The sequence below is a fragment of the Martes martes genome, assembly GCF_963455335.1.
Source record: "Martes martes genome assembly, chromosome: 3".
NCBI classification, from domain to species: Eukaryota; Metazoa; Chordata; class Mammalia; order Carnivora; family Mustelidae; genus Martes; species Martes martes.
The window spans coordinates 130,991,420-132,120,887 of record NC_137890.1 but is presented as its reverse complement, the minus strand read 5'-3'; the positions used below and the strand labels follow the sequence as shown (position 1 = coordinate 132,120,887).

At 40.2% G+C, this 1,129,468-nt stretch overlaps 7 protein-coding genes and 3 pseudogenes across 17 annotated transcripts; 6 read left to right on the top strand and 4 right to left on the bottom strand.

Annotated features, from left to right (window-relative positions):
* Positions 1–118,969: 118,969 nt before the first annotated feature.
* Positions 118,970–120,114, bottom strand: LOC308340265 (actin, cytoplasmic 2-like; annotated as a pseudogene). Its single transcript has one exon. The product of its transcript is annotated as an actin, cytoplasmic 2-like (transcript).
* Positions 120,115–220,839: 100,725 nt separating this feature from the next.
* CERS6 (ceramide synthase 6) lies at positions 220,840–528,881 on the top strand. The gene is made up of 10 exons (XM_080798654.1): positions 220,840–221,433; positions 308,046–308,151; positions 317,542–317,672; positions 387,645–387,702; positions 452,224–452,274; positions 456,416–456,508; positions 474,712–474,840; positions 477,538–477,644; positions 523,990–524,146; positions 527,423–528,881. Exons 1-10 carry the CDS (start codon positions 221,264–221,266, stop codon positions 527,573–527,575), a joined length of 1,155 nt encoding a protein of 384 aa, XP_080654780.1. The 5' UTR covers positions 220,840–221,263; the 3' UTR covers positions 527,576–528,881.
* Positions 528,882–551,915: 23,034 nt separating this feature from the next.
* NOSTRIN (nitric oxide synthase trafficking) lies at positions 551,916–609,223 on the top strand. Of its 3 annotated transcripts, XM_080799325.1 has the most exons (16): positions 551,916–552,060; positions 562,346–562,431; positions 574,519–574,602; positions 577,522–577,584; positions 577,820–577,901; positions 580,447–580,509; positions 584,099–584,197; positions 589,409–589,534; positions 594,327–594,425; positions 594,521–594,646; positions 598,590–598,698; positions 599,575–599,663; positions 602,420–602,545; positions 603,363–603,477; positions 604,184–604,273; positions 607,096–609,223. In XM_080799325.1, exons 1-16 carry the CDS (start codon positions 552,034–552,036, stop codon positions 607,200–607,202), a joined length of 1,491 nt encoding a protein of 496 aa, XP_080655451.1. In that variant the 5' UTR covers positions 551,916–552,033; the 3' UTR covers positions 607,203–609,223. The 3 variants fall into 3 exon arrangements, with proteins under 3 accessions (XP_080655451.1, XP_080655452.1, XP_080655453.1); XM_080799326.1 differs by lacking the exon at positions 577,522–577,584 and having other exon boundaries at positions 551,961–552,060; XM_080799327.1 differs by lacking the exon at positions 562,346–562,431 and having other exon boundaries at positions 552,003–552,060.
* LOC308339814 (large ribosomal subunit protein uL4-like) lies at positions 572,348–573,541 on the top strand (annotated as a pseudogene). The gene has a single exon. The product of its transcript is annotated as a large ribosomal subunit protein uL4-like (transcript).
* Positions 609,224–621,260: 12,037 nt separating the features above from the next.
* On the bottom strand, positions 621,261–631,911 carry SPC25 (SPC25 component of NDC80 kinetochore complex). Its single transcript, XM_080799324.1, has 7 exons — positions 631,797–631,911; positions 630,605–630,755; positions 630,445–630,510; positions 627,624–627,770; positions 627,068–627,172; positions 623,592–623,690; positions 621,261–621,594 (listed from the first exon to the last, which is right to left on the bottom strand). The coding sequence occupies exons 2-7, from the start codon at positions 630,741–630,743 to the stop codon at positions 621,470–621,472; spliced, it is 681 nt and encodes a 226-aa protein (XP_080655450.1). The 5' UTR covers positions 630,744–630,755; positions 631,797–631,911; the 3' UTR covers positions 621,261–621,469.
* Positions 631,912–644,268: 12,357 nt separating this feature from the next.
* Positions 644,269–650,661, top strand: G6PC2 (glucose-6-phosphatase catalytic subunit 2; the record flags this gene model as incomplete). Its single annotated transcript, XM_080798983.1, has 5 exons — positions 644,269–644,608; positions 645,173–645,282; positions 647,141–647,249; positions 649,257–649,372; positions 650,150–650,661. The coding sequence occupies exons 1-5, from the start codon at positions 644,391–644,393 to the stop codon at positions 650,659–650,661; spliced, it is 1,065 nt and encodes a 354-aa protein (XP_080655109.1). The 5' UTR covers positions 644,269–644,390.
* Positions 650,662–662,380: 11,719 nt separating this feature from the next.
* ABCB11 (ATP binding cassette subfamily B member 11) lies at positions 662,381–770,759 on the bottom strand. Of its 6 annotated transcripts, none has more exons than XR_013966602.1 (28): positions 770,662–770,759; positions 755,297–755,393; positions 739,992–740,013; positions 737,543–737,594; positions 736,078–736,316; positions 722,668–722,755; positions 721,417–721,550; positions 719,567–719,738; positions 716,641–716,765; positions 714,912–715,086; positions 709,223–709,336; positions 706,683–706,793; positions 704,398–704,523; positions 702,804–703,007; positions 700,715–700,885; positions 700,016–700,217; positions 698,911–698,986; positions 694,807–694,909; positions 688,284–688,448; positions 683,047–683,151; positions 682,798–682,959; positions 676,457–676,660; positions 674,780–675,021; positions 672,270–672,426; positions 670,948–671,057; positions 667,219–667,425; positions 665,100–665,246; positions 662,381–664,039 (listed from the first exon to the last, which is right to left on the bottom strand). XR_013966602.1 is itself a non-coding variant. In XM_080799657.1 (28 exons), the coding sequence occupies exons 2-28, from the start codon at positions 755,370–755,372 to the stop codon at positions 663,839–663,841; spliced, it is 3,978 nt and encodes a 1,325-aa protein (XP_080655783.1). In that variant the 5' UTR covers positions 755,373–755,393; positions 770,662–770,759; the 3' UTR covers positions 662,381–663,838. The 6 variants fall into 6 exon arrangements, 5 of the variants coding, with proteins under 5 accessions (XP_080655783.1, XP_080655786.1, XP_080655784.1 ...); XM_080799657.1 differs by having other exon boundaries at positions 670,948–671,145; XM_080799660.1 differs by lacking the exon at positions 667,219–667,425 and having other exon boundaries at positions 670,948–671,145.
* A 38,301-nt stretch (positions 770,760–809,060) lies between these two features.
* Positions 809,061–817,429, top strand: DHRS9 (dehydrogenase/reductase 9; the record flags this gene model as incomplete). The annotated part of the gene is made up of 4 exons (XM_080799495.1): positions 809,061–809,373; positions 810,715–810,973; positions 814,224–814,387; positions 817,206–817,429. The coding sequence occupies 4 exons, from the start codon at positions 809,061–809,063 to the stop codon at positions 817,427–817,429; spliced, it is 960 nt and encodes a 319-aa protein (XP_080655621.1).
* Positions 817,430–847,418: 29,989 nt separating this feature from the next.
* LRP2 (LDL receptor related protein 2) lies at positions 847,419–1,046,027 on the bottom strand (the record flags this gene model as incomplete). Its single annotated transcript, XM_080799264.1, has 79 exons — positions 847,419–849,015; positions 849,204–849,275; positions 852,657–852,764; positions 854,321–854,422; positions 855,510–855,639; positions 856,150–856,267; positions 856,455–856,522; positions 857,337–857,427; positions 859,685–859,804; positions 862,195–862,371; positions 863,142–863,362; positions 864,539–864,667; positions 866,260–866,425; positions 867,903–868,046; positions 869,730–869,861; positions 870,937–871,068; positions 875,698–875,826; positions 878,781–878,912; positions 880,671–880,808; positions 881,655–881,771; positions 882,696–882,812; positions 884,066–884,185; positions 885,182–885,304; positions 886,003–886,248; positions 886,954–887,150; positions 889,760–889,937; positions 892,573–892,796; positions 894,056–894,226; positions 894,760–894,912; positions 895,458–895,974; positions 897,069–897,364; positions 901,204–901,405; positions 902,798–902,929; positions 905,650–905,769; positions 907,089–907,214; positions 907,990–908,232; positions 909,141–909,344; positions 910,086–910,375; positions 911,530–911,688; positions 912,022–912,187; positions 912,320–913,240; positions 915,975–916,163; positions 918,340–918,573; positions 919,661–919,874; positions 922,968–923,145; positions 925,132–925,241; positions 928,796–928,939; positions 929,950–930,116; positions 935,863–935,991; positions 938,096–938,273; positions 939,501–939,729; positions 940,760–940,944; positions 941,697–941,908; positions 943,267–943,515; positions 944,725–945,102; positions 947,061–947,177; positions 947,305–947,424; positions 948,561–948,800; positions 950,298–950,579; positions 950,969–951,106; positions 953,690–953,820; positions 954,891–955,016; positions 956,836–957,028; positions 964,121–964,324; positions 965,813–965,953; positions 967,792–967,994; positions 970,421–970,627; positions 971,702–971,919; positions 972,922–973,091; positions 975,532–975,660; positions 981,883–982,002; positions 983,362–983,514; positions 985,377–985,493; positions 986,669–986,782; positions 987,114–987,224; positions 999,803–999,919; positions 1,006,622–1,006,744; positions 1,008,710–1,008,817; positions 1,045,949–1,046,027. 79 exons carry the CDS (start codon positions 1,046,025–1,046,027, stop codon positions 848,857–848,859), a joined length of 13,947 nt encoding a protein of 4,648 aa, XP_080655390.1. The 3' UTR covers positions 847,419–848,856.
* On the top strand, positions 1,041,110–1,041,596 carry LOC308340098 (transcription factor BTF3-like; annotated as a pseudogene). Its single transcript has one exon. The product of its transcript is annotated as a transcription factor BTF3-like (transcript).
* Positions 1,046,028–1,129,468: the final 83,441 nt, after the last annotated feature.

Genomic DNA, 1,129,468 nt, shown 5'->3' with positions numbered 1-1,129,468 from the left:
ACATCCACTCTGGCCCCCGGATCTGGTGTCCCAAACACATCACCCTATGCTCCAAAACCAGGTCTCCAACTTCAAGACTCCCATTCCAGAAAGTCCAACCTGTGTTCACCGAGGGAGGAGAAAATCCACCTATACAAACAGCCCCCTGTACGGTAGGCACTTCCTCATGCAATTCTCATTATAAGCTTGCACATTTTTGTTGTTGTTGTTCCTAGCCTCATTTTATATGTGAGAACACTGGGACTTGGGAAATTTGCCCACGCAGCTAAGCACCTAGGCTGGGGTCTGAGTCAGGCCAGCCAGTCTCCAAGCTCCGTGCCTTTCCCTGCTTCCCAGAGGCCAGAGCCCATGCTTCCTTTTCCCGCTTGTCCTGGCCTTATAGGACAGAAAAAAATGTCCTACAAGCTTGTACAGAAGAGAAACCACCTAGAGGGAAAATTCAAGTGAGCCTTACTCTCTAGTTCAAGGAGAGAGTGCTATTGTCAGCGGTTGTTGAAAGGACCTCCCCGTCCTTAATCTCACTGCCTTTCCAATCAGCTACTATTCCAAGTCCCACCATATCGGTCTTGGTCCTACAGATCAGAGCATGCTGGGTTCACTCCAGAATACTCTAGATATGAGAGCCAAATACTACAAAGAGGCCTGCTGATAGCAAAGTGTACTTTCCAGTCAAGGTCTCCAGAACGAGAGACCATCACTGACTGAGCTGCAGAGAAACTGGTAAGTGGCTGGTTAGCACTGGGCCCGGTGTCCAGCAGAGAAGTCAACACACATCTTTAACGAGCTGCTGATGGGAAGCCGTTCTCAGCTCTACCTGTTGTAAATCTCCCCCCAATTCTTATGATACCCCCCAATCCTTAATCCACATCCCACAATGATTTCAAAGCAGGGGAACAGAAAAACAAGGAAGATGAAAACAAACTCCCAGAAAGGATAACACAAGTGCCTGTAAGAGGGGGCTGCCTCCCATGGTCTGGGAAATCCGTGATTACAAAAGTCTGCTGATTTCCACAGACACATGTAAGAACACAGACAAAAATAAGAATTCTGGACAGAAAGAGGTAGCAGGAGGGAAAGTCTTTTATTAGAGCTTCACAACTAGATAATTGTTATTACTTAACGACTAGAACTGGCTAAAGAACAACGGGCAGCTTCTCATCTCTAGAGAGAATAATCCTGGGGTTACTGTCATAGGGTGAATGCATGTAACCATGACTGGACCATTTAGGAGACACCGCTTTGACCCCAAAGATTTCCCTCAACTGCCAGGGAGATCAAGAACAATGACAGAGGGGCAGGAAGCCTTAAGTACCATCAAGTCCAATCCCTAGCTTTATGGATGAGGAAGGGAAGGGAAGAGCACTCTCACCAGAAACCACCTTGATCTGGACAGACTTCCAGCCTCCGGAACTGGGAGAAGTAAATGCCTGTTGTTAGGCACACCCAGCGCTGAGTGTTTTGTTATAGCAGCCAGAGCTGACTAATACAAAGGCCTTTCATTGTCAGTTCTAAGCCCCATCCCGCTATCACCTGTGGTAAATAATGTCGTACAAATTACAAGTTCTCATCTGCCTGATTGAGTCAACAGCAAGATAAGGTAGCGCTCAGTGGAAGGGCCTCTGGTTGGCCACTGTAGCTCTCAAATCTTAGGTTAGTAAGAACCCAGAAAAGGAGGTTCAACAAACATTCTACCCTATCCTTTCAATCCTGGTACCAATTTCCTCTGTGGCATTGGGCCTAATTTTTCTCTAAATCTCAGTTTCCTTGATAGGCATAATACAAGCTACCTGTGAGGCCTAATAACATCCCTGGAAACATCACCTCAGTAAATGTTAGGCTCTCTCTCTCTCTGCACCTGCACAATTAAGGAGGTAGACTATCTAGAGTTTGCACACACACACCCCCCACCACCCAGGGCAAAAAAGGGAAGGCCAAGTACGTTCAGGTCAGTACTAAGTACCATTCTGTTTACAGGAAGATACAGTTGGTTTAAAGAGGGGAAAAGGAGGGCTAGGTTTGAAAACTGGAAGACTAAATGATTTCTAAGGTGTGAGACGGCATAATGAATCTAAGAGTCTGAAATACAAGAAAAGAATCCAGAGAATTCTGGAATAGCTGTGAATTAAGATTCTATGACTAAACTTCTTATTGAAAAGGTACTCTGACATCTAACCTACACTAGAAATTACTTTAAAAAGTCTCTGTCTACCTGAATTGCATGAGTTCGTAATCTAGCCTTGCCACATACTAAATGCCTCTTCTTCGACCACTGACGCTTCAGTTTCTTCATTTGTATGATGGCGATAACAGCACAGAGCTCACAGGGTGGCTGTGAGGACCAAAGGGGTTAATACATGGAAAGCCCATGGAATGGTGCCTTGTATATAGGAAGCACTAATTAAATCTTATGTTAGGGGGCGCCTGGGTGGCTCAGTGGGTTAAAGCCTCTGCGTTCGGCTCAGGTCATGATCCCAGGGTCCGGGGATCAAGCCCTGCATCGGGCTCTTTGCTCAGTGGGGCGCCTGCTTCCTCCTCTCTCTCTCTTTCTCTGCCTGCCTCTCTGCCTACTTGTGTTCTCTGTTTGTCAAATAAATAATAAAATCTTAAAAAAAATTTCTTAAAAAAAAATCTTATGTTAGTATTACTTCTCAGTAATACTAACTAAGAAGTTAGTATTCTTCTCTAGTATTACTTCTCGTTATTTCTCAGGGAAATCCCTCCAAGTCAACCGGTGTCCGGCCAATTTGTTGTTTTAATGCTACAGATTTCAGGAAGTTGACAAACCATAGTTTATTCAGTCCTTCCTCTGTTGGTCAGTCTTCTCTCTATGTCCAGCTTTCCCTCCAATATGAATAATGTAGCAATAAACAGCTGGTACTTTGAGATATATGTATGAGTCCATAAGAACTTTTCTTTACGTTAAAGTTAAGACATGGTCAACTGTCCAGTTGCCTCTCCTCATGAACGTCAGGAATTAAAAAACAAACCAACCAAGTATATGTTATATCAGCCTATAACACGAGTAGTGGCCAGTGGAAGGAAGCTGTCATCACAGCCTCCTTAAATGAGGAGCGCCGAGCCAAAACTTCTCTTAAGAGTTTGCCTATCTTGCAGCACATGAAAGGACTCCTTCATTATGCTTACCTGTCCTTTCTCAGCACATAGTGTCCAGAGCTGTTCAGGCTTTCTTTTTGGATGTGCTCGTTGATGGTAGATAATTAACAAAACAAATGGCTTTGGTCCAGCTGATGACTTCTTCCAATTCTCTCTTTATCCAACTTACTACACGTGTTCTATTTATATCATGGGTCCAACCTCAAAGCCCACGAGGCCAGTGAAGGTCACATGAGAGCTGGAAGCTGGCCAGCGTGTAAATGGACACACACGTGAGCTCTGGAGGGACACAGCTGTCACTCCAGCTCCATTAATGTCGCCCTGTAAGATCGTTGACTTAGCACGGCCAGATTCAGATTTTTGCAGGAAAACTGAAAACTCAGAATTTTGTTTGAAATCTCCTAATATGATAAAGTGAGCAATTAAAATTTTTTTAAATATAAAAGCATTGTGAGTCACATGAAAGCTTGCCACGGGCTGTATTTTGCCTCCCTGTGTAACTACTATTTGGCTTCAAAGGTGCACCCTTCCATACCCGATGGCCCAATTTTTAAATTATCTATTAGCTTACACACACGAAGTTGCCATTCTTCTGGATCAAAAGTGATCACATTTCCAATGATGACACATAATATATGTACGTACTCAGAACATGGGCCCAAACTGATTGACTACATGTGGCCATGGTGCCATCCACCTTATCCCACTATTTCCCACCTGTCATTCGGTGCTTTCTATGTGAAAGGAACAGCACAGTAAACACGCGAGTCAAACACGAAGGAGACAAGCGGTGAGACAGGTGTCATATGGAATTCACTATATGGATTCCTTAACAAAACAGACCGTCCTGCCAGCCTGTCTGATAAATGGTACACAGACTGTGTGTATACACTGGGCAGGGCACAGCAAGGCCACGTTTCTCAAGGAAACTACAAACAGGGAGCCACTCCCCCCAACCCCACCCCCGTGCCAAGTGACCTTGTTTGTGTTACAACCACGCTGGCTGAGTTACATCCTTCCGCTACCGTCAAAAGAACCAGTCCGTGGACCTACCTTCTGGGATTGCTGGAGCAGAGTAAGAGCTCACACAAAGTAAAATAAAGGCGAGGCCAATGAGCAAATATGCCCACATTTCACCACGGACCTGCCAACTCCCTTACCTGGGAGAGCCTGGCTTTTGAAACCTTTAGAGGTCACGGACCTCCCCAAAGGAGAGCAGCACTTGTATGTAACTTGGCAAGAACCATCTGATAATGCCGCAGAAAAACAAAAAGTAGCCTGGGGATCTGATCGTAAGAGAGATAGAGGGGAACTGGGATGTGGAACCAAATTGAAATGAATGTCAGCAAATTCACCTTGGACCTCAAGCCACATCGAAAGCAATTAAACAATTAAAACAAACAAATGCATTTAAAAAAAAACCCTACATGACACTTATTAAATTCAGAAGTTACGTGGATTGGCATTACTGATATAAATAAAATCAATAATGAATATGGCGGGGGTACAAGTAAATTCTAGGCACCTGGTTAAAGAAGAGTGGTAAGTACATGATAAGGAATTATTAAATAACTGACTCTAACATCCATCAAATTCAATGTGGTTAATATTGGGATTTACTCCCAGACATTTTTTGTTTTCTTAATGATATACATGAGATTATGAATAGGGCTTAGATCCCTCAAAGCTGAAACTGTATTCTACGTGTCTAGTCCTGATGCTGAAATTAACCAACACGAAACTTGGAGGAAACCTGTCTGGCTGTGAATGTGCATTTATTTGCTAAGAAAAAGAACATCCAGTTTTGCTGGGGTGGGGGCATTTGACCAGCTAGCCCCAGGGCTTGGCAAGGAATCACCTGAGATGCTGTGTCCGCTAGCAACCACAGGCAGCTAGTCATTTCCTCTCTGCTCCCAAGGACCCAGTACAGCCTCATCCCAGCACTTAACGGGATCCCGAGCGGTCTCCCCTGGACTTATTACTTCTAGAATCAGCCCTTCCGCCGATGCCCCAGCCTGGAATGCAGGAAGCCCTAGGTAAGGGTTTGCTAAGTGAATAAAACCCACATCAACCCATCCCTGGGGAAGACACCTAGACACAAGGGAGATGAAGCTGTGTTCTGCACAGGGAGCGCTAGGGCCCTTGCTGACTCTGCAGTCCAGAGGCAAGGAGGAAGAGCAATGTTATCTCTGACCTGCTCGTTGTGTGTTTTAAGCCGGTAGTTGGGGATGTAGCAATTAATGTCAAGAACAGGCCTAGGGAGGCTACCTGCCTGACAGCATTTCTGATCTGCAGAACATCTGTTTCAATTTTAGAGTCAATGTCATGGGAAAGCTCGTACTGAAGAGCAGTGTTCCCCCAGAATGGGGAGGGAACCTCGGTTTTCATAAATTAAATCCCCTGGCCACCGCCCATGCGAAATCAGCCTAGGTAATATAGTAGGGCCTTTGATGACTTTCCTTGAGTGTAAAGCAGTGACATCAAACAGCTAACAACGTGGAGAGGTGACAGGAGCCGGCAGCAGCCCTCCCAATCCATCCCAGGAGCCATCACATCAGGCCCTGGACAGCAGGAGGGACACATTCCTACAGGGCAAATTTGATTTTTAAGTTCATTTAAAGGTCGAATTCAAGTCCTTGCCCCTTGCACACTCCAAGCCCCATGATCTGGCAGGACTGAAGAACTTCCTGTTCTGCTCCAAGGGGGCAGTTCAACCCCTCCCTGCAAAGCCCACTCGTTCTACTGATTAAATCAACCGAACAGAAGCCAACATTCCACAGAGGAATGTCCATTGCTATTCATACAGATAAACAGATACACCCACTGGTGAAGGCCAAAAGACACAAGTATCCTAGTTCTAACGGGGCGTTCTAACATGGCGTCTCTCCTTCCTCGCTGGTCCAACCTTGAGCCACCTGGAAATGGGAAAGGCTACAAATACAAAAAGAAGAACCAGTCTCTACTCCAAGGTCAGTCCCATTCATCCCATCTCAGCTACATGCATGTTGCCTTTGTGTGAATAAGAGAAAGGTCTCTCTCTCTGACTGGACATGAACCTGGACGTGCAAGGCCTGGTTCTTGGGGAGGCACATTGGCTGAAGCACAATGACAGGGGAAGGAAGCACCTTTCTCCCAGTTAAGTGCATCATAGCTCACTGGGCTGAACGAGGGCTGATGTTCAGCCTCCAGGGGCAATGCACAACCTCAGCGGCCTTGGAACAAAGATTAGCATGGCCAAAACACCTATCCTATAAAAAGGAAAATAAGTAAAGTTTGTTTCTAAGCCCCAGAACAACAACCCCAGACTCAAGAAACAGCCCCATGAGAAAGCCCTGGATTGGGATGGATTTTCTCAAAGCCTCTGAGACAGAGTAAGTACATCAGAAACACCTATAATGTCTGTTTCAAAAGCAGATTCTTGAGCCCATATTCAACCTATTGAATTGGGATTAGTAAAACTAGTGGCCTGATATGTGCTTTTTCATTTTTTTTTTTAAGAGAGAGCTCAAGCACGAGCGGAGGGGAGGGGCAGAGAGAGAGAATCTTAAACGGGCTCCATGCACGGAGCCCAACTTGGGGCTCATTCTCAGAACCCCGAGGATCATGACCTGAGCCAAAATCAAGAGTCGGGGGCACCTGGGTGGCTCAGTTTGTTAAGTGACTGCCTTCGGCTCAGGTCATGATCTTGGGAGTCCCACCTTTGGCTCCCTGCTTGACAGGGAGTCTGCTTCTCCCGCCGACCTCTCTCCTCCCATGCTCTCTTTCTCAAATAATAGATAAAAAAATCTTTAAAAAAAAAAAAAATCAACAGTTGGAAGCTCAACCCACCGAGCCACCCAGGCGCCCCACTGACATGAGTATTTTTAATAAGCCTCTCCAGTGATGCCCTAATACTCTCAAGTTTGAAAACCACGGTTTCTGGGTCTCAGCTGGCCTCTCCCTTCCCCTGGCAGGACACAGGAAAATTTATCAGTTAGGGACCAGTTAGGAAAATAGAAACAACACTAGGTACTACAACAGACATCACTCGATCTAAAGAAGAGGTTCAGCAAATGTCAGCTGAAAACACTGAGCAACAGAGTGAAACTGTGGGATGCAGCTCCCACCCCTGGGACGGAGGATGGGGAATCAAAGGGAGGAGGGGGGTTATGGGAATCTGCCAGTTGAGAGGAGGAGACCCACAGAGCTGGGAGAAGATCTCTCGAGGAGCAGCTGCTGCTGGCACCTCGGGACCCCCCGTGAGAGTCCACATGGGGCTAGGACTCAAACTTGTGAGGACGGCCCGGCGGTGGATGCTCTGAGGGGTGCCAGGAGGCTGGTTCCAGGACATAGCAAGGAGCTGGAGACAGGAACCGATGGCTGCTAGCAGAGTGAAGGACCCTTCTGGAATGAGGCGGACAAGCACAACAAGCAAATGGAATGAATCACGTCCCTTCTGCCTCCTCCAGCCTCCCAGAAGCGCTCTGGCAGCCCCTAGTAGCAGAGCTTAACAGGGAAACAGGAGGCAGAGAATGAACGTGGTTTGCCGAGTAACAGCCCCATACACAAGCCAGTCTAGAAAGATCTGTCTGGTGCCTAAAGACAACCACTTCATAAGGAGCCAAAGGAATAGGATATCCGTCAGCTTCACCCAGAGGCTGGGGCCAATTCCAAGCTCCACCTAGCAAGGGCCGACCTTGTTCTCTTCATTCTCCTTCACTCTGTTTTCAAACACAACTCCTAAAATGGCCCCTTTTAATATCTAACATCCGGCAAATGTTCATTCTGTCCCTACATCCCGAGACCACCCGCACTCTACTTCCTTTTGGTCATGCAGTAGTTTGAGTGGGGGTCTAGGGCCAGACAGCCCTACCAGCAATGTGACCTTGGACAAGTTGCTTTGTACATGTATGCCTCAGTTTCCTTTATTATAAAAAAGGGAATGACAATCGTAGGCACCTCATGGGATGGCTAGAAATATTACATGAGATAATACACACAAATATAGCAGCTTAAGTAAACATGTCTGGCATATAAGTGGTCAACTATGTTTTGACTGTACTATTGTCAACAGTGTGATTATCCCAGACACCTGTATCTGGGTCTACTATAAGTTTCTTTAAAAAAAAAAAAAAAAAGGCTTTTTAATCCCCTCCCCGGGGATCACCTCTGCTCCCACAGAGCCCCACTTCTTAGTTTCCTGTGAAGTTAAGTCCACCTCTTCCCAACACTATAGTTGGGAGCCAGCACTGACAACTAACTTTTATAGGACAATGATTGGGTGTACAGAAAATTGGGCAGGGAAATGATTCATTATTCAAGATCCACTTCTCTGGTCATTACCCTTGGCTACCATATAGCCATGAAGCGGCGAGTAACTACAACAATTCTCCTAGCTCAAGAACATTGGAAAAAAGTCCACTCGTGTTAATGCCACCCACCTCTCCCTACCTCTCCATCCGATGGACTTTACTCATCATCTCACTCCCGCTTATCTGCTCTCCCCGGGAACCTGAAGGTTCTCCCCCAAGTAACACCACACACCAGGAGGTAAGGGACAACCCTAAAGGGTAGAGGTCTTCCTGCCCCCCTCTCTACACACTCTTCATCCAGAAGCAGGATGATGCCACAGTCTGAAATGCTAGCAGAAAAGAAGAGGGACACGGGAGTGCTAATTTCAGGAACACAAAGGTCCGGTGTGGTGGGAAGCAGTGCGCTGGCAGTGGGCTCAGAGCGCAGTGGAGTGAGAAGGCAGGCGAAGAAGCACCCCACAAAGGGCCCTTCGCACCACTCGGGCCCTGAGGGAAGCAGCAGCATGCTGTCAATCCGCGCCTCCACCTGCCCCACCCCCCAGGTCCCAGCTCCGAAGCACCTGCAAGATCTCACATGGTGACATAGCGGGAGCCTGACAGGACGTCAGGAGAACGCTCCCTCCCGTGGTCTTGACGCTAGGGGCCAAAATGTTAGAGGACTATGTAGGAATCGGAAAATGCATGGACAGTGCAAGGGGTCACTGGGATATCCCAGGAATATGCAGGTGCTGACTCAGCAGGTCTGGGGCAGGGGCTCCCACTCCCAGGTGATACGATGCAGCTGGTCCGTGGACCACACTCGGAATCGCTAGAGCACAGGGGAGGTAGCTGACCCAAATCACCCACAAAGCTTCCAGGTGCCCACCTCCTAACAAAGGAGTAAAGTGTTCAGAAACCTCCTGATCCAGCCCTCCACAACCCCAAGGGTTGACAGGGGAGGGCGGCGTGAGCCGGGGGGAAGCAGATGCCTGCAGAGTCTGGGAGAAGACGCGCGACCAGCTTGGGAAAGGGGTCCTCTGGCCTGCAGGAGCCCAGAGGGAGCACATCCCTCTACAGGGAACCATACTTGGTAATTTTGTATGTAGTTAGCTCTTCAAAAATGAAAATTCAACACTCTTCCCCTTAATGTTTATTACTTGATTTTTCGGTACGTTTTCAGAAACTGGCTGCAAAGGGAAGATGAGGCCGGCTCTACTTCCCTGCCCCTGAAGACAGAGTGTAATTTAACTTGAAAATTACTTCCAGTAACTGTGGCTTAAATTAACTTGGGCTCTGGTTACCTGGAGATTTATTCCATGAATCCAGAAAACAGGATTCCTCAAATATTACAGGTAACGAAGTGTCCACAGTAAACCAAAGTGAATAGTCAGATCACTGTATATGCTTTTATTCAACACACATTAAACAATTAAACTTTATGACAGGAATACGATGTCTAAATTCAACCTACACGGAGGACCTCATGTGGCATTTCAAGAAAAAGAATTATTACAGTAGTAATTGTGTTAACTGAAACATCTTTCTTGTAGCATGAGGCCTAGGTCCCCAGGTCTGTGACCCCCATCTCTAAGTGGCAGCAGACGTGTGTTCTACAGATGGCTGCAAGGAGGGGCAAATACAACGTAAAGTCACTCACTCATCTCCTCCTGTTTCAACAGCAAGGCTGATTTGATTGGTAAGTACTGGTTAAACCGATCTTTTCAGAGAGAAACTCCTTTGTCTCTTTCTGTTTCATTTACTCACCAAATGATAGAAGTATTCAGTTTTATGTTTACTGTCAAGTTTCTGGTTAACCAATGCTTCTATCTTGAGCTCCAAGCTCTCAAAGGGCAGTCACCTACGCTCTCAATGTGCTTTGCTCATTGCCAAGAAGACCCCTCCTGCACATAATTTAATAAAAACCTGTTGGCCAGGCCCTTGGGTCTAGGCTCCAAGCCGTTGGCCCAGTAGCTCTGTATAGACCAAAATCCTGAAAAGGTCTGGTTTCAGATTCAATCTTCTCATGTGTCAATTAGTTCTGCTTTGTTACTTCAGCTAATTCAGACCCAGTCGGGAGACCAAGATGGATAGATAGGTATAACAACCCCATCACCAGTGATGGGAATGGAGTGGGAAGGAACAACCAAAAGCCCATGGCCTACTATGTACAATAACTGTAATGATGCCTTCAACACACACAGAATAATAGCATTTCAAAGTTGAAAACAAACTTCAATTTACAGTTCATACAATCATATGACAAAGACTATGTGTTTTTTTATTTATTCAAAGACTTTATTGAGCTTCTAAGAACATATCAGGCACTATTTAAGGTAGTGGGAAGGAAGCAGAGAGGAAAAGGGGCATGCCCTCCAAGAGTTTACATCTTAATTGGAATGACAGACATAGATTTCTTAAAAAATCATGAATAAGAATTTGATTTTGTGCTAAGTGCTATGACAAAACAGATATTATATCAATTTGTGGGAAGATATCTTAAGCTATGATGGCCAGGGTGGTCTCTCTGAGGTGGTAACATCTGGGCTGAATTGAAGGAGCCATAAAGATCTGTGGGTGGAATATTCCAAGAAGAGAGGCTGCACATGCAAAGGGCCTGAGGCAGAAATGAGTTTGGAGAGCTGGAGGGACAGAGACAAGGATAGTGTGGCTGGAGCTTGTTGACAGAGAGGGTAGGGGGGAAAAGAGATGGTCAGACAGGCAGGCAGAGGAATGAACACACAGAAAGAGCCCTGTCGGCCAAAATAAACTGATGATGAGATGCTACTGACTCACATTTTATACAGCTCACTCCAGCTGTATGATGAGAGCTACTGACTCACATTTTATACAGCTCACTCCAGCTGCTCTGTGGACACCAGGTTACAACGGGAAGCAAGAGCAGATGCAGCGTGATTGGTTAGGGAGTTGCCAGAGATGGGCAGGCACAAATTCATGATGGCTAAAGACTGAAAAGGGAGGGAGACAAGTGGCTGGATTAGGGATCTATTTGGAGGTACAGCCACAGGATTTGCTGATTGACTGGATATTAACGGGGGGGGGGCAGGGGATTTAGGTAATAAAACTAATGCATGATCACCTCCACTATAACCATCACTGCATTTTACAACAGTCTTGATTCTCTCTTCACCTTTGTCCTTTCCAAAACTCTGCCACCAGAGCTGTCCCTCCATCAGAACATGTACCGCTTGCTCCCGATGACAACTTAAACAGCGTGAGCCACTATGCATCTATTCAACCAAACTTCCAAGTCAAGAACAGGAAGGTTGAGGATGGGGGGTCGGAGATATCGAAACCATGCTGCTTGCCTGCTCCCCTTATGGAGGAGAGCAGGGGCCGTGCTCCCAACATTCAACAGATGTTCTCAGGGAAGAAAGAAGTGTTCGGTCATTTCTTTCAAACGAATATTTGTCTGTACTGCCTCCTATGAAGAATGGGCTTTAAAACCAAACATAAAGATATAAATATTTGGTATTGGGAGGCATTCCTTTTTGTCCATCCCACTCTTTTTCTTGTGGAGGCTCAGAAGAAATAATTAACCAGTCCAACGAAAGTTTGTTTCCTCCCATCCTTAAAATTAAATCATGCTAAGCAGCAACAACAAAGAGTATTCTGAATAAAATTTTTTAAATCCCATTACCCAAGCACAGCTATTTTCAGGCTTGCATATTACATTCTAATCCTTATTCATACCCACACATACACACTCACAAAATATAGTCACAGTAATTATGGCTCCCGGTTGTGCTGTTTACATTGTGAGTTAGAGTATAAACATTTTTCATGTTTCTAAAACATGTTTATAATTACATTAGTTGCAACACAACACCCCAACATGTTATTGAACCATAAACTCTAGCCTTAACGCTAGGATTAGACACTTGAATCCTTTCTCAGAGTTTTGTATAATAATTCCAAAGGGATAACCCACCTTTGGTGCAAAATAAAAGCTGAAGCAATGCCAAATGCAGAAGCTTCAAGACTTGTATTAAAAAGTCACTGTAGGGGCGCCTGGGTGGCTCAGTGCATTGAGCCTCTGCCTTTGGCTCAGCCATGATCTCAGGGTCCTGAGATCGAGCCCCGCATGGGGCTCTCTGCTCGGCAGGGAGCCTGCTTCCCCCTCTCTCTCTGCCTGCCTCTCTGTGTGTCAAATAAATAAATAAATAAATCTTTAAAAATAAAAAGTCACTGTACTTGGTAGCTCATTAAATTGCTTATAGAATCATTTATCTGTCAATGATTTGCCAAAGCAAGTGAGTAAAAAGAAATACATCAATTTCACTTGGGATTATTTACCTAGGACACTAGAATAACTCACAAAGCACAACAGGAAATCGGCTGCACCTGCCCTGGAGAGAGTGCACGCATTTTTTTTTTTTTTTTTTTAGTGAGAGAACACAATACAGACTTAGAGGACCATCACTTTCTCTGCATGGTGATTTGGACAAAGTCTTAGCCTTCATCAGGTAAGAGTCCACAGATGAGACATGGCAAGAGACAACTCTGGATGCCTAAAGTATAGTTCCACGCTCAAATAGCTCCCTGTATTTAAACGTGTATGGGCGATGTAGGACTGGATAAATACGGAACACAAATAAATGTCAGAGAGAGACGGAATACCAGCCTGTATTCTAAAGGTGCCTTTTCTTTAAGGCTTCCTAAGCCCTCGAGCATAGCTAAAAGGTGTCATATGCTATGCTATTCCAAGGCCACTTTCCCAGCTGTCCTCCAGATTCTTCGTCACAGCACTGGGTTTTAGGCGATGCTAAAAGTAGCAGAGGGGCTGGGAGAGCATCAAGGGCTTTAGCTTCCAAAAGTATTTTGTGCATCCCTTGAGACCCTGACACCTCAAGGGTTATGCCAGGCAGCAGACATGAGGCTGACACCACCGCAGTTCATTCTTGGCTTTAAAAGGAAGCCAGCAGCAGCCTCTCTGTGAAGATTCGCAAATGCCTTGGACACCAGAATGTCACCTTTCCCATGTAGTTTACTCACTGTCCTTAACTCGTGCGTCTAGCCGTTTCAGGAGAATGTCTGCAGGAGAACAAGACTTGGTTATCTACAGGTTAAGATCCTATCATGGAACCACTTAACTCCATCCTGGAAAACGAAGGAAGCTGTTCAGTTTTGCAAAGTGCATCATATTTCAAAGTGACTGGTGAAAAGGCACCACTTTAAGGAATTCCATGATTCCCTATATTTGAACATTCTTCCTTTTCTTTTTTTTTTTAAGATTTTATTTATTTTTTTGACAGAGAGAAATCACAAGCAGGCAGAGAGGCAGGCAGAGAGAGAGAGAGAGAGAAGCAGGCTCCCCGCCAAGCAAAGAGCACGATGTGGGGCTCGATCCTAGGACCCCGAGATCATGACCCAAGCCGAAGGCAGCAGCTTAACCCACTGAGCCACCCAGGTGCCCCTGAACATTATTTCAAAGCAGACTCACATCTTCTGCCAGGACTTACATTGAACAAAAACTCCAAAAGCACATCCAAATTCTTTGGACAACTGGTATTCAGCCATATCCAATTACTTGAAATAACTAAGCTGTCAGCAGGGTCTTAGAAATGTTTGGGTTACGAGAGTGTCTGGATGTCATATTATGTTTCACGATACTATCTGACCTGCGTTACATTTCCTCATATTCTCCAGCAAGAAGCAAAATGACCAAACAGGCCCAATGAAATAAGGTTCTGTTTTCAATTCACCTTAGTTTCATTCTCAATCTTTAACATTTTCCTCAGTTTTTTAAACTCATGTCTCAAAAACTCTATGTCAAAATTCTTAAGAAGTGGGAAAGACTACGACTGGTTAAAGAGAGAGAGAGAGAAAGAAAGAAAAGCAATCCATGGAAATATTAAATGCTATGCCACTAACTCAGAGCTCAGCACACTTGAAATCTACAGGACAAAAGCATCCCCAACTACCATTATATCCTCAACTCTGAAACAAATGTATTTAAAGGACACCACAAGTTAAAATTAGAGTTTATAAAAACCCATTCTTGGAGCTCCTGGGTGGCTCAGTCAGTTAAATGTCTACCTTCGCCTCAAGTCATGATCCCAGAGTCCCTGGAGAGAGTCCACATTGGGTTCCCCTCTCAGCAGAGCATCCGCTTCTCCCTTTGATCCTCCCCCATTTCGTGCTCTCTCTCACTCTCACAAATCATCTTCTACTACCCCTGAACTGGGAAACATTCACCTTGTATTTTTGTACCAGTTTATAAATAACCATATTTTCTCTACTTGGTTTTATGATGATGAAATCCACAGAAATGTCTACCTGCCGTGGGCTCAGAGACCCAACGTTATCAGAGAACAATCACCTCCTGTAGCTCAGGGAGACCAAGATGTGTTAACAAACATCTACTTGGGACTGGTACCAGCCCAGAACAACCTGACCCTTTGGTCTATATACTTTTGATGTAAGATTCACAGTCACAGTCTCCAACTCAATAAATTCCTCTGACAGGACTTTAAGGAGTTGGTGGGGCAGGGGGGCAGGGAAGTGTAATACCAACAAGGAGTTAAAACTTTTTAAAGGCAAGTCTCACATGGTTTGCATTTTCCACTGACCCACTCCAGTTGACTTTTAATTTCTACCTCACGCTTTCATTTGTTAAATAAATGACGGAGATTCCTTCCAAGATTTTCTTTTTTAAATTTTTTGGATTCGCCCACACCACAGAGGCCAAAGCTTAAGCTAGCAGTGAGACTCTGTGCCTCATGAAAAGTGTGGGTAAAACATACCCCACAGAAAAAGATTTCTCTGAGGACACACGCAGACCCAGAACTGCAGCACAGGAGAAGCACTGAAATGTATTTCTGGGCAAAGCTGGGATGTTTATTTTGTCCTTATGTCAAAAAATGACAGACATTCACTTCAGGAGTTAGCAAGCTCTGGTCATCACAGGTCCACTCAGCGAGCCAGCCTCCCACCCTTCAGCCTTTGAAAGAGTTGGAAAAAGAAACCTTTAAAATACTAGTACAGTCAATATTCTAGATCACCAGGCCCAATTCAATGAAAAAAGAGAGAAACCAGACACAAATAATTTCCAAGTGGATGAAATCTAGTCATTTTTGCCCTATTCCTAAAGGAATGCAATCTGAAACTGAGACAAATCCCATCCACATTTCACTTTTTTCCCCCAAAGCCTCCTAAAAACCCCCATTGAGAATAAACACCACCTCTCTCCAATTGCTCCTTTCCTACCCCAAATCACAGTTCTATCATTCAATGAACAAGGAGATTTTCCCAGTCTGGGTTCCTCAATTGATTCCCAAAAGACTTAGGACTCTGAATCAAAATAATGTTTAAGGAGACCATCCAATACAAAGATATCTCTAGTTGCCATTAAAGCAAGAACAAAGAACAGTTTTGTCCTGCTTCAAATAGCTTGGATTATTCTCTGTCAATGGCCCCAAAGAAACAGAAAACAACTAGAGAGGAGGCATCCTGAGGAGACTGAGGCCCCTCCTTCATGCTCGTGCAGTAGCCACACAGCCAGGATTTCTGCAAGTGTTTTTGGTTTGGGGAGTTCTTTTTTTAATTTTTAATTTTCCTTTTTTTTTTTTTTTTAAGATTTTATTTGTCAGAGAGAGAGCACAAGCAGGCGGAGTAGCAGAGGGAGAGGGAGAAGTAGGCTCCCCAGTGAGCAGGGAGCCAAATGCAGGACTCAATCCCAGGACCTCGGGATCATGACCTGAGCCAAAGGCAGACGTTTAATAGACTGAGCCACCCAGGCATTTAATGTTCTTAATATTTAATGTTCTTAAATTTATATTCAATTACTTAACATATAATGTATTATTGGTTTCAGAGGTAGAGGTCAACAATTCATTGGTCTTATGTAAAAGCCATTGCTCATTACAATCCAGTGTCCTCCTTAATGCCCATCATCCAGTTACCCCATCCCCCACTCCCTCCCCTCCAGCAACCCTCAATTTGTTTCCTATGGTTAAGAGTTTCTTATGGTTTGTCTCCCTCTCTGATTTCATCTTGGTTTTCTTTTTCTTCTCTTCCCCTATGATCCTCTGTTTCAAGTTCCACATATCAATGAGATCATATAATTGTCTTTCTCTGATTGACTTATTTCACTTAGCATAATACCCTCTAATTCCATCCATTTCATTGCAAATAGCAAGTTTTTTTTTCATAACTAAGTAGTATTCCATAACATGTGTGTGTACGTGTGCATGTGTGCGTATATGTGTGTGTGTGTGTGTGTATACATATATATGTATATATATATACACCACATCTTCTTTATACATTCATCTGTCAGTGGACATCTGGGCTCTTTCAATAGTTTGTCTGTTGTGGACACTGCTGCTAGAAACATTCGGGTGCACATGGCCCTTCAGATCACCACATTTGTATCTTTGGGGTAAATACCCAGTAGTGCAATTGCTGGGTCATAGGGTACCTCTATTTTCAACTTTTTGAGGAACCTCCATACTGCTTTCCAGAGTGTCTGCACCAGCTTGCATTCCCACCAACAGTGTAAGAGGATTCTCCTTTCTCTGCATCCGTGCCAATACCTGTCATTTCCTGACTTGTTGATTTTAGCCATTCTGACTGGTGTGAGGTGGTATCGCATTGTGGTTTTGATTTGTAATTCCCTGATACGGAGCGACGTTGAGCATTTTTCCATGTCTGTTAAAACTCTTCATGATGTAGGGATAGAGAGAACATACCTCAATATCATAAAACCCATAAATGAAAAGCCCACTGAGAATATCATTCTCAATAGGGAAAAACTGAGAACTTTTCCCCGAAGGTCAGGATTTCTGCAAGTGTTACCAGTGGACCGCCTGTATCAAAACCACCTGAGTTAGTGCGAAAAAGAAAAATGCCGGGATTTGGTCAAACTTCCCAAAAAGAATCTCTGGGCGTATAGCTTGAGGGACCCACATGCTTTAACAGATTCCCTGAGAACTCTTCTGCACAATACAGTTCGAAAACCATCATCAAACTCAAACTACCTCTGTAGATCTCCGAAAGTTTTGACTATCCGCTCCAACACAAATCACGGACACAGTAAATTAAATCACTGAGTCCCTCTATTTACTCACAAGTGCAATGATCATTCATACAGACATAGTCCCGTTCACTTTTACTCCAAACAACCCAAAGAAGCATTTCACCCCCATTTTACGCCTGAAGAAACAAAGACCCAAGGTCAAACTTTTCGTAAGTAGCAGAGTAAAGATCTGTATCCAGGTCTTTTCTGACGTGGAAAAGTCTTCTTCCACATGACTCCCTCTGATATATAGGGGAAGTGACTGTTCTCTTGTTCTCCCACTGGTCATTTACACAGTTAGTCATGATGTCCTCCCCCCACCCCAAAATTCCACCCCGAAGGCATGCTCCATCATATGCAGCAGTGTCCAAATTGCCAGCAGGGTCTCTCTGGACTGGGTTACTACAATGTAACAGACAGAATACATAAAAATTTTGGAAAACATCTGGAGAGATTTAAAAACAGAGAAACGGGGCTATAAGACAATTTTAACAGTTAACTGAGATTAGGCTAAGGGAAGACGATCATATGTAGGAGATGGTGAGTGAGACCTCACTTTCATCTCCACTTTCAGAGCAACTAACGGAAGCATAAGGGGACTCAGGTTAGATGAGCAGATGAACTTTCTGATGGGAACAGTATAATAAGGGCATGGAAGTTATAAAATGCCATGGATGGAAAGATTAAAATATATATATATATATCTATATATATATCTAGGGCAGGGTTTCTCAAACTTTAGACATTGGCCCATGTCCCAGAGGGTGCGGGAAGAAAAGGTCAAAACCTCCATCACTGGAGAACCACAGCTCTAAGAGTCGGGGAGGGGGGGTTCTGCCTAAAAGACAAAAGAGAGAGAAGTGAGATGAGGAAGAAACCAGACATCCTTTCCAAGTATCAAGGTCGTGGCCAGCCCAGTCACGGAGAACTGAAACTCCCTGAGGGAAAAATCGAGGAACCCGGATTACCTGGATTACCTGGATTACCCAGAAACCGGATGACCGGCTGCCCTCAAGAAAACAATGAAAAGGATGAAAGGGAGACAAAAGAAGGGAAGAGGAATCACTTTGTCTTCGGGGACCCGGTTATGTGAAACCAGGGCTACACAGACCTCAGTTCCTAGGAAGGCGTTCTAGCGGAGGCTGAGTTTATGAGAAAGGACATATCAGAGCTGTCACCAATGTCAGGCTGGAGGCTTCTTATCATGTTAAATGGTGTTGACGTGACGCTGAGACTGAACACTCTGGAATGTGAAACATGGGAAAAGAAAGAATGGGGAGAAACAGAGCCTTCTCTCTTCAGGGCCTACAGCCACTTGAAAACAAAGGAAAGGTTATACGATTTGGAGAACCAATGTGTGTTCTTGAAATGCTTGTCAAAGGCACTGCGTGCTTGCACAGCAGAACAACTAGAAGAATTCCAGGACACCTAACGACAGGCAAGCACTGCTTAAATGCACAAGGTGCTGTGACAGGGACTGGACCCAAAGCAAGGTCACCACACCTGGCCGCGCACCTTGGGGCATACGGTTTAAGGCAATTTTAAAAGCGGGCACTGAAGAGGTACAAACAAGAGGTGTTTTCTGGGCCTGCCAAGCTTGTCCCGCACTGGCCCCCCAGCATTTCTCCACCATCACTGGAACAAAACAAAGAACCTGTCACTCAGAGAGCAAGGCCGGGTAGGCTGGCAGGAAATCTATCCAGAGCAGAAACAAGAGGGCTCCAATCTCCTGCCCGGGCACCCGAGATGGAAGAGGCAGGGAAAGCAGGACCCTGGGTCCGGAGGGCAGCTGGGAGTCAGACCCCCCACCCAGCGGCTGGCAGAAACCATACTTGCGGCGCTTTGCCCACCGGCGATCACTCGGCCATCCACCATTTTCCAAGCATCATAGCGCGCAGATCAACACACGAGAGAGTTAGCCCTTCTAAAGGTTTCCCCTGCCGGATACTGAAATCTGAATTAGGCATAAAAGCAGAAGAGAGAGCTCATTCTTCCTGGTTCTTTATTTGCCACTTCAGATGCTAATGATGCATACTTTGCTCCAAGGCAAATTTTAAATCCCTGGATGTCCTTTCTCACTAGGCCCAACAAAATTCTCTTGGCAAGTTGTCTGGGCTTTCCTTTATGTGTGCTCAAGGAATACAAAGTCTTTGAATAATGGTGTCCACCAAATATAATTAAGTACTATATGGCACGGAAGTTTCCTTTGAAATGCATGGAAAGAGCACTAAGGTGGACTGATGGGTGGATAGAGGAGGTGGACAGATGGACACCTGATAAAGCAAGTAGGAAAAACATTATTGGCAGATTACAGGTGATGGATATATGAGTATTCTCTGTAAACTTTTCCAACCTGGCCGCATTTTTTTAAAGATTTAAAGATTTATTTTTGAGAGAGAGAAAGCACACACACACACACACACACACACACACACGGGGGGGGGGGGGGCTGTCACGGAGGAATAGAGAGTCTTAAGCAGATTCCTGTGCTGAGCTTGGAGACGGCTCCACCTACGGCTCAATCCCATGACCCTGAGATCATGACCTGAACTGAAACCAAGAGTCGGACGCCCAACCAGCTGCGCCAGCCAGGGATCCCTCAAAAGCAACTTTTCAATAACCCTGCAGTATTTATCTTGGAATAATATGTAATGACAAGGGGGAAATTAATAATATATTTAATAGAAATAACAGGTTATGAAACACCATGTACAATATAATACCAGTTTTGTGAACATTCAGTAAACACCAAAAATACTGTTTTTCTTTTGGAGATGCAATTATGGGTGACAATTTGTTTCCTTCTTTGTGCTTTTCCTACATTTTCTAATTTTTCTTTAAGGAGCATGTGTTGTCACAATTTAAAAAATGACTCGATAATATTAAACTAAAAAAAAAACACACACACACAAAATCTCTAAAGCCAAATTTAAATTACTTATTCTTGAGAATTATATGGATATGAAGTTTTGTTACAGTGAGTTTTTCATATATACAGGTTCAACACCCTTAGCAGATTTTTGAAAAAGCAACTCAGTAGAAGACAACTAAGTCAAGACCATAAGGAAATGTGTTTTAGCACTTTTTAAGCAGATTTTCAAGTCAAAGCTCTCAATTCATGTAGATTCTACCTGCCCCATAACGTCCATCTGGTTTACCATTGATGCAAAGCCCCCTCCCTGACAGCATTTTCCTCGTGAGGGCCTCCTTCAGGCTCCAGAAAAGTCCACAGCTGGCACATCTACCCATGTTTCTTTGTCCAGGGCACACAGCACAACACCTACTTCCCAGCGCAAGCATAAAGATACACCTGATGCGTGAGTGTTGTAGCAGAAATGAGATCGAGACTCTTGCTTCTGTGGCCGACTTTGAACAAACCACATGACCTCGAACTCTACGCTGAGAGTACTTGTGTCAGCATACCAAAGTCTCTCTGCATTCTTAAACGTTTTACAGGGTTACAGCTCTATGAAACAGACGCCCCACATTCCACTCACTTCTAGAAGAGAATAAAGGAGTCAAGAAACAGGAGTTTTCTCAAGGATATATCTGAGGATCCAATTCAGAGACGGTGATCAATCCGAGGTAGGTAAGGAGGGAGGAGAGAACTCACATAGGTCTCCAAGCCCCCCGTGATGCCCTTCCAAGGGGATGGAAATCAACCCCATTAACATGAGTCAGGATCCATACTATGAGTGCAACTCAAGGTAAATCCACTCACGTAATCAGATTCCAACTTCCAAAGAGGCTCATTTAACTCCCCTCTTTTACCTTACCAGGCACAACTTCCCCTGTGCAAAACCAGTCAGAAAGTTGTCAGCCTTGCAAGCAGCTGGAACAGGGAAGTAAAAGCCTCCTACTCAGCTCTATAAATGACCCAAGTTGGATTAAGCTGTCCTCTGAGAACTCAGGAACCGTCACTGATAATCTTTAATCCCATTTGCATTGCTTTCATTATTTCTTTAATTTTCCTTTGTTTTTGTTGCATTAAAGTTTCAGTGACATGAACAGTGAAAATGAACTATATACTCTCACTGGGGAATGAACTGAGTACTATTTCAAGAGTATTTACATTTTCCAACGTAGGAGAATTCATCCAAATAGGTGGACTATTTTATAAACATATAGAGCCCTCCCCCTTCCATCTTCTTTTGACTTAATTTAACCCTTAATTAAGCCTTTATTACTTGCACCACACAAAGAAGGCAAGGCAGCCGAGGCAGCAATGAGTAGAGGACACCTACTGCCCTGTGGGATGGTAAGTCTCAGCACACGAGTACATGAATCCAAAAAACAATACAAGCACCAGCAGAGATCACAAGTGCTTTGGCAGCTCAACGGAGTATAGACAGTCCCCAACTTCTGATGGTTCCACTTAACTATTTTTTGACTTTACAATGCTGAAAATGCAGTATGTATTCAGGAGAATCTATACTTCGAATTTTGAATTTGGATCTCTTCTTGGGCTGCTGATACATAGTAGGACAGTCTCTTGTGATGCTGGGCAGTGGCCACCACAGACCCTGGCCAGCCGTGCGATCACGAGGAGAAACAACCAACACACGGACACCCATGCATTCCACTTTCAGTTCAATATTCAATCAATTACAGGAGATGTTTAACCCTTTGTTATAAATAGGCTTGGTTTTGATTCTGCCCAACTGTAGGCTATTGTGAGTGTTCTGAGCACATTTGAGGTAGGCTAGGCTAAAGCTATGTTTGGTAGGTTGGACGTATTAAATGCATTTTCAACTTACAGTATTTTCAACTTATGATGGGTTTACTGGGATATAAACTGGGTTTCCTGGGAACTGTAAATTGTATCCACAGCCTGGCAAAACAATGAAGACAAAGTTTTCATGACAGAATTATTTAAGATGTGCCTTGAAAGGTAGGAAATGATAAGAATACTAAATACAGCTTAACATTTATTGAGCAATTAAAATGCAGTGGGTACAGCAGTATTTTGCACACATTACTGAACACTGAGAATCTCATGAGGCAGCACTTTAGCCTCATGTTACAGATAAGGTCACTGAGTCTCGGAGAGTGATTTGCACAATGTCAAGCTGCTGGTCCAGGGGAGAAGCTCCAAATCCAGGTCTGCCTACTCCCAAAACCCAGGGAGGGAGAAGTACAGAGAAAGAACTGTTGAGAAGGAAAAGTAGGGGCGGGAAAGGCAAGATCAGAGATGAACGGGGGCATAAACATTCCCCAAAACGGACTCCTGGTCTGACCTGGCAGGTCCCTTCTTGGTGGATGTCCTGGGTGGAGTAGCAAAAGTATGGTCACACACTCTAATGTCAACGCCAAGTAATGAACACTTTTGGAAAAAAAGATCACAGAAAAGCCAGGTAATGAACACTCTTGGAAAAAACGATCACAGAAAAGCCAGGGTCCTCCTAATGTTTGTTATGCATGAGTACACATAAAGTGTTTTCTAATCCTATGGAGATTAAAAAAAATAGTAATAATAAGCGATTTTTACACCTCACCACCTCAGCTCTGGCTAAGACAACCTGTTGTCATGGAGATGTAAGGACATGCTAACCTACGAGATCGCATCACCCTGAAATGATCAGTCGACCAAGTGCCAGCACACTTTCGGAAGCAGACAATGTCAACATAGCGTGAAAATTAATAGCAGCACCAACAGAACCTTTCTGACTTTCCTGACAGGGGCAACAGCTAGTGGCAACAGCTATCTATATACTTTCCCAGGGCGGCAAGCTGCCTGGTTTGTGAAGGAAGCTACGTGCGGAAAAGCCATCATGGAAAACTGAAGCCTCTTTCAGTGTATACTTTCCCTGAGAAACTTACCCAACTCTTTCCTTTACTAGAAAGACCTCTCAAACCTTCATCTCTGGCTCCCATCTCTTCTCTGAGATCCCAGTCTACAATCACACAGTGCGACAGGCACATCACCATCTCCTTCCTCACACAGAAGCACCGCATTGCCTTGCGACAGGCAGGGGTTTGTGGCTGGCCGGGCCGTTGGCATGGGAGCGGTGCCGAAGCAGAGGAAAGCTCTGACAGCTCGTCCCCTCCCGCAGCAATCAGACCATGGCCTCCCACAAGCCCGGAGCTGCTGCGGGAGAGCTGACTCTCCCAAGTGCGCAGCTGTGTTAAGCTCCTGTGATTCGGGCTTGTATGTCACTGTACCAAAATCCCCCTTACGTCAAATTCTCTGCCTTGTTCCACCTACATCCGGAGAAGCCTACCTACCTTCGATTTTGGTTAACCTCCAGAAATCTTAGGTTCTGCTCCACTCCTTTGCATTCCCAGGCCTGAGTGAAGAAATTGTACAGAAGCAGTTTGATACATTTTTATTGACGGTGATGAAAATCTTAAGCAAAATCAAATGAATTTTAACAAGTTAGACTTTGTAAAAAGAATGAAGGGAATTCTAGAGAGATCACCAGGAAAACATTTGTTGTGGAAAAAAAAATAAGGCTCAATCATGAAGCTCAGGGTACTTAAATACATAACTTTTCTCTTACTATACCGTACTAACATAATTGAAAACAATCTCAATTCCGACCCAGGCTGCAAGGGCGGTGACTCTAAAGAGAGCAGAGCCGATAAAAGTGGCATGTAAATATGCTGATATTTTTGCAAGGATTAGACTGCCACTACCCAGAACCTACTAGAAGCTGATACTCTTCACAAATACCACCCACAATTGTAAAAATTAAAAGCTTAAACCCACAGAATTGTAATGCAAATATCAGAAGTTCACTTCAAAGGTCACTTCCCACCATTTTTTCCCACCCCTTCTTGAAAAGGGCCCACACAGGCAGGCTAAGAGAACAGCTGTGAAAGGAAATATATGTGTGGTTTCATACAAATTGCTAGCTTAGAGGTATTGTATATTTCATTACCAGCTCCCAGATCATACAGGCTACACAGGAACACAGAAAGACACACACACAATCCCGCTGGTCTATCTACTAGTTAAGCAAACTGTCACACTTTGAACAACGGATCTAAAATCTACACTCAGAAAAATCTTTAATCTCCCTTTTGTTTTCTGTGAGAAAAGCAGGGAAGGTTTTCTTTTTATCTGAAGGGCAATCTACACAAAATGATACACTATTTGATTATTATTCCATTTGCCTTTCTCTGAAATAAGGCAAAAACACACTCAACAAAATTTCAGTCGTGAGTCGGCATTGTATCGTTTAAAAAGGAAAGGTGACTAATTAGCCCATCTTCCCCGTGGCCTTCCAATCCCACCACGGAAACTGAAACTTCAGTTCCTCTCAACTGAACGTAAAGATCTTACACGATCAGTAAGCTAGGACAAAAAGTACCAGTAACCATCAGCCAAGACAATTAAAAAGAAAAAGCCTACCCAAAAGGCAAAGCAAGACTGTGCTCTCTCCCATCCCACCTATTTCATTTTAAGATTATTACTAAATATGGCAAGATTGCTACATGTCCCTGCTCAACAGAAGTATATATTGCCACGAGACCAACTATCCTTCATTTCAAATATATGAGTCAAGAGGAAGTAGTATTAATTATTCATTGGTTAGCACACATCCACCAAGTACTTTCCACACATGTGCACCTGTTCATAATGGTCATTTCTGTTCTAGTTTCCCGATTTCACCAACCCTGGGAACAAGAGAGAACCCAGAAGTTCTGCCTTCTCAGCCATGCTTTTGTGCCTTTCACCTCTAAATCACTGAGCTCCAGGTAATATTTGCTGGTAGGAAAACTCCTGTCTTAAAGTTATGACCATAGGCCTTCATATGCTTTCCAATGAACTTTTTTTTTTCAATTTTAAGTAGTAAACATATGCCTACTTCATAAAGCCTCATCAACACCCTGTCTTCTGCCTCCAAGTAGCTCATCAGAGGAAATCTGTATTAGGAAACCTTTCACCATAGCTGTGCACAAACACCTCTTTCATTACGGGGCATGCATGTAAATATTCTTATTACTAGTCCTGAAAGTAAAATTCAGACACAGACTCACTGATTCTGTTGTAAACCAAACTGTACACCATTTTCAGGGTGTGGATGGAGGTGATGGGGCCTAAGATGGGAGGGTTCCTCGCAGATAACAGCCCCACTCTGTCGCAATTAGCTAAAAAGTGACTTCTTGATACTTACTCATTTGGGCTTGTGAAAAGAATGAGGCATCTCAGTTGGAACTAATATCCAAGAGGAACGAGAATGGCACCTTTGAAAAGTTAAGAATTATCTCTTCAGTCATCCAGAACCTTTGCTGTTCTCACTTCAGAAGAGGTGAAAAGAAGGAAGCTTGAGGCCTGACTTAAAGACCACACACCTTCATTTTACAGAAAGAAGTAGCTTGTAAGGCAAAGATTATCTTAATACCTTGTGCTCAGTAAACACAGCAAACTCATACATTCATTCAGTGAAGTGTTTATACAAGGAAGTTTCTGAAACTTACCATTCCTGAGAATGTTTCCTCCCTACCTCACCTGCAGGAAAATAGCTCCCACCTTCCTCCCTACCTTGATGTCCAGTCAATAAGTGCTTCAGAAAGAAGACTTCTACGCTGGCCTACAGCTCCAGAACCAGTCCTCTACATGAAACCCGGCCAGCTCTCCTGACCCTGCGTCCTTGGGAAGATCACGGACTCTCCCTGAGCCACCCGAGGTGTGGGGGACCTGCATTAAATGAGGAAGGTTTGCAGATCTTACCAGGAAAACTGCTTGGAGCACACTTCAAGAAGCACCAAGTTGCAAAATAACTCGTTCCATGTGCCATGACTAATCTTAACCCACACACTGACAATTCCAAAAGTGTTCACAGCATAAAATAGTAAACTTTAGCTAAAGGTCATGTTTTCAGACCGTATTTTTAAACAGGCAATTATAATGACAAGTCACACATGAAGATAGTCTCCTTGTATCAAATCACTGGGGCGCCTGGCTGGCTCAATCTGTAGCGCATGCAATTTTTCATCTCAGGGTTGTCAGTTCAAGCCCCACGCTGGGTGTAAAGATTACTAAAAATTAATAAGTAAATAAATCTTAAAAAAACATATCAAACATATCATATGGTAAGGCTCATCTTCCCCCGATCCCCTTGTATATGTTCCTAGTGTTGCTGGTTTGGTATATATCCTTCTGGTCCTTTTTCTAGGCATTTATACACATATTTTTGAAACCACCAGAAGTATATAGCAAAGTTGTGTAAAACTATAGCATAGCTATTCAGGAAAAGAATCTGCTTCTATCAGTACTTAGTCATATGTGTGTGTGTGTGTGTGTGTGTGTGTGTGTGTGTATTCCCATATTCCTTACATCCCATTCCTGGACATACGTTTTCATCCTTCGACACAGGCCTATGACAGCATGTATAAGGATGTTCCCTGCACTGCTCTGTGTGGGAACCGAGAGATGGAGGAAAAAATAAGAAAACCCACAGGGAAACAAATGTCTAGGTAAACATAGCAGGCTAAATAGATTAATCATTAAGAACATAGTTCTAAAATTTTAAAAAAGAGTATGAGCTAGAGCACAAAACCACTCATGTAAGTTTAAAACAGACATAAATATCTTCATTTGCTCTAATAGCCACACACCTCACATGACTCCTATGAAATGGAATAAAACACTTAAAATAGTCCCTGTCACATTTTAAGCACTTTGCAAATTTCACTTTATTAATTAGATAAAAAGATGTTCACAGTATATCATAAAATTTCTATAACAAAACCTCATTCACAGTATCATTCCTTCTCCTAAAGGGTTTTCTTTTCCCCTATTAAAAAAACACATAAAAGATATTGGAAAGCTCTGTTCAAAAGGCTTGCAGTGGTTACCTCTGAAGGGAAATACATGTGTTTCTTGGCTTAGTCTCCCTTTCGGGCCGTATTTCTACAACAAACATATATTACTTTATAATTTTCTTTGATCCTTAATCTTTCTTTCAATATGATTTATGAAAAAAAATAAGAAAAGAAAAGAAAGAAACAATCTAAAAATCCATCAGTGAGGAAATAATTCAATTTTGGTACATACAAATATCGCTTAGCCACTTTTTGTCAACATGGGAAAATAGCACACTGTTGTTTGGGGAAAAGCAGGCTCTGACACCATACAGAGATCCGAGAGGCCATGGACAACAGTGGTCAGCATGGATTCTAGTGGACTCTGGAGCCAGTCCACCCACATTCACATCCCGCCTGCCACTCAGAAGCTGGGTAATCTGCAGCAAAACAGCCTCCCTGAGTCTCAGGCCCCATCTGCAAAACGAGGGTGACGAATGGGCCCTCCCCATACAGTTGCAGTAAATAAATGCAAAAGATGCAAAAAACAAACACAAACAAGAAAAAAACATGCATCAGATCCACTAACAGTGTACGTGTTGCTGATGTAAATTAAACCTCAATGGAGTTGACTGAAAAATACATACACGCACACAAAAGGTCACATACCATACACTTCCATTTCTATGAAATATCCAGAATAGGAAAATCCTGAGAAACTGAAAGCCGGATGGTGGTTACCAGGGGCTGAGAGGGAGAATGGAGAGTGACTGCTGAATAGCTTTCATGAATAGGTTCATGAACGGGGTTTCATTCTGGAGTGACCGAAGTTTTGGAAATAGATAGAAGTGAGGGTCACCTAACATCGTCAATATGCTAAATACAACTGAATTGTTCGCTTTTAAAGGCTTATTTTTGTGCCACATGAATTTCACCTCGGGGCGGGGAAATGCACGCAAAACAAGATGTTTTACGAGAACATACACAAGTGAAAGGATAACATACACACATTCAAAATGGGCAAAAGAAGGCAAGGACAGAGTCAGGCGGGGGTATGAATGAAGGCCAAGCTGATGTGACACAGCATCCTTCGGCTGGGAGTCCTGCCCAGCCTGCTCATGACAGTGGGCTGGGGGTTCCAAAGAAGGCTTGCTTACACCCTCGACATCTGGGCACCAACACACTGTCTTGGTTTGCTGCTTTACTTCCTCTCCCAAGGAAACAGCATTCAGCTCTCTTCCTCACTTCTTCCCCTCCAGTATATGTCTTGGAGCTCTCTTTGCGTTAGCACACACCAGCCTTTATCACTGTTTGGAAGCTCTAGGAACGCACCCTGATTCCCTGATTCACACTTTCGCCTTGCTTTACCCGGGAGTTTGTACTTGGTCATACCTAACGGGCCAATTAGTGAAGATTTCACCATTTAGAATCAGCATCATATGCAACTGCCTACACCAAAATAACACCCTATTCTGAAAGAAATTTAATTTCTAGAGCTATTTTATATCCATCATTCCTAGCCAAAGCCCTCTCGCACACCATTACTGCTACCACCGAACAGACAGAAGAGTACGGTGACACCTTCCCCCCAACCGCTGCCATTTCAACACCCTCCAAATTGAGGGGGATTTCATTTGATTTTTACAGGAAAAAGAAATGTGTTTGTTGGATAGGAGCCCATGGCACGATTCTATGCTCCAGGATGACCCTTCCTAAGCCCGGTGACCGCCTGGCCCGGCTGTCTGCTATTAAGTTTAAAGACCTGGAATTGGTTCAGAGGAGACACACAGTGTTGTAGTAAGTCCATGAAGTTCACCTTGGAGCTTCTGGCTCCTTCAGTTGCCATGCCAAAAACTCTATGCTTTCTGGATGTGGACCAAACCCCAAACATCAACATGTCACCTGCTCAATTACACTGTATCTAACAGACTTCTCTGGGATTTTGTTTTCATCAAAAGAAACTAAAAGTCTGCCCTTTTTAATAATTAGTCACGAATGTCAGTTGCCTCAAGGTGACCCAGGAGACAAACATGACATTTGTGAAGAACGCCAGCTGGAAAGAACCATACATGGAAAACACACACACACACACACACACACACACACACGAACACGGACACATGGACACATCCCCTTCTGGGCTAAGGAAACACAAGCATTTTTGAAAAAATGAAATGAGCCTTTTATCACAGCTGGGGTAAAGGTCATCCCCGTGGGACTAGAGTGGAGGACAGAGCCACCTCAGACCACCGCACCCTGCTCTCATAGGACCTGCTCCAGAGGAGGGTCCGTTCCAGTGCCAAGTGTGATCTGGCATCTCCAAGGGCTGAGCAGTTATGCAATACAATTTTTTTTTTTTTGCATAGCACCCCTCCCACAGGGCATTCCAATAAACTGGACAAAGGAAGTCATTCATAGACTTGATAAAAGCAAAGTAAAGAGAAACTTTGTAACATGAAGGAAAGACAGGAAATAAACAGTGGAGATGCAGAAAGAACTCCCAGCACTTCCCTCCTAGGCTTTCCTCTGCCCACCCAGTCCACAGGGCAGAGGCAGAAAAGAGCGAGGTGACCGAAGAAAGATGGATGGGGAAGAATGAATGAAATCAGAGGGTGACAGAGGAAAGTCTTCTCATCTCCCCGAGAAGGTACATCCTTACTGTTGGCAAACAGTAAAATGATGTTCTGTCAACCCAGCTGGGACGGATTTGGATTTTTGTTTTTGTTTTGTTTTGTTTTGTTTTGTTTTTTTGAGGCCAGCTATTGATTCGACTTGTTAAATAAGAAACACAAGGCACAAAATATTTTCCTAATTTTATGACTTAAAGGGCTAATTTATGTTGACAGAAACAGAAGTGTGCCTACACACCAAAGTAAAAGTTGTGCTGGCTGTTTAAAGATCTCCTTGGAATTCCTGCAAGAAATTTCTGGGTCGGGGGTAGTCCAGGAGAAAGGGCTAAATGTCTTTCTTCAGGGAGATGAGTCATCTAATGAAGTGGCAAGACGCCATGTTTAACTTGAACAAACTTTACAGAAATACAAGTCTTAGGCAGAGAAACTCTGTTATAAGCCACCTTCAAAAGAAGACGTTATCCATAAGCTTTCAGCCTTCTAAAGACAAAGCTGATTCCGCCATGGTACCTCTTAGCCGTGGATGATCTCATGAACAGGAGAGGGCTTTGATCCACCAAGGTGGTCTCAACATGGCAGCACCGTGCACTCCCCAGCTTGGTGAATACCTGCATAGCTCACCCCTTCTCAGTTCCAGGACGGTTTTCCCAACAATGTCTGGGGACAAAAGTCTTTAAGAACATCCTGGGTACTTGGGGGGAGCTGGCTGGGCTAAGGTCAGCTCCGGCCCTGGGAGCCTAGCAGCAGCAGGTGTGCCATGTCAGGTAAAACAGACTTCTCTCAGGCCCGAAAGGGCTGTATTGCCACAGGGCATTTCCTTATGAATCTGAGCAAACTCCCAAAACCCAAATAGGTGATAATGTGTGTTTCAGTGAAGCTCGACTAGTATCTTCAAAAGCATCCTACTTGGGACACCTGCATGGCTTAGTCCCTTAAGCCTCTGCCTTCCACTCAGGTCATGATCCCGGGGTCCTAGGCTCCCTGCTCAGCGGGAAGTCTGCTTCTCCCACTCTCTCTGCCTCCCCACCCCACTTGTGCTCGCTTGCTCTCTCTCAAATAAATAAACTCTTTAAAAATAAATAAATATGGCATCCTACTCTCCCAAGAACGTCCACAAGGGATGCCTGGAATTCCTTATGTCGCACAAGGAATAATTCCATTATAGATCTACCTTATCCAATTTCCTATCAATTTTTATTACCACAGAAGAAGAATGATGTATACGTACAGATTTAGACTGGTGATAGATATCTCAAAGCCAGCCCTGAAAATCAAAGTGTTCTTAAAAGGAAAAAAAAAATGCATAATTATTAATTTCAAAGCCAAGTCCATGGGTTAGAGTCATGATTTATTTTTTTTTAAGATTTTATTTATTTATTTGACAGAGATCACCAAGTAGGCAGAGAGGCAGGCAGAGAGAGGAGGAAGCAGGCTCCCTGCTGAGCGGAGAGCCCGACTCGGGGCTCGATCCCAGGACCCTGGGATCATGACCTGAGCCAAAGGCAGAGGCTTTAACCCACTGAGCCACCCTGGTGCCCCTAGAGTCATGATTTAGACAGATGCAGCATACTAGCAGCAAATCACTTAAATTCTACTTTAAAAATACCGGAATATATACGGATCATATAAACAAACATCTTCTGATATGGTGTCATCAAGGAGGCAACAAGTGGAAACTACTGGTATGACTCTTGCTGATGGGAATCCTAAGAGAGAAAAGATTTAAACAGCACCAGACCATGGAAGGTGGAAGAAGGTGCCATGGAACAGTCCTGTGCTCTGCCCTACAAAGCTTTTCTCTTGGGGACATGAACACTGCTGCTGTCACTCACAGAAGTCCCCAGGAGATATCTGTTTCATCATATAGAGGGTTCAACAGCCTGCCTTGGATATGTCCAAAATAGGTAAGTAGCCTTCAGAGAACCACTAAAAGCTGAGAAAATTCCCACAAGAATGCCTGAGGGAAGTTCCCTTTCACAGTGTCTACATGTATCATCTTCTCCAGGAAGCTGACAGACCAAAAACAGTGACTGTGGGGTACAGACACACCACCGTACCCAGATAAGGCCAGAGGTGGGAGATCCTCTACTCTCCCAGCTCATGGCCAACGCTCCATCAAGGTGGGCTTGCCAGAGCGAGGGCCAGGGCACCCATGGAACTCGACTGCCATGAGATAAATTCCTGAACGTTCAAATGGAAGGGCTGGGAGGCAAATTCAAAAAGACACCAGTTTCCCCAAAGGTAATTCCAGGCACAGAAGGCAAAGGCAAGAGCACAGAAGAGACTTCTCAAAGAAAAGGGGGGGGGGGAAGTGAAATAAATACATAGAGAAAATAGTAGCACAGTCAAAAGACTGATGGCCAAGCAGCCCCCACCGAGTGGCAAGAGCCGTGTCAAACGTTACTCAGGGTATCAACCCAGGGCAGCCTGTCCTCAAGAGAACTTAAAAGCTCCTGGTGCAAATAAACTTATGCCCAAACAGCTGCCTTTTCCAGTGATAGGTGATTTTCCCTAAAAACTGCATAAATCAATGATTTGGGATAGGCATTTCGGGTTGAACCTCAAAAGACACACAGAAAATATATTAGAAAAAAAAAGAGATTTTTAGCCTGCTGGAATGTGGCCAGCAGGCCTACAAAGGCAAAAAGGTGGGACTCGCCATTTATTTTCAGGAAATAGTACTGAGGAGGCATAATGAAAGATTACTTGAAAAAGCAGACTGGGAGGCACCTGGGTGGCTCAGTCAGTTACACATCTGTCTTCGGCTCAGGTCATGATCCTGGGGTCCTGGGATCGAGCCCCACATCAGGCTCCCTGCTCAGATGGGAGGGGGGGTCTGCTTGTCCCTCTCCTTCTGCCCTGCTCCTGCTCTCTGTCTCTCTTTCTCTGAAATAAATAAATAAATCTTAAAAAAAAAAAAAAAAAGGTAAGAAAGAAAAGAAAAAGCAGACTTGGACCAGACTTGGACCAGATCACAGAGGAGCTTAAATAATATGGGGGGAAAAAAAAAAAGTAAAAAAGTTAAAAAAGAGACCAGCAGGACCAGGAGGAGCAGAGACCTACCTGGGGCAGCAGGATCACTTGCTATGAGCACCAACTGCCTTTTCATCAGAAAGAACTCAAACATAGCAGTATGAAATGAGGGATGATTGGTGCTTTTCTCTGTCCCTTTCCACCCGGTAGTATTTGTTTACATGAGAACACGTAACCAGTCTAACAGACAAGCAACGGTCCTAGGCACCCTGGAAGGCAACACACCAGTCCCTGTGGGGTACTGTTGTTCCCTTGGCTGGGCAAAATCTCAATTCTCTCACTGGTCCTATGTGGTACCTAACACACCTTGGTAAGCCAAACATGTATCTTTATGTGAAGTAAGTAAAAAAAAAAAAAAAAAAAAAAAAAAAATTTTTTTTTTTCCCAGATACTTAGGGTGTGTTCAGAGACTTTCCATATACACTTACCTCTGATTTTGCTGTCTTGCAGAGTACAGGTAAGTCATGACTCAGGGGACTTCCTCCCACCCCATGCTAAGATCTCCTAGCCCTCCCATCCCCTTCCCCAGGGAGAAGGTTTTTCCTTTGGCTCCTGTCACTTTCCTGCTACTAGACCACAGAAGGTTGTTTGTAGGTCTCCTCTCTCCCTCCACTGTCCAAACCCAATGCCAGTCAGACAGATGGCTCCCGCCAAAGAAAGCTTCTAACCCATCCCTAATTTTCTCTCCAAGTGGTCTGTAGCAAGCTAGCACTCCTCTCTCAACATAGACAGATAGATGGTAGATAGATAGATAGATGGATGGATGGATGGATGGATGCTCCTTTGGTTTCTCAACTGCTTTTCTAGCAATCTGTGTTGGCTAAGGATTCAGGCTTAGGAGCAAAAAACCACTTCTTGGAATCAACCTTAAAAAAAAAAGATGAGACTGTGCTCACAACCTCACAGATACCATCCAGGCTCTCACTTACCTTGATGTTAGCATGGAGGACAAGTACAATTTCTTTAACCTCTTTTTTCTTGCTTTCATCTAGATACACACACACACACACACAGATATGGAAAAATATCTTTGATTCCCAAGCCTCTGTTAAACTTCACCGTGTAAGCATTACTCACTCTTCTTGGTGTGGAGGGCACCTGCAAACATAAAGGCATGCAAGGGAACATTCACAGAGAAGAGATGAAGAGTTGACATTCATTTCCTTGTGTACTTGAATAATCATGGAAATCAAGATTGCTCTTTGTTAACAACCTTCAATGTGAGAAAAAGTAATGAACAAAACTAAACGGCTCAATGAGCAACAGTGATCAATGCCAAACAAAGCCTTCTGACAGGGATGCAGGGAACATGCTGTTGGCTTACCTGGGGAGGAGGGGGAGGGGGTCTGGGACAGAGAGCAAACCACTCTAAGCTGTGGACCAGTCATGGTTAAGAGAATGGACTTAAACGAGAGGGAAACTGAATCTGACCCTGGCAGTTTTTGTTTGTTTGTTTTTAATCTTTAGGTTCTGGTTTCCCCATTGGCTTGATAGGAGTATTAAATGAGGCAGAGGAGGTATTAATAAAACACTGATGAGTATAAGAGACAACTAATATGGGACAGAGCTTTTCTCTCAAAGACATGACGTGGACAGACAATGCCAAAGGACAAGTCAAAGTCTCTTTCAACTGATCAAGAAAAACAGTCCGTAAAATGAAAGCCAGCATTTCTAGGGCAAGCTCTGGTTCTAAACAGTTCTCCACTAAATGTTTTAGTTTCTTTTGGATGAAAAAAACACAAAAACAAAAAACAAAACTAAATTGTCAAAGATGGTACCGTTACACATGTGTGCAATTGAGAAGACCGTAAGACTCTACATCTTGACTCACTGCTAATCAAACAGCTCCTCCAACTTTCAATCTAGGCTGCATGGAAGGGGTCTGACTTTAAAGTGGGCCTTCACAGAAAAAAACCTTACATAGGAAAATATTTTTCCAGTAAAAGACAAAAGTCTTCGACTTTGAGTGCTGACCTATAAGATAGAGTCAGAAATAATAGTTCCTTGTGTTTCCCTGAGTCCATTTCTTTTGTATTAAAATCATTATCTGTGGGCGTGGTTAAGTCATAGTGAACTCTTGTTGATGGGGGGGGGCAATTGAACATGTGAACAGGATGATGAGAAGTAAAAAATTCCACTAGAACCAGAATACCTTTGTTCAAAGGCTCAGCTGGATTAAATTCACATCCTGTGGTCATTTGCTGATTTCTCAGAACAATGGTAAATTTAGTTGCTGGGAAAACAAAAAAACCATTGTTCCTTTTCATTATTCCTCTTCCTTGTTGAGAGTTTAAACTGATTATTTCAGAGTCCAAAGTTTACATGCAAGGTAAAAGCATGATGTCCACACACACACATCCAAAAGCCAGACATGCATATACATTCAGCCAATACTGGCATTTAATGTGTGTTTGTAGAGACAGCGCTGAACTTCAGAAACTCTTTTTATGATGAGGATTATCGAGCTTTTATCAAAACATTAGTCCTGTGGATCTTTCGCTACAATGCTGTCTTGGAACAAACTTTACAACACACAGTGGGTGGTGGGAATTTAACAAATTGGATTTGAAATCCCTTCCTTTACAATCCTGACAAGGACTCTATATGACATGCTGCTGATGAGAAAGACAGGGCGACTCTGGGGATGGAGCGATTAGCTCTAAATTTTGGTTCCACACCAAATTTTGGTTCCTCCACCAGACAATCACCTCGATGGGATACGATCAGTTTCCTGTTTTCCCCTGTAGATGGCGTTCCTCAAGGTCAGACCCCAAAGAGGGCTTCTTCTCTATCACCAAGATGCAGCAACGCCTGGCACACTCTAGAGCTCGCAAACACCAAAAACATGGAGAATCGTCAGCCTGCCCTGTGATCAGATCAAAGCAGGGAGGTATATGGTCTCACCTTTGGCCAGTTCACAGTTGCTCATGTCTTTCTGAAGAACAGACTCATCACTCCCCCCGCCCTGTGTTTCATGTTCTGAGAAGCATGGTTCCACCTTCTCCAACATGTGGAGAAAAACTTTCTTAACCGACACAAAGCCTTGTACTACCTGACAAGAGGCTGCAGGGTATTAGAGGATCATTCAGACAGGGTGCATTTGCGTGGGGGTTTTTTGTTTTGTTTTTTTCTTTTAAATGTTCAATAGTCTGCTGTTCTGACTGAATTATTTGGTCTGGTTTCAATGTCGGGAAGTACATGAGCAAAACCCTACCGCTTTCTCTTTTATAATGAAACGTATTTGAGTCCACTGCCAGAATTGTGTTCTTTACAGATGTCAATGTTTTCACATTAATGTTAATAACGTTTTCAAACCTCCCAGCATCCCCAGCATTGATTTACATAGATGACAGGCCATGAGGATCGCTGCTTTATGCAATTTATTTATTGACTGAATTTTTTAGGCACTTTGTATGATAGAGAAGAAAGGATGAGAGGACGAATAAAGGGCATTTTTAAAAGATTCCTGGTCCTTTCACATAATCTCCAGAGTCCTTTCCACCAACATAGTAGCATTAATTAATTTGGAGGACACATAAAAATTGGCTTGGAGTATAGGCATTTCTGTCTGTCCTCCTATTTGTAATTGTTTAAATTAGTGCTTCAGTTATCATAAAATTAATCTTTTAACCACACAGACTTGAAGTACTAGTTATATATGTAAAAAGTTATCACTAAAATAAAACACTTGAAGAGAAGCACTTTAACTTAATGACCATATAATAGGTGTTCAAATTTAATGAATGACAGTGAATTCCCTAAGTCAGTGAATCCTCAAATATGCATACCAATGGAAAGGTACAGTGGTATGAAAAATTAAAATAATGTAAAAATACTTCACAGGTGAGGGTGGGTGGTTCAGTCCGTTAAGACTCCAACACTTGGTTTTGGCTCAGGTCAAGCATGGAGCTCAGCGGAGAGTCCGCTTTTCCTCTGTTCTTCTCTCTCCTCACCTATGCACACAGGAGTGCTCCCTCTCTCTCTGGCATAAAAATAAAATCTTTAAAAAAATAAAAAGACTTCACATACTGAGGACTTTATACACAAAAAGGGAATAACTGAAACTTCCTCCTTGGTATTACCCAAACTACAGAAAGCTTTTAGCCCAGAGGTTGATACATAATAGCTCCTCTGCACTCCCTGTGTAATTACAATCACCATCATTGTTATTTATTATACAGTCTACTGTCCGGCAAGGCTGATATGAGGGTCCTGATTCTAATCATGAAACACGCCAAGGAAGTGGCTCACAGTCACAAAGCTGGCAAATGATGCTAATGCAATCTAAGTCGGGGACAGCCTCATGTGCAAGTTTTAGCTCAACTAAAAGTTAAAGCAGAATCACTAAAGCAGCATCACACCATGGGATGTTGCTTTAAAAATTGGGACCTTCCTTCTAGAAATGCACTCTCTCCCGATAGCTTGAGAATCCTAAAGGCAGATCAAACAGCAAAGGCAGAGGAGACAAGGGACCCTAGAAAGGACAGGTGCTTTGCAACCAGAGCTCGCAGGGTTCACATCCAGCTGTTTGACATTCAACAGTTTATGTGATCACCCAAGTCTCTGCTTCCTAATTTGTAAAACTGGGATAATCATATCGATCCTGGCAAGAATGAGGTAAGAATGACACAAAAGGATGTAAAATACCCAGTCCAGGAGACACACAGCGTGTACTCCAGGAGTCTGGATCAGAATCATCCAGCTGGCTCGAATCACCTTTACGTGTCCACACGTCTTCCAGGTAGAGAGGAGAAAACCCTCCCAAAATTTTAATTGTCAACACTTTTCTTTACTCTAGATTACTATATTAATATAGATTACTACTAGATTACTATATTACTATAGATTATATATCACTATATCTCAAGAGATATAATAAAATTCTCCCCAAGAGCCAAATAACTTTACTACCCATAATTTTTCTTCGGTCATATATAATTTTATACACATATATTTTTTGCCTCTGTACCCATAAAGAAAAAAAATGATGTAATAGTCACATATTCTATAAATAATCATATTCACACATACTTTGACACTTCCAAATGGAAAAAGAACATAATGAAAATTAAGCCAAAATTGAAAAGAATGAGAAGTGCTTAAAAATACAAAAAAATCCACTTTCCTATTACGCTAAAAAATAACAAAAAGACAGCTACCCATACACCAGCACACCAGCATTAAGAAAAAGATAAAGGGACATGAAATCAAAAGGAAAAATGGTTAAACTCTTTATTTCATCCAGTCTGGTAATCAGGGGTGTCTCGGATGGCACAGTTGGTTGAGCGCTGACTCAGGTCGTGATCTCAGGGTCCTGGGATCGGGTCGGGCTCCGTTCCCAGTGCAGAGTCGACTTGAGATTCGTTCCCCCTCCCTCTCTCTCCCCTTCTGCTCCTCCCCCTGCTCATGCGCATGCTCACTTGCTCGGTCTCTCTTAAATAAATAAAATCTTCAGGAAAAACAAATAAATCTGGTAATCAGATAACGGTCAAATCTGTAATAAAGGAACATGTAGGAAAATTCACTTCATTATTTCACAAAATGAAAACCAAAAAAAGCACATTTATAAATGCACTCTAAGCCAGGCACAAAGGTGATTTTCAACTGCCCACCAAAGCAATCAAACAGAGATTAACATACCTATCAGCTAAAATCAAGCTGCCAAAATGAAAGCTTTAAATTACACATGGCCTTACCTAAAAGTATTTAAAAGATTTTTCTCTTAAAAAATAAAGAGCATTGCACAGACTTTAATAATGTTTAATTTTCCTGATGTGCAAAGAGGCATTTTTGAAGCAGAGTAAATGCTGAATTCAAGACCACCAGAAGAAACTTTCCAAAATGACATAAGACCATCTGGTTGTCTTTTCCAAAGGTTCATCTTTCTTTTACCCAACAAAAATTCCTACAAAAGGATAATCAAAACCTTTTGGTAAACAGGGGCTTAAAAGCTGCCTCTCAAATCAGATTACATTTCAAGTGATCTGAAACCAAATCAAGACATCATTTCATGAGTATGGTTCTCATTTTAAAAACAGAGCCACTGACCTTTGAGATGCTGAGAGACATACTCCGCCCCCAAAGTTAAGGGCTCGGGAATTTAAGAGTCACTGAAACATTCAACCCACTAGCCATCACATGGAAGGAGAAGCAGACGGGGTTGAGGAGGGAGAACAGCAAAGCCAAGGGTGTGGGGGAATTTGACTGTGACCCTCAGGAAGCAAACAAAGCAGCTTAGAGAAACACAGATGACCCTTCATCTCTGAAACACTGGAGTACCCAACACCTAATAAAATTAGGGAGGACCAGATACTCTTCCTAAAATACATGGGAGGGGCGCCTGGGTGGCTCAGTGGGTTAAAGCCTCTGCCTTCAGCTCAGATCGTGACCCCAGGGTCCTGGGATCGAGCCCCGCATCAGGCTCTCTGCTCAGCGGGGAGCCTGCTTCCCTTCCTCGCTCTCTCTCTGCCTGCCTCTCTGCCTACTTGCGATCTGTGTCTGTCAAATAAATAAATAAAATCTTAAAAAAAAAAAAAATACATGGGAGAAGGTATGGCTGGGATGAAACTACACACATAGGAAAGTAAGTTGTTCAGGCAGTCCTGGGAGTCAGGTCTGTTTTTCAGGACTGCATCATCCTAGTCCTGAACAGGATGAACTGTTTCATGCCACTTTCAGGTCCAGCAGAAAAGGCAAGAGCATATCTCATGATGCAGGCAGCAGTATTTCAGAACTGAGATGGGGCACAAGTTTTCCCAATTTACTCCATGGGGAAAAGGGGAGGCTGCGTCCCAGGAACTATTTACTAACTTAAAAAAATAAACTGCTTTTTAAGCTCATCACAAGTATATATATTTGTATAACAGAGTGAGTGTGTCTGTGTGTGCGTGTGTGTGTGTGTGTGTGTGTATAAAACAAAAAAGAACATTAATCAGGATCACGTTCTGGATAGGTCACCTACCTAAGAGCAATGATCTATAAACACTGACTCATGGTGTCCCCCCACCACCACCACAAAGATCCCTTCCCAGGTGGGAGCGTCCCATGTCCAACCCTTATCCCAAGAGGGCACCTGAGCCTTGGGCAGCAGTTCATAGGCTGTGGCAGGTGTCTTATGCATGGACTCTGGTAAAAACTAGCTTCTCAATCTTGGGCATTAACATTGGTAAATGGAGAATCTAGCCATCAGCAGCCATAGCTATGGCTAAAAGGGAAAGAGGAAGACTGAAGCTGTAAGGCCCAGAACAGCTCTAAGTGAGCTAAAATTCTGAGCCAGCAGAAACCACAAGAGAGAAGAGAGATCAGGTGGACAAGGGCAAAAGCAGAGTCACCCTGATTGGCTAAATGACACCAATATTAGAGGATTCTGGAGTGAAGACCCCCAAATTCCTGCTGCTGCGGTCATGTCCACTTACAGGCTCTTGAGAAGCCCTCGAATCCCCCACAGCCAGGTGCTCAGCATCTCCTGGGCTGCTGCTGAGCCCTGGAATTAGGGATGGCATTCCTGTCCCCCTATTCCCACATCTGTGTTCATAGACAATGCCCTGTTACTCGGGGGTAACTTCAGTGAGTCCCTGGTCCTCGTAACCCAAAGAGTCAATCAATTTTGTTACATTCTATAATCAAGACTTATTACCAGTTCAGAAAGATCTTTCCACAAGTTTGTTCACAGTAATAAACGCCATGACCTTTTCTTCCTTGAGTTTATAAAGTGCACTTGGATGATAATTTTTCTCTTTCTCCATCCAATCCATAACCATCACCGCCCCCCCCATCCACCATTTTCTCCCCCTGGTCTTAGATATTTCAGGTCTGGGTCAAGTGGGAGACAAGGCAAGATGCCTTCCCAGTCTAACTCCTTTCTACCTTTAAGGCCGGAAAAGGGGAGCAACTAAGAGGGCAATTCGTTAGCTAACAGTTGGAGGAAATTTCCAGTCTCTATCAAAAGTACAAATGCAATACCATTTGTCCCTGCAATCCTACTTTTGGATATCCATTTCACAGAAATACAGAAGCCTGGAGACAACCAATAAGTTAATCAATTAAAGACTGTTAAAATAAAGTATAGCCACAGAATAGAAATGGACCTGGAAGAGATACAAGAATAGTTAAATATTTAAATATAAATAATAAAATAATATTTTAAATGAGATAATCTATGAGAAATGACCTAGAGTATAGCTGTGAATATTTGTGATGTGTTTATTTTACTATAAATATATACAGAAAATACAAAGAAGTAAAATATACATATAACACATATTACTACTTCATAGAAGTAAAATCATTAAGTGTAGAATAATGTCCACAGTTACCATATTACATGTACAATAATTAAATTTTGAGGACACCTGGGTGGCTCAGTTGGTTAAGCATCTGCCTTTGGCTCAGGTCATAACCTCAGGGTCCTGGGATCAAGCCACAGTTAGGGCTCTCGCTCAACAGAGAATCTGCTTCTCCCTCTCGCTCTGCTCCTCCCTCCTGCTGGAGTTCTCAAGTGTGTGCTCTTTCTCTAAAATAAATAAAGTCTTTAAAAAAAATAATTAAATTCTGGGAAAAATATCTATGTGCATATGTACACACAGAAAAACATCCAGACAGATACATACTATACTGATCACAGAGAGTAACTCTGGAAATGAAAACCGAGGGTTGTTATTTTCACCTACATGAAACTAAAGTATTTCTTTATATCTTTGTAATTTAAAAACTTTTTAAAATAAAATCAAGACTAGTTGTGCCAATAGTCATGCCAATATTTCAACATTTTGTTGAAAATGCTATAAAATCCGGGGCGCTTGGGTGGCTCACATTAAGCATCTGCCTTCCACTCAGGTCATGGTCCTGGGGTTCAGGGATCGAGCCCCGCATCAGGCTCCCTATTCAGCGGAAAGCCTGCTTCTCCCTCTCCCACTCCCCCTGCCTGTATTCCCTCTCATGTTGTCTCTCTGTATCAAATAAATAAACAAAATCTTAAAAAAAAAAAAAATTACTAGGAGTCCCCTTTTAAAAAAAAAAAAAAGTGCTATAAAATCCCTGAAACTTAAAAAAAATTTTTTTTAACATTCTTTTTTTTTTTAAGATTTTATTTATTTATTTGACAGAGATCACAAGCAAGCAGAGAGGCAGGCAGAGATTGGAGGGGGAAAGCAGGCTCCCCACTGAGCAGAGAGCCCCATGCGGGGCTCCGATCCCAGGACTCTGGGATCAAGACCTGAGCCAAAGGCAGAGGCTTTAACCCACTGAGCCACCCAGGTGCCCCCCCAAAATTTAACATTCTGATCACCAAATTAAATTCCTAAAGATTCATTTCTCCTGCCTGCCAATGAAACCAAACAGCTGGTTCTACAAAAAGACAGCATATATTCAGCCAATCTAAAGAATTCTCATACTGTCAGCTCTAGGTTTGATATGAAAGGTCAAGGTGAAATCTTAAAGTCATTACTATGTTCAAACACACCCACAAACAATGAGAAAGTTACTTACTTTTCAGTTCCCTCCATCTCAGAACTTTCTGTAAAATGTTTTCACTTCCAATCAGGAAAGTACCAAATACCAAATAAGGTGGATCCATAGAACACAGAGGGCAAAAGGCAAATAACAGACACTTCTAGGAAATACTAAACTGCAATATAGACATTAAGATTAGGTTGTAAATGTATTCTGAAAACAGGTGAGTGTGAGAAAGATACATATATATATATAATCTGGTAATCAAAAAGTATGCTTCACTTTCAGTGTGCATCAAATTTTTGAGAAACAAATCACTTTTGCCAAGAAGTATTAATCTACCACTGGTTTATTTTTCTCTCCCAAAACAAATGAAATGTGAAAGCACTGACAATGCTAAAATGTATCAATCCCCAAAAATAACCATTTATACTTTTTTTTTTTAAAAGTCCTATCCCATCTCAACTAACTAATCCCCCAACTAACTCCTACACCAAAATTCAAACACTACCTAGCCCTGGACAATGAAGTAACAGGTAGTATTTCCCCTTTTACTCATCTGTATTATCCAAATTTTTTTTTTAAGATTTTATTTATTTATTTGATAGAGAGAGTCAGGGAGAGAGAGAGAGAGAGGAGGAAGCAGGCTCCCTGCTGAGCAGAAAGCCCGACGCGGGGCTCGATCCCAGGACCCTGAGATCATGACCTGAGCCGAAGGCAGAGGCTTTAACCCACTGAGCCACCCAGGTGCCCCATGTATTATCCAAATTTTCTACATAATGCTTGTATAGTATTTGGAAAGTTTAAGATAAACAAGTTTGGAGATTTTACAATCCAAAGGTCTAGGTGACATCCTTTTCTCAATCCTCCTTCCCTTTGTGAGACAGCGGTGTGAGCCAACCACAGGAAAGACATTCCGCATGTCTAATCCACATACACATCTGTCTCCCCTTTGGGAAAAAAGGGAAGTCATATTTAAATCCATTAATATGGGGTGCCTGGGTGGCTCAGTGGGTTAAGCCTCTGCCTTCGGCTCACATCATGGTCTCAGGGTCCTTGGATCGAGCCCCACGTTGGGCTCTCTGCTCAGCGGGGAGCCTGCTTCCCTCTCTCTCTCTGCCTGCCTCTCTGCCTACTTGTAATCTCTCTCTGTCAAATAAATAAATAAAATCTTTGAAAAACAAATAAATCCATAAATATATAACGATAACACTCAGCCCTCTTCCTACATCTAAAAGCATACAATATTTCATAAGTGCTTTTAACAAAAAGACTGCAATTTAATAAATGGTGTCCTCGCACATCTCCCATCCATCTGTTATTTCTGCCATTCCTATATGATAAACTAAAGAAAATAAGAAATGGGCAAATTCTGCCAATAACTATTACTAGGTTTCTCATCTTTTTATCCAAATAGGATGGCAATTCTTTTTCGAAAACTGATTATAAAACTGGCTGTAAAGTATTGCCGGATTGACTTCAAAGTGAAGAAACTTCCGTAATTATGTAAGCAACAATCTACACTTGAACTGAGTGATGCAGAGACAACATGTTATTTTGGGGGCTACGATAGATCTGGTTCACTGTCTTCTAGACGGCAGGAGAAATAAGTACATATGCCTGCAAACAATCTATATATATTTTTTTTTAAAGATTTTATTTAATTTGACAGACAGAGATCACAGGTAGGCAGAGACGCAGGCAGAGAGAGAGGAAGGGAAGCAGGCTCGTTGCTGAGCAGAAAGCCCGATGTGGGACTCGATCCCAGGACCCTGGGATCATGACCTGAGCTGAAGGCAGAGGCTTTAACCCACTGAGCCACCCAGGCGCCCCAACAATCTATATTTTTAATGTGGTGTTGAGTTTTAAGAAGGTCAGTCTGGAATAAAACGCCTCAAAGCTAAAAAGGATCAGCATTACACACACACACACACACACACACACACACACACACACGCCACTTGACCCTTCACATGTCACATTGGAATCAACATCGTTAGATAATTTAGCAGGTTATGTATTTCTAAAGCCACTTTTCCGGCAACACTCACTCTGACGGAGAGTTTACACAGCACATTTGTTTATAAAAACCTATAATCAACCACACTAACAACCAAGATGAAGGCAGTCGGGCAATTAGCTCCCCTACCACAAGTCAGAGAGGAAAGTTAAATGAATATCGAACATTGTCTATTCATCACTCGTGAGCTAAATACAGCTCCTGCGGTAGAGACCTTGCAAAGATGGCAGTATGAATTCCTCCCATCTCTGTATTCATGTCCTTTTGCCATGGGATTTTTACCACTCCGCCCAACAAGCAGAGAAATGGATTTCCCTTCCCTTTGAACCTGAGCTGGCCTTGTGATGCGAGGGAGGCAGAGTGACACTGGGTAAGTACCAAGCCTCTGCCTCAAGATCCCTTGCAGCTCCAGGCCTGCTAATCTGGAACACGGGAGAGAGCTCACAGCCAAGGGAGAGAGTCCAGGCAGCCTCCTCGAGAATGGGAAATCCGAGAGAGGGCCCGCCAACAGCCAGCACCAACCACCACACACAGGAGTGAGATCATCTTAAAAGAGGTAGCCCCAGCCCAGCCGGCCGTGGACAGGCCCTAGGTAAGACCAGCAGACCAGCCCAGCCCAGCCCACAAATCACCAACCCACAGCATCATAAGTAAAATGGTCATTGGTTTAAGCCACTAAGTTCTGGGGTGGTTTGTCACACAACTATACATAGCTGAGAGAAAGACGGTCGGAAACCACACTGAGCCTTTCAGCTTGTCAGAGGCACCCCTGAAGGCAAAGCTTTAAAGGAGGTGTCCAACTCAACCAGATGTTGCCGCTGAAACTTTCCAGGAAAAAGTATATTGTCCCTACTTGCCTTGACCCCTTGCCGAACACCCCTGCAAATTTTAGGCTTGGATATGCCCCTGAGTTCTTTCTCTCTCTCTGTCTCTTACTCCTGCTCAGGTCTGAGGTCTTTGGCTGCCTTGTGCTCATCGCTGGCTTTGAGACCTGATCTTGGGATCCTTCCCCCACGTGACAGCATGTCCTCTCAGCCTACCATCAGCTTTTGCTTGTGCTAGCCTTACCTCTAGACAAACAACTCATTGTAATCTCAAACCACAGTCCTGGATCATCTCAGTACTTCTACGAAGTGCTAATGCCGAATCTATTAAAAACAGTGACTTTAAACAACCAACAGCACTGTTCAGGCTAGAGTCACTCCACATGGTTAACTTATTATTCCAATAAAGCTACAACTGCTTAAAACAGTTTCTGGAAATAGCTTAAGAGCAAATTAATGAATGTCACATTAGAAATCAGTCTTATTTCTTGATAGGATGGCTGATAGAAACAGGTAAATTTTTTCATTTAAAATAAAACGTAGGGGGACACCTGGGTGGCTCAGTTGGTTAAGCAGCTGCCTTCGGCTCAGGTCATGATCCCAGCGTCCTGGGATCGAGTCCCGCATCGGGCTCCTTGCTTGGCGGGGAGCCTGCTTCTCCCTCTGCCTCTGCCTGTGCTCGTGCTTTCTCTCTCTCCCTCTCTCTCTCTGACAAATAAATAAATAGAATCTTTTAAAAAATAAATAAATAAATAAATAAATAAAAAATAAAACGTAGGGGCACCAAGGTGGCTCAGTCGGTAAAGCATCTGCCTTTGGCTCAGGTCATGATCCCGGGGTCCTGGGATCGAGTCCCACATCCGGCTCCTTGCTCAGCAGGGAGCCTGCTTCTCCCTGTGCCTGCTGCTCCCCCTGCTTATGCGCTCTCTCTCCGACAATAAATAAAATCTTTAAAAAAATAAATAAATAAAATAAAATGAGATGTAGTTATAAAGTCTAAGTGAACACCCTCCCACCACCTCCCACCTCCTTATTAAAGGAAACAGTACTTTTGTGCAGATAAATTCTGATGTGATCAATTTTAAAGTCAATCGCATCCCATGAAGATCATCTTTCATATATTTGACACTCCCTTTCTTCCAAGTAGCTCCAAGAGACAAGGGAATATCTAATTTGTAAATAATTCTACACAGCTAATGACCATTCACTCTTCGTATGGGAGACTCAAGTGGAACATAAGCTATAAGGAAGCACAAGCCACACGAACTGTACCGGAACTTTGACCCACCCTAGTAACCACGTGTCACTTACCTGCCTTTAAAGCTATCTAAGCAAATATATAAGCTTCAAAGATGCCTCTATGGTCTACTTCTAACAGGCTTTAAAGAACAGGACATGAAATTACGGCCCTTGGAAAGTCTGCTGCGTCTATGGAAACAATCGGGAAGATGGCTATAAATGAACTCAGAGGCTCATTATCTCTTAGCCCTAGAGATGGTCACTTTTTAAACAACTGAAGGGTATTAGATAAACAATCTAGCCCCTGATCTTGAAAAATATTCCTCTTTTTAAGTGAGTCCTAATGATCACAACTTGAAACTACACAGAGACATTGCTCCTAGCTCTATTTTAGCCTCCCAAGTGCCCAGGAAAGGTGCCGTGTTAAGACTGTTTCCACAACAGCCCTTGTTGAAGGCCAGGCACTGGATGGAAGGCTCCAGAAACTTGAAAGGGCATATACAGGAAAAATTTTAAAGGATTACATAGTAAAATATTCTGTTACGGCCCCAGTCACCCAAGGGACACCAAACATGAGAAAGTACAGACTGTTCCTGAATTGCCCCAAATTAAACCCAGTTAATCTCCCTACACAGACTTTTTTTTTCACCCTTCAGCCATTAATTCTTTCTCAGAACAAAGCAGTATCCTGCCCAAATAGTGGTTACCAAGTGTGCATTTCTGTTAAGTAGTAACTGAAATACTAGATGTTTTCTTAGTTTTGTGATATATTACTTAGGTTAAACCATTAATCTTTTAATGACTGAGATACCAAATTATCTTAAATTCAAGAGAAAAGAAGGGCCCATGATTCAAAGTCACCACTGAAGTGACTGAAATTGATACAGGTATTATTTTTTTCTACATAGAGTTAATTTCACAACTCCTTTGTAATTTCATTAAAAGAAAACAAAACCAACAACAACCCTAGTCAGTTCTTTCTTCATAAATAAAAGAAAATAACTGAAGTGATACGTCTACCACATCCAAACCCAAGACTCTGAAGTGATTTCTTAAGGAAATGTAACATTTTGATACTTCTGAAAATAGTGGATTTCATTTGGGAGGATTCTCCCAGTTTACACTAATCACAAGAACATCCCAGAATGAGTTAAGTGGGTAAGATAAGAACTCACACTTCAAAACTATCTCCCTACGTCAACAGGGGTATCTGTTTCACCACACACACAAAAAGAGTAACTGTTCTTCCGAAAATACGAATCCATTAGCTTTCAAATAGAGCACAGAGTGAAAACAAAAGATTTTATTTTTTACACAAAGTTAGCACTGCCTCTCTCCTTTCTGTACTCCTAAGTCAGTAGCAATGCCTTAGATGTTATCAGGAGGTCACAATATTTAGTCATTTTCTGAACATTCCCGAGAAGTTATCAACCAGTGCTGTCCGATAAAACGTTTTGCGGTATTGGAAATAGTCTATATCTGAGCTATCCAAGAAGCTTATTGGCTAGTGCGGATTATAGACTTGAAGTTAAAGAAACAAAATCCAGTTCTACAGCCGCACTAGCCACAATTAGGTACAATTAGGTACTGAGCACTTGAAATGCGCCTAGTGAAACTGAGGAACTGTATTTTATTTAATTATTTTTAAAGATTTATTCTTTGGAGCAGTTTTAGGTTTACAGCAAGACTGAGAGCAATGTAGAGATTTCCCACATAACCTCTCCCCACCCCCCACCCCCGGCCCCAACCCACAGCCTCCCTCATTATCAACATCCTCTTGTTACAATGGATGGACCCACATAGGCAGGTCATTATCACCTGAGGTGCACAGCTGACACCAGGGTTCCCTCTGGATGCTGTACATTCAGAGTTTAGGGAATGGGTCTGGAGAGAAGGATTATGTCACATAGCCATCATTATGCTATCCCCCAGAATGGTTTCACAGCCTAGACATTCTCCGTGCTCTACCTACTCTCCTCTCACCCCCCCCAAATTACTTAATTTTCATTAATTTAAATTTAAATAGCCACATGTGGCTAGCGGCTACCAAAGGGGGCAGCTTAGAACCAGACACCCAGTAAAGAACGTTGTCGCTGCTCTGACGGTGACAATGCATCAGCCTGGCAGAAGGGACCTGACTTCAGTGCAGAAACTGTGCTCCAGCTCGTGATCAGCTGTGAAGTTCATCTACTTCTTATGCTTCCTTCACCCATCACGGTGCTGGTCCGCAGCCTTTTACTTTCCAACACACCTATACACGCCCCCTACTCCACCTCACTGGTAAGGTTATAGCCCGGTCTATGTTAACAAAGCAGGCAAAGGACCATGAGAGAATGAAACGACTTTATGTCCACACACCACCACACTTACATGTTAGATAAAACACCCTGATGAAGAAAGATATATATATAAAGATCATTTTAATACCTCTAAAGAAATGAACAAGATTTTTACTGTGATAGTTACATGGTAAATATGTTCTCAGATAGATAGTTACTGTGTTAAAGTGGTTGTTGTAAAACTCATTCAGCCAATAATATTTCTAACTTCTTCCTTCTCACTAATGAGGAACCAAAGTGATGTAAGCAGAAAAAAAATACTAAACTAGGCAGGAATCACAAGCCTGAGAGTCTACGGACTTCTGGACCAACAGCTTAAAAAAATAAATAAATAAAGTTGATGAACTTAAGCCACTGGAGTTTTGATCTGTAAAACAAAGGAGCAGGAATGGATTTTGTGTTCCGTCTGTTCCAAAATTAAATTTCCCAATTCTGTATTCTTAATGTCATTCCTCACTTAGGAATCAACTTATAAAACCCAAATTCCTTCCCCTGAGCACTCTCTCTCCCTGCTTTCTTGATCACCCCATAATTAACCAAAGGGTGTGGTGTCATTGCCAATTAGGAAGGAAGGAAGGACGGAAGGAAGGAAGGAAGCAAGCAAGCAAGCAAGCAAGCATGCATCAATAGAGTGATTATGAGAAGTCTCAGAACTACCACAGGTCACTGGCTTCAAAATACTCCCCAAATGAAGGCGCCTGGCTGGCTCAATTGGTAGAGCACGTGACTCTTGATCTCAGGGTCCTGAGCTCAAGGCCCATGGTGGGGGTAGAGTTTACTTTAAAAAAAATCAATAAAATTAAACTTTAAAAAAATAGTCTCCAAATGAAGATCTATCATTCATATGGCAGAAAGTCATCCATCTTCCCTCCCATACTAGTTCTTCCAGTAAATAGCTCTAGTGACCTAAACCCCCAAAATGTCACCAAAACATATATGTTCACCTACTGGAAGAACTGAACGAGTACCCCCATCACTTGGCCTTTGGGAATTATACTAAATGTCATTTACTGAAAGAAGTTCGAGGGGCACCTGGGTGGCTCAGTGGGTTGAGGCCTCTGCCTTCGGCTCGGGTCGTGATCCCAGGGTCCTGGGATCGAGCCCCGCATTGGGCTCTCTGCTCAGTGGGGAGCCTGCTTCCTCCTCTCTCTCTCTCTCTGCCTGCCTCTCTGCCTACTTGTGATCTCTGTCAAAGAAAGAAAGAAAAAAAGAAAGAAAGAAAGGAAGGAAGGAAGAAGTTTGTTCGAAAATAAAAGTCTGTCTTAAAATGATGTCTTCCTATATATTTAAATACACGATCAGGTTTAAAGGTCAATTCATCTAATTCCTCAGTGTCCAAGAAGCTTCTTAAAACTAAACCACAGCTTATTCTCAAACAACTGGCAGGTGGAAAGAACCAGGAACTACATCAGCATTTACTCACACCAGTTCCAAAGGGTATATCTAAATCAATTCTAGAACTAAAACACTGCCAACCCATTCTCTTAAGACTGTTATTTCTCCTCTGCTTCCCAGTTAAATCAAGCTTAAAATGCCTTTTTAATTAACATATTGAATTCTTCTCTAGTATCAAAAACTTGACCAATGAATGGCAGATTTGCAAAAAGAAATACCTGAAACCCTTGAATCACTCCAACCATCTTGGAATTATTTTGGAATAATTTAAAAAACCTATCCTGGAGAAAAATGCAAAACTTCATAGCATTACAAGAATTCTATTTAAACAGGAAAAAAAAATTTTTCCCAGTGACTACACTGTAGGAGGAATTACAACACCTATTAGATTGGTTTTGACTTAAAAAGATGGATAGTCTAGCGTCTTAGCTGTATCCTATCCTATCCACACCAATCCTATTACCTTTGGTCCCCGATTATTTATAAAAATTCAATCCCTGCCATCATTACAACCTTTGAAAGCCACCTATCCTGATATTCAGTTCCTGTGTTTCACTTATATCCTTGATCTTTTACCAACAGTCCTGATTTCTACCCAGCAAGAGGCCCCACAGAACTTCAAGGTTGGGTTATATATAAATACATAAACAGGAAGAGAGAGGTCATGGGTATGCCCAAGAAAGGAAAGCTCTAGAGAAGAAGAGACCAGTGCCAGGCCCTTCCTGTCCTGCTCTAGAGTGTCTCAGTAAAAGGATGTCGCAGCTGTGACAGGGAGCTCTGGTCCTTCATCGGGAGAGACCACCTCGCAGTCCCCATGACCCCAGGAGAGCCGGGCTTCTGCCCGCTGCCTCCCTGCACAGTACAGGCAAGTGCAAACACTCAAGTGCTTACTCTTCATCTGGGAGGATTAATGAGCTAATTTCTACAGAGCCCTTTAAGCTGATTGGCCCAGACACAACTAAATAAGCATCATCAACCATCAGCAAGACTGACTCTTCAGCATCCAGGGAGGCAAGTTTTTAGAAGTCAGGCAATGCTCTCCTTGCACAAGAAGGGAAAGAGTGTCTGTCCCCAGAGTTCAGACTTTAATCCAGAAAACATTTATCAGGGGCACCTGGGTGGCTCAGTGGGTTAAAGCCTCTCCCTTCGGCTCAGGTCATGATCCCGGGGTCCTGGGATAGAGCCCCGCATTGGGCTCTCTGCTCGGCAGGGAGCCTGCTTCCCTTCCTCTCTCTCTGCCTGCCTCTCTGCCTACCGGTGATCTCTGTCAAATAAATAAATAAAATCTTTAAAAAAAAAAAAAGAAAAAGAAAACATTTATCAAATACTTAATACAAGATGTGGGGTATAGAGGCCAGAGACACTGTCCTCAAGGAGTTCACATCTAGCACCAGGATGGGCAAGGAAGCAAACCACTTGCACACAGTGTGAGGACTGCTAGAGGATGAAATACCCAACAGAGCAAGGGGCAGAGGGAAAGGAGACTCAGGCGCAGACACTGTTGCTGCGAAGAGAAATCATTTATTCCAGGTCTTAACAGGAAGGCCCGATCTGGGTGTGTTCAGTTTATGAACGTGCATCAAACTACATATTTATGATCTGTACACTTTACCAAGTGCACGTTACACTTCAATGAAGGTAAAACTTAAAAGGAGAGAGAGTGTTCTCTGTTAAATAAATGAAGACAGTAGGGAAGGGTGTGGAACGGTGTTCCAAGCAGAGCGAAACCTGCCTCGCAAGGGTAGGACAGCATGAATGAACTATTTCCGCAACCACAACAGGTTCCCATTAGCTGGGAGTCTGAGAATGGAAATCACAACGAAGGTCTGTCTGGAAAGGAGGCAAGAGACAATTTCCAAAAGGCCTTCAACACCATGCTTAGAGTTATCCTTAAGGATGACAGAAAAGCCACGAAAAGTGTGTAAGTCTGGGGTAACTGATAAAAACGTTAGTATAGTTCTATCATTGTGCTGACGATGTGTACTGTAGCTGGAAGCAAGGAGGAGACAAGGAAGGAACCTTCCCAGGAACTTATTACAGTTACCCAAATTAGAACCGATCAGGGCCCAAACCAAACAGGAGATGGCCAAGAGGAGGAGTTAAAGACAGAGCAAAGAAGATAACAAGTGCGCAGGAAATCGAGGACTCGTGACCAATTCGATGTGGGAGGTGGAAGACAGGGAAGTGGGGGATCCCTGGCATTTTTCTGTTTCGCGCTTGAGGGTTTTAAGAAGAATGTTGACAAAGCTCATCAGCATGGAAGCAAAGGTGGAGAGACCATGAGTTTCATCATGAGGAGGAAGTTCGGTGGAACATCTACGCGAAGATCTAGAAAGGGCGGAGTCTGGTCCAAAGAAGCCAGAGCGCATCCGCACTCCAGGTGACGGGTGCAGCCGCAGGCATATTGGGAAGGGGATCCTGGAGCAGGGGCCGCCAGGAAGGGAGAAGGAGGAGGGCAGATGGTGCCACCGCCTGCAGAGAGGAAAAGAGAGGACTGCAGTGTCCCTGGGCTGCGGCCACGCAAGGGTCACAGCGATCGGAGACTGACAACGGGTTTCTCAGCGAGAGGGCGCAAGCCAGACTGCGGCGGGCTGAGAAGTGAATGAGAGGTTCTTTCAAACGGCTTAGCTGTGAAAGGAAGGAAGGAGATAAGGTAGTGGCTAGAGGAGGAAGGAGTAGTGAGTGTTTTGTTTTGTTCTCTCTTGTTGTTGAAGATAAGAAAGACCTGAGAGTATTTTTGAGCCTGGGGAGAAGCAGAGAGGGAAGGAAGGAGATCGGGGAGCAGTACTGATGACTCTATCTGAAAATAAATTTTCCTGTCCTCTCACACTCTGGGACACAGGGATGTGTCTTTTAGTCAGCAGCATTTCCTGCCAGCACGGCAGCCTCCACGGGGCGAACGAACTCGGGCGGTGGAAGAAAAGTGCAGTCTTAGCAGGTTGTTCTTAGAGCCCTGTCATAATGGGCTGTTCCTCCCAGTAGCCTTCCCGCAGGATGCTCTCACCACTTGTCAGAGGGCCATTTGGCACCTAAACACCTGAGCTCTCCAAATCACCAGGAGCTCCACAGGTCTCTCCACTTCCTCTTGCAGAGGAGGGAAGATGCAAGGGCGGCGGGGTGGGGGTATCCAGCAAGCTACCTTCTAGCCAGGGCACCCCAGAAGGAGGATACTAGCTGGCAGACTCTCACCGGCTCCCTCCCTGCTAGAAACCGAGCAGAGACACCCTTGGAGGCACTCCAGTATCTTGCCAGAGACAGGGCTGTGTCCCTCCTGATAACCTGAATCTGATTAGCAGTTGTGGTTTTTAGTAGTCATGGCTAAGAAGACTGAGAGCGTATCCTGTGCCTGGCACCCTTCTAAGGGCGTTACACTCTCTCAATCTTCACAACCTTATCTTGATAATCTCCATGTTGCCGATGAGGAAACTGAGTGCAGACACATCTAAGTAATTTGCTCAAGGTCACAAGGCCAGGGACTGCTATTGCCAGGATATGAAATAGCCCCAACCATCTGACTCCAGAGCCCACAGCATTTTAACTCATTCTCAGACATCATCAAAAATGTAATGCATGCATCAAAAAAACCCGAAATCTTGCCATTTGCCACAACGGGATGGAACTAGAGAGTATCACGCTGAGCATCGTAAGTCAACCAGAGAAAAACAATTATCATATGATCTCTCTGATATGAGGAGTTTGAGAGGCAGGGTGGCAGTGGGGGTTGTCGTGGGGAGGGGGGAAATGAAACAAGATGGGACGGGAAAGGAGACAAACAAGAGACTCAATCTCAGGAAACAAACTGAGGGATGCTGAGGGGAGGGGGGACATTGGGGAGGGTATGTGTTATGGTGAGTGCTGTGAAGTGTGTAAGCCTGACAATTCACAGACCTGTATCCCTGGGGCAAATAATATATTACATGTTAATAAAAAAAAAATGTAGTGCATGACAGACTGTCAGAGACAGGGAGAAACAACGTTATTGCTCACAAATCAAAAGCATAAATACAGCATTGTAATAATACTACCAAAAGTTTCTTTGCACCTAGAGACATTTTCCCACATGGCACTTTGAACAGTACATTTAAAAGAGCACTTCTGTGCTCTAAAACGAATTATTATCCTTGGTGACCTCTGCGGATATAGTAAAAAAACAAAAACCCACGCTGAACTGTACACTATATAGGGATGAACTATATGGTAGGTGAAATATACCACATTAAAGCTGTTTCTTAAACGGGAGGTTACAATGAAGAAAGGCAAACCAATAAATTTGATAACTTAAAGGCAAAAATTTCATGAAAGAACACAAATGACCAAAATTAAGAAGACAAAACCCAAATAGTAAATATAAACTTGAGGTGTGGATGGCTCCACAGGGGAATTCTATTAAATAAATTAAAAAGCATTGCTATTACAAATGTAACTACTACTAATTATATACTTAAAAAGCAGTTAAAATCATAAATCTTATGTGATAGATATGTGTATATTTTACCACATTAATAAAAAAGTACAAAAAGAATATTCCTATATACATTTTTCTCTTTATTTAAAAAAAAAAAAAGTGAAAGGATATGAAAGCCGAAGCCATCTGACACCTCTTTAACTTTAAAAAAAAAAAAAAAAAAGAAGGAAAGAAAGAAAAGAAAAGCCAAGGGCACCTGGATGGCTCAGTTGATTGAGCCTCTGACTCTTGACTTCAGCTCAGGTCATGATCTCAGGGTCGCGGGACTGAGCCCCGCATCAGGTTCCACACTCAGCACAGAGTCTATTTGTCCCTCTCCCTCTGTTCCCACCCACCCACACTCACTCACGCTCTGTCTCTCTCTCAAATAAATCAATAAAACCTTATTAAAAAAAAAAAAAAGGCCAAACTTATAAACCGAAAGCAATAGCAAAGCTGCCCAATTTAAAGGTCTGGGAGATACACACTCAGTGCCCTGGCCCTCTGAGATCCTACAAAAACAACTGTGAGCCAGTGTAGCTCCCAATGTCTTCCAGATGCTTCGAGAACATCCATAAAACCAGTTCTAATCCCTAAACCATAGAATTCCGCACAAACTCAGAGCACAGAGCAAAATGGTAGTGCTCTAGGCTGCTTACAGTCTCATTTTAGGAAAAGCTGTTGCTCCTTGAAAACCTGGCCATATGTCCTATTATCTGGGCTTGGGGAGAATGCATATGAATGGTTTAAAAAAAAAAAAAAAAAAAGGCATCACAGGAGAGAAATAAAGTGTCCAGAGGAGCTCTTAGTCAAACTATGGCTAGGATGCTAGGAACCAAATTCTTGTATTGACAAGGACCAAAATTTAAATGTATTACTTCTTTAAAAGATTTTATTTTTCAGTTACCTCTACAACCAATGTGGGGCTTGAATTCACGACCCAAAGAGCAAAAGTCACACACTCCACCAGCTAAGCCAGCCAGGCACCCCTAAATGTATTGCTTTTAGATCATTCTAAATGACCACTCAGGACAAAATGAATCAGCACAGAGAAATCAAGTACAAAACTAAAGAAAGGCTTATCCTGCAAAAAACCTAAGAAAAGCAAACATCCTCTGAGGTACAAGTCTATTTAGGGCTTCTCTGAGGAAAACCAACAAAGATCACAGCCCCTGCCGCAATGATGGGACTCAAATAAGGGAAACTCGTATGGCAGTGACTTTGGTGCTGTGATGGAAAAGTTCCTTGAGGTGGTTCAATCTTACTACAGATGCCAAAGACAGCATTTACGTGACTCGCTGTTCACTCTGTTCAACAACAAAGGTAACACTATCAATATTACTAACAAACTAATTTTTCAAATGGCCTATCTTTGGGTACCCCTTACCCTTCTTAAAAAGGAATTGGAGGGTGGGATGGAGGGGAGAGATGAGGAACAAAGCGTCATGAGGCTGAAGAGTATAGAGTATAAAACCTCCTAAGAACAGCTACTTGTTTAGGAGACAGAAATATCTGAAGTCTACTAAGACAAGAATATAGATGGGTAAAAGGAGTTTAATAATTTCACAACACAGGGCGCCTGGGTGGCTCAGTGGGTTAAAGCCTCTGCCTTCAGCTCAGGTCATGTTCCCGGGGTCCTGGGATCGAGTCCCACACCAGGCTTTCTGCTTGGCGGGGAGCCTGCTTCCCTTCCTCCTTCTCTGAATGCCTCTCTGCCTACCTGTGATTTCTGTCTGTCAAATAAATAAATAAAATCTTTAAAAATAATAATAATAATTTCACACTTTCAACCCCTCTCAAGGTATAAAGCTCCCTCCAATAGACTTTACATCATTTCCAGGTCATGCATAAACTTCTGAACCAGATTAACCCTAAGAGCATTACAAATTCTCCACTGATCTTGTAGGACACAAGAACAACAATACAATAAAAGGGAAAACTTTATTTTTAGACTTGCAAAATCCTGTGTTTACTTTTCTAAAACAGAAGTCAAACAACTGAACCTGCTTTGTTTGAACTTTAGTAAACCGATTCTCTCATAATCCTGAGGCCCCAATCTCTGCCCAAGAGGAAGTGAAGAAAAAGTGCTCTGTGCCACGCTGTAAAGTTAAAAACGCGGTACCTCCCTCCGTCTTCTGCTGAGACACATCCGAGCCTCCTGCTGGTCGTAGTTCACACTGCCGGAGCCCTATCATATGACACCTGCCGTGTGGAGGGGGAAGGCAGAAAGAAGATCTCCACCCGCATTCATGTCGAAACTAGTTCAGTGTCTGAACTACTAACTTCTTCATGTAACGTTTAAGCTAAAGTGCTTCACCACAAGTTCACCTGTAATCGTTCAACTAGCATTAAACGCTAAATCGAAATGGGTTTATAATTCCCTTTAAACATTAAGCCCTTGCAAAACCCTATTCCAGCAACCTGATTTGTCAATAACATGGCCTCCACACAGACCATTGTTTCGTTGGGAAAATACAAGATAAATTTAAAGTGTATAAAAGCCCTTCCCACGGTGTGAATGTGCAAAAATAGGGGTAGAAGTAATAAGCAGGTGTTTCTGTTCTCAAATTCCTTAGGTGAACTGACCAACCATAATTAACAGTGCCGTTATTGCAAGCAGAACAAACCCTGCAATTAATCCCATCACTTAAAAGAATTTTATTCATTAGCTCACAAAACTAGTCAACTCAAAATACTATGCTTTCAAAAGGCAAAGCTTTCATCATAACCCTGATAAACGACAAAATAAGCATATAAACTGATTATAACTAAATTCTGGTTCCTGTGATCCCCAAGCTCCCTCCTCCTTTGTGCTCACTCATCACATCTTAGAGAATTGATTACAAAAAGTCGTGGAGTCCTTGAGGGCAGGAACCATTTTTATTAACTTGTATACTGCTAACACCTAGCACAATGCTTGGGACATAGTAGGGCCATAGATTTTGTGGCACAAATAAAAAATAGGGGATCACATGCTATAAAGTATATAAAAAGAGATGTAGAGGAAACCAATGTACTTTGCCTCAGAAAAAGCAAAAGCCTTCTCAAGGAAAATTTCCTCTGGCCTTGGGTGCTAAGTGAGATTGCCTACAAACACCGGCACTTGGATGAGAACAGCCTGTGCCCAGACAACGAGGAATGGGAGACCAGATTTGTTATAGGACAGCAGAATATTCAGGGTACAATCAAACAAGCAAACTCTGGAAAGGGGCAAAACCCAAAAAAAACAAAACAAAACAAAACAAAACAAAAAACCCAACAACTGAAGGGGCCTATATGCCAGGTCAAAGCAGTTTTCACTGGATAGGCTTTGAGAAGCCCAGAAAGTGATTTAATCCAGGCAGTGACACAAAGACACATCCCTTAGAGAATCCCTGGCCCAAAGTTGTGAAAAGTCTGGGTTTTCAAAGAATTTTATGGAGAGATGTCTATTTTAGATTATTTGAAGTTTTCATATTCTAGGTGACTGTTCTGCCCATCGTTTTCTCCTATATATGAAATATATGTGTATTTCAGTCCATGCTGTTTCATTTACAGAAGCAGGTGATAAAGGCTCATTTAAACGCCTAATGAAATTCTCCTGTTTTTACATTTTTAAGGGGGTCTGGAGGATTTCTTTAAAAGAAAAGCAAAAAAACATATTTAACATAAATATCCTTAATTCCTTTTCCATCACCGTACGTGAATATCCAGCTATGGGAAAGCTGCGTCCCACCGCAGCCCCAGTCAGGCTGGAGGCGGAGGGTGCACTTCGCCTGGAGGCTTCCCTAACTAGGTTTAACAAGACTCTGACAAAGGATGACCCACTAGGAAAGGTTCGAAGTGAAGCTTCAACCCAAATCTCCGGGCCTTTCACGTGCTTGGCCCAACGAAAAGTAATGCCGGCTTCTTGCCGTTGACTTTGCCAGGTTTTTAAAAATGTACGATAAGGTGATATTTGTGAGCCGACTAGATGGCACCGGATGGCAGGAAGCACATCACGGAAAGTCTCGGGTTTCGCTCTTGCAGCTCGGCCCTGAACCGGAGGAAAGCACCGGCCCGGTGCAGGGGAGGAGGCCGGGGTGCCTGCCTTTCCCCGGGCGGCCGGGCTGGGCGGCAGGCGGCGCGCCAGGGCACCGAGAGGCGGGTACCGGGGCGCGCCGGGCTGCAAGACGGGCGTGGAGCAGCGGCTGTCAGGAAGGGAGACCAGCATCCTCCCCGGCATCGGGAAAGAACCTGGGCCTCCGCGATTCCTACGTGGCCCCGTTACCCACGGCGAGAGGCTGCTGACAGGAGGCGGAGGCGCGGAGCTTGGCGAGCAGAAGCGCGGCTGCGCCCGCTGAGTCCCCCAGGACGCGGGCCCCGGGCGCAGCGCGGGGGCGCTGGAAGCCCAGGGCGGCGCCCCCGCAACCCCACCCCACCCCACCCCACCGCACCCGCAGCTGCCCGCCCGCGTGGCCACTGGCCACGGGCTGCGGCCCCAACGCGCGGGTGGAGGGCGATGCGGCGGCGTTGCCGGGTCCCCGGCTCCGCCGCCCCGGCGATCCGGGAGATAAAAGTTTGCAGCATGCGGCTCGTCTGCAGTGCGAGTCACATCCGCCGCGCCGCCTCCTGCAGCACCAGCGCTCAGAGAACGAACAAATAAATTAAAAAAAAAAAAAAAAAAAGAACTGTTGAAGCCGGTAGGCCCCGAAGCCGGCCGCTCTGCCTCCCGGGCGTGCATGCAGGCGAGCCCAGCATCCCGCGCCCCCTCCCGCCCCCGGCCGCGCCTCCCTCCCGGCCTCGGCGCCGGGCCTGGGCCGGCCCCGCCGCGCCCGCCGCACTGACCGATAACCTCCTGCAGTTCGTACGCGTCCCTGCAGATGGGCCAGCCGACGGCCTGCGCCGCCGGGGCCGGGGCCGGAGCCGGGGCCGCGGGCGTTGCCGGGGCCGCCGCTGCTGTCGCGGCCGCGGGGGCCGCCGCCGCCGCCGCTGTCACCGGGGCTGTCTGCTGGGGCTGCTGGACGTGCACGGGCGAGCCGCTCGGCTCCGCCATGATGCTGCCGGAGGAGAGCGGGAGGACGCGCCGGCCGGCGGACGACCTTCCACTTGAAACTTCCCTTCCCTCACCACCGACACCTCTCGCCCGGCGCACGCCCTCCCCGCCGCGCCGCCGCCGCCGCCGCCGGAGCCAGCCACGAGGGGAGGGAGCGAGGGAGGCCGAGCCGGGCGGAGGGAGGAGGCAGCGCCGGCAGAGGCGGGGTGGGGAGGAGGCGGCGGCCGCCGCGCTCGCCGCGCGCCCCAAGCCTCGTGCGCGCAGTTCTCTGCCTCCGCGAGGGGAACCGCCGCCCCGCCGCCCCCTCCCTCTGTGCTCCTGGCCGGGGAAGTTTCCACCCAAGGGGAGCAAGGCGGCTTTGTGTTTGCTTTTGGGGCCCGCGTCCCAGACAGTCAGGCTCTTCAGAAGATGCCCCCTGGGGACCCCGAGGGCGGGGTCGTTGAACCGCCGCCAGGTTCTCCGATTCAGAAGTCGCCCCAGCTAAGGAGAACCTGAAGTTCATTTACAAGTTAGCGAGAGAGACACCTACACGCGGGCCGTTTGTAGGACGCCAGTTAAAAAATAACCCAAGTTGTAACTTTCCTGCGCATTACCTGCCAATATCCCTTTCCCACCTTGTCTAATCTAATCTCAGCCCTTGTACTTTTTTTCCGACTGAAACATGATTCCTTAGGTCCCTGGCTGTTCACAGACTTTTCTTCATTTGTTCCCAGGCGCCTGGATCCCAGGGAAGTGATACAAGGCCCAATAAAGTTAGCATTTAAAAAATGGAAGGTGTTTGGACACTTTATTTCAAAGTCCGTGTTCTTAATAACATGCCACATTAACTCCTTATGACAACAGACAGCAGGCATTTATTTTGTAGAGCATACTGCCTCATAAATAAACTGCTAAAAACTTTTGATGAATTGCCTTTTTTTAACACTCCCAAAATTACCTCATCTTTAAAACTGCTATGGTATAACCATAGGTCTTCCTAATTATAGGTGTCATATTTCACACTGAATGTTCCCTGTGTTCCCTTGGTAGTAATGACCAAGATTACACCATTCTTGTCTGAAGCAGAAACAGTGCAGTGAACCAATGGTCCTAGTGGTCATTTTGCCAAAATTATCTTGTGTCATTTTCATGACAGCAACTACTGAATAAATGCGTTAGAATAATAAGCATTATTTAAAAAAAAAAAAAAAGCTCTAAGAAAGATTGTTACACTTTGTCTTCCGAGTTCATACCCAAAAATCTCAATTTTTTTGAAGACAATTAGGAAACTCAGAAATTCATTAGGAGAAATGTTTTCTGTCTAATCAAACAGTGATGTAAACTAAAATGAGTGCGTGCTTAATCTCTTACAGCATCATAGAACAGATGGGGTAAAGCAACTATGGTGCTCTGGTCTATAAGCAGAAATTTATGCTGAACTAAGAAAGTGTACATCTTTTATGCATGGGTGTCCAAAAACTGCGTATTGATTTTAATCTGTCTGTTTCTTGACAGACAACTTCATGAACAAATAAATTCTAGGCCTCTGATATTTTCAGAGGCAAGTAATAGGGAATAGGGGACCTCTCCTTTTCAAGGACTGCTCCCCACCCCCAAGGAACTTTTAAGGACTGTTTTTAAGAGAAAAGAAAAATGATTATATTGAATATGACCTCCATTTTGTCATATGAATTTATATTTTGAATTTCAAATCATGAAGTGAGACCGTGAAGGCCAGGAAAGTTCTTGGAACTTAATTGGAAAACATGATGCTGTCAGGACCAATAGCACAGATTCGAGTCAAACACAGATCACTCAGTTTCCTACAAAGAACAACTGTTCCATAGTCACATACCAGATATCTTTACCCAGCCCACCACTTTCCAAATGGCTACCAGAATGACGACTTGCAAAAGCTTGATGCATCAGTGCACACCTATCCCTACTCCCAGTAAGTCGGTTTAAAGAAGAATGTTTACTATCGGTGGCCTTTGGAATCATTTTTGTATCTAAAGAACAGAACCTGAATTCTATTTTTAAATTATAAAATTATAAAAGAATTCATTAGACTTTTAATGGTTTTATAAGCAATTGAGTAAAGTGGTACTTAAAACTTAGAAATATGTGTATTTAAAAAGTATTCAGCTGATGGGCAATTTTCCCTGGAAGCCCATTACTAAATTTAACCTGAAAGATGGCAGGGGAGGAAGCCTTTAAAATATAAACAAGCTTTACTTCAATACATAAAGAATACCTTCAGTCAGAGACTTTTAAACAGAGGAAAAAATAAGAGTCTAAATTTTGTTAAGCTTTTACAGCTGCCTCATTATAGGTCGGGGTTTCTCAAGTTCAGCACTTCTGATATTTTGTGCCAGATAATTCTCTGTGGTGTAGAGGTCTATTCTCCTGATCTCTATACTCATTAGATGCCAGTAGTACCCCAACTCTTAGTCCTGACTATCAAAAATATCTCCAGACATTGCCTCTGAAGAGCAAACTGCTGCCTTAGATAAACTATTTATTCAAAATTGTTATCTTATAAACAGAGTAGTGTGGTGGCTATTTGCTTTACAAAGAGCTTCTACAGGGTTCAGTTAGTTATTCATAAATTCTGAAGGGGATCAGAATCTGTGACCCCAAAATATGCCACTTTGGCATAAGAACTATCCTGAGCTGAAGGCAATTAAGAAACAACAGACACAGGAAGAGCTCTCTGCTCTCCCCTATCTGCCTAAAAGCAGGGCATAAATTTCCCATTTGTAAATGGAGTTTCCATTCATAAAGGAAATTTCCATTTGTAAAGGTGCCCCCTCTTCCATACCAGAAAGAGGAGAATGACTCTTATCAGGAAATGGCCCTGAAATGCATCCGCATGAACAATCTGTATCTATCCTTAGTTTACCTTACATATTTCCCAGTCACCATCCCATGATTTATCCCCGCTAGAAGCCAAACCCCTATTTCCTTTGTCTAACCACTGCCCCACAATTTATCACCCTTTGTTAAAATGGTCTATAAGCCCCTGATTTTACCCACCTCTTTGAGTTATTCATCACTGAGTACTCTTACATTTATGATCATTGCACATCTGCAAACAAACTGTTTTTTCCTTTGCTAATCTGTCTTTTGTCAGTTCGATTTTCAGGCCTCCAGTCACTAAATCTGAGAAGTGAGAGGAAGTTTTTTTCCTCCTCTACAGCCCCTTGAACATCTAAGAGAAGATGTGGCCACAGCTTTGAAGAAAGTAAGTGCCAGAATCAAATCTTGTCCCCACCATTTTTTCATCTCTGACTTTGAACTTATTAAATTATGTCTCAATTTCCTCATTCACACAATCAGCATCATAATAACTTCCTTGTGGGTTGTTACAAAATAATTTGTATATAAGAAGCTCAGCATAATGTCTGACACATAGTAAATGCTCAGTGAAAACCCTTATCAATGTCATCATCATCATTATCCTTATCTGCCAAGATTTGTAACAAAATATGTAGGAGAAAGAGACATAATAATGGCAATCATAAGCTGTACAGAATATAAGCTCCCTGAGGGCAAGAATGTTTGTTCCTCTGGTTCCCTGCTGTTTCCTAGTGCCTAGAATAAAATCTAGCATGGAATATACTCAGTAAATATTTGTTGAATGAATATAACACTTTTCAAATGCATAAAAACATGCTTTTAGACAGCAGAATGAGTCAGCTATGTCAAGGATGGATTACATGGGAGGAAACCGGAGGCGGAGAGACCTATTTGAAAGCCACTGCCATAGTCAAGTTAGAGAAATGTGCATGTGAATAAAGCTCATGATATTGAAGACAATGATGAGGGGGTAGATTGAAGAATTATTTAAGGATCAGAGAGATAGAACTTGATGACAGATGAGATTCCTTTAAAAATCAAATTGCCCCAATGCTTTAAAAAAAAAAAAAAGTAGATGTACACAAGTACAATTTTTTAAATGTTTTAAAAATACACCTACTGTAGGAATGGGAGGCTCTTGATTGACAGATGGTCTTTCTCCCATGGCTAACCTGTAATCTACTGCAAAGTCACTGCCATTGCATGGTGGGAAAGGGCCAGATGTTCTTGGGTGGGAAGAAAAGCTATCACCATATCTTCCATCTCCTACTCTTTCATACTTACTCTTTTAGTAACTGTGTTTGAGGGTAAAATTGTGAAAGAGCTGGATTTTAATTCAAGTGATTGCTTGTCCAAAGACAAGGATTCAATGTTTTTGAGTTAGGGTGATGGCAAGACATAGTAAAAAAGGGGGGGGATCGTTTTAAGTCAATAATAGGTGGATTGAAATACTTGCTCTGCACTTACCAGCTGCCAACTTAAACTCTCTGAGCTTGTTTTCTTAAAGTGAGGACAATCACCCCAGGATGACCGGGCAGCTGGAAGGATGAAATGAGCTGGTATGTGCAACACAAGTGACCCACCGCACACAGTAGTGGCTCTGGAATTCTGGACTGGGAGGGACTCGGGGTGGGGGCTGGTCTCAGGGGAAGGGAGGGATTGTAAATTGTATTGTGTCTCCTTAAAAGATATGCTGAAGTCCTAGATCCCAATACTTGTGAATATGACCTCATTTGCAAATAGGGTCTTGACAAAAGTAAGCAAGTAACGATTAGGCCATACTGGATTAGGTTGGTACCCTCCTAAGAAAGAGGAAATTTGGACCCAGAGACACAACACACAGAGAGAGCGTGTCATGAGACCAGGGAGTCAGAGACTGGAGTGATAGGTCTATAAACCAAGGAATGCCAAAGATGTACCACATTAGCCAGAAGCTAAGAGAGGGGCATGGAACAGATTCTCCCTTAGAACTTCCAGTGGGAACCAGCGCTGCCAAGACCTTGATTTTGGACTCCTTGACTTCAGACTGTGAGCGAATACATTTCTGTTATTTTAAGCCACTCGGTTTGTGGTACGTTGTTACAGCAGCCCTGGGGAAATAATAGAGCAGGATTATGGGATTTGTTCTTCAGCCAACTGCATTTTATTTGGACCGACTGTAGCAAAGAGCACTAATGGAAACTAGCCACTCCTTTGGAGCCACCACACTACCAAAACGTGGACTTCACAACTTGCTTTTAATATTATTATTTTTTAAACCTGCAGAATAAATATCTGAATGAATTCTTGGCTGAGATGTCAAATGTCCATCTGAAAAATGCGTCCAAGAATATATGAACCTTTCCAACTTTGAAGACCTTTCCTACTTAGCATACTGATAGAGATGTCATGTGCTTTCCACCGGCACAGCTTATGCTATCTATCATCTAAAGTCAAGAACTGGTGTGATTCTATTTTATTAGGTTTAACACAATTTAGTGTTAAGGTGTCATTAGTGCTTATTTCCCAGCCATAAATGGAAAAAGAGGCTTAAATCTATTTTAAGTTGAATTATTGCAAAGACACTGCTTCTTAAATTCATCACATGTGATTAAGGAATTAAACTTAAATGACTTAGGACTTGTAGACATGTGTTTTCATTTATTTCCTGACCAGCTCTTGAAATTGGCTTTCTGTTGCATTTTATATTACAGACAAAATTGCTCTGCTGACAGTTAATGTCTCTTCATTAATCTCAGAGGTTTCTGACCATGATTGAAAGGTTTCTGGTCCTGATAGAAAGAGGTCTTACTGGAAGTCCTAATCTCTCTACCAATAGGGAAGACCTCCATATTTAGCAAGGTTTGCCCTTTACTAAAACATCCAAAGGCATTGTGGTAAATCTGTGCAGCATACATATTTCTTTCATGATGTAATCTGTCTAAAACCTGATAGTCCTGTCCCAGGCAGAATGACATTAAAATGTAATTAAAAGCAATTTGATTCTTTAGTGCTGACTCCATTGAAGAATCTCAAATAGGAATCCTATTCATTACACAATAGAGCACTTTCTGAAAATATTTGGTTCAGGCCTCTCACCTTCAAATTTTTCCAAATACCAAAAATATCTCAATGCCTCCCTCTTCCTATTAAAATATTGTCTCACCAGAACTATCCACAAAACCCTAAACACCTACCATCTCTGCCTCTCTGGCCTTCCTACCAAACTCAGATCTTTATCAGGAGCGGTATCTTGGGTTACATGCATTCTGAGACAAAGAAGGACCAGGGGCTGCCCTGGTTTGTAAAGAGGGGTATGTAACAAAACACTTGTAATTGAACGTATTAATATTCTTTCATTCAGGAAATACATTTCTAGGGACTATAATTTGCATGGCACTTTGCCAAATGCTGTAGGGAAATAAAAGACAAAACTACCTCCACCCTTAAGAACTGTAAACCCCATAAAAACCTACTTGCTCCATTGTCCAATCTCTCAGGGCCCCAGCCACCCCCTAAAGTTACCAAAACATGCGAACAACTAGAGGTCACAGAGATGTCATATGATATATGTCAGTCTGACGATCAAGTAAATCACTTCTTTTGTTATTGACTGGCAAAGTCTAAGCAACAACAACAACAAAGAGAAACTATGCCCTTCTGGTGTGAAAGCCAAGGATACTAAGAGAAATAGCAGGAAATGGCAAGAAAACGGCAATGAATTTCAGACAAAAGACCGCAGAAGGAGAGGCGGATGTTACAGGAAGGTAGAAATACTTGGAGAGGTCAATGCCTTTGAAATCAAGCAGTTTAGAAGAGGACGGCAGAAATGGCCTTGAAGAAAGAAAAGAATTCAGGTGGAAGGAAGTTCAGTGTCAGGGGCTAGACCTGCATCAAAGGAGACACAGTCCAGGTGCAAGCACATATGTCTACACGGTGGGAGCCGTGGGACCATGTCACGCTGAACAGCGTGGGCCCAGCACGGTACGCTGTCCTGCCAGAAAGCTAGCCCAGTGGTGCCAGATCTTCCGGTTGTTTCAAGAGAAGCCAACAGATCTGATTTCATGTGAAATTTTTCAGTTTTTAACTATTGGCCCAATCTTATCCAATGCTGCACGGATTCTGGTACCATGTACATAATGTGTAAAAACAAGAAAACACTAAGCAGAGTCTTTGACCAAGTACCCACTTAGTGAAACATGGATCAGAACGATAAACTCCAAATTCAGAGTAGTCATTACGTGGAGAGGATAGGCAGGGGAAAGGCACACAAAGGGCGTGTGTGGCATCTGTAATGTTTTATCACTTTAATACAAATCTGTAATAAATACAGCAAAATGATAAGATTTGTTAGACTGGATGGTGGGTCCATGAGTTTTTATTACCTTTGTATCCCTATTGTGCTGTATGTTTGAAATATTTCAAAATTATGAAACAATAATACCAGGCAGGCCAAACATTTTTAGCCCACATCAGACCAGTGGAGCACCACTTTGTGGCTTTTCATCGCATGTCTCAACACACACACACACACACACACACACAACCAACAACAACAACAACAAAAATTGCAGAGAGCCCATGCTCGGGTTAGGCCAGGGTAGAAAGCACAGGTGATCCCGGTGTCTTTCAGTCTGGCTGGGTGTCACAGGAGTGTGCATCTTATCAAAACTCTTCAGGCCCCGGTGTCACCTATATTCCACTAAACCAGAGCCTGCTGGTAGAAACTGGGCATCTAGATGATTCTATTGGGCAGTCCAAGTTGCAAATAACTGTGAGGACCAGAGAATATCACTGTGACACAGGAAAGCCACAACAACTAGAAAAGCACCAGAGTCAGGGGGTTCCCTGCAAGGTGACAACTTTAAAAGGTTCAATGGTCACTGATGGCTTTCCAGAGTCAGATGTAACAAATAACAGGCTCAGGTCATGGTCTCAGGGTCTTGGGACTGAGCTCCCTTCTCAGCGGCAATCTGCTTCTTCCTCTCCCTCTGCTCCTCCCTCGTACTCATACTCTCGCTCTCTCTCAAATAAATAAAATCTTCAAAAAAAAAAAAAAGGACAGAGTCTTTTTGAAATAAGAACTGTTGAAATAGTAACTATTTTTAAAAATATTTTCATTGAAATGGTTAGAATAAAATAGTATTCAGTGCATTATTTTAAAGAAACAAACTATGTACCTATCATGTGTGAGCTTTGGGCATAGGACTGTGGAACAATGGAAAGATGAATGAGACATGTCCCTGTGCTCAAAGCTTAACATCTAAGGGGACAGAGAGACAAGTAAACGCATAATACAACTCTTGAGGACAAGGAGCTTGGTCACGTGTACAAGACTGTAGTTTTGCCTCAAAAACAATAGCGAGACATTTAAGTTATTCGGCTGTAGGGTCCTATTTTAACCATCTTCTGGTGGCCTGGGTTTGATGGAGAGACCCCTGAAGCTGGGAGAGAAGAGCAAAAGGAGAAGTAGAGCCATTCAAAACAATTTCGACTTCAAACGATATTAATATATGAAGGGGCCAAAAATGATAAGTCTTGAAAGAATGTTCTTGTCATAAGTTAATCAGATTTACCCACAAATACTAAGTTTTACCCTGATTTATTTCTTTATTAAAAGATATTTATTTATTTGAGAGAGAGAGAGAGCCCAAGGGGAGAGGAGGGACCCAGGGAGAGGGAGAAGCAGACTCCCTGCTGAGCAGAAAGCCCAACTGTAGGGCTCAGTCCCAGGACCCCAAAATCGTGACCTGAGCCAAAGCAGACACTGAACCACTGAGCCACCCAGATGGCCCTTTTATGCCGATTTAAAGAGAGGTTTTTTCCTTTGATAGAAAGAAGACTTCAGTGTTACTTTGTTGCAGAATCCCAAACATGAATCAATCACTGAGTGAATAAATGAAATTTTAAGCCTCATAACAAGGAAAACTTCGGATCATCGTATATTGTATTATGGTAATTTTCAATAATGTCTCTAATTCCTTTCACACTGATAACAATGACTACAGTTTATGGAGACATTGTACCAAGCATTTTAGTTACATTCTGTCAATTGATCTTCACCTACAACTTGATGATATAGGTAACATTTTGTGCATTTTTATAGATGGAGAGGGAAGGTCATAATGGTTAAGTAACTTAAACTGAACCCTAATCCATTTTATCTGTAGCAGAGCCAAGATTCAAATCTGCTCTGTCCAACTCCAAAGTCACAAAGTTAAACTTTGTACTATAGCCCTCTATCACTTGACAAGGCATATTTTTTATTATTTCATTAAAACTTTCAAACAAAATTTTATTAACTAAATTAAATTGCAATTTAATTTTAAAATGACTATTGATGTGTGATGCAGTTTAATGACACTAAAGCCAGAAGATAAGGTTGCAGATAGCCAAGAATGGAATATTCCTTCTTAAAACAGTAGTTTTTGGCAATTTTGAGTTTGGAGACAAATATTCCATATGTGCTTCTATGCCTCCATTCAAATATTATAAATATTACTTCTAAAACTACCTTTGTGCACCTCTATAATGCTTATGAACAATGCTTATTGTTAATCTGGGTTTTTAAAAACCATAAATGTTAGTTTCAAAAATTAATATAAATAATTTATTAGTTTGTTCTTCAAATCAAGTAAAAGCTATATGACAGTACTTTGTGGTCCATTAACTAAATGGGACCAGTTAATTCAGTCAAGTACTGAATAATTTTCAAATCAATTGTTCCTCAAATACAAAGGATAGTGGTGTATATAAACAAGTCAAGAGACTAGAAAAAGCCAAGAAATCTTATAAAACTTTGAAACATCTTTGAATAGATAACCCAATATTTTTTCATTTTTATTAGTTTAAATCTTTAAAAATTTCATTAAAACATAAAAGAACATTTTGAAAAAAATCACAATTTCCTGTGTTACTAATCCACACATTTTTTGAATATCAAGAATCATAGCAAGCTTACCATTTTGTCTTCCTGTGGCTGAAAGTTAACACCCTGTGATGGAGGTGATATTATGTCAATGAAATGCTATTTTATTGGCACAAACGTTTTCTCAAAAAATAGCAAGAATGTTTATTGTGAAATGAAAAGCAGTAATCCAGTAACCCAAAAGGCTCATATATCTGTTGACAGAATTAGAGCACTTGCTTTATGCAATAAGCAATTAAAGTTGGGAATAGGGGCTGATGACAAAATTGTAAAAGAGCTTCGTTAAAAAAAATTGTTTTCCTTTTGAATATACATTCCATGTACAAGTTATACAAATTTAGAGATAGAAAGGGGATAGAGTGAACACTACATCTCCTTCCGGCCATATCTTCCACCCATGTGGCTGTCTTTTTTAGACGCAACTACTAATACCTTGCATCCTTCAAGAGATACTCCGTGCATATGCAACTATCTCAATATATTACTTTCTCTACTAATGGCAATACATACTGATCCACAGCCCCACTTTTTTTCTACTTAATAAATGTCTCGGAAAAGGTGTCATGGAGTCTTTTTTTATTATTATTATTTAGACCTAACTCTATTCCAGCCATCTTTTCTCTTTTTACTGAGGCATAATTTGCATTCACCAAAGGCAAGATTCAGTCCAATACATTTTGAGAATTGAATACAGGAGTATAACCACTTCCCAAAGCAAGATATAGAAATTTCATAATTTTTCTTCTTAAAAGCTAATTAATTTTCCATTGAATGGATGTGTTATGATTAATTTAACCAGACCTCTATTGATGGAGTCTTTTGCTGTCACAAACACAACTTCAGTGAACAATATGCACACCTTTGATATTGCATGGGTCCAGGTGTACCTATAGAAAAATTCCTAGAAGTAGGATGGCTGTATCAGAGGGTATGTGCATTGTTCATTTCAAAAGATATTAACAAGTTACCTCCCATAGGGGTTGTACTGAATTACACTCCAGCTAACGATGTATGCTATTCCCTTTGCAGTATACTGTGGGTACAGAGATGCCTGATCTTGGCCCATCTGGTAGGTGAAAAAAAACTGTGATTGCAGCTTTGATTTTGTTTCTCTCATTTGAAAGGACAATGAGCATCTTTTTCTGTGTTTGAGAGCCAGGAAACAGCTTCATTCCAAAAGAGAAATTAACTAAAAGCAAAGACATTGCAAAGACTAAGCCATGCATTTGAGGTGATGAACAGTAACAGGGAAGACCTGACATTCATTCTGACCTTTCAAGAGAAGCTGGACAAAGTAATGTTTTTTGGAGGACAATAGAAACTGGATAAAACTTGATATTTTCAGTATGACCTGTAAAGAAGATGTCAAAACCGTAAATGGAAAACTCCAAGAAACCAAACATCTAAGAAAGTACGCGTATGCCTGACCGAATCACAAATGAAGACAATGCTAATTTGTTTCTTCAACATAAATGGTATTGTCCCTGCTGAATTAATCTTCAAGGTCAAACAGTCAGGCGGGCTTATTATGCAGAAAATCTAAAACATTTGTGGGATTGTGTGCTGCACAAATCATTGCTTGATCATCCATTTTATTCACTGCACTTTGAACAACTTTTGGCCAGCTTTTAAAATCAGAGCAACTCTAAAAGGCAAAAAGCCATCACAAAAAAAAAAAAAAAAAAAGCAAAAATTGCCATTGAGAATATTCAGAAGAGTGTGACTCCAGTTCTAACGGCAATCCCAACAGAAAAGACTCAAAATACTTGGGGCAGTACTTGAAATAACTACACAGGCTCCCAATGTGATTTATTCAAAGGGAACAATACTCCCTTAGATTGAGAAGTCCTTCTTTCAAATTGGTTCTCTTGCTGGATAATTACATCATTTTTGCCATCTTCATCTATCAGTCAGAGACCTAAAATCCTTCAACTACCCTCTCCCTCTCCAGTGAACAACAGAACAACAGGAAGAACATTATTTTGGGGTTTATTAGACTCCCTTATTAGCTGCAACACATTAAGTCATTTCTTTTCTTTCCGGGCCTCAGTTTTCTTTTCTGTTAAGTTCAGATAACAAATTTACTTGCCCAATTAACTAGTAAAGTTCCCTTCCCTCTCCTCTGAATCTAATTATTGTTAGGCCCAGAAACAGCAATTAAAAACAAAACTCTTGAGGTTTCAAAAACTGGTTATGAAAAATTTAGGTTTCAAATTAGGAAGCATTTTCTTTTACCAACACCACGATCAAAAAGCAAAAGCAAAAGTCCTTGAACACTTAAGGAAAAATATGTATAAATATATATTGTCAGAGTTCGTTTGCAGTGATCAGAATACATTCTAGCTAATTAAAAAGTAAGGTATTTATTCCAAGATATTAAAAGACATTCAGATCTTAGGGAATGAAAAAAAGACTGAGTCTGGGTTGAACCTTCAGAAAAGATTCCCATAGTTACACTGCAGTAGTGGGGCACTATCCTGGGTTGAATAGTATCCCCACAATTCATGTCTACCTGAAGCCTGGAAATGTGACCTTATTTGGAAATAGGACCTTGCAGACACATGCAAGTTAAGATGAAGTTGTTCTGGATTAGGGTGGGCCTTAATGGAATGGCTGGTGTCCTTCAAAGAGAAAACAGAAGAGACACAGACAAATGAAAGAAGGACATGTGAAACTAGAGGCAGAGATGGCCATGATGGATCCGTAAGCCAAGGAATGCCAAGAATTGTCAGAAACAACCAGAAACTAGAAGACACAAGGAAAAGGTGCCCCTAGAGCTTTCAGAGAGAGTATGCATGGCCCTACTGACACCTTTGACTTCAGACTCCTAGCCTCCAGAACTGTACAAGATAAATTTTTGTTGTTTTAAGTCCCCCCAGTTTTGTGGTACTTTGTTACGGCAGCCCTAGCAAACTAATATAGGTGCCAAGGAAGCTCCCAAATCTTCCACAGTCAGGGATCCTCTAGTTCCAGAACCACTCTTCCACCTCTGTAGCTGACAAGCCTTCACTGAACAAACCAACAGGACTGGAACCTGTCACGTTCAGGAAGTTGTCATCACTGCTGCTGGCTCCAGAACTGTGCCTCACCAGCTAAGCACAGTCTACACCTTTATTAAGACATCATGGTGGGGCACCTGGGTGGTTCAGTCTATTAGGTGTCTAACTCTTGATTTCCCTTCAGGTCATGATCTCAGGGTGGTGGAATCAAGCCCTGTGGTGGTTTTTTTGTTTTGTTTTGTTTTGTTTTAAAGATTTTATTTATTTATTTGACAGACAGAGATCACAAGTAGGCAGAGAGGCAGGCAGAGAGAGAGAGAGAGGAGGAAGCAGGCTCCCCACTGAGCAGAGAGCCTGATGTGGGGCTCGATCCCAGGACCCTGGGATCATGACCTGAGCCGAAGGCAGAGACTAACCCACTGAGCCACCCAGGCGCCCCCTGTGTGGGGTTTTGCACTCCGCACAGAGTCTGCTTAAGATTCTCTCTCCCTCTGCCCTTCCCCTACTCTCAAAATAAATACATAAAATATTAAAAAAAAAAAAAAAAAGACATCATGGTATGGTCTTTGAACAGTAGAACCTAAGTTAAACACCCCTCCCCAAAGCAAATGCCTCCGTCATTGTTTTTGGCAATGATAGAAGGAAAAAAATGTAGCAGAAGCACAGCCTACACTTCGCAGTGGCAAATGCATCTGATTGGTTGATCCTAAATCACATCCAGGACCTAGCTGCAAGGGAGTCTGGGAAGAACAGTTATTAGTTTTTCAGTCTTCACAGTACAGGAAAATGGGAGAGATATTAAGCATCAATCCACCATATCTACTAGAGAGTTCACTAAATTCTTCATTGAATTCAGAAATTACCAGCATTAGAATTATCATATCACTTAATTTCCTGGACTCAGTTATTTCAGCTGTGTAAAACTAAGATTGGTGGGGTGCCTGGGTGACTCAGTGGGTTAAAGCCTCTGCCTTCAGCTCAGGTCATAGTCTCAGGGTCCTGGAATCAGGCCCTGCATCGGGCTCTCTGTTCAGCAGGGAGCCTGCTTCCGCTTCTATCTCTGCCTGCCTCTCTGCCTACTTGTGATTTTTCTTGGTCAAAATAAATAAATAAAATAAAATAAAATAAACAAAAAACTAAGATTGGAGGTAATCTTCAAGGTATACTCCAGATTTTAAAATTCTGAATTTTTAAAACACATATAAATCTGTACACACAAACATTCTTTTCTACATGTATAAATTCACATAGTTTTCTAGACGTTCTGAGAAAGTAGAACTCTACAACATTTCTGTGTAACATTATGTAAACATTCAATTGACTGGAGCTCGAAGGGATGTCTTGAGTAGATTTAGTTTTTGGAGGAGATGAATTTATATAAGGATGTACGTGTATGCTTGTACATACATGTGTGAATATCCTGTTCACGTAAACTTAAGTCAACTAAATTCTCTCATGAGTAAAATTTCTTGCGACAAGGTAAAAACAAACTGGCAGAAATTCAATAAAGTAGTTGAGATAGACAATAAATTGGACTCTACTTCATACTTTTGTCTGGTTTTGAATTCTTTTTTTTAAAGACTTTATTTATTTGAGAGAGAGAGTGAGTAAGAGAGAGCATGACAGGGTAGGAGGTCAGAGGGAGAAGCAGACTCCCTGCAGAGCTAGGAGCCCAATGCGGGACTCAATCCCAGGACTCCAGGATCAGGACCTGAGCTGAAGGCAGTTGGTTAAGCCACTGAGCAACCCAGGTGCCCTGGTTTTGAATTCTTATATTTGCTTCATATTTTCCTTTTTTCTAAATTGAATCAAACCCATGAAACTTGACATGACTAAGGTCTTCCAGATCTTAAAAAAGAAATACCAAATTGTGGATATGCCTTATCATGTTGAATAAATATCATAAAAGTAAAATTTTTATTAACTTTATAGTTAATACATACTATGAGTTGGTTGATTGCTTATAAATTTATTGCTAATTTATTTTTGCAGTAGATGGAGATCTTTACATACTATTCTTATCCTAACATTTAGTATATTATAGATTTGCAAAAATGACAACAAATTATTCCACTTCCTGTATCCAAACCCCTTCATGGTGTGACTTTTCAGCTCCTTCTATTAGTAGATGGAGTCTCTTTCCTACCTCCAGAATCTGTGTTGGTTTTATGACTTTCTTTGGCCAATGGACTGCTATGGAAGCAATATGTGACAGTTTCACCAGAACCTCTTGAGTCCTTGTACACTTCCACTACCTCTGTTAGAAACTTACCAAGTAACTATGTGAATAAGCCTGGGCTAATCTGCTGGGGGGTAAGAAATAACATGAGGAGTGCCAAGACACTCCCGCCAACCCCCAGGCACCCCAACCAACCTGTAGCTGGTCACTGTCAGATGGGTTAGCCCAGCTGAAATCAGACAAGCCATCTTAGCGGAGCCCAGGCTACCCTGCTGACCCACAGAATCATTTATTATATAAACATCTGTTGTTTTAAAGACTTTTTTTAAAATAGATTTTTATTTATTTATTTGTCAGAGAGAGAGAGAACACCCAACCAGGGGCAGAGGCAGACAGAGGGAGAAGCAGGCTCCCCACCGAGCAAGGAGCCTGATGTGGGACTCGATTCCAGGACCCTGGAGTCATGACCCAAGCCAAAGGCAGCCGCTTAGCCAACTGAGCCACCCAGGCACCCCTTAAATACTTTTGGGGAGATTTGTTATGCAGCCAAAGCTAACTATTAGTCTTAGTTAACCTTATCTAAATTTCCCAACTTGGAATTTCCTTCCAAGAATAAGTGTTACTTTTTTCTTTCTATTCAAATTTAATATATGTTATTTGTAGAAAACTTTAAAAATGCTGAAATGTTGTCAATTTAAAATTTCAGCTCTAATGAATTAGATTTATAAATAATAAAATGATAAACATTATTTACACATTAACATTTCTTTCAATTGGATTTAAAAGAGTCTATCTCACTGAACCTTGGTCAATACTGTATATTTACATTGAAAACAAATTTTGCTGCCTTGATGGGTAAAAATATATTTACTATTTAATATATTTAATATTTACTAAATGTTAACTGCATGTATATAATTAACTAGAGTTCAATATTTATCTAAGATTATTTTTTAAAGATTTTATGTATTTATTTGAGAGACAGAGTGAGCAAGAGAGAGAACACATGAGCAGGGGCAGAGGGAGATGGAAAGGGAGAGGGAGAAGTGGGCTCCCCTTCTGAACAGAGAACCCCATGTGAACCTTGATCCCAGGACCATGGGATCATGACCTGAGCCAAAGGCAGACACTTAACCAACTGAGCCATCCAGGTGCCCCTATTTAAAATTATTTTTAAAGTAAAATTTACACACATAAAATATCTAAAGTTTTAGTGTACCATTCTGTGCTTTGACCTGTGTAACCCAAAACCCCTACCAAGACATGTTACTTGGGACATCTGGGTGGCTCAGTCAGTTAAGCGTCCCACTTGATTTCAGCTCAGGCCATGACCTCAGGGTTGTGAGACTGAGCCTTTTGTAGGCTCCACGCTCGGCAGAGAGTCTGAGATTCTCTCCCTCTCCCTCCACCCCTCCTGCTCAAGTGTGTATGCACACCCTCTCTCTCATATAAATAAATAAATCTTAAAAAAAAAAAAGATACAGTTTGTTACTATCAACACTAGAAAATTCCTTCATTTGCTTCTCAGTAAATACCCTTACCCTTCAAAGGCAACCACTATTCTAATTTTCCCACCATAGATTTCATGCCTGTTCTATAACTTTATATAAGTGGGATGATATCATATATAGCCTTTGTTCGATACTTATTTCACTCAGCATGATGTTTTTAAATTTTATCTCTACTGTTATATCTCTGAGTGGTATCTTGGTGCATTCATGCTGCTACAACAAAAATACCATTGACTGAGTGGTTATCAACCACAGAAACTTATTTTTCATGATTCTAGAGACTGGGGAATCCAAGATTAAGGCACTGGCATATTTGGAGCCTTGTGAAAGCCTGCTTCATGGTTCCTATGTGTCAGTCTTCTGATTGTATCCTCAAGTGGTAAAAGGGGAGAGGAAGCCCTCTGAATTCTTATTCATAAAGGCATTAATCTCATTCATGAGGACTCTGTCTTCATGATCTAATTGTCCCCTCAAGGCCCCAATTCCGAATACCATCACACTGGGGGACAGGTTTCAACATATGCATTTTGAGAGAACACAAACATTCAGTCATACCACTTCATTTCTTCCATTTTCTTGCTAATATCCACCATATACCTATACCATGGTAGGTTTAGCCATTGTTGTTGATGAACACCTGGGATGTTTCTGTGTTTTGGCTGTTAAGAATAAAGATGTTATGAACATTCTCATACAATTGAATTTTGGAGGGGCATAGGCTTCACTTCTTTTAGGTAAATACCTAGGAATGAAATTATTAGACTAGTTATATAAGAAATTGCCAGAAATTTTTCCAAAGTGGTTTACCATCTTACATCCAACCAACAGTGTGTAAGAATTATGGCTACTCCATATCTCTGCCATTTGGTGTCAGTCTTTCTAAATTTAGCCATTCCGGTAATGTATTAACAGTCTGTCTCTTAACTATTCAATTTTGGGAATAATTAACATAGTCATCTAATTCAAAATTCAAAAGATGCTAAAGACCACACTAGAAAAGTTAAGCCTCTGTCCTAGTCTTTACCCCACTTATGCAGTTTCTGTATATTCTTCCAGAGATAGTCTATGCATATTATAGTGCATTTGAACATGACTTCTTTTTAAAGATATTTTCACACAAAATAGCATCTTGGTTTTTCTTACTTAAAAATATTTCAGATATTTCATCTCAGTTAACCAGTCCTCTTTTTCTGTACATTTAAGTTGTTCTTAGTCTCTTGCTATCATAAAAAAGGCTACAATGATTTTCTGTGTGTCTCTGAAATTTTACATGTGCAAGTATATGTATTTTTTAAAAATTTCATTTTTAAGTAATCTCTACACCCAGAGTGGGGCTCAAACTCACAACCCTGAGATTGAGCATCACATACTCGATGAATGCGCGAGCCAGCCAGGTGCCCCTGTGCAAGTATATTTTTAAAGTAAACTCTTTGTAGTGAAATTGGTGATGGCAATGGTTAGTTTTATGTATTACCTGGCTGATCTACAGCACCCAGTCAACTTTGTAGATGAGTTAACTTTAAGTTAACTATTACTTTCAATAATATGGATGGGCCTCAAAAGAAAAAACTGAGGTTTTCAGAAAAAGGAAGAATTCTGCCTCAAGACTACAGTTTTATCTCTTGCCTGAGTGTCTAGCCTACTAGCCTGCCCTACATATTTTGACTTGTCAGCCCCCACAATCATTGCACTAATTCTTAAAATAAATCTCTTTACATACATCCTTCTGGCTGTTTCTCTGGAGAACACGGACTGATACAGTGAGTCAAAGAGGATATTTGTAATTTTCATGGACATTGTCAAATAGTCCTCTAAGAGTTTATACCAATTTATATACCCACAAACAATATTGAAGAATACCTCTTACCTCTACCTACACCTTCACCAACATAGTGTGATTTCAAACTTTTTCTCTGGTAAGTATAAGAAAGTATCTCATTTTAATTTGTATTTATATTTCTATCCATTAAGTATTTTCATGTTTTAATCTTTCCAGAATATACTATTTGTTTGACAGTAATTAGGAACACAATTTTTCCATATAATCAATTATCCTGGTGCCAAGAATTCAATAAATTATACCTTTTCTCACTATAAATTGTCACTGTTGTCATGTATTAAAAGCACATTTATAAATATTTGGGATACCCATTCATACACATAACTTGGAGTCAAAAGCATATGAATAGTTTCAAGTGTATGAACTTCATTTATTGACTAAGCCCTTCATTCCCTACTAGCATAAAATGTTCTTTTTTATCATATATTAAGTTATTTAATGGGGCGCCTGGGTGGCTCAGTGGGTTACGTCTCTGCCTTCGGCTCAGGTCATGATCTCAGGGTCCTGGGATCCAGCCCCGTGTCGGGCTCTCCGCTCAGCGGGGAGCCTGCTTCCCACCCCCCCACCCCGTCTCTGCCTGCCTCTCTGCCTACTTGTGATCTCTCTCTCTGTGTCAAATAAATAAATAAAATCTTTAAAAAATATAAAAAAAAATAAGTTATTTAATGTTTATGTATCTGATTTTCTACTTTTCATTTGGTTCCACTGTTTTGCCTTCCTATTCTGGTATGGCTACTACAATACTTCAATTTCTTTCTCTTCTTTGTGCATAGAAGGAAAACAAAGACACTTTTTTCCCCCAGAATTTTCATAGCTATCTTTGCTCATAGATTAGGATAGCTTTGTTTTATTTTTCCTAAAAATTGCTTTGAGATTTTACTTTAATATCATCAATTAACTAAATTAGACTGTGGAAAACTGACATATTTATAATGCTAGGTTTTTACATAATTCTTTCAAGCACACTTATTTCTCTAGAAAACCGATCATATTTATAAATAATGATAAATTTGTACTATCCTTTCCAGTATTTATCAGCTTATTTTTATTTGGGGATTAATTTCATTGGTTAACTCTGAAAAGACAATAGTAAAAAATAGTAACAACCAATTCTATTGAAATATATATATATACATATATATGTATATATATATATATATACACACACACACACACACATATACACACACACATATGCATACAGACACACACACACACTATATATATAGGGTATATATAGGGTGTGGGAGAATTTATTATTTTTATAAATATATAAATACTCCATATTATTTTACTAAATTTACTAAATAAATAAATCTGTATCCAATTCCAGCTGATATTTTATGCAAGGAGAGTGACAAGATCAGGGAAGAAGCTGGATTAAAAAATAGTTGGTTTAGATACATTATTCAAGTCCCTCAACTAATACAATGCTCCTTTTAGTACTTAAAAGTCATCTGGAGGGCTTATTAAAACACCGATTCCTGTATCCCACCCTTCTCCAGAAATTCTGATTCATCAGGTCTGGAGTGAGGTCCCAAGATTTGTATTTCTGCCAACTTTCAGGTGATGCTGCTGCTATTGGTCTACAGACCACACTGCAAATAGCACTGCATTAATTAAAACAATTTACTGATTTAACGCAATCCCTTTCAAAATACCAATAACATTTTTCACAGAACTAGAACAAACAATTCCTAAGATTTGTATGGAACCACAAAACACCCTGAATAGCCAAAGCAATCTTGAAAAAGAAAAGCAAAACTGTGGGCCTCACAATTCTAACCAAGTTATATTACAAAGTTGTAGTAGTCAAAACAGCATGGTACTGGGTGCCTGGGTGGCTCAGTTGGTTAAGCGTCTGTCTTTGGCTCAGGTCATGATCCCAGGGTTCTGGGATTAAATCCCACCTGGGCTCCCTGCTCAGCAGGGAGTCCACCTCTCCTTCTCCCCCGCTTGTGATCTCTCTTTCACTCTCTCTGTCAAATAAATGAATAAAATCTTAAAAAAAAAAAAAAAACCAGTATGGTACTGGCACAAATATAGATATGTAGATTAATGGAACAGAATAGAAAACTCAGAAATAAACCCACAATTATGGGGTCAATAATCTTTGACAAAGTAAGAAAGAATATCCAATGGCAAAAAGATGGTCTCTTCAACAAATGGTGTTGGGGAAACTGGTCAGCTACATGCAAAAGAAAGAAACTAGACACTTCCTTACACCATACACAAAATGAATTCAAAATGAATTAAAGACCTAAATGTGGGACCTGAAACCATACAAATTCTTGAGGAGAGCACAGGCAGTAAAGTCTCTGACATTGGCTGTAACCACTTCTTTCTAGATATGTCTTCTGAGATAAGGGAAATAAAAGCAAAAATAAGCGAACTATTGGGACTATATCAAAATAAAAAGCTTCTGCACAGTGAAGGAAACAATCAACAAAACTAAAAGGCAAGCTACTGAATGGGAGAAGATATTTTCAAATGACCTATCTAATAAAAGGTTAGTGTCCAAAATATATAAAGAACCTATACAACTCAACATCCACAACCAAATAACCCAATTAAAAAATGGGCAGAAGCCATGAACAGACATTTCTTCAAAGAAGACATCCAGGTGGCCACTAGACACGTGAAAAGAGTCTCATCATCACTTATCATTAGGGAATGCAAATCAAAACTACAATGACAGGGTGCCTGGGTGACTCAGTCATTAAACATCTGTCTTCCACTCAGCTCATAATCCCAGGGTCCTGGGATCGAGTCCCCTGTTAGGGCTCTCTGCTCTGTGGGAAGCCCGCTTCTCCCTCTCCCACTTCCCCTGCTTATGTTCCCTCTCTTCCTGTGTCTCCCTCTGTCAAATAAACAAATGAAACCTTAAAAACAAAACAAAACAAAACTACAATGGGATATCACCTCACACTTGCCAGAATGGCTAAAATAAAAAAAACACAAGAAACAATAGGTGTTGAAGAGAACGTGGAGAAAAAGGAACCCTTTTATACTGTTGGTGGGAATGCCAACTAATGCTGCCACTGTGGAAAACCGTATGAAAATTCCTCGAAAAGTTAAAAATAGAACTACGCTTCAGTCCAGCAATCACTCTGCTTGGTATTTACTCAAAGAATACAAAAACACTAATTCAAGGAATACATGTACCCTGATGTTTACAGAAGCATTATTTACAATAGCCAAGATATGGAAGCAATTCAAGTGTCCATCGACAGATGAGCAGATTAAGAAAATGTGGTATATACACACAATGGAAAATTACTCAGCCATAAAAGGGAATGAAATCTTGCCATTTGCCATGACATGGATGGAGCTAGAGAATATAATGCTAAGCAAAGTAAGTCGGTCAGAGAAAGACAACTACCATATGATTTCACTCATATATGGAATTTCAGAAACAAAACAAACAAGCAAAAGGGGAAAAAGAGAGATAGAGAAACCAAGAAACAGACTCTTAGCTATAGAACAACTGATGTTGAACTATAGCTAGAGAACAAACTGATGGTTACCAGAAGAGAGGTGGGTGGGAAGATGCATTAAACAGGTGATGGGGATTAAGGAGTACACTTGTTATGATGAACACTGGGTGATGTATGGGATTGTCGATTCACTATACTGTACACCTGAAACTAATGTAACACTATATGTTAACTAACCAGAATTAAAACAAAAAATAAAAATAAGTCAGGTAACTTATCCAGGATGTCTTGATCAAGCTGGCCCAGAATGTTCCCTCACCCCTCCCCTCACCTGCTCCCATATTTCAGCATTTTTTCATTTTAAAATATAGCATGGAGGACATTAGGAGAAGGGAAAAATGAAGGGGGAGAAATCGGAGTGGAGATGAACCATGAGAAACTATGGACTCCGGTAAACAAACGGAGTATTTTAGAAGGGAGGGGGTAGGGGGACGGGCGAGCCTGGTGATGGGTACTAAGGAGGGCACAGATTGCATGGAGCACTGGGTGTTATATGTAAACAATGAATCATGGAATATTGCATCAAAGACTAATGAAGTACTGTATGGTGACTAACATAACACAATAAAAATAAGTAAGTAAATAAATAAATAAAACAAAAATAAAAATAAAAATAGATAAAATGTAACGTGGAAGAAAGTTCCTTAATCTTCTCTAATAGAATGTTCTTGGTGGTTTCAAAGGCAGCATTCATTGGTACCCCAGGTGCCCCTCAGTATGCCTTCTCTTCTTCCACAATAGTTAACTATTAGGTTAGTCAGTGGCAGTAAGGAACAAAGAGAACACTTCTAAGCCTCCCTTTCTGCCAAATTTAGTCATGTGGACAATGAGATTTAGAAGGAAATATAGTACGGAAGCTTCCAGGAACCTTCCTTATGAGACAGCTCCTAAATACCCTTTGTCTCTCTTTCATCCCTTCCTCCATTTGGTGGGGTGGAGCAAGTTACTACCACCTAGAACCATAAAATTAAGGCCGCACACAGAGGAATGAATAAGTAGGAGGAGCCCAGGTCTCTGTCATAAAAGAATGTCTTGTTAAAAAAAAAAAGAATGTCTTGCTCTGGACCACCTGTCCAGACTCTATAAGAAAGATGTATTCATTTCAGTCTTGTATAAGTGACTGTTAGTTTGGGTTTTCAGTTGGACCTAATCTTAACTAAATCATTGGGACGGTTTGAAATGGTGTCTAAATAGTTCAGTCTTAGCTGTACCCTTTGTTTCAATGTGATGGAATGCCAACTGTGGTTGCAGGATTGTAAGCAAGCAGTTTGTTCCTCCTTGTCCTGCCAGTGTCTTCATACATCTAATTGACCAAGACATGTTCTCATAAGTCCACTAATTTACTACATTCTGTTTCGATTGCCATGTAGTACATAATATGCCTGAGCATACATAATTACATGATTATATGCTTATAAACCCTCTAAGCAAATACACTTATGTACTTACCATTAGCCTAAAATATTTTTCTTCTGACCAGTATTTTTTCTTAATATTTTATTTATTTATTTGACAGAGAGAGAGAGGGAACACAAGCAGGCAGAGTGGCAGAGGGAGAGGGAGAAGCAGGCCTCCGGCTGAACAAAGAGCCTGACGTGGGTCTCCATCTCAGGACTCTGGGATCATGACCCCAGCCAAAAGCAGACACTAACCAAATGAGCCACCCAGGTGCCCCTCTTCTGACCCATCATTTTCCAATCTAAAGTCTAAACTTCTTCTCTTCCCACAAAAGAAGTCTGCTTCTGTCTCTCTCCTCTTCTCTTGGATCAGTATTCCCCCATCACAAAACTAATGAGCAATAGTTATACATTTATAGGTACATCTCTCTATATTTTAAGTTCAACATCATCATGTCCTCTCTAAATTTTTTTTCACTATTCATCATTGTTAAACTGCATATTGACCAACAATGACTATTCAAAGCAAATGTATACTCAGTATGGGATAAATCTTCACATGTGTATGTGTGTATAAATTTTAAAAAAGACCAAGTTTTATCTGATGAGAATTTTATCTGAGGAGAAGCTTTGTGAAGAGAATAATCTGTAGCTATAAGTACTCAAGTACTAGGTTGAAATTATTCTTTTTGCATTTATTTATATTCTGGTGGCCACAAAGATACAATAAACAGGAACATCATTGGAAATTAGCCAGGAGGAGCAGTAAGCTTACATCTAAATACGCTCTGTTTCCATTAGCATTATTATCAGTTTTTGTTTTTATGTTTGATGATAGGAGCAAGTGGACTTTTGTAATACTCGGCTGTTTATCTTTAAAGGTTTAGTTATGTCTCCCAAGAATGCACTGTTTATCCATAAGGCTTGAGTGACCAGAAAGCTTGTTAACCTTGTTCATTAAACAAATGTGTTTTTAATCTGAGTAATGAAATGCATTGGTCATATGCTGGAGCCAACTCATACTTGCTGCGAGAGTCGATGGTGTAAGTCTTCCTAAATCTGCCTTTAGTGACTTCACATTGTTAGCTTGAAATTAGCCATGATCAGGAATATTTACACCACAGAAATGGGCAAAAGCTACAAATAAGAGCCATTTTCTCCCCCTGGTGGCAAAATATTTACCAGCATACCACTGAAGGTATGTGTTGTAAGACACTGAATTTGCTCACTTAAGTGTACATAAATTCACCAAAATTGTGTTAATTAACCCACTCTTCTATCTGCTGTTTTGGTATCATACATAGAGCATTTTGTTTCACTCTTATACATGCAAATAAATCAAAATGACCTCTAGCAGAGTCGACTCAAAAAATTTTTCTTTTTATCTTTGTAATTATACTTGCTTTTTCAATTTCTCTATTTCCTTGATTATTTGTTGTCTAATTGATCTATAAAAAGAGATGGAGGTATTGAAAGTATTCTCACTAGTGGTTTTAGTTCTATCTATCAATTGTTTATATATTTTCAAGGTATGCCATTTGGCATATAGACATTATTAAACATTGCATTTTTGTTGCGGACTTTACTTTTAATCAATATAAAATGGTTCTGCCTTTGGTTCAGGTCATGGTCTCAGGGTCCTGGGAGCGAGCCCTGCATCAGGCTCTCTGCTCAGCGGGGAGCCTGCTTCCCCATCTCCCTCTGCTTTCCTCTCTGCCTACTTGTGATCTCTCTCTCTCTCTGTGTCAAATAAATAAATAAATAAAATCTTTAAAGAAAACTGGTTCTTTGCTCCAATTAATTATTTTTAAAAAAATTTTTTAAGTAAACTCTCCCCCCAGCATGGGCTCATACTCATGACGCTGAGATCAAGAGTCACATGCTCTATGGACTGAGTCAGCCAGCTGTCCTGCCCATTGAATTATTTTCAATTTGAGCTCTCCTTTGATATAAATTTTGCCACCTTTTCTTTCTTTGTTTTATCTTTTGCCCATACTTTATTTTTCGCTTCCTTTTAGTATTTTAATCGGGCCTTTCATTATTAGCTTATACTTGGAGGTGGTTTTTTGATTCTATTCAAGGATATTTTTCATTTTATAGTAGAACTAAAGCTTTTTGCATGCATGTAAAAATGGATATATTTGGTTTTCCTTAACTTTTCATTTATTTTATACTTTCTGATTTTTTTTAAATCATTTATTATGTTGGATTAGTATCCTTGCTTTTTTTTTTTTTTCTGCATTTGGTGATTTGAAATGTTCATTTTGTTAATGGTGATTGTGATAGGCAAAGTAATGCCCCACCCCCGCCAGAAAAATGTCAGACCTTAATCAAATGTTACCCCATAAAGAAAAGGGGTATTTGCAAGTATAATGTAAAGGATCTGAAAATGGAGAGATTATCCTGTATTATCTGAGTTAGCCCTAAATACAATGGAAATCTTTTCCCAAGACAAAGACAGTGAAAGATTTCACAAGAGAGAGAGAAGCGGGGGAGAGTTCACAAAGACAATGTAACCACTGAGGCAGCAAGTGGGATGATGTGGCCACAGTTCAAGGAATCCTGGCTGCCACCAGAAGCCGAAAGATGCAAGAAACAGATCCTCCCCGAGAGCCTCTGGAGGGCATGCTGCCCAGCTGATGCCATGATTCCTGCCTAGTGAAAAGGGCCCTCAGAGAGTGGGCCCTTTTCTGTGACTAAACTCGCAGTTGCTTTAAACCATCACAATTGTGCTAATTTATTACAACAGTCATAGGAAACCAGTAGTTACCTTTAAATTTCTGGAAAATAAATATGAACATATATTTTGCTACCAATATCAATACATCCATACAAGTTTGATGATGTAGATATTTCATTCTTTCTTCCCATTTCCATTGCCTCTTTTTGGTGGGATTATTCAGGCCTTAAGTTCCAAGCGTTAATTTATTTTTTATGTGTGTATTCTTTTCTTTTTTCAAAAATTTTTTAAAGTAAGCTCTATGTTCAACATGGGGCTTGAATTCACAACTCTGAGATCAAGAGTCTCGTGTTCCACGCACTGAGCTAGCCAGGCACCTTGTGTGTATTCTTGTTAAATAATTATGTTCGAAATGTATATTAACTTTTATAACTATACTTTCATGTCAACAATTATTTGAATAACAACTACAGGTTTTATTAATTACTACTAATTATTTAAACTAATTATTTGTACTTTGGGCCAATATTTGACTGCCTGGAATATTTGTAAGAAGTATATGTAATAAACTAGAAAAAATATTTGCAGCTTATACTACAAAGTATGCTTATCTCCCCAATATTTATAAGTTTTCAGCAGTTAAGAAGCAAAAAAGACAGCCAAATGGGCATAGGATAAGAACAGACAGTTCACAGAGAAAGAATTACATATGAAAAGATGCTTTGCTTTTCTTATAATAAGAGAAATGCAAATTAAAACTAAACTGAGATGTAGTTTATTACCTGTCAGATTTGCAAAATTGCAAATGTTTTACAATTTTTTTTAAAGATTTTATTTGTTTATTTCACAGACAGAGATTACAAGTAGAGAGGCAGGTGGGGGGGCAGGTAAGCAGACTCCCTGCTGAGCAGAGAGCCCTATGTGGGGCTTGATCCCAGGACCCTGGGATCATGACCTGAGCTGAAGGCAGAGGCTTTAACCCACTGAGCCACCCAGACACCCCAATATTTTACAATTCTTGATTGAAAATCATTTTCCTTTGAGATATCAAGATAGTCTTCTTGCATTTAACATTTTACAAATATCTGATAAGTCTTACTTTTGTTTTTTCATTAATAATCTTCCTCTAACCTGGCTCAGTATACTTTCAGGGCTTTCGTTCTTTAATTTTTTTTTTTTTTAATTTATTTGACAGAGATCACCAGTAGGCAGAGAGGCAGGCAGAGAGAAAGAGAGGAGGGGGAGCAGGCTCCCTGCTGAGCAGAGAGCCCGATGTGGGGCTCGATCCCAGGACCCTGAGATCATGACCTGAGCCGAAGGCAGAGGCTTTAACCCACTGAGCCACCCAGGCGCCCCTATTCTTTAATTTTTTTAAAGTAATTTCTATACCCAATGTGGGACTCAAACTCACACTGAGCCAGTCAGTTACCCCTCCCTTCAATTTCTACATTTAAGTTTCTTTATGATTTATCTAAGCATCTGTGGCCTTTAATTAATTTGTGAATGGTACTTGCTGAATTCTATTTCCAGACTTACACACTTTTTTTTTTCCAGGTTACAAATATTTCCCCCTATTTTTTCTTTGTTGTTTTTCTTCTACCTATTCTTTTTTTTCTAGCATGCCTATTAAGCAGGTATTAAATCTTCGAATTCTATAGCTAACCCTTTCTTTCAACATTTTGATTTTGTTTATCTTTTTCCTTTTAAGTTTCAGGAACTTGAACATGTGTCCTAATTCCCTGAATCAATACTCTGTCATGTTTCAAGTTGCTTTTCATCGCCTCTTACTGTTTATAATTCAGCAATTATGATTGCATTTCCATGAGCACTTTCCCACTCTCAGTTTTCTTTTTCATGATTACCTGTTACACTTTTCCCAATGTACTGCCTCTATGAAACTTGTTGCAAGAATACATTACAATTTTTCAAATGCTCTTCTTTCCTCAGGAACACCTGAATGTGATGATTCAAATTGGCTCCAACTTTTGAAAATGTTACATTGTTTTCTACAGTTGATGATATTCTCTATTTGATCATTCCAACTGAGGGTTCTAATCATACTGCTAATAATAATGGTTAAGGTTTAGTATACACTTATTATGAGGCAGGATTTGCACTAAATCATTTACAGATACCATTTTGTTCAATCTTCACAACAACTGGTAGCAAAATATTATCACGTTCATAACCCACAGCCACTGCAAGTTCTCTGTCTCTCCACATGAGTAAGGCTGCTTCGCACAGAACTCTGCCCATATGTCCCTCTAGCCGCTTGCAAGGAATGAATACTTAAGTACAGAAAGAATGGGTTTCCTTCACCCGTTTAGGAGAGTGCCCCCAGCCACTGCCTCTGAGTTGAAAGTTTCCTGTCATCCACAGCTGCACTCCAGTTTATTTTAGGCTCTCAGGTGATGAGCTGAGCAGTTGTGCTTTGAACTTCAGCCAATCCCAGTCACAGCAGGAAAGCTTCTCCACATGTCCTTCAGACTCCTCAGTACAGTGACAATACGACGTGTTTACCAAGCTCGCAGGATCTCTATAAACAATTCATATCACTGAGGCACTGGAACCAATTCTGGCTCACCAACCTGTGTAGGTTCCTATTGCAAGGTCTCAGATCTAGCACAAGTCATATTATGGTACTTTGTTTCCCATTCGGCTCGGGAGTCCTGCGTTCCGTGGGAACACGGAGTGATACAGGGGAAACCACAGCACGATGCTTGCCTACCATGTCTCCTGCAGCTGCGTGAAGACACCGGGGGTCTGATCCCAGTTTGTTGCCTCACACAAGTACCCTCAGCCTCAGCAAGCGGTGTTCTGATCCCTGCTCTTTTTCTGACACTGCCATACTTACCGTACGAAGACGAAATCCAAACCAGATTAATGAAGTGAATCTGCCAATATACAGGGGAGCCATATTGGTCAGCTTCTGCTGCGTAACAAACAATCTAAGAATTTAGTAGCTACATGTGATAATTAATTTATTTTCACGTATGTGTCTGCAGGCTGGTTGGGGATTGACTTCTCTATGCTAGGTTAGTTTAATGATTCCAGTACTTTTGACTGTGTTTGCTCTTAAGTCTGTGGGTCAACTGAAAAGGCAGCTCTGCTCTGCACATTTCTCATTCTCTTTGGGTCACTGGGAGAACAGGCTGAAGGCAAAGCTGCAAGAGGAAATGCAGAAATATCCATGGTCTCCTATGGCCTGGACTCAGAACAAGTTCACTGTCATTTCTGCCCATGTATCACTGGCCATAACAAATCATACAGTGGATTCAAAGTCAAGGGCAGGAAAGACAGTCCATTGACAATGAGGTCATGGCACAGGTATAATTGCAGAGAGGGGTAAAGAATTGGGATCAATAACGGAATCTAGGTCAGGGGCCAACTCATCTGTAAATACATTGATATGGAGGAAATGCATATATCAAGACCTTCTTTTAAGGAGAGTATTATATGTGTTTATAAGGAATACTTTGCTAAGAAACTGTAGGGCAGGAAAAAAGTCTCTTCTACCCATCTTGCATTCTCTGGCTGGGATCCTACCAATTAGACTAACAAAAGACAGATTAATAAAAGAAAAAAAGCAAACAGGAGTTTATTAACAGGTACAACATGCACACACATGGTAGCATTTAGTGGCGAAAACCTCTAGATGGTTAAAACGTGTGCTTACATAGCATCTTAACAAAGGAACAGTAACCTTTTAGAGAAGTGATGGAACAAAGGAAAAGGACTTTGACTTTCTAGAGCTGCAAATTGTGGGAAGACAAATAAATGGGAGAACTAGTGGAAGATGTGAGCTAGTTAGTAATGTTTGCTCTATAGATGCTTCTGATGCCATCATCTCTGGGCTGATAAGGATCTCGAATGACCTCTGGTGATTAACTTCTGTCGTTCCTGGTAGAGAGGGAAGGGGATACCTTTACAAATTTGTATCCTGATTTTAAGTAAACAAGAAGAGGGAAGAAAGGGTTTTTTTGGGAGGGGGATGTCTAATTCTTCTCAATTGTCTTCAGCTCAAAAAAATCTTTGTGCATAAGTGACATATTTTGGAATGGCAGATTCTGCTACCCTTCAGAATATAAGGTTTGAGGTAAAACTCCCCAAAGGACTTGTAGGCATATAACTAGTTGATTATTAACCTACTTTCCAAAGAAGGATGGCAGGTTAACTATAGGTATTTTGTTTTACAGAGTGTGATATGTGAGTCCCAGCCAGAACCAAATGCTTGGGAGGAGAGAAAGACTCAGTACGGCTACCATTCTCTTTAATTCATGGGATTTTTTTCCTACCTATAAGTAGATGCTGAACAATAAAAATTCAGTTTGATGGGGCAAAATATGTCAGGACAGCTGTGCGTCCCTGCATACCCTCTTTCAGCCCGAATAGAGAATGCTTCACCATAGAATCCTGGTCCCCAGGTGCCTACCAGAAATGCTGCTGGGCTCAGCCTCCCCACAGCCCTGAAGCACCTGCAGTCTATGGTGTGGAATTTATAGCATTTTTTTGGTCTGGTATGTCATCTACATGGTGTTTCAGAATATTCAGAATATATTCAGAATATAAATCTGAATATTTAGACAGAGAGTCTCTAGTGCAGAGTATTGGTTATCCACAGAAATAAAAAAGCTGGGAAGCCAGAATGGGGACTTTAGAGCAACCTAGAGATTAGCAACAGAAGGGAGTCTCTACCATTTGCGGGCTGGAACAAAGAGGGAGGAGGTAGTGTTACAAGGGCAGAGTACAAGGTCACCTATGGGAAACTGGGATCCTGCTGGATCTGACTTCTTGGAATCCGCCTACGCTCTGTGCAGCTGCTGGAAGAAAGCTGAACAAGGCCAGGGGTGAAGGGGAGAGAGAGCCCGGCGTCTCCTTCTCTCAGTTCTCTAAGACCCTCCAGCACCTGCCATCTGCTTGAGCTCAGCTATTGGTCCCAGCCACGGGAGCCTGGGAATTGAGTTCTCAGCCAGTCTCCCTCTGCACGCAGAGTGCATGGGCAGGGCAGGGAAGGATCCGTGGACAATGTGCCCAGGGCTAGCAAACCTCCTCGCCCCCTTTCATGTACTCTAAAACTCCCAGGGTGTCTATGAATTCCCAGGAGACTGTATGGCTCTGAACTCCCCTTCCACTGAATTTGTTAGGTTTAGGGATCATCTCAGTCTTCTAAATGTGCCATTACAGTGGACCCAGATAAAAATTCTCTTAACTTCCACGAAACAAAATGAAATGAAAAAGAAAACGTGCAAGGCGTTTGTGAGTGTGTCCGATTCCATGAAGATTTATGAGAACAAAGAAATGTACCTAAGACTAATACCATTTTAAAGTGAGTGTTAGAGAAGCCCTGTGTTTAAAAAAAAAAATCCCATTGTCACTTCTGCAGATGTTGGGCTCCTAGCTCCTTCCGTTTTCTTGAAACTTACCTCTCTATTCTTTTTCTGTCCGTCTTCACTTTGTCCCATTCCTCACAGGATGAAAAAATAAAAATCTACCATCCTAGCCTGCCACCTCTCACCTGTAAGTGCACACACACACGTGTGTGTGTGTGTGTGTGTGTGTGTGTGTGTGTGTGTGTTTCAGCCTCTTCAATTTCTCCTCCCTGCCAGGTCTTGGGCCAACTTTAGCATATCCAAAGCCTGGGGGTGAGTTTTGAAAATGATATTGGAAGACTGTCATAAAGGTAGAATAGTAGAGACATCCTGTCTCCTCATTTGCCCTGGAAAGCCACTTTTCTGAGCAACTCAATATTTATCTCTGGTTTTTTGCTTTCAATGAAGCATTCTTATGAAGCTTCAGGACAATAAACCAAAACAGGGTTGGTAAAGCCTGCCCATGCACATCTGGCTTCTATATGTGGGACACATGTACAGCGAGCAGACTTCTCACTTCATCTTGTGGTTAGAGATAGCCTTCTAGATTCTTCCCTCAGGCAATGTAACAACCATTCTCTTTAAACAGCATGTTGGGCCTTTGCTGAAATGAGGCTTACCTGGACACAGGTAGCTAGAACAGGCTAATTGCTCCTTGTCTCTAGTAGGGACCAGAGAACTACCCCAAGAACAGCCTCTGTTGGCTGGTCACCTGGCATTCCAGCCAGTCCTGCTGGGTCTGTAGCTTGACAGGTGCTTAAAGCCAGCAAGGGATCAGGAGGAAATGTGAGAAATTATATGTGGGAAATTGGGACTGAGCATTCTACTGTAGAGCGTGGCAGGGAATCTGAACAGCTTTTCTCTAGTATTAATCTGCAGCTAATTTTGTTATATTGCTTCATAACCCTTCTTATTTTTCAATAAAACCTTTCAACAGCAATGCCATTTAAAAAATGGATATGCATTGTTTAAATAATTTTACTTTACATTCCTCTCCCTTTTTTTCCCCAAAAATCATGTTCCAAAATAATTCTCAATTAAAGAAAAAAGTCTGGTCTCATTATGTTTTGACCTTGTTATTTACCAAGGGGCATCAAGGGTGTTAATGAACCAAAAAGCCTCCTCCCTTGAGTTTGCTTGGCAAATCTAGAGCCATGCAGTCTTAAGCAACTCCTGAAGTCAGGGAATTTATGCCAGAAATTTTTATAAGAAATTGTAGATTTATAAAGACCTCTCTTACTTGCTTTTCTAATCCACAGCTACAAAACCAAACCCATGGAACTTTCTCCAGCTATGCTACCTAAAGTCTGGGTGAATTCCTCTTAGCTCAAGGCCCCCCAATTTTGTCAACATTCCTGGCCTGCTGAGAAGTGACTCAGCTTAGCACAGTGAGGCTGGGATCCTGATAACTGACCGTCATGGGGTAAGACCAAGCCAGTCTTCCTGGACCAGACTTAAGGTCATTGATTGCAACAACCCTTGTTCCTTCATGGGAACCAGTTACACCTGACTGCCTGAGAACGAGGCTTACGTATGACATCCCATTTATAGCCTTAGTGCCACAAATGATTTGTCCAATTTAATCTGGTAAAAGGAAGAGAGATTCTTATTGAACTTATGTAAATAACTGTTATCACCATGGAAAATACGAATACACAGTGCTTGATTCTTTAATATATGCTTTCTGATTCAGCTAAACTGAGGGTTAGAGATAAACCAAGAAGAAAAAGTATATATATACAAAAAATAGAAAAAAATAATACCAATAATATATTTTTTGAAAAACACAGTACATTAAATGCCCTCATCTGTTCATTTTGTTCTATGTAATTAATTCTTGTACCACTGGATTTTGGATCACCAGTCTGTTTTCACACAGGCATCTGCTTCTGGAAGAAAAAAAAAAGTCTTGGAAATCTCAGTCCAGTCCTCAGGCACAGTCTGAAAGTTGTCTTGTGTTGTTCACTCAAGAAGCCAGTCCCTGGAGGTTTATCTTCAGATCGCATCGTCCTTCTCATGAGGCTCTGAGACTATACTTTGTTGAAGACTCAATTTCTACCTTATAACTTCTAGCAGAATCTTCGGGCAAGCATGACAAGAAAGATAAGTACCTTGTAATGACACAACTAATTGGCCGTGGTTAACATTACAAAATCTAATAAAATCAGAATGGAGGATTAATATCCTTTGTTGGGGTGTAATATGTTACCGTTTATGAAAGGGGGATCAATCTTTCTCCTGAGGATGAAAACATATCGTGGACAGTGGAGGTTCTTGGTACATCTTCAAAGCTTTCCTTTTCATTCTGGAAAGTGTGTACTCTCCGAAACATTTAAACACATTTTACCTAACAAAGTATTCTTTGATTTTACAACTCTTCCCCTGCAATGCTTACACTGAGTTATTTAAGAAATATGGACCACAAAACAAGCTTAAGTACTTATAATATTCCTCTTCTTATAAGATGAAAGAACAAATCTTCATTATTTTCCAGTGGCCCTGGTAATCTCAAAGACAGTTTCAAGTGGAAAAGGACATTTAAAAAAGATTTCTGTTTCAGGGCCCCTGGGTGGCTCAATCTATTAAGCATCCGACTCTTGATTAAGGCTCAGGTCATGATCTCAGGGTCGTGAGATTGAGCCCCATGTCGGGCTCCAAGCAGGGCGTGGAGCCTGCTTAAGATTCTCTCTCTCCCTCTGCCCTCTCCCAGCTTTTGCTCTCTCTCTCTCTCTCAAAAACAAAAAAGTTTCTGTTTTTGATTTCTGAGTGTAGGATATGACCTTGGAAAGGCAAAATCAGAGCCAGTTAGCTTTGTCCCTAAGCTAAGATCAGGGGTATCTAAGAACAATAGCCTGAGCCTACAGTCCACCCCAACATCTCCTTGTAGTAGTTTTAAAAAATGAAAGTAGACTTTTCATCACTAATCCACAAAATGCAGCTTCTTTATTCATCAACACATTTGGGAACATTTGGGAGCTCACAAGTCACACTCTTCCTCCCATGTGGAGGAAGTCAGCCCTTGGTGTCAGAGAATAAAGTCAGAGCCCAGAGGGAAGCAGGGATGGAAGCGTGTTGGTGAGAAGAAGGCCTAGTCCCTCATTCCTGATGCCCGGCTACATCAGTCATTGTCCCGTGGTCATGTTGGCTCAGCTCTCCCCTACATGCCACCAGCCAGTAATTTCCTCTTTGAGCTTAAACAGGATGTCCATGACTTGAAAGAGTCTCCAAAGCAAACTGCCCATTTACTTAGGGATCACCTTGTTTAGGAAGGAATGTGTTCTGAGCTTCAATTACTATCATGTCTCAGTCCAATGTAAGACATTCATGTTTCTGAAAGTCCTATCTTTACATTAAAATGCTATTTCCAGGGGGAGACAAGATGGCGGGGAAGTAGGAGGAGGCGCCTTTTCAACCTGCACCCTAAAGTGAGCTGATTACCTACCAAAGAACTCCGATCACCCATGAAATCAGCCTGAGATCAGAATTATACACGTCTGGATCTCTACGGGGGCCAGAAGACGCCAGTGGGCAGGTAAAGTGGAGTGGGAACGTCGGACTGATATCGGAAGATAAACAAAAGGGGGAGGGAGCCACCAGAGGCGACCGACTGAAAAATAATACCCCGATACGAGAGTGCCCGGCATCTGGGGACCAGCATTAACTTGGAGTCTTGTTGAAAGCACTCAAAAGAGCAAAGACTCGAGCGGGGAAATTGTGGGAATCGGGGCGGATAGGGATAGGGGCTTAAGTCCCCAGACCCAGGGCAGCATCCCCTGGCGCTGAGCCGGAGAGTGCGGCGGAGAAACCTGGTCTTTGTCCCGGAGCCGCCAGTGCGCCCAAGAACGGGTGGAGTCCGGCTCCCGTGAGGGGCTGGGAGCCACACCAGACGGCAGAACGCGCACCTTACTGGAGATGCGCGTGTGCCTCAACCTCCCCTGAGAGAGGTGCACGCCCAGCCTGGTGTTCTGGGACCCACGCGGCGATAGACCCACGCGGCGATAGAGCCAATAGAGCTGGAGGCGCCGCGCCCCAAACCATCCCCTGGGAGAGGTGCGCGCAAGACCTGAGCTCTTAGCCCCAGCCAGCGGGAAAATCTCAGTGTGCGATTGCTGCTTGGAACCTCTCTGGCGGTCTGGAGCTGCCCAGACAGCCACAGCTGCCTTGGTTTTGCATACAAGCAGGAGATCCTGCGTCCCCAGGGACCGTGACTCAGAACCTGCTCTGCCAGCGGCCCAGCGGCTGCAGCACCTGCAGGGGAGCAGACTGAGGCTTCTCTCTGAGAGGGAGGTTGGGGTGCAGTTTTCTTTCCTCTAAACCTCCAAAAACCATCAAAAGCTGTCAAGGCGAGAGAAAAGAAGTGAACAAACATAAAAACCTCCAGAGAACAAAAACCTGAAAAAAAACGTTTTTCTCAGAGCCCACCCCCTTGAGGGGGTCGGGAGGACTTAACTCAGGGAACATCATTGACTGAAAACCCACGTGGCAGCCCCCTCCCCCAGAAAACAAATCAGGAAAAAAAAAAAAAAAGACTACAAGAGAACAACCACCACTACTTCATAGATACAACTTTTATTTTTAATTCTTTCCCACTATTCTGGTTCATTTTTTTTCTTTTTTTATATAGATAATTTTTTAACCTATTTACCATCACAGTGAGATGTCCAGTACATCAAATTCCATGATAAACTTCTAACCTGAATTTTTTGATACATACACATGTGTTTTTCTTTTGCTTTTCTATTTTCTTAATTTTTAAAAAAATTTTTAATTTAGTTTAGTCCAGTTTATTCCTTTTTTATTTTTATTTTCTAATATTCATATAGAGTTAAACTTCAAGGTAACCCCCTTTCTCCAAGCAATGCTACCCCTATAGGTGAACCAATTTTTAATCCCCCTTTTTCTTAGGAAAGTTGAGTCCTTTAACAAAGATATCAAGATACATCCAGGAAGAATCAAAATAACCTTCCTCGCCCACACCGAGAATCTATAACCATGCTCCCATCTTTTTCTTCTGCCAGTGTCTCTGTGTATTTATGTTTGTCCGGATAGTATATAAATCTTATACTTGGGGTTCTTCTTGACGAGGCTCCTCCTTTTTTTTGCTTATATATATATATATTTTCTCTCGTCATATACTTTTATCAGTCTTTTTGTTTGTCTGTTTTTGTTTGTATACGTCATAAACCTTACCCTGGGGCCCATTTGGGCTGAACCTTCACTTTTATCTTCCCTTTTTTTCCTGTCTCTCTCTCTCCCTCTTTTTTCTTTTTCTTTTCTTTTTTCTCTCATTTGGGTGGGGAATCCTGAGTGCTCAGAAGCGTTCCAGGGTGCACCTTGACTGCACCACGGTCAATACATCCAGCTACATCTGTCCAGTCATCTCTCACCAAAATGACTAGGAGGAGGAATCCCCAACAGAAGAAAAATACAGAGGATGGGCCTTCTGCAACAGAGCTAACGGCTATCAACATAGACAATATGTCAGAAAGAGAATTCAGGCTAACAATTATCCAGGCAATAGCTAGGTTGGAGAAAGCCATGGATGACCAAACAGAATTGATTAGGGCAGAATTGAAAGCGACCAGAGAGGAGGTTCATAATGTTAGGGCAGAGCTGAAGGCCACCAGGGATGAGGTTCACAACGCTCTCAATGAGTTCCAATCTAATCTAAATTCTCTAAAAGCTAGGGTAACTGAGACAGAAGATAGAATTAGTGATCTGGAGGACAAACAAATAGAGAGAAAGGATCAGGAGGAAGCCTGGAACAAACAGCTTAGAAGCCACGAAAACAGAATCAGGGAAATAAATGATGCCATGAAACGTTCCAACGTCAGAATTATTGGAATCCCTGAAGGGGAGGAGAAAGAAAGAAGTCTAGAAGATATAGTGGAACAAGTTTTTCATGAAAATTTTCCCAATCTTGCGAATGGAACAAGTGTTCATGTACTAGAAGTAGAAAGGTCCCCCCCCAAGATTATAAATTCAAAAAAAAACATCCAGGCACCTCATAGTAAAATTGAGGAATCATAATTGTAGATACAATCTCTTGAAAGCCGCTAGGACAAAGAAGCTCCTTACATACAGAGGAAAGCCCATCAGAATAACGTCAGACCTGTCCACAGAGACCTGGCAAGCCAGAAAGGGCTGGCAAGATATATTCAGGGCACTAAATGAGAAGAACATGCAGCCAAGAATACTTTATCCAGCAAGACTGACATTCAAAATGGATGGAGAGATAAAGAGTTTCCAAGACCGGCAAGGCTTGAAAGACTATGCAACCACCAAGCCGACACTGCAGGAAATATTAAGGGGGGTTCTATAAAAGAGGAAAAATCCTAAGAATAGCATTGAACAGAAATATAGAGACAATCGACAGAAAGAAAGACTTCAAAGATAACACAATGTCAATAAAAACGTATCTCTCAATAATCACTCTCAATGTGAATGGCCTAAATGCACCCATAAAACGACACAGGGTTGCAGATTGGATAAAACGACAGGACCCATCCATATGTTGTCTACAAGAGACCCATTTTGAACCTAAAGATACACCCAGACTGAAAGTGAAGGGATGGAGAAGCATCTTTCACGCCAATGGGCCTCAAAAGAAGGCCGGGGTAGCGATTCTCATATCAGATAAATTAGATTTTAAACTAAAGACGGTAGTCAGGGATACAGAAGGACACTACATCATTCTTAAAGGGACTATCCACCAAGATGATCTAACAATTGTAAATATCTATGCCCCCAATATGGGAGCAGCCAATTACATAAGAAAACTATTAATCAAGATAAAGAGTCATATTGATATGAATACATTAATAGTAGGAGATCTTAACACGCCTCTCTCAGAAATAGACAGATCATCGAAGCAGAAAATCAATAAAGAAATAAGAGCATTGAATGATACATTGGACCAGATGGACCTCATAGATATATACAGAACATTCCACCCTAAAACAACAGAATACTCATTCTTCTCAAGTGCACATGGAACCTTCTCCAGAATAGACCACATACTGGGTCACAAATCAGGGCTCAACCGATACCAAAAGACTGAGATTATTCCCTGCATATTCTCAGATCACAATGCTTTGAAACTGGAGCTCAATCACAAGGAAAAGTTCAGAAGGAACTCAAATACCTGGAAGCTAAAGACCACCTTGCTTAAGAATGCTTGGATCAACCAGGAGATCAAAGAAGAACTTAAACAATTTATGGAAACCAATGAGAACGAAGACACTTCACTCCAAAACCTATGGGATACAGCAAAGGCGGTCCTAAGGGGGAAATTCATAGCCATCCAAGCCTCCCTCAAAAAAATTGAAAAATCCAGAATACACCAGCTGTCTCTACACCTTAAAGAACTGGAGAATCAACAACAAATCAAACCAACTCCACACGTAAGAAGGGAAATAATCAAGATTAGAGCAGAGATCAACGAGGTAGAAACCAGAGATACAGTAGAACATATCAACGAAACTAGAAGCTGGTTTTTTGAAAGAATCAATAAGATCGATAAACCATTGGCCACACTAATCCAAAAGAAAAGAGAGAAAGCCCAAATTAATAAAATTAAGAATGAAAAGGGAGAGATCACAACTAATACCAAGGAAGTAGAAACAATCATCAGAAGCTATTATCAACAGTTATATGCCAATAAGCTAAGCAACCTAGATGAAATGGATGCATTCCTGGAAAACTATAAACTCCCAAAATTGAACCAGGAAGAAATTGACAACCTGAATAGACCGATATCTAGTAACGAGATTGAAGCAGTGATCAAAAACCTCCCAAAAAACAAGAGCCCAGGACCTGACGGATTCCCTGGGGAATTCTATCAAACTTTCAAAGAAGAAATAATACCTATTCTCCTGAAGCTGTTTCAAAAAATTGAAGCAGAAGGAAAACTTCCAGACTCTTTTTATGAAGACAGCATTACCCTGATCCCCAAACCAGGCAAAGACCCTACCAAAAAGGAGAATTTCAGACCGATATCACTGATGAATATGGATGCTAAGATTCTCAACAAGATCCTAGCAAACAGGATCCAACAGCACATTAAAAAGATTATCCACCATGACCAGGTAGGATTCATCCCTGGGTTACAAGGATGGTTCAACATTCGCAAATCAATCAATGTGATAGAACAAATCAATAAGAGAAGAGAGAAGAACCACATGATCCTCTCCATTGATGCAGAAAAAGCTTTTGACAAAATCCAGCATCCGTTCCTGATTAAAACGCTTCAAAGTATAGGGATAGAGGGAACATTCCTGAACTTCATCAAATCTATCTATGAAAAACCCACAGCAAATATCATCCTCAATGGGAAAAAGCTTGCAGCCTTCCCATTGAGATCAGGAACACGACAAGGATGCCCACTCTCACCACTCTTGTTCAACATAGTATTAGAAGTCCTAGCAACAGCAATCAGACAACAAAGAGAAATAAAAGGTATCCAGATTGGCAAGGAAGAAGTCAAACTCTCTCTCTTCGCAGATGACATGATTCTTTATATGGAAAACCCGAAAGACTCCACCTCCAAACTACTAGAACTCATACAGCAATTCAGTAATGTAGCAGGATACAAAGTCAATGTCCAGAAATCAGTGGCTTTCTTATACACTAACAATGAAAATACAGAAAGGCAAATTAGAGAATCGATTCCATTTACTATAGCACCAAAAACCATAAGATACCTCGGAATAAACCTAACCAAAGAGGTTAAAGATCTGTACTCGAGGAACTACAGAACACTCCTAAAAGAAATTGAAGAAGACACAAAAAGATGGAAGACCATTCCATGCTCTTGGATGGGAAGAATAAACATCGTTAAAATGTCTATACTGCCCAGAGCAATCTATACTTTTAATGCCATTCCAATCAAAATTCCACCAGTATTTTTCAAAGAGCTGGAGCAAATAATACTAAAATTTGTATGGAATCAGAAGAGACCCCGAATTGCTAAGGAAATGTTGAAAAACAAAAATAAAACTGGTGGCATCACGTTACCTGATTTCAAGCTTTACTACAAAGCTGTGATCATCAAGACAGCATGGTACTGGCATAAAAACAGACACATGGACCAGTGGAACAGAGTAGAGAGCCCAGATATGGACCCTCAACTCTATGGTCAAATAATCTTTGACAAAACAGGAAAAAATATCCAGTGGAAAAAAGACAGTCTCTTCAATAAATGGTGCTGGGAAAACTGGACAGCTATATGTAGAAGAATGAAACTTGACCATTCTCTTACACCGTACACAAAGATAAACTCGAAATGGATAAAAGACCTCAACGTGAGACAGGAATCCATCAGAATCCTCGAGGAGAACATAGGGAGTAACCTCTTTGATATCAGCCACAGCAACTTCTTTCAAGATATGTCTCCAAAGGCGAAGGAAACAAAGGCAAAGATGAACTTCTGGGACTTCATCAAGATAAAAAGCTTCTGCACAGCAAAAGAAACAGTCATCAAAACAAAGAGGCAACCCACGGAATGGGAGAAGATATTTGCAAATGACAGTACAGATAAAAGGTTGATATCCAGGATCTATAAAGAACTCCTCAAACTCAACACACACAAAACAGATAATCATATTAAAAAATGGGCAGAAGATATGAACAGACACTTCTCCAAGGAAGACATACAAATGGCTACCAGACACATGAAAAAATTTTCATCATCACTAGCCATCAGGGATATTCAAATCAAAACCACATTGAGATACCACCTTACACCAGTTAGAATGGCCAAAATTAGCAAGACAGGAAACAACGTGTGTTGGAGAGGATGTGGAGAAAGGGGAACCCTCTTACACTGTTGGTGGGAATGCAAACTGGTGCAGCCACTTTGGAGAACAGTGTGGAGATTCCTCAGGAAATTAAAAATAGATCTTCCCTATGACCCTGCAATTGCACTGCTGGGTATTTACCCCAAAGATACAGATGTAGTGAAAAGAAGGGCCATCTGTACCCCAATGTTTATAGCAGCAATGGCCACGGTCGCCAAACTGTGGAAAGAACCAAGATGCCCTTCAACGGATGAATGGATAAGGAAGATGTGGTCCATATACACTATGGAGTATTATGCCTCCATCAGAAAGGACGAATACCCAACTTTTGTAGCAACATGGACAGGACTGGAAGAGATTATGCTGAGTGAAATAAGTCAAACAGAGAAAGTCAAGTATCATATGGTTTCACTTATTGGTGGAGCATAACAAATAATATAGAGGACAAGGGTAGATGGAGAGGAGAAGGGAGTTGAGGGAAACTGGAAGGGGAGGTGAACCATGAGAGACTATGGACTCTGAAAAACAACCTGAGGGTTTTGAAGGGGCGGGATGGGAGGGTGGGGGAACCAGGTGGTGGGTATTAGGGAGGGCACAGATTGCATGGAGCACTGGGTGTGGTGAAAAAACAATGAATACTGTTACGCTGAAAATAAATAAAAAATAAATAAATAAAATAAAAAAAATGCTATTTCCATTAAACAAATAGCTACACTGCTCATGAAAAGAGCTAAAAAAAAAAAAATCCACTGGAAATTTAAAAACCAAATTGGGAGTGGCTTAAGACATTCCAGTTTCCTTCCCTAACAGATTCAGAGAATGTGCAGCAACACACTTCTACTGTGAAAAATGGGTAAATGGTTTGTGAAACAGTGTTGCCAATACTTCACGTCAGGCTTTCATGTCAGAAGGTCTTATCTATGAAGAATAAATAGAAACCATAGAGGACATCTATGATGAGACAAATTCCTACTTATTTGCTTGTTTTTGTTTTTATTTTTTTTTTAACATGATGAGATTTGAGGCGAGATAACATGAATTCGTGAAGAAGATCTCCTAGCAGGATATTACTTTGGTTTATAGTGAAGTATATACAAAGTTTTGAGTGGGGTTGTCTGTGAAAAATAACATGTTAGTATTTGTTTATAGAGTTTAAGGATACATACCCTTTGTATAAAACAAAACTGGATTTCTATACCCTAACTTCTCAGTCTCAGGTACTAGAAAGCTAATTCATTATGAGTGAGGGATGGGATTCCCTTTCTACGTGTCTTCTTAATTGCAGTGACCAAAGAAGATTATGAATGGCCAGAGAGAACTTCTAAATGAGGGGGTAGCACAAAAAGGACAATTCATCAGGAAGGTTCTGGATCAACTCCAGCTAAGAAAAAGGAAGATTTTTAGGGATTCTGTCATGGCCCTGGGCCAGCTGGCTTTTGTTAGGACTTCTCTAAAGATGTTGGTAAGACCCAAGTTTTTGATGCTGAGTAAAGAATTAACTTAATAAAGACGTAAGTTAAACTAATTAAATTTATTTAAATAAGAATGATGGCTAAGGAAGCATTTCTATGAAAGACCTAATGTTAAATCAGAATTGGAGAAAATCCTGTTGACAGGCAAAATAAAATTTAAAAATTAAGAAATTTTGGTCACGTCCATCCTGAATAGATTCAGTCTAGACATAAAATGGAATAGGTAATAGTTTTGTTAACTTTTTTAAAAAGGCTTTGTTTTTAAGTAATCTCTATACTCAATATGGGGATCAAATTCACGGCCGCAAGATCAAGCGTTGCAAGCTCTACCAACTGAGCCAGCCAGGCATTCCTTAACTACTTTCAATCAGTAACATTTCCTAGAGGTGAGAAATAGTACTGGCATATTGGTATCTCTTTCTCTTTTCAGGACTTGGGCAGAAAACAAGGGTCGGGCACCTAACTGACTGAGCACTCAGGCTCCCCTCTATTGGTCTCTTTTTAATCAAGATATTAGTGCATGCAACTACTATTTTTAATCATCTCAATGCTACAATTATTCATAGCATGTCTTCTACGTGTAAGGCAGTTTGTTTTATAGTAGAACTGCTTTGATCCACAGTGTTATACTTAACCAAAACATAAGTGAATTCTGTGTGTTCTGTGGTTTTCAATTTTCTGATTAACAAAAAATACAAGTAATATCTTTTGGTTTTTTTTCTTCTATCTGTTCCTGTGTTTAGTTAACTTGTTATGCTCTCATCGTAGGACCTTAGAGAGTTCCACGTGTATGCTTATGAAAGTATTGCATTTCACATTAAGAAGCCAAGTTCAACAAATAAAAATTAGGTTTCAGTGGATTTGACGTAATATTTGAATTGAAAAATAAACAAACTGATAGTCTGTGAGAAATGAGTAACTAAAGTTCAAAATATTAGGAAAAATATGTTTTATGTTAAGAGAGTTTTGGAGATTATTCTGATTATATTTATTGGTTCCCTTTTGCCTTCCAGAATCTTACGGATCTTCAAGGACATAAACATTTTTTGCTAACATGCAGTACTTAGAAGGTGGAAGATATGGATATAACTTTGAGTTTTTGTTGTTTCTCCAGTTATTCATAAATAAGTTTCTGGTATCTTTCACCAAAAATGAGGATTCTAAAAACCTGTGTCCCAGTGATAAGGCCTGACATTGTTTGATTTTTTTCAATAAAATGATAATATCAGCTTGTTTACTTATTACTTGTCTCTTTTTCATAAAAAGGAAAAGAAACAAGATACAGAAAACTCACTATCTGCTGTTTGAGCATTTTGATTAGTTGAATTATGGATACATGTAAGTTTCATTTAATTGTGTGTTATACTAAGAAATTCTACTACATTTCTCTTATTTCCTTTATGAATTACTCTTCTTATTGACTAAAGGTGTCCCATAGGGCCTCAAACATACTGAGAACAAAGAAAGAACACCCAATATTAGTTCATTGATGTAATACGTTGTTGAACCAGGTGTCCTTAATCATTACTAAGAAATGTCTGTTATGTTCTTATTTTTTAAAAAAAGTAATTAGTGGCACCTGGCTGGCTTGGTTGGAAGAGCATGCATGTCTTGATCTCAGGGTGATGAGTTTGAGCCCCATGTTGGATTTAGGGACTACTAAAAAAAAAAGATATAAAAAAGCATATCACTTTATTCTAAAACAGCTTCCCCTTTGTTCTTTGTGTGTGTGTGTGTGTGTGACTTAAAACAAAACGGTAGGGGCTCCTGGGTGGCTCAGTGGGTTAAGCCTCTGCCTTCAGCTCAGGTCATGGTCTCAAGGTCCTGGAATCGAGCTCCGCATCAGGCTCTCTGCTTAGCAGGGAGCCTGCTTCCCCCCCTTTCTCTGCCTGCCTCTCTGCCCACTACTGATCTCTCTCTCTGTGTCAAATAAATAAATAAATAAATAATCTTTAAAAAAACAAAAACTGTATAGGGATGCCTGGCTAGTTCAGTCGGTTAAGCATTTGCCTTTGGCTCTAGTCTTCATCCCAGGGTCCTGGAATCAAGTCCCACATCGGGCTCCTTGCTGGGTGGGGAGCCTGTTTCTCCCTCTGCCCCTTCCCTTGTTTGTGCTATCTCTCTGACAAATAAATTTTAAAAATCTTTAAAACAAAAGCAAAAACTGTATAATACATAATAAAATCCTTAGTTGGATAAAAAAAAAGTTTAATATCGTAATTTTGTGGGTCACAAATTGGACAGGATTTGGCTGAATGATTCTTCTGTTCTGCGTGGTGTCTGTGGAGGTCACGCAGTGATCTGGAGGACCCAAGATGGCTTCACTTCTGTAACTAATGCCTTGGAGGGGACAGCTGGAGGGCTGGGCACAGCTGGGACAATGGACTGGAATACCTACAGTTGGCCTTGCCAACATGATAGTCTCATTGTAGTCAGTCTTCCTTCATGGCTGCTCTGAGAGCTGGTGCTCCAGTGATCAAGGCAGAAGCTCCAAGGCTTTTATGACTTGGCCTTGAAAATTACTCAGCTTCACATCTGCCATCTCCTTGCGGTTGAAGCAGTTCCAAGCTCACTGAAATTCAAGTAGAGGGAACATAGACTCTGTAACCCCACATCACTCTATGCAAGGAGCATTCAAGAAGTTGATGTCAGGTTTTGAGTCTACCAAACCTTATTTTAGGAGGCTTTCCTCTATCCCTTCTTCAAACATCTACCCTATTTTTACTCTTTCCTTATTCCAGAAATGGTTCGTTCTATGAAATCATTTGGCTTTAAATTCCCTGATGGTGGAGTTTACAATTCTATGATCTATTTTTTCACTCAAGTATTTCTTGCCTGAAATAAAGGTGCTGATATCTGTGTTTACTACATGTAAAGCTGACATTACTAATAGCTCTCTTCAGGGGAAAGTTACTCATTTTGTGATGGACTTTAAATTTCCATGATAAAATACAGGTTTTCTTTAAAAGCCCCAAATGTAATACCCTTTACGTTTCCTTAAAAGCGTAAAAGGAGAATATTCTCAAAGTCCGGATTTTGAGTTTTACTACAAATATAAATGTATTTTTCTACTTGAAAGCTTTTCTCCCAACATTTCTCATAAATAATCAAGTGAACATTGATTGACAGATCAGGCTTCCTAATATTGCCTTTCCCTTTTCTAAGTGAGCTGTTCTACTGACATTTTTGACAGATGAAAATGACTGCTTGCCAACATTGTCAATGATATGTAAGAAACTGGGTTCTTCTATGTAGTTCTCCAGTCTCCCGATTTTTCTTACTCTTCCTTACTCCCTTCAGTCATTGTTCTTATTCAGATGAAACAATTGCAAATGACTAGGAATTGTCTCTCTTCCCACTATTATGTTCGTTTATGCTTTGCTTAGTTTTGTAAATTCAATTTTTATTAAATGGTATCAAAGATGCTACTACTCTGATTCCTGGTCCTCACAGTGATGACACCATCTTATCAAATTTGCTCTACCACTAGGAAGCCTGATCCCCAGGGCCCGAACCTCACGGCCCTAACTCTATTTGGAAGAAGGGCCGTAGGACATTGTCATCACATCCTGGATAAAAGTGACCAAATGGCCCACTGGGATACCATGCATTGTCTCAAGGGCTGAATTATAGTATTGTGGTCTAATGAATTCTGAACTAGAATCTTGGTTTATCAAAGAGGAGTGGACATCTGGATCCTGAGAGAGTACGTGGGGAAACTGCTACTCCTTTCTCCCAGTCCGTGTGTCTTCTGGGAGGCTGGAGTCATTCCCTAGATCCGGAGATAGGCACTTGGGCCTGGCTGGGCAAAGCAGCATACTTCATGTTCTTGACCACAGTTCAGGGATAAGCATATTCTCCAGGTAAATATGGTAAGAATTAGACTTTTGTAGTTATTACAAGAAAAGAAGGAAGTATTTCTGCTGAAGTTGTGAAGAAGAACATAGTACTGGAGGGGCACCTGGGTGGCTCAGTCAGTTAAGTGTGTGCCTTCAGCTCAGGTCATGATCCCAGGATCCTGGGATTGAATCCCACATTCAGGATCCCTGCTTGGCTGGGAGCCTGTTTCTCCCTCTCCCTCTGTTCATGCTCTCTCTCTCTCCTACAGATAAATAAAATCTTAAAAAAAGAAAGAACATAGTACGGGAGCTTCTGTTGGCCATACTTGCCACCACTTGAAGAAAATACGCTGTGAATGAAGTCAACTAGAAGAAGGTAGAACCAAGGAATAGATTAATGCCTGATTGAGTTATTTGAACACTGCCCAAATTCGAACTATTCCCTTGACTTTTCAGTTATAAAATCCTTGTGCTTTGACTCCATTTATAAGCAGATCTAAAACAGGCAAATCTCATTCGTAGCGATAGGAATCAGATCAGTGGTTGCGAGAAGCAGTGAGAAGTCATTGACAGGGAAGATGTACAATGCAAGCTTGTCAAAAGTCACTTGACATGTATCTGTGGATCAAATTCTGGACTCTATTCTCTCCAAATAATCTTATGTCTATTCTTGCACCAATACAACACTTTGATTACTGCAGCTTTCCAGGAAATCTCAAAATCAGTTCTTCTTAAAACGCATGTAAACTATTATAGGTGCTTTTAATTTCCATATAGATTTTAGCATCAGCTTGTTAATTGGAGAGAATTGACATCCTAACAACACTGAACCCTCCAATCCATCAACACGATATATGTTTCTATTTATATAGCCTTTCTTAACTTCTCTCATCAATATCTTCTAGTTTTTAGTACACAGACACCGTATATATTCCTACTAAGTGTATCCCAAATACGTCAAGTTTTTGATCCTATTGTAAATGGTATTTTTTTATTTCAATTTTTTTTTTTTTTTTTTTTTTTTTAAAGGTAGGTGACTTTTCTTTTTTTTTTTTTTTTTTTTAAAGGTTTTATTTATTTATTTGACAGACAGAGATGACAAGCAGGCAGAGAGGAAGCAGAGAGAGAGAGGAGGAAGCAGGCTCACCTGCTGAGCAGAGAGCCCGACGCGGGGCTCGATCCCAGGACCCTGGGATCACGACCTGAGCCGAAAGCAGAGGCTTTAACCCACTGAGCCACCCAGGCGCCCCTTTATTTCAATTTTTAACTTTTAGTTGCTAGCACGTAGAAACAACGCTGATTTGAGTACATTGATCTTTGTCCTGCAACAATGCTAAATTCATTTATTAGCTCTAGCAGTTTATTGGCAGATTATTTAGGGCTTTTGTACACATGATCATGTTGTCTGTGATGAAGACAGCCTTCCTTCTTCCCTTTCATCTGTATACCCTTTATTTTTCTCTTGCCTCTAGTACAATGTTGACTAGGAATGAGAGAACTCATATCTTAGCATTGTTCTTAATCCTATGGGGGAAATATTTTGTATTTCACCAATAAATATGGTGTTAACTATAGGGTTTTCATGGATACCTTTAATCAGATTGAGGAAGAAGTTTTATCCCAGTTTGCCAAAAGTTTGGAGGTCTTGTTGTTTTGTCATATTTTGTTCTGTTTTTTCATAAATGGGTACTTAATTTTATCAAATACTTTTCTTCACACATTCATATAAACATATAATTTTTCTCCTTGCGTCTGTTAATGTGGTGGGCAATACTGATCAGATTTTCAAGACCTCTAAATACTATAGTCTGTATCTCCTTGAAACAAGGACATTCTCTTATATAACTATGTAGTACCGTTACCCAAATTAGGAAATCAGTATTGATACCACAATATCTAATCTACAGACCTTATTACAATTTTCTCATTGTTCCACTATTGTCATTTTGGGGGGTCCAGGATTACAGATATGATCACATTTTGCATAGTTGTCATATCTCTTCAGTCTCGTTTAGCCTCTAAGTGTTCTGCAGTGTCCCTTTTTCATTGTCTGATACTTTTGGAGAGTGTCGATGAGCTATTTTTTAAAATGTCCCTCAATTTGGGTTTGTCTGATGTGTCTTCATGATTTGATCAGGTTATACATTTTGGGAACAATGCGAAGGAAGAGATATTATGCCTCAATCCTCACTGCCAGCAGGAATATGTTGTTTTGTCCTGTTACTGCTGATGCTAACTAAGGACTGCTACATTTCTCCATCATAAAGTTGCTATTTTCTCCTTGGTAATTATTCTTCAACTTATAGGGGAGATTTTTAGAGACTTAATAAATAACCCGTTTCTCACCATACTTTTGTCCACTAATTTCATCATCCATTGCTTATGCTTGCCTGAGACAATTACATCTGTGATGGTCAGCTACCAAATAAAGATTTTCTTTTTTTCTTTCTTTAAGATTTTATTTATTTATTTATTTGAAAGAGAGAGAGAGAGACCAAGAGAGCAGCCAGTGCATGAGTGGCAGGGGGCAGGGTAGGAGCAGAGGGAGAGGGACAAGCAGACTCCACGCTGAGGGCAAAGCCTGACACAGGGACTAATCCCACAACCCTGAGATCATGACCTGACCCAAAATGAAGAGTTGTCACTCAGCAGACTGAGCTACCCAGGCATCCCCAAATGGTCATTTTCTAATTCCATTATTCCTTCTACGTTTATCACAGTGTATTGGATCATGCCCTATGAAGAACCTTTCCTTTGTCACCCATTTACTTATTTGCTTATATACATCTAATGCATATATAGATATAGATATAGATATATCTGTATTTCAGTGTATATAATTTATACATACATACTGGCTATAGTATATCATACTATATTCATACATACATAGTATGAATTAATGTATTCTTATTTCATTTTATGGATTTTGGTCTATTACTGTCATTATTTATTTTGCTCAAATTGATCAAGACGAAAGGAGAAACCTCTTTAAGATAGCTGCTCTGAGGGGCGCCTGGGTGGCTCAGTGCGCTAAGCCTCTACCTTTGGCTCAGGTCATGATCTCGGGGTCTTGGGATCAAGCCCCGCATCGGGCTCTCTGCTCAGCAGGGGGCCTGCTTCCCCCTCTCTCTGCCTGCCTCTCTGCCTACTTGTGATCTCTCTGTCTGTCAAATAAATACAATAAAGTCTTTAAAAAAAAAAAAAAGATAGCTGCTCTGAGGGGCCTGGGTGACTCAAACCGTGGAGGATCTGTAAAGGCCTGAGGGTTGTTTCTACAAGCTGAGAGCAAGCCCCACTGACAGCCAGAAAGAAAACGGGGGTTTCAGTTCTCATTCAAAAGGAATTACATTCTGTCAACAAACTGCCTGAGCTTGGAAGAGGACTCTGAACGCCAGATGAGAAAGTTGTCTGGCTGGCCCTTGCTTTCCACTTCGTGAGACACTGAGCGTAGATCCATTTGAGCTGTGCCTAGACTTTAGGCCTACAGAAATGCCGAGATAATAAACGGGTGTTATTTTAAGTGGCTAAATTTGTGGGGGTTTTGGTTTTGTTTTGTTTTGTTTTGGCAGCAGTCATAAACTAATACAGTGTTTTAGGTTCCACTTGTGCTTTCCCTGCCCAAGCTCTGAAATCAGTCATTTTTTTCACGAATACTTCCAACAATGAGACAGCCAATAATAAGCTTTGCTAAGAAGACAGGAACAGACATTTCTCCATAGAAGACATCCAAATGGTCAACAGACACGTGAAAATATGCTCAATATCATCAGCATCAGGGAAATACAAAGCAAAACCACAATGCGATACCACCTCAGCCAGAACGGCTAAAATTAACAACGCAGGAAACAACAGGTTTTGGCGAGGATGCAGAGAAAGGGGAACCTTCTTACACTGTTGGTGGGAATCCAAACTGTTGCAATCACTCTGGAGAACAGCATGGAGATTCCTCAAAAAGTTAAAAATAGAACTACCCTACACCCAGCAAATTGCACTAGTGAGAATTTCTCCAAAAGATGCAAACGTAGTGATTCAAAGGGGCACGCACCCTAGAGTTTATAGCAGCAATGTCCACAATGCCCAAACTAAGGAAAGAGTTATATACATACACACATATATACATATATACATACATACATATATATGTATATGTATGTATGTATATATGTATATGTATATACACATGTATATATACATGTATATGTATATGTATATGTATATGTATATATGTATGTGTATCTATAACTTAACCATCAAAAAGAATTAAAATCTTGTGGTTTACAATGACATGGATGGAGCTAGAGTGTATTGTGCTAAGGGAAATAACTCAGTCAGAGAAAGACAAATACCATATGACTTCACTCATATGTGGAATTTAAGAAACAAAACAGATGAACATAGGGAAAAGGAAGGAAAAATAAAATAAGATGATGAAAATAGAGAGGGAGGCAAACCATAAAAGACACTGAACTCTAAGATACAAATTGAGGGTTGCTGCAGGGGAGGAGGGGAGGTGGGTAGCGGGGAAGGGGTGACTGGGTGATGGGCATTAAAGAGGGCACATGATGTAATGAGCACTGGGTGTTATATGCAACTGATGAATCACTAAATTCTAACCTGGTAATAAAGTAAAATGTTAAGTAAATAAATAAATGTTATAATAATAGAGTAATAAAGTAAATAATAAAGTAATAAATAATAAATAATAAATAATAGATAATAAATAATAAAGTAAATGTTAACTAAATTGAATTTAAATAAAGAATTTTAAAAATAAGCCTGGCTATAATTTTATGTATATGCACATATATATACAGTCCCTCAAACACGCAGACACAGACATGCATAAGTACTCTCTATAAATTAGAACAAAAAAATAAACCCATCTCTATCTAGCTGTACATGCCTTTAATTTTCTTTTTCTCTTGTTTAAACTTTCATTGTCTCATTTATCAGTTTTAATGGTGTACTTTATGTCTATTGCTTATGTAACAATTAATAAACTTATTTGACTTTCCTCTTTCTCTTTTCAAAGAACCATCTTTTAATTTCATTGATTTTTCTGTATTGTTCGCCTTGTTTCTATTTCATAGATTTCCCCTTTATCATTTATTTCCTTTATTTTTGGTTCATTTGCTCCCATTTTATAACTTCTTTTTTTAAGATTATGGTTATTTATTTGACAGAGAGAGACGGAGAGAGAGAGAACACAAGCAGGGGGACTGGTAGAAGGAGAAGCAGGCTTCCCGCTGAGCAGGGAGCCCGATGTGGGGCTCGACTCCAGGACCCTGGGATCATGACCTGAGCCGAAGGCAAACGCTTAATGACTGAGCCCCTATTTTATAACTTCTTATATAGTGCCCCTATTTTATAACTTGTTATATAGCTCAAGTTTGAAATAAAAGATCTTGTTTTATGATGCTTTTAAAGCTAACTATCCGTCTAGTCATTGCTAATCCCACAAATTTTGTTATGTGTGTTTTCATTATCATTTGGTACACATATTTTCTAATTTCTCTTATGATCTTTTTGGACTGATGACTAGAATATGTTTTTTCATTTCAAATTATTTGGGTTTTTTGATATTTTAATTAGTAATTAATTTCTATTCCCATTGTAACTGCAAAACAGACTTTGTGTGATGTCAATCCTTTGAAATGGATTTAATTTTTCAAAGATTTATTTATTTATTTATTTATTTATTTATTTATTTATTTGAGAGAGACAGGGAGCACAAGCAGGGGGGCAGAGGCAGAGGGAGAAACATACTCCCTGCTGAGCAGGGACCCCAATGTGGGGCTCTATCCCAGGACCTCAAGATCATGACCTGAACTGAAGACAGACGCCCAGGCATCCCAACATTTTTAAATTTTTTGAAATGTGTTCTATGTCCCAGCATGTGACTTATCTTGATAAATGTACCGTACACATTTCAAAAGAATATGTATTTGTTAGGTGGAGTGTTCTATAAATATCAGTTGGGTAAAATTGATAGTGTGGTGAAGTCATTCCTATTTTTAATGATTTTCTGTCCACTTATTTATAAATTACTAAGATAGGAAAATTGAGATTGCCAATTATAATTTAAATTTGTCTATTTCTCATTTCAGTTCTGTCATTTAGCTGTATGGCTTATAGAACTCTGTTATGAGGTACATACATATTTAGGATTGCTATGTCTTTTAGAGAAATTGATCTTTTATTCTTTATTTTGTTCTTAAGGTAAAATACCTTTATATTTTTGGCAATACTTCTTGTACTGAAGATTGCTTTGTGTGATATTAATATAGCTACTTCATCTTTCTTATGATTAGAGTTTACACAATATGTTTTTTTCATTATTTAAAAAAAACAGCTTCATTGGGCTATAATTTACACACTGTGAAATGGACCTCTTTAAGGTGTACAAGCGGTTTTTAAAAAAATATTGTGCAACTAGCACCACCACTTAATATTAGAATATTTTTGCCATCTCAAAAAGAAACCCTGTACCCACTAGCAATCACTCCCCCTTCCACCTAGCCCATGGCAACCACTAATTTACTTTCAGTCTTTATAGATTTGTCTATTCTGGACCTTTCCTATTAATGGAATCATACAAAATGTGGCCTAGTTTGGCTGGTTCTATCATTTGGCGTGTTTTTCAAGGTTTATTCATGTTATAACATGTATTGGTACTTTATTTGTTTTTATAGCTGGGTAATATTAGGTCTATAATAAACTTTAAGTTATATTTTATGGATGGTATGAGGTTGGAGTTCAACTTCATTGTTTTACATCTGAATATCCATTTATCCTAGCACCTCCTGTTGAAAAGACTATTTTTCCTTAATAAATCGCCTTAGTATTTTTCTCAAGATCACTTGACTATAAATGTGAAGTTTTATGTATTGACTATTTTGTATTTTAATAATTTATTAAAATTATTTATTTCAATTCTGTTCCGTTGATTTGTTCATCCTTATGCCAGTATCACACTATCTTGATTATTATTTTGTCAGAAGTTTTGAAATCAGGAAATGTGAGTCCTTCAACTTTTTTATCTTTAAAGATGATTTGGCCTAATCTGGATCCCTGCATTTACATATAAGTTTTGGATAATTGTTAATTTCTGCAAAAAAAAAAAAAAGACAACTGGGATTTTGATAGGGATTGCACTGAATCTGCAGTTGAGAAATACTGTAATCTTAACAATGTTGAGTCTTCTGATATATGAACATGAACTACCTCTCCCTATATTTAGGTCTTTTGTAGTTTCTTTTAATAATATTTTATAGTTGGGGTGCCTGGATAGCAAAGTCAGTTCAGCGTCTGACTCTTGGTTTCATCTCAGGTCATAAACTTGGGGTCATGAGATCAAGCCCCGTGTGGGACTCTGCACTCAGGTTGGAGTCTGTTTGAATTTTTCTCTCCTTCTGCCTCTCCCCACTTCTCAAATAAATATATCTTTAAAAAATAACATTTTTCAGTATGTAAATCTTGAACTTCCTTTGTTAAAATATTCCTAAGTATTTTTAGTTTTTAATGCTATTATAGATAATAGTGTCTTCTTAGTATGATTTTTGGACTATTCACTGATAGTGTATAGAAGTAAACAACAGAAATAAATTTTCTATTTTGATTTTGTATCCTCCAACTTTGCTATATGTATTAGTTCTAATAATGTTTTCATAGATTTCCTTTTTTTCCCCAAATTTTTATTTAAACTCTAGTTAGTTAACATATAGTGTAATATTGGCTTCAGGAGTAGAATTTAGTGATTCATCATTTACATATAACATCCAGGGCTCATCATAACAAGTGCTCCCGTTTATACCCATCACCCATTTAGCCCATCCCCACCCAGATGTTTTCACAGGTTTCTTAGGTTTTCTATATAAAAGACCATATCCTCTGTGAATAGAGGTAGTTTTATTTTTTTCCTTTTCAGTTTAGACGACTTTTATATCTTTTTCTTGTCTATCTTGGCTAGAGTCTCCAGAAAAAAATCTTGAATAAAATCCTTTCTTTTTTTTTTTTAAAGCTATCTTTATTTTAAACCTATCTTTTTCCTTAAACTATGTTTAATGTAAATAGCATCATAATTGAATATTATGTTATATTGATATGCCATTCTTGGCCTTTTAAATAAAGTGTTTATTCCTTTTACATTTTACATAATTTTTTGGTTGCAGTCAGTGGTATGATGTTAAATGTGCTTTTCTAAGAAATCACAGCTTTCAGCATCTGCTGATTTCCATTATGTAAATTTTGCCACCAGTGCTGGTTTCAAACTACCAACATGCTATCACTAGATGGAAAATTGGGAAAGGTATACATCATTCACTTTCATGAAGTACCATCTATCAGCTCCAGCACACCACTGGTTTAATACTACCATGTTTCTTGTTTTGTCTCCCTCCGATTTTAATTTGTTTCCCCCCGACCCCCAATTCTATGCTTTGTTATAGGTTGAGTTGTCTTAGAATTCTATTCAATCTTTTCTATTGGACTACTATCTCTACCTCCACATTCTATTTTTTTCCAGTGATTGTTCTAAGATTTCCGCTAACCATATTTAACTTATCATAGCTTATCATCACATACTATTGTATCATTTCATGCATTACATAGGACCTCAATTTACAAAGGCATATTTCTCATTTCCACTCCCTATCCTTTTTCTTCTTATTAATTTCTTGTTAATTCTATTTCTAAAAATGTGATTAATGACAAAATTGTCAGTGTTTTGGTTCAGAAAATCAGTCATTTTTTACATAACTTAAAAAGAGTAAAATATATTTTATATTGTCCCACATATTAACCATTTATGACATTTTTTATTTTGTGTGTATTTGAATTTTTATTTAGTAGTATTTTTCTTTAGCCTGAAAAACATCATTTAACATTTTTTGTAGTATGAGTTTGTTGACCAAAAATTCTTTCAGATTTGTTTGTCTGAGGATATCTTCATTTTACTTTCGTTTGAGTGATCTTTTGACTGGATATAGATTTCTAATTTGACAGATTTAGTTTTCTTTTCACATTTTAAAAATGGTTTTCTATTGTCTCCTGTTTTGCATTCTTTCTTAAGAAAAGTCAGTTGTATTTCTAACTTCATACCCTTGTATGTAATGTGTCTTTTATTCCTCTGGCTAATTTTAAGAATTTTTCTTTATAACAATTTTTTTAAACGAATTTTCATCATGATATGCCTTTGTCTTGATTTTGCATCTTGGAGTATGTTGAGCTCTTTAGATTGCTGGGTTAATGTTTTTAATTATATCTAAAAATTTTCAGTTATGCTTAAAATTTTTTTTTCTCTTGGAAGTGATAGATATGTTTATGGCATAGATTATGGGGATTGTTTCATGGATGTAAACTATCTCCAAATTCATGAAGTCATATACATTAAAGATGCACAGTTTTTTGTAAGTACTTCATAGTTTAATAAAATATCAAAAAAATTCTTCTGACTCATCCCTTTTCTGAGTAATTACACATATGTTAAACCACTAGATATTGTTTCTTGGGGAATTTATGCTTTGTTGTTGATTTCTTAAAAATAGCTTGTGTTATAATTTACATATCATAAATTCACTCATTTTAAGTATATAATCCAAACACATGATTTTGTAGATTTACAGAGATGTGCACCACTACCATGATTTAATATTAGAACATTTCCAACATCCCCCAAAAAATTCCTGTACCTATTTACAGTCATTCCCCTTTCCTACCCCTAGTGCTAGGCAACCACCAATCTACTCTCTAGATGATTTGTCTTTTCTTGACATTTAAAATAAATGGAATCATACAATATGTATTCTTTTGTGCCTGGCTTCTTTCACTGAGTCTAATATATTTGAGATTTGTTTATTTTCTATCCATCTTCTATCTCTACCTCAATTTTGATAGTTTCCACTGTACTGCCTTCAAGTTCACTTATTCTTTTTTTCCGTGCAATGTCTAATACATTAAGTCCAGTGACTTTTTTATTTCAAATGTTTTAATTTTCAGCTCTAAAAGTTTGACTTGGGTCTTTTCTATAGTGTCCATTTCTTTTTTCATTGTATACATGTTTTCCTTAAACTCTTAATTATATTCATTATAGCTGATTCACAATTCTTATCGGTTGATTCAATTGTCTCTATCATTTCTGGGTCTGCTCCTATTGACTAATTTTCTCCTGGCTATGGGTCACATTGTCATGCTTCCTTGCAGTTCCAGTAAATTTTTATTGTATGTCTTCTATTGTGAATGTTGTCTTATTGAGTGTATGGATTTTGTTACCTTTCTCTGAAGAAGTTTGAGTTTAATTCTTGTGAGCAGTTGATCCTTTGAAGTCCCTTGATTTTTTTAAGGCTTGTTTTAAAGCTGTGGTAGGGCATTTGTAGCATAACCTAGATTGTAGTAAAGCAGAAATTTTCTAGAGTCTTTCCTAATGCTCAGTTGTTCAAGAATGTCTCTCTACCCTGGCTCAAGTACAGAACTTCAATGTCTTCTAGTTCTGTGGAAGCTATACTGGCTTTTCAGTTTATAGTTCCCTGGTAGTTGTCTTTGTCTGCTCTCATTGAGTATCACCCTATGCATATATAGATTATTATTTAGTCAAAGACTTAAGGGACCCCAATGAAGATTTCTGGATTTCTTATTCTGTGTAATTTCCATTCTTTCACTTTCTGTGGCACAACTGCTAGCTGCCTCAGCCTCCCTAATCTCTGATCTGTCTTCTTAGCCAGTGAGACCATTGTAAGAAATCTCCAAGGTATCTATGCAGGTCAATGAAAAACAAAACATTGAGACCCAAATGGTAATTACAAGTTCATGTCAAGATTTGTCAGTGTGCATCCCTCCTGTTTATATTTTTATCTTCATTCTCCAAAGATAAGCCATTCCTTTGCAAATTATTTTTCTTCTAAAAAGAAATTATTTTCAGAAGGGGTTCATATTTGATTTAAGATAATTATTTGGAAAATATTTAAGTACACATAATATATCTTAAAATACTTTCTAAAGGGAAATTGTATTAGCTAGATAATTACATGGGTTCAGAATAAAGTCTTTGCAGCTTCCCTCTATCAATGCGGTAATAACATTAATGCTAATATCAGCTCATACTTAAATAGATTTATGATGTACCAGGTAATCCAAGTGCTTTACATATGTTAACTTGTTTAAGAAACTATGAGGTAAATGTTATAATTACTCAGATGAAGGAACAGAGCTACAGAGAGATTAAGGAATTTTTCCATGGTCACACAGCTAGAATGTTTCAAATATATTCTGAATAAACTTTGGAGATGGTACCTCTGTCCTGGCCAAAAAGCAGACTTCACCAGATGATGTAATCTTTTAAATTTACAATCCCTTTTGATTGCTGGCTAAAAGCCCAAACTCATACTCATACCTAAGGAAGCTCTTGTCAGATTAAATCAACTGGAGTGCTGCCTGCATTCATTGTATAAGACTTGTATCATCATAAACATCCTGTAACTGAGGCCAGAATTTAGGAGAAGAGTGGTCATTCACATCAACAGTGTTACTTGGATTGAAAAAGTTGGGATTTTTTAATTAGCATTACAATAGTTTTATTAAAGACATTGTTCATGTCCATTTAAATGGAAATAACATTCTGGGTTGGTTCACTGAAAGAAATTTTCTCTTTTCTTACAGGGTTGGAGGTTCAGAGACTTGGAAAGTAGTTCCTTTCTGAACTCTTGGCAGGAGACAAATCTTTCTTTCAGCACATAAAATCTCAATGATTGAATTGTGTGTGTGTTAAAAGCCCCTAGAAGAGACTTGCTCATCTTATTTGGTAGAGAATCTACTGATAGAGGCAGAAAGTAGTAGCTTAAAGAAGAGAAAAAGAAGGTGCCCCTGACAAAAGTAGAGATTCAAATTTGGGAAATGGGTGACCTGGGATATTCATACCTTCTTTGGAAAAGAAGAAAGTATTTTCTGGGGCCCTGGCCCACCTAGTGCATGTTGGGTTCATGAACAACCAAACCAGAAAGAAAAGCCACTTCAGTGGGTGAAATCTCCCAAGAGCCAAGTTATGGTAGATTGGAAAAATGTATGAATTCTCCTAGTGCTAGCAGAGACACTATGGACCTCGATTTGCCGGGAATACCCAAAGCATCTCTATAGGGGCCTGAAACCCAGAGTATTCATTAAAAACTTTCATATGGTACTGGGTAGGGAAATGTCTAACAGCTACAGGCAATCGTTAGGTTACAGAGAATTGGAAAATGTCTCGGAAAAGAGAGAAATCATGGAGCCATGATGCATCTTAATGTCAACCTGATGCATTTGTAAATTTGTGACCTTAATAATCTATGTACAAAAGTAAATATAATTATATAATTATAAAATAAAGAAGAAAATTTCTAAGAAGAGCACGTGAATTAAAAGGAGTTCAATATTTTATTTATTTATTTATTTATTTAAGGTGTGCACACCTTATTGAACTGGTCTTGTCAGTGTATAGGGAAGCCCCTGGCTGCCTCGTACCTCAACCCCACTCCCAAGGGGACCAAAAAGCCTTCATGAATCTTAAATGGGAGGGGACAAAAAAGGGGGAAGCCATGATGGCAGACCATTCAAAATAAAACAAAAAGAACAGGTATTAAGATGAAGATTAAAAAAAAAAATTTGGACTACATAATTTACACAAAAGCAATTTTATCACCCTCCTGTGTGGACTCAGGCGAGGACTGCCCCTTCTCAGAGAGAAATGGAGTGGCTTTTGGGAAGACAAGGGACTTCCTGTAACAATGCATCTCACGATACTTGGAATGACTATTAAAAAAACAAACAAACAAACAACGTACAAAGTCCTTGGCCACATTTTAGAACTTTGGGATGCTCGCTCCAACCAACTGCTGTCACCTTCACCGTTCCAGTTTTTAAATCCTGAGTCAAGCGCCAAAAAAAAAAAAAAAAAAGAAAAAAAATTTGAGAAAAAAAAAAACTGAAAAAAAATAAAAAACAAACAAAACAAAACAAAACAAACAACAACAACAACAAAAAACAAATAAAGCCACGCCAATCTCGTACCGTTTTCTGCGCAAGTTAGGTTTTGTCAAGAAAGGGTGTAACGCCAACTAAAGTAACAGTCCGCCTAGAAGCCATTTGCCGTGGACGGTGGAGGGGCGGGAATCGTCATACTCCTGCTTGCTGATCCACATCTGCTGGAAGGTGGACAGCGAGGCCAGGATGGAACCCCCAATCCACACAGAGTACTTGCTGTTGGGGGTGGGGGGGATGATCTTGATCTTCATCCTGCTGGGCGCCAGGACTGTGATCGCCTTCCGCATCCTGTCGGCAATGCCGGGGTACATGGTGGTCCCGCGGGACAGCACCGTGTTGGCGTACAGGTCCTCGCGGATGTTGACGTCACACTTCATGATGGAGTTGAAGGTAGCTTCGTGGATGCCGCAGGATTCCATGCCCAGGAAGGAAGGCTGGAAGAGCGCCTCTGGGCAATGGAACCGCTCGTTGCCCATGGTGATGACCTGCCCATCAGGCAGCTCATAGCTCTTCTCCGGGAGGAGCTGGAGGCCGCAATGGCCATCTCCTGCTCGAAGTCCAGGGCCACATAACACAGCTTCTCCTTGATGTCATGCACGATTTCCCGCTCGGCAGTGGTGGTGAAGCTATAGCCGCGCTCCGTAAGGATCTTCGTGAGGTAGTCCGTCAGGTTCCAGCCAGCCAGGTCCAGGTGCAGGATGGCGTGGGGCAGGGCTTACCCCTCGTAGATGAGCACAGTGTGGGTGATCCCGTCCCCGGAGTCCATCACGATGCCAGTGGTGCGGCCAGAGGCGTACAGGGACAGCACAGCCTGGATGGCCACGTACATGGCTGGGGTGTTGAAGGTCTGGAACATCATTTGGGTCATCTTCTCATGGTTGGCCTGGGGTTCAGGGGGGCCTTGGTCAGCTGCACGGGGTGCTCCTCTGGGGCCACACGCAGCTCATTGTAGAAGGTGGTGGTGCCAGATCTTCTCCATGTCCCAGTTGGTGACAATACTGTGCTCGGTGGGGTACTTCAGGTACTTCAGGGTCAGGATGCCCCTCTTGCTCTGGGTCTCCTTGCCCACATAGGAGTCCTTCTGGTCCATGCCCACCATCACGCCCTGGTGCCGTGGGCGCCCCACGATGGAAGGGAAGATGGCCTGGGAGGCATCGTTGCCTGTGAAGCCAGCTTTGCACATGCCGGAGCCGTTGTCGACCACCGGAGCAGGGATATCGTCATCTATGGAGAACTGGGGGCAGTATAAACTGGCGGTGGCAGCTGCGGAGCGGAGAGGGCGAGGGGCCTGTGCTCGCAGGGTGGACATGGTCTCGGCAGTCTCAATATTTTATTTTTAATAAGATTTTATTTATTTGAGAACAAGAAAGAGAGATTGAGAAAGAGCATGAAAGGGGGAGGGGGGGGGAGTGGAGGGAGAGGGAGAGAGAGAATCCCAAGCCGACTGCACTCTGAGCATTGAGCCTAATGTGGGGCTTGATTCCATGGCCCTGAGATTATTACCCAAGCAGAAAACAAACAGTCCAACACTTAACTGACTGTGTCACCCGGTACTCCATAGTGTATGTACTAAAGTAAATATAATTGTATAATTATAAAATAAAGGAGTTAAATTTCTGAGAGGCATGTGAATTAAAATGAGCCCAATATTTTAGATCACTATAATTTAAAAAGTCATTTTCTGACAATCATAAAAATATTTTAAATTAATAGAGCTATTTTCCAAAATCGAAGTCAACAAAAACTCCCACTGCAATTTTAAAGATGAATTATGTCATCTGAAAATAGGGCAATTATTCTGTGAATTTTAATACATACACAAAGTCTGTTATGTACAGAACCATGTACAGAAGCCAGTTACTTGTAATGCAGACCAAATCTGCCCAAATGAACTGAAAAACTTCATTTAAAACCTAGTAAACAAAAAAGCCAATATTAGCAAGTATGTTACTTGTTGAGATATTGTGAGTTTGGAAATTGTTAATAAAAATTAGATTACTGGAACTTAAATATATCTTTAAATTTTTAATATTTACTTAAAAGGTGTTTTAAAATTAACTTTTATTGTTTCAATCCTTGAATTAACTTTTCCCAACAAGTAGGCATGTCCCATCTACTTATTTACTGGTTATTTGGGTCTCCTGCCAATTGGAGTATTTCTAAATGTGGAACATTTATACACACTATTCAGGGGTGAGCTGTTAGACTACAGCTGCCCATGTCTTCGTGAAATAAGTATCAACTGCTCTGCCACACTGAGGATACAAGTGACAGGAAGTCTATTTTCTCTTTCCCAGGTTAAATTAAAATTGCTTAACCCCCTACATTCCAGATGAGAAGGAAATCTACCATACATTCCTGGGACTCCCTCAATCTCTTTGCTCATCCAAAAACTGTTATAGTTTCTCATCCAACAAAGAGGTCCATCTACTTTCACTTCTACCTGGAGAAGAACTTTGTGTCTTAAGATCTGCTGTTGCCTTGTGGTCACTGCTCCTTGCTGCCACACACTGTCCCTTTTAAGAGTCAATTGACAGTCCAGAGCTGCAGGGAAGTTACATCAACCAATTTCTGCCAAGCTCGAGGTCAGCCTAAACTTTCAAAGGAGGCCACATCTGTAGGTGGCCTTGACCTAAGGTGTCTTCTCTGGGATACCTGGACATCATCTAAGTGCCCATGCAGCTAAGTCTTCTGTCCAGAGGTGCTATGCTTGAGCTGAGTAGAGGGTCAGCCCACGACAGAATGAGCAACAACTGTCCCCTTCTCCGGTCTCAGAACTTCAGGGAGGCTGGAGAGGAGTTATCTAGTCTCTGTTCTTTCCTAACAAGACACAGAGAGCTCACTCCATAACCTTCTTTAGGAAACAGAGCTTGCTTGTTTTTGAGAAGGGCCCAGATTATTATTATTTTTTTAAGATTTTATTTATTTATTTGACAGAGAGCGAGATCAAGTAGGCAGAGAGGCAGGCAGAGAGAGAGGGGGAAGCAAGCTCCCCGCCGAGCAGATGGCCCGATGCGGGGCTCGATCCCAGAACCCCGGGATCATGACCCGAGCCGAAGGCAGAGGCTTAATCCACTGAGCCACCCAGGCGCCCCGAGAAGGGCCCAGATTATTTTTAATGGGAAGTACTTTCTCCACTGCCCTGATCAGTCATCCTACCCAGGATAATCCAAAGGAACTTCTGGCATCTATCTTGCTGAAGCAACAAATAAATAATTTCCAGTACTACCGACACAATTCAAAACAGAAGTTATATCTTCAGTGGGTTGCCTCATCACTTTTATAGCATTACATGGTAAAGAATCTTTAGGTGGCTCTCTATTTTTAAAAATCTCTACTGTTTGCAACAAACTACCTATACTGTCTCTTAGGTAATGAATTTACATAACAGTTGTAGATGTGACCTATTTTTGGCTCTCCAGGTTGGGTATAGAGCTGAAAGTTCAGTAGAACTTACTGTAATGATAGAACTGTTCTAAATGTGTGCTATTTCATATGGTAGCCACTAGTTGCATTAGTTATTTGGAAAGTGAGACATGCAACTGAGAAACTGAAATTTTAAGTTTATTTTAAATAATTTAAGTCTAAATAGCACATGTGGCTAATAGCTAATGCATTAGATGGAAAGAGTATTTATTTGCCTTAATTACTCTTTGTGAAAGAAGTTAATCAAAATTCATTTCCAGAGTGAGCTTTTTCTGTAAATTCCGAGTTTAAATAGATTCCTCTTTAAACAAAACAAAACACTTCTGGCATTTAAAAAAATGCTTAAAATATATATTTTTGTTCTTTTATCAAAACAAATCTAATCATAAACTTTAGAACCAGATATTTTTGCTGGATAAGCCTTACCCATTGGCCTTTCTCTCTTACACAGCATGGCTTTTATAAGTTAAACATTTGCAGTGGTAACATAAATAATTTCCCTCCAAAATTAACACACACTGAACTTGAGTGCAGAAAGACATTCTCCACCCTCCTCAGCCCATCTTTCTGTCAACATAACCTGTCTTACGGAGCTGGTCTATGAATTGATTCTTTTATGAAATGTGATTTTTGCCTCTTAAGAATAAGACCCTACTGTGTAGAGAAATTGAAAATTAAAAATAAGTGTGAACTTGTGTTATTTCTTTGGACTTACTATCTTTTTGACAACTTGCCTTCAACTAAAACAGGACTGAGTTTTGTTAATAGTTTCATCCAACAGACTCGGATTTCTGTCCCACCCAAAATGCTAAATATATATGAAGCTTGATTGTCTTCAGTAAAAGGTATTTCAATTTACCACAAGGCCACAGTTTTGCCCAGGGTTATTTTTAAGAAACATGTTCATATTGGATAATTTCATCCTCTGCCACAAGGGCTAAAGTTAGTTTCCAAAGATCCATTTATCTTCTCTCATACTCACTGGAACCCCAGTCTCTGAAATTATTTTTTTTCAAATGTCTCACAACTCTGGAATAATTCCAGTGTTCAAACATTATACATTTTTGGGTAGCTGAAAAGTGAATCTGCAAAGAAAATGATTCATTTGTGCTCTGTGACAAAAAGGCGAAGGAATTTCACTTGGAAAAACTATCTATATATCTATATTTAGGGAGTCTGATTTATGCAACTTGTAGTCAGTAGGTCTTTTAAGAAACAGCTGGTAAACCTGAATCTTCTGTAAACTTCCCTTAAAAGCTGGTTCTGGAAGAACGTGTTGCATAGAGTTACAAATAATTTTCTACTGGAAAGAAAAATTACAGCTGATTTAAAGAATATGCTCTCCCCTTGACTGTCTACTATAGTGGCCTGAGGGATGTACTGTGACTATAATAATTTATCCAAGACTTCAAAGCCACTGTAGAGTCTATGCAAGTATCATGTAAGATCATGCTTAATTTAAAATGCCTGCTACTGAAGAGGTAGAATCATACATCAGAGTTGGCATCAAAAATGTACCAAGAGGGATATGAGAGCAAACAAATGCCAGGAAATTCAGGCTGATGCCTTAGAAGTTTTCTCCTGTGGGTCTGAGTATTAAAGAGAATTACATACTGGAGGAAGTATGCTTGTACCAAAAGGCAATAACACTGCATCACCAGGCTGGTCTTTGAGCCCAAATTGGGATTGATTAAATCTCTCATCCACACAATACAGCTGGGTAGGAGCAGATAAGAAACACATAGATATGCATTATTTATTTCTGCTGTGCTTAGCACAGTGGGATCTGTGCCCTTTACAAATTAACTACTTAGTCGCTGAGCTGGGTAATCCAGAGTCAGGGAAGGGTTTGTTATCTCTGTCTTCACCAAAGAAGCGACAGGAGTAAAGGGACTCAGATCACGGCATGAACTTTGCCTAAGGAAGGTGATAAACTTCCTCAAAGAAGTAATACGTTATGAGAACAAATCTCGGAAAATTGCTACAATCTCTGTCCCTAAAATATTTCAAACAATAGGACACCCACCCCTTGGTAGGGATGCCTTATTAAACACAGCTTCTTTGGAAATAGGGGCTGTCCTGCAACTCAAGTTGAGAGTTGCCCATGTGTGGCCAGAAGTCCTGAGGTGTCACTGTTGTCTTCCATCCTGGGTGCTTGTACTGTGCTCCCTGCCACAGACTGCTTGGCAACTGAGCGACAGAGCTCAATAATTCTTGTTGGATCAAATGGGTAAAGTAGAAAGAAATGAAGTTATCTACTGCCACCTATCAAAAGTACCCTGTTTTTGGAAGCCTAAGACACAAACATTTATTAGCTCAGAGCTGGTGTGGGTCAAGAATTCAGGAGTGGCTTAGCGAGGTCGTTCTAGCTCAAGGTCTCTTGTGAAGGTGTAGTGAAGAGGTTGGCTGGGCAGTGGAAGCAGAGATTAAGGTTCTCTGTGTTGTAAGAGTTTGGACACTAGCAGTGCTTGGGTGGCTCAGTTGGTGGAGCGGTTAAGTGTCTGCTTTCAGCTCAAGTCCCGATCCCAGGGTCCTGGAATCAAGCCCTGCGTTGAGCTCCCTGCTCACTGGGGAGCCTGCTTCTCTCTCTCCCTTTGTCCCTTTTTCCCTACTTGTGCTCTCTCTCTCTCTCAAAAAAAAAAAAATAATAATAATAATAAAATTTATCTTAATTACAAAAAAAGTAAGTGTTTGGAAGCCAAAGATGCAGTTGTTAAGGATCATGAGGCAGGGACAGTGAAGCAATGGGTAGAGATCCCAAACTTAGAGGTACTCGGAATTAAGGCCAGAGGAAATGGAACCATACGTGGAGTCGAGCAAGGAGGAGTTAGAATGTCTAAGTAGAATGAGAAAGAGCAAGAGGTGAGCCAAGCAGCAAATGGATAGTATATGACTTGGAACAAAGTGCAGGAGGGTAGATCAGCTGGTAAGAAAGGAAGCTAGGCTGGGAAGTACCAGCCAGAGCAATCTGATTTGGGTCTTTGCTGCCCCATGCTGGTGTTTGCTTCACCCGGGTAATAGGGAGAGGCTAACAGGACAGGATAGGTGGAGAAGTTGTTAGGAGGTTTAGAAGAGGATGGTTTTGACCTTGAGAGCCCTGCGTAGGCAGTTGCTTATTCACCTTGGGGTAGTTCTGCCCTGTTTCTCGCTTGCATTTCCATTGATACAAACTGAGTCCAGCTCCTGACCTTGCTGGAGCCTTGATATGATATCATGCTACTGTTTCTGTCACCATGGGATTCTGAAAATATTTATTTGCAACTCCTACAGATGGAACATAAAATCAATAAACATTAGGCTCCATCCCAGTCTTTGAAAATATGTCACTGTAAGAAATGTGTAGCAGAGCCTGGGTGGCTCAGCTGGTTAAGTGTCCACCTCCTGGTTTCAGCTCAGGTCACGATCTCAGGGTTGGGATTGAGTCTGCATCAGGCTCCACGCTCAGCACGGAGTCAGCTTCAGATTCTCTCTCCCCTCCCTCTGCTTCTCTCCCTGTTCATGCTCTCTCTCTCTAAAATTAAATAAAATCTTTTAAAAAAAGAAATGTGTGAAGAATTTCTCTTTTACTATTTTAAAAACAATTGAGAAAATCAGTAAGTGGAGTGGGTACTAGGTAATGTTAAGTAATCCCTGTTTTTGTTTATTTTTTAGATGTGACAATGGTATTGTGGTTATCTAGGAAAATGTCATTGGTGCTTAAACTTCTAGAGCCGTATATTGGTATCTGGATGCAGTCTCCCTAGAAGATCCCTAATTTTTAAAGATCTTGGTCTGAAAATTCTTTCCCATGTTGTGACATCATGTATTTGAGAACTTCAGACTGAGTATAGCCTTCGTCCTGATCCACTCTCTTTTCTCTGCCTCGCCCTCTGAATCCGGAGCTGCAGCCAATCTTCTAACCTCTGACGTGGATATTTGTTTCTAAACGATGGTCTGGCTTCACTCCCTAGACCTGGTATTTGGCATTTGGCTCTCTATTCCTGGCTTTGATGTTTTGCTTCCTTTGTCAACTCTAATATAAGCTTTTCTTCTGGCTATATGACATGAGTTTTCCTAATATATATCTTTGGACTTTATCTCATAGTTCGGGAGTGTATGTGTGTGTGTGTGTGTGTGTGTGTGTGTGTGTTCCTTGCTGGATTTGCCAAGAATGAGGTGAGATCTTCACAGAGATGACCATGCTGACTTCTCTGAAGTCTGTCTGAAATATGCCGGCTCTTCTTTGTGTTGTAAAGTCCATGTTTCTCCTCGGACCCCCTATTAGCTTTGTTTCCTATCTGAAGGATGCTTCCTATACTTAACTTACTGGTTCAGCAAAAATCACTGAGACACACTGAATCTAACGAATGACCAAACTTAACATTGCTTGTAAGATCAGCTCCACTTGTTTCTTTAGCAACATATTAATCCTGTGACCCCAGATACCAACTTCCGCATTCTATCCTTGTATATGATCAAATTATGCCATAACTTCTAACAAATGTGTGTAGGTTTGCCGACTGACAGACAGTGCTTCATGGAGCAGCTGGCTTGATGAACTTTTGATCCTCGCAGATCCAGAACTTTTACCTCCAAATGCCAACAGGCAAAATCATAGAAAGAATGATCCAGATCAATTCCACTGAGAGTAGCAAATTCTTCACCCAACTATTAAATAGTAAACTCAGAAAACCTGAGGGCACTGTGGAGCAAGCAGTAACATCTCTAGCATCTGTATTAGCAATTTGCATTTGTTCTTTCTTTGGCCGGAGAGAATTTCAAGCAGCCCCTGTGGGCTCACCCAATTCCAGATTTACGCTTACATTGAATTCTGGGACACCGCCCCACCCCCCAACTCCAGTGAATATCGTTGCTTGAAACAGCAAACACTGAGGCCCAAGCAAAGAGGAAATCTCTCATCCCTTTTTTAGGAACCCAGGAAATGGTTTGTATTTACTTGACCCTAATAAATTCAGTTACAAATATTTACAAAGTTTATTTGGTCTATAACTCATTTTACTAGATCCTGGAATGCTGGAAAGAATTTGTAAAATTTTTTTAAAAATTTAAAAATAAGAAATAGTCCCTTGTTCTCAAGGTGCTTCCAGCTTAATAAAAATTTACACACATAATTACTGTATAACAGAGAAAGAAGAGCTCTGGGAGAACCCAAAAAGACCCCAGGGGAGTTCACAGAAGGAGACATTTGGGCAGTGGTGCAGAAAAGGGGTGTGAGAGGCTGCATTGAGCACAGGCCGCAGTGCTAAATGAGAGAGTAGTGGCAGCAAATAGAGAGAGAAGAGTGTTCTCTAGGTCAAGGGTTGGCAAACTCACTCTGTAAAGGGCCAGGTAATAAATATTTTAAGGTTTGCAGGTCACATCCCGTCTCTACTGTATACTCTGCCTTTTAAACATGTAAAAATCACTCTGAGCTTAAGGGGGCTGAACAAAAGAGCCTGTAGACCAAATTCCTCAGGGCACAGCTTGCCAGCCTCTGCTGTAGGCAGTGTGAGCAAAGGTGTGGACGTGGGAAGCTAGGGTGTGTTTCCTATGGCTGAAGGTTATGGAAGCTTGGGGCACAGGGGGACTGGGAGATGGGAGAGGAAACACTGGTTAATCTGTAGAGCCTCGGAGGCTGGCTATGTGTTCATCAAGTGATAAAGCAAAACTGGAGGTTTGCAAGCAAAGAAAAAAAAATATGACAGAGCTTCTGTTTTGGAAGATTAATTTGATGAGAGTATGCAGAAACGGGATATTGTGGGGGAGATGGGGACAACAAACAGGAAAAAGGGAACGAGGTGTGAATTAGGATGATAGTGATTGAAAGGTGGAGACAGACAGGAGGGGCAAAGCGCCTTTGTATAAAGGAAAGAAATAAGTGTATTGTTCTGGAAAGTGTATTCAAATAAATAAAGAATGGAATTATGAATGCAAGGCTTGGTAGAACCAAATGAATCATGAATACAGTCATTAGTAATATAAGATTTCACAATGTCACACCCCACAAACTGGAATTTTGATTCTTGGGCTGCTGAGTGCAGCAAAGTAATTTCCCATCAAATTGACACCTGGCCTGGTGAGATTCTCTTAGAGATCTATCTGATTGTCATCCAAGGATTTATTAAAAACCATCTGTCATTGAAGATGGCCATGTCTCAGGAGAAAACCAGACAAGAGCCATGTAGGAGAAAAAATTCAAGAGAAAAAGAAATTCAAATGCATTTCTGAAATATGAAGAAGAAAACAAATGAAGCAGCGTGACTAGAATTAATTCATAAAGCTAACAGTTCAGCTCCTCTTTTGTAAAACTGCAGAAAGAATGAATAAAAATTGAGACCTGACAAGGTCTGCTATCTCCAAAGGCCAATCTAGCCTTCCAACCTTTCTCATAGTCTTCAAAGGATTTTCCCCTCTAGAAGGAATAGAAACTATGTGCCTGTGCCTTTCTGTCATCATCTAGAACGCATACCCACAGACATGCCTCTGTATAACTCCGTACCCGTCCTGGCATCCCACAGCTCCCTGAGAAGACTGCTCTCTATCAAGAGCAGAAAGAACTCTAAGGGAATATTGGAAGGGCTGAAGAAAGAGCCCCAAAGCTGCATATGTAAGAAGGAAACGTGAGAGTGAAAATAATTATACTGGAGAGGGGCGCCTGGGTGCCCAAGTGGGTTAAGCCTCTGCCTTCGGCTCAGGTCATGATCTCAGGGTCCTGGGATCAAGCCCCGTATGGGGCTCTCTGCTCAGAAGGGAGCCTGCTTCCCCCTCTCTCTCTGCCTGCCTCTCTGTCTACTTGTGACCTCTGTCTGTCAAATAAATAAATAATCTTAAAAAAAAGAAAGAAAAAGAAAATTCAGTTATACTGAAGAGATAAACAGAAACTAGCAAGTGCTCCAAACATTCTGTTCTCAGGGGTATTTGAAACCTTTTCCTAGGACCTAGAAATGATTGAGTCTTCAGAGAAACAAACCAGAGCAGTCTCCTAGAAGGTTTTAAATGGTTATTGGTTATTGTGATCACAATCTATAAATATTAGGAGATTATTCTCTTTAGGAGCCTCTTGGGCAGGGGATTAAAAATAAAAATTCTTGGAAAGACTTAGGAACTTCCTGCCCCCCACAAGCACAGAATAGTTTGGAATTTCATTTAGTGAAAATGACTTCCTTTCACATATCAAGAAATTTCGTGGCATAATTTTAATGAAGATTGGTTTTTTCATTTAGCCTATACGGCTAAAAATGGCCAACTTAAAAAAAACAAACAAACATGTTTTTTCCTGTTGCTGTAGGCGGCTTGCAAGTCTGAAGCAACAGTACGAGCTCATTCCAAATGCAGAACTCTCCAAGAGTTATGCCTTTTAAAAGAAATAAGACCACCTTCACTGTTGAAAGTATTGTGAATTGTGGGTAATGATTGACGGGGGAAAATTTGTGCTTGTAGCCCAAAGCGTAAACTCCTCCGGAATCTTTGAAGGTCTATTCTTTCCTTACAAAGAAGTTCATCTCAAATGAGTACATTCATTATTTTCTATTGAGTACACCTAGCCACCAATTACATGAAAATGTATTATAAAAATAATTGCTTTTCATCCTCATTAACAAACTATTAGGAAGAAAAATGATGGAAAAGTCATTCAACATTGTATTAATTCTACAACAGTATTTCTAATGAATCCTCTTATCAAGTTATGTGTACAAAAAAGCGTTTCCCTCACCATTTTCTAGTGAATTAGCCAGCACTTGAACAAAAAGATAGATACTCCTGTCATGAACACATTACAGAATTCCCCATGGACGACAGAAGACTCTTCAGTATCTTGGGGGGGGGGGGGGAATTAAATCTCGCCCTCCCACTGTTCCTTCTCACAGGCTTTGTAGAACATTTAATTGAACCTGGCACACCCTCCTAGATTTTCTACACAAAACTCACTATTTATTCCTTTTTGAGTAATTACAAGAAAGCTAATGCATCCTGTAGATTGCATGTGCCATAAAGCTGGAAAGAAAAGGAAGTGCTCTCAGACAGCTCCATAAACCCGCTGGGAGCAGGCGGGGGAACAAAAGCCTTGCACCTGTGCTTTGCTCCAGCCCTTTCCCTCTGGTGGATCTGACTCCCCACCCCCACTATCCATCTGTTGCTACAGCTGAGCCCCAGTCATTTCCTGAAAGAAATGTTTATGAGGGTGCCACCTGATTGACTTCCACACCAGTTCACCCTACCCACCTTTGGTTCGGGGCCAGTACGTCACAGTTGGATTTCTGTCTGGGGCGTCTGCTTATCCTCGTCAATAATTTGGGACCAACAACATGATGTCCTAGCTGGTCGGTAGTCTGAGAAGCTCCTCAGCTACCTTTTAAGTTCACTAGAGGTAAAGCAAATCTACTTGAATCAATATTATTAAGTCATTACCAGCCATGTGCAACACAGACGACACAAGCCAGCACAGGAGGAAGTGTCAAGGGGATCACGGAAAAGGACCCATCCAAGTGGAGAACCAGGGGCAGGATTCCCTACAGGGGATTCAATGGAGGTCAAGGAGGTAGCAAATGATTCAGGGTTTGGAGGCCACACAAGATTTGAATGGACAGAAGGAGAGGGTGATTTCTGGCAGGTGGGATCCTATGAGGACAAATTCACAGCCGGCAATATGAGAAGAATTTGGGGGAGACTGTCACAAGTCGCTCCATTACCATAGTGGTTTTCAACCTCAGAATCACCAAGAAGGCTTGTGAGAGCACATGGTGGTGAATTCTACACCTCCCCACCCTTCCTGATGGAATAGTTCTGAAGCAGACTGAGAAGTTGCATTTCTTTCTTTCTTTCTTTTTTAAGATTTTATCTATTTATTTGACAGACAGAGATTACAAGTAGGCAAGAGAGGCAGGCAGGGAGAGAGGAGGAAGCAGGCTCTCCGAGGAGCAGAGAGCCCGATGTGGGGCTTGATCGCAGGACCCTGGGATCATGACCTGAGCCGAAAGCAGAGGCTTTAACCCACTGAGCCACCCAGGCGCCCCAAGAAGTTGCATTTCTAACAAGTTCCTAGGTAACACTGATGCTGGTGGTCTAGGAATTGTACTCTAAGAACCCCTCAGCAAGAATGGAGGCTGACTGTGACTGGCTAGCTAAGTAAGGAGTTTGGATCTTACTGTGTAGGTCATGGGAAGTGTTGCAAGGTTTTGGAAGAAGTTGAGGTGAATATGGGAAACAAGAGAGGTGTTTTAAGAGAACACCTGAGAATACCTCGGAAAACAAAAGGACTTGTCACAAAAGATCCTTCCTGTAGGTGAGGCGCAGGATTTTAGGACCCTAACATGAATGTGGGAGAGGGACTAGCAAATGAAAAGAGATGGTGCAAATGCCAACTCATTCATCCACCCTTCCACAAAACTGAATTTCAGGAGACGTTTGCATAGGATTTGACAAAGTCACTTACTACTAAAGCCTCTAAGCTAGTGGCTATCAAAATTTAGGGCAAGAGGCTCACCAGAGATGCTCATTAAAAATGCAAATCCCTTTTCCCTATATATTCAAAAGAACTCAAAGGGGCTCTAAAAGATATCTGTACACCCATGTTCCTAGCGGCATTATCCACAATAGCCAACAGATGGAAATAACCCAAATGTCTATCAACGAGTGAGTGGAAAATCAAAATGTGGTATACATTCAAAGGAATATTATTCAGTCTTAACAAGGAAAAAAAATTGACACATGCTGCTGTGTGGATGAATCATGAAAACGTTATGCTAAGGGAAAGGAGCCAGACACAAAAGGACGGGTATGGCAGGCTTCTGCTTACGTGGGGTATCCAGAATAGTCCGGTTCATAGAGGCAGAAGGTAGCAGAGGGCCTACGAGGCACTGGGGAATGGAGGAAAGGGGATGTTACTGTTCAATGGATACGGAGTTTTAGTTTGAGATGATGAAAATTTCTGGAGATGGGTGGTGGTGATGGTTGCACATCTGTGTGAATGTATTTAATCCCACTGAACTGTACACTGGAAAAGTGTTCATATGGAAAATCTTATGTTATGTATATACAGACAGATATTTTGTGTGTATGTATATAATCATAGTCTCCAGCTCTAGTATATACACACACACATATATACACACACATACTGTACACACACAACTCAAATGCCTGAGGCAGCCCTACAGCTGGAGATTGTGACTCAGTTGGTCTTGGTGGGGCCCAGGAATCTGCACTTGAACACCCAGCCCATGGCATCCCAAAGCACGTATTGGAGGAGAACCTCCATCTCAGCTCTGGGGAAAAACAGCTCCTTGAAATAAAGTCTTTTGTGAGTAAGAGGATAGGGTTCCACTTTAATGGGAAAATTCTCCAGGTACCACTTAGACCAGATGATTCTTTTTCCTGCCTAAGGCCATAGGTGTCCATAACATTCCTCCGGCTAGAAGAAATCTGAATAGAAGCCCTCATCCAAGACTCTGCTCCCCATTAGAAGGCAGTGACATAGGAGGGTCACCCCTCCTGCAATTCTTGCATTGCATGTGTTCTGTAATAACTCCTAGAAACAGAAACAGAAAGAGCAATATAAACACAGATGATAAATTTTGTGTACTTGCTGCAGAATGCCTGAATTTTATGGCTTGAACTTTGTACGATTATTGACTGTCTGAGAGCTCTCCACAATGAGTATTAATTAATGTGAGGCAGGAAACAGTCTAGCAGGAAGCAGAATGGAATATAGATGAGGATAATGGAGGTTAGAGACGCAGAAACAGGATACTAAATGTGAGCTGGGCTCTGCATTCGGACCAAAATGGAGATACCACCTCAGCGACTTTCTGATGACTTAAACCTGGAAACACAGAGATTATTTATGCCCAGATTGAACTTGTGCATTATATAATTCTAGTGTAACACAGATTTCTCCTGTGGGACTCTTTCTGAATTGAGAATTATTAGATCATATATGTGATTCTCCAATCATGCCAATTAATGATTTAGGGAGAAGAACTCTGAGCTCTGAGAAGAAGAAAGGCAGGAAACAAGAAAGAAGAAAAAGGCTTAGTATGTGAATGATTGGGCAATAAAGCAAAAGGAATTTTTAAGTGTTTTTTCATAACTGAGCATGTGATAGATGTGTGATATGAGGGTTAATGCTATGTGTCAAGTTGGCTGGGCCTAAATATTTGGTCAAACATTCTGGGTGCTTCTATGAGAATGTAAGAGGAAGTTAACATTTAAATCCGTGATTTTTGAGTCAAGCAGACTGTCTTCCATAATGTGGGTGGGCCTCACCCAATCATGTGAGGGCCTGATCCGAACAAAGACAGACCTGTCTCCAGCCAAAGAAGATTCTCCCACAGATTACATTTGGCCTTCACCTGCAATGTTAGTTTTTTCTGGTTCTACAGGACTCTGCCAGCCTTTGGACTCATACTTCTAGGTCTCCAGCCTGCCAACCTATCCTGCAGGAATAGGAATTTTGGAATTGTGAATCCCCATAACTGTGTAAGCCAATTCCTTGCGATTAATCTGCATATATACATACATAGATCCATACATTCATACAAAGATATACAGATGCTGTTGATCTGTTTCTCTGGAGAACCCTGACTCATATAGGTGGTAGGTAAGATCCAAGAATGTTTCTAGTACGTTAGGAGATGTAAAATGTATGATTGTGCTGGTTTGACATTCTTCTCATCAAGAGGTGAGGTACAGGTCCCCTTGAACCTGGGTGGGCTTGTGACTGCTTTGACCAGAAATTATAGCAGAAGTTCACCATGCAATGTCTGATTGTCAAAGCCATGCAGCCTTCTCCTTGTTCACTGAACACATGCTGTTGGAACCCGATGGGTCCATGCAAGAATTCTGAACATCCCAAGGCTGCCATGATATGAATTAGCTCAAACCATGACAAGAGACCTTATCTAGCCTCTCTGGTGACAGCCCCAACTGAGCTCAGCTTTCAAGTCATCTTGGCCCACGTGCCAGACATGAGACTGAAGAAGTTTCCAGATGATTCTAGCTCCCACTTATTAAAGTCTTCCCAGCTGAGGCCTCAGACGCTGTGATGCAAGCCACATCATTTTGCTGAGTTCTGAATTCTTGGTCTGTGGAATCCATGAACTTAATAAAATCGTTTATGCTACTAGGTTTTGGGGTGGCTTGTTAGGTAGCAAGAGATCATTAGAACAATGGCACCTACTGTTTTAAGATGTATAAATGTCACTGATTACTCCTTTATGTACCTATAGAATCTATTGCTTTATTTTAGTGAACATTAAGGAGTTTATAAAGATTTTCTAGGTATGCTCCTAACCTTGGCCCCTTATCGAATTCTTACTTAAATTCAGTCATATTTTCTACCTTAGGAATCTTTAAGAATATGATCTTGGCAGAAGAGGAGAGAAACCTAATTCAAACTAATATATATTTGTTAGTTGTTAGCAAACTGAAATAGTTAATCCCTATTTTCTGTTCTTTTCAACTTTTCTTTTTGTCGTATTTATGAAATGAATTTTTAAACTGCATGTGATTACTACCAAGGAGAGTTAGCCAATCTGGTGCTGATGCTACTTGCATTTGAAAATACCATCTCACTGCCTATTTATCTGGAAGAGGGGAATATAGATTTTTAGTGGGTTTTACAGACCCAACTGATCGTAGCACTTTCAGCTACAAAGATCTTCAATCTTCTTCAGTGCAAGAAATATTAAGTCCTGTAACATGCAAATTTGGGCTTAAAATAGCTAAGAGAAAATAAGTCTTTAAAAGCACATATCAACTACTGTGGTAAATATTTTATTATCCTTCAAAGTGTAGTTACATAACAATCAGTGGTTTATAAGAGTTCCTTTAAGTTAAGTTAATTCAACTACATTCATAACTTTTTTTTAGAAGATTTTATTCATTTATTGGACAGACAGAGATTAGGCAGAGAGGCAGGCAGAGAGAGAGGAGGAAGCAGGCTCCCTGCTGAGCAGAGAGCCCGATGCGGGGCTCATAACGTTTTTATAGTGTGTTTGATACTTGACTGGACCAAGTGATGAACATTTGAAAGTTGATATACAGAGGGGCACCTGGGTGGTTCAGTCAGTTAAACATTTACCTCGGTTCAGAGCTTCCTGCTCAGTGGGGAGTCTGCATCTCCCTTTCCCTCTGTGGTTCTCTCTCTGTGGCTTTCTCTCAAATAAAGAAATAAAACATCTTTAAAAAATAAAATACAAGTTAATACATAGAAACTGACCTTGTGAATCTTCTACCCTAATGAGCACAGTTAGATTTGTTCACTCGAAACAACTACTCAGTTGTGCTTGGTGGAAAAGTACATTCATGTGAAAATCTAGGAGAATGACCTCTGAGTCCACAGAGCCTTTATGTCAGAGATAAAGGAAATCCTTCCCTAAGTGATGGGAAATGCATGCTCGCATTTTTTTTTCTAAGGCATTCTAATAGTTTCAACTTGACAGGGTCCTTTCTGTGTTTTCAGCTTGGTTGGTCACAAAACAAGGAAAGGCAATTCAAAACAAAAATACACTCCCCACAGAACTGGCATATTCTGGATCTGGACTCTTAGACTGGATAACTTTGTATTATTTTAAAATGTTATTGAATTTGTCTCTTGCTCTAATTTAAAAATTTTATGAAAATGACTGCAGTAGATTAGTAAGCAAAATAGGCCAGGCTACACAAAAACTTCTTTTTTTTTTTCTCAATTCTGTTTAATACTCTGAAGTAAACTAGCCATTCTTTCTGCCTACTCTTCATATAAATAACTTGGTCCTGGGAATTCCACCTCCCTTAGGATCTCAGTGGTCTGCAATTCAATTTCATGTCTCACTGCTGTGATTTCCAGAAGCAGGAGGTGCCCAAAGAAGGCAAAAGAAAGTGGGATTTTGCTTCCCTACTAGCAGTTTCCCTTTAGGACTACAGCACTTCCCTGACCTCAGCAGTTGGAGCTTGGAGTCCTTGTCTCTTGCTAGTAGGTCCCTTTTCAGTTATCTATTGCTGTGTAACCAACTTTCTCAAAACGCAATGGTTTCAGATAATTATGGTTCCTTCATGGTGAGGTGCCTCCATGCTCTTTGTCCTCACCCCAGTCCACTTCTTTCTCTCTCTTTCTCCCGCTCCCTGCTTCACCCTTCCCCTCCTCCCTCACATAGGCTCATCCTTCCGGGCTAGCTGCAACATGGTGGCTGGGTTTCTCATGTAAGAACTTTCAGAGTAGATGGGTTTTTCTTACATGGCTTCTGACTTCCTCGGAGAGGGTGTTCCAAGGGACAGGACTTGGATGCTGCTAAAGGTGTAAAGACTGGGCTCAGAAACATGCACAGCATCACTCTGGCAAATTCCATCGTTCAAAGCAGTCACAGAGTCTGCCCAGGTTCATGGGAGAGGATATAGACTCCACCTCTCCGACTGTCAAAAACTTTGAGACCGTCTTTAATCTGCCATGACTCCCGTTCCCAGAAGTCTCTGTGGCTTCAACAACCGGTAGGAGACCCGCTGTGTTTGACTAGAACATTTCAAGCAACTTGATACAGCTGTGCCTGACCCCATCCATGTCCATGCTTCATTCAACAGATCATGCACCAGTGCTGAGGACTGCCCAAACCTTTCTCATGAGCATGCTATACTTTTTGGGCACAGTGCTCCGGCTGCCTAAAGGCTCTCACGGGCACAGCCACTGTGGACAGTGTCCCCAGTCAGGCACAGTCTTGCCTCACTCTCTGTGACAAACATCTCTATGTCTGAGTTTTAAGAGAAATATTTCCTTAAAATGCATCACTTCTTCCACTAATGGTGTCATTACGATGTCTGATTGGTGTCTGAGGACAATTGCTTAATCGTCAGACAAGACCAGGTACATATCGGCTTGCTGAGGCACAGTTGTGTCTGTGTGCACATATGCATTAGATGGCTGTGCTGGGGATTACCGCAGTGCTGGCAGAGAAAAAAAAAACAAAACAAAACTAGGGGATATCAGTGATCACATAATGCTACTATCTGTCTAGTGCTTTACAGTTTTCTAACAACTTTGATATACTACCCCATGCAGTTCTTGTGATTTTGACAGTTGGTATTACTGTTAAGAACAAACAAACAACAACAACAAAAAACCCCAACACTTTTGGGGACGCCTGGGTGGCTCAGTCTGTTGGGGATCTGACTCTTGATTTCAGCTCAGGCTATGATCTCAAGGTCCTGGGACTGAGCCCCGTGTCGGGCTCTGTACTCAGCCGGACGTCTGCTTCTCTTTCTCTCTCTCTCCCTCTGCCCCTCTCCCCACTTGCATGTTCTGTCTCTAAAATAAATAAATAAATCTTAAAAAAAAAAAACCACCAAAACCACGACCTCCTTTGGAGAAGATATAATTAATAATAACGGCACAGTAGTAAGTGGTTGACATGCAACGGTCTCCTTTATCTTCACAGCTATTACTCATCCATTCAGATTCATTCATTTATGCCACAAATATTTATTGAGCATTGGGCACTGGAGATAAAATGGTGTGAGAAAACAGATGTATCTGTTCTCAGGGAGCCTACAGTCTACTAGATTGATGTTAATTAAATCATCTCACAAATTAGTATGAATTTAGAACTGTAATCCCTGTCTGGAAGATGAAGTCCATGGCTTCATGGACTTCATGGTTGAAAGCAACAGGCCTACTCCCTGAGGGCATGATCACTGACCTGATAGCTGAGGAAAGAGGAGGCATTTACTAGGGTAAAGGGTGGGGAGAGCCCATGTTCCGGGTGGAGGGGACAGCTTTTGGGAAAGCGCTATGGTTGGCGTGGGGGAGAATGGTTCCTTCCGAGAACTGAAAGAATAGTACTGTGCCTAGAGCACAAGCCCTATGGGGTAGGATTAATACTAATTCCATTTTACAGATAAGGAAAATGGAGACCAGACTGATAACACAGCCAGGAAGTGGCAATGGCAGACCTCGAACAGAGTTCTTCTCATTCCTCAGCTCCCATTCCTCCCCGTGCGGCTTGCTGTTCGAGACAGATCAATTTCAGGCCCATTTCCGAGGGGGATAAAAAGGGAGCACAGCCAGGGTGGCAAACCTACCTCCTAGGCAAGAAAGCCCAGAGTTGCGGAAAGCCTGAGCTGAGAATTTTGAGTAAGGTCGCTGAGCTCCTGTGGAGAGCTTGGAGAAGGAGGGCAGTTCAAGAAGAGGGGGAGGAAGGAGGAGCAGAAAAGGAAGAAGAGAAAGGAGGAAGAGGAGGATAAAGGGAAGAGAGGAAGAAGCAGAAGGGGAGGAAGGGGGAGAAGCCACCGCCGCAAGAAGAAAGAAAAAAAGTTGGGGAGCTTGTTTTGTGATCAGGATTCTGAATTTAAAACAAATATAGGTCCATCTGTCCACTAATCCCGTCCCAACTCACTATAATTCTAGTTTATGAGCAGCCTAATTTGTCACACTTTTCCTCCTCCGTGGTCTTTACAAATAGGATCCACGTTCCTCTGAATAAAGCATTTGCACTTTTGTGTCCTCTGGAAGGTAGGGCTGAAAGGACTCAGCGAGGCCTCCATTTCCTAGGGCTTCATAAAATGGTAGGTCTTCCAAGTGTGTGGGGAAACCCAGACTCGGGTAAAGCAAAGCCCATCAGGTCCACAGAGAGTGATCAGTTAGGGACTTGGGAAATGGGAAGAGCTAACCATGGGAATAGAGATCCTTAAACAGTGATGGTTAAAATGCAAATCTCCACGCTCTAGTCTAGTCCTACTGAATCAGAGTCCCTGGAAACAGGGTCTGGGAAATTGAATTCTTAACATACTTCCTAGGGACTACTAAAGGATCTATAACAGGGAATGAGATCAAATTAAAACAAAGATGCCCCCGTCTGATGTCAACCGTAGACGATACCCCAAATAAAAGTACTGACTGAGCCCAGTCAGTCCACAAAACTGACACATTATAACAAAGTGTTGTTTTAAGCCACTAAATTTGGGAGTGGTTTTCTCTGTTGCCATAGAAAACTGAAACACAACCTCGGTTTCCAGTTGGCAGGCAGTTCTCGTAAATCTCCAAGGACTCAGAGACTCTGTATGTGGGGCTATAATTTTCATTACACTGTTTCCAGGATCAGTGTGGAAAAGAAAACAGCAAAAAGAATAAGGCAGGAGGGATCTCTCTGGACCAGTCCTGAAAATGGGATGTATTGCCTTCATCCACATTTTTTGGGCCAGAACTCACTTACATGGCTACACTCAAATGCAAGAAAGTTGGGAAAGATAGTCCATGAAGAAAGAAAATAGATTTAACCAACAGCTAGTCAGTCTCTGTCTCATGAACTGTTCCTTGTGAATCTCTTTCTCCTTGGGTATGGGTGTAGAAGTAACTATGGGTGTAGAAGTAACTAAAGTAGACAAATATTCAAACAGTCCTGTCACATTGTATTTATTCTCCCTTCCCCTGACCGTCACCAAAATGATATCTGGGTGTTTGGGGCTCGGAAATGGGCAACCTATATAATCTTGTGGCTTGGGGAAAAAGGAAGGCTCAGATCAGGTGGCTTCTAGAGAGAATTCTGGTTTTGCCTCTAGAACCTCTAGAACCTGATCCTCCCCCTCACAGAGACCTGTTTGGCATTTATGGATGTTATGATCTTAACTTCAGAGCTGAAGTTAATGGTTTAGCCCGTCTCTGCCTTTGCCAACCTCTTGGGTAAAACCCATGATTGCCTGCAGCTCAGGGACCCTCTTAGAACGTCCATGTCCCCTCGGTAGGGACATAATGGAACATCTGCCTTCCAGACCCCCCAGACCTTCAAGCTTCTTTTTTTTTTTTTTTAAGATTTTATTTATTTATTTGACAGAGATCACAAGCAGGAAGAGAGGCAGGCAGAGAGAGAGGGAGAAGCAGGCTCCCCGCTGAGCAGAGAGCCTGATGCGGGGCTCAATCCCAGGACCCTGGGATCATGACCTGAGCCGAAGGCAGAGGCTTTAACCCACTGAGCCACCCAGGCGCCCCTGTGGATTCTATCTTATCTCTTGGCACTACAGTATATAATATTTACATAATCAGAATGCTTTCTGTTTTTATTGAGTTGGGCTCTATGGTTTTTAAAATCTCTAATAAAGCACGAAAGACATATTTTGAAAAAAAAATCAAGGTAATTAGACTGAAAATCTTAAAAATAGAATATAGCTAACCATTTAAAGGGGGAGGCAGAGACAGCAAACATACCACTGAGGTCAGACAATAGCATGTTCTAAACCAGAAAAATCAAGAACTGTAAGTATCTGTATTTAATTGGGTTGTCACATTAAGTACCAGAAAAACAAACAAACACAAGAACAACAACAACAGACTCGGGACTGGGGACTGGGGACTGGGATGGAGGGTTAGGAAAGGAAGAGTCTTTCCATTTTGGAACTCCTCTGCATGGCTTAAGTTTGAAAACTCACATGCAGATAATACTGTAATGAGAAAACACAAATTCTGAATTTCAAAATGAAACAGAGGCATCCCCGTCAACAAGGAAATGCTTCAATAAGATATAATCGTTAACTTGAATATCCATCTTTGAGGCAAAAATGAAGTAAATGTATAGATTCTGACTAGGAGGGGTATCCATGGTAGTGTTAGGTGACAGAGGAGAGTTAAAGAGCAACAGACTTAGGACGCCCATTTATATGAAAATTATACATGTTCACACCTAGAGTGATAGGTCATGTGTGTGAGGACCCCTTTGTGCATCCAAGACAGAAGGTCTACGGGATAGACCTCCAACAATCTGGAATGGAGAGAAGGGAAGACTTCTATTTTTTTCTATTTCACACTTCTCTCTCTTTTACTTTTTTAAAAGACAAACATAGATGTCTTAGTTATAACTTTTAAATGTGAGTTTGCCTTCTGGCATTGTCTCTTACAAACGGTGTAGTGTGCAGAAGTCAGGCCACCTCTTTGCACCTCAATCTGCCCGTCTTTACACGGAACTTGCAGCCACTGCCCAGCAGTGTGAGCAGAGGAAGGGCACCAATGTATCCCAGCGGCTCGTGGGGCTCCTCTACAGGTTGCATCCTTTCCCTTCTCTCCTTTCCGAGTGAGGAATGGCAATCTGGGTGACTCGGGAAGTGGGGTGAGTTAGGGGGTGGAAAGTGGGGGGTGGAGGGCAGAGGAATGATTCAGACAGTGTTCAAAAACAGCCCTCGATGCACATGTACGCCGTCATCAGCTCCCAGATAACAACCTTCCCCTTTCCTGCAATTTTCTTCCCACGCCCACCACCATCCATTCTCTCCTAGACTCCTCTTTGTATTTATTTTAACCCAACTTTATCTGTATAAAGTGCATGGACATTATCACAATGCTCCAAGATGAAATAGCCTTGTTTTCATGCTCCCCCGGGTCATCCCAATAGTTAATCGTGGCTGCTTGACCCAGGAAGCTTCTGGAATACAGACTTCACTTTGTAACTTTTTCTCTAGTGCCTATACCATGCCTGACACATGGTAGTTACTCAATAGTATATACTGAATGAATCCCCCCAAAACATTTCTTGATCCTTTCCATAATATTCTGACTATGCCAGGACCATAGCTAATTATGATAAAAAAACATTCTCAAGAAAATAACATAACTAAAACATCTGAGACATATTTGCTTATTAATACAAAAGTGCCTCTAATTGGTCAAAGTTCAGACTGGGGGTTAGCCATGTGGGGAAGGAGGAAAGTGAAATATTTCCAAGTCATTGCATTTTTCTTCCTGTAAGTACTGGCTACTTTAAACAAAGCCAGTCCCAGGGCTCCAGGATTCTGACTTTTGGTAACTGTTTTGAGCGTTCCTTGTTAGTCTTACCTCTGTGGAAAAGAGACTGAGAAGATGGTATTTGGTTGGGACCCAGCAATCTCGACAACCAAAATCCAATCCTACCTCAGTCATGGGTCATACTGCTGGCCCCAGGTACCTGAGGAAGATATCTATCTGCGCAGAGAGCAAAGTCAGACAGTTTCCACACTTTTCATTGCCATGAGGATTTTAAGCCCATCCCCAGTACAGAACCCTGCTAAGCTAGACTGGACTGCATTGATGATGCTCTGTGTCAATGGTAGATGTAGACCTTTGGAAAGTGGGCTGACAGCTTCTTCCGAGGACTTGACCTCCTGGTTTTTATTTTATTTATTTTATGAATTCATTTATTTGAGAGAGAGAGAGAGGGAGAGACAGAGAGAAAGCATGAGCAGAGGGACAGGTAGAGGGACAGGCAGACTCCCCACAGGGTGGAGACCAGGGAGCCTGATGCAGGGCTTTATCCCAGGACCCCTGAGATCATGACCAGAACCAAAGTCACACACTTAGCCAACTGAGCCATCCAGACACTGCTGACCTCCTGGTTTTTAAATCCAGGGTCCTTGAGAGGAGCTACAGTACAACTTCCTGCTGTCTCTAAATTTTCTTCCCTACAGCTGACTCTGGAATTGCTTGGTTTGGCTTTGTTAACATGACAATAATTACAGTCATTTCCATTAATTGCTCCCCATTTGAGCCTAATTGCCATGAAGTACAATAAAAATTATGCACATCATTCAATGTGCCATATTAAGTTCAGACTTTTTTCACTACAAAATTAGATTTGGTTCACTTTCACATATTACTGCTCACATGGTTTGGTTATATACACATTTTTAAAATAAAGAATAACATACATCAAACAAGCCAAATCAACGAAACCAGTAGAGAGCCTCACAAGGGACTGGAACCAAGAATAGAATGTTGTCCTCTGTTTCTCTCTCTGGAACTCCTTTATTCTCTTCCCTGTCTTCTGACACTCCTCTTTTGTTTCTCCATGCACAAGGTGGAGGATCCTTTTTCACAGGGGGTTCCTGAATTTGTATGACCTCCATTCAACTGACCAGCCTCTACTGGTGGCTCTCTTTGAAGTTCAATTCTAAATTCCCAGGAGAAGTAGTCTGGGTAACCCAGCCTGGTTGACCATTTCTGGTCCAGTCAACTGTGGCCATTTGATGGGGTAAAGTAGTTCAAGAAGAGCTTCAGAGGCTCCCAACCTGTGGCTGGGTGGGTAAGTGTGGGGGTGGAAGAAACTTCGACTTCCATGAGCCTTTCTGAAAATTGGGAAACTGGGTGATAAGGAATAGAATCTGTCTCTTAGAGTGTCGGCGAGGTTGCAAAAGGTGTTGCAAAAGGCAATGTTCGTAGAAGACCTTGCACATTTCTGGCATATAGAAAGCATGAATATAATATTAACCATTATTGTTGTTACTATCTCTTTGGGTTCTGAAACTATTTATTTTGAGGTTTGGGGGAAGATATATATATATTTAAATCCATAAACTCCACGCCCAAATTTATACAAATAATCCAGGAACCTCTGGAAATCATCTCAAAAAGCTGTGTTTATTTTTTCTCCGAAAAACTCTGAACAGCGGCTTAGGAATCCTCACAAATTAGATACAGTTTTGGAGAGCTTTGAAAACATAGCATGTAATATTTCTCTAATCCAGCAGAGGGCAGGCTTCCCAAAGGTAAAGACTTGCAAGCCGTTGTGCTTTTCAAAAAAACAAAGGTGATTTCAAAGAGAGCGGACTGTTGACTTTCAGAAATTCAGTTACTACTATTGCCTTCAAGAAATAAAAGAAATAAAAAGCATCAAAATATTTTTAAGACTCAGCAGAATTCCTGGCTGTGTCTACAACACCTTCTCGCCACACAAGCTTGGGAAATAAACATCAATGTCCCCAGCCACTCCTTGTCTCTGCTCCCTTTCTCCCTGTCTTCCTCTTCTTGTCACCCTGTCATATGAAAACATCTTCAGGAAAAGTACTTCTTATTAAATTTTAAAGAAATTAAAAATCCTAAAAATTTCAGTTCACTGCAAACACAAGGGGTGCCTGGGTGGCTCAGTTGGTCGAGCATCTGCCTTCGGCTCAGGTCATGATCTCAGGGTCCAGGGATCAAGGCCCACAGAGGGCTCCTTGCTTGGTGGGGAGCCTGCTTCTCCCTCTACCTCTGCCTGCTGTTTCCCCTGCTTGTGCATGCTCTTGTTCTCTCTCTCTCTCTCTCTCTCTCTCTGTCAAATAAATAAATAAAATCTTTTAAAACACACACAATAAAAATTTGACTGTTACTGGGGCACCTGGGTGGCTCAGTTGATTAAGTGTCTGAATCTTTTTTCCCACTCAGGTAATGATCTCGGGGTGGTGAGATCGAGCCCCACTTTGGACTCCACACTCAGCGGGGAGTCTGCTTCAGATTCTCTCTCTCCCTCTCTCCTCCCCACTCTCAAAAAAGAAGGTGATTGTTACTGAAAATGGCATTTAAATTTTCAGATGCCCTACCAGAACTCTTATTAAAAAAAGGTGGAGAATTAGTTGTTTGAAACAAGGGTATTGAAGACAGACAGGTCTGGGTTTAAAGCCTGGCTTGTTCATATACATATTACTTTCTCTGAGAGGAGTTATTGGCTCTGTAACCTTGGGCAAGTTACGAAGCTTTCCTCTCATCTGTAAAATGGGGATAATAATAGAACCTATGTTAGGGTTATGTGAGGATTAAAAAGGATAATGCATGGAAACCACAGAGTGTTTGGCATGTAAAACACATTTAATAGTAGTTGCTATTATAATAAAAGATTTTTTATTTTAATTTTTTTAAGTTTATTTATTTTTTTTCAGTAATCTCTATACCCAGCATGGGGCTTGAACTCACAGCCTGGATATCAAGAGGCCCACTGTCTTCCAACTAAGCCAACTGGATACCCTTTTCAAATTTAAAAATTTTTATTCCAGTGTAATTAAAATACAGTGTTATATTAGTTTCAGGTGTGCAATTTAGTGATTCAGCAATTCCATACATCATCTGGTGCTCATCACGACAAGTGCCCTCCTTAATCCCCATTCCCTATTTCATACATTTTCCCACTCACCACCCCTCTGGTAACCATCAGTTAGTTCTCTGTGCTAACACTCTGTTTCCTGGTTTCTCTTTTATTTTTTTGCCTTTACTTATTTGTTTTGTTTCTTAAATTCCACATATGGTGAAATCATATGGTATTTGTGTTTCTCTGACTTATTTCACTTAGCATTATATACACTCTTGCTCCATCCACACTGTTGCAAATGGCAAGATTTCATTCTTTTTTTAATGCTGAATAATATTCTATCGTGTATATATGTATATACACCACATCTTCTTTATTTACCTGTCAATGAACATGTGGGCTGCTTCCATATCCTGGCTATTGTAAATAATCCTGCTATAAACATCAGGGTGCATGTATCCTTTTGAATTACTATTTTTGTATTTTGGAATTCCAGTAAATATCCAGTAGCATGATTGCTGGATGGTAGGGTAGTTCTATTTTTAGCTTTTTGAGGGACATTCATACTGTTTTCCAGAGTGGCTGCACCAGTTGGGATTCCCAACAGTGCAAAAGGGTTCCTTTATCTCCCAACACCTATTGTTTCTTGTGTTTTTAATTTTAGCCATTCTGACAGTTGTGAGGCAAGATCTCTTTGCAGTTTTGATTTGCATTTCTATGATGATAAGTTATGATGAGCATCTTTTCATATGTCTATTGGCCATCAGGATGTCTTCTTTGGAGAAATACTTGGTCCTGGCTTCCGCCCATTTTAATCGGATCATTTGCTTGTGGTTGTTGAGCTATATAAGTTCTTCATATATTGTGGATATTGACCCTTTATGGGATAGGTCATTTGCAAATATCTTCTCCCTTTCAGTAGGTCGCCTTTTAGTTTTGTTGATTGTTTCCTTCACTGTGCAGAAGCCTTTTATTTTCATGTAGTCCCCATAGTTTACTTTCGCTTTTCTTTCCTTTGTCTCAAGAGGCATATCTAGAAAGAAGTTGCTATGGCCAATATCAGAGAAGTTACTTCCTGTGCTCTCTTCAAGGGTTTTTATGGTTTCAGATCTCACATTTGAGTCTTTAATCCATTTTGAGTTTACTTTATGTATGATGTAAGGAAGTGGTCTTGTTTCATTCTTTTGCATGTAGCTGACCAGTTTTCCCAACACCATTTGTTGAATAGTCTGTCTTTTTCCCATTGGATATTCTTCTTGCTTTGTCCAATATTAATTGACCATATAATTGTGGGTTTATTTCTGAGTTTTCTATTCTGTTCCATTGATCTACATGTCTATTTTTATGTCAGTACCATACTGTTTGGATGATTATGACTTTGTGTTATAACCTGAGGTCTGGAATTGTGATGCCTCCAGCTATGCTTCTCTTTTTCAAGACTGCTTTGGCTATTCAGGGTCTCTTGTGGTTCCATGCAAAGTTTAGGATTGTTTGTTCTAGTTCTGTGGGAAATACTGTTAGTATTTTGAAAGGGATTGCATTAAATCAGTAGTTTGCTTTTGGTAGTATAAACACTTTAACAATACTTTTTCTTCCAATCCATGAGCATGGAATGCCCTTCTATTTCTTTGTGTTATCCTCAATTTTTTTAATAAAGTATTTTTAAAAGATTTTATTTATTTATTTGCCAGAGAGAAAGAGAGAGAGAGTACAAGTGGGAGTTTCAAGCAGAGGGAGATGCAGGCTCCCCACTGAGCAGGAAGCCTGATATGGGGCTCGAGCCCAGGACCCCAGGATCATGACCTGAGCCAAAGGCAGGTGCTTAACCAACAGAGCCACCCAGGTGTCCCTTTCATAAAGTATTTTTTAAGATTTTAAGTAATCTCTACACCCAACATGGGGCTCAAACTTCCAACCCCAAGATCAAGAATTGCATGCTCTACTGACTGAGCCAGCCAGGTGCTCCACCTTGTCTTGCATTTTTTTCCATCAGTGTTTTGTATTTTTCAGAGTACAGGTCTTTCACCTCTTTAGAGTTAAGTTGATTCCTAGTTATCGTACTATTTTTGGTGCAGTTGTAAATGGGATTGTTTTCTTAATTTCTTTTCTGCTGTTTCATTATTAGTGTATAGAAATGCAATAGATTTCTGCACCTTGATTTTGTATCCATGACTTACTGAATTCATTTATCAGTTATAGCAGTTTTTTGGTAGAGTCTTTGGGTTTTCTATGTGTAATACCATGTCATCTGCAAAGAGTAAAGAAATTTTTCTTCTTTACCAATTTGGGTGCCTTTTATTTTTTTTTGTTCTCTGATTTCTATGGCTAGGACTTCCAGTACCATATTGAATAAAAATGATGAGAGCAGACACCCTTGTCTTGTTTCTGTCCTTAATGGAAAAGCTCTCTGTTTTTCTTTCCCCAGTTAGTATCATGTTAGCCGGGCTTTTTTAATAGATAGCCTTTATAATGTTGAGATATGTTCCCGCTAAACCTACCTTATTGACGGTTTTTATTGTGAATAGACGTACTTTGTCAAATGCTTTTTCTGTATCTACTGAGATGATCATATTTTTTATCCTTTTTCTTATTGATGTGATGCATCATATGTTGATTGACTTGCAAATACTGAACCACCCTTGCATCACAGGAATAAATTCCACTTGACTGTTATAAATGACTTTTTTAATGTATTGTTGATTTTGGTTTGCTAATATTTTGTTGAGGATTTTTTGCATCTATGTTCACCAGAGAAACTGGCCTGTAATTCTCTTTTTTTGTGTGGTGTCTTTATCTGGTTTGGTATCAGGGTGATACTGGCATCACAGAGTGAATTTGGAAGTTTTCCTATTTTTTGGAATAATTTGAGAAGAATAGGTATTGACTCTTTTTTAAATGTTTGGTACAATTTGCCTGTGAAGCTGTCTGGTCCTAGACTTTGGTTTGTTGGGAGTTTTTTGGTTACCGATTCAAACTCTTTGCTAGTAATTGGTCTGTTCAAATTTACTCTTTCTTCCTGCTTCAGTTTTGGTAGGTTGTATGTTTCTAGGAATTTATCCATTTCTTCTAGGCTGTTCAATTTGTTGGCATATAGTTTTTCATAATATTCTCTTACAATCGTTTTTATTCTGTGTTTCTTATTTCTCTTCTTTCATTTGTGATTTTCTTTATTTGAGTCTTTCCTCTCTCTCTCTCTCTCTCTCTCTCTCTGTTGATAAGTCTGGCTAGTGGTTAATTAATCTTATTGATCTTTTCAAAGAACCAGCTCCGGTTTCATTGATCTCTTCTATTGTTTTGTTAGTTTTTATACTATTTATTTGGTGCTCTCATCTTTTTTTATCTTCTTCCTTCTACTGGTTTTAGGTTTTGCTTGTTCTTTTTCTAGCTCCTTATGTGTAAGGTTAGTTGGGGTTTTTTGGTTTTTTTGCAACTTTTCTCTCTTCTTGAGGTATTGCTATGAACTTCCCTCTTAAAACCACTTTTGCTGCATCTCAATGGTTTTGGACCTTTGTGTTTTTATTTTTGTTTGTTTCCATGTAGTTTTTGATTTCTTCTATGATTTCTTGGTTGACCCATTCATTATTGAGTAGTATGTTATTTAACCTCCAGTTATTTGAAGTCTTTCCAGATTGCTTCTTGTGGGTGATTTCTAGTTTCATAGCATTGTGATCAGAAAAGATACGTGGTTTGACTTCAATATTTTTGGAACTTGTTGAGACTTGTTTTGTGGCCTAATATGTGATCTATTCTGGAGAATGTTCCATGTGCACTTGAAAAGATGTGTATTCTGCTGTTTTAGGATGGAATATTCCAAATACATCTGTTGGATCCATCTGGTCCAGTGTGTCATTCAAAACCACTGTTTCCCTGGTGATTTTCCGTTTGGATGACCTGTTCATTGTTGTAAGTTCACTGTTAACATCCCCTGCTATTATTGTATTAATATTGATTAGTTCCTTTATGTTTGCTATTACCTGTTTTATACATCTGGGTGCTCCCAAAATAGAAATTTTATTACAGTGTCATTATTTTAATAAATTATTATATTAATATGATGCTATATTACCTTCTTATTATATTTTCATAATGGTCCCATTTTATCTCATACATGTTAGGCAATTTCTGGAGTGTTGCCTTTATGTCTGAATTGGAGGAAGGGGGCACATGTTAAATGGAACCCTGACGTATTAGAGAGAACACAGAAGAGAATGGATGGGGATGTTTCTAGAAATTATCATATGAAAGTTAGTTGAAAGAGTTGAAAATTTGTGGCTATTTAAACTTGAGAGTGTAAGATTTACATGGAATGTAAGCACTATCTTCAAATACAGAACGGCTAAAGGAAATCCTGACTGAGAGGCCTGGATAAGAGCCTAATCTTCCAGAACAAGTGTGTTTTGCATTTGTTTCTGTTAGCTGCCAGAGGGGAATTACCTTCCTTTCCTCAGTTTATGTTTATTTCTCAGCTCGGGTGTTCTTGGAACAAATGTATTGACAGAACCATGGTTCAAATTCTCAAGGGAAACTTCTTTCTCCAGAGCCCAGACCAAGACGGAGAAGCATTCTTATTGTCTCCTTGAGTCAGTGGATATGTTTTTCCTGATTCACCCTTTCACTGTCAGTATGGTCCTTGCTTCAAATTCTGATCATGATGCCTTTCTATAGCTCTAATATTTTATAGTTTGAAGAGTTTCTCTTATGTGAACATTTTCTTTGATTGTCACCAGAGCTCTGTGAAATACATAGAGATTATCACCCCCATAACAATTTGTCTAAGGCATAAGTAGACAAGACAGGACTGGAAATAATGTGATAGGCTGGATCATATGATGCTAATTCTTTAATGTGAATTACACTCATTCTCAAGAGTTTGCTACACTGCCTTCAATGTCAGTATGCTAAATTCTTTGGTTGTCCCTTTTGGATGCTATAGATCTCTAATATAGAAGCTCTGATCTTACTTGGCATGTTTAACACACCTTAGAGAAGAAGATTAGTGTAAGGACTCTGGTAGCTCTTTATTCCACTCCACGGCTCAAACACTATGTCTTTGGTATTTTAGTGCTAGATTATAACCACAATCAGTTACATTTGAATCATTGGACTAACTCAGAACAAGCATATTGGGAAAATAGTAGCTGTGAGAGAGACAAATTGGGGATTGGGCCTAATCTTTCAAATTGTCGTTGCTAATGTAAGTAGAGTAGGGACAAAATTTTAATGACCAACCAATTAGACTAGAGCAGCAATAATCACAGGGGGCCAAAAGTCTTGAGGTCCTACAAATGCAGGTTCATAAAGCAGCATTCAATGACAGCATATAAATTCCTTTCCACCCTCTTTTTTTGTTTGTTTGTTTGTTTGTTTTAAAGATTTTACTTATTTATTTGTCAGAGAGAGAGAGAGAGGGAGAAAGAGCACAAGCAGGGGTAGCAGCAGACAGAGGGAGAAGCAGGCTACCCAATGAACAAAGAGTCCAATGTGGGACTTGACCCCAGGACCCTGGGATTATGATCTGAGCCAAGGCAGATGCTTAACCAACTGAGCCACCCAGGCTTCCATTTCCACCCTCTTTTCTATCTTCAATCTCAGGTAACTGCTCATCCATTATAGAAGCCAACACGCTATGTGAGGACATAAGCGTTGCCCTAATCATCCGCCAGCCTCTTTTTTTCTGAGTCTTCTTCTCTCTATAGGACAGAAAGTTTTTCTGGCCCATCACTGAAAGAAAATGTCTTTAATTTATTTCTTCCATGTTTATTTTACATAAAGGCTCTATGTTCTCTGGGATCACTAAATTTAACCTCAGCTTGGCTAATGGAAACATTCACTGAAAACACTGTATTGGTCTAATTGTATTAGTTGATCACATTTGTTCTTTCCATAAACTCCACGGCATATCTTCCCCTAGAATTTACAGAAAAACATTATAATAGCCAGAAATAATGAAATGTTGTGCAGAATAAAAGAGCCCATTCTGGTTAACAACAACAGCCAACAAATCATGCCAAAAGCCTTTTACTCTCTCTGGCCTAGCATTGTACAAATACGATTGTGTTAGAAAGTGCTAATAATTACTAATGATATCATCTGTTAAGGTGAATGCAAGATGGGATGCACCATGGTAGGAAATAAAGAGGTATTAAATCTCATGATTTTGGAAGCAGTCATGTGATCATGATGTGATTTCCAAGATAGTCATGTCCTCTGAGTGGAAAGTTATCAGAAACAGAATATTGATAAAAGATTTTGGTCTCATACAGTATACATGTGTAAATACTGTAAAAATGTCACAGGAATGGTAAGTATAGCTCTACTACATTTAACTCAGCTGAAAAATCCAACTAAAACATTAAAATAATAATTACTCCCTCTGATGGCTAGAATTTTTATAACAGGGAGGGAGGATGACTTCAACAAAAATAGCTGGATTTATTTGGTAGGAGCTCAGCCAGCACTTGAGCATTCCTCCACACAAACTCACCACCTCAGTGTATGCCAAAGCCTGCCTTTTCCCTGCCTTGATCCCAAGTGAATTTTTGAAGTTTGTGTAGGAAGCTCCCAGATTCCTGGTTTCACTCCTATTTTCAATGTAACCTTCCAGCCCTACTAAGATACTTCTCATCTCTCAAGAAAACTTATTTCTACCAGAGTGTGATGTTGGTAACAGTTTAAGTATCACCTTTTTACCTGTTCGAGGGGAATCGCAATTTAACAGGAATAAAAATTCTAAGTTAATCGGGGAGCAGAACGGTGTCTAGTGTATGCTACCTTTCATGTAAGAAAATATGTAATAATCTATTTTTATTTTCAAAAATAAGCAATGAAAGGATGAGACAAAAATCTAATAAAATAGTTACCCATACAGCAAAGGAGGAAACTGGGTAGAAAGAATAGGTATAAAGGCAAAACTTTTCTGAATCCTTTGTTATGTGGGTTTTTTTTTTTCTTATTTAAAAGATTTTATTTATTTGATAGAGAGACAAAAAGAGTACGAGCAGGGGGAGGGGCAGTGGGAGGAGCTTCCTCCCCAATGAAGGGCTCCATCCCAGGAGCCTGGGATCATGATCTGAGCCAAAGGCAGACACCCAAACAACTGAGCCGCGCAAGTGCCCTGTGTTACGTAGTTTTGACTTTGGAACAGATGTGTGCTAGAGCTAAGTCACACCAACTAACAAGAGCCAATTATTAAGTTTGTAAGAATTCTATCAAACAGCCATCATTAAAAATTAAATTATATGAACTTAATATTAAATAAATTATATCAAAATAAAGATAAACACTAACAACTTATCAATCTCTAATCATTTCACTACATTTTACTATTATTTACACTATCATAATTATTGTATCTGTATGGTAGAAATACATGGTGTGCTACTGTGCTCCCCCCAAACTCTGTATTCAGTGATGTAACATCAGTAGCTTGAAATCCGTCATGGTGGTAATATTTACACCATAGAAATAGGCAAAATCAGGGCTTTTATTCCAGGGAGCCAGTTGTTAAATATTTATCAGCACACTGTTGCTTTGGAACCATTTAATATTTTACATAATTTAAATGTAAAAGTAAATTTTTAAAAAAGTAATCAATAAAAACAAAAAAATACAGAATAAACAAATTTATCAAATATATATTACTTAGCTACCATAATATTTGAAAGAAAAGTTATTTCAAGGGCTTAATTTTTTTTTTTTTAAGATGTATTTGTTTTAGAGAGAAAGAGAAAGAGCACACATGAGCAGGGCAGTGGGGCAGAGGGAGAGGGAAGGAATCTCAAGCAGATTCCCCAAGGAGCACAGAGCCAATGCAGGAATTTTTAAAAAATGAACATCAGTGAGCTGTGCACAATTTCAAGTAGCCTAGTACAGGTATAATTGGAGTCCTTGGAAGAAAGAAGAGAAAGGTGTGGGAAAGGAGAAATATTTGAAGATATCATGGCCAAAATTTTTCCAAATTTGATGAAAATTATAAACCAAAGTTCTAAAATGTTCAATGAGCTACAACCACGAGAAAAAAACAATACCACAGCATATAGTCAAATTGCCCAAAACTAGTGATAAAGGGGAAAGCTTTTAAAAGAGAATTTGAGGGGGGAAAAAAGTCACATTATGTACTGAAGAAAAAAAAATGTATCTTTCACATATCCCCAGTCCATGAAATTTTCTCATTGGAAATAAGGTGAGCAAGAAAGTGGAGAAGTATCTTTAAAGTGCTGTAAGAAAAAAAACCTCTCAACTTAGAATTCTATATTGCAGTAAAAATATAGTGAACATATCTATCATTCCCAAAGTTTACTCACACATGAGTCCTAATAAATCCTTCTTCATGCCAATCCCTGCCACTCCTCCTCCCGTATCCCCCAGCAATCATTGATCCTTTCTCTGTCACTATAGATTAGTTTGCACTTTCTAGAATTTTATATAAATGGAATCAGATAATATGTATGCTTTTTGTCTGACTTATTTAACAATGCATAATTTTTTCAGCTTTCTCCGTGTTGTTGCATGTGTGACTGATTCACTCTTTTTCATTGCTGGATTATATTCCATTTTGTGAATTTGCCACAATTTCCTTATCCATTTGTCTGTTCATGTATACTTTGAGTTGTTTCACTTTTTGGCTATTACAAATAAAGCTGGTGTGAACATTCCTATATGACACATGCCTTTCTTTAGGTTGAATAAGTACCTGGAAATAGAATGGTTGCATCATATAGTAGGTATATATTTAATATTTTATGAAACTAACATAAAAGCTGTTTTTGAAAGCATGTTCTTCATGATCTAGTGAGATAAGAATAATTACTCCTCTCTTTGAGATGAGGAAATTGAGTTTCAGAGATATCATGCTGGTTTGTTCAATGTTACTCAGCCAGTGAGTGGTAAAATAAAAAATAAACCTTGTTCTCCCAACTCTATACTTAGAGAGGCTTCCACCAGACATCTACATTCCTAAAAACCTAAACTCTCACCACTCATCTTAACAGGATCAATACATTGTTACAAGAGAAATAGGAGGTTGGAGACCTGCTGTTAGGACCATGCTTCAAAAATTTATTCCATGAAACTTTAATCTACAAGATGATGTGTGACCCAAGGGTTCTGTGGTCAAAGAAGTTGGGGAAGGCTGAACCCATTAACCACCCCATCATGTAATTCATCCTCCATATTGGAAGACGAAGGAGACGAGAAATTCTATACTAACAAAAACCATTTTTATAAGTTATTTTCTAACCATTTTTGAGCATAGAACTTTTGGTGTTTTTTTTTTGGCCTATGACTTTTTACCAGCTAGAGCTTTTAACTCTTATCAGGCTATTGTAAACTCTATAATAATAAAACTGCCTTAGAGATGTAATAAAATTTAATGAAATTAGAGTTAGGACTTGCCAGTAAGAACAACAGTACAGTCCCTTTCCCCTGGCTTCTCAGGTGTCATGAAAGAAACAAGCACAGTCACAAGTCTTGGAGAAGGAATACGCGTGCCTCCAGGTTCCTGCACTGATCGCTTCAACACAGGGATTAAAATTTTTATTTTTATACTGAATCAAAATCTATTCAGGCTTTTTCATATCAAGCTGAGTTATTCTTTGACATTTTGAACTTCCCTCAACAAAGACAATTTTTACATCCAAGCCACTCCAGAGTTGATGAACAAAGTGTTGAAACTGGAAGGACTTATCTTTTCTTGGGTCCTGCATATTATGGGGCCTCGTGCCATGAAGCAAAGTGGAAAGTTAAGAACAATTTGTTGACCTCAACTGCTTTTTCTCTGCAGGAACAAAATTCTATTATATACTATATTCCAGGCATATTTATGCTTTAGGAACAAGGCACCAAATTTTTATCCAGACTGCCCTGATTGTCCCTTGAAACTGCTGTTGTCCTTGTTTTGACATATGACTCCTTTATTTGTTAAAAGAATTTGCCCCAAATCAAAATAGAGAGTGCTGCAAAATCTAGAAAGAATTCATTTACGAATTCTTCCTGATCACCTACCTTGTCAGTGACTTCACGGAGTGATGGCCAGCGGGCAGCAGAATGGCAGAAGGCGCGGTAGAAAGAAACTCTCTATGCAGGTTATTCTCCATTTGCCCCTGTGGACGCATTCTCTATATTCTCCAGCCTCTCCTGTGCCTATGGAGGCTGACTTTCAGGGACTACATCACTCTCTCTGACTTCTGATGGGATCAGCCGATGGGAAACACCAACGGACCCCTTTCTGCCACCCCCATGCACCCTCTTTCCTGGCTGTGCTCCTCTCCCTCACCATGCTTCTAACAGGTGACTGCCCTCCAATAGCTCTGCAGCTCCGTTCAATTACCCTCCCCTGACCCTTCCAGGCTGAGGGATGGCAGTGGCTTCCCAGGGTTGCTCATCCTAGGGTGCCTCAGCATCCCTTATTTTTTCCCTTGACCCTTCTACTTCTGTCAATAGTCCCTTTATTAAAGTTCACCAGTTCTACCTTCGAACGTGCCAATCGTTTCCTGTCTGAATTCTGACATATACACCTGTTCTGATGTTAAAATTAAAATTCTTACCAATTTTTAAAATATCATATTATGCTTTGGGGCACCTGGGTGGCTCAGTTGGTTAAGCGACAGCTCTTGATTTCAGCTCAGGTCGTGATCTCAGGGTCGTGAGATCAAGCCCCGCCTGGAGCCCCATGATGGGCTCCGCACTGGGTGTGAAGCCTGTTTGGCATTCTCTCTCCCTCTGCCCCTCTCAACTCCCTTTTGAACGGGGGTGCTCTCTCTATCTCTCTCTAAAAAAAAAAAAAAAAAATGTTATGCTTGAAAGTTGTGATACAAAAGTCTTTCAAATTAGACACCCTGTTTTGAAAGGGGAATTTTTTTAAAAAATGTAAAGATCGAACATAAGTGAAGTTATTTCATACTGAAGTGGTGAATCCTAACTTTTTCTCAGTGGGTTTTGGGAAAGCATTTTAGTTACTTAGACTGACTGTCAAGTGTATCTTGCCTTCTGACTCTACAGAGTGTGCTCAGGAAAAGTTCTAGGACATGCTGGCCCCAATCCAGGCCATCGTCCCACCACTAGCCATGCTTGCAACTCCTCTGGATAAAGGACAGTTTGTTTCACTGCATCTGAGCTACACCTGCATCTGAGCTACACCTCTGCAAGCCAGAGGAGCTGGTGCTCTCATACTCCATAACTTCTTCCAATTATTTTTTTTCCATTTCACCGCCTATTCTCTTGCCTACTCATTTCCATTTCCTATAAGAATGACTTGTTGTCTTTTCCCTTCCCCCTTCCCTCTTGTCACTCAATAACCAAAATCCCAAGGCTCTAAGTCTCAACCACATGGATTCCAGCGCATAACGGTAATGTGTAACTAATGGGAGCTAAAGATCTCAAGTTTGCAAATATTTTAATTAAAAAAAAAATTGAGTGAATTCAAGCTTACTCCCTCAAATAATAGAACTCTCAATCATCTGAAATCTATAATGTTTCCTTGAGTGGGAGAGAAAGATGAGGAATTACCACTAATGTATCAGGAATTAACTGTCACGGTCAGTCTTGCCTCTCCATTACTGATCCACATTTAATAGCTCCAGCCATTACAAATAATTGTAGTGTTTTACTTCTGCACACACAAAAATTGTTTTTGATTCATTAAAATCTGGGCATGCCTGTGGGAGTGTCACATATTTAAATGTCATCCATCAAGTGAGTTGTAGTACAAAAAAGGTTAAGCACAGCTGCTCCGGGGAACAACTAAGACAAATCCCATTACTGTAGGAAATCCCTGGTGAAAGCTTTGGTACAATTTGAGAGAGAAATTCTCTATTGTAATAATTACATTACTATACGCATGATCTTGAATGGATCCTGTCTTACCTGCTAAGGATGATCTCCCCTCCTACCCCTTTCAACATCTGCTTATCGAAGCCCTTTTTTCCCCCTATAGCATCTGAAAGAATTCCATACAGACTAAGGTTCTTAACTTGCCCCATTTTGCTTCATCTCTTACCTTCTCTCAAGTGAAACAAAGTAAATCACCCTATTTAAAAGTAACTTCTACCCTCAACTGGGGCTCGAACTCATGACCCCAAGATCAAGAGGTACCATGTTCTACTGACTGAGACAGCTAGGTGCCCTACCCTATTTTCAGTCTTTTGAATTCATCAGTCCAGACTTTCTGATGTTGACATACAATTGTTTGAACATAATGTGTATGTTTACTTTAACTTTTTTCAAGCAAAAAGTAAAATGCAATTTAATGGGACCCAGTATTAAAATGCTAGGTCATGTCTGCACCCACTGTGCAAAGGAATATGCTAACTAAGACTAGAGTTACATATGTTTCTTGTCTTGTGGACTGGGGAACTGAGCCTTTTATTGTTATTTGAGCTGTCAGATTTTTTAAAAAGATTTTATTTACTTATATGAGAGAGAGAAAGAGAGAAGACGAGTAGGGCGAGAAGAAGAAGGAGAAGCAGGCTGCCTGCTGAGTGCAGAGCCTGATGCAGGGCTCGATCCCAGGACCCTGGGATCATGACCTGAGCTGAAGGCAGACACTTAACCGACTGAGCCACCCAGGTGCCCTTGAGCTCTTTGATTAATATTTCTCTCTCTACCTTTGATTTTAGTGGCTTTGACATCTCAAAAGAACCAGTGGAGGTGAGGGAATGGGTGAAGGAAAAGGTACAAATAAGCTAGTGGAAAATGTCTTCACCCTTATTTTGTATAATCACCTACGTACATGTCAACTCACTACCTATAATTAATTTGTTTTTAAATGATAAATTTAGAGACTATTAATAAATGTTTCATTTTCACAGGTAGAGCTATTCTTCTCCTCGGTATTCAAGAGGAACCTCCGAGTCTTAAGCTGAAAGGCGATCAGGCAAATGGTTTCCAAACTTGAGTGTGCGGTTTTGTTTTCTCCACAGGTGGACGTCAGGCACAGGAGTTCTGAGGACTTGTTAGGGCCTGCCTTGATTGGCTGCAGCAGAGGCCTGGGAAGAGCCCACTCTGTAAGGAAGGCCCTGGCTGGGGAAAGCCGGCTAGGTGGCGCCACTGAGCAGGAAACGCTGGGAAGAGTCTAGGGAGGCAGGCAGGACACAGAACACGGCACCCAGTAGATCATATTACAGACTGGAGATGGTTGTTGGGCGCAGCAGTTCACATCAGAGAGGGCCCGCAGAGCACGTCCCCATAAGAACATGGCTACGGGGAATCTGGAAGGAACAAATTTCACAAAGCCACATACCCAGCTGGGAGCACAGGGGATACTAGGCCCTGGAGCATCTGGTAAGAGAAAGACAGGGCCAGTCTTAAAGGTATTGATACCCGGTGCCAAGAATCAGAAGAGACCTATTTGCAGAACTGGGGGAAAAAAATTGGAATTGGGGCTCAGAAATGGATCTTGTTATCAAGGTGGGACATGAAGGCAGAGTAAGAGAAGCAAGAAAGCTAGCCAGGCAAAATTCAGAGTTTCACAACAGGACTCATTATTTCCTTCTACTTAAAGTCTGATTTGATCCTAAAAGAGAAGGCAGTATCTTCAGACCTGCAGAAACTTCTTCCCCGGGCTTGGGAAAAAAAAAAAAAATCAGTTCCCTGACTTTGTCTATGACACTTAATATTAGTCAGGATTCTTGAAGGGAAGTGACAGAAATCCAATTAAAATTAACTTGAAGGGACCACAATAAAAGGAAGTTATTGGTTCATGTAACTAGAAAGCACAGGGGTAGAGCTGGCAGTTATAAATACTGCCGGAGCCTTTACTTCTACTCATATCTACCTAGTGGTAGGTTAATAGATGTTTTAGCAACTAAGACTTGGAAGAAAAACAGTTTTATGTATGTACATACATATAGAAGCTTATTGCAAATTTTATTAATACAAAGGACTTATAAATAATAAAATATATAATATTCTTCACATAAATTTGATATAGCTACTTTTTTCTCATAGAATGCTTTTGTTGATTTTTGCCAAACTTTGGCACCTATAGCCAAATGCAGTTGTTTTTAAAAATACATATACTTCTGACCTGAATGTTAGTTGATATTTTCTTTTTTTTTTTTTAAAGATTTTATTTATTCATTTGACAGAGCGAGAGAGAGATCACAGGCAGGCAGAGAGAGAGGAGGAAGCAGGCTCCCCGCTGAGCAGAGAGCCCGACGCGGGACTCGATCCCAGGAGCCCGGGATCACGACCAGAGCCGAAGGCAGAGGCTCTAACCCACTGAGCCACCCAAGCGCCCTTAGTTGATATTTTCAATCACAGGAAAGATAATGCTGTAAACTAAATTGTGTCCCCCACAAATTTATGTGTCTAAGCCTGTTATGGACCGGCTGTTTGTGAAGACACAATGGGAAGGCTGTCATCTGCAAGCTGGGAAGGGGACCTGGCGCTTTGATTTCAGACTTCCAGCTTCCAGAACTCTGAGAAAAAAAAAAAAATTCTGTTGTTGAAGTCACCAGTCTAAGGTACTTTGTTTCAGCAGCCTGAACAGACTAAGACAAACCCCTAACCACTAACATGACTATATTTGGAGATTAGGTCTATAGAGAGGTAATTAAGGTTAAAAGAGGTCAGTGGGCACTAATCCTACAGAATTTGTGGCTTCATGAGAAAAATAAGAGATCTTTCTTTTTCTGCATGTGAACAAAGAAGGGATTGTGTGAGCTCATAGCAAGATGGAGGCTTCCTAGAAACCAAGAGAGGAGGTCTCAAAATAAAACCTATGTTGCCAGCACATTGATCTGGGACTTCCCAGCCTGCAGAACCAGGAGAAATAAGTGATTGAGTTTATGCCACTCAGTCTATAGTATTTTGTTTGGCAGCTCAAACCACCTATCCAGATAAGAAAGATGAAAGTGAAACAATAAATACATATGTGGGAACTTCACTCTTTTTGCAATGAGTGACTTCTTTGCTGAATCAGACTATAGTTATTGAATACTAGAATAATATTTCCTCATTTCTTTCTGCTATTTATAACACCTTTAGATATGCCACACTTTTATGTTTAATCAGCATAATATTTTCTCTGTAACTTTGTTAAATCTAGAGACAGAATTAGCCCTGTAAACTAAGCCCTGTGGTCCTAATCTGGATGGCTGCTTGTTTGTTCATTTATAATAATAATAATTATTTTTTAAAGATGTTATTCATTTATTTGAGAAAGAGTGTGAAAGAGAGCATGAACAGGGGGAGGGGCGGAAGGAGAGAGAGAAGCAGAAGCAGACTCCCTGCTGAGCAGGAAGCCCAGACTTGGGGCTCCATCCCAGGACCCTGGAATTATGACCTAAGCAGAAGGCAGCTGCTTAACTGACTGAGCCACCCTGGTACCCCACTGCTTGTTTTTTTAAATAAAGTTTTATTGGAGCACAGCCACATTTGTCTATGTATTGTCTATTAACTGCTTTTGCACTGAATTGACTTAAATAAGTAGTTCTGACTTGGTCTGCAAAGCCTGAAATGTTTACCATTTTCCCCTTTACAGAAAATATTTTGCCAATCTCTGGTCTAGAAAATCAACCCAATAATAAATTAAGCCTTGATTTGTAGTGTTTGTTCATTTCTGTGGTGTAAATATTCCCACCATGCTGATTTCAACCTACCAACGTAAATGTCATTTATCCCACAGCATTGGAAGGAAATGTGTAATAACACACCATTATGTAGTATTTCCATCATTTAGGAAGCAAAAGCCATAAATAACTCTGAAAGCATAGATAATAATAAAGTGTAGTAAAACAATTAGGAAATGATGAGTTTTAGATATATATTCCCTTGGTATTCAATACTATGTATGGCTTTTACTTAATAGTAAGTTCATATCATTTATTTTTAAATAATGACTCTCTTCAATGACTGACTCACAGATTGCATGACAATTTAACAGTTGGCTCTCACAAGCCAGTTTGAGCTGGCTTCAGCACGCCATGATATGCTTCTTTTGGCATACTGACCTCACTCTCTTCTTCTGGCAACAGACTCCTTCTGGCTAGAAAGTTGACAACTGGCTGCCCCAAGCCCACATCTTACAGCCTATCATAACAAAGATATAAAACTCCTGACCCTCAAACACATAAATCGTATTAGTCCCTGGACCAGTTACTCTGGATGGAAGACGAGGGCAGATACGACGACAGATAATTTCACTAGGATCACATAGAATGAGGGAGGAACTGGTTCTTTTTTGTAAAAAGTGGTTCTAGGCATAGAAAAAGAAACTAAAATTAGTTCCTTGCAATCCTACTTGTTCAACTCCAAATGCTTGTCAATGTTGTAATGTGGTACCAAGAATTAAATACAAGACCTGATTGAGTTATGTTCGGGACAAAACACAAGGGAGAGAAGCACTGCCCTAGATGTATTCATCATTATTCCACCAACGCAGGCTTAACACGCACCCCCTGTCTCAAAATTTATTAACCCCTTTAATCTGGCTCATGGTGACAATTTAGTCAATATAAACACCCAACATTTTTCTTAAGATCTGCTCTTAAGGTATTTTCCCCATGACCTAGATTTGAAAACAAACAAACAAACAAACAGCACTGGCCTTTTTTTAGTCCCAATGTGGATATTCACATTTCTTTTCTCAGTTGTTATTTATTTCAACCTATTTTATCAATCACTTGAGACATAATATTTTGATTCTGTTATCTGGTATGTCATCTATTTCCACAAGCTTTATTTTGCTTGTAAGTTATAATTATTTGTGATTTCCATGTCTTCATTTAAGTCATTGTTAATTCTTTAATAGCAGAGATTCCTTTGAGATACTACTGGAAGAGTCTTTTTTACATTGCCATCTACCCATTGAATAATTCTCTTTTATAGTGAGTATTTAAATAATTACCAGTCCAATCCATGTACCATTATTGTGTTGTAAGTTCTGTCTTGTGCATAAAGATATCAGGAGGGGCCAATGTCATAAGACAATTATATTTAATTCTTTGAACAATAGTCTAGAGGAATTATTATGCAATTAATATGATTATTATTTTGTTTCTTGTGAGAAAAAAATAGGATTAGCAATTTATGATGTTGATTATGGGTCTAAAGTAGGTCGTGGTAAGATCTATAAGTCCCTTTCCAGAAGATAAAAATCGAGATGTAAAAATGAGAGACCATATCTTTTTTTTTTTTTTTTAAGATTTTTATTTATTTATTTGACAGAGAGAGATCACAAGTAGGTGGAGAAGCAGGCGGAGAGAGAGGAAGGGAAGCAGGCTCTCTGCTGAGCAGAGAGCCCGATGTGGGGCTCGATCCTGGGACCCTGGGATCCTTTAACCCACTGAGCCACCTGAGAGACCATATCTTGATATTGCCAAATTTTCATGAGGCATTCTTTAATAAAACATAGTGAGGGACTGCTCATTGAAACTGCCTGAGATGAGTTGACAATAGGTGGTGATGTCTCCACAGCTCACTATTTCTGCCCTATAGTTATTAATAAAGAGGATCAAATATCTCCATTCCTTGTGGCATTTGCCTGTGTCATGGAGTTCCTGTGTGTTTGTGGGCAGTAAGGATTATTGTTGGCAATGGGTAGGGAGTGGGCTTCCTTACTACATGTATATTCTGATGAAGAAATTCATCCATAGGAAAACATCTTAAAATAGTTTGAATAAAATCTGTTGTTGTTAACATTGTCTTAAAGAAAAACAAGGATAGTAGAAAATTATTAAAATTATTTATTTCTTTAAGAAAATAAAAGGGCAACTTTTTCTTTTAAAGGGAGAAAACCTTGAGCAGGCTCAGCACAGAGCCCAACATGGGGCTTGATCTCATGACCCTCAGATCATGACCTGAGCCAAAACTCAAAAATTGAAAGCTTAATCAACTGAGCCACCCAGGCACCTAAGAGGGCAACTTTGATTTCTAAAATTATCTCAGTGATTTTAAAAAGAATCAAACTTGGCATAGCCAAGGGAGAGAGTGGGTTGGTGTAAGGTTTGGGGGTCACTCTTATTTGACAAAGTTCTACAACAAAACAGACCCCAGAATTGGACTAAATTTCCTCCTGGTTGTGCACGGTGACACCCCTCCTTTGAGACAACAGGCGTCTGTGTCTAGCTTGCTGATGATGGAGGGTCACAAAGTAGCAAGAACTTTATAGGGAAAATGTCACAATCATGTGTCAAACTAGCGTCATGCCTCATTGGGTGGTACAGACCGATTCTTGTTCGTCTTTTGAGATTGCGTCACTTGTTCAGGTGTCCTTCACTTTGTGTCCCAGCTTGCATCTTGTCACATGGCCTTTCCAGGTCAGATATTCTCAGAGCGCTTACGTACCTACATTGGTCTCTAATGCTGCTTCCCATTGTCTTGCTTTCTTTTTCCTTCAAAGATTTTATTTATTCATTTACTGGAGAGAGAGACAGAGAGAGTGAGAGAGAAAGTGGAGGGAGGAGGCAGATGGAGAGGCAGACAAACATGGGCAGACTCTGAACTGAGCGGGGAGCTCAGCGCCTGGTTCAGTCTCACAACCCTGAGACCGTGACCTGAGCTGAAAACAAGAGCGGGACACTTAACTGACTGAGGACCCAGGCGTCCCTGCTTCCCCATTTTCTTTCTACTTGAGATAATTTCTGGTACTTCTGTCAGCATTTTGCCTCAGACAGCCTCCCATCTGTCTTCAGTCATATTCCTTTTTAGGCTCAGACAATGGATCATGCATACATTTCCCGTGAACGTTCTACAAGCTGCTTTCTCAAAAGTCCAGGGGAATGCTTAGCCACTCGCAAGTTCTCCCCTTCCTTATTACGACTATGTGATTGGGCCACTTTCCCTCATGACTCCTGTCACTTCCCTATCCTTGACCAGTCTTCCGTGTTGTCTAAAAGTACAGCCAGTGTATCTGTTTTCCTCTTTGTTTTTCCCACCCTACCAGAGGAGAAACTGCCAGCAAGCTAGCCAAGGGTTTATTAGATGCTCCTTTTTAGGTAGAATAGTGTGTCTAGAAGAAGGATGATACTTTCCAGCCTTCCATTACTAAATACAGCCCCTATGTTCTTCTGAATTTCATACAGGGTTTTATACTTTCTTGACAAGCTCTTTCTTTGGATGTTTTTTTTGAACTAAAAAAAAAAAAAATTCCTTCCAATACCTTGTTCCAAGTGACAGTTTTATTCCTTTGGGACTTTGTAACACCCAAGGGATTATATTTACTTTTCTCTGTGAAGGATCATATTCATTTTATCCACTGCCTATGTTCTGTGAAACTTACTTACGTTTACATTACCAGCATGAATAAGAGTGCCTGACACATGATAAGTTGTCAATAAAGGCAAGCTGAATAGAAACAAACAGGTATAGACACATATGAAGCCTTAACTAATTTTTAAGACTTGTTTCCCAGGTGTATTTTCTGGACAATAATTGGGCTCTTCCTTCACTATTTTTCTTCTCTCTCTATGTCATAGGCCTACATTTTATGAGTATCAGTTCTGGAGTTTAAGTTTGCAGTCCTAATATGTGCTTATCGTGTTACTAGGATTCAGAATTACCTTCTTGGTCCTTCTCAAAAGCAATATAGCAATGACTTCAGAGAGCACTAAAGAGAAAGCCATGGTGAAATTTCATTATAAAACAGAGAAAACAGATTTCCATGATTCTTTTAAGACAAACATCATTCTTTGCATTATCACATGAGATATGTGCCTGTTTCTCAGGAGGCTGTCTTGCATATTAGGGCCTGGAAGGAAGAGGAGAAAGAAAAGTGTGAAGACTCAAAAGTTTTATGCTAAGATACAAATAAGTTACTGTGGCCCATGTTCCTAAGAGAAAGCTACAAACAACTTTTATAGGAAAATCAACAAAAACCTCATTGAAGGTTCAGGAAGAGTTGATTCTTCCTACCTACATAAAGAAAAATGACATTGCAATGCAGAATAGAACAGATGTCATTTTACGTTTAGCAAAGAATAAGTCAGAGAGGGAACATGATATTTTAAGATGAATTGAGGAAGGGAAGAAGGACTGAAAGGAGTAGTGGAAATATGGCAAGTATTTGGTCAGAGGATCATGTCAGAACACAGTGTTTTTTTCTTGTTCCTTATCAGTGAACAGTATCTTTTAGAGTTAACGTATTTTTACAGAACAATTTTCTAGGAAAGCATTTGGTTTCAGAGCAAATAAATCATCAGAAATACTTATATGATTCAGAGTGAACTTCTACGTTCGTAAATGAAGAAACGTCATCATTGTGCCCGTGAGTAAATTTCATCTATTAATGACGGTACAGTCTGGTTATTCCTGTCTTCAACAATTTTTCTTTCCCATTATGACGTCCGTGGGCATTGGCAGAGCTCAGTCCTTGACTTTGGCTCTTCCTTCCTGCTGCACTTTCTTGGAGGTCTCCTTGTCGCCCCCAAACTTCATCATCACCCCCCCACAAATGACACCCAAGTCTTTATTTCTAGCCCAGACTCATACCCACTACTTCCACACCCCATAACTGTGTTATTGATATTTCCTACTTCCACAGCATGCTGTGACCTCAAACTCTTGGTCAAACTCACATCATGTCTCTCCACCCTCCTATGTGAGCTTTTCCTTTAGCAGGTAGGCAAGTCACTGGGAAGTTAATTGGTAAACAAGGGGCAGATAGCAGATACTGCCATGTTCAGATGGGGACTTAAATGACAGATGAAAGAATCTTCCTCTCTGTTTGAGGACTGCCTGTTCTGGTCTCTGATCCTGAGTCTTGGTGCTATTTCTTCCTCATAACTCTGACCTGATGGGTCAGAGTTAAGACCTCTTACTTTGAGGTCTTAAAACTCCCCAGAACCAACCAATTAGTCTGGTCTTGCCTGCTAATTCCTTGCTTTGCTCACAAGTCAGTATGCTACCATTAAATAAAGAAAAAGAATATATTACATATTCACAGACTATTTCTAGTAGAATATACAAGAAGTGAGTAAAAGTTGTTGCATCTAAGTAGAGAAATTAGGTAGTTGGGGCAAGGAAAGAGAGACTGACTTGTCAATTAAACTTTATTATACATTTTAAGTTTTTATTCTCCTCCTCTCTGTCCTCCTCCTTCTTCCTCTTTTTCTTCCTCTCCTTCTTTTTCTTTTTCTTCTACCACTTACACGTATTATGTACTTCTTAAAATTAAATGAAAAACTACGTGCCTAATTGTCAAATGGTCATTCTTTATTCAGTGAAGAAATAACTAAGCATCTACTATATGTCAGACACTACTGAATAAGTAGAACTGCCATATAATCCAGCAATTCCACTTCTGGGTATATAACCAAAAGAACTGAAGGCAAGGACTCTAAGAGACATTTATACCCTGTGTTTCTATCAGCATATGAGTAATCACAACAGACAGAAAGTGAGAGCCACTCAAGTGTCAATCAGTAGATGAATGGATAGACACAAGGTGGTACAATGAAATATCATTTAGCCTTAAAAAGGAAGGAAATTCTGACACATGCTATAACGTGGATGAACCTAGAGAGCATTATGTTATGTGAAATAAGCCAGACACAAAAAGATAAAACCCCAAATAATTGTGCTTACGTGAGGTACACATGCAGTCAAATTGATAGAGACAGAAAGTAGAACAGCAGTTGCCAGGGGCTGGGAGGATGGGGGAATGGGGAGTTATCACTTACTTGGTACAGAGTTTCAGTTTTGCAAGATGAAAGGGCTGTGGACATGGATGGTGGTCATGGTTGCACCTCAGTGCTTAGTGCCATGGAACTGCATGCTTAAAATTGGTTAAGAGACTACATTGTATGTTGTGTGTGTTTCACCACAACTTCTAAAAAAAGTAACAAGCTAATTTCACAGAGTACAAGTAGTGTGAGGAAAACAAAATAAGGTGACAGGAGAGGAAGTAATGGCGTCGGTTCGCAGAAAAGGCCTCCCTGAGAAGATGGCGTCCGAATGAGACGGAAAGGAAGGCCATGAGCTGGCCGGGAGAAGGTCTTGGGCAGCAGAGCCGGCAGAGCAGCAGCAGTGTGAGGACTACCAGGAGGGAAAGAGCTTTGTGTGCTTGAGGGGCAGAAAGAAGGCAAGAGCGAGGCAGGGCAGGTCTTGTACAGGCCTAGCCACACAATTCAATTCAGCAGCCCAACTCTGTCAACTGACCATACTTACCTCTTCATATAGAGGGGTTCTAATCACTCTTAGTACTCCTTACCCTTCTTCCAGGATCATCAAGATTGAAATTTCTTTCTAATGAGTTTTCTCAAGCGTTTAAAAACGGGAAAATGTGGAGGCCTGAGGCCCAAAATGATCCCAAATGTCCTGAATGTAGGCAGACAGTGGGTACAAATTTGACTCAGTTTTGAGTTTAGGCTCAGAAGCTTTCTGTGTGACCATTAGTTGATTTGTATCTTTGATACTCAGTTTCTCCCTCTATCAGACGGGATTCATTGAAACACCTTCCTTATAGCATTGTTATGTAGATCCAGTTAATGACGAATAACTAATTGTAAACTAGTGCTATTTATCCATTAGTTATTATTATGCTGTTGATTTTCTGGCCCTGTCTCACCTCACTTAAGACTGGTTCTAGGGGCGCCTGGGTAGCTCAGTCATTAAGCATCTGCCTTCGGCTCAGATCATGATCCCAGGATCCTGGGATCCAGACCCGCACTGAGCTCCCAGATCAGCAGGGGTCCTGCTCCTCCCTCTCCCACTACCCCCTGCTTTTGTTCCCTCTCACTGTGTCTCTGTCAAATAAATAAATAAATAAAGTCTTAAAAAAAAAAAAAAAAGACTGATTCTAGCTATCTCAAGGGTTATGAAAATAAAATTAAATAGTTGTAAAAGAAAAGATATGACATGGAGCAGTTTGGAGGGTACCCAGAGAGGAGAAATGGCAGGATATAAAGTATTGACTCTGGCAACTCTAGAAAGTCTGGGCTCTGGAAGGGCAGACTGTGGGCACCATACACAGAGGTTTCCATGAAGCCAGTCAGTATGTCTCCTCTGGACAACTTGCTGAGAGCACAGAGTGTAGAAATCTGGGCTTCTGCTTTTCTGTGATTTGCTGCTGACAGGAGAAAGGCTTAAGAGAAATGAGCTGTTGATATTTTAGTCTGTTCAGAGAATGAATTTTAAATGTCTCAAGGAACTTCATTGGTGGGGGAAACTGAGAAACATTAGTATGGATGAAGGGAAAAACCTTTTAGTCCCCAACATTTTGACTACAGAATAATGTTTTGGGGGGGGTAGGTAGTGCTTTGGCAATCTTTCAACAAATTGTAAATTATCTTCCCAATTTCTGTATTAGCCCCACCTAGATAATCTTTTGAACTTCATACAGCATGAATGAGTAAATTGTCATAAGACATGTCTAAGATCATCACCTACAGAAAAACACACTTTGAGCAACGTGTACTTGGATACACTCAGAACATCTTGGGCAAGAGATTTGTTCAAAGTATATGTGGTGGCACACAGTTGACTCTTATTAAAATGTAAGTTCTGTGAGGCACAGACCATATCTTCACTGGCCACTCTTGTATCCGCAGAGCTTGTCCCAGTGTCTGGCACATAGTAAGTCACCAATAATATTTGTTGAAAAAAATCAGCAGGTGGGTTAATGAAGTGAAGCATCGGCAATTCCTCAAGTTTCCCAGCTTCAAAGAAGAGTCATTTTTCTTCGCAAAATGGTGGTTCAGATCACAAATTTATTGAATAAACGCCCCTCATTTCAGAGGATGTTGACTACTCAACCAGCCTTTAATCAGAGGCTTCCTCAGGATTGCTGGGGGGACAAAGGACAGGCTGGGTTCTGCAGGGAAAAGTAATCCCAAAATACTCAGGCATGAAGAGCTCTTTTCACTCGGTTTACACACAGGGAATCTGTGTAACTTTGACTTGACAAAATTCTGGCCACCGAACTTAAAATGTGAAAAAACACTGCTTTATATAGCTGACACTGAATGATTTAATTGGGCCATAAACAAACAGACATTTACTAAGAACTGTGTGAAATAATGATGAATAAATATATCTATATGGAAAATTGTACAACATTCCCTGAAACTTTCCTACCTCTCTTTTCCTTTGACGAATGTTGAAACACCAATTATCTTCTTGCCCTGTGCTGCCTTCTAGGCATTTCCTAGACTTCTCTCTACCGCTTCTGATTTGTTAATTTCCATCGAAAAATAACGTGTCATGAGTTCACATTCCTTTAGTGTCTGTTTTCCATTAAGTGACAATGAATGGTAATAAGTTTCCCTAGTCCCAGTAGATGTGCTACTAATCCTAAAAAAAATAATAAAAAATAAAATAAAATCTTTACCAGAAAGTCCTTAAGAAGTGGTTCTTCTGAACATGGGTCAGAGAAATATTTGGGGCCAAGTAGCTTTTCAGAGCTCTGAAATCAGTCCAGTTGGTCAGTTGCCCAGAGTGTGCCTGGATAGCCTAACCTATAAAGCAGCCGTCTTAGAGAAATTAAACGTCTCTATATATCAGAACTCTAACCTCTCTACCCTTGAGAGAAAAACGTTCTCATCAGAAATCTTTTGCACAATTACATTCTTTCCTAGGGATGAAACTATTCCTTACATTTTCCCAACGATAACAGTCCCACCTATTAACATTATGATTATTTTTGCTAAGATGATATAGCTCAGAAAAAAAAAATGTCTTTGTAAAATTTCCCAGGAAACTAGAATGTTGGCAAGATATCATTGGGAACAGCATGAAAATGGTGGGCGGTGGGAGGAGGTGGAGAGGGAATTTTGTAACAGAATTTCAGTGCAGTCAAAACAGTATCCACTATGCGGCTGAGGTTCTGTGAAGGCTGGAGAAAAACCTACACCAGAGAAATGGTTTCAAACACACAAGGCAAAGGCAAAACACTGCCAAGCAAAGGCGGCTGGCTGGACTGGAAAAAACAGCAACACATAAAGACCGAGACATGAACTCATGGAGCTAAATAGTAATTAGTGACTGGATATTGAACAAAGACTTAATTAATATTCCCATGTTACAAAAGAGCACCTGCAACACACTGCACACTCAACCCTCTAATGAGCATGAATTCATGTTGTGCTCGTAAGAGAATAAGAGAAATTGCTCCTGTCAATTGCTTTATCGATGGTTGACAAACGAAAGCGATGTTGTCTGTTTGGGGGGGGGGGTTGTTTTTTTTGTTTTTGCTTTTTTGGTTTTTGTTTTTTTCCTGGCACGGTTATTTCCCAGGCCTATTAATCACATTCATTGTTGGCAAGAACATTCCCTAACTGTACAGATTATCATCAGGGTGTAATTTTCCATCATGTATTGTATAAATCAGAAGGTGCAGATTTGATATTACCTGAACAACAACAACAACTAAGGGTCCTTTTTCAATGAAAGAAACATTGCTTTCCTGATTGTTAACATTCACAGGTAGTTAAACAAAAACACACTGATCATGAAGTTCTGTTTTTAAACACAAGGCACACTTAAACTAGAGATTATTCTATTATTACCTATCATTTGGGACAAGTTTTAAAGGCATCAAAAGCCACGTATCTTTAATGTGAATATTAAATTTGGATGAATTATCATTTGCAATTGAACATCTTTATTACTTATTTTATTGCTTAAGGGCATTTGTTGACGTATAGTCATTGAGATGTAGCACAATACCTATCTTTAAAAAGTGAGAAAATGGATTCAACATCAACAATAACTATCTTGAACAATACTTTCAAGACTTTTTGTCAAGTAAAAAAAAAAAATGCAGGGCACCTGGGTGGCTCAGTGGGTTAAAGCCTCTGCCTTCTGCTCAGGTCATGATCCCAGGGTCCTGGGATCGAGCCCCGCATTGGGCTCTCCGCTCTGTGGAGAGCCTGCTTTCTCCTCTCTCTCTGCCTGCCTCTCTGCCTACTTGTAATCTCTGTCTGTCAAATATATGAATAAAATCTTTAAAAAAAATGTAACTATGGCAGAAAAAGCCTTGGTAAGTCAAAAGAAAGGAAATAAGAAGAACTATAAATTCACTAATTCCTAAAAATACCTTTGGTTTGAAGTAAACATAATTTTTGTAAAAAAAAATGACAAAACCAAAACATAATCATTTAATCTATTTGGCATAAATATTACAATCTAGTTGACACTTTGAGGGAAATTTACAATTATACTATAAATAAACTATTAAACTAATGAGAACAAGGACTTCTAGGAAACAAATAGTTCTTAATAATATTAAACTGCTTTTAGAAAGCGTGATAGAATAATGTTCTCCCAAAGATATTCATGTCCTAGTCTCTGGAACCTATGAATATATTATCTTTCAGGGCAAAAGGGACTTGGCAGATGTGATTAAGTTAAGGTTCATGAGATGGGGAGATTATCTTGATTACACAGGTGAGCTCAGTGTAACCACAGAGGTCCTTGAAAGAGGGAGGCAAGAGGATCAAAGTCAGAAAAGGAGATATGACAGGGGAACCAGAGGTTGGAATGGTGCTCACGGAAGATGAAGAAAGAAGGGGTACGATGCAGGGACTGCAGGTGGTGTATGAGACAGAAAGGGCGAGGAAGCAGATCCTCCCCTGCAGCCTCTAGATGGCGAGAAGGACACAGCCCTTCTGACAGCTCAGTAAGTCTCACTTCAGACTTCTCATCTCCAGAATTGTAAGATAATGCATTTGTGTTGTTTGAAGCCACTCCATTTGTGGGCAATTGTTACAGCCCCAACTGAAAAGGAATACACAAAGCCCATGAAAAAACTAAAATTTTCTCTGTATTCCTACTTCCTAATGAGAGCCAATATGGAGTTTTTCTGCGTGATATTTACGAATATCTTTATTAACATGCACTTTTCAAAACTGAGGCTCTGCTTGGTGCAGTGGTTCTATCTAGTTTGATGTTAGGTTTTTGAGGATTTTTTTACTTATTATTTTGCCACTGACGTTCTTCTAAAGCCCACATATGAATTTTTACCATTAACTTTTGGTGGAAGGGGGTATGTGTGTGTAGTAGAAGGGGACAGGTAATTGTAGAGTCTGTCTTAAAGTGGCCAGTCCAATTGGTGGATATTTAAGGTGACTTTTTCATCATTTTTTTTTTTTTTTACTACTCTAGGAAGTATTCGATGAACATCCTTATTAATCAATAACAACCTAAACTAAGAAGTTCAAATGGAATGCAGTAAAAAATGTTAACTACCACACCATCTGTAGAGCTTCATGATTATTTAAGTTGCTACTGTGGTATATTTCTATTAGTTTCTTGTTAGTGATTTTTTTAAATTAATTAATTTATTTTAATAAACATATAATGTATTTTTATCCCCAAGTTGTTAGTGATCTTTGAGAAATTTCTGGCCTCTTTGTTGCTTCTTTAATGCATCTTACATTTTAGGGTCCCTTCCAGATGCTCATTTAAAGATTGCATGCACACTAGGTATATCAGTGAGGTTTCTTGATATCAAAAACAGACACATTAATTATGCAGAACATAATTTAGTCAAAGAATATTGGGTAGCTCAAAGAATGGCCAGCAGAGTTGAAACTGGTTTGCATGCAAAGGCAGCTGTGGAAACAACTCAGCTGGCACCCCAGCCATAGCCATGTTAACATACTAGCCCTGCATCAACTTCATTGCCGAGCACTCATCAACATTTCTATACACAGATGCTGAATTCAGATGTAAGCACCACTGCCACTGTCTCTTCTATTCCTCTTCTTCCTTCCCCATCTATGAAATGGACATGGCTACCAGAGCCACTGCCTCCATACAAGGTTTACTCTGGCCCTGTTTCTTTGGGTCAGCCACTCCCTTTTTAAAAATCCGGACATGTATTTCTCCTGGCTAAGCATCTATTAAGGCTATGACCTTACACTCAAGGGAACCAGGAAAGAAATTCTCCCCCACATTTTCAGATTCTACAGTGGGAAATAGATTCTGTCTTCCATGAAGCCTTAAGGTGCATTAAGTCTCCAAAGACAGAAAAGGGTCTTCAGATACTAGGTAGATAAAAATAATTATGTATGTCAGCTACATATGACAGTGGATCTTTGGCTTCTTGACTTTTTCTCCAAAGGACTGCAAGACTTGGTCAAATCTGTGGTCTTATCCTTCTTGGTCTAAAATTAGAAGGTATGGTAAGTCAAGGGAACCAAGAAGCATATTTAATCACAGGAGAGACTTCCAACACTATTTTTTTTAACCTTGATTTATTGCATGTTTCAGATTACAACTCCTTGAATGTAAGAACAAATTGTGTATTTACAGATGAAAGGATATACTGTTTTAAATATGCTTCAAAATTTTATGGAAGGATGTTAAGAGGATGAAGAATAGATGAAATAAGACAGGTCATGTGTTGATAGTAGTTGAAACTGGATGATGAGCTCTGAGAATTCATTAAAATGTCCTAATTTTGTATCTATTTGAAAATTCCATGAAAGAATAAAGAAGAATAAATTGTGTAAAGTCATATTTATTCAGGCATATATATATTTTATATATAAATATTTTATATATAAATAAATATATATTGAAATATATAAATATTTTTTTAAAATATTTATTTATTTATTTTGAGAGAGAGAGAGAGAGAGAGTATGCATGTGGTGGGGAGAGGGAGAGAGAACCCTCAAGCAGACTCTGCACTGAGCACTGAGCACAGAGCCCAACTTCAGGTTCAATCTCATGACTGAGATCATGTCCTAAGCTGAAATCAAGAGTCGGATGCCTAGCCAACGGAGCCAACCAGCTGCCCCTAAGCATATATTAATTTCAGTCATTTTATGAGGCAAAGAAACCTTGAGTGGTTTTCCAATGAAGAGCTCATCTATGTCATTTCTATGGTATCATATCTTATATGTCATGATCTAGGAACCATTTGGCTTTCACTTAGAAAGTGATAAGATGGGCTTGGTTACTCCCTATGCCTCATTCTTCCATATGCTTAAAAAAGCAAATGTACCTCTAGCTTTTGAAGGAAGCAGATTGGCTTTCTGTCATTCAAATTTATGCCATAAATTCTAAAACTTTGCTCAACATACTTAAGTCTTTCCATTTTTAAAAACTAGAACGTCTTTCAAAAAACAGTGTTCACAAAACTCAGTTTCCTCCACACATACCTATTCCAATGCCCATTCCAGGAACACCAGTACTCAAGCAATTTTAAGTGTTCTCTATGGGGAAAATATCCAAGTTTCCTACTCTCTTCTCCATTTCTCTTCAGATAGCATTGCAAAAAGATCAATTTCTTCGTTGTCACGGTCATTGGCTTTCTAGCGCAGGGATTTTATAACCTAATAGAGAAATGAACATTCTGTCTTTTTCATTCTGGCTTGAAATTTGACACACTTTTACCAGAAGAAAGTATTTTATACACATTGAAAGGAAAAGAAGTCATTTAATCCTCTTGTGTTTTCTTTGAAGAGAGAAAAAAATTAATTTCGGTGAGGATGATGCTCAGGAATTCTGATGAAAAACATTTATCAGTGGACAGAGAAGTGAACAGACTTTTAAAATTTCAGTACTACTTCCTGGCCTTGTTTTTAATATATTTTGCATTTGATTAAGAATGTAGTAGGCAGGGTTGAGAATTTAGGAGTTTTTAAAGCAAAACTGCCAAGGCTGAGGTCAATCTATAAAATTCTATAGAGAAAAAAAAAAAGGAGGAAGGAAAGGAGAAAGGATATACCAAAATAACTTGCAAAAATGCCTCCCTGTATGAATGTCTGCAATCCTATATTCACAAAGTAAAAAGTATTTTGAAGAAACTCCATCACACATCAGTTAATCTCTGAAGAAAGAAGTCCAGAAATATAGCTGCCCTCCGGTGTGTAGATTTCCCCCTGAAACTGAATTGGTTTGTAGGCAAAGGCAAAGTTGGTAAAATGATGAAAGATCAGAATGGGAAAGAAAAGAAGAGAATTCAGAAATGTCACAAGGTGGTAAAGGGCCCATAGAAAACCTCAGGTAACATTTTAAACTTTGCATTTAAACTAAAATACATGTAAAGGACAAGTTAACCAGTCAAAAAGGTCACAAAGAATTATGCAGTTTCGACAGGTGGGGAACAGAGTAGAGCTAATCCAATCTTGATCTCCAAGACAGACAAAGGTATAATAAATGCAGTGGCCAAGAACAAGAGCATTGCAATCAGACCCATGTGACTCCAGCAGCTGTTGGCGATATAATCTTGTGCAAGTTGTTCAACCTTTCAAAAATATCGATTTACTTATTTATAAAATGGGGAGAATAATTTTGCCTATACTATGTGACTATTTTGAAGATTATATGTAATAATGCTTAGAAGATTCTTTAGAGAATAGTAAGGCTTCAATAGAACTTAATTACTTTTTTTCTATTATCATTATTTCTGGTCTTTACATTGGCCTCCTTATTGTTTTTAGCCCACCCCAGAAGTACTTATGCCTTGGGGCATTTGCATAGTATGTTTTCTTTGCTTATAATTTTTACCTCCAGATGTCCCTGTAATTCACTCTCCAAATCTTTCATAATTTTGTACAAATGTCATCTGACCACTTAAAAATAGTCATCTGTCCTATTTAAAAGTGCAAATAATATTCCATGCTCTTTTCTCATTCTGATTCTCCTTATTTTACTCTACCTTTTCTCCAAAGCAGTTATCACCTTCTAATGCTGTAAAATCCATCTGTCTCTCGATCTATCTAATCTACCTATATCCCCATCCATCCCTCCATCCTTCATCTATTCATTCCATTATCTATGCAATCTATGCATTATTTCCTCCTCGGTAAAATATAAGTCCACAAGGGCAGGATTTTATTTGATTATTTTTATTGATGTATGCCTAGCATCCAAAACAAAGTTGGAACATAGAAGGGGCTTCATAGATTACTATTAAGGGAAGGAGTGATCAGCTTTGTCAAATAAAGTTATCCTCAAAGTAAAATACTACTCTATTCTCTTTTCCTATCCATTGGCTTTTGGGGACTTAGTTCTTCAAGTTTGCCCCCAATGTTTATGTTAGCTATACTGCACTTTTATCTTCCATCAGAAATGAGCATATAATATGCTATTCATCCTTTAAATGACCATGCCTCGGGGCAGCTTGGTGGCTTGGTCAGTTTGGCAGTCGACTCTTGCTCTTGGCTTGGGTCTTGATCTCAGGGTTGTGAGTTTAGGCCCCACATGGGGCTCCACACCCAGTGTGGAGCCTACTTTAAAAAAAAAGAAAGAAAGAAAGAAAGAAAATGCAATGACCATACCTCATTCACTCCTCTAGTAGGCTACCATTTTTCAAAAACCACTTACTGCATTTATTGACCTTCTGAATTGATTACTAGGCAGAAATGGTTGTTGCTTTTCTATGCAAGAGAAAAGACAAGTCATAGGAACCCATCTGTACATTGCCACCCTTCTTTCCCTGCCAAGAGAACTCCAACTTTCTAGCCTTATAATTTAAAACATGAGAAATATAGGGAAAACATATCCCTTTTAAAGGACTTTGGATTAGGTAGAGAAAGGGAGACGGAAGGGAATAAGATACGATTACGGGAAGGCAATAACAAATGCCAACCATTTTTGGATTGTTTACTACGGTCCCAGAATCTGTAACTAACAATTAAAATACATTACTTTATTTAAAATTTCTCACACCAAACCTGTGATGAAGTACTATGGTTATCACTAGTTTATAGAAGAGGAGGTGAAGCCTAGACAGCTTCAGTAACTCCTTTAAGGTCACATGGCTGCAAGAGGCAGAGCCCAGATGCAAAACCTAACTTCTCTGACCCCCGAGCCTATGCACAACCACTGTGCTATCTGGATGTTTACGGAGGATGGAAAGGAGAGATTTAGATATATCTTAGGTAGAGAGCTAAGGAAAGGTATTACTCCACCTGAGGCAATTTTATTTCAACAACAACAAAAACGCCAGTAGTTTTCCTATTTCAATCATTCATTCATTCATTCGTCATTAATTAATTAATTGTTATGTGCTGAGACCCCAAAAAAGTATAAGACAGTGAGAGGTACTTTGAATGGGCACAAAAGCATATTAGACATTGCCTCCAGCTTCAAGTTGGAGAAATAAAACACAAACTTAAAAAAGGTAATGATGAAAAAGAAATAATAGCCTAATTCATTAGAGCAAGTGCTGATGAACTTTTTTGAAAAGACCCAGATAGTAAAATATTTTAGGCTTGTGGATCATATGGTTTGTGTGGCAACTACTCAACTCTGCCAGTGGAACACAAAAGCAATGATAGACAATGCATAAATAAATGAGTACAAATAATGTACAATGCATAAATAAATGGCTGTGTTCTAATAAAACTTTATTTACAAAAACAGTTGATGGGCTGCAGGCAATGGTTTGCCAACTTTTTGTTCGTAAAATTCCAGAAACAATATATATGGTAACTTTCTGAATGAACTTCTGGGATATTAGGAATTCTAGGAAGTTCAGATATGGGAGAAAAAGTCAAGCCAAGGAAGATGTAAATGGGAAGAGACAGAGAAGGAGGAGGAGAATCAGGAAATAGTAGTGTCATAGAAACCCAGGGAAAGGGATGGTGTGATTCATTATGGTGAAAGGGATTCACTATGGCTAAAGAAGACTTCAGGTAGGCCTCAAATTATGAGTAGGAATTTTGGAAAATGGGAACATCACAAGAAAGGCATCAGTTAGGAATGGTTGAGCGTTTTTTGGATGAATCTGTAAAATAAAGATTTATGGGAAAGAACATAATTTTGTGCAGAAACAAAACTGACTCTGAAGAGCCTGCATTTGAAAAAGCTGAGGACAAATGTAGATGCCAGCACCTTCCTCCTGTGCCGCGGTGGAAGGCCTTCTTTTCCATCTCTCCAACTCAGAGAGACTGACTGCATCTGACTTCCTTGTTGCCCCGCCCCCCCCCCCCACCTCTTGTGGAGTCTTCTGCCCACCCCCGCCTTCGATTAAATGACAGACATTCCTTTCTCTTCGTGTTTGTATCCCTAAGCAGCCAACTACCCACACTGTATTTTAGACAATCTATATTTCTTCATCTTAGTCAGTGGGGTTTGTAGTCCTAAGTTTTTTTCTTTTTTTTTTTCTTTGATTTTCCAATTTGTTTGAGGGAACAAATAACCCAGATAAATAATACTCCTAGGATTTTTGCTTTTTTAGTTATGTCATTCACAAGCAGTTATTTTGTACAATTACGGGATGTTAGCCCTAGAAAGTCTTCCAAGATCATTTAGTCTAATTCATTCCTTTTACATTAAAAAATAAATAAATAAATAAGGCACAACACAGGGGAAGGGAATCTCAAGCCCTCACAGTTCTTACCACTCCAGATAGTTGTGTTTTTTTAAACTTCTTAATTAATCTCTTTATTGGGAAACACAAAATTGTATGCTGAAGTATAAAGCAAAGGTAAGTATTATAGTTACTGAACAGACATGTAATCGCTACAACAAAAATAGAACAACGCCAGGCTCTTCTCAAATACAATCTCTTACCTCCTTCTTCAGGCCACCAGTAACCTGACTTAACTGTGCTAAAATACATGTAACACAAAATTTACTCTTTGAAGTGTACAGTTCAGAGACACTAAGTACGTTCACACGGCTGTGCCACCAGCATCACTGTCCATGTCCAGAGCTTTGTCATCATCCCAGACTGAAGCTCTGTTCCCCTCAAACAGTAACTCTTGGGACAGCCTTGATAAAGAATTTCTCAAGTTTCCTGGAGCTCCAGCCTTTCCAAAGATAAAAAGGTTTTAAAGCAACACAGAGACTTGTGCACCGATCAGACAGAGGGAGAAATGTGGGAGTAGAGAATCTGAAGCGGCTTGAGGCTGTTTTGTAGTTAGAGGACTTTGAGTGTCTGTGGTAGCTCTGAAAGACAATTAAGGCCGAATCTGATACTGTTTTTATGTTGGGGAAAATGAGGCAAGAATCCAAATGCCTTGCACTGGGACATGCCAACAAAATACTTTTCCAGGAGCTCTCTAGAATCAGAGTGTAAGCTACACAATGTACTCTACTCACAAGTAAGGCTTCCCCTTTGGGCACTAAGGTTAGAGCCACAGTCCCTTAGTAACTGACGCCAAACCAACTATGGCATAATATACCTTACAATTTAAAGACAGAACTCTTGCCCCCAGATTCTCAACCTTTTATTGCTCTGAATGAGGGAATGGAATGTTCACAACTCCCCCCTGCCCAGTCTGAGTAGTTTTCATCACAAATAATAATTGTTGTTTTTCTTTTGCCAATCACATAAATGATGGCATTTTCTCTCCTACTTATAAAGTCTTACAGCAGAGAAAGACCCAAACAAGGAGGAGGTGAGTGAGAATTCCAAAAGGTATAAGAGAGGTGATCACTCAAACCGGGACTGGAGATGCCGGGTAGAGGAGGGGTGGGCAGAAGTAAGTGGGGCTGGCGGCAAACACCATCCACCTCTCACACCCATTCCTGCCAGGGCATGTGCTTTTAGGGGAAACCTAATTATAGTGAATACCAAGGGTAGCCTGCAGTCTGAAGACAGGAATAAGCAACTGCACGATCATATTCTTGTAATGCCATTTGTCTTAGATACAACTACACATACGTTCATATGCAGACAAAGAATCAAGACACCAATCATGTCATTACCATGACAACTTCGTTCTGAAATGTTTTCCTTCTGCATTAATTAAACCAAGGCTACAAACCTAACAAACAATGAAAGACCCAAGACAATTAAAGGCCACACCCATACTGGCTTGAGAGACTGTGTCCATGTGTTGCGCTCTTCCAAAAAATAAAACCTTCCCTTCCCAGGTATCTGAGGACTTGATAATCTCTAGGCTGAAGTAGCTTGATTGCATTTGAATGCCTGAGGAAAATGGAAATTCTGTTATATTTTAAAAGGAGTTTCAATTGTTCTGTTTACCTACAGAAAATGCCTGGAGTTACCATTTTCTTCATTAGTATTAGTAAGTCTCAATTTCTTAAAAATAAAGATTACCTCTACCATTCCCCAGGACACTCCATTTCAACCTTATTATCATTACTGAGTGATCATTTCTCCTATACTGTTCATGTTCTACCAGACTCCAAATCTTGTTGTCTTTACTTTTTTTTTTTAAGATTTTATTTATTGGGGCACCTGGGTGGCTCAGTGGGTTAAAGCCTCTGCCTTCGGCTCAGGTCGTGATCTCAGGATCCTGGGATCGAGCCCCGCATCGGGCTCTCTGCTTGGCAGGGAGCCTGCTTCCTCCTCTCTCTCTGCCTGCCTCTGCCTACTTGTGATCTCTCTCTGTGTGTCAAGTAAATAAATAAAATCTTAAAAAAAAAAAAGATTTTATTTACTTATTTGACAGAAAGAGACACAGCGAGAGAAGGCAACAAGCAGGAGGATGGGAGAGGGAGAAGAAGGCTTCCCACCAAGCAGGGAGCCCGACAAGGGGCTCGGTCCAGGACCCTGAGATCATGACCTGAGCTGAAGGCAGGCACTTAACCACTGAGCCACCCGGGCGCCCCTGCCTTTACTTTTTAAAAGATTCTCGCATCTGCTCCCCTTGATGTTGCACTGCCATGATCCCTTCATTCGCCAGACCTATTGTAATAACCTCTTGCTTCTCCTCTCTTTATTTTTCAGTATTTATCAGACTTCATTACTAGAGTTTTCTTTCCTTGGGAAAAACAACCAATCCAAACCTCTCATAGTATTTTCTTTCAGCCTTACCATGTTTAAAGCTTGTTTTTAAACCAGTCTTCTCTTGCCTCCTCCATATTCCATCATTGATATCACCATCATGATCATCATCATCATTATCATTACCTGTGTTATTCATTTCTTCTTCATGTGACTCCGATTTTGGCTACTCGAGCTAGCAGGGAGTCATTTGGGGAATAAAATTTTCAAATTTGACATGGAGGAATTATGGTCGTCCAAAACCTTTTTTCCTGAGAAGAAATAAAAATGCATAACAAAACTCTAGTGCAACAGAAGTTGTAGTAAGGCAGCTACATTGCTAGAACAAGATAGTTTTTGCAGGCAAAACTGTCAGCATGTAGCTAACTGGAGATCTAATGGGAAGAGATGAGTCAGTGATATTTAAGAAGACCTCGGTGTCAGAATAAGGTCTCCGTGTTTTTAAACTTGGGTTCAAATAATCTTCTCTTTCTAATTCATTGTTGCCGTCACAACCTTGATGTTGCAGTTTTCATTACTTACTTCAAAGTCTTAAAGACTTTGCAACCATATGAAGGCAAAAGGCAGCTATGATACTGTAATATGATTCATCAAGAATAGCAATTAAACCATGCTCCACATATCTGATAGTCAGGCTTGGGGGACTCTGGGGCCAGGTGTTTGTTCTTTGACATGCTGAGAGTTTTTGACAGGTAACTTCTATTTCAAGAGGCAGCCAAGGGCTCAGCTTTGAATCCCATTATGGAAAATGCTTATTTCTCAAGAATCAGATGATCATTTTCAAATATATAGATAATCATTTCCTTTACAAAGCAGGCAGAGTAATCTTTTAGAAACAGAAAGATGCTCCTGTCCCATCCCTTTCAAGAAAAGCATCAAGACCTTGACATGGAATCCAGGGCCCTCTACCACTTGCTGCCTCTTTCCTTCCGCTCTGCTTACTCTTGTCTTCCTCCATTTCTTCCAATGGGGTGGACCTCAGAGCTCTTGTACACTGATTCCTGTTGTCTAACTCTTGGCCTGGCTAACATTTACTCAAACTCCGGGTCTCAGCTAAAACAGAACTTCTTCAAAGGGGGCTTTCCTGACACCCCCTTCCCCAATCTAAGGTCTATATTTATATTGTCTCATTGTAGCTCATTGTAGTCTTCCTTCATATCCCTTAACACAAATCATAATTGTAAACTATTATACGATTCATGAAACAAAGTCTATCTCCCTGTATCATTCAGATTTTGCCAGAGAAATAGCACTGCCCTGAGTAATATCAAAAGTCAAATTCAATCCACGGGTTAGACCTTACACAATTGTGGGTGCTGATGAAGTAGTCTATGAAAAGCTGCTTGCCTTGCCTCGGTGGTGGGTCTGAAGTCTTCATGGGTCTATAGGTTTAGCAGTCAGGAAGGAATTCTAGGCATGACATGGGGAGAGCAAGGACAAGCAAGAACCCATGAAGATAACTCAAACACACGTTCATCTCATACCACCTCTGTTTTAGTCTGTTGCTAAACTCTGTTGCAACAGAAATTTATTTCCTACAGTTCTGGAGGGTGGAAAACCCAAGATCAAGATACTAGTGGTTTCATTGTCTGATGAGAGCTCACTTCTGGTTCACAGATGCCACCTTATCTCTGTAAGTTCCCATGGTGGAAGGGATGACGGTGCTCTCTTGGGGCTCTTTTATACTAATTAACACCCAAAATCTTCATCCCCCCAAACCATCATGTTGGGGAATTTTGAGGAGACACATGCATTCAGCCTGTAACAACCTCCAATCCTGATAATGTAGGAAGCAGGCAGAAGAAGCTGGTACCCTTTGCTGTGGAGAAGACCATGCATCTGGCCCAGGACTCAGAGAAGCTGGAGAAGGAGATGAGGCAGGAGCGGCAGGAGCTGCAGGCTGGCTGCCCGATGACAACAAGAAGAACCAGCAGATCCGTGACAATGTGTATGAGTGCAACAGTGCCTGGCTTTACACCGGCTTTTAGAGCTGCTACTTCCCTTTCTTCCTCCCTTCCAAATTTCGACATGATGTTTCTTGTGCCCAACACTAAACCAAAACCACACACAAACGGGGGATTCTGAGAAGCATGGTTTCAGTGGAACTAAGTTGACACAGTACAAAACTAACCCATCCCTTATTAGTCTGTAAATTCTGTGACACCAGGGAATATATTTTGTATCCAGCACTTAGAATAATTTTCAAAGCACAGTAAGTCCTGAATAGGTTGTAATTCAAAGGATGAACTTGTTAATGAACAAATTTTATTCTTGTCTATGAACAAGATGAATTTGTTCATTAAAAAAATCATCCTGTGAATTAAAATTCATTCAGGATTTAATCATGGGTTGCAAATTGTAATTGTGAAATTAGCAAACTTTGACTAGGATACTATTTTAGCAGGGCATTTAATAAATTCAACCACTGATGGTAGCCTAATAATTGGTGCAAACAAATTTGTAACTACCTCGAATTGTTTTGGGATGTAAATATAGTAAAGTAAAATTAATTTTAAAATGTCACTATAGGGGAGGCCTGGGTGGCTTAATCAGTTAAGCGTCTACCTTTGGCTCAGGTCATGATGCCAGAGTCATGGGATGGAGTCCTGCATTGGGCTCCTTGCTCAGCAGGGAGCCTGTTTCTCCCTCTGCCTGACTCACTCACTCTCTCTCTCTCTGGCAAATAAATAAACAAAAATTCTTTAAAATGTCACTACAGACAAAAGGTAGTTTTTCCTCACCTTAATTACAATATACATACTTTTAGGAAATCAGAAAAAAATGACAATTCCTTAAAGCTTCTCAAGATGTAATTGGTGACAAAGAATGAGAATACCTTTTGACGACTGTTTAACACTCTGTTTGAAACTAGCCTAAATGTCAACAATTGTGTTGAAAATTAGGAAACTTTGGTGGGAAAGGGGCCACTCCTATTCACAGATATTCTGGTACCTTCCAAGGAGCTGAGATATGAAAGGCTAACTGCCCCTCTCAATTTGACCATTAAAACCCCCAAGGATCTGGAGATCCCCACCCAGAGCTGGCCTTTGGCACACTTACTGGTTTTGAAAAGTCAATGTTTGACAACTTTTAGATAATAATTGTTGCTTAATTGTGCTTTGGTTTATAGGATACATTGAAGCCAGTGAATATACAATTTGCCATTGATGAAAACTGAAGAAAATACTATTGGTGATGTGTTTATTTTAGTAACATTTCGTTTCTAATTTTAGAAAACTCCCCTAAATTTTTATGATGTGCTAGTGTAGTGATTGAGGAGAAAAAGGAATCATATGGGATTTATCCAGTTTTAAGGATTTCAAAGAAATACTTCAGCATGTCATTTTAAGCAGGTGAAGGCATTTTAGGAAAAGTAACCTACTAATGAAATGTGAGTTTTTATATCCTCATTAGACAAGTTCTAAACAGGGAAAGACCTGAAACACCATCAGGTTTCAAACTGTTATTCATTTAATCATTCATTCATTCCACAAATAATTTTTAAGTGTCTATTATATACTAAGCACAGGTTAGACCCTAGGATTGCAACAACGAGTTAAACATAAAATCCTTTGTCCTTCATTGGGGAGGGTATGTGCTATGATGAGTGCTGTGAATTTTGTAAGACTGATGAATCACAGACCTGTACCTCTGAAACAAACAATACATTATATGTTAATAAAAAAAAAATCCTTTGTCCTTGTGGAACTTAAAGCCTAGTGGGTGATTCAGTTAATAAATAATTTCACATATTACTATGTACAATGTACAATGAGAGGGCTAACAAAGGGACCTAAATTTAGTCTGGGGTTCAGCATAGGTCTCCTTGAAGAAATAATAATTTATTTACTTTCTCAGATACTTAATAAACCAAAGTGGCAAAATTAAATGAAAATGTTTCAGTGGACAGATTTTAGCATTAGTTCTAATTCCATCCATCCATCCATCCATCCATAAAATAGATCCAATCTTTCTAAATAAATTATAAGCAAATCGAATGTAAAATTAGTTAGAAATAATAAAGTACTACATATTCCAAAAATAAAATGATCAGTAGCAGAAATATATGTATTGTGAATGTTGTTCATCATACTAATACATTTTTTAAAGTGGTAATTTCAATGGCTTTAGAAAAAGCATTCTATAGAAAGAAAAATGCTTATTATTAAATTAGGAAAATAAAGAAATTTCTTAAACTAGTTAAAGACATTTTTAAAGATCTCTCAGCAAATATATTTAATAATAAAACTTAAAAAAATATTTCCACTAAAGTCAGGAGACCACATCTACTTAACACTGTCCTAGATGTCCTAGTAAATGCAATAAGAAAAGAAATAAGCAGTATAAGGATTAGAGAATGTATCAGTTAGACTAAATATGACTCAATTTGTTGTGGTTTGGAAATTAAAAGGTTGACCACATTGTTCATTTCTGAAAGGAAGAAAGAAATTAGTCACTATTTGCAAATAATATGTTAATCTTATCAAAATCCAAGGCAAGGAATGGAAAAACTAATTCAATGAATAAGACAATTCAGCAGAATTTTTTCTAGCAAGATAAAAAGGAAACATGAAAGAACTCAATAGTATTTCTTTATATCAATTTTTGAAAGACCAGCAAAAATTATAAAATGTTAAGAAATTAATTTGAAATTATGAAACTTTTTAAAGGACATAATAAGAAATTTGAATAAATAAAGATTATTTTCAAGGACGAAAGGACACACTTTCATTCTTTTTTAAAAGACGTATTTATTTGAGAGAGAGAGCATAAATACGAGGGGCAGAGGGAGCAAAGGAAAAATCTGAAACACCTCTGCACTCGGCGTGGAGCCTGATGCAGGGCTTGATCCCACAACCCTAAAATCAGGACCTGAGCCAAAACTAAGAGTCAGTCACCCAACCAACTGCACCACCCAGGCACCCTGAAAGGACACACTTTCATATGAATATTTCATCAATGAAGCTATAATTTTATTAAGTTCCAATAAAAATTATAGAATGATTTTTTTCAGCGAGTCTAACAACCTGAATACAGAACTCATATAAAGAAGTCAAAGCACATGAATAGCTAAGGCAATTTCTGAACAGGAAACACAGCAGTCTTACATTTCTTAAATCAAAAAAAGCAGCTAAAAGAGAAAAAAGTGGTAAATTTGACTACATTAAAATTAAAATGTTTACATAGTTAAAGACATTGCCAACAACATTAAAAGAGATGCAACTGACTAGGAAAGTCTTTTTGGTAATAATAATAACTAACAAAGGATTAATAGTTAGGTTAACAGTGAACATCATATTCAATGGTGAAAAACTGAGAGATTTTCCTCTAAAATTAGGACTATGATAAGGATGTCCACTCTCACTACTTTTACTCAACATAGTACTGGAAGTCCTAGCCACAGCAATTAGACAAGATAAAGAAATAAAAGTTATCCAAATTGGTAAGGAAGAGGAGAAGTTTTACTATTTGCAGAAGATAAAACATTATATATAGAAAATCCTAAAGACTCCACCAAAAAACCACTAGAACTGATAAATGAATTTAGTAAAGTCACAGGATAGAAAATTAACATACAGAAATTTGTTACATTTCTGCACACTGCTAATGATCTTTAAACCTGCAAATATCAATATAAATACATGTCAAAAGTAATGTTGAAAAAGAAAAGCAAGCTATTGGTACATATAATATGCTATTTATGTGTAAAAAAGAAAACAATCCTATGTGTGTTTTATGCTTATCTCTTATATATGCATAGCATTTAAAAGCATAGGCATATTATACATGTACAGAAATATATGTACATGTTTTATATAGTAATATGTAAAACTACATATAAATCTATTTGAGAGTAGACTGGAAGGAAATAGCACCTCAAACACACCAGAAGAGAGGGGTGTGGGGAACAGGAGGGAATAACCATGGGGACAGAGTTTAAAGGAGACTGACCTATATCTATAGTGTATTATTTCTTAATTAACAAACAAAAGACTGAGAGTCAATGAGACAAAATATTAACAATGTTTAATTCAGAATGACCAAATAAGAGATTTCCTATATTACTCTGCGTAATTTTTTCTCCTTTGACTCTCAAAAGCACAATTTTAAAAACATACTTATAAATTCCTTTTCACAGTAAACATGCAGTTCAAAATGCTCAAAGTGTCTTTGGAATTTTCTTTTCTAAAGGTCCCTGATTAGAATAATCAGGCACCTTTCTGGTTAGGTATGGAAAGGGAATTAGAAGAGAAAGTCTGAAGGCCAAGTTCATTATGGGCATTCCCTGAGTTCTTTCTAGAGAACTGATGCCTATGGTGTGGGGGTAGAGTAGGAGAGAGGTAGAAGAAAGCTTATCCCCAGAGCTTTCTTCCTGCATCCCTGTGGACTCCTCCATCTGGCAGAGCATAGAATGATGCATTAGTGAGCAGAAAGAGTAAATAAGAAAGGATAGAAAATACGAAGATGCCAGCTCCCTTGAGGCTTAGGTAAGATGTTGTTGATAAGAAATATCACACTCTTTCTGGGTAAGAGGCCAAAAAGGTAGAAAGCTCCAGTGAGGCATAATAATGTAGAAGGGAGAAGTCCACACAATGTAGAAGACTGAAGTTCTCCCCGCCAGATGGTGTTCTTGGGCATACCCATACATGCTAACTTTAAGCGCTGAGTAACAACAGTAGACGACTCCACTCAGCATCCATCTTCTATTGTTATAGGGTTACAGGCCAGAGAGATTGGGCTATTACTTTTTTGAGGCTTCAGCACACTTAATAACTTGACTTAAATAACTTACGTAATTGTATTATAGAAGTGTTCATAATTAACAATATTGCTGTTCATACAAATTATAATGAAATATAACTATGCTAGTCATTGCAACTATAAATTATGAAAACACATCAATTCATAGTGCACTATGAAAGTCTGTTCCAATGGTGGGACAAAAAATGTAAAGGTCTGTGATGAATGTCTTTGTCTTTTAACCCTATTAGTGTCTCTGTGACTGTATGTAATACTTCAGTAAAAGACAATGCCAAAAATCTCCAACTAAGTCCCTTCATGAATAAGGAATCAGGCCTAAGTGGCCTTCTTTGGCATCCCTCCCCTCTCTCCTTGTTTTAAATTCTGCTCCTGGGAGACCACTTGAGAGAAATGTCTGGGTCTTATTAGTTGAGAGGATGAAAAGAACTAGAGCAGGGCTTTGGCTAGACCAGTGGAAACTTGGCACATACTACAAGTCAACTGGATGGAAAGGTCAAGTTCAAAAAGGAGGACATAAAGCAGAGAGGGGCAGGAAGGTCCCATACCTGCCTGGGCAGGTAAGATGCTCTAGAGCAGAGACACGTGCCTGGTCTAACTGCCCTACACAGAGCCTGGTGGCTTGTGGAATGATAGTGGGATGCATAATGTGTGGGTAGGCTGAACTATAAACCACCTTCTCTCTGCAAATCATGGTCTAACCAGCACGTTTTAGTCTCCTATTTCATTTTTCTAAAGACTTTACTTGTAAGGGTTAACAACAGTCATGTTCACATTTACTTTGAGAAATTGTTGAAATGCCCTCAAACACAGTGGTGGCTTCTTCTGGGACTCCTACCCCATGAAAACACATACACTGCCATCAAACTAAGCTTCTGACTTAAAGTCTGGGGAAGGAAGCAGCAAGGATTATATAGTTACACTAATAGTAGAGGGCCAAAAAAGAGGGAAGAATTAAGGAATTGTGAGGTCTGGACAAATAGAAACAAAATCTCAAGCCACAGTCTGTGAACTGTGAGGATCCAGATATAGGGCACCAAAGTTTCCCAATATTCCTGTAGCTTAAGTCCAGAGGTGGTCTGAATGTTGGGACCTCATGAGTAGGTAAAGGAACCGTACAATTCCCATAATGTACACATCTCTTATGAATGCATCCAAAGCAGAAAATATATCACCAGGTCTATTAAAGGTGCTCTATACTGTGAAATAATCTGATCAAAGGGTCTTCGTGGCTATTTGTCATTTGACAATATTTTCCTCACCTGGAAACCCAGAATGGTACTCTATTACTAAGAATGGAAGAGAAAGAAAGGCCCAGGGCATCCCATTCCCAGGAGATAACTGATATGAGTTATAACAAAAAAGAAAGTGAATGAAAGCGTAAGATGTTTTGCAGTCTTGGCTTTCTACAAGGTCAATAGAATTGTTGCATGCTTGCTACTTTGTTATTAGAAAGTGGAGGACATTCTCCTCTCAATTCCCCCAAGGGAGTAAGAGAAAGTTGCAACTGGATGCCATCTCTGTATTGGGGGGCCTGTAACATCAAGGAAGAGAAAAGAAACCAATTATGTTGCCAACATTTCAATTTCATGAACCTTTGGTTGTCAGTTCTTTCTAACTTGGGGAGATGGGACAGAGGAGTAAAGTGGGAGAGAGAATAGGAAGAGCCTTTAGGGGTCTGGAAGAGGGAAAGTTCATCTGCAAAAGTAGAAACCAATGTGAATTTTTGTGAATCTGCTTATAATTTAACATAATCTTAAAAAGAAAATAAGGCAACTTTGATGAAAAACAACAACAACAAAAATAAATCTATTTAAATTAATTTGGACCCTGGTAAGAAAAAGATCTCCCTTGACCTTTGGCTTTAAATTTCTTAAAAAAACAAAACAGAAAGGGAGGGGTGCCTGGATGGCTTAGTCAGTTAAGTATGTGCCTTCTACTTGGGTCATGATCCTGAGGTCCTGGGATGGAGCCCCCCCATCAGGCTCCCTGCTCAGCGGGGAGTCTATTTCTCCCTCTGTCTCTCTCCTTTGCTTGTGCTCTCCCTCCCTCCCTCACTACATAAATAAAATATTTTTTTTTTAAGATTTTTATTTATTTATTTGACAGACAGAGATCACAAGTAGGCAGAGAGACAGGCAGAGAGAGAGGAAGGGAAGCAGGCTTCCCGCTGAGCAGAGAGCCCGATGTGGGGCTCGATCCCAGGACCCTGGGATCATGACCTGAGCTGAAGGCAGAGGCTTTAACCCACTGAGCCACCCAGGTGCCCCCATAAATAAAATCTTTTTAAAAAGGGGAGAGGTAGCCCAAAAGGAAGACTACTTTGCAGGGAAAGTTTCTGTGAAGGGTTCGTTGTTAGTCAGATTTTAACAGAAAAATCCCCTGAAATTTCTGAAGTTTCTTCCTCTGTGTCATTCTGGGTTGCTGTCATGAAACACAGCCAAACCTAAGTTATAGCTGTCTTGGTACCTATATAATAACCACTGAAATGGAAAAAAAAATTCATTTAGAAAAAGTACCTTAAAAATACCTCTTATTCCTCAAAAAGTCAAAAATAGAATTACCTTATGATTCATCAATTGCACTACGAGGTATAAACCCAAAGGATACAAAATCACTGATTCAAAGGGACACATGCACCCTGATGTTTATAGCAGCATTATCAACAATAGCCTTATTATGGAAAGAGGCCAAATGTTCATTGACTGATGAGAGGATAAAGAAGCTGTGGTATATACACAGAATGGAATATTGCTCAGCCATAAAAAAGAATGAAATCTTGCCATTTGCAATGACATGGATGGAGCTAGAGTGTATTATGCTAAGAAAAATACCGTATGATTTCAACTATATGTGGAACTTAAGAAAGCAAACAGATGAATGTAGGGGTGGGGGAAGACAGATGCACACAATAAAACAGACTCTTAATTATCGACAACAAACTGGTGGTTACCAGTGGGGAGGTGGATGGGGGATGGGCTAAATGAGTGATGGGTATTACAGATGGCACTTGCGATGAGCAGTGGGTGTTACATGTAAGTGATGAACCACTAAATTCTACTCCTGAAACTAATATTATGCCATATGTCAACTAACTAGAATTTAAATAAAAACTTGATACAAACAAAATTCCCTCTTATAATTCTCAATTAGTGAGTTGAAAATTCAATTTAAAGGATTGATAAAAATGAAATCACCCCCAAACAGTCACCCAGTATCAGAAAGAACTGGCTAACCACAGTTTTATAAACTATAATTGCCAAACAGTTGGCATTTTCAATAATTCAGTCCTAAAAAACAGCCCCATGTTCACAACAAAAGACCCAAAGGCACTTGAACATGGCTGTCCCAGACACGACAGCACGTGGTTGCACACCCAGCCCTGCGCAGAGGAGTCCAGTAGAGGGAGTTTCTGTGGCTTCTCCCCCACTCATACTGGCAAAGTATTCAGTATGCGGGGCTCAAACATGAAAGTAGACTGGGGGTATGGCTTTGAGGAAAGTGTTTAAACTGGCTGAAATGGACTTTTCACATTAATCAGTGTGAGAAGATTTGGGACCATTTCCATCCATTAGTTTATGCATTTCTATTTTTTTAAAACCTCATAAACAAAAAATTAGAGCAATGATGACTAGAGCAAAGAGTTTTTTCCCCTAAGGTGATGGGGGTTAATAGAAAAAATGCTTCAAAGAGCTTTTTTTAAAAAAATTCATGAGATAACTTGATCTTTTATCAGGTCACACATTTGTTTCTTTGAGGTCATGAGACCATGTGTTGTTGTTATTATTGTTGTTGTTATTATTTTACGAAGGTCTCATGCCCAGCATGCAGCCCAGTGCAGGGCTCATGATCAAGACCTGAGCTGAGTTCTACAGTTGGACACTTAACTGACTGAGACACTCAGGTGCCTTGAGACTGTGTTATTTTGAAAACACTAAACTAAAATTCCTATGGAAGCTCTTTTCCTCCATTCTCCCTACGAAGTGACTATGGACAGAAAGGAAGTGTATGTGATAAAATATAAACATATTGCTGAAATTGAAATTCAAAGAGGATTCCATCTAGAAGAGACTGCAGAAATCAATGAGACCAGTGGTTCTCAAATCTGGTTGCACAATAGAATCACCTATTTAATGTTATTCCAGACTTCTATTTCAACTCAGCTTTCTTAAAATACATCTTTGATTATTTCTTCTATGTCAAATCTTCTCATCTTTCTGTCTCTCCCATCTTACCACCACTGCCAAATTTAGTCATGGGAATACCTAGACTTCTAAGGATTATTTTTCATTCTCTATCGTGTTTGGGACCAACAGCTCTCTCAACTCTTTCTCTTTTCATATGAACATCTACAGAGTTTTTTAAGACTCTCTTTCACTTCATGGATGCTAGTGCTACAATATTTATTGCTTCTAATGCAGAATGTAATTAGTAACAATCTACATTTGTTTTTATTGTATTTTTAAGGTTAATATATTTATTATAAAATAATTTGAAATATTAAAACTTCATAAATATAAACACTAGATAATACACAGAAAAGGACACATATAAGAAAATGTTCAATTGAAATGCAAAATTATCTAAATATTGTTTTCATGTGTATCAAAGTAGCGAAGACTCTTAATTGTGTGATGCTTAATGAAATGCAATCGGTATTCTTGGGAGTTTCGTGTAGGACTGTAGATTATTATCACACTTCAAAATACAATCTGACAATGTATGTCTGAAGGCTTTAGATTAATTTCCAAAACCTAGCATTCATTGCTAAAAGAAAGAGTCAGCCATCTCAATTTGCATCTCTGTCTTTGCTTTATAAATTTCTGTTCCTTTGTCATAATAGCCATGACTTTGTGCATCCCATTAGAATTCCAATAAATGTTTCATGACTTTTTCTGGTCTCTGTATTATATCACTTTGGGGGGTATGCATATCTTCTGAGTCTTCATCAAGGAAGAGTCCTGATTTTCACAGGCTGCAAAGTGAGGACCATAACAGCACCCACTTCACAGCATTATGTAAATTAAGTGAATTTTTATGGGGAAGGCTGAGGTTGACTGGAAAATTTCTATCAGTTCACTCTGTAATTGGAGCCTAAGTTCTCGATTGTCTGGGAAGCTGGTAGGATGCAGCAATAGTCTGTTTCCCAAATTTCCTCCCATAGCAGGGAAAAGTCATCATGGACAAATTACATACTGAGCATGCTCTGCTGCTGCCTGGGAGCATGATGGCCACCTTCTGTAAAAGAGGAAATGGAGGAAGACCGAGACATAAAGGCTACAGCTTTAAGGGGAGACATTTCCCTGTTTTTGCTAGGGGATGCCAGCATCAAAAGGCAATTGAGACTGGAAAAGTTACCCTGTTACTTGGTGGCTGATGTTGCGTGCATATCCCGGCAAGAAAGTGCCACTGAACTGAGAATTTAGCTGTCTTCCACAGACTGTCTCAGTTTTTAGGCCTTATTTTTTAGGCCTAAACTTTTTTAGGCCTTACTTGATGGGCTCTTCCTAGCATTCTTAGTCAAGGCAGATTTGTCCAACACAAAGGGCAAATAAAGACACATTGTTGGATGCTTGGGTGGGTCGAGTGGCTCAGGTGGTTAAACGTCTGCCTTTGGCTCAGGTCATGATCCCAGGGTCTTCAGCATGGGCCCTGCTTCTCCCTCTCCCTCTGCTTCTCACTCCCCTCCCCCATTCATGCTCTCTTTCTCTCTCTCTCTGTTAAATAAACAAACAAAATCTTTGGGAAAAAAAGACACATTGTTTCTTTCCATCTATGCCATGTAAGCCCTATTTAACTTGGTTCAGTTAGCACAGAGTTGGGATTTTTCAAAAGAAACTTGAATTGGCAACCAGAAGGGGGGAAAAAACAACTAACAAAATAAAAGCATACACAATAGGCTGGTCTATAGAGTTTCTTCTAAGATTTTCTCTCCTTCTCTACTTCCCTTTCTCCTTTCCTTAGCTTTTTTTTTTTTTTTCTTTTTTCTTTTTTCTTTTGTTCTTGATACTACCAGGCTGGTTCTTGGGAAGTCAAGGTTAAATAAGAGGCTTGACTTTCTTCCCCTAATTTAGCGGCAGTTGAGCCAAGCAATGGTTTTGCTGCAGCTTATAGCCACTTAATCCTAGAGCCATTTAAACTTCAATCCTAAATATGCCATGTCTCATTTCTGCTCCTTTTAGTCTGAGTCCCTCTTTGAGATTCTCAATATCCCTTCCACCTTAACTTTTCTGCGATATTTGCGGTAGCTCAGGAATGTGCTTGCATTACTCCTAACTGCCACCAGGTGGTGTCTAATGCTGGATCCCATGGTTTACATATTTATTTTAAATAAGTCTATGATGAAGTCAATTTTGCTTTCTCCATTAAAATATGCCCTTAAAATAGAATGTAAAATGTTTAACCATTCATTGATGACCAGATCTTACATAATGACAACAAACATTTGTATCATGCTCAATCATTGACAAAGTATGTTCACATTCTTGCCTTTCATGTTTCTGATAGTTCTTTAAGGCACTAGGGCAGGTATTTTTATCTGTCACACTTTACAGATGATGGAAAGGGTGGGTTATATGGGCCAAGATCACACAGTTACTGAGTAGAATAGGGATATAAGGCTGGTTGAATCCAGGCAACTTGTTCAACACTGTGCTGTAACGACACGGATAAAGAAGAAACGCCAGGAACAGGTTTTAAAGCCCCAGTATTATATACCTCCACAAAATTAGCTTCCTCCTTATTGGTTTTAACTGTTGAGGTTATGTTCTGGGTGTGGCATCTACATTTTCTATGTTTTCTAGGCTTGAGACCCACAGAGTGCTCACCTGTCTACTTTGTAGCATTAGACAAAATGTTAATTGCCATGTAAACTTCAGTTTCTCTCAGTTTAATATTCTCTCTTTTTTGTCTTATTTTGTACAATGAGAGGCTGCCCTTCTTCCTTTATTTCCTTGAACAATAAGGATCCCTAAACATGACACATATCTTAAATGATATGTTAACACATGATTGTTTCTTCCTCAGTCAGGAAAAAAACTCCCTAGTAACCAAGTTGCTAAGTTCTCTTAGGAAGCTCGGCTATTGTCACTGAATGCTCAGATCTATCTTTTCTTCTTAAAGGATCCAAACCAATATTTTCCTTTTGGGGAACTTTATGATGATTTTAAAATAAATTTTAAAAGTAGTTAAGATGTGATTTCCTTATGACCACTCACTAATAGATTAACTCGTGGCCAGCAAGTAAGATTTTAAGTATATTTTTTAAAAATAGTAGTCATAGCAATGTTTGTTTATTGATCACTCACTGGCTTACAGACATTCTGCCTCCCATTTGAAATTTTTTGCAGCTCATTTCATCTTCACAAGACCTTTATGTAGTAGATACTTTTATTATTTTTCTATGGTGAAAGAATTTATGTTTAAAATTAGCCAGCGGGACTGAGTTTAGGTGATCCCAAGTTTGCTGGCATCCTCCAAAGCTCCAAAGCATCACAGTCAGAGGCTAGTGAAGCATATACCTTCTTCCCTCCATCAGACCTATTCAGGGTGTTGACCTTGCATACACCTTCTTCCTAACCCATTTGATCTGGTGTTTGCTGGCCCTCACAAGTGTAATAAACACGGGTGTGCTGTTGTCTTCTATCTTCTTCATAACTGACTTGCTGGCGAGGGGAGCTTGACGGCAGAGCTGCAGTTTCTTGGACTGCTCGAAGATGGGTGACATGTAGATCTTCCGTGTGGGGGGGCGGGGGGATGCGCTGTGGGCATCTTTCATTTTCAGCACCACTTTCTTGGCCTTCAGAGCCTTCGCTTTGGCTTCGGCTGTGAGAGGCATGGGGCTTCCGTCTTTGCTCTAGGCACCATCTTCTTGAAAATTCATAAATGACTTTACTATTTGTATTTTCTGGGTAAGGAAACTGAGGCTTAGAGGAGTTCAAAGCCTAAATCCAGAGTAAGTGATAGAGCTGGGATTTAAACCTGGATCTGCCAGAACACGAATCTTAGGCTTCCTGACTTCACGTGTGCTTGTCTTCAGGCTTCTCGGGCTTGAAAATAAGTCAACCCAATTCTTTATTCTTCTAACTAATTAAAAATAAGGATCCCTATCACACTCCCTTTGTGTTTTCAACCATCACCGCTCTGCCTTTGCATGCTGCTTACAGTAGGGAAAACCTGTGCAAGGCAACTCAGGGGTAGTGGAGTCTAATAGATTCATGCTATGATTTTGCTCGATAATTCTAGGTTTTTAGAGGATTTTGATGTCAGAAATTCGTTTTCCATATTCCCCAAATCTTAGAATGTAGGTGAGGGAAGATACCTCACGAATAAATGAAACCTCTGTCTAATAGCCATCATTCCCCATTTCCTCCTGTCTAACTTAAGAAGGAAAGGAGGTTATCAGGACACAGTAGAGCTTACAGAGTCTCATGAAAAGCTGAACAACCAGGCCTCAGGAAAGGCAGGACATAAAGGATCTCTGGGAATCTGAGCAGGAAGAGCGGATGGACTTTTTCTTCACAGTGATGCCGACTGACGGCTCCGCATTCACACCTTCCTGTGTGTCTCCACTTAAGTATCACATTCCAGAGACAGAAACAAAATGGTCCAGACTGGCCTCCTTCTAACTGTATATATACACGTATATTCCTCTACGTGTGAGCACTAGGAGACTTTTGTTCAGGGGTGTTAGTCAGGAAAGACCAACCAACTAATAAACAGTAACAAAAAGTCAGAAGTCCAACACCTTGTTGGTCTGAGGGAAGCAGTTTCAGTGAAGAAGCCCCATTGCATCAGGGAGTGAATGGGAAGCGACAAAATACGGACAATACAGGGAGTGTGACCCTTTCAACAAGTCTGTGCGAAGGCAGCAAGATGTAAACTGACCATGTGTGGGGTTAGGGGTAGGAAAGGCTTTTGTGAGTTTGTCTTTAAGATATGGTATCCTTGAATATCTTTGTGGGCTGATGTGGGAGACAAAAATCAAGGTCATTAATGGAGCAGGTTACAGAAGAAGGTGTGTAAGACTGGTGGTATTAGAAGCACAGGAGGAGAGCTTAGTTCTTCAAAGAAGGAGCTTAGCTTCGAAACAGTTTTCTAAATAGAAGTTTGCGGGGTGAGAGGAAAGGAAAGATTTTCTAACTGATGGCCTCTGTTTCTCAGTGAAATAGAAGACAAAGCGATCTGCAGATTGCAGGTCTAGGGAGGAAGGACTAAACACGGGTGGTGAATGTCTGTGACACTTGCTACAGGGTATGGTTCACTAAGACAGCAGAGCAAGGGAGAAGTTTAGTCAAGCTTGAAGCCACGATTTCTTACTTTCCCACCTTCCTCCTGTTGGCTGGTTGTTTTTTGGTTTTTGGTTTTTGGTTTTGGTTTTGGATTTTTTGACATTTTAATGCTTATTGGTCACTCTCCCAAAGGGTGAACAAAGAAAGAAAATAGAAATGGGAAAACAGAAAATAGAAATGGAAAGCCGAATATTGCAGATTAAGGTCCAGATGGCCAGACCCTAAAATTTCTGCCTAAGTTTTGGTGGGGGTGGAGGATGGGATGGCGATAGCAATAGCTTGTTAGGTTACCAATGGACCCCCACCATTCATGCTCCTCCATTATAATTCCCAGTTCACGGATGTTGGCTTGTCTTACCACTCTCGGCGACAGGGAGCCCCGGCTCAGAGGATGGGACAAGAGCATGGCCCATCCCCTCAGGTGTAACTTTATCCCACAGGAGCATTCCAGGTTGGCAGTACTTGAGTCCTTGGTATGGCCAAGGAAGCAGCAAGGAAGGCAGTTTACATGGTCTCAAGGCAGAGCTGTCATAACAGCCAATACTTCTCTTCCACAGCTGCAAAGGATGCTATTGGCAAGACAAAAGACGAATTGGTTTAAGGCCAGGCGATCCTGCATGAGATGCCAGACAAAACCTGCCCCCTCGGAGTCCTTGAAAACTGAGTATCCACCCTTGGCTTCAGAATGACTGGAATCAAAACATCCCAGACCTTCTAGACAGCGCAACCAAAAAGCAGAATTTCAAACTGCACTGTGATGGGACAAGCCATTAGATGATGTAGGAATTAGAACCCCTATCCCACCACTTCCTGTGTCCCATTTGGCAAATTACTTATTCTCTCAAGTCCATTTTTTTCATAAATAAAAGAGTAATTTTACCATTAAATTAAATACGTGGATGAAAGCATTATATAGTGAGCTTGGCACATGTTATGTGCACAACAAGTGTTTCAAAAAATGGACTATGACACCTAGCTTGATTAGAAGTTGCAGGCAGGGGTCCCTCTTAGAATCAACTAGAAGATTCCTGCTAAATTCCTCTGTAGATACAATGTAATTAAAATTCAAAGTATAAAGGAGTTAACCTCTCTATCAGAAAAATTCATCAGCAGCAACAGCAAAAATCACAAACTACAAACAAATAAAAAACCAACAGGCTCTTAGCAATTCACAAAAGCAAGTCCATTCTCCTAAAGACTGAGAATTAGATTCGAATTGACAAGGACATGATTTTTTGACAAAGCAATGAAAGTACATACAAAAAATATGCAAATGCTCCCATCAAACACCACATTGACTACTTCGAACTACTGTTAACAAACCTTCCTACCTCGATTCTATTCCATCCTTTCTGTTCTTCTTTCATTAGTGCCTCACCATGAAACTTAGCCCCAGTGAACTTGGATTCCTCGCCCTGTCTTCCTAGCTCTGCCTTCTTGCTCATGTCATTCCATCCATCTAGAATTCCTCCTCCCATCCCTATGCACAACCCTCCCAACTTTCCCATTCGAAAATTGATCAGGTCTCACATACTGTATAAAGCCTTCCTTGTCCATACCTCTTCAGAGTGACCATTCTCTTCTCCAAAATCCCAGGGTACTTCTCTTCTATAGAACTAATTTGTCCAGCTTGTAGGCATTTGTCATTCCTGTGGGCTGCTCAGCCTCTGAACCCTTTTCCTATGTTTGGAGGAAGTGGAGCCTGCCTCCTACTCTAGAAGTTGAAGATGCTTCTACTTTTTGCAAGCCTCCCTTCCAGGTAAGATAAGGACCCATGCTGGAGGCCCAGCCAATCAGATGCACTCATGGTACCCTGAAGAAGCAACCAGTGGTGTGAAGAAGCAGTGGAGGGTGACACCTGTGGACACACACCTATGTTCCATTTCCCAAGTCAGTGATGGCAGCAATTCTAGCGGTGGTGGCCACTGCCCACATTGTCTGTGCCCTGTGGTGGCAGTGGCGGGGTCTTTGCCCAACTAGCTCCAAGGTATGATCTGGGCTCTTATGGCTAATCATCTCTAAGCCTGATTCTCCAGTCCTGTAGGAGATCTGGGTCTAGAACAGATTTCAGCATAGTATAAAACAGGAAACTGCTTAAAATGAATGCAAGGCCTCGCCAAGAATTGTTCACTGCTTGTCTTTCTCCTTAGAATCTTGCCACCAGCAATATTCATAGGCCTTCTCCCTCCGTAGATCTCTGTAGTCCACGGGGGGACTTGTGACATTTCTGGGTTGCTATGTTTGTTGTTGGTGATGGTGGTTGTTTTTTAAGATTTATTTATTTATTTATTTGAGAGAGAGCGAGCGAGCAGGGGGCGGGGCAGAGAGAGAGGGAGAGTCCTCAATCAGACTCCCCATTGAGCATGGAGCTGATGTGGGGCTCGATCTCAGGACCCTGACATCATGACCTGAGCTGAAATCCAAAGTCAGCAGCTTAACTGACTGAGGTACCCAGGTGCCCCTGGATGTTGCAGTGCTTGAGGAAAATGCTGACATTTGGGAGGAAAGCACAGAGGCTGAAATAGTCTCCTACAATGAAGAATTGTCTGGCATCTCATGCCACTTTCAAATGTCCCCTGGGCATTCGTGTAGGTAAAAATAAATCCAGTTCATAATTATCTGAACCTAGAATCTGACTCTGTTTTTTATATGAAAACAAAAAGTCTGAGACTTTTTGAGAGAAGATTGCATTTGCTTTGGAACTACCCCACGAGTCCTTCACTATTTAGGGTTATCACATCGAAGGTGGCAACGTTGCTCGATGCAACATGCAAAGTGATTGTTGCTGCTGGATCTGCTGGCTTCTGTGATTAGGGCAAGCATGACTCCTTCATTACGGATGCTCTCGTGTCCTCCTGACCGAGCATTTGCATATTGAATACATATTTTTATGTATTTCATAAATTACCTCCCTTTTATTTCTCCTGTATTCTATAGGTAGGGAAGTACATTGGATTTTTATAAAAGAGTTTTTGAATTTCATTTTGTGATAGTCAAGGTGGTACTCTAAACAATGTGTTATAAAAATGAGGTGTTTGATCTAATAAGGTTGCAAACCATGGCCCCAAAGCCCTCTCTTATTTTCCCACAATCTTCTAGCCTACCCCCTCCCACCAGGATGTTAGTAAAAATCCACTGGTATAGAATTTAGAGTGTTGGGTTTTTTTAGATAGCATATTTTTTTTTCTTGCTATATACATGAATAGCTTTAGAAAACAGCTCTATTCTTGCTAAGCTACAACCATAACATCTTGGTTGATATTGATTAAAGGTCTAATGGTCCATTTTAAATGCTGATAAAAGGGGGTGGGATAGGCTTTAAAACTAGCAGACTCCTGGGAACTCAAATCTGCGGAAACTTTATTGGGTGTAAAGGGCATATGGAGACCCAACACACACTGTGCCCTTAATGACCACAGGAGGGAACAAACCTTTGCTTCAACCCCAGATGCTTAAAAGAATTTGAGTATAAATTGGCATGCGATTTGAAAAAGAAAAGAGTCTCATTATATCCTGTCTTTCTGTTACCAACCATCAAATTCCAGTTGGTGAACTTCTGATCAGAAAGAACTACTTAGCAGTCACCTCATAGTGAGACTAGAGAGACTCCTCAGGACAAGGGGTCCTCAATCAGCTTGAGTACTGATTGTGGATGGAGCACAGCTCCAGCCAACAGTGCCCAGAGGTTTTCTTACCCGCTTTAGTGCTCCTCCTGAATGATAAGAAGTAGGAGGATGGGTGTGACTGGGTGGCTCAGTCCTTAAGCGTCTGCCTTTAGCTCAGGTCATGATCCCAGTGTCCTGGGGTGGAGCCCCGTTGTCGGGCTCCCTGCTTTGCAGGAAGTCTGCTTCTCCCTCTCCCACTCCCCCTTTTTGTGTTCCCTCTCTCGCTGTGCCTCTCTATGTCAAATAAATAAATAAAATCTTTTAAAAAAAAGAACTATAAGGATGATATCCTAGGGAGAATATTTCTTGACATTGAAAAAGAAAAAAAAAAAAAAAACCTGGGGCACCTGGGTGGCTCAGTCGTTAAGCGTCTGCCTTGAGCTCAGGTCATGATCTCACCATCCTGGGATCCAGCCCTGCATTGGGCTCCTTGCTCTATGGGAAGCCTGCTTCTCCCCCTCCCTCTCCCCCTGCTTGTGCTCCCTCTCTTGCTATTCCTCTCTCTCTGTCAAATAAATAAATAAATAAAATCTTTAAAAAACAAAACAAAACAAAACAAAAACCTAACATCTGGGCCTCAACATTTTTTTTAATTAGTAGCCTCCTTGCTGGTGATGATCTTAGTCCCATTGTTTTGCTGAAGGGCATCAGAAAAATGCCTTTCAAAATCTGGTCATCTTGGCATGCAGAAGCAGCATGAGGATTTTCTGAACTGAATCAACCTGTATGTACTTAAAAGGGGACCTAGGATTTTTAAAGAAGACTGACTTTTAATCACTTGGAAACTGTATGAATTAAGATGATTTCCAAAATCAACAGCCTAAGACTTCAGTTTTATTACTCAAGAAATAAATCCTCGACAGATGGTCCATGGGAGTGACACAAATGTCCTGGAGATTTTAATCATACAAAAGTGAATTGTAAAGCCCTACAAAGACGAAAAGTATTTTAGGACAAGCTACTAATTGTCACAGCTACCTAGGAAATAATTTAGTACAAATTCACAAACTGTACAATGAATATACTGTGAAGCTGTAAGTTCATCCTGTAACAGCTACTTGCTGAAAAAAGGAAAACTAAAAAAAAAAAAAAAGAGGCAATTTCTTAGGACGCTCATTAATAACTGATTTTTTAATGGATTTTACCTGTTTGATGTTGATTCAATCAGATATAACCTGCGTGACCAAAACCAACCAAACAAACAAAAAACGTTCTTTTTTCAAATATGTCACATTTATATCCTGGAAATATTTGCTCAAGAGGTGTTTCGAGCCATGCTAGAGAGCCTCAAAGAATCCTTTTATACTAAGCATTAACTCTTGCTCTGTCATTTTGGTTGAGTCACTTGGTACCCCTCATCGCCGTCCGGTTACCTCATTGTCTTTGTTCAATTGCTAACCAGGAAGTGATCTGGTGCTTTCTCTGCATCTTCTTGTTTTCATAGCTCCCAGAACAACCTCTTTCTTTTTTGCTCTTGCCAGTTCTCTGAACAACTTGCAGCTCCCAAGACTGTGCAAAGCTGACTGTCACTAGGTGAGGACTACCTGTGCCTTCTGTGGCGCAGATGCTTCCCTTCCAGGAATCCAGCAAGGCATGATCACTTGTTTTCTTGATTCACGCACTGACTCAAGTATTTATTATGCATGATATTCGGGGGATGTTGGGAAATACAAAGATGAAGCCACCTCATTTCCAGACCTCAAGAAATTTACATTATGTTGCACAGGAAGGAAACAAACTGTGCTAAATGCTATAGAACTGCAGTGTCCAATAGCTTAGCCACTAATTATTGATTACCGGCATTTGAATGTGGGTAGTTTGAATTGAGATGTACTTTAAGTATAAAATATGCACTGGATTTTGAAGATTCAGTGCAAAAAAATGCAAAGCATCTCATTTTTATATTGATAATATGTTGAGGGGATAATATTTCACATATCCTGGGTTAAATAAAATATATAATTAATTTAACCTGTTTCTTAGCACTTTTTCTATGTGGCTACTAGAACATTTATAATTACATATGTGGCTAGCATTGATATGGAAGTTTAGAGGGAAGTGGAAGAATACTGCATGTGTGTGTTTGTGTGTGGGAGGGGGTGTGGCAGGGGCACATACAGGGGAAGATGCTGAGCAGAGAACCATCCAAGAAGGGGTAACACTTGAACTAGCTTTTGCATGTGCAGCGTGGAGCAGAGACAATGCTGTGTAACAGGCAAGGGACCATCTCTGGCTCACATCTCAGCTCCTCTTAGAAGCTCTTTGACCTCTAACTCTTGATTTCTACATGAAAAAAAAATGGAGCTCGTGATGCCTATCTCCTAAGATTGACCATGATGAGGATTATAATGAGTTAATGTATACAAAGAGATTAGTACAGTGCATAGAATAAGAAACAGTACTCGATAAATGGTACCTAAAGTTACTAGTATATGGAATATCAGCAGGGGTGTAGGACGATTTAAAGGATGTTAGTGATATTTAACATAAATGCCATTTCCTCGGCTACTGTGCCAGAGATGCCACCTTTAAAGTCTTGTCTCTTCTTAAATCATTGCTTATAATCTGAGCGAATCTCAAATTCTACACAAAGCAAAACAAAGATACATTTTCCAGTTGATTTTCACTGTCCCTGTTCCTGGCTAACTTTGTAACACTTTATAACCTTTTAAATTATTTTAAATTTTTTTGTGTGTGCAAAGAAGAAGGTTGAAAGTGTTAGTGGGCTATTTTCTTTCTTTACCCTGTTGATATTCTTGCTCATTGGACACTATTCGGTGGCCCAAATCTAGCTTCATCAAAATTATGGATGGAAACTAGAGTAAATTCCAAGAATGATGGGGCTGTCATTCCATTAGGATACAGGAGAAAATCATCACATCCCCAAGTTCCCATTAAAGCAATCCTTAGAAGGGCTTTATGACGGTCTGATACCTTACTGCGATGTCCTGAGAAACTAATATTAGACCACCACATGGCAGGTTACTTAGAGAGTAATTGACAGAAGAGGTCACTTTAATTGCATATAGAAGCTAGCGTCTCTTAAGTGCTTACCACAGGGTTGATTGTTGTAAGTATGCCAGATATTTGCTCTGGCAAATATATTCTCTCACCCATCCCAAGTTTCCAGCTTTAGGAATTTTAAAAGGACCTCTTCTAGAGGGGTAAAATCAAAATCTATACATGGCATGATTCAAATCAAACTCTACAGACCTCTGGCTTCTTATACACTGGGTTCCTGGTACATTTCAACTTCTTCCCTCCCACCTCCGGCTGTTTGTTAGATAAGCCAGAAAAGGGTGTCCATTGAGAACCCTCAATCACCTCAAAGCTGTGCTTAGTAATTGCCTTTATTGTTATAATAATTAGCATTTAATATTATTGAGCACTCCTTGTGCCAGGCATTATCCTATTTCTTCTAATCCTCATAACACCATCATGAATCACTTATTGTTACCCCTTACCTTAATTTTATTGTTGCTTTAGAAATTACCATAAAATTTAGGGGCTTACAAAAACAATAATCCTTTATGATCCCTTGCGGTTTCTGTGGGTCAGATGAAGCCTAGTGAGTTTGATATATCTCTATACCATGAAGTCTGGGGTCTCAGTTGGAAGACCTGAAGGCTGGGCCCTGAAATCATCTGAAGGCTCATTCTCTGACACGTCTAAGTGGTGGATGTTGGCTGTGGGTGGAGTTGTTGATTAGGACACCCACAGGTGGCCTGGGCTTCCTCACAGCATGGTGACTGGGTTAGAAAGGTAAGTGTCCCACAAAAGAGAAGAGACAGAGAGAATACACAGGTGCATTAGGCAGAAGCCTACCGCCGACTATGACTTCACTGGCTGTCACTCACTTCTGCCAAATTCTTTTGGATGAAGCAATTGCCCAGATTCAAGGGAAAGTAATATAGATCCCGTCTCTTGATGAAGGAATGTCAATGTCAGTTTATGAGAATAGCATGTGGGGCAGAATACACATCAGTGCAGCTGCCCTTGGATGGCTTTTGGAAAATACAATCTGCTACACACCTATATTTCATAGATGAAAAACAGAGGCTTAAAGAGACTAAACTGCTTGTGATCATGCAACTAGTAAAAAGAAAGCCCAAGAGAGAAATCTGCTGGTTTCCAGAATCTATTCTAAAATCAAAAACAAAAACAAAAAACAACAACAAAAAAATCACTATGCTATTATATCTCCCACCCCAAATTCTTTCTAGCTTTAAACCTTAAAAAAAAATCTACTTCAACTACACAAATATTTATTTATTTAAACAGTGTGCCACAAATTTCATAAACCTGGAGCAGTGGATGATAATAAAATGAATTCACAATAATTTTAAGGTCCAAGTTACAAGAGTTGAAGACTTCTCTCTTTTCTTAGGAATGTTTCCTTTTCTTTCTTACTATTTCTACAGCTCCTAAAGATGCCCACCGACTCATCTTTCCTTCAAGCCACTATGTAACAGCTACCAAGCTGTTTCCTCTGCCAGTGGTGGGATTTCTGAGAACATCGGGGACAAGGGAGCTGGGTCTTTTCCCTTCACTAGCTGCTGAGGGAGCCAGAGGGGAGCTGGTTTTGCACAGAGGTGAGAACAATGACCTTGTTCCAACTCTGGGTCACACGTTTTCATCTTACCTGGACAGAAGAGCAGTGTTGCCTTTCCCAGTGGCAGGGTCACATGGAAGCCATCCATTCAACTTAGCCCCCACACCCTTCTCATTCTTCTATCACTGGTGTTAGTAAAACAAAATAAAACAACTCCCCTCACCCTATTCCCAATTCCAGGGCTATCTAAGGACAAACAATAATTCAGATCTCCAAACTCACTCCTGGAAGGGTTAGAAATATTCATCTTTTTCTTTTCCGTGAAAAAACTGCAACAAAATCTATAGGAAGAAGCTTAGCTCAACAACACAATATTTTACACACCAAGCATAAACTCTTCAAGGACTAAACAGGGGTCATCCACTTGTTGGGGATTTCACGGTTTCTGGGAAAACCATGTCAAACATGACCCAAAAAGGTCTGGCAGACATTTACTTTTTATATATCTCTCTCAAAGAACTAGTGAGGTAGTTTTCCCAAAGCAAAAGAGGGATTAACCCAAAGACAAATTCTCTAACCAGAGCTATGAAAACAAGTTTTCCCACCACAAATTGGTCACTTTGCATGAAGGGAAATTACACCTTAGACACAGCCCAGAAATGGGAGCTCAGCTGTGGGAGGGTTAGAAGGCCTTACATTCACAGCTGGCCATCTTCTTGTGGTATTAAGGTAGCAGCAGCAGCAGCAGCAGCAGCAGTAGTAGTAGTAGTAGTAGTAATGAAGAGGAGGAGGAGGGTAAGTGGGGTGGATAATGGGCAGGAGTGGAGAAATAACATATTGAATTCTTACTAAATACTGGCACTGTGCTAAGTGCATTCACAGAGTTCTCCCAATAGCTCTGTGAAATATGTGAAATACCCCTTTTGTAAAAATACCCCTTTTTTCAGATGAGGAAACTCAGACTTAAAGACATAGTGAGTTGCCCAAGGCCATATAACTTGTAAAGAGGTGAAGCTGAGCATTTTACTCAGGCATTCTTACTCCTGAATTCTCATACTATTCTTATCAATTGTCTCCCACCTCAAATTAGCTGTTAGTTGTTGTTTTCCTAAGAAACCTAATTAGACCAAACTTCATTAAATACCCACTATGTGCATAAATCTTCACTAGGCCCTGGGATGATAAAGATGAAATAAGACCTAGTTCCTGTGCTGAGAGAACCAGTAGTTTAATAAACTACTGGTTTATCCAGTAGTGTGAGGTGTGAGGGTTCTTCACACAGTGTGAGGGTTCCTCAGGGTTCTATGGCAATACCGAGTAGAGAAGGATTTGTTCTAGCTCTGATGGGATCTTGGAAAAATTCCAGAAGGTAATTTTTTGAGATGGCAATTAGCTTACAAATGCAAGTTTGACAGGTAAAGAGGAAAGGGATGGGGTGCCTTGGTGGCTCAGTTGGCTAAGTATCCGACTCTTGATCTCAGCCCAGGTCCTGATCTCATGGTCATGAGTTCAAGCCCATGCTGGGGTTTGATGGAGCCCAATTAAAAGAAAGAAAAAAAGAAAGAGAAAGAAAGAAAGAGAGAGAGAGAGAAAAAGGAAGGAAAGGCATTCTAAACAGGGGAAATAATATAAGAAGAATAATTTTAAAAGAAGGGCTGGTACAAATACATGGCACAAGAGAGGACGACTGGGTCATTAGTACAAAGTTATATGGTTTGGGTTAAACCTCAAAGGTGGATTAGGAAAAGAGAGATGAGAAGCCAGTTGTGATGGGCCCCGATTGCCTACGAAAGAGACTGGATTTGTCCTACAGCCAAGAAGAGGCATGTAGAACTTTCGTAAAGAGGTCTGGAAGAATGATATGGGTGTTTCAGAGGCCAGGCAGCTCCCGTAACTCCTCTGATGGATAAGACTTCCGGATGCGCCTTGCATACTGTCAGGCTGGTTGGGAGAGCCTCAAGGGAAGACTAAATGCACTGGGCAGAAATCCAGGGAGAACTTGTCTTTCATCTCCAGGTTTTGATTCTATTTCCTTGAGTTGGATTTTTGTGGCTTTGCCTTTCAGACGGCTCTCCCTAGATATTTTCCAATGACACAGGAAAAGAAAGGCTGAGATTCGTGCTAAAATTCTCAACCAGAGGCCTAATGTTGACCATTGGCAGTCATTCCTGGAAGGGACAAAGGTTTGCAAGGTAAAAGACGTGTGGGAGGAGAGTAAATCTGCCCCTTGTCTGAAGGGCACATAGGGAAGGATGGGGGGATGGAAGTAGGGTTACTTCACTGTTGTGGTCTTTTCCCTGGGTCTTTGCAATAGCATTTGTTCATCTTTCCTAGTCTTCAGGAACTGAAGTGAATTCCTGTTACTCAAAGTGTAAGCTATGAAGTTTTTCTAAATGATTTTTATTCCTTTTTGATGGTGAGGAGATTTTCCTCACTGAGCTCTATGAAGAGTTGAGACTTAGTTAATCATCATTTCTGAGAATGGTGCGGAGTCCAGAAAATTAATGCCTGCAATGACCATATTATCTTTTTATCTTGGCTAATCTCAGAAAGCCTGAGCAAAGGGCTCTACTTGTGCTTCCCGCTAGGATAGAACAGGTGAAATCAGATCTCACAAGGAGATAAAGCAAGCTTTTTAATCTCATGAAAGATTTTTTTTCAAACTCACTATAACTGACAAACGGTCTCATTTCACTTGGGCTGCTATGTTTCCCCTTGAGTAGCTCTAGTATGCAGCTTGAAAGCTCATCCATAGATCAAAAGAGTTTTTGGTTGGACACTGAATTAGGGTGGTATAGAAGACAAAGAGAACCACATCCAGAAGTTTAAGTCAGTTAAGGTTAATGGAGGACATAACACATACATGCTCACTGGTGTAAACTGTTCACCAACCAGAAGATAAACTCCTTGGTCCCACGGCCCAAGGAAAGTCAAGAGAAGAGGAGAAGTAGCAGAAGCACAGGTGGACATGAGGACACGGGTGGGCCTAAGGGGCAGGGGGTAGTGACCTGCTCAGGGGGCCTAGACTTCCTGTTTAAGAAGTACCTCAAATGTAGGGGTGCCTGGGTGGCTCAGTGGGTTAAAGCCTCTGCCTTCGGCGCAGGTCATGATCTCAGGGTCCTGGGATCGAGCCCCGCATTGGGCTCTCTACTCAGCGGAGAGCCTGCTTCCTCCCTCTCTCTCTGCCTGCCTCTCTGCCTACTTGTGATCTCTGTCTGTCAAATAAATAAATAAAATCTAAAAAAAAAAAAAAAGTTCCTCAAATGTAGACACCTGACCTTATCAAATACAGGTCAAAATGGCGTAATATCTAGAGTTCTAGAGTTTTGCTGAAAGCCAAAGGAAGAAACATTCCATGTCAGCCTTTAGCATATGTGCCAGACTATATCACCCACCGTGCTCTATGAATTTGTGGTTTTTTTGAGAATTTTAAAGAAGATTTATTTATTTATTTGAGAGAGAGAGAAAGAGCGCTCACAGGGAGGGGCACAGGGAGAGGAAGAGAGAAACCTCAGCAGACTCCTTGTTAAGCTCAGGGCCAATGTGGGGTCGATCTCACAACTATGAAATCATGATCCCAGTGGAAACCAAGAGTTGGACTCTCAACTGACTATGCCACCCAGGGGCCCCTGAATTCATGCTTTTTAAAAAGATTTTACAATCATCTTATAAGGGTGATATTATATTGCATTTTGCATCTGAAAGTTTCTCACATGTCAATGTTATAATTCTGTAGAGCCATTTTATTATTATTACTTATTTTAAAGGAATTGAAGCGAGCAGAACCTCCTTGACGCCCCTGGGCCCTGAGTATGGGGAAGCTAAGGAGGTTCCCCTCCTCGTTACCTTGGTTCCAGTCATAGAAGAAAACGCCTGCAGGGCTCCACAGACCAGCACACGTTAACAGGAATTATGTGTCAGTATTTAAGCTGCCTGTTTGGGGTCCTGCTGTCAGCACTGAGCTGCCCATCTTCCCTGAAGCACTCTGTAGCTTGTTCTCATTCCCAGAGTATTTAAAGGTTGGTCTATGAATATTTGTTAAATCTACTAAAAATGAGTCTCTATGTGGTGGAGACAGCACAGACGAGGGTTGAGCTGAGAACATTCTAGCCCTGGGGAATGAATAACACTGCAAGTCCTGCCAAGTGCTCAGCTTGGACTGAGTTTCCTTCAATTCTGGTCAAATGTGCATGATCAGACAGCTTCAGTGCAAAGGTTTGTGTGTTTCAGTGATTGCGGATCCTCACGCAACTGTCTTGAGCAAATACACGAATTCTGTGTTGCCTACACAGGATTTCCAGCTCCTTTCCTGGATGAGGCCCAGAATAAATCTTTTTTTTTTTTTGAATGTTCAAGAGAAGTTAGTTGGGCATTAAAAAAAAAAGTCTGCATTTCACTCCTTCAGTAATGATTCACTGACCAGGGCTCAGGTGCCAAACGGTTGTTCAAGGCATGGGGCAGAGCTCTGAGCAAGATGGCAAGGGCCCTCCTCTCCCAGAGCCCATTGCTCCAGGTGGGAAGACGGTAACAAACTAGTAAATCAGTAAATGCGCAAGATGATCTCAGATGGTCCCAAGTGATATGACAGCAATAAAGCAGGGCAGGGGTACAGGGGGTTTGATATAGGGATTGGGCAGCAATTTCAGATTGTGCGGTCAGAGCTGGCTACCAGAGGAAATGGCATTTGAGCTAAAGATACATACCTGCACGGAGAGCTCTTACTGTACCCCCTAGCTCTACGGAGCTACTTGATTCGGGAAGAATTCCAGGAGGAATGGCAATTAACTGGATAACATTCAAGACTTTTGCTTAACGTCAACAGTCTTATACATGGTTCATTATTCTGCAGTTCAACCAGCATCCTCTGAGGACACTGACTTTTACTTTTCTGAAAGGGCAGCCTGATTGCTCCTTGGTGGTCAGGAGCTTAGCTAGAATGACCTTGTGTTAGTTACAACCCTTCCCCTCCCTTCATTTTCCTTGCTATAATGATTTTTTTTTTCTTGGAAGATTGTTTTCTTTGAGGGATGTTGATTTCACAAACCACCAGTGAAAATTGGTCTTGCTGCTTTATTGTGACATCTAAAGTCTTCTCTTTGTCCACTGATGTAGCCACTGAGTAGGGAGAAACACCCACAAAGTAGAAGCTGACGCAGTAGCAACGAGTGGCCTCTTGCTATTTAAAGATGCAGGGCATTTCTGAGCTTTCCGTAAGGGAATAATTAAATCACTGCAGGTAACAAAGAATTAATTTTGAGGGATATTAAGCACCCTTAATTAGCACATTTGAGTTTCGTTTTCCCACAGGGAAAATATTCTCATGGCAACTTGCCATGTCAAAGCTTCTAAAACTTCTGCCTAAACTTAGAGCTGAAGTCCATTTTACAATGCAAATGAGCACTGAAAAAATCTTTTAAGCCAAATCATTCATAAGCATTTAGGTTCCAGGGCTTTGGACTTTGTTAATAATTCTGTGGCAACCACTGGGGAGGCCTTCTGAAAAATAAATAGCTGGTAAATTCAGAGTACCCAAATCTTCTAATAACTCACATCTGTGCAGAGGATTTTTTTTTTTTGATTGTTTTCTTTTTGTTTTTTGGGGGCAGAATTTTGAAAGCTTGTTCCCCCCACTGCCAAATTCTGATTATGTTATATTTTAATCGCATTTTAAAGTTAAAGTGAATTTAGAGAGCATAAAAATTCAAGACAAATATAAACATCTCAGCCTAGACCCATCCATCACATGGAGCTGTTTGCTTACAACATCACAAGCAATTAGGGCAGCAGAAAGTATTGCAGTTTATTGGTCTCAAATTCAATTAAATGAGATCGATTAATTCCTTGGGATATTTATGATATGCTTTTCCTACCTAGGCATCAGTGCTGCATCAAATTTAATTTAACAGTGAAAGAGGGCTGATCTGTTTGGTTATTATGTAGGTTAATGTATTTTTTTAATTTTTAGGGGGAATGATTTTTAAAAATATGCGTGCTTTCCAACCATGAACATTGCAGAGTTTAATTTAATGTATGTTAACGATTGCCAGGTAATGATTATTTTAGACTTGGACATGAACATTTGCTTTAGATGCACTTCTGAAGGCAAAACTAAATGATGAACAACTACTGCGAGTGAGTTACCTTTGAAATTCTACCCTACTTCTTGGATCCACACAGGAGAATGAACTTTAACACCTAATGAGAGAAAGGAAGAGCACAGTCATTTTAGGTAGTATCAGTTCTCAAAAGGTACATAATAGAGTGATTTCGAATGTCTAATTTCTCACTATTAAAAATGTCACAAGGGGCACCTGGTGACTCAGCGGTTAAGCATCTGCCTTCGGCTCAGGTCATGGTCTCAGGGTCCTGGGATCCAGCCCCATGTCTGGCTCTCTGCTCAGCAGGGAGCCTGCTTCTCCCTCTCCCTCTGCCTGCCTCTCCCCCTGCTTGTGCTCTCTCTGTCTGTCAAAAAAATAAATAAAATAAAATTACAGAAAAATGTTCAAAGTGCCGGGAGGAAAGCTGATAAGTAACAGATACTGCCAATATAACCACGTGGCCTAAGTTCTTTGATTTTGTTTTCTGATGGGATCCTGCAGGCAGCTAGCAACATCTTCCCACATGGCCCTTTGAACATTTCAGGACTTGTTACAGGATGAAGCAAGAAGTGATTTCTTTAAACTTTTAAATTTCTCTTCCATGCTTCTGGCAGTAATTACCTCCTGCTTTTTCCTCTCCTCCATTTTTTTCTCTTCATTCCTTCTTCCCTCTGCCCTCTAAGAGTGTATAAGTTTGAGACTGAAGAGGTCCTAACATATGAGTGCACTGACAAGTGTTCTTTTTTAACTGAAGAAACTTCTTAGGGTGAGGCAGATTCTGGTTTTTATCCTTGCCCTTCTCTCCATAGTATTTTATGTGAATTCTGAAATATTCAAGGGAACTTGGAGGACATCATTTTCCAAGTGACTTTCAGAGAGGAATACCTTTTCCAACATCTGTAACAGGTAAATCTCTGCCTGAGCACACCCCATGACAGGAAGTTCATTGCTTGATAAGGCTGCTGATTAATCTTTGTTCAGCTTTGCATTGTTGTTGTTGTTGTTTTTAAAGATTTTACTTATTTATTTGACAGACAGACATCACAAGTAGGCAGAGAGGCAGGCAGAGAGAGAGGAGGAAGCAGGCTCCCCGCTGAGCAGAGAGCCTGGATATGGATGCGGGCCTTGATCCCACAACACCGGGATCATGACCTGAGCAGAAGGCAGAGGCTTTAACCCACTGAGCCACCCAGGTGCCCTGAGCTTTGCGTATTTCTTCTATGGAGATGAAATCAGCTTTATGGAAATTTTAGCCTACTGTCCCAAGTTCTACCCTCTGGATCTGCACAGATCAAGTCAAATCACACACACCTTCACAGCCTTTCCACTATTGGAACACACATACTGGAACCCAAAAACCTTTTATTTTCTCATGGTGCCTGGAATACGTCTGTCCTCGTAGACTATCCCTGTTCCACACACTTGACTAAAATTCCAGTTGCTTGACCTCCTGAAATTTAAAATCTATCTCCATAATTTCTCAAATTCTCTTTAGCTTATATCCTCCAGATTCCTTGATTGAAGAAGCTTCTTAGATCAAAACCTAGTCTCTTTACGAGTTTCCACAAAATGTCACCGGTTCTCAGCAGTTTGGGTCTAACATGTTTATGGAAGCTTAGCTCATGAGGACTTGCACAGCCGGGCGCAGGGCCTCCGAAACCTCCCTCCACTCTCCTGTCTTTCCCTTCCTTATGTTGTCCTCACCCTCTCTGCTGAGTGAAAGTCCATTCCAGTAATCCGGGCTGTGGAGAATTTAGCCTGCCTTGAAGGTAGATTATCTCAATAGATCCTGTTCCTTCCCTGAAACAGTGCAACTTTCACTAGTGTTACAGTTTATAATATTAACCGCTTCCATTGAAATGTTAAGCATTTTGCATGATCTTATTTTAATCTTAGTTTAACCCCATGTGGTAGATAGTATTATTCCCTTTGTTCATGGGAAGAAACTAAGGTTTCCAGAGGTTGAGTAATTTTTCTAAGGAAAACGTGGCTATTATTGGCAAAGCCAGCATTTCAACTTATTTTTCTTTTATCCAAACTTAGTGTACCTAACACATATATTAAATGTCTCTTTTAGATTTCTATACCCCTCATTATCCTGATTGTTATTCTCCGGATAAATTATTTTTTTTTTGCAAAAAAAACGAAAGAAAGAAAAGTATTCCTTTTAAAGTTTGGTCTCCTAAAATACATTTAGTCCTCCAGGTGTGAAGATAAGGAAGTAACTTAAGATTACAAACACCAGCCAACAGATGTGCTTGACTTGCCCATCCATTGGTTTACATGAAACAAATAGCACAACAAAAAAGCAGAAAGTAAGAAGGAAAAGGAGAATTTGCATAATCTCTGGTCCACCTTTTTTTTCCTTTTACCTAGACTGTTCCATCCATGTTGTTACCTATCTGACCCCTAGAGACATTTACTTTTATAATCTCTACTTTTTCATAACTTTGTATATTCTTTCCATCCATCTTGGATTTCATAGTAATGTAATGGCTGTAATTCTTCTCAAAGCAATTCAATAGGCCCATGGTTCATGCTAATTCCTAACCCTGCTATGGAATGAATTAAAACTACTGTTTGACATGAAGTAATTTAGCTAGTAAATGCATCTAGTTAACCACCCAGCCTCTACATCTAACATGGCCATTCTGTTCTCTGCTTGCCTTTACATTTTAAATTTTAGTTAAGAAGCTATATGCTATAAGGTTATTCATGTTCTGTAGAATTCATGAAGACTCTAGGATTTAAACTTCAAGAGTTTTAGCTTTTCAGGTGTCTACACAGCTGACAATTCCCATGATGCCTACTGTTAAAAAAAATTTTCAGGGATATTTGGTTACTCTTTCTATGTCTAAATGGAAAAAGCACCAAATTTGCCATAAACCACTAGGCAAGGGTTTGATCATTCTGTAGGCAAGTTAAACTTTTTTTTTTACTGCTGCTCACAGAGGTCAGAAATACCTGGGTGACATGGAATTTCACTCAGAGACTTTCCTAATGCCTTCTATGTAGTTAAATACAGAGTGCTGTGTTTTGTTCAAGGTGATGTGATTAGATTCGAATCTTGTCCTTGAGTTCTAGGTCCATCTAGCTAACAGAAAGATACGATACCTATTATACAAAGATGAAACCTATGGAGATTTTGCTACACTCCTCAAGATAATGTCTTCATTAAAGAAAATGAGTGTAGATTTAGGATAGTTTTGCCAATCACAGCAAGAAGGTTACATATGCAGACAAAATGATAATAATAGTCATAGGTGGGCCAAAATGGAATGGGTCAATCTCTCAAATAGTGAACTTCCTATCATCAGAGATGTTTAATCATAGTTTGGATAAGCACAGAGAGTGAATTGTATTCATTGGTATATAAGGCCACTTCCAACTCTGAATTTTTGTTTCTATATAAAGTCAGTAATTTCAAGCAACATTTTAGGTTACTTATTCCTCTCATAAATTGAGATGACTGGTTGAGTTCTCTGCTTCTCTTTGATTATAAAAACCTTTGCATCGTGAAAAGTAGAAGTCAGGCTGTAGCTAGTAAATGAGATGCCTTGCCTCCTAAATGCTGTTCATCTGTACGTACATATAGAAAATGGCATCATGGCTGACTATACCTAGCTGATGATATCTATGAAGTTACAGACGTGTAACTAAGGTGAATATAATTCCTAAGTGGAAGTCCACAGTCAGAAAACCTGGTTGTTTCTCACTTTCCTTTTGTTAGTTTCAGAGCACATTTGTCATGTGTAAAACGTTGGTGGGATGCCGACATAACACCAGTAAGTTAAAGAAAATTTCAAGAGGGACATTAACATTTAAAAAGATTTTGATTATTACAGAGAAGACAGAAAATCCAGTGGGTGATTTGGTTTAGCTAGGAATACAAGAGTAATTGATGGTTGTCAGTATCAGAGAATGTTTTCCAGAGACAGGAGCTGTCAAGGTAGGGGAGGGAGGAGAAAGATCTTCAGACCGCCAATACTTGACATACTTGTAAGAAAGACTGTGAACATGGGAGAGAGCAGTCTTGCTGGAGAAGTTCCAGAAAATAATGTATATTTAATTTCTGTCCAGGTTATATAACCTAACTAAATGCCATAACCCTAGCCTAACTCCAATGCTCTAAGGTAAACACTCTTACCCTTTTCTTAAGATGGCAGGAGATGCTAAGTTTTCTGCATTGCTATGGGTGACTTGCATACCATGGGGATGAATCCTACTGCTTCTTGCCCAGCCCTCTTCCTAAATATGATGTGAATGAAAACCCAAGAGACTACAGAAAATGAGTGTAGATTTAGGATAGCTTTGCCAACCACAGCAAGAAGGTTATATATCCAGAAGAAATGACTGCAGAAATAAAATTTGGCAATATTTCCATACTATTCCCAAAGAAAACCAAGTTTCTTTAAAATTAAGGAGTTGAGGGGCGCCTGAGTGGCTCAGTGGGTTAATCCTCTGCCTTTGGCTCAGGTCCTGATCCCAGGGTCCTGGGATCGAGCCCTGCATCGGGCTCTCTGCTCCGCAGGGAGCCTGCTTCCCCCTCTCTCTCTGCCTGCCTACTTGTGATCTCTCTCTCTCTGTCAAATAAACAAATAAATAATCTTTAAAAAAAATAAAATAAAATTAAGGGGTTGAATGTGTTTGGTTGAATGCTTAATTTTAGCACTGTCTTGTGCTTTAAGCAATAAATGAATTTTTCTGTATATTTTTAAAAACCTGCAGTAATCGAACATGTATTATGATCTAGGCATCATAATTTAGAGTTACTTATATGATATGATCCTGGATAAAATAGTGTTCTCACTAAAATAAGAAGTAAGTGGGAGTATTCCTTTGCCTCATGCTAAAGGCCATTTGTAATCTAGCTTCTCGGCCATGTTTTGCTTGTCAGCAAATCCTCCTCACTTTTTTCTTTTGGTCATGCCTTTTCAAAACCTCCTCGTGCTTTGAAGTCCTATTACATTTCTGCCTCTTCCTCAAAGCTTTCCTTGACCTCTTCAACACAGAAGGTTTCCTTCCTCCTTTGAGCAGGAAGTCCTTGTTATCTGCAGTCATGGGCATTTATCACACACCATCTCATGCCTTCAGGAGTGGTGCTGGTGTGTAAGATCTGGCTGTTCATGTGAGTACGTTCTGATCCCCAAGTAGATTTTGTGTTCTTTTTGTAGAACAAGCCCTACGGTTTTGTGTTATACAACTCACAGTGGAAATTCAGCTAACCTGGCTATTCTCCTGCATCTAAGAGGTGGACCCAGGTATATGTGTGTGTGGGTGGGGGGAGAGCTGGATATGTGCCTAAGAATGAGAAGCAACGCTTAGTTTTGTTGATATTTCCCAACAAGAGGGTATAAAAAAAAAAAAAGAAAAAAGAGTGTATATTCTCATATGATATCTCATATGCAAGACCTGAAACACACTTTCCTAATCTGCAATGTAGGCAGTGTTACCCCCTACCCCCAACAAAAAATTTTTTCACCTTTTCTCTCCCCTTATCTCTTCTATTTACAGACTGACTATTAGCTTTTTTTGTTGAACTACAATCATGTCTGATGCGTAAATTGTATTTTGGTTTCCTGGGGCAACAATTAGAAGTATTTTCTGTAAAAGCATAGCGGCCCCCTTGGGAGGTGTTTTTGTTGTGACTTCCACTGGGGCCTGAATGGAGGTCAGCAAAGTGTTAAAGACGTGTATTCTTAGAGTGAAGTTTTGTATGGTGGGACTCCTTTGGATTAAAATAACAGCAAGCCAGCCAAAAAGGGAAATTCACCATGAAGATATGAGACTGTTTCATGGAACCTAAAGATGAGAAAATGTTGGCCTTTAGGTATCACGTGGAAATAAGTCTCTTATGTTCAGTTAATTCTACAGGTCTGCTTTATTCCTCTTTCTTGGTGCCCACTAGCTTCTGCTTTTTCTATCTATATGATGAAGCATGAGGCTAACAGCTTCTGAGGTTGAAATCCTACAGTCCAAGTTATAGAAAAAAAAAAGCCTGCCTTGATTCATGCCCTAATACCTGAAGAAGGACTTCAGTTACCATCTTGGGCCAAGAGTCCACCTCTGAACCAATAAAATATGGTGAGACATGAAATGGTATTTTACTGTATTGTATTTCTGGGGTAATCATTTGGATGGAGGGTGGTAAGAAGGGCGTGGAGCCACAGGAGATACGCTGGGTGGATAAAAGAGTAGAGGTGTGCTATACTGTACATGTGCATAGAGGAGAAGAGTTTATAAGCCCCTTCCCACACGTTACACAATGGGAGCCCCATGACAGTAGGGTAGCTCAGGCAAGACAGTCACTATTGGTACACAATCACATTACATTACAATTACACATTCACATTTTACACTCCAAGGGCATTAATAAGCTTTCAGAAACTAAGGTAAACTTGTGCAAGATTCACAAATAAGCAGAAAGTTCTCTTTCCATTGTTCAACAAACTTACCTTTCAACGTGTTCCTGAAACCCCACCACCTTCTCAAAGGTAACGAATAGGAGAGTGACACTAACTTAGCTTGTCTTCTCTAGAAAATAGAGCAGTTCCAGGGAAGTGTAATTTCAGGGAAGCAGGCAGGAGGGAAATGAAAAGTGAGAGAAAGAAAGGAAACATAAGGGAGTGTCCCTGAGCTGGCCCCAACTTTGGAATAAGGTGATTGTTTTGTATTGAAAATTGTATACTTTCAGGGAGGCTGTGTGAAGCTATTATAGGTGTCCCATGGACAGGGGAGGGAAAGGAATAAGAGTTAGTCCACTAGATTCTATTGTTCTTGGTCAAAGTTCATCCTCCAGGACATTAACTTACCTGCACTTCCCGTTGCATATGCTTGGAGACACAGCAGAACCTACTGGACAGCAGTAGTCCTAGGGTGGAAGAAAAGACGCTGTCAGATCAAGCATAAAAATGACACGAAGGACCAGAGGCAGCCATGAAGGGAGTCTCTCTGGCTCAGCAGACCAGTTTCCATTATGAACTGATCTTCTGCCACAAAGGTAACAGATGAACTTAGCAACCTCCTCTCTGTGGCCTACAAGAATGCAGTTGATGCCAAGGCATCATCCTGAGGACCTCAGCAACACATCAACTAACTGCCCAGTCTCAAGTGGGAATGGGGATACCTACTCCTTGATGAAGACTTACTTCAAGGACACCTCTCCTGTGCTATTTGAGATTCGATCAATCCCAAATTTATGTCCACGCTATTCTTCACATGAGTATACACACATTTAATAAAATTATTTATTCAGATTTTTTTCTTCTCCTTGAAAGGTTTTTGTGAGATTGAGTAGTTTGACTCACTAATTCAAGTTTACTGAGTACCTACTATGCGCTGGCACTATTTGAAGGAAGAGGGATAGAATAGCGATAGGCACGGGGGCACCTGGATTGCTCAGTTGGTTAAGAGGTTAACTATCTGCCTTCAGCTCAGGTCATGATCCTGGGGTCCTGGGATGGAGACCCGCATTAGGCTCCTTACTCTGTGTGTGTGTGGGGGGGGGAAGGGTCTGCTTCTTCTTCCTCTGTCTGCTGCTCCCCCTGCTTGTGCTCTCTGTCAAATAAATAAAATCTTAAAAAAAAAAAAAGAATAATGATAGGCACAGATTTTTGCCTTTTTGAAGCTTACATTTTAGTGTATGTGTGTATGTGAGACTGATAAGAAATAAGTAAAATATATGTTGTGTTAGATAGTGATAAATGCTTTGGGTGGAAACAAAGCAGGAAAGTCAGATAGGAAGAGCGGGGGTGGGGAGTGAGGGCTGTGCCTTAACCAGGGTAGCCAGGGAAGGCTTCTTGGAGTAAGTAACATTACAGCAAGAGTAGGTATGGATACCCAAGTGTGGGGCCTGAGTTGCAGAGAGAGAGAAAATCAAGTGTACAGGCATTAAGGCATGCTGGATGTTTCCCAAGAAGGCCAGGGGTGACCAAAGCAGAGTAATGGAGAGGCAGATGAGAGAGAAGAGAGTAGATGAGGTCAGAGAATTAATATGGAGCCAAATTATCTTGGGACATTGAAATATCTTCAACTTTCACTTAGGGAGGGATGGGGGAAGCAGTAGGGCTTTAAGCACAGAAGTGAGCCGGCTTCCATTTCAACAGGATCACTCCGGTTGAGAGTAGATTGCAAAGGGGTAATAGTTCAAACTGGGAGTTAGGAGGCTACTGGTGTAACTCAGGTGAGCAGCGTTGATTGGACCAAGATGGCAGCAGAAGAGGTGATGAGAGATGGTGTGATTCTAGTTTAAAGATGGAGCTGATAGGATTTATTATGAATAAGGAAGGACATCCGAGGACATTAGAAATCAATCCTTAGGAAGATGATTCCGAGTTTTTGGCCTGAGCCAAGATGACAGGAGAAAACAATTTTAGGGGGGAGATTAGTAGTTTGGACAAGAAATGGCTCTTAGACATCGAAGTGGAGTTGCTGAATTGATAGTGGATTTAGGAGACTGAAATTTAAGGAGGAGTTCATGGTTAGAGATATGAATAGGGAGCCATCAGTATGACACTGAAGGCCATGGACTGGATAAGATCACCAAGTGAATATAGGTAGATAGAAAAGTGAAGGGGATAAAAGACCAATTCTGAGGTCATCCCATTCCAAGGGGTTAGGAAGGTGAAGAGGACCAAAAAGCATACTCAGCATACCTGGCCACAAAGTAGGAGGAAAACCAGAAGAATGTGGTTTCTGGAAGCTAAGACAAGGAGGTGTTTCAAGAGGCAGGGGCTGAACAACTTGGCTACATGTTGCCAATATTGATATTGAGAACTGACCTTTGGTCAGCAACATGGAGATCACTGGTGAGCTTGAGCAGTTCAGTGCAGTGGAGAGGGGCAAATGCCCAGATGAACGTTCAACAGAAAATGGAGGAGAGAGAAACTGTAAGGAATAAATATAGGCAATTCTTCAGTTTTGCTTTAAGGGGAAGGGGTGAAATGAGGGTGGTGGTTGGTGAGGCGGGGAGAATAAAGAAGTGTGTGATCAGCGCCTATTTAAATGCCTCTTGTAAGTGTCCACTACAACCCACTGGCAGAACCAGGCAGAAAAGTAATGATTGTGAAAAAAAATGAACAAAATACCCCGAGAACCAGGTCTATGTGGGCCACTGAACTGACTGACCCTCATGGTTCACTCTATCAATGGGGAAATGTACTGGGGAGTGAAGGTGCCTGGGCTAGGCCTTATAGATCTAACATCTTACAGGTTTCAGATTAAAAAAGCAGAAATAATGAACCTGTCAACTAGCAGAGTGGAGGCTCTCTACTGACCCATGTGAAGCCGAAATGTGGTCCGGTGGCATTTTCCGAGAGGTTCCTTTAGAGTGGCAGTTTTATAGAATGCTGAGTTGCTATCTTCGTCCTCATCCTCATTATCATTAGCAAATAGCACCTACGTGCCTAATTTTACCTACCATCTCATAAATTAAAATAGAGAGCCTTGTTCCCTAGGGGGAACTGGTGTGGTGGTGAGCAGTAGTAAAAGAGGCCAGAAGGTCGGGGATAGGGAGATGGCAGGAACCTGGTAGAGGCCGACTCTTGCCAAACCATCCCGCCCCAGTTCCTGATTTTCACCCTGCCTCTCCAAGCGCGGGAGTGCATGGCTCTTTCTCTGCTACTTCTTCCTCCTTCGCTCCTTGAGCCCCCTACTTGTTCTTTTGCTGTTCTCTCTCAATGCAGGGGTGGTTCTGAAGATCGGCTCCGACCCCTACCAGCCTCCCCACCTCCTGCAGGCGCGCGGGAAGCGGACGGAGACCCCTGAAACTCCAGTGGGGGCAGGAACCGGCGTTCTGAGCATGTGCGAGCAAGCCGGGAGGCTAGGGCGGATTTGGGGGGCCTGGCCCAGGTCGCAGTCCTACGCGCGGAGCTAGAGCGCGGGGAGCGCAGAAGCAGCCAGCACTCCCGGGAGCCGAGCTTCTGCGCCTAGGGCGCAGCGGCTGCGCCCTACCCTCCGGGCGTGGGCGAGCTGGCCGCGTGTGCCTCCCTGCTTGACGCGTGGGCGAGCCAATCAGGACGAGCGGCCCAGGCAGCCATGTGACGGGCTAGGCGGCTCCTTTCCCCAGCGCGGCCAGAGGGAGGAGAGAACCGGGGCTCGCCGCGAGCCTTCGAGAGCAGCGGTCGCGGAGGCGGCAGCGGCGGCACAGGCTCGGGCCAGCCGCGCGCGCATCCCTCGGCGCCCGGCGCGGCGGAAACCTCGGCGGGCCGCGGGAGCCCGCGATTGGAGTGGACAAAGCAAGATGGCAGGGATCTTAGCCTGGTTCTGGAACGAGAGGTTTTGGCTCCCGCACAATGTCACCTGGGCAGACCTGAAGAACACGGAGGAAGCCACCTTCCCGCAGGCTGAGGACCTCTATCTCGCCTTCCCCCTGGCCTTCTGCATCTTCATGGTGCGGCTCATCTTCGAGAGGTAAGAAGGGCTGGAGCGCTCCTCCCCTCCCCCTACACACACACTCTCTCTCTCTCTCTCTCTCTCTCACACACACACACACACACACACACACGCACACGAACCCGCGCGCGCACATTCGCGCGCACACGCACACTCGCGTGCTCTGTGGCGCACGCACCCGCGCCCCCAGCGCTCGCGCTCGCTTCTGCCAACCTTTGTGTTCGGGAGGGGGGTGCCGACCCCTCAGCCTGGCTGCCGTTCGGGGAGCCTGGGAAGATCTGGCTAGCCTACGGATTTCCTCCGGGGCGCCTGGGAGGGGCCGCGGAGCGTTGGGGTCGCCCCGCGCACTCCTCCTGTGCCGGCTCTCCCCCCGCCGCGAGCACCGGCGAACAAAGGTGAGCGCCGGCCGGCCTCGGGACGCGGCGCGCTCGGCGGGGCTGGCCCCTCTCGGCCCCGCGGGCTGCGGCGCTGCTGGCCAGGGCTTCTCCGCCGAGGCTCTTCGCCACCCACCTGACAGCCTGGAACGTTGCGGACGCGCGGCCGGGAGGGCGGAGGGACCGTGCCTACTTCCAGTCCTTTCACTCCGGCACGCGGATTGTCGAGACTGGGTTTCAGAAGAACTCGCCGGGGACTCCTGGGCTTCGGGCCGCAGTTTAGTTTCTGTCAGTGACCCCGGTCTCTCTCACCGTCCGGGGAGAGAGATGACAATAGTTTTCACGCTCCCAGCACTCCGGGTCATTAGCGGTTTTCTTAAAAGAGGATATGGCAGGACGGGTGCACAGCCTGCAACATGGTGATATTAAATAGAAAGATGCTTCTTATGAATAACCGTAAACTTTTGTTTTGTACCAGAGGCACTTAAAACATTTTCAAGAACTGTTATTTATCGTTTGTTTAATTTCCGGATTTGGTTAGTAGCTCCATTGTGTCATGAACAAACTTGTGTTACTCTCACTGAATCAGGCTTAGTCACAAAACTCGATTTTGCGTGCTACGCACTCCCGGGGAGCTATTGAAACAAAACCAGGACAGCAGCACGTAATTCTTTTCCTCAACTGGAAACCTCGCCTCCCCTTCCTCTCCCCTCCCAACCCCCCATTCATCGGTGAAGGCTGAATTTCTTAGATCACAGAGTTTAGACTCCATTTCTCACGTCCACTCCACCTCTCTTCCCGTGCCAACTCACCCTTGACTTCGTTTCTTAAGCTTTTGCTGTTATTTTGTTTGCTCTGTTTGTCTAAAACCGCTGTTGAGAATGGCAAAATTTGCCTTTTGTGTCATTTGTTTCTGGAAATGGCAACAGAAAAAGCTTCACGGGAACAAAAAGTATCTCTTTAAGGAAGGTGTATTTTTCAGCGGGTAATATTGCTGCTTCCGAACGAAGTCAAACGTTCACATGCAGGGATTGAAATGCACAAAGGAACAGATTTACAGACCTATTTTAAAATGGTTGAAATCCAGCGCATACACCTCATTGATCCTATCTAGCGCTGAGACTTACTGTGAAAAAGTGGGTGTGTTTGCAGGTTAGAGTTGCTTCTAGAGCAAATGTTTACTTACAGAAAATAAGAACTCATATCTAACTTTGCAATCTCTCCACGAACAGCCTCTCAGGAACAGCAGGTTGTGCCGGGTTGAAACTTAGTAGAGGCTCCTTACACAGTTGTCTAAGAACATCTGATCACTTCTGCCTGGGCTCACTTGTAATCAGCAAATGCACTTGAAAGAGGTGTGTAGTCTTCTGTTTTAGATAACAAAAGCATGTCAGCTAATGACCTATATGCAGAAAGCTGTTTCCATTAGGCTGAAAAAAAGTAAATTTGTGCTTAGACTTTCTCTGCCATAAAAAAAAAAAACAAACTTAAAAAACGGATATAATTTAAGTTGAAAACTGGAAGTTTGTTATTCCTCTTCCTGAACATTTTTTTTTCCTTTCTTTGCGCAATCCCATGACTTGACTTTGAGTTTATACAAAAGGGTCAGCTGCTTTCAACTATCAGTCACAGCAAATATCCTCATATTGCTAGGTAGAGAGTTTTCTAGTTTCTTTCAGGCCATTGATTCAAGTAGAAGTGAATTTAATGGATTGTAGGGAAACTGAAATTTTGTGATTAGTGTTCAGAATACTAATCCTTTATGGCCCATATACCAAAGGATGCTGCTGACTTTTGGAAGGGTGTCTACTTTGTTTCTTCTTAGGGTAATGACAGCTCTGTCTTTAACCATTCAGACTCTCAAGTCTCTGAAAATCCAAGTGTATGGTTGTATCCAGAATTACAAGTTTTGCATGTTTCTCTAATTCTCACACCTAAATAACACATTCTGGCATCCAACCTGTGGCCTGCATCTCAGCATGCATCAAGGGCCTGAACTTGAATCAGCTGATATTGTTATCATTGATACGACTCATTTTCGGTACCCATCTAGCATGTTGTGCTTAAATCTTTATTTTGCAGTATTCTGTAATGTATAGCATGACTTAGAGTAGCTTGTTATGCATCCCTTTGTAAAGCAGAATGCTTTTATTATAGAAATAATTCCCTCCAGATTCTGTTCCTTTTAAAAAAAAATTATTTTTCACTTTTTCAGTGAGGCTGGCTGGGTCAATGCAACTCTTGATCTTGGGGTCATGAGTTTGAGCCCCACTTTGGGTGTAGAGATTACTTAAATAAATATTTTAAAACATTATTTTTCTTTGTTATTTTCTAGGATTCTATTCTTTTCATGCTTCTGTTGTCATTTATTCCAAAGCTGAGAGCGTATCTGAAATATCTCATTATCCAAGGTCTTTATGTCCATTAAATGGAGTCTGTAATGCTCATGTTGAGTCCCAAATTGTGAATTTGAATACCTTCTCCTTAGTCTGACGTTTTTCTCTTTCTAAAGAGAAACTCTAAAGAATGGACTGGATTCAGCTTTGCTCTGTGGAACAGGCTTATTTTTTTGTTTGCACTCCACTGTTGGGGTGTTGACAGTGGAGGCGTTGGTGGCCAGAATGATGCTGTGTTATGGTGCCATATGGGCAACAATATGGATGCCCAGCATGGTTGGTTAAAAATGGAGCAGCCTAAATTCAGTGATTTTTGGCTGAGTCTGTAAATAGCCCTAAGCTTGGTGGTTTATAGCTTAGCCCTTATATTGTACTTAACTCTGTGTATAACCGGAAGGGCCACTGTAGATATTATTTGATTGACAAAGTAGAATCTGTTGTTTAAAAAAAACACAAAAATGCATGGTTTCTCCTAGAATGAAAATTATAGGGTACACTGTTAGGTAGTTAGCTTGATGGCAAGGAACAAAATATTATTTATTGTTTTACATTTTTAAAGAATTTTAATTTCAGTATAGTTAATATATAGTGTTATATTAGTTTTAGGTATACAATATAGTGATTTAGCAGTTCCGTGCATCACTCAGTGCTCATCATGACCAAAATATTATTCAATGTTTTGAATATTATTGAATATTATTCAATATTCAATAGTAATGTATCATTACCTATTGATGAATTTTTTTGATTTAGGCTTAATAAGCCATTCTGTGGAATTATGATAAATGCCTTCTTCCAAATTCACTGTTTAGAATGCATTGCTGTAGGGGTGCCTGGGTGGTTTAGTCGGTTAAGCATCTGACTTCATTTTGGTCATGACCTCAGGGTCCTGAAATTAAGTCCCCCAAGTGGGCTCCATCCGCGCTTAGCGGGGAGTCTGCTTCTCCCTCTCCCTTTCTGTTTGCCCCTCCCTCCTGCTCACATGCTTGCTCCCTCTCTCTCAAATAAAATCTTTGAAAAAATGTGTTGCTATAGTATTAATAAATGTTGGATTAAAGTTCTGCTGAATTTCTTTTTGGGAATAAAAATTCCTTGAGTTATTGTTGTAACAGGTAATGTTAATACACTTTCTTCCATGTGGGTTTAGGAGAGAGATGCAGAAAGTATTGATTGAGAATGAGAACGTTCAAATTCTAGTCAGACTTACCTCAAACTGGGGCAGCCGCCTGAGTTCTCTCTGCCTTATTTTCTCATCTATGCAGTGAAGCAGTTGGCCTTTGTAATCTAAGATTGCTTTCGTTCCCTCAATTATCTGATTTCTGTATTCCAATATTTCAAACTTGCTAATAGCTCATAAAACTTTGAGCAGGCTAAATGTAATTTTTTTGTAGGTAGAAATAAGTCATCTAAGAAAAAGGAGATTTTTTTTCATGCAAGTATTTTATTTATTTATTTATTAAGATTTTATTTATTTATTTGACAGAGATAGAGAGATCACAAGTAGGCAGGGAGGCAGGCAGAGAGAGGAGGAAGCAGGCTCTCCGTGGAGCAGAGAGCCCGATGCGGGGCTCGATCCCAGGACCCTGGGATCATGACCTGGGCCGAAGGCAGAGGCTTTAACCCACTGAGCCACCCAGGTGCCCCTCATGCAAGTATTTTAGTCAGTGGTTTTTGTTTCTTTTTTTTTCAATTATGATTTGAATTAAAAGAATTATTTGGGCTATTATCCTACGTGATCCAAAAAGCTGCAGTATTTTGGAATAATCAACAAAGATGATTCTGCAGAGAAAGTCGTTGTTCTCTTTCCTCAGACCCTATTTAGATAGACCCTAGAATCGACCTGGCACCTCTCGCGATGACTTGATATGAAATGAGAAACTCATTCCTGTCAGGTTCGCTCTCAAAGTGCCAAGCTATGTGAGAAGTGTCACTATTCAGGAATCTGACACCAGTCAAATGACCTGCTGCCCTCAGACCTTCAAGGAACAATAGTGTCTCAGCAGCATGAGAGGGAATGTCTATCCAGTGGGCTTTTTCTTATGGATTTACTTAGTAGCAACCTTGGATGAGGCTGGCTAGAAGAGAGGGGAAGGGGAAGGGAGGGAAGGAAAATGAATGAGAAAGTATTCCTGATGGTTAGAGGGGAGGGGGGGGGTATGAGGGAAAGTCTGCCATGAAAAAGCAGACTGTCAGGTGAGTTTGATTTCTAAAGGATATTCCTGTAATGTACCTTGTAATGAAGAGACTGGTTCATCCAATATATTTTGAAAGAATTTGTGACTGACCGAATGTTTCTGTCCCCTTAGAACTCATAAGTTGCAATCCTAAACACCAAGGTGATGTTGTTAGGAGGTGGGGATTTGAGGAGGTGTTTAGGGCCAGGAGGGTGGAGCCTTTGTGAATAGGATTAGTGCCCTTATAAAAAAGGCTTCAGAGAGCTCCCTGCCTTCCACCAGCCACATGAGGGCACAATAAAAAGATGGCTGTCTGGTGAACCTGCAAGGTTATTCTCACCAGACACCACATCTGCTGCTGCCTTGATCTTGGACTTCCCAGGCTCCGGAACTACGACAAATAAACTTGTGTTGTTTATAAGCCACCCAGCCTATAATATTTTGTTATAACAGCCTGAATGGACCAAGACAGAGTATTTGATAACAATTTGCATACGATAATGGTTTTTCTCATGCAATCAGTCTTGGATATTTAACTCTATAAATGTATGTGTTTCGCTTGTTAAGTATGGTGTGATTCAGATTAAAACTATGGACACCTGCTTTGCCAGACTGGTGTTAGAAGCAAGAGTTGGAGTCAGACACAATAGGTTGCTCCTACTGTTTCTGACTGGGAAAGGAAAATTGGATTACAATGGATGCTTTGTTGGAAAACAACGGAAAATCAAAGCGATGGTATTCTTTGCAGATCTTTAGTACAGCTTTCTTATCTTGCAAAATAAAAGGTTTGCATTTACAGGGTGCAATAGTTTAGCTGTTTGAAGGAGATTGATTTATGGATAAAAGGCATCCCATTACTCTTAATGGACAGTGCCTTAGAATGGTGAGGAAGGCAGGTGAGATAGCTTTAAATTATCACAAATTATTTCATGTCATCAGAGATTAACAACATTAGCACTTTGAGTTCACTTACAACTTTTGAAAATATCTGAATTCTTCAAGGATGGGGTTAGGTTTTTTTCTGTTGGATTCTAGTTTGTAAGTGGTTTCTCTTCAATGATGGAGAAAAGCAGGTGTCAGTGGAAAGGAAATGGGGTTTAAGGTGAATTTCTTCTATCAGCACACCTGTCCCATGGCTTATAAGAGATCGCTGTGCTGTCCTCAGACTCTGTTCATTTGTTTCACTTACCTCTTCACACTTTGTTGGGGAACCTGAGAATCTGGGCCCATTTGGCACTTCTGTGTTTGTTAACTTCTAAATGTTTATTACATGCGCTTAAATTCCCTCTTCTATCACCAGGCCAAACTATATTTTCTAAAGCGTTTGGTCATCTATTTCTTACAAAGTCATGACTCTCAAACTTTTGTTTTATTTTTTTCCCTCCCTCCCATTTTCGTTTGATCAGTTCATTTCTTAGACACTTTTGAGTCAGGATAATGGGGTTCCAGACTTTGTTTGCCAGTAACTAGTTCTGTCATTTAATGTTTCTAGGGCATCTTTTTTTTTTTAAAATAAAAATAAATAAACAAAATTGCTTCTTGTAGCACAAGGATTCTTCTATACTAGTGATGCCCTGAGAACCCTTATTCCTAACTAATATTTTATCCTTTGCTCTTTGCCCCTCCCCCCTTAAAACAAACAAACAAACAAACCCCGATTTCACAGACTCTATCTTTGTCCCTCTTACCTGCTCTCATAATCTTCACAGATTTCCTACACCGATGCTTTGGTTTGATTGAACCCGAAAGGGTGATTCTCACAATGTCTTTTTGGGTGGTGGCTCATTAGTACTTCTCTGCACAATTGAGTGCCAGGGTACACAGTCTGAAGCTTAGGACTTTGTGCTTACCATTTTTTCCCCTTACATTTGATGATTGTGAATGACTGCAGTTTTTAATGAATGAATTTTTAATTTTAATTTTGAAAGTAATAATAGCGACTAATATGTGTTTCCTAATTGGAGTTTATTACGTTACATCATCGACTTCATTTAAATCTCTCCTAAGACCCATGAGGTAGACTTTAATTTTCCCAATATTTCACAGATGACACCAAGGATTGAGAATTTAGGAGTTGTACCTAGCTTCACACAGCTTAAAATAGCAAGGTAGGCATTTGGAACCAGGTTTCTTGATCTCCTAGTAATTTTGGTGATCTATTTTATTTTAATTTTTATTTTATTTTTAAGATTTTATTTATTTGAGAGAGAGCACAAGCAGGGGAGGAGCATGGGGAGAGGGAGAAGCAAGCTCCCTTCTGAGCAGAGAGCCTGATGCGGAGCTCTGTCCTGGGACTGTGGGATCATGATCTGAGCTGAAGGTAGACGCTTAACTGACTGAGCCACCCGGGCGCCCCTGGTGATCTATTTTAAAGCAAATATCCTGAGATGATGTTGTAGATATACCACAATTCCTTTAACCAGCCTCCATATTTTTGTTGGATATTTAGGCTATTTCCTGTTTGTGTATATAAATCTCTCAACTCTTGGTGACATCCTAAGGAATGTTTCCTAGAAGTGGCATTTCTAAAACTCAAATGGTAAATATTTTAGTGTTCTTGACAGACGCAAATTTCCAGATTAGTGTCCAGAAAGATTATACCCGCTTGTACTTCCTTATCAGCATGCAAAGTATTATCATTTGAAGAAATTTTTGCTTTGCACGTTGAAAAAAAGTTACTGTTGTATGTTTTGTTATTCATGATAATCTTATTTCAAATATTTACTAATTATTTGTATTTCACTTTCTGTGAATTCATGTATCTTTTCCTATTGGGATGAGCCTTCCAACTTTTTTGGTAGGAAAGTGGTGGCCTTTGAATTTTTTTTTTTTTTAAATGCAGAATTGTCTTGTTTTAGTCTGTTTCTTGGGTCTTCTATTCACACTTTTTGTTTCTTTCCCCCATAATCTGAGTGATGATCAGGCAGAAAGTGTCCCAGAATCTACACAGTGTAAGGGCTGCAGTCAAGAGGGCATATGATATCCTGACTTTATTATGGAGGATAAGGCAGAGAGAAAGGGCTGGGAAGAAGTTTGAAGGATTAAGAATGAATGGATTTTTATGAAGGCAAACTTAGAGATAGAGCCTAAACTCTTGTAGTGTTTCTCTGAACGTTTGGTTAAAAGGGACTTTTAGACTAATCACTAGGGAAATACAAATGAAAACCACAGTGAGATACCACCTCACACTCATTAGGACGGCTGCTATATAAGGAAAGAAAGAAAGAAAGGAAGGAAGAGAAAGAAGGGAGGAAGGAAGGAAGGAAGGAAAGAAAGAAAAGAGAAGAGAAGAGAAAACAAAGAGGCAGGAAAGCAGACAGGCAGAAACAAGCAAGTGTTGGGGAGGATGTGGTGAAATTGGAACCCTGGTGGGAATATAAAGGGGAGAGCCACTGTAGAAAAGAATATGGAATATCTTCAAAACATTACAAATTGAATTATTATATGATCAGCACTCCTACTTCTGGTATATGCCCAAAAGAATTGAAAGCAGAGTCTCAAAGAGATACTTGCGCACTTAACGTTCTTAGCAACATTATTCACCATAGTCAAAAAGTGGAAGCAACCCGAGTGTCCATTGACAGAGGAATAGATAAACAAAATGTGGTCTGTACATTCAGCACAATATCATTCAGCCTTAGGGAGGGAGGAATTCGGACACAGGCTAAAGCGTGGATGAACCTTGAGGACATTATGCTCAGTTGAATAAGTCAGTCACCAAGACAAACACTGTGTGTGATCACACTTGAATGAGGTACCTAGGGTAGTCAGATTCATAGAGATGGAAAGTAGAATGGTTGCCAGGGGTTGAAGAGAGGCAGCAAGGGTGACTTGCTGTTTCATGGGTATAGAGTTTCATTTTTATGAGATGAAAAGAGTTCTAGAGCTGGATTAGATTGGTGATGACGGTTGCTTCCTGCTCCACGTGAATGTACTTAACGCAACTGTACACTTAAAAATGGTTAAGATGGTAAATTTTATGTGTATTTTACTACAACTAAAAAGAACAGAAAAATGAAGAATATTCACTGACTTAAAAAAAGTCACTGGAAATAACTGGTTTCATTTTCTGGGCTTGACAGTTTTCTAGTTAGGAGCAAACATCCCAGTGCTCTTGATTTCATATTCATCAAGCACTGTTTTGTTTTGGTGTTTGTTTTCTTTTAAAATGCATAAGCCCCTTGTGAACTAGGAGAGCCCTTCTCTCCAGAATCACCTGGCATGGTTTGTGGGGAGGTGAGGGGTGATGGAAGGAAAGTTCAAGTTCAGAGAACACTTACATACCCTGGGCCTTTTGGCAAGGTACTTCAATCAGACAGCTGCCTGCAGTCCATGTGTCAAATGACAATTTAGTAATAGTAAATTGGCAGGTACAGAAGAGAATACAGTGTCTTTAGAAAAGCGCACTGCACAGTTTCAGAGGATTTAGCTCTAGGATTAAAGTAAAGGCATCTAGTGAGTTCACAATCCGTTTAAAGCAAACCAGGATGATAGGATAAAATTCTAGTAAGACAAGTGGCCTAGGCCACGATATATCCAATGGAAGCTTTTCTTGGGAAGATCAGATCCCACCCTCTTCTTGGTCCCTCACTTTAAATTGACGTTGGCTTTATAAGCAAATAATTTAAATAGTCAAAAATCTGAACCTGATTTTACTCAAATACTGCATACTATAAGGTAATCAGTAGTAAGCCTAGGCAGGTACATATTACTGAAAAGTAGTTTTCAAAGTTTATGCCAATGCTTGGTCATTGTACAAAACACTGCCTCCTATAATTCATCTCAGAATATTTTCGGCATTTTTGTTTTGTTTTGTTTTTTTATGAGAACTTTCTTTTTCTCCCTACTAGCCTTCAAAATGGACTTCTCTCGAACCACTCCTGCTTGTCATTCCGACTTTTGCCTTTATTACTTCAGAATTGGATTGTGGGGATTGTTTTGGCAGGGATGGGGTTAGAGATGCGCAGATGGTTTTTCATTACAGGAAGGATGCATTCCTTTACTAGGTAAGCTTGTTCACACAATGACCCGGAGTAACATTTGCTGGTGACTTGCCAGCCTCTACATAAATGTCACATCTTACCTTTGAGGTTTTCAGGTTTAAGAGCTATTGTTGTTGTCCTGATGCTGTGATTGGGATTCTGCCCACCCCCCTAACCCCTGCCACAAAGCCCCTCCCCCTGCTTCCTCCCTCCCCTTTCTCTTCTTTCTCTCTCCCTCCTCTCCTTCCTTTCTTCCTTTAAAAACACAAGCAGGTCTTGAGTAGCTCAGTGGTAAGAGTGGGGGTGGGGATAGAGAAAACCATAGAAAGTCTTGTCTAGGGACACTTTGGCAAGCCTCAGGGTAAAAGCTGCCAGCTAAGTGGCTCTGTAGATCTTGTCTTCATAGATCACCATTACAAAGCAGAATAAAGTGACTTGGTGGTTTAAGCAGAGTGGCAGTTTTGGACACAGCTTGAGTGAAGGGAAATTGAGAACCAAGCAATCTGAGCTTAGGCATTATGGGGATTAAGAAAATATAAGGGCTCTATTGCCAGGGGCTGTGTATATCTTTGAGGATGTGGGTAGACTCAAGGGTGACAGTACATTCAAACTGTTACTGTTTTGGGGTGCCTGGGTGGCTCAGTGGGTTAAGCCTCTGCCTTCTGCTCAGGTCCTGGGATCGGGCTCTCTGCTCAGCAGGGAGCCTGCTTCCTCCTCTCCCTCTGCCTGCTTTTCTGCCTACTTGTGCGCTCGCAATCTCTCTTTCTCTCTCTCTCTGTCAAATAAATAAATAAATAAAATCTTAAAAAAATTAAACTGTTACTGTTTTATACATTTATTGCAATTAATTACAAATGTACTTTCTTAATTCCGAGAATTAAGAGGAAAATGGATGGAATATCACAAAGATTATGGAACTTCGGTTAAAATCCAAATGAACACTGCCCTTTATCAGCTGTATAGTAGTGGACAGCATATTCTCTGAAATTTGATATCCTCACTTGTAAAATGGGGAATATGCCTAGTTGGTGATATTAGAAGCCCATCTGTGAAAATCTATTTAAAGGGGTCTCAGTAAAAACTTGTTCTTAAAAATACACGTTGTATAAAGAATAATTGATACCATAGTACAGTATTTAGTACTCTGAGAAGTCATGTTCTATAATGTGATTTAATGTGTTAGGTGGGTGTGTGGGGGGGTGGAGGTTGAGTTGAGGGGTAGAGAGAGGCTGTAATTTGTGGGGACGGAAGGACCTGTTTATATATCTGATCCCGAAACTGGAAGATTTACTTGTTCTGTTGAAGAGTAAATATTTAGGGTTTTAGGCAGGCATAGAAGCCCTAATCCCTTCAGCACTATGCCTATTTAGGGAGGAGAATGCTTCTTAGCCTCTTCTCAACTGTTAATATCAATGTGGTTTTAGGCCAGAGATTTGCTTGTATTTGGTGGCAGAAAACTATTTCTAATGGTGGGATTTTGGACAAGTTGATGGGTAGCTTTTTACCACTTGGAGCCTGAAGCTTTCTTGGGGGGTAGGGGGTGGGAAGCGGGGTTGTGCCTTTGGAGATGGCCCAGGACAATGGTCTTTTTCTGGCTGGAGTTTTCTCAGGAAGCTCCCTTTCAGGGGAGGGATGTCTTATGCAAAGATCCCAATCTCTCCCTCACTGCCCCATCTGACCCAGATGGTCCTTTTTTATTGCACATACACTCTAGGGAAAATTGATTTGGTATCCAGTTACTGGCAGTAGCAAGTATCACATTGGCCATTTTTGTTGATTTAAGGACCTGGGCTGAATTTTGGGCATGGCACCTACAGCTACAGATCTAGGAGCAAATTATTGATATCTCTTCATGTTCAGTTTCCAACTCAGAGGGTTGTTGTAAGGATTAAATGAGATAATGCAATTCGTTGTGTTTAGAGCAATGCCTAGTTTATAGCAGTAGTTTCTCCTCGTTCTTCAGGTTTATTCAAGATGCACACACATGCCCTCCCGACTCCCCGAAATTGCTTTCTGAGTAATTGTTGGATCCCTGATTTCCAGAAATGAGGATTTATCATTAGATTTCTGAAAACCTTTCCTGGCATTACCTTTGTGTCATGAACATATACAGTAGACCTCTTCTTGCTTTTTTTACTGGTTGGGTTTGGGTTTTACTTTCCCTATTGTCTTCTCCTCTGTCTCTCTGTCCCTGACTCTCTCTCTCTCTCTTACCGTCTGAGGAAGATTCTGGATCTTCCAGTTCTAGTTGGCCACAAACAACCCTTTACAGTCTAGTGAAGACCTGGGCCTTGCCCACCTCACACTCATGTAATGCACTTTGCTGAGATTGTGTATTTAGATCGCTCGGCAAAATTTTTCTTCTAAGAAGAGGCTCCCTGAAAAAGGAAGCCTTGAGACTGATACGTCCCAATTTCTTTCAGAATTGTAAGCCTCATGGATTGTCTTTGATCCTTATTCAGAAAAAATTCAGTCTAGCATCCCTGGGATCATATTTATGAAAATGCAAACCTTCGAGATTGGCTGAAAATAACAAATATATGCATTTTTTTCTGGAAGAGAAATAGCACCCGAAATTTGAACTTGCATTGGTGTGAACATGGCTAACCTCGCCTGACCAAATGAGTTGAGAAGGCGGTTGCAGCTGCTTTCTACTATAGGCACTTTGCTGTCTCTGAACAGCTTAAAAATAATTTTTAAGTAGTTTGCTGTGTAAATAATTTAACAAGCCTGTTAATTTTTTAGGCATTGATAGAGGGTATCTTAGGATGATCAAATATGACATTTCTTTTGGGTTTTCTTTTAAATGAGGAAGTAAGGCAAAGATGAAACCACAGTGCTATAGAGTGACAAGTTACCCCAAACTCCTTCTATTTTAATTCAGTAGTAGTTTAATAGAGTCAAAGGAAAGGAAACTGAAAACTCATTCACTTAAAAATAAATGAATCTGTTGTGTTTCAGACCCAGGTGATGTACCAGAACGGGAAATGGTGGTGGGAGACGGGGTGCATTACTTTTAGATTTAAAAAAGAACAATAAAATCGGCTAAAAGTTGATCTGCTTTTTATTAGCACCATGTGAAGCTAGTTCTAAATACAGAATGGTAGAGTGTAAAAAATACCTCTCCACAGGGTGCTTGGGGGGCTCAGTCAGCTAAGTGTCCCCCTCATGGTTTTGGCTCAGGTCATGATCTCAGGGTTGCAGATCAGGCCCCACGTTGGGCTCTGCTCTCAGTGCTGAGTCTGCCGAAGACTCTCTCTGCTCCTCACCCTGCTTGTGCTCTCTAAAATAAATAAATAAAATCTTAAAAAAAACAAACAAACCTCGGAATGCTTGGGTGGCTCAGTCAGTTAAATGTCTGCCTTCAGCTCATGTCATGATCCCAGGGTTTTGGGATCGAGTCCGGCATTAAGTTCCTTGCTCAGTGGGGAGCCTGCTTCTCCCTCTGCCCCGCAGTTCCCCCTACTTGTGCTCACTGTCTGTTTCTTTCTCTGTCAAATAAATACATAAAATCTTAAAAAAAAAAATACCCCTCCTCGCCGGGACACACTGACTGCCATTGTCCCTTTCTCCAGCCTTTTGTAACACCCCCTCCAGATGCTGTTTGAGGGCACAGATGTTCTGAAAACCACACTTTGAGAAATACTGGCAGAGCTAAGAGTCTTCCCCTCCCATTTCATATTTTAGGATTCTGAAGCCTACGGAGATGAGGTGACTTGTCCTGTGCCACCCACCTCCGTCCTGGCAGGGCCTGGCGTCTCTGCACTCTCACCGTGCCATTGCCGAGTGATCGGCGGGTTTCAGTTCATCTGGGGCTCTCCCAGGAAACGCCTCAGTCCAGGAAAAGCTGGAACGGTTGTTCAGCTCACCTGATTGTTAAACCCATGCTGGTCTGGTCATCAGCCAGGGCTGTTCTCACGATAAAAACGGCTACTCTGTCTCTCCCTGACGGTGAGCGGGGGTGGCGGTGGAAAGAAGCTTCCCTGGTGATTGAGAGGCACTGCCTGCCCACCGTCAGTTACCACATTTCATGGCCTTTTTATTCCCGGTGACTGAAGGACCCTCGTGGAGTGTAGGTTGGAGCTGGGGAGCGGGGGGAGCAGAACTCAGTGTGTAGACCCCCGGGGCCAGCTGTTGGTGTGGCGTTCCCTTCCGAGCGCATTCATCCTCTATCATGAAGCTTATATGCACCGTTTTGTTTTCCTCCCCCTTCCACCCAGACTTAAATGGCTGCCTGCGGGATTGTAAAGGCACCGGGGAAGCCAACAAAAATAGATGTACCGGTGGTGGTTTTTAACCAGCAGTTATTTCTAAGGAGCATTGACAGTCAAGTGGTTTTCTGTGCATGTACTTTGTGTTCGTGGTTTTGTTGAGTCTAATGCTGTGTAATGCTCACTTCTGCTAGTGTTAGGGACCTGTGGTGTATTTGACATCACTGGGCTCCTGAGAGAAATATTGCAGTGAACTCTCTCTTAAGAGTTGAACAAGGGAAGGGTTAAAAAATGTCAATGCTCAGACGTTGCTTTGCTCAGAGGTCTGCTTTAGCTTGGGTCTCTAGGCGGGCAGTTGGGCTTTTGAGGCAGCTCCTCAGCCTGCCCACCCCCCATCTGCCAGTGCCTTAGTGCAGAGTTAAGCCATGTAAGATCGGGGGCAGGGCACCTACGCACCACTTTGAGACAACAGCTTATCACTGCTTTCAGTGCTCCTTTTTGCTTAGCACTTCCATACCTTCCGTTTACCCCTTCCTCTTGCACAGACACAGACCCTCCTCTGTGTTTAAACCTCAGGTAGCCTGGGCAAACCGAATCTCTTGGTTCTGGAGTTACCAGCTGTTCTGTTACCGCTCACATGTCCCAGGGCAATAGCAAGTTTGGGGCAAATCCATTTAAAAGGATAGTTACCAAGAGCTGTCAGCTCATACTTTGCTTATTTAATTTTTGGGACTTAAAAAAATACGCAATAAATAATATGGAATAAATGTTCTTTCTGTTTTCAAAAATAACTTCATGGTTTTAGACTTTTTTTTTTTTCTGATTAAAAATAAGAAGGAAAGAAATCGAACTGGTTAAGTTCCACAGTTGCAGAACAGAGGATGGTATTTGGCAAGAGTTGAAGACGTAAACATGTTCCAGTAAAAGCAGAACCAAACCTGGTTAGCCTTTTTCTCCGTCAGTCTCTGTTCTATTTCGCAGCCAGTGTCTAATTCTTTACTCAGGGGTCAAATCTAAGGAATGTCAGTTCTTTCAAATTGTCTAAAGCTTTTCTGAATTGGATGCACTTAGCTACTAGAAACCCTTATGCCCTATTTTAAAAGCCAACCCAAAAGAGCCAGGGAGCTGCTCTGAATGGGAACCGCTAAAGTACGTAGTGTATGATGATACATTTTGGGAGTTGACACAGATCATACTTAATACTTACAGGTGAAACGAACCACAGTCCTTTTGGCTCTGAGGCTCAATGTTTGAGTTTGTGGAGCGAGTGAGACCTAGAGAGAAAGGGGGAGAGAGAACACACACACACACACTACACACCCACACGCTCTGCCATGTGTATACAACAAAAGGGAGCATAGAACCCTGACTTTGGCTTAAAATTCCATCTTGGTGGAACCCTAGTCCAGCAAATACCCATTAGAAAACCCTGCACTCAAAAGTGCCGTCATCACTTGCTTAACAAACATTCATACGGTGTTGCTAGAAAAGTGCTTCATTTTTCCTGAAACAAGCTTTTTATTCTTTGCAGTGTGAAGATAAGAGGCAACCCTAATTCCTATTCTATGCATCAAAACCCAATGTTCACCTGCAGGTCATTGGTTCTTTATGAAGGACTTTGGTACTTGCCACCACATGTAGGACCATCTTTCTGCTAAGTGTGCGCATAGGCTTGGATAAGTGCATGTGTTTATGTATAAAATCTGATTAGTATCTGGTTATAAAATTGAATAAATTAAATAAATTATTTGGAAAGGAAAGAGAGCAGGTGAGAAAGTGAGAGAGAGAACCTCTGTCAAAACACCCCTTTTCTTTCCACCTTAAGTAGTGAGAATGTTTTACAAGGATATGCATTAATAAAGGAACAAAAATATGGTATTTTTACATCCTTTTTTTAAGAGCAAGTTAAGGATGTTAAGCAGGGGATGGGCAAATAAGTTTGTTGAAATGCTTCTGTATCCTGTTTCTTGAATGTGGAAGGTTTGAGATTTGTAGTGTGAGACAAGGAAAGCAGAGCTACCATATACTTGGGATTTGAAAAACCCATGTATTTCAAATACTAAGTAATTACAATTTAAAGATGCTGTATTTGTTTAGAAAATACCTTTTTTTTTTTTTTTTAAGAGCGAGAGATGGGTAGGGGCAGAGGGAGGAGAAGAGAAAGAATCTTAAACAGGCTCCATGCCCAGTGTGCAAACCTGAGATCATGGCTTGAACTGAAATCAATAGTCGGATGCTTAACTGACTGAGCCACCCAGGTGCCCTGAAAATAATGTCTTTAAGACTTGCTGTGTTTGTATTTTTAAAATTATATTAACCCTAAAAACATGTAACTTTTAATCTACATTTTTCTTAGTTAAGTCCATCTTTGGTTATATTTTCTATTCAATTTGTTCATTTCTCTTCTTTAGGAATACCAAGTATAATATGTTAGATTTCTTTAGTTTGCCCTTCATATCCACCTCTCCTCTAGAATCATTTTAATATTTTTTCCATGTGGTTCTATTAATTTTCCTCTAGCCTATGTAATAGGTATCTCTTTCATTCATGTTTATTCTGTTTATTCTGTTGCTTTTCATGTTGTTTAATCTTTGCTTAATCTTTACCGTCTCTTCTATGGCTATTTTCATTTGCATTTCTTTTTTTGGTAGTTTTATGATCACTTTTCTGAACCCAAGTATCTCTTCTTTGATTTCTTTTCTTTTCTTTATTTTATTTCTTTTTTCTTTTTTTTGAGATGCAATCATATGACCTGGAATGTCTTTAAAATTTTTGTTTGACGACATCCTATATTCCTGGGGTTATTATTTTCTATTTGCTTTCTGCTTCTTACTGTTTTGTGATTTTTATGCTTAGGTTGTTCTAGGTCCTATACATGCCCTTTAGTCAAAAACACAGAAAATATTGGATGATTTTCTGCTTATTTTATAAAGGAGGGAGTACCATAAAATCTGCTTGTTAAAATTTCTTATTGTTTTTGGACTTACAGCATTATTGAATGGTTTTCTTTAAAAATAATATGGGGGCACCTGGGTGGCTCATTCGGTTCAGTGGCTGTCTCTTGGTTTTGGCTCAGGTCATAATCTTGGGGTTGGGAGATCCAGCCCCCCACTGGGCTCTGTGCTCAGCAGGGAGTCTGCTTGGGGTTCTCTCTACTTCTCCTGCCCTTCTCCCACCTGCTCTCACTTGCTCTCTCTAAAAATAAATAAGTAAATCTTTAAAAAAATTAACATGTTTCATTGATGAAACTCAGTATTTTGTGATTACCTTTTCCTATGAATCTGAAATGTTCAAATGACCTTAGCACTGCAGGTGTGTACAAATTCTCCAGATCCTTTTTGAGCTCTGTGGTATAACAATATTTTTTCCAAATTTTGCATGGTAATGGGATGGGATAATAGGATTTTCACACTAGCTTTAAATGGGACTTCTGAATTTTTTCTCCCCTCTTTTGGAAATGTAAGACATAATACAATGAATCTCTTGGTACAGTATTTTTTTTTTTTAAAGATTTTATTTATTTATTTGTCAGAGAGAGAGTACACACAAGCAGGCAGAGAGGCAGGCAGAGGCAACGAGAGAAGCAGGCTCCCCGCTGAGCAAGGAGCCCGATGTGGGACTCGATCCCAGGACCCTGGGATCATGACCTGAGCCGAAGGCAGCGGCTCAACCAACTGAGCCACCCAGGCGTCCCACTCTCTTGGTACAGTATTATCTTGGCAATAACTATTTGTTAATTTCTTATGTTTTAAATTTGTGGGTTTTTAAATGTTTCTATGTCTAACATGATTAATTATGTTATAAAATAACCAGTATTTGGAACATTTTGAACATTTAAAAATGTAAAACCTCTTACTCCGTTTTAAAAATTATTTTAAAAATCTCAGTGTTGTGTATCTATATCTCCTAAGAAAACTCCCATTGCAGAAAAAAGCAAAAATTTTTCATTTTCACTGTTTTCTCAATTCAGCTGTCTTCCCTAGATGTGAGTAGTATTAGCACTGATATGTATCTTTTTTCAGAAACTTTTCAATGCATCTACCTACCTACCTACACACAAGGAAATATAAAGTTTAAAACATGAATGATATACTTTAAGTCCTGTTCTGAAACTTTTTTTTCACTTAATATTACATCTTGAAGATTTTCAATGGTTGGTAGATATAGAGCCATTCTATTCCTTTTAACATAATTGCATGATATCCCATTGTTTGGAAGTTTCATGGTTCTTTAACTGTTTTTCTATGAAAGTTATTAGAAACAATGCTATAACATCATTCTTGTACAGAACTGTTTTTACTCAGCTGTATTTCTATAAGCCAACATAGAAGTAGAACTTCTAGGTCAGATGATTTACAAAGTTAAAATTTTAATACATGCTACCAAAACCTTTTGAGAAAAATTTTGTCAGTTTACCAGCCCCCTCTCCCCAACACTGAATGAGAAAACCTCTTCATCCTGATGTAACTTGCTGCAAATGTGAAGTAATTTTGACAAACTGCTTTATCTATAAAGAAAATAACTGTTGGTGCACCTGGGTGGCTCAGTGGGTTAAAGCCTCTGCCTTCGGCTCAGGTCATGATCCCAGGGTCCTGGGATCAAGCCCCGCATCGGGCTCTCTGCTCTGCAGGGAGCCTGCTTCCCTTCCTCTCTCTCTGCCTGCCTCTCTGCCTACTTGTGATCTCTGTCTGTCAAATAAATAAATAAAATCTTAAAAAAAAAAAAAGAAAAGAAAAGAACTTTTTAAAATTTTACTTTTCTTTTTTAAAATTAACATATTATTTGCTTCAGGGGTACAGGTCTATGATTCATCTGTCTTATACAATTCATAGTGCTCATCATAGCATGCACACTTCCCAGTGTCCATAACCCAGCCACCCCATCCCTCCCACCCCCTCCACTCCAGTAACCCTCAGTTTATATCCTGAGATTAAGAAGTCTCTTAGGGTTTGTTTCCCTCTATGGTTTTGCCTTGTTTCATTTTCCCCTCCCTTCCCCTATGATCCTCTGTCTTGTCTCTCAAATTCCTTATATCAGTGAGATCATATTGTGGTTGTCTCTCTCTGATGGTCTTATTTTGCTTAGCGTAATACCCCCTAGTTCTTTCCACATAGTTGCAAATGGCAAAATTTCATTTTTGATGGCTGCATAATATTCCTGTGTGTGTGTGTGTGTGTGTGTGTGTGTGTGTGTGTGTGTGTACACACCACATCTTCTTTATCCGTTCATCTGATTCATCTGTTGATGGACATCTAGGTTCTTTCCACAGTTTGGCTGTTGTGGCCATTGCTGCTATAAACATTGGGGTGCATGTGCCCCTTTGGGGCACATTTGTATCTTTGGGGTACCGCATTTGTATTTTGGGGGTAAATACCCAGTAGTGCAATTGCTGGGTCATAGGGTAGTTGTGTTTTCAACTTTTTGAGAAACCTCTGTAGTGTTTCCAGAGTGGCTGCACCAGTTTGCTTCAGCTGTTTTAACATGATGGCATATCCAAAGAACAGCATGTTGGGGCTCAGGCTGGGAAGGAATTTTAATATCTGCCATGAAGACATTTTCACTTTGTTTTCTTTAACCAGAGAAATGGGAATAATAATCATAAGATACAATGAGAAATTCACTGAAGTTTATAATTGTGAACTTTGTGGCCTCTAGGGCAACAAACCTTCATCTCCTACATTTACACCCTTTCCAACTCATTGCCTTTGGCTTACTTAGCTAACAAAAATGGTGAGTAGTTTTGCTACATTCTTTACAACAAATAAAAGGCAGTCACTGGTATATTAAATGTTATTATCTTGTGCAAGAAATCCTGAAGGAGGAAAGTTTCTCATATGAAGTTTCGTAATAATTTATTATCTGAGTAGTTACCTTGTAATTCATCTCCTTGGACAGAAAAACTTTCAATCAGCAAATAACAAGTGAAAGTTCAATGAGTCAATGAGGAATCTAGAACTCAAGAGAAGATTTAATTAGTAGAACTTGGTTATATTCCTAAGGGTAGCTGACTGTCCATAACATCCTACCTCCTAGTTACCATGTTAGCTCATTGTGTCTTCTTGTTTAGGGACAAGGTATGTTCTTAAACCTGCGGAATGGCACTTGTTAAAATTTCTTGACATTATATAATATTCAAATATACAAAAAAACTAAAAAAAAAGTAATGCTATGAACATTCTTACTCCCACCACCTGAAATTCAATGATTAACATTTTATCATATTTTTTCTTTACACACACAATTAATTGCAGATATTATGACACATCACCCTTAAGTACTTGAACATGCATTTTTTGCCCAAGAAAAAAGATATTCCAGGGTGGCTTTTATTTATTTATTTTTTTTTTTAAAAGATTTTATTTATTTATTTAACAGAGATACACAGCGAGAGAAGGAACACAAGCAAGGGGAGTGGGAGAGGGAGAAGCAGGGCTCCTACAGAGCAGGGAGTCCGATGCAGGGCTTCATCCCGGGACCCTGGGATCATGACCTGAGTGGAAGGCAGATTCTTAACAACTGAGTCCCCCAGGGACCTCCCCCCAAGGTGTCTTTTAAAAAGTAACTCTTTGAGGGGCACCTGGGTGGCTCAGGAGGTTAAGCCTCTGCCTTCGGCTCAGGTCGTGATCTCAGGGTCCTGGGATCGAGCCCCGCATCGGGTTCTCTGCTCAGCAGGGAGCCTGCTTCCCCCCCCTTTCTCTGCCTGCCTCCCTGCCTACTTGTGATCTCTCTGTCTGTCAAATAAATAAATAAAATCTTGAAGAAAAAAAAAGTAACTCTTTGAAAATGAATTTTACATTGTGGAATTTATGTATTTTTTTTTCTTTTCGAAATGTATAGCTTCAAAGCAGTAGAAAAATTATTACGGACTAGGTTAAATTACAAGGTAAAAAAAGACCATAAATTTAGATTCAATGACTAAATTTAATGACTGTATAAAAAGTAAGGCTAGAAGTGATACTTCATTGAAAAATTTGTAGGTGATTATATGTAATATTTTGCTTCATATTTCATGGAAGTTGTGTCCAAGGGCTTGAGCTGGTAAACCATAAGTTTATGTGAAGTAGCTAAGTAGTTATTTGTGAATAATATTTCTTGGCTTTAAAAAAAAAATCAATGCAAAGCACATAATGACTTACAAATCAAGTTGTTGGACTCATTCACATCAGGCAAACATTTCTCAAGATTACTGGTTCCTGCCCCTGGTGTAGTGTTTATAGTTCTGTGGGTCGTGTTTGGTCTTGAAGCACAGCGGCTTCCAGTCTCCACATCAGACAGTCAGGGTATAGTTACCCTTCAGAATGCACGTTCAGACTCATCGCTGCTCTTGGCTAAGTGAGCCTAAGGCACTGAGCTGGAAAGGATTTGAATGTTAAGATACAAGTTAGTTAAATAAAGGTCACAAATAGATGTCATGAGGTTAAGATTATAGACTAGAATAAATTTATATTTTATAATTATTATTATTCCCATTTCTCAGATACAGAAAGAAAGTAGCAATAGACGTTAGATCATCTTCCCCAAACTGATTTTTGGACAGAAGGACTCTCAGTTTCCAGCTTTTGCATTAACTGTGCTCCTCTCTAGACTTTTCTTCTTCTTCTTTTTTTAAGATTTTACTTTTTATTTATTTAGAGAGAGAAAGAGCATGAGCGAGTGAGCAGGGGGAGCGGCAGAAGCAGAGGGGGAGAGAAAATCTCAAGCAGACTCCATATTAAGTGAGGAGCCTGGCGTGGGGCTCGATCTCACGACCCTGAGATCATGACCTGAATCAAAATCAAGAGTCAGAGGCTAAACCAACTGAGCCACCCAGGTGCCCCAGAGAACTTTCTTTTACTTATCCTCCTATTATCATCACTGTGCCCTGTATAATTCTTGGGAAGGAAACTGATAAGGAAAAAGTCAATGCATGCTTATTTTGGAAGAACTGTCAAATGGTAAAATATGGTATCCAGTGAAAACTGAAATTCCCTCCTCAGAGATGACCATTTGCATTTATTTTCTAGAAAATTTTCTATGCATATCCAACCACCCCTATCGTTCTATAAATGATATTTAATACAAACTATATATACTCTTTTGTACTTTTTCACTTAAGTGATTATGTGGATTTTTAACATATCTATGTGTGTGTGTGTGTATGTAACATATATAATACACACAATATATTTATCATAATTTGTTTAACCTGTCCCCCATCATTGTGTCTTTAGGTCATTTCCAATCATATGCTATTAAAAGCAATGCCACATGGCTATTTTTGTACATATATCTTTGTTTACGTGGGAATTGCTTATGGATAGATTATTAGTGTGAAGTTGCTGGGTTATTTTGAATTTTGATAGGTATTGTCAAGTTCTCTTAGGCAGTTGCATCTGTTCATATTCCTACTAATTAAGGAAACTTTCTAATACGATATGTGACTGAATTTTCGAATGATTGCCAGTTGACTATGTGAGAAATGGTATTATTTAATTTACCTTATTTTTAAGTGAAATTAAGCACATTTTCATATGTTTAAAGCTGTTTTTAGTTTTCTATGGATTATCTGATGGTTTTGTCTTTTGGGGGAGTCTTTGTTGATTTTTAGAGACTTCTATGCAAAAATAAATGAGCTGTCTTTCATGTATATTATAAATATTTCTTATGTATTTCATATGTCTTTTGACTTTAAGTTATGATTTTGGGGGGGGGGTGCTGAAGACTCTAGTTTTTGTGGGGATTATAATCACTAATTGCCCTTGAGAGCATTTTCTCTTGAGCTAGTCAGTTTTCTCAGGAAGCAGCCCTCCTTCTACCTGCCTGAAGGCTGTGAGCCTGCTGCATACATTTTGAGAGCGGGGCAATGAAATGGAACTGAAGGTCCTATTTGGTTTGCAGATTTTCACTTCGTCCAGTTTTGGTCACTGTGCTTAATGTCCCAAAGGTCAGATCCTCTGTGACTTAACCCTCCCTCCTCTGCTGGGCCTGGGGAGAATGGCCAGCTTGCATTGAGGTCTAAATCTGGTTGACTTGTTCCTTGTGCACACTTTGGACTAGTCCTTCTGCTCCACAACCTCCAGAGGTATCCATTGCCTACAGTTTTTGAATGTTTCTGGCATTCTCTACTCTAAGGACTCCCTGCTCAAGAGTACAGACAGCAGACCAGCAGCCTCCATCCATATCCCCGGGGAGTTTCTTAGAGTGCGGTCTTCAGGCCTGAGGCCAGACCTGGTGGGTCAGAATCCATAGTCTGGGAACACCAGGTGGTTCTTGTGCGTATAAGAGGGTGGGAGGTTTTTCTTTGACTCCCGCCATTGACAGGCACTTAGGCTTCCTCTGCTTCTGCTTGGCTGGATCAGGCACCATTCACTTGTCTACTTTCCATCTCCCAACATCTGGGTTGATCTCTCACCTGTTACTGTCGTCTTTCGTCCTTTTGGAAGTTTACCTTGTTTATAGTGGTTTTATTGGGGTTTCAAGAGGGCTTAGAGGTTAAAAAAATTATTTACTATGTTTAACAAAAATTCTCTCTTCTACTTTTTTAAAAAAATGTTTGAATCTTTGTTCCTTGTTGAATGATTTCATTTTTCCTTCCAATTGGCTAGCCAGTGTCTTAATATGATTTATTAAGTAATCCGTCTTTTCCTCTGATTTGAAATCTTGCTTCTATCATATGCTAAATTTCCATTGCATTTGACTGTTTTTATCGCCATTTTATAATATCTCTTACTACCTGGTAATATTCATTCCTGTCCAGTTTTAGAAGACAAAAATATAAAACTCTGAGTTAAAATAAGTGATTTATTTCCCATTTATTTAATCTTCGTTTTTATTCATTCTATTTTTATGTTTACTTATTCAAAATGATATGGTCATCAACATGTTCTAGTTTCTAACTAGATTTTTGACATATTCAATGTAGACGTGCCTTTTCACACACACACACACAACTTTTTCTTACAGATTTTATTTTCTTATATACGACAAGTGGGAAGCCTAGGACAATTTGATTCCTAGGAGAATCTGTTTCTTCCCATCTTTTGAGAAGGGTACAGTGTAAACACTATTAAATGCAATAGAAAGTTGTACTGCACGAATATGTGTGACAGGCTGCCTGTGAGCTCTGGTTACCTTTCCCCAGTACTGACATGTTAACTGCTCACTGAGGTCTTCACTAGTGGGCCTGCCCAAAGCCTCTTGCGTTTGAATTCTACCACCACTTATTGGAGCTGCGACTCTGGGTAAGTTAAAGAATCTCTCGGATTCTCTGAGATGGAGATAATATTAACCTTTCAGATAGTGAGGATTGGAGATAATTGCAATAAAATGCTTAACCAAATCCTTGGCGCATGTTAGGGACTCAGCCAATGGGTTCTGCTTCTTTAGATTTGTGAGAAAAGTAGACGTGGGTGAGTCTTTCAGAGTGTTTTAATCACTAGGGGCATGGGACTGCTCATTCCAATACGCTAGTAGAATAAAAGTGTATCTAGAAATCTTCCCCAGTGTCTTTGTCTTAGAATACATAATCGAGTCTCAGTTGTGTGTTCACGGGAGGAAGAAATGATACGAGTTAACAACAGTAGATAATATCTTAAGCCTGTGTGATGGAGAACTCATTTGACAATTACCTTTGTCAGATACAGTAGAGAATTTCATAGCTGGAAGAGAACTCTGAGATTACAGAACCCTGTAACTTCACAGATGAGAAAATAGATCTGGAGGGATAGTGACTCACTCAAGATCACACGGTGGCATGAGCTTAGCGGTAGAGGTAAAATCAGAAGACAGACACGGTTAACTCTTAGTTCTGTGGTTTTCATTGACTTTTTTAAAAAATTCAATTTAATTTTTTCAGAGTTCCAAGATTCATTGTTTTTATGATTATATTTGTGAAGGTCCTATCTAAAGCTGCTGATGTGCCTGAGAAACTGATGTCTGGGACCCCCATCAAGTGTGATGAATGGTACATAAGCTTGGAGGCATAGAAATACTGTTGAACTTCTGCTTTCTCTCTTGAGTGTTTTTAGAGCCAGACACTCTCTGACTGACAGGTGCAGCTTCAACTATGTGATACTGGGGTGCGGGCCAGGACATTTGGGGTGAGAAATAGGACTGGAGCAAGAGTAGATACATGTTTAAGTCAGAATAAAAGGGAAAGTGGGAAGCCTCAGATAAGCACAGTTGGCAGGGGACAGAAGTACTTGTATACAAGTCCCGGGTATGGTGTGGATTCCATGTCGGAAAGACAGGCAGGAATAAAGCCTAAATGCATACCATGGGCAAGAGCAAGAGGTTAGAAAGCCAGGATGTAGCAGGAAGCTGGAAGGAAGGACTCATCCCTTCAAGCAGAAGCTGAGCACTAACCTGAGCCCCACACTGAGAGGTGCCGGCAGTAGGGATCCTGTCCTGGAGAGCATGTGGTCTGGAAGGAGCAGTTACTTGAGCACCTGTTTTGCCTTTGCTCAGAAGGTTTTTGTGTATTAGTCAGATGGGGTCAGCTGTAGCTGGTTGGGGTTTCTTGGTGTCAACATTGAATGGAGAGAATAAGGCAATTTCTGGGCAGTTCCTGACTGGTCATTAGCTCCAGGTCTGAAGCTGACCTTTAGGATATCACACGGCTCTTGAGCTCCCAGAGCTTTGCTCTGTAATCCTACACACTCACTTTGCTTTTGACTTTAGTGTGGAGAAATAAGTGCTTAATCTGTTCTATAAATTAAGCAGGAATAACACTGAAATCATGGCCAAGGCTGAAAGGCTGGTTGTTTACCCAAATATCGATTCATTTATTGAGCTGATAAGTCATTCATATGTAAATGTGAACATCTATTCTCTTGGGTCTTGAGGAATTTGAAATAGATTTGATTTAGAAGTAAGTTTGGGTTTAAAAGTTATTTCTCTTTAGGGAAGAACAAGTTAAGCTTAGGTTGAGTAGGCCTAGAGAAGGCATTAAAAGCATTTTTCAGAGATGCTCAAAAATTCTTTGATGGAGGCCTTAGAAATTCAATAAATATGAATTATTTTGATTTGTAGAATTCATAGATGGAGCATGAAGTGTTGAAATAAATTATGGCATTTAAACTTAAATCATAGTATTTTTGGGAGAAAATTAAGTGAGGTTTTAAGTTTGGACTTAGGAATCTTCTGTAGGGTTTATATAGACTTAATTGAGATGAATTCAAATGGATGTTAATATCCCATTTGTTCACTGGATTTATAATTAGTTATGGTGGATTAGATCAATGGACTTGGAAGTCACTGGGAGAAAAGGCACGAAAAGACAAATGAGTAAGTCCGTGCCGTTGAAGTCATTAGCCTGGTGCAATTTGCTGCTGTATCATTCTCACCCAGTTCAGGAATGTTGGATTCCCAGAAAAATACACAGTACAAGTTGTGCCCTTAGTTTTCTTTTGCGCGATGAGTCATATTCTGAGTGGTCTACCTTCTGTTCCACTGTAGTGCATAATTCATGCAAAAAATCTGATTTCAGCTGTGTCAACTTCAAAGGGTGGCAGTCGGGTATAAATCTGGAAGGACTTGCTCAGAGAAGAGTTTCTGTTTTTCATTATACAACTGGAGATTCAGACTATCTTTGATCAATTTAGTGGCAAGGAGCCAAAGCCAGCTTTTCAATTTGCCAGCCTTATTTAATTAAGCCTTTTGTTTTCCCTGAATCTCAAGAAGCTCTCTGGGATGAAGGCTGTGTAAATTTGACGTAACTATCTGGTTTATCTTTGTAAGAGCTAATCTTTAAATTAAAATAAATATAGAAGCGTGTGATGATTGGAATAGTTGCTAACAAAAATATTCATTTATTATGAAATTTTTTGATGGTTTAATCGATTGTAAGCTCCACCATAACCCAGGAGATGGTGGGATTGTGTCTGTTGCATAAACATTCAATGTATGATAGTTTGGATACCATTAGAAGTCTGAAAGCAGGGGTAAAGAAAAGCAGTGATAGGTTAAAAAAACGCAGCTCCCTGGAACAGGAGTGGTGCCTGCAGTGTTGTCTGAACAGGAGCAGTGATGCTGTGAGGATCCGTAATTATGGCCGGTATTTACTACAGCTGTGCTGTCTGCCAGGCACTGTTCCTAGAGCCTTCCTGGATTATCTCATTTAATCCTCACATAAACTCTGTAAAATAGGTACTACTTTTACCTCTTTTTTATGGATGTGGAAATGAGGCTTCTGAAGGTTCAGGAATTTGTCCAAGATCACACAGCTAATGTTTCTTTTATGGAAACTGCGCCCAGCATCGTGCTTGGTGTGAACAGTGGAGGCTCTGTACACATACCAGTTGGCCGATCTTGGGTGGGTTGCTAGTTACTCAGAGTTCTTTGAGCTTTGACTTCTTCTTCAAAATGTTGGGGAGAATGGAGAACTTGCCTCACAGGGTTTTTGTGGCAGCTGAATTACATAATGTATCTGGAGGTGCTTTGTAAACTAAAAATTATTATCCAATAAAAATTATTATCCAAAATAAGGTATTGTGGTGAAGAAGAAAGCCTAAGGAAGGAAGGCTTAGATTTCTTTTCCCACTGAGAAAACAGATTTCTTTCTGTGTTGGTTCAGAGTTGGCACTGGATATGAGTTTTCCTCCTTCCTTTGTGAAACACGTGAAGGTCCTATCTTTGCATGGTAGAAGACAAGGATCAAAAGATAAAATTCTTTTTTTTATAAACAATGAATCCTGGAACACTGAAAAAAATAAAGTAAGATTAAAAAAAATAAGTCGTAGGCATAAAGCTTTGTGATCTTAGATTAGGCAATGGTTTCTTAGGTATAATTACAAAAACACAAGCTAGACAAAAAAATGTGATAAATTGATCATATCAAAATTAAAAAATAAGATTTTATTTTTTTATTTATTTGAGCGACAGAGTGTGAGCACATGAGCAGGGGGAGGGACAGAAGGAAAAGCTGACTCCCTGCTGAACAGGGAGCCCCGTGATGGAGGCTCCATCCCATCCCAGACCTGTAGGGTCACAACTTGAGCCAAAGGCAGATGTTTGACTGACTGAGCCACTCAGGCTTCCTCAAAAGATGAGATTCTTATCCAGCCATTCTAGCATTTATGAGTATGAGGAGCTCCCTGAATCAGGCTTACCAACATAATTGGTTATAGTCAAGTTAGAGAAAGGAAGGTAAATTTTGTTTCTAAATTTATGAACTTCTAGAACTTCACTGGTCATCAGAGTCACCTGGAGGGCTGCGAAAACAGATGACTGGAATTTCTCATTTATTTTTTTGAAGATTTTATTTATCTATTAGAGCAAGCACAGTGGGAGTGGGGGAGGGGCAAAGGGCTAGGGAGAAGCAGGCTCCCTTAGGAGTAGGGAGCCTGACTCAGGGCTCCATGCGGGACTGGATCCCAGGACCCTTAGATGATGGCTTGGCCCAAAGGCAGACACTTAGCTGACTGAGCCACCTGGGTGCCCCTGGAATTTCTCACTTAGTAGGTCAGCTTTAGAATTTTATTCCAGTAGGTTCCCTGGTAATGCTGCTGGTCCAGGGACCACACTTGGAGAATCACTGGTCTAGAATTATCTCTGTGCATTCAAAATATTGTACCACTATGTTCATAGCTAAAAGTTAAGCCCTGCTTATTAAAAGCACAATCAGGAGAAAATTCTGCATGTCATTTAACACAACAGAAGTGCTGTTGTTTTTAGTACTAGGCTTTTCACAAATCTGAAGTAGAGAAGAAAACAACTCTCCATTTTAACCACACCAGTGAGGTGACAGGTTCCTTTGCAGACACGTAATCATGAATGGTCCTAAGTTGAACACCGTCCCTTGACAGCTGAAATCCTTAACTATTTGGTGATGGTGTTTGGGGGGAGAATTTATAGTCACCTGTTTTCAAGGCAAGTATGTGTGGGTTTTTTTTTTTTTTTTTCCTTCAGAAAAGAACAGGGGCTTCAATGTGTTTTCACTAAAGTTTCTCTCGTTTGAGGCATTCAACCTATAAGGCTCTTTACACGTTGGCATTTGTAGCCATATGAAGAGTCGTCAGGAAGGACCCTGGCTCTGGCTTTAAGAGATATGAAGAGAGGGCTTTTTCCTACAGATAACATCCTTGAGGGCTGAAGTAATGCTTCAAGATCCCTCACAGTGAAGTAGAGTGCATTTTCTTTATGAAAATAAACAAATGACAGCTAGATACCTTTGAAGTCAGTGACCGAAGACAGCATAGAAAGTGATAGGCAGGCTTTCATTAGGTGGTCTCTATTTCAGCCGTTTGCCTTATACTACAGTGCTGGCTTATGAAATTGGAGGAAATTAAAATATCCTTTGGTGTCATTTAAAAATCTTAACCCTTAAGGGTTCTTGGGTAGCTCAGTTGGTGAAGCGTCTGACTCTTGATTTCAGCTCAGGTCATGATCTGGAGGTCGTGAGATTGAGCCCCGTGTCGGGCTCTGTGCTGGGTGTGAAACTTGCTTGGAATTCTCTCTCTCCCTCTGCCCCTCTCTCTACTTGCTCACACCCTCTCTCTCAAAAACAAAACAAAACAAAACAACCACAAAACTTAACCCATAAGCATGAAACACAGACACACAAACACAAAAGACACACTGCCTTGCTTTACAAAAATTAATAGGTTTTATTTTTTGAGCATTTTTACATTTACAGAAAAGTGAATGGGAAGTACAGAGTCCTCGTATACTCCCTCATCTCTGCCCCCGAGCCTCTGTAGTTTTCCTTCTTAACATCTTAGAGTACTTCTGTTACAGCTCGTGAGCCAATATCAACACATTATTTTAACTAAAGTTCAGTCTTTATTGGGGTTCACTCTTTGTTTCATCCATTTTCTGCATTTTGATAAATGTATAATGTGTATCTAATCACTATAGTATCGCACAGAATAGTTTCATTGCCGTAAGAATCCTGAGCTCTACCTGTTCATCCCTCCTTTCCCTTGAATCGCTAGAACCACTGATCCGTCTTCATAGGTTTGCCTTTTTCAGAATGTCCTGTAGTTGGAAATCATACAGTCTCTGGCCGTCTTTCACTTAGCAATATGTATTCAAGGTTTCTCTATGTCCCCCCCTTCCCCTTTTTTGGTAAGCTTTTTAAAACTTCTTTGGAAGTAATTTCAAGACAAGAAAAGTGAGAACAGCGCAAAGAACACTTGTATACTCCTCACCCAAGTTCGGTGGTGAGTTTTTCTGTTTGCTTCATCTCTTGTTCTTTTCTTCACATACATGCATATCATTCATGTTCTACACCAGTCACCTCCTAAGAAGGACAGTCTCTACGCAATCAGAGTACAGTTACCATATTTTAAAAAAAAAATCTCTATCCAGTCTACTGTCTGTATTTCAGTCTGTGAATTGACCCCATTCTCTCCTTAATGTATGGAACATTCTTTTTTTCTCTAGTACAGTATCCGGTCTAGGATGATATCCAGATTTTACTTACTTTTCCCGGCTTTTTTGAGACATAACTGATGCATGAACTGTGTAAGTTTATGATATACGTTGTTACAACTTGGTGTATGTATAGACTGTGAAATGATTACCGTGGTGTTGGTTAACACGTCCACCTCCATGCTTTTTTGTCCCTTGATCATTCATTTCTTTTACCTTTGAATAATATCCCATTGTCTGGGTTACCACAGTATATATGTCCATTTACCTGTTGAAGAATATCTTGGTTTCTTCCAAGTTTTGGCAATTATGAATAAAGCTGCTATATAAGCATTCTTGTGTAATTTTTTGTGTTGATGTAAATTTTCAACTCTTTTGGGCAAATACCAAGAAGCATGATTGCTGGACTGTATGATAAGAGCATGTCTGGTTTTCTAAGGACCTGCCAGAATGTCTTCCCACGTGGTTGTACCATTTTGTATTTCCACCAGCAGTCATGAGAGTTTCTGTATATCTCTTCACTCAGATTTTGGGGTGGTGTTAGCATTTTGGATTTTAGCCATTCTAAAAGATGTGTAGCAGTGTCTCATTTGTTTTAATTTGCAGTTCCTTAATGACGTATGAGGTGGATCATCTTGTCATATGGTGATTTGACTTCTGAATATCTTTTGGTGAAGAGTCTGTTTAGATCTTTTGCTCATTCTTTAATTGGGTTGTTTTCTTTTGTTGAGTTATTAAGAGTTCGTTGTCTATCTTGGATACTAGTCCTTTATCAGATAATGTGTTTTGCAGAGATTTTTCTCTCTGCCGCCGGCTTGCCATTTCTTTCTCTTAACAGTGGTTTTTTTGTTTGTTTTTTGCAGAGCAGAGGTTTTTAATTTTAATGAAGTGCAACTTACCAATTTTGTCTTTTGGATTGTGTTTTTAATCTTATATTTTTAAAAAGTCACCGCTGAATTAAATATCACCTAGATTTTTCTCCTATGTTATCTTCTGGGAGTTTTGTATTGTTTTTTACATTTAGGTCTGTGATCCATTCGCAGTTAATTTTTGTAAAAGGTCTGTGTTCGTTTTTTTCCCCCTTGGATATGGATGGCCTGTTGCAGCACCATTAGTTTAAAAGACCGTCCTTTCTTTACTGTATTGCCTTCGCTTCTTTGTCAAAGATCAGTTGACTGAATGTGTGTGGGCTTATTTCTAGGCTCTTTAACGCCTTGCTTTTTTGTTGTTGTTGTTGTTGTTTATTTTTTTTTTATTAAATTTTTTATTTATTTTCAGCGTAACAGTATTCATTGTTTTTTCACCACACCCAGTGCTCCATGCAATCTGTGCCCTCCCTAATACCCACCACCTGGTTCCCCCAACCTTACCCCCCCCCCCCGCCCCTTCTTTTTAACTGCAGATTTGTAGTAGTTGCATTGGGTCTCTCCTGTTGATTCTTCTTGTAGGGCAGGTCAGTGTTTGTACCCAGAACTGCTGACGCTCCTGCTTCTCTGTGCAGTTAGCCTGTCACTCCTCCGAGCATTCCTTGTGATGCAGTGAAAGAAGAGGCCAGTATTTCACTTCTCCTTGTCTTTATCCACTTACTTGTCATAAGCTTTCATTGCTAAAGTCAAACCTATTTTCATAAATGAATTTAATACATCCCACACAGTCCTCTTAATGATTTTTATAGGATGGTTTCCAGGGATGAACTGCATCGTAAAAGTGAGGGATGCCTATCTGGATAAAGTACTTTTTGTCTATCTGTTGTCTCATTTGTAAGATGGAAATAATACTCCTCTTACATAGAGCAGAGTGTTTTTTTTTTTTTTTAATCAAATCACAAAATATATGTGCAAACACATGAAGAGGAAGGGCATTGGTGATCCATATGGACTACATGGTTTAGTTTTTCACTTTTCTTTGTCTTCATTTTATGCTTCATTTTATACTTTCCCCTAAGAAAGCCAGTCTGTTCCCCTGGTTTTTAGTTACACCTGAGAACTTTACATTAAAAACCCTGATCTGTGCATTGTAGACAATTGATGAATTTCCATTGCAGAAGTTTCCACCCTCTTGCATAATCATCGGTACCTTCTCCTCTTCCTTCTTTTCCCTCCTCCTTCTCACCTTAAGAACCTGACTGGGGGAAAGGAGGTGAGGGGCTTGTAAGGCTGTAATGTCAGAGTGAGAATGGTTAGGTACAAAATATTGTTTGGAAGGACATCTATCAAGTATAAGCCCCCAAACATTATTTCATCATTATAATGTAAGATACAGTGATAGACATGATCTGCTTAATACTGTTGCTAATCTTTGTAAGTCTAATAAAACTTTAAGAGGCTTATCTGTCTATGTGCTATACAGCCTTATGCTTGCTTTAGGCTTGATTACTCAAAATCTACATTTAGCTGCTTCTGAAAATATATTTTTTTCTAAAGCTTCTTACATTATTTTTCCCTTCCCCAGCATTACTCTGTAGGCCACCTAAACTATAGTGAGAAACCCATGCCATTCATAAAGTCTATGACATTTTCTGTGTACATAGGGGATGTAATATACATTAATACATAAAAAATATATTAACCTTTTGCATTGATGTCTGTTTTAGATGGTAAGTTAATAAAGAACAGGGGTATGCTGATAAATTTTATAAATCATTGACAAACATAGCTTAGTACTCTGCAGATGGTTTCACAAGTTATGAGAGAATAGCTTCTGTAAATAAATATGTTATTAATATAGAAAGATTAAAGATTAAGAGAGGCAAGAATAGGAGTTTGGTTGAAATTAATGTAGCCATTCTGGTTTTCTTTTGCTTAGAGAATACACGATACATGTTTTCATCCTTTACTTTTAATCTGTTTAGGTCTTTATATTTAAAACAAGTTTCTTGGGGCGCCTGGGTGGCTCCATGGGTTAAGCCGCTGCCTTCAGCTCAGGTCATGATCTCAGGGTCCTGGGATCGAGCCCCACATTGGGCTCTCTGCTCAGCGGGGAGCCTGCTTCCCCCCCCCCCCCTCTCTGCCTACCTCTCTGCCTACTTGTGATCTGTCAAATAAATAAGTATTTAAAAAAACAAAAAACAAAAAACAAGTTTCTAGTAGGCAAGAAAGTTGCCTTAGTTGGTTCTTACTATTTTGAAAAATCCTGACAATCCCTGTCCTTAACTGGGTGTTGTAGATAATTTACATTTAATAGAATTATTGATATGATTGGACTTAGATATACCATTTATTATTTAATGTATGTCTCTTCTGCTGTTTGTTCCTGTTTCCCTTCCTTCCTGTCTTCTTTGGATAATTTGAATCTTTTTAGTATTTCATTTTTATTTATCTTTTTTTTTTCTTTGGGCTCTCTTTGGAAAAAATTTTCTGGTGGATGCTTAAAGGTTACTGTATATATATATACCTAAACCATCACAGTCTACTTGGAGTTAATATTGAACTACTTAAAGTAAAATGTAGAAATCTTACAACCATATAGGTGCCTTTTTCCTCCCCACTCACCTTTCTTTATGTTATAGTCATGATATGTATTACACCTGTCTATATTGAAAACCCCACCAAACAATGGTACAGTTTTTACTTCCAACAGTCATACAGACCTTAAAGAATTTTGGGGAAATAGCCATTTATATTTACCCTGTAATGTATTATTTCTGTTGTTCTTTACCTGGTGAAAACCCTAGTTTCTTTCTGGTGTAATTTCCCTTCAGCCTGAAGCACTTCCTTTAGCATTTCTTTTAGAGCAGGTTTGCCAAAAATGAATTCTGTTAAGTTTGCTTTGTCTAAAAATGTCATTATTTAGCTTTCTTTCTTTTATGATTTTATTTATTTATTTTAAAAGATTTTATTTATTTCAGAGAGAGAGCACAAGCAGAGAGAGTGGCAGAGAGGGAGAAGCAGACTTCCTGCTGAGCAGGGAGCCTGATGCGGGGCTCGATCCCATGACCTGAACCAAAGGTAGACACCGAACCGACTGAGCCACCCAGATGCCCCTCATAATTTTATTTTTAACTTATCTCTACACCCATTGTGGGGCTTGAACTCACAACCCCTAGATCAAGAGTCACATGCTCCATTGACTCAGCCAGCCAGGCACCCCTATTGAGCCTCCTGAAGTAGAATTAAGGAATATAGAATTCTTGCTTGGCAGTTTTCTTCTTTGAGTACTTTAAAGATGTTCCATGGCCTTCGGGCCTCTCTCATTTCTGATAAATCTTCAGTCATTCCAAATCATTGTCCTCCTGTATAAATGTGTAATTTTTCTCTAGTTGCTGTAATTTTTTTTTCTTTATTTCTGCTTTTTAGCAGTTATTTGTGAGTGTCTAAGGGTGGTTATCTTTGTATTTATTTTTGGGTTTATTCAGTTTAGAGTTTGTAAGCTTCATGTATTTGTAAACTTGCCTCTTTTTTTTTTTTTTTAAATTTTTTATTTATTTTCAGCGTAACAGTATTCATTGTTTTTTCACCACACCCAGTGCTCCATGCAATCTGTGCCCTCCCTAATACCCACCACCTGGTTCCCCCACCCTCCCACCCCGCCCCTTCAAAACCCTCAGGTTGTTTTTCAGAGTCCACAGTCTCTCATGGTCCACCTCCCCTTCCAATTTCCCTCAACTCCCTTCTCCTCTCCATCTACCCTTGTCCTCTATATTATTTGTTATGCTCCACCAATAAGTGAAACCATATGATACTTGACTTTCTCTGTTTGACTTATTTCACTCAGCATAATCTCTTCCAGTCCTGTCCATGTTGCTACAAAAGTTGGGTATTCGTCCTTTCTGATGGAGGCATAATACTTCATAGTGTATATGGACCACATCTTCCTTATCCATTCGTCCGTTGAAGGGCATCTTGGTTCTTTCCACAGTTTGGCGACCGTGGCCATTGCTGCTATAAACATTGGGGTACAGATGGCCCTTCTTTTCACTACATCTGTATCTTTGGGGTAAATACCCAGCAGTGCAATTGCAGGGTCATAGGGAAGATCTATTTTTAATTTCCTGAGGAATCTCCACACTGTTCTCCAAAGTGGCTGCACCAGTTTGCATTCCCACCAACAGTGTAAGAGGGTTCCCCTTTCTCCACATCCTCTCCAACACACGTTGTTTCCTGTCTTGCTAATTTTGGCCATTCTAACTGGTGTAAGGTGGTATCTCAATGTGGTTTTGATTTGAATCTCCCTGATGGCTAGTGATGATGAACATTTTTTCATGTGTCTGGTAGCCATTTGTATGTCTTCCTTGGAGAAGTGTCTGTTCATATCTTCTGCCCATTTTTTAATATGATTATCTGTTTTGTGTGTGTTGAGTTTGAGGAGTTCTTTATAGATCCTGGATATCAACCTTTTATCTGTACTGTCATTTGCAAATATCTTCTCCCATTCCGTGGGTTGCCTCTTTGTTTTGATGACTGTTTCTTTTGCTGTGCAGAAGCTTTTTATCTTGATGAAGTCCCAGAAGTTCATCTTTGCCTTTGTTTCCTTCGCCTTTGGAGACATATCTTGAAAGAAGTTGCTATGGCTGATATCAAAGAGGTTACTCCCTATGTTCTCCTCGAGGATTCTGATGGATTCCTGTCTCACGTTGAGGTTAAACTTGCCTCTTTTAATAACTGAAAAGTTTGGGACATTATTTCTTTGAATAGTTTCTCCACCTAGCTTTTTCTCCTTTTTTTCTAGAACTCTGCTGACATGAATACTAGAAGTTTTAATATTTTTGTCTTAGGTCCCCAAGTCTGCTTTTTTTTTTGAAAAATTTCTTTTCTTTTTTCTTCACATTGGAAATTTCACCGACTCTTCAAGCTCACTCACTTCTTCTATTATCTTCATTCCTCTTTTGAGCCATTCAGTGAAATTTTATTTCGGATGTATTTTTTTATTTCTATAATTTCCGTTTTTTTTTTTTCCTAATTTCTAATTCTCTGGTGAGAACTTCTATCTTTCCAATCATTCTATATCTTCATGGAGGATATTATTATAGCAGTCCTCTGGGTCATCTCAGGGTTAGAATCTGATTGTTTTTTCCCCTTGGGAACTGGTCGTGTTCTCCTACTTCTTTGTATGTGAGATGATATTGGATTGTAGCCCAGACATTGTGTATTTTATGCTATGTAGATTCTGGGTCCTGTTCTAATCTTCTGAACAGTGTTGTTTTTTATTTGTTTTTTGCAGGCAGTGAACCCACTTAAATTCGAACTGCGTTTCTGTCTCACCTCCCATGAGTAGTGGCTCTAATCTTAGTTCAGTTTTCAGAGCCTTTGCTATGCCACTTGTGTCTGTCTTGTGAATGCATAGCTCAGGGTAAGGCCAGGAACTGTGCAAAGTTTTGTGTAGAATTAGGGAATTCCTTTCTGTATCTTCTTTCTCTCCATGATTACCCCCATACTCTAGCCTGCAAGGGTCCTTTTTCCAAGTTCCTCTGATGGGAAAGGAGTTTCATTTGGAGTTTTCTCTGTTCACACTGTTGCACTGCTTTGGAACTCTGTGACTTTGTCCTGCTATAGAGCAAAGCTGCCAGAATAAAATAATAATGATAAAAACCTGGCAAATTTACCCCCTTTTAGGTCACTTCTCTAAGTTTTGACTCTCTTCCACCATTCACCTTTTTTGCTTACTTTTCACAGTTCTCAACTAGATGTTTTTTTGTGTTGTGTCCAGAGTTTTTACTTGTAAAAAGCAAGAGAGAGAAGTTGTAGTGTGCTTAGCGCCCCCATAAAGGAACAGAACTCTTCTGTCTTGTTTTTGCCTCACAAAGAATCTCTAACCTCAGAGGGGAGAAAGCCTGATGATAATGAACATGGTGCCCATATATTTTCCAAAAGAGCTGGCAAAGAAGATCCATATTTTGCGAATGAATGACAGTTTGGCATCAAGGTCACTTACAGTAGTAATTTCCTTCCTTTCACTGTTTGGGAGATGCAGGATGTCTTAATACTATGTAGAGGTGGGTAACATTCTCTGAGAGGAAAAACTTAAGTCCAAAAGGAATTGGGAGGGGGAGAAGCGAACAGTGCCGGTGAGGTGTGTGGTCTGTGGGTAGCTGCCAGTCCCACCAAGGTTGGAGCCCGTGACCTGACTCCAGCTAATTGCCACTCTCCCCTTATTTTCCTAGAGGGCTATTTGAAAGAAAGCAGAGTTGACACATGTATCAAAGAAGATTATAAGGAGGAAAAGAAGATTAGGTCAAAAGTATTTAAAATTAAGGTGGGATTCTGCCTTCCTTGAAAGTAGGGTTTTAAGTCCACATTTGGCTGTATTTCAGCAAGAAGGTAGTCTTGCAGTGTTTGTTTACTTTAAACTTAGTCATTTTAGAGTGACAATCTTAGTTTCTTTACCCTTGACTGTAGAATGAGGCAAAAGAAACTCCTATAATTCTGTCACTTATGTTGGTATATTTCCTATACTCTATTTGTTCTTATTTAATCCCGGGATTTTTTTTTAATCGTGAGTGTGATAAATGCTTATTGTAAATATTTCAAACAATAAGAAAAGTATACAAAGTAAAAAAAACAAAAACTGGCTCCCAGGCTAAGTATTCTTTTTGTTTTGTTTTGTTTTTAAAGATTTTATTTATTTATTTGACAGAAAGAGAGAGAGACTGAGAGAGGGAACACAAGCAAGGGGAGAGGGGACAGGGAGAAGCAGGCTTCCCATTGAACAGGGAGCGAGATGCGGGGCTTGATCCCAGGACCCTGGGATCATGACCTGAGCCAAAGGCAGAAGCTTAACCGACTGACCCACCCAGGCGTCCCCCAGGCTAAGTATTCTTAATAGTGTTTCAGGAATTTTCTAGTTTCTTTTCTTTTTAAAAGATTTTTTAAGTAATCTTTATGCCCAAAATAGGGATCGAACTTACAACTCCAAGATTAGGAGTCACATGCTCCACCAGCTGAGGCAGCCAGGCACCCCTTCTAGTTTTTTATTGGGAAGGGGATGTGGTTGAAATTGTACCATGTTGAAAAACTCTTGTCCTGTCACTTAAGATAACTTTTATAACCTAAGGATTTTCATCATTTTTGCACATAATTTAAAAAGTCTTCCTAAATTTAATTTTGTTTTAATTCTAAAAATTCTGTATCCAAAAGGTGTAGATGATGTATTTCAAAGGCTGTAAACTGAATGTTAAAATTTCCTCTCATCCGTCTTCTCATTCATACTCCCTGGTGGGAGTCAGGAGTCATACTCTTCCTTCTTCTGTGGTTCACAACTGTCTTATGCGTGAAATATACATGCAGTATTCTATAAAGGAGCCTATACTTTACTTTTTGTCCTTTTTCTGAATATGTAAATATTTTTAGAAGATACTATTTCTCCATTTGTTGGAAACTCCTTGCAAACATAATTTTTCATAATTGCAAAATTTCTGTTCTCTTGAAACGGTGTTTCGGTTGCATTCCATTTTTCTTATAGTACTTTTAAAACAAAGGAATAGTTTTTTTTTTTTTTAACAGGGATATGTATTTTTAAAATTTTAAAGATTGGAATATAGTTGACACACAGCGTTCCATGAGTTTTAGGCGTACAGCTGGGTGATTGGCCAAGTCTACAGGTTATGCTCTGTTCACTATCGGTGTAGGTCCCATCTGCCCCCACACATCTCTATCCCAATACCAATGAGGAATAGTTTCTTAATCAACCACAGCAGCCTCTCAGATCCATCTTCTCTGAAACATCTGATCACTTCTAGCCATTTTGATAAGATAACTTGTGAAAACACCTGGCCTGGCCCTTGGAATGAGGTCATTACTTATTTTTACTCTTAGTCTCTTTCTTCCTTTATGCTTGGGCTGCTCAGCCACCAGCACAGGTTAGCCACAGGGAACCCGTGTCCCACCTCGAGCACGGTGCTCGGTATTAAGTGACTGTTGTCACTGCGGTAAGGTGTCTGCATCTGACAAGACACCTGTGATGAGTTAACCTCACGGTGTAAAATGCAGAAGAGGTCCAGTTAATAAGATGTGAGGAGAACACAATGTGGAAGGGATGGAAGAAAGTCAGGTAGTTTGTCCCTGACAAGCAGGCGGTGCTAGGACCGCTCACACCTTGGGTGACTCCTGTGGTGGCCTGCGCTGCCCCTCCCCGAGCCACAGTGGCTTCATCTCTGCAAGGAGAATACTATTAGTTATTTTTCAGGGTTTCGTGAGGACCCAGTGAATGTTTTCCGTCATCCTCCACCTTCTGGCTGTGATTCTTCGTCACTTGTCCACTGTGGCATTTCGGCCATTGCGATTCCGTTCTCTCTCGTTTGGTCTTTCCTGATCCTTTCTGGCTAGGAGGTCAGCGCCCAAGAAGGCAGAGACGGGTCTGTCTTGCTTTCTAGTAGATTCTGAGGGGAGAAATATTTTTCTTCCTTTCCAGGTTCTTTGACGAGCTTAATAATTACATTGACATAAGGTAGATAAACAGGAGAAAAACAAATGTAATTTTGTCCTTTTGGGAGCTCGTAGAAAGATGAGACTCAAAGAAGTGACACAAGCCAGCAGCTTTTGTATCTTTTAGGCAAAGAAACAATACGTTTGTGAAGAATTGGTGAGACAGAGGGGTTTGGGCTAGGGGTAGTAAGTTAGTGAAGCAGTAACAAGATTTGTTTATACAAACTTGTCTGCCCTAAATTCTCTCTCTCTCTTTCTCATGATAAGGATGCGTCTCTTCCTCCTGGGACCGGGAGGGTCACTTTCCTGTGGGAGATGTACTGCCTGCTTTCAGGGGGACAGAGGAGGTTAGCGTGCCCTCCTTGCAACGGCTGCCTCTTATGGAACTGTAATTCAGAATAATCAGTATGTCAAATGGGATATTAGGGGGTGCTGTATTCTGTTCCCTTTCCCAGTATTTACCTTTGTGCTTTTTGTAGAACTCGGGGGTTAAGAGCCAGGACTCTGGGCTCCAACTCCCTCTGCCCCCATGTTTTTTGCTCTTTGACCCTGGGCTCATTACTCAACCTCTCTATCCCTCAGTTTTCTCATCTGTAAAATGAAGACAAAAATAGTGTCTCTCTCAGGGCGCCTGGGTGGCTCAGTGGGTTAAAGCCTCTGCCTTCGGCTCGGGTCATGGTCCCAGGGTTCTGGGATCCAGCCCCGTGTTGGCCTCTCTGCTCGGTGGGGAACCTGCCCCCCCCCTCCCACCGCCTGCCTCTCTGCCTACTTGTGATCTCTGTCTGTGAAATAAGTAAATTAAAATCTTTAAAAAAAAATAGTGTCTGTCTCTTTGGATTCTTATGCAGATCAAATATGTTTATATTAGAACATGCACCTGACATGCCGTAAATGCACATAAATGTATGTTAAACAAAAAGCGGTTTCTCAATACCTCTTACATAAGATAATGGGTGGGCCTTTATCAGTTATCTCTGGGAACCTGGGTGGGAGACGCATTGGCAGACGCTGAGCTCTCCGGAACATTGTCATCCTTGTGCTTGGATTCAGTCACAGCTTTGGCACGCCGTGCTTCACGAGGAGGACTGAACTCTCACGGTAAAATGTGCTTATTTGCAACATACTCACCAAGAAATATAGTTCTTTACTTGTTATAGTTGGACTGTCAACTTTCTGAAGTTTATTTCGGGCAAGTCAATTCTAATGACTTATTGCTGGAACAGTAAAATGTACCCCTTCTACTCTAACCCTCTCTATTTGCAGTCAAAGCTAAAGTGTAGTGTTTTGTTTTAGGACAAGACAGTAGGAGATCACCTGGGTTTTCAGTACTGCAGTGCTTACCCCAGCGGAGGTCAGAAAGGCGAGTCAGGGGTGCAAAAATGCAGTCTGCGTTTCCACTTTCAGGTTGTACCTGTCTCCTGGGCTCGGCCGGTGCTTCAGGGTCTGTGCACAGAGGCAAAAACACATCTGTGAAGACCATCAAACAACAAAGATAATAAAACAAAACAAAATAAACGGAACAAAACCAAACCTCGCAAGAGGACAAAAGGCCAGTCCTTCTTCATAGATCTTAAATCTGGTTGCAGCCTCTGAAGATATTTTTGTGTTTTGGACATGATGTCAAGGGCACTGAAATTTGACCTTGAAAAAATTTAAAAAAGCATTTCTTTCCCCAAAGTAATTGCAACTAAGAGGTGCCCATTGCTTTGGTGTTCCCAATGTGTTTTCACATACATTATCTTAATCTGCCCTATAATTCTTTCAAGGGAGCGTTATTATTGTCACTTTGACTTTATAGTAACCTTATTTTATTTATTTGTATTCACCCGCTGGAAAAATTCAATAGGTACGATAGGGTATTTAGCAAAACACTGGTCTCCATTCCCGCCCTGTCCCCCAACCACTGAGATTGTGCTCCTGAGGTCACCACTGTTCATGCCTGTTCTTCCACTGGTACACTTTGCCTTGACAAACACACATAGCCTTCCTCCCATCTCCAAGCTCTCTGTGAAAGCTAGCACCACATTTGATATGCAAAACGGTGCTCCTTTCACTTACTGTGTGTTGTGAAGATTATCTCATGTTGGGGCACAGAGACCTGCCACATTCTTTACACCAGTTGCTCAGTCTTCCACTTCCTTAAGAAATTTCCCACTAGACAACACCGAGATTGTTTCATTCTCTCACTCTACAAAACTGCTGTCATGGGTCCTCTTGCACATAGATCATCTGACTCGTGTGCAATGGTGTTAGTATAATCGTTTTTAAAAAATTACTTCGTTGACGGAAGACTTGAAAGCCATAATGTTCTTTGCAGAACAGCGCCATAAAATAGTAAGATAGTATGTAAAATAAGAAGATTGGTGCTGTAGTGGAGATTTTCTTATCATAGACTCATATAGTGAAATGATTTAAGAACAAAGTGGTATGAAAGGGGTGCCTGGCTGGCTCAGTCAGCAGAGCATGCAACTCTTGATCTCAAGGTCATGAGTTCAAACCCCACTTTGGGCGTGGAGCCTACTTAAAAAAATTGGTAAGAGGCACCTGGGTGGCTCAGTGGGTTAAGCTTCTGACTCTATTTTAGCTCGGGTCACGATATTAGGGTCGTGAGATCGAGCCCGGTGTTGGGCCGTGTGCTGAGTGTGGAGTCTGCTTGTCCCTCTCCCTCTTCCTCCTCCTGCTTGCATGTGTGCTCTCTCTCTCTCAAATGAACAAATAAATAAATTCTTTAAAAAATGGTAAGAAAGCATTTGATTTTAGGAGAGGGGGTAAATAAATAAATAAGGATGTAAAGAAAGAGAAGGAAAAGGAAAAAAAAAAGAAAAAGGAGGACAGATACGTAAATGGTGCCAGCCCTGGTACACCATTCCATAGTGTGTGTTGAATTGATAGTGGGCGCATCTCTTTATTTCTCTGCTTCTTGCCTGCCTGCTCATAGAGTTTCTGTGCGAGTCCCATAGCATATGTAAAAACATATTTTTGAAAACTTAAACATGCTGCCTGTGAGATGTTATTTGTAAGAATACTTAGTTATATCATGTTTCTTAATTATTTCTAGTTGTGGCCCTAGATTTGAGAGGAATCCAGCAAACACGATCAGAAAACATGTTTCACATTGGAATTTTTTAGATTCGCTGGAGGTTTCCATTGAAATTGTAAAAGGAAAACTATACTTTCAGCCTCATTGGTACTGAGTGGATGTTGATGGACCCCATCTAATCACTCTCTGACAGTTTGGAACCATAATTATCAACACTGATTAATGTTCATTCAGCAGTGAGATTTTTAAAGCTCTTAGTCGTCTTCTATTCTACAAATCCAGAAACACGTGTGCATGTACGTGCATGTGGGTGTGTGTGCTGACCTGATTGCTGCTATCTATAGTTTTCTTATTGCCTCTCAGGGTGAGAGCTGTTGATTCGTGCCAGCAATACACCCGCCTCTACAGGTCTTCTATCTAGTCTGCTATTTCTAATCCAGTGTAGGCAGAGAAATCAGACCTGGATATTTCATAATTGTGGCCAATGTAAAAGTAAACTGCTATGAATCACAGTCTGAAGGGCGCATAGGTAGCCTGGGAAAGCTTTCTCTGAAGAGAGCCAGCTAGAATGCTCTTTTGGAGAAAAGACGGTATGGCAGACAAAGAGGCTATTCTCAGTATGAAGATGGTGACTGAGTTAGAAACAATTTTGTCTAGTCATAGAAGAAGTCATTGACGTGGATTTAACAATTCAACAAACATTGATGGAATACCTTTTACGTACTCATGCTTTATGTAGGGCAGCTAGCAAACCATGAACAAATACAGTGTGTCAGGTGCCAATAAGTACCATAAAAATAAATAAATAAGGATGTAAAGAAAGAGAAGGAAAAGGAAAAAAAAAAGAAAAAGGAGGACAGATACGTAAATATATGCATATCGGATTGGGAGTACTATAGATGAACTTTTATACAAGTCGCCGGAAGGACTCTTTTATTAGAGACCTTTGACGAGAAACCTAAAGGAGGTGGGAGCAGAGGTGGGGGGTAAAAGCAAGTGCAAAGGCCCTGAGGCAGTACCTCTATGAGTGATCCACAAAAAGGAGGGGGTCATTGTGGCTGTGCCAGGTATGCCCTGTGGAGAGCAGGAGGGGAAGTGTGTGTGGCAGCAGCTGAGTGTGTAGGGCCCCTCACAGGGGTCTGTGAGATGACTGGCTTTTGTTCTTAGTGACACAGCAAGCCATTGCTAGGTTCTGAGCAGGAGTTTTGAGTAGCAATGACATGAGCTTTCTGACTGGCTGCATCAAGAGACCTTACATATAGGGAAAGCAGTTAGAAAGGACACATGTGAAAACAACAGATGACAGTGGCTTTGAAATATCAGAATCTAAGGATGCCTGGGTAAGTGGAGGAGATAGTTAGGGAGGCCCTTACGAATAGTGATGGTAAAGTGCAATGATCTTAAATGAAAGGTTCCTGGTGTTCCCCCTCCCCCCCCAACCCTGCACCCTGAGTACTTCCCAGTGTTCTGGCCAGTGTCTTCCTGTCCCAATTTCTTCCCTGCCAGAGGTTAACCTCCAGACAAAAACATTTAACTTTAATCTGCGGACTCCAGTTTTATAAACATGACAATTCTGAAAATAATCTTATTGCTTAAAAGGTTTGCCAGTATTGGGACACCTGGGTGGCTCCGTTGGTTAAGTATCTGCCTTCGGCTCAGGTCCTGATCTCAGGGTCTGGGATTGAGTCCTGCATAGGGCTCCTTGCTTGGCAGGGAGGCTGCTTCTCCTTCTGCCTCCTGCCCCTCCTGCTTGTGCTCTCTCTCTCTCTCTCTCTCTCCCAACTGACAAATAAATAAAAGTCTTAAAAAAAAAAACCTACCACGATAAAAAAGAAAGGTTTGCCAGTATTTAAAATCCTATTCCAAGGTTATCAATAACTTCCTTACTGAATGTATTGGCATTTAAAAAAAAATTTTTTTTTAAAGATTTTGTTTATTTATTTGACAGACAGAGATCACAAGTAGGCAGAGAGGCAGGCAGAGAGAGAAGGAAGCAGGCTCCCTGCTGAGCAGAGAGCCCGATGTGGGGCTCGATGTGGGGCTCGGTCCCAGGACCCTGGGATCATGACCTGAGCTGAAGATAGAGGCTTTAACCCACTGAGCTACCCAGGCGCCCTGGCATTTTAAAATTTCTAATTCCCTGCCCTCTACCTCTGTTCCTCAGAACTGCTCTTCTGGTTTCCACGATTTTGCAGCTTTTAACGCTGTTTTCTTTTTTTTTCCCTGACCCTTAATGTGTGTGTCCACCAAAGTCATGTCCTCCACCCTTCGCCGTTCTTTTTAAGCACCCTTTTGGCGAGGTCATACTTCTTTAGTTTTAACCATCCTTCGGCAGGGGTCACAGAGTCCCTCCTCTAGCTCTGACTTGTCGATTCTGTGTTGGACTATATTTTATTAAAACTGACTTCCTGTCCCCATTTCTCGTATGGTGTTCTATTCTTCTTGTCTCAAAATAGAGCCCATCCTGACATATTTTTCTGCTCCATTTCTTTTCCAATCTGTTTTCAAATCTTATAGATCCTTTTTTTGGAGTGTCTTTCAGGTTTATATTTTCTTCTCTCCGCATAGACACTACGGCCCCAGCCTTACGGTCTTACGCACGGACTCCAGCCACAGCCTGTGAGTGGCGAATTTTGCTTCCAGTCTTTCTGAGCTTGAGTCTTTCTGGCATCATAGTCATAATTCATTTAGCAAATATTTACTGAATATTTACTGAATGTTTATTATATGCCAGGCACTGTTGGAGGTGCTGGGGATATGAAACAAGCAATAGTCCTGCCTTCAGGAGCTCACTTTTGAGGGTGCGGAGGAGACAGTGAGCCAAGTATGTAGAGAAATATACACGTTTGGTGGTGGTGGTGGTGCTCAGGGGAGAGAAAAACGGCAGAGGAGGCGCTGGGGTAGAGAGTGTCAGATTGGGAAGAGGTTCGTAGTTTAAAATGAGGTGGCAAGGAAGGGCTCCCAGGGAAGGTGACTTATTTTACATTTATTTTTTAAAATCAAGATGGAATAGATTTAACGCAAACTTTTACTGCTGGAACTGATTACGAGTGTTCAAGTCAGTGGTGTTAAGGTCATTCACACTGTTGTGTGGCCATCACTGTTGTCCATCTCCAGACGTTTTAGTCTCCCCAGACCGAAACTCTGTACGTATTAAACAATAACTTTCTGTTCACCTCTCACTTCCAGCCCCTGGTAACTACCATTCTGCTGTCTTCCATATAAAATTGATGATTTGGAGTACCTCATGTACGTAGAATAATTGTTGCCTTTTTCTGCCTGGCTTATTTCACTTAGCACAGTGCCTTCAGGGTTCATTCATGCTGTGGCATGTGTCAGAATTTTGTTACTCTTTAAGGTCAGATAATATGTTGTATGTATAGAACACATTTTGTTTATCCATTCATGTGTTGATGGACAGCTGGCTGTTACTACCTTTCCACTCTTATGAATAATGTTATTATGAACTTGGGTGAGGAGATATCTCATTGAGTCCCTGCTTTCAGTGATTCGGGATATATACCTGGAAGTGGATTTGCCGGATCGTATGGTAATTTTATTTTTTTAATTTACTGAGGAACTGCCATATTATTTTCCACAGAGGCCACACTATATTACATTCCCAAGAAGGTAACTTTTGAGTTAAGACACAGGGAGGTGAGGGAGCAAGCCAGGAGGGTTTCTGAGGAGAACACCCTGGGTGGAGGCAACTCCACGTGGGAGGGCCCTGAGGTGGCAGCATGGCTGCCATGTGCAAAGCTTGGTAGGGAGGCCAGCGTGACTGAAAATGAGGGAAGACGAAAGAAGTAGAAACTGAGGTCACAGATGGGACAGGTTCCAGATCATATAGTGCCTTATAGGGCCAACTGAGGACTTTGATTTTACCCTCAGTGGTAGGGACAGCCCTCAGAAGATGGTATGATATTAATCTTTCTTAAATCCTACCATCATCATGGCCACACACTATCTTAAAAATCAGTAAGGCGGGGCGCCTGGGTGGCTCAGTGGGTTGAAACCTCTTCCTTCCACTCAGGTCATGATTCCAGGGTCCTCGATCGAGCCCCGCATCGGGCTTTCTGCTCAGCGGGAAGCCTGCTTCCTCCTCTCTCTCTGCCTGCTGCTCTGCCTGCTTGTGATCTCTGTCAAAGAAAAAAAAAACCTGTAAGGCTTCCCAAACAGGTAGACTTCAGTCCAAATTGCTGTAATTCCAACCTGTGCAACCATATATCCTGTAGCTTCCTGTAAGCTTGTTCATGTGTGCACTCACGCTTACATCCTCTCTCCCACCAGTCATATTTGCTTGTGGCCTTGCGTGGCTCACATGCTTCCTTCCGTGTGGAATTTCCTCACTGTCTTCTCCACTAGTTCTGTCGTGTCATGTTTCCACTGTGAGCTTTTTGTCACTCAGGTGCTGGTTGTCCTTATAGTCAGTGTTGTCATTTAGTACCAAGTTACTTTTGTTTCATGTTTTTATCTCCAGTTAGGTGATAATGACCCTATCAAGGGTCATTTATTATAGGGCTTTAGGTTTCTCATAGTAATAGGATAGTGACAAGCAATTATTATTTATATGTGTAAACCCTCCCCCACCCAAAAGAGGATACTCTGGGGTGGCCACATAGCACTTGTACAATAAATGCTTGTGGATAGGTTGATTCTCTACTTGCCAATGAACATATTGTGGTAGTTCATATAGGCGATAAAATTAAATAGGTGCCAATCATGCCTGTTTCACTGGGTCTCTAAATTAGCATTTTATTTATTTATTTATTTATTTATTTATCTATTTTGAGGGGTAGAGGGGCAGGAGGAGAGGAGGAGACAGAGAATCTCAAGCAGACTCCACACCCAGTGCAGGACTCAGTCTCACATCCCTGAGATCATGACCTGAGCCAAAATCAAGAGTCGGTTGCTTAACCTACTGAGCCACCCAGGGGCCCCCTAAATTAGCATTTTAAAGCTAAAACCTAAAGGACTGTCTTTTTAAAATTAAATTATTTAAGGTTTTGTTTTATTTCCAGTGCGGTACTATCTTTATATTTGTTGTACCATTTTTTTTTACCAAAAAACTTCAGCTTGCCATCATGGAAACTGAAACCTGCCAGTGACGCACTCATCCAATTAGAGCTTCAGAGAAAAGCAGTGGATTAGGAATTCCTCATTTTAATTTTATGAGTTAATCTTATGAGTTTAATTTTATGAGTTTACTTAAAAAATTAACAACAATTTGCAAAGTTTTAAAGCATTTAAGGCAACATTGGTTTAAAAGTCACATCACATACTACAGAAACTGAGGTCTACTCAGTGTGAGTTTTCTACTAGCTCATGTCAGTTCGTGCTTTCTAACTGTACAGCCTTTGGACTAACTCTGGACCCTAGTTATGAGCCATTACTTTGTGTTACAGTGTATGGCCTGGAAAGGATTTGGTGAGTTGTTATCAGGAGCAAGTCCTTCTATGGCAAAATAATTAAATAATAAGTATCTAGCAGGCACCACCGAGAATAAAACATTGTGAACATTTTGCCAGTCAAGGTCATTTCTTTTTCATACAGGAGGTGGAACACCAGGGAGAAAACTCATCTTCATCTTTAGTCTCAGACCCTTTCCCATCCTCCAGTTTACTACTATCAGGAATTTAGTGCCTCTTCTCCTAATCTGTTTCTTATGCTTTTGCATATTAAAGTGTATATTCATAAATTAATAAATTCCATATTACTAGCATTTTAAAAAATTATCTAAGTGTTATTACAGTTACCTCCAGAGAAATAGAACTAATAGGCTATCTATAAAAAGATATTTGGAAGAAGATCTCTGTCAATCTATCTATTCATCTGTCTGTATAAAGAGCTTTATTATGAGAAATTGGTTCATGTGATTATGGAGCCTGGGAATTCCCATGATCTGGAGTTGGCAACCTGGAGACCCAGGAGAGCTGATGGTGTAAGTTCCAGCCTGAGTTTGAGCCCAGGGACAGGAGAAGACCCATGTCCCAGCTCGAAGACAGAGCAAAAATCTATGCAAGTGATACAGTTATCATTGTATAACCTGCTTCTCTGAGGCATTCTTTGATAGGGATATGTTATTTGCTTTAGCTACTGTATAGTAATTCTGTTTTATGAATATAGTCTTTTATTTATTCCTTTACTAATTGTTGAATGAATAAATTTTTTTTACATCTCTGAGTGTATAGTAAGGACTCCCTTCAAGGACTAGTACCCCTTGGCTATCGGCTGTTAATTACAGAGTCCCTCACAACTGAGTGGTCCACATTACAGCATAACAGATGGAGAGCGACAGTCCGGGTCATTACGGGAGGTGGCAGGAGCACAAAGCCCCCTGGCTGCCTTTGGAAAGCTCTGGGTCCAGCTGATGAGTCTGATTTGCCAGATTAATGGAATAGACTTCATAGGATAATTTTCTCCTACTTTTGCTCCTTCTGATGCTGTTCACCAGCTGATTCTTCTTGTCTTAGTTCAAACTCTTCAAAAAACATCTGACTGGAAAGCCAAAAATAGAGTAACTTTCACAAGGAATAAAGCATTTTTCCATTTAAAGCAGATTTGAGCCAATTAGAATGCTAACTGTTCCTCTTGCAAAGTTTTAGTGGCTAAAACATTAGTCTTATTTTCATTATTGACATTCTTGTTTCCAATTACATACATGACCAAGGTTATTTTTTTTCCATCTTTTTTTTATTTTATCCTTTGATTATGGAATATTGCCACATACTGATTTTTTTTAAAAATTCAATTAGCCAACATATATTTTGACATTAGTTTCAAATGTAGTGTTCAGCAATTCATCAGTTATGACCTAGGGTATAACAACATATATTTTCCCCAATGGATTACTTTTCAAAATATTACTTTTGAAATGATTTCAAACTTGTAGAAAAATTGCCAAGTAGAACAAAGAACTCCTTTACCCTCAGATTCCCTAGTTGTTAATTTTTTACTGGATTTACTCTCTGTGTGAGAATGAGAGAGAAAGAGTGAGATCATAATTTTTTTTTTAACCTTATAAGAACAAGCTGCTGACCTGATGTCCTTTCCCCTCCAAGCACTTTCAGTGTGTCTCCTCGGAATGGGGATGGTCTACACAGCCAGCACGCGGCCCTCCAAATGACGAAGCTGGCTTGGGTCCGACCCTCCCATTCAGTTTGCCGTGCCAACGTCATAAACTCAACAATGGCTCTTTTCCTTTCTGGTCCCCAGAAGTCTGTATTGCCTGTAATTCTTATGGCTCTCAAGACTCCTTCAGTCTGGAAAATTTCCTCAGGCTTTCCCTATCTTTTGTACCCTTGACAGTTTTAAGAAGTACAGGCCTTTCATATTGTAGGGTTAGGGTCTTTCTGATATTTTCTCCTGACCAGACTCAGTTAATGTGGTCGGGATAGAATGCCACAAAAAGGATGCCGGGTTCCTCTCAGGGCACCATGTCAGAGGCACACGATGCTGGCCTGTCCTGCCGCTGGTGATCTTGACCTTCATCACCTGGCTGTGTTGGTGTGTGCCAGATTGTTTTCAGATTAAATTTATTATTTTTTTCTTTGTAATTGATCAGCATTTTGTGGGAAGGTTTCCCAGAATTTTGCTAGCATCTTGTGCTTCGTCAGATCTCCACCCCTCAGTATCCATGGACCACTCCCGCCTGAAACAGCCACCTCTATGACAGCTGTCACATGGTGCTTTCTATTTCTGTGATTTTTTTCTGCATTTATTAGCTGGCATTCTGCTCTAAGAAAGATTTTTCTCTTCCCTTTCCTCCCTTCCTTCCTCTTTCCCTCTCTTTCTTCTTTCCTCCTTCACCTCCCTTCCCTGAGAGAGTCCTTTGGTATTCATAACTATTAGAGATGTCGGATTTGATCTTGTTGATGCTGTGCTTTAAGCCCTCTGGAGAATAGGTACTAGGTAAATTTAACACACATGTAATAAATGAGCTGACATAAGAGGTTGTGCCCTCTATTCTTAGTTGCCTATTTAAAATTGTAGCACTGAGCCTGAAGACACCTCGTTCTTGGTTTTCCTGTTTGCTCTCATCCGTCTTTTCTGATGGACCCTGAGCTACTATGTCCCAAGTATATGGTAGCAAAAAGAATATGACCTGTACCTGAGAAAACACGAGAGCTGATAAATCCTTTCTCAATAACTGATGGTTTTGGGAAACATTGATTTGCAATAAGATTGTGTCATCAACTAGAATAATACCATAACTTGAGGGTACATAGTATAGCATCTGTAGGAGACTCAGCAAAGTGCATGTAAGATAGCAGTCTCCTGAATTGAAACATTGGGTTGTGCTAAGTTAAAATTGACCAATGATATATAAAAGGTCCAATTTCCTGCATCCTCAGGCCAGCACATTCTCTCAAGTCAAATTCACTTTCTCCCTGGATAATGCACGAATGGACACTTCCAGTCTGGCTCTGAACCACCTCTCTTCCTTTTAAGCTTTTATTCTGCCTCTTCAGTATCATCTACATACCCTTTAGATAACTTAATGTCTCAGATCAGGTTGCTGTTAAGTGTTTTCAGGTTTAGGGGCCATTTTGCTTCTTTAGGTGATGTTATATATGTCTCTTAGGTATCTTGGGTTGATTTTAGAGTTTATTCTTCATAGGGGAATTAAACTGGCTATCAAAGAGTTCAGACAAACTCACTCTTGGTAGAGTCTTCTTCTTTAAAGATTGATTTTATGTCGTCTTCTTTAAAGATTGATTTTATGCCCTTATTTGGTTTCTGAAAGCCTACCTACTGGTTGACCAAATGTTCTCCATTATTGATCACAAATTCAAACATTTTAAAGCAGTTTCGCCCCAAGTGGTATTTCCTTTACTTCCTATAAAACAGCAAAATCACAGAAATCAACAACCATTTTTTCTCCTTTTACTGTAAAATCACTTAAAAACCACCTTTAAGTCCATCCCATTAAGATAACTTGTTTCATTTTTTAGCGCATTCATATATTATAACATTTATTTTCCACTTCTCTTCCCACATTTATTCCAGTCTTCGTATTGGAAAATAATACATCTATGAATGAGGTAACATTTAGAGAGAACAGTAATGTCCAGAGAACTGTGTTCACTCCTTTTCCCTACCTGCTTATGTGTTTTATCATTATTTCTTGTTAAATTAATAGTCACTGTATATATTTTCATCAATGTGTAAGTATTATTCTGTAAAACCAAGAACTATGATTACATTTCCTTCCTTGTTCACCTTTTTTCCCTCTTTTTCCTGAGGTTTATGATTTTAAAATCTATATTGCTTACTTTTTCCACCATCAGCATGGCCAACCTTTATTAAGGGATTAAAGCGCCAAGTAATTTCTAAGTGGTTTACGGTCATTGATTAATCTGGTCCTCACAACAACGTCTGGTATGGGAATTACTACAGCTGAGTCTGAGGAATAGAGATAAGCTAAGTAAATCGTCCAAGGTCATACAAGTGCTAACAGGTGGAACAGAGATTTGAACATAGGCTGCTTGGATATGGAGGCCATGCTCTTGGTCACTCTGCTCTTCTCTCTCTCCACAGATTCAGCCAAAGTACTAAATTACTTGTTTCCTTTGTTCTTTTTGCCTTTCCCAATCTGGACTAATTGATTCTTCTAGGTCTGCTACACAGCTACTTTCTTTGGATATATATTTTTTTTTTTGGATGTTAATTATTGAGTCTTTTGTTTCTCTCCTGGTTGGATCCACTATTTCCTGGATCCTGTACCTTCCTCTTTTATGGTTTATGTCTGCATTTCACTATCACATCAGTAAATAACTTTCTGCAGAAGGATGCTTAAAAAGTAAATGTCTGGGTTCTTCTTCTTCTTCCTTTTATTTGCTTTTTCAAAAAGATATATTTTTAAGAATTTTTACATAATCTCCATACCCAAGACAGGACTCAAACTTATAACCCTGAGAGCAAGAGTTGTTTGCTCTCCTGACGGAGCCAGCCAGATGTGCCTTTCCTTTTATTTGCTATATATCTGTCATCTCTCATTGAGCAGATAGTTTGGCTAATTCAACATTTCTGAGCTGAAAATAATTTTTCTTTGAAATTTTGAGTGCATTGCTTTGTTATCTTTTTGCTTACATTGTGGTTGATGGGAAGTCTTCTACCAGTCTGATTCTGTATCCTTTGTATGTCTTATTGCTTCTTCTGACATTTTTGCTTGGATAAGAGTTGGTTTTCCATTATGCTGAGAGCATTTGTGGGTCCTGCCAGTCTGAGGATTTAGAAATTTTTACCTTTCTGCAACTTCTGGTGTTATTTCTTTGAAAATATCATTCTTTGGTAGTCCTTGTTCTTTTTTCTAGAACTAAAACTCTTTCTAGTTAGCTGGAGCTTCTCAATCCTCAGTTTTTCTTATTTTTTTCTTTTATATTTAAAGTTTTATTTTATTGGAGTATAATCTACCTGCAGCAAAAGTCACTCCTTTTATTGTACAGTTCCTTAAGGTTTGACAAATGCATACGATAGTATAACCACTATCAGAATCAATCAAGATACAGTTTCCACGTTAGCCAAAAGGTAGAAGCAACCCATGTGTCCCTTGATGGATGAATAGATAAACAAAATGTGGTATATATAGGTATACCTATCTATCTTAAACAATGGAATATTATTTAGCCATAAAAAGGAAGGAAATTATTTTTTTCTTCTTTCTTTCCAAGTTTTTTTTTTTTTTTTTAAATTTATTTGACAGACAGAGGTTACAAGTAGGCAGAGAGGCAGGCACAGAGAGAGAGGGGGGAGGAAGCAGGCTCCCTGCTGAGCAGAGAGCCCAATGCGGGGCTCGATCCCAGGACCCTGAGATCATGACCTGAGTCGAAGGCAGAGGCTTAACCCACTGAGCCACCCAGGTGCCCCTCTTTCCAAGTTTTTATTTTAAATTCTAGTTAGTTAACGTGCAGTGTAATATTAGTTTCAGGAGTATAATTTAGTGATTCAACATTTACATACAATACCCAGCGCTCATCACAAGTGGCCTCCTTAATCCCCATCACCTATTTAATGCACCCCCCCTGCCCACTTCCCCTCTGGTAACCCTCATGTGTGTTCTCTATGGTTATGAGTTTGATTCTTGGTTTTCCCTTTTTTTCCCCTCCCCATGTTCATTTGTTTTGTTTCCTAAATTCCACATATGAGTGAAATCATATGATATTTGTCTTTCTTTGATTGACTTACTTTGCTTGGCATAATATACTCTAGTTCCATTCACATCATTGCAAATTGCAAGATCTCATTCTTTTTGATGGCTGAGTAGTATTCCATTGTATATATCTATACCACATCTTTATCCATTCATCAGTCGATGGACATTTGGGGTCTTTCCATAATTTGGCTGTTGTTGATAATGTTGATGTAAACATCGGGATGCATGTGTCCCTTCAAATTAGTATTTTTTTTTTAATCCTTTGGGTAAATACCCAGTAGTGCAATTGCTGGGTCATGGTAATTCGATTTTTAACGTTTTGAGGGACCTTCATACTGTTTTCCAGAGTGGTTGCACCAGTTTGCATTCTCACCAACAGCACAAGAAGGTTCCTCTTTCTCTATATCCTCACCAACAGCTGTTATTTCCTGTAAGGAAGGAAATTCGAATATAAACTACAACATGCATGAAACTTTACAATGTATTCCTAAGTGAAATAAACTAGTCAGAAAGGACAAATACGATATGAGTCCATTATATGAGGTACCTCAAGCAATTAAATTCATAGAAACAGAAAGTAGAATGGTACCAGGTAGGAGAGGGGGGGATGGAGATTTACTGTTTTTAATGGGCACAAAGTTTCAGGTTTTTTTTTTTAAAGATTTTATTTTTTTATTTATTTGACACAGAGAGAGAGATCACAAGTAGGCAGAGAGGCAAGCAGAGTGAGAGGGGGAAGCAGGCTCCCTGCTGATCAGAGAGCCCGATGTGGGGCTCAATCCTAGGACCCTGAGATCATGACCTGAGCTGAAGGCAGAGGCTTAACCCACTGAGCCACCCAGGCACCCCCAGAGTTTCAGTTTTATAAGATGAAAAGAGTTCTGTAGTTGGATGGTAGTGATGGCTGTTTAATGATGTGAATGACTTAATACCACAGAACTTTACACTTTAAAAATGGTTAAATGGTAAAAATTTTTGTTATGTGTATTTTATTAAAAAAAAAAAAGCAGGACAGTCTTGGTCTCACTTTTGCACTCCCAATTCCTTCTCTTACATTCCTTCTCTTTAAAAAATTCTTTATCTTTTTGGTCTACATTCTGGAATATTTCATTGACTTTTTCTCCCAGATCTACTAATTTCTTATAAAATTTCAGCATAGTATTTTAAATTTAAAAGTATTTTCATATTTTTTGGCTTTTTTCTAAAGGACCTTGCTTATATATTATGCATAGCATGTTTTTTTGAATTTCTATGGGAGTACTACTTAAAATTTTTTATAGTTCTTTTTTATTTTCTTCTGCTGCTTCTAGGAAGTCAGTTTTGGGGGATTTCTATCTTTCTCTCAGTTTTATCTTGCAGTCTTTCCTCAAATGTTTAGTTCTCTCTCTTGTTGTCCCACATATATGAGATGGGCATATTAAAGGTAATAAGCAGCTGTGTGTACATGAATGAAGTCTGTTGACTTTTTCAAAAATAAACTTTTTATTTGAAAATAGTCTTAAGTTTACAGAAAATCTGTAAAGATAGTACAGAGAATTCCCATGTATCCCAGTGACTGTTTACCCTATTTCCCCCATCCCTTGCCTTTTCTTTCTGTGCCCACTTTTCCCTTCTGGTTTGGGAGGATCTTTCTTTGCCTTGCTGGGTGTCTTGGGGCCCATCTCCTTGGCCTCATGGGGTCTCCTGGGGGCTGTCATGGTGGATATCTCCCTGGGTTGGACTTTCCTTTTGTGCTTGGGAACTAATCTGAAGCTGGCAGTAGCCCCCCTGGCCTTAGCATTGGTGGGCCTGACAAGGAGGCTGGGGTGTATGTCCATAGCAAGGGTCTGCTTCAGCAGGTCCTTGAACCAGATCATGTGCCCCTTATGGTCGTTCTGCAGGATGGAAACTTTGATGGCCTCCATTGAGGTGCCCTGGTGACAAACTACCAACTGTATTTGGAATTCACCATTGTTTCCACTGGCATTCTTTTTTAATCAAGGAAACAATCTAGAACACTACATTGCACAATTTATTTTTAAGTCAGAAAATCTCTTATTTGACCACATGCCTGTCATTTAGCAACATAGAGCATACATGTTTGTATTCCTCAGTGTTCTCTTTCAGATGTTCTTTTATGTGAATAAATAATTATTGCTCTTAGTTTATAACTCACTGATTCTGAATATAAGCTTTGGGCAGGCATTCTCAAAATGAGTTTTCTAATACTGGAAAGGAATACTTCAACCTTATTTTAAAAAATTCTGATTAAAAGGTTTTGTTTTAATTTTAACCTTTATAAAAAATGCATTTTACTTACAGTATATGGGTATATATAAGGACATGCATGCAGTGGTACTCTGTCAATGTGTTACACCTCATGATGCTCTCATTGGTGAAAGGCAGGGCTCAGTAACTAAAAAAGCTAGAGATGGGACAACCTCCTTAAAGGCTCCTTGGGAGGCAGGCAGTCTGATTTCTAGTCCCAGACCTTCCATGTATTGTTGAACACTAATATGTAAAAATCAAGAAATGTCAAGAGTTGTGTTAGACAGCTCTGAACTGGAACTCACAGGTGGTGTAGTCTCTGCCTTAATCTTGTATTTCAATCTCTCCACAATACCTGCAGCTGGATAAATTCTGGTTGAATGCTTCCAGTGATGAGTATTCTGGTTATCCAGTTATCTACTGTTGCATAATGAACCACATCAGAACTTAGTGGCCTCACACCAAAGCTTATCATTATTTCTCATGGTCCTGGGCTTGAAAGGCTCTGTTGGGAGGTTCTTGGTTCGGTTTCCTCATCCAGCCAGAGTTAGTAGGAGGCGAAAGCTGAAGATATCTGAAGGCTTCTTTGAGCCACACATTTGACACCTGGGCTAGGAAAACTGGCAGCTGTGAGTAGTTGAGGCACCTTTCCCTGTGGTTTCCAAATGGTTAGCTAGGACATTGTCATGGCATGATAGTCTCATAATAGGTAGGTGTTGGCCTTGGTAGTTGGCTGACCCTGTGGCTGTTCTGTAGGATGTAGACAGTTTAGTAAGCCTTGGGCCCAGACACTGGCACAGTGTCACTTTTGATGTATTCCATTGACTAAAGCATTCTCAGAACCTCTCATACCTGAGCAGAGGGACCACAGACCCACATCTCTTGAAGGGAGGAGAATCAGAAATTTTGTGTCCATCTTTAATGGACTTCACAGTGAGAAATTCATTACCTCTTGAGAAGTATATTGGATTTGTGGAGAGCTCAAGGTGTTTAGACAAGATGACATCTGCTTCTCATATGAGAAGTTACAGAAGTTACAAGGTGATTTAGGCCTATTGGATTATTCCATCCTCTTCCTTAGAAGCCTATATTTTAACACACACAGGTACAGACACACACCACCCCTAGCTCGGTTAGGCCCAAAGGGAAAGATAACAAGAATAAAAATAGTAGTAGTATAACATAAACTGAGCAATATGGGCCAACACCGTTCCAAGAATTTTATGTATATTAACTCATTGAATGCTCCCAGTGACTCTGAGGTAAGCATTACATCATCCTCACTTTATAGCAGAGGAAACTGAGGAATAGAGGGTAAGTCACTTCTCTGAAGCCACACAGCCTGGTAAGTGGCAGGAATTCGGCCGTAGGCATTCTAGCCCCAAGGAAGTAGCAGGTGGGAATGACAGGCTCTCCGGGAAAGGGTTCATGTTGGAACAGCTGGAGTGCAGTGTGAGGGCTTCAGACACTGCTCTTAGCTGCCAGATCTTTTTCCTTCCTCCCTAACCAACCCCCTTCCCCTGCCAAGTATACTTAAGGCAGCTTCCATTCCTTTAAAAATGCTGTGAAAACTACCAGAAATGTCTTCGCTTTTCTTAATGCTTTTCATATTCCTTCTCTTGAAGCCCTGTTTGAGGCCTTTCCTTTTAATGGGGTGTTTCTGACGACTTTAGGTGTTTTTCTTCCTTTTCCCTTAGTTCCTTCCATTGGACACCTCATTATTGTGTCCTTACCATGTTTCAGCCCTGGACATGCTGAACATGAGCAAGAGCAGGAAGAACATTCTAGACCATCTACTCATTATACCAAAGGAGGAGAAATTACGGTGTTCCGAGGTATTTTGAGGGCCAACATGAAGCATCAAGAGATTTATGATCTTTATTACACTGGAATCCATGTGTGTTCATTGTTGCCTTTTAAATTTTTTTCCACCAATAGTAGAATGCTTAATATTTTGGGAGCTATTTATACAAGGGAATACTATAAAGTGTAGGGGAGAGAAGATTTTTCCTTCTTCCCTTCTAGGTTCTCTAGCTGGCCTAATAATTAAATTGACATAAGACAGATGGGCAGGAACAAAATGTAATTATGTATATATAGGGATTATACAAAATGTAATTTTGTATATATGGGAACTCCAAAGAGGTGAGGCTCCCTGCCAGGCACTTGTGGCTTATATGCCATCTTGAGCTAAGGAGAAGTGGGGAGGGGTCTGGGACCTCAAAGGGGAGAAAGGCAATTCACAGAAAGCTGGGAAGAGAAAATGTTTGGTAAATTAATATTTGCCATGTGGTGAAATTTAATCTTTTTGATGTAAACAGTTCTCTCTGTTAATAACTCTCTTTCTGGTACAGGCCCCCTAAATGCCTAAAATTCTTTTAGGCATTTATGGGGAGGTGAAAGACTGTGCTTGAGTCTGTTGGGCCTTGATTGTCTTCAGGTAGAGATAACCCATGTGCAAAGTGGCACCTTCTGGAGTGGCCTGCCATGCAACCCATTGACAGCACTGGAAATGAATGTACTCTGGTATAGACCTCATGGATAAATAACACAAAAATATATAGTTTTTGTATGTTTCCCCATGGTGTTTTCCAGAATCAGTAGCCTGTTTCAGGATATAGTACTTTCCCTGATTTCAGATTCCACAATCGTTGAAGTATGGGGAGTCAGCCCCACTTAGGGCTTCTGAAACTCTTAGCTCCTCTTTGTGGTGAGGGCCCTAATATTTGGGTCAGAACACCCATGCTTAAACCTGGTCGGTCCAGAGAAAGTCCCATGGCTGGGCCATGCAAGAGGCCAACGGCAGCAACCTACTTATCCAATTGGGGTGGCACTGGGGAGCGGCAGGGATAAAGCTCTGTGGCTGAGTCATGCAATGTGGGGCCAAACCTGGACCAGAAGGCTGTTAGAGACAAATGCTGGGGTTTTTGTGTTTGATCTCCCCGGGCTGGTTATTTTTAGAGGAAGTAAATTCTGTTGCTATGGGGATTTCCAAGTTGGCAAAGGGCCAGCAGAGAGGGGCTGCAAGAATCTGAGCACTGGGTTAACAAGGGTGAGTCCCTGCTGAGGTGCGTGGTTCACTGTCTGTGGACCAGTCTCCGTGGTCCTGGCTTTTGTTTCTGCTGCTGCTATTAAACAGAGTTTTTTGCTGGAGGTATTTGCATACCAGCTCCTTGCACCGGAGATTTGCAGTTGTTGCCTCTCTTTCTTGGGTTGAGTACTTGGTCCTTGCAAGCAGTATCTACAACACTTGTTGCTGTTACCTTTTGTAGATGGCAGTTTCCTGATTCCCTACTGTCTTTTGGGAAGAAATGACTGTAGAATACCACTGGGAAACATATCTATAACTTCTCTGTGATTCCTGGCTTTGTTCCCCCACCCTCCTCATAAACTTCCAAGGGGTTAATTTCTGAAATCTCAAGTAAAAACCTTGAAGACATTCATCTGTCTTTTTTCTATAACCTCTAAGTATAGGTTTCAGTTTAGAGATATTTCCCTGGAACAACATCTCTTTGTCTCTTACTGTGGCTTCTCTTGTTGATATCTAGAAAATTGTTTTGGGTATTTAGAGTCACTTAAAATTAAAAAGCTTTTCTAGATTAACAAGGCAAGACGCAACAAATGTTGGAGAGGATGTGGAGAGAGGGGAACCCTCTTACACTGTTGGTGGGAAGGCAAGTTGGCACAGCCACTTTGGAAAACAGTGTTGAGATTCCTTAGGAAATTAAATATAGAGCTACCCTGTGGCCCAGCAATTGCACTACTGTGTATTAACCTTAAAGATACAGATGTAGTGAAAAGAAGGGCCATCTGTACCCCAATGTTCATAGCAGCAATGTCCACAATAGCCAAACTGTGGAAAGAGCCAAAATGCCCTTCAACAGACGAATGAATAAAGAAGATGTGGTCCATATATACAATGCAATATTACTCAGCCATCAGAAAGGATGAATACCTAACTTTTGTGTCAACATGGATAGGATGGAGGAGATTATGCTGAGTGAAATAAGTCAAGCAGAGAAAGTCAATTATATGGTTTAACTTACTTGTGGAACATAAGGAATAACATAGAGGACATTAGGAGAAGGAAAGGAAAAGTGAAGGGGGGGAAATCAGAGAGGGAGATGAACCATGAGAGACTGGACTCAGAAACAAATTGAGGGTTTTGGAGAACAGTGTGGAGATTCCTCAGGAAATTAAAAATAGAGCTTCCCTATGACCCTGCAAATGCACTACTGGGTATTTACCCCAAAGATACAGATGTAGTGAGAAGAAGGGCCATCTGTACCCCAATGTTTATAGCAGCAATGGCCACGGTCGCCAAACTGTAGAAAGAACCAAGATGCCCTTCAACGGACAAATGGATAAGGAAGATGTGGTCCATATACGCGATGGAGTATTATGCCTCCATCAGAAAGGACGAATACCCAACTTTTGTAGCAACATGGATGGGACTGGAAGAGATTATGCTGAGTGAAATAAGTCAAGCAGAGAGAGCCGATTATCATATGGTTTCACTTATTTGTGGAGCATAACAAATAACATGGAGGACATGGGGAGATGGAGAGGAGAAGGGAGTTGAGGGAAATTGGAAGGGGAGGTGAACCATGAGAGACTATGGACTCTGAAAAACAACCTGAGGGTTTTGAAGGGGTAGGGGGTGGGAGGTTGGGGGAACCAGGTGGTGGGTATTGGGGAGGGCACGGTTTGCATGGAGCACTGGGTGTGGTGCAAAAACAATGAATACTGTTACGCTGAAAAGAAATTTAAAAAAAAATTAAAAAAAAAAAAGAAACAAATTGAGGGTTTTAGAGGGGAGGGGCATGGGGAGATGGGTGAACCTGGTATTAAGGAGGTCATGTATTGCATGGAGCACTGGGTGTTGTATGTTAACAATGAATCTTGGAACACTGCATCAAAAACTAATGATGTATTGTATGGTGACTAACATAACACAATAAAAATAAAAAAAATTTTCTACTTCTGTAATTAAAACACCTCAGACTTTTAGAGCATTCTTTCATATTGATAGAAAACAACAACAACAAAATTCATGGCAAAAGGTGAAAACCATTTTATAAGGTGGAGGGATGTTCATTGTGTGCAGCAAGCAGAGTTTTTATAGCTCTCTGGACAGACTTTGCTGCCTCTTGCTGCATCAACAGAAAGACTCTGAGCTTACTAGTCCGATCTGTTAGAGGAATGTTAATAAGCCATAGTCTAGCCATTCCTCCTAAAACTTCTTTTTTTTTTTTTTTAAGATTTTATTTATTTATTTGACAGACAGAGATCACAAGTAGGCAGAGAGGCAGAGAGGGAGAGAGAAGGAAGCAGGCTCCCTGGTGAGCAGAGAGCCCAATGTGGGGCTCGATCCCAGGACCCTGAGATCATGACCTGAGCTGAAGACAGAGGCTTTAACCTACTGAGCCACCTAGGCGCCCCCTAAAACTTCTTTATACTAGAGCAGATAACAATTTGTTCCAGCCTTGCCCGTGAGAAGATATGTTTTTTTTATTTTTCACCTTTCTGTCCATGTTTTTGTGTGACTCACAAGATAAGAACACCTGTTACTTGGTGATGTGTCAGGGTTGAGACATTTTCTTGGAATGTGGGTTCCATGAAGAGCCTGTTGCCTCCGAAGATTTGATTCGAATGGAATCCTGATAGCATTCTGTGTGGAAATCATGTCGTATGATTTCTGAAGGTGGATCTGGCGGATCTGGAACTGTTGATGTCCGCCCTCTCTCCAGAGGACCTGGAGAAACAGCCGCACCTCAGAGGCAGCAGTTTCCTGCCTGTCCTGTGTAGACAGCAGCTTTCTACCCTGTAATTTTTGTGATCTGTTCCTTAAGAAATGCAGCACGAAACTCACTTGAGTGTTGGAATGCTCTGAGTTTAAGTCTCGTCCCTGCCACTTGCCAGTTGTCACCACCTTGAGCAAATTAGCCTTTCTGGGCCCCCCTTTTCTCATTTGGAAAATGAGGTTAGTAGCAGTTAATGTTTTACCTGGTGATTATTATAAAGATGATCCACGTATAGAATCCAGGGTAATGTATGACTTGCTGTAAGTGGTTCCAGTCTGTGGTCATTTCTTTCTTCCCTTCATCTGTAGAGGATGAGCTCTGACTTCAGACGCAACTTGGATGAAATCCCACCCAAACTAGCTATGTGCAGTGTGAACTTTGGCAAGGTGTTTAACCTCTCTGAGCTGCGGTTTTCCAGTCTGAAAAATGGGGTTAGGCAGACATAGCGCTCAGTGGTGTTGAGAGGCTTTATGACATAATGAATGAGGATGACCCAGCCTATGAACCTGGTGACTGACCCACAAACCATTTTGCTTAGTAACACACTTTGTCTGTTAGCCTTCCTTCCTTCTTTCTCTTCTCTCCCTTCCTTTGTTTCCTACTCTCTGTCCCTGTTCACGCTTTTCTTTTTGCTTTCAATGCCTTGGGACTTTGGCTGTGAAGTGGAGCTGGACCAGCAGCTGAGGAGTGAGGGAGGTGGTTGTTCGATGAGAGGTCAGCTTTATCCCAGCTTTGTGTTCCCTTCCTCCTCGTACGAAGAGCTAGGGCTAAAACACAAAGTAGAAAGCAGTCTGTGCTTTCCACCACACTGTTATTCTCAAGGGCGATATCTTAGAGCAACGGAGAAGGAAAAGGATGGCAGCTTACAGTGTTCTCCTTTGTCCTTTTCAGCTTGACCGTGTCCTTAAGAGGAGTTTGGGAGAAATTTAAATGTTTTACTAAAAGCTTTTTGACATTTTAGTTACTAATAGTCATCATAGTCTACCAGGCCCGTTTGGTAAACCAGTATTTGCTCCTCTGGCCTTAAAAATTTCCCAAGCAGTATAGCTATCCAGGAGAGACAGACCTGTTCCCTTGTACTATCTCCCTTTCTTGGGATGTCTCCTTTGCTTTTTCCGTTGCTGCCAACTGTTCTAAGATACTTTTCACCTCTGATACAGCTTGATTTTCCTATATTTAACTGGATAAAACCATTGGTAATAGCTCTCTCCTTTGTTGACTTTAGAAAGCTCAGGATTGGGCTAAAGGAAAAAGGCGTAGAGGAGAAAAATACCCTTCGTCCTGGGGGGCTACACACACGCACACATATACCCACAGATATACACACATTACATAGTCTTATTTATTGGAAACTGAGAATACGGTATACAATTACAAATTAAAGTGACTTTGGGGAGATTTATTTATTTATTGGACAAGAGTTGATTGCTTTGCCAAGTGTGTTCTTCAAAGCCATTGAAACAGATATTGTTGAATGGAAGAGAAGAATCTTCCTCTTGGGTCAGTTTTTTATATATATTTACTTATTTTTAGGCAATAACTTCAATCGAAGAGAAATAGTAGGTAGTAGAAAGTAAAAATGAATCTGTTTGTAGTAGAAATTAATTTAGTTAATAAGAAGAATGAGAACAGAAAAAATGAGAACCTTCTAGAACAGTTACAAAACTTGGGGGACCTGTGGGATCATCTGGTGCTCTAGTTTCATAGTTGAAGAAACTGAGTCATAGTGAAGTAAATGAGCTGCCAAAATATCCAGACTGACTTTGCAGCATCATCAGAACCAGACTGAGGCATACCCAAGTCCAGTTCTGACTCCCTCTGTCCCTGTGCGTGGACTCCAGGAATGGATGTGTGTCTGCCCACACAGGCATGTGTGATGGAAAAATAATTTAAACTTCTTTGTGACTGATTTCTGATATCAGAAGCTGGAAAATAGGAATACAATGAAAATTTAGCATTTCAGACTTTTTCCTTGAATAACCTTTAGAATTACTATTGCCATGAATGTGAATTCATTTGATTATTTTACTGAATAGTTAAGTTGTGTGTACTTAAGGAGAGAGTAAATCCGTAATTTTGTAAATGAGAAAGGACAATTATATATTTTTGATATTTATATTTTTAACACACAAAAGCACAATTGTATTACCTAAGTTAATAATGTCTGTTCAAGCCCAGGATATAAACTAATGATGTAATTTTTTATTTTTTCTTTAAATGTAATTTTTAATATTTGAACCATGTGGTCACTGTGGGGAAAACTTTCTAATATAAACATTCTTTTTAAATTTTCAGGTGATGGAGCACCTGGGTGGCTCGGTTGGTTAAGTGCCTGACTCTTGATTTCAGCTCAGGTCATGATCTCACAGCGCAGAGTCTGCTTGAGGATTCTCTCCCTCTCCTTCTGCCCCCCACCACCTTACCACTTCCCCCTCCCTCAACTTTTGTACATACTCTCTCTCTCCTAAATAAAGAAATAAAAATAAGTAAGTAAGTAAATAAATAAATAATAAATTTACAGATGGCCTTGCTTTACCATCTTTCAAAACATTGGAATTCTAATCACCAAGGGGAGGGGAGTTGAGGTGGAAAGTGGGACCCACTCAAAGTTCATGTTCATGTAAAGATGTCAGTAAAATAATGATTCTCTTGTTTTCCTGGGTTCCTGTTTCTCATGCTTTTGTCTTAGGAGGAAAGTAATTGGCCCTGTTAAAGGGACAGCTTGACAAGTAATTTTAAGACGCATACTTTGAGCATGACTAGCAGCAGAAGGAATGCAGTATTGTAGAAGTCAGGATCAGTAGGTTCCAACTTGCTTGTGAAATTGGGCTACTATTTTTAAGAGTACAAGTTGTGCCAAGAAGAGAATCTGTAATGAGGCAGTTTTGTTGGAGAAATTGTACCATAGCTGACATTACTCTCCAGCTTTCAGGGATCTTATCCCTGGTGACTTTTTTTTTTTTTTGGTAAAACACCAGCTCGTGGAGATGTCTGTCTCTTGCAGTTTAAAATAACGGAAAAGAAATGAGGAACTCAAACGTATTTTGTTGGCTAATCTTCAAGTGGAGCTGGAACTTCATCTAGCGCATGTTTTTATTGACTGCTTATGCTATATTTTGAAACTTTAAGGAATGGGCCAAGTCTTCTGTTTTTAGTAGTTGAGACTCCCTTGCAGGTATAGTTTCCGGAATATTCATAATCACCCACATTTTGACTAGAGGTTGACCAGGTGATAACGGGGTTATGAGGCCTGGTCCATGGGATGAAAATAGATTTGAGATGTCATAACATTTTACTTGTAAGTTAAAGAACCAGACTGAAGACCCATCATGGAATAAAGTCAGAATGCAAAGGAATTCTAGAGATCACTCAGGAGAGGTATCTAGCTTCTGCTTGAATGTATCTTAACATCAGGCAGCTAAATAATAATAGTAACATTATATATATGATATACTATGAAATATTATATAATAAGCATTATTGTTATTTTAATGTCAATAGTAATTAACTACAGTAGCAGCTGTAATGTTTTTGAGTAGCTTTGTGCCAGTTCATTTACCACATACATTGTTTCATGTAATTCTCTAGTAACTGTATGATAGAGCAACTGTGTAGCAGTTGAAGGCACAGATTCTGGAGTAAGACCATCTGAATGAATCTGAGCTCCATATTTTTTTTTTAAGATTTTATTTATTTATTTGACAGAGATCACAAGTAGGCAGAGAGGCAGGCAGAGAGAGAGGCGGTAGGGGGGAGGGGAAGCAGGCTCCCCACTGAGCAGAGAGCCTGATGTGGGGCTTGATCCCAGGACTCTGAGATCATGACCTGAGCCGAAGGCAGAGGCCTTAACCCACTGAGCCACCCAGGTGCCCCTGAGCTCCATATTTGTTTGCCATGTGACCTTGGGAAGTTACTTAATCTCTGTGCCTCAATTTCCTCATTGGTAAAATGAGGACTGTAGTATCTGCTTTTTAGGATAGTTTTGAGGATTGTATTTTAGAAATGAAGAAACTGATATTACGGTATTTGATGTGTGACCTTAAACTGTTATTTGATGTGTGACCTTAGACTGGAGGAGTCTGGGCCTCAAAGCCAGGTCACCAATCCGTGAAGCCCCTACCTGTTCTTCACCTTTAAATACTGCTCCTCCTGTGGTATGGCAGCCCATTTCATTTATGAGCAGTTCTTGTGGATTGAATTCTGGTTGCTTTTAGCTCTGTGCTTGTGATCTCAGGTCTATCAAAATATAGTACCCTGTCCTAAGAGATGAGGAAAAGACAAAGTGCAGACTTGCAGTTGTCCTGCCCCTCATTACCGTTAGCTAATGGGCTTAATGTTTGATAGGTGTTGTTTGGACTCTGGATATTTTACGAAAGTAGGAACACCTAGTTTGGAAGTTTCTCCTATGAGTCCAAAGGACCCAGAACTGGCTCTCTTGTTCAATTCTTTGCCTGATAAAGGTCAAGCTCAGGAGGATGCTTGCCAAGGTTAGGAGCTGAGAAATACATGGAATGGGAGTGGGGATTGTGGAAGCAAAGTGCTAGCTATAGTTTTAAGGAGGATGTTGAGGCCTTTAATACCTCTTGTTTTGGCTATTGGGGCAAAAATAGTCTTACTTTCCGTGGAAAGGAAGAGACACAGGTGTCTTTTTTTTTTTTTTTTTTTTTTTGCTGTTAAAGATCTTACAATATTTTCCATTGGAACTGGGATTAATTTTAGAGACCCGTATTAATAAACTACAGAGATTGTGTGAGCATGAGAGATCTTCTTGATTATCTGTTGGAAGATAACCTTTAAGGTTTTGGGGGGGAAAGTGTTTTTTCTGCTTCTTATTTGGCATGTATATATGAAATAGTGTTGCCGTAAATTCCTTTTAGACTAAAATTAAAAAAAAATTAAGATATGTGTCCTTTAAAAAAAAAAAAGATTTATTTATTTTAGAGAGAGGAGAGAGCAAGCATGGGGAGGGGCAGAGGGAGAGAGAGAATCCTGAAGCAAACTCCCCACTGAGTGCAGAGCCCAACATGGGGCTCGATCCCAGGGCCCCGAGATCATGACCTGAGCTAAAATCAAGAGTCGGCCACCTAACCAGCTGAACCGCAAAGGCGTCCCAAGATGCATGTTCTGGATGCACTGAAGTGGCATGTCAGTGTAGGACAGCAATACTGGAGAGATTATAATTATGAATACTTCTTCAGTGGATGCTTTTTTGTGCTGTAAAAACACGTAACCATTTTAAAGGACATTAAAGGATGCATCGTAATTTAGTCATTGTTCACTTGTTCTCAACTGGAAATCTAGTCGTGGGTCCAAATCTGAATATTTGGCTTTATTTTCCCATCTCTGTGCTGTAGGGCAGAGCTGCCTCTACTGCATGATCTGATCCTCTCATATTTGGTTGCTTAGACCTGTGGGACAATGTAGTCCTGGAGGATGGGGAGTACTGCATTTGGTTCCCCTTTTTAATAATACCACAGGTTCAGGGTTTCATGAAATTGTGGTTGGATTCATTATGTAGTAAGATCATCATTAAAACCCTTCCTCTAAGAATGTAAAAACAGTTTTGTCTGTATATGAGAACTGATTGTTGTGCTCTTTGGGATTTCGGATCATTTCCTAGTGAATGCATAAATGACTTGCTACACACTCTGTGGGAAAACTCTATGTATGTATTTGTCTCTTTCTCTTCCTGCCTCTTGCCACCCCCCACCATCCTTTCCTGTTCTTTGGTGACTAGCATGTCCCAGAGCCCAAATCTGGGTACCCATGGTAGATGTTCTGTAAGTATTTGTTAACTGATTAAAGAATAATTTTATGTATATCATAAATATGGGAAAATGTTTTGACATTGGTTGATATTCACTAGAATGCTGGCTTTGGTAGCATTTTTTCAAATAGTTTTAGTGACCATGCATCTTAAATTACAGAGTCTTGGCAATACTGTGCCAGATAGAGGAAACTATGCTGGGACGTAGGGAGATTTCTTTTCAAAGGGATATTGTCTTAAAATTTTAAAATAAGAAATAGACATTTATGTACAGCTTCAGTTACATTCTGTGGATGTATTTTGGAAAGTCTTTCAAAACCTTTCCCTGGTGCTACATGAGTACAATTCGTTTATGTTTATGGAAAGCATTAAAATATTTTCTATTTCCTATAGATGTTTTCTATTTCCATTTTCTACTGATTACTAAATTAGATTTGACAGAATTGGTTCAAGCTCAACTCTTCAGGGAAATAAATTTGATCTGATAGACAAAACTCAAGAATAACAAAGCTATACAGTCATAACATTGGAAAGCAGCTGAGGAGATCCAGAGTTTCCAAAGCTGGGATCTACGGACCAGCCTAGATGCTCATACTCCCTGATAGAGTGGTCATTCATAAGCTAAATGTTCTAATATAACAGTCAGTGTGGGGCAGAGGGGAAATAAACCCTTATTTATTCCCCATTGATTTGGTTCAGAATTGGGGCATATTTTTTCTCTTTTCTATCAGAGAGAGATAATACCTCCTCCATAGGCCTGATAGATTTATCACAAGGATCCCACGAGATAAAGAGTACAATCAATAGTGGCTTTGAAAAACTGACAAGCGCCAGGTGCAGGAGGAGGAGGTGGGAGAGGAGGAGGTGATGATGATGATAGTAACAGAGCTTCGAGGGAGAATTTCAGCAAATTACTAATGGGACTTCTTGGGCGCATTTGAACTGAGGCACTGTCAGACGACATTTCTTGGGTTCTCACTAAGTCAGAGGTGAAGGATGAAGTGTTGTCATGTTAAGCTAATAAATGACATTAGTAAGGCCAGAAGTTGAAAAGAATTCGGCCTGCAGCTTGGGAGCTCCCCCACTGAAGGTTTCCAAGGTCTGCAAGCCGAGACATCACTCATCTCTGACAGGAACAATGGAAAGATCTAAATTAAAAATGGAATAGCCTTCAGGAAACTTCAGGCCCTAAGGGGCTTCTCTGAGCATAATTTTCTTTGAATGGAAATAGTTTATAATTTCTTAGAAGCAATTTTTCAAAGGTAAAAAAAAAAAAACTAGGCATATAGAGGTTGTTCCTCCCTTTCCAGCTCCTTCAGCAAAAGCCAATTTTGGTTAAGTATGTTATCTCTAAGGTTTCTGTGCTGAGCAGTGATTGATTTGAGAACACAGGTGGAGAATTTATTGTGAGAATGGTTTGTGTGTGTGTGTGTGTGTATGTGTGTGACTTCCTAATTTGGAGTCTTGTTGACAAGTTGGAAATTTTGTAGCTAAGTGTTCTGACATAGCTGCATAGCATTGTTCTTGGTACCGAAAAGGAGCCACAAACCCGGGGCGAAGCACAGTTGGCCTGGGGCTCTAGTTTGGATGTAATAGTTTGACAAAGCCAGTGGAGACCCAGGCCCTTTCTTTCTGCTCTGCTATTGTCATTGTTTGCTTTTATCTTTAAGCTATCATCTCTTAATCCCATTTTGGTTGTCACTGCTCCAAAAACTACCTTTCACAATAAGCAAGGAAGAGGAAGAAAGAGGCCGAATGGACAAATAAACTTCTTTTATCAGGGAGGAAAGTTTCTCAGTCCCTTCCACACCCCCAGTAGCTGCGAGGGAAACAGAAAGCAGATAGTTGGAAATAAGAATCTGATTTATTTATCTTTAAAAGTTTTTAAAAAAATTTTTAAAGATTTTATTTATGTATTTGACAGAGAGAGATTACAAGTAGTCAGAGAGGCAGGCAGGGAGAGAGGAGGAAGCAGGCTCCCTGCTGAGCAGAGAGCCTGATGCGGGGCTCAATCCCAGGACCCTGAGACCATGTCCTGAGCTGAAGGCAGAGGCTTTAACCCACTGAGCCACCCAGGCGCCCCAAGAATCTGATTTTTGTGATTGTCTGAGATCAGTCAGAATTCCTGGGTAGTCTTCCCAAATAAAAGAGGTGTTTTGTTTGCAAGGAAGGAGGGGTGGTTTGTTGGTGGGGGTCCAACACTGTATACTTGGTAGCATGCGCCAGGCTTTCAGAGAAGGGAACAAGTGAGCCAGGGTCCTCAATGATCTCGCTACCTGATTGAGGAGGGACTTAAGTGACCAAATGGGCATTCCAAGTGAACTGTGGAATATGAACAGGCAAATGCAAATGCAATACTGTTGCAAGAAGGTTTGGAGGGGGATGGAGAGGTTCAGGAAAATCTTGGGAAAAGATAACCTTGGAGATGGGTGCTGAAGTTTTCAACAGGTGTAGATGGGCAGCCAGAGGTCTTCAGACCTGCAAAATTCAAAAACCTAGGGTTTGTGTAGCAGGTGTATGAGGAGAGTAACCAGTGGTAACGGTGGAAAGCCCAACATGCCATGGTGGTGGCTGTATTCCCATTAGACAGTAGCAGACAAATGAAAGTGACGTCATGTGTTCTGGATGCCTGCCTGTTAAATGCCAGGTGCTGTGCTGGGTGTTTCTCCATATAGACTATCATCTTGGGTGGATGTGCTCATGTTTCTCTCATTTGTGTTCTGCTCATCCAAAGGCCACTTCCAACAGCATTTAAAATCGAACTTTGGGGTCGCCTGGGTGGCTCAGTTGGCTAAGCGTCTGACTCTTGGTTCCGGTTCAGGTCATGATCTTACGAGTCCTGAGCTGGAGCTTCACATCCGGCTCCGTGCTCAGTGGGGAGTCTGCTTGAAGATTTTTGCTCTCTGCCCCTCCCCCCACTTGTGCTCACGTGCACGTGTGTGCTCTCCTTCTCTCTCAAATAAATAAATCTTTAAAAAATAAAATCGAACTTTAAATTCACGTATGTTTTTGAGGTCTGTTGTTTGTCATCTGTAGGTGCAGGTAGCATTTTTTTAAGTTAAAGGAAGTCCCAGAGGACCTCAAATCACAAGTCCAGCTTTCTTAATGGGATGTGATAATATCCTGCAGCTTAATGAGCTGTGGTAGGCTTATAATGCTGGTGTTTTACATCAGCTTTGTTTTGAATGATGTTTAATAAACCATACCAAGTTATTTTTGGTACAGTTAGAGCAATCACTGAGTTAATTTTTCCGTATGGAAAGAAACTAATGAAAAGCAGTGGGGATTGTGAAACTGATGGAGTCTCAGTCTTCCCAGCAGTGTCCATCCAAGTTGCCCAGCGCTGCCACATACTGCTGCCAAACAGGCAGGACTGGAGACTGAGGTGGAGAAAGAACAGAGAGGCCCAACTGACCTCTCAAAGAACGGTATTTGCAGAAGGGAAAAAAAAAAAAACAAAACCTTGTGTAATAAAAAGATAAAAAACAATGTTACTGCTACAGTACTCAGGGGATTGGATTGACCATAAGCCCAGTGAGTGAAGGGGCCGCCAAAAACTCGATGTTAATAATGGCTTCTGGTGGTTGTTGACATTTAATACTAGAATGAGAAAGTTGATACTTTTATTTTTCTCTGAGTTACTACGAGACTTTTTGGATGTATACTGTAGGTATATAAGTGATCTTTCATGCATTTCCCTGTAAAAAGGATTTATTTTAACATAGTTACAATGCCATTATCACACCCAACAGAATTAATTGTAACATGTTTTTGTACACTGTTAGCAAGATACTTTACCATGTAATTTACATGTATATTATATACATAAACTCTGTCTACGTCCCTGTCTGTGTAGACATTTACCTGTAGAAAAGAAAATTCAAGAACTTAACCTGATTTGAATGTTGGAGGATTGTCACGTGGCAGAAAGTTTGAGATTTGTTGTTTTTATCTGTCTTGGTAGGAAAGGCCCAGCTGATAGAGTTATGGCGGGGGGGACACCTGGGCTCACTTCCAAGGAATAATTTTCTGAGAGCACTGCCCATAGGTGAAATGGGCTGCTTTAGGTGCAGAAGAATTCCTTCATTCTTTAAGACTGGTCTGTTCAAGTCTAAGCTAATGCAGTGAGTGGCTCTCAGGCTGCAGCATGCATCAGAATTACCTGGAGGGCCTGTTAAAACCCACATTGCTAGACCCCACCCTCACAGCTGAAGATTTGGTAGGGCTGGGGTGAGGCCCCATAATTTGCATTTTTAATGATCTCTATGATGCTGCTAGTCTGGGGACCACAGTCTGAGAAGCACTGGGCTAAAACATGCTGATCAAACTAGGAATCATTTGTGCATAGGAATCATTTGGGGATTTTTGTTAAAATACACAATCTCATTCAGTTGGTCTGGGGTTGGGCCTGGGGTTCTGCATTTTTAACTTTTCCCGGGCAACACCAATGACTGGTGTCTGGTGCTTGAGTAACAGGGCTAAAGATTTAGCTCATCAGAAATGACGAGGCCTGAGGAAATTTCAACATCCAGGGGACAGTTAGACCAGAGGATGTCACTCTGAGCTCCCCTGAAATAATTTTGTTTTGTAAATCCCCAAAGGAAACAATGAGAAATTTGACTTTTGCTTAAAAGTTTGGTTTTTTTTTTCATGGTAAAACACCCTTTTATTACAATTGTCATACCATAGTTACTAACATTTTATGACCCTTCTTTAAGTAAGAACCCATTTAACTCACTCTATAAGCTTTGCCCCTCAGGAAAATACCTCATTGATTGAATCTACTACTGAGCTTTAAATGGAAAGGACCTTCATGTTCTTTTATTTAATTGAGCTCTGATATTTACTTGCAGATTTGGTTATTTCTCATAAATGATCCCATCGAAGAATTTTGAGGGTTTAATACCATTAATCTCACTCACTGGGCTTTCTCATGATGCCACGGGGGTTGTGGTCATAGAAGGCTCATAGTACATCAAGAAATTGCTAACCTTTTAAAAAAAATAACAAGGATCTGTATCCATCGCTTGCATAATACAAGGTTGCATTAAGAAACTGGAAACGTCTCTCATGGGGAAATGCTTGTTTCCTCCTCAAGTGCCGAGTGCATTTTTCTTTCGTTTTCTCCTGTTTACTCCGTGTGAGTAAGCTGTGTTTTGCCTTTGCTGCCTTCAGAGTAGTCTCTCCACCCCTTATTTGAGCTTTGTTTCTCATCTTGTGAGCTTCCGTTGCTTTTTAGGTTCAGGTTTTCTGGCAGTAAGGGGATATTCTCACAGAATCACGTGCAGATCTTAGACCAACTGAAAGTGACACGATGAAGACCTCAAAAAAGGAAAACAGATGAGTAATAGCTCTTTAAGCTTTTGATGTGTGTTCTTTTCACAAAGGGAATGAAACCAGCATTTACCAACCTGTGTGCCAAGCACTTTACATTAATGTTTTATTTAATTCCTACACAAGTCATGTACAAGTCTGGTCCAGGTGGTCTAATTTCATCACAGGAAAACCGACTCAGGGTGGTGAAATAATTCTCCTCCTAGCTCCCAGCTAGTAAGTGGTCCAATCAGGATAGCCTGTCTCCAGAGCTGCTCAGCTTCTTTCTATATGATGAGGCTTCTTAAAATAAACAGCCAATTCTTTGGAATGCAGATGTTTCCACATCATGTACCAGTGGGGTGACAGCAGAGGGTTTTGAGTAGGAGAGCAAGAAAAAAAAAAACTGTCCTGGCCAGTCAGCGCCTCTTTAGTTTCTTACCCAGCAGCCACTAACAGACCTTGTATCAGCTGTGCTAAGAAATCCAATGACCATGACGTCCAGTTGGCAGGAGCATCCTCAGACGGAAGATTTTGAACATGTGAAGAACACTCTGTGCTGATAATGGAGCCATCATCTCTCAGCTACAAACCCACCCTTCTCATTTTATTTATGGTGTTGGGACTGAGGCTCTTAAAACCGCATTTCTCCTTTGCCAGCTTTCTCCCTGTAATTTGTGCCAATACGCTGGAGGGAGGTGGCATGGCTGGAGGAGGGAGACCAGACATGCTTATCCTGTTTACCTCCTTTCCTGAAAGTGTTACCTCAGCAGCAGTCCCTCCCCCCTCACCCCCTCAGTAGAGATGGTTTGTTTTCAGAAATTGATTGTGGCTTCTGACTTTGCCGGGCATTCCCAGAAGTAGCTACGTTGTGCCCCCTCCAGGACATCAGTCCCAGTGGGAGCTGCTGCTTCCTTGGGGATCTTGGTCACCACCCCCAACCTGTAATCTCTGTTCCCATACCCCTGGCGCTGCTGACTGTTGTTGCTTCCTCTGTGACATCTCAGGGTTGCCTTTGTGTCTTCTAGTACTCCTATACCAATATAACTAGTTCCTTAGAGTAAATTTTCTCTAATAAAATAGCTTGTGGTTTCTGTCTTTCTGACTTGAGCCTCACAGATACATACCCTCTTAGGGAGAACGTCTGAGCTCTGGCGAGTGTGGCACGAACACACACTGTCCGTCGCTGACCTAAGGCAGGTGGGCGGAACTCATGGAAGGACTTGAGGGATTTGCAAACAGATTTGGTAGGTTCACATTTTCATGGTACAATTCAGTCCTGGGATAGCATGGTAAGTATGAGAACAGAACACGAAATGGTGGCCACTGGAGAGGAGCTGTGTGTTATAGCATCAGTTCTGACTCTAGGTTTGGGAATGGCACTCTCTGGGTCTCAGTTTTCTCACCTCTGCAGTTCTTAGGTAATACTAATTACAAGGTCAAATGAAGTTAAGAGAATTAAGAGTAATTGTTTTTAAAAAAAATTGGCCTTGAATTAAACTGCTAGGATGATCCAATGCTGTAATGCTATCATTAGACTTGGTCTTTGGGTGAAGGAGTTTGCTGAGACTGTAGGAGTCTGTAAGTGACAATGGGCAGGGGCTCTGGGAGGTGATGGAGACCAGTCACCAAGTACCTGTTCTGTCCTGCACTGTGCTCAGTGTGTTACACATGTGGCCATTCAGCTTTTGTCATTTTATAGTAGACTGATTTTGCTGAGGTCGGGAGTCACCCATCTTTCTTTCTTTCCCTCCTGCCTTCCTTCTCCCCCCCCCTTCCTTCTTCCCTCCCTCCCTCTCTTCCCCCCTTCCTTCCTCCCTCCCTTCCAAAACTTCTTTATTTGAGAGAGTGAGAGAAAGAGTGCACACACACACAGGGAAGGGGCAGAGGGACAGAGTCTCAAGCAGACTCCGTACTGAACTCGGAACCTGGTGCACAGACTGATCTCACAAGGATGAGATCACAACCCGAGCCAAAACCAAGAGTTGGACTCTTATCCGACATAGTCACCCAGGTACCCCAAGAGTCCATTTTCTTAATCATTCTTTATTACTGTCAGTGTGTGAATGATGCTACCCTTCATTCTGTCTCATTCTGTCTGTTCTTCACAGTGAAATAGACACATGATATGTAAGTGGTGTTAAAATTTGTTAGGCTTCAAATTCTTCTGGTGGAAGTTTAGCATGGTGGTTGATCACGAGCTTAAATGAAAACCTTTATGAAACTCTCCTTCATGAACTGCTGGCTCTGTTTTCGAATTCTGTAAAGCCATCGTGCTGTTAGTGATCCACCACCAAACTAAAGGACGCTATCCTGGTTTACCTGCACACGTTCCCGGAAATCTTCAGTGGTAGATCAGAAGTAAAACCAGGCATCATCTGTTGGTGATTGATGACCAGATTTTGTGGGTTTGAGACACCAGTGGCCAATCCTGCGGCATTGACATCTAGGCCAAAAGACCCATGAAGCGTGTGTAACCAGTTGCAACCAGTCAGAGATGTTGGGTGAGAAGAAGAGAGGTGTATGCTGACCTGCACCTCTAACCCCTTAGTGTATGATTCAAGTCACGGAAACACTGAAGTCTTCTGTAAAACAGTGGCAAAAGCAGTTTGCTTCTCTCTTAGAGACATTTGGGATGGTGACTGAGATGAAGGGTGAAAGCCCATGGTGTACTGTAAGGCACCTGGCAGATGGAGTAGAATGAAGGGATTAATGCATAGAGGAAGGCTTGGAACTCTTCAGAATCTCCCATTTGGCTCAGAGCCAGTCTTGAGACAGATCTCCCAGTGACAAGGTCCCGTAAGACCTTGAAGGCTGGCTGCTTGCGGTTCTGTTTGCTCAACAGGTCATCTAAGGAAGATGAGTGATCAGGGGTACTTAGACCCCCATCACAGAGAGGACAGTGACAAGGAGGGTATCCGTTAGAGTGCTGGCGGGTACAGTTGCAGGGAATTACAAGGCTCTCTGGCCAAGCTCTTGATTGGTGAGATGTGTCAAAAGCTGACAGCCTGTGCTGGAAGCAGCAGTTAGAGATGGAATTGCCGAAATTGCAGTCAAGGAGGTAAAGAGACAGAGCGGATGGAGTGACAGATTCTGTGAGGGGGCAGTTGTATCCCTCCATGGGAGGTCCACAGAGTATCATTCTTTTTTTTTTTTTTAAGATTTTATTTATTTATTTGTCAGAGAGAGAGACAGAGCAAGCGAGCATAGGCAGACAGAGTGGCAGGCAGAGGCAGAGGGAGAAGCAGGCTCCCCGCCAAGCAAGGAGCCTGATGTGGGACTCGATCCCAGGACGCTGGGATCGTGACCTGAGCCGAAGGCAGCGGCTTAACCAACTGAGCCACCCAGGTGTCCCCACAGAGTATATTCTTAATGTATGAAGAAGTGCAGGTGAAAAATAACACCTTACTCATATGTGGGCAATATTCCCAAAAGAGGGATTGACAGTTACGGTAATTTTATCAGTATCAGAATGAAAATATCAGCTTAGTGGTACCATATTAAGGACTTTCCTGACTACAAGGGTATTTTCATATATAAATACACACTATACAGTTTTCCTTACAGATATCTCTAATGCCTTTTATTATTTTATGCAAAATACAGGGGCATATTTTTAATTAAGACAGGACTTTTTACGAACTTTATCTTTAAAGGCTTGATACTGTGCTTCTTGAATAGTTGCAGTGAGCTCATGATGAAATAAATGTCTGACGTCCAGAGTTTTTGTTTTCAGAATTCTGGAAGTACATACCAAGGAGAGGCAGTTTTGACATTTCTCAGGTCAGCTTGGGCTTTCCAAAGATCTCAGTTCGCAGCCGATGGCACCTGCTGGCCTTCCAGTTTCTGATCTGCACCTCTGCCAAGGTTGGTGTGGACTAGATGGGCAGGTCCCTTTACCACAGCTATTTATGATTTAGCTGTAACTTTTAGAATTGTTCTTGTGATTTTTTATTAACACCAACGAAGTCTCTGCAATGATTATTTACGAATAAAAGCAGCCATTGTCTGAGAGTCTCTTTATTTCCTTAAAGAATAGGATAAGTTAGACTCAGAAAAGAATCCTTAAAGGTCTAGGAAAACAAAAATTCAAAGTTAGAAAAAGATGGATAAGGAAAGATTTATGGGATCCAGCCTGTTTATTCTTGAAGAGAGAAGAATGCAGAATGGCTTAATCAGGGTTTTCAGGGATTTGAGGAGGTTTTGACCTCTCTCTCCAGAGGGCTGAGAAAAGAGGAAATGGGTTTACATTTCAGCAAGAAAAAATTATGCAGGAAGAATATTTTGAGTCAAACATGATGAAAAACTAAAATAGGATACCAAAGGAAGATTTTTCTTTTTTTTTTCTCCCTTTTTATTTTGAAATAATTATAGAGTCACAGGAAATTGCGAAGAAATGTACAGGAGGGTTTCATACCCGAAGGAAGTTTCTGAATGATGTCTTTAGAGAAGAAATCTGGCTTGGAGAAAGAAAGCTAAACCAAGGAACATAAGAAGCTCTTTAGTTTTCTGGCTCTTTTATGAATTTTTGCCATTTCCCATTGCAGGTTACCAATCAGCACTGACTAGAGATCCTCCTAATGTGTAAAACATATGCTCCTTATAATGAAAATTTCAGACTAGCCAGTTGAACCCTGTGATATGAGGTTTATAATCATTCTTTCAATGTTCACACAAAATTTGCCAAGTTGGTTTTACTGTCTCCATTTTATAAATGCGGTTACCAAGGTTCAGAAATACTAAGCAGCTTTCCAAGATTTCATGCTCAGAGCAAATTCACTAGAGATATGGGTTGGATATTGGTTTGTTCTAAAGGAATTTTCCTTTCTACTGTGTGATGCTAGAAAATTGTCTTCTGCACGCATACCCTGTGTGCCATCTTCTCCTATCTCTGTTCCTTTCCAGTTGGTCTCAATATGTCAATGACTTAGATATATTTTCCAGCATGAGAAGGAGTCTAATTATGGCTTTCATTATATAGATGAGGAAATAGAGAAATTCTGTAGTGTCTCCTTTCCAGTTGGTCTCAAGATGTCAATGACTTAGATATGAGAAGGAGTCTAATTATGGCTTTTATTATATAGATGAGGAAATAGAGAAATTCCGTAGTGTCTCCAGGCATGGGCAGAAGCAACTTTCTTCCTGTGGCATCTCAGAATTCTCAGTATACTTAGTCAGTATTGGTAACATTTTTCTTGAAGTAATTTCAAGCAGTTACATAGTTTTGTATCTTTTGGTGCCCCCATTGACTTGAGTTTCATCCTTTGTCTAATTGACAAGGTACTGAAATGGCATTTTATTTTTATTCCACCTACTGTTCTCTTCCTTGTCTCAGTCACAATGGAGCCCTTTGCTTGAAGAACTGTATGGCATTAGCTGGTATGCAGCTGTCTCAGGGCTTTCCATATTCAGTTTTTGTGTCATTAAGGTTTTGAGTCTTACCTGGCATAGAAACCATTCTGTTCGTCTCTATTTTTAAAGATTTTTATTTTTTACTTTTGGTATTTGAAATCTCATTTTAAGATGTAGAAAAATATAGAATAGCATAAAAAAGAGTGTTGAAGTAAGCCACAATCTTTTTACCTAGCAGTAGGCATGATTAACCTTTTAGTGTATTTTCAATTTCTTTTATATGTCAGAAATTTATATGTATCAATAAATAGTCATCAGATAAACATTGCTTTACCTTCTGCCTCTGAGCATTTTTTATGTTATTAAATATTGATTGAAGGCATTTAAATGTTATTTACCCTTAAAGTAAATATAAAGCAAACATACATACAAATTTAAATAATACAGAGAGGTATAAAATGCAAACCAATCTTATTAACCCCCAAAAGACTATCACCATTAATAACTTTTCACTCTTCTCCCTAATAAAAGTGTTTTTTAAGTAAATAAATATGATAATACTTGTTCTGTATCTTGCATTTTACATTTAACTACCATGTCTTGAAGCTCCACAAATCTACTTCATTTTAACCACCTTATAGAATTCCGTTGTATGGATGTGCTATATTTCATGTGTATCCTTTGGGTAAATATTTGTTTCCTGCCTTTTTTGTTATTTCAAGCAATACTTCAATAAACTTTATTTTTAAAAATGCCAGTATATCTGTAGGGTAAATTTCTAGTAGGATGTGTAACTAGTAATGCCCACAAGGGCTTAGGCGTCTTAATAATTTGTTAAGTATTGGTAAATTGCATTTCTAAGATAGTACCAGTTTGGACACCTGTCAGCAGTTTATCAGAGTACCTGTTTTTCTTTACTCTTACTAGCTTTGAAATTTAATCGAATTTTTAAAATTTGCAGATATTATAGGTGAAAATGACATGGTGTCTTTATATCAGTTTTTGAAACTGAGTGTGGAGGATCATCCTTTTGTGTTTATTGGTCATTGTTACAAATTTCTTTACTTAATTACCATGAGCAGTTTATTGGCGTTCTTGTTTCTCCAAATCTTCAGCAATATTTTACATTATCAGACCCAGCCTGAAAGTTGTAAAATGGCATTGTTGCAGTTCCTGGTGGTGTTGAATATCTCTTTATATGTTTATTGATATTTCTGTCTTCTTTGATTGCCTATTTTGCATCTTTTGCACATTTTTTTCTACTGACCATCAAAAATCTTAAAAAATACAAAAATTCAGGATATAGAAGAGTCTAGAGATTTTCCTATTCAAAACTTAATGACTGATTTATTTGAAGCTTTGAAAATATTACCAAGGGTGATCCACAATTCAAGTGGTAAAGATCAAGAACATGGAACAATGGATAATTATCCCATGATGACATGAAGAATTTAATCATTCAGATTCATCTTTGCTTGAATCTGTATTGTGGTAATTGGACTTTGACCAGAGTTTTGTACTGTCAGAAAGGGTCTAATGGCTATTTCCTGAGAGAGTCTTCACAACAGCAAAAAGTAAGAACACTTAGATCTCTATTACCACTGAATACCATGTTATACAAGGATATGTAATTTCTTGGGAGACATTCAGAGAAGGAAAATAAAGATTACTAAATATATACAGTGTGATCTAATTTTTCATAAAAATACAGTAAGAAGGCATTAAAAATATATAAAGTGTATGGGGGAGAGGTAGCAAAAGAATGCTCAAATACCAATAAATATTCATCTTTGGGTGATAGCATTTCTGGTGATTTTTAATATTATTAGGTGTTTTTTGTTACTTTTATACTTTCTGTACTGTACACCACTTCTAAGTCCACAAAAGTTACAGAAATGAAGGCTCAGTAGAATTTTGGTGCTTAATAAGCATTTCTTGAGCTCTAGGAGAGCATGACTTTTATACAGTTGGTATTTGTCTTGGCCCTGTCCATAATTCTCTTTTACCCCTAAGTTCATTGTATTTTTATGAACTACACCACCTTTGTCCACCTGAGTTTTGTTGCCCAACAAATGAAACAACAAAAGAAGTATGGTGCTAAATTCTTCTGCTAAAACATAGTGATTTTTTATTTTTCAGATTTTATTCCATTATGTGTTTTATTTTATAGTTGTCATTCCAGTGTATATATAGCTTGAATTGTTTCCTCTATATAATGTGCCATTTTTGTCTGGCGACTTTCAGTGTTTTCTCTTTATATTTGGTTTTCATCAGATTGACTATGATTTGTCTAGGTTTTCTTCGTTTCAAACTTACTCTTTTGGGGTTCTTGAGCTTCTTGAATCTGTTTATCTTTTATCACATTTGGGAAGTTGCAAACTCTATTTTTTTCTAATATTTTCTTTTTCTTACCCACTCTGTCTCGCTTTTTCCCTAAAACTCAAATTACCCATACATTAGCCTTTCAAAATTGTTCCACAGGTCCTCAAAGTCTGTTTGTTTTCCACTGTTTTTTTCCCCCTCTTTTCAGATTGCATGGTTTCTATTGTCCTACCTTCAAGTTCACTGAATATCTTTCTATGTGTTTTCCTCGAAGTGTGGGTCATATTTTACTTTGCTTTTCATCAACATATTAGATGGTATCCTGGAGTTTGAAGGTTAAATTGTGGAGATTCTAGATTTTTTTTTTATGTTGCCCTGAAAAGTGTTGATGTTTTTTGCTTACAGGTGATTTACTTAGTTGGATTCAAATTGTAGTCTGCCATGCCTTCAGTGGACAGTGGCTTTGGCCTCAGTTCAATTCTTTAAATCTTCGCTCCTGACTGCTTTCAGTTTACCTTGTATGTACATAGTTCAGAGGTCAGCCAGAATCATGCTTGATTATACACAGAATCAGGGATTGGCTTCTCTGGCTTTTCTCCTTTCATGGTTCCCTCATCAGTCTCTGATTTTCCCAGGCTCCTTCCTCTGGTTCCTACAGCTAGAAAGAGAGTGTGTTTTGCTATCAGTGTCTCATCTGGTGCTATGACTGTGTCTGTTCTCAGGGGAGAGCTGCAAAATAAACATAAATAAATAGACAGGGAACTTACTCTCTGCTGGTTGCTTGCTCCTACCTTGGCTCATTTTTAAAGTCTACTTGCTCTTATTCATTCTCCTAAGTCCCTAGGTAGTTTAGTTAAAAGGGGGGGGGGTGTTGATTTGTATGTTGTACAGAGTTTTTAAAGATGAAAAATCTGTATTAGAGCCTCATTCTGTCACATCAAAAACAATTTCTTTTAGTCCTAATTGTGGATTTATTATAGCAAGTCAAAGATACATAAAGGTATAGACAGATCCCACAATGAGGCACTAAAGCTAAAGAAAGAAATTCTGCTCTGGGTGCCTGGGTGGCCAGTCAGTTAAGCAACTGCCTTCGGCTCAGGTCATGATCCCAGAGTCCTTGGATTGAGTTGCACATTAGATTCCCTGCTGATGTCTGCTTCTCCCTCTCCCTCTACCTGTCCCCCCTGCTCGTGTTCTCTCTCTTGCTCTCAAATAAATAAATAAAATATTAAAAAAAATAAATTCTGCATTTCACCTTTTTATTTTATTTATTTATTTTTTTAAAGATATTTTTAAAATTTATTTGACAGAGAGAGGGAGATCACAAGTAGGCAGAGAGGCAGGCAGAGAGAGGGGGAAGCAGGTTCCCTGCTGAGCAGAGAGCCCGATGTGGGGCTCGATTCCAGGACCCTGAGATCATGACCTGAGCTGAAGGCAGAGGATTAACCCACGTAGCCACGCAGGCGCCCCACTTATCACCTTTTTAAAGTTGTCTTTTCAGGGCAACCCTCCTACACTATTGGTGGGAATGCAAGCTAGTACAGCCACTCTGGAAAACAGTATGGAGGTTCCTTAAAAAGCTGAAAGTAGAGTTACCCTATGACCCAGCAATTGCACTACTAGGTATTTACCCCAAAGATACAAATGTAGTGATCCGAAGGGGCACCTGCACCCCAATATTTCTAGCAGCAATGTCCACAATAGCCAAACTATGGAAAGAGCCAAGATGTCCATCAGCAGATAAATGGATAAAGAAGATGTGTGTGTACACACACACACACACACACACACACACACACACACACACAGGAATATTACACAGCCATCAAAAATGAAATCTTGCCATTTGCAATGACACGAATGGAACTAGAGGGTATTATGCTAAATGAGATAACTGAGTCAGAGAAAAAAATTATCATATGATCTCACTGATATCTGGAATTTAAGAAACAAAACAGGGAATCATACGGGAAGAGAGGAAAAAATAAAACAAGACAAAACCAGAGATGGAGACAAACCATACCTTTAAGCATAGAAAACAAACAGGGCTGCTGGGGTCAGGGTAGAGTAACTGGGTGATACATTAAGGAGGGCATGTGATGTAATGAGCCCTGGGTATTATATAAGACTGATGAATCACTGACCTCTACCTTTGAAACCAATAATACATTACATGCCAATTAATTGAATTTAAACTAAAAAATTAGAAAAAACCACTGCTATAGGAAAAAATTTGTCTTTTCAGCAGTAGAGATAATTAATCTACAGTTTCACATTTTTTCTATGCTCCATCTCTTTTTCTTTTTTTTTTTTTTTTGAAGTTTTTATTTAAATTCCAGTTAGTTAATCTACAGTGTTATATTAGTTTCAGGTGTAGAGTATAGTGATACAGTACGTCTATACATCACAGGTGCTCATCACAGCAAATGAATGCCTTAATCCGCAGGACTTGTTAGACCCAACCCCCCACCCACCTCTCCTCTGGCAACCATCAGTTCTCTATAGTTAAGAGTCTGTTTTCTTGGTTTGCCTCTCTTTTTCCTTTGCTCATTTGTTTTGTTTCTTGAATTCCACATATGAGTGAAATCATATGGTATTGTCTTCTCTGATTGAGTTATTTCAGTTCGAATTATGCTATCTCTAGCTCCATCCATGTTGCCGCAAATGGTGAGATTTCAATCCTCTTTATGGCTGGTTATACTTCATTGTGTAAATGTGCATCTTCTTTACCCATTCATCAGTTGACTTGGACTGTTTCCATAATTTGGCTATTGTAGATAATGCTCCTAAAAACATTGGGGTGCATGTATCCCTTTGAATTACTATTTTTGTATTCTTTGGGTAAATACCTCGTAGAGTAATTACTGGGTTGTAGGATAGTTCTGTTTTTAACTTTTTGAGGAGGTCCATACTGTAAAAAGAGAATTTTTCTAATTATTTTTTAACTGAAATCTTTATTGAGATAGTTATAAATTCACATGCAGTTTTAAGAAGTAATACACTGGGAGGTCATGCACTCTTAATCCAGTTTCCCCCAATGGTAACATTTTACAAAACTATAGTGTAATGTAACAACCAGAATATATGATAATGGTATTTATAAAATCTGTTGAACTTGTTCTCCAGGTGTACTTATACTCATTTGTGCATGTGTGCGTATGTGTGTGTGTGTGATTTAATTCTATACATTTACACCATACTTAGGTTTACGTATCCTCCATTGCAGCCTTACAGCTGTTTTGGGAAGTGCAGGAAATGGTAGAGTTAGAAAGGACTGAAAAGTCTCTGGCTATGTTCCGCACTGAAGGTTACATGGTGTTAAGTGGTTAGAACTGATATTTACCCTCTATGCCTTCATTTATTTTTTTAAAATTAATTTCCTTTCACATACTGTAAACATTTTGAGTGCAATAATCACTTTGTGTTTTGTTGTACCTTTAGCCACACCACAGCCCAGAGCTTACTTTGGTGCTCTGTGCAGAGATGTTCAATTCCTGTTTAAAATACAAATACGTGTGGTTAAATAGAATTAAAAAGTAGAAATGTCTTAGGTATTTTCTCTGCTTTTAAACCAAGACTAGTTTTTTTTAAAGCTCCTATCCTGTTATGTTCCCTTGCACATATGTTCTACTACATGAAAATACTTTATAGATGTTTGATCTTGAGAAGACAGTGTTGCTAGCTTTGATAAAGTAATTAGGTGAGCATTTCCTTATAAAGGTAATCATCAAAGTTTGAAAGTACATATTTCCTTTTAACTATTGTATTTGTAGGTTTGCCTCCTACCCCCACTCCCATCTATCTCTCTGTCTCTACAAACCTGTGAAAGACCGCTTTTGTGAATTTATTTCTGTTAGAGGCAGCATTGGGGGAAAAAAACCCCAAAAAACAAAAAAACAGCTTTTCTCTAATGAACCATGATGCTAGGTAACAAAATTATGGTAGTTGTGTCATGGGTTTTATTTGATGTCTCATACTGTCTCTGAAGAAACAAAATGCCCAGCAGTGATTCAGAAAGTCTTTGGGGAACAAACACAAAATAAAATGTCTATATTTTCTTATACTTAGGGATACTCTTAGGAAAATAAGCATTGCCATGGTATATTCAGAGGTAAAACAATCACCCTCTGCATTTCAACTCTAACTCTTTAGAAGATAGAAAAAAGACCATGTACTGGGACAGAAGGTTGTTAAAAGGATGATGGCATATTCAGAAAGGAAATTTGAACAGTATTTTAAAAGTTGTGGGGATGGAGAAGATGAGGGAAGGAAGGGGAGAAATCTGACAGGGAAGAGTAGAAAGCAACCAATGACGAGTTGATGTTGGCCCTTACACCAAATTAATCTTGCCGTTTTATCTTTTTTCCCACCCTTGCTGGACCTTGTATCTTTTCACACTCCCAATCATAAGGAGGAGGCAGAAAACCACAAAGCAGGAAACTTTGTCAAGAAAAGTTCTGGACTCTCCTCTGTGGGCATTACCCGTCAAACCTCATTTTTTTCCACAAGCTATAGCCATAGTTCCATGATTATCGTTCATAGTGAAGACCCAGAGTGAAAAAGATTACATGTTTCTTTAAGAATGTAGGGGCGTGGGTAATATGTCTTAGAACATTTTACATTAAAAAGAATTTAGAATGCAAGTTTGGGGAAAACTCCAGATTCTAGAACACTTACATACTAAGAAAGGGTAACCACTCCTTCTTTCTAACTTTGTCCCAGAGAGCCCAGCAAAACAGGTATTATATCACACTTCCTGTATATATCTTTCCTGGGTTAGGTTTGCATGTACAGTCTTCCATTTTTCTGTTTGAATAAATGTCTTCTCTTTAACTTGAAATAGGACCCAGTAGGATATTAAGTGGTGTATGTATGTAAACTTCATTAGTCCCACCTAAAAAAAAATTCCTTTGTCTACTATTCTTTAATCTTGTCAAGTAATATTAAAGAAGCTTCATGATCTGTTTTGTACACTCATCAGTTATTGGATTTGGCCAACATTAAATTAATATGGGTAAAACTTTTCATCTGGTATTATATTATTTTGTATTAGTAGAAAACGTTAAATGTCACTACTGAAAAGAACATTCACAAAACCTTATTTCTGGAACGTTTAGGCTAAAACAACTCTTAAAGTTGTAAATGTGTAAAAAAAAAAAAAAGCCTTAGAGATGTCACCCTACCTTTGGGGGCCCATGCCCTTTACTACTCATTCGCATATCAAACACAACCAGAAATGAAGCTCTGCCCATTCTTCTTAACATAGTCATTCGCTTTGTATAAAAACAGTGCAGCAGATGCTCGTAATCATTTCAGACTTTTCAACTTGTCTGGGACATCATGCTGTCTGACATTGTTCGTTACTCCATATGAGAGAGACAGAAATAACCACAAAGCAGGAATTTTAAGAAGCCATAAGGAATTGGGGCTGAATATAGTGTGCTTTGATTATGGAAGCAAAATGGCCAATTTTATGATGTAGGGGTGATCAAAGGTACATTTCCCATGTGTCATCAGATGGTTAGTAAATACTTTCTCACAGCAAAAATGTATGAACAATGACAATTGCTAGCCAGATGTTAGTAAGAAAAACATAAATTATATCATTTAAAAATGATGGTTTGTTTTGCTTCTCTATTTTACTTATGTACTTGTCTTTGTCATTTGGTGGTCTTTCTACCTGTTCAGTCTCAGAACTTACAGCTGAGTGTTATGTAATGAATCGGTGACGTTAAGAACAGCTATAGAAAGAGTAACTTCTTCTATTTTTTTTTTTTTTTAAAGATTTGTAGCCAAACCGTGTGCCATAGCCCTCAACATACAGGCCAATGGACCACAAATTGCCCAGCCAAATGCCATTCTGGAAAAGGTCTTCACTGCAATTACGAAGGTATGATTGTCCTTTTGTACGGTGTGAATTATCGTGACCACCATTCTCAATCTGAAATTATTTAATCCCTTCTCTTCCTCCTGGGTTTGAGAACTAATTGCCCAGCCTCATGCTGGAAATTAAGCTGGGAAGAAGCTGAATAAAAGCGGACGTGTTTGACACCTGTTTGTTTCCTCTCACGTTGATTTTAGAGGCTTGTCTGTAAAGAACAGTCTAGATTGGACAGTGATCAGTCTAGTTCTGTGCCTCTTTTAATCTCCCATGACATGAAGCAGGACGTATAACAGTTGGATGGGATTTTTTGGAACTGGCTGGGCAGAGCTGAGGAATATAATGAATGTACAGGGATACATACCTTGGAGATATCATGGGTCTGGTCAGAGACCCCTGCAATAAAGCAGATACCACAATAAGGCGAGTCAGATGGATATTTTGGTTTCCCAGTGCATATAAAAGTCACTTTCCACTGTATAGCAGTCTGTTAAGTAAGCAAGAGTATCGTATCTTAAAAAAAAATGTAGATACCTAAATTAAGAAATACTTTATAGCTAAAAAATGCCAACCATCATCTGAGCTTTCAGCAAGTTGTGACCTTTTTTACTGGGTGGAAGTTCTTGTCTCCATGTTGATGGGTGCTGACTGATCAGGGTGGTGGTTGCTGAAGTTTGGGCGATGGTGGCACCTTCTTAAAATACGACAGTAAGGAAGTTTGCTGCATTGATTGATTCTTCCTTTCACGAGCAATGTCTCTGTAGCATGGGTGGCACGTGCAGCGTTGCCTTTCAATAGCATTTTACCCGCTGTTGAACTTCTTTCAAAATTGAAGTCAGTCCTCTCAGGCTTCACCCACTGCTTTATCAACTCGATTTATGTACTACTCTAAATCTTTTCTTGTCCTTTCAACCATCTTCCCAGCGTCTTCACCAGGAAGAGATTCCATCTCAAGAAACCACTTTCTTGGTTCATTCATAAGAAGCAACCTCTCATCCATTAAGGTTTTGTCAAGGGAGTGCAGCAGTTCAAATAAAATATTAACAAAATGGTTTGCAATATTGCCAGAATGACCAAACCATGAAACAGAAACACAAAGCGAGCAAATGCTATTTAAAAAAAAAAAAAAAAAAAAGTCCCCGATAGACTTGTTCGATGCAGGGTTGCCACAGACCTTCAATATGTGAAAAATGCAGTGATCGTTGCGAGTGAGAAAAAGAGCCCATCTGCTTCTCGCATTGTCCTCATGTTCCTGCAGTTTCGATACTTAGCAGATGTAAACATGAGGGAATAAATGGAGGACAGAAAAGCTGCAACATGAAAGAATGAAGGACGGGTCTGGAGAGTTCTAAGCTATCCATTCCCTGTGGAGAAAGTAGGGGAAGAGATCGTCACTGTGGTGAGTTCAAGTCCAAACTAGGGGCAGGGGGAACAGAGCCAGGCAAGGGGAAGATTGGCGCCCCTCAGCTCATAGCGCCTTAAGAGCAAAGAAGGGAGGAGAAAGACCAAGCCGCAAACCATCCAAGGCCATGAGGAAAGGAAGCACATCACAGCGCCCAAGTATCTTCTTACTCGTCTCTCTTTCTTTATCTCACTCTGGCAGAGACGAGAAAGAAGGTCAGGTGGGGTGTAACATTCTAGGACAAGTGTTGTGTGTTTGTATAGTAAATGGTTCATTTTCACTTTTTCATTTTTCTGGGAAAATTGCTCAGGCTTCTGAAATGTGGTTTGACAGCGTTAAGCAAGTTTTATTCCTGTTTTGGTATTTGTATCGTTAACCATTGGTATTACTTGTCTCTTGTCTGAAAACTATTAACTCAGCTATACAAACATTTTTGTTTATCTTACGGTCTTCTGCCAAGATTCGCTAGGATTTTATCCTCTATTCTTTTAAAAATGATCTTTTTCCTGGAGAAATAGAAGAAAGCAGTAGGTGCTTTTCATATCTCTGCTGGGAAGAAGAGAAGAATGTATGAGATTTTTCGAAGAACTCTTCTTCTGGAGTTTTATGGGCTGATTTTAGATTGTCAAGTTCTAACCCTAAGGCGGACATATCTTATGGTACTTAAAGGAAGAAAATACTAAGAAAAAAACTTGTGTTTTCATGTAACATATCAATTTACTGCAGGTGAAAAAGCAGAAGTGTAGGAAGTTATCAGGTTTTTAAAATGAGATTATAATATACTTGTATTCACTTTGTGAACTACTCTAAGTGCATAATAAAATGAGTTTTCTACCCAAATGTGATGTATCCCTTTAGAAATTCTGTAGTGGACATTTTATTCCCTTGCCTTATGTTTATTATGGTTACTGGAGAATTTCCTCTATAAAGGTAATAAAAGGATTTTGCAGTCAGGTTGACTGTTCTAGAGAATATTTACTTCTAACTAATTGTAATCATACTCTCTTACTTTCCAAGGTGATTCTGTTGGGCATTTTTACGTGATTAGAGCAGAAACCTCATGTTTTAAACATAAATGCAGCAAAATTTGGAACACTTTTTCCCTGAATTCTTTATAGTTGTCCAGTGTTATTTCTGATACGAGAAAGTAATGGGTCAGGTGACCAGAATAGAAGGAGCAGCACTCAGAGGGTCTCAGCAGTTTTTGTGTGTGTTTGAGTGATCATCCCAACAACCTGGCCTTGACCATGATTTCAGGTCACCTTTGGAGAAGGGCATGGTTACCATCTTTCAAGTGTGTAGGGATGCACCCTCAAAACCGTTAAAATAGGGGCGCCTGTGTGGCTCAGTGGGTTAAAGCCTCTGCCTTCCGCTCAGGTCATGATCTCAGGGTCCTGGGATCGAGCCCCGCATCAGGCTCTCTGCTCAGCGGCAAGCCTGCTTCCCTCTCTCTCTCTCTCTCTGCCTGCCTCTCTAATTGTGATCTCTGTCTGTCAAATAAATAAAATCCTTAAAAAAAAAAAAAGCCAAAACTGTTAAAATATGCTCTGTATAGGACTGGCTACATAATTGTGGGGCCATTGCAGAATGAAAATGCAGGGTAGCCCACATGCCTACCCTTCTCTGGCCAGGGGTGGCAAGTTTGAGACAGGCTTCTCCCCTTTCCATGGGCCTACTACCCCAATCCACAGTGACAGGTAACTCCCAAGTGTATTGTAGTATCTACACCAGGACACACTTGGGACCTGGATTGGGGTGAGGAAGAGACTTGTTCCTATTGATTCACCCACCAAATGCACAGGGGCGTGCCAGCCTAAGGTGCAGATGGCTGTCTCCATGTCCCACACAGAGACACTGTGCGGTAGGCACACCCACCTCTTGCCCTTTCCATGCTTGCACCGAGGCAGCAGTAATCACTAGGCAGAGTGGGAAGGGGGAGGAAGCTGGGGAGCTTGGGGAGCCAGGGGACAGAGAAATGAGTTCCCCAGAACTTGTCAAGGGGAAGTGGTAGGACTGTGTATGAGCTAAGACTGAGCTCCTGACACATGTTCCTCTGTCCCACTGGACTTCATATACAAAATACCAGTTCTGTAACAAAATTATTAAGAATTTTGAGATAACAGCCATAGAACTTGAAACCCCAAGTGTAGGTCTTTCTGAATATGCATCCCTTTGTGACCACACTGGTCACATGATGTGACTGTGTAGTTCTCATCTCTGTAATTATCTGATGAATTTGAACCCCTTTGTTTTCTTTAAGAGTCTTTCCTTTTGAGGTAACATCTGTTTGTTTCTGTGTATATCTGGTATAAATAAATTAGAGTGTGTGTGTGTATTTGTTCATTTGTATTTATTTATTACATTTTGGGGATTCTTGTGCCATATTATTGGCACATTATCTATAATCCTAATAGCTTCACTTTCCTAATCAAATCAATTCTTGAGCCACTGAGGGAAAAAAAAAAATATATGTCAGCTGTGAAACCAGGTTTTATGATCCAGAGAAATCACATCATCATCCACTTTTGGTATGTTACCCTGTATTTAAAAAATTGTAGGTATATGCTTCTCCCTCTCCCTCTGCTGATTCTTCTGCTTGTGCTCTCTCTCTGTCAAATAGATAAATTAAATCTTAAAAAAAAAAAGGAAATTAAATGAAACAAAAAAGAGCTAAAAATAATCAGAAATATAGCTCAAGCAGATCCAGCATCTGCATTATTAGAATCCCTCAAGAAATAGCAAAGGAGAATAAATATTGAAAGATATAATTCAAGAAAATTTTTTAAAAGATTTTATTTATTTATTTGACAAAGAGAGACACAGCGAGAGAAGGAACACAAGCAGAGGGAGTGGGTGAGGGAGAAGCAGGCTCCCCACCGAGCAGGGAACCTGACATGGCGCTCCATCCCAGGACCCTGGGATCATGACCTGAGCTGAAGGCAGATGCCTAACAACTGAGCCACCCAGGCACCCCCAAGAAAATTTTTCTAAAATAAATGGAGATTTATTTTAATATGTTAATGAATATGTAGTAAAAAAATGGAAGTTTTAATTACTGGACTTGAAAAATAAAAGAAGGAATTCTTTGAGCAGTCAAGCAAAAAATCAAATCACTTATTTAAGGAAAACTATCAACATGACTCTGGTCTTCTTTATAGCAACACTTCCAACATTTTCAAGGAAAATGTGAACTAAGAATTTTATGTTTAGGCAAATTGTTTTTATTCTGTAACAGTTAAAGACAAACAGGTTTTGTTTTTAAAGATTTTATTTATTTGGGAGCACAAGCAGGGGGAATGGCAGGCAGAGGGAGAAGCCAGCTGTCCGCTGAGCAAGGAGCCTGATGCAGAATTTGATCCCAGGACCCTGGGATCATAACCTGAGCCCAAGGCAGACACTTAACCGACTGAGCTACCCAGGCTTCCTAGACAAACAGATTTGAATGTGCAAAAATTTGGGGGAATTGTTCTCATGAGTCCTTTTGAAGAAACTATTATAATCATTTATTTTAGCCAATGAAGAGGTTACTAGAGTGTCATTAAGGTTTGAAAATATCTAAACTGTTAAATTTGAGGGTTAGGATGACAGGACAGAATGTAAACATTATATGCTGTCACAGTGTAGGAGTGATACAACTAACAGTTTTTAAGATGAGGAGGGGGGAAAGGCAGAGGTAGAATAAATTCGCTAATTGCGTAGTCTCTGATAGCTGGGAGTCAAAGCAAATCAGTTTAAGCAGCCAAATCAAGTAATAGAAGTATAAGCATATTTAACAATACAAGAGTAAACTGAGAAAGAGATAAAAATTATTGTCTAATGCTGGGTGGGAGGGGAGAGGAAATTTGCTAATTTTAACTATTGATCATATGGAATTATTGATTGAAAACAAACAGAAGAATATTACAATTATGGATAACATCTAGAACAAAAATTACCCACAAAAAGGAAGTAAAATAAAACCATATTTGGTTTGCCAAGATGAAAAGTTTTTTTTTTTTATCAAAACAGCATAACAATGTGACAGAACTATAAACAAACTTATCAGTTATATCAATATATATAAATGGGTTCGGCTCATCTAATAAAAACTAATTTAGGTTTGGGTCACGTAGCTGATAAGAGACACCTGCAGAAAAAGTAATTACAAATATTGAAAATAAAAGTATGAGTAACAGTATATAGACAAATACAAATAATAAATTAAGATTTTTATTTTTACATAGAAGTGGAATTCAGGCCAGAAAGGATTAAGTGAAAAGAAGAATTGGCTTTTTCTTGCCAAAGGATACAATTCATAATAAAGATAAAGTGGTTATGACTAATATGCATTGTCAATGTATCCATATACTCAAAAAAAGAATGAAAGAAGAAATAATTTAATAGCAAGACATTTTAATTTACCTCTGGGTCATGACAGATTAAGTGAACAAAATGTAGAACAGAAGATAGAAATTCTAAGAGGCATAATTAATGAGGAAGATTTAAGCGGTACATTTAGAACCCTATATTCTGAATGTAAAGACCATACTTTCTTTTGAAATATCTGTTAAATATTTACAAAAATCACCTTTATTATATATATACACAACTGTAATAAATTTTAAAAATAAGTACAACTTGGGACGCCTCAGTGGCTGGGATTGAAGCCTGCATCAGTCTCCTTGCTCTGTGGGGAGACTACTTCTCCCTCTGTCTGCGGCTCCCCCTGCTTGTGCTTGCATGATCTCTCTGACAAATAAATAAATAAATAAATAATCTTAAAAAAAAATAAAAATAAGCATAACTTAGTAATACTAGAAGTCAGAAAACAGAAAATCCTTCGCTTTCTTAATCAACTCTTCGATAAAAATAGAAATTCGGAATATTTGGTAACAGAGGGGATGAAGACATCACTCGTTTGTACTGTGCCAAAGCAGCACTCAGATGAAAACTCAAATTTCAACACTTACTTAAACATTAGAAAAAGAACCACAAAACAAATCAAGGCAAGCAGAAGGCAGAAATTAGCAATAAATGCAGAAATTGTGTTAGCAAAGCTATAGAATTGAAAATCAATTCAAAAGTAGTTTTATCTGTAGAAAGTTAGCTAACTCAATTTAAAAAAGCACAAATTTACAACACAAGAATTAACATAATAATCAACAATTGCAGAAATGGAGGAAAATAAAAAGGATGTCTTTCTATTAATATGACAAAGAAAATATAAAAACTTGGGTAAAATGGAAATTATTCTAGGAAAATATAATTTACCAACTGTGTGTGTGTGTGTGTGTGTGTATGTGTGTGTGTATATATATATATATATATATATATATGAATTTACTGAGTCCCTAGTATATTTTAGATGAAAAAAGATACTAAAAATTTCCTTTTCATTTATAGAGCTTACATTCTAGTTATATGTTATTATCTAACTGCCTATTTGAAAAAGTAAAGGAATCAAGTGAAAAGTTACCACAAACAACACCAGAAAAGATACTATCCCTAGGAATAAATGTAACAAGGATGTGCAAGGGATGTGAGGAAAATTTTCAAACTGTCGAAGGATACGGAAGACAAATTGGGTAAAGATGCCAGTTCTTCCTATGTTAATTTCTTGAACATTTGGAGTAGGGAAGGCTTTTCTTATTATGGCCCCATATTCAGAAGTTATAACAGAATAAACTGATAAATTCAAATACGCTTTTTAAAAACTTCAAATAAAAAACAAGCAGAAAACCCCATGACGAATTCTAAAACACAAAGACCTTGGTACAAAGTATGCAACCTATGTTATAGACACAGGTTTAGCTGCACTAACTAATAAATGAAGAAATCTACAAATCTACAAATCAATAAAATACAGATCAAGAAAAAAATGTGCAATAGATACAAAAAGACTGTTCATAAAAAAAGAAGCATAAATGGTTTTTCCTGTTTCATAAAAAGAGGAAATCAAGTTAAAAATATACTGAGACATGACTTTATATCAGACTGGAAAAAAAAGTTGAGAAATCGGATACTGTACTCTTTTGGCGAGGCATTGGGAAATGTTGTGGGCACTCTTGCTTGTGAAAGTATAAATTGGGAAAATTATTAGTGAGGGTAACTTTTCAATATCTAAAGCAGTTGCAAATGCATAGGTCTTTGATCTCCAACATTTGCTGGTAGGAATTTATCTCAGTGTATGCCTGTCTAATGACCTATGACAAGATGATTAATTACAACATTGTTTGTAGTAGTGGAAGTCTAGAAGCACCTTAAACGTCTACTAACAAGAGAGTAGATAAGTAAATTATAGCATATCACGACAGTTCCACAAAAGAAAGAGGGCATTCTTTATGTTTTGATATGGAAACGTTCCAAGATACATTATAAAGTAAAAAAAACCCAAAGTTCAGAATGATACATGTAGTATGCAGCCGTTTGTGTGACAAAGAGAGATGTGAGAGTACACATTCAAATTTACTTATATTTGCATAAAATAACTCTGGAAAAGGAATTGATTTAATAACTGGTTAGCGGGTAGGAAGGGGGAAAATAGTAGGAATAAAATGGGAAGGCGAAACTTTGCATAGTTGTTAATTGGTGAACCATGTGAATGTTTGACCTATTCAATAAGCTGAGAAAACAAATTGAAATTAAAAGTTGATTCCTCTAGGAAAATGGTATAGCCAAGGTATGTAGCAGGATGTGAATTTTCTGTCTTCCCTATTTTTTAATTAAGATAGACATACAAGGAGAGTGTAGATGGGATCATGAGTACTGAAAGCAAAAACATGTCAAAGTACACACCTCCCTGAAAGCTGGCAAAGGACTTGCACAGACTGAAGCCCAGCACATTTTATAACCTCCGTCATAACACCGAGGCCACTTGCGGTGTTCCCTGTGTCTCTGACATCTTGAATTGCTTGAGATGCTTTGAAATGGTCTCACAGGTACATCCCACCTTTATAACTTGAGGCTGCTCTGCCTGCCTCCTCTATCCCATTTTTGGTTATTTCCCCTGATCACTAACACGGCATTTATAGTAAAGGAAGGATAGAACAAATAAAGGAATGGACCTCACTCCGCTGAGTTTTGTTGTGTGGCAGGACACATTCACATAATTGCTGGCAGGGTGGTCTTTAAGCTCTCCAAGAGAGGGGAGAGAGGTAAGAATGGGGAGAAACGAGTGTTTAGGGAGTCTTAGACATGTTGTTTACATTTGGTCATTACCACAGTCCTGTTTGGGTGGATAAATAACCCTGACAGGTGAGGGAACCAAGGCTGAGAGGCCATTAGAGTGAGTGGTTGAAAATGGCTGTCGCCTCCTAATGTCATAGAAATGAGTGGGAGACAGACTGGTATCATCCTATGGCGAGCCAGAAAGAGGGTTCCTTCCCTGTTCGCCAAGTTGGTGTCTTCAAGTTATGCGTAGTTGATGGAAAGGTCTGATGGGGATCTGGTCAAAAGGAAGGACCAAGAAGAGGGATAGAAGAGGAATGTGTGAGCAGCAGAGCAGTGAGAAGAGGAGGAAAGGGAAGACAGGTTTTGTAGGAGAATTGGTGCCTTAGGCTGAAGTGAGGTCTGTTGAGATTACTCCGCTTTTTTGTCTGCCCTACGTTACCCCGAGGAGTGATCATTGGGTTTAGCTTTTTTTTTTTTCCTGAGAAAGTGAAACCTTTGAATGATGCCTCTTTGCAAACTCACCCTAACCTAACTCCTTTCCTTGAAGGCTGAGGGAGCTGATTCAGCTAGTTGCCTGTTTCACTGCATCTCTGTGCTGATAAGAAGTGCAGGCGTTAGAGCGAGATTCATTTGTTTCAGTGTTGTTTCCTAATGAGTAACATTTTTAAATCCTCAGTGGTTATTTATGTCCGCGCTACTAATGGAAGGTCTAGGTCCTCAGTAGTAAATACAGAAAATCTCAGTAGCAGGTAGTAAATTTGGGGGGGGGGTGCGGATCTCAATTTAGACAAGGGCAGATGTGTTTGTAGTGACGATGAAAATGATTTTGCTGGTGCCTTGTTTCATAGCATCCTGATGAAAAGAGATTGGAAGGCCTCTCCAAGCAGCTGGACTGGGATGTTCGCAGCATTCAACGCTGGTTTCGACAAAGATGCAACCAGGAGAAGCCAAGCACGCTGAGGAAGTTCTGTGAAAGCATGTGAGTTGCTGTTTTCCTTTTTGAAAGAAAAACCCAGGTACTCTTCCCATCCCTGAGGTTAAAAATAGAGGCTTCATGCAGGCTCCAGCAGCCCCTAAAAAGGATGCCACCTGGTGGAAAAATAGTCCACCCCAAAAATGGAGGAAGAGTCGTTTGTAAGAATTTGTGATTTCCACTTTGGCCTCAGGAAATGAAGTTCACTTTCTCGTGGAGTTCCTACGCAGCAGGCAGATGACAGGGACCTGCCGTGGTGTTTTCAGGCAGCCATCTCTGGCACAGAACTCTAGAGGTCATTCCTGTTAACAGTTGCCATTTTAAGAGAGGGGACTTTGTCAGGATGTTCTTTCCACTGGTGAAAGCTGAGATGTTAGATGTATTATCAGAGAGTCGTGACGATGTCCCATATTCCTGGAGATTTAAGAAATAACTGTATTATATTCCTTCGGTGAATGTAATGAAGCATTGCTTTAAGGTGAGGGATGGAATGAAGGTCTCTTCCATTTCTGAAATGTGAACTTTATGGTGTGTAAATTATATATCAATAAAGCAGTTAAGAATAATAAAAGACTCACCGAGAACTAGCACCGTGCTGTTTTGAAATAGTGACACTCAATACACTTACCTACAGGAAAGTTAGAGAAAGAAACACTGAAGCATTGAGCACATTTCTAACAAAGGGAAGATTCTGGGCCTTGAGCTCATTGGTCCGTTTGGTCTTCATCCTTTGGGATATGACTGTGTCTTTGTCTAACAGCTCTGTCCTTTGGGAGCTTTTTCCTGACACCTGGTCTTTGGAACAATAGTGCTGTCCTCGTTGCTCCCTTTGTTGCAGGTTCTTTCTGTTTGGGGTTGGAGGTGCCTTTTCAGCTTTAGCTTTCAATTATGCTGGAAAAGTATTTTAGCAATTGCAGTCTAAAACTTAGAGGGGAAACCTAGAATTCTGGGAGAAATGAATTAGAGACTGAATAATATCCTAAATTCCTAGGGCTGGATAAACATGGGGAGCATAAACAGGATCTTTAGGAGGTCAGAATATTTATAAAACCTGGAAAAACAACCCGGTAGATAAAATCTGCAAAGCCCTTCCTATAATTGAACTCCGTGGCAGCTTATGGAAGAAGGATTTATGCATCTGGGCTCCAGATCAAAAGGTAGAATTGCTTCCTGGCCTTGTCCCACCATACATGCAAAGAGCCTGGGCTCCGTTGGGCTGCGGGTCTGAGCAGGGGTGAAGCTCGGTCTGGGCACAGGAACCACATGCTGAAACTCATGTGCTATCTTCCCTTCCTCCAGCTAACTTCTTTGATAGCTCAGTGCAAGTTCTTTTACGCTATACTGAGTCCACACCAGTTTCCTTACCAGTGTGCATAAGAATTCGTCACTACATCTTGTTAAAATGCAGATTCTCTTATCAATCTGGGATGGCAACTGCAGTTGCATTTTTCACAAGTTCCCAGGTGATGCCACTGGTCCGTGAACCACACTTCAAACAGCAGGACTCAACTCTAGACCAGTATCTATGTCTTCTCCCCGAATTCTCCCTGAATCTGCATAGTTACAACCCATTAAAAATATTTCTAAATGATTGCTAAAGACATAGCAAGTGAAGGCACAATGGGGGGGGGGAGGGGGAGAGGTGGTACCCAAAGTATCAATTATGATCTTTTCCCTCAAGAAGTTTATTATAATAGTGTCAAAGAGCTATGACAAATACCTGAGTATATGTACATCAGTGGTATTATACAACAAACAGGTGTGTGTGCTACACATTTGGTATGGATGGTGGGTAACTAACGATGAGAGGAGAAAGTTCAGCTGTGGGCTAGGGCACGTGGCAGGACTGCTGGGACTAGCACTGAGATAGTACTGGTGGCCTCGGACTTCTCTGTTGCAGAGGACCGTGCTGATGAACTTTGTTTTGAACCTCTCTTCTTCCTTAACCTCTGGAGTGCCACCAGATTCTCTTGCCTCCCCAAGGCCTTCTGTTTGCATTGGTTATTCTGCATTTTTCCATTTTCTCAGCTGGGCTTCTTCTCCACATTCAGCCTTCAACCTCTTACTTTCCCCACTCTCCCTTCCATCCTCTGTGCAGAAGTTATTTCCTCTTCCGGGTTCTTCCAAAGTCAAGTGTCCAGTGAAGAGGTTTCTCCCGAGGCATCGCTCTGCTTTCTCCCGACTGGCAACTCTGACTTGCTTCCCCTTCTGACTTCCCTTCTCCTATTGTTTGCATGCCTCCATTCTGTTACATGCCAGAAGCTCAAACCAGTCATTGACCGAGCTCCATTAGTTCATTGTAAAGCCACTGCCATGGCCCAGATCTTAATTACTCTCATAGCTCTCCTTATTGTTTATCTCACACTCATGGATATTTTGTTACAAAGAAATTCCCGAAATGCTGCTATCTTCATCCTTCATCCTATGATTTTTCTGCAACTTAGGAGAAATTATTAGGCTCCTTAGCCTGTTAGCTAGACTCTAGCCTTGATGTGTTTGTATCAGTCACCCAAAAGACCCTTTCCTTCCGAAAGGTTGTCTTTTCACTGTCCATACTTTGTTCATTCCTGCCCTGGTTTTGCTGTGTTCCTGGCCTGTATACCCATATCCTTTGCCTTGCCTGTCTATCCTCTACCCATTCTTCAAACCCCAGGCCCTCTCAGAAATGTGGCCTGACTGTTGAGTGTCTGGAACGAACACCACTTCTTTTGAGTTTTTGGAGTCCTCATTGTAAGTACTGGTAATTTAATATGGAATCACATGCTTTCTCATGTGGTTATTTAACTTTTCTTAACTTGTCCATATATTTTTACCCTAATTACATAAAACTTGCTCCTTGAGGGCACAAGAACCACATCTTGTTTTTCTTGCATTCTTAGCCTTTCCCACCACATATATACTGCTGAGTAAATATTGGTTAAATGACTGTAAGTTACAGTGGCATTATCTTGGAAGGATTTCCTGATCTAAGTTGGCACGCTGCCTCCCCAAATGAAGAGTGCCTGTTATACACTGACTTAGCATAAGATTTGTCTAGGAAAATTATCAAACTATGGAAAGCTCCAAGACTATTACAAAGAAAGAAATCCAGAGGAAGGAATGGGATGGCAAAGGGGAATATTTAGATAATGCCACAAGGAATAAGGCAGAGTTATATTGGTCATCGTAGGTATGTTTGTGTGTTGTGCTTACTTGCTCATCAGTATAAAAAAATGATCTAGAATAGTTGTTCCCAACCAGGGGTGCACTGTGTAATCACCTGGTGAGCTTTTGAAAATGCACACACGCAGCCCTACCCCGGGATGTCTGAGTCAGCGTAGTGACCCAGGTGAGGTCTGGACATGGACATCTTGAAAGAAATGCCCTTAGTACTTAGGACACACATTCATGGTTAAGAAGCACTAATCTCTGAAAAGAGAGGACTGCTGTTCAGAGATCCTAAAAATCACATTAGCGAGCAAGACCACACGGATATGGGACTTGAGGGTCTAGGGCCCAACTGCACAGTTTCTGTCATTTCTCTGTTCTATCTAAATCACTATTTTAGAAAATAGAGTATCTTCAGGGGACTTGTGTTCCGTCTTTCAGCGTATGGAATGGCAGAAAGACGCATGCCAAACAGCGCTTGTAACCGAAGGCTGGCGTGTGCAACTTTCGGCACACCCATTTCGTGCAGATGAACCCAGTAGAAGTCGTTCAACAAGTAATGTGTTGAAACATTGACATGCTTTTTCTCCCCCTTCATGCTTGATGTCAGTCATTCCCAGCTGTGTTCGTTTTGATGAATTTTCTTCCAGAAGCATTTAAATCTTTATTGGCAACTGAAAGGGAGATTTTCAAGAGGGAGTAAAGAATTTATAAAAATGAGGTACCCTGGGGGCGCCTGGGTGGCTCAGTGGGTTAAAGCCTCTGCCTTCGGCTCAGGTCGTGATCTCAAGGTCCTGGGATCGAGCCCCGCATCGGGCTCTCTGCTCAGCGGGGAGCCTGCTTCCTCCTCTCTCTCTCTCTGCCTACTTGTGATCTCTATCTGTCAAATAAATAAATAAAAATCTTAAAAAAAAATGAGGTACCCTGTGATACATTTTCAGAGGAGCTGTTTCTACCTGGGAGCCGTGGAACTGGGGGAACCATGCTTTGACGCTGCTGAAGCTCTGCCTCCCCACCTCCAACAGTTGCATCAGGATAATAGGAAAGCAAATAATATCTGCAGTAAAAAAATATCCGCAGGATGAAACAGGAAGGGGCAGAGATAAATTTTCAGAATAAATGGCTTCCCTCTCATTTGTACCCTACGTGCGTTCATCATTTTTAAATATTGTACAGTGCATTTAATAGCATATGCCTGGGAGTGAAAGTTATATATGGCTTTCGTTTAGGCAGTCTCCACCTGACTGGACAGATAAATCTCCCGCATGATAACCTGAAGATATAGGGCAAGGAATATTACACTTTACAGATTAGTACTAATTTATGTGGATCGGCGTTTGCTCATATGGAACCTTGTTGTAGGATGAGGACCCAAGATTGTCTCTCCTTTAGGAATTTCAATTTAGAATTGAGACTGATTAAGACTACTCTCAAATCCTGCCAGATTTGGATGCTTCTGTTCAGTGGCAGCAGACTGACCAAAATCTGGACACCTTTTGAAATTGTGACTCTGTTTCTTCAAAGAAGCCCTGTGATCCTAATTGGTGATTCACTGAACTAAGGATGACTTAGCAGAGAGAAATGAGAAATGAGTGGTTTAATGCATTGTCCTCATGCTGCCACTCAGTCCCTGTTTTATTATTTGGTAGATTTTTTCTTGGTCAAATCAGCAATGCTGTCTTGTGACCTCAATAAGAAAGTGGAGCCTAATAATTGAGGGGGAGAAGAAGAGGGCTGCATGGGGGGACAAGCTGAGTCTCATATCCCTTTATTTCAGATCAATCTTTGATCTGAACAAATGCATGGTGAATATATTCAACAAGTTGTCATAACCCAGTCACCTGTTTGCAAAAGAGAAGTCTTTGTAAACTGCTGTAGAATCTTCCATATGTTCCACACTGTGGCAAAGGACACAATTTTGCCAAAGAGAAACTTCAGTTTTGATTATTTCCACCATCAGATCACAGCGTGAACATTATTTACCACCAAAGTTTCCCTGAAGACAGATGCAGTTTTTGAAGGAGTGAATAAGAAAGTATTATCTTCTAGATAAATGGCATCTTCATATTTTAAGTACTGTGATACATGATCACCAATGAGTTCATGCTGATCATGAGTCTGGAAAAAATTTCATCATAGAATTGGAATACAACCTTTTAGGTTTTTAAAAATTAATTGATTAATTTTTTTAGAGAGCGAGAGATCAAGAGAGCATGAGTGATGGGAGAGGCAGAGGTAGAGGAGGAGAGAATCTCCAGCAGTCTCCCTACTGAGCACAAAGCCCCACATGGGGCTGGATCCCAGGACTGAGATCATGAACTGAGCCAAAATCGAGTCACCCAGGTGCCCCCACCTCTTAGTTCTTGAAAAGCACAAGGTTGAGTTGGTTTTCTGCTATTGTCATGACAGTGATTGTTTCTTATTAATTCAGAATAGCCCTTAGACCAGTGAATAGCATCTGTCATCCAAAGTACATAGTTACAGGCTAACTTATTGTTCAGATTTGATTAAATCAGTGAATGTCTTAGTGTTCGAGACTATTCTTGACTATTTTATTTTATTATTATTTTTTAAGATTTTATTTATTATTTGACAAAGAGAGGGAACACAAGCAGGGGGAGTGGGAGAGGGAAAAACAGGCCTCCCTCTGAGCAGGAAGCCGGATGTAGGGGCTCGATCCCAGAACCCTGGGATCTGGACCTGAGCTGAAGGCAGACACTTAATGACTGAGCCACCCAGGCGCCCCCTATCCTTAACTATTTAAAATGGTTTTAAACCTGTCAATTGTATTCAGGCCAGTTTTAACTCTGGAGCAGAGGTCAGCAAACTTTTCCTGTCAATGGCCAGAAAGTAAATACTTTAGACCACAGGAACCTTGTCACAGTTATAACTGCTGTTATAGCACAAAGACAGCCATAGACCAAGCAAATGTATGTGGCTATGTTCCAACAAAACTTTATTAATAGATACTGAAATTTGAATTTATCATTTTCGTATGTCATGAAGCATTCTTTAAATTTTTTTCAACCATTTAAAAATTTAAAAGCTATTCTTAACTCATGGGTTGTACAAAAACAGATGGCAGGCTGGATTTGGCAAGCGGGCTATAGTTTGCTAAACCCTGCTTTGGGATTACGGTACTCTTAGCAGTTCTTTCAGAGTTTTAGGAAAGAGAATGTGGTCTTACAGCACACGGCACAGTCATCCATTGCACAGTGTTGCCATATAATAGACGCATTGGAACGGTTCTGTAATTAGTATGCCCATCTCTACTATTCCTGGCACATGGTGCCTTGACGCTGAGTGGTTGCATTTAACTCAATCAGGCCCTCTTTGAAGTTGTTAGTATTCTCAGGATAGTATTACTTCCCCCACAAAAATTCTGAAGATTGATGAACAGTGTTATAGACAGTCTGCTCTTTTGCCTTGGGTAAGCTTTTGAAACCTTTTCCCTCTTTCTACTCCAGACGTGCCATCTGTGGCATGTGAACGCAGGTTTTCCGTTTAGATCAAGCCTCTCTCAGTTCTTGATGGCATATGGCAAGGCCTCCCATTCATGGGTACTGGCTAATTAAAGAAAGCAGATTTTTGCTAAAAATATCAGAGAGGCCAAACTTGGGTCAAGCTGGCTGCATATGAGGTCCTGCTAGTCAGTTTTCTTTAAATCCTACATTTGTCAAGGCTCTGTAGATAATTTTTCCAAGAATTTTATTCAACATAGAGTTGGATAGAGATGAAAAGAACAGAGGAAATAGGGAATAATTGAATTTATTAGGCCTCATGTTCTTATTTCATTCTTATCTCCCATTTTTGAATCTATATGCCATTTCTTTGTTGTTTAATCTATTTTAAAAGTTATTTCTCATTTCATTTTATTTTAAGATTTTATTCATTTATTTGACAGAGAGAGACACATTGAGAGAGGGAACACAAGCAGGGGGAGTGGGAGATGGAGAAGCAGGCTTCCTACTGAGCAGGGAGCCAATGTTGGGCTTGATCCCAGGACCCTGGCATCATGACCTGAGTCAAAGGCAGATGCTTAATGACTGAGCCACCCAGGTGCCCCAAGTTATTTCTGATTTTAGAACAAAATCATGAAAATCATTACAATCATCTTTGATTATAGAGGATGTGTAAAGGTGCACATTTTGTTCCTAAAGTTTGAGGAAAAAAACACTCCAAAGCCTACCACCCAGAAGTACTTTAGCTTTTACAACTTATTAGGATTATGTTTTATACATGTGCCCACACAAATTTACATAGATGCTGTGTATCTAAGCTTGGTGCCTGCCCTCCTTGGAATTTCTTTATGGAAGCTGCTATATAAGAAGGCTATAGGAACATTATGTTTTATGCTTTACCTTTAGGATCTGTAAGTCATGATTCCCTTTGTATAGTCACTTGTGCTGTAACACGACATACACAATCCTAAAAATCCTAAAAATTGCCACACTGCAAAATTGTACAACACCACAATATAACACAAGGCTTAGGAGAAAAATGAGTCAGGGCACAACACTCAAAAACTTCATCAGGGGCATTAAAAAACAGATGGAGACCTAATAGAAACAGCACAGTGTTATACATGGTAAGTAGTTAAGAAATACATAAAGACTATAATAAATATGGTATTTTACCTTGAAAAAGACCTGAAGTTTGCTTGGAAGTTGGTGCTGGTGTGTTGGGCTAGCTGCCATAACAAAATACAACATGCTGGGCACCTTGCAAAAAGAAATTTCTCTCTCATAGCGCTAGAGGCTGGCAGCCCAAGGTCAAAGTGTCTGAGGGTTGGTCTCTCCTGAGGCTTCATTCCTTGGCTTGCATATGGCGGCCTTCTCCCTGTGTTCTCACAGGGTCTTTCCTCTGTGCGTGTTTATCCGTGGTGTCCCTTCCTCTTCTTATAAGGACACCAGTCATATTGGAATAGGACCCCACTCTTATAACCTCATTTAACCTGAATTGCCTCCAAAAGGCCGTATTTTCAAATATAGTTACGTCAGGGGTTAGAGGTTCAACTTGAGAACAAGCCAAAGGTCAGCCCATAGGAGCATTGGGAGAGTTAGTTACAGCTGCTGAGTTTCTGTGATGCAGGAGAAGGAGGGGGGTCTGAAATTTGAGAGAAGGCTGTGACAGCAGGTGGATGTGTCCCATAACATGTAAACTGTGGTAACATGGGATGTTTGAGAGGTGTGTGTGTGTGTGTGTGTGTGTGTGTGTGTGTGTGTGCACGTGTGTGTGTTTTGTATTTCCTACATGGCTCAGGTCAACACAGCACATTTCTATGTTCACCCAGTGTTTCTGGCAAGTGAAATCGCACATAAGCCAATATAAAATTTGTGCTGTGCTCACCTAACAGTGCAGGATACTCGTGGTTTCACCACCAGCCTTCTACGGCGGGACTGACTACACAGGGTAGTGGTGGAGGGGGTGAGCTCTGGAGCCAGGCAGTCTGAGTTCCAGTCTTCCCTCTCAGAAGAGTTTGTGGGATATTTGAGAGAGCTGTTTGGCCTCCCTAAGCCTCAGTTTCTTTATCTGTAAAATGAGCCTATTGGTAGTGCCCACCTCGTAGGGCTGCTGGGAAGACCGTATGTGTTAACACATTAAGTGCTTAGAAAGGTTTCTCGCGCAGAAGGGGGTCGTAAATTTGAGCTACCATCAACACCACCACGTTGTCTATTGTTAGTCAAGTTGGTGTAACAGGAGCAAGAACAAATAGCTGGTCGTCTGTCATCACCATGGGTTGGGAGAACCGTCGGCATGTTCGCTGGTAGAGGCAGCTGTGGTGTGTGTTGTTCTGGGAGGAGGGCTTCAAGAAGATGCACAGAGAACAGGTTCTTAATTTAGAACGAAGCTCTTTTCTTCTGTGGAACTCCAAGGAGGCAGCATCACGTGGACTCGCAGGCCTGTCAGCTTGGGCTTTACCTCCACACACGAAAAAGAGGCAGAATCCATGCGCGTTCAGAACAGCAGACCTTTGGCTTGCTGCTGTGGAGCGACGTGACAGAAGTGGATGAGAAAAGGTGTCCTACTTCAGCAGGGATGGATGCCCGCTGTGCCGCTAGAAGCCAGAGCTTTTGAAGCACCGCATGAGAAATGTCAGAACACACAGTGAATATCTTTGAACCACAGAGATTTAAAATCTGCCCAGGTGATTCTGAGGAAGACACAGCTTGCCTCTCCCAGTGGGGAGAGAGGAACAAAGCCTGGAGCGCAGCAGGGCCGGCCTGAGCGGAGCCACCTCTGCGAGGGCCAGGATGGTCCCGCCAGCCTGAGGAGGTCGCCTTGGCTTCTGGGTAAAAGAGTTTGCCACTAAATGTAATACTTTTTGGTTACCCACCAGGTGAAGGGACCACAGAGGCAATTGATAGAGAACAGATTTGAGGTTGGGAATCAAATATGCTGGGTTCATGTCCAGACGCAAGCTCTTTAACCGTTAGCGAGCAATTTAACTTTGCTAGGTCCCAGGTGCCTCTTCTGTAAAGGAGAAATAACTCCTATTTATCGGGTCATTCTGGAGATTAAATGAGAGGGTATAGGTATAATGTGTGTCTCTTAGTGCCCGTTTCCCTTTCAACTGGGTTTGCAAAGTTGAGTAAGCAACAGTTTCTTTCTTTCTTTCTTTTTTAAAAATTTTACTTATTTATTTGACACAGAGAAAGAAAGCACATAAACAGGGGAAGTGGCAGGCAGCGGGAGAGGGAGAAGCAGGTTCCCCACTGAGCAGGGGGCCCCAGATGGGGCATGATCCCAGGACCCCAAGATCACAACCTGCTCCAAAGGCAGACGCTTGACCGACTGAGCCACCCAGGTGCCCCGAGTAAGCAATAGTTTCTGAGCTTGTGGGGTTCACAGGGGCAATAGATTCTGCATATTAGTAAAGTTGTTCAATACTTCAGGGAAATATCACTTGTAAGTGATAAGGTTCTTTTCTAGAGCCTTCCCCTTATTGCCTCACCTGTGGAGTTTTCTGGGTCTTGTATCGTAATATGCCATCAGGAGAACCATATTTTAGATTGTTCGAGAAGGAAGCACGTTGTTGCTCCCTCTGGGGAATCCAGTCTGCTTCGCCCTCTCTTTCTGTTCTTTTACCCATCCCTGCTTCTCTCCCTCCCACCTCCTGCTGTTACAGGGGCAGGTGCCTTCTGCTTCCTCCTGGCTAGTCACCCTTCTGTGATTAGCTGGTGGGGCCCACAGCCCTTTTCAAAGGGTGGACAGGAGGCTTAATGGAATACTCAGCCATTAGTAATCGGACTGTAATTATCTTAAAACTTGGTACATTGCACATGACTCCCGATATTTGAATATAGCACCTACTAATACAGGAGTGAAGGTGTTTGTGTGTAAGATGGGGGGTGGACACTGGACAAAGCAATGGGAGGCACAGCTGTTCCCCCGCTAAGTCCCCAGGGCTTTGGGGGAAGCAGGTTTTAGAGAGTTACATGTAGACTGTCCTAAATCTAAATTCATAAATGAACCCTCTATGAGATTGGAAACTTAGCTAAGCAATTAAGGCCAATTACTTTCATTTTAAATGCAAGTCGAGCTGCTGGCATTGTCTATAGGGCTGTCATGTTTTAGAAAAATCTCTTTAAATTTGGCCATTATTTCTTAGTACCATCTCTTAGCAGTTTCCAGCTGATGAGAGGCTGTGTCTTGCTCATAGGGCTCAGCTGTGTAGATGGACACTGCTGCTGCTCTACAGAGCATATGGTGACAGTGAGGCCGCTGGTGCAGCTTCATACACAGGGTGTCCTGGTCCACGGGGCAAGGCTAGCCGCAGAGTTGGCAGGAAGGGTGAGTGCACGAGACTTGGACATATTACTTAATCCTACTGGGTTCTGAACTCCTGTATTTAGCCACGGATGAAATAAAATTGCGTATATTCATCTTCTCTATGATCATATAACAACTAGTCTTCTTGCAGGTGTGGTGGGCACCTGATGCTGGTAAGCGGCCCAGACCCCAAGCAGGGAGAAGGAAGGTTCACGAGGTTCACGGAGGTTATGCTATGCTCGGGATATTGTAATGGGGCTTTGACAGTTCATCCTCACCACCACCCTCTGTAATATGTGAGGAATCACAAGCCCTTCTTACTCCTGAAGGAGCAGAAGCAGGTGGAGTAGAGTAAGTGACTCAGCGGCACTCAGCTGGTTAAGTGACAGAGCTGGGGTTTGTACCCAGGCTTGCCCCAACCCAGGGGCTTGTGGGAGGAAGCTCAGGACATTCAGAGCAAATACAGAAAGGGGGCACTTGGGTGTTTTCATCATTGTCTCCTTTCCTTTCCCTTCTCCCTCCAGTTGGTGAAAGACTGGAATTCAATTCCCTTGCTGTCTTATTGGCCCACCAGTTGCACTTTTTAGTTATTCTCTGCTGCAGCCCTTCACTAGGAGACTTGTGATTTTCACTGTTTGCTTTTGCCTCTGCTATTAAACTGTCCGGCACCCTGACTGCTGGGACTGTCTTATTCATCTTTTCATCTCCACAGGTCAGCACAATGCCTGGTGCTTTGTAAGACCCCAATAAATGTCTGCTGAATGAATCAATTATTTAGATTAGGGATTGATTAAACCTCTAGGGACTGAAGGGCTGAATTTAATTAAGAAGCACCTCAAGTTTGATGTCTTTCAAAGAGTCCTAGGAAGATCAAGGTGGGAGGGAGGGGGATAAGAAGGGCCTTCTGGCAGAGGTAACCATGCTGAATTTTTGAGGATGATTACATTGGCCAGGTAAAGAAAGAGAATGAGGGTGCCAAAGGCTGCCGCAGGGAATAGAAATTGCCTGGATAGCAAGGTGGGCTTGAGGAAGTCTGGTCAGCATGTGTGGTGAATAGGACAGGAGACGCCAAGAGACAGTTGAGACCCTATTGCCAAGTGCAGGCTCTGGACAGCTCCTCCTACACTCTCCTGCCTACGTGATGAGGGCCGCCCGACCTTCCACTTGAAGATGTCCTCGCCTTGCCTGCGTTTACAACACTCATGTTTACTAAGGGCTTGGCTCATTGATGAATGGAATTGGCTGTTATTACCAGTGCATTATACCAACGTCTGACTCCGTTTGAACCCTTTAATTTTTTTTTTTTTTAAAGATTTTATTTACTTATTTGACAGACAGAGATCACAAGTAGGCAGAGAGGCAGGCAGAGAGAGAGAGGAAGGGAAGCAGGCTCCGTGCTGAGCAGGGAGCCCGATGCGGGGCTCGATCCCAGGACCCTGGGATCATGACCTGAGCTGAAGGCAGAGGCTTTAACCCACTGAGCCACCCAGGTGCCCCTGAACCCTTTAATTTTTTTGTTGAAAGAAAACTTGCTCATTAAACATCAGTCTCGTTTAGATATGTAGTAGAGATGATTTTGAGTAGCCACCTTCTGTGTTCCTCATGATGTCTGTCTTCCAGCCTTTATCTTGTCCTGTGAAGAGGATAATGTAGTGCATAGAATCAGCATAATGACTTCTCCCCTTTGCTTTCCCACCTCCCATACAAACATGCAAAAATTAAATATCCAAAAGAAAAAGAAAGAAAACCACGTTACATTCTTACCCCACTATTAGTTGTATCAACTCTGTCATATTTTGCAGAGAAAAAAATCAGGGTGTGGGACCCATGATAACGGGTAGTATGCCATTGACTCAGCATTCTGCAGTCAAGGTTCAACGTTTAAAAAAAAAAAAAACAAATCAGGACATGCAGTCAGAAAAACAGGAACGTGCTTATATGGTTTGGAGCAATTGAATATTAGCAATCAAGATCGTCCCAGAAAATCCAGAAAAAATCATGTACCCATAGGACATAATTTCCCAGATGGTTACAGAGGATGTTTATGTGGTAGGGGCTGGGTGCTGGGGAATTTAAAGGTAAAAAGGACAAAATTGCTGCTCTCTGATAAGAGTGTGGGAGGGGAAAAAGCACAACAATTTAGAAAAGAGCTTCAGACCCATCTAGCTCTCCCTGGGACCTGGGCTGAGTCATTGTATTGTAACGAGTACCTGTGGGTTTGGGTTAGCAAACGGAAGTTGAGATAAGTAAGAACTGGCCAATGTAAACAGCATCTTGCGAATGCATTTTATGATGATGTGTGGACAGAATTAATATTGAAGTATAAAAAACACTGAATTTTATTTATAGAATTTTTATCTTTCAAAAGAACAGTATTTGTCTGTTGATATCCTTGGAATAACCAAGTGACCATCTTGTATTGGGATTCTGCCAGAACTTCCTACACTGAAGCGTATACCATTAAGCCTCATTGTGTTTATTATTGTTCTGGGTGCTAGGAGAGTCACTGTGCATGCAAATTCCTTACTTATAGGGGAACTTAGTTGGTGATCCAAGTCAGATTATTTGGTGAATCAGCTTTCATCCAGAGCCCTCAGTGATCTTCCTTTTCTGCCTGTCTTTCTTCTTTGTGGGTGGGAGGGCGGGGACTGGGATAGGTGAGGGGCTAGAGGGGTGGGAATAGTGTAAGTGCTTTCCAGCTTACATCCGGTCCAACCCAGTGATGTGAGGCTGGGATACTGTTCACAGGAAGACATTCTCAGTGTGTGGGGATTGTGGTCCGTGCTGTGATTGGTGAGATCTGAGAAGCTTCGGGCTGCTCCTGTAGCATAGTTGATAAGCCTGTACAGATCTCAAGAAATAGCTAAATATAGAACTTCCTCCAAAGTTGTTCCTTCCACGTACTTTTCAGTGGACGCTCTTGTTTTTCTTCCGTTACCCATTGAGATGGCAGTTCTCAGTGAATATTTTTCTTTCTCGTTATGAATTTTAGTTGTGGAAATGCATCCAACTTGAACAGATTTTCATTCTTATTTAATTCTGAAATAGGATTTCAACCTGCATGTATCATTTCAGTTTGATTGATTCAAAATAAAATATTGTTTTATCTTAAATTACGAAGGGTTCATATGAATCCTGGGTAAACCTCTGGTGTATTAAAATCTAAAAGCTTTTCTTGGTTCATGGATTTAGGTGTTCTTATTTCTGTTTCTTCCCAGCATTTAGGTGGTTCAATAAGCAATTTTTTGAGCATTTACTACATGCTGGGTTCTGTATCACATGCTAAATGGAAATTAGGACATCTTTCCTTTTTTTGATTGATTTATTTATTTTAGAGAAAGAGAAAGAGTGAGAGTACATGCATGTGGAGGTTAAGGGCAGAGTGAGAGGGAGAAGGGAATCTCCAGCAGACCCCCTGCTGAGTAATGGAGCCCAACATAGGGTGGGGCTCGATCTTATGACCCTGAGGTTATGAACTGAGCCAAAACCACGAGTCAGATGCTTAATGACTGAACCACGCGGCACCCCAGGACCTCCTTCCTTGATGGATAAATGATAATATCTCTTTCCATCACCCTCTAAACCCCAATTTCCATAACTGTAGAACAGGGCTAATAATCTTAAAAACCTGACAGAGTTGTTATAACAATTAAAATAATTCTTACAAAGCACCTACGATATGCCTACCACATTGTAAGAATTCAGGAAAAGTAATTACTTTAGATCAATTTGAATTTCTGCGTGCTAGAGGCTGGCAAAATGAATTGAATTCCCCACCTAGTCAAATAATATCATTCCAAGTTTGCTTCATACCCTAGGGTACCATACTACCATCATGTGTTTCATCCAGTGCTTTATTTCTTTTAAATCCCCAAATATCTGAAGATGTAATTACTTGGTAGATGTGATGTGATGGTTTTGTTGAAGGAACTAAAACTCATCATTTTAATATCTAACTCTTGACTTTCTATACGAAAATTTTCTTGGTGGTTGGAGCAAGAACATGGATTTCTGGCTTTTAAAGTAGGGTGTCGTTTGAAACCACAGTCTTATTTGTCTAGAACAGCAGGAGGTGGAACTCGTGGTGGAACTAGGAGGTTTAGATCTTAGGCAAAGAGGTCAGGGTGCACAAGGCCCAGCTGGCACAACAGTCTAGGGGACCAGCCCTACTTGCCTGTCTCTACTACTTATCAACTTGCCCAGACTCAGTTTCTTGAAACTTAACTAGTCAGAGTAGTACTTCAGATTGAAAAATGGGGCCATAATGTTGTTCTGAACATACAGGGCATTCATGCCTTAATAAATGTCAGCTTAAGTTATACTAATGATCATTAGTAGTGCTGCCATAATTAATTAACACTGAGGCAAAGAAGGGACTCCTCTGCACGGATTCACTCTTGAACAAACTTTACCTTTTTTTAAGAATTTCATGAGGATTTCTAAGAATGGCTTCTACTGCTAGGTGGTGGTGGCATGCTTGTTCCTGCCTTTGCTTATGTTGTCATCACCTGCAGATTCCCTACCCCCTCCTCCCAGTACCTTTCCTGCTGCCTTATTGACTTGACAGATCTCTGCTCAACCATCAAATCTTTGGTCAGCTTCATTCAGCAAACTATAGGCATTTATTAAGTGACAGATTTATGCCAGGCACAGGGCTTGGTGGCTGGTGGAGAGCAGATCTGGAAAGAGATCATTATGACTTGTGTGACCTCACCTACTCCAAAAAGGAGGCACATACTCCGATCTCTTTTTCTCTAAGTAGAACGGACGAGTCCCACATTTCTGTACTCCTTTAATAATAACAGTAAGAGTTCACCTCTCTTACTTCTGTTTCTTTCTTTCTTTTTTTTTTTTTTTTGAGAGAGAGAGTGCACAAGCTGGAGAGGGGCAGAAGGAGAGAGAGAATCTTAAGCAAACTCCATGCTCAGGGCGTAGCCCAATGTGGGGCTCGATCTCACAACCCTGAGATCATGACCTGAGCTGAAGTCAAGAGTCGGATGCTTAACCGACTGAGCCACCCAGGCACCCCACTTATATTTCTTTTTATCTGCTAGCCTGTCAAGTTTTTCAGTGCAAAGAGAACATCTTATTTTGAATACCCAGCATCTAGGATTGTCACTGCATGTGGAAGGTACCCAGTAAATGTTTTTAGGACAAATTAACACATATTTTGGGGTTAATGACCTTCTAGGGATTGTTTGCCACATCTCTGTTTTATGTATTGCCCAACTCTATTTTGAGTGCTTACTGTGTGCCAGGTACTCCTTTAAGTCCTTGAGACATAGTTTACATTTCACTGGGGAGGAGATAGTAGATAAATAAGTAAAACATATAGGACAGCAGTTGGCTCAGAATACTGTGGAGAAAAATTCCGCTGAAAGAAAGATTGGGAGTATCTGTGGGTATGAGCATTTACAGGTTGTCAGGGAAGTCATTCCCGAGAACATGGTGTTTGAATTAAGGCCTCAAGGAGGTGAGGGAACCTCATGCAACAGAGGAGAAGCAATTGCAAATACCTTGAGGAAGAGTGCACCTGGCCTGTGGGAGGTCTCAGGTGTCTGGGGTTGAGGGAGAGTGTGGGGGCAGGGGAGTAGAAGGCGAGGTAAGGTGATGGGCGGATTGTCCAGAGCCCTGTAGACGCATGGGAAGACTGGGTGTTTTACTCTCAGGATGGAACTCTTTTTTTTTTTTTTTGAAATATTTTATTTATTTATTGACAGAGAGAGAGAGAGATCACAAGTAGGCAGAGAGACAGGCAGAGAGAGAGAGGAAGCAGGCTCCCCGCTGAGCAGAGAGCCCGATGCGGGACTCGATCCCAGAACCCTGAGATCATGACCTGAGCTGAAGGCAGAGGCCCAACCCACTGAGCCACCCAGGCGCCCCTCAGGATGGAACTCTTGGAGCATTTTGGACTGAGGAGTGATGCGGTCGATTAACATCCTAACAGGTTCATGCCGGCTGATGGGTTTAGATTAGATTTGGGGGAGTTAAAGCAGGCGCTGGAACCCAGGCAGGAAGCTCCTGGGATAGGAAGCAGGCAACTAGAGTCACGCACATTGTGGGCTTGTGGCAAGTCCAGAGATCGCTTCTTTTATTTTAGTGAAATAAGAAATAGCAGAGAGCAACGAGGGAGTAGGAGGTATTAGAATTTTTCAGAGAGAAGAGAAAGTGTGAAATAATTGTCTGGAGGTGTATTTATTAATTCCTCTGGCTGGAGTGTGCCTGCACGTGGGATGGTGGGCAGTGAGGGCAGTAAGGGGCATGTGTAGACTGCCTTTTTTAGGAATTAGGTGTCAAGACAGTGCGGTCACCCATAGGTTGTCCTCTCTAATCAAAAAGTTGCTGGTTTGGGGGCACCTGGGTGGCTCAGATAGTTAAGCGTCTACCTTCAGCTCAGGTTGTGAACCGGGGTCCTGGGATGGAGTCCTGTATGGGACTCCCTGCTCAGCGGGGAGCCTGCTTCTCCCTAGGCTTCTCCCTTGGCTCCTGCTTGTGCTCTCTCTCTCAAATAAATAAATAAAATCTTAAAAAAAAAAAAAAGTGCTGGTTTGGGATCAGCCCTCGCGAATGCAGAGAGTGGCTGGCTCCTTAAAGGAAAACTAAGCTCCAAGCGAAGGTTTAGATCCTTGCCTCAGGCATGTATCAGACCAGACGGCCGCAACTGGTGTTAACCAGTGTTACGAACTGAATGGTTGTGTCCCTCCAAAATATGTATGTTGAAGCCCTAAGCCCCGGTGTAACGGTATTTGGAGGCAGGGTCTTTGGGAGATAGTTAGCTTTAAATGCAGTCAGTCATGGGGGTGGTACCTGCGTGATGGGATCAGCACCCTTAGAAGAAGAGGAGGAGATACCAGAGTTCTCTCTCTCTCTCTGTCTCTCTTTCTCTCGTGCTCGCACCAAGAGCCCACGTGCGCACACAACTAGATGGTAGCCATCTGTAAGTGAGGAAGGGGTTCTTGAATGAAAACTGAATGTGTTGGCACTTTGATCTTGGAGTTCCCAGCCTCCAAAGCTGTGAGAAATAAATGTCTGATGTTTAAGCCACCTAGTCCATGATATTTCGCAATAGCCAGAGCTAAGACAACCAATAAGCATTTGCTCATTCTTTATCATTTCCACATTCATTGTTTACAGGAGATGTTTGCTAGGGGAGGGAGGGCCAGTCACTCATCTCCTTCAGTTGGTCTGCAACTTTGGAAAGACCGAGGGGACAAAACTGACCCATGGAGCCTACTTTGCATATGGTTGCCTATAAGGAAAATGTCCCCATCTTAATAAGCACTATTGTATCTTTTAGTTCATTATCCTGTGAGCTGCTGAGGTAGTAAATTCTTATTAAATTGGATGATGTTCCATTCCAGACTCCCTTCTGTCCTAAGAAATTCTGTACCACATGCTGAAGATTCTTAAGCTGTCACATGGATTTCTCTTGAGCTTTGGATGATTTGATGCATTAGATATTTTTATTTAATTTATGCTTTTAATTTTAAGAAACACATCCAGATATGCCTGCAGCTAGCCAGCCAGTTTTCTAAATCTGCATATTAATAAGAGAGAAGAGAGAGGAAAAAAAAAAGGCAGTGTGTTTTTTCTTTCCCCGTTTTTTCTCTTGATAAGCACATTGTATCCCCATAATGGGTTTTAGATCCAACTTTACGCCTTTAAAAATAAGGAATTCACTAGGAAGACAATCAAATAAGCAAATCAAAAACTGTAAGGGATGCATTTTCATAAAATCCTATGAGTGTAACTTCTTTGATACTTAAAAACTAATCTATGCCTCTGATGATTATTTCAAATAAAATCCTCTTTTTACCTAATATTATTAAATGTTTAATTAAATGTTTGCAAGATCTGGTTTAATGGCTCAACTCAAATAAAAAATTATGTGTAAATATAATAAACTTCTAATTCCACTAGCAAGAAAATAATTTTTTCAGTTAATTTTAACTCTTTGCTATCAAAATGTTAATATATGCACTGAGGAAGAGAGAACAGTGTAATGAATCTCCGTGTATCCATCATACAGCTTCAACTGTGATATACATCCTGCCATTCCCTTAAACTGAAAGTCGTAAAAGTTACTACTTTAACAGACAAAAGTTTAATATATGGGATGTGGGTACAAGATAATATACTTAATTAATATGCTTTGAGATGCAGCCTCCAAACTAGGGCCTGCCAAGGTTGGAAAGTGGCCTGATTGTTTCCCCATGGCCTCAAGTTCACAGGGTTTACCGATTCTTATTGAGCCGTGTCTTTGCATGTTACGCTTTGGTAAGAAGTAACTGCTGAGAGTTCTCTGCACAGTGTGTCCCAGCATCCCCTCCCTTTTTTTCTCACACATTCTGTCGCAGCATCCTCCCTAATGCCTTTTTTTCCCTCTGCTTTTACCTCTTTTTCATTTCTTCCAAGTCCAGCTCAGGTGCCTTCTACGAGGTTTCCTCTGATCACCCCACCCCTTGTGGCCCCAGTGTCAATCCCCACCCCCCTGGAGTTCCTGAAGAGCCCTGCCTCTCTCCCTGCTTCTAGCCTGGAGTAGAATCTAAACCGGTCACCTTGGCCTGCAAGGCTCTGCATTGTCTGGATCTTGGCTGTCTACCTCTCCGACTTCGTCTCCTCTCACTAGGCTCCAGTGACATCCGTGCGCTCTGCATGCCAAGCCCATGCCTGGCCGCAGGCCTTTGCACTTCCTGGCCCCTCTTCCTGGAATACTTTGCCCCACATCTTTGTCTGGCTGTTGCTCCTAGAGGCCCCCCACCAAGAGCCCCTTCTAGATCACAACACTGCTTTCTTTCCAAGAAGGAAATACTGTATCACTTTTGTGGTATTCATTTCCTTTTACTTTCAGTCTTAACCATTTATACATGTATTCCAAAACAACATAGGTTCATTTTTTGGTCTGTTTTTAAACTTAATAGGAGTAGAACCATACCGTATGTCTTCTTCTGTGCCTTGCTTCTTCTGCTCAGCAGCGTGCTTGTGAGGCCTATGCGTGCTTCTCTGTGTAATTTTTCCATTTCACCACTGTGTGGTATTTCATGGTATAAACATACCACAGAGTTCTCTCTTCGACCACTTTTGGATATGTGTGTTGTTCCCAGTCTGGGCCTCTTTTAAGAACTAATGCCAGGAGTATTCTTGAACACGTATATCTGGGCACAACATCATGAATTTCGCTACTGTGTAAATAGGAAGAGAATTTGGGAATATGTAGGATAACCATAAATTAATGTTCCAACTGGGACATTTTTGTGCGGACTAAATGCTAAATTTGACAGGATGTCAGGGAAATGGGTAATGGCCATGATTTTCCCAGGCAAACTGAGATATTTGGTCCTGTATTAAAAGTATATGTGTATCTTCAAACTTAGAGATAATGTTAATATAGTTTCTAAAGGGATTGTATGCATTTATACCCCTACTAGAAGTGTACAAGAATTTCTGTTGCTCTGCATCCTCACCAACACAGTACTTTTACATTCTGTATTGTTTACCAGTCTTATTGTGGTTTCCATTTGCATTTCTCTCATTGATGAAATGGAGTTGTGAAGTGTGTTTAAATGTTTTTTTAATGAATCTGTTTGTAGATACAACCCAGTTTTTTAGCTTAGCTTCAATTCCCAACACACGATTTTAATAATAAGTAAATAAGTAAATAATTTGTATTTTATTACTATTTTATATAAAACCTTTTCTATTTTTAGTATATTTTGGATGCAGTGATGATTTAGAAATATGTTTTCCATTTTCAGATATGTGGTCATATTTAAGTTATTTTAAAATGATTTTTAGCTCGGGGTAAATGTTTATGCTCCGTATGATTTTTCTCCTTAGAAATTTATTGAGATTGTTTTAAAGTCCACTGTATGATAAATGTTTATAATGGTCCTTTGTATGGTTTAAAAAAGAATGTGAATTCTGTAATTGCTGGTTATAGTGTTATATATATTTCTGTTTGGTGAAGATTTTAATCATGAGCTTCAACTCTCCTGTATTCTTACTGATTTTTTTGGGGGGGAGGGTCTACTTAGTCTGTCAATTGCTGACAAAAATGTTGAAAATCTGGTATGATTATGGATTTCTCTTTTTTTAAAATATTAAAAATATTTTAGGCTGTGCTTTTAGGTATATAAGCATTTAAAATTATAATGACTTCCTGATAAATTGAATGTTTTATTAATATGAAGTGATTCTCATATTTAATCATGCTTTTTACCTTACAGTCAATTTTGTCTTATTAATGTAGCTACCCCAGTTTTATTTTAATGTTTATTTGCATAGTGCATCTTTTTCCAAATTTTTATTTAACTCTTATATTCTTCTGTCTTGTTTCCTGTGGATAACATATGGTAGGATTTTGTTTTAATTCTGTCGGAAAATATTTGTTCTCTTTCTTTCCACAGAAGCTTAACCCACATACACTTAATTATCACTTCTAAATGCTTTTAAATCTCCATCTTAGTTTGTGCTTTCTGTTGTTTTGTCCATTTTGTTTCCTTTTCTCTCCTTTCTTGACTTACGCACTTGTATTTTTATGATTTCATTTTTCCTCCTGGTTTTGAAATTATAGGATCAATTTTGAATTATTTGGTAGCCACCCTGGAAATTATAATGAGTTTACCTATGTTATCAAAATCTAATATTGGGGCGCCTGGGTGGCTCAGTGGGTTAAACCCTCTGCCTTTGGCTCAGGTCATGGTCCCAGGGTCCTGGGATCAAGCCCTGCATCGGGCTCTCTGCTCAGCAGGGGGCCTGCTTCCTCCTCTCTCTCTCTGCCTGCCTCTCTGCCTACTTGTGATCTCTGCCTGTCATATAAATAAATAAATAAATAAATCTTAAAAAAAAAATCTAATGTTAATCTACCTTTCTTACCCTCTTTCCAGAAAATCTGAGGTGTGTATAATACTTTTAGCTCCTACACCCACTCCTGGTTTATGTCATTTTTTTCATGCCTTTTATCCTGTTTTTTGAGGCTTACAGACATTATTCACCTTAAAGAACCTAGAGTTAATGTTCTTTTTAGATTCATACACATATTTACTATTTTCTTTGCTCTTCATTCCTTTTTGTACTCAGACCTTACATCTAGAATCACTTAATCCCTGTCTGAAGATACTTGAGGCTTCCTAGAGATGAAATATCTTAGTTTTTGTTGTCTGGAAATAAGTATATTTTGCCCTCATTCCTGTAAGTCTTTTTCTTTGAGTGGAGAATAGTAGATAAGCAGTTCCTTTCTTTCCTCACAGTGGTGATTTCATTCCGTTGTCTTCTTGCTTGCATTGTTCCTATAGAGAAGTTGATTCGTTGATATAGAGAAGTTGACGGTAAATCTGTCATTCCTTTGAAGGTAATGCCTTCCCCTCCACTCCTTTATGATTTAAGACCTTTCTCTTAGTCTTATTCTGTCTTTCTGTACTTTGAGTATGTAGTGTTATAAGTGTAGTTTTAAAAAAATTATTCTTAAGATTCACTGGGCTTCTATGGATTGCTTTCATCAGTTCTGGAAAATGTCTCACCATTACCTCTTCAAATATTGCCTCTTCCTTAACCTGTCTCTTTCTGCTGCAACAACAATTAAATGTAATTTAGACCATCTCACACTATCTTCAGTGTGTCTTAACTACTCCTTGGCTGAATGCTAGATATCATCTAACATAGTTTTTAAGTCACTCATTCTCTTATTAATCCTTTCTGATTTATTATTTCCTCTCCTCCTAGTTTTTAATCTGGTTATATTCTTTATTTGCAGAAGCAGTCTTTTAAAAACCTGTTTGGTGACTTTTTATAGTTTTCTATTCTTGGCAGGTACGTTTCACCTAGTCTTTTCTTTACAGAGAATAAACATCGTTGTTCTATAATCTGTGTTTGATAGTTCCATTATTAATGGGTCTGTTACTGATTGTGATGCATGGTACATTTTTTTTTTCCTTTGTGTGCTTTAGTTTTGTGCTTCTCTTTGTTCTTTCTTTTTTTTTTTTTTAAGATTTTATTTATTTATTTGACACAGAGAGAGAGACCGCAAGAGAGGGAACACAAGCAGGAGGAGAGGGAGAGGGGGAAGCAGGGAGCCTGAAGCGGGGCTCGATCCCAGGACCCTGGGATCATGACCTGAGCCAAAGGCAGTTGCTTAATGCCTGAGCCACCCAGGCACCCCATTTTGTACTACTTTTTGTTCTTAAAAAAATACCGGTGTGATTCTTGAGGCCTAGAATTTCATTGCTTATGCATCAAACATTTTCAGCTGCTACCAGTCCAGGATCACCTTAAATGAAGTCCGTGGTTCAAGATTACCAGGACCACCAAGGCATAGAGAATTTAGGTTACAGTCACAGTTGTGGGTCTTTGACCCCAACTTCTCATCTTCTCATGGAATTGTTTTCCCATTCTTTTTTTTTTTTTTTTTTCCTCTTGTTTTTCTTAGTGCCAAGGTGACATCCCTGCAGTTCCCAGAGTTAAGGGTAAGAATAGGGTTTCTGTATGGCTCATACTCATCCTATGGATGCAATCTTTTGGGTCCCAGTTTAACATGGACATTGCCCTCTATAATATTCCCCATTTGGTGGGCTCTTGGCCTTGATTCTCCCCTTCCCTCCTTAAAGCTGCCAAAACAGAAACCCAGATTTACTGGCTATGGCAGGTGCCCTCGAGGTGAAAAGAACTGTGATACTCTTTAGGTCTTTGGTTCCTAGGGTATTTTTTTTGTTGTTGTTTTTTGTTTTTTGTTTTTTTCCTAATAGATTCTTACTATCTTGTTACTTTGGCTACTTTTAGGGATTTTTTTTTTTTTAATTGAGGAGTTTAGTTGGTTAGGGTAGCAAGAAATTGGTCTGAATAGCCAAGTCTGCTTTTTCTGGAAAAGGAAGTATTAGTAAGACCTTAAATCTAGTAAGTATTATCTACTGAGAAAAAAATTATGTGTGCTATGCATGCAAAAGTTTTGAATGTCATAAAGAGTTTTGAAAACCAGGCTTTTTGTACATGTTTATGTGATATATCATTTTAATATTGATTAAAGTTAAACAAGGTCAGTTTGGCCTTGTATCCAGTGTGGCTTCCAATTTTAACCACAGCAATTTCCTAAAACTGCACACGACAACTTTGCTAATGAGCCAGCGAAATAGCCATCTCCACCAAGCACCCACAGGGTACAATTATGGTATTAGAGAGGTATTGAGGGACATGGCCTTTCAAAGACATGGAAGATATAAATCTGCCTACATTGTTTTCTTGCTTGTATATTAGGCAAAACCTTACAAAAAGATTTTTGCCTAACATGCACCAGGAAACAATGCAGACAGCCTCGCTCTTACAAAGTAATATACAGGCAAATGTAAATTTAATCAAATTTAGCTGGTTTGGGAAAGGCTGGTTATGTGTAGCACAGATTGGTTGAGTTTGTAGTGTTAGGCACAAAATCTCTTAGAGGATGGGAATCTTGGGTAAAATTTTGCATCTTAGAAATATACATTAGGGGGTGCCTGGGTGACTCAGTGGGTTAAGCCTCTGCCTTTGGCTCAGGTCACAATCTCAGGGTCCTGGGATCGAGCCCTGCATCAGGCTCTCTGCTCAGCAGGGAGCCTGCTTCCCCCTCTCTCTCTCTGCCTGCCTCTCTGCCTACTTGTGATCTCTCTCTCTCTCTCTGTCAAATAAATAAAAAATCTTAAAAAAAAAAAAAGAAATATACATTAGTGACGGCATGGTGTATGAGTTGGTAGAGAAGAGAAGAAAGTAGTCAGTGAGTAGCATATGGGGACTGACAAGCATGTTCTTCTGGTAAGGATAGAGACTTCCCCAGGAAAGAGGTTGGAAAATGAGCCAACTAAAAGTTGTACAAGAAAAGAAAACACTTTAATTCTGACATTTGACATCCCCAGCCCTAAGTGGATGGGGGCAAAGCCCAGCTGCCGCTAGTTTTTCAGCCAATCACAGAATCTGGTTAGCCTCTCTTGCTTTTTCCCATTTACTTTTCTCTTCTGACTTTGAGGAACAGGCTGCAGTTGAACCAGATGCAGTGACTGAGACCTCATGGGTGACCTCCCGGGACCTTAGAACGCACCGGTCATTAGGCCTTCAGGGAATAGTTCCAAAATACCAGCCCTTAATATTGTTAGTCCTTTGAACTTTGGGAATAGGATAACGAGCACAAAGCAGGACCTTCAGAAGACTGGATTGCACAGAATCTGTAGGTAGTTGAAAGGCTGCAGGATTAGCTTATTAAAATAATTACTTGGTTTCCCAGTCAGGTGGGTCATTATTTGTCATCCATGGATATGGAATGCATTCTCTGAGTCAACAGAATGAATGCTGACTCTGTGCTGGGGAGTTTGTAGGCATTGTGCATATTTCCTCTGTGGTGATTATTTTAGCAGCCTTCTGCCATCAAAGTCAATAAATTCAACATTTAGTGAATACCGAGTATGGGCCAGGATCTCTACTTACGTCATCTTAGTTAATCCTCACAACACTCCCACTGCGGAGATGATTTTTTCTCAATTTGGAAAGGTTAAGTAGTGTGTGTGTGTATACACATATAATGAGAGCCAGTTTCTGTGTGACTGATACTAATACCTTGCTTCTTGTGTACTTTTTATGTATTGAGATTGTAACTATAAAAGTGAATTTTAATGGAATTGAATTCCTAAGTATTTCTAACAAAGCTGTCTTTAGGGTTGACTTTCTCTCCCTAAAGCTGCCTTCAAGGTATTGCCTTTTTTTTTTTTTTAATTCTTTCTTTTATTGTGGAGTCACAAACATAATGAGTCCTCCCAGTAAGCAGCAGTGAGACTATATCTTTAAAAGAAAAATGTTTTTTAGGTCTCTCACCTCCCATTGTTTTTGGTGTTTGTCATAAAGAAAATAGACCCTTCGCAGATGGTTTTTTGGCTGTATGTTCACAGAAAAGTGTCCCAGTAGAGTCTGCCTGTGTGGCCTTATGAGAGAGACAAATATAGTGATATGATAGTGTATTAGCTCATTCATGTCCAAATCACAAAAGGTCATGCGCCGAGCTTCTGTGGGTCTCACCAAAACTAAATTTGACCACATTTCCCAAATTCTTTTTACACAATTTCCCCATTTCACTGGGGATCTCTCCCTTATCATAGAGTCATATGAACTCTTCAGTTTATACCAACAACTCTGTTAAAATAGTGTGATGTGATATCGGTCACTTGGGGTTGGATAACACTCTTTGAATCAAAATCTATTCACAGACTTCAAGACATTATTTCATTGACGTGGGAGGTGCTAATTGGCAATTTGCTATGGAGAATTGGGGGCTAGGTCTTTCCTTTTTTCTACTGTACACATTAATAAATAGAGCTGCAAGCAATAGTTTTTTAGTTTGTTTATTTTTTGGTTTTATGGCATAAAGTGGTTTAAAGCAGGACATTTCTTTTGAAATGGTTGGAGGAAGTAGAAAATATAGAAGTAAATACCCCTAGATCCATGGCTGCATTCCTTGTCAGTCTCTGGGACACTGTAAATGGAAACAAATGGCAGAAAGAGTTATCAGGATTTTAACTCCTGTATGAAGAGTTTAACAAAAACAAAGGTCAGATCTATCTCTACTGTTCTACAAAAGGTGGTCGATCCTTCTAGTTGAAGTGGTAGTGAGTGTGCAAGAGGTCTGTGTTCTTTGACACGTTTTAGGAAATACACGACTCACTGCCTCTCTGGGCCCAGCTACTGATAATGGTAGAGGAACATGCTTGTAGAGTCCTGAGCAGTAGTACCTGCTTGAGTCTGGGTGGTGAGATTAAAACCAGATTCTTGGTCACTCTCTTTATTACTGTGTTATTTCCTTCCTTTCGTAAGTATTCACCAAGGACCTGTTGTGTGCTGGGCACTAGGTGCGGGAGAGACAGTAATGGACAACACGTAAGGAATTGAGTATTGACCCTCAAGGAACATTGTGTTCTATATTCTTCTCGTGTCTGTGTCTCTCCACTGCGAAGTATGGCGTATTGGTTCAGTGCCGGTCTGCAAAGTCAGCTTCAAAGACTCTACTCAGTAGATGTGTGGTGTTCACCGAATCACGTTTGCTTCAGCAAGGCTCCCTTTCTCCATGTATACTGTGGGTGTAAGGCAGGTCCTGCAGGTCAAGGGCTTTTCTCAGGGCCTGTGGTATAGCAAGACTCCATGGATATGAACTATACCTGCTCTTAGTATAGTCATTGTTAGGATTATAGTCTGGCCTCCGGGTTTGAGGAAAAGGTAAAGGGAAATAAATTGGAAGAATGTGGTTGTTAGGCCTGAGAGAAGAAACAGAGGCTCATTAAAATACAGTTCCAGCCCACCTAGGGAAGAAAGTAAGGTTGATCCTTTGTAAATTAGGACTGTATGTGTCCCTGTATAACTTCTGTCCCCTTCCAGGCATGATTTTACTTTGACTTTTTTTAGGTTCAAATATTGGATGGTTAGAAAGGGAAACATGCAGTGTGATTCACCCAGGATCTTGTACCATGTTAAGCACAGCTGTACCTGAGCCGGGGAACCAAATGCGGGAGAAACAGAAGTGGCTCTTTGTAGAAAATGTCTGTGTATCAGATAATGCTTCCCAATATTTAGCTTAAAGGAACAGTTGCAGAAAGGCATTTAGGTCCTTTAATATAAGTTATCTTGAGTGGCATAGCTTGCTAGAGGCAGGTTAAGGTACTTTCAAAAAGAGAGGAAAGGAAGCTTACCATGTATAATTTCTGTCCTTGTAGATATTCAAAGATGACACCCTGACTTACAATTCAAGCAAATCAGAACTGAAACAACATTCCTTTCCTTTTGTCCATTACAAAATGTTTTAGAAAAAAAATTTTGTAAAGCAGTCCTCATTTATTTGATGAAAACCATTGAATTGCAGTGAAAATGAGAAGACAGATAATTGCAAATCAGATTTCGTCTAAGTATGTAAAGGAGGCATCCAAGTATTTTTTTCCTCCTTATGTACCATTAGGGAAGTTTTTTGTTTTTTTTTTAAAATATTTTATTTATTTATTTGACAGAGATCACAAGTAGGCAGAGAGGCAGGCAGAGAGAGAGAGGAAAGTAGGCTCCCTGCAGAGCAGAGAGCCTGATGTGGGGCTTGATCCCAGCACCCTGGGATCATGACCTGAGTCGAAGGCAGAGGCTTTAACCCACTGAGCCACCCAGGCGCCCCACCTTTCGGGAAGTTTTAAAAGGTTGTCTGCTCCTCAAAAGTAGTGAAGACCGTGTTTATTAGAAATGTTTAACTGTGGAGCTACCCATCAGTAGACATGTAGGCAAAATGATGATTTAGGGACCATTCCGTTTTGTCATTTTTATTTTCTGTATTTTTGCACAGTATCATTAGACTCGAAGTTGTGAAATCTAGGTTCAAACTCTAACTACCATCCTAATCACTACATGCCTCTGAGGAAATCACTTAATTTTCCAAGCGAATTCCCTGATGTAGAAAATGGGAATAACATTACATATTACGGGGGGTGGTTGTGAACTTGAAATAATACAGTATGTCACATTTCTGTGTACATTCTTGGTATGTTGGGGTGCTTAATAAATGTTAGTTGAATCTGAAGCAGTATGTCTTTCAATTTTGCCTTCTCCGTGCTGGGTGCATGTTACCCTTCTCTGGCTCTCATGATACCGTGTGAACAGTTACCAGGGAGATCCTATTCTGTAAAGTAATTCTATGTTTAATGTTTTGAGGAACTGCTACATTGTTTTAAATAGAGACTGCATTATTTTACATGTCCACCAACAGTGGACAAGGGTTTCAGTCTCTCCACATTCTCACCCACCCTTGACTTTCTTCCTCTCTCCCTCCCTGCCCCTCCACCCGCCTGCCTTCTGTCTCTCTCTTTCATAGACATCCTAATATATGTGATGTTGAGGGCTTTATTTTATTTTATTTTTTTAAAGATTTTATTTATTTATTTGACAGACAGAGATTACAAGTAGGCAGGGAGGCAGGCAGAGAGAGAGAGGAGGAAGCAGGCTCTCTGCTGAGCAGAGAGCCCGATATGGGGCTCGATTGCAGGACCCTGGGATCATGACCTGAGCCGAAGGCAGAGGCTTTAACCCACTGAGCCACCCAGGTGCCCGAGGGCTTTATTTTAAATGTACTAACTTATTTCATCTGTTAACATTCTTAAGGCAGGTTATGTTGATTTGAAAGAAGCGAACACTGAAGGAGAGAACACCGAGGAGAGTTGGCTAGTAAGCCCTGGAGCCAGGATTGAGTTTAGACAGGATGGTTCTGGAGCCGGAACTCCTACCACCCGCTATCACAGCCTCTCTCATTAGACAGTCATTGCAGCAAATTAACATGATAGATAAGTATTTGTGCTGACAACTGGAGCTTTTCCCCTAGCTCCAATCCCACGTATGCCTGAGAGTCAATCTCTGATAAGCTTTGCATGTTTCTTTCCAAACATGAGTATATTTATATGTATATATATATGTATGTGTGTACACACACACACACACACACACACACACGTAAATATACATTTGAAATTTTTTCAAGATATTATTTATTTATTTGAGAGAGAGAGCACACCGAGGGAGAGAGAGAAACAAACTCCCGCTGAGTAGGGAGCCCAATGCCGGGCTCGATCCCAAGACCCTGGGATTATGACCTGAGCTGAAGGCAGATGTTTAACTGACTGAGCCACCCAGGTGCCCCTATATGTAGTTCTTAAAGGGTTCATGCTTTATACTTTATTCTGGTACTTTTTTTTCTGCCCCATTTGTTAATTAAAGACATCTTTCTAGGTTAGTACATACAGATGTACCTCATTCTGAGTAATGACTACATTTGGCAGAAAGTTGATTCGTTTATCATTTCCTTATTGGCATAACCATTAGAAGGAGGGCTTCAGGGAACATTCTTCTTTTTTTTTTTATCATTCTCTTTTTTTTGTCGTCATCCTCATTATATTTTTTTAAGTTTAAATTCAATTAATTAACATATAATATATTACTAGTTTCAGAGGTAGAGGTCAGTAATTCATCAGTCTTATATAATACCCAGTGCTCATTACATCACAAGCCCTCCCCAATGTCCATCACCCAGTAACCCCATTCCCCCATCTGACCACCCCCTCTGGCAGCCCTCACTTTGTCACCTACAGTTTTCCAGAGCAGCTGCACCAGCTTGCATTACCACCAACAGGTTCCCTTTTTTCTGCATCCTAGCCAGCATGTCATTTCCTGACTTCATTTTAGCCGTTCTGACCTGTGTGAGGTAGTATCTCATTGTGGTTTTGATTTGCATTTCCCTGATTCCGAGTGATGCTGAACATCTTTTCATGTGTCTGTTGGCCATTTGTATGTCTTTGGAGAAATGTTTCTTTGTCTTCTGCGCATTTCTTGATTGGATTATTTGTTCTTTGGGTGTTGAGTTTGATGCGTTCTTTGTAGACTTTGGATACCAGCCCTTTATCTGATAAGACAGTATCTTTTCCCATTCTGTTTGTTGTCTTTTTGTTTTGTCAACTGTTTCCTTTGCTGTGCAGAAGGTTTTTATCTGATGAAGTCCCAATAGTTCATTTTTGCCCTTGTTTCCCTGGCCTCATTGCTACAGTTGAGGTCGGAGAGGTTGCTGCCCGTGTTCTTCTCTGGGATTTTGATGGATTCCTGTCTCAGGTTTAAGTCTTTCATCCATTTTGACTTTATTTTTGTGTATGGTGTAAGAAAATGGTCCGGTTTCATTCTTCTGTATATGACTGTCCAATTTTCCTAGCACCATTTGTTGAAGAGACTATGTTTTTTCCATTGGATATGCTTTCCTGCTTTGTCAAAGATTAGTGGACCATGGAGTTGAGGGTCCATTTCTGGGTTTTCTTTTCTGTTCCACTGATCTGTGTGTCTGTTTTTGTGCCAGTACCATATTGTCTTGATGATTATAGCTTTGTAATGGAGCTTGAAGTCCAGAATTGTGATGCTGCCAACTTTGGTTTTCTTTTTCAATATTCCTTTGCCTGTTCAGGGCCTTTTCTGGTTCCATACCAGTTTTAGAATTATTTGTTCAATCTCTGTGAAAAAAGTTGATAGTATTGTTTTTTTTCAAAAATTGTATTTAGTTATGTGACACAGAGAGGGAGAGAGTGAGTCCACACAAGCAGGGGGAGCAGCCGAGGGACAGGGAGGACAGACTCCCTGCTGAGCGGGGAGCTGTATGCAGGACTAGATCCCTGAGCTGAAGGCAGGTTTAACTGACTGAGCCACCAAGGTGCCCCAAGTTGATGGTATTTTGTAAGTGATTGCATTGCATGTATAGATTGCTCTAGGTAGCATGGGCATTTTAACAATATTTGTTCTTCCAATTCATGAGCATGGAACATTTTTCCATTTCTTTGTGTCTTTCAAGGAACTTTCTTATGCGTGTATTTCATGTTAGTTTTTTTTTTTTTTTTTGTCAGAATAAGTTCCTAAAAGTGGAACTTGTGAGTTAAAGGTGATGGATATTGGGGAGGATATGTGCTATGGTGAGTGCTGTGAATTCTGTAAGACTGATGATTCACAGACCTGTACCCCTGAAGCAAATAATATATTATATGTTAATTTAAAAAAATATATACACGCAGATATGTGTGTTTGTGTATAGAAAAAGAAAGCAGTTCTGGGGCGCCTGGGTGGCTCAGTGGTTTAAGCCTCTGCCTTCGGCTCAGGTCATGATCTCAGGGTCCTGGGATCGAGCCCCGCATCGGGCTCTCTGCTCAGCAGGGAGCCTGCTTCCCCCTCTCTCTGTCTGCCTCTCTGCCTAGCTCTGATTTCTCTCTGTCAAATAAATAAAATTAAAAAAAAAAAAGAAAAAGAAAGCAGTTCTAAAAAATGTAATAAATAGTAATAAATAGGGGTGCCTGGGTGGCTCAGTAAAAAAAGAAAATAAAAGCAAAAATAAATAAAATGTGTATACATACATTTTCTGTGTAGTCCTCAAGTTAAAGGTCACTAACACAGCCCAAGACCTGAATGAAGAGCTAGCCAGATGGAAGAACTTGACAGCCTCAGATTTGTTAAACATGTGCAGTCCCTGGGAGAAGACTCAGGAGCTGAGCAGATGACTGGGACCCAGCCTGGGAGAGGTTTCAGTTGGGCAAGGCTAGCTTCAGGGAGTCCAACAAATCATTTAAATATGTGATCCTGTGCGTTTATCCAACTACCAAGAGCTTTCTTGACGTGGCATTTCTTTCACCTGGGCAACTGGAAGAGGTCATTGTCATGCTTCAGAGGATTAAAAGAGTAAAGTCTGCCCCTTTGATGGAAGGGTATGGATTAATTGGATCTTTTGGTTGTTTCTAGCTTAAGCTGAGTCACTAAGTTAAATAGGCTATCATATAAATAATGTTATCAGAGAAAAATTACTCCTAAGTAAAAATATTTGAATTAAACGGCTGAACATGTATACACCTATGCGAATGAATGTGTGTATGTATGAATGCACATATGTGTATTTTAATACAAGCCTCCTGAAGATGGTTTTAAAGTAAAATTGATTGCTTTTTAGCCCCCATTATGTAAGAATATATAAAAATTATAGAATTTTGGAACAAAAGAAAGTAAAAATGGGGGAGGAATGTTTTAGTATAATTAAAGAATTTTCAATGTATAATTTTATGTTTTTCAATATAGTTGTGGGATCATATTGCATATACAATTTTATCTCCCACTGTTTTAAAGCACTGGACTTGAAAGTGTACTGCGTTAATGACCACCATTGGGCTAAGCATCCTATATTCATTAACTTGTTTAAGTTTTACAGTGCTCATGTATGGTAGGTTCTGTTTTTGTTCTCATTTTATAGTCAGAGAAATTGAGACTTCCAGAACCTGAGTAACTTCCCCCAAATCCATAACCATTTCCTAGTCTGGTAAAAAGAATGAATCAAAATAACTTCGTGTGTATTCTCCACCTATAGAAGGACAGGTTTGGTTTGCATGATGTTGCTTCCCATGTCATGAACATCCCCTTGGCTTAAATAGCTATGTAATGTGGCATGTAGTGGATGTCCTAAGAATTATTTTCTTATACTGTTACTATCTAGGACCATTCTTAATGTAGTTTTTCTTATTATTGATGTCTTAAAACCATTCATAATGGCTCAGGTGTTAGGTTCATCTCTGTGAATGATGAACATCTCTGTGTATTTTTTCCCTGTATTTTGGAGTGGCTTGGGAATAGAGTCCAGGTAATTTAATTGCTTACTCAAAATAGCTAAACTTCTAAAAAGATAATGATGATTTTTAAATTACTCATAAATCTTTACATAATATTGCTAGTGCTATTTTCCATTGTCTCTAGAAGATAGCAAAACCCAAATGACTTCATCATCCACAGCATGAAACTTCACATTGTCCCTAGAGGAAAAATGATTTCTTTACCAGCAGCTGTGAAAAATTGACTGATAACATGAGAGTTTGATACCCAAGTTAAGATTATTGGCATTTAAATGAAATCACACTCGTAAATAATTTGGATTAACAGTGATATCAGTTGACATGTTGCTTATCATTGAAATACTCTGTAATTCTTATGCAACCACTATTCTTCTTCTTTTTTTTTTTTTTAAGGATTTTATTTATTTATTTGAGAGAGAGCAAGAGAGCAGAAGCAGGAGGAGCCCCAGAAGGAGAGGGAGAAACAGGCTCCCTGCTGAGCAGAGAGCCTGATGCAGGGCTCCCAGCACCTGGAGATCATGACCTGAGCCGAAGGCAAACACTTAACTGGCTGAACCACTCAGGTGCCCCTGCAACCACTCTTTTTTTTTTTTAAGATTTTATTTATTTGTTTGACAGAGAGAGATCACAAGTAGGCAGAGAGAAAGGGAGAAGTAGGCTCCCTGAGCAGGGAGTCTGATGCGGGGCTCGATCCCAGGACCCTGAGATCATGACCTGAGCCGAAGGCAGAGGCTTAACCCACTGAGCCACCCAGGTGCCCCCACTGTTCTTAACATTATCTGAAAATCAACATAATTTACTCAGTAAAACCTTCACTGAGGAAAATTTATCATTTTTCATATTAGACCTCCTTTCTTTCACAGTCACTTAAATTGTACCATTTTAACTATTGGCTATCGTAGTGCCCCCAGTAACAGATTTCTTCCCTACTGGGAGTGTTTGTTGGAATAATTTTATCATTATAAAGATGCATAAAAACAGATTCCAGAAAAAATTTTTAAAATTTGAGACACTTGAATTCTGAGAAGTATAATTCAGAAGGAATAGTAATGTAGGCTTACTGAGCTGTGCTTAGATTTTAGGTAGGGGGGGACCATGGAGGGAGAAGTACAAACACTTTCTAAAGGAATAAAGTCCTCCCCACAGATCCCCCAATGCTGAACTACAAAATGGCATTAGAATAAGGAATTCCGGGGTTGAGGTATTCTTTTAAGAATAGGGCCACCCAACACTTCACTTTGTGTTGGCACTTATCAAGGTATCACATCAAATATAAGGGAGACAATTCTGATGAAACTTTAGATTTAGAAGAGAAGGGATGAGACGAGAATAAAATAAATGCCCCAAATGAAAAGAATGTGTGTTATGTCAGGCATTGTGCTAGGCACTCTATTTACAAAAGGTCCTGGGGCTTTAAGTGGAGTGAGAGAGCTCTGGTTGTTGTTGTTTTTTTTTAAAGATTTTATTTGTTTGTTTTTTATGTATTTATTTGAGAGAGGGCACGCATGTGCGAACAGGGGGAGGAGCAAAGGGAGAGGGAAAGAGAATATCTTAAGCAGACCCCTCACCCCCACCCCACACCCCCAACTAGCACAGAGCCCATGTGAGATCATGACCTGAGCCAAAGCCAAGATTTGGATACTTTTTTTTTTTTAAAGATTTATTTATTTATTTATTTATTTGACAGGCAGAGATCACAAGTAGGCAGAGAGAGGGGGGAAGCAGGCTCCCTGCTGAGCAGAGAGCCCGATGTGGGACTCGATCCCAGGACCCCGGGATCATGATCTGAGCCGAAGGCAGAGGCCTTAATCCACTGAGCCACCCAGGTGCCCCCAAGATTTGGATACTTAATCAACTGAGCCACCCAGGCACCCTGATATATATATATATATCATATATATATATGATATATATACATACACATACACACACACACGCACACATACATATATATTTTTTTTTAAAGATTTTATCTATTTATTTGAGAGAGAGTAAAAGCGAGAGAGAGATCACAGAAGGAGAGACACAAGCAGAGTCTCTGCTGGAAGGAGAGCCCAACTCAGGGCTTAGTCCCAGGACCCTGAGATCATGGCCTGAACTGAAGGCAGACACTTAAATGAATGAGCCACCAGAACCCCCCCCCCCACCACCACGAGCTGTATCTTTAAAGATACAATGGTGTAATGTTTCAGGCCAGGAAAAGTGGATTGAGTCTTGACAGGCAAAAAGTAGAGAAAGGGTAGAAAGAGTGTTGTAGGGAGGAAAGAGCAGGAGCCAAGGCACAGCCCAGGGAAACCCTGGAGAGCCAGGACCTGCCCACTGGTTCGAACTCAGGCCATGGGAAGGGAGGTAAGGCTGGAGAGGCAGATGGTGCCTTGTAGAGAGGGTGATGATGCTTGTCAGTAGAAGTGATGGTTTGTAAGTATATGTGTGTGCATGTGGGCTCTGTGTGTATTTAGATGCCTGGGTGTAGGACTTTTGGCAATTTTATTTAGGCTAAAATTGCCAGGAACTGTGCTGGGTTCTTAATGTCACCTAACTGAATCTTCACAAAAACCCATATAGAGGTACAAATAGTATTTCCACTTAACAAATGATGCTGAGGAATTGGGAGGTTGAAAGAATTGTCTACAATTCTACAGCCTGTAGGTGCGCCTGTGTGGCTCAGTCAGTTAAGTGTCCAACTCCTAATCTCACCTTAGGTCTTGATCTCAGGGTCGTGAGTTCAAGCCCTGCTTTGGGGTCCATGCTGCGTGTAGAGCCTACTTAAAATAAATAAATAAATAAATAAGTTAGAAAAACAAAAACTATACTATAGCCTGGATTTGAACACAGGTCTTTTGAATTTAAATCTTTTTTCCCATGGTTACAATAGAAATTTTTGAAATTTAAAAGTAATATAAGAAAAAAAAAACTAGGGGCACCTGGGTGGTTCATTTGGTTAAGTGTCTGCCTTCGGCATAGGTCATGATCCTGGGGTTCTGGCATCGAACCTCACGTTGGGCTCCCTGCTCACTCTCCCACCTCTGCTCCTCCTGCTTGTGCTCTCTCTCTCTCTGTCAAATAAATAAAAAAATCTTTGAGAAAAAAAAAAGTAATATAAGAAGCAAAACAAATAAGAAAAAGGTGATATAAATATAAATATCCTCTCCACATTTATACCAATAAACAGTGTTTGAAAGTATTACTATTTCCCATCTCTTTGTCAATATGATATATTTTAAGTTAAGTACATTATATGAAAAAATGGTTTTAATTTTCATTTACTTAACTATTAGTAAATTAAGTGGATTTCTTCCCTGAATTATATATGTCCTTTGTTGTTTATTTTTCCTATTGGAATAGTAATATTTTTCTTTTTAGATATAAAAGATATTATTAGTCCATTTCCTGTCATTTGTTATAAGCCTTTTGGCTGTAAACCATTTGTTACAATTAGGAATTTTCTTCCTTTTTTTAATGTTACAGAACTGTGTAGTTTATCATGATTTTTAAAAAAATTATCTTGATTTTTTTTAAATCAATAAAGTCTCAGTTCCCCTTCAGAATCTGATAAAAAAAATCCCTCCCCCCCCAAATTTATACATATCTCCTAACTGCATAAAATTTCCAGTGGTTTGGGGACCTGGGTGGCCCAGTCATTGAGTGTCTGCCTTCGGCTCAGGTCACCACCCCAGGGTCTTGGGATCGAGCCCCGCATTGGGCACCTTACTCAGTGGGGAGTCTGTTTCTCCCTCTCCCACTCCCCCTACTTGTGTTCCTTCTCTCATGTGTCTCTCTCTGTCATATAAATAAAGAAAAATTAAAAAAAAAATTTCCAGTTGTTCATGAGACCCTAACCTAAGTTGGACTTCTTTGTTGTAGTACAGAAATTCCAGTTGTCCTGCAAACTTAAGTGCGTGCTAACCGTTCTCGTGTATGCCTTGGGTCTCTGCTTTATGTGCCAACAAGCTCCAAGAATGGTGTTGCAGGTTACTTTTAGTTGTACTTTCAAATTTACCAGTTATCTGATATTCCTGTTTTATTTTAAAACCCTCAAACTCATTTTAGAGCCTGTGCCTTTAGGCTGATCTTAATGTTTATAATTATTTCATTTCATACACAGATGACTTCCTGAATATTTTTCCTGTAATAAAGAAAAAAAATACGCTATGTGAAAATACTCTATTATACTTACAAGAGTTATTTCTGAGGCAGTGGTTATAAAAGTTGCTGAATCCCTTTTTGTTAATATCTTATGCAAATCACTTTGTGTTTGCTTGCTTCATTTAGTGGCTTATTCATAATAGGAATAGTTATTACGTAGCAAGCAAGGCAAGATGAATGGTGAAGAGTCATTCATTCAAAACTAGTTACTGTGTCCCTGCACTGCCTCAGGCCCTGTTGTAGTCTCCAGAGATGCTGCCTGCCCGCTGGGGACGGAGCACACAGCCTCTCCTCCTGTGGATCTTCCGCTCTCAGCTCTCAGACCGCACACTGTGGAAATCCAGGCTCCAGGATTTAGTGCCTCTGGGATCCCCAGCAGGTCACTTCATATGGCGGATCCTTGGTTTCCTTCTTCGTCAAATAAAGAAAATAATATAAACTCAACATTAAATAGCTCTGTCATGTGCTACAGAATATTGCTCAAAGTAGCTTTCAGTAGCTTTAGTTATTTCTCTCATTTTGTGACAAGCCCTGGGCTGTATCCCGGTAATAGAGTGAACCAGCATTTCATGGGGGTGGTCGAGACATTGTAATTGCACGTCTTTTCTTACACTCTTCAGTATCCCTCTTCCACCCCCTCCCCGCCAACGGCCTCTCCTCCTTTACACTCTCCTTACCTGTCTGTCCGTTTCTGGACTCCTCAGAGCATCTAGAATCTAGCTCCATGTGCTCTGTCTTCACACAGTTCCACCTTCTCATCTTCCAAATAAACAGGCCCTTTACCCTTTGGCATGCACCCCTGCTTGTTTCTGTGTCTCCTCAGCCCTGTTCTTTTCCCTTCTCCCCCTACAGAAGTCCTACCTGTCCTTCAAGGCTCAACCCAAGCCCTGTTGTTACCAGGAACCCTCTCTACTATTCTTTGTCACACAAATTTCTCCAAAGACCTTCCCTGTGCCCTTCGATACTAATGATCAGCACTACCTAATTCAGCCATTAGCCACTAGTCAGACTTATTCCCTGCTTGTTTTATGTATCCTTATTGTTTGTTTGCTTCCCAGCTAGACCTCCCATGTATGTAGGGTATGCTTAGTGAATATGTGGTGGGTTTTGATTGATTCAGGGTGAGCCCAAGGAATATATTCTCTCACTTTGAGATGAAGAGAGTTGCCTAGTGCTGTTTGGGGGCTTTAAGGATACAGGCTACCAGTTAGCAATCGACTCTAAAGCTTGGTGAGGCATTGTTACTGAAGTGACCGTTGCCCTCTATTGGACTTTAAGCACCAGGCTTACAAAGACGGGAGCCCCCTGAGGCGGCCCTCTTGGGTTGTCTGATTAATACTTTCTGGTTGCAGAGGGAGTCCCTGCCTTTTTAAGGAGTATCTTGTTAAATAAACATCTTACATAAGACTTCTAGGTCAGGACCCGAAATGATCAATGTTGCCCCAGCCCCCTGGGGTATGTTTGTGAGGACTGGTAGTCAAGGCCAGGAGTCATCCCACAGGAGTCAAGATGCTGAGGAGAGGGCAAGGCTACTCATGTATGAGCACTCTTACTTTCAGGTCGTTCCATGGTTGCTTTTAGGAAAGTTTGCTGGATCCTGTTTGTTCGGCTCTCACCAGGGGAAGCATCACCCCAGAGAACAGGAAGCAGATATATTTATATGCAGTGCTTCAGAATAATTCCACTCCAGTCCGGTCAGGTGCTGAGATCTGGGAGAACATTTTCAGTCTGAAGGGAAGAATTACTGTTTCGTCTGCAGTTTTAGCCCACATTTTTCTTCCCTGTGCTTTCTGTTGGAGAGTTCTTAGACCAAGGTTAAATTAAATGCTGAGGCTTTGGGGACTCTCAGAATCACTGAATGAAAGACAGAGTGTAAATGCCATAATTGCAGTTACTCATTTCTCCTGTACTCCTTCTTCATTTTCTTTTTTAGTCCTCTATCTCCCTGACATTGTATAATTTATAAGACTAACTTTAACTCACTAACGTGAATAACATAGCATTAAAACATGAACTTAAATTTAACATGAGGCTGGGGGTACTTCTGAAGAGCATCTCTCATAAAACATTTTTCTTATACATTCAGATATATTACAATGAATGAATTTTAATGGCTTGAATTGCTGTCAGCTTCACCTTTTTTAAATGCAGACATTAAATAACATCTCCTAATGTGTGAGTCATATGAATATTCCCTTATAACTGGCAAAACAGCTAATACTGCTGTTTACACAGTTATTTAAGATTTCCTGGGGGAGATGAAAGAGAAGAATTTTATGTGTGTTCTTTTTGGCAGACTTTATTGTTCCACGTAAGTAGTCTTACGTGAGCTTCATATTTTCTTCCAGATGTAAGGGAAAGGTGCCCCAAAGAGAAAGACTTAAAAAGTTGCTTTTATGAGAACTGACAAAACTCGATATTTATTGATAAGCTTTCTCACATCTGGCTAATAGACTTGGATTCTGTTCATGGGTCACAAAAAGAAGAAACTCCGTTTGTTGTGAAATAAGTGGGTTTGATTTTGAATCTCAGTGAGGGCATTCAGTTCACTGTTGATCACAGGGTTGTGTGAAATGAGATCTTAATAGGCTGGGGGCTAGATTATACAGGGGAGTTTAGGCCCTTTGGCTAGTTTTACCTAACTTCCTAGCCTCCCTCAAGAATGCTGCTTCAAGCCCCGTGGGTGGCTCAGTGGGTTAAGCCTCTGCCTTCAGCTCAGGTCATGATCTCAGGGTCCTGGGATCAAGGCTGGCATTGGGCTCTTTGCTCTGCCTGCCTCTCTCTGCCTGCCTCTCTGCCCACTTGTGATCTGTCAAATAAATAAATAAAGTCTTAAAAAAAAAAAAAAGAGTGCTTCCTTCAGGGGAATGTAGATGGATGGCCCCTGAAGAACACAACTGGAGTGGAAAATGTGAAGTTAAAAGAAAAACTCACTAACTCTGGAGTTAGGGCAACTTTTTTATTTGCATATTTGCTTTTGTTTGTTCTAGTAGAAAGTTCGAATTTGAGATTTTTTTTTTAAAAAGTGATAAATAGTCTACCTGGTTTCTTTATAATACAATGCTCTATTCCCAAGTTTTTTGAGCTCTAGTAGCTGAGCTTGAATTCTGTATTCTAACTAATCACTGACTCACTTTCACACTACTGGGAAATTCACTTCTGTTGTTTTCAACAACCAGATACTATAGATGGGTAAAGAGTACCCTTGGATATAAGGTGAGTACCCCAGTTTCCAGTAGGATAAAAAATATTTAGGGCCACCCTGAATACATGAACTTTTGGAGGTACAATAATATCACACGTATGTTAATAATATATTAACTAATAATGTGTTATTTGAGAAATGTCTCTTCTATTCACTTTCATGGAATAATTTATTCAATGCCTACATTTGTATCTTTGACATCACGTCTTTAATGTCGCTGGAGCTACTTTGGAGTCCTCTAGTACAGTGTGTCAGAATATGGTCTTTTCACTTCCATGGACTTTCTTCATGTTTTTGGTATCCATGTATGAAATTATTTCTATATTTTATCCAAGGCCCTAGCACATATTTCAGTCTTTTTTCCTTTGTTTTTTTTTGCTCTCTATTTATAGGTATATATTGGAGATCTTCAAAATGTAACCATTTTCTGTACTATTTTTATAAAGATTCTATTTTTAAGTAATCCCTATACCTGTGGGACTCCAGCTTACAACCCCAACGTCAAGAGTTTTGTGCTCTATCAACTGAGCAAGCCAGGTACCTCTATACTATTTTAAGAGACCTTTAAAAGACTTGTTTACAATGGCATTGAATATGAATAATTGTGAAGTGATAATCCTATATATAATGAGCAAGTTTTTATGAAATTTCTTTGTTTTCTTAAAGTAGCTGATACTATTAGCTGTCCTTTCTTTTTTCATTTTTTAAAATTTTATTGTTAGTCACCATACAATACATCATTAGTGGGTTTTTATGGTTTCTTGTTGTTTTCTTTTTGTTTTTAAATTTTTTTATAAACATATAATGTATGATTAGCCCCAGGGGTACAGGTCTGTGAATAACTAGGCTTACACACTTCACAGCACTCACCATAGCACATACCCTCCCCAATGTCCATAATCCCATCACCCTCTCCCCACCCCCCTCCCCCCAGCAACCCTCAGTTTGTTTTGTGAGATTAAGATTCTCTTATGGTTTGTCTCCCTCCCGATCCCATCTTGTTTCCTTTATTATTTTCCTACCCCCCAAGCCCCCCACATTGCATCTCCACTTTCTCATATCAGGGAGATCATATGATAGTTGTCTTTCTCTGATTGACTTATTTCGCTAAGCATAATACCCTTTAGTTCCATCCACGTCATCCCAAATGGCAAGATTTCATTTCTTTTGATGGCTGCATAGTATTCCATTGTATATATATACCACATCTTTATCCATTCATCTGTTGATGGACATCTAGGTTCTTTCCATAGTTCAGCCATCATTAGTTTTTGATATAGCGTTCTCTGATTCATTGTTTGTGTATAATACCCAGTGCTCCATGAGATACGTGTCCTCCTTAAGACTCATCACTGGGCTAACCCAGCCCCCTCCCCTCTCCGAAACCCTCAGTTTGTTTCCCATAGTCCATAATCTCTCATGGTTCATCTCCACCTCCGATTTCCCCCTCTTCATTTTTCCCACCTTTCTCCTAATATCCTCCATGCTTTTCCTTATATTCCATAAATAAGTGAAACCATATGATAATTGTCTTTTCTGTTTGACTTATTTCACTTAGCATAATCCCCTCCAGTCCTATCCAAGTTGATGCAAATGGTAGGTATTCATCCTTTCTGATGGCTGAGTAATATTCCCTCGTATTGATGGACCACATCTTCTTTATCTGTTCATCTGTTGAAGGGCATCTTGGCTCTTTCCACAGCTTGGCTATTGTGGACATTGCTGCTATGAACATTGTGGTGCACATGTCCCTTCTTTTCACTACATCTGTATCTTTGGGGTAAATACATAGTAGCGCAATTGCCAGGTTGTAGGGTAGCTCTATTCTTAACATCTTAGGAATCTCTACACTGTTTTCCAAAGTGGCTGTACCACCTTGCACTCCCACCAACAGTGTAAGAGGGTTCCCCTTTCTCCACATCCTCACCAACATTAGTTGTTTCCTGTTTTGTTAATTTTGGCCATTCTAACTGATGTAAGGTGGTATCTCAGTGTGGTTTTGATTTGTATTTCCCTGAACACTCGTGATGTTAAGCATTTTTTCATGTGTCTGTTAGCGATTTGTATGTCTTTTTTGGAGAAGTGTCTGTTCATGTCTTCTGCCCATTTTTTGATTGGGTTATTAGCTTTTTGAGTGTTGAATTTTAGAAGTTCTTTATAGATCTTGGATGTCAGCCCTTTATTTGTAATGTTATTTGCAAACATCTTTTCCCATTTCCTCGGCTGCCTCTTAGTTTTGTTGACTGTTTCCTTCACTGTCCAGAAGCTTTTTATCTTGATGAAGTCCCACAAAAACAGACACATAGACCAGTAGAACAGAATAGAGACTCCAGAAATGGACCCTCAACTCTATGGTCAACTAATCTTTGACAAATCAGGAAAAAATATCCAATGGAAAAAAGACAGTTTCTTCAACAAATGGTGCTAGGAGAATTGGACAGCTACATGTAGAAGAATGAAACTGGACCATTCCCTTACACCATACACAAAGATAAACTCAAAATGGCTGAAAGACCTCAATGTGAGACAGGAATCCATCAAAATCCTAGAGGAGAACATAGGCAGTAACCTCTTCAACATCAGCCACAGTAACTTCTTTCAAGACACATCTCCAAAGGCAAGTGAAATAAAAATCAGCTGACCTTTTTGTGCATCCCAAACTATCATTGATTGAGATTGTTTCAGATTTGTGTGTCTTCATTCAAAGAATACTTCTTTGTTTAAAATAAAGCACTTGTGAATTCTCTGTCAATAAGAGACTGTTCAAGGACTTGAATACATGGCAGCCCTCTCTTTTGGAAGGAGAGAAAAGAAATCCTCAGTATATGTGACACAGTAATTAAACCAAAGATTTTCTTCTTTTTTGTACATCTACTGGCAAAATTGATTATTTTCTTGTTATATGTTCCTACACATTTTTTAAGGTAAAAAAAATTTAGTTGCAAAGATGTGATTTACTGGAAGAATATGGACTTTAAGCCAGTGGTTCCCATATGGTGCTCGTAAAACCTTAATAGTTAATACGTGGCAATCCAAGATACCATGCCATTATAGAAAAGGAAACTACAGAATTTAATGGAAAAATAGATCTCAATTCCTAAACAGTACAGAAAGAAAAACTAAAAACTTTGCTTAACAGCATTTTCAATCATCTTCACATCTCCAGTGTGGATCTGTCTCTTGATCATAATTTCCATTTCAAATAGTCCAGTATTACAGTGATATGACATCGAAAAATTAATACAAGATCTGGGCATTTTCTTGGGATAATTCTCCCCTCTTGCCCTTCCCACAAGAGAAGCAAGTGTCAGGAGAGACTGAGGAGAGTAAGTGGGCAACTTGTATTAACAGTCACTTGACATTTGTATAGCTCTGTAATTTTCAAGGAACTTCTGTGAGCATTATGTAATTGGTCTCAACAGCTCTGGAATGTACACTTAGGAGTTAGATGGATTCTCACCTTTTTATCCTCCTTTTCCTTTTCTTATCCTCTGCTTTCTTTTTAATGTTTAAGGAAACTGAGGCTCTGTGAGGTTAAGCAAATTGATGAGATCACCTTGTAGAAGGTGGAAAAACAGAAACCAGGTGGCTTCTCTGAGGAGAGCAAAACTACAGGACAGGTGCACAGTGGTTTTTGTTTCTTCCCTTCCCGCAAATCCTGTTTCTCATTCCTGTTCCTTCTGGGGACATGTAAAGCATCGTTGTGAACGTGTTTTAAGTGTGATTATCCTAGAGATGCTTCCCATGAGTCATTACTTGGTGAAGAAAGGCAGTAAATTCTTATCCTTTCTGTATTTTCCTCTCCGCGTTTTCACTCTTGCTAATAATGAGTGTGCAAGTACACTTAAGAACAAAGGAGACATCAATATAGTTTAAAATGAACACTGTCAGAATAAATCTAACTGTGAACCCCCAGGGTTTATTATATTGCTCTGAAAGACTTCTGAATTTAAGTAGTTTGTTAATCCCCCTCCCCAGATTTTTTCGGCTAAAAAACATTGTTGTCTAGAAGTAATTTTAGGATGACATAATTTGCTAGTTAGTATTCATCTCAGATCTGTGTAGCATTTGTTTGAGACTTTTATATGTAGTTTTACATACGATAGAAGTTTCTAGATATAGTGGGAGAACCATATGAACACTTCTGGGTCATAAAGTACCCACTTTATTGAGAACATTGTCTTGAACTTTACGTGTGACACCTGATTGGCAATCTTGGATAAATTTAATTGAATGTCGCAAATATGGAATTCAGAGTATAAGTGTGATGTGAAGCTGATGATACAGAGGTGCGCTCTTTCCCTTTAAAGGGGTTAGGACACTTGTAGTAAGCATAAAGCAACAACAAAAGTGGCTCTAAGGCAAAGGAGAATTAATCAATGCAAAAAGGGATTTCTAAAGTAAGCCCCTCAGAGTTTAGCGGGGAGGGTGGAGGTCAGGTTAGGAATATCAGGACAAGCCTCAAGAGTTTGGGATGGGCTCTGGAGAAAGCATGCTGTTTTGGTGATAAATGGAGGCTTTCAGTGGAGGAGATGGTGTGAGGGTATATGTGAGAAACAAGGATGAGTTCAGAATGGCAGGAAGAAAATAGAGTAGGTGATTGTGGACACGGCACTTTCCAAAGAAGAATGAGTATAATTGTGACCATTAGGTGAATTTCAACTTTCTTGTGGAATTAGGGAGAATTTTCCTTTCCCTTAAAGGATTTTTAAAGAAGGAAGGAAAGGAAGAGGGAAGAAAGCTAGCTGTGTTTTGAACTTATAGAGATATTTAGCTATGTGAACAAAATACGTAGAGCCTATGATGGTGACTAGCACATGCTTCTACTGTGTGAAACTAGATCTGACAGAGAGGAGGTTCTCTTATCCAAAACTCTCTTGTTACCAAGGACTGTGCATGCAGGAGGTACATAGAAATCTCTACCTGGCCCTTGCCCTGTTTCTCCCCAGCCAATCTTCTATTATCCTTCAAGGGTATACTTCCAGCTTCCTTACAGATTAATTTTTGTACTTGGTCATGCTTTAGTGTGTGGTTTGACGCAGCAATATCTGCATTTTTATAGCTGGTCACTCCTTTACCAAAGTTTTTTTGTCTCTAGTAGTAGACTTCAAATACTGGCAACATACTGGTGTGGATTTGGAACTGGAATGGGCTTTGAAGTCAGATTCACCTATATTGAAGTCTGGCCTCGCCTCATAGGAGCCTTTCTGGAACCCACCTACTGGTGATTTAGTGATGCTTATCTCATTGGGATGTTGTAATGTTTGTAACTTGCACATGGAGGGCTTCTCTTTCCTTTTCTCCCTTCTCACCATAAGCATTATAAGCGACAGTGGTGTCCGGTTAATCATGGGTTTTAACTTATCCAACTTCTCACCTTGTGATTAGGAAACAACCACACCTCTCTTGAAGTGAGAACCGCAAAGTCCATGTTGTTATACAGGCTTTTTTCACGTGTGCCTTCAGTCTTGTGTTTCTGCTACTCTGCCACTTAACATCTGAAGCCTGAAGACACCTCCGTTGTATTTATCTCATGTGGCTTCCTGAGTTGGGATCATTTGTATATTTATTCCATTTTCCCTTTTGACTGGAGGTTCTTTTTTTCTTTTTTTTTTAAGATTTTATTTATTTATTTGATAGACAGAGATCACAAGTAGGCAGAGAGGCAGATAGAGAGAGAGGGGGAAGCAGGCTCCCTGTTGAGCAGAGAGCCCGATGCGGGACTCGATCCCAGCACCCTGAGATCATGACCTGAGCCGAAGGCAAAAGCTTTAACCCACTGAGCCACCCAGGCGCCCTTGACTGGAGGTTCTTGACTGTATGTTCCTTAAAGGCATCTTTCCGTTTCCTGTGGTATCTAATACAGGGTCCTGCACTCATTAAATTTGGGGCTTGTATTAAATTGATCTGATACCTTTATAATGCTTAAATGTAAATAGTAGCCAAGTCCAGTTCATACCTTTCTGTAGCACTGGGCAAAGTTAACCATCATCCCATCTGTTTACCAGTATACTACAAAATACCTTCGGTGTGTCTAGAAATATCCCACCCAAACAGATCTCATGGATTAATTTCCTCTCCTCTCCAGAGCAAATGTGGAACTTATTACCATGACATGTGAAGCTTGTCTATCCGTTTCTTCACATTCCCCACCACCTAGTACTTATTACACTTCAGCCTACACCCTATGATTCAACCAGGCAGATTGGCCAAATGTACTCCCCTTCACAAAGGTAGATAAAAATATCCATTGTCAGCTGACAGAACAGGTGGCTTTCTCTTACCATCTAGAATTCCATAAAAGATGTCAGCATAGTCTCCCACAGAAGGTCATGGCCTAATCTGGGAAACAATTTTGAACCAGCCCCCAGTACAATGTGGCTCTCAATACAGAATCCCTATTCCTCAATAAATCTTTATTTCTCAATAAAGAACCTCTGTGTCTTTTCTTGATATTAACTTATGATTTAAATTAAGGTTAATTTGTTATTTCTTGGCAGTGTTGCATGCTCATTTGCTGGTTGCTTGTTGACCTCTGCTTTCTGAAGACAAAGACCAGTGGTGAATTCTGATTAAATAGTTTCCTAGCACTAGTGCTCATACGGTCTAGCCATCTCATTTTATAGGGGAGGAAATAGAAAATTCTTAGGTAGACACCAATTCCTGGGCCTTACCTTAGTACCTTTTAAAAACAAATTTATTTTACAAGTCTTATACTTGTGTACAAGTTTGAGGTATAAAATATAGAAATAGAATATTTTAAGTGATTCCAGAGAAGGAGGCATAGATGAAGTCATATTTATTGCCCTTCTAAGCCACAAAGTCATAAATACTTTAAACGAAATGCCAAGCCAGTGAAGTGGATTACGACAGGGTTTGGGGAGGTAGGCAGTATGCTGTGTACATACTTTGATAGTAAGAGTGAGACGAAAGAAGATGGTGGTCACCAATACCAAGGGTATTGAATAACATAAGCATTAATTGGTACTTTTTTCCCCCTTTCATTTAACAAGTATAAGGAATTGATTTTCAGAACTTTTTTTTTCAAGTCAAGTGGTATGTTAAAAATCAGTTTAGCAAAACTTAAAGAACATAGAAGTCTTTAACAGATATATCTATTAATACAGTATATACTCAAGATATATCTCAAGTGCTACTCGAGAAAAGGTACATAAATTATGTATCTGTTATGGTACTTACTCCCTATAATTTCAGTATCTTCACTGAATGCATGAGTACTAAAATATTAGCCCATTGCTAAAAGCAATAGCTTTAATTAAATCCAAGTCTTTATGGCTTCAATAAATTATAAAAAAAAATCACCCACATCAACATACCTACATATGTAGACTTTTTTACAGAGGAATGTGTAGTTAAATAATACTTTCCAGTACCCAGAGTTATATAGTGCTAGTATTCAGAAGGTTTACATTAAAAATTCAGGTATGTTGTTTTCTCCCAGGGAGCAGAGAAGAATAAATAATATCTGTCCATGCAATGCCATCAGTGGGTATAAATTGACTTGAAATCATTAATCTCACAAGTTAACACCAAGGACAGGGTAAAATCTAATCTAGTAAAGATCAAAATTGTGTTATTTTGTGTGCATCTGGGGATGGAGTTTGGGGTTTGATCTTGATACTCACTCATTGGGATCTGGACAATATTTGACTCCCAGCCAAATCCTCTCAGACCTGAACAGGTCAGCATTCAAGAAGAATGTTTCCTATAACACTGCAATTGCAGGGAATTTGGGCGCTGAACTATCTCTACGTCAGCACGAAAGCTATTACAGATGATTTATTCTGTGAATTTACATTTTGTGAAATGTGTAGACTGTTTGCCTCTGTGTAGTTCAAAAGAACTGGAAAAATCATCCTGTCCCCCTACTTCAACATTCTTGAGTAGTGAGCTGGTAACAGCCATCTTCCATTCTATGGACAGAGACAGCAGTTCAGCCTCTGACTTCTCTATTACTCAGCCGCTGCTCGATGACTTTCCCCTTGGAATATTCAGGTGATGTTTGTGACACCATAGCATTTTTTCTGAGTGTCTTATCATGATGAGAAAAGAGAAATAAAATGTGTCCAAAGGCACATTGTAGGTGGGAAGGGTATGGACTCTCCCTCTGTATTTGAACAGCTCCCTTCCCATCAGCCCCACGGAGTCGCCCTGAGTGACTTAGATGGATGGCTATTTGTGTTTTCTCTTGGTAAGTGAGGGATTCAAAAAGAGCTTCAGGGTACTCCAACGAATATTGTAACATTTATGGAGGACAAGTACAAGGAATGATAATCAACGGACATGTAGGTAGATTAGTATCTGGGCATTGATTTTTAAACAGTTAAAAAAAAATCAAAGAATAATTTGGCTAAATGGTACCTCGATTTTACCAGAGATTTTAATGTTTGTGGATGTGCCATATTCACTGAACTCCTCAGCACCCTTTTACCACCTTCTCCCACATGTGTGGCCTCTTAAGGCCCTATTCTGTCACCGAAGTCAGTTAGAGAGCTGCTTGTATGTATAGCGTCTGTGATGTGGTGTTTTGTGAAGCAAAGCTGGGCTGCGGCTGTTGATCTCATTCCCAAAGAACCTTGGTCATTAGGAGACTGAGCCAATAGAGGCTCAGAATGAGGAGAAACAAACCAGGTGAGGTTAGGAAGTGTTGTTTCGGCAGGTGAGCTTCATCTTTGGGTTGGTTATGTTCTGTCAGGTCTAGTGTCTGTATCTGTGTCTGGCTGTACATCTTAATCTCAGCACTTAGGGCCCAAGATAAGTAGTGAAACAATAAACTTTTTCTGGTTTGTGTGGTGGAACTGTGGAGAACTGTCATTAGATATGGTTTGGAAGGAAAGTGGAAAAAATATGGTAAAAGAAGTCAGATGTGTTTAAGGGAATCAGTCTCTCAGAGAAGTCAACAAAGATTTCAATATTTTTTACATCACCTGAAGCAGTTCTTGATTAGAGTGCCTTTGCTTCTAGACCTTTCGCTTAACCCTATTTCCCCTCCAGCTGGAAAGGGGTAAGCAGTATGGCTTCAAAGAACATGGCTTCACAAAGTGCTAATTCTACAGAGCTAATGTGTTTGAAAACATTGGTGTGGTATGATATTCGTGTGTGTGTGTGTGTGTGTGTGTGTGTGTGTATAGAGTGTGTCTAGGCCAGGAGGTGGCAAGTATGGCCAGTCGAATCTGGTCTGCCTCTGGTTTTGTATGACCTGTGAGGTAAGAATTTTTTTTTTCATTTATAACTGGTTACAGTTTAAATGATTGTATGAGTTCTTATATAATATCTTTCATTTTGCCTGTTGGCCTACAAATCCCAAGTATGTACTGTCTAACCCTTCCAGAAAAAGTTTGCCAACCCCTAGTCTAGGGAGTGATATCACAGGCATCTCTCCTGATTTTGATTAGAACAAATTATAACAAATGCCCTTTTGTTCCACTCTTTTAAATTGTTTTTCCAAGGTATTAAAACTAGCATACTTTAATAGAAATGTCTCATGGGTTTTTTTGCAGCCTTTGCAAGAGCTAATGTAGGGGGCACAGCATTAAAAAAAAAAAAAATCAACCAGTAGTCCTCACAATATATTTTGGGAGTATAAAAGGAGAATAGACTTCTAGAATGCCCTCCATGTGAAGCTGTTGGCTCTAGAGCTCATACTGAATGGAACATTCCCTAAGTGTGTGCTTCCATCATGAAATACTTGGGGCACCATCTTCTCTCTTCTTCAGTGGCAGTGCTTTAGAACGCATCAGAGAGAGAACCTAGTTGTGAATCATTCTCTTGTGAAGCAGAGTAGTGATAGGCAGCCAGGGTGGGCAGTCCTGCATTCAGCCAGAGCTGAAGCACTGTCGTTCATTTTAGCAGCTTTATTGAGGTATAATCTATGTACTGTAAAATTCATCCATTTTAAGGGTACTGCTCCATTATTTTTGGTGAATTTACAGAGTTGTACAAGCATTGCCATCCAATTTTAGACCATCATCCCACAAAGAATACTTGTGCCCTTTGTTCTCACTCCCTACCCCCTTTTTCCCTCAGCCCTAGGTAACCATTAATCTGTTTCCTGTCTCAATGGATTTGCCCTTTTCTGGACTCATCTCATATAAATGGAATCATCCAGTGTATGCTTTTTGGCGACTGACTTCTTTCACTTGGTGTAATGTTTTTGAGTTTCATATATCTCATAGCGTGTGCTAGCACTTCATCTGAACGGATAGATCCCATTTTATTTATCCATTCCCCAACTGAGTAGACATTTGAATTGTTTGCGTTATTGACTATTGTAAATAATGCTGCTATGGACATTTACGTACAAGTCTTTGTGTGGACCTCCGTTTTCATTTCTCTGAGTTAGAAACCTAAAAGAGGGTTGCTGGGCTATATGGCAAATTTATGTTTAACTTACTTTCTTCTTCTTTTTTTCTTTTTTTGACTTAAATTTATTTATTATTATTATTTTTAATTATGCATGTTTAACTTTTTAAGAAACTATCAAACTGTTTTCTAAAATAGCTGCAACATTCTCTGGTTCCCACCAGCAATATAGGAGAGTTCCAGTTTCTCTGTGTTCTGGAGAACACTTGGTAGTGTCTTTTTGATTATAGCCATGCTACTGAGTATGAATTGGTATCTCATTGCGGTTTTCATTTTTATTTCCCTCATGAATAATGGCAAGTATCTTTTCATATGATTATTGGATGTTCATATGTTTTCTTAAGTGAAATGGCTGTTCGATCTTTTGCCATTTTTAAGTTGGGTTTATCTTCTTACTGAGTTTTAAGAATTCCTTATGTATTCTGGATATAAATTTGTTATCAGCTATATGACACAAAAGCATTTTCCCAGACTGTGGCTTATGTCTTTTCTTAATGGTATCATTTGAAGGGCAGTGCACTTTGAAACGTGAATTGTGAGTTCATGACATGAAAGTGGGTTCCAGTATTTTTCCTCATTTTAATTATTTTACCAAAACTGAGGTTTGTAGGGAGCTTGGGGAGCTCCGGCAATGAATCGGCGGTAGGGTTGGTGGTGATAGTGTCACACCTTTGGGAGGTATTCGTATTTTGGATACCCACCCTGTACTGGAGCTCTAGCCAGCTCCCGTTCACCTGATTTCTGTATCTGTTCACATTGCAGTTTCCGTTTAGGGTGTGGCTGTCCAAGGTGACTTTAGGACATCAGTAAAGGAGAAGTAATGCTGGATGACTGGTTTCATCATGAGGTAGCCTAAGGGTTTTATCTCTTCAGCCCAAGGAACAGGGTAGCTCCTTTCCTGTTTCCCTCCTTTCCTCCTACCTACCTACTCTCAGCACTCATTCCTTTAAAAAATCTGTTTTCCTCTCAAGATTCCCCTCTGTGATAATGTAAAAAGTATGATGGAGATTTAGGGGGGAAAGTTGAACATAAGAATTAGCTGTAAAAGTCTCAGGAAGCAGTTAGGTGGCACTCTTAGCCAGTAGATGGGGTGGTTTTAGGTATGGGTTAAGAGCATGCATATGCCACTTAAAAGACGTGAGCTCAGGCAAGCTGCTTGATCTTTTCATATTTCCTTCCACATCTCTCAGGTGGGAGTCGTGTGAGCACCTACTTGGAAGGATTGGTGATTTAGATCTTGAAAAGTGCTTAGGAGTGTACCTGTTGGCAGTTCCTCAGTAGGTGGTCGCTGTCATTTTTTTTCTTATTGCTATTGTTAAATGTTCGACGGAGTACTGTTGTACAAAAAGCACAAGCTTCCGTGTCAGACATCCTGGAGGACATCTTGAGTTCGGTTCCCAGCTCTTCTATTTACCAGCTGTGCCATATCCCACAAGCCATGTTTGCCTTCTTGCCACAGTCCCGCTCGTTTAAGGGGCAAATACCAAGTGCCTGGAAAAGTTGCTATGATGGAGCAAGTGGAGTTACACATGCTGCTGTACTTCGTGGTGGCTGGACAGTAGTGAGTGGTCAGTACATATTTTTGGTTGTCACCTGCTTGTTCTTGATGGTTCGGAGGCAGTGGTCAACAGTGCCAGAGAATCCTATAATCTTCTGCAGAGGGAGAAAGCGCAGCACGAGTGGGGAAAAAAGAGGGGAAGTTTTGCAGAGAAGTGGTAAGTGGGATCTTAGAGGGGAGGCTGGTCTTGGACAGATGACAAAGGGTAATCAAGGCAGCAGGCCCAGATCTGCTGTTTCAGGAGACACAGACATTGAACTCCTGGGGACAAAGACAGCAATCTGAGAGTGGGTGTTGATTACTGAACGCCTCGAAGGCTAGACTCCATTCATAACAGTGTCTTGAGAGGTCTTCTTTTAGGAACCTCAATCTGGCTATGAATGGGCAAAATCTTGGAGGCAGAGACCACCCCTAGGGACACTCCAAGTTTTAATTATTTATCCATTTAGAAAGAAGTCCTACTGTCCAGGCTTGGTTCTGAGAAAATCTGCATGCCGCTCTTTGACCAAAGACATGCTTGCTTTCCCATCGACCTCTTTCTTGGCAGTGCTACCCCAGTTAGCCTGAGGTTCGACGAGAAAGAGTGTTTGTAACGCCAGGAAGTAAAAACACTCTGAAGCATGCAGCGGAACAGAGAAAGAATGTGTAGTTAGGACGTTAATGGTTTCATCCCAAATATGTACAACTGATGAAAAGAAACCACTTGAGAATCAATCAGTTTGCCATCTGAGTGTATACTTCTGCTTTGAATTACATAGTATCGATGTTCCAGGAAAACTGTAAATGTATTCTTTTTCTGTAATTTGAATTGTTTTCTTATAACATATGCCATCATTGACAAGATGCTTTGAATGACTGATTTGCTGTAATAACTAGTAGTACGTTTCTTACTGACCACCTCCCACCCCCCCACCACCGTTCCACTCCCCATGCCTTCCTTCCTTCTTTATATTTTCAAACTTAAAAAAAACGTTTATGATGAGCCCTGGGTGTTATACGTAACTAAGGAATCACTGACCACTACCTCACAAACTAATTATGTACTACACAGTGATTAACTGAACATAATAAAAAACACGTTTATGATCAAAATTTTGACAGTGTGATAAATATTTTTGTGATGATCATTCCCTCTTGTTTTCCAAAGTGTGAACATCAATATACCTTTACTTAACCTTTTTTATTTAAAAAGGAAAGAGAAATAATAAGACTATAGTTCTTTCTGATAAGGGTTTGGTTATGTCAGGAGTACTTTAGCCCCAAGTCATGTTCATTTCAAAAAGATTCCGACATAGGCCTGCCATACTGAATTATTTCCGTGAGCTCTGACTCTGGTATCCCACTAACAAAGCACAGGGAACTCCAGACTCTGAATGGCAGCCCCCTTTCCCCTTGTGTTGAGCAAGTGATGCCATGTGCGTTTCTCCCTCCTCCGTGTTAGATTGGGTATACTACTGGGCCCAATGGAGCTTTCTCTTAAATTTATATTCTGTATAGTCTTCTGCTGTATCCCATGACTCTCTCACCCCAGCCCACCCAGAGAAGGGACAGGGTGTGATGCCATCCCCATCTTTTTTTTTTTTTTTTTTTAAGATTTTATTTATTTGACAGAGATCACAAGTAGGTAGAGAGGCAGGCAGAGAGAGAGAGGGAAGCAGGCTCCCCCCTGAGCAGAGATCCCGATGTGGGGCTCGATCCCAGGACCCTGGGATCACCACCTTAGCCGAAGGCAGAGGCTTTAACCCACTGAGCCACCCAGGTGCCCCGATGCCATCCCCATCTTAACAAGAATTCCAGATCTGCCATGGAAAGGATCCATTCTCCAGGCATGTTTCCTTAGTGACACGTGGGCACAGTGACCCAGAGATAAAGGTTACTATTCAGATATTGTCACAGACTGGGAGTATGGACAGAGGATGTGAATGACTCCTTAGATTAGGTAATGCTTCCTTAGGTTTGCTTCTATAGCTCCATCAAGAAACTCCTTTGTGGATTGTCAGCCATGACTTACTTGTATTTATAGTCCCAGCATCTTGTAATATGACCTGAAGTTTAGTCAGTCTTCAATATATTGTTCTTAATGAAAGGGTATCTGTTTGTTGGCATCAAGTCGAATTTCTTTGATTTGAATTCTCTCCATTTTTGCTGGGTGGGAATTTTTCAAGAACCAAGCAAGAGTTCATTAGACCATTAGAAAATGAGGATGAAATTTTACCCAAGAGAATTCCATGTGTCAAGAAAGCAGAGAATTCTATCATAGCAGATTCATATGGTTTAGAGAATAATGGGAGACTAAAATCTCCCACCCATCTCTGCCACATATAAAAGTAAAGCACTTAGAGCATAGGAAGTGAACCAGTAACCTCAAGTGACATCCAGCTAGCAAGATGTATTTTATTTGGTCTGTGTGGTGTTTTATTTTTAATTGAGTTAATTGCCAGTGCTAAAAGAAAACAGATTTCATAAAAAGCATCTCAAATATCAGATGGCCATCTTTCTCTGAAAAATGGGAAAAACCTGGCAATACTTGAGTTTGCATTTTTTCTTGACATTTGACTGGCTCTTATTTCAATGGGGTATTGAAATTGCCATAGCCCTTGGCCCCATCTGTCCCATTGCCAAGAAACTGAGCACCAGCAGCCATTCATCCTCATACTCAGAGCTAAGCCTGACTTTCTTTTTCCTTATTTGCTTGACTTACCTGGTCCCCACAGGATTAAGCTTGAAGATCTTGTTTAGAGCCTTTGGGTTTAAAGATCTCAGATGATGACCCTGAAGTTTGGATATTTACTTTGTGGCTATAAAATATATGCGTACAAAGGAACTTAGGAGTCCATGAATAAACATAAACTCATTTTGTTCATCTGTACATCTTCAGTGGTCGATTTCTCTGCGTATCCTATCTTATTTATAACACCACATTGCCATGGAAATTCACTGCTGTACTTTCCACTTCCCAGCTCTCCTAAATTTTACTCCTAACATTTTCAGAGCCGCTTGTACAATGTGCAGATTTAGTGTAGTAGCAATCTCAAGTGGTTTTGTAACATTAAATATTAAATAACTTTAAAACTGCAAACAAGGGAAAAATAAGAAGTCAGCCAAATCCTGACACATACATTTAATAAAGAAGCAACAAAGAGTCTCTCATTTACAGGACCTGCTGCTCAAACACTGGAGTAGAATCAGGGCCTCCTCTACACCTTTATTTTCTTCAAATGTACTATGGAACGTCTCCTAGAGTCATACTGTGATTTAGTAGTCTGCCTCGCCATGGGCACTGGCCCCTGCAGGTAATCCTAACACTTCATTGAGAAATCATTTATTGGTTGCCTTTCATATGCCTGCTATATACACCTAGTAATGGTGTATAGAACTTTGTATATAACTCAGCCTAGTGGTTGTGTTATGGGACACGTGCTATGTGTATGTGTTGAAAGGCTATTTTGTATACATTACAAGGATCACCTCATTTTAAACCCCACCCCTACCCTTTGAAGTAGGGGTTATTGTCTTCCTTTTTATTGATGAGGTTACAGAGGTTAAGGGAGTGCCCAGGGTCACACAGGCTGTATGGAACTAGGGATACAGAATTTCAGCCCCGGCCATGTGAACCCAGCCTCCCTCGTACTACTCCTGAGTAGATCTAAGACACAGAGCTTTCTCTCAGAGCTGAAAATCCATCTGGTTGTTGGTCACTTAAAAGATAACTAGCATATGTATTCTTTAATATTAGAGCAGTATATTACAGAGACAAACACTTCTGCCTGTGTAGGTGGAGACCGGAGAAAACCTCAGAAAGGTCACGGTAAGTTCAGTCGGGTAAAGAGGAAGAGCAGTCCGTCCCAGGAGAGGAGAAGGGTAGGAGACGAGGTACTGAGGCATGAATGTGAATGGGCTATTCATGAGATGAAAGGCAGCCTTGATCCCTGGGAGATGTAATATTTATAGGCAATACATAGAGACAACTGTGTCTTCGTTATTTCCAAAATTAGGGTTAAGATTAAATCAAACAAACAAAAAGGTAGAGTTCACGTACCGTGGATCAGGAATGAAATTTGTTCGGGTCACCCTAAAGAGGTGATCCCAGGCTTGATCAGGGCAATATTTGATTAGCTTCTCTCAGCTAAGGGAAGGATAGGGCCACAGAGACATGATTTCCCTGTTGTAGAGGACATTCTGAGATGCAGATTGGCTGAGTATGGTACAGCACTGAGAGGGAAAGAGTATTGGCTTCTGGAAAGACTCGCTTTCAGTGAAAGTGCCTCAGGCCGTTTTAAGATCATCAACTTCTCTTGTTCTGTTTCTGTGTATTATAACCGGTCTGCTGATTATACTCTGGAATTCTTTGTAGATTTGCCTATCGGAAGAGAAGCTGTCATGCATAACAAAAGAAATATTCTGGACGGTATGACTATTCTCTTTCTCATGATTAAATTAATCAGTTGACACCTTGGCTTAAATGTCTGTCTGTGGAATTCAGTGAAGTCTAGCCCACCCCAAGAGAAAGAAAACTAGATGTGTTGCACTGGGGCAGATCCTTGGGGAGGGTGGGGAGTAGGGGTGAAGCGAAGGGAATAAATGAAAGGAATATTTCCAAGTTCGAACTTTGAGATTGGATGACTGATGGGATATAGTGGTTGAGGAGAAGGAGGCATGAAGGATAGGATGCTGAGAGGATAATAATGTCCTTGGCAGAGATGGAAGGTAGCAACAGATTGGATTTCTGGAATAAAGATAACACACGTTTGATTTTGAAGTTTGAGTCTGTGGTGCCTGTGTTGGTGGAGTGTTCTGCCTTTTGGGTGTCTGGAGTCATGAAGCTGGTTAGATGTAGCGACTGCACAGCAGAGGGGGAATGGGTGAGTTCAGTTCCAGGGAGCGTCTGGAGTGAAAGGGGCTGAGGATGGAAGCCAGGGTGTCCCTGACATCAGAGAGGAGCACAGGCAGTCTGGACCCGGAGGCAGGGGAGGCAGAGAGGTGGGAGAAAAGGGTGAAAGAGCAGAGCAGCAAGGATTAAGCAAAACAAAATGGCCAGTTTTGTCAAAGGCTGTAGGATCAAAGTAGAAGACGTAGACTTCAAAGCTTCAGAGGTCAAAGACACCTTAAATGTCTCCTTACTTCCTCAGAAGAGAGTGTTCAGGTTGTCCAAGATCACCCTGAGGTATCTGGGTGTGATTACAGTGTTTCCTTTGGGGCAATCTCATGCTTGTCCCATGGTCTCTTGTTTCTTGCTCCTAAGAATAGCTTTGCCGTTAGTGTGGAATACTGTGTAATCGCAGCTGGTAGGAGAGATTATGCTGGTGCTTCAAAAGTGGGCAGCTCACTCTCCCCTCATTCCATGCTCACAGGGAGAAGAAGGTCCTACTTATTTATTACACAGGGTGCTGCCATGTGACTATAGCTGGTGTGTGGCCCACTCCTTACTCTTTCAGTCAGCACACAACTTGGATGGCATCAGCCAGTCAGCCAAGAATCTCACTGTGCGTGTTAACTGGGCTCAGTTCCGTGAAACGGCTTATTCTCCTATGCAGGAGTGCGGGTGACTGACTTTTTTGGGAAAAACCTCAGTGATGACAGATTGTTAATCCGATTATGTCTTTTTCTGTAAGAGAGGAATGAGCAAGAACATCCTCCTTTCCAGGTAGAAGATAATAGGTCAGAAGTCTGTATTTGTTTCTGGCTGGAGGATCCTTGACGTTCATGGATTTAACTTTTATTCGTACATATGTATACACATACATAGACCTGTATGTATATACACATAGACATATATTTACATAATATACATGTGTGCATGTGTGTTTACACATATACACATACATCAACGTCTATATCTATATGCAGAAATACATACTCTTCACAATTTAAAAGTCCAGGAGGAGAATGTGGCAGTGAATAGGCTAAAGGAGTTGAGGGATGAGAGGTGGGGTGGGCATAGGCAGAAAAAAAGATTAAGAAGAAAAAAAGGAAAAGATCCAGGAGGTAAGATGTGCTTTTAAATGTTTGCATGGGGAGACTGGTATGTCAGGGCAAATAAATTACGAATGAGCCCAGCCAGCAACAGGCTCCATTCCTGTCCGTCTCTCTCTGTTTAATCTTTTTTTCCCCTTCCCACTGAATGCTAGCAACTCTGATAAATAGATATTTTACTCCCCAATTTCAGATGAGGAGACCAAAGCCATTTTATACTAGAGTCACAGGCAGGATTCAGGCATAAGCGGAGGGGCCCCACTGGTATTCCTGAATCGGATCTGCTCAGCCCCACATCCAGTTATGAGACGTGTATTAGAGCCTGAAACTGACACCAAACAGGGGGGTAGCAAAGGTCACACTCGTTTTCTTCTTAAACTCAAAAGTACATACATTTTGAAAACTTCAGTAGCATTAGTTCCTGTTTTCTGCTTTCTTGTACAATCCCAGCATCAGTGCTGAACAAATAGCTCTTTGTCTTCAGTCTGCTTTCATATTAAAACACACACACACACACACACACACACACACACATACAGAGACTATGAAAGCACTTGATGTTCAAGGAATACATAACATGAGTTTGACTCTTAGATGATGATAAATATTTGGCTGTTTTGCTTCAACCACATGCTTAAGAAGCATGACGTTTGCAAGTGCATGCTCCAAAGTCATATCGACTGAGTTTATTTTTAGCAACAGTGGAGCAATCTTGGTTTTATTCCTTTTTTTGATCTTTATCCTAGACAAGTATTTGTTGGAAAATGTGTATTTATCTTTTTTCTGATTTCCGCAAATCATGGCCATTCACATTTGAGTGCAAATGGACTTCAAGCTCACAATTTTAAGTTGAGTCTATATTCAACGGAATTCTGGGAGCAAGGAGAGATTTTATGGGAAGAGTGAATGACCTAACAGAAGTGTAATTTGGAGACCCTGATTTTTGGCAGGTGTTTTTTGTGCAGCTTGTGGGGGACTGGCACTGGTGTTGATGAGGGACAAATGCTAGTGACACCGAATTCTAACTTGCCAGGTGTTTGACAAGAGAAGTCAATCCGGAGAGAAAAGGATAGACACCAGTACAAATTGAAGAAAGAATCAACGTAATTTAACCGCTAAGTAGAGCTTATGAACAAAGCATAAGAAAAAAACATCCTGATGAAAGTAGTTAAACCCAAGAAACTGAACACAGTAGACTTAGAACTAAGTATAAAATGCAAATGATATTTCCAATGGCACTTTGGCCCTAAAAGTACAAATGTAATGACAAGAAAAGAGTATAATTAATTATGATGCCGAGGAAAGGCCGCTTGCTTGGGGCAATGACATGAAGAGCAAGTCCTTCATGGTTTCCAGGTGTGGGAGAAGGGAAAGACAGTCATTTCATGTTTTTACTGAACCTAGTTCTTATTCACACTATCTTTTTTCTAATGAACTATTTTAAAATACAGAGACTGATATAACAAGGACCCACTCTGCTCTCTCTAATCCTGTTTTAACGAATTAAAATATTACAGAAGCAGCTGAAGTTCCCTGGACGCCCCTCTTTGTTCTCCACCCTCCAGAGAGCATCTCTAACTTGAATTTGGTGTTTTTATTCCCTCCTTTATTTTTATGGCATGCATATATGTGTATGTGTGCGTATGTATAGGAATATATACATATATATGTATATAAACACACACACATATATAAATATATACATATATATATATTTTTTTCTTTTTTTTTTCCCTTGAGAGAGAGAGAGCACAAGCAGGAGGAGGGGCAGAGAGAGCGGGAGAAGCAGACTCCCTGCTGAGTAGGGAGCCTGATGTGTGGGCTTTGACTCCAGGACCCCCAGATCATGACCTGAGCCAAAGGCAGATGCTTAACCGACTGGATTTAGTGAAGACTATTCTACTCAAATTAAGTCCACATTTGACCTGAGAATGAAAAGTGAGTAGGTTTGACTTACTTCGAATCTCAGTGACTTCGCATTGCTAAGTCTGTTGCTTCTCAAACAGAAACAGCTGAGCCTTCAGCAAATGAGGAAAACCATTTGGAATGACAGTAAATTATTGATGGAAGTAGCAATAATTTCAGGAAATGTTTGCTTTGAGGCTAAAACTCAAGTCTGTGTGATCAGTCCATGGGACAAATAACATCTTTTCTCCTAACTAGGGTATTTCATTGGAATCCTAAACTAATGAAAGTTTTGAAAGCTATTTGGGAATTTAGATTATATCTCAGAGTTTCCAAAAAATGGCAATTTTCATCTTCCCTTTATTTCGTTCTTTAAGATACATGGGACATTTTCCAAACTACAGTCAATTTACTTTTTTCCCTAGTTAATGAACATCTCTATTGTATGCAGGTAATAAAGTTAGTATCCCAGTGACAGCTTGAAAGGAGAATACTGACCTAAAGGTCATGTTACAGCTTAAAAAAAAAAAAAATCTCAGATGAAACCTATCAGTTAACTAAGTCTTAGGTCAATCCCTCACCCACTTTCACATACTGTATCCTGAAGGTGAAGAAAAATAAAACTAATCCTTGGATGGAGGCACTTTGGCTAAAAGCCTGTGGAGCAAGAGAAAAATAGGTCTGTATCTGCATCATTAACATGAGTCATTGATGTCTGAGGGCTTTGTTAGACCTATAATTGCCAATTAATTAAAAGGCCTTACTTTGTTCTACAAACCAAAAATCCAGCCAAACCACCAGTCACCCAGAGTTCTGAAATCTGTAGGTGGCTTTGTAAAAAAGTTAGGTGTTGGTTTAATTTCCAAAAGTCTTTATTTATACACTACTGAACATCATTCTGCCTCCTCAGAGAATAGGCTGTGTGTCAGGTATCCGCTGAGTATTTTCTGGAACTTAGGATGTGGTCATCCATTTCCAGTCTTGACGTTAAGGCCAGAGGGCCACAAGATATAGACGGAGACCTAGTGTGAAAAACAGGGACACACGTTTTCTTTCACCAAGTTACTGAGAATGTAGGGGAGTGGCACAGTTGTCTGGACCCAGTGTTCTCATCTGTAGAACAAGGGTATGGATGGACTGTCTCGTTGTTAAGAACAACCCCAGGGGCGCCTGGATGGCTCAGTGGGTTAAAGCCTCTGCCTTCGGCTCAGGTCATGATCTCAGGGTCCTGAGATCGAGTCCCGCATCGGGCTCTCTGCTCCGCGGGGAGCCTGCTTCCCCCCTTCTCTCTCTCCCTGCTGCTCTGCCTACTTCTGATCTCTCTCTGTCAAATAAAATCTTAAAAAAAAAAAAAAAAAAAAAAAAAAGAACAACCCCAGTTACGAGGAAATAAAAAATGGGGGATGGATACCCCTGATTTGTGTGCACAGAAATATGTTGATGTTATAATGAAATACCGGCAAGAGCAAACACTTGGCTTTGGTGAACTGTTTTCCCACTTAGGGTAAGCAGCACATGTTCTCAGCACCAACTCTGACCAGGATTCTGACTAAGTCATTGCACTTGGAGGGCGCGCTTTATATACGCAGGGAAAGAAGGAGACAACAGAGTGAGTCTTACTTGCCCTCTTGCCTTAGCATAGAAGAAGAGCTGAAATGGAGGTGGGCAGCTGTCAGAGTAATTCCACAGGTTTTGTGTTCATGTGCTGAGAGAGAGTGAGCTGTGGAGGAAAGTTGCTCATAATACAAAAATAAGTTTTATTTTAATTTTGTATTAAAGTAAAGAGATTTAGTAGTGAGAAGCATGGTCTCTGGCATGAGCCTGCCTGGATTCAGATACCAAATTCACCACCTGCTACCTGTGTTCTTAGGCAAGTTACCTAAGTCCCCTCTCCTTTTATCTGCAAGATGGAAACGGCAGTGGCATCTGCCCGTATGGTTCTCATAAAATGTAAATGAGATACCACATACAAAACTTGTAACGATGGTACCACGCATAAAGTAAGTGTTCAAGAAATGCCTGCTCTTGTCATTTTTTAAAAGTAGATAGGTGATCCTCAAAGAAAACCTCGTTAAGTAGAAAGACAGTTCACCTTGTAAGGATGACTTGCTGTTGAGCTTGAAACCACAATTACTTCACTTCAAAACTTTGTGCAGGTGAACATGTCAGATATAATACAGAAACCCCTTGGAAGGGTTTTAGAAGTCCAGTTGTACTTGACTGAAGAAGTGATAAAATACAAATATGTTTAGGTTGTAGCTTTGTCCATATCTTAGGAATGTCATCAGCTCTGAGTTTTTAGTAGAGAAACAGGAATTTAATCTACTTTGTACTTTGAGGTGAAAGGGTGGGTTTATGTATTTTAAAGTATCACTATAATAAAATCTACACTAATGTATTTCAAAATATATCCTGCTCATTTATCATAATTTTACTTTATTTGTAATAATTTACAAGATATGGTGGCATGATTTATATTAAATCTTAAATTTTATGGAAGGAACAATAGAAGCTGTACTTCTCTTCATGTATTTGATAAGAAATGAGTTAATCTGGGCGCCTGGGTGGCTCAGTGGGTTAAGCCTCTGCCTTAGGCTGGGGTCATGATCCCAGGGTCCTGGGATCGAGTCCCGCATCAGGCTCTCTGCTCAGCAGGGAGCCTGCTTCCCTCTCTCTATCTCTCTGCCTGCCTCTCTGCATACTTGTGATCTCTCTCTGTCAAATAAAAAAAAAAAAAAAAAAGAAATGAGTTAATCCTTGTTTGTGATAGTTTAGATGATGGAACAGCTAAAATGAGAAATGTCTCAAAAATAATGAATTCCATACTATATGCTAAATTTTTGTACTCTGTGCCTTAGTTTTGTACTCAACAACAATATTTTCATATTTTTCATGTACATTATTTCAGTGTTGACTCTCTTTGATTCCAAATTACTACTATGTTGATAATTTTTAAAATTACATTAGCAGGAGTGCCTGGGTGGTTCAGTCGGTTAAGCGGCTGTCTTCAGCTCAGGTCATGATCCCGGGCTCTTGGGATCAAGCCCCACATTGGGCTCCCTGCTCAGTGCAGAGCCTGCTTCTCCCTCTCCCTCTGCCTACAGCTCCCCCTGCTTGTGCTCTTTCTCTGTGTCAAATAAATAAATAAAATCTTTTTAAAAATTGCATTAGCAGTATTTGGCATGTCTTCCCCCTTTCTTATTTATATTTTTGCACAGTTCCTAGAAATAGCTGATAACATTATTAGATTATGAACTACTTTGGTTAAAATAAACTTTAAAATACATAAAGGGAGTACCTATACCTTTAATAAAAATTCAGATGTCAGTTTAGAAGCTGTTCTTTGCAAAACACAATGTTTGCTTTCAGGAATACAAAGATCAATAAGGCTCCGTTTTTACCTACTTGGAACTCACAAGCAAGTCAGAGGTTTGTGGCTGTGATCAAAGATGAGGTAGAGAGGTAAAGAACACACCATCGGAGAGAGGCTTATCGTGCTTTCAGTGTTGCAGCATTCGGAAAAGGTAGATTCATAGACTAACTAGCATTTGACGTAAATCCTGAAGGAGGAATAGTATTTCAGCAGGTAGAGAGGATGATTGGCTAAAATGGAGAATGGCCCCCGGGTAATTACTGTTGACGTTAGCTGACAAGCTCTGTATTATTTTAGCTGCGCTGGTATTGAATAAAAGCACCAGTGCAGTCCTTCCCTGTCTCCAGTTTTGTAGGCACCCAATTTCTCATCAGGAGAGAGAGACTCCTCATTATGTGGTGTCCATTAACGTCCCTTGAATTAAAGATATGATTTTCGCTGAATACACGGTCTTCAGTGTTCAAGAGTATTCAGTTCAGGAAGAGGTAGCATCCCATAATGGGTAAGAGCTAGGATGCTGGAACCAGCCCGCCTAGTTTCCAGGCTTGGCTATCTCCTTTACTAGCTGTGTGACCTTCAGCACTTTCGTAAGCCATTTGGTACTTGTTTCCTTCAGCCAAAGAAAGGGAGAGTGGGCATGATGATTATAGTACCTACTTTGGTGTTTAGAATAGTTTCACTAAATGACTTCCCATCTGTAAAGTGCTCGGAAGAGCTCCCGGAATAGGAAGTACGCCGTGATTGTTGAAAGCAAAATGGCGGCGTCTGCCTGCCTTGCTCTGCCTAGGCCGGTGTGCTGAGTTGAGCACTGAGGCTGCTCTGGGTGTTTTCCCTGCTTCGTCCTCCTACAGCTGAGGATCCTGGTGCCGTTCGTGACCCCTGGCAGGAAGACACAAGAGGTCAACTCTCCCTACTTTCATGGCACATTTTAATCGTCTTGATTTTAACAAAGAGCCCTTTCAGCCTTGTTGTCTAAGGACAATAAACCAGACTCAGTGGGTGGTCATTTTTACTAGCTTTCCATTCTAATTTTCGGGTTTGATGGATATAAAAGGTTTCCATGTCCAAACAAATGTAGCGGAACACATTGACTTCTCTAGGCAAAAGAAGTGCACTGTAATTCTGTGGAATTGGAGAGGGGGCTTTAGAGTCGCTGCTGGTGTCCGGGTTTTGCCACTTAGCAACAATGTAGCAACTCTGCCTTGGGCAACCTAATCCCTAGGTTTCTGTTTCCAGTAGAGGTTGCTGCCTTGCTGAGTCTCCTCTGAGGGAGTCTTTCTGGCATCCTGGGGTGCTTCTGAGCATTGTCCACTGACAACTGAGCATCCAGCTTTTTGGTTCTGCTAACCAGGCTGACACTTACTTTCTGCTTTCCAGTCCCCCAAAAGAGGGGGTGGTGGTTCTCGCTCCTGTTTCCTGTGGCCTTGGGAACTGATGCTTCACAAAATGCCTCTTCTGCCTGTTCAGTGCTACCTTCATGCAAGGCACAGAGGTCATTTATTTTTACCATCTTTAACCAGGCGTTAGGTTTTTAAGAAAACCTTCTTTAACTATATTTCCATTATTACCGTAACAACAGTGTCTTTTGAAATTTCTCTGTATGAATAAGTCTAATGCTTCCCTTCTTCATCCCTGCTTTCTAAATGAAAATCCTTATAATCTAAGGATTCATCCCCTGGTTATTGTTAAATATTTTATATGAATTACATTGTCCCCGAAGGGCAATAGCATTTAATTTGCCCATGAAATTTAGGGCAATTATTTATGTTGCTAACCCCAGTTGTTTTATTCCAAAATTAGGCTTTTTGAATCCTTAATTTTTATTTGTATCTTGATGGGTTGGAATTAAGCTAAGTAATATTTTAGTAGAGGTTAGTAAGTATGGTATTTTCAGAGCCTTGGTCTGTGTGAGACTGCTTTTCCTCTTCCTTCACAACTGAAAGGCAGTTTGGCTGGCAGTGGCTATCTCTGACTAAGTCTTTTCTTTCTTTTGTAGGATAGTAATACAGGGGACAAATTTAAGTCCAATTGGACACTTATTTCCTTGATGGTAACTTATTTTCATTTGATTTTGTGTTGACTTGTTTTTGCTTTTATGCCTGGTACTAAAGAATTTTTTTTTTTTAACCCAAGGATTCAAAACTTCTGTCAGAATATGGCTTTGACTTGATATAATTTGAAATACAATTTAGTCCTCTTTTTTCCATTCAGATTTTGTTTTTTTTATACAGTCTTTGATTATTCTATTTCAGTTCTGCCGTCGTGTTTTCTCAGAAACAACTATAATTAGACTTGATTTTTCTGGTCCTTCAGATCTAGTCTTCTTTCATCTATTGGTTCCTTTCTCTGGTCATATGGGGCTGTTTGTCTTCTACATCAATGATTTGATTTTGCATAGTACACATCTCCATTTTTCTCTCTCCCCCCATGTGGGTAATATTCTGTCCCTTCGTTTTAGAATCTTTGTACTGGATCTTTATTTCACTTCGATTCTCTTTTTATCATACCCGGTAGTCATTTATTGATTATGGCTTTCTACTTTGGTCTTTAAGGGACGTGTCTTCTTGTATCGTATTATCAATGCCAAATACTTTTCTAAAAATTACATCTGGTTCCTCTAGGGAGTTGTTTTTAGGAGACAGGTCTTTCTTTGACTCTCCAGCATGCTCTTTCTTCTTTCCGTATTTATGCACTACTTCTTGGTAGACCTATGTTGACATTTAGCTCTTACTTTTATTCCTGAATTTGGCAATATCCACCGAGACCCGCTCACAGAGAGGGTGCGGGGATTGCCCTGGGCCCCACCCCCTCTCTGCCATCCTTTTGTTTGCTATTAAAAGTCTTCTTTCAGATCTCAGACCTTGTAGCAGTTCATGTTTGCAGGCCCTGGCCTATTTTCTGTGGTCTAGAAGAGTTTTGTATAAAGCAGCAATGGCTAATGCCTTGTTTTTCATACTCTCTGTAGGGATTATTAAACGATGCTAACCCCCAGAATAAATACCATCACAGATCATCTTGTCTCTACATCTGCCTTTCTGCAGCTGAAACCCCGGGATGCTACATATTTCCCTTTATTCCCACTTACCTTTTAAAAGTAGCAGTCACTAACCGATAGGGTGGGGGACTCTCCTCCTGCCCCAAAAAGCCTCATAGCGGAGAGGAGGTTTCTGACCATACAGATTGTTGCATTTGTATCCGGGATGGTAGAAAGCAGAGAAAGGGAGATAAGCTAAGATTTTTCTACTTCCCTCAGGATTCATAGCTTGTTTTTCTCTGCCCTGAATTACATCATTTTAAAAATCTAATTTTATTGTTTGTTTTCTGCTGTAAAATTCTCTGATTCCTGCTATAGGTTGAAGGCTATATATATCTCTCTCTATATATCTATCTGTATGTGTGTGTGTGTGTGTGTGTGTGTGTATATATAGAAAGAGAGAGATAGATATATCTGTATAGGCATATAGATATATATAGATCTTTCTCTCTCTCTCTCTCTCTGCACACACACACACACACTTTTTGTGGTTGTGTGCACCTTTATTTACCTCTTGTTTTATAGGTATTTTAGTGGGAGGTTGGGGGAGGCTATCCATCAGGAGGCTGTAGCTAGACATCATTTAAAACTGTAATTTATATGAAACTACACAAATAAAAAAAAGTTATTATGCATGTAGCAGAATGCTTGAAAATTTTGCTTCCTGCAGGTATTTTGTAGAAATAAACTCTGCCTTGTAAATATTCATCACAAATTGTTATTCAAATGATGGAAGCATTGGTGTCCTGTGTTAGAACCTAGATCTTCTGAAAACTGGGTCAATTTAGTGAGGAAATAAAATGCAGGTACATTAAGTGATTATAGGAATTCCAATGACTTCCATAAAGTTTTTATTATACATAAAAATTGCCTGATCACTGCCTACTAACAGAAGAGTTTTAGAGCTGAAACAGCTGTTATAAATCATTTAATATGGGAGTTGCAAGTTCGGTTGCCTTCAGAGGCCAGAAAAGTGACCCGTATATGCATGAAGTAGGTTGATTTAATACATTGGGAAGTGGAAGAGACTGGAGACAAGTGGAGATTACTTGTGCCATCAAATCCTTAGGTTGTATTATCAAAAGAGTGTAATATAAACCCACTCTCTCATTAAAGAGGTGAAACTGAGGTCAAGGAATAATAGATTTGCCCAAAGTTTGGAGATTCTGTGTGCCTGAACCAAAACCGACTACATAGTTGTAGTGCCTAGTGCAAAATAAAATGTGGGGTCTCTTGTTCAGCAGTTATGAAGAATTTCAAGATAGTGCCAGCAAAACATTAAAACCAAGCGTGGGACCCTGTTGTTGTCACTTACAGTTCCTGGTCTTCACTTCTGATCTAGAATTTATATATCCAGACAGAAAGAAACATACAAGCACTCCCATCCACAACCACCAAAAATCAGTAATGGAGAAATGGTTAAAATTAAGTCCTTGACTTTGATACTATAGTAAGTGAACCACCTTTACCTACAAGAGGGCTTTTCTGTATCATTTGCAAGTTTTCATTCACTTATTTTACTGCTTCCATCCGTTTTTATTATTTCTTCCTGAATTCAGGTCTTATGAATTATTAGTTGAAGATTTTCAACCCTGAAGTTCAAAGCTCTTCTCTAAATGTTAGTTCTGGTTTGAATTCCAAGATGTTTGAAAGGTCAGCCAGCCTAGGATTGAAACTCTGAGGGACACTTGTGTCTGCTGTAGGGTCTAACTCAGCTCTCAGAGGCCCCTTACCATTATTCTTTTCCCCTTACCTGCAGAAGCTGTCATTTTTTCCCAGAATATTTTGTATGAAATTTGAGTCCTCTCCTAAAATCACCTCTTCCTCCCTTCCCTCTCCACCCCCTCTTTTTTTTACCTTATTTGAAATTTTTACATGGCTTGCAAACACATGAAACAATTTACCTCCTGACTGATTGAGGTTGACTAGTCCCTTGTTGTGTTCCTTTATAACTTGTAAGCCATAGAACTACTAACAGCACAACCTCAGAAATGCTAATGAGTGAAACTTAGCCAGCTTTCAAAGGCATAGCTATTCACAGTCAGAAAATATAAGAAATAATACTGGGTGTTGAGTACTAGGGTAAACCATACATACATATAATATATAATTTATATAAAGTCTTTATATTTACACAAAGTCTTATGTACATAATTTTAAATTTTCAGGTACCTCACACTAAATATTTCACTGTAAATCCCCTAAAAACAAGAACATTCTCCTACATAGACTGTAATACAGTTCCCCCACTCAATAAATTTAACATTTATATAATACTGATATCTAATTTAAGACTCATATTCAATGTTTTACATTGTCCCCATAATTTTTGATATTGTTAAAAAACATTTCCTAATCTATCGTCTGTTTATTTTCTATGCGGACCACTTTACAAAATCTTTAATTTTGATATCAAATGCATGAATTTTCTTCCTAAGTTGAGGTCCTAAAGGTCTTATTTGGAAGTTTTTGCCTATCCCCAAATTGCAAAGATCTCTTCCACCAATTTCCTTTGTTAGCTTTTTAGTTTCACTTTTCAGATTTAGATCTTACATGTAAGTGTGGTTCATCTTTGTAGAGGGTAAAAAGTAGGGCTTCAACTTTTTTTTTCTCCCCTGCTAACATCACCACTGTCTACAGAAAGTCTTATATTTTAAGGCTTACACATTGAATCATTTAAAATTGAAAGAGAACCAAAAATGGTTTCCCTCACTAAAAAAATGAAAGTCTAACTAACAGCTAGATACACAGTTTGGGGTGGTGTAAGGCTGTCATTAGCGGTCGTGTATTGGGTGGATGACTTAGATTCCAAGTGGGTTCCTTTAGCAACATCCACGAAGATGTTGATAAGTATTTGTTAAAAGATGAAGGAAAAAAATCTTACCTGATTTAACAGTACTAAGGCTTTTGTTTTTAAAACAAGTATGAACTTCAGTTAAGTCAAGCTGTTTACTTAATATCTGAATTAGACAAGGAATTCAAAACAGTCTTATGTACCTTTGTATTGTTGAACTGTATTCCCATGAGTGATTAACAAGAGGAGATGCATATGTTGGAGAGAGATGAACAGGGCAATACAGGGCAAATACAGTAACTGGAAGAAAATTTGTTATGAATTATTGATATTTAAGATTTTGCAATAAGGCATCCATATGAGTGTGGATGTGTTCAGCTAACACAGTAATTGCCCATTAAACTTAATCCCTGGTTGGAGCAGTTGGGGGGAGGGGATTTAATGGACTTTCACTCACGTGTTGCAGAATACTATGCTGTGAAATATATAAACTGAATGTCATAGAATGTTTTTTTAAACTTCTACAGGTGGAGATTTTCATTTTCCCTTTATGTATTTACCTATGGAGTCCGGTTCCTAAAAAAGGTAGGATCTGCCAAGTTACTTTATATAATTGTTACATAACTGTAAGCCTATATCTCGTTTTTTGTGTGTGACATAGTAGTATTTTAAATAATCATAACAGGCGTCCTAAGAACATTTGTGCATTTTTCTTTGGCTTATAAAAATATTTGTAGTTTATCCTTTATAGTAAATATTCTTTTAGGCATATACCAAAAATATCTTTGAAAATAATTTATTTTGCCCATGAAAGATGTTGCATGTCCTCTGACCATTGTAGTTGTTATTTATTATTTCTGGCATTAGGAGCCTTATAAAATCCATGTGATGCGTTGAAAGAGGTTGAAAATTTCCATGTCACACAATTGAGAAAAATCAGTTGTTGCAATGTGTGTTATCATTATAATCTTCAGCAACAAAAATTATGTTTTAGTGTCTTGCATAGCTATTAACTAGGCAACACCAGCTGCTGGTGGAAAATGGAGTTCCTTTCATAGACTGTGTTTCACCTCCTGGTCCTGTGCTAGTCCTACATATGCTGAGGCACCTTTATCTATGAAAGTAATTCTTCAAGGCTGCTATAACCTTTTTCTTGGTTACTTCAATGCTGAATGCTTCTGCTAACGAGTTAGGCTGCTTAAATTCAAGTCTTAAGAAGACTGAGCTTCTCTTAGTCATGCACATAGTAATAATACTGATTGGCACAGAAGCTTGGAAATTATTTTGAAAAAAGTTTATAGTATTAAGCTTTAAAGTGAAATCCATTTTATCTGTAGTAGAGAATTTTTTCCAAAGTAAGGCATTGCGCCAAGTGTCATGTCTTACTAGTAAATTTTCATGTAAATATTGATGTGAAAATTTGCAAATGAGTTTTTAGTTTTAAAGTCTGAGTTATAAGATATTATCTGCCTGTGGCAAATTCTATTATAAATAGTGGTTGTTTCCCAATGTTATATTTCCCTAAAGGGATTATTCTTTTTACTTGTTGTCTTTTCCTTTAGTAACTATATTTATCTTTCACTTAATAGGGCTACCTAGCCCAGAGGCCCTTTGAGTAGATTTAAAAGAATGAACCCCATTCTGTAGGCTGAGTATGAACAAATTCTCAACCGGGGTACATAAATGTGGTGGAAACTGCCTCGTTTGGAACCCTACTGTTCTGGTTTTAAAATTCACTTATGTGGAGAGAAAATGGAAAGAATGACTTAGGGCTCCTGTGCTCACAACGTCACTACCTTGGAAAAGGAAATAGCTTGGGATGGAATTTCAGCTGACAAGGGAAAGTTGTGTTTCATGGGAATGGCGAGTTGCTAACTGAGGTCCAGCTTTGGAATTCATGTTGGGTTCTGTGGGTGAAGGGCTTTGATGGAAAGCAAAGAGAGATGGTGAGAGCTGGGAGCACTTTTTTTGCCCTTCTGTGGGATACAGTCTCTTTTAGCCTTTCTACAGCAAGCCTGGCCATCTGTCATCAGAACAGGAAACACTTTGACACTTAGCTCTGCTTCTGTCCAACAGACTGAGGGGAACAAGAATAGCTTTTATCCTCCAGTCCTCAGTGGCTCTGTAGAAGGCAGTAAGAGGGTCTGTCAGTGGAATGTTTGCTTGGAAGTTGCTTTTCTTTTCTTTTTTCTTTCTTTCTTTCTTTTTTTTTTTTTTGACTTTATTTGAGAGAGAGAGTGAGAAGTGGGAGGTACAGAGAGAGAATCTCAAGCAGACTCTGAGCTGAGTGCATAGCCCAACGTGGGGCTCGATCTCATGACCTTGAGATCATGACCTGAGCCGAAATCAAGAGTGGAATGTTTGACCAACTAAGCCACCCAGGCACCCCTATCCTGATTCCCTTTCATACTGTATCTAGTTACAACAAATGCTAAAAAAATGACAAGAGAACTAGATGTTTTTCTCTTGTCAGATTATTTGCGTTTGGGGTTTCTTCCTCTAATAGTAAGAAGCTCTCAGTTTTGGTTGAGTCTGTACTTTCATGTTAGTCATCATGTGTGACAGAAAAGTACACATAGTATCCATGGGACTGAAACAGCTGTGAGAACTTCTTAAGCCATCTTGTCCAATCCTCTTATTTCACAGCTGGGGAAGCAGAAATCCTGACAGGATAGGTAGCATTTCAGAGGTCACACAGTTAGTTTATTAAAAGCTGAATCTGAAATGAAACATGCACGGCTATCTCTTAATCCAATACTTTCTCTACTCTACCAGCTTGTCCTAACTTCAGCATGATTTCCAAATGACTTCCTTCTTTGGTTAAGTTAGCTAACTTGACCTCATGTGGTCATTGTTACCATTTATAGAACCTTAAATAGCTACTTTAATGGATATTTAAAATACATTTTCTGTTAACTTTCTTGGAATGGACAGTGTGTTTGCCCGTCTAACCTAAGACGAAAAAATGTATATTAACAACATCAGAATGAATCAAAACAAGGTAATTCAGATTTTCACAACACTCTAAAGTGTTTTCAATAAAATAGGGCAATGAACCAGTTTTAAGAGGTGAGAGGCCACAGCTGCTTCTTACTCAACGTTAAAAATGTTGATTCTTACACGAGCTATTAGAAAAATGCCTGAGCACCTTGCACTGGTCAGTTTTTTTCTGCCTTTAGGTCAAATGAACCTGATGCATCTCTTCTAGGGTGGATTAAGTCACTCTTGAACTACCTTTCTACCCTGAAATTCTGTTAAAGATTCAGTTAAAGAGATGTTTACCAAATGCAAAGTACCATGCACCCACAACAATAGAGAGAGAATGTTAAAAAATGAAAACAAATTTATTAAAAAATAATTTTAGGAAACCATAGAATTTTAGACACGAAAGTTGTCATACATATCATCTGAACACCTCCTTTTATAGATGACGCTAGGCGGTATCAATCTCTAGTGTGAGAATAGCTTTGGTTTTCTCTGACATGTTGAAATACATTCAGGCTGAACACTGAAGGTTTTTTTTTTTTGTTTGTTTTTTGTTTTTAAGATTTTATTTATTTATTTGATAGACAGAGATCACAAGTAGGCAGAGAGGCAGGCAGAGAGAGAGAGAGGAGGAAGCAGGCTCCCTGCTGAGCAGAGAGCCTGAGCAGGGCTCGATCCCAGGACCCTGGGATCATGACCTGAGCCAAAGGCAGAGGCTCAACCCACTGAGCCACTCAGGCGCCCCTGAACACTGAAGTTTTATTAAATGCTATTAACTTTTCCAATTTGAACTGGCTTAATCCTATAGGGAGAATATGCATATTTCTCTGGGTTTGCCACATCATAGTAGAGTTTCAGTGTGTAAATGTGACTGATTCAAGTGCCTTCAGTTTTAAAATATTCTTTGTATTTAGAATACGTATAAACTAGATTTATGTCAAGAAACATCTGTGCTTCTTCTGGGTCCTATGAGAGGGAGATACCAAGAAGAGATTAAATGTGTAAGAAGTTGATTGAGGGAAATGCTTATGAATGAAAATGGGGAGGGTATTAGGGGAAGCTGGAAGAGCCTACGGACCCCAGTGTAAGACTGATCCCCAGTGTGGGAGAGAGAGAAGGAAAAAAGGTTGGCTGAAGCTCTAAGCCACCATGCCTTTCTAAAGAAAGTTCACTTGGAGAGTCCCAGAGCCACAGTCTCCATCAGAGGAGAACCGTGTTTCTTAGAAATGGCCCTACTTCGGTATTCCTCTTGTGCTCCGTCATTGGCTGCAGGCAGCCTGTGGCCTTCATGCAAGTGCAGCTGTGGCCCTGGCCACTTAGACACCCAGCAGTCCGAGATCCAAGAGGCACAATCTCATGATTGCCATGGGTGCTTTATATTTACAGATATTCTAGCTATTCTAGAGCAGTGTCAAAGGATATATCAAGGAATAAGACTCCATGTGACATAGTAGTTATATATTTACATGCAAGATATCTGGAAGCATAGAGTACTATTTATCATACTTTTTTTTTTCATTTTAATTAACATGTGTCTATTTAATCTCTTTTATGTCATATTTCTTGCAGTTGAGATGTAAATGCATCTTTGGAGGCTGACTTCTTGCATAAGTTGGGTGACCATACAAGCTATCTTAAGGTCCTAGGCAGTTGCCTCTCCCTTGTGCTCAAAATGACCCAGTTTAGGAGCTAAACTCTATCATCACATACGACTAGCTCTATAATAAAAAATGAAATAATTGGTCCTGTATTTTCAAAATTTCTAAACACCCTGTAAAGTATGTGTGTGTTCATTTATATGAAATCAATAAAATGTTTTCTGTAATTTCATGATGACAAATAGAAGAAGGAGCCTCCTATTTTATAGTGATTGATAATGCTCAGGCATGCACATATTCTATGTTACAGGTTTTCTGCTTTCTTAGCCTAGAACCCCCTTTATAGATAGCACTACCTTTGGTCATGAAACAAACTCTAGAAGGCATTGACCTTACAGACAGGTCAGTGAACTATTAGGTAAAGTGATTGCCAGATTAGTAGGAAATAGTTATTTATTTATTTAAAAGATTTTTATTTATTTATTTGACACAGAGAGAGATCACAAGTAGGCAGAGAGGCAGGCAGAGGAAGAGGGGGAAGCAGGCTCCCTGCTGAGCAGAGAGCCCGATGAGGGGCTCGATCCCAGGACCCTGAGATCATGACCTGAGCTGAAGGCAGAGGCTTTAACCCACTGAGCCACCCAGGCACCCCAGCAGGAAATATTTAAATAGTTGGAAGATAGGCCCATTTCAATAGTCTGTTCCCATAATTGCCAGACACAAGCAATTCTGCCCATAAATATGATTGGCAGAGAAAATGGCTTTTCAAAAGAAAACCAAGAATTCGTTTAGGTACTCTGAAATCATATCACACAATGTACTCATACAAATTAACACATTTTCTAAACCCTGAAAGAAACCACATTCAAGCCTTAAAATACAGAGTATCTCTCGTTTGGTGTTACCTTTTTTTCTCTTTTATAAATGGAAGTTTGTGTTGGATGGAGTTCTTTGAATATTTTTCTTTGAGTTTCTTTATTTGTTTAAAATATAGTGTCCTAGGAAGGCAAGGTAGATAATGTGTGCAACTGGAATTTAGGTAAATAATTTTTTCTTACAATCTATTTGTTAGGTTAATGTATATCTAACTTTCTGATCTTATGGTACATTTTATATCAATCCATTTTGTACACATGCATGTATATAGTTAAATACATGTTACTCAAATATTACCTTACCTAACTTCTATGTCAGTCAGGGTCCCATTATATAAGACAAAAATCACTGGACTTATTTTTAGGAATGACCGTAATATAAAGGAACATTAACTGGAAGAACCACTAAGACTGTGTTACTCTCAAGTAATTGATCTGACGCCTATTTCCTACCAGTCTGCAATGAGATAAGGAGCTTGACCTGAATGTAAATCAACTCACTACTTCTTTTTTGAGAAAATCTATCTGTGAAGAAAAAGTCAGCTAAACTAAACAGTGTGTGCTAAGTGATGTAGTTAATTTACATTCTGGTGAAAGAGTAACAGACATTACAAGGACTGGCACTCTCTGTACATTCTTGGATGAGCAGTGCCCTGGAGGTACCATGGAGATAGTAACAGCAGGAAGAAGCTACCTCTCTGAGCACCAGGGACTCATGGGAAGTGGGTGGAGTTATCAGAACCTGGAAGCTTGGAGCTAGACATCAAAGCCGGAACGTTGACCAGCTGGAATCGGGAGGACTGCAGTGAGGCTGCCTGGGGAACAAGGAAAAACTGCAAGCTGCTTGGGCCACTGGCATGAACTGTGCCGCTGCTGGAGTGCACATGCATCGCTGGAGGTGCAGGGGAGGAGGGCGGTGGAGAAGTGGTGGCCAGACCAGGAAGCAGATCCCATCTTCCTCTCGTGGTCTTCTAGCCTCCCTCTATAGAGCTTCTTAGAAGCTCAGCTCCACAAGGCACCAGCTCCAAAGAGCCCGCTGGATTGGAGTCTGCTGAGTACCAGCTCTGGAGGGGAGAGGCAGTATCTTAATATGTAGCCCAGCCTTCCTGTGGTGCTGCATTCTCTGATGTACTCTGACAACTCTCTGTAATTAATTACTTTTAAAAAAATATGCAAGTTGTCACATATTCTGTTGGCTTCATGACTAACTAGGGGGTGAAAAGCCATCATTGAAAACTAGTATGTTGGCCAAATGAGCACTTTGCCCATTCTCTTAGCCTGTCTTAGTCTGCTCAGAATGAAGGCATAGTTCATTATTCATTTGTTTCATTATTCATAGTTTCATTATTCATTTAGCGTGCTTTTCCAACTTCAACAAGACCACAAAGTGTTGCCATGGTATCATACTTCAAGGTATACTCCTGCTTATTGGTTAGCTTGGACTCTTTCTAAAATCAAAACAGCAGAATTATCATTCTACCTGTCTTGACAGTGAAAATAGAATTTGTCTAGCTATTAGAATATGTGCCCATTTTAAATTGTGTTCTTTGTGTCATTTAAAACATTTTGAAATTGCTTGGAGTATGTCCCTTGTTGAAGGAGGTTCGACTTTCAGAGTTTTACCTAAGTTTTAACTTTCACCTAATGGCCCCATCAGATAATTTTGTAAGAATTGCAGATGACATAGAATATGAACATTGGGACTAGACCCTGAGGATCAACCATCTCAAGTTTCTCATTTCACAAAAGAAGAAAACAATTTCAGAAGGATGAATTGACTTGCCTGTGGCAAAAATAGAAGCCAGATATGTGGTCTTTAGAATTTCTGAGCCTGTTAAAACAGCAACAACAAGAATAATACTTAGAAAACAAGTTCTAAAAATCTAGCAATTGAAGTATACTTATTTTTTTAATTAAAAAAATTTTTTTTAATTTATTTTTTTTAAAGATTTTATTTATTTGTTTAACAGATAGAGATCACAAGTAGGCAGAGAGGCAGGTAGAGAGAAAGAGACAAGAAGACTCCCTGCTGAGCAGAGAGCCAGATGCGGGGCTCGATCCCAGGACCCTGAGATCATGACCTGAGCTGAAGGCAGAGGCTTTAACCCACTGAGCCACCCAGGTGCCCCTCAAGTATACTTATTTTAATTTGTAAGTTCACCTTATTAGGAAATAAAAGTCACATCACTGTGGGAGAATATTGAGAGAGAAATCAAGATTGAAGTGGTAGTTTTGGCCCTGCCAGTTGTGCTTCATTGCACCACTGCTCTCTGATACCTCATTTTTCTCATCTGTAAAACGAGAAAATGATGCCTGTCCTGACTTCCTCAGCTTTTCGTGTAGGATTGCTGTGGAAACCATGAAGTACTTTGAAAGTATAAGACATAACACTCATTATTACTGACTGAGAAGTGGCTTCTGTTGGAGGCTGTGAATGCCTAACTCCTCCTGTAATGAAACTTCTTTTTTTTTAATTTTTAAATTTTAAATTAAAAAAAATTTTTTTTTGACATGGAACTTTTAAATGTGTTGCTGCCACTTTCTAGCCAGGTAGGATCCTTTGTCGTGGCCTTGCTTTGATGCTCACAAATAGGTAAATGCACTTTCTGGGATGGAAATGATCTGGAATGGCCTTGGGATATGGTCCTTCCATGATTCTTGTGCATCTTCCTTTTTCCCTTCTACCCACATGTACCTTCTTGAATATTTTCTGATTTCCCTCATACCTGTCATTTGTCCTTCTCTTTTGACTTGTGGCTGGCATTCTAACTGGGGAGAACATTCTGAAGCCAGTGGGAAGCCGAGGAGAATGTGATACAGTGAGGACCCAGAAGAAGTAGTCAGAAGACCTGGATTTGAGGTTGAACTCTGCCATTTATCAGTTTTACCGTCTGAGGAAGTGACTCAACCTCTCTGGGACTTAATCGCTACATCTCTAAAATCAGCGATGTGGACTCATATAACATTTTTAGAATTCATATGCCATAATACAGTGAAGAACTTGAAAGAGTCAATAATTATGGCAAGCTGGTATGACCTGTTTAGAAAGAAACATGGTGATGCAGAATGATAACCATATGTATGTTCGTAGACTGTGACTCAGCAGTTCAACTCCTGTGAACGTATCCTGAGCAAAGAATTATACAGGGGCAAAAAATAGATGTGTGTAGTAATTTATTACAACTTAAAAATATACATATGCATATATATATATATATATATACACAGTATGCAATGCAAATTATAGTAAATTCAAACAACTAAAACAATCTTAATGTCTAATGTTAATAGAATTTTTAAAATTATTATCAAAATGATAAAATAGCATATACTCAATTAAAAATAATTGTAAAGTAACCATATTATTTATGGTCCTAATAAAATATTTAGTAGACTTTTACATGAAAATAATTAACATTTATATAGATAAATGGAAGGTAATAGGAAAAATGAAGATTCCTTTTAGAAAGGCAGAACTGTGGATAGTTAATTTTTTCCAAATGTCTTTACTTTTTTCTATTAAAAATATTAGCCCTGAGTTATGGGTATTTGAATGGAGATAACTGTGTATCACTTTAGGTATACATGGGTTAAAAAGAGCTTGTAGTTGTAACTTTTAAAAAGGAGAAGATAAAAAAGTTGAATTGCACTTAAATGGCAAAGAGATACAGAAATTTCATTAAAAAAAAAAAATCTAACTGTGCTTGTTTGCCTGGTCCTCGCTGCCCCAGTCCCTGAATTTTCTCCCAGGAGCCCCTTTATGTGATTGCCTTGACCCAGATGCCCAAGAATGTCCTAGTACTGGCTTTTGAAGGAGCTTTTTAAATCTCCAGTGGGATTCTGGGGAGATTGAAGCTCTATTTCCATAGCAGATTTATGTGGCCCATGTCAGGGAATAACTCGGAATTCCTCTTTCCATTAGCACTCCCATAATGAAAGTCCCACCCTTTTGGGTGTGGGTTAATGACTTGGAAACACTATTGCCTTAGTGCATGGCCAGGATGATAGTTTGCATCACTGAAAATAATCACCTCATAATCAAAGTCGTGACAGCTATACTGCATTGAGTACTCAGTATGGGCCAGACATACTGATCACGTAATGTTCGTTTCTCATGTGTTGTGAAACATAACTTCTCATCCACCAAGGCTAACCAAGGATCAGTCATTTGCCCTAGGTTACAGATCAGTCATTTGTCCTAGGTTACAGATCAGTCATTTGTCCTAGGTTACAGAACATGGATGGAATTTAAATGGAGGTATCCTTAACATTGTGGCTTACTTGTATCCTGACTTCATTACTGACTCAGTGGATCTACTGGGCTGATAAGGACTGACCACTTAACAAGAAAAAGCAAAGACTGCGTCCTATGACTATATTTTATATTTATTTTATATTAAGACTACAGTGATTGTATTCAAAAAGCCCAAATTAAGCATTATTCTTGCCATTTAAGTGCAATTCAACTTTTTTATTTTCTCCTTTTTAAAAGTTACAACTACAAGCTCTTTTTAACCCATGTATACCTAAAGTGATACACAGCTATCTCCATTCAAATGCCTGTATCTACTTGCAAATGAAGTCACATCAGTGAAGCTGAGAATCTGTGGCTTGCTGCTTTCTTGGTATTTCTGGATCGCAACAGAAATTGCTAATTTTCAGACTGGGTATAGATTGTCCCTTTTTACACAAACCTATGTAATTATGCAATACAGTTTTTTCTACCCTCCTGTGATACCTATTTACTTTCTAAAGTGTGACTAGCAAACCAATGGTACACTATTCACAGAAGCATTGGAACAACTCAGTATGCTCTCCTCAGTATGCTCTGCTGTTAGGGGAATGTGCATTAGGTGAAATTGTTCTTTGTCTAGGAAAAATTAACAAATTCAGATAATAAAACCATCTCATCAGCACTGAGGTTACAGCTTATGGTGGTTTTTTTTTTTTTTTAATTTAATGAGATGCAAGGGTTTAATTTTGGGTGTGTATAATTTTCTCTAAAGAGCATTGAGAAACCTTTTCCCCCAGGTTGTCTTCGCTATGTGTTCAGGCTTTGTCTTGAAGAAATGATATCTCACACCAACAGCTTCCTGCAGGTGGTGAGGCAGAAAGATTTCAGGACTTGCAGGAGCTCCTGAGGCTGAAGTGGGTTTTTGTAGGAGGAGGAGAGAATGCTTGTGTCGATTCCCAAGTACAAGTGACAAGTATTACGATGTGATACTTGCTCTTATGTAATTATCTATACAAGAGTTTGTGGATTTGGTGCTTGAGCAAACCATGAATCTTAATTTTTTTCACTTAATAAAATGTCAACTTTGTAGAAAGTCTAAAAATAAAAAGCTAGCTTCTATTTTAGAGGCTACTAAAATAACACTCATTTACATAAGATGCTCATTATGAGACAGTCCCCTAAAGGCATAGACTTAGCCTTCTCAGAAGTTTAGGGCTGAACTTAACTGTGAAAAACACCGATCCTCATTTATATGCTGTAACAAAGCTGGCGCTACAGGCTTCCTCTGGCTGAGGGCAATGCCTGAGAACTGGATGGCATTAGGATGCCTGTCCTGTTTCCACAGGGAGTGGAAAGCTAGTCACTCTCAGAAGAGTTCAGGTAATTTGATATGAGATATTGATCCCCGTATCAAAATCTGTACTCTGCATTAGCTGAATCATCATCTAACATAAAGAAAGATCCTTTACTGAATTCTCACTAAGGTTTGTTTTAATAAAATCTGAGAGCTCATGGGTTTCACATACCGTGGTCATCATAATAAATCATTTTCCTCATCAACTGTAATGAAACAAACCAGCTGTTCATTGCTTAAAAACAATAGCATTCTGGGAGAAGTAATGAGATGTTCCACTTCTGCATCTAAAACTGGTGTTCTGTCTCTTCAGGGAAGACCCAGTCTTTTCTGTGTGTTGAGGGTGGGAGTCTGGGTACTTAGGACAATTATTCTCATATGGAGCAGAGCAGCGGGTGTCCCAATCAGAGTAGTTCTGTGCTCTGATTACAGCCTCATGTGTGTCTCCAAAAAAAAAACTGGTTCAGAAATCCTCTGGATCCTGGGTCAGCTAGAGTGTGCCATGAAGTGGACATGTAGTTAGTGTTTTGCTTGGTTTTGTGCCCTTCTCCTTTATTAATGCACACAAGAAGAGGCAGTGGTTTCTACAGGCAGATTTTTTGAGCAAAAGTTTGGTACCATGCACCTTTGAATGGCTATTCCAAAGCACAGAGAAGATAGCCATTTTGTCCTCAGGGAATTCAAACTTCCATAAGGCAGTGAGCAATGAAAACCTTTTTCTAGGCAAAATTAATTATAAAACCCTAGTTTTATAGGGGGAAGGGGGTGTGCGAAAGCGAGACTGCTGGAGTGCTGGAACTTTTCTAGATCTTGATCTGGTCATGGTGACGTAGGTGCATACATATGTAAACATGTATCGAATTTCTCTGAACTTAGATTTTATTGTATGTAAGTCATACTTCAATTTAAAAAACTTAACGGTTTTTGATCATCCTAGAGCTGCCATCAGTTACTGTGTGTTGCTGAGTGGAAATGTGGGCACAAGGCAGCTGAGGATCAAAGGCTCTTATTTAAAGGGCATTCCATTCGTGGTTCTTTCTAGAACCTCTGTCTGTTACCACTGGGAAATACTGATCTCTATTCATTTGTTCATCCTTTCATTCAGTATCTACTGAGCACCTGCCCTTTGATAGGGATTACTCTAAGCATCATGGAAAAAGAAGTTAGTAAGACAGTCCGAGTCCTCGAACTAATGTTAGTATTGTTCTTCCCTTCTCTGGGATCATCGGTAGCACAGGAATTTAATTCAGTTTAGCTAACATTTATTAAATATCTACTATGCCAAGAAAGAGTGACAGATGTAGGATGGGGAACCCGTGGTCCCTGCCTCTGAGGACCTTATAATATGGCAGAGGAACTAAGATTTCTCTATAAATACTTACAGTTTATGATAAATGACAGAAGTATAGGATTCTTCCTGAGCATGGAAAAGGAATACAGTTGAGAGAGTTGAAAAACCCTTGGAGAAGTTGTATTTAGTTTGAACCCCAATAAATGGTATGACATTGATATAGGGGGGATAATGAAAGCATTCTTAGATAGAGAGTACAGAATGGGAAAACTAGAAAAAACAGGGTCTATTTGAGATTACAGAAAGAGAAATCAGAAAATAAAACTGGAAATGTGTTTGGGAGGGACCAGGCTTGCATTAGAGAAAAGATGGCTTGGTTCCCCTGCATGTCCTCATTGTAAAGATACCTGGTATTTGTTTGGAAGGGGGCATCTTTCCTCTTCCCTGACCCCAATCAATAGTCTTTCATCTTATTAATTAATGGCTCTGACTTTTCACCGTGTCTTCTTTGCGTTCCCTGCCTTTCTTCTATATACTCAAAATGGTGACTGGATGAGAGTTGAGAACTAAAGATAATGGGGGGTCATTTCAATTACCTCCACCTTCCAGCCTCATCCATCTATGAATTACATCCTCAGTCCTTGCCCCCAGATCCTGACCACCAGATGTTTACATTACTATTCCTATTAACCCACCTCAGGCAACATGATTGCTCAAACTACTGTCTTTCCCCAATAGTTCCTCTTTACCCTTCTCTGCCCCAACATCCTCACTTTCAAATTCCAGGTAAGTATCATACCTACCAGAGTGTCTTCTTCATTTAGACATTTAACTAATTTATTCTTATTTATTTACTTGTTTTTTTATTTTTATACAATTATTTTTCATTGAAGTATGATTGACTGCCAAAAAGTTGGACATATTTAATATATACAATTTGAAGATAACCGTTTCCCCATGAAACCACCATCATATACGATGCTGTAAATTCCTCCAACATCTCTAGAAGTTTCCTCTTTCCTCTTTAAAAAAAATTTTTTTTTTATTAGAGAGAGAGACAGAGATAGCAAGAGAGAGCATGAGCAGGGAGGAGAGGGAGAATAAGGCTCCCCACTTATTTGCAGGGAGCCTGATGTGGGGCTTGATCACAGAACCCTGGGACTCTGGGATCCTGGAAGCCCCTCATGGATCATGACCTGAAGCAAAGGCAGATGCTTAACTGAGCCACCCAGGCTCCACTTCTCTTTCTCTCTCTCTCTCTCTCTCTTTTTATTTTTATTTATTTATTTATTTTTAAAGTAGGCCTCGCACCCAGCATGGAGCCCCAACATAGACCTTGAACTCATTACACCAAGATCCAGACCTGAGCTGAATTCAAGAGTCAGATGGTTAATCCACTGAACCACCCAAGTACCCCTCCTTCTTTTTTTTTTTTTTTTTTTTGATAAGACCGTTTAACATAAAATCTATCCTCTTAAATTTTAAGTGTGCAGGGACGCTGGGTGGCTCAGTGGGCTAGGAATCTGACTTTTGATTTTGGCTCAGGTAATAATCTTAAGTTTGTGAGATGGAGCCCTGTATTGGGCTCTGCACTAGGCATGGAGTCTGCTTAAGAGTCTCTCTCTCCCTTCCCCTCTGCCCCTCTCCACTGTGCCCTCTCACTAAAAAAAAAAAAAAAAAAAAAAGTTTACAATATGGTATTGTTAACTGTATGTACTGTGCTGTACAGTAGATCTTTAAGACTATTAATTTCACATTAGTAAAACTATGTATACCTCTCTAATTCCTCTTTCCCTGAGCCCCTAGTAACCACAATTCTACCCTCTACCTCTACTTACAGAAATAAGATCACATAGTATTTGTTCTGTGTCTGGCTTATTTCACTTAGCATTATGTCTTTAAGTTCATCCACATTGTAGCAAATGTCAGGATTTCCTTTTTTAAGGCTGACTAGTATTCCATTATATTTATATACCACATTTTCTTTATCCTTTCATCTGTAGATAGACATTTAAGTTGTTTCCTATTTTCTGTTTCCTTTGCCATTGTTCATAACACTGCAGTTGAGCATGGATATGCAGATATCTCTTTGAGATACGGATTTCAGTTCTTTCGGATGTATACTCAGAAGTGGGATTGCTGGGTCATATAATTTTCTGAGAAATCTCCTTGCTTTTATCCGTTGTGCGTATACCAACTTATATTCCCAACAGCAGTGCACAAGGATTCCCTTTCCTCCACATCCTTGCCAACACTTATCTTTTGCTTTTTTTTATAATAACCATCCTAACAGGTAGATGATACCTCTTGTAGTTTTCATTTGCACTTTCTGATGGATAATGATGTTGAGCATATTTTTTTTTTAAAGATTTTATTTATTTATTTGACAGACAGAGATCACAAGTAGGCAGAGAGTCAGGCAGAGAGAGAGGAGGAAGCAGGCTCCCTGCAGAGCAGAGAGCCTGATGCGGGGCTTGATCCCAGGACCCTGAGATCATGACCTGAGCTGAAGGCAGAGGCTTTAACCCACTGAGCCACCCAGGTGCCCCGATGTTGAGCATCTTTTCATTTACTTTCTCTTTGGGGAAATGTCTGTTTAGGTCTTTTGCCCATTTTTAAATCTGGTTATTTGGGGGTTTTTTGCTACTGAGTTGTAGGAGTTTCTTATATATTTTGGATACTAACCCTTTATCAGGCATTTGATTTATAAATATTTTCTTTCATTCTGTAGGTTGTCTTTTCACTTTGCTGATTATTTCCTTTGTTCTGCAGAAGCTTTTTAGTTTGATGTAGTCCCATTTGTTTATTGTGCTTTTAGTGTCTTAACCAATAAATCATTTCCAAGGGCAATATCAAGAAGCTTTTCCCCTAGATTTTCTTCTAGGAGTTTTATAGTTTTTGATCTTATTTTTAAAGATTTAATCCATTTTGAGTTGACTTTTTGAAGGGTTCAATTTCGTTCTTATCCATGTGGATATCCAGTTTCCAAGCACAATTCATTGAGGAGCCTACTCTTTCTCCATTGTGTATTTTGCCCACTTGATTTATTCTCGAGGCTTCTGCCCTACCTTTCCATAGAAACTGCACTGAACAATGTCCCCAGGTTTTCTGCTGATCATCAGCATTTCTGACAGAGACAAAAGTGGGGGGGGGGCTGTACCCCAGCCTCTATGTTTTACCACTGCTCCGATTATTCTTGTCCTAAGCAAGCTGGGTACATTATTATCACTGGGTTTACTTAGAATGACCTTCCTTATCTTTACCCAAAGATGATTCTTCAGCCCTCATTCTTCACAGATCCTCCTTACTACGGAAAACCTATAACTTATGGCCCTTTAAATCTCTACTTTAGTGCATCCTATATTTTGTAAGGTTGTAGAGTGTGTATGTAAAGCCGCTAGCTTGGTCTCTGAGCCATGGAAGGTGTTTGATCAATAGGGGTTATCATTGTTATTATCATACAATATCGTTACTCCTGCTTAAATAGTAGGTCCCTTATCCATGTACTCTCAAATTTATTTCCATCCAGTTCTATAAGCAGCTCAAGACAGGGCTTCATATCCCAGCGTATTTCCCCATAGTGCTTGATATCCTGCTGAGAACGCAGGGAGAGTCTGAGTAATGAAATTAAAAATGTGCTACTTTGCTATTTTGTAACAGTTTTTTTAAAAAAGTTTGGAGAGGGGTGCCTGGGTGGCTCAGTTGAGCATCTGACATCAGCTCAGGTCATGAGCTCAGCCTCTGTGCTCTCTGGGGAGGCTGCTTCCTCTCCCTCTCCCTTTACCCCTCCTTCTGCTTGTGCATGCTCGCTCGCTCTCTCTCTCTCTTTCATAAATAAATAAGTAAATAAATATCTTTTAAAAATAAAAATAAAAAGTTTTTGGGAAAAGAACTTAAAAATTATGGACTGAAAGCAAGATTAGAGAATTTTTATCGTTTTTTCATTAGTGGTTACACTCTTTCCCAATATAGGTTTGGCAGTAAAATTAAATAAAATATTAACTTCTAGAGTCAAGGCCCCTATTGTTCAAGGCAATTAACTGGTAATAGTCTAAGAATTATCTCCATAGTGACTTGGATACTCGGGGGCATTTAGTAACCACAGCGTAAGTAAACATAGTCTGTTCTCTTAGCCAGTAGCCCTGTTGTGAGTATCAGCTTCTCCTTTGTGGATGTGTGCTTCTGTCCATGGCAGCTTCTTGATTAGGAGGTTAAAAGTAGGGGCACCTGGGTGGCTCAGTGGGTTAAGGCCTCTGCCTTCGGCTCAGGTCATGATCCCAGGGTCCTGGGATCGAGCCCCGCATCGGGCTCTCTGCTCAGCGGGGAGCCTGCTTCCTCCTCTCTCTCTCTCTGCCTACTTGTAATCTCTGTCTGTCAAATAGATAAATAAAAAATCTTTAAAAAAAAAAAAAAGGAGGTTAAAAGTAAGTGATAAAACATCATAACACAGAGTTTCATATTAGGGTGCATGGTGTTCAGCATCAGCAGACAAATTATATTTGGCACCAGCTATCTGATACAAAGGACAGAGGTAGTAAGTAGACTGCACTGCTCTGTGCACGTGCGTATGCAGGCACCATTGGCATGTGAAGCATGAATCAAGAAGCAGCTCTTTTTTCACTTTGCTCCTAATCATGGCTCCTCGCAACCTAACCTCAGTACTTTTCCTTAAACTAGTTGTTGAAGCTGTAAAGCAATTGATAAAGTGGTGCTTTACTAATTATCTTCATTTCATGTGAATGATGAAAACAGGGCCATGTAAAAACAAAATTAATAAATGCTGTGGGTACAATTTGATTCGGGTCTTATTGACCTAATTTGTAAGATCCTAGGCAGGGAAATGATTTCCCACTCGCTTCTCCTTGTTAACCAGTACTTTTCACCCCAGAGAGCAGACTCCTCTGCTTGATTTCTGTGTAGTGCTGTAAGGGTCGATAAGCATGGAATGTGGTCAGCAGAGACTGGCAAAATTCAGATTACCAGACAATGCCACAAAGAAAAACACAGTTCTACAGATCACTTATGTAACTTAAATAGCCCTTTAGATGAGAGATAGAAGTTAAAAGTAGAGGTTAGATTTTGATACTGGTTGACTGTTATGATCATCTCTTATTAAGATGTGATATTCATTTATTCATTCATCTAATAAGTAGATGCCTGTAGTATGAAATTAGCTTTCTAGAAAGATGGGCACTGTATAATAATATTATGCAAAAGTTTTGCCTAATGGCTATTTTTAGATATCACGTTGGAAATGTTATTCTTTCCCCTTTATAAGTTTCTCCTGTTGTATACTTGAATTAAAAAAAAACACACACTAAATATAACATTGGAGTTTTAATCTTCATGTGCTGAATGTGGCAATTATAGGCCAAGAATTTGGTAGAAGTTCAAAATGGACTCCCTCTGAATAATAGAGAAGTTGTCATTGTTAGAAAAAGTCCTGGTTTGTGGTTCCATTAATTTTAAATCTGTTTTGTCTGCTAAGAAGAAGTATTTTATTTAGTAGTTAATAATTTAGCAGTGAATAGTTATTCCTGACTATTGCTGGCTCAAACCTTTAAGCACAGATAAAATAGACTTTAGATATGGGTAGTAGCTTCTTACGTTATTTTAAGACTTTTTTTGTTATTTGTGCTGCAGTATATTTAAGATATCCTTGCCATTTTCCACATTTTGTTGTCATAGCACTTGTTTCAAGGAAGTAGTGTTCTAGTAGATTGTTCCATCCTTCTAAAATGCATGACATCCTGTTAATTACCAAGTTAAAGAGAAAATGTTCCAGGAGTGGTCCTCAAATTTGAACATACCCCAGAATCAGCTGGAGGGCTTGTTAAATCATGAATAGCTGGGTGTTCTCCCCCAGAGCATTGATTCAGTAATTTTGGATGAGGCCTGAACATTTGCATTTCCACCGTGTACCCACGTGGTGATGATGGTGATGCTGGTCCAGGAATCTCACTTTGAGAACTACGGTGTTGTATATAGTACAGTGCCCAGAAAGACTAAATACTCACTTAACATGTAAGTTTTCTGTGGCTGCTGTAACCACAAACTTAGTGCCTTATAACAACACAAATTTATTCGTTTACACTTCTGGAGGTCAGAAACACAAAATCAGTTTCTCTGGGCTAAGGTCAAGGTCCCAGCAGAGCACGTTCCTTCAGGAGTCTGGAGGGTAAAATTTGTCTTCTTGCATTCGCAGCTCCTAGTAGCTGCCGCGTTCCTTGGCTGGTGGCCTCTCCTTCCTTCCTTCAGAGCTCGTCTTTCCAGTCTGTGCTTCTGTCATCATGTCACTTTCTCCCTTTCTGTTGTCAGATCTCCTTCTGTCTCCCTCTTCTCAAGACACTTGTCATTATAGTTAGAGCCCATCTGGATAAACCAGGATAACTCCCTGATCCAAGATCTTTACCTTAATCACATCTTCAGGTTGCATTTGACATACTAGGAAAATGGACTCATCTCTCTTGATCTCTCAGAAAACATTCACTAGCATATCCAGGGAGAAATACCATTTGGCCCATCTAAAGTTGGAATCGCTTTGTGCTGCCTCTCATAGGAACCCGGACATGATGAGCAGGTGATAACACACCTGCTTCTGCAATAAATGTTCATGGAAAGCCAGGATAGCACAAAATCTGGAGGTGTTCTCTGGGAGGGCCTCTTGTTCCTCATCCTTAAAGAGCTTACAGGTTAATAGAAGATATGATTTGCATGAAAGTACATTTAGCATCCGGCAGCCCATGACAAAAGTACTGTAATAGCAGTACAAGCAGACCTCTAAGGTTAGAGAAGGAGGAAGGAGAACTGTGACAAGATGCTTAGGGAGAACTGAACTAAGGATGTGGTTTTGAGGATGAAAGAACAATGAAGGAAGCTTCAGCTGATGACAATGGGCAAAGGCGGTGAAGGAAAGAGCAGTGTTGGGAAAGAATAGGAAGTGGTAAGGCCAGACTGTGTGTGCGTGTGTGTGTGTGTGTGTGTGTGTGTGTAGTGTTTGTGTAGTGTTTGTGTTCAGGGGCAGGAGGGGAGGGGAGACAACAAGCGTTATGATGATGAGAGGAAGATGGCCAGGTGAGTAAAGGTCATGACTGCCAAGTCAAGAACTTGGCTTCTGTTGAGTAAGAAAGAATAGAGGTGACAGACCACTGAACTCGAGCTGGAGCAGCGTGAGGAATGGATTAGAAGCAGTGAAGACAGGAGGCAAGGGATCCGTGTTGGCCACCGCAGCAGTCCTCACGTCCGTTGTCCCTGGCATTGGTCCATAGGCTGGAGAAAACTGGCTCTTGCGCATCAGCTGTGGATTTTCGTGTCACGTATGCTCCAGAAAGCCGGTGGAAGGTCAGTTTCAGACAGGTAGAGCATTTCCTCCTTGGTGTGAAGGCTTATCCAGTACTGAAGAGGTGACGTTGAATTGTTTAAAAGGAAAAGGAGACAAGCAGAATGTTTTTGATGTATTTAAAAGTTGCTTCTAAAAGAGGGGGGAAAAGGGAAAGTTTAAAAAGATTTTTCTGTTTTCCAGAAGAATGACTACTTGTTACCTGCCCCCAAAATATACCTGTTTTTGCTGTTATGTTTTCCGTAGGAATAGAAAGAACTTTATTTTTCCCATTTAGAGTCACTAACTTAGCAAGAGGGGGAAAAAAATTCAAGGGATATACACATTTCCATGAAGGTGGCGAATACTTTTTTTTTTTTTTTGAAGAGACAAAAACTCTTTATGTTTAAAAAATGTTATGCTTTATACATAAAACAAATTTTTTTAAAGATTTTATTTATTTATTTGACAGAGAGAGATCACAAGTAGGCAGAGAGGCAGGCAGAGAAAGGGGGAAGCAGGCTCCTTGCTGAGCAGAGAGCCCGATGCGGGGCTCGATCCCAGGACCCTAAGATCATGACCTGAGCCGAAGGCAGAGGCTTTAACCCACTGATCCACCCAGGAACCCCTCAAATAATTTTAAAATGTACTTCAATTGTTTTGCTACTATCAGAACACATACAAAAAAGAAAAAAATATATACTTAAGTTGTGTGATATTTAGAGAAGAGAAGGCAGCTGACTTTCAGGGAATGAGAAGGAAGGCTATTTCAGCCATGGCTCCCACACACTCCTTCAGGCGGCTCCATGTGCTGGTCTGTGCTCAGTCCTGGATTGTGGTATTTAATTTTCTCCCTGCCCTCTGAGGTTGGTATTATTACCCCCATTTAAAAGAGAGAGCAAACCATCTCAAAGAGGTTAAGTAACTTTAAGTGGCAGAGCTGGCATTCGGCCCCAGGTCGTGTGATTGTTCTCCCACATTTGTCACTGTGAAATGTCCTCATGATAAAAATAATCCATCTCAATGTTCGGTCAGATCCTAAAAAGCAAACCTATTCACTGATATTACATTATGTCATCATTTGGATATTCTATAGCAAAGAAGGATGGGAGAGAAATGATAAAATGCAAGAATATTTTTAAAGTGTTTAATTTCTACTAAAATTATATAAGCATATGGTTTCCAGAAATCCTATTTCTGTCTTTTCAACAGATAAAAGCGTTCAACTTACTGTACTAGAAAGTAGAACATTTCACTTTGTAACAGGAGAGATCTGCTTTTCTGCCCTGGTAACAAGTCATTTGTTTGCCGGTGGTAGACAAAAATGATGTCACCCCTTCCTGACTTGGCTAACTCTTGCTGATCACATAAGTCTTTGCTTAGGCTTACCCTCTCTTTCCTGCCCCTGCCTCTTCCCATGCCTCAGCTCCCTCTGGGCTGTCCGTCCTGTCTCCGTCTCCCCCACCCGTCACACCATCTACCCCGTGGTGGATACTGACAAGCTCAGTTGCTGGACGTGTCACACGGTTCCCTGTGTGCTGCCCAGGCTTACTGTCGGTGTGTCCAGGTTGGTTCCTGAAAACAAATATTGAATAAATACTTGTTGAACAGGTTGGCTGTTTGTCCAGGAGGTTGACGGCTATGCTATGTTAAGTAAGGTGCATTGAGAAATGAGACACATTTCCAAAACAGAGAAGGGGGAAAAAATGGGAAGGGGAACATTCTTTACCTTTTAAAAAAGGAGCTGCAGCTCCACATACTAAGGATGTTTCTCGTGAAACATCTGAGCATTTTGGTAGGAGAAGATACATCTTGGTTTTTCCATTTTCTTTCCTGCAGGCATTGGCTCTGGTGTCTCACTAGAGGAAGGGAGGGACAGGAACAAATGCCAACGAGTGTCCAGTAGTCCTAGTAGAGAGCCGGAGAGAAAAGCGCCCTCCGCTCTCTTACCACGTCGGTCTGTTCACTGTCAAATCACAGGCAGAGCTAGTTTACTTCTGTGGTCTTCCCTCCTGCTCTGACCACTGATGGTGGCTCATCAGTGGCTAATTCCTTTGCAATCCTTTGGCGCTACCAACAAATATCAGTGCCATCCTTAAATGAAATAGCCTAACTCCTGAAGTACTTAAGTCAATACTCAATTGATTCACAGAGAGATCCTGGGGCAATTTGAAATATCTTACTCCCACCTAGGTATTCCATTCCAGAGGCGGTATCCAGTTGCTTTTATCTACTTCGTCTGACTTCCAGTGATTTCTGTGAGTGTGGGTTTGCCAGAAGTCTGCTTACAAGGGCTGTGCACATGGCAGCTATGTGGTGCATTAGTGCGACCCTTCGGTTACCACAGAAATCTCTTTCACAGGATTTCTGGACGATTTTGAATGGGGGTTTTTATTTTTCCTGGTACCAAATAAGGTCATCTTTGTAAAAACATCAGCGGTCATTCATTGCTTCATAGCCCATATTTTTCAAGATCACTCTTCATGAACACCATAGGTAACAGTACTTTCTTGCTGCTTTGGGGACTGTGGCGACCCCGTGGACTGGGTAGAGGTGGTGTGGGTGGGCAGGAGTGCGGCGTGCCTGGAAGAGCCCGGGTGGTAAGAGAAAGGAAAGTGAGGATGCCAGGGAGAAAGGGTTTTGTCTGTAAAGGGCAGGGAGGTCTTCCTGGGAGGCACGTGTAGTCTGTGCAGCAGGTCTCCTCAAGCTCGAACCACCGAGAATCGACTCGCTAAACTACCTTACCTTTAGCAACACCGAGACAACCAAAGAGAAGTTGGACTTGGGATACTCTACGGTGAGACCTGTTGCAGCAGCACGTGTTCGTCCAATTCCCAGCTCCATTTCCAACGAGGATTTCGAGTCTTATGAAGATAGCCCCTTCTCTTCCTCCTCTTTAGGATCATCTGTGAGGGCCATACAATATGTTTCTCTTCCATAGCCACTCACACTCCTGTTAACTATCTCCTCCATCACCTTTGGGACAACATGAAATTAGTTCTGTGAATTACAGGGAAGAAGAAAGAAGGAAATAATTGGCGCAATGTTTTTTAAGTGACTCCAATCTGAGTTTCGTCTAACATATCTAAGCCCACGTCCTGTTTCCATATAAGTGTCTTTTGAAAGAATGGCTTATATCCCAGTTATCAGGCAGCTCATAAAACAGCTGTTTTATGCCCTGTTCCTCTAAGGACTGATCATTTGTCAGCTGCTGAAGCATTTTTGTGTGGTATATTGTTGCTTCCAAGCTCCTCACACATTATCTCATTTTATTTTTCTGTAGCTTTGCAACAGGCCTCATATAATTAGCCCTTGTGAAAGACCTGTTAAAAAAGTGGCTGTAAGTGACTGCAACATTGCAGTCATATCTGCTGACAGGCAGTGATGATGCTAATGACATAAGAGAACTTGGTTCAAGGAAACCGGTCATTAGGGTCAGCCGTTCATCTATGGCCAGAAGCTTCATTAATAGGAAAATTGTTACTCTTTGCTGCCAGTCGACCTCTGGATTTTTGCCTCTGTTCAGGTTGATATTCAAAACGTTTCCTCTAAAAATGGAATACCACTTAATGATTAGGAGCAAATTTATGAATAACTCTAATAAATTTAATTTTAAGAAGTATTAGTTTAGCAACTAATTTATTGCTTTATTATAGGAATTAGGCCACGTAGCCATTATCTGAGCTTGGGTCCTTTATTTTCAACAGAAACTCCAGCGTGTTTAAAAAACTACATAACTCATTAATGGTCTTTAAGTCCTAAGTCCTTACCTACTAAATGAACAGGTTGAGATATTAAAAGAAGGGGGAAAAATGAATTGCTTATTTTTTTTAGCCATCCTTCTATTAGTTGCATTTCAAGTTTAAATAGACCTGAGCATTTACAAATAGGTAAAATGGTGGGTAAGGTTACCACACAAATAAAAATAGTAAAATAACAATAAAAAACCCCATCCCAATTTATTATTACATAAAAACAGCAAAAATAGGAAATCTGGCTCTTTTCTTCACCCCACTGCCCCATTCATTAAGCATGTAGGGAGCCTCCTGGGTCTGTCTTAAAGGGATCACACTGGCCCTGTTTCTCACAAACACACAGAAACACACTCTTTCACGTTCATTCACTTTCATGCCTTGCAAGAGTCAATGAAAAGTCATATTGGAAAGATAACCATGATACCTGTTTTAATTGTGTCCAGTGACTGTCTCCTTTTTTTCCACCTGATATTGATAGTATCCAGAGACATCTTTGAACAGTCAGCCTTTATATGTGATGTATAGTCAGATTCGTGGAGTGACTTATAGGAAGTCTGATTTCTTTAAAAGTAGCTGTGCAAAAGTATGATCAGATTGTGGGAAGTAAGGTAAATACGAAAGAATGTTTTTAACAGAATTTTTATTAGGATTAAGGAAGATCATTTAAAGGTTTGTGAATCCCTCAGAAAAATAATGAAACCTACTAAACGTTCTGTTTATAGATGACTATTTTTCCAGTGAAACTCCAAGAGATTTAAACCCTAGGAGGGTACCCCATGGGGCTCACCACAACTACCATTTCCAGTGGCTGCTCCATTTTATCGATGGGATACATTTTCAGCCGGATGGATCTGACGGAGATAATGGCTCTCTTGACTGCATCAGGGAATCATTCATAAACAAGGCCATTCCTGTGCAGGTGGAATTTTCTTTTTCCTGTGATACAAAGAAGAAGGATTATAGTTCTCCTTTGAAAGAGAATATTTGAAAACCTGTCTTAAAAATTATGTGGCCTGAGGACGTTTTTGCAGTATACTACAGTAGTTTAATTGTCTTAAATATTTGTGAGTCATTGTTTTCCGTGGCTTAGGTTTATCAACTACACATGACTATTTTAAAATCTTCCTCACTGTTATTTGACTTCCCTAGTTTTATCACCAATCCAGGATATCTCTTCTGTGGACTACTGCAGCAGAAAAGTGGTATCTTCTGCCAGAAAAGCTAACAACTGTGATAGTAGAATTCTGCCAAAACCAATAAGTGAATTGGAACTTACAAGTCCCTGCCTTAGCAATATGCCCTGGGACACGGAAAATATTTCTCTTTAATAAATAGTTAGAATATCATCTGCTTGGAAGTGGTGGTTCGGTGGCCTTTTTTGGCACTATGCGAATATTGGAAAGAAGGGTACTGGGACGAGATGATTCTCATTATCAGCCCTTCTGTAATACGTCTCCCTCAATACATCTTCCTAATGAATTTTAGAGTTGAAAACCTTTGGTTTTAAATTATTAAGCACTTAAACTAATAAACCCAGATTCTTCATGCATCTCAGGATTCACAAGATATCAGAGCCTAGGGAAAGAAATTACAATTTGAGATGGTAATATCATACAGAAGGTTAAAAATTATTTAATTTGATTTTGGTGTGAATCATTGGAATAGTGTTGCTGAAGTCAAGTTTATGGGTACAGTCAGTCTACTGTAACAGTCTGTGAATGGTACATTTTCAAAATGTATGCCATAACTCCCAAGGCAAGTCACAGGCATATGGAAGAATCATGGTACCAGTGCAAAACCAGCTCTAAGAATGCTCCGGCCCTCAGTTAGTGGTAGAATTTTGTGTGGAAGTCTATTTTATATCATGACATTTCAATTTTTGTTAATTGAAGATGGGTAGCAATCCCAATGCTTAGCTCATGCTTTTGTAGAACACGTTTACAAAGCACAGACTATATATTCTTAATGATAACGTCAAGAACTCTGTGGTAGATGAAGGATCTGAAGGCCAGGGAGGTTGATGTGACCATGGTTCTTTCTTCACACATTCTGAGCACAAGCAGGGTCTTAACTTAAGGCTGTTAAATCCTAAGTTAGGTGTTACAGGCTACCAGATGGCAGCCATGCCCTCTCAGTAATCAGGACCGTGTGCATTTTGGCCTCCGTGAGGGAAGTAGTATGTTTGTGTGTGGGCTTCTTGTGTTTTAGTCCAATCCAGGTTGATAGACCTTTCCTTCCCAATAGATCCTAGAATGTTAGGAAGAGAGATTCTGCCTTGATGGTGGCAGCCACTTATTCCGAAGTGGTCATTCACCCAAAGATGATGATACTACTCATACTCAATTGACTTGTGTACGGAGCGAGAAATATGTGAAAGTTTTAAAGGGATAAATGCACATGCAGAAGTTTCCAACAAAGAAATTTCTCGGGCATGTGGGTTTAGAATGGAGTTTGGAATTCTGTATAGTATATTCTACCTACAGAAGGTGTGTTTTCATGATAGACCCTTAACTCCTCTAGCTTTAGATTTCTCTTTTTGTAGCAGGTACAAGACCTAGAGTTATGTTTACATATACATTAAAAAGAAAAAGAACCTAGGACGCCTGGGTGGCTCAGTGGGTTAAAGCCTCTGCCTTCGGCTCCGGTTATGATCCCAGGATCCTGGAATCAAGCCCCACATCGAGCCCCACATCGGGCTCTCTGCTCGGCGGGGAGCCTGCTTCTTCCTCCTCCTCTCTCTCTGCCTGCCTGTCTGCCTACTCTGTCTGTCAAATAAATAAGTAAGATCTTTAAAAAAAAAAAAAAAAAAAAAAAGAACCTGTCTCAGCCCGGACGAACATTAAGTTTTCAGAATAGATAAAATGTAAAATGAAAAGAAAAATCAAAAGTACAATGAGTCAAAGTTGAGGAAAATAAGACTGAAGAGGCTAAATTCCAAGAACATCTAGAGTTCCAAGAGTTCTTTCTAAGCTTTATAATGCCAACTGTTTCACCTGTTCACTTATTTTACTGTTGCTGACCAGGTGTCAGTACTTATTTGTATATGCTTGTATATCTTATCACAGTATTGTAACCTTCTAGAAAAATCTGTGAGCTTTTTATATTTCATACGTTAAGATAACTGAAGAAGAATTTAAAATTATTCTCATTAAAAAGTTTTCATGAATCACCAGTTTATGCTTGATCCCTTGTCATAACTGAATGTACTTTCTAAGTGGAAATGTCAGGTCATTGGCAGAGGCATTGACTAGTTGGTAATTTCCCTAGAGAAGCTATTCTGAACTTCACCATGGTGGACAAGCTGTATCATAAACTAGTGTTTACGCTAATGGAGAAGGAAATTTTGATAATGCCTTCTCATTTTATCACTTTGGTAGCTCATGTTAAAGTATTACAAGAAAAGAGGATGTATGGTATGTCTGATGTGTTCAGACAGAGCAAATTGGTAAACATGAAATAGAGGACAAAGGGGAAACCAGTGAGAAAAAAAAGGGAATTGCCTTCTGAATATTTTCATGAATTGTTAGCAGAAATGACTGGAGAAAAAAAATTAAAGAAACAATTTGCTTTTAAAGTCATATGACCTCCCTTTTCTACACTCTTGTTTTTTTTCTTTTTTCTTTTTCTTTCCTGAGTACTGACCGTATTCCTAGCCTCCTGGGACATTGAAAACATTTTTGGTTTTCCAACCAAACCTGGGTACACATGAATTGACAAACAATGTGTAATGTATATATAACATATATTATATTAAATAGATATGCTTCTTCTAAGAGCAAAAGTATTCTGGAAGATATAATTTGAATATCAGTATGTTGGATTTTGAAGACATTTTGATAGTTCATAATATAATATGGCAGAATTTTGATCACTTGAAACAAATTAAGAAAACCCTGGGTATATAATCTCTGCCAGTCGGCACCTATTTCTTTCCTAAACCTTCCCTTGAAACTTTTTTTTTTAATTCTTGAAGGGCCTTGCTTTCAACTGTCCTTAGGGAGGCCTTGATACCTCTGTGTTGTTGGCTGATAATAGTTTGTATTAATCTTCCTGGGATAATTGGCTGGTATTTTTTCTTTTAACTAAGTAGATGGTGTTATCCTTAAGTAATGGATCCTTAATGGTAGAGTTTTGCAACTTGGTCAATGAGCATATGGGAGACACAGTGTACACTGTTGGCTACCATTCTTTTAAAACTAGTTTTGTGGGAGGGAGTGACTCATCCAATGGCTAATGTCTTTGGGAGGACCATCTGTTGGATGAGGTGTTCAAGGTTTGGCCAGAAAAAAATCCATGCTGCCATAGCTATTTCCCCTGGTAGGAGTTTCTCATATGCTGCAAAAGCCCATGACATGAATTATCACAGTTAAAAACACTCTTCATTGGTTTTTGTCCTATTTGTTTTTAATCTCAGGAAGAATTTCAAAATGATTGATAGTTGTTATTGTTAGAGAATTAATCAAAGAATGTATGTGGAATTTGCCTTTGGCACAGATTATGGTTTTTTAATTTTTTTAAATTTAATTAACATATAGTGTATTACTAGTTTCAGAGTTAGAGTTTGATGATTCATCGGTCTTCTATAACACCCAGCGCTCATTACATCATGTGCCCTCCTCAGTGCCCATCACCCTATTACCCCAACCCCCAACCCCACTCCCCTCCAGCAACCCTCAGTTCATTTCCTGTGATTGAGAGTCTCTTCTGGATTGTCTCCCTCTCTGATTTCATCTTGTTTTATTTTTCCCTCCTTTCTCTTAATGCTCCTTTGTTTTGTTTCTTAAATTTCACATGTGAGTGAAATCATACAATAATCGTCTTTCTCTGACTGAGCTACTTTGCGTGGCATAATACCCTCTGGTTCGATCCATGTCATTGCAAATGGCAAGATTTCATTTTTGATGGCTAAGCAATATTACACACACACACACACACACACACACACACACACACCCCACATAGATTATGTTTTAAAGTAACAGTGCCTTTTTAGTCTCTAAAAAAAAACTATTGTAGTCACCTTTATATTTGCTTGGGAAGCAAAAATGTTCCTCTTTGAGTTGGAACACAGCAAATATGGGGTGAAATCTAGAGAAATATCAGGAAGTCTTAAATTCATTTAGATTAATAAACAGTTTTGAAGACTTGCTATATGCTAAATTCTGTTGGTGCTAGTTTTATAGAGATAAAAAGAATACCATCTCTGTTCCCAAGGGGTTTACTTTAAGTCTGATGGGATAGATCAGCACAGCCAGCTAGGCATGTGTTTGTAAGGCATGTGTAATTCATCTCTACTCCCTTCACATTGTGGACTTTTTCCTTTTAGCATATTGTGCATTACATCTAAATGTTACATAATCTGCTTGCCTGACAAATTACAAACGTGGATTACTCAGACCAAGCTATAGGAAGTGCCACTAGACTTTGACACTGTATATTCCCTAGACCCCTTCTGGATGTTTTAGCCCCCTTTGAAGAAGTCCCACAGAAGTTCTTGGGGGGGGGGGCGTGGGGTGTTGCTGCTCACAGAGATCTGCTGTGGACCAAGCTGCATAATGGAACACAGACCATGTTTTTTGCTCTTACCTAGACCTTACACCATAGCGTGTTACAAAAGGCATAGCCTAAAGAAATGCTCTTCTTTTAGAGCAATGTAACTTTTTTTTTAAGATTTTATTTATTTACTTATTTGACAGACAGAGATGACAAGTAGGCAGAGAGGCAGGCAGAGAGAGAGAGGAGGAAGCAGGCTCCCCGCAGAGGAGAGAGCCCCATGTGGGGCTCGATCCCAGGACCCTGAGATCACGACTTGAGCCTAAGGCAGAGGTTTAACCCACTGAGCCACCCAGGTGCCCCAGAGCAATGTAACATTTTTTAAAAATTTTTTTAAAGATTTTATTTATTTATTTGACAGATAGAGATCACAAGTAGGCAGAGAGGCAGGCAGAGAGAGAAGGGGAAGCAGGCTCTCCACCAAGTAGAGTGCCTGATGCGGGGCTCGATCCCAGGACCTTGGGATCATGACCTGAGCCTAAGGCAGAGACTTTAACCCACTGAGCCACCCAGGCGCTCCGTAATGTAACATTTTTTTTTTAATTTTATTTATTTATTTGTCAGAGAGAGAGAGAGAGTGAGCACTGGCCGGCGGAGGCAGAGGGAGAAGCAGGCTCCCTGCCGAGCAAGGAGCCCGATGTGGAACTCGATCCCAGGATGCTGGGATCATGACCTGAGCCGAAGGCAGCTGCTTAACCAACTGAGCCACCCAGGTGTCCCCGTAATGTAACATTTTTAAGGGCCGTTTTCTGATACCTCTTCATCTTGACATGAGGTGATTAGTAACTGGATATAAGCCCCCTCCTTGTCACCCTATCACCATCAGCCCTGCAACCGGCAATTATGGAATAAGCATTCTTTAACAGGACATTCATGTTTAATTATCTAGAAGGGACCTAAAGCTATTCTATAGTAAACCTTTATAATTTTGCAGTGGACATTTTGGAACTTTGAACTGATCGATATAGTATGTGGTATGATACCATGCCACAGTTAGAAGTGGGCTGAGCCATTTGGCTGGACTGCAGTGTTGGTTCTACGGTTTACTAGGTGTGACACAAAACAGGTTACTTCTCTGTGCCTCGGTTTCATTATCTGTAAAATTAGATTAACTAGCCCTACCTTAAGACCCTTATAAAAATTAAATGAACAATGCCTAGTCCATAGTTTACACTCAATAAACATCATAATATAAAAAAATACAGATAATTCTGTGCACAAGTTATCTACTTTAGGGTCTTAGAGGGGCTCCCAGGGAGGTAGATTTAACCTATCCCATGTAGTAGAACTTTGAGGTCCCTTTTGCCTTCATCTTAGTGTGGTGGAACTCATTCGTCATATTCGTCTGGTAGTGTTCCTATTATTTCCTTATTCGCATCAGGTGGTATGTCATCCTCTCTGGCTCCTGCTCAGTGCTAGGCTCCTGACCCCACACAGAAGAGGAAACTGCTGAGACATAGGAGCCTGCACTTCTGGCAAGAACCACTGTGCCCAGGATAGGGCATGCTCAGCCTATTAAGGGCTTAAGTGAGAAAAAAATTTAAGGATGATGGTGTAAATAGCCACACAGAGTGAGTGTTTACATCTTTGCCTGGTACAGTGCTAAAATTTGTGTAAGTATTCATTTATTTCTCACAAAATCCTATGGGCAGATAAGGAAAGTGAGGCACAGAAAAGCTGAGTAAGTTGACCACATTCTTAAAGTTTGTGGTGGAGCCATCATTTGAACTCAGGCCGTCTAGTCTCAGAGCCATGCTGTTAACCAGGGAGTCCCAGGCCTTCAGATTGAACTAAACTAGCCCCCAGCAGAAATGTTTTTGTGAATTACATTTGCTGTGCTGGTATCACCTTCTGTTGGGAAATATTATGAGAAGTCTTGTAAAACCTGTCATTGTGAAGATAATGAGAATAATATCAGGATATTCTGTGTCACACAGTATCTTCTTTGCAAGGGTTCCTATGAAAAATTTCTCTCAGTTCTTTATAATGAGAATAGGTAAATGTCCTGAGCAAATTTATCTCATTTTATTTCCTAGACATTATAAACTTCCCGTTTCAAGCTAATCACTAGAAAGCTAATAATTGTATTTATAGCCTTCCCTTGGTTTGTCATTAATGGTTTTGTCAGCCTTGCTTTAATTTGTCACTGCCTTTTCTTTTCTGTTTTATTTAATTCCACATTTAAAAAGTCGTTTTAAAATTCAGATTATACATGCACATGGAAGTAAGCTCAATGGAATGGAAGAGCATAAAAAGGAAAAATCTCCTTCCCTCTGTCCCATGCCAGTTTCTACCCCTAGTTTTTAAAGTACTTCTTGAATATGTTGAAGACATTTTATGTATAGGCAGTATATATGTGCATTATTTTAAATAATAGAATCATGCTAATATACATTGTTCATCACATTATTTTAAAATAATGTGGCCTGAGTGGCTCAGTGGGTTAAAGCCTCTGCCTTAGGCTCAGGTCATGATCCCAGGGTCCTGGGATCGATCCCCGCATCGGGCTCTCTGCTCAGCAAGGAGCCTGCTTTCTCCTCTCTCTCTGCCTGCCTCTCTGCCTGTCAAATAAATAAATAAAATCTTTAAAAAAAAAAAAAAAAAAGAAAACCCTCTTTATGTAACAGTGGCACCTGATCATCATCTAATGATGTCCCCCCCCCCACCAGTTTCTAAAAATCTGTCATTTTTATGAAGTTCCCGGTAATGTTTTGTAACCAGCATTGCCTTGTCACAGTGAAGCTTTTCTTTCTTTTTTTTTTTTTTTCTTTTTTTCTTCTGAGTGGTGGGATTGGTAGACAATCTAAGGATGTTTGTCTAAATGTTTTTAGACTATGTTCCAAACTCTATAAAGAGTATAAAACAAACATGGTAAGGAAGAATTTGTTCATAAAATTTTGAGCACTGTGACTTTTCAGATATGTTCATAGGAATTGGAAATCTTCAACTAGCACATCTTCTCTGTGAGAAAAGTAATAACAATGCTGTTGTCTTCAGATGTCCCCTTTCTCTTAAAGATTCCATAGTCCGTCAGTACCACACTGTCTGTTTTCATTATTTTCTTTTTGCCTCAGTTTCGTTCTAAATCCTTTTGAAAGAAAAACTTACCTGTGCCTCTTCTTTTTTTTAAATAGGTAAGTTGGTTGCATTATGGGATGAAAATACTTGACCTAGAGCGATTTCAAAATTGACCACCTCTCTCCTAGAGTACATGCTTTTTGGATCCTTTGAAATTTGATGTTTAAACACAGAGGCATGATAATTTAAAAATGTCTCCTGATTTTAATGTAACAGAACAAAGAAGGGTGCATTTTGAGTCCAGATAATAAATGTGTGGAAGATTCCTATGTGGAGTACAGGTGGGTGCCAAGGGTTGCATGCGGTCAGGGCAACCCTTTCTGTGTGGCTTCTTAGCATCTGCAGTCCTGGAGTATCTGTGCCATGGGAGGAGGCAGGAAGGAAAAGAAAAGAAAGGGAAGGGAAGGGAGAAACCAAATAAAATGCAAGTACGGTTGTATCATAACCCTGAATATGCTAGAAAAAGTGCTTATTTAAATTTGCTCTTATTGATGTCCTTAATTATATTTTTAAATGAAATGAAGATCAAGAAATCATTTCAATTAAGCATGCAGGATTACCTGTTAGACTATCAGCTGGAGAATTATGATGTCTATTAATTATAAGTAATTTTTCAAGTACCAAATGTACCATTGGTAGACAGGCTCTAATTTACAAGTTACAGGCAGTAAGTGGAAAGGAGCACAGTGGTCCATGTTTTTCATCCCTTAACTGACAAAACCTTTCTCCCAATTTAAGGTTTTGGGAAGATGCTTTACATTTCTTATCTTCTGCTTGTATTCCCTCCAATTATTCATTAGTAGTTCAGAGGGTTATTGTTCCCTGAGAGCAAATTTAATCCTGACATTTTCACTCCTTAGACTGAGAATTAGGTTTGTCTTTCTTGCATGCATCTAGGGAAGGCAGTGTGAAGTTATCAGGGGTATTTAGCTAAGAATCACCAGCACCTTTGAAAACCAGAATCCCTGAGAGCCAAACACACAGCGTAACAAGATACAGAGGAATCAATACTGCAGGCTTCCCACAGGGATGCAGTACAAATGTCTGCATAGACAGCTACATGCAGCTGTACTTGATGGGAAGAAAAAAAATGTTACTTTGGCAGTGCACTTGGTTTCCTTTCTTCTTTTTATATTATATTGCTTAGGATCAAAGGATAGTTTTAAGATTACTTTTATCATAAGATTTATGCAAATAGATTGGTTCACAGATATATTGCTGTTTCTTCCAAATAGAAGCATTTTGCTCTCTAATAAAATAGCTGGCTTAAGCATCAGGACAGCCTATTACAATAAGCGAAGTCTCAATAATAATTATTTTCAGCTGAGATCCTGGAGTCTTGGTGTCCCATTCAGTGCTCTCTCTGTTTTTGTTAATTGTTTTCTAATTTTCTACATTTTTTTCTTATTTCTGTGACCCCGGCTTTTGTTTTTATTTTTGCTAATTAGAATATGCTTTTTCTTACCAACTTACAAAAAGCATTCTGGAGCCAATGCATTTCCCCCACTTCTTTATATTTTATATTCTATTAAGTGATTCTGGATTTCACACAGTCATTTCTGTTGGCTAGTACTGTACCATTAAATAATAGTAAACAAAACAGTGGGAGGCGGGAGTGGATATTGTAATAGGAGGAACAGAGCTGGTGCAAGGCTGGCTACAAGGCAGTGTCTGAAGGGAGCAGCTGAACTAGCAAAAACCCTGAGAAGAAAGATAGACTCAGAGAGCTGGGTCTCCAGCCCAGGTTCCCTTGGACAGTAAACATGGTATAAAGTCTTTGGAGCCTCGGGCCAAACAGGCTGACACATAGTAGATACTTGATAACTTCTGAAATATGCCATGTGCACTGACTGGTCAGGCATAGATAGCCAAGAGTAACAAAATAAGGTGGTTGTGGACTTAAAAGAAAAATCCCAGTGATAAATGAAAGCCTGAATTTGGATGAGAATGAAACATATTGTTAGGATTTTTAGTTTCTTGGTAAAGATCAGGCTTACTTCAGTTCAGATCTTTAGGAAGTTGATATTATTTCACATTTATTTAGCACTGTGTGGTTTTCTTCGAAAACTTGATGCTTTGGGGGCTGCTTCTATGTATTAATGCTTCTGTTCCACCATTCCATTAAATACTTGCAGAGTATTTTTTCCCTCAAAGTAAAATGTGTTAGTACTTTTATAAAAAATGCATTATTAGTGTGGTTGGTGATTCCTGGCTTTTGGACTTTTGAAATTCTATGTAAGGATTATAATTTTAAAATAATGCAAGAGATCATAGGAAAATGTGACAGCGGTCTAGCAGTTCAGAACTGGTATTGGAATGCAGAATTTTTAAAACAATTGTAATTTTAAATTCAACTTATTTTCTGTATAGAGATTTTAGGACCTATGTACACTTAATTTGCGTCTACTTTACTCTCATGCATATATACATATATCTATACATATACATATATATATATTTTGTACAGTTCATATTGTACCTTGCCTTTTCACTTATGTGGCAAGCATTTCCCCATGTCTTTAAATAATATCTGAAAATATTATTTCAACATTTGAATAATAAACCATTGTATGGATTCACTGTACGCTACTGAAGTATTCTTGTAGTGGTAAATCTTTCTCCGGTCTTAAAATTTATTGAAATCTTTTTGTCTTTGAGAGAGTTTGGGTCAGTTTATTAAAAAACACACAAAGAAGGCTGCTTTTCAGTAACAAGTTACTTCTGCCAAATTCCCTTCTCTCCTAGCAACCACACACATCTGCAGAGACAAAGGATCCTTTTCCCTTCACTTGGGAGCTATGGGTGCTCCCTTCAGCCAGCTGGAGATGTGGGAGGCCATTGTGCTTCACCCCTCTGAAAAGCAGCTGCTGCCTCTCAGAGCCCATTCCCCTAGCCTCTTAGCTGGACACAATTCTGCCAAGGAAACAACACCTGCCTCTCATGCAGCTGGGAGGCAGGACAGCAGTTTGGTTAATACACATACAGGAGAATTGCTGTGGAGAGTGCCTGTTGGGGAATCTCATCAAAAGGAAACATGAGGCCTTCCTTATCTCTTCTTGCTGTCCACCAGGTGGATCTGATGGCTCTGGCAGATTTCTTGAACCTCAGGGACTAGGCCCACACCCTATGAGTGGCAGAGCAATGAGCAAGGAGGAACCCAGGTCCCTGAAGCCTTTGTGAAACCATGATATGAGTCCCGAATCCCTTGTTTTCAGACATTTTATGTAACAAATGAATGCCTCTTAAGTCCCTGTGACTTCGAATTGTTCTCTCCTCGGCAGCTAAACCTAACCTGTAGTTGCCCATTATCTTTTCTGAGATCTGTCCAAATGCTTATACAAGAGATTTCTTGGCAGAGGTGAGGAGAATGGCTAATGAAAAGATGGTTTTTACTAGTAAACAACCACAGGTTCTGTAAGTGCTCATTTCTCCTGAAGTACAGGAATCTCTTACTTAGAATATGATCATTGCTTTTACTCCAGCAATTGGAAAAAAAAAAATCAAGACGGAAAATATGGTGGGTATGATAAAAAAAAAAAAGTTATTAGAAAATTTATTGCCATTTACCTGAGTTCTTGCTTAGCAATAATTGTAATAAGAGGTCACCTTTACTGACTGAGTACTTTCTGTGTGCTTGGCACTATTGAGCACTTTACATGGGAGATCCCATGGAACCCATAACACCCACAGGGGCCTATTATGTCCCCTTTAGCAAACAAAGAAATGACTTCCTAACTCCCTCCCCAGTAATCCAGATTCCCCTTATCTGCTCTCCCTTTTCTCTGTAACACTCATGGACTTCTCACCTGTTGTATAATTCACTTTCTCTGTTGGTTTATTTTTTTGTTGTCCGTCTCTGCACAGTAGAATGTAAGCTCAACAAGGCCAGGTATCTTTGTGTGTTTACTGCTGTCTGCCACGTACCCACACCAGCGACTGACAGGCAGCAGTCGCTCAACAAATTCTCACAGAAATGGAATAGAGAGATTGTGTGGATGCTCAAGGCATTCTACTCTGAGTTATGCTATGTGGTCTTCCAAGGGCTTGGTTTTTCTAACATTTGATAAAATGCTATTCTGAGCCAGTTATTAAATGACTTGGAGGTTCTAAGGTAATAGTCTTAAAAAATTAACAGGTTGTGTTTTTTGAGCAGTTTTAGCTTAAGAGAAAACTTGAAGAGTTCCCACCTACCCTTTCTCTCCCCCGCACCCCATTTCCCCTATTATTAACATTTCCCACCAGTGTGGTACTTCTGTTACAGTTAATAAGCCATAGTTACTTAGGGACTTTGTGTGGTACTTTCTGTGGGGTTGGATAAATGCTTAATGACATGTATCCACCATTATAGAATCCTATAGAGTAGTTTCACTTGCCCCCAACCCTCCACGCTGTGCCTCTTCATCCCTCCTCCTCCTTCCAGCTCCTGATCACCACTGCTCTCTTGCTAATCTCCATAGTTCTGTCTTTACCAGAATGTCATCTAGTTGTAAATTACAGTATCTAGCCTTCTCACTTTGGCTTCTTTCATTTAAGCAATATTTGCGTCAGGTTCCTCCCATATCTTTTTGTGCCTTGATAGCTCATTTCTTTTTAATCACTGAGTAATATTCCACGGTGTGGGTGTACCACAATTTGTTGCTCCCTTCACATGTTAAGATCTTGATTGCCTCCACATTCTGGCAATTTATGAATAAAACTGCTTTTAAACATTGTGAACATAGGTTTTTAAATCATTTGATTATTCTGAAGAGGGTGATTGCTTGATCCTGTAGTATTTATTTTATGCTTTTTATAGTGGGACTGCATTGACAACCGACACTGAGAAGCCATTTAAATATGAGCCAGGAATGAGTAATACCGAGTTTCCTTTTTCAGACTCTCTTCTCTTGAAGAGCTTCCTAAAACCATATTCCAATACTATGTGTAAAAGACCTGACAGATGAACGTAAAACATGAATACACTATTTCCCAACTCAGTTCTTGTGTTCTTCATACTTTGTAATACTCACAACTCCTATCTTGTGTTTATATTGTACCACATCACACTAGTTAAAAAGTAACTTACACACATTCAGTCATCGTTGTTAATTCCGCAAAAATAAGAACATGTGTCACAGAAGCATGGCAGATATTTTCGCGTATGGCCTGGATAAGGCTCCTCTGTTTTCTGTACTATTGCATGGTATTATTTTATTTCTTCTTATTATTACAAAGTGGAGAAGCTAAGCAATGTATTGGGATTGGGACTTTCTATGTTTAACAGATGGTATAGTCCATGCTACTTTAGTGGCATTCAGAAAACCCTGAAGCAGGGAAACCCAGACCTTATCTAGCAATGCGCTTCATCAAGTTCTGAAGCCCACTGAGGATGAAGAAATGGCAGGACACATCCCACTTCTGCTGACCGGGCTGTTTTGTAAGTAATGTGACTGTTCCAGTTGCATGAAGAGGTTTCCTGTCATGCTTTTCTGTATCTAACCTCGTCCTGCCTCTTGAGCAGCCCCAGGCTTGCTTCCTTGTCACGTACCTGCCTTCTTACTCCAAACATGAACTATTGATCCCACACTCTTGATATATTTTGCTGCATGAAATAAAAAGTTATCAGAGATTTGACTGTATGTGTTACCTCTTTGTATAAAATTCTCCTTTATCTGATAGCTATTTGGCAATTTTTCTATTTTCTTTTTCTTTTTTTTTTTTATGAACATATAATGTATTATTTGTTTCGGGGTACAGGTCTGTGATTCATCGGTCTTACACAATTCACAACGCTCACCATAGCACATACCCTCCCCAGTGTCCATCACCCAGCCATCCCATCCTTCGCACTGCCCTCCCCTCCAGCAATCCTCAGTTTGTTTCCTGAGATTAAGAGTCTCTTACAGTTTGTCTCCCTCTCTGGTTTCCTCTTGTTTCATTTTTCCCTCCCTTCCCCTATGATCCTCTGTCTTGTTTCTCAAATTCCTCCTATCAGTAAGATCATATGATAATTGTCCTCCTCTGATTGACTTATTTTGCTTAGCATAATACCCTCTAGTTCCATCCACATTGTTGCAAATGGCAAGATTTTGTGGGTTTTGATGGCTACATAGTATTCCATTGTGTATATACACCACATCATCTTTATCCATTCATCTGTTGATGGACATCTAGGCTCTTTCCATAGTTTGGCTATTCTGGACATTGCTGCTATAAACATTTGGGTGCAGAGGCCCCTTCAGATCACTACATTTGTATCTTTAAGGTAAATACCCAGTAGTGTGATTGCTAGGTCATAGGCTAGCTCTATTTTCAACTTTTTGAGGACCCGTTTCCCAGAGTGGCTGCACCAGCTTGCATTCACACCAGACAGTGTAGGAGGGTTCCCCTTTCTCTGCATCCTCGCCAACATCTGTTGTTTCCTGACTGGTTAATTTCAGCCATTCTGACTGGTGTGAGATAGTATCTCATTGGGTTTTGATTTGTATTTCCCTGATGCCAAGGGATGTTGAGCTCTTTTTTATGTGTCTGTTGGCCAATTGGGTGTCTTCTTGGAGAAATGTCTATTCATGTCCTCTGACCATTTCTTGATTGGATTATTTATTCTTTGGGTTTGAGTTTGATAAGTTTGATAAGTTCTTTAGAGATTTTGGATACTAACCCTTTATCTGATGTGTCATTCTCCCATTCTCCCATTCTGTCAGTTGTCTTTTGGTTTTGTTGACTGTTTCCTTTGCTGTACAAAAGCTTTTAATCTTGATGAAGTCCCAATAGTTCATTATTGCCCTTGTTTCCCTTGCCTTTGGTGATGTTTCTGGGAAGAAGTTGCTGCAGCCAAGGTCAAAGAGGTTGCTGCCTGTGTTTTCCTTTAAGGATTTTGATGGATTCCTGTCTCACATTGAGGTTTTTCATCCATTTTGAGTCTACTTTTGTGTGTGGTGTAAGGAAATGTTTCAGTTTCATTCTTCTGCATGTGGCTCTCCAATTTTCCCAGCACCATTTGTTGAAGAGACTGTCTTTTTTCCATTGGACATTCTTTCCTGTTTTGTCAAAGATTAGTTGACCTTAGAATATGTGCTGCCGAAGCGAGCACAGATTAGTTGACCTTAGAGTTAAGAGTCCATTTCTGGGTTTTCCGTTCTGTTCCGTTGATCTATGTGTCTGTTTTTGTACCAGTACCATACTGTCTTGATGATTACATCTTTGTAATAGAGCTTGAGGTCTGAAATTGTGATACCACCAACTTTGGTTTGCTTTTTCAACATTCCACTGGCTATTCGGGGTCTTTTCTGGTTCCATATAAATTTCAGGATTATTTTTTCCATTTCATTGGGAAAAGTTGATGCTATTTTGATAAGGATTGCATTAAATGTATAGATTGCTCTAGATAGCATAAACATTTTCACAATATTTGTTCTTCCAATCCATGAGCATGGAACATTTTTCAATTTTTTTGTGTCTTCCTCAATTTCTTTCATGAGTACTCTATAGTTTTCTTAGTACAGGTTCCATGAGTACTCTATAGTTTTCTTAGTACAGGTTCTTTGCCTCTTTGGTTAGGTTTATTCCTAGGTATCTTGTGGTTTGGGGTGTAACTGTAAATGAGATCGACTCTTTAATTTCTCTTTCTTCTGTCTTGCTGTTGGTGTATAGAAATGCAACTGATTTCTGTGCATTGATTTTATATCCTGCCACTTTACTGAATTCCCATACGAGTTCTGGCAGTTTTGGTGTGGAGCCTTTTGGGTTTTCCACATAAAGTATCATATCATCTGCAAAGAGTGAGAATTTGACTTCTTCTTTGCCAATCCAGATGCCTTTTATTTCTTTTTGTGGTGTGATTGCTGAGGCTAGGACTTCTAGTACTATGTTGAATAGCAGTGGTGATAGTGGGCAGTGCTATGTGTTCCCAGTCTTAGGGAAAAGCTCTCAGCTTTTCCTTTAGGATGATATTTGCTGTGGGTTTTTCATAGATGACTTTGATGATATTGAGGTATGTACCCTCTATGCCTACACTGTGAAGAGTTTTGATCAAGAAAGGATGCTGTACTTTGTCAAATGCTTTTACAGCATCTATTGAGAGTATCATATGGCTCTTGTTCTTTCTTTTGTTAATGTATTATATCACATTGATTGCAGATGTTGAACTAACGTTGCAGCCAAGGAATAAATTCCACTTGGTCAAGGTGAATAATCCTTTTAATGTACTGTTGGATTGTATTGGCTAGTATTTTGGTGAGAATTTCTGCATCCATCCATGTTCATCAGGGATATTGGTCTGTAATTCTCCTTTTTGATGAGGTCTTTGATTTTGGGATCAAGGTAATGCTGGCCTCATAAAATGAGTTTGGAAGTTTCCCTCCCATTTCTATTTTTTGGAGCAGTTTCAGGAGAATAGGTTTTAATTCTTTAAATATTTGGTGGAATTCCTCTGGGAAGCCATCTGGCCCTGAGCTCTTGTTTGTTGGGAGATTTTTGATTACTTCTTCAATCTCCTTATTGGTTATGGGCCTGTTCAGGTTTTCTATTTCTTCCTGGTTCAGTTTTGGTAGTTTATACATCTCTAGGAATGCATCCGTTTCTTCCAGATTGTCAAATTTGCTGGTGTGTAGTTGCTCATAATCTGTTCTTATAATTGTTTGTATTTTTTTGGTGTTGGTTGTGATCTCTCCTCTTTCATTCACGATTTTATTAATTTAGGTCCTTTCTCTTTTTTTTTTTGGTAAATCTGGCCAGGGGTTTATCAATCTTATTAATTCTTTGAAAGAATCAGTGAACCAGCTTCTAGTTTCATGAATTTGTTCCACTGCTCTTTTGGTTTCTATTTCATTGATTTCTGCTCTGATCTTTATTATTTCTCTTCTCCTGCTGGGTTTGGCTTTACTTGCTGTTCTTTCTCCAGCTCCTTTAGGTGTAGGGTTAAGTTTTGTATCTGAGACCTTTCTTGTTTCTTGAGAAAGGCTTGTATTGCTATATACTTTCCTCTCAGGACTGCCTTTCCTGCATCACAAAGATTTTGAACAGTTGTGTTTTCATTTTCATTTGTTTCCATGAATTTTTTAAGTTCTTCTTTGATTTCCTGGTTGAGCTATTTATTCTTTATAGGATGCTCTTTAGCGTCCATGTATTTGAGTTCTTTCCAACTTTCCTCTTGTGGTTGAGTTCTAGTTTCAAAGCACTGTGGTCTACAAATACACCAGGAATGATCCCAGTCTTTTGGTACCGGCTGAGACCTGATTTGTGACCCAGAATGTGATCTATTCTGGAGAATGTTCCATGTGTACTGGAGAAGAATGTGTATTCTCTTGCTTGAGGATGGAATGTTCTGAGTATATTTGTCATGTCCATCTGGTCCAGTGTGTCATTTAAAGCCTTTATTTCCTTGTTGATCTTTTGCTTAGATGATCTGTCCATTTCAGTGAGGGAGGTGTTAAAGTCCCCTACTATTATTGTATTATTGTTGATGTTTTGATGTTTTTCTTTGATTTTGTTATTAATTGGTTTATATAACTGGCTGCTCCCATGTTAGGGGCATAGATATTTAAAATTGTTAGATCTTCTTGTTGGACAGACCCTTTAGGTATGATATAGTGTCCTTTCTCATCTCTTATTATAGTCTTTGGCTTAAAATCTAATTTGTCTGATATAAGGACGGCCACCCCAGCTTTCCTTTGATGTCCATTATCATGGTAAATGTTTTTCCACTCCCTCACTTTAAATCTGGAGATGTCTTTGGGTCTAAAATGAGTTTCTTGCAGACAGCATATTGATGGGTCTTGTTTTTTTATCCATTCTGATACCCTGTGTCTTTTGATTGGGGCATTTAGCCCATTTACATTCAGGGTAACTATTGAAAGATATGAATTTAGTGCCATTGTATATTTCCTGTAAGGTGACTATTACTGTATATTGTCTCTCTTCCTTTCCAGTCTGTTAATTTTAGGCTCTTTCTTTGCTTAGAAGACCCCTTTCAATATTTCCTGTAGGGCTGGTTTGGTGTTTGCAAATTCTTTTAGTTTTTATTTGTCCTGGAAGCTTTTTATTTCTCCTGTTTTCAGTGATAACCTAGCTGGATATAGTATTCTCAGCTGCATATGTTTCTCGTGTAGTACTCTGAATATATCATGCCATTCCTTTCTGGCCTGCCAGGTCTCTGTGGATAAGTCTGCTGGCAATTTTTTTTTTTTTCCTATGCTTTTCTGATCTGGTCTCTCCAGATAAAAACCAGCACTGTATTATTCAACTAGCCTTTACAATTCAGGGTCATCATTGATTCCTTTTTGTGTTCCAGATAAGGAAAACAAAGTAAGCAAAAACACAGAGGCCTCTGTTAATTAAACAGAGTATGGGAGTCTCTGGGACTCCCTCTGTTAATTAAACAGGTATTGGATTACTTATCTGTTTTGATGTGCTATAATCAAGATAATAGGCTAGGCCTTCAAATAATTCTGTTGAGTCAGGAGGCGGACAAGTAAACAGATATTTGCAGCAAAATAGATACGTGTTATGAAAGAAATATGCATGGACTTCTGTAAAGCTTGTTTGGGGGACGCATGAACAGTCATGTGTGGCTAGAGCATAAGGTTTGTGTTTGGTGGGGCCTCGTGGGCAAGGAGACAGAGATGTAAAAGGACAAATCTGGAAAGGTAGGTTAAAACCAGGTTGTAAATCTGAATCTCAGTAAGGAGTCTGGGCTTTGTGGAGCAATTGGTGTGGAATCAACAAATGTTTTTAAAAGAAGAGGAAGTCAATTTGGATTCCCAGTCTGTTTTCTGACTTTGCCCTTGACTCTGCATTTCTATCCCCTTTATTCCTCCTCCGACGTTCCCCATCTTATATACGGACATGGCCATCTGTAGCAGCCAACCAAGTGGAGATCCTCAGGTTGTCTTCACTTCTTCTTCACCTTCTACCTCATGGTCAGCACGATGGTATATGCCAGTGACTTTCTATGGCATGGAACTTTCATTCATCTCCCGGTCTCCATTTTTAGCTTTAATCTTTTATCAGATTTCATGCTATTAAGCTGCACTGATTATTCTTCAGTATCCAGAGATTAGGTAAATTATCGCACTGTCTTGCTTCAGCTAATGAGGGTGAATATTATTAAATCTCTTTGCAAGCTTCAAGGTGTATATGTGATGTGCTTTTTTACAGATAATAGAAGCAATATTAGTGTATTAGGAATTCATAGAATGGGTACTATGTACCATTAAAATCTCTTCTTGACTTTATATGTCCCTTGATGTTCCTCTCTATTTATCATTTTATTTAGGATTAGGTTTGGAGCATATAGTAAAAATAAATAAATAACAGTGGCATAGATAAGGAAAAGGAATTATTTCTCGTGTAAAGTAAGCTTGGGCAGAGATAGAGTCAGATATGATGGCTCCATGCAGGGACACTAGGTCTTTCTGCTCCACTACTCTAGTGCACAGCTTACATTTCAAAGATTATTTCTGGTACAAAATGGCTGCTAGAACGCTGCCTGTCACGACAACACAACAATGCCCCCAAAGAAGGAAAAGTGAACAGTTGAAAAGTTGCTTGCCCGTGGAGTCATCTCTCATTAAGTAGCCTCTATGGACGTCCCACATACCATTTTCACTCCAGAACTGAGACACCGGACCCCACATAGCTGCAAGAAGGTTGAGAAATGCCTTCTTTGTATATGCTGGAAACCATATACTCTTAAAACTGGGGGTCTAGGGAAGGAAGGGGAGAACAATGTTGGTATAGGCACCTGGTGGAGGAGGACAATGGCTCCGCTCAGGATGGATAAAACTCTCTTTCTACTGGGCAGGATAAGTCTGTTATTACTGGTACTGTTGGGTGTCTCCTTCAAGACTCAGATATTAATGCTGTGGGGCTGCCATTCCAGAAACTATAAAACAATAAGATTACTTTATAGTTTCACTTTCTACTGCCCTACTTGTCGAGTCACGTGAAGCATCAGATACTTAGAACCCAAGCACCATTCTAATTTTTTTTTTAGGATTTTTTAAATTTATTTGACAGAGAGAGAGAGAGAGATCCCAAGTAGGCAGAGAGGCAGGCGAGGGGGGTGGGGAGCAGGCTCCCTGCTGAGCAGAGAGCCCAATGCAGGGCTTTATCCCAGGACTCTGGGATCATGACCCAAGCTGAAGGCAGAGGCTTAACCCCCTGAGCCACCCAGGCGCCCGCCCGGCACCATTCTAAACAGAAAGGTAGGAACACACAGGGCAGCTCGATTAGGCAGTGACCAAGTGCTTTTCCATAGCATGCCTTACTTGTTACGTGATGTATCGTAGGTATTGTAGGTTCCAGCGGCTTGCCTTGGTACAGGGGCTCTCAATCTGGCAGCAGTTCAGTCATCTGGGGAGCTTGGGAACCATACACATTAACTGGGCACTAACCCCTTGAAGGTTCTATTTTAATAAGTCTGGAGTTGTGCCCAGCAATCTGCAAGTTAAAAAAGAAAAGTGATTGTGATCATGGCCCTCGTGAGTTGACAGCACTTGATAATAAAGATTATTCTCCTTACATATTTCTCAGGAATATCATTCACTGTATAAAGGTATGTGCTCCTGGGTAATTCTGAGACATAAACTCGGAAGGTGTCTTAAGTGGCCTAAGAAGTTTGGATCAACCTAGTGATTGTATGAGAAGGTATACTAAAGAACAGCAGATTTTTAAAAAGACTACAAGGATTACACGTACAAGGATTGAGCATACTGAAGGATTATGTAGTCATTATATGGTGTCTTTGATGTAAAAGCACACCTTCAGAATCCTGATTATATGTATGAAGTCTCTTGTGAATTCATTTCTCTATTACCCCTTTTGTGATTGTCTTTTGTAATCACAGTATGTCGCGATTGGAGTAATCTGAGGAGTAAAATCAATGACTTTCATTCCTAAGATGTTTTTACTTTTAAAATTCTTGCCTCTGTGTTGCTTCAGTTACATAAAACCTGGTACGATGATCGTTGTGGCCATTTTAGTAAGCAGAGAATTGAAACAGAAAATCACACGATTTTTTCAGCTGACAGCATGTCAATTTAAATGAGGAAACAGGTCCGTGCAAAAACAAAAACAAAAAACCCCAGCAAATTTCTCTGCAGTATTTTTATTCCCTTTCACTCTCCAGCTTGCCAGAGTAGGCCAGTGTTATGAAGGCCTGAGTCCCAGTGTTGGCCAGCTTCCCCGCATTACCCCTCCTTCCCCTCATCTCAGTTTTCTTTCCAGGAAAGTCATACAAAGAATTAGCAAGGGTACAACTTGATACTCAGCAAATGGCACAGAGAGATCTAGAAAGCAGCAGTGAAGTCACTGCCCGTTAAAAGCTACCTGTCCTTCTTTTCTCTTTTTCATGCCTCTCCTCCCTCCTTCTGTGACTGGCTTACTTTATTTACATATAAATAAAAGTAGGAACTAGAAGGTAACATAGGCAAGACAGAATAGTGGAAGTTATAATGACAGAATGATTTCCTTCAGGGTTTTTACTTTGAGTGGCACCCAGTCTGGCCACTCTATCAATGTCATCTCTGACATTTTATATCCCATTACCACTGGATTTTTCTCTCCGTAGCCTTCATCATATATAACATTGTGTGCATTTTTGCTCAGTTGTCTTATTTATTATTAGTCTCCTCCACCAGAAAGTAAATTCTGTGAGAGCAGTGATTTTTCTATTTGTTTGGTTCATTCCTAAATCCCTGGTGCCTAGAACACGGCCTGGCACAGAGCATTTGCTGGATAAATTAATTTTGCTGCATGATTAATGATAAGAATATATTAGAAACTTAATTGTTCCAGCATTCAGTTTATTTTTATGCCATTGTTAAAGTGGTGTCATTTCAACAAACAAAATCTTAAACTAAGGAAATCCACTGTACAACTCACCTAGTTCCATCTTATTATTATAATTTTTTTTTTAAATTTTCTAAGTCCCATCTTATTATTGGAGCTTGTTACCGATACCGATTTTACATATGTTTAGACCGTTTTTGATTACTTCCTGTCTGAACTAACTAATTTTCCTCTCCCTGGGTGTCCTCTTAGTTTTTCTAGGGGCAGAATCAGTCAGTTCCAATATAAAACAGTTTACTGTTACCGTATCTACCTTGTATTAAATAACACTGCAACAGTAACTACATACAATACAATTCTGTTATAATACTATTAAGTAAAAGATATATGTTATTTCTTTTTTTTTTTTTTATATTTTTATTTATTTATTTGACAGACAGAGATCACAAGTAGGCAGAAAGGCAGGCAGAGAGAGAGGGGGAAGCAGGCTCCCCGCTGAGCAGAGAGCCCGACGCAGGGCCCGATCCCAGGACCCTGGGATCACGACCCGAGCTGAAGGCAGAGGCCTCAACCCACTGAGCCACCCAGGCGCCCCAGATATATGTTATTTCTATTTGAAATCAGTGGTATAGGCAAACAGGGCACAATTCTTTCAGGCTGTTGTTCTGGAAGCAAAGGTAAATTGATGGATTCTCACTCAGTTCATATTATAAAACATGCATTTACAGAATTGGTCACTGGCAATGTTTAAGCACTCCAAACTGTGGTATTTTTTCGGACCTGAACATACATTTGTAGTGGCAAAACTCCTTCAATTAGAGGATCTTAGAAACTCTAATTGAAGACCTAAAATACCATTGTCACTTAATTCAATGATGCGTCTGTTAAAGGATAATTAAATCTTAGCTTGATGTGAGATAATACTTCCTGATGATACAGAAGAGTGTGTCTTCTCAGCTCGGTTACTAAAGTTGTTTGTATTGGAACAAGTTAAATGTCATTGTCTGTGGCTGTTTCCCATTTAAAGATTACCTCATGTATGTTTTCTGAGTCGTGGCCTCTGGAACTGTAGACTGAAGTCATGATGTTATTTGTATACCTTAGCCTGGAGGCTGATGGCTCCAACTTGGTTCATCCTATGGCCTTTGTCAGCATTGCCATTTTCCAGTACAATAAATAACCTTGTTTTTCACTTGTTTGCACAGGCAAGTTCTGTGATTGATAGTATTTGAGCCTGAAGAATCTCACGAGGTTGTATTTGGGTATTTGGGTATTTGGCAAGTAATAAGTAACAACCTCGTGAGAGCATTTACCAAACTACAAGAAAGTAAACATTGATGGGTTAATATTGTAGACATCAGTGAACTAAGAAATTCATCAGGTCTTGAAGTAAACAAAACAAAGAAGCATTTCAAAAATACAACAGAAGATAAAAAGGAACCCGGTTCTATTTGCGTGGAAAGGTTGGTCAGTGATATAGTGGGGCTACTTGGCAGTCTTGTTTTTGCTTCCAGGTAAACAGAGAATTTAAGATTACATTTTTAGTATCCTGCCAATTTCATTAATCACCCAACCTTTCTATCTAGTTTACTTTAAGAGTTTTCTTTATTTGTGGAGAAAAATAGCTTCCCCCCACATTTTTTTATTACTGCAAATTTGTACCTCTTAATCCCCTTCATCAATTTTGTCATTCCTCCCCCCCCCCCACCCCATCCCTCTCTCCTCTGCAAGCACCAATTTGTTCTTTGTATTTATGAGTCTTTCTGTTTTGGGTTCGTTTGTTCATTTGTTCTATTTTTTACATTCCACATGTAAGTGAAATCCTATGGAATTTTCTATTTCACTTAGCATAACACACTCTAGGTCCATCCATATTGTCACAAATGGCAAGATCTCAAACTTTTTTATGTGGCTGAGTAATGTTTCATTGTATGTATATGTACCACTTCATCTTTATCAATTTATCTAGTGATGAATACGTAGGTTGCTTTCATATCTTGACTGTTGTAAATAATGATATAGCAAACATAGAGGTATTTCTGTCTTTTCAGATTACTGCTTTTTGTTTTCTTGGGGTAAATACCCAGTAGTGGAATTCTTGGACTGTACGGCATTTCTATTTTTAATTTTTTTGAGGAACCTCCATACTGTTTTCCACAGTGGCTGCACCAGTTTACATTCCCACCAACAGTGGGAATGTGACTTTTTTGCACATCCTTGCCAAGACTGGTTATTTCCTGTCTTTTTGATACTAGTTGTTCTGACTGGTATGAGGTGATAGTTCATTGTGGTTTTGATTTTCATTTCCCTGATGATTAGTGATGCTGAACATCTTTTCATGTGTCTGTACGCCCATCTGTACGCCTTCTTTGGAAAAGTGTCTGTTCAGGTCCTCTCTGCCCATTTTTTAATTGGATTATTTTTTTAGGATTGAGTTGTATAAGTTCTTCATATATTTTGGATGTTAACCCCTTACTGGATATGTCATTTGTGAATATCTTCTCCCATTCAGTAGGCTGCCCTTTTTTGTTTTGTTGATCTCTTTTGCTATGCAAAAGCTTTTTGTTGTGGTATAGGCTCAATAGTTTGTCTTTGTTTCCCTTGCCTGAAGAGACATATCCATAAATATATTGCTAAGGTTGATGCCCAGGAGATTACTGCCTATGTTTTCTTTTAGGAGTTTTATGGTTTCTGGTCTCACACTTAAGTCTTTAATCCATTTTGAGTTTATTTTTTGTGTATGGTGTAAGAAAGTGGTCTGGTTTCATTCTGTTTTCCCAGCACCATTTATTGAAGAGACTTTCTTTTTTCCATTGTATGTTTTTGCCTCCTTTGTTGTAGATTAATTGACCATATAAGCATAGGTTTATTACTGGGCTCTCTTTTCTGTTCTAGTGACCTATGTGTCATAGGTCACTTTTTTGTGTGTGTGTGCCGGTACCATACTGTTTTGATTACTACAGCTTTGTGATATATCTTGAAATCTGGAACTGTGATACCTCCGGCTCTGTTCTTGTTTCAAGAGGAAAGCTTTGTCTCATATTCAGCAAACCACTGTTATGTTGCTGGTTCAGGCCTTTGATATAATTCAGTTGCATTTATATATCCTGCTTATATTTTGCAAGCCTCCATGTCCCCACCAAAAATGATTTCCCAGTTTTGGAAGATCAGAAGCTGGGAGGACAGGAAGATAGGCTTGATTAAAATCAGAAACTGATCATCAAACCTTAACTACATAAAAATCAATTCTTCTTTGTAATTAACTCAGCAAATCGAAAGATAATTTCTCTATCTTACTTAGAACATAAATAATATATAAGGATGTATCACTCATTTAAAGGCTATAGTTTAATCACTTGTCCCATTAGTATTGAATAATGGTTAACTGAATAGTGAGTTCCCTTCTGAATTTTAATATATGGAAGTAGCAATAAGGAAAGGGGGGGGTAATTGTTTTCCTGAATTAAAATATCATCATCAAATTTTCATCATTGTTTAATTTAGAAAACTTAAATCTTCAGTACCAAACATAATATAAAGCTTCAGCCTCACAGATGCAGGACACATTGCAAAACCATTACTCACTTTATGACTTTCACTCAAACATAAAACTAGACAAAAATGAGCTTTTTATTATGCCAGTTACTAATAATACTCTCATTGTGTTTAATAAGAGTGACTTAATTTTGTCAGTGAATCAAAAACTCTGAATTGCAGTGGATAACTGGAGTCCTTTCACAAAGAAGACAAAGGGGGTCTTCCTCTCATTAGGGTTTCCATTTGTGGGGTGTTGGAGTCTGCCACATGATCAGAGCATGGTAAACCAGGATTTGGTCTTGGAAGAAATAAAAGGTGGTGGGAGGAGTGGCGACATTTAGGGCTTGAAGGGCTCATAAGGATTACGCAGTCCATCTGCAAATTTCTACGGATGAGCAACCAAAGGGATGAGTTAACGCACCCACTGTCACCTGGCTGGTGAATGGCAGACTAAGGCCTGACAGTGCAGCTCTTGGGTCCTTTCTGAGTCTCTCTTCCCTATAATCTGTTTTTTCAGGAGTTGGGACATTACGGAACTTTTATTTCCCTACTTCCAGATTGCCTTGCCTTTCGCAAAAGTGGTGTTCTCTACTCATGTAATTGAATATTGCAGGTATTCGGCTGCTTTGCAAGCATCCGATTTTTCCTTATTTCTACAGCATTCTCAAATAATGATAGCATGATGCAATTTGTTCTTCTAACATCTTCACTCATGTAAAAGATGTGTCTTTCGTGGCCATATATGGCCATGTCTAGATAGAAGAGCCCTGGCAGATTAGTTTAGGAAGCATAGAAGTGGTTATACTTAATATGTTTGGATTCATGATTCACATAACGTGGCCTGTCACGTGTAGGTTTTCAGATACAGTGCATAGACATGGTGACAAGATAACCTTAAAAAGCATGAGAAAAATCAAGCCTGAGGTGCCCAATGTTTTTGAGAGAGAGAGAGAGCACAAGCTATGGCTTATCACCCTTTTCTTATATAATTCCTTTAAAGTGTTCTCAGAATGCTGATTCTCAAGTAGATAGACCTTAGCTCAGGGCAAATTCATTTAAAAAAAATTACTTGTGAAAATCCTGAAGGTCTCATAGCCTATTCTGTCTCAAGGGATAACCCTTATTCTCTTCCCACGGCTGTGGATTATCTGATTAAATATTGTATATCACCACCTTGGTGAAAAGAGTCTTCCCTCCTCAACCTTATTTAACTCTATACTTTTTGGATTCTTGGAACTAGTTGTGGTGTATGTTAAGGGCTGGGGAGGATAGAGGGGGGGATGTAGCAAAATGAGTATCAGATATGGTTGATGTGACATTGCGAGTGCTAAACATCACTTATTCAGTGAATTAGCCTTGGGGTCTTTCCAGTGTGTGTATCTGTTGCCCAATGTGCCATATGTGACTGGTTGGTCAGGAAGAAGACTAAGCTGCAGCAGGAATGCAGCGCAGAGACCCAACAATACAGTGGCTTAAAGAACAAAGTTCATTTCTGTCTCATTTAACAATCCCAGTATGAGTGGCCTAGGCCAGCAAGGCTGCTCTGCTCTATGTGGTCTTCAGAGACTTGGTGTTTTTCATTTTGTCGATTTGCCATTTTTAGTTCAGTGATTCTCAAACGTTTTAGTTTTTGGTCCCTTTTATGAGTATATAGGATTTTGAAGAGTTTTTGTTTTTATTAGTTATATCTATCAATATTTATTAGGAATTAAAACAAATTTTTAATACGTTCATTAATTTATTTAAAAATAAAAAGAATTAATCATTACATGGTAACACAAATAGCATTTTAAAGAAAATAACTTTATTTTCGAGAACAAAAACTAGAGATTTTTGCAGTCTTCTAATATATGGTTTAGTAAAGGAGAGCTGTATTCTTATCACTGCGGCTACATTCAGTCTGTTATGATGTGTTAAGATACTGAGGAATAAACCTAACTGAAGGGGTAAAAGATCTGTACTCTGAAGCCTATGGAACCCTTACGAAGGAAATTGAAGATGACACCAATTCACAAACATCCCATGCTCATGGATCGGAAGAAACAAATATTGTTAAAATGTCTGTACTACCCAAAGTAATCTACACATTTAATGCAATCCCTATCAAAATACCACTAGCATTTTTCACAGAGCTAGAGCAAACAATCCTAAAATTGTATGGAACCACAAAGGACCCTGAATAGCCAAAGCAATCTTGAAAATGCAAAGCAAAGCTGGAGGCATTACAGTTCCCAACTTCAAGCTATATTACAAAGCCAGAGTGATCCAGAGTAGTATGGTACTGTCTCAGAAACAGAAACGCAGATTAATGGAACAAAGTAGAAAAGCCGGAAATGGGTCCACAACTAAATGGTCAGGTAATTTTTAAAAAGCAGGAAAGAGGGGAGCCTGGGTGGCTCAGTGGGTTAAAGCTTCTGCCTTCGGCTCGGGTCTCGATCCCAGGGTGCTGGGATCGAGCCCCAAATCGGGCTCTGTGCTCAGCAGGGAGCCTGCTTTCTCCTCTCTCTTTCTGGCTGCCTCTCTGCCTACTTTTCCGTCAAATAAATAAATAAAATCTTAAAAAAAAAAAAAAAAAAGGAAAGAATATCCAACGGAAAAAAGACAGTCTCTTCAACAAATGGTGTTGGGAAAACCAGACAGCGGTATGCAAAAGAATGAAACTGGACCACTTTCTTACACCATACACAAAAATAAATTGAAAACGGATGAACGACCTAAATGTGAGATGGGAATCCATCAAAATCCTAGAGGAGAGCACAGACAGCAACCTTTTTGACCTTGTCCACAATAGCTTCTTACTAGATATGTCTCCAGAGGCAAGGGAAACAAAAGCAAAAATGAACTATTGGGATTTCATCAAGATAAAAAGCTTCTGCACAGTGAAGAAAACAATCAACAAAAGGCAACCTTGGGAGTGAGGGAAGATATTTGCAAATGTCGTATCTGATAAAGGTTAGTATTCAAAATCTATAAAGAACTTACAAACTTGACACCCAAAAATCAAATAATCCAGTTAAGAAGTGGGCAAAAGACATGAGTAGACATTTTTCCAAAGATGACATCCAGATAGCTAACAGACACATGAAAAAATGTTCAACATCACTCATCATCAGGGAGATATCCAAACTACAATGAGATACCACCTCACACCTATCAGAATGGCTAAAATTAACATAGGAAACAATAGATGTTGGCAAGGATGCAGAGAAAGGGGAACACTCTAAAACTGTTGGTGTGGAGGTTTCTCAAAAGGTAAAAGGTAAAAATAGAGCTACCCTACAATCCAGCAATTGCACTATTAAGTACTTACCCAAAGGATATAAAAATACTGATCTGAAGCAAAAAATGCACCCCAATATTTATAGCAGCGTGATCAACAACAGCCAAATTTATCCATCAACTGATGAATGGATAAAGAAGTGGTGTGTGTGTGTGTGTGTGTGTGTGTATGTATATATGTATGTATGTATATATATGTATGTATATATTTACATATATGTATGTATGTATTACTCAGCCATAAAAAAGAATGAAATCTTGCCATTTGCAATGATTTGGACAGAGTTAGAGTTATAGAGAGTATAATGCTAAGTGAAATAAGTCAGTCAGAGAAAGACAAATACCATATGATTCTATTCATATGTAGAACTTAAGAAACACAACACATGAACGTGGGGAAAAAAAGAGAAGCAAACCATAAAGCAGACACTTAAGTATAGAGAACAAACTGAGGGTTGCTAGAGGGGAGGTAGGTAGGGAGATGCTTATTAAATGGGTGATGGGTATTAAGGAAGGCACTTGTGATGAGCATGAGGTGTCTGTGTAAGTGATGAATCACTAAATTCTACTCCTTAAACTAATATTATGTTATTTGTTAACTAACTGGAATTTAAATAAAAACTTGAAATTAAAAAACTATGTTATGATGTGCTTTTTTTTCCCTTTGGTTGAAGTACTAGAAGAAATCTGGGCCTCACAAAGTTATGTAGTTAGAAAAGGCAGAAATATCCTAACACTGTTTTTCAAAAAACTGTAGATAATATTCTTTAATACTACACCAAAACTCAGCAAGAATGTCAGTGAACTTTTTGTGCCCATTGATCGATCTTTCTTTTTTACCCACGTTTGATTATTTAACTTGATGCACTGGATGCATTTGGAAATTATTGGTTCACCGCGGGGTACAGATCTTATAAACGTTGACATGTCGTTATAAATACCAAAAATATTTTTTTAATGTTTTCACTGATCTCAGAAACTTTTAACTAATGGGAAACTGTTAGGAATATAGTAGACAGTACTAATACCAAAATACTAATATTTGCTTGAAAGCTTGAATTTTATCATTGGCAACAAATACTGTTATTTGATTTTCTTAAAGTAACAGGCTCACTCTGTTCATTTTCAAGAAAATGTCTACAAATACTCAAGTCAGAGTAAACAAGTCTTTGTGGGGAAAATAAACAGCCAAATATTCACTCATATTTCATTAAGTTCATGGTTTTGGTTTTTCATATTTTCTCCACCCTCACATTGTTGTTTCTCTCTGTCCTGAATAAATGGTAGAGATAGAAACGAGAAGAGTTTTCTGTATGTGGTAATTGCACTTTTATTACCAGCTCTCCATTCCTGGTGGGGGCAGTAGCCTCTAGGAGGGTATGCGGCGCGTGGGTATATGGCCTGCATGAATCCTTGTGAGCAACCCACAGAAGTCTAACCTTCTTTTAATCGCTAATTAGAACAACAGTATGCAGCCCCAATTTTTTTTTTTTTTTTTTTTTTTAAAGATTTTTTATTTATTTATTTGTCAGAGAGAGAGAGTGAGTATAGGCAGAGGCAGAGAGAGAAGCAGGCTCCCTGCCGAGCAAGGAGCCCGATGTGGGACTCGATCCCAGGATGCTGGGATCATGACCTGAGCCGAAGGCAGCTGCCCAACCAACTGAGCCACCCAGGCGTCCCTGCAGCCCCAATTTTTGGAGTAATTCATCTTTTCACAGGATAAAAAAATGAGGATTCTCTCCCTGTGTCCTGATGTGTCCATTAGGAGATCTTAATGATAGAGTTCTCTTTCTCTCTCTCATCTGGTTCAGCTCTTACTTTTGTTCCCTTTCTTTCTATTTGGCAAAACTGTATCTTACTCATGAAAGCCAGCTTTTCGATTTGAAAATACTATGCAGGGAGATTAATGACTCCCACTCAGCTAGGATATGGTTGAAGGAAGCCTGGATCTGGTCCTCGGCCACAATGATCTATTCTCTTTCTAGCATTTGTGAGGTTTACGATTAGCATCTCACACAACAATGAATGAAATGACAGATGGATCTAGGCATTCTGTGGACATCAAAAAGGGGCTCAATAATCACGAGTTTACTTTTTTTAATCACTTTCCCCTTTCTGCTGATCCACATTGCTTGTATTTATAAGTGCTGTCCTATATCCTTCTGCCTTCTTTGTGCTTATAACTCTTTAGAAGGTGACAACTGGTTAGGAAAATCCATACCCAAGAACTTAAAATCACAGGAATACATCAGAGACACTTTTTAAACATTGAGAACCAATTTATGGACTCTGTACTTTTCAGAGAATCTGTAGTTCAGTGGAGAGGAAGACCCACCAAAGAGTATACAAAATGATCTCTGGAGGCTGCAGAACAGCAAACTAGTGCCTGAAAAGTTGATCAAGCAGGAGGGCAGAGGGGGGAACTGGCATGCTGGACAAGATGCTTCTAGCTTCAGCTACTGTGGTAGTTCCTAGTACCTCCTCGTGGAGCTCCTCTCCCACCTCCCCCTCCAAGCCTGTGCTGGGTGTTTTTTATGTACTATTCTTCTGCATCCTGTGTTTACCCCTGCTACAGCCGGTTGTGATTGTTGTGTTTATCCAGGAGATGGTACGTTTCCAGAGAATGGAGAACTTGTCTGTTGTATCTTCATGTCTGACAGAACGCCTGATTCATGGTAGCCACTCACTCAATACTGAAAAGAGTGAGTGAGTGAGGAGGGTGCAGTAATATTGGCACAAAGATACCAGGCCAGAGGCAGATTGGTTTAGAAGTGGTAAGGAAGAACTTGATGGGGATCTACAGCATGGGATAGGTGGGTAGGTAACCAAGGGACTGATCATCATTGTGATGATGTAAGGCTTATTCTATGTCATTTGCTCATCTCATTATTTTCCTCTTTCTGCTTTCTCTTAATTGAAAATTTATAAATTATTAATAATTTGTTTATACTTGAGATATCACCATCAATATGAAAAGACTCTGAAGGCAGTTATTTGATCTACTAGGTTTTAATTTAATTTGGGTTACTGAATAATGTGAGGATGGCAATATATGACTATGTTCCTAATGTTCTTCATAAATATAGAGCAAAAGTGTGTGTGGGTTTTTTTTTCTATTTTTTTTTTTAATGATCCCTGTTAAAAGTACATGGACTTGGCTACTTTTCATTATTCAAATAAGACCTGTTCATTGCATAAAAAAATATAACTGCAATATATACCTGTGTAATTTAGTGCTGATACACAAACATTAAAAACAAAAGTGGGCACCTGGTGGCTCAGTCATTCAGCATCTGCCTTCAGCTCAGGTTGTGATGCCAGGGTCCTAGGATCGAGCCCTGCATCAGGCTCTCTGCTCAGCGGGAAGGCTGCTTCTCCCTCTCCCACTCCCCTGCTTGTGTTCTCTCTCTTGCTGTGTCTCTCTCTGTCAAATAAATAAAACCTTTAACAAACAAAAACAAAGGTAAAAGTCATCTGAGATAGTCATTACTCAAAAAAGGAAGAAAGAAGGAAAAGAAAAATGAGGGACGCCTCGGTGGCTTAGTATATTAAATGTCTGCCTTTGGCTCAGGTCATGATCCCAGGGTCCTGGGATTGAGCCCCACATTGGGCTCCTTGCTCACCAGGGAGCCTGCTTCTCCCTCCACCTGCTGCTCCCCCTACTTGCGTACTTTCTCTCTCTTTGACAAATAAATAAATAAAATCTTAAAAAAAAAAAAAAAGGAAAACACATTACTCAGCAAATAATCAGTAAGTAATTTCAGTAAATACCCTGCTAGATATATTGCATATATGTGTGTGTGTGTGTCTGTGTGTCTGTGTCTAATTATGTATCTACTTGAAAATCAGGAACACTGTCTATTCTGCTTATAATCTAATTTTAACTTCATGTGTGACTATTGCCTCTTACATTCCCTTAGTTCACCTGATACTAGCACAGCAGTGGTATGCAGTCCCCCTTTGACAGTGTTCCACATCAGATGCTCTGTGCTCTGCTTTCTCCAGAGGTGCAGAGGTCTTTTAGACACAGGCAGGTACCACCTAGAAAATGGGGGAGTTAATATGGAAGTCTCAAGCAGTGGGGGATGAGAGTGGGTGGATAAATGCCCTAGCCCCTGGCCCTGTGTCGGGACAATTATGAGATCTGTGCTGTGTACATTCTGCTGAGGTCCCCAGTGGAATTGAGATGCGGTTGGTTGCCTGGAGCAGTAGGTAACCAGCTTGTTCCTGAAAACCATACCGGATGTTCTCCTTCATCTATTGCACCTTCTCTGTTTTCCCAGTTCTGTTTTCTGGCATCACCTCTCAAATAGCCTCCCCCCACATCCTCGTCTTGGTCTGTTCCCACAAAATCCCAACTAAGAACATACTAGCCTCCTATTACTGAACAATCAGATTTACTTCAAGTTCTCATTTCTAGGGAAAGAATTATACTGGAAATCCATGTGCAAATGCCTGACATATGGATGTAATTTTTTTTTCAATAAAATTTGGGTCAAAGAATATGCTAATTTTAAAGCCCAAATAACTTTTTAGGAAAATTACTCCAGTTTGTAGAGTGTTGATTTCCTTATATATACTGATGACCCCTTTAAATATTTTTCAAACTCAGATAAAAAAATTCTGTCTAGTTCTAACCTGGAATTTTTATATGTGTTTTTGGTCACATGCAGTTTTGTTTAGTATGTTACCTGTTTGTATCTTCTCCCTGTTTTTTCCATTAAGTATTTAATATTTAAATATTTTAATCAACTTTTATGGGCTTTTTATATATTAAGATACTAATCCATTGCTGTATGTCATAAATTGTTTCTCTACATTATCTTTTAACTAATTTTGGTCTTCTTAGTAGCCACTCTCTTTGGTCACATTCCCAGATTCTACACTGGCCTGCACATCTCTCTCCCCTTGTGTTGACATTTTCACCATTTTCCCCTCCATCTAGGTCTTTCCACCTCATTTTCTTTCATCTTCTCTTTCCTTCATCTGGTTTCTTTATTCTTGATTTCTTTTCCTAACATGGAACTAATCAGTCCCTTCCTCTTTGTAGTGATTCTCACTGGGTGTAGCGGAGAGTCCACACCAAATCCATGGAGAGAGATGGCTTTTTAAAGCTTTCTGTCCCCTGCTTTTGAGAATTACAGCCACAGTTACTGTGGGGTATGTGTGAAGTCCCTTAGCTGAGTAGAGGCTGAGAAAGTGGAGAACCACTGGCTAGAAGGTTGTAGAAGGCATGAAAATGCTATTCACATTGCTCTCTTCTTTGTTTCTGTGATAAACCCTCATAGAGACCTGGTGATCTCAGGGCCTATCTGCAAGGAAATCCTTCTATTTATGAATGTTTGGCAGATCTGCAAATTACCTTCTAAATTGATTGCTGAATGTGCTGAAGACACAAGCTTCACCAGGTCTTGAAGGCCAACATCTTTTTTAAAGCCTGATCAATATAAAAGGCTGCTTTCTTTATATAATGACATGAGGGTCAAGTCCAAATTACATTTACACATCATGAGAGCTTTCAGAGTTAATGCAGATGCCGGTGGGGGTTGGGGAGGACTCGAGGGAAGGGTCACCACTCTGCTTTGCAAATTTATATTCACATATCTATTAACCCAGGAAAGGAGGAAAGGGGATGGTCTTGCATTCTGGGGAGTACCCCAGACTGCTCGCCACTGACCAGCAGCACCCTCAGGCTGAGAGACTTTGGACTTTATTCTTTTCATCCCAATTTATTTATCAGTATTTTTACCCATAAAACCTGAAATATTTCTTTGCATTCTGAGTTATTTTACAATGTGTATTAAAAATGTAGCTTATTTTGAATAGATTTGATTTTATATTCATTTAAATGATACAATTGAAGGTTTCTGAAAAGAATTTGCAATGTTTATATAATAACATTAATGTAGAAATTAATATCAAAAACTGGACGTAAAAGGAAAAATAAGCAAAGATGTTAAGAGACAACCACTGTTGCTGTGACTAAACTTTAGAATTCAATCTCAGCTTCCCAAAACCAAGGTAAAAAGATAATAACATGATAATGTAATTCTCATTTGGTAAGAGGAAACATTTACAGAAAGGAAGTATTTTTTTCCCCTTGAATTAAATTTTAAAGGAAAAATATCATGGAACTTACACATTTGACTTAAGGTATACTAGTGGTAACCTTTCTATAAAGTTCTTTACAAACATGGAAGTACTTTTGTTTAGTTTATATCTAAAAATAAATCCTCAGTATAAGCCAAAGGTATAAGGTTTAAGTGTCACTCAATGAAAGTGTTTTCAGGGTGATTTCAGTGAAATTAGTTTCAGTGTAGTTCAGGAATCTAGGTTTCTGGCATTTAAAACACAATCCAAGGCTCTGTATATTTGGTACGTAACCTGTGTGGAGGCCAGCATGTCCCCTAAAATGTATTCCTTGACTGGTCATTGTCTCAGCTGGGCTTTTTGAAAGCCATTTAAGAGTTTGGATAGGATCAGTGAAAAGATGAAATTTTGCCTCCAAGATGCTGTCTTCGGTTAAAAACCCCATACCTTTTACATCTTTGATAAGTCAACAGCATTTTTTTCAAAAGATTTTATTTATTTATTTGAGAGAGAGAGAGCAGGAACAGTGTGTTGTGGGGGGGAAGGAGAGGGAGGAGCAGACTCCCCACTGAGCAGGGAGCCTGACATGGGGCTCAATCCCAGGACCCCGGGATCATGACCCGAGCTGAAGGCCGATGCTTCACCGACTGAGCCACCCAGGTGCCCCAAGTCAACAATATTCCTTTAATACTTAATGTGATTGATGTTCTTTTGTTAAATTGAAAGAGTTATGAATTCAAACAAAGTGCTATTCATTCAGCTACAGGTGCCTCCTGATTCTTGAAAAAAAAAAGTGTATGTGTGTATATGTATATCTGTATTTACGTTTAATCATTTAATACTTGCCTGGTTAACCAGGCATTCTTTTCTCTGGCCTTGCCTTCAGGCTCAGCTGTTACTTTAGGCTTCTTGTGACATGAGAAGCATGAGTGATCTGAGATAGCCGGCTTACTTGCTTTGATTTTTTTTTTTTTTTTTAAGATTTCAATTATTTTTAGAGCAGTTTTTTGTCCACAATGAGATAGAGGAGCAGATACAGGAATTTCCATATACCCCTGCTCCTCACACATGCATAGCCTATTCCATGACTGAATCTCCCACCAGAGCAGTCCATGTACTACAACCGATAAAAGACACATAATCACACAAAATCAGTAGTTTACATTAGAATCCAAAAGACTTGGACAAAGCCTCCTTGATTTTTGATGATTGATCCATCTTCATGATAGGTGGCATGGAAACTGAAAGGTAGATTTGGTGAGTTTTTTTTTTTTTTTTGACTATTATTTTGAAGGAGTATGTCAAATGGAACTTTAAAAAAACAAAAATAAGACCGAACCCATCTTATTCCAGATGGCAAAGTAAGATGATCAGATCTGACCTGTTTTTATTAGTTCTGTTCATGATGAAGCCTCTACAGAGCAGCAGATGAAAGAAGATACCTGATAAAAGAGCACATTTCCTGACCCTTAAAAAGGCTTCTCTACTTTTCTCTTTAAAAAAAAAATAAAAAATAATGTATCTTATGCATATATGGTCAAAATGCAAATGAGGACTATAAGATGACCCCTCCCCCAACACACACATACACGCACACACGCACGGACGCATGCACAGCACTTCTGACCTCTATCCTGGTGCTGGGGTTGAGTTTGCTTGGAGGAAGAAGAGCCACAGAAGCCTCTCTTGGGACACCGTGTTATTGACGGATGCGCTTGCCGCAGCGTTGTGTCTCAAGTGATGTGTCTGGCAGCAGATGTGTGTAATACAATGAAAAATCCCATTATACATTGTGGTTTAGATGGAGAGTGTTAGAAGTCATTTCTTATCCACAGCATTGTGGTCTGTCTCAGTTTTGTTCATATGTTTCATGAGTTGTCTTAATTTGAAATTAGTTGATGTGGCGTTTAATAACTTTTAAGCACTTTTATAAAGAATTGTCCTTAGATGCTGTGCTAGCTCTGGCTGTCATAACAGAGTAGCATAAACTAGGTAGCTTAAACAATGGTTATTTATTTCTCACACTTCTGGAGTTTGGAAGGCCCAGATCAAGGTGTAGCAGAGGGAGGGTGAGGGCTTCTGGTGAGGGCTCTCTTTCTGGCTTGCCTGTCTTCCTGATGGTCATCTTCTCACTGCTGTCATCACATGGCCTTTCTTCTGAGCATGAGGGAGAAAGAGGAAGATATCTCACCTCTTCTTCTTATAAGGCCACCAGTCCTTTCAGGATTATGATCTTATCCTCATGATCTCATTTAACCTTAATTACCTCCTGAAGTCCCTATCCATATACCCCTGCTCCCCACATATGCATAGCCTGTCCTGTGATCAAATCTCCCAGCAGACCAGTCCATGTACTACACCTGATCAACCCACACAGACAATCACACAAAGTCTGTAGTTTACATTAGGGTCCAAAAGACTTGGACGAAGCCTCCTTGATTTTTGATTGATCCATCCTCATGATAGCTAGTATGGAAACTGAAAGGTAAAAAAACTGAAAACGTTCCCAGAAATATGGAAAAGGGAAAAATTGTTAAATTGATTATAAGAAAAGATAGCTTCATGATATCAATTCAAATAAAAGAAGTTATACCTAATATATTATAAGCAACTAATTCAGATTCATACACCAGTGTTGAACTATAAAAAATTAGGAAAATCACCTTCCCATGGACTTAAGTTTTCTAATCTGTACTTGAGAAAGATAAGATTTGTATTTGTTCTACCTGTCTCATAGGGTTGGGGAGGCACATAACATGAGATCCCAGAAAAATGTGGTATGTATATAGAAGGTGATATTCATACCTTATGTTGTCAGAGTGAGAGGTATGTGTGAGCTTGCATTGTGTGTGAAAGAACTTCTCATTCAATTGTTTGGCAAATAAGCGTGCTGGCTGAACTGGGACCCTGGTAGTCCCTCAAATTCACGAGATTCAGGCCTTTTGTTCCTGTCTCACATGGGCGGGGTCCACTGAGAAACCAAGTCTCATCCAGTATTCGTGCAGGTCGGTCAAGTTTCAGCACGTAACAGAAACAGGTCTAGGTGGTGCACATCTGAGGCACACAGAGAATAGCCTGCGTGTGAGGGAAAAGGCCAGAGAAGCCAAGAAACTCACAGAGGAAGGAAAGTTCTAAATAATGGATTTTTCTAGGTCACTGGGCGTCAGACCTTTGTTCTCCTTCCTTTTTCTGGAAGGAGTAGCCACAGTGGGAGAGATTCCCACTTGAGAGGCAAGCTCACACATGCCCTGGAGGCTTGGGACTGATCGATTCAGGAAAATGCTACATGGTTTGTCATAGGCCTTGCGTTTAATTCTGCATTCCTTTTCATTAGCATTCAGTAAATGAATGCTGAACTGTCAGCTTGGGTAGGTGCCGGGGGCGTAAACATGTGCATAGGATATACCTTTCCTGCCAACCCCTGGGACTTTCAACTAATTGTCGAAATACTAAACAGCTTTATCAGAAAAAGGGTGAAACCTAACATTTGTACTATACTTCAAAATGGATTTTGGTATGTCGTGCCCACATTTAAAAATTATGTGCATGTGTTTAATTTATTGATTAAAAATAAATATGCTAAGCGAAATAAGTCAATCAGAGAAAGGCAATTATCATATGATCTCTCTGATATGAGGAATTTGAGAGGCAGGACAGGGGGTCGTGGGGGGTAGAGAGGGAAAAAATGAAACAAGATGCAATCGGGAGGGAGATAATCCATAAGGGACTCTTAATCTCAGGGAACAAACTGAGGGTTACTGTGGGGTATAGGGGGAGGAATAGGGTGACTGGATGATGGACATTGGGGAGGGTATGTGCTATGGTGAATGCTGTGAATTTGTAAGACTCATGATTCACAGACCTGTACCCCTGGGGCAAATAATACATTACATGTTAATAAAAAAATAAATTAAATTAAAAGAACTCCCCCCCCAAACAAATCTATGTATGTTTATATCTGTATTAAATAGAAGAAAAGACCCAAAGACCCAAAGTGGACTGTAGGTAAAATGTTAATAGTGATGAAAATACACATTATTTTTCATTATTTTCTGTCTTCCTCAAAGGACATGTGTTTCTATGTGATGACAACACATCGAACTTTTGAAGCCTCCAAAGTATTTTTATACATGCTCTCTCATTTGGGCCTCACAAGTACTCTGAGGTAGATCAGTAATAGACATCAAGGTTATAGGTGAGAGAAAGGGAGGAGACAGGCACACACCTCAGGTACCCAGGATGTTACATGCAGTGAGATTACTCCATGTGTACGGCCAGTGGCAAAGCCAGGGAAACGGAAGGTGAATCAGTAGTGCTTTAATGAAAGGAGAATGGTTTAGGGCAAAGAGTGGCTTTCTACCTAAGTCTGGTTCCCTAAACCAAGGCCTGGTTCCGTTTTTACTAGACTCAGAGGCAGGGGGCACAGTTTGGTTTTGAGACGGGCGAGTCGTTTGATTTTCAGCTCTGGGACTGCCTAGCATTTAACCTGGAGAGTTATTTCCAACTCAGGGCCTTATTTTACCTCTGTATAAAATGAAGCAAATACTACGAGCTCTTGTCAGGATAAAAGGAGTTCATGTGCAAGAGCCCAGTCTTGAGCTCAACAACTATTTAGTTGGTTAAATAAAGAACAATCATGGGGAGAAACCCTAAAAAAAAAATAAATAAAAGTGTGGATGCAGGGCTGTCTGAGCAAATATTAACTAATGTCGTCTTCATCCTCATTGGTGAGGGGCTGACAAGGATGATGGGTGACAGTACATATGGCTCTAAGGGAGACAGAGACCTTATTCTACTGCAGACAGTGGCAACTTTTAATCTCATAGGGTCTGGGACAAGGTAAGGAAGGAGGTTAGGTCCCTGTAAGTACAGCTGACACGAATCTTTCAATGATAATGTTATCATTTTGAGATGCATAAACATGGACCGGGTTAAGGATGGGTGATCTTTTAGTAAGAAACATACAGATGTATCCTAAATGTATGTAAATGTATGCCGGGAAATGCTGATAACTCTAGGTCAGAGATACAAACGAATTATAAAGTGAATAATACAGTAAGACGAGAGCGTTTGTGCTGGTATCCTTGGATTGTTCAGCAGCCTGTTTAAATCCAGCCCCGTCTCTCCCTGCTTCCTATAAATGTTTGGAATCCGTGTGTACCCTTCGCTGTTCTATTTGATTTTACAGTGTTGTCAGGCAAGTGATTACTGTCAAATTAAGAATGATTGTTTTGTCTTTAAAAGACCTTGCCCGTGAGCTGGGGGGTGGAGTGTGCTGTGAGGGTTAATTCCCTGGGGCCTGGATTTAGTCTGGGCGGGTCTACTGAAATCAGTATACCCGCCTGTTACTTAACTGCTGGTCAGCAACGCATAAAAGGATTGATGGATAATGTTGCTTTGCCACGTTGGGTTGGAGGAGTTTCAGAGTAGTTTGCACCAACTGTCAGCATTGTTTATTGATAATAGTGAGATTGATGATTTGCATCTGGTCTAAGTGAGACCCCTAAAAGGCTCTGCTGCAGAAGCTGGGTACATAGTAGGAAAATGTCCATGTGACCAGTAAAATACAAAAAACACTAGTGGGGACTCTCTCACAGAAGTAGCCTGAAGTACTACTGATGTGGAAAACAAAGGCAGAAGAAAAAATATTAAATTTCCTTACTACCTACCGCCCGTTGACATGTCCTTGAAACAGGCAGAGTGACATTCCTCTAGGGACTCAACCGCCTCCATGTTTACACTTTGCTAAGGGCAAAAGGCAGTCCTAGCCCAGTTCCCTCCCTCCCCAGGATCCTGTAAGCCTACTTTAACATAAAGAAATTCTTTTGGAAACTTCCTTGTGTTGGCAATTATCCCTCAAGCATATGACCCACCAATATACATCTGAAGGGTCTCATGTCTAAGGTTTTATTAGACAGTAATAAATGACCTTTTCCCAACAATAGCTAGCCCCCTCAAAGTCCTGGAAACCTTGCTTCCAAAATTCTTAAGAAACTCATGCTATCCCAAACCCCCTCCCAACTTGAAAGTATATAATCAACCTCTCCTCATGACCCCAGTTCAGCTCTTCCTGCGCATGGGGTCTGTCTCCATGCTTCAGTAAAACCACCTTTTTGCACCAAAGACGTCTCAAGAATTCTTTCTTGGTCATCGGCTTTGACACCTAACGTCTTTCCTACATCACTACCAGTTGAGTTCAAAAGATTACCCAGAGAGCATGTATAATGGAATATTAATTGCTTTAATATCCCAATTCTAGTTAAAGTTCTTCAGTTCTCATACAGGTAGATTATTGAAATCCCAAATACTGGGGACAAGAATCTGTCATAAACATCTCTTATCCTGCTTCATTTACAAAACATGTAAAATGTGTTTGTCATTTTTTTCAGACCCCCTGGTTGTGGAATACAAGGCACTGCTGGTACAACTACCCCTATCAGGTAAGGAGATGTTACTTCTGGGTCTTTACACGCACAGGGTATCTTCCTTAGGTCAGGTTCATGGTTTTAAGCCCCTGCCTCCACTCCTGCTGCTTAATGCAGACTTAGCCTCCTCAAGGGAAGTAGCTTGTCTTCTCAGTGAAGTTCCGAATCAAAGCTCAATTGCTTTAGCAAGTGGAATAAGCTGGAAGGTGCATTTGCTGAAAAGTGAGATACAGTCAGTTCGATATCTGGGTGATTCCTGCTTCTAATATAGCTGAGCTTTGTCTAATTACCGCAGAGACCCTGAAGACCTGAAACCAGCAAGGGTCTATCTGGACGGCGAGCAGGCAAAGTTCAAGTGTAGGACTATGGCAGACAGGTGGAGTTCAGGCCACTCTGTGGCTTATGAGCAACCTCTAAATACGTATATCAAGTACCATTTTCTTGAGCATGGAAAAATGGGTTTGTATGATTATACTAGACTTAAAACCATCATCAGCAATGAGATGAAAATTACATCCCAGAAAGGGAGCATTTCAGATCCCTGCTTCCAACATACCTTTGCCTCTGTCCATGAATTCAATAATATTAGCATGTGTTGCGTCCCTCAGATCAGTTACTATCTGAATATCATAGCTGGGTCTTTTCTCATAATTTAACTGAAAATTTTATGGAATTTCTAGTTATTTGGAATATATCACATAAGAAAATCAAATGCAGCAAAGTATATTGGTGATAAAATAGAGAGATATACATTATGATAGGCACCTTGGATTTTTACTTGAACTTCCTTCCATTCCTTGGGTTGTCTTTTTAGAGGCATTTGGTCTTTTTGGTATGTATAAAGTTATTGGGGAGCAAGCATGCTCTGTTATCTTCTCTGTCATGCTCTGTGTTGCAGCTGGCTAGGGACCAGTTTGGAAACTCCTTGGGCTGGTTCAGGGCTAGGGACACATTGAAATGGAATTCCAGCTTGCATTTCCATCTCTTTCATGTAGTTTATTCAGATTGGAAAAGAATGTAAACAAGCAATATGACCTGGTTAGAGAAAGCTGAGCATTCCGGGCTTTCTAACAAAGACTAAAGCAACATTGAAACCAATCACTTACTGTGCTCAACTGCAAATCTCGGGCTCCACTGCTGTTTTACTATCTTACCTACTTGGGATATTGTCATTACACCTCTCTTTGTGTCCTGTAATAGCATATTGAGTGGAAAAATCCAAATATATCTAGAATTCTATTTATATATCTAGAATCTTCTAGAAACCGTAACTCACATGTGGAGGTGGCAGCTGCTCCAATGCACTGCATTTGTGAGGTAAATTCTGTCCTATGAACACCATTGAGACAAACATCACATGAAATGTAATACCCACTCTTTATAATGATGACGTAATCTGAAATAACTTTCACACTTATGGCTAGAGCTAAGGAATTGCTTTTTTCTGAGATAATTAGTTGCTGGGGCAGTGGCCCAAAACTGTAGTTGCTGACCATTTCACAGACAAAACTAGAGATTTAACATGAAAATTTGAGGGTCTGATAGATAATTATGTTTAAAAATAAGAAACATTGGGGTGCCTGCCTGACTCGGTAGAGCACATGACTCTTGATTTTGGGGTTGTAAGTTTGAGTCCCACGTTGATTATAGAGATTAGTTAAAAATAAAATGAACTAAAATAAATCTTTAAAAAAAATAATAAAATGGGGGTGCCTGGGTGGCTCAGTCGGTTAAGTGTCTGCCTTTGGCTTGGGTCATGATCCCCAGGTCCTGGGATTGAGTCCCATTTTGGGCTCCTTGCTCAGTGGGGAGCCTGCTTCTACCTCTGTCCTTCCCCTGTTCTCATTCTCTCTCACTCTCTCACTCACTTTCACTCTAACTCTCTCTCTCTCAAATAATAAAGTCTTTAAAAAATGATAACAATAATAAAGTAAAAATAAGAAACATCATTAGCATAGAAGGAAAGATACTGTGTGTGGGAATTCAGATCAAGATTGTCTTCTGCTAAGACATCCTTGCTTATAAATGAATAATTTGACATTAGCCCCCCAAATCTAGGACCAGTTCATGATCTCTCATAGGAACAGTGGTCATCTTTGATAAACTCTGTATTCTAATAAAAAAAAAAAAAATCAGCTCTTTCTTTCTGTATGTGTGGGGAAAAAAAAGCATGTAATATGTGGGTAATTAGAGTGCATTGTTGGTAGCTGTGTCTCCATAAGTATATAGATTACACTTCAGAGTCAGTCTCAGGCCTTAAGGGTACTTTTACTACACTTGATCTTAGCCAAAAGGCCGAGAAGCGATTTAAGGGTACTTTTAAAGACAGATCATGCTCATGAAGCATATTTATTATGTCTTCAACATGTATACTAAATAACTGGACATATATTTAGTTGAGAGTAGTGGTCTGTTGCAATTTTATTAAAGGCGCACTGCTCCTTGTGTATTAGTATATATGTAACTTATGATATGATGATTTTTATATACATGTGTATATTTTAAGTTTAAAAAATAATGGAAAGTGGCCTTAGTTGGGCCTGTTTAGTTTGTCATAAAGAGCCCAAGTTGGGAATGAGAAGCCCTAACATGGTAGTCACGGAGCCTCACTACCCAGAAGACCAGTGATTGACCTTTCAACCAAACCAACTGCTGGCAATTGCCAGTCAACTATACCATCTAGAAAATGATGGTACTAATTCCATAGGGTTTTTATGAGAGTCAAAGAAATTAACATGCAGGTAAGCCTTGTCAGCTGCAGAGCACTCCCTGAATGTGGCAGTTTTGTAATGTGATGCTCTTACGAATTCAGTGGTTTCTAGATGTGCTCTCACTTGTCTTCTAGCCCTCCATGGCTTTTCCCAGGTGGTGGTGCAGGAAATCTCATTAAAACTGAAATTTAACCTTGGCTCCAAAGGTCCTAAAGCCGGTGCCCTATTTTCTAGACTCATTGCTGCCATGTGTCTGACCTGAATACCTATCCCTTACTGCTAATGCCTGCAAATTTTTAAAAGGACAATTCAGTGGAAAATATATGCTCCCTGGGGTGGTGCTGAGTTTGATAAACACACTGATACTCATTGTCTCTCAGAGCTTGGGGATCGCTGGTGGGACAGCGTCCTGTCCCCTCATTGTTGCCAAAGCTCAGTGGGAGAGACAACTATTTTCTTTAGTGCCAGTGCATAAAGCTGGTAGACTTAGTAGTTAATCGAGTGCCTGCTTCTCGTGAAAGTCATTTGTTATGCTGCTATTAGTTCACAGAGCATTAAAGTTTCAATTGTAGTTACTGTATATACGGCTACATTGTGGGTAGCTTGGAGATGATGCATTTCAAAGGTCTTCTGGTAAAGTCAGATATTTCATTATAGCTTAGTAAATACAATAAATATTCCTGACTTCTGCTGCCTCCCTGAACCCCTCCCCATTCCTGGACCTCTGAGGCAGATAGAGCAGGTGTCACCTCCATTTTACAATAAGTAAATTAAGGCCCAGATTTTATACCTACTGAGCTATGGAGCCGAGACTTGGTCTCAGATTTCCTGGCTGGGGGCCTAGCCCGGTATTTCTTGGCAGCTTCCTTTTCCCTGTGTCTTTTAATAAATATTTTTGAGTTACCTTTTTTTTGATATTTACAACGTATGGAACATTTCCTAATACCAAGAAAGCTCTGATTAATGCAGAACTTGAAACTCTGCCTCCATGACCCATCTGACACCCCAGTTTCTGACACCTACCTCCATTGCCCCTGTACTATGGAATTTCACAGCACTTCCCAGAGTTATTCTTTTTGTGTATGTGGTTGGTTTTATTGTTGCTGTTTGTTGTTTGTTTTTTGTTTTTTTCAGGTTGCCCAAGGAATCTTACAGGTTCTTATATCAAGGAACTATAAATCTTGTTGTTAAAATAAATAGTGAATTGGGTACCAAATGTTCCTACTCACTGACACTCTTTTGGTTGGGGCTGAAACAAAACTTAAGGCCATCACGCTGCAGATCAGAGGCTTGCTTCAAAGCCCTTCTTCTCCGCAGAGAGAATGGGGCTGGGATTCTGGAGGCGTAACACCATGTCCCTTTGCAGCCCTGAGCTTGAGATGCTGGGGACACGAATTGGTTTCCTATTAACTATTAATCTTTCCTTTTTTTCCTTTGATCCTCAGCCACTCACAACTGACCTTCACTACTATTATATCCTGGAGCTGTCGTTTTATTGGTCTTTAATGTTTTCCCAGTTCACTGATATCAAAAGAAAGGTAAGAGTGGTTGGGCTGTGAAATGCTTGCAGATATGTGTGCTGGGTGGCCCCTGGCAGATGGGTGTCGAGTCTCAAAGGCACTCACTCCTGTTCTCTGGCAGGGCTAGCTTAGTCCTGCTTTCTACGTTACCACAGAGAGGTCCTTGTTTTGCTTGTGGCGCTTTATGTTTTTTTCACATCGGCTCTTCCCTCCTTCCTCCAAACCTGGTGTTCTTTTCTCCGTGAAAAAATATACCAATGAATCCAAACAGCAGCAATTTCTCTCTCTCTGATTCACAAAGCTCTCTGTTCTTCAGATTAAATAAAGAAGAAAAATTGTATTTGTAGCCCTTGGGAGAGAGTAAATTCTCAGTGTCCCAGCCCCATGAATGAATTTTTCCTTAATTAGAATTATCCAACTTCCAAATACATCATGAAAATACAACTTGGCTCCCTGAACTGTGGTCAGCCTCCACCCGTCCCCCTCACCGGACTGGCTTTTGCCTTGAACTCCTCAGCGTTCAAACCCACCCCTTCCAGCTCTCATCCTACCAGCTTCTGGGAAGAGTAGACACTTCTGGCTAGCTACTGCTTATAATTTTTCCATCATACCATTTTCTCCAGACTCCCATATTTGGATCATTCCTTCAAAGTCGTCTTCGGGGCCCCGCAGCCCAGTGCCTCATGCGCTCATCTGCACAGGGTCTAGTCCTGGATGACAGGACATCATCTCCGGGATGATCAGCTTATACCTTCCAGCATTACCAACCATGACTCATGTACCAAGAGCTCCCAAACGTTTCTCTTTGGCCCTGGGTTCCCTCCAGGTCCACACTTCCACAAATCTAGGCATAAGTAATAGTAATATGTTCTTTGTATTTATTTTCTCGTTTAATCTTCCCATCAACTCCAAGATCCAGTTGAAGCATTTATTGTTTATCCTCCTTTTGTGAATGCAAAGTATTTCTAGCTGAAGACATGATCATCCCCTAGTCTTTTGGTTCTTCTGGGAACCAGAAGTCACACAAGCTAGGGTTTTCCTTTGGTCTCCTCTTTGCTTTTCCTTATACTTGAACTCTTAATACCATGGACACATTTACTTAGAGCCATCTCTACTTTTTTGCTTAATCTGTTTCAATAACCTTGTAAATAATCCTATCTAAACAGTCGTTCTTGCTTACCTGCCACCTAAGTTGTATTTCTAAAACCTTCAGGACAAAGCCAGTCAACATGATTCAAAGGTACTTCTCCAGTCTCATCACCATCCTCCAGCCTCCCCCTCTGACACACACATATGTCCTAGCAAGAGTATCTTCTCATCACAGTTAGCACATAATTTTTTTCATGCACCTTTTTTTTTTTTTTTAAACAAGACCTTACCTTGGCTAGAATATATCCTATTTCCCTTTTCCCAAACCTAGCCTAGTCTAAAGTAATCTCTTCTTTGAAGGCTAATTCAATTCCTCCAGGATTTTTGACCACTCTTTCTTGTGGGTTTAGTTTACAAGTGCCCAATGTGTACATGTTCTATTTTTTAACTATATTTATAGCCCCTGAGAGAGGGTAAGCTTTCAGTGTCCCAGCCCCACGAATGAGTTTTTCATTAATTAGAGTTATCTAACCTCAAAATACATCGTGAAAATACTACATTCTTAAATGAACTGTGACCTGGTGGCCTGCCTCTGTCCCTTCCCCAGACTTGAAGGGTGAAAGAGCAAGATATGTTTATCTTTGTACCATGGCCATCAGTGCACCTGCTGGTGATGGGGATCAGTAAGTTTGGGGTGAATGAGTAAATGGACTCATCAAAATGTCTTCTGACTTACTAATGGAATACCTTCCAAAGTCCTCTGTAAACAGAACTATGTGTTGTCAAGGAGCACAAGACCGGAACAGTGTAACTTCCTTGGTTAGATCAGTAAGCTGCTGCGTTACCACGCGGTATCCAAGTGGCTGCAGAAGAACACGTACGAGCCCATGTCCCTGCTACCTGCAGTCCCTTCCCCCAGGGGCATAGCGGCTCCTCTCCTTCAACACAGGCTCTCTGGGCTGGCCCAAAGCTGTCTTTCCTTACACTGTGTGGCTGCACCGCCTGCATGAGATGTCTGTTGTTTGATTCTCAGAAGGGAATGGTCCCTGTGAGGGCTAGAGCTTGGCAGAGCAGATAACTCATTGACAACTATCTTTTGTGGTTCCTTCCTCATTGTACCACGCTGGGTCACTTTCTGGAAATGTTTAAAGATAACCCAGTGGTGGTAGGCCAGTCAGATTAGATCTCATCTGTCTTACGTGAAGAGCCTTCTTCATTCCTGTCCTTAATACTTGTCCTCGTGCTAGGCACAGTGCTAGGCTTATTGTGCATTTTACTCCTTTGTTTTTTTAAACCTTTAACTGTGGTAGAAATACAAAACATAAGATTGTACCTTCTTAACCATTTGAAAGTGTGTAGTTCAGAAGTTTTCTACATATTCACACGGTTGTGCGACCAGTTTCCAGAACTCTTTCCATCTTGCATAACTGAAACTCTGTACCTTTTAAACAATAATTCCCCCCATTGTCTCATCCCCCCAGCCCCTGACTGCCACCATTCCACTCTCTGTCTCTATGTACCTCATATAAGTGGAATTGTACCGTATTTGTCATTTTGTGGCTGGCTTATCTCACTTAGCATAATATCGTTGGGATCACCTGTGCTGTAGCCTGTGTCAGAATGTCTTTCCTTTATAAGGCTGAGTAATGTGCATTTTGTTTTCTTTTGTGAAGCACTTTTTTCCAGGTAGCTACAGAAAAAACTTACATTAAAAAAAAAAAGGAGGGTTGAATATCTTCCCATTTTGTAGCTGGGAAAATTGATAAACAGAGTGTCTATTTCAAGGTTGTGCTGTGTGGGAATGAATTAGAGCCCTAATTTACCCAGCGAGTTTCTGTGATTTGCTCTGAGATTAGACATGTAAGCAATTCTTGTATTGCCTTGCCTTGCCTTGCGCCTGACATTAGAGGTAGTAACCCTTTTGCAGCTCTTTGCCATTTTTAGTGGTTTCTCTTTTGCTTACTGAGAATTAGCTGTGCCATCTAGAGTCAAATAGATTAATAAAAGCAAGACTATAACTGTACTCGGCTCCTAAACCCAGTGAGACATTACATACCAAAAGTCACCAAACCCCTTCTGTTTGCTTGAACTTTCTCAATGTGCATTTAACATGTATCTTCAGTGAGCCAAAAGGACTCATAAAGTCTTCATTGTTTGAAGTCAAGTGACCATTAGCTAATAGCTATCATAAGGGGATAATTTTCTAGGGTTGAAGTATATCGTGTTGTATGGTTTAAACATATCTTGCCTCCATGTGGAAACCACCTATGTATAAGAAGAGTGATTTTACAGTGAAGTTCGTGGAACGGATCTCAGGCTGGTACGTATTTTCAGTGTTTTGCAATGACATCTCTGTTTTTTTCTTAGTCAACGCCAATAGCTTGTTTTAAACACATGGCCCCTCTCCCTTCTTCAGCTGGTCAGAGTACCTTTGGACATTCCTGATGCAGTTGGTTTATTCTTCTTTGCACAGAGTGGGAAGTTAGTCACCACCAGACCTGTGTAGTACTCAGCACAGGTTTTATTTTATTTTATTTTTATTTATTTTATTTATTTTATTTTTATTTATTTCTATTTTATTTTATTTTATTTCTTTTCAGTGTTCCCAAATTCGTTGTTTATGCACCATACCCAGTGCTGCATGCAATACGTGCCCTCCATAATACCCACCACCAAGCTCACCTAACCTTCCACCTCCTCCCCTCTAAAACCCTGTTTGTTTCTGAGTCCGCAGTCTCTCAGGGTTTGTCTCTGTCTCCCCCTCCAATTTCCCCCAACTCACTTCTCTCCAACTCCCAATGTCCTCTGTGTTATTCCTTATGCTCCACAAGTAAGTGAAACCATTTGATAATTGGCTCTCTCTGCTTGACTTATTTCACTCAACATAATCTCCTCCAGTTCTGTCTATGTTGATACAAAAGTTGGGTTTTCATCCTTTCTGATGGAGGCATATACTCCATTGTATGTATGGACCATATCTTCTTTATCCATTCATCTGTTGAAGGGCATCTTGGTTCTCTCCACAGTTTGGTGACTGTGGCCATTGCTGCTATGAACTTTGGGGTACAGGTGTCCCTTCTTTTCACTGCATCTGTATCTTTTGGGGTAAATACCCAGTAGTGCAATTGCAGTGTCATAGGGAAGCTCTATTTTTAATTTCTTAAGGAGTCTCCACACTGTTTTCCAAATCAGCACAGGTTTTAACAAGGAAGGCCTTTTTCCCCATTGCCATCTCTCCTTAGTGAATCGCAGCTCTCGCGTTTCTCCTTTGCGTCTTGCTGACTGTCACTGTAGGTTCTTGACTGTTCCCTCTCCATCGCACTGATGCCTGGAGGATCTGCTGTGCCATCCATCAGTGAGGATTAGTCCAATATCCTGGCCGCCAGATACATTCCCTATCTTGTATTATCCCTACCAACTATTAACTGAACCCTATAACAACAGCCTGCCTCCTCACTATAAAATAGAGCTGTCTGAAGACACCCATCAACAACACAGGATGGAGGGCTTTTCACAGGGTTTGAATAGAAAGTTGTAAAGAATGTTTCTTTAGTTCCCCTATTAAATGACAAGGAACTTGAATGGCCATTTCAAATAGGGGCCAGAATTTATAAATGTTGAATCTGAATGCATGCCTCAGACTGTTAAAAATCAATAACTGAAGTGAGGTTTAGAAATCATTTTTTGTGACTTAATGAGTTCATAAGTCTTTCTAAAGTGGCTTTTACATTCATAAACGCTTTTTCCCTTGAAGTATCCTAGTATTGCCAACTTTTTTTTTTTTTTTTTTTTTGTTCTTAGTTGCTCTATTTCCAAATGCCTCTCTCTTGATCCTTTCCAGGGTTGGTACTTATTTGGTGAGTGATGAGCCATATTATTATTAACCTCTCCAGAGGGAAAGGACAGGCCCGGATGTAGTCATTTGGTATAATGGACTTATAATTTAGATATTCTATTATGTGCTACCATGATATTTTGAGAATTTTATCTTACTTACCTTTTTCTTCTTTCTTCCCTCCATTTCTTCCCTTCCTTCCTGTTTTCCTTCCTTCTTCTGTGAACCCAAAATTATTAAGGTATCTTATTAAAACAACAGGTGTACTCTCAGTATTCAGCATTATTGGAAACATCTTTTATATCCCAAGGCTTAATTTTTATTAAAATTCTGTTCTTTAGCACCTGTTTGCAATGAGTGTTTCTCCTGCACATCTGAATTTTCCAAGAGAAACTAATAAATGTGTTGGAGCTCGGAACAGCTTGCTCATGTCTAAGCCCTATGTCCCTTTTAACTAAGCTGCTGTTTGGCTCGAAAGCCTGGGCTCTTGGCCAATAAACGCTGCTCGTGTTCGGAGTCCTTGTAGGAAACCATCCATGGCCACGTTCCAGGGCCCAGCTGGTGAAGTCAGCTTGTTGCTCTTTTGGTCTTTAACCTGAGAGAAAAACTACATCCTGTAAAAGATTCCTAACAGAGAAAGTTATGATGGTTAAGTTTAGCAAGAAACTTATTGACGGGCTTGGTTTTGCCCTCTGGTAACTTTTGCAGGGAGTAACTGGCCCGTTGCTATGAGTAGAGGCTTGCCTGGCTCCAGATCTTTCCTGCTTCAGTTAGTTTTAAGGTGAAAGAAAATACATGCAATAATCTTCCTTATAAGAAAGCAGGACTGCGTGGAATTAAATGAAGTAATATCCATGAAAACTGATAAAATGCTTGACGAATAGAGCTTAGAACATTAACTAGCACATAATGACCAAAATTTGGTTGAATCAACACATAGCACTAAACCCGGCCAACAAACAAAAACCCCCAAAGCCAGTGGTCCCAAATTATTATATTTTTGGTCAATTAAAATTAGCAAAAATAATTAGAAAGAAGAATTAACTTAAGGTTGCCAACCTTTTACTTTGCCTAGTAAGGAGATTGTAAAAACGCCTGCTACTTAATCACCCTCAATTCATAAAGGAAGGGAAATTTTAACATTTTAAAGGAGAAAGGACACCTTGTAATAAAGGACAGTTCTTTAAATTTATCTTTATGAAAATGTTATTATTTTTCTCAGTTTGTTCTAGGCCGGGGAACAATTATGGGCATTTTGGCTTAGAAGTTAAAGTCTTGGGCTCTGAAGTCCATCTGCCTGCTCAGCACCCTTCCTAATGTGGAATGACCTTGAGCGCATTACTTTACTTCTCTGTGCCTTGGTTTCCTGATCCAAAGAATGGGGTTCATGTAATCTAACTCATGGGGGTTTTATGAGCATAAATAAATAATACATACTCTTTGAACAGTGCTTGGCACAGAGTAAATGCTCAATAAATGTTAACTATCACTGTGGTAATTAACTTGGTTCACCAAATATTAACCCCTCTCTACCCCCAGGCACTTGTAGGATTGTACTTCTCAGCCTTGCCCCCTTTTGCGGTTGGATGGGGCCAGGTGACTGGTAGGCTGGGAGCAGAATTGACTTAAATCACTTTGAGGTATTTAATTAGCAGTGAGACCGTCTAGTGTCTCTTTTCCCTGTAGTATTGTGATGGATAACATCTGAGATGGGGGCTGCTCCATCAGCCTGGGTCCCTGAGTGACTGTGGTGAGCAAAGTACCAGCAACCCCCTACCCCCGCCCAAGGTAACATGCAGTGTATAGGAAACAAGCTTTTGTTTTAAACCACTGAGGTTTTAAAGGCTTTGTTTTTGACGTGGAATCCTGTTTATCCTGACTAGTGCAGCTATTACTAATAATATGGCTAATTATCATTTCCTTAAATGATTTGGGAAATCATTTTTCTAGATCAGCGGTTCTCAAAGTGTAGTCTGTGGACCCATGGAGGTCTGCAAGGTGAAAACTGTTTCCATAATAATACTAAGATGACATTTGCCTTCCTGACTATGTTGAAATTATACTTGTAGTCCAGAAGTAAGAGTGGGCAAAGTTGCAGGCAGCGTCCCCAAATGGTACTAGTAGTCGTATTCTTCACTGCTACATGCTTAGGAAGAAACAATGTCAGTTTCAGTTAAGAAGGTTCTCGGTGAAGCATTAAAAGTGTTAATTTTATTTACTCTCTATTCCTGAGTATACACTTAAAAATATCTTGTGTGATAAAATGGGAAGTAGGCGTAAAGAACTTTGGCTGCCTGACAGTGTCCAAATAGTGTGTTGAGAAAAATCACATGCACTTAGTGCTTTGTGTTGTGAGCTGAATAAGCTGCTCTTTTTCTCCCGTAAATTTCATTTTTACTTGGAAGAATGACTGACAAATTTTGGTTATTCCAACTTGTATATTTGATAGTCATTTTTTTTTAATGCACAAAGTAACTTTGCCAAACTATTTCAAGAAGAAAATTGACGTTATTTGTTGTCAATGATAAAAACCAAGCCGTCATCAGAGAAATACAAATAAAAACCACAGTGAGATCCCACCTCACACCAGTCAGAATGGCTGAAATTAACCAGTCAGCAAACAACAGATGTTGGTGAGGATGTGGAGGAAGGGGAACCCTCCTGGAAGGGGAACCACTCTGGAAAACAGTATGGAGGTACCTCAAAAAGTTGAAAATAGAGCTACCCTATGACCCAGCAATTGCACTACTGGGTATTTACCCTAAAGATACAAATGTAGTGATCCAAAGGGGCACGTGCACCCGAATGTTTATAGCAGCAATGTCCACAATAGCCAAACTATGGAAAGAACCTAGATGTCCATCAACAGATGAATGGATAAAGAAGATGTGGTGTACACACACACACACACACACACACACACACACACACACACAGGAATATTATGCAGCCTTCAAAAATGCAATCGTGCCATTTGCAACAATGTGGATGGAACTAGAGGGTATTATGCTAAGCAAAATAAGTCCTTCAGAGAAAGACAATTATCATATGATCTCACTGATAGGAGGAATTTGAGAAACAAGACAGGATCATAGGGGAAGGGAGGGAAAATGAAACAAGAGGAAACCAGAGAGGAAGACAAACCATAAGAGACTCTGAATCCCAGGAAACAAACTGGGGGTTGCTGGAGTGGAGGGGGATGGGAGGGATGGGGTGGGTGGGTTATGGACATTGGGGAGGGTATGTGCTATGGTGAGCACTGTGAATTGTGTAAGACGGATGAATCAGAGACCTGTGCCCCTGAAACAAATAATATATTATATACATACATATATGTGTACATATGTATATATATACATACATTATATGTTAATGCAAAAAAAAACCCCTCAAGCCTTCAAGCAAAAATTAGATCTTTGGAAGACCCCTGTCCACCAGTGAGATCTTGATAACATCCCAACCCATAAAGACTTACCTGATGAGTTTGGTAGGGATATTGATAAAATTGGTTTTTAAAAATACTAACTCGGTGAACCAGTATTTTCCAGATGACTAATGCATGATGCTACAAAGTCATACATGAGTAAAATATCCATTCAAAGGTCAAGGCAAACCAAAGGAATTAAATGTAAAAGAATATGAAAAGGGTATTGGTACAGTTTTAGATTCTACATTGTACCTAACCTTTAAGAATATCCCACTTGTCAAATTCGGGTACAATATCAAAGAAAAATATTCATAACTATGTGAAAAGACTGTCAAGATACTTCTCCCTTTTCCAACTGTTTGGTGCTAGATTTTCTTTATATACTTCAACTAGAATAACTTAGGGCAATAATTTGAATGTATCAGCCATTGAAGAGAATCCAGCTCTCCTGTCTTAAACCAGACATCAAAGAGATTTGCAATAATCTCTTTGCCACTGCCACTCCCCTCACCATTTTTTTAATTTTGGAAAATATGTTATTTTTCAGGAAAATATTTATGTTCATTAACATGTAATAGATTTTACTTAAATTAATAAATGTTTTTCAGATTTCTCAGTTTTAATGTCTACTGTGACAAAGGCTAAAGAGATATAGCTCACATCAACAAACACTTTTGGATGTCCTCAGTGATTTTTGAAAATATAAGTGTTCTGAGACGAAAACCTGCAAGAACTGCTGGCATAGATTACTTAAGTATTTTCTAGAGCTAGAACTTCAAGGACCCCAGCTGGTATCAATGTGTCCTTTCTTAGTTTGAAAAGCTAGGAATATCTGGGTGGTTTAGTTCATAAAGTGTCTGCCTTCCATTCAGGTCATAATCCCAGGGTCGTGGGATCGAGTCCTGCATCCAGCTCCCTGCTCAGCAGAGAGCCTGCTTCTCCCTCTCCCTCTGCCTGCTACTCTCCCTGGTTGTACTCTCTCTCTCTCTCCCTGGCAAATGAATAAATAAAATCTTAAAAAAACAAAAAACCTCAAATCATGCCAGAGGACACCCAAGATCCCAAGAAGGGTGGAGTGCAACCTGGTATTCTCTCTCCGTGTCACCTCAGAGCTGCTCCTTGGAGACACAGTCGGGCAAGCCACTTGACGTCTCCTTCACACTCCTGTGTGCCCGTGTCTGACTGGAGTAGCACCACCTTGCCGTCCAAGTTCTGAGGCACATATCTCAGACTCTCGGGCCTTACGCCTGTCCTTTCTCACTATTGTGTCTTCTCATGAGAAGAAGGGAAGAAGAGGCGGCTGATTTTAATAAGCTACCACCTGTGGTCAGAACATTGCAACCCATTGCTGTGTGCAGGCTGGGGAGAGAACAATGGGACATTGTCGCCTAGAAAAGGAGTATGCTTTATGGGGCAATTTTACAGGATTTTATTCAAAGGCTGCCTTAACTAGTGGCTTCCTCTGGCACTCAGACTCCCCAGGTGCCTTGCCGGGGGAGGGCTCTAAAACCTCTTCAGCTGTCACATCCCAACACCCAGGCACTGGGCAGTCGTGGGGGCTTGGCAGCAGCCTGTATCTCTGTCCGCAGTGCAGGGGGTGACGGCCAGGATCCTCTTCTTCCCGTGTGGCACATAGGGCCGCAGCATTGCTGCACTGCAGGGAGACCCACACCCCAGGATCTACGCCATGCTGCTGGTCTAGGGTTCTGGGTCTTTAGGTCCAGGGCCTCTGGAGTCCCTCGCTCTCCCAGGAGGTGCCATTGGCACTTGGAAGGTTCCACTTTCATGGGGGAGGTTCAGTCGTTCAGCTTCCTCTGAGGAGTTGTTCTCAAGTCATCCTTGATGTCTTGGGAAAACACCCACTTGGGTCTTGGGACCCAAGTGGTTTATCATCGCTCTAACTCTCTCCCCAACTCCAAAATTCCCTCTGTTTCTATCCACATAAATACCAATAGACTGACTCCCACATCCTTAATTTTGGCCTCCTAAGGAGGGGCTCCCTTTCCACTCACGGCTAACTCTGTATCTTTGCTCTTGGTTCCCTTCTCTTCCTGCCTTCTGGGTATGGACTGTGTTCCATTTGTTAGTCTCTCACTTCTGTGTGTTTTCAGGAGTGTCCTTTCTCTAGGACTCTCTTCCTCACAGTCCTCATTTCTCACATCTGTTTCTGAGCAGCCGTCTGCCACGTAGTTAGAGATGGGCTGTGGAGTCACATGCAACCCAATTCAGGTCTGGCTCTAGCCTGTTCTTTTGTGTGACTTTGGAAGAATTACATTGCATCTCTGTGCCTTGGTTTAATTATAAAATGCAGTTCTAATAGTACTTGCTTTAGGTGACTAAATCACAGTGTCAGACAAAGCCTTTGGAGCTTGAGAATTAATGAGCCTTATTGGAAGGTAGATGGGAGTTCACCAGGTAGTCCAAATGGAGTGGGTCTTGGAGAAGAGAAGAGATACACCAGGGTTCCAGCCACAAAACAAACAAACAAACAAAAAAAATTGCATGGCCATAGCCTGCATGGGAGCAAGAAGAAGCTTGACAGGTGAATTCTGCTGGCAGAGTTCTGGCTATTTGTGAACTAGAGTGGGGAGCTCCAGCTGCTGAAGGGACTAGGAGTTAGAAGACAAGAGATAAGGCCAATGGGAACAGTAAGCGTTCCTCTGAACCCCTTCCGACAGCTCACAGCATCATCCTGACTTGGTTGACCTGAAGAAGACATTTTTCATCTTCATCTAAAGCACAAAATTGAGTCCTTGATTGCCATTGTCATTTTGTGTATCAAGGGCTTTGCAGTAAAGAGGAAGGTGATGACTTTCGAGTCCTGGGATGTTTCTGATTTTACTCGAGTACAGTCTGCCCCCTACTGATCATTCTGGATGTTTTCAACATGAATGGGTTTACTCAATACCATTGCTTTTGTCCTCAGGGATATTGAAAGAGGGAGAGAGAATAAAGTCTGAAACCTATGCATCACGAGTATATTTTAAATCTCTCAGAAGTGACCCTCCTAGCATTAAAAGCTGTACAAGTTAGTGTGAGTGGGCAAGTATAACTTAAACAGAGCCCAGTAGGTGTATATAAAAGGCCTCCAACTCCAAGTACTTGGGATGTGGCAAGAACTACCAGGGATGAAAATTTCTGAAGACCCAAAGTTCAATGAGAAAAAAAAAACATATGTATATAATTAAGAAAAATATCTATGTCGCTTGAAAGCATGGTGTATTTGTAGAGTGTTCTTTTGACGGGGAAAGGAAAAGAAAGGGTGGAGGAGGACTCCACAGAGTTACAAATTAATGTTCTGCTCTCTGGCCAGGCACACTGGAAAGGAATTAGTGGCACTATCTTACTATTTTCTGTTGTAGAAATAAAATTTTATTGTATCCTTTCCATAGTAATAAAATCAATTAAAGATTAAATATTAACTAAATAATTCATAGGAGACAAGATTATGAGTTCTTGATCTTGAAATGGTATCATAAATGTTACACAGGAGAAAGATTGGGTAAACACTGCTTACACGGCGGTTCTTTATTTCACTTTATATATGTTCCCAGAAGCTATAAAGTAATAGTACGTCTAGCAGTAGGGAAAGTAATATTGCCTCCGGACAGACAGCTTTTGTTTTAAAAACTGGTGAAAAAATTTCTTGATTTTCAAATTTCTTGAAGTTGTAGTTGTAATTTTTCATGAGAATTTTAATAGCTATGTCTGCCAAAACTTTTTTTATAGTTTATCTGAATTTTAAGGGTAATATCTTATTGATTACTTACTGATTATTAAGAGTAATATCTTATTGAACAGCTATGAAAATTAAATCTCTTGTAAACCTTTATCTGAAGAAAATGTGATGAAGTTGAACATGACACTATGCAGTTGTTACACCTCTGATAACATGACTTAAGTTTCCCAAAATATGTCCTTAGATTGGCCCTAAGTTCAGGGCCATCAGACTTTTCTGTGAAGAGCAGGTAGTAAATATCTTAAACTTGCAGGCCACACAGCTCTGTTGCAAGCACTCAACTGTAGGAAGAACACTGCGACAGACATTGGCTAAACAAATGAATGTGACAGTGTTCTAATAAAACTTTATTTACAAAAATAAATGGAGAACCAGATTTGACTTGGGGGTCATATTGTGCCATTCTCTGCTCTAAGCTGGAGTGGTCTAGATGTTTGTATTTGCTGAATAGTTAGTTAGGATGTCAGATTTGAGAATGGCTAGTAGAGGTATTTAAATCACATCAGGACATATATTTCAAACATTTTGATAGTAGCAATAGTAAGTTCAATGTCTTTAATCAATTTCTTGGCACACAGCTTGTTTTTAGAATGCTGTCCATATGCGACAGTTCTCTTCCACAAAGACCTCAGTCCGTATATGTTTAGTTCAAAGGTAGAAAAATCTAGTCTGTTGGGAAAAAAAGTGTTGAAATAAATGTGACTATAGATTTAGTGTAAATGAAGTTTTATTCATGGATTGAAATTTAGAGAAGGGATAGCTGAATAATTTCTGTCAGAACTACTCCATTTTATAATTGAACAAATATTTCTCAAATCAATCACACTTTTTTATCCCTTCCTACATTTTCGCATGAATATTTACCCTAACATGCATAGGCTCTCCATGAGAATGACAGTGAATTCAAGTTACAGTTTTTGAAGAGCGTTGTTACTTGAAATATCTTTTTTTTTTAATGGCACATTTAACCAGTTCCCTTTATAGTACACCAATATTCGAGGCCAGTTAAAAATAAAACAGCCAAATAAATTGAGGAAGACTGCAGATACCCAAAGGTTGACATTTTTAAATACCTTCTGTGAACTTTTCACACCATGCGTGAGTAAGAGAACGGTATAATTTTCCTCAAATTACCTCATATGGGGCAAATCAGAATCAACTGATTCCTGTAAATCACTGTGAATATACTTTTATTTCAGTCATCATCTCAAGACCTAGATGGTTTTTCAGTCTCTTGTTTCTTAGCTCTTTAAAATATATAAAATAAATAAAATATATATATAAAATATAAAATATATAAAAATATATATATATATGCACACACACATATGCGTATATACTTATGTATTTTTATTTTTATTTTTATATTCATGCTATTAGTCAGGACTTAAGCTATAGCCACGGGTTGAGAACCTATTTTTCATATTCCCTCAAAGGAAAAAGTACCTGTGGATTTTCTTGCCATATGTAAGTTGTGTCTGAGATCCTCCTGTCTCCATCTGTGCATTTGGGCTGTGGTTGAGATGGAGCCTACATGGCCGCTGTCCCCTGCACGTTGCCAGCACATTGCCACTTCTTGCACAACTTGCTTCTCCCCAGCTCTCTGAGTTTTAGCCTGAGGTTGCAAAATCCCAAGTGAAGAGATAGGAAGACAGTGTTATTGATCTCTATGAAAAATAACATGTTAAAAGTACATGTAAATAACGTGTAAAAAGTCAAACAACTTTCTAGGTACCTTGAAGGTTCAAATAAACTATTTAAAACAAAGCAAAACAAAACAAATAGACCTGAGAGATTTGAACTGTTGTTGTAGTTGCCATATAATGAAATCATTTTTAAATTACAGTGTTACTGGGTTGCCTGGGTTCCTTTCCTTTCTTTCTTTTCCTTTTCTTTCCTTTTCAGTCTGTTAAGCACCCAACTCTTGATTTGGCTCAGGTCATATCTCAGAGTTGTGAGATCAAGCCCTGTGTCAGTCTCCGGGCTGAGCAGCGAGCCTGCTTAAGATTCTCTCTCCCTCTCCCTTAGCCCCCTACTCTCTGTTCTCTCTCTCTTTCAAAAAAAAAATTTTTTTTATGGTGTTGTCTGTTCCCTTAGAGAATTTGAAAATTTGTTAAATGGGCAACCTGGTGATAATTACCTCATTTCTAATCAGGTTATTTTCTATTATAAGTTTATTATATTAATTTTATTTGTTAAAATCAGGAAAGCTAATACATGTCATTTGCATCTGAGAAGAGTCTTTTCTTTGCCTTGTACTTTTTTTTTTTTTTTAAAGATTTTTTATTTATTTATTTGACAGAGAGAGATCACAGTAGACAGAGAGGCAGGCAGAGAGAGAGAGGGAAGCAGGCTCCCTGCTGAGCAGAGAGCCCGATGTGGGACTCGATCCCAGGACCCTGGGATCATGACCTGAGCCGAAGGCAGAGGCTTAACCCACTGAGCCACCCAGGCGCCCTGCTTTGTACTTTAGAAATATTTCATATTCTTTTTTTTTTCTCTCACATGTCTTCTCTTTATTTTTTAAATTTTTTCATTGTGTTATATTATTCACCATACAGTACATCATTAGTTTTTGATGTAGTGTTCCATGATTCATTGTTTGTATATAACACCCAGTGCCCCATGCAATCCATGCCCTCCTTAATACCCATCACCAGGTTCACCCACCGCCCCCTCCCCTTTAAAACCCTTGGTTTTTCCCATAGTGTAGAGTGTTTCATGGTTCATCTCCCGCTCTGATCCTCCCTGCTTCGTTTTTCCCTCCCTTCTCCTAATGTCCTCCATGCTATTCCTTATGCTCCACAAATAAATGAAACCGTATGATAATTGACTTTCTCTGCTTGACTTATTTCACTCAGCATAATCTTCTCCAATTCCATCCATGTTGATGTAAATGGTGGGTATTCATCCTTTCTGATGCCTGAGTAATATTCCATTATATATATGGACCACATCTTCTTTATCCATTTGTCTGTTGAAGGGCATCTCGGCTCTTTCCACAGTTTGGCTATTGTGGGCATTGCTGCTCTGAACATTGGGGTGCATATGCCCCTTCTTTTTACTACATCTGTATCTTTGGGGTAAATGCCCAGTAGTGCAATTGCTCAGTCGTAGAGTAGCTCTATTTTTAATTTTTTGAGGAACCTCCACACTGTTTTCCAAAGTGGCTGTATCAACTTCCATTCCCACCAACAGTGTAAGAGGGTTCCCCTTTCTCCATAACCTCTCCAACATTTGTTGTTTCTTGCCTTGTCAATTTTTGCCATTCTAACAGGTATAATGTGGTATCTCAATGTGGTTTTGATTTGAATTTCACTGATGGCTAATGATGATGAACATTTTTCATGCATCTGTTAGCCGTGTGTATGTCTTCTTTGGAGAAGTGCCTGTTCTTGTCTTCTGCCCATTTTTTGACTTGATAATTTGTTTTTTAGGTGTTGAGTTTGAGAAGTTCTTTATAGATCTTAGATATCAGCCCTTTATCTACGGTGTCATTTGCAAATATCTTCTCCCATTCTGTGGTTTGCCTCTTTGTTTTGTTGAGTGTTTCCTTTGCTGTGCAGAAGCTTTTGACCTTGATGAAGTCCCAAAAGTTCATTTTCACTTTTGTTTCCTTTGCCTTTGGAGACGAGTCTTGAAAGAAGTTGCTGTGGTTGTTATTTCCCTGTAGGATTTTGATGGATTCCTGTCTCACACTGAGGTCTTTCATCCATTTGAAGTTTATCTTTGTGTATGGTGTAGGAGAATGGTTCTTCACTACCCATCTACATCTAAATCAGCTATCACTTAAAATCTTGGTCTTATTTCTTTTTTCAGAAGGTTCACAAGTGTTTTGCTTTATTGTTGCTAAGACTATTCCCAAAAGAAACCATGTGAAATTATGAGTACTTTATCCAGCGAATGGGAATTTAGAGAACAAGTTTCTTATTGTTTGCAGTGTTTTTTCCCCCTAATGAGAAATGAGTTAATTTTGCTTTCATAAAAACTTGTACATCAAGATGAATTTCTGGAGACTGAGCATTATTTCCAAGAGTCTTTGCATCCCAATCATTGCAAAGGGAGTTCCAACATACAGAACACAGACTTATGTTTTAATGAGGGTAATCCTTCTGGCCTTTTACCACTAATATTTTATTTTGCGAGAAATTCCCATGGAGAACTGAAGTAAGGATGCCATTTCTCATTTTGACAGTTGGCAATGGAGTCCAAGTAGCTGGAATTTTACATGCATCCAGGAATTTCTGTTGTGAAACCTACACAGAACAGACTAGGAGGGTATTCTAGATACTCTAAATGCCATTCAATATGTAATAGGAAAAAAGCAACATTATCTTAACAGTTTCTGGTAAGAAAATTGAATGGCTCTTCCTTGAATCCTTTCATTTCAGACTCATTCTAATTGACTTTGAGTCAAAACTACATCTGATTTTTTTTTTCCATCTCTAATAATTGACATAAGACAGCCACTGGAATGGGAGCTGAGATCAGGGTCCTTATTAGGCAGCAAACATAGAAGGAGCCCTTGATGGTGACTATGAAGATGTCCAGAAACAATATGGCAGAACAGCAGAAGGTGGGGGACACCAGTGAAACAGGTGGCCAGACTGGTCTGTTTTGAATAAGGTCTTTGGAATCCGTCCTCAGTTTGAGTGCCAAGAAGAAATCACAATATTTCTACCTAATTGCTACCACCAAAAATTCAGGAGAGCATTCTCAACCTAAGATGCTAAGGTTCCTGTGGCTAAGCCTGTGCCTACCTACACACCAGTCATTTTCAGCAATAACAAACCTGAGGATGGGAGTTGTTACCCTGTCTTGATAGGGTCCAAGTTGACAATTTATTCAAAAATGTTATTTAGATCAAATTCAGTGCCTACTTAAAGGTATCAAGGTAAGGAGATATAACACATAAAATAATGATTCCATGGCTTTTATTGAAGGTGTTTATATATATATGTACATGCACACACACACATACATACATACACACACATACATACATACATATATATTTGTTCTCTTTCTTAGTTTCATAATATGCTTTTCATTTTGGCTAATTTATTTGTCTTTACATGATTAGCCTTCTTTTTCAAAGGCTTCAAGTAGATCACCATTAGGGCCAATGTTGACATTTAAATTCCAAAGAAGTTCAAGTATACTCTGGAAGAAATAGATTTACAAATAAGAGCGAAGGAGCATGTGGGTGGCTCAATCAGTTAAGCATCCAACTCGTCATTTTGGCTCAAGTCATGATCTCAGGGTCGTGAGCTCCACACAAGCTTGTGTGTTGAGCTCTGAGCTCAGTGGAGAGTCTGCTTGAGATTCTCTCTCCCCCTCTGCTGCTCTCCCCACTCATGTGTGCATGCTCTCTCTCTCTCTCTCAAGTAAATAAATAAATTTTTAAAAATAAAGAAGGGTAAAAATATTAGTAAATGAGAGACTGTATTTCTAAGCAACAGAAATTCCACATCATAACAAACCATGTCCACATGGCCAGTAGATGAATCAGTGTCAGAGAAAGATGATCTTTTCACATGGGCTGACAAGCAGCTCCACATGAAATAAAGGTGGCGCATTTATCATTACTTTTGCCAGTTTCTTTTTCTAATGGCTATGGATGGGTAGGGGTTAAAATTTAGGGCTTGTTTGTGTAGGATTCATCAGAAAAGCCCCATATTAGGATTCTTATTTTGCCTTCCCAATGAGCTTTCCAGGAGAAGGATGCAGAATCCTCAGCCACAGTAGTTGGAGAAGTGGTTCTGTTGGACCTGTGGTGCTGCCCTAAAGATTTTCCCAAAGTAGAGACCCAAGTAATACCTTTCTTTGTTTGAAGCTCTGAGGCAATTTCTCCCATAGCTTCAAATTCTCTGGTTTACGTACAAAACACCCTTTATGATCTGCCCTTAATCCTGGTGTTTATCACATTCTTCATAGTCACTGGTCCCCTTTGTGTCTCTGCCACTCTATAGTGAGCTCCCAGAGGTAGGAAATACATCTTGCGCATTTTAGTATCTCTGGCGCTAGGTCCATTAAGAACCTTGGGAAATACTTGTTGAATAACAGAAGAGATGAATGGAAATATTGCCGTCCTCTAAGACCTAACATGGCTGTGTTTTTCCTTCCCTAAGGACTTTGGCATTATGTTCCTGCATCACCTTGTAGCTATTTTCTTGATTTCCTTTTCGTATGTCAACAATATGGCCCGAGTAGGGACCCTGGTCCTCTGTCTTCACGATTCAGCTGATGCTCTTCTAGAGGTAAATCTTTACTTTCATCTTTAAGAGTTCAAAATCTAGTATTCAGGAAATCCCCAAGACCATCAGTTCTTCTATGTTATTCTAGATGGCACTGGGGGGAAGATAGTATGTGACTGATTTGAAACTGCAAAGTGTTTCTTTGTAAGTTAAATGGGTAAAAGTGAGACTTTAGTCCATACATTTTTATACAAAGAATGTTCATCATCTTAGTATTCTTTAATTGAATAATGAAAACCTTTACTATCTAACACTTAAGAAATGAATGTTTTATAATTGGAAAATCATTACTTGAATAGGTTTTGTTTCTGGTATTGTAAGTTTCACACTGATATATCCAGGAAGTACATATAACTGAATTTAGTGAGTAATGGTAGTTGTACATCCTGATGAAATTAATTAGTCATAGTTTTTATTTTATTGCCAGTATATGTATTATCCTAGTATGTTTATAGTGAAAATTATATTTGAATTCTAAAGTAAATATAAAAACTGTGTTCTCTGCATGTATAAATATAAGGAGTATTTGAGGAAATATTGGTTGTATTTTGATAAACTTTCTAAAAGATTATCATTTAGGATTATTAGGGTAGCAAAAAAAAAAAAAAAAGAAGGAGAAAAATAAAAATGCTTCTAGCAGATTTCAAAAGATAAAATCCCAAAGAAAATTTTGATGTGGCATTTACTCTTAATTATGGCCCCTATGTAGAGAAAAAGTCTTTTTACTTTATGCTAAGACATGTATGTAACTGGTGAAAGATAAACTTACCAGAGTAGGAATTTCATGTAGAAGTGGGTCTTAGAATCTGTATTCTTAGTTTTTATTCTTGTTGGCCTGCACAGTTCTGCCCCTTGAAGTATCTACTGTCACTGTGAATATAGAGGTGCTCTCAAATAATGATATATTATTACGGTACAAGCAGAAATTCCACATGATACGATTGAATCTACTATAAAGATGATTAATCAAGATTTGAAATATACACAGCACTTCCTTAAGAACTCTCTTCCTTATATGGCTATGAAATAGAAAAATAGTCCTAACGGGCTATGTCGGATGATAGTATGGTGTTACAATTTTTAAGTGGTCCTAGCTAAACTCATTTAGCATATTTTTTTAAAGGAGAAATATGGTTTTATAAGGGCAGTCTCCTGCAAACCAGTTATCATTTGGTTAAATCCTAAGTATGCTTGAAAGTGGAGATTTATACAGCAATATGCAGTTTTGAAATCAACCCTGTACTGTCTACCAACTTTCATGCATATGGAAATGGCTGGTTGAATCTTTGTCTATCACTTTTATCCAGAAAGGAAAAACAATCCAGAAATGCCAGCCATGTGGCTTAAAGACAAATATTCTTTATCACAATGATTTTCTTCACATTATACAGTAATGCTTGAGAATATCCAAATAATGGGATATGTCAGCTATCAACTATTTGAAGTGGGATCTATGACCTAGACATTTCCGAAAAATTGCATGTTTGATGCTTTTTTATTGAATACTGTTGAATGAACATAAGAGAAAAATGGTTTACCTAGACAGAAGGAGGCAGAAGATGCTTTTCTTCTTTCCTACTATAATTCGTGGTATCACACCCAAAGTACTCATGAAATTAAAAGTTCACAATCCTGGCTTCTTCTCAGTTAATAAGTGTTTTTTTCTTAGGAATCCATTTCTCTCACCACTCTGTGTTTTACTTAAAGCTATAGAATTTTAGCTTCTATGGATACTGTCAACAGTCCTTTCAAGTTTGACTCAGCTAATTTAACTTTCTGAGAAATAGAAGATAATGTTTTAAATTCAGCAAGACATCTTCAGTTTCTAACCCTATGTGTGGGTGCATGTGAATTCTATGTGAAAATGTAAAAAGAGATGATCAAGCAAAATTATGTTTTCAGTGTCACGTATTGTTACATAGCATCATCTACTTAAAAATGTGTAGATGGTAGGAAAAGGGAGGTAATCTCTTCCCTAATTTATAATATAAAAAGTGGTCACTTAAATTACTATCATAAATTATTAGAGTAATTCTCACAGACATTTGGAACATTAGTGACTTTCATCTGGAAAACGACCCATTAATGGAACTTTGAAAATTATACCTAAATGGATTCATTGAAATAACATGATCTTGACATGTTCCGTATTTCTAAATTTATGAGAATAAGCCAAGAAACTGTCTCCCGAGAATATTCCTTATGCCTGTTTAAGGAAAACCTTTCATGCTAAGTAGAAAAGAGAAAACAATGCAGAAGGCCTCCATATATTTTGTATAAAGCTTGTGGCCTTAGTGTTTGGGACTCATTAGACTTTTAAAGGATTATCTAGCACTTTGTATTTGACCTGTTATGCCAAATTCCTGTGTTGGTGTCTTTGCCTGGCTGATATCCTCTATAATGCAGGAATTTTCTTATTTTTCTGTTTTCCTGAGATCAACCATATAATTGAATTTTTCAGGTTGCTGAACGTTTTATTAAATCTGTGACAGTCCGTAGTTTTACTTATAGCTAATGTTGCTTTTCACTGAACTTATGGGTAATTTATAAATACTGATGCATGATGCATGACATTTCAAAGTAGCAGGCAATTTTATGCATCTGGTAAGTTCTATCTTATAGGAGACTCATGCATATTGAAAGAAACTTTTCATTTACCAGTTTAACTACATTAATATATCCCATTCCTTCCTTTCATAGGCTGCCAAAATGGCAAATTATGCCAAGTTTCAGAAAATTTGTGATCTTCTGTTTGTTATGTTTGCCATGGTTTTTATCACCACACGACTGGGTATATTTCCGCTCTGGTGAGTATGCCAATCTTCTTTTCCGGCGGAGCCACCCCTTCTTTTGCTTTTGAATTTCATTCCAAATATTTAGTAAGCAGTTTAAAGAAAGTGGGGGGAGGACTCAAGAAATGGCTTTGGTTTCTTCTTCCAGAAATATTGTACTCTTTCCTCATCTTTAATGCAGGATAGTGAGAGAAGGATGTGCCTTACGGAGTTCTGAGACCGCAGAAAGCTGTCTGCCATTCTGGGGTGCAGTCTAGAGTATGAATCAGAAACTCTTAGCCATGAAAGTTTGCATAAATAAAGGAAACACTGTTTTGCAACCAGTTACACAGCAGGGACCCTCCTGTACCAGGGGTTTACAAAACCTTGTCCCTAGATGGCTAGCAGCAGCATCACCAAAGAGCTTATTACCAGGGCAACTTCCTGGTAACAGACCTACTGAATTGCAAACTTTGAATTTGGGTCCCAGCAGTCTGTGTTTTGATAAGCCTTCTGGTGGTTGTCCTCCACATTGAAGTTTGAGTACCATGTCCTGTGTAATTCTCCTCCTCAGCTGTATTGATAGCTAAAACAAATGGAAGGTAGAACCTGAAACTAACCCCTGAAATTCCCTTTGGCCTCGTAATGTCTGGATGTCTTTTGTTTTGTTGAGAGCTAAAGAAATAACATGACTGATTTTGGTGGAATTTGACAGTCCTTTCTATAGAAAGTAGGTCCAGTGTCATTAATCTTTTTTTTTCCTGGAAGGCTCTTACTTGAACTAGAAAAGAAATGAGCCCTCTGTATCACTTAAAGTCTACCTCTGATGGCAGATTTTTTTCCCCCCGATTTTAAGAAATTGATTTGAATGGGAAATTAAAGCAATGGAAATTGGGAAAAGCTGAGAGATGAAGGGAGGCAATAATAACTTTCCCCAATAGAAGAGTAACCGTAATAAAGTTGGGATTCTTAAATGACTATGTCTATCACTGGAGTTGCATAAACAAATTACTAACACACACACACACACACACACCCCTTCTCTCTGAGGCTCTCAGCCCTGTTTTAGACACTTACTTACTATGAAAATCATTTCAAGAAACAGCACTGTGTGTTAGCAACAAGAATTTATAAAACCTCAGTACAGTTTTATATGCTTGTAGGTAGGAAACACATGTAATTTTGTGTATAATGTATCTGTAACTATTCAGGATTGGGTATCTTTCAACATTATTAAAACAGAACTTAGTGGTAAGAATTTAAATAGATATAATGCAAACAAAGTCCAAGACATATTTCTCCAGAGAATAATAGAAAGTTTTTCTTCCCTAGCGTTTCTGAGAACCTGAGTTTTAAAGAAATAAGCATCACTCTCAAGTACTTTGATTTGTGTACTTCCCTTAAAGGGTAGGATTAAAATTAGATGCACCTCCTCTTCCCTCTAGCTAATGTGTAAAAAAGCTCTTTAGGTTTAGACAGCAATGAGTTGTCTGGAACATAGACTGCAGAATATAGAAATTATGCAATGCTACTAATAAGATATCTCGTAGGTATGTCCTGTGATGACGCCAGAAACCAGCCACTTAGAAAAATCCTTATAACCAAATACAAAGCAAGAACTTACATTGCAAATGTTGTAGGACTTCTACTACCATGCCCCTCCATGAGGCCAAGTTTTTCAAGAGACAACTTGCAGAGAGAAATATTTTATTGTTTGTAATACAAGAAATAATTTAAATACCTGATCCCATTGTAGTGGTACACAAAATGAATGAAATCCTTTTCAGATATGTTAAAGAAGTTGCATTGGTGCCTGGATATCCTTTGTTTCCAATTCCTAGAGCAGAATGGGTGTTGTTAGTGTTTAAAATTATAGTGTGAATAACAATAGCAAGTAGTGTTTTAAATGTTTTCCTTAATACTGTGAAATTATTTTTTTTTTAATTCCTTTTAGATTAGGAAATCCTAGAATTGGGAGGTACTACAGGGTACCAGCTTCAGACTCTCCTCTCAACCCCTCTACCCAGGATAGGAATTCTGTCATTTTCCCTAGTCCAGGAGTATCGCTTCAGAGGTTAAGGGAGAAATGGTTTTCTTTCTTTCTTTCTTCCTTTCTTTCTTCCTTCCTTCCTTCCTTTCTTTCTTTCTTTCTTTCTTTTTCTGGTGCAAAATTGTGGTTTATTAAAGCATGGGGACAGGATCATGTCAGAAAGAGCTGCTGTGAGAAATGGTTTCCTAAACAGAAACTTGGGTCTTTTTAACTTATAAACTAAAGGTCCTTATTCTGTTTAGAAACCCCTGAAACAGTATAAAAAGCATGTTTGTGTGTGTATTTTTTTCCCGTAGGGGAGGGTGCATGGCTTTAGCAGATTCTCAAGGATATCTCTGGCTCCTTCCCCTCCTCAAAAAAGTGGCTTTGGGGAACAGACTAAGTGTACCCTGCCACTTCGAACTGAAAACTCTTAAGAACGTGAAGGTCTCTAACGTATCATCTGTAGGCTTTCTTTTCATCAGAAAGCATCCTTAACCCCTTCAATTATTCCTGCCTGTTGTTTGCTCTCCTTTGTTCCTGAGAATTCCTCTTCATGATGTTCCAAATGTGGATTGCCTGGTACAAAATATAAGAGAACTATAAACAAGTCTTATTTAGAATGCATTTCTTTTTTCTTTTTTCTTTTTTCTTTTTTAAGATTTTATTTATTTGCCAGAGAGAGAGAGAGAGCACACAGGGGGAGTTGTAGGCAGAGGGAGAAGCAGACTTTCCACTGAGCAAGGAACCCCCCCAGTTCAAGGCTTGATTCCAGGACCCTGGGATCATGACCTGAGCCAGAGGCAGACAACCGACTGAGCCACCCAAGCACCTCTAGAACTGCATTTCTTTAATGCAGCTTGCCATTGCCTTAGCTGTAAGCTACTTTGACATTGTACTGTCGGTGATGTGATACACATCTGAGCTCCTGCCAGACTAGATCTCCCTCATCCTAAATTTATCTCATGTTTATTTCTATTATGATTTATTCATGTACCTATTATACAGACTGCATTTATTCATAATGTTGTTTTCAAATATTTTAGCCCAGTTAGGGTCTTCTGAACTACATCCAGTGCCATACTTATGCCCCCCCCCCACCTTTCTGCTATGTAAGCAGGTGTTTTTCATGCTTCCCCCAACTCACTGAAGAGAAAAGTTGACCCAGAGGAACTCCTGATACACTACTGCAGAATCTCTTTGGGTTGGCCTCAGTCTCTCAACCACCAGTCTGTCGTTAGGATTTTACTTGTTACCGTCTCATAACTGCCCTGTCCTCTTTATTTCCCCACATCCCCACATTTTTTAAGGTGTAATCAAAGAGGTCATCAAAGGCAGAAGCAGGGTGAGAATATGAGGTCCACTGGCATGACTTGATTTTAAGAGACATTTATTGGCTTCTGGGTCTTCATTTCTAGGCACCCACCCCCATCTGATTATCAACAACAGTGAGCTTATCGCCTAAAATTTCCAGTCTTTGCCTTTTCCGTATTGTTTAGGTGTCGACTTTTACCTTCAATATACCACCATTTAAAAAATGTATTTAGTGAATATGTATTAGGTACTCACTGTGTAACCAGTAAGGGACCGGGTCCTGAGAATTCAGTTCAACACAGGTCCTGCCTTGGGACACTTTGCAGTTGAACCCTGATAGGTTTATAATTCTGTTTTATAATTTTCTGGTTTATAATCTGGGGGGTGGCTAGAGATTATAAATTATTTTCTGAACATTTTCTGAAGGTAAATAAGATGACTGGATTTTCAGTGTGAAATAGCTCAGTGTAGTATACTAAGGAGCTTTGTCAGCTAAATAAGCATTATCCTACATGGAGATTGTGTGCGTGAAACTGTCAGTGGCTACTGGAGGGAAGGTGCTAGAGGTCTATAGGACTTCAGTTCTAACAAGCATTTTATAAACTTCTTTCTCCTTCGAGTACTTGTGCTTCAGGTGAAAGAGGAAACAAAATTATTCTATATGTCCTCTACTTTGTTTAGTTTTCAGTCTATTCACTTTGGAATCTCCAGCAATATCTTCCAGGTTCCTTCTGCCTATACTTGTGTTCCCACATGAACCACCAGAATTTTTGTAATTTGTGGGTTTAATAACACTTCGCTCATTCTCTACGGTGTCTTCAGTCCATGTCTCACCAAGACAGCATCCACCATGATTAGCCTTTTCAGAATCATACACTACCCAGATTTTGTCCACAATACATCCTGCTAGAACATCACTGTCCATCAGGCTTCACAGTAATTATAAATTTCCTAGTAGCCACATTAAAAAAGTAAGAAGAAAGAGGAGACATCTTTTTGTACAACATGTTTTATTTAACTTAGTGTACTCAAAATAATATCATTTTAACATGTAATCAATATTAAAAATTACTGATATTTGCATTCTTTTGTTGCATACCAAATCTTTGAAATTGGGTATGTGTTTCATGTTTCTGCATCTACTCAGAAGTCTATGTATTTTAGCCTTTATGTTGTGGTTGGACAGTCAGTGATTTTATCATTTTTGAGGTTAAACCCATCGTCGTAAGCTGTTATCATTTTCATTGATCTACATCTGTCTTTCCTCAACTCCATTTCTTTGTAATCCCTGAAATTCTTAACAATATCCCCTATTTTATAAAGCTATGGTTTCAACTGGCACAGAGTAGATGATGCCCAGTGTCATTGTACGATGCATCACAATGCCTTTCCCACAATGGCTACTCAGTATTTGTTGAGTGCATTAAGTACTCTTTCCTCCTAAACAATCTCATATTTGTTTTCTTAGTGGAGCATTTTAAATTTTCTTAGTTGAGCATTTCTTAGTTGAGCGTATGTAGTAGATAGGGGCATTTTCTACCATATTACACAGAGAAAATCTGTTCATTTAGTCAATGATTTACCGCATTTCTCTGGACTCTCTTTTCCTGACATCAGTTCAATTCAGCAAGTACTAAGTTCTTCCTCCAGTATGATACTATCTTCTTTAAGGATTAGACTGTAAAGCTGTTGATGAGATACATTTTTGGTAGTTACATAAAAAAGTAATTTCAAAATGATTGCCTCTATCCTTCTGGCCCAGCCAAGACACCATATTGTAAGCTTCATCATCCCCAAGCTCATACATTAGAATATGAAAACAAAAAAGGCAAATCTACTAAGATCCTGACAGGAGAGGAAGTATCATGGTGCAGTCAGGAGAAAGACTCTTGCTTTGGGTCATGGTCCCCTTCCCTGTGTGTCTGAAGACCAGGGGTTTAATTTCTTTACATCTATGTCCCCACCAGGAAAGTAAGAATAATAGTAATTGTTCTACCTACCTTACCAGGAAACGTTAAGGATCCAATGAAATACTGCTTTAGTTCTATAACTATAAAGTATTTTGTAAATATTAAGGATTTTAAAAATCTATTATTAGATTATTATTAGCCCCTTGGGGCACCTGGATGGCTCAGTCAGTTAAGTGCCTGCCTTCAGCTCAGGTCACCATCCCAGGGATCAAGTCCCTGTTGGGCTCCTTGCTCATCCAGGAGCCTACTTCTCCCTCTGCCTGCTGCTCCCCCTGCTTGTGCTCTCTCCCTATCTCTTGCTATGACAAATAAATAAATGACTAAAATCTTGAAAAGAGAAAGGGAAATTCCTATTATGGCCAAGTAGCTAGAAATTTTTATTATATTTTATAGCCTCCAACTAGTCTAGATTAAGGATCCTTAATTGTAGACCCTTTTGAGATAAAATTTTAAAATGCTGTCTCCAATTATGAAATTCAGAATATGTTATTTCAGTCACTTCTGTTTTCAGTTCTCAATGAACATGTAATACCAGATATGCACCAGGCTGCATTATTCCCTCAAATTTCAAGTGACAATACTGATCCTGAGCCACCAGAAGTGACCATTATTATTCATAGAATCTCATACGATTTCATAAAATGCAAAATGTCAGGCTAGTTCTTTCCTATGAGTCACAGATTGACAGATCATTATCCAGTGACGAATGGGCATACCACAATTGCCAGAACCTCTTTCTTATGGTCTAATGATGACTTTCCTCTTCTCCATTCATGTCCCACCAAATGCTAACCCCTTGGGTACAGGAAGGCTAGAGTCAAATATGTACCTTCAGTAGTCTGCTGTTATTCAGACAGAAGTGTGTAACATCTCAGAACGTGGCTTTCTGTGCATCTCTGTCCTGCAAGGTAGAATTACTTGCTGATTTGTACTCTCTGAAAGTTTCTGCAGTTAAAAACAACAACAAAAAAAATGTTACAGAAGAGCCTAGATCATTCTTTTACCATTTTCCATAATAAGATTTGAAATTCATCCAGATGGTAGGGGAATATCATCATCTTCTCTGATTTAGTGTTCAAGACATACTTTACCAAAGTAGTGTGGCTTATATGCTTTTCTGAATATCTGATAAGATTAGTCTCAGAGTTCACAAATTTGGAGAAGCTGGGTTTTTGTTTTCATTTTTCTAGAATCCATTGACAGATTTTTCTCTGACATTTTCCTTGGTGCTGGTCTGTGTTAAATATATTTAGAGATAAAGGATGAAATCTGAAATCTTTGGCTGTTAGGTATTTTGGTATGTTTTTAATAATACATGCAATTGACATCAATTAATACCTTCCTAAGGTTGGGTAGAGATGGATGAAAACAATGTGTTTAAAATGTTTTGCCTCTTTTCATATGAACATAAAAATTTTCATATAATTTCAAGATTAAAAGGTGAGACCAGGAGTCAAAAAACTATGGCCTGAAGGACAAATCAGCCTCATTCCCTGTTTTTCTAAATTAAGTTTTATTGGAGCACAACCTTGCTCATTTGTTACATACTGTGTTTGGCTATTGTCTGCTACCATGACTTGAGGAGTTGGGACAGAGTATATAGCGTGCTAATCCTAAAATATTTACCAGCTGTTTCTTCACAGAAAACGTTTGCCAACTCCTGGGCCAGGCCATTAAGAATTAGTCTGATAAGGGCACGTGGGTGGCTCAGTGGGTTAAAGCCTCTGCCTTCGGCTCAGGTCATGATCTCAGGGTCCTGGGATCGAGCCCCGCATCGGGCTCTCTGCTCAGCAGGGAGCCTGCTTCCCTTCCTCTCTCTCTGCCTGCCTCTCTGCCTACTTGTGATCTCTGTCTGTCAAATAAATAAATAAAATCTTAAAAAAAAAAAGAATTAGTCTGATAAGTTATTAAAAAAAAAAAAAGGCGGTGGAGGAGAGTGATGTGTTTGTTACATGTATTCAGCCTTTGGATGTTCTCTAGAAGTATTGTCTACCTGAGGCAAAAAAACATGCAGGTATTCTTAATCTTGTATGTAAGGTGGGCAGATTATGCTCCCAATTAAGTGAGTTTTTTTCCTTTTGTGACTTGAATCAACAACAACAAAAAATGCAGTATCCTAGTAATGCTTTCGGCATAGAATTAGTGTCTTAGGCATTTTTTCCTCCTTCCCGATCACTGCAGAGAACCCTTTGCTAGGAGAAAGAGAGAAAAAAAATGATTGTTTGGGGCACCTGGGTGGTGCAGTCAGTTAAGCATCCAGCTCTTGGTTTTGGCTCAGGTCCTTATCTCAGGGTCACGTGATTACCCCGTGTCAGGCTCTCTGCTCAGCATGAAGCGGGCTTGTGATTCTCTCTCCCTCTCCCCCTCATGTTCATGGTCTCTCTCTCTCTCAAATAAGTAAATGGATCTTAAAAAAATGTATACAATTGCTCAAAGTATCATAAAATTCTGTATAGCCATTTCATCTGTTTTAAAAATATCTGAGTATTGTAAGTGAAGTCTAATGCCAAGGCCAGAGATTTGCAAATTCCATATTTGATCAAGAATCTCACTGATTCGAGAGTAATGCTTTGTGGAAAATCCTGTAGCAGATGAAGAACCTGTATCAGCTCTTTCGTTCCCTTATGTTATGATAAAGTGCAGCTGTGGACCAGGCTGGTTCTCTCTTCCAGCACTTACCCTCACCTCCCTATTATGGTCCCCGGATCTCTCCTGCCTACTGGACACTCTGTCTGTGCTAAGTCCCTTTCAACAGCTCAGCTCTAGACCTCCTGGTCCCTGCCCATTGCCCACTTCTCAGTCTAGACCAGTGCCTGTGCCATCCCAGAAACACTTTCTGCAGAATCCTGGTGTGTAGGGCTCTATGCCACTGTTGGGGGAGGCCACCCTGGCCGTGTCATTTCATTCTCAGAACTTTGTCCGTACCTCTGGGACTGCCAAGTAGTCAAGGAGATGGAACCACAGTGTCAGCGGCATCCCTGGAATCATCCTATTTCTCATGAGAATATGGCATATCATGTTTTATTAGTTAACTTTTTATACCTTTACGACAAGGAAGCAAACACTTTAGAAATTACTCATAGGCAAGGAGGAATTTATTCTTTGTAAATCTGTTCCGTGCACTTCACCATGGGCCTGCTGTGTGATAAGCACTGTGTGGGTGTTGGGGACATAGATATTGATTAGGTCCTGAGCCCAGGAACATCCAGCACTGGAAAACCATTGATAAGTAGTTGTTAAATGAATAAATAAAATTCTAGAATTTCCCATGCAGTTTGGTGCAATCACGACTGAGACTTCACAGCCCACGTGTGTCTTTCCTTATGATACAGAATAATCTGGTCAAAGAAAACAAAGATGGCAGTGACTCAGTAGCTTTCAAAAGTGGGGGGATTCCAGCCACTGAATCGTTTGCTCAGACAGAATTTATAGAAACAGAATTGTGCACTTGTTATTATCTGCCTTTGTCCACAGCAGATAATCAAACAGAAATGCTTGGAGAATGCTAAATGTTCAAGAACTAGAAATAGAGGAGTTAAATATATATATAAAGAAAATCATAGCACAACTAAATAGATTGAGAATGCAAGCAGTGACTAGGAGCCTGGTTGAGGGCAGTGTGGGTATGTGTGGCACGGTGACTCTTGATAAATGAGGCACAAAGAGAAGTGGGAAGTGGTCAGAAGGTTGCAGGGCAGTGTAGGGAGGGAGCAACTGTTCAAGAGAAGGAGGAAAAAAAAAAAAGAATTACCTTTCCTCCATCCATGGGATCACCAAAGAAGGTGAATAAATGCACATAGAAGACTGTCCTGACATGGTAATTAATTCTGTCCAAGGGCCCTGGACAGTTGTGCCCAGCCACCACCAGAGATTCCTTATCCACCTGATATCACTGTCAGGCAAGGTACCCAACGTCAAATTCATAGCAAACACCACATTTCCTAGAGCAACTTGCACCAACCCAGCTTAGCTGTCTTAACTTCCTGTTTTTGAGTGGACCACATACACCTAATTTTCACATACCCTGGTGTCTTAGACTGCTTTGTATCCCACACAGCCCAAACCCATGCCTTAAATAGAGTCATCAGAAAATAAATGTTTAATTTGTTGGTTGCTAATACATTGTGTCATGATCTTTGAGTTCTATATTCAGTATTTAGGATAAAACGTTATGAGAAGCATTCATATTTATTAAAATTTGGTTGAAGAAAGGATTCTGAATACTTTCCATTATTGAGCGCATATAAGAATAGCCAGGTAGAAACAATTCCAAATGTTCTAAAACTCTGAGAAATAAAGAAGTGGTATTTTAATTACATAACATTTTTAGGTTCCTTTTTAATTGAAATATATACATAGTAAACTGTATGTAATGAGATGGACTAGCCTGTTAACTCTAACTTTACTGCACAGTAGTATGTGCTAATCAAATAAGGAAATATGGGTCATTATTTCCCAAAATAGCCTCCTGGGAGTGCTCTGGGTCACCTGTGTTCCAGCTGAGTTTCCTGTCCTGTTTCCTGCAGTGCTCTGCAATCATAGTTGGGGGTGAGAGGGGTAAGAATATTAACTTGAAGCAGTACAAGATTATAAACCATCAAATAATAGTAAAATATTTTTCAGTTACTTTTTATTAGGCTTTTTGTCCAATAATAAGTGAACAAAACAAAATAAAGAGAATTTTCTGGTGATCATGAACTCAAATATTCCATTAATCAAGGTGTTAGTCTGCCAGATTGTTCTTGTTCTAATCTCAGGGACATATGAGGCTATTTTATCTCCTGTCTACGGCTGAAGGGCAAACACCTTGGGAAAGCCGTGGCTATTTTAAGTTTGTATTGAAGTACCATGTGAACACATCCCATCCCGTGAAGCGCTGAAGGAATTTTTCTTTGTGTGCAAGTCTCTTAAATCACCTCTCTTCTCCAGAGTACCACCTTACGGGAAAAGCACAGTTTGCAAAGTCAGCACTTTATTTGAAAGGGTCAAAAACCCTCTCCTTATACATTACATCTATAATCTCTTCCAGAAATAAGGTGCTTCATAAAATAGGTGAAAGCTGCTGCCCCAAAGTATAGAAGAAACAGAGCTTAAATATCTCTCTCAGTCATGAATTATTCATGGAACTTGACCCCCTTTTCTGTTCCTGGCCACATGATTGCATTTATTTCAACTTGTGTCCCCCTCATCCCATTCGAACATTTAATTAGAAGTAGGAGTCCCCTATTGTCAGTGGCCATCACATGACATTTTCCCGATGCACTGGTCTGATGCTGTCGTTTACTAATCATTCATTTCCCTGTCGCCCTCGCCATCCACTCAAGACTGAGCCCCAGCAGGGCTGAGACCATGTCCCATCCTCCTAAATGCCTGGGGCTGTGCCCTACACCTGGTATGCTCTAAGTGTGCTGGTTTATCTTACAGTAGATCCCTATGATTCGTTCTAGGCCTTCATTTGGAATTTACTTTCATAAAGGTATTCACCCCAGGCGGGTAGTTGGTTGACTTGTTTACTAATTTCAGTATAATAGAGTATCATTCTTCTCCTTTCTTCTCTCAAAATCAGGAACAAATATTCTGAATGCTAGAACAATGCTTATTTAAATTCCCTCTTCTCTTGAGCCCACATATCTTCACTAATCCTCCTACCATAACTTGCCCACCACAGCACGCTATCCCTCACAGCTACAGTTGGGGACAAGTTCTATTTCAGGCATAGAATGTTGGAGATGAATTTGAGTGGCCCACACTGGGCATACTGACTTATGACTCTCTTCTTTTTAAATTGATTTCTATCTGTCCTTCAAGAGTTTGGGTAAGACGATGAAATTTTGTCTTATTCGGCAAATAACTGCATGCACAACTAGGATCATTGCTTATTTTTATCTTCTGGCCTACTTTTTCTCATACAAAAAGGTGAAATAAAGTGGGTGCTCCATCATGTATAAATATATCTTATATATCTATCTGAAAACTACATACATCCATAAATACTCATTTGCCATAGATATTTATACTTATATCTCAAGTAAATATATTTATAGACATTTATTTTATTTGTATATATATCAGATAATGAAACTTCTGCTTCCTCTTATCAATATCAAATAAATATCATAACAGCTGCTTCCACGAGTTTATGGGGCTTTCCTTTTTAGTAATTAAGAAGTAGTGAGACTATTGATGACTGCCTGCTGCAAAAGGAGTAAGATTGAATGATACATTTTCTTCATAAATTGCCCCTAATGGCTTTGAGATTTCAGATAAGGCAATTCCATTGCATTTGCATGAAAAGCTAACCGATTCATTACAACTGTCTTTTGCTGGCACTCTTTGTACCTGGAGAGTTTTGGTGCTACAGACAAGTCTAAAATGGGCACAGCATCACTTCTAACCATGGTCAGGATATGTTTCCCCGGCCAGTATCTGGAGCACCTTGAAAATAGCCAGTAGATTTCCAAACCACTTGAGAATGGATCCAGACTATTTTCCTTTAAGCAGCGTGGGAAGAGAGGTTAGTTTTCCTTCTTCAAATTAACACCCTGTCCCTGTTCGGGTGGGCAGTGATGACTTGCTCCTTCTGGTTTCTACATCTGAGAACTTCTTGGCAGTAAAAAGTGATGTAACTCCATTTCAGAAGAGGGAGAAAAATGTTTGATGTTCAGGTATATTAGTTAGTAGTGTCATCCTGTAACTAAATGAGTATCTTGTAGTAGAGGAACAAAACATGAATTTATTTGTTCTAAGGTATAAGCGGCTGAACTTCAGCAGAGAAGAAAGACAAAGCATGTTTGTATTGAATTATTTTAGAAATAAATAAAGCCTCTGATGATTATGAAAACAGCCTGAAAGTAAATTAAAACATCGATGGTTGGGGGAGGGGGTGAGAGGTGATAGGGGCCTCACCCAAGAATCTGAATTGAAACAAACACATGTGTTAGTCTCCTTGTCTCATGCCTAATGTAGCTTATCCTCAGGAAAGTTTCTCAGGCAGCCTTTTTGAACCAATCAGAAAAAAACCAGATTGACAGTATTCTATTTATTTAACCTATGTTGTTCAGAAAAAAAGGAATTCCCGATATCGAGCACTGCAGGGAAGATCAAGGCAAATACCCGTCACGTGAACTGAGCATGTGCTCTTCATCTGAGAAATGACAGAATTGGAATAAATACCAACACTCCCTTCTAGCTCTAAAATTTCTTCTTATTTTAATTAACATTTTAAAATTCCTTGGTTTTCTAATTTCACGTTACAAGTGAGTTGGTGACTTCCAGTGAGAAATTTTCATAGAGTGATCCCCACAAGACATTCTAAGGGGGTGGAAGGTGACAAGTAGGTGGTGGACAAGAAGAGATAGTAGACACAGACGATTTGCTTAAAAAGGTTGCAGTGTATAGAACGAAAGAAGATGATCATTAGATTGAAGACAGTATCACATGAAGATTTTTTATAGAATACTGGACATCTGTGCTTCCTTTTAGAAACAGAAGAGAGAGTACTTGTAGGTGTTAGTGAGGTACCCATGAGTTATCAAGAAGAGACTCCTGCCCTTCGGAGAGCTGAAGAAAGGGAGGCAGTCATCCACGGTTGGTTCTAGTTAGGTGACTTCTCAGGTACCGAGACTCCTTGAGTCAAAATAAAGGAAGAGATTGAGGATACTGATGATGGAGACTGAGCAAGCTGGGCCTTAGGGATTAACAGCCAGTTGGAAGGACAGCCTTCTGAAAGTAGGAAGCTTATCCTTCTAAAGTATGAGGTACAGAGAAGAGAGAGAATACAAGACTAGGAATGAGGTGTATGTGTGCAAGTGACAGACACACATATCTGATATAGTTTCTTCTTAACAAGAAAACCATAGTCATACTTGACAAGACATGAGAATTTCATTGGGATTTGGGTGAGAGGTTCCAGGAAATGAGAACAGAGCAATGGCAGGACCTCATGCTTTTTGAGTCAGTGATCAATGAACTGCCGTCACTTCCCAGGGACCTTGATCATTTAATACCAATGACTCAGTTTGTGTATTGTGTAGTGACTGTCCAAATTGGTATATCTCTTTCCTGAGTGGATGGTAGCAAAATTCTCCTGGTGTCCTTGGGACCCCAAACCAGTAACCCAAGCTATCTTATGTTCTATAAGACTTCAGAGAAAACTGAAAGCCAGGAAAGTTAAGCACTTGCCCAGAGCCACAGTGAGTTTTCATCATGGACAAGAATAGAAATGTATCTTCTGTTTTCTCTCCTAGTGTTCTCTGCTTTAATTCATTTTCCACAGCAGTGTGGTCTGAAGAATAAAGCCATGAACTAGGCTAACTTTGGCTTTAGCCTTGGCTCTGCCATTGACCTTGGGATGGCTCAATATCTCTAGGCCTCAGATTACTTATTGATAAAGATTTTCCAATTTAAAACCTAGGTCTAAAAGAATGTACAGCAGCTTCAAGGACCAATTGAAGTTAAGTACCGAAGGTTCTGGCTACCTGGGACTTTACTAACTGGCTTCCAGCGGTTAGGGGGTTGTAAGATGAAAGAAAATTTCATGACGACAAGAAAGCATTTAGTAATAAATTAACCAATTAAAAAAATAGTGCCTTATCAAATATTCCTGTGTCATGTCATTAGTGCCTTCCTCACCAGACTAGTGCGATGGAAGAAGAGTACCAGAGCAATGAAAGTCAGTTGCCAAGTGAAATTGTGCATGATATACAATATGCAAGATTTCATGAGGTCAGTGAAAGTGATGTCAGGGCTCTGCTCAAAACATACCAAAACTGTTGCAAAGAGGAGTTGGCAAGACCTCTTAACAACTGGAAAAAGGAAAATCAGCAAGAATGGTAACATGATAGGTACTTCAAAAAGGAAAGACAGGAATTTAAAAGGAATATGAGAGACCCTTGGGGAAATGTTGAAGCCCTCAAATAATTGTGAATTTTCTGTAAAATGGTCATACACAACTACCACTCAGTTTTGGAGGAAATTATACAACCCTCCCAGTCAACATTCATTCATTTTTAGTTCTAAGAATTAGAACATAGTTGCAATTATAACCCAAATTTGATTAAATGGAAAATAAAATATTTCATGAATTTTACTTCATTTCTCAAAGTAAAATCTTGATTGACCTGTTTTCTGTGAAATTTACATTCCATTTAAAGTGTATTCACTTTGTTTTTTAAATTATTTCCTTTTTGAAATTTTTATCTAAGTTCCAGTTAGTTAGCATACAGTGTAACAGTAGTTTGAGTAGTAGACTTTAGTGATTCATCACTTACATACAACACCCAGTGCTTATCACAAGTGCCCTCCTTAATCCCCATCACCCATTTAACCCAGCCCCCACCCACCTCCCCTCCAACAACCATCAGTTTGTTCTCTATAGTTGAATCCATTTTATGGTTCACTTAGCTCTTTTTTTTTTTGCCCCATGTTCATTGGTTTCTTTTCTTAAATTCCGCATGTGAATGAAATCATATAGTATTTGTCTTTCCCTGGCTGACCTATTTCACTTAGCATAATATACTCTAGCTCCATTCATGTCACTGCAAATAGCAAGATTTCATTCTTTCTGATGGCTGAGTACTATTCCAGTGTGAGAGAGTGTGTGTGTGTGTGTGTATCACAAAACTTTTTTATCCATTCATCCATCAATACATTTGGGCTCTTTCTGTAATGTGGTTACTGTTGATAATGCCGCTATTAACATCAGGGTGCATGTATCCCTTTGAATCAGTATTTTTGTATCCTTTGGGTAAATATCTAGTAGTGCAATTGCTGTATCATAAGGTAATTCTATTTTTAACTTTTTGAGGAACCACCGTACTGTTTTCCAGAGTGGCTGCACCAGTTTGCATTCCCATCAACAGTGTAAGAGCTTTCCCCTTTCTCCACATCCTCGCCAACATTTGTTGTTAATTTTAGTCCTTCTGACAGGTGTGGTGTGGTATCTCATTGTGGTTCTGATTCATATCTCCCCGATGATGAGTGATGCTGAGCATCTTTCCATGTGTCAGCCATCTGGATGTCTTCTTTGGAAAGATGTCTATTCATGTCTTCTGCCCATTTCTTAACTGGATTATTTGGGTATTGAGTTTGATTAGTTCTTTATAGATTTTGGATACTAACCCTTGATCAGATATGTCATTTGCAAATATCTTTTCCCGTCCCAAAAGTTGCCTTTCAGTTTTGTTGATTGTTTGTTGGATTCACTTTAAATGGCTTTGAATAGGAGGACTTTCTGTACACAGACGTAAAGTTAGGTATAGTGTTTCTCTGACTTTCTAAATCCTGTCTGCATAACCTGGTACAAGCACAAAGCAAGCAAAGGAGTGGGAGAGGAACAGGTGGGGATTGTTGCAGCACGGATAGCCACTCGCCAGCCAAGGAGGAAAGGGAGCTTGTGTGTTGGGTCAGGAACTCAAGTTGGCGTGACCAGCCATGAGAGTCAATCTGTGGCAGAAGTTCCGATTTTCTTCATGGTGTTAATTTTTGTTTTCCTTTCTGAGTTTACCTTGTGTTTTCACATTGTTTACCAGAGAAGGAAGCAGGGGTCCTTCCATCTTCCTCCTATTGGACAGGGTTTAATAGATTCCATTCTTTCCTGAGCAGGCAGAGAAGTGCTTGGAGTAGGGAAATACTTGGAAGTGGAATGTTTAACCCAGCAAGAGATGCATGCTTTCCTGTCCGTGGAGGTAGAACAACTGAAAAACATAATTTGCAAGTAACCAATTGGTTCAAATTAGTGAGTGTACATTGATTCTCTTTCCTGTGAGAGCTTTTCCTTTAATCAGCTTAATCCCCCCAAATCTCATGGGGAAGTGGCAGTCGATATCTTTCAAGGCAGTCCGTCTTGCTGTTCAGATGAAAGTCTTTTTCTAACCAATTTCTACATTGCCTGGCAGAGAATAAAGCTAATCCTCTTTTGGGATTCTTACTAGCCGTGTGAGAATTAATTCTAAGGGTTTCAGGAGATGGTTATGGTTACTGGCTTGGAACATCAGGGGGGTTTTGCTACTGCCCATTCAGAGCAGATACACCACTTTGGGCAATCACAAAATAGTATACAAACTGAGTTGTTAGTGTTGATGGTCAAGGTTTCCAAGAAGTGCTTGCAGCTCACAGGCCTTTGGCTCAGAGTGTAGCATAGAAGTTTTCCCTCTTCCCATTTTGGTAGCAGCATCTAAATGATGTGTGTCAGTTGGGTCCCCTGAGAGGCAGATACTGAGATGGAGTTCGGAGTGTCAGAGGTTTATTAGGTGGTTATGCCTGTCAAAGATAAAGAGAAGGTAGCGTGAGTGAGGAAGGAGAAACTTCCAACTATGACATAGATCTGACAGCCTTGGCCTGCCCACCGGAGAGCTTCAGAGCAATGATTGCCTGGGAGAGGAGTCCTGGGTAGGGAAGAAATGAGCAGTCCCTAATGCCCCTGCATGAGCCCTCCCAGGACAAAGCCAAGACACCCAGTTGGATTCTGAAGGCACTGCTGCTGCTGGAGCTAGCTGACGGCACTCCACATGACTGATGGAAGTTCTCTCTTAAAGGGAGATCTGCATGGCCCACCTCCTTGCTTTAACTAATGCCGCCATAAATACTGAGCCGTTCAAATGAACAACTCCTTTGGGAAGAAAAGACCCACACGTGTCAAAATGGCAGCGTTTGGCAGTTTGTCATTTATAAATTTGAGTCGTCAACAGGGTTCATCAGATTGTATTTAGGGAAGACACATTGCTTTCTTATAAACTTTACTTTATTCTGAAGAACAGTGATGGTAAAGAGCCCATCCTTTATCAAACAGTTTGGTTTAAAAAGTTGCTTAGCAGTAGGATAAAACAAAACAAAGAAGCAATTAGCTTTATATTTAGTGATCTATCTATATGCATTTGGAGCACATTTCTGGAATAATTCAAAAGGGCCAATCCATTCTATGCCTCCTGCTGCTAAATGAATGTGGGAGTCAAGCTGCTATTTTCACAGTGTAAGACATTTATTGTTGATAAAAAAAAAATCTCCCACTTATACATAATCAGTATCCTGGCAAATGACTCTGTAGAATTTCAGCTCCTTAAGTATAAAGCAGAAAACTCTTCAAAAAAAAAAAAATTAGACCTTATGATTTAAAAATCAGCCAACCATGGATCAAAGCGCTTAAGCACGTTCATTGTTCTCAAACTGACCAGTTCTTTACCAAGTATGTGTTCTTTGGGTTGGCAAGACTGATCCTTACATGTCGCCCCTCCTTGTTGGAATAGTGTAGCCCTTTGATTTTTCAGTCAATACAGGACTATTCAGCTCTGTGCCTGGCTCATTCACAGCTCTCAGTGTTGATGCAATTCAATGTTATCTAATGCTTTTAACGAATTTCTTCCCCACGCCTGCAAAAAAATACAATCAGTAGCTAACTCAGTTGAGGGTATGACAGATTTAGGCCTATAAATTATTATACTCACCTCAGTCATTTCTGTTTCTTGAAAGTTTATGCAGAGTTGGTCTGCCCTTTATGTGTGTTGGAGGTAAGAGGGAGGTGATACTCTAATCTGTTGTTAGACCCAATGTGAACACATTTATAATCAGACTGATTCAGACCTCTAAGAGTTTTATCCTTGGACCAAAATGTTTTCTGGGCACAGAGTAGGAGGTAATAGTGAGACCTTGTCATCAGTTGCACTTAAGAAATACTTTTTCTAGGCTGATAAAGCTCAGAAGGGAGATGTAGGAAGGCTAAATAACTCGATTTCCTGCTGATAGCTAACCATTACCCAGTATATCACAAAGCAAGGTGAGGATGTGTTCACTCTTTGTAAGATGCCCAAGATGGCACCAGGGGGCTCTTGAGAATGTAGACTAGGGTCATAGACTTATCCCTCTCTCCCACCCACATGGTTGCCAGCACAGTCAGTGAGGAGACGTTTTTTTCATAAGTATGGAGGCCCTTTGCTATGAAAACTGGAAAACACTTAGAACAACAAAGCTGATATCTGGAGCTGGCCTATAAACTGAAGGTAGGCATTTATACTATGATGATTTAGGTGCTTTTCCAACCCACTTATTCTCAAAATCTAAATGGAGAAGTTTTAAAAGTGGAGAGGTGAACGTGTGTTAAAATCTGTGAGGTCTTCCCCCTGCCCATAGCTTTCTGAAAATAAATCTGGAAGAAAGTATTTAAAACTTTCATCAGAATCATTTTAGACATTCCCTTGTGGGTGTTAGATCAAGGTATTCATAAGTCATTTGCAAACATAACTCTACAACAGGGTTTCTTAACTTCAGCACTAGTGACATCTGGACCAGGTCATCTCTTTGTTATGGAAGACTGTCCCATTCATGATGGGGTGGTCAGCAGCATCCTTGGTCTCCATCCACTAGAAGCCAGTAGCATATATGTGTATGTGCACGCTTGCACGCGCACACACATACATGCAATTATGACAACCCAAAATGTCTCTAGACGTTGCCAGTTATCTCCCAAGAGCAAAATCAGCCCCAGTTGACAACTACTATTTTAACTCAGTGGTTTTCAAAGTTGTTTAGAGGGTGAAGACCTAGAAACAATGATGTTTTATAGAACACCACGAGACTTTTATCATCTTTAAAATGTCTTCATCCCAATTCTGAATGATTTTTCCTAGCAGGAAATGGCTTGATGATATATAGATATAGAGAATTATAATCTCCAGTACACCTGCCTAGGGTATGTCAAATTAAGTATGATTAAGTTTTCTTGTATATCCTTTAATTTTAACTTTAGTAAATGACAGAGGTTTCCGGAAAACTGAAACTTGGGGATTTTTCTCCCTATAACCAAGGAAAGGCAAAGTTCAGTTTAGCTATAGAATTTCATGTTTTCAGCTAGTTATAAGTTTCCTAAACGTTGGCTATTGACAAACTATGATTTGTGCCAGAACCACATACTATTATTATTTGCTTGCTTGTTTTCTTTAGTAGATTCATTTCTTTTTACTTACGGTTTATTTTGAAAGAATTATCATATCTTGAGGCAGCTGGGTAGATCAGTCAGTTAAACATCCACATCTTGATTTCAGCTCCTTCACGCTCTGTGCTCAGCGGGGAGTCCGCTGGAGAGTCTCCCCTGGCCCCTCCCCCACTTGTGTGCTGGCTCTCTCTCAAATAAATAAATCTTTAAAAAAAGAGTTCTTACATCTTGTATCACTCTTGAAAACTTTTTAAAAAGGACATTTATGTGACATGTAAACATACATGTTCACATAAATACATAACTAATAAATATTCACCTAACACCTAAAATCATCTTCATACCATACTTTGAGACCAGAGATCTAGTCGGACATTTATAATCTATTACTATTTTATGTGGGGCCGGAAGAAAGCTCACATAATGCCATAACACTTTAATTCAAAGCTTTCTCTGAAGGATTTCTCAAGTTTCTATGCAACAGAAGTGTTATCCAAGGACCAAAGAGAAAAAGAAATATTGTCTTTGTGCACATGGACTTTGTCGCCCAGGATTGTAGGATTTAGAAAGGAAGGGAAATTAGCATTTATTGAGCTCTTGTTACCTGCATTGTGCTCAACACTCTGTACTTAATTCTCCTGACAGTGGTTCTGTTTATCTGTTTATTTGACTTTTATTGAGTGCACACTGTATATGAAGTATTACGTTAGTTTTTAAGAAATAAGATATACTTCTTACCCTTAAAGTATAATTTAATTATAAATCCATCCCTTACAATGGAATTGTAATATGATGGACAATTTATATCCATGCAGTCAATACAAAAACAGGATGTACAGGGTGCTATTGGAAACTAAAGAACATGTGTTGGGGCTGGGTTGAAGGGTAATCCCGGAATAGCATTTAGAAACTCAAGATCTTAGGGGCACCTGGGTGGCTCAGTGGGTTAAGCCTCTGCCTTCAGCTTGGGTCATGATCTCAGGGTCCTAGGATCAAGCCCCGCATTGGGCTCTCTGCTCAGCAGGGAGCCTGCTTCCTCCTCTCTCTCTCTCTGCCTGCCTCTCGGCCTACTTGTGATCTCTGTCTACCGAATAAAGAAAGAAAAATCTTTAAAAACACACACACACTCACACACACACACACACACACACACCTCAAGATCTTAGGTCTCCAAGGAGTATTCCTGCTTTCCTGAGACTCATAAGAGTAACTCACTTACTGACGGTCACAAGAGCACAAATGCAAACTTGAAGCCTGTGCCCTTTTCATTACACAGGAATGATGATTATCTAGCTCTAGGAAGATGTATGCATGTCTGGCCATTTCCCCTGAATTACCCATAGCAGACACTGCCAATCCGTCTGGGCTTCATTTCCCATTGGGAAGACTGAGTCTTAGGTCAAGTTAAACTGCCCCATGTCTCTCAGAGTCCAGAACTCTGACAGTCTTCTTCCTGCCACACTGCTCTGCCTCCCAGGAAAAGATAAAACAGAAACACACAGCCATTTCGTACTTACCTGCCCCCTCCCCTAAGTGAACACTCTTCTTCTCCCCCTTGAAGCATACCCAGGGCGCCCAGATGCTCGTGATACGTCTGCTGCTCTAGCGAATGCCGGAGAACTTCTGCCAGGGGAAGAGGCAGACAGCTGTCCGCAGACCTCTTTGTACCGATTATGATGTGTGGTTTTATTACTCAATATAATAAAATATTAACTATAAGTGTAAAAACATAATGGCTTTTTCTGAAACGATAAAAATTAAGTTAAATGCATTGTAAAAAGTAAGAAGTATCTAAAAACTGCTGTTGGATGAAGTGTAGGTAAGACAACTGTAAAAGACCAAGAGACAGATCATAAAAATCCAGAGGGCTTCTGCACGCTGATTCCTTCTGTGGCTTTCAGTTTTCTGTTTTAGACTTTTTCATTTGAGAGAGATAGAGAGAAAGAGGGGGAGAGCACAAGTGGGAGGAGCAGAGGGAGAGGGAGAGAACGAATCTCAAGCAGACCATCCTTTGAACATGGAGCCCCACTCGGGCCCCAATCTCACGACCCTGAGATCATGACCTGAGCCGAAATCAAGAGTCCGACGCTTAACTGACTGAGCCACCCAGGCGTCCCAAAGTTTTCCATTTTAAAGAAGCCCAAAGTGGGAATTGTAGACATTGCATTTCAAGAATGGTGAATGCAAGAAAGGTCCACCAGTGAGCCCATATTCAAAAGGAAAACACTATGTCAAAAAAATTGGTGAATGAAGGTGCATACACACACACACACAACACACACATACACCTTTGTATGTGTATATGTATATAGCTTACAGGTACATATGAATCATTGTAATTATTGTCCTCTTTAAGCTACTTTTTTAATTACTTAAACTATTACTCCCAGTTGTATCAGGTAATAATGACAAAGCAGTGTATATGAATGTACATGTGTACACATGTGTCATTGACATGTTCAATGTGCCACTGAACTCACTTTCCAAGGATCTTGGAAAGCTCTTTCCCAAAGTTCTGGAGGCTGTTTTTCAGAAAAGCCTCTGAAATGAGATAACGTGGAAATCATATTGGACTGGCAATTAAGAATCTTGTTCAAGTTTTCGTTCTGAGATTTACTTAGTGAGCCTGATTAAATCACCACTCTTCTCCCCACTTTTGCTACCCTCACTGTAAGCGAGGATAACAAAGCTTTCCTTGGCCAAGAGAGTTTGTGCGTATCAAATGAGAATGCATGCAAAAGGGCCTTGAAAGGGGGCGCCTGGGTGGCTCAGTGGGTTAAAGCCGCTGCCTTCGGCTCAGGTCATGATCCCAGCGTCCTGGGATCGAGCCCCGCATTGGGCTCTCTGCTAAGCGGGGAGCCTGCTTCCTCCCTTGCCTCTCTGCCTACTTGTGATTTCTGTCTGTCAAATAAATAAATAAAATCTTAAAAAAAAAAAAAGGGGGCCTTGAAAGGTTCAAAGTACTATACAGCACTGTTCATAGCTTCTTTGAAAATGGGGGCTCATATGTGCATGAAGACATTAACAGACAGCAGGCTTTCGATGGGGTACTGAGGCAGAGAAGGATTCTTTGAGGGAATAAGGCTTAAGTCAAGAAAAGTTCTGACTGTCTGAAACGAAACAGAGAAAATGACAAGTAATTCAGCTGCAGCATTTAATCTGTTAGAGATGAGAATTCTCTCCTGATAGCTAGCATTTTCCTTCCGGGCTTCCATATTGAGATGGTGTGCAGGTGACAGCATGAAGGCCATGCCACTAGCTCCTGACCCACCCCGTGAGCTCCTTTACCCTCGCCTTGCCTTGCCCACAGAAGCCATCATTCTCTTATGCTACCTTGCCTGTAGTCCTTGTAGGTAAATGTATGGGTCTGACACTATGTGTGAGTGAATTAGTCTAGAATTTATCTGAAGGGATTATTGGTGGCTGCACCATGGCTTTCTCTCTTCCGCTGTTCTCCCGTTCCCTGTGAAGAGCTATTGCTTCCTGTGTCTGTCTACCTTGACCTCTTCTTGACCTGATAGCATGCCAGCCTCTTAAGAGGCATGAGCAATTGTGACAGAGACCAGACTGAGTAATGGGGTGACAGCATCTTCCATTAGAGCTGTACTCACTATGAATGCTTCTGTAATCCATAAGAGGGCCTGAGGAAAAACACAATGAAAACCTTTCAAGACTGATTCAATTAAGAGCCTCCCAGGAGAGACTGAGCACCAACAATGGAAAATTCAATATTGAGCTCATAGAAAGACACTTCATCTCATAAATGTCCTTTTTTCTCTGATGTATAAGGAAAAAAACTCTGCAGCAACCTTTAGAAAAATGTGGCATTTGGTTTTTGAAAAAGATCTACCTCTTGCAGGTTCTCTAATACCAATATTCATAGGAAATTCATTAGGGGAGATGTGAGATTATAAAAGGAATGGCCGCAGTGTCTAAAGCCAATTGTTCGGACGTGCTATTGAAATCCAGCATGAAATTATCTGTGTCTGTAACCCTAGGCAAAGCTGAAAAAGAAGAGGGGCTGTCAGACTTGATCTGGTAGTGTGGTTGCCAGTAGCTCTGTTCTTTACCCTGTATGTGAATAAAGGAATATCTAATGTGCAACCTCTTTCCAAAAACCGAATTCAGTATTAAGCAGCATTCAGGGAACAAGCTGTTTTTCTTTGCCCTAGAAGTAGATCATAGTAGTTTATCAGCATGTGTATGGTTTACAAAGGGCTTTGAGCTTATAGGAAAATATTCAGTAAGATCCGTTTTTGCAGCAGGGGCAAAATAGACTCAACAGGTGGACGTGAATTATCGTTGATGTCTTCAGGTGTCTATAGGTGTGATAATGGCATTATGGTTAGGTCTTTTAAAAGAGTTTGAAATATTTATAGATTAAATAATATGGTGTCTGAGATTAGTTTCAAAATAAGTCAGGATGGGTGGGGAGAGGGAGATATGGATGGAAACACACCCACCATGAGTTGATCATTGATGTAACTGCTGATGAGTGTGTCTGTAGATGGTGGGATCTTTTTACTGCTTTATTTTTCCTGGGGTATCTATTTAAGTTTTCAGTAATGAAAATTAAAAACCAAAATGTGAAATTTTGAAATTTATAGACAGGATGAGAGACTCAGATTATGAACTGAGTTTGACTTAAGGAAGTTGAGTATGGAAGTCAGATGACTTCTGCTAAATCATTTGCAGGGGGCTCATTACAGCTGACCAACAAGAGGCATGAATCAGCTTTACTCTGAGATGCCATATTGACAGATGGTGTGAAAATTTTAAATGGCAGATGGTGGTGATTATTAAACAATAAACAATGGCAATTTATCAGGAACCAAACAGAAAATAGCTACTTTTTGTTCTTGGCAATGCATCTAAATTGTCCTTTGTTATGTAACCAGTATTCTAGCATGCTGACAGGTGTGCTCCGCTCAGACTGGGGAAATTTAGAAGTACAGCAAGTTTTAAACTCTAGCTTAATGTTAACTATTGTTCTCCAGAATAGAACTTGAGTGTATTAAATTAAACAAATACTCCATTGAGGGATGGACTTCCAAGTAAGCATAGAACAGAGCATTTTAACTTAGAATTTGCATCTCAGATGTTTTCATAGGTTATGGGTCAAGGTAAATTTCATAAGTTTCTGACCAAGCATAAATTATCAAAAACTTACCCAGGCTCAGGGCTAACCACCAGGGCTATGAAAATGTGTAGGACACCCCCTGCTACAAGGAGCGTGTATGCAGTTCTGGTATTGGACAACTAGCTGAAACCGACAGTGGGTGGCCAGAAAGAGTCAATAGAGGTACAGAGTTTTGCCATGGGGCCTCAGTAGAAGTTCTGATTAATTCTGAGAAAATGATATTTGGGCTGGACCTCAAGGAATAAACAGAGCTCTTCATTTCTCAAAACCAGAGAAGGAAGCAAAACAGCAAAGAACACAATATGAAATGGAATAGAATGTGCTCAGAAAATAGTTTCCAAGGTTAGATCATATGGTAAAAATTGAGTATATTTTCCTAAATTTACATGCATGCCACAAGATGGGCTCCCTGTGAAAGGCAAGTAAGGTAAGATCTGAGAATATCCAAGTGTCCAGAAGATTCATGTTCTCTAACTCAAGCAAGTTAAGAAAATGGCAGATGGATTCTCCTGCATTGTTTAAATTATTTTTTCTTTTGCTCTTATTATTAATTTTGTTTATCTGATTTTTACTTAATTTTATTTTTGCCAAGCACAAATAGTCAAATCCCCAATTTTATAGTATAGAACGCAACTGACTCCACTGTCTTGCAAGATAGGAAGTGATGGGAGAGAATGTGGGAGAAGAGAGGAAATTGCAAGAGCCAACATTTAGAGGGATGTGCTTTAACTCTCCAGGTCCAATAAAGACCTGATTCTGAGAAGTTCAATTTGGCAAAAGAAAGAGAGAAAGAGGGAAAGATTACTCTTGCGTCCTTTTTCAGGATTTATGCATATTTGGTGCCTAAGGAGGGAAAATCCCATGCACTTTCAATCATCTACACATTGTTTAAACCATGCAGAGTTGGTTCATCACAACAGGTAAAAATAAATATTGACCAAGCATGGTTTGGAGAAAAAAAAAAAATGGGAAGGAATTGGCTTTACTTTCTTAACTTTTCCTAGGTAGCTTGAAATTTCTAGGTGATACAGATTGCCTTCAGAATTAGAAATATTAAAGCCATTCTATTTATGGAAAAATTCTATTTATCCTACAAATACTTGCAGACTTAGTATTTGCCAAACACTCTGCTAGGCACTGAGACCAATAAGGAAAAGGTAAATATTTCAGTCTCTGCTCTTATGAAACTTTCAGTCTAGGGAGGCAGATGTCAATCACGCTGTTTTGTTGGTATTATGAAGAAATATGGGCTAGCCTACTCTGAGGTCACAGAATAAATCCCCAAGGGATGAACTTGATGCTGCCATTTAAAGAATGAGTAGGGTCTGCTTGACCACTGGGGGGGCCGTGCACCTACTTGGGAATTGAGAAAGTATTTCAAAATTGTTCACAGTGATGGTCTACATTTTTTAAGTATGAGTATTCTGGATTATCTAGATGACCACCTCCTGACCAAGTACCGCCACGTGACTTCATTGCTCACATTGTCTTTGTCTGTGGTCATCTTTCAACAAGGTCTGCCTAGGGGACTGGTTGGAAGCTTGTTACAGAGACAGCCTATGTAGGAGTTGATGGTGGTTTCCAAGAGAGTAGTAGCAGCAGTGGTAGACAGAAAGAAGTGGGTTCCAGTGGAATTGAGGAGATAGAGCATGTAGGCATATTGGTTATTGGGCGATAGATAAAGGAAATGAGAGTGTGAGAACAAAAGGGGGATATCACAGTTTTGACTTAGGTCACCCTGTGAGGGCTGAAGCCATTAACTGAGGTAAGGAGGTGGTGGTTAGCAAAACGGGGTCTGGGTAAACCCTGTGTGTGTTCAAATCCTGGTTCGATCGCTCTGTCCGAATGACTGGCTAGCAAACCTAGTCACTCTAACCTCTCCTGCAAGGTTTAGAGATGAAAACAATTTTTTATCTCTGGAGTTTTGAGGGCTAATAATAGGCATAGTGGTGGTAGTGGTGTCGTTTACAGTAGGGATAGGTGTGAGGGGGGAAATAGGAACCTGGTTTTGAAAGTGACTCATAAATACCCAAGAGGAGGTGCCAAGGAGGCAATCACACGTCTGGGTCGGCGCACTTCAAAACTGAGCCGGGAAACCAAAGCAGAGAATCGTAAGCGTGGTTTTGACTGTGCGCTCATTTGGTTCACTAGAGTAAGGTGGTAACGAGACCAATGTTTGTATAGAAATAAGGGAAGCTGTGATTTCGGGACCACAGTCCCTGGCCCAGGCAGCCACACTTTAAAAGGGATGTCCCCATCCGTATCTGAAGACTGTGGACGTGACTGTGCGGCAGGAACCAGGGAGTCGTGGCATGAGTGTCCTCAGCATCAGCCCCTTGGGGCAGGTGTATGTAAATGACATGGCAGTCCGAGTGGTATATAGTTGGCATCTGAAAACATCTGTCTCCGCGCAGTATGTATTTCAGAGGGTGAGCATGTACTGGGCAGCTCCGCAGTTTGGTCTGAGGACCCAGCTTCAGGAGGAGGTTTAAGGGAAAAAAATGTGAGCTTTGACTTGCCTGTCATTTGTCTTACTCTGCAGGGGGAGAAACAAATCACAGTGGATAATGATAAAAACGCAGAGTGTTAGCATTTCATTGGCATTGCACTTTGCTTCAATTCTGCCCGGGTTGGTGTTCACTTGAAACAGCTTCCAAAGTCACTTTGTATTAGCCTCAAAGTGAGGTTTCATTCCCTTTATTGCCTAACATTCTAATAATTTTATTTTCAGGGGCCTAATGTTCTCATTCTTTTCTCTGTTGCGTATCTAATGCTTTTGCTAAAACTAAAGTCTTCGCGGTAAATAGGCCAAAAACAATTATCAAGGCACAGTGCACTGAAAAGTTACGCCTCTGGGCATACATATTGCAAGGCAAGTGTGAGGAACTGTCCTGTTTTGTCTGTGCTTGTAAATCAGCATATCCAGCAGGGATGCTCTAGGCTGCTGAAGGGAGGGGGGCCATGCCTGCTGCCAGTTTTCTTGGAATGGGAACCGATCAGGCATTCCCCATTCTCAACACCTAGTGTACTGTGGAATTCATAGGTGCCTTGGCGGATCCAAAGCAGGTGAAATGCCCACTATCATTGCACACTTAGAGCTCATGCTTTAAAGTAGGAAGCAAGGGAATCAGGGGGAAATTTCTAAAATGATATAGACACACCTCACAGGACAAGTTCTGGGAAGAAGCCAGGCATGGGAAACCACTGGTACCACCCTGAGAAGGAACAGCCATGGCCTCTTCCAAGAACAGAAAGAAGCTTGGTGGACATAAGGCAGAGGGGTAAAAGTTGAGTTTGGAGAGGTCCAGATCCAGGACTTTTGTGAGCCTTGGGAGGTGTTCAGGATTTTATTCTAATTGCAGTGGTGGTGATGAGTAGGTTTAAAGCAGGATAGTGATTCTGACAGGTGTGAGTGTCCCTAAAACCTCTTAACACCACTAATACAGAGAACCAGGACAGCGTTCTCCTTTGACACCTGTCTCCTCAGAATGGTTGCTTATTTGGGACTTTGGCTACCTTTCCAGGTGGACTGATTTTCCCATTTATATTTAGGCGAGGAGGGCATAATTCGCCCTCGTCTCAGGCTACTTAGGCCAGTCCTGACCCTCCCAGTAAGAGAAGTAGGGTCATGACATGGCACCTCTGTGTCCTCACGTACTTGCCATTCCGAGGGGGAGTAACTCAAGGAAGGCGAAGAGACTGTGCTTTACTAGCTGGAGCCTAGTACAAGTGGCTTCTCAAAAATTAACATGAAAATCTCCCTTTATCCAGTCTCTTCCGGTGTTTGAAACATAATAAGCCCAGTGATATATCTTAGGCAACTTGGTGATATTGACTAAATCGAAAGGGGAGTATCTTTATCAAGTAAAAATCATTGTGAACATGTTCTCTATAGAAGCATGGACGTTAGGTGACCCGAGTCATCATAACTGGGTGATGAATCACAAACATTGACCAAGGACACTCCATGCTAGATGCCTAATAGGTTGATGAAGTGTGTGCTTAGGATACAAGCAGGGCCATGAACATTTAAAAATATTTTTGGTTCAGCAATAATTAACTGATTCCCAATGCCAAAAAAGAAAAGGAATTTTTAGGAATTTTCTTTGCCTGCTTTTGTGATTGGGAATCATTTTTGATATGAATTCTATGTGGACAAGAATAAAAGCACCATCATCTTTTCTGACTTTGGGCTTTTTCATCCACCCATATAGAAACTCTACCCCCTCTGCATCGGGCTCTGTTTATTGTCTGAATGAGTGTACAAACTCATGCTCTCTTCAGAGGACAATTCCTACAAAATCCTGGGAGGTTAAACTTATCCTTTGAAGGATAAGCAAGGAGCTACAAAGAGTGAGGTCCTTGAGTATCTCCGAGTTGGGGTAGTTTGAAACCTCAAACATTGGGAATTCTTATACTCAGGACTCTATCCTCCTCGTTAATTAACATAGAGGAGGAGAACAAAATCTACATTTCATGCATGGCCTGGTAAATATCATTCAGCCCCACATAATCACAAATGACCCATAATCATCATGTCTACTGACAGCAGAAATGGATCGTAAAAAGTTATTCAGAATTGTTTATAGATTTTTTTAAAAAACAAGTATAGAAGGGAGATAGAGAACGAAAGAAAAAAAAGCCTCCTGAATTGGTTCCCAAACTTGCTTGCACATTGAAGTCATCCAGGAACATATTAAAGATATCAGCTCCCAGGCTCTACCCCAGACCATTGAACTTATTAGTCTCTGGAGGCTGGCCATGGCCATCCATACTCTTCATGCTCCCCAGGGAAGTCGAATAAGCAGCCAGACTAGACACTAGCCAGCCTGGAGAGCAGGCCTCTTGAAGTACACGGCACACGGTAGAGAAACCAGGTTTCTGGATTCTACAGATTAAGGGGGATTGGTTTTGCTTTGAAAAACCCCATCCCAATTCAAAGCTGATTTTGAGCCTTCTCAATCAGTGTTCTCCATTGTCCAAACTCTGGAAAATATATACTCCAGAAATCATATGCATGTTTATCCATTAACCAAAAATATCTGTTAAAAAAAAAAAAAGGCATTTGCCAAGCACGTGTTGTATGCTTCACCCCAGACTCTTCCCCTTCACGTTGGGGGCCCCCGGACAGACTTGCACTTGGAAGCTCATCCCTCCACCATCAGGTTCCAAGCCTGATCTCAGTCTAAGAAGAACTGAGCACGATAATCTGATAATAATAAGCCCTTCTGGCTTCCTGGTATTTTTCTTCTCGGATTTGTTTTCTCAGTACCATCAGAATGCCATGCTAAGGATACTAACTCATCAGGACTGAATCCTAAAACCAACAGCTGTGGCTCCCGTCCACATTCTACACCATCTGTATACCCTGGGCATTGCTCACAGTGTCCGGCCCTGGCCCTGAAGACTCAGCTTTGCCTCCTCCCCCTCTAACTGTGGAACATAAATAGGTGCTTTTGAACTACCTTGAAAGAATATTTTCTTATATAATCACCTTGAAAAAAAATTTACAAGTGTTTTTTCTAATTATAACAATAATGCATAGATTTGTAAAATATAGAAAATATTTTATTTTAAATCCTAGAATCAAAAGTAGCCAATGTGAATACTTTTGAATATTCTCTTCTAATCTCCTGTTATACATGTGTGTATAAAATGCAGATATATGAAAATTAGGGATCATACTACGTGTAATTTTAATGATTTTTTTTTCACTTTTCATTACATTTTGAGGATTTTCCCATGTCATCATATAAAAGACAGGATTTTAATGTATGAATAACATTCCACCATACAGATATACATTTTTAACCATTTGTTTGTGAGAGGTTTTTTTGCCATTAAAAACAGTAGTGCATGGATATCCCTGAACTTAAATTTGTTAACTTATTTCTTTAATGAAAAAGATAGATAATTACAGGAGTTAAGTTTATGAGGATAAAGAACCATTTGAAAATATACTTAAGGTGCGCCTGGGTGGCTCAGTGGGTTGAGTGTCTGCCTTAGCTCAGGTCACAGTCCTGGAGTCTGGGGATCGACAGACTCAGCAGGGAATCTGCTTCTCTCTCTCTCTCACTTTCTTTTTTTCTCTCTCTCTGCCCCTCCCCACTGCTTGTTTTCTCTCTCAAATAAATAAATAAATATCTAATTAAAAAATTCTTTATATGTATAGCCAGATTTTCTAGAAAGAGTTCACCAACTTATACCTCAACTGGCCACATGTGAGTGTTGTTTCACTTTAGGTTTGGAAACACAGTGGTTTATCTTTTTTATGAGCATTTGGTGATTTGATAGCTTAAATCTTATCTCTTTTAATAAATGTGTTAGTCTGAATTGTTCAAACCCATAGCACATCTGAAAAAACACAACGAATACTCGTATACTCACCTTGCATTCATCAACTGTTAGCACCTGCATGACCCATGACATTTCTTTACACACACTGCATTTCTCTGGCATTTGCCAAGTCCCCTGTAAGTAAGCTACAGACGCCATGACACATTGGCCCCAAAACCTGGCGTACATATATCTTGTTTTAATGCTGTGTGTAGTGGATTATAAACACAGTGGAACAGTTCACCCATTTTCCTAAGCCATTTGTGTTTGTGTTGCTTTTGTGAGCTGCCTGTTCATGTCCTTTGCCCACTTTTCCCCTGAGGATGTGGTGCTTGCCTCATCAACCTCTAAGATGTCTGTGAGTGAAAGTTACCTCAGATGCTACCTGAATGCCCCTTACACCCCCTGTGGGGGGTTAGGCCCTGTACACACAGGGAAGCTTCCTCTGTGATTTAAGGTGTGGCCGTGGCTATTCTGTCTGTGGGAGCGGAAGCCTCCTTATTCAGTCTGTTGACCATAAGCACTCTCTTCTTGATCAGGGATTCTGGGAAGCAATACTTGAGGGTGAATGGATAAGCACCACAAAACACTCAAACTAGCAGGAACAGATAGAGTATCTTGTCTTTTCAGTGACATGATTGTTTTGCCTTTTAGTTGAACTCCACCCCCTTCCACACACACACACACACTCTGTATACTGTCTTTTAAGTATTTGAAGATGAGTCTTACCAAATAAAACCACTATGCCTGGGGCCATTACTTTGATGTGTTGTTGGCAGTGGGGATTTCTGCAGAGAACTCTTTGCTCTCCAGCTCCTGAGCCCGCACACCCTCGCAGAGAGGTGGGCCTCTGGAGTCAGACCAGGAGGGCTCCGGGTTGGCTGCATGGCACCTACCCGCTCTCCAAGGCAAAGGCTTCACATCGCTTCCTTCCTCAGTGAATTGTTTGGATACGACGCACCTACTCTGAGTTTGCCAGCCACCAGGTCACAGCAGGCCAGTTCCCATCCTGGCAATGACGGCGGGGCAGGGAAGGAGCTCTCCGCTGTCAGGCCCTGAGCTTTGCACAGGCACTTCTCTCTCCTGTGTTCGAAGGCATGACTATTTGTCTTATGGCTCTATTTTTATTAGTGTAACATTTAATCCCAGAAATGTGGCAGTATTAAATGTCAGGCTGAGTTTGTGCAAGGCCTAGCCTTCATGCAAGATACAGACACGAGTAATTCCCCCGGGGAGGTCTCTCTCTTCCTCTCCGACTCCCTTCCCCAGCCATCCACTCTCCTCCATCGTCCCCCCTTCGCTCCCCTTCTCCACTCTTGTCCGTTTCCTCCGCCCCTGAAGACAAGATTGTGTGGGTGTTGTACCCATGGTTTCCAGGAGCTCTCCCATATCTCGAAAAATGCATTTTTTCACAAAACCATGAGATAAGAAAGTAACAGAAGGTGAGTGCAGAGGCCAGGTGGGTTTCATAGTTGACAACAGTAGCTCCAGACATACCAACAAATCCATATGGCAGGGACAGAAGTGATCACATGTGCTAATGATGTGTGTTTAAATTTACCCCTCTACCCTCTCAGGATCTCCCCACCCATGACAATGAGTGAATTGAGAGAGGTGCCTGGTTTTTTCACATGTAATAAAAGCCTCTGTCTCTGGAATAAGCACTGTAAACAGCCCATCCCAGAGAGGGAGGGACTCTGGCCCCGTGGGGTGTCCTCCTCTTCCTTGGCCTCACTCCTCCTCAGTACACCCAGAAAGCACCCTTTCTCCCACTCACATGAAGACCACCAGCCTGAGGGGGCCGAGGGCAGCAGCTGGTGCCACCACAAATGAGGGCTGCCCGTTCCTATCTCCTCGTCCAGAGCTGGAAGCTGGGGCTTTGTGAAGCAAGGCTGCCCCTCTGTGCTCTGAGACTCAGCGGAGGTGGCTTTCTGGGAAATCCACGTGGCTCTGTGAAAATCTGCCCTCTCTGCCCCAGTTAAGACCTTTAGTCGCTTCTGTTAGCACTTGGCTATCTATCATCATTCTCCAATGGTTTTCTCAATTTTAACTTAAACTAAATTTATGTATGTGATTCTGTACACATTACAGTTAAATATCTGTTACAGAAACTTTATGGGCTCTGAAAAACCACAAAGAAGGCGGGGGGAAACCCCAGTCCCATATTTCTGAGATAACCACTATTCGTAATTTGGTATCTTTGTTTCTAACATTTCATGGGCTTAAAATTACATCTTTTTTCCTTACCAAAATGGGATCATTCTGCACACTATGTTTTATAGCTTTGCTTTTCTCATTTAACATTGTGCTGTGAGCATTTTTCTATTTCATTAATGTCCTTCTATTACATAATTTTATTGGCTACAGAGTGTTTCATCCTAGGAAAAGGTCATTGTTTATTTATGAGCGCCCTATTTTGAGACATTATTTAGGATGTTCCAAGTAGTGTGCTATTATAAATAATATTTAACTGAACATCCTTAAAGCCGAATCTTTTCACAAATCTCTAAGTACCTCCTTAGGACAAATGTTTGGAAACAGAATCACAGACTCAGGAGATGTGCACATTTTGATACGTATTGTAACCCTACCCACAAAATACAGAATGCCAATTTATATTCCACCCCTGCTCCCAACTAGATTATAAATTCTGTGAGGCACACTAATATAGACCCCCCCATAGTGGGGGACAGTACGGGGCATGGAGTACAAACTTAATAAAAATAAAATTAATTCCCCTTAGCTCTCTTGGTTCCTGAATAATTAACCAAGCTTCCCTTGCTACCTTTGCTTGCCTCCATGTTATGCAAAAGACAGGGCCCACTCAGCTAAATATCAACGATAGCAGTGACCCTGATCAGAAAACCCGATTACCTCAAAACTGATACTAATGGCCAACACACCTGGTGAGGTCCCAGCAGTAAGTATCAGCTTAAAAGAATCTGGGGGCTTTAATATGGATGGGAAGTTTACTGCTTACCATGATACTAATCACCCATTGTTAAAATGAGTTGATCACCTTCCTAGAGAGAACAGGACTGAGGATGTGGTTTAGGATGTGTGGTCTGGCATCACAGGTTATTGTCCTAGAACACAGAGCACTGCTGGTTGATAGGGTGGAGACTCTCCGATGTGAGCCAGTCTTGTTTCAATAAATAAATCAGGGCTTTGTCCTCATATGAAAAACCTCATTCTTCCTATTCCTCCTCCTCTCCCACTGCTGTGCACAATTCTGGAGTGCTCGTTTCCACGAGCTCCAGCCACTGGGCATTGTTTCTAAAGAGCCGCCATGTTTCTCGAAGATGCCGTTCTCTCCTTTGCTCTTGTTTCTGAGACCCGATGTCCTTTTACCAAGATCTCTGTGGTAGCGTCCTGCCCAGCATCCCCACATACCCTCTCTCTTCTGATGGAAGCCATCAGCCCAAATACAGTTTTTATGAGATTCTTCCTAAAGCAAGGCCTTAATCCAGTTCCACCCATCCCCGAGCCCCAAATCATCCAAGACATTCCCTTGTTTTCCACTCGAAGTTCAGATTTCTCTTCCCAGCAAGAAAGACCTTCCACTAAATCATGCCAACTAATGCTCCTTCTCTCACAACTGCCTTTCAGGTACCCAGGTTAACTATTCATGATTCCTTGTGTACACTCTTTGCTTTTTTAGGCTCCAGGAGCCTTTGCTAAAAATAGTCCCTTTGCCCGGAACGGCTGTTATAAGATACTTTACCCTAACAATCAATGCATTTGTTTTTCCTCTGTGCTTATTTGTAAGCTCTTTGAGTATAGATACGTCATCTTACCCATTTTAAAAATCCCTCTCAGGGATATAGTTGCATGGGTTGGTGAAAGGAGACCCAGGATGTCTGGTTAATTTCAGAGATGTCATTTTTTGTATTGAACATAAAATAGAAGAATATACTGGTCATAGGGAGATAAAAGGTAAGAATATTGGTTTTGACCCTGGTGTGTGTCCAGTGGCATCACGTTATAGAGTTTAGGACTCAAGTCTTTCACCCAGATTAAAAACTAAAGAGAGCAACATCATACATCATATAGCTGTTTGTTGGTCGCTTCCAGCCGTGCTGGCTTGAACAGGAATGTGAGCCAAGGGCTGTGGGTATATTTCCAGGAACAAGTCACGCCCGGCCATGTGTGGCCCTGACTGCCCGGTTCCACAAGGAACGACTGATGGTGTGCGAGCAAGGAACGGGCACGAAGCTGGCAACCATGACAAGGCGTAGCCTCGTGCTTTCTAAGGAATTCCTGGAGCCCTTGTATTCTGATGAAAATGCCTCACTGCTGAAAGCTAGGGCTGCCCCCACTATTTCAGAAGCCTAGAACCAGTATGCAGAGGTTTGACTTCGTAAATACGACAGTTTCTCAAGGCCTTAAGCTCTTCATCGATCCCTTCCTAAAGATGAGGTTTTATACATTTTGCCTGGTTTTCTACTTTCTTACTAGCTCCCCCCCACCCCCACCGCCCCTGTATTTCCAGAAGTAAAACAAAACCAAACCTTTCCTGCTTTCTTGACCTTTGTTGCCCGGTTTTAAATTCAGAGAAACAAATGTGACTCACTTGAGAAGAATGCATCTATACATGTGGGCTCTCTTATTCATGGAGAAGATAATCAGAAAAAGTAAAATTTTAGGTACATCTAAAAATACAAGAATTTGTATGGGTATTTATGTTAGAGTTTAAAGAACCTTTTGTAATCGTCTTATCCAATGTCTTTATTTTGTAGATGAGGAATCTTAGGTTTGGGGGACCAAAAAAAAAAAAAAAGACTCCCAACATTGTAGCACCAGTGAATCAAGACTGAACATAGAATCCAGGTGTTCCGACTTACAGTTCAGGCATAATACTCTATACTGTTCATCCCTTTATGAGGAAGCACGCTTCCCACCCACACTCCCCAGCATGTCCATTCTACCAAAGTGAGTCCGATAGTTTACATTATTTCAATTCTTTTTTTAGCCAGAATGCTATGATTATAATAAGTGCTTTTGTTCACCAATTGCCTTGTTCTTCTTGTTCAATGCATATAGTTTCTTATTTGTTATTTTTCTTTCAAACTTTTGAGGCCTGCAAAAGCAAATTTTTCTTGTCTAAATCTCTTCATTCACTCCACTAGAGGGTTTTTTTTTTCCCCCTTTTCCTCCCCCTTCCTCTTATGTGGGAGATGGGGAGCAGTTATTTGCTTGTTTTCCTTGATTTTCAGCCTCTTCCAACTTGGTTTTACCAACTCCGATTTACTCTAGGGACACAATTCTTTGTTTCATTTCCTAGCCAGATAACACGGTGCAGTATCCCTCAACACTGCAGGCCTGTGGTACATTGTCTCTTTGGAGCAGCATTTCTAAAATTTTCAGGAATATTTCCCAAAGATACATTAAAGATCGAATCCTAGCAGCATTTAAATAAGAACAGAAAGAGATTAAAAAAAAAATGTGCTGGTAACACTTCCCAGAGTTGAGGTCATTAGAATCCAGTACAATGTGACTAATTACATGTATAGAAATGCCACACATCAAATCATGTTCCCACACACAGATACTAGAAGTGAGATTTCATACAACCTAGGTAGGAGTCAGAGACTGCCCTTCTTTCTTCTCTCCCCCAAGCCCTGCCTCTGCCTACAGGCAAGGGGAAGGAGTTGGCATGGCTTAGTGTGGGGAGGAGTAGGTGGCAGTCAGGACCAGGACACCTACAGCAGGGACCATCATGTCAGCCAGAGTTTTCCAGAGGGTTGGGAAACCAGGCATCAAACACTGAGGGGACCATACAAAAATATGTGGTCCAGAAAGTTAGAAGTAATTATGGTCCGAGTCTCAGAGCTAAGAAGACATGAGATGTGAGAATAAGGATGTCAGTCAGGAAGGAAGGAGGAGGGAGGATCTCTTTTTCAGGAACAAGATACTCTTTAACTTACCTTTTGGACCTTTCAGCCAGTAGGTGCCTGCTAGGAGAGAGGGCCTGTTTTTCTTAAAGAACCAGAGGATGCATGTCTATTTTTTCTTTAAAATACACAATTAACACTTGTTCAGTTTTGAGATTTTTTTTTCAGTGGTTTCAGATTAACCTATTATCTGATTCATTACTCTAGGAAAACTTCTTGATAAGGCAGCAAGATCTCACAACCAGGCTTCTAGGCAGATGAAGGTAGGGCTGATGGGAAGTTTTGATACTTGTGGTACACACACAGTTTCTAAGATAACGCCGACTCTCTTCAAGCTTCTCAACAAAATGGGGAGAGTTGGATCCCTGAATAATTAATATGGAGATTCTCCCTAAGCCAAGACTCTACTGGAAACTTCTCAAGAGATTTTTAAGAGGCAGAAGGACAGCATTCCTCCTTGTCTTGCTAGCCTGCCAGCCCAAACATGATGTCTTCTGATCCGCCCTGTTAGCTCTTTTGGATTCAAGGTTTTATGAAGAATATACATCCTCTGTTTGATACATTTTTTAAAAAGAGAAGGACAAGAGATATGTGTTGAAATTAAAAACAGGGCACCTGGATGGTACAGTTGGTTGAGCGTCTTACTCTTGGATTTCAGCTCAGGTCATGATCTCGGGCTCTGTGCTTAGAGCGGAGTCTGCTTGGGATTCTGTCTCCCTTCCCTCTGCTCCTCAACACATCTCTCTCTCTCTCTCTCAAATAAATAAGCCTTAAAAGCAAAACAAAACAAAACAAAACACTCCAGGATTGTGACTTTGTATAATTAAATAAGCTTTTGAGATCCTGGTCTCCTGACCAAAAAGGCTAGGTATCATATCTGACCCACTAACTTTATAGGTTATTCATGAGACTAAATCTAATAAACATGAAAATTCTTGGAACATCTTTCCAGTGGAAGTATTCCTATTATCCAAGCTGTCCTAAATCAGTTGACTAGATGGTGACATATCTTACTGATGCTTTTTCACCATTTATCTCTGGAGATGCTCATTTTAAATCTCCACATCGAAATCCCAGCACATAGGCATGAATATGGGGCTGTGTTCTTCATGTCATTCTCCAGGGAAAGTGCAGACCACATCACTCAAGTGGGCTGCGGTCAAGGGAATAACCACAGGCCTAGCACACTGCAGACTCCTCTGACCTAAAAGCCCTTCCCGCACAGAGGTTGCTATTTAAAAAGCTAATGAGAAAATACAAATGGCCCCAGGTCCTAGCCACTACCTGAAATGGAAAACCAGAATGGGAGATACTCATTCCCAAGAAGCAGGTAACTCCAGCAGCCTGTGTTCCTGTTGTAAACAGCCACCCTGGAAAGGACATCTTCCCACAAGGCCACTAGACCTTCCCACTGCACATCCTGCCGGAACCCAGTTGGGTCCCCACAGGAATAAGTTCAGTGAACTCTAAGAATGATCAGGCTTTTCTACTTTGACTTAATTGATTAGACTCAGAATCTTTGAAGGTAAAACAGAATCTCACAACCCAGAGTCACTCCCTCATATGCATTTGGCCTTTGTTTTCTCTCACTGCTACAAGTACTGTTCAGAGCCCCCAGGGGATGGGAAATGGGTGAAAACAGTGGGGAGCCCACAGCTAGCAATCCGAGTCTCCTGCTCCACCTTGGCCCGGGGTGCTTCCCTGTCACTGGTCCTGGGAGGAATGGTCCCTACAATGGACCTGAGCAAGAAGCAGCCCTTAGGGGGAAAGAGTGGGCAGGTTTGGGGAAGTTTCAGAGCCTGGTCCATCCTAACCCTGTGGTGGTGGGGTGACGGTTTTAGAATCTTTTAGAAAACTGGAAGAATGATTTCCTGGAATCTGAGACTCTTAGATGTCTGCCTGTCGAGCAGGTACAAAGCATCTCTCCCCCTTTCTCCCATTTTTAGAGCAAGACCTTTGCTTTTATATCTTGAATATCTCAGATACATGACAGAGTAATAGTGAAAGGCATTATATGATGTGCAGTCAGGAGATCATTCCATCAGGATTTAAAGTTTGAATGGGGTGGGCCGCGTGGGAAAACCAGTTAAATAAACTAAGTATGTCATTTAAGCTAGAGGGACCTGTTATGGCTAACAGAAAGCAGATGATGCACCCAAGAGGTTAAAAATCCCAGGAATAAAAGAGCAGGGAATGACAGGCCACAGGAAACACAAATGTTAAAAGAGCAGGCGTGTCTGTGTACTTTCCCTGTGGTAACATGGCAGTGGCTGGCCCTATGCCCGGGCCAAGGGTGAAGGACTAAGGAACGATCTGGGGGAGCTGAATAAAGACTGTAAGAATAATCGGGCCTGAAGGCCCAGACCAGTAGTCAGGCAGGTTCAAATCCCAGCTGGCCCCCACCTACTAGATCTCACCTTGACATAGTTATCTACATTCCTTGTGTTTCAGTTTCTTTATCTGTAAAATAGATACTTCAAAAAAAAATTAGGATGAAATGGGCCCATGTAAAGCCTGAGCCCATTTCCTGGCAAATAGTTAATGCTCAATAAATCCTAGCTAGTATAAGTATTCCCAGTATACAGGGATCTCACAGGGATGTTGAAAAGACTAAGTGAAACAGTATGTATAATATGTATGGCGCAGTGCTCAACACACGGTAGTTAGTAAAGAACAGCTATAGAGAACCAGGCAAAAGTCCGTCTTAAGGGGCATAAAGGCAACAAAGAGCTGGGCAGAGGGTTGAAAATAAACGTGCTGGAAGCAGATACATCCTAAAGAACTTGGCCTTGGCTAGAAGCGACTCAGATTGGCAGATGAGTAACACAGACATGCAGACCAGCCATGGAGGAGTTGGGAATTAGGGCAGACGGCAAGGGAGCACCAAGAGGGCAATGGCTAATTTTCAGAAAAAGAGCTGCCCCAGCCAGGAAGTCCCCACTTACAAGAGTGTAAGTGACTGATTCCTAAGTCTGGCTAGGCTAGGACCGAAAAGTAAAAATAAATGAATTGACCCCACCATGTATCCAGATGGGAATATAGCAATACTGGTTATGTCCATTGCCAAATGAAAGATGGATGGTTCATCCGTGTTCAACTTTAGCTTCACGTTAGAGAAATTATTTCTCTGTCTGCTACAGACTTCATGAGTCTGTTGTCCAAAATAATTAGGTACCCAAGCGACAAGCTACCCAGAGCTATCCTAAAAACCTTGCCAACAAACAATAGTGTCTTACAGAAGCCTGAGCTGCTGGGGGGATGGGGGCTGTCTTGTTAAAAGGAAATTACAAGCGTGGTTTTAAGCCTTTGCAGCCTTGACTGCCCAGCACTTGACAAAGATGACTGTTTAGGCCAGGAGCTTTTATTACCTTAGGAAAACCAGGACAGAGAAGGGTTACTTATCACAGTGAATTAATTATGAGACTCTTTTTTATTTTCAGGTGTTAAGTACCCAACATTTCTGTTCAGAGTCAATTTTATTTTATTTTTTTATTTTTTAAAGATTTATTTATTTATTTATTTGACAGACAGATCACAAGTAGTCAGAGAGGCAGGCAGAGAGAGAGAGAGGAGGAAGCAGGCTCCCCGCTGAGCAGAGAGCCCGATGCGGGGCTCCATCCCAGGACCCTGAGACTATGACCCGAACCGAAGGCAGAGGCTTTAACCCACCGAGCCACCCAGGCGCCCCTCAGAGTCAATTTTAAATGCTTTTCTATCAGCATCTACTTTAAAAGGAGTAAAACATGCCAGCAGATTCTTGGACCGTCTTTAGGTCAAATCTGTGTTTCATTTATGTTTTGGGTAGGTCCAAAGGAAAATATATGCCAGAGAAACGCACATTCATGAAATATACTGAAGTCTGTCTGGGAGAGCAAAACCAAGACCGTTCAAAAGCTCTGAAGTAAAGAACACCTTAATTTGGACATAAAGCAAATTTTACTTTGTAATCTACCCTCACTTGCATTATTCAGCTTTGCTCAAAGTGAGACCGTGACCCCAGTTCTCCTAGAGAAGCAGTTTTGGCTCTCTTTGGATATTAGACACAGGTCCAGTCATTGTTGTGGATTTTATATAGATCATTCCAGAAACCCCCAGCCCAGGGCTCAGATGGAGATCTTTGGTGGGGCTGAAGAGAATGAGTAAGGCAAAGCCTGTGGCCGCTTGCTGTGGTCAGGCCCGGGTTCATCATCAACGTCCACCCCTAACTCATCCACACGATGAGAGCACTTGGGCCTCTGGTCTTTAATATCTCACTCACCATTCTATGGCCCTACTTCTAAATTACTGGAGTATTTTTAAAGTAAGGTTAGAGTCAAGAGTGAGCATGTTCATTAACCTTACATATTAAAGATAACGAACATTAACTTTGAGTTGTCAGTCATGAAATGAAGAAATGAAGCATTGGTTACAGCTTTCCCAAATGAGACGCAGGGGAGATCTTTCCATACTGTGCTATATTATGAGACTTGCAGAATTCTGAGGCCTGAGAAAGCAGATGTCACACTGATGCTTAGAATATAAGTCCTTAAATATCATATTAAAATGAGACTACTGCGCTTTCTTGCTAAAGGAAAAAAAAAAAAAAAACGTTGTAAACCTTCCTCTTGTGCCTGCATGTATATATCCCTGACTCTGGAGAGTCTATACAATATTTCTGTGATGATTTAAGATGAAGAATCCATTAAAGGTAAACATGAGCACAAATAGGTGTAAGGCATCATCAAGATAAGTTCTTGTGATTCATTAAACATCCATTAAAATAACTCATCAAGGCTAATCTGTTCGGGTGGTAAGTGGTGCTTCCGCACATCCCCAGCGAATCGCAGGGAGCTCAGCTCAGCCCTGCAGGCATCCATCTTCATCAGGAATCGTGCAAGAAGACATAACTGCAGGCTAAAGCCTCCTCATTACATTGTTCAGCAAGATTCTTAGAAAGGAGAGTGTAACCCACAGATGGACTTTTTTTTGGTTTTTTTTTTTTTTTTTTGGTTTTTTTTTTTTGCTGGGAGCAACTCTTAGGCAGATGGTTCTGGCAGAACAGACATATTTGAGCATGTTTTGCACGTGTGTGATGTGCCATCTAGTGGTTGAATGAGCCTAAATTAATGAAAAGGAAAAGGGTCCTTTGCTGGTCCCTTTCTGGCACCTTTGTAAACTGTCCGCCACGTGATTTGAGCAGGAGCAGGAGGTGTGACACTGTAGGCTATCACTTGGGAAAGGGAAAAAAAAATTCTGTTTTCTTAGAAGCCATGTGTTGAACCCAAATTGTTGTAGGGAGGGGAAGCACTGGTATAGTAATTATGCAAGCCAGAGGTTGCAAATTGGTGGCATTTGGCCTGCAGAGTACTTTTCCCATTTTATTTTATTGAGGTGTAATTCACGTATATAGTATATTGCACAGCTGCTCAGCGTATAGTTTGATACATTTATTTGTAAAGTTTATGTAGGTATAATCTGTGTCATTACCATACGGATCAAGACCTGGAATGTTTCCAGCATCCCAGAAGCTTCCCTCTGTCAGGGCTTAGAGATGGCCCCTCTTCACAACTCTGTCACTGTAAATTCACAAGAACATCATTAAAGTAGATACTCCTAACCCTAACCTCCAAGAAAGGATAAAATCCTGTACTCCCCATTTCAACAGTTTGCCCAAAAAGGAACAAGTTTCTCATCAAACATTCTGCAGTGAATCAAAGGCCCCATTTCCTGGGTTTGCTGCTTTTCAGAGTCCAGGTGGCATAATGAGATCTCTCCCCCAAGTCTAAATTGTTTTTCTTACCAAGCTTCTCACTGAGAGATAGATCCACTTGGTGCACTGATTGTATTTTCCCAAGTGTCTCTGCAGGCACCCAAGTCAATTTTCAAAGAAATCCCATTACTTGTGAGCAGTATCTCAGAGGTGCCACTGATTGTCATGGCAAAGCCTATGAATTCTGATGTAGCATTTCAGAAATTAATGCGACTGCCATGTCACCAGTGACTGCATGACACCTGTTCAAATTAAGTCAAGCAAATACTAATGGTGAGAAAGTCTCTCAACCTGTAATCCGGCAAAGGCTAATTTCTAATGAATAGCATAATGCAATCATTGTTGCTATTTCTACAGGACCTCTTTCTGTTCAAATGAAACTAGATTCCTTCTGAATGTCAAAACATACAGTATGTCAGGAAGCAGAGCTAGTTCTGAAATAAAATTGATTTATTCCAGACCTGTCTTGTACGTGCCTATTTACTTGATTACTAAACAAACACACAATCAACCAATATGTCTCGTGAGCATGTTACTTGTGGGTGTTTTGCGAGGTGCTGGAGATAGAAAAGCATAAGACGGATGGGGCCTTCCTCACTGCCTTGGAGTTCGACCTTGTTTAGACCTGCTGGCCTCCGGCTTGCAAACTGACATTTAGAAAGATGGCTATTTCTTGGGATAATAAACAAGGATAAAATGCAGACTTATCCTAATGTGCTCCTCCTTTCAAATAACTTGTATTTTTTTCTAATTATTTGTGATGTATTTGGAAAAAATGAAGATTGTAAAGAAGAAAATACAAAATTCCCTAATGCACCAAAAAAAGCCTATAATGGCATTGTTTAATTCCTCTCAAGGCATTATAATTTTCCGTTTTTTCTGTGTGTGGGTGCATGTAGTTACAATTCCAGTTGGCTTTGAACAACATGGATTGGAACTGCATGGGTCTGCTTATACATGGATTTTTTTTCAATAAATACAGTACAGTACTATAAATGAATTTTTCTTATGATTTTCTTAATACTTTTTTTCTCTAGCTAACTTTACTGAAAGAAGACAGTATATAATATATATAACATACAAAATATGTGTTGACTGTTATAGGTAAGGTTTCTGGTCAACAGTAATCTATTAGCGGTTAAATTTTTGGTGAGTCGAAAGTTACACATGGATTTTTGACTGCATAGAGGGTTGGTGCCCCTAACCTGTGTTGTTCAAGGGTCAGTAGCATTTATTTTATGAAGTTGAGGTGATATTATGTATTTTGTTCTATCATAAGAAACTCTTGAAACATGTTTAATATTTGAGTGAGTTCATAATTTCTGGAATAAGAACGAAAACTAATTTCTTTTTTTTTTTAATTAATTAATTTATTTATTTATTTATTTAACGACAGAGATCACAAGTAGGCAGAGAGGCAGGCAGAGAGAGAGGAAGGGAAGCAGGCTCCCTGCTGAGCAGAGAGCCTACGTGGGGCTCGATCCCAGGGTCCTGGATTCATGACCTGAGCTTAAGGCAGAGGCTTTAACCCACTGAGCCACCCAGGCACCCCGGAAAACTAATTACTTAACCATTCCCTATTATTGGAAATTTTGATTGTTTGTTGTTTCTAAAACAGTTACAGTGGTTTAATGTTTACGTATTTGAAATGAAGTCTTTGACTTTCTACCACACTCAAGGCCAGAACTTTCCAGATAGTGTTAAATAATAATGTTGATGCTAGCCAGCTGTGGTTTGTTCCTGATTATAAAGGCAGTAACTATGGTGTTGTTAAATATGATGGCAATGGGCTGACTTGAGTTGGGTAAAAATCATATTAAGGAAATCCTTTGAGTTCTAGTTTTTAAACATCAACAATGGGGAATTGAACATTACGAACTGTCTTTCAGTGCTATTGAAATAATTAGGTTTGTCCCAGTTCGGCCTATAGGTGTAATACATTATATTAACAGTTTTCCTAATATTGTCCCCTTCCACCAGCATGAATTCTACTATACTGAAGACTAATATATTTGTAATGAATTGTCAAATTTAATTCCATAGTATTGATTTTGAGATTTTAACATCCATGTTTTTGTACATTGTTCTTGAGAGACAACTAGTGTGACAGGATCTAGATATACTCTGTGCATTTCGTTCTGGTCAGTAAATGTGGGTTGCTGAAATTAGGGACCGGGAGCCTGTTTGTGTCTATTATTCACTCTCCCTTTTTCTTTACTTCTTATCCCAACTGCACATTGAGGGTTTTTTCCCCTTAGTGAATTGACAAAGTACTCCTCTTAACCTCTCTCAAAGCATGCATCGCACTCTTTCTTATATAAAAATTTTCTGTCTGTTTTCTGTTCTTGCTAAAGTGGTCTTTGTCTTACGAGTTTGCCATCCCTACCCCTTACCCACTAAGTGTGGTCCACCTAAGCTGTCCTACAGGGCAGACAGTGGAAATAGATGAGTTTTGGCAACATCCTTAGTGTCCAGACAGAGCCCTCCAGTACGCAAAGGAGGAAAGCAAAGAAGTCAGAGTGATCGCAAAATTCGGTTCCTACCGTGCTTCTCTCTGGCAGCAGTATGAGTCCAGGAGGCATGAATCACTTCTAAAGGTGTAGGAGAGGGCAGAGCAGGGACAAGAGTGGAGCTAGGTGACTGCCCCAGGTGGCTGCCCATTCTGCTCTTGATAGTAGGTCACCAAGAGAACCAATTACTTCGAATACTTTTGCCCACCTCATGTATACACCATTTGTTATATTCAAGTAATTAAAAAAAAATCAATCCAGGTGCCTGGGTGGCTCAGTTGGTTAAGTGTCTGCCTTCACCTCAGGTCATGATCTCTGGGTCCTGAGATTGAGCCCTGCATCAGTCTCCCTGCTCAGCCCAAGTCTGCTTCTCCCTCTTTCTCTGCCCATCCCCCTGCTTGAGCACTCTCTCTCAAGTAAATAAATAAAAATAAAATCTTTTCTTTTTTAAAGATTTTATTTATTGGGATGCCTGGGTGGCTCAGTTGGTTAAGCGAATGCCTTTGGCTGAGGTAGTGATTCCAGGGTCCTGGGACTGAGTCCCGCATCAGGCTCCTTGCTCAGTGGGGAGTGGGGAGCCTGCTTCTCCCTCTGCCTGCTGCCCCTTCTGCTTGTGCTTGCACAAGCTCTCTCTCTCTGACAGATAAATAAATAAAATCTTTAATCTATGAGAGAGAGTACACAAGTAGGCAGAAAGGCAGGCAGAAGGAGAGGGAGAAGCATGTTGCCTGCTGAGCAGGGAGCCCGATGCGGGGGCTTGATGCCAGGACCCTGGGATCGTGCCATGAGCCAAAGGCAGACGCTTAACCGACTGAGCCAACCGGTGCCCCCAAAATAAAATATTTTTAAAAAATCATTCCAATATTCATCTCATGCATCATTTCAAAATGATACCTTTCAATTGTCAATTCTTTCCCAGGAAGGCTTATAAAATTAAGTACATTATAGGGTCTCCCCAACTGGACTGTAAACCACTTGAGGACAGGGATTGGGTCTTAAGTGCATTCTGGCCACTGCTGTGCTACGCATAGAGTTTAGACTTATTAATGAGTGTCTCTGGAATTAATTTTAATTTAATTTAATTTTTTAATTTAATTTAATTTTAATAAGTTAATTAATTTTCCCCCTTGCACTGTAATGTTATCGAATGGTATTATTCCTCACGCTTACTTAAAGACCAAAAGCAACTTTGAAAACAAAACAGACCTTTTAACAAGTGGTAAGAGAGAGTGTCACAACCAAAAAAACGGGACCAGAATTAATGGAGGAAACGACAGCAGGTGAAGGAAGAGCAGAAGCATATGGCTCAAGCTAGAGCTTAAATGGGTGTTACAACACCAGGGACATCGTTCCAGCGATGACTCTTCTAAGTACCTGGTCTGACTTCAGACCATCCTGGCAGGGCGGGTCTAATTAGTGGGTATTGCTGGCCTTGTGCTTCTGGACAGCAACTGACGCTCCTTGGAAGGCAGACTGAAGAGTTGTGTTCGATGATTCCTTTCTCTGTTTCCTCAGGGTGTTAAATACCACATTATTTGAAAGCTGGGAGATCGTTGGACCTTACCCTTCCTGGTGGGTTTTTAATCTACTGCTGTTGCTAATACAAGGCTTGAACTGCTTCTGGTCTTACTTAATCGTAAAAATAGCTTGCAAAGCTATTTCGAAAGGCAAGGTAAGATGAAACTTACTGTTTCTGATACATCCCAGAAAATTATGTTTTTTGCTTCTTCTTAATCAACAAGAACACTATCATTTTGAACTTTATGAAATCTTATATTTTTTCTTCATAATTGAGCATAACCCCCTGGAAACACAAACCAAAATTTTGTTTCTCTTCTACTTAATTTTTTTAAGTTTGTAGCATTGGTTTGCTGATGATTCCCACCGATCTGCATTTATAATTTTAGACTAAATGATGATATGTTATTTGTTGTGTTCTTTCTTTCCCTCTGTCTCCCATGGTCCTTCTCTGATTAAACTTGTGCTGAACAGAAATTTAATAACTTCTTTCCTTTTATGATGCAGTATGCCCATTTACGATTTTTCCAATAAAACTTAGTTAAATCTCTCTGTTTAAATATGGACTCATGAGGCTGATTCAAATAATGTTTCTTGGGAGCAGTGACTTTTCCAGAATGTTCTCTGTGACATTTTCTTACTTTCATTGTTTATTCTCTTCCTTCTGCCACCCTGGAAGGCTGGGAAGTGGAACCCTTTACATGTAAGTTCCTCATACCTCTCTCTCTCCCACCCCTTGTTCTGGGTGCCACTTTAGCCTGTTGGAGAGACACTCAGAAAAAATGCTTTTGTTTCCATGCGTCTTGTTCTAGCTAATAAGTTGGCACTGACCCGCAGCTTTCACTGAACTGTGGCTCCCAGCAGGTGCCAGGGATACTAGAAACAGCTCAGTGAGTAGTGCCCTTTGCGAGAGCTTGCATTCTGCTAAATTTTGCACCATCCAACAGAAGGAGAGGAATTTTTTTCATCAGTGTGTAACATGTTTGCTAAAAAAAAACAGAAATAGACAAAAGTGAAGTAGAAGAAACAAAACTAAGTTGGGGAGAGGATCACCATGGACCAGAATGGAGGCCTGAGCGTCAGCTCTTGCCCCGGTCTGCCCTGACCACCTTGTCCTCGGTGAGGTAAACAGAGCTGGCCCCTTCCATGGGACTTGGGACATCTAGTCGCGTACTGTGCAGCCAGTTCTCAGTATCAGCTCTTATATAAATCCAAAATATTTTGATCGATTAAATGTTCAGAGGCAAAAGTTCATTTTTCCTCTGTGACCTCTTATTCTTTAAAATGAACACTTGTAAGCACTGGGTGTTCTACGTAAACAATGAATCTTGGAACACTGTATCAGGAATTAATGGTGTATTGTATGGTGACTAACATAACACAATAAAAAAAAGGAGCACCTGTATTTCTGTTAAACACTCCTTTTCCTCCTCTGGATACAAATTACATCAACATGCACAGTGCTGTCCTCGTGGTAACAGTAACCAAGGACAGGTGGATCTGATTACTTGTATCCTTACTGCATTGCTCTTTCCAGCAGACACAGTCTTACCAAGAGACGATTATTAATCTCATCACAGATGCCAGGCTTCAGAATATCTGCCCTTGCTGTTCACCTAGGACAGTTAGATTCATCTTGGCCATGGGTCAAGAACTCTGTTTTTCTATGGGTTACTTTGAGACCTTCTAAATTATTCCTTTCCTTGAAAGTGACATAAGCATCATTTTTTTTTTTCCAAATACAATTAAAAACCACCTAACCCAAGCATGCAGATGTAAATTGATCACTCTGAAACTGGAGTTTTCTTTCCTATTACCAGCTTAATTTATGATTAATGGATGTCTCAATGCCATGGGGCTTTACTCTCATGCTGTCTTTGTGACCCATGTTCGTTTGTTTGTTAAGTTCACGTACCCTAAACAATTCGGTCCTTTTGGTCTTTCAGTATCTAAATAGTCTTGGAGATGGTCCGTGTGCATTCAGTCTCATCTGAGGGACATTGGAATGCATTTGTACCGTATTTATTTGGTTGTTTCTGGTTAGAAAGGAGCAGCAGTTCTGAGCTCTCACACGGCCTCTTCCCCACCCACCTGACAGAGATGACATTGTTCTGAAGCCACAGTGGTTTCTCCAGTGAGTGGCATGGGGGGCACAGGGAGGATGTGATGTGAAAAAGCCCCCAGTTCATTCGGATACAGGAGACTGCCAGCGCACTTCTTAGAGAAAGACAGGCAGCTAGATTTGGGGAAGCTTTGATGAAGCCAGGCCACCAGGCCTCCAGGTCCCTTTTGCCACCCGACTCGAAAAACAAGTGAACAGGGCTCGGTTACTCGGAGGCCCTCAGGCATGTTGGGTAAAAATGCATACCATAATTTAGACGGATAGAGTAGGAGGTTCAAACTATTTTAATTTTAAAAGCAGTTGGGTGTTTTCTTAATCTCTCCCTAAATTACTTCCTTGCTAGACTGTGACTTTGTCCTTTATGATAGCGCATATGCTGGTGCCTGAGCTTGCCATCCTCATTACATAATGAGACTGGGTAGAGGATTGAAGAACTTTGGAATGATAGAAGCCCAGTTGTGATGATCTGGTCAATAGATTTTCTTTGGGAAATATTTTAAGCTAGACCTCACCCAGCAGATTCCCAAAATGCCTCCTGCTGCCATGAGTTGTTACATAGTATATAAAACAAAATTTCTACTTAATTTTAGCAGACAGAAGAGAAAAACAAATTAAGTCATAAAATAATATATTACAAAGCCAAATAAGAATGATGCTTTAAGTTATCTGAGCTAGCGTATCCCTCCATTAGTGCGGCGAATCCTTTATAGGATTCTCATGGGGAATGTGACATGTGAGAGTAAATTGATCCATTTGTACCAAATTCCTATAATATCATTCCAATTTTATAATATGTCACTTTACCAGTAAGAGTGGGTTTCAGGATCTAGTATATTCTCATTGTGCAAAGGTACCTTAATGCCTAGGTCCCTGTAATGCCTAAACCCACCTACATTCCATTCCTCAATAACTGACTTCCTCACCCAAATTGTGTATCTCCCCTACAGGAGAACTAACTATTATGGCAATGTACCTATCCTCTTAGATTTTTTTTTAAGATTTTATTTATTTATTTGATAGAGATCACAAGTAGGCAGAGAGGCAAGCAGAGAGAGAGAGAGAGAGGAGGAAGCAGGCTCCCCGCTGAGCAGAGAGCCCGATGCAGGACTTGATCCCAGGACCCTGAGATCATGACCCGAGCTGAAGGCAGACGCTTAACGACTGAGCCACCCAGGCGTCCCAGTCCTCTTAGATTTTTAACATTTGCATCTGTTTCCCTTCATGGATGATTACATGTACTCTTCTGACCATGCCATACCTTGATGATTCCTTAGGAGCTGGTTACACTCACCTTCTTGTATTCCACAGGTGTCCAAGGACGACCGAAGTGATATCGAGTCCAGCTCAGATGAGGAAGACTCCGAACCTCCAGGGAAGAACCCTCACACAGCGACCACCACCAATGGGACCAGCGGTACCAACGGGTACCTCCTGACTGGGTCTTGCTCCGTGGATGATTAGTTCCTCAAAACTACGAGTCCCGAACAAAGTGAACTGTTTGTTCCTGGAAGTATTTAATAAGTTGCAAATGCAGTTCCTTTCATTATATCTCAGCACCAGAAAAAAAAAAAATTAGGATTATCAAAGCATTTTGAATAGTGCACTGCCATATGTCCTGTCTGTGAATGAAGAAGAATTACCATTCTCTATACGTAGGCATGCTGTATGTAATTGACACAAGGGAACAGTATTTGCATTTGTACTGTCTTAGAATATTATTTATATTTCATTTTTGTTTGTAAATCTGTGGACAAAAGAGGGTTTCCTCACCCCTTTTACTCTCTGGGTTCATGACAGTGAGGGAGATGCTCCATGTGCTTCTACCCCTTTCTATTGCTGTAACTCAGTTTGATAGGAGTCTCAGCTTACCTTGTCACTTAGAGCACGCAAAACCCAGTGCAAGATTCTCGTACTGCTCCAAATAGGTTTGCTTTCTTTGTGTTACTGTGCCTGTTTTGAAATTGCCTATAGAGCCTCAGTGACCATTTTCCCTGTGTAAAGTTTAAGCAGGATGAGCTAGGCTTTTTAATTGCCACTCTTCATGGTTGATTCGCACAGCTCAAATTAAAGAGTATGGTTTTCTGAGAACTTTAAAAAATTGTTTTGTATTAAATTGCTATGGAATAGACATCATTTCTTATGCACACGGCCAGGATATCCCCAGTGAGTACGGTAGCCAGCTGGAGATGAACTTTGTAGGTTACAGAGGTTTGTGTGTGTTTGTGTGTTTTTGTTGATGTTGTTTTTATTCCCTCTTATGAGGTCAGTGCTCTGGCTCTGAAAGGAAGACCTTTGCTTAAGGTCATAGTTAGAGACAATGAAATTGCTCTTACTACTGGGAATTTGTCCCATGTTCTGAGAATAACAAAGAGAAAGCTGATTTCAACCAGATTTCAGCACTACCCCTATAATTGCCACAACCTCCTGTCATGTCATGAAAAAAAAAAAGTAGCTAAGTATATTTTGGTGCAGCAAAGGAGACTTTGAACAGCTGGCAAAGGTCAGCCGTAGCCCGAAGCGCTTTCTTGCAGCCAGCCTTCGAGGAAGTGCGCTATCTAGTATTTGATCTTGGTGTTTGGATTTTTCTGAGCAAAATAAAGCCAATGGGAGAAGGACAATTTTACTGTTTGTCTTTTCTCCTTAAATATGACCCAGACTGACTCTCCTGTTGCTAGAAACCGAGCGGTGTTGCACTGAAACCCTCTGGTTTGCTTCTTTGAAGACTTGTTCGGTTTCCAGGAGTTTTTATTCAAACGGAGCTATTTCCAAAAAAATAATTAAAATTCTACTGAACTGTGGCAATATCAGCAATGAGAAAGACTGCTGAAAATAAGTTGCTATAGTCTCCTTACACAGCAGTGTTATTTATGTATAAATAAGGAAACCATTCACATAAGCCAAAGATTTTATCTCTTCCCTTCCAACTTTTAGTAAGGGGGAATAAAAAGGTATTACAAACACTTATTTCATAAACAAAACAAAACAAGAGTCTAACACCACAATGTAGGAATTAGCATAAATGTGTGAGTTAGGGGATAGTAAAGACCGCAGCATCAGAAATACTAAGGAGTGCGTGTCCTGCTTACAGCCATTCACATTCGATTCAAACTTTTGAAAAAATTGAAATAAATCTTTGTGCCCACAATTTGCAACCTGTGCGTTAATAGTTAAGATAATGCTCCCAAGCAGAAAAAACCTCACACCATAGTATTAAATCTTTCCCCACCTACATATGAAATAGTCTGTTTCTGATAAGGTCCATAATGATAATTGAAGAGCCTTAGACATAAGTCTGCTTGTTTATTGAGAAAACGATGCAACTAATTCTTCTCGTAAAACCTTGTTATTTTATTTCACAAAACAGGGGTATGTTTAGGAGTGTAATTTGTGGATGGTTTGAGACCAGTCATAAAACATCAAAATTTCTTCTTAGTCATCTGAACATCTGCTAAAATGCAGATATATAAAATGAAACACCATATTACAGCTGAAAAATGTGGAGATGGTGCAAGTTTCCTTTCTTATCAACTAAACTATGGGAAAGAAGAGTGAGTTGTACCTTGCTGTAGTGCCTGGGGCAAGTTTCAAAAGGGAGAAATAAACCAGAGAACCACCATGTGTTTAAATTCGGGTCATCTAATACTCTACCACAGAAGAATAATTTCAAAAGATTGGCTCATAAATTAATGGTTTGGCGGAGTTGCATGGAAAGAAGTAAACCGAGTCTGTCCTTAGTAAAGGCAAATCTAAGCAATTTTTTGTTTTTCCCAAAAGTCCCTTGGAAGGAGGACTGAGAACACTCGGAGCCTCAGTGACCAGTGACGTTCACTTAACACAGTCCCCTAGGTATCTATAAATTTTTATTTCATTTTGCATTTTAGGGCAAAGAGTTCTTTTTGATTAATCAAAGTGGTGTTTGTAGACCTGTTAAGATGCAAAATAATCTATTTCTGTCTACTCCTCCCCCTTATCATGGTGGCATGATAAGACTGAGAGAGAAAAATATGTGTGATATCTTATCTTCTACTTGTGCCAGGCCATAGCTTTGGAAGTACGTTTTGTATATGCAGCTGTAGGTTACTGACAGTGTTGTTTTCCATTAATTACCTTAGCCGGTGTTGATAGCTCCTTCCTCCTGGTCATATTCAAACCTTTCCAGGGTACCAAGGGGTGTATAGGAAGGAGTCTAGAAAAAGTAATATTTTATTCTCTAATGCTATATAGCTTTTCTAGATCTCTTAGTGGAGAAAAAAAGTAGAAAACAAGTAGAATTTGGCCTTGGGTCAATAAATGATAGGACAGTGTGTGATCTATGTATGTACATTTATGTTTCTCCAAAAACATAAAACCAAAAGAGCACTGACTCATCCTTATCCATATTCTTTTCACTATCCTTATCCATATTCTTATCACTATCTTATCTTATCACTATCTTATCTTATCACTATCACTATCACTATTCTTATCACTATCCACTATATATAAGAGAAACTTCCCACCTCCCTCTCAACTTCCTGTTCATGCCACTCACCCAGCTGAGAGTTGGTAGGATCCTTTCTCTTGCCTCGGGCTAAGATCACAGAGGGCCTAAGGTCAGCATATAAGCCAAATGTAGTTCACATTTCCAAATTTAGTGGTACACTTGTGGAGAATTGAATAACTATCAGTATTTTGGATGATTAAGCTGAATGTTGGGGAAAAAGCATATGGTTTCTGTTTCACCCCAAGGTTTTGTTATCATCCAACTCCTGCCAGGCTGCTAGACAGATGGTGTCCTGAGGTACCATCAGATAAACAGGTATCATCAGATAAACAGGTATCAGAGAATGATGGGCTAGGAAGAAAGGTAGACTCCCCAAAGAAAGCAGGCAGTTGGGTGAGAGAAATCACTCTTTAGTGAGATTAAATCAGACCATGTTTAGCCAAAATGGTGGGTGAACCTCAAAATGTCCCGTTCTGTTGCCAACTTTCCATTCTGAGTATTTGGTAGAGGTTGGGTTTGAGTGAACTACATGCTTTCACATGAGGCAGAAAGGGCCTGGATCTCCCACTTCATGTGTTTGAACCTCATCGTTATTTGGGCTGATGTAAAAAAGGAGATTTCAGTCCCCCTGAGTCTTTGCAAAAGAGCTCTTCCGAGAAAACTTTATGGACCCCCATGATTGTTCCCATTCTGTTCATGACTTTGTATTGGTAGTTATTTTTGTCCCTTTCTCAGAAATGTTAATGCCAAAGTTGCCTGAATATTTGAGTGTTTTTTCCTAATTTGAAGTGTACAGAATAATTCCAAAGGTGTTAAGAGATTCTGTTTGTTTGTGTATGTGATGATGTCGTTAATGTCCAGAGAGGCTTCAAGAAATCCTTTAGAAACAAAAGGTTAAATGTTTACATTTCCTTTGATAGTTGAGGTCTTAAGATACTAATTAGCTTACTTTTTTTTTCTTTGTCTTAGGCTGATTCTGCTTTGTAGATAAATAGTATCCCTGAAATCTTTAGAACATTCAATTAAGAAAAAACCAAACTAGGTCAAACTCAGCCTGATGAGAAAGTGATGACAAGCCGCTTCAGTTTTTAGGTAACTCGTGTGGGATGAGAAAATGCAGCTAGCTCTGGTTATTACAGTTGCTCTCCAGCATGCTGTTCATGAAAGGAATACCCTCAGTAATCGTAACAGTTCTTGAAGTCATGCATAATGCAGCAGATAGTAATTGGTACTGGTTCACTGTGGCCACAGTAGTTCTTGATGGAAGCAGGCCAGAGAAGGACCCTGTGGTCCACCTTTATGTATACGGTCCCCTCCCTTCCTCTAAGGGACACTTAGTGGACGCTGGGGAGGCCTATCCATTTGTCCACTCTGTGCAGTTTTAATGTCTCTCATATATATTCAGAGGGAACATCGCTGATGCTGGTTTTCATGGAGAAAACTTGATTAGAGAGCATAAAGCATTATAAGGAACAGTTTGTAAGCTCCGCAGACACGGAAAGGAGAACCTGAACCTTTTCCAGGTCTTTGTAACTGAAGTTCAGCCTCGAAGCCTTTGAAAGGAATGGCTTAGCAAAGGGCCACAACTAGGACCCCATCAGCTCAAACAAATAAAAGTCTCTGCAGCCAGATGGCCTGTCCTATGGAGTCTTCACAAGACTAGGTCTTCTCAAGATTGCCAGGAACTGATGGGAGGGGTCGGTTAGCCCAAGATCTATCTGTTCATCTCATCCACCCACATTCCTCTCAGCCTCCTGGAACTCTTGATAAGAAGAAACCAAAATATTGTCACTTATCTGCCATCAACTTCCCAACAGACTTTGGATCAGTGGTTGACCACACTTCTTTTCTCCGAATGATTCCATTTTTCTTAAAAAGTATTGGGCCGTCGTAAGCTTGTTTTCCTCCAGAGGCCCATGAAAGCTTGGTTTCCTGTTTTGCTATATGTTGCATGGCCTGGAAACCAGGGACAACAGCTGTTGGTATGATTTCTATGTTAAGTGAAAAATTAGATCTTAGAGAGATCATTTTTTTTTCTCTTGGATCTACAGTGATTTTTCTAAACTGTCATAAAACTGCCCTTAAAAAATTAGAGGCGTTTAAAGATTAGTTGCCAAAGATAAATGAGCTCTATAATAGCAACAGTTCTGTGGCAATTCTGGGAGTTTAACTTAGAGACTCATTAAAGATGGAATACCCCCTCCAAGTTTGATTTCCAAAAGTTCCGTCAAGCCTCTAAGCCTATGATTCTCATCAGCTCTTGGTGTGCCCATAGAATTGGTTACCTCCATAGCCATTTGTGGCCAAGCAAGGGGAGAGGGTTCGTTGGGGATTGTATTTTCTTTTTTTTTTTTTCAATTTGCAGTGAGAAATAGGATAAGTGACAAAAGCTTAACTTGTTTTCTTAAGGCAATTCAGTGCTTGAGCATCTCTGTCAGAAATGGAATGATGTACTGTTAGCCAATTAGAATTATTTTATGTATTGTTACTGTGTTTTGCTGATTTTTATATGAAAATATAATTATTCATTCTTGATCTCTGGAAGCAATCATTATGAGGATCATTTTACTTTGGAAACACTTTTCATAATAAAGATAAGTATTAAGAGTCAAGTGTCAATGACATTTTCTCTAAGCACTCTTCGGCTGCTGTGGGTAATATGTCTCATCATCCTGGACAGGATTTATTTCAGGACACACATCATCCCTAGTTTCTTGCAAACTTTCCTTAAATTCCAGTTACCATTATGATTACTGAAAAGGTAGTATTATATTTATATGTCATATATGTGTGTGTTTGTGTGTGTTTGTGTGTGTGTGTATATATGGCTACATATATATAACATACAACATATATATCTCTATCTTGTCAGGAATTTAGCTAAGCTATTCTATAGTATTGCTGTCCCAGTATCCATTTTGTTTGCAAGGTGTGCTGCAGGGACCCTAAACTGACCCTAGCCCCTCAAACAGGTGCACACCCTGCAGAGCAGCCCTGAGACTCACAAGCAAATGCAAGTCCCTGATATGACCTCCCCAGTAGCCCCTGTGATCAACAGTCTCCCCTTCCAGTGCCTTGAAGGCCTTATGTTGCTCCTAGTAAGACCGCCATGGGGTTTACCAAAACCCCACTCTTTTGTATTGACCCATCCAGCCTTAGCCCAGGAAGCCCAAAGCGCTCTACTCACAGACCCTAATGAAGGCACGTGCCCCAGGTCCTGTCCCAGTCTTCACCCTGCCGTCACCAACCCGTGTGGTCCTTCGAGGCAAGCCATGTGAATACTAAACCTATTTCAAGTTCTCTTGTGGTCTCTTGCTGAGCTTCAGTTCACCATCTGACACCATGTGCTCCGCTTAATAAATATTAATTTAACATAGTTAACACATTTGTGTGTGATATATATATATAATAGGTTGCACTATCTCTTTGGAAATTAAGATATAAAAACTTTAATGTTACATTTATGTGTAGTGCTTCATTCTGGAAAAATATTAAATATTATTTATAGAGATAAGAGTTCACATATATCAGACTGCGCTGATTTTTCTAAATCATGACAAAAAGCTCTTAGGACAAACCACCCAGAGCACAGCACACCCAGACCCATCCCTGTCAGTGTATGCACAGCTCAAAGGAGCTTGACTGATATGTTCTCTGAGCCCATGCCCTCCTTTGTTAGGGCTTCTTTCCCTCTTTCTATGCATTTCCTGTGTAACACTGTCTTCCCCAGCTGCTCGTCCACTCTAAGCTTATGTCATCTAATATCTCCAGAGCCATAAAAATAGCACTGACATTCAACCAGACACCCCACTATGCCCCCACCAGTATTATGGAAAATAAAGCAGATGCCCTATTAAAAATCTTACCAATATTATAGCCACCCCCAACCACAATCTGATTGCAAGCATGAGTTAGCCTAATAAACTACCAAAATTCCTCCAAGGCAGAGAAAGATAGGCTACAGGCTACTATGCCACTTTGGGAAGCCATGAACTCTTAGAGTTCTGTAAGCAAAGTATCATCTCGCAATTAGCCATATCATGGCTCAGCATCTCCGGGCCCCTGACTCCTGGGGCTGCCACATCCAGCTTCGGCACATGGTATTTCTGCCCCCGATTCTGTTTCCACCAGCCCTGCACTTGCTTCACCAGGAGCAGCAGCCACAGTACCGACAAGAGTGACAGACGGCATGACAGCCAGCCATGGGGGTCGGACACCTGGATCTACCAGGATGCAAGGTGATCCCTCAGAACCAATGACCGTGGTGACCGAAGCCTGAGGGCCACACCCTTGATTCTCCCCAAAGCCGCTGTAGCACGAGGAAACAAAGTTTCTACCATTCCTAAACACTGAAGTTAAAAAATTATATAAAGTTTGTATCTGTCAGGATACAGACTGTCTATCTAGGCAGGAAACAGAAAGTCATCGTCAGATGATTCCTTTGGAGAAACTTCAAGAAAAAGACTGGTGTCAGAGGAGTGGGCAAGATTAGGAAAGGTAAAGCGCCCAGAGGCCAGCAAGCATGGAGAGCCGTTAGCACTCTGGGCAGGGACCAGATGTCAATGAGAGAGAGCATCTTGGAGGAGAGGCTGTGCTGTGGGCTGGGGAGCAAAGACGCTGACACCTCTCTCCCTGCTTTCTCATGCCTCCGCCCCCACTGGCTGAACTCAGAAAGTTGTCGGTGGGAACCACAGAAGATGCAGGTGGAAGGGGTCAGTCCCTCACTGGATAGAGCAGAGACCTGGTGGGGAGAAAACAGAGGAGCCCGCATCAGGCTGGCGTTCCTGCATTCCCATGGAGCCTGGCACAGAATGACACACAGCAAATGTTTGTGGGAGAAACAAATGAACCCACTAAAGAGAGCATTGGTAAGATGCGAGCTCTTAGCAGTTAACCTGCCCTCTGTTGAGGAAACAAGATGAGCGTGAGAAAGCACTTGGTCTCTGGCTCTGAACTTGGCATTGCTGTTGTGTGTGTTGGGGGGTGGGGGATGCAGCTTCTCTCAGCACAGCAGCCGAGAGGCATTGTGGCCGTGCTCAAGTTAGAGAAGCCGCCTGTGGTACCAGCCTCCCAGACCCAGGGATAAAGCACATCAGGGGAGGAGGATGGAGGTCTGAGGCTGGAGAAGTGTCTAGAAACACAAGAACTGAGGAGAAGGAGCTGAATTGCCGGAGCACTCATGGAACAGAATCATGAAAGCTCTAAGCTCTGGTGCTCGTGACTAAGTGTTTTTTGTTTTTTGGGTTTTTTAAAAGATTTTATTTATTTATTTGACAGAGAGAGAGATCACAAGCATGCAGAGAGGCAGACAGAGAGAGAGGGAAGGAAACCGGCTCCCCGCTGAGCAGAGAGCCCGATGCGGGGCTCGATCCCAGGACCCTGAGATCATGACGTAAGCCGAAGGCAGAGGCTTAACCCACTGAGCCACCCAGGCACCCTCATGACTAAGTTTTGAAGCAATTCTTTACCCAAGAGGCTGGGTCGTTTTTTTCACTTAATGAATGATGAAAATATTTGTATGGCCAAAGATAACTTGAACAACAAAGGCTTGGGTTCCTGACTGCATCATTCGATCACTTAAAAATATTTATAGAGGGCCTACCAGGTGCCAGGAATGGTTATGGCACTAAAGACGAAGGGTAGAAAATACAGATGCGGTTCCTTCTTTCACGGGACAATCTAGGAAGAGAAAGAAAACAAAACAAAGAAGTGCAGAGTGTTAGGTTGCTGGGTTACTTGAACACCGGCAATTTATTTTCCCCAGTTCTGGAGGCTGGAAGTCTAGTCAGCAGGGTTAATTTCTTCTACAGCCTGTCTTCTTAGCTGGCCTTCTCACTGTGCTGTCACACAGTCACTCCTCTGTGCATCTGTCTGTGTCCTAATCCCTTCTTTTAAGGATGGCAGCCATATTGGATTGGGGCTCCCCCTGAAGGCTCCATTTTACCTTAATCTTTTTCACCATTGATGAAATTTTTATATTAGTTTCATTTTTCCAACAAAAGGGACAAAGCAAAGTTTCAAGGGTATTGTAATTTGGAGAAAGTTAACATCCTCTATCTTCTGCAATAAATATTGATTCATATATGCACTCTATTTCTGGAGCTTTTAGGGTTGTGTACACAGAATGCATAAATGGAAAAGTTACCTAATTATCTCTCTAAAAGCCCTGTCTCCCAATACAGTAACCTCCTGGGATACAGGGGCTAGGAATTGAACGTGAATTTCGGGAGACATAAGTCTGCCCATCATACAAGGTAATTTCACACAGTGACCAAGAACAAAAGTCATGGGGAAACAAAGTGATCATGTGGTGACTTCCAGGGCTCTTCAGACTGGACGGTCTCTGACACCTCATGGACAGGTGACTCGGGCTGAGACCTGATGGACAGGAACTGCTCGGGTCAGGGTCTTAGGTGGTCACAGACCAGGCAGTGGGGGCTAGAAACACAAAGGCTCTAAGACAGGAATAGACTGGAAATTTTGAGTTGCAGTAAGAAGGCCAATGTGATGAAGCAAAAGAAACGAAGTGGAGAGTGTGGGTGATCACATTCTAAGATTTAGGAAGGGGCAGATCACATAGGGCCTGCGTCCCATGGTGAGGAGAGCAAGTGTCAGGGTAAGAGTGATGGGAAACCCTTCAGGGATCAAAGCAGGGGGCAGCACAATCTCGTCTGTTGTCCTCTTTGATGAGAGAGAAACCATACCCATCCCAACCATGACGGAGAAAACCAACTTTGTGTGGGTCAGCGGTGACTTCAGGGCTGTTCTGGGCACCCCATGACCAGGTGGGGTGATGAGCACGTCACCACTGGAAGAAATAAAGGACGAAGGGCTACTGAGGCTTCAATCCACGGGCAATACACTAAGTGTGGGCAGAGAACGAGAGGCGGAAGCTTTTGCCGCAAAGATGCTGAGACCCAGGACAGGAAGAGCCTCCAGGTTTCCTCTGAGGAAAGCAGCTTGAAAAATATGACCGATGGGCCGCCATCAGCCAGGGGAGAGCCTTAGGGAGAGGGCAGACTTCCCGACTAAATGGCGTTCTTTGTTGTTGTTACTTACTGTTCGCACCTTTCTTTGTGTGGTTCCAAGGCCGCTCAGGGCTGGTGTATTGATGGATGACCGCAATTTCCAAAACACCCCTCTGGGGGAGACGTACATCCAGCAACCATCCTTGCTGTTGGTAGGTTTTAGAGCTTCTGAGCGAGCCTGCCTGGTTTCGCAGAAGCTGCAAATCAGGGTTTTATTCATGGGTTTATCTATTTGGGTAAGCCACAGCCAGGCGTTCACCAGCACGCCTCCACCACGTGTCATCAGTAACAGGGATTGTGGCTCGGAAGAGTTAGTGACTTATTTTCCGTCACCCAACTAACAAACGGTCGAGTTGAGATTTGACCCAGACCTGATTAATTTCAAAACTTAGACATACCTTCCCAGTACCTTATGCTTCTTCCAATGTTTGCCTTTGTTTCTGAAGACAGGCTGCTTTGAGTCCTACTGCATTTCAACTGTCCTTGGCTTTCCTTATCTACCTGCTTTCATTCTCCTTACAGATCTCGGACTTCCACCCCTGTAGTGTTTATCTCTAGTCCCCCTCTTGTTGAGATTAGATTTCAGGGCTCTCAACTACATCAGGAGCCCTTCTTTGGAAAGATCCTCAATAAATCTTCTATGCCAATGACTGAACTCAATTGTCCAAGTTCACTGTCTTGTTCCAGTTCACAGAGCACACACCTCCTTCTCCAACTTCACCCAAGGAGCTTGCAAGCGCCAAGGTATAAGCCAGAACACAGGTTTAAAAGGCATCAGTGCGTGCAGTTCAATAATTCAGTGTATTGCAGACTAGAAGGAGAAAAGATATGTAGGTTGTGAAACTAGTTCTTCAGTGGTTTGGATTTTAAGAATGGGCTGGAAATCTCATAGGGAAATACTCCTAGGGGGTGAATGAGGGATGGGATACTACAGATGAGGAACAACTAGGAAATAAAACGGCAGTCACCAGCCCTCCTTTTGGGGAGTCATAGCCGTAAGTTAGATTCATCAGGATTAAACTCTCAGTTCCTATTAATTTTGTTCAACCAGGACGCTAGTAACTACCCAGTCAGCCAGCCAGCAAACAATGTATAGGATGCTAGGCTACTTGGAGCCACATCACCAAAGATGAGCTCAAAAGGGTCCCTAGAGTCTTTAAAAATAGTGTTCTCTCTCTCTGTTGAAGCCACTAGACTGTTCATAGAACAGAACTCTGACATACTATATCCCCACTACCATTTCTTGGTTATTCACTTGTTAAGTCATTTCTGAGGAAGTACAAAACAGTGTATACCATGTTAATTGCAAACACACAGAACCGCAGTGCTAATGAATTCAATAAAATGCACATTGAAATGAAGTCAATGTGTGTACTGAGCACAACTCTCCATGAGCCATTGGGTGGGGCATCGTGAGAGATACAAATAAGCCAGAGGCAAAGCTATGAAGAGAAGGGGCTCTCCATCCAGCTGAGCACAAGCAGTGATTATTTTAACAAATCAAGGGGGCACTGAAAGAAATGATACTTGTTCTGTTATGCAGATCAAAGTCTATGATAAAGGCAAAATGATAATTTTTGCCTTTATAATTTGAAAATGATAATTACTCTATAGACATGACATTATCATTATCATCTTATCAAATTTATTGTTAGGATAGTAATCACAGAAAATCACAGTAATCACAGAAAAGTTCAGAGGAGGGAGAAGTTGCTGCAGAATCAGACGAAAAAGACTTTAAGGTGAAAGCCAAGAAAGAATTTGGATGAGTCAAGTGGGAAGAGGAAGGGCACTGGAGACAGAGGGCATGGTGCAAACCAGGGAACAAGTCCCTAAGCATTGCCTCTGCCTCTTTGTGGCCTGACCACTGATGTCCTTCAGTCTATCCTCATCCCTCCCCACACCTCTTGACCAGGTCCCGAGTCCGTGGTCTCAGACGGGCTATGCTATGTTACATCTCCAGCACAGTGGCCCCACTCTGCCTCGAAGGCCTTTTACCTCTTTTCCGTAGAGCTAACTCTCATATGGCCTTCAAGATTAACACAGGATTCCTCCTCCCGGAAAGCCTTAGTCGCTTGGAATGTGGTGCTCTTCCTAGAGAAGAAAAGGGCGACCATTGAACTCCATCAGAGTACTTATCACACTCCCCCTCGCTGGGCTGTAAGCAACCTGGGGGCAAAGACCTTGCTTTTTCTATCTGGATCCTTAGCCAACACATTAGCTACATAGTTAGCACTCGATAAATGCTTGTAGAATGGATGTCTGTATTTACAGAAATAGGAGTTTCAGGAAGATAAAGAAGTTTTGGAAGGAAAAAATGAGTTAACGTCTACATTTTGAATTTGAGCTCATGAGTTCGTTCATTTGGAAATATCTACCAAAAATTGGCAAGACGGACTGTAACTAGGTACCATCATTACTTCCATTATTTCAGATCAAGAGCTGGGTGCACAAAGAGAAGGAGAACCTTGCCTCGGGCTCAGACCCAGTAGGCAGCAATACAAATAACTCGGCCAGAGCTCTGGGGCATTTCTCCATTGCCTGCTAAGGCAGAACCCTGGGACATCCCTACACTAGAGGGGTAGAGGAAAAAGCTAAGTCAGCAAAGAACTCTGCAGTAACAAAGATAGGAAGAAATACAGTGTGTTAATGAGAATTCTCGGCCTCCCTTCTGCCTCTTTCTCTCTTCCTTCCCTTCTCTTCCTGAACTGTTCAGTTCCAAAGCTCTCAGATGGGACAAAGCAGGGCAGATGTTTCTGCCAGGTGAGGGACACGTGGTGGCCCAGCGTGGAGTGCTGAAGGCCACGTGGACTTACGGGAGTGTCTGCAGAGGAGGGTAGTACAGCCCAGAGGATCAGCGTGGGGCGCAGAGGGGGCCCAACATCTGTTATCAAGCCTAGGCAGGATGACGAGGGCAGGCCTGTGGGGAAGCACCCTGGATGGGAAGTCAGAGCATGGAAAGTCAGAGTGGCTGCAGTAGGAGAACGGCTGTATGCAGGGGAATGGAACAATAATCGAAGCCAACGTCTTACTGGGAGAAAAGGGAATTACACATATGGAGCAGAAGAAAAGGGAATAAGTATAGTATTGGATTAAAATTATTATAAGCATCCATGTAAAGTCATGGCTTTCAATATGTAGGCAGATATCAATATAAGTGCAGAGGTAAACATATCTCTGGGTGTATGTGAGTGTATCTCAATACATTCCCAGCTGTCCACCCGTGACTCCCTGGCCAGTGCAGCTAGGACCCCAGGTATTGGTTTTTAATCCATCCTAAGTCCATTTTCCACTGAAAGGAACCAGCCTCCTGAAGAAGTGGCTGAATCTTGGGCTGGGCAGGATAGCACAGGTTGAAAGGGAGGATATTTTGAGCCAGGAAGCAAGAAAGTGCGCAAAGAATGTTGGGGAAATAGTTTAAGGATGCAAAACCAAGTTGTAGGGCCTCTCACTGGCCAAATCTGAGACACTTCGTGCACCTAAATGAATCATAGTAATTGATTATAATGCATTGAATAACAAGGGAAACCGAATTCATGTAAATTAACAAATGAATAAACTGAAAGTTTAAACTTTAAACTGAAAGGAATGAGGTATTTGCTTAGTTTCATGGTACCTCCCCACAAAATATTTATTAACTATAAAGGTGAAAGTAGTCATTTCACAGCCAAGAAGCCTGGCAGACAGCATCCTAATCAAGTAAATGTCATCAGTAATGGGACAAATGAAATCCTGAGTCACTTGATTGGATGCAGTAGGAAAGTGGCATCACTTCTGTGATACTCCTGCCAAAGATGCATTTATCAGATCCATGCAAATTGAGGGGCATTCTACAAATAATTAATTGGTAATCTTCAAATATGTCAATGGCATGAAAGTCAACCAAAGACTGAAAACTTCCAGAGCGAAGGAGACACTGAAGAGACGTGACAACTGAATGCAAAGCAGGATTCTGAATTGGAGCCTGTTGCTATGGAGAATGTAATTAGGACAATTGGTGGAACTGAGGAGTAGATTGTGGTAATCAATCAATGTTAATTTCCTGCCGTTGACGGTTGTATTGTGGTTTTGTTGAAGAATGTCCTTATTTGTAGTAAATACACGCTAAATACTAAGATGTAAAAAAAGAAAAAAATTCTGTGTCCTGAACTTGCAATTTGCCTGTAACTTTGAGATAATTTTTTAAATCAATATCTTTGTTTTCAAAACCCTAATAATATCTCAAGAAATTTTCAAATATTTAGGTGCAGTAAGGACTCTTTTAAAAAATGAGAATGCCATCTTTGAGTTTCAAGAACAATAAAGTAATAATACAAAATGCCTCCCTCAGCCTATTAAAGGGAAATTTAGTGAAAGAAGAAAATGTGTTAGCTAAAACTTCTCAAGAATTCAAAATTGTTTCAGGTACCTGGGTGGCTCATTTGGTTAAGTGGCTGCCTTCAGTTCAGGTCATGATCCTAGGGTCCTGGGATCGAGTCCTGCATCAGGCTCCCTTGCTCAGCAGGGAGTCTGCTTCCCTCTCTACCCTTGTCCCTGCTTGTGATCTCTCTTGCTCTCGCTCTCTCTCACTCTCACTCTCAAATAAATAAATTTTAAAAATCTTAAAAAAAAATAAAAGAATTCTAAATTGTTTGGTGAGTAGTCACGTTAGTTTTTGCAAGTTTTTGAATTATAGTAGTTGTATTCATCAATGCTTTACATGTATAATAAGCAATCATCTTTAATAATGCCTTATTATGCCAAAATAAGTTAAAATGGTAACAGTAATAACAAATACTGTTCATTGAACATTTATTACGCATACTCTGCTATGAAGCATGTGATATTTTTTCTTCCAGTTTGCATATCAGAAAACCAAAGCTTAAAAGGGTTAGGAAATATCCCCCAGGACACCGGGGTGGCTCAGTCAGTTAAGCGTCTGCCTTTGGCTCAGGATCCTGGGATCAAGTCCCACATTGGGCTCCTTGCTTGGTGGGGAGCTTGCTTCTCCCTCTGCCTCTGCCCCTCTCCCTGCTTGTGCTCTCTCTCTCTCTGACAAATAAATAAAAATCTTAAAAAAAAAAAAATTCCCCCAAATAAGCATACTAATGTGTAGTACAACCAACTTTTGAACCCACATTTTTCACACTCCAAAGCCTATATTATTATTAATTCCTACCCTCTGGTGCCTCCCACAGAGGATTTTAGGGAGGATACCAGAATCCTGGGCTTTGCTCTAGAGCCTCTCACTCCTTTACTGTTTACTCCCGATCCAATCCATCACTGAGTCCTGCTGGTTCCATTTTAAAACTCTACCCCTTTCTCTCCGTGTTAGTTAAGGCCTCGCCATTTTTCCCCTGGTTCCCGGCAACAGGCTCCCTCTCTTCCTGATTCTTAGCTCAGTCTTTTTGAGTCTCCGTGCTGTTGTCGGAGTGATTAGTCTACAATGCACATCTGAATATCACGATGTCTTTAAAAACCTATATGGAAAAAGACTCCTATATGGCTCTAATTACCTTTGGGTTAAAGTCAAAACATGGCGCCCGAATCTTTCGCTGTCTAGGCTCTGTATCACTTCAGCCTTACTAACTATAAGGTCCATGGCAAGGTCCCCCATGCTGTGTGCTCAAAGAATTCTTGTGTGATTTATAATTCCCCAAATGCACTAACACACAATTAATATGTGCCCCCCAGCAGGTGTGACCAACTCTCACCTGTGTTTTCTGGCATCTCCCCTTTCCCAGCCGGGATGAGCTGGGTACCTCTTTGGAATTCCCATCACATTTCTGTGCAGACCTCTTTTATATAATCTATCACAGTATTATATGTCCTTCCTTCATCGTACTGAGCTCCCTGTAAGAAGGATTAGAATTTATTTGTCGTTGGATACCTCATTATGCCTGGAGCAGAGAGGATGCTGCATGAAAACCCCACAGAATGAGTGAGTGAGTGAGTAATCATCAATTAATTATCAATTGTATAAAATGCTATGGAGATGCAAAAAGACAGAAAGAGTAATTTTCTGGAGAACCATTTCCGGTTGGGGGAGAAGCTAACGGGTGAAATAACTTGAGCATGAAGACAGAAGGGGAAGTGTTTTTAAGCACGTACATGGAACTGGTTGGTTGAACCTAAGTTCTGAGTAAACATGCTTCAAACCCCGTGTGCCCTCAGTCCCAGAGGTATGCGATGGCTTTAACCAATACATCAGTTTCTACGTCCGAATAGATAATGCAGGCACATCATACGAAATTCCAAATGTGTGAAACTCCCTCTCGTCTCCATGCTCATCGCCAGCCCCTCAGCTCTGGGTACGGAAGGCACCACAATGAATAACCACTTGGAGAGCTTTCGTTTTCTTTCTGAGGTTCTATCTTCATAACCTGGCAGTGATTTATAGGAAATAACTACAAATTGATGATTTATAACATGGATATATAACCAAGGTGGAAAAGACAAATAAATCCCACAGGTGACATTTTATTTACATATGCAAGGCTGTCAAACTCCTATTTTGCCCTGGAGACTGAAGCAGTCCTAACCTGGACATTCCAACGTGCATGTTAATCGAAATCTCTAAGACTGGCCCTAGATGAGCTTAGAAAAATGTAAGTAAATGCACATGACTATTAACATAGGTGATCAAATGAAGATATAACATCATTTGGTTGTAAAATATTCTTCTTGTGCTTTTCCTTTTTCAAAGTTAAAGCCATCGATCATGGCTAGAGGATGACTTGATTATTAATTAGTTCTCCATTAGTCTTCATTTCCTACAGCTTATGAGGGAAAAGTAAACGTATGCTAATTTGTCTGAGGCAATTTAGTCTATTTAATTTCATCTTTATTCTCTATTAACACCTGGAGATTTTAAATTAATATATATGGAACTGGGACACGCACGGTGACAATTCACCCAAGCACACCGAATGCAAGGCTAGTATGTGTTTATAAAGTTACTTATGACCCTTTGGACTTCAATTTAAAAAGCAGGTTATTCTTTATGAAGCAGAAAGTGGTAAAAAGGCTTATTTTGTGCAGCTTTAAAAACCAGTGTAATTAATATGAACCGAGCAAAAGAGTTACCTCAGATGCTACAGATCAGGCTGGCTGTTGACAATCCCGGTATCCCTGTGTGCCTCCCTGCTCCTGTTAAGCGTAAAACACTCATTAGCGCTTCTAAATGAGAAGGATTTTTTTTCCCCAACCTGAGGGTTTAGGCAAAGTTACTTTTTTTTTTTTTTTTTAATGTATGCATTAAGACAAGGCTTTAGAAATGTATTTTTCAGCTTTGGGAAGATATGGAAATTAGGCACACTAATCACTGTAGCAACCAGAGACTAAAAATAAAAAAGCAATTTAGTCAGAATGAGATTGCTTCTACGCTGCTCCCTGAGGGTGATGGGTGGGAGTGGTGTCATGTCTTGTAAATACTGTCCGTGGTTCTCAGGGGCCTGACGTGGCCTCGGAGATGGTATCTGTAGTCTGTCAGCTCAGACAAGGCAAGGAGTCGGCTTCGTCCAGGACTCAGAAATGGGATGGCCCCGGCAAGGTATGTCAAGGTGCTTAGATGTGGTGAGCTGCTGGCCAGCCTCTCTGTCTGACCCCCTGAGCCCTAGAACCCGGCAGTGTAGCCCAGCCCTCCTGCTCACTCTGTCACTGGGGACACAGGCCAGCTGCTCCAAGCCCAGGGGCTGTCCCTTTACATCCCTCTTGCTGGGGAAATAGTGAAAATTCTCTTAGACATGCTCAGCGAAGTTTGCAAAACATAGCTCATTTTAGACTCCAGCTTTCTCAAATGTATTCTTAGCATAAGACCCCTCTTTGATTTTATCTTTGGTCCCAAGACTCTGATCTCATCTCTTTCTACCTTTTTAACCAACAAATCTACAAGCAAGTTCTCTAAGTGGTCCTTGGGGATTCTTTTGATTCCTTCTCAGTTTCCTGTTTGTCAAGGCCATTTTTAATAAGAGTGTCAGAGATTCTCAAGTGCATTTGGGCCATTTCCCATTTTAGAGTTCCTGCCCAGAAGGTCACACTTATCTTCACCCTCAATGTTTTGAACTCCGCTTCCTGAGAACTGAAGATAGAGATCCGCCCATAAGCAACGTTGCCTGTCTTGTCAATGGAAAGGAACTAGCTAATGAGGTCACTTTCTCAGTAAGGAATCCGGTGAAATGAAAACAAGTATTTATTGAACAGTTCCTTGCTCCAGGCACTTTGTTATAAAGAGCAGGCTGAGGAATGTGGGAGGCAGACCCTTAAACTAATAATTTCAATACAATGGGATAAACGAATCAAAAGAGGTATGTGCAATGGATAATGGTAGACAAAGGTGAGAGTGTACTGTCTGGGGAAAATGACACTAACTGGGCTTTGGAGAGAATGCAAAGTCAGCTAGGCCAACATAGAGGTAGAAGGGACCCGCGTTGTGCAAAGTCTGGAGGTATGAACTAACAAGGCTGGCTGACATCATTTCACTGATCAGTTTTTCCTTTAAAAAAATTAAAGTTAGTGTGACTGTTACTCTCTCTTAAGGGTTATTTGTCTTATTTTGTTTCTAAAGCAATGTATGCTTGGTTCAGATGTGAATATTATCCAGAAATGTATGCCAAGTAGGAGACTTCCATAGTCTCAACTGTCAGGGGTATGCTATTGTCTATCTAGTGTATGTGTGTCCAGATCTTTTTTTCTTATATATGTACCAAACTAGAATCGTCCTTATTCTTTTGCAACCTGTTTCTACGTCAATACGTATAAGTAAATATTTTATACTCCGTTGTCAGTTCTTGGGTATTTTGTATCCCACTGTTTGGGTTGACCGGCAGTGTAGTGCAGTAACTAAAACATGGAAGTGTTAGAGTCAGATGAATCCCAGCTGTACCACTACTAACTGCACGACCTTGGGTAAGTCATTTAACCATCCTGTGTAACCAACGTGAGTTCTCTTCTTGGTGAGTCATAGAAACTACACCAGGTGAGTTGTCCCATAAGGAAATTTTATTTGCAGCAAATAAGGAGATCATGGGGCATAACTTCCGAAGCCATGACTCCCCAGGCAAGGGTGAATGGGTTCCTATATAGAGGCAGGCATAGGCTGCACGTGCGCCTTAAGGAAACATTGCATGTTATACAAACGAGGCGTGTGCTCTTCCTTGGGCAGAGATTTTAGGGTAATAATGAGATAAAGGTAACTGTTGGTCATCCCAGAGGTCACTCCATGTCCATCTGCACAGGTGCAAATGGGGGGGTTTACCTCAAACTGGTCTCGGTGGTCTGGGCCACCAGAGCTCTTCCTCTGGGCAGTTATTATTGCCTGAGGGGTAGTTTCAGTTTCCCTTTTGGGATGTCCTGCCTGTAGGGTCTTTTGCCTGAATTAAGAGATAAGCTGGAAAGAAGAACTTAAGGAAAAATGTGGGATAAGGTGGGTGGGTACAAGTAAGAGAGCAGTAAGGTTAGGTCTCGGGGTTTAGTGACATCTGTGCCCCAGTGTCCCTATGTGTATTAGAAAGAAGAAAACAATACAGATCTATCTCAAATTATTGTCATGGGGATTAAATAAGTTAGTACTGTAAAGCAGTTAGAATAGCACTGGACAGATGGTAAGTCCTCTAAATGTGAGCTCATATTACTATAAAGGATTTAACCAGGTTGTGATACTGTTTAATTAATTTTTATTGAAGTGTAGTTGATACACAATGTTACTTAGATGTACGATATAGTGTGATTCAACAAGTTTATATGATGTGCTATGTTCACCACAAGTATAGATCCCAGCTGTCCCCATACAATGCTATTATAATACTATTGACATATTCCCTATGCTGTGCCTTTCATTCTTGTGACTCATTCATGTTGTCACTGGAAGCCTGTACCTCCCACTCCCCTTCTCCCACTTTGCCCATCTCCCCACACTCTTCTCCTCTGGCCATCATCATCAGCTTGTTCTCTGTATTTATGGGTCTGCTTCAGTCTTTTGCTTGTTCGTTCATTTGTTTTGTCTTTTAGATTCCACATATAAGTGAAAGCATATAGTATTTATCTTTCTCTGCCTGACTTATTTCATTTAGCCTATACCTATATATCTAGGTCCGTCCATACTACTGCAAATGGCAAGATCTCATTCTTTTTTATGGCTGAGTAATAGTCCATTGCGTGTGTGTGTGTGGGCATGCGTGTGTGTGTGTGTGCATATACATTCACACCACATCTTTATCCATTCATTGATCAATGGACATGGATTGCTTCCATATCTTGGCCATTGTAGATAAAGCTATAATAAGCAGAGGGGGGCATATGTCTTTTTGAATTAGTGTTTTGGTCTGGGTAAAAAGCTAGTATTTACTGAACCATATGGTATTTCTATTTTTAATTTTTTTGAAATTACTGGATCATATGGTATTTCTATTTTACTGGATCATATGGTGTTTCTATTTTTAATTTTTTGAGGAATGCCATACTTTTTATCACAGTGGTTTCATTGGTCCCTAGTGACAGGTGTTTGTTCCATTTCCAATTTTTTTACATGCATTGGCGTCTAAAGAAACTTCCAAGGCAAGTTATGAATTGCCCTTAACCTCTATTACATTCAAACTCCTGTGTCTTTCTGTATTAGCAATACCCAACAACTGCTTACAAGCACTTAACAAATGTTACTCTGTTGTTGACTCCTCTCAGAGGCAGTGCTGAATGGGTTGAGTGGAGTATGGTGAAGTGGCTTCCAGACTAGACCCAAGGGAGTCCACTGCGAGTTTTCTCTCTGCAGAGATGCCACTCCAGGAACGCAAATGCTACGCATAGTCAGGGAAAGGAAGCAGGAAGATCGACGTCTGAGATGTCAGTCAATGAGTCAAGTTGGGCACCTGGACTGGAAAGAAGCCACAGAAAGTGTATAAAAGCCAGAGACAAACCTGAAGACAAAGAACTCAAAAGGATGCCTCAGGAACCAAACATTTTAGTGTTCCTTCTGTGAGATGCTTCGCTTTATATAGTTCTCATTTACCCGTAGATAGAGAATGATGTTATTATCAATGCGAGTCAAGGACAGGCTGCCCCAAGATAGGCCATTTGACGTGAGGATGATTTTGAGTTAAAAAGTAACCAAAACCCCACAGATTCAGGAAAAGCTCTTTACCTTCCTCCACTACTGCCTAAAAGAATTTAGACAGAGGAGCTGCTCCAGGAAGAGAGCTATCATGATAGATAACTACATTACAATATAAACTAGGGATGGCAGACAGGGAGGAACCTGAGAGGTCCTATTTGTTCAAAGCCTTCTCCTTGTCCCACTGTCTCTGAGTGGCCTAGCAAGCATTGATTTACCAAACATTTACTCTTTTTTTTATTCTTCCTGAAAATTGCATTCCTCTCTTTGAAGACCCAGAGCCTTGCCCTCTTCACCTTAGTTCAGAACGACATGTATATCTCATTTTGCCTGATTGTCTTTGGAATTTCCTTATGTGGCCTTCCTGTACATATGCTAGTATTAAATTTGATTTTCTCCTGTTAATTGGTCTCATGTCAGTTTGAGTCTTAGTGCGGCTAGATGGACCTTGAAGAGTGCAGGAGTTCTTCCTTCCTCATAATATTAATTCCAAAACTACAAGGCTCTTCTCACTCATGCTCGCACAGGAACTCAGCTCCCTCCTCCCCATCTCCCTGGAACATATCTGGGAGTCAGGGGACAGGGGTTCTCAGAGGCACAAGGACAAAAGTACTCACGCCCAGGTGCCTCACTAGTGACAGCCTCTGGTGCCGGAGACACCCTAGAGAGCCCGATTGGCTGTTTGCTCCTCCCCCACCAGCCACCTCAGGGTGAGTGTGCTTTGCTGTGTTCTTTGGGTCAAAAGGAAGAATGAATCTCCAAGTCTGTGTCTAAAGTCATTAGAGAATTAATTCTTTATTTCTCTCCACAAACTCAGTCTCTGCCAGAGTTCCAAGCATGTCCCCTGAGGCTGAACTGGGGCAAGGGAGAGGATGGCCAGTAGCAGCCATGCTCTCCATTGTCTTTTCTGCCTTATCTTTTTAATCATTCAAGAACAAATATTGACTGACCATTGTAGTGAATTTAATGTAAAACTAATCCCGATTCCCTGCCTTCTCTGCACCAGGGGTGAAATCTCCCCCACCTCCATGAATCTGGGCTGGTCTGTGAAAGGCTTTGGTCAGCCGAATGTGGCTGAAGTGATGACGTGTCAGTTCCAAGCCTGCACCTCAAGAGGTCTTGGGTGCTTCTACTCACTCTCATCTCCTCACCAGGCCCTTTGAACAGCTCTGGTTTGACTACTGGCTGAAGAAAAATCGCCTCAGCCTGCAGCCAGCCATCTGCCCAGCAGAACCCCGAAGAGCCTTGCTGTCAAGCCCAGCCAAGATCAGCAGTGTGTGTAGATGACCTGCTTTCACATGAGGATCCTGGGGAGACCCAAAGTACCACCCAGCTAAACCACACACCTGTGAACCAAGGAAGGTCTGTGCCATTTGAAGCCACTGGGTTTGTTTGTTACACAGCATCACTGAAAATGGATAACTAATACAACCCTCTTTCTGATCTCCAGAATCAATTTTTTTTTTCTTCTTCAGATTCAAACACCTCTCTGAAAAGCTCAACAAATAGCCAAAGTCTAGTTTCAGGCCAGATTCAGCCCGAATACCCTGCTGCCCTCAAGCAGTCTGTGAGGAGGATACTGTAGCCACAAGAAGGTATTTCAGTTTAGCAGATGTCAGGAAGCCTAAGGGAAAACTAGTCAGCCTGCTGGGAGAGACACACATGAGGACAATGGGGGCAGCAACACCCTACCAATCTTCAATAGGCCACGAAGATCCCAGTAATTGTGGTGTGATGGCATTTCCTGTGCAAACCAACAAGGGAGGCCGATCTCCCCATTTTGAACAGAGCTGGAGCTGAAATGAGAACAAGAGCCTGGGAAATCAGAAGGAAGGCTCTGAGCTGCCCCAGACCCTCGAACCAAGGCTCCAGCCAAGTTGATCTACAATCTCCGGTGGCTGGGAAGCTGCCCAGTGGGTATCCGAATGACATATTAACTTCAGTTTTTAACCTGTCTCTACACGTCTTTCAGAATGCCGAGTGGCCTGATCTAATTCTCGCCCCTACTTGCTACTGCTCCTTGTTGGAACCTCCAGTGGTAAACGTCCTTGGGAGAAGCTAAGAGGAGAGCACTGTGTGAATGATGATTCCCTGACTATGGAGCACTCTTCTCCATCTGACTGCAAGATAGCATCTCTTCCCCCCGTGACCCCTTCCTCTTCATTCCTTATTTCTAGGGACTTTGAAGGAGCCTGCATACCTAGGGTAGATGAATAGAGTTTGCCCACCCCGGGCAGCTCTGAAATGTGCCACTGGCTTCTCCTGATGGAGCTCCTCTCAGACTGGGGGCCTGCCAGTCATACCAAAGGTGCCCGCAGTCCAGCAAATGGCCCCCGAAAGGCAACAGGCCATTAGCTGGAAATCTATGGATTGACGACTGGGTGCAGAGAGCGCAATGAATGATAAGCTGCTGATAGTGGATTTCTAGTTTACTGTTTACTCCTTTGAGTAATAATAAACAAGAAAGTGAGGGTGAACATAGGAAAACCCTCCTTAACTTCATAGTTTGGCCTCTTGGAGGGAGATTGACGGTTCTGAGAATGAGTTCTGAGAATGAGGGTTGAGTTGAGTTAGGCCCTGTGAGGTGGTTAATGTGTGTCCTGCTCCCCATAGACTTTTCTAGACATTTTCCTAAACATAGTCATAGTGCTGTGAGTGTGGTCCTAATTGTTTGGTACCTGGCCCTGGGGTGATTTGGTTCAGGGGAATAGTGACTGCGTGTGTGTGTGTGTGTGTGTGTGTGTGTGTGTGTGTTAGATAAAGAACGGGGTTGGGGGCATCAGAGCTCAGGATTGGTCAGTTTGCATATCAAAGTCACTCTCACAGGCAAGTTGTTTGTTATCTCCGGGAATTAGCTAACCCCAGGAGGGGCAGTCCCTCCTCAGGTCTGAAAGGCCCCAACACGCCAAAACGTCATGAAATAAAGAAAATTTTAAAATGTGATAAATACAGTAGGCCGGGAGACTGGGCGTCCTCCGTATCTACCCCGAACACCCGAATTATTGGGATACTTGACGGCTTCTGGGCCTCCTCGCAAAGTCAGGCAGTTTAGGACTCAGTATTCTGAGCTCTAAGTATTTACAGAAGTCATTCTCAACATGTCAGCCCAGCTCTCTTGACCCAGAGCAGTTCTTTGCTTTTTCAGGAAACAAACGGGATGAAAAGTGCTGGGCCGGGACTTCCTCCTCAGGGTGTTTGACAGGGACTGACGCACTCTAGGCCCTTTGAATGCGGGAAGTCCAAGACACACCCAGTCTTGATTGTACTTTCTTGAACGCTGAACGCTGGAGCGTAGGTAAAAGGACAGAAGGAAAAACATTCCAACATGAGGGACCCGCTGACAGATTGCTCGGTGAGTAGCTCCGTGTGGTTTTGCGCCTGTGGGTGAGAGAGCGGCCTTAGAGGGCTCAGTTTATATATTAATGGGTTTAAACTTAAGGAATTTGAGACATTCTGAGGACAAACGTGTTTAGACATTGGCTGTGATACAAAAGTCTGGTGGCTTTTCTTTGGCTCGATTGTAAACAACCCTTTCTAGCAAATGACAGGGCAGGTTAATAATTGTCATCTTTTATTCTCATATTGTTGGAACAACTTTGAGTGGGTATAGTATCATATTTGCTTGCAGATGTGGCTGTTTGGAAAACATTCTGAAGACAGACGCCCAAGGGGCCAACATGGTGTGGAGAGTGGCTACCCAGATGCTCAGAACCCGCAGGCAGCTTAGGGCTCTGTGAATGAAGTCTGGATGGGAGGTTTTGGCATATTTCTCCATATCCTGTAGCGTCCAGAATCGTAAGGCCTGCAAGTGGAAGGACAGGCGCCCCCATCCTGCCCGGCCTCCAGTTGTTCTCAGACTGGTCTCCCAACATGTGTGTTTAGTTCTGGGAATGTTACCAAAAACGGAAGATAGGTCAAGAGTCCGAAGATGGTGTGAGGTTGTCAACAGCAATAGCAGAGGTGAAATTTAGGAAATAAGGAGCAATTGAAATAAGGCACGTGGCCGGGGGTGGGGGGTAGTGGTCCTATACAGTGGACGTAAAATAATCTAGAATCATCAGGGTGTTAGCTCAGTAAAGGGTGGCAGAAAACCAAGATCGGTCACATCAGAAGCAAGGAGTTGCATTCATCCCTCAAGTATTTTATTTAAAAAAAAAAAACCCTAACAATAACAAACTGTAGAAAAGCAGATCAATGAGGGCTGCAGGAGAGCCATAAAGAAGAAGAGCGGCAGGGGATTACTGGTTACATTTTTGTTTCCACAATGGACAAGCACAGGTTTAAAGAAGGTGGAGCTGTAAAGGCGAGCCCACAAAATGAGTTCATGAATCAGATGGGCTAGATGAGATGAAGAGCATTGGCTGGTACTATTAATAATGACCGTGTAATAGCAGGTTCTGTCTACTTTCATTTTTTAAATGCAAAAGTAAATATGTGTCTAACGTAAAAACAAATTCCAACAATACAGTTGTATATAGATTCTAAGATGGAAAATTCTCCCCCTCCGTTTCCTCCTTCCCAATCTTTTCTCCATTGGGAGGTACAGACAATTAAAAAAAAAAAAAGTCTTTTATTGTTCATGTATTTGCTGTTTATTTTTCTTTCTCTGCATTTGCCCCCTTACCAAATGCTGCCTCCTCTCCTTTCTTCCCGCCAATACCCTGATGATGTTTTGGCATGGGGGTGGTTGAGCAAGGCAGGGATGGGGTAAGTGGAGGCAAAAACTGGACAGCAACAGTCACCCAAGAAGAAAGTCATGACCACATGAAGAGTGAGATAGAAGAGAGAGAAACTAGGACCAAGTTAAGTTAAGGGAACAACACAAACACAAACTAGTAGCCTGATGTCCTTTTCAAAGACTGCCTTCAGATCAGGATCTGGGAGACATGTTTTCTTCTGAGCAGCCCCCCAAGAGAACCTGTCACCACATGTGTGGGTCAGCTTCATGCTCCCTCCTTAACGTACTGAGGAGCTCTTTTCCCTCAGCCGAGCCGTCTCCCCAGGGACTCCCATCCTTGTCCACAACCTGAAGTTATCTCTCTGGGCCCGGTGCCATCGAAGGAGGTCTGGGGATCAAGGGGAGGCGGATACCCATCCCTTCAGCCAGGGTTCCCAAATCCTCTAAAGTCATGGAAGCTTTATTTAAATTTGCAACTGTTTCATTTTCAAGGGTTCACATGGATTTCCTGGTGCAGTTCTAGCTTGTGCTTAGGGAATAATGCTGTAAGAAGATAAAGCTTCATTTTGGCAGTAGAATACAACAAAGGAATGGACTGCCAAGGAAAGCTTCATGAAATACAGGCGTGGTTGTGAGGAAACCAAACAGAACCCAAAGCTTTAACCCACCTACAGAATGTTCCCATTCCATCCCTATGGCTGCATGGAACACAATTAATTCATAAAGTCTTAGCTTAACTATAGTTTTAAGCTGGTCTGCCCCAGGGGGTCCATGTATGAAAATCAGTGGTTACACAAAATTCAATGGGAAAAACATGTCCTCTTTGTTTCTACTAATCTAACTGAAATTTTAGAATTTACTTCAGAGGCACGTGGATGACTCAGTCCGTTAAGCATCTGTCTTTGGCTCGGATAATTGTCCCAGGGTCCTGGGATGGAGCCCTGAGCTGTGTGGCAGGCTCCCTGCTCAGCAACCCCCCTCGTGCCCCCACCTCATGCCTCCCCATGTCCCCCCCCCATGCCCTCCCTCATGCTCATGCACCTCTCTCTCTCTTTCAAATAAAAAGAAAAAATCTTTAGAATTTACTTCAATTCTGAATATAAGCAACAGACTTCAGTACTACCACAATGTCTGTGATTTGTAACCAAAAAAATCACAGATATTTTTATGTAATATCACAGGGGTTGCAGTTATCTAGAAATATTGTATATATTCCGTGTGATTTAGAAATTAAGTTATTCTGAAGACTTGTTATTTATGTTAATTGAAGAGCACATGTAATTTTTAAATATGTTTTAATAAATGTATATCAATATAATGTTTCTTTTGTAACCCTATGCTATTTTCTCTAATGCATTTTGAAAATATTCTGAGTAAAGTATAGATTTCACAACACACCCAAGAGAACCATAATACCAAAAAATATTTTAAAATCTCTTATTAAGTTCACGCTCCAGTGACCAAGATAGGCTAATAGCTGTCAGTGTCTATGCTCAAATTATTAGTTACCAGGGTCGCACAAAGATGGCCTAAATGTTGAATAGGCTTTTAACTAATCTTAAGCGTGTCAGAACTTATTTGAGGAAGATTTTGAAGTTGTTTTCACAAAGACACAGAATTGGCTCTGGGCCTTAATGTCTTGATGCCTCTGAGTTTAGCTTCTATACTTACAAAGAAAGGAAGGAAGGAAGAAAGAAAGAAAAGGAAAAAAGAAACTCAGTGAAATTTTCAAATCCAGGTGCAAGACAGTAGACAGGAATCAAACTATCTCCAAATGAAATGATCCAGCCATTTTTCTTCAAAATCAGCCCTTCCTATGAAATAAAACCATGGAAATCGTGGGCAAATAATGGGCTGTAACCAAGTTTAGGCTTTTACTCACTCTACAGTGTCCAGGTAGGAACCTGTCAAAGCAGGCATTCCGGGCTCCACATAGTCTATCCCTTCCCTTAACATCATCAGCTGCTGAAGCAGCACCAGCCAGGCTGTGGGACACCTCCTCTAGCCGCCTCACCTGCCAGTCTGGGTGACTCAGCCTGGGTCATGGGATGTTCACTTGCGCTAAGACAGAAGATAACCGTTACAGTGGTCCACGGCTTCTGAGGGATTCTGGTGCTTTGCACAGATAAGGAGGCAGGTTGGATCTGACCACATAGATGTCCTGTGGCCCACAACATCCCTGAGATAGGTGATATGTCCCCCACGTCTCACAGGCCTGTTTTCCTCCTCTGGAAAGTAAGAAGAGGAGATATGGAGTAAACTATGTTTTTTAGTGTTCTGTATCTCATAACTTATGATGGTCTGCCGTGGGGATTCCAGATCTCATCTAGACAGTCCCTTGGTTAGAGGAGCGGTGGTTTGAAATATTATCCCCCGTGAATCAGGATTCACATGAAATCAGTACCACCATGCCTGTCATAGGAAAGACATCAAACAAAAGCTTATTTGATTAAATATAAATGGAATATCACAGTTTATTTGATACTCTGAGGGTATCCCTGTCCAAAAACTTTCCATACTGCCATCTAGAATAGAAATGGACTTTTCTAGAATAACAGAATTTAACCTTCATCATTCAAATTGTGGAAAATCAGAAAGAACAGCTAGTCTGGGGTTGATACATTCTATATTGTTTAGAAGTTATCTGATTATTCCATGTGCCCATTACTTTGCTCCATTTTTGGACGACAACGTTTATACAACAGAATTTGCTTACAAATGCTGGGCAGAAATATCTTTTTAGACTGAATGGGAAAGGCCTGTTACCAGTTTTCTCGGTGAAGGGGTTTTTTACGGGCTCAGAAATGTCCGAGATATTCCATCACTAGCCTGAACTTCCTTTATCAGGGAAAAAATACATAACCTTTTTCCTAGTAATTAATGAGGCCAATGAGAGACAGCACGTTAATAAAAATTCCTATGGAGATGTAAGATCAACAGTAGGTTCTTTTCCTGGAATGAGTATTTGGTAAGGGTGGGGTATTTGAAAATTCAGTGGGTGGGGAAGGAACACCAAAAATCCACCTTCCATTTGATTTTGACTAGAGAAAACACTTCTTGTGTAGTTGATAACATTAGGAAGCCATTTGTACTGATCATAACACTTAAAGGTAACTATTACTCTGAATAAACCTAGTGCAATTCTACTGATTAGCTATTGATAAATATATATATTTCTGATAGTTTCTCTAATTGATTGGCTCACTTAATATTTCTAATCACGGCTCTGCCCGTACCTAATGAAATTACTTTCAGCTCTTTGGTGCTTAACTATGAAATAAAGGGATTAGACTTTAGTGATTTTCAAGCTGTGCTCCATGGAATCCCTCCAGTGGCCTCTCTGGTGGATGCAGTAGGATGGGAAGGAGAGGTGAGATCCAAAGGGATCCAAAGGTGACATAGATCCAAAGCCAAGGTCAAGAGATTTCATCACCTCAAAGTAGACATGTTCCAAGATTTTCTGATCTCTCTCTCTGTCTCTCACACACACACCACACACACCACACACACACACACACACACACACACACACACACACCAAGATGGTCCTGGGTTCTGCTTTGATATTTATGCAAGGCTGCTCTTTACAGATTTTGTCTTTAGGTCTGAGTAGATGGTACATGAAGAAAGGTACACAATGTCTGCTTCTAAAGAAGGGGTTATGCTGCACAAATGGGAGTATTCTTAATAACTCTTTTATGTATCGATGTCACCTTTATCGCAGGGGAGATCAGGGTTTGTCAGGGAGTGTCAGGTACATTGCATACAGGGTCAAAGATAAAGATCCTCCCCATTGCTGTGGTAACAACAGCCTGCTGTCATCTGATCACGAGGTTAACAACAACAGAATGTATTAAGTGGCTTCTGGACTAGCGTGTGCCTGGGTATCCTGGAATTTGGTGAATGGGTTATAGGTATACCTGGGACATGGACCTTGGCAATCCTTAAATTGACAGGATGTGGCTTGGGGGCGCTGCAGAGATCACAGGCCAGTTTCCTCTGCCTCAAACAACTTTGTCCATTTACCACACACTGTCCCAGTACAACAGATCATTTTCTTTTTTTATTATTTAGTTTATTAATTTTTAAAAATATTTATTTGCTTGAAAAGGAGTAAGCACATGGGGGAGGGGCAGAGGAAGAGGAAGAGAGAGTCTTAAGCAGACTGCACGCTGAGCGCAGAGTCCAATGAGGGGCTCGATCCTAGGACCCTGAGATCATGACTTGAGCCAAAACCAAGAGTTGGATGCTTAACTGACTGAGCCACCCCGGGGCCCCCAGTGATGATTTCCTAGGTGTGCCATGATGTGAGAACGTTAGGAAGTAACATAACAGGAAGTTATCTTCCAAAATCTAAAACTGGCAGGCCCAGGGTCAGTTGAAGCATAAACTATGCTTTGAGCGGCCTCTGCTTGAAAACGTTGAGTTTGGATGACTGGGGAAAGACAGGGACTCTCCACTTTCTCACAGGATCTCCAACTCCCACCAAAACAACTGAGTTTTGAACTGGCCTCCTAGAACTAGTCCACTGGAGAATGTACTTTAAAATAAAATAAGAAGCATTTTGATAGCTTGGTAAATAGAAAAATTCTCAACTGGTTCTGCTCATTTCTGCCTTGGCTAGGGGCAAGATTTCCCCTCCAAGCCCCCATCCTCACACATGAGGTCTGAGGTACCCTGTTGTCTCCCTGGGACTGACAGACACAGACTCCTCAGGTGATGGGGCTAGTGTGGGCCCGTCCCCTGGGGACAGCTCAGCTCACAGTCCCTTCCCTGCTCTCCTGGCTCTGCTGATGGTTCTTCTCCCTCCTGCTCTGAAGCCTCCAAAATCCTCTAATCCATGGGTCTGCTTTGTCTTCTTCCAGCCCCAGCCCTTGGCCTCATAGGTTTTCAGAGCAGGAGAACTCACTCACTCTGCAAACAGACGTTCCAATCTTTCTCTCTTGCATGTGGGCCCCTGGTGTTTGTGTTGGGTCTTTGTTTCTGCTTTGCTGTGGGCTGGAGAGCGAGGCAGATAGAACATTACATAAAAAACTCACAATTTAATACAGTGAGACATTTCTAAATAAATCAAATAGGAAAGCTAAAGGACTTATAAAGGAAACCATAAAATTTTATTGAACATAAAATAAGATTTGAACACATGAAAAGACTTACTATGTCCTTGGATGGGAAGTCTAAATACCATTAAAAAAAGCCCATTTCCACAAATTTATATATATATATGTAATGCAATTCCAATTAGGACCCCAACAGGGATTAAAAAATGTAATTAGATAAATCTTCATATGGAAGAATAGATACCCAAGTATAGCCAAAGAAATTATGAGAAAGAAAAACAGTTGTTTAAAGAGAAAGCAGGGGGCACCTGGGTGGCTCAGTGGGTTAGGCCTCTGCCTTCGACTTGGGTCATGATCCCAGGGTCCTGGGATCGAGCCCCGCATCGGGCTCTCTGTTCAGCAGGGAGCCTGCTTCCCCCTCTCTCTCTGCCTGCCTTTCTGCCAACTTGTGATCTCTGTCCGTCCAATGAATAAACAAATAAAATCTTAAAAAAATATATTTTTAAAGAGAAAGCAGAAGCAAAGTGTTAAATGTCTCTATAACTTAAGTAGTGAGTTCATAATGGGTATCATTTTTGCTATCTGTATCATTATTATTTTCTGAAACATAAAAATGTTTCATAATTTAAAATAAAAAGTTAAAAGATTGTGTATGAGTTAGAACTATATTCAGCTGCACATTTCAAAATCCAAAAATAAGAGTGGCCTTAAAAAATCCTATTATTTTATTTCTCTTACACAGAACATAAGTCCAAAAGTAGAGAGCTAAAGGCTTGTGTAGTGGCCCCCAGGACCATCAGGAACCCAGGATCTTTATCTCTTTCTGCTCTACTATCTTAGCACAGGGCGTCTATCCTCAAGATTACCTCATGGCATCAGCCATAATTTCTTTCTTTTTTTTCAAATTTAAATTCAATTTAATTAACATACAGTGTATTATTAGTTTCAGAGACAGAATTCAGTGATTTATCAGTTGCATACAGCACCCAGAGCTCATTCCTTCAAGTGCCTTCCTTAATGCCCATCACCCAGTTACCCCATCCCCACATCCACCTCCCCTCCATCAACCCTTAGTTTGTTCCCTATGGTTAAGAGTCTCTTACAGTTTGTCTCCCTCTCTGGTTTCATCTTATTTTATTTTTCCTTCCTTTCCCCTATGTTCATCTGTTTTGTTTCTTAAATTCCGCATATGCGTGAAATCATATGGCATTTGTCTTTCTCTGACAGACTTATTTCACTTAGCATAATACCCTCTAGTTCCATCCACATCGTTGCAAACAGCAAAATTTCATTCTTTTTGATGGTTGAGTAGTAGTCCATTGTATATAAATACCACATCTTCTTTATCCATTCGTCTTGTCAGTGGACACCTGGGTCTTTCCATAGCTTGGCTATTGCGGACATTGCTGCTATGAACATTGTGGCAACCATCATTTCTCGAAAGTTCAGGTGTCAGGAAAGAGGAGGAAGGAAACTTCACTGAAACCCCACACAAAACTCTCGCCCATGCTGCCCTGTGAAGCATTTAGTCACATGGCTTCCCCTAAGGGAGAGACACTGAGAAATAACTTTATGCCAGGGGCATGAGCCCTACTCAACATATACCTGTTTTCTTCTCACGATACTTCTGTGTGATTTGTGGGATGTTATTTGGTGATGTGGGAAGAAAATAAAAGGCTTAGGGGGAAATTAGTGAAAGTGTTTAGTCAACAGAGGAGCAAATAAAAAAGCTAAATGGTCTTAAAATGTTCCCTAAAACTTTCCCATTGTCCCGGTAAGGGGAGGAAGGAGGACTTATAATATCACATCATTCATATGCCAAATTATTTTTATGGAACTAAAAATGGCTTGATTGCCAAATAGTGATTTTACTCTCATGACTCGGAGGAGAATCATTTCCTCTCGAGAGCCTACACCTAAACCCCACTGTAGGGATGTTTTGCTTGCTCTGCAAAGAGGTTTAAAATCTGTAAATTATTTGCTGCAGTTGTTTTCAGAAAATCATATTTCAGCTGCCAATCCTTATTTCAGCTTTTTGGGACAAGTTGGAATATCTGGCCATCGTGGGCCACATTCCCTGGGTCCAGAGCAGTGGGGGCAGCTGTCTGTCCAGCTTGACCCTCCCCGCCCCCACTGCTCACTCATTCAGATGCTGACAGGTGCCTGCAGTCCCATGATTTTGCCAACCTTGCTTTAGGAGTTAACAATGTCTTTGTAAAGAGCTTTGCCCCCTGACCACTGTCCTTGAGCCCAAGGCGGTTTCAATGAAACCCCCTGTGTGTCTACCAAATCCTGCCCTGGCTTTCTGTGCTCAGTTCAGAGGGAAGTGAAACCACTGCATGAAGACAAAGGAATTTAGTATCTATAGAATGATTGTTTTCCTATTGCCTAGGTATTGGTTCTTTCCAGCCCTGAAGGTAGGGACCTGGTCAGGTCATTTCTTTAGGTTCTTTCCTTCTCCATGGCCCCATGTCCTCTGCTGGCTACTCTGCTCGCATCAGACACTGGGTCCTCCCGTGACAACTGAAAGGTGACCTTGGCCCTGAGGATTCAAGGATGTGAACCTGCCGGCTATGTAGTAGGTGCTCACTGAATGGGAGCTCTCAATGCAGTGCCCAACAGAGTGCCCCTGGAGCACAGAAGAGGCTGGCTCATCAGATGAGCAGAGCTACAGCATGGTACTTGTTTTGTAGAGAACTTCCATCCTCTTCTGTAAAATCTCATTTTGTTTTTTTAAGATTTTATTTATTTATTTAAGAGACTGGGAGCAGGTGGGGCAGAGGGAGAAGCAGACTCCCCGCTGAGCAGGGGGCCCAACTTGGAACTTGATCCCAGGACCCTGGGATCATGACCTGAGCCGAAGGCAGACACTGAATCAATTTAAAAAATGCAATGAGGTATCATACCTCCCAGATGGAAACTCTGAGGGAGGGCTCTTGGGACCGTTCCACCACCCAACTGAGCTACTGTGTGTCAGGAAACCTGCAGAATTCATTCACATTCTGTCCATCCGAACACTTAAAATCTATTGTCATCAGTGTCTACTTTTACAAATACGATTTTCAGGGGGACATTGTGGAGTTCTGAATTAAATGACAAAAGCTTTCCCTTGGAAGTCTTATGTCTGGAGGCTAAATTCATATAGAAATGAATTTCTAAAGGTTTATTCCTACATGTATAAAAGCTTGGGACGGGGAGCCTGGGTGGCTCAGTGGGTTAAAGCCTCTGCCTTTGGCTCGGGTCGTGATCCCAGGGTCCTGGGATCGAGCCCTGCATCGGGCTCTCTGCTCAGCAGAGATCCTGCTTCTTCCTCTTCCTGCCTGCCTCTCTGCCTACTTGTAATCTCTGTCTGTCAAATAAATAAAATCTTTAAAAAAATAAATAAATAAATAAATAAAATAAAAGCTTGGGACAACAAAAATGTTCAACTCCTCGTTCCAACATTCTTATTACTAGAATTAAATGAGATACAGAGGGACTAGGGAACATATTACTAACTCGTTACTCACTTGCATTTTCTTATCTCAGCCCTCTCACCATATTCACTTTAATGAGTTTGGGTTTTGACACCCAGAGATAGTATTGTGAAGTTTTGGGGGGAGACAGAAAATGATGACTCAAGATACCTACAGCAGAATGTACTTTGAACCATCCTGGGAACAAAAGAAGTGACAGGAAGTCAGACTTCAAAGTCACCCCATTTTGAAAAGTTCTCCAAGATAGTTCACAGCCAGGCGGAAGAGACTTAATCTTTATTTTAGGAACTCACCCAAAAGGTGTGCATCCCCGTAGCTGCACGATCATTTACAGTGACAGTCATCATCACAGAGCATGCTGAATTCAGAGGAGTTCTATTTTGGACGTGCTCATAACCCGTCTGTGCATCTTTTCTCTTTCAGTATAATAAAGTATACAAGAACCTAAAAGAGTTTTCTCAAAATGGAGAGAATTTCTGCAAGCAGGTCACATCCATTCTTCAGCAAAGGTACAGAGCGCGCATTTGCAATAAACGGTTCTTCCTCTTTAGTTGGAGCTAGCGATATGACTGCTGGAGTGATTACAAGCTGTCCTACTTTCCAGAACTCGGTGTTATATTTTGGTACTTGAGAGACTGATTTGAAGAGTGATTCTCCTCTGTTGCACATTTATCACTGGGGTACCATAATAATCAAGAAACAACAGGAAGTAACTCTGCGTGGGAAGGCTCAGTCAAGTCTCTTTTGACTCCTCAGACTAAGTTTATCACCCCCTCCTGAGGCACTCCCTATGCCTGCGTGTCCGCTGTTACTGTGCTTCCCACACTGATGGCAATTATGAGCTGACATTTCTGTCCCCCCGCTACAGGGGCAGGCTTGCTCATCTTTGTGTCCTGAGCTTTGAGAGTCTGGGCTTTTGACTTCATCAGTAAATGTCTGATGAATGAAAAGTAACCATTTTCAGTATCACCTTGTCTTTTTTTTTTTTTTTTTTAAGATTTTATTTGTTTATTTGACAGAGATCACAAGTAGGCAGAGAGGCAGGCAGAGAGACAGAGGGGGAAGCAGGCTTCCTGTTGAGCAGAGAGTCCGATGTGGGGCTCGATCCCAGGACCCTGAAATCACGACCGGAGCCGAAGGCAGAGGCTTAACCCACTGAGCCACTCAGGCACCCAGTATCACCTTGTCTTAAGACTAGATGTGATATGTGTCAAGTTGGTGACTGTGCTAAAATGAGCACCCTGAACTCAGTCAAGAAAGTTACAGAAGTTCCTGTTTTGAGTTGGGCCATTAAGGGTCTTCAAGCCATTTCCCCACCTCTAGACAGCTCTATAATAAACAACTCTAAAGAGGCCTCCAGAAGAGACTGCATATTCTTTTAAGGTAACACTTTCAAATTTAAAATAATTGCAAGTGTAGTAGACATGGGCCGATGGCCTCCTGCATTAGTAGGACAAGAACAGAGGAGAATATTAGCATCATCAGGAACCATACATGAGGCCAAGGAAAGATACAGGAAAGCCCAAACAGGCATTTATTAAAAGAAAAAACAAACCCCCCCAAAAGACCCACAAAACAAAAATAGGTTTGTCAAACAGAGTTGAAAGAGAAAAAATTAAATTCAGTTGCTTCTGTAGCCAATTGCCTTGATTCTGAGAGGAACAGGGAGGACTGATCTGAGAGGGAATCTCTTCCATAAGAATTTTTTTTAATTTTATTTTAAAATTTATTTTATTAATTTCAAAAGAAATTTTGAAATTTCTTTCAAAAGAAATTAATAAAATATGTCCAGTTAGCTATTATACAAATTCAACCCATTAGCTATGTGAGAAAGCATTTCACTCCTGCAGATCTGGAAGCATCTGTAAATATATTAGCCATGCATATGACCTGGATTAGAAACATCTGGGTTTTGATTATTTTGATGCACCTGTGTTCAAAATTCGTGCCCAGTAGAGACCTATGAAGACAGAAGGCAGGTGGTAAAAAATGCCTGGCAAACTGACTCAACAATGAACAGAATAAATCTGAGGCATTCACTGCCCCCAAACGGCCTTATTGCTCTTCCCTTGTCCAGGTCACTCCAACCCCTCCACCCTGCCACAGACATATCCACTTTATATATGATCAGAGCCTGCATTTCTTACCCGTGTCTCTCTTGAAGTTGCTTTCTCGGGCTACCATCTTTCCTAGATTTAGTCACACACAAAGCCTTCCACCCACATCATTCTAGAGCGTCAAACAAGCTCCAATGAAGTAAAAACGGTTGGGTAGCTAAGAATATTTCTCTCCATGGTTTTACCTTCTTATGGAGCAGAATTCAAAATCTGAAGATCTTTTTTTTTTTTTTTAAGATTTTTTATTATTTGATAGAGAGAGAGCACAAGCAGGCAGTGCAGCAGAAAGAGGGAGAAGCAGCCTCCCCGCTGAGCAAAGAGCCCCACTCGGTACTCAATCCCAGGACCCTGGGATCATGGCCTGAGCCAAAGGCAGATGCTTAACCCACTGAGCCACCCAGGCACCACCTAGAATTTGGAGATCTAAAGAATACTACTGGTTAGCAAAATTACATGCACTTTTCTGGGATAAAAACTATATAGCGTAAATACAAAAGGGGAATCTAATATTTTAACCCTCACCAGCAAATTTATGCTAGATATTAGGTCATTTATGCAATAGATGCATTTTGTAAAGCTAATTAATTAATTTACTAATTTTAAATTTTAGGTAGTCAATATACAGTACAATATTGGTTTCAGGAGTAGAATTCAGTGATTCATCAATTACATACAACACCCATTGCTCATCATAAGTGAGCTCCTTAATACCCCTTACCCATCTAGCCCACCCTCTACCCACCTCCCTCCATGAACCCTCAGTTTGTTCTCTGTTGTTAAGAGTCTCCTGGATTTTTACCGTGTGACTGGGACCTCTGCCCACCCAATCAAGCCTAATACCTGGAAGCCATCCATGACCCCTTGTTCTATCTCATCTCATGACTAAGTCATATTTCTTTCTTTACCACCTTTCATACCTATAGCTTTCTTCTCATTTAATGGCCTCTGTCATTGTTCTGGGGGAAAAAAATCTCTTAACCTAGTAGGTGAGGATAAGGTCACAGTTTATGAGCATGTGCCTTTGTCCTTTAAATCCAGTCTGTGATTGTGTTAAAGTGAACCTGATGACTTTGACATCAGGCATCTTGGGAGCTGCTGTGTGTTTCTGGCTAAGTCAGAGTTGCTACTACAAACAAAGGGAAACTACAAACTACAAACAAAGGGAAACTGAAACCACTAATTGGACAAAAGAAGCTAAGCATGACCATGAATTGCAGAATTTCCAGGCAAAATGATGTTTCAATAACAACTGCACTTTTTCATCATCACCAATTAGAACAAATTGGTAGGCAGCTGAGCTTGGCAGTGCAGCATTTTCTGGACTTAAAGCTTGATTGTGATGCTGTCTCTTGTAGCCACGAGTTAATGTGGACTTGCCATGCAGAACTACATTGCCATGGCTTTGTAAGCAAGATGTCTGGAACAGTGAGTATCCAAGGACAGTAGAGTAGTGTAATAACAAGAAAATAAACCCTTAATATCTTTCATTTATTTATTCACTCGATCTACAAGTATTTACTGCATGTATTTTATGTGACTGATACTCTTAGTTCAAAGAAGCCCCATTTGCTCCTTCATGATAACTTTTCTAATGCTGGCCTCTGGATTTGTCTTCGTCATAACGTTCAGTGGAAATACCTACACTCTGCATTCCAAGAGTACCATCGATTTGCCTGATGGGGTTTCTCATTACTTATCTATACTCTAAGTACAGGATAGTTTTTGTAAAGGGTACCAGCTTTCTAGGTATTTTTCTAATAAAAGGGAAAGGTATCATTGACTTATATGTAATAAGTCTACACATTTAAGAGGAAAGTATGACCAGCACTCATGTCCAGATGGCTCATGGGAAACGACTTTTTATTCTTTGTATATCCTTTGCATCTGTTGAGCCACTAGCAGTTACTGCCCCCCTTCATGAGTCCTTGTCATCCCTCCCACCAACTTCACCATCATGGAATTGTGCATGCTGTATCCTCTATTAGGTAGACACTTCCTCACCTTGGTTACCAGGCTCCATTCAACCCATCTTCATGATTTGGTTATTCCCTCGTGTGAGCCTTCCTTGACTCCAGTCCCATCTCAAAATGGTACCCGTCAGAGATGCATAGAACCAGTGCTCGTCTCTGCCCTAGACCCTACTGCCCTGTACTGTTGGAGTCTGTTCACTTGCCTGTCTCCTCCACTGGAGGCCGAACTCCTTGAGAGTCTGTGTATCCCAGGTGACCAGCACAGAGCCTGGCACAGAGCAGGCATTCAATAGACGTTCACTTAGTGAATCAATGTGTTAATGTAAGAATGACTTCAGGCACTCAGAACTTTTAAGAAGTTCAAGATAGGCTATTTCTGAGGCACAATAAATAAGTGTGTCTAAGAAATTTACTTACATGGTATATAGAATATTCTTTTGAACAAAAGCTAGAAAAGAATGACAAAACCCTGGGAGACACCATTTATCCAGCACAATCTTCAGATCAGGCACTGTTTTAGATTCGTCTTATACTTGTTCTCCTTTACTTTTTTAAAATTCTCCCAACCCAGTGCAGTGTGAACGTACTCTGGTCCATTCCTAATATACAGATGGGGATGTGGGAAAGAAGATACAGTTTGATTTCTACCCAGCTCATCGCAGGCTTGGTGTAAGGGCTTCCGCCAACTGGGCAGGCAGTTTGAGGCACCACCAACCGTGGGTGTTCCAACGTGTTCAAAGGCCCTGGTCCAGCTCCCTTCAGAGTCTGAAGGTCCTCTGTGGGAAGGGACATCAGAGCCCAGTAGCTTTTTTTTTTTTTTTTAAGATTTTATTTATTTATTTTACAGAGAGAGAGAGAACAAACAGGGGGAGCTGCAGGCAGAGGGAGAGTTGGAGAGGGAGCAGCAGACTCCTTGATGAGCAGGGTGCCTTATGCGGGGCTTGATCCCAGGATCCTGAGATCATGACCTGAGCCCAAGGCAGATGCTTAACCAACTGAGCCACCCAGGCGTCCCAAGCCCAGTAGCTTTTAAACCTGGTAAGACAGAGGTGTGTGGGAGTCCTCAGGGACCCCTTCAGGGAGTGAGCAGAAGTTAAACGTGGAGGGCTCAGCTCCCTTGTCACTACCACTCCCGTTATATCCAGAATATAGCATTTCTATGAGATGGTGAGATTCTGTATAAAACTTTGTTTTCCAGCTAAAAAGTTTTAAATAGTGCCCTTTTGGCCTGTTTTACCTGCCTTCCCCCATGACAACACTTCCACCTGACTCCACGGACCTCACTTCGTTCCAGAATGACCAGGCAGGGAGAATGTGAAGTCTAGAGCTAGGGCAGCTGTGCGCTCGCTCCCTGGGCCGGAAGTGGGCGGAACTGAGTGTGTGTCCTGAGTCTGGTTCTCCCATTTCAGCTTCTCATACTGTTCTTAGCAGGCAGAATTAAGGCAATCAATACTGATGAAGTGGGAGATGTGGGCTAGCCAAAGAGCCCAGCCGCTTGAATAACAGAGCTTCCATGTAAAAATGTCCTTTAAATGTCCTCTAAATAACTGACTTTTAAAGATAGCCTATTTGTAAGATGGGCTTGTGACTATCTTTTAAGAGGCAGACTGCTAAGGCTTAGGGGGACAAGGTCAGCACACCAGCCCCCAAGCCGGAAGCTGTTGCTGGTGGAAAGTAGGCAACAAGGAATAGGGGTGTTTATGAACAAAGATTTCAGATTACTAAAATGCCTTCTTAATTCAAAATGAAGGGATGGCTCTGTCACCTGCTGTTCCCAAGCTTGAGAAAGCTTTGGTTCAAGTTTAATTAGTCTCTCATAGACACAGGGGCCAGCTACAGTCTTTTTCTTTTCTTTTTTTTAAATCACTTTTGATCATCTTAATTTTAATAGAGCAGGATACACTAAAACTGCTAACATGGTCACTTCTATTCTTAAAGTTTAATTTGTGCTCTAACATATGGAATCTGATGCCATATATTTTTCCTCTCTCCTTTCTTTCAGAAGTGTCATTTATGTTAAAATCTAAGACAAATGTTGGTCTTTGACTTACTGGTTGGTCTTCATTATTACTAATGAAAATTTATTGACCTGCTTCCACGTACTGAGAGGAAATTATTAGAATATAAATGGATTAAAAGTCAATGTATGCCATTTTCCTGGTTCAGGATCTTTGAGGCTCATTGGAAAGTTGTGAGTCTGAGTTACCCATTGAAGTACATATACATACATCATCAATTTCATATGTGCCAAGACAACTGCTTGGAGAAGAAATCTCAACTAAGGGGCTAGAACATTAAGCACCGTGTTTTTACAAGCTTGTTTCTGATTATTTTAACGAGGGAATGAAATTCTCTGTCTCAGGTTCACTCTGCCTTTCTTAACTCCCTTTTCATGCCAGAAGCCATGATGAAAGCAGCTCCCTTCAAGGACTGAAAAGAAACCAATGGACACAGGGCTGCACATTGCCATCTTTGCCTTGGGAAAACCCTGCCATCAGTTCATTTCTGTTTAGCAGGATTCTCAAAGGAGATACACACACACAGACACACACACACACGCACACAATTAGACCATAAGCACAGACGAGCCCACGGCAGTGTCTGTTTCAATGTATAAATGATCTGACTTACAACAGTAAAAGCTGTCTCTCTGCTTGCCAGTTGGGACATGGCTTCTTAGAGCAATTTTCTCTGGGGAGGAATTTACCCATTAACCCCTGTTAAGTTATAGGCCATGCGCTGCCAGAGGCGAGGAACCTTTCCTTTAGTAGGCAAGGTCACCAGAAAGAGAGCTCTGAGTGTTACACTCCCCATGTACCCACACCCATCCTCTTGACCCCATTGGCATTGAATTTCCTTCTGACTGGCAGGGTGCGCTGCTGAGGAGTCTGAAATGGTCATTAGGGTTTAAAATGCAAGAGCAGATGTTTGCAACCTGCTTTGCTTGATAAATTTAAATGCCGGATCTAAAATGTTATAGGGTCACCATCCTGCTGCAGGTGGAGAGGAAGGGACACCGTGAAGTGCTGTTCTGAGAGGCCCCGTCCACCTCTGCCTGGTGTCAGAGAGCTACGCTGGGGACAGCTGATAGCATAGCTCCCTCCCTCCCACTCCCCAGATCTAGGAACATAACTTAGGACCCGCCTAAGGCAGGGAACTGCCTCCTTCACATCTGGGAACATAACTTAGGACCACACTGCCGCTTTCAGAAGAGGCTAGGCCAAGCTCATTTGTCTGTGCTGAGGCTGCTGGGAATCCTCTCTCTGGCTGCTAAGCTGCCAGGAGCCACGGTGATTCAGAACACTGACGGCAAAGGTGAAGTGAGAGGTGGTGTCAGTTTTTTTCAAAAGTACTTACCTTTGCCTTCCTCCGCAATTCTCCATCTCCAGCCCTCTTCCCCACCGTTTCAGAAGCTGGGAACTGGAGTAACCGAGCAGGTGCTTTCTCGAGCCAGACTGCCCGGTTTGTGTCCCAGCTCTGTCCCTTCTTCCTGTGTGACCTCAGACAAGTTAACAGACTAGACTGTGCATTGGTGTTCCCCTCTGTGAAATGGGTAGAGTACGTGTGCCTACCTGATGGGAGTTACCACGGATTAAATGAGGAAATACACCTAAAACACTCAGAATGGTGCCTGGCATGTTGCAAGTGCCCAGGGAATGTTGGATGTCATCTTTCTTTTTTTTTTTTTTAATTAAAAAAAATATATATTTATTTATTTATTTATTTGTCAGAGAGAGAGAGAGAGCGTGCGCGTGCAAGCACACAAGCAGGCAGAGTGGCAGGCAGAGGCGGAGAGAGAAGCAGGCTCCCTGCCAAGCAAGGAGCCCAATGTGGGACTCGATCACAGGACCCTGGAATCATGACCTGAGACGAAGACAGCGGCTTAACCGACTGAGCCACCCAGACGTCCTGGATGTCATCTTTCATGTGCAGACAGAGCACAGGTCGAGCGTCAGCCACATGTCACAAAGGATGGCAACGCCTTTGCACATGCAGCGTTTCTCTTTACATACAAGTATCTTAGAAATCAATTAATTAATTGAAACTCTGTAGGCTGGTTTCCTACGGCACTCAAGAGAAGGCCCGCAGAAGTACTGGGGCTGTGGAGCAAAGGTGACCGGGCTCAACACAGAAATGAGTGATTGCCTCAAAGCCAGCAGGACCCTCCTCCTTTCTGGACACCAGAGCCCAACTTTTTTCCCCAGGTGAATCTGATTAAGTCAACAGTTTAAAGGAAAGCAGCACTTCCTTCTGGCAATTGTCCTCTTTATTTCTGCTTGGCCTCTGGGACTCCTTGTACAGCCTACCAGAACATTCTGAAAGTGAAACCGAATTCTGAGGAAAAGCCTGTGCCTCTCCTGTTAGAAGCCATTCCGAATTGTTCTGGAGCCGATGGATAAGCAAACTGTGGATTTTTTCCCCTGTACCTCCCATCTCTGTATATTTTGGGGGGTGTTCTGAATGTTTAGAGATCCTTGGGTACATAATAATCAGATTAGAAAAATTGTGATTTAGTAAGAATTTGTTTGGTGCCCAGCACTGAGCTGAGCAGTACACATGCTTCACTGGATTTCATGCTCTCTGTGCTGCTTCCAAGTCAGAGTGGAATGCTGGAAAAGAAAGTCCTCAAAAGCCCTCCAGTTAGCGATAGACTAGGACAGGGTTTGTGTCTAGCTGCCATAAGGGCTAGAAAGCAGTGTACTCTGACGTTCGGGCTGAGCAATGTATCAGGACAGGAATGCATCTAAAGAGTTTAAGCTTTTCGAGGGTGAGAAACAAGAACAAAGATAGCAGACACCAGTTAAAAATTCTAACCAAGATCTGATGGGAAGTCCATTCAGTGATTTATTCATTCAAGACATGTACTGAGTGCCTATTACGTGCCTGGCACTGTTCTAGGTCTAGAGCTATAGCAGCGAACAAAGCAAATTCTGGCCCTTGTGGAGCTTACATTCTAGGTGTGTTCATATACTTGTTCCTAAAAATACACAGTAAACACGTGATAAGATAGTGCTACATTCTAGGACATAGATACAGCTGTAGGGGGGTAGCTTCTGAGGTAGTGCTGTTTGTACAAGACCTGTTGGGGTTTACATGAAGGAGATGCCATGTGGTTATGTAGCAGAAGAACTATCCAGCCACAGCATGTGCAAAAGCCCTGAGGCAGGATTGCATTTGGTCACTAAGCAGGAGCATGGGATGACTAGTGGGAGGGGATATCAGAGAGGAGCCAGGTGTCAGATTATGCAGGTCAATCCAGCAATCCATCTCGCTGTCCAGCCCTTCTTAGGCTTGGGTCATTTGTACATTTTAATCACCAGAACACCTCTTGAGGTAGGTCTGATTACTCCCTTTTAGCAGTGCCTAAGGTCATTCCAGAAGTTGGGGTTTGGGCTCCTAGAGCATCTAGGTTCATCAAGGTGATGGTCACTCCCAACTTGCTGCTGACCGGCATTCTCTCTCTCCATCAACTGGAACATATTCCTAGAGTGCAGAAATATATTTTTTAATGCAATGAGATATTTATTTATCAGCTTCATTATTTTAAAATATTTGCCACTGCCATTCCTTATTCTTGGGCAAGTTCTGATTCCAAATGTTGTTTTCTGCACCTAGGTCTTAACATGCATCCTACAGTGGCCTTCTTTCCTGCAAAAAGTGGCAAAAATAACTTAGAACACAGCTATACTAAGAGGGAAAGCTGAATAGAAATTTAGCATAGGCCAATAACCTCTGGATTCCATTTCATAAAACAGAGCTATCGTTCTCTGTTTTGTCCATAACACTGAGTCCAAATTCACTGCTCTGAAAAACATACAGGTATTAAGTTTAGTGACTAGGGAGTTCTGGGATTGTTTTTCAAATGAAGTGAGGTCATAAATAATCCTAAAGATGTGTTATAATAAAAATAGAATTCAAAGGCTAAAATCTATTCAACAACAACAAAATAAACAAGCCCGTTCTGGTCCAAATTAAGAAGGAAAACAATACAGATCGAACTTAATTTCCTACACTTTTATTATCTTCAGTGAAAATGAGAAGATGAATAAGAGTATGTTGTTATTTTATCTATAGATGGGCCTATAAGTAGGACACGGTAAAATCAGTTTAAGATAACAGTGATTCAATCTATTCAAAAGAACCAAGGAGTTTGCTTTTGGAGACATGCCCAGATTCCCTAGTGAGTCTTGTCCTGCACATAAAGTAACAGAAATCCATTTTCTAAATCTGGTTTTGTCCACTTCTGTACTTTTCCATTAGGAAGCTCCTTCTTGCTTCTTGTGTAGGAGTCGCTGGGTTGAGGGGAGCAGGTCTCCTCTTGCTCTCCTCTCCCTGCCATGATGTGTGCTCATCCAGTGGCATCAGTGTATTCTGAAAAGGGGAAGTCATCTGGCAAAAATGTCAGTTTGCCTGCTGTGGTCAAGTCTCCCATTCCCCCAGATACACGCCAACTTGCGCCAAAACGACAGATGCCCTACGCTGTTAGTGAATGAGTTGGTCATCTAACAAGGACTGAGTCTTGGGGCACTGGCAGAGCTGTGGCTTGGATGCCCAGAGTTGGAGGCAGTGGGACTCACCATTGCAGCCATGGTGCTTTTGGAAATACGTGTTGCGGGGTCCTCCTGTTTGCACCGCCTAAAGCCTGGAGCCCTGGGTACCGCAGAGTGAACAAACCTGGAGGGAATATGCCATCTCCTCTGCGTGGGTACCTTGGTCTTACCAGAATTGCCCATAGCTAAAGGTCACCATCTTGAGGAAGTTCCTAAACTCCCTTTGGCAGCTGAAAATAAAGTCTAAGACTACAAAAAGACCAAGGAGACCTTTTGCTTCTTTAGAAACTTAAGGCCTGGAATGCTATAAAAAAAAAAAAAATCTGTGTATCTCAACAAATGAGAGCTGGAAATGGCAAAATGAGAAACCATCATCATATCCAATGTGGGGGACCTCCCGTCATCTATAATGAGGACAACAGTGTCACCACAACCTTCGGAAACATCCCTGGAATTACTCTACTTAAAGTAAGCAAACTGAACATTTTGGAACTTACTTCTGGTGGGCATGTAGGACGTTTCCACATTTGTACTGAAAGCGATTTCCTTGAGCTGGATGATCTGGATGACACCCGGCATAAGGCTGCCTCCCTCAAGAGTAACTATCACCTTCCCATGGCCAAGATGCTTGATACACACCTTAGCAGAACCTTGAAAAGCCCAGAGATCCAAAAGCCCTCCAAGCACCATGGAAGAAGATGCATCAAAGAGTCCTGAAGAAGAATCTGCTGAAGAACCTGAGAATTCTGTTGACGCTAAACCCCTATGCAAAGACCATGTGCCCGAACACCATTCTCGCCAGGCCAGGCGTCACAAACTCTGGATGGGTAAGGTGGCAGCGGTGCTAGACGCCAAGTCAGAAGAGAAGGGGGTCCCGGGCAAGCAGCCTGTGGTAGGGAGGAGAGGAAAGGAAAGGAGGCTGTTGGCGTTAAGGAGCAGAAGAAGCCTTTGTTGGGGAAAAGCTTGCAAAGATTGCAGTGACAAAGCAAGCGCTGAGAAGCCCACAGAAAAGAAAACCCTCCATGAAGACAGGAAGCTCGCCGCGTAAACCTACTTGTATTTCTTCCGTAGATGTTGAGCCATTTTGGACAGCTAATTTTGAATAAATACCTGATCAAGGGCAGTGGGAAACAAAACAAAACGAAACAAAGAAAGCTACTTCTGGGCTAACTTCATCATAATTTATCACTTTATCGCCAACTATTATAATCTAGAGCTAATCTGATGGTGCTAATGTCCCAGAGCAAGCAGGAAAGTCTTCTGTTCCTTACTCCATGAATTGGTTTGCTAGGGCTGACATAACAAGGTACCACAGACTGGGTATGTAGCGTCTCATAGTTCTGGAGGCCAGACGTCTGAGATCAGGTGTCATCTGGGTTGGTTCCTTCTAAGTGCGTGAGGAGGAATCTGGTCCATGCTGCTCTCTCGCCTCTGGTGGTTTGCTGCCCATCTTTGGGACTCCTTGGCTTGTAGATGCATCACCCCAGTCTCTCGTCTTCACTTCCACATGGCATTCTCCCTGTGCATGTGTCTCTCTCTATGTCCAAATTTCCTCTTCTTATAAGGATGTGGCCATATTGGATCTGGGCCCATTCCGATGACCTCATCTTAGTCTGGTTATCTGAAAAGTCCCTATTTCCAAATAAGGCCACATTCATGGGATCTGGGGGTTAGGGTTTTAACATCTTGGCAGGATGGGAAGGGCATACAATTCAATCCATAACACTGGTATGCAAGAAGTTTAAATGAAAAACTCCCCCTTTGTGGGCTCTTCTTGGAGATCCTTAAGGATTTCACCTAAGGACAGAAGGGGAGCCTTAGAGTAAACACATCATCTCTTCCTTGTGTAGACATTGCATTGTCAGCCTGAGCCCTCCTTCACACGTGCGTGTGCATGTGTGTGTGTGTGTGATATCCGGTCAGAACATCCAATCTACCAACTATCCTTTTGCTAACAGGGCAAACTTGGAGATTAACTATGCCAAAGGCCTTCAGAAACTGGCAATCAAGTTAAGCAAAGCATTACAGAGCACGAAAAAAAAGTAAGTATATGAAACAGGTAAGGTAAAATCATTCATAAGAGTTATAATAAGTGACATATGTTCGAGGCCAGCTTCCTCTTAGAAATGTGGCGGGTGGTGCAGCATTCAGCCTGGCTTATGATTTCTTGGGCACTTACTGTGTGCCAGGCATGGTGTTAAGTACTTTTACAGATACTCCCCTTTAAGCCTCTCAACAACACTTAGCAAGTCTTATTATTGTCCCTGTTACAGACCAGGTCTTGAGGCTTGGAGAGTTTTAAGAAACTTGCCCCAATGACACAGATAATAAGTGTCAGAACTGGGCTAATCCGGTGTCCTTATGATTCCTAAGCCCATATTCATAAGAAGCCTCAGTGATGATATGTTACTTTGGAAGGAGTGCCGTTAAGTTGGAAGGCCTTGGAGTCAAGGAGTGTGAATCCCGCTTTATCTCAACTCCATGACCCCCAACAAGTAACCTGGCCTCCCTGTGCCTTGATTTCCTCCATAAGTTAGATGGAGTAGTGATATGAGTTGCCTGGTGCATGGGTGTGCAAGTCTGGACGGGGGATCTTGTCTATGGAGATTAGTTCGTTGGGTCCTGAAAAACTAGTGATTCACATTTCCTTAATACATTTTGGAATAAAGTTGATTTTTTATTTTGGGGGAGAGAGGAAAGATACTGGATATTCTAAAAGAGATTATAAAAATGGTCCATTAATGATAATTGGTTACCAAGATTCTTGACAAAATGCTTGCAGATGTCACCCCTAGCTGGCAGGGCCACTGCAAAGACCTCTTTGACGGTGAAAGAGAGAGGGACAGAAAGAAGCCTTCTGGAGCTCACATTCTTACTTCTTAGAAAGCATCCTCTGTAACAGCAAATAATGGCTTTGTGACTGTTTGACTTAGAGCTTGACTTTTAGGATAGTATTTTAGTAGACTGTGAGGCAGCCAGTATGGCCAAATGGTTGAGTATAGACTTTATTGACACTGCCCGGATTTAAATTCTACCTCTACCCTTTATCAGGTGGGCAAATCAGGGCAATTTATTTTACCTCTCAGTGTGTATTTAAAATGGAAATAGAACCTATCTCATATAATTGCTGTGAGGATTAAATGAGACAATACAAGAAGTGTGTTTAATACCTGGCATGGAGTTCATTATGACTTTGATTCTAACTACCCCCTAAGGAATGAAAGGGGTAAGGGTGTGGCAGTGTGGGTCTTATGTGTTGCAATCCCAGCGTCTGGCATGGATGCTCCCAGAGAGTTGGCATGTCCAGAATGTTCAGTTAACCAAGATTAGCACAATGATATTTAATAATAAACATTAACCAGACTATTACCTATAACCCAAATCTGTGTTGTGTAGGTAACCTGAATTATTTCTATTTTAAGAGACCAATTACCTGAGGGTCAGAGAACTCATGTGATCTTTCTAAGGTCACACAGGAAACAGACCCCTCTGAGGCCAAAGTTCTAGGCTTGTGGCTCTGCTGCTCAGCTCCTCTGAGGAGCAAATGTCAGATTCTCTTTTCCAAAGGATGTCTGGGCTCCTGTTTAAAAAATTAACTCTGGGACACCTGGGTGACTCAGTCAGTTAAGCATCTGCCTTCGGCTTGGGTCATGATCCCAGGGTCCTGGGATCCAGCCCCACATGGGGCTCCCCACTTGGTGGGAAGCCTGCTTCTCCCTCTTCCACTCCCCCTGCTTGTGTTCCCTCTCTCGCTGTGTCTCTTTTTGTCAACTAAATAAGTAAAATCTGGAAAAAAAAAAATCAACTCTATGGAAGTTTAATTTACATGGAACAAAAAGTGCCCTCCTTAAGTATATGGTTTGGTTGATTCTGATAGGCGTATACTATATATGTATATAGTGTATATAGGTGTATATTATAGATGTAACCCCACTAAAATCAAAACATAGACATTTTCATCACATCAAAAGATTCTTCATGCCTGTTTGCCGTCCTTTGCCCACCTAAGCGGCCACTGATCTACTTATTATTGATAAAGATTCATTTTGGGCTTTTTTGCAATTTTCTATAACTGGAGGTCTATACTAAGTAGTCTCTTATCTCTGGCTTTATGCCTGGCTTTGGATATGCAGAAAATCTGGCATCCTCTGGTCTAGCTATGTAATTTTCTGACTATAGGGTGCAACCTAAGTCACTTGGAGGCAAAACCTCGCACCATCCTGATTTCAGCAGGGCCACAGATCTGTCCCCACCCCTCCATCAGAGTCTACGCACACTTCTGTCCCTGAGGTTTATGGATGCAATTGAGCTTATCCTTCTGGCTTCTGAAGGCCAGTGATATGGGCTGTGGTGAGCTTTGCCCCTCCTGTGGAGAAAATAGCATCATACTTCTTAATCCCCACTGTGTGCGTTAAGGGGGAGGACAGTGCTCTCCTTTTGTTAAAGGGAGACACTGCTTATAAGACGACAAAATATCTGAGCTGTGGTCTTAAAAACCAGCAGGGAACAGTAGCTGGACCCCAAACCCAAGAGCAGCACGCGGGGACGTCCCAGGGCTCTTGGGACGCCGCTTAACTTTTCTGAGACTAGCTCGGTGCACTCACCGGTGAAATGAGGAGCTTGAAAAGGTGGTCTTGAGGCCTCTCTCCCCCTACCCAGCCCACAATCTCCCGCCTGTTCTAAATGCCTGCTCACCCTTGGCTACTTTATGTCCCTGATTTTCTACAGACGTGAAATGGAAGATGAAAATTGAAATGGAAAATGACGGAGAAAAGGGTGTCTATGTAATGATTACAGTGCAAATCAATAAATTGGCAGAATTAAATCCCATGGACACACTGAAATAAGATTAGGGAAATGAGAGCAGTTGTTGTATGTAGTGAATCAGACATGACACTGCATTGCTCAGACTTTACCGGGAACATGACTCCCACTCTTGTGCCCTCCTGTTTTGCCCCCAGCTGTCTTGTCAGTGCCTGGACCTGGGTCTCAGAGGGCATGAAATCGGCGGCAGACCTGCATCAGTGAGTGGTGTCCCCCTCTACCCCCCACTTCCTCCCCCCACTCCCCTCTCCACCACTTACCGAACCCCAGGGGGAAGCATAAATACTTAAAGTGGGCATGCCATGAATACCCTGCTTCAAACTTGCCCTGAATAGGCAGGCTGGAACACACCATTTTATTTCCCCAGAAAACAATTTGGAAAGTAGATATAAATCCTAATACTATGCTTGTGTGTCTTTTATGTTCTATTTCTAGAAAACTTGGCAAAGCAATTGAGTTGGAAGCAATAAAACCAACTCATCAAGTCCTGAGTGTACATGAAAAGAAGAGAAAATCAGTGAGTCAAATCTCTCTTAAAGCAGGATTTCTGTCTTTGACCCAAGGAATGAAAGGTGATCGAAAGTGATGCTAGCTTTCAGGAATTTGTCATTAAAAGAAACAAGAGCTCAAGATTTATGTAAAAGGTGTTTGCTAAAGCATTGTTTGTCATAGTGAAAAACTAGAAACCTCTTCGTCATCCAAAAATAAATCATGACAAAGTCAAGCAATGGAATATTATGCAACCATTAAGATCTTATTATAGAAGAAATTAATGACATGGAAATTTTTTCACTATATAATGTGAAATAAAAATGATCTCAATTTTGTAAAGTAAAATATGTATATGTGAATAGAAAAAACATCTGGGGACACCTGGGTGGCTCAGTCGGTTAAGCTGCTGCCTTCAGCTCAGGTCATGATCCCAGGGTCCTGGGATCGAGTCCCACATAGGGCTCCTTGTCCGGCGGGGAGCTTGCTTCTCTTTCTGTCTCTGCCTGCTTGTGCGCTCTCTCTGACAAATAAATAAATAAAATCTTAAAAAAAAAAAAAAAAGAAAAAAGAAAAAACATCTGAAGGAACCTCCCGAGAATGTTAATAAGAATTATTTCTAGATAGTGGTGTTTGAGGTTATTTTTATCTCATACTTTTTGTATTTTGATTGTTTTTCCATGACTAGATATTCCTTCTGTAAACAGAAGAATTATAAGCACAGTTCTTAAAAAGATTTTTTTGTGTGTGCTTAACAGTTTGGGATTGGGTAAAGGCAATAATAGATATAGTCCTCAAATAGTCTTAAAATTGGAAAAAGGAAAAAAAAAAAACGATATTCTTTCAGGAGCACCTGGTCCTCTTGTCTAGCATATTCTCTGGTCTTCCTGTATTCTTTTCCTTCCAGAACAATTTTATCGGTGCTTCTTTTTCTTTGTGTATCATACAGTCATTAAGCACTTTAAAATCTATTTTCAGGCGACATAAAGGGGTGTTTAATAAACGCTGCTCAACTCTGATAGGGGTGAGGTCATGGTCACCTGGCCTTAGAATTGGTTCAAGGCCAGGTGCAAGTTAGAAGTTCAGAGACAGTCATCCGTGGCCCTTGTGAAGGGAAGGGGTGGTGGCTAGGGGTGGGTTCAAATGACCACAGTCAGATAAAGGAGGTCCTAAAGGTAGTAAGTTAGTAAGATGGGGGATCTATAAAAACCTGATGGAAGAGAAATGATACAAAACATTTTTATTCAAATTCATTAAACTGAGTCAGGAAATGGAATTGTTGTTTGTGTGGACATATGTGTGTTTTTACCACAATGGATGTTCTACTGAGGGCTGGGGTAATGGGGGAAATTTACACAGTAATGATTACTAAGAAATACAATCTTCCACCTTTGCAAACCAACTTAATAAAAACCAAATACCAGCCTACATTTCATTAATTACAAAATATTTTCATACTCCATAATAATACGATAATCACTAGCATTTCTTTAGTACTTACCATAAATGAGGCACAGTGACTCGATCATTATCTTAGTGCTTTGGATAATTAACAGCATGATCCCTGGTCCGATTTCACAGCCTTTATTCAGCATTGCCCCTCCCCACTGCACCCCTACCACCCCAACCCACTCAGTCACAGAAGATAAAAGATGAGAATTCTTTTCTTCAGGGTGCCTGGCTAGCTTAGTTGGTAGAGCATGTGACTCCTGATCTCATGGTCATGAGTTCAAGCCCCACACTGGGTGTGGAGCCTACTTTAAAAAAAGGGGGGGGGGATGAAAATTATTTTTAAAGTGAACTTGTTCCATATTTCACATAGTCAAAAGTGACATCATGCATGAAATTATTTTCATTGTATTTGTTACAATAAATTGTATTCCAAATTTAATCAGCTGGACTAAATAAAAGAACAGCATTGCTAGATCTCAGTGCGATTGAGTCATGGCTGATCTGTGGGCTTGGGAAGAAACATCTATGGTCCAAGAAAAAAAAGTCTTCCCCTTAGTTAAGTCTGCTCTCCTTGGGTTGTTGTCTACATGCATTTGGATCATTACTGTTACCGTCCCTTTGGCTGTTCAAGGGCAGAAGAAAAGTTAATTATGATTAAGAATTCAATCTCTTTGAAATTGAACAGTGTTCATTTCAGGGGCAGTGAGACACTTGGTAAAATTAGCACTACCAGGACTGTTAGGGATTGTCAACGTGCTCAAGTTTGGGCCACGTGGAATGATGCTGAGCTGAAGATGTGCTGGGACAGAAAGGGACACCAAACTATCCAAGACCCCCTCCATGCAGATCACACGCACTGGTGTTTTTACAAGTTTTTGTGTAGTTACATAGTTTATATGCAGAAATAGTTATTTTACCAAATGCATTCAAGCTAAATCCTGTCAAGAGGTTTTGACATGGGGAAAAGATAGTTCAGCTGCTCTTCTCAGGATACATGTCCACTGTAGGATTCTGAAATTCCAATGGATTGTGATACTGAATATGCTAGAATTCATAAGCCAGCACCATGACTCAACAGAAAGACTGAAAAAAAAATCATTTTTCTTTTTTTCTGTTCGCAGCTTGATAATGAAGTTGAAAAGGCAGCAAATCTTGTCATTGGCAACTGGAATCAACAAATCAAGGCAAGTATACAAATGAATGTCATTTAATGTAAACTCAGTTTTTAGGACTGAACCTTTCTGCTTTTGCATGAATGTGATCCTGTGTTTTAATGTTAGTATTTCTAGGTGTTAACCGAAGAGAAAAATGTTTCCTCACCTGAATTATTCTATAGATATACCTTTCAACTAAATCAATAGAAGAGCAAGGCTCAAAATATGTTTATTAGTTATAGCTAACATAACACTTATTGTGTGCGAAATGCCATATATTTCTATATTCAATCATTGCAACACACACACGCACCCCCCCCGCCCCCCGCCAAAAACCAAACCAATGTGGTATGTCCTGTTTGACAGCTGGGTGGGGAAACTGAGACACAGGGAGGTAAATAATCTTCGTAAAGCTGGTTAACTGTTGAACTGAGAATTATTACATTGTTGGGTTCCAGAGTCATGGCTCTTACCCATTCCACTACACTGACTGCCTCTCTGTATAATCTGTAGCTTAAGGCAAGTGACAAATACTCTCTGAGTTTTGGATATATCATTTGTGGAAGGGCATTCATGATCTCTGTCTCACTAGTGGGAGGAGTACTGTGAGGGGTGAGTAGCCATATGTAGGGGGGAATGCATATATTGATTCCACAGATGTGTATGGTCCACTTCCTGTATTCCACACTCTACTAGGGCATGATTCCTATTTGTAAGTAATTTAAAATGTAGTTGGCTAGATAACATATGTGCAGGAAACAGTAAATGAATTCTAGGGAGAAGAATTATGATCTGGTGTGAGAATTTAGAGCACATCAATGCAAGTTATTACGCAGAGAGAATAACAGATGGAACCCATATATATGTAGAGAAGATAATTCTAGAACAATCCAGTTTAGGAGGAATTCAAGTTGAAAGAACTAGAAACCAGTGGAGAGGAAATCTGTTAAGAAAACCCAGGGATCCACTTTGAGAGAACTTGTGGTGCAAAAGCTGAACTCCCTTTTCATCTTCAGAGTATCCGTACCCAAAGAGAACTTTCCCCGGTAGACAGCTGCTAGCGGCAAATAACCAGAGAGATCCCTCAAAAATAGGGAGCCCAACTCAGTCCTCACTGTTGCCTATGAAGCTCCTGCTGAAATCAAGGATTCCATAAGACCAAAGAAATTAACAGGAAATGTTTGAGGGGTGCCTGGGTGGCTCATTCATTCAACATCTGCCTTAGGCTCAGATCGTGATCCCAGGGTCCTGGGATCGAGCCCCATATTGGGGTCCCTGCTCAGTGGGAAGCCTGCTTTTCCCTTTCCCACTCTCCCTGCTTGTGTTCCCTCTCTCACTGTCTTTCTCCCTGTCAAATAAATAAATAAAATCTTTAAAAAAAGAAATGTTTGAGATAAATGAATTTCTATACCCACTAGTAGTACTGGTAAAAGAATGCTCATGAGAATCACTTTTATAATAAATGTTTAATCAGTGTCCAGTAATTTGGTTTTAGTTTTGCTCTTGGTTTTCTGAGATTTCTTAAACAGAATTTGGTTTTTTATTTTTATTTGTTTATTTTTTAAGTTGGTTCCACACCCAGTGTGGAGCCCCATGTGGGGCTTGAACTCACAACCCTGAGATCAAGACCTGAGCTGAGATCAAGAGTCAGGTGCTTTACTGACTGAGCCACCCAGGCACCCCAAGCAGAACTTGCTTTTAAAAATCCATTCTCTAGGGGCACCTGAGTGGCTCAGTGGGTTAAAGCCACTGCCTTCAGCTCAGGTCATGATCCCAGGGTCCTGGGATCGAGTCCCGCATCAGGCTCTCTGCTCAGCAGGGAACCCTGCTTCCTCCTCTCTCTCTCTGCCTGCTGCTCTGCCTACTTGTGATCTCTGTCTGCCAAATAAATAAATAAAATCTTTAAAAAAAAATCCATTCTCTAAATATTCAGCTTTCACAGAAATTCCAATATAACGAACCAAAAGAGAGAAACCATGCCCAGCAGCCATAATTGCTTTCAAGAAAAAAAAAAAGCATCTTTTATTCTTTCCCAGTTTCCACCAAGTAATTTTTCTAAATGAAACTATTTTATTTTTTTATGAAGAGTGACGGAGAAATTAGAGAACATAAAATTCTTGAGCTCTAATGATTTTTTCTCCAGTTACAAGTGAAGTGTTTAAGCATGTCAGTAATGAAGTGCAGTCTATTTGGGAGACAGAAATGGAAGCCTTAAAGGACCCAAAGCTCTTCCCTCATGCTCTCCTTTCTTCGTGGGCATGGGACTAACTGGAGGCAGAGAAAGAGGGTTACTGAGCATCCTGTTTCCTGAATTCCCTTTTGCAGAGGCTTCGGAGGTTGAGAGACATTTGGAAGACTTTACCTCCAATTCCTAAAGAGAGAGGGAACTGAACTTTTCGCTATATTACCTGGTTTTGCGTCCTTGTGACCTTGACGTGCAAAGTTAAACAGTCTTTCGATCAGTCCAGTTCCTGAACAGGCTGGATCCAACTCAGACCAATTTCTGTTTCCTCATTTTATCTCTGGAACATCATCTTTTTCTTCTCTTTCTTTCTTTCTTTCTTTTTTTTTTTTTAAAGATTTTATATATTTATTTGACAGAGAGAGAGATCACAAGTAGGCAGAGAGGCAGGCAGAGAGAGAGGAGGAAGCAGGCTCCCTGCTGAGCAGAGAGACCGATGTGGGCCTGGATCCCAGGACCCTGGGATCATGACCTGAGCTGAAGGCAGAGGCTTTAACCCACTGAGCCACCCAGGCGCCCCTCTTTTTTTTTTTTTTTTTTCAACATTTTATTTATTTATTTATTTGACAGACAGAGATCACAAGTAGGCAGAAAGGCAGGTGGGGCGGGGGAGGGGGGCAGGAAGCAGGTTCCCTGCCGAGCAGAGAGCCTGATGTGGAGCTCAATCCCAGGATGCTGGGCTCATGACCTGAGTTGAAGGCAGAGGCTTTAACCCACTGAGTCACCCAGGTGCCCCTGGAACATCATCTTCTTGGTTGGAACTGTGTAGAATAGGAAATGATCACCTCGATCATAACCCACTTTGAGGTTTGAGGGACCAACAGAGTAGGAGGATGTTGAATGCGCTTCTACCTTCCCAGCCCACCCCCACTTCCCCCCCCACACCAGTACAGGCCATTTCACAAAATGCCAGGCAAATGCCCACCTCTGAAGCCTTTGCATCAGATGCAAAATCGCCCTTTTGCTGTAAGTTTTAAGAGAGCATCTTAAAACAACCTCAGTTGTGGCCCAGGCTGATTTAAAAGAATGATGCAGGTGGTCTTCCATATCTGCTGTGATGTTTTTATGGTAAAGCTATTCCCTTCATGATGCTAGCTAGAACAATGTTTTGGAGGCTTGGGGGCCTTTGTGATTTGGAGAAATGTATAACCCTCTTGAGTGTACTCAATATAATGAAAAATATACAGTGGTTTCAGGGCAAAATGTTAGCCTCTGTGATATTCCAAGCAGATTTTGAGGTGAGGGCAGAAACGAAGAACTAAAATTACACAGTCGTTTAAGCTGGCACCTGAACATGACTTGTTCCAGAACAGAAGAGTTTTTCTCTTGATACCGGTTTCTCATCCCTTTTTGCTTTTTGTATGTTTTTGACTCTAGGCCAAGAAGAAATTAATGGTTAGTACCAAGAAGCATGAGGCACTTTCCCATCTTGTAGAAAGCTCCAAGCAAACTGTGACTAAGAAGGAGAAGCAGAAGGTAACCTATCATGACGAGCTGTGTGCATGTGGCTTGTTCATCTTCTACTCTGAGCTATGAACACAAGAGAACTGGCTGACTTCACGCTCTGTGTGGGGTCTCTGCAGAGCTGTCATGTGGGAGAGCCTGAGAGGGATTCTAAATCATCCCTGGTCCACATATATTTTTAAAAAGATATTATTGAAAGATGATAAATTAGACCAAGGGTCTCCAGATTTTTCCATAGGGACCCTAGTAAATATCTCTCAGTGCAAGTAAGTAAAAAATGTATGTATATATATAATGAATTATCATGTATTTTACCAACATTGGGTACCATCTGTAGCACTTTATATGTTATACTAATGTGCTATGAACATTATAAAACATAAAAAAGTACTTGAGGCATGAAATAATATTTTAAATGATTAGCTAATCATGATGCCTTCATGTGATCACCGAGTGACACTTCCAGGCAAGATTTACACCTAGGCAAGGTTCAGCCTTCACCGTAGTAAATGTAAATTCATATTTCTTGATAATTTTCAACTTTTTGGTTAACTCGTTTTCAGATTTCATCAGATCATCAGTTTTTGCCTTTTCCTGTGGGTGATGACACACTCATAACCAGTGGCAGGGGAAGGTGTCGGCTCTGACATTTTCTTGTGGCTTTTTCTTGTGCTTACATCAGCAGTACTAATGTCAATCTACATCTCAGAAGTCTTTTTGAGACACTTGTTAATTTTGTGTGTGTAACCTAATTAAAGATAGATGATAAATCTGCAAATCCCCGCTCCCCAGACACACGCGGATGGCCACGCGTCTCAGGACACTGAAAGGGAAGACATTTGTGAGGGCCCATGTCAGCTTCTTACGTTCTAAGATCCTCACTGTCCCTCCAGAGCCCATCACTGTCCATGGGTGGGCACCAGTGTCAACTCAGGATGTTAAATCAGAGTAAGCTTGTCTAGGCAGAAAGGAACACAAATAATGTTGGGGATATGCTAGATTATCTCACACACCTCATACGGTATGGGCTCCAAATTGGAAAGCTCTGAAATAGTTGGTATCTTCCCCAAAAGATGAAGCCTCCCTATGAAAATGCAGGCTGCACCCGCACAACCCAAAACATTCTTAAAAGAAAAAGAATATTGTCATTACCAGCAAGGCTGTCATTTCATCTGAAGAAACTATTAGATGAATAACTCAAACTCATCGTTAGCAAGATTTGACAACGTTCTTATTTCTTCACCCGTCAATCTTCCCAGTTTGAAATGATCATTAACAAGTATTGAATAATGAAGCGGCTTTTGAGGAGGCCAAACCACAGTGTGCCACAATGCTGAGCACCGGGGCCTGGCGCAGGCATGGGGAGCCCTCATTAGAAGCTATTCTTTATTGGTGTCAAGCAATAACAAAGAGATGAGCGCTGGGCAGCTAAATGGTAGATTTCCTCTTCCATCCCTCATTAGCAGCTTCCGTGGGAGGTGGAAGCCTGCGGTCTTTCTCTGCCCTCTTCCACCTGATCCTGTTACCATGGGACCTTGACTCTCATGATATCAAGACCCCTAGCATCTTCCTTCTTTATCTGGTACTTTTTTTTTTTTTTTTTTTCAGTCCTAAGGCTAAACACCTAAGGCAGCATTCAATCATTGCATTTCACAGAGAACTGCCCATCATCTCCAACCTGAACAGAGCGGGCTCTGACCTGCTCAGCAGTTCTTCCTGTTCTCCCTCTCGGCAGTCCTTGTTCTCAGCAGAGCTGATCTAATCTCCATTCTTCTCACATCTCCATCCTCACCACCCACTCTCAGTGACTGACTATCTTGCCTCCTTCCTAACAGAGTAAATCAAAGTCGGCTCAGCCACCTGCCTACTAAAGTCAAATGGGTGGTGGGACAGACCAACTCTTCATCGTGTGCTTGGATCCCAGCCCATCCTGCCTTTCAGAAATGCTTCTCTTGATTGTTTTCCTTTTGCCTGTATCTTGGACATATCCCTCTCTAATAATTGCTTCTCATCAATCAACATATCCTTCCCCACCCCATCTTGGGAGAGTAGGAAGAGTCAAGGAGACACCTTTCCATGCCTCTATTTTTGTTCCTCTCCAGATTTTATCTTCTTTCCTTCTTTTTATGATAAGATTTATTGAAAGGGTTGTCTGTGCTCTGTCTCTGTTTCCTCACCTCCTGTTCAGTCCTCAATCCATACCAATCAGGCTTTCCCCATCATTCTATGAAGAGTGTCCCTGCTTGGAAAACATGTCATGCTTGTTGCTAAAGCCAATGTGTACTTTCCAGCTCTTATCTTACTTAACTTCTTGGAAGCATTAAGCATTGTTGACGTGCTCCTTCTAGAAAATTCTCTTAACTTCAGCAACACCTTACTCTTTTGGTTTTTCTTTCTGGCAGCTTTTTCTTAAACTCCTTTATGGACTTCTCTCTTTCTGCCTGATCTTTATATATTGCTTTTCCTGATGATTTCTCTCCTGGGACTCATTCTGTTTTATTCAGCATTGTATTTCCAGTGCCCAACATAGTAGTCTCAAAATCAGGTACTCACTAAATAACCAGTACTCAATAGATACGCCCTCAAGGCTTCTACTACCATATCCAGGCTGATAATACCCCAATTTATGTCTCCAGTCCAACCAGTCTCTGAACTGCCTCCTAGTACCCCAAACTCAACATCCAAGATTGGAACCATCACTTCCCTCTACCAAAAATGTTCTGTTATTCCTGTTTTCTATATCTTTGAATATTACCATGTAACATATCGTCATGGTTCTACCTCCTAACCCAAATACTTCTTGAATTTTGCTACTAGTGCTTCCCCCCCAACCCCAACTGCTCTCTCCCAGACTGCCATCACCACTACTTGCAGCTCTCTGACAGACTGGTCTCTTGGCTTTCTGTGTTGCCTCCTACTTCCTCCTGTTCCTCATCCGCAAGCCCACCTGACTTTTCTGAAACTCGAATGTGAACAAATCATTCTCCTTTTAAAGGCCATCAGAGGCTTCCTGGTGACCTCACCTAAAGTCTGAACTCCTTTATGTGGCCCTAAAAACCCTCCCTGACTTGACCTTTGCCTAGCTTTTCAGTGTTATTGTTGTTCTCTCTCAAACAGCATGCTCCAACCTCTCTAAAAATTTTATCGGTATCATGTTATGCTCTTTTACCTTGCTAATTATGACTCCCATTTTAGCTTCATTCAAACAGGGTTATTTCTGTGAGTACCCATTGTACGCCAAGGCTCAGCTTACATGTCATTTTAATTCCAAGATTAGTTTAGGTGCCCCTCTTGGTGCCTCAGTGATACCTAATACTTGTATCATTCTGGGATCTATCACATGGGATAGTGTTGGCTCTGTGGGTCTCTGACAGCAGGGGAAGACTGTCTAGTTTACTTTCTAGTCCCAGAGCCTAGCACATGGCACACTGTGGCGCTCAATAGATGTTTGATGAATAAATGAGTGAGACGTTTGTTTCAAGAGAAAGAAAAGAAAAGGCATTTGGTATTTGACAAATTTTATTAAGTTTTCTGAGAATTTCCTTAAATAAGAATATAAAAGTCTACCATTCTTCTTTTATATCTATTTGGGGTTATTTGTTGTAAATTTGCTTAACAGAAACTTCTAGTTGATATAGCCCGATCGTGTTGGCTGGTGAATGTGAGCAGTCATCTCAAAAGTGGCTGCCTTCTCATTGCTGGGGGATGTGAGCATTCTCAGTAAGAATCTAAGGATGATGATTTAGCGAAGTATAGCCAAGGCACACTTTCAGCTTTTTCACTATACTATTATCAGGTTAAAATTCACAAGCTCATGTTTCTACAGATAAATGAGGTTCATTACACTTGATATACAAAACCAGATGTGTCCTGTGTAAGTCATACATCAGAGTGAGGGACAGCTGAATGCCTAGCATATCAATCAGAATAATTAAGTGAGTGGTGTTAATATTCACCACTTTGGATGAATGTTCTTCGTTACTAAAACGTTAGTCAAAATATCCTTAAGCATAAAGAAGGTCATTTATAAGAGCCTTTGTCTCTGTCCTTGAAACTCCTAGATTGCTTAAGCCAAAGGGATCTTTGGTGCTCCTTGACCTGTGCGTTGAAGACCATTTGTATCAGAATCGCCCTGACGGTAGTGAACTTCAGATTTCCTAGTCCCATTCTAGAATGTTTGGATCAGTATTGCCACCTGTGGGACCCTGAAAATCTGCAATTTTACAAGCACTCAGGTCCTTCCTAAACATATCCAAGTCGGAGAACCATTCATGTAATACAACTTCCTTTGTTCCCTAAGATGTGAAATTACTTGTCTTAGCATTTTGAGAATCAATTTCAGGGACCCTGGTGCAGAGCGTTTTGTTATCACTTTGATTTTCCAGAAGTCTTCACAATCAGAACGGCCAATTTTGGTGGCTGACAGGAGGGGGCTGTTTGTGAACCACAGATCACCGGGGAGCAGCATGATCGGAAAGCACCTGGCGAGCAAGCAGTCCACAGCTTGTAGTGGACGTTGGCCTGCGCCTCAGGCTTTTCACAATGAGCCAGTTCTAAACTTCTGGGCTTGCACAATCTCTACCTGTCCTCGAAAGAAATTCTGGGGCACGAGAGATGCATGGGTGGCTCAGTCGGTTAAACGTCTGCCATCAGCTCAGGTCATGATCTCAGGGTCCTGGAATCAAGCCCCGCATCGGGCTCTTTGCTCAGCCAGGAATCCGCTTCTCCCTCTGCCTGCTGCTCCCCCTGCTTGTGTGCTCGCTCTTTTTCTCTTTCTCTCTCTGTCTGACAAATAAATAAATAAAATCTTAAAAAAAAAAAAAGAAAAGAAAAGAAATGCTGAGGCACAGAGGATTTACCAAATGAGAGTACAGGACTCATTAGTAGATTACAGTCTTGAGCTGCGCTTGCTTCCCCCCACCTGTCACTTGGCCTCCTCCTTGATTTGACCAACATGAGCCCATCACGTCACACTGAGGGACCTCAGTTTCCTTATGTGAACAATGGAAGAAATCATATCGACAGACCCTTAAGTTTCATTTCAGCTCTGATACGCCTTTTCTCTGAGAAAGAGCTTTGATTTTGTCATCTGTGGTTACTGCGGCTGACTTTAGCTGGGAGATGAGAACCCGATCGTTGGGTTGTATGTAATCCTTTACCTGGGGTTACCAAGGGCTTCGATAAATGTGTTAAGGAATATGTGGCCCTGACGTTTTCCTCTAGCTCCTCAGTAAATTGAAAAAATCAACGGAGAAGTTGGCAAAAGAAGATGAAAACTACTATCAAAAAAACCTGGCTGGCTGTTATACCAGACTCACGTGGGAAAACACACTGGAAAGTTGCTACCAGGTGAGTCCTGTGCCGGCATTTGTCTCTTCTTCCGTGGAGCGTAGTGAGGCCTTGAAAAGGAAGGTCGGATCTACAGTTGCATGACCCGATGAGCTCTGTCCTTGGCGATGACCCTCATACTATGACGTTTGGCAAACCACGTGACTTCCAATCGTTTCCATTTCCCCGTGGATCCCTTAACCAGTGCTTATTTACTGAGGATCGGTGGCCAGCTTCTAATTCTCAGTGGACACGACAGCACTCAGCTAACTTCAGAAAGTGCTGTCGAAGTGCAGTGTAAATTAAGGCTTGAGAACTTGGTGCTCAGAAGTGAGCTTTAGGCCTGAGAGCTGGTTTACACAGTAATCACTCACGGAGTTCTTTGTATGTGGGGCTCTGTGTTGGGCCCTGGAGCAAGGATTAAAGAGAACCATCTAGCCTGGGAGGTGTAAGTTTAGCAGCAAGGAAGACGTATAAGGAAAGGATTGTGGCAAATCATTTGATGAAACTTAAAAAGTATGAACAAGCAGATCACAAAAGAGAACATCAAAATCACCAATAAACGTATGAAAAGATGCTCAATCATTTGGCAAAGATTAGAAAGTGACAATATCGTGTGTTGCCAAACGAGAATTGCTGGGACACAAGAATTCTTACACCTCTCCAGGGAGAATGACTTGATAGTATCTAGTAAAACTGAGATGTGCCTGTAGTGACAGCACGGCAGCTCCCTTCCTAGGCATATACCTGGTATACACCTGTATACCAAGGGTGATGTGTAATAATGTTTACCACAGAATTGTTTATAACCGCATGATGAGAAAAAATACCTATCAGTAGAGGAATTACTCTTAAAATGTGCTCTAATTTAGAATGTAGACTAATATCTGGCAATAAATATTTATTAAAACTATATTTAAACACAGATTAGGGGCACCTGGGTGGCTCAGTTGGTTAAGTGTTTGCCTTTGGCTCAGGTCATGATCGCAGGGTCCTAGGATGGAGCCCGCCTACTTCTCCCTCTGCCTCTGCCCCTCCCCTCCTCTCGAGCTTTCTCTCTAGCTCTCTCCCTCTCTTGAATAAATAAATAAAATCTTAAAACACACACACACACACACACACACACACACACACACACACACACACACGGGGCGCCTAGGTGGCTCAGTGGGTTAAAGCCTCTGCCTTCAGCTCAGGTCATGATCCCAGGGTCCTGGGATCGAGCCCCGCATCGGGCTCTCTGCTCAGCAGGGGAGCCTGCTTCCCCCCATCCTCTGCCTGCCTCTCTGCCTACTTGTGATGTCTGTCTGTCAAATAAATAAATAAAATCTTAAACACACACACACCAGTTAACCTCAAAAGCATGATGTTGAAGGAAAGAAACATGCTACTTATACATTGTGTGTAAATTAAAGGATTTAAGTCTTAGGTGTTGCTAAACCAGCTCCCTTCTCAGAGGCTCTTACCTGCTCTCTTTCCTTTTTCTCAGTTTTCTTTTTTCCTGTTAGGGTCCTCCTATACCTCTCCTCCCGACCCACCCCCCTTTCATCAGCCACAACTTTTATATGAAGACATCATAGAAATTATCTTTTTTGTTTATAAAGTCTCCCTGATGGTGACAAGATACACACTTATCTCTATTTCAAAAGATGACTTTGCTGGCAAACAAAAGCACAGACTTAACTATAGAGAACAAATTGGTGTTGCCAGAGGGGAGGTGAGTGGGGGTGGGGGGCATGGATGTAATAGCCAAAGGGAATTGAGAAGATATTGATCTTGATGAGCGCTGAGTAATATAGAGAATCATTGAATCATAATATTGTACACCTAATTCTAGGATAACACTGTATGTTAATTATACTTGAACTTTTTTAAAAATCTCTTTTAACTGGGCTTTAAAAATATTTCAAGCTAGGTTTTTAAAATTAGAATCAAAGTCCCATGGAGAATCTGCTCAAAATGAGAATCTCCGTAAGGAAGATTCACCCTTCTTGTATCTTGGTTTATTGTTCCTACCACGCCAGAGGCCAATATCGTGCCCCCCCCTTGCTTTCAGTTCTCACACTTCCCTCTAACCTCAGTTCCCTTACAGCAACCTTCTCCCTAGGGCCAGCTCAGCCCTGTAAACTCACTGGAGACTACTTCTGCCAAGTCATCCTTGCCTGGCCCTACTTTCTTGTTCCCTTGGCTTGTATACACTCCGTCTGCACTACCAAGTCACTAACTCACATGTTACACTGTGTGTTCTAGATCTTTTGTTGTTCACGAACTCAGGAGAAGAATGTTATATTCATGAAGACACATAGCAAAAGTGGGCTGAACTGCATTAAAGGGGATTTTATTATAAGTGGTGGAAGTTTTATTATAAGAGGTGGAAATGTGACAAGCGTTGTTCAGTTTCCTTTTCCCCCCTCCCATCTCCCAAGACCATTCTTCTGTAGAAATGGGGTATAAGAATTTATTTAGACGTCCTATAATTTATCCTCTTACTCCTTCTTACTCTCCAGATTGGATTTACAAATTCTTTCAGGGAGCGTTCATTGAACTGTGCTCAAGGCAGTGTACCAGACGCTAAGAAATGTCAAGTTTCAAGTGAGGTTAGGAAGTAATAAAACCAGTTCCACAAACCATATGTCAATTAGTCTTACTATTCATATTCATACCATGCTCAAGGCATATTACCTACCTTCCAAGAACAAACAATTCAGTTGGTAGAAATAATCTACAATATATTTTGAAAAATAATAGCCATGCTACTAAGAATTACCAAGAGCCAAATATTTGTTTCCAACAGTAAGTACTCAAGGAATTCTTTTAGAGAGGCATTTATAATAAGTGTCAAGAGCATTAAAAATGTTCACCTTCTCAATAGTGTTCCTCATCTGAACCACAGAACACAGAAAATAATCTGAGTGATTATTTTCACAGTTCCCCCAAGGGTGGTAGTGACTGTCTCTCTAGAAGCTGAGGGGGGGTTGGGGGGGGCAGTGGGTGCCTCATACGGCATACAATGGATGCCTCAGGACAGTAGGCAGTAGGGCTTGGCTGTATCCCAGAACCCGTGGTGAAAAACACAATTTTCTTTCTATAAATTCATCTTGAGGAAACAGCTGAAAAACAAACCAGTTTCTTTTCAAAATACATTAAAAGCAAAAGGGTGGAAACCATTCAAATGGCTAGCCTTAAGGGGATGACTAAATGAATCAACTACGCTGTATGCAGTCCCACACAGCGGACTCTATTAGATGGTGTTTCTGGAGACAAACAACAGAAGAAACCACTCTTGTACAATGTTAAGTGAAAAAAAACGGGATACAAAGTTGAATAATTTCCTAGGTAACTAGAAAAATAAAATCGTACATACACGCACACCTAGATGGACCGAAATACATCAAAATGCTAATGGGTAGCTCTGGGTAGAAGAATCATAAATAATTTTGAAATTAGATTTTTTTTTGGTGACCCTTTATAGTCCCAGGACAAGGTCTCCAAGCAGCTAGCGTGCTTGTTAAAATTCTAACTCCTGAGCACCTCCCTAAATGAGATGAATCCGATGCTCTGAATGATTTTAGGAAGGGGTCTAGGTGATGACTAAGCATGCTAAAATTTGAGAGTTCTTGCTCTGGAGAGAATCTGGTATTTCTTTGATCAGTTTTATTTAAGCAATTTAGATGAAAATGAAATCCTTCCAAACTCCTTTGAGTAGTACAGACCGGAAGACCAGGACGACAGGACTGAGGAGAATGAATAAAGGATGTGAGTTAGCATGGGGCCTGGGCCCCAACCTATCTCCAGATCTGCGGTTCCCTGCTAGCTCTGACCACACTCTCATATATGTGCTATTGTAAAGGCAAAGGAGGACAGTTCGAGATCCTCCTGAGTATTTTGCTTCTCTACAGTCTATTTTATACAAAAAGAATAAGATCATAGAGAGCAGTAATTCACTGAGATATGGATTTCACCTTTGCACGGTGGAGTTTATCGCTGCCTCTTTTCATGAGGAGACATAGATCATTTTAATGACTTCCCTGAAATGTAATTAAAATCTCTTAACCATTACCATCTCCACCAAGAGATACTGGTGATTCTAGTCTCAGGTTGATGCGGGGGGCTCAGCCCGTGTCAAAATAAGGAAACAGTGGCCCACCAGGATACAATGTGTTCCTAAAACCTGGCCTAAAATTTCATAATTTCGAAGTTGATCAGACTTTGGGGTTCTGCTCTTGTCAAATAGTCTGAATGCATTTTCAAGGTATGGATAAGGGTTTTACTGGACTTCCGTTCCTTCTCTAGAACTCACAGATGCTGGGATGCCTGGGTGGTTCAGTCAGTTAAGCTTTTTGGCTCAGGTCATGATCCCAGGGTCCTGGGATTGAGTCCCACATTGGCTCCTTGCTCAGCGGGGAGCCTTCCGCCTGCCGCTCCCCCTACCTTTGTTCTCTCTCTGACAAATAAGTAAAATCTTAAATAAAAAAAAAAAAAAGAACTCACAGATGCTTTTCAAATGACCTCTTTTCTTCCTTTACTATATGAATGCTAATTAACGTATAACATCAGCCTATATACCTTTTGGGCCAAAACAGCCTGCGGAAACTATGTGAGTTAAACCAATCCTAAATGAGGATAAACAGGACACACACCAAATCACATTCCTGTCCTGGGAAGCTCCCCCACCGTAGCCTGGAAATGACATCATCAAGAGGCACTAACATGACTGTTACCGCAGGCTTTCCTGGGGTGTCAATGCCTGGCTGGGTGCCTTTAGCTTTGCACAGCAACTGGCTCATCTTCTGTCATTTTCCATCCTTTTCAGAGCATCCTGGAGCTGGAGAAGGAAAGAATTAAGCTTTTGTACAATAACTTGAATCAGTACACTCAACATATTTCTGTTTTTGGCCAAACCCTGACCACAGTGAGTAGTCAAGATTTCTCTGTTTTGGATGCACATGGCAAGAACCGGCAGCAAACATTGTTCAGCAACCTTATTCTGCTTTCTTGGCATTGCAGTGCCACACACAAATTCACTGTGCCGTCAGCAAGATAGATGTGGAAAAAGACACCCAGGCTCTCATGGAAGAAACTGCAGTTTCATCCACAGAAAATAAATCCGAGTTCCTATTAACCGATTACCTTGTAAGTATGGAATGGAAGGAAGTTCCCTTGATGGGGAACCTCGTTCATAGGCTGAGGAATGCATTTGGAAAAACACTGGGCGCGGTCGTCAAGGAAATATCTTGTTTTGTAAATGAAAATATTGATATTTTTCATAGTCGATATATATAAAACAAAACAAAACAAAAAAACGAGGACGTGGTTTACAAGCTGGGCAGTAGAAATATGTCTTTGGTGTCCTCTGGAAGGGAAGAAAGTCAAACGGGATTCTAGACTGAATCTTTATGCTCGGTCTCCTAGAGTAACGCCAGGCAGACGTATTTCAGGACCTATAAACAATCACTGTATAGCCTGTCGGTTGTCTGTTGCTGCGTAACAATTACCCACAAACTTAGCAGGTTAAAACAAGCATTTATTATCTCACGGTCTCTGTGGGCCAGGAATCCAGGTGTGACTTCCGCAGGTGCCTCTGAGTCCCTCACAAGGCTGCCATCTAGGTGCCTGCCAGGACTGCAGCCATGCCAAGGCTCTCCTGGGAAATGACCTGCTTCTGAACTCACCCACGTGGCAGATGGCAGGCCTCTGGTCCCCCCCACCCGGTGGCTGCAGATACCAGCTCCTTGCCATGGGGGCTCTCTCCACCTGTGGGGCGTTCACAAGAGGCCAGCCTGCTTCGCCTAGAAGCTAGTGATCCAAAAGAGACAGAGCTAGAGTGTCCAAGAAGGAACGCAGACTTCATAAGCTAATCTCAGAGGTGACGTCTCTTCTTATTCTATTTGTCAGAAACAAGTCGATAAGTGCAGCCCAATAGTGCAAGGGCAAGTTAGTAAGTGTGCGTGGAGGGGATCGAACAAGGGCAGGACTCCTGGAAGGTGGGGATCATGGTCAACATTCTTCATGGTCCTTGCCTTTGAAAACTTCACACCATATTACAGAAGCCTATTTTGAGGGCATTTGGGTGATTCTGTTATTATATGAAACTTACTAAAAACTGATCAGTATGCCTGGTCAGAGCCTAGGCATCTCACTTCTTTGTTATCTGGGGGGAAATTCTTTGTCTTCTTGGGTCACACCTCAAGGATTTTGTCCTCCGCTCCCCTCTTGTTAGTCTTAATTGTAGTGTTCTAGGAGCTGATCATTAATTACCACCATCGGCAGGAAGAACTCCTCTGCTGTATTTCTTCCAGACTTTCAAGGTCCAGATTGAGAAGGTTCATTTCCACCATATGGAGAAATAGGCTACTGGTCATGGCCTCCTATAGGCTTAAAAGTGCAGCTGAATTCAACATCCCAGGAGTCCTGTTCAGGGAACAAGAGGTGAAGGAGGAGGAAAGGCAGTTAGATTAGGCACGACAGTGGCTCTGACCAGCTTCCCCCCACCCCAAACAGCAGTAAGTGGCCACCCATTTCTTGAGTTAAATCTTTTTTTCCCTACCCTGGAAAAAATGAAGTGAATTAGCAATAACAATGTCTGTTCCAACCAGAAACAAATGCAGCGATGGGAGTAGAAAGGAAGTTAAAAGCGCTCTTCCAGCGCCCGGCTAGCTCAGTCGGTAGAGCATGAGACTCTTAAAAGCGCTCTTCTTTTTTTTCTCTTTCCAATAGTGTAGGCAATCCCTGAGATGGGAAAATGTACAATAAAATACATGAGTCACTTTCTTATAAAAATGCCCCTATTGACTAAGCTGTCAGTAAAATAGGGGTCATTCTTCTTAAAAATGTGTTTAGGCTTCTAGTGAGATATAGGGAGGCAGCCATGACAGTTTATCCATAACTGACATGTCCATGGGAATTTTTGGTTTCCATGGAATGTCAGCGCACCAGAGCTAATGACTATATATCTCTTGTCTAAGAGAATGGACTGTATCTCCAAATGGGTAAATGGGATTTCCTTATTATCCTCAAAGTAAAACATGCCCAGAATCTGCCTTTATAGACATTGGCAATAAGCCTAGACTGGTTTATATCTAGTTGCCAAGAAATGTACAGGGACTAAGGTAAGGCAGGAGAACAGTTCAAGTGAAGATATGGGGATGAACAGTGTGAAAATACTCGTAAGGTTATTATAAAGGCCGTGCTCAGAAGGTTGCATCTGAAGTTTCCTACTCCACCTTCAATATTGATCTTTCTAAAGTCTTTGGAAGAGAAGAACGAATTTAAGAAATTTCAAGGATAGCAGTATACTCTCTTCTTGAGCTGTGCCAGCAGCGATCCACTTCTGGAAATATATTTGTAAACAACAGGCATCCCCAACGGCCCAAATGGAGCCTTGGCCTGCCGGGGCGCTGGATCCAGAGCCAGAGAATAATGTGCATTTCTCCAGCGAGGAGGGCCTGATGGGTGGAGTTAGGCACCCTGAGTTGGGGGCCGCTGGGCCGCAGGGTGGGGTGGCGGTGGGGCGGGGCGGGCATCCCCAGGAGCCGATGGGAAGGAACACTGGGATTCAGAGATCCTGGGTTTCAAACTGTTCTGTTTGTGTCTTCATTTATTTCTCTGTCAGAGGGAAAATAAGACCAATCTCACAGGGTTGTTGCAAGGATCACATGTAATAATGATATCAACTTTTATAACATACCATTCACAATATGTAAATAAAATATGTCTATCTCTACCTTATTGTTCCTACAAAGGCTATTCTCTGTGCCATAAATCCTCAAGCTTCGTGACAGTCTATCTAAAGCTAATCTGTCCACCAGCAGTCAGGATGCTCATTTTTCTCCTTCCGTATCAGCAAAGTCCTGACTCCTCTGCTTCTATCTTCGGATGTTAGTGTCCCCTCATTCTCTACGGGGTCCTGTCCATCTGCTGCCCTCCACTTCAGCCACCTCTCCACCCGTCCCTGACGTCCTCATTTTTTTTCATTTGACCCTTGAAATAATAGATGTGAAAGCTCAAATATTGGTAACAGTTTCTCACATTTTATATGACAAAATCCCCTCCTCAGCCCATAAATCTGGCCTGAGCTGCCAAGACAACTTTTCCTTCCACTGTGTTTGCTCAAGCAACTGGTCTGTGAATTGTTCCTGATATATCTCCTGCAGCCCCCTTCTTTGTGCCATTTCTCCTGCCCCGAGTACGTTTTGCCCTCCTTCCCCTTGACCGAGAATTCCTGATTAAGTCTTCTTAGCCTCCTTGAAACTTCACGTCCTGGCACTCGCTGAATCACGCATTCCTGTCTGCACCACTCATGAGTGAATGTGGCCTTGAATGGCTAGGTCTCTTAGTGTTATGCTTCAAGGCCTGACTGAATTATAGACCCATCTGGGAAGAGCTCATAATATCCCCAATAGCCAGCCAGTATAGAGCAGAGCACAACAAACATTGCTTCCACTCCTGACACTGTCCTGGCTCCCAGCAAACGCATCATGCTACATTTGGACCTTTAAAGAACTCTAACCTGAATCAAGATTAATAGGGAGCAGGCGCCTGGGTAGCTCAGTCAGTTAAGCGTCTGTCTTTGACTCAGGTCACGATCCCGGGGTCTGGGATCGAGTCCTGCATCGGGCTCCCTGCTCAGTGGGGAGTCTGCTTCTCCCTCTCCCTCTGTTCCTCTCCCCACTCGTGCTATCTTCTCTCTCTTTCTCTCAAATAAATAAATAAAATCTTTTTTAGAAAAAAAGATTAACAGGGAGCCGTAAAATAGCCAACAAATAGATTTACTTATCAAGAAACTATGAAATAACTATAGTAAGGCTCTTTCTCCAACGATAATGTGTTCTATTATAGAAAGTGCTCAGCTGTGTACATACAAGTTGTGGATGAAGATGTTTTCTTATTAAGCAGGTCGAGGACAGATGGAACAATCTAGAAAACCAAAGGTTATCCTGACTTTATTTTTTTTACTCTTTTTCTTCTGTCAAGTTAATATTAAATACAGTTGTCAGTGAAATTCTCAGTGCAACTGGGAGTAGCAAACCTTACTTTTTCTCCTTCAATTGTTAAGCATCTTTTTTTTTCCCTAAAGGAAGAAGATCTTAACAGTGCAATGAATAAAGAGCGACAAGAGTCTTCATTAAAATCAAAACTGTTGAGACTGCAAAAAGATATTGAAAAAGCCTCAAGAGACCAGGAAGGTGTGTAATTATATCTGTGAATGGCCCGATCAGGGAAAGTGTTCTTTCTACTCAGGGGTTTCATTCAGAGGTAGGGCGAGTCCACCTTTGCTAACTAGGACAGGGATCACCTCATTTAAAGATTCATATGTGAGGCCTAATTTGTGTGAATCAAGAAAAATGGGAAAGAAGACAGGAGAGCGCAAACAGATTGAAAATGACATTTGGGTCTATTTAAGAGTGCTATCCAAGCACTGTGTCTCCAGAAATAATAGCATTTTGCCGTGTTTCTGAAATTGGCTGGAATGAGGGACAGCTTGCTTGGTTTAAAACACGGTAAACCTCCTTGAGCACACGGGTTTAGTTTCCTTGTTTATTTCTTTGTAAACGATCCTTCTGAATGAGTTAGGGATGTCAGAATGGGAAGCAGCTCTAAAGCGATGTGGATAATAAAAACAGCCCCGCGCTCGTGATTCTGGTGTGTGGAGCTCATTTGATGTGGACCAGAACAACACACTGAAATGTAATCCCTGAATCCCTGAATCCAAGAGGGTGAAAAGTTAGAAACTACTGCAGTGAGGGAGAGCCCAACACTGCGATAGTTTTGGGAACCCACCACGGACCGGGTCCCCGAGGAGGATTCAAAAAGCTCATCTTGCAAAATAACAATCGAGATTCTTTTTAAACACCAGAATTTCTCAACTTTCATTAAATGAGGGTACAGGCCACCCATTCAGTCAAAGTTAGTCACAGCTACAAAGAGAAAGAGCCTCGGCCACTGGGAAATCGCCCTGGTCTCACTTCTGGGCTCAGGCTCCCCCTGCATGTGCCCCTGTCAGCTGTGTCCCCCCAGGACAGGAAGGACAGCGGTGACTGAGGGGACGGTTTCATTGTCAGGCCTGGAACGCATGCTGAAATCCTACTCCAGGGACGCCGCCTTCTCAGACCCAGAGAGCCAAAAAATCACAGCAGCCCTGATGGACGAGGTAAATATTTGCAGCGTCCACTTTCCTAGATTTAATGATGAAAGAGTTATTTTTAGAATGCTTGTTTTCTGGGCCTGGTTGACCTCTGCTTGCCTTTCTTTTCTCATGACATAGAACAATCTAGTCAGAGAGCCTCCTTGACAAGCCCTTTGAGGGATCTGGAAAAATTCAACTACTTAGACATGTTTGCTTTAGTGTCCTTCCAGGAAACCAATTGTGCCTAAAATAGAATCCCCCAAAATAGAATAATTCCATCAAGGTCTGGAAACCACGTGTACTTTAACCCCGTTAAGAGAAGTGATTAAAAACACAGGGTCTGCATTCAAAAAGGCCTGCATTTGGATCTCGCTCTGCCCTTTCCAGGGACTTGGGACAACTTTTCTTTTCTCGGTACCTACCTCAAAGGGTTATTGTGAAGATAAAGTGTGAGCTAGAAAGTGCCAGCACCATGCACAGAGGAGAGCTGAAATTCTGGTCACTACAAAGAGTTCATTTCCGACTTCCCGGTCAGCTAACATCAGGAGCTTCTGAAAATAACAGGAGAACGGAAAGCTTGGCCACAGAGAAGGAAGAGGGGAGTCTAGAGTGTGCGGCAAAAACTTCTGAGGAAAGGGAAAAAAAGTTTAGAGACTGAGGTGGTTTTGAGGGAAGGGGAGGTACTGTCAGGAGAGGGCAAGGAGAGGCATCTCTGGGCCGTTTTGCTGAGGGCCTGGCCCACAGCAGCTTCCGGGTGTTTGTGGGGGGTCGTGAACAATGCGGCCACTTCAGAGGCACCCACGGTGAAAGGGAGGCCAGCAATGGCCTGTGAATTTTCTGTAGGAGTGAAAGTGGAACAGCTACTCTGAACTATGTGTGCTAGATGCAGGTTTTCTGCCGTGACGAGAGAGAGTTGACCGGGATTCGTCTGAGAAAAACTCAGGAAGAGATACAAAATCTTGAGCAATGTTTTGAAGGAAACAGGCAGCTGGTACGTTGTACGTAGCCTGACTGACTCTTGTGTAAGCCAGGTACCTCATCCCTCTGTTCAAACAGGCAATTTCGGTGGTTCTCTGGGGAAAGGAGACAGATGGAGCCAGGTACAGTTTAATCTATTTTTTAGCAGAGGCTTCCTTTAGTGGGGGAGCTGTTGTAAAAACAGGCCTCACGCTCTCAGTGAAGAGAAAGGACCTGAATTCTGTTCACTTGGGAGCAGAGTTCTAACACACTTGCTGGGACACATGGCTGCGGGTCCTATGAGATTAGAAAGCAGTCCGTAGGACATTTTCTGTGACAGTGCGAAATGTTTGGTTTACGAATTCTATGCAAACACTGTTTACTGAAATAAAGTCCTATGGAGCATTTTGTGATGGTGTGAAGTTGTAAGTTTATTTCTTTGGTGGTTCTTGCATAGAATTTTGTTGTCATCGTTACCAGCCTAGGACATGCACTGGGATATCTGGGTACACGCTGGCCTGATTCACACAGCAGAGGGCGCAAGATTGAAGAGGGTCTGCCCCCTGAATTCACGGTGTTTATGATAGAGCCAGTACAAACCTTCAAGTATTTGGATGCCAAATACCTTTGTAACTTGGTTACACACTGCTGCATTGGGTGGAGGGAGACTGGGGTTATTGGTAGACTTTGTGTTCCCCAGGCAAGGTTTCTTATAGGAGGAAACTCTGTTTCATTTAAATTCTTCCCAGTTCATTGTCTCTTGGTCCTTCAAATGCCATATTTGAAGCAAGAATGTTGGCAAGGCATGTTCTATGAGAAGTTTTTGCAGAAACTGAATGTAGAGTAGACATTGCCTTCAGATGTGGGAAGGAGCACCGCATAGAGGCGGAAGGAGGCTTGCCCTATGATGGTCTCAGATGCAGACTAGGTCTAATGGTAGAAGGTATGTGATGGGTTTCTATTTCACCTTAGGTTAGCCTCCCCCACAATGCAGTGGATCATTCCCCACAGATCAGAAGTGTTCAGTCCATGGTTGTGGTCCCCTGGCAAGGAATGCAGGGTTAGGGATCCCCATGCTGGAGGTGTGGAAAAGGGAGGAAATGATGGTGAGGAAGAGATTGGGTAAGTGGGCTCCTTCCATTGTTTAGTTTCCAGTTATCCTGACTGAACACAGCTTGACAGAAAAGCTATTATGAAGTTTCTAGTTCAAGGTCAAATAGAGAACTAGGAGTGTATCTTTAGCTTCACTTATTTTTACACCCAAATACTCCCCAATATTGTTTCCAGTTTCCAGAAATGTTACTGTTAACTTTTTGGGTAATATAAGACCTCACCTCTGTAAGAAAAACAGTAACAGCAGCAGCAACAACAAAACCCACTTCACACCATTTTAGTTGGATCCTATCTGATGCAAGTTCAGTTGTGCTCACGGGACCGAGCACTACATTCAACTGCCTTTCTTCAAAGCCCTCCAAAGGTCTGCCTTCTGCAGTCAACACTTATTATTCCCTTTCTCACTCCTCAACAGTAAACTGAGTAAAGCTATCTGTTGCCACAGAACCCTCATCTATCTAGGTTTCCAGTTTATCCTGTTCATAAGAGTCCAGGATAAGGTGCACTCAGCAACCATGGGTTTCCTTTAAAGTGCTTAAAGGTCCACTTTTTGCACTCTTTAGCATTTTCTGTACCTGTCTGCATGAGTTGAACGTGTACTTTTCTAGACCTCTCTGTCGTCTTGGGAGTTATCCTGATATCCCTCTACCCACACAGCTGTGCCTCATTTTCTAGAAATTTACTCACATGGCCAAATGATGTGTCCACAGACCACTTTGAAACTAGACCTTTTGCAAGCAAATGCCTACAAACTGTCATCGGTGTTAGCAGAACTTGAGCAAAGACCTCAACCCAGCCATCCCTGTAGTAATTCCATCTTCAAGTGGAAAGAAAAGGTAAAAACTTAAGAGATGGATTGTAATTTCCTGACGGGGCTTGCTGTATGGAGTGGCTTCAAGTAGTACCAGGGCAGAAAAGGCTATTATGAATTCTATGTGGCATAGATCTCAAATCCCAATTGTGGAATTTTAAGATAATTTAATTTTTATTCCTTTTAGTGCAGTAACAAGAGCTCATCACAAATGAATATTTCCTTTGCAGACCAAATATGAGGAGCTAATAACACTTTGGATTCCTTCTTCTTCCTCCTCATATCTTAACTTTATTCTCTGAACAGGCTTTTAGAGTAAAATTTCATACGGACCTAAACTCTGAGATAGAGGAATTGATGATGAGCGCGTAAACGCACAGGAGTCGCTCTCCTTGAAGCTGTTTTCCATTTCCTGTCAGAAGGGGGAGCTGTAACCATCTTGTGAGAAAAGGGCTTGTCTTTCTGTGAGACTCAGGATTCCAAACTGGTCTCAATCACTTAGAATCCTGGCAATTTCACTTGCGTTAAAGCCGGTTGAAGTTGAATGTGAGGAAGTAAAGCTCGGAAGGTTATTATTTGACCTGGAGCTGCAGGTCAGAATTGGAAACATGGGCTATAAAACGCTGTAATGGTCTAATTCTGAAAATATTATGGCTTCAGAAACAATTAAGGTTTATAGTAGAGTTTAGAAAAGTATTGAATAACTTATTTATACTCTCCTCCCCAAAATTCAAAGACAAATTTCTGAGGTAAAAAACTGGAAGAGTTAAACTTGTCAAAAATATTTTAGATGAATATGTTGTTAAAATGACTTTTTTTTTTTCTTTTTACTATCTAAACAGCAACAGACACATAGTTATGTAAAAATATCTCGGCCTTTTCTGATGAAGAGATTAGAGAATGTTGTGAGCAGGACATGTCCTGGTGGGCAGAGAATCCCAATTTCCTCATCTACAGGTAATCCCATGCCCACAATAATTTGGGCCTGGGTTCTGTTGGTAAAGCACATTTTGACATTTACATTTTATTTTCAGGGTCACATGGGCATATATCAGCACAAAAAAAGTTACATTTCAGTTAGGACTGATTGATTTGTTAGCATTTGTAGCTCTCTGTGCAGATGTAATCCAAAAATGTGGGAAGGAGTCAAAAAGCGGAGGGTTGGGGGAAAAAATGTAGGCTATAAGAAAGGTCCCTTAGATGACTGGCATCCATGTTATTCAGTCTGAAATTTGCTGTCCATACATTCACCCTGAACCATTGTGAGAAACTCTGTCTCCATAGTCTCCTCCAAACGTCCATAGAAATCCTGTCCTTTCTGTGAGAAACATGGTGATCCCAAGACCTACCTCCTCCCTTTATTCAGCTGCCTGACCTTAGCTATTTATCCTCTTTATTATTTTTTTCTCCAGACTTATTATGTTCTAAATTATCATACAGTTTTTGATTATATCATATACCTAGTCCATACACATAGTAGTGTGTCATAAATGGTTACTCTACCAAGGAATGAATACTATGTGAAATTATAAACTTTCCTCTTGAGAAAATGTCAGGAGATTTCGGCTCTGCACCACACCATTCACCCACTCAAGAGCTTCCCATTATGTTCATCTTGCCTACTGACACAGCATTAGTAATTATAACTGAATCCAACTTTCAGCCTCTGGTGTGGTCCAGCTCGGCAGCGGTCTTTGCAAGGCTTTATATTCCTTTCAAGCCAGACAAGATGATGAATTAAATTTGGAAAAAGGTAAGAATCATTTTCTAATAGTTTGATTGCCTTACCATGTTGAGATCTTTTACTTGAATAAAATTCCTGTTTTGTTACAACAGTCTTACAAGTTACTACAACATCAAATCATCTCAGGTTTATAATCACCCTTTTTGAGAAATAAAGATAAGGCACACAAGAAATAAAAGTCACATAATGAAAATAGCTAACATTTAGTTTGTGTTTACTCAGTGCCAGACATCGCTGTAAGCACATTGTCCCATTTAATGTTCTTGATAGCCCTTTGAGGTAGGTATTATTGTTTATTCCCATTTTCTTGTTAAGAGACTGAGGCATGGAAAGGTTAAGTACTTTGGCTGAAGTTACAGGAAGTGATAGCATAGGCTTTGAACTCAGAAACCCAGAGTCATGCTTCTTATGACAGCACTAACTGGGGAAGAGTGTCAGTAATGGAAAGTTATTACAAAGGTAGCCCCACCTTTTTCTTTTCAGAAAGGTAAACACACAGTAATGTGAAATGATTTCGTCTCATGGCTTAGGGTAAGCATGAGTTCTAGATGCCGGGTCAGAGAACTTCCAACTTAATGTTTCTCCCACTTGCCTCTCAGAAAAGTGGTTTATGGCCAATCTAGGAAATGACCCCCTTCTCTGTGTCAAAGATTTTTGTTGAACATGGAAAGGTGTGCTGTCATGGGTTATCCTCAACATTAAATAAGAAAAAGTCACTAGCCTCAGCTTTCTTTTTTTTTTTTTTTAATATTTTTATTTATTTATTTGACACAGAGAGAGAGATCACAAGTAGGCAGAGAGGCAGGCAGAGAGAGGGGGGAAGCAGGCTCCCTGCTGAGCAGAGAGCCCGATGTGGGGTTCGATCCCAGGACCCCAAGATCACGACCTGAGCCGAAGGCAGAGGCTTAACCCACTGAGCCACCCAGACGCCCCTAGCCTCAACTTTGTTTGTGTGTCCAATTAGCAACCATATTTGGATGTTAAAGCTAAGGCAGAGATCCAGAAATGAAAAGGTGAGTGAGAAAGAGTTGTGTTGTAGTAGAGAGTTTATTACCTACAAGCAGGAAGTGGCGCCCAGAACCAACAGGAAGTCATGATGGATTTTGCAGTCACACAACAGAGACACCACGTACTTGCTATTGGTTAATGGGTGCTTCCTTTTCAGATTGCCAGCCAGATTTCTTCCAGGAACTACTTTTCCTTCTAGGTCAGAAATTTAAAAAAGATAAGAAAAAGGGAAATAAAGAGTAGACCCTCTCCTCCCTTCATCTTAAATCAACATCGCCTTTATTTAAAAGTTGAAAGTGTTCTGGAAGTCGCTTTGTTCCTCATCATGTCATCTTAGGGTTACCTACAGCAGTAGGAAATGCTGTATTCCTACTTCCTGTGTGAATAAAAAACACATTTCCCAGATGCCACCTAGATTCCAGGGCCTGGGTTTGAGTCACATAGTCACACAATAAATTGATTCTCTTCCTTGCCTTCAGTTCTGTTGGCAGCAAAGTCTACTTATACTTTATATCATAAGTGGGTTCCTTAAGTAAACAAAACCATTGGAGGTTTGGGGAAACTGGCAACAAAATTTTAAATTATTTGTTTGAATTTCTGTTAGCAGACTGTGTCAATATGCTGACCTGAGATCTGCTGGCCTGACAGAACTCAGTGGAGGTAGAACTTAGGCTGAGAATGATCTCCTATAAGAAAAGTGATTTATGAGTGAGCTGGGAAGGAAGGGGGGTGGACAGTCCTTTGCCTAAGAAAGAAAATAACTGGGGAAGAGAATGAACGAAAGATAGACTGAAAAGTTACCTCAGAAGGATGCTCAAGGTAAAGGAGCTCTTAGATCCTGAAGGAAGATGATGTTTCAGCTTTGATGTATAGTCAGCAGCCAGAGGGGAAGGGCTCTTTCTCCCAAGAGAGGGTCTTAGCCAGAGGATTTGAGGCACCAGGTTAAGCTTTAGGGTTACTAAGATCAGAATAGTGTTTTTTTTAAAAAAGAAAGAGAATTAGAGAAGGGCCATGTGCTTCTTAGCAATTCTGTGTCTTTGATTCATTGCTTTAAAAAGTATTGTCTTCAAATTGATATTTTATTAAAGTAATCTACATTGCTGAATGAGGGGGTGTCATGTTTCTGTGCAAAGCTGTGAGTTGAAACTTGGACTATAAAACTGGCTCATGTAGTGGAGAGAAGCTGTCGTGATCTAAAGAAAAGTCTGGTAGCTGAGACAAACCTTATAGTCACCCATACCAGACTCTCTCAGTCACCAACATGAGAAACCCTTAAAACACCGACACAGAGAAAGAGTTTGATGACAGGCCATAGGCCGTATCCAGAGTAAGCCATCCAGCACAAGAAGGATGTGGGACCCAACGTGATTCTGTTCTTTTTTTTTTTTTTTTTTTTGAAAGGAGAGAGATCACAAGTAGGCAGAGAGGCAGGCAGAGAGAGGGGGGGAAGCAGGCTCCCCACTGAGCAGAGAGCCGATGTGGGGCTCGATCCCAGGACCCTGGGACCATGACCTGAGCCGAAGGCAGAGGCTTTAAACCACTGAGCCACCCAGGTGCCCCCGTGATTCTGTTCTTAATGAAACTACCTTATGGCATAATTTGGTTGCCCATTACCTTATTCTTTTTAAATATTCTCTGCATTATGCCTGCTTCATACAGAGGTGTTCAATAAATTTTGCTTCATCTGAATCACGTGCAGAAAATGATGCTCCCAAGTAACTCCTTGAAAGCAGAATCTCCTTCCAATTGTCTTACCCACTGGGTCTGGGCGTGTGCTTAAATGGCTGAGCGCCGTTTGTCTAACTAAATGTGCATTTTCACAGGCGACATTGTGACTATATACAGGAAACAAGACGAAGGATGGTGGTTTGGTTCTCTGAATGGAAAAAAGGGCCATTTTCCTGCCGCTTACGTGGAGGAGCTCCCTTGAAACACTGGGAACCGCGCTGCCCAGACATCAGACAAGATTCTGAACACACTGCCTTCCTCGGTCAGCCATCCAGGGCCGTGCAAATAAAGACAAATGCTGTCATCTTTACAAATGGAGAACGGAGTCTTACCTGTGTGTCACCGCACGTTGTACTCTTGCTTATTTGCTTGAAACAGAGTGAGAAGATGGAGAGCAGAGGGAGGTGGGAAGGAGCTTGGCAGCAACTAGAGTTTTCAAATCCCAAGAGACCCTAGAGATGCCCCAACACAGGAAGAGAGACGGAGCTCAGATGGTTCAGCCATTTGCCTGAACGCACGCAGTTTTCTGGTAGCACCACAGAGATAAGGACTCAGGTGTCCTTTTTGTCTGGGTTATGTGGCAACAGGCCAGAGTAAGCCTGTGAGGGGTCAAGCAGGGGCTGGGGGGCAAGGAAGAACAGATTAAGAAAGAGATGAAGAGCTCGGCAGAGCCTGGCAGGTCAGACCCCAGGGAGGGAGACCCAGGTTAGGAGAGGGTAGAATAGAGAATTGGGAGCTGAGGCCAAGAGGGAGGGTGATAGAGAAGAGAGGTCTGGCTCCTAGGCAGAGGAAGTCAGTGTAGACAGAATGGAGTTCCATCCTCAGCCAGCAAGCTTCGGAGGCAGTGGCTTCTTAGATACCCCCTGTGCACACCCATAACGGCTCTTAGAAGCGAGGTCAGGTGTGAGCCAGAGAGGGCTCGGGATCTGAGAGCAAGAGCGAAGTGGATAGGAAACAGGAAGGAGACAGTGCCCGAAATCTCTTGCCTCCTTGTCCTTTTGGAAACTTCATGTACCAATTTAGAGATAAGAAATTTGCACTTCCCAAGTAGGTCATTATGAAAGGAACACCCTAAGCAGCTCCTTAGTGAAAGGAACCTTAAATGCTAATGAGTCTCTGTGGATAGAAAGTTCTAGAAACCAACATTTACTGTTAAAATGGAATATTTGCTGCTTCCCCAGATGCCCTTTAATGGGAAAAGATTGGGGCTGAGAGAGGGTAGGCCACAAATTTTACCCAAGGGGAACATTTTAGAATAGAGAGAAGTGGTACTGTAGCATCTTTTAGAAAATGACCTAAATCAGCCTGGAGATCACACTCTCCTGAATGGAGGGTTATAGTGTTGATAGAAGCATCCAGACTTGTTTACTCTTGTTCCAAATAGCGTGACATTAGAGTAATTAAAATCCATTTCATTACTCTAGTGCCACCTACCTCTTCTTTTTAAATTTATTAAATTTCACACTTTCAAAAAGGAATTTTCCAAACCTAGGTACGTATATTTTTCATACTCTGCACCATTTCACTCCTACAGCAGGATGTAACGAACAGATAGAAATATTTATAGATGTAGATACCAGACCTGAAGGAGCTCCAGTAAAAGTTGTTATGTGAGACATAACTTACAACCTAGAAGAACAGATCAGAAGTTTTAATGTCATCCTTAATGGCGTACTAATGAAGACTTTCTACATGTAGAACGTTGGCTGAATAATAGGCCATTAGACCATGAACAGAAAATTGGAATTTATATTTCCTCTTCATCTTCCTTCTTTCCATTAAGCCCTGATGTATAAAAAATTGCGTAGCAATTGACTGCAGCCTACGACGGATCATTTGTGTAGAAAAAGTGATGTTAATGGTGGCTGGGCCTGGAAACTCACTGGAAGTTATTTTCAAAGAAAGATGCTCCTCTACCTTTGTAAATCTGTTTTACTTTGTGAAAACATAAATGATTTTCCTGTTTTGTAACATTGCTGCAAATTCCTTTTGCATCTGTGACATACAAATTTTAACGTTCAAGAAAATACTATCGTCAAACTATACATATAAATATAGTTGGGTAGCACAGACTTGTTGAGTATCTTTTTATTAGGGCAAGAACTTTCTGATTGGACAGGTGGGAATGGTATCCCTTACATTAAGATGAAAATTAAATGTATATTGCAAAGATTATTGATATATATAATTCTTCCATACAGAATAAAATAATTTTTAATATTCATACTTTAAACTCTTAATTAGGCTTTCATAATGACATTCCACTGTGCAGTTTCATATGTCAGGAAGTTTTTAGCAACATCAACAGCCTGAAATATAAGCAGTCTCTACTGCTTTGATTCTAATGCACTTTTCTTGTTCTAATTCAGGCTGATTACCCACCAGAGCCAGATTTTCACTGAAGACATCAGAAGACATTATTCTACTTTATCTTCTCTCTAATAGAATGCAAGCTTATATATCTATCATACTATCAACCAGAAAGATCTATTAATTTCATTCTTTTTGCATTTTCAATTACCCATAATAATTAACATTTATAATGACAAAAAGCACTTTAATCACTTAAAGTGTCTTCTGATCTATCAAAAAGTAATATAATACCCAGTTTGGGGTAAAGTCAATTTTATTGCATAGTATTATAAGGCTTTAACTGATAAGTAATTTGAGTATAGTGTAACTTTGTTCTTCCCTCCAAAAAGCCCAAAGTCTTATGGCCTTGGTGGGTAATCCACCTGAATTAGAACAAGAAAAGTGCATTAGAATCAAATAACATGTCCTATTGTCCTTTGCAATGTTACACAGGAAGAGTGGATAACCCAGGGAAAATAGGTTTCGAGGCGGGACAGAGGGCAAGATAGGTGGTACTGGGACTTGGACCAGGGTTGGGGACAGGGTGGAGAAGAGCAGGAACCTTTTGCAGAGGGAGTGCAGCTACAAGGATAGAACTACATGGATAGTGTCAGGGATTCCCGTATGCTGTGATCCAGAGTGAGAGCCTCCCACTAGGCAGCACTGGGGGATGAGAAATCACCAAGTCAGAGAATCCAGGCTGTGCTTATGCAAATACAAGCTCAGTTTGGGGAAACTAAGGGAGGACATGTGGGTGCCTCCTGCTGGGAAAATCTGCCCAAGGAGGAGAGTCCAGTAGCCACTCACCTGCAGGGTCATGGGAATGGGAGGAGAGCAGCTTTGGCCTCAAGTTGGAGTAAGTAGACGTGCCCAGAATTAAACAGTGAAACACTCTCCAAGGAAGTGTGGGATAAGGAGAAGCCGACCTGGGAGAGGAAGCAAACTAAACTGGCTAGAGAAAGACCTTGTCTCCACAGCCGAGGACTTATGATGGAGATCTGGGGACACAAAGGGAGTCACACCTGAGAGTGCCTAGAAGGGACTGGGGCCTGCCTTGCCAAGTATTTGCCATTTGCCCTGGCAAATGTGTTGCTGATCTCAGTTTCAGCTGGCTTGTAACTTCAGTTTTTTGGTCGCTGGGGCAGATGGCTCAGTGCTTACCCCAGAGATTCCCCAAGGGTAGTAGTGGTAGAACCAGCAGCACTGATGTAATCTTGGATTAAGTTAGAAATGCACATTTTCGGGTGCCTGCGTGGCTCAGTGGGTTAAAGCCTCTGCCTTCGGCTCAGGTCATGATCTCAGGGTCCTGGGATCGAGCCCTGCATCGGGCTCTCTGCTCAGCAGGGAGCCTGCTTCCTCCTCTCTCTCTGCCTGCCTCTCTGCCTACTTGGGATCTCTGTCTGTCAAATAAATAAATAAAATCTTAAAAAAAGAAAAGAAAAGAAAAGAAATGCACATTTTCAGCTCCCACTTCACACTGGTCAAAACTCCAGCCATCTGTGGTTTAGCAGGTGCTCCTGGTGATTGTAATGCAAGTTTAAGTTTGAGAACAACTGCTTACTTGAAAGAATCCTGATACTAGTGTCTAAACTACAGCAGAAACCCCAGGGAAGGAGCACGGTTGAAGGAGAAATATATACAAGGAGTCAGGTCTAAAAAAGAAATACCCACTCCTTTGATCCTGCAAGTTTTTTAAAGATGAGTGGTATGGGGGACTTTGTTGAAGAAGTCTTTCTCTCTTGTGGGGGCTGCTCTATCCAGGGGCCCCCTTTCCTCTTCTTTCTCATATTCACCCTTGGCCCAGAGAAGAAGGAACACTCTGGACTACATTATACTCTCTCAAAAGAGACTCTTCTCTTTCTCAGCCACTTACTTGATAATCTCATTGGCAAGGAAAGCATGGGATGGATCATCTCTTGATACTGGAGAACGAGAAGCAAACAGCTTTCCCCTCTCAGTCCATTCCTCTGTGCTCCCTACTCCACCAACCAGGGTGTGGAAGTGGATAATCTTCCTTCTGACTTGTGATGGGAAGGTCAATGCTAGCCTCACATGACGCCATTGAGGCCCATGTCTTTCACCTCATTTGCTCATCTTGCAGGCATTTTATCATCTCACGTCATCACCAGAAGGTGTACAATACAGTAAGATATTTTCAGAGAGAAAGACCATAACTTTTATTCACATACCTTTTATTATGGTATGTTGTTAAAATTGTTTAATTTTATTATTAATTATTTTGTTAATCTCTTCCTGTGCCTAATTTATAAATGAATCTTTCTCATGGGTATGGTGTATATCGGGGTCAGTACTAGCTACAGTTTCAGCATCCTCTGGGGGTCTTGGAGCAGATCCCCATGGATAAGTGGGTGACTACTACATTCTGTCGGTCAAAATGAATAATATTGTTACAGACATTCATGAACAAATTTGGGAAGGGGGAATGCATTTCTTTTGGGTAGATACCTAGAAGTAGAATTGTTAACTGCATATTTAACTTTTATCCTCCTGTGTATTTAACTTTAAAAACAATCCTACAAGTTGTTTTCCAAGGTAGTGATGTTATTTTGCATTTCCACCAGGAATGTATGAGAATTCCAGATGCTGCGTAGCCTTGTCTGTACTTGATATTATCAGTCTTTTACATTGTAGCCATTCTAGCAGGTGTATTTTAATTTCACTACAGTTCTAATTCATATTTCCCTAGTGACTAATGATGCTGATCATCTTCCCACGTGCCTGTTGACTATAAATTCACCATTCTCATCCAATTCACTAGCAGATCTTCATGAATAAACATTTCCCAGGTTGTTGCTTGCCTTTGGAATGGTTGTTGCTTACCCATATATAAACTTGCCAGTTTATATATGGTTTCTGTGGGGCAGAATAGCCCAGGATTCTCACATCACCCTTGTAAAGGGGAGGGTCTTTCAACTAGATTTGGAAGGGTAAATAGAACTTACTATACAGAGTGGTTGGAACATTAAAGATCTATCACTTAAATACTAGGTCTTAAAGACAACAAGTCCTTTTCCTCAAAGAGCCCTCAGTCTCACTTTTGTAAGGGCAACAGACCAGTTAACAAACACAATACACTGTGATAGATTCTATAATAGGGCTACATCAAAAGGAGTATGAGAACATTGAGGAGAGGCATTAATCAGGATGAGGAGGTTGGGGAAAGTCAGCTGAGGAGCACACAGGCAAAGGAGGAAGGTGGGGTGAACCACCAGAAGTTGGGACAGAAGGCGCTGTACGTCACCACTGGAAAATACACATGTACAATATTTATCATGCACTAGGCCACAGAGCAAGCCTCTAGAATTATATGGAAATTATTAGAAAAGGATAATTTAAAAGCCATCTGCATTTAGGGAGCACATACATAGGTATGCCTGCATACACTTAAGCACATGGATGTGTGTGCACACACACGCATGCATGAACATCTAAATAGCCCATGGTCAACGAAGAAATCTTAATGGAAATTAGAAAATATTAAAAATAAAAAATAAGAAAGCTACTACATACTAAAACCTGTAGTTCTAGGAAAGCAGCTTAAAAATGCTATAGGGAGGGGCGCCTGGGTGGGTTAAAGTGGGTTAAAGCCTCTGCCTTCGGCTCGGGTCATGATCCCAGGGTCCTGGGATGGAGCCCCGCATCGGGCTCTCTGCTCAGCAGGGAGCCTGCTTCCCTCTCTCTCTCTGCCTGCCTCTCTGTCTGCTTGTGACCTCTGTCTGTTAAATAAATAAATAAAATCTTTAAAAAAATGCTATAGGGAAAAGTAAAAAGGCTAAAATTAATGAACTAAACATCCTAATTATGGATTTATAAAAACAACAGCCAAATCAACCCAAAGAAAGAAAAATAACAAGGAAAAAAAGAGCAAAAGTTCATGAAACATAAAGCAAAATAAATATCGAACAAAGCTACCTGTTAGTCCTTTGAAAGGATTAATAAGTTGAGCAAACCTCTGCAAGAGTAAGAGAAAAAAGCATAAATATGTTTTTTATAAGGAAAAAGTGGACATACTATAACCACAGCAGATATCTAAAAGCTAAAATTATATATTATTAACAACTTTAAACCAATTAATTTGCAAACAAAGCCAGCCCAAAAGAAAAATTTCTCAAAAAACATGCATTATCAAAACTCATTAAAAAAATAGAATAAGTCAATAATTTAATTACCATTAAAGAAATTCAATGAGTAGTTTAAAAACTTCCTACAAAGAAAACACAAGCTCAGGGAGTTTTATAGGTGAGTTCAAAAATAGTTAATCCCATTGAGACTTTTACAGGAAATAGAAAAAAAGGAACACCCGAACTATTTTTAAGGGTCTAGGACCTAGGATAAGCTTGATGCCAAAACCAAGGTTAATATACAAAGAAAAATGATAAGCCAATCTCATTTATGGCTATAGATATAAAAATTTAAAATAGAATATCCACAAAATCCAACACTATTAAAAAAAAAAAAGATTACATATCATGGCTAAGTTGGATTTATTCCAGGAAGGCAGTGTTGATTCAACATTTTTTCAACAATCTATTGATAGAAATCACCATGTTGACAGATTAAAGATGACAATCTATATAGATGCAGAAAAAACATGATAATATTCACAAACGTTCATGGTAATTATTTTTGATTCACTGAGAATAGAAGCAAACCTCCTTGGCCCGATCAACAGAAAAGAAACTGGCAAGTTTGGGTAACTACACATGGTACAGTATGGCTGATGTTCAAAGACTTTAGATGGCGTGCTTAAGATCATGCACCATAGATGAGAACACATCTTAATTCTCGGATTTTTTCCACAATACCATTCTGATGCTTGAAAACAAAACTTTCCACAAAACAATTTAGAGTATTTAAGATTTACCATTATATCACATTCATTTGAATCTCAAATATTTCCTCTTTCCAATTAAAGACCTTTTCCTCAGCTGCTTCCAGCTAGCTGCTGAGAGAAAGGGATAACATGTCTAAACTCTAAACATTGTTCATGTCGTACCACATCGTACATTTTTATACTTCTCACCAGGATATATTTACAATACCAAGAAAGGAACTGATTTTAAATAGCTTATATTTCCTCTAGTTTACTTAAAAAGTGGACTCTATTTCTACTTAGATCAAACCCTTATCTTTATTCAGAAAGAATCTTATTCTTTATTAGCTTGTCATTAAGTCAAGAATTGACTGCAGTGGGGTGCCTGGGTGGTGTGGTCAGTTAAGTGACTGACTTTTGATTTTGGCTCAGGTCATGATCCCAGGGTCCTGGGATACAGCCCTACATCAGGCTCCCTGCTCAGCAAGGACCCTGCTTCTCCCTCTCCTGCTCCCCCTGTTTGTGCTCTGTCTCTCTCTGTCAAATAAATAAATAAAATCTTTAAAAAAATAAAAAGAAATATTAAAGGGGACCCTGAGTACAAAGGAGAGACCAAAAATGATGAAGACAAGAAAAAGGACATGAAAAACATATGCATGAGTAGCTCACAACCTGAGCCAAAGGCGGGCACCTAACCAACCGAGCCACCCAGGTGCCCCATCTCTCTCTCCTTCCCTCTGCCGCTCTCCACACTTGCCCACTCACTCTCTCTCTCTCTCTCTCTCTCTCAAATAAGTAAATAAATCTTAAATTGAAAAAAAAAAAAATTCCCAGTAGGGCCATCTTTACCATCTAAAAATGGCTGAACATAGTGGCAACACGTGCAGGTATTGTTGAATACAACAGAACTAAATGTCTTTGTACAGAAATTTTCTGAGTTGGAAGAGAAGCAACACTTTGTAATCTTTCTTAGCTGGGAAATTGAAAGTTTTAATCCATTAGAACATTTTAACATATTTTGTGCCAATTCTTTTTTTTTTTAACTTAAACAATTTAGTGATTGAGTTTAATTTTTAAAGATCTCATTTTTCATTTGATTACAAAGTGTGGACTAGATTAGTCTACTGCATTTGGGTTCCATTTTAATCAGCGTAGCTACTCATGCATATATTTTTCATTAAGGAAAATCTCTTCTCTTTGTACCTTGTGTATTATTTCCATATCAGGAAGATTTTAAATGGTTAAAATTATTTTAGTTTTGAAATATACCTTCCTAAATATAGTGTATAAAAAACAGCAAACTTAATGAAATAGTTTGCCTTTCATGTGTATTTTTATTCAAAGTGAAATTTTCATAATGTATCAACTTTATAATTTAAGCTAATGTGTTAACGTCAGTTCCAGAATATTCCTCGGTTGGCACATAGTGACCCTCAAAAATTGAAGTCTTTATATTTGAACAGATAAAGACTCGTACATAAGTCAACAGCCCTCCATCTGGCATTTCCATAAAGACCTGGAGTGATGACTGCAGTCTACAGGCCGAGAAACTGCTCTTAACGAGCCATCCAGCCCCAAAAGGCCAGGTACTCTGCTCATTGTTTCCCCGAGATCTGAAGCTGTTTTATCATCTTAGTGAAGCCATTTCCTAAAGATCCAGACAAAACGTATTCCCTTACTTTCAAGATAGTTTACCTTTTTTTCTCTTAATCATTGTACTTCTACAGAAACACAAAGACTAAGTTATATTATTGAAGTTCAAGTTTGTCTAGAATCTTTGTTAAGAAATTTATCTTCACATATTTCCCTACACTATAGCACAGAAATGCATGAGGTGTCGTCCAGGTAAAGCTCATGGACTAGGTGCCAGATTGCCACCTAGGTTTGAATTCCAGTTCTAATGCTTACCATCTGTGGGACTTGAAGTTACTTAAACTCTCAGTACCTTGGATTCCTTATCTGTAGAACAAGGTTATGCATAGTATCCACCTCACAGACTGATGAGGAAATATAAATGTGTAGATATATGTGAAGGGCTTATAAGAGTAATGGAGACATAAAAGTTTTTTAAAAGTAATACCATTGCTATAAGGTGGCCAGCCCTAACCAAGTCCAATTTTAGAATGAATCAACTTCCCAGCTGAGAAAACATATCACTATAAAGTTCCATGGCTTAAGGCCATTTGTTTGGTATGCTAGTACAGTTCTCTTTATGCATTTGTCTTTGGATCCCAGCAGCAAAGCTGGCTCCAACACTGTCCTTTTGGGACTCTCCTGCTACCTGGTCTTGTTCCCCAGATCTTGCCCTACCCACCCCCTCGAGTTAGAAGTGAAGCATGGGTGTCCTTGAAGAGAAATGGACCATAAGTGGAAGGTACTCATTTCTTCTCTCATCCCCAAGCTTTATTTCTGTAACTTGCCGGTGAAAGGAACCCTTCAGAGTTCCTTGCCAAGGCAACCGGCTCAATGTCTTCACTGCGTGTTTCAAAACGTTATATCATCAAGAGTTTGTGGTATGAGACATGGTCTTCCTCTAGTTTCAGCAAATGATGATCTTTCTTTAAATTTGATGTTTATTCCTTATAGATATATTTCAGGTACCAACTCAACAAATGCATATTCACTGTTGTAGTTATCTATTTTTTTATATCAAATATCTAATCTCTCCCTTGGAGAACTATAACATCCCTACTGTTAGCTCTGTTACTGAGGTTAATCTACCTCCACTCCTGGGCTTTGGCAGGGAGCTAGTCTACTCCAAAGCATATGATTTATTTACCCCCTGATCACCAGTGATTAGTTCAGGGATTGGGACAAGCTTAAATTGCTAAGGTCTACCATGTGGGGCCTTAACCCAGAAAAACAGCTAAGCAATGGATCCCGCTAATATTTGAGCTCCAAATCAAGCTAGGTCCACAAAAATGAAAAATTGAGTTTAGATATGATCTTAGGTATTCATTTAAATGTCAATATATCAAAAAATATGATCTGCTTAGGAAAACCGTATTTTTTTGCTCTTCGTACTGCCACTGTTAAAATACTACCTTGGGCCAAGCCCATGACAAAATAGGAGAGGACTTTGTGAGGCACAAGCCCCACATGCTTCTCTGGAAACAAAGGAGCTGACAGGTGCCATTTCCCTGCCCCACTCCTCAGCATAAACACTGAGCCACCTGAGGGAAAGCAGGTCAGTCTGGACACTGACTACCTAACTTGCTTACACCAAACCCCCCACCCCACATCGTGCTCTGGTGGGACTTCCCTTTTCAGTCAAGCTTGTCTCAGTCCCAGTGCAGCAGGCCCCTCTCCCAGAAGATCAGCACAAACCCCTAACAACACCAGATCTCCCATCCAGAGTTTTGTAGAGCTTCAGTTCTCAGTTCTGGTGGAGTTGGTGTCAGGCCTCATTTTGCATGTAGAGTAGAGCACACCTTGTTAAAACTCAGCACAATCAGGCCAAGGACCAGACACTGCCCACAGCAGTCAAGGAGAACCTCTGCAGACCACTGCCCTAGAGGACAGAGAAGCCAAAACACAACAGCGGAGCACACACAGCATATAAAGTAGATACTCTGTGAAGAACCAGGCCCTGGGCACTACATCACCTCTTCTTCATAAGGCCATTCCTTTAGGGGCAGGAGACCTACTGCTTTTCCTGCATACAGAAGAAGGCAGAGACTTAAATAAAATACCAAGATGGAGAACTTTAGCCCAAATGAAAGAACAAGATAAGGTCACGGCCAGAGATCTAAACAAAACAGGTGTAAGTAACATGCCTGATGAAGAATTTAAAGCAATAATTATAAGGATACTCACTGGGCTTGAGAAAAGAATAGAAGACATCAGGGAGACCCTTACCACAGAGATAAAAGAGTTGAAAAAAGAATCCGAGATTAAGAATGTAATAAACGAGGTTGGAAACAGGCTTGATGCAATGAACAGCAGGCTGGAAGAAGTAGAGGAATGAACTAGTGGCCTAGGAGACAAAATAATGGAAAATAATAAAGCTGAACAAAAGAGAGAAAGAATTATGCAACATGAGAATAGACTTAGGAAACTCAGTGACTCCATCAAATGTAATAACATTCATATTACAGGAGTCCCAGAAGAAGAGAAGGAAACTTGGGCAGAAAATATATTTCAATAAATAACAGCTGAAAACTTCCCTAATCTGGGGAAGGAAACAGACATTCATATCTAGGAGGCACAGAGAATGCCCTTCAAAATCAACAAAAGCAAGCCAACACCTAGACATATTCTAATTAAAATTTCAAAATATAATGACAAAGAAAAAAATCTTAAAAGCAGCAAGACAGAATAATTCCTTAACTTACAAGTGAGAACCCATAAGGCTAGCTGGAGATTTCTCAACAGAAACTTGGCAAGCGAGAAAAGAATGGCATTATATATTCAAAGTGCTGAATGGGAAAATCTGTAGCCAAGAATATTCTATCCAGCAAGGCTATCATTCAGAAAAGGAGAGATAAAGAGTTTCCCAAACAAAAACTAAAGGAATTCATGACCACTAAACCAGCCCTGCAAGAAATATTAAAGGGGGTAGGGGATGCCTCAGTTGGTTAAATGTCTGCCTTCAGCTCAGGTCATGGTCCCAGGGTCCTGGGATACAGCCCCACATTGGGCTCCCTGCTCAGCAAGGAGCCTGGTTCTCCCTCTCCTGCTCCCTCTGCTTGTGCTCTCTTTCAGTCTCTCTGTCAAATAAATAAATAAAATCTTTAAAAAAATAAAAAGAAATATTAAAGGGGACTCTGAGTATAAAGGAGAGATAAAAAATGATGAAGACAAGAAAATATCAAGGAAAATCTCCAGAAATAAAATGGCAATAAATACGTATCTATCAATAATTACTTTGTAAATGGACTAAATGCTCCAATCAAAAGACATAGGATGTCAGAATGGATTAAAAAAAAAAGCCATCTATATGCTGCCCTGTAAGAGACTTATTTTAGACCAACAGATACCTGCAGACTGAAAGTGAGGGGGTGGAGAAACATTTATCATGCAAATGAATGTCAAAAGGAAGTCGGAGTAGCAATACTTATATGGGACAAACTAGACTTTTCTGTTCTTGTATTGTTTTTTAATCCTGCTTTGGTATTAGGGTAATACTGTCTTCACAGAATGACTTTGAATGTGTTCCCCCTATTCTATTAAATAATAGAAATCTATTAAATAAGATTTTAATAAAGATTTTCTTCTTCCTTTTTTTAATATTTGATAAAATTCACCAATGGAACCATGTAGTCTTGGACTTTTCTGCACTGGGAGATTTTTGCTCCCTACTTCAACTTTCATTCTTGTTACTGGTCTAAGATTTCCTATTTCTTGGATTCAAGATTCATGATTCAATCTCGGTAACTTGTACATTTTTAAGAGTTACCTTAAATTTTAAGAATTACCTTTTTTTCCCCTCTAAGTTATCTGATTTGTTAGTATATAACTGTTTATAGTAATCTGTTATCACACTATGTATTTCTGTGGCACCTGCTGCATAGTTTTCTAGTTTTCATTTTGGTTTTTGAGTCTTTTTTTTTCCTTAGTGTAAAGCATTGCCAATTTTTTTTTTTTTTTTGAAAAACTGGTCATTACTTCCAATGTTACATCATTGCTTATTCTGATCTCTATTTCTGATTTTTATTATTTGGTTCCTCTACTAAACTACAGTTGTTTCTTCTTTTTCTAGTTCCTTGGGGTGTAATGTTTATTTCAACTTTTTTTCTAAATATAAGCATTTACAGCATAAATTTCACTCTGCTGTCTGATTTTGCTGTACCCCATAGGTTTAGGAAATATTGTTTTCTTTCTCATTTGTTTTGACATATTTTGATTTGCTCTTTATTTGGCCCATTGCTTGTGCATTAGTGTGTCCTGTAATATTTACACATTCTTTAATATTAAAAATATAAAATGTAGGTTGTACACACTCCAATCTCTAGGGCAGTTTATTAGCCTTTATCTCTGCAGAAATAATATCAATCAATGATTCCTAAAAGTGGTCTGGACAATGGGATGGGTCAGTGTTAACATTCCCACCAACCCATAGCGTTCTTCTCAGATAAATTCTACTGCTACATGATAGTGAGCAGAGCTCTGAGCTAAGTCCTAGACAGGAGAGGCAGCTGAGGGGAAGTGCTCTGAAACTCTCTTCCTACTCTAGCTAGATAACTGGCTGGAAAAATACCCCTAGACTTCAGGGAGTGGCAGAAGGAACTGAAGGCATGGAGGCCATTGTTCCATGGCTTTTAGTTGTGCCCAAAATATTCTGAACCAGTATTATGTTATTTCCATTACAGACAGCATACCTGAATACAACCAACTTCACAAAGAAAGTATAGTTGACAAAAATAGAATTTTAGAACAAGTTGACATTTGAACTGTAGTCTCTATTGAAGACTCCAAGATGTCGCATTTATATCCAGACCACAATTAAACAGTATAAATGTTATAAAATGGAAATGCATTGTAAATTTTCTACATCTGGGTTTTCAAAAATGTATCCTTTTTGAGTATCTTAGCAGAATCCTGCCAACCTTCTGAGGTGAAGGTTTGCCCTTCATTTTAACTGTAGATTCCTTTCAGTGTGAGAGAAAAGTATTCTTTCCTTTATGAATGATAGTAGATAGTAGTATTTATTTTGCCAAGAACATTTCAAAATTTGCTACCCTTAGGTTGGACCCACATTCCTAATTTTTTATTACTAGTCTGTGGCCTTAAAAAGCTTGGAGGGGTGCTTGGGTGGCTTTCAGTTAAGTACCTGCCTGCAGCTCGGGTCACGATCCTAAGGTCTGATCAAGACCCACATCAGGTTCCCTGCTACTCTCCCTGCTTGTGCTCTCTTGCTCTCTCTGGCAAATAAATAAATAAAATCTTTTAAAAAAAATAAATAAAAAGCTTGGAAACCAATGAGACACAGTGTCAGTTGTACGAATTCCCATTCCAAGGCTAGCCTTAAATTACCCATGCCTGCCATTTAAAAAATATGTATACACACACACACACACACACATACATACATATACATAGTATACTATCTCTCACTTTAGAAAGGACACATTTGACTTTATAAATTTCATTTCTTAAGATTTTAATTAAAATAATTTAAAGAAATATACCACATAGAAATGTTAGAGAAATACAAAAGAATTATAGGCAAATAATGGATAATGAGAATTTTTTTAAAAAGAGATACACAATGATAAGAAAAAAAGAGAGAGAGATACACAATAGGGAAGAAAAATAAACAGTTTTTATATACTATTCATACATTAATTATAAACCATAGCAGTAAAAGCTTTCCGAACATTGGCAAGAAAAGCCGAGAAATTGTTGGTCTTCCTTACATTGTCTTGGAATTCTGTCAGGCACTCAAGATGAGGAGAACTATCTGACACTAGGAGAAAAAAAAAAGATAATTTGAATGAGATTTTTTTATGGTAGAGAAGTGTTTCTAATTTAGATGCTTTCATCTGATTCAAATCATTTCAATTCCATTTTACTGAGATGCTTTGAGCACAGAACAATAGATAGACTTGATTTTCATATCCTAAACTATCTTTTGGACCTTCTCTTTGTTTAATCTCTAAATATTAAAATCTTAAGTACTACAATCTTACTTTAAATGTAAACAGATGGTAGTCAAGGTATTGAGGAGCTTAGTAATAAAGAACAGAATGCCATTTCCCATCATCTTTCTATACATTATATATATATATTTTTTTTTTTTTAAGAATTTTTTTTTAAGATTTTATTTATTTGACAGACAGAGATCACAAGTAGGTGGAGAGGCAGGCAGAGAGAGAGGAGGAAGCAGGCTCCCTGCTGAGCAGAGAGCCGGATGTGGGGCTCGATCCCAGGACTCTGAGATCATGACCTGAGCTGAAGGCAGAGGCTTAACCCACTGAGCCACCCAGGTGCCCCTCTATACATTATATTTTGACTAAACTATTTTAATAGGTGTGTGTGTTGTTTTTTTAAATGGTTAAGTCAGTTTTCTCTGTAAACCTTTAGCTTGGCTTTTAGTTTCTGGTCACTACATCAAAAAAGAACAACTTTCAATGCCTGCTTTTAATAACTTATAATTATGGGGAAAATCTAAGCTTTTATAAGTTTTCATTAGAAAATGTGACTGCTATTCTAAAAGTGGTAATTATAGGGTTTACTAATCACAGGAGACACAAGTCACAAGTAATAGTACGGTTCTTACATGTAGTTGTACAAAATGGTACATCTTGGGAGCAAGTCTCCAGTGAGGGTGGTCAAAGGAAAGGAATGATCCAGCTTTCCCTCCCAACAATTTGGGAGAGATTTTTCCAAGAAGAAAGTCGACCATGCCAGATTTTCAGCTCTTTGGTTGAGATTGTTTAGGAAACAAGGACCATGACCATGAAGGAAAGATTAGCAAAGAGGACTAGGGTCAAATTCACACTATAGATTGTATTTTAGTACACTATTAAATACTGTGATACTACGTAGCAAGAGAGAATATACAATTTGGAGAACACTAAAAACCTAGGTATGTGGTTTTTTTGGTTTGCTTTTTAAAATTTAGCTTTCATTGAAAAGATATTCACTGAGAGAGAAAAAAAACATCTTGTACGTGAATTATATTCCTAAAATAAAGAATTCCATGAAAATGAGGACCAAGTCACCAGGGTACATCAGGGAGACAGCTCAGCAGTTCTCCTGAGTGCTTATCTGCTGTAAATGCTTTAAGATGAGAACACAGGTCTAATGAGCTGAGAACCATTTTCCTGAACTCCAATAAATGAAAAATTACTTTAAAAGGGGCATTAGAAGAATAAAAAAGGAGATAAATATATTTCCATTCTCTTCTTGTTCCCCCTACTATCAATCATATATATTCCCCATAAATCGATGAGCTTCTTTCTGGTCTGCTGGAGAGTCAGTAAATGAGCTAAATTATCAATGTGTGGGATTTTTCAGGAGATGGTAATATTTCTTAAATTGATTTTTGGGAAATAAATGATTACATTCTGATGACTTAGCATTTGCTTTTAAAATCACCTACTTGTATAAATTATAATATTCACATTTACGTGGTTATATCCTTTATAGCCTTAGCTTTAAGTTCTTTAAAAGGCTAATTCACACTTGTGTTATGAAATGCAGTGATCTGTGGTCTTTAAGACTTTTCTGCCACTGAGGCACTGTGCCATCCTGAAGAGAAGGTACATTAAGGATCCTACATAATAACTATAAATCATAACTATACTCACAGCCTTTAGAAGACAGTATCCCATGAAGCAAGACTGGCAAAAAAGCACCACCTTGTGGGAATTACTTTCTGTCATATTACTCTGTATGTGGAGTCAGATAACATTTGAGGATGCCAACCTTAAATGCCAGTTAAGAGATAGGAATACATACCTTCATACTCCCGGGCTTCATTTAGGTGGAGGGAAAACATAAATGGGTTCTCAGGATGCTTAGGGTCAATATTAGTGAATATAAACTGTAATTTATCACCTGAAAAGAGAGATTAGATTATTTGGTATGAGAATATTTTATCATGCCAAAGCTTTCCATGGAGATGAGCCTTCTCATCTCTGTCCTTAGTATCTACATGCTAAATACACACACACACACACACACACACACACACACACACTAAACCAAGCCTCCAAACGTACAAGTTACAAGTTAGTTTTAAATGAACTATAGTTTAAATATGATTTTAAAAAGCATGAGTAACGAAAGAAAACAACTGATAAATTGGACTTCATCAAAATTAAAAACTTTTGTCCTTCAAAGGGTACTACCAAGAGAGTGAAAAGATAATCTACAGAATGGGAGAAAATATTTGTAAATCATATCTTTGACATGGATTTAATATATAGGATATATTTTAAAAAAACACAACTGAACAACTAAAAGAAAAGCAACCCAATTCAAAAATGGACAAAAGGACTTAAATAGATATTTCTCCAAAGAAGAGATACAAACGGTCAGTAAGCACACGGAAAGATGCTCACCACCGCTAATCACTGGGGAAATGCAAACCAAAACTACAATGAGCTATCATTTCACACCTACCATTAGAGTTGTAACAAAACAAGAAAAGAAGAGTGTGGATAAAGACATGGAGAAATTAGAACCCTGCTAGTGGGAATAGAAAATGGTGCTCAAGCTGTAGAAAAGTTTGGCAGTTCCTCCAAAAGTTTAAATTGAGAATTACAATAGGACCCAGGGACTCCATTCCAAGGGGTATACTCAAAAGAACTGAAAATAGGGACTCAGGTAACTTTGCCAATGTTCACAGCAGCAGTATTCACAGCAGCCAAAAGGTGATAATAACCATGTGTTCATTGTTACATGACTAGATAAACAAAATACAGTATATACATACAACAGGTCATACAAAAAGTGATGAAGTGATATGCATACAACATGAATGAACCTTAAAAACATGCTAAGTAAAACAATCCAGATGCAAAAGAACAAATACTATATGATTCCACCTATATGAAACACTTAGAATAGGTAAATTTATGGAGACAGGAAATAGATTAGAGGTTATCAGGGGCTGGGGGAGGAGGAATACGAAATTATTGCTTAATGAGTACATAATTTCTGTCTGCAGTGATGAACCATTCTGGAAATGTGGTGATGATTACACAGCACTGTGAATATAATTAATGTCAACAAACTGTATGATAAAAAGAGTTTAAATGCCAAATTCTAGGTCATATAGTTTTACCACAATAAAAAATGTATTACTGAACAGATTTAATCTGACCTTTTCTACATAGTAATCCAGCCTTAATGTGTTTTCCAAAAGACCTCCAAATGCTCCCAAAAGAGTAAATGCCCATTAGAAATTAAAAATGGCAACCACAAAGTAGAAACTCACATGCATTTTAATTTTGTTCTACAGCATAATTAGGAAATCTCATTTTAAAAATGGTTTTAATTACAAAAAGTAATATTGAGAAACTTTGAAAAACATTTCTTACATTTTTATTCAAAATGAAATAATTACATTAGTACACCAGATTTCCTAAAAAATACTTATTTACTTATTTAAGAGACGGGTGGGGAAGGGGAGAGGGAGAGAGAATCTTAAGCAGACTGCACTGAGCGGGGAGCACGACACCCGTCACGGGGTTTGATCTCACAACCCTGAGATCATGACCTGAGCCGTAACCAAGAGTCCGTCGCTTAGCTGACTATGGCACCGAGGTGCCCCCCAGTACACCAGACTTTTAAAAGTGTTAATAGTAATGGGAGGGATACATGCCAAAGAGAAAAAAGACTTCCTAAGACAATGAAGGGTTTAATTTGGGTTCTCTTCTTTAAAAAACATTATTTCCTGACTTTGAGGGCTATGAGAAAGTTCTATTTTTAAATCTAAAATAATTTTAAAGCCTTCTTGTTCAAAAAAGCACCTCAGGATGACAGAAGTCCAATGAATCAAAAATTCAGAGTTGGACTTTGTATTTCCCTCTAATCAAAAGGTTCACATTTTTTATTAAAAGCTTATTCCAACAGGTGGTGGGCCAGAGAAAAGACTAATAGATATATGAATTGAAAGCCCAGACAATCAAAGAAATATAATTAAGTATATAGAAAAAAGGTTTACCTTTCCAATAATAATCAAAGAAATGCATTTAAAAATAAATGCTCCTATTATATCTAGTCAACTGCCAAAAAATCAAACACGAACAGACTTAAAAAACTACAACTCTGACAAGAAGACAATGAAGTGGGTACTCTACAATGTAGAGAGGTGTGCACAAAAGAACTAATATGGCAGGCCTGATGCTGCTATCATTAAGACTCTTAAAAAGGTCTGCTTGCAAGATGGTCATTGACTGGTGTGTTGCCCCCTGCCCCCCAGCCACCCCAGGTTTGAAGAGTCACTAGGAGGACTCATAGGACTCTCCACAGGGTCATACTCAGGGCTATAATTTATTACAGTGAAAGACTATGGGAAAAACACATGGGGTGAAGTCCAGGGAAAACCAGCACAAGCTACACAAGTCTCTGATGGGCTTCCCTGGTAGACAACACTTTACAGGTATTGTCACATTCAGTGCTAAAGGAATTAAGCACAGTGACTCTGTACTTAATCTTAACTCTGCTGGGTTAAGATTCTTAAAAAATTATGCCTGAAAAAGTGTTTCTTTTAGACTTTGCCCCAGTGCCTTTTGGGGCTGGTTTGGTTTTGCGTCCTTTCGGCAATAAATCTGAGCCATGAATAGGACTAGATGCAGAGCCCTGTAAGTCCTTCTAGGGAATCACCAAACCGGACGGTGATCTTGGGGACTGCTAACACAATGAACAGGGCTATAAACTGGCATGTATACTACATACAACAGCTATTAAAATATTTACATGCTTTAACCCAATAATGCTTCTCTGGGAATTCCATGGAAGTTATACAAAAGAAATGGAGAAGTCTGTATTCACTGTAGTACTTCTAAAACTGAAACACGGGCAGAATCCAAATATTAAGTTAGAAACAAACCTGTATTAAATGACAGATAAAAGATTGGCTAAATTAAGATGTATTAGTGGAATGAATTATTACACCACCATTTTAAAATTACCATAGGAAGGCTATAGCAACTGGAAAAATGCTAATCATACAATACCAGTAAGAACGAGGAACAAAATTATTTTGTGTTGGCAATCATGCCAAATATACATTTATTAAAATACCAGATGATAAATAACCAAGGCATCAGTAATGACGTTAAGATGATGAAAATTTTTTTAATTCTTTCCTATTTTCTAAAAAGTTAATAATGCTGTCATTATTTTCTTTGACAGCATTTTTGAAATTCTCTACTTAAGATATACCTTTCTAATCTCTTACGTTTTACTTACATTAACATACGTACCATAAATTTTACGAATTTCTAGTCCAAGTCGATCTTTATATAAATCTGCAGATTTCTGTAGTCTTTTCAACCTCTCTTCATTAGCTTTGTTAGCAGCAGAAATAGCTAGGATTTAAAAAAAAAAAACCTATATTTGAATATGAAATTTTTTTAGACAAAGAGACTTTACAGCATAAAGAATGTGCTTAATGGTTCCTGGCAGAGAATGTGTGATCAATAACTCTGTTACATGAATTATACTATGGCTTCACCAGACAAATCTTATTTAGTGAAACTGTCTCCCACTCTGCTTAATTAAGCTCCCATATCAACTGCATTATGGTTCTAGTTTTATTAGAAATCAAAAGGACCTTTAAGTAAAACAAGAGAAAATAAAGCCCACTTAGCTAACTTCACACGGCTTCCTTGCAGAAATGAGTAGCTGGCTATGCCCCCGAGGTATGTTACCCCTTTTTAGTAATGAACTGGAGAGAAGGCAAGAGATACAGAATTGTGAACCATCACCACTCTGAAATTTAGGTTAATGTTTTAAATATGAGTACAATTGGAAACTTACTTTCCTTCTTCTTAGCATATTCCTCCTTAAGATCCTGAATGTTTGAGGTCAGTACTTCCAGTTCCTGCTTTTTGTCTTTTATTCTAGCAATCAACCTTAACAAGTTATCTTTTTTTTCTTGAATGATGTTATTCTGCCTACAGATCTCTGTAAGAAGCACAAAGTGTTAGTCAGAATATATATAGTTTGCTCTCCAACATCTATCACAGATAAGGAATACTTACTTTATCATAAGATCAATAATGTTTTAATTGATAAGTGCTTCCTAATGGTTCAAAAATTATAAAAACAGAAAGAAAAAAAATCCTATTCTTTTCTATTTGCATTTGGAAATAAAAGACCCTTGCAGCTTTGCTCTTCAAATAAGTATATAAAGCTCACCACCAAAAACAACCAAAATCTGAACAATGTTTTTACACAGCGCTTTAAAGAAACAGTTCATTCTAATGCTATATTAATGATTCTGGAAGATACCAAAAAACAGAAAGAAGTGTAAGAGGAGAGGGAAGGAGACAGAGAGGAAGGAAGGATGAAATCTCATTTACATTGGTAATAAACAAAACATCCAGGAATAATCTAGATCAAGAAATATGTAGGCCCATAAGAAAAAAAGGGAAAAACCTGTCTGAGACACATATTTGATTTAACCTGGATATATGGAAATACATTTTATGCTTCTAAATATTATAAAGGTGTCAATATTTCCCAAATTCATTTCTTTTAAGATTTTTATTTATTTACTTGACAGACAGAGATTACAAGTAGGCAGAGAAGCAGGCAGAGAGGAAGGGAAGCAGGCTCCCCGCTGAGCAGAGAGCCCGATGCGGGGCTCGATCCCAGGACCCTGAAATCATGACCCAAGCCAAAGGCAGAGGCTTTAACCCACTGAGCCACCCAGGTGCCCCCCAAATTCATTTCTATATTTAATGCAGTCCCAATGGAATTTGGAGGGAAGGGAAAGGGAAGATCTAGAAAAGTATTATAAAATTTATCTGACGAATACACAGGTGAGAATAGTTAAGGAAATATGGTAAAAAAGATAATGAGGATAGGGACTTGTCCTATTAAATTTAACATCTGTGATTGTGGCACTTTTAATACAATAGTGGGGTACCAGCTGAAGAAATGACATATAGTTAAACAAAAACAGCATTCCCAAACAAACACTGGTAGATTTAGGAAATTAATATGAAAAATGAAATATAAAACCAAGTGGTAGATGGTTCCCCAAACTGTGCCGAAATTCAAAATAAATTCCATATTTATTAAATATTTAAATAAAAAATGAAATCTTACAAAACCTAAAAGGTGGTATCTGAATATAAAATTAGTTCTATGGGGAAAAAGATCTTTTTGGGGCACCTGGGTGTCTCAGCTGTTAAGCATCTGCCTTTGGCTCAGGTCATGATCCCAGGGTCTTGAGATCGAGCCCCACATTCAGCTCCCTGCTCCGTAGGAAGCCTGTTCTCCCTCTCCCACTCCCCTACTTGTGTTTCCTTTCTCGCTGTGTCTCTCTCTGTCAAATAAATTTTTAAAAATCTAAAAAAAAAAAAAAAGAAAGAAAGAAAGATCTTTTTACTCAAAGGCAAAAAGAAATCAAAGAGAAAGATATACACCAGCTACAAAGAAGTTAATAAATGGGCAAAAAACCTTATATTTGATTCAAATAAGCATAAAACTCTACTATATGCTAGGAACTTTGTTCAACACCTTATATTTCTATAAATTTACTTCAATTTCACTATAATACATTTTGTAGGTCTAATTTAAAAGAGGAAAAAGCAGTTGACTGACTTGCTTAAACTTTTATGTGCTACGATACAATAAATAGTAAGACAAAGATTCAAACTCAGGACTTGATTTCAAAGACCATGCTTTGAGCACTAAATATTCTCCCCCAATTGTTCTTAATCTAAAGAAGACACAAATATAAGTTCCTAAGACAAAAACAGACAAAGGGATAAACAGAGGAAATGTAGACTGCAGATGGTTAATAAATATGAAAGACAATTTAATCTAAGTAGTAATCCCAGAAATGCAAATAAAGCAATGACATACCAATTTTCATTTATTACAACGTTTACAAAAATAATAGCTAGTGTTGAGAAGAATGCAAAATACCAGAGTCCTTGTGGCATATTTTTGACACTGCAAAACGAGTCTTAAGAATATTCATGTCCTTTGATTAGTTATTTCATTTTTACAAGTAACCTTAAGAAAACAAGAAATGCGCAAGTATTTATATACAAAAAATTGTTTTCAGTATTATTTATAATGGTGAAAAACTGAAAACATCCTAAATGGCTAATAGATAAGGCAGCTTAGAAAGTAAACACGGGTAAAAGGCTAGCATATAGCCTACTACGGCAAGAACAAGGGAAAATATGGAGAAAAACAGTCAATAGTACTAACCCTACCTCCAAAGAACTAAGGAACTCCAGCTTTCCAACCCCTAGCCTATGATTTCCAATGGGAAAACAAATTCATTTTTCAAATAACTGGCATTTACACATCAGCACAGATGAATCTCACAAGCATACTGTTGAATTGAAAAAAGGAACAAAATACACACAAAAATGCCATTTATATAACATTCAAAAACACAATACTAAATACCAATAGGTTAGTTCTGGAAGGTGCGAGAAGAGAAAAGTAGACATGGAAAGTTCTATTTCTTAAGCTGAGTTGTAGGTACACAAGTGTTTATTAGTTTTATATATATATGTGTATATATACACACACACAATACATTGTTTTACTTGTATGAGGGATTGCATACAGAAGTTCAATCTAAAAAAAATCTCTGTGATTTATAGCTTACGATTTTGATACTCCAAAAACATCTCAACCATTCGTTCTTCTTCCTTTAATTTCACAGACAGCTTTTCTGAAAGAGAAGTTGGAATTGAAGTTTTAATTCAGCTGAAATAACTAAAAAGCAAGAACAACAAAACAGCATGTTACAAGTTAACCTCAGTTACCTGCACATGCTTTGATGGAGTCTTTGTAGGTATCTCTTAGTCCCACCATCTGACAGGAAGTGTCACTGACAGTGCTTTTGAATTTATTCCAAAACTCATTTATGCTTTTATCAAACAGTGAGAGTTCGTCCTCTATCATTTTGAGAAAATGCTACAAAACAAATAGAACATCATATTTCTTTTTTTTTTTTAAAGATTTTATTTATTTGACAGACAGAGATCACAAGTAGGCAGAGAGGCAGGCAGAGAGAGAGGAAGGGAAGCAGGCTCCCTGCTGAACAGAGATACCGATGCGGGGCTCGATCCCAGGACCCTGACATCATGACCTGAGCCAAAGGCAGAGGCTTAACCCACTGAGCCACCCAGGCGCCCCAGAACATCATATTTCTTATGAGTTACTGAAATCAAATCAGGCTCATCTTCTAATCAATCATATTTTGGTAGTGTGACCTTTGCTAGAAAATAGTTAGCAGCTTACTTTTAACTCTAGATATTCCCGGGCAGATCAAGCCACCTGGACTTAACCACGGTTAAAATTCAAGATTCCAGGAAGGACATCTTTACCTCCTAGGGATCTGTCAGTAGTGTAACTGCATAAGACACTCGCACAGCTCTATGACCTTGGGAAAATGATTCTGACTCCGTTTTCTCACAAGTAAAATTGGTAACTTAGAAGGCGTCCCCAACTCTGACCATTTGAATTTCGGCCTGCGTTGCCAGGTCCCACATGGACTGCCCCCTCTCCTAGGATAAGACCCCACATGAACCCTGCGTCTCCCTCCCACTAAGGTCGGGGAAAGTAGCATTAAACAGGCGACTGGAGTGGGAGTTTAGTGAGCTTGGTCCAGGAAAGGTACAAGTCACCTGCACTCTCCGCGCCTTAGTGTCCTTTTGTAAAACAATGTCCGGTAAGACTGTAAGCTCCCCCAGTTTTCTGTATCGCTAAAACTATCCCGAAAACCTAAAACCTTCCCAGAAGGGCCACAAATCTATACATTCGCTGAAACCCGGAACCTTTCAGCCTCACCGCCGTCCACCCCGACGAGTAAACAAACCGTGCATTTCACAGACCTCCTTCCCGAAAATAAATCCCGCCCAGAAACCCACTTTCCTTTATAGCGACAGGCGGATCCGGAAGCCCTAGATCCCACCTCCCTCATCTTCTCCAGGATGTCTGAGCCCCGCCACCTACCCACAAAAGACCTGAACCAATTCGAGAAAAACCGAGTTTCCAGAACCAAGTCCTGCAGCCGCGCTGACTTTCGTATTTCAAATCTTAGGGCGCCTTGCTCCTCCCGCCCCCGGGCGTCCATTCGCCTTTGGATTGGCTGATAGCTACGCTTTTCATGAAGCGATTGGTCGATCTAGACCTCCGGTATTCTCGCGAAAGGATAGGGGAGCGTGCATTCTGGGATTTGTAGTTTTTTTCTGAGACGCGGCGGACTCTCTGCTCTGCTTCGTGAAATACTGATTAATAGCTCCCGGAGGGACTTGCCCCAGCACAAGGCATTCATCATTTTCAAATAAAGCCTATAAATAAAGTATTGAAAGTTAATTGCAGTCTGTTGCCAAATATATTCCCTTTTCTTTAATATTCCCTGTAGCTCAGAGTTAATTAAAAAAAAATAAAGCTAGGGCGCCTGGGTGGCTCAGTGGGTTAAAGCCTCTGCCTTCAGCTCAGGTCATGATCCCAGGTGGGATCCAGCCCGGCATCGGCATCGGGCTCTCTGCTCGGCGGGGAGCCTGCTTCCCTTCCTCTCTCTCTGCCTCCTCTCTGCCTACTTGTGATCTCTGTCTGTCAAATAAACAAATAAAATCTTAAAAAAAAAAGCTAATAAAAATACCATTGCTTAATCTGTCTCATCATTTAATAACTTTTCATTGGGAAGTGGTTGGAACATTACTGTTTGTTGGCTTCTAATATGAACACTTCCAAAATTTCTTAAGTCTCTGGTTTTGACCATGTGAAACAGAAACAAAGTGCAGTACCTAGTACTGGTATTACTTGCCCCAGCAGAAACTCAATGACACAAAACTCTTTATTGACAAGTTTCTTGGTATCTACACTCTCTGATAGTCTGTGTTGCAGGTAAAAGTGAAAAGAAGCAGGGAAGCCAGAAGTAATTCAAGATTTTTAAACTGTGATATTTGTAAGAATAGTGATGCTGTTGGCAGAATGGAAATCATCTTCGTGATTGTTTTGGTGTGCTGGGGGAGGGGTGATGCAGGGAGGCAGAGGCAGAAGAGGATATTGTTGGGAGATAGATCCAAGTGTTAATATCCCTTCGGCATGTTACTTCTTTAGTTAATTCAACAGTGGCTAATTGCTCCAACTCTGTAGTAAGACTGCCTGAGTTTGAAATCCAGGCTCCATCATTTACTAAGTTTGATGTTGGGTAAGTTACTTAGCCTATAGGACCTTCATTTCCTCATCTGTAAAGTGAAGGTAACAATAATAATAAAACCTTCTTCCTTCATATACCAAATCTGAAGACTAAAAGAGGTAATAAATGTAAATAACCTTAGAAGAGGTCCCTCTAAGTACTCAAAATGGTTTCTTGTTTTTATGATTTTATATCCCACCTATTTCCTATGCAATAGACTGTCATATTAAAACACATATTCTTTCTTAGAACAAAATCCAAGTTGGTAAAGAAATAAGAGAAATTCTTGCAATTGAATACTCACTTTAGCTAAGGCAATGAATATGGCTCCCATTACAAGAAAATCACACTACTTGTTGAATTCTGACCTTAAGGAAACATGCATTCTGCTATGTCTGGAAAAGTATAGAATATATTCCTTCCACTCAATCCAAGTTGAATTAGCTAGTTAGGTGTGGTTATTTAGCATTATCCATTTAATAATTTGCCAATATTGCACAAATATAACAACTTTAGTTTCAATATAATGGATACTAAATTTCAAACAGTGGTCTGAAAACATTTTCAGTAATTTCTTTAAGCCATTACTAGTTCAAGATAATAAATTATTTCCCCAGCTTGGAATAATGCTTGGGCCATCTCTCTAATGCATTCCTGATAGAATCTGGCAAAACACAACTGATCTATGAGCAAAATGGAAAAAAGTTTATTAGCAACACTGTGAGATATTCACCATTGACACAAGACTACAACTATATCTCTTAGACAAAGATGAACATTTTTCAGCTGATTCATTTTTCTGCCTTCTTTAGCGGTTTGCTCCTGCTAAGTTGACTCCAATCACTACTGGGTGGAAACATCCAGATAGGCCTCAGAATAGATTCTTATGGTTTACAGAAGATCTCTTCTTTTCTACTCTTCCAGCTTCTCTAGCAATATTTTTGGGGTCCTACTAGAATGATACATTGCCATCTTGCAGAACTTCAAACTGGAAGGAGCTAGAACTCTAATAAAATCATCTACTATGTTCTTTGAAGACCAGAAAGAGGCACAAACTACTCAACTTGAATTTTCTAAAGAGGATGGACAAGATGTAGGGAAGCTGTACTGTTCATGAACTCCAAGTAAAGGAAATTGATTCACTATTTGCATCCTTCTGGATAAAGCTGAGGATGAAAGAAAAAATAGGAAAAGAACACAGAGGAAATACACTTTAAAGAATGAAAATATGAATGGCTTGTATTATGGAATTAAAATTATTATTTTCATCTCTGACCATGGTGTGTTTGTGAAAATACACAAATGATTATAGGCTGAAAGGTCTTTACTACTATTTTCTTTCATTATCATTAAGGATTCAAACACCAACAATAAAACATAGGTGTAAGTAACATGCTCAGGGGTACCTGATATTGGGTACTCTATCCCAAGAGCTAATTTAAACCAACAAAATCAGGACAAATCATTATCAACATTTAACACATCACAACATAAGTCAGCTTCCATCCTAGGGACTATTATTAATAACCTAAAACATACAGTTTGCTTTGCTTTGCTTTCATTTCACAAATATTTATCCAAGGACTTCTAATTTCTCATCATATTTATCTTAAACTAAAATTGTATCTATTGGCATCTCAGAACTTGAGCTGAATAAATAATGGTACTCATTTCTAGGGTTTTCACTGATCCAGATTAGTGAATATAGTACTTAACAAGATTCATGGAGAGGTGCCAACTGGACCACCAGCTTGATGAATTATGTATGGGACCTTGGACTGGGGCAGTGGTTTTCCCACTGATGCGCAGACTTTAAGGCAGCCCCTGGGTGTCCATTGTCTTTTATTCTTTCTCAGGGCTCATCCCCAGCCAAGGAATGAAGGAGAAACTTCTGTGTCATTTGTCAAAATGTTCCTCTCTAGAAGAAAAGGTGAATGGTTTCTCTCTATTCCACCAATCATAGCTAGAAACAGCCAGCTTTTTTTTTCTGCTCAGCACAGCTTCCTTGGCTTTAAAAAGAGAAAAGCAGAAGCTCCCCCATCACAACTCCATACAACACCACCATCATCACTATCATCATACATACCTGCCTTTCATTTCAACCCAACCAGGAGCTTTGGGATGTCTATTATGTGCCCATGTATTGAGAGGGGCACTATAATCCTTGGGATATATGGTCTATAACCCACAGTGAGGGGCCGGGGAGGGTGGGGTGTGGGAAGTAAGAAGTAAGCACATATTTCCTGTCTGGGTGTTTCTGGGCCATGGTTATAGGAGCCTTGGTCAGACTGGCTGAAAACTCCGTTTCTCCTTCCCTGAAAACTTGATTCTCTCTCCAATAGATGAAGGATCAAGGGGTACAAGAAGAAAGGTAAGTGCCCTCTATGGCACATACCTTTGCTGAGTAGACACTTTCCATCTTAGGGGCAAAACTCGGGAACTCCAAGTAAATGAAATTGATTCACTATTCACTATATTGATTCATTATTAAAATGATACCAAGCAATGCTATGGTTAAGATTAAAAATTTTCCACTTTCCTGGATATAAGGATCCCCTTATGACATATACATTTATACTGAACTCCCCAAATCTAGTACTAGTACTAGTACTTGTACTTGCAGTATCTGTTCATTGAGAAAATTAAAAATGATAAAAATTTCCTATGAGTTCTTTGGGAGAGGAAAGTTCTTTGGGCAGATTCCAGGTTAAGAACAGGTAATAGAAAATGCTTGAATTCTAAAGACTCTTGAACAAAAACATTAAATTCTCTAGATCTCTGAATGGCCTATGTCAGGAGTGATGGGAAAAGATGATTCAAGAAAATGTCCCTTAGGATAATTGCTATGATCAAAGCACAGTATATCCAAAGTGGAGTCAACCTTTAGTGTCAGATTTCACCTGGAGTCTTTCATTTCCTCCCTAAAATTTAAAAAAGGTCTAGGGCCTTCAGCATGGTGGAGTGAAGAAGTCACCAAATCCTTTCCCCAAAAAGCAACTATAAAACTGGACAAGAATATCAAAAACAACCATTTCAATGTCCTGGAAATAACTCAAAAGCTTACAAGGAACCAAGAAGCATTTATTCCTGAAAAAGTACTCAAAAACATAATTATTTTGAGTATTAAAAATACTCAAGGACATTATTAAGTCAGAGACAGAGGGCTACATATTACATAACTCCCATTGCATAAAATATCCTTTGCATAAAGTAGCCAAATAAGGCAAATCCACAGCGACAGTTCAGTCTTTGCTTGGAGCTGGGAGTGGAAGCAAATATTAACTGTATGAGGGCACAAGGGAATATTCCACAGTGATGGAGACATTCTAAACTGGTTTGTGGTGATGGTTGCACAACTCAGAAATAACTGAATTGTACATTTACAATGGTGAATTTTATGATATGTAAATTATCCCTCACATTGTTCCTTTATACCTCAAAATTGTTAAAATAAAAAATATGAAGGACATCAGCACTTCAAAGAAAAGAAAGTGTACATTTTCCAAATACACAAAGGACATTCTATATAGTAATAAAGATTCTAATGTACAATAAAATTTGGGAATACATACAGTAGGTATTCTTTGGGCCATCTATAAATGGAACCCAGGTGCAAAGTGTCTTAACTGTAGTATGAAGAAAATGAATAGTCCTGCCCAATGGGCCGCTCTGTCGGGTCCTTCGGTGATCCAAGGAAAAGTTTGTGAATGTATAGTTCATGATCATTTCTGGAGAAGAATGAATAATGAGACGAGTGGAGGGGTACCTAGGAGATCAACAACCGGGTCACTTAAAATACTGTCATCATGGAATGCCAGTATTCCCAGAATCCTAGCTGGAATGGAAGTAATTATTTTCTAAAAGTCACTAAGGTCTCAATTCAGTCTGAAGTAAATCCATTTTACATTACACAGTGACACTGGAGAGATTCAAATACAATGCAAGTTATTTTACAGCAGGTAGATAAGTTTGTTGTGAAAGGATAATGACCATGCACAAAGACATAAAGGTCGATACCTCCAAAATACGGTTTTGTTTACTACCACTGCACCAGCAACACAAGCTAAAGTCATATACCTCTGAATGATGTTGAGTTGCAGAGAGCACTATACCTCAGAGATGAATGGTTCAGCTTATAATAAGAATATATCTTGTGGTTTTATATTTGGCATGTGGAGCATATTAAAAAAAATTCTAGCCTCTGTCCTACAGGTTGCAATGTAAGTAAAACAGGCAGGATTTACTGCCAATCAAAACCCCAGGAAAAACCTAAATGAATCAGAGTGAGAAAGTTTTGGAAAGAACTGAAATTATTGAACTATTGGAATTAACTGAAAAGAGGGCAAGAGTACAGAGTTTTGAGACTGGCTATAGTATTAAAAGATTCTTAAAAAGTCATTAAGAGGAAGGAAGTCATTCAGACAAGCAAATCATCCTAGGCAGATTGGAGTACTGAAGATGACTCTGAAGAAACAGGAAATGAAAAGATCCAGGGTGTAGGCACCATGGAAATTAGATGGGATTCCAGTGAACCTTATACTGTACTTACCTCACTTGGGTCAGAGATTCCAGTAAGAATCTTGTGAAAGCTGTGGCCTTCTTCCAAGTAATGTGCACATGCACTAATATTTTGCATACGATTTCAGAAAGTTTGATGATGTCAAATTTGGGTCTTGGCCTAGTGGTCAAAGAGATTCAGCTAATATTAGAACCAAATCGCACACTCTTAAAGATTTCTTCCACTCAAAAGTGCTTTAACTGGCACGGCAGAGTTCTAGTCCTTGAACAGAACATGGAAGAATTAAATGGAGAGTTCTACCACAGCGGGAAGAAAAGGTCTTGATACTGAAGAGCATGGTGCTTGTGCCATTTTATGAAGACTTTCATTAGGAGGCGGACATCTGGCTTGATTCTAGGATGCAGCGGTGAAACTTTCATATTTGGCTCTGCTGTCTTGAAGTTATACTTGCTCTCAGGGTACAGGGGAAGGTTGAAGTTTGTGACCAATTCAAAGACTGAACTCGGGTAAGTGTTCAGCATAAAAAAGAGAGAGGATGGATTTAGCAAGAGAAAGATGGATAGAGGGAAGGGGAGAGAAAGGAAGGAGAAAGAAAAGGAAGGAAGAGAGGAAGAGGCAGAGATGTCAGAGCTCAAAGGAGAAGTAACAATACTGGAGTGTTAAGACTCAAATGTTATCACTTTGCCCTACTTCTACTCTGTTCAAGAATCTCATGACAAGGGGTCAACTCTGCTTTTACAAACTATTTGGCAAAGTAAGAATAACGAATGTTAATTAGAGCTAATATTTTGAGTGTTTACTTTGGGCCTTAATAAAGGAGGGTGGGGAGAATGGAAAGGAGATTCCCAAGAAGGGAAACAAAAACACACCAAATCTGCATCCACGGAAAAGAAGGGGAATAGTACAGACCTCAAATAAGGGAGCTAAGAAAAAATGCCCTAGGGTAGAAGTTACGAAAGTAGTATAAAAAAGGGTCAGCTACACACAGGACACACAAGAAGGGTATGACACCCTGTATCATCCCTTATCATTCATTCAGAGACAAATTAAGATGGAGTTTCTGCAATTTGATGTGTATAAGAACCACATAGGAAGCTTACTAAAATGTGCATTTCCGGACCTCCGTCCCAAAGAGTCTGATTCCATAGTCTGGAGAGGGCCTGGGAATCTATGTGCTGTGGCAGGAAACAGGTGGTCCATAGACCACACTTTGAGAAAGACAACCTCAAAAGGTGAAGGATAGAGGTAGATAGATCTACCCTTTTTTGGATCTTGGGCTGCATAGCTTAGAGATGGGTTTGTTCCATCATTTGGTGAACTGATTTGGGGCAGACCTTAATCCTAACAACTTTGACTTTGAAATAACTCAGTGTATGAGGCAGACTCTGTTAAAAACTCTACGGGAAGATTATTAGTACCAAAAAAGAACCAATTCCCTGCCTTTCTCTCTTGCTGTGACCCACATGGGATAAGTAAGTACTGGAGAGCATCCTTACCCCAAGCCATAGCAACTCTGATGGCAGCTGAGTTTTGTATTATTTTTTATATTAAAAATTTATATTAACTGCTCCTTAAATTTAATTTAGTTTTATAATTATGTAAAATATTTACATGGTTTCAAAGTCAAGTCTAGAAAATAAGTATATTTAACGAAGTCTGGCTTTTCTCATTCTCTTCACTCTATCCCCTTCTTTTCTTTGTGGAGAACATTTTATAATTATTTATTCTTCTATTCTCTTCAAACATAAGCATATTACTTTTTTCTTAGATAAACATTATATATAATTTTCTCCATCTTAACCCACTGAGTCACCCAGGCGCCCCCAATTTTCTCCATCTTAAAGAAGCATTCTTAACCCAGCCATTTTATAACATCTTTGTGGGAAAAATACATTTGAGTTTCAACTAACTGAATAACAAATCTTTTTTAAGTCTCTCTATATGTTAGCACTCATATAAAGTTCTGTTTGATAATTCATTCATTAATTCAAGAGATATTTATTGAATAATGAGAAAAGGCCCAGGTCCAGGTCCAGGTTTCGTAAGAGGTAAAGCTCTTTTAATATCAGGGCCTCTCTTTAATAAAAAAAAGAATATAAAATTATTAATATGCTGTACAACTCCCAGCAGCTCCCAGTAATAACCTGCCACAGGAGGGGTGCATGTAAGCTTCCTGGGAAATCAACCCCAGCATAGGCTTGTGCTGGGGTCTATGCTGGTGGCTAGTACACAAAGCAAAACATGATCCCTTATTTTATGGAGCTTGTGCTATGGTGCTGGAAAGAGAGATTAAACATATACGCTCAAATCAAATATACAATTACAAATTGTAAGTCAATCCCTGGTATGGGCTGAATTTCATCCCCCAACATTTGTATATTGAAGTCCTAACCCCTAGTACTTTCATAATGTGACTATGGAGATAGTTAAAGAGTTAACGAAAGTAAAATGAGGTCATTAGGACGGGACCTAACCCGGTATGACTGGTGGACATCCCAACAGAAGGATGACCATGTGAAGACACAGAAAGAAAATGGTCACCTACAAGCCAAGGAGAGAGACTTCAGAAGAAGCTATTCCTGTGGACACCTGTTTAAGACTTGCAACTTCCAGAACTGTGATAAAATAAATTTCTGTTGTTTAAACCATCCAGTCGTGTGCTTTCTGTATCCGTCCCAATGGACTAATATAATCCCTTACAAGGAAAGAGTGTTTGAGAGAAAGCACTATCCAAGGAATGGCAAGGATACTGGCTAAGAGACGGCATCTCTAAGGAAGTACATATAAGCTGAGATATGAAAAGACTGAAAATGATGAACTCCAGGGAATAAAAAGACTTAACAGATCCTGTTAAAAGGCAAAAGAAATCAAGGTGCTTTTACTTCAGTTAATTATACCACAGTCTATAGAACTAGATAGTCCTCAGGAGACGATGGGTCTCTCTAAATTAACTAACCTAGATGAAAAATTAACGTGCAGCTAAATTCATCATGGTCCACAGACTCTGAGGCACTGAATGAGCATGAAGTTGAATTTTTTAACTGTAAGACAAAATGTATTTGAAATCATTCACACCCTGGTTTAGGGACAAGACATTTCAGAAGAAAATGAATATGATGAAATATGTAGCTTAAACACTTCTCAGAAAAAGAATAAAGAGGAGTTATGTCCTTCCTCATGGCTCATTAAAGAGATTATGGGAATTACAGAACCTGAATATGCAAAACAAAAAAAACAGAAGCATAGACTCTGATTAGTCAAGACTAATGCCTCGTACAGAGTAGTGCGTACCTGAAAAATTCATTTATCTTTGGTAAGCAAGTCTATGCTTTTTTTGACTCAATGAATAAAAAGAACTACAGAATTTTAGGGTAGACAAGTGATTCCCTTATTTCTTCGTGGGATGCCACAGCAACTACTTCTGATGCATATTTATTCAATTTGTTTTGTGACAAACTGAATTTTCGAATGGACAATGGCCAGACCAAATATGACAAGAGAATTCTGACCCAAAACCTCTGAAGCAATCTGCTCAGAATGGTCAGGATTTGGTCAATGACTGCCAGCTTCCCTGTTTTTCGCCCCAGCTTCTTATTCAGGACCAACCAGTGAAAGCTAAGTAGGCTCCCCAAACCAATCACATGAAGTGTGCAGCTTCTAGTTAACTCATCTCCAGCTTGCCTGTGCCGACAACCTCCAACCAGAGCATACCTGAGGCCTTCTTTAGCCCCACTCTACAGGAAAGCTTTTCTACTCCCTGCCTACTTCTGAATCTTTGTCAGATGCAAGTGATGGTAGCTGACTCCTGCAAACTCAGAATAAATAGCCCCTGTCTGTTCTCATTTGAGTGGCTTTCCTTATTTGCATACTTGTCTGTCCCCAGATAAGAAGATGTCTGCTGGGTTGCCAGGCTATTAGCAGAGGATGGGAATAAGCTGTGAGGTGTGCATCTGAGTGCTACTGGATACTTCCTTCAGAGAAGATGTCAGAGACTGGGAAACTAACAGTAGCCCTGAATCCCCATAACAACAGTGTGTGTCTCTGCTGTCCAATGACGGGATAAGCCATCCAAGAGAAGTTCAAAGTGGTGATTGTATCTATGAAGTTCTCCTCGTGCTCTGGTAGCTGGCCAGATGTGCTTCTGTGTCAACCAGTTTTCTCTCAGGACTACACAGAAAAGCTTCGCAGTTAGAATGACGATGCCAGTGAATTATGGGGTCTGGGTAGTTGAAAACATTTGAAACAAGCTGGTCATAACGTTAGTTTTTATTCATTTTACCACTGTTGAAAATCTCACCAATGTCGGCTTTGAACGACCAAGACACAGCCTAGACTAAGAAGAAACATTGGTCTGGAAATAAAATGTAGTCTCTAAACAGAGCTCCTACTCGAAAGAAATGACCCACGCCTGGTTGCTAACACATTTTTCCATCGCTAAAATGAGGATTACTGAACTATTGTAAAGTTAAAAGCGGATGATAGGAGGGAGGATTTTTGAAAGCAAATAGTTAGAAGAGCATGAGTGCAAGGCTTCTAAACCAGAACAGAGTTTTCAGCACATTTGATTTTATCCCAACACATAAATCATTCAGATCAGATGAGCACACTAGTGGGAGAACCAAGGGTGTAATTCTGGGCCACCTGGGGGAAAAGCAAAACTGCCTGTGCAGAGAGACAGTGCTGGCTGACTTCTTCCTGGTTCTCCTCCCACTGAAATGATCAGAATGATAAAGGAGACTGGTAAGTTTCTCACTATGAGTAGAGATCAATATTCATTTCCTGATAGCCATTGAAAGTCACTTTCTAGGGGGCGCCTGGGTGGCTCAGTTGGTTAAGTGGCTGCCTCTGGCTCAGGTCAAGATCTCAGGGTCCTGGGATGGAATCTTACATCAGGCTGAACACTCAACAGGGAGCCTGCCTCTCCCTCTCCTCTGCCTATGTCCCTCCTCCCCCCTGCTCACGCTCCCTTGTCCTTTCTCTCTCATATAAATACAATAAAATAACAAAATAAAATAAGAAAATAAAGTCACTTTCTGAAAAATGACCTGGTGCCACTTGCCATCCCACTTTGACTGTCAAACCAGAGTTCTCACCCACAGAAACCATTTTATTTTAACTTCCTTCCAGATGAGTACCCCCAAAAACGAGGTGAGGGAGATTGCCCTCAGTATGCCCTCCTTTATGAGGCACGCATTTCAGAAAGTTGTCACCATTGTTTCACCTCTTCTTGACCACAGTATCAAGATTGTATACAACTGTTACCAGCTTTATAAATCTCTCAGTAGATTAGGGTTCTTTCATTCTAGATTCTCTGAAGTCTTGAGAAGATACATCAGCTGGTGTGAAAACTGAGTGAAACAGGAAAATCCTGTTACATATAGTAATTTACATATTCAACGTCATTGAATCTTCTTTCAAGTTGACTTTGGGCAGGGGGAGGAGCTTAAGGCTGAAAGGAGAACGGATAATGTATACATTTCTTTATAATAATGATTCTCAACCCCAGCTGCACATTGGAATCACTTGGAAAGTATTTTTTAAATTACCAATGCTTGGGTCCCATCACCAGAAACTTAATTTTCTGGGATAGGACAAAGATACGGCATTTAAAAAAAAAAAAAAATCCAAAAAGATTTTAATGGGCAGTCAAAGCATTTTCTCCAGGGGTGGCAGCAGAGACTAGGAAAGTGCTTATGGACATTGGATTCCCATGACGAAGGTGCTGTTAAATGATAGGGCAGGACACCAAGAGAAATCCAAGGGGCCGTTCGTAGCCTGTGAGGAAAGTTCCTCATGGAGAGGCCATGATGAGAGAAGACAAGGATGTGACTGGCAGGAGAACAAACACTTGACATACCTTCCCCCTCCACCACTGCGTGGGACTTCATTGCTTTTCAGGGACCCTTGAAGCCTTGCACACTTGGTCCTCTAACTCCAGCATCTCAACGCTGACTTGAACCCTGGGTCTCTCTGAGCTGCTCTTCTGTTTATTCCCAATCTACATGTTTGTTTGCCTGCTTCTCTCATATTTCTGCTGAATGCTCTGTTTTCAACAAACCATTTTCCTGATCGGTGAAAAGCCTTTTAAAGTTGATTTTTGTCTTCCTGTCACGTGAGTGATTCCCTGGTGTTCTCAATTGTATTCTCTTGTCCATAAAAATATGACTCATTCCTAACACAGTACTATTACCCAAGTGACCTCTGTGTCTTCGTTCCTGCCTTTCAGTCAAAAAAATAGGTTTCCTGGCCGATTTCATATATTTCAGGTATTTCCTTCTCTGTTCCATATATGTCATATCATTCTCTCTGCTAATAAAGAAATATCAAAATATTTTTATTTGAAAGTCTGCATTCAGAAAATAACCTGTCATATCACATAAATTTTTCATGCCCAGATGTTTACTCATCCATTTTCCTCAAAGACCCAATAAAATAGTCAAAAGCCGCAGTCTATTTTAAATTAAAATGCATGGCTTTAAGGGCTATTTGACATGCAGTAATTATTTGTGTAGTCTTCTAGCCAAGCATAGAAATTGCCGATGTCTCTGCCCTTGAAGGAAATGAAGTGTGCAGAAAATTTCAAGCAAACATGAGCCAACTGTGCACACAAAAGGGAGGCTACATAAGAAATTCACTGTGTCTCTACCTAAATTTCCCCTCGACTTGCCACAGATCAGCATGTACTTCACCTCTTTGGCACCAGTTAAAATCATCAACAGATGAGCTTTCCGGCAGAGGAGGGCTGACGTGCCCTCTCACAGATGGTCAGCATCACATGTTGCGGTAATGGCCAGACCCGCCATGAGCGTAGCGTATAAAGACAGTGGCACTCAGGGCAGTTCAGCTCCAATTGCTCCGTGTTTAGAACTGACTCTCTTTCAAGATGGATTTCCTTCATAGGAATGGAGTGCTCGCTATTCAGCATTTGCAGAAAGACTATCGAGCTTACTACAATTTTTTAAATTTTATGTCCAATGTTGGCGATCCCCGAAATATCTTTTCTATTTATTTTCCACTTTGGTTTCAACTTAATCAGACAGTTGGAACCAAGATGATATGGGTGGCAGTCATTGGGGATTGGTTCAATCTTATTTTTAAATGGTAAGCCTTCTATTTGTTTTATTTTGCATAAAGTTTGTTCTTAAATTTGTAGCTTTGGCTTAATGATCACATTTCAGATGTGTGTAGTTTTATTTGGAAAATCTTTCAAACATGTCATTTAACTTGAAACACCTATTCATAAATCGAACTTACAGAAAGCATAGAAATGTATACTTTATTTGACTTATCAGTAAATTCCAAACCCTGTAAAACATATGCTGTGATTAAATAAGAATTTAATTAAATGAGCAGCACCATAATGAAAGGATGGATAATTCTAGGAACCACTTGGATATCCCCAGTCTAAGAATCCAAAGCACCCACAGAAGTTTCCCTACAAGGAAAAAAGTCCCTCTTTTTATTGGAGACTAGGATGCCAAAAACTCCAAGTGACTGTTTCATCCTCTATAATAAGAGACATACCAGAACCCAAAATCTCTTAATCATGAGCTTTCCCTGTCAACCCTCTGCTTGACTCATTTTTATAGGAGAGATCACTATTCTCAGTTAAGCAATAGTTGTGTGTTAAAATGTGTATGCATATTTATATTTCTTTAAATACAGGATATTGTTTGGTCATCGGCCTTACTGGTGGGTCCAAGAAACTCAGATTTACCCAAATCACTCGAGTCCGTGCCTTGAACAGTTCCCCACTACATGTGAAACAGGTCCAGGTAAGCAATTACAGCAGCCTTGAGTTACTAAAGATATTCCAACGGAGAGTCATTATGTGTGGTTATTACCTACCTGCTATATGATATTATATAGGATATTAAAGAAAATGTCATGAATGAGGATGCTAAAAGTTCATAAGTATAAAAATTGCTAATGAAAAGGCAAGAAGTTTTATGAATGACCATTCTGTTATATGTAAAAGGGTAAATCAGGGACTACTTTCCAAATGATTTTATATTTTGCATTTATTTCTTGGAAGAATATAATGGTTTGGTTCTAAAATAAACAAAAACAGTTAGCTAGAAGAAATTCCCAAAGAACTGTATTAAAATCCTAGAAATGTTGATTTATCTGTGGCTGAGCAACTTTCAAAGTTATTAATGGATCTTCTGAGAGTCTCATGAATGAGGTAAGAATTTCCTGGTTTTACTATTGCCAGTAGACATTGCTCCTAATCTTAGAATTTTTTTCTTTCAAACTTTTTTTTTTCTTTCTTGCTTATATAACATATAAGTAGACCTCTTGGGCCACTTCCTTTTATAAGTTAAGATTCTATATAAGTGTAAAATCTATACTATGAAAATGTTTTTAAATACATATATACGTATGAAAATTACATGTTACTTTAATTTATGAGAATGTGTGATATTGTACCTTAGCACAGTTTGTTACATAGCAAAAAAATTCTTGCCATTTGACATCTTGAAACTAATACTTAATATACTGAATATGTAAGTTCCTAATGAGTTCTCTGAATTTATTTCTTTCTTGCTCCCATAAAACTATACACCCATCTGCTATATTGTTTATCTCACCATACTATAATTAATTCTTCACATATATATGGCTCCCCTAATAGGCTGTCCCATCAGGACAGGGGTGCTGTGTATTTTATCTTTGTGAAACCATTGTGGGATGGATGGATGGATGGATGGATGGATAACCTTTGAGAAAACTGAAACACTACTTTGGTTTATCCCAGCACTTTCCAGCGTGTTCTACCTCATAAGACATTTTCTGGAGAAAAAAAAGAGAGAGAGAGATTGTATTCTATCTTCACTCCCTAAAGATTTACAACTCACGTAAGGATATAATAGGCTCTGAAAAATCCTATAAGATATAACTTTAAAAGAACTTGGTCTATAAGGAATAGGTTGTCTTTGTTTAATGTATTGTTTTTCAAAAACAGAGTGGTGCTTAATCTGAATAGATCTCCACTTGGTAAAAACTCATGGCGAGCATCAAAGCAAATGATTTTTTTTTTTAATCAAGCAGCATGGGAAAGACACTCTGGAAATAGAAAGGCTGCCAGGCTTCTGTCAGGATTGATGCCCTTTAGAGCTTCCCTCACCCATTTAATGACAAAGACACCTGTCGCAGGGGCCAGGCACAAGGTAGGCCCAGAGGTAGCCGCTAGAACGTGGCAGTCCTTTGTAAGTCAGTTGGTAAAGCAGAACATAGTAATGATACCTTTCAGATGTCTGACTTTCCAGCCCAAGGAAAATGAACTGATTCAGGGTCCAGTGCAAGTACTTTAATTTTCTCATCAATCAAAAACAGTTAGGCATGAAAGACCTGGAGGGCTGGGACAGATTTTGGTGCAACAGCCCATGTTCTTAATTAGCCTTGAACATTTTGATTTCTGGCATTGTGATGAACTTGAAAAAATGTTTCTTGAAAGTGTTTTGAGGCTCCATTTGACTCGATTTCTTTTATTTCTACCTATTTCTAAACATTACATGTAGCCTATGGTTCTTTCCTGAGTTGTGTGTCACTTTCATGGCTAATATTCTACTATTTCTGATACCAATACTCTGTTAACCACCTTTCAAATGGATCAGCACTTTATTGTTGCAGGAAGCCCATCTGGCCATGCAATGGGCTCATCGTGTGTCTGGTACGTCATGATAACAGCTGCCCTGGGCCACACTGTCGGTCGGATGGACAAGTCGTTGACCATGTACCTGTACAGGTCAGCTTTGCTCAAGTTTCTGCACCACTGGAATGTGCAAACAGAAAGTCTTGAATACAGAAAGCCTTTTAAAAATTTACTTTGGCATACTTTTAGTTGTTGAAATGTGCTTATTCTCTTCAATCATAGCCAAAAAGCAAAAGCAAAATGAATAGAAAGTTAATAGTTTGCTTTAAGATAATGCCCTCGTTAGCTCAGAGCTGTTGCCACATTATAAGGTTGGAAACGCTTAATTGATTAATAACTCGCCGGAAGTGCCTTTAGGTTTCCATAACACAATAATCATTTTGGTAGCTCATAAATAAGTCATCTAAAATTATATAAGGAAGTATTTTTGCATGCATATTCCCTCTTCTAAGATTAACGAGAAGTTTGGGACTCATAATTCCCCTTGAATGTATCGGCTTAGAAAAATAATGTTTCCTTTTTGAATAGCCAATGTTTTTGACATCGATAACATATATTCTAGCTTTAAAGACTATGCAGCCTTTTTAATTAAAAGCATTCTAAATGCAAACTTAAATGTGAATCTTAGTAGACTTAATGTTAGTAGAATCATAGTGTTTAGAGAGACCCAGAATTTTAATATTAGATTATTCATAATTCTTATAGGAATTGGGATATTTCCTTCTCTTTTTTCTTGAAGTACTTAACTACCATTAAAACAATTCTGAGCATCACTTTAATCATACATTATTAGGCTACCAACATAAGATTTGTCAGTTAATTTCTTAAAAAATACTATAACATATACCATTACATAGAAGTTCTTCTAAAATTAAAAAAAAAATACATTTCCAAGATCCATCACATATTCTATTCTTTTTAGAGTAGTATTGGACAATATAAGAAACCACCAAAGAAATTTGGATATTTTCTAAGTTTATTCTAATGAGACCACAACCTGTACATCTTAATGTGTTTGTTATCCAATCCCAAACAGCAAGTCAGAAGCTATAATTTAAAGAAACTAACATTTTCTATCTATGGACAGGATTTCAAAAGAGAATCTAAATAAGCCTCACCTTTTCCCTGCCGTGCATTTCTTCCTCAATTTTCCAGACCTTGAGAAATGTTTGTTTCTTTTTAAAAAAAAATCTATAATTCCCTTTTGGTTTTTATAACTGCAACATTTCCTTTGTCCATCAATATTTATTGAGTGCCTACTCCTTATCTTAATATAACCAAATCTCTATTTATTCTTCTTCCATAAGGATAACTTCTGTTTACTTCCTCTTGGAAAGTCTCATTTCTTTCTATTTCTTAGTTTTTCAAGAACCCGTTTGGTCCAATTATCAGGAACAAACATTCAGCAGCAGAACTCCAAGCATTCTTATAACTTAATATTGCTAAATCTCTATTAAAATTATTAGCTTGGACAACAGTATTTTTGTAAGCTTTTTGAAAATTGGGGCTTCTAATCAAAAGTATATAATGTCTAAGTCAATTTCCTAGTCTCATTTTCTATATGTCAAAAAACAAAGAATCAGGACTCTTGAGCGTCTGTGAAATTAAACCCAATGAAAATTTGCCCTTGTTGAAATGCTTGTGTTATTTTCATCAGAGTAGTAGCTGCCTCTCCAGTGAGTTTTCTTGAGACAGAAAAGAGGAAACACATACAACAGAGAGTAAAAATGTATATGATCTATTCTAGGTCATTCTAGATATTAGTAATTCCCCCAAATTTGAATTGCCCATACTCCATTAAAATAATTATCAAGATGTCAAATTAGCTTCCTTTTATAGCACTTATTAAAATGTCAGGATATTGCACTGGTTAAGCTTAATGCATTGCTATATGTAGAAACCTCTGTTAAAGCTTTTCAAATCTTATGGAGCACATGAAAACATTCTGGGGGGAAAAAACAGACTCTAGAATCATAACGTAATGTCACAGTTAGATGGATTCCTCTGAGAAAGATCATCTGGTGTTACCCCCTTAATTTTACGAATGATACAATTTCTTTGCTTTTTACGTTTATATGTATTCTTTCATTGTAGACTGACCTGGTCGTTTCTTTGGAGTGTTTTTTGGTTGATTCAAATCAGTGTCTGCATCTCCAGAGTATTCATAGCAACACATTTTCCTCATCAAGTTATTCTTGGAGTATTTGGTGGTAAATATAATCACTTACCTTGAGTTATGTCATTGGAAAGCTTTAGTGTCATTTGTTTTATGTTATCAGATTCTCCCTGGTAGTCAGTACCCTGGTCTCAGGTAACTCTGTCAAACCACTGATACCAAATGCTGTCCTGGGAGCATAAGCAGTTCAGCACACCTCTCAAATCTCCATGTGCACGATGTGCACGGTCTCATTCAGTGAGATGGGGTTTCTCTGAAGTGTGGCTAGCACCATGTCCAACTCCCAAGCTATCAGCCCAGACAGGTGGCTTGTGTCTTTGTTTGGGGGACTTCATAATGGCCCTCCAGGCTGTACACCACGCCACTCTCTTCGATACACCTGAAGTGATTATTACATGACCATGGACTTCATTGAGCAGCTGCTTTGTATTCTTGAAGCAGCAGCATTCTCCATGATTGAGTTTCCACCATTCAACCCCACACACCTTTCAAAGGTTCTCTAGTTAATTGGCTTTGGCAATTGAAATATTAATTGCAAGCACCTAGATCAGCGCTCTGCCTATCAAGTGTTTGCCACCCAGTGCCGCAGACTCCTAAAAGATTCATTTGTGCTAACACGGATGGTGTAAAGAGCATGGGGCAGGTATTTTAGCTATTGCCTAGGGAAAGGGCATTGGAAAATAAATGGGGTCTAGACGTCTAAAAGCCTTTGATCATGAACATGATGGCAAATTCTTTAATACAGAGAGGAATGATTCCCGAGGGGCTCAAGGGCACACGGTGGTCTTCAGTGTCTCTTTTTAATCCCCAGGCATGCTTGTGGCGGAGGCCTTTGAATACACCCCAGGCATCCAAACTGCCAGCCTGAGCACCTATCTGAAGACCAACCTCTTCCTTTTTCTGTTTGCCCTCGGCTTTTACCTGCTTCTCAGACTGCTTGACATTGACCTGCTGTGGTCTCTGCCCATAGCCAAGAAATGGTGTGCCAACCCTGACTGGATCCACATTGATACCACGCCTTTCGCTGGACTCGTGAGGAATCTTGGGGTGCTCTTTGGCTTAGGCTTTGCGATCAACTCAGAGATGTTCCTCAGGAGCTGCCGAGGGGAAAACGGCTACAAGATGAGCTTCCGGCTGCTCTGTGCCGTGGCCTCATTGATCACATTGCAGCTCTACCATTTCGTCAAGATCCCCACTCATGCAGAGCATTTATTTTACATCCTGTCTTTCTGTAAAAGTGCATCAATCCCACTGACTGTGGTCGCTCTGATTCCCTACTGTATTCATGTGTTAATGAAACCAAGTGAAAAGAAGATTAATTAGAGTTGTGCAGGGGCTTAGTGCTCTGCGGTCCCAGCATGACGCTCCTCCTCCATCCTACAGCAGAACCACAGAGCAGTGGCAGGCAGGAGGCTTCCAAACAGAGGTCACAAAATGGCAGACACAGGCCCCATGGGCCATCCCATCGTACCTATGCTTAGTTTGGCCTTCACTGTGGTCTTCCCCACACCCCCATTTTAAATTAGTTGCCAGCCAGAATATTTGACATAAATACTGTCTGGTTTGAAAACCAGAATATTTGACATAAAATTCTGAATTTCTGTATTTTTTTGACACATCAGACAATATGACACCTCAGGGTCTGCATTCCCACCTAGAAACAATCTACCATTGTTGACCAATTGCCCCAGTAAGAAGCAGCATTCTCCATTTTTTCACAGTCCCAACAAGAGCCTCAGTGTCAGTTACCTTCATCATAGGAAGGTCAGGCCACTTATGGCTCCTGTGGGCATTTTAGTGGGAGCCCCCATCAAATACAATCCCCTCAGTTTTCAGATAAGGAGAGGGAGTTTCATTCTGTTGTGAAAACACTGGCTGTTGTCACACCATTGTCAGAACAGGAAGTAGAACCCGAGTTTCCTCATGTGTATTTCTATCGTGTGTTTTTGTTTCTTCATTTTTAAAAAGTAAAAATCTGTTAAAAGTGAATCCTTCTGTGATGATTGCCATGTAAATCAGCTGTTTTTCCAGAAATGTCATTAAAATCCCACATCCTGTTTGACTTACCCCATGCAGGGTGCTGATGGGGCCAGTAATGGCTCTAGATATGGCTACATATCCAGGGGAAACAGGTCAGGTTACTGTCTGGACTTGAGCTTCTGCTGAAGTTTTGGTATCTGTTTTACAGTAGCACGTTCTAGTATTTCAATAAATGTTGCTGAAGACCCTCTGCTTAGAACATTATTTACCGATCTTTCAAAGCCAAGGAAATAAAGTGCTTTCCTCAAGGTCGTGCTCCAACCCAAGAAAACAATTATTGGGTTAATCTTTATGTATACTGAACTGTGATGAAAATCTATAGCTTTACTTTAAAAAATTATTATTGAAAGAATATTAATATTATACTAGAATTTCTCAAAAAGAGTTTTTCTTTGCTTCTTTCTTCTTATTGGATCTCATAATTCTGGGCTTTAAGTCAATAATTATGCCATTTCAATCAAATACATTTTGAGTCAGATTTTGCTACAGATCCTAGTTACCTATGGTCCACCACAATGTTTTATGTAACTCTTCTCAAGAATATCAGTACATGAATTATTTTAGGTGATGATATATTAAATCATCTGTAAATATATGAAAACATAACAGCTGAAGCAAGTATTATTTGGCAAAATATTCGTTGAGGATAAAAAAACCTCTAAATATCAAAGTAATTATTGTTTCTTTTCTAAATGTATTTTTAAAGTATATGCTGTTGCTTTTATAAAATACACATAGCAGCTCTACCGTTAAAGGTTATCAAACTTGGTTTCAGTGGTCAGGTGATTCCTAAGCAAGAAGCTGAGGGATGATGAAAGATTATCTTAAGAATGAATTGTCTCGTGTTGATGGGACACTTGGGGAAAGGAGAAAAGAATATTCTTAAGGTGGTGACCCTTGGCCATTGGTTCAAGTCTGCCCCAATTGTCCTCAGAAGTTCACTTCAATTCTTTAACACTTTACGGTGCGTTTGTCTCATCTCGTATTCTTCTGCGCTTATCAGAGAGCTCATTCCTATCTGGGATCCCTTTTTCAAAGCTTTATTTGAGATTAGTAATGTTAGTTTGGAGGAATCCTCCATCTCAACACAGACTCAGACTGAAAAAAACTGTGGCAATAACAGTCAAGGGATTTGCTCCAATGTTGACTCCACTGTGTAGCCCTCCTCGGTTCCCAGAGAGAAGTTCTCTTCAGCCACGCATAGTGAGTGCTATCTGTTGGGTGACATGTGATCCTCAGAAGGGGAGTAGGATGAGATGTGGGTTTATTTTCTATAGTTAATCCCCAACAATTCCACCCCTATCTGCCATAAAGCCTGAAAGTCCCCCTGTGATTAGATTTCCCTTTTCACTCTAGTTGAAGTCTCCTGGAGGGATCCATATGGTGGCAAATTGCTTTTGCAATAGAAAGTGCTTAGGCAGCAAGAGGAACAGCTTCTCACAGCCTTACAGAAAATGCCTCCCTTTAATAATGATGGAAAAAACTCTTGTGCATCCAATTTATTTGCCAAACATAAGTGGAATTGAGCTTGTTTGACTCACTGTTAATATATCCATATATTCAAAACGTCTACACATCTACATATTCAGGAGAAAAATGTCAATATCATGAGCCTTCGGGATAAGAACATCAAGACGAGCGACTTGAGAAACTGTCCAAGCAAACATATATTTGAAAAGAAAAGCAAAGAAATTTATGATTGCCAACACGAGCTCTCACAATGAGTGTCGAATCCCTTTCCTCTGACAACCTATTGATTGGACATCTACCTTAGAAGTTTAAATTGGTGACTTCTCTAGACCTATTTCAGTATAACAGAAGGAAGATTTTTTAAATTACATTATAAGATGCCCTCGAAAGTTATATGTCTGAATGCTTTACATGTATTTACAATCTATAAATAAATTCAAGACCAAATTGGTACATACACATACCAAAAACCTTGACATAAGAGAAAGTCAAAGACTTGGTTTTAAAATGTGCCTCATCTCTTAAGTATTACAAAACTGTATATTCTAGCACTCTTTAACAAAATTTACAATGATGGAAATGTTCTATATCTGTGCTGTCTAACACGGTGGCCACTAGCCACAATGGCTCTTGAGTTCCTGAAATGTAGCTAATGTAACTGAGGAACTGAATTTTAAAATATTATTTACTTTAAATCACTTTGAATCTGAATAGTCATGTGTGTCTAGGGGTTCCTGAATTGGATAGCACAGATCAAGTCGCATAGTGCTTCTTCCCGGAAAAAAAAAAAAAAAGTATTTTTTATATTGTCACCTGTCCACAATCCTGTGTGTGAGACAACATGAATGGTACTAACTCACTCCTTACTTTATTGCTCATATAACATGGACAAGGTATGTTCCCCTCAGCCCTGAGATCTTTAATTAACCCCTGGATGTTTATTTTCCAGATGAAACTAATAATAGTTACTGTTAACAAGGTATGTATGGTGATACAAAAAGCCCATTGTGAACTTTACATATTAAAAAAAAAAAAAATCAGCCTGTGTGGTAACTGAACATTTCCGGGGCTGGAAGGACTAGAGTGTGCCTACAGAAAGTGAACAGTAGACTCCGCTGCATTTCCCCGGAGACCCCTGCAGATCTAAGGTACTCTCTGTGCACAGCCTCCTTCTCTCTCCCTCTGGCCTGCGAGCTCGGACCACCTGGTCTTTCTGGACCCTTAGATCTCTGTTGCCTCAGATCCAGGGCTCTAGGCTTCCTCTCCCTGCACTGTGTCCTAGAAGCCTCAAAAGGCCACAAAGTTGGGTAGAGTTTTCCCCTCAAAACCACATTCTGGAAGTTTGAATGACCTTCTGACCAAGTTTTCTTGCTTGTCTGGGGCTCCTGTGCCTGTATGATGCACACCAGTACTTCCGTGCATATTCAGAAACTGGTCAAAAAAGGATCCCTAGCATCCAGTTGTCCCTGCAGATTTTGCCCTACTTAAATGACTGTTCTGGCCACACTGGGAATTGCAAACAGTCTTCTGGATGAATATGTGGACCTAAGAGCTGCCAAGAAACCAAGGTAGTGTTTTAAATTTTTCCTCCTTCCCTACCTTTAATGCTTTCGAACGGCGATTTCACACTGAAACTAGTGTGGTGCTACATGTTAATTAAAAAAAAAAAAAAGACTTCTTTTTTTCTTGAAAAGAATTGTTAGCAGCAGGAGAGGTGTACAAGAAGCAACAACTCCAGAAACTTCTGCCAAATGACAGCGACTTATGGGAAAATAAGAATTAGAAGTGCTTCATTTTAGCTGTGCAAAGGACGAGAGCAGTCTCCGTCAAATTTGGGGGTGGTCTGGGGTGGAGTACGAGTTACTGTCTTTGCTAGTCTTTGATGGAGATCACAGTAATGACTTGGGAGGAATTACATCTCATTTCTTTGGCAGCACAGAAGTGATTGCTCTCCAGGAGGGAGAAAATTCAAAGATTGAGGTTATAAAGGTTAGCGTAAAGCTGATTAATTATTTTCTGTTTTGAATTTTTAAATTTCTTAGGATTTTTTTTCTTCTAACGTTTTGCCATGTGATACTGAAAAGGAATCTGTCTTCAGCTCAGAAACCGTGGTATTTCCCTAAAGAGATGCCAGGACGGGGAAAGGTAATGAGAGAAGAGCGGCAGCTGTCATCCTCCAGGTTGGGGATTGGGGCACAGATCAGGGCAAGAGGAACGTTTGCTCAAGGAGCAGCACCTAAGCCTGTGTCTGGGGCTGGCTCAGGTGAAGCAGAACCCATTTCCCTGGGACAATCTATATATTCTGCAGGAGCAGCAGGCCATATGTGTGTCTGGAAAAGAAAGCCAAAACTCATTAAGATGAAGAGCTTCTTTCCTCTGCTAGCTGTCACCTGCCCGTACACATCATTGGGCCAATCACACTCCAGCTTCTGTTCAAAGAACTGACTTCTTCCTGGATTCACTGTGTGTCTTATGAACAGCCGTGGCCAGATAGCCATCCTTGCTCACACATTCTGCCATTAAAGGGGGGTTTTGTAAAGGTGGCCACTGTATTTACATGTCACTGCCTTTCCTAGACACCACCCTTGCCTTCAAGCTCAATAATTCCAGGTTAAAACATCTGGTCCTTGAGATTTCTTTTTCTACAGAGTCCTTTCAAACTCTACCTTTTTTAGATTTTTTGAATGAAAGAAATGGTAGAGGTGTTGCTATCTTTCTAATGAAGCTTGCATTGACTTAAAAAGGAAAAATAAGTATTCCTGTCTGACTTCGTGAGACTTTATTGTGCATCTTATTCTCTTAGCATTGAAATGTTGATGCCTTCCCTGCTCATGCTGGCCAATCAAGAGGCAGTGTCACATATCCCTGTGTGGATCCCAAAGGGGATCAGAACATAGAGGGGGAGATGCTAGAAAATTCTAGAATAGATAGATGTATGAAAGACTTTGAGGAGTTTGACAGCAAGCTCCCTGGACTGCAGTCATTAGGCCTGCATTCTAGTCTAGTCTAGTGGGTTTCTAGATCTGACCACTGTGATGCTGGGCGGTCAGTTAATGTTGGAAGTCTCGGTTGAGTAATTTCCCAAGTGAGTAAAATGGACTTAGAATGAAAGGTTCATGCATTCCAGCTCTGACATTCGGCACCCCTGAGGGTCTCATTCAATCAAATTGGAAGAAGAGCCGGAGCATATTAAATTTTACTTTTATGCAATGAAAAAGGCTGTAAATTCTAGAAATTAGGCCATGTTTAATTTGCTACTTTAATAAACAATTTTAGATTTATATAATACATTTCAATCTTTAAAACACTCTATTCCAATTAGAATCTGATTTTTATAGCTATGAAAAGAGATGCATGGAATAATTTAATTGATGTTACTGGGCAAAATTAACATGAGAATATTCAGACTGCCCACTCACCTGTCTTACAAAAGGGAGCCTATAATTAAATTACCAGCTCCATTTCCCCTTCCTCACCATCCTAATGAGGACATTTTTCTTGCAGGTAGAGATACAAAGGGGATATACATAATAACAGACATGCATAATAACATAATAACATATATACATAATAACATTCTCCAGCTCAAACAGGACCTCTCCTGTCCATGCTTATATTTTCTCCTGAATCTCCCTGGGTGCCTACCTGACAAATGCTTTATGTGCTAGAGAAGCAAGGATGAGCTCAAGATAGGCCTGAGGCGTTGGAAGAATTGGGTTGAGACTACATCTAGATTAGATGGTAACATTATTCCCCATCTCTTCCAACCCACCCTGTTTCAAATTCATCCTCGTTATGAATCACTTTCTTTTCAGCTCTGGCTATATTGTGCCAGTAGAATCTAGATCATCCCCAGACTAACAATAATTTCTTATGTGAGGGGACAAGAAAGCATGACCACAAAACACAAGTCTCTAAGTAAAAGCCTGCTTCACTAGAAGCATAATAAAGCAGGATACCTGGAATGTTCCTGGAAAATCACTAGAATGAGCCGCAAGGATTTCCATCCAGTGATACCTCCTTTTCATAGCATTGACATTTGAAAAAGACTGTGATTAGTTCTTTCTTTCAACCGATATTTTTGATCTACCTTTAGATATCAAGGTCATATTTTAATGTTATTTGAGCAAGGTCATAGTTTAAGGTTATTTAATCATGTGTCAGTACCTCAACATGGTGTTATTTATACTTACATTTCAGTATGCTTATTAACAAAACTAAAAGTGTTAAGATTGTGTTCATCCATAATTAATGGCAACATCTATAGGTACACTAAATACTCCAGTGGCTGAAACAAATGATGGGTGTTTTCTTCCCATGTAGCAGGACGGCTCCCAGGTAGGCTGAAGAAACTGCTCAAGGATGTCCAGGAATCAGGCTCAGCCCATCTTCTTGCTCTGCCAGTCACAGTGTGTGGCTTCTGACCAGATGACCACAGCATGCCTGCTGTGCCTCCAGGAGAGAAGAAATGAGGAAGGAAAACATCCTTTCTTCAACCCAGGCTTTGTTCCAAAAGGAAGAGCCTCCAAAGAGACTTGAGTCTGTATATTTTTCTTTTAATTCATGAGCTACAGAGAGAGAGAAAGAGAGAGAGAGAGAGAGAGAGAGAGAGAGAAGCAAACTCCCTAGGGAGCAGGGAGCCCCATGCAGGACTTGATCCCAGGACCCAGGGATCATGACCAGAGTGGAAGGCAGACGCTTAACTGACTGAGCCACACAGGCACCTGAGCCTGTATTTCACTAATCATAATAATATCATCCTGCCTCCCCTAGCCTCAGGGGAGGGAGTCTGGAAAGGTGAAGACTTTACTTTCCAACCTCTGTAACAGAGGCAAGCAAGGGAAAGGGATGTAGTATTGGGTGTAGACAAGCCAGCCTATGAGTCCCATCATAGTGATTTTTCACATATTTAACAGTAAATGCAACTTACGGCTGCATTCCTTACCTACAGCCTGCTAACTGGTTTCATAGTAACATGCAAAAATTATAAGGACAAAAGACCTTCTAAATTATAAAATGCTTTGTGAATGTTATCACGGGGTAGATATAAACAATTAACTGAATTTTCATCTTCCGAGAAATTTCATTAAAACATCGCTCATCTCTTCGTATGATTCAGTGCTTGGTGTATTAGGGATACATACTCCCGACTAATACATGAGAGTAGCTTCTTTCTTTTCTGTAATCACTCATAATAATTTTAGGCACTTGTTCTGTGTCACCTTGGGTGAACATTTCCCTTTCTACCTCCAGCCATTCTGTTGTTCTCGAATTTATCCTTTTGTATCGGAGAGTAGGAGCTGTACCTGAATCATACAAAGGAGGAAACTGCCAATTTACCAGCTGTGCATTCTTCCTTTTCCTCCTGCACATTCTGTCTTCTCACTGATTTATTGGATTGAGTTGTTGCACCCAGACAGCTACATGCCAATCACGTGTACCCTGATTACTCATTATGAGCCTTAGGATACCAGACAACTCACTAATGAGCACATTATAATGCTGGCCAGTGCTAATTAGATGATAATCATGTGCACTGCTTTATTTACAGTCTATCTATTTAAATTAATTGGGCATTTAATTGAACACAGTGTGAAAGAAATTGGAATTGGGTTTTCAAGTTTATTTAAGTTATTTTCACTTCCCATCTCTTATAGGCAGGTGAAATTATTCCCTTGATCTGGACATTTAGAGCAAATATGAACAGAATAAATGCTTATTTTATAATGATACACACGTATATGTAAATTTATCTCAAGATGTGTTTGGAAACAGCAACCAAATTTGCAAAAATTTTTTTATCTCCACTAACATACTTACGTGACCTGATTACAGAAAGATTCTGCATGCATAAGAGATATTAATCAATCCAACACTGAGCTGGAAATATGAGGTGAGATCCTAAACCAACCCGATGGGAATGTTCTGGTATTTTCTTAGGATAGGACATTTACATTTAATTCATGAATAAATACGTGGCAAACTGTACCTAATTGTGATCCTATGTATTTTCCCTTTTTCATGACACAGTATCCAAATATCCCAGGGTATACATTTTTAAATGAGTGTATAATTGCCCAAAACCACATGCATGAATGCATTACTGAATTCAAAGTGACCTTTCATTGAAATAATTTCCTAAGAGCATATGTAGAGTAGACCTGACCCAGAGTAACTATATGGAAAAAGGTTTCTAGACAAAAAAATCCAGAGGCCAATTCTACTTTTCCCCTCAAATGATAGTGTATCTGGTCATCTGCTCTCATGCGGTTTGGAGAGGTATCAAATGACTCAGGATCTCTTCTCTAAATAAGCTGGGAAATGTGCTGCTCCAATTGTTACTGTTCATAGAAAAAAAACCCATAAACGGTTCTTCTAAAATAATTGGAAGAAAATATGTCTTGGGAAGAGAACTCAAGGGGATTAGATCAAAAGGCAGTTTTTGTAGTTATATTGTGTTTCATTAAACAATCTTAAGTTTTCTCTCTTTGTTGACTCAAACAGGTGAATCAAGTAAAATAAATGATGTAAAGAATTTTAATCACTCTGATAAGGTCCAATATGATTCTGTTTGTAACTTTTGGCATCAGAATGTTTGATTCTTCTAGGTCTTACCATGCTGCTTGTTAGTCCAAATGAGTCCAAATCTTTAGCTGAAACAAGTTTTACCAAGTTTCCAGGTACGGTATAAGAACATGTTCCAAGGGAGAAGCTGGGCTTGTGTTTTTATAAGACCCAAATTGTGTAGAAATAATGGAGGCCCAGACCAGGAAATTCATGGAACTGGATATTCTAACCCTGTCTTTCCAATATGGTAGCTTCTAGTCACATGTAGCTAGCAGGAACATGACAAGGGACTAGTCAGAGTTGTGCTGTGTTTTAAGTATAATACACATCCGATTTTGAATATTTAATATGATGAAGGAAATGATCTTATTAATAATTTGTATATTGATTACAAGTGATAATAATGTTTTGTATATATTGGGTTAAATGAAATATATTATTTAACATTCATTTCACCTGTTTCTTTTTTCCTTGCTGTGACTAGAAAATTTAAAATTAAAGATGTAGTTTGCATTAGCGATTCGTATTTTTATTGGAAGACACTGCTCTAACTTAATGGGTTAGTTGTCTTGGGGCTGACAAATTACTGACTACTTGTATTAATTTAAAATGATTATTCAACCAAGATGCATTGAGCTATCACTTTATACCAAGTACTGAGTAAAGTACTGGGAATGTATTTCCTTTCACGTAGATACTGAAACTGGATTTGAAAGACAAATCATAGGAATAGGAGAGTCCAGAAATAGATTCACCAGGAATCCCACTTCTTACAGTGTATTCTAAATTTCTAATCACAAAAGTGAGCATGGTTGTCTCTTCCCGCATTATTCAGAATAGCCTGGAAACAATCTTAAAGTTCAAAAAAAGGGGATGGGGAAAAGAAAACTTGTCAAGACCTAATGTTTACCATGAAGCCAATGAAATGATAATATGGACCTATGTTTATTTTTTTTGTGGAATGATGTTCATTGTATGTTGTGTAGAAGTGAGTTTCTGATCATTATGGGTGGTATGATGCCATCTGTCCAGCTGTGTGTGTGTGTGTGTGTGTGTGTGTGTGTGTATCCAGCAGATTGGTTTCCTGAGATTTCCTTTCCTAATCATCCTGGAGACTCCCATCATCTCATTCCTTTTTTTCTTTTTTTTAAGATTTTATCTATTTATTCGAGAAAGAGAGAGAGAGTGAGTGAGGGGCAGAGGCAGAGGGAGAAGCAGGCTCCCCAATCAGCAGGGATTCTGATGTGGGACTCAATCCCAGGACTCTGAAATCATGACCTGAGCCGAAGGCAAATGCTTGACCAACTGAGCCACCCAGGTACCCCCCATCACCTAATTCTTGAGTTAGATCACCTGTTTCCTAGGTCCCATCTCTTCCTCTTTCTTCATTTACTTTTATTTTAGGGAAAGCCTCCTGTGGCTTCCTGAGAAAATATGTGTGGGGAGGGAAAGTTTTGAAACTTTACATGACTGAGAGTTTCTTTAGGCTTCTCTCATTCCTGAGAAGAGTTTTCTGGATATGGAATTCTAGGATGGAAATAATTTCCACTCAGAATTTTGAAAGCAAATCTTTACATCTTCTGACTTTTAGTGTTATTGTCAAGAGATTCTGTGTCATTATAATCCTTTAGTATATATAATGTGTTTTGCCCTCTCCTTGAAAATTTGAGTATCTTCTTTCCCCAGTTTTCTAAGATTGCATAATAGTGTGCCCACAGAGGATCTTTACTTATTTATTATATTTGACATTAGTTGAATCCTTTCAAGTTGAAAGTTTATATTCTCCAGTTACAGGAAATATCTTCAGACCATATAATAATTTACTCCCCTCTAATCTTTCCTTCTAGAACTGCAATTAGCTAATTATTATACCTCCTGGGTTGTTCTTCTGAAATTTTTCTTTTTCTTTTTTTTCTACTTTTTGGCTCTATACTTTTGTCCCACTTTCAGGGAAATTTCCCCAATTTTATCTTCCAATCCTTCTACTTTTTTTTTCTCCTGTAAAAATTAATTACTCGGGGTTATGGGATGAGTTTGATCATAGCATGAACCCACCCGAAAACATTAGAAATCACAGAAAGACTTGAGATAAATGTCAGATAGAACAGAGAAAGCAAGTACCCCTATTATCTGAGAAACATTAATAATGTAAAATTGCAGAGACCAAATCCTCACCAGTAATATAAGATATGGGATAGATATAGAAACACTGGCGCTCCCTGGTGTTGTAAAATAAATTTGCAACTTTATTTATTTATTTATTTTTAAGGTTATAATCCTTTACCTTGTCACTGAGCCTCAAAAACAATGGCTTTCCTACATTATTTCAAACCCTCTGCTGTCAACCTTTTCCCACTCATCAATAACTTTCAAGTACCTTATTTGAAAAATGACTCTTACTTATTCATTTTTCACACCCCACACATTTCACTCCAGGAAACTGGCAACCTCCCAGCACAGAGCTTATGTTCTTCTTTGAAATGCATACTTAAACAAATGGATTTTCGTTTTCTTTCTTCAGTATTACAGGATGAGCACATGCATACTGAAAAATTTAATTCCTTCTTGCAGGCATCTTTATTCTGCAATGTTCTTGTCCCTGCCACTTTTCATGACTTAACTAGAGTGCTGACTTAACTAGACTGCTGTCCTCCACCCACTCCCTCCCTGACTTGGCAACCATCAATTCTTCTGACCTAACTAATTAACTTACTAAACCACCTTTATAGTTATTTACCAGGAAATATGGGACAGACATAAATAATATACCTCAATATACAACAGCTCAGGCTTAATTTGTAGGCAAAATTTCACTTGTTGGCCATGGGAAGAAAAAAATGTGTACATTGAGTACATTTGGGAGAGAGGTAGAGTAGGAAGACATCTTGATGGCAGGACAACTTGATATGAACCGCTACTGAATTTTTCACTTCTGTTGTCAAGAGCTCTTTTTTGTTTTTGTGGTTTTTTTTTTTTTTGGATGTTCATTTTAATGAACTCTTGCTTTTATTTAAATAGATGGGAACATCTTCTCGTCTCATTATGTAAATTTATAGGCATTCTTAATGTTTTCCAAACCTTTGCTTTGACACTGTTACCTTTAATATCCTTGTTCTGGGCATTCTATTGCTGTCATTTTGCTTTTTGCATTAAAATATTTTCTCTGTGCCTGGTGACTCTCAACAATCTATTCCTTTGGAAGAGTGAGACACTGAAAAGCCAAGGGGTACGTGTTGTTGGCAGGTGGGCTTCACAGTAGAGTAATCTGACTGGGGAGTTTCGTTGGAGGATCTCTGCCCCAATAGTCTTTTTTCTTGCATTAGCCAGTTTCCCCAGAGGGTACTCCTAAAAACTCCTGCCAGAAGAGGAGGGAGCTGGAATTTTTTTTGTTGTTGTTCATATATAGCTTCATATTCAATCCCTTTTTCTTCAGCTGCCCCTTCAAATGTGAGTCGTGTCTCTAAGTGCAAGTGAGCTTCCCCATCCATCCCCAATTCCTTTGCTAGAATTACAGAAGGGCAGCCATCTTGCTGCAGGAAGAGTGTGTACTTCTGTTTCCATACAGGGGCAACCAATGTGGAGGGTGGTGACAAGGATTAAAAACCTGGGTTAGAGTCTTTATTCCAGGTTGCTGTCCTTTGTCTATTCAAAGTCTATTCATAAAATGAAAACAGTGCATTTTACCTTGCTGCAGCTTCATATAGTGTTATACAAAACAAAAGCAAAAAAAGCCACACTGGCAGATTCTAGTGCAGTAAATGTTGACGTCATCACCCACCTACTACACCCTGAATCTATAAATCCACACTCCTAACTGGTAAGTCCCTGCAAATACTCGCTCCTTTCTTCCTCTCCCAGCCTGAGAGTATCCAGAGTATCAAAGCCCTCCTTTAGCTATCCTCATTCTTAGAGATGAATGAATCTGCTTTCACTTGCAAGAAAACTTAAGTGAAGAAATAGTTGGTTGTCGGTCCTCCTGTTATCTTCACACAGGATCCTGGTCCAGCTTGATAAACCCTCACTGACTGCCTATTATAAGCGCACTGGGCTCAGTGTACACTGAAATTTTAAAAATGCAAAGGATAGTGCTCTGCCCTTGAGGAATCCAAAGCCTCGTTTGTTCTATGACTTCTCGTTAATTCCCATGTAGTTGGGACTGGCTTCTGCATGGAGAAAGCCACTGGGTAATGGCTGAGCACCTGCTTGACATTGGATTTTCACTCATACTAACCCTAGTTTCTTTCATTTTCTATATACACATTTTAAAAACTAAGATATTATTGAAGGTCATTAGAAATTAACTTGGATCCCAACATATGACAATGTCTGTAAAAGTAAAATATAATCATTTCTCCTTAAAGAAAAAAAAACCTGGCCCTCCTGTCATTGGTGCATGATCTGTACATGAAGTTCTTGGATCAGGTCAGCTGATGGGGGCTCCTGTGGTGACGAGTTTGTAATAGGCTCCTTTCTGGGCCATCAGTTCTTCATGGGTCCCCTTTTCAATCACTCTCCCCTGTGACATGACAGCAATGATATCTGAATTTTGGATGGTAGACAAACGATGAGCGATGACAATGCAGGTCCGACCTTCTCTGGCTTTGTCCAGGGCGACCTGCACTGTCTGCAAAGAGAAGGTGGAAAGTGATGCAAAGACACATGTTTGTTGCCTGGCCCAACATCACAAGAATTCTGCTGAACATTATGTGAGTAACATTGCGATTCTCAGGGGTTAAACCCAAAGGTTTGACAGGTGGAAAAAGATGGCACACGTATTTGCTGACTGCAAGGCATCAATGATTTCAATTGAATTCTACAGGCTGGGATATTTCAGTGAAGCAAGAATGAAGCAAACTAGAGGTCACTGGAGTTATAGAACACCTGATGGTCTCGTTGGCAAAAATGAAACCAAGGAAACCATGTAACGTAGCAGTTAGGTGGTCGCTCTGGATACTGATCTTCATTGAGGGCATTTTAGTTCTCTCCAAATGAACCCTGATTTTTAAGGAGTTCACTATAAATGGTAAATTTCCTAATTTTGCTTTGCCCGGTTTCATTTGCTTTCATGCACGCTGCACATTGGACACCACCTCTTACTTTGTGTTGTACACTGTCTACCTGCTCTGCCATGTAACTTTGAAATTATAAAATATGAAGTGCCCAACCGATGACCTAAATTACTGTATTTCACTTAAGAAAGCTAATTATTGGGACGCCTGGGTGGCTCAGTTGGTTAAGCCGCTGCCTTTGGCTCGGGCCATGATCCTCGGGTCCTGGGATCAAGTCCCGCATTGGGCTCCTTGCTCGGCAGGGAGCCTGCTTCCTCCTCTCTCTCTGCCTGCCTCTCTGCCTGCTTGTGTGTACTCTCTCTCTCTGACAAATAAATAAAATCTTTAAAAAAAGAAAAAAAAAAGAAAGCTAATTATTTACCCTTGGAAAAGTGTCACCTAGCCTAGACAGTCTTAAAAACAATTCTTATTTTAGAATTCAAATGTATTTTTTTATTTGAAACAATCTCATTTTGCCTCACTTCCCCTCGACTACCGTCTTTTTGTTCCACCCGGTAGTGCCATTTATACCATCAATGAATCAGAAAATTGAAAAGAGTGCCTTTTTATAAGGGCATATATTACAGCAAAAGACTCATTTATAATGATCTATGACTTTAGAAAATCAATACCTACCTTTTCGCTTTCTGTGTCTAAGGCAGAAGTAGCTTCATCTAGCAGCAAGATTTTAGGATCTCGAACAATGGCCCGAGCAATAGCAATACGTTGCTTCTCTCCTCGAGATAGTTGAGATCCTTGGGCCCCAACATTAGTTTCATATTTCTGGAAAAGGTATGGTAAGTTTGAGACCCACAAACAGTTTGTTCCTATGCTGGATGGAGCCCACATCAATGACCTCACTGTGGATTTAAACATTTTTTTTGTTTTTTTTTTTTTAAATTGGGAATAATAAATGAGTCCTTTTCTAAAGGATGTCAAGTCCATTTAGGGGTATAAGAAAAATATGGGGTTTGTTGGGAAACTAGGGGATTTTATATCCCTTTCTCTGCATTTATTTTAGGTTTGTATTTTTTTTTCTTTCTCCCTGCCTATGAAATCTCTGGGATTTAAGATTCCTGATTTCCAAACCCTTATCTGGAAGATCCTTCCAAGGTGGAATGATCCTACCAATGCAAGGGCCCTTTGAGAGATCTTTTAGTCCATCCTCTTACTGGGAAGGCATCATTCTGGATCACAAGCTTATGTGCAAATCCCCACTCTGCTGCTTACTAACTTTGTGAGCATGAACACATTATTTAAATTTCTTTGAGCAGCCAACTTGTCTGTAAATGCAGACATTAATAACTAGTTCATATATTTGTTGTTTTAGGTGAAGTTCCTTCATAAAGGAAGATCCCTAGCTAGATGCCTGGCATGGCTACATAAAAAATAGTTAACATTCATGGAATATTTACCATGCATTGGCTTTGTGTTAACTAGTCCTGGCAGATGATCCTTTAACATTCACAGAAATAATTTTCTCCCTACTTTACAGATTACAGACTTAGGTACAGACAGGTAAGAAGATTGTGTAAAGACAAACAAGTGCAAAGCAGTGAAGGTGAACTCTAAATCCAGGTGCATCTTGTTTCTGAGACTTTGCCCTTGACCACTACTCTCCCTTGCCTTCCACAACAAGCGTGTTTCCTCCCCGTCTCCCTTGCCTCCTGACGAAAGCTAACCAGCCAAGGGAGATTCCCTGCTGGTTTCTCCACTAGGACAGCCTGCTTTGTCCTAGTGGAGAAACAGTGCTCAGTGAAAGGCATGATGGGTAAGTCCGTATGAGAAAGAGGCCAAAACTGCCTCCAAGCCACTGTCTCCCACAAAATGAGGATGTGCTCTGCAAAGATTCGTGGAATAAATGAATCTCTCAGGAACACAGGAGCTTTGCTCTTCATTCAGGACACAACAACCAGTGATTTCCACATGCTTGTGGCTTACGCTACCCAGGCTAGAGCCATGCTAGGCTTAGGAGCCCTTGTGAAAAAGAAACAAGGAAAAAGCCCACCATAATAGCACAAAATTTATAAACATAATCATTTACAAAGAAAAGCAGTTTTCCAGTGATATCTAAAAGAGGGGGAGAAGGTTAAAAGTTTGGTTCCTAAAATTTTGTTTCCATGTGTTAGTTTTCTTTGTGAGAAACCCCCAAGAGGCTCTTGGTGGATGGAAAAATGCAGAGTCAATATTTGTACTAAGTTCAAACTTGGCTCTGGAAATGTGAGAAGCACGAAGGCAGGTGCAACTCCCCCCACCATGCACAGAAGATGCTGCCAAGTAATGCCATCATGATCATGACCATAATCGTAGCAGCAGCTTTCTTTGGATGGCTATTATGTGTATTCTTCCATTTTAATGTTGTTTTGCCAATGGCCGAGTCTCAGAAAAAATAAGAAATTCTGCCACAGTTACACAGCTAGTGACTGGCAGAGTTTGAGTTCAAACCTATGCCTGCTCCAAATCTCAGGATTGTTTCCCACCTTGCTCCTCGGATGTTCGGTGTAGTTGTGCTTTATGTACAATGAGTTTCATGGCATCTTTTGCACTGGATAATATAATACTAAACACTAAACACTAAAAAGTAGGTTGATGAAGGACATTTTTTGCTTAAAAGACAGAGGCAATCCCAGGGCACCAGGAAATGACCTGTGTTGCCTTTGACCCTCTCCTTGAGCCACAGTCACAACACTTTTTGGCCCCTCTACCTCTACCCATCCCCATCTCCCACAGGGAAAGACTCTGACCTAGTCCTCACCTCTGGGAGTGACATGACAAAGTCATGCAGCTGCGCCTGCTTTGCGGCTTCTATGACTTTTTCCATGGGGATTTCTTTGGTGTTGTCCCCATACTTGATATTGTCCATGATGCTACAGGCAAACAACACTGGCTCCTGGGAAACAATCCCAATGTTCGATCGGAGAAACTGGACATTGACCCTTTTGCTGTCATGCCCATCTATCATCTGCCAATAGAGGGGACGAGCAGAGCATTAAGTTTTAGAATCCCAGCAGTGAGGAAGGTTCATATTCTAGAGGTAGTATTACACAAGACATTTGTTTTGCTTAAGAGAGAAAAAATCCCAGGAGTCTCATAAGTAAGTTATGTTTCCTTTGACCTCTAGAGGTAATATGTGTCAGGAGTGGTGATAGAGTTAGGATCGTATTATGGTTTTGTTTGTTTGTTTTCCAAAGTCTAGCTTTACAGGCAGTGCAAATGAGAAAGGCACTCAGAATGGTTATTCCCTCAAGAAAACTTCCCCTTAGACATTGGTGCAGTACATCCCCTATAAGTATGAAGAATTGCTCCATTTTGAGACTCCACAGGTTATGAAAGGGGTTTTTCTATGTAAAGCTTTGGACTATATAAGAATTAAATCTGTTTCCTTTATTTTACTGATACTAACAAGATATAATAGACCCAATTAAGAAAGGAGTACATTTATTCACTTAGTCAGTCAACAAACATATATTGAATTTCCTGTTGCAAGGACACCATGCTAGGCAGTCTTTTGGCTGCTATGTGAAGAAAAAATAATCTGTGTTCTAGTTATTCGTGGGCTAGACACTCAAGTACAGGAATGCAAATATCTACCAGTTGAGCTGTTTCACTTAAAAACCTTAAAACAGGGACGCCTGAGTGGCTCAGTTGGTTGAGTGACTGCCTTCGGCTCAGGTCATGATTCCAGTGTCCTGGGATTGAGTCCCACATCCAGCTCTCTGCTTGGCGGGGAGCCTGCTTCTCCCTCTGCCTCTGCCTGCCACTCTGTCTGCCTGTGCGCGCTCTCTCTCTCTCTCTCTCTAACCAATAAAAAAAAAAAAACCAAAAACCTTAAAACAGTAAAGATATGATATGTCTGACACTACCATAAATTGTTTGGCCTTATGATTTCAGAAAAAGATTATGTTAAATGTTGTGAACATGTTATATTTTCAATAAATTCTCAGCAACAGAAAAAGCAAACATTCGTTGGGAAAAAATGTAGGGCATTCCTCAGCAATTAGCCCTCGTTCATATTCCTCTACTCATTTTCCATAGTACTTATAGATTGCAAAGCACAATTTAATACCTAATTACCTACTGGAGCTGTTTGCTAATTATTGTACATGAGCTAGTATTGTAAGCCCCCAAAAGGCAGAAGACATGCTTCATGTTCTTAGAATCTCCCAGAGGGACTAAGACAGTACTCTATATCAAAGGAATTTAATGTTGAAAATTTTGAAAGCTGCATTTGGTAGCTTTCTTAAGAGCAAAGATGATTTTTACAAATTGGATAAAAGGTGGTATCTTTCCACTTGAAAAAGTTTCGCAGAATTGTTTTACAATGATACAACAAAATGTATTGTGTTTATGAGATGCAAGGAATCATGCTGATTTTGTCATGGGCATTGCTTCCTACCTATGACCAGAACAGGCACTGAGCACATTGAGAGAAACACATTTAATGTATACGTTAATGTTGGAAAGCTCAAATATGAAGGATTTGGGTCCTTGTATGTCTCAAAGTTCACAGTCAACCTGGGGTGATAGGATGACCTGACATTTTGGGAAATTAGACCCTCTCCTTTGCAGAGATCAGACCCCAGTGTGATGTGCTTTCTAGGTTCATCGATCACTACTTACTTTTAAGAAAATTAAAATCTTTATACCGAAAATCAATAATAACGTAATTATAAATTATATATAATCAACTCTTTCTCCTTATTTGCATAATTTCCTTAATTCTACCAATATCTGTTCACCTGTTTCTTTGTTTTGCTTTATGCAGGGGACTCTTTAGTTGCCTCCTTTGAGTTTCAACATTTATTTTCTTAATGTGACCTGTCCTCATGGCAATGAAGATTATACTACCCACAGAACTCAAAAAGGCTTTTTTTCAAAATATCAGGATTAAGCAACCAATCAAGTGTGGAGCAGAATAAAACATTTTCAGACCTATGCCTCTGAATCATTTCTTAGAAAACTACTGGTGGATGCACTCCAACAAAGTGAAAGGGAAACCCAGGAAAGAAGAAGATATGGAATTAGGAAATAATGGATCTAATCCAAGACAACTTGGCAGGAACCTCAGAGGGTGACAACTGTTCGGCAGCCACAAGTTGTAATTAATCCAGACAGTGATAGACATGAGAGAAAAAAGAAGTTCCCTCAGAAAAGGCAGTGGGATAGAGACATTGGAAGAATATAAAAATTTTATATAAAGGCAGAGGATGCAAGAAAAAAGAAAGCCTTTCAGAAAAGGATCAAGAAAGAAAATGTACTGCTGACCTACCTCACCACTTGATTAAGGGAAGAACAATATTTGCATAGTCATAACAAAAGTTGTTAGTAGATTTTTAACTTTTAGAGTTAGCCTAGAGTGAAAGCTAAAAGATAGTAAATGTTATAAACAGAATGTTACTGTTTTGCATTTTGATAATATAAAAGTACAGTTATTAGGACTGGAGAAACAAAAGGAGGGAGGAAGAGGTGAAAATAAACAGAATTGCTACTAACCTCATATCAGAAAATGAGAATTCAAGAGATACTATCTGTAGGTGTTGGAAAAGAAGCAGAATTACATTCATTAAATTTGCAAACAGAGGAACTGTTTAAAGTGATATATCTATGTTGGGAGGACGTGCATAAAGGGAAGGGGAGTGGGAAGGATAAGCTAAATTTCCATCTCTTGAGAATAAATCAACAGAGAGTCTAAATTTGTTAAATCGTGAAGTAGCAGCATAATCATATTATGTAGAGACACTGAGGTAATCATTGAAAGATCTAAAAACATCATGTAGTTAGAAATAGTCTTTGAGCAGAGAAATGGGGAGCGGTGGAAAAGGGTAGAATAACAGGATGCTTTTTATCGCAAATCTTTCCTATTTTATTTTGTATTCCTCTGTATATACCATTTGGAAAGAAAGAAAATAAAAAGGGTAGAAAAGAGAAAGAAATACGCTGGAAAATGGGCAACAAAGCAGTTCACCAATTTTTCAAATCTCCTTGCCAAAGTTTTATGGCACAGAACTACCAATTTGAGTTCCTTATGTCATTTAGACGTAAGTTTCTCAAACCAGGGTTGTCAGATTTTTTGTACTACACTCCCCTCTCCCCTTGCTTATTTATCATTCCGTTCCTTATCACCCCCGTCAGTTTTTCCCTTCACGGTCATTAGTTTCCTGATTAGTTTGCACTTTCTGCTCCATTTACAGGTAAGTGAACACTTCTGTTAAACACACGCATCTCTAGCTTTGCGGTGCGCCCAGTTTGCTTTGTCTAACTGGTCAGCAGGCCATCTGGAACTGGAAAGAATATGGTGTTAGAAAGTGTGAGGTAGAATCAGGTCACCCAGCAAATGACTGAAACTGGAAAATATCCATAGGGATAAGTGTCCAAGGCAAGCATTTTAGAGTGAGTCTGGCAAGGTGTGATCTGGAAACCACGTTGAAGGGGTTGGAGACGCTCGGCAGAAAGCAAAATTCTCTGAGGCATTTGCATTGCTTACCAGCTTCCCTTGGTCAGGATCATAGAAACGTTCCAACAGCTGAATACTGGTGCTTTTGCCACAACCACTGCTTCCAACAAAGGCCAGTGTTTGACCTGGACGAACTGATACTGAGAGACCGTTCAGAACTTGAATATCAGGTCGAGAAGGATATGTAAATTTACAGTCAACAAAGTCAATCTGGCCCTGGAAGTTGTCCTGTGGGTGGGAGGATAGGACTTATATAGGTTCCTACTAGAACCTAGAGTACCGAAAATGCAGCTAACTCTTGTTTTACGTCCTTGTTTCAGAGACCTTCAACAGCACGCAACCACAGTGCAAAGTCTGAAGACAGCCCCTTGCTGAAACAGCCTCCTGTTCCCTATTCAGGCAGGGAGAGGCTAAAGGGAGGTTTGAGCAGTGAAATGAAAGATGCGAGACCTCTCGTTCCCATTCTAACCTAAAGGGATTTCCTCGTCATCCATTCCTTGACATTCTGAATGGAAATGAATGACTAGAAGATATGATTCCATCACGGAGGCCAGAAACTGCCCAAACCCCTACAGTTGTGCTCCCCCTGAAGATTTTGAATAAGAGCATTATGCTTCCAATGACTCAGAAAGTTACTTGCACCCATCTAAAGGTGGACGCCTTTATTTGTACTATCTGAATCATGAATTATGGAAAGGGATAGACATTTAATAACAACAGGAGGAATGGGTCACTTGACCAATTTACAAAGATTTCTGAATTTCTTTCAGCTTTACTAGGGTTTGGTTTTGTTTTACTCTCTTGAACACACTGGAATATTTTTTAAAAAAGAAAAAGGCAGGGAGGGTTACAAAACACCTGTGAGAACCATCAGAAGAAAAGGTACTTTGTTGAGATCAATTTAGTGTTCTGGGGTTCCATATGAGCTAAAACTTGAACGTAAATAAACATTAAATCAATGTTATTGGACAGGAAGAACTGGTTTTTCTACAACCCATGACAGAACATTGGTAGAAAACACGGTGGTTGGGTAGGTTTCAAGACACATCCAGCTTCATTCATTCTGGAACTAAGTGTGTTTAACATTACACAGAATTTAGCATTCACTGGATTTCATTGCCTTATTCAAATGCCAGCTTTATGAATAATTTTAATGCTAATTTACTTCATTCCTTTACATTTATAAATCTACTGTCTGTGCATTCTGAGTGCATATGAATGAATCCATAAACTGCAGGAACTGAAAAGCTAAGTGGTATCATCTGACCAGCCCCAACGGCCCTTCTGCGCACATGTACACACTCATAAGCACAGTCCTCCCCCACTCCCCCTGTACCCCCCTCGGTACTCACCCACTTTTCACCTGCACTGCTATACACTTTGATTGGGGGTTGTCGGTCCAGCAGTTGAAAAAAGCGTGCGGCTGATATCTTAGCTTTGGCATAACTAGGGGTGTAAGAGGACGCTCTTCCAAGGGCTGTCGCGCTGAGTACAACCGAAGAGATCACCCTGCAGTAGAGCAGACACCGGGTAGAGAAAGAGTGTGGGGTGGTTGGTAGGACAGCCTAAGAGGCAGACATGGGGGGGCAGGGAGGGGGAAGGTAGCCCTGGTTCTGCTGGGAAAGAACGGAGCAGCCTTGAGCAGGTCTCCCTAGACTTGTCTGGGAATGGGGGCTCAGTCTGCAAATGAGTTCTATGTAAAAATGGTGAGTTGAATTGAACAAGGGGTGTTCACACCTCCAAACCCTGCTTTAACGATGATAGCCTCTTTTTCAAAAACTTGTTTGGGGAAAAAAAAGACTTCTTAAAAAAAACAAAAAAAGAAGGGAGGAGGCTTGAAAGATCACCTGATTGGGTTGAGTTCTTACAAAGCTAACATTTGAATCTCTGATAGGTGTGTAAAAGACAAGGATTAGTGATATAAGCATACTTTTGTACCAAGCATTCATGTCATTCATGCTCAGACACCATGCGAAAGATACAATTGTCTGCTTGCTTCTCCAGCCCTTAACTATATTCATGGGGTGCATAATGAGTGAGCGAATGGGTATGTGAATACAGGAGTGATTAATATGGTGAGAGAGAGCTCCCGTTGAAGGGATGCACAGAGGGCCTGCCTCAGTGGTGGTGGAGGGTGATGTGTAGAGTGTTTTACTGCAGAGTTCATAAACAGGAATTCTTTTAGGCTAGACTTGCAAACCCAAACCTCTCTAGGAGCCCAGCCCAAAGCTTAAAGCAATGAAAAGCACCTGGAACAAAATGGGAAATGGTGGAAGGTGATGTTTCAGTTTTTAAAGAGAAGCCAGAAGTTGGGAATTTTCCACACTTTCCCAATTTTTACATATGCGCAAATAATTCTTCAAATATCTCACATAAACTAACAAGTCAATAGTATGTGATTTCTGATTTGGGAGTTCACAGCTCTCAATAGGCCAAAATTTAGGAAAGAGGCTTTTCTGGTCGGGGTGGGTTGAGCAGGGCGGGAGAAAAAACTTCTTCTATATTTTTAGAAAAAATATAGAAGGCAATAAGACAGAACTCATAGCTTGAGAAGGACCCCAAAAGAACAGATTTCTACTGGGACCACTTTTCCTAATGTCTTCCCAAGGCCTTCTCAGACCATTCCCCCCATCCCTCTAACACCCCCCCCACACCCCCCACACTCTAGCCATATACATGCGCCCCTCGTCCCTTTGTACCCTGACACCCTTTGGCTCTCACCTCCAGAAATGTGAGAAAATGGATTCAAAGCTAATCTTATCAGAACAGCAGGTACAGATTATAAGAAATGAACATAATTCCCCTGTCCTGGCCTTTGCTGTCTCCACCTGGCAGGATTCAGCTGGAAACGTGCCCTTCTTGCAGGAAGTAGAGTTCAGGTAAGACGGTTCAAAGAACCCTCTGATCCAACGCCTCTAGATTTTCTGTGTTCACCAGTATGGCCGACTGTAAGTGGTTCATTCATCCTATTACTCTGTACACATCCTTTTGCAATATGACATTTTTACTCCTCTGTGATATTGTGAATTATAGTAAGAAACATCTATTTGGTCTTTGGCTCCCATTCCTGGCACAGAGCTCTTAAATCCTTGTAAGTTCCTAAATTTGGAGAGCGATCACGGTGTCTTTGATTATGTTAATGAGGTACCTTTGAAAGGCCCCTAGCAACCTAGAGCTGGGGGCTGGTTGCCAGGGGAAGCAACCACACAATTAAAGGGGTGGAAATTTCAGTCCTATACCTGCTAGGGTGTCTGAAGGATCTAAGGAAAGTGATATGCCCAGTCTTGCAGGACAGAGCCCTTAACCCATGAGATCGGACACCATTTCCTGATAAATGGTGTCAGAATTAAGTTGAACTGTAGGACAGCCACTGGAGGTCCGAAGTGTCTGTGTGACAGCAGTGTGACAATAAAAGAGAAACACAATCGGGTCCTCTCATTGAAAGGTGGATTTTCATTCTCTTTTCTTAAGTCTGAGCTTGGTTGTATAACTTTACTCCGCTAAAGAGATATTTGAAAATGTGGTGCCTGAAGGGACTCGAAAAGTGGTTTCACAAAGTGCAACAGGGCTTGCTCTCTTCTGCTGTGCTGGGAATGCTGAGACGGTGATAGGAAGAAAACAAGCCCACCGGCTAGAGACGCCATGCAGAGACAGACAGAAGACACGAAAAAGCCTGACTGAATCAGTCCAGTCCAGAAGAACCACCCTGACAACCCACAGAATCTTGAGAACTCATAAACCCCAACTGTTGAAGACACCAAGGTTGGTGCGGTTCGTTAAAGCAGCGAAGGCCACCTTACAGAGCCAGGCTCTCCCTCCCTCGCCTGCTGATCTTGTACGTCCTTGGCCTGATAGTCCTCACCTGAACACATGGCTGAAATGGAGCCCCTCGTTGGGGATTAAGTAACCCCCGTATCTGTAGGAAGCAGAATTAGCAACAAACACCATGCACTGGGAAAAACCAAAGCAGAATCCATAAACGTTCGCTTTTCGAAAGGCGGTCTGGAATGGCTTCTCCAGCTCAGTCTCAAATGCTTCAATAAACTGCCTCTCCTTTCCAATCCCGGCGACAGTGCGGATATTACCCAGAGCTTCATTTGTAATCTGAAAAGTGGAAAAGAGTCTTAGGAATAAAAGAGCAGGAGTAACTACCCTCGTGACATTTCAGCGGCTACGTGGACTTGATCTGGTGCAAATGGCGGAAGTCGGAACGTGTCTGCCGCAGAGGCATCATCTGGGAACACAAAGACCCTGAGTCGGTTAAACTCAAGTTCTACTTAACACTAACGTGGACTTGTTGCCACTTCCCCTAGAAGAGAGAAGGCGGAAAATGCACCCACGCGGATCCTCGAAAGCTTTTTAGCTCTTTCGTGAATGTATTTGAAATGTCTAAAATGGTATCTTTAGATGACTTCCGACACAAAAGATAACTTAACAATGTGAGTTCAAAATACGATTGTATTTTCTTAAAAAATTAATCTGACCAAATATTATATAAGTATAAAGTTGATTTTTAGTCTATACTATGAATCTGTATTTGTTTCAAACTGTACGTTAGGGTAGATCAGCACTGTTTTGGAATTGGCATATCCTACCCTAAAAGAGCACAAAGGTGAGCTACTCTTCTTAGCTTGTCTACTTGGGCAATGCTCACATTCCCTCTCTTAAGAAACAAAACCTAGATAACTGTAAATGTGTTAAAAGAGTAAAGGTGTGTGTGTGTGTATGTATGATTCCTTATACCTGATAAATGTCTATGCCGCCATCTCCCCATTTACCTGATAACCAGATACTCATTCGAACACACAAAAGTGCATCCCTGAAAACTAAGAGTATTTGAGACCTAAAGTGTACGTCATAGTTCTATTTGGGAAAGACATTTGTTAAAAGGCTAGCAGACACTAAAGTGTGAAAATCCCAAAGTGTGTGCCATTCAAAAGATGGTATAGCTCCTCTCTGTGGGGGCAGCGTGACCTGGGGAAACCACTTAACTAAAAAACCAAGCAGACAGAAAACTGAAGTCTCCACTCCTTGGAATAAGAATATACCGAATTGGGGGGCGCATGGGTAGCTCAGTGGGTTAAAGCCTCTGCCTTCGGCTCAGGTCATGATCTCAGGGTCCTTGGGATCGAGCTCCGCATCGGGCTCTCTGCTCGGCAGGGAGCCTGCTTCCTCCTCTCTCTCCGCCTGCCTCTCTGCCTGCTTGTGATCTCTGTCTGCCAAATGAATAAATAAAATCTTAAAAAAAAAAAAAAGAATATACCGAATTGGGATGTGGAGAAAACAACCATCGGAGAGGACGTTGAATATGGAGCCCTCCCTGTTTGCCCTGCTGTTTCTCTACACCTGCTCGCACTCATCAGAGCTTCATTGTCACAGCCTTCCGGCCAAGACACACATAAAAAAGGCTAGTGGGAGGCTTCCGGGGATGAACGTTTGTAGGCTAACAGCTTCCTTAAGTCTCTCTGTACTACTCATTCTTAACAGTTTGACAGCCACTGAGCTGTAAGCAGTTTGAAAATTGGGTCTGCAAGATTACCTGGCCGGCGATCTCCAGAGCCTCCTTGTCTTGAGAGGCAAAGCCTGTCAGCATTCTGGTCTGTATGGCTCCTGATAAAGCCAAGAAGGGGAAGAAGCACAGTATGACCAGGCTTAGCTTCCAGCTAAAGAAGAAGGCAATGATCATGGCCACAGTGATGTTAGTGAAGGAATTGACCATCATTCCGATTTGAGAGCCGGCTGCCTGAAAACCAAAAGCAATGAACCGATCTCAGACACACAGTCTTTCTTACCAAATTCCACTATGTGAAAAGGCAATCTTACACAAAAAAAGAAAGTATTCTGATAAAATATGCATAACATGATGTTTATACTCACACTTAGCCCTTTATAAGTATACAATTCCGTGGCATTAAATACATTCGGGCTTGTGTAACCATCACCACCATCAATGCCCAGAATCTTTTTATCATCTACAACAAGAACTCTGAACCCATTAAATAATAACCCCTCTTCCTCTCTCTCCCCAGCCCCTGACAACCTCTATTCTACTTTCTGTCTCTATCAATTTGCTTCTTCTGAGTACCTAAGTGGAATCACACAATAGCCTTCTGTGCCCAGCTTATTTTACTCAGCATACCATTTTCAAGGTCCATCCACGTTGTAGCACATATGAGAATTCCTATTCCTTTAAAAGTTGAACAGTATTTCATTATATGTATATACCACATTGTGTTTATCCATTCATCTGTTGATGGACGCTCACGTTGTTTCAACTTTGGGCCATATGAATAATGCTACTATGAACATTGATGTACAAATATCTATTTGTGTCCCTGCTTTTCTTCTTTTGGATATAAGCCTGGGAGTGAAATTACTGGGTCATTTGGTAGTTCTGTGCTTAAAAAGATGTCTTAAAATAATGAGCTCCCTAATGCATTCGAAGACTGGATTAATAAAAGTCCAATTTATTCACAGCTTTGTGGAAGCTCATCCATTGACTGATTTCATTTCATGGGTATCAGAGCTATAGCAGTCCGTATGAGATTAATTCAGCCCTAAGAAGGGCTGCTTGTATGTCAGGTGACTATGCATTTGGTCTGCTTGAAACTACCCAGGACTTGGTCTTATGGTAATCTTTTTGATTATTCAGTGAAGACTGATGCTTGTTCTATAATTATAGTTTTGAAATCTGTACAAGACTATTCTAAGAGCCCACTTTGATTCTCATTGAAGTTAACCTGCTCATTGGTACAAAATCACATGCTGACTTAATAACTAGCTGTTCCATCAATACAAAATGGACAAAAAGGATTCAGTCTCAATATAGGTGGAGAAGGGACACTCGTGGTAATTACTATTTATAATAAAAATTATTTCATGGTTTCAAATCTTCTTTCAGTTGCAACTATGCAGATGTGACCAAAGGTTGGTGTCTTCTGTGTAGAAAAGACTTGCATGGGTACAATTGCAAGATTTTTGTCAGGATTGTAGAGACTTTAGCGTTATTTAAAAAGTAAAGAATTCAAAACAATCACAGGTAAGCTATTAGGTAACCATAGGTACTAAGGAAGTGGTAGACAAGAATAATTTACATCTTCATACTGTATTCAAGACTCACATGGAATATGAGCTCTCTGCTCCCAAGAATTCCTATATATTGCTTATAACTTCCTTGAAGATAGGAATGAAAAGCTAAATTAAAAATTTATATGTACACCTATATTTATAGCAGCGTTATCCATAATAGCCAAAAGGTGGAAGCAGGCCAAGTGCTCACTGACAGATGAATGAATAAACAAAATGTGGCCTATACAAACAATGGGTTATTATGCAAGCCTTTAAAAAGAAATGAAATTCTGACACATGCTACCACATGGATGAACCTTGAGGACATCAAGCCAGGTGAAATACACCAGTCACGAAAGGACAAATATTATATGATTCTGCTTATATGAGGTTCCTGGAATAGTCAAATTCATTAAGCCAGCATGGGATGGTGGTTATCAGGGATTGAAGGGGTTGGTGGGGAGAGGGGAAGTTATTATTTAATGGGTACAGAGCTTCTATTTGGGGTTATAGAAGTTCTAGATATGGAGAGTGGTGGTGGTTGATTAACAGTATGAATATACTTAATGTCACTGAATTGTACACTTAAAAATGGTTACAATGATAAATTTTATGTTTTGTATATTTTACCACAGTTAAAAAGAACAAAAGAATTTCTGGTTGGCAAGGACAGTCAGGCATTATAGAGAATTTGGAAAATAGCTGCTAAGTTCTTTGGGATCTTATTATTTTGTTTTCTTTTACATTCTACTCAGTCAATATTTTTTTTAAAATTTAGAAAGTAATACAGCTCAAGATATGCAAAATAGATTACATATACAACAATAAACATTTTCACAGGGGTGCCTGGGTGGCTCAGTGGGTTAATGCCTCTGCCTTTGGCTCAGGTCAGGATACCAGGGTCCTGGGATCAAGCCCCGCATCAGGCTCTCTGCACAGCAGGGAGCCTGCTTCCCCCAACCCCTGCCTGCCTCTCTGCCTACTTGTGATCTCTCTATGTCAAATAAATAAATAAATAATCTTAAAAAAAAAAAAAAACATTTTCACAAAAAAGGGACCAGTCTTGATATTACTTTGTACTTCAATTGTTTTCACTTGGTATAACATAACCATCCCCCCAGATCATTACATTAATACCTTGAAAAATAGCTGCCTAATTTTCCTTCGTATGGATGTATTCACTCAAATATTTTCTTATTGGTGGATATTCAGGTAGTTTCCAGGGGATTTTAGTAATTTTTGATCAATATAAACATACATTTGAATGCACATTGTCACAAAATAGGAGAGAATTTACTCATATGAATTTTAGTCAGAGAATTTGCAGACTTGATTATTCTCTAAAAAATGTTGGAAAAACTCAAACTGTAACCAATGTTTTATGACAGTGTCAGTTCCTCCTCATCTTCACAAATATAGGAAGTTGTCATTCATGATAGTTTTTATTGAGTTGATAAGGTGGAAAATGGTGTTTCATTGTTTAATTAGTATTTTTCTATTAATAAGGTTATACAATTCTTCATTTGTTCGTTATCTCATTGCACTTCTTTTTTTGTTGCTTGTCCATATACCTTTTTTAAAATATCTTTATTACCTACTTTTTTTAATTCTCTGACCAATTTTAGGAGCACTACACCTGTTAGGCTTACTAGGTATATTAATCCTTGTTACAAATATTTTCATAATCATTTGTTTATACAAAAGTTTTAAGTTTTTATGTAGTCTGACAAGTCTACTTTATGTATTTTTGTCTTGTTTATGAAAATCTCCTCTTCCTCCTCTTAGCACTCTACTCAAGTGTTTGAAAGTTCTAGTAATGAAATAAAACGAGAAAATAAAATAGTTGGTATAAGTATTGAAAAAGAAAAAATAGAGAAATAATTATCTTTCTTTGCATATAGTTTGATTATATCCCTAGAAATTCAAAAGACTATATTAAATTTTTAAAAAATTAGTTAATAAGAAAACCTGAAAAAGTGGATGGCAATAAGATAAATATACAACTAAAATCTCAATCCATGACATTCATTCAGAATTGTGAAAAAATACATAAGAAAAAATGAACAAGATAGTGACATATTAATGTATCTGTGTATTATATATACTATACATAGCATATTGTATATTGTGTAGTTATAAATCTTACTAAAAACTAAAGAGTCTAGTTTATATGTTTCTCTTGGGAACTTTTAGTATCCTCACAACAACAATCTTTGTGTGTGGGAGTCGGGGAAGTGTTGTGGCTGCATGGATGTATTCAGTGGGAATCAAAATAAAATTTTTGAAGAAGCCAAGATGATTTTAAATACATTAGAACAGTTAATGTCCAGGAATAAAAAAAAGAATTTTGAGGAGGAAAAATTATTGTGCAAGGATCTACCTTACCAGATAATAAACACTTATCATAAAGTTACATAACTAAAACAGGAAGGTCCTGGCACAGAATAAATCAAACTGATCAATGAAAGAGAAGAGAGAGGGGCACCTGGGTGGCTCAGTGGGTTAAAGCCTCTGCCTTCTGCTCAGGTCATGATCCCAGGGTTCTGGGATCGAGCCCCGCATCGGGCTCTCTGCTTGGCAGGGAGTCTGCTTCCCTCTCTCTCTCTCTGCCTACTTGTGATCTCTCTCTGTCAAATAAATAAATAAAATCTTTAAAAAAAAAAAAAAAAAAAAAAAGAAAGAGAAGAGAGAATCCCCATAGCTCCAAGCATCCTTGGGAAGTTGATATTCACAATGGGCAGGAGGATTTCAAATAGCTGGAAAATGAAATCTGCATTAAATTTTGGTGGAGGAATATTTTCTATCCAGCTTGGAGGAAAAAAAAGGCAAGATTTCTACCTTACACCAATATTAAAATAAATTTGACCCTGGTTAGCAATCACATTTAAAAAAATGTTTAACTGGGGTCCCTGGGTGGCTCAGTGGGTTAAGCCTCTGCCTTTGGCTCAGGTCATGATCTCAGGGTCCTGGGATCGAGCCCTGCATGGGCTGTTTCTGCTCAGCAGGGAGCCTGCTTCCCCTTCTCTATCTCTGCCTGCCTCTCTGCCTATTTGTGATCTTTCTCTCTCTGTCAAATAAATAAATAAAATCTTTAAAAATAAATAAATAAAACTAAGAAATAAAAAATGTTTAACAAAAATATTAGAGAAAATCTTAGAAACTTTTCATTTTTTTAAAGAATAAGAAAATTTTTGTAAGATGATCAGATGCTACTCTCTGAATTCACGTGAGAGTGAATAACCTTAAAAAGCCCCTCGCAGATTGAAGGATGCAAAAATAGAAGCGATAAGGTAATTGCTTATTTATTTGATCTAAGCTTAAGAGTCTGGTAAGGGGCGCCTGGGTGGCTCAGTGGGTTAAAGCCTCTGCCTTCGGCTCAGGTCATGATCTCAGAGTCCTGGGATCGAGCCCCGCATCGGGCTCTCTGCTCAGCAGGGAGCCTGCTTCCCTTCCTCTCTCTCTCTGCCTGCCTCTCTGCCTACTTGTGATCTCTGTCAAATAAATAAAATCTTAAAAAAAAAAAAGAGTCTGGTAAACTGGACACTAGAATACTCAGATGGTAAACGTGAGATTGCTACAGACTTTCTTCAAGCAGTAAGACAATGCACATTAAAACCCTTCAAAATGATTATACACTCTGAGCCAGTGATTATATTTTGAGAACAAAAAAATGATAAGGATATGCCAAGCTTGATGTAAAATGATGTAAGCTGCTTGTAAAGAGGGAAAGCAGAAATATGTTTAGATAAGGAATTCTTAAATGGGGACACCTTAAAATAATGGATTATACAACCATCAAAAATCTACTCTAGAAGAATATATAATTACCAAAATATGTTCACATCAGATTGTTGTAGGGGAAAAACAGAAAGATTACAAAACAATATGTAGAGTATGACCCAAAGTCTATGAGAAACACATTTATGCCCAGAAAAAAGCTCTGAGGAAGAGGATCCCATGCTCCTCTGAAAGTCTCTCATACCATTGTCCATATTTTTGGTTGAGCTGGCTATGAGTCAAGACATACAGTACTCAGTTTTTCAATCCCGAGGGTTTTTCTTCCAAGAACCTCACAAATTGTGGTTTTCCTTTTTCGTCTTCCTTCTTTCCTTCCTTTCTTTCTTTCTTTCTTTCTTCCTTCCTTCCTTCCTTTCCTCCTTCCCTCCTTCTATCCTTCCTTCCTCTCCCTTTCTTTCTTTTTATGCCCACAGAAAGTGAGCAGAGGTGCTGGATGGCACATTTGACTCTCATCACTTTAATACAAACCCCTGGTTTTCTAAAAATGTCGCCTCACCTTACATATGGATGAGTCACCTGAACAAGGAAGGCTGCAGGTTTTGGGGTCCAGAAATCACAGCTTTGTCTCTATGAGTGCCTCAGGATTCTTTTCTTCAGTTTCCGGATTGGCGTTTACAGAGGCAACTAAGATCTCTTTTCCTAAGATTACGGGTCCACTGGGCACCTGTGTAAGGAGGCTTTGCTTCCACCTCTGGGGGGCGCCATTAAGTCTCATGGAATCTGAACCTCTGAGCCTGAAAATGATCTGAGGAATGAGTCTTAGGAAATTTCTCAGTCGCTAGACTCCCAGAAAATCTAAAACCCTGACAGATTTGACTCATGGCACTGATTCTGCACATTGCCTGAGAGAGACTGCTGTCCGTCAAGATGGTGGGAAATGTGGCCCTGGGACATCTCAATCCTGTGAGTTCTTATTTCATGGGAAACATACAGGTGATCATCAGAATGCTCAAAGGAAAAAATGTTTACTCCAGTTAATAACACGCCTTGTCTCCCCCACTTCCCAAAGCTTACCCCTTGAACTTGGGAGGCATCTGTAGCAAGCCTTGTTGTTAGTGCCCCAGGACTATTTCGGAGGTCATCAAACCAGCCAATGTCTTGCCCTAACATTGCTCTGAAACCATATTTACGTAGCCTTTTTGTAAGGAGTTCTCCAGATTTAGCAAAAGCATATCCCTGAAACATAAAGGAGTCTTTAGTGATATTTTAACATTAAAAGGGAGGAAACAGCTAAATCACTTACTAAAAAATAAAATTCCTTACCTGCAGAAACTGAGTGCAAAGGGATACACAGCCCACTACCACAAATAGCAGGCACACACCATTGATCTGTGACCTTTGTTCTTCTTTATCAGGAAGTGAAAAAGTCTTCATAAGATAGTAAGCAAAAATATTACTTTATTATTACAAACAAGAGCAAAAGAAATAAAACGCGTTTAAAATAAATTTCTCTTAAGCATTGAGTTAAGAGAACATACTAGTAATTAAACCAAAGTTAGCTATGAGCATGTCTACTTTAATTCCCGTGGGAAAAAAAACTTGGCAAATGAAAACCAACAGCAATAATTTGCAGAATTTTGGTCTGATTTCTTAGTCCGATGTAGGCAATTGTGTTGGCTTGTCACTGATACAGATGAAAAACATGATTCAATATCTCAAATCCTTTATGTAATAAGGCAAAGAAAAAAAGGAAGGAAGGATGGAAAGAGAGAAGGAAGGAAGGAAGGGAAGAAAGGAGGGAAGATTAGAATGTTATCTGGAACAAAGAGTGTTATCATGATTTCTGTCCTTCTCAAATAGTAGAAGCAATAAAGATGATTTTCCCACTCAGGTACCATACATATATGTATGTATATATATAGACATATATATGTATATGTATGTATACCAACATATACCTATGAATCATAGCATCATTAAAGTAACTAGCTATCAAGGCATTAACTGGAACTAGTTTTCTATCCATCTGAGGTTGTCCTTTCTAAATCAGGAGAAGTTGAAAACATCCTCCCACCCCACCCACCAAAAAAACACTCTGGAAGTTGTGAATGGGGTGTTTTGAGTGTATAATTAGGAGCAGACTATACTTTATGAGCGTACTCTGAACTTGCAGACGTATGCTCAAGCAAATGATTGGGGACTCAGCTGTTGGAATAAGACAAGCAGAGAACAGCTGCATATTCTAATGACATTGCTCTATATGGAAATGGATTTCAGGTACAACAAAACTTCCTAACTTGAGCTAAGTGAGGGAACTCTGAGTTCAGAAAAAGTATGCACTGGACAGCCTTATTTATTGTTCTAAGTTAATTTAAGTAACCAGAACAATCCTAACAAGCAGTTGCTCAAAAGAAACCATTTATTCAATAAATAGGTATTGAGTGCCTGCCACATACCAGATAAATCTCTTGAAAACAATGTATACCACTCCATTAACAAATCCTTTTTTGTAAAGCAAAGTAACCTATTCAAATCATCACAAATTCCAAAGTGGAGGGAGGGGTTCTAGATGAAAGATTTACTGTTTCTAGGGTCTTCATGGTTCTTAATACTGGTGGAAGTGGGATCAGAAGATTCCATGGTCATTCTTCCCAGCACAGAATAACTCATATGTTTACAGAGTTTACTAATTTAGGGATTTAAAGACCTGTTTCATTTTGTTTTAAAAATCACTATACAGGGGCGCCTGGGTGGCTCAGTGAATTAAAGCCTCTGCCTTCAGCTCAGGTCATGATCCCAGGGTCCTGGGATCGAGCCCCGCATCGGGCTCTCTGCTCGGCCGGGAGCCTGCTTCCTCTCCTCTCTCTCTCTACCTGCCTCTCTGCCTACTTGTGATCTCTGTCAAATACATAAATAAAATCTTTTTTAAAAAATCAGTATACAAATCCTCCAAACCCCAAACTGTGATTCCACAATTCCCATTGCTCCCTCATGTGACCTATTATAATCATGGACTATAGGACCGTAGAAGTGCACATTAGTCAGCTTAACTCTTATTTTATAGATGGAAAACTAGAGCCCAAGATATCAAACCTTCTATCCAAGTTCATTTAGCTAGTGGTTATCAGATAAGGAAATGTCCATTTTTCTGATTCCAGTGCTTTTCTTCCTGGCAGGCTCTCTTGGCTCCATTACTCATCTTCTCAGTATCAAACAAGTATTTGGCTAATATTAGATCCACACGACTGTCCAGTTCAAGATTGGGCATCTGTCTATCCATAACCTTTTTCACAAAATTCTACCCCATGAGTCCTTTGTATATTCTTGTTGAAATGCAACCCAAAAGGCCACCTATCCATAGGTTCCCCTATGATACATTTGCCATTTTTGTCATAATAAGTTTGTTTAAGGAGAAAAGAAACATTCACTAAACTCTCGATATTTACCAGATGCCAAATGTGTTACTTAGCCTACTTTAACTTAAATGAAGATTTCCTTAAGTTAGGCTTCTTAAAACAACCCAGTAAGGTAGATTTTCTTGCCCTTCATTCCAGATGAGGAAACTAAGACTCATCAAGGAAAAGCCACTTGTTCAAATGCTCACAGAGAATACAGAACAGAGATCCAGGGCTGGCTGGCTCCAAAGTTCATGTTTTCTCCCAGCAGGCTACATCCACATTGCTCTGCTCGGAACACTTGTACACTTTCCAAGTCAACTAGACCCATGGAAAGTGAATCAGATAAATTATGATTTATGTGTGCATCGATGCCTCGCTCGATTAACAACCAGGCTCCTCGGTGTCCAATCATTCGCTGGGTCTACATTCCAAACTGTGGTCTCAATACACCAAATGTGAATATTGTGCCCTTTAGGTATGTCAGGATGAAAATAGCGTAATTACAAACAGACTATTATCTGACTCATGATTATACCCTGTGAGATGAAAGTATCATGAATCTGCTGATGAATATGTGGTAATTATGCTAAGAGACAAACAGAAATGATCTTCTGTATCAGAGAGGGAAAATAGTACTTCGTTTAACATCATTCGCTTAGCAAATATAACCCTGTGAGAACATTAACCGTGAGCAGACTTTGGATTTCGCCAACTAGATCCTGTTACTCTGGTATTGCAGCCCTTAAGCTAAAGGCTTAAGCTGAGTTTTTCCTAGGATTTCTGGTTGTGACCCGAAGAATCACAGAGACTATTCTCACTACCAACAATGCGGGGGATGTTCTAGGAGAGCAGGGGTTAAAAATTTGAAAAATCAAAATTTTTCTAACTTGGCCACTTCATAGACTAATAGGGCTGGAAGGTATCTTAGAAACCATTTTTGTCAATCCTTCCTTTTATCGTTGACCAACCCAGGGCCCAAAGAAATGGCATGGTACGACCCCAGGGCATATGGTGCTTGAAAAGCATCTAGAAGACCTAGTTTCAGAAGAAAAGATCGCCTGGTTGGGAATCCAGCACTCTTTCCACAACAGTTCATATAAGGGTTTGGGTAAGGCTAAGTGAATGTATCCTTTGCCCTGTTTTTCTAAGAAAGTGATGATCAGGAAAGAAGATAGTATCCCAGATTTATTTTTTTTATTTTTTTAAAGATTTTATTTATTTATTTGACAGAGATCACAAGTAGGCAGAGAGGCAGGCAGAGAGAGAAAGGGGGAAGCAGGCTCCCCGCTGAGCAGAGAGCCCGATGCGGGGCTCAATCCCAGGACCCTGAGATCATGACCTGAGCCGAAGGCAGAGGCTCAACCCACTGAGCCACCCAGGGACCCACCAGATTTATTTTTAAAAGCAAACATCTAGAACTTAGTTGGGTCTTTACAGAATTCAATCCTATCCACCACCCTTTCTACATCTATCTCATCACTGCTCAGTGAGATGCATTTCCAGAGCCTTTCCCTACTAGAATGTCAGCGTAATGAGAGCAAGGAGGGGCTTTGGTTTTCTTGTTCTTCCCTCTATCCTCAATCCCAGCAACAATGTCTGTCTGACAAACAATAAGTGGCTCATAAATATTTGCTGAATTATGGGTAGATTTCTGTGTTTAACATCTGTCTTCCTCATAGACTAGAAACTCTATTAGAGAAGCCAGCGTGATGGAATGTAATCCCAAATCCCTAGCACAGTGTCTATGGGAGACAACCAACAAACATCTGTTGAGTAAGTAAAAGAACATTTCCATTATATTTAGGATATTGTACTTACCAGAAAGTAAGGAATATAAGTTAATTATTTAAAAGATTGTCATCATAAAGGCTTTCATACAACCAGAAATTCAATTTACCAGGGTTGAAGGGCCCAGTTGCCAATTTCCTACCTCTCCGAAATTACCATGATTTCCTCACTTACCACAAGGAGACAGTATGGAAATTAAAGCAGCGGCTGGGGACCTCCTGACACAATTGACTTCATTTTGTTTGTAGACTATCCAAGTCTTTCCATATGATTTGTGCCCGTGGGGACATTTTTCTGGTCAGGACCTCTTCCAGAGAGGCCACCAAAGAAAGAGAAGTAGAAGGGAAACTAACGCTCAGGACTCTTGGCAAGCTCTGACAGTCCAGTGTGCCGGCTTCAGCCTAGGCTTCGGAAAAGCTCAGTTCTAGTCCTGGCCCTACCATCTAATGCCTGTTTCACTATGAACAAATTAATAAAGTTATCTAGATTCTAGGTTTTTCTTCTTGTTAACCTAATGGGATCTGTGTATGTGGGTAAATTTCAACTAAAAAACTTGGCAGCATTTCAATAACTAATTTTACAAGGAGAGTTTTATTAGAACCTGGCTCTCCAGTCACGTTGGATTCGAATCCCAGATCCATTATTTGCTATCCGAAGTTCTGTATACCTTGGTTCGCTTTTTTTGTAAAACAGGAACAATAAGAATATCCACCTGAGGTGGTTACTAGGAAAATTTAGTGACCTGTTATATATAAAGTGCTTAGATAGTGTCAATTCATGCTTATAGTTATTATTTTTTATTGTAGCAATGAAGTCAGATGGAGACTATCAAAATGCCTAGGAAGTGAAAAATTGAAATAAGCTTTTTCTTTATCCATGCCTTGTTTTACTTCTCTCTTCCTTTTCCTGTTTCCTCCCCCACCTGCCATTTCAATGGTGCAATCAGCAGAGCAGACAATTCTACAACGTGCACTCACACCTGCTTTTATAAGCCAACTTTGCACCTCAGCTGTTTCAGCAAGATCAAAACGACCCTAAAATCCTTCTGTATTATTCAACGAACCTGCTTTGCATTCTGATTTTGTTTGCATCTAGGGAAATTGCCCTCTCCTAACACTACATTCGCAGCCACAGTGCAACTTTTTACAGACACGATGACTGGATGAGTATCCTGCCAGCCCAAATGACAGTGCCTAGCTTCATCTTCTTATCGTCTGTGTATGGAGACTCGGGGCACTTTGAATCCTTTAGGGATGAGGAAAAGAAAGCTAAATCCATTAAAATACAGAGCCAACCTATCAAAAATGACAATATCCGCTGATGGAAAAACAAAAAAATATTAGAAGACTAAAGCTAATCCATCTGTTCACTTACCCCAAGAATCTGGCTGAATAAAAAGGCATAGAGTGGTGTGACCGACCCATTGACAGCAGCCCCCACGGCCCCTACCAGCATGTAGGGCCACTCTGGAGCATTGAATTTTAGAATCCTCCTAACCGGGGCAGGTTCAATTTCTTCTTCCATAGGAATGTCCTTGTCCTTGAGGGGAAAAAAGGTTACATTAGTCACTCAAGGTACACGCAGATATTTTTGCATGTGTTCTTTTCTTATACAGCAGACCCTCTGGTATTCACAGATTTAAAAGTCATGGTTTGATTGGTTATGAGTGACCTCTATGTTCTATGAGATGCTCTGATTCATTGTTTTGTAAGAATTGGTTTTGAATTGCTTGAGACCATGCTGTGACTTGGAAGGGGCGCACTGGTTGGGTATTCAACTGAAGGCGAACTTGTGGTTTTCATTTTGCAATTACATATTTATTTATCTATTTATTTAGATAATAAATAAATTATTAGGTAATAAATAAATAAATTAGGTATTTATTTATCTATTATTTATTTCATTTCACAATTATATATTTATTACCTCCAGGGGAGTAATAAATATGTTGGATCTTTGAAAAAAGTAACCCCTCCAATTTATAAAATTTTTTGGGCTATGGTGCTGTTTACATAATTGAGGACTTATAAAAATTTCGAGGTGAATCCTTCATAAATGGTAAAGTTCTCCAGTCTAGTAACTGACTAAAGTGCTAGGGCAGGGCAGTGTATCTGAAACAAGGCAAAGTAATTATTAAAATGTATTAAATGGTGTCAACGGTTACAATTGACATGCTTTCTATAAGATTTCCCTTAATTAGTGCCCAGAAGTAAATGGTAATACAAAAAAAAAAAAAGAAAGAAAGAAAGAAAATGGTAATCCATTCAGGATTTCTAAATTCTACATATTCATTGCGAGGCGTGAAAACTGTTTTAATATTTCCCTATTCTGATCTCTTTAGTTGTTGTCACTGAAGTGTCAGAGCTAACAAATTTTTGTCCTCTTGAAAGTAAATATTATACTCAGAATCCCATCATTTTTATTATCATTTTTCCTCGCTATAGATATTACTCAGTGCATGATTTGTAGGACTAATCAATCATTTGTTAAATTTATTACTGACTTCACTTAAGAAAGGATTTTAGGTGGCTTGTATAGATTTGCATTGTTTTTTTTTTTTACTCTTTCTATTAAAATATACAAAAATACAACAAACTGACTACAAAACTATTAATTAGTGTTCTGTTTCATTAATACATGATAATTTACCATTTAGGTAGTTGGAAGTCAGGAACAGGCAACAGCAAGGAAATTCAAATACTCTTCTTTTGCTTCCAAAGTCAAAGACCACATTACCTATTTAGTTTAAATAAAACCTTGTGTCATGTTATGTCATTATCACTGCAAGCCAACTAGGGTGGAAGACAGCTTGGCAGGTGATGGATTTCTTATTGCGTCCATTGCAAATTCTCTCCTGGCCTGCGCTCAACATTTGCACTTGTCACTATACATTCATGCAGCAAATCCTTCTGTTCAATAATTTCATCTCTGACAACCTATTAACTCTATAAATCAGTTCCAGGGAGGAAGAAGAGGGACTAGAAAAGCATGAGTAGAACAAGTATAGAAAGAACAAGGTTCTTGGATGAGCCCAGTGTAGCCACCTATGGAATATATTTAGCTCTCTGGGTCTCAGTTACCTCATCCTCAAAATGAGAGAGTTGGATTAAGTTGTTAGGGGAAGACAACTCTCTAAGGGTGTCTTGTGTTTCTTCACATCTTATGCAGTTGTGCTGACTACTTCTATCCAGACTATTTTTTCAAGGACATTTGCATAGCAAATAGCCTTGGAGGACAGATGATATCTCCAACCCAAGGAAAGAGCAGATGTGTTTACTGGGCATTATAAAACAATCAAGCTCCTCCAGCTCAGGATTCCCCCCCTGTAACATCTCCCCTTCGTTTGCTGGTTGTCAACTGGCTCTCTTTAAATCTGGGGTTTGGGCTGGGGAACCAGTGCAAATGATAAACTCCGGATACTATTCTTGCAGTGAGTAATAAAGTTTTTTGTCTCTGGCTCAGGACCCTTGCATATTCTGCCAGCACCCATGAAATTGTGTCAGGCTAACTTGGAAGCTTGCAATCGAACAAAATGTAGACCCTTTAACATTTTAGACAGTGGTTAGTGTCCAGACGAGGATGCTTGCTGGACTTATGGTGGGTCAATGATTAAAAATACAGATTCCTGGGTCCCCATCACCAGAAATTCGAATTTAGTAAGCCTGAGTATGAATCTGTGTTTTAAAAATACTCCCCAGGTAATTCTAACAATAAAGCCCAGTCTGCGAGATTCCCACCAGTATGTAATCTCCAAGACTCCTTCTGGAGCAGAATGCCCAGGATTCCATGATTATAGACTTGGGAAGTATTAGCTGTGCTGTACATCCAGGCACATCAAACTCCGACATTTCCCGGAACCAGGGTCCTATGAGACAGCCCACTCACAGCCCAACATGACAGAAATTTCCCTGGCTTTCTGATTCTTGAAGGTATCCCTAACCCTAAGCAACAATACCTGAGACATGTAAAAATAATACAAAGTGATTTTTTTCCAGTAGTTATTATTCCAAGATAAACTAACAGGAGACAAAATTTAATTGATTTGAATAATTATCTTTTATCCTCCTTCACTAGATATTGGACTTTATGGGAAACTGTCCCCTGACCCACCCCCAAAAAGATGCACCATCAAGCCTGAATGATGCAAAAACTAGAAAACCTGCCCCTGGGTAACTGACTTCTGATTGACTTATATGATAAAGCTTAAAAAAATAGTAAGAGAATTTTAAAAAAAAAGAATAGTGTAAAAATAGAAGAACACAAAATATAAAGTCATTGTGTATAGATTTTTTCCTTTGATTTTTGCAAAGCTAAAGACAAATTTAGTCTTCTAAAAAAGCTAAAGATGATTTATTCATCTTTCCTGCATCTATGGCAAAGCAGTAACTCACAGAAAGAGATGAAATTATAAAAGTTGATAGGTTTCCTTTATTGTAGCAAGGTCAAGTTGCACCATGCATATGTGTTTATCGCATGTAAAGAAGTATCCTGCTAGCAACTCCAGTGCAGGGAGAGGGATGGTGGCTCTTGTTCATCTATGCATCCATAACACAATCCTTGGCACACAGCAGATGTACGATCAACATTCATTGGATGAAAGAATGAATGAAACTTTTATGTCCATGGTGCATACATGCAATGAAACATTTATTTTTAAAAAAACACTGAGCTCTCCTACTATGCAGATGGTTCAGTGGTGGATATTCCTTCCTTCCACCTCCTCTTATAGGTCAGGTGAAAATATAACTTCCTACTTAAATCTTATGTGCTACTTTCTATACATTGTTATGCTGGTTTCTATGTGCCAATCCATCCGGACCTCCTGCCTCAATAATGACTTTAAGATTTGATGATAAGAAATGATAACTATGACAAAGGAGCAGAGGTTCTCCCAACAGACACATACTGAAAGTCATTTGTTAAATGGCCTGTCTCTGTCCTCTTACGGAATGCTTAAACCCTATCTTCTAAGTTGGCTGTGATGGGTTTCAAATGTGTGACCTTGACTTGAACTCCTATAGATTCTACTTCATTAGTTTCCCTGAGAGACATACCTCGATATCAAAGACTGGCACCTCTGGTCTGTAGGTTCCCCCTAATCCTCCATTTAATTTTATCAGCATCATAGCTAAGATCTGACTCCAGTTATGGGAGCCCAAAGCACAGCTTGGAGAGTGGGAAGAAACGGGCTGCAGTCTTAGCTCTGTTACCAGCTAACTAGGAGACCTTGGTCTCAAGTAACCCCACTTAGTGTCTGGAAATACAAGCTTCTCTTGCAACTGTCTCTTCTAAATGCCCAGAGTCAAAACTCTAAGAGACCACAAGGTGGAGATAATTCCTTTATGTAAGTAAACTTTTTGCATTGCAACATAAGATAGAACACTTCCCAGTCAACAGATAAGGTTAGGACTCCTCCATAAAATGAGAAAAAGAAAGGATTTTACCAGTATTGGGCTTTCTGGAATTCAGTTAACTTTTAAAATGCTTTAAAATCTACTTGGGATTAGAATATCCCACATATTTAAAAAAGTATTACTTGAGATTAAAAATTCCATAAATTAAATGGTATTTATTCCACTGTTTCTTTTTAAAAAATTGGTGGGGGCACCTGGGTGGCTCTGTTGGTTAAATGTCCGACTCTTGATTTTGGCTCAGGTCATGAAATCAGGGTCCTGGGATCGAGCCCTGCATGGGTCTTTGCATTCAACATGGAGTCTGCTTGAGGATTCTCTTTCCCTCTCTCTCTACCCCTCTCTGCCCTAAATAAATAAATAAAATCTTTTTAAAAATGTGTTAATTTAAATCTAAAAACCTAAAATTTAAATCTAAAAAACTCTAATATCATTACCATACAAATGAGTACATTAATATAAGCATAAGATCTTATTTTCTCAGAGCTTCAGCAAGATCACGGTGGCTTCCCTTTTCCCCCTTCTTCCTTCTCTCTTCACTGGAGAGAGAATATAAAGTGGCATCTTCTAAACATGACATTGATTTACATTCAATTGAGTTTATTATTCCATTCTAATTTACAACACTGAGAAGTAGACTGTTATATAGAGCATTTTTACTTCTCTAAAACTGGTCTGTATATTTGATTTAGGTTTCCTCTTATTTAAATGATTCCTTTCTAAGTTTCCTCCATATCATGAGAACCCTGTGGCAATTTGATCTCCAGATCTCCAGGAATCTGTCTCTGTAGCTGTGCGGGGCCACCTGCCAGTTTCAACAGCAAGAGCAGAACCAGATTTTCTTCTCCTTCCTCCTCCCTCCTTCCCTCCTTCCTTCTTGCCTTCCCTCCTTCCTTCCTTTCTCTCTTGCTTTTGTTGTCAAATAGTTACAGAAACTAGAAAAACAAACCATAATGCAAAATTCAAATATGATTGGTACTCTTACATTTGAAATCTCAATGTAGTGTTTGTTTCTTTGTCCCGTGGAACTTTACTAGACTACTTATATAAGGCATCTTGTCGTCGTTAACGGCAGCACCATGCAAATAAATGAAATACCTATCTCTAGATCTAGAAAAAGAGTTGAGTCCTTAATAGTAAGATGCAGTAAACAACCATGTTTGCTAAATGTGTTTTTTCTCTCTGCTGCGCCTGAGGAAAAGTGTTTCTCTAAGAAATTTGTTTAAACCAACTCTATTGGATATTGAGACATCTATGTATTCATTCCTAATGATTAGAACCAAGAAAGCCTTGATAAGCCTTCTGTCATAGTCATAACATCATAAGGAAGACTGTACTTTATTCCACATTTGTCACTGTGAACAAAGGTTTATAATTATTTCCAAAACAGATTCTCATTTTAAATTTTTTAAAGACAGTTTGAGATGACATCATGCATAATGGATGTGCTTGTAATTGAAATATTCCCTGACTTACTTGCTTTGATAAATCTTGTGGTTTCAGCTTTACTGAACTGTAGAAATTCAATTTTTCATCCTAGTTTTAGAATCTCCTGATATCCTAATAGGGCATTGGCCTAAGTGCCCAGGGGGATACAAACACAAATAATATATAGTCACTAATTTTAAGAAGCTGTAATTAAGTAAAGGAATAAGACCCCAAATGAGACTCAATAAGAAAACTGTCATGAAAAGGTTCAAATGAAGAGTTAGTGGGGGGTTGAAAGTGAGACTCTCAATGGGAGAATGAAGTGCAGACATTAGGAAAGGCTTTGGGGAGGGGGATGATGGGCACCTGCTGTGAAGGTAAGATGCCCAAGACAGCTTTGAGGACCTGCATCCTTAGGGAGAAATATTGCTGTGTCTGTTGATTCCTCTCCTATTTCTTTCAATTTTGGGTGTTGTTTTGAACTATATTAACATTAATAGTGTTAATTTTAGATGTATCCTAAAAAAGTTATGGTAGAACTACGAGAGGTAAACAACTGTCCATAAAATGTAATTAGTCTCTGTTCATTCAAAAATTGCGATACCTTGTATAAGGGCTAACGTTCTCATATACCTTCAGGGAATAAGCACTTCTGCCAAGGTTGTTATAATTTAAGAAGGAGATTTAAAAATTTGAGAAAAATTGTTTTTCAAGTATTCTTAAAAACTTTTAAAATTATACATATATGATCAAATAATCTAAACACATGTAATTTGTCTGTGTCTGTTTCAATGGTTCATCTGAAAACTATCGATTAACCGTTATAGTCCAGTTTCAGTTACCAGACGTCCTTACAGTAATTAATTACTCTGCATTTCTTTTAATACATTGTGTAGAATTTAGAGTTTTCATCACGTCCTCATGGGTTCTCCCATTTAATCTGACTTAGTGAACATTACTGGATCTGTGCCTTGAAAACTCATATTCTCAGGTTTAAAGGTCATGCAGTAGTCCCCAGGAAAGACTGCCTCTGCTCCCCAGAGTGACTGGTGCCTGACCTTTCTGTCTTCTTCGTAAGTAGACTTGTGATCTACAACAGCTAATGGAGGTTCGTGCACCAGGTAAGAAAGCTGAGACTTGGAGCGTTCTCGGATGGAAGCTCTGCAAATAAACAGAAATATGAAAGAGTCCATAGGTTATGGGCAAGTTGGAACAGGACTTAATTACGTCACAGGAGTCAAATAAACAGAAAAGTTTGCAGGTAACATTGCAACCAGGCTTCCTTGTTAGATTTCGCAGAACTCTTCCTGCAGTGTAGCTGTTTAAATTTGACCCTGACCTAGACTCTGATTCAGAGGGTGCTCAAGGAGGGAGGGAGAGAAGGAGAGGAAAGCTGCCCCACCCGTCTACCAACAAAAAGTCCAAGATTCAAATCCATTTGGAATCCATGTGGTCAGCTGATTGCTACCATGGCAACAGACCAGCCCCTTTACCTTCCTTTTGGTTGTGCGTTGTAGTTTTGGAAACCTCTTTCTCTCTCTAGTTACACCTAGTGTTTACTCTAGTATAAGGCCACCTGGATACAAATGAGCTAGTAGGAGGAAAGTGGGGCCCCTACTGAGATTTTCTTCTCCTTCTTCTTTTTAAAGATTTTATTTGCTTATTTGGCAGGGGGTGGGGGATGTGGAGAGAGCACAAGCAGGGGGAGCAGCAGAGGGAGAAGGAGAAAGTGATAGAGGCAAGCTGAAGATGAGCGGAGGTCGTCACATTATCAAAACACCTCATCTGCAGTCAGAAGGCGTAAAGAGAGAGCCAGAGCCGAGGAGCGAGATGGACCCACCCACAAATCCCTCTCCCTCGTTTGTATCCAAGTGAAGTTAGACGAAGACCAACGGGTCAGGTGGCGCTTGCCTTATTATACCTGCTCAACCAGGCCCCTGAGGAAGCACCAACACATCCCTTCTTCCTCTGCTTCCTTCCCACATCCTGTTAGTGGCACCGCCACCCTCTTAGTCACCCAGGTTCAGCGGGGGTGTGTGTCTTGAGTCCTTCCTCTTCCTTGCTCTTGCACATTCACACTCTTGCCAAATCTCATAATGATTGGGCCTGAACCCACTCCTCACCCCACCTCCCTGCTATCAAACTGCCGTCTGGGACACCTCAACCGCCTCCCGCCCGGCCTGAGACTCTCCAGCGATAGAGTCGCTTCTTTGACTTGACTAAGGTCAAGAAGTCTTCAGCATGCACGAGGAATGGGCATGTGTCAGCCGGACAGAGCAGAGTGCGTGGTCGGGCTGAGGTGTAAGGTCATGGGCCTAGAGAGACGCTCAGAGCATTGGAAGCCACGGTAGAGTGTATGGAAAAGGAAACATGGCTGACGTCCTCCCAGTTATGAGCATGGCAAAACACATCCTTGTCCCTTCCGATTTCTACTACCTGACTCTTATATTCCTTAAGTCTCTCTTTCTTTCCCTATCCGGCAGACCTTTCCACCTCTCTAGCATAGGCTGTCCCACGGAAACCCTGGGCCCACCTGCCAGCTCCCTCTGGTCCACCATAAACACCAGAGTTAGAACTCTACCACACGCCTGGGTGGCTCCATCAGTTACGTGTCTGCCTTCAGCTCAGGTTATGATCCCAGGGATGGATCCTGGGATGGAGCCCCACATTGGGCTCCCTGCTCGGCAGGGAGCCTGCGTCTCCCTCTTCCTCTGCTGCTCTCTCTGCTTGTGCTCTCTCTCTCTCTCTCTCTCTCTCAGTGTCAAATAAATAAATAATGTCTTTTAAAAAAAAAGAAACTGACCATGTGGGCCAGTCCTCTTCTCAGAAGCTGTGTACTACTTCTCTCCTCAAATAAAAACAGCTAATTTGGGGACTAAATAACTCTCCCACGTTCTCTCTCTCTTTCATCATTATTATTCAGGAAATTAGTTACTCTTATCCATTAAATTGTTCTTGAACCTAAAATATATTACTAAAGAGAGACTGAGCTGTCAGAAAGACCAAAGCCAAGGAAATAAGATATAAATTAACATTTAATTTAGTCATCTTTTAGCAAAAAAAAATCTGTCAGCATACACAATGAGATATTTTTAACAGACCTTCTTACTCAAACTTATAAATCTTTCTCTGCAGGAGGTTAATAGCTACTTTCTGGGTGTAGATTGTATTTCTGGATTTCTCATCCTAGTCACCAAAAATGTATAATTTGTGAGAATTAATAGCCATATAGGAAATATTTATATTAAAAATGGTTATTTGGTCCTGATAATAAACTGTAAGTAAACTATTTAGAACAAATAGAATTTTATTCATCTGAAAAGTTAAGAAAATATTTATTTTCAGGTCTCCTGGGTGGCTCAGTGGGTTAAAGCCTCTGCCTTAGGCTCAGGTCATGATCTCAGGGTCCTGGGATCGAGCCCTGCTTTGGGCTCTCTGCTCAGCAGGGAGCCTGCTTCCCTTCCTCTCTCTGCCTGCCTCTCTGCCTACTTGTGATCTCTGTCTGTCAAATGAATAAATTAAAAAAAAAAAAAGAAAATATTTATTTCTTGTTGACATGACCATGAATATATCAATCACTTCCTCTTTGCAACCTTTAGCCCAGTGATCAAAAGAGGTGCCTAGCCATTTTCTGTGTTTAAGAAGATAGTATTTTCAGGTTGTGATTCTAATGACCCTTATAAGCTTTTTTCTTCCAATAAGAGAAGCATGGTTAAACATAATGCCTAATATCTATAAAAATCACCTAATAATTTTGGCAAGTTTTTTAGTTTTTACTTTCCAAAGTAACTTGAAGCTATTGCTTTATTGTTTTCCAAATTCAATAAATTTGATAAAACCAGCATTTCTTGAAATTTTTATGAATAGACTTATTCTCAAAAGGAAAAATAAAAACCCTAGGCATAAGCTCCATGAACTATTCTTTTATTTATTTATTTTTTAGTATAGTTGATACATAATGTTATATTAGTTTCAGGTGTGCACCATAGTGATTCAACAACACTATACGTTATTCTTTGAATATTAAAAATAAATCTGTGTTTGAATTACTTGGAGTTGTTATCTAAATGTTTAATTTTAAGTCTCTTTAAACCGGTTTTCAATAAGCAATATACTACCTTGAAAGGGCAAGTCTTATAACTGAGCCTTTACCCAGAGTACAGCCTGAATTAAATAGCCTAGAAATTGTAAATGCAAGAGTAAGGAAATCTGCTGTCACCCATTATTTACAAACAGCCTCCTAACTTAGGGGGAAAAAATATTAAGTAATGTTTTCATGAAGAGAGACAGATACTCTTGAGCAGAATCCTTCTTAATATGCACACTTTTAACATTAAAGAACTATTTTACTGAAACTCTTAAGTCAGGATGAAAGACTAAATGCTCCAAAAATATGTTTGAAAGTCAATACTTCTATATTCAGCCACAAGAAAATAAATAGCTGGGGTCTAAGGAAATTCTTTTCAAATGCTAAAAAATATATTTCTTATTTCATCTGGTTAAGGAATGATTTGAATTCGGATGGGTCGCTCTGGAAGCAGGAATATTTGTAATTCAATTGCAGCTCAGCAGGTGAAAGAATGGACCTAAGGCCGCGAGCGAACTGCACCTCCATGTAAAACAGTGCTTTATGGGGTGCCTGGGTGGCTCAGTGGGTTAAAGCTTTTCGGCTCAGGTCATGATCCTAGGGTCCTGGGATCAAGCCCCATGTAGGGCTCTCTGCTCGGCGGGGAGCCTGCTTCCTCCTTTCTCTCTGCCTGTCTCTCTGCCTACTTGTGATCTCTATCTGTCAAATAAATAAACAAAATCTTTAAAAAACAAACAAACAAAAAACAGTGCTTTATACCATGGTTAGATCGAAGGGCCAAGACCCAACGGATTTTTTAAATACCCTTCCTAAGCTCAATTAACAACATTCTAATTATAAAGCAGCTCTATCATGACCCCACCCATAATAAGAAGCCAAAGTTAAACCAAAAAAAACGGAAACAGAAATGTCATTATAGCATTCAAGGGTTCATTTGCATGTTCATATTACATGAAACCTGGGGCTACGCTCAAGGATCTCCTGGTTGTACCTGAGATATTGCCTGACGACCATAGGTGCAGAGACTCCTAAGAATATTTTAAAACCTTAAAATTTGCCCATGGCTTCAGCTTACCTTAAACTAGCTTGGTAGCTCCCTCTGCAAAAGGTCTGTTTGCTGTCAAGTGAGGCCCCATCGGTTTCATCTTCCCCTATTCAACACAACATGAACCATTCCTTAGTGTATACAATGAGGAGAACCATATCAAAAGAAAACTTACTATGCTTGCTTAGCCTATCATTATTATGTCTGATGCTAAAACATTCTGTTAACTTTGTTCTGGCAAAAAAAACTTAGCACTTATCCAGCACATTCTAACAAAAATAAAATGTCAAGATACTCAGCAGGGGGTGCCTGGCTGACTCAGTTCAAAGAGCATGCAACTCTTGGACATGGGGTCTTGAGTTCCAGCCCCACATTGGGCATAGAGATTACTTAAATAAATAAACAAACAAACTTAAGAAAATACTCAGCAGGATTAAATCATTGGAACTGTGTGATACCCCATGTATTATCTCCAACAAATAGATATCTGATAGCATGGCTGATTAAAAAAAAAAAAATGAAGGTGAAACCCTTCATTTACCCTTTGGTGAATTTGGATTCAACAAATTAAAAAAAAAATCTTTTCAGAAGAAATCACATGTGTTAAATATACACAATAGTTGTACCCAGTGGAGTTCATGAATTGATATGTGGTGTGGTAGAGAACGTTTGGAGTGGTTGGTTGATGTAGGCTGGGATAAGTTATCAAATCTGAAAATTCAGACTGAAAAAAAAAGATGTGCTAGGGCCTGATGTATCTATATGCTTTAGAGAAAATAGGTATTCCAGTGTTTAGTCATTGGTTAATTTACTCAATCAGTAAGAATAGAGGTCCTACTGGGCACAGGGTGCTCTAAGAAAGCCTTCCTATTTGCGAAGTGGGGAGGGGGGAACAAAGGGGATGGAATCAAGATCGTCTTCCCCACAAAACCTGGGTTTTAGCTCATTGACTTGATAAGTAACTGAACCTCCTGAGCTTTCGTTCTTTCTCTTATCATCTGTATAATATGCCTCAAGGGCTTTAGGGAGAACAAATAAGACAGTGTATATAAAAATATATAGAAATCCATGAAGCCATGAGAGCTAACAAACAATGCTTTCGAGACTGTACATGTGTAATGGAAAAGACACTTGCCCTTTGTGCCTTCGACATCGGCAGCCTGATCGCCTTGACTCTGCAAAGTCACTAGAGTGAAGTAGACTCCTTTCCTTTCCAACAGCTCCTCATGGGTGCCTCTTTCCACTGCTGTACCATGTTCAAAACCAATAATGACATCTGCAGCTCTGACTGTGGACAGGCGATGAGCCACCGAAATGATCGTATGTCCCTGCTGGATCTGCAGGAATGTACAGTGCACTGTTAACCAAACAGTAAGACAGAGCTGACATTTGGATGGTCTCAGAATCCACAAGTGATCAGATCCTGGGTCCTTGGGAAAATCCTCAAACAGGTCCTCTGCAGATATTAGAAAAGGCCACCACACTTTATCAAAGCCATGAACACCCCACAGGTTGGTCCAGTTGCTGCTGTTAATCAACAGCTAAAATCAAAATGGAAATTTTTGAAATCACATAAGTTAGATTTAATAAGATTTAAAATTTGTATTTGTAGCTTTTGGAAGTAGGCCATACTGACTTCTATTCAACTGTGAGGAACATTCTAGTCAGTCAGTAGTTTCTAAATAGACTGGAGACACTGACCCATGTAGTCCTTCTCTTTCCCTCCCCATCTCCACTCTGTTCTTCCCACCCCCAAGCCTCCTCTCAGCGAGCTGCCTTTCCTACAGCACATTTCCACATGGTCTTGAAAAATGAATTCAGACTTTCAACAAACCTTACTGAGCGCCTCTTGCACCATGGCTTCACTCTCGTTGTCCAGTGCCGAGGTGGCCATGTCCAAAAGCAGGATCTTGGGGTTCCGGACAAGGGCTCTGGCAATGGCTACTCTTTGCTTCTGGCCACCACTCATCTGGCCTCCTCCTTCTCCAACAAGAGTGTCAAATTGCTAGGAAGAAGGTGACACCAGTAATGAAGAGGAACAATTTGATGGCTCCTGGCAGGGACTATTACAAGATCCTTTCTAGCTTCCTTCTCAAGCATGAGTTTTCACAGGACCAAATTTCACTGAAAGAAATACCATTTCCTGAAACAGGTTACTATCTAATCAATATTTGTGTATAAGAGAAAGAAATTGATTCATTTTGGGGGCACCTGGGTGGTTCAGTCAGTTAAGTATATGCCTTCAGCTCAGGTCAGGATCCTAGGGTCTTGGGTTGGAGCCCCGCTCAGGCTCTCTGCTCTGCTCAGGCTCTCTGCCTGCTTCTCCCTCTCCCTCTGCTGCTCCCTCTGCTTGTGTTCTCTCTCTCTGCCAAATAAACAAATAAAATATTTGAAAGAAAAAAAAAAGAAATCGATTCATTCTTTCATTCCCAGCTTCACTGGGTTGTATAAATGCTTCTCTCTAGCTCAACTTGAAATAAAATGTTTTCACCAATGTAGGGGAGCCTGGTTGGCTCAGCTAGTTAAGCATCTGGCTCTTGATCTCAGCTCAGGTCTTGATCTCAGGGTCCTGAGTTCAAGCTCTGTGTTGGGTACCACACTGGGTGTGGAATCTACTTAAAAAAAAAAAAAAGTTTCCACCAAAGAAAAAGTTGATCAGGGTCCTGAAAACCCATTTTAAAGGGTTAAAGCACTTACGAAATTCTTCCTTCTTTTCTCTAGCTAAGCAACACATAAAAACACAACACTAACACTATCTCTGTATTGCAAATGAAAGATCAAACTAGCTGTATAATCATTACCACTGACAGCAAAAAGTTACTGAGTATCTTTCATGTCTAGCATTATATTGGAATGTCACAATGATGTCAGGCTCTTGTCTTATTATTAGCCAACATGAGTTGAGCACTTACCATGTATAATGCATGAAGTTAAGCTCTTCACACATATTACCTCGTTAGTCCTACCAGATGCCCCATGAGGCAGGTAATGCTGTTCTCCTCAATCAATGGGTAAGGAAATGCTGGGGTGTAAGGGGTTAGAGTAACTAGCCTGAGTTTATAGAGCTTGCAAATGGAGGAGCTGGGAGTTTCATGGAGGCAGTCTGATTCCAAAGCTTTATACTCTTTACCACTGGACTCTATCATACTCACAGCTGCAATCCTATTCACATAGGTAATCCAAAAGACTAAATAGGCAATGATCTAGAGCGCAGACTCTGGAGCCAGACCATGTGGGTGTGAACCTCGACTCTCCTGCCTTGAGCAAGTTATTTGGCCTCTTGGAAACTTGGTTCTCTCTTTACAGATGAAAATAGTAATAGTAGCTGCCTACAGGATGGTCGTGAGTGTTAAATGAGATGTAAAGTGCTCAGAACAGTGTCTGGTAGGTAGTAAGCACTACATGTATGTTAACTGGTTATAAGAGCTCTTCTTTGACTTAGCAGACCACTGGCCACATATTTTGTATTTTGTATAAGAATACGGAGTTGGTTTTTGTTGTCATTGTTTAAAATGAAGACAGATGAGGAGTTTTTGAATATGTGAGATACAATACTGAGGCCACAGGATTAGCTGTTCAAACACAAGGCAATGAAAGAACAATGACATTGGTAGGCATCAATGAGCATTGTGTAAGTCATTGCCACATAACAAATTTATCAACTGCTTGGACAAATGCTTAACAGATGGAGTAAGAAGACTGTGCCCTTGTCAAAGGGAGCATTTAAAAGAAAGTTCCCTGTTTGGTAGATTTTTAATATATCGACAACAATATGCTTTCAGGCAAAGGGGAAAACTCATGATACATTTCCAGTAATGCAACCTAACATGGCATTAAGAATTTAATGATTTGGGATTTGGGGTTTTTTTCTTTCCTTTTACAACTTCTGGGCTCCCCCCCTGGAACGAGAGGCCAGGGGATACCTGTGGCAGGTCCATGATGAAGTTGTAGGCATTGGCTGCCTTGGCAGCTCGAACGATATCTTCCATCGTTGCATCCTCTCTGCCATAGCGAATGTTCTCTGCGATGGTGGTAGAGAACAGAACAGGCTCTTGCTCCACTATCCCAATCTGAGCTCTAAGCCATTGAACATTAAGAGAGCGAATGTCATGGCCATCCAAAGTCACCTAGAGAACATGAGCACAACGTCACATCTCTTGGAATCCTTCAGGGTTCTGAATCAAAATGTTATGTTTACTTGTCCTATGAGGAGAAATAATAGAGACCCGCAAGATTTTAACAGATGATTCCTCCTATAATGAGGTTATTTACATCAGAATGACGATATAGAGTTGAAATCAAGTATTGCTGTAGAACAATTTATTGTAAAAACACAAATGATGTAAAGGTCATTTAATGTAATATGATTGGCCCAGGAATGGGAAGATTTTTAATTTTTCAATGGAGTCAAGTCAGTTATTCACCATATTTTGTATGTTTTTATTATCTTTTGACTTATGACCGAAAATGGACTTCAAAAGCTACCAAGAAAATAAGAAATGGTCCCTATCTTGTAGGCATGATTTACAGTAACTCTTACTTTCTGGACAGATTCATCAAATAACACTTTGGTGTTCAAATGTAATTGAAACTGTAAGTGGGATAAGCAAAAATCACTATTAGCAAAAAACTAAAAATCTTACACCAAGAGATCATGATTTCTATGTATTCAAAGTATAGTTATGCTGGTATGTACAAAGAATACCTGTAGGATGAATGGTCCCTCGAAAAGAATTCCATTGTGTTAGTCACGTCAGTGTAACAGAGTACCCATGTCGGGGAACGCCTTGAGTTGAAACCACTTGATAAAGACTCAAATGAGTCTATCTCAAGGCATCAAGGAGATGTTGACAAGAATAACTTTGAGAGTGTAGAAAGAGCAGAGCCTTTGACATTTAAGGGACCTGGGTTCAAATCAAGGGCAAATGTCGATCTCTCTTGACTCTGCTTTCTTTATTTACAAAATGAACATATATACCTTGGGGCTCATTTTGAAAATGAGAAATCATTTTCGTAAAGTATTTGACATATGTAATCAACAAATGACAATGATGGATATTTATTTTCTTAGTTTGGGTCTATGTCTACAGGCAAATAAACACAAGGAGAAAAGAAACGAAGTAGTTTGTGAAATTAAATGATTTTTCTTTAACACCTAAATTCTCAAAGCAGCCAACAATCAATCTGTTCATTCTAGCCATGCAAACTCTCCTATACTTAGGGTTTGGAAAACTTGAAGGCACAATAATGATTTTGTTACAATACAGAGAAGGAAATGGAAATGTGAGTTCACTGGCGAGGCAGCAACACAATTTGGAATGTGTGTGCACATCACTGAGTAAACGGGCTGGTTGTTCACAGAACATGACCACCATGCAGGGAATTAGTCCATTCAATTCAGTCAAGAACTCAGTAAATCAACTCTGCGTGTGTTGGATGGTCTCAGTGTATGCTAGGCATATCCTCATTTGCACTCTCCCATCCCCATGTATTGAGAGATTACTGGAAGACACACACCATGCCTTCACTGGGGTCATAGAAACGCTGAATAAGCTGCAGGGCTGTGCTTTTCCCGGATCCGCTGGGTCCTACCACAGCAGTCATTTCCCCTGATTTAACGACCATGCTGAGGTTGTTTAAAATCTGTAGAGAAAAGAAAAGAACAACGGTCAGATGATCAGCAATTAGACTTGTAAGTTAGGATGCTTTGTGAGGATACTCTGTACGTGTTTACTTATGCCCTCAAAACAGTAACTATCAATATCCATCAATAGCCAGAAAATCAGTAAAGAGTGCCTATGATGAGGTTTTAGCATTTAGTGCATTACTCATTAATAAACTGAGAGTGGCACCCAAGGAAGCAAATGATGTGTGGTAACACTGTTGTAGTAAATAAACTACGCCAACTTTTAAAAGTATGCTCCAGAACGCACATTTGAAACACTTCTGATAGGGACACTTGGGTGGCTCAGTCGGTTAAGCATCTGCCTTCGGCTCAGATCACGATCCCAGGTCCTGGGATTGAGGCCTGCATCACCCTCATTCTCCCTCTGCCTGCTGTACCCCCTGCATGTGCTCTTTCTGACAAATAAATAAGTAAAATCTTTAAAAACAAACGAACACTTCTGATATGCTAGGATGCCTCAAAGAGACTGTCCCAATTAGTTAAGGAAAGAAAACCTTTAAGTTCGAAATATAATACTGATTTACTGATTATAGATTAACAACAAATTAATTCACAAATTTTAAGCTGTCCTACCTTGTATTGTGTGTGAATGTATTATCTGGAAAACTTTCCCTAACAAATGTTTGTGGTGCATTTGTTAAGTTTAAAGCACTGTTAAATGTCGAGACTGAATGTTGTTAAGTCTAGAAAGGGAAGAATAGGAAGCTAATTCAGAAGCATCTGTTGGATATTTTCACCAAGTCAGTGGTGATTTTTATACTTACTAGGTAAAGGTGTTTTAGGGTCCTTTGTGTGACAAAATCCCACACGTATTTCATTTCACACCGGACAGTCAGGCTTGCAAATAGACTTTCACTTACTGGACTTTAACCTCCCCCAGCGCAGGCAGGCACTGCTTTCCCTCAGTATAGCCCAGTGTGGTACGCCCCCCAGTAGGGCTAAGTACATATAGGTGTAAGTTAAGAAGATTTTATTAAAACAAATTGCTGGTGTGGGGAATAGAGGATAAAAGAGAAATGAAACAAATGTGTTTTAATTCAACTGGTATTTATGAAAGAGCTATTATGAGCTGGTTCTGAACAGATATTATAAAGCAAGCTTTTAGCCATCCATTAGATAATCTTTACTGAGTACTGCCTTGCGGCTTCTCTTTCACAAGGTACTTTGACATATGTTGCGACATTGAATGTTTCCATATCTATGTGATATGTAATAGTAATAGAAAATATACTTCAGCAATTTAATCATTTAATTTAATTTAATTTAATCATTTAATTTAATTTAATCAGGATATATAGGTACCTATGTTTTATATATACGTCTAATGATTGTGTGTATGTTTGTGTGTGTGTATGTATGTGTTTACCTATGTTTTAGGTATAGAGTATCAGAATTGAGTTGCATGGGATTTAGTTCCTATAACAGAAATATTAAGAAAGCGTGGCTAAAGGTATTCTGTTAAAAATTGGGAAAAAGTCTCATTTCAAAGTCAACCTATGCAAAGAGAGTAGATGCTAATTTTCCTATAGAGCAAATTGCCTTTAAACATACTCGCTCTGTAGGTGCAGTAAAACTAAATGTTCTTCCTCATGTGCCCTGGGCAATCACCCAGCCCAAGACACAGCCCAAGAGCAGGCGGCCCCAAGATTACCTTTCCTCCAAAGACTGATCTAGTGACCCTTGTGAACTTACCGATAGGAAGTGAAAAACTACAAAGGCAGCAGCTTTTCTTTGCCAGAAATGCCCTACCCACGCAGTGTCCCGCCTTGCACATCTGTACTTCTGGATTGTTCTGATTGCCTGGCAGTTTATTCAGCTCATGCTTACAACGACGGGCCCTGCCATTCATTTCAACAGAGGCTCATACCTAACCTGACCCAACCGGAACGGGCTGCCAGACTGTGTCCTCCCCAGAGGGACTGGCACGTTTTCGTTATTACAAAGGAATGGGACTTGTGCCTGAGAAATGACGTGATGCCTAAGGGAACTTCTAGAGAAATGTGCTTCTGTTCCTTCTTCCTGAAAACAGCTATGCTTCAGAAAAACAAGTAACTTGTGGCCCTGGATACGAATCATCGAAGAAGAAAAGTGCTGTTGTTCCCAGAGAAACACATACCTTCACCTCCGGTCTGGAAGGATAGTGGAAGTTCACATTATGGAATTCAATTTCACCTTTAATTCGATCCAACTTGTAACCATCCTCTGACATGCAGTCAATAATGGGTTTCTGGAGTAGAGTATAAAGGAATATAGCAACAACAAATATATATGCATTTATTGTCCAACTTGGTTTGAATTTACTGATAAAACAGAACCACCACCAGGTAAAACACTGCAACAAAGTTGCTTCCACATTAAATATTTATTAATAGTACTAATAATTCTAACAATTACTGAGATATTAATATGAGATATTATATTACTAGATATGAATAGTATTAGTATATTATACATATAATATATTAATAGAGAACATACACAAAGAATTAATGTATATTAATTATGATCAATATGAAATACAATGCCTATAAATAATTGACACATAACTTCACATTAAATAATTATAATTAGTTTAATTATTACTATTTGTTGATATGTTACTATGACATTATATTATGTAACAATAATATAATAATATAATATGCAGTATTGATCCATAATTATATTAGCATATAATATGTTAACATTATTATATATTATTATATTATTGAGATACCATTGAAGACAATTTACAAGGTATTTAATATGTTTTTTCACTCAAGTAATTGTCACTATAACCTAACTAGACAGGCGCTATGCTCAGTTGTTTGCTTAAGGAAGTAGAGAAATCTCAGAGAGGTCAAGTATCTTTCCTAAGGCCACACAACTAGTCAGTTAAGCCACAGTCCAATTGTACTCTACATCTGAGTGCTATGGTAGATGATGATTAAAACTAACTGTATGTCCTTAAGTGGTATCCTCAGATACTACCAACTTTCAGTTGTTAGGCTGAATTTCACCTCTGTTGTTGTTAGTAGTGAGCCTAATCTAGAACTTAAACATTCTAGTTAACCAGACAAGAATGAGGGCCATCTCCAGGGCCAGCTTCCCCCTTCTACACTTGTGAGAGAAACTCATCATCATATCTCTATCTAGGGCAACGGTATAATCTACTTTCTTCCTCTTGGGTCTATAGTAAAGATAATGAAGCAATTTTTAAATGTCTTAGTTTTTTGTAATAGTTTCAAAGGTCTTTTAGACTCATCATCTTACCTGAGCATATAACAACCCTAAGAATGAGGTAGAATTTGGATATCTCAATGTGCCTATTTGGTTTCCAACAATGCGTTTTATACTGCAATATGTGAAGCCCCCAAATATAAAACAGATAAAGTGATGAAGTTTCCTCAGGCAGGTTTTATGCTTCATAAATACTGAATATTTAAGGGACCAAAGAAATACCTCTGACTTTCCAGGGCTGCCACAGAGGAAGAACAACATCTTGCCGTCTTCCCCCTTCTATTCTTGGATTTTGACTTTCTAGCTGACGTCCAATGTGCTTCAGTAGATTAACCAGGGAAATCCTAGCTAGGCTACCAGGATCCTTTACAAGCTTTTAGAAGCTTTCTGTCACAGTTAGAAGATAATCCAGACTTATGAACTTGGCCTTAAAGATTTGCATGATCTGGCCCCTTCCTCTCTCTCCAGCCTCTGTGCTCTTGCTCACTCTGCTCTGACACGCTGACCTTGTTTTTGGTCCCTGCACTCACCAATCTTTCACCAACCGGAAGGCCTCTCCTCCAGAATCACCGCCCCGCTCTCACTTCCCATGCACCACTCCTCCCCTAAACCTCGCTTTGCATGGCTGACTCTCCCGGGGTTCTCAGTGCAAATACTACCCCCTCAGAGATGAGGTTCCCTTCACTTAACGACTCCTCCCCTCACCCCAACCGTTACCATGCTATTTTATTTCCCTTATTGCACTGATATTGTCTTATTTTTGAATGTACTTACTTCTTTTTCCAACTTTTATTTTTCACTGAAGTAAGATTGGTTTCAGGTGTACAACATAGTGATTTAATAATTACACTATCAAATGCTCACCAAGATATGTGTAGCTACCTTCTGTCATCATACAAAGTTATTAGGTTATCACTGGCTACTATTAGGATATCATTGGCTTTTCATCCCGGTGACTTATTTATTTTACAACTGGTAGTTTATCCCCTTCACCCTATCCCCCAGCCCCCTCCTCTCTAGCAACCACCAGTTTGTTGTTTGTATTTATGAGTCTGTTTCTGTTTTTTCATTTGTCCATTTGCTTTGCAAATAGGGATTCTCCATATAAGTGAAATCATATGGTATTTGTCTTTCTCTGTCTGATTTTTTTCACTCAGTATAATATCCTCTCGATCCATAAATGTGCTTACTTCTTTACTGCCTGTTTTCCAATATGATAGGAGAGCAAGAGCCTTATTTGTTCTATTTCACTCTTGTAGTCCCAACTAAGTATGGGGTCTGGCTCATGACAGTCCCAATTAAGCACTGCTGAATTAAGGGCATTGTAATAGTCCCTCATTTTTCTTAACATTGAGGGTAAATTCCTCAGAACCTCAGAACTTCATTTTTCTCCCCACCCTCAGCCTGCTCATGGCCTTTACTTCGGCTTTCACATACCCGGTCTATCGTCTGAAAAATGCTGGTGGCCGCTGCACGCCCAGTTGCAAAGGCTTCCAGACAAGAAGAAGCATTGCCAAGATTTAAAGCTCCTAGTAGAATACTGAGGAAAATCTGAAATGAAAAGAGATAAACATGGTTTTCACGTGTTTTTGCCAATTTGTAAATAGTGCCATCATTTGGGCTATCCATGTGAGCTCAGATATTTCTCAGAAATATTCTTCCATGGGCGTTTGAAAGCTAAATACCTCTTTAGAAACATCTGGAATAGGTTTTTTTTTTTTCCAGCAAAGTATCTCCAATTTTTCTATTGTTATGGTTTAAAAGACTACATTATATTTAACTGAACATCTATGTATAGAACATTACACTACAAGACTGTAGAACACTATTCTACAAAAAAGAACATATTTTGAAATGAGCAAGAGGTCTAAGAAAGGCAGGATATAGACACAAAGTGAGTTAGAATAGTGATAGGATAATTCAGTTTGTAATATAAGCAGGTTTATATGATCTTCTGGTTAAAGGGCCATTGAAGCAATGAAGACAGTATGATCAGCTTGATTGTCCTAGAGATAGAAATGCAATACAGGTTTGCTACTACTGCTCTATTGTTGCTACTAGTAGAACATTACCAGGATAACTACTGCTATTATTACTACTACTACTACTACTTTTACTCATGTATATTTCTAAGTGCTTTACCTGTATTACTTCGCTTAATCCATACAACAGAAGAGAAAACCAAGGTGTATGGATGTTCCCAAACTTATTCTACATTAAAACTTGTATTAAGTGGTAGAGAAGCATTTGAACCCAGGCTCTTGACTGACATTCTGTCTTGTAAACAGGCCCAGCTTCTGCTGGTGGTATGCAGTTGGTATGGCCAGGTTCCTGAGCAATACTGAGGAAGCTGTCCTTTAACTCACCAGCCCAGCCTTTTCATTGGGATAGGGGAAGGCGACTTGAGGAGCATATATTCCTACCAAATAGTGCTTTGTGTTTATCAGTGCTGTTGATAAAGGAAGAAGCAATGAGGCAATTTGTCACGTGACCCTAGGAGGAGCACAAGACTTCTCTTGACCAAATGGGTGTAGTCACATGGTTCTCATGGAGGATGTTTCATTGGCCACCATCCATCAGGGACAGGAGTCACTTGCTGAGCTGAAGACTGGCTTCTGCCTGACTGTAGTTTTCTTCGGACAGTCAAATGAACTTAGTCTGTGATGGTTTCCCTGCTTTCTTTTGGTCTTCTGTCTGGACCATGAGACTCCTCAGAGCCTCTCAGTTACCTCCCTCCCTCCAGTAACCTCCATTCCACAAATCATGATGATGTGCCCAGTTCCCTCTTGCCTTCTCTCTGAATTCCCCACTCGGTGTGTGGGACAAACATTCTCTCTTCATCTTTTTTGTTCCTTTTCCTTAGTTACAGAAAGTAGTTCCTCCTATGGGCAGATTACTTCATCTTTCAAGCTCCAATTCCTTTATCTGTAACACAGGGATCCTAATAGCTTACACCTCATGGGACTTGTATGAACATAAAATGAAATAATTAGTCTAAGAGTGATTAATCCAGTGTTGGCCACATAAATGGTGGTAATGATGTTGAAAGAAGCAAGATCAAGTTATACAGTGAATACAGTGAATAGGTCTAAATTGCGTTAAGACCACCTTTATCAGCGGTCTTCCCAACTGAGCAAAGGAAGCCTTCCACATGTCCTAGATCAGGGGTCAGCAAACATTTTCTACAACGTGCCAGATAGTATATATTTTAGGCTTTTTAGGCCATATGGGCTCTGATGCAATTACACAACTCTGCTATGTACTACAAAGGCAGCAATAGACAATAGTGAACAAATAATTATGGTTGTGTTCCAATAAAACTTTATTTACAAAAAATGGGCATCAGGCTGGATTTGTCTGGTGGGCCATAGTTTGCTGACTCCTGCTCGAGATTCTAGATTGAATCACTAGGGGCCTAAGCTGAGGTTTGCAATCAAACCCTGCTCAGCCTGGCTTTGCAAACGTCTTCCTCGGGCTACTTAGGGAAAGAGTGGGTGCGGACAGGGCAGAGGTCTGTAACTTGTATCATCACAAAGGCTAGCACCTACCCCAACAGACCATCAACTCCCACCCCAAACATTTCACTCTAGACCCAAGCAAGAATGGCAGTGTGGGAAGAGGAAATACGAGGGAGACCACCAGGGAACAATCTATCAATGGGTGTGCTGTGCTAGGGAAAAGGGGATCACTGACTCCTTGGAAGCCAGATCCAGACTCCATGCCCCTCAACACATATTTTTCAATCTCATGGCTCCATTTCATTTTTAAGTGGTAGTAGAATGGCATCAATATAGAATGAAGTTTTGATATGACATATGGTATTTATATGAAATATGTCACTTAGTGCTGGATACCTTATACACACTGAATAACGTTACTTTCTATTCCTGCTGTTATTTTTTATTACTGAATCCTGAAACCTGGGAAGCACAAAGAGCAGCCTTCTGCATTCTCCAATTCCTTTTCATCTTCTCTCCTAATAGCTCACAGAGTTTGTTTTTTGTCTGTGTACAAGTGATACCAATCAGTCATTTATGTAAACCACTTACCATGTATGCTCAATTACCATGCAGCCAATAATGATTTTGTTCATCCAAAAATATATTCAATTAGCCTAATTGTTAATTACTTTAGTGGATTAAGAACACTCAACCCAGCTCTTACATACTCAGCCTTCATAGTTTGCTACTCAGAAGTATGGCCAAAAGTGTGCCTGCACACATGAGTGAGAGAAAGAGAGAGTTGGAGGGACAGAGGAAGGAAGGCACGAAGGAAGGGAGAGAAAGAGAAAGATCAACGATTATACTGTTAACGGAGGTCTCTTATTTTCCCAAAGAGATATTTCTTAAGGTGCAAGCAGCAGCTTGCAGGAAGGCATTTAGGAGTAAGAGGTAAGGTTAATAATTGATGATGAAAATGTTAGAGACACATAGTATGTCACATCTGCACAAAGTAAGTACTCAGCCCAGTTATTTACAAAAGGTATACACAAGAGTGGACACTGGAAACTGGGGAGCGTCAAATTAGTTAAACAAGGAGGCCATTAGGCTGAGGTTGATTTGATGCCTTAGTAGCCTACACGAGCAACCTAAAACCTAAGCACAAATGCCTCAAGTTCAAGACATCAAAAACCCAAGGACAACCAATCACAAATGGTCAATTCAGATTCCCCAGGCAAGGCGGCTGCTTAAGCCAGAGCCCATCAAATAATTGTTTTGCTTTGTTTCCGCCTCTGCTCTATAAGAGTCTCTCCTCCTGGTCCTGTGGGTAGAGAGTGGCTTCTCATCACTTCTGATTTGGTGCTGCCAAACTGGAATTATTTTTGCTTAAAGAATCTCCTAAAGATTTTAGTATGCCTCAATTTCTCTTTAAGCAGAAACATAACATTGGATTCCTGCTAGAGAGTAACCAAGGGGTTTTTTAAATTCAGTGTTTCCAGCTGGAATTGTGTATTATTTAATTTTCAATTTACCAATTCGTTCCTCCCTCTGAACTGTTATTTGGGCACACCTCTGTCCTCTCCTTGCCGGCATGGAATGAAAGGAAGGGTGTCTTTTCTCAATGCATGTTTTTCTCAATGCATGAGCGGATATAAGCATCTGGGATGGAAGTCAACTGGTAAATGTTGAAAGTTCTTAAGGGCCATTAGACCAATAAAGATGAGGGACTTCATAGTCAGGTTTCCGACCTGCAGTACTTTCACTGGATTTTCAAATGTGCAAAGCTATATTAGAGTTGTTAAGAAAGTGCTTAAATTACAATGAAAGCAACATTTTCCTTCTTTCTATCCCTTTAAGGTCCAAAAGACACTTTAATATGTCTTATCATGTTTAATTTTTTAAAACAAAGTTCAAGTGATGCCAGTTGTTCATCTTGCAAAGAAGGACTGAATTTTAAAAAGTTGTTCTTAGTGTATCATCAAGCCGTTAATGAAATAAAGTAGTAGCTTAGATGGACTACAGTTTGACCTCTGATAATCATTCCCATTTGTAAAATTCCATCCAACTTACCCTAGAAAGTTGAATAAAATAAAATTCCATTCAACTTTCCCTAGAAATGTATTTATACTAAAGCAGTAGACCTCAAATTATAAGGTATCAGCTAGGAAATTTCTAGTATAGAAGATTTTTAGCATTTTTCATTGTTTAATTGGTGCCTGTGTCACCCAGAATCTTGAGCCTAAGTATTTTTATTTAAGAATCTTATAGGAAACTGCTTCTCATCTCCATGCCTTTCAAATTAACTATTAATTAATTAATTAAGTATGGGGCACCCAGGTGGCTCAGTCAGCTAAGCGTCTGACTCCTGATTTCAGCTCAGGTCATGCATGACCTCAGGGCTGTGAGACGGAGCCCCACATCAGGCTCTGCCCTCAGTGGAGAGTCTGCTTGAGATTCTCTCTCTCTCCCTCTGCCCCTCCCACCCCTCGTGCGTGCATGTTTTCTCTCCTCTCAAATAAATAAATAAATAAAATCTAAAATAAAAAGGATTACTATATTTAATTAAATAATTAATAGGCCAAATGAAACAGGTATTTCATGTTTTATCTCCCTGGCCGCCTGTGTGAGGGCAGGAAGGGGTGGGAACAAATGTAAACAAATCCAAATGTTCAGTTTCACTCAAGGGCTCTGAAGGGAAAGTTCAGCAAGGCATACAAGAGAATACAAGATTGGATGAGCATGGATGCCCTTACTGGGGAGGTGCCATTCAGCTGAGAATCAGAACGATGACAAGAGTCCAGCTGTAACGAGAGGAGCTATAAGCTAAGGAGGAAAGACGCGGGTTCATGAGCAGGAGGAAGAGCTTTCTCTGACCCTGGCCACACCCGATTACCCTGCTCTTCGCTGCTAATGTCCTTGTCTTCCATAGCACGGGTTTTCCTCTGTCATTAGACACTGATGGGGTTGTTTAATTATTGCTTCTCTTCCCCACTGATCTATATGTTACATCAGGAAGAGATCACATTTCTTCTTTTTTTTTCATTTTATTTTATTTTATTTTATTTCTTTTCAGTGAAGATCACATTTCTTCGGTTCACTATTGACTCTTCTGGGCTTTCTATGGGTCTGGCATATAGTAGTTTCTCAATAATTCTTGAAAGAACAACGGAAAAAAATACTGAAAATTAGAGTAGCCATGGCATTCGTGATAGCATGACTATAGCACAAATGAGCAATAAAATATGGTTGTATTACCTGTTCAGTTGAGGATATTATTGGCTTGATATTCTAGTAACTCATTATGTTCCACAAATACGCCCATTAACACATAGCTTGTACTGTTACTAAGCTTAACTACATGAGCTGTTAATTTTTAGCTGAGAGACCACTGACTTCCCATTTTCATGGCATATTATCTTTGGACTCAGTCAGAAAATCATTGTTTTACAGCTATAAAATCTTCAGTTAAGTGGAAATCATTAAATCGCTGGTCTCATCAATTCCAATGCTTAGTGTTCCTTTACTATAAAATGTGTAGCTATTGCTTGTTTCTGCAGATGGACTCCATCAAATCCTTGCTGCTCTCCTCTCTCAGACACTAAAGGAGCAAACAAAATACCTTAACTCTAGGCTTTTCTGAAATTCCAACAGGAAATGTGATGTCTAGGTCATTAAGACCAAAGTACCTGGACGAGGGTTCCTGCTGAGTATTCTCCATCATCTAGGACAAGTTTGGAGCCGTACCAGAAGGCCAGTGCATAACAGAAGAAGATGAGACACCACATGAATCCAGTAAAGAATCCCATCACGATCCCTTTTCTAATTCCCCAACGCTGGGCAAACACAAGATTTTTCTCGTACCTGTGAAGAGAAAGCATTTGTGTCTATGTCAGCAGCAGCAGCAGCTCAAGTTAGAATGTCTAAAACAGGCACAGCGCTGTGCTTTTACTCAATGGTCATCAAATCACCCCAGACACACAGCAGCTTTCAGGAAAGAAAATGACAAACTTCCGTGGAGTTATTTAGCTTATTTCCACCAGGCAATGAAATACGTTGAAGGAATGATGCCTAACCAGACCTCATGGTTGATTACTTCTTGGATGAGAACAGTGTGAAAAAAAGTGGGAACTTTACCCCAAAAGAAAAGAATTTTCAACACAAATGTTTGGACATGAGGGATCTAGTACTATTTGTGCTGGAATTGTTTTTTATCAAGTCACATGGCCTGCTTTCCATCAGAAAATGATGTAACTCTTTTCCCCCAGGTTCAAAACCAGTGTTTGCACCAACTCATCTCCATACACTCACCCATCTGCCCTGTGACCAAGAATGCTATGTTGTAACATGACCGGTCAGGTTCACAGCCATGGGATATGGATAACTCTCCAGAAATTCAATCCAAGCACTAGGCTGCAGTGATTCTATGATCTAGACATTAATAACCGGCATTGTCTTAAAGCTCAGACATTCTGTAACTGCCTTCCTTCTTCTCAAAAAAAAAAATCATGGAGAACATTTAATATTTCTCAGGACAAAGTGAAGGTCTATCCTGTGTTTGTTACCATTTTCATAATATTTATAAAACTGCTATTAATAGCAATAATGAATATCTTTTATGGTGAAGGAAGTATGCTACTGAAATTTTTTGTAAGAAACTAGGTAACTTCACTCTATAAACCAAAAGGAGCCAAATGAGAAAAAAAAAAAAAGGAAAAGAGAATAATTAGAGATTGTAAATTCTCTTCTCTTTTTTATTTGGTAACCATTGAGAATGACATCATCATACTAGATCTACAACTCATGAAATAAGTGAATTCATTTGGTGACTATTTTATAAAATCAGTACTTGGCACATGGTAAGCACTTAATAAATACTAGATAAAAGGAAAAATAAAATAAAATTCTCGACAACAGTGTTATTTGGGTCGTTTAGGGTTTTTATTTTCATTAAGAATTAATCTCCTAGAATGATGGTCTGTAATAAACCCAATGCTAAATTTTGTTTGATTAAGGGGAAATTTTATCAGACTTTATAAAGAGCATGTAGTACAGTAGCTGAGTAAAAGATGCTGAATAAAAAATATGCCGAGCAGCATTTTAGATCATGCAGCAGTGTTACAGACCTCCAGGAGGTAATATTTGCATACATATACACCACCAGTGTTGAAATAAATACCTAACCTAAGATAATGTTCTAAAAATCTCTACCTACATTTTCAAAAACACACAGCTAAAGGCTTGGGGTCCTTATAATGCTTTGTCCTACTGATCACTCTCAGCTACCTCTTGAAGAAAAGGTCTATCAGGGTAAACAGGCCAAGGTAAATCTGCCACTTTATACAAAATAGGGAAGATTCAGGGTAGTATGCCAAATGATGAAATTCAGGAAAGTGGCAGACAATTCAATAAACCAACCTTTCAACCTCTTTTTTCTCACCACCAAAAGCAGCCACTGTTCGCATAGATGAAATGACTTCATCAGCCACTGACCCAGCTTTGGCATAGGCCTTCAATTCATAGTCAGTAAATTTGGACACACTCTAAAATCCAAAAGAAGAAAACAAAACATGAAGACCAGAGAATTAGGTAAGTCAGCCTGTCATTCAGTGATTCATTTAGCAGAGTTAAGTATGTGGTTGGTTTCATACAAGACTAGATCCTTGCTGTAACAGTGTTCACCGAGGAATGAATCTAGTCCAAGTTTGAGCTGTGTTAAGCCCCATCCACGAAAGTTTGGTTGTTAGCATACCAAAATGACTTCTTTAGAAGTCAGCCTCTAAAACCATCTCACAGAGTAAGCCCCAAATAGGGCATTCTGTGAGAATGCACAGTGTTTCACTCATTATACTGATGAATACCATACCACACTTCTTTGCTATTGACCACAGGCCTTTTGCACAACTTATGGACAAACACCAGAGACAGAGACTGGAAACCTCAGAGTATATAATTGGGAGAGAGATCCTGACCACACAGAGGCTCATGATGCTGCAATTGTAACTGCACAGGAGAAAGCTCCAGATAAATATTATCCATTTTGACTCAACTGTAGGGGCTCAACTAACTAGTTTTGCTCTTTACAAAAGGAACTAAAATGATATTGCATTTAATACATAACCAGTTACTTTTTCTAAAATTGGACTTGGATTAAGATGTAATTAGAATTAATCACCAAAGAAATCCCTGGCACAGATGAAGATACCAGAATGAACACAAGCAAATATTGTGAAGTTTGACTAGCTCAGAAATCTAAAATATATATAGTACCCAGACTAAAGGAATTTATCTTCCAAGTTTTTCCAAACTTTTAGCAGCAGAACTCTTCTCAAAATAAATCTTAAATGGAATTTAATACAAAATACATACAAAATAAGTAAATGTAGCATTTTGTTACAACATATTTATGTCACAAGAACACACTTTACAAAAGTTGACTTGAAAGGGCAACCATAGGGAAATTAGGGCTATTTTCATCAACATGAAAATCTGAATTTAGGTGTTACGAATGACATTACAGTTTTTACCACAATCCTCTTCTAATTTATTTCTAAATTATGTATTGAGGAAATGAAGTAGTTGTGAATATTAATAGTCTTATTGTAATTTAATGCACATTAAATAATCTCAGTTTACTTCTGTTAAAGTGATACAGGAATTTAAAGATGTAAATCGGAAAATATTTAATGATTGCACATGTTTCTCGTGGTAAATATAAAAGTCAGACAAAGGCATATAAAACCCACAGTAACATGTAACATGTCATATATTGCCTGCCTTCTACTTTTCGTCCTGCTTTTGAATTGGGCTTAGTGAGGTTGCTTGTATCATTTTACACAAACATGCATAGACTTGAGTTCGAGAAGAAACCAGTGCAGAACTACAACATTCCAAATCAGTGACACATTTACAAGAACTTGAAATATGGGCACTTGAGATAGCAAGAGAAACCATACCCTAAACCTGTCAAAATCAAGTTACCCAGGCTACATCTCCCCAATGTTGAAATGTGACATCTGACCCATCTGAGTATGAATAGTAATCACGGGTTTGAGGAAAGAGATTAAGTATATTTAGGGGGAAAAAGCTGAATCAAGTATTTACAGAATCCCCAAAGTTTCCACGTGGATAGTGAGGCTTCCCTGGAGTGAAGCTGAGAAGTGTTTGGTAGGAAAGACTGTCATAGTGGATTGGAAAAAATAAAAGCTAATATCTCTTGAACAATTAATTCTGTGCCAGATGCCATCCTAAGTGCATAAAATGGATGATGCCTTAAGTCATCACAATGATCTTTGGGAAGTATTATCCTTATCTTCAAGGTGAGGAAGCTCAAGTTTTGACATGCTAAATGTATCTTTCTTGAGCCAGGTGGTAGAGTCAGGGGGGGATCAGTTGAGAGGAATGAGCTCTTTGCCATTGTCACTCCGGACTACCTGGGAAATGTTTGACTAATATAGCCAGCAGATTGTCAAGAATATTTTGCTAGAAAATATTATGGAGATTGGTTTCCTGTTGCTCAGTGATATGAGTGTATGCAGCTTTTCACATAAATTCTATTCTCATTTACAGCAAATTATTAGTGTGCCTGATCCCATGACCTGCTATCTGATGTGACTGCTCTTAAAGTATGATACAAGCATTTATTAATCCTTGGGAATGTTTTTTAACTGGGATGACCCAAAATTCCTACTCCTACACTTTTTCTTGGCCTGCATGCCTAGGGAATGGAGATACTGCTCAGAATGGGTCAGATGACCTCTTTCTGAAACTGATCAGACTGCATGGAGAACAAAGCTGTGAATGCATAAATCTCCTTTACGTTTTTGTTACTGAGCTGTTACATTTGTTGGGACTTTTTGGAGAAAACATCTGATTGAGACCATGGGAAGCAACAGGCAAATGAGAGAGTGGATGGGGGATTTGGACTCAGACTCCCTTGTATTTGAATCCAGTTTTGTCACTCACTAGCTGTACAGTCCCAGACAAGTCTCTTTACTCTCTGAGCCTCCATTTCTTATGGCTAAAATGGCATTAATACTTTTGAAGATCATTGTAAAGATTAGAGATAATATATATGAAGTTCCTTATAGTGCCTGACAAAATAGTAAATGCTCAGAAAATGTAGTTGTTACTGTTATTAATACAATAATATTTATGTTATTAAAACAGCATCAACCCCTGGATTGATGGAATGTTATTTGATACTGAGGATAACCAAACAAAATAAATTGAAACAGTGATAAATAATGTTGACTAAACATACATAGGAAAAAGGAATCGAGTTTCACATTTCTGGCTGTTTCTTAGTGCAGATGTCTTGGGAGAAGTGAGAAGACATTCTTACCAGACCAATGATGGCTGCTCCAATCCCGATAAGAGGGCTCACAGAGATAATGACCAAGGTCAGTTTCCAACCCTGGTAAAATCCCAACAGGAACCCACAGATGCTCGTGGTCATGCGCTGAATGAAAATGCCCATTTGGTCGGCAATGGCATCATTGACTTTGTTAATATCGCTAGAAACGAGAGGCTTTGATCACTAAAACTGATTTTGGTCAATTCAAATTCTTGTTGAGAAATCCCAGGCTTTCCCTTCTACTGCCATCTCTGTACCCCACTGCCTGTGGGAAACAGCCTTTCACATTTGAAGAAACTTGCTATAGCCTGTGAGGTCATCAAGCCTCTCCCTCCCTTACAGCCAGTAAGTTTGTCCTCAACCCAGTTTTCCCAACTGGTGTCCATTCAGTGTTGACAAAGACTTTCAGAAATAATCTTGTTTGTTTGTTTCTTTCTTATAATTCATATTCTTGGTCTGTCCTGAAGAGTCCTTCTTTCCTTCTTTATAACTGCTAAACCCTTTTAGTCTCAAGATACAACCCACATACCACCTAATTCATAAAAATGCCCAAGGAAAAACTAGTATCTTCTCCCTGCGCTTGCACAGCAATGTAATGGATCTGTGTATGTATGTGTACACATATATAATTATTGCATTCTGCTTATAGACAGTATAGAATAGTGGTTAAGATTACAGACTCTGTGTTTAAGAACACAAAATTTTCCTAGGCTAATTACTTAACCTTTCTGTGCCTTAGTTTCCTCATCTGTGAAATGGGGATAATGACAGAACCTACCTCAATAAGTTGTAATGAGGATTAGTTAGTATATGTTAAGTATATAGAACAATGCTTAGAGTACAGTAAGCCATCAATGTGTCAACATTATTTGTTTGCTTGCACCTTTATCCCTCCCACTAGGCTGTAAGTTCCCTGAGACCAGGACTTGTGTGGCTTATCTTTATGGCTTGCATACAGTTAAGTCATCTAGAATATTGGTTGAATATAATTACATGAAATTCATATTCCTAGGAACATTCTCATAATCTCTTGTTTAGATGGAACAAACAGGGTTTAGGACTTAACAGCAAAAAAAAGTCTCAAGATATTACCCAGAGATTTGACAATTGTATTCTAGCAAGGTTAAGTATCTGTGCAATGTCACAGTAAATAAGGGGCAGAAAGAGTGCTAGAATCTAAGTATCCCAACATTCAGTCTTTGATCTTCACTGTAATACACACTGTCTCATGGGACCTCATGGGACCCCAAAGTTCAATTCAGTAGGGTTCAATTGCTTCTAATTACTCAAGGCTCATTCAGAATACCTAGAGGAAGAGGGGAAGGGGGGCTATCAATGACCCCAACTGGTCTTTGGGTATTAACCAGATTTAAATCCAGTTGTTTAGTTTGAATCTTTCTCAAACTACTTTGGACTTTTTTTTTTTTTTTTGGTCTTTGTTTTTATGTGCAGAAATGACCTCAACAACCAAGGCAAGATAATTCATTGTAAGTGCGCTGTTTTTCCCTATAGATACATGGATTGTGACATCCCTTGGTCTCTCTTTTAGAGGCCACACAGCCCTATTTCTTTTAACTCCATTCTGTAATCCTCCATTTCTAAGATTTTGATCAAGGACCTACAAACAAAACTGTAGTATCCTGGCTTTCAATTGTTAATGATCATTTGGATAAAGCATGACCTATGAAAAAATGATGCTACCCATAAAAGCTCAATTTAAGAGACAAAATGTATCCAAAATGACTGAAAATGTGTTTCTAATTGTTATTTAATTTAGAAACACGGGTTCTATGATAAAAAATGCACACATACATTAAAACCTCCTACCAGCTACTTACTCAGAAAATCTTGTATTCAGCTCTCCCACGGAATTGCAGTCAAACCATCCTATTTCCATTCGCATTACTTTCCTAAAGGAAATTTTTCTCATTTTCTGTATCTGACGAGCTGCAGCAATCACCCAAAAGCATATCTGAAAATGGAGCAAGGAATGTTGGGCATTATGATGTTAAAAATATTCCTTCGTTCCTTCACTTTTCAGAAGAAAATACTTTCAGTATAAGCCCTGAGAAAGAGAGGAAAGTGAGTCACAGAATGCTGAGTCATGGGAAGTGCGGTGAGCTCAGCACCTGCTGCCCAGAGGAGGATGAGCAGAACAGCTGTGGCCAGGGAAGCAGGAAGGGTTGGGTGCGAATTTGGCTTTGCCACTTGTCGATCTAACCTTACCAAACTTCACTTTCCACATGCGGAAAGAAGGCTCACAGCGCCAAAAAAAAAAAAAAATTCTTGCTCTTAGATCCCTATTTTTGCATGGCACTTCTGAGTGTAGTTTTCCCCCCTGCAAGGCCTGCCAACAAGCGTGTATGCATAGGTTCCAGACTGTGGGACAATGATTTTCAGAGAAAGGAAGACAAAAATTATGACATAAGCAGGGAATCTTCTGATAGCTATCCCCAACCAAGCAAAGTCGGGCTGTCATTTAAACTCTCAGTACCAGAATGGGGAAAATGGATTCATTTCTCTTTATAATGAACATGGACTTCCTGAAATTCTTGAATGAATGGAGGTTGAGGAGAGTCATTATTTTTTCTACAGAAGAAGGTGAAAGATGGAATATTTTTCTTCCTTAATAAGGGTTAAGTAACTCCATGCCCTTCCATGGCTTAAACATAGACTACGTTAAGATTCAGTTTACAGATTTGGGGTTGGAACACAGGTTGGTGAGATTTTGGCAGTGAAAGAAAAAAAGAAAGTAAAGTTCACTTTTCTCCAACTCCTCATGTCTGGCTTTCTTTGGGGGACCCACACTTCCTCTACAAATATACCCACAACCGCCTATTTTTGAGTTTAGAAGATGAAATAGAGGAGACACTGAAATTCAGTCTATTCTCTGTCTCTCTAGACAACTGTCTGTATTTTCTCCCAGCCTGAGAAGATGTAATCCTTCCTCTCACCACCCCCCACCTCCAAATAAAATTGTAGTCCTTAGGGCTTCTGAATAACTTAAAAGTTAGAGTGCACTTTGCATTTCATTGTAATGTCTCTGAGCCCAAATGTTGACCTAAAAATAAAATGTTGGCACCACTCACTTGAATATATCCTGTGATAAGTACTACCAAAGCGATTCCAGCATAGTAACTGGCAAATTTGATCATTTCACTTTCAATGTCCAGCAACCTTCAAAAGAGGGGGGAAAACATTAGGATTCAGAAGTAGGGTCAAGTTTACCAAAGATTACATCTGCGGGTAATGTAATAATATATTACAGAGGAAAATGATATATGAAATATGGGTAAGACATCTTATCTATGTAGAATTATCATCAATCCAACAAATCTCTCCCTAGACCTCATGGTACTAACCCCAGCAAAGATGCCTACTCCCTTTGTTTTCATTTTATTTTTACTTTTAAAAAAATTTTTATTTATTTATTTGACAGACAGAGATCACGAGTAGGCAGAGAGGCAGGCAGAGAGAGAAGGGGAAGCAGGCTCCCCGCTGAGCAGAGAGCTCAATGCGGGGCCCAGTCCCAGGACCCCGAGACCATGACCCGAGACCAGGGCAGAGGCTTCAACCCACTGAGCCACCCAGGCGCCCCTTATTTTTACTTTTTAAAAAATCTTACTTATTTATTTGAGAGAGAGAGAGAGAGAGAGAGCATGAGTAGGGGGGAGGGCAGAAAGAGGGAGAAGCAGACTCCCTGCTGAGCAGGGAACCTGATGTGGGGCTCCATCCCAGGACCCCTGGCTAAAGGTAGACGCTTAACCCATCAAGCCACTCAGGCACCCCTACCCCCTTCCTGTTTATGGGCAGAAATAACTCACTGGCAGTTGTTAGAAGCCAGGGGCAGTAGATGGCAGCTCAGTGCTCTGTCTACCAGGGCCCTTCCCTCATGCTCATTATGCAGTGATGGGGCAATCACTGTGAGGGAGAGGTTTTTTTTTTTTATTAACATAAACTGTATTATTTGTTTCAGGGGTACAGGTCTGTGATCATCAGTCTTACACAATTCACAATGCTCACCATAGCCCATATCATCTTATGAAACTCAACACCCAAAGAACAAATTAATCCAATCAAGAAATGGGAAGAAGACATGAACAGACATTTCTGCAAAGAAGACATCCAAATGGCCAACACACATAAAAAAGTGCTCCACATCACTCAGCATCAGGGAAATACAAATCCAGACCACAGTGAAATACCACCTCACACCAGTCAGAATGGCTAAAATTAACAAGTCAGGAAATGACAGATGTTGGCAAGGATTCGGAGAAAGGGGAACCCTCCTACACTGTTGGTGGGAATGCAAGCTGGTGCAGCCACTCTGGAAAATAATATGGAGATTCTTCAAAAAGTTGAAAATAGAGCTACCCTATGACCCAGCAATTGCTCTACTGGGTATTTATCCCAAAGATACAAATGTAGTGATCCAAAGGGGCACGTACACCCCAATGTTTATAGCAGCAATGTCCACAATAGCCAAACTATGGAAGGAGCCTAGATGTCCATTGAAAGATGAATGGATAAAGAAGATGTTGTATATATATACAATGGAATACTATGCAGCTATCAAAAACTGAAGCCTTGACATTTGCAATGACGTGGATGGAACTAGAGGGTATCATGCTAAGTGAAGTAAGTCCATCAGAGAAAGACAATTATCATATGATCTCCCTGATATGAGGAATTAGAGAAACAAGACAGAAGATCATAGGGGAAGAAAGGGAAAAATGAAACAATATGAAACTAGAGAGGGAGACAAACCATAAGATACTCTTAATCTCAGGAAACAAACTGAGGGTTGCTAGGGAAAGGTTTAAAAAGCTAGACTGGTGTCTGCAAAGACACCGGTAGAGAGGTGTGAGCTGTAAGTCAGGAGCTTTACTTCTACCTCTTCCAGGAGTCCAAACCAGCTTTTCAACTCTTTCATCTCAAAGTAACACTGAAAAATGTGTGTGTCATCATCCCAGAGAAGGAGAAGGAGAAAATACTTTATCAGCCTAATCCTTCTGTCGACTGCAGCCCCTCTGGGACAATTTCTAAGGTGAAAATTTGTGGGGAACAGCAAGAAAGCTCTACAGTGTTTTTTCAGTGCAACTACCATGCTTTGGTATAGTGTTTGGAGATTGGCAGGGGTAGGGAAGGGAGGCACAAATTAGTCTGAAATTGTTTTCAGAAAATAAAGAATTGTGTACTTAGAAAATTAACATATTGGTTACTAACAGTTCTAACCCTTGAGGATGCTCTAAATGATAGCGAGTCCATTTCTTTTTTTTTTTTTTAAGATTTTATTTATTTATTTGACAGAGAGAGACAGACCACAAGTAGGCAGAGAGGCAGGCAGAGAGAGCGGGGAAGCAGGCTCCGTGCTAAGGCTGGATCCCAGGACTCTGGGATCATGACCTGAGCTGAAGGCAGAGGGTTTAACCCACTGAGCCACCCAGACGCCCCGTGAGTCCATTTCTTTAGAAAACCGGAAACCTGCATCTTGGGCGGAGATATTCCCATCTGATGTGATTTCTGCTTCCTGTCAGGGCTTCCTTCTGTGACTCAAGCTTGAATTGTTCTCTTCCTCTACTGAACTAGACCAGGTGTTTAAGTATAATTTCTTTAATTCAGAACAAACTGTTATTCCATGCCAGATTTTATTGACATCTTGCACTACTATTTGATATCTTCATTGATTATATCTATACTGAATAGATTTATGCTTGTTTTGCCAGATTGTAGGCCACTTGAGGACAAGGGCTTGGTTTTAGCTGCTTGCTCACACTGCCTGAAGCCTTGTACAATACCTTACACATAGCAGACACAATACCTCCATAAATGTTTCTTGATTTTGCTTTGACTTTCAAAATACTTATAAAGAAGGGAAATAATTGCCTTGGTCAACCCCTCTTTGGAGGGATCATTTCCAAAATAGCTAATATGTCTGTTCAACACATTTTTGGTCTTTTTATGATGGTTTAAGGGAACCCAAGAATGAACAAGACCTAGAAAACTTACATATATAAGGATCCACAATCAGAGGTTCTCACATAAGTTAAGTATCTCTGTATAAGATGCATAATGGAGAACAAGACTTCTAATGTGTAAATGAGGCCATACTCTTTGTTTTCTGTGAAATTTTTCATTGTGAAATGAAATTTGGGTGTCCCAAAACAGAGAACTAGGAGTATTTGTCAATAAGTTTCACTTAGATATCCTGTGGTGCGTTCCTCCTACACACACAGAGGCAATAAAATGGCTGCCATGAAAGAAGCAGCTGCCAGGAATAAACAGACCTACTCAGATTAAAAGTACTGAGCACTGACCCAGCTCCAGAATTTATTAGGGCAAACTTCAGGAGAATTATATCATTGCTGGATGGTGTGGATAAGAACATGTGTAGTTTATGATTCTGTTTCCTCCTGAGGCACCCCAGAGATGAATGGTTAACTTATTTTTATTTTATTCTTGGAGATAAGAAGTTATTAGGGTTTTAGAAACTACTTGAGAATATTTCTGGAACAACAGGACAAACCTATCAGAAAAACTGATAGGAAGGAAAGGAGCAGGCTGGCTTGACTCATTTGACTGCACATCAGATTTTTTTTAATCATCGGGTGGAAAGTTTTCTTGTGGTTATGAAATCCTGGAAAGGAGTTTTTTAAAGTGTGCAAGCAATTTGGCTCACCAAATGGGTGCCTTTCTTTTTTAACAGCAAAATTGACATACATCTATTTGACTACATTAAGTTTCATTTGTTGAAGAGAGAAGAGGACAGAAAGATGACAGTTAGGGGGGAAAGGTAAGATATATTTTACAAATTATGAAGATATGTGGATTCTTACCTTGCTTTTAATGAAAAATAAATGCACCATAAAAATCAAAGTTCTCAATTTATACCTCAAGATTTCAGATTTACTAAAGCCATTAGGGCTTTCATTTTAAATACCTAGGAGGTCTTTACAACAAGGTGCATTGCTTAACACGGAGTTTTCCTTTCAATGGTTTTCATGCACTGTAGACCCAGTAGCATTAACATTTCAGAATGAAATCAGTGTCAACTCCAAAACAAGCATCAGGGATTGGCAGAAACTTGCCCACGTCCTACTCTCAGAATGTTGGAGGTTCTGTATTCTTAATGCACAGGACATCAACCTATGGACAAATGGCAGATCACTGGGTGAAGCTGTTTTGCAGAACATGCATACACTATGGTAGCTTACTGCCAGAATGGCTGGAATTTCCTTTCAGAGAATCTATGACAATTTTTCTCACCCATGAAGCTATTTTTTTGTTGTTGTTGGTTTGTTTTTCATGCCACTTTTTTTTTTTTTGAGGTAAGTGTGGATTCTCATGCAATTGTGAGAAATAATACAGAAACATATACACCCTTTGGTAATACCTTGCAAAATGACAGGACAATATCCCAACCAGGATGATGACATTGATATAATCAAGATCAGAATGTTCTCATCACCCCAGCGGTTCTTCATGTCGCCCTTTTACATCTACACATGCTTCCATCCAGCCTCCACTCCCCCCTTAATACCTAATCTTGTCTGTTCTCTATTGCCACGGTTCTGTCATTTGAAGAATATTTTATAAATGGAATCACACAGTATGTAACCTTTGGGTGTTGGTTGTTTTTTTTTTTTTTTTTTTTTTTACTCAGCATAATGCTTTAAAGTTTCATAAATTATTTGTTCCTGTTTATTGTTAAGTCATTTTCCATGGTATAGATATATCACAGTTTGCTTAGCCACTTGCCCACTGAAGGATATCTGGGCTGTTTCCAGTTTTGTCTGTTACAAATAAAGTGTCTATAACCTTTATGTATAGGTTTTTATGTAAACATACGTTTTCATTTCTCTGGGATAAATCCCCAACAGTAGAATTTCTGGGTTATAACATTTGCATGTTTAACTCTTTTTTAATGGCCAAACTATTTTCCAGAGTGGTTGCACCATTTTACATTCCCACCAGCAAGGTGTAAGTGATCTGGTTCCTCCACAACCCCACCAGCTCTGGTGTTACTATTATTTTTATTTTACCCATTCTAATAGATTTGTGCTGATACCTCATTTTGATTTTAATTTGCATTCCCTAATCACTAATGTGGCTAAATATCTTTCATGTGCTCATTTGCTGTCTTTATATCCCTAGTGAAATGCTTGATCATGTGTTTTTCCCTTATTCAAATTGGAGTTCTCCGAACCATTGAATTTGGAGAGTTCTTTAAATTTTCTAGATCCTAGTCCTTTTTTAGATATGTAATTCACAAATATACTCTCCCAGTCTGTAGCTTTTCTTTTCATCCTCTTCCCTGGGTCTTCCAGAGCACAAGTTCTCCATTTTGATGAAATCCAATTCACCAATTTTTCTTTTTATGGATTGTTCTTTTAGTGTCAAGTCTAAAAGCTCTTTGTCTGGCCTTAGACACAAAAATGGTCACCTACATATTTTTCTAAAAGTCTACAGTTTATTTTTTACAGTTAAGTCCAAAATCCATTTTGAGCTATTTTTTGTATGGGTTCATTTTTTGCCTATGGATGTCCAACTAGTCATGCACCATTTGATAAAAAAGTTTATATTTTCTCCATTGAATTTATTTTCCACCTTTGCCAACAATCAATTGGACATGTTTGCATGGGTCTATGTTTGAGTTCTCTGTTCTGCTCTTCTGTCGATACCACACAACCTTGATTGTTGTAGCTGTATAATATGTCTTGAAATCAGGTAGATTGTTTCCTCACATTTTATTCTTCTTTTTCAAAGTTGTTTTAGATATTCTAGTTCTTTTGCCTTTTAATATAAATTTCAGAGTTTTCTTGTCTATATAAAAATATCTTGCTGAGATTTTGATAGGAATTTTATTAAAGCTATATGTCAGCTTGAGGGAATTTACATCTTTATTATATTGAATTTTCCAATTCATGAGTAAGTATGTCTCTCCATCTATTTAGGTCTTTGATTTCTTTCATCAGTATTTTGCATTTTTCAGCATAAAAGTCCTATACATTTTTTTTATATTTGCACCTAAATAAATTTTTTGAGCAATTGTAAATGGCATTATATTTATTTTATTTTGTTTTGTTTTGTCTTATTTTATTTTTTGGCACTATATTTTGAATTTTGGTGTCCACGTGTTCATTGTTAGTATGTAGAAATACCACTAAATTTTTTGTATTTATTTGGTGTTTGGTATTTTATGACTTTGCCAAACTCATTTATTGGTTCTAGGATATTTTTGTATATCCTTTTGGCTTTTCTATGTTGACAATATCATCTCCAAAATAAACAGGTATATTTCTTCCTTTTAGATCTGTATTTTTTTCATTACAAATGTTTTAATTGTAATAAAGAACACATAACATAAAATTTACCAACTTAACCATGTTTAAGTGTACAGTTCAGTAGTGTTCAGTATTAAATCAGTATTCCTTTCCTTCCTTATTGTATAAGCTAGAACTTTGAGTAATGTGTTGAATAATAGCAGCGAAAGCCTCTATCTTTGCCTTGCTTCCAGTCTTAGGGAGAAAATATTCAATCTTCCACTTTTGAGTATAATGTTAGCCATAGGACTTTTTTTTAGATGTCCTTTCTTAAGTTAAAGAAGTTCCTTTCCATTCCTAGTTTTCTGAGAGTTTTTATTATGGATGAATATTGAAATTTTAAATGCTTTTTCTATGTTGATGGAGATCATCGCGTGGTTTTCTATATTAGCCTGTTAACATGGTGGATTACATTGACTTTTTCTAATATTGAACAAAGTATGCTTCTCTAGAATACACTCTACTTGGTCATGGTGTATTTCATTGATTTTCTGTATTTTTTTGTTTTATCTTTATAATTTCTTCTCATACATTTTCAGTAGATTTATTTTGCTGTTTTTCTAGGTTTTTGAGTTGGAAGCTTAGATGTTTAATTTGCAATTTTCCTCTTTTGTAAGGTGTGCATTTAGTCATATAAATTTTCCTCTCAGCCCTGTATGAGCTGTGTCCTACAGATTTTCACATTTTCTATTTTCCCTTTCACTCATTTAATTTTTAAAACTTTTCCCTGAGACTTCATCTTTGATCTATGGATTATTTAGATGTCTATTATCTGATTCCCAAGAATCTGGGGGGATTTCCATTATCCTTAGTTTTGATTTCTACTTTGATTCCATTGTAGCCAGAGAATGCACTCTATTATTTCAAGTATTTTGCATTTGTTGAGGTTTGTTTCATGGCTCAGGATATGGTCTGTCTTGGCATATGCCCTGTAGGCTCTTGAAAAGAATGTGTATTATGTGGTTGTTGAGTGAAATGTCCTATAGATGTCAGTTAGATCCTGTTGGTTGCTGCTGTTGAGTTCTTCTATATCCGTGATAATTTAATGTCTACCTGTTCTACAAATTGGTGAGAGATGGATATTTAAGGGGTCTACTATAATTTTGATTTGTCTCTTTTTCCTTTCCATTCTGTCAATTGTTGCTTCACATGTTTTGCGATTCTGATTGGCGAATACACATTTAAGATTGCTGTGTCTTCCTGGCAGATTGACCCTTTTATCATTGTACAAATTCTCTCCTTGTCTCTGTCGTTTTCTTTGTTCCAAAGTCTATTTTATCTCATATCAGTATAGCCATTTCTTTTTTCTTTCGATTGTTTGCATGACAATCTATTTCCATTCTTTAGAGAGAAAGTGTGTGAGCAGGAGGAGGGGCAGAGGGAGAGAGAGAAGAGAAAATCTCAAGTAGACTCTCAGCTGAACACAGAGCCCAACATGGGGTTCCATCTCATAACCCTGGGATCACGACCTGAGCCAAAACCAAGAGTCAGATGCTTAACCAATTGAGTCACCCAGGCACCCCTTGACTTGCCTCTATTTTTTAATTAAAGTGATTTCCTCATAAATAGCATGTAGTTGGGTTATTTTAAAATCCATTCTGCCAACCCCTATCTTATTTAGTATATTTAAATCACTTAAATTTGGGGTACCTGGGTGGCTCAGAGGGTTAAGCCTCTGCCTTCGGCTTAGATCATGATCTCAGGGTCCTGAGATCAAGCCCCACATCCGGCTCTCTGCTCAGCAGGGAGCCTGCTTCCCCCTCTCTCTCTGCCTGCCTTTCTGCCTACTTGTGATCTCTCTCTGTCAAATACATAAATAAAATTTAAAAAAAAATAAAATAAATCACTTAAATTTAATATAATTATTGATATGCTAGGCTCAAATGTAACATTTTTTTTTCTTTTCTGTTTGTTCTCTCTTTTTTATATTTTTCTGTTTTTTTCCCCCTGCTTTCTTATGGGCTGCTCAAAATTTTTTTAAATTTTAATTTAATTTTATTTAATTTTATTATTTTATTTTAAGTAGGCTCCACACCTAGCATGGAGCCCAATGTTGGGCTTGAACTCACAACCCTGAGATCAAGACATGAGCTGAGATCAAGAGTCAAATGCTTAACAGACTCCTGCAGCCAAGTGCCCCTCAAACATTTTTTAGAATTCAATTTTAATTTATCTTTAGTGATTTTGACTGTATCTCTCTGAGTAGCTTTTTTAGTGGTTGCTCTAGGAATTCCATTATAGATATATCACTTACTATTGTCAATTTACCAGTTTGTGCAGGGTATAAAAACACTGCCTCCCTTTATATACATTTATTCTCCCCTGTTAATGATTTAATTGCCTTTAATATTTCCAAATCACACTCACCTCAGACAGTATTACAATAGAACCATATCAGACAGTGTTAGTATTTTTGCTTCCACCCTCAAACATAATTTAGAAAACTCAGGAAAAGGAGGGAAGTTTTGCTTACCATGTTCTTCCTACTTAATATCCAAGGTTTCTTTTATTGTTTTCTTTCTGTTCAAAGAACTTCCTTTAGCCATTCTTTTAAGTAAGTCAGCTGACAATAAATTCTCTTCATTTCCCTCATCTGAAAATGTCTTGATTTTCTCTTCCATGGGGGTGGTGATGAATGTCCTGACTCTCTGATCCTACCCGAGCAGGTAGGGGAGAGGTTTCTCATTACCATGGGGATGGTTCAGGCCTCCACAAATTCTTCACTGACACCACAGGAGTTGGGTAGGGGAGAGACAGGGCAGTGGCTCATTGATACCTGGCAAAGATGGAAGTCTAGGTCCCAGGCTCAACCTTGCTGCCATGGGTAAGAGTGAGTTATATGTGTTTTGTTTTGTTCTGTGGTGTTGGCTTGAGTAGAATAGTTAACTGCCTGAAATTCTTCAGTCAGGCTGCCTCTTTGTGGTGTATTATCTAGAGAGAGCAGAATTTTATTGAGTCCTTTGTGGTCTGTACATACTGGTATTTCTAGGTTACAGTTTCCCAACACCCAATCTAGTACATACGAAGCCTAAAGAAAATCCATAAAATACACAACCATGTCATTATTTGGGTCCTGAGATCTCTAACCTTCTCCTATCCACTTTTTTAGACTCTTAGATAGGTTGGTTTTATATGTAGTGGATTAAATAATCCAATCAAAAGGCAGAGATTGTGAGACTGGGTAAATTATAAAAAAAAAAAATACAAGCTCCAACTGTAGGCTGTCTGAAGGAGACATATTTAAATTCAAAGATATGAGCAAGTTGAAAGTAGTATGGAAAAAAGATGTGTCATGGTAAAAAGCAACCATAACAAACCAAGAGTGGCTATACTAATATAAGACAAATTTTTAAAAATTATTACTAGAAATAAAAACCATTTTGTAATTATAAAGGGTCAATCTATAGAAAGATTACATAAATTTTAAATATATATGCATCTAAAAATGGAGCCCCCAAATACATGAAGCAAAGGGTGACAGATTCAAGGGTAGAAATAGCTCATTGATAATAGTCAGAGATTAGAACTCCGTATTTTCAGTATTGGATAGAACAACTAGAAATAAAAGACTTGAGTAACACCATAAACCAATTAGTCCTGACAGACATCTTTTGAACATTCCATTCAATAATGGCAAAATACATATTCCCCACAAGTACACATGGAGCACTCTCCAGGATAGGCACATGCTAGGCTGTGCTAATTCATGCTATGATATGATGAACCTTGAAAACATTATGTTCAGTTGAAGAAACCAATCGCAAAGGACCCCATATTATGGGATTCCATTTGTATGAAATGTCCAGAATAGGTAAATCTACAGAGCCAGAAGGTAGATTAGTGGTTGTCTAGGACTGAGGCGGGGGTGGGGGGAATGAGGGAATCGGAGAATGATAGCTAAGGGGTATGGGGTCTTTCTGTAGTAATAAAAATGTTGGGACACCTGGGTGGCTCAGTGGGTTAAAGCCTCTGCCTTCGGCTCAGGTCATGGTCCCAGGGTCCTGGGATCGAGCCCCACATCGGGCTCTCTGCTCAGCAGGGAGCCTGCTTCCCTTCCTCTCTCTCTGCCTGCCTCTCTGCCTACTTGTGATCTCTGTCTGTCCAATAAATAAATTTAAAAAAATGTTCTAAAATTGATTATAGTGGTGGAGGCACAACTCTGCAAAAGACTAAAAACCATTGAGTTGTACACCTTAAGTTGGTAAATTTCATGGTATGTAAATTGTGTCTCAATAAAACGATTTTTTAAAGTATATGGTTTTATAGTGTCTAACTTCAGTATAGTGCTTGAATGCATACACTAACTGTACATTGCTAAGAAAGCAGACTGAAATCCAAGAGAAAATACAGGCTTATTTCTACTTTAATGCATTCACATGTGGGGGGAATGAGGAATCAGACTTCTCAATGGCTGCAGAGAATGGCAGAAATTATGGTATGTTACTTCCACAATTAAGTCACAAGACTTTGTGGCTTCCATTTGAATTTTTACACTTCAGTTGGTTAAAAGAAAGTAGAAAGAAGCTGCACTGTGGTATTTGGACTCTTTGAACTTCCCTTTCAGTCATTTTTCATTCTTTTGTCTTACTATTTGATTATTCTGAGCAAATAAATTCTGATAAACTAATCAGGAGGCCTGATGTTCTATAATACTTTCCAGCATTATGCACTGAGAATCATTTGAAAGGCTTTGCCTAAAAATTCCATCCAATGGATTATAACTGAAATGTAGAAACCAACCAGTGAAATGAAAGAGCAAAACCAGTTCCTACTATTACACATGACTGCTTATGTTGATAAAATCATGGAGTAACTTTGTCCAAGACTAATATACTTATTATAATAGGTGGAGAAATTACACTTTTAATGATATACTTTTTCCAAGGAAAAAGGTGCAAAAGAGCTGAGTAATTCTGGAGGCACGTTAACTACTTACAGGTAGGAAAATGTCCACTCCCTTCTCTTCTGTTCCACCCAAGTCCATTTTCACAGTGATCTTAACTACATAAAAGCTAAATAAATATTTACCCAAAAGTAAAGCAGGAGTCATGTCGGGGACCATAATAATTCACAATTAAAGTATTTAACTCATCAAAGGAGATCTTCATAAAGAAAAAGCCCGAGAAAGACAAGGTCTACACAATTCCAGAAACTCATACAAAATTTTTAAAAAAGGACAAATATCCATTTACATGTTCTGTATCCTATAAATTCAGCAAAAGCCAATGAGCTTCTGAAAGCCCCCATTTGCTTTGCACTATTTGCTCACCTTCAAGTATATCACCTAGTAAGAATAACTAAAGTGTGAGTGATGGGTAGCCATAGAAAATTCCTTTCTACTGGATGTTAGTGATATAGATGTTAATGGTAGATTCACACTTTAAATTATCTAATAAATATTTATGAACACTTGTTATCACAGACATGTCTCAAATTTTAGCCTAACATTTATAACCAAATTTTAAGGCATAACAGGCTATACTTTCAGGAATTTTCCCTAGAAAATTTTACCTCCATAAATGTTATAAATGATTTGGGTCAATTTACATCATACGTAAGTCTGAATGCACTTTTTTCAAAGGGGGAAGTAATTAACCTCACGTTTTTATAGTCGAACTACTCTGTAAAAAACAATTCACTTTTGTCTCCCAACATGAAAGACTTAAAATTAAAAGACTGTCATTGACAACAGTAACTCTTTTATACAAACTGTTCTGAATCTTACTTCCAAATTTAGAAAAGAAACATATATATTTACACATTAGGAAATTTATTTCTAATGAGTAAGCTTATTATTTTTTAAAAGATAATTCTGCACATTGTATATTTTCTTGTATTTTTCTGTCAAGTACTAACCAGGTGTAACTACGTATTTATTTGAATGGTCTCTGATTTAATGATGATTTTACTGATTAGATCTAAACACCATGAAGATAAGGACCATGACTCAAAATAACCACTATATCCTTGAGGCTTACACAATTTCCTGGTATGAAGTTGGTGTTCAAAAGTTTTGGTTGAATGAGTAAATGAATGAAAGACCCTAACAGTAGATAATATTATGGAACAGTATCAGTGGTTTAACAGGATTTGCTCATAATCTAAATGAAATATGTGGAAATATTTTTTAAATGAAGGTGAAAAATATAAATTTGCCTAGGGGAGCTATTCCAAGTGTCTTTCTAGTCAGGATGTGCCGGGCCCTTGGCTCTTAAACCTGAGCGTGTGGGTTCATACATGCCAATGAGCTTGTTCTGGCCCTGAGGCAATGTGAGGCAGGCTGCAAACTTCATTCTGTGACAATGAGTCAACACCATGAAACACTATAGACTCACTGTTGGGCTTATCACAAAATGAATAGTAGCACAGTGGGTTCTGGCTAATACTGCATGGCCCTTTTCTGTTTATAGCGCCATACCACTCTTCCATAGAGACTCAACTACTGAGACCAAGCAGCTCCTACTCCAAGTGTTGTAGCACACTAATGAGTTTCCCATTACAGAAAGCAGACTGAAGATCATGTGGGCCATTTGCCAGAGCCACAGAAGCTAAGAAACAGACAGCAGTTAAGGAACTAAAAGAAGTCTTGCATATAAGACATAAGACATGACAAAGACTCAAGTAAAATTCATGGCTTACCCTCCTACTGTACTGGTAGTGTTCATCCTCAAGCCTATATTCTACAAAGTGCTTAAATTTGGGTGACCCATTTAAAGGGCAATTTCTAATTCTGTTTTTTTGTTAGGATTTAAAAACCTTGGGGTGCCTGGGTGGCTCAGTAGGTTGAGCCTCTGCCTTCTGCTCGGGTCATGATCCCAGGGTCCTGGGATCGAGCCCCGCATTGGGCTCTCTGCTCAGTAGGGAGACTGCTTCCCCCCCCATCCCCTCTCTCTGCCTGCCTCTCTGCCTACTTGTGATCTCTCTCTCTCTCTCTGTCAAATAAATAGATAAAATCTTTTTAAAAATAAAAAAATAAACAAAAATAAAAAAATAAAAACCTGGTAAAATAGGAAGAACATCAGGGCAGAGTAATTTTCAGAAATATGGGTTAAATTTATGTTTCTGTTAGCTCTCTGTTGGATATCACTCCAGTTCAGCTAATAAAATCCCATTTACACATTTTGAATTACAATTTAATATATGAGCAAAAAAAGGGGGAAAAAAATAGCAGCCTACCCACACCGCGTTCCATTGGTCACATTCTGGTTAAGGGAGCTGTTGATCCATACTATAGTGTTGTTTACACATGCTCTTCCAGGGATCTTGAGTTCTTGTAATTCAGTCTCGTAGTCAATAAAAACATCTGTCATTGTGCCAAAAATGAGCAGCACGCCTGGATGGGATAGTCCATGGAGAAATGCACATAAACTTCCCACAAACATCAGCCAAATGTCAGTCGTTGAAGAAAATCGAAACTTGAAAAACAAAGGATTCAGAGATCATCTATGGGTGAAAAGCAGGAGAAGTAGGAGGACTATTTAATTTTAGTTACTAGATTCTGATAAATATCATTTAGCACCAAATTTTATGGGAATCGTCTTAATTGAACAGTAGAGTTCTCACTAATTATATCAAAATAAGTGGTATATTGGGGCACCTGGGTGGCCCAGTTGGTTAAGCATCTGCCTTCAGCTCAGGTCATGTTCCCAGAGTCCTGGGGTCAAACCCCGCATCAGTCTCCCTGCTCAGTGGGGAATCTGTTTCTCCCTCTGCCTATCCCTCTGTGATTTCTCTTGCTTTTACTCTCTCTCAAATAAATAAATAAAATCTTAAGAAAATATAAGTGGTATATTAATTATCTAAAACACTGGACTCTTACATTGTTAGTTTAAATTATTTCTTTCCTAGTCTGAATTCATTCTCTTTACCTCAAGAACTGACTTCGTTTCTTAGCCATTGATTCACAACTTCAGTGGGAAGTGGTCACGGCATTGATGCCATTGCCATGTAGAAATACTGTGTGAAGAATTCAGCAATAGCATAAATTGTATCCCAGAACTGATATTGACAAACAAGAGTGCCTATTAGTGTCTAGAAATGCCTCAGCCTTGTGAAAATTAGGGGAAAATACCACACTATGGAATTTCCAAATTCCAAATTATCCATAAGGATAAATATATGTCATATGATTACTGTGATGATTTTCTTTACCAAAATAATTATGGACTTACTGATTATTTTCCAGGACACTTTTCTGATCTACCAGATAGGATTATGTGTTTAATATTACCAGATAGGATTTATTTATTTATTTATTAATTTATTTATTTATAATGGGGGAGGGGAGAGAGAGAGAGTGTGAGGTGGAACAGAGGGAGAGAGAGAATCTTAAGCAGACTCCACACCCGGCGTGGAGTCTATCACAGGGCTTGATCTCACAGCCCTGAGATCACAACCTGAGCTGAAATCAAGAGCTGAATGCTTAACTGACTGAGACACCCAGGCACCCAGGATTTAAGTTTAATTACCAATATATTTCTAACTGCCATTTAGCATGTTATTACATAGACAAAGTTTGCGACTGAAAAAGTGAACATTGTTCTTAAAAACCTGCCAGTGACTTAAGATTTAACACTCCCTCCATGATCTGAACAATTTGCAGTTGCAAAATCTATGTCAAAAATCAGCACAGTTTTATTACCAATTGAAAGAAGCCAACTTGACTGCTGTCACCTTTCCTCTCATCTTGTAACCTGAGGAAAAAAACATAATGGATTTATAGACCATCCTTTCCAAAACAAAGAGAAATTCTCCCTAGATAATGATTTTATGAGTCATCCTTTAGTAAGAAATAAAGTCCCCATTGACTGAGAAATTCTTGCCAAATCTGGCATCTTGAAAACAAGCTCTTATTTTTCAGATTTACCTCTTTCAGAGATTTCAGTATAGCTATATCTCATGTTTAGCAGAGATTCAGTGCAGTTTTTCTGAGAGGTATTGAAAGGAAATAAAAGGTGCTCTGTATTCCCAGTTATACTAACATAAAACTATTGGGCCTCAACCTTGACCCTCAACCTGTTTCTATTTATACTTGTAATGTAAGTTCAGGTGGTTGGATTAGCTGATTTAAAGCTTCCTTCCAGCACTTAAAAATTTAACAACTACATTTAACAGTATTGATATGATGGAAAAGTTTTTAAAAACTCTCATACTCCCCATAATATTGTATTTCCTCACTATTTCTTACTCATTTCATTTCCCATAAAGTTGTATGTAACCATGTAACCCATCTTTGACCTTCTCAACTCCAGGGATCTCTACTTCACCTGAGTCATCCATTCATGGATACACCCTGGACCTTTCTTTCACCAGAAACTACTCTACTCCAATGGCATTCTGAGACTGACTATGCATCCTGTTTTGTCACTTCCTTCTTCCTTCTCCACGTATTTGTCATCTCAGTTGAGACCTGCAGTCCCTTAAACCCTCCTTAATTTATAATTCTTAAAACCCCATCAAGATTGTGCTTCCTTCCACATGTGTCCCAGATCCCACACCAGCCGTTTGAACTACATTCTTACCATCAACCTTAATCCTTTTCCCCACCTCCATCTTTGGAAACTCCGTCCCCACATCCATGCATCTGTTTGCCCCCCTTCTCCCGAAGCCAGGGTGTGGGGCCTGCTGGAGACACATGTGAACTGATGCCAACACATGCCACTCCTGGCAGTCAACTGCCCTAAACTTCCCCTCCAGCTCAGAGTAGAAGCCCAAGTCCTTGCTGAGATGCCCAAGTCCCTCCACGGTCTGGCCAATTGGCTCTCTGACCTTGTCTCCTCCTACTGCACTCCAGTTCTCAGCACCCAAGCCACTTGGCCCTCTTTGCTGACTTCGTTCATGTCAAATTTGTTCTCACTTTTGACCATTTGCACTTGTTATTTCCTCTCATCAGAATGTTCTTTCTTCAGATACCAGCATGGTCAACCCCCTCATCTCCTTCAGATTTTCCTTCATAAGTCACCTTCTCAATGAGATCTTCCCTGGCTAAAACCTTTAGAAATTTCAACTTTCTCCCCATATCATTCCATACCTCCAGTCCATGTTTGCTTTTTTTTTTTTTTCTTAGAAAAAGAAGTGATAGATATTACTAGCTACCATGCTATATATACTCTTCAAGGACAGATATTTTGACCCATTTTGTTCTTTTCTTTATCCTAAGCATTTATAATAGTGCCTGATACCTGGTAGGCACTTAATTAATATTTGTGAAATGATTGGATGAATGAATGCATGAATGAATGAATGATTAGGGTCTCTAGTCATCGCTCAATCTACAGCACTGTACTTCATCTGTCTACAGATTGTCCCATTTTCCTCCACAGCTTTCTCAAACTTTCACCATGATCTTCTCATTCTACATTACCTCATGTATCAAAAGACAGATTCATCTCCTCTAATAACTGAATACAGTTAACCCTCCTATTCATTCTCTCATTGTCATTCATCTACATCCATACCCATTTTCATCTTTTTTCTACCCAGTGAGAAAAGCGTGGTTCTTCTAGGTCCAGGCTGACACTAGCACTCCCAGTCTAAAACTTATATTACCACATCCAACACCCCTCTCTACTGTGACTTACTTAGAATTTCCTATACAACTTGAATCTTGGCCTTTCCACCACCTCTCTCTAGGAAATTGCCTGATGCCTACCTTCTGTCTTCTCAGATTAGACTCTGTCTAGTCCTACCTTTTTACTAATGTATGAGTAACTGACATTTTTATATGAGTATTTAAATTCTCAAGCTAAAGAGAAATACCTAATAATTAAATTTTAGGGTTCTACTATTTGCCTGTGGGAAGAATTTGAGGGGTCTCCCCTATGCTCATGAAATCATACTTGTTCACCTTTTCCTCTGCCCATTTAGGTTAGAAATTCTGTGGTGTTGCTGAATATACCCAATCCAGAAAGGAAATGTCAAACGATTTTTGAAATCAAATTACAGCAATGTTTTAAAGAGAAAAGGAATACCTATGTCATTTTATGGGAAATACAAGATGCATGAAAATATTATCTCTGCTTTGTGCCTTTAAAAGGAATATTAGGGAGTTATTCTAGAAAAGATGATGTATTGTTGAAATAGTCACTTACCTTGAATTCTTATCATTGTTATCTGTCAGGATAAAAACAATGCACAAAGCAGTTAATAATAATGACACAATAACACAGTCATTAAAAATTTTGCTCTGGGAAAACATTCCCATAAGTTAGCTTTATTCATGGAACACAGCAAAATGACTATTTGCCTCTTTCTCTCTCTTTTTTTTTTTTTTTTCATTCTCTCTCTCTCTCTCTCCTTCCCTCTCTCTGACTCTCCTATTACACAAGAAGACACCCTGTCAGGTTCAGGACTGCTGGATTGACTACATATTTTTGTTACTTCTACAGGATATGAAGTATTTGTATTTCCTGAACATCAACTGGAGACAAACATTTTTAAATTAGCATAAGAAAATTTAGTTCTTTTAACTACCAAGTAAAATGAATATTTATTGTTTTGTTCCTTGGAAACATCAGAATTTATCTATTTAAAATTGAGATGACAAATTAATTAAGGTAATGTTGACTTTCACATGCCAGGAGAAACCACTGGATTAAGCTGGATATTATTTTCCCCAGCCTAGGTGAGAGCAAATGGAGATAGGAAGTGAAAGTGGTGGTGGGGGGGGCTGGGACATGGGTACAGGGAAGCAACAGGGAAAGGAATTTCAGGGTGCTAATGTCAACCACTGCCATGAGACAGCACATCCTGAATCCCTGGCATTTTAATTAATTTAATTTAAGTAAGAGTAAAGAGGCATTGTAGTATAGATAGAGATTAAACATCTGGGCTTTAGAAATCAGAACTGGAGGGGCGCCTGGGTGGCTCAGTGGGTTAAAGCCGCTGCCTTCAGCTCAGGTCATGATCCTGGCATCCTGGGATCGAGCCCCGCATCGGGCTCTCTGCTGGGCGGGGAGCCTGCTTCCTCCTCTCTCTCTGCCTGCCTCTCTGCCTACTTGTGGTCTCTGTCTGTCAAATAAATAAATAAAATCTTTAAAAAAAAAAAAAAGAAATCAGAACTGGAGCAGGCTGAGATGACATCAGGTCACAGGAGTTCAATTAGATAGTTATCAAACCATTCCAAACACCTACAAATCCAAAAGGAGATCGAAGAGAAGAAGAGCAGCAATTCTAGAAACAGAAAATCAACCACTTTCTAAAAGGTAGGACCTGTGGAGAAGTGAATCTGAAGGGAAGGAAAGATAGACCATGGAGGCAGGGGCTGGCTCCCGGCAAGCGGCGGAGCACAAAATCAGAACTTTTAAAAGTCTGCTTCACTGAGGGACATCCCTCCAGAAGCTAAGTGGGGGTGGAGTCCTCATGGGAACAGCGTGGTCTCAGGTCCTGTGGGGTCACAGAAGGATCGGGGTGTCTGAGTGTAGCAGAGCTCATGGGGAAGCTAGCTACAGAGATGGAGCTGAGGAGGGAGCTCTCAGCTTGGGGTTACCTTAAACTGTGATCCATGACACAGTCAAGCCACTGCTCTTTAAGCAGGGACCCCACAAGTGGCAGATCCAGGGAGACTCCCCCCGGAAGAGCAGAATGGCAGGAATCTGCTGGGTCTGGAGATTCAAGATGGGGCTGTGTGCTAGAGAGAGGAATGCTCGGTCACATTCCAGGTGAGCTTGGAGCAGGGCCAGAGACCAGGAAGATGGGAATGATTGGTGCTTTTCTCCCAGGATGCACTGAGGAGTGTGGCCCTGAGCTCTCGCCCCCTCACCCTGGCAGGAGATTGGGAGGCCTCCATTTTCATTCGCATCTTCCAGAGCTCTACGGAAAAGAAAATGTTCAGGGAACAAAAGCTCCCCAGAGTGAACCGAGCAGATTACTTAGCCCAGCCCCTGGCAAGGGCAGTGCAATTCCGCCTCGGGCAAAGACACTTGAGAATCACTACAACAGGCCCCTCCTCCAGAAGATCAACAAGAACATCAGCCAAGACCAAGCTCACTGATAAAGGAGAATAGCAGAATACCAGAGGAGGGGAAAGCAAAGCATGGAATTCATGGCTTTCACACTATGATTCTTTAGTCTTGCAAAGTTAAATAAACGTTTTTAATTTTATTTTTTTCTTATTCTAATTTTTTTTAACTTTTACTCTTTCCTCTTTTAACGTTTTTTAACTAGTTTATCTTAACAATACCTTTCTTTAAAAAAAAATCTTTTTGAACCTTCATTATTATAGTCATATTTTATCCTTCATTGTAACTAACTTTATTTTTTGTATACATATAGGGTTTTTTCTTCTAAAAAAATTTGGATATAACTTATTCTAATAGATCAAAATATACCCTAAATGTAGCACAAGGCTTTGTTCTAGTCTCCAGTCTAAGCAAATTCTCTCCACTTTCTTTTTCTTTCTTTTCCAAACCAACTTATCTTATCAACCCCTTTTTAAGAATTTTTTAAAATTTTCATCTTTACAGTCACATTCCATCCTTTCAACATATTTACCCTTATTACCCTTATTTTTGTGTGTGTGTATATATGTGTGTGTATATATATATATGTGTGTGTGTGTGTATGTGTGTGTGTGTATATATATATATATATATATATATATACATATATATTTCTTTCTTTAAAATTTTGGGAGGTAGTTTCTTCTAAGAGACCAAAATATACCCAAAATCAAGTGGGTGGCTCTGTTCTATTCACTGGTCTAATATATATATATATATATATACACACACATATATATACACACACACACACACACATACATATACATATATAAATATATATATTTTTTTTCCAAAAAAAACCTTCTTTTTACTTAACTTCTTAACTTCTTTTAACTGCCTTTCTTCTCCCCATGATTTGGGGTCTCTTCTGATTTGGTTAATGCACATTTTTCTGGGGTCTTTGCCACCCATTTAGTATTTTATTCTCTCATTCATATATTCTTATCTGGATAAAATGACAAGGCAGAAAAACTCACCAAAAAAAAAAAAAATAGAACAAGAGGCAGTACGAAAGGCTAGGGACCTAATCAATACAGACATGGGTAATATGTCAGATCTAGAGTTCAGTCTGATGATTCTCAAGGTGCTAGCTGGGCTTGAAAAAGGCATAGAAGATATTAGAGAAATGCTGTCTGGAGAAATAAAAGCCCTTTCTGGAGAAATAAAAGAACTAAAATCTAACCAAGCTGAAATTTAAAAAAATCTATTAATGGGGTGCAATAAAAAATAGAGGCTCTTACTGCTAGGGTAAATGAGGTAGAAGAGAGAATTAGTGAGATAGAACCCCAAAGGACAGAGAATAATGAGCTGAACAAAAGAGAGACAAAAAACTACTGGACCATGAGGGGAGAATTCAAGAGATAAGTGATACCATAAAATGAAACAATATTAGAATAATTGGGATTCTGGAAGAGGAAGAAAGAGAGGGAAGCAGAAGGTATATTGGAGTGAATTATTGTAGAGAATTTCCTTAATGTGGCAAAAGGAATAAACATCAAAATCCAGGAGGCACAGAGAACCCTCCTCAAAATCAATAAAAATAGGCCCATACCCCATAATCTAATAGTAAAACTTACAAGTCTTAGTGACAAAGAGAAAATCTTGAAAGCAGCCCGGTTGCTGCTTTCAGTGGTAACATACAGTGGTAAAAATATTAGATTGGCAGCAGACTTATCCACAGAGACCTGGCAGGCCAGAAAGAACTGGCATGAAATATTCAGAGCACTAAACGAGAAAAACATGCAGTCATGAATACTACATCTAGCTAAGCTATCATTGAAAATAGAAGAAGAGATAACAAGCTTCCTGGACAAACAAAAACTAAAAGAATTTGTAAACACCAAATCAGCTCTACAGGAAATATTGAAAGGGGTCCTCTAAGCAAAGAGAGAGCCTAAAAATAGTAGACCAGAAAAGAACAAAGACAATATACAGTAACAGTCACCTTACAGGCAATACAATGGCACTAAATTCATATCTCTCAATAGTTACCCTGAATGTAAATGGGCTAAATGCCCCAATTAAAAGACATACGGTACCAGATGGATAAAAAATGGATAAATGGATAAAAAAACAAAACCAGTCAATATGCTGTCTATAAGGAACTCATTTTAGACCCAAAGACACCTCCAGATTTAAAGTGAAGGGGTGGAAAACAATATACCATGCTAATGGACATCAAAAAAAAAAAAAAAAAAAAGCTGGGGTGGCAATCCTTATATCAGATCAATTAGATTTTAAGCCAAAGACTATAATAAGAGATGAGGAAGGACACTATATCAACTCAAAGGGTCTGTCTAACAAGAAGACCTAACAATCTTAAATATCTATGCCCCTAACATGGCAGCAGCCAACTATATAAACCAATTAATAACAAAATCAAAGAAATACATCGACAGTAATACAATAATAGCAGGGGACTTTAACACTCCCCTCACTGAAATGGACAGATCATCCAAGCAAAAGGTCAACAAGGAAATAAAGGTCTTACATGACACACTGGACCAGATGGACATCACAGATATATTCAGAATATTCCACCCCAAAGCAAAAGAACACATATTCTCCTCTAGTGCACATGGAACATTCTCCAGAATAGATCACATCCTAGGTCACAAATCAGGTCTCAACTAGTACCAAAAGATTGTAATCATTCCCTGCATATTTTCAGACCACAATGCTCTGAAGCTAGAACTCAATCACAAGAGGAAATTTGGAAAAAACCCAAATACATAGACTAAAGAGCATCCTTCTAAAGAATGAATGGGTCAACCAAGAAATTAAAGAAGAATTGAAAAAATTCATGGAAACAGATGATAATGAAAACACAACTGTCCAAAATCTGTGGGACACAGCAAAAGCAGACGTGAGAGAAAAATATACAGCAATACAAGATTTTCTCAAGAAAGAAGAAAGGTCTCAAATACACAACCTAACCCTACACCTAAAGGAGTTGTAGAAAGAACAAGAAAGAAAGCTTAAACCCAGCAGGAGAAGAGAAATCATAAAGATCAGAGCAGAAATCAATGAAATAGAAACCAAAAAAACAGTAGAACAAATCAACTAAACTAGGACTTTGTTCCTTGAAAGAATTAATGATTGAGGGGGCACCTGGGTGGCTCAGTGGATTAAAGCCTCTGCCTTCAGCTTGGGTCATGGTCTCAGGGTCCTGGGATCAAGCCCGCATCGGGCTTCGCTAAGTGGGGAGCCTGCTTCCTCCTCTCTCTTTGCCTGCCTCTCTGCCTACTTGTGATCTCTGTCTGTCAAATGAATAAATAAAAATCTTTAAAATAAAAAAAAAATTTAAAAAAAAAGAATTAATGATTGATAAACCCCTGGCCAGACTTATCAAAAAGAGAAGAGAAAGGACCCAAATAAATGAAATCATGAATGAAAGAGGAGAGATCACAACCAACACCAAAGATATACAAAAAATTAAAAGAACATATTATGAGCTACTATACACTAGTAAATTTGACAATCTGGAAGAAATTGATGCATTCTTAGAGATGTATAAACTACCAAAACTGAACCAGGAAAAAGTAGAAAACCTGAAAAGACCCATAACCAGTAAAGAGATTGAAGCAGGCATCAAAAGTCTCCCAACAAACAAGAGCCCAGGGCTAGACGGCTTCCCAGGGGAATTCCATGAAACATTTAAAGAATAATTAATTCCTATTCTTCTGAAACTGTTCCAAAAAATAGAAATGGAAGGAAAATTTCCAAACTCATTTTATGAGGCCAGTATTACGTTGATCCCAAAATCAAAGACCCTATCAAAAGAGAGAATTATAGACCAATATCCCTGATGAACATGGATGCAAAAATTCTCACTGAAATACTAGCCAGTAGGATCCAACAGTACATTAAAAAGATTATTCACCACGACCAAGTGGGATTTATTCCAGGGCTGCAAGGTTGGTTCAACATCCACAAATCAATCAATGTGATACAATACATTAATAAAAGAAAGAACAAGAACCATATGATACTCTCAATAGATGCTAAAAAAAAGCATTTGACAAAGTACAACATCCTTTCTTGATCAAAACTCTGCAAAGTGTAGGCATAGAGGGTACATACCTCAATATCATCAAAGTCATCTATGAAAAACCCACAACGAATATCATTCTTAATGGAGAAAAACTGAGAGCTTTTCTGCTAAGGTCAGGAACATGGCAGGGATGTCCATTATCACCACTGCTATTCAACATAGTACTAGAAGTCCTAGCCTCAGCAATCAGTCAACAAAAAGAAATTAAAAGCATCCAAATCAGCAAAGAAGAAGTCAAACTCTCACTCTTTACAGATGATATGATAGTTTATGTGGAAAACGCAAAAGACTCCACTATAAATCTGCTAGAACTTGTACAGGAATTTAGTAAAGTGGCAGGTTATAAAATCAATGCACAGGGGGAGGAGTCAAGATGGTGGAGAAGTAACAGTCTAAGACGACATCCGGTAGCAGGAGATCAGCTAGATAGCTTATCTAACCATTGTGAACACCTACAAATCCAACGGGAAATCGAAGAGAAGAAGAGCAACAATTCTAGAAACAGAAAATTGACCACTTTCTGAAAGGTAGGACCTGCGGAGAAGGGAATCCAAAGAGACAGGAAGACAGACCGCGGGGGCCAGCTCCTGGCAAGCGGCAGAGCAATGGAGCACGAAATCAGGACTTTTAAAAGTCTGCTCCAGGGAGGGACATCGCTCCAGAGGCTAAACCGGGCAGAAGGCGAGGCGGGGTCAGCGTAACCCCAGGTCTCATGGGGTCACAGAAGGATAGGGGGTGTCTGAGTGCCGCAGAGCTCACAGGTATTAGAGTGGGGAAGTTGGCTACAGCGACAAAGCCGAGGAGTGAGCTCTCAGCCCGGGGTTACCTTGTGTCAGTCGCAGGCTGGGTGGGCTTGAAGCGCAGCTGGAGGCCACGGAGACAGAAGCGACTGGGCACATTTCTCCAAGTGCCAGCAATGACTGCTTTCCTACCGGCGCAACCACAGGCCAGGGAGGCAGGGCGGTTGGGCGCTTTTCTCTGAGGGTGCACTGAGGAACGGAACCCCAAGCTCTCGGCTCCTCTGGGCCGGAGAATGGGAGGCCACCATCTTCATTCCCATCCTCCAGAACTCTATGGAAAGTGCTCAGGGAACAAAAGCTCCCGAAAGCAAACCCGAGCGGATTACTTAGCCCGGCCCCTGGCAAGGGCGGTGCAATTCCTCCTCGGGCAAAGACACTTGAGAATCACTACAACAGGCCCCTCCCCCAGAAGATCAACAAGAAACCCAGCCAAGACCAACTTCACTCACCAAGAACAGGGAATTCCACAGGAGGAGAAAGCAAATCTTATCTGGACAAAATGACAAGGCAGAAAAACTCACCTCAAAAAAAAGAACAAGAGGCGGTACCGAAGGCTGGAGACCTAATCAATACGGACATTGGTAACATGGCAGATCTAGAGTTCAGAATGACGATTCTAAAGGTTCTAGCCAGGCTCCAAAATGGCACAGAAGATATTAGAGAAACCCTCTCCGGAGAGATAAAAGCCCTTTCTGGAGAAATAAAAGAACTAAAATCTAACCAAGTTGAAATCAAAAAAGCTATTAATGAGGTGCAATAAAAAATGGAAGCTCTTACTGCTAGGATAAATGAGGCAGAAGAAAGAATTAGTGACATAGAAGACCAAATGACAGAGAGTAAAGAAGCTAAGCAAAAGAGAGACAAATACTGGACCACAAGGAGAGAATTCGAGACATAAGCGACACCATAAGACGACACAACATTAGAATAATTGGGATTCCAGAAGAAGAAGAAAGAGAGAGGGGAGCAGAAGGTATATTGGAGACAATTATTGGAGAGAATTTCCCTAATATGGCAAAGGGAACAAACATCAAAACCCAGGAGATGCTAAGAACACCCCTCAAAATCAATAAAAATAGGTCCACACCTCGTCACCTGATAGTAAAATTTACAAGTCTTAGCGACAAAGAGAAAATCCTGAAAGCAGCCCGGGAAAAGAAGTCTGTAACATACAAGGGTAAAAACATTAGATGGGCAGCGGACCTATCCACAGAGACCTGGCAGGCCAGAAAGAACTGGCATGATATATTCAGAGCACTAAACGAGAAAAACATGCAGCCAAGAATACTATATCCTGCTAGGCTATCATTGAAAATAGAAGGAGAGATAAAAAGCTTCCAGGACAAATAAAAGCTGAAAGAATTTGCAAACACCAAACCAGCTCTACAGGAAATATTGAAAGGCGTCCTCTAAGCAAAGAGAGACCCTAAAAGTAGTAGATCAGAAAGAAATAGAGACAATATACAGTAACAGTCACCTTACAGGCAATACAATGGCAATAAATTCATATCTCTCAATAGTTACCCTGAATGTTAATGGGCTAAATGCCCCAATCAAAAGACACAGGGTATCAGAATGGATAAAAAAACAAAACCCATCAATATGCTGCCTACAAGAAACTCATTTTAGACCCGAAGACACCTCCAGATTTAAAGTGAGGGGGTGGAAAACAATGTACCATGCCAATGGCCATCAGAAGAAAGCTGGGGTGGCAATCCTTATATCAGATCAATTAGATTTTAAGCCAAAGACTGTATTAAGAGATGAGGAAGGACACTATATCATACTCAAAGGGTCTGTCCAACAAGAAGACCTAACAATCTTAAATATCTATGCTCCTAACATATATAAACCAATTAATAATAAATCAAAGAAATACATCGACAGTGATACAATAATAGCAGGGGACTTTAACACTCCCCTCACTGAAATGGACAGATCATCTCAGCAAAAGATCAACAAGGAAATAAAGGCCTTAAATGACACATAGGACCAGATGGACATCACAGATATATTCAGAACATTCCATCCTAAAGCAACAGAATATACATTCTTCTCTAGTGCACATGGAACATTCTCCAGAATAGACCACATACTGGGTCATAAATCAGGTCTCAACCGGTATGAAAAGATCGGGATCATTCCCTGCATATTTATAGACCACAATGCTCTGAAGCTAGAACTCAATCACAAGAGGAAATTTGGAAAGAACCCAAATACATGGAGACTAAACAGCATCCTTCTAAAGAATGAATGGGTCAACCAGGAAATTAAAGAAGAATTGAAAAATTCATGGAAACAAATGATAATGAAAACACAACGGTTCAAAATCTGTGGGACACAACAAAGGCAGTCCTGAGAGGAAAATATATAGTGGTGCAAGCCTTTCTCAAGAAACAAGAAAGGTCTCAAATACACAACCTAACCCTACACCTAAAGGAGCTGGAGAGAGAACAACAAAGAAAGCCTAAAGCCAACAGGAGAAGAGAAATCATAAAGATCAGAGCAGAAATCAATGAAATAGAAACTAAAAAAACAATCCACCAAATCAACAAAACTAGGAGCTGGTTCTTTGAAAGAATTAATAAGATTGACAAACCCTTGGCCAGACCTATCAATAAGAAAAGAGAAAGGACCCAAATAAATAAAATCATGAATGAAAGAGGAGAGATCACAACCAACACCAAAGAAATACAAACAATTATAAGAACATACTATGAGCAATTGTACGCCAACAAATTTGACAATCTGGAAGAAATGGATACATTTCTAGAGACATATAAACTACCACAACTGAACCAGGAAGAAATAGATAACCTGAACAGACCCATAACCAGTAAGGAGATTGAAACAGTCATCAAAAATCTCCAAACAAACAAAAGTCCAGGACCAGACGGCTTCCCAGGGGAATTCTACCAAACATTTAAAGAAGAATTAATTCCTATTCTCCTGAAACTGTTCCAAAAAATAGAAATGGAAGGAAAACTTCCAAACTCATTCTATGAGGCCAGCATCACCTTGATCCCAAAACCAGACAAGGATCCCATCAAAAAAGAGAATTACAGACCAATATCCTTGATGAACACAGACGCGAAAATTCTCACCAAAATACTGGCCAATAGGATCCAACAGTACATTAAAAGGATTATTCACCACGACCAAGTGGGATTTATTCCAGGGCTGCAAGGTTGGTTCAACATCCACAAATCCATCAATGTGATACAATACTTTAATAAAAGAAAGAGTAAGAACCATATGATACTCTCAGTAGATGCTGAAAAAGCATTTGACAAAGTGCAGCATCCCTTCCTGATTAAAACTCTTCAAAGTGTAGGGATAGAGGGCACATACCTCAATATTTTCAAAGCCATCTATGAAAAACCCACTGCAAATATCATTCTCAATGGAGAAAAACTGAAAGCTTTTCCGCTAAGGTCAGGAACACGGCAGGGATGTCCGTTATCACCACTGCTGTTCAACATAGTACTAGAAGTCCTAGTCTCAGCAATCAGACAACAAAAAGAAATTAAAGGCATCCAAATCGGCAAAGAAGAAGTCAAACTATCACTCTTTGCAGATGATATGATACTATATGTGGAAAACAGAAAAGACTCCACTCCAAAACTGCTAGAACTTGTAGAGGAATTCAGTAAAGTGTCAGGATATAAAGTCAATGCCCAGAAATCAGTCGCATTTATTTACACTAACAGCAAGACAGAAGAAAGAGAAATTGAGGAGTCAGTCCCATTTACAATCGCACCCAAAACCATAAGATACCTAGGAATAAATCTAACCAAAGAGGCAAAGAATCTATACTCAGAAAACAATAAAGTCCTCATGAAAGAAATTGAGGAAGACACAAAGAAATGGAAAAATATTCCATGCTCATGGATTGGAATAACAAATATTGTGAAAATGTCTATGCTACCTAAAGCAATCTACACATTTAATGCAATTCCTATCAAAATCCCATCCATTTTTTTTAAAGAAAAAGAACAGATAATCCTAAAATTTAAATGGAACCAGAAAAGACCTCGAATAGCCAAAGGAATATTGAAAAAGAAAGCCAAAGTCGGTGGCATCACAATTCCGGACTTCAAGCTCTAGTACAAAGCTGTCATCATCAAGACAGTATGGTACTGGCACAAAAACAGACATATAGATCAATGGAACAGAATAGAGAGCCCAGAAATAGACCCTCAACTCTATGGTCAACTAATCTTTGACAAAGTAGGAAGGAATGTCCAATGGAAAAAAGACAGCCTCTTCAACAAATGGTGCTGGGAAAATTGGACAGCCACATGCAGAAAAATGAAATTGGACCATTTCCTTACACCACACATGAAAATAGACTCAAAATGGATGAAGGACCTCAATGTGAGAAAGGAATCCATCAAAATCCTTGAGGAGAATGCAGGCAGCAACCTCTTTGACCTCAGCCTCAGCAACTTCTTCCTAGGAACATCGCCAAAGGCAACAGAAGCAAGGGCAAAAATGAACTATTGGGATTTCATCAAGATCAAAAGCTTTTGCACAGCAAAGGAAACAGTTAACAAAACCAAAAGACAACTGACAGAATGGGAGAAGATATTTGCAAACGACATATCAGATAAAGGGCTAGTATCCAAAATCTATAAAGAGCTTAGCAAACTCAACACCCAAAGAACAAATAATCCAATCAAGAAATGGGCAGAGGACATGAACAGACATTTCTGCAAAGAAGACATCCAGATGGCCAACAGACACATGAAAAAGTGCTCCACATCACTCAGCATCAGGGAAATACAAATCAAAACCACAATGAGATACCACCTCACACCAGTCAGAATGGCTGAAATTAACAAGTCAAGAAATGACAGATGCTAGCGAGGATGCAGAGAGAGGGGAACACTCCTACACTGCTGGTGGGAATGCAAGCTGGTGCAACCACTCTGGAAAACGGTGTGGAGGTTCCTCAAAAAACTGAAAATAGAGCTACCCTATGACCCAGCAATTGCACTACTGGGTATACATCCTAAAGATACAAACATGGTGCTCTGAAGGGGCACGTGCACCTGAATGTTTATAGCTGCAATGTCCACAATAGCCAAACTGTGGAAAGAGCCTAGATGTCCATCAAGAGATGAATGGATAAAGAAGAGGTGGTATATATACACAATGGAATACTATGCAGCCATCAAAAGAAATGAAATCTTGCCATTTGCGATGACATGGATGGAACTAGAGGGTGTTATGCTTAGCGAAATAAGTCAATCAGAGAAATACAACTATCATATGATCTCTTTGATATGAGGAAGTGGAGATGCAATGTGAGGGGGGTGGGGGCAGGTAGGAAAAGAAAAAATGAAAGAAGATTGGATTGGGAGGGAGACAAACCATAAAAGACTCAATCTCAAAAAGCAGACTGAGGGTTGCTGGGGGGAGGGGGGATGGGAGAGGGAGGGTGGTGGGGATATGGACATTGGGGAGGGCATGTGCTATGATGAGTGCTATGAAATGTGTAAACCTGGCGATTCACAGAACTGTACCCCTGGGGATAAAAATACATTATATGTTTATTAAAATAAATTAATTAATTAAAAAAAATCAATGCACAGAAATCAGTTGCATTTCTCTACCCCAACATCAAAACAGAAGAAAGAGAAATTAAGAGGTCAATCCCATTTACAATTGCACCCAAAACCATAAGATACCTAGGAATAAACCTAACCAATGAGGAAAAGAATCTGTGCTCAGAAAACTATAAAGTACTCATGAAAGAAATTGAAGAAGACACAAAGAAATGGAAAAACATCTCATGCTCATGGATTGGACGAACAAATACTGTGAAAATGTCTATGCTACCCAAAGCAATCTACACATTTAATGGAATCCTTATCAAAATACCATCAATTTTTTTCAAAGAAAGGGAACAAATAATCCTAAAATTTATATGGAACCAGAAAAGACCTCAAATAGCCAGAGGAATGTTGAAAAAGAAAACCAAAGTTGGTGGCATCACAATTCCAGACTTCAAGCTCTATTACAATGCTGTCATCATCAAGACAGTATGGTACTGGCACAAAAACAGACACATAGATCAATGGAACAGAATAGAGAGCCCAGAAATAGGCCCTCAACTCTGTGGTCATCTAATCTTCAACAAAGCAGGACAGAATGTCCAATGGAAAAAAAAAAAATCTCTTCAAGAAATGGTGTTGGGAAAATTGGACGGCCACAAGCCAAAAAAAATGAATCTGGACCATTTCCTTACACCACATACGAAAATAGACTCAAAATGGTTGAGGGACCTCAATGTGAGAAAGGAATCCATCAAAATCCTTGAGAACACAGGCAGCAACCTCTTCGACCTCAGCCGCAGCAACTTCTTCCTAGGAACATCGCCAAAGGCAAGGGAAGCAAAGGCAAAAATGAACTATTGGGAATTCTTCAAGATCAAAAGCTTTTGCACAGCAAAGGAAACAGTCAACAAAACCAAAGACAACTGACAGAATGGGAGAAGATATTTGCAAACGACATATCAGATAAAGGGCTAGTATCCAAAGTCTATAAAGAACTTATCAAACTCAATACCCAAAGAACAAATAATCCAGTCAAGAAATGGGCAGAAGACATGAACAGACATTTCTGCAAAAAAGACATCCAGATGGCCAACAGACACATGAAAAAGTGCTCCACATCACTCAGCATCAGGGAAATACAAGTCAAAACCCCAATGAGATACCACCTCACACCAGTCAGAATGGCTAAAATTAACAAGTCAGGAAATGACAGATGCTGGCGGGGATGAGGAGAAAGGGGAACCCTCCTACACTGCTGGTGGGAATGCAAGCTGGTGAACCACTCTGGAAAACAGCATGGAGTTTCCTCAAAAAGTTGAAAATAAAGCTACCCTACGACCTAACAATCGCACTACTGGGTATTTACCCTAAAGATACAAATGTAATGATCCGAAGGGACATATGCACCCAAATGTTTATAGCAGCAATGTCCACAATAGCCAAACTATGGAAAGAACCTAGATGTCTGTCAACAGATGAATGGATAAAGAAGATGTGGTATATATATACAATGGAATACTATGCAGCCATCTAAAGAAATGAAATCTTGCTTTTTGCAATGACATGGTTGGAACTAGAAGGTGTTATGCTGAGTGAAATAAGTCAATCAGAGAAAGACAATTATATAGTCTCCCTGATATGAAGAATTTGATAGGCAACGTGGGGAGGTTTGGGGTGTGGGGAAGGAAAAAATGAAACAAGATGGGATCTGGAGGGAGATAAACCATGAGAGACTCTTAATCTCACAAAACAAACTGAGGGTTGCTGAGGGAGAAGGTGGTTGGATTATGGACATTGGGGAGAGTATGTGCTATGGTGAGTGCTGTGAAGTGTGTAAACCTAGTGATTCACAGACCTGTACCCCTGGGGCTAATAATACATTATATGTTAGTAAAAAATAAAACATTAAAAAAATTAAGAAATCAGAACTGGATTGGGATGATGGCTCCATAATTACTGGTCATGAAATCTTTGCCAAAGTTTAAACAATTTATTCAAGTCTCATTTTCTTCCTCTGTAAGTTGTAAAATCATAGAATTTGTTTAAAAAACTAATAATTGTGGGGTACCTGGGTCACTCAAAATGTTAAGTGTCTGGTAGTTCAGGTCGTGATCTCAGGGTCCTAAGATGGAGCCCCCTCAGTTAGGCTCCCCTCAGCACTCAGTGGGGAGTCTGCTTCCCCTATGCTTTTCCACTGCCTCTCCCTCTACCCCTCCCCCTGTTTGGGCACTCTCTCTCTCTCCCTCAAATAAGTAAATAAATATTTTTTAAAATAACAATAATAATTGCTTGGAATCAATTGTGCTCACTAGATGTTAGGATCTAATGCTATGGGCCCTCTTTCCCATTATCTCATTCTGGCCAGCATAGTCTTTGCTGTTTCTCACTAAATAATTACTACTATAATCAATTTTAACAATAGATGGATAAAGGCAATAATAATAACCTGCACTAGATTTTGTAGATGAGATACTTTCATTCACCTACACTTTGTGCAGTTTTTTTTTTCCAAGTTCTTAATTTATTGTACGGGTTGAGTATTACATGATGAGTTGACATTAGCTTCCCTAGGCATTGGAAATTTACAGAGGAGGTACAGTTTAAAATCCATTTATGCTGCTTTCACAGCTGGTGCTTTTGAAAAATATTTTGATATCAGTGAAATGGAATTGGGCATCAATTTCTGGACCTGCCATGATTTCAGTCTTGCAAAATGTACCAATTCCACTGGTTGTGTCCTTCAATGTGTGCAGCCACCCCACATTCTCCCACACTTCGTATGGTTTTACCCAGCATTTTCAAACATTCCATTACATGGATTCTGGATAGAACCACCCATTAGTCAATAAGAAATACATCCAGTAATGGTTCTTCATATTATTGTTGGTCTTCCTCTGCCCCTTGGAAGTTCATTAGCTTGTCCACTTTTGCTCTAACCTCTTTTTGTTTAAGAGACAGTAAAAGAAAAAGACCACTTACAGAATCTGTCTGACTCAAAACCGTAATTGTCCTCTCCAAATTTCTTCACACTGCGAAGAATTACTGAGTCAGACATTGCAATCTGCAACCAATAGCCCTATAAAATAAAATAAGCATTGCAATTATTTCTTTTCTCTTCTTTAAACAAAGTAGTCAAATGAAAGAACAGTTTGGTACAATCACTAACAATTTCAATTTTCACTAAAAAGCAGATTTTTTTTAGTTGGTCAATAACTCCATGAAAGAGTCTAATTATTAGAAAAGATAAAGTCAAACCATTGATTATGGCTTTCTCTAATTGATGAATGGATAGTTATTTTTTACTTATTTGTCCTTTCTGATTGTCTATCCTTCCATCCTTTCTTTTTCTTTCTTTCCTTCCTTCCTTCCTTCCTTCCTTCCTTCCTTCCTTCTTTCCCTCCTTCCATGAGTAAAAATAAAAACCACTAGAGCTGCACAACCAACTGGTGACATTTTTGGGTCAATGTCTGGAAGGACAACACCTATCACTGGTGGGTAGCCTGCAGTGCTCCTTTGTAAATGCAACTCCTATATCGAGAATATGGTGAGTCCAGGGGAAGAGCTACCTACTCACTTTAGAAAACAAGTATAACCTTGACATAAAAAAAAAAAAACAAGAATGCTATAAGAAAAAAATAGAATTATAATGACTTTTTGAAAATAGATCCAAAATTGCTACATATGTTAGGTATAATTCAGCAGTTCATGAACAAAATATAATGAGCAATGTTGGTCCCAGGAATGCAATCATCATTTAATGAAAAACTTTGATCATTTTGATAGATGCAGAAAAGGTATCAATAAAAATCAATATCCATTACTGATTTCTAAAACCTCATAAAATTAGAGAAATCATTATCTGGCACTCCGATGAATAGATTTTGGGTAATGATCAGCAATGAATACTAAAACCATTAACTGAAATATTGGCAAAGATTCAATATCTAGTAGTACAAAGTACTGCAAAGATGTAGAGGGAAAACATTATATTAAGTCATTCTGTCTCCTTAAGTTCCTCTTGGCTCTCACCATTTCTCACACTTTCCTTGTTTTCAATGACCTTGACAGTTTTGAGGAGTGCAGTTATTTTGTAGAATGTCCCCTAAAATGGGACTTACCTGATATTTTTCTCTGGATTTTTCTCAGGATTAGACAGGGACTGTGTATTTTAGGAAGGAAAACCACAGAGATAAAGTACCCTTCTCATTACATTTTATCAAACGTTATTATCAACATAATAGTGCCAATCAACATGATTTATAAAAAATAAATTTTACAAAATAAACTCATTATTAAGAAGTAAAGTGAGAAACATTTTTTCATTAAGCAGTTTAGGAGGTCAGTAAAATAAAAAAAAAGTACATGAACTAGATTCAAAATTCTTATTCAATAACAAAATTTTTTCACTATAACAGTATTGCATTCAGAGAATGCAACATTCATGGGTTATGACATTTTTGAAATTTTAACCAAAAATTTGTTTTTCAAAAGGAAAAGAAAGAAATACTTTCATAATGAGAAAATAAAACTTTAACAATAGTTGTAATATTACATCTCCTAATTTTTAGATAAGACTTTAAAAAAAAAAAATTCAGTATTCAATGGTTTTTTCCCTGGCTTAGTTCTTCATTTAAAATGTTTCTTGGGGCACCTGGGTGGCTCAGTGGGTTAAGCCTCTGCCTTCAGCTCGGGTCATGATCCCGGGGTACTGGGATTGAGCCCCACATCAGGCTCTCTGCTCGGGGGGGAGCCTGCTTCCTCCTCTCTCTCTGTCTGCCTCTCTGCCTACTTGTAATCTCTGTCTGTCAGATAAATAAATTTTTTAAAAAAAATGTTTCTTTCTGGGACGCCTGGATGGCTCAGTGGGTTAAAGCCTCTGCCTTCAGCTCAGGTTCTGGTCCCAAGGTCCTGGGATTGAGCCCCACATAGGGCTCTCTGCTCAGCGGGGAGACTGCTTCCTCCTCTCTCTCCACCTGCCTCTCTGCCTAATTGTGATATCTCTCTGTGTCAAATAAATAAATAAAATCTTTAAAAAAATGTTTCTTTCCATTGGTGTGCAAATATTTGGCAGCACTTAGAGGCCAGTTGTGTAGTGTCTTGTCCATGAACTTCAGAGTTTCATAGATCCTGTGACATCACTCCATGTTGTTGCATATGCTTTTTAACCTCTCTCCAGGCCCTGATTCTCCATCACTCAAGTCAATGATGGTGATAAAATCTGCCTTGGAGGACTAGTGTGAAAATGACATGAAACTGTGTTTGCACATCAACTGACACAAAAGGAGAAGACGGCTAACTTTCCTTTTGGCCTTCAAGCCTAGAAACTGTCTCCCTACCCCTCCCACTGGGGTCACTTGCAGTAAGCCACCCTCTATTAAAGAGAATGATGATCAACCAACCTACTCTCTTCATGCCCTCAGCAATTCTGTACAGTTGTTTTTACACTGGGTTTGCTTACATTTCACTTCTTTCTGAATGCAACGATTTTTGGGATATCTATTTTACTATTTAAGAGTAATATTCTCAAACACCAAAATTCATGCATAGCATGGATTTCCACCCTTGTGGCACTGACAGTGCCCTTCAACCAAAGACCACTGGGAGCACAACTGTAGTGGAACAATCTGGATTTATTACTTAATTGCAGTAGGGGAGAACACCCAGTGGGGACCATGGGGGTCTCAGTTAGAGGGGTTAGGAAGAAACTATTGCAGGACTTGGGCTTCAGTTGTGTGTTTTGCGAGAGGATCTAAGAAAGCCGGGGTTTGCTCCAGATTGGATACTGTCAGAAAGCCAGAGCAATTTCATGATTGGGTGCAGAAATAGTCACTCATAGCAAGAGAAAGGGATGTTTGATGTTTTTGAAGGTTGCACAATGAACTTCTTTTTGCCTGTGTTTGGGCAAACTTATGGATTCGCCTTTGTTTCATTTTTATCCTGGTTTCAGAGCGAGTTTGTCTGAGGTTGATGGGATGGTTAATTTCATGTATCAATTTAAGTGAACTAAGGGATGCCCAGATAGCTGGTAAAGCATTATTTCTGGGAACGTCTGTGATGGTGTTTCCAGAAGAGATTAGCATTTGAATCTGTAGAAGACTGCCCTGACCAGTGCAGATGGGCATTATTCATTCAGTCCTTTGGAGGCCTGAATGGAGAAAAGAGACAGAGAAACTGAGGGCAGAGAAACTAAATAGACATTTTTTCTAAAGAAGACATCCAATGGCCAACAGGTACATGAAAAGATGCTCAACGTCACTAATCATCAGGAAAATGCATATCCAAACCATAATGACATAACACCTCACATCTGTTAGAAGGGCTATCATTAAAAAGACATGAAATAACCAGTACTGATAACCATTTGGAGAGAAGGGAACCCTCGTGCCCTGTTGATGGGAATATAAACTGGTTTAGCCACTATGGAAACCAGTATGTAGGTTCCTTAAGAAATAAAATACAAGGGTGCCTGGGCGGCTCAGTCAGTTAAGCACTGACTCAGGTCATGATCTCAGGATCCTGGGATTGAGTCCACATCAGGCTCCCTGCTCAGTGGGGAGTTGGCTTCTTCCTCTCTTTCTCCTCTGCCCCTGCTTGTGCATTCTCTCTCTCTTTCCTTCTCTTTCTCTCTCAAATAAATAAATAAAATCTTTTTTTAAAAAAAAAGAAATAAAAAATACAGCTATCATATGATCCAGCAATCCCACTTCTGAGTATATACCCAAAGGAAATTAAAATAGGATTTTGAAGAGATACCTGTACTCCTTTGTTTATTGCAGCATTAATCATGATAGCCAAGATAGAGAAGCAACCTAAGTGCCCATCAATGGATGAATGGATAAAAAAGATGTGGCATAGTGTGCCTGGGTGGCTCAGTTGGCTGAGTGACTGCCTTTATTCAGCTCAGGTCATGATCCTGGGGCCCCAAGATGAAGTCCCACATCTGGCTCCCTGCTCAAGGGGAGTCTGCTTCTCTCTCTGACCCTCCCCGCTCTCACGCTCTCTCTCTCATTCTTTCTCTCAAATAAATAAAATCTTAAAAACAAAAAACAACAAAAAAAAGATGTGGCATATATATACACACCCATATATAGAATATATAAAAAACTACATATGTGTATGTGTGTGTACACACAGTGGAATATTATTCAGCCATAAGAAAGAAGGAAATCCTGCCACTTGTGACAACATGGATGGACCTCGAGGGCATTATTTTTAATGAGATAAACCAGAGAAAGACAAACATTATATGATGTTGCCTATATGTGGGATCTTAAAAAGCTGAACTCATAGAAACAGTAGAATGGTGGTTACCAGAGGTTGAGGGCTGGAGGGACTGGGGAGACATTAAAGGATACAGACTTGCAACTAGAAGATGAGCATGTTTTGGAGATCCAATGCACAACAGGGTGATTATAGTTAACAGTACCATATTGCATACTTCAAAATTGCTAAGAGGTTGTATCTTAAATGTTCTTACCACAAAAAAGAAATGATAATTGTGTGACATGATAGAGGTGTTAGCTAAAGCTCTGGTGGTGACCATACTGCCATATATGAGCGTAACAGAGCAACAAGTTGTATACCTTCAACTTCCACAATGTCATATGTCAAACACATCTGAGTAAAAAATTAATTTTTTTGAAGTCAGGAAAGGATGAATTTGCTTTTTTACTTTAGGAAGGAAATGCATCCTTTCCTGCCCTTAGACATCAGAGCTACTGGTTCTTGGCCCTTCGGTTGGTTGCTCAGTCAGAAACTGAAGCTAGTTCCCTTATCTCTGCCCAGCTCAGAAATGGCAGTGATGACTTTTGAAGGCCATGGTGTTGGAAAAGTTTATGACTTGCATGCATCCACAAAGACAGTGGCAATTTTATAATGTTGAGTCTGGGAAAGGACAACGAGATACCAAAATTACTAGAATAAATAAGCAAAAGCCTTGCCTATGATATTTTCCAGGAAAGGTGATATTTCCAGAATTGGATGTTAGATGGATTACCTCATATCATTATAAGCATAGAATGAAATTCTGGTATATCACTAGACCATGCTTTCTTCCACAGGTTAGTTCCCTTTTTATTAGATGAGATTCTGGGAAACATAGCAGATGCTGGAGAGTACCTCTGATAGTTTCTGAAACCCTGGGAACATAGTGGGAATCTAGTTTTGGGTGGTCGACAGGTTTGTTTCACAGGGTCACAAGAGTGTGTCTCCTCTTCACCTGGTACATTCCACGATTTAAGCGTACTCTGGTGTGTTGTCACATTTTTTCCCCCATCAATATCAGCATATGTAATGTCATCTAATTCTACTCTCTCAGCTGTTATCTATAGTACCCTAGCTAACAATTTTGCTCTTGAGCTTCCTAAAGTGTGTGAAGGTTTCTTGGGTATCACAAATTGCAGGAAGCTTTAATTAAGGTTTCCTAACAATTTACAATAACAAAATTTTACTTTAACCACACAAAAGAACTCAGAATTGAAAATGAGGTACCATGCTATTTCCTTTTTGCTCTGCCTTTTCATAAAGTAAATGATTTTAATCTCCTAAAAGTCTCTTTGGACACAAATTGAGAATTTTCAAATCTTCCAGGAAGATGGTCTTCCAATAAACTTAGAAAATCTAGGAGTCAAAAGTCAGAAATCAAGATTCCTAAGCACTGGCTGGCAGACTTTGGCCACCTAATTTTGGAACCCCCAAGAATTTTTAATTGTCCATGCTGGCTCTACCGTCCTTCTCTGCTAAATGACATGTGGTCCGTGTGCAGACTATCTGTACTTCTGTTTAATTATCCAGGGTTGAAGTTTTCTTTTCTTTGATAAGATGTGTAATCTTATCAACACAGAGGAGAGTCTCTTGACCTTTACTGGTAGACACATCACAGATAATTCTACTTTAAAACACTAGCAACAATATTCTGGAAGACCACTGCTGGGGAGGAGAGAGAGAAGACAGAAAGTAACACCTGGATGGGTTGCCTGACAGAACCTAGGACACTGACAAACCTCAGAAAGGAAATAAATAAGCAGGGCCATGGGGAGTTGAGGCTGTCAAAACTAGATGAGATAAAGTTCTATAAGCTATGTCAGGAACAACCCAAAAATCCAAAGAATACAAAATGTCAGTGCCCACGATGGATCATTGCATCAAGGCTGCTAAGTGTGACTTCAAGATTCTAGTCTGACTATTGATGCTGCAGGAAAACTGAAAAAAGAGAAAGGGAAAGAATGACAGAAAGGCAGGCAGGCAGAAAGGAAGGAGGGAAGAGGAAGGGAGGGTGAGAGGGAGGGCAAAAGGGAGGAACAGAGGGGAGAGAAAGAAAGAAGAGAGAAAAGAAACAGATCAGGGGTGAAAATTGTGACAGACTATCCTTACAACCCCCCATCCACCCACCAATGCTTAAACCATTTACTTTCTAGTCTTCTGCAGAAAATATTTGCTGACTCCTGTATTATGGGGCCAGTTCAGGAGAGCCTGGTGCCTAGGGAGAAATATTGCCTGATTTACCCAACCTAAAAATCATATGGAGCCCCAGCCCTCCAACCTGCTCTATCCTCATGGAACTTAGAGTGTGGCAGGGAAGGCAGGTGCCACATAAGAGATGACAAGCATATGACTGTGAGTGAAGAGGAAGCATGGGCATCTCCTAGACCCTCCAGCAGAGGCCCTGTCCTGGTCTAGAGAGTGCCAAAAGGCCTTGGAGCCAGAGCATTTTCAGGGTGGGACATAGGAGATGAGAGTGAGTTAGCCAAGGAAACAGGAGACAAAAAAGCATCCCTAGCAGGGAAGAGCACATGAAAAGGCCCAGATCCAAGAGAGAGCACATAGGCTCAAGGACAGAAGAATGTCCAGTGAGTGTGAAGGAAAGTGGATGGACATCTCTGAAGGACATGGCTGCTGGAGTCTTCTGAGCCTCATCTTTAACACTGAGGACTTGGGACCTGACCCAATTGCAAAGGAACTGAGAAAGAATTTTAGGCAAGATAAAGATATGGTCATTTTATACTTGTTTAAAAATGCCAACACAGGGGGGAGGAGTCAATATGGCAGAGAAGTAGCAGGCTGAGATGACATCAGGTAGCAGGAGATCAGCTATATAGCTTATCTAACCATTGTGAACACCTACAAATCCAACGGGAAATCGAAGAGAAGAAGAGCAACAATTCTAGAAAAAGAAAATCGATCACTTTCTGAAAGGTAGGACCTGCGGAGAAGTGAATCCAAAGCGATGGGAAGATAGACCGCGGGGGGAGGGGCCGGCTCCCGGCAAGCGGCAGAGCAACGGAGCACAAAATCGGGACTTTTAAAAGTCTGCTCCACTGGGAGACATTGCTCCAGAGGCTAAACCGGGGGGAAACCCAGGTGGGGTCAGCATAACCCCAGGTCCCACGGGGTCACAGAAGGACCAGGGGTGTCTGAGTGCCACAGAGCTCACAGGTATTAGAGCGGGGAAGCCAGCTACAGCGACAAAGCCGAGGAGTGAGCTCTCATCCCGGGGTTACCTTGTGCCGGTTGCAGGCTGGGTGGGCTCAGAGGGCGGCTGGAGGCCACGGAGACAGAAGCGACCGGGCGTTTTTCTCCAGGTTCCAGCAATTGACTGCTTTTCTCAAAGCGCAACCACAGGCCAGGGAGGCAGGGTGGTTGGGCGCTTTTCTCTGAGGGCGCACTGAGGAGCAGAACCCCAAGCTCTCGGCTCCTCCGGGCTGAGAGATTGGGACGCTGCCATCTTCATTCCCATCCTCCAGAACTCTACAGAAAGCACTCAGGGAACAAAAGCTCCCGAAAGCAAACCCGAGCGGATTACTTAGCCCGGCCCCTGGCAAGGGCGGTGCAATTCCGCCTCAGGCAAAGACACTTGAGAATCACTACAACAGGCCCCTCCCCCAGAAGATCAACAAGAAACCCAGCCAAGACCAACTTCACTCACCAAGAACAGGGAATTCCACAGGAGGAGAAAGCAAATCTTATCTGGACAAAATGACAAGGCAGAAAAACTCACCTCAAAAAAAAGAACAAGAGGCGGTACCGAAGGCTGGAGACCTAATCAATACGGACATTGGTAACATGACAGATCTAGAGTTCAGAATGACGATGATTCTCAAGGGTCTCGCCGGGCTCGAAAAAGGCATAGAAGATATTAGAGAAAACCTCTCCAGAGAGATAAAAGCTCTTTCTGGAGAAATAAAAGAACTAAAATCTAACCAAGTTGAAATCAAAAAAGCTATTAATGAGGTGCAATAAAAAATGGAAGCTCTTACTGCTAGGATAAATGAGGCAGAAGAAAGAATTAGTGACATAGAAGACCAAATGACAGAGAATAAAGAAGCTGAGCAAAAGAGAGACAAACTAATACTGGACCACGAGGAGAGAATTCGAGAGATAAGCGACACCATAAGACGACACAACATTAGAATAATTGGGATTCCAGAAGAAGAAGAAAGAGAGAGGGGAGCAGAAGGTATATTGGAGACAATTATTGGAGAGAATTTCCCTAATATGGCAAAGGGAACAAACATCAAAACCCAGGAGATGCTAAGAACACCCCTCAAAATCAATAAAAATAGGTCCACACCTCGTCACCTGATAGTAAAATTTACAAGTCTTAGCGACAAAGAGAAAATCCTGAAAGCAGCCCGGGAAAAGAAGTCTGTAACATACAAGGGTAAAAACATTAGATGGGCAGCGGACCTATCCACAGAGACCTGGCAGGCCAGAAAGAACTGGCATGATATATTCAGAGCACTAAACGAGAAAAACATGCAGCCAAGAATACTATATCTGGCTAGGCTATCATTGAAAATAGAAGGAGAAATAAAGAGCTTCCAGGACAAACAAAAGCTGAAAGAATTTGCAAACACCAAACCAGCTCTACAGGAAATATTGAAAGGCGTCCTCTAAGCAAAGAGAGACCCTAAAAGTAGTAGATCAGAAAGAAATAGAGACAATATACAGTAACAGTCACCTTACAGGCAATACAATGGCAATAAATTCATATCTCTCAATAGTTACCCTGAATGTTAATGGGCTAAATGCCCCAATCAAAAGACACAGGGTATCAGAATGGATAAAAAAACAAAACCCATCAATATGCTGCCTACAAGAAACTCATTTTAGACCTGAAGACACCTCCAGATTTAAAGTGAGGGGGTGGAAAACAATGTACCATGCCAATGGACATCAGAAGAAAGCTGGGGTGGCAATCCTTATATCAGATCAATTAGATTTTAAGCCAAAGACTATAATAAGAGATGAGGAAGGACACTATATCAAACTCAAAGGGTCTGTCCAACAAGAAGACCTAACAATCTTAAATATCTATGCCCCTAACATGGCAGCAGCCAACTATATAAACCAATTAATAATAAATCAAAGAAATACATCGACAGTGATACAATAATAGCAGGGGAATTTAACACTCACCTCACTGAAATGGACAGATCATCCAAGCAAAAGATCAACAAGGAAATAAAGACCTCAAATGACACACAGGACCAGATGGACATCACAGATATATTCAGAACATTCCATCCTAAAGCAACAGAATATACATTCTTCTCTAGTGCACATGGAACATTCTCCAGAATAGACCACATCCTGGGTCATAAATCAGGTCTCAACCGGTATGAAAAGATTGGGATCATTCCCTGCATATTTACAGACCACAATGCTCTGAAGCTAGAACTCAATCACAAGAGGAAATTTGGAAAGAACCCAAATACATGGAGACTAAACAGCATCCTTCTAAAGAATGAATGGGTCAACCAGGAAATTAAAGAAGAATTGAAAAATTCATGGAAACAAATGATAATGAAAACACAATGGTTCAAAATCTGTGGGACACAACAAAGGCAGTCCTGAGAGGAAAATATATAGCGGTGCAAGCCTTTCTCAAGAAACAAGAAAGGTCTCAAATACACAACCTAACCCTACACCTAAAGGAGCTGGAGAGAGAACAACAAAGAAAGCCTAAACCCAACAGGAGAAGAGAAATGATAAAGATCAGAGCAGAAATCAATGAAATAGAAACTAAAAAAAACAATCGACCAAATCAACAAAACTAGGAGCTGGTTCTTTGAAAGAATTAATAAGATTGACAAACCCCCGGCCAGATCTATCAAAAAGAAAAGAGAAAGGACCCAAATAAATAAAATCATGAATGAAAGAGGAGAGATCACAACTAACACCAAAGAAATACAAACAATTATAAGAACATACTACGAGCAACTCTATGCCAACAAATTTGACAATCTGGAAGAAATGGATACATTTCTAGAGACATATAAACTACCACAACTGAACCAGGAAGAAATAGATAACCTGAACAGACCCATAACCAGTAAGGAGATTGAAACAGTCATCAAAAATCTCCAAACAAACAAAAGTCCAGGACCAGACGGCTTCCCAGGGGAATCTTACCAAACATTTAAAGAAGAATTAATTCCTATTCTCCTGAAACTGTTCCAAAAAATAGAAATGGAAGGAAAGCTTCCAGACTCATTTGATGAGGCCAGCATCACCTTGATCCCAAAACCAGACAAGGATCCCATCAAAAAAGAGAATTACAGACCAATATCCTTGATGAACACAGACGCGAAAATTCTCACCAAAATACTGGCCAATAGGATCCAACAGTACATTAAAAGGATTATTCACCACGACCAAGTGGGATTTATTCCAGGGCTGCAAGGTTGGTTCAACATCCACAAATCCATCAATGTGATACAATACTTTAATAAAAGAAAGAGTAAGAACCATATGATACTCTCAGTAGATGCTGAAAAAGCATTTGACAAAGTGCAGCATCCCTTCCTGATTAAAACTCTTCAAAGTGTAGGGATAGAGGGCACATACCTCAATATTTTCAAAGCCATCTATGAAAAACCCACTGCAAATATCATTCTCAATGGAGAAAAACTGAAAGCTTTTCCGCTAAGGTCAGGAACACGGCAGGGATGTCCGTTATCACCACTGCTGTTCAACATAGTACTAGAAGTCCTAGCCTCAGCAATCAGACAACAAAAAGAAATTAAAGGCATCCAAATCGGCAAAGAAGAAGTCAAACTATCACTCTTTGCAGATGATATGATACTATATGTGGAAAACAGAAAAGACTCCACTCCAAAACTGCTAGAACTTGTAGAGGAATTCAGTAAAGTGTCAGGATATAAAGTCAATGCCCAGAAATCAGTCGCATTTATTTACACTAACAGCAAGACAGAAGAAAGAGAAATTGAGGAGTCAGTCCCATTTACAATTTCACCCAAAACCATAAGATACCTAGGAATAAATCTAACCAAAGAGGCAAAGAATCTATACTCAGAAAACTATAAAGTCCTCATGAAAGAAATTGAGGAAGACACAAAGAAACAGAAAAATATTCCATGCTCATGGATTGGAAGAACAAATATTGTGAAAATGTCTATGCTACCTAAAGCAATCTACACATTTAATGCAATCCCTATCAAAATCCCAACCATTTTTTTTAAAGAAAAAGAACAAATAATCCTAAAATTTATATGGAACCAGAAAAGACCTCGAATAGCCAAAGGAATATTGAAAAAGAAAGCCAAAGTCGGTGGCATCACAATTCCGGACTTCAAGCTCTAGTACAAAGCTGTCATCATCAAGACAGTATGGTACTGGCACAAAAACAGACATATAGATCAATGGAACAGAATAGAGAGCCCAGAAATAGACCCTCAACTCTATGGTCAACTAATCTTCGACAAAGCAGGAAGGAATGTCCAATGGAAAAAAGACAGCCTCTTCAACAAATGGTGCTGGGAAAATTGGACAGCCACATGCAGAAAAATGAAATTGGACCATTTCCTTACACCACACATGAAAATAGACTCAAAATGGATGAAGGACCTCAATGTGAGAAAGGAATCCATCAAAATCCTTGAGGAGAATGCAGGCAGCAACCTCTTTGACCTCAGCCTCAGCAACTTCTTCCTAGGAACATTGCCAAAGGCAACAGAAGCAAGGGCAAAAATGAACTATTGGGATTTCATCAAGATCAAAAGCTTTTGCACAGCAAAGGAAACAGTTAACAAAACCAAAAGACAACTGACAGAATGGGAGAAGATATTTGCAAACGACATATCAGATAAAGGGCTAGTATCCAAAATCTATAAAGAGCTTAGCAAACTCAACACCCAAAGAACAAATAATCCAATCAAGAAATGGGCAGAGGACATGAACAGACATTTCTGCAAAGAAGACATCCAGATGGCCAACAGACACATGAAAAAATGCTCCACATCACTCGGCATCAGGGAAATACAAATCAAAACCACAATGCGATACCACCTCACACCAGTCAGAATGGCTGAAATTAACAAGTCAAGAAATGACAGATGCTGGCGAGGATGTGGAGAGAGGGGAACCCTCCTACACTGCTGGTGGGAATGCAAGCTGGTGCAACCACTCTGGAAAACAGTGTGGAGGTTCCTCAAAAAACTGAAAATAGAGCTACCCTATGACCCAGCAATTGCACTACTGGGTATATATCCTAAAGATACAAACATGGTGCTCCGAAGGGGCATGTGCACCCGAATGTTTATAGCCGCAATGTCCACAATAGCCAAACTGTGGAAAGAGCCTAGATGTCCATCAACAGATGAATGGATAAAGAAGAGGTGGTATATATACACAATGGAATACTATGCAGCCATCAAAAGAAATGAAATCTTGCCATTTGCGATGACGTGGATAGAACTAGAGGGTGTTATGCTTAGCGAAATAAGTCAATCGGAGAAAGACAACTATCATATGATCTCTTTGATATGAGGAAGTGGAGATGCAAGGCGGGGGGGGGGGGTTGGGAGGAGGTAGGAAAAGAAAAAATGAAAGAAGATTGGATTGGGAGGGAGACAAACCATAAAAGACTCAATCTCTAAAAACAGACTGAGGGTTGCTGGGGGGAGGGGGGATGGGAGAGGGTGGTAAAGAAATGGACATTGGGGAGGGTATGTGCTATGATGAGTGCTGTGAAATGAGTAAACCTGGTGATTCACAGACCTATACCCGTGGGGATAAAAATACATTATATGTTTATTAAAATAAAAAAAATTTTTTTTAAAAATGCCAACACAAAATAAATAAATAAATAAATAAATAAATAATAAAAATAAAAATGCCAACACTCTGATAAGGCTTGGAATTTCAGAGCCCACATCCAGAGGGACTAGGAAATCCGGTTGGGAAGGACAAATATTCTGCCAGGCCAGGCAACGGGCACCCTTGGTTAGCAGGGCACAGACCACACAGTTCATCCCCAGACAGATAGGCCATTGGTGCCCAGGCTCCTGTCACTTTTGGCTCTTGTCCCTTCTCTACTCATCAGGTTTTCAATTGTCTCTGGGGAGATTTGTTCTGCTTTCCAATTCATTTTCTCCCAAATACTACCTTTGAAACATGTTGGACCTTGCTTCAACTGAATTTAGGAGGAAGAGGCTGGGGTTTTCCTACATCCAGGCCAAGGTAATAAGGAGGATCTAAATGCCCTAACGGTCAATGAGGAGCTGGAGGGACAGCGAGGGGTACAAGGCCAGGCTCAGGAGTGCAATGGTCTTCATCCCACCGGACAGCCCACTGTGAATATTCTCCTTGGTGTTTCTCTTATGAGGCCTTTCCCTTCGTAGAAGTTCTCCAGGCCTCCAGGACCACACACTCCCCTTCCCTGGGCTGCTCAGGGAGAAATGCAGAATGGCTCCTGGTCCTCTGGAATTTGAAAGTTGTCTCCCCAGCCACAAATTCTGATTTTTTTTTTTAAGCCCTGAAAATGCCTTTCAACTGTTGACATGCAGAAATGTAGATAGTGCACTTTTGATATTATTATTCCCAGCAAATGATTTGTTTTTCCCAAGGATCATGAAAAGGAAGAAAGATTAGTTTACACTAAGAAGCAAGAAAAATAGAAAAACACTGCCTTGTAGATAAGCAGGTTGTGGTGTGATGGTGTGAGTCAACAATGTGGAAGATAGGCTAGGATAAAAATGAGGCACCTTTAGCCTGAGGGCTGCAGCTGATGGACAAGGGAATGAAATGAAATGGAGGACTAAAGAATTGCTCTCAAACAAGAGTTTAAGGTCAACATTACTCCCAGCCTATCTTGGTCTCTACACGCATAGCTCTCCCGTCTACTCAAAGCAACACACAAACCCTAACACTTGATTCTTGCAATGGAACTTGGGCATTTTTTTCTTTTTCTTTTTTTAGCAATTTCAGTGTCCTTTAAAACCATGGAATGAGCAGGGTTTTTTGTTTTTATTTTTGTTTTTCCTACATTACTTCCTAATCTATTTCCAGCAACCATCAGCAAATATTTGTCACCTTTTCTGTTAGTAGGAGGACACACAAATTATTCAAGGGGCTTACGATCAAGTGGGGGGCAGGGCATGTAAACAGTAACTCCCAGGCAGGGAAATGGAGTCTCCAGAGAAAATACCAGAAGGTTACAGAGCAGAGGAAGAGGGTACCCAAGTCTGGAGGGGTAGGGGGTGTGTGGGGCTGAGATGGGGGGTATCGCTGCATAGAGAAAGAACTTTTATTAAACAAGACCCTGTAAATAACTTAATGCTTTACAAGTTTATTGATAACCACTATTAGATCCCAATATTAAGAGTTTGGGATGCAGTCATTATAATTTGTCTCTAATATGTCTAGTAAGCTAGTCTTCCCTCAAAACACTTGGAAATATCACACTTTATTCCCAGACATCATTCGGTATTTGACCAATGTGTTCAAATTATCAGCAACATGTGATTTCTACTAGCTAGCGAAACCTAAAAAGGGAAATTAGATTCTAGAAACCAACCTTTCTCCCTCTAGCCATGCATCCGGAGCTCATATTTTTTAGTACCTTAATTACTGAAAACTGGGAGAATTAGGAAATGAGCATGGTGTTGGAGAAAAGAGAAAGTTGGTATAGTTCTCTAAAAACCAGCACCAGCTTTCTGGGATGGGATTTGTGGTGATCTGTGCAAACAGCATTGGCTTTCATAAAGCCAAGATTTAAAAGTTCACTAGCATTTTTACTTTGGGCAGATTATTCGATCCATTAACCCATTCGCACCACACACACACACACACATTCTCAAGAGAGCTGATGCATAAAGTTATAAATGAAACAGTGACCAAGAGCCATCTGTATTGTACATCCTGTTATGAAATTATCAATGTATTCTACAAGTTCCTATCCAAGCATTACAGTATTGCTTATCGCATGACAAGAGGACAGCCTTGAGTAAATCAGAAACACAACACCCCCCAGAGTAGAAGCCAGAAGCCACGGACTTGAAGAACGTAGTCCTCAAATGTTCTAGACAGGAGAAGTCACTTACCTGTGAGCGTGAACTTGAGAAAGCCAGAGAACAAGAGACTCTACTCTGGAGAGTCAAAGCGTTTTACCACCTTTTCCAACTTCAGTTTTCATCATTATAAAACACTGAACAGGATTCAAGCTTTTTTGAAAACATTATCTATTTGCCGACGGGTCAATGCCCTGAAGGCCAGGCGAAACACAGTTCAGTGACATCTGCGGAAAGGTTGAGCACACTGGAAACAATAACCTCAGACCCAGAGCATGCTTGGGAAGCCATCTGAGGGTGCCACCAGGCATCGGAAAGTGAGGATCCCCTGGAAAGGAGACCGTGGCACCACCCCCGCCCCACAAGAGCGCTGTCTTGCGGAAGAGGTCCTCCTCTTCCGTTCACAGGTCCTTGGTCTGAAGAAGTTACTTTAAAACCTAACAAGCCAAGACCAAAAAACCTTGAAACTTTTCCCCTCAATCTGAAAGATTACTCTTGGAAACTCCTTACGTGGCAGGCCCCTGATATTCCTGCCCCCGCCCGGGAGTTGTGTGGAGATAGATAACCTGGAAGAACTCCTGAACCAGCCTTTTGCTCAAAACTCTGTGTGCTCACATGACCCTTGCACCCTGGCCTCCACAGTCAACGACCTCAGGCTCTACCCACCAGAGGAAGCCTTGTGTAAGGAGAGATAAATGATTTTTTTAAAGGTTTAAATGAACAGAAATCCAAGTCAAATAAATTCATAGAGCTTCTCCAATGCCTTTGTGTGGTCTGGATCTGTTCCTCTCCCTTCTTGTGAATTCTTCCCATTTTCTCAAATGCTCTTATTTTTTCTTTCTCTGCTTAAGTTAATCCTTTGCTAAGTGTGTCTCACTCTGGCCTTCAGCGATGAATAATGATAGCCAATGGTGGTCAAGCCCTTGTTGGGTACCCGGCTCAGTTGAAGAGTTTTATTTGTACCCCCTTATTTGGATTTCTCAATAAGCATAGGGGTTAGATGCTCTCATCATCATCCCCATTGTATCCTGGAGGGGACGGAAGCACAGAGGGGATAAATAACCCATCCCAGGTCTTACAACTAAGAGGTAGAGCCTATGCTCCTAACCACTCTCTGCTAACCTCTCACCCACACTCTAAAATGCAGGTGGGTCAGTGCTTCTCCATTTACAGAAAGGAAGATTAAATAATAAGGTCAAGTTTTCCCAATTTAAAGTTTTCAGTCATGAACTTTTTTAAAATTCAGCATCCACAGGGCACCTTGGTGGCTCAGTCGGTTAAGTGTCTGCCTTCGGCTCAGGTCATGGTCCCAGGATCCTGGGATCCAACCGGGCATCGGGCTCCCTGTTCAGTGTGGAGTCTGCTTCTACCTCTCCCTCTGCCCCTCCTCCCTGCTTACACTCTCTCTCATTCTCTCACTTTCTCTCAAATAAAGTAATTAAAAATCCTTAAAAAAAAATTCAGCAGGGGCACCTGGGTGGCTCAGTTGGTTGACCAGCTACCTTCGGCTCAGGTCATGATCCCAGGCTCCTGGGATCAAGCCCCGCATTGGGCTCCCTGTTCAGCAGGGAGTCTGCTTCTCCCTCTCCTGCTTCCCCGGCATGTTCTCTCTCTCACTGCCTCTCTCTGTCAAATAAATAAATAAAATCTTTTTTTAAAAAATCCAGCATCCACTACTGTTTGTTTCTACTGGAATCCATATATATGATGATTTATAATTTAGCCCCAAATTTTGTATGTTATTAAAGGTATATGTTAAATTTTCTATATATCAAGGTCAGCAAACATAAGGAAGATTTGTAAGACGTTCCCCTCTCCGAGCTGGTTTGCGAAGCCCTGGGACAGGTTGACTTCTGAGGCAACGCAAATGTAGTAATACTGGGTTTGGCACTGGTTAGGACCTAGGAAAAAGAAATTTGCTCTACACAAAACCAAAAAGACAGCACAGCTGTGTGATTGTAGCCTTGATAGGGAGAAGAGCCTCTGTAGAATTTTGTGCCCTTCGTTCTGGTGAAATTGTTGATAACAGTCACAGGATGGTAAGGAGCTGCTCACTAGTCCTAGCGTCCTAAGCTTTCCCCTTGTGTGACATGTAGATGTACGGGAAGATTTAAAAAAGAAAGAGAGTTCTAGAGCTAGAAACAATATTGCAGATACCACCTGATCTTGTAGATACAAAAACTGAGGGCAGAGCAATGACCTGTCCTGAGCCCCTTCCAGGTTTAATAACATCTTCCTCTGCTCCTTCAACTCTGGCCCTTTGAGCAGCCAGGACAGGATGAATACCAAGTTAACCATTCCTATTGTGTTTCAGCAGTAGGTGAGCTTTCTTTATGGTCTAGAGTCTAAAAACAGGTAGAGCTGTGGTGCCTGCTGTCCTCCAGTTAAAACACCAACTGAAACATTTTTGAGGGTTTCCTGTGTGCCAAATACTGTTCTAACCTCTGGGATACAGTATGGGCAAAACTGATGAGAATTCCTGCCCTCAGGAATCCTATATTCTGGTGGGAGTAAGGGCAGACAGATAGTAAACAACAAGCACAACATATGTGCAGATGGTGAGAGATGCTATGGAGAGAAACATTAGAGGAAAGGAATATGATAGGGAGTATGTGTATGTGTGAATGTGTGTTTGCGAGGTGAGCAGGAGTGTAGCCATTTTAAGTCAGGTGGTTGGAGAAGGTGACGTAGGAGGAATGATCTTAGGTGAGGGAGCAGGTACATGAGGATCTGGAGGAACAGTAAGTGCGAAAGCTCTGGGCAGGGGAGCACCTGCTATGTTTAAGGAATCACAAGGAAGTCTGTAGAGCTGGAGGAGAGTAAGAGAGAGAGCGGTAGTAAATGGTATCATTGTAATGGCAGTAGAGTGGTGGTTCCCAAAATGTGATTACTAGACCAGCAGCATCAGCATTAGCTGTTAGAAATATAAATACTGGGGTCTACCCTAGATGTCCTGAATAAAAACTCTTGGGGTGGAACTCAGCATGCTGAAGTTTGAGAACCACTATCATAAAAAAAGAGGTCACTTTAGACCAGTTTGGACCATGGTTCAAACTCATACCCAAAAATGCCTCAAGGAAGGCCCAAATGCGAAGATAGAATTCAGCCAGCAATTAATTGTTCCCAAAATTGTACTAGGGAAAAAACAAAAAACAAAAAACTATTGAGGATCATTCTGGGCACTGTGGAAGAAACAAAATAAATCAGTACTATTTTCAATACGTGAATCATTCAAACACAAATCATTGAGCATCTTCTATTTGCAAGATGTCATGTCAGATGTTATGCCGGTTGCCCACTTGCACACTTTAGAGTTAGTGTCCTCAAGAACGTATAAATCTTAAAGGGAAGATAAAGCTCCACATAAAAAGCAATTAAGAGGGGCTCCTGCGTGGCTCAGTGGGTTAAACCTCTGCCTTTGGCTCAGGTCATGATCTCAGGGTCCTGGCATCGACGAGCCCCACATCGGGCACTCTGCTCAGCAGGGAGCCTGCTTCCCCCCACCCCCGCCCCGCTCTGCCTGCCTCTCTGCCTACTTGTGAACTTGCAATCTCTGTCTGTCAAATAAATAAATAAAATCTTTTTTAAAATTTTTAAAAATAAAACAAAAATTTTAAAAAGCAACTAAGAATAAAATAAGGCAGAACAACATCAAGTGTCAAAACATTCAATGCATCTCTTACATATTTTTTAAAAAATGACACATCAGTGGGGACAGGAATCTCTAGGGAAAGAGTCTCCGAGGAAAGGGAATTGGAGTTACGTCTCGGAGTACGAGGAGGACCCAGTCAGGAATACAGCATGAGCAATTCATAGAACACACACAGGCAACATTAGGAAGAACCAGATGAGAGAAGAGGCTTGAAAATAATGGGGGTTTTTTTGTTTGTTTGTTGGCCAACAGTGGCATCTATGTTTGCTGGGGTAGGTGAAGACAGGCAAAGAAAAGTTTTCAATGCCAGTAAGATGAGTTATAGATAGTGTAAAACCGGAACTTCAGTCCAGAAGAAGTCTTACCCATGTACACCAATGATAGGCTCTTTTGCTTCATTATCACCACCCCAAAGGATCAATATAAATTGTGAAAATCCAGCTTGACACAATATAATTAGCTGTGTTTTGTGGCATAAAGATGAGTAGAGAGAAAAATGTCGGAATTAGAGCTTCCTTGGGTAGCTTTCTGTTTCTAAAGCAAGCCATCTGGAAGGATACAGTCTCCATAGTTTAGTTCACTGCAAAGGGAGGCAAAATAGACAGTACAGTGAAAAGAGCATCGGTTTATGGAGTCATGAGAACTGGGCTCATGTCCTGCTTCTGTCACTTACTTGTGATGTGATTTTAGTTAAGGTAATGATACTTACTAATTATTTCCACCTCACATAAAGTTCAACAGTTTTTAATTAAAGAGAAGTTGCTGGCCAGAGAAGGTGCTTGGTTTCACAAGTCACTCAGGGACCCAAGGTGACAGAGCCTCTGCTATCCTCAACATGTGACTTTCTAGGTCTTGGACATTGGCATCTAGTCATCCAACAGCAGAAGAGAAAATATGGAGTACTGCATACAGACAGAGTCCACAAGCCAAACCCAGAAGCAGCAGCCATACGCCATTGGCCAGAACTCTGTTTCTTGGCCCCACCTAACTGCTAAAGAGACTAGGAGATGAAGTTTAGCTGTGCACCCAGGAGGTGGGGTCAAAAACAAGCCAATCTCAAGAGATGGGCTTTGGAATCACAATGATTTGAATTCACTTCCCAAACATGTGACATTAGACAGGTTACTTATTCTCCACCAGCCTCAGTTTCTTCATCAGTAAAATGGAAGTACTAGTAGCATCGTTACATGGTGAAGTCGGCCTGAACTTTCCTGTGCCATAGAGCCTGGGCAAACATGCTGCATGTGGGAAAGAATGTATTTTGAATGCGGGGGCATCCTTTCACCTAATCCTCAAAGGAATCCTCCAGAAGGAGTGCCCACCACTAGTTGATCTGAAACACCCCCCAACCAAGGATTATGCCCTAAAATGGATAAGTTTTAATTTTGAGTCTGAGATGTCAGTCTATCTGGATGGCATGTGGATATTCACCCCAGATCCAACATGCCTCAAGCTAATGATTAGGTACCCTCCTTAATCATACAGCACCGTGAGTCTGGCTGGCTCTGCCCTGAAAAATTCAAGCTTAAGATTTTTTAAATGTACTTTCTCAGTCTCATTCCTCCTAGTCAAATGTGTCCACAATTGATATCCACAATAAGATATTAATAGCACATATTTTCCCAGAACTCCTTCCAAATAAGTCAATGGTATCCAAAAAGAGAGGGGCCCTCTGGTTGTGCCCATCAAGGAGTGATTCAGTGTTAGTGTAGTAGGAACACTGTGAACCAATGACCTGTGCATTTTTCTCTTCCCCTTTCCTTACCCTGTAATTCTTCTCTAGGCAGGCAGTTAGGTGAATTTTGTACAGTTTTTGCCTACCAAAATCTGTATATTCCTACTTTTGTTTTGTAGACATGTAAAAAAGGCTAGAAGAAAAATATAAATGTGATTATCTCTAAGTTATAACAATGTGTGGATGAGTTTTATCTTCTTCATGCTTTCCTGCAGCTTCTAAACTGTATACAATGAAAGCAGACTATTTTTAATGTATGATTTATTAAATGAAAAGAATAAAATATATGACAAAAGTAATGCCTATAAGGATGCTTAATAAAATTTATGCTACTAACACTTTTTTAAAGTATATCTGGAGGTTTTGAATGCTCTCCAAATATTAGCTATGGTTCAGTTGATGCTTTTCTTCCTGAAGGCTCTAGTGTCTGCAAAAAATATGGACCCCCTCATTTGGATATCACAGGCAAAATTTCTGTGGATTTGAAGGCTCCATGTGCACTGCAATCCTGGTTTATTCTAACGCAGACAAGTTCCATGTGGGGGTACGTGAGGCTCAAACTCATGTGTATGGCCCAGTGGTCTTAAATCTAGAAACAGCCCCATCCTACTCCAGACCTGTGCCCTGGGCCCGCTTCTCCCCAAAGCCGGCTCTAATCTGAACAGCCTTTGGGTTCCCCTTTGGCTCCTCATACAGCCTGTCCCAACCCCATGTTGTGGCTGGCTCTGGCTCCTGGGACTCGTCCAGACTCCCACTTGTCTGGCCATTTAGAGTACAATACTTGGCACATTAAACACTTCATGATGGTCTTCAAATCATGCTTCCTTCAAGATGGTTATGGAGATAAAAGTTAAAAATAGTGAATTGGGCCACCTCAGTATATTTATAGATGTTTTATGCTGCCCCTATAGAACTAACACCACCAAATGAGACTTTCTCATCACACTCTCAGCAAGTTGTAGCTTACAATTATCTGATGAAATATATTGAAATACACAGCTATTTATCTTCTTTAGCTCTCAGTACTTGGCCAGAATTTCTATTTTTGATTCCCTCCCTAATGAGGAAAACTCACAAAAAAAAAAATGTAAACCTTATTCATGAGTAGATCTTTTCATACCTTCAAGTGGGCTAGTTCTCATCTTGCCCTGAAGACTCATAAAAATTACAAAGGAATATTAGTACCTGGAGAAGGGAGAAGAATAGATGAAAAAAAAAAAAGAGGAAGAAAATTAGAGACAATCCTGCTATGGAACATTTGTTACCCAGTGATTGTGCCTATGGCATCAAGTAGTCATTTAAACTGTAAAATGAATTCATTTCTCACTGGGAAGGGACAAGCCTGCTGAGGCTCTGGGAAGATTGGGTTTTCATGTCTCAGCTTCACCCAGAACACCTCCCTTCTTAAAGTCATGTATCAGTCTTGGAAACTATAGTCAAGCATAGGTCATAATGATCTATGCCAAGTGGTTACAAATAATGCATGTGTGGGAGGGTGTATCTACTACTCCCTAGATTAATGCAAGGCAATTCATTCTTTTTTTTATTTTTTAATTTTTTTTATAAACATATAATGTATTTTTATCCCCAGGGGCACAGGTCTGTGAATCGCCAGGTTTACACACTTCACAGCACTCACCATAGCACATACCCTCCCCAATGTCCATAACCCTACCCCCCTCTCCCGACCTCCCTCCCCCCAGCAACCCTCAGTTTGTTTTGTGAGATTAAAAGTCACTTATGGTTTGTCTCCCTCCCGATCCCATCTTGTTTCATTTATTCCTTTCCTACCCCCCAAACCCCCCATGTTGCATCTCTACTTCCTCATATCAGGGAAATCATATGATAGTTGTCTTTCTCCGATTGACTTATTTCACTAAGCATGATACCCTCTTTCCTTTGATGGCTGCATAGTATTCCATTGTGTATATATACCACCTCTTCTTTATCCATTCACCTGTTGATGGACATCTAGGTTCTTTCCATATTTTGGCTAATGTGGACATTGCTGCTATAAACATTCGGGTGCACGTGCCCCTTCGGAGCACCACGTTTGTATCTTGAGGATATATATCCAGCAGTGCAATTGCTGGGTCATAGGGTAGTTCTATTTTCAACTTTTTGAGGAACCTCCATGCTGTTTTCCAGAGTGGTGGCACCAGCTTGCATTCCCACCAACAGTGTAGGAGGGTTCCCCTTTCTCCGCATCCTCGCCAGCATCTGTCATTTCCTGACTTGTTAATTTTAGCCATTCTGACTGGTTTGAGGTGATATCGCATTGTGGTTTTGATTTGTATTTCCCTGATGCCGAGTGATGTGGAGCACTTTTTCATGTGTCTGTTGGCCATCTGTATGTCTTCTTTGCAGAAATGTCTGTTCATGTCTTCTGCCCATTTCTTGACTGGATTATTTGTTCTTTGGGTGTTGAGTTTGCTAAGCTCTTTATAGATTTTGGATACTAGCCCTTTATCTGATATGTTGTTTGCAAATACCTTCTCCCATTCTGTCAGTTGTCTTTTGGTTTTGTTAACTGTTTCCTTTGCTGTGCAAAAGCTTTTGATCTTGAGGAATTCCCAATAGTTCATTTTTGCCCTTACTTCCCTTGCCTTTGGTGATGTTCCTAGGAAGAAGTTGCTGTGGATGAGGTCAAAGAGGTTGCTGCCTGTGTTCTCCTCAAGGATTTTGATGGATTCCCTTCTCACATTGAGGTACTTCATCCATTTTGAGACTATTTTCGTGTGTGGTATAAGGAAATGCCCCAGATTCTTTTTTTTTTTTTTTTTTTTTTTTGCATGTGGCCATCCAATTTTCCCAACACCATTTCTTGAAGAGGCTGTCTTTTTTCCATTGGACATTCCTTCCTGCTTTGTCCAAGATTAGTTGACCATAGAGTTGAGGGTCTATTACTGGGCTCTCTATTCTGTTCCATTGATCTATGTGTCTGTTTTTGTGCCAGTACCATACTGTCTTGATGATGACAGCATTGTAATAGAGCTTGAAGTCTGGAATCATGATGCCGCCGACTTTGGCTTTCTTTTTCAATATTCCTTTGGCTATTCGAGGTCTTTTCTGGTTCCATATAAATTTTAGGATTATTTGTTCCATTTCTTTGAAAAAAATGGGTGGGATTTTGATAGGGATTGCATTAAATGTGTAGACTGCTTTAGGTAGCATTCTATTTTTTGGAACAGTTTCAGGAGAATAGGAATTAGTTCTTCTTTAAATGTTTGGTAGAATTCCCCTGGGAAGCCGTCTGGCCCTGGGCTTTTGTTTGTTTGGAGATTTTTGATGACTGTTTCAATCTCCTTACTGGTTATGGGTCTGTTCAGGCTTTCTATTTCTTCCTGGTTCAGTTGTGGTAGTTTATATGTCTCTAGAAATGTATCCATTTCTTCCAGATTGTCAAATTTCTTGGCGTAGAGTTGCTCATAGTATGTTCTTATAATTGTTTGTATTTCTTTGGTGTTAGTTGTGATCTCTCCTCTTTTATCCATGATTTTATTTATTTGGGTCCTTTCTCTTTTCTTTTTGATAAGTCTGGCCAGGGGTTTATCAATCTTATTAATTCTTTCAAAGAACCAGCTCCTAGTTTCGTTGATTTGGTCGATTGTTTTTTGGTTTCCATTTCATTGATTTCTGCTCTGATCTTTACGATTTCTCTTCTCCTTCTGGGTTTAGGCTTTCTTGTTCTCTCTCCAGCTCCTTTAGGTGTAGGGTTAGATTGTGTATTTGAGACCTTTCTTGTTTCTTGAGAAAGGCTTGTACCGCTATATATTTTTCTCTCGGGACTGCCTTTGCTGTGTCCCACAGATTTTGAACCGTTGTGTTTTCATTATCATTTGTTTCCATGAATTTTTCAATTCTTCTTTAATTTCCTGGTTGACCCATTCATTCTTTAGAAGGATGCTGTTTAGTCTCCATGTATTTGCGTTCTTTCCAAATTTCCTCTTGTGATTGAGTTCTAGCTTCAGAGCATTGTGATCTGAAAATATGCAGGGAATGATCCCAATCTTTTGATACCAGTTGAGACCTGATTTATGACCCAGGATGTGGGTCTATTCTGGAGAATGTTCCATGTGCACTACAGAAGAATGTGTATTCTGTTGCTTTGGGATGAAATGTTCTGAATATATCTGTGATGTCCATCTGGTCCAGTGTGTCATTTAAGGCCTTTATTTTCTTGTTGATCTTTTGCTTGGATGATCTGTCCATTTCAGTGAGGGGAGTGCTAAAGTCCCCTACTATTACTGTCTTATTGTCGATGTGTTTCTTTGATTTTGTTATTAATTGGTTTATATAGTTGGCTGCTCCCACGTTAGGGGCATAGATATTTAAAATTGTTAGATCTTCTTGTTGGACAGACCCTTTGAGTATGATATAGTGTCCTTCCTCATCTCTTATTATAGTCTTTGGCTTAAAATCTAATTGATCTGATATAAGGATTGCCACCCCAGCTTTCTTCTGATGTCCATTGGCATGGTACATTGTTTTCCATCCCTTCACTTTAAATCTGGAGGTGACTTTGGGTCTAAAATGAGTTTCTTGTAGGCAGTATATTGATGGGTTTTGTTTTTTTATCCATTCTGATAACCTGTGTCTTTTGATTGGGGCATTTAGCCCATTAAAATTCAGGGTAACTATTGAGAGACATGAATTTATTGCCATTGTATTGCCTGTAAGGTGACTGTTACTGTATATTGTCTCTGTTCCTTTGTGGTCTACTACTTTCAGGCTCTCTCTTTGCTTAGAGGACCCCTTTCAATATTTCCTGTAGACCTGGTTTTGTGTTTACAAATTCTTTCAGCTTTTGTTTGTCCTGGAACCTTTTTATCTCTCCTTCTATTTTCAATGATAGCCTAGCCAGATATAGTATTCTTGGCTGCATGTTTTTCTCATTTAGTGCTCTGAATATATCATGCCAGTTCTTTCTGGCCTGCCAGGTCTCTGTGGATAAGTCCACTGCCAATCTAATATTTTTACCATTGTATGTTACAGACTTCTTTCCCCGGGCTGCTTTCAGGATTTTCTCTTTGTCACTAAGACTTGTAAATTTTACTATTAGGTGATGGGGTGTGGACCTATTCTTTTTGATTTTTAGGGGGGTTCTCTGTACCTCCTGGATTTTGATGTTTGTTCCCTTTGCCATATTAGGGAAATAATTCTCTCCAATAATTCTCTCCAATATACCTTCTGCTCCAATAATTCTCTCCAATATACCTTCTGCTCCCCTCTCTCTTTCTTCTTCTTCTGGAATCCCAATTATTCTAATGTTGTTTCATCTTATGGTGTCACTTATCTCTTGAATTCTCCCCTCATGGTCCAGTAGCTGTTTGTCCCTCTTTTGCTCAGCTTCTTTATTCTCTGTCATTTGGTCTTCTATGTCACTAATTCTTTCTTATGCCTCATTTATCCTAGCAGTAAGAGCCTCCATTTTTTATTGCACCTCATTAATAGCTTTTTTTATTTCAACTTGGTTAGATTTTAGTTCTTTTATTTCTCCAGAAAAGGCTTTTATCTCTCCAGAGAGGTTTTCTCTAATATCTTCCATGCCTTTTTCGAGCCCAGCTAGAACCTTGAGAATCGTCATTCTGAACTCTAGATCTGACATATTACCCATGTCTGTATTGATTAGGTCCCTAGCCTTTGGTACTGCCTCTTGTTCTTTTTTTTGTGGTGAGTTTTTCTGCCTTGTCATTTTGTCCAGATAAGAGTATATGAAGAAGCAAATAAAATACTGAAAGGGTGGCAAAGACCCCAGGAAAATGCACTTTAACCAAATAGAAGAGACCCCAAATCGTGGAGGGGAGAAAGGGGATAAAAAGAAGTTCAGGGAGAAAAAAAAAATTAAAAAAAGAGAACAAAGAAAAAAAAAATATATATATATATATATTAGATAAACTAGTTAAAAAACGTTAAAAAAGAAAAGGGTCAAAGTTAAAAAAAATTTAGCAGAAGAAAAAAATAAAATTAAAAAAAAATTAAATTAACCGCAAGACTAAAGAATCATGGGGAGAAAGCCATGAGTTCCATGCTTTGGTTTCTCCTCCTCTGGAATTCTGCTGCTGCCCTTGGTAGGTGAACTTGGTCTTGGCTGGATTTCTTGTTGATCTTCTGGGGGAGGGGCCTGTTGTAGTGATTCTCAAGTGTCTTTGCCTGAGGCGGAATTGCACCGCCCTTACCAGGGGCCAGGCTAAGTAATCTGCTTGGGTTCGCTTTCGGGAGATTTTGTCCCCTGAACGCTCTCCGCTCTCCATAGAGTTCCGGAGGACGGGAATGAAAATGGCGGCCTCCCAGTCTCCAGCCCAGAGGAGCCAAGAGCTCAGGGCCCCATAGCTCAGTGCTCAGAGAAAAGAGCCCAATCACTCCCGTCTCCCTGGCCTCTGGCCGCGCTCTGAGCTCACCCAGCCTGCAACCGGTTCAAAGTAACCCCAAGCTGAGAGCTCACTCCTCAGCTGTCTCTGTAGCCGGCTTCCCTCCTCTAATACCTGCGAGCTCTGTGACACTCAGACACCCCTGATCCTTCTGTGACCCTGTGGGACCTGGGGCCACGCTGACCCCGCATGGGCTTCACCCCGGTTTAGCCTCTGGAGCGATGTCCCTCAGTGGAGCAGACCTTTAAAAGTCCTGATTTAGTGCTCTGTTGCTCCGCCACTTGCCGGGAGCCGGCCCCTCCCCCCACTGTCTATCTTCCCGTCGCTTTGGATTCACTTCTCCACCGGTCCTACCTTTCAGAAAGTGATCGATTTTCTGTTTCTAGAATTGCTGTTCTTCTTCTCTTCGATCTCCTGTTGGATTTGTAGGTGTTTGCAATGGTTTGATAAGCTACCTAGCTGATCTCCTGCTACCTGATGTAGTCTCAGCCTGCTACTTCTCCGCCATCTTGACTCCTTCTCCAAGACAATTCATTCTTAAATGCAACATGCCTTGGCAACAAGGAACCAGTTTTACCAAATTAGCCAATCTTATCTTTGGACAGCAATCTAATAGCCTCATAAAACCAAAATCCAATTCTCTTTTCAGTACATTTTTCAATCCAGTTGGATGTGGGTAAACTAATATTTTTAGCTTTGAGGAGAAAAATTGAAGATACTTTATTTTTATTGCTCTCTTGCCAGTGGCTGTTCAGAGCTCCCCAGTTCTACTCTTACTAACTCCGGTTGACTCCTGACTACACCAGGAAACTTAGTTTGTGAAATGCTGCTTTAAAGCAGGAAGCTTTCGAGACCTGATTCACTGATTCATTACTTCTCACTGACACTTGTCTAGGCATACATTTGAAAATGTCAAATTTTGGGCGCCTGGGTGGCTCAGTGGGTTAAAGCCTCTGTCTTCGGCTCAGGTCTTGATCTCAGGGTCCTGGGTTCGAGTCCCGCATCGGGCTCTCTGCTCAGCAGGGAGCCTGCTTCCTCATCTCTCTCTCTGCCTGCTTCTCTGCTTACTTGTGATTTCTCTCTGTCAAATAAATAAATAAAATCTTGAAAAAAAAAGAAAATGTCAAATTTTAAATAATAATGATTAAAAATGTTGAATTAAGGGACCCTGGTCATAAGCATCAAACCTCAAACTAAAGTAGGATAAGATTAAGGACATGAAGCCAAATTACACCTGCATCAGACTCTCCTGGAAATGTTGAGGTTGCTGCCATAGTACTAGGGGATCTTCCAGTTCAGGCCAGACTTTCCAGCAGCCCTCATGTCAGAGTCCAGACTTATCTCTCCCAGGATGTAGACAGTCATGTTTACCTTCAGACCACAGTCCATCCCACGTTCGCTGATTTGGCACATCTTCACTTCCTTATTGAGTATGGAAGGGTGGCTGCCTAAGTTCTCAGAAATTTATTTTGGGATTTCCCCTGTCATTTATTGGCATGTACAAATGATAGTCGCTAGTTCCTTTCTTTTCTGGACTGTTGTATATGTCTTGATTTTTAGTATAAATGAGTGTGTACAGAATGGTATGTGTGTGTGTGTGTGTATGTAAGTGTGCCAAGCAGAGCACAACTCATAACACCTCATAGATGAAGTTATAGTATTTCTCTCCAAGTCAGACCTCAAGGAATTATATCTGGTGACCGTGAGGTGACATATCAAAAAATGAAGAGCTACATGCTGAGAATATTGGGACAAAGAGAAAGAAAGAGGCTGGGCCTTGATGATAGGATTGGGCCACTGAACAAACCCTGAAATCCAATGCCTCCAGATTTCACATCATGTGAAATAATGGTTCTTATTACTAACATCACCATTACTAGGATATGCAGCTAGACACATGCTAACTGATACTCCTTACATTCTTAGGTAGCTCCAGAAACTACATTGCATCATTACTTCACTTCTCAAGGATGTATAGGCATGCGCATACACACACACACACACACACACACACACACACACACACACACAAGTCTATACATTCTGCAGATTTTATCAAGGAAAATTCTGAAAATGCCACAAGAAATTAAGTAAGAAGAGTAAATAAGGGAAAAACAGTCTAACTAAATGGCTCCTTGATGATTGATCTCAAATCTTCATTCCAATCCTATCATGGCTTCTCCCCATGATTCCCCCACCTAAGTGATTATTGACTTTCTCCTCATCCCTCACCTTTATTCCTGATGTGACACTGGAAATTCAAGTTTACTGTTGAAGCATTAAGCTTTTCTCTCCTCCACACCTCTGCTTCCTAGAGCCCTTTCTTATTATCAGTCTTGTAAAATATCTAATCTTGAAAATATCTAGACCTAACTCAGCCAGCCACTCAGGGTAACAAACTTTCCATCCTAGCACCATGGTGCTATTTGTCCATAACCTCACTGAGAAGGCTCCGGTCCTGATAGATGCTGCTGTGACTCACTCAAAGCCTGGATTAGCCACCTTTGGGCACAACTTCAAGGTTGAGCTGGTTTCTCCAACCCCTGCTGAGATATCTGTAAGTACTTAGAACCTGAAAAATAATCATCAGTAGTGCTCAACCTGGTAGCTGCAAAGAGCTCACAGGTAAGGAAGCTTGGCTGAGTGGTTTGGTGGCCATTGATATATGGGTGAGGTTTCATATCAGTGAGACCCTGGGCAAGCACGGCACCATTGGCGATGATGTCTGTGGACCAATCTTTACATCTGATCATATGTCATGTACTATTTGAGTGTTCTTGGACCATGTGTGATCACACTGGTATCTGAATAAAACACCTTTTTCAGGCACAAAACCCCATTTTTAACTTCTAATATCTCCTACTATATCCTAAATTCCAAAATATTCCCATTTAAATGTAATAGGGGTAAAATACACAGCAATGCTGTTTGCATAAACTTCCTTATGATTTCCAGTGTTACTTCTCAATTGTGGCATTTAAAGCTCGAAGCCCCAAAACTCTTGATAACCTCCAACTGTAAGAAACCACTTCTTTTCTTCACACTCCCATTGGATTCATATGTTTTTTTCCTTTCCCCTTGTAAGGACCTGAAGCTGTGTTTTTGGACACAGTTATTAAAGTTTATCTTAACTCTAGAGTCCTTTTCTCTCACTCTGTTTTATTTATATTAGTAAAACATTTCTGATAAATCATTTGTATAAATGCATGGCTTTGTGAACTTCCTGAACAATCCAATGGCTTTTCTCCTTCTTCATTGGCACTTACCAGTTCATCGTGAGCATCTTGAGCCTTCTCTCACCCTTGGCTCATCTTTGTGTTCAGTTCCTCCATCCCAGGGCAAAGTCTTTGAACAAAGCAAACCGCATTCCTAACACCTATAAGGGGAGAGAGAAACAAGGGAAATTAGGGGTTTACTCTCATTACTGGAAGGTAGGCAGGTGCACAGGAAATACTTAATGCTTGTTACTCCTTGGGAACAACCAGAATAGGACAGCTTCTGACCCATGACACACCCATTCTTTCATTTATTTATGCAATAAATATTTATCAGTGACTACTAACTTGGCACTATGGATAGAGATGATGAGAAAACAGACATGGTCTCATGAAGCTTATAGTCCTAATAATAAGTAATAACCAATAATAAGTAATAATCATACAAGTAACCATAGACAAGGTCATAAGATCTATTAGGGCAGAGTTCGAGAGGCTGTGCAAGAGTCAGGCAGAGCATTTTAACTTAGATTGAGAATTTGGAGAAGGCTGGCCTGAGGAAGAGAGGCCAGAGGGATTGGCCAGTGAAAGGGTGGGAAGAAGAGGACAAGAGCTGAGGAAAAACAGCTCATACAAAATCCTAAGGCAGGAGAGAATTTGTAGATTAAAGTAACTAAAAGAAAGCCACTACAACTGAAGAGTGGTGACAAAAGGAGAGGGTGGCATACTTATGGCTGGATAGGTATGTGGAAGGCTGGTATATAAGGACCTTGTAAGCCACATTAATGAGTTATGATTGAACAGAAGAGTGATGTGATCCGACTTGTGCTCTTAAACATTCACTGTGATTGCAGGTTGAGTCATGGGTGGCAAGCTTGGAAGCAGAGACATAGGTCGAAGGCTATTGGAGGAATACAAACAAAAGTATGATATGGCAGCTTATCTTATGGTACTGATTGTAGAGTTCTCAAAAATTGGCCACTTTCAAGAAATATGTGTGTATATGATTGATTATTATTTATTAAGTATTAAATTTAACAGTTTTGGGGAGTCAGGAGTGTTAAGTCAAGGATGACTCCAAAATCCCTGGAAAAAATGACTAGATGGGTAGAAATGTCACTTAGTGACATGGAGAAGAACCAAGGAGAAAAATTGTTGCAAGAGTTAGAACTAAGTGTTCGGTTTTTAATATGTTTATTCTGAGATATTGTGAGATATTAAGAGAAAGATTGAGTAACAACTGGGTCTGGAATTTAACATGTAACAGGACTGGAGATGTTGATTTTGGAATAATTGGAATTTCCAGGATATTTATGGACTTGGAAGGATCAAAAACCCCCAGAAGAGCATAAAATGAAAAAAAAAATTTTCTGCAATTGGTCCCTGAAGGACTCCATCATTTAAGGTTGGGCCAAAGAAGGGGGAATCAGCAAAAGAGATTACAAACTGACTACCAGAAATATAGATTAAAAACCACAAGGGTCTCTAGTAGCAGATTCTGGAAACCAAGCTTTTCAGAATGTCCATCCTTTGGCTCCAGACATTGAGCCAGGGGGAAAAAAAAAAAAATCTGCCATTGTCTTCCACAATCATCAAAGAAGAAAGTATGCTAGACAGTAGAAATTAAATTCGTAGTATTTGGATCAAACTGCCATCCAGGGCTTCAAACATCATCCAAGTGGATTGATAACATCAGTGAAGATCGAGGAGTAGGGATTTCAAGGGGCTTATGCTTCCCCAGGAACCCCAAATAATCTGGCAAAAACTTTAAAAACCAACCTTATTGGAACTCTGCAAGATGGAAGTGTTTATAGCAATCAAGTGAGCAGTTAAGTGGAGAAAGACTCCTAGAACACAGTAAGAGAATTCTGTGGCATTTTGACTTAGCCTCATCCCATCCCCTTCCCAGTGTGGTGGCAGTCTTCAAGATGGCAACTTGAATCCTCAGTATGAATACATGGTACTGGAGGGAAGAGAGAAAACCTTGTTCCCAAGGAGTTACATTTGTTTTAACCTGTCCGTGGTTTCCCTGAAGAACTAACACAAGAAGTGGGCCTTTGTTTCACCTAATTTCACCTAACTTGTAACCCTCTTAGGATGGAAATATTGACAGCTTAGTACTGCCACCGGGCACCAAAATTAACAATTGAAGCAAACAGTAGGCAAGACAAAAGCCAGGAAGAAATAGTGGGGAAGTAGAGTGAGATTCTTTGGTGAATAAGAGCTTTGAAAATCTCCTGAGTATACTAGCTCATCTAGAAAACGATGTGCATGTCCAGGGCAGCAAACATGCTCAGAGAAGACTAGGGAAGACAATAAGCTTTCACTTCTAGTTGATCTTTTTTTTTTTTTTTTTAAGATTTTATTTGAGATAGAGAGTGAGAGTGTGAGCACAAGTGAGGGAAGGAGCAGAGGCAGAGGCAAAGGCTTAGGGAGAAGCAGACTCACTGATGAGCAGGGAGCCTGATGTGGGGCTTGATCCCAGGACTCTGGGATCATGACCTGAGCCAAAGGCAGATGTTTCACCACAGACCCACTCAGGTGCCTCACTTCTAGTTGGACTTTAAGCACGAGATGAAGGCCAATTCAGAATTATAAATTGCCTGGCTAAGCTTTGAGGAGAAAGGAAGAACATCTTTACAACTGAGGTATTGTTATGGGTTGAATTGTGTACCCCCAGAACTCATGTTGAAACTGTCATCTCCAGTACCTCAGAATGTTAGTGTATTTGGAGATAAGGCCTTTAAAGAAGTATTATGTTAAAATGAGGCTGTTAGGGTGGATTGTCCCCAATCCAATTTGACTGATGTCCTTATTAAAAAGAAGAAATTTGGACACTCAGAACATCATGTCTGAGCAAGCGCAGAGGAAAGGCCATAGGAAGACATAGAAGGTGACCACCTGCAAGGCAATGAGAGAGGCCTCAGAAGAAATGAACACTGTCAACACCTTGAACTTGGACTTCCAGCCTCCAGAATGGTGAAAAAATAAATTTCTGTTGTTGAAGTCACCCAGTTTGTAGTATTTTGTCATGGCAGCCCTAGCAAATGAATACAGGTACGCAGATCTGAAAGTGACTTTCTACACAATCTACACACACAAAATTTTAGAATACTGTTTAGCAATTTGAGTAGAAAGAAAAGAAATAAGAAGACACAGATTAAGCGAAATGGAAGTGAGATATATGAGGAGACAAAACAATGACATGGAAAGATAATAGAGTGAGATAAGGAAGAAAAACAAGAAACTAAGGAACTAAAAATGTATTATCAGAATTAAAATCTTCATTGCAAACAGTAAACAAAGAACCAACACTGTAGGAAATGGAATCAGTGACATATTACATAAATGTGGGAATTATTCCAGACTGTAGAGAAAGAAAGCAAAAATATGAAAATGATAAAATAGATATTATAAATAAAATGATAGGAAATGGAGACAAGAAAAGAATTGTAAGGCTCTCCGTGGAAGAAACAAAGCCAAAACAAAAAACAAAAAACAAACAAACAAACAAAAAAGAACACTGAGGCCATCATCATTGAAATAAATTAACATCGGGAGTTGAAAATTTTTGAAGTGTAAAGACTGAAGGTCAATAAAAGCAGAACTTTATCTGGTTAGTTCCTGGCCAAAAAAAAAAAAAAATTATCAAAGTACAAGGACAGAGGGGAAAAGTCCTGAAAGCTTCCAGGCTGAAAAAAAGATTAAGCCTTAAGACAATCATTGAGTGGGATTGTTTTCCATGGCTGATGATCATTTTTTAAAATTATTGGTGCTGTTGTAGTAATGATTAATAATAATTTTTCAACTCTTCCCAAATATAGGACATTGCCTTTGTCCAGAGAACCACAAATAATTTGCTTTTCAAACAGGTAAGCATATAAACTGTTGCTTCCCACAAAGTTAATGGAAATGCACAGGAAATTAAAAGATGTTTTGCATATTTAAAATCCATATTAAATGACCTGATAATTAGAAAAGACTAAGAAAGCACTTACTGCCAGGCGTGATGTTATCAAGCCCTCCTAGTGTCATGTTCCATCTGGGAATTGCAGATGACCTTGCGTAAAAATAAGTACCTGCTATTCAAAGGTGTATCAGTTAGCTTTTGCTATATAACATACCATCCCAAAACTTAGTGGCTTAAAACACCATTTTATTTACCGACAATTCTGTGAGGGAAGCATTGCGATGGGGTCTGCTGACCTGGGCGTGGTTGGGGTGGGGATGGAGGGAGGTCTCATTGAGGGTCATGCACCAAGCTGCTGTCATCTGGTAACCCACGGTCTCATGTACCAACAGACTGGTGGTCTGTGGTGGTGTGCTCACAGGTTTGGTGGTTTGGTGCCAGCAGACAGTTATTCACAGGATTCTAGCAACCTAGCCCAGATTTTATATGGTGACAGCATTACAAATAGGCAGGCTCCAATGTGCCAGTTTTAAACCTGTCCTTGTATCGCTTATGCTGATGCCTCATTGTCCAAAATAATTCACACGGCCAGTCAGTATAGGAAGGGATTACACACATGAACATGGATATGGAAAGGCTTGTCCATTACTGCAATAGTCTACCATATGGTTCAACCATATAAACATGCTTAACAGTACACATTTAGGAATTTATTCTAAGTAACATCAGATGTGTGCGAAGATGTTTGTTTAAAGATGTTGTTAAAGGGCGGCTGGGTGTTTCAGTTGGTTAAGCACCTGACTCTTGATTTCAGCTCAGGTCATGCTCTCAGGGTTGTGAGGTGAAGCCCCTCATTGGGGTCTGCGCTCAGCTCAGAGTCTGCTGATCCCTCTCCCTCCTCCCACTTCTGCATTTCTCACATGCTCTCTCTTTCACTCTCTCTCTAAAATAAATAAATAAATAAAATCTTTTTAAAAAAATGTTCTTCAAAGGAATATTCATAGTAATGTAAAATCAGAAATGTTCTAAATGCACAATTATGGAGGTTGGGAAACAACCCATATGATGGGATACAATACAACTTCTTGTTTTTTTAATCACTGAACAGAAGAATATTTATTGATAGTAGAAAGTGTTCTGGATAAATTTAGGGTAAATTTTCTAGAAAGCAACCAACAGGGGCACCTGGGTTAGTTAAGTAGCTGCCTTTGTTTCAGGTCATGATCCTGGGTGCTGGGATTGAGCCCTGCATGGGGTTCCCTGCTCAGCTGGGAGTCCGCTTCTTTCTCTTCCTCTGCTGCTCCCCAACAGCCCCACCCCCTCCCACCGCCCCGCAACGGCTACTGCTCTCTCTCCTTCTCTCTCAAAAAAAAAAAAAAAAAAAAAAAAAAAGCAGCCAACAATACATATGAGGCTGTTTTGGTAAAACACATGGAGACACACATCATACAAGAAAAAGACTAAATAAATGTACTCTAAATTATGACAGTGATTTCGAGTATGCTGATACAGACTCCAAAGTGAGACAGATCTGGGTCTGAATAACTAGGTAAGTACATTGGATCAATTATTTAACCTCTCTGGGTCTCAGTTTTCTCAACTACAAATTAGTGTATAGTCTAACAACTGATCGGGTTGTTACAAGGATTAAAGAAGCTAATGCTTGGAGTGCTGTGCTTGGCCAACTAAACTGAAGTTTGTTAGTATTACTCTGAGTTGCTAAATAAGGAATGATTTTTCTGTTGATTTTTCTCTGATGAGATTAAGTTACTTTTATTTAATAACAAAACTAAGGAATAGTAAAAAAAAATTCTTGGAATTATTGGGATTTTGTTTAAATGTTAAACAAGCCTCCATACAGATGGAACAGAGCCAAAACCCAAGTTCTGTAGCCCCAGTTCAGCAAAGGAAAGGCTCTCTCTCATTCAGGGAAAAGCTAGAGAAACCAGCCCCTGTGCTTTGAGAAGCTGTCAGGCAGTAGTTCCAGTACATTGTAAAGGTAAGAAACAGTTCACCTGGGACATTTGCTCAACAATGTTGGTGATGCACGAACAGCCACCGGAAGCTAGCCTATATTAGGCCAGATGGACATCACTGTGGGTCATTTTCTGTGTCTACAGCCCATCAACTTCAGCTATTAAAACAAGGGACATGTCCTTTATTTTTGGTAGATTTCGTTAATAACAACATTTCCATTCCCAGAATGCGAGGCTTTGCACTCAAATCAGCTTACAGGTAGTTTGCTTTCAAACACAGTGAAACTAATAATTCACATTGCAAAAGAAGCAACCACCAAAAAGCCAAGTTTACGTAACTGTATTCCAGCAAGAAAAGAACATTATATTGGGAAAATTAGAGAAGCTAATAGCGTTTCACAAATCTCAGTCACCCTAATAGTGTCCATAAATCTTGCAAACTAAATGAATCCAATGCGTCTAGATGATAAAGATATTTAGGTTTAAAAACAATGATTGTTCCAGACATTGCAAGCTTGTTGCTGGCTAAGTAAGCTTGTTGCTGGCTAAGTTTGTTCCCTATTACTCATATTTCCCATAACACCTGGCAAAGTATTTTGCACGAGAAATACATGGGGCCTACCTGGGTTTGCTGATTAATAGTCAAAGCACTTGAATTGACATTTGAGTGCTTGTAAATGCAGTCTCAACTCCATGACCATAAGAGAAGCGTCTGATGTACTTTATAAAATATTAGTGAGGTATGTTACTTTTTAAATATCATTATGACAAAGAAGTAGGGAAAATTTGAAAGCATATTTAGAAGCATAAAAAACCTACAGCAAACCTATACCTTCCATTAAGGGACCGGTCTGTTCTTAATAAGGTATTCATTCCAAGCACAGATTATGAAGGCTGAAGCTAATCTCAGTGTGCCTCTCTCTTCCCCAATAATACTTTAATTCAATTTTGAACTTCAGTGCAGAAGAACATTGATTATATGTGCATGTATACATACATACATAAAATCAGTCTAATGCTACACACATTTGTAAAAAAAAAGTTACAAAAATAAAAAAGTATGGTTATATTACATTTTAAACTTTTTATAAAAGATTATTTCAAATCTACGTAAAAGTAGACATGTTGCTGTCCTGAACTCCTAGGAACCCATCACCAGCCCCAGCTTAAACCCATGGCTAATCCTGGCCCAACCACACCCATAACCATTCCTCCCACTACTGTAGTATTTTGAAACAATTCCCAGACATCCTATAATTTCCTCCATTAATATTTCAGTAATTAACCTAAACAGCAAAGGTTCTTTTTTGGATAACCCTAATACCGTCATCACATTTAGAAAATTAACAATAATTACTTAATAGAATCAACTATCCATTATTTAAATTGTCAATTGTGTCATAAAAATTGCTGTAAGTGGATTTATTATTGTTTTAAAGTATGTCCCTTTGAATCAGGATCCAAATAAGTCCTGTATATGGCACACGGTTATTACATCTAATTTAAGACTCCTTTAATCAACAGATTTCCTCTCCATTTTTTATGTGTGCAGTTTATTTCTATGGAATATATAAAGTTGTTTGTCCTTCGACTTCCCTCCATTGGTTTGCTGATGGGACCTCCGGCGTATAATTTATTCTGTTTCCTCCTTTCTCTGTATTTCCTGTACACTAGTGTTGGGATGTAAAGGCTCCATTAGATTCAAGTTTTGTAGGTTTTGGTGATTTTCTGGGGGTCGATGGCAGTGGGCAGGACTTTTCCCTAGTTGCCATTGTGTTGGGTCATTTCATTCTCAGTGTAGTCTTAAAAAAAAAAAAAAATCCTTTCCTTTTTGTATTGCCTTGTCCTCTCGTTTCACCTACACCACCTAACTACCATGACCCATATTTACAATCCAATGCATATCCCTCCGTATTTTCTCCATGTTCACTTAAATATCTTCATGCATGTGCAGAGATTCTCTGTTTGCTTTACAAAAAGACATCTCGAAAAGCCTTCCAAACCAAGTAGTAGAGCTCCATTTAACGGCTCCAAAATGATATTCTCTGGGTGTATTTGCCACAATTTATTCAGCCATCCTAATGCAGGTGGCACATACTTTGTTCTTAGATCTCGTTGCCACATCTTGTTCATATACCCATATATACTGGCTTTCGTTTTTATAGGATGAATTTCCCAAGAGAGATTGTGGGGTTCAAAAGTATTCTGTACATTTTATTCTAATGGATGTATCCAAATCGCTTTCAAGAAAGGTTGTAGCAGTTCACATATCCACCAGCGGAAGAGGAGGTCACTCTTTCCTCCACAATCTAAAACAGTCTCAAGGAGTTGGGGGAAAAAATAGTCACAAGTGAGAATCACATGTTGGGAGCCAGCAAGGAGCAGGGGTCATTCAAGGCCAGGAAAAGCTCCATGGGATTCCCTCATCAGCAATGAATGAGCTAATGGTAAACGGTTCTTCAATAAAAAAGATCCTATTCATCTTTGTATCTCATCAGCCTAGCACAGGCCTGGCACAGAACAAAAAATTCTGAGTACCCTCAAACAGGGTCTGAAAATAGTTATCTCTAACTGCTAAGAGCTGCCTCTAACTCTTCTCCATTTCATGGATCCCAGGGAGTTCTTTCCTACTAGGTGGTACTTGCATATTACATGATGGAATGTATCTAGCATCTGCCCTTAATCTCATTTGAGTCTCTCCATCTCAGCTAAAATTCTGGGGAAAAGAATTTGTCTTGGATTGGAAGAAACCAGGAAACTTGGCAAGTGAATCATTCCTACATCATGGAACGTTCTGGTTTTTTTTGTTTTTTGTTTTTTGTTTTTTGTTTTTTTTAATGTTCTGCATGTGATGGTCACACCAAAAGGAACACCCATCTCCCTTCCTCTGTGAGAGTCACATTTTTCTTATTAAGCCTTCATTCATCTCTCTTGCTTCATTTGCCTTTCCAGGTCAATGTTCCCTAATATAATACTCCTTACCTCACCTTTCCAGCCAAGACCTCTTATTTGAATAAGCTAAAAGGTTGTGCCTTCTGCAAATGAGAAAGATCTTTCTTCAAAGAATCTACCAAATGTTCTCACAATTCAGTCCTTAACTATTAGTTTAGCTAAGGACTTTACAGTGAAGGGGAACAAAAAATTAGCCCAGCTTCATTTTACAATTGGGAGAATCAGGGAATGCCAAATGAGTAACAAAGCTCCTAGTTTTGAACAAGTCTAGCTATGCATTTATGGGAAGCATTAAGCTGCTCGAATGAAAAGTCATTGTTGGTGTCATAAGGGGGATCTTTATGCTGGAAATAAGAAAGTTGTCTGTTGACAAAGAGAAGAAGTACAAATTGCAATGTACACTTGTAAAAATGCAAAGTCATAATACCAATTCATCATCATGCAGAGAGACACACTGCACTGAGAGTGACCTTGGAGACAGGATTCCGCTACACCAGGAAGGAGAAGGCCAGCATGCACCCTCCATAAACAGCCTTGCCCCACTGGCCCCCTTACAAGAGTGACTGCAGCCAGGCTCCAGGACTGGATCCATTACAGCTTGCAGTGCTGGCCTACATGCTGTTCTTCATCTGATCTCCTTTCAAGACTATCTCTAGCTTGGAACCTAGCACAGTGCAGTTGCAAGAAACGCGAGACATGTCGCCTGAGGCAGCCTTAAATCTGGATGTTCTTGTGTTTTGGTGTCTGAAAAGGTGGAAAAAGCACCCTTGGGCAGAAATTGGGGGAAATATGGGTGACATAGAGATTTTTAAATTATTATTATTAATATATAATGTATTATTTGTTTCAGGGCTATAGGTCTGTGATTCATCAGTCTTACACAACACACAGCACTCACCATAGCACATACCCTCCCCAATGTCCATCACCCAGCCACCCCATCCCTCCCACCCCGCTCCACTCCAGCACCCCTGTTTGTTTCCTGAGATTAAGAGTCTCTTATGGTTTGTCTCCCTTTCTGGTTTCATCTTGTTTCATTTTTCCCTCCCTTCCCCTATGATCCTCTGCCTTGTTTCTCAAATTCCACATATCAGTGAGATCATATGATAATTGTCTTTCTCTGATCGACTTACTTCACTTAGCATAATACCCTCTAGTTCCATCCATGTCATTACAAATGGCAAGATTTCATTTTCTGGTTGTTGCATAATATTCCATTGTGTATATATATACCATATCTTCTTTATCCATTCATCTGTCAGTGGACATCTGGGCTCTTCCCATAGTTTGGCTATTGTGGACATTGTTGCTATAAACATTGGGGTGCAGCTGCCCCTTCAGATCACTACATTTGTATCTTTGGGATAAATACCCAGTAGTGCAATTGCTGGGTCATAGGGTAACTCTATTTTTACATTTTTTAGGAACTTCCATACTGTTTTCCAGGGTGACTGCACCAGCTTGCATTCCCACCAACAGTGTAGGAGGGTTCCCCTTTCCCCGCATCCTCGCCAACATCTGTCGTTTCCTGACTTGTTAATTTTAGCCATTCTGACTGATGTGGGGTGGTATCTCACTGTGGTTTTGATTTGTATTTCCCTGATGCTGAGTGATGTTGAGCACTTTTTTATGTGTTTTGGCCATTTGGATGTCTGCTTTGTAGAAATGTCTGTTCATAACATAGAAATTTAAAAGAAAAAGGACAGTCATATGCTTAGTGTTTTGTTTTCTACAGCTGAATGAAATCCACAGTGCAATCTTCCGATTTTAAAAAGAACTAGGAAAAAATAGAATGGCAATTTTGTTCTGTAATTTTTACGTTAACTTTGATGACCAGAAATCTAATATAGGGAAAGTTCTGAACAAGCAGGCCTTCATAGGTTGCCTTGTTAAAGAATATAATGAAAGAAAATTTAGCTCTTAAGATGTAAATTTGAATGGGGGCGCCTGGGTGGCTCAGTGGGTTAAGGCCTCTGCCTTTGGCTCAGGCCATGATCCCAGGGTCCTGCTCCCTCCTCTCTGTCTCTCTGCCTGTCTCTCTGCCTACTTGTGATCTCTGTCAAATAAATAAATAAAATCTTAAAAAAAAAAAAAAAGATGTAAATTTGAATGTAGTCCAGACAAGGCACTGCTGACATACGATTCCATTAACCGAACCTCTATATGGGACCACCTGAAAAGAATAGAAATGACCTAATATGATAGCTTTTTCTTTGCTCCTTTCCCTTCTCTCCTCCAGACCACCCAGGTTCTTATGGCTCTCTACGTCTCTCGGTGACAATAACTTGCACACAGGAAGGGTCTGATATCAATCATTCATACCTTTCTTCATGTGGATGGGAGTCAATGTATTACTTCCCTAAGAGGTTTCTCTATCTAAGCTTTACTTTGACTTGCAGAAGATAATGGAGAAGTATATCTGGCATATTTTTGGCATCTTGCATCCTTACCTCTGTAAATTTCAGTCTTGGTTTTTTTGTTCTTTTGGAGAAAAAAGATCCCCATTTAATTTACAGGATGAAAGCAGTGTGTAAACTCTACCTAGACAGATACAGCCATTCATTCACTCATCCCAGCTAAACCATAATAAATTGCATTTTCAAGGAGGGAAGAGAGAAGCCTGGGAAACCTGAGACCTACAGCAATAAACTGACATATAGGGAAACTGAAAGTAAGCAATCCATGGAGTTTGTACCTAGCTATGTGCTTAAGGGGGAGGTGGTAGCCTGGGGAGGGGGGGGAGTTTACAGATTAGCACTGTCTCTTCCTCCTCTTCACCTGTGGTCCCAGGATATGGCAGGTCAATTGTGACAAGCTCTGAAACAGACCAGCTCTGGGCAGGGATCTCCATTCCAGGGACCATTTCAGTAAGCTCTCCTTGTCATGTCTTCAAACACCAATTAAAACTCATAAATAAGTACAGAACCTCATTGCATTAAATTGTTTTCATCTCCTTGCTCATCAATGCTGAAAAACTGAGAGAAAAAGAATCCTCCAAGATTGGTGTCCCCCACCTACTCTCTTAGCAGGCAAAGAGTACTAAATCAGAATAGACAAGTTAACAGGAAGAAAAAACAAACAAACAAAAAAACCCTAGAGACTATGAACAGTAATCATAATTCAAAATTAATCGATGAGGGGTGCCTGGGTGGCTCAGTGGGCTAAAGCCTCTGCCTTCGGCTCGGGTCATGATCCCAGGGTCCTGGGATCGAGTCCCGAATCGGGCTCTCTGCTCGGCTGGGAGCCTGCTTCCCTTCCTCTCTCTCTGCCTGCCTCTCTGCCTGCTTGTGATCTCTGTCTGTCAAATAAATAAATAAATAAAATCTTCAAAAAAAATTAATTGATTAAAACAATGTGCATGGGACAGTTTACAAAATGCTCCCACGTTACCTTATTTCAACTGCTGAATCTGGTCAAGAGATTGCACTCAGAGATAAAGGAATGTCATTCATCCTTTTTAAGTGCCTCCTGAAAGTTGTTGAATTTAAGTTACTGAAGGTACTACCAATTCCTCCAAAAACACATGACCCACAGCTGTTTGGCTTCCTTCAGCCACTGGAGAGAGATTTAGTCATCAGCCGGTGTCACAAAAGGATGACTCAGAGTGAGGAGGGAACCTGAGGGCGCTTCACACATGTGTGTACTCGGAGCTGGACGGAAGCCCGGGGAATCTCCTCCTCCAGAGGACCGGTGTGGTCAGGTGGCTCAATCCTTCCTTCCTCAGCACAGTGGACAGAACCACCCTCCGCCCAGCCGGTCCCCAACAGCGTCTCTACTCCAGTTCATCTCCAGTAAGGTAACCAGTGACAATTCTGTCATTTATCCCTCCGTTTCTCGTGTCCGTCTTCAAACTGCCTTTGATTTTCCTCACTCTTACAGAACTAATCAAGTTGTTTTTCATGCTATGAAGTAATAATAGTAATAATAATATTACTATTAGAAGGCTGTGATGGACACTGAGTCCATCTTACCATAGACGTGATCCCCAGTGTCACCCGGGTCCTTGCCTGGAACTCCCCCCGCCAGGTCTCTCTTTGAATGTTCTTTGGCACCTTAGAATTACAACCAAATTTATATCTAGTTATTCTCTCTGTGCCTATTTGACACCATCTGTAAATCTTACAATTAACTGGAAATTGGATGGGGGAAGGGCTCCGAAAGGAGTAGGAATCTTAGTTGAGTTTCTTACTGGAACCACAGATGTGCTACTGGGGTTCTGTACAAACTATGGGTATGATCTGTCTGTCCACCTGCTTTGCCAGTGTTACCAGACGTCCCTTGAGGCGAATGCACACAGGCATGCTCAGTGAGTGAGAAAAATTCCTTCTAGGTCAGAAGGAATCAGGGAACTTCCTCACAATGCATATGATGCACAATATTGGATTCCTGGATACTAAGATGACAGCAGTAAACCTGCTTCAGATGTGTGATCCTGTGGTTGGTGTTTTACCAAGAAGACATTGAGCTTTCCCCCAAGTCCAAGTCTGTTTTCACTTTGACTCCCAAAATACAGTGGGTAGTTTAGTGGCTTTGCTGCCACTTAATCCCAGCATCCCCTGTTAAAGGCTTTAGGATTTAAATGGTGTGTGGTGCACTCCCTCAGTAGGTTGATTTTTAGCAGTTGCAGAAAAAGCTTAAATAAAACATATTTTTAAATTAAAAATCAACTTGGGTTGTACAAATAGCTCTGAAATGTCCCCCTACACTACTAGCTTAAGGGTAATGATTATGTTTTATTTATCTTAGAATCCTTTGGCATATGTTAGATGCTCTAAGAATGTCCTTGGTTAGATGCTGCATAAAACGAAATTTAAATGTCATATCATCTTTGTATTGTGTTTTTGAGATTTGAAAGGTGTGTCCAATTTTTAGAACAAATCCCAGTGCTTAAATACAAAAAAAAAAAAAAAACAACAGTTATCTCCTACATTTTAAATGAGGAGAGGGGGAATTGGTCGTAAAATCCTTATAACAAATGTCACTTTCTTAAGGTACAGACTAAAACCTCAGAGCTTTCCTTCTGCTCAAAGATAAGTGCAGACAAAAGAAATACACTGAAGTTTTGAACACACTTTCAGCGTCTATACGTAACGTTGTCTCCGTACTCTAAGTTTCCTGTTTTTTTTTTTTTTTAAGTTTGTTGTTGTTGTTGTTGTTGTTAAGTAATCTCTATAGCCGGCATAAGGCTTGAATTCATGACGCCAAGACCAAGAGTCACGTGCTCTTCTGACTGAGCCAGCCAGGCACCCGTCTAAGCTTTCTTTGAAGCCTTGTAATGACAAGCTATAACCATATACAGTATATCATCTCTTAAGTAAAGCAACCATGGCTTTAACAATAATACTTAACCTGCCAATACTGTCAGGAAGCCTATTGGCAAAGTAATCAACCTGAGGGGGATGGGGAATAATTTGCTAATTAATAACTGTGGATATTATGATGAATTATAATTTAAAATGTTTGAGAAGGCAAAAGAAAATTAGAGTAGTTTTATCCTTAGAACTAAAAATACCAGTGTAAGCCCATCAGGCCTTCCCTCTGTTAGGAGTGGCTGCCCTCCCTCTCCTAGGAGACTTTCTGAATGAATGAATCTGCAGAGGAAACACACACTCTTCCACGCCTCACTGGTCCCACCACACAAATAACACTCTGGGTATCACACACTAACTCCCTCCTGAAGGAAGCAGGATTCAAGGGAATGTAACTGGTGGAGGAACTTCTTTATTCCATGGGGCGAGAGAACTTACTGTTTCCATGACAATGAAAACCACCTCAATTGTATCAGCAGCAGCATCATAACCATTATTATTATTATTACTATTATTTTAATCAGACCCTCGGAGAAGCCTTTGCTGCTTCATGTAAGCATATTTCATATAGGATCCCTTGGCTCTGCTGAAAAAAATTTCCTTAGATTTCTGGGTGCCCAACTTGAACACTTTTTTTCACAGAAATGTTATTTATTCATAATATAAATTAGTTTTGCATTAGGTCGAACTATTTATTTTTCTTAGAGATACGGCAGAAATCTGTGAAAGCTCACTTGGGCTAAAAATACAAACAGAACTTCTTACTTCAAGGAAAATGTCGAAATAAAAAGGAATTTGGTGATCACAGCTTTTGCAAACTGGTGCAGCCACTTTGGAGAACAGTGTGGAGATTCCTCAGGAAATTAAAAATAGATCTTCCCTATGACCCTGCAATTGCACTGCTGGATATTTACCCCAAAGATACAGATGTAGTGAAAAGAAGGGCCATCTGTACCCCAATGTTTATAGCAGCAATGGCCACGGTCGCCAAACTGTGGAAAGAACCAAGATGCCCTTCAACGGATGAATGGATAAGGAAGATGTGGTCCATATACACTATGGAGTATTATGCCTCCATCAGAAAGGACGAATACCCAACTTTTGTAGCAACATGGACAGGACTGGAAGAGATTATGTTGAGTGAAATAAGTCAAGCAGAGAAAGTCAAGTATCATATGGTTTCACTTATTGGTGGAGCATGACAAATAATATAGAGGACAAGGGTAGATGGAGAGGAGAAGGGAGTTGAGGGAAATTGGAAGGGGAGGTGAACCATGAGAGACTATGGACTCTGAAAAAGAACCTGAGGGTTTTGAAGGGGCGGGGTGGGAGGGTGGGGGAACCAGGTGGTGGGTATTAGGGAGGGCACAGATTGCATGGAGCACTGGGTGTGGTGAAAAAACAATGAATACTGTTACGCTGAAAATAAATAAAAAATTAAAAAAAAAAAAGAAAAAAAAATCAAATCAAAAATTAAAAAAAAAATAATATTTTTTCTCACAAATTCAAGCTTTGTAATTAATATGGCAGAATTTTAAATTGATCTAATAGTCATTCTGTGAATATTTATTTTGGGCAAAAAAAATAATGAGGTACAGTTGGACATTTTCTGTTAGAGGACAATATGATGAAAATAAAAAATCAGCTTTTGAACAAAAAAAAAAAAAAAGGAATTTGGTATAACATAGCTACGTTAACAAAATTTAAGTGTACTAAGGACATACTTGTCCTAAATGCCATGGGTATTAAGAAAGTTGTGAAAGAGAACTTCAAAAGGAAAACATTTGAGAAAGCTGCTGCTAAATGCTCTTTGATTTTTTTAAAGAAACTACTTAGTTGTTGATTCAGCTTTCGTTGTGATTATAACAAATTGAAAGTAAATAAAAGTTCTACATATTCCAATCAGTCAGTGTAACTGACTAGTTGTAGTATCGCCTTCTAAAACAAAGCCCCTCGTGGAATTATGCAGAAATAAAAATCAAGTCGCGTGGGAGGGAGTATTTAGAAAGAACTCTCTATTTCTTATGAAAAGTGGGGCTCACCATGACATTGAGACATAGAGACATTATTCTCAGTTCTTTTTGTTTGTCTGTAACTGTCATTTATTTTTAAAGGGCGAGGAATGTGAGTAAGAGAAGTGAAATCAGAGGATCTTTATTTTTTTATTTTTTACGGGGAAAAGACACCCAGGTATAGAAAGTTTAAAAAAAGCAGAAGTGAGAAAGGACAGCAATCAAGTTGCAATAGTTTCCTACAGCTGCAAACACGTGCTTACACTTAAGCATCTTTGCATGGCAAATGAAAGAGACAATTAGTTCTCCTTTCTTGGTTCCTTTTCAATCTTTGTGGCATGATCAAGACTTTGGATAAAGTGTGTTTATTCCTCCTATTAACTGATACTGCATTAATTTCTTTGCACTTCTTTTTGCTCCTTCTACACGGTTTGGGAGTTGAGAGATCCGAATTTTAGCTCTAGCCACTCTCTGGATAGTGACTTTCTGTTATGATACCTGCTCTACTTAGCTCACAGAAATATTTTGACAATTAAATGAGATAAATACTCCTCGAACACTTTTCAAAAATTCTTAAAGTCTCTAAATTGGAAGTGTGAATATTATGTTGCTATTATTACCCTTTTGTCTGATGATTCAGAGGGCTCGAAGACTAATCCAGTCACCACCGGAACCCTGGGCTTAGAGTTGAAACTTTTCCCTTCTTCTCTTCCTTCTTTCCTTTGACAGCATTTATTTTACCTAATGCAAGGCTCATGCAAGTACTGGTGGTTGTAGAGAAGTGTACACATAGCCCCGACTCCCGGGGTTGAGCAGGAAACCAGGTGGCAGTGAAGCAGAGGAAGAAAGGGTGAATAACCAGACGTGAGTGGCCCGGGTATCAGTCTTCAAAACAGCGCTACGATTCTATCTTGAGACAATTAGCCTGCATTTCTGAATTTGTTTCTTACTCTATATAATGGAGATAATTTTACTGTAAGTCTTGTTTTTTTATTTTATTTATTTGAGAGAGAGAGAGAGAGATTGAGAGAACAAGTTGGGGGAGGGGCAGAGAGAGAAGCAGACTCCCTGCAGAGCTGGGAGGCTGACCTAGGACTCTTGGGATCACGACCTGAGCCGAAGGCGGATGCTTAAACCCTGAGCTACCCGGGCATCCCTAAAAAGGTACTTTTTTAAAAAGGCACTTTCATAAAAACTAATGCTTAGAGTAGCAGCCTAGAAGTAATATTTATAAGTAATAAAACTTTTCTGGTAAGGCCATAAAAAATAACTCTCAATGTGGCCCTACCAAGGAACTAATGACTGAGTTTCCAGAAAAGTGGTTCTGGACCCCCAACACAAGGAAGCTCCAGACCAGTGGTTCTCACCTGGGAGCTGTTTTGTCCCCCAGGGGACATCTGGCAATGTCTGGAGACATTGTTTGTTGTCACAACTGGGGAGGGGGTGCTCCTGGCATCTCGGGGGTAGAGGCCAGGGGGTGCTGCTAAACATCCTGCAATACTCAGAACAGACCCCACAACAAATAATTGTTTCACCCCAAAGAGCAAAAAGTACCCATTGCCGAGGTCTGAGCAGCACACAGAGCAGGCCCCTCACCAGTGAACACAACTGATCCGGCCCTAATGAGGAGGTTCTTCCTGTGCAGCAGGCATTGGTCCCTTTACTTTACCAGGTACTCTCCACCAGAGAAGTGATTATTTCCATTTTGCAGCTAGAAAAATGGAGGCTAAGAAAATATAAATAATTTCCCCCAAAGACCTCTGATGATCAAGGAGCGAGCACTGGACCTTTATCTGCCTGATTCTGAGACCTGGGTTCTGAACCTCTGCCCTGCCGGGGCTTGTGCGAGTGTGTGTGTGTGTGTGTGTGTGTGTGTGTGTGTGTGGCCTCAGTCCTCGCTTCCCAGGTTTATTTTTACTAGCTTAGGGAAAATCTCCAGGCCAGTTCAGAGGATGCATATTTAGAATTCCGCCAGTCCTAGCATCCGTGTGGGGCTGCAGATCTGCTTCCCCTCACTCTGTCCTCAGCTTTGACTAGCCCGTGGGCTCACAGCCCCTGGGTCCTAAGAAGACTGTTACAGATGAGGGGCTCTTGCCTTCAGCCAAGTGGTGCGTAGGCCTGCTAAGCGCTTTGTTGTGAGATAAACTGGAAGACAAAGCTGATAAGCAAACAACCCAAGCAACTACGGTCAGTGCCCCCAGTCTGAATTATCGGGAACAACGGGCCATGCGGAGGCAACCAGGCTGGCAGAATATGGTTGAGGCGGCCATAGTAGTCACAGTCATTCATTTACTTCTCTGTGGTCGATGAACCAATCGGACATCAATCAGCTTCTGCGTACGCGTCGCGTTCCCAAGGACTCCGACCAAGGGCTGCTGCTAGGAAACACGACCACACATGGAATCCTGGCTAAGATCGAGGTCAAAGGTTTGTGTGTGTTGGTTTGTGATTGACTCAATCCAATGACCTAGAGGAATGTGAACCTTAGGAATGAAGAAGAACGGCTATTTCTAGGACAATAATACTTGGGGTAAGAACAGGCTATACAAAACTCTCGGTCGGAGTTGGTAGTCCCCTGGATTCAGGCTGCAGGCTGGGACACCAGCATCTGAAATGACTCTCAGCCCAGAGGGGTACATAATGAAGATCACACATTTTAATGTGAGCCCATCCTTAACAACTAAAAAGCTCTTCTCTGTTGCCTGTCACCAAGGAAAAAATGAGTTTGGCTTATGAAAGAGGAAGTAAGGAGGAAATGGAGAGCATGAGGAGGGAGGAGGGAGCCTGACGGTTTTGGTTTGAATTTTTGCTTTTCTCTAGTGGTTGTGAAGGTGAACTTACCAAAGATTAGAAGTCCAAGGTCACTAGATCTTGAAGTGCTGGAGTTCTTGATTTGTGCATGAAACTCCTTTGGATTAAAAGAAGCCTTTTTTAGAAAAAAAAAAATGCTTTATTTTCCCCTGTCAAATTTTTACTTTTTTATTTTGCAATAATGTCAAACTTATGGAAAAGTTGAAAGAATGATACAACCCAGAATCCCCAAATATTAACATTTACCACATCTGTATTGTCATTCTCTCTTTATATCCATATTATGGGGGGTTTTTGTTGCTGCTGTTCTATTTTTAATTGAAGTATCATTGGTATACAATATTATATTAATTTCACATGTACAGTATAGTAACTTGACATTTGTATACATTACAAAATGCTCACTACCTATCACCATACAAGTTATTATGTTATTATTGATTATTTTTCCCATGCTCTACCTCTTATCCCTGGGACTCATTTATTTTCTAACTGGAAGTTTGTAACTCTTAATTCTTTTCACCTGTTTTGCCCATTCCCCACCCCTACCCCCCGACCACCACTGCCCCAGCAACTGCCTGTTTGTGGCTTGGCAACCACATCTTCCTTATCCATTCATCTACTGATGAACACTTAGACTGCTTCCGTAACATGTTTACTTATTTATATAAATATACTTATTATTTTCTTAACTTTGAGAGTAAGTTGCAAACACGGTGCTACTTAATCTTTTAATACTTCAGTGTGTGTTTCCCAAAAGCAGGGCACTTTCTACATAATCATAATAAATTATAAAAATTGAGAAATGAATATTTATTGAGAATGCAATATTATTTATCAGATCAATAAATCTTACTCAAATTCCACTAGCTGAGCAAATAATGTTCTTTCTGGCAAAAGAAAAAAAAATAGTTTTCTGACCCAGTATCACATATTGCATGAGTTATCATACCTCTTCAGTTCCCATTTATCTGGGGCAGTCTTCACTCTTTCTTTTCCTTCATGACTTTGACATTTTTAAAGAGTATAGGCCATATATTGTGCAGAATTGGGAGATATGTCTTCATGCAGGATTAGCTTCCACTTATGCAGGAAAGTGCTGCTGTGTCCTTCCCAGTGCACAGTACCAGGAGGCCCATGATGTTGGTTTGTCCCACAACTCGTGGTGTGAATTTTTGTTACTTAATTAAGGTGGTATCTGTCAGATTTCTCCGCTGTGAAATTATTATTGCTCTCTTTTTAATTAGTACATTTCTCATGGGGAGATATTTTGAGATTCTATAATTATTGTTTCTTATCAGAATTTCACTAATAATTTGAGCATCCATTGATCATTCTTGCCTGATGTAATTGTTACTATTACAGTTGCCAAATGGTGGTTTTTCTAATTCTATCATTTCTTTTACATTTATTAGTTGGCTTATTAATTCTTCTATAAAATGAGGCAAATAACGTGCTCCCTTTAACTCAAAAGGTTGTTGGGAGAATCAAATGAGATCTATATTTAAAAGTGCAGTGTAGAATGCTTCACAAATGCAAACCATTCTTTTGCTATTCCTCCCCTTCTACTTGCCCAGCAAAACATGGTGATGACATACAAAGTTTCCACTCCCCAATCTAGGACACATTAAACCCCATGAACATTTGCCTTCTTCAAATAACTCCATGAAATTTGGATTGCAATGAAGGCTACAGAATACATTTAGAAAACAATTCAACATTTAGTTATTCAATTATTCAATTTATTGAGGCTAGAGTTGAACAACACACTATACTAATTGAATTTATAAATACAAAATTTCCTTAAAATTTCTAAAAATGAAATTTCCCAAGAGATAGTTACACCAACACCTTACCTCAAAATTATACACTTTTTAATGTATTTATATATTTAAGAAGGGAAAATTCTACTAGTTGGGCATTAATTTTCCATAAATAAGTAACTCCTACACAGGAAAGATTTGGGAAACTAACCCAAATTATTAAGGCATGATCGTCTAAAAACTTGATGGCTTTAGAAATAGACACAGCCATATCAAAAGAATCGGCCAGTTTGCTTAAACCCACTATATTTTAATATTCACCTCTGACTTCGTTTTATCAAAGGACAGTCTCTTACCTCTTCTCTCTTTAGCTAAAGATTTTTTGCTGGGAAGAAGAATGAAATCAGAGACCAAAATTTCCTTGAGAAGTGAAGATGATATATTATATCAAGTGATTTTTTTTATCTGAAGTAATCTGTTCCTTATAAAGCAGTAGAAACAAAGTTGCATGAATGTGAGTACGTGAGTGTATGTGTATAATTCTGTGTGTATGTTTCTATTCCTTATTAGAGAAAGAAATATTTACATATACAGGAAAAAAACTGGAAGAAAATATGTACCAAAAATATTAAGAGTCAAATGTGATAATCATTACTCCATTTGTTTTTTTTCTGTTCTGCCAATTTTTTTTTCACCTTGAGCATAAGTTACTTTTACAAACAGAAAAAAGATGAACAATTTTTTTAATGGTTCAAATGAAAAACCAGGAAATATCTGTAAAAAAGAAAAAAAAAAGAAAGCCCACTTTTATAAAATTGCTTGGCCTTGCAAGCATTTTGAACATAGGGTCCATGAACAGTCATGATTCCCAAAGCATCTGTGAGGTCTAAACTTCAACTCCAGGCTTATCCATTGTCCTCCATGAAGCACTCAAAGCCCTTCTTGATTTTAAGGGTGGATCCAGATCAAGAGCAAAGATATGTGTGAACACAGGGCAAAACAAGGAAACTTCTTGCATCGAAAGGGAAGGAAATAAGGTCTCTCCTGCAGGTGATGTTCTCAGTGACTCCTCTTGCTTCCAAAGGCAGAGAGAGACAATGCAGACCCAGTGCTGCTCCTATGTGGGATGAGACCTAATGATCTCCTTCCTTTGGTTTGCCTATGACTGACCTAGGCAGTCTGAGCTGCCATGATGCTCAGACCTGAGGCAAACAGGCAAATGCCACACCCCCGCCCCACCCCCCACCCCCCACCTCCATCTCTACCTGGTTCTTGTTCACTTCCACTACGGGATAGCTTGCTCTTCCCGAGCAATCAGTACCCACAATAAAAGTGATAGCATAGGCTGTCATTGTAAATGACAAACATTGCAATATATATGGGATTTTATATCCCAAATAGTTTGAAGTCTCACTCCATGATACTTTTGATATTATGCTTCCAAATTAGTATCACACTTGTTTTCAATAATACAATTGCTTGATTTATTCACAAATGTTATTTTGCAGCCAAACATTTTTTAAGCCAAACAACTTTTAAGATGGCATATGCATGTAAATGGTCAAGACTATAAAATTAATAGGGGTACCTGGGTGGCTCAGTTGGTTAGCATCTGGCTCAGGTCTTGATCTCAAGGTCATGAAATCAAGTCCTACTTAAAAAAAAAAAAACTATAAAATTAACATAGTATTCTTTCTTTAACATTTCCAAAACAACTGTGATATTTCTAAATTGGTACAGTCACCCTACATGAAATAGTAATTTTTTTTTATTTAGGAAAAGATAAAAAGGTAATACATGCTGAGGGAAAATGCAAGTGGTAGTCTTCTGAAACCCTCCACCTGTTTGATTTTTTGCCCCTAGGCCACCTCTAGTCTGGACTAATTAGTTTTCTAGGTCATCCTGCTGCACTTATGGTCAAAGCCTCATGATTTTCCAGAAAGAATTTGCATTCCTTTACCCTATGTCATGTGATTCTTTTTCTCACAGAAACTAGTGTGCAAAGAGAACAGAATCTGAGGCTTCTTGATTCTGTTTGGGATGCTGTGCCTTTGGCCATTATCCCTCAGTCTCTTTTCATTCATCTCACCCTCTCTCGAGGCGCTCCCTGGTGGCCATGCACTTGCATACTCTCTGCATGGAGTTGGGACGATCTCAGAGTTGGGTTGAAGAATGACAATAACCCACTGAAAATAAGAAAATGGAAACCAACTTGGAAATATTTTCATAGTGGCAACTAATTTGCCTGACAGTATAAAAATAATTAAGAATCTAATCAATCAATTGGAATCGAACATTTTCTAATAGATTCGCCTCTTCTACTCTTGAATTTCACGAGGTTGCAAGTGGTAAGATTTTGCCGTGACAGTCTTTGTTTCGGATGAATGAATTCATACATTCATTCACGTCAACACAAGAGTTGCATCAGCTTTGCCATGGAACCTCTCTCCTGTTCACTTTCTCTGGCTGTTTTGGTTAGTTTTTGCATTACTTTAGAGGAATGGTTGAGCACTTAAAAGGTCATCTTCCTCGCCAAATAATAGTTATTCTTCTTTTTTAACTATTCACTCAAATGCATTAAAATATCTGAAGTTCATCAGTGTTGGGTTATAGCACCTTGATGGTTCTAATTTGAGTTTTCTTTCTAATTTTGAACTCTCAGGTCACTGTCTTCTTTTATTGTTCCAGAAAGGAGAGTCCCTATCCTATACAGAGGGGAAAAAAAAATGTTCTTCTGGGTGTTAGCCCTCCTAATCCTTTGTGGTTTTCTATGGAATTATAAAAGACAACTAAAGATTGCAGACATCACAGATAAGTATATTTTCATAACTGGTTGTGACACTGGCTTTGGAAATTTGGCAGCCAGAACTTTTGATAAAAAAGGATTTCGTGTAATTGCTGCCTGTCTGACTGAATCACAGTCAACAGCTTTAAAGGCAGAAACCTCAGAAAGGCTTCACACTGTGCTTCTGGATGTCACCGACCCGGAGAATGTCAAGAGGACTGCCCAGTGGGTGAAAAATCAAGTTGGGGAGAAAGGTGAGTGATGTGGGGGTGGGAAGAATGGAGGGGGTGTTGTAAATTAGCTACAGCTAAATAAAATGTGTTTGGATCTTAAATGACCTTTCAAGAAAATGTCTCCTAAATATCAGCTATGGTACTGGAGAATCTTGGAAAAATCTTAGGATAAAGCCCTCAGTAGTTTTGAGCTGCAAGCTCACTGTTTGCATGAGAGACACAGCCCACATTATCCTCAGTCTTAAGTCCCAGTGGGTGAATTTAGAAGTGAGTTTGAGGTATTGACTTTTCCTGCACTTCTCTCATAAAATTCTAGTTTAGCTACATAAAATTCTACATTTAGCTACATTAGCTACATTTTAGCTACATTCACAGCAAAGGAACTAGGGGCTAAAAGCTACAGGAGATCATGCAAGCAATCAGTGTATGTGAATTTTCTCTATCATATCTTCATCATTTAGTTGAGACTCCAAACCACAAAAGCAATGGCTTAATAATGCTCCTGACAATTTTTAATGCTTGAATTCCAAATAACTTTAACAATATTAAATGCTTTCCATCATAAAACAATTGATGACTAGATTTTTTTTTTTACTAAAAATAGATATGAAGTAGATTGTATTGCTCTTTGTAAAAAGTAGTTTATAAATAAGTAATCTCTGGCTTTGCGATCTAGCAAATGGAAAAAATAGACCAATTTACTCTGCATCTACGATGAAAAAGCAATAGCGAAATAAGTCAATCAGAGAAAGACAATTATCATATGATCTCCCTGATATGAGGAATTTGGGAGGCAACGTGGGGGGTTTGGGGGGTAGGAAAGGAATAAATGAAACAAGGTGGGATCGGGAGGGAGACAAACCATAAGAGACTCTTAATCTCACAAAACAAACTGAGGGTTGCTGAGGGGAGGGGGATAGGAATAGGGTGACTGGGTTATGGACACTGGGGAGGGTATGTGCCATGGTGAGTGCTGTGAAGTGTATAAACCTAGCAATTCACAGACCTGTACCCCTGGGGCTATTAACATATTACGTGTTAATAAAAAAATAAAAAATTATTTTAAAAAAAGACGAAAAAGCAAAAGGCGCATTCAGACAGTGTCAGTATTTTACATACAGAACCAGAAATAGAGTTACTGTGAGACTGGCTTCCAGTAACAGAGCTCCAAATGTTTTAATTTCACCTACCTACCCTCTCAGAGAGTAGTTCCTTCCCAAAACTGTAAAGCATTTCAGAGCAGGAATGTGTCTACAAGGAGGAAATGGCAGAGTTGTGTAAAGCAGGGGCTGTATTTCCATCAAGGATGCCCATATAAGTGCCATTTTCCATCACACCTGCTTCCTTTCCACTCTGATCTAGGTCTCTGGGGTCTGATCAATAATGCTGGTGTTCTCGGCGTGCTGGCTCCCACCGACTGGCTGACAGTGGAGGACTACAGAGAACCTATTGAAGTAAACTTGTTTGGCCTCATCAATGTGACTCTAAATTTGCTTCCCTTGGTCAAAAAAGCTCAAGGAAGGATTATCAATATCTCCAGCATTGGAGGTCGGCTGGCGTTCAGTGGAGGGGGCTATAATCCATCCAAATACGCAGTAGAAGGCTTCAATGACAGCTTAAGGTAAAGCAAACATTGACATATTAGGAAATAATAGCTGTTAATGTTTACTGAATGTTAATTATGTACTAAACACTCTATTTAGTGCTTTAAATTATTCCCAATTTGTAGGCAATACCACTGAAACAAAGAGATTAAGCAACTTGCCCAAGGTCACCCAGCTGCTAAGTGGTAGAATTGAGATTTGAACTTAAGTCTATCCAAGTCTTTTTTACTTTTTTGCATTAATGTATGATTCTGACAGTGATGGTAAATTTATATTCTACAGGTCGGTGTGTTATATAGTCAGGGAATCATATAGAAAACCTAAGGCAGGGTAGAACTCTCCATTGGTATAACTGTCATTTGCAGAAACAATAGTACCATCTTATTTAAAACCTCAGTAGAAAATTATCTGATAAGGTAAATGTAATTATCACAAAATAATAACTCAGCTATGCAGCTTTTGTCCCCCTCTTGTTGCAAGTTCTGGATTCAAATTTCCATACATTTCAGACACTACAGCTAAATGGATGATAACTTTCCCATCCCCACCCCACCTCACAAAGACAAGAAAGACAGTTTTCCTCTGATACTTCCATTTCCAAAAAAAGGGGCATTTACTAATCAGAGGTGAAGATTTTGCTCCCACAAGAAAGTACTGACCACATCTTTTTGCTGTGTGTTATCAGGGAATCTATTTAGCAAATAAAGACCCCAACTCAGTGCCCTCAGGCATGTATTTCTCTGGATTTTTAACATTTGATATTCACTGGGTTTCTTGAATCTGTAGGTTTATGTCTTTGGTCAAATCTGGTGAGTTTTGAGCTATTGCTTCTTCAAACATTCTTTTCTGCAATCCAGTCTTTCTCTTCTCCTTCTGAGACTCTATTACACAAATGTTAGACCTTTGACTTTGTCCCACAAATCTTTGAGGTTCTGTTCACTTTCTCATTTTTCTCTCTCTGCTGTACAGATTGGATAATTCCTAATGGTCTACCTTCAAATTCACTGACTTTCCTGTCATCATCACTGTGCTATTGAATCCAACCAAAAAATATTTTATTTTGGTTATTGTGTTTTTCAAGTATAAAATTTTCATTTGGTTCTTCTTTGTCTTTTCTTTTCTTTGGGAAGCATTCTAACTTTCCATTCACTTCAAGAGTATTTTCCTTTGTATTTGGAGCATTTTTATAATAGCTGCATTAAAGATTTTGGTAATTCCAACATCTGTGTCCTTCGGCATTAGCATCTGCCATTGTCTTTTCCCATGTGAGTTGAGATTTTCCAGTTCTTTTTATGCTGAACATTTGGAATGTGCCAGTTCTTTTTATGCTGAGTATTTGGAATGATATGAGACTATGGGTCTTATTTAAGTCCTATGGAGAATGTTGATATTTTTGTTTCATTTTATTATTTGAGAGAGAGAGAGAGCACGCATGAGTGGGGTGGGAGGGGTAGAGGGAGGGACGGTGCCCGCCTGAGCTGAAGGCAGCTGCCTAAATGACTGAGCCACCGAGGTGCCCCAGTATTTTTGTTTTAGCAGACAGTTGATGAGGTTGCATTCAGGTCACAATTGCTAACCATCATTTTGTACTTTGAGATTTCAATGTTTGCTTGATTTTTAAAGACTTTGCTGTGCTAGTCAGATCTGTTCTGCAGATGTACTACACAGTAACCATCTGGGATATGGAAGATGCTTGTCCCAGAGTTCGCTTCTCTAAGTCAGACCCACACATGCACGTGTGCAGTGCATAAACAACGTTAGAGGCTCACTTTCCTGAGCTCCTCTCTCTGTCATCTTTCTAGTTCTCTCTTGTTTCCTGGGACTGCCCTCCTGCTGGAAGTTACTCCATTCTGCCAACTACTTCACACATGTATGCTGGGCATGGGGCCACATGATGGGAGGAAAGAGAGAGAGAAAAAAAGCACCAGGGGTTCTTCCCACCCTCTTGGAGACTAATAATCACTTTTAAAAAGGGATTTCATCTGAAGGACTTGTGTGTTTGCAATGTACTATACCATGCCTGAAATTACCCAGTAAAGAATGGTTTCATTGTTGTTGTTGTTGCTGTTGTTGTTTTCTTCTAAATCATGGAGCTGGTACTGGAAATGGTATTGTGCACGCAGGTCTCAGTCCAGTGGTGGCCACAGAATTTCTATATATAGGAGGATTTAGGGACAATGGTCCAACTGGGAGAAGGCTGGGGCTCTTCAAAGCTGTATTTGCCCAACACAGCACACATAACTGGGTTCATACTTGTTTGACTTGCCTGCTAAACTTAGTTGGGTGACTTAAGGCCATTTGTCCCTAGGTTGTATGTTATTTCATTAGTAGATGGGGTGACAAATCTTTCCAAATACTTCCCAAAACCCAAAGGAGCACAGAAGATAGGTGAGTAAAGTAAATTAAGTTAGAAAATAACTTTTTAATAATTTTAATGCAAGCAACATACTTTTCAAAATCTTTCAAGATCAAGTTAATTTGCATTTTTAGTAAACTACACTGCAAACTAAACAACAGGCATGTTGCTGAAAGCAGAACCCAAGATAATTCACATTTTAAGTTCATTGGTAGAGTTCTTTAAAAATCATGTGGTAAAGACTTGTATAAAATGAGTAATTACTTCCTCGTAGATCCTTGGTGGAAATATACATTAAATTTAGGAAATAATTGTTCATATAACAGTTTGCAATTCTTTGTTTTGCTTTTAAAAGGGGGAAGTGCATCATGATTCCCCTAAAACCTTGTTGCCCGGTAAATCAGTAGACTTTTGGTTTTCTGAGGCCACATAATGAAAGATCTCACTGAGCAGCATAGGGAGCAGGTGAGCCACATCAGAGATTGTCACGCTTGTGTCCCCAGCCTGTCCTCATTTGTGTCGCAATGTCCTCGCATTTCTAAAATGGAAGTAGACTTGTCCATCCAGGCCAATCATCATTCCATTTCCCCATAAGGTATTTTGCGTACTGAGAAGAAACCTGTCCTTAACCCGACTGCTTGTCAATTTAATGAGAGAGTATGACTTAGTGGAGAGCACTAGTCCAGGAGGAGGTCTGCCCAGATCCCTTTCCCATTCTGCCATTAAACCAGCCTTCACCACGCAAACTTCAGCTTCCTCACTCCAAACTGAGAGTGTAGAACTAAATACTTCCTTCCAACCCATGCAATTCTGTGATCCCATGAAAAAATTCATTCGAAAATAATCACCCAAATAGCAAACATTCTCCAAACAAACTTGGATTAAACATCATCAATGTGTTCTTTTCACAGACGGGACATGAAAGCTTTTGGTGTACACGTTTCATGTATTGAACCAGGATTATTCAAAACAGGATTATCAGATCCAATAAAAGCCACTGAAAAAAAACTCGCAATTTGGAAGCATCTGTCTCCAGATATCAAACAACAGTATGGAGAAGGTTACATTCAAAAAAGTAAGTCTCTGGGTGGGCCCAAGGTTCCTCTGGAGTTCATTGTCCTAGGCAACATGAAGGAGACTCAAATACAAATGAAAAAACAAGGTTTTGTTAATGATAAACCAATAGGGAGATAACATATGGATTAAAGATCCCTATTAATTCCAGTACCATGTCTTACTTCAAGTGTTTACAAACATTTACTGAGCATTTACACAGTGCCAAATCCTACCTTATGAATTCTATCATTTACTCCTCAAAAGAACCATAGGAGTAGTGAACAGAGGCTTGGAAAGGTGAATGTTCTACACAGAGCTGTACAACTCCTCCCGGTCATGCCTAGACTGGAGCCCACAGTCTTCACTTCTATACAAGCCTCCTCTTTTTGGGAAACACCAACCACTCACTAAACATTGGTCAAGGATTTATGGAGCTTACAAAATATCAAGACTCAGACTCTGACCCTTAACCAGCTTAGTTTAGTGGAGGAGAAAAAGTAACCAGTGAGACTGTAAAACAATGAGACTGTGCAGAATGGAAGAAAATTGATCCTGTAATTCTTAGACCCCAAAAGCCCAGAAGGGGTGCTAGACAGTACAGTCTCTAATTGCCCAAAGGAATTCAGAACTGGATGAAAGCATTGCTGGCCAGTGGCCTTTATGAGACAGGTCAGGTTTGAGTAAGGCCTAAAGGCCAGGAAGGAATTTTTGGGTGGAAGCCTTCCAGAGCAGGAATGCACGGGGGGTGGAGAGGAAGGCGAAGCTGCGTAAGTCAGATTGAGTCAGGGATGGAGAAAGAATAGATTAGTGTATGATGACTAACATATAGTGAACATTTGGTACTTGTCACCATTCTAAGTGGTTTACATGGACTGCCTCATTTTAAATGCCTAAATAAACCCTGTGAAGTAGATATTCCCTGAATTGTCTAGAAACAGAGGCACAGAGAAGCTGCTTGCCCAGGGCCACACAGTTAGTAACTGGAAGGGCTGGCTTTGAACCCAGACAGCCTGACTTTGCCATTTAGTCTTGGGCCCTGCGCGATCATGGGAACGAGGCATTAAGGAGCTGGTGGAACTTCCTGTACCAGGTCTCCACCTCCACCTCAAACTTCCTGGTCATGTTTAAAGCTTAGTCAACATTCTTCAAACACTTACTGGTCTCCTGCTTTAAGCCACACAGGGCCCCACCTAACTTTGTGTCACTGTAACCTCGAAACTCTGGTCCTGCTCCTTCACCTGGTGGGTTTGGTGAGACAGCCAAACTGTGGCAAGGTTCAAGGCCAGAAGTTTTCAAGAGGGAGCCAAGAGCCAAGTCAGATCCACCTGGGAGGTTTTTAGAATGACGGACTCCCCCAGCCACCTGACCCGACTGCACATGCACGCACGCATGCACACACACACGTACGGAGAATGTCTGGTTTCGCAAACCTCCCAGTGCTATCATGTCACTAGATTCTGAGAACCTCTGCTTGTGTTTCTCACTCATTATCAACTCTGAAAATTCTAAGTAGGTTCAGAAATAAGGGCACCTGGTGGTTCAGTCGGTTAAGCATCTGCCTTTGTCTCAAGTGATGATCCCAGGGTCCTGGGATCGAGCCCTCCATAGGGCTCTGTGCTTAGCAGGGAGCCTGCTTCTCCCTCTTCTTCCTAATCGTGCTGTTTCCATCTCTCAAAGAATAAATAAAATCTTTTTTAAAAAATACCTCATTTAAAAGAGCTTTCTCTATTTGATATTAACACTGATACTTTCTAAGTGCCTATGAATATGTCATCAACTTCCATCTCAAAATTATTTTTGACTTGGCCCCTCGCTCAGGTGTCCCCTCTCAGAAATACCAAAAGTCTTTGAGCACAGTTTTGCACTGGCTGTTTTTATTAGTTTTTCAAACTAGGACTTGAACTTCAGCCAGACTCATAATTCCCAAGCAGACCACGAATTTAAGCTCACCCTTCTTCATTTCCTACACTATAGTTGTGAAAGTTTAAAATAACCACTAAGACTTGTTAGGTAATCTCAGGTTCTTTGAACAACTTGTGGCTACAGGAGCCTTAACTTGAAAAAGAGATTTAAAATCATAGATTTTTCTTAGGAAGACATAACTCAGGTATGTTTTAAGAACACTGCAGGAATGCTCCGAGCCATTACCAATCTTCTGATAAAAATACCTGCTTCTTTAAAACGACCCTAGAACGTTACTCAAGCATTTCAGCTGCCTGATCACCAGGATATGTTTAGCTTTCTGAGTCAAGACTTTTGGGGATGATTCCCTCTTTATTCACCGAATTAGAGAGACACATGGTATGTGAGCGCACGTGCACACACATGCACACTCACACAGCCCCTCCCCATTTCCTAAACATATAGTAGTCCCTTAAAACAAATTTAGGATCAAACCCATAACTTCTTGGGCTTGGAGGCCTCATGGACTTTATAAAGTATCTTTCTCTCATTGCTTTAAGGTAGTGGTTCTCAGAGTCTGCTCCCTGGACCAGCACCATCAGCATCACCTGAAAACTTGATAGAAATGCAAATTATTGGGTCCCACTTCACACCTACTGAGTCAGAAGCTGATGGTGGGACCCAGCAACTGGGTTTTAACAAGCCCTCTAGGAGATTCTGCTGCCTACTCAAGTTTGAGAGCCAGCAGTCGAGCGAAAACATTGCTGCATCCTTTTCTAAGGAATAGATAGAAACCCACCACAGGGGCCTCAATTTATAACAGCAAATTCAAAAGAAATTTTCGCACACACGCATCCTCCCCTTTACACCCCGGCCTCATACACTCCTTTCCCCTTTCTTCCAAAGAGTACATGTACTTTTGTCTCTTTCTACAGGCCTAGACAAGCTGAAAGGCACAACTTCCTTTGTGAACATGGACCTCTCCCTGGTGGTGGAGTGCATGGACCACGCGCTCACAAGTCTGTTCCCAAAGACCCATTATGTTGCTGGGAGAGATGCCAAGACCTTCTGGATACCTCTGTCTCACATGCCAGCAGTTTTGCAAGACTTTTTATTGTTGAAACAGAAAGTAGAGCTGGCTAATCCCAAGGCGGTGTGACCGGTGTGACTCAGCAGACAACAAATGCCTACCCCAGGCTATGAGATTGGCTGCTTTCAAGGGCATATCTCCTTTTTGGTCTCATTCCTTACTTAATCCAACCCAGACTCGTTTAGATCATTTAGATGCGCTTCTTTTGATACACCGGGGAGTTCTTCCCACACTGGGAATGTCCCAGGGCCCCTTCTTAAGCCTTCTTTGAGAAGAAGGGCAGCAATGACCTATCCCATAAAGGGCCATGATAGCACCTGCCCAATATTTAGGTTTTGTCTGCTTTATATGATGTAAGGGAAATTGAAAGCCTTTCCCATCCAACATGATCTCTGCCACTGCCAGCCCCATTGCCTCTAGCCCCCACGCCTTGAACTCCAGAATGTTAATTATTTGTCCCATATCAAAATGTTCAGAGAGAAGTAGAATACTTTCATGAGTGGGTTGGACGTCTTATTTGCCGAGAAGAAGACTCAGAAAGACTGGAACTCAGTTTTGTAACCCGTGGTGGGTCAGGGGAAGGAGGGGTGAGGAAGCACCATGTGACTCATACAAACTAAGGGGAACAGAGAAACACTAGAGGACTGCAAGTAGGAGGATAGGGGAAGAGCAGAAGGACAAGAGGACTGAAAAGAAGAAACAAGTATGGAAGTGGAGGGAGGGAGAGTCCAAGACAAGCCTGCCTGTTCTAGAGGGAGCTGTGGAGGCTGAACAGCCGTTTCAAGGCGGTTGTGAACACGGATGCCCACACAGCTGTCTGTGGAAAGCTGGTAACAAAAGTAGCCACTCGCTCCAAAGAAGAAAAACAGAAGGTATTCATGTAATTATGATGACTGTAAATATAACAAGACCCAGAACATCTGCAACAACTTACACCCGAGATGGTTGCAAAGCCTGTATTTGAGGTGTCTCTGAAGCCCCATGAAGACATCGAGCTAAATTAAGACTCTAGCCTACGGTTACAGTGACAGCTGTAACTTGCTCCTTGCGCATATTCGTGGTCCTGATTGGACTGACCCTGGCCCCACACCTCCTCCAAAAACAAGTTCTCTACACGGTTGCTTCTCCAGATAGCAGCACCCAGTGTCACTCATGTAGGTTGATTGATGATTCACATGAAAAGCCTGACGTGTCAAAATTCAATATTTGTGGCTAAATGATATAGGGTGAAAGAGCCAGAAAAATTGCATCATGTACACACACAGACACACACACACACACACACACACACAGACACACACACACACACACACACACACACTTATTGTGAAGAAAGTATTTAATATCTGCTACATGAAACCATACCCATTTGAAGAGATTAGTAATGCTATTCATTTTTTATTCACCTTTCTGGAAACATCTGTTCATGAGGTAGTCTCCTCTTCTCACATTTACAATGTATTAATGACTTCGAAAAAACAAATTTTCAATGGTGTCAGTCCACCTGGACATATATGTCATTATTTTAAGGGAAAATACACTCATCCTTTTTGCATGAAAATGAAGAAAATCACAGCAGGAATCAGAAGAATTCTCAGGCAAAGTTATCTAAGCTATTGTCACTACCAACCTGGGAAGTCATCTCCATCTCAGTCGGGGTCCCATTGACGCTCACCTTTAAGATCTCTGATTTCTTCTTGGTGCCAGTAACCGCCCGCGGGTTAGGGAACCCTTGCGCAGCTTGTCCTTGGAGCTGAAGTTCATCAGCCTTGTTTGCTGAGGTTCTTCCTTCTCACCTTGAATTCCCAGGTCCTGGCTTCGTCACACTGTTTTAAAAATGTCGGGCCCGCTGCTCCCCGATCTTCCTGGCCTCCGCTGCTGCCAGGACTTTTAAAATCTGCAGGAACCTGCTTTGCTGAACGTCCAACCATTCCAGTTGTGTTGTTGGGTCTACCTAATGGTGTTATTTCCTTTGTTTCACCTGGACCTGAGTTCTTTGCTCATTTCTCCAAGTAACTACAATTGGCAAATCCCTGTTTCATTCCATCCAAAAAGTGTTCTACTTAAATGAATGCTCCCAAATACGGTATCATCTCAAAACAAAATCAAATATATTCACCCAAGCAACCTTGAAAGCTCTTAAAACTAAATGAGAAGATGGCAGTATTTGTAGTATAAAGGTATAGTCTCAACAAAAGCACAAGACCTGGAAGAAAGAGGAGAGAGGAAGGGAGGGGCGTAAGAAGGTCATTCACCAGGAGTCTGAGGTATGACTGCTTCGACTCTCTCCATCTCACCATCCCTTCTGATATTCTCTGTGCTCTTAGGAAAATAATATATTTTTTATCTATACTATTTGGGAGGACATATACTGGGCATTCTGCTAAGTCCTGGCCAGTAAGGAACGACACGGTCCCTTCCTTCGTAGAGCTTATTATAATCCAAAAGCTGAGACTACCACTCGGGATGCCTTAGAGGAGATTCTCCAGGAATCTGTGGTCAAGCTAAAGTGAGATGTTGTCTTTCTACCACCTCTCGTTTAGGGGACCCATTCCCCACTTAGTTTGGAGGCACAAGGAGAACCTCCCAGACTTTTCCTCTGATCTGACCTTAAAAATCCCACTACGTCCTCTGTAGCTCTATCTGGATATCCACGAGGTATTCACATCTGGAGTTCCTAACCCTCTCACCCCGCCTACCCTTTCCCAGGCAAGCAGCAACTCCTATCAATTTGATCTCCTAAGGCGATACCTCATCTACTGCTTTTCTTCTCCAAGGGAAATCATCTGTTCAAGCTTTCATCATCCCTTATCTCAATGGCAGTATATTTACCCTTGTATTCTTTTGATGATTTCTCCTCACTGCAGTCTGAATTACTTGGAATTCAAATCTGATTATTCTACTCTTTTCCCCACCACCACTTTCTTAAACCCTTCAATGGGTTTCCATTGCATTTTGGCTAAGGACGAAAATGCATTACATAAAAGATGTTGCACCAGCACTTCTCATTAGCCTCATTTGAGGCTATCCTCCTCCTCAGCTAGCCCCCTCAGACCCTTTCCCCATGCTCTTGCCCAGGAAGTTTCCATTTTTCTTGCTTATCTAGTTTCCTCATCTTGTAGATCTCAGACCCTTCCTCAGGGAAGCCTGTACAGTTCCAAACTCTGACCACAGTCTTTGTATCCCAAATTGGTTTCTGTCCTGTACAGGACCCTTATCACAATCTGTCATTACATATTTGTATAACTAGTTCATTACTATGGGTCTCCCCAACCAGACTTTAAGTTTCATGAAATCAGGAACCATGACCCTTCGCTTATCTTTGTATTCCCTTGCCTAGCACAGTGCTGGCACACAGACCACTGTTCAAAAATATTTATTGAATGGATTTAGAAATCAGCCTCTATGAGCCTTTCTGACTAGGGGGCAATCTATCACTTAAGATAGGGCTTGCCAATCCCATTGATTGTGCTATTAAAGAATCAGTTTGATTAAAATCCTATAACTTCCTTAAGTCTTTGACTACTTCCACAAGAGCTCCCTACCTCCTGTTTTTCTGTAAGCCTCCCTTTGGAAACTAGTCACCAATGGTCTGTTGGTCCCGAGACACTGTGAAGGAACCTCCGTCCATGTTGAGCCGTTCTGAACTCAGTGGTCACAGAACAGGGAGCATCAGGAATCATTTCATCCACTTCTCTGCCTGTAGGATGATATGGCCAAGCCAGCCAGGCTAAAGAGAACCACTTCAATTTAAAATCTCTCTAGGGGTGCTTGGGTGTCTCAATTGGTTAAGTGTCTGACTCTTGATTTTGGCTCAGGTCATGATCTCAGGGTTATGAGGTGGAGCTCTGTGCTGGGCATTGAGTCTGCTTATGATTCTCTCTCTGACCCTCCCCTCCTCTAAAAAAAAATAAAATATAATATAATATACTAAATTAAATCCTTTCAGAAACCCATAACTTCTTTGGGCAACCCATCCAATTTTTATAAAGAAAATAGCCAGGAGCTTCTAAGAAAAATGATGACTTTTGGCTTTATTCTCTATTAATCCCAATAATTCTCAGGAATGTGAGAGATCAGAGTCCCATCAGGATGGAGGAAATAGTTAAACAGTCTCAAACTGGAAAGCTGTGTAATGTATAAAAATTATTTGTAACAATCTAAACTAAGCCACAGTTTATAAGGACAATGCTGGTCGACAATTTCATGGATTTTTGCCTGTTAAAAAATAAGACAATTCTGTTGATATTCATAATACTGACATTCTTCCTCAACCCTGTGACTCATTTTCAAAAAGAAAATATGAATAATTTCCATCCTACTATATATATGAGGCACTAAAATAGTCAGGGCTCTGGTGCAGATTCTAGTTTAGCTGAATCTTCGAGCTCTTTTTGCATACAGCACCTGCCCGAGAAAGAACCAGATCACAGCTCTTGGCTGATTAGTCCCTAGAAATAAATAGCACTCTGGCCTGAAATGGGTCAGGCAAGGCAACGTAGCATTCTGTCACACTCTACAACCAGCAACTGCCCTGAACGGTTCCATTTCAGTCCCTTTCGAGAAACTGGACATGGAAAGGGTTCCACTATAGATACATAGCATAAGTCCTGGGCAAAAACCATTCAGTCCTATCCTGAGGCAGGGGTGGGGAGTTGCTAATTACTCTCAGCCATCTGGGTCTGTTTTTGCTCTTAGATATGGCAGCTGGAACTTGAGTACGATACCACCCAGTGAATGGTGGTGCCTGGGTTTGGGATCAGTAATCCAAGCAAACCAGCTTCCCACAGGTATAATAAGAAAATATTATCGATGGTTATTTAATACTTAGTGTGTGTTAGGTTCTTAATGCATTTGGATATCATACAAATGATTTCATCTAACCCTAACCATTTCTCAGGTATGTTTTGCTCTTGTGACTATTGTTTCATTTATTTGTTTTTAATATGGTAAGAACATTTAATATGGGATCCATTCTCTTAAGTGAAGGGTACAACACAGGATTGTAAGTGTAGTCACAAAGTTGTACAGCAGATCTCTAGAACCTAGTCATTTGGCATAAATGAAATTTCATACTGGTTGAACAGCAATTCCCCATTTCCCCTGCCCTCAGTCCCTAGAAACCACCATTCTACCCTCTGCTTCTATGAGTTTGAATATTTTATATACCTCATGTAAATGTAATCATGCAGTATTTGTCCTTCTGTGACTGGCTTACTTGACTTAGCATACTGTCCCCCAGGTTCTTCCATGTCGTAACATATGGAAGAAATATCTTCTTTTTAAGGCTAAGTAATCTTTCATTGTCTTTATATATCACCTTTTATTTGTTGGTTTATCTGTTGGTAGACATTTATGTTGTTTCCATATGTGGGCTATTATGGATAATGCTACAATGAATATGGGAGTGCATATACCTCTTTGAGATCCTGATTTTAATTCTTTTGGATAAAAACCCAGAAGTGAGATTGTTGGATGATATATTTCTTTTTTTAATTTTTTGAGGACCTTCCATGCTGTTTTCCACAGCAGCTGATCCATCTCGTTTTCCTGCCAATGGTGCACAAGGGTTTCAATTTCTCCACATCTTCACCAACACTTACCTCTTGCTTTCTTGATAATCGCCATCCTAACAAGTGTAAGTTGATACGTCACTGTAATTTTGATTTGCATTATTTGATCATCAGTGATTAGTGATATTCAGCATCTTTTCATTTACCTGTTGGCTATTTGAATATCTTCTTTGAAGAAACATCTATTCACGGTCTTTACCCATTTTTTAATCAGGTTACTTGTTTTTTTATTATTGAGGTGAAGAAGTTTTTATATGTTTTGGATGTTAGATATGTTTTTTAGAGTTGAAGAAATGAAGTCACGGAGAGGTGGACAATTCGCACAAGCTCATACTCCATGTAAGTGTGGGCCAAGGTTCAAACCTGGACTGTCTGATACCACAGCTTACACTCAGAACCACTGAGCTCCACTATATAGAAGCAGGGTACTTTTCTAAACCTCAATTCTGGGCCTGTTTTAGGAAAAAAAAAAAAAAAAACTTTACTAATCTAACTTGACTCTTGCCTAGGCAATAATATTATGCATAAGGGGGCGCCTGGGTAGCTCAGTGGGTTAAGCCTCTGCCTTCAGCTCAGGTCATGATCTCAGGGTCCTGGGATCGAGCCCCGAATCGGGCTCTCTGCTCAGCGGGGAGCCCGCTTCCCCCTCTATCTCTGCCTGCCTCTCTGCCTACTTGTGATCTCTGTCAAATAAATAAATAAAATCTTAAAAAAATAATATTATGCATAAAAATGATGCCTGATTTTGAGCCTATATAAATATAGACTTTTCTGTTTTCCCCCATTCTAATTTTAAACTTTTCTCACAATAAAATAACTGGAGCACTTATACACCATTTTTCAGGTCCTTGAAGTTTTCTGTCTAGATTTTCTTACTTTCCTTCTTTTTTTTTCTTTTTTGTTGTTATTGATTTTATTTATTGTTAATATTATTGTTGGTTGTTTCAAGAATTTATATGTAATCAGCTTTTGCTAATCTCAATAAAGGACTTACATCACCTGTCTTGACCCAAGACCAGCTCTTTGAATCTTTTAACTTTTAAGATCAGAAGGAAAAAGGACAGAAGGCCAGGATCCCACAAATACTGTTTCCCTATGGCTGTATTTTTTTTGCCAGTGCAGAGAAGTGATGCCAGAAGTGCCACTGGGAGGTAATGGGGTGGACTGTCCTAGTCACCATGGCTAAAGCTAGCCCTGGAAATACTAATGAGAGAAAGAAGGGGATCTTAGCTGATGGGGGTCAGGGCCTCCTAGTGCTAATACACTGAGATCCAAGATAATACCATAGATAGCCAGACATTCCAATTTGGCTGGAAGAGGACATGCAGCCCAGTATGTCTCAAGAGATGTTTCCACTAACAACATTCCCAGTATGACAAGTTTCTGCTCCAATACCACTGAAGAATGGTAAGGTCACCACCTCCTAATTACCTTGTTGATTAGCTGTAGTTAATAGAATGTTCTTTACTAATTTTGAGCCAAAAACTGTCATGAGAGAGGAGAGAGGGGAGAAAGGGCTGCTGGTTCTGAAACCATCATGATAATAACAGTTCATGTTCACTGAACCTCTTAAATGAGCCAGCATCCACTCAGAGTACTGTCCATGCATTTTCTCATGTCTTTACAACTTTCACACAACACATACTTTTACGGTCCCGTTTCACAAATGAGCCTAATAGTCAAGATTCCCTCAACTCTAATAACCTATGATTCCTAAATTCTCCCGAAGTCCTTAAATATGAGTTCCCAAGAAAAAAATGAAGGAAAGAAAGAAAAGTTAGTGGATTTTAAAACTTGAAATTAAAATTTCAAACTTAAAATTCTTCCTGTAACTCTGAAGCCATCCTAAATGAAAAACTCTAAAATTCTGCATGCTGAAAGCACAAGACAAACCTCCTGGCCAAGGACCCTGATGCCCCCTTGCTCTGTTCTTGAAGCCTTGAGAGAAATGAGAGGCAGGGGTCTGCAGGCTCTTCTCATTCTTCTACACACTCTCCACCATTAACTGCTAACACCTTTCTAGAAACAGGGCTTTTCTTCATGAGCTAAAATAGGAACAATTATCTCCATGCTTTACAAATTCCAGTGCTCATTCTGAATGAGGTAAACCTAAGTATCTGATTGGGAAACTCTCCAAGTACTCAAGTTTTGTGTGGGCTCCCTCCCCACACTGGCCACTCACTTCCAATTTAGAATTGAATCTGATCTGAGTTCTGTCCCCCAGAGGAGCACTTTTTATCATCGATTTAGATGAAGACACAGAGGCAGGTTTGTTAATGCACCAGGGGAATGAATACCTGAGAAGATAGACTCTGGGTTTAAAATCTGAGTTCTAACCATGGGCTAATACAGGAAATGATATAGGGAAAGATGCAGGGCTCTGCTATGGTTCCATAAAAAGCAAGCATGGCATTCAGAGCCATGTTGTGGAAATACTAAGGTGTTTTATGCAATAGTCAGCTCAAAGAGAGTCAACAGTGTGATGTAATGATATGACGTAAACTGCTCACCCCCACCTGCCACTCCCGCAGGGAAAAAATAAGTAAATGATGCCTTGATCTTGGTTTAAATTTTAAATTTGCAACATAGAGAGGAAGGTTGGTGATAGCTGTGTACTCTCAACTGCTCAGAGCCGTGGGAAAATGTTGCCGTCACTGTTGGGAACCCCAGCCTCCTACAGTCACAGACATTCCAAAGAAGGTGGCCAGGAGATCAAGGTTATCTGAAGGCCAGCTTAGCGGAAGGAGAGCTGAAGACTCTGGAGTTACTTGAAAGGAGACTCTCTGAAATAGGAGACCGGCAGACACTTGAAGGATCCTCTCTGTGAAGCAGAAATTAACCTCATTCCAGGAAGTATAGAATGGTAGGGCTAGGGTTATGGGTGGAAATTATGTAGCGTTCAAGTTCACCACAGTATTAGGGAGAGTTTTTTTGTTTTGGTTTTTTTTTTGCCAAGGAGCGCTTGACTGAAGAGCAAGCATGGCTGGTAGACAATCACAGGAAGGACAGCCATTGGGATGGAGATGCTGGAGAAGGGATTCAAGGAGGGCCAGGGTGGCTAACTTTCTTGACATCTCAAGATTCTCACAAACTTAAGATTCTATGCTTGGGCCAAGGGGTTTTCCCCAGATATGACACATACAAGTGCATGGACCGCTAAGAACTTCCAGTCCCTAAAGTCTGACAGAGCAACAAGCCTAATGCTTCTCACCCCCACTTCATAGAAGGCCTGAAACTTCATTTCTTCAAGCCTTGAAAGCTCACCTTAACCTCACAAGGACGAAGGAGACAGGAGTTCAAAGCCACATTTATAGACTTCCAGATGAACTTGGACTATACTCCAGATGTTGCCCAGAGGCAGCCCCAGAGGCAGCACAGGGAAGGGCAGGCCGGAAGGAGCTTGGAAACTGTGTGTCCTTGACTAGTTTAGCTGTGCATGTGCAGTTATCCGAAACATGGACTGATTTTTAGAAATGGATATAGCTTAAATAAATAAAGCTCTGCAAAGACTACATAGTGAAAACCTCATTTTCCTCCCACCACACCTCTAGTCCCTAGCTAGGAGCTTCTTGTGTATCTTTCCTAGGACCTGTAGATAAATATTAATACATAGATATCCTCCTTGCCCTCATTCTTAAACAAATGATAGCAGTGTTAGACTCTACAGATTTTTGTTCTACTTTTCCCTATAATATGCTCAAATTTCAGTGAACAAGAGAGTAGCAATATTTAAAACAAATGCTTACAGTTTCCTTCTTATATCTGGCCCAGCCTGAGGCAATAGACAGCTGTGATTGCATCATTTTACTTCATCATCCCTTGACCTAACTAGTGTATAATGTCATTAAATCATGGTGCTATTATTCATTCATTAAATATATTTTAAAATTTGTATTTCCTACACCCTTGTTTCTTCTCTAATTTAATGCAGGATTGATCCTTGCCCTGGATAAAAGAAAAAAGGAGATGATTATATTGATTATAAGCAGTTCTTAAGAGTATAATGTTAATTATCAATACTAGTGGTAAGCTGCTCCTCTATGAGAGGTTAATTAACTCTTGTAGGAAACCAATTAGAAAACATTGCAGCCTCTTTTAGGGAGATATCTGATTCCCAAATGGTCTTTGATTCACCGAGAGTCTTTTACACGTCATCAACAGTCAAGGGCTTCTAAAATTTAGCCACTGACTGAAATTCTTTTCCTTTATTTCTTTATGTCTTAAACCAGTCCTTTCTATTTTTCGTGGATGAGTACCCAGAGATCTATTTACTTGACTACTGGCTAAAAGTAGCAAATGAGGCATTAACAAAGTTGCCCTGTTGGATTCCAAAACTAACCCTCCTGGAGAGTTCTCTGTTAAGCAAACCACTGCCTGAAATGGAGTCACAATGCTGATCATCACTTTGGAATGACAGAGGGGGCTGTCATGGATTAAATTTTGTCCCCCCACAAAAATAGATATGCTGGAGCCCCAGGACCCCAGAATGTGACCTTTTCTGGAGATAGGGTCTCTACAGAGGTGATCAAGCTAAAGTGAGGTCACTAGGTGAGGTCCTAATCCAATATGACTGGTGTACTTATAAAAAGGAAAATTTGGACACAGAGACAAGCACAACTTGAGGGAAGACAACGTGAAGAGACACGGGAAGAAGATAGCCATCTATAAGCCAAGGAAAGAAGCCGGGACCAGAGACTTCCCTCACAGCCTTCTGGGGGACGCAAACCTGTGGACATCTTGATTTCAGAATTCTAGCCTCCAGAGTGGGAGACAATAAATTTCTGTTGTTTAAGCCAAAGTCTGTGCTACTTTGTTACAGAACCATATGATGGTATTAACATGGTATTGTCTGGGCAAGCTCATGGAGTAAAGCAATCCTTACGAGCTCATCTAGTCCGCCTTCTTGCTTCTAAGCATCTTTCCCAGATGAATACCTTTTAAAAACTGTGATAAATCTGCCTAGACGTGCTTTACCAGTGGTTAAGAGCAAAGACTCTTGGATCAAGCAGCTGGAGTCAAAACCCAGCTCTGCCCATAGCACTGGCTTTACCACTGGCAGGTACTTAACTCCTCTAAATCCTAGTTTCCCCATCTGTAGACTGGGGATGACAAGAGTACCTGCCTCAGATAGTTACAAGAATTAAATTAGTGAATACAGGTCAAAGCGTAGCACAGTGCTCAATAAATGTTAGCTGTTGTTATTGTTTACTTCGTAGGCACCCTCTCAAATGAGCTGAGGCTCGTGGCAGATCCTAGCTGTAGGTCAGCCCCATCTTGGCCTGTGGTTTGAATGGACTGGCCAAAGACAAGGGCAAGAGCAATATTCTGATTTTTCTTCTTCCCAGTTTTATAAGTTAAGTGTGATAAGAAGGGATTGGACTCACAGCAGAGCACTCAGAATGATGAAAGGGAGAAGAATCAAGACCTGTGGGGGAGAAAAACAGTCACACAAAACATCCTTTGGTCACCATCTTCTTCCTACGCACTCTGCCTGCCTGAGGCACTGTGACAAAGATAGAGGACTGGCCCGACAAGGCCCCCAGTTACCCAACATGTGTTAGAACTGGAGTAGCAGAGTTGCGAGGCCCTTCATCTCTCTGACCCATCTTCTAATTTTTTTTTTAAAGGACCAGAAGCCCGGAAAGAGAGGGAGACTGCAACAAGATTATCTGTCATTTGCCCAATAGAGCAAGGCTCAGATAAAACATGGGTTTCTTCTCTTGTGAGAAAGATAAGAGAAGGAAGACTGACCCCAGAGAGTGAGCTATAGAGATCGAAGAACTCCACCATCATCATCCTTGAAGAGTTGCAGAAATGAGATGATGATAGTGATATTACCAAATATTGAGCAACCACTACACACATGGCACCATGTTAATTATTCTGCATGCATGAGTAGCTCACTTAATCCTCACACAACAAGCTTGCACCATGGTTATGAAGCAGAGTAGGGCTCAGGTTGGATAATCCCGAGCTAGGGGCCAGCAGTCAGGACAATCTGCTCCCATTTTGGACAGCCCCTCCTAGAGGCAGCCACCAGCCACAGACGCTGCTCAGGGTCCATCTTGTTCTCTGCTTATACATTTTTAGAACATCTAAGCCACAGCAGTGAGAAGTCTTACCTTTCATGAGTGAAGTAGATTCCCTTGGTCTTCCATACAGAGTTTTGAACTATTGAAAGCTATCATCAAAAATCACCACCACAATCATCTTGATGTGAGAGCAGGTTCTTAGACAAAAATCTTTGGTGAATTTAGGTCTAATATCCTTTGTGCTACCATAAATTAGCTGAGATCGTTGCTCTTCTCCTAGGTAATGACACAGCATTTCCCCCGCGAACTTTTTTAGCACTGTGTAATGAAATGCAGTGGAAAGCACAGGAAATATTGTGGTTGGGTTTTGAACTTGAGCCATCACACTCAACCCAAACACCGTGACAAGGGTCCTGTGGAATAAAAAAGAGAAAGAGGGGGTGACATCATTGGGAGGTCCCCATCCTTCTTTAGGTGACAAAACAGCCTGGGGATGACAACAGAAACACCATTTAGGGGACCTGACTTATGGCTCTTTGGTACGAGTGTCTCCATTTAAACCCAAAACTAAGAACAAACCGGGGGGCGGGGCCTCCACTTGGGCTACCCCCTTAGCTCCCAGACAAGAGGCTACATCTGAGGATGGCTGGGGTGTGTAAGTACCAGCCTATTTCCTAGTGGTTAGCGTTGTATTCGGCTCTAAGTTAGGTGACGAGCATTTCCTCCGTGTCTTCTATTTTCAGAGCCAAGTCAAGGACTGGCAAAATGTCCTGTTGCAGGATTGCATAAACTCTCCCTCTACATTTCATCCCTAGATGGTTAAAGTAGCAACTGCTCTTCCATTTCAGCAGGAAGTGAAGTAAGACCACCTGTTCCTTCTGCAAATTGCCAAAGAAGCTTGCAAAAGGTATATTATGAACCCAAAATGAGTTAGTGCAGAGAGAAAGTGAATGAGTAATTGTAGAAAGTCCTACCAGTTATTGAACACTTTTTTTTTTAAAGATTTTGTTTATTTATTTGACAGACAGAGATCACAAGTAGTCAGAGAGGCAGGCAGAGAGAGAGGAAGGGAAGCAGGCTCCCTGCTGAGCAGAGAGCCTGATGCGGGGCTCGATCCCAGATCTGAGCAGAAGGCAGAGGCTCAACCTGCTGAGCCACCCAGGGGCCCCTTGAACACTTTTTATATGAATGTGTGTTACAATGTAATATCGGATATAATCTTCTCAACAACCTTATAGCAGGTGCTATTATGATGAATCATTTTACAGATGAGAAAAACAAAGATTTGAATGTTATGCCCAAGGACACACACACACATACACACACATACACACACACACACGGACAAATGTGGAACTCGATCCTGGTTCATTAGACATTTATGGATGACCTACGGATGTCTCCATTCCTCCTGTCCCTTCCTCTCGCACACAAGGCAAGTTTTCAAAATGACTTATTCATGTGTTCTAATTTTTTCCCCTTTCTTCTAGGGGAGTAAGACTTAAAACTTAAGACTACGGTAAGAGAAGTTAGCCTGTAAAATATTTTCACGTTTTCCTATGCTATCTAGACTAGGGTAGGTAGCCTAGGTACCCTTCTTTTCTTCCTCCATAGTAAAAATAAAAAGCAGGAGAGTGTTTTCTAATTAATCTAAACTCTTCTGTGATAATAATAATAAAGCTCCCCAAACCAAGATAAAGGAAAATTAGAACCTAAGAAGATTCAAGATTTATTAGGAAAATATTTTTATATCACACTGGAGTGGATCGCTAGGAAAATGTATTTCCGACTTTTAATGAAACCAGCAGCTCTCTATCAGGAAGAGGAGAATTCTGCTTGGAGGTCCCCGGCCCACCACTGCAGGGCAGCCCATTAGTGGATCACCTCATTTGGCCAGCAGGTGGTGCAAGCTCGAACGCTCAGCAGTTTCTTCTAATTGCCGAAGAGCAAATGGCTACATCTCACCTGGAAATGGTTGCTTGAGCTCTTTTAGGGCCAAGTTTAAGGAAGATTTATTTTTCAAAATCAATTAAAACTGCAAAACAACAACAACAACAACAAAACCCACAAACCCTTCTAATATTATTATAGATAGAAAGAGCATATTCATGAGGCTTACCCATGTACCTGTGTGTCAAGTGAATTGGACCTGGGAAGCTGTTTCAGACTGGGGAGGAGGGACAGGCAAGACGCAAAGGGGGCCAGAAGTTTCTGAGAGGCAGCACGTGCCATGCGTACTGGTCTCATTCTCCTCCTAAGCTTGAAATACACTTAATTCCTGCCACCACGAAGAAGGTGTCACCATCAAAAAGAAAAGCACTTAGTCCAAGGTCGCACTGTTGGTTAGTGGCTAAATTAGGAGTTGAGCTCTAGTGTGTTCGATTCCCACATCCAGCATCTTTCCACTGCATGGACTGGTTCTTCTCATGGTGATACTTGGCAAGGAAGCCCTAGACGTGGTCGGCCCGTTCTCCAAGTGGTTTCGGGGCAAGACACTGCTGCTTCCTGAAGGCGGTCCCCTCCCTTCCACTATTCCTCCCCTGCAACACCCCAGACCCCAGAGAACAAATGGAAAAGGAGTGAGATTCCCCCTTCTTAATTCACTTTTGTCAAGATTAAAGTCTGCAAACCCAGTGGTGCCATTTGGACGCTAGGGGGCACTGGATGCTCGTAAAACCCCTGAGATTCCAGGCAGGGTCCCGCTGTTCTGTTTGCTCTGACTGGCAAGGACCATCTGTCCCTCCATTAGAAGTTTTATTTCTAATGGATCGAAATCTACCATGCTTCAAAACAAACTCATTTCTTTATTTGGTAGCTTTCTCTTGCTCTAGAATTCTTCCTTTCAGACCGTCTCAATGACTCATTGCTCTAGTCATTGCTATGAGAACGCGAAGAGCAGGTCCCCTGGGTCTGACGGCAAACCATCCTGCTCCCCGCTATTGCTAGCCTCTAGCATGACCCAGAAGAACACCGAACACAATCAATGAATAAATGTATTTTTTTTTTAAAAAAAAGCAGGTGATTAAAAACAGAGACATAAAAGAAAAATCACCCCCATCTCCAAAATGCTGTGCCCACAGCTCACTGCACTTAAATGCCTTCATGGAGAAAGGAGCATGGATGGGTGAAGCCAGCCACTTGAAGAAGCTGCTCTTCCTTCCACTGGGGGAAGCCCAGAGCACCACGGAAAGAAGGGGAGTGGCGGGATATTCTCATCTTGAGAACAGGTGCCCCCCTACAGGCAGAGGCCCTTCTAAGCTGGGCCCTTGGCAACAGCCTTTGAAATAACTGAGTGCGGGTGACACAGGTTGGGCATGAATATGCAAATGAGAATCCTCAAGTTGTCCACTTCGTGCTTTTGGATTTTTTTTTTTTTAAATCAGCCACTAACCATGACTAACAAAAAATAAAGGAGAAAGAAAAAGGTTGACCTTCACTTGGTTTCTCCCACTGACCTCCCTGTGCCAGAGCCAAAGCACTTTTCAGAGGAGGGAGAAAGATGGTGGGGGTCTCCGCAAGGAGCGGAGACCACGGAGCGCTAAAGACATTTTCACCTCCCTTCTCAACAAAAGCTTGGGAATGGATAAATAGGGTCTACTCAGTTCCGTCAATCAACTGTACTTGCTCTATTTTCATTGCCACTAAGAGGTAGAAAAAGCTAACATTTGCTACAAAGCCCCCATCAGTGCATTCAAGGAACTCATGGGGGGGCTTACTGAGTAATGTCTGTAAACTTGCCAGCCCACTAATTGTGTGTATCATTTCCTTACAGTCTCTCCATCCTGTCACTCTGGTCCCAATAATCACTTTGGCTTCCATACTTCTTTCTTTGTTCACCCCGCTCCCAGGAGGTGGGCCCAGAGGGAGGCACCTCAGAGGCAGGCATGTCTTTATAACTAAATGTGACAACGGGTTTGGGGAATTTGCTGGCATAATTATAAAGAAGAATTTTGCATCGTTATCCATCACTTCCTGAGACAGGAACAGGAGCGGTGAGGCTCTCAGGTCCCTCCCCCTCTGAGGACTGGTGGCAGCACGCACAGCAGGTGTTGACTGACTGACCCACCCTGCCTGGGGGGAGGGGACAAATTTCAATAAAGCCTGAAAAGACTGTCAAATCAAACCTAATACCAAAAGCTGAATGGCAATGAAACAAAACAAAACAAAACAAACAAACAAAAACTTATTCAGTCTTTAGAAGATGAATTACACCCAAGTTCCATATTCCTGCCCCCCTTGGAGAGGAATCGCTTGTGGACATCTCTTTTGAAAGAGTTCTCCCAGGCTCACCGCTGCAGACCAGCAGAAGACTACCAGCACCCCACACCTCCACGCCCAATAACAGTTTCCAGCCCCCGAGCTCCTAATTCCCTTCCATTTGTGACGACTGTCCTTGCCTGTGGCCTGAAACACAAATGCTTATGAGCCTGCCCCTTCTGTGGAAATGTGCTTGAAGCCTTCAACACCTTTTAGCGTTTCTTGGAATTTATCTTCTTACAGAGATGGAAACAGGTACTAGGAAGCGTGTTTTTTAGACGGGAATGTGATCCACAGATGCCCTCCCTGCCCCACCCCAGGGCACAGAGTATTAGAGCAGCCCTGAAGCATAACCATCTCCTCCGCCAGCCCCTTATGTTTCCCACCTTTGCTCCTTTCCCCCTCCCCTTGCAGATCCCTTGAGTTCTCTCAGGGCCTGGAAGCTTCTACTGGGGAGTAGAAACTTTGGGTCCTCTCTGGCAACTCTCCGGGATGGGGTGGCGGCAGGGGTGTGGGTGAGGATTAGGTTTAGGAATCCCCTTTTAACTTCCCTTAGGCATATTTCCCCCTTCAGCCTTCTTGTTGAGTGTAATTTGGACATACCATCCTATTTTATAAGCTGCGAAAGCCACAGCAGTGTTCCAGAGAAACACAGCATCTGGATGGCATGTGAAAAGCTCTGATGCAATGGACCAGCCCCCAATGTCCTATTTCTTTTTTTCCCAATCCTTTGGCAACAGTTCCCAGCATTCTTCTTGTGGGCAGGAAGAGGGGAAGGAGGCAGCGGGAAACGATCTGCATGCCCTTTGGGTGAAGATTTGTCAAATCAGTTTGCTGTAGCTGGTAAGGGGTGTCAGGGAGCTAACCGGAAACAAGTTAGGTAATCTGTTCGGTCCAGTAACATTTGCACCCGTCTGCCCGGCTCCTCAGAGTCCTCCTTCCACTTGCTCATTACAGGGAAGATGGGAGGAGACCCCAAGCTGAAATCCATAGGTTGAATCCCCTAATTTCAAACCTTGTGTATTCCAGAAGTTTCTACAAATGTAACTCTGGTTCTGATCATAGCTAAGAAGGGTGCATTCGGGCAGAGTGGGGCCTGGGGCACTTGTAGGAGCCGGGAGGCTGTGGGCACCAAGAGTCCTGCCGGCTACCCATGGACTCCTCTCACAGCACCCCTTGTCCCTCTGGGTGACAGGTCAGTCCTTGGCTGCCAAAGAGTGATCTGGTCATCTCCCCCCACCCCCCGCCCCGGCATGGCCTCAGTCATGGCTCTCTCACCAGCATGATAAATCTTTGATGAGGTACCTCCAGAAGGACTCCCCTCTCTGGGTTTCCATCACACTCCTGGTGGTGCACATTTTTCCATGGCTTTCTCTGCTCATTCATTAAGTTTCTTGCCCCAGAAACGGGCCCACCAGGCTCCCTTTAGGAATCTGGATGGGAGAGACGTTGAACAACACTTAGGTGGCCATGGTCAAGATGTTTCTTGCTGTGGAAACTCAGCTGCCCTCCCGACCAGTGGATACATCTGGGCTCTCTCTTCAAGTTGAGCTCTTACCCTACTAGAGCACTTTCTAGTATGTGAAGGCTCCAGTTTGACCATTTCAGTTTATCCAAGAATTATCTGTCTGGAGCTGATAGCCCCACCCCACCCCTGTCTGCCTTCACCCCCACCCCCAGGGCCCTGCAAAGTCTTTATTATGCTAACACAACCCCCACCCCCACCCCCCAGGGTCTGCCACCAAAATCAAGCCCTGATTTGTCAGGATTCCAGGACAGGGTATAGAAGGGGTTTCCTTCTGAGACCTACACCATTTATCATCTGTGTGCAACTGGGAATGAGTGTCTCATGGAAACAATGGGTTAATGGGTGGTTCAGGTTTCTCTCCTAAGAGCAGGAGTCCAGGCAATCTAAACCGAGGCTCAGCTGTAGCGCAAAGGGTGCTAGGCTTGCTTAAGTGTTTGGACGACAGAATTCACACAATCAGGAGGGAGGAGAATACAGAAAAGCAGAAAAGAAAAATGTCTTTCTGCTTTTCTGGGTACAGGACTGGTCCTGGGAAAGTTCTTAAAACAAACCAGAGATGTTGTGCCTGTGGCTTCCTGCAACTCCCCGCTTGGACCCCTTGCTCAGCACCTAACAGCCTGGCCTCGAGCATTCCAGGACTCCTGCTGTTGGAAAGGCATCAACTTGGCACCCTTCTAGGCCTGGCCCCATCCTCACAGGCCGAAGGCACCAGCGATAGACCAGCCGCCCAAGCCAACAGGTCCTGCTGCGTGGATCTGCTGTCTTGCTGAGTCATACAAGGGAACCAGCAAAACCGACTTAGGCTGGAGTGGGAGGGCAGAGCAAGGGAGTGTGGGGGCCCCATGAGCCCGCACAAGAACTCCTGGTAGATGTTCCGACCAGGAAGCAGCATCCCCAGGAGAGTCACAGTGGCTGTGATGCCCCGGGCGCTGGCCACGCTGCAGGCCCCAGGCAGAGTGGTTTGCCTCCTTCCTTTAGCCAGCGAATACTGGAGCGCCAGGACCAATGGTGTAAGCCTGAGCATTCCGGGGACAGCACAGATGAAACAAATGTCTTTGTCCTCATGGAGCTTACAGTCTCATCTGTTATCTCATGTCATTTTCATAATAACCTAGAAGCCTGAAACTGTCATATCCTCATGTTAGTCAGTTAAAAAAAACCCTGAGGTGCCTGGAGATTTGATTTGCACCACAAGAACATGCTGGTTTAGGCAATGAAACTAGGCCTGCAAGCCAGGTTCTCTGTGACGCCTGTGTCTATGTCTTCACTGCTGGGCCCAGCCATCTAGAAGCCAGAGCTCCCAGTTCCTCGCCCCACCGCAGATAGGGCCAAGAACTGGGCTCAGGGGCCCCAGGCTGTTGCTTTGGTCAGCCTCTCCCTTTTCCTGTCTTCTGAACCCACATACTCTCAAGAGGCTGCACATTTCCCCCAAGCTGAGGGAAGGGGACAGCAGATAGGAAGGTGGGAGCCATGGGTCATCTGGGAATTGGGGATTGTCTTTATGGCCACAGCCTTCATGGGTCTAGTTAGAGGTGTTCTCAAGCCTCCTTGAAGCCTCAAGAACAGGTCATTGTCAAAGGAGTGAGTCATTGTCTAGATATTTTCTTCTTGAATTAAAACATAAACAATAACAGGTTCATTCAAAAGCTGTTACCTGGGATCTAAAGGATTGGTGTATTTTATCACCAAAAAAAAATTTAGAAACATAAACTCTCTCTGCAATCCAGCGTGAGATATGCATACTCACTCGTCAATGAGCTAAAGAAACAAATTAAGGTCTCTATAGGAGCCGGGATTCCCGTGAGGTCTGAGGGTAGGTGCATTAAGTCAAGGCGAGCAGTCTTAACCACCCCTGACTTTTCTAAAATTGAATATCTGTTTAGTGCTTTAGGGTCACTAGAGACAGAACCCTGGGACACACTTCCTCTGCTAACATTCGATCTCCAAGAAATGCCTTTCATGTCTGTAAGCTCAAAACACGTCTCTTGCGCAATATAGAACTTTGGTTCTACCTGGCTCAGTTTTAGCTGCATATTCTCAGAAAACCGTTGGCCATCTCCTTCCATTTAGAACAGCTATGACGTGTGTCGTTCTGGTCAGCGAAAGGATTCTGACCCAGAAGGAGGGCTTCTACTCCCCTCCCTTCACCCCTGCCATGTTCCTACCTTCCCACATGGAGGTGAGCCTCTTCCTTTCCCATCCCCTAAGCCTCCTTCTCCAGGACAAGCCCAAGAGGACTAACTTCATGCCCCTCAAAGGCTGCCTCTGTCAGCTTAGTGGGAAAATAAAGCGAAGAGAGAAGAGGGAAAGGGGAAGCAAACAGGTGAGGAGAGAGGAGGGTTAGGAAACTTCCTTTAGTGCTTACTGGGGATGGTTGCTCTCTCTAGAAATCTGGCAAATGAAAGCCTGGGCCATTTTTGTATTTAGGTTGATTCATCCTTTGCTAAATGCCACACAGTCCTGGCTGAGCACATTTTTCTGTTCCATTCCATTCTGGTAATCAAGTATGCTAAGTGTAAGGGCCTATTTAGCCAGAGCAACTCCATCTTGTTAAAAGCCGTTTTGTTGTTTATGCAGTAAAACTTAAACTGACCCTGCCCCCCCCCCCAGAGAAACTTACTTAGAAGCAAGTCTGAGAAACCAGTAAAATATGGTCAGCCAGTTCCTGATAACAGAGCCCAGAATACAAGGACGAGTCAGGCCAGGTGGAGACATCCAATCAGTAAAAAGCACATATATTATCTCCCTAACCACCAAAGAATGTAAACCCTGCCTTTTGGGCGCCAAACTTGAGCGCCAATTCTGACCAGAGTAATAGGTTAGTTCAAACAGCTACTAAAGGGTAAATTGTAATTCAGCTGGCCTCCTGCACGTGGCCTAACATGACTATGCAATGTTACAATCTCATTGGCCACCTATGTGTGGCCAGGTTTTGCTCTATAAAAGTTAGTCTGTGAGGCTGGGAGGGGTCGCTCTCTTTGGAGGCAGTCCTGACCGGTCAGTCAGTCAATTCTTAAGCCTGTAAGCTGGGGGTGGTCTCTCTCTTCAGAGACGGCCCTGGCCGGTCAGTCTGACTTTTAATGCTTAGCATAGAATAGAGCTTTGCATGACTTTCACCTTGTCTCAGTCTCGTCCCCCTGACCAATCAGTCTGACTTCTAATACTTGGCATAAAACAAAGCTTTAAATAACTTTCACTTTGTCTCAATCTCATTTTGTTTAATAACGGACCTAACACTAAGTAATGGTGACAGCATCAGATGGAAGTTAAAGACTTGCGTGGAATGGCTTCCAGATCCCTCTTTGAGGCCTAAGGACACATCCCCCAGCTGCTAAGTTCCCACAGCCATGCCCTTTGACAGACTTGCCCTCAGTTAGCATGCTGCCCCACCCAAGGTCATAGGGTGTGATATAGACTGAATGTTCGTGTCCCCTAAAATTTGTGTGTGGAAACCTAATCCCCGATGTAATGGTATTTGGAGGTATGGTATTTGAGAGGTAATTTTGTCACAAGTGTGGAGACTTCGTGAATAAGATTAATGTCCTTCTAAAACAAGCTCCAGAGAACTTCCTTATCCCTTCGGCCACATGAGGACACAGCAAGAAGATAGCCAGCTGTCTGAGAAACAGGAAGTAGGTTCTCACCAAACACCAACATTCCAAGCCCCTTGATTTGGACTTCCAAGCCTCCAGAACTGTGAGAAATAAATTTTTATTGTTTATAAACCACCCTATGATGTGGTTGATGTGGTATGGTCTCTGGTATTCTGTTAGAGCAGCCCAAACAGACCAGCACAGGAGGCTGGTGGCCCATGCCTGGCTCCTCAAAAGCTTGTCCCAGTCTCGATTAGGGACAACTTAGAAGGACCATTCCCAGCTCCAGAGCATTCTGTAGGATTGACTGAGGCCTTCATGCCCGTTGCATCAGCGTTCATCTCCCTTTGCCCCATCCAGCTTTTGTCCCACCTGTCCTTATAGCTACATGAATAGCTTTCCAGAACATTCTTGAGGTCCCATATTAATATTTAGTTTCCTAAAGGGATGGATCCAAGTATCTTTCATAGATGTATAGATAGATGAAGAGAGTCTTTTCTTCAACTCCTTCAACCTGTCCAGTAACTAAGTAGAAGGGGTATCAGGGATCTTTAGAGAAGTTCTGCTCCACAGAAGTCTCTGCCCCATGAACACAGGTCTGCTGCATTACCCAGCCTTGAGGGTCACCCTGCCTGCAGCAGGTGGCTCTTGAGGTAAACAAACAGATGAACTGTGGGCCCACACAGAATTTTACATTCGGGAGGGAGAGAGACAGAATCAGTAAACAGATTTAGTACATAAAATACAGTGGCCGGGACTAAGAAATAAAAACAACTGGTGAGGTGACACAGAAAAACAGAAGGTAGAAGCCAGATAAGTGGGACAGATGGGCCCTCACTGAAACCGATAGCTCTGATGGGACCTAATTAACAAAAACTAGAAAACAAAGTAATTGTTTGTAAAATATAATTCTTTTAATAAATGATACTTTTCAAAGCACAAGTTTCATGGAGTTAATAAAAGAAGGTCTTCCTTTATGCAAGATTTTTATTTTTTTAATTTTTTAAAAAGATTTTATTTATTTGACAGAGAGCACAGCAGGGGGAGCAGCAGAGGGAGCTTAAAGACACAGGGCTCAATCCCAGGACCCTGCGCATGACCCCAGCCAAAGGCAGACACTTAACAACTGAGCCACCCAGGTGCACCCATGAAAGATTTTTTTAAAAACTGATCATCAGGGGGTGCCTGGGTGGCTCAGTCGGTTAAGCCTCTGCCTTCAGCTCAGGTCATGATCTCAGGGTCCCGGGATTGAGTCCCACATCGGGCTCTCTGCTCAGCAGGGAGCCTGCTTCCCCCTCTCTCTCTGCCTGCCTCTCTGCCTACTTGTGATCTCTGTCTGTCAAATAAATAAATAAAAACTTAAAAAAAATAAACAACTGATCCTCAATCCCCCCATTTAAGAAATACAAAAAACAGGCAACTAGATCAATTACTAATTTCCAGCCAACCTGATCAAGACCCGAGTCTTCTGCTACTGAGAACAGAGATCTTTCCATTAGCATCATGTCTCAAATCACAGAGAGGGCTCAGAAATGTGGCTGGCCCTGGTTAGAGATGTGGCTCTGGACTGAACCCTCCTGGTTCAAAGCCCGGCTCTGCTACTTATTCCTTGTGTAGTTTTGAGCAGCCTGTTTTAATTTTGGGCCTGTTTCCTCGTTGGGGAAAATGAGGATGTTATTAATAGTACCTCCCTCCCATTGTTAGACTCTTTAAATGAGATGCTATGTATAAAAACCAGGTACAGAAGAGCATAGGCTAACCGCTCCGTAGGCACCAGCTGTGGACCCAAGTTCCTCCAGAGCCTGGTCTCAAAAGGCCAGAAAGCCGGGGCAGTTTCATGAGTGGTGCTCCAACTCCTGTTTTGTAGAAGGGCACTGTTAAGTTTTAGGAATCTGGGGACCCAGGAGGGACTGAGCTTCTCTCCCTCTGTCCGGTGAACCTGTAGTAACAGCCTGTTTCCTTTCCTGTAACCTGCCGCAGTTGCATAAACTCCTCAGATGTCTTTTAAACCACATTTGGCCATTCTATTCAGTTAAAAACCTTTTATCAGGACATTAGAAGAAAAAAGTCAAGATGTTAATTTAAAGAGGCATGTTATCGTGACCAGAGTGCCCTCACAGGCTTGAAGTCCTCTGAAGCAGCCTGTGAGGTAGGCAGGATAAGTATGTACCGTGAAATGATTTATCTTTCACTGGGGCTACAGAATTCAGCAGATTTCTCTCTCGCCTTCACCTTTAACTTTTCTCATGTATTTACTTAGCTTACATTTATACTAAGTGCCAGGCTCCATGTGAGGGGCTATGGATGGAGTGAAAGCTAGCCGTCGTCCCTAAGATACTCACACAGAGTAGGAGCGAGATGTAGAAAGGACCGATTATAATAAAGTATATTGTAATGTTACTGCCACAAGAGCAGCATGGAGGCAAGCCGGGAAGGCCGTGACAGTACAGGTAAAGGCTGTGTATCCCACTTGATTAGCGAGAGACCCACCAGGAAATTACAGATAGAATTTAGTCTAGCGTTAGGTGTCTGAGCTGTGGGACTCCTCCATCTGCTTTGAGATAGAGCTCAGAAAAATCACTGCAGCTGCTTTTCACACTTTCCTGTGTCTTTGGTTCCCCGGGAACAACCACCTTGCATGGTGGGACACAGAAGAAGTCATACCATGAATATTCAGCCTGTCCTTCACAAAATAAATCATGGCATTGGTTCATTATATATTTAAACGCTAGTGACTTGCACGAGGAAAGGATTAATGCTGCTTGGCACAGCTAGTCAGGGCTGGCTTGGCCCTTCATAGGGAGAGAAGCCAGCACCCGCCTGGGGAAGGAGCACCCCGAGAGATTGTCCAGCACAAGGAGTTCCCTTGTGTGACTGAAGCCCTCTCTTCCAAGGGCTTTTATTAAATCACATTAGCGTTAACTGAAGACAAGATAGTAACACACAGGGGCAGAATGGATTTCTCTGCCCTCAGTAGAACCCAAGTCCCTGAAGGCTTCCTTGCAACAGGAAGTTTGGCTAGGAGCTAGGGAAGCTGTAAGGGAGCGGAGACAGAGAGGAATCAGGTCTAAGTGGCTTAGGACGGGATATTTCCCTGCCAACCTATGTTAGAACTCAGTGAGGCAAAATGGTGCAGAGTGCAGACCGAGGGGCCAGACCGAGCTAGGGTCCTAGATCCAACATTTTGTAGCTGTAAGATCTTGTGCAAGCTATTTAATCCTTTCTGACTTCAGTTTCCTCATCTATAAAATGGAGATGACAATAATAATCCACTTCATAGTGTCATTGGGAGAATTAAATGATTTCATGCTTGGAAAGTGCCTAGAAGAAGTCTTGGCACCTAGAAAACCTGCTGTTACTGCTGTTGTTGCTAGACGGTATAGGATACAAGAATCCACATGATTCCAGTAGGGGAAGTCAAGGGAAATTGTACCTGGGTCACAGTCTTGTGCCGAAGCACACTGTGTCGTGTTATCATCTAGAAAGCATCTTCCTATCTGTGGTCTCTCCATTTTCTGATCTGTAAGATGGTAACAACAGTAGTTCCCGTGTAAGGCTCTCAGGAGAACTCAGTGAGATCCTTCACATGAAGTGACGAGGACATGAGAGCTGCTCCTATTTGATACCACGCCCTGGAAACTACTAGAGACTCACTCAATATCTGTTGAGTGAATGAGTCAGTATTAGCCTGAGAGTCCTGTGGAGTTTATCATCTCCATGATTTTTGTTTGTTTGTTTTAGGTCAGAAACTGAGGTATAGTGAAGCTCAGTAGTTTCCACGAGCGAGTTAGGGAAAGAGCCGTGTCTCCAGCTCTACTTTCTGAGATGCCAAATCTCACCGCTACACTGCAGCTTAACATCGGTGGCTTTATACTCCAAATACCACAGCTTAACCCATTCTGAGTGTTAACCCAGGTGGCCATCATAGCTGACTAGAGCATTTCCTCCTGGGCTGAACTATGTCTCTTGCCATCTTTTTATGGGTTCTGAAACAGAACAGTAGAAGGAAGGATCATGACTCTGGGATTTTCAGACATTATAGACAGCCTTCTAAGGCCATCTTGGAAAACAAAAACAAGGCCCCAGATACCAAGCTGATGATTACAAATTCAAGTTTAAATTTTTACCGTGTGTATTTTACCACAATTCAGAAATAAATTCAAGTTTGACTTTCAAAGAATGGAAATCACGTGATTAATTTCATTTTCAGGTTCATCTGTTCCTTAATCCAGAGACCACCCATGGTCCTCGAATCTCCTCAGAAGTCGGCCGGATGCCGTTGGTTCTTCACAGGTGCCTGCCTGCTCCACCAGCAGCTTCATTCTGGCTAGGGTCCCTTCGTGTGCCCTAGGAAACTTGGCCTGGACCCGGGGTCCCATGAAAGGGCCCCACAGCTTTGGATGTATAAAGGATTGCAGGAGTTTCCTACAGAAAGGAACCCCTCGTGGCAACTTTCAGCTCTGAAACTGACAGGCAGGCTTTCAGATACTTAAAAAAAAAAAAAAAAAAAAAAGTATTCCACAATGCATCTCTTTGATAGCTCACCTAGAGAGAGAGACAGCATTTGAGGGTAAAAATTAAGACACTGTTATTGAATCTGTCTTCTTTGAAGTTGTTGTAACAAGCTTAGAACTTACTAGAACAGCTGCAGTGAATTTGAAATGAACTCAACTCCACATGAAGGCTCAAAGTCAGATAAATCATTGAAACCATGGCCTTTGAAAGCTAGAGGAGAATTTAGAAAACTGTGTCCAACCTCTTCACTTTCCAGAGATAGCCACTAATCGGCTGGGAGGTGAAAAGACTTACCCACGGTCGCATGGCCAGTTAGTCAGAGCTTCCGTCTCTCCGGTGTGACTGAGGTCTGTGTCAGCCCTACACATGAGGCCCTTAACAAGGGTCAAGAACAGATAAACTGACAACCCCCCCACACCCACCAAAGCCCAAGTGCTACCTTCATAATGTGGGTTTCTACTGCAAAGTAAGTCTCCACTGCCCTCCAACGAATGCATTTGGTCGCTTTAAGATTCAGAAAACGGCAGCAAAGCTCCTTGCCAAGAACACGAGGTCACTTACCTTTAAAAAAATTGAAGTATCGCTCTAAAATGCTTTATTCTTAGAAGTTGCCCAAAAATAAGACCATGGAAACCTAGAAGCAGTAAACACACAATTGCACTCTTGGAAATAGACCACGTCCTACCTGACTTGTGGTAGAAGTGTCGTTCATGTCAAGGCGGCTCAGGGCTTTCTGAAGTGTCCTGTTCCCTGGCCCCTAAGAGGCCTCTTGTGGAAATCACAGCCACCCTAGAGCTGAGGAAAACTAACAAATAGAACACAGTGAAAGGTCCCTTGGAGGGGTTCTTGTGGGGCTCAGTCGTTTAAGCATCAGCCTAAGTCATAATCCCAGGGTCCTGGGATTGAGTCCCGCATGGAGCTCTCTGCTCAGCAGGGCGCCTGCTTCTCCCCCTCCCTGCCTGCTGCTCCCCCTGCTTGTGTGTGTGCGCTCTTTCTGTCAAATAAATAAAATGTTTTTAAAAAATAAAGTCTACGGGGCGCCTGGGTGGCTCAGTGGGTTAAAGCCTCTGCCTTCGGCTCAGGTCATGATCCCAGGGTCCTGGGATCGAGCCCCGCATCGGGCTCTCTGCTCGGCAGGGAGCCTGCTTCCTCTGTCTCTCTCTGCCTGCCTCTCTGCCTACTTGTGATCTCTGTCAGTCACATAAATAAATAAAATCTTTAAAAAAAAATAAAGTCTATTTAAAGAAAGAAAAGTCCCTTGAAGCTAAGCCTGGAAACATGGAAAGGGATAAAAGAATAAATTTCTATGTCAACTTGTTCTTTAATCTGGTGAAGTTCTGGGTGCTAGACACAGGAATTTTGTGGAAGGCCCTACCCCTGCCTTGTTGGAACAAGAAATGTGGCTATGAACATCGCAATGTGAATATGCACTTTACCTTTCTCAGCCTTGGTTTTCCCGTCTTTCATGACCAAGGGTATTAATTGCCTTCTTATTACACTTAAATAACAATAAAATGAGATCCCAAATTTTATCATCTCCACTGCAGCCTCATTAAAGACAAGGTATGTGAATTCTTCCAGAGGCCCAGATAAAATCTTGAACACCCCCCTAACATCCTTTATTAAAAACAAAACAAAAACAAATTGGGGACGCCTAGGTGGCTCAGTTGGTTAAGCATCCAGCCCTTGAATTCAGCTCAGGTCATGGTCTTGGGGTTGAGATCGAGCCCCGTGCTGGGCTCTGCACTGAGTGGGGAGTCTGCTTGAGATTTTCTCTCTGTCCCTCCCAACACTCGCTCTTTAAAGAAATTATATATATACATATATATAATATAATATATAATATATATAATATATATAAATAAATTTATATATATTATATATATTATATATTATATATAAATAAATTATATAAATATATTTATATAAATTATTTATATTTATTTATATAAATATATGTAATCTTTTAAAAGAAAAAAAGAAATATCGGCTACTTCTATTTAGATCAGTAGTTCTAATGCCAGCTGCACATTAAAATCCCCCATCGAGCTTTTAAAAATATATTTCCTTTCTAAGAAAAAGTCCTTCTCCTCTCCTCACTCAATAAACAACCATAAGCATGTCTACTGTGGACGGAGGGCTGACTCTGTGCCAGCCAGTGGGCTTAACACCTTCTCTACACACAATACATGTTGGATTCCCATGGTTTTCTAGAAGCAGGCTCTGGGGCTGATATTAACAGCAGGAGGATGCCGGCCGCCCACCCCCCTGTCACCACCAAACCGTGCTTAAAGCGTTGGTTGGGAACTTGTCCTCCTGGCAAGCAACGATCACTAGGGGGTACTAGTTACCAAAGGAACAGAAATCTGTGCCCCTTGTCTCTGGTTGGCATAAGTAGGGAAGGCACTCGGTGACTGGCAGTATCATTATCTAGGTGGGACTCAATGGCATCTAGTAGTTTCTAGCGACCAGTTTGCTTTGTTTCTTATCACTAATTCCAGAATGTCATGGACACAATGTGAACACAGACACCTGAGAGAAGTGGCCACAGCAGTGTCTTGAAGAGCACAAGCTCTGGAGACAGAGCAGGGTTTGAATTCTAGCCCTGTCACTTACTGACTGTGTGACTTTGGGAAAGGGATTCGACCACTCTGTGCCTCATCTGAAAAATGGGCATAATAATATAATCCTCAAAAGATTGTTATGAGGATGTAATGAGGTAAAACACGTAAGGTACTCACACCTGAACCTGCCACATTAATGTTCCACGAGCTATTAGTATAGGTCTAGTGCCTAAAACACTGGGTACTATGGGGACAATTCATGAATGTGTATTATTTGGAGAGGACACCAAGTACAGCAGAAGAATTGAGTTCTTAGCTCATTCAGGAAAGTTTGAGACATACACAGGAATAGAGAGGACAGTATGATAAGCATCATGGACCCCATGCCCAGATTCAACAAGAATCGTCTCACAGCCAATTTCTTTGCATCTCTGTCCTGTTCCTCCCTCTCTCCCCAGCACACACACCAGTTTATTTCAAAGCAAATTGCAGAAGTGAAGAGAGCAATTTTATGCTTTATGCTCTTAAGAGAGCTTTCCAAAAAGGAAACACATGGTTTTATTCTATCCCCATCAGGCTTGTGACCACAATGAGTGCAGGGGAAAGACAGAACAGAGGATGACAGGTCTAGGGCAGTCAAGGGCTCCAGGCCGAAGTTCAAGGCTCTTTCCAGGACCCCTGGGAAAGCTTGTACATCTCCAGCCGGCTTCCTCAGAACCCTCCCTCACCCCAGGGCCTACTTAGTTCGTCACAGTTTTTGAGCCACCCCGAGATACACCGCCTCAAAAATCAAATAATGGTCTTTTTCCATTCCAGAGAAAATAAAACAACTTAATGGATAGAGTTCTCAATTTAAAGTTCTCCTCTCCCCTATTTTCCTGAAACCCACGGTCTCTGCATCAAACTTTGTCTGCAACTGAATGCTGGTAGAACCCACGGTGAGTGAGCGAGCGAGCGAATAAAAAACTCACTGGGAAACCCTAAAAATGGGTGACCAGTATGACCTGACAGCTGTGAACACACCTGCTATGGTTGCGATCTTGTGTTGTGCAGTGTAAGTACACGCCTGCTAGTAAAATGACCCCTGCTTCACGTGATGAAATGATCAGTAACACCAACTTCAGTCCCGTAAGTAGGACCCTGTCCCCCAGGCACTCCCACCCCGACCCAACTTCCGACCAGCTGCCTGGGCTGGAGACAGAGGCGGGGTCAGAACTGGGCACCGAGAGAGCCACGGCCCAGGAGGGGCAATGGGAGGGCCAAAGCAGGCCGACTTCCCGAAGGCACTGGCAGGCTTTCTGATGCCTTTCTGGGGTACCCTCAGAAATGAAGGTGAGCAGAACACAAATTTTCGTAAAAGAAATGCCCAAGACTCATTTCATATTGAGCTTAATGCCCAAGACAAAAACCAAAGCTGGAAATTACAAGCCATTTCCAAGCGCAGGTTCTCACGGCTTCCTCTCACTCTTGTATCCGCGCTTTCTGATGGCTGATGCCACTGTCCCCGAGTTAATGCATCCAAATACACCCCACTGAAGCTTGAATTCCAATTTGGAACAAAACCCTCTCCAGCTGCAACCATCCTCACTGCTCTTCCGTCCGTCTCAGCGTGAGGAGCTCTGAGACCCCTCAGCAGTGGGTACTTTCACTGAGCTCGGGAGCACAATTAGACTTGAAAAGGGGGATCTGGCTCAGAGCCTAGAATGTAAGGAAGGAAAAGAAGAGGTGGAAATTGACTTTGAAAGGCAATTAAGGGGGCTGCCCACCCAGAGTTCAGGTGGGAACTTAAGGAGCTTACTCTTCTCTGAGATTAATTATCCCACCAGGCCTGTCAGGGCTGGATGTGCTGTGAATTCCTCCCCACCCTCCTCCCTCCTGAACTCTGGGCACCCCTAGTTCTCAGGTGGCCTAGCACTAAAAGCCCCAAGTTCTCTGAGCAGAAAAATACAACAGATTCGTGAGCTGGTCTTAAGAAGCACACCAAAGAAGTCTGATAAAATACAAATTTATTAGAAATTTCTCAGCAGCATCATTTCCATTTGCTTTTCTAATCAAAGTACATTTCAAAAAAAATTATAATAAGCTCCCAAAATATGAGCCACGAATATTTTGAGAACTCAGTAATAAAATAATCAGTAGTACATGTTTCATCCATTCATCCATCCATCCATTCATTCATGGTTTTAAAAATGTGCAATATTAGCACAGAGTCAGGAATGCTACGTAGTACGGAAACTGTATATTCCTGCCATGGTTCCCATTGTGGATTCTATACCCACTACTCAAAAGAGAAAAATCTAGGCTCTACAGTACATTCCAATACAAATGTATGATTTAGCCAAAAGGACCTAAAAAAAAAAAAAAAGGCTCAAGAAGAACAGTTTCCCTTTCTATTCACGTTCAACTGAGGAAATAAATAGTCATTATAATGATATTTTCACACACAGAAATGAAAACCCAGCTGAGGCTTTGCTTAACTGGTATCTGTTTTGCACCATACTTGATGAAGACAGGGATTTGGTTTTAGTAATTCAGCGGTTGAGCTCTAGCGTCCGTGGTAGGTAACCGCCTGAGAGGCACGGAAGGACGGAAATCACCCTAGGATCCATCGGGCAAAAGGGTTGATTCAATCTGGTAACAAACTCTTTGCAGGACACTTGTACCTCAGGACACGCGACTTTCTCACAGATGTCGCAGGTTAGAATGTTGACTTGGCAGCTAGCGAGGTAACGACATGTGAGAGCATTCTGGCTGGACAGCACAGACATGCAGAAGGGCAGCACCAAGCTGGTTTTCTACTTTCTGCGCTACTGGAGGCAGCAACAGGCAGATCCAAATGTCTGCACAACACACCGCACCCTCTGTCCATACGCCTACTGATCAGGTTACAGGTAATGTTGAACAAATGCGGAACATTCATTAAGTGCCAAGGTGTAAAAACGGACCCAGGAGTGGGACCTGGATCTCTTTCCTGGATAATCCTATAGAGAACAGGAGTGGTACCCCTTCTTCAGACATGGCTAAACCACCCCACGCCCCGTCAATTCCTTTCCTTGTTGGATCATTTACTGTAATGATCACCAACCAATTCAGCAGATACTTTTATCAGCAAATTTAATGATGTGATAATCTTTCTGAAATTTACAAATGTACAATATATTTATAGAATTACCTTCGGAGAGCTTCAGTGCAAAGATATACATATAGTACATTGTGATAATTATCTGTAAAAACAGGAGACAGCATTAAGTAAAAAAAAAAAAAAAAGACACTCAAGGCAGAGTTTCCATGGACACTTCCAACTATAGGCGAACTGGGAAAAAAATATATATTTTTTTTAATAAAGTACTGAATGTTAACTTTCTCTTCATCTGTTTGTAAAAAATATATGTGCAAAAGTGTGTTTCTAATTATTCCCTAGATAGCTGGCATGGCTATACCTCAGAGTCTTCTCTAACAAGGCTCGCAGTGTCTATAAAAGTGTCTTCTGTTGCAGTATAGGTTGGCACTGGGCCTCTCGGGGAACTTTTAGCAGGGACAGAAGGCGTTGGAGGTGGAGTCACAGCCGCGCTGTCCTTCTGTTCATTCTCCATCTAAGGCCACAATGAAACACGATCAGCCATTTATTCCCCCAAGAGGACTAGAAACAGTTTCGTGTGAAGAAAACAAATCATTGCCAGTTTGCTCAAGATAATCTGAGCATACATCCCGGTGAATCAAGCAAGGGATTGCTAAGGAAGAATGCTGAATGCTTGTGCTAAGACAAATTGTCAACAATTACCTCTGCGTAGATCGGATTTTCAAAGTTCGTGGCCGGTTTTGGTTTTCGTTTGAAGATATTCCATTTTGTTGCCTAAATGAAAAAGGGGAAATGGAAAACCTTCAGTAATGGAATTCTCTGGCGTGGATTTGGTCCCCTCACGTAAGTTTTAAAATGCCTTCTTAGTGAAGGACAAAGCAAATTTGGACCTAGGACCATGAGACCTGCCCCTTGGGTAAACTGTTCAGTTCCTCCTCAGATGCTCCCCAAACTGAAACTGAGAAGTCTCTGGCTCTTTTCATCTAATAAATTTCAAAACATTTCCTTGATTTGACATGTAGAGTTGACAGAATCTGTGCCTCTAGAATCTAGAAGCCCTGGGAGAGGCTAGAGATTTCTTCGGGGCTGCCGAAAATGTAAAAAGAAAGCCAGATGGTAACTCCCATTTCCTAAAATGGGGTCTTGATCCTTGGTCAACGCAAGCATATCCCTTCTCCCTTCGTCATTTCTTCCTGTAATCAAAACAGCCATAGTGATACCAAAAATGAGCCTTTACTGAGAGTTCACTAGGTATCAGGGGTTAGCCTGCAAGTTTCCCAATTTACCTTCCCAGCAGCTTTGTGAGGTGGGTGCTCTTATGTTACAGATGAGGAAACAGAGTCCCAGCAAGCTCATATAACTGAATTGTAGGTGGAAGAGTAGGCAGTGATTACAGGACTCCGAAGCCCACAGACAGAAGAAGCCCATCGATGATGGGTAGCCCGGGGCCTGCTGAAAAGCTGTCCGTGGCGCCACTGCTGGACACAGCTCCGGCTACCCGATGGAGGCCAACAAGGGAAGAGAAAGCAAGGGAGCAGATACCTAACTCCAGCAGGTAGCTAATCATGTAAGTGAGCATCTACTCCGTACATGACCTCCACCAAAGGAAAGATGAACTCGTTCAGGTCAAGAGCTTGGCCTTGGAAAACTTACACCTGTGGAATGGGCTACCTGGGGTTAAGCAATTACTAACCACAGGAACCATGGTGATTTCCACAGCTATCTCCTTGGGAAACCCAATGCATATCAACGTGACTTTTAGAAAATGACAGAACGGAGTCACAGGAATTCAGATTTGAGTCCATTGAGCCAATTTACCGATGAAGGATAGATTTGTGAGCCTCTCCGGCACATGAGTGTTAACCTAGGGAGATCCTAACCAAGTGCCTCTATGGCTTCAAGCCACACTGGCTGCCCCTTCCAGTGCCCAGGGCACAACTGATATGGGGAGATCACCAGGTATACCGGGCAGAAGAGACCTTAGAGTCTCAGCCTCAACCGATAAAAAGAAAAAGAGAAGTAAGAGGAAGAGCCGACATACTGCAAAGAGGAAGATGAGAAAGAAGGGACCATAATGGGTGAAGATCTACTCTCATTTGAAGTCTTCCCATGTTCATTTTGTTTCTGATGACAGGCGTGCAGGTCAGAGGCTGCAGCATGCCCCCCACCCCACATTTCCAGCTCAGACTGGGAGAAAGCTCGGTGTAGCAAAGAGATCACTAGACTTGAAATGGGCTGAAAAGGAAAAGTAAGTGGAGAATACAAAATAAATCTGGCACTGCCTTGGGGTTGAGTCAGGCTCTGGGAACATTCAAGATACATGGCATTGTTACATTCAAGTATTTTGGTGTCTGTGGAAAATTAATCTCCAAAATCCACTTTTAAATGTAGCCTGAAGAAAGAAATTCAGTCCCCTGAAAAATATGAAACTGAAATTTCCTTTCTAAGACAACATTTGTATGTGTCTCGTTGTGTGTGTGTGTGTGTGTGTCAGGAGAAGAAGGAATTAGTATATGAAATACAAAAAGGTAGACAGAGAGGGGTACCTGTGTGGCTCAGTGGTTTAAGCCTCTGCCTTCAGCTTGGGTCATGATCTCAGGGTCCTGGGATCAAGCCCCGCATCGGGCTCTCTGCTCAGCGGGAAGCCTGCGTCCCTGCCTCTTTCTCTGCCTGCCTCTCTGACTACTTGTGATCTCTCTGTCAAATAAATAAATAAAATCTTTAAAAAAAAAAAAAAAGTAGAGAGCTATGTTATAAGCTCTTCATTAGCACCCCCCCCCTTTTTTTTTTTGAGAGAGAGAATGGGAGGCATGAAGGGAGGACGGGAAAGGATCTTAAGCAGGCTCCATGCCCACACAGGAGTCCAACGCAGGGTCTGATCTCAAGACCCTGAGATCATGGTCTGAGCCAAAAACAAGAGTCAGGGAGGCTTAACCGACTGAGCCACCCAGGAGCTCCTCATCAGCATGAATTTAGTTTAACTTTTATTTTGATCCAAATAAGCTGAACAGGAACCAATATCTGAGGTGCTGGAAATCCAACAAGACTTCCAAGTTAACTCGGCAGATACCAATTATGCACAGAGATCGTGCAATTTGAGAAATAAGGATGATATAAGTGGCCAGATTTCTAACTACCCTTGAATTTGATTTTTTACATTACTTCACAGAAGAAGTCACAGAACCTTAAGACAGAGATATGCCAGATCCTTCTGTCCTCCACTGGGAATATGGGGGGAGGCAGAGTGGAAGAGGATCTGTGGGACCACAGGGCACTCAGGGAGATGTTCCATGGACAGGGCCCAGAACAGGAAAATGTCCTGGAACGCAGAGACAAACTTTTGTACCACAAGTATCTCACTTCATATGCCAACAGTGGCCCTAAGGAGAAGCATGAAGACTCTAGAACCCAGAGGTAAAATAGTTTGCCCAGGATCAGAGAACTAGATCTTATTTAGCTTTGTATGTAGCCATTAAAACTAGGGATCGATTATACATTAACACAAAATTTTCTATCAGATTTATTTATTGACTTTCTCTCTGTAGACCAAATAGTCTAAAAATTTGAAAGTGCCTGAAGGCATGATTAGGGGTCTTTTTTCTTTTACTTTTGGGTGTTAAACACCGTGCCTGGCACACTGAGGGCGACAACACTGGTTGGTTGGACAGACACATGGATAGATGGAGAGTATAAACTAGTGCCATCTCGTGGTGAATACAGGTAACAGCAGAGGAGCTAAGAACACAGCACATGTTTCAGGGAACAAAGATGTACACTGTAGAAAAATTCCACTACGTAAAAAAAAGGTAAGGGTCTTCTACATGTATCCTTGACACAAAGACACAATGACACAGTGAAGTCATTCTCTAAAATCAAGCACCTCTGGTCTGAAGAGACTAGATCCGGAAGTCTGTTGCCCTTCTTTTCTATATGGTCTCTCATGTCACCAGGAATATCATTCCTGTTTCAGAAATGTGGCTTTAGCTGTGGAAAGTTTTTCAATTCACTATTTTTTAAAAATTATCTTTCTTAACTGCCTACATATCTTGGTTCCATGAGCATATCAGGGTCTCCCTAGTTTCCCTAGCATTAGTAAACCCAGCAATTCTGAAGCCCTTTGCAAATCCCACGTCATTTCAGTAGACAGCCAGTTACCTGAGTTCCATGGGCACCGGGGGAGGTCGGCTTTGTGTCTGGAATTATTTCAGAAGGGTTGATGGGACTTCCATAGTTCTGGTTATCCACATTTCCAGATATAGTCACCTGTGTGCATATTAAAGCACATTATCCAGTTTTGAAATAATCTTGGCTGTGAAGTTTATCATCAACTCTTTGGTTCTCTTCATAGTCTTGCTTTCCCACAGACATGGTCAAGTACTCTTTTTCTTACATGAGACTAACCCCATCACCCAGAACTAAACACTGTTCCCATATCCCCCAAATCAGGAGCACCAACACTATGTCATCCATGTCATGCCTTAATCCTGGGAGGCAAACATATATCACAGCTTACACTCTCAGTAATGACAATTTTATTGTGACGTCTGTGCTCCTGTATTCCCACTGCCGACCATATTTTTCGATAAACAACTCTGGCTGTACATTGGCAACCAAATCTAGAGCAACAGCATGAATTATTCCCAAACTCATCAGAACTGAGAATCTTATCTTTGGATATTTAGAGTAAAATTAATAATCTGAGAGGACTGCTTGTAAGAGGTTGAATATTTGAAACTAAGGTATAATGGAATTAATAACCCTCTAGACATTTTTCTGTAACATTCATGTGATTCCAAGTTTCCCTCTTAAGCCCAAATTATTATGAATATATAATTAACAAATTACAAGGCAAAAAATCCACTTTTTCCTCTATTTTTACATTCACTGTTTCATTTCTTCTCAAATGTGGGTATGTTTGTAGACATGGCCTTATTTTAATTCAAGTGAAAATGCCAAATGAGATGTCACATCTGTTTTATCATGTGATTAGATTTTTGCTATCTGATATCAAAGGATCAGACAAAATGCTTTCAAGATGCAACTATTTCTGATCTTAGGAAAGCTATTCATAAAATAAACACTTGTATATTTGAAATCTTATGATTTCAAAAGAAGTTTAGGTATTAACGATGAAACCGTATTTCACAAAGGCTCTACCTTTCTGGACAAAGGAAGGACAGACTAAGAGTTGACAGGCACTAGAAATGGTATGGGAGCTATTGATCCAAAGCCCGTGAAAACTTCTTTCCCCTCATCTATACACCTATGTCGTCTCCCTGCTCCTCTTAAAGGGGAGTGAGTAATAGGGCTGCACCACAGGAAATTGAGAGAGCTGCCTATCTATTCTGGAGACTTTTGTACTTTTCAGAGAAGTACGGGGAAGGCAAGTATAGGGAGGTCACCTCAAATAATACCCTTGTGCTATCAGTAAGAACCCAGAGAATATATCCAGTCCCCAAAATTTCTACATAATGACCTGACAATCAATCACTTGTCCATTTCACAAATACTTACAGAGCGCCTGTGTGTGCCTGGCACTGCTTGCCACGCCCTTGAATGGACTCCTAATTCTTGCCCTGACCACTCAGAATGAAAAGACTCTTGGTCAGCACCCCAAGAAGGGCCACTAAACCCCAGCAACTATGCAACAAATTGGTGTCATATCCTTGGGTCCATCCCGTGACTGCATATAGTCAAGCGGAAGAATGAACACTGTTTCCTTCCTTTCGAAGGTAAGTTGGGAGAACCCTAAGAGGGTATTATTCAATAGAACAAGATTCAACAACAGCAGCACCTCAAAGAAAGGGCTGATTTCTCACCTGCGTTGGCTGAACCACTTTGACATCACTGTCCCTGGATGCATACATCGGGTTTTCAAATATTATGGGCTGCTTCCCCATCTCCATGGCAAAGTTTTCACTCTGATAGAGAAAAAATATATATATATGTATATATATGTGTGTGTGTGTGTGTGTGTATATATATATATATATATACACATATATATGGTTTACATACAAAGGAAGGTGCCCTCCTCATACCTGAAGAAATATCAGGTACTATGCCAAATATACCCAAAAAGAACTTACCCCCACCCAAAAAAACGGAGGGGGGCAGGAGACACAAGGCTTCCATATGGCAAACCATTACACAAAGTTAACAAATGCACTCGTTTATCAGATCAAGAAAACAAACATTCTCCCTATACTCACATTATCTTTGGCTCCTTAATACAAATAACTCACTTGGGGATTGGGTTTGTACAACAGAGAAAAGAGTGGGTGACGGAAAAAGAGCTAAGAGAAGAGGGAGATGGCAAAGAGGAAAGAATGGATCACCCTGTACTTTTATGCTGGGGCAAACATGAAAGATTTGGGGGAAAGGCAGAATACCGAAAATGATTTTCCAGTACTGATTATAGAGACTGTACTAGTCTACTTATAAAGTAGCCATTTGATCCTCACAAGAGGTATTACTGTACCCATTTCACAGATGAGGACAGTGAGGGTCAGAGTGATCAAGCTCATGCCTACTGTAACATCCTTAGAAGGTGGCAGAATTGCGATTTGAACCAACCACTGACTCTAAAAATCACTGCTTGTTCTGTCAATATTTTACATTGGTGGGAAAATATATGAGACTAGGAGACGTATTTCCCTACTCCTTCCTTTCACATACAAAGAGTCACCAAATAAAAACAACACCATGCTCTCTCTCTCCCCCTCCCAAAAAACACAAGACTGCTTAAGATTCCCATTAAACTCAACACTGTTCAGGATTCAACTGTGACTTAGAGCAGGGGTAGAGTTCAATTTTATTACTAGTATTTTTAGAGAACTTTCTGCAACAAACAATGTTTCCTAATTTTGTAAAGACTATTTTGAGAGGCATACTGCTTCATCTTTTTTTACTAGGTTAATTTTATTCTCTATAAAAGTGTTTCTTTTATTAAAAAAAAAAAACAGTAAAAATGACAACCTTCAAACTGTCATTTGCAACCACACTCACCATCACCATCGAGCGGTCAATAGCAGACTCGGGCCCAAAACCAGATACTCCAATATCCATGTTAACATCTGCTCCCGATCTGAAGGTCACCCCATTTCCATTTTCAGAGGACTTTACTAGACTGCTTAAGCTGAAAAGAAGTAATTGAAACAATGTGCAATTTTTTAAACAACCTTTGGAAACAGTGCACTCTCCTCTATATTGCAAACTCTTCCTTAAATGAAGGGCTCGAGTCCCACTATGAATTTGCACCTCAAATATGGTAGGACGTTGCCTCAGCTACATGAAGTGTTAAAGCACATTCCCGAATGGTGGAGATCTGAGAGAGAGCCAACCGGGCACTTGCAGGAATAAAGCCCGGTCCATCCCACAGAGAGAGTTCCAGTCTGACCCAAACGCCCACCAGTGGGCACAACCATTTAAACTATAAAATAGAATCTGCACCCAGGCTTCCAAAGAAGCACTTGATTCAGAAGTTGGGATCTGAAATGATGGCTTTAAGGTCACTACTTTTTGTTTCTGCAGAAAAAGCAAGCTGCACACTGTGCTTAAAATATATCTATAAATAAAACACCTAACTTATTCACACGGTCACATCACCCAGGCTTCTAACATCAATATCCCCCATACTGAAACTGACCTTGGTAGCTTGGGCAGAGAAGGCAAAAGGGAGCCCGTTCTCCGGTAGTGGAAAAATCCTAATGCCGCCAAAGCGGCGATGATGATGATCAGGATGATGGTCAGGAGCACAGCCACTGCTGCCGTCAAAGAGGGGAGAAGGGACCGTATCAGCAGGTGGAAAGGGAAAAGCACTGGAGACTTCATGGTGGAAGCAGGGGGTAGAACCACTCATTCTCCCAAGACGGAGTTAAACAGAATCTAGACAGCATTCAAAACTTAGGAGCGGTGCGGCCTTTCCAGGCTGCTCGTGTCCTTAAAACTTACTTGTTCCTGGAGGGACACCTTTAGAAAGCCCTATTTCACAGTGCTTTCCCATGTAGCCGCTGGGACACCTGGAAGTAAAAGAAGAATGGCTCACAAGCTGTGGCCTTCCTAGGCTTCCGTAGCTCTTTACAAGCCCGTCTTCGGGTAGAGAGAGGTTGGACCGAGCAAATCACGTGCAGAACAGTCAATGTGTCCTGCACGACTTTCCTGTGCTCTGCCAGTGGGTGATGAGCAGAAAGAACGGCAACCCAACTTTGAAATTCACTTTTGGTGGTGTGACCCTGACATCAAATAAACCTCATGGTGTTGCCTTTACCCTACGGAATTCTTCCTTCAAGAGGAAACGGGAAACCAGGATTGTGTTCTTTCCTCTGACACGTATTCATTAAGTACTTTCAGAGACCTCCATTTATCTTGCTCCGTGTTAGAGCTTTCTCCATAATTCTCTTTTTTCCACATTTTTGGCCCAGTCTCTGCTCATCACGAGGGCTTGGGTTGGAGCACCACTGCTGACACCTGGTCTCCCACAATCCTAGTGTCATTACCACCTCCAGATGAGTAGGGAAAAAATGGGGCTCACTTCTCTAAGCCCTTGTTAGAGCTGGCCCACACGCCTGTGGCATCTCCTGGGGAGGGGGGATGGGAAATGCAGAATCCCTGTGAAGGAGGTGGGCATTTGATCCAGAAGATTCTTATGAACAGTATACAGTTGGAGAAACACTGCCTTAGTTCTCTGTGGACTCTCCCAAGGGAGGGCAAGCTGGCAAAGATGAGAAAATTAGTGAAGTGGCAAGGTTCCTGTACTTGTTTTTCTGGCCACTTGGTCTAAAATTCCTCCAGGAGACCCAAGGCCTACAGCTTGGACCTCAAGATTCGACTTACTTGCATTTGGGGAGGTCGTTCTCATCAAAATAGCAACTTCCTCCATACATACACCGGCATGGGGGGGGCATGCTGATAGGACTTTCGATGGCTGCAGAAAGGGAAAGCCATGCATGTGTTAGTCAGCCACATTCAGCAGAGCACCCAAACCATGCAGATCTGTTCAGGCCCAGAGTTGGGGTGGGGAGTGTGAGGGGGAGGGCAGCTACTTAGCCTCCCTCTCAAAATGTTACCTTCCCCTGGAGACAGATAAATTTCCTTAATAAAAGGTTTTTCAAAGGAATGCACATTTGGTGGAAGGAAAGAAGCCATTTATAGCATTTCCCCTCCAAACAGTGGAGAGACACTACACTCCAGAACATACATTAATGTTTAAAAGAAGCTTATGGTAAAGGGATCTCTTAGGACATTCATGTTCTCATTGGAAGTTTTTAGAATTCTCCTCTGCAAACCCAGTTTAACACAAGAGCTCAGTCTGGGGACACCTGGACTTGAACTGAAGGCCCCAAAGCATCAGGGACCCATCGAGCAACTGACAGACACACAATGCAGGGGCACAGATGCCTGATAAGACAGCTGTCTTATAGGTCAGAGCTGTCCTATTTTTTTAAGTCCTTCAAAACTGCCCTCGCCTTGGGCCTGTTCCAGCTCAGTGCCCACGTACTTCCCGGATGTGCCTGATGGGCTTGTTAGTGTTCCCATGTCTCATACTTAGAGGATACTCAGTGAGTATTTATTACTTGTGCCCTTACTTAAGGAGTTCAGATGCCCTCCTGGCTCAGTCCCTCAATCTGAAACTCTACTTAAAATTCACTTTATCAGAGAGGTCTTCTCGGAACTCTAGCTAAAGGCAACCCAACTCCCACCCCATCCTCATCCCTTTTACCTTGCTTCAGTTTTCTCCTTTTGCTTTTACGACCTGATATTATATACTGGGGGTGGGTGGGTCTCTATTTACTGTCCTACTAGAATAGAAACCCAACAAGAGCAAAGATTCTGTTTTTTCACTTCCATTACATCCAGCACTAATGCCTAGCACGTAGTAGGCACTCAAATACTTATTAAATTAACTAATTAATATACCAAACCAAGACCCTATATGGAATAACTACCACCATTAGCGTGCTTACTTTGGTTAAGTTCTTTTAAACAAGAATCTTACTATAATGCACTTGGCAGAAAATGTAAATGAGGAAAGTAGTCGACAGGGTGACAATTTGGACAACACCACTCCTGAGTGTGAAATCGCAATAAATGTCAGAACCGTCCATCTACAGCAGAGAACAAATGTCGAAAGCCTGAAATCATTTGGTTCAAAATATTGCTAAATATTGTAAGCTTGCCAATATTTCTCCAGTAGCCTTGGGATGAAAGTGGGGATTTGGGAAGGGAACCGGGGGAAGCAGTTTTCTCTCCCTGAATGCATTCTCTAAACCTGCCAACTTTTCAGCCTGATTGGGAAGAGCCAAAAGGTGGTGCATTGTTTGACCACTTGCTCCCCCTGGTGGCCAAAGGTGGTTAAGCACCTCCCCATCAGCTAAAACTGAGGGATGGGAACCATAAAATGGTCACTAAAACATAAAAACAAGGATGTGAGCCACAAAATGGGCCACTGGTGAACTGCAGGATGATGGTTTAAATGTGTGTATTAAGAACTGGACACTAGTTAGGATCACTAGTGGACACCCATGGTTGATATTCTTCTTAATTTGAGAGGTACTGAAGAAAGGTCTTGCCAGGCACAGGTCACCCGCAGTATTTCAGATGAGGAAAAAACCACTGCATCCTTATTCTGTCCTCCGTCTCCCAACAGTGTACAGTGGCTTTTAAGACGTGGCCCTTTTTCATTTGTCTAAACTCTGGAATGAGCATGAGAGGAAAACAGTGATCCTCTTCTTGCCCTCCCATCTGTACTGGGTAAGGCCCCCCCACCACAGAAACCTAGTTCCCCACTTGAACTCCAGTTAAGGCTGAATGGATTCTGGAGCAACTGACATCCGGTATGGGGTAGAGAAAGGAGGTGGAAGCCTTATAGAAAACCCACTCTTCCAAATACCTACAAAACAACACGACTGTAGATATGGGGGTGCTGGACCTATTCAGATCCTTGCAAATAATTCTCAGCAATCATTGGAATACCAGTTCTGATGGGCTCCCTAAGTCCCACTCAGTTCTGTTCATATTTCCCTGATCTCCTCCCTCCTTCAAGCCATCCCTACTCTATCCTGCAAAGGACCCAGCACAGGGATTTTTCAGATTTCTGCAGGTGAAACGCTGGCAGGGAACCTACTGAGGAAAGCAGGGGAGTGTTCCCAAGCCCCCTGTGGCTGCCCAGGCAGTGGCCTTACCTGCATTACAATCAGTGCTGCTCCCTGCGATGAAGGCAGACCCTTGGGGGCAGGCACAGCTATACCCTCCAGGTCTCAGGAGGCAGAGGTGACTGCAGACATTTTTACAGCGATTGGGCACTGGAAAGCACGTGAAAACAGAGGTTAGGGTCCGAGGAGGAAATGAGAACGCCAACCAAGGATCTGCTCATCAACTGAGTTGTGGCCCTTCCATCCTACTCCTGTACCGCTCACATTTCTCCTGGCATTACCTAGCTCTGCCCCTGCCCTGGCAGGTGTGGAAGGTAGGTGTCTAGTCCACTGCTTGACCTCAAAACCTAGTCAATGCAAAGCAATCTGAGATAGTTCAAAAGACCAGTAAGACCCTATTATTATGTCAAGATTTCTCATTACCATAGATCATAATGTATCCAGATCAAATGTTAGATATGGTTTCCACCCCACCCTCATAGGAGGACTTTCTTCTGGACTTCTTTGGTTCTCCTACTTGCAAGACAAGGGAACTTAAAGCTGTGATTATCAGAATCACCTGGGAGCTATTTCACCACTATTGATGCCCAGTCACAGAAATTCAGATTTTAATTGGCCTAGGATACAACACAAGTGTTACCATTAAAAGCTTCTCAAGTAATTCTGGAGTCTTCTGAACTCTACCTTAGCCTATATTATGATGTCTCCAAGAAATAGATGATCTCTAAATTCCTTCACAGACTAATATTCTGTGATCCTGATTCACTGTCATTCAATATGGAATCACACACAAAGCATGGCTATAAAATTGTAAACCATTTCCCGAAGACTCACTCAAAATCTGCCCATTCCTTCAGCTCTCTAGAGCAGAACTTTTCCAACTTGAATGTAATACAAATCACCTAGGAAATCGGACTCCAAAAGGTTGGGTGAAGCCTGACAGTCTCACCAACTCCCGTAAGATACCAGTGCAACTGGTCCATGCCCACTCTTGTGTAGGGCCTGGAACAGGACTTTTCAAATGTGGTTCCTTTACCAGCAACATCAGCATCAGTTGAGGACTTATTTGAAATGCAAATTTTTAGGCCACCTCAGGTCCATTAAATCAGAACCCCTCAGGTGGGGCCCAACAAGCTCTCTAGATGATTCTGATACATGCTCAAATGTGAGAACTACTGGTGCCGAGTAAATGCTAATCTGACACAGCTGTGCTAGGTCCCCGGCCTACATAGTAATCAGCCCTCCCTTAAGGAGGCCCAGCTGACTCCAGATTTTCCTCTAACTCCTAAGTAGCCTTCTCTACAAAGGCCAGAGAGAGGGCTCACCATGCATACTGTGCTCTCCCCTCCTGTCTTCAAAACTGCCCAGGATGAGAGCCCCAGCCACATGGAAGACTTAAGGACTATTATATCAGTGGGGTTCCTTACAAGTGAGAGGAAAATAAAACCTCTTTATACAGTTTTGGAGATTAACTGAGGTAAACATTTGTCAGAATTAACACTTGAAGAGAGAATCTGACTTATAGAGCTTAATAAAAGTTGATTTCCTTTCCTCTCTTCAAGAATTTCCATTCCAGGGCACCTGGGTGGCTCAGTCGGTTACACGTCTGCCCTCAGTTAAGGTCATGACCCCAGAGTCCTGGAATCAAGTCCCGGGGTGGGAATCCCTGCTCAGCGGGGAGTCTGATTCTCCCTCTGACCCTCCCGCTCTCCTGCTCTCTTTCTCCACCCTCTCTCTCAAGTAAATGAATGAATAAATCTTTTTTTTTTTTAAGATTTTATTTATTTATTTGACAGACAGAGATCACAAGTAGGCAGAGAGGCAGGCAGAGAGAGACAGAGGAAGCAGGCTCCCTGCTGAGCAGAGAGCCCGATGCGGGGCTGGATCCCAGGACCCTGAGATCATGACCTGAGCCGAAGGCAGAGGCTTTAACCCACTGAGCCACCCAAGCGCCCCTAAATGAATAAATAAATCTTAAAAAAAAAAAAAAAAAGAAGAAGAAGAAGAACTTCCCTTCCCTTTCACCTTACTCCATTCAACAGTGAGGGATGAAGAACACAGCTAACCTGATGAAACAGGACCCACAACTAAGAAAATGGGGAAGACAGGAGGGGACAGCATACGACTGACAATTTTAAACTAGGCTCTCATAGCTCAGGATAACGTGACTCACCTAGCCTTGGAATTTTAAGGGTGTGTAACACTGACCATATCCAGGAAACCTGTTGTAACCCACCTGACACCCACCGAGCAGGACTTTGATGCCTGCTGGATTCTGTGGCCTAGAAGTATAAACCTGCAATTCCAATGAGGACTGAAATATTTTTACTTCATGTCTGCTGGTGATGTACATAATTGCATCTGACCTCCAATTTTATCTTTCTTTGGTCAAAATGGTTAACACACACACACCGCCCCCCCTTTCATATACCAAGAGATCAGACTATTATAATCCACTACCACTTTCCAACAATATAGCCATTAATTTGAAATAAAGTTTCCAGATAATAAGGAACATCTTATTCCAAGGTTGGTGTTACCTGACCGATCGTATCTGTGTTGATGGAAGATTCGAACTTGAGTGAGCCACGGGTTCACCATCAGCATTTTATCTTTCTCGTCTCGCCCAAATTTATCTTGCTTCCACACTTCTCCCTTATCCTTAGATATCCAATAAAACTGGCCTTCAAAGATGTCCAGACTATATGGGTTCATTGCTGTTTACCCACAGAGGAAAGCCAAAGCAAAACAAGGTTATTGCATAGAAAATACCCTACCCCTCTTTTATATCAGATGTCATTATGCTTGAATTAATCCCTAATACAACATTCAGGCAGACTTTCTGTACTGTGACCACAGAAGTGTGCAATGTTGGGAGATCAAGATGACAGATGTTGAACTAGATTAATGCCTACTGGTTGATGGCAATTACAGGAAACCTGCCCACTTTCAAGTTGCTGATTTAATTTTATGTTTGGACAACAATTTGGATGGCAGAGATTCTTTTTTTTTTTTTTTTCCTCTGAACATAAGACACCGCTTATCACACAGAGCTAACAGGTACTGGATTGCTGCAATTCTGTAGAAATCTGGAGAAGAAAACAAAATGCTTCCCTCCTTCTAGATGTTTCCAGTTGTACAAAATAAGCAATTGAGCATAATAAAAACAAATGGGTCTAGAAGTGGTTAGACATGAGTTTCCACTGGTACACCTGAAATGCCACTCTATCAGGCCAACTTAACAGGAAATTCAGTTATTTCAATATCTGATGCTAAAAACACCTTTTAAAAATTATGTTAAAAGGAAAAAAAAACTTAATCATTGCTAATGGATTCATTTGCATTTAAATGAGCAGCTGGGGAACTGGAAGGAGTGATAGCTAAGAAACTATCAACCTAAGATCAGGTTACTCCTAGAAAAAACGGGCAGACACTAGAAATATATTTCTTGATTACAGAACATATTAAAATCTAACCCATTTCTAACCTGCATTTGCAACGATTCTCCTATCAGTCCCATCATGTTTTATAGTTTCAATATTGTTCTCCTTGAAGTCACTCCAGTAGATCCGGTCATCGTTCAAATAATCAATGGCAAGACCTGTTGGCCAACCAAGGTCCTCCTGCACCAGGGTTTTCCGATGTTGTCCATCCATCCAGGCAGACTCGATTTTAGGTTCTCTGCCCCAATCAGTCCAGTACATAAGCCTGTAACAGAAGGTTTTCTTTTTAATATTTCATCTAGTGAGGCTTCTCCACCAAAGCAGAGCATGACCTTCCAGCAGGGAAATCTGCTGTGTGTCATAGAGAGCTGGGTGCTAAGTTTTTGCACTTTACTTTAGAAGACAGGGTGAGAAAAGGAGGAGCCAGTGTATCTGTGGTCTATCCTTCTTGAAAACTTCCTCCATAGAGATTGCCCAGCCCTGTTTGAGTATATATATTCAGACACTTTAAAATGTATAATCGCAAAAGCTGTTCATTCTTCATAAAATATTTATTGAATGCTTTCTGTGTTAGCAGCACTGTTCTGTGTTTGAGATGTATCAGAGAATAAAATAAGGATTCCAATTTTAAAATGGATTATTTGGCATTCAATTAATAATTATAGAACTGCACAGACCAGGGATGGCACTATTTGAAATACCTGGAAGGACCAGGCAGGAGACGCAAATGAGTGGAGCACTGCAGTTACAAACATCAAGTGATGGTGAGAACAAAGCCCTGTCTAGAAGTTCCAGGCAATGCTGCAGTAAGAAAGGCATCCCTACTGGGGCACCAGGGTGGCCAGTTGGTTAGGAGTCCACCTATAGACTTTGGCTGAGGTCATGATCTCAGGGATATGAGATCGAGCCCTGCATCAGGCTCCGCATTCGGCATGAAACCTCTCCCTTTCCCCCTCTAGGTAAAGAAGTCATTACCTACATAGTGTTATCAGTTGTTCTGATTTTTCAAGCCAAAAACATAGCTTAAACATTTTTTTTTTAATGTTAGTAACTAAATTTTAAAAACCCTAAAACTTTGCTTAGTTCAAGTCCAATCTGTCTGTAGGCCATATTTAGGTGACCAGCCTTTGCAGTTTCTAGTCTCAATCATCAGGTTAAGACTGACCCTTAAATTCTATTGAGAAATGTGTGAATTTTAGACAAACTGGGCTATGGAAAAAATGGGACCAGAGGCCCTCCCCTTATGCAGTATCAGTCTGAGGCTTGGATGGTTCTAAATTATCTTTAGGGAATACTGTAATTCTTTAAAGTTAGTAAGAGATGCCATTCCAAATAGTCCAAGGACAATTTCAGTCCAATTAGGAAAAAATAATTGAGATATAAATTTTTGACAATCCACTGGAAAACATCTAGAACATGAAGGACCCCTCCAAGTACTTACCCTAGTTTGGGATTCACAACCACTGCAGCTGGTTGATCCAGTCCAGTGGAAATCAGCCACTTTCTGTACCTCCCATCAAGTTTAGCCACCTGGATCCGTTTGGTCTTGGCATCTGACCAGTAAATATGCCTGAATTTAAAGGAACAAAGTTAATCATCTAAAAAAGTCTCAACGAGCCTTCAGTTTGGAAGCTGGGGCCAACAAGACAACTACTTAGATAACCAGTGGTCAGAGCAGAGTTTCCTTCTCTGGGGAATGCCCTGATATCTTCCACCAATGGTCTTTGGAAAGTTATGAGTGGAATCCTAAGAAGTAGAGGGGGGACTCCTGCCTAATCAGCCAGCATCAGTGATGATGATGGACTCACATCTGACATTGCTACAAGACATGCACTGCCAGGTGGAAGTCATAAGGCACTGCTGAGCTGGCCAATTCCGACTGCCCCGGGAGCCTGCTTCTGCTTTGCGAAGAGTGCCACTGGCATCAACAGCAGTCCGGCATCAGCTCCAAGGATGAGTGGAAATAGCCTTTCCAAAATAACAAACTCAGCATGGCCATCCTGCCCTGTTCCACTATCCTGCAGGTCTCAGTCCTGTACGAGCAGAAAGATTTCCATCAGTTTCTTCACGCACTCACTCATGAAGGCTAAGAAAGAAGTGAAACTTCAAACATGAATTGCCTGGTTGATTTTCAGAAGGAAGTGCTAAAGTCTAGAGTTTCAAGTTACTGACTCTCCAAGGCCTTGATTCCTGACAGAAAATGCTGAAATGAGTGCCCTGATAGCCTGTGGGCACAGCAGGGACCTAATTAACTTCTTCAGAGATGCTCAAGTCTTCCAAAAGCACCAGACAAGTTTGTTAAAAGGTGAAAATTAATTTATGCTGTAAATGACTCTCCATTATCCCAGAGGGCAATAAGCCCCTGAGCCTTTCCTCTCAAACATTTTTTCATTATTCCTTCATTTTCAAGGACATGGGGAATTCAATTAATGTTTGAATTCAGATCCTAATGTAATCCCTTTCCCACAAATGTCACTCCTGATGCAAGGCTCTTTCTTGAAGAAGGAGCTTATGAACTTTTCCACATCAGTTTACATCTCCTGTATCCTACTTAAGGTTCATATTTAGGGATCACACAAAATGTCCGGCTCTGGTCCCTGGGGTTCTAGAAAATCTGAAAGAGCAGAACAAAGCTGACACCACTATGAACTCAAAACCAAACATTTAAGAGGAAAAGTCAAATTTCCAATCTGTTTAGACAAAACAGCCCTGCTGAAAACACAAGATGTGGATTGCTGCCCCTCAAAATAATTACCATAGAGAAAAATGTTTCATCTCAACTGCCTTGCTGGTAGGACTGGAGGCTGTTCTACTTCTTCACAAAATGAATAGTGCTGCCATACTGAGGGTTCTGATCTGGGAATCCAAAACTCTGTTGGCAAGAATGCTCTCCTGGATATAATATGAGATCTTGACCTTGGTGCTCTCCCAAACCTTTTCATGGCATCCACAGAATATAGGAAATGATAAATGCTCATTTGACACCTTGGGATAAGCAGAGGTGGCTGAGGGAGCTAGATACAGCAAGCCCAGGCATCACACAGTTGCACCAGCACTGAGGGCTACCCTTAGCTGGACCAGCTTAACTCATTACCATGACAAGCTGTAAGGGGTCTGGCCAAGGTAACAGAAGAGACAAGAAGGGAATGCCACTAAACTTACCTTCCAACCCAGTCCACTGCTAATCCATCTGGTTGCATTATGGATTTCAGGTTCAGGTTAACTTTCGACACAAGATTATTAGTACCAGATTCAAAGTTGGGGATGTAGGCACGTTTGATAGCTCCAAAATCAGAGCCATGCCCTAGCACAGTATAATATACGACGCCTGCAAGGCAAGATACTCAATTGAGTTTCATGTTAAGAACATCAGGTAAGGGAGGAAACTGGGGTCTAAGCAGGTCAACTACTGTTCATTTACTGACATCTCTACTTCCTCATTGTTCCTGTGAGACAAATAATTCAATTATACTGATCTGAACAAACCTCAGAACATCATACTTGAGCTACTAGCTACAAATACTTCAACTGACAGCTTATTGATACTGACTTGGGTGTCTCTATTTCAAAGGTAACTTACTAAAATACATTTCAGCCAAGAGCCTATATTTACTCTCATTAGGATCAAGTTCTAGTTCCCAAAATGAAATGTATAGATAAGCCAGGGCCAGGCTAGTCAAAAACTTGCAGTAAAGGAGCTATGTAGATGAGAAGTCCTATTTTGCGTATAGACCAAAGGACAGTGGACAGCAGACATCTTAAAATGCACAGGAGGACTGCAACTTTTAAGGCAGACTTTTTAAGGAAAGATATACTTTCCTAGGTGTTTGCCATTCCTGAAAAGTTTATTGTATCATGTAAATGAGTGTGAAAACACAACCATAATAAATCTTACATAGCATAGTTACTGATAGTTTGCAAAACATTTTCACACCTGTTATCTCATTTGATCTTCAAAGAACTCTCCAGGGAGGCAGGCAGACAAGATTACTGTTCTTATTTTATAGTTAAGAAATGGAGAACCAGAGAATTGTTATCATCGTTATAATTATTTAGTTATAAAGCTCGGTACGTGAGGGAAACAGGCATCGAAGATGAGTTTTCTGATTCCTGCCCCATTACCATCTCCCATACACACCAGAGAGCCATGAGAGACTCAATGATAAACATTTTTCATATTTTCATTCATTGAACTAAAGTCCTAAAGCAATCAGCACATACACTGTTGGGTCAGATGCTGGGTCAGCTGGTAGCCCTGCAGAGTTGAACTGGATTCAATCCTATCTCCAAAGAGCTCATGATTAAGGTACAGGGAGAAAATTCTGTGGATGCCTATAACTCAATGTAACATGTGCTTTAGTGAAAGCCATGTATAAAATCCTACAGGCTCACCCAATGAGCAATTATGGAACTGTGCCCAGGAAGGGTTATAGAAGATATCAGAGGAGTTCAGAAGATATCAGAACTGAGTCTTTGAAGTTTGAGTAGAAATTCTGAAGGGTGCAGGGATAGGGGAGAACAATCCCTTCATGAGCAGAGACAAAGAGATATTAAACAAAGGGACATGAGGCGGTCCTAAAAGGATAGTCCCCAGAGATGGGAGAAGGTCTGGTTGAAAGTTGAGAAAGTTTCGCTGGGACACATGGCCAAATTAAGGCGTCCTGAACAAGCTGGATAGGAGAAGCTCTATCCACCACTCATGCAACAAAATTCACTCATTAAAAAACAGATGCCCCAAAGTTTAACACCTTATAATTCAATTAATTCAATTAATATCAGTGGCAGCTGTCAAAGTTCATACTCACTGAGACCTATGCCTTCGGGGTCCCAATCATAATCAAGAGCCTGAATACGTTCCTCGCCTTCAAGATAATCTGAGAACCTCTCAGATGAGAGATTGTATTTTCGAATTCGTACGTTTTCAGGCAGTAGCAACAAAGGAGGGTTACCTGTAAAAAAAGACAAGGACTGTTATATTTCTTTGAATTCTATCTGAACTCTTTTTTAAAATGAAGCAGATATAAAATAGTAAGTATCTTCCCACCTTTAAAAAAAAAAAAAACACAAGTTTTTATAGGAATCTGACTACTTCTGCTAATCAACAGAACTAACGACTACCAAATGGGGTACAAAATCTGTGACTGGACATTCTTGTCTCCATTTTCAGGTGGAAAGCTAGTATTTCTGTTAGGGGTGTTATCACTTCTTTATTCTGTGTGTTCTGTAGGTAATGGTTTAGAACAAGACAGGACTGAGACCCCCAGATAGTGTCCTCTTTTCCCCTGATTTTTTGCCCTTATTCTCTGACAATAAAACAGACAAGATTGCAGACAATCTCATGGAAGAAACACAGTATGTATAGTGATACTAAAAGTTTACCAGGATGTCCTCATTCCTTACTCTTTACTGACAGATTTGATGATTCTTTTAGCAGGTAATCGGCCCCACAACTCAATTTATCTCTCAGCTAATGACAAAAACAGCTTGTTCTTGTTCTCACCCAAAGCACCTATTTCAATGGTGACTCATTCTGAGGTGCACGGTCTATAATTAACTTTTGAAAGTTCACTTTATATATTCCTTCTGTCTTGGCGTTGTGTTTTACATGACCATGAGCATTTATTTCAGTCATCTCCTTAGTTAAAAGGAGTTAGTTAACTAGTTTTTAATTTGCTGCCTAATTACCAGACCAAGTGCTCAAATGCCTTTACCCTAGTTTTCATTCACTGTCAAAATGTTTGGGGGGGTAAAACAATTTAAGAATGCTAGTCAGATGTAGTATGCTTTAAAACCCAATTTGTATGAAGAAATTGGACCCCCATTTACCCTTAATTTGCAAAGTAAAATGTTATTTCCATATCTTCCATATCATGTTCTTTAAACTCTAGCACAAACTTCAAATCTCTAATTCTCATAAAGACCCATACCCCTTGACGGGGATATCCTGATTTAGATGAGACCCCTGGAAATCTGGACTATATAATACTTCTGCCACGTAGTCTTTCTCTTTTGTCATTTCTATCTAGTACTTACTACTGCCTTCTATCAGGCCTGACTCTCAGATACCAGCATTAACCTAAAATGCAGAACTAGTGATTGAAGTTATAAATGAGCGAGACTCCCTCCATCTGTGATCGGCAGCCCATGAACAATAAAAAAGATTTATCAACAGAATGTCCTTGATTTGCCCTGACTGAATGTGACTGTTTTTAGTGATCCATCCTGAATCACAGGGCCTCAAACCTTGATCTTGGAGTGGGAGCTGGAGGGCTTCATTAATTTCCTTCTGTTGACCACCACCCTCTAGGCAAGCTTTTGTCTGAATATTCTGGAAGGCAATATCTTGTTCACTTTTTGAAGTTTTATCAAGGCGGACAAGAGCCTAAGTCCAGAATAACAAACAATACTGACTCCTATTTTAATTCCTGCATATCTGTTGTGGTATTGCAGTTATTGTTTTAATCTGGCAGGAGAGGAGAGAGAAGAGCCTGGATGGGCATTGGAAGAGAAGTAGCTGGTGAATTAAAAATAAGACTTTTGGGAGTCTGAAGTTCACTTTCTGGTATATTGTACTCATCAGCATTTAGTTCTCTGAAAGTCAACTGATTAATCCCAACATGAACCCATCATACCATCAGCTGCGCATCGTTTTCCATACTGGTCACTCACAGACCTGAAGCCTTCCGCACAGGAACACTCATAACTTCCTTTGGTATTCCGGCAGTTCTGGGGACAAACCCCAAATTGCTCACATTCATTGATGTCTGCAGATAAAATAAAAGCAAATATGCAACATCTGCTCCCAACCATTCCTTCGAGGCCCTGCTTCTACTTAAATCCAAAGTCAAAAGCAATGAAGCCGGAGAAGGCTGCAGATGAAGACAGGCAATGATGCGATCATTTGTGGAGCACTTCCTAAGCTTCAGACATTGTTTCACATGCTTTTCATGTTTGTGCCTCATTCAATTTTCCAAAATGACTCTGCAATATGGACTATGCCTAAACCCAAAGTCCCAAAGCTAATAAGCAATAAAGACAGGGTTCAACTACAGCAGAGTGACTGTGCAATAGCAAAGCAAAACATTCACTTTTGGAAAGCAGCTGGATGTTGGTGTTGTTTGGTATACCACTTCCCTTGGCCTCACTAGCTTCAGGAAAGGGACTTGCTCATTCGGTTTCTTCACTGAGTTCTTAAGCTTCAGCTTCCCAAAGAACTCTCTCAGTCATCTGAGCATGACACGTCATGAGTTAGCAAGAGCAAATTCAAATAATGAAATCCTACTCATTCCTTAGCCTCTTGATAAGCTACCTTCCAACTCCATACCTGAGATCTTACTTATGTCTGGCCTAAGTAGGTGTGTAATATATATGTGCTATTGGACTTTGATGAAGAAAGTAAAACTTTATTTTTTAAGAATCTGATCTCCCACACTGATAAAATAAGCAGTCATCACTTCTTAACACTTTGTGAATCTTATCAATTCCGCAGACATTACTGCCTAGCCATCTGCTAGGGACTGGCAAGAGAGCATGGAAAAAAGGAAACTGGCATCCCTGAGTATTGCTTTTTGTTTTTCCATGACTCAAGAAATTAAGATGCAAAATCTTTACATTTGTCATCACAGGTTATATACATCTTGAATTACAGCTTACACTCTCATTCAGAACTGATCATCACCCTCTAACAGTATAATTATTTGTGCACTTAAGTATTTTAATGAACTAGAACTAAGAGTTTAGCCCCATTAAGGGAATTAAACAGTAGTTTAATAAAAGGGAATGAGTGGAGAACCTGACGTATGAGCATCTCCTAATGAAAATTGGAGGAAATATACTTACCGTCACAGGAGTTTCTGTCCAACATACTGGCTTTGAACCCGGGTCTACAGGAGCAGATAAAGCCTCCTTCACTTAACTGCGTACAGTTTTGTTCACATAGATTCTCTGCACATGATCTTTCTTTTCCTGTATCTGGAAAAACAATCTTAGCATTACAAATAAAAGGTATAAATCTACCTATAGTCTACTGTAAGACATCTCAAGATAATCCCTTCCTGTAAGTCTTTGTAGAAGATTGAAGGCTTCTGTATATTCAGATATCTGATAATGGGGCAAATGCCATTTATATAATTGTATATAATGTCAGATCCTTGAGGCAATCTTCCCATTATACTCCGCACTGCCAGGCTTCCCAGAGCATCCAATTCCAGAGTCCAGAACTATGAAGTCTGGGGCTCTTTACAATTGTAACCATCTGCTCCATAAATATTATATATATATATATATGAAATAGGGATTAAGATATATATAATATATATCCTGTTATGTGTGTAATAAAGAACAATGGTACAGTTTAGAGCAACATAACAAACAGGAGGAAATTATAATGTTAAAAGAAGACCAACTGAGATATGTGTACACATATCAAGTGTTGGCCAGGGCACAGTAAAATGCATTTAGTTATCAGTCATCCAACTGCTATGCTATAAGAACCATAAAGTGGCACACATGGAAAGGAATTTTTCAACAATGTGTATGAACCAAGGACTTTTAAAAATACTCACTCTATTATCTAGTTATTCCAAATTAATACATTTTCCCTCAAAAAGGAATAAAAAATGTGTACTATGATTTATGTTTAAGGATTATAAACTGCTGATAAAATTCTGAAAACAACTTAAACAATTACAGTTCACTGTCTTATCAAACCCAAGTAAGACACCATTGATGCCCTATTTTACATAATGCTAAAATAGAAAAACTCTGGGACTTACACTCTGGCATGTTATCACCTGAAGAATTATTCTTGTTTCAGAGATGTTTAAATGTGAAAATAAACATGCATCTTACAATCAATGAGTTATGATTTTAAATGATACTTTGACATGGAAAATATTTATAACAAAAATGGAGGGAAAGATAGTAATACTAAATATAGAATATGTCTAAATTTTTTAATATTAAGAAATGATTTTTGCACATATTATGTGCAAAAAAACACAATGAAGTACACCAAACTTAAGATTCTCTTTTAGTTATGGGATTCAAGTGATTTTTACTTTTGATCATTAATATATTTTCTGTATTTTATAGCTTTCATAATACAAAGAAAAAATTCAACAATAGTTCATTTTTATGGGGCTTATATGAATGACCCTTATTATCTGTGCTATTCTGGGGTCCAGATACTCCAGGGCAGACTTTTAACATTTCAGACTCCATCCTCACACTTCACTGCTCATCACTGCCCTGAGTTCTTATCTCTGCCAATATCTGTCAAAGCCATCTGGCTTTCATTTTTGTTATTATTGTAAGTTTGCTTCTTTTATCCTGATTCTCCATCTACCCTCAAACCTAGATCTTACAAGGAAGCACACAAAGATGAACATACCTAATGAGTGATAATGGAGGCCAAGGCATGGGAAGGGTGGTGATTATCCCCATAAAGGATTTAAGCTTTATCTGCGTTTCAAATGAAAGATCTCTTGGTCACAGGCTTCTGAATATTTTAGCCAATGAGACTGTAGTATCTCCTGCTCATTTCTTCCAAAGCAAAACAGATTTATATCTATCTGTCTCCTACAGTAGGAAATGAGGATCCTTTAAGGATATGATGACTATTTAAGTATATATGGTTTGAATAGACTAAAAACATTGAGTTTCAAAAAAGAAAAATAATCACAAAATAAAGCACAAGAGCATTCAATGGAATGCTGCCCTTGGAGCTCAAACTTCAAAGCCATATACATGAAAACCTTAGTTTAGCCCTTAAGAACTACACATTGCTAAATAAGTCTATCCAGATTTTTTATTTCTTCCAGAGTCAGTTTCACTGTTTTCTGTCTTTCTAAGAATTTGGTCATTTGTCTAATTTGTTGACATTAAAAAAGTTTCTCATACTATTCCCTTATAATCTTTTAAATTTCTGTAAGGTTGGTAGTGATGTCTCCTCTATAATGTTAATAAATATGACCTGTTTTATTAACTTGGATAGCCTTTAGACAGTCACATAACCTCTTTGGGTCTCATGTGTATAATTAGACTTCATAATCTTCTCCCAGCTCTAAAATCTACACATGACTAAAGATCCCAGGAAATAAACATTTCTGGACCAAGTGCCCCTCTGAGTTATACTCTTATGAAGCAAGAGTCCTTCAAACAAGAGCAGAAACCATGTAACATCGTAAGATTCTTCCTCAAATATGAGGAACTTATAACTTATTTCAATAACAATCACCATCTTAATCCACAAACAGATCATATACAAACCCAAACATATGACACTCTAAAAATATTAGTATCTTTCCTTTCCTGATTTTAAAATACTTTTTAAAAAGCAAACATATGTACGGAACATCAGAGATCCTGTTTAAATAGGAGAAAGAAGAGAAAGGGAAAAGAAAAGAAAGGCAAGGGGATTAGTAGCACCCAAGAACTGATATCTTATTTTTTTTAAAGGATTGTATTTATTTATTTGACATACAGAGAGATCACAAGTAGGCAGAGAGGCAGGCAGAGAGAAGGCGGGGAAGCAGGCTCCCTGCCAAGCAGAGAGCCCGATGCAGGACTCAATCCCAGGACCCTGAGATCATGACCTGAGCGAAAGGCAGAGGCTTAACCCACTGAGACACCCAGGTGCCCCAAGAACTGGTATTATTTTTTTTTAAAGATTTTATTTATTTATTTGACAGACAGAGATCACAAGTAGGCAGAAAGGCAGGCAGAGAGAGAGGGGAGAAGCAGGCTCCCTGCAGAGCAGAGAGCCTGATATGGGGCTCGATCCCAGGACCCTGAGATCATGACCTGAGCTGAAGGCAGAGGCTTTAACCCACTGAGCCACCCAGGCGCCCCAAGAACGGGTATTATTGAATAAGAATTATTATGTCTCAAATTATCGACCCACAGCAGTAAGACTGATACACTATCACATATTCACTTAATACCTAAAAACAGATGCTATTTCTGTACTTTAAATTAATATCTATGCTACTTATTTCTTTAAATAAACCCTGCTTTTAATCGAATGTTATTTGAATTAAAAGGACTGTAGTCAATTGTAAGCTTTTTAAATGGCTAACTAAAAGAGGAACTAAGGTTTGACCCAAGCCCAACTAGAAAATACTCCAAACTCTTGGAACAGCTTACTTATCTGTCTCAGCACTAGAACTCAAATCTAACACCCAGTTTTGCAAATCCTGTCATGATCACGCTTTTTAAAATATTTAATCAAGTCACATTGCTATGTCAAAAATTCCAAGCCCCACTAGGCAAGTACATGAAATAAAGGACAAATCAATGCATTAATGATCAATTATTTACCCTCCTTTGTACATCACACAGGAGAAAAGTTGCCTGGAAATCACTGGGAAGCCTCAGGAAAAAAAACCACTAAAGCCCAAGAAGTTAAAAAATATGTGGAGCTAAGATGACTAAGTCATGGGCTCCTAGAGTCTGAAGAACTTTTTTTTTTCCTGTGAAGAAACTGAGGCCAGGAGAGGTCAGCTGATGCCCAAAGGGACACAGGTAGTGGCCAAGGAAACTAGAGGCCAGCTCTCGTCATCTGGAGTCACAGGACTATTCAAATTCTGCCTCTGCCACTCTGTATGACCTCAAGCAACTTCTTAAGCTCTCTGAGATTTATTATACAGATAAGACATAATAGTAGCAACCCAGTGGGGTTTGTCTGAGTGACAAATTAGATAATGTATGTGCAAGGATTTCATAAGAGCTCTAAAGGACTAAAAAGGTGTGAATTATTAACATGCCATTCCAACACTGCCATCACAATACTGAACTAGAACCACTCCTTGATTGTGTTCCTTATCTTTTTCCTACACAAAGTAGTCCCTCTACTTTAAAAATAAAAATAAATGTTCCTCCTGAGGTCCCCTGAGACAACCCCATCTTTATCAATTCCCTTAGAAGCTTTTCCCCTTAGTGCCAAAGGATACTGCATTTGGCTTAAGGTGAAAAAAATATGCAGACTAGTGAACAAAATACATAGCTTTAAGGTGCTGGGAGGCACCTAGTTAACTGGGAGGAGATGCTCTGGAGTTAGGTAGATCAGAGTTTAGATCCTCAGCCTCCTGATGGCAAAAAGACATGCAGGTTTTTCATACCTGCAAGCCAATTTCCTCATTAAAATAATACTTGAGCGGCACCTGGCTAGCACAGCTGGTTAAGCATCTGACTCTTGGTTTTGGCTCAGGTCATGATCTCAGGGTCGTAAGATGGAGCCCCATGTCGGGCTCTGCACCTAGCACAGAGTCTGCCTGGGTTTCTCTCTTCCTCTCCCTCTGCCCCTCCCCACCCCCATTCTCTCTCCCTCTCATGTAAATAAACAAATCTTTTTTAAAAATTTGGTGAACATACCCAGCTCATAGGGTTGTTACAAGGATAAAATGAGATAATCCTTGTCGTGTTTAGCATAATGTCTGGTATAGAGTACATGCTCAATAACAGATAGCTACAGGCTTGATTGCAATTCAGAGCACAAAATAAAGAGAAATACGTGGTTATCATGTTCTTTATGTTATTGCACACTCTCATTAGGTAAACCCGAGTTATTACAATGAAATACAATAATCAGTATTTACTTACTGCAACCCGTTTCATCAAAATGGTCACCACAGTCATCAACATCATCGCATACAAAATACTGTGAAATGCAATGTCCATTGCTACACTTAAATTCGTTTTCTGTACAAGGTCTGGAGGTCGAAGCCAAACCTATAATTTAAGAACAAAAGTTCAAGTCAAAGTCAAAACTTTCTCTTCTGTGGAACAAGATGCTTCCCTGTGTGGCAAATAGTTATCGCTCACAGGTAAGCCTGTGCTTCCCTACATTTCCCAGTCTCCCTTGCAGTTGTGTTGGGACCACGTGACTAGTTCTGTCCAATGGGCTATGAGTAGGAAGTGATATGTGTCACTTCCGGACTGAAGCAATTAAAGCTCCCGTGTCTCCTGCTTTGGAAACCTTGGAAGCCATAGGTTTCAGGTGGCCCAGCTACAAGTTGGAGGGGCTGGGCAACCTGCACTGGCCTTTACTTGGGTGAGAAGTAAGTCTTCATAAGGTATCACCCCTGAGAGTTGCAAATTTGTTGGGTGCAGTGGTGGTATGAGATACCCTGAATAGTAAAAATGTAAGGTACTTTCGTAATAAAAAGCTAAATTACGGGACACTGTCTTCAGTGTCAGGAGGCAAGCAATGAGGAAAGATATTTTGGAGATAGGAAAGATGGAGACCCATATGATGCAAAGGCAAAGCCTTTGGTGAAAGTGTCACTTTGGAAAAATTGGAAAGCAGATCACCTGCTTGTTGAACCTGTCAAACTAGGGAAAGAGGTAAGAAAACGGGATGTTAGCAGTGTACACTGCTTGCCATTACCTGAGTTTGGCAGGGGAGTATCAATCAGAGAAAAGTTCAGGGAAGAGCTGATTGATTTATAAGCAGAAATGAAATAAAGCCCAGCAATTTGATGTGTGGGAAAAGCTGACTCCATTTAGATCCTGAACAGTGAGATTCTGAAGTTTAGAAGGCTTTGAAACATAAATAACCAGTAAAACCTCTGAGTTGGATGAAATACCGGCCCATCTATTTTTCTAGATGGGCTGAATGTAACCAATGATCAGTTGAGACAAAGGTGCGTGAGAAAAACAAAGATATAAAGCAGATTCGAAAGCTATGTCTCAAAAGAAACACTGGAGCCCACTGGTCCTCTAGAACTGCTGTAGGCTGGTGAATGCAATGAGTCTCTCTTTCTTTCTGCCCAATGGGAATCTGTTTCTATTATACTTCCCCTGATCTACCACTATCTCTTAGGGGCAGAGGGGCATAAATAAAACTTATTTATTAGTTTATGTTTCTTCAAACCAAGAGGAACCTTGTATGCAACTGACAACAGGACTGAAGCCTGTCACCCAGGACTCCTGGATTTCAGTTACTGAATGGGACTATGAGTCATGCCCCTTGGGAACAGGTTCAGGGTGTTCTATGCATGGGAAGGAAAGTATAAATGGATTCTTAGTGACACAGGGGCAAATTGTGGCAAAACCACTGGTATTCATTAAACACCCATGCACTTCCCTGCAGTTATATTGGAACCTTGTGACCAGTTCCAACCAAAGGACCACAAGCACAAGCAAGATCTATCACTTCCACGCCCAGGAAAATACAAAACTGCGTCCTTCCTTCATTTCTCTCTTCTCCTGCTTCGGCAACCTTGAAGACTATGTGTCGCAGGTGGCATACTTAGAGGACAGAGAACTGCCTGACCTTCATCAAACTTTACATCAACCTCTGCCTCCCAGGGCGCATGGCTGGTGCAGACGGTTGGGCATCCAACTCTTGGTTTCAGCTCAGGTCATGATCTCAGAGTTGTGGGATCTAGCCCTGCATTGGGCTCTGTGCTGAACGCAGAGTCTGCTGGGATTTCTCTGTCCCCTGCCCCTCTCTGCCTCATGGTCTCTCTCAAATAAATCAATCTTAAGAAAAAAAATTCACCCTCTGCTACTTTAAGCCACTGAATTGTTGTGGTTTGTCTATTTTGATTCCTCTAACTAACATCCAATTCTTTGGGAAGAGTAAGCTTACTGCCCCTTTGATCCACTTTCAAATTTGACCACATGCTCCAATTGTCTTGCTCCATTAAAGAAAAAAGAAAGAAAGAAAAGGCAATAGGAGTAAGGGAAATGGAAACAGAAGGGGAGAAGGGAAAACCTGCTCAAAATTTTTAAAATGTCCTATTTCTTGGTTTTCATCCATTTGTGCCAGGCCTCAAATAAACCTAGGAACATTATAACCACAGGGTCACCTCTGCCAAAAAAGCAAGAAACCGCTAAGCACATAAGTACAAGCCAGAGTGCTGCCATAGTGTCCTCGTCCTCTCTGACACAGAGCTGGCAGTGAGCATTCTAAGGCCACAGCAATACAAAGGATGGAAAATAGAAAAAAGGAGCCATTTATCTAAATTTTCCCAAAGAGCATCCTTTTAGGAAGAAAAAGTAATTGGAGTCAGGGGAAATCATTTCTCTTGCTGACTTTTCTCTAGATAAATTACCCCCAAAATTAATCAACTCTCCCCTTCAATGGACAGATTTTAAAACATTCTCACAAGGGGAAAGCACAGATTTTTTTTTTCAGTATCTATAACATTTAACACCACTGGTTTGAAACTTCTATCTTAAAATAATTGATAATTTTTCTCTTCTGGGAAATGAATTTCCACTTTAAAGATGCACATAAGACCAGCTCTGTTAACACTGGTGCTGCCTTTTTGAGCGTGATCATTTCAGCTGAGCATTCAGCAGCTCACGTGCCTAGATTAACAATTAGTAACTCGAGGCTGAAGAGTGACAAAACTCATTTTTGAAAATAAATAAACCATTAATTTGTGAAGCGTGAGTCAACTAGTATTTAGTGTTTTTCTCAATGTCTCAAAAAAACCTTATTGATTATTTAAATGAAGACTAAAAAATTAGACGACTTGCTCCAACGAGATGGGAAAAAGCAGGGGAGGGATGTATCTGAGTAGTGAGTGTGTTTATATGGTCTGGAAACAACTGTCAAAGGGGATCTGCAGCCACAGGTCCAGCTCAGCCTCTACCATACAAACTGAAATCCCAGAGGTACATTCTGCAAACTGCAGCCGACTCGGGGCCCTTGGTTTTTCCTTCTTTTTCACTTTGCTTACACTGCTCCTCTTTCTCATCACTCCCATCTCCACAGTCATCCACATGGTTGCACAGCTCATGCTTATAAATACAGCGATTGTTGTCACATCGGAACCGGTACGGTGACTCGCAGGAAACATCCACTGGAAGGCAAGATGGACAAACAAAAGTTCAAGCTGAGAGTAGAATGTAGTATCTAAAATGCTCCCGGGCCAGCACCAGGCTCGCCGCATTCATCCATTCATCTGTTCATTCAATGAACCAATCCACAAATACACCTTGAGGATCCAGCACACACCATGTCACTGTGCTAGGAGCCAGAAACGATGCAGAACAAGAAAGACAGAGTCCTGGGACTCACAGAACTTTCATTCTAACAGGAAAACAGACTTTGCCAATTAACCATTCAATTATAACTTTGAGAAGAGCCACAAACCAGACCTGCTATCATGGCATCTATGGTGGCAAGGAGTGGGAGTGGCGGGGGGGGGGGGGGGGGAGCTGATACAGATCAGAAGAGGCTGGGGGAAGGTTTGGAGTCAGGAAGGAGCACAGCACCTGTTTGGACCTGAATTACAGTCCCTGTAGCCAGAGCACAGAATGAGGGGGACAATTATAAGCCATGAGGCTGGAGAGGCTGGCAGGACCACACATGAACCCTTATCCTAATATTAAGGAGGCTGCTGTGTGTCTTTCTGACGGCAGTTGTCACTGATGCTCCAGAGCATGAAATTTCACACGGTGACAGACTTTCCTTCCTGAATGTCCTCACCTCTTACATTAAAAGTTACTATTTCACAACTGACCTCTGACTCATCTTGTTGCCCAGAGTTAGACTTCTAGCTGACGCTTATGTACCTGTGAGGAACCCAAAGGTAGAACCCAGGTCCCTTACTTGTTTGGTAAAGGGGCATGGCCCTCTGTGCAGGCCCCAGAGACTGGGTAATCTTAACACACACGTGTGTTTTTCTTCCACATGGAAGGCTTTGGCTGTCTGATTTCTCCTTCTGCCTTTGCATCACAGACAGGAACAAAAGCAGAAACTCATGATAAGGTCGGCTGGGGGTAAAAAAGTCAGACCCAAGAGCTGATTCTTAGAAGTTCTGTTAACAGAACTGTTGCAGAAATTCTTTGTTGTGAAAGATGTGCAACATTATGAAACAGTACTGGTCGCTTTTTAATGGGGCTGTGTCTCTGCCTCTCCACTTTTTAATGGGGCTGCGGGCACTTTATCTCATTGAGGGAGTGACTTCCTAAGTACTTATTTGAAAGTTCCACAGGGTTAAGGTATTTTTCAAGATCCATCAAGTTAAAAGCAAAACAAAACAGCGTTAGTTCTTTTTTTTTTTTTTTTTTAAACTTTTTTTTTAAAGATTTTATTTTTTATTATTTATTTGACAGACAGAGATCACAAGTAGGCAGTGAGGCAGGCAGAGAGAGAGAGAGAGAGGAGGAAGCAGGCTCCCTGCTGAGCAGAAAGCCCGATGTGGGGCTCGATCCCAGGACCCTGGGATCATAACCTGAGCTGAAGGCAGAGGCTTTAACCCACTGAGCCACCCAGGTGCCCCAAACAGCGTTAGTTCTTAACAAGAAAAGATGTGGCAAGATAATGTGGAGATGCCACTGTGAAAATATAATGTACCCTAATTAAAGTGCTCCGAAGGGAAGGAAATACTGACATGGCATTTTTGTCCAATCCCTGGGCTAAAAAGGAACAGGGATGAATGTCTGTCTAACATTCCCACATTCCAAACAACGAACTGGGAAAGAAGACAAAGTAAAATGCATCCAGTTTTCAAACATTGTTCAACTGGCCTCCGGCATCACACACCCCACGTAAAAAGCGTTGAGATTTTGCCAGACGACACCACTCCCAAACCCGCCCTTCATCTCCCTCTTACGGCACAGGTGAAGTTCTTCATCAGAACCATCACCACAGTCGTCATCGCCATCACATTTCCAAGATGACCGGATGCACACGTGGTTTTTACATTCGAACATAGTCGCTGAGCAATATGCACCATTGGGGAAGCGAGTGGCTGTTGGTGGAGAGGAGAGATTCCAATTGTTAGAAAAAGCTACAAGTTTTTAAAAGGTAGGCTGTAATTTGTCCTGTAGCTCTTTCCATGACAGCCTGTCTTCCTTATTCAAGATGGACTGTCACCTTCCACTGCCTGAAATTGTGATGAACTACCTCTTCAGGACCATTGTCCCACCCATTTTCAAAGACATTAGTCATTCTGCGGATGGCACCGGACTTTCTCTTCATTGGCAATGGCAACTCTTTTCAGCTGTGTCAGCACTGGCCCTACCCATCATCCATTTATATAGTTTCTCTGAAACCAGGTTTTAAGATGTGGCAACTACATCATTAACAATACCCATCACAGATAATCAAAAACAGTCCATATTTATTCAGTGATTCATAAAGACTAAACTGTGAATGATCATACTGACCTTCATTTTTAAGCTTTTTGTATGCCATCACGCAATTCAGAAAGATGTTAATGCTGTGAATTCAGCATGTTCTAACACCCAATCCAAGGTTTTTATACCCATCTATTCACTGCTCGAATGTTCTCGTTTACCTGAGGTGGTTTTTTTCAATTAATGAATTTGTATCTCAGGTGATAATATTTTTGTTAGCGCAGATATTTACTATATTCTCTATTATATGGTTAATGAAATGCACCTGAATGACTACTAGGAAATATTTGGGTATGATGACTCAGACCCCTAAGTGAACTGGTAATTACCAATGAGTGCCAAAGAGAAAATCCCTATATCCTAGCCATTTAAGAAGTGGTGGCTGCTGGAGAGGTGGGGTCTAAAAGGCCATCTGCTGCATTTCAGATGAGCAGGGCCACGGGGGCCCAGACACTTACGACAAGCAGCTTCATCGGAGGCATCTAGACAGTCAGCCATTCCATCACAAGTCGACTGCTCAGGCACACAGTGTCCACTCTGACATTGAAAATACCCAGGTTGGCACGTCTTCATCTCTGGAGAGAAAAGACTGTCATTCCAAAAGGTCTCGTTCTTCTCAGACAGGTCCGGGGAACAGACTAAGGACGTCATCCCATTCCTATCCAAACCCTATGACTAGCACACGGCAAATGCACAGCTGTGGCTAGAAAAGGAATAAATGCGCCCAAAACACATTCTCCTCATTCAACATATGAAAATGGAAGCACCTCTCTCTCCCCTATTACATAATCTCTAGCATTTTCTTGGAAATCTGAATTCCCAGATCCAACCCTTAATGAGTAAAGAGCTATAAGAGTCACTTGGGGGTTATGATTCCTGGTCTAATGCCCCTGACCTCTACACCAGGGAGCTACAGAAATATATCCCTCATGGACACTTTCCGGGGAACAGGAGGAAAAATGAATGCTTTTGTTGTTGTTGCTTATAAGAACAATGCAGATTAAAGTCTGCTCCTAGGAAATATTAAAGTTAAAATGAGATTTTCAACAATCTCTTACCCTTTTCACCTATTACAAATTAAGAGTACTGTAAGAATGAAGCATAGAAAATACAGAGCGGGGCGCCTGGGTGGCTCAGTGGGTTAGGCCGCTGCCTTCGGCTCAGGTCATGATCTCAGGGTCCTGGGATCGAGTCCCACATCGGGCTCTCTGCTCAGCGGGGAGCCTGTTTCCCCCTCTCTCTCTGCCTGCCTCTCTGCCTACTTGTGATCTCTCTCTGTCAAATAAATAAATTAAAAAAAATCTTAAAAAAAAAAAAAAGAAAATACAGAGCGGAAGGTACTGTGCTATGCTAAGGCTTATGTATTACATAAAATATAGAAAAATTGTTTTATTCTAAAAAACCATACGAACTCTCACTTGAAGTCCCTTCTTCTGTCAAATATGCAGACTCTGGTACTACACCCCATGGTAAGCCTCTGAAAGACCCCTGACAGTTACCGCAGTCCCGCTCATCTGAGTGGTCGCCACAGTCGTTGTTATGGTCACAGACCCATCGAGAGGGAATGCAGCTGTGATCATCACATCGAAATTCACTCTCCGAGCACTCCCGGGGGACTGCAAAGGAAAGCCACCCAGCCATCAGTGGGAACCAGGAATCATACACAGAAGACAAACTTGTGAGGGCCTGAGTATCCTCAGCATGCCTGTCACTCCCGTGTCCCGAGTCCTAGCCATCTGCTTGGGCAGGCAGACTGCCTGTCCTCCAAAACTAGACCTTCTACCTCAATTTTAAGAATGTGAAGAAGGGCATTTATTAAGAGTTTTCTCCAGAGGTGATTTACTTATAAGATAATTGTTGCTTTCATGATAGTCTAGATAACCTCCTATAGGATTAAACATGAACTTTCTCAAATTTAAAATTCCACTGGATCACACTTTTGTCTTAAGTTTTAGCCAATTGATATTTGCAGGTTTAATCAGTGTCCTGATTCTCTCAACTGCCTATGGAAAGTGGCAATCATTTCTTACTTCCAAAAAGTAACTAAAGTTAGCATGTATTCCATTACAGGGCACCTGGCTGGTTCAGCTGGTACAGAACGAAGACTCTTGATCTTGGGCTTGTGAGTTCAAGCCTCACACTGGGAGCCTACTTAAAAACAAAAAAGAATGTATTCCATATTAATCTATCTGAAATTGACATATACATGAATCAGTGACGTATGTTTAGGGCAGGGTAATATATCCAATTACTCAGGACTATCTAGTTTGATGGGACCCAAATCTTCGGCTTCTTTTCCTTGACCCCCCTGTCCAATTCCTTACAATCAGCACCTTCACTGGGAGAAAGAAACTAAAAGCTGACCTGCCATTTAACCACTAGCCCTCCTAAAACAGTCAGCCATTCTGGGGTGGGCGGGGAGGGGAGGACAATCCTAAATCAAGATCTCTTTCCTCTGCTACTACAACCATTTTGAGGCAAGCACTTAAGAAGCAAGGTCTTTGGTTAGCACCTTTCCTTCTAGAACTTCTCTTGGTCCTTATTTTTTTGTTTCTATTCTTTATCTTACTGTATTTGTTCTGTATTACAAGTTGCCTCACACTCTTTTTAGAAAAAAGGCTAGATATAAACAAATTCAACAAACAAAACATATACTTGGGTAACTACCCTTCTCCCAAAACTTCATCTTAAAGGGAGATGTTTCTGTCTTTAGTCAAAGAAAAAGTGGAAATGTACCAGTCATCAGAATGCAAGAGATCAGGTCATCCTACCCATTTAGGATGAATGGCATAGAGAACTGAATTATGGACAAAGAACAAAAAGCACAACTCTGGCAGCACATAAAGACAGGAGAACCATGAACACTCACCACAGTTCTCCTCATCTGAGTGATCTCCACAGTCATCGTGCCCATCACACCTCCAGCGAAGAGGGATACAGTGGTGATTATTACAGCGAAATTCCCCGGAAGGTTTGCATGTCCTCTCCTCTACAAAGCACAGTCATTGCAAAGACTTCAGAAGCTGGAGGTCAAGAAATGCCAAGGTAGCACTGGCTTTCTTGTGAGACAATTGGAGAATTATGCTACCATATTCTCAAAGCTTCCAGAGAGAGGAATGCTAGCAGCGTTCACGGTCAATATTCCTCTTTTGGCCAACCTGAACCTATCCTACTTAAACTTTAAACTGCTTTAAACTAGATTCATTCTTTTTTGTAGCAACTGCTCAAAAAATGAATTGGCATCTGTCTTCTAATTTGCAACGAAGACCTGGGGAGGAAGATTAAGTGATGCTAACAGCAAATAGAGCATTTCCATCTCACTGCCTTCAGTTGGTTAAATTCAGTGTTATTAAATTCAGTGTTAAAATAACCCATTATCTGCCTTACCCTCTGCCAACTAAACCTAACAGACCTTCAGGTTTCCAGTTAAAGTGTATGGATAATCTTGACAGATTCTATTAATTCATTTGGCCGTTTGTCCCTAAGTTCCTTCCATGTTGCCAATGTGACTTACAGCTTTCTCGTAGAAGATACAGACAGAGAGACATTCTGAATATGAAAATCTCCAAATAAGAAATGTCCTGATTTTGAATTATTCTTTTTAGAGATAGGTATCAAATCTTTTCTCTACCCCCTTCCATCAATTTCAATAAATCTATAAAATTAGACAATTTAAAATTGTCAAGTGCAAATAACAATTCCACATTTAGGAGAAATTACGTAAGTTCCTAATATCTTAATAATGCCTTCCCCAATTCCAACATTCCTCGGGATGGGATTTCATTTAAGAGGATATAAATTAAACTCCCCAATAGCCCACTAAATGCTAAAAAAATGTAACCTGTTACTGGAAAGATCAGGAGATGATGCTTTTTCAGAGGTAATCGGAGGAGCAAGGACATGGAAAAGGCACTGTCATCACCCAGAGGGCACCTGACACTTCCGTGCTCTTGCCCCTCCCCCACACTCCTGCAGCCCCTCCTACCACAGCCTTGCTCATCACTGTTGTCCCTGCAGTCGTCGAAACCGTTACACACAGCCCACTGTGGGATGCAGCGATAGTTCGTTCTGCAGCTGAATTCTGTATGGTTGTCACAGCGATGGCTCACTGAAAAGACAGGAAAAAGCAAAGTCGGAACTGAATGCTCAGTCCAAAAGCACCTTCCCATTGTCATATGAAGGACCTGGTGCTGAGAAGAAACAATTACCATGTTACCAACTGGATTGATTCTGGCCACGTGTGTTGTTTTAGGTGTGATCTATTTACCCAGAGCAGAAAGCATCTTAAGTTTCCTCCCTGTCAAAGTATCATTCATTTGTGTTACAGGATTAACTACAGGGGAGGGGGGTGTGGAGGAGGGGAAGGCCTGGGCTTGAAGCAAAAAAGCACCTGGGTGTCAGCTCTACCACTCAACAGAAATGTGACCAACTACTTAAGGTGAGCCTCAGTTTCCTCACCTAGAAAATGGGAATTGGTAAATGCACATTCCCTACTGTGCAGTGTTTCACTGAGGCTCAAATGAGAAAGTGCTAGAAACACACAAATGGAAGTTCTTGTGATCGTATTTTGGAGAGTTAGATATCCAGAGTACAGAGAGGAGGAATGAGCTCCTTTTGGAACAAGGTCTGGTTCTACCTGCCAACCACACAGCTATACTTTGCTCTGTAGTACCAGAATTAGCAGGGAGAGCCAAGACGGAGGGTGCCACGGGGCTGAAGCAGGGGCTTCCCTGTCATTTCTCAATCCACACGGGTCCTCCTGCTTTCCCGTCCGTGCTCCCACATGTCCCTCCCGCAGGAACTCACAGCATTCGGGCATGGGCTCATCCGAGTAGTCGCCACAGTCATTGTCCACATCACACTTCCAGTCCTGAGGGATGCAGTGGCTATTAGCACACTTGAAGTAGCCCGGCTGGCAGATCCTACTGGCACAGTTGTAGACATCTTCGTCTGAGTTATCCCCACAGTCATTCTCTGAGTCACACCGCCAGGCTTCGGGGATACACCGTTTGTTGGCACACTGCCATTCGTTGGACTGGCAGCGGTGATGCTCTGCAGGGAGGGGCATTTGGTTGCGAGGTGTTAGGGACAGACACTCCTGATTTACATGGAGGGATCTTTGAGAGCTTCATCCTAACTTCTTTTTTAGAGGACTTCTGTCCTAACGCACTTATTATCAGCCAATACCACGACAAGGTCAGTTATTCACTTGACTACTACTGTCTCCTAAATTCTTAAATATCTTTCTCTTGCATGTAGAATTAGGGGTTAAAGATGGTGTCACTGATGGCCTACTGAATTCTGATGGCCACCTTCTCCCATCCCTGTTCTCCTAATGGACAGTGTTTCTCAAACTTTGTGTTTGCTGCTATTGTTAATGTGTTGTTTTCAGTTCAGAGGGTTTTTTTTTTCCCTTTGCTTTTTAAAAATGGAAACACTAATAAATATCACATGAGCATCCTTAAAATGAGAGTAGGAAGCCCTCCTCTGGCCCTCCGTGTTCACTCTCGAGGAGGATTCCATGCACAGCACATGGCAGCAAACCACCACAGACAACACACTATCTACCTCAACCATCTGCCTTGCAGAAACCCTAGTCTATCTTAAGAACCTTATAAAAATATAGGATGGGCTCTCGACTTTTTTCCTAGGACCCTGGACTGGTCTGGGAGTTAGGTCATGCAGAAAATCCCCCACAGAATCATGATTGTTCACAATCTACTACAGAAGTGGGCCAAAGATGGTAACTGAACGCACCACAGAGAATCTGGTCCTCGTCCGAGCCATCAGGGCAATCTTGGTGAGCATTGCACAGGAAATGCGAGCTGGTGCAGTTGCCATCCTTGCACTGGAACTGTCCTAGCCGGCAGTAGCGCTGTGGGCAAAGCACCGGCTCATCAGAGCCGTCCGAGCAGTCTCTCTGCCCGTCGCATTTCCACCAGATAGGAATACACCTGCACAGAGAAAATACAGCGCTTCTCTTAGCAAAGCACAGGGGGTAGAGGCTACCTGGAGAGAAGACATCAAAACTGAATTCCAGGTAATAACATGCATGAGTTCCTTTACTGTGGTGTTATTTTCAGAGAAAACATTACTAGATAAGATGGGCCAGGTTTGTTAAGACCCAAATTCATGCTGAGAAAATGCTCTGACCTAATGATTACATTCCTGCCACAGAACACAGTGGCGTGTGTGTGTAGGGCTATGGTTCTGGTAGCAGGAACTGGTTGGGAATGTCTGCTGGGGTGACATAACAGACAAGTGGGTACTGGTTGGGAAGGCAGAAGGCACTTACATTTATTGACAGCCTGGTCAAGATCGATATATGCTAGATTCTTAATCTAAGATATTTTATTTAATCATCAAAACAATCTGCCCTTGGATCTTAAATGCAATGGTTTGCTTTAATGCCTCCTCCCTCTGACTCAGTACCCCCAGTCACCAATGGTCTATGGCCACAGTTAGGGAAATAATCAGTGGCCGTATTTTATAACAGATACAAATAATTAAAAGTAGATTTAAATGTGTAATCCTGGATCCTCGGGCATAGTAACTAAGAAGCTAGGCTAGTATATGAGTGTGAAAGACAGAAATTCAACCACTTATTTTTTCCTTTTTTTTCATATTTTTATTTAAATTCTACTTAGTTAACGTATAGTATAGTATAGGTTTCGGGAGCAGCATTTAGTGATTCATCACTTACACATAATACTCAGTGCTCAGCACAAGTGACCTCCTTAATCCCCATCATTCATTTAGCCCACCCCCACCTACCACCCCTGCAGAAACCCTCAGTTTGTTCTCTACAGTTAGAAGTCTTTTTTTAAATACAATTAATTAACATACAGTATATTATTAGTTTCAGAGGTAGAGTTCAGTGATTCATCAGTCTTATAAAACACCCAGTGCTCATTACATCATGTGCCCTCCTTAATGTCCATCACCGAGTTACTCCATCCCCTAACCCTCTCCCCTCCAGGCAACCCTCCAATTTGTTTCCTATGATTAAGAGTCTCTTATGGTTTGTCTCCCTCTCTCACTTCATCTTGTTTTTTCCCTTCCTTCCTCTATGATCCTCTGTTTTCTTTTTCTTTTTTTTTTTTTTAAGATTTTACTTATTTGACAGAGATCACAAGTAGGCAGAGAGGCAGGCAGAGAGAGAGGAAGGGAAGCAGGCTCCCTGCTGAGCAGAGAGCCCGATGCGGGGCTCGATCCCAGGACCCTGAGATCATGACCTGAGCCGAAGGCAGAGGCTTAACCCACTGAGCCACCCAGGCGCCCCCTCTGTTTTGTTTCTTAAAGGCTTTGCTTCCCTTTCTTTTTACCCCCTTCCCCTATGTTCACCTGTTTTGTTTCTTAAATTCCATGTATGAGTGAGATCATATGGTATTTGTCTTTCTCTGACTGACTTATTTTGCTTAGCATAATACAGTCTAGCTCCATCCACATCACTGCAAATGACAACATTTGATTCTTCTTGATGGCTGAGTAATACTCTCTTATATATATACGACATCTTTCTTTATCCATTCCTCAGTCTATAATTTGGCTATTCTTGATGAGGCTGCTTTAACTTCACGGAGCATGTGTTCCTTCAAATCAGTATTTTTGTATCTTTTTGGTAAACACCTAGCGGTGCAATCGCTGGGTCATAGGGTAGCTCTTAACTTTGTGAGGAGCCTCCATCCTGTTTTCCAGAGTGGCTGCACCAGCTCGTATTGCCACCAATGGTGCAGGAGGGTTCCCCTTCCTCCACATCCTCACGAATACCTGTTATTTCCTGTATTGTTAATTTTAGCCATTCTGACAGGTGTGAAGTGGTATCTCATGTTTTGGTTTCAATTTCCCTGATGATGTGTGGTACTGGGCATCTTCTCATATGTCTATTGGCCATTTGGATGTATCCTCTGGGGAAAAAAGTGTCTGTTCATGTCTTCTTTCCATTGCTTAACTGGATTATTTGTTTCTTGGGTGTTGAGTTTTATAAGTTTGGAGATTTTGGATACTGACACTTTATCAGAAATTCTACCACTCTTGAGGGCCATTTTTTCAGTGTACAAATATACAATCTTGGTCCTGACACCAAAGACAATTTATTAGAAATTTAAAAAAAAAACACAGTTTCTAGCTCCCTCTCTACAGAGAAATACTTGCATACATTTTGTTTAACAAACTGCTTCTAGGGGCGCCTGGGTGGCTCAGTGGGTTAAGGCCTTTGCCTTTGGCTCAGGTCATGGTCCCGGGGTCCTGGGATCGAGCTCCACATTGGGCTCTCTGCTCAGCAGGGAGCCTGCTTCCTCCTCTCTCTCTGTCTGCCTCTACTTGTGATCTCTGTCAAATAAATAAATAAAAATGTTAAAAAAAAAAAAAACTGCTTCTATTCATGGAAGAAATTATCTGAGACTGGGGACTGAGAGTCTTGATGCATTCCAAATGAACCACATTAACTATCCCAAACCTTAATTCATTAGGAAACTCCCATCCCCTGGACCCTCAAAGTTCTATGTGTGTCCATCATCCAAGGGGATGGAGAGGCAGTGGCTGAGGGAAGAGCAAGCCTTACTTTTCACTGTTGGCACACAGGAACTGGGTGCTGGAGCACCTGGGCAGGCAGACATTGATGTTACCCAAACGGAGGGTTTGGAAGTCATCTGGACACTCACAGGTGAATCCATTTCCTCCTGCTCTGATGAGGCAGAGATGAGAACAGCCGCCATTGTTGGTACCACAGGGATTGCTCACTAGTAGAAGGAAAATATACGTTAGTTCACTTAGAATATCACACACACGTGAACTGATTGCCCACCTCATCAAACTAGTCATCGCTCAGTAAGAAAAATCATACCCAAGTTTCGTGCTTTTTCACAAAATTCATAAATGGGACAGATGGCAGAAGTGTAAGCAATGCTGTGCTTTGAGAAAACTGATCTATGTGCGACCAGAAGTGAGGCATACTCACTGGTGTTCTGGGCTAGAAAAGATGCATTTCTCAAGGTCTTTGGAGAGTGGATGGGAAACTTAGCTTACATTCATGTGCCCAGACCTAACAGTTTCTAGCAGATGCTATATTCTCTCATTCTAAGAATATGGGCAACAGAAGTATGGCCAAGAATGAGATGGACATACCTGTCCATCTGTGTGGCATCTTTACTAATTTTCTGGGTCACCACGTGGAGATGAAGATTAATTTGAACTATTTTATAGACAGACAGATATAGATAGATACACATATATGTGTATATATTTTTTTTTAATTAAGTAAACTCTACACCCAACATGGGGCTCAAACTCATGACCCCAGATCAAGAATCACATGCTCTACCAAGTGAACCAGCCACGTGCTCCTAATTTGAATTTTCACTAAAATAATATCAAGAATATTAACTTCCGGGGGGGGGACCCTGAGTATATTTTTTTTTGGCCAATTCTCATTTTCCCTTACTTCCAAGTTTATCCCGTTTTAACAAAACACCACAACAAAGGAGGCCAACATAATCCATTCTATCTCCAAAGTAAATTCCAAACTTTTGCTAGATTGTCTATAAATCATGAAATGGCTTTAACTACATGATGAGGAATATAAGTTCACAAGAAAAGAAATATAATGACACACTGTGTTGCTCTTAACATTATTACCTTCCAGATGATAAGCATAACACATGTTTAACACACAAAATTTAATACTCAAATAGAAATGTACTAAATTATATGTTTTATAATTATTGTCATTTTCTTTTAAACATTTCTTTTAAATCAATCATTTTAATGGATTGATCTCGGTATTAGGGAATGACTGTTAATCTCTTGTAATAATTTATTGTGGTTACATAGGAAATGTCCTTATTTTTCAAGGGTGTTATCTTAAATATTTAGGAGTGGAATGTCACGGTGTTTATTTTTAAGATTTTATTTATTTCGGGGCACCTGGGTGGCTCAGTTGTTAAGTGTCTGCCTTCGGCTCAGGTCATGATCTCAGGGTCCTGGGACGGAGCCCCCCATCGGGCTCCCTGCTCAGCAGGGAGTCTACTTCTCCCTCTCACTCTCCCTCTGTGCGTGCTCTCTCTCTCTCTCACAAATTGATAAATAAAATCTTAAAAAAAGAAAGAACATAATACAGGAGCATCTGTTGGCCATATTTGCCACCACTTAAGAATATATGCCGTGAGTGAAGTCAACTAGAAGGTGGAGCCAAGGGATCGATTAATGCCTGATCGAGTTATTTGAACACTGCCCGAATCGAACTATTCCCTTGACTTTCTGGTTATGAAATCCTTGTGCTTTGAGTCCATTTATAAGCAGGTCTAAAATAGGCAGATCTCATTCATAGCGATAGGAATCAGATCAGTGGTTGCCAGGAGCAGTGAGAAGTCGTGGACACAGAAGATGTACAATGCAAGCTTGTCAAAAATCACCTGACACGTATGCGTGGATCGAATTCTGGACTCTATTCTCTCCAAATAATCTTAAGTCTATTCTTACTCCAGTACCACGCTTTGATTACCCACCCCCCCTTCAGCAACCCTCAGTGTGTTTCCTAGTGTTCAGCTTCTCTTATGGTTTGTCTCTCTCTCTGATTTCATCTTATTTTATTTTTCCAACCTTTCCCCTTTGTTCATCTGTATCTTAAATTACACATATAAGTGAAATCACATATTTGTCTTTCTCTGATTTATTTTGCTTAGCGTAATACCCTGTGGTTCTATCCACATCTTTGCAAATGGCAAAGTTTCATTCTTTCTGATGGCTGAGTAACATTCCATTGTATATAGATACATCTTTACCCATTCATCTGTCAATGAACATCTGGGATTTTTCCACAGTTCGGCTATCATGGACATTGCTTCTTTCAACATTGGGGTTCAGGTGCCACTTTGAATCACTGTTTGTATCCTTTGGATAAGTACCTAGTAATGCAATTTCTGGGTCATAGGGTAGTTCTATTTTTAAGTTTTTGAGGAACCTCCATCCTGTTTTTCACATGGCTGTACCAGTTTGCATTCCCACCAATAGTGTAAGAGGGTTCCCCTTTCTCCACATCCTCGCCAACACTTGTTGTTGTTTCTACAGGTTTTATTTTAGCCATTCTGACTGGTTTAGCCCACTTTAAAATACTTCAGTCACTTCAGCTCAGAAAATATGGCAACATAACAAATGTTAATTCTTATCAAAAATGAAAACCCAGATCGATCTTTAAGAGTAAACCAGGTGTTAAGGGGGAAAAAAAAGTCATAAGCAGGTTTTCCCACATGTTTCGTAGAAAACATTACCACGTTAACATCATTCTCTTTATAAATCATGATGTTTATTCTTAAGGAAATAAGAACTGCATGCGGAGAACCAGAGCAACTGGGCCAAACTTCTGAACCACACACTCACCAATGGGCTGCCTGTATGGATGATATACGTGGATGTCAAATGGTTTATGTGTTGTGTTCACCAGCACAACCCTATCTGATCCATCATATTTGTTTCCCTTTTCAACTGTCCTTGTATTCCAATCCGTCCAATAAATAGTGTCTTCAAAAATGGTAATAGCAAAGGGGTGAGGCAGCGTTCTGTCGTATACCGTGTGCCGATGGCGGCCTTCCAGATCAGAGTACCTGGAGTAGAAGTCGTCACTCAGTCAAACCAATCGTTCTTCCAATGACATTAAGGACAGATGCACTGACAAATCGATTAATAAAATTCTACCTTCTCAGGGTACCTACAGCCCGGATCCTCCCCCAAACTCCTAGACTAAGCTTAAAACATATTTTGGACTAAACGAAAGATGCAAAAATTGAAAAGGCCATGCTCAAAAAATAGGAATAGCCACAGTTGTTCAACAATCTCTAATTCCTAACCACAGCTGCTTTCCTGCAGATACAGCTGGTTCAGCTCTTAGAGGCTTATAACCTCTCCCATGAATGTTCTCCATTCAACATCCCTGGGACACCATTTTTGTTTCCTAAGTCACTGGGAGAAATTAGAGGAGAGCAATACAAAGCTGGAATTGTGCCTTTTCACGAACATTTCTGAGGAGAAGCTGTTCTTAGGAAATACCTAGATTCTTGGTGTCACATGTGAGGAATATGCCAACTCAGATAGAGTATAGGCCTGCAGGCTTCACTCTGCTTACCGTGGCAGCACATTTATTATTAATCATGCCCTAGGCTCTATTGCTGAATACTTTTCCAGACAATTAAAATTCCAGAGGAGGTTTTCTGATTTCAAGGTATCACAGGGCACTCACGGCCAGATTTCCAGTCCTTCCAATTCCAAGATCTCACTCATTCTATGAGTCTATGTCAAAATACTGATATTTTAATATTTTACAATTTTAGATAAACCCTAAAACCCAAACAGGAAGTGGAGAGAGCTAGCAGCTAAGAAATTTGATGTTAGCCATAAAATATTAAAAATACTGTCCAAAATATGACAATTTATGGGAACTTATAGAAGCCATAGGAAAACTTCAAGACCTTCATGGCCAATGTTACAGGTCAATTATATCTCAATTTTAGAAATGAACAGTTTAAAAAGAGGACAAGGAAATTAAGATGAGTTGAGGACTAAGCTGTCTACAGTAGGAGAGAGATTACTACCTCTATTCTCTACAGGAAAATAATAAAAAAGAAGTAAAAGCACCAGGACAAAAACCTGATGAATCTGGCTTCAACGTTCATACTCTTTCTACTATACCATAACCACAGAGCTCAGCAAATTTCCTATAGGCAGTTTTAGTTAAAAAGGACTTCAGAGTGACTTCTAACACAGAAACCAGTTAGAATCTACCTGGGAATAATACATTAGCAATACAAGTCCTAGTATTTGGAATAAACAGTTGCTTGGTTCACTTTATCCTGTTCTATTTACGTACTCAATGTAACCCAGGTGGGCATCTGCCCAGTAGAGTAGATCATTGGTGTAATCAATGGTGATGCCATTGGGCCACTCTATCTTGGTAGAGATAATCACAGACTTATTCGTTCCATCCATGCCGACTCTCCCAATGTACGCTCGGTGAGCCCAGTCTGCCCAGTAGACATGCCTATTGGAGGAAACACAAAGGGTCAGTCCCTGAAGTTAAAAAAGTCAGTAGCCAAAAGACATAGCTCTTCTCCAATCAGAGAAATAGAATTTATATTCTACAGACTCTCTCAGAAAGGAAAAAAAAATGACAGAAAATAATCTAAAAGGGGATGATGTATAGGAAATGCTCAAGAATGAACATGATTAACTGGGGATTTCAGTGGATTTGACATGTAGAGTCCAGTAAAGGTGGGTTGTTTTTTGTTTTTTGTTTTTTTTGTTTTTAACTACAATTTCTCTGCATGCAGCCAAAATAGGTGACCTGAAAAGTGAAATGGTGTGTCATGGCAAAGAAAACGGAAGAGCTGATGAATATCATTTGAGGATGCCATGCTTCTACCCATTACGACTAAACCATTTACCAGTTAGGAAAAGCAGAAGACAAATCCCAGCAAGATACTGGCCTTGAGATAACTATGTGAACAGCCTTTTTGGTGACAGAGGCAGAATATGGGCATGAGAGAAGAGCCCAAGATTACAGGGAGACAATACCCATATCGCGGGTGAAGGACAATTCCTCTGGGATGATCAAAGCAGAAGGTATTGTTGTCATCCACACAGTGCTCAGCCAACTTGCGGCGGTATCGACCATCAAGGTCAGAGACAGAGAGGCAATTCAGGTAGGCATCCACCCAGTAGAGCTTTCTGAAATGGAGAGCCAGGAGTTACCACGACAGATGTTTTGCTTGGGAAACAGTATATAGGTAGTCACTGAATTTCCTATCCAAGCTACGGTGGAATCACAGAGACAACTGTTAGAAGGCACTTCCCCCAAGAAAACAGAGGGGGAAACAGGAAATTGACTTTCCTGCAAAGAGGCAACAGAAGATTCAAGAGTGAGCTACAATTCCCACTTTAAAGGGGTTGCCACATAGGGAATTCTGGGGCTACACCTCACACAAGGATTCTGGCTTTACTTTCTTAATGCAGCGTAAACATCCTTCCCAAGCAATGTAAAGGCTTAGAGGAGCAGGGACGAGGAAGGGAGAGAAATTAAGTGCTATGAACCACAGTTTAAATGGTAGAGCCAAGGAAACAGACTTGTCTAAGTGAATTATTGAGACTGCACGAAGGAACTCTGAATTATGGCCACAAGCTTAGATTCAATTCTTTATTAAGATAAAAACATGGTTATAATATTCTTTTTAAAACCATTTCAACTTTTAGAGAGCTCCTCAATGTTTTCTTACCTGGCCACCCAGTCTACAGCCAGACTTTCTGCAGCTGGTAGTCTGTGGTTTATGATTGTCTCCCTGTTTGTCTTATTCAGAAACATTCTCTCAATGACTTTATTCTCTGTATCAATCCAATACAATCTCTTTTCTACTCGGTCAAAATCCAGGGCCACAGCATTGCCCAGTCCTTGCAAAATGAGGGAGTAAAAATGGCCATCTGTAGTGAGATTTCTCAAATAGTAACGGTTGCTAAAAATGAGATAGGGCTCGATGTTACTGTTCTGCCGGCAGCTCTTTCCATCTGGTTCTCGGATGTAGCCTGGGGCACACTTACAGATGTAGGAGCCCATTACATTCTCACACATCTGACTACAGACAAAGGGTGTCTCCTTGCATTCATCAATATCATCGCAACTCCGTTTGTCAGCAAGAAGCTTGTAACCAGGACGACAAGAACAATAGAAACTGGTGAGGGTGTCCGTGCAGTTTTGGTCACAGCCACTGAGCCAAGGGTCACTGCACTCGTTAACGCCTGTTAAGTAAAAGACAGGTATTAGAGATGCTAAAATGTCTACAACAGACCCACCAGAGTGGTCCAAAGTCAAGCTTCCCACTGGACAGCCTATTTCTTAATGAAACATGCTAAAAGCAGACAGACAATAAGGGTTTTCTAAAGGCCAGAGATACTCAAAATTCCCTATTTCTCAACTTCCTCCCCAACTTAATCCTTCACCAGTGGTTTTAACAACTAATATAATGAACAAGCTTATGTTTGACTTCTAATCCTATACCTGCCAATCTCCTTGTAACCAATAATTTAAAAAGTAACATGGCAGGGGAGAGAAGAAAGTAGAGCAAAAGAAAAAGAGCCTGGCCAGTGGTGTGCTGGTGAAACAGATCTCGGGGGTGGGGAGATGCTGTAATTTTTTTTTTTTTTTTTTGAGATGCTGTAATTTGTAGCATCTTCCATTCCGGCCATGTGACTCTCATACCATGGCCAATTTCAGGTTACCAGGGTAACCTCACTGGACACGGAGCCGGAAAAGATGCATACATTTGGCTCTCACAAGATAGGATGAGCCACCCAGCAGTCCACTGGGTGTCCTTCTGGCTGGTCCTGTGACACATGGCCAAGCTCACCCAGAAACTATCTACACAGGGAAGAGAATATGTTCCTATTAATTATATTTTATAAATGCCCAACTGGTTTACCCATGAAGGTTGGAGTGAGAGGGAGTTTAAAACTCTCCCCTTCCATCACCTGAAGATGAAAATGAACAGGGGAAGGAATCCTAGCAGAGGGAGAGCTCAGACAAGTCGTTTCAAGGGTTCAAAGTGTTTGTCCTGCTTAACAATGGTGTTAGCTACTAATGGTATGAATCTGCTTATCTTCTATTTTCTGTATTGACTGCCTAACTGATGAATTAGCCTAAAAATGTCTGTGTACTAACCTCATATACTAAGAAATACTTGCCTTTTGATAGAAAGAAGACAGACAAGCAACAGTAATTTTCTGGTAACAGTCTACTTAGAGGACAACTGGAAGGTCCTGGTGAGTCACGAAGTATTGAAAAACCACATTCAGTCCCCCGGTTTTCCTTTTCCCAAATACTCTGTTATACTCACCACATCCTTTCTCATCACTGTTGTCCGAACAGTCATCTAGGTGGTTGCAGATTTTCACCATATCGATGCAGTTCCCATTGTCACACTTGAACTGATGAGGGGGGCACGTGGTCTCTGGAGTGTGGCACAGGTGCTCCAGCTCATCAGACCCATCTCCACAGTCGTTTTCCCCATCACACATATACTGCTTATAAATGCACAGCCCATTCTGACAGGTGAACTGGTTCTCGCTGCAGGTGGGGTAGGAGCAGTCCCTCTCGTCGCTGTAGTCCCCACAGTCATTGCGCCGGTCACACCTGTGTGATGAGACCAGTATCACCCCTGGAGAGGCTGACAAGTCCCAACTATCACATGCTCGGGGCCTTGCTTCCTCCTCTGTCTACCTGAATGTCAGGCCGACCATTTCAGTCACAAAGTCACCCATGTCCTTAGTTCCCCCTCTCCTGGAATCGCTATCCACCCCACCAATCTCCAGCTCTGGAAGAATCTAATATATAGCATTCCATATGATCTCCCCAGGTGCTGGTTGCTACCATATTAAAAATAACTGCATTCATTTTTAAGCAGTCAACAAATTAAACATAAATTCATAGTTCTGGTGTTCATCAGATCTATTCATGAGACAATGAGATGATTTATGGGCACAGGCAAATTCCTAAGCAGCCAGATGACAGAAGTGCCCACACCCAAATGAACATGTATTATACATGGTAAGATCATTATGTGTCCTCCAAGAACATGTATGTATCTTCCGATCGGAGTATTGTTTGCATTGTCCTGTTCCTTCCATCTTTAATCGTAATACCCTGCCACCCACCATGAGCTGTGAGTAGTCATGGTGCTGGGAAAGAGGGAGAACCAGCAGAACAGTATGGCTGTGGGCAAAGGACAAGGCACTTCCTAGTCCTATTTGGGGACCTAACATTCCCAGGCATCACAAGGACAATAAGGTTCCCTGAAGTTCTGTAAGCCAGACTGCTCTTTCTTTTCTACATTATTCCAAAATCCCTGGCAAGTTATGATTACTGAAGGGGTTCCTGCTGACAGTAACAAAACATAAGCATAAAGGAATCATGGAATTCACAAGCAAGGAATTAAGTATAAAGGCACCTTGGATAGGGACTGGCAAAGCTCATGCTTGACAATTCATAAAAGGATTTACCATGGAGGGCATAGGGGCTGGAGGCTCAGCATTAAAAGATGTCAAGGTACCAAAGCTGAATGTGGTCAGTTTTATAACTGATCTTTGGTCAGGTCACTAACGAGCAATGCCATCCACAAACCTAGGGCACTGGCTAAGTGCCTTTTTTATAACAAAATGTGTGTGTGTAATAGTAAAGAAGGTTGTGATCAGAGCAAGCTGGTTCAGCCCCATTTGTTCTCCCAGGAGCTGCTTAACTCATTTCCAAATGATCTGAAACACCAACGCTTTCTTTCCTCTAGCTTAGATCCAACTCAAAACGAAAAAAAAAGTCAGTTCGAAAAGCAAATCACAAGGTTTTTGGACATAATTGAACATTACTAGTCCAGCAAACGGCTCACAACTCAGTCTTATCCAGATCCCTCGGCAGCATCAGTAATGAGCTAGGAAGAAAAAAGTCAATAGGAAAAATGATCCCCTTTACCATCTCTCAAATGGGGGAAAACACATTGTGCCAAGCAAGCAAAAGTGCACATTAATAGGTCTCTTATTAGTGGCTACTGGCACCCCCAAGCAAACAGAATCTGGAGTTATTTTAGAGCCTGTAGCTCAGGTTTACAGAAAAGCGGTATTTCTTCTGTTCTGCCATGGCCCTTGGCTAAAGCAGTTCTGAAAGCTCAGCCAAAACAAAACAAAAAACCAGGGTGAGAGAAAGGAGAAGGAAGGTGGAAGGGAGTGTGGAAAAGAGGAAATAAGTAACAAAGAAAAGAAAAGAAAGAATCAGTAAAGGTTTGGTAGGACAGGGTAAGTCAGCTACAAGATCACACTAATCATGGAATTGTGAAGAAAGAGCTCAGAAAGGAAGTAGACATAATCTAGAATCTGATAAAAATTAAGAACTGATAGAAACCTCTTCTGTAGACTATAAGGCTAGGTTTCCAGACTATATCTCAGACTGATGGTACTAAATATTTACTGAATTCAGAACAAATCACAGTAGAGCATGCTAGAACTCGTGAGCAAGGAGGGAGAAAATACAGGTAAGGATTTATTCACTTTCCCTTATGAAAAACTGATCTATAGAACACATCCCCATCAGTTAAATACAGACAAAACAGAGTGAAATACGATTTCACTACAAAAGCTGTTTCCTGAGTGACTTGGGAGCGCTAATACTACCACCAACAGCAGTGTCTGCTTGGGCTTCCTCACTACCATTTTTGGTCCTAATGCCAAGTCCCTGTGCCTTCTGCAGCATTCACAGAACATGACATAACCTTCTCTTGTCTCCTCAGGAGTAACACCATGAACACACAGCTCTGCATCAACCAGATTCCAGCCCTCAGGACCTGTGGAGAGGCTGTCTGCCCCTCAGCCAAGGGTCTGAGAAGCTCAGCTGCTCTGAGCTTGAGCCCGCTTCCTATAGCTTTTCCATGTCCTTCCTTAGCAGGCGATAAGCGGACAGTTCTTGTTGCTCTTAGGATACATGTATGTCCTTTCACAGTCCTTGGCATGTGCTCTTCTCAGCTCCAGTTCTATGTGTCCAGTGCCTCATACACATTTTCACCTCAGCAAATCCCACCACATCAAACTCCCTGTCTACCTGGATCAAACTCCCTCCTGGGCTCCCCTCCTTTTGTTAGTGTTCTTACTATGCCTCTAGTCCATCAGGATTGAAGGAAACATATCATTTTTCTTCTCAGTTTCCCTCTATACCCCAAAATTTTCCAAGTGGGGATAGTGAGAAGGTTGGACACCAAAAAAAAAAAAAAAAAAAAAAAAGGATAAACCTTTGGAATGGCCCATTTGGAGAAAACAATAAGCAATCAAGCAACAGAATATTACAGGAGGGGTCCCCAAAACTGGCAGGCTGTGCACAGAATCTATCTGACCTGCAGCGTTCTTAGAATTTTACATTTTGCTTCCAGCATTTAAAATCAGGGAATTTAGGGGCACCTGGGTGGCTCCCTTGGTTAAGCATCCGACTCTCGATTTCAGCTCAGGTCATGATCTCCGGGTTATAAGACGGAGTCCTGCATCAGGCTCTGTGCTGAGCATGGACCCTGCTTAAGATTCTCTCTCTCCTTCTCCCTCTGCTCTTTCATCTTCCCCTCCTCCACCCCCCCTCAAAAGAATTAAAAATAAATAAAATCAGAGTATTTAATATGAAAATCCAGATTTCCACTTCTCTCAAAATAGAACAGCATGGGGTGTCTGGGTGGCTCAGTGGGTTAAAGCCTCTGCCTTCGGCTCAGGTCATGATCCCAGGGTCCTGGGATTGAGCCCTGCATCAGGCTCTCTGCTCAGTGGGAAGCCTGCTTCCCTCCCTCTCTCTCTGCCTATCTGCCTACTTGTGATCTCTGTCAAATAAATAAATAAAAATCTAAAAAAAAAAAAAATAGAACAGTACTCCCATGCACTGTAGAACAGCATTCATATCTCTTAGCTAGAACATGCACTCTCAGCTCACCTTACCTGCTTCTCCCCAATGTCTCACTGGCTCTAAGCCTAAGTGCCAAGCTCTGTTCATGATCATGCCTGTACTGTTCTTTTTCTTAAGAAGAAAATGAAGTATTTCTTGTACCCTTGCCTCTACTCCAAGTGAAAACCAAGATTATACCTGCTTTAAGAAAGAGTTTTCTTATATCAAGCCCACTTCATTTATTTCCCTGGCCCTCAAGCCAAGGTTACATTGCGCCTTTCGTGAGCCATAAGCCTTTTTACCGTCATGGGTTCCCCTCCTCCAAGAGCATATTAAAAATTATATTTAATGATCCCATTAGGATAAAGGCAGATATATTAATCTTACATATTAGAACACTCTCTTTGATCTAAACTTTCTTTTTTTCTTTTTATTTTAAAAGAAATCCAAACATTTTCATAGGCCATTGAAAGTACTATGATCTTAGGCATTGTGGCCACCATGCCTAATGGATGTTAGCCCTGCCCCTCTGTATATTTGAGGTTACTGGAAAATCTGAAGCCCCAATTCACCTGTATGAGTGTGGAACACACAATCCATTACTACAGGTGAAATCATTGCCAGAGCAAGATCTCCTGGTGCAATTCTGATGCTCATCATAGCCATCCGTACAATCCGCATCACCATCACAGACCCAAGACTGGGGAATGCACTTCCTGGATGGAGGCACATTATTTGCACAGAGAAACTCAGAACTTGAGCAGTTGTGGCTGTCTGAAACCAAAGCACACAAGAAACAGAAACCACATGAAAACTCATTCCAGTAGTCAAATTCATTCTGAACCATTTCCCTTGCTTTACGTTACTTACGAGTGTGAGGGATGAAAGGAAAGAGTACAACAGGTGGACAAGTCACATCACTTTCATGTAACAGAGTATAATAAAAAATACCTTCAAAATTCCATTTTAATTGCTCTAGACCTTGGATTTTTTTTTCAGAAGAAATAAACATAATAAAACACCTCATTTAATTTTCCATAAATTAATGTAAAATAATACTTTTCCCGTAGAGCTTCAGAAACCTACTCCCATTTTGTTATTTGTGTACCAAAAATGCCTCATACTTGGTAAAAATGTTTGGTTTATAAAGTGTACTCACAAAAACACAGTATGAGATAGGTATTTTTATGCCAGTTCTACAGATAAAAATTGGAGCTCAAACTAGATGACTCCAAGTCACAGAACTTTCTAAAGACCTAGTGCTTGAAACATAGGTCTTTTTTCTCCAAATTTAGGCTTTTTCAACTATATTACAGCTACCACCCACATAGAATAAGCATATATAGGAGCAGAATATATCACCAGGACTTGTCAGAAACCCTGACACTGTTAGGAAAGAGAAGAGATGCTAATACATAATCATTAATGCCTGCAGAATAAAAGAACCGGCATTTTATCCAATCTCACTGTGAATGAATGGGAGAAAAAAAGGGGGTGTCTTGGTGAGGGGAGGTGGGAGAAGTACATGCTATAGTCTGATGTTTGTGCAGCTGCCAACTGCCCATTTCAATGGATGGAGTACACGTGGAGCTATAGACAGCCACCAAAGTCAATGACATATGGGGCTGCAATGAAATGCAAACATCAGGGAACCACTGTTTTTATTGCTGACCATGAAAAGATACTCTTCTAAGACATCGTAGTTAAAAGAGTTCCATGCTCTACTCGTAATGGAAAATGGTGTTCCATGGTCTGTTCCACAAATTATACATAAGAAATAACCCTCCCACCACCCACTCCTCAAAATAATAGCAACAAGGTAATAGATGAAACTTGAGGCACAGTTAATTGCTACACTGTTTAAGGCGGCTAGTAAGATTGGCCAATTGAGTTCTCTTTATCTGCTCAAGAAGTGTAGGATATTATTCCCCTTAGCTAAATGCAAGAGAAAGACAATAAACATTAAAATCATTTTCTATCATTTTAAGGCATTTAAGTAGATGCTCTCAAACAATTTCGGAGGGAAAAATAAAGGTAACAATTTGTCAGCATGCACTCAATTCAAGAGGAATCTACCAGACAGTCATACTCTCCAAAGACACAAAAACCAATCTCCCGAGTTGCCTTAGAAGGTAACTCTGCAGAGGAACGAATGGTTTCTCTTACCACAGTGGTGCCTTTCATCCTCATCACTCATGTCCCCGCAGTCATTATCCCCGTCACAGATCCATTCTCTTCGAATGCACCTCCCACTGTCACACTTGAACTCATTACTTAAGCATGTTGCTTCAAGGTACTCTGAGAAAAGATAAAAAAACAGTCTCAGGGAAAAAAAGTGGTTTGCAGTCTAAAAAATCTTAGAAGCAGCCTGCTATCACGTGGGCTGTCTAAAAAACCCGAGGAGAGCATTACCTAGCTATGTAGAGCTCTGTTGGGTCCTCCAAGGAGACCAGTACCAGTGACCAATGGTCTGAGACTGAAGCAGTTGATTGATGGTGCAAAGCCCCCACTATTTTTTGTTACTAGGATGTGATTTGCTATTTCCTTACAGTATGATAGAGAATTAACAGTCTTTTCCCAAGAGAATATAAACTACTATTTCACACATTCCATTTTTAAGTCTAGTTTTCATCCCAGAACATTTTATTTGATGTAGACTATCCCCCCAACATGCCTGATCTCCATTTTCCTGTTCTCTTTTTTTGCTTTTCTCCATAGGACTTACCACCTTTCAACATGCTACATAATTTACTTATCTGTTTTGCTGCCCATGTCCCCTCACTAGAATATAAGCCCAACGTGGGCCCCAAAGTACTTAGAACATAAGCACTCAATAAATATTTGTTGGCTTTAACTGATAAGACACCCTATGTTTTAAATTAGTCATCACTGACTCAAATTCTTTCATCATAAACCCACATGTCCTTATCAACTATTTGCCAGAGGCCCATACACACAGGGTCCCCTCAAAATTAACCTAAGGGAAAAGAAAATTAGCTGCTAAGAAAGGAGTATACATCACCATAGCTTTTCTAAGAGACAAAGCCGCTCTGACACAAAAACACCACTTCTAGTAATCTAGCCCAGAAGAATCTTCCCACGTATGCACAAAGAGGTTTCTAAAAGGATGTTCAAATAAATAAATAAATAGGTGTTCATCCCAGCATTATTTTTCATAGTGAAAAAAATGAAAACAATCTAAACATCCATCACTTAGGGAAAGGAAAAGACACTTGGGCCACCCACACTTCAGAGTAACATTCAGCAGTACCAAGGAATGAGTAGATCCGTGTTCACTAACATGCTGACATGGTGTTGTTAAGCTGAACGGGGCAAAGCTACAGAAAAATATGCATAGTAAGGTCTCTCTTTGTGTTTTAAAAATTATATATGAGGATATACAGCAAAAGGTAAGGAGAATTCACATTCACCCTTTGTAGTGATTATTTCTGGGGAGTGAGATTAGAGAAGGCTGAGAAAATGGAAATTTTGCTTTTTTGTATACATCTTATGACTTCTTTAAAGTAATACTCTCGCATATTATGAGAATGTATTCATAAATATGACAGGCAATTGGTACCACTGACTGACTCTAGTTCCCATGGAGAAGTTTAGAAAGTATACTTACTCTTCATATTTTTGAACCCATCATTCATATGTCTAGACCAATCTCTAACACTATTCTACTCACAGTTATGTATTTCCATTAAGATCCTCAAAACTCTACATGTTCTTTGCTTTCTACAAAACTTTCAGTGTTGGGGAAAAAGAACTTGGCAAAGAGCTTCAAATAGCACTCTCCTGAGAGAGAACAGGACAGAAAATAGTCTGAATTCATCTATAAAACTATAAAAATGGTACTAAGAAAATACCCCCCAAATAAAAAGTTTTATATATGATGATTATATTGCAGATGATTGGATTATAACAGCGGGGGAATAAAAACCATTCAAGTGGTTAAAATTGAGGCAATTAACTCAAATATAACCACTTGATGGAATACCATACTGCCATTAAAAATGAGTATGAAGACTGTGTAACAAAGATCAGCAAACTTTCTCTTCACCAGATAGCAAATATTTTAGGCTTATAGGACATATGTTCTCTGTCACACCTACCTGATACTGCCACTGTAGCACACAGCAGCCATAGACAGTATGTCGCTGCTTTCTAATAAAACTTTATAAACTATGGACTCTGAAAAACAACCTGAGGGTTTTGAAGGGGCAGGGGGTGGGAGGTTGGGGGAACCAGGTGGTGGGTATTAGGGAAGGCACGTATTGCATGGAGCACTGGGTGTGATGCAAAAACAATGAATACTGTTACGCTGAAAATAAAAAAAAATAAAAAAATTAAAAATTAAAAAAAAACTTTATAAAGCCAGGCAGCTGGCCATGGCTGTAGACTGCAGAATGATTTATTAAGAGAAAAAAAAAGCAATGACCATTACATTTAAAAAAATGTGCATGGATATAGAACTTGTAAAGGTTAACAGCAGCCTCCAAATACAAATAGGTAGAAGTGCCTCCAGGAATACAACCAGAGAGTCTCTATAACTTCTTGGGAAACTCAGATGGCCATGGGACCTTACCTCATAAGCTGGCGCACAGACCAGGAGGAGGATGTGTGCCATAATATGCCCCTTCCCTTTGGATACCATCATTCTAGTCTCTTTTGGATCCTCCCACAGCCTTGTGGGCTACAACTGAACCAAATTCAGAAATCCCAATTCACAGTCAATTAAAATTAATTGAGTTCTACAAGCCAGGCACAGTATTAGGTGCATCACCAACATAATTTCATTTCATGGACATCAGTCAGCAGCCTCTATATGATGATCCCTCCTAACACTAACAGGTTTTTAATGACTCTCTGCTGAGTGGTTTCACCCTCTTAGCTGAAAGCAGGAGCAGGGAGCACAAACAGTAGGCAGCTCTGGTCCTAGACTGTATTTGGAAGCAGTGGAAGAGTTTCTCTCACTGTATCGTAACACTTGGCATGCTTGCTTGCTCTCTTACCGCAAGTGGCAGGTTCATCAGAGCCATCAGGACAATCTCCTTCCTCATCACAGTACCAGTGTCTCGGGATACAACGTCCAGATGTGCAGGCAAACTCGTCACTGCTGCACGTGTGAGAAGCTGAGGACGGAGGTAAAACCCAGGAGTAAAATACAAGCTTGTTCCCATCAGTCTTAACCATCTGCCCATAGCTCTGAACTAGGTAACTGGTGCCAGGGAAGGAAGGCTGAGACCTGGAAAAGGGTTTTATATAAGCTTTGTATGGGGAGGAAGGGATGGGGGTGCGGGGAGAGAAGGCCGACAGTACTGTTTCAGTTTTCCAGAATTTCTCTTTCTAGATTCTAGAAACCCAACAATAAATTGTATTTGTTAGAAATATCTAAGAAATATCTCTTTGATACACGAAACCACAAGTTATGGATAAGAAGACTTGGCTCTATGTTGTCTGCTATAACCTAAAATTAGATAAATTCTATGGAAATAATATTAAAAGCAAAAACAACATATAACCATATCTGAGCTCAGCACACATCGTTCTAAAAAGACAGGTGTGCTCTTATTCATTCTCATGGGATCTTTATTTGAGTAAAATTGACTCTACCTATGTTTGAACATTGATTATGTCTCGTAACTTTAGGTAACTCTGGTTAGATGTATTTTCTAAATTGTTATGTGGGTAGTATAAACTAGAATCAAGTCTTATAATTCTTCTGGTCTGCAAGGCCCCTTGCTTTGGCCCAAGATATCGGATGATTTGCCAGGGGTAAAGTGATCAGGAAGCAGAGGCCCCTGAAAGGTCAGCGTTGTCTCTAATATATATGTCCCATTCTGACGGCTACATCCTGAATTCTGCTTCTTCCTGCGGCTGTTATTACAACTGATGCCTGTTCTTGGCCTGTATGTTCCTCTGGTGATAATTACTAAATTCTTTAATTATGCACCTATTACGCTAATCGACTCAAAGTTACTGAGCTTAAGAAAGGCTTCCTAATTTGATCTATAAATACAGGAAAATGCTTGACTGAACCAAACTACTAAATATGAAATAAAGTTTTCTGAAATTCAAGCATATTAAAAGGATACAAAAATTCTTGCAGTTACTAAATAGTAACTATAATCAAATTAAGAGTAAATATAAGGGCTTGACAAGCACATTCTGCCTGGGGTTCCTGAAGACAAAAGGCCCTTGACTCTGGGAGAAATGGCTCTGCAATTATAGAAAGTCAGGGACCACAACAGGTCTCTAGAAGAAATATTTGGAGTAGGGGATCCATCCAGAGAACAGACACAGGGGCTGCTTACGCTCTTCTAATCACATCCTAAAGTAACTGCCTACTGCATCTACCAATTCAGTCAACTTGAGCTGACAAGTAGCCCAAAGACCATTAGCTCCAGACACGCATCCCTGAACCACAGAAGGAACATCCCGGCTCTCTTACCACAGAAAACAGGGCTTTCATCACTCATGTCTCCACAGTCATTGTCTTCATCACACAAGTAAAAATGAGGAATGCAAATGTTTGTCGTCTGACATTTTACATAGCCGGGCTGGCAGGTGCGATCAGCTTCGAAAAGATAAGCAGAGAAACATTTGGAACAGATCCACCACATATACAGAACATTAAAAATGTCCATGCTAACAGAGCTACTAGACTCAAAACACCGGAAGGGAGGCATGTTTAAAGCTCTCACAAAGGCATCATCCACAACAGTCATTTCCCACCATCGCTTCTAAAGTAAAAAGAGGTATTTCCTGCTGATGGGGTTGGGGGCGGGGGTAATGCTTACTTTGTAGTTTAAGTCATCCATTTTAATTATTTAATTATCCAACAAGAGTCTCAACACTTAGTTAAATAAACTATGGTGTATCCACACAATGGAGTAATATGTAGCTATAAAAAGGAATGAAGATCTCTAAACACTGGTAAGGAATGATGATATGATCTCCACAACACATTTAGACAATAGTTTTTGTCAGCAACAATCAAAAATTTTGTCAAGTGAATTTTTAATCTGGCAGATACATAAACCAAGGATAAAATAGTTGAGATTAAAATATTCAATGGTCATGTGGGTCCAAAAATTAAGGTGAATAATTAAATGTATTAGATTTTTTTAAAAAAAACCATTTAGCAGAATATAATAAAATGAAACTTATATTCTAGATGAACACTTAGGGTTTTGGTTTTTTTTTGCAGAAAACCTTTGTTTCTACATAAAAATTATCTCCCATGAGGTGAAAGAGACTCCAAAAAAACAAAACACACACAAAAAAACCCAAAACAAATAAGCAAACAGATTTCAGACCCACAAAGCAGAATAAGTCCTTGATGAACTTACAGCAATTTTTCTCATCTGAGGTATCATTATCATGGCAGTTGTTGATGCCATTGCAGACAAACTGAAGAGGAATGCACCTTTTATTACCGCAGGTAAACTCCACAGTGGCGTTACAGTCCCTGAACAGGCACCCTGCCTCATCACTGTTGTCACCACAGTCATTGTAGTGGTCACAGCGGTAATGATACTGGACGCATCGCCCATTGGCACAGGTGAAGGCTGTCGGGTGGCAGGTGTGAAACGCTACGAGGAGGAAAAAACATTGAAGAGAGTTCCCGATCAGAGAGTATCATCCTAGTTTCTAAAAAAGTACAATCAAATAAAATGGGTTCTTTGAGTTTACCTTCTAAAGCAAAAATGGCTGCAAAGCGGACTGCTTGCAAAGTGAAATAAACTTTAAATTAGATCAAACAAAATATGTTGTATACTTTCCTTAGGCAAATTAGGTATTTTAAGCAAATGTCGGAGTCGCTTCACTTCCTCTACCATCTCAGTTTAAAATTTTACCCCAATCCCAGAAAAGCATGCAAATACAATGTCTTTGGGGAAAATCAAACTCTTAACCCCTATAGTCTATTGGAAAAATGTAGCTAATTTCTAGTGTTTGACTCACCCCATCCAGATGGAAGCTGAATACTGAATGATTCCAGTAAATTACTAATTATCCTTCTGCTATGAAAATTAATAAAACAATAACAATCACTGAATAGAGCTCCCAGTTCCATGCTAAGTCATGCTTGACATGCACCAAGCCTCATGCTGTGTTTTTTATATATTGTTTTTCTCACTCCTCACAAAAATCCTAGGAATAGCTCCATCTAACAGATGAGGTGTCAGAGGCTCAGACAGGTTAGGTCACTTTCCTGTGGCTGCACAGATTATAAAGGGCAGAGCTAGGATTTTAATCTAGCACCTTTGCTCTTAACCACTACAGAGGTGCTTTCTAATAAAGCATCAACACTAATCCCTGGCATGTATATCAGCTTATATGGGATTTAACAGTCTTGTGTTCTCGGACTAAATGTTTTCAGTTCTAACAGGACATACAGGCACAAAATTCACAGCTATTCACACACAGCAGGACTCTGTACCAAACACTTGGCATAAAGACAAGTTTACAGCCTAACAAAAGCTCCAGGAGTCCAACTCACCACAGACACTTTCCAACTCATCACTACCATCACCACAGTCATTATCGTTGTCACATTTCCATTGTTCCGAGATGCAGTGTCCATTGAGGCAGGTGAACTTGGAATTGTCACACCGTGTACCATTGTCCACGATGCAATGCTTTTTGTTGTTAGCCAGATACCAGTGGCCCTCATGTGGACACTGGCACTCAGCACCATTTGGACCTGAAAAAAAAAAAAAAAGTTGGCCCAAAAAGCAAAACATCTGTGTAGCACCCATTCATATTTTCTCTTCCAGAATAGCAGTGGCAATATTTCTATAGTAAAAGCACTGTACGGCAAGCCATAGAAACTCTTCCCATCAGCCTCTCAACTACATTCTGCGTCATTTGTCCATGAAGAACCACCACCAATTCCAATAAATGTGGCTAATTCACCCTAATCATTAACAACTAGCTCTTGCCTACACTGAAACAATAGAAATGATCCTCCCTTCTTAGCCACATCCGTAAAACAACAGCATCAAAAGATACATCTTCCTGTGAATCTGTTGCTATCTATAAACCACACTATGGAATACATAGAATCACACTTCCAAATATCATCAGAAATACTTCAGACTATAAACAGTACCTCCCAAGTGGAAGAACTAGATCCCTTCCTAAGGGAGGTAAGCTCTTTGATAGAATTTCTATCCAAGTCATTAAGTTTGGCATTCAAAGACCCCACCTTTCTTTCTACTCCCATCAAGCCTGATGGGAGCGCTCCACATTAAATGGAAAAGAAATCTGTCAAAGTCTTCCTCTAAACCTACAAATCCCCAAATCTATCTTATGAATTATCCTGAAATCAAGGAGAACTTGAATTTTTTTCTACCCCTCTTAGAGCTGAATATCCCTCAGCCTTCCCTACCAATCATTATCATTATTACCCTACGTGATTCAGTCTTCATTGGCAATGTCTTACCTGGTGCACAAATATGGCTGCAGCCTCCATTAAACTCGCTGCAAGGATTGCTACACTGTTGCTGAGGATTCTTCACAACAACACGAATACCGTTAGGCCGGGAGGGAAAACTCATGGTCATTGCCATCTGACCTGACCCATCATATTTGTTAGCTCGGTAAATTTTTTTCGTGTTCCAGTCAGTCCAATAAATATACTGGCCATAGACAGTCAAGCTAAAAGGATGAAAGACTGTGTAGACAATGACCTCACGCTGCGTGCCCATTAGAGTGCTGCGTTCAATCTTCTGCCTAAAATGAAGTAAAAAAGAAAATGCTCGAATTCAGAAAGAATAAGCACCTCAAATGGCAGCCCAATGCCTGGGCCTAACCATTTCTTTCCACAAGCCCCCAACTTTCTTTCCAACAGCAGCATATGGCAGGAAGAAAAATTTCATCTAATGATGGGAGGTCTTCATTTGCTTATGAAACAATGGCCTATGTAAATCATTGATTTCCAAGTATTAATATAACCTGTAAGTTATCCTAGAAAGGGAACCAGGCCAAAATTAGAAATAGGAGATTATGAAATAATACACACAATGCATGGAACTCAGTGTTTAGCACACAGTAGTCGCAATAAAATGTGAATTACTTTTTCCTCCCACTCCCTTAATGACCGTCTCGATTTGTCATTTACCCAGTACTTGGCGATTATTTACCTACAATGATCCAAATTTAGACACTAAATATCACTGCTTGCTTCCAAATGAGAAGATAAAAGATGAGATCATTAGGTGCTTAGTGTCACAAGCAGAAATCAAAATCTTAAGAAAATAAGCAAAGTTAAGTTGAGATTCCTGACATGTAGAACCAGCAATAATAAATGAAATCATCTCATCTTTTCAACTATTCTGTTAAGATGATTGGAATGTGAGTAATCTCAGGGCTACTTGATGAAGTTACATGAAAAATTAGAGTCAACAGAAGTTTATAAGGAAAATACTATTAAACTGGCTAAGAAAAATCTATTTGAGAAGATGACCAATAGACAAAGACTAAAGGAAAATGTTTTTAACTGAAGGCTAAATAAAGCCCAGAGAAAACTTAGTATCAATGTGCATTTAAAAGGTGTCCACATTTTCTGATAGTTAATTTTCTGATAGTTTAGATGGGGCCTGGAGATTATAAATTGAGTGATTACATTTGTAATTATAACTGAAATTAACTCATCTAGTAATGTATCTTTAGATGCCTTCTAGTTCTTAATTATTCAATCTCATGCTAGATCAATTTTGACAGGTACATCTACCAAGCTAGAATATAGTTCATAAAACTATGATTCTACATTTTGGCCGTTTCTATTTGGCATATTATAATTTTATCATGTTATGCAAATCCCTCCTCTGAAAGTGAAAGCAAGAACTCTTCTTATTAGCACCCACAAAAAGAATGAAAAAACTTACAGACTGGCATCTGCCCAGTAGAGAAGGTCATTCTCATGGTCCAGAGTGAGCCCATTGGGCCAGACCAGGCTGCTGTTCACAATAGGTATCCGGAAATTTCCTCCCAGTGTGGCTCTCTCGATTTTGGCATTAGTACCCCAGTCAGTCCAATACATGTACCTAGTCATCCAAAAGGAGTTGTAATTAATTCACAAGGATCATCATAATACCTTTTAGTTAAGAATGGCAGCTTTCTTTAACTGCAAATCTCACGTTAATATGGCAAATGAAACCCACTCCATTCTCACCTACACAACTTGCCCAAAAGCCAACCTTTCTAGCAACAACAGGAGTTACTTCCCATTCAAAACTGCTTGTGTTTTTTCACTTCTGAACATATAGCTACAGCGTTTCAAGCACATAAAATATTGGCTATGGACATAACATAATTTCAGGCCCCAATCCTTCCAGAAATAAGCATAAAGAAATATGATAAATAAGACCATGGCATACCCTCGGCAAGGATCTAATACAATTGCTCTTGGCTTTGAAACATGGGCAATCACAGTGCGCTGAGACCCATCCTCAGCCATGGAGTAAATTGTCTGGTTGTTGTAGTCACTGTAATATATTCTTCTATTGATCCAGTCAAAGGCAATGCCATCAGGATTCCCTCTACCTGGATATACACCAACAAACACACACAAAGGCATTAGAGTCTCAAAAGGCATTTTAGAACCTCTGCGTCAAACACATGTGTTGATTACGTTGCATCAACTTCCAAGAGAAGCTGCTCCTGGAGTGCCCTTACCTGAAATAATGGCCGTAGGAGACCTGGTCCCTGAATTTAGATTGATATATGAAATCTGACCGTTTCCAGATGCTAAAGATTGTGTGAAGTAGATTCTGTTAGTTATGCCATCATAGGCCAGGTCTACAGCAATTCTATCCACACTTATTGCTTCGAAAGGTGGGCTATGAGCCTCAGGGTCCAAGTGTAAGCTTCTCAAGGTATTCTCCAAGGCAAAGATGAGGAAATCTTCTGTTGGAATGGCACAGCTCTTGCCATCACCTTCTAGGGTTCCAAAGGCACAGCCACATTTTGGGGTGTTCAATCCAGGCAAAGCAAAGCAGAAATGGGTGCATCCACCATTATTTTCCAAGCAAGGGTTGTTGTTGACCTCAGCTGGTGACCGGGGCTGAACACTCTGGTCAAAGATGGTCACATCTCTTAGCCAGTTGAGATTGTCCCTTATCACTGTTGGTGGCTCACTGCTGTCTGGTTCCTTGCTGGCTTGGAAGATTTTTTTTAAATTCCTGTCTACCCATATGATAGAATTTCCAAAAACAGTGATGGCATAAGGAGTTGGGTAACGACTGCCATAACGAATCACTTCAGATTCCTGTGCCTCAATACCAATCCTTGCAATTATATCTAAAGAATCATCAACCCAATAAACATAACCATTGCTATGGTCTACTGCCAAGCCCCGTGGGGTAACAATGCCTTCTGATACCAGCACAGTTCGATTGGTACAATCAAGGAAAGAACGTTCAATCTTTGGGCTCTGCCCATAGTCAGCCCAGAAGAGGTATCTATTCTTGGGGTCTACAACAATATCCCTGGGCCTGTCTGCAGTGGCTTTAAGGAGAATACGGCGGTAAGTGGTGTTGATCCGCAGAACTTCTATCAGTGTTTCAGACACAAAAGCATTGGTGAAATAAAGATTTCCTGCAAGAAATGAAAGAACATGCTGATAAATGCAAAACCAAGAAGGAAAAGGAGGAAAACTTTTCAAATTCAGAACAAAATATAAAAAGCTGAGGTTTGGGGCAATAAATGCTATCTTTTACAAAATAATAACAGTCCCAGTTTAGAGTTAGAAAAATAAATATTTACTCTTAGGAACTAAAGAAATTATTTTGGGGCGCCTGGGTGGCTCAGTTGTTGGAGCATCTGACTCTTGGTTTTGGCTCCAGTCATGGTCTCAGGGATGGGAGACCCAGCCCTGTGGAAAGCCTGCATGAAGCCCCATGTGGGGTTCCACGCTCAGTGGGGAGTCTGCTTGAGAGTCTCTCCCTTTCCTTTTTCCTCTCCCCAATCCTCACACACTCTCTTTCTCTCAAATAAATGAATAAATCCTTTTAAAAAAATTGTTTCTTCAGATTTAAAGAGGAAGTGCCCGCCTTCAGCTTCTAAAGCAGATCAGAATTCATAGCAAACGTCATAACCCACTTGCTACTAAAAAATCGTTTTCCAGAATGTTCTTCCTCTTCCACCTGAATGTTTAACACCTAAATCTCCTAACACTCTAATACACATTATCATGGCATACCTTCTACTCCCAACACGAACAAAATGAGCAAAGAGGGAGAGCCAACAGCTTCTCAGCTTATTTCGATGTCATCAAGTGCTCCTTTATGCTTAGTATTAACAGTCTAGATAGAGTCTGACTAGCATAGCTGTTTTCATCACATGGATGAAACTCTAAAGCCACCAAAAGAAAAACCCATTTGTCTTTGGACATTATAGATCAATGTGAATGCCAGAATAAAAAAACAATGGTGTGAAGATTTGTAAAATGAGTAGAGAGTGATTGATCCCATACTGATTCCACCAAGTCAAAAACCTATTGAATGGTCAACTCTGTTACCAAGGAACATCTATTTTGGTTCCTAGGTCCAAGTAAAAACTGCTCTGAAGAAATCAGGCCAATATGCAATATGTTACTGATCTACCCTTTATATAGTCAAATCCTTTCATCTAGGTTTGGCAAACTTTTTCCATAAAGAGTCAGATAGTAAATATTTTAGGCTTTGTAGAGCATATGGTTTCTTTCCCAAGGACTCAGATCTGCCACTGTAAACATGAAAAGCAGGTCATGGACAAATGGGAACAGCTGTGTTCCTATAAAACCTTACAAAAACAGGCATGGTCCAAAAGTACAAATTTCTAGTTATTAAAAAAATAAGTACTGAGGACGTACAACATAATGACTATAGTTAACACTGGTGTATGGTATATATGAAAGTGGTTAAAAGAATCAATCCTAAGAGTTCTCATTACAAGGAGAAAATTTTTTTTTCTTTTCTTCTTTCCTTTTTATTGTATCTATATGAGATTGTTAGCTGTCCCTATCCTGATAACCGTTTCACAATATATGTAAATCAAATTATGATGCCGTGTGCCTTAAACTTACAGTCTTATGTGTGTCAATTATTTCTCAATAAAACTGTGGGTAAAGAAACAGCCTGGGAGCTGCATTTGGTCCATAGACCATAGACTGCTGACCCCTGCTTTAGCTATACTCTCAGAAGTAATACAGTACTTTGTAATCAGAAATGGGATTTAGGAATCCAATTAAAGACTTCTCTATGATATTTAATATTTACAATAAACTCTTATGATAGCACCTAGATTGTCATAATATATTTTAATATTTCTAAGTGATGCCTACTTATCAAACTGATTAACACACAATGATACCTATTTTTATAGACTAGGATCATATTCTCAAAATTATAAAACATTTAATACATCGGTTTCTCAGTTCATCATTAAATAAAAACAAATGGTAATTTAAAATTAAGTACATGACCCCTAAAACTAATATTATACTGTATGTTAACTAACTGGAATTTAAATTAAAAATTTTAAAAGAATTTTGCTATGCAAGAGTGGGAACATGTCAAGTCTTACATGAGGTTAATGACCAACCAATTCAACGTCTTAGTACATCAAAGGAGAGACAGGGGTTATGAACAGGCAGGGTTCATGGGGAGCTACAACAATGGTTAATTAAGGAGTAAGTCAGTGATGACGGGTTCTGTTACCACCTGGAGATCACATTTGTATTCCTAGAGTTGCTTACAATATTAATAAGTGTATGCTGTGTATGTCATTATTAAAAAAATAAAAGTAATATAATTAAGTACACGAATCAATATGACTAAGTTAATGTAATAGTGGGTCAAGCATTTCAATATAATTACAATAAAGAAGTGCCTAATGATCAAAGGATTTTTATACATTAACAAGATAAGCAATTAAGAATTTGTCAACTAAAACTGCTCAGCTTTAAAATAAATCATTGTCATTTCATGGTTCACTTACTTTAATACCCCTTCCTCTTTGAAAATTGAGACATTTCTAATTTAGAAATTAGGTGCTAATTTAAGTGTGAAAAAAAATCAACGTAATTTTTCTAGCCATTCTGCCTATAGTTTTATGTTAATAATGGAAGAAAATGAATTGTTATGACTCTGTCCACTGAAACACCTTGTCATTAACTTAATAGGCATTCAGCTTAGTCTAAAAGCATAATTCAATTTACCTTAAATAATACCAATAGTTATCTAGAAAAATAGACTTACAGCACACACAGCGTTAGATTAAACTTTCAAGCACAAAATAAAATGTAAACACCAAAATATTTCTCAATGAAATCCCAATACACCTTACCTACCTGCTACCCAATCCACTGCAATGCCCCGAACTCCGTTTTCTCCTATCCCATGTGTAACGATGTTTGTAAAACCAGACCCATCGGGTTTGATTCTATGGATTGCATTACGAGATATCATAGAGCTGCTAAAATCACACCAGTAAATAAAACCAGAAGACACATCAACATCCACATGTAGTGCATTTCGCCCTGAAACATTTAAGAAAAGTTCATTAAACAATGCTCTAACTGGAACTAGAACTTAGACATTCCTGCCCTTCCTCTCAAACTGTCATTCCCAAACGCCTGCTCTGACCATGTCCCTGTGACAAAATAAAACTATTTCTCAGTTGCAATGAGCACACCCAGCACCCAGATCTTGGTTTCTAAAAGCCATTTCCCACAATAAGGAGAACTGGCTCCCAAGAAAAACAGCTGATTCTAAGTTTGGGAAGGGAAGGTACAAGGTGGGCCTAGAAGCTCTTAGACCCAGAAGCAAGGAAGCATTCAAACACTCATGGAATCATGTCAAAAGAATACAGGCAGTCACTGATTCCAACAGAAAATCTACTTGGCCAAAATGAAGCCATTAGAGCATCAAGAGTAATTGTGGTAAATGTTTATAACACACTGAATTTAAAAAATGAATAAAAACTTGAATCTATGATTACACTGTGCCCCTGAAACCAGTAACATTAAATGTACGTATATGCATGTACATGTACACACAGATTGAGTGTTCAAATGTGTTGAAATACTAACAATTTTTCTATCTAGGTGTACAATGTAAGGATGTTCACTGTACCTTTGTTTCAACTTTTCTGATTTGAAATTTTTCAAAAAATGAAAAGTTGGGAGAAAAAATAATTGATTTTATCATCTTTACAAGATGGTAATTTAGAACCATTAACATTTTAGATGTGGGGAAAACAAAGAGGAGTCATGCGTACTTGTGCCTATCACCATCAGCCAAGAGTATACGTGGTACCAGATGTTTCCTGACTCCTTCCACCGTATGTATGGTCATCTCTTCTGACCATCTCTTCCTCCCCTCCATTCCCTTCACCCTTTTTCTTCCTTTTCTATCTTTTATTTCTATCATTATCCTATGACATACTCCTTGTGATGCTAGTAAACACTTGGTTCCTCCTGCAGTAACAGTGATCATTTTCTATGTTCACAGTATACAAACACAAAATACTGCAAAAATACAGTTACTAAGGAGATTCTAATACTGCCAACTCATTTATTTCAACTCATCAAATACATCTTAATAAACCAGGTTATGGACTACTGTATTACCATTCTAAGTAAGAGTCTAACCTTGATCCCAAATCTCCATTAACTGTTCTTCTAAACACCAACTCTGCATACTTCGTGCAGTCTCACGCTACATTCTATCTTGCTCTAGGACTGTCATTCTCAGTGTGATCCATGGACCAGTGACATCACCATGCCCTGGGAACTTGCTAGGAATGCAAACTGAAGGTTGAAGGGAGGGGAGTGGGGGGACAGGGTTACTGGGTGACAGGCATTAAAGAGGGCACATGATCTGATGAGCACTGGGTGTTATATGCAACCAATGAATCAAGGAACACTACATCAAAAACTAATGGTGGGTTGAAGTGCCCGGATGGCTCAGTGGGTTGAGCCTCTGCCTTCGGCTCAGGTCATGGTCTCAGGGTCCTGGGATTGAGCCCCGCATCAGGCTCTCTGCTCAGTGGCGGGGAGCCTGCTTCTCCTTCTCTCTCGGCCTGCCTCTGCCTACTTGTGATCTCTCTCTCTGTGTCAAATGAATAAATAAAATCTTTTTAAAAAAATTAAATTAATTTAATTTAAATTAAATTAGGGGCACCTACGTGGCTCAGTGGGTTAAAGCCTCTGTGTTTGGCTCAGGTCATGATTCCAGGGTCCAAGGACGGAGCCCTATATTGGGCTCTCTGCTCAGCAGGGAGCCTGCTTCCCCCTCTCTCTCTTTGCCTGCCTCTCTGCCTACTTGTGATCTCTCTGTCTCTGTGTCAAATAAATAAATAAAATCTTTAAAAAAAAAAAAAACTAATGATGGCTAATTGAACTTAATTTTAAAAATTTTTTAAATTTTTAGAAATTAAAATGTTTTTTTTTAAAAAAGGAATGTGGATTCTCTAGCCTTACTCCAGACAACTAAACGGGGAAATCTGGAGATGAGGCCAAGATGTGAGTTTTAAGAAGCTCTCCAATTCTGATGTACACTAACGTTTGAGAACAATCAAGGCAGAGCCAGTTTATCTCAAGGGAAAGACAAGCTTCATTACATGCTGAATCCAAACATGGAGAATGGCTTTATGGCACCAAGAATTTAAGATGGCAGCAGAGTGAACTCTTACTTTTACTGGAGTTGGCATACCTTGGCCAGCCACTGGCACCATGGCTTCGGAGTGATCTGAAAATTCCAAGCTAAAGCCTCTGATTATAGACAGCATTGAAACAACAAGAAAAGAGCTATATGGAGAACAGGTCCGATTATCAGGATTGAGTTTCAGTCCACTGGCACAGGCACATGAGAACAATCCTCCTGGTATAGGCAGGCAAATCTGCTGACAGGCATTCCCATTGTTGCTACAGCCATTGGAGGATGGATCTATATGAAATCAAAATTAGTTTGTAACTTTTGACCTCACATACTTGACACTCTACCTCAAATATCTTGTATTGGGTCACCGAATAATTCATTACAAAAATCAGTTAACAAAATACAGCACCTGGGTTAACAACCTAAAAACAGCATTGAAGAGACTACAGCTTAAACAATTAACACATAAAGGTACCACAATTATCATATTATAGAGAATGGAACATCAATTTTTTTTCTTCCATAAATCATACAGAAATTAGAATAACTGGGAAGAACAGTGTACAAATTCTAATTTTTTTCACCCTTTTGACCTATGTACTGGCATTTAAAATTGTATCAGTTTAATTATATGATCAACAATGTGATGGGCATTTGATTTAGAATGTATTAAGAACATTTAAAGGTTTTTTTCACATGCAATAAAAATAAATGCCAAGTGACAAACCTAGGTTACAGACAGCAAACTGTTTAATAAACTTTGGTTAGAGACTAAAAGCTACAAAATATGTCAAAACTTCAAAAAATAATTTCTGTATCATAATGCTAGTTTAAGGGGCAAGTCAAAAGTTAGATTATCTATGAAAAAATGCTGAAAACAGCAAATATTCCCTTTAAGATTAGAAATTCTAACCTATTAACACTTCCCCATCAGGTACCCAACCAATGTTTCCTGACCACCTTCAACGTGCCAGGAACTCATCTAGTTACTGGATACAGAGCAAGAAACAAGACAGAAAAAAATGCCTGTCCTTATGGACGTTACATTCTAACCAGAAACAACAGACAACAAACTGATAGATGTCAGGGACTGCTATGAAGAAAAGCAAAGTAAGGGATTTAAAATGATGGGGAAAGAATGGGACTAAGTTTACTCTGAAGTCAACCTGGCCTTTCAGATGCCAGGTTAGTCTCTGACACTCAGCCAACCTTATGACAGGGTTACCATTTCAAAAATATTTGGGGTAATTTCAACTCACATGCATGTATGTGTACATGTCTATGTGCGGGCATGAACTTATATATGTAAGTGTGCAGATGTGTGAATGTACATTTTACATTCATGAACGTGTGTGTTTCAGTGACAAATACTTACCATGTCTGTGATAAACTCGAAGACCCCTCAAATTTGGAATATTCTCTCTCAAGACTACTTTGTTGTCCCCAGTGGCCTTATCAACTCTTTCAATGATTTCATAGTGTTCATCCGTGTAATAAAGGAAGGAATCATAGACAGCAATTCCCCAGGGGTGGGAAAGATGGTTCACCAGGATCATTCTATTTGTACCATCCACATTTCCTCTTTCAATCTAAAACATTAGAATTGTCATTATTGACTGATTCACTGTGAAATGAGAGGAACATTTAAAACTAACATTCTCTCTCTCTTTTTTAACTTAATTTCAATTAGGCAACATACAGTACATAATTAATTTCAGATACAGAGTTCAGTAACTTATCAGGGATATAGAACACCCAGAGCTTAGCACTTCACGGGCCCTCCTTAATGCCCACCACCCAGTTACCCCAACCCCTCACCAACCTCCCCTCCAGAAAACTACATTCTCTTAATAAAAATACATCACATCTATATAGCACTCTATTCTTCACAGAGATTTTTCGTATCTATTTTAGGATTTGATTGTCACAATTACATGGAGCAACAGGCCAGGCAAATGTCATCATGTCCATTTCACTGACAATGAAGTTTCAGCTCAAGTAAGACAACTAACATTCTCAGACGACATGGTGAAGAAAAGGGAATTAAACCTCGCTAGTCCCTGTCATATTCTGGACAAGGATACACATTTAGTGTCTAATTGTAGACCACTATCCAGGAGCTGACTGACCCTGCATTTAACATCTTCACCAACTATTTCTGCAGTGGGACTAGGAAACATGTTTCATTCAATGACAAGACAGCAAGACTGAATGGGGCAAGGTTGTTTTCGAATGGTGTATTGAATGGTGCTGTTGTATTCGAACAAGTAACAAGTCTTAGTCAAAATGACCGTGATATGCTGGAAAAGAACTCACAAAAATGAAGTTCCTAATGGGAAATGACAAGTCTGCTTCTAGAAGAAAAATAAACTGTAGACACAGCTGGTTTGATTTCATTCCAGAAACTTGTCTCAAAGGCCTCCTCTGTGCCAGGATCTGAGCTGAGTACTGGCGAGAGAGACAAATGAGGTCTGGCTCACTACCTCACTGGACAAGGAAACCCAGCAGTTACAAGAGCAGGTTATGCCCTAGAAACTGACAGAAGTTCCAGAAAGTCAGAGCAGAGGGAAGATAAGCTTGGAGGGGAGCTCTGAAGGAGTGACCAGGACCAGATTAGCTGTCCAAGCTCAGCTGAGGTGTCTGGAGCTATTCCTCAAGCCGAGCAGTGATCAAACCTATTTGTTGTGGATTTATGAAGACAACATGTCTCCATCATGAAAGGAAGGTTGATTAATGACAGTGATCATCCGATCAAGGCTCAGCATGGTGGAGGTGGCAGAGAAAGGCCGCACCTGAGAAAAGGGGCAGAGGACAAATGGCCAGGACTTTTTGATGATTAAATAAGGACATGGTTATTAGAGTCAGGGAAACATGAGGGTTCTAACCTGGGAGAAAAGATGGAGAGTCACACCTCCAAAAAGCCCACACATTCAGGAGGGCAGAGCAGATGTAAAAATAGGAAGGGAGAAAGGTGGTGGGCACTGTCTGGGACATACTAAGTTGTCCACAGAGATCACATCTTGTGGCAAGAGCTCCCTCATTACTGCATACAGACATCAAAGTCCATGAAGTGCTTTCACACATCACTACTTCTTTTTAGTGTTCTTAGTTTATCACCACTGTAAGTCCATATTAGGATTGAAACTGGCACTGCTAAACTAACAACAAACTGAACATCAGACCTACTGTGCAATATTATGGAGACCAACAATGTCAAAAACAGATCTGAAATCACTACTTTTTAAAAAGCAGGGAAGAAAAGATACAGATGTAGTAAAAAGAAGGGGCACATGCACCCCAATGTTCATAGCAGTAATGTCCACAAGATGCTGAGATGCCCTTCAACAGACAAATGGATAAAGAAGATGTGGTTCATATATACACTGGAGTATTACCCAGCCATCAGAAAGGATGAATACCCACCATTTGCATCGTCATGGATGGAACTGGAAGGGATTATGCTAAGTGAAATTAAGTCAAGCAGAGAAGGACAACTATCATAGGGTTTCACTCATATGTGGAACATAAGAAATAGAACAGAAGACCACAGGGGAAGGGAGGAAAAACTGAATGGGAAAAAATCAGAGATGGAAACAAACCATGAGAGACTCTGGACTCTGGGAAACAAACTGAGGCTTACAGAAGGAAGGGATGTGGGTGGATGGGGTAACCGGGTAATGGGTATTAAGGAGGGCACATACTGGGATGAGCACTGGGTGTTATATGCAACTAATGAACTGTTGAACAATACAACAAAAACTTATGATGTACTAAATGCTGGTTAACTGAAAATAATAATAATATGATAATGATAATTATAATAATGATTTACAGGGATTCATTTACTACCAACCACTGAAAGGAATTGACCAATGCAAAGACTGGATCACAGCCCGCTCTTCAGAAAAAACAGATCCATACTAATGATGAAATTTCATAAAAACAAATTAATAAAGGTGATTTTAAATTAGAAAAAAGTAAAAAAAAAAAACAGGAAAGAGACTGGCACACGTTCAATACAACATCCACAGCAATATTTTAATTGATCAATAGTTATTACTGAGCACCTTCTATGTGCCTTGGCCCAGCTCAACTGCATAAGCACAACAGTGATGATCAAACATTATTTCTGTGAATGGATGTAGTTATATAGTTTCTTCATCTTACTGCAGAAAATAATGAGCTCAACCTTGAAGTTTAAAATTACCACCAAAGGGACTTTTCCCATATGCATCAACCACGTTAAGACCTTAGAGAATAGCACGTAGCTAGAAGGGGATGCCATGCTCAAAAGGTTGGTATTTACTTTTTTTCTCCTTAGTCTCTACAACTGGAGAGCCTGGATAACTTTCAAAGAAAAGCACTGAAATCACTAAAACATAAAAGAAATGGCTCTTCAAGGACAAATAAGAAATGAAAAATGGAAATATTTTATCTTGAAGAAAAGCAAAGAATCAGGGAAATGGCAATGAAAATTATTCTATAAGGAATTATGCACAAACTAGTGAAAAATGACTTCAACTAAGGCAATATTTGCTCTAGGGAAAAAAGTTATTAGGAAGAAAGGGCAATAAAACACTGGTCCAAGTGGCCAAGGGAAATTATTCAGGAACCCCAGGCAGACAAGAACATCAGTATCAGCAACACAAGCTCAGCAATGAAGATCAACAGGGTACGCGTACCACTCCCGTGCTCGTGACCGCCCAGTAGAGTTTCTGCTCCTCAATATCAAGGGTGATGAACTCCAGGTGTTCAAGGTTCCCCGTGAAGAGAACTTTTGGAAATTTGCCATCCATGTTAGCACTTGCAATCTTGGCCGGAATACCACTGTCTGTTCCTTGGTCCGACCAGTACAGTTTCCTACAACCATGGAAAAACACCAGCATTTCACAAAACAGACAGGCATAAAACAGTTACATTAAATATTTAAATGAAAAAAAAGTGTTATTGATTGTCCTCGAAATGTGCACAGTTCAGTGGAGAAGTCTGAACTGTTAGTACCTTGTGACATATAAGGTGGAGGAGTACTTAGCCGGTGTTTGGTCAATGTCTGTATATTTCCTTGTTATTATTGGGATAGAGCCTATTGAAAATGATATCTAGGGGTGCCTGGGTGGCTCAGTGGGTTAAGCCTCTGCCTTTGGCTCCGGTCATGATGTCAGGGTCCTGGGATCGAGCCCCACATTCAGGCTCTCTGCTCAGCAGGGAGCCTGCTTCCCCCTCTCTCTCTGCCTGCCTCTCTGCCTACCTGTGATCTCTGTCTGTCAAATAAAATCTTAAAAAAAAAAAAAAGAAAGAAAGAAAGAAAATGGTATTTAAAATAGGATGCTAGCAACCTACACTGATGGAGGATCCTTAACCCTGATCAGACAGGTTCAAAGTTTATGACTAAGAAAGAGCCTACATCAACAGTCAATGCCTTTCAAAGAATCACACACATTCAGTGCACTGGGAAGGACACTGGTACCTCTCTGAGCACTTCTCAGACCTATTATTTAACTCTTCTCCAAATCATCATCTGGCACAAGACCAGCTGCTTTCTTTTCTGATTTTTGTGATGAAAAATGCAATATTATACATAAACCTAATCTCCACACAGAACTGCCAAATCCATAATACATAAAATTTCATTAATGTATATAAAGGGTTGCTTTCCAAGTCCTCTGTGGACATACCTTCTGGATATGAATCCAAGTTTCCATTCCTTCTATCTCATCTGCTGCCACAGCCTCAGGAGACAATGCTCTTATGGTCTTTTCCCACAAGTCTCCAAACCCCTTCATTCCAATCTTTATTTGCAAACCTCCTGCACCCTCCATATGCCCGTCCATGAACCTTGTCTTCAAATCTAAACTTCCCTACTTCTAAGTTCTCAAACTCTGACATTCTCTGCTTTAACCAAACTCTCCCCCATCTCTTCACTGCTCCTATTTTATTTCTTCTATTGAGCCTGTTCTTCAACCTTAAAACTTGCCTGAGCTTCCAAACCTTTGGTTCCTCTCTGCCCGGACTTAATACATAAGCATTTTACCAACATCCTTATTTATTCTCTTATCTCCCATTGTGCTTAACTTGTTAGTCATTGGCCCTGAATTCCTGTCATAATTTTCTTTCTCCTCTCAAATTCCAGGCTACCAAAAGTTTGCTGGACAAAGTCACAAAACTCTTGTGACTTCTGAGTTGACTAAAAATTTAAGCTACCTAACCTTAACCGCGAACACTCTTCCCTAGCTGAACATTTTCTCCTAACTGGTCTCCCTGCCCCTGGTTTCTTCCACTCTGATCTGACCCATCTTCCTGAAATACGTATTTGATTCTATCATAATTCCTTTCCTCCCAATTCCCAGCTGGTTTTTTATTTCTCAAAAGAATAAAGTATACCTTCTTAGCATAATGACATTAAAGTCCTTCCAGGATTTGTCCCCAAATACCTTTAGCTCCCATCCTGACAACCACCCCTAACTCAAAGTCTGGTTCCAGCCCTCCACATGATCATGCTAAACCTTGAAATGTTTCTACGCCTTCACTGCTCACTTGACCTCAAGAACCACTCCCCAGTTCCAACCCACTCTCTACCTATGGGAAGCCTTGAATTCTTCAAGTTCTACTTCAAATGTTATCCAGTTATCCAATGTTGCTAATTTAAAGAACATAGAACAAAACACAAATTATATCCTTCACATTAACTCAGAGCTATTTCTCTTTCTCACTGAGCTCTGTATTTTTCAAAATGTTGGCATATGAAATCAGAAAAGGTCCTAACTTTGAAATCTTCCATTTTATCAGGCCATAATATTAACAAGAATGGTGCTGCATAGAAGATACATGTCATTTATGAACACTCACCCATTAGCAGGATCAACAGTTATGCCAACTGGACTACCAACTCCAAGAGCTGTCCCATCATTGGTAATCAGTGTTTTTCTGTATCTGATATCTCCCTGCAGTTTCAAAACCTATAGCACAAAATCACTTATTAGAACTGAGTTTCATAAGGGGAAACAAAGAAAACAGAGATGAAGGAGAACTTACACAGAAAACAAATTCCAAAGCCCAATTAGAGATGAATGGGAGGGTTTGTGTGAGATTCAGATAATCCCTAATTGCATTTCAGGGCTGAGGAAATCAGCTCAATAGAAAGTAAGAAAAGCAAAATCATCCCTTAAATTCCTACTTCAATTCACCTCAAGTTTCAGGAGAGGAAATTTATATGGATAAAAGAAGGATTTAAATGGGTAAACATGCAGACTCATCGCCAACTACAAAAATGTCTTCAGAAAAGGACACAGGAGAAAACTCTGGAAGGAACATGGGAGCCCCAGAGCTCTCCGGAATCCCAATGACTTGACCATGGCACACAGTGGCCCATCATCAAAAACACAGTTGACCAACCAGTCCAAATTTACTCCAAGTGAATCCTGTGACAGGTTAACAGTCAAGTTAAAATGCAAGAGTTCAAATCCCTGACCATCTAGATCTGACTGAGGCAAGTAAATTCACTTCTTTGAACTTAAGTTTATTAGTAAAATGTAGACAATAATGGGATATTCTGCACAGAACTATGAGATAATACATGTAAAGCCTTTAACACGGCACCCAGTGTGTGTTTCCTATTTTTTTTTATTGGTCCATTTACTGGGCACTTATTATGTAGCAGGCATTATACTAAGCATTGTTGGATTGAATCCTCACAATAATTCTGTGAGATACATACCATATTATGAATGCCCATATTATAAATGATGAAAGAGACCTTAAGTGGCTTTCTCAGTGTTATCTATTTTTAATTACTATCACTGTAATTGTGAAAACTAATGTTAGCAGAATCCTGAAACATCACAGAAAAATATGGGTTATTATACTAGAAGCACTTTCTTATAGGAACGAGGCTATTCTAATATGCACTTAAGACCGTCTGAGAGGAGAAGCAGCTAGTAAGAAATTAGAAGATGTATGCTGATTGCTGACTGGCATGAAGGTTTTTCTATAAAGCTGCTTTTTAATGCAAATAGATTATTTGTGTACCAGTGTTTACGTTTCTATCTCTGCCCTCGTTCTGTCTCTGTATGTATTTTTTCCTCCCTCCTCCTCCTCACTCTCTCTCTCTCTCTCCCCCTCTCTCCCCCCTACACACACCTCTCTTTAATCCCTCACTCTTCTAAATTTTTCTCTCTCCTTCATGGTATCTTTATTTTTCATTTGCCTCTTTCTGTCAAAATTTCTCTACTTTTCCTGGGCTTAAGGATCTCTTTAAATTCAAAGGAAAGCTTTTTTTCCTTGTTTTTTGGCATGTATCAAGTTCTCTCTCACACAACCATTCTGTATGCCTCATTCTCCAGCGACAAAATTGCGTTTAGTGAATGGGCACACAGCTACCCCTAGTGGAAAACAATTTATTCAGTATTTCTCTTATTTTCAAATTTGAACTAAATATGAGTTATTCTTATCCCGGAAGTTATCGTGTTCATGTAAACAGTAAGCGAACACTATTTCTGCATCCTTACTCCATCCAACATTCCCCTGAGAGAGTCGCTATTGACAACACCAAAGGAGAAAACCAGTAAAAAGCACTGAAAGTGCAATTTACCTCTGGATCATTGTTCTCATAGCTCCTCTGTGGCTATTCTGAAGATACTGGTGGTTTGAGGGAAACCGGACTCTGTATTCACAGGTTACCTTAGAGTCAAGAAGTACTTTTAGTTACTGAGCCAGAACCCCATTTTACAGTATGGAAACAGAGGCTCAGAGAAGTAAAGGTAACCTGTCCTAGGTCAAATAGCCTGCAAGTGGAGGAAATACAGTGCTGTCCCCAGTCACAAAATGCATTTTTGTATCTTAAAGTCTTTATCAAGTGCTTTTCTCTGCATGGGATGCCTTTTCCTTACTTCTTCATTTGGCAGAGATAAGTATGGGTCATCTTTTAGGACACAGCTCACAGGTAACTGGTTCTCCTGCCATTCTCCCTCCCATAGGAGGGTGAGTTTGGAATTAAGGGTTTTAGTCAGTCAATCGTGCCCATCTTTTGATGGGAGAGTGGTATTTGTAGTTGAGGTTATGAAAAATGCATTTTGTCACTATCAAAGAGGGTTACAGCAGGCTGGACTGCTGGAATTGTCCTTTGTAACAAGGCAAAGTCAAAACACCGCCTGGGAATCAGGGCAGGAAAGCTAACTGTTGAAGCCAGTTTCTCAAATTATGTAATATTCAGGCTTTTATCTAAACAACAAAGGGCTTGAACCAGATGAATCTCCATGATCCCCCTCATGTTAAGAGCTTGAGGTTAGCATTTGTACATATTGCAAATGTCCCTCTGATTGTGAATGTGCACTACCCTTACCTGCCCTTGGCAATGTTGTGAGAATTTACCGAGATCCTGTTTGTAGAAGACCTTTGTAAACCACAAGCACAGTTCTGACCGTCAAATAAGCACTTCCCTTATCCAATCTGTGCTGACTTAGCCACTTGACTGCTCGAAGCTTTCCTCAACTTCATGCAGCATCTGTCTTTTTGAACACTCCATAGAGAACCAGCTAAGCAGCTGGTGCCTCACCCTGAGCTGTGAACTGTCACTCCGCATGTCCTCGCTAACTGCCCCGCTCACAAGACCCTCCCCTTGCTTTAGAAATTTTCACTTTCAAAATTATTATGAACTAATAATGCCTTGCAGGGAAGCCTGGGTGGCTCCATCGGTTAAGTGTCTGCCTTCAGCTCAGGTCATGATCCCAGGGTCCTGGGATGGAGCCCTGTGTTGGGCTCCCTGCTCAGCGGGGAGCCTGCTTCCCTCTCTCCCTCTGCAGCTCCCCCTGCTTGTGCTCTGTCTCTCTCTGACAAATAAATAAATAAAAATCTTTAATAATCCCTTGCATATTTTAACCTTGTCCCAGAATGGAGCAAACCAATACTAGTTGAGTTACCTCTGATTTACTTCATGTGATTGCATACCAGTACCCCATCTAAAATTTCTTCTGGGAATTAAAGTAAGAAGAATACTTATCACATCGAGGAAAGTATCAAAGGAATTAGAATCAAGTTTCTACTTTCTGTTTCACTGTTAGAAAAACTGTATGGAGCCATAGAAAGATTTCCATCTTAGAATAGAGGTAACCTATAAATTTGGTTTGTACTGAAATAGCGTTACAGACTTGATGAGGAAAGACAGGGAAAATTTCCAGCCTACTATATTCTTCCATACTTAATGCTGAATTCCTTATGTAATTTTTTCATTTATCTTTTTATATATTTTTATAGATCATCCAAAATCCTTTTATACGAACAAGCTAATATTGATGCTTAGGAGGAAAAAAAAATAAGGCAGTAGAAAGTTCCAAATAATTTATTTCTAAGGTGGTTTTATTCCTTCACTTCTAAAACTGATAGTTCATACTGATAACTCCTCCCTTTTGCCTCCTGCTGAAAAATAAGTTCAAAATCTAGGAGAATATTTCCTGTGAACAGATTTTAGATGCATCAAAAACCAGCGTTCCTGTAAACAGTATTATGGAATCACTACCTCAATTGATGGAGTTCCAGGATTGGTGTAATACAAGTTTTTTGATATCCAATCTAAGGCCAGGCTCATGGAAGACCCCAACCTAGATAGAGAAACCAATACTGTCCTGTTGGTGCCATCTGTCTTCACTCTGTGAATTTCACCCTGGAAAGAAAGATAAAAAGAAGTGAGCTGTTTCAAGGCCACAGTTTCTATATGGAGGCACTTTCTTCACCGTGGCTACTGCTGGCTGCCATGTTTCTTGAACACTCCTCACATTTGGAGACAAGGCAAAGGTTCAGCGCCATTGGGTGGGCTCATTGTGTATAACGCTAACATCAGCAATACTTTGAAAATAGTGATTTTTTAGTGTGTCCAAGGACTATTCAAGTCTCATCATTTAGGCTGCCTCTGAGACTAGCTACAGAGATTCATTTAACTACCACAGGCCAGAGTCATAAAAATAACCCAAGTCATAGGTGAAAATCAGGAGGCCAAAATAGCCATAAAAGCCCATTTTATTTACATAGAGGTGAGAAGCATCAAACAAAAAGATCTTCCCTCTAAAGATCTTGATGGTCTTGATCTAAAGATCTTCTCCTCTAAAGGGTGAGTTCCCATAGGAAGGGAAATGAAGGAGTGTTCTTCTTATCCTGGAGGCAAAGATGCTGATGAAGACCCCAGCATCAAATGTTTTGCTGGAATTTCCTCAGGGAACTATTGCTTTTTGTCTTGAGTTATGATCATTTTTATGATCGTCTGATATCTTCTACTAGGTTAAGCTTCCCAAGAGCAAGCCTTGTTACTCCTTCTTCTTGGTGTGTATTCTACAGCAGGAAGTCATTAGTTCAGCGCAGAGCAAAGAGTAGGCACTTAATACTTGCTGGATGAATAAATAATATCCAATAGCTTAAATATGCTTATTATCTAACTGCTCCAGGCCAGCCTCCTATGTACATCATTCACTGAATCAAAATAAACTTAGTGGTACTATATGTTAATTAACTGAATTTAAATCAAATAAATTTTCTTTAAAAAACTGAGTGGTAAATTAATTTATTTCTGAACCATTTCCCTTTTATCCACCCAACAAATGTTTGCTTGTAAGAAGGCATCGGTGCAGGCAGACTCTTCCAAGAACCAGTTATATACTTTCAATGTTATTCAAAACTTACTGGATTCTCAACCCAATAGATGAACTGCTCTGAGTCATCAAACTCAACATCGTAACCGTTCATCACCCCTGCTATGGGGACCATAGCATCGTTGCTCTTCACTTCAGGATTAAGGGAGATTCCAAAAATTATACTGTGTCTCACGGTTATTAAGAAAGGCTGATCATCTGTGAAAAATAGCAGAATACTGATCAGAATTATATCCACTATCCCCAGACATGTAGAGTAATGGAAGGCAGTGGACTGTTATCATCTCCTAGGATAAAATGCCCTTGCAGCTTTTTAGCAGTAAATATCATACATGGTACATATTTCATCGGACAACCCAGGCCTTGGGTTGGGTGTTTCAGCAGGTTGCCCGGGCACCAGACCTCCAATTCTACATATAGTGCTCCTGGACTTCCCCAAGGCAGATCGGTATTTACCTTAATCTTCGCGAATCCCTTGCTTACATGGATAAAGCATCTGCTTTTATTAAGCATCACAGGGAACACACAGACAAACCTAATACCCAATAACTCAAGAAAAGGATTTTGAAAAAAAGTGAAAGAAAACATATGGACTATTATTGTTGAATGGCAAGTTATTAGTTTTAATATTACCAAGTGTAGCTTAGTGTTTATTAGAGACTTCAATTACTAAATAAATCCAATATATTCTCTCCAAATGTTCTTTGATCAACAGCTGTCTTCTGCTCTTGATTCTAACTCCCAAAGAGCTGTGACTATGTCTGATTTACTCACTGTTATGTCCCTAAACTTGGCATGTAAAGTTGCCAAATAAGTATCTGCTAACCAAATGAATGAACACATAAATGAATAAATAGATGGAAGCATAAATGAATATGTAAATAGTTATCTTCAAAAGTCCTCAGATGTATCTGTACATTGCAACTTAAACATCCTCATAATATCTTATTCAAACTATCAGTTCACTTTATCTCCTTAACAGGAAGTAAGAGGGCTTTCTTCAAAGATAATCTTTATCCCAACTGTAGTCCTTCTAGCAAAAAAATCTAAATCGATGAAATTCAAGAGTGGGTTTTTATTTATGATTATTTCAGAAAAGGGAAACTGCAACTTGAGTTTTGTGGTATGAAGACATCTACATGAGCATATCACATATTAAGTAAAATTAAAATGATTAATCATTGCATAATTTTCACCTGCTAAAAATGATGTTTTTGTTATTTTAATAATCTGGAAGGCTTTAGATCTTCAAAGGGATTATTTTGGCTCTTTACTTATTTTAACACCTCCTCAGCTTTTCCTCGTCCTGGCATTTCTATTACTAAAAACCACTTAGCATTTATTAACATAGTAAACATTTAAAGTAATATTGCAACTATTAATGCTGTATATTTTACAGCTACTATATACAGCTCTAGTCTTTCCCAATAAACCTGCAAAGTTGTTTTCAACCGAGGCCAAGGCAACTTGCAGGGGCTAATGGGCGTTTAACGCATAAGCCTGTCCTCTCTCAACTGCTCCACGTTCCCTCTCTTCTGAACCAATGCAAAAGCCGTAATAATCGCCCCTGTTTATTGAGAATATGTGCCACATACTATGCCCCAAATATTATTTCATGTAATTTATCTCCCTAAATCCTCATAACCCTGTTTGTTAGGTCATAACCCGTCCCCAACCCCCAACTTTCAAATGAGGCACAAAGAAATTAAGCAATTTAGCCAAAGTCACACAGTCAGATCCTCAGACTCCAGAACTTATTATGTTCTTAATCACTACTCTGCAAAAAGTGCAGGCCGGGGACTAGTTATTGGGTATCAAATTATCACTCACTTCACTTAACTGCAGTAATATACTGAGAAAGCTATAGTAGGAGTTCCGGCGTACCTTGAAATTATATTGAGATACCTAATTATTTATTCATTATATACTATAAGTGCTCATTTGTTCAGTAAAAGCAAGAAATATTCCCCAATATCACAGGGGAAATTTTAAATTTTACTTACTCAGAACTTAATACTGCTCTTTTAAACGTATAATTTTCCTTTTGTTTAACTGGAGGAATTCTCAACCAAAGCACTGTTTAGGGCCTAAAAACTCCATTTCTCATCCATCAAACACGGGCCTTCTTGATTCCTCTAAGCAGCTCCTCTCTAGCCCTACCCAGATCTACTCCTCTGGCCACTGTTCCTTCACAGGGCTGTGTCTTGGGCCCGTGATCTGATGGCTGCTGCTGGATTTGAGAGGGCTGACCACTTGGGAATATTTATGGGCAATCCACCAGAGCGGGGAGTGTCATTCAAAGCTGCACTGTCAGAAAGTGTGAGAGCCAAGGTGAAGGATGACGCGAGGGAAGAGCTAGACGGGACTGACCATTGAGACAAGTGGCATGGGGTCGGGGGTGTGAAAAGTGCTCAGTGGGAAAGAAAGAGGGGGAGTGATTTTATGACATTACACAGCTATAAAGGAGCAAATGGGTTAAAAGTACAGGACTGAAGAAGGAGCAAAAAAGGTTACTGGAGGGCTTGTCATTCACTCAGCATTTACTCAGTGCTGCCCTGTGCCACAGGCAATGAGCATCTATCAGATAGAGACTTAATCCTCAAGGAACTTAGAGTCTACAAAACAAGGAAAAGTACATGGACCCTTATGATTCCCAATGATAATGGCCATGAAGGAATATGCATAGAAGCACCTGGGCTTGGACGGGAAGGACTTCAGGAGGAAGTGACATTTAAGCCATCCTAGGACAGCATGTCTCAGTCTTTTGTGTTTGTTTGTTTTTTAAGATTTTTATTTATTTATTTGAGAGAGAGCAAGCACGAGAAGGTGGAGAGACAGAGGGAGAAGCAGGGAGGGAGAAGTGGGCTCCCTGCTTAGCAGAAGAGCCTGGTGCAGGGCTCAATCCTGGAATTCCAGGATCATGACCTGAGCCAAAGGCAGACACTCAACCGACTAAGACACCCAGGTGCACCTGTCTGTCTTTTGAAATAAAAAATCATTTCTTCATTTTTATTCTTTATGTCATGATCTCATTATGATTAATATTAGCAGAGCAGAGAAGCAGAGACAGCAGTCAGAAACAGGAAATTGATGATGTAATTGGAAATTGATGATGTAATTGAAAAGCGACATTTATTTCTCCCTAACCAGGTCCTCCTTAACTCAGACCTTGCACTAACTGATCAGTGCCTACAAACTTTCCAACAGTGTGTGCAGGCAGTGTTTTCTTCTTTCGTTGCACATAATCACTGAAATAACTTCCCTGTGTCCTTCAGTCTAAGCCAGAAACCTCTTTTGGATTTCAGGTTGTTTATTGTAGAGGATGCTGGGGAGATGTTTTGGTTTGCTTTTTGTTTATTTTTTTGTTTTTGCCATTGCAGAGAACATATTTTCTAAAGAATAAAAAGCTATTTCATGCAGAGAAACTTCTCAGTTTTTAATTTTATAACATAGAATCAGGAAAAAATAGAAATACATCGTAATTCCCTTACAGAACTGTAACCACTATTGATGTTCATGTCTGTTGTCTTCCAGACCTTTTTATTTTTTTTAAAGATTTTATTTATTTTATTTAGAGAGAAAGAGAGAAACATGCTGGGGGGCGGGGGTGGAGCAGAGGGAAAGGGTGAGAGAAAGAATCTCAAGCAGAGTCCATGCTGAGTGTGGAACCCATGTAGGGCCCAATCTCACAACCCTGAGATCCCAACCAGAGTTGAAATCAAGAGTCGGACGCCAAACCGACTGAGCCACCTATGCGCTCCTTCCAAACCTTTTCAATGCATTTTTTTTTTCCTATGGCCAATACTGAACAGTATCTGCTTTTTCACTTAACCTTATCCCATAAGCACTTCCAAAGATATTCTAGATACTTAGTAAACAATATTTTAAAAGTTATTTAACCTGTAAATCAAGAAAAATGTTTTTATCTATAAATGTTTACAAGTCTTCTAAGCTTATTATTGAAAAAAAAATGTGGAACTCCTTTTTAGTTAACATATATTGGCATTAAGTTACCCAACTGGTGCTCAGAAATCACTTGAGAAATACCAAAAAAAAACTCCACCTCAGTAAAGTCAGCCCATGGAAAACAACTAGTGGAATTATTTAAGAAACAACAAAAGCTACTATTTAGATATCAATCACCATCAGATAGTAATATTGATTACACCAATCCCTAATGCACAGTTCAACAATCTTTGTGGGGTGAAAGAATGCTTTGTATCCAAAATGTCTATAGACCAGTTTAATCTTCTGCTGAAAGACTCAGAGGACACACTAAATTGAACAATGTCAACAAGGATTAGGTGCATAATAAGTCTCTGGAGAAAAACAGCAAATGCCAATCCCTTTGTAAGCATTACCAATAATTAAAATCTTTCATCATGAAAGTATCATTGCAAAATATTATATCCTGATGGAATTCGATTTTCAGTAAGCCTACATCTGCAAAATCTGTAAACACCATTAATTTCCTGGACTCAGCATGAATTTTCCACTTGAAAACTAACTTCCCTCTAGACTAGGATTCTACTTTCTCTCAGTTTAAGAATTTTTTATCATTAAATATTTAACTTCTCTGCAACCATTTCTGTCCGTACCAAAACACATTCACTCCTCTGAGAAATGAAAAAGAACTGGAACTTAGAATAACCCTCTAGATTCTTAAGCAAAAAGTGAATGGTTTTTAAAAAGTCTTTATTAATCTAGTACATACTCCAGCAGAAATCTCTTTGGTGGATTGACTCTACCTTTCCCTTTTGTTCTTACTCCCTAAAGTACTTTAGTGTAATTCTCCACATACATTTTTTTTTAAGATTTTATTTATTTATTTGACAGACAGAGATCACAAGTAGGCAGAAAGGCAGGCAGAGAGAGGAGGAAGCAGGCTCCCTGCTGAGCAGAGAGCCTGATGCGGGGCTCCATCTCAGGACGCTGAGATCATGACCTGAACCAAAGGCAGAGGCTTTAACCCACTGAGCCACCCAGGCGCCCTCTCCACATACATTTCTAAAAATATCTAGAGTGAAACAAAGATTAAATTGCTCCAACAGTTGCTTACAGTCTATCACACAAAGAAAATTTTCATTTTTAAAATACCAGATACTAATTACTGAAATTGGTGTCAGAAGACCCACACTGAAACACTCCTCACTGACTATTTTAACAATAAAAACAAGATAAGGAACTTGAAAAATAAAGCCATACACAAGTGTCAAGAATTTTTACTTCCTGGGGTGCCTGGGTGGCTCAGTGGGTTAAAGCTTCTGCCTTCGGCTCAGGTCATGATCCCAGTGTCCTGGGATCGAGCCCCGCATCAGGCTCTCTGCTCGGCAGGGAGCCTGCTTCCCTTCCTCTCTCTCTGCCTGCCTCTCTGTCTACTTGTAGTCTGTCAAATAAATAAATAAAATCTTTAAGAAAAAAAAAGAATTTTTACTCCCCCCTCCTTTTTTTTTAAAGAATTTTTACTTCTCGGGGCACCTGGGTGGCTCAGTGGGTTAAGCCTCTGCCTTTGGCTCAGGTCATGATCTCAGGGTCCCAGGATCGAGCCCCACAGTGGTCTCTCTACTCAGCAGGGAGCCTGCTTCCTCCTCTCTGCCCACCTCTCTGCCTACTTGTGATCTCTCTCTGTCAAATAAATAAAATTTTTTAAAAAAATTTTCTTAAGCACAGAATCTGGAAATTCCTATTTTCACAGCTTGCCTAACTGTGACCAGGTAAGACAAAATATGAGGTTAAAGACTGCTGAAGCACATGCGCACATCATGAGCTTCACATACAGAAACTGTATTACAGCTAAGGTGCTCACGTCAATCACCCCAGAGAGCACATACTCCAGATACTCACTGCATTGAAGGGAACACAGCCCACATTCCATTAGCAAGTGGCTTAGAGCTGACACCACTTTGGTATACTATGTTGGGCTCCCCTTTCAGGCATACTGTACCTTTCAAGCAAGTCACAGAATCATGAGAAAGACTCCAACCCGAAGGACAAGCACAGGAATAAAGGTGTGGCCGCTGTGAGGAAAGCAGGCATAGATGACTGCAGGAGGAAAAAGCACATGAATTTTCACCTGTAACAGAAAAAGGAAAATAGAAAACATTGGTGAATGGAAGACCTCTCACATTAAGTGCACAGAATGAATGGATAAAGGAAACATGGTACACACACACACTATTAATATCATTCAGTCATAAACAAGAAGAAACTCTTGCTGTTTGCCACAACATGGATGGACCTTGAAAGCATTACACTAAGTCAAATCAGAGAGAAAGAGAAATACTACATTATCTCACTCACATGTGAAATCTAAGAAAAATCAAATTCATGGAGACAACAGACTGGTGGTTGCCAGATGCATGGACTAGGTGGTGGGAAAACATGGGTGAAGGTGGTCAAAAGTAAAAACTTCCAATTACAAAGATCACTAAGTCCCAGGATGTAATGTACAGTACGATAACTATAGTTAACAAAGCTGATTTATCTATTTTAAAGCAGTTAAGAGGGTAGATCTTAAAAATTCTCATCATACACACAAAAATTTTGTAACTTCATATAATTGGGGACATTCACTAAACTTATTGTCATGATCATTTCATAATATATACACATATCAAATCATATTGTAAACCTAAAAATACAACCTCATATGTCAAATTTCTCTCAATTAAAATAAATGAATACATTTTAAAATGTGTACACAGTCATTCTGTTACTATCCTCCCAGAGACCTCCAGTGGAGATACAGTACATTAAGTTACCCCTGTTGGTTTGTTTTATTTTCCCCCAAACTATTTTACTCTTCCCTAGCATTATGCTTTCAACACAAAATTGGTTAAGAGGAACAAGAGGGGGGAATGACTTGCCCAAGGTCACAGACCAATCCTGTCTATAACCAGATTATGAATAAACAGCCATTGAGTCGCCCAGAGCTTAGAAACATGATGCCAAATAATACGTCTCTTTCCCTGAGCTAAAAGAGGTCTTTTTACATTAAATGAAACTGACATGCATGTTCCCTTTGTGACCTTGACATTTACCCACTGTCGTCCAAGTTTTGGTTAGATAGTCATCTTTTATTTTTCTATTGATGACATCTTTGTGTGTCTCTGCTTTTTAAAAATAAGGGATCCTGTGTGCATCCCCAACTCACAGGATGTCCTCTGGATGTTTTATGTCCTTATTACATATAATGCATTAGATTCATTCACTCAAAAAATGTTCACTATGTTCCAAACACTGTTCTAAGCACTGAGAACACTGTAAACATAGAGCAGATATTCTAACAGATGAGACAGAACTAAACTCATAAATGACGTGATTTCAAGATGTGTAGATAAAGAGCAGAAGAATTACGAGAGAGGTAAGCTATTTTAGATACAGGGCAGCCAAGGGCCACCAAGGAGTATTCGAGAGAATCCAAAATGACACTGAAGGAGCAACTCAAGCAGAAGTCTGGAAGAGGGGTGTTCCAGGCAGTAGAAAGAACTGGTACAGAAGTTCAGAGTAGGAAGCAGCCTGGTATGATTTGGGACCAAAATGAAGTCCCGCGTGGCAAGAGTAAATGGAAGAAGAGACAAGGAAGAAAAAGGGCCAGATTCTGAGACATGATGAGAAAGTACTACAGGGGGGGTTTCTTGTCTGTTTTTTTTAAGAGAGAAGATTAAGTGAGGATTAAGCAATTTATCCCTCTTCCCACCAGAAAGAACACTACCAATGCCAAATGTTCATGTAAGTCACCCAGCCATGGACACCCTACACCTAGGATGACTTGGGGAAGCTGCAGCACGGAACCTTCAGGACACCGGTGCCATAATAAACAAGTCCTAAGAATAAGCTGCTCTAAACCACAGAGCAGTAGCAAGAAAAGGATCTAAGAGACTATTTGGTCTGTGTTCCAGTTGTCGGCCAAGGAAATGGGGATTCCGAGACTGTCCCAGAGACAGAAGCCAACTGCTGAATAAAAGGACACAATTTCAATCTGCTGTTGTTACACACAAGATTTTTGTCTACCATGGTAAATAAAAGTAATGGAAAGGTTAGGACTGGGGTGGTTGGTAAAGAGGAAAGGAAGATGTATTGCCCAAACAAACAGGTCTGCAAACACTGTACACTCAGCATTCCCAGCACATGTGTTTTCCAAGCTAATCCCAGGCATGTGTCTCTATACCACTTACCTTCTGGTTGTTTCACAGGATGGACTGCAACAACCCCAAGGGGCTGCTGAATATTACGAATTATGACTGACTGGTTCCCACCATGCCACTTATTGGCTTGAACAACCTGGTAAGTTGAGCGGTCAGTCCAGTACACGGAATCTTCGAAGAGAGTGAGGGCATAGGGATGTCGCAGAATCTGTGAAGCCAAAGAGAACAATGAGACTTCACCCAGAAATAAAAAACAAGGTGACTAATATACAAAAGGAAAAGGGTATCTGTCCAAGAACATGGTTTCCTTTAGCATTTGATTATTTAATAAAGACATGGGGAAGCCATTGTGCAAGAGACATTAAAAAATGCACTGCTTGACCTATATATATCCCATTGTATCACCCAAAACTGTTTCATCTGTGTGTGTCATTTAGTCTTCCTTTTTACTCTGGTAATTACTCTGGGCATCCAATTTATGAACAAATGCAACATTTTAGTCCAGAAAGTAAGATGACTTATCGGGATTCCCTACTCCCAAGCCTCAGCCCCCAGCCCATGATCACCACTGTTTATCCAGTGCTATCTCTGCCAGTCACAGATTCACATCAATATGATAGGGTCTCTTAAAGCCACAGAACTATCAACAATGACAACTGTATTATTTTTTATTACTTTTTTAGACTTATTTATCTTAAGAGACAGAAAGAGCATGATCAGGGGAAGGGGCAGATGGAAAGGGGAGAGAGAAACCCAAACAGACTCATGCTGAGCACAGATCCCGATGTGGGCCTTGATCTCAGGACCCTGAGATCATGACCTGAGCTGAATCAAGAGTCAGACCTTAATTGTCTAAGCCACCCAGGCACCCCAACAATGACAACTTTAAATAGAAGTCAGGAACAGCTCTTTGGTAAAATACATGTTTTCTGTATTTTCCCATTTAACTTGTGAAAGTAAATTCACTGGAATTTTCTGAATAAAAATCAATTACCATACAGAATTGTCTAATCAATAAGTTGTACACCTGAAACCAATACAGCATTGTACAACAATTATACTCCAACGAAAGATATGAAATATGTAACAGGCTATGATTTAATTGAGGAATTTAAATATGAAATTAATAATTTTTGCTTAACACACTTATCTAAACCGTAGAAGCAACAGATCAGCATCTACGGATCAACTAAATCACACAAACGATTAAATCCTTCCTGGACATGACACAATCTGACCATGAACTGGAATAAAAATATTTATTTTCTGTTGGTAAGAAAAGATGGATTGGTTCTCACTCCTGGTGACAGTCCCTGGATTGACCTGGTAATGTCTAAGGTACAATAATTCATTTCTTAGTTTTCTTATTACTGTATGTGCTTTTGACTAAGCTACTCTTATGGGTTCAGTTTAGTCGTCCTCTATACCAACTTACCAAATCACTGGCTATCACCTGCCTCCGATGCTGTCCATTATAATCACAATAGTCTATGTAATCAAGATAGGAATCCATAAAGTAGAGCAGTCTGTTGGGGTAGTCAATAGTTATGCCACTGGGCCAGAAAATCTTGTCCTGGACAATAACAGTGCGCAGACTGCCATCCATGCTGGCTCGCTCGATACGAGGGTGGTGGCCCCAGTCAGACCAGAACATCAAATGGTCACTGCAAAATGAAATTTGTTACCAACTGGAAAGCATATATTTCAATCTGGAAAATAATTGTTGCCACTTTAAGTAAGACAACATCATCTTTATGTGCTGCTTAAAATAAATCATCTCCAGTTCAGAAAGTCTCTACAGAGCGTATTATTTCCTCTGAGTGTCCCCAAGTAAAACTGTAATCATAATGCAGTCATAAGCCATCTGAGTGTTTCTAAAATGTTCATAAAACATGTATAACATTATGACAATGAAATGTCTCAATGTCTAGTCATGTTTCTGTATAATCCACAAATAGCTGATCTATAAACATCCATCTAGCCTTGTTTATCTACCCTGTCATTTTTTAAGATAAGAGAGTCACTTGTTCATCATCAGAGATCCATCTTAAATTTCACTGGTGTGTAATACTTTACAATACCTAGGAAGTCATCATTGCCATCGAGTATCATCTGCCTAACTCAAGATTCTACAGAAGAGAATCTAAGTTAGAGAATCTGAAGTAAATTCAAGGAAGGAAGCCATCCAAGGTTTCAAAGCACATGGGAGAATTTCTCCTTCCCTTTGTTTGACCAGCAGGCAAATTCTTTCCTCCCAAAAGACCTAAAAGGGAACTCTAATAACATAAAACTCAAGCAGGAAAATCTTGCTTTTTGTTGTTGCTGTTGTATAACAATGAGATATCAAAGTTACAAACTGGCCCATCTATGGGATACTATTACGTGCATTCATTGGAGACCGAATTATATAATTCTATAACAATCAGTTCAATAACTGTATTACCAAGCTAATGAATCCATGTGTTCTTCAAGTGAACAACCAATTGCTCTTACGTATTTTATGAAGAAGACTAAACAGATAAAGGAAGGATACCAATTAACCCCTGGATGGTTACCATTTCTACAGAGATGTTTAAACAAGGTTTCATTTCAAATGTTGAGGTATGCATATCAGCCACATCAGTTTACTACTGTTTTTCCCTCATAATCATGTCACAGCAATATCATCAAAAAAGAAAAAAAAAAAAGCCTTACCTAATTCTGGGATCTAATGCTAGTCCCCTTGGATTTGATACATTCTTACTAATCAGCACGGTCCTGTGGCTACCATCCAGTTTAGATACTTCAATTGTTTCCAGAGCATAGTCTGTCCAGTAAAGATTGCGACCTACCCAATCTACCACAATACTTTCAGTCATAGTGACACCACTGTTAAGTATCTAAAGACAAAAATGAATACAAAATGAATTCTAAAGATAATTAATAAATACAAACATTGAAATTATATGAAAATCTACAATGAGACAACTGAACTCCTATGATTGCTTATGACGATGAGAAAATTTTGTCTTCCAGGTAGCTAACCACCAAATCAACAGTAGGGCTTTCCAAGAAAAATATACTACTTTTTGTAGCATTGAATACTCTAGGATACTTCTACTGCTTAAACCTTCTGCATTTAAACAAAAGCTCTATCCATTTGCTAAACTGGCAAATCTATGGAACTTTATAATGTTCACATGCCAAAATAATCTCCTTATTGATTAAATGCCAACAATTACAAAATAAAGTCCTACAGGGCTGAGGAAACACAACCATCAAGTGTTAAGAAACAAACTGTGGGAGATGGATCGAGAAACACAACCAGACTAAAACTAAGGAAAAGCAACCCCTAACTCTCACGTATTTTCTTCTGCTCTCATCCACTATGGGGGAAAAAACTGTGAAGTCTCAGGATCATGTGACCTGGAATTCAGAATCACAGATCTGCCTTCAGAGGCCACATTCTTTTCTAAAATACCCGTATGTATTGGGAGTTACGAACATCTAGGCCTTTGGGGTGCAACGCAGCCCAGAGGGGAATATGAGAGCTACCCAGGATGAGGTAGGACCTGTTCTCCTGGGTAAGAGTAATAGACCCAAGATAGATAGGGGGACTAGTCAGGCTGAAGATCAGCAGAAATGTACTTACTACTCTTCTGTCTGTTCCATTCTGAAACGCACTCCAGATTTTACCCTGACTTCCGTCAGACCAAAAGACACGACCACTGACTGAATCAAAATCAAGAGCTACAATGTGAGAACCATTCCGGACAATTGAATAGATACTGTGAACGTGGGAGGTGATATTGTCAGCAATTATCTGGTTCTGACTTGCCACAAGCAGCAACAGGCTTTCAGATCCTGTCCAAGAAGAAGATGCAAAAATGTCAATGAATGTGGGAGAAACCACAGTTAAAACACCTCTTAGGGTATTATGCTTAGCGAAATAAGTCATCGGAGGAAGACAACTATCAGATGATCTCCCTGATACGAGGAATTTGAGAGGCAACGTGGGGGGCCTGGGGGGGTAGGAAAAGAATAAATGAAACAAGATGGGATCAGGAGGGAGACAAACCATAAATTAATCTCACAAAACAAACTGAGGGTTGCCAAGGGGAAAGGGGGTAGGGAGAGCGTGGTGGGGTTATGGACATTGGGGAGGGTATGTGCTATGGTGAGTGCTGTGAAGTGCGAAAACCTGGCAATTCACAGACCTGTACCCCTGGGGCTAATAATACATTCATTATATGTTTATAAAAAATTTAAAAATTAAAAAAAAACACCTCTTAAATATTTGATGCAATACTTTTGATAACAGAAGGAAGATTTAACTCCAAACTATAGTACTAGGAAAAACAAAGAGAAGTCCCTATAAAAATAATTTATTCATTTCATGTTTATCTTAATAGCTGATTTTCACAAGTATTTAATATAAGCTTTTTCCAAAATAGCTTTCTTCCTTGCATTATACTGTAATGTTTGTCTCATTATCAATCTGGAACGAACTATCCTTGCATTTTTCTGGTTACTATTTGTTACTTTTGTACTTACTTTTGAATATTATCTTCCCTCCTAGAATGCAGGCTTCCTAACAACAGGAATTAATTCTTAAATATTTTTGTTTTGCCTGAGGCACTGAGCTGTGGCAGAGACTTTTAATTATCTCTCAATATCCCCTCTCCACTTCCTTTTTGGTAATAAATGATGCCAAGTTTTAGCAGGGCACACAGCCGTTACCCCTAACTTTATTCCCTGGACTGTCTACCATCCACACTCCTACTTGAAAAAGAAAGGAACCATCTATTTTTTCTTACCCTTCTTTGTTTGGTCACTTTTGAAGCAGTCAAATCAATAGCTTCACACATACTATAATCACTTTCACATCATAGAAACTGAATCAATATTGGTCGAATTGACTCATGTGATATAGAAATCATTTTTAAATAATACAAAAACCATTGATAGTATTTTAAATAATAGAAAATCATCCACCTACTTATGTTTAAACTTCTGTTTTCTAAAATATGCCAAGATCTTTATGAGTATTAACTTATTTAATCCTCATAATAAACTGAGGTTTAAGGTTACATAACCCATCCAAGATTCAAGTCCATTTGACTCCAACACTGTCAAACGCCTGCACGCAACATTTGATCTTAAATTCTGGAGTGTGCTGTTATACTGGCTGGAGTTAGTTCACTTTCAAGTTCAGTCATTACCTGTAATTTTGCAAGTCCTTCTGTCAGTGTCTATTGTGTATTCATCATCACACCAGCACCGGAAAGAACCTCTCGTATTGAAACAATGCTGGCTACAAAAGCCTGGGACATCACATTCATCTATGTCTTCACAGGTCTTAGAATCATTGGCAAGAAGGTATCCTGATGGACACAGGCACTGAGCCCCAAAGGGGCCCTGAACACACTGATGAGTACAACCACCATTGGAATCTAAGCAGCTATCCTGGTCTAGAATAAAGAGAATCACAAAGGAGAAAAGTCAGGAATCTTTGTATTTTTGGTTTAGTCTGTTGTAACATTTGTCATACAGCCTGCTGGCACCTTCAACATAATACCCAGGTAAGAACTAAGAGAAGCACTCACTTGAATAAGTCCCATAGGCTCATCAGTATCTGCTCTAATTTGCTCAAGGACTTACTGTGCTTCACAATCACTGGACTTAAACCATTTTCTTCACTATACCCTCTATTATAACTCCATTTAGTGCAGTCAGAGAAACTTGGAAAAATCTTGCTGGCATCAAGAAACACAACTGTCATGGAGAAAGCATGCAAAGAGACCTAAATTACTTCCCACTTGCTTCCTGACATTCTTCTACCTACAGAGAAATGGAAGGTAAGACTTTGACATACAAGAGCAAGGGCTCAAAGCTCTATGAAAGTGAATAAATGGAAAAGGGAAAGGCAGTTGGAACACTAGAGGGCACAGATCCACCAGCATGCCACCACTGCTTCCTTTCCAGGCCAAAAGAGCAATGCCTGAAGCCACCCAAACAAAGTCAGTCTTATGCCTGGGATGCAAATGCCCTCCATTGTCATGTGTATACTCTAAGTTATTTTTCAGAGTCCTGATATGAAACACACTCTAGAGGAGGGAGTCAGTCAAAATGATTAGAATATTTTCAGCACAAACATAACCCATTTAAAATCATAGGAATCTAAAATATTTTGCAATCATACCTGGCCAGGGTTCATCTGAGAGTGAGCATTGATTAAAAAGGAAAGAAAGAAAGGACAGCAATTAGGATTACATGCCAATCACAGGATTTTAATCACAGCAAACACAAATCCCCGAACTTCATTTGTTTTGTGGCCAGTTCTGATTGAAATTAGAAAATATTAAAGTTAGAAAACCCTAGGACCACAGTCCAAAAAAAATTTTTTTTTTAATTTGACAATCTAATGGCCTCATTTAGACTCATTTTTGTAAAAATTAAGTAAAAACACAGAACCAAGTGCAAAGGATTTAATGAGAAATAGCAGCCAGTGGTGATTTATTTGAATTCCATGATGCTTATCCTACACAGATTTGAACTCAGAGAGGAACCGAAATCCCTTCCTTAAAGCTACACGGTGACTGAGACAATGGTGATGGCCAACAGGCCACTGTGTGCTCAGAATGAATTTACGGCCATTAAACTGTGGTCAGGAAACTTACTGCAAAGTGGGGATTCATCTGTCCCATTGGGGCAGTCAAAGATGCCATCACACACTGCACTCAGATTCACACAGATGCTATGGCCAGGGCAATGCCACTGCCAACTGGGACAGTGAAAAGCCTGAGTGGGGCAGTCCTTCTCATCACTCATATCCCTGCAGTCATTGTCCCCATCACAGAGCCAATCTCTGTGGATGCAGTTTCCATTGTCACACAGGAAGTGAGAAGGAGGGCACGTCCTGGGGGCACAGCCATGGTGCTCATCAGATCCAGAGACGCAGTCTTGGTGCCCATCACACTCCCAGCTCTTCGGGATGCAGACACCATCTGCTTGGCACTGAAATTCATCTGGGTGGCACATCCCAGGAGGCCTAGTTGCTAAGAGAAATGCATGGGGGAGACGGGCTTGTGAATGCAATTAATTCATAATCCTTTTTATATAATTCCTAGATTCAGAGGAAATGATTTTGGATCAATGGTAGGTTTATGATAATGATTATGACAAATTTAACAGTAAAGTCTAAAATGATATAGGGTTTTCAAACATTGGGGTAAAGAGAAATCTTTATGTGTCTCACAAGTTCCTGAGTCAAAATAAAATTGTTTCCTATGTTTTTAATGTTCATTCAATTACAGCTTAAATAAAATTTGTCTGCCTCTTTATTAAATAATCACCAGTCATTTCAATAGAGCTTAAACGGCCATTAATTTGTTACTCTGAATTCATTGTTTAATATCATATTATTTCGATGTTATTAATTTACCCTCAAGCAACCTATACCCAATGAAACCAGCACACATCAAGTAAACAAAAGGTGACAGTAAATCCTTACTTCCTTGTAAACTTTCCACTATTCACTGAGCAATCCTAGAGATAAGTGTTGCTTCCCTATCTCACAGGGGTAAACCCAAGCTTCCTCCCAGGGGCCTCGGCAGGCAACAGCAAGTCAATGGCAATTGACAGTTTAACCACAAACCACCACAGAAGAATTTCATGTTTTCAACATGAAACAGGAAATCAGTGATTATGAATTTCTGGGTGCTGTACACATCTATAAAGTATTGTGCATTTTATTTAACTTTTCTTTTTTCTTTTTCTTTTTTAAATTTATTTGACAGAGATCACAAGTTGGCAGAGAGGCAGGCAGAGAGAGAGGGTGGGGAAGCAGGTTCCCTGCTGAGCAGAGAGCCTGATGTGGGGCTCGATTCCAGGACGCTAAGATCATGACCTGAGCTGAAGGCAGAGGCTTTAACCCACTGAGCCACCCAGGCGCCCCTTAACTTTTCTTTTTATTCATAGATTTAAACACTTTTTTTCCTGACTAGGGAGAAAGAAATTAATAAAAACCTACTTTTTATGATCCAAAACACCATTATTCTAACAAAAGATCATTTATTTACAGTATAAAATCTACTTAACACAAAAAGTGAGTAATAAGATATCCCGTCCACTATAGGTCTCCGGACCATGGAGATTATAGATCCATCAGATTTATATTCCATGAAGTCCTCAAATCGTAGGACTGGAAGGAATTTCTCTTCTGTGGACCTCAACTGAATTTTACCTGTACCATTTCTAAGGCCCTTGTAACTGTATACTTTGCTTCGGTTATCTCTTATGTTACATAATTTCTCTTACCCTACTCTAAGGAACATCTCAGCAGATATTCAACAAATACTAGCTGAAATGAATTCATTCGAGTCAATATCAAATACCACTTCATACCATAGCTATACCATGATTTGATCTCTCTACTGAGATTTAAAAGAAACCATTAAGACATCTTTATGTATAGGAAGCCCCAAAAACTTAAAACCCACTAGTTTAGGATATCCTAGGAAAATTAATAGTAAGAACAAAAATATCTAAGAAATATTTAACCTACTTAAGAACTATTAGAACGTGCCCATTTATACAACCACTGGATTCACAAATTATAAGTTGTTATTTGGAAATACCTAGTCAACTTTACTGTGTGTTCAATACCATATTCCTTTGATAATAGTTTGTAATTCAGGCTGTCTTCCCTCCAAAGTTTATCCAAATTCAGGAAAACCTGCAGTAATATCAATGCCAATAAAACTGAAACATGCAGGGGCACCTCGGTGGTGCAGTTGGTTAAGGGTTTGACTCTTGATTTCAGCTGAGGTCAAGATCTCAGGGTCCTGAGACCCAGCCCCCGCACTGGGCTCTGCCCTCCGCATGGAATCTACCTGAGAATCTCTCTCTTCTCCCTCTGCCCCTCCCCCTGCTCGCACCCTCCCTCTCTCCCCTGCCCTCTAAAATAAAATCTTTTAAGAAAAATGAAACATGCAGATAGATATATGGTACTTACAACAGTCTATCTCATCAGAGTGATCATCACAGTCAAAAACACCATCACAATGATACATGTTACTAATACATCGACCCTCACTGGCACATTTGAATTGAGAAGCAGTGCAATTAATTACTAAGAATGAGAAAAAAAAAAGCATTAGAAATTAGCTCAAGGAGAAAGCCATTAAACACTGAGATTATTAAAAAAAAACTGAGATTATTTTTAAACATCATGAATAAAAATAAAGCAATCTACTTACCACAACCAGCTTCATCAGATCCATCAACGCAGTCCTTGTCCCCATCACAGACAAAAGATAGGTCAATACAGCGATGATCAGGACAACGAAACTGACTAGGCAGGCATGTCTCTGTAAGTTCTAATGTCATTCAAAAACAAAACCAAGTTAACAGTTTATTTCTTGTTCAGTGCGTACTAGAGCCAAACGGCAAAACGCTAAGGAGATACACAAGTCATCTCATTTGTATGTGTGTCCAAAATTCTTTCAAATTGGCCACAATGCCAAAGTCAGCCCAGCAAGAGCACACAAAGCCAAGACAGTTTTTTAGAAAGAGGAATAAAAAGATTACAGGTCTGAGTTAGAATCTGTGATTAAACTTTGAAAAACAGACTACACTTTCAAAGTGAGCATCATGAACTTGGACTGGACCACACCTCATGAGTATTACAGCAATGCTAAGCAATGGAGCCCAACTAGGCATCATGGTTGGCATGACCCACAGGCCTAGCAGCCACAGTATACAGACAGGTCACAACTGCATTTAATCCAAAGTCTAAGCAGAACAATTAATTCTAGAAACCAGGGTCCCACCATGCGGAAGAGACATAGCCTTCGAGTCAGATGTGCTTGCTGGCTGCCCCATCCTCATGAAGCCATGTTAAATAGAGACTCACAGAATGTGAAAGCTAAAAGAGGTCTTAAAGACCAAATGCTACAGAGGAAAGTGACTTGCCAAGTCATGTAACCAAGACTAGACGTTCGTCCAGGGAACTCCACCCTAAACCATGATTACAGACACAAAAACAATAACCTAAAAGAAATCAGAACTAGCAAGATGAAAAGCAGGCAGACAGTTCTAATGGAAATTTAAATTTCCCATGCCTCTGTATTTTATCCCCTTTTTGCCTCTATGAAATGAAAAGAAAAACCAGTAGCCAAATGTCTGGATCATTTATATGATTTAGAAAAAAACAAATTTGCCTTAAATATGTGGGAAGTCAGTGGAGCGGCTGTTTCCCAGTTCGTGTCTGGATGTTAAGACATCACACCCAGTTCCTTGTTTTGCATCCACAGAACTTCACGCTCAAGGGGACTCTAAGTTTCTAGTGTCTTTGATCTTACAGCCAATTGATATGGGAACTGACAGATACAACAGACGTGACAACGGTATCATGAAAACCGTGTGACCCTTGGAGGAAAGTGTGCAAGGCCTACTGACTGTTCAAATCTGTTTGCTAGGCTGACCCACCAAGGGAAGTCTGTGCCAAACTTACGGCAGTTCTTCTCGTCAGATCCATCCGAGCAATCATTATCTGTGTCACAGAGCCAGCTCCTCGGGATACACAGGTGATTATCACAGGTGAAGAAGGATGCGGGGCAGGAAGTGGGTGCCTGGGAGGGGCAGTTCTCCTCATCACTGCCGTCCACACAGTCGAACTGTTTGTCACACTTCCAGTGTGCGGGGATGCACTCTCCATGGCGACAGGTGAAGGCAGAAGGTGAACAGGAATTATCTACAATGAAAATAAACTGGTCACCAAGACGTCTGTTTCTATGTCAGACGAGTTCTTAGCTTGTAAAGGCCCAGTTCTTCTTTTTCAATGGGAGCAATATACCAAATGAGAAGAAGAGGTTGGCTAACGGAACTTAATAAAAAAAAAAAAAAAAGGAAAAGGGTGCCTGGGTGGCTCAGTGGGTTAAGCCTCTGCCTTCGGCTCAGGTCATAATCTCAGGGTCCTGGGATCGAGCCCCGCATCCAGCTCTCTGCTCAGCGGAGAGCCTGCTTCCCCCTCTCTCTCTGCCTGCCTCTGCCTACTTGTGATCTCTGTCTGTCAAATAAATAAATAAAATCTTAATAAATAAATAAGTAAATAAATAAACCAACAAACCAACAAACAAATAAGTAAAAATTCAAAAAAGGAAGAAATGTGCAAGTCCTTCTCATCATCAGCCTCATCATCACTAGCGGACATTTCTTTAGCAATTATCATACACCAGGCATTTTTCTAAATGCTTCGTATATTTTTTTTCTCTCTTAATTTTCACATGAATACTGGGAAGTATGTAGAATTATCTGCATTTTAAAGATGAGGAAACTGAGGCTTTGAGAGACTTAGGACCCAGCCCCATATTCAATCTCTAGTTGGTGTGAGCTGAGGCCCATCCCTTACTTCTAAAGCTAGTTCCTCTAATCACAGTTTCTGCAGGAACCTTGAAAATGTGCCATCCGAGAAATGCAAATTGATAAAATATTCAGGCAAAAATGTGTACTTTCAAAAACAGGAAGATAACAGACAAAAGAGAGAAAATTTTAGAAATTTCAGAAAAGTGCTAGTGGACACTTTTATTTTCAAATCTGACCCTCTTCTCTCTCTCCAAAAAAAACCAGGTTATTATTATTACCATTGATCTCACCTTGATAGAAATTTCTTAGATTTCAATTCTTTTTTACCTTTTTTTTTTTTTTTTTTTTACATTTTAACTGGATGCTTTTGTTTTCTGCAATAGCATTCATTAGGCCGGAGACTTTATAGACTAGATTACCACTAAAGAAAAATATAAATGTTAAGACCACCATTTCAGCCCTATTTTACTCCAAAGTGGGGGAAAGGGAATGTAGCACATAGATTTTCAAATGCCATGATTCCAAGTACCTATTCTGAAATACTATCCTTTCAGATACTAAAGATTATAACCTATTTATTTTGGTATGACTTTTTGAGGTGCTTGCCAAGATGTCATGACTGTATTGGTGATCCAACAGGCAAAGTCAGGGAAAAAAAAACCTGTTAGTCAATATAGTCCAAATCAATGGTAGAAATCATTGATAACATTATCTATTAATGATATTTATTACCTAGATTCCTAAAGCCTTGGGCTACATATTAAAAATGTGAAATTCTAAAAGATTTTTTTCCCACAGAGATAACCCAACCTTTAAATAAAGGAGAGGGGCACCTTTCTGAATTCTGCTCATCACAGAAAGTATCTCCTGGGTGTAAGTTACTTACTGAATTTGCCGCATAGGTGCTCATCACTGTTATCATGACAGTCATCTACTCCATCACATCGGTAGTGACTGGGCACACATCTGCCGTTGCTACAGGGAAAGGAAAAGGAGCCACACTGCTCCATGGGTGGTTCACGGGATGGGTCTTCCTGGCATGTCAAGTGATTAGAAGTCAAACTCATTCCATACGGGCAACCACATACCCGCTGGAAATTTGGCACTGGGAAGCAGAAATGGCTGCAGTCGCCATTTGGATGTGTGGGTCGATTACAGTAGTTAGAACCTGAAAAAGCAATGCCAGGGGTGGGGGAGGGGGGGATAGTGAGTTATGTACATTTCCACTGGGTGGATCATAGGTGTAGTCTATGAAGGAAAACAAACAGGAAAAGAACGATGTTCCGACTCAACACTACGAAGTAGCTTCTTTCTGGAAATCAACATGCCAAATATAACATTCAGTACAAACACAGAAAAGTCCTTAAAATATGTTTTCCCAACAATAATTCTAGGGTTAACAGAGCTGAACAGAAATTGTAAGTCTTACAGTCTTTAACTATCTGGGTGACAGGAATGTGTAACAATCAGAACCTATCCTACATCGCAAGTACTAAAGAGAAAAGAAGCCACCATGTTAAATAAATACAAATAGGTGAAAAAACGTGGCAATCTCACCAGTCTGAGTGTTGGCATTGTATGATTTCACATGCATTATATTAGTGATGCCACTTCGGATAACCCTCATGTCTCCACCATCTGTTTTCCTGACGCGAACAATAGCACCCAGTCTCCAGTCAGTAAAAAACACATAGTCTAAGAAGAAACACCAGTGGTTAGTATTTTCATCACAGCTCACTTATAAATCCTTTTGGGAAATACAACAGGCTTGCAACCATTCTTGCAAATGCAAGAAGATTTTCCAATAATTATCTGTAATGGGTTTCTGTGATCATTTTCCGTGAACTGATACTCTCTAGGAATGACTCTTTACAAGGCAAAGATGATACATTTAATGATACCAGGTTTCCAGTTCAGGCAGGCGTGCATGGCGTATGTGGACAGCATTTAATAGCCATTAGGTTTAGATTTCCATAAGTAAAAATAAAATTTTCATTATTCAATAGAGCATTGAATGTGCCTCATATGACTGAGTTCTTATTCCAGCTAAAGCACTAGACTTCTGAGTGCTTACAAGCAAAATACTTAACTGCGTGAGGTTTTTTGTTGTTTAGCTTTGTTTTGTTTTTGGTAAAACTAAGGAAATAGACTAAATCTCTAACCTCCCTTTCAGATCAACTATTCTATATATCCCATGTCTTCACTGAGGACACTAATTTTTTTTTTTTTTTACACTCAACTTTACTAGGAAGCTGTTGAAAGGGAAAAATACAGATCTGGTACAAAAAGAAACTTTTGCTATAGCTCTGGAGATCAGTAAAATAATCCACAGGAGTGTGCCTACCCCTATGGCTATAGTCATATTCCATGAAGTTCAAAATGGTAAGAAAGAGGCATCATAAGATTCTAAACTTCAAAAATTTAGTCATGTTCACTTTACACTAACTACTGAAGCAGGGAAGTAAATGTATACATTTTTTAAAGAATCAGTTAATTTTTCTCTTTAACGATAGTTTAACTAAAATTCCCAGCTAACAAAAAAATGCCTAAAATGCCACAAATTTTATCATTAGACCAGTTTTCCTTATCTGTGGCCTAATCAACGACTAATCAGTCACTGACTTACTAAATCTTATCTAGACTGAGTCCCACCACTCAAGAAGGTACCTTACTATACTTAAATAGATAAGAAGTTCAATAAACCTTTCACTCCTGTGCGGTGCACAGATAGTCAAGCAGATCTAGCCTTTCATTCAAAAGAATGATGATTTCTGTGATGTTATGCAATCAAAGAATTTTCCACAAAAAATTCACAATGAGGGCAGTGTTGGGAGAAACATTATTATTATTATTATTATCATTACTACTTTTACTATTATTTGGGAAACACTGTGTTGTTTTCAAGAGTATACACCAAATTTTTTTTCATACTGATAAAACCAAAAGGGATTGAAACTGCATTTTTATTCAATCCCAAAACATTTTATCAAGAGCAGAGAAAATTTAACATTCTTATAATGTTCCGGTATAACAGCAAATGGCTGTCTGACATCATTAATGAAAAGGGAGTGAATAAATGGGAAGGCATAAAGAGGAAGGATGAGTATTTATAACTGACTCATCTCATCAAAAATCTTACTCTTTCAAGAGCATTTTTAAAATATTTTTAAATACCATGCCCTCCTCCACAGATAAACGGACAGCAGGATGGAACATGCAATATTTACTAGCTATTCATTCCACACTATACGTGTGGGAGAAAGTCTTTGATTTACAGTCAGTGTCTAGTCTTTTAAAGCACCTGGCTGATTTTTCAGAGTAGGAAGTTTCAACCAGGGACACAACCAGCCCATGGGTTAAGGCCCCTGGTGGATCCCAAAATGGCCTTTCTCTAACTGGACTAATTCTGGTTTGTCAAACAGAACCATTGTAGATTTTAGTGTCTCCTCACCCTCTTGACCTGGCACTTTTGTGCAACGCACAAGCTATTCAATCATTCACAGAAACCTTATTTTCAAGACTCGACAAACCACCTGTTTCACAAGTGCCAAGCCACGTTCTTACTCCCAGCAACTCAACCCACAATACCATGACTTCACTCAGGAGGGAAGAATACATCAGCGTGATCCTGATGGCTGTAGCTTCCCAGAATTCCATGCCCCCAACAATTGTTACTAGCAGCAGTCAATTGTTAGAAAGGTTGATGAAAAAACAAGTACATCTTTGCTATTTTTCACATGCCATGTTCTAACATTTCTATGTAACAATGATGTCAGTTACTCAACATGTGTCTAAAAAGCTTCAGAGTCATTCAGTGACTATGCAGCTGGTAAATATGTGTAATGGTTTTTCCACAGCGATTCTGAGGACATTCATATATATAGAAAACAACAAAACATTACAGGTTACCACAAACGCTCTTGTTTTATTCCCAAAAATGATGAAAGCGGTAGTTTACTATTTCCTTGTGGGATATTTATGTAATAAGAGTACTCAGGGAGTTAAACTTTATAATACATACCACCTACAAAATGCTATACCTATGTAAGTTACCAATTATTATCTAAAAGCATCTATAAGAAAAATACACCTTAACAGTGAAATGTTTAGACAAAAAAACAAATGTTTTGTCTATACACAATAGCACCATTTTCATTTTTCATATTCTAAAGTAACCAACTTTTCTGGAAGTGTGAGACTGTCAAATGAGGATGAGTCCACTGTCAACAATTTGCAGAGTATAAAAAGAACACACATTTTCATTGCTTCAAAGCATACCTTCAAAGACAGTAAGTCCAAATGGATGAGTCATCTGCTGTATATGGCCCAGGTTTCTTCTGTCTAAACCATCAAAGGTGCTGTGCTCAATTTTATCAAAAAAGGCATCTACCCAGTACAACCGTAAAGCACTAAAATGATAAAATACTTAGTTATCTGTCATCCAGAAACTAGTAATGCACCCTCTACACTGAGGGCAATCATAAATGGTATGTTCAGTTGAAACACTTATTAAGCAAAGTTTTTAAAAACTAAATTATACTCATTAAAAATATAATAGTTGTATGCCCCCCCCAGACACAGTACTTTCACGAAGTGATTTTTAATTATCTTAGAAAACTCAAAATGGGGGTGCCTGAGTGGCTCAGTTCGTTAAGCATATGCCTTTAGCTCAGGTCATGATCCCATGGTCCTGGGATCGAGCCCCAGATGGGTCTCCCTGCTCAGTGTGGAGTCGGCTTCTCCCTTTCCCTCAGCCGCTCCCTCCCACTCATGCGCTCTCTCTCTCTCTCTCTCTAATAAATTAATAAAATCTTTAAAGAAAAAGAAAACTTAAGATATTGTTATCTTCAAGTTAGGTATTTTATTTTTCTCCTGGTTAAGTCCACAAGTTAAGAAAACCATGTTTAAAAGGTTAAATATACTTCTTTCTTTTGTCTCTCCTATAAACTACTTTGGCATTTCATGTCTGTAAGCTTTTTTACCCTGATACCTTTTCCTATATTCTTAGATAGATCATTAATTTCCTGAGAATTCTATCTTATACTTCAAAATTCTCCCAGAGTACATACATATGTAAATATGCATTTGTTGATTAATTGACACAAAAGATTTCCTACCCTCAAGATGCCCTCTATGAAAATTACATGACTTGAACTTCATCAAATCTCTATCCTATTTCTAATGGGATTTGGGTCTTGCCTCCTCTGTACTGACCTCTCAAAGGTCCTATTATTCTGCCTCCTCTATCAATTCCCTCAGAATATTCATGCAGTGCATTAGTTTTCATCCCAGGAGAAGTTGGCCAACTATGTTTACGTTCTTTGCATCCTTATATCATTCTATAGCCTTCTCCCAGCACCACTCAATGATGTGAAAATATCTGAGCACAAGTAGTACCAGTTTCCTTACTCCATTATATTGTTTCATAATTATGTCACAGTAAGTGGGAACTCAGTAATTTGGGATGATTCCTACTTACCCCCAATCAATGGCCAGCCCATTGGGCCATCCAAGAGTAGTGTTTACTATCGGCAAAATGTTAGATCCATCACTCCACGCTCTCATAATTTTAGCAGGACGGAACCAGTCAGTGAAGAATATGTACCTAAAAAAAGAGGTAATAAATCAAACATGTTAATACTGGGACAAACTACATGACTTGGAGAGATTTAGCACAAACTCAGATTTTCTAGAGACTTGCTACAACTAATTTCATTTTCTGTATATGCTATTGGGCTTATACAGAAAAAATAAAATCTGCCTATTAAGCAGACTGAGTATACAACTGATCTAACTCTTGTTTTTTGGGTCTCTTAATTAAGAGTTTGGTTATCAACATACAACCAAAGTCACAAATACAAATGGCATTAAAATGGGCATCCAGAGGAGAGAACCACTGTGCTAAAGCTAGGACCTAAAACTACTGTCATCAAGTAGATTCTTTTAAAAAAAGACATAATTCAGGTTACATTTTATGATTCTATTTTTTAAGTAATCCCTATACCCAACATGGGGCTTGAACTTACAACCCCAAGACTGAGTCACATGCTCCACCAACTGAGCTAGCCAGGCACCCCCGGGTTGCACTTTAAATACTCCAAAGTTGTTCAAATGAAATGATATACTATGGGTAAGAAAAAAGACTTTCATCTCTCTTTCCTCTCTGGGTTAAATAGCTACGACACACTAGATAGCTCTTTAGTCATCTTCCACAAGGAACTGGTAAATCTGCAGCAGGAAAGGATTTCCTCTCTGATGAAGAGTGCCCCCAAACCAACATAACTTTCATACAATCTCTACCCAAGGCATGTTTGTGTTATTCTGAGGAGTGACGTAAAGAAAAATCTAGGGGAAAAAAAAAATTTCTCTTTCACGTGAGCCTTAGAAACTAAAATGAATCTTTTCCAAAAGTAACTTTCTGAAATGTGACTTCATATTCTTTTAAATGGAAGAGTCAGTAGGAAAGGAATTTAACAGCTTTTCCAAACCAAATGCCAAAGATTTGGTTTAAGATAAATTCATTAGAAAATCAACTCTCTACAGGGCAATACGATTTCTTATTAATAGTATCACCAGTTTTTAAATGTTTCTTACATTATTTCACAGGGAGAAAATTTAAATACAAAATAAACATTCTAGAGGCAGCATACGGAGTTCTTAGACACAAAGGTTTTGTAGTCAAAGTAGGCCTGGAATCTGAATCCTAACTGTGGCTTAACAGGCAGTCATCTAACTGGCTCACAAACCAGCTTTTGAATTAGACAAGATTATGTAAAGTGCTCACTCTGTGCCCTCCATGAGTCAGGCTTTCGTGAATTCCTACTCATTTTCTTTCTTTCTTTTTTTTTTTTTTAATTCCACTCAACTACAACTACCCAGCTCAGACTTGTTGGAAACAAACATATTAGCTATTAACCATATTTAAATTAGAAAGATAAGAACCTAAAAAGAAAATAGTATAAACTGTTTTTGTCTGACACGGCCAGTCACGGAATGGTTAAACATGAAACTCAGTGTGTAGTCTGAAAGACTTTTTAGTCTGAAAACTACTGAATGATTAAGCAAGTTTTGCTACGCTTTGTATCAATACATTAAAGCAGGGGAAGAATTTGAGCCTTTCCTGATAATTCCACTGCACATTCAATCCTTCTCTACTGAATCTGTATCACATTGTTGGTCCTCTTCAATTGTGGAAAAAAAACCCAAATTTTAGTGAAGACTGGGAAAGCTGAAACTAAGGAGAAAGTGTTTTCAAAGAGATAATGTGATTACATAAGCTTATGCTAAAGGGATCAAATTTAAGGTTCAATTTATATAGTTCTATCCTACATTTGCTGAACTTGCCAAAAAACTGTGGCACCACTTTTCCATAACTTTAAAAGACATACCGTTTCAAGCTCTTCAGGAAACATGAACACACTTACCCAGCGATAGGATGAACTACGATTGATCGTGGGTTATTTAAATTCTGGATGATTGCACGTCTCGATTTATCAGCTAGCCTCATGACACTGATACTCCTGTAAGAAGGGTCTGTCCAATAGAGATTCTTTGAAATCCAGTCAAAACTCAAACTTTCAACACTTTCCACCCTGTTGGCAGTAAGAATCTCTCTTCCTGTAAATTGAGATACGGACACGGTTTAAACTAAGCATATTCTATGACATACATTTTCCTGCTACTGCATATTTAAATTGTGTCAGAGTTACAGCATATTTCAGTAACCCATATGGAATTCCTTAAAAAAAAAAAAAAAAACTAAGCTGCTGAGCAAAAACATGAGATAAACCTCGAATCTATCCATTCCCAAAAGTTTGGATCTCAAAGAACAGAAGTGATTCTGATAAACAGAACCAGAAGTGGTATGCCCTACATTTACTCCCCTGTTCAACCTTCTAGAAAAAAAATTTAAAAATTCTCATTGCAGAACATCTGAAGAGAAGATACCTGAGTTCACATATTCACAAACACCACCCACAGACAGCTCTGATAAGCTGACACCGCCAGGTACGACCGGGGGAGGGGGATCTCTGAGGTGGGATGGCCCAACCTTCTCATCAACAGCCTTTCAAAAACTCGAAGTTGCCACGTTTTGAAAAGACCAGTGAAGATACCAAAAGAAAACCAGAACTGGGTTTGGGAGAAAAAAGACCACTTTCCTCTTTGTGAAACTTTTCTATCTTATCCTCTCTTCTTCCTATTTTTGCTAAAGAAAATCTGAGTCACAGTAAAGGACAACTCTTTTTTTGAAGTAGGAAAACCAATCTTAGTGCTTTTTCCATTCATCTACTTAGTGAATTATAAAAAGAAAATCCTCTAAGTGCTAGACACCATACTAGATACTTAGGAAACATAATATTGCTAATAGTATTATAATAACAGCTTTCACTGAACATTAATTATGAGCCAGGAAGTGGTCCAAGAATTTTACATGGGTTCATCCACCTTTAGATTAGTTCAGTCAAGGTGTTACTAGTATCTCTATTTTGCAAATGAGGAAACTGAGTCCTAGAAAAGTGAAACATCCTGAAAGAAGTGTGGACACTGCCTTCAAGGGATTTATAATGAAGTGGGACAGAGCCAGGGGGCAAAAATCAAAGAGTAATGGGTGTTATGACAGAGGTATGCACAGAATGATATGAAACACAGACTCCAAATGAAGCGTATGGCAATGTAGAGGTGAGGAAAACTTTCCCAAAGGAAGTGTTCAATTGGGTGCTATAGGAAAGCAAAAGCTTGGAAGTGAGAGGGAGACAGACTGAGAACTCCACGTTTCAAAAGTTAACATGTTAATGACAGAGGCTAAAAGAAAGGGAAAAGGCTAGATAACCACGATCTTGGGAGGAATGGGAGAATAGGAGGGGAAGGGAGAGTGGCCATGCTCTATGCTAAGGCAGGACGTCTGTGAGAAACTGGGTACAGATGTCCACTTAGACCTCTTGGTTTTGAGGTGGTTGTGGGATATATGGTGAGATATCCAAGGCAGTTGGCATTATATGTTTGAACCTTAGAGAGCTCGGAAAAAGATTTATATCATCAACTGAAAGAGCCTTCCTTGATCTTTCCTTCATTCCCCAGGTTAGGAGGAAAATCTATCATAAGTCTCCCCACACCGATTGATAAATCTTTACATAAACAGTAATCAAAGACACGGAAGGTGCAAAGTCATGCAGAAGATGAAGAAGAAGAGGAGAACCAATGCTGAACCCTAGAGAACACAGTAGTTTAGGAACAGGCAAAGGAGGAAAGACCTGTAAAAAGCACCAGAAAAAATGGCCAAGAAAGAGAAGGAAACAAGACTGGAGGTGACCAAGATGGGAAGGGTTTCAAGTGACACAGCTGACAGACTGAGATGGCATGAGAAATAAGTGGCAAGTACAAATGTGGAAGTGAGACAAGGAACATGTAGTTCAACCATGGAGAGAGCAGTAACTAGAGAGACACAGGGACTGGCAGGTGGGTTGAATTTTTAGGATGAGAGAATTGAGCATATCTGAGTTCCTGAGAGCTTCATTCAGCTGATCTTGACTTTAACTGTTTTCTGACAACTCATTTTCTACACGTTTTCACTGACACTTATTCCTCTCCCTGGAAAACAGCAATGCAAAGCATAGAAAGTGTAACCACTGACTACAGAATATTTTAAAAGGTAACTTGCTCAACATGTAGACTTGAAACTGACAAAAAGCGTGATGAGTATTCCAGTTTGACAAAGCAGAAGGGAGCTGACCTGTGAGACACCGGTAGGAGACTGAGCTTACATGGGGCTGGGAGACCCAACACTGCCTTTTGGTGAGAACTAAGATTGCCTGCAGTCCTCCAAGCTCAGAGGAACTAACTCTGGTCCCCAGAGAAGATGCACTCTGGTTCAAAGTAGAAGACTGACCACACGCATTTTCTCCTCTTCCTTCCAAACTCTTTTTTTTTTTTTTTAAGATTTTATTTATTTTATTTATTTGACAGAGAGAGAGAGAGATCACAAATAGGCAGAGAGGCAGGCAGAGAGGCAGGCAGAGAGAAAGGGGGAAGCAGGCTCCCCGCCGAGCAGAGAGCCCGATACGGGGCTGGATCCTAGGACCCTGAGACCATGACCTGAGCCAAAGGCAGAGGCTTAACCCACTGAGCCACCCAGGCGCCCCTTCCTTCCAAACTCTTAAGATGATAATACAGGGACAGCTGATAAGAGATTTCCATGGTTTAGAAGACAAAGTGATTAGAGAGATAGTAACTAAGTTGGGGGAGAAAGCTGCAAACTCAGTGCCAGCAGAGGGAAGACCCCCCCCACACACACACACACCCACACACACATGCAGAAGCCTCAGCATTTTGGCTCTCAGAGATACTAGGAGAAAAGCAGGGGTGAGGAACTGTGGGGCTTGGTTAGAAGTTGGCATCCAGAGCAATTACACCACCAGATCCCTCTCAGAGCCCAAGCTTCTATGCCACTCCCTTCCATCTACCTTTCTGAACAGATCAGACATCTTCTCTGGAGGAACTGATGCAGAGATGCTGTGGGCTCAAGGATACTACAGTGCACAAGGGAATGCTGGGATGGAACAGAACTGAATACAGGAGGATTGTGTGACTCATAAACTGAAGGGTCCTCAGCTCCCTGTCTCGGTACTTCTCCTAGAACATAGACCGCAAGCTACCCTCACCACCTCTTACTCTCCACACCAAGGAGAATGGAGACATCTACTAATGACAAATGACTATCTCTAGAAAAAGATTCATTAACATCATTTACTAATATCAATGTTTGGAAGCTCCCCAACAGAAAGGCTGCCTCATCACAGGAAGTTCACCAGCTGATGAGACTCATACATACAGACAGACCTTCTGGTAGCTTTTATAGACTTGCCCTTATTAAACAATAAGATATTAAACAAGAATCACAGAAATTTGAAGAAAGCTTCCATCATGGAAAAAAAAAAAGTTGAAATAAAAAAAGAAAAAGGAGGGGTGCCCCGGGTGGCTCAGATGGTTAAAGTGTCTGCCTTTGGCTCAGGTCACGATCTCCAGGTCCTGGGATCAAGCCCCATGTTAGGCTCCCAGCTCAACAGCGAGGCTGCTTCTCCCTCTCCCTCTGCCTCTCCCCTGCTTGTGCTCGCTCTCTCTCTCTCTTTCTCTAAAATGAATAAATAAAATCTTCAAAAAAAGAAAAAGGAACCCAAATAAAAAGGAAACAGAGGAAGATGAATTTTTTTTAAGATTTTTTTTTTTAATTTAACAGAGAGATAGATTACAAGTAGGCAGAGAGGCAGGCAGAGAGGGAGGAAGGGAAGCAGACTCCCTGCTGAGCAGAGAGCCCGATGCAGGGCTCCATCCCAGGACCCTGAGATCATGACCTGAGCCAAAGGCAGAGGCTTAACTCACTAAGCCACCCAGGCGCCCCAAATTTTTTTAATTCCAGTATAGTTAACATACACTGCTTATTTGTTTCACATGTACAATACAGTGATTCAACAATTCTGTATATTGCTCAGCACTCATCTAGATAAGTGCACTCTTAATCCCCTTCCCTTATTTCATGCATCCCTCCATCCATCCCCTCTCTGGTAATCACCAATTTGTTCTCTATAGTTAAGAGTCCATTTTTTACTTTGTCTCTTTCTTTTTTCCTTTGTTCATCTGCTTCTTAAATACCACATATGAATGAATCATATGGTATTTGTCTTTCTCTTACTGGCTTATTTCACCTAACAGTATACTCTCTAGCTCTATCCATGTTGTTGCAAATCACACAATGTCATTCTTTTTATGGCTGAATATCATTCATCTGTGTGTGTGTGTGTGTGTGTGTGTGTGTGTGTGTAGGTTTGTGTATCCCATCTTCTTTATCCATTAATCTATTGATGGACACTTGGGCCATTTCCATAATTTCCATATTGTAAATAAGGCTGCAACAAATACAGGTACATGTATCTTCTCAAATTAGTGTCTTCCTCTTTTTTTTTTTTTAAGATTTTATTTATTTATTTGAGAGAAAGAGTGAGAGAGAGCATGAGAGGGGAGAAGGTCAGAGGGAGAAACAGACTCCCCGAAGAGCTGGGAGCCTGATGCAGGACTTGATCCTGAGATTCCGGGATCATGACCTGAGCCAAAGGCAGTGGCTTAACCAACTGAGCCACCCAGGCACCCATGTTTTCATCTTCTTCAGGCAAATACCAGTTGCGGAATTATTGGATCATATGGTACTTCTATTTTTAATTTTTTGAGGAAACTTCATACTATTTTCTATAGTGACTGCACCAATTTACATTCCTACCAATAGTTCAGCGTTCCCTTTTCTCCACATCTTCATGAACACTTGTTATTTCTTGTCTTTTCAACATTAGCCATTCTGACTGGTTTCAGGTGGTTATCTCATTATAGTTTTGATTTGCATTTACCTAATGATTATTGATGCTGAGCATCTTTTCATTATCTGTAGGTCATTTTGATGTCCCATTTGAGAAAATGTCTATTTGGTTCTTCTGTCCACTTTCTAATTAGATTTTTGTTGTTTTTTTTTTTATTGAGCTAGACTGAGTTCTTTATGTATTTTGGATATTGACCCCCTTATCTAATATATGGTGTGCAAATACCTTCTCCCATCCCATAGGTTGTCTTTTCATTTTGTTGTTTTTAATGTGCAGAAGCTTTTGAGTTTGAGGTAGTCTCACTTGTTCATTGTTGTTGTTACGGTTGTTTGTGCTTGACATCATGCACAAAAAATTACTGTGAAGACCAGTACTGATGAACTTCTTCCCTACATTTTCTTCTAGGAGTTTTATGGTATCAGGTATCAGTCTTTTAAGTCTTTGATCTATTTTGGTTAATTTTTTGTGACTTATGTGGGCCTTCGGAAATAGGGGTCCAATTTCATTATATTACCTGTGTTTCTCCAGTTTGCCCAGCACCATTTGTTGAAGAGACTTTTCCTACTGGTTAGTCTTGAATCTCCTTTCAAATATTAGTTGACTATATATGCTAGGGTCTACTTCTGGGCTATTTTGTCCCACTGTTCTATGATGTATCTATTTTTGTGCCCATATCATACTGTTTTTATTATAGTAGTTATGTATGGCTTTATAGTACGGTTGAAATCTGGAAGTGTAATACCTCTCATCTTGTTCTGTTTCCTCAGGATTGGTTTTGCTATTCAGGCTATTTTATGGTTCCATACAAATTTTAGGACTCTTTCTTCTATTTCCATGAGGAATGCCTTTGGTAATTTGATGGGGATTGCACTGAATTGTAGATGACTTTGGGTAGTAGGACCTTTTTAACAATATTAATTCTTCCAGTCCATGAACATGGATGTTTTTCCATTTATTTGTGTTTTCTTCAATTTCTTTCACCTAAGTTTTGTGGTTTTCATTGTACAGATCTTCCACTTCATCGGTTAAACTTATTTCTAAGTATTTCACTGTTTTTGATGCTACTGTGAATGGAATGCTTTTCTTTATGTCTTTTTTGGATGCTTCATCATTAGTGTAAAAGAATGCAACTGATTTCTCTATGTTGATTGTGTCCTGCCACTTTATGGAAATTATTCATTAATTTCAACAGTTCTTGACTGATCCCTTGGGATTTTCTATATATACAGGATCATATCATCAGCAAATAACTACTTTTTTATTTCTCCCTTTCTGATCTGCATGCCTTTTACTTCTTTGTCTTGCTTAATTGCTCTAGCTAGGACTTCCAGTACTATATGGAACAGGAGTGGTGACAGAGGGCATCACCTTGCTCTTCATCCTAGGTGAAATGCCTTCAATTTCTCTCCATTAAGTATAGCTATGTTTATGCAGTACATGGCCTTTATTATATTGAGGTATTTTTCTTTTATAGCTACTCTGTTAAGAGTTTTTATTATGAAAGTATGTTTTATTTTGTCAAATGCTTTTTCTGCATCTATTGAGATGATCATGTGATTTTCTTTCATTTCACTGATGTGACATATTACATTTATTGATTTGCATATATTGTACCATCCTTACATCCCAGGGATAAATCCCACTTGGTCATAGTGTATAATCCTTTTAATATGTTCTTGAATTCTGTTTGCAATATTCTGTTAGAATTCTTACATCAATATCTATCAGAGGTATTGGTCTACGGTTTTCTTTTCTTATGGTATCCCAATCTGGTTTTGGTATCAAAGTAATGCTGGCTTCATAAAATGACTATGAAAGTATTCCCCCTTTCTAAATATTTTGGAAGAGTTTTAAAAGAATCATACTAACTCTTCTTTCAATATTTGGTAGAATTCTCCAGTAGGTTATAAAATTAAAATACTGAGTTATGCCATCATTCAATAAGGTATCCGGCAGTAAAGTGTGACTTTCCATAATTATCTGTGATGATCATAAAGATATTAACAGAATCCCAATCAACTGAAAACTTATAATAAATCTGTATTCCCATATAATCATGGGGTTTTTTTATTATTATAATATCAAGCCCCTAGTCTAGTCAATTAACCCATAACTCTCCTTTTATGTAATGTCAGCTTCTTTGATGTTATTATTATTTCTCATTGTTAAAAATACACTCTTAAAGAAAGGAAGTGTTTGTTTTAACTAAAGTCATGGGAAAAGCAATGGATTTCTTCTGAACTGAAAGTATTTAGCAAGCTAAGTAAGTTCTAGTGAGCACATTTTTAGTACTATTATTTAAAAATGCACGAACCATGCAAAGAAATTTTTTTTAATGTATTCTTACCTGTGCCATTGATACTCTGTTTAAAAATCATGTCTTTTGATGTATCTGAAAAGAAGAGAGTGTTCTCCTGGGCATCAAAATCAATCCCAACAAAGAAAGAAGGATTTCCTGTAACTGGAACTATGACATCTTCCTGGGTAGACAGGTTGAATGGGATGCCACGAACAGCTACTTCAGATGAAAAGATCAGGAATTGCTTAACAGCTGTAGGAAGAAGAACACAACACAATTGGCCATAGCCTAGTTCTTGTCCTCCCTCAATTCCAGAGAAATTATTTATATATCCATACAGCAAATTTTGTAATTCTGAAAACAACATAAAAAACAAATCTGTCAAAAACATTGTTGGCAATCACGGGGAGAGAGGGGAAAAAAGATAAGTAGCTATGAAGGTGATACAACGATTATAATCTTACTTCTTCTTGAGAAATTTGTCCTTAAGATTTATTTATGTAAAACACGGTCCCTGTGATGAATTCTATTATTAACTGAACTACAGAGTAATTCCATCAAAATTCTTGGCTGGGATTAACTTTTTTATAGAGATCTACACCATGAATCCTACTACAGTTTTTAAGGTATTAAGACTCGAAAAAGAGCAACCAGCTAAGTTATTTAGAAATAAGTAAAGGAGGGAAAGATGGGAGGAGAAAGGAGAAACAGATGAAACAGGAAAAAAGGAGTGACTTTAAAATCAAAGAAGGAGACAGTAAGAGTATGTCAGGAAATCAAAAAGAGAGAGATGAAGGAGGTGTACCCAAGACGAAGATAAAAACTGCAGGAATTTAAAAGAAAAATTATTAGACAATGTGGTGTCAATATAGTAGCCAGAGACACATGGCTTTCTGAATGACAATGTTTTTTTACCTGAATCTAGGATCACCCAGAAAGTGAACAAAGTAGTCTCAGAATTAGAGAACTTACATTACCAAGCCCAAAGCAGTACCATCTGGGGAACAAGAATTTGTCAAAGGCATTAAAAAGGAGAGTTTTCAAGGGGAAGAAAAGAAAACCAATACTGCAGGACTGTGCATTTCATCATCAGCAGAAGCATGGCAACAGCCCACTCCCGAGTAGATGTGTAGGCAACCCAAGAGGGGACAAGAAGTGCTTGAGGGAATAACTGAATCCCGGAGCACAGAGGCAGATATAAAGAGAAAATCTGAGCTGAAAAGGGAAAAACTGGATGAGGAAATGGGCCACCCAACAGTAAGTTCAAACTCTGAGACACAGCAATAAAGCCAAGTGGGATGGAGGTGCAACCATGTCCCAGGAGGGACAGAAGCAGCCATCTAGGAGAGGGTAACGGAAGGGACGGGAAGTACTTCCCAATAAAGGGAAGGCTAACATCTAAAGCGGAAAAGGTATACGTAGCAGAGAAAACTCAAAATTGAATTGTATGGAATTTCAAAAGCATAAGTTTGAAAGGAGACAAAGATTTCAGGAAGGAGAAAAGGGGAAAGGGGGTCCCAAGGAAACCCTAAATGTGCAATTAAAGGAAAGGCCCAAAGAACAGAAATTTACATCTTCGAACCCTATGTGTCAAGGGAGTGGTGCCCACAGAGGAAGACGCTGTCAGCTACCAAATGGTTATTCACCATGTAGGAGTATGACAGGAAGCCGACCCAGTCCGAAAGCAGCACATACCACTGTGCTGCCTACCAGAAAGACAGCCCCGAAGGGATTTCTTACCAACGCAGTGGCGGTTATTCACATCCAGGCTGAAGCCGAGGGTGCACCTGCAGCGGTAACCCAAACCATCATTATCTGTTCTGTGGCTAAGGACACAGATGTGTTCACAGCCCCCATTGTTATCTCTGCATGGATTGCTAACTAGAGGAAAAAATACACAGGGTTAAATCTCAATTAGAAATGTATGATTACCCAAGACACGTGAAACCACTTTGAGCCAGGTACATGAAAGGACGTAATGGGCTTGAACTCAAACGCTACTGCTGGCTGCTGCTGTAAACACACCATTTAAGCTCTCCTACCTACCCTCAAACTGGTCGTGGCAACACATAGGATTCCCACAGCTGCATAACTCTGGGAGTTCTTCTCCCCACGGTAATCACATCTGCTAGCCTCAGCGGTTAAAAACAACTGCCTCTCCCCAAAAAGCTTGAGTGTTACTTGGACATTCATGAGATATAGTAAGTAGCTGTAACTCACTGGATGCGTGCTTTTTAAGTAAAGCAACTTACAATCAATGACTCTAAGAGCTAAGTATTATTATCCCAATTTTATAAAAGAGGAAACCAAAGGTCCAGAAGTAACACAACTTGTCCAAGATTATTCAGCAGCTAAACCAGAAGTCAAATCCAGATCTAAAACCAAAATCCTACAAGCCTGCAATACAAACTACTTTATACTTCTAAAACCCATTCTCAAAGCGGGACTCAAAAAGCTCATTGTACACAAAGCCTGTCACAGCCAACAAGGTCTTATCTGCTTTGAAAACTGTCTTCTTAGCCCTTGACTTATTCTTTAAAATTGTCTCTTTACAAAATAATAGTAATAATAATAATAAAATAAAACAAAACAAGTCTCTTTACCTTCTCAGGTGGATTGATTTGGGGAAGCAACAAACAAATAATTTGGATGATAAAATTGGGTAGTATTTTTGGACAAGGGCAAACAGGAATTTAGTAACTCATGAACTGATTATTCCAAATAGAGACTACCGAAATGTTTTCAGATGTAGTACGTATTTTCAGCTAAAGTATACGTTATCTCAGGATGACTACACTGAGATGAGTATCACTCAGTGTATCAGTTCTAGTGATTGGTTTTTGTTAAAAAAAAAAATATATATATATATATATCAACCTAATTACTTTATAGTCTTTCTCCATTCTAAAGTCAGACCCCACCACTCAATATGGGAGTTTTAAAGTAAAATCTGCCTTTCCCTGAATTATTCTTCACTGATACTGAACTTTCTATCCATACAGTTTATATTTCTTTTTTTTTTTTGATGCATGAGCAAATACAGAAAAGAGTTCTATACAGTTGCAATAGTCCTGTCAATTTAAAACCCTGAAACACAAACGAGACTATAAAATAATAGAAGACTAAATGGTGTCTGAATCAAAGTATTTCTTTTCTTTGATAAGTGACCAGCCTATGAGACGTCAAACACCAATGGCTTATGACAGACCCAATGCAAGTGAAATAACAGGTGTCATACATATTCAACAGAGAAGAAGAGAAAGAAATTTGCTCTGACACTACCTTAAACGAATACTTAGGCATGTTAGTTTCTTCTTCTAGGCCTCAGTTTCCTTAACTTAAATATTAACAGACTGAATACAAGATTTCTCCCAGTAAAATGAAGATATATATTTTGGTTTGGTTTGTTCGCTGTCCATCCCCAGAAGTTAGACAGGACCTGGCATATTGCAGGTGCCAATAAATATATGTAAAATACATCTCTAAGTTTCCTGTAGATTTGGCATTGTAACTCTGAAATACATCAATTTTTTTCAGAAGGCCCCATGATCTACACCGCCAATTTCGCAGAGGTTAACTCTCTATATAACCCATCATATATTTGAAAATACCACCCAGATCTCATGAGATCACTCATCATTAACTTCCACAGCACTGAGAAAACCTTTCTACCAAGATCATACTAAGCAGGGTTTCCCTTGTCCTGGGGTATACCATACCGTAGGGCTGCCTGAGGGAATGGTAAACAGTCACTCCAAAGGGCCTCAGAGAAGTCTGGTGGTATTCTTGTGGACTGGTCTCTGTGAACTTGTTTGCCTTCATTACAGCCATCTTTGTCCAATCAGTAAAGAATACGTGATCTTCAAACAAGCTTATTCCGAAGGCATGAGGAATAAGTGAGCCTCCTTGGACTACTGTCTTCCTGTTACAAAAGATTGTATCACAAATTTTTTGTTTTCCTTCACTTTGATTAAAGGTGCAATTAATTCAAGTAAATGCCTAAAAGGCTAAGTAATTTATTGTTACAAGGATATATAGAAAAATACATTTTAAGATATGGGTATATTTTGACCTACATTTGATAGAAGGATTTTCATGTGGTCTCTTGGGAAAGACCCTTGAAAATAAAATTCCAGTCCCAGTCCTAGTTTGTTCCAGATTTTTTGAAAAATGGCTGTTTTTTACATGCTTCTCATTCTATTAAGGTTACCCCACCAAAAAAAAAAAAAAAGAAGAAAAAAGAAAAAAAATGGCTAAACTGTGAAGTATCATTTTGTAATCCATAAGTGAAAGAGTGTAACAAGGGAATGTAAATGTGGTAGCAGGTATCTTCAACATATCTCACACTGGACCATTAACCATTTCTTAGCATCAGGAAGCAGGATAGTGAGCAGAACAGTTGAACCCAAGCAAACACACAGACCTATTCCTGATGTCACTTTGGGAAACTGAAAAGCACTGCTACCACTGCTCCCCGCTGCTTGATAAAACTGTCCACTCATCATACTTGCAGTGGAGGCACAGGGTGGCCAATGCTGCTTCAGCAGAAGAAAAAGTAAAAGGTGCCAAGCAAGGGAAAGAAAAATCAACATGGTCTCCATAACTACTTCTACATAGATAATAATTCACTTAGCCACATAAAGAAAGCAAGGTAAAGGACGGTTCATGAGGGAAAACTCTTTTTTTTTTTTATCTCTTTGCAAAATACAAAGACCTTAAAGAAAAATTTTAACACCTCTGAAAACTAAAAAGCACAACGGGCCTCTAAGAAAAGAACTGAAGATACTAAGGCTGGGAAACACACCAAAAACACAGGGGGGCGGGGAGAAACCTAAGGTGGAAAGTTAGCACACACTTTAAAACACTCAATAATGACATGGTACATTAAGATTAGAGAATGGTTTCTCCTTTTCAGTTAGCAAATTCCAGAACCCTGAATGCCACCTGCTGGCAAAGCCAATAGGCAGTGACTTTATGATTTCAGCTGTGCTCATGAGCTTTAATAGCTCTTTGATGTTTCTTCACAGCCAGCAAAGCACTCAAATATTTCTGAAATTCCACTGAATGTTAGGTTTCTATGTTTTACTTTAACCTTAGAATAAAAACATTTATACTATCTAAAATAATGTCAAAACATCTGTGGAAGAGAAAAAAAATTAGGAAATGTCTCATTGTTTTTGTATGACTTATTGGGTTGATATTTTCTCCTTAAATTTTTTCACATTCTCATTATGGGAACCAGTTTGAATGATGAGAAGTCGTAGTCTTAATACCCAATCACTTCATTTAGCCAAGTAGAGATTGTTCTAAGAATATGAAATCCAGTGGCAGACTGTGATACCATCCTTACAAAATAGAGATAAAAGAGAAAGCAAAACTATAATATTCCTTCCATTGAGAAAACAATAAATTCAAGTCATTTGGAAAAATTAAATTGGCCAGCTTATTTTCTAAATCCACAAAGAGCAATTTTGACAAATTTAAAAACCGTGTTTTAACCAACTTTTGAAAATACCAAAAGCAGAGATACTAAAATAGTTAACAATTTAATTTACAGTTAACTCTCATCAGACTAAGAAACTGAAATTAAAAGTATGCCATATTTTATGTTCAAATATTCTAAGTATCTTTGAAATATATCAGGTAAAGATACAAGTCAGAATTTCTCTTTGAAATTTTAAATATGTAAAGACAAAAGACTGATTAATTCCCACCAGCTAATGTTAAATAAATAATAAAACTTATTGGGGCACCTAGGTGGCTCAGTGGGTTAAACCTCTGCCTTCAGCTCAGGTCATGGTCTCAGGGTCCTGGGATCGAGCCCCACATTGGGCTCTTTGCTCAGTGGGGAGCCTGCTTCCCCCTCTCTCTCTCTGCCTGCCTCTCTGCCTACTTGTGATCTCTGTCTGTCAAATAAACATATAAAATCTTTAAAAATAATAATAATAATAATAAAACTTATTTATTCACTGGGGGAAAATTAGCAAGCTAAAAGATAAAGTGATCTTTGGAGATAAACCATAAGGGACCCAGAGAAATAAATGGACTCGGGAGTTAATGAAAATAATGTGCTTTATCTGGGAGTTGGGGAGAAGCTGGGGAGGAGAAATCAAAGAACAAATGCTCTAGGTAGTATTTAATGAATGCTATTATGGAACCCGAGAAAAGTTAACAACAACCCCCCTAAAAAATGTCACTTCACACAAATGTCAACACAAAAGTCATTCAAGATGTAATGTCAATCAACAAAGCAGTATTTTAATTCTGGTCCCTCTGTGTCCCAATCCATAAATTTTTATGTACTTTCCCCCAAACTTATGAAGTTTAAGATTAAAAAGTACTTCTTACCTTTGAATTCCATCATAGGTTACAGTCTCGATGTAATCAAAACGGGAGTCGACCCAGTAAACACGTTTTGATACCATATCCAGAGTTATCCCAGCAGGCCATCCCAGTTTTGTTTTTACCAAGTCTTTACGGTTGGTGCCATCCATGAAAGCCCTTTCCAACCTAGGTTCCCCAGAAAGGCTCCCCCAATCTGAGAAAAATAAATAACTGCAAAAGACAAACAATTGATGAACGTCAGTTATTTTACAAGTTTATCTGGAAAATGTTGTTTTTTAGGTTGCATGTTTGGATCAATGGAAACTTCCTCAAGCTGATTAGAAAACATGGCAGTATAGAAAAGCAAAGAAAAAAATCAGAAACTATGAGGGCCAATCAGGAGAGTCAACAACTCCAAACAGCAACTATTAAAATGCACTAATATAGCAACCTCAAAATTCATATCCATCTTCTTAACTTTCTCCCCTGGCCCCTGGCTCTGCCATTCATTCTCTTTTTTACACCCAGGAAATTTTACAAATGAATTTTAAAATAAGCTATCAAATCATTTCCCTCCTTAATTCCCCATTATAAGACATAGTCTAGAGAACATATCCATTATTTTCAAGGAAAGACAGCAAGATATCATGAAGTAGAAATGAATAAGCACCATTCACCAACCCTTTAGTAGCCTGAGGTTCACACAAACATTCTAAGAACCAACTTTGAAAATCTAGGAAAAAACTAAGTCTCCTATAACTGCACTCAAATGTGGACATTAGGAAAATCTGAATTTACACCTGGAGATGAATGCACATTAACAATTCTGATGTGGTAACTCACACTGAACAACTTGTAATGAGGTATTAGCACTGTCATCTCAATCCCAGTTTGTAACAGTAAGTGCTAAAAGGGATAGCTCCCATCTTCTTTCCCCTCTTTAAAAAAAATGCAGCTGAATCATGGTAGAATGATCTTCTTGATAATGGTGAATCAAAAGTAACATTTAGTTGTAACAATATTACTAGGTTGAGTCAGAACACAGAGTCCAGTCTCCTGGCCAGGCAAATGTGGCAAATACTAAAAATAAAATCCATACCCCAAAAAATCATATATGCTTAGTATACCAATAGATGTACTCATTGAAAGCTTATATGAATGGAGATATAAAATAAACATGGGTTTGAGAGTACAGACCCTACAAGAAATCAGAACCAACCTTTAATTAATCCAATGGATGTTTTACCTATGGGAAGAGATAAAGCTTCAAATATACTAAAATCAATATGTTTTCACATCACTTACCCAACAGTTGGGTCCACGGCAATTCCCCTAGGATGCCCCAAGTTTTCAGTTATAAGGACAATCCGATGGCTTCCATCCAAATTGACCATATCTATGCGGCTGACCTTGGTCTCTACCAAATAAAGTTTATTATTAATCCAGTCCACAGCTAGATTCTCTGGATCATCAAGAGAAAGAACTTCTTGGATGTCTAAGCCATCAATGTCAACTGAAAAAACCTGAAAGAAAACCCAAAATTACACTTCTTAAACATTAACTGTGGCATTGTTTTTCCTATATTCATTCAGTATAGCTATTTATGTTGTACCTATCAGTCATGGAGACAAAAGTAAATAAATAAATGAAACTATTTTACATCCTGGGCTACTGGGGGAAAAAAAGAGTTTCTTTAAAAGTAATATGCAAGGCAACTATAAAAGGTTGGGTTTTTTTAATCCTGCATTTCTAATTCGTGGTAGCCATTGAAGTTTAATTAAAGAATACGGATTTTTTTGTGGAGGAAGTGGTGATGGTTTGTTTTGATTTTTAGCTGTAATCAAGTCAGAATTGTTAATAATCCAAATTTGCAACTTTTAGAAATTCTATGCAAGTTACCACTTACTTGAATTAAAATTTTATTAACAGTACAAGGAAATGTAAGAGGAAGAAATAAAATGTCATAACCCTTTACAGTTCTCTAAAATTTATGGTTTAAAAATCTCTGTTGCATCACTTGAAGTTGCAATTAAATCTATCACACTTTCCAAATAAGACAGTGTAATGAAATTTTGGCTGTTAAACAAAATGCCATCAATATTTGTTACTCAATCTTCAATTACAGTTCCATTTAGAAGATGCAGGTAAAATCTGATTTTTATCATCCAAGGAAGCAGAGTACTTTTTACATTTTAAATGATCAAGTTTCAAAAATTACTACCAAATGTCTATCCAGTTTTGAAAGAATGTCTACTCTTTCTTTTAATTAGGCTTTTGGACTCCATTTCGAATAAAATTAAAAGTTGCTCAAGGCTAATCCATATAAGAGACTGCTTTGTTTAATAGGTCACATGTAATAGTATAGCATGGAAAAGGTGCTGATTAACATAAAATATCTCAAGGGCCTTTTTTGTTAGAAAACAAAAGAACTTTCCTTTCCACTGCCCCAAAAATGAAAAGCTATCAACACTTTGTTCTTGGGGTTCTATCAGCTCCCAAGCTATACTCCTGAAATTTCTATTTACCTTATCTTGCACAGTGTCAGTCCAAAAGACTCTGTGTAGATGATAGTGAAAATCCACACCCACAGCCACTCCGTGATTTTGAGACTGCACCAGCATTGCAAAGGTCCTTCCATGAATATCACCAACTAGCAAATCCCGACCATTGGAGAAGATAACGGAGGCCTGCTCAGCTAAATGTGAAGAAGGAAGGCATTATCACTCCTTCAAGAGAACAAACGTAGGCGGATCACCCTTTCAGGCAAACTTACAACTGATACGCTTCCTGCCTTTTCAAATGCTTCTTCTGTTATCTTATTTGATTTTAAAATAAACTTCTGAGGCAGGCATATATATGTGTCATTCTACCCATTTTACAGATAAGCACAGTGAGGCACGAAGATGCTTGATGAAGTGTCCAGAATCACAGTTAAGTTTGGAACAGTCTACCAAGAACTCCAGTGTTCTGACTGCTAGTCCAACGCACTTTCAGTGACACAGAGAGGAATACATTAGGTTATTTTCTTTTTTTTTTTTTAAGATTTTATTTATTTATATGACAGACAGAGATCACAAGCAGGCAGAGAGGCAGGCAGATAGAGAGGAGGAAGCAGGCTCCCTGCTGAGCAGAGAGACCAATGCGGGGCTCGATCCCAGGACCCTGGGATCATGACCCAAGCTGAAGGCAGAGGCTTTAACCCACTGAGCCATGCCGGTGCCCCACATCAGGTATTTTCAAAAATCCTCTATGATATGGGCATCTAACCCAGAAACTTCAGACTGTATAAAGCACAGAACATAATTTTATGGATTTCTGGGAAAATCACTCTGTGAAAATATGGCAATGATGGGTCCAAATCAGCTTTACCTACATACTCACAAGCATGTAAAATGATGCAGGAATATCAAGGTTTTCACTGCAGTCTTGTTTGCAATAGCAAAGGATTAAAAAAAAAAATGATACAAAAGCCCATCAGTAGGGGACTAGTTAAATAAATAATGTACATCAGAAAAATGGAATTTTATGCCACCAGGAAAAAAAAAGAATGAGGAAGAGGTCTCTATGTTGATACACACTGATAGCAAAATACAGAACTGCATGCATAGTATACTCCCATAATCCGTAAAAACAGAATTAGACTCCTGAAACTAATATTACACTGTATGTTAACTAACTGAAAATTAAATTAAAAACTTGGGGGAAAAAAGAAACAAAAACAAAAACAAAAAAATAGACTAAGATACCTGTATTTGTACATTCTTACTTATGTATGTTAACAGTCTCTAGAATTAGAATAAACAATGGTTAATCATGGGAGAAGGGAAGTAGAGACAACTGGTCAGAGAGGAACAGAGATGGAGAAAGACATTTTTATAATTTAGAATTTTTGAACATTTGAATTTATTATCCTTTCAAAAGTAAATACATTTACTGTGTAAACCTGGCGATTCACAGACCTGTACCCCTGGGATAAAAATACATTATATGTTTATTAAAATTAAAAAAAAAAGTGTAGTCACCATTTGACAATATGGAAAATGGATATAAAAACAGAATAATTAGAACCCTATTCTTAATCCAAAAAATCAAGTTTCTTACTATCATCTCCCTAAGTCTTATGTTTCGAAGACTTATCTTAGTAAATTACCTCACATAAATGCAAAAATTTTTCAGGTTTGTATAGTAGTTAGTATAAAGTTAATGAGTAAAAAAATCTGTTCAAAGGAATATTCTTTCTTCAAAATATGCAGTACATTTTATTGCTTAAACAATATATCTAGGTAACGTTTATTAGTAAATGAGTTTATAAAGAAAAAAAAAAAGTAAATACATTTACTTGTTAAAAATCAGCTGTACCAAAAAGTTAGTAGATAGCAAATCAGGTATTTGTACACAAAAATAACCAGGAAATGGGCCACTCATCAATTCTATGAGCAGATAAATTTCAGAAGGCCACCAAAGGAACTTCAAGATCATGTGTGGGGGGAGAAAAGAAAAAAGAAAAAAAAAAAAACTGGAAAAAAGGAACAAAGATCTTCTTATCCAGAAATGCATGATGACAAAATAGGGGGGTGGGGAGGGGAATATCAGTTTTTAACAGATTTTCCCCATGACTTTTTGGTACTACAGTATTTAGACTGTTTCCAACAAAACACCCAGAATGAAGGCATTCCTCAAAATTCCAACCCAAATTTCAGAGGTCCATTTTGAATCAATCCTAAATTTTTCATAAACAATGCCAAAATTATTTCTATAGATACTTGTCACCCATGTTTGTGGTGAATTAATTAAAGTGTAAATGTCCAAGTAATCCAAAATCAGCAAAAGAAATATATTCCACAATTAAATGTGGCAGCTGACACAAAAGCTCAGACACAAAGTGAACAAGCAACAATTTTTTTTTTTAAATGACAAATGGTCATGATTAATCCATAAGTTGGTCCTAATAATCAAAATACATAATTAATTTGGACCCTTCCTTCTAGCAGCAGGGTCCACTCCTAATCTGTGATGATAAAATCCTACTATCCACATAAATGGCGATATTTCTTTTGTCATCTGTTATGGAAGGAGGATATTCATCATTTAAGTTTCCTGTTCAGTGGTATGGCAAGTGTCCTTAATTTACTTACAGGAAGTATTAGCTTTGCAATACCGTTGATGCTCCAAGACATACCCTTCTGCACAGTGGCACTGGTGATGGCCAATTCGGTCTTCACACATCTGGTCACAAACTCCCCATATCTGGCAATCATTAAAATCTGCCACGTGGAAAATAAACATTTATAATCGCCTTTACCAGCATTTTTTGAGTACACTATGACAAAAATCTTCGACCAGCTATACAAGAATGTGCTGAGGCCCATATCTAAATAAGCACCCTCTGGAGACAGCACAGATTCTAGGCATACAATAAAAAGTAGGAATTCAGAACAGGCATCTTCACAGTACAGAAAAATCCAAAAGCATTTAAAGTTCTTTTTTTTTTTAATCTACACATGGATAATTTTACAGAAGATGCACAGCACTGCTTAGATTCACAGTCCCATGGTATTGCATTTAATTTATTAATATTAATACAAATATTAATATTAATATCAATAAATTAATGATAATTCTTGTGTGATAAATAAAATTAGTATTAATATATAAAATTATCTGAATGGTTTACAAAATATCTGAATGAAAATATTTGTAAATTCTTCCCTTCAAAACTGTGCTTTCCAGTATAATAGCCACTCATCTACTATGGCTTCTTAAATTTATATTTAGATTAATTAAAATGAAATTAACTTAGTTTCTTAGTCTCACCACATTTCAAGGGACCAAAAGCTACATGGGATCAGTGGTTACCATACTGGTAATGTAGATATAGCACATTTCTACCACTGCAGAAAGTTCTACTGAACAGTGCTGCATCAGAATAAATTAAGACCTGCCTATATCCAACCCCTCAAGAAGACATAAAACTGTAACTGCAATGAGGTATTTGGAAAGATTCATTTCCCCAGCTAGCTGCCTTTCCTCTGATGTCAAAAATTACAACCAAAATTAAATTTAGATTAGTCTTAAGACATGAAAAGTATCCTCTCTTCTACTTACTCATTAACTTATTATTCATTCATTTAATAAGTGTTCATTGAGAAGCCATTACATGACAGGGTGTTTATGGTCACAGTAGTTCCAGTTCAAAATTCAGTAAAAGTGACATACAAACAATACAACATGGGAGGAAGGGAGCGGGTGGAACAACACAAGACATAAAGGGTCTTTCTCAGAGATCGTACAGCTTAAGGGGTACAAAGAATGTCCTATCTTGGTAGACTGGTGCCAAATATTTCATTGACCCTTCAAGTTCACATCCACTCTTCACCCTCCTTCACCCTGTGCCCTTTCCTGGGAAGAAGACCATCACAGCCTATACCATCAGGTTCTCAGTAAATTATAATTTCTGAAAGCACTGTACCCTCAGGTCTAAAATTCTCCACATTACTTGAATCTGAATATCCTTGCAGCAAATGTCAGAGTTGGGAATCAGGTTCTACCATACTTTCTGGATGGCCCACCATCTCACAACTCCCCAGTTACAAAGCTCAAGAAAGTCCTGGGATCAAGCTAATGTTTCCAATTTTCCCTCAAGACCAGATATAACAACACTGGCCTCCGTATCTTTCTTTCCAAGAACTGTGACTAACCTAAGGAAAAAATTAATCCAATTTGGACATGACAAGGTTAAAGGCACATGGGTATAAATAAAAGGCCCTTCCTGATTTCTCTCTTCTGTGTCCTCGCCTCAGCCCTGAGAAAGCACCACCTGAGGCTTTGCCTCAGTAGAAATGAAAGTACAGGATATCCACCCTCAAATTCCCAGAATGTCATGACCTCATTTTGAATGCAAGACCGATGAGAATATACTAAAGGGTCTGAAGCCACCCTGGGAGCAGGAGTTCTGATGTCAAACAGAAGAAAACAAAAAGTGAAGAAGTCATAACTAGGAATTCGTGGGTGCAAGTGCCCTTCCTATCACCTGAGCTACAAGTACTTTAACATCTGAATGAGTGTATAAAATCACTGTCACTTTTAATGACTGAGTAAGAGTATATTCTCTATTATGGAGGAAAATGAAGGCTAATTAAAATCCATCATTAGCCAAAGTGAAAACAAGAAAAATGAAAGTAGACTTGAAGCTTTTCCTGAGAACAGAAAAGTAGTGGAGGAAACTGTGTAAATCCCTAAAACACTTTATAATACGAACTCCCATCCCATTACCTTTACCTATTTTCCTTTTCATTCTTTGTTGCCTTGTCCCAACAGATACTATTTTGAAAATAGTTCAAAAAACCCTTTTTAGCTTGGACCCCCTTGGACATCTCTGATCCCTCTGGCTGTCTGAAATCCCCCTATGCTGAATGACCTCCTTGCCCTAACTCTGCATCACGATGTCATTCCGTCACCAAACAGCATGTCCCGTCAATCAGAAACAATAACCCTGGGTAAACTGCTTCGGCACGCCTCAGAGGCTCCACCGCCAGGTCAAGACTACCAGAGGCAGATGAATGGTAGAAGGACACAAGACTTCGTGTTGGGATTACTCAGTTTTATTCTTGATTTCCACCGAGGCATTCACTGGGGAGCCATGTCTAAGATGACAGATGTCGCATAGGTTTCCAACACCTGAAGCCATGTAGCGTATTACAGGCATACTGAGAGTATCTGTAGAACTGAAATGCTTGAAAGAACAAACGAGAACTATTTCCCTACAACCCCAGCTGCAACAAGTGTAACCGGTTTTATAATGTCACATATTAAAATTAACGAGTTCTCTTTACCAAGAAAGCAAAAGATAATCTTCTTTGAAATAAATGCAAAATGAACTCTAACCCAGCTTCAAAACTCAGGGGCAAAGAACACCTCCTTCAAAAACAGGGAAGAATCACAGAAGAAATCTCTGTAGGTGGCAAGGGGCCTAACACAAAAGCCCTCAAATCGCAGACTTTTGAGCTCATCTCCAAATGAAGCTAACGTACTAACTTCCCAGGCACATACTGCAGGGATTAAAAATGTTCATTGTGAGAGTTAAAACTAGTGACGCAGTATCAGACCACACCACCTCTTATGTGAACAGGGTGTGTTCTGTAAGTCCTGATATTATGCCACAGCATAATACTGGAATTTTCTATATTACATTTATTAATAGGCTAAATGTAAAAAAAATCTTGTGATGACAGTTTTTCATTTATTTCAGATTGCAAAACAAAGCGGCCCAGACCTCTGACATACAAGTAGTCCTAGACACTTGGAATTTTTAACCCAAAGCTCATCAATGACTTAGGAAAAAAGTGTTGGAAAATGTGCTATCTAGATGCTAAAGTGCCCCCCAAAAAGGAGGGGGGCGCTAAGAACAGGTTGTAGGGCATCACAAGACTAAACTGGGGATTCTGAAAGAGTAATCGCTTTTACTAAAAAGACTTCACGGCCTATCCAGTTCCAAATGCAAGGCAGCCCAGCCCCATCTCCTCTCTGGGGGCTGAGAAAGGAAAAAAAGAGAAGCTGACGGAATACTGAGAATGTGGCTTCTGGTATTTCTATTGGAATTCCTTTTCTATTAAGAGAAAGGAGAAATGCCTAGAGAACTAAAAGACTGAAATCGAACTGGCAGCTGGGTGGCGGGGGGGGGGGGGGGGGGGGGTAGCGGAGGAGCCTGACATTTGCCAAAGACAAAGGAGCAGGCTCACACCCACTGACGAGCACCACTAGGAGGAAAAGGAGATGTTGCCTTCGCAGCAATGCCGGGCAGCACAGGCAGAGGTCCCAGAGTCCGAATACCGCCTAACAACTGAGGATATTCATGTGAAAAGTATTTTCAAATCACTTAAATGCATCTCCAATGTGATGATGGTGACAATAATGATGATATTGGTAATAAACACAAAAAGTGTCCTGATTTCATTCAATGCCTGTGGCAGGTCACACTCTTTTATTCACAGAAGTTTTCAAATGATTAGAAATTGGGGGGCTTCCTTAAGTATTTAAGTTCCTTAAGTATTTCAGAATTGTCTCTGAGGCTTCAGAATCTCTTGGGGTATCTTTCATAAAGCACATGTCGTGTCTCATAGTCCTGTCTTGTCTTATAACATGTCTTCTATCCAACAAGTAACTGTACTGTTACTTGAGAGGAGCAATCAGATTGTGAGCAAACTTTGGGCTTGGTCCGGATACCAAAAACCTGAAATTGCCTCCTTCGAACACAAGGACAACCTCACTTGGATTACTTTACTAGATATAAAAGTCTCGTTTTTCTGTGTGTATGACATATAAATGAGCCCCATTATTATGGTTCTCAATAACACTGAGGAATAAACTTTCTCAAAAGTTCCAATTTGTAAACCAGAGTTCATTTGTGGCATGAAATCTTCTTCTGGCTGTGAGTAGTTATTTGATATTTGATAATCAAGTTGGAAGCCATGAGCTAAGACTAAAGACTGAATAACTTCATTAGATTTATCCAAATTCAATATTGTTGACCAAATTATATTAATATTTTAGAAATTACTTCAGAAGAAGCACTTTTGTGAAGTTATTTATTATGTATGCCATGTCTGTTTTTATTCAGGAAGCACTGAAAAATAGCTTATTTCTAAGAAATATCAAAAGAACACAAATACCCTGGGAAAAATTTGAATCATTTATCTTCTGGAAATCCATAGATGATTACCAAACTGAGTTTTTTTAAAGGATTTATTTATTAATTTATCTCTCTCTCTCTCTCTCTCTCTATCTCAAGCAGACTCTGTACTAAGCTCAGAGCCCCTTACTCAGGCATGATCCCACAACCAAGATCATGACCTAAGGTGAAACCACAAATTCACCACTTAACCAACCACCTGAGCCACCCAGGCATCCCTACCAAATTTGGTTTTAATGAATTATTGCAGTTGCCTTCCAGATGCCTTTTTGACAGGACCGGTAAAAACAAAGTTGTCTCGGGGCACCTGGGTGGCTCAGTGGGTTAAGCCTCTGCCTTCGGCTCAGGTCATGATCTCAGGGTCCTAGGATTGAGCCCCACATGGGGCTGTCTGCTCAGCGGGGAGCCTGTTCTACCCCCCACTCTCTGCCTGCCTCTCTGCCTACCTGTGATCTCTGTCAAATTAATAAACAAAATCTTAAAAAAAAAAAAAATGAGGTTGTTGGGGTGCCTGGGTGGCTCAGTGGGTTGGGCCTCTGCCTTTGGCTCAGGTCATGACCTTGGGGTCCTGGGATCGAGTCCCGAGTAGGGCTCTCTGCTCAGTGGGGAGTCTGCTTCCCCCCCTCTCTCTGCCTGCCTCTCTGCCTACTTGTGATCTCTTTCTGTCAAATAAATAAATAAAATCTTAAAAAAAAATGAAGTTGTTTGTTTTTTAAATCTTTTGGACACTTCCTGCTAATAGGTTTATTGTTTACGTATCAAAAATCAGAAAGAAGGAGGGGCACCTGGGTGGCTCAGTCAGTTAAGAGTCTGACTGTTGATTTCAGCTCAGATCATGACCTCAGGGTCACGAGATCAAGCCCCATGTCCGGCTGGCACTAGGCATGGAGTCTGCTTAAGATTCTCTCAGCCCCTCTCCCTTTGCCCCTCCCCCGCCTCTTAATAAATCAGAAAGAAGGAAAAAGAAATCAGAGAATTAAAAATTCATTGTTCAAATCCTAAAAAACTGAAAACTGATACTTGGCCATAGTAATTCTCCCATCATAAGATCCCATCCTACTCACGGAAGGCCACAAAGCCGGCTCACGTCAGAATCAAAAATTTCCTAGTGGGAGAAATCATTCTTATAATTCAGGTAAGAGAGATGTGAGAACTATTTGGTACACCAGCATCCAGTTCAATGCCAGCCAAACAAAGGAAAATGATAGTGTTTGCCCTTGAACAAAGCTTCTAGAAGCTTCAAACAGAGGTCAAAATCAGGGGAATTAACAAACAGCATGGCATGGGCACTGACTGGCCACTGTGGTCAGCGGGGCAGTGAGCTGATGATCCTTTCCTCTTAGGCGACCACTCTTTAGTTGCTGGTTGGAGGCTGGAGCACCCTGGAGAAGAGACCAGGTGAGCAGGGTAGAGTAGCTGACGGGTTCAAGCAGCAGTTATTACCAACGACATGGATGTATTCCAATACTGAACAACCAGTATGGCCACACCAATCCTACTTCCGAACACTTAAGAAGGAAACACAAAAGACTTCCTCCTTCATCAGGCTGTACACAGATATCCATGGAGCTAATCAACTCACTCAAAAGAACCACTCTTTTGCCTTGTGCCCCTCACAAGTCTCTCCAACTTAAAACTTCATATTGTCCAGGTTTTCTATGGGGACTGTGTCCCTCTTTGTTATAACGACTGCAACTCCCATCCACAAGCACAAACACCTTGATGTTAGAGATCACAGAAGCCATCAGTGCCACAGCACTGTGACAAAACATTATAGACACTCCCACTTGTCACTCACCGACACAGTTGCGGGTATTATTTGGGTCAACAATAAAACCTGGGGGACAGTAACACATCCCTCCATTTGGTGACATGTGGCACTGGTACTCACAGCTCAGCAGAGAACACAAATTCACATCTAAACAGAGAAAAACACTTTGTTAAGTGAATGGTGACCTCTGGACAAGACTGATATACCTATAATGTAAGAGCGTCTTTTATCAAACCTAAAACCTAAGTAAGCATGTAGCAGAGGCACAGAAATTATTAGCCTTCAAGCCTTACTTCTTTATTATGCATGAAAAGCTCAACTCATATTTTTAAAATATAACTCCTTTTAAAACTGTAACTGTGCAAGTATAAGTCATCTTAAGTGCTCTTTACAGAAAAATCAGGTCGTAAGTCTATCTTTTTGTCTACATAATAGAAAAAGTCAAGAATTCTCAAGTGACTAGATTGAGAATAACATTAAACATGTTAATCATGGCTACTTCTAAACAACGTCTAGATAATTTACAGAGTGCACCATTGATGAAGTCAATGTCTTAAGTTGTATTCCCTTACAGGACAGTCACTTGTCCACATAGCTGACAGAGTAATGGAGTACAGTCACAGAAAAAGAAAAAATAAAAATTGGTTCAAGGTATATGTCCCAGAAACCAGAAGCTTCTCTTCTGAGTGCAGCCAGGTAAGACTTTTCCATTAAGCATAAGCCAGGAAATAAATCTCCACAACATCTTTAAAATCATGAAAATTGCCATTAAAACCATTCTGCCCGAGTTTAGGAAAAAATACCACAAACATTTTACAGCTCCTCCCACCAAGAGATGGAGTCTGTCTCATCAACCCATTGAATCTGCGCTTGGCCAAATGATTTGCTTCAGCCAGTAACACTTTTAGCAAACATGACCTAAGAAGAGATTTAAAAGAGCTTACACACTAGGGTTCACCTTTTCTACTATCTTGCGGAAAGATACCAGCCTGAGCTTTTACTGCAACATCCTTGGCATGTGAGTGAGCTGGTCTGGGCCTTAAGAACTTCCTAGCCAACCCACAGAACTAAGAGAAATAGTAAGTATTTGTTTGTGTAAGCCAGTAAGCCTCAGGATAGATAGTTATGCAAATACTGATACTCTCTGTATTTGGGAATCTATTATAGAAAAACAGAAACACTGGGGCACCTGGGTACTCAGTCAGTTGGGCATCTGCCTTCGGCTCGGGGAATGGTCCTGGGATCCTGGGACTGGGCCCCACATCAGGCTCCCTGCTCAGCGGGGAGACCTACTTCTCCCTCTCACACTCCCCTTGCTTGTGTTCCCTCTCTCACTGTCTCTCTGTGTCAAATAAAAAAATCTTAGGAGGGAAGGAAGGAAGGAAGGGAGGGAGGGAGGGAGGGAGGGAGGAAAGAGAAAGAGAGAGAGAGAGAGAAAGAAAGAAAGAAAGAAACAAACAAAAACATTTTGATCTGAAAGCTACCCAGATAAATTTCCATACTCACCACAGTGTTGCCCTTTGGTGCTATTGTTTTCGTCTTCTCCTCCTGGACAATCTAAAGTCCCATCACAAACATTTGTGATTGGGATGCATTTTCCAGACTCTGGACAAGCCCATTCACCTGGGTAGCATTCACGAATATGGTGACTACTGCTTTCTGCAGGGGAGGAATAAAAGAATCATAGGCCATATCATGGGTGGAGCCAGCTCTTTTTGATCCATGGGTAAGTGAGAATACAGATCAGGTAGACAAGAGAAGTCTACAAATGACCTAAACTGGTACTTGCTAACTCTACCACTAGTCTTTTACTGGGATTCTAAGAAGTGACAAATGGGGAGCACCTAGGTGGCTCAGTCATTAAGCGTCTGCCTTCGGCTCAGACCCTGATCCCAGGGTCCTGGGATCGAGCCCCACATTGGGCACCCTGCTCCGTGGGAGGCCTGCTTCTTCCTCTCCCACTCCCCCTGCCTGTATTCCCTCTCTCACTGTCTCTCCCTCATATAAATAAACAAAATATTTTTTAAAAAAAAGAAGTGACAAATGGAATTATTTAAGTTCCATTCTTTCTAAGGTAGGCAGTTCTCAGCCAGGTTATAGGAGTAAGAAGAGACATGGACCTGAATTATCAAACTAGATTAATAACCCCTAGAAGAAAATTCAGTTATTTAAATCATGAATTACAGAACTAGACTTACTGAGGTGATGCCAAGATTCCTCAGTTTTTCATCTGTTTTTGTCTTTTTGGACCAGGGTGGGCGGTAGAGGGTTGGGGGGGTTGGGGGGACTGTTTGATTTTTTTTTTTCCTTTAGTGAAATGTCAACAATGTAAGAAAACCTATGACTAACTATAGGGAGACTACTTCTTGGAATACCAATACCAATGGATTTTCCCCAAGCATCACTCTCATTATACTTGCTTTAGGGTGTGGGTATTAGGAACTTCTGAACTGTTCAAGGTACTAGTGGTGAAGGAGGTGATACCACTGGAATTTCCTCCTCAGAGAATCTTGAAACAACTCCCTGAGTAGCTGCTTTTCCGGCAACTACCAGTTCCTACTTCTTTCTCACATGTTCCCCAGGTGGCCTCTCTTCTACCACTGGATGTCAGTGACCCATGTGGTTGAAAAATCTGAATTGAAAACAAAGACTAACTGAACTGTTATCAAGGTATAAAGTCATTTTTAGAGGTTATAAGGCCAAGGCAAGTCACGTTTCCCCCTATTTTCCTTCCTTTCCCACCCTACTTCTTTTACACAAATAAGCCAAGTTAAAATAAGTAAAATAAGCATTCTACAAAGGAAAAAGTCAGCATGTGTTATAGAAGGGGGACAGACTGCCCCACCTACTTTACGTCAATGATAAGAGGGAAGAGATTGTAATTGATACTGTAATTGAGTTAGTGTCTTTGTAAGAAAAGCTGGTGAAGTCACCTCCTTCTTCCCCACCCACTAAGTTAATTAACCTACAGCCAATCCATAGATAATTTCTAACATAGATAATCCACATAGATAATTTCTAACAAGGGAAGTAGGAATGCAAATTCTGGAAAACACTTTAAGAAAATGCTTTCCAGGGATGCCTGGGTGGCTCAGTTGGTTAAATGTCTGCCTTCTGCTCAGGTCACGATCCCAGATCCCTGGGATCAAGTCCCACACTGGGCTTCTTGCTCAGTGGGGAGCCTGTTTCTCCTTCTTCCTCCTCCTCCCCCTGCTTGTGCTTTCTCTCTCTAACAAATAAATAAGTAATACTTTTAAAAAAAGAGACAGACTGGGGCGCCTGGGTGGCTTAGTAGTTTAGCCTCTTCCTTCAGCTCGGGTCATGATCCCAGGGTCCTAGGATCGAGCCCCACATCAGGCTCTCTGTTCAGCGGGAAGCCTGCTTCCTCCTCTCTCTCTGCCTGCCTCTCTGCCTACTTGTGATCTCTGTCTGTCAAATACATAAATAAAATCTTTAAAAAAAAAAAAAAGAGACAGAGAGAGAAAAGAAAATACTTTTTGGTCAGAATCTCTCCTCCTTACCACATCCATTTTCATCGCTGTTATCCTTACAGTCGTTCTCTCCATCACAAACCGCATTTTGACTAATGCAGTAGCCGCTGTGGCAAGTGAACTGGTTGCCTCTGCAGGTCTCATAGGCTGGAAAGAAACAAGAGCTGCACTCCAAAGACACAAACTGCTTGGGAAAAATCAAAGAGTTCACCTCACTGCCTAAACTTCTGTCAAGTATCTTCACAGAAAGATTCGGGAAAGAAAAGGGGGAAAAGAAGGACAAAGAAGGGGAAAAAAGGAAGAAAAAGTAACAGCAGCTTTGGGTCGAGGAAATAAACTCAGGTGCCTGTCTACGCTCTTCTCGAGATCACAAACAAGGTGGTCAGCTGTAGGCTGACACAAGAACGCAGACTGATAAACGTGTTACAGGCATGGCGGTGCCCAGCGTGCCCTTACTTTATCACAAGCAGCAAAAGTGCTATCCACAACCAAACGCTTCTGAGTCACCCATTCCAAGCTGTCACATTCTCTCTAACACTCACTGAAATAAGCCCAGGGGCCAGAAGGGAAATCAGGCATGGCTCATAAAAAGTTAGAATGACATCGAAAGTATTTAACAAAGCAGAGGTGCCAACCAATCAAAACGGGTGTGGTGACAAATCATAATATACTAGTAAATAAATGACCACAAAAAGGTGCCAACCAATTTTGTGAAATTAGTAAAACTCTCTCACAGAGACTTCAAACTACAGATTCCAACAAAATGAGTCCAGAGTTGGCAACAGTGAGAGGTGGGCTGCATTGCAGGCAACGACTTGGGGGGAAAGAAAGTAGGGTCAGAGTTAAAAAGCAGAGGCAATGAAAGCCATCTGTAACACACTGACTTGCCTATCCCTCCAATTTCAGTGTGGTAAGAATTTCAAAGTAAAGGGGAGAGCTGGGACCACATATCTTAGGGAACTTCCCCTCCCTTCAAAGTCCTTCTCTCACTCTCCTATCAAGGTTATCAGACCCATTCCTGAAGTATGGGTAATTTGAGAACCAAGTGACACAATTCACCCTGTCCCCTTGTCGCCTAAGGAAAAAAAAAAATGCACACTGTCCTTCAGCAATCCTTCAACTCTCCACAGACTCTTGGAGATAAAGGAGTCCAGGTCTAGCTTCGCTACTGAAGCTCATGCCACAGGCCCTAAATGATCTTCTGGCTCCAACTGCCATCAGACATAGTGATCCCTTTTGTTCAAAAAGAGTGGTACATTCGTCAGAAAGTAACAACAGCAAGACTCCTAGCAACCCGACCCAGCATAAGGAAATCACCGTACTACAAGAAAGCTCATCGCTGCCATCTTCGCAGTCCAGATAATGGTCGCAGACGTAGGAGTGAGGGAGGCACACCCCACTGTCGCACTGGAACTCGTGGTATGCACATACCTTAGCTGTGTCACAAGGGTAGCAAGGGAGAGCAGAAAGAGAAGTTCAGTTCCACTGCAGCCATTTAATTTCATGGGAAGATTTCTATCTCAAGTTTGAAAAGAGATTTTTATTATGCAGCAGCATGCTGGTAAATGTTTAACAACCAATCCTCCAGGAACAAAAAGGCCCTGACTTGGAGTGTTTGCCAATTTCCATGGTGCAAATACTCCCACCGTGGCTGACTTCAAGCTACCAACATGAATTCACTGAACGTGAATTCGGGAAGAGACTGTGGAACCTGCCAGCATGAGTAAGCCCCAACACACCACCGCACAGCCTGTACACATTACTTACTGCAATTGTTTTCATCAGAGAAGTCTCTGCAGTCAACTTTCCCATCACATTTCTGACTGCTGTTATAGCAGGCTCCATTGGCACAAGTGAGCTGTTCACACGTCGGGTAGTCTAAAAGAATGGAAACAGCACACAAATCTTAAATGAAGACATTCCTTCTGCAAACACTTCTTAAGTGACTGCTACATGCGAGACACTAAATGCAGAGCATATATCCAACGCGTCCCTTTTGCAAATTACAAAGGGGGTGGTATGCTAATGTGGGAAGCATGGAGTTCAAGGAGAATGTGTAGTGGGGGGAGACTGGAGCCCAGGGAAGTCTCCCTGAAGAAGTGACCTATGAGCTCAGAGCTGAGGAATGAGAAGGAATTTAACTTATTTCCAAAAGGAACCTTCTTTTACATAATGCAGATAACATCCTAGGAAGCCAGTGTGCCACCACACGTGCTTTGAGAAATGAAGGGCTGTTTCTTTTGCTAGAGGGCTGTAGAAAGAAAACAGGCATGTTAAGTCAGGAAGGCTGGGACCTGGGGCACCGCTCAGTACCGGTCTACTCTTACTCAAGCTGCTTATCCTCTTGGTCACCACTTCTTTATCCATACATTTGGCTAATTCACTTCACGGGGTAGAAGGACCTCAAAAGACCATATCTCTTAAAGCACTCTCAAAAGCACCAATAACTGTTACCACATTATATGCATATGCTACCAAACAGATGCTTAACTCAGGTTTTCTAGATGGCGGTGGAAAAATCAGGATGTCCTTTCAAGTCCTGCCCCCATGGGTCCCCAGACTTGAAATGGGTGTCTCTCATGATCCCAAATAAAGGCTTCATTCTGTTGGTTGTATTTATGTTTCCCCCCCCACACTTGACACCCTCTAAGATCTAGGATCCTGTCCTACCCACTTTAGAGTCCCCAACCCTTAGTGTGGGGAATGGATGCCATTACTCAGGGTACTCAAGAAATGCTAGACACTATTACTGACTTATCACAGATGAACTTTTTAGTTAAAAAGCTTTCAAAAATATTTTGAACTTTCTGCCTTCTATGGTTTAACATCCCCCTTCTCACAAATTGATACTCTCTTGGCCCGATTTTTCTTGTCATTAAAGATTGTTCTCATAATGATTCTCATAAATCTTCAAATTCCTCTTTACCTGAGGAAAAGGTAAAGGTCTCAAAAACCAGACAGTAGAGTCTCACTTTCAGGCTCAATTTTGCACTGAAGAACCTACTTTGAGGTTTCACAGACATGGAGGGTAATTTCTTGGATAGTCTCAAAAACACATTCAAATAGGAGCAGTGCATAAAATTCTATGCTGAAAATATGTTAAACTTGTACTGTGTTAACTCACTTTACTAAAAGATGGACTCTCAAATGATACTTTTCTATTTTTTGTATACTGAAAGAAGCAGCCCAACTATTCTCATCTCCAGAAGTTCAACTGGACTGTAAGTGTCTTTAAATACTTAAACTGCCAGTTATATTTAGTCAATCATATACTAAAATGGAAGGCATTTAAAAATAGCTGATGAAGATTTTAAATTTTTTCTGAATTTTATTTTATTTTTTAAAAGTCCAAGAACCAGCTAGTGCTGAGGGTTATTGCTGTCTTTTCATCACTGAGATGGTATGCATTACAAATGTGCCTTCGAAGGGTCACACAACTCTGTTTATGAATTCTCACTTCAAAAGATGCAAGAGACCAGTGGAGTCTGGCCAGCAGTTACCTTCCTCCATGAGCCAGATAGCTCCTAGAGTCAGTATGCTGTCTAGCCTTTAAAGAGCAGCAGCAAGCAGGAGAGAGATCTTAGAAAAAACTGTCTTTGCAGTAGATAAGGTATCTGTGTGGAGAGGAAAATTTATTTGAACGTGGATGGTGACTACCTCACTTGAGGTGATTACGGCAGATAGGAAGGATCTGGGACAAATACACGAAGTGGATCACTTGTTCTCCCCATTCTGCTTTTTGAAAGCCAGTGCCATAAAATTGAGAAGGGAAGAACCACAACAGTATCCACTGACAGTATAAAAGTTTACGGACACGCCTCATTCCCCCCAACAAATGACAAGGCCAGCTTGATGTCATCAGGGAGAGTATTGTTATGGTCAGAGGTCAGCAGTTAGACACCCGGAATGAGGAGCAAATAGCTTTCTTGTCTCCGTCCACACTGATAATGAATCTCTTCTCAATCAGCCAAGGACCTGCCTCAACTCCTACAAGCTTTCTGGTCTCTTCTATGCGTAGTTAACTCGGATATATGCCCACAGGCAACACTGCATGGAGTTACCTGACTTGGCTAAATATTGAAAATATTTGGAACTCTCCAAAGGGTTCACAGAGGAAATGGTTCCACATCATTCACACTAAGCAAAGTAAGAAATGAACAGATTCTATTTCCCTCAAAGATTTCTATTACAAAACAGTTAATGAGTTTTCATCTACCCCAGGAAATAAGAAGTTATAATACCTTGGGATTGGGAGATAACTAAAATCTTTCTTGGTTTATTTGCTGAGGAGGTCAGAGTCTAACCTTGTAAACCTTTTCCCATGCAGCAAATCCATCACATAGGTGAAATGTCCTGCAAGAGTTTAAGTAAAGAGAAAGCATAACAGAAGAGATAATACACACACACACACACACACACACACACACACACACACCCAGAGGAACTTGCTCTTCTAAGTTCTGTCTCAATGGAAAGATTGACAGGTAACTATTAATTAGCCCCAGAACTCTAAAGTTTAATCTAAATGCAAGAACACACTTGCTCACACCATCTCTTCCCTCTCCTTTCCTTACTTTCTCCACATTCCAAATGTACATGTTTGTTCCTCCAAGTTGGGAAATTCCCCTAAATATACATACAAGACGAGTGCTTGAAAATTTTAAAGAATTTTTTCTCTGCTAACAACTTTATTTGGAGCAAGAAAGTTCCATGCCATAGTTCTGTTTAGATAACCAAGGAGGACAAAGTGACTTGAAGACCTTGTGGACCTCCCAGAATGGAAATCATTCATAGCAGAGCAAGACATAAATATGAACACTACTTCTCTATTATCTTGACAAGAAGTCTTTAAATACATTCTATGCTCAGAATTTAGCAAAATAGCCAAAAAGCATACAGAAAGAAGACAAAGTGATTACAAAGAAAGGGGAGGCATCTAGAAGGTAGATGAAACTTAAGCTAAGATTTAAAGGAAAACCAGAAATTACTGATAAAGTCCTGCTCGAGATACCCGAGACCTTTCAAGGTCCTAGCGTCATCCTTTTCAGTTACTCTGGGTCTAAGGAGCACTAATCCTGTCAAAGAATGATTTGCCAGAAAAAGTCTGCCAGTGTGGGGACCAGCACTGAGCCTGCAGGTACTAGCCACAAAAATAAGCAATGACAATAAGTCATCAGTAATATATATTGAAAACTATGTGTCAGAAACTTGTCTAAGTACTCAGTGTATATGAACTCCTTTCATCCTTATAACAGCCCTTTGAGGTGGGTACTATTACTCTCTTTTTATAGATTTTATATACGTGTCTTTCTGAGGTTAAGTAATTTTTAAAAGTTCTGACGACCAGTAAATTGGAGAGTCAGAATTCAAATTCAGGCAATCTGGTTCCACAATGCATGTTTAAAAAAATATAAAAAAAAGTTACAGAAACAAAAGGAAATTGAATGAAAGGAAATAGAAACTCTTAAAAAAAATGTAGCTTGAAAAGAAAGAGAAATAACCCAAGAGAAAAAACAAAGTTTTCCCTTCTTCCATTTAATTTCCCATTCCACTTTTGGGGTCTGGAGAAGTAAGACTAACTTGGATTTATGCTATAGTCTACAAAGGACTTTAGTCTGGTATGGTCTAGGAATTCTGTGAACCTCTCTGCTGGGAAACAGAGCTTTCTGGGAGGACCAGAACGAGAGAGTCAGTACCAAAAAACAGACCACAAAATAACAGGGGATCCACTCTAGCCCCTCCCAGTCAAATTCAAGTCCCAGAAGTGAGAGCCATCACAGACTAGCACCAAGGAACTATGGTAATATACAAGAGAACAAGAGTAAAGCATACTTCAAGAGAAAAGTCTCTTCCCAAAAATAATTTTGAATGGCTTTCAATTAAAGGCATATACATAATAAGATTTATAAAATGGAAATAGCAATTCAGCACCTTAGGAAGAAAAAGCAAACACAGTCATCCCAAGGGCTAGAAGAATTGGACTAACAGCAAGGGTAGACTAAGCCACTTTGAGGAACCCAAGCCAAAAAATGAAATACATTAAGTTATCTAGTTTTCCTTACCTTGCTTTCTTTGAACTGCTGGGTCTTAAGTCCCAAATCCCTATCTTGTCTCTACCCACAGGGACCTGATCTACACCTAAATTAGAAATGTACCTCAGAGGCACATTCTGCAAAGATTTTGGAACTACACTACCTCTTCTTTCCCATGCACAGAACAACCACCAAAATCTGCAAGGACTTATGTAGTTCTAAATTCTTTAAAAAAATAATAAAAATCTCACTTCAGCCCTAATATAACAGTGACTGAGCAACAAGATGGATGGAAAATTGTGTACCAAATGCTCCAAGGAATAGGGCAAAGAAGTAAGGTGTCTTCTCATGGGTGAGCGAATGTTTATAATGTGCACCAGATTTAGTGGTACTGGTTCTAGAAAGGAGCTATGAGGCTGTGGGTTTTCATTCAGGGTACACAACACCTGTCTCTTCCCTATGTTATCTCCATGACTCATCTGGGCAGAACTAACAAGCAAATTTGAACTGAAGGGAGACTACCTGCCCCACGGAATTATGAGGGTAGCCACTTCGAAACCATAACCAGAAATGGTGTGGCTCAATCAGGGAAATACAAATCCAAACCACAGTGAGATACAACCTCACACCAGTCAGAATGACTAAAATTAACAAGTCAGGAAACAATGGACGTTGGCGAGGATGTGGAGAAAGGGGAACCCTCCTACGCTGTTGGTGGGAATGCAAGCTGGTCCAGCCACTCTAGAAAACAGTATGGAGGTTCCTCAAAAAGTTGAAAATAGAGCTACCCTACGACCTAGCAATTGTACTACTGGGTATTTACCCTAAAGATACAAACGTAGTGATCCGAAAGGACATGTGCACCCGAATGTTTATAGCAGCAATGTCCGCAATAGCCAAAGTATGTAAAGAGCCTAGTTGTCCATCAACAGATGAATGGATAAAGAAGATGTGGTATATATATACAATGGAATACTATGTAGCCATCAAAAACAACAAAATCTTGCCATTTGCAATGACGTGGAGGGAACTAGACGGTATTATGCTAAGCAAAGTAAGTCGCTCAGAGAAAGACAATTATCATGTGATCTCCCTGATATGAGGAAGTTGAGAGGCAGAGCAGGGGGGCTGGGGGTTTGGGAGGGTAGGAAAGTAAAAAATGGAACAAGATGGGATTGGGAGGAAGACAAACCATAAGAGACTCTTGATCTCACGAAACAAACTAAGAGTTGCTGGGGGGTGGGGAGGTAGGGATAGGGTGGCTGGGTTGTGGACTTTGGGGAGGGTATGTGCTATGGTGAGTGCTGTGAAATGTGTAAGCCTGACGATTCACAGACCTATATCCCTGGGGCAAATAATACATTATATGTTAATTTTTTTTAAAAAACCAAGAAAGAAGAAAAAAAGAAAAAAAAGAAATGGTGTGGCTCAGTTCTCCTACCAGGAACCTGGTTCCAGATAGATTAGGACTCACTGGCAAATCATTGCTGGATGAACGTCATTATGCTAAAAGCCAGTCATCCTACAGAGCACTACCTTCCTTTTCAATAGGATTTCATTCTACCCAATATATATTTATTGAAGTCCACCTTCCTTGACAGTTTGCTAAGAACTGGATAAAGAGATGAAAGTATGAGTGAAGCAGAAATTCCCACAGCTTTTTAAAAAATGTTCTATTCAACAAATAATTAGTGCACGCCTACAGGAGTACGAGGTCCCAGAGCAGTGATGAACTGCATCGAATCCCTGCTCTCATGGAACCGACATTTTCTTTGGGAGAGTGGAAGGACAGACATTAAAATAAATGTCCCATAGAGAAAAACGTTATGGAAATAACAGCAGGGCAGAATGTAAGAGTGACAGGGGAGTCCCTCTCTGATAAGGTGAGGGTTTTAACAGGAGCCCCTAGGGTTAGTAAAACGAAGGTCATTGGTGGCATTGCCAGGAATGCTTTCAGGAGACTGGTGGGCAAGGGCTGTTTTCAGTGAGTTCAAGAAAGAAAAAGGAGAGAAAACGGAGGCAGGGATATTAAAGACAACTCTATGGAACTTGGTTATACAAGGGGACAAAGAAGCTGGGCAAGAGCTGAGAGGGGCCTTAGGGTTTCTGAATAAACATAATGTGCTTGTATGATGGGGATCTAAACAGGAAATTTCTCTTTCCTGAAGGTTTCCGGGCTCCGACTTCTACCTGAACTATAAGAACACTAGAAAGGTACATGTGGGACAAGATATGATAGATAAGATGGGGTCAGTCTCCCTGCTTCTGCTTTCTCACCTGCGGTACAGAGAGGACAAGTGGGAGCAAGGCTTCCTGGGCAGCATAAATGTGTAACTGAGTTTGAGGAAAAGCACGTTCTTCACAAGCCATCCTGGTCCACAGAATGACTCTTTATTCCTCTGTTTCCCGGGCTGGAGTTTCAGCAATTAGATATATAAAGGCAAATGTTTGAATTCTAAAGAACAGAAAGTCAAAAGAAATAAAACTTCACGGACAAAGCAGCCCCAGTTGCAGGCAGACCAAATACTGCTGATTATCAGCAAGAAAGCCTTCATTGTAACAGGGATTTTATTTACCCTTTCTTTGGCATTCCTAAGTATCAAAAGAGAAGCACTGCAAACCAGTGATAATTAGCTATAGTTTTACTCACAACAAAATCCCTCTAATGTGGTACTTGATAAAAGCAAAATAATCTCTTCGCTTAACTGGAAGAAACTGTACAATTTTTGAGCAACCAAAAGTCACTGCAATATATTAACTGAATGACCCATAATTGCTGCATTGTTCTGATGTTTATCTTGGACTCCGCATGAGTGGTTTTTCCTTGATGCTAATCCCATTAGAGGTAAAATGGACTGCAGTTTTGAATCTCCCGTTCCTTGGGGGAAAAAATTAATTGACAAGCTATTTAATAGTAGGGGCCATTTTATAGATGGCTGGACTGAAGTATAATGTAACTTGGGGAAAATGATCTTTTACCTGTTTCACAGCTTTTTATAATTATTTATGTACACACATACCATACACATCTACACATTCAGAAATAGTTCTCAAACAGGAGAATAACTGAAAATACCCTATGCATTTAGGAACAGAGCAGACAAAAAGATCAAACGTAATAAAAGAAGCTTTCATACAACCCAAAATTTATCTCAAGGATAATCTTTTTAGAGGGATCTCATTATGCTTGCCCTCCTCACCGTCTCACCCATTCTCTTCCTTCCCATCCCCCTGCCTCTCTGAGAGAGCTCTTACACACTCCTCTTTGTTCTGTTAAAGGAATGCCTGCAACAGACACAAGGTACTCTATGCTGGAGCTCAAGGTCTTGATCTTAGAAGCTTGAAAGGGTAGGCACCATAACCTAGGGGTCTGATCTGACAGGCAGGACTATGAACTATAGGGTCAAGCTTCCTGATCCTTTCAAATATTTGGGGAAAAGATTTAAGTCCTTCTTTGGAGTTTTTCCAACACCATTCTTGTATTTAAGTGGTTTCTAGGTGCCTAATATATTTAGACCCCTTCCTATAGACAACCTTATTTCTGAGAAATAGAAAAATGAAAGTCACCCTCATAGGCTGATCATACATTTGTCTACCAGTAATGATACCCATGCATCAGGACACAGAAACAACAGAATAAAGTGTCATGTCTCACAAAAATGATCTCTGGGCAAGACTTGACTAATCCATCATATTCTAACATTCCAATTTAAAACAACTAATAAACAGCTACTATATACCTGAAGGGACGTTTAAAATGGCTAAGTATCTCTATGACTAAAGGCATCTTAGCAACCATCCTTAATGGCTGAGTTAGACATTATGTGCCTCCCAGTGGAAATATGTGTCTTTATATTCAAAGTATTTCTGCCCCTCCACACAGAGAGAGAGAGAGAGAGAGAAATCCTTGCATTTTCAAGCCTCTAGACTAATGTTATTTTGTTACCCTGCTGGAGCAGAGGTGGGAGATTTAGCTCCCAGAGGACATTTAGCCTCATCTGGAGACATTTTTGGTTGTCATAAATGGGAGGGCTGCTGGTTTCTAGTGGACAGAGGCCAGTGATATGGTTATACATTATACATTATACATTATACATTATACAATGCATTAGACACCGCCCGGTGGTAAAGAATTATCTGGCCCCTAATGCCATTGGCACGAAGGCTGACAAACCTTGCTCTAGATCTAGCTACCAATTTCCAAAAAATATAAGGGACAGATAAACATGTTAAAGGACATCAAGGGTTGCAATGAGCAAACCCCAGACTGTGGGAAAACTCAGGACAAGTAGTTTGGTTTTTTCAACAAAAACACTGCAAGGGGTTAAAAACAGAAATGGAAGGCAAACTTTCAAGTCTAAAGACAGCAACTAACTTCAATGCATAAATTTTATTTGGACTTTGATTTAAAATGATACTATAAAAAATAACAAGCCACTGGGGAAATTTTAAGAATTGATTATTTTAAAGAACAGTTGTTAACTTTTAGGTATGGTCATGATATTGTCATGTCATGCTAGGTTTTCGTCCTTATGTTTTGGAGATAAATACTCAATCATTTAAAGATACAATTAATGTGATTTGTGAGAACTGCTTCAAAATAATGGGGAGAAGAATAAAGAGTTTTATAGGTAAGACAAAATTAGCTAAGAGTTGGTAACTGATATAACTTGAGTGGTGAGTACAAAGGAGTTGATCTTACAATTCACCCTGCTTTTGATTTTGTTTAAAACCTTCCATAGTAAGAAGCTTTAAACAGTAATTTTTAAATGATAAAATAGCTAAGTAACCTTCAGGCAAAAATACTCTCTAAACTCCCATTACTAAAGAAAAGTATTGCAAAAGCATGGGCATGGGGTTTATACCTAGGTTAAAAGCCTGGCTCCTCCACACTTGATTCTTGACAATCTTTATAATCTCTGTAAAGAGAAGGTCATCACACCCACCTTGTGGTATTAATGTAAAAATTGCACAAAACAGGGACTGGTGCCCAGTGAATGGCAGTTCCCTTCCCCATTTTCCACAAGTGTTCTGAACAAAGAGAGAAAACAAAATGAGGCCAATCTGTCTCTCTATATTAGCACTTTCTAAAGACTTTGACCCGGGCCATTCATCTCTTTCTTGTTCCAATCTGGCTGTGGCCAGGAGATCAAAGCACAAAGAAGTATGAAGATTCTTTTCTTAATTTCCTGATTGGTTAGACTTTTTTTTGTATTCCTGCATAAATAACACATAGTGATAAATAAACAAGGCAAAGAGAAATAGGAAAGAATACTTCATTATAAAACCCATTTACATGTGTCAGATTCATGTCAGGGCTCTGAGCCCTGAAGAATTCATGATTTGTATGATTCCAGGAGCAATTAACTATCATCTAAATCTGGCTCTCTTTCCTTAATAACAAATCCTTGTTTCACCTATTCCTTGTACTTAAAAAAACAAATAAAAACTTGATTAAAAATTCCTGCTCAGATATTTCATAAAGCTCACTCGCTTCCTTTTCTTCATTCTTTTCTATACCAGCTGCTTGCATGCTCGTACACTGCCAGCTTTTTTCCGGAAGGTCTATTGGCAAAGCCGTGGGGCAGTTGTACTGGTGACTTTTAGACTTGGCTGCAGGGTGTTCACATGGAATAAATCCAAACAGTCTGTTTCAGCTGCCTTTTATTTTCCCCAAAGTAGTATTTCCTTCATTCCCATTGCATTTCCAATAAAGCACTCATTTTTATCCACTTGTAAATTAGGGATAAAGACACAGACTGTTGGCTTGTGGCACAGCCTCTGGTTCTCTCTTAAACCTGCACAAGCTAGAACTTTCTCCTTTTGTAAATAAAGTCCTTCATGAAAAGCGATCACCAGACTTGGAACCAAAAGCTGGATTTAGCCCTAGCACTGCCACACATTGTACAACCTTGAACGAGCCATTCTGCTCTTCAGTCTCCGTTTCTTTATTTGTGAGAGTATACTAACACCTGCCCTATTGTCCTCATTGAGGAACCTAATTAAGAATAATAACCAAAATTTATATAACACTTAGCAGTTTATAAAATACTACAAAATATGTGATCCATCACTATTATTAATCAAAAATAATTTTTTCACTTGCCACAATGAAGAACCTATTGTTTGCTTTACAAAGTACTGAGAGACCTTCACTCATGGACTTGTTATTTTGTGACATCCAGACAGACACTACCATCTCTATAACTGCCAGTACTAAGTCTAAATTTTCAAAGTGAAAAGGCGGGGGGGGGGGGCACCTGGGTGGCTCAGTGGGTTAAACCTCTGCCTTCGGCTCAGGTCATGATCTCAGGGTCCTGGCATGGAGCCCCATGTCGGACTCTCTGCTCCGTAGGGAGCCTGCTTCCCCCTCTCGCTCTGCCTGCCTTTCTGCCTACTTGTGATTTCTCTCTCTGTCAAATAAATAAATAAAATATTAAAAAGGAACGAAGGAAGGAAGGAAAAAAGAAAAGAGACCCGGGGCGCCTCTGTGGCTCCGTCGTTAAGCATCTGCCTTCAGCTTAGGTCAGCTTAGATCCCAGGGTCCTGGGATCAAGCCCCGCATTGGGCTCCTTGCTCAGCAGGAAGCCTGCTTCTCCCTCTCCTTCTCCCCCGTTTGTGTTCCCTCTCTCTCAGTCTCTCTCCCTCCCTGTCAAATAAATAAATAAAATCTTAAAAAAAGAAAAGAGACCCAAATTAGAGGCAACATAATCTCTTTCTAAGAGAACATTTAAGTTGGAAATTATACAACACAACTCTACCAGCAATTCTGCTAGGAAATGGAGACACAAAGACAAATTGCACAGTGTCCTCTCAAAGGAAAATAGACCCAAAGAAAGAAAGCATGAAGGAGAAGAGGTGTTTCTTAAAATGCTCCGTGTGCTGGGGTGCCTGGGTGGCTCAGCTGGTTATGTGACTGCCTTCAACTCAGATCTTAATCCCTGCTCAGCGGGGAGTCTGCCTCTGCCCCTCCCCACTCCTCCTAGTGCTCTCCCTCTTACTCAACTCTCTCTCTCTCTCTCTCTCTCAATAAATAAAATCTTTAAAAAAATAAAATAAAATAAAATGCACTCTGTGATAATGATGTGGATGCAACATGAATCTGCACCTGTTTGGACCCAGACCTTTCCTTTTCACATATACTAGTATTTCTTCCATGAAGAGTACAGTTTGAACAGCATAGTGAAACAGGAATGATTTGCTCATAACCAGTTTACGTTAGCTCCCACCCAAGGGCATAGCACCTGATTGAGAAATGGACCAAAATATACAGAAGATGGTCTTCTCATCAAGAAACTTAAAATATACCATTTGAACCAAAGGAAGAAATTTAGGAACAGGCCAGAAAGCTAAATCAAATCAAAATGACCAAACAGTAGAGGAGGTGTCCCGTAAGAATGAACTAAAACTTAAATCTCAGTGGGAGACATAATAACTAAGAAGTTTGTGATCAAGTTTTCTAAGGTACACAAAATCTAGCCACTGATTATTGGAATACCGAATATTAAAACAACTCCCTAAGTTTGAAGCATAAATTTAAGAGCAAAAGAAAGTAACATCACTCAGCTCATAGTAAACTTATGAAATGCAGCCTGTCAAATGAAATTCAGGAAAAAATGCATAAAAACTCAAGGGAGTTCTGGATAAACTCGTAAGTGATTATGTTTGCAAGGGCTTTTAAGCAAAACTAGGTATGTCGGAAGCTAAAGACATAGATGGACCACAGGATTGATGGACCTCGATTAGACTGACTACAGGCCTACTGACACAGCAGAATAATTTCTATATTCTTGTAATCTAACAATTCCACATAAATCTCAAGAGGGACAGATTACTCCTTACTGATTTTTAAGATGTTCACGGTACACCATGACTGCACTCTCATATTCTGGTTATGGTAAAAATCTCAACATTAGACCATAGAATACTGGGATTTCTATGCCTTATCTTGTGGTGATCAGCTGCAAACTGATATAATAAGCCACCAGTGGAGAAAGCCATTTTCAAAATGTAACTGTTTTCCAAACTGGAAAATACTGAATCCGTAAGAGCAGAAAAATTAATGAGAAATTTTACCCAGAAATTCACCATCGTAATTTTAAAAAAAACTGTAACTGACAAAACTGGATCTTATATTCAATGTATTCAGTGACCTTTCAGGATTCTATGTTAATGTTAAAAGTCCCTTTCTTCAAAAAAATACAGAAATTTGATGCGCTAAGGCAGGACACACTTAGAATGTCTTGCTAAAAATAGTCTATCAGAATATCACCTCTAATCCACAAAAGAATCTGCCAAGAGATTTCAATAACAAGAGGCATATTGTAGGCATTTCTGTCCATCAACAAATCTAACAAATTGATTAAAATGCCAAAGGGACAAAGGGGAAAAGCAAATACAGTGCAAAGACTGAAAGGGACTCACGGCAGTCTTTCTCGTCAGTTCCATCTGAGCAGTCTCGGACGTGGTCGCACCTGTACTCGTTTGGGATACATTCACCATCGGAGCATGTAATTTGATGGCTTGAGCATGTTCTCCCAGCTGTGAAGGGGAAAAGATATTACTTTATAATTACTGCCAAAGACAGACCAATCCACTGACATTTACCAAAGATGAGTGAGGAAATGTGAAAGCAAAGGCAAGAGAATATATTGAGCATAAAAGTTCATAGGCTCAGAAAGCAGGTTACCCAGCTACACCAAGGTAGACAGCTCACAACACAAAAAAGTAAAGGTATCATCAGGATACTATTAAAATGTTCGCTCATTTTAGATGCTCAGTTAGTTGAGCATCTAACTCTTGATTCTGGCTCCGGTCATGATCTCAGACTCCTGAAACTGAGCCCCAAAGCAGGGACTCCACACTCAGAGAGCACACTCAGAGGGGAGTTTGTTTCTTTCCTTCTCCTTTTTCTCCCCCTCCCCCCACCGACCACTCGGGCTCACCCATGCACACATGTGCTCTCTCTCGCTCTCGCTCTCACTCTTTCTAAAATACATAAATAAAATCTTTTTTTAAAAAATGCTCATAGAATCACATAAACACTCAGGCATGCTGGTGTAGACAATTATATTATCAACATGTGTTGAGAATACAATAACCTATACGATAAAAGGGATGAGAGAATTTTGCACATATACGTAGGAGCAGGGGATCAGTAAGGTCCCCCCTCACTAAACACTGAAATACTTGTTTAAACAAGGATATATGCCGAAGGGTTATAACAGTGATTATTTCTGAATGATAAAAATACGGGTGATTTTTTTCTTTAGAGTTCTCTCTACTCTTCAGTACTCTTTAGAGTACTAAAAATCTCTTTAGTACTCTTTAGAGTACTCTTTAGAGTACTTCAGTAGTCTTTAGAGTACTATCTACATTGAATGTTTATCACTTCCATAAACAACTCTAACCAGCCTGTTTTTATCCTATGTTGATTACACTAAGCAAAAGCAAGTCATCGGTAGTTTATCAAATTTGTCTCTGGATAAAACAGATCAAATCTAAGGAATTGAGGCTGCAAGCATCACGTGAATGCTATTCTGTAAGCCCAGGGCAGGAATTATCATGGGATTTGGGGAATGGGGAAAATGTGATCCACTGAAAAAAATTACAATCATCGAATGGAAGAAAAAAATTTTCCCCTGAATTTTTACAGAGTTTCCTATACTTCTATATAGTAACAACACTCAAGTTCGGGAAAAATTTGGTTTTCTGGCAAAATTATGCATCTGTTAAGTGGTGTGCCATCATCTAACCGTAAGAAAAACCTTTCTAAAAGACAAGTGGATAATCAATCACAGCTTTAGAGTTGATACTTGAAGATTCAAACATATAAAGGTTATCATGTGATAAGTAAGGCATTAAAAACTATCCATAATTACCACCCTTTCCCATGCTTAACTGATTATACCTTTCATGTCATCTCGTTTCTTCTTTGTTTAATAAAATTATTTCATTATGAATGCGTTATGTAATTCTTTAACAGCAAACAAGATTTTTTCCAGTCAGTCAATCTGACACTTTGACAGTATGATTTCATATTTTCTCCCAGTACCTTGTATTAATAAAATTAGGATGGAACAACTTTTCTAGAAGTCACTTAAATGTCTGAATTCTGCCCAGAGAAGACACAATTTTATCTAAGTAAGGCTAAAAAGATTAATACTTCCTCATTAAATTCCCCTATTAATACTTAAGTATATATTGCCAATTTCCACATAAAATTAAAGAACTTTTTTTATTCCCAAAGCAGCAAGTCATGCGTATTCTCAAACAAAATATGAAGAAAAACTAAATCAAGTGCCAATATTATTTTAAGTCTCTTGGCTTTCTTCTTAAACTGAAGCCCAAAGCAATTCTATACTCTGTGCTTACAATTTCAAAGGGGTTTAGGAGGGAGTAATTAAAAGCTCATTCAAACATACAGAAATGATAAATTAAAATTATATGGATCCATCAACCAGTCTGATCCTAGGATTCACTTACTCACTCGTTACATAGAGATCTACTGAGGGCCTATTACATGCCACAAATTACACCAACAATGGGAATACAATGGTGAATGAGGCACTGTCCCTACCCTCAAGGAGCTCATAATTTTCTAGAAAACACTTCAAGAATTAATGGGAAAACTATGAAAGTGAAGTACAGGCATCCAAGGAATTAATTATAGAAGGATCAGGGAGGAGTGCCTAATTCACTCTGAGGTAAGAGCATGAAGAGGGACAGCCTCTTTAAGAGGTAACACCTCAGGGGTACCTGGGTCATGATCTCAGGGTCCTGGGATCAAGCCCCGCATCGGGCTCTCTGCTCGGCAAGGAGCCTGCTTCTCCCTCTCTCTCTCTGCCTGCCTCTCTGCCTACTTGTGATCTCTCTCTCTGTCAAATAAATAAATAAATAAATCTTAAAAAAAAAAAAAAAAGAGGTAACACCTCACCTGGGTCCTACAGGAGAGGCAGCTAGGTTAGCTAGGTCAAAAGGGAAAAAAGGACTGTCTAGCAACGAGCATTCAGGCAGCATGCACGGAGCTCAAAGAGGGACACTGCATGATATGCCCAAGGGAACTATGAGAACTGACGTGACCCCACGTGGAAATTTCAAGGAATGAAAAGCCAACTGATAGACATGGAAAAATAAGCACCAGCTGTATCTTAGAAGCCACCGTAAACCACGTTAGGGAGTTGGAGGTTTCTTCTTGAGGTGATACACACCAAAATGTTTTAGGGTTTTAGTCAAATCTTCCTAGCATCAGTGTCAGGGGGAACCCGAGGAGGCACAGGGCTAGAGGCAGGGAGGCCAATCCATAGGCTGTTGCAGTCACCCAGATAAGAGATTACTGGCACTGGGGCGCCAGGGTGGCTCAGTCGTTAAGCATCTGCCTTTGGCTGAGGTCATGATCCCACGGTCCTGGGATGGAGCTCTGCACCAGCCACCCTGCTCAGCAGGGAACCTGCTTCTCCCTGCTTGTGTTCCCTCTCTCAATCTCTCTCTCTCTCTGTCAAATAAATAAAATCTTTAAAAAAAAAAAAAAGATTGCTGGCAGTAATGATAAAAATGGGAAAGAGGTGAACTTTTAGAGATGTTAGGCCAGAGTTGGTGACTAAATATGGGTAGAAGAATCAAGAATAATTCCAAATTTCTAGCTCAGGTGCCTAAGGGATTAGGATATCCTTTCCATGCTAACTGATTACATCTTTAATGTCACTGATAGCCATCTTTATATTTCCTCCAATAAAATGCCTTCATTATGAAATATGTTTTACAATATTCCAGATTAACAAGGAAAATGGCTTAGATCTGCCTACTTCTAATAGTTTGAGGCTGATGTTGTATTTTCTGCTGGTCCCTTATAGTAAGTTAATTTTATTTCTATGAAAAGATAATTCACATAGACCAGAAAATATAGAAGGAAAAACCAGGCCAGGGGAGAAGATGATTAACTCCATTTGGACACTTGAATTTGAAGCATCCTGGGGATCTCCAACAGGTAGTTGAATATACAAGACTGAAGTGAGGGTAAGAAATCTACGTCATAAGCATAGATTTGGGTATCATCAGCCCATCCAGAGTTACTGAAATCCTAAGATTGGTTGAAATTATCCTGGAAAAGTAGAGAGTAAGAAGAGTTGCTAAGTGCACAGCTCTAAGTAACAGCCATACTCACAGGCTCGGTAGCAGATCAAAGCAGTTCAGGAAAGAACTGGAGAGTGAGCAGTCACGGCAGCCAAGGTACTAGTGTCAAGAAGGAGAGAGTGAATGCCAGAGTCAAGTGCAATAGAAAAATCCATCCAGCGATGAAAAAGGAAAAGTATACACCCTGCTTGATAATCAGGAGTTCTCTCGTGACCTTAGTGGCATATTCTGTAGCTAACGGATGTCTAATAAAGAATTTTCTATCATTAAAAATGCAAGAATTATGGGGCGCCTGGGTGGCTCAGTGGGTTAAAGCCTCTGCCTTCGGCTCAGGTCATGATCCCAGGGTCCTGGGATCGAGCCCCACATCAGGCTTCCTGCTCAGTAGGGAGCCTGCTTCCTCCTCTCTCTCTACCTGCCTCTCTGCCTGCTTGTGATCTCTGTCTGTCAAATTAAAAAAAAAAAATTTTTTTTTTAAATGCAAGAATTAGGGGCACCTGGGTGGCTCAGTCAGTTAAGCATCTGCCTTCAGCTAGGTCACGATCCTAGGGTCCTGGAATCGAGCCCTTCTCCCTCTACCCCTTCCCACGGTCATTCTCATTCTCTCTCTCAAATAAATACAAAATCTTCTTTTAAAAAATGCAAGATTTACCTTATGAAATCCATACTCATTTAAAATGGTATGTAACATTGCTTATAAATTACTGCAATAAAGTTTTCTCCATCTCTATTCCCAAGTTATCTCTATTCCAAGTTGTCCTAACTTAGGAGTCTGTATCCATTCTGAAAAGTATTATTATTAGCAAGGGGTCATCCACTACATGTATCACAATCTACAGCTCAGCTTTCTTCCTACTTCATGTGGGAAGCAAGAAAAAAGTGGAACCAAAATGGCCTATCTAGCCAAAAGATAAGTAACCCATCATTCGTTAATTCATTCAGTACCCATCAAGAACCTACTATCTGCTAGACAAAATAACAAGTCTTAAAGATGCAATCTAAATAAAGCATAGTCACTGCTCTCCAGACATTCACGATCTAGCCCCATCCTGTTCCCACTGAGTACTCACTATCTGCTTTCTTTCCAGTAGGACCACTGAGGGGGTACGAAAATTATTTCCTACAAACAAAGGTTTTTTTCCATTGCCCTACTATGCCTGACAATTTTAATTCCACTGTTCAGTATTTCTGAGATACCATACCCCATCTCCCTCTTTCAGATCTGGTCTCCCTTTTTGCCATTCCACCTCACATCCTGACACACAACCGGACCTCATCTGGACATGCCATGCTCCTGGTTGGCCTTGACTAGCTCTTGTCCATGCCTTCCTCGGAACTGTCATTTGTCACCTCCACAGCCCTACATAGTTTGCTAGTTTCCCCTTAATCATTTTATCCCAAATATCACCATCCCTTTGCTGAAAGACCCCCTGACCACTACTGACAAGCCCTAACAGGCTGCTTAATTATACAGTTTTCATTTTAGGTTTAAACCAAAGTCAAACTCATGGGCATTTGGGGGATTTCTATTCTCTTCCTCAAAAGACCCTTGGCCTGACTGAAAAGAGTTCACACTCAATGCTGGACTCCAAAGTCCTGGGCTAAATTCCAAGCTTTTATAAATGTATCCAGGCCCTACTTAAGGCGACCAAATCTCCACTGCTAGTCACATAACAACTGAACAAGTTCTCACATGAAGCAGTCATCAAAAACAACTTTCTTCTTTGATCTTTGTCAGCAATCACTGTAAAAATGCCAACAGGATCTTGGCTGACATCTTAAAAATCAACACAAAGTGAAAATAAGTGTCCATGATTTTGTGGGGTGTGCATTTACTATAACAGAATGTGCAGTAGACTCAAAGGTAAACACCACACAATGACGAGAATTAGACTCTTTCACAGGACAATTGGGGTCAAGAGCCTGAGGTGGTTCCTGACAGTTTGATATCTTCTCTCCAATTTCCATCTCAGTCCAACCTAGACTTCTAAAAAGGCTTTGGTTTTTTTATTTGGGGGTGTTCTTTTTTTGTTGGGGAGGGGAGTACCATTTAAAAAAATAGATGGGGAAAGGATATTATATTCTCTCTTCTAGATGTTCAGATTAGAATTAGAGGGATGTAAAATCCAGGACTTCTACAGCCTTCATGCAATCACAGAAAGCCAGAAGGCTGAAGAAGGCAGAGCAGAAAAGTGGGAGAAAAACCGGTTGATGTTACTGAAACTGGGAATTAATCAACCCTGGAACAACACTAGATTTAGGCTTCTTACTGTGCAAGATAATAAATTCCCCTTTTGCTTAACTTTTTTGAGTAGTGTTTTTCATTCTTTGCAGCCAAAAACATCCTCATTGATACAGGAATAATTTTAAATTATATAAATATCCTTAACAGAGAAAAGCAAAAGAAGGATACACATGGCATATTTCTCACAATGCTTCCCCAAGATGACTCTCTTGTCCAAGTTATCTATGCCCATGTCAAACCCTTTTCCAGTATGAGCCCAAAGAAATCAGAATTTAAGAGTTTCTCCCAGTTTGCTGCCCTGAACCTCCTCAGTACCCAGGAATGCAGCAACTGCCAAGGTCATCCTGATGGGTACCATCTTCCTTATCCTTGCAGCTCATCCTACGCAGACTCCACCAGCAGTCACTGAAGCAATAACCAACACTGCCTCCAACAGACCTAGCTACTAGCTCCACTTCTACTTGATCACAAAGAAGATAGTTTAATGCTGAGGCAGAATGGAGAGAAGGTTTCAATGGAGAGTGCACTGCAGGAGCAAAAGGACCCATCCCACTGCCAACCACACAAAGGAAAACCCCACTAATAGATACCAAGAAATGTTTTGTGTCTTTATTGAGTATAACACAATCTTAATTAAGTACTGGAAACCTATCCTATTTCCAAACAGCTGGGGTATGTTTATAACTCTTCGGCACATTCAGACTCTCAGTATCCTCTAAACCTGAGTGCGACTGCAGCATAGGTTCTCCTGTCAATTAAGTTCCAACTCAGCATTTATAAATCGTCCCACTGTTAATTGCATTTGTAACAGGTTAGATTTTAGGTGTCTAGGAGGCTGAAACAAAATCCCTCTTACAAACACTTACGACAATGTTGATGTTCATCTGAGCCATCCTCACAGTCCTGGTCACCGTCACACTCCCAGAAGTTAGGGATGCACAGACCTTCACCCTGACACAGGAACTGGTCTGACTTGCAAGAAGGGGGAGCTAAAACCAATCAGAAAAGGACTCATTATGTCAAACATCCACCCTATTATACCAACAAGCAGTGCTTATTTCAAAAGAATCTATGTTAACTCCTGCTTAATATATTTGATATATATAGTAAACAATCCCCTGCAAGAATCTGTGGACTCTTGCATTCAATGCCAAATAATCTCAGCAATGGCCTCACGACAAACTGACAATCCAAAGCAACACACAACTACAAAGAGTAAAACAAACAGCCAAAACACATCCGTACAAAGCTATGACAAAATATATTAAATTTAAATAAAAATTAACCATGAGTTATTGTTAAATTATGTGAAATGTTTTCAATTGAATAATTATTATTTCTACAATTTTCTTGCCTTATGATCTTTGGCAGTTTCTTTGAGCTTCCATGTACGCACCGTAAAATGGGAACTATATTTATTTCATTCTTTGCTATAAAAAATCAGTTAAATAATAAATGTGGAAGTGCAGTATAATGTTAGTTGCTATCTCTACTGTCATTGGTACCATTGTTATGGTCATTGTTACGGAACATCATTATTACATTAACAATTTCTAAAGAGATATTTGTATACCTGTTCATTTATCCTTCTATCCCAGAATACACATTTCTTGCTTTTCTGCTCTTAAATGAACCTAAAAGGAACTTGGGAAGCCCAGAGGAAGTGAATGGGTAGCACATAACCATGTCTCTACAAATAGAGCTATTCCCTTGCTCAAAATGTGATTCACAGACTGGTAGCACTAGCATCACGTGGGAGCTTGTAGAAATGCAGACTCTCAGGTCCCACTCCAAACATGGATGCAAAACTTGCACTTTAACAAGCTCCCCAGGCACTCCATTTGTGCATGAGTGTTTGAGAAGTACTGTACAGAGCTATTCCCCATCCTTCTCTCATTTTCAAATGCATCATGATCCAAACGACGCACCAAAGTCTGTTCTGTTGTCCACTGGATGGCCAACAATTCAAAGGGTTTTGGATGATAACCCTTGTCTTTCACAAATCAGAATGAATGAAATTACAAGAGTACAACTAATCACATACAGCAAGCTGAGAAAGCAACAGATAATAAGGGTTGGGATTTGTGCAGGAAAGAAGACTTTAATGGATGAATTAACTTCACTATATCTTTGTTTCCTAATCTGAAACCTACCCCAGAATATTAAGAGAACTAAATGAAGAAATACATGTAAAAGTGATTTTTATAATTAAACTTTGGGTTTATAATACTATTGTGCTTTTAACTATAATTTTTTGAGGTTCTGAAAAGTTCGATGGATTTCATTCTTTTTAAATTTTATTTTATTTTATTTACATTCAATTTATTAACATATAATGTATTATTAGTTTCAGAGGTTGAGTTCAGTGATTCATCTGTTGTATATAACACCCAGTGCTTATTATATCACATGCCCTCCTTAATGCCCATCACCCAGTTACGCCATCTCCCCCAGTCCCCTCCCCTCCAGCAGCCCTCAGTCTGTTTCCTCCAGTTATGAGAACTGTAATTTTTTTAAACATAAAGCCGCACTAGCCTCTTCTGTGATCTTTTTGTGCAATTTACCTAAGTTATACTACATCCTTTATACAAAAAACAGACTCCTCCTTGCATTACAAATCACAGTTGGTCCACAAAATTTCCAGAGTGAATAATCTGAAACAGGCTTATAGGCTTCAGAAAACTACTCACAAATTTGTTTCCGTATCATGGTCATGGTCATGGTCAAGGTCATGGGTAAGACAGAAACTGATGTGAATTGAACCCCTCCCTCAAAAGAAACTAATGGAATGCTTAATGCCATCAGTTCTCTCCAACCACAGAGATCTCAAAAGACTTGAGCCCAATCCCAAATCTATCACTAAAGGCACAATTCTTTGCCTTTGGTACAGCTGAATTCACCAGGAAGCACTTCTGTTATCTGAAAAGAACTTAGCCCAGCCCCTCCTCACTTACGGCAGCCAATTTCATCCGAATCATCCAAGCAGTCTCTGGTCCCATCACATCTCCAGGATGCAGAGATACACTGCCCATCTTCACAGCGGAAATGCTCACTTCCACATTCTGCAACTTCACAAGCAAAAGAAAACCAGTTGAAAAACTTACCCACACAGATATTTAACCAAAGAAATACAAATGTTTTATAAAATGAAAACTATGCAATGAATTAGTCATCAAAGGAATGTGAATTGTTTACAAAATTAGGAAAACATTTTTACAATAATTATTATTTTATCCGTTTTAGGGTCTGCGGGAAGAGGTCATTTCTGTACACAGCTGACTACAGAGTGTACCTAGATGTAATCAATCTAAAAAGAAATTTGACAGCATATATCTTGCTTTTTAAAAGTGTTTATTCTGGGACGCCTGGGTGGCTCAGTTGGTTAAGCAGCTGCCTTCGGCTCAGGTCATGATCCCAGCGTCCTGGGATCGAGTCCCACATCGGGCTCCTTGCTCGGCAGGGAGCCTGCTTCTCCCTCTGCCTGCCACTCTGTCTGCTTGTGCTCACTCTCGCTCCTCTCTCTCTCTCTCTCTGACAAATAAATAAATAAATAAAAAAATTAAAAAAAAAAAAAAAAAAAGTGTTTATTCTTAGTCCCTTTATTTTTAAAGATTTTATTTATTCATTTATTTATTTATCAGAAAGAGAGAGTGCACAAACAAGAAAAGGGAGAAGTAGGCTCCTTGCTGAGCAAGGAGCCGGATGAGGAACTTGATCCCAGACCCTGGGATCATGACCTGAGCCAAAGGCAGATGGTTAATTATACTGACTAAGCCACCCAGGCATCCCTTTAGTTCTTCTATTTTTAGATATTTCCCCCCCTAAGGAATTAATCAGAGAATTAGACAAAGATTTTTGTATGGAGATTTTAATCACAACATCACAATAAGTTGCAAACTTTCTAGACGTTCAATAGTAAGTAAAGGATTAAAATTTTCTTGTATCTTTATTTTGACATATTAAGAACTCATTAAAATGGTTATGTAGAACTTTTAAGTGATTTAGATAAATATTTATAATATGTAACAAAGATGAGGATATATAACTTTACCTAGAACAGAGTTACACATTGAGAAAAAAAGTGTAGAAAAAGACTGGAATGTTAACAAAGTTATCTCTGATTGATAACATCATGAGTAATTTTCATTTGCTTGACTGTGCTTTTTTATTTCTTTCAGTTCCCTGCCTTTTATTTTTTTAAGTGCCTTTTTATTACTGAATAATATATAGCAATTTATGGTTCTTCATTCTTAGATTTAGATCAGTATTTTGGCTTTTTGTTTAACTACTCTGTAAGACCCCAGATCTCTCAGTTCGTCTCCTGCAAACAAACAAAAAATTTTTAAGCCAAAAAAAAAAGAAAAGAAAAAAAAAATCTCTGCACCCAACTAGAGTGTACAAATTTGGCCCCCAAAGTTACTACATTCCCAAGTAGCAGTGATATCTCCTAGTGAGACCAGAAAGAGAACATAGCTTAAATACATTTATTTCATTCAACCAATATATCTAGCAATTTTCCCAGGTCCCCCAGGGGACTAATTCAGGAGTTGGAAATCCTCTGAGTTTCCCCAAATATTTACCAGTGACTTCCCCATGTATTAGTGCCAAGTAGGAAATTGTTTTAAAGAGAGCAGCCAACATTAGCCCAACTTGGAGAAGACTCAAAATCCTTCCTTCACAAGCCCAAGGTGGTAGAGGAGTCATTTGGGGGTTGGAAGAATACACTTATTTTCCCCCATGTATTTAAGCAATCGTGCTAAATTACCTATTTCAGTTATTGGCTAATTAACCCAAAATTAGGTAAATAGATCAATTATCTACTCCTAAAATAAATAAACAATGTGCTATCCTGACTTGTGTAAATGCAGGCATATCAACAGCATGACATAAACACAGTTAAGTGATCTATTCCTAGGGGATATAGGCTCCTTTGTTCATGGAATGTTCAAATCTGATTGTCTGGTAGTGACATCCTGATTTATAATGTATGCTGCAAATGGTCAGAAACTTCCCGTGGCTAAATGGTGGTACCGAGTGGTACAGGAATACATACACCCAAATACCTTGTAGAGACTAATGCACGATGGTGGTTGGTGGTGCAGGTCTGGGGTTGGTGGTGCAGGTCTCTTATCAACTACCTTCAAAACACAACAACCTCCCTTGCAAAAATGCCCCTAAGGAATGTACAAATTCACTCTGGAATCCCAGAACTTCTCATTGGATTTTGTTCTACAAAGCAATATTTCCATGGGAGATTAGGGGCTTTGGAGGTTTAGCTATTAACACAACATATATTAAATCACTTTTATCAATTAGGTCTATTGTTAGTAATCCAACATAATACATTTGTAAGTTCAGTACATTTGTCTCCCTTAATATCAAATAATTTCTGGTTGAAAAACTGTAACAATCTAAAGGTCAGTCTACTTACAAAAAGTTTCATATTGCTATGAAAAAAAGAAAAGCATAAGCTTAGAAACTGAGTAGAGAGAAGAAAATAACTTCTCAAAACAATCTACTGCCTGTTATAAAATATATACAATTCTTAAGCAACTTTTATTACAAGTCAGTTTATTTTTCCTAAAATATGAAGTTAAACACATCATAAAAAGAACAAAAAATTGATACCCAGAAGTCATTTTTTACATTACTTCAAAGCCAATTACATAAAACACATAAATAAATAAAGCTGATGGGGGAAATTTTTCAATTAACTCTTCCTCGTTAGTGTTGTTTCACATTTCATCTCCCAAATATCCAGTTATCTATAGTAATATATCAAACTGGATTTACTCAATTTATCAACAGATCCATGATAATTCATCTGTCAAATTCACCTTTTCAATATTCCCTTCCACGCCTGTTATAACTCCCAAATGACTATTGTTTGGAAATACCTCTCCAGAAAAAACAAACCAATGCTTCATCATTGCTGGGTGGCCTCCCAGCAATCAAGCAAAATGCTCCACTGGTGTCAGAAGGCTGTCATTCATTTTATTACAAAGGGAGTATGTGCTATTTAAAAGCAAATTACTAGTGAAAAGCTCTGGGTCAGGTCTGATAACAATTGCAGGTGCCCCTGATTTCAATTGATCTGTATGCCCTGTATTTGTTTTGTTTTGCTTTAAATAAGTAGCCTTTATTCCTAACACCACCAAAGCTATTTACACCTTACAGTTTAATAATTTGAAGTCCAAAAAAGCAGGGAGAGGGATTTCATACACTGGAGCTAAACAGTTTGTGGAGGAAAATAAAAAATCTAAATAGAGAAAAATGAAAATTGTTTTTCAACAAATGGTCTCTAAACATCCACATCCAATCAATCCAGTTTTAACCTAGAGGTAATTTTGCAAAGAATAACTTCCAGAACTTTAAAATATTTTCCCTCTAGTAAGAGCCAAGGAGGAAAACATCATAATCCACACTGAAATAAAAAATCTTTTGTTAAGTAAGGGGTGCCTGGGTGCCTCAGTTAAGCGTCCAGCTCTTGACTTCAGCTTGGGTCATGATCTCAGGGTTGTGAGATCGAACCTTCCATCTGGCTCCATGCTGGGAGTGGAGCTTGCTTAAGATTCTCTCTCTACCTCTGGCTCTCCTCCCTCTCTCTCTCTCTCTACACACCCCCCACCCTATATATGTATGTATATAGTATGTGTGTGTGTATATATGTATGTGTATATATATATATATATACACACATATATATGTATATATATATACACATGTGTATACACATACATATATACACACACACACATATATATAGTTAAGAACTAGGCAGCCATTGACAAGAAACCATTAAGACCAATGAACACCCTACTCCCCCAGCACCAGCCCTGGCCTTTTCTAAGATTCAAAAGGGGTGGTACAAAGATGAAAAATACTCATGGGGCATGTAAATGGCATGCGCTATTCTAAGCACTTGGCCAACTTCAAGTCATTTGACTTCCACAAAAACCCTATGAGATAGATGTCATTATTATGAACACTTCACACACAAAGAACCTGAGACACAGAGAAGTTCAGTAACTTGCCCAAATCAAACAGCAAACATGCACAGCCAAGCTTTGAACCTAACAGTTCTAGTTCTGGTATCTGTGCTGTAATGACCACTGCTGTGTTCCCTTACACCAAAGAAAAAAGAGAAAGAAAAAAAGGGAAAGGAAAAGAAATTATTTCACCAAGCTCAAGAATAAATGTAAAAATTAGACTTTTTTCCAAAGTTGCTATCCACATTAACTGAATTCGTGAACTGGGCGGGTGTGGAATCCATCCCATCCCACATGCTCATATAATTCAGTTGGAGAAGAGTAGTCTACCTGGCAACTAAGATTGCACATAATAATTCTTGGGCTTAGGAAAATTTGCTGCAATCAAAAGCAACCCAGGGAAATTTAAAAAAAAAAAAAAGGTTCAATCTTCAAGAAAAATTATACTAGACACAGGAATAAACTTGTTTTCCAAACTTATTAAAGCCCCAAAGTGGAGAAAGACAAGAGTAATCCTTTCTTCATAAATAGCGTATCCCAAGCTTCCTGATCTAAGAATGTGTTAAGATATTAAAGAAACCATTAATGCCTAGAGGAAGGAAGAAGTCATTCATTTTTCCAGTGCAGGGAACAGTACTGAATTAAGTACACTACTTCTGTATTCTTCATAGCCCCTAGCACAGTGCTAGGCACATGGGGATAGTCAACACACATTCATCAGGTAATGAAAATTCCTCTTCATAAAATTCAGCCTCTTGGTATCATTATATAGATAAAACCACTACATAGATAAAACCATCAAGGCAAACAGTAACACTTTATAAAGACTTTGTTTGCTATCTTAAATCCACAGAAAGGAAAATGAAATCTATAATAAATCTGAATAATTTGAAATTACTTTGAAAAAGGAATGCCCCAAAACTTTAAAAAAGAAAAAGAAAAATATTGGGTCATAGTGAAAGGTTTGATTCTTTTACCCTTTTCTAGCTGAGTTTCTTTTTTCTCTCATAAATTCTTTTCTCTAAAGGGAAAGGCAAGTTGTAGTCAATGAAACATTGTCCAAAGTTAACAGAGTAAGGTAATTTCTATGGCAAATCCTATTTTCCCATTAGATCCTCTTAACACGTGCTGGTCCTTCCAGACGCTTGGTCTACCTGAGGAGCACAAGTGCCCTTTTTTTTTTAAGATGTGTCATGTTCAAGTACATACATTTTAATAGTCCTACCTTCACTGAGCTCAAAGAAGCAAATGCAAGAGGCAATTCCTTAATTCTTCCATAATTCTTACTTCGCTTTTTCTGTACTTGATTTTTATTGCCTTGACATACTTTTGATGTTTATAAGTTGGGTGAAGATTCCCTACAATTCTCACACCTTATCCATACCCACAAGGCCTGTTCCCGTCAAAGACTGAGAGTCACTTGCTTGTTTCCCAAACTTCACACTGCAGTCATGACAGCCAAGCGTAACGAATGGTACGGAAGACCCTGTTCTGTATAGTATCAATCAGACTGACAGATGGAAGGACCAACTGATGGAACCCAAGCAAGACATACACAGCAAACCAACCTGCTGCTCTCTTTCTGCACAACATTCTAGCTGCCTGGTTTTCCTAACAGATTGTCACACAGGAGGCCAGAATTCTTTTTTTCTTTTTCTTTAAGCCAGTTTACAAACCACTGAGTTGACTGCTTTTCTCCAAATTATTGTCTCAGAGCCCTGATGTCTGATTAGAGCAAACCAACATGAAGAACACATTTCAAGAATTCAAAGACTTTGAAGCAAAACTCACAAAGCCACTTGATGAGTGATCATGTACACACATCATTTAAGTGCAGCTAAAAAAAAAAAAAAAGAACCAAAAGCATATGATGTCAGAGTCACTAAAGCCATAGGAAAAAATGCATACCTACTATGTGCAAAACATGGTTCTAGGGCCTGTGGAAGAAACAAAGAAAGTTAAGATATGGTCCTTTTTTTTTTTAATAGAGCTTACAAATTTTGGGGAGATGGAAGCTATTATATAAGTTAGCCATGTATTTTAAGTGTTTTCCATAGATTTCTTCACTATCATCCCAACAACTCTGTGAGCTAGTATTAATAGTCCCATTTCACAGATGAGGAGCCTGAGGCTTGACCAAATCTCACAACTAACTAGTAAGCAGAGGAACAGGGATTCAGACCTAGGTAGTCAGGCTCTGAAGCCATGCCATAAGATTATAGATGATTTGGTTCCAAATAAGCAGCACAGACAGGAAGAATCAACTGGTCTCAAGCAGAAAAAAAACTACCATCAGAAGCTGGAGTAATTAGAGAAGGCTTCATGATGGATGGTAAGACTGCACTGGGCCATTGTGGATGAGCAGGATAAGCAAAGAGGAGGGACCAGTGCTTTGCTTAGGGTCCAAACAATTTGAAAAAAGTCCAGCACAGGTGAGGGCCTAAGGGGCAGGCCTCTGCAGGACAAGTGCAAGGAACCTTTTGTGAGCAGAGGACCTGGTTGGAGAGATGGAGAATAAAGTACCATAAATGTGAAGCAAAAGAGTGGGCTGACTCTAAGAAAGCTTAGAGTTCACCAGTGCCAGTAAAATCAAAGGTGGCTCTGTCTGGGTAGATGTAAGCCTGGACAAGGATACAGACTTTGGTCATGAAAAAAGCTTGGGGCTCCACTTCATTCCCCAGAAACTGAGCCATAGTATGAATGAGCTTGGTGAGTAAGCTGGTCAGTGGTTCACCAAGAGGTTGCTACCAGATGGGGCACCCGGGTGGCTCAGTTAGTTAAGCTGCTGACTCTTGATTCTGGCTCAGGTTATGATCTCAGGGTCACGATCTCAGGGTCATCAGACAAGCCCCACGTTAAGTCCGGTGACCAGCTCCCCGCTAAGCAGGGAGTCTGCTCCAGATTCTCTCCCTCTCTTTCTGCCCTCCCCCTGTTCACATGCACACACACGCTCTTGCTCTCAAATAAATAAGTAAATCTTAGAGAGAAAAAAAAAGAAGCTGCTAGCAATGACGGGTCTCATCTTGCAGCCCCTCCAGTGGTCCCAGGCCTGGTCCACTTGCATGACAAATGACCAGCAGGTTCTACAGGTACACCCAAGGTAGCCTAGCGTCCTTTCCCCACCAAGCTGAATATTTCTGAGCAGCCAGACTAAAGAAATCAGTCAGCCTCCAAGACAGCTGATCTTAAAAACTGCTGCATAATTTTTAAAAAGTTCCTTTTCAGGGCACCTGGGTGGCTCAGTGGGTTAAAGCCTCTGCCTTCAGCTCAGGTCATGATCTCAGGGTCCTGGGACCGAGCCCCACATTGGGCTCTCTGCTCAGCGGGGAGCCTGCTTCCTCCTCTCTCTCTGCCTGCCTCTCTGCCTACTTGTGATCTCTGTCTGTCATATAAATAAATAAAATCTTTTTAAAAAAAAGTTCCTTTTCAATGACCGAAAGCCAGCAGAATAATGTGATGCGCCATCAGAGTAGCCTCTCAATCTGGGAAGTGGGAAATTATTTCCACCTGTTCTAACAATTCTCCATTTTCACGTAAACACGAGCTACCTGCCTTCTTCCCCTTCCCCCGGTCTCTCACGTTCCACTTCATTTTCACTGAGCCCCTCCTGTCCTGACAACCCGACTCTGGATCAGCACTGCAGAGCCTTACAAATAAAAACAGATTTCTCGGGGGTTCTGGAGAGGACACAGCTGGCATTTAGAGTAGGACAACCACTGAACTGCCCTGGGCAAAGCAGGATGTATAGCAGCTCTGGCCCCCATATGTGGAATGCCAGTAGTGCCCTTGCCTGGGGACAGTGTGACAGCAGAGAACAGCCGAACATGTGTCCAAACATCCCTTGAGAGTGGTGGTACCACCCCCAGTTGAGAACAACTTAGAATCTGTAAGCAGCTTGGAGATTCAGAGCTCAAAACATCTTAACCCACATGAAAGAGATCTTCTAAGAAAACCCCTATAATAAATTCTTCCCTTCTAAAGATAATAAAATTTCTTAAACAGCAATCCCACTCCCTCCCACCCAGCAATAAGGGAGCCTGGGATTGGGCAATATCAGGCCGCAGCTCCTAGTACCAGCAACTTGAAACGAACTCCCCTGGGAGTGTGATAAAGAATCTCAGTTCCAGGGAGGCCTGCTTCCCCCTGGAATGCTCCACAGTGCATCCACAGGCTTACCCTTCAGGGGTGGGGGGAGTCCCACAGAAAAAAAAAAAAAAAAAACAAGCTGAAAATCTGAAAGCCTGAAGCAGTTCATTAATGTAAAAGGATTTTGGTCATGAAAAACAAAGTCACAGACCCACCTGCTTTATGGGGCAAACTCTTCCCACCGGTACAATGATCATAACAAGAAATAATTTCTTACAATGTCCTCTCCCAATCCCTGCCACACACACTTAAAATTGTTAAATACAATATAAATTGGCAAGGCCATGAATGCCTAAAACATTCAAAAGAATCGCCAAGTTTTTACCAAGAACACTCAGCCATGAAAACTTGTCAGCCAGTACCAAAATCCAGACACTGTGTTTGTGTTAGTCTTCTCTGTACTTCCCCAAATAATTCATGTAGTGCTTTCTCTATCAGCTAAGTCACTGTGGAGGGACAACTCCTCCTCGTGGAGGAAAACCAAGCCCAAGACCTTCATCCCCACTCCCTCCCAAGGGCCTGACTGATTATCTACCTCTTTACTGGCCAAAGAGCAACACTTCCAGGACGCTATCAAGAACACTATCCAAACAGAAGAAAATTTAAAAGTCACCTGCTCTCCGGTAAATAAGGAACTAATGAATCAAACTATACATAAGAAAAGAGTAAAACACCCTTCAGCACTTAATAATTTAACAGGCCTTGTACAAAAACTATAAATCACCCTGATTTAAGCACTGATTTCCAACCCACTGCCCAAAGTACTCCTATATGGCTTCATGACTAGCAAATGTAAATTACTGGAAATTGGCTGAATGGAATTAAACACTAAGAAAGAAAACAAGCCCTTGTGAGAAGTTAAGGGACTATGCACATCTGCAAGCAGGCAGCTTTCCCGCCTAAAGCTTATAAAGGGTGCGACAGACCTGCTCTCAACCCAAACACAGTGTTTACAGACAGCATCGCATCAGGGAACCTGGGTTTTTCTGATTCATTAGGCCCAAGTGCTGAACCATAAATCAGATTGATATAGATGTGTTAAAGCCGCAAACATCAATGCCAATTTGATCATTTTAACAAGCAGATGAGATCACCAGGTTATCAAATGAACAATGGCATTTGATACTGGAAATTGTGACAATAGCAGCAGGAGAAACTGATTCTCAACTGGTGGATTTGGTGATTCTCTAAGTCACAGACTGAATCAGTTGTAACAGCCACATCAGTCTTGACCAAATCATACCAACGCCTTGCTCTACTCCTTCTCCCTTATTCCATGTTACTTAGGAACATCAAGGGGAGGTGCTAAGATTAACAATCAGTGTCCAGGGGTGCCTGGGTGGCTCAGTGGGTTAAAGCCTCTGCCTTCGGCTCAGGTCATGATCTCAGGGTCTTGGGATTGAGCCCTGCATCCAGCTCTCTGATCAGCGGGGAGCCTGTTTCCCCTCCACTCTCTGCTTGCCTCTCTGCCTACTCGTAATCTCTCTCTGTCAAATAAATAAATAAAATCTTAAAAAAAAAAAAAATCAGTGTCCAGACACTGAACTTAACGAGACCTAGCACCTTGCACCCTAATCTCAATTTGATACAAAATGGTAACTCGTTCTTATTTAGTTATGGCCCAAACCCAGACTGGACTAGTACATGATTGCTAAGTGGATTTATAGGTCACAAATTTCATGCTAGGACCTAAATTACCTCTCATTCTAAATGTGTGAATTTTCAGAAAGCAGAGATCAGTTTATATAAAGACTCTGAAGTAACCAATGTTTCCAGGTCAATAAGCAAGTATGTTGACAACTATGATCTGGAATGTTGATGCTTACTATAAGGCTCATTATGTTGTTACTTATACAAACACTGACTTTCTTCATAGTTCATGTGTTAGGAGACCAGTTGAGGTAAACACAGGGATGACTTGGCTATGGGCATGTATGATCTCTGACAAAAAGAATTTTCTTAAACTCTTAAATAGTGAAAAGCAAGAATGTAAAAATAATTCTACCAATTAGTTTAAAAGCCTGTTCTTGTGTGCTGTTAATTAATCATCTGCTAAACTGAAGTTAACATTTGTAATAAAAATGTATCGTTTTTTAATTGGTTTTACACAATATTTTTGTATTTATATTTTTTTCCCTTTCTAGTGACAAGTTACAGCTCAGAAAGAAGTCTATAAGCAGAAGTTCAAAATTCTCTCACCATGACCTGATATATGAAAATTAAACAACAGAAGTAGATGAGATTAAGTGACCAAAAGAAGAGTGATGGCAAGGTGGCAGGATTCGATGCAGATTCTACCATCAAGGCGCCTGGGTGGCTCAGTGGGTTGAGCCTCTGCCGTCGGCTCACAGTCATGATCTCAGGGTCCTGGGGTGGAGCCCCACATCGGGCAATCTGCTCAGCAGGAAGCCTGCTTCCCCCTCTCTCTCTGCCTGCCTCTCTGCCTACTTGTGATCTCTCTGTCAAATAAATAAATAAATCTTTAAAAAAAAAAAAAAGATTCTACCATCAACAGAGCCCTTATTCTAAACTGTGAGTTTCTAGTGGAAAGAATAAATACCTGAGTAATCCTAATGTGCAATAGAGTACCTGCTAGTACCCAGATGCTGCTCAATAAATAAACAATATGTGAGGCATCAGAATACATGGGTAAATCCAAGACGATTTCCAAAAAACGATAAAGGCTTGAAATCTTGATGATTTGTGGACTTTGATAATGGGTCCTGCTGGTTAGAGTCACTGTTTCTTCTGATCTAATTAACAATTCAACAATCATCTCCCATACTGACCTGGCATGAGAGACCAGAAAGATTCAAAGTCAAACCCAAATCCTTGGGAGCCTATGTATATGTTTGGGTCATTCTCTGTTTAGTCAGTAAAGGATGGGACCCCACGTTATATAAAACATTACATTTACATCCAGCACTACTCTGACATGGAAAAAGTACTCCACACCACTCCCCCCAAAAAAGGCTAACAAGAACATCTGATTTCACAAATCAAAATTTGTAATTTTTATTATAAGATTTGCTAATACAACAGAACCATGATTTTGATTTCCCTACACAGAGTCAAAGGTAGAGCTGACTTTGTTAACTTGGGAATCTATAAAATAGGATCCATTACATTTGCAAAGACTTTCATGTTGTTTTTTTTTTAAAGATCTTATTTATTTTATTTGACAGAGAGAGATCACAAGTAGGCAGAGAGGCAGGCGGGGGAGGGGGGCGGCGGGGGTGGGGGAGCAGCCTCCCTGCCAAGCAGACAGCCCAACGCAGGGCTTGATCCCAGGACCCTGGGATCCCAGGACCCAGGACCCAGGACCCTGAGATCATGACCTGAGCCGAAGGCAGAGACTTAACCCACTGAGCTACCCAGGTGCCCCAAGACTTTCATGTTTGAATGAACTAAATATCCTGTCTCCTCTGCTATACTGATCTTAAAGACTGAGCAAAAAGAACTTTAGGACATGCCTCACCAGCAGGTTATCTGTTATGCTAGCAGTCCCCTGGCCCTAGTTTGTCATGCCTGGGCTCAAGGAGCATTGACAGATCTCCAAATCACTTTCAGCCTCTATAAATGTCACCACTTTGTGCTATTATGTCATTATGATGACCTGAAACAACTCAATAGCTTACTGACACAGAATCAGCATTATTATACTGTCTCCAACTGATACTCGTGTGTAATAAAATGGCATCTGGGTTTCTGACTACATATGGTGAATTTATAATGTCCTAATATTAAGAGCAGCTTAAATAAAATTTAAGTCTATCTGTGATGTTTGTCAGAAGCAGGAAAAACAATGTGGAGCTATTTCCTAAGATTTTACCTAATCTGTACAATAAATATCAAAAGTAATGACAGTAAAAAAAAAAGCCTACTGTCATTATAAATTTTTAACTATGCATTAAAACAAAATCTTAGAATTTTAATGCTGGAAAAAAGTAATGGTTCCAGTAATAAACTACACTAGAAAGTACATACAATAAAACCTTTACTGACACACAAGTAATTAAAACCATCACTTATTGGAATTTTGTCTATATTACACTTTTTTAAAAGGCAATCACAAAAAAATAAACTGGTATTAGGGATTAGGTAAAAAAAATTAGTAATAATAATAACAACAGTTTTTAGTTGGCTGTCTCAATTCTAGAAATTAGGTATCTAGTCCTGAGGCAATGAATGAATGAGCCGATATTCAGAATGAGTCCTAAGATACTACGATAATTAAAAAATATTTCAATTAAATTTAGTAAGAAATTCATATTTTACCAAAAAGAGCTAAAATAAGATTTTAATAAAGAAAATACTAGATTAAGAGCCAACAGACACACATGGGTTTGTCAACCCTTGCAGTAGTACTGTCTCCACATCACTCTAAGTTCTGTGAGGGTAGGAACTATTTGTCTTATTGACTATTAACTCTTCACTCAATAAATATTTGTTGCTTAACTGGCTTAGCTTGGTGGACTTGGATTTAAACTCTCTGATACACAGTTCCCTTTCCTGCAAAATTTCTTACCTGCAAATCAGGTTCTGGTTTTACAGAGGTCCCTGTAAACCACCAGCACCATGCTAGAAGTACAGCAGTCCTTCCATGAGGGCTGGTTCCCCCTTGGGTACTCCAACCCCTCATCCAACTTGAACATTCTAAAAGTCTAAGCAATAAAATACTCGGGAATCAATACCTCCACCAGATAAGAGCTGTTTGTTCTGATTGAGAGAAACATTCCAAACCCTGACCCACCTTGCTTGTAGGAAGCTCAGCACTGAGAGCAAGGTTGATGGTGGTTGCCTGACTTCCTGCCCAAGAACAAATATCCATTGGCCCAGTCTGGAGTCAAGGGCAAGACTGAAAATCAAGATTTATTCTAGGAAACAAAGGTCAAGGTAGACCCAAAACCAAGCCTGCCACTGATTCTCCTTATGCATCTTTCTGTTTTCCAACAATGAACATTTTTTTATTATTTCTTCTATTATGAAATCACTGTTTCAGGTGAGCCTCCAGAATTTGTATGTGGAATACTATTAAGGGTATAATTTCAACACACAAACACACACACATAAACACACTAGATGATAAATATAAAGGCTTCCACACAGTGGACCTTGAATCATTGTACTACACATTGAACTATCTTTTTAGAGTCATACAACTTTCCTACTGACCTCAGTTTTTGCATCTATATATGGACATAAAGAAATGGAAGATGTAAAGAAATTCAGGATTTTAACCAACTGAAACTAAACTAAAAAGCTTTCCATTAAGAAGGTTCAGAAATTTTCTACGTCCTAAATTTGAAAGAAAGATCTTTCAAATTTTTCTTAAAAGTATTAAAATACTCATTATCCTAGTTCTCTAAACTTTCTCCTGTATAACAGAGAAATGCTACAAAATGCAAACAGACTCTGACTAAAATAATTTGTGCCTTTATATTGCATTCACAGGAAAACTAAGTTGTTACCCTCCAGCTGAATGGGAAGGGCTTTATGTAAACCTAGGTATCTGACCCTTCCAAAAAAAAAAAAAAAGAATAAAATATCGTGGTGTCATGACCCCAGCCTTAGGCTTCCCTGAGACCTTAGCACCTTCCTAAATATCCTCCACCTCACAGAATCTGTGCGCTCTTAAGGAGCCAACTTAACAACCATCCGGACACCACACTAAAGACAAAAAGCCCACAACAATTTGGCTCTCTTCAAGCAAACCAAAACAACCGTCCCATCTCCTGCCAGAAACGAAGCGAAGCCAGTTCTTCCCCGTGCAGGGTTCTGTTCACTGTTTACTAAGGGCACTCAACACTTCACCAACTCAGTGGGTAAAGTTACAAAGGGGGAAAAGCAACTTAAACTTGAAAGGCTCTTCTGATAGTCCAGGAATGAGGCAATTAGGGCCTTATCTAATTCAATGGCCCAACCTCTGCTTCATTTCCCGCACTCTTGTTCTAGAAATCCTTTCCTTCTCCGTCCCTTGGGTTCCATAACATGGCTAGAGCTTTCATGGTTCTCGACCCTGACCCCAAAATCTGCTCCCAGTGACTTATTAACAGCAAAGTTTAAGTGATTTTTAAAGCCCTTCCGTGGGTATTTGCACTCTCAGCAGAAAGTAGGAAGCCCTCAAAGGAATGAATTTTCTAATTGTGGCATTTTAAGTATTCTCCAATGCACAAATACCTTCCTCACCAGCTTGGTGGGGCAGATTTTTGGAGGATAAAGTATCTTATCAAGGCTCCTAATATCGTACCACACAGGTGGTGGTACGTGTCCGCCGCCATCTTTGCTGGTGCCAAAAATCTCAGCAGTGAGACAGCATTTCTCCATAAATGCACAGGCTAGTTAAAATACAGTCAAAGGGCTTCCCAGGAGAATTTGGTGACATCTCTGCATCAGTAAATGTGTCTTAGATTACTCCGGGCTAAAGAAAAAGGTCCTAAAGAAATATTACAAAAGCAATGACTCCAAAGGCCTAGAGAGACTCAGATAACAAATGAGCATGATTTATTGAAATACTGCTGTTTGGATTCTTTTGTAAACTGAAACCCCTTACTCTACTATTTGTAACTCAAAGAACTCCTACTAGAAATGCAAGATTTACCAATTCCACCAATGGGGAATATATGTGCACACGTCCATGTACACACACATACACATACGTACACCCAGGGAGGCCCAGTGTTACAAAGCTGGCTGACGAAGGAATCAAATCTAAGTATATTTCCTTTCTTCCATTCAGCCCAGTGTGTCTAAAAGGCAACAGCTATTCCATAGAAGGTTGAGAGACAAAGCCTGAATAACCAGACAGCACTGCGCTTGATAATAGCACTGTAAAAAAGGAGGGAGGAAAGGAAGATTGTTCAGAAGCCAAAAAACATTCCAGAGGTTAAGTCCCTGGTGTTGTACAGCCTGAGTACGCTCTCTTTACCAACACTGTGGCAGGCATGTTATTAAATATCTATGCCTCAGTTTCCTCATCTAAAAATAGGATAATAAGAGCTCTTCTCGTAAGTTTAGTATAAAGATAGAGAAAGGAGTATGAGCGTGGCACGTTACTAAATGTTCAACAAATGTTCATGATTGTTATAGTTTTAGGCAAATGTTTTCTGATCCTTTAAACTCTGTATCGTCTCCCTTGGAATTTTATAGTTTCTGTTTCATACACATTTGCTTATACTCCAGCATATCCATATTCGTAGCTGCAACCCATTTTGAGAATCTTTTTAAAACTAACCTGACTGGGGCACCTGGGTGGCTCAGTTGGTTGAGCGACTGCCTTTGGCTCAGGTCATGATCCCGGACTTCCAGGATCGAGTCCCGCACTGGGCTCCCAGCTCCTTGGGGAGTCTGCTTCTCTCTCTGACCTTCTCTCTCTCATGCTCTCTCTCACTCATTCTCTCTCAAATAAATAAATAAAATCTTAAAACTAACCTGATTATAATAGCTAAATTTTAAAAAATCCGATTTAATACAAAAGTTTAAATATTATCTTATTACTAAATTATCAGTTTTATTTTAAATTATACTCTCTCCTGGAGCACCTGGGTGGCTTAGCCGGTTAAACATCTGACTCTTGGTTTCAGCTCAGGTCATGATCTCAGGGTCCTGAGATCAAGGTTGCTTCAGGCTTCCAGCTGGGCATGGAGCCTGCTTAAAATTCTCTCTCTCCCTCTCCCTCCACCCTCCCCCACACCTGCACACTCGCACTCTCTCTCTCTCTCTCCAAAAAGAAATTATGAGACACCTGGGTGGCTCAGTCGGTTAAGCATCTGCCTTCCGCTCAGGTTATGATCCCAGGGTTCTGGGATCGAGTCCTGCATAGGGCTCCTTGCTCAGCAAGAAGCCTGCCACTCCCTCTGCTTGTGCTCTGTCTCTCTCTCTCTCAAATAAATAAAATCTTTAAAAAAAAAAAATTATACTCTTTCCTTAACTACTTCTTATACCAGAAGAAAAAACATATTCAAAATGAACCTGAACTAGAGAAATAGAACTTAAATCACAAAGATAGGCAAGTTTTCAGGCACACATCTATTCTATGCACTTTGAAAAATACATTACTACTTAGTGAAATAAATTAACTCTCTGCAAGCTTATTTCTCTTGTTGATAATAACTGTTTTTAAGACATTACAACAATTACATTTTAGGGGTACTTAAAATGTTTAGTAATAATTAAAAAAAAGAAATCCTGTTTAACTCAATACTTCATGCCTATACACAGATTATCTCAGTCCAAAGAAGTTGACAGTGACAATATTTCTTGAATGACGGAGTTAGACAATATGGAACTACTAAACCCTCATTTTAAGTGTCAACAATCTAAAAATTCTCACTTTGCCTACAGTGTGGAAATCGTTTCTGACTCAATGACATTTTGAAAAAAGCCAAGCATGAGAGAAACAGAGGCCACATCTGACAAGAGGAAAAATCCTTAGCTTTTTATCATACATACCGCTGGCTGTGTATCAGCACTACAACCATTAAGAAAGAGGGATTCTGGTGTAAAGAAACCAGAGAACAAGAGTATTTCTGGCTGCAAAATCAGAGACTCATGGATGCATATACACAGTAATAGATCTCTAGTGTGTAAGGTTGAAGGTTAAAAAAGACCTTAAAGTTGAATTCCAACATTCTGTTGGTGCATGCTATGTGCCTGCAATTTTCCCTCTTATACCCTAGAATGATTTAAAGTAGGCTTATCCATATGATGGTCCTTCAAATATTTAGAGAGAGCTAACCATTGTTCCCTTGATTCTGCTCCTCTCCAAAAGAAACAGTCCCAGTTTTTCCATCAATCCTCCTATGAATAGTTTCCAGTTCTCTCATCATCCTTGTTTCTCTCCTCCAAATTCAGTTCAAATAGTCTATGTCCCTCCCAAAATGCGATCCTCAAAGCTGAACAGATGCTCAGTGTCACCTGGACCAAAGTAGCCTACCCCAGGATTCACTCCCCTTCCTCTTAATAAACAGAATCTCCGCCTGCTTTCTCCTCTCTCTCTGCCTGCCTCTCTGCCTACTTGTGATCTCTGTCTTTCAAATAAATAAATAAAATCTTTAAAAAAAAAAAAAAAAAGAAAGAAAGAAAGAAACAGAATCTCAATTTGATTCAGGTGAACAAGGTTTTTTAGCTGAAAGGCTACATTGCCCAGACCTCAGCAAAGTGTGGTCACTTTTAATTGTGGTCACGATCAAGACTAAAAGTCTTAATCAATGAGATGAAAATTTAAGCAGCAGGATTGTATGGGACTTCTAGGAAGTCTCCTTTAAACACAGAAAGCACACCCTTCCTTCTGCTCCTCCATTTCCACTAGCGTGGAGCTAGGATGGCTGTGGCTACAGCAGCTGTTTTGGACAATGAGGTGACCTTAGGGATGGATGCCGCCACCACAGGATGGTGGAGCAGGAAGACCACAGGAGTACCAAACCAGCCTTCTGCTGCTAGTTAGGTATGAGAGGAACAAACGTTTGTCTTGTTCAAGCCAAACAAAATCTCTACAACAACAGTCCTATCACCTTCCCTCGGTGACAGAGTTGCTTTACTACGCTCATGCGGCTCTTTTGACTTTCCACTAAAACAAAGCCTTCTTGAGTTCCTGCTTCCATGTGGCTTTGTGCCAGACACAGAATACCAGAGGAGGCAGGCATAACTCAGCATTAGTGGTCCTATTCTAGAAGAAGCAATAAAATACACACATAAATAATTGTAATTCATGGTATGATGATAAGAGAGGTTTAGGTAACATTCAGATGAGGTGGAGAAAGGCCCTGTGGAGGAAGGAGCATAGAAGCTGTAATACGTTGGTCCGAGGGGAGGGCACGCCTGGCAGATGAAACAAGCTGGAACGGCCACAGAGGCCGAAAAGTGGAAGGCATGTCCAAGAAAGAGACACATCCTTCATCCTGCATCACTGACATATGCCTTCAAATTACAAAGATCTTGAGTGCCTGAAGCAGATTCCCTTTTATGTGAAGTAAAAAAACAAATCTGCAAGATCATATTACCCTCTAAAGCCACTTAGTGCCTCCACGGAATCAATTCAATTCACAAGACATCTATAGAGCACCAACGGCTTGGCCATCAAGTAAGAGTTTCTCATGAAGAGTTTTCTCCTAACCCGTAAATGTGATCAAACATTTTTCCATATTTTAATAAAACACTCAGAGGTGATACTTTGCCCATATTCTACTAACTTAGATGAAATGTTTCCAAGAGACGTATTCTGAGATCTAATAAACTATAAGCACACAATACAAATGTATTTCTCCTTTTCCTCCTATGACTGATTGATTGTATTAAGTTGAGTACATAGTCAATAAAAGTTACAGAATTGAGAGAGTAAGGCATGTGGAAATAATAGACTATTACAGTTAAGCATGTACAATTCAGAGCCTCAGTTTGCTCATTTGTAAAATAGGGATAGAACCTCCCTGGACTAGAACACTGGAGCTATGCTGACTATATCACAGGCATATAGTAGGTTTCAGTAAATGTCAGCTCTTGTTAGTAGTATTATGCCTTTCTTCACTAGCTGTCAACCAAGATGGACCCTCAATAGAGACAATGACCCTCACAGAGACATTGGCATTCAAGGCTAGCCAGCTCCTCGTAGCATGGAACTGTCCTATATATAACATCTGGGTTAGCATTTCTGTCCTCTATCCTCTAAATGCTACTAGCAGTGACACTCAGGCATTATGACAACCCAAAAAAAAAAAAAAAAGGGCTACACATTTCCAGATGCTCCCTAAGGGAGCTGTACCAACCAGGAATCAATGAGCTAAACCTAAGATATACACAGTAGGCCCAGATGGCCAATAAGCTAGAACTGCTTAAGACACAGGGATTCAGGGGGTGCCTGGGTGGCCCAGTCGTTAAGCGTTTGCCTTCAGCTCAGGTCATGATCCCTCAAGGTCCTGGGATCGAGCATGTTGGGCTCCCTGCTCAGTGGGAAGCCTGTTTCTGCCCCCCCCCTTCTTGTGCTCCCTTTCTCGCTGTCTCTCTCTCTCTCTCTCAAATAAATAAAATCTAAAAAAAAAAGAAGACATGGGTAGTTATGAATGTACATAACATGCATATACATTGAAAAGATAAGTCTAATATTCCTATAGATAAAGCATCTCAACTTATAAAACAAATAATAGGAATTATCAAAAAGAGCCACCAATAAAAGCTTTCTCTATATTCCATGGTGGTTCTCTACCTTTCTCATCCCCTCCTAGTCCACAAGTTTAGTTCCACTCTCACCATCTGTCCTTTAACTTAGCTGGTTGATGTGCTTTCCCTCGTTGCAGCAAGCATCATCTTTACAGAACAAAGACAGATCACTGCACTTCCCACCTTACATTTCTTCAAAGGCACCAAACTTCGTAACATAGAAAGTCCTCCACAGTCTCACCAGATTCCACTCTTCCATCTTCTGCGGACGCACCCTCCTCAAGACTCAGTTCAAAGAGCAATCTTTGTGATCTCCTCTTGGCCCCCTCAGGTCTACTTGCCTTCATCACTCCTTTCCTGTGCTCCCAAACCTCTATTATAGCACCTGTTGCTGTCATTGTGGCACAACGGTTTATTTAACATGTTTTCTCCACCTGTGTAAACTCTGCATGGGACCAGGTTTGCAGGAAGCAGATACAGAACACATGAAATGGAAATACTGCATCCTTTCAGAAATTCGGAATTTTCCGTGACATGACATTTTAGGTCAGGGCTTTGAAGACCTGAGAAGTGAAAAACAAAACGTTCTTGGGGTAGAAAGACAGGTTCTAAGGCCTGTCTTCTAATGCTTCCTTGTCTCATAGTTTCACCTACTTTAAAAAAAAAAAAAAAAAAAGGCTATATTTCTCTCCAGCAAGTTATTTGGATAGAGTATTTGACAAGTGGTTCCTTTATTTCAAAAGACCACAGCATGGTCACTGTTCTGCGGCACTGACCTAACCAAGAGCTGGTCAACTATGAATGATTTCACACCAGGTTCCCTGTGGGGCCAAATGTTTACTGAATGCTCACCAAGTGCCAAGACCTTACATGTTCGCAATGTCTTTTAACTATTCTCAGGAGCCTGCAGGGTAGAAATCACTAAAACCCACTGCAGAGTCCAAGGAAACTGAAGCTCACAGAGATCAAGTGGTCCAGGGGTACACATCTGGAGAGTGACCAAGTTCATACTCCAAACTCCAACCCCAGGCAGTGTCCCAGCACCAGAAAGGATTTGGCCGCAGGTTAACCATGTCCAGGGGAGGCCCCTGAGATTAAGAATCCTTGAGTAGGTGGACAAGGGGCAGTGGGAGCATGGCCAGAGAGCTGCCCGAAGTTTTACTTTGGCTTTAAGTTTTTATCACTGGCTTCAGTTCATCCCCAAATTTAGGCTACCTTCTGCACCTTCAAGGAAACTGTAAGAATTTTCTCATCATAAAATGTGGGTTATTTTAAGATAGAATTTTTAAAAATATATACTAATTCCTCAGAAGTTATTCAAGATGCCAAATACTCCTTTTTGAAGCGATCCTAAGTAACACTAAATCATCTGTCCTACTGTGCAAATCCCCAGACTGTTCAATGCCTTTCAGAAAATGTGATGGCATATTTAAAGTCATGGGGGGATCATTTTTTAATGTGCCAGATCATCTGTTTCACTGGAGACCCAGACCAGCAAAATCATGTAAGCGGGGAAGAAATTTTTCAATTACAAAGAGTCTAAAAACAATACTTAGTTGTATATTTCTATGATATTTTAAAACTGCAATCGAGTTTTACAGACTAATACAACTGATAAATCCCAATGTTTTTATAAATTCCCTTTAAATATTAGAGCACCTAAGATATCCATTAATGTTACTTCTAGCTAAAAGTCAAAGTTTTTCATCTTATTATACCTATCATTCAGTTTTAAGTTAGAAAAAGGAAAGAAAATAAAACATTAAAGAACTTAAAAGTAAGAGCTTATCCTAAAGTGAGTTTGATCATTTGCTATTTGCATTCTCCCTTAATGTTACTATATACACATTTACTTAAGTTTCATTTCCCTAAATGATTCTTTCAAAATCTGCAAGATGAAGGAGCAAAGCTGTCGTTCAGCCTAACTATTCTTTAAAGCCATGTATTAAGAGATACCCTGGTGTGTTCCTCTCAAACTATAGCTACCTTGAGAGTTCTCATTTGTAAAAGTAAGGTTCGCAGGGAGGAAAAGAGATGAGAAGGAGAAAATCTCTAATTTGTCATCAATAAAATAAATCAGGAAACAGCCTTTAATCTCAAGAGTACAATTTGCCATTTATTTACAAAATTGATGGAAATTGTTAACAAGGAGTTAATTGATTTGAGTCACCTGATTACCACAGTTAATTAACCACACTGACTTAATCTTCTTTGAAAACATCAACTAATCATTTCCCAGGTGTCAAGGGGTAAATTGTTAAATAAAAAATAAACCTCTGTACCCCTCTTCAAGGGAGAGTTCTTGAGCATGTTTTCTTTGCAGATTCCAATCTACCAACAAGCCAAGTTGGGGCGGGGGTGTGTGTGGGGGGGTGTTTATATAGGTATACTGAAAGAACTGCCATCTTTCCAGGGTTTTTTCCTTTTATAATAAAGAAAAAGCAGCCTTGCAACTTTACCATCCGTGACATCTGAATTACTTCAAAAATGAACTAACACTTTTTGAATAAAAATGAACAAAGCAACGGCAACTGAGACCTTCATATGAGAAGTGAGTTTTCAAAAAACTAACTTCAAAACTTATTTGGAGGACGTGACCACAAAGAAACTGTGTGAGGGTAAGGGGGTGTGGGGGAGAGCAGGGTTTTACTGAGCTGTTCTTTTTTTTTTTTTTAAGATTTTATTTATTTATTTGACAGAGAGAGAGAGAGAGAGAGTGAACACAAGCAAGGGGAGCAGCAGGCAGAGGGAGAGATAGAAGCTCCCGGCTGAGTAAGGAGCCTGATGCAGGACTTGATCCCAGGACCCTGAGATCATGACCTGAGCCAAAGGCAGCTGCCTGACCAACTGAGCCACCTGGGCATCCCTTACTGAGTTGTTCTAATCTTGATTGTGGTGATGGTTACACAAATACACCCATGTATTAAAACTGATAGAACTGTATACTACACAAAGTCCATTTTAGTCTATGTTAATTTTTTAAATAAAATAAAGCAAAGCACTTCATAATGCCAATATTCAAGCCCACTTCTGTGAAAATTGTGAAACCTTATTCCCTTTTTTACATATAGAAAAATTAAGGCCAACAACTCACCCCACACACCTCAATAAAAAGGGGATGGGGAGGAATGTAAGAAAACCAACATTGTTAGAGAAGATCAGAAAGAATACATCCCATGAGTCTTGTGGCTATCCAGTTCTCAGTTAGTAGGTCCACTGCTTGTCTCAGAAAAATAAAAAATCTTTAAAAAGCCAATTGTCTTTGATCTGTCAATGTACCCACAGCACAAGAGGGCTCTGGAGGGAACCAAAGTCCCAGGTCACGGTGACAAATCACGCTTGAACTTGGTCAAGTGAAAGAGTGCAAGGGTCTTCATAAAACACCGTTCCCCTTCCCTCACTTTTTCATTCCTTCCTTCATTGCCAAGTATTTGAAAAATAAATCTGGATTAAAGTAGGATTTTGTTGCACATATTCACAATCAGCAACAACTATTAAAGAGTTCTTTGATTTCCCTGACAGGGAAGTGAATGCATTCAATACAAGATGCACCCTGCTTGGCTCAAGTCCCACGTTTTCTCTTGTCTGCACTGCTGGGTTTAATTATTTACAGCAAGAATCTTCTAACTTTCACTGTCTTCCAGTTAGTACGTTCAATTTTTAAACCGTGCATTTTGTTTTTCTCCAGAATCTCAGCCTCCAATGATTACTTTGCAAATTCTTTCAACACCTCACTGCACCAAATATTGGGGAAGAGGTAAATTTTTATGGCAGAAGTGAACTTGGAAAAAAAATTCAGAGTTTTGGTACATAAAAATTAACCATTTGGCAATTTGAGTTGAAAAAAATCTGTATTTTACCTCACTCATTTGCAAATTCTTTTTATTGATTGCATACTAAGAGCAAAACCAGAATTCCTATCAGCAGTCATCACCCGGTCTACAAAAAGTAGAACTACCATGCACGTTAAACCCAAAAGCCTCCTCTCCATCTTACGTGGCACTGATGGATCCCTAAGGAATGACTGACTAAGAGAGTCTTACAGCTCTGTTGCTTTTAGGGTCAACCTCTCCCTTCGTCCTAACAATCCTATTTCAACTAGAGCTACCTTGAGGAAGGAGAACCATACTAGAAGGAAAGAAGTTCTATCTTTGAAATCCATTTTACAGACTGACAGCAGAAATTCCCCATACAGTCATCCTAAGAAAAGGCACAAGCAGTAATATATATATTTTTTTCTCTAGAAAAGGTGACTTAGGCAAACTAATTATGAGATGAAGTTGACTCCCTTTCAAGACTTTATCTCTCACCTTCTGACAGTTCTTCCCTTCTTTCTCCCACATCATAATGTACTAGTTTTGGCTCTCATTCTCACTGAACCTTGCTCTAGAAAACTTTGACAGTGCATCGCTATCTCAACTAAGTCTTTACTTATAGGGATAAACATTTCTGCATTTTAAAGAAGGGTTTCAGGGGGCACCTGGGTTGCTCAGTGGGTTCAGCCTCTAACTTCAGCTCGGGTCATGATCTCAGGGTCCTGGGATCGAGCCCTGCATCGGGCTCTCTGCTCAGCGGGGAGCCTGCTTCCCCCTCTCTCTCTGCCTACTTGTGATCTCTCTCTCTGTGTCAAATAAATAAATAAAATCTAAAAAAAAATTTTTTTAAATAAAAATAAAGAAGAGTTTCAGGGGGAAACAACGTCTTATTCCAAAGGACTGGTTGTAATGGTGACTGAGTAGATGTCTTTGGCCAGGGTGAGAGATGCTTGGGGACCAAGAGACCTTTCAGCACCTCCAGCCACAGGCAAATGCTTTCCGCATCTCTACAGGAGCATCCTCCTCAGTCACAAAGAGACTCCATTCTCACTTGGTTGTTCATTACTTTCTTCTAGATTTGAGTAAGAGACCTTAGTAAGAATTTATTCCATCAATATTAAAAAACAACCTTTAACTCTGTACTTCACTCCCATCCCTAAAAGGAAGTTAGTACAGAACTCTCTAATTGGGTGTCATCTTTTGAGTTAAAAGACAAGTAATTACAGAGGAGAGAATATTACTAGATAAGAAATGGTAGCAGAAGAGGAAGCCAGCAGGCAAGAATCAATGCGTACCTAGAGTATAGAGGAGTATAGTATAGAGTATAGAGGAAAAAGTAGATTAAACCAGAAACGTACTCCTCTGAACAGTAAGCTCTTTTAGACAGGCCTATGTCACAGGAATCTCTCTATTTTTTTTTAATTTATTTTTTATTTTTTATTTTTTGAGAAAGCAAGCAAGCAGGAGGCAGGGGCAGAGGGAGAGAGAAAGAGACTCTTAATCAAGCTCCATGTCGAGCACTGAGCCCCATGTGGGGCTCGATCTCAAGACACTGAGATCGTGACCTGAGCCAAAATCAGATGCTTGACTGAGCCACCCAGGCTCTCCTCTCTATCCTGTGATATAACTAGTTACATCATGCCTGGAGCATAACACTTGATCAACACGTATTGAATGAATGACTGCCAAAGTAGCAGAGAAATGTCCACATTTGGGTTGCAAAGGTAGCAGCATCTGAAATGACATCATCTTAATATAATATGAACCATTAAAAGAGGCTTTGTTTGCTTGTGTACACAGGCACTATCTTCTACTTGCTCCAACTTATCCACAGTCACAATATCATTGGGGCTTTGGGTTCAAAAGTTGGTTCCACCACTTAGTAATTGGAGGCATTAAGTAAATTTTCACACCTGTCTTTGCCTTGACCCTTTATCCATAAATTCAGACTGTTAATGTCAAAGTAGGTAAATTAATACCTATAAAACCCTTAGGACAGTGTCAGACATGTAAGCATTCCAAAATATTTATCCATAATTGTTTTAGCTCATTCCTGCAACTTCACTACCCATTCAGGGATGTAACTGAGCCATTCCTCTGCCTCTAATTTACTTGGTCATGGTTGCATATGGAGTCCTCGAAAGAATGGGATCTGGAATGAGAAAGGTTTGTGCCCAAAGGACAAGCAGCCATGGGCATTTTTCAGCAGTCTGGGCCTTCTTTGGTTGAGCCCATTTTTCCTTCATTCATCAGGAACAAGACCCATGAATGTCCTGGCTTGACATGCGATGTTCTTTCCACAGTAGTCCATGCTGCCTCCCTGAGTTGGGAAATCACTCCCCTCTTCAAAGAGGCCCTTTTGTCTGATCAAGGCTGTTTTCACTGTGCTGTGGTCTCAGACAGCTTTCTTTTGTGTTGTTTAAACACAGAATGACAGTCCACTAACATAATGTCTAAAAACTTTGCCTTATCTTTGTGTAAAAGTTACAGTATCAAATCTGTTCCAAAACTAGCATGACCCATTCCGTGTGTACAGGAGATTCTCACAGGGTAACCAAGTGTCTAAGTGAAAGTTAGAAAAGTTAGAGAGACTGATGCACAATCAGCTACTCTCAAATGCATTGGGAATCATCAGTAGTTGGGGGTCAGCGACGCGGAGGAAAGGGGAGAGTCAAATGGAGAGAAACAGCGTTGCTAAGCCACTTGTTTTGATAGAGATAGCAATTTTTTTTTCTCCATTGGGTCTTTGATGGGGCCCCCAGGAGCCGGGGGGGAACTAAGGGCTGGCAATACCAGGGACATGGCCAGGAGCTGACAATGCCCCTTCTTAGCATTAGAGTCCATGATGGCATTTATCCATTTGTTCAACTTATATTTATTTATTTAGCCCTATTCTGGATACTAGGATAAAAGAATGAACAAAAGAGATATTAAAAAAAAAAGTTCCTGACCTCATGAAATTGAGATATTAGAGAAGGGAAGACAAAAGTAAATCAGCAAACAAGTAAGTTACATACATTATGTCAGATGGTGAAGAGAGTTAATAAGGAAAGACTGGAGAAGACCACACAGGGAAGATGACGTAAAAGCAAACACCTGTAGGAGGCAAGGAGCAAGTCATGCACAATTTGAGGCAAGAGCGTTCAGAAAGAGAAATAGTAAGTACGGAAGCTGTAAGGGACTCACTATGTTGGGGGGGGAAGCAAGAATTATCACCATGCCTAGAGCACTGTGAGTGGGGGAGAGGAGAAAGAGGTGAGGTCAGGGAAGTGATGTGAAGGATAGATGGTTAGGGAATTGTAGGTCACTGTAAGGATTTGAACTCTTGACTCTTTATGAGATGGGAAGAAACATAGACCCAGAGCTGGGTCATCAAAAGTCCCCTTCAAGAACTTTCTACATTCACTCAGCTCCGCTGGGGTCCACCTCAGTTACAGAAGGGCACCTTGTCCAAGGTCATGCCCTTACAGGGGGAGGCCACATCTGGTAACTGCAGCAGGCCATTTCAGCCTGACTCACAACACTCACTGCCAACCCTTGCTCCAGATTCCCCACAAGGTTGAGACTGAGGCCTTCTCCAGTTTCACTTCTTCCTCTGCTATTCCTGCTTCTTCCTTTCCCTTCAAAGGTAATGACCTTAATACACATCAGCGTCTGTTTCTGAACAACCCCATTTGTGTGTGACAGAAGCTACTGGGGCTTTTGAACAGAGGAGTAACATGATCTAACTGATGTTCTAAACAGGTGCTGAGAGTAGACAGAAGAGGGACAGAAGGGAAATCAGGGTGATCAGTAAGGAAGCTGTTGCAATAATCTAAGTAAGAGTTGACTGTGACTTGGATCAACATGGTGAAAGGTGAATGGATTCCAGATACATTCTGAAGATGAAAACAATGGGATTTTCCAATGAATTGGATGTGAGGCATAAAAGTAAAAGACGAGTTAAACCAGAGTCCCAAGGTTTGGAATCTGCCTAAGGATGGGCCAGCCATTTACTAAGATGGAAAAGTCTATGTAGAAAGCAGGTTTAGGGCATTAGTGAAGATCAGGAGTTCAGTTTTGGGTATAATCTAAGACGACTATTAGGCAGCCAGGTGGGTATGTCAAATAAGCAGTTGGATATATGGGTCTGGATATAGGGTACTGGTCTGGATGAGAGTCATAAATTTAGAAGTTGCCAACATACAGATGATAAAACCATGAGACAGGATGAGTTTCCAAAGAAGTAGGGTAGATAGAGATGAAAAGTAGTCAGGGAGATGGACAGGAACAAGCGTGAGATACCAAAAAGACAGCAAGCAGAGGCCAGCAAGGAAAGATGGAAACCAGGAGAATATGGTTTCTTAAAAGTCAAATTCCGTGTTTTGCGGAGGAAAGCAGGATACACTGTGTCTGATGCTGTTGATCAGTTAAATAAAACAAGAACTGAGAATGGATTATTGGGATTTAATGACATGGGGATCATTAGTGACCATGGCGAAAGATGTTATCTATCAAAGTGGGAGCTAAAACTTGAATGGTATGGATTTGAGAAAAACTGGAGGAAAGAAATTATAGTGGATATGGACAAATCTGGGAAGGAATTCTGCCATAAAGAACAACAAAGAAAACAGGGTGACAGAAAGGAATGTGGGTCAAAGAGAGGAGACAATTAATGAGATGAGATGGAATTCAATCTAAAACATGAATGAATGGCTTGAATTTCAGAGCATGGAAAACTTCACCCACAGTAACAGGTGGGAAGATAGAATAGATGGACAGAATGCATGCAGGTGATGACGGCTGAGTTATGGGCACTTGTGGAGTTCTCCTCTGGCTGCTTCTATTTGCACATTCATAAGAAGCAATGTCATCTGAGCAGGTGGTGTTGGAAGGTTGAAGAAAGAGATGTAAGGAAGTAGGAAAGCAAATGGCCTAGCCAGGAAGCAAGTCTGAGGCTGAGATTAGTTTCATAAATTTATTTTGAGACCAGTCAACACAGTTTTGTGTTTTTCTCCTGCCACATTTAGCTACAGCAATGCAGATGTGGAGTATTAGATTTAACCAGGACTGGGCTTTTGCAGAGCACAGGAGAGCAAGACAAGGGGGCCCTATAGGCAAGGAAGTGATGTTAATGATAAGTCATAAAAATGTAAGCTGAGGAAATAAATAAAATGCAGGATTTGAGGGATAGCATAGAGGTGGTAGGATCACGGACTCTAAGTCCCAGTGGGGTCAACAAAGAATTGGGCTTAGGATGTAAAAGAAACGAGCTACAAGGTTTTCTGACACTCACATTCCAACCATGGGATAGATGTGCTCGCTTCGGCAGCACATATACCAACCATGGGATAGATGGCTGCTTTAGACGCCAGCGGATTCTGTCGGGACACTCTGGGATAAATTGAAGAGCAATTACAGTGGTTACAGAGAAATCTGTCTGATTTGGGTAAGAAAGTGTTAGAAGACCTCCAACTGCGGTTCAGCTCAAAGAATCTAAGGTTCTTAGAGTGCAAGGAAGGACTTCAAGGGTGTCCAGGGAAAGAGCAAAGAACACAATTAAGGCGCAAACAGAGGCTCTAGGGAGCGGCAGTCATGTCAGCCAGGAAAGGAGATGCTCAGGAATGGGGGAGGCTCTAGATACGAAAGACTAGTTTTCCTTCTTACTATAGCTACCTTGTAACATCCCAACCAAAGAAAAGCACGGATTTAACGAAGTGTCCTTAACTGCCACTGGAAGAAATTTTCAGTGGCACGTTAGTATACCTTTAGTTACAAAACTAAAAAATGAAAGGCTACCTAGATCAGTTGTTCCCAAATTGTCTGGTCCTCAGAATCAACCAGAAACTCTTTAAAAACAGATGTCCAGCCTCCTGATTTAGTACGTATGGGTTTTGACCTATCTACTTTTCAAAGCTCCATAGGTGATTATGATGATATACCAAGTTGTGAGAGCTCGCTGACTTCTATCTAGGGTCTCTAGAAGTTAGAGCATTCCATAAGCTGTTATGAAATAATGCTTTTGCGAACATAATCAAAATCTCACAGGAGAACTGCCCTTAGATATGATCAAGACAACATGTAGCCCCATTTGCTCTGGAAGCTATGATAATAATACGGAAGCCAGACTGAAAACAAAGCTGAAACCTCGAAGAGAGTGGAGTCAAGAAAAACACAAAGAAAGAACTGGAGCCCTGAATGCCCCACACCTGAACCCCACTCTGCCTCAGAATTTTCTAGTTAACATGAGCCAATAAATACCCTTTACTGTTTAAGTCAGTTTGAGGTGGGTTTTCGGATTCTGGTTTCTCACAGCGAAGAGTATCCTCCACACCCTTCCCCACATCAAAATTAAACCAGTGTGGAAGCACATGTTGACATTTTCTCCTCTCCTTTAATGAGATTATACCGTGGGTAAGACTGACATATTTCAGATTTAAAAAAACAAAAACAAAAAAAACTTCCATTCTTAAATTCAACTTTATTTGAAGATTTTCCTATGAAACAAATTATTTTGATTTTTCGGCCTTTATTCGACCAAGCTTCTCCTTGTTAATGAGATAAAAACCAAAAATTGAGCCCAAAGCAACAAGCAAATCTCTGACATGATAGGACAGGATGTTTTTATATGGGAATTCAAGAAAGTCCAGCATAACAGAATTGTAGTTTACTGCCTTCTTCCCCTTTTTCATGTTTCCTTAATACCTGCTGGGCCATCAGAAGTAGGTATGTTGTTACTTAGTGTCAATCAGTAGATCAGTGAGTAAAGACTTATTGTCAAAGTTACTTAGAAAGAATCTTCATGTATTACTGACTGATAGAACATAAACTTAAAGGAGACCTCTGGTATTGCTTACAAACTTGGATCTCGAGATCTGGACAATAAACAAGCCATTGTATCCATGGTAACAGTGGCTTAACTTTTCAATGCACAGAATGGTAATTACATTTCCTCCTTTCATTCATTTCTCCCTGTTCCCAATAACCTTGGGGGTCAGGCATGACCTGAGGGCTAATGACTAAAAGCATAGAGATTTCAACATGGAACTTCATTGTCTAACCTGTCACCTTTCTTGGAGAGACTTATTATTTCCTTACATTGTGTTTTGGCACTGTCCTAAGTCAAAAGTACCCATATCTTACTTTTGGAATGATAATGTTTCTAGTTTTTCAGCACGTGCTATTAGAAATAAGACTTAAAGACCAGCAAAATAACCACTGGCATGGAATGCATCTATTTGGCATTTCTGAATTAATCCAAGGAGGTGTGAAAGACACCTGCTCTACCGTTTACGGAGGCAGTCCTCAGGTTAAATGCTAAAGACCCTTGGATTTGCACCAAGACATATTCTGTCTCCACAGAAGCATTTCAGTATGTCTCCAGACCCTCCTCTCCTCTTTCTTTCCACCCCATTCTCATAGCCAAGGCCTCCTGCTTGCAAAAAGGACAAAGTCTTAAGAATATAAACAAGAGAGCAGAGTTAGTTGGGAAAGGAGAAAGGGCCTAGGATTCGCTGAAAAATGAAATCACACAGTGGACTCAAGAGCTCCTGTACTCTGCTCTTTAAGTTTATTTTCTAGAACTTTCCTGTCCACCACAAGTTCTGCTCCAAATAACACTCCTTTAAGCTACAAGTAAACCTCTACAGGTAAACCTTCTAAAAAGTCCTTCTTTCCCCTGTTCTCCTAAACTTAAAGCTGTAACATGATCACAGGAACACAGAGCATCATGTCTTTTGCCTTAATATTTTCAATAGTTTTCCCCTTTCAATTCACTGAGTTATCCCAGGACAGTGTGCTCTTGAGAAATTTCTATAGCCTTGTAAGTCTGTCCTCATGTATAAAATAAAAATAACATCAGTTGGTTTTACCTGATGAGGTGTCCTAGACACGTGTTGTTTTTGGAGCCCAGCCTCTGTTCACCTGGTCACTCTCCCCAATTTCCCTTTGCAGTCCAACCTCAGTGCATGACTTCTGGGACCAAGCATATACCCAAGCCTAAGCCATGGGCACACTTCATACCATGGATACAGTGACTGGTTCTCCAATGAGTTTGTGACCTAAGAGCCCAAGATGCAACTAAGACTTTTGCTGGGAACAATTAAGACAAAAACTCTTGTTTTTCCCTAGTGGTCATGACATGAAAGGATGCGGCTCCAGGAGCCACTGACAGCCATCTTAGAACAGTAACGAAAACATTTGAGAACAGAGTCATCCCAGAGTTAGGAGATAGAGAAACCAGATCAGCCTGACATCGTCTGAGCCCCCATTTTATATTATGTTGAGTCAAAAGAAATTGCCAATATTCGGCTGTCTAGAAATACAGCAATCCCATATGGTTCAACCTAATAGCTTTACCTTTTCAATTACATATTTCAATAAACTTCCTTTTGGCTCCAAGCAGTTTAGAGTTCTGTCATTTACAAACCTAAGTGTTCAGACGCATATGTAAGGTTGTGGCCACTAAAATGATAAACCAGGGGTGCCTGGGTGGCTCAGTGGGTTAAGCCTCTGCCTTCGGCTCAGGTCTTGATCTCAGGGTCCTGGGATCAAGCCCCACATCGGGCTCTCTGCTCAGCAGGGAGCCTGCTTCCCCCCTCTCTCTCTGCCTGCCTCTCTGCCTACTTTGATCGATCTCTCTCTCTCTCTCTCTCTCTGTCAAATAAATAAATAAATAAATCTTTAAAAAAATAAAATAAAATGATAAACCAGCATGCGCAGATGCATCAAAGAACCACCTGTGTTAAAAAGAAAAACAAAAAACAAAAAAACCCACAAGATACTACAGTATCTTCTTCTCAAATTTGAAAAAAAGTTAAATTCTTGAAGAGGTTAATAAAGATGGATAGAAATATGTATGTGAGACCTCACAATCTATAAAACATTTCACACTAATCTCACTTAATTGGCATAACTACCTTTTAAAGTAGATATGTGCCCATTTTACAGATAAGAAAACTGACCTGAACAGTTGAGTATTGTCCTGAATTTCCCACATAGTAAATGGCAGAGTAAATATTCAAACCCAGATCCTCTAACTCTAAAATCTTACATTCTTCCCACTTCATTTCACCATGCTGAGACTGTGAAAAAACTGCTTAGGAAACATTTGCATGGACCCCAACAGAACACATGAAGCATCAAAGAAATGTCTCTGGAGCTGCCATCTTGCGTCCCCACGTGTGTGCACCTAATCTCAGCTGGTCTGCCAGGAGACCCCCTGAGCACCAACCTCTAGTCCTCCACGCGGTCCCATTTTCGCTCCAACAAGATGAAAGAAACTATCATGAACCAGAAGAAACTCGCCAAGCTGCAAGCGTAAGTGCGCACTGGTGGGAAAGAAACTGCTCGCCAAAAGAAGGTGGATCATAGAACAGCTACAGCAGATGTTTAAAAACTTCAGTTCTCCTTAAAGAAGTTAGGGGTAAACAATATCTCTGGTTTTGAAGAAGTGAGTATGTTCACAAACCAAGCAACAGTGATCCACTTTAACAACCCCAAAGTTCAGGCATCGCTGGCAGCGAAGACTTTCACCATTACAGACCAGGCTGAGACAAAGCAGCTGACAGAAATGCTACCCAGTATCTTAAACCAACTTGGTGCAGACAGTCTGACTAGTTTCAGAAGACTGGCTGAAGCTCTGCCCAAACAATCTGTGGATGGAAAAGCACCACTTGCTACCGGAGAGGATGATGATGATGAAGTTCCAGAATCTTGTGGAAAATTTTGATGAAGCTTCCAAGAATGAAGCAAACTGAATTGAGTCAACTTCTCAAGAAGATAAAACTTGAAGAAGTTACTGGGAGCTGCTATTTTATATTATGACTGCTCTTTAAAATTTTGTTCATGGATCTGATAAAATCTAGATCTCTAGTATTTTTAAGCCCAAGCCCCTTGGACACTGCAGCTCTTTTCAGTTTTTGCTTATACACAATTCATTCTTTGTAGCTAATTAAGCTGAAGAAGCCTGGGGATAAAGTTTGAAACAAGATTAATAAAGTTCTTTGCTTAGGGGAAAAAAAAAAAAAGAAATGTCTCTGATATTTCAAAACAACAACCAATCCGACCATTTTAAAACTCAGGCTGAAACATGTCAAATCTTTCTAACATTGGTGAGATCCTGGCCAGGGTTCTTAGAACTTGACACCATTATTGTAAATTTTTTAATTAAATACTTTTATTTAATAAAATAAAACCTGTCAGTGTTCTTAGAGTACCTGCTTAGAGAACACGGACAATGATCAATTACCATGAATTAAGACTAAAAACCTATTCATGTAGCAGTCTATACTATGAAACCTGAAAACCTAGGAATATGCTTTGATGGCCCAAGATTTTTGAAAAATAGATCTACAGGTATGGTCTTTGGAAGCTGGAGCACCGACATGGAATAAATTCTGGACCAAGATGAAAACACATGGCTATATTAACCTATCCTCTTAGACTTGAGATTTCTCTTAGACCTGAGATCTGTGACCCATCCAATTTTTTTAAGAGGACTGACCAACGTGATCTTTTCATCATACTTTCCTCGTATATCAGGTCAGAATCAACAGAAAAGCAATCTACAGGCCTCCTCAACCAACCAGGCTGAGGACATTCCAAGCACAAGTATCTAAAAATGATCAATTAGAAGGACACAGAGAGGAGACCCGGTTTAGATCTTAGTTCTAACCTAGGCAACATGCCCTTAGGCGAAGGGCTTCACCACCCCCTTTCACTCCATTCAGTCCCTTCTTCTTCCCTCCAGGGTTTAGTTGCTTATCTATAAAACAATGCAAGTAGACCTGCTGATCGCTAAGATTTCCTCCATCTATAAAAGTCTAAGTTTCTATTGGAACAGGACAGGCACAAGATTGCATCAGGGAGTTTGAGCAGAAGCCCTATACAAACTGGCCAGGAAGAACTTCAAGCAGAGGAGGAAAAGAAAGCCAACTGCTGGGAAGTAAAAGCAGCAGTGGTATCAGAGATCTAACAGAACCAAAATGTTGCAGACACAAAATGTTGCATGCTTGTTACCGGCCCCAGAATCCTTTTAAATATGTAAACTTCACCTGAAGATGTAATTGTCATAAAGCTGATACTAACTGTAAAAGGCATAAACAAGCCTCTATTGGAGGAAAGAATGTAACTTTAAGATCAATACCATTTTCTCAAAAAACCTTCCAGTCATATCCTGAGAGCTGGGAATTCCTCAAATAAATGTTAGTGAAACATGCCTAAGACTTCCTTATGCGCACTGAGAAATTAGAAATATACGAATAGTAAGCCCAAAAAAATGTTACCTTTAGTATTGGTCAATATGATAGCTACTAGTTATGATCATTGTCTATAGGCCTTACACGTTCCGCCCTTTTATCTCTTTATGTTAATAAATGCCACGGAACAGATTCCTCCTGTTATCCCATCAATTTGGCAGATCAGCAATCTGAGCCATGAAAGTTTCCTGACCTCCCCGAGGTCACACAGCCAGAAAGTGTAGAGCCATTGCTGAAACCAAGCCAGCTTGGCCCCAGAGCTCAGGCAGGCTCTCCAAATTTTTCTTAAAAGCATTATGCAAAATATGAAGAATACACAAATAATTTTAGCTATAGATATGCTATAATTTTTCTAAAGACTAACCATAAAATACTCAAGAGTTCTTTTTCAATATCTAATGATGCAAATGTTGCAGGAAGATCTTACCTAAAATGTGTGCTAAAATAAGGACATTTACAAGGTCGTCACACTCTACCTGAATAGTGTCAATACAACAGGAATCTAGAAATCTCCTTAACCTTCCAGGCTGAGGATATTCAGAGGACAAGTAGGAAGACTGGGAGTGAGGATACCTGGGATAAGGTGATAGAAACCTTCAAAGAATTTCTGAAAAATTTTGTTATGGCAAAGCAGGTTGATTATACCTTCTGTGGCAAAGACATAAAACGCCAGTCAGTTTCTTTAGAAACCTTACACATGGGTAGTAACCTAGGGAGCATGACATTTTTCGTACAAAAGAAAAGAGGGAAATAGAGGAGAGAGTAACATACTATAGCAGTGAAATTATACCCTCTCTTGGACTGGCCTCACAACTCTGCCCATAGTATGACCTGGGACAAATTACTTCATTGCCCAGTGCCTCCATTTCCCATTAGGAAAATAGGGATTGTAAGAATACTGATGTCAAAGCGTATTATAAAGATTGAATATCAGTAAGTATAAAGCACTAAGAACAGGGTCTGCCACATATGTAAGTGTATGATATGTAACTCTTACTGTACATATTATTATTAATTATTATCGAAGAGGCATGGATGTAAACTACTAAGAAAAGTAAGTAGTACAGTTTATCTGGTGACTAAACCATCAACCCCGTGGAGGAAGTATCTGTTTGATTGTATGGGGACAATCCAGATGTATCCCAGATGAACCCAGACAAGATTTCTTTTTGCCAGGCACCGACAGGAGCATATAGTAAATCCTAAGGCTATATTTAGGACATAAGATGTATATCACCCTAAGCACTGCGGCAAACCCACCACAATAATAATAAATCCTCTTTCTGTGTTAACAACACTGAGAAAAGGTGTTCAAAACAAGAATTATTAAGTCTCCCCCTACCTCCCCTCCCTTTCCAAAGATTTTTACAAGACCAGTGGGGTTTGTTGGCGTTTCCAAAGTTCTTCTCAGGAAGTCTGAAATGGGTACTGCTAGGAGTTGCTGTATAATTACTTAGTTGATTCCCTCTAAGGAGCTTACACTAAGAATTGAGGAAAGAAAGCAGATTAACCATTTGAATACATACCCCGGCCCATCCACAGGCTTTTCCCTCTCCTCCATAAATGGGGGCTTCTACAGTCCCTACCCGTCAACCCCAATATGTGATCCAGGGAAATCAATTTATTGCTTTGGCTAATCCTACAACAATAGGGGTTTCATTTTCATTGTAGGGCAATTAAGTTGTCCGACGGGAAGGAAGGAGCAGGAGGGGAAAGAAGTGGGGGGGAGAACTCTCCCGTCCCCACAGACAGATTAGTCCCTGCGGAGGCAGCAGCGTCCGTTCTGTCTGTCTGGTGGTCGGTCACACGCAGCTCCGGGCTGCTACCTAGCAACGCAAAGCCTGGAGAGAGCTCGCGGGTTCCCCAGCCTCCTCCTCGCCCTTCCCATTCATCCCTGGTCGGTCCTCCCCCCACCCAACCCCCCCACCCCACCCCAGTCCGCGCGCTACTTTCTATCTGTCTTCAAATTCCCTCTCTCCCTTCCTTCTCTCCCTTTTCATTCCTGCTTGTCTTCTCTCTCCTCTTCCCCGTTTTTATCCCCGCCACTTCTTCCTCCCTTTCTTCTCTGCCTGTTTCTGTAAAAACGTGAACTCTAGCAACTTGAGAGAATTTTTAAGTGCTTCGTCCCAGAAACTTTCTCCATCCGAGCCCTCAAATCTCTGGCCGCACAGACGGGGCCTCATTCATCCACACAAAAGCCCCCACCTCCCAGCTGAAAAGGAAAACCCTTCAAAGAAAATGCCCCAGTATATCTGCTTTTCTCTCGGCCAATCCCGCCTCCCGGCCTTATCTCGGCTCGTAAATGATCTGTATCGAGATGCGGTCTCTTGAGGGTCAACGTGGGACCAAGTTTCGCTGAGGAGGAGAAGGGGGGAGTGCTACAGCCCGCCAAGGGATCTCCCCGGCTGAGCGCTGCAGGTGGAACACCGCGCGCGGAGAACCGCGGCGAATCTCTCAGGCCCCCAGAAAACAAATCAGTATGGGGAGCAGACTGCGCACTGGCTGGGAGAACCTTAGTCTCCGGGTTCCAACTGCGGAGTGCTTTCGAGAGGGTCGGGAGAAAGTCTCGTGGGAACAAAGACGGGGTCCCCGTGGGGTGCGCTGTCACCGAAACCGGCGGAGCTACTTTCTCAAGTTTGCGGCTGCTCAGTTGCCGGGCGGGCGAAGGAGGGGTGCTCCAGCTCCCCCCTCGCTGAGCAACCTGAGCGCCCCGCCGGGAGCCGCTCCAGTGCCGCCGCCCTGCCCTGGCCCCTGTCCGGCCGCGGTCCCCTCAGTGCGCTTACGGACCCGACCCCTGCCACTGCCGGTTAAGTCCGGAGCTCTGCGCGGAATTCCGGCCAGCGAGCGCTTACCTTGGCCACTGGCCCGCCCCAGGCAGGCGGCAAAAGCCAGAAGCAACGCGCACGCCACCGCCGTCGCCCCGCGCTCCATCCCCGCGCCCATCCGCGGCCCCGGCCTTGCAGTTCCTTCCCCAGGAGGTGGGCGCGCGTAACACACAGCACCCGCCGCGCCTCTGCTGGCGAGCGCTCCCGGAGGCCCGCACCTCGGCAGGCTCCTAGTGGGGGAAAGCCGAGACCGGCGCCGAGGCATCCCGTTTTCTAGCCGCGCCAGTCCCCACCCTCCAGACCGTGCATAAAGCCCTGGAGACCCGACCGCCCCGGAACTAGCATGCGGGAATCCAGCGGGGCAGGCCCCCTGCCGCCCGGCCCGCCCCCTGCACTTTGCAGCGCAGGGAGGAGTAGGGACTCGAACACACGTGCGCTCACACATGCACCGTTCTCACGCGCGCGCGCGCGCTCACACCCGTCCTCATACAGCCTCACACAGGCAGTCCAACTCCTCACTGTCACACAACCTGACGGTCTCGCACGCTCACTCGCGCGCCGGCACACACATTCCTAGGACACGCGTGCGCGTAGTCCACACTACACAAACACTGACATGTGCACGCACACTTCGCAGTTACACATCCTACGTTTACACACTCCTCGCAGTCTCACACTCACATGGGAACACTCGCCCAACACAGGCGTGCTCTGCCCTAGCCTCTCTACGGGATTGGCCTCCGCACAGAAGTTTGCAAGGCAGTCCGCGGGAAAATCTACCACTGATAGTCTTTTAAAAGGAAGAAAAAGAAGAGATGGAAGGGAAGGGGAAAGGAAATGAACGGAACAAGAGCTCCTGGAGAGATTTGTGACCATTCCACCTGAAATCCCTAGGCTTCTCGGAAACCCTGGTATCTCCCATGGAGTTGAGACGCTGAGATGGGGTGCTCTGTTTTCAGAAAGCCCTACAGCTCCCTCCTATAAGGCAGCGTTAGACAGATTGCCGGGGGCTCCGGCCCCCAAGAGCCCTTCGAATGAACCTTACACTCACCCTCAGAACACCGTCCTAGGACCGTACGTGACGCTAGAGCCGACAGAAAAAGGAGGGGGGGGGAGAAGAGGTGATGCAACTTATCTCCTAGCCCTGGGATACCTGTCTGTGAGAAGGGGCCGTTCTCGGGCCGGTGTCGCCCCCAGATCTAAGGCCCCGGGCTCTGGATTAACTCGGCAGCAGGACCACAGGAGTCCTTTCCCCCAGCCAGAGGGGCCGTGACAGCAGAGGCGGCAGCCCTGAGCGCGCTTAGACCTGTGCAGGGGCCCGCCGCCTCGCCCTTTCCAGGGGCGAGAACCTGCCCGTTACTGCCACCCCTTGTCCGGGAGCACCGACCGTCTGGGGCTCTGCTGACCGACCCCTGATAGTACAGATCGCGCGTACCTTCCATGGGCTTTGGTGATTGGTGAAGCTTTGCGGGGAAGAGGGAGGGGGCAGACAGTTACTATTTTAGAAAGACAAAAAAAGAAACAGACATAGACACCGAGAGAGAAAACTTAGACTTTAAAAAAACCAGAGCTGTGAGGAAGGGCGACAGTCACTTCGCGGCTTTCTTTCCGAGATTTCTGGATTTGGAAATCCAGAGTGCTCTGCTCTGACCGGAGTCACTGGTACGTTACTTGCCTCCCCTGCACTGCACCAGCGCTGTCCGGCGCCAAGGAGGAGGCAGGATTGGGGACAGAGGAGCAGGGGGTCTGAGAAGTGGAGAGGATGAAGCGGGTGGGTGGAGGGAAGCGGCGAGAGGGCGAGAAGAGGCACTTCAGTCTCTGCGTCTGATTTATGCCGGTTCCGGGCGGCCTGGGCGATGGTACGAGACCGCGCCGGGGTCAGGCGGCTCCGACGCCCGCCCAGGCCGCGCTGCATAGTCAATGAGCGTCCCCGCACCGCGGGTTACAAAGAACTGCGGCGGGCGCGGGGGAGGCTTGCGCGGGAGGGGCTGGGCGGCTCCCAGTGCGCTCGCGGACTCGTGGGGGTGCAAGAGGGTGAGCGCCGGCGCGCGGGCGTGAGTGTGTGTGTGTGTGCGTGTGCGTGTGTCCTTTCACTGTAGCAGCCCGGGCTCCAAACATTCCTTTCTGCACTGAAGGGTTTTCCTCATTGTTGTTGTCTTTGTGCTCCAGTGTTGCCAACTTACTGGAATTCCTGACGTGGTTGCACAGCAGGGCTCAGGCTGACCGTAGGAGCCAGCTGCGTTTGTGTCTGAGGCCGACCCCGCCGTTAATCCCAGAATAACGCGGGTGAAGAGGGAAAGAATGGAGGGAGAACGCGAGGGAGGGGAGCAGATAAAGGGTGGGGATGGGAATGAGGGTCCACTGACGGAGTCCGGTCCCTTATTCCCAGCACTGTCGATGTAAATTAACACATCCACACTCTTTTCCACTAGAAAAATCTCATTTTTTTTTCAATGAGATTCAACCCCAAACGCATGCCTCTTGAAAACAAGCATCTTTTGCAGCCCATACCATGCGCCTGTTTATCTGCGATCCATATCTGAGAAAACTTGCTGCTAGTTTTGGAGGATTAAAATCTAAGGACCAGCATCTGGGAAAGCCCAAGTTAGCACAGTTGTGATTTAAGCCAGACTTTTTCTATATACTGCAGAAGTGTTTGCATTTCACTCTACATAAATACATAAAAGACTTTACAGTTAACAGAGACAGAGGAAAGTGCTGAAAAGTGAAATTTATCCTGGTAAATGTATGTTAATTTACTTCCTTGTTACATTTTTTACTTGTGTATATTTATTTTACTTCTGCATCAACAACAAACTACTAAAAATGTTTTCAGAGCATTTGTTCCTGTGTTGAACCAACTTGTGCTTCCTACAGTGGGCATGAAGTTGTAAAATCTGCTTGAGTAAAATTCAACATCAGTTTTCTATTAATCCGGCCCAGATTTGCTTCCTAAGAGCCATAGAGCCATCTGCCCACGGAACATCTCCAATCCAATGTCCGTAATACCTCAAACTCAACACTGGGAGCCTGAACCATACACCTTCCTTGTTCCTTATCTCAGAAAGGGGCACCACCCTCCAGCCCAGCGGCCAAGGCCTGAATTGTCATTTTGACCCCTTCCTCTTCCTTACTCCTATATGCAATCAATCATGACCTTCTGTAAACTTAAATCCACTTTATTGTCTCTCAAGCTCACCCATTTCTCTCAACTTCACTCCCGACAGCCACCTAGACTCTCTCACCTGAATTATGGCAAGAGTCTTCCCAAGTTCCTTGTTGTCAGTTTTGGCCCCTACCATCTGTCCATCTCTTTCCCATTCTGCGATGAGATGATCCAAAGTGATATTTACATTAGACTAGTGCTTTCAAACAGAGATCATTTTTTTAAAAAATTTTTTTAAGATTTTATTTATTTATTTGACAGAGAGAGATCACAAGTAGGCAGAGAGGCAGGCAGAGAGAGTGAGAGGGAAGCAGACTCCCTGCCCAGCAGAGAGCCCGATGCGGGACTCGATTCCAGGACCCTGAGATCATGACCTGAGCTGAAGGCAGCGGCCTAAACCACTGAGCCACCCAGGCGCCCCAAACAGAGGTCATTATTAATTAGAGACTAAGAAATCAATTTAGTAGTTCAGACAAGAATTACTTTCAAATTAAATAGAATAGAAACTTCCATGTGGAAAGGATATGTATTGTTTCACAAAACTCCTGTCTCGCGCGTGCGCGCGCGCGCGCGCGCGTGTGTGTGTGTGTGTGTGTGTGTGTGCTGTGTCACCCTATATAGATCTCGGTCAAAAAAGCTTGAAGTATCTCTCTACAAATTATTTCTTGAATAAAAAGAAAAAGTAGTAAGAGACATGGAGGAACCTGGCAGGTATCTTAATAGGTTTTATTACTATTTAGGTATAGTAAGGTCTAATAGATAAGGAGATGGCTGCCATTGAAAAGATAATTTATTATACTTACAGATCCCAAGAGAGGGAATACAGGTCACACCACTGGGGGGCCACAGAGGTGAGTAAGCCCTCCCTGAGAGAGAGGAGGGAAAAGTGCACAAGCACCTTTACTGTGGTTCCTGCTGGAAGGAACAGGGTAAACAGGCTTAGGATTGGCCAGTTTGTATTTGAAAAGCCCTCCCTCGGGCCAACTCTGAAAGGAGGGAGGCAACAAGGGAGGCAGGAAGGAGGTCAAGGCAAGGTGACTGGGTCATATTATCAGGTTGTCCAGAACAAGGTGTATCTAGCATATCCCTGCAGGGCAGATGTAAAAGCATTTTGAGATTACAGAAGCTAGAAACTTGGTAAGTATGGCAGATGCCTCATGGTATTATTGACAAAAATGTGTAACTTAACCATAAGCAAGCATCAGACAAACCCAATCAGGGGGACATTCTATAAAATAACCAACTTGTATTCTTCAAAAATGGCAAGGTCATGAAAGACTAAGAAAGACTGAGGAATTTTTTAGAGGTATGACAATTAAATGCAACACATAGCCTTGGGTTGGACTTGGACTGGGGGAAAATAGCTCTGAAGGACATTATTGGGAAAAGCAGAGGCATTTCAATATGGACTATAGATTGGATAATAGTATCCTGTTATGTTAAGTTGTCTGACATTGGTTAGGAAAGAGAAGGTCCTTGTTCTTAGAAAATATATCTTATAGTACTGAGGGGTACAGAAATATGATTTTGCAACTTACTTTGAAATAATTCAGGAAAAAAATGTGTGTGTATGCATGTGTGTTACAAAGAGAGAGCACAAATGGGCCACGAGTATGTGGGAGTTTCCTGCCCTATTCTTGCCACTTTCACGTGTTTGAAATTATATTAAAATCAAGTGACTTATTTTTAAGTTTGAGAAACTGAAAAATCTAAAGTTCCACATCAACAGTTCCTCTCTTGCCTCCCTGTGTTTACTCCTATTATTCCCTATGTCTAGAACATGCTTTCCCTTCATCCCTTCATCTAGTTAATTCCTATTCAACTTTCCAATCTCATCTAAAATATCTCTTCTTCCAGGAAGCCTTCCAAAACCCCCGATAGTGACTTAGGGGTCCCTTCTACGTGGCCTCATTGCTCTCTTTAATTCCCTCAGCCCAGCTTTCATCCCACTTGTATTCCCATGATTGCCTCCAAGCTTTCCCCTCTGCAACCAGAATAATATATTGCAGTCATGCAGACTGCATCAATCACTTGGTTATAACATTTTGGTAGTTTTCACATTATTCTGGAATAAAATTCAAAATTTTTAGCATAATCTACAAGCCTCTGCATGATCTGGCCCCAGGCAATCTCTTGACTATCATATGACAGTCTAGACACACTGGCCTCCTCTTGGTTCCTCAAATGTATTATCTGCTTTCCCAGCCTCGAGGGTGAGATTAAGAGGCCTAGGAGAGAGATAGGCAGAGGCTCGTGAAGCTGCCTAAATTCCTGACTCCAGTTCTAGCTCCTAACCTAGTATACCCTTCAAATAATCATCCTTTTGCTTGCAACTTGAGTGGATCTCTGCCACATGCAAAACAGAGCCAGACTGAAACCATCAAAAAGCACCAAAAAGACATCTTAAGGTACTTCGGCTACCAGTATGCTTCTGATGTAGTAACTGCAATCCAAAAGGGAAGAACATTGTATTAATGACCCTCCCCCACCCTTTTTTTTTTTTTTTTTAAGAACTTTTGACCTGCCAACCTCAAGATCAAGTCCTGAAGCCGTAAGTCTGCCTGTGGGTAGCCAGGGCCAGGAAAGCTACAGCAAGATCTAAAGGGACAATGAATGCCGGAACCATGGTATCCAAAACAAACATGGAGACACCAGATAGACTAAGACAGGAGAATCCTCCTGATTTGCAAATACAGTCACGTGAAAAGTCTTGGCAGAGCTTGAAAGAAACAACAGGGAATCTAGCAAGTCTCACCAACTGAATAAAAACGTTCAATAAAATTAGGACTTTGCTGAAAATGTTAGGCGTTAAAGACTTGATCACATGTAAATGTTCTGATCAAGTCCCAGAGGCAAGAGTCTGTGCAGGGGGATCTCACAGGGCCTTATGAGGAAGGCTAGGAATACAGCAGCAGCGTCAAAATGGTTAGCCTCACTGCTTTCGAATTTCTCTCTCTTAGGAGCAATTCCTGCAGGTAAAGGTCAGTGAAAAACATCTGCCTGGATAATGACTCTTGAGAGCCAGAAGTCCAATACAATTCCATCAGTCCCACAGTCCATCTCTTATCTCAGGGATTGTGAAAGGGCTGGAGGTTGTAGAAAAATATGTGATAAGAAGCAGTATTTGCATGAAGAAAAGGCCTATATAAAGTCAGGACTCAGGAACATAATGATATGTAAATCCAGTTTTCAATTTACAATTTACAATTTACAAAAGTACCAGAATTCAACCAGCCTCCCCATTAAAGGAGCTGGATTTGTCTCTCTCACCAGAAATCCCCAGAACCTACCACTGGACCTGATACATAGCAGGTCCTCAATAAATGTTTGATGAATGAATGGAATAGGACAGCATAAACTCTGCATTTGGCTTCTGGCATTCCACTCAAATGAGACATTACAAGATGCAACTTCTTCTTGAGATCCTGTCCACTATAGGAAGCATCCTAAGGATGTGCTGTATTGATGTCACCACTGTGGTATCTGGCACTTAGTTCTCCCAAGATCCTCTAGGGAGAACTTAGAATGAGTCTCAGAATTATCCACCTGGATCAACCAAGAGAAGTATTTATCCTTCAGCTCCCATCCCCTGTTGGTTAAGAGTTATCATCAGGCAGGGACCTGGGTGGCACAGTTAGTTAAGTGTCAGACTCTTAATGTCGGCTCAGGTCATGATCTCAGGGCCATGAGAACCCATGGGGCATGGAGTTTGCTTGAGATTCTCTCTCTTCTCTCTCTGCCCTTCTCCCCCTGTGCACGCACACACGCTCTCTCACACTCTCTCTCTCTCTCAAAAAAAAAAAAAAAAAAAGAGTTATCATCAGGGGCATTACCTTCCCTGTCACCTGGGGTAAGCATATACTTGCTGAATGCAACAGAGTCTACAGCAATGGAGAAGCTCTGGGGCACAAAGTAAAAGATATGCCAAGGACACCGGAAGCATAATGATTCCAGTATAAGGTAAGATGAAGCCTGTATAAGGAGTCAAGTGACCAGGCAGATGTCATACTCTAATGTTCTGTGGTACTCTTACTGTGTCCCCTGGTAGAATCATTCCATCTAGGAATCAGCAGAACCTAAATGACATTCTTGTCAGCAAATTCTTAAGGTGATGATGAGAGACACCAGTCTTTCTTCCACCCTGTGGGGACAGAGCATCATATATCTGCCACATACTATATCCTAGAAGATAATATCCCCACCCCAAAGTTTTGTCCTTGAGCTGGTAATTTAAATCAAAATTTAATAGATCATTCTATTGTACTATTAGGGTAGCTCCTCCTGTGTGATGAGGTAACATGCCTTCTTCAACTTATTATGGGGTTATGTCCTCCTAATAAAACCATCGAAAGCTGAAAATATCCTAAATCGAAAATGTATTTAGTACATCTAAACTACTAAACAGCATAGTTTAGTCTAGCCTACCTTAAACATGCTTAGAACACTTACATTAGCCTACAGTTGGTCAAAATCATCTAACGCAACATCTATTTTGCAATAAAGTATCAAATACGGCATGTGAATGAATCAGTTGCTTACCCTCAACGTCCTGTGGCTGACTGGGAGCTGAGGCTGACTGGAAGCTGAAGCTGCCACTTCCCAGCATCACAAGAGAGCATCACACTACATACCACTAGCTCAGGAAAAAAAAATCAAAATTCAAAATCTGAAATACAGTTTAACTGAATGCATATCTATTTCTACCATCATAAAATTGAAAAATCGTAAGTCACATAATCATAAGTCACGGACAATCTGTGTAATAAAACTAAAGCATTCCAAGGTCAAACACCCAGTATCAAACCTCCTTCACTTGTAAATAAGTTGCTTGTTCTGAAGACATCACTATTCAAGATCCCACGTTAGTAAATCTGGCATTTTGTTAGCCTTATGGTGCTGACAGAAGCACTGTGAGAAGGCAGACAAAACCCACATTCTGTGTGTCAGTGGATTCTAGAAAGAACAAATCACTTCTCCCGCCATATATAAAGGGTCCAATGTCATCAATACGCCACCAAGGGAATGATTTTTCTATTTTTTCTGTGTCAGTGTTCACAATTTTGCTTTTCTAGGAATTTTTCCATTTCAGCCATATTTTCAAATATATCGGCATAAATGTGTTGATTATATCCTCTTATCTTTTTGGAATCTGCATGATTTGTAGTATTATTCCTCTTTTTATTACTGTGTTGATTATTTCCTGCCTTTTCTCTTTTTTCCTTATTAGTATTGCCAATTTTGCTGGTCTTTTCAAAGAGCCAACTTTGGGTTTGTTTTTGAATCAGTTATATTTTTATTTTTGTTTTGCACTTTTTTGATATCTTCACTTTTCTTCACTATTTTCTTCTTCCTGATAACTTTGGATTTTATATACTGTCAAGCTCATTTATTACATTTTTTATTTCCATCGTTATATTTTCGGTTCCAGAATTTCCATACAAATCTTTTTTCAAGAGCCCTGTTTTCACATGAAATTGTCTATTTTGTCATCTCTAATATATATGGATTATATCTTTTAAAACTATCAGTTGTTTATCTTTTTTGTTTTTTAATCATTTCATCCTAGCTCCTGGTATGCCTGGCAAATTTTAATTGAATACTTTATGTGAGTATAACAAATTCTGTAAGCTATAGATGATGCTTTCTCTTCCAAAGAGAATTTATTTTCCTTCAAGTAGGCAGTTAGGATGGGGTAAATCTTTGATCTAACCAGAATGAGTGGTCTCAAGACTGGATTTCAGTCTTTATAAGGTCTGAACTAGTCCTCGTTTGTCCTACTGCTAGCATGACTTTAAATATCTCAATAGAAAATATAGAGCATTTTCCAGGATACTTCTCCTTAGTGGCTCGGAACTCCAGTGTATCTCAGCAGCACCAGGATATTCCTAAAAGCTCTCATTAAACTCTTAACATGTTGGGACGCCTGGGTGGCTCAGTTGGTTGGGCGGCTGCCTTCGGCTCGGGTCGTAATCCCGGCATCCTGGGATGGAGTCCCACATCGGGCTCCTTGCTCGGCAGGGAGCCTGCTTCTCCCTCTGCCACTGTCTGCCTGTGCTCACTCCCTCTCTCTCTCCCTCTGACAAATAAATAAATGAAATCTTTAAAAAAAAAAAAAAAAACCTCTTAACATGTTAGCATCCACTTTATATTAGACTTCTCAGATCAATTCAGCTTACAAACTAGAAATGCTGTAAGAAAAAAAGTAGCAGAAAATTTCCAGGTTTCTCAAGTGTTTCCCTTTCTTGGATTTTGTCTTCTCAAATGATTAATGTGGTGTTATTCTTCAATGCCTTTAAGCAGTTATTTCAAATTTTAAAATTTAAAATATATTCTTCATATATAATTGTAACTATTCTCTGATACTACACCAAAACTCAACAAGTTGTTCCTAAGAGTTAAGTACAATAAGGAATTTGAAACCATCAATGAACATCCCATCCTCAATTATATAAAATCCACTGGTCTTTAACTTTGAATGGGTTTGGTAACATTATACTCTAGTCATTTGAAAAATATTAGTTCACTGTTATACACCTCTTCTAAGTGTTGATGTATTTCATTATAGAATATGTTTCAAATCACATTGGTTAAAATTACCATAAAACTCATCACAAAAAAAATAAAGTCTTTGAGTATAATTAAGCTATCACATTCCCAAAGGCAGATACAGTTTTCCAAAATTCTAATTTTTCAATTCAATGCATAAAATGTCTTGCCTAATAATTGTAGTATACCCTTTTCCTGTTTTAACAGGAACCACTTTATTAACAAATATGTCACAAAAATAAAAACACACTATATTTGAATATATTGTTAGACAACATTTGGATAAAATATCAGAAAAGGTATAAGTAAAAATGTACTCATGCTCCAGAATATGTATGTTTGGTCATCATAAAGGTGATAACTTTAAAATAGTATTTAAGTCTAGAAATATTTCAAACTGAAAGGAAAATTGGGCAAAGAAAAATTTTTTAATTATAGTAAAAATATAGCAATTATATATGGTCTTTTTGAAATCTTATGAAAGGCCATTTACTTTTCCCCATATCCATTATAAATTACACTGTCACTAGCTACATTTGGATGAAGTCCACTTGAATTTTGTGACATGGAAGCAGATAGCTGATGGGAGAAACAAGTTGGAAAGAAACACATTGCAATGACCTTTGCTTACCCATCCCCCAAATCAGCTAAAGTTCCCTAAATTGAAAAAAAATTATAATAAAAATAAAACCTACCATTAATAATGTTTGAGAGGGTGAGTAGCAGAGGGACATTGCCCCGATCCCATCTGATTCCAGTGATCTTGGTAATTGTGGGTAAATTGACAGAAAACTTTTTGATGGAATAGCTCCAAGAATTGTTCTTTAAAACCGAACAATTCTTGGGGCGCCTGGGTGGTTCAGTGGGTTAAAGCCTCTGCCTTCGGCTCGGGTCGTGATCCCGGGGTCCTGGGATCGAGCCCCGCATCGGGCTCTCTGCTCGGCGGGGAGCCTGCTTCCTCCTCTCTCTGCCTGTCTCTCTGCCTACTTGTGATCTCTGTCTGTCAAATAAATAAATAAAAATCTTTACCAAAAAAAAAATAATAATAAAATTAAAAAACAAACAATTCTTTCAGTTTTAAATTTAATTTTAAACTGAAAATTCTTTCTATTTAAAAAGCTTATTTAAAGAATAAGTTCTTTATTACTTATACAACTCTTTAAAATAAAAGTCCTTACTATTTCTCAAGTGGGAAAATTGGAGGTGCTTTGTAACGCAGGTTTTGGAAAAGAGAACTGCAAATTCTTTTCTTCCAACACAGCCCCTTCCAGTGGGCAAATAAAGAGAAGGGGATTCTCCATACCTGAGTGCCTTTGCCTCTGCTGCCTCAGAGTTGGCTGGTTTTCATCTGGGCTCCTATCTTCACTTACCCGTCAAGGGAAGGCTTCTCTCTACTGTACCTTCTTCTTCTTTTTTTTTTTTTTTTTTTAAGATTTACTTATTTATTTGAGGGGGACGGGGAGAGGGAGAAAAAGAATCCCAAGCAGACTCTGGGCTGAGTGCAGAGTGCTAGGCAGGGCTTAATCTCATGACCCTGAGATCATGACCAGTGCTGAAACCAAAAGTCTTGGACTGAGTCACCCAGGTGCCTCTACCTTCTTGTTCATATAGTTATTTCAACCAACAATTAGGTAATTGCTTCAGTTACAACAGAAGAGGAAGGGTATTATAAATAGGGCCCTACAAATTAAAATTAATAAAACAAGTTCATTTTTTTTAAAGATTTTATTTATTTGACAGACGGAGATCACAAGTAGGCAGAGAAGTAGGCAGAGAGAGAGGAGGAAGGAGGCTCCCCGCTGAGCAGAGAGCCCGATGTGATGCGTGGCTCAATCCCAGGACTCTGGGATCATGACCTAAGCCAAAGGCAGAGACTTTAACCCACTGAGCCACCAAGGCACCCCAAACAAGTTCATTTGTTTTTCATAAAACCCTTTAAGTGGGGTGCCTGGGTAGCTCAGTTGTTAAGCATCTGCCTTCGGCTCAGCTCAGGATCCCAGGGTCCTGGGATCAAGTCCCCCGCATCAGGCTCTCTGCTCAGCGGGAAGCCTGCTTCTCCCTCTCCCACTCCCCCTGCTTGTGTTCCCTCTCTCACTGCCTTTCTCTCTGTCAAATAAATAAATAAAATCTTTTTTTTAAAAGCAATTGAATCAGTAATCAAAAACTTCCCAACAAAGAAAAGCCCAGAACCAGACGACTTCACTTGTGAAATCAACCAAACGTTTATTTTTTTTAAAGTGTTTATTTATTTATTTGACAGACAAAGATCACAAGTAGGCAGAGAGGCAGGCAAAGAGAGAGGAAGGGAAGCAGGCTCCCCGCCTGAGGGGAGGCAGAGGCTTTAATCCAGTGAGCCACCCAGGCTCCCCTCTACTGAACGTTTAAAGAAAAATTAACACCAATCATTTTCAAACTCTCCCAAGAATATTGAATAGGAGGAAACATTTCCTAACTAATTCTATGCAGCCAGAATTACCTTGACATCAAGACCAAAGACACTATAAGAAAGGAAAAGTATAGACCAATATCCATACAAATGTAGATGTAAAATTCTTCAACAAAATATTAGCAAACTGAACTCAGCAACATAATAAGAGAATTACACACTATGACCAAATTGGATTTATCCTTGGAATGCAAGAGTGGCTTAACATATAAAAATCAATTAAGGGGGCGCCTGGGTGGCTCAGTGGGTTGGGGCCTCTGCTTTTGGCTCAGGTCATGATCTCAGGGTCCTGGGATCGAGCCCTGCGTCAGGCTCTCTGCTCAGCAGGGAGCCTGCTTCCTCCTCTCTCTCTGCCTGCTTCTCTGCCTGTTTGTGATCTCTGTCTGTCAAATAGATAGATAAAATCTTTTTTTAAAAAAATCAATTAAGGTAATAGATCACCTTAGTAAAATGAATGATAAAAACCACATAATAATCACAGTTGGCGCAGAAAAAGTGTTTGACAAAATCCAACAACTTTTCATGACTGGAAAAGTACTCAATACACTAGAGTAGGAGAAAATTTCCTCAACATGATAAAGACCATATATGAAAACCTCACAGCTAATATCATACTTGGTAGTGAAAAAAGTGAGAACTTTTCCTCTGAGACCAGGAACAAAACAAAGATGCCCATTCGCACCATTTCTATTTAACATAGTACTGGAAGTTCTGACTAACGCAGTTAGGCAAGAAATAAGAAGCATCCAAATTGGAAAGGAAGAAGAAAAATTATTTGTTCAAAGATGACATGATCTTGTATATAGAAAACCCTAAAGAATACACACTCATGCATGAGCATGCATACACACACAGAGCTAATAAGTGATTTCAGCAAAGCTGCAGGCTACAAAGTCAGCACTTAAAGATATTTGCATTTCTGTACACTAGTAATGAACAATCCAAAATAATAAGAAATAATAATAAAGAATAATATAGAAATGATAATAAATTAAAATAAGTAAAATAAATAAAGAAATAATAAAATAAATAAAATAATAAGAAATAATAATTTTTAAAAGAAATAATAATAAAGAATAATATAGAAATAATAATAAATTAAAATAAATAATAAAGAATAATAAAATAAATAAAAATAATAAGAAGAAATAATAATAAAGAATAATCCAAAAATAATAAGAAAAGAATTCTACTTATAATAGCATCAAAAAGAATAAATATATAAAAATCACTTAACTAGGAGGGACAAATCATTTGTACATTGAAAACTACAGGCGCGCCTGCATGGCTAAGTTGGCTAAGTGTCCAACTCTTGATTTCTGCTCAGGTCATGATCTCAGGGTTGTGGCATTAAGCCACACAGTGGGCTCTGCGCTCAGTAGGTAGCCTGTGTGAGATTCTCTCTCTCCCTCTTCCTCTGTCCCTCCCCCTGTTTGCACTAAATAAATAAATAAGTAAATAAATAAATAAATAAATAAACAAATAATAAAATCTTAAAGGAAAAAAAAGAAAACTACAAAACACTGCTGAAACAAATTTAAAAAGACAAGAATAAATGGAAAGACATCATGGATTGGAAGATTTAATGTTGTTAAAATGGCTAGACTCCCCAAACTAATCCTCAGATTCCATGTAATCCTACCAAAATTCCACTGATGTTTTTCACAGAAATGAAAAAGTCAACCCTAAAATTCATATGGAGGGATGCCTGGGTGGCTCAGTAGGTTAGGCATCTGCCTTCTGCTTAGGTCATGATCCCAGGCTCCTGGAATCCAGTTCTCTCTCTCTCATGAATAAATAAATAAAATCTTTTTTTAAAAATCTGTTATAAAAGTGCTTTACAACCTGGATCTTTAAAAAGTAATAATAAAATATGACACCAATAGCACAAGCAACAAAAGAAAAAATAAAGTGGACTTCATCAAAAATTTTGAAATTTCTTATTTATTTTATAAATGAAAGTAAATAGTCATGGGGATGAAAAGTACAGCGTAAGGAATCTAGTCAATAATATTGTAATAACGTATGATGACAGATGGTAACTACACTTATAGTGGTAGGCATAGAACTGTTAAATCATTATGTTGTACACCTGAAACTAATATACCATAGGTCAACTATACTTCAATTAAAAAAACTTTTTTAACTTCTGTACATCAAAGAACACAGTCAACAGAGCGAACAGACAACACACAGAATAGGAGAAAATATTTGCAAATCATAAAAGAATATATAAAGAACTCCTACAATTCAACAACAAAAAGACAACTAGCAACTCAAAAATAGGCCGAGAACACAAATAGACGTGTCTCCAAAGAAGATATTCAAATATCCAAAAAGCACATGAAAAGATGCTCAATGTCATTAGTCATTAGGGGAAAGGAAAACAAAACCACAATGGGATACCACTTTAATACATAGTAGGATGATCATAGTTAAAACAAAACAAAACACCCAAAACCCAGAAATTAACAATGTGGAGAAATCAGAACTTCAGGACATTGATGGCAGGAATATAAAACAACCTAGCCACTGTGGAAAATACTATTTATGATGTTTTGTCAAAATGTTGAACATAGAATTGTAATACAACCAGCAATTCCCTTCCTGGGTATATAACTGAAAACAGAGACTCAAACAAATGCTTGTATGCCAGTGTTCACTTCCGTATTATTTACAATACCCAAAAGTGGAAATAATCCAAGTGTCCATCAACAGGTGAATGAAAAAACAAAATGTGATATATACATATGATGGAATATTATTCAGCCACAAAAAGAAAGGTTGTTTTTTTTTTTAAGATTTATTTATTTATTTATTTTAGAGAGAGAGAGCCGGGGCGGGGGGTGGGGGGTGGGTAGAGAGAGGAAGAGAGTGTCTCAATCAGACTCTGCGCTAAGGCACCCTGAAAGGAATGTTGTTTTGATACATGCTATAATATGGACAAACCTTGAAAACATTATGCTTAGTGAAATAAGTCAGACACAAAAGGACAAATACTATGTGAATCCACATATATGAGATACATACATACAGAAGTCAAATTCACAGAGACATAAAACAGAATGGCCTTTACTAGGGTCTGTGGGGAGAGGGGAATGGGGAGTTATTGCTTAATACGTACAGAGTTTCTGTTTGGGATGATGATAAATTCTGGCAACGGATAGTGGTAATGGTTGTATAACCCTAGGAATGTACTTACTGTCACTGAATTGTACACTTTAAGTTACTAAAAATGGTAAATTTTACATGAAATATATTTTACTACAATTTAAAAAAAGTCAATAAGAGAAAAAGAAATGAAAAGCCAACAATAGAGAGCCAGTTTACCCTACTAGCTTTTTTGTAAAAATCTGTTTGGCAATCAGCATATACTGAAAAGTATCTCAGAGCTTTCTGTGTTTTTCTCCTCCTTACATTTTTTTTTTTTTAAGTACAATACATGTATAACATGGGGCTTGAACTCACAACTCCAAGATCTAGAGTCACATGCTCTATCAACTAAGCCAGCCAGGCACTCTAGTTTTTATCCTCCTGAGGGGCCTCACTATGCATAATGTTTTCAAGAGCATTTCTTGCTCTTTTTCTGCGCACTGATACAAACCCCTCCATATCCACTTTTCAAAAGCCAGTGTGTAATTTAAAGCATGTATACTCCAAATGAACTCGGTGCTGTTTCTTTTTTTAATAAACCTTAGGGTGAAGTGATTGCCACATTACCCATGGGGCCCTTTATGTATTGTATTTTGGCAGTTGACTCTGCTTCTGTCAAGTTGCACAAGCAAAATCGATCACTTTTTTTGTTTCTCCACACTTCCTTGTAGCTGAGAGAATAAGAGAATAAATGAAATGGTCATAAAAACATTCAAGTTTTCTGATCTTTTTCAATGATGTAGATGTGTGTTCTTTTATCCCACATTAATTCCGTAAATAACACAGACTTGGCTATTGAAAGGTTTTGTGGCAGGCATTGTATGAGAAGGACACAAAACTGTCTAATGTTGTCTTTGCTTTCCAGGTACTAACAATCTTGTACAGAATTCCAACTGCAGGCCAGAGTTATCAGATGCCTGTTTTTGTATAGCACATAAGCTAAGGAGAATTTTTTACAATTTTATATGCCGGAAAAAAATCAGAAGGAAAACATTATGTCATGACATGTGAAAATTAGGTGTAATTCAAATGTCAGTGTCCAAGAATCAAGTTCACTAGGACACTAGTTCATTTACATACTACCTGTGGCTATTTCACTCTACAGTGCTTGAGTTGAGTAGCTCTGACAAAGAACACGTTGCCCACACAGACTAAAGTATTTACTCTGTGGCCATTTACAGAAAGAGCTTGCCAACCCCCTGCTCTGGAAAGTGACGTGAAATGCATAGGGAAGCAGCAGCAAGTTCAGGCAGGCTGGGGTAAACACCCTGTGAGTGACACCCACCAGGGGCTGATTTCGGGGAGCTTGCAAAGGAGGAGGGTGATCAAAGAAGACATCAGGACAGAAGCAGCTTTCAAACTGGTCCTTGAAGAATAGCAAGGGTTTCCATAAGTGATCATTCAGGAAAGAAAATTCCAAACAAAGGGAAGAGTGTGCAGAGTCAAAAAAGGCTTTGCAGATAAGACAGTCCAACTCTGTAATCGGAAGGAATTACTGGGAAGAAAACATGTGAATAGCCTAGTGGTTGCTCCCTCTTTATTACAATCATTAACAATCACAAACATCAAATTTTAAATACAGTAGCATTTTAATTCTGACTCTACACTATTCTCTGAAATTCAGTGTATTGCAAGATTAGAGCAAAGTGTGCTAAAAAATAAATGTATATTCCAAGAAATAGAAGGACTTACATTGGATTAGTAAATAGCCACACTACTGGTGATTTTAACAAAACAGGCACGAACTTGTATGAATGTGTTCTTCAGATGTGTCACTGGACCCAAAAAAAGGTCCCAGAATTTTGTACCTGTTTTTTAATATCTCAAGTCTACAACTGCATGTCTGGTGGCTCAAAAAAGACAGTTAGTAAAAATGTGCTTGTCCCTGGAAATCCTATATGACTGCCAAAGTAGATGAACTGTGTCAGTAATCCAAAGGTCCTGAGCCCCCTGGGTGGATGGTCACTAAGTAGTCAATTTTTTACCCCTTCGCCAAGGTGTTTGCTTAGTTAAGAATCTTCTCAGAAAATCATCTCTTAGGGAGAAGCAAAGTTCCAACCTTTGGAACTTGAGATGATTAAGGTAACTGTTTTACTTGATAAACCATGGGGGAGGTCAGAGAAGGAAATGTTGAGCTCTTGCGGCTGCCCTCGTGGGCATTCAGAGCACTGGGGGCTTCGTGAACAAGCTTTGCGAAGCCATACGCTGCCAGCACTTCACAGGGAAGCCTTACGGGGGGTTACAGAAACATTCTCAGCAAGCTCCGCCAGATCCTCCCAGGGATAAAGCTGATGAGCCGATCACAGGCAACTGTCACAATCAAGACCTATACTGCCTGGCTTCAAATCCCATCTCTACTCAGTATTAATGGCACTCCTGTTTGAGTGCCCCAGGGATACAACAGATTCATTCTTCTCTTCCTGTCAGAGTCCTCAGTCTTCCCCAGGGTTCATTCTATTAACGGCCTCACATTTTTCACCATATAGTGTAAACTGCCATTTCTGTGCATCTTCTTTTCTCACCACCATTCATCAGAACCTGTTGAGGTCCTTTATGAGATGGGAACATCAACCTCAGAAAAGGCCTGCCCTTGTAATTTGCAAGAAGGATGAGCAGGCTAGAACTGTGTTATGAGAGGTCTCTACCTATTACTACATAGTCAAGCTACCATTTATCTGAATTATATTTATAGCTGAGAGTAGGGCCAAAAATACCCTCAGATCTTCCAAGAGTCCCTATAAATTTGTAAGCCCTCGTTGATTAAAGATATTCCTCTGGCTCAAAAGTTGGATATGCGACTATTAGAATAAGAATCAATGACAGGGGCGCCTGGGTGGCTCAGTGGGTTAAAGCCTCTGCCTTCGGCTCAGGTCACGATCTCAGGGTCTTGGGATCAAGCCCCACATCGGGCTCTCTGCTTGGCGGGGAGCCTGCTTCCCTTCCTCTCTCTCTGCTGGCCGCTCTGCCTGCTTGTGATCTCTGTCAAATAAATAAATAAAATCTTTAAAAAAAAAAAAAGAATCAATGACAAAGGCCACTAACTTTCAGTACTCAAGAAATGTCATAAAAACAAAGCTAAAAGGGGGGTGGGAGTAGGGGCTGATTGTTATCTAAGAATTGTCTGTGAAAAGTCAGCTATTTCAAAAGAGCTTCATTAAGATCTAAGTAGTATTGTCTTTACTTATCAAAGACCTAATATAATATAACCTAATATAATTTCAAATATCTTCACTGAAGATGTCTTTTTTCTTTCTTTCTTTCTTTCTTTCTTTCTTTCTTTCTTTCTTCTTTTTTTTTTTTTTTTTGACTCATGAAATGTCAAAATTCATTAGGGTCAATGGATTAATCCTAATGAAAACAGAAGCACCCAGAAAGCAGTCTCACTTGCTTTGGAAACTTTCTAGTACTGCACCAGTGTGAATTATAAATCATTCATCTCTGTCTTTTGGGCTGCTGTGAATTCATCAACAAAAAGAAAAAAAAAAAAAAAGATCCCTCTTTTTAGTCTAGAAATACAGCCAAGTCTTAGTGTTTGAGTTTTAGGTTCCTTTGCCCCAGGAGAGATAATAGTGTTTTGTGTGTTTTCTAAGCTTTCTTTTGCGAAGGCTTGGCCCATGCAAGGAAATGAAATTAAGGCTTCTATGCTTCCAAGGAAAAGAGAAGATCTGTTTGGAGTCCCTGGTATTTGATTCTTACAAGACTGGGAGACGGATGGAGTTCTATGAGGAAGGGAAACCTCCATTAGCTTCTCTGCAGTAGTTTAGATGTTGAAGGAGGTGGTTGGGTACAGGGATGCCTGTGGAAGACAAGAGTCTTGGAATAGCAGTGGGGATCTCCATGGCCAAGTCTGCAGAAATTAGAGAGGACCTCAGGGAAGGATTGCTCTATGGTCTACCTGGAACCAAACAGTGAAGGACCAGGTTGTGACAGAGGCATCAGATAGCAGAAAAAGTAGATTGATAATGGTGACCACTATAGTCCAAAGACCCAGCCCTCCCCATCATATCCGTAAGGCCAGAGTTCTTATGCAAACCAACAGCAGGTGAGTGATTTATACTGAATGGTTTATTGACCTTGTCAAACAAGAATTCAGAAATAGATTCAATATTCTTTTGAATATCAAAACAATGTGATAAGTTGGTTTGAAAAACTCACACCTATTTTAGGTTCGTTTACTAATCCATAAAGTGGGAATAATAATAACATCTGTCTCAGATATATTTGTTATAACCAAGTGAGATATACTATATAAAGTATAAAGGGCATTTCAAATGTGTTTTGTTCTGTGGTAGATACTCTTAGCCATGTTTAGGATAGACTTGCTGGAGTGTTAACTAAACACTTCCCTTGCTGGAGGGTTGATTAACCACTTGCCCCAACATCATCTCTCTCTCACTTAAATAAGTGAAGGCTCAGTTCATTGCAGCCAGCAAGAATAAGAATAGTTCCATGAATGTTAGCAATAATAAGTTTCTTTCATAAAATATGTACCTATGAAAGGGTTTTTTCTTAGGTCAAGTCTGTTTTTCTAGTCCAGGGAAATTGATTTAACCCTTTTCTGCGTACACACACACAAAGGATTCTTATTCCTTTCCTGTGAGTTTGTTTTCAGTTTTTGTTTTGTTTTGTTTTGTTTTTAACATTTCTCTTATTATCCATTCTAGGAATGACCTTTGAAATTACAGTGACTTTTAAGCATGGCTATTGTGAATACAGAAATCTAGCCAATGTAGAAAGCTTTATTCAGCCTAAAAGCCATCACTATGATTCTCTATAAAAAAAATTATATTGTAGGGGAAATGGTTTAAAATTCTAACTTGGAGGGGCACCTGGCTGGCTCAGTTGACAGACAATTTGACTCTTGATCTCAGGGTTGTGAGTTTGAGCCCCATGTTGAGTGCAGAGATTAGTTAAAAGTAAAATCTTTTTAAAAAATAAAATTCAATAAAATAAAATTCTAACTTGGAGATTAAAAGGGATAATCGGATAACATAGATAATATTTAGATGAGCATCTAAAATATGAAAATGTGCCATCTTTCTCAGAATTTTAGTAAATGGTCTGTAAACAATTTCTTAAAAATAGCTAGGGGATTTATTGATTTGCCAGACTTTTGGAAATAATCACTCTAACACTCCTCACAAGAATCTTAAGTGGGAGATGTTATTAGTTCCATTTACATAAGAGGAAGCAGTTTAGGGATATTTAAGGAATTTGCCCCAAGTTCCAAGATAAAGGAAATGGCAGGGTAGGGATTGGGGCCCACATCTGTCTGAACCAAAGTCTAGACTCAGTAATGAAATTCTAGGGTCATTCGGGCTTTCTGAACAGCAGCACCAAATATCCTTTGCTCTCTTTAAACTCTTCTCTAACCTAACCCAATTCCTCCCTCAAACAGGAGTCTCAAACTAAAAGTCTACAGGGCCCAGGCTGGTAACACAAATAAGTTAATATGGGTCATATTTGAGAAAAAAACACATTGTTCCACAGTGTATAACTTGGTTACTATTCAACTTCAGTCAATCATTGTCTGGAGAGAAGTTATTCCTAGTATTACCAGCCCCTAATTTTGTAACAGAAGCCAGTAATCTGGATTTTTATGAAAAACACATCAATTTTTAAATGTTGGCAATAAATGTGCTTTTTATTTATTTTTTTTAAAGATTGTATTTATTTATTTATTTATTTAAGAGAGCGCAAAAGCAAGAGAGAGCACAGAGGGAGAGGGAGAGGCAGACTCACAGCTGAAAGAAGAGCCTGATTCGGGTCTTGATCCCATGACCCTGAGAGATCATGACCTGAGCTGAAGGCAGGCCTTTAACCAACTTAACCAGCCAGGTGCCCCACATGTACTTGTTTTTAAAGAACATTACATAAAGAAATAAAAAAAATTTTTTAATTAAAAAAAAAAGAACACTACATGGGACAATAAGCAAAGGCTAAACTATGTGTACCATGATTCAGGGAGAAAAGGAAGACTTGTTCAATATTCTTATGTTTTAATTGCTGATAGACATTTGCTGATTTAGGTAAAAGTAAATGGCTTTCTAAACTACACAGTAAGAGAAAGGAGTAATGCCCACAAGTATATGGTAGTAGAAAAACAGCTCATTACTTAATTGGAGATAGATATATACATATACATATCATATGTGTATATGTGTATATATACACACATGGTATATACATATGTGTATATATACACATATGTGTATATACATATATGTATATATGTATATATACATATATGCATATATACATATATGCATATACATATACATATGTATACATATATATGTATATATACACATGCATATACATATACATATGTATATGCATATATGTATATACACATATGTGTATATATACACATATGTATATACACACATGTGTATATATACACATATGATATAAACTCTAGTGATCTTATTTTATTCCTTGACAGCAAGGGTAAACATATAAAAATGTTGTGGACCAATTACTGGAAATATAGAAATTATATTAAATTCATGCATCTCTCCTTTGACAACAAATTCACTGGAGTAATGTTAAGCCAAATCCAAATCAACTCATTCCTTTATGGTAAAAACTCTCTTATCTGCAGCCAGCCAAGAGAGCATTATCAGGTTTGGTGGTAGGTTTTTGTTTTCCCCCAGGAACGACAACTTAAATGAAAAGCCCTCAGGTTGAATTACAGCAAAAAAGAAAAAAAAACCTATTTTCTAAAATCTCTCTTTAACTCTGACTCTCAGATCTCTGAACTAGAGATAGGGTTGGAATGTGGATGTAGATGGGAGTAGAAGTGCCAGAATCTTTCAATGGATGGCTTCTAAGCACAAAATTTTTAAAAGAAGTTTCCCATTATCATCCAATTGGAACAAAAAAAATTAATCTCTGGGCCTCAAAATAAATACTGAGCCAATACTTTGTGTCTCCACTTCATTTACATCAGCCATTCACATTAGTAACTATAATATTTTCATTTGTCTCTTCTTGTTTTCCCCTTTCAGCTTATATAATTTTTAAGAGTGGATGTATTTGAAGCTTTGAAATTTAAATTATCACGGATACATCATTGCATTCACGAAGACATGGCTTTCAAATAATATGTACTGAAAGACTAAAAGTGCAGAACAAAATTAGTTTCAGAGATCCATTTTCTCTTTGGGTTTATATTTAATGCAAAGATTTCATTCTCAAGTCAAGAATGACCTCCCTTCTACACAAATGCAATTCTGAAAGTTCTTATTTTGTGTAATGCCCAACATGGAGCTTGATACATCCTGAGGAGACCAGAAGTGGAATTGCTGAACTATGTGGGCAACTCTATAGCAAATATTTTGTAAAATCTGGATTTTAAACAGCCTTAAGTCAAATGTTTACTCTTTGAACTTCTGTCTTTTTATTTACTCATAGGTATCTTTGGTCTGGCTTGAGATGCACGGAGCTGAGACCTAGGAATTTTAGCACACCTTAAGTAGGGAGTCAAACAGTATGCTAAGTGAAATAAGCCAGACAGAGAAAGACAAATACTACATGGAATCGCTTATATGGAATCCAAAAAAGAGTCAAAGTCATTAAGACAAACCAGAAAAGTGGGTGCCAGGGGCTGGGGCATCAGAGAAATAGGGAGCGGTTGGTAAAAGAATACAAACTTTCAATTATAAGCTGAATAAGGTCTGAGGATGTAATGATTCAATGTAGAACATGATCATTTTAGTTGATAACACTGTATTGTATAACTGAAATCCACTGAGTATAATTTAAATGTTCTTAAAAAAAAGATTAATACATGAGGTGAGGGATGTAATAATGAACTCCATGGAGGGAATATTTTTAAAATGTCTAGTATATCAAATCATCATATTGTAAAGTTTAAATATCTTTCAGTTTTACTTGTCAGTTACACTGTAATAAAGCTGGGGAAAAAAAATAGAGAGCCAAAGGCAGTGAGTGATTATATGAACCAAGTTTAAATGTTGACAAGGGTCTTCCTATTTCTGAATGCTTCAGACTATGTAAGGAGAACATTTTTCATTGCTAAAATTGGCATATATACTTTTTTAAATTAATGTTTTTCTTATTTCAACCAGAAAAGGGAGAGTGAAATCAAAGGAATTTGCACTTCAAAAGAATTTTTTAGCAACTTTGGATGCAAAGAAAAAGAGCAGCTTCGTATGGTGAGTTGTCAAATCTTTAAAAAAAAAAAAAAGTAGCTAATGAATGGGAATACAGAACCTTGGGACAACTATCACTATATTTATAGAAAGCTGTTAGCTATGTTAAATAGGAAATGGCCCAGATTTTCTATAATTAATTTAGATTTAAAAAATCTATAAAACGGCAAGAGCTGTACTTGCTCTAGTGGGCCTATAAGAATGCCATATTTCCGTGGCAAAGCCTTAAATAAAACTTTTAAAGGTGAAAATCATGGCAAAAGATCAAAGGATGAGAAATAGGTGGCAGGTTATAGTCAGTTTTACATCAATAGCATTCAGCCACCTCCTCCTCCTATTTCTTGATAAAAACCCATTAATTCCCACTCCCTTCTGTGCTAACATTCATGAAAAATATGCTTGGACCTGCCTTGCACAGCGAAGAGGAGCAAAAGTGTAGAAACAGGCAGAACATCTGAAATAGCTCAGTTCAGCTCATGGCTGTGTGTATCTGTCACCCGCCTCCATCTCCGAGCAACGTCCTTGGAAAGCCCAAAGGAAAAATGATCATCCTCTTTACTGCCTGGGGTGGAAAGAACATCAGATAAGGGCACATAAAAAGGTTATAGAGTGACCAAACAGGAGACAGGCATTTCTAACCCTGGGCCCCTGGCAATAATCAGAAACCTACACGCCCCTGTATTTTTCCATATAATTCGGGCAATACCCGCAGGATAGATGTTTATCTGTGACATTTCTTAAATAAATTTGCTTATTTTGGAAAAACCTGGAGAGAATGAAAGGACAGAGGTGGAGGCAGAGGTGAACCCCTGCCCCATCACTACTTGCTTCAACTCTTACTTTAACATCCGTAAAACATATTATTCAGGGTCTTACATATAGATGGCAGCTAGCCAATCTACATCCCTCTAAGTAAAATTTTTAAATTAAAAGAGTAAAATATATACACAAATCACTAGGTATACAGCTTGATGAATTTTTCATAAATTAATCTATGTAGCCAGCACCAGATCAAGAGTCAGAACATTAACATCCCAGAAGCTCCCCTCATGACCCTTTTGGTCACTCTCTTCCCCCAAGGGTAACCACTGTTCTGATTTCTAACCACATAGGTTCATTTTAATAAGTATATATTTTAATGAACTTAAATTATGTCTTTTTGAGTACTTGGCTCCAGATAAAATCTGCACATATGTATTGAACCAATCTAGCTATCTTAAGCATTCATTGGCTGCTCAGCTGCTCTGAGGACTACATAGTAAATACCATTCTGGAACAAAGAACCCCAGATTTCATCCCTGCTCTGCCACTAATTAGTGGTGAGATCTAAAGGGAGTAACTTTTCCACTTTGACCCTTTAATTCCTCTTCGTAAAGCAAGTACATTTAACTAGAAAAGATACAAGATCTCTTCTGAAAGAATATATTCATCAGAATGGAAATATGGATATACACTTTCAATGACGTATCAATTTCAAGTGTTTGTGTTTGTGTGTGTGTGTATCTTCAAATATGTTCATATACTTTCAGTTGAATACGTATTCAATTATATATGACTATATATAAATACATACTTTAATTCAATTGTATATAATTATATACATAACTTATAATTTTATAGAGAGAGGTTTATAAAATACTGTGCCTTTTTACCTTACTTCAAAGACAATTATTTATCATGGCACTATGGCAGTATACATGGATAATAAGAACATATATAGGGTCCCTGCTCTCATGCTGTTTCCAGTCTTACTTTGACTTAAGCAAAGAAATTAATGAGTGATTAATAACAAAAAGAAGGAGGGGCGCCTGGGTGGCTCAGTGGGTTAAAGCCTCCGCCTTCGGCTCAGGTCATGGTCTCAGCGTCCTGGGATCAAGCCCCTTATCCAAGCCCCTTATCGGGCGCTCTGCTCGGCGGGGAGCCTGCTTCCCTTCCTCTCTCTCTGCCTGCCTCTCTGCCTACTTATGATCTCTGTCTGTCAAATAAATAAATAAAATCTTAAAACAAACAAACAAACAAAAAGAAGGAACCGTGGGACTAAGTCCTTATGGGTCATTTCTTCCCAAAGGGACACAGAATTCAAGAAAATAAGAGAGCTCTACATAGAACTCCAAAGTAGAAAAAATTACCTATGGTGTCCTGGGCCTTGATAATCTTTGCTTTTTCTCTACTCAGTGAAAACTTCTTCTCTTTCCCAAAGTGCTCAGTGCCCTTATCTCTCCCTATCAAAACCTGTTATTAAGATTAATTTATTCTCTGTAATGTGTAAATGGCTGCCAAGCCTGTAATATGCTCTCTCACAGAAGTGTTTACACTGACCAAGACATTTTGATTTTAAGGAGTGAATTTCTGGCTACAGAATTTCACATATCAGAGAGTCAGGAGAGCAGGACCTTTTGTAGACAAGGAACAACTAAAATCACCCTATTCCAGGAGCCACTAAAGCAACCTTCTCTCCCAATATTAGTGGCCACTGTCTGAGTGCTCACAATGAGCCGAGCTTGTGTCAGCCTGTTTATATACATCATCTCATTTATTTCCACAGACATTATTATCGTTTGTACTTCACAGATGAAAACCCTGTTAGTACCTACCCCAACGACACATAAGAAATGGCACTAAATCCCACATGTGCCTTTCTGAAAGGCCAGCCTGACCCTGGGTTTGGCAGCAGATAGCAGCCAAAGGCAAAAGTAGAGGCCAAAGTTCCCCGGCGCAAGTACCAGGAAGAGAATTCACTCTTCTGGATCTTTGGTGGTGAAGGCCTGGGAGGCAAGGAAACACAGCCACTCTTTTTTGTGCTGTTGGCAGCTCTGGCCCTCCTCCTCCGTACGAGACCCTTTCCGAAGCTGCTTTAATGCTCTGAAGGCGCTAGTAAGTTAAAGAGCCACAAGATTCTAAAGGGGCATTGAAATACTGCTCCCGGAGGCCTACAGATCAACCTGCTAGGCAGCCCTAACTTTAAGTCATTCCCAGCCAATGTGTTACAGAAGCTTCTGAGCAGGGACTTTGCTACAAATCAAGAGCAACCTCTGAACATCCTAACAGGGCATAAAACTTCCAGCACTCCGCGCTGGACACAAGCACCAACCATGTCTCCTAGTTCTTAGAAGGAAATACTGCAGACACTCCAAAGGGCCTGTTTTACACTGTTGGTAGAATAGTAAAGCCCTGAGGTTTTTCAGAGTCATTTACTTAGCATTTCTCAATGCTGAGAAAGAGAACAGAGCTTGGCAATAGGTATCTCCCGGCACTTAACCCCCAGGGCATCTCTAATGCCTAATGATTCCAAAAGTTATGAGCAATATTCTAAAAGAGCTCAAACCCAAATGAGTTCAAACCCTGGGTACAGCCTCCCACAGTGCTTGGAATGGGAGGGGATGTTCAATCCCACAGCAGAATGCAGTAACTCTAGAAAGTTAGGGATCATTGGCTACTCTTTGAAGTTGTATCTCAGCACGTGATGATTGCACTGGTTTCAGAAAGATTACTGGTATTTTGTCCAGAATGGTTTCGGTTTCAGTTCAACATCATGGAAGGATAAATTTGGGGTCACAGCCACCAGCAGTAACAGAGATTCATCTGGGACCGTTCTGTTTATGACAGAGTTAAGTCTCAAACTACTAAATTCAAACAAATGAAAATATGCACAATCCGGGCGCCTGGGTGGCTCAGTGGGTTAAGCCTCTGCCTTCGGCTCAGGTCATGATCTCGGGGTCCTGGGATCGAGTCCCGCATCGGGCTCTCTGCTCAGCAGGGAGCCTGCTTCCCTCTCTCTCTCTCTGCCTGCCTCTCTGCCTACTTGTGATCTCTCTCTGTCAAATAAATAAATAAAATCTTTAAAAAATAAAAAATAAAAAAAAAAAAAAAAGAAAATATGCACAATCCAAGTCAGTAGCTCAGAAATGCATAAAATCAAGCTGCATTGTCTCAGTCCAAATGAGGTTCTCAAAATGTTAGTCACAAATATCCAGCTTTATCTAATTTTATAGTATATTTTATTCTGGGCCCTAACATTGCTATGGTTTGTCTTAGGGGCCATAATATGGCCGTGGCTTGGCTTAAATGAACCACGAGCTTCTAAGGAGATTTATCAGGGAGTGTAAGATAAACAGAAGTCAATGGTATGTTCTCAGTTGTTGGATGGGTTTCGAAGGAGGAGGAGAATGTGCATCAAAGACTTGCACACCATCAGAGGTAAGGAAGTCCAACTTCTCTGCCCTCCATTTCCCCTAACCTGGATTGGCATGTCTGACCGAATTTTTGCCTTCGGTGCCACTTTTAAAATCCTAAGAGATGAGAACATCAGAGCACTATTATATTTTTAAAAGGATGTTCTCAATTCAAAATGAGGCAGATCTATGTTGACTGATATGAAGCAACTGCCAAGATACATTATCAAACATTAAAAAAATCAAAGTTTCAGAATGTCATGTGTATACTGTGCCATTTGCATATTTTTTTAAGAAGGGAGAAGGTACGTATAAATGCTTTTGTATGCATACATATGTCTTAATTCTAGAAGAATACATTAGAAGGTAAAGATAAGGGGATCGGTGGACTGAGATACCCACCTATACTATATGCCTTTTGTAGTTTTATCTTTTTTCTGGTTTGAAAAGGTATTCATGAAATAAAATGCAACATTTAATTGAGAGCTGTATTTTCCAGACCAATATTTGACCAATAGGACTTTGAAATTTTACACAAAGTACCATGCAGAAATGAAGTCACCCACAGTGGTCTTACACAGCTAGTCAAGCTTAGCCCAAGAAGATTTTAAAAGTGCAAATGTCAGTCCATTTTCAATAAACCCGCTTCTTTTGCTTTTAGTCTTTATTTTCTCCTTCGATTTTCTGAAGATTAAAATCTTCTTGGTGGTGTTAGCTAGTTGTGTTAGTTATTAAATAAAATTGTTCCCCTTACTCTCTGGAGAGAGAATTACAAAGAAAATCTGAAGTCATTTAAGATTTATTTCTCTTTCCCTAACTGCTTGTGAATATGGATCAAGATTGACACCCAGTGGCCAAATTTAATCCTTTCTTTTTTTTTTCCACTGAAATTCTCTGTGTAAATTGCCATTTTCTAAAATCTCCCTTTATCTGTTTTCAGTTGAAAATGTTATTGAAATCTATGACTTGTTTATTGAGAATGTATTGTAACTTATAAAGCCAGATTAAATTAGTCTTATTTCCCACATAATTAATAGATTTATTTTTATATCCTCTTTTTGTTGTTGTTGCATTTTTTTACCTAATGGGGGAGAAAAAACCAAATGGGGGAGAGGGTGTAGGGATGGGCAAATGGGTGAAGGGGAATGTACAGCCTTCCAATTATGGAATTAATAAGTCTTAGGGATGAAAGGCACAGGATAGAGAATATAGTCAATGGTATTGTAATAACATTGTAAGATGACAGATGGCAGCCACACTTGTGGTGAGCATAGTATGACATATAGACTTGTCCAATCACTAAGTTGTACACCTGAAACCAATGTAAAGTATACTTCAACTAAAAAAAGAAAAGCAATTTGCCCTCACTTGACAAAACAATGTATTCAATTTCTAGTAGGAACTAATGGAACAAATTAGAATTATATAGCAAACCTAATTAGACAACAAGATAATTTATGTCCTTAACTTTTAATGTATCAAATAGCAAAAATACCTATTCTGATTAATAAGTTACTTATATAATTAAATGTTAATGATTTTTTTAAACGTTAATGATTTTTATTTTGAAATCTTGAAGGTGACATAATTGTTTAAAACTATGCTAATTAGGGAGCCCTATCAGTTGAATTGTACCTCTATTTAAAGAGAAGGATTTTAAAATGCATAAAATATATAATTTTGTAGAGGAATCTCTTCATGAGCACTTCAGAAGTTTTATGATACAGTTTAGGTAAGATGTGTATTGTGGTATCCATTTTAATGGTTCTAAAGAAGAGAAAGAAAAAAACCTTGATTTTTAGGAAGTTAATATTTTAGCAAATACATATGATGTGTTTAACACAGATTACCACACAAGAGAGCTGTGAATTTAAGAGTCAGAAATATCAGAGTGCAAATTCTAGCAAAGCAATCTGGGCAGGTCTAAGCGTTTTGCTGAACTTCAAATCCCTTATCCATAAAATGGAGCTATTAATCGTGCCTTGCAGGGCTGTTGTGAGGATTAAATGAGATACAACTTAAAATACTTGTCATGGTAGCTGGCACAGTAAACATGTAACAGTATCTGTTATTACTATCAGAATACCAGAAACAGCAAGGTGACTAAAGTCAAACCCATGTGAAGCAGGTTATCTCTCCTGAAATCAATTTTCCAGCTACCTGCTTTGATGCAGGTGAACAGTGGCTACAGATAAGCTGAAAGTATAAATAATCCAAAAGATCGAATAATCCAAATAATATCATTTACAAGTGGATTTCTATTACACAATTATTTTATGGCCTATTTACCCTCACAATCACTTTTTAAATCAAACACTTAAATTAAAGTGAAAACCAGGGCTCTCCAAACTTTTCTCCTTCTAGGAAAAAACAGGTGTAGTTCATATCCTATAAACCTCCATACATGATATATGTAAATTACTTATAAATCATAGAGACATACAATTGATGACTTATGGACACTATAAAACATGCCCGAATTAAAACATGCTTAAATTATGAGAGAAATACCAATCAAAGTGGAGACATTCTTTTCTATTTCACAATGGAGTGTTTCGCACATGCCTGGGAGGGGACACCCCCCCCACCAGCACCCCACTGCTTTGGAGGATGTTACCCTAACAGTTCTTTGTTTTCTCACCAGTAAAGGGGACAAAAACTAACTGATTGGTGATCTGGCACAGTGCAACAAGCAAGGGCTTTGAAGACCCAATCCTTTCCTGCATTGGAAACTGCTCTTCCATTTATGGCTGGGGCGGCCTTGGCAAATCTCTTTGAGGCTCCAGATGCTCTTCCATCAAAGACAGATGATTATACCCACAAATGAGACTGTCCATAAAACACAGTGCTTGGCACACAGTATCATTATTCCTTAGAGGTGAAAGAAGCTTTCAAAGGTCATTTAGGACACTAATGCTAGGAAGACACAGTCCAAAACCAGATTTTTAAGTCTGGGACCTGGCTAGCTACAGATAAATCCAGAACAATCCTGTTCTCTTTACTGAGCTGTGAACTACCTCAAAAAGTGTGCTGTCAATAAAGTTTTCTCTGGGACTGGCAATTTAAATTCTGCCATAAAATTCCCCATAAATTGTACCCACCTGTAATCTAAATAGAGGTACAATTACTAATATACTCTCATTATACAGCTAAACACACACACACACACACACACACACACATACAAGTTAGAGAGGAAAATATGTCCTATTACCAGTGCCAAAAATCCCTCCAAAATATTTTTTTTAATCTATACAAGGGGAAAAGCTCTGATCTAGAAGCAATGCTACTTAGATTCTAGTTCCGGTTGTGATGTGAACAAATCACTTGATCACCCTATATCTTGTTTTCCTCATGTATTAAGCAAAAATGATAATATTCGCACTTATTACAAGGATAGCATACAATAAATGATAATACAAGTTAGTGAAAGGATCCCATGAATAACAATCGTTGTTGCTAATGTTCTATCCTCCTGCAACAGTAAAATTGCAACACACACACACACACACACACACATACACACACACACGAGAATTCCGTATCTTCCCAGACCAAAAGAAAGATCTGGTCCCTTTAGAGACAAGACCATAGACAACTCCACTAGGCTACAGGTTTTACCAACAAAAATAATTGACATTTCTGCCTTCACTGATTGTCCTTTTTGTCCTCTGACCATGACATGGGCTGGCCCTTGTCCTCAGCCCATTTTGAGCCCTTCTTTATCAGCAGCCCCAGGCCCTCCAGCCTGTAGACAAGACGTATGGTTTGCTTGGAATGAGCCTTGGAATCCCACACAGCCAGGTCACAGCATTTCTGACCTGACTTCTCCCTGACCAAGTCATCTCAGTCCTTAAGACTGAGCATCTGCCTAGGTTCAACTGTTTTGAGCTCTCATCCCTTACTAGGACTGATGTCCTAACCAATTAAGAATGGATGCCATATTGTGGATCTACTACTGTGCTGGGTGTTTTACAGGTGGCATTTCCAATCCCTGCAACTGTGAGGTGGTGATTATCATTCACTTTGCAGAAATTGAGACTCAGAGAGCTTAAGTAACTTGCTAAAGTCACACAGCTAAGAAGGGAAAATGCCTGGGTAACCATTTCAGTCTGGCTCCAAATCTAAAATATTTCACATCGTGATTTCCTGCCTAGTTCCTGCCTAATCCATCCCTAGATTCTGGATCCTGTTTATTATAACCTTGCAGGAGTCCTGCCAGGAACCACTGGCTTGACATACACAGCTTCCTGCTTCTAGACTTACTTACTAAGTAGAGCACATATTGGAGCCCACAGAAGCACTCTGCTACACATATATATACCTCAATTCCCTAATTGCCTGACAAGCTCATATTGCTATACCCTTTAGACCCAGAGCATTATGTTGCTTGGCCTTCCCACCTGCACACTTTTGTTTCTGTCTCATCTCAATCCCAGCTTTTGTTTCATGTCAGCCCATGTTCCTGAGTTTCCAGCATGTTTCACATCTAAGCCTGCCTTAGTTGCAACACACATAGCACCCTATTATCTCCCTAAAATAACGACTTAAAGAACAAACAAATTATTCACTACCTTGGAAAATACCATATTTCATTTGGATGGATTTTTTTTTTTTTAAGTAATCCTTATATCCAACATGGGGCTTAAACTCATGACCCTGATATCAAGAGTCACATGCTCTATTGAATGAGGCAGCCAGGGACCCCTTGGATGGATAATTGTGATTCACCATTGGGGGGAAAAAAAAACCAAACCAAAACTCCAACAGATATTTAGGCTATATTTAAATGACAAAGCAGTCATTTGAATTGAAAACATCTGTGAGCATCAAGAAAGCAAAAATCTTTTTAATCTCTATAGATACACAGGGATCAGAATGGGATGATCCCTCCCTCCTTGCTTTGTAAAATTCAGAGACATTGATATAAAGCCTCAATAGAGGGCAATAATCCACATGAAATTTTAATGAGCTCACCCTAATTCTCTAAATTCAGAGAAATGGAAAAAGCACCACAATCCCACTTTTACAGACATTTTAAAAAGATACATAGAAAGCGTAAATTAACCATGATGTTGTAAGAGTTAGCCTTGCAGATCTTACAGAATGGGAATCATGCCATACATTTGCAACAGTTCACTTTACTGTAGCTTTAAAGTCTTAATTTAAAAGAAATATCCAGTACTCTCATGCTCTAGTGAACAAAGCTGTCTCCAAAGTTGGAGCTTTAGCTATGATCCCAATTATATAAATTTAGGAAACAGTTTAAGAAAATTCAGACCCATAGCAGAAGGTAAGCACAAGCCTCTTGCAAAGTGGCTACGACTCCTAAATTCAAAAATAAAATATGAATGTGTTTCATCTGAGCCAACTGTGCAACAATTCTTTATACAACTATCATCGAGGTTAGATGGGAAAAACTCTGTTCCCATCACCAAAAAAGTGTCCAGAGCAACGTACCAGAACCATATGACACCTTTGCTCTAATTAGACTTTAAGGTGATCACACACAGTTTCTCTGTTCCTGTCTGGTGACCCACCCAGTATCAAGGATGGAAAGTGGAGTTTGTCTGAAGCAGAATGGTTTTGTGAGGCCAGGTGCATAAGGATAACATACTCCCTTAGAATATGTTTTTACTTCATCAAGTGGCAATGTTTCACTTTCGTTGGCATTATTTCCTTCTATGTCAGACACTGCACAGCCAAGTATTCTACCTTATCTGTGAGGACCAGTAAAACCTGCCTCTGGCAGCACTTGTGAAATAGCCAAATTGCTAAGGGAATCTTAAAGGGTAGAGATCAGAAATAATCAGCATCAGAGCCCTAGCAAGGCAGCTAGAGTCGACTGGAAACCTCAGACTTCAAAGAAGACAAAAGTTGGTTTCCACACAAGTTCCCATCAATGTTGACAAGGTCATGGAGGCCAACTGGTATCAGGTCTTTTTCATGACTTGCAGCTATAATGATATTGTGTGTTTACAGAAGATTTTCATGCCAAGGAACCACTCTGGTTCTTTTTAATTTGCCATCCAAAAAAAAAAAAATCAGAAACTAGGCTTTACATTTTCCTAAGCCCCTAGGAGATGATCTCTACTGATGTTATCTGAAGGGAAGTCATTCTGGATGTCCTGGAGCACAGGGAGGACAGGTGGCTTTGGCCTATTGTAATTTGATGTTGGTATTTGTTTTTTTGTGTGCTCCTCCAGTTGTTCAGTAATGGGAGAGTGAGCAGAGAAAGTTCCTGAGGGATCCCATAGTAGTTTTGCAGTCATTCCTATGGCTGGACCATTCTCTTGGTCCAGAGCTGCACAATCTTTGCCCTATTGCCCATAAATAACAGGCTGCACAGCATAATCACCAAAGCCACTGATTTTCCAAGGCAAATGACCAATAAATTTTGATGAAAAATTCATAGTTCTGGGGACGCCTGGGTGGCTCAGTCAGTTAAAGCATCTGCCTTCAGCTAGGTCCTGATCTGCGGGGAGTCTGCTTCTCCCTCTGCCTGCGGTTCCCGCCCCTCTGCCTGCTGCTCCCCCTGCTTGTGATCTCTCTCTCTCTCCCTTTCTCTGATAAATAAATAAATAAATAAATAAATAAATAAAATCTTTCAAAAAACAAAAAACTCATAGTTCTGTATCAAACCTCTGCTACAATAATCACAGCTCCACGTCATTGGTTAGCAAAACAGGGATTTCTAGGTACTAATATTTTGACAATATTTTGACTGTTAAAAGATCGTTTTCAAAAAAGGGTAAAACCATGACTCTCATACAGATACAAAAATGAATGTGTATTAAAGCTTTTATTGAATTCAGTGAGGAAACTGAGGAGGTTTTATAACCAATTCAAAGCAGAAGTCAAAAAAGCACAAATTTACATGGAGTTAAAGAAATGTGAAATGAATGAGCAAATGAAGGCAAAACTAGCTTCTTCCACAGTGGAGGGTAGTCCATGGAACCTCTACTAGATAAGACAAAATTTACATGTCTATAGACAAGAATTTTGTTTACATGACTATCAGTTACCTAAAACTTATAGAATTGTAAAAAGCTCCCATACAATCAGAAGCAGATAACATAGAAGGGTGTCCCCTACAAGTGCACAGTTTTTCAATGAAGCACAAAATTTTTTCTACATCTATATTTATACCAACTTGAGATTAAGGAAGTAACAGATGGGTAACTGTTATCCAAGTAAACAGTCTGAAAGAATGGTACAAATTATCACAGATCTTTCAAGGAGCCTGACCAGTAAGACTTTCCCAGTTTCATACCATTAAGATGTCACTCCATGTTCTACAATAGTAATAAATACTATTTATTATGTGATTAATGGTACATATAGTTAGTTCCAGAATGCTGGTTGAACCATTGTATTCCATGCTCCTTGAGGAGCTACAGCCCCAAACTGTTTGAGACATGCTCTATCTGCACCTACACTTCACTCTTTTTTTTTTTTTTTTAACCACAAGAGTAGGATCTTTAGAACTGAATTAAAAAAGAGCTCCTGGCTCCTAGAATCATAACTGAGATAGTAATGACTCTTATGTACAATGTTCGAAGTTCAGATGAGCATTTAGAATTTAGAATATTGATTGACAATAAACATTTTCCTCCAGCATCTCCTCTTGGGTCACTCGGCTTTGATTTTACTTACTTCTGTTCTATTCTATTCTATCCTATCCTATTCTATTCAGCTCCACCAACCAAGATCTCACAACACCACAAAGTGAAGGAAGCAATAATTCTCTCTAGTCACAACTGCTAAAATGGAATTAGCTGATATTTCTATACCTGTTCATATAGCTCAAAGACAACCTTACAAATGGCATGTCCTTCCTTGACATTAGAAGCCAAAATCAAGACCAGTGAAAATATATGCCTTTGGCCTGCCTCATATTGGCATGTGGCAGGATCATATTTTTAAAATATTAAACTGATGCAGTTTTGCTCTCATAACCTTTAGTAATTCCTAGTTTCCCTGAGGCTTCTTTCCTACCTATAGCCTAGAACAAAGAGGCCAATGGAGTTGCTTCATCAGCTCTCAGAAGACACCAGTGTTTCAAAGCAAAAGGAAAGGGACTAAGCGAAGCAGCCTCTGGGGTACGCAGAGGAGGACCATGGCTGCCCTCCCCTCAGGACAATGAGAGAATCTCAAGACTCCATTCCTACCACATACCACCCACCTGCGGTATGGCCAGGTCTCAGCCTTACCAGAGCAGCCACTCTCCACCAGATGGCGGCAGCTTCCCTGGGGGGGACTAATTCGGCTGTTTTTCCCCTGGCAGCTGTTCTGGCTCCTACTCCAAGTACCCTGCGAGGTCCTAGCCGTCATTCAGCTACTCCCCAGGACAGCTGCAGACCCACCCCCAGGGTTTTCCAAGGACATTGGCACCATTTGGCTCCCGGTGTGGTAGAGAAAAAAGGATGTCTCATTTGGAATGTTATTTCAAGCTTTCAGTGCTAGAAGACCCTTGGGCTGGCCTACATTCAGTATCTATAGTGGATATTAGCCAACAATACAGCAATACCTAAACTTTCACAGGCAAAAAAGGAAGATACTTTTGTTGACGTTTCTGAAATTCACCAGAAGCTTCATGTGTCAGGAGCATCTTGGACAAAACGTTTACTTATGTAATTAAGTTGAACCCTAAGATGGTGACTTTGAATAATTATTTGGATCTTCTTGGTATTTTTCATTCCACATGGTGGAATAATTTGCAATATTTAACTCTTTAGAAGTGCCTACCCCATTTTAAAAGATTTAGTTTCCAAGTATTTAACGTTCATGGTTATATAACAGACATTTTTGGTTTTCAATGGTTTTCCGATTTTTAAGATAAAACATTTTGTCTTTTTCTTTTTTTTTTTTAAAGATTTTATTTATTTATTTGACAGACAGAGATCACAAGTAGGCAGAGAGGCAGGCAGAGAGAGGAGGAAACAGACTCCCTGCTGAGCAGAGAGCCCGATGTGGGGCTCAATCCCAGGACCCTGGGATCATGACCTGAGCCGAAGGCAGAGGCTATAACCCACTGAGCCACCCAGGCGCCCCATTTTGTCTTTTTCGAAAAAATAAAAAAGCAAAGGGACTAAGTTGCAAGTGCTTGATAAGGTACAGTGATGGTTTTGTTCTGAATTGCGATCAGCCAAAGTCCAAAAGACTAAGCAAAGAATCTTATATTAGCCATAGCAACAGTTCCATATAGAAAGTAAGGGAAGATATTTACCTCCACAAGGAAGATTAAAGACCTTTCTCAGTTGGGGGAAGGAGGGAAGTTCAAATGCAAAAGAAGAGTCTGCTCATTGGTTCTCTCCTTCCACCCTAGATGAAATTCAGGCAGTCTCAGACTTTTCCATCATAGTTGGGTAGTAAAAAGCCCAAATGGTTATATCAACTTGCAAACAAAGTCTCAATTCAGGAAATGAAAGTGTGTGACCTCAAGTAATTACCAATTTAATTTGATTTAACAGTTTAACTTCTCCCCTCTTTCAACTGGAGTCTTTGTAGGTAGACCCAAAGAATGGAACGTGATGCTATTTCCCCACCATAGGCTTCTACCCCTAACTTGCTGCCTTGCTGGCTGTGTTTTCTGACTCCTCAATGGTCATAACAAGAGGAAGAGAAAAGGGAAAGGGGAGCAGGGAAGAGGGAACAAAGTGTGCGATCAAGACGGTCAATGGTCCTTGCCCTCGGGTCTGACAGATGTCTAAAGCTTGCTCTAACTTACAGGCCCTTTTATGAGCCCCTTCAGAAATCCTCACTGGGAATACTCAGTTTCATTTCTACTCCTGGTGGATGCATTGTTCTCTGCCTTACTGCTCCACCTCAGCATTCCATAGCCCATTCTCTCCTTTGGGTTCCATGGCTCCATCCAGGCTTAAACAAGATTTAAAAGAGCCCCAGGTCTGTTCTTTCTCCCAATGACCATATCTTCTGGAATAAACACACACACACACACACACACACACACACACACACACACACACACACACATACATCCTTTGCTCCCACCTTGGATCCGCTGGATAGTCCACATTCCTGCCTTTTACATTTTTTAGTCAGAAGTCAAACACCAGTCCACACTGCCACCCTCCTCTGCATGAATCACATATCAAGATTTCTAAGGAACTCTTCTCGCCAGGTTTGAGATGAGGGAAGACAAGGCAGCAAGAGCTTACAACAGAACTCTCTTGAGACATCCTCTATCCATTCCTCTCTTCCCATTTCCAAAGCTATCTTTTAGAACTTCAATACCAGAAAAATATAGGAACTTCCTTTGAAATTTTACAAATTCTACTCTGTGATCTCACAATCTACTCTGCCATCTGGCATTTGTCATTTTAGGATCCCAGCCTAACTATCATTTATGGATCCTATTACAAGTGTTTTCTACTATTAGAGGAAGCAGGACTCATGAACAACATAGGTTTAGGTTTAGCAAGGGATGGGGGGGGCAATAAAGAAAGTTAAATCTTAACACATTTAAGTTATGACTAAATGTTATCCCACCTTTTTCTTATTTACCCTCAGTATAATACATGCATGTATGAGTCCTGGAAGACAGGGGTCCACAAGAAGCCCAATAGAAACAGGAAGTAACTCTCTGGAGAAAAAGCAGTAGAATGAAGGGGTAAATAAGTTGGCTTCCATTGCAAAAAGGTCAGGGGTCCTCTCCCCTATCAGCATCAAAATGGCTTGTGTACCCATAGGTCTGCAATCCCAGAAAGATGTATGGAGAATAATTTAGGGAACTGATGCCTACTGCTCCATCTGTATCTTCAATGGAAGCAAGAGGTAAAAATGCTCACAGCCAAAAACAAACAAAAAACCAAACAAGCAAACAAAAAACCCCCCACAAAGACAGCCAAGTCAGGAGCAATGATAAAGAGAAATAAATGATGGTTCAAATAGAGTGAGCTTGGTGTGCCGGGCTGGCTCAGTTGGAAGAGCACACGACTCTTGATCTCAGGGTTGTGAGCTCGAGCCACATGTTGCCTGTACATTTTTATTAAATAAATAAATAAAATAAGACAAAATAAAATAAATAAATAAAAATAAAATTTAATTAATTAAATAAATAAAAACAAACTTTTAAGAAATGGAGTGAGCTTGAAAGAAAATATTCTGATTTACAAGATTCGCGGCTTGCTGGGCATCTCAAGAAATGCTGGGTGACAGCAGAGACTGAGTGTGCCCGTGAGCTGGAATACTCACCTAGAAGAGGAGTTAAGTGGTATTATTTGCAAATTAGATAAATGAGTTGTACAGCTTGGAGTCCCACAGATTTTGTGTGAACTTAGACTCCTAATGTTTGATATGGTTCTATTTATTAATATTTTTTTAAAGATTTTATTTATTTATTTGACAGACAGAGATCACAAGCAGGCAGAGAGAGAGGAGGAAACAGGCTCCCTGCTGAGCAGAGAGCCCGATGCGGGGCTCAATCCCAGGATCCTGGGATCATGACCTGAGCTGAAGGCAGTGGCTTTAACCCACTGAGCCACCCAGGCACCCCCATTTATTAATCTTCTTAACATAACTTTATGTCAGTATTAAAAACAGTTTCAGATGTCACCAAGAACCCTAGGAAAGGGGACCTATAGCACCCAGCAATATTCCATGAAAACTGGAGAAAATCTTGAAAAACTGGACAGAATAAGAGAACATTAGTACTCTAATTCTTTTGCATTCTTGTGGTTGCTGTTAAATACACATGAAGGAGAGTTCCCAGGGTGGTACCAGAACGATGAAGGACCGCCACACGAAGCCTTGCTCATGGCTTATCCATGTGTTTAGAAATTTTGCTTCCACTCAGTAGTCCTCTCTCAACCCAGCTTTCTTCCCCTGGAATTTAATGAATCGACTCCCTTTGATCCCTTCTATTTTACTTACTATTCCCATGTAGCAAATTATTCCAAAACTTAGCAACTTAAAACAACCATTTTATTATGCTCGTGAGTTCTATGGATCAGGAATTTCAACCCGGCACAGTGAATAAGACTTGCCTCCCCTTCCATGATATTTGAGGTCTCAGATGGGAAGACTCAACAGCTGGGATTGACTCTAGGGTAGAGGAGGGAAAGAAGTGTTGGAATCACCTGGAGGTATATTCACTCATATGTCTGGCTGGTGATGCTGCCTGTCAGGCCTTTGCTGCAGCCGAGCACCTACACATGGCCTCTTGTGTGACCTGGCTTTTCTCCCAGCATGCCAGCATGGGAACTTACATGGTGGCTCAGGGCTCCAGAAGCTGCAATCCAGCTACACCACCGTTCTGGCCTAGCTTCAGAAGTCACACAGCAGCACTTCTGCTGCATCTATTGGCCAGATGAATCACAAGCCCGCTGAGATTCAAAGGGAAGGGAAATGCACCCTCCTGATAGGAGGGGTGGCAAAAAAATTGCAGCCAATTGTTTAAAACCACCATACCTTCCTTGATCAACACTTGAATACATGCAAGATTATCCCAAGTGCATGTCTACTTTTATTTTTGTTATCATTTCCTCATTTTGAGTTATCACACAGAATAAAGTAAGGCTTCTCTGAGATAAAGCACTCTGCTTGCCTCTCCTTTTATCACCTCAACCTGGCCAAGTACACACATAAGCACATAAACATGCATATTCACACAACACAGTTTTCAGGGAATTAATTAAGCAAATGAACTTTTAAGATTCAGGAAAACTGTCAGAGTTGATTTTCCCTCCTCCCTGCCCCCCACCGCAAAGGGAAGTTCTTGAACTGTTCCCCATCCAAAAAAAAAAAAAAATTAACCTTTCATTTTTTTCATCTTTCAGAAAATCTTAGCAAGCTTTCTATCGACTCTTTTATACCACTTGATTCAAATTTTTAAAACATCATTAATTTTCACACTAGCCATGATACATAATTATATAAACAATGTTTCAAGGTAAATGTTCTTTCTAGTCCTTAACAGAGAAGTTAAGTATTTAATCCATTAGTAATGAAATCATTCTTATCTTCTTTTTTTTTCCCCCCCCTTGGGGCACCTGGGTGGCTCAGTCGGTTAAGCATCCGCCTTTGGCTCAGGTCATGGTCCCAGGATCCAGCCCCAAGTAGGGCTCCCTGATTGGTAGGGAGTCTGCTTCTTCCTCTCCCTCTGCCTCTCCCCCTGCTGGTCCTCGCTCTCTCTCATGCTCACTACCCCCCATAAATAAATAAAATCTTTTTAAAGAATAAAATTATATATATATAAGATATATATAACCAAGTGAGCAATGACTGTTGCTAAGGGAGTTGAGAAAAATGTATTCACTTTGAAATATTTTCTCTTTAATCAAAACTGTTGCTAGAAAAAGCACTGTTTTGCTCAGAAGTTCTCCATCATCCTTCAGAGAAACACTTCTTCTGATCATATTTTCATTTTGAGTTGAGAGGCATGTATTATATACCACAATTTGATACAATGAATGCATACAAATCACTCCAGTTTTTAGCAAGCCCTCTTATGTGGCTTCTTGGAGTATCATTTGCTACTCCCTGATTATTGGCAAACCCAACAACTCAAAGGATAACTACCCTGCCCAAAGGTTAATGAAAATACAAAAAGAAAATACCTATAACTTTTACTTAGTAAATTTACCAAACTATTCTATCCTTGGTAAGGATAATCTGGGAATTTCAACCATGTTCCAAAATGGACAGTGATAAACAGCACTGATAGAGAAATGGAAGAAACATAAAATTCTCTGGGGTTATCCAGCTTCGGCTGAAGTCTTTATCCCAGGGGAATGAATCCATATCTCATAGGAGAGTTTACATTTATGGGGCTAGTTTAGAGGAAACTGATGTAAAGCAGAATGTGAATGCCATAGAAAAGATGCAGAGAGCTTTGGGGATTAGAAGGGTAAAAACACATAGGTTAGAGGAATCATGAAAAACCTCATAGAAGAAGCGACCAACCAACTGCTTAGGGCTTAAATATAACTTGGACCCTAGACTTACATATTTCTGGTCAATAACAACATGGAAGAGAGAGACCTAACAAGCAAACAATATGAAAAGAACGGGAGAAGGAAAGTTAAAAATTTTGAGGGATGGGAGGGAAAAGGAGGACACAATAGAGAGAAGAGATAAAAAAAAAAACTTACAAAGAACAGCCTCAGAGAACTAAGAGAAGATGTATCCTGAAAAAAAGAACAGGTGCAAAGAAAACAGGCAATACAAGAACAGGAAAGACTTCTTGGAATTTAAAAATCAATACAGTAAGTAAATTTTTAATTAAATGGAAGGGTTGGAAAATAAAGTCTTCCTAGAAAGTAGAGAAAAAGAAAGCAGGAGAATGGAAGAAAGATACAAAACAATAAGTAAATTGGATCATCAGTCCTGGCCATCAACATCTGATAGATCTGGATACCAGGAAGAGAAAAAAGACAAAACCAAAGAGTGATAATCTAAGAAGTAATTCAAGACAATTAGTGGTACTGAGGACATAAGCCTGTAGCCTGAAAGGACTTGCCAAATGACCAGCAGGATTAATTTCTTTTTTTTTTTTAAGAGTTTATTTATTTATTTGTCAGAGAGAGAAATAGAGAGAGAGAGTGCGCGTGCGCACAAGCAGGTAGAGTGGCAGGCAGAGGCAGAGAGAAGCAGGCTCCCTGCCAAGCAAGGAGCCTGATGCGGGACTTGATCCCAGCACCCCGGGATCATCTGAGCCGAAGGCAGCGGCTTAACCCACTGAGCCACCCAGGCATCCCCAGCAGGATTAATTTCAAAAGTTCCATTCCCAGGACCACATCACACAATTAGTGACTACTGGGGATTAGCTGAAAATCCCTAAGTCTTCAGAAGAGAGAATAAAAGAAATGAGAATGGCCTCGAATTTTTCAATAATGACCCTAAATGACAGAAGGCAAAAGATCAGAAGTCTTTTTTTTTTTTTTTTAAGATTTTATTTAGTTATTTGACAGAGAGAGAAATCACAAGTAGGCAGAGAGGCAGGCGGCGGTGGGGGGGGGGCGGTGTGGAGCAGGCTCCCTGCTGAGCAGAGAGCCCAATGTGGGGCTTGATCCCAGGACCCTGAGATCATGACCTGCACCGAAGGCAGACGCTTAACCTACTGAGCCACCCAGGCACCCCAAAGGATCAGAAGTCTTAAAAATTTTGAAAGATAATGACTTTCAACCTAGAATTTCAACCTAGGATTTCTATGTGGTTAGGCTTTAGAGTGGACTAAAAAGCATTTGTGGACACACAAAGGCTAAATAAATTTACCTCCTTTCTTAGAAAATTACTATGTGTCCCACAAATTAAGTAACTAAATCAAGAAAAAGAGAAATCATGGATTCCAAAAACCAGGGTGTCTAAGTCAGGAATGAGTCAAAGAATAGTTACAGGATAACAGCTGACCTGTCTGGAGGTCTCCAAGAGGAAAGTTCCCCAAAAAACAAGAGAGTTAATAAACTATCTGACTTGCTTACCATTGGGGAAATAATTGAGAGGGGTTTGACAAATCTCATGGAAAAAATTAAAGATAAATACTGAAGGTATGCAAGTAAAACAAATATTACAATCATCAACTCCAGGAAAAATAAGCACAAGAACTGTAAAAGCAAGGAAATTAAATCATAACAAATTATTTGGCTCAAATAAACAATATTTATACAGTATGATATTATCCATGACTACAGATTGAACTAAAAATTATGACTCTATTATGATGGTGGAATGTTGCTGTCTACCCAATATTCCTTCCCTCCCTGACCCACCTTTTTCTACCCAGGTTTGTTCAGGTATCTACCATTTTCTCTCTTCTTTGGGGGAGGCTGATCCCAATACCAGCCCCAAAAGGTAAATCTAATTAGTCCCAATCATGATTATCCTATCCATCCCTTCAGTTATGACAGTTTTAGAAAGACACATAGGTTTGATTCTGTTGAGGAGCTTCTTAAACAGAAATGCAAGGAAGAGTCAGTCTCCTTTCTGTGGATATATGTTAAAGACAACTAAATTTGCTGCCTCCATCCAGCAATCATGAGGGCAATCTAAAGATAAAGTCAACACCCCAAAGATAGGAGAGCAAAGATCAGAAGTACTCAGGTTTTGATGATGTCACTGAATTACGCAACCTTGAGAGATACTATCTTTAGATTTCTTTTAAATGGAAATAACAAATGCCTTTATCTAGCCAGTAGAGTCAGGGTCTTCTGCAATCCTCACTCGAAAGCACTCTAATTGTTTTGGGGTTTTAATGGAGTGGGGGAACAGAGGGAGGAAGGTGCAGCCTGATACTCAGAGTACTAAATTGCTAAATCCACATCTACCATAAAAGGACATATATAATATACTATCTAAAATTATTAAATCAAGATAGAGCAGTATAAATTCCACATTTAGAAACAAAGAGGCAAATATGTGAGAAAACAGTTAAAATAGTAGATATTGGGGCGGTCGGGTGGCTCATTAGGTTAAGTGTTTGACTCTTGATTTCAGCTTAAGGTCATGAGATTGAGCCCCACATCAGGCTCCACACACAGTGGAGAGTCTGCTTGAGTTCCTCCCTCTCCTTCTGCCCCTCTTCCTGTGCTTGCTCACACACACTCTCTCTCAAAATAAATAAATAAGTCTTTTTTAAAAACTAAAAAATTTTTAAAAAAATAGATAGTGGGTAGTTTTCAGGAGTAGGAATAAGAGTTGCCAAGAAGCGAGGTAATACCATTTCATTATGTGGATGATTACTTTGATAAAAATAAAAAGTAATCATAATAATTAAATAAATATGCAAAACAAAAACACAGAAGGTGACTTTGCAAGGTAACTATACAGAAAGGTTAAGCACGTCATATAGCTATCAAAGTAGCTACTGACATCCCCCAAAATCCAAACCAGCTGGTCTTCAAAAAGCTAATATACTAGTCATAACCACGTAGATCCTACAGGCCTAGGTACCAATGGCTCATAGTGGGGAGCAACCTGAATCTTTTTAATTACATAATACAATCCTCAGATAGTTTCAGATGGGATTAGAAAAAGAGGATATGATTACAAGGCAACATGATGAGGGTTAGGTTGAGGTCACATGACTTCCCAGTATTCTTTCCCCAAGCTCTTTGCTAACAGCCAATTTCATTCTTTTTTATTATTTTTTTTATTTTAAAAAAGTCTTCCAACTCTCATTTCTCTAGAATTCAAATATGAAATTTTACTCTCAAGGTCTCAATATTTTAAAGGGCTATAACAGGGGAAAAAAAGATCTTTTCAGCAAACTTCCAAGATTTTACAACTGTTGGACAACATTAAGGTCAGGTGAAGGAATCTGATTTTTTTTTTATTTAAATTCAATTACCCAACATACAGTACAGGAATCTGATTTTTGATAGTCATACAATATATAGAAATATATAGAAATATGGTGGAGCAAGGAAAAATTTATCGTTCTATCAAATAGAACTCAATTTATTTATCTCTTGATCTTTGACAAATTACAAATAGGATATTAAAATTTATATATATATATATTTTTTTAAAGATTTATTTATTTGACAGAGATCACAAATAGGCAGAGAGGCAGGCAGAGAGAGAGGAGGAACCAGGCTCCCTGCTGAGCAGAGAGCTGGATGCAGGACTCGATCCCAGGACCCCGAGATCATGACCTGAGCCAAAGGCAGAGGCTTAACCCACTGAGCCACCTAGGAGCCCAAAATTAACATATATTTTAAAACAAAATCCTGTCACTTAGCCACTTAGATTTCAGCCACTTAGCCACCAAACTTCTCACCAGATCAAATAATGAAAATGAATCAGATTTGCTTTCCCATCTTGTTCCTTGATCACCTCTTGGTGAGGTGGGCCTGAGTCTACTCTAGAAAGGAAACACAGTCATTCCCTAGGGTCTGGAAGAGTTTGTAAGGGGGACCAAGGCATTGAGGTGTTGTTATTAGCATCCTGTTAATTCCAGCCTGCCTTCAGGTCTCAGTTTACTTCTCCAGAAATCCTCTTTATCCTCCTAGACTAGGATAGGCCCCCTTTTATAACCTCTTATAACATCCTACTATTATCACAACAGTAATCAAATAATTGCTTCTGTATTGAATTGTTTTATGTCTGCCTCCCTAACTAGACAGAAAATTCCACAAATCACTGGTTGTGTGTATTTCTCTTAGTTTTATATTATCTAGCACAATGCATGGCATATTGTACATGGTCAATAAATATTTCATGAATAATTGAAAAGGGGAAACAAATGGTTTTTATCCATATTAAAGTATGTTCAGCCTTATTCATAGATAAAGAAATAAAAATGAAAATATCAATAAAATACTATTTTCTACTTATCAAATTGAAAAATTCAAAAAATTTGATAATACACTGTGCTGTTGTCAAGAGTGAGGTGTGACAGTTGGCCCCTGTGGGGAGTGCTGTAGATTGGCAGTTTCTTTGAAAGAAACTTGGCAAAATATTTCAAAACTTAAATACATATACCAATTCACCCAATAATTTCACATCTAAAATTTTATTGTACCATTATGCTTTCATAATATTATGAATAAAGCATATTGTACCATATGCTTTCATTTCTATTCAAAGACACCTCTACAAGGATGTTCATGATGATTTTCCTTGAATAGGAAAAGAATCCTAGACCCATATAATATAGAGGGTGAAATATCCCACATCTCTAAGGTAGAACCAGCCTCCTCGGAGGCAGCAAGTGGTGAAGGAAAGTGAGGGTTTCAGTTTTGCCACTGGCCTAAGAGGTTTTTGTCATGGAAGGTTGCAGTGTAAGAGAAAATGCAGCTGGTGGCCTTGGGTCTCCAGGAGGAGGATGACAAGTTCAGGGAGTTCCCTGAAGAAGGCTGGTCTGGTTTAAATGAAGATGAAAAAGCAAACCTCTGGGAGGATAACCTGGATGATGACAATGTAGAAGGTAACTTCTCCAATCAGTTCTGAGGTGAACCACAGAAACGAGGTTATAAGACGGAGACCTCCAAGCATCCAGAAGTGTTGAAGCAAACTGAGCTTGAACTGGTTACCAAATTTTAGGACAGAGAACCCAGGATGGGACACCTTAAAAATATGTTAATTTATTTATTTACTTTTGTTTTGTAACACAAAAAATAAATGTTTTGATCTAAAAAATAAATAAATAATTTAGGATACAACCATGTAACAAAATACTACACAGCAGTGAAAGAATGAATTATATATTTTTATACTGATTAAAAATAATGACTAAGACACATAAGTGAGAAAATAAAACGCAAAACTATGTTTGTATTATATTCCCCTTTATTGTGTTTTTGGTGTTTTTTTGTTTGTTTGTTTGTTTGTTTGTTTTGTTTAATTTGACAGACAGAGATCACAGGTAGGCAGAGAGGCAGGCAGAGAGAGAGGAAGGGAAGCAGGCTCGCGGCTGAGCAGAGAGCCCAATGCGGGACTCGATCCCAGGACCCTGGGATCATGACCCGAGTTGAAGCCAGAGGCTTTAACCCACTGAGCCACCCAGGCGCCCTATTGTGTTTTTTAAAAGGAGATATACATGCATATAGGATATATCTGGGAACCTACATGAGAAACTGGCAACAGAAGTTGCTTCTGGAACTGGAAGACTGGGAAATTGGAACCTAGGACAGAAGAAAGATTTTCTTTTTACTCTATGCTTTTTGAACTACTCAAATTTTTAGCATGTACCTTAATACATTTTTAAATATAACCACTTGTTTAAAAATCTAATTTTTTAAAAATTTTATTTATGTATTTGTCAGAGACAGAGAGAGAACAACAAGCACAGGGAGAGGCAAGCAGAGGGGAAAGCAGACTTCCTGCTGAAGTAGGAGCCTGATGCAGGACTCAGTCCCATGACCCTGGGATCATGACCCAAGCTGAAGGCAGATGCTTAACAGACTAAGCCACCCAGGCATCCCTAAAAATCTAATTCTTGAAGGAATATTTTTCTAGACCAGATAAATAGTCTTTCCACTTAGATCTTTTAATCAATTTGCAATTATAAATATGTAAGATGACTGAATTTTGATTTAGGTTATTGTGAAGATGCTCTCCTGGGGCCACCTGGGTGGTTCAGTCAGTTGAGCATCAGACTCTTGGTTTTGGCTCAGGTCATGATCTTGGGGTCCTGGGATTGAGCCCTGCATCAGGCTCTGCACTCAGTGTGGAGTCTGCTTGTCTCTCTCCCTCTGCTCCTCTCTCCCTCTGTCTCTCTCTCTATGGAATAAATAAATAAAATCTTTCTTTAAAAAAAGATGCTCTCCTTAATGTACATTTATTATATGTCTCTGTTTAAAATAAAAATCTCTTTTCACATCACTAATAATTTTTTCTAAACAGAGACAACTAATAAATGTCTGCTGGGACAGCTGGGTGGCTCAGCCAGTTAAGTGTCTGCCTTTTGCTCAGGCCATGATCCCGGGGTTCTGGGATCAAGCACCGAAAAGTCTCTCTGCTTAGCAGGGAGACTGCTTCTCCCTCTCCTGGTGCCTGCTGCTCCCGCTGCTAGTGTTCTCTCTCTCTCTGTCAAGTAAATAAATATAATCTTTTTAAAAAATGTCTGCTAAAGAGAGTCTCTAAAGCAGCTGTAGGCTAACTGTCTTCACTTAATATGGAAGGTATATTTCTCTTTTGAAGTGGGAGCCATATTAATTCATTCACTCACAATAATAAATCTATTTTAATTTCTATGGTCATGCATTTTATAAGAATTATACAATTCTTATTTATTTTATTAAATAAATTCTAAAAGGTTTTAAATGTTATTTTTAAAATATTAATTAAGAAAGTAAATTAAATACTATCAAGAAATCTTATTTATTAACATTAAACATTATTAAGAAAAATAAGACTTATGTGAGACAGTTACAACTGTTGGCAAGTTGATGTACTGTCTTAACTAAAGATCTAATTTTATCAGATTACAAGTCAAAAAGCACAGAGCATGGGAGAGAAGATCTCACATGTGTGGAATCCTAGTGAGAGAACCGCCAAGCACCATATGCATTCAGCTACACTCCTGCCAAATTGAATGAGGCTTTCAGAGTGTAAGTATACCTGAGCCACAGACCTGTCATTAGAATATGGAAACTTCTTACCAAAATAACATAATCTGGCATCAAAAATTTACTATTGAATAAGAAAATGTCAACTCAATAAAAATTTCCAGCTACCTCCACCTAAAGCCATTAATTTTCTAGTAAAAGTTAAAAGGTAAGGAGTATCTTAATAAGATCGCTAACTTGGGGAGCTAGCAAAATGGCAGATGAGTAGGAGACCTAAATTTCATCCCAGGAATTCAACTACATAGTTATCAAACCATTCTGAACACCTACAAACTCAACAGGAGATTGAAGAAAAGAATAAGAGCAGCAACTCTATGATCAGAAAAGCAACCACTTTCTGGAAGGAACATGCAGAGAAATGAATCTGAGGCAATATATGGGAAGATAGACCTGGGGGTGGGGGAGGGAGCTTCTGTCAGCCAGCTACCAGCAACTGATAGAGCAGCAGAGCACAAAATTGGAACTTCTAGAATTCTGCTCCACGAAGGGATGTTGCTCCAGTGGCTAAGCAGGTGTGTGTGGGGGGGCATGTTTGTGGAATCCTCACTGGGACAGTGTGGTCTCAGGACCCTCAGGGTCACATAAAGACTGGGGGTGCCTGAGTGTGGCAGAACTCCCAGGTACTGGAGCAGGGAAGTCAGCTGCCCAGGAGTGGGCTCTCAGCTCAGGGTTGCCATAAACCAAAATCTGTGGCACAGTTAGGCCACTGCTCTTGGAACAGGGGCCCAACAAGCTGCAGATCTGGGGAGACTCCCCTTCCTCCCCCAGGAGGAGCAGCACCGAAGCATACTACAGTAATCTACTGGGTTTGGAGACTCCAAACGGGGTCACATGTCAGAGCTAGAAACCCTAGGTCACACGCCGAGTGAGCAGAGTGCAGTCAGAGACCAGGAAGACAGGAGTGATTGACTATTTTTGTTTGAGGCACACTGAGGAGTGGAACTCAGAGCTTTCAGCCTGGAGCTAGAGATTGGAAGGCCACCATTTTCATTCTCATCCTCTAAAGCTGCCCTGAAAGGCTTCAGGAAACAAAAGCCACATAGAGCAGTAGAGCAAACATGAGCAGATTACTTAGCCTGTCCCCAGGCAAGGGCAGTACAATTCTGCCTGGGGCAAAGACATTTGAGAATTACTGCAACAGGACCCTGCCCCCAGAAGATCAGCAAGAAAGTCCAGCCAGCACCAAATTTATCCATCAATGAGAACTGCAAAACTATAGTACAAGGGGAATACAGCACACAGAACTCATGGCTTTTTTCCCCATGATTCTTTAGTCTTTAAAACTTTAATTTTTTAAATCAAAAACTTTAATTTTTTAAAATGTTTCCTTTTTTCTTTTCTTTTTTTAATTTTAATTTTAATTTCTCTCTTTTTAAATTTTCTTTATTTTTTTTCTTTTTTAAAAAATATTTCTTCTTTCCTTTTCAACTTTCTTATCAACTCCTTTTTTAAAATCTTTTTAAATTTTCACTTTTATAGTCACATTCTATCCCTTCATTATATTTAATCTTAATTTTGTATATATATTTTTTCTTTCTTTAAAATTTTGGGATGTAGTTTCTTCTAACAGACCAAAATACACCTGAAATCTAGTGTATAGCTCTGTTCTATTCACCCACCTGATCATATTCTTTCTTTCCTTCTTCCTTTTTTTTTGGTTTTGTTTTGTTTTGTTATTCTTTGGAGGTTTTATTGTTTTGTTAAAGTCTTTTTTAATTTTCATTCTTATAGTTACATTCTATCCTTTCAATGTATCTACTTTTTTGTATATATAAGTTTTTCTTCCCTTACAATTTTGAGATGTAGTTTCCTCTAACAAACTGACCAAAATATACTCAGGAGATAGTGTTCTGTGCACCTGTCTGTTTATATCCCTTCCTTTCATTGTTGTTTTCTTTCTCTTTTGTTTATTCTTATCTTTTAATTTTCATTTTTACAGTTATAGTCTATCTTTTCATTGTATTTAATTTTATTTTTTGTACATATACAAGTTTTTCTTTCTTTATAATTTGGGGATCTAGTTTTCTTAAAAAAAAATACACAGACAATCCAGTATATTGCTCTATTCTGCTTACCTGTCTGATTATATTCTCTCCTTCCCTCCCAGTTTTGGGTCTCTTCTGATTTCTTTAGTGTGTATTTGGGGTCACTGTTGCCATTTTAGTATTTTGCTCTCTTGTTCATCTATTCTTCTCTGGACAGAATGACAAGATGGAAAAACTCACCTTACAAAAGAGAACAAGAGGCAGTACTGACTACCAGGGACCTAATCAATATGGACATTAGTAAGATGTCAGAACTAGAGTTCAGAATAATGATTATAAAGATAATAGCTGGGCTTGAAAAAAGCATAGGCAGTACTAGAGTATCCCCTTCTGAAGAAATAAAATCTAACCAAGTCAAAATCAAAAAGGTTATTAATGAGGTACTATAAAAAATGGAGGCTTTAACTATTAGGATAAATGAGGCAGTAGAGAGAATTCGTGATATAGAAGACCAAATGATAGAGAATAAAGAAGCTGAGAAAAAGAGAGATAAACAACTACTGGATTACGAGGGGAGAATTTGAGAGATAAGTGATACCATAAGATGAAACAATATTAGAATAATTGGAATCCCAGAAGAAGGGAGAGGGGGGCAGAAGGTACACTGAAGTGAATTATATTAGAGAACTTCTCTAATTTGGGGAAGGAAACAGGCATCAAAATCCAGGAGGCACAGAGAATTCCCCTCAAAATCAATAAAAATAGGTCAACATCCTGACATATAATAGTGAAACTTACAAATCTCAGAGACAAAGAGAAAATCCAGAAAGCAACTCGGGACAAGAGGTCTGTAGCCTACAATGGTAGAAACATTAGATTGTTAGCAGACCTATCCACAGAGACCTGGTAGGCCAGATAGGACAGGCATGATATATTCAGGGTATAAACGAGAAAAATATGCATCCAAGAATACTATACCCAGCTAGGCTGTCATTGAAAATAGAATGAAAGATGAAAAGCTTCCAGGACAAACAAACAAAAAAATATTTTGCGATCACTAAACCAACCCTACAAGAAATACTGAAAGGGATCCTCTAAGCAAAGAGAAAGCCTAAGTGTAACATAGACCAGAAAGGAACAGAGACAATACACAGTAACAGTCACCTTATTGGCAATATGATAGCACTAAATTCAAATCTTTCAATAGTTATCCTGAATGTAAACTGGCTAAATGCAGCAATCAAAAGACACAGGGTATCAGACTGGATAAAAAAACAAAACAAAACAAAACAAAACAAAAAAACCAAGACCCATTGGTATGCGGTCTGTAAGAGATTCATTTTAGACCCAAAGACACCTCCAGATTTAAAGTTAGGGGGTGGAGGGCACCTGGGGGGCTCAGTGGTTAAGCGACTGCCTTCAGCTCAGGTCATTATCCCGGAGTCATGGGATCGAGTCCCGCATCAGGCTCCCAACTCCACAGAGAGTCTGCTTCTCCCTCTCACCTCCTCCTCGCTCATGCGCTCTCTCACTGTCTCTCTCTCAAATAAATAAATAAAATCTTAAAAAAAAAAAAAGATATAAAGTTAGGGGGTGGAAAACCATTTACCATGCTAATGGACATCAGAAGAAAGCTGGGGTGGCAATCCTTATGTCAGACAAATTAGATTTTAAACCAAAGACTACAATAAGAGATGAAGAAGGACACTATATCATACTTAAAAGGTCTATCCAACAAGAAGATCTAACAATTATAAATATTTATGCCCCTGACACGGAAGCAGCCAATCATATAATCCAATTAATAACAAAATCAAGGCAACACATTGACAATAACACAAGAATAGTAGGGGACTTTAACACTCCCCTCACTGAAATGGACAGATCATCTAAGCAAATGATCAACAAGGAAATAAGGGCTATAAATGACACACTGGACCAGATGGATTTCACACATATATTCAGAACATTTCATCCCAAAGCAACAGAATACACATTCTTTTCTAGCGCACATGGAACATTCTCCAGAACAGATCACATCCTGGGTTACAAATCAAGTCTCAACTGGTACCAAAAGATTAGGATCATTCCCTGCATATTTTCAGACCACAATGCTTTAAAACTTGAACTCAATCACAAGAGGAAAGTTGGAAACTGAGCATTGCTGGAGTGGAGGGGGGTGGGAGGGATGGGGTAGCTGGGGGATGGACACTGGAGAGGGTATGTGCTATAGTGAGCGCTGCAAATTGTGTAAGGCTGATGATTCATAGACTTGTACCCCAGAACAAATAATATATTATATGTTAATTTAAAAAATTAAAAAATAGAAAATAAAAAGATCACTAATTTTGCAGTAAGAATGCTTCTACCTAGTTTGTTTAATGTATAAGGTACTATAGCACTTTATTTTTAGATTGTAATATATCACTTAAGTAATAGTAACATTATAATTTCTATGTAGGGGTGGCTGGGTGGTTCAGTTGGTTAAGCGACTGCCTTCAGCTCAGGTCATGATCCTGGAGTCTCGGGATAGAGTCCTGCATCAGGCGCCCTGCTTGCTTCTCCCTCTGACTTTCCCCCACTTGTGCTCTCTCTCTCTCATTCTCTCCCTCTCAAATAAATAAATAAAATCTTTAAAAAAAAATTCTATATAAATGGACCTATTGACCTAAATAAAACTTTATTTTTTTAAGATTACTTATTTATTTATTTATTTAAGAGAGAGAAAGAGAGAGTATATGTGCAAGTGAGTGGAGTGAGGAGTAGAGGGAGAAAATTTTCAAGCAGATTCCCCACTGAGTGTAGAGGAGGGCTTGGGGCTCGATCTCACAACCCATGAGATTACAACCTGAGCCAAAACCATGAGTCAGAAGCCCAACCAACTAAGTCACCCAGGCACCCATTATTGAAAACTTTATATTGTCATTAGTTGTAAAAAAAAAAAAAAAAGATATAGATTGGGGGGGCGGGGGGCTGGGCAGCAAAGCAAAGTTTACTGAGCAATAATAAAGTGACTGTACAAAGCTCCCAAAGAGGGAGGGGATCGAGAGGGTTGCCCATAAAAAAATATTTTTTAACTTTTTTTAAATGTTGAGAAATTTAGAAAGATTTTGACCAGGCTGAAAAGGCACAGCAAAGATTGATTCTGCCATAATGTCAGTCTGCTCAAAGTTATGGCAGTACCCTTAACTTAAAATGCCCTTAGGGAGTGGGGGGAATAAGATCAATATTTAAGGGTACAGACTTGCAATGAGTAGTAAATAAGACATAAAGATCTAATGCACAGTATAATGAATATAGACAACAATACTGTACTACAATCATCAAACTTGCTAGGAAACTAAACGTCATTATCCCATCCACTAAAAAGGAAGGATAATTATGCAAAATGACAAAGGTGCTAAATATCACTTCAATGGCATCACATTACAGTGTATAAATGCATCAAATTAACACGTTGTATGCCTTAAATTACATGTTATAATTCAAATATACTCAATAGAAGGTTTTTTAAATAATTCAGAACTTTAAAAAATACAATGTTAGATTATTTTGCAACATATACAGATATATTTTTAGAAGTCTTACTATGTCTAAAATTAACCTATTTTAAACAGACAACAGATTTTTTAAGTGGATGGGGGTATAGCTCAGAGGTAGGGCATTTGACTGCCCATTTTTTAAGTGGAACTGAAACAACGATATTCTAGTAAATAAAAAGGATAAATATTAAGTTCTAAGAAATTCAATTATCATTTTAAGCAATTAGGGTTAAAAAAATCTACTTCCTTAAAAAAGCCACATTCCTTCTGAAAATCCTTAAGGCATGAATAGTCTCATAATTACTTCAACTCAAATCAAATACTTGTTAAAAATATCTTCGATGAGATAACTTGAGTCCACAGTATGTATTCTGTCCCACCAGACAGTTCTCAGTTGTGTAACCAAGAACCTAGTACTAGAACAAGCAGGAAGTGGGGCAGAAGCTGCTAAAAGCCATCTCACAATCACATGACATCATATTTTACAGACTTTTGAGGGATTGCAAAGGTAGCCACTCCTATAAGTCCACTGAAAACTGATTGTCCACTAAGTTGTCATGTGAGGCTGTAGGGCCTGTGCATGTAAAGTCAACCACAAAGTTAGACTTGTCAGGGAGTTGCTGAGTTGGTGGAATGACACCGGGCTAGGCAGGAGTATGAATATTGTGCCTTTTTTTTAAAGATTTTATTTATTTATTTGACAGATCACAAGTAGGCAGAGAGGCAGGCAGAGACAGAGGGGGAAGCAGGCTGAGCAGAGAGCCCCATGCGGGACTTGATCCCAGGACCCCAGGATCAGGCTTTAACCCACTGAGCCACTCAAGTGTCCCTGAATATTGTGCCTTTTAAACAGCATCTTAAAACACTTCAAGCAAGGGGCACATGCACCCCAATCGACATAATCGACATCCCATTATCAACAATAGCCAAATTATGGAAAGAGCCCAAATGTCCACTGACTGACGAATGGATTAAGAAGATGGGGTGTGTGTGTGTGTGTATGTGTGTGTGTGTACCATGTAATATTACTCGGCCATCAAAAAGAATGAAATCTTGCATTTGCAATGATGTGCATGGAGCTAGAGGGTATTATGCTAAGCGAAGTAAGTTGGTCAGAGAAAGACAAATATCATATGATCTCACTTATATGTGGAATTTAAGAAAGAAAACAGATGACCATAGGGGAAGGGGAAAAAAAGAGAGGGAAGCAAACCATAAGAGACTCTTAAATATAGAGAAGAAACTGAGGATTGATTAAAAGGAGGTGGGCAGGTAGATGGGTGATAGGTGATGGTTATTAAGGAGGCACTTGTGTTGAGCACTGGGTGTTATGTGCAAGTGATGAATCACCAAATTCTACTCCTGAAATCAATATTACACTATATGTTAACTGACTAGAATATACAAAAATTTGAAAAATAATATCCAGGGCAAAGGATGTTCTTGGCCATGAAATCCCACTCCATCCCACCTCTGGCCAGTCTGCCACACAGTCTGCCACACCCCAGAGGCCCAGTGTGTCTCCCCAACCCTGCCCTGTGACCTCCCATGTTCCTCCCTCCAGAAGGGCAGGGTTTGCTGAAAGGCTTAGCTGTACCTCCAGGTCTGCAGGCTGGTCCTGGATAATGGTGCCCCCCCCACCACCATCAACTCTTAGGTGAGAGAAAGGGCTTCTGAGGGAAACTATGGAAACCAGGGAAATCTGGGGGACATCTTCCAGCCCACCATGGCATGGTGAAGCATGGGAGTGCATGGGAGGGCTGGAGGAGAAACCTGGATGAAATCCAGAGGGAAGGGGAAGGAGCCAAAGAAAGGGAGGGCCAGATGAATTCCTCCTGTACCTAAAAGGAGTCAGTCAGAGTGCCAGAGGATAGTCCTGGAGCTAGAAGTGGAGACCCCAGGAGACCCCAGCTAAGGTTGCTCAGGTTCCTGGATCCTCATCCCTAGACATATTTCTATACCAGCTGGGTCAGTGCTAGGCATTCTAGACTATGTATGTGGGGCTGGTCTCTCCCAGGAGAAAGTCCTAAGTTTTATGTTTTCCTAATACACAGAGGAATCCTCCCTGTTAGCTTTATGTGTGAGGTACAGAGTAAGTGTGGTTATCAGGGATATCTGAAATAGCATTCTCCTTCTCTAGGAAAGCTGCTTATCCTGTCATATACATTGCAGTGAGCCTTTGGCTCTGGAAAAACTAGGCCACCTTCTCTATTTAGCAAGAGTATATAACCTATACCCTTTTTAAGACTACAAGCCAGTGGGTTGGAATAGCTGCTGGGGATTGGTTAGAGAGAGATGTGGCTGCAGGTTGGGAGGGAGAGGATCTTTGCAGAGACAGTGTTATTATACATGAACAGAATCATCAGGGTGCAGCTAATGAGAGTCCTCATCAGGGCCAAGGAAATATGTTTGTCACAATTTAATATTCTTCCTAGGGTTCAGGAGAATGTTCTGCATACTGAGAATCTTATAGGACCCTCAAGGATACAACCATATGAAAGACACTTCCAACCACTAGATCTAATGGAATTATCAGTGTACAAAGGCTGATGCCAGCAAATGACCAGTGTCCAGAATCTCCTTTTTCAAGTCCTAGGCTTATAGTTGCAAAACTGGGATAGCCGAAGGCTAGAATTTTTCTTGGTCATGGAAATTATCAGGTGCTTTGGAAAAGTCTTCTTCACAACTGATACTGGGATAAACTCATGTGGAAAATGGGGTTCTAGCCTTTTTGTGTTTATTTCATTCCAAGCAGAGCCACTTCTGGTACTAATAAGAATGTAATACTAATTAACATTTTAGACATGGACATTCTTTATTTTAAGGTGCATTCCTGTCCAAAATAAATTTAAAGAAATGTGCTTTATTTTGGGAAGAAAGATGGGTGTAGCCATCAACTGACTTTCTTAGTGGGGAAAAAAAATTGTTAATCGAAAGCTAGAGGCTTAGCCCAGCACAAGCTAAGTTAGAATCTTGAACTAGTACTGGAGAGTAACTTAACAAATTTAAACAATTATATCAGTCAGGAAACCAGAAACCACACCAGTCATTTCCACAGAGAATTCAATATATGGAATTGGTTAAACAGATTTTGGAAAACTGAAAAAGCAAACAGAGAAGTCTGAGGTAATATAGACTGTAACTGTCAGGAAGCAGCGATCACCCTGACAGTTGGGGGAACAAAAGGAAGAGGGTGGAGTCATTAAAACAAAAACCCAGAGGAGGGGGGCACCTGGTGACTTAGTTGGTTAAGCATCTGCCTTCAGCTCGGGTCATGATCCCAGAGCCCCAGGATGAAGCCCCATGTCAGGCTCTCTGCTCTGTGGCGGTTCTCTCTCAAATACACAAATTTTTTAAAAACCTCAGAGGAGAAACCCCAAGATCTGGGATTCTCTAAAGAAGAGATACTGTCTAGCTGGTGCTCTTACTTCTGAGACTAGAACCAACTGTAGTTCTTGGTATGAAGACCTTAAATAATACAACAACTATGGTTTGACTGGTCAATTCACCATACGAAAAGATTTAGAGGCAGTATGTACAAGAGGACCACCCTTTTTTGCAGAAAAGTAAAGCCTGCAAAAATGGCAGAAGATGTAAAACTCAAGAATACAGAAACAAATAACCCAACAACAACAACAAAACCCCCTAAGTATTTAAATAGATATTCTTTGAAAGAAGATACACAAATAGCCAATAAGCATGTGAAAAATAAGTTCAGTATCAGTGACATCAAGGAAATACAAACCAAAACCACAATGACATACTACCATACCCTCTAGAATGATTATAACAATTTTTTTAAGACAGAGAAAGAACAGTAACAAGCATTGGTAAAGATGTGGAGGCATTAAAACCTTCATACATTGCCAGTGGAAATGTAAAATGGTACAGCTGCTGTGAAAAACACTTAGGCAGTTCCTCAACAAGTTAGACACAGACTTATCTTATGACCCAGCCACTAGCATTCAAAAATGTTCTAGAATTAGTGTGATGATTGCACAACTCTGTGAATATACTAAAAGTCACGAAATTGTGTACTTCTTTTAAAATAATTTTTTTCAAAGATTTTATTTATTTGACAGAGAGAGAGAGACCAGAAGTAGGCAGAGAGAGAGGGGGAAGCAGCCTCCCTGCCGAGCAGAGAGTCCGATGCAGGGATCGATCCCAGGACCCTGAGATCATGACCTGAGCTGAAGGCAGAGGCTTAACCCACTGAGCCACCCAGGCACCCTAAAATTGTGTACTTTAAGAGGGTGAATTATATGATATAATGTGAATTATATAATGTGAATGATAATGGCAATTATATCTCATTTTTTTTAAATAACAGGAGAGAGAAGACATAAAAATAGGGACAGTGTTTTGAACAAGATAATATTAGACCAAACATATAAATGTGGCTCCTTTTTCTGGAACATCCTATTTAATACCTTCCCACATCAAAGTGTATTTTGACTTTGTCATCTGCTTTTCAAAATCTGACTTACTAATCAAGCCCTCAAAACACTAAAAAAAGTACATAGAAAAAAAAAAGTACATAGAATGCTTTCATGATTAACCTGTGGTTCACCCATCCAAGAATGCAAGGATAGAAACCTATAAAGCATTGTGTCCCAGTGTTATCCACCCCGTAATCCCAGCTTCTGTGATCTGTGGACCCTACTGGTTAGGAAAGGGCACCCACCTTTCCATCAAACTCCTGACCCCTACTTGGCACTTTGCACCAATCCTAGATTCCTACAAGCCTCCCACCACCCCCAGGACAGGGACCAGTAGCAAATGAATTAGTAAGATTATGGACCAGGAAGCCGTCTACTCATCTACCTTACTTGGTGTCCCCATTCTCCTCCTATCACGCCATAGAACTCTCATCACACATCCATCCTCCTTAGCTAGAAGAAAGCCAGAAACCCAGAGGAAGTAGGAACATCTCAGGTATAGACTTGACATATTTTAAACTCCAATTCATCTGGCTCACATTTTCTTCTCAGGATTTTCCTCCATCCATCTCTTCTTTTCTTTCACCACTGCTTCTTCCTAGTTTATGCCTACATTGTTATAATTGTCTCTCGTTTTCTACTTAGTCTCTCCCATTTCTCATTATCCTGCACACAGATACCAAATAACTTTCCAAGAACATTTTCTCTTTTTCACTTCTCTGAAATCCTTCAATGCCTCTTCAGTGTGAGTTTGAATGTTAATAAAGTTTAACTTCTGAATCTGGTTTCAGAGCCCTCTATAATCTAATTTCAATCTCTCTCTCCAGATTTACACAAACTCCCAATTTGATGACATACGATATTCTACCCTCAGGCTAAGATTGCCTATTTCTATGTTTTTATATGTGCCTTCTCTCCCAGTTCCTATCCTCTCTCCATCACAGCCTATCAAACTCTTCAAGGTCTTCAGGACCTATTTTTTAAGACCTTCCAAGAAGCCTTGATTATCTCAGCTGAGTTTAATCTCCCTCCTTGAAATCATCACTTTTTTTTTCGCCCATTTGGCCCCCACCATCCACTGCTCTGTAGGGTAATCACTTCTGACCTCCCCAGTTCCCTGCTAAACTCCAGGAGAGCAGTGGAGCTTTGGATGTCCTAAAGTTCTAGTCAAATTCAGACTGCAGATTCATTCTGCACAGTGACTTTAGAACTTTCAAGTAGTTGTTATCAACATTTGAAAGTTGGGTGACTTCTCATAAAAAGCTGGATTTCCCACTTCTCTTGAGAATTTCGATCACACTGGGCTGAATTCAATTCACATTGGACCTGTACTCCTGCTTAAAATATGCTAAGGCTGAGTAGTGGCCACCTCTTTAAGACGGGGCCTGTATCCTCCACTTCACCCAAATTCCCATCTTGCATAGTCTTTAAACCTCATTCATGCCCCAAAGGGGTCTCTGCTTCTAACATCTCTACAGTGTAAAGGATGGATGGGTAGATGGATGGATGGATGGATGGATGGATGATGGATAGATGGATAGATGATGGGTGGATGGATGGATGGGTGGATGGATGATGGATGGATGATGGATAGATGGATAGATGATAGGTGGATGGATGGATGGGGAGATGGATGGATGGATGGATGATGGATAGATGGAAAGATGATGGGTGAATGGATGGATGGGTGGATGGATGGATGGATGAATGGAAAAAGAGATAAATGAGCAGAGTTAGCATGTGGCAAAACTCACATCCTCCACATGTGTCCTGCTGCCCAGGAAGTCTGACAGCTGAATCCTCTTAGCTCCCCCATTCTTCCACTCTGTTCTTTACTTGTCACAGGTCATGTTCAGAAAAATTTTGGTCTAACCCTGAGTGGAGAAAAGACATATTTCTTTTTAATATGCACTTCCCATTTTCCCTCTCAAAACTCATATGACTGTGAGATGACAGTCAAGATTTTTAAAAAACAATTCCTGTGCCTCTGTGTCTGAAACTGGGAAAGTAAAAACCCAAAAGGGATCCATGCAAGTCACAGCCTTTGCTTTGATGTGCCCCTTGGTGACCCACACTGAGGCAACACATGGCTATGGGTTCCCATTGTTAGAGTAAATGTGACCTTTCTTACACAAGAGGATTGTGGTTTTGATCGATTGAAAGGACCCCGTGGGCAGCCAGGGATCAGGATAAAGGGTGAAAAGGTGAACAATAAATATGCCAGTGCATTAACACAATTAGGTTTATAAAAAAGGCACTGAAGCAAAATGAAACATCGAGAGTTTACAAAAGCAGCTGACGTGTTCTGTGTTTTAGAGATGGATTTATGGCTAATTAACTGTCCAGAGCCATTCTAACTCCTGTACATAGGAAAACATGAGCTGAGACAAAGAGTGATTGATTTTAGTGGGAAAGTCTTGTATTGTGAAATGAGAGAGAAAGGGATGATAGTATAGGGCAATTATTTGGAAGTACTGAGTTTGCGCAGCATAGATGTGGAATCAGGGTTTTGCTAAAGACTGAGTTTTGTTGCTGCACTATTGTTCTTATTGCTGTGTTTGTGTTGTTTTAAAGTGTCTTATAGTAAGGCAATGGTTATATCTATCATGGAAAGGTGGCTGGATCACAAGATTTACGAGAGCCTTTGAAGTTACTATACTGGAATCCAATATTAGGTATTAATCAACTCTCATTGTATGGAGATTATCATGCTATTACAAAAGAGGAAAGAGAAGATTTTGGCTTTAATAGTAATGACCTTTTTCATATTTCAAGTTTTACCTGGATTTCAGGGTCACTGAGAAAGTGCCCATAATAGGAACAGGCACTACCATATCTAGAAAATATACTTTCTATTTAACTCATTCTGTCTTGAAGTAAACACTTCCTGCCAACAGTTCCATATGCAACCACTCTCCTGGCCTTGAAACAGTCAAACCAAGAGAGTGTATACCATTAATGAATATTGGTCTAATACCAAATATCTACATTCAAATAAGACCAAAGCACAGATAATAGCAATGGGATTCATCATCTCTGTGGTTCTCTTTCCTCCACCTTTTCTTCTTCTTTTTTTTTAAGATTTATTTATTTATTTATTTGACAGACAGAGATCACAAGTAGGCAGAGAGGCAGGCAGAGAGAGAGGAAGGGAAGCAGGCTCCTTGCTAAGCAGAGAGCCCGATGTGGGGCTCGATCCCAGGATCCTGGGATCATGACCTGAGCCGAAGGCAGAGGCTTTAATCCACTGAGCCACCCAGGCACCCCTCCTCCACCTCTTCTAAAGATTAATTGCTCTGACTGTGGTTATCCACTTCCTCCCTCTAGAGAAGCTTCTAAGAGAGGTAAGTGGGAATGTAACTAGAGAAAAAGAAGGTCAAGTCTAATAACAGAGCAGACATAGACAGCAGAAGATACAGGGAAGTCTACAAAGAGGGAAAATGGGTTGGATACAATTCAAGTTGGCAGAGAGTAGTTAAGATTAAAGAAAACAAACAGCTTGGTTTTTTGAAAGGGAAAAGCTGGATTCTAGATTCTGCAGATTTGCTGATACCAGGCTCTAGAAAATATAAAGCTTAAATGTAGAGTTGGTTACCACTTAGAAAGAACTAGAGATAACTCAGAGCAATTGACCTCTTTTTCTTTTTTAAAGTCATGTGACAAAGTCTTTCATGATGAGAAACCAAGACAAGATGATAGTACAGATAAAATTGACAACTTTATGATGACAGAGACTGTCGTTAACTTGTTCACTGCAGTTCACAGATCCTGACTCAGGCTCAAATATTTGTTTTGATTAGTAAAGTTAGGTACATTCTGATGACTGAAAAGCAATACCCAAACCACATTGTTTTCTGGATCTCTGTCAACAGATTTTATTTTATTCACCTTCATATCTCCAGGGGATTAGAAAATACCTGGCATACAGTAGACACTTAATAAAATGTGATGAATGAATGAATGAATAAACCTATAGGTCTTTTAGAACATTCTTACAAGGTTTTCTTTCTTAACCTAGTTAATATTTTAATCAATTACTTGGTTGAAGATATATTAAAACAAGGGATTATCAGTTACTGCAATTATACACATGGCAACAATGAATAGATGAAATACAGTGGATGAAAAGGACATAGGTCAATATTAATACTACAAAATTTAATATCACTAAATCTATATTCAAGAAATGCATGAGGCAAAAAATAATAATAATAATAAGCACAAGGCATATGATCCAGCAATTCTACTGGGCACAGACGTACCTCAGACGTATTGTAGGTTTGTTTCTAGACCACTACAATAAAGCAAATATCACAATAAAGCAAGCCAAATAATTTTTTGGTTTCCTGGTACATATGAGTTGTTAACACTGTGTTGCAGTCTATTAAGTGTACAATAACATTATGTCTAAAAAATTAATTTCAAAATTAATTTAAAAATATTTTGTTGTGGAGCACCCGAGTGATGCAGTCGTTTGGTGACCGATTCTTGGTTTCAGCTCAGGTCGTGATCTCAGGGTCATGAAATGGAGCCCTTGGAAGGGCTCCACACTCAGTGGGGAGTCTGCTTGAGACTTCTCTCCTTCTTCCTCTCCCTCTGCCCCTCCCTACCTTGTGCACACACACTCGCTCTTTCTAAAATTAATAAATAAAATTTTTAAAAGAAGAAGAAGAAAGAACATATCCTGGCTCATACAATAAACCCTACCAAATGTAAAAGAATTAAAATCATATAAAGTTTTCTGACCACAAAGGAATTAAACTAAAAATCAATAATAGAAAGAAAAATGTTTCAAACATATGGAAACTTAAAAACACACATTTAAATAATCCATAAATCAGACAGGAATTCTCAAAGGAAGTCAGAAAATGTTTTAAGCCAAATGAAAATAAAAATACCACATACAAAAACACATGCTGTCTAGCTAAAGCAGGGTTTATAGAGTTCATGTCATTCCATACTGACATTAGGAAAGAAGACAGTCTCAGATCCATAAGCTAAGTTTCCATCTTATAAAAAAAGAAAAAGAAAAACTGAAAAAGAAAAGTAAAATAAACAAAAATCTCACAAACAGAAAGAATTAGAAAAGATAAAAGCAGAAATCAATGAGATTAAAACTAACCAAATCAAAAAAAGGAAGGGAGGTACACTAGAGAAAACAATACCAAAAGAAAAGAGCATTAAAATCGAAAACCCTCAATAAATAAATAACTGAAATTGAAAACCCTCTAGCAAGGCCAACAAGAAAATAGGAGAAAAGACACACATTACCAATTATCAGGTAAGAAAGAGGGAATCACAAAAGATCCCCACAGATGTTAAAAGAATAATAAAGGAATACTACAAGCAATTCAATGCACATAAATAGAACAATCAAGATGAAACAAACCAATTCCTTTAAAACTGCAAAATATCAGGGCGCCTGGGTGTCTTAGTGGGTTAAAGCCTCTGCCTTCGGCTCAGGTCATGATCTCAGGGTCCTGGGATCCAGCCCTGCATCGGGGTGCTTGGGTGGCTCAGTTTTTAAGCATCTGCTTTCGGCTCAGGTCATGATCCTGGAGACCTGGGATTGAGTTCCACATCAGGTTCCCTGCTCAGCGGGGAGTCCGCTTCTCCCTCTGACCCTCACAACTCTTATGCTCACGCTCTCAGTTGTGCTCTCTCTCTCTCAAAAAAACTTCTGAAAAACCTTTTTTAAAAAATCAGGGAAACAAGCAAAAATAAACTGTTGGGACTTCATTACAATAAAAAGCTCTTCACAGCGAAGGAAATAATCAACAAAACTAAAAGGCAACCTATGAAATGGGAGAAGATATTTACAAATGACATCTGATAAAGGGTTAGTATCCACAATATATAAAGAACTTATGAAAACCAGTACCCTAAAAAACAAATAATCCAGTTAAAAAATGGGCAGAGGGGGTACCTGGGTGGCTCAGTCAGTTAAGCGTCTGCCTTCAGCTCAGGTCATGATCTCAGGGTCCTGGGATCAAGCCCCACATCAGGCTCTCTGCTCAGCGGGGAGTCTGCTTCTCTCCCTCTGCCCCTCCCTCAGCTCATGTGCTCTCCCTTTCTCAAATAAATAAATAAATAAAAATTTTTTAATGGGCAGAAGACATGAATAGACATTTTTCCAAAGGACACATCGAGATGGCTAACAGACACATGAAAAGATGCTCAACATTACTCATCATCAGGGAGATACAAATCAAAACTACAATGAGATATCACCTTACACCAGCTGAACGCCTAAAATTAACAACACAGTATACATGTTGGCAAGGATACAGAGAAAGGGAAACCCTCTTACACTGTTGATGGAAATGCAAACTAGTGCAGCCTCTCTGGAAAACAATACGAAGGTTCCTCAAAAAAGTTAAAAATAGAACTACCCTACAATCTAGCAATGGCACTACTAGGTATTTACCCAAAGGATACTAAAATACTGATTCAAAAGGATACATGCATCTCAGTGTTTATTGCAGCATTATCAACAATAACTAAATTATTGAAAGAGCCCAAATGTCCATTGACTGATGAGTGGAAGAAGAGGTGGTATATGTATACAATGGAATATCACTCAGCCATCAAAAAGTATGAGATCTTGCCACTTGCAACAATGTGGATGGAGCTAGAGAGTATATGCTATGCAAAATAAGTCAGTCAGAGAAGGATAAATATCATATGATTTCACTCATATGTGGAATTTAAGAAACAAAACAGATGAACATGGGTTTAAAAAAGTGGGAGAGAGGAAAACCCAGAAACACTCTTACCTATAGAGAAAAGGGTTACTGGAGGGGAAATGGGCAGGGGGATGGGCTAAATGGGTGATGGGTATTAAGGAGGGTACTTGTTGTGATGAGCTCTGGGTGTTGTATGTAAATGATGAATCACTAAGTTCTACATCTGAAAATAATACTACAGTTTGTTAACTAATTGGAATTTAAATAAAAACTTGGAAGAAAAAATAAAATAAAAAATAATAAAATATTTTTTTAATTTTTAACTTCAAAATATCAAAACTCACCCAAATGAAATAGATAAACTAAATTGCCTTATAACTAAGGAAAGAATTGAAACTATAGTCAAAGTCTTCTGAAAAAAGATTTCCAGGTGCAGATGGTTTTACTGGGGAATTCTGCCAAACATTTAAAAAAGATATTACACAAATTTTACACGATCTCTTCCAGAAAACAGAAGAGGAGGGAACACTTCTCAACTAATTTTATGAAGTTAGCATGACCTTGATGATAAAACCAGACAAAGACAGTACAAGAAAGCTATAGACTAATACCAAAATTAAAACCCAATACCACTTACAATAGCTCCAAAAAATGAAATATCAAGGTAGACACCTAAGAAAACTTTTACAGGAACTGTATACTATAAACCTCAAAACCTGTTCTCTTGCTTTTTGTTTTCTTTGCCTTTCTTTCCTTTTCTCTTTAAGTTTCTTTTTTTTTAAAGATTTTATTTATTTATTAGAGAGAGAGAGAGTGCACAGGCAGACAGACACAGGCAGAGGGAGAAGCAGGCTCCCTGCCGAGCAGAGAGCCGGATGTGGGACTCGATCCCAGGACGCTGGAATCATGACCTGAGCCGAAGGCAGTTGCTTAACCAACTGAGCCACCCAGGCATCCCTCTCTTTAAGTTTTTTTAACTATAGTAAACATGGTTTGCCAGAAGACATGGCAACTTCCAGAGAAAAAGAGATTGATATATCTGGTCCAAAGGTTATCAACAACGGTACTGATAGAGACATACTCTAGGGCACCTGGGTACTCAGTCCTTTATGCATCTGTCTTCCACTAAGGTCATGATTCCAGGGTTCTGGAATTGAGACCTGCATCATGCTCCCTGCTCAGTGGGGAGCCTGCTTCTCTCTCTTCCTCCCCGACCCCCACGGTCTTGTGTTCTTTCTCTCTTGCTCACTTTCCCTTTCTCTCAAATAAATAAATAAAACCTTAAAAAAAAAAGAAAAGAAACATGCTCTAAGGTATCAGTATTAAGTGTTGTGGAAGCTAAGGGCCCATTTCTCTTGAAATACACATAAACATATTTTGCTTACAATTTTAGGTATTCTGGATGCCATTGCTGCTTTATGACATAGGTATAATTATTTTAGCACCTGGTCGTCTGGGAGACATATAAAATAACATAAAGAAATAACAACTAGGATAGTTCTTGGGCACAGTAGGCACTAAATAAATTCTCATTTAATCTGAAGTCCGATTAATTTGGTTAATAGTACTTTTTGCCTTCAAGTAGGGAATCTATACCCACTCGATTTAAAATAGTCTATTACAAGAATTTGCCACAGGGTGTCACTATTGTTCTAGAGAAAAAATTAAGAGCTTGCAAACCCCCTCCTCCTCGCACCTCCCATGCTGTGCCCCTACCCCCAACCTCCTTAATTTAAAAAACTAAGTAATTCCTTATGGAGTATTATGCTTCCATCAGAAAGGATGAATACCCAACTTTTGTATCAACATGGACAGGACTGGAGATTATGCTGAGTGAAATAAGTCAAGCAGAGAGAGTCAATTCTATGGTTTCACTTCCTTGTGAAGCATAAGGAATAACACAGAGGACATTGGGAGATGGAGAGAAGTGAGCTGGGGGAAATCGGAGGGGAAGACAAACCAAGAGAGACTGTGGACTCTGAGAAACAAACTGATGGTTTTGGAGGGGAGGGGAGGGGAGATTGGGTGAGGCTGGTGGTAGGTATTAAGGAGGGCAAGTATTGCACGGAGTACTTGGTGTGGTGCATAAACAATGAATGCTGGAACACTGAAAAGAAATAAAATAAAATGAAATGAAAAAAAAAATAAACTAAGTAATTCCTGTGTGGTGAGGAGGGTGTGGGGAAGGGCATTATTTTTGTATTCTAATAGCTTTTTTAAAATTTAATATTAACATAATTCATCACATTTGAATGTCATTATAAAAATGTTGCATCAACATATTTTGGGTTACTGGGCAGTTGTCCAGGGTGTAAAAAAAATTAAAAAGCACTATTTGGGTTCAGAAAGTTTACTCCAACCCAGAGGATCCATGGGAAGTCTCAATTACTCATTTACTCATTCATCAAAGATTTATTACCAGCTATGTGATATGCATCATGTAATCATAATATGTCGAGAGGTTTGGGCATATCTGGTCACTTTTACAATAGCTCGGGGTGATTAGACCCCTGCTTAGGGTAGCAATAGGATAGGGATTTGGTTCAGGATACCTACAGAGAATTTGGTCACCCCAAACAGCCTCTCATAGTTACTCAACCTGAAATATGTCATAATAGTCCTACATCCTATAGTGCTTGGGGATAACATCCATCCATCACTGCTAAAATGAGCAGCAGACACCAGAAAAATAACCACGTGACCCGTGCCTTCCTCCCTCTGGGCACCACTGACAGCACAAGAAACAAAGACACAACATTCGGATGAGCAGTTTTGTTTTATTTTGTTTGTTTTTTAAGTAGGCTCCACACCCAACGTAGGGCTTGAACTCAGGACCCTAAGATTGAGAGTGACTCAAGTCATGGTCCCAGGATCCTGGGATGGTGCCCCACATTGGGCTCCCTGCTCAGTGGGGAGCCTCCTTCTCCCTCTCCCTCTGCTGCTCCACCTGCTGTACCCTCTCTTTCTCTCTCAAATGAATAAATAAAATCTTCAAAAGAAAAAAGAAGATTTGCGTGGTCTACTGACTGAGCCAGTCAGGCACCCTGAATTTTAAGTTTTCTTAATAAAATGTGTTATCTCTTTATCTGTATATTTAATCTGCTTGCCTCTCTGGAATCATTTTAAAGAAGATTTAATTGTCAGTAAATAAATAAATCCCTGCTGTTTGTAAACCAGGTTCTGCCTAGTGTGATCAAATGATAAAATTTCATTTCTTTTTAAAATTTTGTTACAGTAGGGATGCCTGGGTGGCTCAGTCAGTTAAGCATCTGCCTTCCCCTCATGTCATGATCCCAAGGTCCTGAGACTGAGTCCTGTGTTGGGCTCCTTGGTGGGCCAGGAGCCTGCTTCTCCCTCTGCCTGCTCTGCCTGCCATTCCCCCTGCTTGTGCTCTCTCTGTCAGACAGATAGATAGATAGATTCTTTTTTTTTTTTAAGATTTTATTTATTTATTTGACAGACAGATAGCACAGGTAGGCAGAGAGGCAAGCAGAGAGAGAGGAGGAAGCAGGCTCCCTGCCGAGCAGAGAGCCTGATGTGGGGCTCGATCCCAGGACCCTGGGATCATGACCTGAGCCAAAGGCAGAGGCTTTAACCCACTGAGCCACCCAGGCGCCCCGATAAATAGATTCTTTTATAATAGAAAGATCATCTACTTTTTTAAAAATGGTATTTTTTTAAATCAACACTTGAAGATTCTTTTTTAGTCAATTCAACTTATTTTTCATTTTCATACGAACTGGTAAAATCTTTTAGCTCACTCACTGGTTACTTGGGTACAGCTCTTGAGAGAAGAAGCTTGAATAAACTAGTCCCAGTTTATTCTGGGAATCCGGTTAAGTTATTTCTGGGACTTGCGATCAGGAATGGACAATAATGAAGCGTCAAAAAATCACTGGTATCGGGGCACCTGGGTGGCTCAGTGGGTTAAAGCCTCTGCCTTTGGCTCAGGTCATGATCCCAGGGTCCTGGGATCGAGCCCCACATCAGGCTCTCTGCTCGGCAGGGAGCCTGCTTCCCCCTCTCTCTCTGTCTGCCTCTCTGCCTACTTGTGATCTCTGTCTGTCAAATAAATAAATTAAAAAAATAAATAAATAAAGTGTAAAAAAAAATCACTGGTATCATCTATAATAGGTGTTTGGTGGAGGCTGGCGAGGCACCTATAGAGCTCCAACTAATTACCCCAATTCCACCTTCACTGAGCTTATCATACACTGCTCATCGCCCACCTGACTCTCATTTCATCAGAAGGCTGACATTAAAAACCACTGACTCAGTGAGAGAGGAATGAGCAAGAAGCCAAAAACATAAATAGAATCCTATTATGCTTGCTCCTCTTTCACAGATGTCTCTTGAGTATGTGAGTGACTAAGTGAGTGAGTGAAAAAGCATTTGAATTTGAATAACAAAATAACTGTAGTACTGTATTATAACTCAGAGTAAGTTAAATATCCATGAGTTCATACTGACATGAATAAATGATTGAAAAAATAAATACATGGTAGAAAAGGGAAAACCTCTCTTACAGAATTCCAAATAATAAACATAGATAGTTCCCCCTCCAGGATATGGAGCCTAATCTTCCTCCCCTTATGTGTAGGCTGGACTTAGTGGCTTCCAAAAATTGAGCAGGGAAAGAGAAAACAGTAATTTGACTGTGAAGAAGCCTGGTGCAGACACCACCTTAACCAGGTGATCAAGGTTGGCATTATCCATGATGTCATGTTGATATCATCTACCCCTCTGATCTGATCCCTATATCACAGAACTCTCTAAATATACAAGGAAATTTAATCTTAAAAATATATTTAAAATCTCTTTTGTTTCTTTACAAACTTGCCTCAATTTAGGGATAGGTATGTGTGTATGAGTATATTCAGGAATATACAAAAGTGGTTTGAGAGGAAATAGATAAAACTATTAACAATGGGTACTTCCAGGGAGAAAAGTGTTCTTGGAGGAAAAGGAATAGATGAAGGAGCACTTTCACTCTTTATTCTGCATATTTCTGTATGGTTTTAAAATTTTTCAAAATCACTTTAGTAACTTTATGAATTTTAAAAAATAGAAATGGTCTAAAAGAAAGAGCTCTAGGGAGAAATTTGCAATTTTACACTCCATAGCTCTGGTCTCCTTCCAGACACCAAGAAGTGTTCTCATAAAGTATCTTGTGAAGATCTTTTCTGATTTGTCATTCTCTACTTTCATTTATTTTCAAAATACTTAATTCACAACAATATAATTAAATGCTACTCTTAAATTTGAATTCTCCTTTCTCAACACCAGACTTTAGTGTCTTTTCCAGCAGGAGTGTTAAGACTTAGTTAGATGGTGAGTGCCTATATGTTTCTGGGTGTTTCATGTAAGTGATGAATCACTGAATTCTACTTCAGAAACCAATATTGCACTGGATGTTAACTACCTAAAATTTAAATTTAAAAAAGAGTAGCTCCCAGGACTACTAATCTTTGCCCATTCCCAGCTAAGGCAAGTGGCAAGTGTATGAATAAGAGAATGCATGTTTTACACACCGAAGGATCACTGGAGTTAGAATATGAAGCCTATGAGAATGACTATAAGGAGGGGTAAGGGCAGGGTGCCTAGGTGGCTCAGTTGGTTGAGATACTGCCTTTGGCTCAAGTCATGGCTCTGCAGTCCCAGGATCAAGTCCTGCCTCGGGCTCCCTGCTCAGCGGGAAGTCTGCTTCTCCCTCTGACCTTCCTCCCTCTCATGTTCTCTCTTTCTCAAATAAATAAAGAAGGGCAGAGAAGATTACATCTTCATTGAATTCCCAAGATATCAATATTTTCATATGTTAAAACAGGCATTAATCTACACGAACCTCAGATGTCAGCACTATCATCTTGATTCTAACAGTAAGATTGGGTAAAACATCCACTCCACATTCTATACAATATCCAAGATGTCTGATATCTCAAAGGGTTTTTGTCTTCTCATAGATACCTACAGCTCCAAGCTTTAACTTCCTCAGAATTAATTGGTTAAGATTATGGATGGTCCCTTCTTCACAAACTTCCTGTCCCTATTCTGAGCCATGAAATTTGACATCACTTTCTGATTTCTACCGTGGAAGAAATATTCACACAAAGCTTTGTGTTTTAAAGTTTTGTGAGATGAATGGGGTTTACATCACAATTCTACAGATAACTTAAAATCCAGAGTTAGATGTCCATGCCATTCAAATGACCTGCCATTATGTTGAAATTGCAATTTCTACTTCAGCCTCCCTCCAGGCTTCTCACTTTTCCTCTCCCGCTCATTCCCCCCCCTCCCCACACAATGTGAGTATCCTAAAGGTAAATAAGCTGACAGCCTTCCGGAAATCATTTTTCATACTGTTAACTTTTTTATTAGTATAGATAATAGTATAGCTTACAAAAAGGATTTTTCTCAACTTCACTGGTTGTTATAATCAGCAGATAATAGAAATTCTAAGGAATAGGCAATGACTTTTTTCTTCATTCTATACCTTCTTTAATCGTTAAAATTAACCTGATGTTTAATGTACTGTAAATAGCCCTAACGTCATCAGATTGTTTTTGTGTTTTGGATTTGCACGAAAGAACAGTAACAATTAAACCCATTCCATTCATAACATTTATGTTTAATGCTGTGAGGAATTGCTATGTTATCAGTCCATTGAGCACTGAAGTTCAATTTGAGTGTACAGATCATATTGTAAAACAAAATAATAGCCTTCTAAATGTGTTACTATGTACTACTAATGGCATACTATTAAAATAACTTTGGGTACCATAGTAAATCTACCTTGGAAGTATGAGTTTACAATGTTTGTAAAATGTTTTACAAATATGATTAATAACAAAATAAAATAATTAGACATTTTCCTTGTTCTTTTGTATACAGAAGACAGGAATTATGATGTTGACCAACTTAGATCAAAGCCATGTATGTGTAATACAATTGTACTATTGTATGATTATAAATGACAACTTAGTTTTGGTAAGGTGGCTGCCAAAGAAATGTCTATCATTTTGGCAATAATGGTCAATATATAGCGTTTTACCCAGTTTTTAGGGGAGGTTGTGGTAATATAAAGAAATGAATTTTGGACTATAACTTGATAGTCTGATAGATTTATTTTAGGAAGGACGGTGTAGGCAGGAAACAGCATAAAGAAAGTACAGGCACATACTGGGAATCAGTTCAGTGGTTCAAGAATTCCTGGTCATTGGTAAATAATGAGATGTAATGCTAGAATTTTGGGGTAATCTGGCTTGATAACGATAATGATAAAGAGAATTCATCCTAGGGAAGACACATTGAAATACAGTGAATGGAACTAGAGTGATTCACTTCAGAATCATTGGTTTGTTTAAAATTTGACCAGATCAATGGGGCTGTTAACAACTGGGAAGAGAAGAGGCCTGATACCTATTACTGAGCATCAAAACAGAGCGGCTGTAACTATTACCATGAGAACTAGGTAGGAAGACACAAGATGAGGAGTACATAGCCTTCCTCTCTTCCCTACCCTACCATTTGTTGTCCCCATTAAAGCTGAGATTTGCCTCCTCTGCATAATCCATTGCCAACTTTTTACACTAAACTCAACTCAATCTACCTGAGCAAGAATACATCTACTTTGGATGCAGTACGTTAAGAAAATGAGCAAGTTTGGGGGTGCCTGGGTGGCTCACTCAGTTAAGTGCCTGCCTTCAGCTCAGGTCATGATCCCAGAGTCCTAGGATCTAGCCCTGCATCAGGCTCCCTGCTCAGCAGGAATTGGCTTCTCTCTCTCCCTCTGCCTCTCCCTCTGCTTGTATGCCCGCTCTCTCTCTCTCTCTTGCTCACTTGTTTTTGAGCATGGCATACTGTTCTTGACAGCATATACTAATTGCTGATAAATATTCACAAATTGAGAATTTTTGTGTTTCACCCAGTTGCTAAGCAGTTCTTTTATTCCTTTTCAGTGATATAAGGAAACATCATTTTTTTTTTTTAATTTTTTTTTTTATTTTAATAAACATATAATGTATTTTTATCCCCAGGGGTACAGGTCTGTGAATCGTCTGGTTTACACATTTCACAGCACTCATCATAGCACATACCCTCCCCAATGTCCATTTCCCCACCACCCTCTCCCATCCCCCTTCCCCCCCGCAACCCTCAGTCTGTTTCTTGAGATTGAGTCTTTTATGGTTTGTCTCCCTCCCAATCCCATCTTTTCATTTTTTCTTTTCCTACCTCCCCCCAAACCCCCCCACCTTGCATCTCCACTTCCTCATATCAAAGAGATCATATGATAGTTATATTTCTCCGATTGACTTATTTCGCTAAGCATGATACCCTCTAGTTCCATCCACGTCGTCGCAAATGGCAAGATTTCATGTCTTTTGATGGCTGCATAGTATTCCATTGTGTATATATACCACATCTTCTTTATCCATTCATCTGTTGATGGACATCTAGGCGCTTTCCACAGTTTGGCTATTGTGGACATTGCTGCTATAAACATTCGGGTGCACGTGCCCCTTCGGAGCACCACGTTTGTATCTTTAGGATATATACCCAGGAGTGCAATTGCTGGGTCGTAGGGTAGCTCTATTTTCAGTTTTTTGAGGAACCTCCACACTGTTTTCCAGAGTGGTTGCACCAGCTTGCATTCCCACCAACAGTGTAGGAGGGTTCCCCTCTCTCCGCATCCTCGCCAGCATCTGTCATTTCTTGACTTGTTAATTTTAGCCATTCTGACTGGTGTGAGGTGGTATCTCATTGTGGTTTTGATTTGTATTTCCCTGATGCCGAGTGATGTGGAGCATTTTTTCATGTGTCTGTTGGCCATCTGGATGTCTTCCTTGCAGAAATGTCTGTTCATGTCCTCTGCCCATTTCTTGACTGGATTATTTGTTCTTTGGGTATTGAGTTTGATAAGCTCTTTATAGATTTTGGATACGAGCCCTTTATCTGATATGTCGTTTGCAAATATCTTCTCCCATTCTGTCAGTTGTCTTTTGGTTTTGTTAACTGTTTCCTTTGCTGTGCAAAAGCTTTTGATCTTGATGAAATCCCAATAGTTCATTTTTGCCCTTGCTTCTGTTGCCTTTGGCGATGTTCCTAGGAAGAAGTTGCTGCGGTGGAGGTCAAAGAGGTTGCTGCCTGCATTGTCCTCAAGGATTTTGATAGATTCCTTTCGCACATTGAGGTCCTTCATCCACTTTGAGTCTATTTTCGTGTGTGGTGTAAGGAAATAGTCCAATTTCATTTTTCTGCATGTGGCTGTCCAATTTTCCCAGCACCATTTCTTGAAGAGGCTGTCTTTTTTCCATTGGATATTCTTTCCTGCTTTGTCGAAGATTAGTTGACCATAGAGTTGAGGGTCTATTTCTGGGCTCTCTATTCTGTTCCATTGGTCTATATGTCTGTTTTTGTGCCAGTACCATACTGTCTTGATGATGACAGCTTTGTAATAGAGCTTGAAGTCTGGAATTGTGATACCACCGACTTTGGCTTTCTTTTTCAATATTCCTTTGGCTATTCGAGGTCTTTTCTGGTTCCATATAAATTTTAGGATTATTTGTTCTATTTCTTTAAAAAAAATGGATGGGATTTTGATAGGGATTGCATTAAATGTGTAGATTGCTTTAGGTAAAATAGACATTTTCACAATATTTGTTCTTCCAATCCATGAGCATGGAATATTTTTCCATTTCTTTGTGTCTTCCTCAATTTCTTTCATGAGTACTTTATAGTTTTCTGAGTATAGATTCTTTACCTCTTTGGTTAGATTTATTCCTAGGTATCTTATGGTTTTGGGTACGATTGTAAATGGGACTGACTCCTCAATTTCTCTTTCTTCTGTCTTGTTGTTAGTGTAAAGAAATGCGACTGATTTCTGTGCATTGACTTTATATCCTGACACTTTACTGAATTCCTGTATAAGTTCTAGCAGTTTTGGAGTGGAGCCTTTTGGGTTTTCCACATATAGTATCATATCATCTGCAAAGAGTGATAGTTTGACTTCTTCTTTGCCGATTTGGATGCCTTTAATTTCTTTTTGTTGTCTGATTGCTGAGGCTAGGACTTCTAGTACTATATTGAACAGCAGTGGTGATAACGGACATCCCTGCCGTGTTCCTGACCTTAGCGGAAAAGCTTTCAGTTTTTCTCCATTGAGAATGATATTTGCGGTGGGTTTTTCATAGATGGCTTTGATAATGTTGAGGTATGTGCCTTCTATCCCTACACTTTGAAGAGTTTTAATCAGGAAGGGATGCTGCACTTTGTCAAACGCTTTTTCAGCATCTATTGAGAGTATCATATGGTTCTTACTCTTTCTTTTATTAATGTATTGTATCACATTGATGGATTTGCGGATGTTGAGCCAACCTTGCAGCCCTGGAATAAATCCCACTTGGTCGTGGTGAATAATCCTTTTAATGTACTGTTGGATCCTATTGGCCAGTATTTTGGTGAGAATTTTCGCATCTGTGTTCATCAAGGATATTGGTCTGTAATTCTCTTTTTTGGTGGGATCCTTGTCTGGTTTTGGGATCAAGGTGATGCTGGCCTCATAGAATGAGTTTGGAAGTTTTCCTTCCATTTCTATTTTTTGGAACAGTTTCAGGAGAATAGGAATTAATTCTTCTTTAAATGTTTGGTAGAATTCCCCTGGGAAGCCGTCTGGTCCTGGACTTTTGTTTGTTTGGAGATTTTTGATGACTGTTTCAATCTCCTTACTGGTTATGGGTCTGTTCAGGTTATCTATTTCTTCCTGGTTCAGTTGTGGTAGTTTATACATCTCTAGAAATGTATCCATTTCTTCCAGGTTGTCAAATTTGTTGCCATAGAGTTGCTCGTAGTATGTTCTTATAATTGTTTGTATTTCTTTGGTGTTGGTTGTGATCTCTCCTCTTTCATTCATGATTTTATTTATTTGCGTCCTTTCTCTTTTCTTTTTGAGAAGTCTGGCCAGGGGCTTATCAATCTTATTAATTCTTTCAAAGAACCAGCTCCTAGTTTTGTTGATTTGTTCTATTGTTTTTTTAGTTTCTATTTCATTGATTTCTGCTCTGATCTTTATGATTTCTCTTCTCCTGCTGGGTTTAGGCTTTCTTTGTTGTTCTCTCTCCAGCTCCTTTAGGTGTAGGGTTAGGTTGTGTATTTGAGACCTTTCTTGTTTCTTGAGAAAGGCTTGCACTGCTATATATTTTCCTCTCAGGACTGCCTTTGTTGTGTCCCACAGATTTTGAACTGTTGTGTTTTCATTATCATTTGTTTCCATGAATTTTTTCAATTCTTCTTTAATTTCCTGGTTGACCCATTCATTTTTTAGAAGGATGCTGTTTAGTCTCCATGTATTTGCGTTCTTTCCAAATTTCCTCTTGTGATTGAGTTCGAGCTTCAGAGCATTGTGGTCTGAAAATATGCAGGGAATGATCTCGATCTTTTGGTACCGATTGAGACCTGATTTATGACCCAGGATGTGGTCTATTCTGGAGAATGTTCCATGTGCACTAGAGAAGAATGTATATTCTGTTGCTTTGGGATGGAATGTTCTGAATATATCTGTGATGTCCATCTGGTCCAGTGTGTCATTTAAGGCCTTTATTTCCTTGTTGATCTTTTGCTTAGATGATCTGTCCATTTCAGTGAGGGGAGTGTTAAAGTCCCCTGCTATTATTGTATTACTGTCGATGTATTTCTTTGATTTTGTTATTAATTGGTTTATATAGTTGGCTGCTCCCATGTTAGGGGCATAGATATTTAAGATTGTTAGATCTTCTTGTTGGACAGACCCTTTGAGTATGATATAGTGTCCTTCCTCATCTCTTATTATAGTCTTTGGCTTAAAATCTAATTGATCTGATATAAGGATTGCCACCCCAGCTTTCTTCTGATGTCCATTAGCATGGTACATTGTTTTCCACCCCCTCACTTTAAATCTGGAGGTGTCTTCGGGTCTAAAATGAGTTTCTTGTAGGCAGCATATGGATGGGTTTTGTTTTTTTATCCATTCTGATACCCTGTGTCTTTTGATTGGGGCATTTAGCCCATTAACATTCAGGGTAACTATTGAGAGATATGAATTGAGTGCCATTGTATTGCCTGTAAGATGATTGTTACTGTATATTGTTTCTGTTTCTTTCTGATCTACTACTTTTAGGGTCTCTCTTTGCTTAGAGGACCCCTTTCAATATTTCCTGTAGAGCTGGTTTGGTGTTTGCAAATTCTTTCAGCTTTTGTTTGTCCTGGAAGCTCTTTATCTCTCCTTCTATTTTCAATGATAGCCTAGCCGGATATAGTATTCTTGGCTGCATGTTTTTCTCGTTTAGTGCTCTGAATATATCATGCCAGTTCTTTCTGGCCTGCCAGGTCTCTGTGGATAGGTCCGCTGCCAATCTAATGTTTTTACCCTTGTATGTTACAGACTTCTTTTCCCGGGCTGCTTTCAGGATTTTCTCTTTGTCGCTAAGACTTGTAAATTTTACTATCAGGTGACGAGGTGTGGACCTATTTTTATTGATTTTGAGGGGCGTTCTTAGTATCTCCTGGATTTTGATGTTTGTTCCCTTTGCCATATTAGGGAAATTCTCTCCAATAATTGTCTCCAATATACCTTCTGCTCCCCTCTCTCTTTCTTCTTCTTCTGGAATCCCAATTATTCTAATGTTGTGTCGTCTTATGGTGTCACTTATCTCTCGAATCCTCTCCTCGTGTTCCAGTAGTTGTTTGTCTCTCTTTTGCTCAGCTTCTTTATTCTCTGTCATTTGGTCTTCTATGTCACTAATTCTTTCTTCTGCCTCATTTATCCTGGCAGTGAGAGCTTCCATTTTTTATTGCACCTCATGAATAGCTTTTTTGATTTCAACTTGGTTAGATTTTAGTTCTTTTATTTCTCCAGAAAGGGCTTTTATCTCTCCGGAGAGGGTTTCTCTAATATCTTCTATGCCTTTTTCGAGCCCGGCTAGAACCTTGAGAATTGTCATTCTGAACTCTAGATCTGTCATGCTACCTATGTCTGTATTGATTAGGTCTCCAGCCTTCGGTACGGCCTCTTGTTCTTTTTTTTGAGGTGAGTTTTTCCGCCTTGTCATTTTGTCCAGGTAGGATTTGCTTTCTCCTGCTGTGGAATTCCGCTGTTCTTGGTGACTGAAGTTGGTTTTGGATGGTTTCTTGTTGATCTTCTGGGGGAGGGGCCTGTTGTAGTGATTCTCAAGTGTCTTTGCCACAGGCGGAATTGCACCGCCCTTGCCAGGGGCCGGGCTAAGTAATCCGCTCGGGTTCGCTTTCGGGAGCTTTTGTTCCCTGAGCGCTTTCCGTAGAGTTCCGGAGGACGGGAATGAAGATGGCGGCCTCCCAATCTCTCGGCCCAGAGGAGCCGAGAGCTTTCAGAAAGTGATCGATTTTCTGTTTCTGGGATTGTTGCTCTTCTTCTCTTCGATTTCCCGTTGGATTTATAGGTGTTCACAATGGTTAGATAAGCTATCTAGCTGATCTCCTGCTACCCGATGTCGTCTCAGCCTGCTACTTCTCCGCCATCTTGACTCCCGGAAACATCATTTTTTAATGCATCCCCTATGATGTCCATGCATTCCATAGAACATCTTATAAATAAACCATAATATTTCATTTTATTTTGCATAAGCTTAAAATCTTTAAATGGATTCCACAACTTCTTTATAGTAAGAACATCTTTTTTCAACAAAAGAACAAAGGATTCCATAAATTCAACATTTCAGTATACACATTAATTCAAAATAAAAATTTATGGGACCATTAAAACCATCTAGTAGCTCTTCTACATTTTAAAAGAGCTTACAGTAAATGCTACTCAGGGACTTGTGACACGTATTTAATGATTATCTTCACACAGAAGCTAAGGAATAGATCAGAGTTAAAGAACAGATCAAACACTTGGAAAAGCACAAATATAATTACATCTTCCTCTAAAGGCTTTTTGCTTAGTACCCATTTTCTAGTAGTTAGACTTGGAAATTTGTTTCTAAGTGCAATAATTTTATTTTGATAGAAATATATTTCAATCAATGTTGATTGCCACCTAATTGAACAGAGTAACATATTTGTACTCATGCACAGTTAATGCTATATACATTCAAGATTTCATATTTTTTAAATATTAAGATTATAAAATATTTTTGGCTTACTGAATGTCTTCCTAGTAAAATGTGTCTTCTTGCCAGAAAGAAAACCAACCACTGGGATATCCAATGTATTATGAACACACAATAAAAAGTAGAAGCTGGATTTAAGGTGCTCTGGGGGAGGGGCAAGATGGCAGACCAGTAGAGGACTCCATTTCAACTGGTCCCCTGAATTTAGCTGGATATTTACCAAGCCAGTCTGAACAACCATGAAATTAGCCTGAGATGTAAGATTATATGTCTGGATCTCTACGGAGGCAGAGGATCTTCAGTCCAAAGGCACAAAGGATGGAGTTGTGATTGTCAGGACAGATAGCGGAGGATAAACAGAAGAGGGAGGGGCCCACCAGAAGCTACCCTCTGGGAAGTAAAATAATACCCCAGTGCAAAAACATCCTCCATCTGGGGACCAGCAATAGATGGGAAGCACCTGATAACAGTCATCAAACAGACTCCATGAGCTTAAGGGCAAACACTGGACCCACTGGGCCCCTTGTATGGACCTGTGCCTATGGGCCTTAGGGGTTGGCTGGTACCAGATCCTTCACAGTTTTGGAGGCACAGGGGACAGACACAAGAGGGGGCCTGGGTAGACCGCTGAGACAATTGTTGGGGGCATGCACTGCTTGTGGGAGGCTGCAGTTTTCAGTGGCGCTCACAGAGGGGGAGACTGTGTTCTGGAAGGTTCAGAGAGAAGCAGATTGTGTCTTCTCTCCTCTGGGACTGAGGTCTGGCGCAACATTTTCCTTTGCCCTGACCCTCTGAAAAGGCACAAAAAGCCACCAAGGACAAAAGCCTAAAATACTGGTTTCCACGGAGCCCAGCCCCTTGGTAGGGGGCCGGGCAACTCCGAAGAAGAAGGGTTGCCTGAAAAACAATGTGGCAGGCCCCTTCGCAGAAGACAAGCTGGAAGAACAAGAGGACAACAACCTGAGGGTCCCCATAAAACTGTAAAACCCCAACAACAGGGGAAAATAGTATACTGAACTCCTGGTGTTGCCTCACAGCCTGTGTATTTCTTAGATATAACTTTTTTATGCTTTCTCATGTTTCTTCTCTGTTTTTTCTTTTTACCTACTTAGCATTTCAACTAGATGCTTAATACAACATATTCCATAGTAACTTTTTAACTTCTATTGTTTCACATATATTCTTTTTTCTCTTTTTCTTTTTATACATATATAGATATAGATATAAGCTTCAATGTAGTCCTTTCTTACCTAATCAATACTTTCTTTATATGCACACCAGTTTTAATTTCCTATAACTTTGGGAAGCAGTGTTCCCTAACAAAGAGACCAAAATACACCCAGGAAGAACTAAAACACCCAACCTCACCCACATTAAGAGTTTATAGCGCCTTCCCCTTGCCTCAACCCCTCTTTTTTCCCTAACTTTACAAATCTTATTCTTGGGTTTCATGTTGGCTGGATTTCTTTGGTGGTGGCCTCTGATCGCTCTGAACATTCCCAGGGTGCACCTTGCCTGGATTGTGGTTCATATTTTTGACATAAACTACAGTAGGAGACCTCAACACTCCACTCCCAGCAATAGACGGATCATTTAAGCAGAAAATCAGCAAAGAAACAAGAGCTTTGAATGACATACTGGACCAGATGGACCTCATAGGTATACAGAGAACATTCCACCTTAAAACAACAGACTACTCATTCTCCTCGAGTACACATGGAACTTTCTCCAAAATAGACCACATACTGGGTCACAAATCAGGGCTCAACTGATATGAAAAGAATGAGATTATTCCCTGCATATTCTCAGACCACAATGTTTTGAACTGGAACTCAATCACAAGAAAAATTTGGAAGAAATTCAAACATTTGGAAGCTAATGACCATCCTGCTTAAGAATGTTTGGGTCAACCAGGAAATCAAAGAAGAACTTAAACAATTCATGGAAATCAACAAGAATGAAAACACATCTGTCCAAAATCTATGGGATACTGCAAAGATGGTCCTAAGGGAGAAATACATAGCCATCCAAGACTCACTCAAAAAAACTGAAAAATCCTGAATACACCAAATCTCTTTACACCTTAAAGAACTGGAAAATCAACAATAAATTAAGCCAACCCCATGCACAAGAAGGGACATAATTAAGATTAGCGAAGAGATCAATGAGTTAGAAACTAGAGATACAGTAGAACACATCAATGAAACTAGAAGCTGATTCTGAAAGAATTAATAAGATTAATAAACCACTGCCAAAACTAATCCAAAAGAAGAGAGGACCCAAATTTAATAAAATTATGAATGAAAGGGGAGAGATCATGACTAACACCAAGGAAATAGAAACAATCATCAGAAATTATTATCAACAGTTATATGTCAATAAGTTAAGCAACGTAGAAGAAATGGATGCATTCCTGGAAACCTATAAACTTCCAAGACTGAAACAGAAAGAAATTGACAACCTGAATAGACCAATACCTAGTAACGAGATTGAAGCAGTGGTCAAAAACCTCCCAAAAAACAAGAGTCAAGGACCTGATGGATTCCCTGAGGAATTCTACCAAACATTCAAAGAAGAAATAATATTCTCTATTCTCCTGAAGCTGTTTCAAAAAATAGAAACAGAAGGAAAACTTCCAGACTCTTTCTATGAAGCCAGCATTATCTTGATCCCCAAACCAGGCACAAACCCCAGCAAAAAGGAGAATTTCAGACCAATATACCTGATGAATATGGATGCCAAGAATCTCAATAAGATCCTAGCTAATTGGAGCCAACAGTACCTTAAAAGGATTATACACCACAACCAGGTGGGATTTATCCCTGGGATTCAAGGGTAGCTCAACATCACAAATCAATCAATGTGACAGGACACAATAAGAGGAGAGAGAAGAACCATATGGTGTCAGTGTTTCAATTGATGCAGAAATAGCCTTTGACAAAATATGGTATCATTTCCTGATTAAAACTCTTCAGAGTGTATGGATAGAGGGAACATTCCTCAATTTCACAAAAATCATCTATGAAAATCCCACAGCAAATATCACTCACAATGGGAAAAGCTGAGAGCCTTTCCCTTAAGATCAGGAACATGACAAGGATACGCACTCTCACCATTATTGTTCAACGTAGTACTAGAAGTCCTAGTAACAGCAATCAGACAATAAAAAGAAATAAATGATATTCAAATTGGCAAACAAGAAGTCAAACTCTCTCTCTTCACAGATGACATGATACTTTATGCGGAAAATCCAAAAGACTCCACCCCTAAATTACTAGAACTCATACAGCAATCCTGTAATTTGACAGGATACAAAATCAATGCACAGAAATCAGTTGCTTTCCTATTCACTAATAAGTAACTGTAGAAAGAGAGATTAGGGAAGTGATTCTATTTACAGTAGCACCAAAAACCATAACCAAACCTAACCAAAGAGGTGAAGGATCTATACTCTAGAAACTACAGAACACTCATGAAAGAAATTGAAGAAGACACAAAAAGATGGAAAAACATTCCATGCTCATAGATCGGAAAAATAAACATCATTAAAATGTCTATGCTTCCCAGAGCAATCAATACTTTCAATGCCATCTTGATCAAAATACCAATGGCATTTTTCAAAGTGCTGGAACAAACAATCCTAAAATTTGTACAGAATGAGAAAAGACCCCAAATCACCAAGGAAATGTTGAAAAAGAAAAACAAAGCTGGGAGCATCACGTTGTCTGATTTTGAGCTATATTACAAAGCTGTGATCACCAAGACAGCTTGGTATTGGTACAAAAACAGACACATAGATCAATGGAACAGAATAGAGAGCCCATATATGGACCTTCAACTCTATGGTCAAATAATCTTCAACAAAGCAGGAAAAAAAATATCCAATGAAGAAAACGCAGTCTCTTCAATAAATGGTGCTGGGAAAATTGGACAGCTATGTGCAGAAGAATGAAACTCAACCATTCTCCTACACCATACACAAAGATAAGCCAAAAGTGAATGAAATACCTCAATGTGAGACAGGAATCCATCAAAGTCTTAGAGAATAACATAGGCAGTAACCTCTTTAACATTGGCCACAGCAAC

Excerpts from the sequence above, each read along its gene's own strand:
- CERS6 (XM_080798654.1), top strand. The coding sequence starts at position 221,264 with ATGGCAGGGATCTTAGCCTGGTTCTGGAACGAGAGGTTTTGGCTCCCG. Across the intron at positions 456,509-474,711 it reads TCACTGATATCAAAAGAAAG|GACTTTGGCATTATGTTCCT; the intron begins GTAAGAGTGGTT and ends TCCTTCCCTAAG. Across the intron at positions 524,147-527,422 it reads AAGCTATTTCGAAAGGCAAG|GTGTCCAAGGACGACCGAAG; the intron begins GTAAGATGAAAC and ends TGTATTCCACAG.
- NOSTRIN (XM_080799325.1), top strand. The coding sequence starts at position 552,034 with ATGAGGGACCCGCTGACAGATTGCTCG. Across the intron at positions 589,535-594,326 it reads CACTGGAAAGTTGCTACCAG|AGCATCCTGGAGCTGGAGAA; the intron begins GTGAGTCCTGTG and ends CATCCTTTTCAG. Across the intron at positions 602,546-603,362 it reads TCTTCAAGTGGAAAGAAAAG|CAACAGACACATAGTTATGT; the intron begins GTAAAAACTTAA and ends CTATCTAAACAG.
- SPC25 (XM_080799324.1), bottom strand. The coding sequence starts at position 630,743 with ATGATAGAGGACGAACTCTCACTGTTTGATAAAAGCATAAATGAGTTT. Across the intron at positions 627,173-627,623 it reads ATATGCTAAGAAGAAGGAAA|CTATTTCTGCTGCTAACAAA; the intron begins GTAAGTTTCCAA and ends TTTAAATCCTAG. Across the intron at positions 623,691-627,067 it reads AGAAATTCGTAAAATTTATG|GTGATAAATTACAGTTTATA; the intron begins GTACGTATGTTA and ends CTCTCTTTTCAG.
- ABCB11 (XM_080799657.1), bottom strand. The coding sequence starts at position 755,372 with ATGTCTGACTCAGTAATTCTTCGCAGTGTGAAGAAATTTGGAGAGGAC. Across the intron at positions 700,886-702,803 it reads TCATCATGGACCTGCCACAG|CAATTTGACACTCTTGTTGG; the intron begins GTATCCCCTGGC and ends CCTTCTTCCTAG. Across the intron at positions 694,910-698,910 it reads AGCTACCAAGCTAGTTTAAG|AGCTTCCATCCGAGAACGCT; the intron begins GTAAGCTGAAGC and ends GTTTATTTGCAG.